Raw genomic sequence first — 1,067,478 nt, 5'->3', positions numbered from 1 at the left:
GAAGCGAAACGTCGTTCGAACGACCATGCGGGTTTGTTGGACTGCGTTTATGCCGTTCTCAAGCGTTCAGCGAGGCTCAACTGCTTAACCTTTACAGTTTAGAAGCGGAGGCGGCTACATTAGGGGCAAGAATCGTCAGTGCTGCTTTTACGGTACCTCGAAACTGCGGGCCTTGAAGGTAGCAGCTTGCACGAAGACAATGACCGAATTGGGGCAAACAGTCTTTCCGAGCTGTCGCTGCACTGATGCACTTCAGAGCTGGTGCCATTTGTCTACGTCGAGCACAAATGTGTACGCTAGCTTCCATCACCAACCGCGCTCGGCTTTGAAAGTTGGCTTCGACATCATAAATGCATGTATTCAATTCGTACGCTGCGCCCCCCGCTTAAATTGTGGGCTGCGCTCGGATCTTTCGACCATGAGCCGGGAGGTTGTCAAGGTTGTCAACTCAACTGTGCTGCGTTTTACTACACCTGTGTTTCTATCATAGAATACTAGATTTACTTCCTTGTCACTTCTACACTCACATAAGCTTCGGGCGTATACGAATGACTAATGCAAGGGAATTGTGTTATGATACAAGTATACTGATGCGTACCATTATCGCTTCACTTTTTCTGTTTCATCTCAGTCAGCAACAGTTGTCATTTTGTAAAACCTAGCAAGGTTCTATACAAACGTCTTCGTCATTCCGTAACGACTAGTTGGTAACCCTCGTGTGTTAGTTTTTGTTTTTATGTTGCACACTATAATACATTAACGGCGCACGCCGCATGTTCAACTATAAAACTGCGATATGGGATTTCGGAACCACGTGCAGCGGCCAACGAAATGACCGGACCAGAGGACGGGACCGAAGAAAGAGCGGAGAGGTGTCCCTGTATTCATGGATCGGCCAATGGGGACATGCGGCGGGCAGTATAGCATCCTCGAGAGCGGCCAATGGAGGGCTCGATCAATCGGAGGTTAATAGCTCCTTCATCGATCGAAGGAGGAGCCTCCTTTGGGCCGCCAGTTGGTGGCAGCCGAAGTGCGTATAACACCCGCCTGGGACGCTCTCATCGTAATATCGGCTTCGACCCTCGCACTCGAGCGCTGCAGGGAGGAAGGCGACGCTGGTGAGAGAACGACTTCACGAGTTCGATTACCGATCGCTACTGATGCTCCGAATAATGGTGGCAGTAACTGCTGTTGTGCAGGGCTGATGACACGTCGCCGTTTATAAGGCTCCCTGTTTCCGTTACAATGTCCGATCCTCGGTTTACGAGCAATGTAATACGAAGTGCAGGTAGCGCCGAGATTGGAAGCTATTATTGTGACTACGACTATTGTCAATTAGCATCAGAAAGGAAAACAGAAAAGGGAGGAAAAGCAGCCATGTTAACCAGTGTAGAATAACCACTATGCTACAGTGCACAGGAGAAAAAGGTGAATGAAAGAAGAGTGAAGCAAGAGTGGGGGAGCACACACACAACGTCACAGCAATTAGGCAGTCTTGTGCGGTTTACAGCATCTCTGTTTCCCTCCAGGCACTCTTGCAAGTCAGTTGTGGTTAAAAAGCTAAAGAAATGCCGTTGTTGCTTTAATTATCGACGACTTTTCAGGATAACATTCGAGGATAGTTGATAGCAACATTGGTCTAAGGCAAGAGAGCAGCAGCAGACAGTTTTTTTTTTTTTTGCGCAGGAGGGGGGATGTCTTTGACCTGAAATGGAGGCCAGGCAGGCAGAAGCGGCCGTCTATATTGTTATTCGTTGTATGCCATAGCAAAATAATACAGTAGGGAAGGGGGGGGGGGGTATGTGCGGTGGCATCATTGAAATCAGACACATGCTGGCGGATTGTCCCGCAACTCTCGCTGACCCCGAAGAAAAGTGGCTGCCCCGCCGCGGTGGTCTAGTGGCTAAGGTACTCGGCTGCTGACCCGCAGGGCGCGGGTTCGAATCCCGGCTGCGGCGGCTGCATTTCCGATGGAGGCGGAAATGTTGTACGCCCGTGTGCTCAGATTTGGGTGCACGTTAAAGAACCCCAGGTGGTCTAAATTTCCGTAGCCCTCCACTACGGCGTCTCTCATAATCATATAGTGGTTTTGGGACGTTAAACCCAACATATCAAGAAAAGTGGCTTTACTGGCAGAAGATGATGCAAAGCGCTACTTATCAAGATCAGTTACGGGCAGTCTAGAAGGTCTACGATAACGCTATAAAGGCTCGGCCTGACGGTACCGACGTGGACGCGGCTCGCCTCGGCCTGAAAATACCGGGCTTCTGGACACTAGTAATGTTTTGTGAATTAATAGTTACATAAATAATTCATGATTAATTAATTAACGAGGAGAACGATTGGTCCCGGTGTGCCACCCCCTGCCCTAGTTACGCCCCTGGTCTGTGGTTATTATAAGGCGAGTGAGAGCGACTGCGAATGACCGTCGCAGCAAACAGCGAAGAGATTCACAGAAGGTGCGCAGAAAAATACAAATTTACATCAGTATACTTGGCCCCTGTCAGTGGTTAGTCTGTGTCACTATAGGCAGGGGTGGAGAAGGAACGGAGTAATCTACGCCATGCCTGATCGCAGTTCTTACTATTTTGCTAGCATCATTACTGCCGAAGCCAGGGGCGAGAGCGATAGGCTTCTCAGCCAATGATCTCATGCATGACGTTTCTGTTGAGCTCACATGGCTCTTGAGGCGCTGTGGCAGTAGTGACGCCGGCAAAACAATTTAGACCACGAAGCAACACGGCTTGGCTTACTGGACCCCCAGTGTGACAGACTAACCAGTGACACTGGATAAGTGTCGATTTATACGTACTTTGTAAATCGTCACGCATACAACAGCTGCCAGTGTCGGTCGCACTCCGCGTAGCAAGTATAACGTAGTTTTTTGCGTAATATATAGCGCAGTGGAAACCCTCCAAAAAGACGTCGGCAATGCATGCACGATGCATCCTACTTCAGCATAAACTGTGTGCTGTTCAACGACATCAACTATTTGCTTATCAAGAACCGTGGCCCGTGTGTTTCTGTCGAGTGATTGCGCTGATTGCTGTCGCTCGTCTCTCACAAGGAAGCATAGTGAGCAATGAACATTATTGCTGTGCTGCACGTCCGCCTACCTTATAACCGACATCAATTTTTTGTTGCTAAACACGGCGCTTTTTCCAAGAAACGACGGCTCAGCTATTCACTGCACAGTTTTGACTCTAAGTTTGCTATCTTAGCTGAAAGGGAGCAGCAGTGTACATATATTAACAGTGACGAACCAACATCCAACCAACATGTCTCATGGACTTGACAGGCCTGACGGCACATACCTGCCCCTTATTCATGACCTTTTCTTTTTCTCATTGCAAGGCACCTTTGCATAAAAGTTCGCGAATAAAAAAGCAGTTGTGCTCTGCCAGTGACGTACAATATCTACAGCCCCACGACGGCCCTAAAATTATGGTCTTAATGAGGACCGTTTGGGTGTTGCGTGTCATTTGTCATATGCATATCGTCCCAACGTGTGCGCATAGTTTCACTTCGCATCTCAATCATCATAAGTATGACGTGAGATATATCAGACATCAGGCAAACCTCAGCAGTTTTCATTATAGATGGCTTGTGTGCGACGTCATGGACATAGCTTCCGAAAAGAAACAGATTCCACGATGGCGGATTTCATGACAAACAAGTTGCGTCTAAGTGGAAACAACGCGACAGGGATGTATCTGTGCGTGAATAACGATATAACGTGCATGTGATGTTTTGATAACATTAATGTAACATCAGGAACATCGCGTCCCGACATGCTGGTGCATCAGCATGGCGCTTTCAGTGACGACAGTGCAAGCCATCTATACATTACTTCTCTCTTTCTCTCTCTCTTCTCACCGCGCCTGTCAGTACTGAGCAGAATGGTATTTTCAAGCACACGTACCGGCGAAAAATAAAGACAGTCTACAGAGACCTCCCACCCCTTGCCGATTGCACTGTACAAGCATAGAAGTTTAATCGGGCACATATTAGCGCGAACTTAGAAAACACAGATCATAGAATAGAAATAGGAAGGAGCCGAAAGGGAGGCACCGCATTGTCGTTAGTCAACTCGCCCAAGCATTAAGTCTTATAGAAGTTTAACCGGTGATCTGCTAAACAAAATACTTATAAAAGTATTATCAAAATATTGTCATTCAAGCGATTGTGCTCAGGCTGCCTTATTTATGGCATGCACGCATGCGCATTTATGTTCGTTTATAGAAAATCTCTGCAGTGCCGGTCTATTTATAGTTGATATTCACAGAAATACATTTTTTTCGCTCATTATATTGTTTAAAGCCAGGCTACAGTCGCGTACGATCACTCTATAAGCACCGTTTGACACGATATTCACCCCCGTATTCTAGAACGCCTTTTCACTCAACGCTCCACCTTCACTTGAACAAGCCGATGGAAGCGCCATCTGTAGGCAGGGAAATCACTGCATATCAGTGGTAATTTGCTGCTATTCTTGAGTAGCGGAGCGTCATTTTCAGCCGAGCAGCGGCGCAGAGCGCAACTCTGTCAGGTGAAGGGTGAAAGTCGAGTCGAGGAGCGTTTGCGAATACATGGGTTAGTCATTATTTCTCTGCTTCTGCCGCGAACCGTCCACAGTGCGTGGGTTTAAACAGGAATAAAGAAAGAGAGATAAGAGATAACTGTGCGTAAGTTTGGAAACTCGTACAGTGCGATGCCCTGTGTGAGTCCCGGCAATGTAGCCGTTCTGTGCGGATCACACTTCCACGACGAAGCTGCTTCTTCCGGAAGAGCTTTCTACCCGGAAGATGCGAACCTTCGAAGAACGCTGCGTCATCAGCAAGCGCTGTACTTTTGAGAAGGGAATGTAAAAGCCGTTCCTCCAATACCATTCCCCGAGCGGCCGAGTGTTCCTCTTTCATTTACTTTATCTCTTCCCTAACTCAACGTTATGTAACGCGCACCTCTCTGCAGTCACAGGGTCACTCCGCCGCAAGTGGGCGGTGCATGAGCACAGCTGGAGCTCCGGGCAGGTCTTCTCAGACCAAGGCGCCTCCAGGAAAGCCACGGGGGCAGCCGTGAACCTAACATCTCTTGACTACGTGTGGGTGAGTTACAGAGTCACACGCCCACTTTGTGGAGCAGTTCTACACAACCTGCACTCACGCTTCCCATGCTATTACTCTGCGGACAGTTCAATAAGCCGCTGGTCTATGCACCCCGGCCGTGTCGGATTTTCAGAATCTCTCGCGCAAGAAAATCGCCGAGAGAACAAAAAGTAAATAGTAGGCGCCAGATGAGAGAAAAAAGAGCTATTTCATGCCTGCGTGCAACTGAGCGCGATCACTGGCCTCTTCACCTTGGTGGTGCCTGAGAACCTTCACGAAGAATCCGATCATTCTCCTGGAATTCGCTCACTGCTTTTCCGCATTACCTCGTGTATATGGTTCTTTTACGTCTTTACTGAGCACTTGGTAGCTTGTCTTTTTTTTGTAGTTCCATTTTGGAAGGGAAGACCAGACGAAATAGTGTGCATTTTAAGCTCGATCCACGTTAGGATAAGCGGGAAGACAAGGAAAGTAAGAAGTAGTAGTGTGCAAGTGATGACGCAATAGCTTACTTGAACGAACTGCGTATCATACACCCAATACGAGGAGTGGTGTGGGCACACTACGCGAAGCAGGAACACATTGAAATACGAAGACCTTGTAAGAGCATCATCATAATAATTTTTTAAGCTATAGAGACATGCAAAAGCACACATACAGAGGAGAAGGGAGAAATATGGAGAAAGCAGGAAGATAACTTCCGGCGAAAGGGCATCTTCTACTCTTTTGGGACGAGGGAACAGAATTTGGAGATGAAAATACGAAGAATGGAAGAGCTAAGCAGTAACAAAGTGACAGAAAACACAAACTTGAAGAAATCCAAAGAGAAAAATTGCGAGAAATAAAAAACTCAACAAACGGAAGGACAAGTCAGTACCGCGAGTATAAGTCAGCACTGCCCGAAGGCCGTGATTGCGAGAACATCCATTCAGAAAACAACAACAAAAATTATCGAGAGCCGTACACGCGATACTGTACCTTTCCTATGTTCGTGGTATGGCGTTTTGCCTCGTCATGCAAAGCACTGCAATGCTCAACTGACGGGTTGACTTTGTTCAGCTGCGCAGAGGTATATACATCGAGAAGGCCGTGTGGGACAGCCTGCAGTGTTCCTTGGGAGGTTCCTTCAAACACTTGAACGTGCTCCTAAATTAAAGCGTTCTACATTGCATAGGTAGCATATGGGATTCACTGCGAAGCCTCGGGTCGGAGCGGCGCTCGTGGCGCCGACCTGGGTTCGATTTAAACGACTCCAAGCGAGTGACGAATGCAATCCGTTCGGTCCCCTTCACACCCGGGACCAAAGACGCGCACATTTCACTCTCTTTTGAAATAATACAATCTGCTTACTGAACATTGTCAGCCACAGCATAAAAAACCCCGCAGTGACATTATGAAACATTCTCCCCAGTCACAGGTCTCCATGGCGCAAAGGCATTTTACGTTAAAGGACTGAAATAAAATCAATGCAGGTTAAGAAGCGACACGACGGATTGCCCTCCGCAGAGGCAAAACCTTTCGCTCGTCACGTTTCGAAAATTGTGTGCATCGCACCACCATGCAGTCACGGAACACGTATGACTAAAGCGGAGCTTACCGTGTATACATATCGGTTACGGTTCACAAACAGTGATTCGGTGAAGGTGCTCTTTACAGGGGCGTATAGCCAGAAATTTGTTACGGAAAGGGATGTGGTGGGGGGTGGAAATGGGTTCAATTACGCATCATATTTATGTTCGCATGCACGTGTTTATGTAAGTGCATGTATATCGTAAAATTGAAATAAAAAATTTCCAAAAAGTTTTGATCTTCCCGTCTACTCGAGTGGATCCCTGTGTTTGCGAAGAAGCGCGTGCAAGCGTGCGTTGTCTTCAAGGCGGGGCTGCGCATCAAGCAAAGAACAAGGACCTGTCAGAGAACAAGAGGCCGCGCGTATACTATAGATACACACACACGCGCGTCCTCGCTCCCGGGTGCGAAGAGGGCCGAGCGGAGTGCAGTCTCCACTCGCTTGGAGTCGTTCCAATCGAACCCCGGGTCGGCGCCACGGGCCGAGGCGCCGCAATGAATTTCGTCGCGCGCACCGGGAGCCGCAAATGCAGCGGCGCTCCGAAACGGTCCCGCGGAATGCCATTTATCTGTCCCAAAACGAGCGTATCGTCTTAGATGTCGCTAGCGACGCGCCTGCCACAGCGACGCTAGAACCCGAGTTCTCTCCTCCCACTTCGCGGGGCTCGGCGCGACTCTATTTCGGGACCGCGGCTCTTTAGCCCGCCACCGTTTCCCGCCGTCGGCCGCACGCGGGACTTTTGATGAGGTTAGACTCGTCTTTTTGTTCATCGACATCGGCGGAGGTACCAGGGCGACCGTCGAGAAAAGTGAAAAAGAACAAGCAAAAAAAAGTTAGCTTATGCAACCTAACTACAATTCAGATATAAGCAAGGAAAGCAAGGAGGGTGGACTGTACGGAGGAAAGGGATAAAGGGTCGAAAAGAGACAGAAGAAATAGAGGGATAGACAGAATCTCAAGAACATTTGAGCTGGTTAAACTGACAGATAACTGGGTCTTTGAAAGCACATGTGCTTTCGGTGACTCAATTATGACCCTGAAGATGAGATTGTTTGTGGTTTCTTAACTTTGTTGTAATTTACACCTAAGTTGGAAAGATACTAATGTATGAAAAACCACCCTTTCCGTCGGTGACGAGTCCACTTGGCAATGGCGTATACCCAGGGAGTGTCACACCAAGCCCGTGCATCCCTTTCCCAATTTCTTTTTAGGGGCGAAGCTCCTTATAGCGGCACCCGTTCGTCTCCCGTATAGTATGTAACAAGTATAACATTTTGACCTCCAAGGTGGTGCCGGTGAGAGACTTCTTCTGTGCGTTGTTGAACAATAAAAAATGGTGCTCAATGTACATGTCAATGGCAGCTAATGGGGAATGAGAGACAGGAGCATTCGGCTTTTAGTTAACGCGCAGGCTGCGATCACCATTAGCAGCCATTGGCATGTACATTGAGCACTATCTGACAAGAAAGGGTTGCTACGTTATACTCGCTGGGTGTAACCTCCTTAGCTTTAGAAAGGTTTAGCGAGCGTTGAGCCGCAGTGCCATGAATACAATGAACTTGTATATACCATGAATGAACTCGAGGTGGTTAAAGGTGGGAAGTAGATACGAAGCGCAAGCCGTAAGAAAGTAAAAGCCGAATTCTCCGCCTCTCATTTCCCATTAGCAGCCATTGGCATGTACATTGAGCACTATCTGACTGAAAAAGTTTGCTACGTCATACTCGCTGGGCGTAACCTCCTTGGTTTTCGAAAGGTTTAGCGAGCGTTCGGCCGCAGTGCCATGAATACAGTGAACTAGTATATACCATGAACTCGAGGTGGTTAAAGGTGGGAAGTGGACCCGAAGCGCAAGCCGTAAGAAAGCGTGCGTGTGCCACCTCTCGTTTAGTCCTTGGAATGTCCGCTGGATGGCGGTGCTTCTATATAGGGAATATATGATGAAAAGATGCGAGATGGTGGTACTTGGAGTGTTGAATAGATGGACGAACGGACACATAGACAGATGCATGGATGGACGCATGAACGGACGCAGGGGCGGCTGCATGGACGAACGCAGGGACGGACGCACGCACGGACGGGCTGATGGACGCATGGACGGTCACACTGACGGACGCATGGACGGACGGAAGCAAGAACGAATGGACGGACGAATTCTTCGCCCCACTCCCCATCATTCACTCCGTGGATATGCTGCCATTTTTTTCTGTGGGATACAGAGCGAAAAATCTCCGTATAAACGGGGTGCCCCCCTCCCGAAATCAAGAAGGTGACCTCCGCTTCCCAAAAAATTTCTGCCTACACGCCTGTCACTTAGAAGCACATGCCACCTGCAGGCGGTGATGCTTATCTGTTTATTTCATACATTCTAGCAGCGCTGAAAAGCGCTTCCGTTGCCTTCTGCGCAATCGACGCGCATGCCCATGTTGTTTACCAGAAATGACGTTGAGCGCTTGTGTAGCAGCAGCCGATTCTGAGGCATATGGGAACACTTTCCTTTTAAAGCCTATATCTCAAGGAGAACTCCCATATATGGGCGACCCGATGTTGTCGAGCGTCCAGCACAAAGCATGTGTTTGGTGAAGTGGAAAACTGCTATGGATGACATAGGGATGCGTCTTCGTCGCTACAGAGAACGACAGTTCAGGCGTCTTTCCTTTTCTCCTTTTTCATGTGGGCACAATGGCCATTGGCAATTGGCTCTTGCTTTTTTAAACAACGCGGTTTGTGCTCCCTATAGGGAGCTTCCACGTATTACACTTGGCGCATATCTGTCGACCGAACCGTGATATCAAAGGATCAAAACAAGGACGGCGCGCCACCGATAGAGGATACATAACACCATAAGCGTGCGCAGGAGATTCTCCCTTCGGACGGACGGACGGGGGGGGGGGGGGAGGGTTGGATTCTTGCAGCGCCCGTCTCCCTTCTGAAATCCTCGTACTTTGTACAGGGCCGTCTTTGACCCCCCCCCCCCCCCCCTTATGCAAATAGCGAAGCGCCGAGGCACCACCGACCTTTCCTCTTCGTGAGCTCGTCTATGCATAACATTTCATTTCATTTTATTTACCTTCAAGGCCTTATGACATTATAGAGGGGAGTGGTTACAAGTAAACAAGGAATAAAATACAGCATAAAATCAAATTGGTCAACAAACAAAAACTCCTCCTTATATAATGTTAGCTGCGTAAGGACCACGATTTCCATCACAATATGAACATAATACATAGCTTAATACATAGCATGATAATGCATAGCATGATACATTGTACAGTTTCTAATTATACAAAATTAGGTAATGCTTGACGGAAAAGATGCTTATTAGTAATAGCTACTATGTCATTGGGTAGGTGGTTCCAATCTGCTGATGCACGGGTCCATGCGCCGATGACCGACTAATGTACGATGGCTAGGTTAATGGGGCAACAGACACCAAAATTTTCGAAGCTGGTTTTACACCGCCACACAAATCTCCTGTATGTGCTTATGGTTCTGCCCAAGTGTGAAGCTAAGTAAATGTCGATAATGTCAATAATCTATTTGGTTATGACACGAAAGTCAATTTTCGCCCGGCGCACCTAGTGACATCAATACCAGCGTGGCGTGAGGCTGCAGTATACATTTTGGTGACTTCACGCCCCGGTTATGATGACTTCAGCTGCCAGAACATACAAAATGGCCGCTTTTTGCGCCACCCACAGAACCACGAAGCGTATGGGCCATCAAAAGCTCAAGATATCTCGCGCAAACACGTGACGAGAAGTTCGTATGTATACCGTATCAAGTTGTCAGTATACAGCAGGAACCGTAACAAGCTTTCCAAAACACGTAAAAAAAATTTTAATGGCGCGCTCACGCTTACCAGTTCATTTTGCAGGCTTTTCAGAGCTTGGTCTTTCATTTGGCGAAAAAAAAAAAACAATATTTTCATGTGTCACTGCGCAGACGGGGAGCAGCACATCCGTTCAACAGAAATATTTAGCTAAGACTAACAGCCATCTCCGGAAAAAACTTCTCAAGTTAAATGTCAGGGGTGGCGCGAGGATTCTTTAACCACGGTAACAGTGGGCAGGGGCAACCACAACAAGTCAGTCTGGCTTTCACAGTTTCCATACTCCGCGCCGTTGAGACAACTTTACGGCCTCCGGTTCTTACCAAATAGTAGGTCATACGCAGACAGGGCACCCGGTCGGGTTTTGGTATTGCACCTTTTTGCTTATTAAGAATTCTTTTCGAATTTTCTGAGCCTTTAAACTATTGGGCTCGTGACAAGGGTATCTCAGAAACATAGAAACACCATTACCTTGACATGGTCGAAAAATCGCCCGAGTTGGCTTTTAAGTGCACGACCCTATACGATTACCTCTTTCCGAAAGGCTTTGCTTCCCGACGCGACCAGGCCCATATAGCTCTACTTACTCTTATGAACTAAACGAACCTGGCCACCCATTTAAAGTAGGGTTTTTTTTTTTCAACTTATACTTGTCTAAGTCTTCATCCTCTTTTTCTTAACTTCCCTCTCTTCTTTCCTCTTTCTCTCCTCCTATCTTCCTTTCTTTTGTTTCTTCCCTCCTCCCAAACGAGTGAGCAGGCGTTGTGACCCTCCAGGTGGCAGTTGCCAGCTTGCCCTCACCCTCTTTCCTCTGTGTCCTTGTGTATCCGTGTATGCAAATGAAATAAATAAATAAATAAATAAATTCTCTTTTGAGTAAGGGTGGCGCTAGCGGGGTACTGAGGTAGAGGGTTCATTCCCCCTGCCCCCGTGCGCCCCTGACGCTACCATTGCTAAATGTTCAGAGACGTCTTAATTATCTGGTAACGGATTAGTGGAAAATTATGCCAGCACTTAGTGGCAGCACCGTTATAGTGCCCAGAATATACTATATTCTAGGCACTATAGTACCGCGGTTCGAGTGCAGCACAGCGCTACGCCGGCTCTCCCTTGGAGGCACGTCGAGGCGTCTTCATCGCGCGGCCGGGATAAGGATAGCAGCAGCGGCGGGTTCCGCTCCAAGATGCGCGATCGCGCCGCCACCTTCGAGCCAGAGTGGCGTCTTCCCTCTGGGTCATTAATTTTATTTCGGGTACGCGTGCCCGGCAACACCGCGTGCCACCGAGAGTGCGAGGATGATCAAGGGACCAAAATAAAGGGAGCAACGCGACAGGCGAGCCTCGCGGGAGGCATGAAATGAAGCCGACAGAGAAGACTCGCGCGCTTAGCAGGCACGCAATGCTGCAGCGGCAGTCATCGCGTCGAGCACCGGGTAACAAGACATTGAGGAAGAGTGATTCCGCGCGCGCGGTGTCGCGCATCCAGGCGCGGCTGCGCACACCAGCCGAGCGAATGCCGCGCGCGCGAGGATGTGCGCGGCTACGCGGAGCGACCGGCTTGCGATTGTCACATCCGAAATGCCACCGCTACGTCTCAAATTAATCGGCGTTTTGCGATAGCTTTCATTCTGCGCGAGAGAGATAACATTAAGCACTATGGCAATTGTTGCGAGGCAGGTTTGTTCAAACTGCTTCACGAGGGGAATTTAAAGGAGGCGATGGAACGGGAGGGGGCGGGAGGGGACAACAAACGAAAGCAAGATATAGCAGTTGTTGCAGGGTTATAACGAGAATCGTACGTACCTATACCGGCACCACGGTACCAACGATCCCTATTCGTCCAACTTCAACGCACATTGCAACGAAATGTGTAACATTATACATCGCCATCATCGTCAGACCACTCACATTCCCCAAAATCGTCAACCGGAACACCGATGAGTGTGCAACTGTTGTAACTTTCCAAAACGTCGTTATGTACCGTTCATCTACACTACGCTCCATGCGTGTGCGCGCTGAGCTTGCCATGTTAACACGCATGTCGCACGCACGTTCACGAATTCAGAAGAATAACACCATTGCAATCATTGTGACGTCACCGTGACGTCACTCAGTGATGACGTCAGTGACGTCAAACAGTGACGTCACTCAGCGCCAGCCACAAGCGGAAGGTGGAGAGACAGAGGATGGCAGCGAACCAAGTGCGAGGCGGCAGTGCAGCCATTTCGTCCGCGGGGACCATTTTTCCGGGTTTATACACCCGAATTACCCTCGCTTTGACACGCGCGTGTCCTCCATCCCGGCTAATATATGATCCCCGTCCGAGGAGCGAGTCAGCCCCCCTCGAAGGCGCCGGTATTTATACGACCACGCGCTCTCCGGTTTTTAAACTTGTCCCGCAGAGTGCGTTCGTAGCATACCCTCTATATAACCGCTCATCCCGAGCTATGACTCCCCAGCCTCTTTCAAGAACGAGGGGATACGCAGGTAGCCTATATATGCACAGCTGCGAGCCCTGTGCCAACGAAAGTTACGTACACACGTGTATACAGCATGAAAAGCGTCAGAAATGGTATCGTCTTCCATGCGCACCGCCATGCTATAGGTAGAAAAAAAAAAGATTGCTGACTATGCATGTAGCGAAACTATATGCATAGTCATGGTACCGCATGGTACAACAACGAAGAAATGCATCCACCAATCGTTCAGGCTTGGCATATCAATAGCAGCAGGAGTGTATACACCAGCAGCCTTTGATTAACTCGCATAGAGAATGTATAAAATGCTATAAATTATCATCTTTCGCGTTGACCTCCGCGTGCACATGTGCTTGATTGACAAGTGGCGCTTCCATGCCCCAGCATGCGCATATATGTTTTTAGCTATCTTTCTCGCCACAGTGCTCCCTATCAGTTGACAGTCGGTGTTTGTGACGTCATGGTCCTCTTATCGCGTTTCTGTGCCTGAACTTTGTTTTCATGACGAATCCCTACAATTTAGCTCAAATTTCTGCCATTCTGACCTTTCTCGCGTTAACGCATTAGCGCTTTTGCAAATAACGGCTTCCCCCTATAGCTACCCTGCATCCCGTCACGAGATTCGAGGTTTCCGGTCGTGGTGCCGTGACCGTATTGCCGAGGGAGGCGCTGATATACGTTCCAACATGCCGTATCCGTATGTAGTATTCCATATCTTTACCATCATCCTGGGAGAAGTGGCGCGCGGCTTCCTTCGTGGAGTGCTTATCTAGTGCGGAACACCCGGAGACATCGTGCTCGAGCACGTCTGGCAAACAAGCGGGCTTTGTTCGCTCCACAAGACGACGCCGCCTCTGCGCACTACTTCTCCCTACTTTTCCTCCCTTTTCTCCGCGGAGCCGCCTTTTAGCCTCGATGCGGCATCGTTGGGACGTTTCTTGGAATCGCGGGACGCTTCTAGTCGCGAGTGAAGACTAGTACCGCAAGCGCAAGCCGGAAATCGCGAGGACTAACCCCCATAGTTGTGTTGACAGCAGCAAGCGCTACTCGTTACGATGTGGTCAGATATGTGACACAAATGAGTTACAACTGCGTATACCACCGGGGTCTTGGAATACTGTAATGCACCTTCTTGTCATTTAAGTTATAAAGCACAAAATGACTGGAAGCAAATGAGTCGCATGACCATAACGGTGGAGTGGTACTGGCATTATGGCCTTATTGTCCCTAACTGCACGAGTCCAAAAGCTTTGCCAATTGCCATCACGGCAGTTTGGACAGGTTGGTAACCCGTTGGAAGTAAAGGTACATAATATCACGAATGAGGGAGAATAAAATAACGAGGGTTGCAGACAGACCGCCGTACAGTTAAGGGAGCTCACTGTACACAAGAAACGAATTTTACCACTTGGCAGTTTGCGCCTGATGTTATCAGTAACGATCTGTAAGTTTCCATATATTTCTTCTCACTTATATTTACATCTTTCGAAGCCCTCGATTACATTTTTACAATGACATTGTGTCCTGTAGACGAGACCAGTGCTCATGGTTTAAGGCCAGATAAAGAACGGCCTCGTGGCGTACGGGCCATTGTTTACTCCAGCACCGCCCTTCTTCAAGTGGTCCAGTGGACCAGCCTCGGCCGCTGCGAAGCTCGCACGGCGACGACGGGCAAACACTGTTCGACCCGACGTCGCAAACCGTTGCTCCCTAATCAGTGGCCGCCCCGCCGTCACTGTATGCATGCATGAAGGGGAAACGCCAGCGACCGATCTCGAGCATGAAGGGCGTCAACCTTTTCGAAAGTGACCCCTTTGGCTGACCTTTGCGAAAATGCGACGTTTTCTGTTTACCTCCGGATTTCGCCGAGTTCGTCGACCTCTGCGGCCAGCGGCGCACACCTCCTGGCGACCCCGCAGACGACGTAGGCTGAAAACGAAGGGCGAGGAACCGTTAGTTATACGCTGACAGCGGTTAAAGTTCGGCCCCCAAGATAGGGGGTGCGCATTGCTGCGCCGAGACTACTATCTCGGGCACTCTCTCCGGGCGTCAAGACCCTTTTTACTGCGCACGTGGCTTCGGCATGACCGCCCTAAAGGCAAATCGACCACGCTTCCGTTGCCTTCATGAAGAAATTAGACGCCGCTGCCGAGGGGCAGAACGGGACTCCGCGCTCAGGACATATTTGTGAGCGCTCGTCTTTGTGAAGCCCTCGATTGATATGTGAGATTTAACGTCCCAAAACCACCATATGATTGCGAGAGGCGCCGTCATGGAGAGCTCCGGAAATTTCGACCACCTGGGCTTCTTTAACGTGCACCCAAATCTAAGCACACGGGCCTACATCATTTCCGCCTCCATCAAAAATGCAGCCGCCGCAGGCGGGATTCGATCCCGCGACCTGTGGGTCAGCAGCCGAGTATACCTTAGCCACTAGATCACTGCGGCGGGGCTCCTTGTGAAGCTTTCTACACCTACCTCGCTTAGGTTATGAAAGACGTCAAATCAGTTCTACGTCAACTCATGAGACGGAAGAAGTTTTGACGAAAATGCAAAATTTGGCGAAAATAGCAACATTTAATGCATAGCTGCATGAAATGATGCTAGCTGTGCGGGTTTCCCTTGTAACAAAGAGTTGTGAACAAAAGCCACGATCGAGTAGGATAATACTTTCGAGGATGCATTTAACATCTATTAATGAGAACAGGAGCATAGCTAGATTCTTTTTCGGGGGAGGGGGGAGATGGGGATGGTTCAACCACTCATTGTGTATGTTTGAGCGCACGTTTGTATCTGTGTGCATATATACACATGCAAAATAAAAAACTTTCGGGGATGTGGAGAGAGAGAAAGTGCTGAAACGCACCACTTCCCCGCAACGCACTCTCCCACCCTGGTTGTGCCAATGAAAGAGAACACCGGGCGAACTTTTGCCTGCGTCTTTGTTACCACGCTTGTCAAGTTTCACAAGCCCCCAAGCTTACGTTCACAAGCCGTTTGTCAGCCAGTGAGCTTCTTCAGTGACAAAGTTAGACGGATCCACAACGAGACGGCAAAGTTGGCATTGAATGCAACGTGATTTCACTTACACTCGCTACACAGAGTGTGAATTCCGACATGGCAAAAGGAAACGAAAGAAAAATGAACTTGTAACACTTGTATAAAAAGCAAATAAACACCACTTCCCTTAAAAAAAAGCAACTATAAACTCTCTATTAACCACGAACCTTAATTGAGGTACGAAGCAGAAAAATTCAATCCGAACAAGAACTGCTTGCTATACGCATGAATGAACACGCACACAAAAGAGCAACGAACAAACACGCAGCTATTATTTCAAAACACAACGCAGCCGTAAAGGTATGCGTTCAGTTTAGAGCTTGAATCAAGCGGCAACACATCCACTTGAAGCTGAAACAGTTTTGTAGTCGTTTTCGGCTTGGTCGACAGATACATACGCGTCGATCTATATATAGTATACATGTTTCTGCAGTTCTCCATAAATTATGAGCGTCCATATGCCTCCGCGTTTACACTTCCGCCTCCCTCCCCCTTTTGCCTTGTTGCAATATACGCTCTAATTATTCGAGTGCCGAAGAATAGGAGTGATGGAACCACGAGAACATGACGCAGCAAATAGACGATAATCATTGATTGGCTCAAAACTATATCAGCCGGCCTATAGTTGAAACGAATTAACATTTTAGCTACTTTGCCCGAGACACGGGACGAACCAAGGAATATGTAAACAAACGAGCGCAATCTAGCAACTAGTGTATCTTTTAAAAAACACATCTGTTCAAGTACCCAACATGATAATTCAACAGCGCTAATTCAAGGCATTATAATCAAACATGCTTGTTTTATGCGCGAGTGATGTGCGTGTGTATTTTGACGCGATCTAGCACATCCTCTTGGCTATAGTTGAGCAGATGTATGTTCAAATATAAACCAGCTGTTAGATTGCGCTCGTTTGTTTACACTGCACTCATTCTTGTTTGCCTCACGCTAAGTGGCTGAAACTTGATTGACTCGGTCATAATTCGCCCATGTTCACACAAGTGAACGACTCGCTGCTGTGCAAGTCAAGGTGAGCGCCTGGCCATACGCAAGACGGCGACAGTCTAGCGAAATGAACTTGATCTGCGCCAGTGCACGCTGAGCAATGAGATTTGTGGTCCTCTAATCGCCCATAAAGGGGCGATGAAGAGAAGCAGACATCATGGCGGCGACGCGATAGGAACCGGACACCGCGAGCTGTGCTATCATCGGGCCTACATGGTCGTTCCTTTCCACCGACTTGCATACGAAACGAGCAGCGCGGTATCTATAATGTTGACACTTCGGCATTTCTTCCCGGCTTCTTGGATGTCCACATCCGGGCACCCTTTCCCGCTCGGCGCCATCGTGTCTTCCTCATGTGGCGTAATTCAACGCGCCCTCGACGTAGGCAGATTTCAATCTGATTCAAGCAAGACGGCGACGCCATCCTTGGCTTCGCCCTGGAGCAGACTGACGCGCACCAAGCGTCGCGGCGATGGTAGCTTTCAGTCATTCACTCGTCTGATTCAATTAAGTATCAGGAAATTTGTCTTGGGATACGCATGGAAAAATATTTTGGAATTATGAAAATTCGGCAGGTCCCACGAATACGAAAGCTTCCTTTCAGTGTGGACCACTGGACAAATATCCCCATGGCTATGAGTCCAGATATTTGTATATGCGTGCCTGTGTGAAGAAAAATAAAACAATTTGCTTCACTTCAATGACCTTGTTTCACATTGATATAACCACACTTATTTTATTTTTACGACACCATCACGAGATTTGAAGAATTATCACGCGACTCTAGGCTTGTGCTGAACGGCTTTCTTCAAGCACGCATCGAAGATATTGATGCTTTGTTTGCTGTTTTATTAGACCGTAAGCGACGGAGATACAACGAAGACAACAACCGTGGTATTTACATTTACAATATATTGTGCTTCCTGAAGGGCACGAGTAAATAAAGACATGTGACATCTAGCGATATATAGATGGCACGTGACAAGCTAGTGCATCTATGCGAGTCACTGTATAGCTTGTCAATGTGGTTGATTGGGCGAGTTGCTGATTCTTGATTGAAATAATTCCTTGTCCCTGTTTATCCTGTTCACGTCTACGTATCGCGCTTTTATTTCAAACAATCGCTGTATAGGCTTCCAAAGAAACATCTACCGGCGTCATTGCTCTTATCTTAACTGCTAATGTCAATGGCGTCCCTTAATTTTGTCAAGGCGCTGTCGCGCCCGCTTCCGCGCGGAGCTCTCAGATCGCATCTGTGGTGCGTCACAATGTAACTACTAATGACTACCAGTGCTTCGGGTCGAATGAGGAGCGCATGCACAAACGTGTCCTGGACGCCACAGCTTCCGGAAATAAACCGCCTTCCCCGGCAGCGTCTATCCCCAGAAACGCATAGCTGGGCCGCGCGAGCGTCGTTTACACCAGAACACGGCGAGCTCAATGCGAGCTGCCATATTGAAAAGCGCGTCGCGCCATCTGTTGCAAGCGCGGCGAAGCGACACCCATGCACTGCCACGCGAGCAGCCGCTCCGCAAATCAAACGCAAAACTGCATAACCCTAGTCCTGGTGTAAGGATGTTTCGCACTCTTCCTCTCCTAGAGCTTTTTTTGCTGATTTTGTGTCGAACTTCGCGACCTTCTTCGACAGTCCGGAATGGCTACAGCACATGCATTGCAGACTTCGGAAGCAACTTCATCAGGTACGTATACTATTGCGATTGAAAGAAGCACGAACAGCGGAAAGCGTTGCTTTCGGCTCAGTCGCACTGTGGTGTGCCTTGGCTGTAGCAAGGCAGAATTTGTGCTGTAAGTCGACGTAAACGTAGCGCTGGAACCTCGCTCCAACTTGCGCCCATCCACCGCATGTGTTTATCATTTGCCGCTCATGCCGGGCACTCGGAAAACACACGCGTTGCGAAAGTGCCAACCAGAACAATATTTTAAAATGCCACGGTGACGCCAACCGAAAGCACAGATTCGCCTAGTGAGTCAAGACATGCCGCAGTTAGACTGAGTCGAAAGCTATGCTATTCACGCCGTTCACCTATCTTTGCATCGCTATGTACTCCGTTACAATTGTATACGTGAGCGGTGCTTGCATCCATGCGTGAGTCGTAATATATCATATTACTGGCATGCAGCCTGCGTAAAAATACGACAATCATTTGGTGCCGCTTACTATACAGGCATACTGCACGCAAAACGCTGCTGCAAAGCGGAACAGCTGGCATAGCGCTTGAGTAAACGCAATAATTATATTTACTCATACACCTTTGACTCGTTTAGTTTTTCCTGCCGATTGCGATTATATCCACTAATGGCGGAGCTCGGCGTTTTTCGTTGCGGATGGAAATCTGTGATATCAGGATACACCACACCGGCCCGATATCCGCATCGTGTTGGGATCTTCACAGACAGTGCTTAGTAATATCTTACTCTTGCTCTGGTTGTTTTTGCATCCGCAGACAGCGCAGTGGTACCTACATGACTTCTTAAAAGCAAGCACAGTGTGAACAGGCGCTTTTATCACATTTTAATGTCCCAGAGCCACAGTTTACCAGGCTAGCGAGGCACGCCTTGGCAGTTCAAAGCAAATTATGACGTCTCTGAGAGCGAGAGTATACCGCCGAAGGCACCTGGGTGCGAGATCGGCACGCTCTCGTCTCTGTGATCCAGTGGCATGTGCGAAGGGCCTTTTCACGAGGCATATGTGTGTACGCTTTGTTATTTTTGCTTTTGTACGCTTTGTTATTTTCCATTACCATTTATTAAGGTGCACACCTTAGATGCCCTAAAAAGGTGAAAAGTGACCATCTGCGGCGTCAACATGAGGGGACGCAGAAAATGACCACCATGCGATGACGTCATCACATGATGGGCTGATCACGGAGGCCGTGAAACCCCTCATAGCTGCAGAAAGCCTCCGGAAGCGGGAGGGGGGTTGTATCCATAGAGTTTCCTAATATACACATAGAGGGAACTCTGGCGCTAGTGTCTATGGGCGCTGCAACGCACGGCGCTTCAGTGAGCATGGGAATGATGGGTAGTACACACATTTGTCTAAACTTCGTCCTTCTGGCCTGCTTTTGGCTCCGTGTGTGTTCGTGTGACTTGAGGCTGTTTTCTCACGAAACAAAAATCAGCAAATGTTCAGCGATTGCGCTTCACCACCCTATTTCTTTCAACTTACCTTTTTCAAATTGGGTCACGAAGTTCAAACGGGTTGAATGTTTTTTTTTTTCAAAACAAAACCGAAACACAGCAATAAACGAAGCCGCAAGTACGATTCACTGCCCGCAAGTACGAAGAGGCAAATGTGTGTACTACCCATCATTCTTATGGTCGGTGAACGATCGCAGCGCCAGAGTACCGTCTAGTTAATTTTAAGAAACTCTATGGTTTATCAAAGCAATCAACAGAGAATAATGCATGAGGGTCTGTGCGACCTTTGATTTAGTGAATGGCAACGTCATTTTAAGCTCACTCAGTAATCATCGATACATCACTTGAGAACAAAACGATGATTCACAGTTCAGCAAAAGTTTACCAACACGGTCAGTGCGAGTGTCACTCAGGGACCCTCCCCCCCCCCCCCCCCCAGTCAGGACCTCCCCAATTTCAAGGGTCGATCGCTTTACTCATACAGTGCACCCTCAGGTGAACTAAAGAAACACTATAAGCTGAACGCTAATTTTGTCATTTTTGTCACTCTTACCAAGTGACCGTACAGTATCCAAGCCGTCCCCATTCTCGCAGAATGACGAAGCTCCCGTCTACATTGAGTGACATTTCCGCATGTCCGCATGCATGGCGTATGCGGTTGCCGACGCACGCGGAGCAGCCTTACAAGCATGTTCGTGGTTCGGAATTCATGAGCGTCGCGGCGCCATCCTCCAAGATATGGACGGTAATCGCGGCCCCGCAAGAATCTGCACGGCCGCCGACCATCCATCTCTGCCGCGGCGACGGCGTATACCAAGTCCGTATCGCATAAACAACGAGTCTCCTCTGGAGAAGAAATTATTTTTTTTTCTTTACTAAAGACGAAGCTCCTGTAAGGTTTGTTCATTGGCGGACGAGCCTTAACTAATTTTCCTTATGATGACGCCATTACGGCAAAATGTAGTGCGGAATGTACGAAATATCTGGCAACGTATAGGTGGCTTAGTAGTTACTTTATTAAAAAAACTAAGAAGGCTTTTCTGGTTAGTAACGGCAAAACTTCCAAGCTGTACTAGCTGCTCCATGGCTAGTAAACGTATGTCGAGAAGGTAGTATATAATGCTCCGGAAACAAGTAAACACAGGCGTTTACTAACTAGTTACTAACTTTTTTTTTCTTCTAAGAGTGCCATGCCAAATCCCCTTCAGATATCATCTATACATGAGATATGGGAATATCTTCTTTCGGGTAGACGAGTGAGGGCACATAATGTACAACCTATCCTCCTCCCCTCCCCCTGTCCTACCTTCTTCACGGTCCCGGCACTTGCAGGACTAAAACTTGTAAGTGCATCCTGAGGTGAGTTTGAGACCCGCGACATACAGTGAAAAAATAGTGGCCCGTCTGTTCGTGAATGACACAACGGGAGAAGCTTTTGATATCACGGAGTCACGTATTAGCGGAGAACTTCCGATTCCCGTAATTACTAGAAGCCAGTTTCCTCAATCCACGACCACCCGGTTCACTAGACCAAAGTATGGCAAGTCCACTAACACGTTTTCAGCCATGTTAGTTCGAAACTATTACTGTGCACACTTAGTGTGCAAGCTGATTTTTGCATATTCACCTCAAATCTCCGTAATTTTAGCGTTCAGTGTAACCCGACAACGTTAACATTTTTAAGAGTAGTTGGCTTGTTTTATGAAAGCATTTTTTTAAGCTAGCGACTCACGTGTTGTAGTGTATTTTGTGTTTTCGTATAGCTGCGTTATGTTTACATATTTTACGGTTGGTTATGGGACGTCCCGCTGTACATTCGTTGATATGACGACGCGGTGATTAACAAACTTAAAGTGAAATAAAGGAAGCAGAAAACATTGTAAGTGACCACACCTCGCATGATTTCAACCTGATACAGAATAGTTATTCTCTATCTGCACTCAAACTCTACCCTAACTCTCCGCCGTGACAGCCGAATGTCACACCACCATCGCATTTGACGACTCCATTGACGTCGGATCGCGCACGCACCGGCGTCTTTGTTTCCTCGCTGTTGCGTAGATTGAGCTTTCTGTTACCCGCGTTTAGGCTCCAGCCCAGCGCTGCTCTACGGTGGTATGAATTTCCGCCAGGCATTCAGGTCGGCGCACGATCGCCTCCACTACACGCGAGCCATTAGAAAAAAAAAGAGCAACAGCAAGAGACGACGACGACGACTTCGGAGACGCATTCACGGATTCCGAAACCATTTCTTTTCGAAGCGCCCTTAAGTATCCGCGAGTTGTACTGCGAATACTGAGCCGAAGAAAGCAAGGCAGAACGACGAGTGATACAGGAAGTTTGAGCGATCGAGCGTGCCGTACGCGTCGCTCGTCGCATGCACGGTCGTAAAGATTCCGTAATCTCTTTTTGACTGTAATTTCGGGTGCGATCTTTGTCTGCGCTCCCCATCGGCAGGCCGAAATCGCGGACTGAGACGGGGGGGGGGGCAGCGAGAATGGGCGAGAAGGCCCAACGCTCTGGCGTTCTGGAACGCCAATCAATGAATCGCAGAATCTCTAAAGAAAAACGGAGAGGAGGCAGGAAAAATGGGAGGAGGCGTGCGGTGTACTTCGAGCGTGCGTGGGAGTCGCTTGGGTCCAACTTGCGTTTTGTTTATTGCACGCTCGTTCCCTGTCGGCCGATACGCGACGAGGTTTTCATTGTTGTTTCGAGAAGAGCTCAAAAAGAGGAACCTGCCAGAACATGGCAGCAAAAAAAAAAAAACAAACAAACAGAAAGGACCAAAGAAGTGATGGGACCGAGACAGGAAACATCGACGAGGTTTCTGTTCATCCTTGTGTGTGTAACACGCGTTTCCACAACATACTGACAGCGTAAAGAAAAGCCCTTTCCCTCTCTTATCCATCCTCATTCATTCTTTTTTGTGAGAAGCTAGCCTAAGAATGTGAAAGAAGTCCGGACAACGACCCTTTTCTGTTTTACAGATGGAGACCTCTGCCTTGGAGCTCGGTTCAGGCCACTTGATTGTATTTGCTGTAAAAATAGTACACATTCCTCTTTGTGCGATTCAAACGGGTTGGTTACAAACCATGCAGCCTAGTTTCTCGCGACTTGAGCGGATTCATTAGTCCCCAAAACACTGATCACCGGTGTTAATGGTCACCTCATTCTTTACTTGATCAATATTACAAATCTGTCATTACTAGTAGCTGTTAAGAAGCAGCAAGCGTTGGTCACTCAATATATCTTCCCAACTATATGATGAGTCACCTTTCACATGCGTGCCAAAACAACGATCTTAAACCACGATCATATCTTGTTTTTTGTTCCACATAGGACATCATGAACTATCTTTCCTTTGATTTTATTATTTATGCGGGCTGCATGATACCAAACCCACGCACTGAGCCCTAGTGTATACATGTTCTAAAACCTCCCTGTACTTCCCTCAGGACGCCCCCTCCCCCCCCCCCCTTCCCCTCCTACTATAGCCTTGCGGATTGAGCATCGGCAAGGCAAGGCATCCGCTCACGTTCTGCGCAACGGCGGCAAATCATTTCCGGTGCACCACCACGCGTGCCTTGAAATGCATGCATGCCCACGTGACACGGACGTGATCGCGGGAGGAGCGGAGCGATTCGCTGCGCCACCGCCGTTGCCTCACCTCTATACATGCACTCGACATCACGGCACACACGTCGAGACGCAATGAACCGCGCGGGTGCTCGTGTGGACATTCGATCAATCTGCCGCCATTCCGGTCTTCTGCATGTGGGCCCTACGTGTCAGATGCCGTGGACACACGACCTCCTTCCCGTCGAGTACCTCACTTTTCTTAACAGTGGACTTCATAGACATGCTAAGACTTGTAAAGCGACAATAAGTAATACTCATACATTCAAAAATGCAAGCAGAAAACTAAATAACATCCGGCGTATGCCTACGTTTAAGAATGTTTGCGTTTGAGTACACCAATTAAGCACAAGTTGCTTCCGTATTGGACGCATTGGATTTTTGTAAAGTTTCAATATCATCAGGCCTTTCGCGATGTACGCACCTATGACTAAACACATCACCATATACAACAATAACCCTCGCAAGTTGCAACTTGAAAAAGTGTTTTCAAACTCTTTTGTGCACATTTACTTGCCAACAGAAACGCGGGGAAGTTTATGGCTGACAGTCCTTTTAATTTCTTTAAATGCTCCCCTTACATGTGCGAAACTTCCAAAACATTCATGACATTAAACTGCGTCTTTCTCTTTCTCTCTCTCTCTGAAGTGCACTACAAGCTTAAACGGTGTAAGCGAGAGAGGGTGGATAATTTATATCAGTGACAGTGTCCAAACTGGTCTCTTACTCAAACAATCCGCTTGTGTGCTGCGACTTGAATGCTTTCTCGGAGCCAACACTCATGAATTTCGGATTCTCTTGCACATGGTTCGGGACGTGCCATATGCTTATTGTTACCTAAGAGGAGGGACTCAATTTACGGCGCATGAATGCACCTGCACCAAGCAGTTTTGTGTCACATCCAAAGGAGCCACTGGGACGGAACGGTGCCTGTGTATCATTTTTGTGATACCGAGAGCAAACGTGTCGGAACACGATGGTTCGCTTACAAACGGACTCTCGGGAAACGACGATGTGAGCGACGTGTTCACACCAGGAACTACAAATGGCGCGGGAACGAAAGTTACAAGCCCTCTAATGGGTCAGACAAGTAAGAGATAAAAGGAAAATCATAGGCGTAAGTCGGAGACAATGCCTGCACACAAAAACAATGTTTATATAAACGCATTACAGTGACATGTGAACACGCGCCGCGTAGGGGCGTCATTGTCTTTCCTCAGCCTTGCACGACGATAAGAGAAGCGACGGGGCGCGGCGAGAGAAAGACGAGCGACGAAACACAACACAACAGAGGCGGGTAATCCGAAATACCTCCGCTGCAGATACATCCGGCGAAGAAGCGCGCGATAGATAGCCGCGATGGGAGATGGAGGAGGATTCGTTCGCACGCAGCGCACAACGATACGCGGACTGTTTCATTGTTTCCAATTACGGGCCCGCGTCAGCGCCCAACTTGTTCCGGACGACAGACTCCGGTCTTCACGGGGTCAGCCAGCGCGATCGCTCAAGCAAGGATTCTCGGGGAGCGCCCGCGGTGCCTCGCCGATCCGTGGCCATAGTCGTGCCTTCGTATTCCGTCTCACCTGTTACGAGCATTGTTTCCTATACTATAGAGCTTTCCCCTCGTCCGTTCAGCGCAGCATCGACTAAGCCATCAATACGGCGTGACAGCGAAGACGCCCCTATAGTGTAGTCCGGGTCCCGAATTAAAGTGAACAATAAATGCACTGGTGCGGATCTTCCCTCATCTATTTCTCAACTCTATACTGTCATTGCCCCAGCGTTTTTTTTTTTCTTGTCGCGTTACTCGTGTTGCTCAATTTCTTTCGGTGACCACGGCAATAAAGACAAATAATCCAATACAACTACACAATAGCTTTCCACGGATAGTTCATATACATGACGTCCTTGGGAAGGCCAGTGGGGACAGCAAGGGCTAACGTTGGCTGGGAGCAATCCCATTCACTAATTGGTCCTTGCCAAACGTCCCTGCACTAAGTCTTGCCGTGGCCACCCCGCACCACAAAAGTCTGTGGAAATGTATGTTTTTAGCCAGTGGGACACGTTTCTGGTTAACCTCCTCGCCTTACGCACTTCTATTTTGTTCTTCCTTTTGAATCAAAGAGCGATTCCGAGCCCTATCGGACCGGCGTTCGCAGTGCGCAGTCATCGGAATGGCGAGAAAGATGGCACTGGCTAACGCAGGCGCTTAGAGACACAGCTAAGGTAACTGTCTCATTGTTGTGTCATTTCTCAATTCCTTTTTTTTTTCTGCCCATAATCCAAGATTAGCTCGTTTGAACAACATCACATGCAGCGTCGAACTAAGGACCCGCATCACACTGCCATACAGAGAACGCGTTCAAACAGACAGCACTGTTAATCTGAGGCCCTTAGCGGTACCACTTTGTCGTAAACGTAGAGTACACGTACACGTAAACTTCTGCCTCGTCATCTTCATCATCATCATTCGCAGTACGCCGTAACTCTCTGTACGTTTTTCGTGCTGTGAAAGCCGAGACAATTTCTATGTATATCGCGTAAATGAATCATGCTTATATACCTGCACAGCGTTAGTGTCTCGAAGACTAACCAAGCGCTAACTGCTCCAAGACTTCAGTATACAACGACGAGAACCGGCCCATTCAAAATTATACGGTTGCAAATGACGCCGTTGTAATAAATCGATTGCATGATTAAGACCACGGCATGAAGGCGTCCGCGTAGAAGCGGGGCTCCGATAGCAACCAGTTCAACAACCATGGCTAACTGCACTTATACGGTGCGAGTGTCTATACACTGTATAAAGATGGTCGGCCCTTATCTTGATGACTTCATCGAAACCACAGTTCAAGAAAGATCACACGCAAACAAGAATGAAGCATCGATCGAAAGAGACGAGAATCTATCTCGTTCCTTTTTCAGAACCCGTGCTCGCTGACGCGTAAAATTCAACTGCCTTGCACTCCTTGGTCGTCAGTCGCCAATTAGCCGTTCCGAGCACGGTATATCAGCGAAGGCTGCAGAGACGAACATAGCAGGAGGGCTGACTATAGCATAATGGATCATCCCTTATTCTCCCACTCGATGATCCATCGACTTATATTTGTTTGTTCTCTCGTTCTCTCCGAATTAAGAATTTCATTTTACATCCCGTGCTGTTTTTATGCATGTCATAAGAAACGGCAAATGTGTTAACAAAAATAACAGGTATAAACAAGTACCATATTTCTGTATATTGTCTAACACCAACTTAGAATGCCTTCAGGTAGTACGCGAGGGGTTGGTTGGTCATCTGTCCGCTTGTTAAAGAACCACATGTTATATACGTATGTGAAGCCACCAGACAAAAAACGAGCGCATTCCACATTTGCCATCTTGGTGGCGAGTGGCCCTAAGACATCCAAGTTTGTGCCGAAAATATGGATTGTGGACGACCCCTCTGATTGTAGCACTGGTGATAAGACGAGACGAAAAAAAAAATAGTACAGATCTACCCGTAAATGCAACCCTGAGCAGTATGCGAAGCAGCCATGGATCGACTTGAAGGGACTGTCTACCGCCCTTCACTGCTTTTTTTTTTTTTGTGCATGTAGCAATAAAAAGCGTACCATCTGAAGTATCTAACCCTGGAGCGGTTTCACTGAAAGGTAAGATAGAAATTTCTACAAGAGAATTTTTTTTATCTGCGTTCAGACTTCTTCCATCGGTGGGATGAAAGCGTTTGGTGAGGTATCTAAAGCATTAATACCGATAAAATGAGAGCTGACTTTGATGCATTATGCTTGAAACAACTATAATAAGCAAAGCTTTGGTTGAAAAGAACAAAAATGCAAAAAGCTATAAGGGAATGAAAAGATCAAGCAAGGGTACAGGGCATATGTGGAGGTGCGAAAAAGATGTCGGCACAAATGTTGGCGAAAATAGCCCGTGTCAGAAATGAGCAAAATGGGAAGATACTCAAAAAATGTTATTCTGGGGTCATCTCGAACTTCTCAGCAAAAAGTGAAATGCTGTACTGAAGTTATACTCGGGGTGATTCAATAATTTCAACGGTTCTGAAAATAAATTCGATTGTAACAGCTACGGAAAATTTAAAACTGCATGGTGATGGACTCCACGCCGTAAACATTAGCACCCGGAAAATGAAAAAAAAAAACTCTAAAATATAACCGAATAAGTTCAGATAACCATTGAAAGAGCGGATTCGCTGCTTATTTTCTATTTGCGGCTTCAATACTTGATGATGCACGTCAAGTGGCTAATTGTCTCTGCCTTTTCTGCATATGGTTTCAAGTTCATATATTATCTATAATATAGAATTGAACACCATAATCATATTGTATTACTGCAGGGAAAAAAAGGCCATTCAATAATAAAAAAATATCAGTCTCCTGTCGTCACGATAGGCAATGTATAGTCATGCACGGTTCATCATAAAAAAGCCGCCAGCATTTTGCCACGGGGGGAACTCGAGTAAATACGTCGCATAGCGGTCGGGGTATCGTGTGAATGTTGCGTAATTGGGTATGTTTTGGGAATGCTTAATTGTTATTTTGTCTTCATTAATCTAATTTCTTGAATGAAGGACAAGCGTTCCATTCAACGAGTGGTGGGACGCTGATGTTGGGTTGTGCCCCCCCCCCCCCCCCTACTGGCTGAAGGTACTGTTGCTTCCATCGCATCTATTTGAGTCAAGCAAAGCGTCAAGTCAAGCGAAAGTGAAGTAAAGACGCCCTTGACAATTACGAACGCTTATATCCGCTTATACCGCTTATATCAGAGAGTTTCCTAAAATTAACTAGAGGGTACTCTGGCGCTGCAATCTTTCAGCGACCACGGGAATGATGGGTATAGTACACGGATATGCCTAGTCTTCGCACTTGCGGGCGGCGATTCGCACCCGTGGCTTTGTTTATTGCTGTGTTTCGGTTTTGTTTCGAGGAAGAGAACGAGCCCTTTTCAACTTCGTGACCCGATTTGTAATGGTAAGCCTAAAAAATTAAGGTGGTGAAGCGCAACTGCTGGGCATTTGCCGATTGTTGTTTGGTGACAAAGCAGCTTCAAGCCACGCGAAGCCATAAGGAACGTATAAAGTACGAAGACTAGGCAAATCCGTATACTTACCATAATTCATAATTTCCATGCTCGCCGAAGCGCCGTGCGTTGAAACTCCCATAGACAATAGCGCCAAAAGTTCCTTCTAGTGTATAATAAAGAAACTCGATATGGCTTATATGTGCACCGCCCGCGTTAGAGGAAGGAGTACAGGGAAGATGGCGGCACTCCCGCATGCTAAGCTTGCTGAACGCCCGGTGGTGTCTTATCCTTTAATGGCTCCCAGCTGGAGCGATAGTTTTGCGAGTGTCTTCCTGGGCCAGCACGAGGCGCGAGCATGCGCAGTGGGGGTGTGGATGGCGCTGCCGACGCCGAAGCGCGACCACGTGCGACTAAGAAATGCTCCGCATTTAAATATTTGTATGCTTTACATTAAGCACCACACTTGCCTATAGGGTATCGGTAATCTTTCTGTTATACCTCCATCATTCTAAATATGAACAGTAAATTTTAAAGCCACTCGATTCTTGGCCAATCCCCCCCCCCCCCAGTGGGTATGCGCCACTAACAATAGGGGAACAACAACAACAACATTTAAAAACAAGCATGCGCCACAATGGGTACATTCCAATTCCCGCCACCGTGGTGGTCCACTAAAAACGAGGAAGGTAACAACAGTTAGCCCAACAAATAGCCGACGACGCCAGTGGCGCGCGGAAACACCCTTTTCTATATGCCGTATGGGGAACTGAAACCCCGGGGAACGACGACGAAGTTACTTAGTGATAGAACGCGTCTGTCACTACCAGCTGTTTTCCGTTATATTTTCCCCAATACTTGGGGCGCTCTCCGCGTCCCGCCTTGTGGCGATGGCAGCGGCGACTTCTACAGGCCCACGTGGCCTCAAGCCTGTAGGCGCCGACGTGGCCTCAAGCCACGTAGGCCTGTAGGCACCGACGTGGCCTCAAACCACGTCGGCGCCCTCAAGCTTTTCTGTGACTCAAGGTTCATGGTACAACAACAGCGGCGGTTCTAGAGATGCTCCTGCTCTCATTCCCATGGACGAAGAGCCGACTGCTGGCCCGTCTGGCTACAGCTCTACATTCGTAAGCTCCGCAAGGAAACGAGGCTCTTGGTGCAGCTCTAGCTAGTGAAGACACACACGTTTACTCAGTCGACGGCGACAACTCATCGGACGACAGCTTCGTGTCTGTGAGGTGTCGGAAGGCCAAAGGGAGGCTCATGAAGGCGCCATCATTCACAAGTACGTCAACCGTGAAGGCAAGGAGTGAACGCTGGCCGCATACCATCCTCTTATGCCCCTCGATCCTTCTGTAAGCCTTCGAGTATTGAACAGGCAAGCTATCTCCGCAGTTCTTGAGGGAATAGCACAGAATGAAACCAAAGAGGTCAGGTTAAACACACGTAAGAACGTCTTAGCTGTTGACACAACGCAGGCCGACACGCTGGAAAAGCTTCGATTGATGACAGAGTTTGGGGATGTCTAAGTACGATCAGTCGTACCAATGGCTGGTACCTGCAGGAGTCATTTACGACATTGACTTGGCAATCCCAAACACGGATCTGCTCATTCTGATAAACCGGCGTACGAAGGAGTGGTCATTAGGCATGTAAGCCGCCTCGGGAACAGCCGCTGCGTTAAGATAGTCTTTAATTGTGACTCGATCCTTACACACGTCAAGGTGGGGCATTTCCGGCATGTGGTGCGGCATTTTGTCCCGAAGCCACTTCAGTGTCATAAGTGTTTCAAGATCGGTCATGTCAAGGGCGTCTGTACGAACTCTACCGTATGCCCCTAGTGCACGGAGCCACACACGGTAGACACCTGTTGTGCAACAACTTATAGGTGCGGCGATTGTTGAGGTACCCATGAAGCCACGTCTAAGGAATGCCCAAGACTCAAGAAAGAATTCGGTATCCTAAAACAAATGACCAGGGATAACTCCACCCATAGAGAAACTTCACAGAAAATCCGGCATCGACGTCGCCATCGACGGAAGCGCTCCAGTCTTGATGTTGATGCACCACTTAAGTCTATGCCACCATCAAAATCTAGTAGAAAGCCGGAAAGCACAAGAATACCTCCACCGGCGAAGCCTCTTTCCCTTGAAGACTAGCCGGCGCTTGCGAACGCACGGCTTTCTGAGTAGACTTTCCGCTCTCTGCTTCAAGTGAAAGCCAATGCTGCTGTTAACGAGGCTCCGACAGCAGATCGTGAAATTATTCCTATGCTGCGATCTATTGTGAGCGTCATCAGAGGCCTTCTGACAAGAATCGACACGTCAACTGTATGGAGCGGCCTACAAGTGCTGGACGCGCCGAGCCCGGTCCTTGCAAGCCTCCAGTAAAGCCATAGCCGACAATCACAAGTCGTTTTTACAAGAGTTCACATAATCGTCGATTTTTTCGGTGGAACGCAAGAGGTCTTGGATCTCGCATCTCTTATTCCCGTCAGCTCGTTCGTCTGTACCGATTTCCTATCATGGTTATATGTGAACCGAAATTATCGCACCCAATCAGACTATCCGGCTACGAGTCATTTTTCTCATCAAGTGACATCAAAAGCTGCAAGGTTGTTGTATTTATTCGCCGGGAGCTTACTTACGTCGTCCAGCCAGTGCAACCTCACGACGACAATCAGTGTGTGTACTTAACTGTTAAAAAGGTAAAGATGACATTCGCACTTCTGGGTGTGTGTATGTCTCCGTCAAGTCGATTCGATAGCAACAAACTGGACAGCATATTAAGGGCACATGCGGGTCCGTGGGTTATCACCGGAGACTTCAATGCACACCATCCCATCTGGGGAAGCTCAAGGGTTAATTCAACGGGACGATGTCTAGCATCATTGGCTTCCAGCCATGGTCTCGTCCTTCTGAATGACGCAAGTCCTACACTCTAAGACAAACTTCGGCAGAGTTGGACTAACTGCAGTCGTTAAACCAACGGACGAACGGTTCGTCCAACAGGGACTAAATGTGTCACAGCGCGTGTCGTACGCAAACGCTCGGCAATGAAGGGACCAACGGGGAGGGCAACTGCGCCGCGATCGCCTTCTGTCGATGCTGCACTGCAATGCTCGGCGTGGTCGGCGATCACGAAAACAAGTTATAGCATGAAAAAAAGCTATATAAGCTATACGCCATTGTAAAAGCGAAGCACTATGAAACGAATAGAAGATGTTATGAGAAGCAGTACAACACGCAGTCAGTGCACACAGCAAGCGCCCTCGCGTTTCCGCCATGCCGGCACAGGCGGGCCGAAACCAAGTGAAAGTTGCCGAACACGGACAATGCGGACAACTCGCTTCAATGTGCTAAATTAGTTTGAACTACAAAAAACACTGACGACGGTAATAAATGTAGGCTGTTCGTCAGCGGTCGTGTACCCGCACAGTGACCACCACTTCAAAGTGATATATAGAAAAAGTAGGCTTCGTACGTCATCGGTATCAAGCTGGTTGCCGGTGTGAGTGCATTGCCGGCACACGCGAAGGAAACGTCGCATACAATTTCTTTTACAGAAAATACAGTCTCCTGCATTAAAGCTCAGACCAACTTATGTCTTTTTCTCCATGCGACAACCGTTATCAAACATCCAGCGTGTAGGCGATCGCGGATACGACTAATCGTGCGGCCGGCGGTACACAGTGAGCGAGTTACCAGCACGATGAAAGAACCGTGCCTGCGAACGGTCTCGTCACTGTAAGTATACAGATATACATCACTCCGTAGACACCGAAAACATGGGACACCTTCCTATGGTTCATTTGCGACTATAAAATAGCGACGACAAAAATTCTACGCGAGCCGCATGTTGCGATCGCCGGTGGTCGTTTAGCCGTACTGGTCGTAAGCTTAGCGACGCCGTCGGCAAGCCGACACGGTATGGCATCGGCGGCGCGCCTGGCTGCTTCGCCGGCTTTCCTGCATAAGCGCAGGTGCTATGTTTGTGTTTGCGGACTCGTGCACCAGCACTGCGAACGCTGGTTCGGCCGACATGATCGAATGCCAGCTGATAATTCGTATTCTCTGGCTGGAGCGATGTTGAAGATTAGATGAATCCATATTAAAAGATCGGTGCACTTCAGTGCTACAAATTAGCCTATGTAAACTTTCGCGCTATGGTGTCAATGTTTATTGTTTTTTGAGCAGAGTAAAACTCGCCCACTGGCACTACATGGGAGGTCAAAATACTGTGCTATATATACCCGATAGTTTGTTCTCTATAGTGTAGCGCGGGCGGTGAGTGTTTTCGGTGTTTTTCTTTGAAATAATAGTGGGTATGTATATATACATGTGTGTGTCGCATGACCAGGATACTGTGTTCTTCAGTGCTGATTAAATTAAAATAAACATAAAATATACTCGACAAGTGCAGTGTCGCCATTTTTTGCCATTGGTTTAGACGGTTCAACTGTTAGTCCCACTGGAGCATTCTACTGGGACCAACATTTAAACCAAGTGGAGTAAGTGCTAGGGGTAACAGTTGAACCCTTTCAGTTGCTCCCGCAGTTAGTCCAAAATTGGTTCAAAATCTGTGGCAGCGCATTTAGACCCCTAAAGGACCAATGGCATACCTCAGTTTACTCCTTTTCGGCTTAGTGTGTACGTCTTTGCGAGGCACCACATATAGCAGCTGCCTTGATTTGTCTTTTGTTTCACGCCGATTCACTACAGAGGTAAAGTGGTTATTGGACATTAAAACACACGGAAGCGACCACATCCCCACTCACCTGAAGATAAAAGGTATTTCGAACACGTATTAATCTACCACGACACGAAGAATAGATTAGACTATGTTCAAAACTCAACTTGAGGATGCTTGTAAGGAAGGCCTCTTGCTTGGTCTTCAGCAAGCTATTAAGGAAACTGCACATGCGGCTATGCGCGCAATAATATGTTCTCCGAAGTACTTTGAATTTGACCTCGAGCTAGAGAGACTACGTGCGATCCGCAGTCGTGCCGAAAGAAGATACCGACGTACCAATTCAACAAACGATCTACGAACAGCTCGGCGCATCCAAAAGAAGATACAACGCGTGCGGCGCCTCGACAAATTAGACACCCGACGATGGAGGAAATTCTGTGCATCGCTAGATCCTAATAAACCACTGTCTCAGATACGGAGAACTCTGCGAGGCCTACGTTCTGTTCCAGAGCAGCGCTTTCCTTTCAAAGTGGGCTTTGAAAGGAAAGCGCTGCTCTGGAATTTCATGTTGGCGATGGAAAAGTGCAAGGCCTTGCACTTTTCCATCGCCAACATGAAATTGAGGTAGCAGAAGATTTCTGCGCTTTGATTGTGGGCCAGACAACGTACACAAGCCTGCATAGAATGAACCATATCCCTAACTCACCGGACCCGCGCATGGATCTACCGTTTACATCACAGGAACTTGATGCGGCGCTCGTCCTATGTAATAGGTCGTCGTCGAGTGGCCCGGACGACATTTCTTACCGGATGCTGTGCCACCTTGGTGAACGGGCACAAGAAGCACTCCTTAACATCTTCAACGAATCCTGACAAGATGGCGTCCTTCCACAAGATTGGAAGATTAGCCACTTGGTACCGCTTCTTAAGCCTGGCAAATCGCCCCGGTAACTGACCTCTTACCGATCAATCGCACTTTCAAGTTGTGTTGGAAAGGTAATGAAGAGAATTATCTTGGCCCGGCTTGAGTGATACCTTGAATACTACGAGATATATCCGAGCGCCATGGCCATGGTCACCGATGTTCCATCGACAATGTTATAGATCTTGTCACGTATGACCAGCATCAAAAGGCATGTAAACGATTATCTGTAGCCATGTTCCTTGATGTAAAAGGAGCACACGACAACGTTCTTCATGACGTTAACCTCGAAGCCATTGAGCCAGTGGGCCTAGGTGGACAACTGTATTGTTGGACACGCAGTTAACTTACAAGAACGGACCTTATTTGTGAACACTGCAGATGGTCCAACCTTTCAACACCCTGCGCATCGCGGAGTTCCGCAAGGTGGCGTCTTAAGTCCAACCCTCTTTAACCTCATTCTCATTGGTCTTGTGGAACGATTACCGAGTGTGGTAAAGCTATCCATGTACGCTGACGACATGTGCGTCTGGGCATCTGGCGTGACAAGAACTCAGGTACGCGCAAGGCTTCAGAAAGCTGCGATGTTTGTATCAGTGTGCCTCAATGAACAGGGTCTGAAAATCTCACCAGCGAAATGCGCATTGATTGCTTTTAGTCAGTCGCAAGCCAATGAGACCATACGCTCTATCTATATCAACGGCCAGGTCATATCATATGTCAGGACGAACAGACTTCTAGGCGTATTCGTATATAGAGACCTCTGCTGGGGCCCACATGTGGCCCACTTTAAGAAGAGGCTGACAGACATGGCCAACTTATTCAAATATCATGGAGGAAAAACCTGGGTGACTTCAGTAAATGCAATGATGCAATTGTAAAAGACGCTTTTTCTCGGCTTTGCGATACATCTTGCTTCTGTTGACCAATACCTAAAGAACCAGCATTCACACTCTCGAAAGCATCCAGGCTATGGCTCTGCGAATGTGTCTGCAGGGCTACCGCGATGTTCATCAACAGTCGAGACAGTCGCGATCGCAAATGACCACCCGCTCAAGACGCATATTGGAAGCGCTCAGGGCACACTTGAGGCATCTTATCGCGCCCCTACACATAATCTAGCCTCACTGCCAGAAAACCGACCTCGTGCCTCATTTTACCAGACAGTCTGGTCATATCACACACGCATACCCACGGGATATATACAACTCCGTCCAGAATGGCAACTCCCCCATAGTGTATGACTCATACACATGTTGAACTCACTGTTCCAGGCAATGTTGAAAAGCCTGGCTGTCGTCGCCAGCGATAAAGCAGCTTTCTCTTCTCTTGTTGTATGAGAAGTACAGTGAGCATAACCATCTTTATACTGACGCTTCAACTAAAGTGGACAGGTCTGCAGGGTCGGTCATCTTTCCTGCAACAGCGACAACGACGAAGATTCTGTAATCCCAGCAGACATCATCGACAGTTGCGGAACTTGCTGCTCTACGTAGCGCAGTTAACGTCAATAAACACCTTGAAGCCAAGAAATGGAGCGTGTTCACGGACTCCAAGGCAGGACTACAGTGTTTGGTATTCGCCGTATACGCCGGGGACCTCATGAACAACTAGTGCTGGAAATTCACCACCTCTTCGACGAAAGACACGAAATCAAGTTTCAGTGGTGTTACGACCGGCCCGGGGGAGCCAAGCAGGAAGAGTTTGGGGGAGAACCGGTTCTTGACCGACGGTGTCGTCCACCCCCACCTCCCCATTCGGGTTCCTCCTCGCCGGGAGAGCTCCGGGGTCTGCTGTGCGTTCGTGACCATGTTTGGTAACATTTTAGGGCGCCGTGACCATATATGGACCTCGTGTTAGGTTGTGCCACTCCATGTGTTGTGAGGTGTGTTTCCCCCTCTCTCGTGGCCGAGGTGCCGGAGCAACACCACCTAGATTTTTTAAGGCCCCTCCACGGCTCCATGACGTCACCGCACTACGACGGCTCTGGAGGTTCGGCTTGCGCGTGCGCACAGCTTTCCGACGCAGTTCCGCGTGCGCCTGAAGGCTTTCGAAGCTGAGGAAGGGCCAGTGACGTTTTTTTTTTTCAGTCGGCTCCAATAAACGTTTTACTCGGTCGCAGAATCGTGGTTTAATTGCACAGAGTTTAAATGAATGTTTCTTCTGGTTTCCTTGATCGTATAACGAGTAACATTCAGGCATATCATTACTGATTTTGTATCGATGCGCAGGTGTACGAAAACACGTTCGTAATAATTTTTAAGGACCACGCACGCGATTTTGACAAGTCATGTTTTATTTTAGGAAAAAGAAACAGCCAGCAAAAGGTTATCAAACTGCTACAACAATAACTCATATGAAATACGTGAAGGCTGCCACAAATTTCTCAGTACACACAAGAAAAGATGCAGAATATGAAAATACAATACGTGAAGGCTGCCACAAATTTCTCAGTACACACAAGAAAAGATGCAGAATATGAAAATACAATGAAAAATCAGTTTCTAAACTCTCGCACAAAAAAAGAACAACAGTCACAAGCCAACACCCACAAGCAGAGTAGTCACTTCTTCAATGTCTTCAATTTTCGCTCTTTATCTCTTGCGGCCTTTTCAACAACCAACTGATCATTTTTTCGTTTGCACAGGTTATTCAAAAGCGTGTTTGCTGCTGCACTTAGGACATAATGCATTACCAACTGGGGACTGTGCCCATTTTCACACACATCAAAGTCAACATTGTTGTTTATCGCATCATGAGTGAGTGCCAAGAGAGCCTCCTTTTGATTCGGTAACGCATGAAATTGCTGTGCATGCTGTTCGCTCCTCAGTTTGTCAAGAACTATTTCCGCAGTAACAACGGCATTTATTATGGCAGGCTGCGGAAACTTGAGACCACCACGTGTCATGGACTTGATCAACTCTCCGCCTTCATCTTCAATGTCGTCATCCAGCATCAAACTTTCTTTGCAAGCCATGCACAAAAGCTTCTTGAATGCAGCATGGGCGCAGTAGCCAGCAACGTATGTGATTGCTGGGAGATTTGGCACCTTCACGTCATAGTCCTCATCCGTTATTTCAATCTCAAAATCATCAAGTACAGCATTATTCACTGCCACCGAGTCTGCTGCAGCCTCCATTTCTGGGAGCTCCAGAACGTTCTGCAGACGAAGCTTTCGCTCAGACTCATACACTTGTCTGATGGAAATGTGGTACTGAGCTCCGGAGAGTTTGCGGGATTTGCCGAACCTCTCTTCCAAAGAGTCCGTCTGAAACTTCCCTAAAAGCACATAATGAAAGTTCAGCTCATTCAGGCAATACTCAGCAACCTTTACTAAGGTTTCTGTCGTGAGACGGAGGGCACTGTGAGTCTCTCTTGTGAGCACACCTGCGTCACCAACAATCGTTCCTCCCTTATAGTCAAAATAAGGCTGCAGGTGAATTTCATCCATCATGAGAACAACAATTTTTTCGTGCTCTTTCATAGTAGTGACCAGCTTCTTTGCATACGAAAGAAAAGAAGCGCCTTGCTGCTCAGCTTCTGGGCTTACATTGTATGAATTACACACACGACGTATAGTGGATGGATGGGGCAGCCTAACATTACCGGTACTGCGCAAGAATCTATAGGCATGCGGAGAAATTGTAAATAAAATGCTCGAAAGTACCAGGAACTCTGGAGAATACCGAGATTGCTTGCTATGCCTGACGAGAAGAAGAGAAACTTGCTCTTTCAAAAAACGGATGGCATTGAGTCGTTCAACATCTGCCAGTTCACAGTTTGAGGCATCTTCAAGCAGAGAAAATGCCAACTTGAGCAAACCCTCAATTTTGTCTTCATGCTTACAGGAAAGTTCTCCATGTAAGGACTCTACAGAATCTAGCAGGCGTGTCAAACAACGAATGTCGTTCACTTTGTGAGGGATGGCACCAATGCCATCAATCGTAGTAAGCTGCACATCTTGGCAATGAACTTTCACCGTGAGATCCTCTAAGACCGTTATTGACAGCAAAACACGAGGGGCGTCTTCAAGAGCAAGATTCAGAAAATGAATGCACGCAGGTCTAGAAATAACACTCCAAAAGTTCGAAAGCTTCATTTGAGGAAGGCATTCCAGTAGAGCCTGGAAGGTGTCAAACTTGTGCTTTGTTTCCTCCTCCTCATGTGTCTCAAGTGAATTGGCGATGGCTTCTCGTAAAGAGGCTGCTTCAAGGCGCATCCTTTTCTCAGCGGGCGCCTCTCGCGACGTAGCGGCGGGCGCGGAAAGGTACGCTGGACAGTTCGGGAATACACTGGGAACGGCGTCGGAGCTGAGTCGAGCGATCTTCAGTTTTGCCTCGACGACTTTGCCGGTTTTTGAGTCCACATACTTAGAGGAAGTCAGAATGTCTGACTCTCTAAAGTGCCGCTCGCAGACCTGTAAAACCAAACCCAAATAATGTTAGCGTTATTAAGACAGTTAATTTCATGAGCGAAACAGCAAATTCATAACTTAAAACTAGCATAGTTCAATACGTCACCACAAAAACGTCGCGCAATAAATATCACGCGTTTTAGACTTACCACTGAGCGCTTTCCGGGTTCAAAGTCGGCACGCGGAATGGCTTTCAACCACCTCCTCCTTCTGTCGGCATCAGCTGGGAGAGTGAAGACTCGCACAGTCTTTTCTCCGTCGTAATTCCCGCGGCAGCCGGGAACACAACAGTGCCCAGGCATTTTCACAAATCACTCAGTAACTGTCACACAGGCACACATCACTTTCTCGGACGTTGTCCAGTAGTTCCCTTCAAGTAATCACGGCCGTCAACAAAGCTTCAGCAAATGGCAAGGAAAGAACGGAGAAACAGCACGTAATGCATATGAAACGCACGTGTCACGGTGCAAACAAAGCACTCAAATGAAAAGAAAAACACGACGATGGTGATGTTTACAGCAATAGTGATGCCCTTTCTGAAATGCTTCTTTCGAAAGATTACAAAAAAAAAACTACTCAATTTAACTTTTAAAAATTACACAGTTTAAAAAAAATAAAACAAAATACTTCTCACTTTTTTTATATTTTTTTATTTTCTAAAAGAGTTAAATTAAGTATTTTTCATTTTGTCTACGAAACCATGGCTCACAGTAATCAGCATGAACGGCGGCTGGCTGCCGCTCGAGCAGGAACGGCAGCCGCTGCCGTCAGATGGCGCTACCGCACCGGTTGCTCCCGCCGTCGTAGTGTGGTGACGTCACGCGTCAAAGGAGAATTCGTGGAGGGGCCTTAAAAAATCTAGGTGGTGTTGGCCGGAGACACCGTATTGGCTGACGATGCGGACGGGGCGCCCAGTGTCAACGGCGCGGCGCTATAAAATGCCAAAGACGTTTTGTATCACACTCACTCTTCTCTCTTTGGATCAGTTGATCACTTCTCCACATGTAAATAAATCTCTGTCGTTCGTTCGGGCGCTTCTTCTCGCTGAATTGTTGGACGATGGATCCTGCGACGGGGCCAGCTGCCGAAAACGAGACCGGCAGGACCCGGAGTCCCAACAACTGGATGGCAGCGGCGGGATGCTGATAACCCCGAAAGCGACCACTGGACGGAGTGAGCCCGAAGTTCAACAACGGGACGACAGGAGAAGGATTACACGAGCTCATCGACGTCCAGAGGGAATCGAACGGCACTTCTGAGAGGCACGACGCCGGAGACATGACTGCGAACTGGGTGAGTGCCGGCTTTCTCTGTTAAATTTTACCAGGCATTTACTCTATGTGTTAAGTAAAAGCTGGTAGAGAGGGGCTGTCTTGGTCATTGGGTTAACAGGTAACTTGCATCAGGCAGAAATTGTGTGATAGCTTGGTTAAGCTCTTTCTGTCAGTGGCGTCAAGGTTAACAGTGACAGGGCAGGATTCCGGGTAAGAGCTTTTGAAGCTTTATTTGTAGACTAAGTTAACGGAAAACTTGAGGCAAGGCAGGTATCTAGAGCTGTCGTTGCCGTCAAGGTTAATTAGTTGCAGGACAGGAATCTTTGTGGAACAGAGACAGCGGTACTGGAGACAGCCATGAATCTGAAATCCCTGCGAAAGTCCATGTTGTTGCTTCTTGCAAGGGAGTTGAATCTGGAGGTGTCGGACTCTCAAAGAAAGCCACAGCTGATAGAGGCGATTCTCGCATTGGGGGCGGAGGATGACGAGCTGTCAGAATGTGTCGAGGAGATTCAGGAGAGGCAAGCGGCAGAGGCCGAAAGAAAGGCGGCCGCGGCCGAGGCCGAAAGGAATGCGGCAGAAGCTGAGGCAGATAAGATGCGAAAGCACGAGCTTGAAATGAAGCGCCTCGAGCTAGAGATTAGCCATAATAGTAGAACAGGAGGCAGCGAGGCATCCGGTACCGCAGAGCGGGTCAGGTTCAAAATGACGGACCTATTGAGATCGTACAAGCTAGGGGAGGACATTGGGCTGTTTCTCGTCAACTTTGAGAGAACTTGTGAAAGGCAAGGTTTCAGCCAGGATACGTGGCCTCAACGCTTGTTGTCCCTACTTCCGGGGGAGGTCTCAGAAGTAATCGCGCGCCTCACGAAAGAGGAGGCTGACGAGTACAGTGAGGTAAAGTCGAGCCTTTTCAAGAAATACAGGTTGTCAGCGGAAGGTTTCAGACAAAAATTTCGCAACGCCGTAAAAGAGAACAATGATTCATACCCGGAGTTTGCTTACAAGTTAATGGCTGTTATGCCAGCGAGTCCTCGTCAAACAACCGTGCCTCTGAAAAAGGCAATCTGGGTCAAGGCCAGCCCGCAGTCTGCCTGGCGCGATCACCTCGACGGCGTGAACACGCGCGGCGCTCCTCTGGCCCACGTGCAGTGAGTCAGTTGCGCACGTGACAGCGAGCCGGCGTCCTCGTGTCAGGTGGTCTGACGCATGGCGCGGCGGCCCCATTGGCGGAATCTGCCCGGACGACCAGCGGCGCTTCTGATTGGACATTTTGGTTGGACCCGGTGTAAATAAAAGAAGCCCTGCGGCGCGTCGCGATCGGCGGTCCTATGTGAGAGGCGTCCCCGTGTCGGAGTGCCGACATGTGTGTGAGTCAGCGGTCTTAGGCGAAAGGCTGAACTATGTGTTAGAGGAAGAGCTCGGCTCTTCGAGTCTCTGTCGGCCCCAGTGCCGAAATTGTAACGCCTCTGTATATATGCTGTACATAAACCTTGTTTGACTCACCGTCGTCTCGTCCGCTCGTCTGATCTGCTCTGCGCAGAAGCAGTCGCGAGCTGAGAAACATACGCTACCAAACGGCTGGTGACCTTCCCGGCGGAGTCGGAAGCAGTGGCGCCTTCGGCACCGTGTTGGCGTCGCCGTCTTTCGCAACAGTGGAGGTCAGCGGCGGGATTTCGGAGGTGGCTTCGCAACAGTGGTGGCAGCGGTGTGATCGGTCCGTCGTACGCAACAGTGGTTGGCAGCTGCGGGATCGGCCGGCGTCAGCGACATCGATGCGGTGAGTGCCTGATGTTTTCCCCTCAGTTCACCAGACTACTCTAGCTCAGGTTGTAGTAGTTTAGAGAAAGGGCTGTGTGAAGCATTGAAGTGAGCTTTGATCGTTTCAAGCCAAGTTGAAGTGCTTTGAAACCAAAGTTAATGCGGAGGTGGTAAACACGGGAGGGTGAAAAATTGCTTGCGCGTCTTGCTAGTAGGCTTATAGTGGGTACGGCAAGTAGATTCTTAACAGGGGCAAACAGCAAGAGGCTAGTGTGAACGATGGAGAACCTTAAAGTGAAGGAACTCATCGAAATTTGTGAGGAACTCGGCATTACTTTGGGCCGTGCGAAACGAAAGCAAGCGATCCTTGATATCATGAAGGATGAGGGAGTGTCGGCTGAGGAAGTCGATGAGGCCTGGGTGGATATTAAAGCACGCCGTGAGGAGGCTGAAAGGCGAGGAGTAGAAGCTCGCGAACGTGAAGAAGCTGAAAGGCGCGAACGACGCGAGGAGGCCGAGAGACAGGAGCGTCTCGAGTTGAAACGACTAGAATTGGCAATCCTACAGTGTTCGCAGGCGCCTAGCGTAGCTTCTCCGACGATTCAGGTCAGCGGTTTTAGAATTCGGGACCAACTGCCACCGTTCGTAGTAGGCGAGGACATGGCGAAGTATCTCGTCAAGTTTGAACACGTCTGTGAGCGAAACGCTTTGGAGCGGTGTCTTTGGGCGCGGAACCTGTTAGCTCTTCTTCCCGGCGAAGTGTCCGACGCGATAACTTGCTTGTCGAGGGAAGCGTTTGAGAGCTATGACGAGGTTAAGGAAGTGCTCTTAAGACGTTATAAATTGTCACCCGAGGCTTTCAGGCAAAGGTTCCGGTATGCTAAAAAGGGGAATGAGTCACACGTTGACTTCGCGTTTCGTCTTAAAGCCGATTTGATTGAATGGCTCAAGGGCGAAGGTGTTTATGACGACCGCGATAAAGTGGTGGAATGCGTTGCATTGGAGCAATTCTACCGCTGCATCGAGGAGGATGTTAAACTTTGGCTGCAGGACAAACTTGGTGAAGTACAGCTAAACAAGGCAGCAGAGTTAGCTGAGGAGTATTATACTCGTCGAAAGTTGCACAGCAGGGCAGTGCGCGTTGAAAAGAATGAGAGAAAAGAGGGCTTTTCAAGGAAACCTGATCAACGGAAACCCGTTCCGCACCGTAATTTCAAAAAGGACCCGTCTCTTACGAAGGACAGTGTAGGGGAAGGGCAAGCAGAAGCGGAGAAATCGAGTGAGGTTTCTACCACACAGGCATTTGAATCGGAAAACAAACGGAAGCCGCTAATCTGCTACAACTGCAAAAAGGAAGGACACATCGCGAGAAACTGTCAGGAAAAATTTGCCTTCGCAACAATCCGAGAATCAGAAAAAAACATGCGGTTGTTGGAGCCGTATCTCCAAGAAATTAGTGTGAATGGGAAAGCGTGTCGAGCACTTAGAGACTCCGCGGCAACCATGGATGTTGTCCATCCTTCATTGGTGTCCCCGGATGACTTTACAGGAGAATGCGCGTGGATCAGGCAAGTCGCCGAGGAGCAGAGTGCTTGCTTACCTATCGCCACGGTTGTCATTGAAGGCCCGTTCGGTAAGCTTCGCACCGAAGCGGCTGTGTCTGCCGCGCTGAATGGTCGTTTTTCTTATCTTTTCTCCAACAACTCGGAGCAGCTTCTCAAAGAGCAGGGCAAATCGTTCTTCCCCAACTTAGCGTGCATGGCTCCCACGCGATCGCAAGCGCGAAAGCTTTCGCGGAAGCTTGACTTGGTTCCATGCGGTGAACTCTCAAGTGACCTTGTCGGCGGGTCGACGGAACCCCAGAAAGGAAATTTTCCGCATGAGTCATGTGAGCAGTCACGCGAGCGGCCCGTCGCGGGAGCGGCCGGCGCGGTATGCGCTGGGGGAGACGACGTGGCGCCATTGAGTCAGAGCGAGAGGGTTGCAACGCTCTCGCCTGTAGCGGAAAGTTGGAGCGAGCTGCCGAGAGTTGATCGAGAGACGCTCATTCGAGGGCAGAGTGAGGATCTCTCGATTGAAGCGCTAGTGGAAAGCCAAATTGAAGCGCTCGTGGAAAGCCAGAAAAACGCGGCAAAAGTGCTGTCGAAGGAGCACTACGAGAAATCGGGGAAGAAGCGCGCTTTTGAAGTTGATAATCAGGTAATGCGGCTGCAGCCACCCAAAAGGAACAAGCTTGAGGTTGATTGGGAAGGGCCCGCCACAGTATTATCGAAGCCTTGCGATACAACTTATGAGGTGCAAGTAGGAAGGCGGCAGAACAAAATTTACAACTTGATGAAACCCAATGTTCAACATCAAGCGGTCGTAAATCAGCTGTTGAAGGCTTCAGAGGAAGAGGGAGCAGAAAATTTGAGTTCTAGTGAGGTGATCGAAGGGGGATCGAAAGTAATTTGGGAGCAGATAAACCTAGAGCCTAGCTTAAGTGAAGGAGGACCTGAGAAAGAGGACCTGAGAAAGATTGGTTCCGAGTTTGAAGACGTGTTTTCGGACCGCCCCGGAAACATGAGGGTGATCGAACACGATATCGAGCTAAGCGGTGAGGAGTCAATCAGTAGCAAGCCGTATCGTTGTTCCCCTGTGCAACGTCGCAAGTGTGAGCCGCTCTTGGTGCCGCATAGGTATCGTCGCCTAAAAGTGGCCGGTTACTGAGGTGGAGCATGTTGCTCCACAGCGCAACTTTGACGTTCGCTAAAGAAAAAAAAAGGGGAAAGGTAAACGCTAATGCAGGTGCATTGAGCAGTGCGTTCCAGCTAGTAACTTCTCAACCTTTCGGTTTCTCGCTGGCGATTCGGGGCAAAATTTTGACCTCATCACGACCTGGGCTGAGCGCTCTCGTTCAGAGTGATCTCAAGGGGCCAACTTTATGTGGTATTCTAATTCGTTACGTTGTTGTACGTGGGAAAAAAAATTGAGTTGTCATTTTAAGAGTCTTGTGTCCCACATGTGCCTCTTGATGTAGAGGGAACAAAATTCCGATAGACACGTAGACAGGTATATGTTGTACTATACTTTGTCTGGTGTTCTGTCGGGTGACCGAAGGCACTTGCGTGTGTCGTGTGTTGTCTGTTGTCGATCCGTTCTTGGCAAGTTGCAGAACCATCGACAAGTGCTGAAACCGAAGATGGTCAGAAGAGACGAGTGAAGCTGGTCAGCAAGTTGTGGCGACAAGCCAGTGGGGCTGGGATCCGTCGTCAAAATGGGATGTGTTCCCGGAACAGTCTGGAGCTGTAGTCTCCCCATGGCCCTGGAGGCGAACCTGGAGGGACCTGGCGAACGAGCGCACCTGACATCCGAGCCCCGTGGAAGCAGCTCGTCTTTCCGGTGCATTGTCTGGCGGCGGGGGTGCTGTTATGCCAGCGAGTCCTCGTCAAACGACCGTGCCTCTGAAAAAGGCAATCTGGGCCAAGGCCAGCCCGCAGTCTGCCTGGCGCGATCACCTCGACGGCGTGAACACGCGCGGCGCTCCTCTGGCCCACGTGCAGTGAGTCAGTTGCGCACGTGACAGCGAGCCGGCGTCCTCGTGTCAGGTGGTCTGACGCATGGCGCGGCGGCCCCATTGGCGGAATCTGCCCGGACGACCAGCGGCGCTTCTGATTGGACATTTTGGTTGGACCCGGTGTAAATAAAAGAAGCCCTGCGGCGCGTCGCGATCGGCGGTCCTATGTGAGAGGCGTCCCCGTGTCGGAGTGCCGACATGTGTGTGAGTCAGCGGTCTTAGGCGAAAGGCTGAACTATGTGTTAGAGGAAGAGCTCGGCTCTTCGAGTCTCTGTCGGCCCCAGTGCCGAAATTGTAACGCCTCTGTATATATGCTGTACATAAACCTTGTTTGACTCACCGTCGTCTCGTCCGCTCGTCTGATCTGCTCTGCGCAGAAGCAGTCGCGAGCTGAGAAACATACGCTACCAAACGGCTGGTGACCTTCCCGGCGGAGTCGGAAGCAGTGGCGCCTTCGGCACCGTGTTGGCGTCGCCGTCTTTCGCAACAGTGGTGGCTTCGGCGGGATCGGTCCGGCCTTCGCAACATGGCCAACATGGGGGAGTGGCTCAAAGAGGCAAAGGCGTATGGGAATCATGACAAGGTGCTCGAGTGTATCGGTCTGGAACAATTCTATCAAAGGTTACCAGAAAAGGTGAGGTTCTGGGTGCAGGATAGACCGGACGTGAACACAGTAACGAAAGCCGCAGAGCTCGCTGAAGAATTCGTTACGCGCCGAGCCCTCGGGGCAAACAGTGAGCCTAAAAGGGAAAAATTCCTACTACCGAATAAGGCGCCGTTTAGAAAACAACCGACAAGTCTCGCACAAAAGGGTGAGGAAAACAATTCATCTAACCATGGGGCGTCGGCAGAGGCAAGCAAAAGGAAATTTGAGGCGAGAAAACCGGCTGCTTGTTTCAATTGTCACGAAACAGGGCACTTCGCGAAACACTGCCCGAAAGAAAGGGTGGCCTTTTTATCTATAAATGAAGCCGACGAGAACATGAAGTTGTTAGAGCCCTATATGTACGGCCTTACCGTGAACGGCAAGCAGTGTCGGGTTCTTAGAGACTCCGCAGCCACTATGGACGTAGTTCATCCGTCTTTTGTTCAGTCCGGGCAGTATTCAGGAGACTGTGCCTGGATTAGACAAGCCGTAGAAGCAAACAGTCAGTGCCTCCCCGTAGCTAAAGTTGTCCTTAAAGGCGCATTTGGTACGTTGGAAACGGAAGCCGCGGTATCGCCATATCTACCCCCTCAGTATCCTTACTTATTTTCAAATAAGTCAGATCAAATGCTGAAGGAGAAAGGTCTAACGTTGGGAGAAGGCATAGTGCAGGCACTGACTAGATCGAAGGCACGTGCGCTGGCTGCAAGAGCAACATTCACTGAGGCAAACAAGCCTCAAATCGACAACGGGCCTGGTTGCGAGTTGGACACCACGGTAACAAATCGACTTGTGCGAGAACAGGCTGCAGAAGCCGTAGTCGCGGAAGCAACCATTCCTAAAGGCGACGATGAACCTCCTCCCGAATTGGAAGGGGTCAATTACGCCTCGTTGACCGAGCAAATAGAAAATGCCGTTGCTCCCAAGCCGATTCCTGGTAGTACAGAGGATAGCACAGAGGGTGACACATTCCAGGTACTAGGAAATACAAAAGAGTTGTGTGTCATGCCAACTTCGGATAATTTCAGTCGGCTGCTGCAGGTGAGTCCCGCTTCATTAATAACCGAACAAAAGGGGGACCCGACGCTTAAGCAATTCCAGGACAGTTCGAAAGAGGGAATCGCCAAACGAAATGTGAGATTCCAAGAGAGGAGCGGCATACTCTATCGAAAATATCTAGATAGGCGAGGAGTAGAATTTGACCAGGTAGTCGTACCTCAGGCGTATCGTCAGGATTTGCTTAGTTTGGTGCATGGAGAATCATGGTCAGGCCACTTAGGCGTAAAGAAGACGAAAAATCGTCTTTTACAGGAATACTACCGGCCTGGATGCTTTAAAGATGTAGATAGGTTTGTAAAATCTTGCGATGTGTGTCAGCGAGTAGGTAAGCCGGGAGATAAGGCGAAATTTCCAATGAAGCTGGTACCCGTAATCACGGAGCCCTTTCGTCGGTTGGTAATTGACACAATAGGTCCTTTGCCCAAGACAACTTCAGGCTACCGTCACATCCTGACCTTAATCTGCCCAGCTACTAAATTTCCAGAGGCGGTCCCGCTAAAAGAGCTAAGTTCCGTCGAAGTATTGAACGCACTTCTGTCCGTGTTTGCCCGGGTAGGCTTTCCTGCCGAGATACAATCAGACCAGGGCACCATTTTCACGAGTGCCTTAACGACAACCTTTCTAGAGCGGTGTGGCGTGAAATTATTGCATAGTTCAGTCTACCATCCGCAGTCGAACTCGATAAAAAAAGCTTCACTCCGTGATGAAGCGAGTGTTAAGAGCCTTATGTTTTGAACGGAAAACTGACTGGGAAATGTGCTTACCTGCAACGATGTTTGCACTAAGAACTGCACCACATGAGACAAAAGGGTTTACGCCAGCGGAACTTGTTTACGGCCGCAGACTGCGGTCTCCTCTTCGTATGCTGAGAGAGTCGTGGGAAGGTCAGGGTGATGACCCTGTAGTAGTGGAATATGTCCTCACCTTATTGGATCGTCTAACAAAAGCCCAAGAACTGACCGAGAGTGCGATGACCAAAGCACAGCAGAAGGCTAAGCTTTACTACGATCGGACAGCTAAAGCGCGACACTTTGCTGTGGGAGACAGGGTCATGTTGTTGAGGCCCTCCCAAAAGAATAAGCTTGAAGTGCAATGGGTCGGCCCGGCCGGGATTACTCGAAAATTGTCTGACACCAACTATGTGGTAATATTACCAGGAAGTCGTAAGGCACACCAGGTGTATCATAGCAACTTACTCAAACCCTACAAAGAGAGGGAAGCCATCGTGAACATGACTTTAAATGTTCCGGAAGAGGTTCCGGCAGAAATCCCTGAATTAGCTCCCGAATCGGACGAAGTCCCGATCGAGAAAAGAGTTGAGGATTTAGCATCAAAGTCACAACTGACAACGAAGCAGAAGCAGGAATTGCTTGGTCTTTTGACCGAGTTTCAGGACAGATTTGTAAGCGAGCCAGGCCGGACATCCGTCCTCACTCATGACATAGAGCTTACCTCGTCGGAACCGGTAAGATCTAAGACGTATCGGGTGTCACCTCGCCGGCTTGAGCTAATAAAAGCAGAGGTTAACAGGATGCTGGAATTGGGCGTGATTGAGCCGTGTGAAAGTGATTACACTTCCCCGTTAATTCTTGTGGAGGTACCCGGCAAAGATCCGCGTCCTTGTGTAGACTATCGTAAGTTAAACCTCATCACCAAGGATCAGACATACCCAATTCCCCACATTGAGGAACGCGTCGAGAGGGTAAGCAGCGCGCAATTTATCTCAACGCTAGACCTAGTGAGAGGTTACTGGCAGGTGCCGCTCACCGAGAGGGCGAGCCGGTATGCTGCATTTATTTCACCATTGGGGACATTCCGCCCTAAAGTGTTGAGTTTCGGCCTAAAGAACGCGCCTTAATGTTTTTCAAACTTAATAGATAAGGTTTTGTGGGGTCAAGAGGACTTCGCATTGCCTTACTTGGACGACGTCGCCGTGTTTTCCTCGTCCTGGCCAGAACACTTGGCGCATTTGAGAGCAGTACTGACACGCCTACGCGAAGCAGGTTTAACGGTAAAGGCGCCCAAGTGTCAGCTAGCACAAGCAGAGGTACTCGATCTCGGGCATGTTATCGGTCGAGGGCATCGCCGTCCCTCTGAAATGAAAGTGGCAGCTATCCGAGACTTTCCCCAGCCCCGAACGAAAACCGATATTCGGGCTTTTCTTGGAATAGCTGGTTACTATCGTAAGTACATCCCTAAATATTCCGACATTGCCAGCACTCTTACTGACGCGTTGCGCAAGACCGAGCCCCAAATGGTCGACTGGGATGAGGAGAAAGAAAAGGCTTTCCGCGTTTTGAAAGCGGCCTTGTCGAGCCAACCTTTGCTTAGTTCACCGGACTACTCGAGGCCTTTCATAGTCCAATGCGACGCTAGTGATAGAGGCATGGGGGCAGTTCTTAGTCAAAGGGATGAGGGGGATCAAGAGCATCCCGTCCTATATGTTAGCCGGAAACTCACCCTTCGCGAGCAGGTTTACAGCGCTAGCGAAAAGGAATGTGCGTGCTTGGTTTGGACAGTCCAGAAACTGGCTTGTTATATTGCCGGAAGCAAGTTCATTGTGGAAGTGCACCACTGTCCTCTCACCTGGCTACAGACCATGTCCTCTAAGAACGGCCGCCTGCTGCGTTGGAGCCTCGTTTTGCAACAATATACGTTTGAAATACGCTACAAAAAGGGTGTACTCCATGGCAACGCTGATGGCTTAAGTCGATGCCCCTGACGCGAGAGGATGTCTCGAGAACTCTGGCATTTTTTTTTTCCTGACCTAGACAAGAGCTAGTGATTTTTTTTTTACTCTTTTAGGTGTACTTGTTTGAAAACGTTGAAGACACGGCTATCCAGGGTTTCGGGTTCGGTGTGCTTCCAGTGTTGTTGTTTTGTGTCACCTTAAAGTGTGAGTAACATTTTGAATAAATTGTGTATTTCCTTTAATATCAGTTAAAGGGGAAAATTGCCTGGTGGAGTTTGGCGGAATTGTCCGGTGCTCACCGGCTGAGTAGTTGTGTTTTCATGTGCGTATGTGATGTCTGTTGAGCCCTCAATGAAGCAGGTGTTGCCCTCTACTTCATCAAAGACGGTCGTCACCAAACCGACTGCCGGCGCTGATCTCTCCGGACAGTGGCTGCAAACCTCAGCCCAACGAGATCTTCACCCCCCCCCCCCCCCCCCGCGCGCGCGAGAGACTGTTACGACCGGCCCTGGGGAGCCAAGCAGGAAGAGTTTGGGGGAGAACCTGTTCTTGACCGACGGTGTCGTCCACCCCCACCTCCCCATTCGGGTTCCTCCTCGCCGGAAGAGCTCCGGGGTCTGCTGTGCGTTCGTGACCATGTTTGGTAACATTTTAGGGCGCCGTGACCATATATGGACCTCGTGTTAGGTTGTGCCACTCCATGTGTTGTGAGGTGTGTTTCCCCCTCTCTCGTGGCCGAGGTGCCGGAGACACCGTATTGGCTGACGATGCGGACGGGGCGCCCAGTGTCAACGGCGCGGCGCTATAAAATGCCAAAGACGTTTTGTATCACACTCACTCTTCTCTCTTTGGATCAGTTGATCACTTCTCCACATCTAAATAAATCTCTGTCGTTCGTTCGGGCGCTTCTTCTCGCTGAATTGTTGGACGATGGATCCTGCGACGGGGCCAGCTACCGAAAACGAGACCGGCAGGACCCGGAGTCCCAACAGTGGCTTCCAAGTTACTGCGGCATATTGGGCAACGAACATGCCGATGCAGCTTCGAACTGCATGCTTCGCCCCTCCCCAGGTTTCACGTTGGTGAAGCTCGCGCACCCTTCCCCCATGGTTCGCTCCTCTCGAGTTTTTTAAATAGTTATTTGTGTGTTTGGTGTTAATATGGTTCGAATGCCCTCCGGTGGTCTCATGGTCAATGTGGCACCACACACTTGTGCTCTCAGTACTTCTTATTGTTACTATTACTATTATAATTCTCTACATTCGATGTAGGGTATTCCCAACGATGCAGTGCACCACTCTATATGCATGCATCATCTGTGAACTCGAGCCGCATTTAGTCTCAGAAGGGTGCTAGCGTTATGCTATGCTTTGCAGGCATTGGCGCATAATACGGCCATTTTCACTGTTTATAAACCACTCCAACATAAGGTAAACGAAACGCGTATACACATGGCGTACCTGAAGCTTACGAGCGATATTTACGCTAAATCGATCCCTCTACTGTCAGTAAAACGGTACTCGCTGCAATCACACACGGTACCGGAGAGTGTCACGAAGGCAAGCGAAGCAGTCACGTCAGTGTAGTACACGCGATAATTGACTATCTTGAAATATTGCTGAGCAGGCTTGCATGAGCGCTTTCTCCCTTCATAAACTTATTCTCCACAGTAATCGAGGCTCATTCCGCAGTTGATAACGTGCATAGACTTTTGTTTTCCGTATTGCGTAATTTCCTCGCTCGGCTACGGCCAATTAATGAAGCCGGCCAGACGTGCAGCGTTGCGGGGTTCCGTGCCCCGTCCAGCCGAGCGCTCCATTATACGCGCAGCAGCGGCAAATAATTCTTTCTTAAGGAAAATAAAAGATCGTTTCCGTCACCCGCGCTCAATGGCAGAGACATTCCAACAATTACGCGAATGCTAATGCTGCTCCCTTTTGTCCCAGAACATGAACGGGGCAAGTTTTCCTCGCTATGGCTTTTTTTTTTCTTCCGGGGCCCGCTTCACGAATGAGCGCACGTGGCTCGCAGGGAGTGTAGAGCAACTCCCTGCGACTTTTTTTTTTCTCGTTAAGGCTATCTGTCCAGCCTTTTCTTGGTGTTTGCCACGACCGTTGTATGCAGGGGTCTGCACCGCTCAACCTGCGCTAGACACGACGTGTACGGCGCGATCGCTAGACCGACCACAGGAAGGCTTTTCTAGGTGTAATATACGTATGCATAGTCGGCGAACCATCGCGGTTATTTCGTCGTCCGCGGAAGACAGAACGGGGGCCCACGGTCTTCCGTAGCATTCTGTCATTCAAAGTAGAGAGGAGCGCGGACTCCGGATGGCCCGAAAGCCCGGGCCCGGCTCGGGTAGGCCACCTTCTTCTCATCTTGGGCCCAGGCTGGGCTCACGCTATTTAGTCTCTTGATCGGGAGGGCCGGGCCAGGTGCAAAGCCCATATCAAGCCCAAAATGTCGACTCTCTATACCAGAGTATTTTTCCAGCACGTGCTGCACCTGATGTACTGGACTTCTGGAAGAACAAGCAGTTTAACATATCAAGCTTGCAATACACGATAAAAAAAATATTGGCAATTTCGGGCACCAGTGCGAGCAGTCAACAAAACTTCGACGCGTTAGAATGTGTGTAATGCAGGAACGATTAGACAGCTTGTTATTTTGACACGTCATCTTGCAATCTGTGTACGTGGTGACTGTCGCATGTTGTTTGCTTGTTGCACTTTGTTCAATAAAATACCGCGTTCTCGAAAAGTGACATCTTGTTTTCAAAGCAAACAAACACAATAGAGGGCCGCGCCGGGCCCGGATTTTGTGCTTGTACGTCGGGCCGGACTGGGCGGGCTCCAAACTCTCATGCGTCGGACTCGGGCAGGCCTTGGATGCAGTCGGCGGGCCCGGGGCCAGGCTCGGGCTTCAAAATGCAGCCCGTGCACAGAGGTAACGAGCTATAGAGTAGCTCACCACATATATGTCTATGGATACTCGGCGAAAAACATGACATTAGGCTCTGCTACGCTTGTGATATTTGAACAGGGAATAACGATGGAGTCCATGTTTAAACAGCGACTGCAACGCTCATCATATTTGTGCGCAGAGAATATACCACAATCCACTCCTCCCGCATACATACAATTTCGAACACGCACATAAAGTTATTGTTCCCCACTGCAAAACTGCTGCCTGTTCGAACTCATTTCATCCTTAAACTTGCAGGGAATGAGATTAGTTTGCTCAAAATATTTTCACTATGACAGATCAGTGTCGCTTTTAACGCGCCATAACTAACCTAATTGCACCTGAATTAGACAATAAAAACTTAATATTCATCTCGTGTTATTTTATTTGTACATTAGTGCGATAACCTTGACTCAATTACTCTTGTGCCATGGTTTATTTGTATTACTATTGTGTTGCGTATTACATAATACGATCTCTATTATACCCTTGTCTTAATATTCATTTGCGTTATTATTGTGTTCATGTACCATCTATGCATCTGCGTCCACATCGCATTGTGCAGCTGAGTCCCCCCCCCCCCCCCCGATGGTAAAAAGAAAATAATAAGTACCTGCCTTCGCCGGTTCTCTCATTGTTGGCCCTACTCCGTGTTCAACGATACAACTTATTAATCGCCGTCTAGCCCTGGACTGCTGCCTTGTCGGATCCACCCTTGCAATGAGAATTAGCTCAACCACGTTTCTGTTTTACCTAGAGCACGGAATAATTAGCAGTAATGCGGATAGCTCGACCATGGCCTCCGAGATGGCGGGCGCGCAGCATGGCCATTTCGGAGGCCATGGCTCGACTATCATGTGGGCATAAACGCACCAGACCCCCTGCTGACTTCTTAAATAAAAAAAAATAAACAATAATAACGAAGCTGCCTTTTTTTTTCGCACTTAAGTGGTCGCATTTTAGATATGTGAAATGTTGCGAAGCGGATGAGAGAGGCAATGGCACCTAGCCCATGATGTCATAAATGTTTTACGTGCTTCGGTATATGTTTAGCTGCATGAGCGCTGTTCGGTTCAACATTGCATAATTATTATGCCCCAGTTTTATTTCTAGGCTGGTGGCAAACTGCCAACTGGAATACTGTAGTCATTGCTGCATTTGAATTTATAGTAACGAAATATGCCGCTCTAGTCACTGATGTATACGAGTTTACCTCAGTCAACATAATTGTAAAAGTTCTTGTTACTTAAAAGTAATCGTAACGTTTCCTTCCTGCAGTCTGTGAATATTTGTTGTGCATATAATGTTATGGAATTCCCAAGCTCTTTGAAGATGGTTGTCTTATTATTCGAAAATTATTGGAGTAGTAGCCGATTCGTATTTGATTCGGTTCTAAAATTCCCTATTCGCACACTCCAACTATATACATAGGTCGGCGAATTCAGTCATGAGTTGACTCACTTAGAATCACTCAGATTCAGATCAAGCCATGAGTCTGAGATAGTCCGGGACAGTAATATTTTGATGAGATCGAGTCCGAGTGAGTCTGGTGGTTCAAGAAAATTCTCGTGAGTGCGAATCCGGTTGAGTAAAATATTGGCCAATTTGAGACTGAGAGAACACTAATACAGCAGCGATGGCGTAGTGGTTAGAGCATCCGCCTCGCATGCAAAAGGTCCGTGGCTCAAATCCCGGTGCCGCGCAGTTCCCAACCAGATAAAAAAAAACATCCGCGTGGTAATGGAACTGCATTACGAGGCCTGGGGTGCGGCCTCACCGGTAACCACCGCCGGGAACGCACTCCCTCACCAGAGAAGGATTGGCCACCCTGGTGCAGTATCTGGCCACTACCTCCCACATGCATACGTCAAATAACTCACGGCCCTCAGTCCCCAGCAGCTGCGAAGCAACTGACCACGGCGGCGGTCAGATCTGCAACGCAGCAGAGGGTGCTAAGAATCTCTGGATCCGGGCAGGCCGCCATTGGAACCTGAACTTGGCAACGTTTAACGCTAGAACCTTATCTAGTGAGGGAAGTCTAGCTGTACTATTCGAGGAGCTAGAGGGTGTTAAATGGCATATTATAGGGCTTAGTGAGGTTAGGAGGACAGATGAGGCCTATACGGTGCTACAGAATGGGCATGTCCTTTGCTATCGGGGCTTGGCTGACAGAAGGGAACTGGGAGTGGGCTTCCTAATTCACAGAAACATAGCTGGCAACATAGAGGAATACTATAGCAATAATGAAAGGGTGGTAGGTATCGTAATTAAACTGAATAAGAGATACAAGATGAAGGTGGTACAGGCTTACGCGCCTACATCCAGCCATGATGGTGCTTCAGTTGAAAGCTTCTATGAAGACGTGGAATCGGCAATGAGTAAGGTAAAAACACAGTATACAATACTGATGGGAGACTTTAATGCAAAGGTAGGGAAGAAGCAGGCTGGAGACCAGGCAGTAGGAGATTATGGCATCGGTACTAGAAACGCCAGAGGAGAGCTACTAGTAGAATTCGTAGAACGCAATAATTTACGGATTTTAAATACCTTCTACCGAAAACGAGGCAACCGCAAGTGGACATGGAGGAGCCCTAATGGCGAAAATAAGAACGAAATAGACTTTTAATGAGTGCACAGCCAGGCATCGTGCAGGATGTGGAAGTGGTTGGCAAGGTACGATGCAGTGACCATAGAATGGTACGGTCTCGAATTCGCCTAGATTTGAGGAAGGAACGACAGAGACTGATACGCAAGAAGCCAATCAATGAGCTAGCACTGAAAGGGAAAGTAGAGGAATTCAGAGTCTCGCTTCAGAACAGGTACTCGGCTCTTAGTGAGGAAACCAACCTTAGCATAGATACAATGAATGATAATCTGACGAGTATCATTACGGAGTGTGCAGTGGAAGTTGGAGGTAGGGTAGTTAGACAGGACACTGGAGAGCTTTCCCAGGAAACGAAGAATCTCATTAAGAAGCGTCAAATCATGAAAGTCTCAAGTACAACAGACAAAATAGAACTGGCAGAGCTTTCGAAGTTGATTAACAGGCGTAAGGTATCCGATGTAAGAAGGTATAACATGGAGAGAATTGAACAAGCTCTGAAAAACGGAGGAAGTGTCAAAGCAGTGAAGAGGAAACTTGGGATAGGCAAAAATCGGATGTATGCACTAAGGGACAAAGAAGGCAAAATAACTACCAATATGGATAGGATAGTTAAAATAGCAGAGGAGTTTTACAGAGATCTGTACAGTAGCCGAGACAACCACGACCTTAATACTATAAGAACTAGCAGTAACCCAGATGACACCCCACCAGTAATGATAGAAGAAGTCAGAAAAGCTTTGGAGAGCATGCAAAGAGGCAAAGCTGCTGGTGAGGATCAGGTAACAGCAGATCTGCTGAAAGATAGAGGACAGATTGTGTTAGAAAAACTAGCCACTCTGTTTACGAAGTGTCTCCTGACGGGAAGAGTACCAGAGTCTTGGAAGAACGCTAACATCATCTTAATACATAAGAAAGGAGATGACAAGGACTTGAAGAATTACAGGCCGATTAGCTTGCTCTCTGTAGTATACAAGCTATTTACAAAGGTAATTGCTAACAGAGTAAAGAAAACATTAGAATTCAATCAACCAAAGGAACAAGCAGGATTTCGAACAGGCTACTCAACAATCGACCACATTCATACTATCAATCAGGTAATAGAGAAATGCTCAGAGTATAACCAACCACTATACATAGCCTTCATAGATTACGAGAAGGCGTTTGATTCAGTAGAAATATCAGCCGTCATGCAGACACTGCGGAATCAGGGCGTCGATAAAGCAGATATAAACATCCTGGAAGAAATTTACAGGGGATCAACTGGTACCATAGTGCTTCATAAAGAAAGCAACAGAATACCAATCAAGAAGGGTGTAAGGCAGGGGGACACAATCTCCCCAATGCTATTTACCGCGTCCTTACAGGAGGTTTTTAGAAGCCTAGAATGGGAACAGTTAGGGATAAGAGTTAATGGAGAGTACCTTAGTAACCTGCGCTTCGCCGATGACATTGCATTGCTGAGTAACTCAGGGGACGAATTGCAACTCATGATTACGGAGTTAGACAAGGAGAGCAGAAAGGTGGGTCTTAAAATGAATCTGCAGAAAACAAAAGTAATGTACAACAACCTCGGAAAAGAGCAGCGCTTCAAGATAGGTAATAGTGCAATTCAAGTTGTAAAAGACTATGCCTACTTAGGGCAGGTAATAACTGCGGAGCCGAACCACGAGATTGAAGTGACTAGAAGAATAAGAATGGGGTGGAGCACATTTGGCAAGCACACTCAAATAATGACAGGTAGATTGCCACTATCCCTCAAGAGGAAGGTATATAACAGCTGTATCTTGCCGGTACTTAGCTACGGAGCAGAAACCTGGAGACTTACAAAGAAGGTTCAGCTTAAATTGAGGACGACGCAGCGAGCAATGGAAAGAAAAATGGTAGGTGCAACCTTAAGAGACAAGAAGAGAGCAGAGTGGATTAGGGAACAAACGGGGGTTAAGGATATCATAGCTAAAATCAAGAAGAAGAAATGGACATGGGCCGGGCATGTAGCGCGTAGACAGGATAACCGCTGGTCGTTAAGGGTAACTGACTGGATTCCCAGAGAAGGCAAGCGGGTTAGGGGGAGACAGAAGGTTAGGTGGGCAGATGAGATTAAGAAGTTTGTGGGTATAAATTGGCAGCAGCAGGCACAGGACCGGGTTAACTGGCGGAACATGGGAGAGGCCTTTGTCCTGCAGTGGACGTAGTCAGGCTGATGATGATGATGATGATGAACACTAAGCACGACATATATTTCTTGAGTGTGTCTCAGTAACATTCACCTTTTATTGCCGACATATGGTCCTATATATCAGCATGAAGCCTATTCACACATATCTCAACGACTTTATATTGTTCGTGCGCCACCTCAATACTTATTGATCCGATACCTGAACAAGGAAGGGGGGGGACGGACATTTGTCCGTCTGTCCACCCATTCTTTCATATATCTGTCCATCCGTGCGTTTTACTATCCGTGCATTCGTCCACCTGTCTGTCCATTCATCCATTTGCCCGTCCTTCATACAAGTCGACGATTTAAACGTATATTATGAGCCTCGGGACCTATAGCTTCACCCAATCGTTGTCAATCACTTCGTGGAGATGCACTGATATTTATAAACACTCTCCAAATATATTTACCCATGTATGTTCACGCCGTTCTTTGGTTGATATAAACTGTCAATTACATTTACACTTCATCTTAAACCCGACGTGATGGCTGTATCGCAGGGGTACATTGTAAAGTTTATACAATTGGATAGCCATAACTGCATCCCCAATCGGCGCTTCACGAGTTGCGAGACTTGGCGTGGCTTTGTGGTAGAATACTTGCTTGCCACGCAAGCAAGTATTCTACTTGCTTGCGTAGCAACTTGCTCGATTGCTGCAGGTACTCCGGCTTGCATGGCAACTTGCTCGATTCTACTTGCTCGATTGCTGCAGTTACTCCGGCATTTTTATTTCTCGACATTCATGGTGTCAAGGCAGCTGATGTCTCGTTTTATTAACGCTCACTCGTTAAAGTTACTCATGTGCGTCGCAATTACTCGGGACAGAGAGAAAAAACAAAAGAAAGACAGGCAGATTAATTAGATGAGGAGTCTGGTTTGCTACCCTGTGCTTGAGAAAGAGAAAATGGGTGCAAAAGAGTGAAAGAGTGAAGAAGAAGAAGAAGAAGAAGAAGAAGAAGAAGAAGAAGAAGAAGAAGAAGAAGAAGAAGAAGAAGAAGAAGAAGAAGAAGAAGAAGAAGAAGAAGAAGAAGAAGCTGACAAGCCACTGCCTGACAAGAAAGTGTTTGACGACGTACACGACGGGATTGTGACATTATTATTGTCGTGACCAGCGACTCGTATTCGTCAAACTATTCTGCCCACCCATACTAATTTTGGTTTACGCCAAGGGGGTGATCATGAGAGCACCCTGACGTAGGCGGCTAGATAGATAGATAGATAGATAGATAGATAGATAGATAGATAGATAGATAGATAGATAGATAGATAGATAGATAGATAGATAGATAGATAGATAGATAGATAGATAGATAGATAGATAGATAGATAGATAGATAGATAGATGCCAAAAGTGCTTGCAGTACGCAAAAAAAAATGTTTAATTTACTCTTTCTTTTCTCGATGGTATTATGCACCACTTGTATAGAGGCAGAAACCAAAGACTCCAAGTTAGAGTCGGCTGTACATGTATCTTTTCTGAGCATCTGAGATTTGTGGCCTATCAGAGCACCAGGGCCTGTTGCCATTCAATGCTTCTGCGATCTATTAGTTTCCGCGCCTAGTAAAATCAACACGAGCTATCTGTTTACATGCAATGACAGCTGCCCTATATTTGTAGAGACTGCGATATCTTTAAAATTAGCACCAGGCCTGGCAATCAGAACCTTGGCGGAAACTGTGATAAGTGATTGTACGGCCACAGCTCTCGCATGGTCGTCATGATGGCATTCACCTCGTTTTTCGAATGCGAAGTATTTTTTGGCGAAGAAAAGCCGCCATGGACGTATTATCAACCAATTAATCTAGCTATCACTGGTGCAGCCGGTCAGTGCTGGTGAAAAGTGGGAGAAGCGGCAAGTTTTTTCACCCGCTTTTCTTTCTTCACAGCACAGAACTTCCCCTATACTTTCCTTGGCGTTATTGTTTGTTAGATCTCAATATATATATATATATATATATATATATATCTCGAACGCGTTATTCGAAGGTCGTAGGTTCGATTCCTGCTCACGGCTGGTAATTTTTTCATCCACTTTTCTTTCTTCTTATTTACATTCAATTGGTTCTAATAACTTCCCCTGTACATTCCTTGGCATTAGTGTCTGTTAGATCTCATTAATATTGTGTTAAAACACGGAAAAACGAGCCCTTGAGTATACACTACTTTCCCTTTTATATATATATATATATATATATATATATATATATATATATATATATATATATATATATATATATATATATATATATATATATATATATATATATATATATATGTGTGTGTGTGTGTGTGTGTGTGTGTGTGTGTGTGTGTGTGTGTGTGTGTGTGTGTGTGTGTGTGTGTGCAGACATACAGCGAAATTTCATAATATGGTTGACTCTCGAATAAATTTCAGTCTTTGCTATCTATCTATCTATCTATCTATCTATCTATCTATCTATCTATCTATCTATCTATCTATCTATCTATCTATCTATCTATCTATCTATAAGACGTGTACCTAGGTGCCGGTCTTATATAAGTTACTTTATTTAATTGCACCAATATGGTTATGGCATGGTATAGAATGATTCTATGATTAACATGAATGGCGTGAATAGCTTAGCATGTATCTCGGGTATGTCTTGACATACGTGACGAGGTGCCATCAGGCCGCTTCATTACTTTTGCATATCATAATATCATTGAAACAACTAACCTAAGGGGCTTACAGTGCTTGCACATTTCCATTTGGTTACTTAAATAAGCTTACAAAAAACTTGAACAATGCGGCATAAGTAGATTTTCACTTGCCTCGCTTCTTGTTCACCTTTTCTTGTGGATCGTACCAACTGTAGGAAATTGGCCAAGAATTGAGTGGTCTTATAAAATATCGTGGAATTGATTTCTGGGATAAGCGGATTTCTTTGTCCTTCCTTTGTTTCCAACAACAGTCGGAACACCACGTGACCTCTGAGCTCTACCTCCCTCCTACTGCCCTAAACCTGGTAATATGAGAGCTCGTCGGCCTACGGATGCACCGATCCTCGCCGATCCTCAACTACAGTTTGTCGATACCCGGCTCTCTTGTGTTCTACGTACTTCTGCAGAGACAGTACGAGATAGGAATGAAATGGAAGTAGACCGAAAGGAGAGAAAAGGAAAACATGTAAACAGCAACAACCGCGTGCTAATGCTAAATTACTCCTACAGATGCTGATCGTTTCGTTCTCTGGTGCCCATTCGGCTAGCACTACAGGAGATCGATCAAGCCACACCATAGGCGCATTACCAACTGCCAAAGCAGTTGAATAGCAATATTAACATCAATCTTAACCGCATTTCACTGCGCAGCCTGCTATGAACACTTTTTAAACGGTCCCTGTCATTGCACGAGACAGTGCTGCCATCTACTTATGAATTGTTAAAACTTTAAAACTGCCAGCAATTTTTTTTTCAGAATGGTGCTGCCATCTCTTCGTCAGAACTAAAAACGCTAAAAACAATACTTTGCTGGGTTTTTTTTTTTTTTTTACAGAAAATGGTAGATAGTTTGTTGCACGTGGTTCGTTGGATCTAGTTTTGTGAAATTGCCTTAGAGATCTCCTGCGAAGACTGAGAGATAACTGTAATTTAAATGTGAAACGAGAACTTGAATTTATAGTTATGTTTAAACATGCATTAGAATGTAACGCTTTATATTCATTTATTTTATCAAATAAGACTTTGTTACCTCTATATTACGGTAATTGTCATATAACTTTGGCAAACATTTATACGTCGTTTTGACGACAGCAGTCTACTAAGAGCTGGCAACGCTGTACAAGAACATGGCAGCCTCCTCGTCTGTTTTTATCATTCGCGCCGTACACACGTGCGACAACCTTTGAGCCATCGAAACAGTGCAGTAATTATGTACACGATCGGTGCGATAGCCGATCTTATCAACGCCAGAAATGCTTCGACTTCCGGCGTTGCGGGGACATCTGCAAATACCAAGGAAAAGGCTAAGCCAACACTTCGTTATGTGGAGTTCCAGAGCAAAGCTGCGTTACCGCCAGTAAAGGCGTCGCGACGCGAGCGCAGACTTGGAAGACGCCTTCATGGTGAGCTGTTACCTCGTGCTCGAGAAAAATGTGCTGAACTAGCCGAAAGCGAGCTCGTATGCAGTGAAGGCAGCACCGACGAATCGGACAGCGATGAACAAGCACCCATCGAGGAGAGTGTCAGGGGCAGCAGTAAGGATAACAGCCAGAATTCTACGAGACTTCTGCAAAACAAGAAGAAAGAAAATGAGTTCAAAAGGAAGGTATTGAGTGATAACGTGGACAACGAAGATGGTGGTTCTAAGCCGATGCAGCCACGTAAACGACGCAAGCAAGACGACGCTGACCATTCCGACGTGGTCACTCAGAATGAAACTCGGCGGGAGAAGAAAGTGCGGCATCCGGACACGCCGGACAAGGACGAGAGAACCATTTTCGTCGGTAATATACCAGGAACTGCCACCCAGAAAGCTGTGCGACAAGTGTTCTCAAAGTACGGGATTATTGAGAGCATTCGATTCCGGTCTATAGTCCCTGCTAAAGAGAGTCTCAGCAAGAAAGTCGCCTTCATCAGCAAAGCGTTGCATTCGAACAAGCAGACTGTGAATGCTTACGTCGTATTCAAGACAAAGGAAGCAGTCAACCAAGCTCTTACCTTGAATGGTAGTGTACTCTTCGGCAACCATATCAGAGTGGACTGCGTTGGTGCCCCCAAGTCACAAGTGAGTGAGAAGCAAACGGTTTTTGTTGGAAATTTGGCACACGAAGTTCAAGATGAGGAACTTTGGAAGTTATTTGCAGAGTGTGGTGACGTAGTTGCTGTGCGTCTTGTGAGAGACAAGGTAACTGGCATGGGCAAAGGTTTTGGCTTCGTCACTTTCAAGCAAATGGATGGAGCCGCACTCGCCTTGGAAATGACTGGCCGGGAAGTGTCGGGAAGGCCCATCAGGGTATCACCATTTTCGAAACAGGCTGTGCCCAAAAAAGCCATTCAGCAGAGATCTCCCTTCCAGCGGAGAGCAAAGAAGGCTCAGGAGTCATTGGAGGGTGTAAACTTTAAGGGCTCTCAGGCTGAACATCTCACAAAAAGGAAAAAGAAGCTGAAAAAGCAGATACGGCAGAAGGCACAGCAAAAGCTCCAGAAAAAAATTTTCCAGCTTGGAGGTGGCTCTTCCAAAAAAGCAAAAAAGAAAAATGCAAAGCAGGCAAAAAAAGTTGGGGAGTAATACTGAAGTATTCACTCGTATCTGTAAGATGAATCCGCTGTGCTGCATATCTTTTGTGGCCCGGTAAATGTAAAAAAATATGACATAAAATTTATTTGCACAATGACATCTGCTTACATTTGCCATTTATTGTGTTACTTATATATTATACAAAGTGGAAATTCATGGTTGTGCTAAGCAGAGTGCTTTACTGCAACTGAGTCTGATACAGCCACTAACAGCTAATTACTAAAATAGTTAACTTAAAGGAAAATTAACAGACATTTTCAGGACGATGTCTAAGCTTGGCAGGACATTGTAAAACAAGGGGGAGGGTAAAAAGCTAATCCTGGTCCTAACAAGTTTTGCCACGGCAAAATCACTACTACACGAAATAATGATGCTTGACTAGTGTTATGGTTGAAAAATTGTTACTTAATCAGACCGAACTTGCAAGTGGAGGGTTTTCGGAAATATGGCATTAAGGACTGTCATGACATGCGCCAAAAATTTTCCAACATTAGGCAGCAACAAAACATCGTAAAGTGTTGTTGCTTGTAAAAAATAAAGGTGCTGCATGGAGGCAAAATGTCTTCGGACGGGCAAAAGTGCACTTCTGGCAGTGCTTCCATGTGGCAACAGTGGTAAGCTAATGTGTCCTGACATCAAAATGAACAGTTAAGAAGAGGGCTGTCTGATTTGTCTTGGGAATGTATGACAGTAGCCTCAGTATCACTGAAGGTAAGTGTGCTCTTCACTGGCAAGACTTAAAAAGACAGAACCTCCTGAGATTGAAATTTTTTCGCAGTGTAACAGGCACGTAAGGAACAAATACATCAAACTGCCATAATATATTTCGCATAGAAGGGACCATGCCTTGAAAGTTCGTGAATTTCCTTTGAAGGTGACACTTTCAGCTATTCATTCTTTTGTAAGACCATGAACGAGTGGAACGCTCCTCTGTAAGATATTGTAGAAATACAATGTAATGAATGTTATCATGCTTAATATCAACGGCGGTTGACTTATGATGCGTATACCCCCTATTGTGAAGCCTGCTGATGCCGACGCAGGTACCTAATGAATAAATAAATAACAAACAACACATTTAGCTCCTGAATTCTTAGACAATCAGCTACTTGCAGAAATTTTTCTAAAGTCTGTAGCAATTGTTTACTTAACTAAATAAAATTACAAGTCAGAAATCTCAATCTGATACTTCTTCAATCGCTTTGCATCTGTTAAGACAACAGAGCTGGGGAAAGTACCACTCGATTGAGTACAGGTTAGATTAAATATTTAACAGCTCCAGTCGTAGGTTGGCAAAGAAACTGGAGCTCGCTCACACTCACTCAAGAAATATATTTTGCTCTGAGGACTCACGTGCACTTAAGACTCACCAAAATTTTTCCTCAACCAGACTCACTTGGGCGCGACCTCACAAACCTATTACTCGACAGGACTCACTCAGACTCATGAGTTCGTTAGCATGAACTTAAGTTTTTCAATCTTGGTTCCAACGATCTTTAATGCCAGTGCCTCATGCAACTGGCCCTCTATGGTACGTCTATATCTTCTACCTTCAAATACGAGTTATCATTGGTTTCAATAAGTACATACTTAAGAAGCACACAACTCGCAAAAGATATCTTCATCAAGAACTTCCCGAGTTTGTGGGGAAAATTTATGGAACCCCTAACCCAATGCCCAACCCATGTTTCGGATCAACAAATACGAGGTAGTGCGTTGTTGAGATATCTGTGAAAAGACTTCACTACAAACTTAAGCCGATATAACATTGATAATAATGCTGACGATGAGTAGATAGGATGATGGGTCGGCATTTAAAGGTGGAGTTCACTGAGACCCACTCAGGAAGTATATTTTGCGCTCAGGGCTCACCCACACTCAAGCTCACCAATATTTACCTCAACCGGACTCGCTGAGACTCAAACTCACCAAAATATTACTCACCCGAACCTACCCCGACTCAAACTTTTAGTATGAGTAAGTGAACTCGTGAATTAGTGTGCCGTCCTATGGCTCCAGCACACTTGAGCAAAGCTGGAAGCATTTCTTTGTTGCTCATGTTAACTTTTAGAGATCTAGGTTTGTACTGAAAAGAGGCTCCTCCGTTGTAGACATTTCCGTAGCAGAGCTTACCAAAGAGGAAATAAGGGCGATTGGAAGAGGTGCAGCCGACGTGAAGGTGGCCTGTGCACAGATCGAGGTTTGGATGAGTATCAAGCAGGAATGACAGTGATGGAAACAGGAAGTCGTTCTTGTAATCACAAAAACAGAAAAGAAAAATCTAAGCAGTTCAGTATAATTTGTGCTATTTCAGGGCTGCAACTGCAAAAGAAATCATTGCTGCTTGACTAAGCACATCTATCAAAGCAAGAGCTGAGCATTTAGAATGTGTTTTTGTACGAAAACTAAATGAAAAAATTTCAGGAAGAGATCATTTTAGTAACGTTTTCCTCACCAGAAGCCTACAGTCTTTTGTAAAGCAAAGACAGAATATAAGTAGCACAGCCACGGAAAGGAGCTTTTGTACCACCACACCTGTCAGCTAGCTAATGCTCAAAATGACTAGTTTTCTACCTTTATTGTCACTTCACAGGCAAAAGAAATTCAGTGCTTGATAGGCTGATCTGTCATGTAGACTGACATGAATATTTCCAGGAGCCTCCATTTCACTGCGGCATGATCATGTTTCACGACATTTTTGCTGACAATTTACACTCTGGTCACCGTGGTGTACATGAAGATATTTAATGCCTGCAAGGCTAGGTTGTATTAACATAAGTACAGTCAAACCTCTTTATAAGAAAGACTAATATAAGAGACAAATGGGTATAAGAGACATCAGTGTGCCTATAGTAAAATAAGGGTTGATAAGAAAATGGTTACAAAGTGCCCTGCTTATAAGAGTGATCTCATATAAAAGACAAGAATTTCCACTTAGGGCATGCCTCTTATAAGAGGGTTTAACAGTATTTGTAAAATGCTGAAGTTGAGGGGCGTTTCATATCTCAGTTTTGAGGATGATGTTCTTTCCTCAACTTATTTTCATGTTTTTTTTCTTGACAATCATTGAGAAACATAATTATTGTTCTCTTACAATTAAGACAATGAAATTTCAATGTACTATCTGCTTAAAATGAAACCCAAACAGTGGTAAGCCTTTGCAATGGTACAATGCGTGCCGTCCAGTTACCACGATTGACAGGCGCGTCCTGTTCAACAGCTGTGGGCATATATGCATGCCTGTTCATGGTAATAAACGAACGGCGCACACTAAACCACCACGAAGGCTTGCCGCTGTATGGGTTCCATTTGACGCCGATAGTACCTCTCAAATTCATTTACTGCAAGCTCTTCCCTTCCTGTGAATATATATATATATATATTTAAATATTGCCCACATTTATTCTCTTTCTGGCCGGAAACATTAATTATTTGATAATAAAAATGAAAGATTAAATATTGTACCAATGTGTCACACCCGTAAAGTCCGAATGTACACGTTCCTTCGAGTATGTGGACATTCCTAATAATTCCTAAAGTTTTCCATGTGTCTCAACACCATCATCATCAGCCTAACTATACCCCCACTGCAGAGCGAAGGCCTCTCTCATGTTCTGCAAATCAACCTGGTCCTGTGCTTTCTACTGCCACGTTACACCTGTAAACAGGAGGCACGGTGAAGTCCCCACTTCATCGTGCCTGCATCGGAACCTTCCACCTCGAATGAAGTAGAAGTTCATGATGAGATGGAAATCAGCCATGATGGCAAGTCCCCACTTCATTATGCCTCCATCGAAATCAATTTCTGTCTGAACTTCCCTCTCTTCATGGTAGAACTGACCTATCTGCATTCCAAAAAAGCAAGATAAAGCAACTTTTCAGAGCTTCCTCCGTCTCTTTTGTGTTTTTGAACTAGCACAACATGCGAGTGAGACGAACATAAGGAAGAAGTGAAGGAGAGCCTTTGATAAGCAGGGAAGAAGAAGAAGAACACAACGTTGAAGTTTGTGCTTCTTCAGCTTCAGTCAAGAAGCGTTCTAGAGGCTGCTGAGCTGGGACTTTGACCGGTGGTTTGTTCGAGTCTTGAGTGAATTTGACCGGCGTTAATTTCTGAGCGGTATCAATTACTATCGTTTAGATGGCTGCAACTGTGCCAATGACTAACTCATCTCCTGGCCAAGGGCACAGCCCTTGGTCAGCCTCTTTGCCTAATGATGAACTGCCATTGGAATACTTTTTTCGCAGTGGTGTTAACAGCATCTCTGTTGCGCTGGTGCCTTCTTCGAGTGGGGGATTTATCAGGCTGAACAACCCAAAAGCTGTCCAAGCAGAGCTCCAGGCCATGACATCGCACTTCGCACTTCAGCGACGTTCGACAGTTTGGAAGAGGTGGTGTGGTATGTAGATCGTCAGATCCATCATGTGTTGTGGACCTCCTAAAGTGCAAGACATTTGTGTCAGTTCCGGTGAGTGTGTTCATTCCGCCTCATTTAGCATGTACGAAGGGAATCGTTCGAGGAGTTTACTCTGGATTGTCACCAACCGAGACTCTGGAGAAGCTGTCGGATGCTGGCGTCAGAGCCTTACACCGGTGTAACTGTGTAGTGAATGGTGAGAAAGTTCCAACAGAAATGTTATTGCCATTTTCGCCGGCACTTCTTCCCCATCTGAATTGAAAATATGGCCACTCATCTTTCGTGTAGAACGCCTAGGTTCTCGTCCTCTTCAGTGCCAGAACTGCTGGTGTTTTGGCCACAGCCTAGGGGGCTTCAAATCAGGTTCCCGATGCCGAGCCTGTGGTGCTAACCATCCCTCAAATAAAAGAAAAGTGCTGTCTATGTGGCGAAGACCATACAGCTAATTACATGAATCGCCAGGCAAGGTCAAACGAAATCCAGCTGCTAGAAATAATGGATAGGCGAAAATGTTCACGAAGAGAAGCCATTGCTGTTGTCGAAGATACGCTTTGAATACGCTGGTCTTGCTGCTAGGCAAGAGTCAATAAATGAAGTCAAGCTTTTGCAACTTTTTGAGTCAGCAGTCTAAAAAGCAATGTCGAAGGCGTTAGATCAGATAATAACTACTGTAACTGAGTGTGTCTTGCAAGTGTTTTGCTCACAGATGACTCAACTACTTTCTAAAGCTGTAGCACCGATGATCAGTGCGACGTCTTGCATAGCAATAGCAGCCGCCGCAGAGGTGTCTAATTCAGCACCGCAGCAGGAACGTCAGGCAAATCCAAAGCCTACTGCATCGGAACCTTCCAACTCGAATGAAGTAGAAGTTCATGATGAGATGGAAATCAGCCATGATGGCAGGTGCCAGAAACGAACTGGGTTCCCAGTGAAATTTACGTGCCCCATATCCAAAAACCAAAGAAGGTGATTCGAATCCCGCCCGCATTCTTAAAGAAAGTATTTTGGAAACAGTCGTTGCCGAAGTCTTTCACGCATCACCATAGATACTTTAGAAGTTCTGCACTGGAACTGTCATTCTTTGTTTTCAGCTTTAACAAATTTATTTTGCTTAGTTAACCAGTTAAATCCCGACATAATAGAATTGCAAGAAACCTGGCTTACGCCTAATAAAAATTATCATTTTAAAATTTTTTTAATATTTCGGTTGGATTGCCCTTCACTAGGGGGTGGCGTAATCATATTAATATCAAACAAAGTTTGCCACACAGCGAGTCTGGATTTTCAGTTTATGACCTCTGACTGTGAAATTCTGGCAATTGACATCAATATACCAGGATGCTGCCCTTTCTCCATCATAAATGCATAATTTCCCTCAGGCGTACAAAATACCCAACAATTGGACTGTCTTAGGTAGCTGCAAGAATGAAGTAACTCTCACTGGCGATTTCAACTCCCATCACGTGCCATGGGGTTTTAGAACAGGCTCTGCTGGTACTCTTCTGTGGGACTGGATTACGCATAAAAATTTTACCTGCCTAAGCAGGAAGCAGCCTATGTTTGTTCGTGGTCGAGCACGATCAGTATTAGATCTGACGTTCTGTAGCACAGATGTTCAGCTGAAGTCCTGAAGAACAGTCGATTTCGCTTCAAACAGTGATCACCTTCCGGTATACTTTGAAATAGTGTTTCCCATTAAATCATTTGAAAGAAAATCTAAAACTCTGGTGAATTATAAAAAGTTTAAAGACTATTCTCGCACTAATATTAAGGTAGCATTCGGTAATAAAAATGTAGACCTCGGTAAGAAAGTTCTTTCTGTTTTAGAATGATAAAAAAACACTCCGGAATTTGTGATCACGTCGGCGTCAACCAAGAGTGCTCCACCCAGTCGATGGTGGAACACTGAGTGTACGCGGGACTACAGAAGGAGAAAAGCGGCATGGAAACGTCTTATACGAAAGCAGAGCCCACAAAATTGGAAAGATTATCAATTCATTGCGGCAACATTTAAACGTACAGTATCACGTGCAAAAGAGGAATATGATAAGAATCACTTTTACTACCCAAGTCAAAAAATAATCGAGCACTGTTCAATTTGCTACGCTGTACACTGAAAATTCTAATGCCAGAAAATGTGGACTCAGTGGTTTACACTTCGCACGAATTACAGGAAGCACTTAATCAATCAGCTCAAGGGTTAAAAAATGGATTCACAACGTGCCTTCCACCATCAGTTTATACACCAGCCATTTTTGAGTACACAGCAGTATCGATTTCCGAATTAGGTTAGGCTATGTTAAGGTTGCCGAACTCAGCACAAGGGACTGATAGAATTACAAACTCCATGCTAAAAATAATATATCAGGAATTCCCCAAGCATCTGTTAAGCCTAATAAACTACTCCCTTAAGACGGTGTGGATAGCTAATGAGTGGAAGATTGCTAAAATCATACCACTGCTTAAAAATCAAGGAGCTGGATTTAATATCGACAATATAAGACCAATAGCATTAACATCAAATGTAGTGAAACTTATTGAAAGGGCTCTTCATGGTCGTATAATAAGATTTGTAAATGACCAACAGCTGTTGAGCCCCAGCCAAATTGGCTTTAGATCTGGACATTCAATCTGGAATGCGCAAGTAGACCTCGAAAGTCGAGTTCACATTGCCCGGCATAAAAACCAGTACGCTGCGTTAGTTACCTTAGACATCAGTAAAGTATACGATAGTGTCGAACACTCTGTGTTAATAAATTGTTTACGGTGCCATGGACTTCCTCCTTATATTTTAGCATGGGTGACAGAATTCTTGAAGGAAAGGGAGTTTTACTGCATTAAATATGGCCTTTCTTCCTGCAAGCACAAGCAGACCCGAGGCGTGCCACAGGGATCAGTACTTTCACCAGCATTATTCAACATCTTGATGTGTAGTATTCCTATTCGATCAGGGGTGCAGACTTATGTTTATGTGGACGACATTGCTTTTTCGGTATGGCTGCTGACATACGTCGCCTTTACGAAACTTTACAGTCGTACTTGAGTGAACTCGAAAAGTGGCTAGACGGACTGCAGTTAAGTCTTAATACCAATAAGTGTGCTATTCTGGTTTTTCCGGCTAATGAGCCAGGGAGAATATCTCTGACTTACAAGCTACAGGATATCCCACAAGTGGAATCATTAAAATATCTCGGAGTAATATATAACAAAGAACTAAACTGGTAAGCTCATATGAAATATATCACAACAAAAGGAGCATGAGCAATGGGTGTATTGCACAGGCTGAGCAGCCGCAGATCGGGTATGAGAAGAAAAGCACTTTTGATGGTCTACAAAATGTACGTACGACCGGTATTGGAATTTGGCTGTGGTCTTTTTTCCGGTGCACCAGCATACCAGCTTCAGCCACTAGTCCTATTAGAGCGAGAGGCTTTACGGCTCTGCTTAGGCCTTCCAAAATATGTGGCGAATACAGTATTATACCTGGAAGCGAGAACACCACCCCTGTTAAACCGATTTAACCTACCTGCGGTGCAGACTTTCTTACGGTTGTACGAAACACTGTCTATCTATATTCAAATAATTTTCATCTCCAATCACGATATATTTTTCTCTGGGCACTGGTCTAGATCCTGCAAGCCACAAATCATATTTGCACAAACATTACTCGATTCCCTGAATGTACAAATTCGTGATGTGTGTCCTTTGACCATGGAACCTAAATTCACAGACATTGTCTACCACAATATTTTTCCGAACCACGCGAAATTATTACTTCACGGAATTTCAAATGACCTATTACAAGAGCATCTAAATAATCTGCTGTTGAATGTGGTGTTTGCAACGGATGCATCACAAACTGAGGAAAAATCTGGCATAGGAATATTCTGCCCTTAACTTGATTCGTATTTTCGTTACGACTGCCGGATTTTATCCCAGTTTTTATAGCTGAATTTATGGCCATAATATTAGCTCGCCAAACGTTACCCAGTTTAAATACAGTAGTAGCAATCATCACTGACTCATTATCTGTGTGTTCTTCTCTCTCTGCATCTGGTGAAACGCCTCTTATTAAGCTTTTCAGAATACTAGTTCCCGCGCACCTACAATGTCTCCACTTGATTTGGGTACCAGGACACAAGGGTTTGCTTTTAAACGAAAGTGCTGATTCTTTAGCAAAGGCAGCGCTTTTAATGCCAATCATTCTGGTTTTCCCACAGACAACATGCATTACAATTGCATGATTCCACACCTTAACTTTCAAAAAATGCTTATCAGACGCCGTCTTGACAGCTTCTCCAGAATATAAGCACCTATTATTTCCCTGGAAGAATGAGTTATCGCGGTCGAGAATAATGGAAGTGGCCATAACCAAACTTCGCTGCCGGGTTACCTCCCTCAACTTTTACCTGCATAGAGCATGTCAAGCGTTGTCTCCTCTGTGTATCTTCTGTAAGGAGAAGGAAACAATCAGTCATCACTTTCTATCCTGTCGCCGCTGTACGTCATTGAGAAGAAAATTCATACCACCACCTCTTCGAAACTTGGGTCTGGAAATATCCGAAGCAGTTGTTCTATCATTCGGCGCCTCTACTCTGGGCTACTGTCACAGGGATCTTTACTACGCAATAGAGGAATTTATCTGTCAGAATAAAAGAATGTAGAGCTAAATTCTTCATTCTTTTAAACTTTTAAATATTATTATTCAGTAATTATTTGTTGTGAAACCTATCCCTAGCATATACTAGTAGTAATGCGAAGAAAAAAAAATTCACCTAACACTCTGCCAAACCATTGAATTGAGTAAGAGTCATGATATGAGGAGAAGAAGAAGAATAAGCAAAGGTGTGCTCAAATCCTTCATTGTGTGTCCTTGCTATTGGTGCAAGATCAACTGGCCAAGACCTTTGTGCAATGCAGCGAAGCCTCTCATACTTCCTTCTTTAGCTGTAATAATTATTGCTCCCTGTTTGCAGAATGCGTCCATTCGGCAACTACAACCAGTTGCACACGCTGGGACCCACAGAATTCCTTCATGTTTGGTTAAAAAAAGCCAACTGGCCTTCAAGGTGCTCGGCGGAAGATGCATGGCTGCAGTGACCGCGTCGGGCCGCCAGAGCATCGCTCACGCCCCCGTGTCATCATTCGAGGGATGCGGAGCGCGTCTCCGGTTCGTTAGGTCGAGCTCGTCGTCTCATACGAGAGAGAGAGAGACGCCTCGTGAGGCGGCTCAAGCGGCAGCAGGGTACGCCGAGACGCTCGGACAGGTGCCGAAAAAGAGGTGGGCGAGGGTGGAATGGCACGTCCGCCGTGGTCGTCGGGGAAGCAGCGCGTCGTGGGGGCGGCTCGTGACCCTGCTCACGTGACACAAGCCTCCTCGCCTCCTTCCGTTTAGTGCGGTAACGTTGTCCCCCGCGGGCGAGAGGTGGGCCTTGTTCTCGAGGATCCACTGTCACGCCGGCGGCCGTGACACACGCCACTGCGTCGTCATCCCGGTCCATCGGCCGTGCGCAGCATGACCCCCTCGAGTGCTGCGAGAATATCTCTGTCTTGCACTCGCACCGAAGGCTTTGCCACGGGTTCGATTCCCTGCTGGGCACAGTGCTGTCACTCTGACGAAAACGACCGCGGGTTGAATTTCGCTGATATTCGTGTTACTTCCAGGGACTGATTATGCATAATACTTTTTTTCATAATTCTTACTAAAGCATCCGCCGTGTTGAGTGACCAGTCATAGTAATCAAAAGAAACCAGAAATAAAAAAAAAATAACGAGCACCGACGACAGTGGAAAATGATAGTAATGCGCGGCAATCGAAAATTCGCCCGAATTAATAGGCCAACAGTCTAGTGCGGAGCGCTTCGGCGGTCTTCACAGTTGGGGGAGCTCAACCCTTTTTCGGAAGCAATGTCAAAACAGCAAGATCAACGTAACTAACTATTCTAACGCGCTACGCGCAAACCATTCTAATGTAACTAACGCCATACGTGATCAGAATTCAGCACATGTTCCATTACAGGGTTATCTGGTTTCAACATCTCTGCCTGCATCTTCGATTGCTGGACTGCGCGTAGTTTTACCCATATCTCTAGCACTCTAGCAGAAACCTCTCTTGGCAGGTGCATGGGTGTACGTACGCATTCAATGCACTAGACATTGATATTCATGGTGGCTTGCCATGAAACTGCTCATGTAAAAATTAAAAAAAAAGCGGAACCATGCACAGTTCATAAACCGGTATTTCTATGCCGTGTAATACATTAAGCTGCGGAGACAACGACAAGATCGTTCGGTCCTAAAATAATAAGAGGAAAAAAAAGTGTTGGAAGCTTGAACAGTTCGAAAATTTCGTGAATACGGGGCGTCGCTGGAACCAGCTTTAAGCAGCATGTTGGACGCCAACGATGTCGTAGGGCGGTGCCATTCTGAATAACGTCAAATTCAATCCGATTATACCTACAGGAGAAAGTTGCCGATTGTACACCCATAGCCACCGAAAAGCGGCAATTTAGAACAGGCAGCGCTCAACCGTGCGAACGTGGCAGCGGGAGCACCGACGACTGTGTACGGTCGACATCATCAGAGCAGATCGGCTGAGTGAAAGCGATCGATGTTCAGATGTGTCAGAGACACACGCTTCCATCCGATTGTAACTTTTGATTGATCCAAAGGGCTGCTACGGCCTCTCTGATTGGCATAAAATGTCGCCATTAAAAAGTTTGACATTACGGCAGAATTAAGCAGTGTCCGCAATTGCAGTACAGTGTACTATAATCCTAGTACACTGTAATTACTGTACAAAGTACCAGACATGCACACAGAATGATGTTGTCATTGATGATGATGGTTCCAACGACATTTCGCGTTGACGAATTTTTTCAGTGCATGTTCTGCAAATGCCATTAAACATAGATGCGAGGTGCCAGCTTCGATCGGTGCACATCCAACCCGCCAACAGTTACTCACCCGCCGCAAGTTGGAGAATACATGCTCATGTAATTTAAATAACATATATATATATACGTACTTCAACATGTTGCCCTCACCTCATTCGCACGTTTGAGACGACCGAAGAATTGAACGCTTCCGATCTTTGTTTAATCTCCATGCATTTGACTAAACCGAATTCGATTCCAGGACGCCTTTACGAGAAGTGCTGAAAAGCTGCCTGCTTTGCCCGAAAACAATATAGCCGCGGGTTCGAAAGTATAAACTTATGCAACGTAATGACTCCTCCTCAGATAATGCCACTTTTACATTGTTGTTTCATTTTTAGTGCGTTAAAAAAGCGTAAGGTGGATTTTCAAATCAGCTCTTGGCAGCATTTTTGAAGCCAACAATGTCGTTCGAATGATGACCATTGAAGAGTTGTTTTTTTTTTTTTTCCAAGTTAGAACACAGGTAGTACAGCTAGCCGTTGGTGGCTGCTTTGCACCCCCGTGCAGCTACAAAAATTTCCTGTTAGCTCCGTGCCTATTTTCCGGATACTTTTGAAAACTCAGCTCTGGTTTTTAGGCATTTCTTTTCTTATTATTTGCATACAAAAAATCGCTGTCCCCAAACTTTGTCGTTTGAGCTGATGCACACGCTCGTCTTGTCGTCACCGGCACGCTGTTGCGCACCTGGTGGCGCAAATACGGAGTGGCGAAGTTGCGGGGCGAACACGCCGCTAGCCCCACTGGCGTACGTAACCAGACGAACATACATAAAGGATGACTGAACCCCCCTTACTCACCCCGCCCTCTCTTGAACAAGGGGGTAGTTGTTATAAAAAAGATGGAGGGGAAAAAAGTGACACCCGCAATCGTCTGCATCAAAGTGCGACACCTCAGAAGTTGTTGACAAGAGAAGGGAGGGAATAAAATAAAAGAGATAAGGAGGAAAAGTTAAGATAGTGAGACGGTTAGGGAAGTCCGCGAACGAGGTCCCAATCGGCGAGCGGTCGCCCAAGAGAGGTCATTGCGGACAGGACAACCATGCATCAGCCACAAAATCCACCGAATGTACCCCCCCCCCCCCTCCTGCATAGATGAAACCCCCATCTATGCTGATGCTGCGCGCAATTTCCTGATTCTTATGCGCAGCGCGTTTTCTCGTGTGAACCTTATGAAAACCGAAATATCGAATAATTTAAGCAGTGTTGTTCATTTTCTACCACATTTCGTTGTTTAAAATGTTTAATGCTCCTGCTGACTTGTAGGCTGGAATGTTCCGAAATCGCTCAGTATCCAGCATGACCTCGCAATTCAACATAAACAATATGCATGGCCGATGAATTCAGTACGATTTCATATGTAATGTTTTTTTTAATAAGGTTCTTTGTTAATTCCAGTTTCAATACAGTTAACTGAACATAAAAAAATTACCTTAGTTTATTACGACGGGTAGCAAGAGATCACCATCCAAGCTAAGCCTTCATCGTAGTGCAGCTCTCCCTCCTTCAAAGACGAACCTGGCAGTGCGGTTTTGTATTCGCTCTATATTGTCTGGTCAATGATGATTACACTGGCGGGGTCCCACACACACCAAAGACACACATTTTAATGTATGCTCGCATTGTGGGTCAATAGCCACACACAATCACATTCTCTGGGCCTGCAGGAAAGACCCCTCCCCCCTCTCTCTCGATCTCCTGGCCACTCCCTCACTCGAAAGGTGGGATGCGGTTTTGACCTCCACCAGCCTGGCAGTTCAGCTTCAGACCACAGAGGGCAGAGGTTGTAGTTCTGCAAAGTCAGTCCTCTAATGTCACAAGTCTAAAGACCAGATTTTAGACACCGAAAACGCGTTTAACGTGCCAAAATAGGCAGGCAAGACATCGTGTTAGGCGTGCAAAATCATAAATATAGGCACAATAAATTTTTACAAAAATTCAATAACTTCAAGCAAAGACGCGCCTGGCCTGTATTTACGACAGGAAAGCAAAAAAAAAAATGTTATCCTGGAGGGCAGAAAGTCGCCAACGGTTGAACATAGCCATGTCCTTTTTTTCCAAAGCGTTCGAGAAACACGGTCTCTCCTCAGTTTACTGTCCAGCATGGCGAGTCAATTAAGTTTACAACGTCCAAAGGACGCACTCCGGGGCCTCTTTCTTTCCGGTGTGGTTGAGAAGGCCAGAACAAGAGAAGATAGCCGGACCATATATAGAAGACTAGAAGGAAGGAATGGCTCTTATCGGCGGGGTTTAATCGCATAGATTAAATTTCTTCCCTGTCGGTGAAAGGGCGTCTCACCATGTTTGAGAATTTTCAGCTGCATGCGCTGAGCACTCACCATCACGCCTGCCGAAATTTGCAACGCCACGCGCTGCCGAATTTAAAACGTTAAATTCCAAACTGAATGCCGCTTGCTCTTCTCACGGGCAAGCACCTCTTGATGAAGTGGGTGACGTACAATAATCACTGATCCTGCGTAGGTGTTCGTGCTTTTACGTTATACTCCTCTACGCACAGGTGGTGCTGAGACGTTGCTCACAGTAGCACTTGATGCTGCGAGAGCGACATGTGTAACTTGTGCGATCTGTTGCTTGAACAGAGGTCAGAAAAAGATGTATACGCGGAGGCTACAGAAAACGAGCGGCAAGGGTTTCAGGCTCATACCTTCTCGCATCGTGGCTTCGCGGCTCGCGATGAACCGACTCGAAAATTTCTTAGAGCACAGCGCTCTTCGTTGGACACGCAACTACTTCTATAGTGTCTATTGCTACAATTTCTTTCGTGACCTGTTGAGGGGCTTTTTAAGAAGTAAACTAACGAAACGCAAGCTTCGTGAACATTTGTATGTGTGTGTGTGTTTTTAAATCTATACCCTCCTTTCCTCTGACGGCACTTTACGGTTTCAGATTGGTTCTCCACCATCCCACGGCTACACCGCCGCATCCAGGACTCAATGGAACAACCGGCTGTGAAAGCCGCCCGCCACGTCCTCGGCCGTGATCGCCGTTCTCCTTTTCTTTCTCCTCCCGTCTTTACTTAACACACTCCATTTCCCTGCAGACGCCGAGAAGTCCTCTCATTTAGGATCGCAGAAATAGCGTATTTTCTTCTCTTCAATGTCCCCTCCTCAGTAAACAGCTCGCGCAGTATCAGTGGAGAGGTGCACGGTGGCCGCAGCGTCCAATTTTACTGCTGCTAACGGTTATTTTCCGGAAGTTCCCCGAAAGATCATTGTTACCCGGTAAAGTGAATAATCGTCTCAAACAGCCCTCGGCAGAAAACTTTCCGGTTAAATAGTGTCAATATAGGCGCTGACTTTGAAAATAGGGACTTATATGCGCTTATGAGCATTTAGGCGTAAACACGAAAAATGGGCATTCACAGACAAATAACTCCCCCCCCCCCCTAACCCTTTTCTTAGCCTCTAATTCATGCTCACATACCAAAGTGGCACAATAGGAATACAAGGAACAAAATAGGAATTCGCCTAAAATCCGGTCTCTATCTCACAATGCTCCAATATCGTCCCGCACGTAAATTATACCTATACTGAACAGAATTTCAACTGCACTAGGCACCATTAAATGGATTCAAAACAAGTGTCATCACCTAACGGTCATGACTCGCTATACTGTGCCTCCACGCATGCATGCAGTAGCCACTTAGTGCTGCAGATATTAAGATAACTGTCGAACGCCTTTACGACGTTTGTATATACTGTTTGCTGCAGTTATGCAATGAATTATGTTTCAGTAGTGTAATGAATCTCTTCGAGCGAATAATTTCAAAGAATTACTCATTGTTTTACCACGTTTATTTGAGCTAACTATAGCATAACCTTCGTAAAAATTGACCAAAACGGAAAATAATGTTCATACAAAAACCACTTAACCTGAGTGCCAAACTTCAAGCGCGGGAGCAAGGCAGGCCCACAGAAACACAGCCCTGCGCTCATCCCACGTCAGCAGACTGACTCTTCAGCATGTCGAAGGATACCACCTTTCTGATGCTCACTTTGAATCCTACATGCTTTCCGAGATGCAACACACATCTCTGATATTTCAATGTATTTGTGCTGTACATAAATAAATAAATAAAGTGTACAACCGCGGCCACGTCTGTGTAGAGCCCGTAAGCAGGCGGTTTTCGCTCTGTGGGGCGAAACCTTGAGGCAGTATCGGACTCTGATGTGGTCAGCCTCACAACTAGGACACGAACGCTCGCGATATACCACTAAAGAACCCGAAGCTGTCTCAAGGTTTCGCGCCACGGAGCAAAAACCGGCTGCTCACGCGCTTTATACAGACGTGGTCACGGCTGTACACGCACGAAGGAGTAACGTTTTGTTAAATTAAACTCAAAGATACTTCATTACCTTCCAGCAGTAAAAGTAATGTACATTACTTGCGGCCAGCGATAACATAGAATAATTTGACTCAATAGAAGCATGAAAAGTAATTAGTCATGTCATTTGATCCCTTTTTAGGGGCACTCTATTACCATCTTTGATGTAATGTTACCATCTTTGATACATGTAATAACATAGGAGGTACCACCTGCGGTTTACTACCTTGGGACCTCCTCCTGCATACTTACTCACAATGTACACTTCTGATGCTAATAAAGAAACATTGATTGATTGATTGATTGATTGATTGATCCATAAGCTTCCGTCGGGTCTGAATGGAAGTGAAGGCCGCAGTTCCCGTGTTCTTGATCAGCCAGAGTTGGTCGATCGCAAGCTGTAATCACTACAACGGCACAAAACAAAGAAAAAGAAGAACGGTGCAACAAGAGCATTGTTTAACCATGCTGATTCTTATTCAAGGTAATGAATAATTGTCTTATCTGCACGAGTGACAAGCAACTATTGCACTCCTTTCATTCTGACTAGGGTGTCTTTTCTTTTTTCTTTCTTTTTTCTGGTGGGTGGTTTCGATATTTAAAAAAAAAAAAACTTACTTAATTAAGTCATCGATTCTTGGCCGATCTCCCTGAGTGGGTACGAGCCATATCTGTGGATTCATCATCATCATCATCGCCCCACTCGGGAGGGGATCATCGCCCCGTCGATCGTATAAGGTGAAGACGGAAGAAGACAGACCGCGAGATCTCCCGACTGTTTGCGGGACCGGTTCGGGCGGCGCGGCTGCTCGCGCAGTACGACGAGCACGTTCTGCAAACACTCGCCAGGTACACGCCTCGCCGGCCGGACCGAGCAAGGGTGTGAGGCGACCTCACGAGAATCTTTGTTCTCTTGACCGCTGCGAGCTATAAAAGGAAACGCCACTTTTTCCGGGGTTTGTTTGTTTGTCGTGCTTTCCTTTATCGCGCCTCTGGCTCTCTTTTTATTCCTGAACGGCTCCGTTGACGGTCTGGCTGTGCCAGTGGAAACCGCGTAATATTTATTTATTTTTTTCGCCGCTTCAAGTAGCCACGCTCTTCGACATGCGAGCCTATGACAGATGTATACTGTTGGCTAAAGTGATCATTCTACGGGAAAACGTGACCCCCCCTTTATCCTCGTTCTGTTATACGACATCGAGGCAACACGTTCGCGGGGAAATTGCTCCTTCGATCGAGCGCTACCACTCAGCCAAGAACGGAGTTAAGCTATAACGAGCCGTTGGATTTCTGTGCTTAAATTGAGACTGTAACGCGCTGTTTTTACTTACCCACATTTTTTTTTTTCGTCAACGTACCGTATACTCCGCCACTAAGAAATGGCCTTGATACGTCTATGTATAGCCCACATGTGCATTGAATATCTAGCGAAACGTCGTTAATTGCACAACAAGTTACGTCCGTTAAATGCGCACCCCCTAATTAATTATCTTGCGACATATTCGCTAATCTCAAAATTGAAGCGAGTCAAATTTCATTTCGTAAAAATCCGGAATTAAGCGAAGTGATGTGCTGATAAAAGACCCCATGGAACTGCAAAAAAAAAAATGCACTGTTCTTTCAACACAGCGAGAGAAAATTACGACAAAATACTGTGTCCCACGGCACATATCGGAGACGTTCTTGCTGTGCACTTAAAATGAATGCGTACCGAAATAACAGAGCACAAATATCACTCACGACACCTTGTTATTCAAATAAGTGCGCACTGTCATTCGTCTCGTAAGTGGGCCCCCGGTGGCTCGCCTCCTCCTCTTCCCCTGTTCTCGATCTCACTGTGCACACTTGTCTTTCACGGGGGACGAGGACAGAGCCGTCGAGTGTCGTGGTGTCCTCACGACAGGTTCACTTCTCGTCGGTGCGAGAGTCGAGACGCTGCAAACTACTCAGGCGAACACGGCCACTGGCAGGCGCGCATTCCCTGGCCCCGACACCTCAAAGCCGTTTTCGGACGTGACAGAAACGGGACAGGCGTGCCTTTAAAATGTCACAGCAGCTAAGAACCACTTGCATCGCTTCGCAACACCCTTCGTAGTGTGGCAGCTTGGGCTAGTTGGTATGGCATGACGATAGTTATAGCGCGAGAACAAAACGACGACACAGAGACAAAACGACGACAAAGGACACGAAAGACACGAGCGCTAAGTCACGGTCGGTTGTTGTGTCGGGGCTTTGGCGCTCATGTAAGCTAAACATGACGGTTACTTCGCTACCATATTTCTGTTATAGGGATACTTGTGTGTTCAGAAAAAGTAGTTAACGATTTAGAGTACTCGGTACTCTACTATGAGGGAGCATAAAGCCGTCCAGTGAGCAAGCATGCGTCGCTAAATAGCGCACGTTCAACACAGAAATATTGGTCTGCCTGTCACACGATTCAAACAACAGGCCAAAGTTTAAGCACTTGCTTAACGCTCGACCGTATCGAATTGGTGCCTGCGTTCGTACTTGTGAACATTGTCGATCGAAAAGCAAATATTACCCACAGCTGAGGAGCAAAATCAATACGTAGGTATTAGGTGCTGTTTTCGTTTACTATAGAAGATACATATATACGTAATTCTAAGACCCTAGCATTTCTTCCGCTTCGCTGAAAATGCGACGCTATTCACAAAAAATACTGCCAACAGAAGAATATATCGTCTTTCGACGACATTTGTAGCGAAGCGCGCAAATACGCCGTCACTTTTTTTTTTCATTTTTTTTTTGCTTGATCGCATACTTTTTCAAAGCGTCAGCAACAATACGCGACAAGAACTGCGCCATGCGGGTACCAACACGGAGAGTTGAATGGCCGACGTGCATACGGAGACCGCCTTTGTTTCTTATCGGCATGATCACGGCGGTCGCGACCGTCGTTTTCGTTATGCATGCCCGCATGATTACGACGGAGCTCTTCGGCTCCCCGAAGGTCCTGCTACGCGTTCGCGCGGCTTATTCCGCACATAAACACGGTATACGCTTATTCCTGCGGGGGATTTCAGAGAACTTTCGTTTCTCGTGCATGTTTCGAAGCTGCGCTCGCCGGCTTTCACGGTTCTACGAAAGTCCGCATTTCGTAATTATCCTGGCCGCAGTTTCGATTATGGCAATGAGGAAGCCGGCAGCGCAGCACGGAGCTTGTTTGTTCCCAATCATACACCCGCCACGGGGGATCGACCAAGAATCGCGCGGTATAATTACTAAAAAAAAAAACAACAATGCTAAAGACGAACGCCAGGCAAAAGGGGAAGCATTGGAAATAATAGTGAAAACGTGCCAACCAAACCGAAGCGGGTAGCATTAAATTATAAGGTCCGCCTTCTTCTGCAAGTAACGGAAAATTGCAGACGCCGAGCCGAGACGTGTTGCAGTTGGTGATGCTATGGCCTTTGTATACATGGTCATGTACGCACCCATCAACACAATGCGGCATGCTCAATTTTGACGGTTCGAAAGGAAAGACTGGATTTGCGTATCAACACTTTACAGTGTCGAATGGGGAAAAGGCGTATTTCTGCAAAAGAACTGAGGCCTATACCTACGTGCACGATCTTGTTTCATTGCTTACGGGTGGAATTCTGTCTGCGTTGCACGTAAATTCGATAGACGGATATCGGAAATTAAATTGTCATCGGCGGTTAATGAAGCTGGAAATATTTCTTTACAATTGACGCAGAGGCTTAATGCCAGCTGTAGCGCCACATTGAGTAATGTTTTATTATTATTATTTTTGCAAGAACGCTTTACACTCAGCTATTGCTTGATTGATTCATATGTTGGGTCTAACGTCCCAAAACCACTATATGGTTATGAGAGACGCCGTAGGGCTCCGGAAATTTCCACTACCCGGGTTTTTTTTAAACGTGCACCCAAATCTGAGCATACGGTCTTACAGCATTTTCGCCTCCATCGAAAATGCAGCCGCCGCAACCGGGATTCGATCCCGCGACCTGCAAATAAGCAGCCGAGTACTTTAGCCACCAGACCAGCGCGGTGGGGCCACTCGGCTACTCAACTATTCGACCACGACACTACATACTTTTGTGGGAGAACGTTACCAATATCTGCAGCATGGCCCCACCACGGTGGTCTAGTGGCTAAGGTACTCGGATGCTGACTCGCAGGTCGCGGGATCAAATCCTGGCTGTGGCGGCTGCATTTCCGATGGAGGCGGAAATGTTGTAGGCCCGTGTACTCAGATTTGGGTGCACGTTAAAGAACCCCAGGTAGTCTAAATTTCCGGAGCCCTCCACTACGGCGTCTCTCATAATCATATGGTGGTTTTGGGACGTTAAACCACAAATCAATCAAATCATCAATATCTGCAGCATGGTGGTACCAAGCCGGATCTTCGAAATCGATCTGGAGCACCGTTCAGTGCCCGCTGTGGTAGCTCAAGAAACACCTGTTCTTGTAAGCAACACGACCCTCAGATACCACGTTTCCGCGTTTTCCACTGATTTTTATCCGTTTTAAAATGTACCACCTAACCAAGTTAATGACTACGTAACTGGAGGTACCTCTCTTTAACTCTCTGCAGGTACCTCTCTTTCACGGTGTCTAGTGTTTATAACCTTAGTCATCTCTTCAGTCGTGAGAACGCGCCGAAACCACGAACGGTCCACGGAAGTTATCCTCATCGATTTCCCCCTTCGAACAGAGATAAGCAAAGAGCGGAGTTCGCAGTCGAGAACGCCCAACTTTCGCAGCTTCCTGCTATACTGAAGCATTTTCTGTAGATACGCCCGGCAAGGCGGATCACACCGCTCAGCGAAAGACGTTAAGTGCATGTAGACACGAATTGAAGAATATGTATGAAGAAAAGGCAGAGAAAAGAAGAAAAAAATGGTGTCCAACAGAGTCACGGAAGCCGAGGCGCGGCTGAGCAAACGTTTGATTCTGCAGGAAAGCAGGCCCGGCAGACGGGACGAAAAAGAATAAAAAGGGCGAGTAAAACAAAGCCAAAAGGTGCTACGCACCGAAAACGTTAGAACTCCAGCAGTAGACATCCACGCTCACGTCACCCTCTCCTTCTCTCCCCCTGAAGTTGGTCTTTCTTTAGCGACCTGCTTCGCTCTGCAATTATGCGACCCCGCTACAGTCCACCGTGGTGCAGACGTGTCATCTGTCCTCTTTAAGAGGAACAGAAGACGAAGTATGATTCCCGCGGAATCGCTGCGAGCAACGAGAATTGGAACAGGAGACTGTCGGGCGTAGCACGGTTTGCCCCGCCTATAATAGTCTCACTAAGCACAACGTGTGCGCTCTTAACGACATACGCACTTGCGCTTAGTCGCATATTGTAGTACTCAAAGCCGGCTCGAACGGTACTTGGGTGGGTATTCAATAACTGGTGCATTTATCTGAATACGTGCTATGAAAAATAGGAAGAATGGACGACATAGCTACAAACATGGCTACGAGCGTGGCAACTTCGTCACATAAACTGCATGCTTCTGTTTTTTTTTCTTGTTTTCGTCGCCACGGGTTGCTAAAGTATACGTACAGCAACGGGATCTGCGACTACAGTCTCACCAAAATGCATTATCAGGGCGACCTCGTTCTCCGATTAAAATGTCATTCGCCTAAAGGTTTTGTCCCTCTGTGCCATTGTCGGACGAGAACTCGAAAGAAAAGGAAGCAAAGATAATGTAGAGGGGACACTAAGCGGGCGCGGTATGACGGCGGAAGACCCCGCGTTACGCAGTCTGGACAAAGCGAAACCAAGCGCACGTGTCGTCCAGTTCCGCATGTTTTGCACGCGAAAGAGAACGAAGTCGTGAACATATGAAAACCAAACTTGGCGGTTGAAGGAGATGCGTTAAAGGAGCGAGAATAAAGTGGGTGGCTTATGATTGCTCTTGTGCCCTGGAATTACGGTGAGAAGCGCATTGTGCGCGCTGACGGGCCGGGCCGGCGTCGGGAAGGGGAAAGAACGCGCCACACAAAAGCAGCAACGCCGTCGCGCGCACAACAGGTTTCTGTTTCGAGACGGCGGAGGAATACACACACTTCTTTCTCTTCGCTAGCAAAGTGGCGAGATAAAGACTATAGAAACAGAAAAACATGCAGCTTAGCGCTTCGACAACCGTAGAGAAGGACTTTAATTCCAGTTCACAGGTTGAAGACCGTTGGTGATGAATGATATTCGAGAGTGTTGGCAGGGCACTACTTTCTGTCAGGGAGCCTCTTCGAACGGTGGATGTTCTGCGGCGAAATGGAAACCAGCGGTGAGGTGTGATACGGCCGCGTTCGTTGTTTCTGCAGAGACTTTTGCTTTTCGTCTGTTTATCGGGAGTTAATCTTCGTAAGCAGCACCATAAAAGGTAAGTAATTTTTCTGCCTAGTTGCCAGTATGTCGCGCCTATCGGGAGGCGTCCAGGATTTCGAGATTCGCTCAGTTGTCGGCGGTCGCGCATTGGAACGGCACATCACTTCCCAGGCCTAGCGGCCGTCGTGCGCCCGCTTCTCTGTCGTCTGCTGCAGAAAGTGCGGCAGGTGTTGCCGTCTGGAGCGGCGCTACTTTTGTATATTTGTATCGCGTCCATCTCTTGAGCGTCCCGTGAAAAGGTAGTTCGCTGCTGTAACAGTGCTTGTCTATGCCATTGCAGTCGGTGATCGTTCGCGTAGAGTTAGAATCTCCTACTAGGCTGTTTCGCTTGTTGCGCGATCAGAACAGAAAAAAAGATCGTGAGATTGGAAGTTTCGTCGCCGCATCTCAAAATGGGTTTCGGTTCGGAAGAGTACGCATTTAGCACGCTGTTGGTTTGTGCTCTTGTACCCGATGGCTACTTCAGTCTCTCTTCATAACGAAACGAGGATGCGTGGTAGAATACAATGCCCATCGCAAGCGTGCGTAAAATTGATATATTTAACTACTGTACGGCCCGTAAGCTCTAGTTTCACATGCGTAAGTACGACCGCATGCACATGCGGGAAAGGTGGCGCGCCGACACAGGGTAGAAATCAAATAAAAGCTCTCGTTTGCGGGCCTCTCTGCATGCTCTTGAACAACTGTTCCCGCGGCGCCAGCCAGCCATGCGTGTCATCGCTGCCTGTGGCATCGCGCCGCTCTCCGCATCCGGTTCTCGCCCATTCTTCTTTCCCGGCCAGCTCGTGTTCTCTTTTGTTGTTATTTGTTTTCAAAACACAACCTTTCACTTGGACAGTTGGCCTCGGACATGCCACGGAACAGTCGGATTCGTCCAGACTATCGAGCGCGCACGATGCGCAGGCACTGAATTCGCGCACGCAAATCCAAGTTCACCTTCGAGGACCACAATGCGGACACCATGTAGCGTTCTTACCGCTCGCGCTCTCACCGATATCTGGCAAGCTAATTAAGTTATCGCTAATCAAATTACGATCGCGCCTGTGCCAGAAGCTTCAGCGGGAAAGTAGTTAAAAGTCAAACTGAAGCAGACGACATTTCGAAACACGTCTGTGGCTCCAAACCGTCGCTCCTTTGACTGCCCCATATAACAAATGTGGGCACGCGTCAATGCACGTCTCAAACGCCCACCGATAAAGAGCGTAACGTGCCGGGGCACAGTTAACTGCGATAAAAAACAAGAGGCGGAAGAGATTGCAGCGTGGTTCCAGGTAGACGCGTCTCGCTGCCAGGCAATCCTGCAGTCATCGCTTGCCCACAAGGCGCACGCAGTTGTTCTTCTCATTGATCCGTACATGAAGCAAACAAACAAAAAATGAAAACGCGTCGCTTGATTGTTTTGCGCGGTCCCCAGCGAGACGTTGTATCCGGTTGAAATCGGCAACGCGAAGCGGAAAAATGCGCGATTCGGGAGATTATCGCCAAGACGATCGGACGTGCGTGTTTTTGTCCGCTTTCCGCGCGGTAAAAGCGTCGACGTTTCGCCTGTGGCGCATTTAAAATTGGAGATCCGCGTTCCTCAGTCGGGCTTTTGTTTCTTTCCGATCGATTAATCATGCCTCATTATTTCCTCGGATGATCGAAAATGCACGGAACGGGGCGAAAAAGAGAACGGGAAGGAATGCGTGCGCTCTCGATTCTTCACCGTTTATTCGTGAATTCCGTTCGATGAAATTACTGAATTCATACAGCTCGCAAGTGAAGCAAGCTCGCGTCGTCTGCAATGAACAGCATTAGCCAGCTCGAGAGACTGGAGCTAACGTGAAAGCAGTGGTAAAAGCTTGAAGCACCGAAACACTTAATCCGTCGAAACTTTTTATTTATTTTCGAGAACGTTGTTGTAGGTGATTTGGCCATCATAGGTTTGTTATTTGAAGAGAAAATGAAGGTAAATGTTTAATATAGCAGCACATTCGGCCTGCTTGTAAGAGGCGAAATGAGTGGCATAAAGACAAGACCGGGACAGAAACAGAGTACCTGCACCATTCTTTATCCTTAATTGTGAAAGTTTAATTTTTGAATTTGTGCCAGAACGTCGGCAGCCGCATGTTACTGTGGTGTCGTGGTTCTTGTTCTTTAAACTTTAGCGACTGCATAAAATTTCCTTAAACTTGCTATATCAAAATTTTCGCTCTATTGGAACACAAAGTTAATAAAATTTACCTACAAAGACTTCACCATCTTTTTAAACACACAAAACATCTTACCGCAAGCATGGTGATCGTAACATTGTGAAATGGTAACTTAGTGACATGAAAGAAATCTTTCTTTCTTTTTTTTTCTTGTTAGATGTGAGAGGTGAAATATAAATGTTCGTTTCACCGACTTACTAATTTGTCTTTCCACAGCATCATGTCTTCTGTAGATCCAATGTTCAAGTCACTGCCCAAAAACAGCACATTCTTTACTATATGGCGAATCGAGGCAAGTTTCATTTCAATGACTTTTAAATTTTGCCCATAGCTGTCACGGCTCCTTAGTTAGCATGATTATTAAGTTTACCAAGTTTTCATTTTGCAACTTTCAGAAAATGCAACTTGTGCAGCTCCCCAAGGACAGTTATGGCTATTTCTTCAATGGAGATTCATACATTGTGGCAGCGGTAAGACTTAACATGTAAAATTCAGAAATTTTACTAACTTTTCACGAGTGTGATGTCATCAAAGCAGCAATAAAAATGCAATGATCAGTGCATAAAAATTCACAAAGAGGATAACTAAGTGCTTCCTTACCGCTTATATTTCTCAAGCACACTGAATAAATAATGGAATAAATTTGCATGTGTGTGATGACACACTGACTGTAGAAGAAACTGTAATCTCTCTTACTTTTCGCATTTCTCTAAAACGTGGCACTGATATGTCCAGCCTTTTGAGGAACAGGACAATTTTACTAATATAGATTTGCCTTCCATGTAGTGTAATTAACTAACTATACAGTATATAATTTTTATAATTGATCATTTTTAGTGACAACTATCAATTCTCTCACTTTTAGGCATCAGACAACACTGAGAAACCAAACTGCTACATGAAAGTAAGTGAATTTTAATTTATGTGTCATTCACAGTGCTGTGTAATTGAGCTTGGAATATGTAAGACAAACAGTGATGAACCTCTCCACTTTACTTGCGCAGAGCAAGAAAGCAGTCGGAAACCTCGACATTCACATTCACTTTTGGCTTGGAGCACAAACATCTCAGGTGAGCTTCTCCAGCGAATCATGTACATAATGCAAAGCATTTAACAAGTAACAGGTGCGACCACAGCTGTCATTTTTCTCTGCAGAAATGATGGTCAGCATAAAAGGCAGAAAGACTTTATGTATAAGCATTGGAAATCGATGCCCTCATACACTCAAACCTCAATATAATGAACACAGATATAACAAAATATTGGTTATAACGAAGTAAATAAAAATAGTCTTGTAATAGCTACAATGTTAGGAATAACCATTGTAATGAATTTTCGGATATCTCAAAGTTTTTCTTGTAAGAGGCAACTTTGCTATAATAGGTTTGAGCTTAATTCGATGTTTTGTTACAAAGAAAAATTACAAGTCACAAGGCTGTTTAAAACCGTAACTAAGTTTAAAAATACATGCTTGCCGCTACCTTTAAAAATACATGCTTGCCGCGGCTTTAAATTTCAGTTTATAGAAGGCACTATCTATAGATGACCTTCAAGCTTAGTGATAGATTTTGTCATGCACGAACTGTAGCTATGTAACAGAGGAAATGCACAAAAATCAACTAATAAATTGCACAGCTAGTGCTGATCAACCGAGAGCCTCAGAAGTGCAGAACAGAAAACTCGGAAGTAAGCAGGCTGCTTGGACACGTCGACAGGCTGATGAACCAAGGACGATTGAAAAACACTGAATAATTGAAGGTAGCATTTTATAAAGTAAGCATTAGGAATCAAGTTTATAAAATTTCTCGAAAATGTTTGAAGTATGTGGTGATGGCACATATGTAAGATGCCCCCCGCTTTGCCATGAAAAGCAAAAGCTTAAACATGCAGTCATTTTTTTTTCTTCTGATATTGCTGAACAGTACTGCTGTATTTTGTTGAAGCATGACACTGAAATAACTTTGTGTATTTTGAGGTATGGCTCAATTTTTAAACACTGATAAAAACGGTAAAAAACTTAACCCTATGCCTCCTGTGTATTTTAGGGTTTCTGTATGACCCATTTACTGTAAGACCCAACAACAGCATTCTGGCTAGTCTTATTTTATTCTTTGGTGCCTTTTCATTCATCGAAGGTAGATTTACCAATCTATTTCAAGTGTTAACTTTTTGCAATTCTTTTTAGCAAGCCAATTCATTTTTGTCATTATTTTTAACTGCTAAAAAAATAAACTCTTTTGTATACGTAATGCTCATTAGCTTTGTAATGGTGTTTAGTTTATTCTGGTGAAAAGTCAGCCTTCTGTCTCTTCAAGTTGTTCTAATGGGACAAATATAACAAAGAAAATGTCTATTTTGAGGTATTGAGAATTAAAAATAAAAACAATTTACTTAATTTTTGTTTAAAAAAGATGTACTGAAGAAATTAATAGAAACCGCTTTTTAGCTCCTTTTCTTATTTTTCTTGGTTCCCTGCCTTGTTTTCTCCTACCTTCTGTTCCTCTATAGGCAAAATACCATAGACAGCTATCAATCTAGCCCAACCATGTGGGGCCATTTGATCTGAGCCTCATTTTGCGGCTTTTTGTGATAGGTTACCACTGCCACCAACGCTCTTTTTCAGTTGCCCTCCTTAAGTCATTTTCTTTTTCTTTTTTTTTACAATTTTCAGGATGAAGCAGGTGTGGCAGCGTACAAGACTGTGGAGCTGGATAACTTCCTGGGTGGCTCCCCCGTACAGCATCGAGAAGTACAAGGCTTTGAGTCACAGAGATTCCTGTCCTACTTCCCCCGTGGAGTGAGGTGACGGCATTTTCTCACTTGGCTATGCTTCTTTATTTCTTACTGTACAAAAAAAGGAGGCTCAGTTAAGCACCGAATTAGCAAGTATGTGAGATCAGAAAAATTAATTATTTGTCTCGGAGAACTAAAAAAAAACTGGTTTCCAGTGTCGAATTTGGTATGCCAGGAGGGCAGCTCATTCATCATTCACCACAATAGCAGGTTCATTTCTGGGTTGTAATGACCATATTTCAATGGGGGCAGTAAGCAAGAGTATTCTTTTTTATAAGCCTACCTGTCACATTCTTCATTAGCCATTGCATAATGTTGCAGTGTTAACTTGACCAAATAATAAACTTTTTAAACAATCACATAGACAATTTGTTAAAGCTTTTACATAAGCCCGAAATATGCAATGCTCCTAGTGCTTAAAATAACTCTGGAAAAGTTTTCACATAAAGAGAGTGAAAGGTGATTAGACTTTGTTGTGAAACTAAAGCGTGCAGTTAATTAGAGAGTATACCTGAAAATGCCTGCCCATGCCATAAGAAAAAGAAAAGATGTATCACTTACTCTAGAAAGGTCGCATCTACCAAATGCAGGCCATCTGTGGGTAGAACTCTGCAGAGTGAATGCATAATTGCAAATGTCACAATATGGCTGCTCAACTTCACGCCAACTGGTTCTTTTGAATATCTGGAACTACGAGGGGTGTTAGAAAAGTAGCGAGACTGAATTTGCACTAGCCAAAGTTTTCAGTTTTTTCAAACCACAATGTTATCCCTTTCGAAGTAGTTTCTTGTGCAACAACTCCACATCGGTGGAGTTGTTGCTTCCAATCTTTGTAGTAGCACTGGAACCTTCAATTGGTATGGCTTTTTAACTAATCGGCCACAGTCTTTTGAATGTTGTCCACAGTTCCGAAATAATGTCCTTTTAAGACATGTTTCAGTTTTGGGAAAAGAAAAAAGTCACAAGGACTCAAATAAGGAGAAGAGGGGGTTGAGGAACAACATTATTGCATTTTGAGGTCAAAAATTCACTGATGGAAAGGGCTCTGTGACACAGTGCATTTAAAATTTTCTAGGCCTTCCAAAAACGACTTGTACCAGCGAAAAACTTGTGCTCTTGACAAACTATATTCTCCATACACTTGTTTCAACTTTTCAAAAGACATACTCGTGCATTCACAAGTTTAACATGAAGCTTTGTGTACAACTGCTTTAAATTCCAGTGTGCCATTATGTAACACACAACGAAAACACAACTTGACTTATGGCACTGTCATAACTACTGTGTGAACTGTATAGAGTTGAAACTCGGACTGAAGTAGTGTGAGGGATAAACAAACAGTTCTAGTACAGGCCGTAAGATATGTCGACACCAGATCGCGTGCAGTGTTGTCAGTCTCGTTACCTTTCTAACACACCTCGTACTGTTTATTAAGTAGCTTTGCGGCACATGACATCATAGATTTCATATGTGCAAGCCACTGTTCTGGCAATGTTTAGGAAGAACCATAGTTTTAAGGTGTTCTCCCAAATTTAAGTAAAATATGTGAAAATTGTCATTGTATTTTTCTTCTTTTTTTTTCTTGCACCCTCATCAGGGATCTTTCTAGAATAGTGCCACAATTTTTTTGCAATTGAGCATGCCTTGTTTATTGATTAATTTCAATTTTAAACTGTATTGTAGAAGGTGAAACATGGCCCAGCCATCCTGAGATGGAAAGAAATCTAATATATACAGAGCTCTCAAAACAAAAATTTCTTTGTGCTAACGGGAGAAATGTTTTATCAAGACATCACTGAGTAAATGCTCATTACTGAGCTTATTTGTTATCACTTCATTCTGATATCAAGTTCAGGAAAATAATTATGGCAATTTCCACAAGCTTTTGTAAGTCTTTTCTGAAATGCCAAGTATGATAAGTATATGACTTAGGTCACATTCTTGATAATTTTTCATTCAAAAATATGCCCAGAATCCAAAGTGGAGGGGTCGCGAGTGGTCTTGCACATGTTGAAGAGCAGACTATTGCACGCATGTACCACGTGAAAGGGAAACGCCGGCCCATTGTGAAAGAGGTAAGCAAACGTAACATGCACAGTTAGTACCATTGAAAAATACATGCATGGGTATAACAGGGTAGATATATCTGTAACAAAATGAAATGCTGATGAAAAGGTGCTTTATACTGTAAAGCGCAAGAAAACCCACACAGTAATTAGTCTCAGTCAATATTGTGATGCATGCTATCTGGGCCTCTCATATTACCATGCATCACCATTATCATTATATCCATTCTTATGTTTTTACATACCGATGCCTTTCCTTTCTTTGGCCAATACTTTCAGACGACAGGTTGCATGAGTGTAAGCACCGCAATATAGCATTCTGAACGATAAACGAGTGAGCAGAGAGTTTTTAAGAAGGAAAAAAAAAACAGATCACAATTATCTTGCGTGGTAAGATGCCATATGAAATTAAGAGCTTTTACGGTTCAACTCAAACAGGGTGTTGTATACAGAGCCTGAGGTGATGATTTTAAAAACTTCCATAGCAGCTGCCTCATAAGACTTGCTTACAGCACTCCATATGAAATACCAAACTTGCACTAATATTGAATCACTGTGTGATTTTATTGCAGTTGCCAGGTGTCAACTGGAATCATATGAACGACGGGGACGTATTTGTAATTGATGCTCGGACAATCATCTTTGTGTGGAATGGCCGCTTTGCAAACCATGTTGAGAAAATTCAGGTATGTCAGCTCATTGACACTGAATTTATGTAGTGCTTCAAGTTGAAAATTTTATAAGCAGTGATAAATTTGATGTTTACATAGCATTATTGTTTTCATTTGTAGCCTGACAAAAATTAAGAAAGTCCGTGACATTAGCATCACAGTGTCTAGCCAAAAGTACACGTCGATTGCTATTTTAACTATCATTATATTCATGAAGCAGTAATCCTTGTGGTTTAATAGTAGTAGTATACTGAAGTGACTCATTTGCCAGTGCGTAGGTAACAGGATGGCAAGTTTGGAATTAAAACTACTAGGCTAGCAGCTGTTGCACCGTCTAGCTTACTTGATACTCTGTGGAACTAACAGATTTTATTTTCCACTAGGGTGCAGTCACAGCACAGCAACTCAAATCTGAGCATGGTGAGGGCACCATTGTCATTGTTGAAGATGCACAGGAGAAGCTTCTTGGCTCACCCGAGAAAGAGGCAAGTCATCTCAACATCTGTGCAGTTTCAGGTCTGCAATATGTGTTTAGTACTTGTGCAAAATAGTAAAGATCTCTGCTTATCCCTAAAGGGGAACTCCAGCGATTTTTTTATATTCATCGATAAAACTCTCAAAATATGTTCTCTTGGGCATCCTGATAATATGTGCCGAATTATACAACTGTTAGCAATTTAGTTCTTTAGAAACCACATTTTAAAATTGGTAGCCAGTTCTCAATGCACGTTTGTAAATGTGGGCCACCCTGTATGTATTATGTCAACTCCGTATGTATGTATTTAGTCTTTCAACCCCGTCTCGCCCTGCAGACAGATGCAGCACACGCTTTCACATGCGAGGAGAGGCGAATGTGAGAACAGTTCAGTTTTGTCAGCTGCATAGCGGGTTGTTGACATCGGGTCTTATAGTAATATTGAGCAATGAGGAGATTGATACAGGGTAAGTCGGCTGCTTCACATTCCAGCGAGTTGAAATCAAAAGGCGTTGCTTCCGCATTTACACAGTAACTGCAATCATCACTGAACTCGTCACTGGCAAGTTCAAATGGGCTATCACAGCTTACCTCTACTTGGGATGACATCGCCAGTTTGCTTTTCATGTGATAAACAACTTGGCCAGCAATGATGGTGTGTAGTCGAAGTATCGTGACATCGTATACCTACACTGTTTCAGTTTTGACTGATCGCTTATTGCTTATTTAAAATGATTGACAAATCTCTTGACAAAATGAACCACCCTAGCTGATAAAGGGCTATTAATACTAGTATTTGAAAATGGCATAAGCTCAGTATAGTCAAAAGTGCGACAAAGGTCTCCCTTACATGGTACAACGTTCCCAATTAATATTACCTCAGCTTTTTGTTTTGATGCCGTTGTGGTGTTTTTCAATACTATATAGAAGAAAATATTTCTTTATGTAAAAGTATAGAGTATAGAGACCTCTACTCGTTTTATTGTCTATTATGCACGCCTATTAAGAGTTAATAGTATGATGCATCTCATGGCTTTGACTTAAGATGTTAAAGAAATGCATTTGAAAGTTTCTGGTGCATCGAGACTTTCGGCATGGTATGCTTTCACAACGCTGAAGCATCGTTGAGCCATTGTGCTATTCACATGTACATTGATAGCTGACGCCAGTAAAATTCTGCTGCAATTTTTTTTTCTTTGCATGCAGTACTTTAACCACCTGCTCCCACTGGAAGACAAGATGGTCAAGAGCCACCGAGAAGTGCTCAAGGATGAGGCTGCTGAGATCCAGCATCGCGGTGGTGTGAAGCTTTACAGGTAAGTCTACCTCTGTTGTTGTGGCGTTGGTCACATTAAAAGAAAAAAAAAAAACAGGGAGGGGTGCTTCAGCTCCCCTAACATTGTTGGGGAAGTGTTGACAAAAGTGTTGCCATCTTCATTTTTATTGGACCGGTAGCGAGTAGTGAGACAACATATTTTTGTGGCACATACCTGTTTATGATGATTCATGACTATATGACACTCCGTGATGAGACCTTAGGGCGCTTCACAGCTAAAAAGAAAACAGCCCTACATCGCGTTGATGCAGGCAATGAAAAATTTTTGGAACACGAGGTCTTGCTGGAGCCAATGTTTCCACAAGAAAAATTATCTTATTCGAGGCTGCAACTGTAGGTCACAACTTCTATGATCTTAATTTTTACGTACTTCAGTCAAACTTGTGTAAGAGATGGAAAAATAAAAGTTGTACTTCATTCACAAGTCTAACACTTTAGCCAATAGGTATGAGTGTTTCAAAGGGGCTCTTGAAGCCATCCTATATGGTAGATACACAACAAAACCAATAGGAAGTAAGTTGTTCTTTTAGAAATTTTTAACCATTCTTATCACCGTGAAATTTTTATTGTGAGGTGGCATTCGGTTTCGATAACTATAATCAACGAAAAACCTATCTTCCTTTGTATGCTTTTGTCGCGAGACTCCCAACACCGTGTGCCTCTCACAATGTTTTAACTGCATTCTCTTATTTTTAACTCGCCCAATTCGGCATGTCAGCCCCTCCTTTCCCTTTATTGCTGTTTGCAAACTTGCCCTTTTCCCTTTTGTTTGGGTTGCAAGAGAGGGTACGAAACATGCACGTGCTAAGGTAAGCAGTTGAAACCGGGAATCAAAGTCCGCTTGTTCAAACACTGGTTACATTGAGACTGTGTTCGAATGATTTTTAATCACTTCGAGATTCCATCCTCTTCCGAACTTCCAAATAATGCAGGGAAACACCTAAAATGCTGCCAAGTTCCACTTCTTACAGCTCAGCTCTTTCTGTGTGAGCCATGGAAAAAGACTTTGAGACATTTTAAAATGTTTATTATGCAAATACTTATAGCTTGACTTGGCCTGTTTATGTTGTTGATGTTAGTAGTTGAGACTTTGGTCTAATTCGTTATCCATGAATACTCCAAGGGTATAGCACAAAAATAGCCAACACAGAAAAGGGAGGCAGACAACAAACTGGTGTCAGTCTGTTGTCTGCTACCTTTTTCCATATACATCATTCTTGCGCTACACTCTCTGATTGTTCGTGTATGTTGTGCATAAATGAATAAATACACAAGCATACCAAAAACTATATAAAAAACATCATTACATTAGACGTCATATGTTTTTCAACATTCGTACAAGTGAATCATTCCTCCGGAGTAATGTCTTTTGGTGTGATCTCCTCTCATGAGGGCCTTTGGGAATATTTGCAATAAATTGGTAAAAAAAAAAAAACAATGGCAAAAAAGTAATCATGTTACTTCCTTTTTACGAACCTTATTGCACTATACACAACATTAAAGTTGTTTTTGCTCTACCATTTCTATCCTCACTCCAAACATCTAGGTGCTCAGATGAAGGTGGCACGCTGAGGGTTACAGAGGTGAAAGCAGGGCCACTTGAGCAGAGTGATCTTAACACTCAGGTAAGCTGTGGTAATAAAAATGATGTCAAGTTAAGCAACATTTCTAGCTACCGTATTTACATGAGTGTTGGTTGAAAAACTTGAAATCTAAATTTGGAGGGTCAACTAGCAATCTAAACAGAAACTATACTCCATCTCACCACTTGGTTCAGCACCATCAAAGCTACGGCGCGTAAGCAAGCCACGTGCATGCACAGCAACACGTAGTTCCAGATATAATTACCTTACACTTCGTATGGTTGACACATTTGCACTTGTTTTTACATTTAAAAAGAGATGTTTACTTTTCATCCAATTGTTGCTGCAATTCTTTAATTGTTGTATCAGTAACCACCGGTAACTCTGGTTGCAAATCAACATGCCCACACTGATGAAGACGCTATTGCCTGATTGTTCTGTAGCCCTCACAGCACTGGAGAGAACTTGTGAGATGAGACGAACACGGTACTGGGCACACGGTGGCACAGTTACATTACATTTGGGTTCCGACTTTAACTGTAACATATCAAATTTTCTCACATATGACCTGCACTCTTTATACCGATTCACAGAATTTTTTAAAAATCCCCTCGTATTGCCACAAAGCTAAGGAGGGGGGAGGTACCCTAGGGGGACCGGTACACCAGAAATTCGGATGAAAGGAGTGTATTAAAGAGAATGAATAGTGAAAATACGATATTTTCAAAGCCATCATCAGGTGCCTCCCCCATCCTTCCCCAAAAAAGATTTCTAGCTACGGGCCAGTCATTCATTTCTACGTGATATATTCCAGCACTACCTTTTAGTGAATGGGACAGAAATGTGTGTTACAGAATGGGCACTGACAACTATGGAGTCGGTCAACATGTAGCGAGTCCAGCGACCTTAATATCCTGTATGAAATGTGCTCACACTTTTTTTTTTCGTGATATTTGGTGGTAGTGGTTGGGGGAAAGGTTGACTTATGATCGTGTAGATACTTAGTTCAGCAATCAATATACACAAATAGCACTGCTATGTGTACAATTAATTCTATATCTAAAGCAATGGTACAGTATAAGTAGAACTCATATAGAGATGATACAGCGATTAATAAATATGCGTTGCAGGATTCAGTGATGGTGCTTTAACGAGCAATTTTTTTTTTTCTCTTGCAGGACTCTTACATTGTGGATAATGCGGAGGCTGGAATTTGGGTCTGGGTCGGCAAGAAAGCCAGCCACAAGGAGCGCACAGAAGCCATGCGAAATGCCCAGGTTCAGTTTCAATTTTATCTATGTAGTTCTCTCCTTTACATATAAATGGTGGTTCACCGCATGCGCAAGCTATTCCTGCGGTCTCAACATATGAATAATCTGAAGTGAGCGCTGGACTTCTTGACACATGGCACTGTGGAATAATCGGTAAATCACCTCTTTTCTCCAACACACCCAATAACATGGACACTTCTGTGCCAGTGTTATGAACCCTGTAAATCCACTATGTTACATGTGGAATATTGACCATTGACATCTTTTGCTGGGTGATATTCTGAACTTGATGCCGTGATTACAGATCTGAAATGGCATTAATCTCGCAGCTCTGAACCAGTGCTCGCGCACGCCAATTCACTTGCAGCTATAACTATTTCCGAATGTCAACTTCGCCGCTATGCAGAAATGTAATACAGCCAAGCATGCACAGAGTATTGCAGTGAAGCATGTTAGAAATAGAAAGGTGCCACTGTCACAGCACTTTTATTCATAATACACAAACATTCCGGCCATCTCAGTGTAATGCAAGCACTGAGACGCCTATCAGATGTGTTTCAGACCTTCAGAGCTATTTTGAATGCAGCTGTCAGCTTAAGGGCATCAAAGCAGTGTGAATTCAGTTTCTAGGAATGTCTCATTCTTTAAACCTTCCAGCCAAGTCTGAAAAATTGGACATCAACATAAATTCTCAAGACAGCCTTTAAAGATGTTGATGCGCAATTATGAATAAGCAGCAATCAGAAATAAATTGACAAGTGTTAATCAGAGTGCCACTAAGAATCATCCATGCCTTACAGGGATTCATTAAGAAGAAAGGCTACCCTCACTGCACGCAAGTCGCTCGTGTTGTCGAAGGTGGGGAACCTACTGAGTTCAAGTGCCTCTTCCGATCATGGAACGAAACCAATCACCTTGTTGGTGTTGGGAAAGCACACTCTGCGACAAAAATTGGTGAGTTTGTATTATAATTAAGACAGCCTGAACATTTTCTGTTGTGGTTATTAAAAAAATTATAGTGAAGGTCTACTTTCTGTTAGTGAAAAGCAATCCCTGTGAGAATTAACCAGCCTAACTCAATTACAATCTGCACAGAAATGATTTAATTACGTAAAAGCACAATGAAATTCACAATTTTACATTGTAATAATGGGTGTGGTGGCATGAGCAGCGCAGCAGTCTTATGAATGTTCTGCCTGAATGTCATTTTATTCAACAAATATTGCTGCACATGCACCTGAGTAGGCAAGGTCCTGCTTCAAAGTTGTCAATAGTATATCAGTACAACTCCTTCCACACATATTGTAAAATATGAAGGAACATTCCACAGTGGTGAAAGATATAATTGGACAAGATTTGCAGGGGGAGCCCTTGCTCAGTTGCAGACCAAAAGTCAAGATGTCGGCAAAAGAGCCGTTAAGAAGACTGTACACCTGTGTTTCTAATTAAACGCTTTATTGAAAATGCATGGATTTACTGTTTTTATTGACCCAGATGAAATCCCCAAGCGAAATTTCATGTGTTATTCTTTCAAAAGTACAGACTATTTGTGACAACTCAGAATGCAACCCGACTTGATGGCTGTGTCACAGGGGTACCTATGTAACATTTATAAAATCGGATAGCGAGCACTGCAACCAAAATTGACGTTTCACAAACATTAGGGCCTATTTGAAAAGCAGTTCGGACACCTGGCATGGCTCTGTGGTAGAATATTTGATTGCCATAAAAATGCTTGGATTTGATTTCTGCTGGGACCATAACACTTTTTTTTAGCATTTGTTGGTTCAATATTACCCATTACTGGGTATATATAAACTGTCAATCACCTGTGGCATATACCCGTCTGTGCTATACAGGTAGGTGCCAGAAAGGCTTTGACGGCATACACAACAAATTTGTTATATGATTCATGTCATGACCAGTGAGTCATATTTGTCAAATCATGTTACCCTCGGTTTAGGGGGTGGTCTCGAGAACATTAAGACGTGGGCAGATGGATAGACAGATAAGTAGATAAGAAACTCTAAAAGTGCCTGCAGTACACAAAGATATGCTTCGCATTTAAAATGATGTGAGAAGAGGAAAGATGCCTCCCCCTTACTCGGTCATTAGCATATGTTTCAAGTATCCTGGAAAGGGGAAGGGGGCGATTGCTCGGGATTTTAAAGAAGTTATGTCCAGCAATGACCATAGTCAAGCAAGAAGTCTCTTTGCAGAAACATACTTATTGGCACTATAAAAGTGCACATGAATTCAATAATCATGTCAATTTAATATGATTAGTCATGCAATGCAAGCTTTAACGCAGTGTGATATCCTGGTGACAACAAGGTATCGTATGTAAAGTTATGAACCTGGTGCGACATAGTACGACATAAGTATACTTGTCATTTCTTCTCTAGCAAAGACAGTGCAGACCAAGTTTGATGCTTCTGCACTACAAAGCAACCCAAGTCTAGCAGCTCAAATTCAAGTTGTGGATGACGGAACTGGCAAAAAAGAGGTAAGTAGAGCATTGGGTCTGTGCCACTTGGAGCTACAATTGACTTTATGCAAACGATCACATTTTTTGTTGGCACATCCCATACCAAATTCACCATGGTATCATTCAAAATGGCTTACATCAAATCGAATCCTGGTGTTCCAATTCATTATTCAAACTCGAAATGTCGAAATGCAAGTTATGCATATATCTGTAAGCACTTCAATTGTAATTACATCTGCTCCCTAAACTCGATAACTTTGTCTAGAATCATATCGTTATCTTGGTATCACAATAAATAACAAGTTGATGGTATCGTCACATAACAAAGCTAGCTGCAGACACTACTAAATCCCTTGGTTACATCACACGTCCCCTTTCCTTGTGTCCCTTATCCACACTAAAACTGGTTTATGAAACATTTATGATGCTTGAATATGCCTCAGCTATCTGAAGCACATCATCAAGCATACCTCATTGAGGTTTAAGAATGCATTAAGAATCGTGCGGCCAGATTAATCTGCTCTAGGTACACCGCAATGAAAGCATCAGTGCCATAAGTCATTTCTGGGACTCGAGTTATTATTCCTTCAGAGGATTGCAAGGCTGTGCTTCTTCCATCGGCTATTACTCCCCTCAACTTCACGGTAAACTCCTTCACCCCCTGAACCGTACATCTTGTCACCTTTTTAACTCTGCAGCATCTAGCGGTTGCATGGTTCCATGTCTTTTGTTAATTTTTTTGCCGACAGCATTTGCAGACAGGAACATTTTGCCACACATTGTTGTCACAGAGTGGAGCCCTATTGTGCCTAGGCAGTTGTTAACTGATCACCTCAAGCTGTAACATTCATTTTGACCTTACACTGTTTTTTCTTTCATCTTTTTTTAATGCCTCATTCGAATTGTACTTTTTTGTTTTGTATCTAAAAAAGTATAGCATTTCTCTGTGATCATATGTTTCAGTATTATGATCCGATATGTTTAATGTTCTAATTTCTATGTAACCACCCCCCCCCCCACCCCCTCGCCGTATATGTAATACTCATACAGGGGCTTTTAAGGAAAAAATAAAAATATTATGATGATGAAAGGATAATCCTGCAGTTGAAGGTGTTGCTGTCTTAGCTAGGGTCAGAGCAGTAGATGAGGAATTCGCTATTTGCCATTTGCTCATCTGCAACTCTTTGCCTTCTTTACTTGGTGCCCTTTGGGAAACAAGTCAGGGGCCTTTACACCACTGGAATTTTCACAAGATACAAAGGTTGGAAAAAATGCTGAAGACCAGCACGAAAAAAATAATAATAATGGTTACTGTTTGAATCACTCTTGTGTGTAATATAGCAGAAACAAAAATATTCTTTTAAGGTTTTCCGGGTCAAGAACTTGGAGCTGGTGCCTGTCGATGCGCGAGAGCATGGGAGGTTTTTCTCAAGCGGCTGCTACGTCATTGCTTACGTTTACGAGTCCGGAACAAAAGAGGAGTGTATCATCTACAGCTGGCTGGTGAGAAATACGACAGCATGTACCACTTAGAACACCACACCACATAGCCATGGAGCTGTTGTTACATGCGGAAACCTTTTTCTTTTTTTCACACAGGGGAAAAATTCAACCAATGATGAACATGTGACAGCAGAGGCCAAGGCTCTGGAACTGGATGACCGGTTTAACGGACAAGCTACGCTGGTACATGCTTTGCAAATACATCAGTGCTGCACAGTAAACTGGAAATCAGGAAGGAATGAATTTAATTTTAGCAGTCAAGATGGTATCGAAGTATACCAACAGGATAATTCACAACTGGGCTTCGGGTGGACAGCAAGTTCTGTGAAAGTAGATCTTGTTGATAACGGGGTGTACTTTGCACCGAAGTTGCCGTCCTGTTGTGATACACTACTGCTGAATAGTAACAAAAACACGTAATGTTAGCATTACGGGTTTTTGGTACTGATAACGTAAACTGTTTACGATTTCTTACCAGCAATTTTTCAATACAACCTTACTATGCTCGTCCCCTTCATCCCTCAGGTGAGACTTTGTCAAGGCCACGAAACCCCCCACTTCATGATGATATTTTCAGGGCAGATGATTGTCTTTGAGGTAAGCACAAAAGCCTGCTTGCTTTTATCACTGTTATTAGACATAGTGCTATATCTTGATGCCATCAAATTTATTCAAATGAAAGCCCAGCAGTTGTTTACTCCCTAATTTAATGAATGAGCACATAGTACAGATTACCATTTTTATTGGTATAAAATGGTGCCATGTTACCTGAAATGGTTGACTGATGGATACAATCGGGGACAAAAGTCGCTTCAGGACACAAGCCTAAAGGTAAAAGCGAGCTTCTGCACTGTCAATGCATAACCCTTCTAATAATATATATATCTGGGATTTTACATCCCAAAACCAAGATATGAGTATAAGAGATGCCGCAGTGGTGAGCTCCGAAAATTTCGATCATCTGGTGTTCTTTAAGTGCACTGACATCACACAGTACACGGGCCTCTACCATTTCGCCTTCATCGAAATGAGACCACCACGACCGGGACCGAACCCGCAACCTTCGGGTCAGCAGCCAAGCACCCTAGCCACTGTTCCACAGGGGCGGACTGCATAACCCTTCAAAGTTAATGAATAACTATGTAGGTTGAAACAACTATGATAGGCTGAGACAATTTCATTAAACCTACATTTTCAGCTTAGCTGAGAACTCAGCTTTATTGTAAATGTAGACATGTCCTGGGCACTTTTGTCCCCAGTGAGTGGTACATGGGAAAGATGCCCACGTAAGCAGCTATTATAGGAGTGGACAGTTACTGACGTGCAAATGAAAGCAACAGAGAAGTGACGTGCTCCGCAGTTGACAGTGCATTAGAAACTTTTCTTCGTATCCTTCACAGAAACTAAGAAAGCTGTTGGCTGAACCTACCAATTATAAGTTCAGCTGTGGCCGGATCATGCTCGTAAACAATGATGTGTCTCCTAAAGCTACCGTGCATGAGCATTGCCAGTCTACAAAGCAGTGTAAAATTATGCTACCATTGCACATACCTTATACTGCACTCTAGTGTGAAATTCTGTTAATGCTCTGCGCTCACTACTTTCCTGGCTAAAAACAGTACACCAAAATGTATGTGCCAATTATTCTAAGATGGACAAACAGCATTTAAAAAAGGGAATGTTTACAGCTATGGCTATTTGATAAACCTTGACAAAACACACTCAAACACAACCTCGTGACCCAGTTTGCGTAAAGAATTAACAGCGAGAGGAGTTACACAAGTTTTCTTTTCATTCACCGCTTTTGGTGACAATGTAGTCCACCTCTGCATGCTAGTGAATGCAAATACTTAAACTGTGAATTATTCATAAAATTAGTGGCCACTAATAGCAGAGAGGGGTTTAATTTTGTACCAACGTTGTTCAGTTCCCAGCCACTCCTTTCAGCTATGCTGCAGCACATGACATTTCCTCATTATGAATTCATAATCAGTTCAAACATCAAGATGGGACAGAAGAGAGCACAAAGAGCACTGTGCACTCAACACTTTTCCTTTTTGTCGCCTGCAATGATATGCACTGGTAATCATGTTGTACCAAACAACATGCCCAATCTTAGTCTTCATTCCTTCGCTCACATACTTGGCTGAGCCTCCACCTATTTCTACCAGATGAATGACCAAATAACGATTACACTAAGTGCATATATATTTTTTTCTTTCTCGACTCCCAAGGACGGTGATAGTAACCACTATAATGGGGGTGGTGTGCACAACGGCAACGGTGCCTCAGACTGGGCCGGCTACACCAACAGCATGTACCTTCTGCAAGTGCATGGAACCACAGAGCACAATACGAAGGCTGTACAAGTACCTTTTACAGCTGCCTCGCTTAACTCCGGTGATGTGTTCCTGCTTTTCTGTGGTTCTAACGTGTACCTGTGGGCAGGACGCAAGAGCACTGGTGATGAACGTGAAATGGCCAAAAAGATTGCAACGGGATCTGGAAGGCAAGTTGTCTACTCAATGCTCGAGATTTAAGCTTGGAGCACACTAAAAACATGGTAAAGGGTGCACTTGGACAAACTGGAATATGATCGTAATCATATTGGAGTAATCGAATGATGGAATCAAGCACTGTATGCCCACTTCTTCATGTGATCTTCATTTTGAGTGTATCGCTTCAGTGTGATGTCCTTCTCCAAGAATATCTAATAATCCAATCTTGAAAATCTTAACTGTTTAATGGCAGCATATGCACGCAAGAACCCGTTGCTCATTTTAAAAACGCGTTGTGAAAACAGTGTTTGAAAGAAAAGTTTGTTTGACAGAAATAAAATGGCCAGGTCATAAGCGGAAAATACTAGAGTAGAGCTTTAGCACATCTTGCAGGTAGGTTGGAAAAAATGGCAAGGTATGCAATGCACAAGGGTTTGAGTTGCTGCACGACATCGATGTACTTTTGCACTTTGTGGTAGGGCGCTCGACACAAAGATAAATATACAGTCGAACCCACATATAACAACACTCGAGTGCCACAAAAACTTCATTGTCATAACTGATAATTGCTGTAAACCATTTACACGAAAATGGCAAAATAGAAGTTCGCAAGGTGTTGTGAAAAAATCGTATCAGATAAGATTTCCCAACAGAAATCGGTGATAAGACTAACAAGGCTGCCGATTTTTCAGACATGCTTTGAATATCGGACGCTTTCACAGGGACACCACAAGCCTTATATAGCCAATGCATGAGCAAATGTGGACTTTTTGATGCTGAAACTTTTCCTAGTCTCAACTTTTTACGAAAGTTGTTTGTCCAAAACGCCGTAACGAAGTTTGAAAGTCAGCTTTGCCGCAATGCTATGACACAGTGCAGTAAAGCATACAGTAAACTGGAAAGCACGCTAGAAGATTGGGTTATGGACGGGTGTTCGGCAGCTTGAATTCATCGTTCTTTAGGATTTTGCGTTCTATTATCTTTCAGTATGGACACCCAACAGCCTGAATCAATTTTCATTCACGATAATGCGGCATGCGAGCATTGCAGCAAGCAAGTTATTTCAGCATAGAAAACTTGACAATGCAGCAGGTTCTCATTGCTATAAACGAGATATGTTAAAACCGTTATTGCTATAAGTGGATTCAACTGTATATGAAGTCGCCCAGCTCTGCTTGAATGCTCTTCACACAAGTGAGGTTTCTGGATAAATGTAGTTTCACTTCATACACACTCTGTTGCAAATTTGTGGCTTTAGATGATGTTCCTCTCATTGAAAAAATTGAAAAGTGTGCCATTCTTAGACTACCAATGAAATGTGCGATTAACTGTAGCTACTGAAACTACTCTTGCTACAGACCACGCTAGAACCAGTCGATCAAATTTGGTAACCCTAAAAGGGTAACCTGAAACACTTTTTTTAGGTAACTATGGAATGGATTCACTAAAAAGCTTATTGCCTCACGAATTCAACACCACAAAAATTTTAGGAATCCATCCAGCACGAGCAGGGTTGCAAAGATTTATCACACGCTCCAATCACATTCTCTCTTCTCTCGTCTGATAAAAGGGCTGAAAGCTAAGGAGGGAGGGATGGCATGGGCAAAGAAAATATGTCACACGTGCCTCTTGACTTTGAGCATTTTTTAATTTTTTCTTTGAATACATGTCTTTTTCAGCGTGACTGTGCGCACACACGTGGACAAATCACGGCCTCTTGCGGTGATCCCTGTAATGACTGAGCGCGCCATGTTTAAATCTGTCAATGGCTGATAGATGTGATAGCCTTCTACGCGTAATTTTTGAGCTTCCTCCGTCATTTGTCGAGGAAAGAGAAAGCAATTTTTAGGTGACTTTGATAATTTATTGTGAATTTCAGGCTGCGTGCTGCGCTGTAATTTTCGGCTCGCGTGTTCTCAGGAGTCTCTACAACCGATCGGCAGTGTTTTTTGACCGTGCTTAAGAAGTGTTGCAGGGCCCCTTTAAGGCCCTTTCCTTGAGTAAAGTCCGAAAAATAGCGTTAAACTATTTCTTCCTCTCAACATGGATTGTTTGAATGATCTAATCACATCTTATAAAAGAGCTGCCAGAAAATGCCGAAAAGAGCCAGAAAGAGCTGCCAAAAATTTCGGTAAGCACAACACTTCGTAATTTTACTGCCTCCAAAGGTCACAGACATATTTAAATACTGAGATGTATGACCAAATTGTTATTCAAAACAGAGGCAAGTCCTGAAATAACTATATATCCAGTACATCATTCTCTGTATAAAGCTGCTGTGGTCTAACTCCGCTAAAAATTTACAGGGAGATAATACTGGTGTCTGAAGGCCAAGAGAAGCAAGAATTCTGGGATGCCATCGGAGGAAAGTTACCATACAACAGTGAGAAGAATGTACAGGTGAGTTACACATGCAGCTGCCAGGTGTGTCGAATGGCCTACAGCAGGAGAAAACAAGTGGCTTGTATAAATAACAAAGACAAAACCTTCTGTGGTCTTTAAAACTTCTTTAACCCTTTTGCCATTTTTTCATTGTTTTACCATGCGGTGAAGTCACCTCCGAGTTACTCTTTTTTGACTGATTAGTAAAATGAAAGAACTTTATTGAATTAAAAGAATTGTGCTGTTTTATTCAGAATTTTTTTTGTGATTATGGCACTTTTTTTTACAGTAGTGAAAAGCTTCATAGCCTTTTTCTTGTAGATTATGACAAGGCAAACATTACTTTTGCCCACATTTTGTGTAGGAAGACTCAAGCCCGCAGAAATAAAATGCCTCACTGTGGTATTCGATATTTGAACAAAAAGTTTTACTGCTAGGCTACTTAAAAACGAGGACTCCGGGCTAGTAAAAACGCATTAGGAAATGAGAAAAAACAGTTTTTAGGCTTGATGGAAACCCATCCGGTCAAGAAAGAGAAACATGGGGAAAAGCAGGCTTTTTCTAGGCTTGAGTGAATATCACTAATGGTTTGAAGCAAAGCTAGAACAAATAGAAATTATAGGATAACTGTGAAGTAAATGTGCATAATAGCAGGCCTTGCACATAACTTTGGTTTATATAAAATGTCTAAAAAAAAGTTGTTTGCAATACTTGCCAAAAGTAGGACAGGTTAGTCTTAGGAGTTGTCTAGTTTATTTTCCAAAATAAAATAAAATGCAATATGCAAAGGCCCGACAACTTTTGTGCTTGTCGCATCTACCGGCAACGGAACCCTCTTCTGAGCATCTCGCACCCGCCATCAGGCAAGTAATACAGGCATTGGTCTCCGCTAAGAGATAATATATAAGTAGTCTAGTTATAGGTAGTGCTGCCTGCCAAATGTCGCCTTCAAAATACGAGCGCTTATCTTAGAAAAAAACTTGCAAACGACGGTGTTTTTGAGACCGAAACTAAAAAAAAACGATACCATTACGGCTGACCAAAAGTGACATAAACGACAGAAAAGTCATATGTTCCGCGCTTCTCGAGCACGCACATCGCAGACGCGCCCCTTACCCCTAGTTCATAGTTCCTTATACCCCTAGCTCACACTGAAGCGCCGCCGCTTTCTGCAACAAACAAAATTTTCCTGCCACCAAAACGCAGCATCGTTCGCACTGAACACACCCCGCACCGCCTAATATGCCATTTATCACGGTGCGAATGCGGGATGAACCGGTTGTAGACGGCTCTCGCAAACGCCAAAACGCTATCCAGTGGTCTAGACTTCGATGATTCTCCTACGTAGGAAGCAAGAAGAAGCAGTACTGCTTATTTTGCTGGCAAATTGCTGTACTGCATGAAGAGCAAAAAAAAAAAAAAAAAGAAAACGCTGATGCCAGCGGCGTTTGTGTGCTCGTCTTGCTTTGCAAGACCGCGACAAGCTCGGTTACGCCAACGACAAGCTCGATCACCTGTTCCATGAAATAGGGACGTAAAGTAGGCACAGAGTGGGTTAAACTCCTGTTGGTTAACAACATTCAGTTACGTGCACTGTGACATGATAAGTGAATGGGGCTTGGCCGCTATTTTTTAAAATTCCTTGACTAGCGCAGCCTACGGCGACTCATTGCGTTGGCATCGTACTGCAAAACTTTCCGAGTCAACCGCTCGCAAAGGGCGTCACGCAGGAAAGAGAAATTCAGCTGCAGGGAAGATTGCTCACAAGGAGCGATGCAGCGACGCTCTGTAGTATTCGTCATATCCGGTTTTGAACGAGTGGCACAATTATAAAATAAATACGCAACTGCAAGATTTTTCACTGTCGTTATCCTAACTTACCATATATATACTATGTATTTAGGGCTTTTTCCGCCCAAGTAAAATTTTGTTGCAGTTGGCTTTTAAGATGTACAACTCGCATTTTCGTAGAGCAATATTCAAAAGAAAAACTGCTCAGCATGCATTATGCATTAAGGGCCTAGAAGACCTACCACAGTTAAGTTGATTGCATAAACTGCTCTCTATAAGCTTTTATCAGCATTCTGTAGCAGCTTCGACACAGATATCACGAACGTTTGTTGTCGTTATTCCTCACTCCTGGTCACACTGTTTAAGCTTCAACTGTTCAAGCATGTACGTTCAGCTTGTGCTGATAATGAGTAGTATGCAAAATAACAGCATACACACAGGATGCTGCATGTGCAATAAGTGGTATACTGTACACGCATGATTTATTACGTCCTAGCGCATCTCTGTCCACGCACTACATAGTAATGTCAAGTATGTACATGCCTTGTATTATATGCATCTTTGAATGGCCACATGCAGGAGGAGTCTGGAATCAGGGCTGCTCGCCTATTTAGTTTGTGGGACATTAAGGGCAACTATGCTCCCCGAGAGGTTGTGGGCTTCGACCAGAGTGACCTGCTCGAGGATGAAGTGATGCTGGTGGACGCTTGGCACACACTCTTCGTCTGGATAGGCTACGAAGCCAAGAAGGAACACCGCAAGCTGGTATACCACAGTGGAGAGGTATGATTATACGTGGCACCAATGGGGGTGGAAGTGGACTTTAATGTTTTGGAGCTGCTCAGGGAGCAGGAGTAATGCTGTTTTGGAGCAGCTTTGGCACAGTAAAAGGAGAGTTTTGGAGCAGGTTAGGAGCATCAAAAGGTGTGTTCTGGAGCTAAGTTTAGGAGCAACTTTCTGGGGTCAAACATCATCGTCAATCAAAATTATTTCTGGTAAAAAAAATCCGATGGTTTTCACATAACATTCAGCACTAATGAGCTCAGAGGCTTACCACCCACAGATGTGAGTGAGCGTTCGTGTGTGTATCCATCATTAAACATCACAGCTGACAGAGAATTCTCGGAGAAAGCAAGGGATTTTATCTCTTGTTTTCATAACCGCAAATAATCACGGCGCACTTTGCTCCCCACACTAACTACACACACTACTCTGCTCATCTGTCTGGAGCGAAGTGGGGATGAGCAACGCGCACAGCATATCCACGCAGACGATACAGCGAGCCGCCAGGCAGCAATGGTGCGGGCAGCATAGACGCCGTGCTGCACGCTAGTAAACAGAAGTACACGTGATTGCTCCGTGTTTTAATGAAACTGTCAGTTGTCGCTTAGTATCTGATCCGTACCGTCTCTATCTTAGTCGTTGCGTATCCCGGACCCTGTGATAATTTCGAAATGCTCCTTGGCGTCGCTACTGCATGCTATGAAATGATAGTGCAAGGCTGCCAGCTGAGTATTTTTTGTGCAACTATGTAACTATGTATGCATGTAATGGGCAAGAGAACTATAGCGAATGCTGGCTGCTGAAGGTCATTGTCTTTTGTATTATTATTTATTTATTGTTGCCAGGACATTCTCACAGCGGCAAATTTAAAGGTTCCCTCATTAGTTTGAAGCCTTGAATTATGGCCCATATAATCAGAGGCTTTTGAGCATCCGCATTTCTCACTGCCCTTAATGAAAAGATGTAAGTTCTATGAGTGTGTAGAAAGGATGTCGAAGAATTATTAGGTTTTACCCCAAAATAATTAAGGTTCGCTCTTTTGTTGAATTGCATACACAGGAATTATACCTTTCTATATATTGATAGTTTCATGCTTGCTGCCAGTCAAGTAAATAAGGGTGAAACAAAGCACCCTTCCATTGTGAATGTTATATGGCCAAGTACAGTCTAAAGTGAAATGAAGACTGCACGAAACCAGTTTTGAAGGTGCATCAACTGAATTATCGGACTGCTCTACTCCACCTTAGAATATTAGTGATACAAAGGATGTATAAAGTCTCATCCAGGTACCTATTTTATTTATTTTCTTAAAGTACTCAGTTCTTAAAGACAGTTCTCTATAAAGAGAGCGACAGAATCCCAACAAATAAGGGTGTAAGGCAGGAAGACACGATCTCCCCAATGCCATTCACCGCGTGTTTACAGGAAATTTTCAGGGCCCTAGATTGGGAAGAGTTAGAAATAAGAGTTAATGGAAAGTATCTTAGCAGCCTGCAATTTGCGAATGACATTGCCTTGATTAGTAACTCAGGGGGTGAATCACTGCTCCTGATTACTGAACTGGACACGGAACCCAGAAGAGTATGTGTGAAAATTAATATGCATAGAACTAAAGTAATGAGCAACAGTCTCGGCAGAAAACAGCACTTTGCAATAGGTGGAGAGACACTGGAAATTGTAAGAAATATGTCTACTTAGGACTAGTAGTAACCATGGAGCCGAACCATGAGAGTGAAGTAACTGTAGAAGAATAAGGATGGGATCGATGACATTCAGCAAGAATTCTCAAATAATAAGTGTTAATCTATTGCTAGTCCTAAAAGGGGAGGTATATAACAGCTGCATTTTGTTAATATGTACTTACCTACGAAGCAGGAACCTAAAGGCTTGCAAAGAGGGTTCAGGTTAAATTAAGGACGACGCAGCGAGCGATGGAAAGGAAAATGATAGGTGTAACCACAGGAGGCAAGAAGAGAGCAAAATGGGTCGGGGAACAATCTTGAGTTAAGGATATTGCAGCTGAAATCAAGAAGATATGGACATGGGCCGGGCACGAAGCACGTAGGCAGGATAACCGCAGGTCATTAACAGTAACTAACTGGATTCCCAGAAAGGGCAAATGCACAATGGGGAGACAGAAAGTTCGGTGGGCCAATGACATTAAAAAGTTAGCATGTATAATGTGGCAACAGAAAGCACAATACCGGGTCGATACGGCGGATCGTGGGAGAGGCCTTTGCCCTGCAGTGTACGTAGTCAGGCTGATGATGATGATGTATTTATCATACATACCTAGGGCATACCTAGGACAATATTTAATTCAGTGTAGTGATGCAGCCCAATACTTAACCTACCCAGACCATCTTGGCATTATTACCAAGGAAGTGGCACTGAGTGTCCCATTGGTAACAGTCAACTAGATCACCCGCAAAATATTTCACTTCTCCTAGGAATACCTGCGCACTGATCCAAGTGGCCGTCCAGTGACCATTCCAATCGCATGTGTCAAGCAAAATGTGGAGCCACCGAATTTCATTGGACTGTTTAGCACATGGGATGATAACTTCTGGAAGGTAATTGCATAAAATTGTTGTCGGTGCCTTCAGAAATGCATGACTGCTGTCAGATGGTGAACCTCCAACGAAAGCTATTGTCTTGCTTTCTTTCTTCAGACGCTCCCCACATACCAGAGCATCAAGAATGAAATTGAAGAAAGCAACCAAACAGCCCTGGCCATGCAGGTGAATAGGCTTTTCCTTCCTGTTCCACTGCAATAACATCTGAACGCTTAACTGAATGCAATCCTCATTAATCTTTTTCAGCAACAAGCAGCAATGTACCGAAACTCAAGGTCAGAGGTGGAGAAGTTTCCTTTTGACAAGCTGCATGTAAAAAATCCAGAGCAGCTGCCATCTTGTGTTGACCCTGCTAACAAAGAGGTAAACTTCTGTGCCCTAAGAGCTTCTAATTAGCTTGAGCAACAAACGCACAGCGAGCACAGGTTTTCCCAGTATTGTCTAACAACAGCTGAATTCAAAGCATCTATATTCCCTTGATTGGAAAATGGATACTCATCCAGGAGGATTTGAAGTAAGGGCAGCAAGGTCACCAGGCTGCAAGGACAAAACATAGCCACTAAATTGGAAAAACTAGCCAATAGGTAGCCACCTTGAGCAAATTGCAGTAAACGTAGCCAAATATAGCCACACATGTCTGAAAACAGCTGGCACACTTTATTTAACCCTTTCACTGCCATTTAAAAAAAAGAAGAAAAAAAAAAGTGTTAAATGTTGTTAAACTGCATGAAATGACCACGATGAGAGTAAGAAAATACAGAAGAGCATGAGTGCAGTGTGTTGTCTTACTCGTGTCTTCTCATTTCACACAGTTTGAGAATATTTAACAGCAATGAATTAACTAGCCTGCCAGAATGTATTACTGAAATGCCAAAATTGCCAAAAAAAATTTTTATCTCAGTTTGTATAGCCAGTTTTTTTCGTTTTAACGGAGCCCTCTGTCACGTAAAATAAGACAACTCGAAGGTGGCTTCATGACATGCCAATACAATCAAATCTTCAATAAAATGAAGGCCGAAAAACAAAGAGCCCAACATGAACAGAACTGGCCATCCAGAGTCAAAAAACAGATGTGCACCCAACCTTTATGCTCCCTCTTACTTGTTTTCTTGAACCCATCTTTCTTCAAGTTTGCGCTAATATGCACCCCACTAAACATATGTACAATGAGTATGGTTTTCGTTGTTCCTTTTGGGACAAATTTTCGTCAATTAGTGTAGATGTCATTGGTTATTTTGTTGCAAAATCTGATAACAATGCTCATCATGGCAGCAAAATGACTAAATGTAAGAGCCTTTGGCTAGAGAAATTTAGATAAGTACAACAAGAACCTTTCGAAGTTTAAGGTATAAGTTGTTAACTTTAGCAATGTTTCATGCAGGATGATGTTTATAGCACAGTTACGGAAATGACACACGATCCCAGTGCCATGCGTGACTTTTTGAAAAGGACTTTTTTAAAAACACCAGTGTTGCGGCAACAAAAAAAAAAATGGTATTACATGCGCTGCTGAAAATGAGTTTCAGGAATAGGAGCCAAGATTGCAGTCCCTTTTGCAGTCTCTTGCCACGTGATGAAGATGTCCAATCAGTTATTATTCAGAGGCAAGCAAAACTCGTGCCTAAATTTGAGAAATAATGGTGACATTTCGTCGTATATCCAATTTCTAATGTCAGTAAAAGCAGTGTCCTGGATGCAAAGTGCATACGATTTTCCTCTTCACTTCCAACTGCACTGCTCTGCAATATGATGCAACAGCTCTCCTCCGAATCCAAGCTTTGTATCTAAAGGTATTTAGTTTTGTATAAGGTAAGCACCGTATTCAATTTTGTTAGATGAAAGCTCGCCTTGGTCACCATGCTTTACACTAGATTCTCAAATGCCAGGGGCTCTGACATCACGACATATTGATAACTTCATTCAAATAGAGGCAACAAGAAACCAGCCAAAAGGTAGCCAATTAGCCAAGACACTTTTCCTGCTGCCACCAGCATAAAAACAGTCAAACTGATGCAAAATAGCCAAACCTGGCAACCATGAAGCTCCCGACTCTTCGGCTTTGCTACGATACTTACGACAGTTGTCTTAGGGCAGCCATATTTGAGTTTGTCACAGTTTATTAGCTAGGTTTAGAGAACTTGAAAGGCCCTTGCATAACTGAGAGCAGTTCGCATGTAAAGTCTAGTGCACTAGAAAATTTCCAAGCGTGGAGAACAAATGAGCACAATGTTACACAACAGTGCTCATTTGGCATCTCTTGTTCATGCTGAACTTGGGCAAACCCGTTGGTCAAGCTTATTGTTAGTTGTTTAAAGTAGGGGTGTACGAATATTTGAAACTTCGAATATTTTTCTAACAGTGTTTGCTATCCAGTTAGATTTACACAGAAATTTTACTGTTAAAACTATTCAAACTTCCCAAAGATGAATACAGTCTCAATGTCCAATTAAAAGCGGCTCGCTTCACTACACTCCCGTATTGTGGCACAGCTGTCTATCAATTTCCGCTACAATAACGCTGGTTCCGAAATTGAGATGACGAATGTGGCAGAGACGGGGGCTCAATGCTGTTTTGGACCTTAAATTTGGACAGGAAGTCCAAAAACATGAACGGCAAAGACTTTTAGCAAAATTTCAGATATACTGTGATGTAATTTTGGAACTCCGGACTCAAAGGGTGTACACCTTTGTCTGCTACATCAGCTGGGTTTCCATAGAAGTTGAAAGAGCAGGAGAGACTGAGGAAACCATGGAGAAAACAGCCTCTTTTCCTTTTTGCCTCTCGTATGTACAGGGTTATTAAATCACGTCGATTGCACCGTACATAAATACGATTCAGCATCTGCATAGCCAAATTCTTGATAAGACAACTATGAAACACCACCGTGGCAATATTTCATCAATCTAGCAAAAAGAAACACTTTCATATTGCTATCTCATGAGAATATGCTCAAGAATCATCTGAAACTTCGCTTTGAAGGAATTGAAAAATGTTCCAGAAATATTCTATTCAATTCGTACCTAAACTTCAATACCCAAATTCAATACGAACAACTCTAGTTAAAGTACATAAAAAAATAGTAAGAAATGATGACAGCACCGAAATCAACTCTGAAGACGTGACTGTTCCCAATAAACAGAGTTTTGCACATTTTGCACTTTTTAAATTCTCTGATAGGTGAACTTAGTGTCTGATTTTGAGTAATATGGCAATGAGTTCCATATGAAAAATGCGCTCAAATGGGCAGTTTGTTCACTGTAGTTAGTGTGGAAACAATTTTTAACACCTGTCTGTATTTATAAAGGATAGACAGTGTTTGTCAGCTACATGCCAGGCAAGCCATGACATCATTTACAGGGCCGGGTGCAGGGTGCTAGTTTCCTGTCCTGCTACTTCCCTTTTCCACCTCTCCTTTACATCACACTCTCCGACTGAAACATGACAAGTCTATTGGGGGTTTTTCCCCACTCGGAAGCACTGTTTGCAGCAAATGCCATTCTTAGTAGTTCAAGGAACTGTAATGGGAGCCGAGTAGGATGAGAAATGCAGATGGCTGCTGGCATTGTGTGCACTACCGCTTACGGTGACTTACAACTTAGTTTTAGTAGTTTATGACACAGCCGCTGGATGTGGCATTTTGTGTGAAACACACGAAGTTAATTATTTTCTGCTTGTTTTAGTCTTAAGAGGTTGTGTCTACTGATTTCAGCACCCAGTCTTTTAGTTTCATTGAATATCTTCCATATCCCTCTAAGAACCTGATAACATTCCATACTTTGCTTTCCTTTCCAGCTGTACCTGAATGATGAGGACTTCCAACAAATCTTTGCCATGAGCTATGAACAGTTTGATGTCCTGCCCCGATGGAAAAAACTTGACCTCAAGAAAAAAGTGGGGCTCTTCTGAGATGAAAGTGACATGGAAGCACAAGGCAAAATTGGCTGCGGAGCTGGTACACACCCTCAAGCCAACTACCAACCAAAGATAGATGCTTTGAAACATTATTTCTCACAAGATTGTCTTTGGCAGCTTGCTGCAGGAGAAATGTGAAAAATATTTTATACGAGACTTAACATTTTTTTTATGGGACCAAGCTTTAATAAAAGGCCAGATTCCAAGCACGACTTTCCACTATGAGCTGGGCAAACTGACTGGTCATGCATGCAAGTTGTATCATCGTCTGAAATATCAGACAATTGCATTTCAGATACTGCAATGGTATACGACTTGCAACTGTGAGGGTGATTTAGTGCAAAGAAGCAACCTTGGTTACAGAAACACTGTATGAATAATAGTTGAAGTGCTATTAATCCACATAATTTCTGAGGTTTTGGTAAATACAAAAAATCGTACACATATTTCAGCATGTTCGGTAGATTCACCACCTATCTTCCCCAGACATGAAAAACAACCATTTTCGCACGGTAACGAAAAAGTTAATAAAAATGTAGCATCCTCGTTTGGATGGCGCGCAAAACGGAGAGCACACAACTGCAAAAGGAAGACTTCTTTTTTCTTCGCTCCGGTGAAAAAAGCCTACAAGTGGTGACCTAGGACGAAGACAATGACCGATTTAAACACGACCTCAAGTGAACAAGTCTCACTTCTGCAGAATGTGTCGGCGGTACAAGTGTCTTCCATCTTTCTGGCCCCAAAACCAGCAAGTTTGGTTTCACCAGGTCGAGGCACAATCCTACCTAAACCGCATCGCCTCTGGAAGGACGCACTACTACTAAGTCGCCTCAGCCCTTCCTCTTGATGTTGCCAGTGAACTCTCCAATGGCCTCTCCAACCCCTCGAACATTACACCATATCAGCACCTCAAGACTAGTTCAAGACCAAGGTACTGGAGCGATTCATGTCATCAGAACGCGTCCGCCTTCAACAGCTCCTTGCAGAGGTAGACCTGGGCGACAGGCGCCCGTCCCGACTGCTGTGCCAAATGCGACAGCTTCTCAAGGAGCATGACGTCCCAACCCACACAGCGATGCTTCGTGAGCTCTTCCTCCAACGCCTTTCCAAGCCAATCTGCCTTGTCCTCGCGGCGGCCGGCGACGTGAACCTCGAGTGACTGGTGGAGCTTGGTGATCAGGGTCATGAAGTGACCGTCTTATCCGAGAATGAACACGGCAATTTCGCAGCTTAAGGCCAGGATCGATGAACTAACCGCCTCAATTGCTGCACTCTGGAGCCCCCTCCAGAAGACTCATTAACCTCGTTCTAGTCGTCAAGCTCTTCCACGCATGCAAGAATCTCGGAGTCCCAGCCCTCCACGTCTTTGCTGGCACCACCGGCACTTCAGACACTGAGCCATGAGGTGCAAACATCCCTGGCGACTTCTTTATATCAACGCAGCTACCAGCCCAGCAACAACGATTCCTACGCCTCCTGGACTGCGTTAAAGACTTCCGCCCTATCCAACCCCGACAATCCGATAACAAAGCAATATTTGTCCACACCAGCCACTTCCAACGCACAATTTTGTGTGCCACGATGCAGTTTGACCGCCTTTAACACGAGCCTACGGCGGACCATTCTGCGTCCTTGATCGCACACAGAAAAACTGCCACCCTTTTACAAAACAGCCACGAATAGACGGTCAGCTTGGACCGACTTAAGCTGGCGTACCTGAAGACTGCTATAGAAAGCCTCTCATCTACGCTGGACCTCCCGTTGGACTACCTAAAACATGTCAGATTTTGACTTTCAGCCTACGAGGGGTGCTGTAACACTCTTATTTGAACGGCACGCAATATAGAGAGTGCATGACCGCAAAAGGGAGAAAATAAAGACTGCACTTGGCGGTGGCACATGATCAGCTCGTGTTCGCTGCTGGCGTCGATTATTGTTCAGATGTCTCTTTTCTTCGCTCTGATGGCATAAGCCTATGGCTAACATAAAATGGGAAAACAGAAAAAAAAAAGGCACAATCACAGCTGCAACTTCAACTAAATGTTTCTCAGTTCTAAAAATAATCCTTTTTACACAATGCTTGGAAAACTAAAGACTATGCATTCAAAAACGAAAGTGTTTTGACTGCAATATACTACATGAACAGAAATTTAACATGATAAGCATGTTGCATAGAAGTACTTGGTTCCATGCTGCAAATATTCATACTTTTTCTCAGAGTCATAGATCTACTCAGGGTCATAGATGCTCCACTACTACTGTTTCAATGGTTAATGATTCAATACTGAGGTCACAACATGGCCAATGAAACAAGTTCATAAGATGAAATATTGGTACACAACTATGAAATCTCTGTTACCTCGGAGACTCCTTGATGTGGGCACATGGTCCAGAGTACTCCAGTGACCAATTGCAGTGCGCACTTTTTTTGTTCCTGGCGACTCCTTCATGTCCACTCATTTAAAAACATTTAAAAAAAGAAAAGAAAAATAGAAGCCTGAACTCTTTGGTTGCTCTATTACTTCTAGCACATGGATTCTCAAACTGGGTTTGTCAAAAACGTTCCAAGGTTCTGCGAGTGATCAGAACGAGTGCAACTCGCTCCCATTTTATCCCTATAAGCGAATAACTTAAGAAGACAAACGAATTTGCATTGTATTCTGCACTTATTAAAACCATTGCATGAGAGGTGTTATTACCTATCTCCCACCCCTCTTCTGCTTTTGTTTGTTTTTAAGTTCAAGAAAAAGCTAGGGGTTGTGCAGCACTCTGGAAAGACCAACGGAGTCCCCCAAGGCTAGGAAGTCAAATTGAGCCTTTGCTCTAGCGTGTTGTATACCGAGGAATTTGGTGCAGTCAGGTAGCATGCATACCTATGTACATGTGGCCACACCAGGAACAACTATGGGTGTCGGCATCATTTGTTTATGGTGGGGGGGGGGGGGGGGGGGGGGCAAACTATTCATGAATCACAGTGTGGGAGAAAGAGAGGAACCCTGATGAAGCATCAGGGCCAGTTCTGGCATGGCTTTAAGGGGGCAAGTGCCCCCATTTACACTCCTCTGCCAATGCCTATGAAAACACCTGTCGATATGTGCTCAAATGGCTCTGGCTAACACTTCCTAGGGTAATTTTGCACACGCACACAAATTCCCAAAGGTGGCGATGAGGAGGATGGCTGCCACTGTAGTAGCCTAATAGTAACGCTTTGCACACATGATACAGAAGAGTTTTGATCCTGCCTGTGGCACATTGTCCCTTCGCTCACTTGCATTACTCCTGTTTCTTATCATTTCTACAGTTTAACTACTTATAACAATGAATCCAACCATGCATTTTCTTGTTTTATTTTGTTTTCTTTAAAATGCTGTGAAAAAAAAAATTAGGGCAACTTCACAACAAGAGTGCCAAAAATATGGAGCTAGGTAGTCTGGCTAACTTTTTATTTTTTTCTCTGTCTGTTTTCATTTTTATCATTATCTCTGTTTATTTTTCTCTTTGTCAGTCCTTCTAGTCTTCTTTTTTTTAATTTGTTTTTCTATCTTGCTTTCTGATTTTCTTTTTTGCATCAATTTTTTTTTCTGTCTACCATTTCTCTAGCCGAACAATTTCTTCAGCACATCAGAATAATTGCATCCCGCACTCTGGGAGCAAAGCAGAAGAGGACGAGAACAGCATGTGCCAGTTCATGTTGATAATTCTTTCTTTCTTTGTACTTTCTTTGGGGGCTTTGTCCCTGGGGTTCAATGACGGAAAACTTGCCGATGCTTTGCAGGAGTTTATAAAAGCTTCAAACCGATTCAGACTGTGAAACCTATTGTTACTCCTAAATTACCCTTTTCTTTGTTTTCAAATTGCTTTATTCATTCATTTACTTATTTTTGTTGATGAAACCATCTGCTTCATTTTCTGTATTCGTTATTTCTAATTGATTTTTGCCTTTTTTTACAGTTTAAAAACTGTGAGCTAACAAATTAACAATATTTAGTGAGAACTACCCGGTTCTTGGCCAATCCCCCAGCTTGGGTGTGTGCCGCAGTTTCCAGGCACTTACTTATTTCCTTCCTTCATTTTTGTTTGTGACTAAATGGGTTCCTCTGAGTGTAAACAGCGGACATCTCACAGCAGGACAGACGTAAGTCTGTACACTTCTGCATGTAACTGCTATATACCACAATATTTCTCAAGAGACAGTAGCCTCTCTCTAGAGCTCGTTCTGGTTCTCAACATTTCCACGTGAAGCCTATGACCTGAAGCTGGTTGTTCTACAAGACGTATGTGTAAGATGAGAGGAATCACCAGTTATGACAAGAAAGCTGAGGTTGGTCTGAAGCCATCTTATGGAAGTACCAGGGGTAAAGACGTGTCCCCACAGAGCACACGACTGGATTTTCAAAGCGGTGAGGCAGCGCGCGCGCATGGCTGTTCAGACTCCTTGCTCTGCTGCCGGCACGAGGCAATACCTGGTGGGCTCGAGTCGCCATCTTGCGACACTACGCGATACTGCGCACGCGCCTCTCAGGAGCTGATTGGCTGCGGCCAAAACGGCCAACTTCCTTTGCGTGGAGAAAATTGGCCCTGGCACAATACAGAGAAGCGGCCGCGAATTTTCTGCTTTTGCAGATAATTCGCATCTGCTTTCCGGATCCACGCTCGGTGTGAACGTGCTTTAAAGGGGCCCTGAAATACTTTTTCAAGTAACCATGGAATAAATTAACTGGAAGAGCTTATTGCTTTACGAATTCAACGCCGCAAAAATTTTAAGAATCCGTCCAGTACGAGCAGAGTTAAAAAGATTTGTCACACGCTGCAATCGCATTCTCTCTCGCGTCCCGACGAAAGCGCTGGAAGCTAAGCAGGGGAGGATGGCAGGGCCACAGAGAAACGTCATCACGCGAGCATCGTGACCTTGAGCGTGGACAAGTGGCAGCCTCTCGCGGCGATCTCTGTAACGAGTGAGCGCGCCATGTTCAAATCAGCCAATGGCTCATAGATGGGCTAGCTACGTGTGATTTTTGGGTAAATTGCGTGATTTGTCAAGAGAAGAGAAAGCAGTTTTTAGTTGACTTTGATAATTTATTGTGAATTCTAGGCTTGTGCTGCACTATAATATTTGGCTTGCGTGTTGTCGGGAGCCACTACTACCGATTGGCAGCGTTTTCTCACCATGCTCAAAAAGTGTTGCAGGGCCCCTTTAATGCGACGAAAGGGGCTAGTTAATTCATATTAGTGATGCACTTACATTAGGGAGACACTACGAAAGACAGACTATAAAGCCCGTCTTTCGCACCATGGGCGCTCTCCCCAGTGACCCCAAGCCCCGCCGCGGTGGTCTAGTGGCTAAGGTACTCGGCTGCTGACCCGCAGGGCGCGGGTTCGGATCCCGGCTGCGGCGGCTGCATTTCCGATGGAGGCGGAAATGTTGTAGGCCCGTGTGCTCAGATTTGGGTGCACGTTAAAGAACCCCAGGTGGTCTAAATTTCCGGAGCCCTCCACTACGGCGTCTCTCATAATCATATAGTGGTTGTGGGACGTTAAACCCCACATATCAATCAATCAATATCCCCAGTGACCCCAAATCTTCCAAATGGAGATTGCAAATCCTAGTGAGGCCATGAATTCTACACAGCTCGTTACTGGCTGCATTTTGTTCTTGAAATGCAGTATATTGTTTGAAAGAATCATATGTAAATAAACTTTCAAGTTGTGATCACTACGATCACCAATTTACTTTTTGTGATCACTACAATCACTAATTTACTTTTTGTGCTCCCCTCTAGGCACAGTTAGTTCAATTCACACATGCAGCACTTGCTTAATAATACAGCTAAGTTGTGCGTCACTGCTATCATTCTGTAACAACAGCCTTTTTTCAATCAACTACACGTCAACAATGAAAGCAACTTAGAATATAAGGTGAAAAAGGTGTTCTTTGCGTTAATCTTCTGTGTCATAACTTCCCCACCTTGAAATTTAAAAAGGAAAAAAGAAGTCATATTCAATTAAGTTTACTGTCTACAATTCTATGTTCAACATAGACATTTAGCTTTTAAAAGCATCTACACTTGCCCATGACATACCCACCGACTTGATGGTCCACATTTATCTGCATACACATTATGCACAGCAGATTGCAACCTACATTTTTCTTATTTTCGAAAATCCTTTGGTTATTTACTACATATATGTCAGACAAGCAAATTTAGTGTCACCTGCAATCGAGGGCACACTGCATTGATAATGGCAGGCTGTCATGTGTAAAGGTTCAATGAAACTAGCCTTGACTACAATACTTCAAAAATATAATGCCACTCAATGCAGAGTTGGCATTAATCATGAAAGCCACATCTTGCTAATCAAATTAAGCTGTTATAAATATCTCCATGCCACTTACAATGAAAAACTGTACCCTTGGCACTTCAATTCTAAATAGCCAATACACCACTCACACAACGAGTGCAGTGCCAGCTAGACTATGTTACTTTGAGAGTAGCGCATAAAATAACAAGTGTATGAGGTGCAGATTGACTTTCTCATTGACAATGGTATCTTTCCCCATGAAGTAGCGCACCACCACAGTAATACCTGGGGTGGTGAAGTGCACCCGCTTGGTGTTACTAAATTTGCCCATGTGACTAGAGTTCTTAGTTAATTATTACTCATTGCATATATTCAATGCTGCCAGTGACTGTCCTATATAAGTAATAAAAATAATAGCAAGTATCAGAAACGTTTGATTACACTTAAACGTGTAAAGTAACTAAAGCTGTGGAGGAGGCTAGTTGGTATTCTGCAGTTACTACGCTTGAAGTGCACAGAACGAGTTAGGGTAAAAAAGACGGGCATGGCAGATGCTAAGTTGGTCCTGATCAGTGCTGGTCCTTCTCTCGCACTTCAAATATAGTAACCCCAAACAAAGTCCGCTTTGTGTTGGCATGAAGCTACAAACACATGTGCTCACAAAACTCGCTTGACAAAAATGCAGAGGTTTACTGTATGCTGGCTTGAGCACAAATTCCAGAATCAGACATTTCCCAGGTGGCCTTGCTTTGCTGTAGAAGCCATGCACAAAACACAAGGGGAAAAAATAGATCAGAATAATAGTATGCCTCTATTTTGCAGCTGACAGTTCCTAGTGCTGGATTGGGGTTTCTACAACTAAATTTATCCATGCAACACAGTGGGCAGATATCTACTTCAATTTTATTGGAAAATTACAGCTTGGCAATGACATGAATGTAACAAAGTAGTGGTGCCATTATTCTCAAATTGTGGGCACACGATCAGAATGAGATGTAAAATCAACCTGTATGTGACCTTGAGCATAAAACATTTCAACACTTCAATGAGTGGCTAGGGAACTGGGGAATAAAAGTTCACAAAGCACCTTTCAGTCACATGAGAACGCACAAAGCTTCTTCATGTACATAGATTATTGACACATTCAAATATGTCTACAAGCTTCACTGAGACATTCGGTCGTGCCCCAAAGATCACACATCCAGCTAGGGACAAGTTCTCTAGACATCAAAAGCATGGATAACCTAACAATCACATATTTTACTTTCCCAAAATACAGTTTCACTTTGCTAATCTCTTAGTGAATTCTGTACACAATTTCGCTTATTAAAAGCTGATTTACACACCTCATTTAAACTTGCACCCTTACAAAAAAATTTTGCAAAAAAGATTTTAGTAATAACGAATAAATTTTATTCTGGACTCTACAGAAAGAAAGTCTCTACAATGTGCACTGCATTAACCAGAGAACACTTGGAGCTACAGATATGGAATGTATAATCGTCATTTATCAAATGACTGGCAAACACCTATACTTTGGAAAAGATTTGCATTCATAAAAGTCTGTCTCTTTTATGTCATTGATGAGTCAAAGTGTATTTTTTTTTCAAGACTTACTGATTTTTTTACTTTCCTTGACAATAAAATAAAAATTACATGAAACTAGAACGTGCCAATCAGTTTTCCAACAAAACTCTCACGCCTGAACCGATGCACTTGGTGATACAAACGTTTTAGCCATTGTTTGCATGTATATCTTGTTCACACTTTGCCACACAAAATAGATCTCAGCCATGCCTCAACAGTGCATTGGATGTTTTATTTGAGTTTTAATATGGTCATATTTGCTCCCTCACAACTACAAAGTGTTTCCTTTTTTTGTCACTTGACCATTCTCGTTTAAACAATGCCACCCCTGCTTTAGACCTTTAAATACTGCTTCATATGATGAGGTATTGCTGCTGAGACAGGATCTCCCTCTAAGATCATCGCCGGAACAGTGCACCACCACATGCAAACACACCTTGGTGTTATAGAACTTGCATTCACTAATAAATAAAAAAGGCTTTCAACTAGCCCACTAATTTTTTATGACAAGCCCGGTTGACTTCCATCGTTAATGCTTGCACTAAGACTGCTCTTTGTCTACCACGACTGGAACAGGCTTTTTACACTGACCCAAATGTCCCTGTACATGGTTTTTAATTATTAAAGGCATACAATGCATCCACCTATTTAAAAACTGCAAAAGATTGCATTCGTTTTTTGGCCACCAAAACTATCTTTTCCTTCTTTCAATTCTTTTACCATTTTCTGAGTAGCAGGTAGCAAGCAGACATTTACAATAACTGCCCATTTTTCCTTTCTTCTGTTTTACCTTTTGCCTATTTCACCAAAAGCTCCTACATGAACAATTATTAGGATGAAAGTCACTGTTCCAATGAATGTTCTGGCAAAGCAATTAACACACAAAACTCAAGTTCCTTGTAAGCTTTCTCAAGTATCCAGCTGATGATGTAGTTGAAAAATCGTGCACTGCAATGTGTGCACATTTAACCTTTCAATACAAGAAACAACAAACGTAAACAGGGATGTTTGCACGAGAATTAACGCTATGTTATACACTAAGACGGGGTTCTAAAGACCCATTGAAAAACCCTTCAATTTTTTTTTAAGCATGGAACAAGCTTAATAATGCCCGAGTGTTAACATAACAAAGCACAGCTAAAGTTGTCCAGACCAAAGCATCCAAGTTACTCATGAACATAAACTTGTACGAATGGTGCATTGCAGGCCATGCACATTCAAACTTTGCAACATTCTCAATACCACATATGAGGTATTTAGTAGAGCTTCTGTCACATTATGAAGACACTCCTCAACTGATTATGCTAAGAACTTACAGCCCCCCTTGAACAACACCACTTCAACATTCCAATTACCATTACCATAGAACATAAACAGGCAGGGTGGTGCCCAGACATGCAGCTCACTGCTGTGACATGGGTTCACTGCATTCAAGCTGGCCCCGATGAAATTGCAAAACAAAATGCAGCTAAGCTGAGACATACGACAAATGACATGTTTGAAATATGATACAGTAGCTCCTCTTTCTACCAGTTCTAAATGTCTCTTCAGCACTTTCAAAACAAGAGCACAGTGGCAGTCTCAGTGTACTGTTTCGAGGTCACTTACTGCTTCATCAAGCAACTGTTGTATGGCTTTCACACATGCAGTTCGCTTAGCACACACAGAACACGGTGTTAATCTGGGTGTCACATCCCCACTGCCCACCTCAAAGGTAAGGTCCAAAGGTATGTCCATGTTTGGATGTTGAGACCAGTAGTGCTTGTCCAAAAGCTTTAGGCTCATGAATTTCTGTTCACACCGATTGCAATAAACTATCGACACAAGCTCCTGCTTCTTCTGTGGTGATAATGAACTGAGAGTATTGAGCTGCTTTCTACCAGTCGGGGTATTTGCTTTGCACAACTTCTTTTGTGGTTGCTTAGGACCACTTCCATCCTTTTTATGCTTTTCTTCTTCACGCAATGGAGACTGGGGTTTCTTTTTCTCTTGCAGTTCACCGAGACATATTTCAGATGGATCGGCAGCAAGAATTTTACGCCGTCTGCCAGATGTTTGAGGCTTTACTGGAGGACTCTCCGCATTTAAGTACTTTACATTGAGTTTCAACTGCTTGCACATATCTTCCTTGTTCGCTGCAGTGTGAGTGACTTCGTGATAAAGTTTTGCAGTGGCAGTTTTAAAGACAGCACTACATAGAGAGCAAGGGTACTCTCGACACGGGGCTACTATAGGAACGGGGGCTAGTTGACTTTGGTCGGGTGTGTACTTCTTAGCCGAGCCGATGCTAGTAATGTGGGACATCAGGTCACTGAAACTGTCAAACTCACTAAGGCAGTGGCCGCAGATGAACGTCTTCCAGGAATACGCTCTGTGGGCATGAGCGTTGGTGAGGAACTCGTACATAAAAGCAACTGGTTCCTGGCAAACTAAACATTTTGCCAAGTCTGCAAAAGAAAAACAAGTATATGTCACAAAATAAGAAAGTGCTCCCCGAAAGCTAAGCAATGAGATTTAACAGCTGAACCACCAATAATGACACAAATAGTCGCAACTATGAAACAATAACCAGAGAATATTGCAAGCTAATTGCAGGAGGAGGTATGAATGTGTAGTTGTTCTAAAGCAAAATAGAGAGCTAGTTTTTCTTTTTTTTTTAAGAATATGTTTTCAGTTACTTCTGATGTTCTAAGCAAACTATTCACGAATTTTTCGCGAACGAAAGCCTTTAATTATAGTATTTAAAGAGCTGTTAGAGACAGTTAACGATGGCCACAGGCAAGGCAATGATTAACTTTCAACAGCGCACCTGCCGTCGGCTACCGTTCGGGTTCATTGAAAGCAGCGTGGGGTATCTGCAGCTCTTGATTATTATCTCCCGCTCAATTCCAGTCGAACATATTTTCAATACCGCATCTTTGTTCACGTCGCCACACTCAACTTAGCATAAAATGCCTTTCCTGCCGACGCTTTTTTGCCCGTAAAAACGTTTTACGAAAGAACCCCGTTACACAACCTTGCAATGCACATGAAAAAAAGTTGCCAAACGCTGAATCACTGTTATGTTTTCCTTCGTAACAATGACACATCCGGATACCTGGCGACCGCACACACGATCCAAGTTTTCAGCACGAAGCGTGCGCTAAGTGCGTTAAACGGAGCATTCGCAACAGACAACGGGCTGTTGAGAGAGAAAGAGAAGAACCCCGATTGAATATAGTCACGCATTTGTGATCGCTTATATGTCGAATCGTACCAGCTTAGTATCAGCACACAAAACGTTGCTAGCACAATGCCGTCTTAACAGCGCGCATAGATGACTGAAGGAACTTACTCTTTTTCTCTGTTTCCTTCATCTCTTTCGCTATACATAGGACTCCTGCGTGAGAATGGGCATAACGTTAATTCAAAATAATGTACAAGATTGTGCGGTTCACGACACGTACTTCAAACGAACGCTAATACGATTGCATACGTTACGTGCGCAAAAGCAGAAGGCACTTACTCGGTTGGCTCTGCTTGGGTTTCTTTTTCAATTGACTCTGTTTGGGTTTCTTTTCCGAAGTCTTTACCGTTTGTTTCTGTTTGATTTTGCGTCCCGGAGGCTTCGCGACTCCCGATTTGGTTTCAGCTGCTTTGCCGAAGAAATGGGAGAAATTCTGTAAGTGCCGCGTACTTGCGCATCTTCTTAAACACGTACAACAAAACGTGAAACTCGCTTACCTAATTGTTCCTTTGGTTGTGTCGGCGCAGCCTTCCTAGGCTTTGGATTTAATTCCAACGATGGCACTGCACTTTTTTTCAACACTGAACGACCGCGAAAAGCACGAAAGTGGATTTTGAGGAAGTGGCGGGAGCACAGCACCGTGGCGTTATCCGATTTGAAACCTTTCACGTTGATGGCTTTTTCCCAAGCTTTCCTCTGGCCCTCAATTTTTGGGAAGTTGTAGAATACAGCTTTCTTCACATTTTTTTCCGAGTTGGTGCGGCAATTTTCGATACAACATTTCTTTTCCATGCTGGATAACAGACATGAAAATCAAAATGGATGCCGACTCCGAGGAATTCTCCTCCAGAGGGCAGAGAGTTAGGTATCACGTGCCCTGTTTAAGCCAATGGTTGCGCTGATGCTAAAATGTCGTCACGGGACGCACGCGCGCATCGGGCGGCCATTTCTTTTCATTTCTTTTCCTTTGCATCTATATAGCATTTGTTAGAACTAAAAGCCAGCACCAGTGCGCCTCCATTGCAACATCGCCGTTACGCCTTGGGAGACGTGTGCGCCCACTGCAAATATATTTCCTTGCACGGGCAGCAAGGCGCCCTAGATTCTGCAAGATGCCAGCGTCAGTTAGCTGACTGCGGCTGCCCACAACGGCAATGGCGGCCGTGGAGCTGCCATGTTTTACGACTTGTACTTGTTGGAAGCTGGTGAAGCAAACTGAATTCATAGGTTCAAGCTTTTTTACTTTTCTCCCCAACTGTTCCGATCGTTTTTTTTTACCGTGGCTGGTGTTTCTACGTTGTAAGAGAGGTGCCTCGAAAAAAAAAGATGTCGTTCACCGACGGGGCGTTACATGCCCACACAGACACTGCTGAAGCTTGGACAACACAAAATGATAGCACCAACACAGAATATTAGGTGTTCAACTTGGCTCAATTTTATTTCACACCTTAAATAACACTCTTTCTGAGTCCGATATTGTGCTTGGCATCCCAACACATTTTCTCTGCTCAGAAAATATACAAAAATGTGATGGTCAACAATCTTCACAGATAAAAAGAGAAATCCTCACAAACAGAGCTTATGTCGCATTCGAATTTTCTTTAAAATTTAGTGGGATGGGGTTGCAAAATCTGGTGGCTAACATTAACAAGCACATTTCAATCTTTGATGACCTCAATGATTTCCACAACTGTGAGAGCTGCAGTTACAAAATCTGTACATTTATGCCACAGCAGCACGTCAAGCACGCTTTTATTAAAACATCAATTGATGATAGCCATACCACACAAAGCAATGAATGGCATGGGATAATCGTATTCAAAACTATGGCTGCGACAATTTCTCACATATGAAAGTGCAAAAACATCCAGTATGAAAGCTTGCTACACCATCATCCATATTTACATTGTGAAAGTGTCGCAACACAACCCGCCTGCAGTAGATAGAAAACAATGAGTCAGAAAAGGTGCTTTTTAGACTTGGTGCTTATGTGTAGCCAAACAAAATTTTTAATTCAGTAATGTGATGATCTGCACCACAGGTATAGCCAATTAATTGGGGGGTGGGGTCAAACTCCCCCTTCCTCCTCCCAAAATGTCAGTTTGTATCTGTTGTACACATACAACCGTATATACAAACACACACATACAAGCACACAGTTGTAGAAGAATCCAACCCAGCCACTCTCCACAATAACATCCTAACAACGCTCTGATCTGCACAAAGCAATCAAATACCCTTACAAGCAATGCAGCATGCATAAATGACTATAATATATGTGCACTAGAAAGTGAAGTACTACAATGATGAAGCACAAGTAACAAAGATCTTCAGCAAGGGAGGATGAGCACTTCATAAACTTGGCACACAGCGTGCATGCTGTAGATATGCTGCTTTAGTATATATTAGTAACAAAATTGTACTTCACAAGATTACAAGCAAGTGCAAAAGCAGTACCATGTCTCCTCGAGTGAATCTCTCGAGGTACAACACACATGAGCATAAAATCTCCACATTACTCTCTATAACTATCAGGAAATAGGCAAGTAATGGACTCACGACAAAACACCAGCAGCAAATCCTGTAGCCATCTTCTGACTAATGCAAACTATAAGAACTTCCCTTGAAAGAGGGAAGACTTGTTCTCGCTTTCTCAAAAGTAGCTAAGCAAGGAAATGCCACGGGCTAACACTGCACCACTTTGTCGATTCCATCCCTATGTTAAGTGGGGGCAAACATGGGTATTCTGGTACAATGGCGTCTAGGTGTGATGAAAGTAAGTGGAGGGCTTTGGCAGGGCGAATATGAGCCTCAGCTGCTGATAGCCACGCTTCTCTAGAATCAACTTTCACAATCGGCATAATACACATTGGCCCATAAAAAAAACTATAATGTCCTTGAAAATTTGTGAAAAGTGTCTTTGTGACTTGGACATAAAGTTTGAAATGGAGGCAACTAGTCTATTCATAGACAGCAGTGTAGTGCATTTCCATACCATACATTTTCAAGGAACTGACACAGAAATTTGTTTCCGGCAGCTCCTGCATTCATGAAGACGTAAAAATTTTTAAAAGCGACCTGAAATCCATAAGTGTGGAAACAACCAGTACTCTAAGCCATTCTGAAAGTGTTCAGTATAGGTGCATTATGCTGAAGTAACACCTGCACCAAGTACACAAACAAATATGATACCCACAAATGGTTATGACTGCCAATTATATATGAGCGTGCCATTTGTTTGAAAACACAAGTTATCCCATAAAAGCACTCAGGTTCCTCTATAAAATAAATAAATAATACAGAGATTCGATTTCAAATTACCTTCTCGAAAAACAAAATGAAAAACAGGAAGGCACTAGTGATAAGTAAATTATTCATGCTCACTGCAAAGCCAGTGTACTAGGCTTTTCTGTGCTAATTTAAAGCTAAGCACTTTTATACATAACAGAAATGAGGTGTTAGAGGGAGTCAGATGAATGGTGAGGCTTGCTATAAACAAAATGAAGACTTTCAACTCCCTGTTCCAACAATTGTACTGTAACAACCGGATAGCTGGCTGTAAATTTTTTAAAAAGAAGTCATAGTGAACCCAGTCTGCCAAAGCACAATCTTTAGCATATACAGCTGCCAAAAGTGCAAGTTTGGTTAAACGTCAGGTTCACTAAATCAATATGGCACGTCAGAGCAGTACACAAAGGTATAAAATCAAAAGAAAACTTCACAATATCCAAAGTTTGCCACACACTTCAAACATGTGAATGGTGCAATCAGCAAGCACAATGTCTTTCCAACGATCAAGAAGGATGTTTGTGACATAACAGCCATTGCAGACACACTCATTAATTTTCGAAGATTCATGCAGGTATAATTAAGAAATTCTTTAAATATACCCCACCGCAATGAGTCACCAAATGGAGCACTAAGAAGTCTGGTAGCATCTTGGCTTCATAACCTGCACTATGAAAAAGTGCAACCACCCCTACAACTTTTATGTTGTCTTGCATAATACTAGTATACAGAATAGGTAAATCAAATGTGAATAAGGAACTATAGAGCCGTGTGAAAAATTGACTGGCTTCTATGACTCACTTAAAAATCTCATCACAGTAGTACAATTATTTTACAGTGCATGTCACAGTGTTAGTACTGTGTAGTTGCAGCTGAAAGGGCAAGGACAAAGAGAGAACCAGGGGTGCAACAGCCGAAACACAATTTGGAGCAATTTTCGGAGCAGCAAAATGTTAATTTTGGAGCAGGTTGTGGGGAAAAAAAAAAACGTGCATTTTTATCATGGAAGACCACATTTGGAGCAGTATAAAAAAGGAGGCTTACATTTAAAAAAAATGCATAAATCATTCAACGTCACCTAAATCGCACAGTGTGAAAACGAGCACTGCTATTTCAATGAAAGTAGTATTTTGAACCTACCCACTTGAGCAAACAATGATAAACTCCACATTAGCATTTGCTGCACCTGTCAAATCACTTGACAGATTCCGCAAATTTAAATATTGATCTGCCAAGCATGCGACCTCGAAATTTGGGAGATTCGTAATACCAAAGAGTTGGGGTGGCGACAAAAAAAAACTGGCGCACCGTTTAGTTCAAGCGATTGCCTGTAGCTTATTTAGATGTCAGTGATAATACTGGTACTAAGAATTATGAAGCAAAATGTGCAATGTCCCACTAAAACTAACAGCCCCTTCTAAACCTCAATATGCCTTTCTGCAGGGCACCCCTGTACTGCGGCGAAGGTGGCTCAAACAGCATTAGAACCTAAGTGAAGAAATTTTCTTACCGCTACATCCCCCCCCCCCCCCCCACTTGCCGCCTTTTCGAGTTTTTTTTTTGTTTCACCGCGGAGTTAAGTGCCGCCTCAGCTCCCTTGCAAGGCGCATTCGACGAGGTAAAGTAACAATGGCGCGCGCCCGTTGACGGTACCAGATATTTATTGCCAGGTACGTGAAAGGGACGACGCAACTTCAAGAGAGTGGGTAAAAAAAAGCTGTTTTATGTGCCACTGCTAAGGCAATCAACGTGGTCGCTGGTAACACCAGCGTTCACAGCACGTCGAGCTTGCTCGCACGAGGAAAACGCAGCATACGCTTCCAGGTTTAGTTTCTAACAAGCCATAGCCGCATTTTTAGACTAGGAAATTTACATTTCCCACAAAGCGTTGGTGGCAACAGCAACGCATCTTTGTCTTGAAGTTCAGTCGTCCAGCCAGTAAGTATCCGCTGCGGCCAGAGTACCGATGGGCGCGCAGCGTTGTTACTTTATCTGGTCGATCACATCTCGCGAGCATGGGCAGGTGCCTAGAATAATTTAAGTATATTCTAGGCACTATAGTTGGCGTCTGCGTGCTTTGACTGATGGCGCAAACTGTAGGTGGCCGACATGGCCTGCATTTCTCTCTGAAATAAGCGAACCTTATAAAATTTTGAGGCTGCCTGAGCATTTTGGCAAATTTCAAAATTTCATTTTAGCAAATTTCACGGTTTTAGCACAGCTGGGTGCAACAATCAGAAATTGTATCAAATTGGCGCAATTCGCGCAGCTGTTGTACCCCTGAGAGAACTGTGTCTAAGCTATTGATGAGCCAATAAAGGCTTATTAGTTGATCTGAGATGCACTGGCATCTTTCTGTTCATTAAGTGCACATTATGCACGAGAAAGATAAATGCCTGAGTCACAAGCAAAATAACACATTACCTCTGAATTTTTTAAAATGTAGAACCAATACACGAGTGGGCATAGCGAACAAACAATTCTTGACGATTCAAGGTTTTCAACCTGCGAGTCCTTTAGCTGCATTCACATGCTACCATTGAAACTAGTGTGCTCCATTCAGTGACACATTTCCTTTTGCTGCATTTCTCCCATTCAAACATATTTCCATGGCCTACAATCTTGCATATCAATTTGTCCTGTCCATCTTAATTATTTACCTAACAAGTTCTCCACAGACCTTAAAATAGTAGTGCTACTTTTTCTGTGCCATATTTGCATCTGGTATGATTTCCAAGCTCCCTATTAAATTTTCAAACAGCCAGACCTGTGTTGCGTGCACCTGTGCTCGCCGACTAGTCACTCATTTGTAATACTTTCAATTCATAGCTTTCTTTTTTTTTTTCCCATGGCTGTGCATATTGAGCTTCACACGAACCTGCACCTCTTGTGGCGCCACAAGAGCCTACAATTATTGCAAGCATGTCTATTTAACTGCAGTAAAAGCTTGCTATGATATGTTTCAAGCAGAGTTTTCCCCAGTATGAGTGGCAGTGAAGGGGCCATCAACTGCTCTGATTAACACCGTTGAACTACACATACAATGCCAGCGAGCCGTGCCTCCTGCCACATGGTAATCTAAAGAAAAGTCTGGAGTGACCTTCCGATTTCAAAAATCCCTAACACCAGCGGCAGCACCAGTGCAAGAACACAAGCACATTTGCTTCTGGCTTCTATGTGTATCATAGATGTCACAAGTGCATAACGAAAATCGAGTACTTGGCATTCCTAAACTTATTTCTCCCCTCTACCTCCCGCCCCCATCCGTCACTTCAAACTGCAGTAGGTGTGACTTTTCTTTTTTATATCCAGATTGGGCTGGTCTGGTTCTGCAACAGCATGAGCAAAATGCTATTTAACCAACCATTTGTGGTTCAGTACAGTACATACTATTTGCAGTAAACACTTACCACAGCTATATAAACTATTAGTTACAACGAAAAAATCATGGTGCTCCTTTGATTTCGTCATGACAAAATTTAACTGTATTGAAATTTTCAGTTTTTTTTATTACTATAGTATTTGACCGTTCATGAATTTAACAATAATTATTCAGTGACCATACTTCGCATAAAAGTTTAAATCTCAATGCAGCAAAGTTTCAGCGTAACAAAGCAAATCGCTAATTTTACCAACTTCGTTATACCAACGATTATCTGTAACTATCATTCAAAACGAACATTTCATCACACAGGTGACACAGAATTGCTTGTAAAGCCTACCATACTACCAATGCAGATCACAGGCAAAGTGCGGTTCACGAGTTCCAGACAAGAGTGCCCTAATGGCACAAATAATTCGACAAATGCATGCCCCTCACGCCAAGAGCTTCAAAGATTGTGAAAAACACAGCAAATAGGAACCAGATGTGTGATGAGATGTGCAGCACTGCCAAGATGCGCAGTCTCAAGCGGAAAGGACATGTGTGGTGCCATTGTTCTCGGCAAGAGCCGACTCGTTTATCGAGAGGTCGTGGTCCGAGACGTCGACAGACATCTCCAAATCGCAGGAGTCCGGGGCAAAGTCGTCATGTGATGCGTTGGCCACTGCACTCACGCCGGAGATCGCGCCCTTTTTGCTAACGTGGGTCTTGAGGTGCTTGGACAGGTGGTCGCTGCGCATAAAGCGCTTCAGGCACTCAGCACACTGGAAGCGCTTTTCCCCTGCAGTGAACAACAGGGTCAAAGTGAAAAGACAGAAGCGCTTATGTTCACCTCACACATCTGTCACAATAATATGCTTTCTTAAGTCAGGCATATTCCTGCTATGTGTATAGGTGCACATACTATCAGTCTTTGAATTGCACTTAGCGTTCGGTGTTTGAAATGTTGACTATCTATCCAATCAAATGCTTATATAACAACAATGTATTCTATCCATAATATAATAACTCTAAATATTCACATGCCCTTTATAAAAATGCTGACTGTACGGAACGGCAAAAACAGAACAATGAGGAAGCACGGCACTGTCGGAGGACTTCATCCCAGTATTCCAATATTGTTCTACAGTGAAACCTTGTTAAACCGTACCCGCGTAAACAGTAGTTTCGTTTTAAAAATAGTGAAGCCAAATCCCCGACTCGGCGGCCACTGAACATAATGCATTTTGTATCCGCATAAGCCGTACCAGCTTATCGCGTATGTATCGGTTAATAAGTAGTTTTTTCAATTTTCGTTGCGCACTCGACGTGGCATGTCGTCCTCCACTGGGCGTCCCGACAGAACAGCAAGCTCCAAAGATCGAAACACGCCTCGCTTGTCTGTGTTGATGATGATGGTGGCTGTGTTGGTGAGCGCCATCTCTTGGATTTTTCTGCAACAAGAAGCACTCGGCCGGCTAGGCTTCTGGTGTTGTCCACGCGATGGTGGTTTGCACAAACATGCAAACACGGTGTGCACTTGCTTTGCTTTCTTTGTTCCTTTGGCGCCGTGCATCGGTGTTCTCTGTTTGATCCGTGCCGTACAGCTCTCGCATCGTTTTTCACGTGTTGTGTATGTGTGCTTGTGCTGCTCCGTACTTGCGTCATGCCGAAGGTGGGACAAAAGCGTCGAGTGCTAAAAATTGAGGAGAAATTGGACATAATTCCAACTGCGAAAAGGTGCCGGCTATGCGGTTCGGCGTTTTCAGATGTAGAGGAGGCGCTGGTGAAGTGGCTAAAAGCTGCACGGTCAAAAAATCTGCCTATCAGCGGACCCCTGCTCGTGGAGAAGGCCCTAGTTTTTGCCTCGCAGCTCAACCATGACAACTTCGTGTGCAGCAATGGCTGGCTGGCCAGATTTAAGGCGAGGCACGGCATTACCACAAGGACTGTTTCGGGAGAAGGTGCTGCTGCTTACGTGGATGGCCCGGAGCAGTGGCAAAATGGTCAGCTGAAGAACATCTTGGAAGGCTACGCACCTGATGACATCTTTAATATGGATGAATCGGCGCTATTCTTTAAGCTGCAACCAGACAAAACGCTCCCGTTCAAAGGTGAAACGTGCACCGGTGGCAAGCATGTAAAAGACAGAATATCAGTGGCGTTTTGCGTAAACATGACTGGAACCAACAAAACTCCGCTCCTCGTGATTGGAAAGTCGGCGAAGCCTAGATGTTTCAAAGGCACCCGGTTGCCATCAGGGGTCATCTATCGCAGCAACACCAAAGCATGTATGACGGCAAAACTCTTTAAGGAGTATGTGCGCCTCATCGATCGTCGTTTTGCGGCTAAGAACAGAAGAGTTGTTATTATTTTAGACAACGCTTTGACGCACGTCACCCTGGACAACCTGATGGCTGTGAAGTTGGCGTTTCTGCCACCTAACACAACAGCGATTGCCCAGCCCTTGGACCAAAGCATCATTCGAGCTGTAAAACAGCTCTACAAGAAGAATCTGCTGCGCAGATTTCTTCTCGCCATTGAATGCGGCAAATTATTCTCCATCGACCTGATTAGCGCGATTCACCTGCTCGAATACTCGTGGCGGTAGGTTGAAGCAACGACAGCTCAAAATTGCTTCAAGCGTGCTGGCTTCAGTGTGTGTGCGGGCGACGCAGGTGACCCCAGTGACACTATCGACCAGACTTCGGACATCGTAGACGAAGCTTGCAAAACTCTGCTAGCTGACGTGCTGGAGCGGCAGGGCGTTACGGAAGGCATTTCCTTCCCCGACTTCAGAGACGCAGACAGCGATGTGCAGACATCTCCGGACATGTCCGACGAAGCCATTGTTGCCTCGGTTGTCAAAGTGTCGCCAAATGATAGTGATGAGGACGACATGGAAAGCGACAACACGGGTGATCCAGGTCCGACAGTGGCCGGAGCTGCGCATTGCGTCAGCGTCATGCGGGTATTTGCCGAGAAGAGGGGGCTGGCGGAAAAGCTTGCTCACAGCATAAGCGAGTTTGAGGCCGCTGTCGTTGCTGCTAGGCCGCCGGGTCGCCAAATGAAGATTACAGACTTTGTCACGCGAAGTTAATAAATTACTGCTCGTTTTTTGTTCTTTCATCACACTCTCTGAAGGTTTCTTTTTTTGACAGGTAAGTGAGCGACCTGACGCTATTTCGGTTAAGCAGTACTACCGTTTAGTACATACTTTTTCCGAGCTCCGGCCAACTACGGTTTAACAAGGTTTCACTGTATTTGATATGAATTACATGGCCATTCGTTCAATTTGTGAAGTTAAAGACTGACCTGTGTGGGTGCGCTTGTGTCGCTGCAGTTCATCAGAGCGCGTGAAGCGCTTGCCACAAAAGAGCCACTCGCAAACGAAGGGCCGCTCGCCGGTGTGCCAGCGCAGGTGGGCCCGCAGATGAGACGTTTTCCCGTAAACTTTATGGCAGCCCGCAATGTGGCACACATGCTGCCGCCGCTTGTTCTCGCTGTTCCTGCATGACCAAACAATACTATCATGGCTGTGCTCTTCTTTATTTGTTGATGGTTACAGTGAAATAAGAGATACCCATAAATAGGAGAAAAGCACTGTTTCAGTACAAAGTGTGCTTTTCTCTGCTCAGTATTGAGAGGTTAGGTTCAAATGTATCACAGCATAGACCACCGCATGCAAGTCACTACAATCACGAATACCTGCTCTGCAAGTGGTCTTACACTGTAGCCAAAGCATTTTTATAAGCTGCACATGCGCAGAACACATAGACCAAGCAGCCCTGCACATCCAAGAATTGAGGCATGTGACAGAAATTTTTGTATCTATACAAGTTTACCAATTTTGAAAGGTTAACATGAAAGGACCCACAGAGCTGACATAATGAGTAACGAATGCTGAAAGAAACAAAGAAAAAAACTAGGGGTATGTGAATATTCTAACATTGAGATATTGTTACGCGTAACTTATTTATTAAACTATTTGCGATGCGCAGAGCTCGACGAACAAGATGGCACTAGTTCATCAACAACCGGCAACAACTGTCGTTGTCTTTCTCTTTTATGCAGCAAGACTGCTGGGGCTGTTCTGTATCAATATCTTGTGAATGGTGTTTGTATTAGATTCAATTCACAAAGAAATGTCAATATTCAATGTATTCAAACATCTAAGAAATAATAATATGATAGCTTCATCCAATCAGAGGTCTCAAACTGAGTCCAGCTACCCGACCATAGTGACGAGATTAAAACCCTCAGAGGGTCAGGATGGAGTGAATATATGGAAAGTGGAGGGGGGGGGGGGGACAACATCTTTAATTGAAAGTATTTCCCATATCCTATATCTTATATGGGTCGTTCCTAAAAGTGATTCAGTGCCAGGTTTCCAGACGCACATCGATACCGATCTAAACAATCGCTGACATCTGGACACCAATACTATAGAGTTTTAGTTCCGCGGTCATTAATCAACACAATGTGATTGCATCACATGCCTCATGAAAAAATTATGAAGACCAGTCTAGCCTGCAAAGCTTACCCGCAGAAAGAGTTATTAATCACGGTACGTGCAAAATAATATGAGAACCATTTAGAAGTGTCGCGAACAGTCACAATGTAACAAAATAAATATAGGACAAAGAATGTCATTGCCGTGGGTCGCAAGCAAGAGGTTGGTGGGCTGCGTGTTTGAAACCCCTGTTTTATATGATGCATGTAAACTCAACTCCGTTTTCAAACCTCGACCTATCATAAAGATTAACGAGTGTTGCAGTGTCCCGATGCCTTGTAGACTTAGTAGCCCAATTCCAGTGCATAGGCTGAAAAGAACGCAGCGTGAAAGTGCTAAGCACAGCATCTGCTTATACCATACTTAACCATGCGTAATGCACACTCAATTTCGAGAGTTCTAAATTAAAGTGCAATCATGTGTATCATTACAAGTTATCGCAAATCTGTGGCAAGCCATCATGTTGATGGTTAGACAGAAAAGGCAAGAACAATACACCATCGAAGGTGAAATTTATTCTGCTGGCAGTTCCTTTCCTTCAGTGGTTCAGTTTTGCTTGGTTTCAGGTAACTTCTGGATATCCCTTGATTGCGTGCCATTTCAAGGGCCATTACCTTGACAAACTCTATATACGCAGAGCTGCTTGAGAGCACCTCCAATATTGTCATAGGAATCAATCCGCATGTTTAGTTATTTTCCTTATTATTCTTGATTGACATGCGGCTGAAGATTCCCTACCTTTGTTTCCACCACTCACAAACACTGGTTTCAGGCACACCAAATAGACAAAATGAAGTTGTCCTCAGGCAGTGCAACTACTTTCTTATGATATGAGCTTTCGAAAGAAAGGGGCACATTCCCATTTTCACTTTGCTGAGAACAAGTTAGATGCCGACAAATCGTCGTTGAGCACAAAGTGAGCCTGTCTGGACTAGCTTTAAAATGTGTTCCATTGTCATTTTGTGATGGCAATGTCATTTTGTGATGGCAATGTCACTACATCTGCCACAGGTAGTCGGCTGCAGCTAAGGCCGTGTATATGGCTTCTGTCTTTACTCGATTGACTAGTCTTGAAAAACAAGCTTTCTCAATAATATCTTGGCAGCAAAAAATGGACCTAATATGCAATTTTTTTATTGGTACCACCCAAAAATTGGTGGCATATCAAGTTATCCAGGCTCATGGCAATACTGCATCTTACATCACACAACAGCCGGAAGCCCAGTTTAGTTTTCCCGTGGCAGATGCACAATGTATTTTCCTTGCGCGTTTGCACGTGTGAATAAGAAACTAGACAGGCAGACTGCTATTCCCAAGTCGAAGCGCACCTTTGCTTGCCATATCTTTAAGGCCTCCACAGAAGTTCAAAGAGGAGGAGAGATTGAGGAAATACCGTCTTTTCCTCTCATATGCAAAATGTTGTTGACACCATTTTGTATGTTCCAAATCAAGCAAATACAGCAGACTCTCAGTAAACAGAAATCTGTTAAATAGAACTGCTGCTTAGTTGGAACAACTGCGTCTGTTGGTTTTGTAAATTTATTCAGCACCCTCTTCATTTCTCACTAAACCTCCTGTTAAATGAAACACATTTTCCTGGTCGCTTCAGGTTCTTTCTAATGAGGGTCTACTGTACCCACAATTCGACCTATACATTTCCTCATTCTTTATAAGACATAGGGGTGTTCGTAGCAACACCCCTCTGGTGCTTCACCAACCAAGCCAAAAGAAACGCCTTCATATTCTCATCTCATAAAAATATGCTTAGGAATCCTCAACTTTTTTTCTGTGATGTTGTTTGGAAGTACTTAAAAAATATTCCATTTACACAATATTCCAATTCACTTTGCACCCACAGTTACTGGTATTTGCACAACTTTACAAGAATTTCATAAGGATATTTCACCATGTTTTCAAACTTCCTCAATTACTTAGACCTCCCCCACAGAACACCAACACAGACAAAGGGCCACAGCGAAAGCTTCTCTGTCACCTAGGCAACCTCCCATCCCCCCCTTCATTTTATACACTTGCGTCGCATTGCTGCCTCAAGATTTTATTATTAGTATTTCCCTTTCTCTTAGTCTATTATAATCAATCTGACTGCAAAGTGCTGCACATACAGTGCTGTCTGTATACATAGAGTTCTATGGGAGGGCAGACTGGAATCAGAAAAGACCATGTCATAGCTAGTCCTGCATTACAAATGGTTGTGTTGCACTGTTGGTGGCCATTCATTCGGGGAAATGTTAAAATACTGAATTAAAAAAAGAGTGGGAAAAAAAAAAGGTTCACCAGAATAAAGTATGTCTATTGTCCCAATGGCTGAAACACTTCTCAATGCTTAACTGCACACCAGGTTGTGATGACTCTCATCAGGCCAGCCTGAATATCAGCCAATGTCTGACTATTGCCATACCCAGAAAAAAGTGTTGTTAGGTGCTGCACCATATCTGCATTCAATGGCTGCAACGTGGGCCACACAACATCGTTAAAGTCACTGTTTACTTATGAGTGCTCAAGAACATGACAAACGATGTGATCATTCAACTTAGCACAATGCAGGAGGCACTGTCTGTAGCAGGGATACAAACCCCGCAAGAACAGAGACCATCGATAATGTCTAATGATGTGGCAGGTGGAATCACGGGTACGGGATCACAGCTACAGCCGACTACAGGCACTGTCCTTATTATCAAGGATAAACCCTTAATGGCGAAAACAGTTGGGGATTGTGTCTGATGTTACTGTCTTCCGAACATAAGACAAAAAAAATGACCACAGGCAAATCACAAAGGCTACAACAAAGTTCTTTCTGCAACTGCTGCTGAACCTTCATGCTCTAAATAACACCCTGGATTATCGGCTGTGAGACACTTGTATTTGGTGGTAGAGGCTCTACATCAATAGCCTTGTGATTGTTTATGTGCCCTAGGGTGGCCCACTTGTCTACAAACATCAGCACAATGCAGTTCTGAAGTTTGTATTTCCTGTCAAGCTTCTGCACATACTTTTCAAAATGTTCTTAGATTATACACCCCTTAGTGTTGTTTCCTTCATACCAGACAGGCCAGTCCCAAAGCCAGAAATTTTTTTTCAGGTGGGCTCACTTGTTGAAGACCTTGTAAAACCCCTATTTTCATTAATTATTCTTGTTGAAACACCCCGCTTCATTTGAATTTCGAAGTAAGGGGGGGGGGGGGGGGGCAGGCCTTCCTCCTGTCTGGCTACGGGCCTGAAACAGGCAGTGATTAATCCTCTTTAAAAATCTTGGATGTTTAAACATGCCTATAAAAAGGAGCCAAAATGTGACCACCTCTGACATGCTGCCTCCCATGACGATTGCCAGATGCTCCTTGCTATGCTTTCCCCCACAGCAGGATTCCAAAGACAAAATAAATGTCTGATACATCCATAACGAGATGATTGGTGTATGAAAATTTGGACACAGAGAAGAAGGCATGAGACAGGCACTGACTGAAAACTGAAGTTTATTGAAAAAAAACCCCACTCTTTATGATTGGCAATAACATTACAACTAGGCTTGTATGAATATTCGAATGCTTTGGACATTCAAACGAAAAGGAAACCCACTTCTCATAATTGGCAATAGCATTACAACTAGGTTTGTATAAATATTCAAATGCTTTGAATATTCAAACGAATATTACAGCACTCGAATTCGCTTCGACGAAAATTGAAGTTATTGAATATTTCAAAGTACTTGAAATGAACAAATTGTGAAGACGAAAACGCATCGTTGGCAAGCAGCATCGCCACCGCATGGGTACTGGGTGCTGGGCTCGTCTCGCTCGCTCGCATCGTGCTGATCATTGCCGGAATCTGCCTGAACGTTGCTCTGTCCCGATCGTGTTTTCATCGTGTAGAACCGCCGTCGCAACACACGTCAATAAACCCCTTTTCAGAATAAATGTATATTGACCTACATGTGACCTCATGTAAAGGTAATTTCACTGCAGTAAAGAAATTCTAAACCGTGAAAACACCTACCCAGGGGGAATCCGCACTGCCGTGAAGCCCTACTTCATGGTTAAACGAGCATATTACCTTGACATGATTCAACAATTTTTATGTTTAAACGCTTGTTATACCGGCTTACAAATTCTAAGTATCACGAATTAAGACAAGGCAGGATGGAATGAGAGAGTTTCACTGACCTGCCTTCACCCTCACGGCAATTTGGGCAGGTGCACGCCACCCGACGCAGTCTCCTGAGGCCAGCATTGCCACCACTACTGCCAGCCCCCGTTGGGGTGCTCGCCCCATCGTTCGCCCCCTGGGAGGCACCCCCATCTGTCAGGTCAGGGGATTCCAGGCCACCGCTGCCATCCGTCACAGGAGTAGATGCGCCTCCTGCGGCTGAAGTCAGTGTTTGGGCTTGTGCCTGCACCAGATGAACCTACAACAGCAGGTCAACACTTCAGTGACCTATCCACCGTCTCCTCTCTTTTGTATCTCACTGTAGGGCTTTTCCGACCTGTCAAGCAATGCGATTATCATTATAATTGATTTGTGGGGTTTAACGTCCCAAAACCACACTATGATCACGAGAGACGCCACGATTGTCATTATAAGCTTCCTCACAAAAACCGAAAGTGCTGCTTTGTGGTCCTGAATAATTTAAAAAAATGGAATCAAGGTTCCAGACAAAAAAAAATTGCGAGCTTAAATTTTTATGCGGCACTTCACAAAAGAGATGGCCAGGCTGGAAAAAATATTGCAAAAGTCTGCATCAATGCCAAAACTTATAGTTATCCAGATTAAAATGAGCATGGAATGGCTGAAACATGCACAAAGCAGACAATGCGAAGTTACAAAAGAGGCCCAAATGTGTTGTAGCCACATGACAAGCTCCTTTCATAAGCAATGACCAAAGGAACTACAACAGCACCAGCTATGCGAATTTCTCCTACCTCACCTAGCCACGCACAAGTGTCAAGCCACTATTCTGTAACAAAAAATGTTCCAACAAAACAATGACACTTCAACCATGGGAATTAATAAATGACTAAGTTGCGATAAATGACAAAGTTGCGATGGGGAAAGTGAAAGTCAACCGCAACAATGGAAGCACAATAGGAGCATGACAAGGTACTGATCCTAGCAGCATTAAAAACTTTCACAAATAATGTACAACCTCATTGGTGTGTTCGTGTATGTTACGAATTTCTGGTTCCCATTTCATAAAATGCCAATCTTGTTTCAATCCCACAAAGTCACGTGCAATAGCATCCAGTATTTTACATTTCCCTTTATGGTTATCACATCTAAATGTGACAGCATCTGCATTGATTTTTCACATGTAGTGATAAAAACAGTCACAGCCCCCTTTGTGGAGCATTACCTTAGGCAAGTGAGAAACCCAGGAAAAAAAATGCAGAAAACAGGGTAAACAACAGTGATTGTGCTAATTTGCAAGATGCAGGTACCGTATTTACTCGATTCTACCATGCCCTCGATTGTAACGTGCACCCGGTTTCCACGACGAAAAAAAAAAGCAAGACATCGATAGCAATGCGCACCCACTTTTCGCGTTGGCCCGCACGATCACACCATTCAGGAAAACGACTTCTTTCGAGAGCGCCTTCTGTTGAAATATGAGGTACAATGGAAGCTTGTGCCTATCTGACGTGCAACCGAGCATTGCCGTGACTCTAGTTTTACTGTGGCCCGATGTCAGCATGCGAACTTGCTTCGCCCCCTTCTTCGCGACGGTTGTGGTGCCAGGCATGTCGAAGTAAAGAGGGGTCTGATCGGCATTCCCAATTTGCCCAGGCAGGTAGCCGTTGTTGTGCCGCAAGTTTAGGACGAACCTCTGAAAACTGTGAAGCTTTTCATCGTACTCCTTCGGAAACTTTTCGCATATGCCCGTTCGCCTTCGGGGGGAAAAGCCTTTCCTCTTCATAAAGTTAGTTAGCCTGCACCTGCTCGCTTTAAACTGGCTCCGCATTAGCCCTTTTTCTAAGGCTAACTGCATAGCCTGCACTTGGAGCAGTTCTGTCATCACAGGCCGCTGTGCCGCTCACTGCTCAATCACATACTCGCCGAGCAGCTCTTTAGTTTGTGGAAACCGACCCTGCTGTGGTCCAATGAAGCCTTTGTGTGAATCTTTGCTGTCGACAATCTTCTGCTTTTGTTTCTGCCAGTCCCACGGGCACGTTTCGGGAATTTTGAACGACCACGATGCGGCCCAATTTCCGTCTGTTTCGGCACACGCGATGACTTTTCTTTTAAAAGCGGCATCGTGGTGCACTCGTCGAGCTTTTCGAGTCGGCCCTTCCATGCCGTCAATGCTAATGCACTACAAGATGAACTCCTCAGCACACGTACGAAGTGCCGCACATGGGAAACACATAGGCAGAAATGGCCGACGTGCCATGCCGACGCACGTAGGGGGCGGCCACTTTGGAAATGCCGATGGCAATAGAATGACCGTATTCATTTTTTTTTTTGTACTCAATTCTAACGCGCATGCGATTTATGAACTCGCTTAACCAGAAAAAATGTGCGCGTTAAATTCGAGTAATTACGGCATTAAGTTTTATTAAAATTGGTTAAAACATACTTGCAGGCTATTTGGCAAGTCACTGTGGCATAGAGTAGTACATACCAAGTTATACAATGAACGCACATGCAAAGGAATAACACAAGCACTGAATTTCGATTTGGTTGAAGTTCAGCGATGTGTGTGTGTTCGTAGTTTAACCTTGTGTGTGCTGCCACATGCAGTTTTGCCTTTATTAGAATAACACTCACATGTGAATACAGTCAAACCCCGTTACAACGAATGCCGCTTCAACGAAATTTCCGCTACAATGAAAAATTCACGGTTTCTCCATGAGCAGTTCATAGAAGTCAATGCATAAATATTGTCGCCACAACCAACACTTTTTCTTCTGCCGTCCTGCTTCAGCGAAATTTCACAATGCAATTCCAGACTCATATATTTATTGCTGTACAGTAAACACAATCTTTAACATTTTGATGCTGCCCCGCCGCGGTGGTCTAGTGGCTAAGGTACTCGGCTGCTGACCCGCAGGGCGCGGGTTCGAATCCCGGCTGCGGCGGCTGCATTTCCGATGGAGGCGGAAATGCTGTAGGCCCGTGTGCTCAGATTTGGGTGCACGTTAAAGAACCCCAGGTGGTCTAAATTTCCGGAGCCCTCCACTACGGCGTCTCTCATAATCATATAGTGGTTTTGCGACGTTAAACCCCACATATCAATCAACATTTTGATGCATTTTCCCTGAAAATGCATTGAAGAAGTCTAAAACACGCGTTGGCACCACCATAAACCACCGCTGTTCAGCAAGCATGGGCTCCACCATTGCTCGATAGTGATGGCAATGAGACTGCCCTGCCACTGGCTTGCTTTTGAGCCGCAGATAATTTGAAGCTAAAGCTCAATCGCTCAGTTCATGGTTTTTTTTTTTTTTTCAAGCAGCTGTACGAAACGATGCCTTTTTCGATGCCAATGCATATGATTTTGTTCGAGTTTAGTCATTGTAGTAACTAATCAGAGCAGCTGTTCGTCTGCATTAACAAGATCAGCTAGCCGCGAGTGGTGGATGATAGGAATGGCATAGAATAAGGCAAAAGTCACCGCTCTACGATACCCTGCCTCCATCTCGGCATTGTCGAATACACTTTGACGGCAGACAGCTGCAGGTGTTAACATGTTATTGGAACTCCTTGGTTCGTTCACGAAAGCAGTTCTAGGCGTTGTTTCAGCGTGCTTTTCACTATGGCCTCGCTATGCATGGGTGAGAATCGCGTCGTGGCGATGCTGGGAAAGAATAGGAAGCAGCGGACACTTTTTGAACTTTGAGAATAAACGTTCCTTTGTCTTGCTAGCTAAGATCAGCTATATATTTTTCGATTTCACTACAACGAAATTTTCGCTTCAACAAAATTTTTTTTCTGGGCCCCGTCAATTTCATTACAGCGGGGTTCGACTGTAATGTATTTACACGATTTTAAGCACCCCCAATGTTTTCACAAGCAATAGTTTGAAAAAAGTTTGCTTGCGAATCTGAGCACCTTATTTTTTTTTTTGCCTTTCTGTGAGCATGGTGCAGTCAGAGCTGCCAAGTGCGCCCTCGTCGCTAATCTCGGAAGCTGCCATGTGGTATGTTGCTAGGATGAGACAAGAGATAGCGGCACAAGAGTTGGCGGATAATCTAATCCAATCCGCAAGGCTGGACAGGTAGCAAAGGCTTTGCAGTGGCAGGTGGCCTAAGCATGTTTCTTTGTCAGTTGTTCGATAGCACTGACAATGGTCAGAATGAGTGCAAAGAGAGCCTCCTACAACTTTAAGTTTAAGCGAGCTGCAATTGCACTTGCTGAGGACAATGGCAATCACAGTGCTGCTGCAGATTCGGTGTGGACCAAGCCTGCATCATCAGATGGAAGAAGCAGTGCGACCAGATTCTCAAGGCCGCCATGACGCCCAAAAGATTCACGGGACCGCGCAAAGAACTCGAAGAAAAAGTCTGCGAGTTCGTTCGTAGCGAAAAGAACAGGGTCTTCACTGTCACTGCCGATTGCCATCCAGATGAAGGCGATAGAGATCCCGAGGAGAATGAAGACTCCCTGAGCAGTGTTCCTGTTGTAGTGGAGCATAGGCACCAACACGCATGCGCCTTCAGAAGAGAACAAAAAGCCCCGTGCTCTGATTGCACGAGAGCCTGTGCCGCCTTTGCCAGACTTGCCGTACGGCTATTTTTTTTGTTGCAACCTCGTTGCGACTTCACTGCTCGAATAAACATCATCACACTTGGTGGAAGTGCGGGGTATCGGTCCCCGTACCTCTCGCATTTGGTGGAGGCTGCTGAGATCCCCAAGCAGACCTGGAGCTCCGCTCTCGCAAGTTGGCCGAGAGACCACCGCGAAACATGACTGACGCAGTCGCCAACCAGCCCATCCCAGCGCAGCCAGCACCATTGGCTGCCCCATCTACCTGCCCCGGCGCTACCCGCCAACGGGACACACCAATCTTCAGCGGCAGTGGTGAGCAAGACGTCGAAGACTGGCTCTCCTTGTACAAACGCGTAAGTGCCAGCAACAAGTGGGACGACGGCTCTAAGCTCGCCTACGTTTTCTTTTACTTGGCAGACGTAGCTAAGCTTTGGTATACCAACGGCGAAACCGCCATCGCCAACTGGTCCTCCTTTAAGACCCTCGCGACTGAAGCGTTCGGCCGACCAGAGGTCCGCAAGCTCCGCGTCGACCAGCGTCTACGCCACCGAGTCCAGCAGCCTGGCGAGACGTTTAGTACTTACATTGAGGATGTGCTCGACCTCTGCAGGCGTGTAAACCCATCTATGCCTGAAAAAGAGAAAATTCGACAGATTCTCAAGGGCATCGAGGATGGCGCATTCCAGATGTTGCTAGCAGAAAGCCCGACCACGGTGGCAATCCTCGTAAGCCTGTGCCAGAGCTTCGATAAATTGCGCTGTCAGCGTTTTATCGCCCGACAGGGTGTCCCACAACCAGATTCGATCTCGGCCGTCGCACTCGCAAATGCCAACGTTCGCCAAGAAAGTCTGTCCAACCAGATCAAAGACTTTATCAGAGAGGAAGTCGCCCGACATCTTGCTCTGCTGCCGCATAGCGACGCGCCCACCGCAAGCCAGCCTTTAACACTTCAGCAGGCCATACGCACTGAAATTTGCGATGTCCTCCCTACAGTGCCAGCCCCTTACCCATGCACTTCAGTAGCACCTGATTTCTCAACCGTCGGCTACGCACCACCTGCGCCACCTTCACCTCTCAGTTACGCAGCTGTGGTCGCGCGGCCCCTACGGCAGCCAGTCTCCTTATCGGCTACACCTCCTCCGGCCACGCCTCCAGCTTACAGGCCCTCACCTCGCTTTTTCCGTCCATCTAATCAACGGCGCACCCATGACAACCGTCCTATCTGCTTCGCGTGTGGCACTGCTGGCCACGTTGCACGCTTCTGCCGCTGCCGTCTCACACCTGCGTACGCCTCCTTTGGAACGCCTACCTACGCGCCGCAGCAGGCCACCACGTCTGCATATGAACAGCGGCACTCCGATTCGGATGCCGCCAACTTGTTGCTCTCCTTAACCAGTTTCGCTTTTCTTTCGACTTTCAAGAACCTGCTCTGGGCCGCACCACGACCGACACTCATACTATTGACACCGGCTGACGTTCGCCTCTGCGACAGCGTCCTTACTGCGTTTCTGCCGAAGAGCGCCGCGTCATTACGGAGCAAGTAGATGACATGCTTAAACGTGAACTCATACAGCCTTCTCAAAGCGCTTGGTCATCACCTGTGGTTCTGGTAAAGAAAAAAGATGGCACCATTCGATTTTGCGTGGACTATCGCCGCTTAAACAAGATTACAAAGAAAGATGTCTACCCGCTACCACGAATAGACGATGCTCTTGACTGTTTACAAGGCACCGAGTACTTTACATCATTGGATCTGCATTCTGGGTATTGGCAGGTGCCAATGGCTGAATGTGATCGCCCTAAAACCGCCTTTGTAACGCCGGATGGCCTATATGAGTTTAAAGTCATGCCATTTGGGCCCTGCAATGCGCCTGCGACATTTGAGCACACGATTGATACCACCTTGCGTGCCCACAAGTGAAAAACTTGCTTGTGTTACCTGGATGACATCGTAGTCTTTTCAGCTGATTTCCCGACACATCTTGGTCGTCTCCACGAGATTCTGACGTGTCTAACTTCTGCAGGCCTACAACTTAACACCAAGAAGTGCCACTTCGCAGCACGAAAACTAACCATCTTGGGACATGTCATCACAAAAGACTGTGTTCTTCCGGATCCCGATAAGCTTCGAACTGTCGCTGACTTTCCAACGCCCACATCACTGAAGGCCCCAAGAAGTTTCATTGGTCTCTGCTCCTACTTTCGTCGCTTCGTGCGCAACTTCGCATCCATCGCCGCACCTCTGACGAGTCTGCTTTCCAACAGCAAAGGTATATCTGCATGGTCACCTGCATGTGACGACGCATTTTGCCAGCTGCGCCGCCTGCTGACCACACCACCTATTCTTCGCCACTACGACCCCACTGCTGCCACAGAAATTCACACCGATGCAAGTGGCGGTCTTGGTGCAGTTTTGGCACAACGGAAAGGCACCCAAAGCGAATACGTAGTCGCTTATGCAAGTCGCGCTCTCAACAAGGCTGAATTGAATTACTCCGTGACAGAGAAGGAGTGTTTGGCCATAATCTGGGCGCTGACGAAGTTTCGCCCGTACCTTTACGACCATCCTTTCGACATGGTCACAGACCACCACGCTCTATGTTGGCTGTTCACCTTAAAAGACTCGTCCGGACGCCTGGGGTGTTGGGCGCTTCGATTGCAGGAATACGACATCCGTGTCGTATATCGTTCCGGTCGCAAGTATGCGGATGCCGATGCACTTTCCCGATCGCCATTAACACCAGATGTGGCTTCTCTGTCACCCCTTTTTACCATTTTGTCACTACTCGACACCACTGACATGCTTTTGGAGCAGCGTAAAGACCCATACCTTGCCTTGTTAGTCGACTACCTTACTAATCCGTCTGCTGTCGCTTCCACGAGAGCGCTACGCCGGCAAGCAGCCCACATTTCCTTACGAGACAACATTCTGTACCGCCGCAACTACATGCCTGGTGATCGGAAGTGGCTCCTTGCTATCCCAACTCATATGCGCTCTGACATCTGCATGAATTTCCATGCAGATCCCCAAAGTGCTCGCGCAGGCGTCCTGAAAACCTACGAAAGGCTGCGCCAACGATATTACTGGCGAGGAATGTATCGCTTTGTGCAGAAATACGTTCAGTCTTGCACCACTTGCCAACAGAACAAGACACCTCCATGGCACCTTACTGGCATGTTACAGCCACTCCCGTGCCCATCTCGCCCATTCGACCGCGTGGGTATTGACCTCTATGGCCCCCTCCCATATAGTGGCTCTGGAAACCGGTGGATTATTGTCGGCGTTGATCATCTGACACGCTACGCTGAGACTGCAGCTCTACCGGCAGCGACCGCCTACGAAGTTGCACTCTTCATTCTCCGCAGCTTCATTCTACGCCATGGTGCTCCGCGGGAATGACTCAGTGATAGGGATCAAGTGTTCCTGTCAGAGGTCATCCAAGCTATCCTTGCTGAATGCAACATAATTCACCGGAAATCTACCGCATACCATCCACAGACAAATGGTCTCACTGAGCGCTTCAACCGCACACTTCGCGACATGCTGAGGATGTACACCTCATTCCACCACACTAACTGGGAAGCTTTATTACCTTTTGTTACCTTCGCTTATAACACCGCGACGCAAGCGACTACCGGCTTTTCCCCGTTCTTTCTGTTGTACGGCCGCGAACCTTCCCACCCACTCGACACTACACTCCTGTACCGCCCTGATGCATCTGAGTGCTCCCCGCTTTTGGAAGTCGCCAGATACCATCCACAGACAAATGGTCTCACTGAGCGCTTCAACCGCACACTTGGCGACATGCTGAGGATGTACACCTCGTTCCACCACACTAACTGGGAAGCTGTATTACCTTTTGTTACCTTCGCTTATAACACCGCGACGCAAGCGACTACCGGCTTTTCCCCGTTCTTTCTGTTGTACGGCCGCGAACCTTCCCACCCACTCGACACTACACTCCTGTACCGCCCTGATGCATCTGAGTGCTCCCCGCTTTCGGAAGTCGCCAGATACCATCCACAGACAAATGGTCTCACTGAGCGCTTCAACCGCACACTTGGCGACATGCTGAGGATGTACACCTCGTTCCACCACACTAACTGGGAAGCTGTATTACCTTTTGTTACCTTCGCTTATAACACCGCGACGCAAGCGACTACCGGCTTTTCCCCGTTCTTTCTGTTGTATTGCCGCGAACCTTCCCACCCACTCGACACTACACTCCTGTACCGCCCTAATGCATCTGAGTGCTCCCCGCTTTCGGAAGTCGCCAGATACGCTGAAGACTGCCGTAAGTTGGCTCGGTCTCTGACAAGTGAGGCTCAAGGTCTACAAAAGACTTGACATGACGACGTTCACCACATAGCTCCTACGTTTCGTGCTGGCTCACTTGTGTGGCTTTGGGTGCCCCCGCACGTTCCTGGCCTGTCTTCTAAACTTCTGGCCCAATACCATGGTCCGTACCGTGTCATTGACGCGACCTCCCCGGTGAATTACATCATCAAGCCAATAACACAATCACCAGATTTGCGCCGTCGAGGACGCGAGACCGTACACGTCGACCGTCTCAAGCCCTACTACGACCCCCTCATTGTGCCTACTTCCCGAGTCGCCAGGACGGCTACTTTTAACCCCTGGGGGGGGGGGTATTGTAGTGGAGCATACGCACCAACGCGTATGTGTCTTCGGAAGAGAACAAAAAGCCCCGCGCTCTGATTGCACGAGAGCCTGTGCCGCCTTTGCCTTTTTTTTGTTGCAACCTCGTTGCGACTTCTCTCGGATAAACATCATCACACTGTTAGCAGTAGCTGGGTGGAGCACCTGATGGGGACGAATGAATTTTTTTTAGATGCCAGACCACAATGTGTCAAAAGCTGCCAAGTGATTTTGATGACAAACTCGTTGCTTTTCAGCAACATGTCCTGAAGCTCCGCGGACTAAACAGCTACAATTTCGGCAAGAGCCGAAATTGTAGCCGATGAGATGCCCGTTTTTTTTTTTTTTTTTCAACATGCCGAAAGCATGCACTGTTAACGTGATAGGAGCCCGGAATGTGAGATTGAGGACAGCAGGGTTTGAGAAGCAGCGTGCCACAGTGATGCTGACAGCCACAAGCTTCCGCCCTACATAATTCTGAAGAGGGAAAACATACCCAAAATGGGTGTTTTCCGAAGTATGACATTATCCGAGCCCAGGCGAAAGGATGGATGCCAGCCGAGATAATGGAAGATTGGATCCGGGTTGTGTGGCAGCAGCGCCCAGAGGCACTGCTTGGTGGAGGCTTCAGGTACGCGGTCAGTGCTTGTCTTAGATGCTTTACGTGGCCAGCTCATTCCGATGTGAAGACCAAGCTGCTAAAGAGCAAGTGCGACTTGGTCATGATTCCAGGAGGCATGACATTGGTGCTGCAACCTCCTGGACATCGCGATGAACAAGCCGTTCAAGGCCCACCTTCGACAGAAGTACAAAAAATAAATCCGGAACCCCGACAAAAAAAAAAAAAAACACTGACGGGAAAGTTTTGCAGAAAGTGTCCCCGTCCACTGTAGCAACATGAATTTTTAACGCATGAAAACGTGTCAAAGTCGACATCACAAACAACTTGGATGGCACCGCAGACGATCTGCTGCGGGACACCGAGAGTGACGGCTCGAGCGGCAGTGATAGTGACTGACCTGCTACACGAGTGGTGTGTTCACTGTGTGCGCCTACTTTTCCTTTTATTGTTTTTGAATTAAAATGCGATTTCTCGTGTCAAGCTCCTTGATATGTTGTCGCGAAAGGGGTTGGGCTGTGCGGTCATTTTTTTAATCTAATCGACTCGCCACAACTTAAATTATCAAGATAAAAAGGGGGAACATTAAAAAGACAGTTCTGACTGATTTTGTCAACTTTACCTTCCACCAGTGCTCTTTGCTAACTTCATTATGATTCAACCTATCTAGTGCACTTGTAATACGACATGAAGAGCTAGCTCCACTTCTTTGTTACAGCACTTTCTAGTATCAAGCATCGTCATAAAAAAAGTTGCACAGGCTACAAAATGCTTTTGATATTCGAAACACTCCTTGAAAGCAGGCATTCCTACGTGCCTGTATTGCAAAAACAAAACAAAAAACAAATCTACTTCATTACATTCAATATTTATATCAGCGTTTGTTACACAGACTGTCAACTGTGCTACAGATGCTGTCATTATTGCTAAACTCAGTTGTCCTGTAGCTGTCCAGTATCGAAGCTCATTTGCTCGCACTATAAGTTATTTAGACAGGAATTCCCCTCACCTCACTCAGCACTAAATAAAGCACAACAATTAACACTTCGACTGCTGCAAACGCACAGTTACCCCAGCCCCTATATTTGCAGCAAATACCTCCCAGATATAAGGCCAAAATGCACCAAATGCCAAAATTCATGGTGCGATTTAAGTCACATGCTGTGGCAGTGTCCCGTGCTAAACGCTAGCTTCGGGTCCCCTGCCACCGAGTATGACTAGATCAACCACCTCAGGAGCCCCGACAGGGCCCTTCAACACCAGGCCGTCCAGAAGGCCCAAAAGGTGGCTGGCGAGCTCCGACTCCCAGTCCCCACATGGGCAGAGCCACCGGGCTGACCCCTGTAAGGTGTGCCCAGTCCCCTTCAGGACCTTTAATAAAGTTAATTCTCTCTCTCTCTCTTCTTCCTCTTCACATATGGTCATTTTGTTTATGCGCATTGCAGTCACACTGCGCTAACTCTGAAATTATTCGCAAGGACTTGCCACAGAGGATGACGTGGCTCACCTGCTGTCCGGTAGCTTGAAGGTGGGTTTGGGTATTGCTGGCCACGGGAGCTGCTACGGGTTGCGCTGTAACTACTTGCCACTTGGTTGGGTCATTGGGATCTTGCTGAAATTGCTGGGCTGCAAGCACAGGGCAATAGACAAAGATAAGGTCCACTTACACTTCACAACACTGAAAGTCAACCACACTAGTCTATGCTTGGTCACACCAAAACAGCTTGTTGATTCACTCTCACTTGCTGACAAACTCCTATAGACAACCTTGAACGAGCCCTCAAGCAAGAGCAGCAGCTTAGAATGAATTATAACTATTTATCCAATACTAATCTGCAGAAAAAGCGTGGTATTAATACATGGTGAGAAAAATACTAACCTAAGAGCTGCCCATTGGCCAGCGCTGCCTGCACTGTTTGCAGGGGACTAAGAGGTGCAGCATTCTGCAGAGGAGAAGCAATAACATTGCCCTGTGGGGTGATGCCCAGTGCTTGAAGGGTCCCACCGCCTAGAATATGAGTCTGTCCTGCTCCTCCACCAGCTGCCCCTTGCATTTGGAGTCCAGGAAGGCTCTGCACCTGCATGCAGTGAACTGCTATCAGAACAGCTGCAGGAACGCTCAAAGCAAGAAAGAGAGTACAATCAGCCTTGTTTATAACTAATGAACAGGAACATTCCAAGGGCCATTGAAGGAGGGCGACAGAGAAAACAACGGTGGTCTCTGCATTTGAGAAGCGCAGAAAATAAAAGCCCTATTACTCAAAGAAATGAAGCCATAAATACCCTTTATGTATTTCAGAGTCGAACTATGGCACGGACCTCGCTCTGAAAGCTTATTGACACATTCTGAATAGGATAACTTCAAGTGTAGTTAGACCGAGTTGTCTCGTTTTTCTTTCTGCATCTTGTTTTCTGATTAACCCTATGAGTGTTTTTGCCATAGATGTACACTGGCCATTTTATGTCCTGCGGTGTCTTTGTCACATGGGTATGTTTTCGGGCCTCCACTTCAAATTTTGCTCCATAATGACGATGCATGCTCACTGGGGGGTGCTGCCACCTCCTAGGAATTGCAAAAAGTGTTGTAAATGATTGTGCTACCTTTTCACGGAGATAAGCAGAACTGATTTCTAGCGTCAGCGCATTGCATGGTCAGCAGCAACACCGACGGGCAGCACCGTTTTGTGGTTTCAGTTTTGCAGCGTGTTTGGAATGGAGGCGTGCGAAACTTGATCTTTATCTTTATTGTCATTTCTTGCTGGAGTGGTGGCAGTTGATTTTCATATTTATCCGCACTGCTGTTAGCCTGTTCATCACTGGCACTCACAGGGTATTCTCGTTCTCTTTAATTACTGAGTTTACTCTGCATACAGAGAAGATGCCGTGTGTGTCCACCAACACAATCATTATCAATGCAAGAGAAAAACACACACGCATTTTAGGTGTGCAGATGGTGAGAAGGCAGTCTTTGCAGACCCGTGTTTCAAAGACTACCACGCTCTGAAATACCGTATTGAACATGATGCAGTTCCGAGTGATGATGACACCAAGCTATTGTTCCCATATTTTTTAATAGTTTTCCCGATTTTACACATTTCCTACATTCAGAGACTACAATGAAGTAATTTGAACATTCGCAAAACTCTTTTCGAAACAATTCGACATTCAAAGGCATAATAAAGAGCCAACACATCTAAACAAAGATAGTTTCCTGGTTGTGGTAGCTTGTGGTCAAATTTCAAGATGGCACGGCCTTAAGGTCTTACATACATTTTTAGAATTGGTTTATTTTGCCATCAAAACAATGCGCGATGGATAAGAAGCTGCGGTAAAAGCTAACTTTCGATAGCTTGACAACGCCGTGGATACCTACAAACAAACAAACACCTTGGTGGTATCGCAGCCACATGAAAAAAACAAAAACATCACATATTACAGAAAGCAGTAATACATAGTAATACAGAGCTAAACAATACAAATTTATCAGTACGCAGTAGACAAATAACGTTGCAGTGCGATTCCACAAGTAATGTCACGTATGCAAAATGAAAGACAGTGAAATAAAACATTGGGAACAATATAATTAGAGTTTATGGTCAACATGTTACAAAGTATAGCATAACCACATTAGGTGAACGTTTTATTCATACAAGAAAACAGTGTATTTATGTACTAGTAAGTTAGGCATCTTGGCAAAGAAAGCATTCAAAAATAGCTTTTTTTGAGGTACTTTCTAAAACTATGTTATTTCTAGGTAAATTATTTAGAAGTCGTGGCGATTCATTTTCTACTATAATTGCAAACCATATTGCTTTTTATATGTTGAAACAAGCCACTCATCAGTTTGCCGAGTTGTGTGGGTGTGTTCGCGTTTTGATAAATTTGAAACTTGTTACAAAAAGGATGTGTTCAGGGTTATACAACATGCTTAGGTCTTGCATAAATTTCCTGGACACCATGCTACGTTCACATGAAATGCAGTGCAATGTTTTGTAAAAACTACCACTTCCTAGGCAAAATATGCAAGTGTACTTTAGGTTAATTTTTTATGCCCCTAGGTTGCATCACCAGCTATAAAGGACTCTAAGCAAGTAGTCTTTGTGGAGTGCTATCGGTAGGACAGAAAGAGCAGCACCTGAATGATGTTGGGTGATCTAAGACCAGCCAGGCCTGAAACATTGATGGCAGTGGTCCCCATTGGCCACCACGTTGCACCACCTAGCAGCTGTCCCATTTGGCCTTGGACCACTTGGCCTGAGGGAAGCTGCACAGCCAGTGCCTGCGCCTGCACACCAACGTTGGCACTTGTGACTGTTGCGTTAATAGACACAAAGTGGCCTGTTTCCTGGAAGGTGATGGGTGAGAAGAAGGCCTGAACATTCACTAAAATAGCAACTTACTTTTGAGGAGAAATTCTACAGGCACTAGCCCATCAGTATGAAACTTGGAGGCAACAGAACATGAGGAGAGACAAAGCACAGCACAATGAACAGAGAAAAATGGTGGCATAGATTAAAGGATAAATACAGTAGTTTTAACTGTGTATGTTGCTTGATTGGTTCATAAAAAATGTAACTGCGATAAGTACAAGGAAGGAAGGAAAATAGAAAGAAAAGAAGAGCAGAGAGGTTAAGCAGCCGGTTTGCTACCCTGCACATGGGAGGGGAATCGGGGAGATGAAAGACAGAAAGCAGAGAGAGAAGAGAGATAAACACAGCACATTCGACAGCACACGCACGCACACTCAGTCATAGTCCAGTCTTGTCTTTCGCGGTGTGTGACATTGCTGTTACAGCCGTTTGTTCAAGTCCGTGTCGCTTAGGAATTTCAACGGAGCTTTTGGTGCCTTCTGTTGCAATGTCTTCCCTTGGTCACTTGACAGAAATGTGTCTACAGACATTTGGCTGTTCTCGATGCGCGCGAAAATGGACACCAGTGCCTGTCTCTGGATATCATACAACGGACAGTCGCACAGGATGTGGCGTAGCGTCTCTTCGCAATGACAGGCGCCCCCCAAGCAACGAGACGGATCGTCAACACCACCTGTCCTCTTTGATGGCTCTCCGCATGCCCACAGGGCTCGACCGGAGAAAAGCCATCCTTTTTCATCGCTTATGGTCCGAAGTGGCGTTAACAAAATCTTATTCCTTTGTCATAGAAATGGCCGACAACGCGATAAGTGCAAATTGCAAATAGTGTTTATGGTGCACAGAACTTCTGGTAGTAAATTGTGCAGGGAAAATAATGTGTAAGAAAAAGAAGACTGATGGCCCATTTAAAATAGAAGGCTCGAAGGGAAAGAAAGTTGAGACAAACGTAACAGAGGATTAAGAATTTTGCACGTATGAGATGGAGTCTGCTAATGGTGACGATGCAGACCACCCAGGCACGAGGTCAGTGCCACCTGTGCGTGCAACAAACGGCATAAAAGGATCTAAAAGCGACCAACATGCCATGAAAAAGCATAACTAGTGCTCATGTACTTCAGCTGAAATTCTGCACCTCAGCTTGTCCTGAAGAAGACCGGTGGCTGGCAAAAATGTGGAGACTATCATGCCCTCAATGCACGTACCATCATGGACAGGTACCCCATTCACCACATACAGGACTTCACCCATAGCACTCACGGCTGCCACGTCTTCTCCAAGCTAGATTTGGTGAAGGCTTACACGCAAATGCCCATCAATCCAGACATCGTCTCAAAAACTGCAATAATCAACCGGTTTGGCTTGTTCAAGTTTCTTTTTTATGAGCTTTGGCCAAAGGAACGCAGGGCAAACCTTCCAGCTCTTTATCGACGAAGTCCTCTGCGACCTTGACTTCTGCTTCTATCTTTACGACATATTGGTCTTTTCACGGGACGCCGAAGAACACCACGGCCTGCTCGTGAATGTCCAGAAGAGCACGCTCAGTGCTTTCGCCATAAATTTCCTCGGAAGTTTCATCAGAGGGAGCTTTACCCTTCCATGAATGCTTCTATGACTTGCAGAAGTACCCTCAACCCACCACCACTAACGACCTTTGCCGTTTTCTCAGCATGCTGAACTTTTATATAAGTTTCTTACCGCACGCCGCCGACTACCAGGCACCTCTTCAAGATGCCTTGGCTGGTCTAAGAGGACACCAACTCATCACATGGACACCAACTTTGGTGCAAGTTTTGGAGAAATGCGAGAATGCTCTCTGCACCACCACACTCCACTCCCATCCCGTGCGTGACAATCCCTCGGGACTCTTCTCAGACACCTCTGGTTTTGGAGTTGGTGCAGCCCCGATAGAACGCGTGGACAACAGCTGACAACCCTAAGCGTTCTTTTCAAGGAGACTCTCAGCTCGGAAGGCGACCCCTTCAAAGGCTAATTCCACCGACGAAACCACAACCGCTGCCCCTACAAATTCACAAGCTTACTAGAGAGAACGTCCGGCGATATACGAAGCAGTTACACACTTCTGCCACATTCTCGAAGCACAGCACTACACTATTTATACTGACCACAAACCTCTTACCTACGCCCTCTCACAACATCGCGAGAAACTCCTGCCTGTTTAGCAGTACCAACTCTCGTTCCTCGCACAATTTACCATCGACATCCAACATGTCAGTGAGAAAGACAAAATGGTTGCCAATGCTCTTTCATGTGTAGCCACCATCAGCTTGGTGCAGATAACAGCAGACATCCTCGCCAAGGCTCAGACCATGGACACCGAACTGCAGGAACTCCCAAGGACACGTCCTCACTACAGCTACAAGAAGTACGTCCTTATTCCAGGGTCGGCAACCACAATCTACTGTGACATGTCAACAGGAAGAAGCAAGCCCTATGTGCCCCTGTCCCATCACTGTGTTCTTTTCAACCAGCTCCACATACACGCCTCTACATGCCTTGTGGCTGACTTCTGTGTCTGGCCCTTCATGCAGCTGGGTTGTCGCACTTAGGTGCGCTCCTGCATTCACTGGCAATGCGCTAAAATCACCGGGCACATCACGTCCACATTCAGAACCTTCCTTAAGCCCTCTGGTCAGTTCGAGCACGTCCACCTTGACACCATAAGACCCTTTCTCCCGCCTGGACCCTACCGCTACTGCCTCACTGCCATCGACCGGTACACTCGATGGCCCGAGGCATGGTCCCTCGAGGGAATTACCGCGGAAAATGTCGCCCCAGCTTTCTTTTTCGGATTGCTAGTTTCGGCGCCTCCCTGTGTAATCATCGACCAACGACGACAGTACGAGTGGCACCTATTCAGGCTCCACAGACTGACTATCGGTATTGAATGCTTGAGGACCACCAGTTACCACCCCTGCACCAACAGAATGATCGGGCATTTCGACTGACAGTTCAAGAAAGCCATTATGTGCCACTTGGACTCAATCTGGTCCGAGGTCATCCCAGATGTCATCCTCGATCTTCACGCTTCTTTCAAGCCAAACAACCACACTACACCAGCAGAGCTAATCTACAGGAAACCACTCAAGTCTCCCAGGTGAATTTTTCGCAGTTCTGCCATCCAGCACTACGACGTCAATCCCCACCAACTTATTTGCACGGCTCCGACGCACCATCGCCGCCTTATGCCCGTCACCTGCAGCCCACTGCAGCAAGCCTACACCTTTTATGTTGAAGGAGCTAGCATTGTGCATGAACGCTTTCCTCCGCGACGACACCATCCGCCGGCCTTTCCAGCCACTCTACAGCGGACCCTACTTAGTAGTCTGTCGCGACAAGAAATTCACTCTGCCCTTGAACGGGGACAACGTCCGTGTTTCGATTGACCGACTCAAGCCCGCATACATCGCTGCGAACAAACCAGGCAGCGCCACTCCTTCCACAGCCACCGACGTCACAGTCTGCACTTTTCATGACATGCTCTGGATGTCTGGTACGCTTCCCAGATTTCTAGAGACCCTGAGGGCTCTGCACTCTGCGAAGCAGTGATGTGGCAACTACTGTGCACAAACCTGCGCACCCTCTGTCTCGTCACTGGTTAGTCCGGCTTGACACGGCCACTTGCTGCAACACGCTTCCGGTAAGAAACAGCGCCACAGCAACTTCTACGGAGGCCTACGTCACCTCTGCTGGCTATAAATACTAAGCTGCCAAGCTTGGTTTCGTCCTTGCTTCTGTAGCCATTCGAGTGCAGTGGCGGCATGCTTTTCCTGCTGCTGCTACCATGTTAATAAACGATCGTTTCATTTTATTTTATGATGCATCCTTCTAACAATACAGCATCCCACAAATGTGTGAAAATGTACAATCGCCTTTCAACTGACTACCTATTCAAGAAAATGGGCGCACAGGTACATAACATGGCACTCTGTACACAAACACAATATGTTCCCAATAATATACCTGCAGCTTCAGAATAACACATGAACCAGGGGTAGTTCTATGCATAATTTGTTTACATTCAACATGACATACAGTGCGAATAACGGGACAAGTCCTGTTCAGAAGTGAGACTGCCCTTCTAGTATCGGTGTCGCTATAGCTGATATTTCAACAAGCGGACTTGTCTTCTTCAAGGCTGCAATATGACAGCATTGGTGGTAGCGTTGATGATGACAAGTCCGCTTCTCGAAACATAGGCCCCAGTGATACCCTGTACTCACAAATTTTCAATTTCTTCAAACTTCCCATCACTGACCTGTAAAAGCAAGAGCAGTCACCATCGGCCTAAATTTACTGCAGATTAATTTCGCAGTTCTTGCTAGCTATGAGCACGTACGTGTATGGCGGCGAAGTTTTGTTAAGACAGCACTGATAATACCTTGCCAACCTTTTTCTTTTAATTTTTTTCTTAATGGAATGAGAATTTCTATTAGCAGAATCTATCAACATAAGGCTGCATCAGTCACCTAAACTACTTGAGCTAATCAAGCATTACTTGCACGAACTGCAGTCTCACATCTTGCCTTTCAGATGATTTCACTCAACAAATTTTGTCCCCAATTTCTCTATTGATACCCTAAACACTTTCTGGTAATCTTGACTCCCAACACGGTAAAGTGACACTCAAGAGGAAAACTATTTTTCTTGCACCCCCCCCCCCCCAATAGTAGATTGTCCTTTCACAATACCGAAAGCACCAAGCTTGTACTGAGAAGACACTTGATAAGAGAGAAAACACGCTAAAATAAATCTAGGTACATCACCTTGAGGTTCCTGCTCCAATCACTGTGATGACATCATAGATTCTGACGGTCTACTAGAGCCTTCACAGTTGTTAATTGATAAAAATAAAGAACTTTAACTTTAAAGGAGGCCAGAGACATAGCGTAAACAGTTTTGTCTTAATAAATGTGCTCTCCATGGTTCTAAACAGGTTACGCCAGCTATAAATCATTTCACAATGTTGCCACCTAGTGCTTAACGCACATCAGGAGAAGCATTTGGGGCCATCCTTGAGCACCTAATCGGCCGCTGTGCTACACCAGTGCACGGAGCAGTTAGGCAGTGTTGCAGCAAAACGTGAATCTTAAAGAAGCGATCCCGATGCAGAAGGGTATCAGCTTTGCTGTTACGACAGCATTTGCAAAGTCAGGATGGCAGCATCTTTTTTTCAGCAGCAAAATGTTGAGTGACAGACCATCCATTGTGATGTAGCAAGAGAGTTTTATGCCAGCATGCAGGCCTCTACTGACACACTTATATTTGTGGGAATTGAGGATAGCCCGCCTCCTTTGCGCGGGCTTTGCCGCCTCTCTCTCCGTTCTGATGTCCCGACATGACTCCCCTCCTCCGCTGTCTGCCACGCTGGGAGAGCAAGCAGTGACACTTATCCCCTCTCACCCAGTAGCGGATGTCGACTGTGGCAACGCGCGCAAGGTCTCTCGGGACGTATCGCACGCGGGTCAGGAGTTAGTCAGATTTCTCCGGCATAGCTAAGAGTGAGTACGCATTCTCTTTTCCGTCCGTCGACTCTCACTGTTTAGGGCTCGTCGGACTTCGCTGACGGCGCTTCGTGCCCGAGGCAAACGCTCACCTTTTGTTGCCCCTTTGCATACACTAAGCCGAAGAAAAGTACGGTGTCCTAGTGTGTGGTCAAGCTAGACCGACCAATATCTCTCTGAAGCCAATGCGAGCGCCTTTGCCCTCGGTCGAGCTACCAGGCACTTTGTTCCGATGTCACCGTGAATCACTTTTACCACGGAGACGTGCTTGTGGCACCCCTGTGTAGCACTTCTGGCCCGTGGCAATGATAAGCCCATTTGCCACCTGCGATCTAATGGAACCATTTCCCAGAAGTAAGCAGGGGTTCATTCACCTGATGGTGAATCACTTTTCAAAAGTTGATCACTTTTCGAAATTGGTGGGATTGCTCCCTCTTCGGAAGGTGACAGCGCGAGTGGTGCTTGAGAAGCTGCAGGAAGTGTTTTGCCGGTCCAGCTTCCCGGAAAGGCTCATCACCGACAATGCTTCGTATTTCACCGCTCGGGTAATCGGTGTCACGTGCCGTTCCCTCGGAACTGATCACTACACCACTTCACCCTACCATCCCCAGTCCAATTTGACGGAGCGTGTCATTCCTATGCTCAAACCGATATTGGCGGCCTTTGCCGAAAGTCAAAGGGACTGGGTAGACCATTTGGGCGAGCTCCCGTTCGCTATACGAACATCCGAGAGTCGCTCAACTGGTTTCTCGCCCCCCTCTTAAATTTTAGAAGGGAGTTGGCAAATCAGGTGACCAGAGTCATTCAATGCCAGCTCGAGAGGAAATGAAGCAAATAGAAGAACACCACACAGTTGGCATCAAATACTTCAGCCACTATATGTTCAGTCATGCCATGCTTGGTTCTTAGGCGTCCTCACTGCATCGTCACTTGCACCCACAAGTGGAATGTTTAATGACAACCAAAATTTACTCAACCTTACACCACACTATTCAATTTTTTGAACTGCATCTGTGCAATTGCACACAATCTTGGCCAGCAAAATGAGCATGATGAGTGTTGTCTTTGTTAGGCACATTGGCAACTTCCCCTTGAAAGTGAATGTATCAAAAGGACACTTTCACATATAGTAGCTTTGAGCTGTTTCTAAGCCAGAGGAAAAGCCAAGCCATAACTCCAACATGACAAGCCCACATTTTATACTGCAAAAGAGTGGCTACTTGGGCTGGTTGGTAATGCATTTTTGAGGGAAATACACTTTCTCAGTACGTAGGAAACGTTTTTAGGAAGAAAACAGCTAGGAAAGAGCACACTCTGTCCTACTGTCTTCTTCCTAAAAATGTTTCCTACGCACTGAGAAAGTGTATTCCCTTCAAAAATGCATTTTATGTCTACCATAGGCATTTCAAATATTCAGCAGCCATTGCTTATAACATATATGATATAAACAAGGCTTCAGGTAGCTTGTCTGTGATAAGAGATTTTGTCACTCAAAATCATCAGGAAGCTTTAATGGCAGTTACATAGGGAACACACATACATGTGTGTACACATGATTGAAGCCATTCCTATTCTGGCAAACAAGTTCTTTCAAATGCCTAAATATTTGCTTGCAGACAACCCCTGCCGGGTCCTTATGACCACCAGTGTTCATTCATCCTTAAAGCACCCTGAAACACTTTTTGAGCGCACAGTAGATCCTCACAGATATGAATTTTCCTGTGGTTTTGGCCCAAGCCCATCAGCCTACAACGTGTTCGAGTATAGTTCCTGTGAACCGATTTTCATCCCACAATGTTGGATACAAATTTTCGCTGCCCTGCAAATAAGCACAGCTGACAACAGACTACATTGTCATACAGATGGACCAGGAAATTGGCTGGTTTCTTCATCATGAGAATATCCACAGTAAAAGTTTTTTTTTTTTTTGAACTCAATAAATTAAAGGGTATGCATACCTCCCCATCTTCAAAATAGATGCCGGACGACTGCTCTGCTTACGTCTCGACACTTCGGGATAGGCTTTGTCGAGCTTTCTGCAAAGCAAGGCAAAGTTTGGCGTCGGCCAGGGCTCAGCAGAAGGCCCAATATGACCGCAAGCACCACGAGCTAGTTTTTGAGGTAGGTGATCTTGTCCTAAAGTGTAACCACGCTCTTAGCGATGCCAGTAAGAGGTTGTCAACCTTGCTCGCTCCTAAGTGGCTTCATCCGTACTGAGTGGAGAAAGCTTGCACTCCACTCGCGTAGCTGCTGAAAGATCCCCATTCGGGAAAACTCAGCCGTGCCAATATCGCAGACCTGAAGCCCTTTGTCACGGTTTGACGAGCTCGCGCCAGTGCCCTGCGGCACTCTACGCAAGCAACGAGGCACACCCGGGGCGGCGGACCGCATTCGGACCCCGCACCGGTATAATCTGAGGAAGCGGTCACCTTTGTCATTTCGCGCCGGATGGCGAACTTTTCCGCAACCGAAGGCCTTCAGTTTACTGTCTAGCCTCAGTATGGTTGGCTTCTTTATGGCCTTTTCTTGTAAAGAAGTCGACCCCGCTCAGTTTGCTGCCATTGTTTCTTCTTTAAGTGTTCATGTGTATATTATGTTTGTTTTGTCTAATATTAAATGTTCATTGGTATTTTATGTTTTTATGCTCCTTTGGCCAGATATTGAGTGTCATTTTTGCTGTTTTACTTTTTCTTCCGTGTTTATTTCGTCTACTGGCAAAGGGAGTTGTGACCTTGAACATTGGTGCTTACGCGTGGAGAGAGGGACGAAGAACGCTTTGCGCCTTTGCTCGCGCAGCCGTCGGTGGTGTGAGTGTGCGTGGCGCTTCTGTGCGTGCCCGTGAAGAGTACCCGTCGTGGTTTCATCTCACGCTGGAGGTGCTGGGGGCATCAACCTACTTACGTTGTGATCTGCTTTCGGCCGTTGCTGAGAAGCCCTGCCCCCTTTTCCACCACGGCTCCTGCGCGAGGCCAGCTGACAGCAGCTATATGCTGCTGCACAATGCCAGGGCGCCTCGCAGCCGATTCCAGTTCGGCCTCCCTGATCCCTGGAGAGGCCCGGCTTCCCGCAACGTCCCAGCTCCGTCATCGAGCGAGAAATGCGGGGCCTCCGAACCACAACCGAAGCGGCGTTCGTCGGACTCACAACTAATTTAGAGCAGCAACGAGCCATCAGAGAGCCCCCTTCCGTGCCTCTGGCCTCGCGCACGGGCATCACACCCAGCGGAAATTCTCACGCTCTTCCGCCCCTCCGCGCGGTAAACGCTATCCCGCTTCAGCACCACGAGCACTAGCCCTACTTTCCTGTGCTCCATTTCGCAAACATTTTTACAGTGTTATGTGTCTACTTTTATTAATGTTTTTTTTTTCTTTGTCATTTTTTTAGCAGCAGTTACAGGGCTGGACTGAGGTTAGTGGTCGCTCATAGCAGTGTCATTTCAACTGCATGGGTGTGTTACGACTACCTTTGCAGACTGGTAAAGGGCAAATTTAGGAGAAGGGGATGTGGGAATTGAGGCTGGCCCGCCACCTTTTCTGTCGTTCTCATGTCCTGACATGACTCCCCTCCTCCGCTGTCTGCCGCGCTGGGAGAGTAAGGAGCGATGCTTAACCCCTCTCACCCGGTAGCAGATGTCGACTGTAGCGCCGCGCGCGGTTTCTTTCTGGACGTTTTGTGCGCGCACGGCGGGAGTGAGTGAGATTTCTCCGAGACAGCTAGGGGTAAGCACACATTCCCTTTTCCGTTCGTCGACTCCCATTGTTTGGGGCTCATCGAACTTCGCTGATGGTGCCTCGAGCCCGAGCCGAACGCTCACTTTTGGTTGCCCCTTTGCGTACGCTAGGCCGAAGAGCGATTCGGTGTCCTAGTGCGTGGCCAAGCTACGCCGACCCGTATCTCTCCGAAGCCAACGCGAGCGCCTTTGCCCTCGCTCGAGCTACCGAGCCCTTTGTGCCGGTGTCACCGTGAATCACTTTTACCACGGAGGCGTGCTCGCGGCACCCTTGTGTAGTACTTCTCGCCCGTGGCGTGGATAAGCCCATTGCTTTTCCGCCACGCCTTTGCAACGGACTGTACTGCGTTTTGGTGTTGCCACAGACAATAAACTGTTGCGACCTTGAGCAGTATCGTGTTCTCGCCATGGGGATGGTTAACGCGTACTCTGCGGCTCGCTAAGACCAGACCCATGCTAGTGGCCGTACTCCTTCGGGATACATATCACTACATATTGAATGAACAGATTTCCCCATGTTTGAGTTTTATGACTGCGTGCGCATCACACCTAGACAAAACGAACCTATTGAGTGCTGCATCTACTGTGGATGAAACTGCGATCACTAGCAATGTGATTATAGCTTCCACGCAGTTCCAAAGGCACACGCATGGCCATCACTCACAAAGTCTAAACGAGACAACTGAGCATCAGATCTATCGATGACAAAACCATGGTCGCTAATGACAAGATAATAGATAGCGTTTAAACAGTTCTGAAGGCCACACACACAACGTCAAAATGAGACTGCTGAGCATTGCAACCACTGCAGAAGAAACCTGGCACACTAATGCACAATGGCGGATCATGATCCATGGATGGCAACTATACTAAACAGTTCGCAAGGCACACTGTGAAAATGAGATTATGGTACTGTGTACTCCAGCTGCTGATCACCGATAGCTCCCGAGCAGTTCACGTGCACAGAGTAAAAACACAAATGAAGCAAGTTTGCCAAGCTACTGAAGACCTAGTAGCAAAAACACGATTGTAAATGACAACAGCACCTTTCTGAAGGTCCATTGCCAGCATGGTGATAAATGAAAATATGTACAAAGCACGCTGACTGGCTTTCCTGTCATTACCGGATGGTTTATGCTTATGACAATAGCAACACGGACTGCGCTTGCTCATTTCAGTTGACCATAAATGCCGTTCTGGCTCTTCAGTGTCACGAATTCGCAGCACATCACACTTGGTGTGCTCCGAGGATGGTTCGTATTAACCAGGCTGCGACCGAATATGACCAAATTAACGAGCATTTGTTGTCATACGACAAGGCATATATTTCCTGGAATCAGAGAACAGGTCTGAATTATTCAATTTTTCAAATTGTACAGGGCCATATTAAGCTTTTACTGTATATGGCAGATTTTGTTCTCTTAAGCAACTCCGATACAGAAGACTGTAAAGAAGGCATAGATCATAACACAATGTCGTGTTACAGGAAAATACCTTCTCTCGCTGCTGGCATAATTTATGCATCTGTAGTTCTTGAAACAGAAAATTATCTGTACAAGTTAGGAAGTGGAACACCAAAGAACACTCTTTAAAGCAATAAAATTGTGCTTACAGTGGATTAAAGCAGCTTTCTACACAGCGCAATTAGGCCAAGAGGGAAGTACACACAACAAAACATCACGCAGGGCCCAAACGTGCGAGCAGAATTGCACACCCCTCTGCTACACCAAGTTAGGCATCGCCATGGCAAGGGAAGCAGGAAGGGTGCAGCCACCAGGGGAAGGCAGGGTGCAAAGAGGAGGAAGCATGTGGCGCACCTGCACCTGAGCAGCTACGGCTGCATTCTGTTGGGCCTGCTGCTGCTGCGCCTGAGCACTGGAGGCACTCTGGACGGTGGCTGTCATCTGTGGTGCAGTGGTGATGGTCTCGCCCGTTGAGGTCATCACCATCTGGGTGGCCCCCGACCAGGACGTCGGAGTTGCCGCTGTTTGCTGTTGCTGCTGGGGACGGGTTGCCTGCTGGGGGTTTGCGGGCGTGGCTGTGACTTGGATCGGCTGCAGTTGGCCCTGGGCGGTCAGCTGTGCACCACCACCACCACCAAGCCAGAAATGGGGGGAGAGGAGCAGGAGGAAAGCGAGACCCCGAGAGAGCCGCAAGTCAGTGCAGTGGGCAGGCAGGCAGGCTGGTTAAGTGTGTGGCACATTTGGGTAAGCCATGCTGCTCCCAACAAACAATAGATATCTGCTTTGTATTAATCAGGTGCTTTGTGGTTTGTGGGCATTAGTGCTGCTGACCAGCAAATGAAAACGATCGTGCAGTTCATGACAAGTGCATGCTTAAACAATATAAACAAAAGTGCTGTAGTGGAGCATACGCACCAACGCGTATGCGCCTTCGGAAGACAACGAAAAGCCCGTGCTCTGCTTGCGCGAGAGTTTGTGCCGCCTTTGCCAGACTGGCCGTACGCCCACTTTCCGTTGCGACCTCGTTGCGACTTCTCGGCTCGAATAAACGTCATCACATCGCAACGAGGTCGCAACGGAAAGTGGGCGTACGGCCAGTCTGGCAAAGGCGGCACAAACTCTCGCGCAAGCAGAGCACGGGCTTTTCGTTGTCTTCCGAAGGCGCATACGCGTTGGTGCGTATGCTCCACTACAGTGCCCTCACTTCTTACACCACTACTGCAAAAAACAGTTACACATCTTGTACCCTCATTAAAAAATGTGCCTAGAGGCCCACTGCGTAACCTAGCAGCAAACAATAAGGCAATGGTCTGATATCCCACTATTCAGACAAATAACACGTTCAGACGTGCCCACAACAGAACCTCACTCAAGTGACCACCTAAATGTGCCACACACCAAACCGAGCTTAGGTTAGTACACCAATTGCACCAAGCAAGTGCTAGTCTGCATATGATGAAGTCAGCTGGTGGTCTAATTCAACAGCAACACACAGACAGCCTGCCCCAGCAAATGCATCTAAGCTTTTCCAAAAATGAAATACCTACCATTGTCCAAACAATGCACATTTTAAGCATCAGATAGGAAAAACTTTTTTCAGAAAGGCACTATTGTTATTATGTTCCAGTGAAATCTAATTTGCACAAAAATTTACTTTCAACATTCTGGTGCTACACCTAATGAAGCTAATAGAAGAACACCACACAGTTGGCATCAAATACTTCGGCCACTATATGTTCAGTCATGCCATGCTTGGTTCTTATGCGTCTTCACTGATCGTCACTTGCACCCACAAGTGGAATGTTTAATGACAACCAAAATTTACTCAACCTTACACTACACTATTCAATTTTTTGAACTGCATCTGTGCAATTGCACACAATCTTGGCCAGCAAAATGAGCAGGATGAGTGTTGTCTTTGTTCGGCACATTGGCAACTTCTCCTTGAAAGTGAATGTATCAAAATGACACTTTCACATATAGTAGCTTTGAGCTGTTTCCAAGCCAGAGGAAAAGTCAAGCCATAACTCCAACATGACAAGCCCACATTTTATACTGCAAAAGAGTGGCTACTTGGGCTGGTTGGTAATGCATTTTTGAGGGAAATACACTTTCTTAGTGCGTAGGAAACGTTATTAGGAAAAAAACAGATAGGACAGAGTGCACTCTGTCCTATCTGTCTTCTTCCTAAAAATGTTCCCAGTGCACTAATAAAGTGTATTTCTCTCAAACACCGCATTTTATGTCTACCATAGGCATTTCAAATATTCAGCAGCCATTGCTTATAACAGATATGGCATAAACATGGCTTCAGGTAGCTTGTCTGTGATAAGAGATTTTGTCACTCAAAATCATCAGGAAGCTTTAATGGCAGTAACATAGGGAACACACATACATGTGTGTACACATGATTGAAGCCATTCCTATTCTGGCAAACAAGTTCTTTCAAATGCCTAAATATGTGCTTGCAGACAGCCCCTGCCAGGTCCTTATGACCACCAGTGTTCATTCATCCTTAAAGCACCCTGAAACACTTTTTGAGCGCACAGTAGATCCTCACAGATATGAATTTTCCTGTGGTTTTGGCCCAAGCCCATTAGCCTACAACGTGTTCGAGTATAGTTCCTGTGAACCGATTTTCATCCCACAATGTTGGATACAAATTTTCACTGCCCTGCAAATAAGCACAGCTGACGACAGACTACATTGTCATACAGATGGACCAGGAAATTGGCTGGTTTCTTCAACATGAGAATATCCACAGTAAAAGTTCTTTTTTTTTTTTGAACTCAATAAATTAAAGGATATGCATACTTCCCCATCTTCAAAAACACTGATAATTCATTTATCTTTGTACTTACCGTACTTACTCGCGTAATCCTCGCACTCGCATAATTCTCGCACCCCCCACATCGCCGAAGAAAAATACGATTTTTTTTTTCCTCGAGTAATTATCGCACGCCGAAAACTGCCGCAATAATGTCGTCTGCTCGTTCCAGCCATTGATGATGATAGTGTGCACCATGTGGCGCCATCTCTTAAGTATGAAGCGTACTATTGCACGCAAAATCAATCCAAGTCAAGCCGAAGTGGCCAGTGCGCGTTGCGGCGTGTTTTGTATGCTGTGTCGGTAATCTTGGTACCTTATGGGGTTATACCGAAGCTACACGGCTGCTTCAAGTTGCAAGTGATAGATCATGCACTAAATGACGGCAACAGGGCCGCCGGTAGGCCCTTTGGAGTCTACAAGTTTTGTGTTCGCTACTGGTGACGGCAGCTGAAAGCCACCAAGACACGTTGGGCCTGCCGTGTGCCTAAAACTGGGATTGATGGCAAACGTTATTTCTTCAGAAGGAAACTGCGGACGATTCCGTTAAATAGCCATCAGCCCAATACTGATTTCCTACGCTTACCTTTTGAGGGCTCCTGTTGAGCGACGAACGTTATTGCTACGCCCGCAACGCCCACAAGCTTTGCGTATGGTATTCTAATTCTCGACTAATTGCTTGCACTTTTTGTGTCTCAAATAAATCTTGCCTTGTGTTGAACCTCTGCTTTTATTGGTGAGCTCAGTTATAATTAGTACTTCTTAAAGCTTGTAGCAAGTTGCTGGTGTGAGAACCCCGATTCGCGGCCACTTCGTTTTCTTTTTTGCTCTGTACGTTTTCGTGGAAAGTTTTCGCCGCGCAATTCTCGCAGCCCCCAACTTTGCATCAGTTTACCGGCAAAAAAGTGCGAGGATTATGCGAGTAAATACAGTATGATCTTGAGCAATGGTTGTCTGCTTAATTAATGTTTTTTTTCTCCTGCATTCATGCAACATAGCACCAGGCGTGCTACATTTATGCCTTTCAGACACAAGATGCATGAGTTGGTTATTTTTCTTGTGCTGCGCCTACTACGACAGTAAATACCAATGCAAATCATTGTTTTTAAGACCAGCAGACGCTTGTTATCTCTGACGCACCTCTTTGGCAGATATAATTTGATGTTTAGTTATTTAAAACAACTTCGAAATTCGCTATCTCGATTCGGCTACTATTCTTCGGGTAAGCCTGACATAGGTGAAGGTTGGTGTGCACAGGGTTTTCACCAAGCTTTGCCACACTTTAGTACAACAACTGTTCTTATGCTGCATAGGTACTAGAGTTATCATGAGATATCGCCACATGCTGGCGCAAAACTCATCCATACTGCTCAAGACCTTGAAGCGTGCAAGACGTAACTTCCTACCCCTCTTTCATCATCTATGTAGGTTTCAATGCACTCATCAGGACAAAAGAAAACAGAAAACATTTGGAACTTACAACAAATCTCTGTAACTCTCTTTATACTTCGTGGACTAAAAATATTTACAGCAAGTGATTAATGAGGTATTAAACTCCTATAGTGAGGTCAGTTCATGACTACCATATTTATGTAAAAAACGCACTCACACAATAAATGAACCCTCAACTTCAGTCGTCAGAATTTTGAATTTTTTTCTTCCACATAATAAGCGCATCATCATACATTCACACGCTGCAGTCCCGCTAACCGACACCTAGCACCTCCCTGCCCTTTATATCTGTTAAGTATTTTATTATTATGCCGACCCCCCCTCAACACATTCCCCCCCCCCCCCCCCCCGTTCGCTGGCTACCACACGCCATATTGTTATTTCTGTCAGTGCACAGCACATCCTCCCTCTTTTTTGACTATCTGTGTGCCACAGCGGGGTTCACGAATGGTGTGAGTGTAGAGACATTGCAGCTGACAAGCACACAGCAAGTGAAGGTCACGAAACTGTCCGCACGATCCCACTGTCGCTTCCTGCAAATACGAAAATTCAAGGCCCAACCATATTACACGCGATGTTCAAGCAACGACGACAGGATTTACTGTAGTGAAAAGCCATTTGTCACCATCGTGTCGGCAGTTTTCTGGAAAGCTAGGAAAAATCGCTTGTCACCCAGAAAAGATAGTGACAATTTCTGCAGCATGGTAGCGCCCCTGATTCTCGCTTCGGTTGCAGTTCACTCTCCATGCTTTTTATCCACACATACTTCAAGAAACGCAAGACATAGGCTACCTTTTCTACAGTAACTTCTCGTGTGGACAGCGATGCGGCGGCTGTATTTTGTTGTTAGTCTTGTTACCAACGGTTTGTTTTGATGCTGAGGTGGTAGCTAGCTGCAATTTCGGTTACTTGCTGCAATGTTTACGGCATCATTGTGGTCGTTGTGTGAGGTTGCCATGAAGTTGGCAAAGCACGTCGTAGCATCGTAGTGCATGCTTCTGGGTGCCGCGCGAGATCGCAGCAGATACCACTGTTGCGGTCAAATTATTGTGAAAAAAGCCGAGGAACACTTTTATGGAGTGCACGAGCGGTGCGGGGACAGCTTGCAGAAGGTAGCGCCTTCAACCACCAAAGATGAGTGAAGTGCAACAAAGAAGCCGGTTCCAAACAGCGTACGCGTATGTAAATTGCAAAAGATAAGCGACCTAACTTTTTTTTTGCATTACTGTATTTTTTGTTCATCCTGAAAAAGCTTTCATGAAATTTGCCCCCACATAATAAACGCACCCCCAACATTGCTCCGTCTTTTAAAAAAAATGTGCAATTAAATACAACACTTAGAATGATGTGCAGGAGCACCTATATAAATAATCTTCTACGTAAGTTTCAAGTACATTTAACACTTTAAAAGATACTTTTCAATGATATGGGATAAGTACTCCAGATCACTTGTTCCTTCTTTTCTGAAGTGCCTGCAGATATGTACAGTTTACACAAGGCTTGTTTTTATTTGTGTTTTTTTCTTTTTCTATATGGGGTGCCTACCTAACTATTTACTCCATTCTAACATGCCCTCAAACTTTATGTGCATAGTACTATGACGGCCAAACAGGACAAGATTGAGGCTCTAGCCACATTTACACACCCAAGACTTGAATTTGGAAAGCCATCATTGCTTATTAAAACATAAGTGTCTGTGTGAGTACCAGGCCCCGTATGCAGTCCGGCCAAGATGTGATATACCATGAATGAAAAATGCTTCGCAAATATAAATGATAAACATTGGCCCCAACGTAGAAGCCTTGTTCACGCAACAGTCATGATTTCTTGGTATTTACCTTATGCCTCCCCTTCCCGAAGGAGCAGGCAGGCTTTGTGCCTCTATAGGTGGCAGTTGTCAGCCTGTTCCCTGCCTATTTCCTCTGTCTTCGTGTTCTCTATCTACTCAAAACAAATAAATAAACTAAATAAATGGTCAGCATCTTTTTTTTTCAACTATAATTAACCCTAACCAAATTAACTTGCATCAAAACCTTGACTTCTTAAAATGAAGAACGTGGTATCCCCACTGGTCAAAAGTTGCCACACATTCAGTTTCCAAGTCCCACAAACTGCAGCACAGTGGCACAAAGGTGCACGCTGAAGAGCTCTTACCTGGGCCATCTGCGGTTGCATCTGTGCGAGCTGCTGGACAACTTGTGCAGCGGCAAGCTGCTGCCCTGAAGCCAGCATGTTTCCCTGTGGGGTAGCAACGGCCTGTAACGTTTGCACGGGCACATGGATGGTCTGGAACACAGTCTGGCCGTTGCCTGTCGAAATCGGCACCTGGACTGGTATAGTCTGCTGCATAGGGGCTGCTGCAGCCGCCAGTGGGAGCTGCAGTGTCTGCACAACATTCCCCTGCCGGATGGCCACATTCTGCGTGAATCCTTGTGGACGCAGGAAGCCCTAGGAAAAAATAAAGGGCGAGACAGAAAGAAAGAGCAAATATGTTTTGATTTCCAAAGCAAATCATCATTTTAAAAGGAGACGCGGGTCGAAAAATCGCGTTTTTTCCGGAAATTTTCACTTTTTTGTTTTCAGTCGTATTAGATTCTTTAAACATTCATGTTTACCAGAAATAAATTTCAATCGGTAATTCGTGTCAGAAGTTACTGAAAAATGCGCTCAAGTAAGCCCCGGAGACCTAGAAAATCGCTGAAATCTGCCGAAATCGACGTTTTCCCGGCCCCGGTATCTCGAGGCAGCGGCACCGTGCGCCATTTGTAATCACTGAGGCGGGTAGAGTTGTCCATGCTCTCTCGAAGACAGGCTTGGAAAGTCTCGTCTGGAAAGAAAAAAATACTACAAAAAAGCCTTTTTTTGAACGCCCCTGCGTGCCGTTTGAATCGGGCGGCGCGTCACGTGGTGCCATAGCGAGCGCGCCATTGGCTAGCGCAGCACCCGCTTGTCCCTTCGCCCCGCGTGCATCGCAAGCTGAACTTCGCAAGAATTTATTCAATTAGTTACGCGATGAATCCTGCCAAAAAGCAGCTGTACAAAGTGAAAAAGTAATAACAAGTATGTGGGAAAACGTCGTAAAGTGCGTCGTCAGACTGCGGCAAAGGTGAACGGCCCGGAGAGGTCTAGGCCTAACCCCAGCGCCGGCAACGATCGCGACAGTGACTTCGCCGGCAGCCTCGACGCTGCCGCAAACTTCGTCAGCGCCTCACAAAAAAAACTGGAGTTTTTTTAGAAAAACCAAAGGCATGCGCGTGATGGCGTATCATCAGCAGTGCTGTGCGACATCGATGCGATGACGGCACTTGTGGGCGGAGCGCAGCGCCCGTCTTGCCATGAACACAAACTTGTTGTTCGCGAGGTGGCAGAACGGCGCAAAGGACTGTCGTCCTGTCTCGAGTTGTGGTGTGAGAACAGTGAGTGCGCGTCTGGTGTTCTGTCTTCGACACATACGTCGAGGCGTGTTGCCTCCGGCGAAGCCGCCGCAGCATCTGACGACTGCGCGGAAGTGGGGCACTACGGCAATGGCAGCTCGCGCGATAGCTTCGCGGCTAATGTGAAAGCTGTTGTAGCCTCGCGTGCCATAGGCATCGGACATGACCAGCTTTCGCGGTTCTGTGCCATTGTTGGACTAGCGAAGCCCATGCACCACAAAACCTTCCAGGCAATCAGCAAGAAGGTTCACGATGCTGCTATGAGGGCCGTAACCGAAAATTTGAACCAGGCAAGAGTCGTAACAAAGCAGGTGGTTGATGGTAGTGACGTGGCCGTAATGTATGACAGAACTTGGCAGAAACGGGGCCATAAAAGCCACAACGGAGTCAGTGCGGCTATCTCCCTGCACACCGGCCTGTGCTTAGATTTCGAAGTCCTGTCGAATTACTGCCACGCTTGCAGTCTACACAACGACATGGGCTCTGAACAGGAAATCTGGCAGGCCTACCACAGACCTGTCTGTGAGAAGAACACCGATAGCTCCACTCATGGCATGGAAGCTGAAGCAGCACTACGGATATGGGAGCGCACTTTGCTGTATGAGACTCCACTTCGCTTCACAACATTTCTTAGTGATGGCGACAGCAAAGCATATAACGGAGTTTGTGATGCCAAGGTGTATGGTGCAGGTGCCATCTGCAAGGAGGACTGCACTAATCATGTTGCGAAGCGCCTAGGCACTGGCATACGCAAATTGCTGACACCACTGCCCAGAAGCGAGAAGCTCAAGCCTGCCACCATTGAAAAGCTGCAGACATACTATGAGATCGCCATCACGGGCAATAGAGGCGACCTACGGGACATGTACACTGCCATATGGGCGTCCTACTTTCACTCTTGCTCCACTGATGGTGCTGGCAGCCACAACTTCTGCCCACCAGGCCAAGAATTGTGGTGCAAGCACAAGCGTGCTGAAGCAATGGGCGAGCCTGCACCACAGCATACAGCACTTCTGACAAAGGCACAGGACCGGGCACTGCTGCCCATATACAAGCGCCTTTCTGACGAGAAGCTGCTGGCCCGATACCTTCGAGGGAAAACTCAGAACGCTGCTGAGTCTCTCAAAAGCAAGGTGTGGCTGCTGTGCCCAAAAACAGTTTGCTTCCCGAAGTGCTGTGGAGACTGCCACAGCCATTGCTGTGCTCTGGTATAACTGGAGCCATGCAAGCTTCGAGGTGGTCCTGGAGGAGCTTGGTGTTCTACCACCAGCAAGCTTGACCACCCTGGGGGACTACAGCGACAAGAGGCGCATTCAGAAGATGAATGCCCAACAGACTGCTGAGGCGAGGGCTCACCGCCGCGCATCGGCCACGAGAGCTCGCCTACAGGACTCCGCTCGGAAGGACCGCGAAGGAGTTACATACTGTGCGGGTGAATTCTAATCACCGTGGCCAGCTCCTGGACATACTGCCTGTGCATTGAACACACATTTGAGTGTTTGCAAGTGCACCCTAATTAGTAAACATGTTTCAAACTTTCAAACGTGTTTTTCTCATTTTGAAATTTTTGGCGACGGTCACATTTCACTCACATAGTTTCATCCCCTTAAAATTGTTCTATTGCGCTGAAACTTGGCACACACATTCTTCAAAGTGTGTAGAGTGCCCGTTATCTATTCTGATTTATGATACATAGCCATTATCAATAAAAACATACGAAGAAATCATACAAGAAACCCTGAAAAAAAGAAGTTTGGCAGATCTGCTCATTTTTTGTAGTAACAGCTTTTTTTTCTCATAATTTTAACCTCTTAAATGCACACAGTAGTTTATGACAAGCATAATAAGCTATTACACAAACATCTACACAAAAGTTTTGATGTCAAAAAAGCGAGAGTAAAAATACCTTTGTTTTGCTATTGCATGTATAATAACTTTAAAAGTAATGAGGCCACACAAAATCTAATAACAGTTTTGGAATCTACAAGAAAAAATATCTCTGTGGCTAAATTTTGGAAACCCTAACTTGAAAACTAAAGAAAAAGTGTTTTCCAGTAGCGTCTCCCCTTAAGAGCAAGAGCTCCGTTGACACCAGGAGGTACTTTTCTATATCAAACGTGTGGACAAAAAAAAAGAACACATTGACATTTTTAACTGCTACATGCGATTGCCTAGCTAAGTTTCAGCAATAAACTGCTCCAAGACATGATGGTCATAGTTTTGTTCACAAAGATAATAATAATAAAATCTGCAGTTCTATGTCCCATAATCATGATATGATTATGAGAGATGCCGTAGTGGAGGGCTCCAAAAATTTTGACCATCTGGTGTTCTTTAACGTGCCCTGACATCGCACAGTACACGGGCTACTATCACATCGCCTCCATCTAAATGCGGCCGCCACGGTTGGGATCGAACCCGCAACCTTCGGGTCAGCAGCCAAGCACCCTAGCCACTGTTGCACCGAAGCGTACTCGCAATAATGCATATCGTTGTTTCATGGTAAACAGTTTGTTGTTCCCAAGAGCATAGTATGCTGCAGACAAGCTGTATTTGGCGGTACCATATGTAATTGAGTGACTGCAGGCACCCGATTACATAGGGCACTGCCTGGCACAGCCTGTTTGCAGCATACTATACATTGCCATGGTGAAGTCATGTATGCACTTGGACACATCTCTAACTTGGTGACAGCGCAACGTGGACAAGGATAAAAGGAGGAAACATACACCACCGCGTTGTGTTGCACATTTCTTGTCCTCGTCTTTGTTGTGCTGTAACCAAGTTAAAGATGAATACCAGCCAAGTGGCCTATCTTGACATCTTCCTGCAATCAATTGGAATGGATTTTTAAGTCACATTTTTTGTACCTGGTTAGCAAGAAGTGTGGGTCCTCCGCCAGTCAGTTGAATGGCCTGCTGACCACCGGTGAAAGACGCTGGTATAAAAATGGCCTCCTGTCCATCAATCTGGATGTTCTGAATCTGGGGGATCGCATTGTAAGTTATCTGGCCACTTGGTGTCACCTGCACAAGGACGAAAGGCAAGTAAGTAACCATTCCCAAAACAGAAGGCTGTGCACAATCATTAAAGGGACAGAAAACCACTCCCGATATGACTGAGATAACCCCACTGAAAGAAAGATTGCTGTATTGTCTAAAACGAACACTTTATTCTAGCTCAACATAAATTTAAATTTTTATTTATTCACTCAAAATTATCTTTGGTGTCTCATGCGGCAAAAAAGTGAAGATGCACATGATGGCGATCACATGATTGTTTGCAGTGTATTCTGTTAATTGTCTCTATATCAGCGTTAAAATGCAGCACTTTTTTATTATAGCATTTTCTGACTTAAACCCTGCCAATGGCTTCGATTGTACTAAACAGAATAGCAGCACTGCCTTTGATTGGCACACGATCTGAAGCTCACGATCGGCACATGCCAACGAGTAGGAAACGTACAAACAGTGCCTCGTGGCCACCACAATTCAACTCTGGCAATAAGTTGCCAGAGCTAAATTGCGAAGGCCACGAGTGCCTGGCTCGTGAGATGGAGAATGGATCTCACATGACGACGAGCATTTGAACAACTTATTTTAGCTGCTTTTTATATTCAAAAAAGTTTGAAAAACAGCTGAAGATGGTTAACCACAGTTTCACTAGCTCCCGTGAGAGCAGAACCTTAAGCATAATGAACGCTTTGCAACAAAAGCTATCGGCATTGCTGGAATAGAAACTCGCACTTTTACGATGGCTTCTCAGAACAAAAAATTCATCTAACAGAATATCAATGCACATTTGGAATCAACTGCTGCAGGTTTAACCACTACCAAGGGGGAGCTTTCCATTGTACTGTAAGAAATGTGGGTCAAGAAAAATCAGTTGTCTGTCCCTTTAGGCCATCCTGTAACAACTTGATTCTTTAGGTGGCAACAATTTTATTTTCTAAAACAGGGCAGGCATCATTTTAAGGGAAACTAAACTGCAAAACGATTTTTCACGTATTAGTGAAGCAGTATTTCACAATCCAGAAAACACCACTTTTACCGCGAGACGATGCCTGGTAAGTGAGAAAACGCACCAAAAAAAATACGCCACCTTCAGATTCTTAAACATCATAACGTCAGAAATTTCAAAGGTGTCTACTAAGTCCTACGTATCTCCTAATCGATAAATTTCAACTACATTGTCATCTGTTGGGGCCATTGAACTTGCATACGAAGTTTCAGAAAGCTTCATCGAGCCAATGTTGCAAAACTACGAAAAATACATTTTGAAATTTGTTATGTCATGCATGGACATCTTGGCATGAAATTTTAAAATGAAACTTCACACTTTATTTTCTCCACTACTATTGAACTTATGATATTGAAAGTTGTGACATTAGAATCTTCAGAGGGCAGTTCTAAACCAAGTTGTCATTTATTTTTAGTGTCCCTTTAAAACATCGTAAGCAGTGACGACCATAAGCAGTGATGATGTAATGATTTCCCAATACACATTTATACACCACTATGTATAGGCCATGTTTCGATGGTGCAATGAATTCTGTCACACTTTATTCACAAAATGGGAAGGTATTTTCATCCACACATGAACTTTAGCTGATAACATCTGTTCTTGACATGAGTGATGTCACTTTAGCAAGGCCACAAGGAGCTGTGGTAATGTCCTGCTTACTTTCATGACCGCGCCTATGCTCATCAATAGTATGTTGTAGATATTTACAACTTCAATATTCGCCCCGTTCTGAGCACTTGTGTACACGTTGCACCATCTGACATGTAAAAGAAGAAGTACTTTATCAGTTTCGTTTTTGTGTCTTTTTTTTTTTTTCGAACACATGGTTATTTTAAAGCGCCTTTCTATACGTGTGGTTGAGCGTGCATAGTTTCAATGATAGCGTCGACGCCCCATGTGATCGCTTCACGTAAATGGCGAATTTCAGAGGATTCTCATGCATCTGGGCTGGAATCTTAAAATGATGACACCAGCGCAGGCTCGGAAGATGACATAAACACTTCTGATTTCAGCACAGACGACGAGAGTTCATCAAACCGCCCCGGCACATCCGTGGTCGTCCGCCGATGAGTTTAGCTTTGTGCTCGGGCCGCGTTATGACCGGCGTGTGTCGTTTTAAGTTGATCCGATGTGTTCTGAAGGTTAGGGCTCTCGTCCGCTGCATGTCCACATACTTAGAGTGGGACCCCTTGCCGGCGGCAGCGCAGTGAGCGCAGTTTCTTGCGTGAAGGCATCCGGCAGTGAACATTGGAACTGAACTCCGTAGTGTCCCACGGCGCTTCGTGACAGCTGTCACCTTTGTTTTTTACTGCTCAAGTTATTGGATAGAACAGAAGGGTTTTTGTGAAACATGCGCAGCCAACCTGCCTTTTACCGCATCGCGAAACTGCTTCGCCCAGTGGCATGAAAGACACCACATGTAATGTTATTCTATGTACACAAAAACTTTTGCATTTATAGCACTTATATTTACAGGATTATTGTGTGTATGTTTCTTGTGCTTAAAATGTATATATCAATTTTTTATGCTTACCCTGTTCAGAGCAGTGTTGATGGTTTTATAAAATTTTTTTTGTTCATGTTACAATTTTACTGTACTCCTTGCTGTACGATTTGATACCATAAACATCAACATCAGAAACTTAAAGTTTGGGTGCCATAAAAAATAACATTTCTTGGACTACCCGAAAATGGCCATGTTTCTTGTGGTCACGAAAGTGTTAATCCATTGCATGCCTGTAAGACAGCCACCACAGATTTCTCTCGAGTAAACACAGCTTCATCCCCAGAATAAAGCGTGAGAAGAATCAAGAGCATCCCTCTCAGAGATAAGGACAATGAAAGCTTGCAGTGAACAGTAACACTAAAAGCTCAACTATCTCCTCTGACCGCACAGTTTTATGAACCTCACATTTTTTAATCAAAAGTACTTGAGCAAACATTGTCGCTGCTTTTTTACTGAACATTTTATACACAACTCAGCACCGTTCATTAAAAAGCGATACTGAGTCGCTTTGCGCACTATCATCGCACATTACGTACACTACACCCACACAGCATGCTGATAAAAAGCAGCTGTGATACGTTTTGATGCATACACGATCGCTCTTTATAAGGTGCTAGTATGTAAGAACACACGAGCGTGGGACAAATAGCCTAAAACCCCAATTCAACTGATGCTCCTCCGACATCAAAAATAAAGTGAAAAGCACCATGCTTTTCCATGAACTGTTGGTCACTCCAACCGCGCATCTGTTGTAGGTTTAATAAACTGTTGTAGGTTTTACACGCACCTAAAGAGCCATGCCATTATTTTTTAAGTTATATTTCGCTGTATCTTGATTTTATGTCTAGCATGCACAAGCCAATGGAAATGCAACATTTTGTGCAACGCTGTAGACAGAACACTGCATGCTCCGCTTGTCATATCCGACTTATACACTGGAATGGCCCATTACGCACAATTGGCTGCAGTTTTTTAGTGGCGATATTGAGGCAGTCATTCCAACATTATGAGAGACTTCAGCGCCCTGCGTCGGGTTTGAGGCAATTTGCCATGTGCTTCCATGTTCCCGCTCTTATTACTCATGAAAGTACATTGAAAGCAGGTCGGCTTACAGAAATTGATTGTGTCAACACACATTTACTCCAATACAGAAAAAAAGATCAGGTGTTCATCGATGAGGAGGTCTTTGTTGGTGGTGGGCCTAAATTGTCTCCCACGCCAAAATATTTTCGTATTCACCAAGCATGTGGATGTCCCTAGGACTTGACTCATATGCACAGGGGTAAAACAGCATAGACAAATGTATAGCAATATTATTCTTTAACCAAATAAAGCCCGTGATCCCTTGGTCACTAGTATAATAGCCTGTTTGGCCACTGTAAAACCTACTACAAGCAAAATTTCACACACCACACCACATGTAGATAATATGCAGACGACCACTTTTTCCACATAGGAGAAGACTAAGTAGTTTTGATATTTACTGACCTGAATTTTACAAGCTCTTGTAAGTTTCCAGCAAGCAAAAAGCACTTTGCACAAAAAGCACTTGCTAGATTAGCCTTGTTATCTACGATTCTGTGCAGATAAGAAATCATGCGAGACCTTTTACTTAATAGTACGTACTAAATGTTTAGTTCTGTGATAAACCGAATTTCCGCAAGAAAACCCAGAAAGCCTTCGTTAAAAACAGTTGTCAACATAGTGCTAATGTGCAAGCAGCCACCTATGTTTACACGAAAATACCTTGAATCCCACCTCGCTTTATGCTCTCTGAAAGCGACAGTCAATCGAGCACTATAAAACCATCTCTAAATAATTAATTGTAGCGCACTCCTGCCAGTGAGCTCTCCAGCCATGATAATTGACTCATTACCTACTTATTGCAACAATAAAATCAAATCTTGTGTGTCAGTGGTTTTTTTAACATTATAGGAAAGAAAGTCTGCACTTTTATATGCTGGTTTAGCCATGTTTCCATTTTCATTTCTTCCAAAAAGTTATACTATATTGTAAGCAAACATCAATAAACCATGACTTTTTTATTGCTTTTGAAGGTTTCATTTTAGGAAAGCTTTGTCGCAGCAACGACCAAGTTCTCGCCAAGCCACATTCAAGACAATAACCATCTACACACAAGCATTCCAATGATGTCATGGCAACCTTTAAGAAACTGCTATAAATGGGTCGTGCAGGATCTCCCTCTATATACCACTGCACAAGACTTCATCATTTGGCTGCTTTTATTTACCTGTGCCACAAACTGTGTGCCAGGAGAGAAAACTGCCTGTTGTGCTTGCTGTGCTGCCTTGACTGTAGGTGAAGGCATAGGCGTGACAGTGCCATCCGGGTTGAGCACACCCATGGTCGGTGTCTGTACATATTGAGCGACCAGTTCACCCGCTCCTGCTGGGAGCACGGTGGCACTGTTGGTTTTGGCGGGCGAGGCGTCTCCATTGGCGCCATCGCCGCCACCACTGTCATCAGCTGGGGAATCCGTTGGGGAGCCGATCTTGCTACACGTGGCGGCCAGCAAAGCCAATGGAGATGGCTGTACTTCCTGCAAGACCACAACAGCAGAAAGGCACCCTGTAAACGTCACAGCATTGCTTGCCTTTATAAATGACCGCAGAGGGACGTGGGCACAATCAACAGCAAACGCGACATGCCGCACAAGTGCCATCTCCTTTCAATGCAATAAATATATCTTGGGAACCATTCATGTTCATCATCATCATCGGCAAATCCTATATATCTAGCAGATTCCACTTTATGACTGCGAATTTTTTAGTTTTGTTGCTCCACATCTATCCACAGCCATTCTTAGCTGTGCTTTCTATCTCTTGATCTCCATTCCAATGCTCTAACTGGCCCTCTGTCATCTGTATCTCTCAATACCAAGAACTACTGGGATATCAGCTGCCAGTGTTCACTCTCTGAACCATTTTGTTGTCTTCCTATCTCTCCAGGTTATAACTATCATTCTTCATTCCACTGCACACTGGTCATCCTATTCTTAAATCTGAGTTTCTTGTAGTTCTCCACGTTTATGCCATATACCCTAGGACTGGTCAAATCCAATGTACACTTTCTGCTTTTGAGATGGTGGCAAGTTGCCAATCATGAATTGAGAATGCCTGCCATATCTGTACCAACCTATTCTTATTTTTCACCAGTTTCCCTTATATGACTAGCCTCCCCTGTTACAGTTTAACTTACACAGATACACTATTTCAGTGTATTAGGAGTATGGCTGTCTATCACTAATTCTTCCTCTTTTGCTGGTCTACCTAGAATTCATTATATCGTTGACGATCTCAAACCTGTGTACTTAGACACCGACACTTTAACGTCTTGTATTGCAACAAAAAATTTGTGAAAACACAGTCATAATTTTCTGCAAACAAGCAGACAGATGTCGATGCTACGAGACCTCAAACTATATAGTTCACCTAAAGCCATTTGCGAACAAGAACAGGCGCAACCATCTCGTGCTTGGTGTGATGTCATCGTCTACTCGTTCGATTTTTTTGTTCACACTAGCGTGCTACAATCTTATTGGCAGTTGCACATGCATGCTTCTTGTGACATTTTATTACTTGTCAAAATGCTTTCCTCCTCTTATAGGGATACTGAACATAAATCGGGAAAAACAGACTAAACTTTAAAAATCTTGGAACACGCGGCTATTCCGATAAACAAAGTTAATATCCCATATTTTTGTACATTTGGCTGTATTTTTGATGCATTGCCAGCACGTGGTGACTGTAAATGACCACGAGCTATGATGTAACAATGGCTGCACACATGCAGGGTGCATGTGTACTTGTCCTCCTCTCCTTTCATCCCACCCCTCTTCACTCTCACCCATGCTATACCCCAGCCAGGAGCATTGTATGCTACTAATGCTGCTCATAACATTTATCTGAACTCTATGGGGAGCTGAGAGGGTTGAGGCTACTGGTGCTGTTCATAGCAGTGCTGGGAACTGGGTAAGTTGTGAGGCACAGTCGGCGACTGGCATTGTTGGCTTGCACGTTTCAGGAGCTTGTGATGCCACCAAACATTCACGGTGCAGCCACTACACGCGGCAGTTTGTGAAAAATGCATTAAATGCATTACTAAATGCGAAGCATTTCCTTGCGTACTGCAAGCACTTTTGATGTGTGTCTGGCTGTCTGTCTAGCCGCTTACTTCTGGGTGCTCTCGTGATCACTCCCTCAACTTGGCGTGAACCAAAATTAGTATGGAAGGGTAAGATGGTTTGACGAATATGACGCACTGGTCAAGACAGGAATACTGCCACCGTTGCATACGTCGTCAAACACTTTCCGCCAGACAGGGGCACATTCCCGTGTGGGTATGTACCACTGGTATGCGGGTATGTGCCACAGGTGATTGACGCTTAGTATTTACCCAGGAACATGGAGAGAACACACATGGGTAATTTTAATGTGTGAATGTTAAGAAAAAGCTGACATCGGCAGCGTTGGCCCGAATAAATGCAAAGAATACATCTCGGGGTCCCAGCAAGAATCTAAGCACAGCATTCTGCGTGGCAATCAAGTTTTCTACCACAGAGCCATGCCAGGTCTCGAAACTACTATTCAAATAGACTCTAATATTTGTGAAACATCAATTATGGTTGCAGTGCTGGCTATCCAATTTTACAAACATTCCATATGTACTCCAACGAGGGTGGCGTGAAAAGTTCTCATTCTCAATACGAATCATATGAGCTAGAACTTGCAGCACTCATGTGCACGTTCATACTAGTCTCTCCAAGTCTCGAATGAAACGCCATCTAGTGCTGACTAGCAGTTTGGCTTTAACAGTTGATCACAGTAGGTGTAGTGCGAAGCACCGTTAGGCATGGAGAAGCTAGAGCACAATGTGCAGAGTTGCAGCTCCTTGCTTACCGTAAGTGCAATCGACAAATCACCCCTTCTCATCTCAGATGCCTTGACAATCAGCCAGGAATTTACGTCGAATGCATATATAAGAACACATCACAAGGGTGCTATAAAAAAAAATGACGAATAATCAGAATTGTGGCACGGTGCTGCAATAGTGATTGCTATGTCTATTCGATGTCACAGTGTCAAATCACTAAAATTTGGATGCAAGAAAGGAATGTTTGGCTTTTATTTTCTTAGTAATGCACAGATCCCATTCCTTTTCTTTATTGGTGACTCTATGCAGAGGCATGCCCTCATTACTTCCAGAATAGCTACAAGAGGTTCTAAATGAAAAGGTACAAAACATTGTATGGGAGAATGTAGCGATACACCTAGGGATGCAATTGTAGTCTTCACCATGGATAGGAGCACGAGCAGGAGAGAGCAAATGCTTGTATAAAGAGTGTCATTCAAATTTTGCAGCAGTTCCCATGAGGACAGAATGACTGAGGGGCAGCGAGGCATTATCCGATTTCTGGGAGCTGAAGGCGTTCAATCGGCTACGATGCATCGCCTGGAATTTTTATGTGTTTGGTGCAGTGAAAAAACATCTGAAAGGGAAACGCTACCACACAGACAACAAACTCAATGATGCTGTGAAGGACACGGTCTCATCACGGCCACATGAATTCTGGGGAAATCGTATTCTTCGGAGTGTTCATCAATGGAGTCGTTGTGATCAAGCACATAGTGTACACGTTTAATTGATTATTAAATGTCGTTTCATACCTTTTCATTTCAATGCCCTTGTAGTTTTGAAAGGCGAATGAAAAATAAGTAGCACGACAATGCGTCAAGTGAAAGTAATTTTTGCATCATACTGGCTCTAGTATATATATAAACAGATCTTGTAATGCTTTTCTGCATCCCTTCAAGGTATAGTCTGATTTGTGTTGCCTTCCTCACCAGTTAGAACAAACTTGCAGAAACAAAACTAATATATCATTTTTTTTCTGTAAACCAAAGGGCAACACATTCAAACACGAGCTGTGGCCAGCCTGCACTGCAGATTACAGTGTGATCTTACACTAGCAGTCTGAATTCCCAGTTGCGGCACGAGGAACTGGCTTTCAAAACAAAAATGGAAGTTTGAATGCTGCGGTAACTAAAACTTGTTTATATCTTCCACGTATCGTCATCTACTCTTTGTTAGCACAATATTGGCATGTATTCCAATATTAAGCATAATACAATGTCACCCTCAGTGGATAAGATAATATAGGCCCTACAAGTTTTTTTTATTATTGTGTACTGCATTATTATTACGCCTATCGCGAGCAGATACCACACAGGTGTTTGCTTTGTCTAGTGTGTTGATGTATAATTCATGCGGCAATAAAAGAGGCCACACGAGACAAGCATCTGTGCAGGTCAACTTGGGCCTCCAATCACCCAAGTACAGTACTCCGCAGGACAGTATGCAAGAACAACAACTCGTCTAGTTCATGTGTTCCATCGAAATTAGTAAACGTCATTACGATTAGCCAAGAGCAGATAAAGACCGCGTCGTCTAAAGCCTGTGTTGTTGTTTTTTTTTTCCTCGGCTCAGCTGAGCGTGTTTTTCTTTCCCCTTCGTTCCTAATTCACGGCCATTTTACGAGGTTTGGTTAACATTCCAGTTTCGCGACTCAGAGTTCGGGTGACGAATAACACTACTGAAAGAGGGTGCCGAAATCGGCTATTTCAGCACAAATGTATTTCGGAGCGGTGCATTTGCAGCCGTCTCAAGCCTAGCTGTGGCACTCAAGGCCATCGACGACGCGCCCAGAGACAAGTGTTTACACCATTCCGCCAGCGAAGTCAGCTGCGAGGACTCTTTTCACCCAAGTGCGTTCAACAGGTGGTCCGAAATATTGTGATTTTGCAGCCTGCGTTGTGCCCTTAGTAATCGCGGAGGGAAAGTGTGACGTCGCCCGCGCTGTCGTCGATCGTTGTGCAAGGCCCGAAACCTTAGGGCAGTCACTGTCAGCAGTGGCAGAAATCACAAATTGCACAAGCTTCTCTTCAATACGCGCAGACTGCGTAAAAATGCGCGATGAAAAATGTATGCATATCATGCTTCACTGGTGCAAGAAAGGAAGTCGGCCTCACAGGAATCGCGGCAGTGTTCACGTAACTGTGTCGCCAAATCAACGTGCAAACGTTCTAAATGCGATCTTAATTGCACATGAAATAGATATGACCCGTTAAATGTATGCAAAACAAATGTACAGAACACAACATGTTCATTAGCTCGCAATCAGCCTCGACAGCGCTTTCCGTGGCCCAAGTGCGCGCGAGTCATGCACTCACGCAAAAGCTATGGCAGTCGCCGAAGCTACACAAAGCGTAAGTCAAGAAGCAATCCTTGAAGCACTGCACTCCGTGACATGTGCTCGCGCCCCGATCCCTCCACCCACTTCAAGACAGTGCGCGAGCTGTCCGAAACGTGGGGGCAAGCGACACCACAGTTATAGGCGGGGTCACGGGATGAGGGGCAGGTCATTGAGACGCCATGATGGGTTAGGGTCGGCCCGTAGGCAACCGAGGACTGATCGACTTACTTGCGAGTTAGCACTGGGAACGACGTATTCCGATTCTTGGCTCCTTTCGGTGGTCGTGCTCATTCTGAGCCACGGAGCACTGTCTCCTACGCCGAGTCCCAGAGGGACTCGGACTTTCGGGGACAGCACTTGAGGATGCCATCCATATGTGAAGTAATTTTCATAGGCAAACGCGGCAGCCTTCCAGCGGGCTGCCTGCCTCTGGAGTGCGCGCTCCTGCGTGCGCAGGCAGTGAAAAAGTAGTTCTTTGAAGATAATTTTTTTGCGCGCCTGCGGAGGATTTGTACAAAATATCCAGCATCATCTAAAGCTTCTTAAACACTTCAATATTGTATAAAATAATTTGTTCGACAGTAAAATGCAATAAATATGTTGACTGATAGGAGGGTGGTCGCAGGCGCGCGGGTGGGACGAAGGCAGAGCGGGCGGCAAAAAAAAAGAAAGCGTCGGCGGAAGAGTCGCGCGCATGAACACTTGTACTACGGCGCGTAAAGGCGTGTTCAAAATGGCGGCGTATGTTGCATGGGAGGCGTGCCTTACAGGCGGGACAATGGACAGTTCAGATTTTGAACAACACCCACCCCATGCCAAGCCGGGCGGCGTTTCTAGATTTTGGGGGAAGCGTGAGGGAAAGTCAGGGTCCGTCGGACAACTAATGCATAGAAAAAAAAAAACTACAGTTGTTTTGTGCACTCGCTGTGGCGCGATCGTTTGTGAAGCAGTGGGCTTGGAATTTCAAGACTTTCCTATGGCTCGGAAATGGGTATAACGGTCTGGTGTATAACTGCACAAGATGTGACCCAATTTCCGTTCTTTTATCGCCTCGTTCAACTTTGTTCGATGTTGTACTGAGTAATATTTTCACTGGAATATTTCACACGCATTATAACAGCTGTCCAGCTATTTTCAATCAGCTTGTGTTTTATGATTGGAGTCATGCAAATTATTTTACGTTGCAGCATACAGCGTATTAACACTCGGTGTATGTACATATGTTTGTATATATTGAAGAGGAATTGAATCTTAACCATTGACGTATACGGGGAGGGGGGGGGGCAAGGGGCGAGTTAAACTTTTCTGCCCCCTCCGGAAAATTTTCAATCGCGCATTTTTCAATTCTCCAGCACGCACGAACGTGCATAGTGGTTGAAAGACCTTTTACCCGGAAAAAAAGAAAGTCCTGCTGCGCCCGTGGTACTGGCATCAGCCAAGTATACTTCCGAGTCAGCGCACGTGAAACACACTGGGAGCAGATGCATGACAGGACGGGCAACTCTGTTGTTTCTTTCAGTAGACTGATCTAATTTAAAAACAGGTGACTATAACTGTATTATACATACATCGGCATACTTTTTTTTTTTTTCGCATGGGGCAGCACTACTAGGTTCAAAAGGAATCATGGGCGAACCTTGCCAACGGTGCGCTAGCACTAGGCCCAACGCCACGAGAATAGCGTATGCGGTGTCGGCTGCGGTTGCGACGCTGCGCGCACCGTGCACACGCCACGCCGTGTGCGCGTGGTGAGAGGGGAGCACTGTGTGCCCGCAAAAAAAAGGGGGGGGACAGCACATCTGCTCGTAGAATGGCGAGGCCCCTAATCGCTGGGCGGGCGCTTCCCGCAGACCTACTCCGCCCTTGCCTGCAGCAGCGGCCCCGTGCAGTCGAGGAACACAGCAGCTGGCCGCGCGCGTCCTCCTCCTCTTTCTCCTATCTGTGCTTTGCCTCCCTCCCTTGCTCTTCTTTCTTTTGCGTGGCCTGCTTGTTGCCGGCGTTTTCAAACGACGCCAGCGCTCTCAGAGGCGCAGCGTGCGACGCGGCAGACAAATTAGTCGCCACGAGATGGACACGCAATGTGCCGAATATTTGTGGCTCTTAGTTGTGTCAATTTTCTTAATTTTTTTTAAATTATTTGGCTAGTGCTGATATTAGGTTCGCCCCTACGGTGCATTAACCACCCCAAGACGCTACACCACATTGTGTGACTGTCCGTTGTATGAAATCCAGAGACAGTCACTGGCGTCCGCTTTTGCGCGCATCGACAACAGCCAAATGTCTGTGGACACTATTCTATCGAGTGCCCGAGGAAAGACATTGCAACAGAAGGCGACGAAAGCTCTGTTGAAATTCCTCCGCGACACGGACTTGAACAAGCGACTGTAACAGCAATGTCACACACCGCGAAAGACAAGACTGGATTGATTGATTGATATGTGGGGTTTAACGTCCCAAAACAAGACAAGACTGGACTATGACTGAGTGTGCACGCGTGTGCTGCCGAATGTGCTGTTTCTCTCTTCCCTCTCTGCTTTCTTTCATCTCCCCCATCCCTCTCCCATGCGCAGGGTAGCAAACCGGCTGCTCATAGGCTGGTTAACCTCCCTGCCTTTCTTTTCCCTCATTTTTCCTTCCTTCCAAATATCAATATATATATATATATATATATATATATATATATATATATATATATATATATATATATATATATATATATATATATATATATATATATATATATTACTTTAGGAAAAGGGTGTAGTGATCTAGCGTTCCCCTCCAATCCCGGATGAGCTGGCTTCGATTCCCAGTGCCGCCAAGCTTCCGCTGGTATCGATACCTCGAGAAGACGGCCTCTCTTTTCTGCTATCTTGTTTCATGCCTCCAATGCTTATTGCTGCTCATTCCCGCTCCCTCGTGGGTTACAAAAATACGCGTATTTCATGGGCATAGTCAGAGGATCTGTCGGCGGTGATGTAATCGGGGTTCTGCCCAGAGGACCGGAGCCAGCCAGAGTCCCAGGGAGATGTCAAGGAGAGAAGCCCGTAGCTGTTAACATTAACTTTTATTTACATTATTTACAGGTAGCGTGTTGCTTCATGATGGGGTTAGCCTCATGGAAGCCCTCGAGCATCTGTGAGCTTCTCGGAGCTTGTGAGAGCTTGTCGCGAGCGTTTCGGCGCTCGCATTTTATGTCCCGGCCTTCCCAGGATTCCCTGCAGGAAAAGACAATGGAGGCCAGGACAGTCCAATGAAGTTTGTCATCTTCACCTCCACCCACAAAAGGGGAAGGTGAAACACAGCCTCCTTCTCAACCCACGAAAGGGGGAAGAGGCACGTCTAGTTCAGCCTATATAAGGCGAGGGAGAAAACACTCCACACCGCGCACGACACAGCACAGCACGAAGACATTTCAGTCCCACGTGGAAATCAACTCTGTAGACCGTTGCAGTGATGAGTATGTGGCGCCAGGCAGACCTCCACTTGTGGAAACAGCGGTATTAGGCACCACGGAGAACGTGGTAAATGCATTCTCAAACGGTTGTCAGACGCTGGGCGCTTTGCCCGGGGCAACATATATAGACGACAAAGCAAGCCGCCTTGACGGTCAACAACTCTTTCTAATCCGTCAGTCGGTCAGGCGTGTCCAAAGAGTTTTACGAGGGGCACCGACGACCTCGGATAACTATAGAATAACGACTTCTCTGTTGTCGCCGCTCTTGGTGCATCTCTGGGAGCGCTGGCTCAGAAGAAATCGGGGTATAGGCTCAGCCACAATGTCTCATGCGTCAAAGTAGCGTGCAGCCAGGCAGGCCGATCATAACACAAGACAATATACCGGTTCGATGGAGCCAACCCCTGCAAAAGTTTCCCGCATGGATGAGCCACGACTGTCCAATGTTCCAATGTGCCAACATGAGTTTCGGCATCCAGCGTCCCTGCTCCATTCAAACGAATTAATCGTGCGAAAATTCATTGTGGAATGGCCGGAGAAGGTTTGGGCCTGTCTGAAGAAAACAAAGCGCAAAGAAACGAATGTGGTGAAGACCCTGTTCCTTTTTTTATGTTTTTTTTTCGCGCTGTATAGGTCTTTGTCAATGTGGGGGTTCGATAGTTTGTGGTTCAATAATTTCATGATTAGAGCATTACGACTGGTCATTTTCCAGAAATTATGCGAAGAAACGTGGTAAATGGGTGCAAATCAGTTCAACAATGACATCCAAGAGCGGTCGGGTATAGTGGCTCTATACATATACGAACTTTGTCCACTTCGTCCAGTCATCGTCCCCGAACAAAGTGATCGAATGCACTTCGCCCTATACGCGCACGTGCTTTGTGTGTGTGTGTGTGTGCGTACGTGTGTGTGTGTGCGTGTGTGTGCGTTCGTGTGTGTGTGTGTGTGTGTGTGTGTGTGTGTGTGTGTGTGTGTGTGTGTGTGTGTGTGTGTGTGTGTGTGTGTGTGTGTGTGTGTGTGTGTGTGTGTGTGTGTGTGTGTGTGTGTGTGTGTTCACGATGTATGTCGGCAGTTAGTATGATGTAAAGTTTAGGATGTCATCCCTCCGTAGACCGCGGGATGTAGAATGATGTCAACGAAACTATGAAGAAATGCGTTCATATATTATGACATAAGGTTTAACACGCGCTAGGTATATAGTCAATCCTACGAGTATATGAGCAAGCCTTACCCGCAAATACGATTGCTCATAAGCAGGGTTCTCCTTCGTCCTCTTAAAGGGAGGGGGATGAGGGCCCGTCGCAGCACCCCCCCCCCCTCCCCTCTCAGGAGACTAAGGGTGGGCGGTCAACACGCTGAGAAAATAGAGTAAAACAGAGAGGACTAACTTATAACTCACTTCCAACACAAGTTGTACCACAATGTAGTAGGGCTGATTTGTTTGAATACTTCGGGGAAATCGAAAGGCACGGAGGGGGGAGCGTGACCTAATAAACTATTCGTTTAGATAAGCTATTTATTCGTGTTTCAGAGCCTTTTGTGTGACATTAAAGCAATTCGAGCAGTAACCGAGCGGAAATCAAAGACACGAGATTTTAAGTCAGCACGCAGCTCCGAACTCAAGTACTTATTTCGGCTCCAAGCATCTTGTGGAACATCCGTGTTCTCACAGGGCCCGTTGAAAGGCTGGCGAGATTTTACAGATGGCAACAGCATGCATGTCTGAATATTGCTGATATACGAATCTCAGTTATTCCGTGCACGTTATAACAAATTTGGAATGATGTGATGTGCGGATATGGCTGTGGGAGTTCTAAACACGCGAATTACGGGGCTTGAAATGACCCTCCGGTGCATACCTCCCGAGGTTCAAAGAGTCATGGTCTCTATCATTCTTTCTCGTTTTTTTTTTTTTTTTTAGGATTCACATCGCGTTCTGTAGCTTTGCCGAACCCGTCGGGTTTCGCATATGTGAATCTCTGTGGTCGAAGCTGAACTTCTTATACCGTCATCGGCATGAGGGTGAGCGGGCAGACGAGACGAGCTAATCCATGGAGATACCCGAACAGCCCCGTAGAGGCGTCCAGGGCACCGTGCAATGTCCCCGAAGTTCTACCGCTGCGAAAGAAGGGAGAGCACCCCTGCTCCAATGTTGTTCTGCGAGCGCCGCCGACTGCTCAGGTAGGCACACGGGGCGCACTCGGAGTACTTCCGAGGGCAAAGGACCACGAGTTCGGCAATTCCTGTTTGGTTGCCCCCAAGCCAGCGAAGGGGCCGGCGCCGAAGGAGGGGGCTACGGGAAAGAAGGTGAACGCCCCTGAAGCCCTCCACGCCGCCTCCTCCCCGCGCCGTCTGTCCGGGCAACGACGCCTTGGATGGAAGCCAGAAAGCGCCTTCGCGCCAAAACCGAGCGCACACAAGGGCACACCACAGGCGCGCCCGGGCGTTCCGCAACCATCGCGGCGCGGCGGTACCAGCCCCCCCACTTCTCCCGTCGCAGCGGCGGAGACCACGTGCGACGTGCCGGCCGCCCACCCACGTGCGGCGTTGTTGACGTCCGCTTTGGGTGACCCTCCCTCCGGCTAATGCGCAGCGGTGGGCCATGCGCGCAGCACGGCCTTCCCGATCGAACGGCCACAAATGAGCCAGCCTGAGGCCTCGCGTGGGTGCACTGCAGCGTCGCAGCTCCTCCACGCGACACTTGGAGGGAATAGGAAAATGTAAAGTGGCCTCGCAAGTGTCTGTGCGACACTTAAGCAGTAGCCCACTAGAGAAGGGATAGAAAGGGACTAAAAGAGGTAGGGAGAGAAGTAAAGTTTGAGAGAAAAGTAAAAAAAAAATGAGGATATAGTTAGAGAAGTCTGTGGACGGAGCCCCGATAGGCGAGCGGTCGTCGAAGAGACGACCGCACGAGACAATGGTCAGCCTCGAAATTCGCCGCACGTGGCATTTCCCATGCTCAGTGCTGCGGATATATGTTTCGTATATATAAAACGAGTGCCCGCTGAACGAAAACGGTAATACTCAACCGCTTGCGCCATCATGAGATAAAGCGATTGTTCTTGTACACACGCTATGAAAGCGATAACAGTTGACCCGATTCCCAGAAACATACACCCAACCCACAATGAAGGACGAAGAAAAGCAAGAGCCAAGGCCATACTCGCCAACATCATGTGCAACGATACGAGAGTCATCTTCCTTGAAGCTGCAAAATATTGGAATGTAGGTGCCCACGCAGTCTCCACGGTGGACGCCCATGGCTCGCTCGTCAACGCAGCTGCGGTAGTTACCAACTTCACCTATACGAAGGAGAGGAAATGGCCATTGCGCTAGCCCTTCGAAGCTTCACGGGAGCCTCTGTCATGTACTCGGACTGTAGAACAGCTATAAGAACTTTTTCGGCGGCCCTAGTCTCTTCGAAGGCCGCTATGGTAGTTAACAGGATCTTCAACCAAGAGACGAAGTAGGAAAATTTTCCGTCCTCACACATCGCCTGGTTCCTGGCTCACAGGGGAAACATTTCCGGCTTACCTGGCAACCCAAACGACCGGGCACACAAACTGGCGCGAGAGCTCACTTTCCGCGTCAGCGGTCCACCCCATCACTTAAATTCAGCCGGCATGCAGGAACCTCGACCACAAAGACCCACTCGTATCATATCACGAACTCGCCTCTCATCATAGATTAGAACGTCGAACTTTTCCTCCTCCTCACACAAACCTGGACAGGGCACAAGCAATTACTTACAGAGCGCTGCAGACTCGTACATACATCACACCCACGGCACTAAGCAGGATCAATCGTGACTTCTCCACTGTCCACACTGTGGCAACGAACGTAACAATTTTGACCACATGCTCTGGCTGTGCCCACTGCCCTGCCAACGTGGGTACAGAATTTTCTGACCAGTCCTCTTGGGACTCCGCCCATCGAAGCTGTCACTAACGACGACAGTTCTCGTCTCGCCCGCGCGCCCATTCGTCCAAGGAAGGGGGCATTTGTATTGGGAAGACGACATCCGGCGACTAACGCCACAGCAGCACCGCCACCGCGTACACCTGCACCTGTACCGAAAACACCTGCACCTGTACCTTCCCTACACCTGTACCGAAAAGGAGCACGCATGTGCTCGAGGAAAAAAAGTGCCGCCATATCCACGAAGTGAATGATGATGAGTGGGCGAAGCTCTGGAGGAAATCCTGGTAAACCATGAATCTTCTGTACATTTTGCCTACTCGATTTTATTACAATGCTCCCCCTAGCGTACGTCGCCACACTAAATCGAACGATTGCCTTCCACCAATGACACGTGCCATATGTGACATCATTCCTATTTTATAACATCTCGCATCTTTCATCATCAACTACAAGTACCGCCGTCTAGTTTATAACATCTTGCATCTTTTCATCATCGGCTACAAGTCCCGCCATCTAGTGAGCACTGAAAGAACTAAACGAGAGGTGGCTACATGGATGGATGGATGGATGGATGGATGCTATGAGCGTCCCCTTTATAACGGGGTGGTGACAAGTATGCCACCAGGCTCGACAAAAAAAAAAAACCTTTTTTCTTTTTTTTTATGTTGGCCTAATGCCTCTACTTCGATAAATTCTATCTTAATGGAAAAAAGGTAAATTTTCAGCTCAAGTTCTCTGCCATTTACGGCACACTGTCCATATTTTATTTTTCCAATATTTATTTTTGTCCTTTCTCTCTAATTTTCTGCCACTCCTTTCTCTCTAATTTTCTGCCACATGCAGTACAGTACATGCAGGAGACGGAGCCGCCATCTAGTGAACACTGCAAGAACTAAACGAGAAGAGGCGACATACAGGAGACGGTACCGCCATCTAGTGGACACTGCAAGAACTAAACGAGAGGTGGCTACATACAGGCTACAGGGGACGCACAGCCCACGCCCTAAGGAGCTTCGCCCCTAAAAGACATGACCTCCAGAGAGAACGGGAACACGCGTCAGGCCTTAAAAATTTTGACTGCTTCGAAATCGGCAGTTGACGTGCAGCCAGCGAGGAGCGCGGTCATCGGTGTCGTGAGGCTCGCGTAGGCGACGAGCGTGGAGTAAACCACGCAACGTATTGAAACGGCTGCATTATCGGGCACCCGCGTCGCCTATTCGAAGCTGGCGAGATCTTCAGCGGCACCCCGTCAACTCCCCTACGTGTACCAAGAGCTGGCCTGGTCCGTATGAAACTTTTTATTGTGATTTTTTCAACTGTTATTTTATTGTACCCTGCTTTTCAATAATTGTAGTTGTGTGCACTGCGTCGCACGTAGAAATTTCGAAGTGCGCGCATGATCCTTTCGTAATTATTTCTTTGTATCTCTTTTTGATTTCCATCATGTCATTATTTTATCAACATTCCACGTTGTGACCACTTGTACTATACTTGTAATGTTCTTTTAGAGCGTAGAGTATTCTGCAGCTGTTCTTTTTCATCGCGCATCAGTGTTTTTCCTCTGTTATTTTTGTAATCTCCTGCCTATTGCCCTTGTTTTAATTAAGTGATTGTTTGTGTTTAATCAAACGTCCGTGTCTGCTCTATGAGTGCGTCAGTCAGACCCATACATCACCACACGTGCAACGCCGCACGGGTCGACCGACCTGCAAATAAATTTGAGATGTGCCACTTCGAGGCCTTTCAGGCGTCGCAGGCCGAAGCGTAAAGTGGAAGCCTGCGAGTCTGCCTCACGTCGATGTTGGATCGGTGGGACCTCACCAGAAGTGTGTGACAGAAGGACAGAGCTCATTGCTCAGCTCAAGGCTGTCCAGAGGGCCCGGGCCGTCGCCGAAAGACTCTGTCTACCGGCCCCGACCTGGGAGGAGCCGCCGGATATCATGATCGGCGGGGCTTTCGGCATCATTTTCTTTCTTCTCAGGACCTCAATAAAGTTCATACTCACTCGCTCTTGTCTCAAAACGGCAGCTTGGTTTAGAAACATGCCATATACGTGGGGAACACCTTCGCTCCTTGACTCCATGGCATAAAAACTTGGCAATGTGCCATCTTCTTCATTTCCTTTATAAATTCCAATAAAAATTTTCTTTCTTTTTATTTTTTATTTTTGTATACAGCAGTCTCAAAGGCTATTGCAGGAGGGGGAAAATAAGAAAACAACAACAAATTATCAGTCATGAACGGGCTTCTAGAAAATCATCAAGTGGTAACGGACGGACACTTCCGGGCAACAATTTCCAGGCTTTTATGGTTGAAGGGCAAAGGTCGCAGCATTAAGGGCGTGGTCACTCCTCGTAGATAAAGGTCTGGAGAACGGGGAGCATTGATTAGAGTGTAAAGAATGTTTAGGCATTCACCATGGCGACGCTTCTCGAGAGAGAGAAACAACTTTATTGACGGCATAGCAAGGTCGCTAAATTCAATTTGCTGGCAGTTCGAAAGATGGTGGCCAAAAGCTTGCCATGACCCTGTCATATTTTGTTGCATATAAAACGCACACCTCATTTTTGAATAGATTATAGTTTTCTTTTCATCAGATGACCTATAGGGGATTCCATACCACGCAAGCACATTGGCAAGATTGAGATGAATGAGAGTTTTGTAGGTATAGTTTGGTTTCTTGAGTCGCAAAACGGAGAGAACAATGCAACCTAATCTCTTAAGGGCATTGATGCATGGATCAATGTGTTTGGACCATGACAAATTGTTTGTCATAAAGATATTGAGGTAACTGAATTTGAACACCCTGCACAATTTAACTAGCACTGTTAAAACTATTTATAGTATCGAAAATCAAGGGGCATGAATGTCGGATAAGTGACATAAAAATTGTCTCTGAGATTTTAATGTTCACTTGCCATGATTTGGACCAGCTACAAAAGTAAGAGAAGGAATAGTTGGGAGTGGCATGATCCAGCGGAAATTTTTACAGTATGATGCAGCAAGCAGTCATTTGCAAAAGAAAAAAAAAAGGGGGGGGGGTATTTTCACAGGAGTGCAAGGGGAGGTTCATATATAACGCAGCACAGACAGAACCTTGGGGAACTCCTGATGAAAAAGTCTTCAAACGTATAGAGTCGAAGCACGCATATTGTGAACGCTACGAAAGAAAGTGACAGCGATCATGTGGGGTAGGCAACAGCAGCACACGTCGACCATCAGGATGAATAAGAATCGGCAAGGTAATGTATATATATTCGTGCATGATGGACCGACAGGGAATTGGCATGGCGCCCACACCACTGTTGCCTCACCCGCTCGTCTTTCTGTGTGTGTTCAGTGAAGCATAGATTGTACTTACATTGACATGTATACATACAGTGAGAGATAATAATAATAATAATAATAATAATAATAATAATAATAATAATAATAATAATAATAATATCGAAACTCGATGGTCACAGATGGAATCGAACCCACGAGCGCAGCCGAGCACCTTATATAGCCACTGTTACTCCAAGGTTGAGCAAGTATAAGCTGACGATATTCGAAGAGGTCAGCAGAATAGTATTTTCTTTACATTTTTTTTGTGTGTCTAAGTGTTGTCCAAGTGTGTCTAAGTGTGTGCTGCTTCAGCTTCGGGAAATGTAAGAATGCCTTTCTCCCCTCCCCTCTTCCCTAAACTGATCCACTGTAGGGCGAGGCCCCGGCAGACACAACCATGATATCCGATTGCCGGCTAAATATATACATGTGCGTACTGTTGGAATGAATATTGTCTAAGTATAATCTTCAAGTCATGATCCCAAAAATAATTAATTTTCTTTGTAAACGTCAACAAACAGCTACACGTGGCCTATACCCACAGTATAGGAAATATATGGCGTTGAGTATGATATATGTGACATATATGCGATATATGTATATGTAGAAATATATATGTGCTGCAACTCAACATCTGCATATATCTATTTCACGCCGAAACAGAGGCTGCAAACATACGTTTAATGTTATGCCAACGCAGTTTTTCTTTCTTTGTTTCTTCAAAACAATAATTGCGGCCGAAGGGTCGTGCAGTATAGCATTTCATGAGCTGTTTGCTTCCCACACATCTTTACTTCACGAAATCCACGGGGACCAAAGGCAGCCATTGTGAGAAGCATGTCATCCCTTCGTTTTCCTTTTTTTTTCACCTATATATTTTAAAAATGGTATACGCTTGGCACTCGACCTGCGAGAGTGATGATGATGAAAACATTTCGTTATTGAAGCGCACGTTGCAACGTGTCAGCGTGTTGACGCGGTTGATAAACGCGTACGCCACGTGCTACGAGACCATAAATAAAGAAGGAATGAATTGACTGAGGTGTCTGATCCGCCTCAGATGCTGTTGAAAGATGGCACTGTTTAGCGACAACCAACACCGCTAATGTATACTTTCAACCTATTTCCTTTCATCAATTAACTGTGAACGTCAACGAATGATCGAAAATAAAAAAAAAAGCATGACCGAAACTATAACACAGAACCAAGCATGCATGAGGATCACGCGATCCACGTGTATACATACATGTGAGAGAAACCACTCAGACGTCGTTGATATTGCTGCGATCGACAACTCTTTTGGTATATATGCATATATATGTCTCCACACTATATAGAAGAGAGGAGTAAATGGGCCTTAATCAATTTCAAACTCGTGTAACATTTGTTATTTCGCAAGCGTGCAGAAAGTGAAAGCTATATATATAGTTGGAATCTTATAGCAAACAGGCCTTATGCACCACTCTGCGCTGAACTGTCATTTTCATAGGTTCACCGCAGTCCCCTTTGGCTTTCACGTTAGCCTCACCTTCGTCTTTATAGAGGCAGCAATCGACACTTTATTGGATCGCCGACACCTGTATATAGTATACTTCGCAAATGACAGCCACAAATCAAACCGCGGGAAAGGTATACACGTTGGTTGTTTTTTCGCGAAATTGTTCGACTGTGTTTAAAACAGCCTTTGAGTGAAGCGCTTAGCTGCAGTTCCAGCATATATACATGTAGCACTGCTAATAACCAAATAAGCAATCAGCATAGGCGTGCGCAAAGTTCTCCATCGCGGGAGGCGGGGGGTGGGGCAAAGCGCGGGCTTCGCCCTCTCCCCCTTATTTTTTCCGACGCCCTCCCGACGAGGCAATTATACGATGAGAACGAGGTACCTTTTTTGCACCCTCCTGCCGTCACCCATGTGCACCACTATAAAACGCTTATTGCAGACTTGAGCACATTATAAACGTAGTAGTATGATGATGATGATGATCATGATTAAGCTTTGTTTTGGTCCAGAGAAGACGCAGAGGAGGCCTCGCGACACCAGGATATAATCCCACGTATACGGATGCAAGAATTTGTGGAGTGGAACATCTTATGCAAGGGAAATGGGAATTTTGGAGTTTCTATGGCGATCGGGCCGCATACATGGGCGTTGGCAATGAGCTGCTTGGTTACATTGAGGACACCATCCCCCCCCCCCCCCCCCCCCCTGTTATGCCACAGACACGGTCCTCGTTCGGGAACGCTTCTTCTCACGAGATCGAGCGCTGTTCCGACGAACTGTCTCCCCCCCATTCCAGCGCCACCTTCCACGCAGAAGGCGGCACCATGCAGTTCCGAGCAAAGCGTCGCATCCTCCGCCGAGCCGTTCCGGGAAAAAACTTCACATTCTCCTCCAAGCACCGGGAACTGGTCTCGTAGAAGAGACCAAAACGTTATTTAAGGCCGTGCCGGCCCCATGCTTAAAGTATTTTGCCCCAGCCGACATCGTCGTGCTGGCCGGCTCTGTACGAACTATAACCTGCTATAGTAAACGCTCCTTCTTGTTGCTGTTTTCAAAACTGATTGCCTCCATATTCCGCCTCCGGGCGAAGGCTTCAGCGAAGTCCGTTCGACTGCTCGCCGCTCTTCGCTATACCGCTACCATCGTGACACAGCGAATTCCTAACAGTGCACGTGGCAGTGGTGGGATGACATCGAACCCCACATTTATAACAGTGGTGGCAGCGGTGGGATGCTATCGAACCCGACTTTATAACACCCCAAAAATACGTAGTCCCGTATTTTTAGGGGCGAAGCTCCTTAGGGCGTGGGCTGTGCGTCCCCTGTAGCCTGTATGTAGCCACCTCTAGTTTAGTTCTTGCAGTGTTCACTAGATGGCGGTACCGTCCCCTGTATGTAGCCACCTCTCGTTTAGTTCTTGTAGTGTTTACTAGATGGTGGTACTTGTAGCTGATGATGAAAAGATGCAAGATGTTATAAACTAGAAAGCGGTACTTGTAGTTGATGAAAGACGCGAGATCTTATAAAATAGAAATGATGTCACATATGGCGCGTGTCATTGGTTGAAGGCAATCGTTCGATTGAGTGCGGCGACGTACGCTAGGGGGAGCGATGTAATAAAATCGAGTGGGCAAAATGTACAGAGGATTCATGGTTTACCAGGTTTACCTCCGGAGCTTCGCCCACTCATCATCATTCACTTCGTGGATATGGCGGAATTTTTTGTCGCATGAAGCGTTGATGAGCAAGAACCGGTGAGGTATATAATTCTTACGCAAATTGAAATAGCTCGGGGGGATTTTCCGCTCGGTTAGAAAATGTTAGAGCTCGAGCCCTGCGTGCCCCTGGCACCGGATCAACCAAAGGATTTGACCGAAGATGCTGACAAGGGCCATGGCAAATGGATGGATGGACGGATGACAACTTTATTGTTCCGCCAGATAAGAAGGCCCCTACTCCACGCTTCTACACACGCATATAGTGTGACGGGGTCCGGAACCTCTGCGATTAGAAGATGACTTCACGTGGTAAAATGGCTGGCAGGCTGTTTTATCGAGCCAGAAGAGTCAGATAACAAAGTAGAATGTGAGAATTACACAAAATTTTCGTCTCTGCACGTGTGCGAACAGCGCGTGTTTAGTCTCGAGATGCGACGCATGTTCTGTGTTCCATGCATGGCCAAACACGAGAAACGCAGCACGGACGCACCACCGTTGTGTATGAATTTTCGTATAGGTCAGAAAATCTGCGTGGTATATATCTTGCAACTCGTCCGTTGACTGTGAACTTTTTTATTGGGATACGTTTGCCCTACGGCATCAATACAACTAAACAAAATTATGCAGCTTTGTTCCCTTATGACGTCGAGGAGGAACCCGTGGTTCAGACCGTATAAATTCATTGCTGCAAGTTAGGCGGCCAGGGGTGCTTGAGTCTGCGTTGTTCTCCTTCCTACCCCTTTGGATAACATCATGGTCCTTCAATACTCTTAAGCTCTGGTGGCGTATTTGGATAACCGAGGGGCTATGGTAATCGTCTTGGAGCCGTGGGCGCGCGTGTTCGAAGCTCGCCTCGCCATGGAATTAATTTCGCCAAAAATATTTCCTTTACTCTTTCCCTCTCTGCACTTGTTGCCTCACCCATCGGACTTCTTGCATCCTACACGGGACAAATCGGCGCACGTGTTCTTGGAGCAAGATGGAAAAGAGAGTATACATGTGCCGGTTCTGGGAATTCTATAACGCCGTTAATCTTGCCGTCATATGCAAATTGAGGAGGTGCAAATTAAGGTCATAGTTTCAGTTTTAAATCTCACTGCGAAATCTTCGCGTGCGACATCACGTGTTTCAATTGGTAGTTTTCGTGTTTTGGCGACGTTGTGTCAACGAAAATTCCTTAAACTTGGTATAAGTCCATGACCTTATCAGGGTAAGATTCACTTTAATCGATTAGGAATTATGCACGATATAGCATAGACGTCATCAAAATTTCTGACATCACGGCGCTTGGTGCGGGGATTTCGAATTGAGTCGATATAGGAATGTACATGTGTCTGCAGGTTGTAGTGATTGTGAATGCGAAGCTTTGTTAAAAGAGTGTACCACTGTGTATAGGAATGCCGGTAAACATAGGCGAAAGATTATTGAACCCGCCATGATAGCGAGGGCCGCTGCCCTTTAATGGCGCTGACTGCAAATGAATTCTACAGGGAGCTTACATGACCGGTCATGATAGGCTCCCTCATGAATTCGCCTTTGTAGATGTGGCACTGCGGTGATGGGACCTTAATTCTGCGTAAGTATATGTGTTACCGGGTGTTTCAAGAAATGTATTATATATATATATATATATATATATATATATATATATATATATATATATATATATATATATATATATATATATATATATATATGAGGATGTTGGACACATTTCTTGAAACACGTGTACCCTCGGAAAACAGGGGTTGTGCTCGAGCTGACGTTTAGACGAGTGGACTTGTCTTCAAGGCTTGACTTCAAGGACTTGCTGAAACAGAAACACCGGTTCGAGCACACAACATTGTTCATGAATTTGTTCATCGCAAGCTTCTATCTTCCCATTCCTGTCATTTTTGGTACCCTGCATATTCTTGCTTCTGACAATAAATCGTCCACTTGAAAGTTAGCGCTTGCAGTTGAATACTATAGCACTATGTAGGCTCCGTTAAGTCGAGCTTTCCAGTCTGACTGCGGCGCCAGAATACATAGCCTAGCGATTAAAAAAAAAAAAACCTTCAGACGGCGTCTTTGAAAATGCAACGCGACGCGCCCGTCACGCACACTGTATCTGTCGGTGGTGATGTAATCGGGGTTTCACCCAGAGGACCGGGGCCAGCCAGAGTCCCAGGGAGATGTCGAGAAGAGGAGCACGGAGCTGTTAACAGTAACTCTTATTTACATTATTTACAAGTAGCGTGTTGCTACATGATGGGGTCAGCATCATGGAAGCCCTCGAGCATCTGTGAGCTTCTCGGAGCTTGTGAGAGCTTGTCGGGAGCGCCTCGGCGCTCGCATTTTATGTCCTGGCCTTCCCAGGATTCCCTACAGGAAAGGACAATGGAGGCCAGGACAGTCCAATGAAGTTTGTCATCTTCACCTCCACCTCCGAAAGGGGAAGCTAGGTGAAACACCGCCTCTTTCTCAACCCACGAAAGGGGGAAGAGGCATGCACGCTCAGTTCAGCCTATAGATGGCGAGGGAGAAAATACGGCACACCGTGCACGACACAGCACAGCACGAAGACATTGAGTCCCACATGGAAATCAACTCTGTAGACAGTTGCAGTGATAAGTATGAGGCGCCAGGCAGACCACGACTGGAGGAAACAGCGGTATTAGGTACCACCGAGAACGTGGGAAATGCATCCGCATAAGGCTTCTCAGTCCCTTGGCTTATTGTCCGCGGCACTCAGACGAACAGAGACGTACAGAGATAACCACCCTTTTTAAGCTCTTGACTATTTATAAACATCCTTTCATAGGTCACCAGTCGGTTCGGTAAGTACAAAGGGTTCTACGAGGAGAGATGGCTGCGCCGCGAAATTCCAAGTACGCCTTGCGTGTCGTTCAAGTCACTTGTGGTTCACCTCTCGGAGTGCTGTCCCGCAACCGTCTCACGTCCGAGCGGCGCCATGTCAGGGAGGCCGATCATAACAGCCCGTCCACCGCCACAGGTGGTCTCGAAGGGGTTGCATGCAGCACCAAAGCACTCCGCAGAAGATAGATATGCTTCCTCGTAGACGCTGACGCAGGCTGCAGCAATCTCTGGACCTGAGCCATGGCCAGCAAACGCCAGAAACGAACCACGAAAAATCCGAGGCACTACAAATAGAGAGCACTCAAGTGACCCCGAGAAATGCCAGGTTACAGTTATGGTAAAACTCCCTGGAAATTTACAATTGGTGCGCCCATTCGTGAAAATCAACAATCAGACAACGAAGCCATAACAAACTCAGAACTACTACATGCGAAGGAAATGAACAGCCTAACGTTTTGCATCATTTCCCAGAGATATTCAGAGCGTTTAAGGCATGCAGGTGCTACGGGCGAAACAAAACAAAAGGAGGTAGTTAATTAATTACGCTTCTCACAGCATAAATAAAAGTCCAAATCAAACTCATGCGTATAACACAAACAGAGAAACAAAAACCTACACTACATTGCGATAACAAAAGGTTTAAACAAAGGCTTTTACCTTTAGCCTACTTCTCTGTTAAAATCAACTTGCGCCAAACCCTCTACTCAGGCGTTAGGTTTTGCTAGATGTAAGCAAACACGCAGTTCAACAATATTCTAATGTCTGCAGTTATGATGAAGAGGAAAATAAATGTTACAAAAATTGGCATACTCCTCTGTCATCTTCCGACACGCAAACATTTAAAGCAAAATAAAACAAAACTGGATACAAGGGAAATTCTTGATATCCATCGTAGTTTTTGAGACGGCAGATCGCGACGGAGGGACATATAGCAAACCTGTCCGAAGCTCTCATTGGCAGTGGCCTTTGTTCGGTGGCCCCCAAATTCGGACAAAGAGGCATAGGGACACTTTAGCTTCCCCGTTGTAGGTCTCCGAGAACAGCGGCCACTCTTTCGCGAGGGGGGGGGGGGGGGGTGGCTTCTGTCGTTAGAGTCGGGTATGCGCCACCTCGCTTCGCTCCTACGTCTAGTCAGCACAGAAGATGATGAAACCGGGCGACCACTTTGGCGTCTCAATTTCATCACCTGCTTGACACGCTTCATGCCAAATCCCGCATTCTGCTGGACCCTCAACGTTTGACTTCCAGCTCGCTTTCTTGGGATTTCCGGCCTCCGCTCGAGGAAACTTTGACCATTCGCGTTCCCTCTACGTTTTCGCCCACGCCTTTTTCTTTCGGGGTGGCACGGAACGCTCACCGATTCGGCAATAATACTCGAAAGTACATTGCTCAAAACTCCAGGTGGCTCAACTGGCTTATCCTCGGCGTTATTTCTAGCTTCCTGCACTTTTGAAAGAACGCTACAACCGACACATGTTAAACCAGCCGGCTCGCTATCAGATGTCTCCCTTTGAGAGTCATCACCTCGCGCTAATCTAAGCGCTTCATCACCTCGCACTATGTTAAGCGTATCTCCCGTTCGTGATAAGTTAAGCGCATCATCACCTGGACTTTCACAGTGTATACTTCATTGGCGTTTTCTGCTTCCGGAATATCATGAGTAGACTCACAGGCCATCGGACTCGTCAGAGCTGTCACCAATTTGTCACCAACACAAAGGCCTTTCAAAAGCATATCCGCGTCATTCTGAGAGGGATAATGCTCCGGCAGGTTTTGGGACAACACAGTTTCGGTGGCGAGCACTCTGAGCGGTCCCTCTTTCTCAACGCGGGCTAACGGCAAGCACACAGTTTTATCTTCAACTAATTGCCGTGCGCACGCGCGTTCTCCTGTGGTCACCTCATTTTTTCACGGAGTATGGGGATCAACATCATTGAGTGCTGTGGCCGAGTCCAGTGGTACATCACACAACAGAACATCACACAACGGACTCCTGAACGTGGGGAATCAATTGTTCCTGATTATTATCGCTGCTGTCCACAAAACTGAGAACATTCCTATGCTTTCGGCAGCCGATTGCAATGTGACCAGGCTCTTGGCAACGACCGGTTTCCTAGCCTTAAACAGCTTTTGTTTCTCATTATCTTCCGATGCGGCTCGCTGTGGCTCTGGTCTCAGCAGGACTATCTTTAATTTTTTTTTCCGGAGGATGGTATCCCGTTAATCGGGTTACTTGAGGCCTGATAAATCCCTAATGCTAAACGCCTTTGCTCATTTGTTATGTCTTCCTTAGCCCGTATTCGCTTTCTTTCGGCCTCCTTTTTCTGTGTTTCCACTTCCTCCCAACATTCCTTAATTTTGTCATCTTCCACACCACACTCCTGAATCGCGCCAATCAGCTGCGGCTCTCTCTCATCTCTCCCAACCCTAATTCCCAGCTCTTCACAGAGTAGTAAGAGGTCTGGTCTCTCTAGCTTCTTTACCCGTCGTGACTTTAGGTAGTGAACAAGCGAAGCCTACACGCACGGTAAAAACACTGCTTGTTTAGAACGTGAAAGCTAAAATTTGGTGAATCGCTGTGGCGTATGGTAGCGGTACAACGAAGCCAAATGCACAGAAAATTACACACAGTTTTAGAAAACTTCAAAAGCTAAAACCTGGCAAAACTCAAAGAAAGTTAAGCACTCGCCATATCGTTGAGGCCTGCGTCAAGCATGGGTCATCCCGTCGCTTCCAACCAGTTAATGTGTTTCGATTGTCAGCTGCATCCCACCGCTGCCACCACGTTGATGTATTCGAGGACCGGAGCCAGCTAGAGTCTCGGGCAGATGTCTATATTAGAGGAGCCGGGAGCTGCTAACAGTAACTTTTAATTACAATATTTAGAGGTAGCATGTTACATGATGGGGGTAGCGTCGTAGAAGCTCTCGATGAAAGCATGATGGGAGTAAGTAAATTGTGTAGTAAGCATATGGGAGTAAGCATATGTGTAGTAAATTGCATACATCCACCCAAAAGAAGAAGACAAAGTAAACATGTAAAATGTCTTATCGTTTTTGTGCATATCACCATAAAATTACTGTTCCAAATTATTTATTGCGCACATAAAGTCTGCATACTATGCCTACTGTTTTTTTTAACATGGAAGTGTTTTATACCGGGGTCCACCACGGCTCCGCTGACGTACTTCCGTCACGGAAGTGACGTTGAAAAATATATACAAAGAGATTACAAAAAAGCAGCAGGCAAGAGTTTGTCGTGCTGAATCAAAGCAGCAACCTCTCGATTCTCAGCGCGCAGCACTAACCACTGCGCCACAGAGCATACGTTGTCTGGAATACTAACGGCAAGCTGCTTATATACACCATACACCGTTTGGCTGTTGTCACAAAACGAGTGCTCAAAAAACTCCCAAGCGTTTCCCCGAGGGTGAACATGGTTAAGTGCGAATACACGGGGTGATGCTATGAGGGGTATTTATTAATTTGCACTATTATATTTATTAATCACAACATGGTGCCTTTATGGTGTAACGGTTCCTGGGAATCACAATTTGATCACACTGGGGAGTTTACGTTAACTCACTGGCGAATGCCAACGGACTTTAACTTTACTCCCCCTCACGACCCGCTCTCGGCGGGAGACTGAGAGAGAAGGTGGGCGCGCGAGAGAGAGGGGTGCGCGCGCAGCTGCAGCGAGCGAGGAGTGCGGAGGAGCGAGCGAAGGGGGAGGGGGTATAAGGCGCGTTACTGACACCGATATCAGCGTCGCGTCCGTGGCTTATTCGTTAGAGCGTCGCGCTGCGGCCCGCCAAGTCATCTTTCTATTAAATATAGAAAGAAGACTGCGGACGCCGCCGACGGCGGTGGATGGTTTGGGGTCACTTATAAAGTGTTTTCACACTTAAAAGGGCGCGCCGCAAAATTCTCGCGACGAAACGACGAAGTGACGCCGCGAGGTCAACGATAAAAAGCTCCCAAGCATTTCCCCGAGGGTTTGATTGATTTGTGGGGTTTAACGTCCCAAAACCAGCATATGATTATGAGAGACGCCGTAGGGGAGGGCTCCGGTAATTTTGACCACCTGTGGTTCTTTAACGTGCACCCAAATCTGAGCACACGGGCCTACGACATCTTTCCCCGAGGGTGAACATGGTTAAGTGATAATGCACGGGGTGATGCTATGAGGGGTATTTATTAAGTCGCACTATTATATTTATTACTCACACTATGGTGCCTTTATGGTGTAACGGTTCCTGGGAATCGCAATTTGATCACATGGGGTAGTTTACGTTAACTCACTGGCGAATGCCAACGGATTTTAACTTTACTCCCCCTCATAGCATCACCCCGTGCATTCGCACTTAACCATGTTCACCCTCGGGGAAATGCTTGGGAGTTTTATTACTGATGATGATGATTAAAGTGTAATTAATGAATTTAAATGTTGTTTGTCATGAAGCATTTGTACACAGATACATTATATACGAAGTATTATTTATTTACACGTCACGATTTTCGTACGATGCATTAAATGCACACTTCGCGAGCGCGTCACACACACACACAGAGACTACACTACAGATTAGCACCTATTCGTGTTATCGTTGTAGCTCACGGTTAGTACCAGCGCTTTGTTCGCGGCTCGATGCTGACGCCTCATCTCGGCCTCGCGAGCGCGCAGTTCACCATCCGCTGCACGCTTCGCCCGCTTGTCCTCGGCCTCGCGAGCGCGAAGTTCGGCATCCTCTGCACGCTTCGCCCGCTTGTCCTCGGCCTCGCGAGTGCGCAGTTCGGCATCCGCTGCACGCTTCGCCCGCTTGCACTCGGCCTCGCGGGCACGCAGTTCGGCATCCGCTGCACGCTTCACCCGCTTACGTTCGGTCTCTCGAGCCCTTCGCAGCGCCGCCTTGTCTTCCAACGTCGGCGAAACCACCGCAGTACCGTCACCTCCAACGACGGGTGCAGTGCTGGCATTCGGTTGTACTGCATTCGTTGTTGATGGTAGCGTTGCCTCCGGGACATCCATCGCACGACCCGCTCTCGACGGGAGACTGAGAGAGAAGGCGGGCGCGCGAAAGAGAGGGGTGTGCGCGCAGCTGCAGTGAGCGAGGAGAGTGGGGAACGAGCGAATGGGGAGGGGGACGCGCGCAGCGGCGTTAAAGATATAAGGCGCGTTAAGGCACGAACACACTAGCGGCGCCACGCTCTGCCGCGCGCCGCTCGCGAGTCGCCGCTTTTCTCTCTTTCTCCCGCCGAGCGTCGAGGAATTTCTGCCGCCGACTCAATCGCTCCTTGCGCTATTTCTGCCGCCGCCGCCGCCCAAGCAAAGCGCCAATCAGCGACGTGCGTGGTAGTCGCCATAGCAACACACGGAGCTTGTTTTCTTTTTTTTTTTCCGGCTGTCATTTTTCTCACGCCGTCGTTTTTTGAAGCACGCACCATGGACACCGAACGCTTTTTAGAGGAGATTAGACTCTACCCTTTCTTATACGACAAAACGATGCCTGATTACAAAAATAAGGAAGCAAAAATGAACAGATGGGATCTTATAGGATCTATGTTTTGATTGACAGGTAAGTGGCGATTGCGTGGCTCATTGCATGTTGAGCGCGAATGAATTGTATGTTTTATTCACTCACTTGTGCAGGAACACAGGCCATGCTGAAGTTTAAAAATATTAGAGACAGGTGGATGGAGCTCGTGTCGGCAGTCGAGGCGAACACTCGGAGCGGTGCGCCAGGCAATGATGGCAAAATTAAGTGGCCCCTGTTCTCAATTATTGACAGCATGCTGAGGCAGACACCTCACTATGCGGAAAAGTAAGTGATCAATGACGTGCCGTTTCATATTGCAGCGCTCGCAGGATACCTGTTTCATGCCTTCAGTATCTCTGTACCTCCAAAGCGGATGGACTCAATATCTTCGCGGCGCATTTCGAGAGCGGCGACGCTGAAGCAACAGCAGACACGCCATCACGGTAACGCTGAGCGTGGCGCGGAGATCGTCGTCGCCTGCCATTGTTCGCACGATTGCACCGTAAAGTCGGAGAGCTCAGAACCAACGCTTCCTAGTACAGGTACAGGAGCCACCCTAGTACAGGAGGCGTTGTCAGAACAGACGACGAAAAAGCGCGCGAAATCTCGCGAGCTGCGAGACCGCTCAAGACTGTTGTCACGTGACTCCCGCAGATTTGGCCAGCGTGCCGCTTTTCACCGCTTGGCGGCGAAGACGCGCGTCATGCCGCAGCGGCACGCTTCCCGCTAGTGTGCTCGTACCCTTACTGACACCGATATCAGCGTCGCGTCCGTGGCTTATTCGGTAGAGCGTCGCGCTCCGGCCCGCCAAGTCCTCTTCCTTTAAAGATAGAGAGGAGACTGCGGACGCCGCCGACGGCAGTGGATGGTTTGGGGTCGCTTATAAAGTGTATTCACACTTAAAAAGAAAACAAGCATCCAAAGACTCCCCGGGCGCGCCTCCCTCTCCCCTCGGAAGCGTGGGTTCGCCAACGGGCCTCCTCGCGTCGGCGGCCGAGCAGACCCTAGAAGATTCTCGATGGAAAGGGGCGTGGTGATGCCGTGTTGCGTCATCTGTCACGGACGGCCTTCAAACCGTCTCGCCCTCTCCCCAGCCTTCGCTGCGTATCGCGCCGACGAAATGATGAGAACTTTCTGGAATCTCGCGCGGAAGGTATTCTATCGAGCAGCCGAGATGAGAGATCAGGAGAAGACGGAAGTTAACGCCAGAGTGCGTAGGGTATCCCACCGCGTCTGTCGGTGAAGGTTTTGTCCTTAGTGACAAAGCAGGAGAAGAAGAAAGTATGCGCCAGAGTGCGTAGGGTGTACCGCCTTATGGGCGAAGCCTTTTGTCTTCCGGGACAAAGGAGGAGAAGAAGAGGATTTCCACCTGAGGGGTGACGACTCGAGCTACAGGCAAGAGTGTGTGTCTACCGCTATCGAGCGAAGACGCGTTGCAACAGCTGCGAGTGTGAAGCCGACGTGTTTCCGGCGAAGAAGTTTGAAGCTTGGAGAGCGGCTAAATGAAGACGTGAGGTTTCCTGGAAGAGAAACTTCGGGGGCAGCGGAACGACAGAGGTTTCCTGGAAGAGAAACTTATGGGGCAGCGGAACGACAATAACGCTGGACTTTGAGTGAGTGATTCTCGGAAGAGTATCATTCAGACTTTTGTTCCAAGAACTTTGGACTGAATAAGTTTTCTAACTCTTTAGTCTTTAGCTGTCTTGGTTGTTCGATGCATGCGACTGCATTGTAGTGCGTATTGTTGTCTGTGTCCGTTGTTTCGAGTGTGGCTGATTGTACTGTGTAGTACGTTGTTTTATTGGTGACATATTGTATTCAACTATTGTGGAGTGTGCATACTTGTGTATTGTTTTTGATCTGCCATTACTGAGAATATAATTTTGTTTTGTTTATCAACTCTCGGCTCTGACTTGTTCTTTGGGCCACAGCCGGCGTTCGCTGGCGTGCCAAAGGACCACTTCTAAATTGTCCACGCTTTCGTGGTGCGGTTCGGGGGGCCGATACTTCGGCCCTTGGAATTAGCCCAGCGATCGCCTCCCGAATTGACGGGACCTGTGACAGCAGTCCTCAGGGTTTGAAAAATGTAGCGCATTTTCGTTATCAGTACGAGGCGTGAACGTGCAAAACGGCTTTAGTCCACTGTATATAGTGAACAATCAATCAATCGAGAGATTGCTCATTCGCTTGCCCAAAACTGAAAATGTGTTTTTTTTTTCACACAAAACACACATCAATAAAAGGAAAAGAATCACTGCCACAACCATCTTGAGGTGCATGGAAATGTAATTTGCCATTGGCGCCGTCCTCTCTAGTTACGTACGCCTCTAGCTGGATGCACCGGTTTCACAGTGCGTCAGCATTTCTGGCCGTGCACGGTTACACCGATGGCTCCACTAATACCAACAGCTCCATAGGAGCAGTGGTTGTTCCATCTGGTAACGTAGTGACACAATTCAAGTTCTCTCAGATCACGACGTCGACAGCAGCAGAACATCGCAGCGCTTGAAGGTGTGGTCACGTAGAATGTACTACATTCTTCAGCAGCCACCTAATCAATGGGCCATCTTTTACAACTCAAGGTCGGCCTTACAAACACTACGGTTTTCTTTACGGCACGGAATACACGAACAATTAGTGCGCGAGATAAGGCACGATTGCCACCGAGCGCTCGAGAAGGACGAATTATATTTCAGTGATTGCCGAGTAACTGTAGAATTGTCGGCAATGACTACGCAGATGAAAATGCACGATCTGCTCATGACCAAGACCTGTGGACACCCATACCTTTCTTGGGAATTGACGCCGCGCGACGACTGCAATCACTGGCTCGCCGTATCCCGCTTGTACTAAAATACGCATGGTTTTTCCAACGCGCGCCTGTATTCGATTGACCCAAATTTGCAACTTCGTTTACTACCCAGGCTCTCACGGCTGAAATGTGGTTGGGTGCGGCATTTACGAATGCGTATTCGTGTCTCATCGAATGGCCAGCAGTGCGGCATGTCATATTTGCGCCTGCGAGGTGTTGCTTGAGCACATTATATACCATTGCCCATCATACCAGACTTCATGTCGTGGTATGGAAGCCAAACTCCGTCACCTGAATGCAAGACCACTGACAAAAAAAAATCCTAGAATCTTGGCGTTGTTATGACCTTCGTCAGTAGGCGCCATGCTGTCGCTGAGAAACGTAGCCGGGCAGCGCTCCCACGCGCGGAACCCCTGTTCCCTCGGAACCAGCGTCCAGCGGCGGAAAGCGACAAAAAAATTAGAAGACGGTCCGTGAGCCAATGTTCCTACAAGCAATTCCTCCGGGCCGGCTTGTTTAGCGAGACGGCGAAGCAGACCGACCGCACAGGTCGTGTCTCCGTGATTCAAGTATATACTCCTTGGCTGCCCTTCCAGGGAAAGACGGAAGAAGCAACCCAACCGCCAAATTGTTCCGGGAGAGAACCCCATTTCCCCTCTCCTCAGGGAAACTTGGGCCGGAGGAGCATTGCGTTGGGAGATGCAATAACTATTCGGCGGACCATGTACTGATTGATGCCCTTTGGGCGATGTCTTGTGTGTGTGTGATTGGTGTTCCAATCAAGGAGGAGGAGACCGACAGGGTTTATAACGACGCTACAAAGTGCTCGACGTGGCTCTGAACTATGTAACGGTTCAACCACCACGCTCGTGGTTTGTGAAACTCCTAACCTATCTATGCTGTAAACAAATGTAAATAGTGCCATAAACCTGTTTGTTTTTCGTATCCCCATCTTGTCAGCGTTCGTTTCCTCCACCCGAAGTTATGCCACGCTACCACAAGAGACCGGGTGCGACGTAACCCTAACGTTCCGGCAACCAACGCCAGCGGGGAAGCGTCGAGTAGACCCCAGTCCGCAACAACGGGTGATCAGCGCTGGGATCCGAAACAACTACTGGTGAACAGTGCAGAGATTCGCAACAGCGTATACGGGCTCGCATATTCGCAAGGTCATGGGCGCGCCCAGGGTTTCCCATCAGGGAGATTAGGGGGGGGGGGTTAATGTGTAGACCAGATTTTGCACCCTCCTTCCTATTCAGTCCATACATGGGGTACATTTCATGCACCCCTCTGTGAGTAGGGGTGTTGGTCGCCGTTATTTAAAAAAAAACAAAAAAAAACCATGCGTATCCATAACCCTGCGCATTGAAAATATGACGTGAAAAGTTCGACTGAGTAGGGGTTACACGTTGTAAGGCACAGTAAAGGCACCAAGACAAGGAATCGACGAGGACGGGTGCTGTCTTTTTTGTTTTTGAGCATCCCACGTGTTCTTAATGTATTTATATGGTACACCAACTAGCCTGGTGACGCACCTTGTTTGGCGAAATCGGCACTCCCCTTGGCATGGCGAAAACGTTCCTCCATCTCCCGACCAATCTGGCGGTTGATGGCAGCCATGCATGGTCCCAAGAAGGTTACGTGAGCAGCACGGTAGAGGCACAAAAACAAGGAACCGACGAGGACTGGTGCTGTATTATTCTTTGTCTTTGCTCCTGTGCCGCGTTGTCCACGAATACGTATACATGGAACTGGCCCGGTCACACACCTTACTTGAGTAAAGGTATCGGGCGTAATTGGCCTCCCCCTTTACATAATCGATAAGTACCCCCCCCCCCCCTGGCCGTTGATAGAAGACATGCCCAAAAACAAGGAACTGACGAGGATGGTCAGCGAGCACCCTTTCCGATTGCTTGTTATTCCTAAAAGGATAGCATGACCAGGCCCATCGAGCCATTTTCACTTTATTAAAGAAAACTGACTAGGCGTCGTGTAGACATTTTCCATGTGACTATTTATTTGTATTTACGTGTGCCATTTTTTTCTTTTTTTCACTTTCCACTTCTCTCTCCTTTTTTTCTTCCCCCCTGCCTTCCTTTCCTCGATGTCTCCCCTTCCCGAAGGAGCAGGCAGGCGTTGTGCCCCTACATAGGTTGCAGTTGTTAGTCTGTTCCCTCTCTATATTTCATGTACGTGTCTTCGCGTTTTCCTTGTATACAAACCAAATATAATAATAATAATAATAATAATAATAATAATAATCTCCCACCTTCACGTAGTTATATGTAATACGAACTATGGAGGTTATTTGAGTAGCACGGTCACTCTTGCTGGAGTAATCTTGCCTTTTTTCTTCAGTGATCTTGCTTGATAAAGGTATGGGGCGGATCGAATTGGCATGCTGAAAAAATGGCAGCATCTCTCTCTCTCTCTAAGTGGTTAGAAAGAAAAAGAAAAATGAGCCCCGTAACTGTCTGCTTCAGCGAGCGACACCTCAACAGTAGCTCACAATAGATGGGGGTGAGGCCCTCAGGGATTAAAAGGGCAGGAATAAAGATATAGAGAAAGAGGCGTGAGGTGGTAAGCGTGAGAGCGACGACATATCGAGGGGATAGGAGGGATAGGAAAGATGGAAACATGGTCACAGGAGTCCGAGGACGGGGCACCACTTGCGAGAGCTCTTGTCGGCGTCAGTAGATGGCGTAGAGCAAGTCCAGCCGGTCAGAGCTACATGGTCGTCGAAGGTCGTCGGCGTCAGGAGATGACGTAGGGCGAGCCCAGTCAACACCGTGGTGTTGGGCCAGTCGGCCAGAGCTACGCTGACGCAGGAGATCGCGAGGGCACAACCGGTTGGCACGGAATCCAGCAAGCGAGGGCAGCATATCCACGGAGTGAATGATGGATAGTAGGGCGAAGCATCCGTCCGTCCATTCATTCTTGCTTCCGCCCATCCATGCGTGCGTCTGTGTGGCCGCCCGTGGGTCCATCCTCCCGTCCGTGCGTGCGTCTGTTCGTGCGTCCACACGTTCATCTGTGCGTCCGTCCCTGCTTTCGTCCATGCATCCGCTCCTGCGTCCGTCCATGCGTCCATCCGTCCGTGCAGCCGTCCGTGCGTCCACCCATGCATCTGTCTGTGTGTCCGTTCGTCCACCTATTCAACACTCCAAGTACCACCATCTCGCATCTTTTCATCATATATTCCTCATATAGAAGCACCACCATCCAGCGGACATTCCAAGGACTGAACGAGAGGAGGCACACGCACACTTTCTTACGGCGTGCGCTTCGTGTCTACTTCCCCCTTTTAACCACCTCGAGTTCATGGTATATACTAGTTCACTGTATTCATGGCACTGCGGCTCAACGCTCGCTAAACCTTTCTAAAACCTAGGAGGTTACGCCCAGCGAGTATAACGTAGCAACCATTTCTTGTCTTCTGTGCGTTGTTGAACAATAAAAAATTTGCAGCGTGCGCGTTAACTAAAAGCCGAGTTCTGTCTCTCATTCCCCCTTAGCATGCAGCACTATTTTTTATTGTTCAACATTGCACAGACGAAATTTCTCACCGGCACCACCTTGGAGGTCAAAATGTTATGCTTGTTACACACTACTACAACGGCTACGAGGTGCGAACAAATATCGCTACAAAGAGCTTCGCCCCTAAAAGTGCCCCCCCCCCCCTACCTTTCTGGTGGTTGATGGGAGGCATGGTCCTCAAAAGGCCGTTTCAGGAAGGAATCAGGGGACTGACAGAAAAGATGCGCTTTCCTGCAATCTTTCCTGGCAGGCCTGATTCTCTCTGATGAACAATTTCCCGCTTTTTATATCCTTGAAATGCCACACCGACAAGCCCAGCGGCTACCGATGTGAGCAGTTGTTTTAGGGACGAAGCTCCTTAAGCGTGGGTAGGTCGTCCCTGATGTATGCAGTACGTAGCCATTTCGTTCAAGTATTCACCGCTGGGGTATAGTTGTTGGTGAAGTAAACCAATGCAGGTGTTATAAAACAAATGGCGTCCATGTAGTCTTATGATGAACAAGCAAAAAAAAATGTTATACTTACGCTAGGGGGCCCTTTCATTTTAGGGGGCGAAGCTCCTTATTCCGTGGGTCGTGCGCCCGTGGTGTAGTAGTAGTAGTAGTGGTAGTAGTAGTAGTAGTAGTTGGCAGCCGCCTCTCGTTTAGTCCTTGGAATGTCCGCTAGATGGCGGTACTTTTGTATGATGAATATAATATTACGGGTAACTTATTTAATAAATTGAATACGATGCCACGTGCTCGGCGAACAAGACGGTGACAGTTCATGAACAACCAGCCACCAACGTCGTCTTTCTCTTTCTTGCAGACAGGCTGTGCCGGCTGTTGCGTATCATAACCCCCCGGCGGTAGAAGCACCGTCTCGGTGCTTGAGCAACTCGGATGCGGTAGAAGGAGGGTGATAAGGCTTGAGTCGAGCTATGTGCACGATGCCACTCGAAGGTGACGATGATGACGTTGAATCGGCTGAAACGATCTCGTATGTAACGTCAGTCACCTGGCGAACGACGCGGTATGGTCCAGTGTAGCGTGACAGCAGTTTTTCAGAAAGCCCTACACGCCGAGTGGGGGACCAGAGGAGGACAAGGGAACCCGGGGAAAAGTGCACGTTTCGATGATGGGAATCGTAGAGCTGTCTTTGGTGCTCCTGTGAAGCCTGCAGGCGGCTGCGGGCGAGTTGGCGTGCGTGGACCGCTCTCGCGATGGCTTCGCCGGCATACTCAGTGACCGAGGGCAGCAAGGTGTCAAATGGTAAAGCGGGTTCTCGGCCGTATAGAAGATAGAATGGTGAATAGCCGGTAGTGTCGTGACGTGACGAATTATATGCGAATGTCACAAATGGCAAATGAACGTCCCAGTCCTGGTGGTCGGCCGCTACGTATTTAGAAAGCATGTCGGTTATGGTGTGGTTGAGGCGCTCCGTAAGACCGTTCGTTTGCGGATGGTACGAAGTGGAAAACTTGTGCTTGGCAGAGCAAGAGCGCAGGATTTCATCAACGACAGCTGATAGGAAGGTCCGGCCCCGGTCAGTGAGAAGTTGGCGTGGAGCTCCGTGTACTAAAATAATATCATATACCAGAAAGTCCGCCACGCGCAACTCGTCTGAAGTGCTCGTGTGATAGCGTACCGTATCGCATAGTCAGTGGCGACAGCGATCCATTTGTTGCCTGAGCTGGAAATCGGGAATGGGCCAAGCAGGTCGAGGCCAACTCGAAAAAAAAAGGTTCAATGGGAATGTCGATCGGCTGAAGGAATCCAGCTGGTAGGGAAGATGGCTTTTTGCGGCGCTGGCAGGGCTCACAAGCAGTGACGTAGCGTCGAACAGAGCGGGCAAGACCAGGCCAAAAGAAACGACGACGTAGACGGTCGTACGTGCGAGAGACGCCCAAGTGGCCCGCCGCAGGAGCGTCATGAAGTTGGTTGAGAACAGTCGCATGGAGATGTGCTGGTATGACGGGGAGCAAGTCATGGTCATATGATATGGATCGAGGTTACGGCGATACAGTATGCCGTCTTTTACAAGGAACATTTGTAGAGGTGCGTCGCGAGGCATTGACTCAAGCTTGTCAATGATGGTTCGCAGGAAAGCATCCAGGCGTTGTTCGTGGCCAAGGTTGAGTAGCTGCGTCACAGACAGAAGGTCTGGAAAGGTGTCAGTATGGGCAGCCTCTTCCACAGGGTAGCGTGATAAACAATTAGCATCTTGATGTGACCGCCCTGTTTTGTACGTTACGGGGAACGTGTATTTTTGTAATCGTAGGGACCAACGAGCGAGGCGTCCTGTGGGATCCTTGAGTGAGGCCAGCCAGCAGAGCGCGTGGTGGTCGGTGACTACCCGGAATGGACGCCCGTATAAGTATGGGCGAAACTTGGCGACTGCCCACACAAGAGCGAGACACTCACGTTCCGTGATTGAATAGTTGTGCTCGGCTGTAGATAGCAGGCGGCTTGCATATGCTATAACGCCATCATGTCCGCGTTGATGTTGCATTAGCATTGCCCCGATGCCATGCTTACTAGCGTCAGTGCGAACCTCGGTTGGAGCTGATGGATCGAAATGGGCTAAAATCGGCGGTGTTGTAAGGAGCATCGTGAGCTGGGAAAAAGATGATGCTTGATCAGCGCCCCAGAAAAACGGGGTGTCCTTCTTCAGGAGGTTTGTGAGTGGGCGTGCAATGATGGCGAAGTCCTTAACGAACCGTCGAAAGTAGGAGCACAAGCCCACAAAACTGCGAACGTCCCCTGTTTACTTCGGAACAAGAAAGTCCGTGACGGCGCGAATTTTCTCGGGATCTGGGCGGACTCCTGCGGCATCGACGATGTGGCCAAGTACGGTTATTTGACGACGAGCAAAGTGGCATTTCGACGAGTTCAGTTGAAGTCCGGCTCGACGAAAAACTTCAAGAATCGCCGATAAACGCTTGAGATGGGAGTCGAATGTGGGCGAGAAAACGATAACGTCGTCTAAATAACATAAGCAGGTTGACCATTTAAACCCTTGGAGCAATGAGTCCATCATTTTTTCGAATGTGGCCGGCGCATTACAGAGACCAAAGGGCATAACTTTGAAGTGATAAAGCCCGTCAGGAGTGACGAATGTGGTCTTCTCACGGTCCATCTCATCCACAGCGATCTGCCAATAGCCAGATCGAAGGTCGATAGTAGAAAAATACGTAGCACTGTAAAGGCAATCTGAGGCATCGTCGATTCTAGGCAACGGATAAACATCTTTCTTCGTAATTTTGTTGAGATGCCTATAATATACACAAAAGCGCCATGTTCCATCCTTCTTTCTGATCAGGACGACAGGAGAAGCCCAGGGGCTACAAGAGGGTTCGATTATTTCTTTTGCAAGCATCTTTTCGACTTCCTGTTGTATGACTGTGCGCTCGGACGCGGAAACACGGTATGGACGTCGGTGAATGAGACTCGCGTCACCAGTATTGATGCGATGAGTAACAACACTCGTTCGGCTTAAAGCCGTGCTGGCGAAGTCGAAAATGTCACTATAAGACTCCAGGACGTGATGAAGGGCTTCCGCTTGATCAGGAGCGAGGTCTGATGGTACCATGTGGTCAATGTCGACGCCCGATGAACGTGATAGAGTTGGTTCATGGTCTGAGGTGCAGCAATCATCCACTCTGAAGGGTTCAACCGTATGGTCTTGTAGAGCAGTAATTTCGGCCAGGGAGATACCTTGTGGAAGAATTTGGGCAGTGAGGGCAAAATTGACAACAGGAAGGCATGTACATTTTTCAACGATTGTCAAAATGGTGTGCGGAACAGCGACGCCATGCGTAAGCATCACGGCATGAATTGGTGCCACCATGTAATCGCCGTCAGGTACAGGTGGTGTAGAGAAGAGGTGGATATGTGTGACACAGTTAGGCGGAAGGCGTGCGAAATCAATGCAGCAAAGGCGACTTTGGGGTGGGTTGGTCAGATCAGAAAGTAGAAGCATTTCAAGGTCAAGACAGCCGGCTGAACAATCTATATGGACCGAGTGAGCGGTTAGAAAATTCATGCCTAGAATTGCTTCATGAGGGCAATTTTCAATAACGGTGAAAAGAACAGCAGTGCTTCTATCGGCGATAGTCACACGGGCAGAGCACATGCCAATAAACGCGGCAGTTCCCCCGTCGGTGACTCGAACGGCTTGGTTCAAGGTGGGTGTGACAACTTTCTTTAGGCGGTGACGAAGAGCAGCACTCATTATGGACACATGCGCGCCGGTATCGATCAACGCGCGCACAAGTACATTGTCTAAAGTAACGTTCAACAGATTTCGGGTGGTCGGTAATGTCACACGAGGATTTCTTGCAGAGGTCGTCGTCAATGCAGCTTCACCTCCAGAAGCTGCATTGCCTAGTTTTCCGGTCGGGGGCGCTGCGAATAGGTCGGAGAGGCAGGACGGCGTTGTGGGGGCGAACGAGATTGACGGCGAGCAGGGGATGGTGAGCGGGCGTAGCGAGGTCTCGTCACAGGTGTGGCAGAATCAGATGATGTGGTCGGCATAGGGGAATAAAAATCAAATGTTGAGGACGACTGGTGGTCAGAAGTGGCCTGGGTAGGAGGCCCATAGCGTGCCGGCGGAGCCCAGTGATTGCGGCAGTGGCGAGCAATATGACCGATACGTCGGCATTTGAAGCATATGGGCTTGTCGTCCAGTGTACGCCATTCGGACAAATTGCGCTATCGAGAGTAGTTGGAACCAAATCGAGGAGCGGAGGGACGACGATAAAAATGCTCGGCAGAGTAGACTGGTTGAATGGGGTGTAGGCCGACGTTCGATAATTCTTGACGAACGACGGCTTGTATCAGTGAGATAGTGGTTGGTGAAGGATCAGGCGTTGGAAATGGAGTAGCTACTGGTTGGGCTGCCTCGACCTCACGACGAATGATGCGGGCGAGGTTGTCACATCGGGGAACTGGGCGGACGGAGTCATCACAAGAAGAAGTAGCAGCTGTGTTCGGCAGGCGCGTGATGCCGTGGGTGACGCGGCGGGCTTTAGTCTGTTCTAGACGGCGGCATTCTGTCAGGATCGTGTTGATGCTCGTGATATTATTAAAAACCAGCAGGTTGAAGGCATCGTCAGCAATCCCTTTGAGGACGTGATTAACTTTTTCTTCTTCTGACATGCGCTGGTCGACCTTGCTACAAAGCGCCAAGACGTCAAGAATGTATGAGACGTACGATTCAGTAGACGTCTGGGCGCGAGTGGCGAGAGTCTTCTTGGCAGTGAGCTGACGACCAAATGAATCGCCGAAAAGATCACGGATCTTCGATTTGAAAAGATCCCAGCTTGTGATTTTGGCTTCGTTGGTTTCGAACCATGTCCGCGGCGTGCCGTCGAGGTAGAACACAACATTGGCGAGCATGAGCGTGGGATCCCAGCGGTGGGTAGCACTGACTCGCTTGTACCGGTGCAGCCAGGAGTCAACGTCGATGGTGCCGTCAGCGGAGAAAGTTCCAGGATCCCGCAGGGGTGGCAGGGTGACGTAGGTTGTCGACTCGGATCGAGAGACCGGTGGGGATGAGGCACTGGCAGTTGAAGTCGCCGAAGAGTCCCCGGTGTTGCGACCGCTGCGCGTCTCCATCGAGGTACGGGAGTCGTCCACCTCCACCAATAATGTTACGGGTAAATTATTTAATAAATTAAATACGATGCACCGTGCTCGGCGAACAAGATGGCGACAGTTCATCAACAACCAGCCACCAACGTCGTCTTTCTCTTTCTTGCAGACAGGCTGTGCCGGCTGTTGCGTATCAATATGATGAAAAGATGCGACATGGCGGTACTTGAATTGTTCACTAGATGGACGGACCGACGGACAGATGCACGGTCGGATGCACGGACTGATGCATGGACGGATGCACAGACGGATGGACGCACGGAAGGATGCACGAACGGTCGCATGGATGTACGCATGAACTTACGGAAGCGCGGACAGGCTGATGGACGCTTCGCCCCACTCATCATCATTCAGTTCGTGGTTATGCTGTGATTTTTTTATCGATAAATTCGTTGCTGAAACTGTTTTCTTGCGACCGTATAGCTTCCATCAGCTGCCGCGGTGTCAGCGTGGTTGTAATAAAATGAGTCATTATAACGAGATTAAACGAATTCGAATAGAAAGCACCAAATGCGGAATGTCTAAACGTGGGAAGTACGATGCCAGAAATCTTTCGCTGCTGCTCTAATTAGCTTTGAAAATGGTTGATTACTGGAAGTCCAATGCTAAAAGTAAGTGTGAGAGCATGTAGGCGGTGTCAGGGCTACCAATCAGGCGGTAGGATGAGGTGGGGGGGGGGGGGGAGATTTATTTTTCTTCTCTCGCCTTACTAACTAAAAGTATGGGGAAAATTTAATGCACCCTTCTAGGGGCCGCCTAAAGCCCCTCCATTCGTGAACTCGATGGACAGGGCAGCCACCCCATGCGCCCCCTCTCCCCTCCTCCCCATGTGCACGCCCATGTGTAATAAACATGATAATGTGCCCTTAAGTTCTAGAAATTTGTAACACTCAGGCGATATATAAGAATAACCCTGCTATTAAATTTGTCCGTCAATTTCTTCTGTTATTTGAAATATGCACAGTTTATCAATATATAAAAAATGATGCGTTTTTTAATATTTTTTGCCGTCGGGAACTCCTGAACATGTGAGTGTTTCGGAAACATTGGTTTGAGCCACCGTAAATTGGGTTTCGGTTTTGTGTCAGCGATTTGTGTATGACGAGGTGTTCCATTTTCACACCGGCCAGTTGTCTGTACCCTTCCAATGTAGGGTGTTTGATGCAAGTCCCATTTCCGGATTTGCCCCGACGGCGCCCGCGACGAACTCCCGCCATGTTGATTGGCGGCCATAATGTGTTTATCCTGAACCAACGCTTTCGTCCTCAAAACAAGAAAAACACCATTTGTGAGGATACCGCGGTTCCTGATGGTTCCCTGAACTAATTTTGGCCATGAGACTGAAAAAGTGCTTGTGTGTGCTCACCCGTGTTGTGCGCCGTTATAAACCAGTGCGATCAGCCATGGATGCGTGAGAAGGTGAGTTTTTAGCATTTCTCGCACCTCGCGATTGAAGACCCTTCCCACAATCGCTACGTCGAGGGTTGAGCGGCGCAGGCTTACAAATGTTCTGTATCTATAGGTTCCCAGCTGTTGTACTCAAGCTGCATTTTCAGTTAAAACGGTCCCGCTGCTCGTGTTTTGCGAGTAGGTTGCGGCGCGCGCTTCTAACGTCGTGAAGCCGATGTGCCAGTGCGGCGCGTGTTCCAGCATCTTCAAATTGTTGCCATGCGATGAACTCCGTTTAAGAGCTTTGTGTCTCTTTGCGCTAAAGCCGGTTGTGATACCCATAATAAATTGACCGGTTCGTACGCGCGGTGACTCGTTTTACGATTTGGTTTAAACACGCGCGATATGCAATTTCCTGGCGGTTATATAAAAGGGATTATAAAGAAGAAAAAGAGAACGGTACGAGGGGGGGCGAGGGGGAATGTACAAGAAGTATGTCTTATTCAAGCCACGTATAATCGTTTGTTTGGTTCGTGCATATACATACGTATCGAGTTTCCTAGAATTAAGGAATCGGCCGTCGTGCTTAAGCATATCTTACCTCAGTGATGCATGGGTGGCGATGTTCTAACAAACCGCTTAGTTAACCGGTGTCCACTAAATAATTCTTTCAGTAATATGATGAAATAATTTGCTCGGTTTCAAGCTTGCCTTCCGTGCTACTCGTTCCGGCAATTCTTTCGATGAAGTTTCTCATAAGGCGTTCGCGCGCCTTCATTTTTGTTATCAGAAACTAACACCGACTTTACCCTATTTAACGCCACAGGCTTCTATCTCCTACCTGGGTCTCGAACCCTGAGTATGAACAGACATATTTGAGAATCGGACACGGCAAAATATGGTGCGGAATGGTATCATTCAATTCTAAAATGACTCTCGCACGGTACAGTAGGCCTGCGCTAGGCTTCCCTTGGTGACCGTTGAAGAAATTAGTACATTCCGCTTCTCTGCATCGTGTGTGGTATGTATACGTACTATTTAAGCTAGCGAAAATCGGTTCTCGTAACTCGGAAAGACCGGAGTGACGGAGCGTTGTTTTATGAGCTTGCCTTGATTCGAATATTTGGTACTATGTCGCGAAACTGTGAAAGTAAATTTAACCCATCGGGCGTGTAGTTTTCTAGTGACGTGTTTATGGAGGCTTATTAAAGGCGGCATTAATAGTTAATGTACTTCGTGTAAATCTCCCGTATGGCTCTTCTTGAAGTGCTTTGAAGTGCTTTAGACGGTACGATTCCGAAACCAGTGCATTACCCGTGAAACAATTGTAGCAAAGGTCACAGGTTAATATTGCAGCAATAACAGTGAAGTAGTGGGAAAACGTTAACATGAATGGAATGGTCACTGTGTTGGTTGGGAAGGTGTGCCATGCTTCTGGCCTGAAGTTTAGGGAAATGCGCATTTGTGCACTAGTCTGTGCTGAAGAATAAGTCGTGACCTTTCAGCCTTCTGATAGTAGCAAGTTTAGGCCAGAAAGTTACAAGGTTGTAACAGGCCTACGAAATTGGGAGAGCCTGTCTGAAAACAGCACGAATTCGAGGTATACTTCTAGGAAAGTATGTATTCGAAACAAATCTCGCTTAAATGAACGGGAAAGAAAACTTGGGCGCTAAACCCTAGTTAGTTTTTCCTGAGGTGCTTGACTTTTGCTAAATGTTTGAGGTGAGCCAGCGTGAAAACTGTTACATGATCAGTATTTCTCGGAAAAAAGTCTTTTTCAGGCACCAGCATTAGTACTGGTAATGTTTCACTTCTCGGAGTTCTTGTTTCAGTAAGGCACTGTAGTGACAAGCATTCATAAAAAAGCACAGTACACAGAAATTTTGCCTCCTGCATTTAATGAAAATGTGTTGTACATTGCAGACACTTTCACTTTCCTCCGTTGGAACTGGCAGCAACACATTTGCTCTGGGCTGTCTTTTTTTTTGTTTTGGATTCAGCCACAGTCATTTTTTGAACTGGTAATTCTTTGAACCCAAATTCAGGACAATAAGAAGGAAAGGAAACTCAGTTGGGAGGGGGGGGAGACAAAAGCTTACCACAGCCCCCTCCCCTTTCTTTACTAAGTTAAAGTATGGGACAGAGTTTGCATGTGCCCTCAGAAGAGACTAGGGGGACGCCCCCCTTCCCCCATTGCGCATGCTTATGGTAGTATGTCAATACTTAAAAAAAATGGCAGGTGTGTTCGCAGCCAGGAGACGATATAGCGGAAGACTGCTCAAGTGGAAATGAATAAATGCACTCCAATATAAATAATAAAAAGAAACCTTGTGCATGGGCTTGCAACGCTATGCTGGTAACTTTGTTTGGCCTTGTAAACAGAAAAATTTCGTTCAAGGAAGCTGTTGTCTTTCCAAAACATGTCAGCGACACCAAAATGTGCATTGTGAGACATTCATATGATACCGTAAAATCTCGAGCAGGCGTGTTCCCCTGCAGTGAAGGATAATTTGACAATGGTGGTGCTTTGCTAGGTCATAAACTAAAATTAAAGATGGCAGTGGAAGAGCTGCTAATAATAAAGAATGCACACTCATGCTTCTGATGAAGGGCTTTATCAAATATGCATCAATTCACTGTTTTCATTCGTCTTCATTGGACAAATAAAAACGGTAATGAAACAGTTAAAAGGGAGGCAAGAAAAGGCTGCATATTCGAAATCTCCCGAAGACTGGAGGGGGTGTGCCTGCTTGGGATTTTAAGGTAGTGTGTCAACTCATATTTAGCTCAGTTTGCATGTCATTCATATTCTTAAGATAATCAAAGGAATGCATGTAACTTTTTTAAGGTTGTATCGGTTGCATTGATGGACACTGTGAGTATTTGTCAGCTCCAGGCAATAATGCAAGAGGTTCTTTTGCTATTTCTTACCATACGGTATGCAAGCAGAAGGGAAAGGGTGTTGGTATGTTGGTTGGTCATCGCTAATACATAAGCAGAATACGTAGTGCTTAGTGCAACTTTTACTTTTCTTTTTGAAGCTTAAAATATTACGCTTATATGTGTGCAGAATGTGCAACAAATTTTTCTCGACTAAGCGCTTGTCCTGTCATCTTCATGCTTCATGTTTGTTCCCGTGCTATGTATTCTGGTTAAGGTATGCAACCACTTGTATATACATGATTAAATCTTGGTTTTGTGGCAATAGTGCAACAATACTGCTTGCAATGTGTTTTCAGGAGGAACTGGTAGCAGCCATGCTGGCGCTGGGGGGCGGGAGAGAGAGCACATAGCAACTGCAGGGTAGTGCTGATGGCTGACGCCAGGTTCCAGGCACCACGGCTGGGCCTTGGCGGAGCTCATAATGGAGTGCCTGGCACGGGAACCACTTCCCCATCTCGGCATTGTGAGGAGCGTATGTGCACAACACAAGTGAGTATTGCTGCGTACACTACATTACTTGGTTCTCAATGCAGCTGAAGCCTAATAGATGACATGTAATGTGATACCAAATCCTGCCACCTTAAAACAGAAAATATGTGGCCTCCTTATCTTAGCATATTATGATATATGACTGATGATAACAAATAGCAAGTCTTCTTGCAATGAGGGCCTCATTTTGTTTCATGAGAGGATACAGTACTCGTTTGATATTATGGCTTAGAGTGATGCACTAGGACAAACATGTATATGCTTTTTGAGCACTTATAAATATGCTTGTGAGGCCTAAACTGTTACTGCTAAGCTGTCAGTTTTATGTTGCAAAAAAAAAAAAAAAAGAACATTAGTGCATGCAGTGGGCTGAGTGCATTCTGTACTACAATCACCCCAGCTTATGGTGATTCTAGTTATACAAGTGCTTGGCTATTACCAATGAGGTCAGTGTGATGGTCAATAATCTTGTGCTTTATGGAATGTGTCTTGTATAGAATGAAGACATCGCAGCTTTGAGCTTCTTTAGAAAGAATGCACCTGTATGACCGTTATAAGACATAGGCAGCATGGATGGAGGTTACAGTGTTTAGTGGGAAAAACTGTCTTTAAATGGCTGGATCTCTGTGTGGGATGGAAGACGGTGTTAGGTGCTCGGAAGCAGTAGCGGCTCTCCTGCAGATTTGGGGCAGCATGTTGCTGGACCTGAGATGACTGCTGCTGATGAAGCTGATGTTGAAGTGTTGTGTACAAATGATGGTTTTGTCCTTCAGCTGTAAAGCTTTCTCATATGTGAGTAGCATGAAGAAATTAAGGTCTCTATTGGTCCAGCACCGGGCCCTCTGTAAGCAAATACATATCCTAGTGCATTAGTAAAAAGGGAAAAAATTGCAAAGGCAACAATGTAGTGCAGGAAGGGTAGAATACTGGTCTTGAACTTCTATTAACTTTCTGAAATGAATTACGAGTCATTTGCCTTCCGACAGTGATATCTTAGTTGCTTGTGCTATGCTTTTTACCCTTCACTGACTACATGCAGCATGGTATGTTTTCTATCACTGAGCATCTTTGTTGTTTGTTTATAAAGGTTTTTATGGTTGAAGAGTTTTGTTGTTTTTTTCTCGGTTTTGATTTTTACTTTCCCCTTTCATTGAAAGATATTCTTTTTTTTTAATTTAAACTAGCTCAGCCTTCTGTTTCAAACGTCACCATAAAGCGTTAAATGTATCTAAGTGCAAGTACACTGTATTTCTCAAACAGCTCATTTACAGTTAGGCTTCAGGTGGTGAGTATTCATTAGCTTTGAACAATGTGAAAAATGCTATAATTTTACCATTCACTAACAATTGGAAACAAACAAAAAAGTTCTGCCATTTTGTTGTTTTTGCATTTAAAAAATAAGTTTGGTGTGGCTTTGTTATCACAGACACTAATGACCAGTGAAGTGGAGGGAAAGCTTTAGCCACGTTTTGAAAAGCTGGGTGGAAAAGAGCGCAGTTTAGCCAAGCAGGGTCAAAGCTAACCAAGGTTCTTCCTCTCCCGTGCCTCACTGTTAACACTTGGTTACTTTACTATACTTTACCCTGCAGAGGACCCACTGTGTCACTTTCAAGCTCTACGTGTGTGACTGCTGTATAATTCTTCATAGTTGAAAGCAGCTATACTTTTGAATTGCACTTTATTGTAGAACTGCAGAAAGCTATAACGCAGGTGTGGTATAATGATGTTAGTGAAAAGCAGATAACACAAAAGGTATCTAATTGGAGTCCTTATATTAAGGCAGAGATATGTGAATATCTAACATTTAATCTGCTAAACAAACTCTACGTAATGTCGCTAAGGATGCTTGCTGGTTATTAGTCAAACCAAGATCTATCGATAAAGCTCAACCGTTGCTTCACATTTTGTGCTTCAGCCTTGTTATGAAAATGTCAAACCAATGCTTACGTTTTGCCAAGGTTTTGCTTTAGTGGAAAATTCTAGTGATTATTTTTGGTGAAAGGCGAAATTATATTAAAATGGTGGGGAGCAATAATGTCCAGCCTCACTCAATCATGCTCTTACCCACATTTCTTTTCTACTAGAAATCAGTGCTTTCATTAGCCAGTTTAGTGATCAACTCGCTGTTAAATTTGGGTATGCGAGTATGTTTCAAGTTGAATATTTTAGTGAGGACCCTTTAACATAAGTTAATGACAAATAATAAGTCTTTTTGACAGGTTACGTCAAAGTTTTAAAACATTTTATCCCAAGCTCTGAGCATGGCAATAATAAATCGATCACGTTTGGGTGTACCCACTAGTGAATTCATAAAAAAAAAAAACAAGGAAATAATAAAGTATCAGAAACAGATCATGATGCAGAAGTGTGCCACCTGGCTTCACAAGGAATGATATAAAATGTGATAATAATATCCACTAAAAGGAAATGATAATAGAAAACACAAATAATGCACTCAGTTTGGTTCACTTATCTGCAGAAGGTATGCACTAACGTAGCCGAGTTATTAGCCCTGCTTTATTGTAAACATAACTATGCCACATACGGTGGCAATTTCATCGTTCAGATGAGGTGTAATGAATACACAAGAATGTAATAATACACAGTACTAGGCTGGGGTGTCAGCCATCTTCTTTATTTCTAACCTCCTCTTTCTCCTCGTCTCTCTCCAACCCTGCCTAACGTCCACGTACACTCCCCCTCTTTAAAGACTCATCCCTCCTGGGGTGGTACATGAAAACGTTTCCAATGGTCGCAAACTCCAGCACACCGTCGTTGGTGTAACCGACCCTTTTGAGAACGCCATGTTGCACTGTGATCTGCACCACGCGATAAGGTCCCATGTACACCTGCTTTGTGCCGGGCAGGCCTTTTCTGGCGAGCACCAGATCGTTCAGTTGTATCTGAGGTATCCGCGTGTTGTGGCGACGGTGAAAGTTTCTCTTCATACTTTCCCGGTATCGCTGGTAGGCTTCCGAAGTTTTTCGTTTTTCGCACAATTGCAGGCAGTCTGCAATGCAAAGTTCTTGATCAGCAGGAAGCACTGGTACCTTTTTGAAAGCTGCAAAATATTGGCTACAGCCGATGCTCGCAGTGTGCGACCGATTGTGATGAGTGACAGCTGCCTCCAAGCAGCACTTCCATCCACCCTGAAAACCTGGATACATTGAAATGAACTACTTCAAATCTCGAATTATTCTTTCAGCCATGCCATTTCCTGCAGGATGGTACGAAGCGCAGCGTCGCAATACAACTCCTCGTTCCTTCGCCCAATCTTGCAAACGCTGACTGATAAACGCTGGCCCATTGTCTGATATTACTATTTTCGTATTCTTGAACATCTCTCGACTCAAAAGAGCGATCACACTATTTGCGTCTTCCCTTCCCGGCCGTGCTGTCACTATTCTTGTGCACTGGTCTATTGCCACTAGGAAAGACTGCGTTCTTCTTACTCCTGCAGCCTTCTTCTTGAGCTCTGCGAAATCCAGATGAATGACTTCAAATGGTACGTCAGAATGTTGAGGCAAAACCATCTCGTCTGTTCTCTGAAGGTACTTGGCTTTGTGAACTTGACATTGATGACAAGACTGAGCATACCGTTGAACGTCCTCTTTCATGTGTTTCCACTGGAAACGCTGACGAATCTTGTGATATGTCCTCCAAAAGCTGTCATGTCCACCTGAGTGCGGGGAGTCGTGATAGAGCTCCAAAATTAGAGGCACCATTGTTTCTGGGACTCTGAACTTTCCGTTATGGAACTTAAGTTCTTCAGTTCCCTCCCACAACAATGTTGCGTTGACATTTTTATGATCAGGAATTAGCGCATGTCTTGAAAGCGCATCTGTGTCCTTGAGGTGTTCTCCAGGCCTGTGGTGGACCATGAAAGTAAACTGCTGGAGTTCACTCACCCACCTAGCAATTTTTCCTCAAGGCTCGGCGAGGTTAAGGATATACATTAAGGCTTGGTGATCCGTAAAGAGCTTGAAGCTCCTGCCGTTCAGGTAAGGTCTAAAATAGCCTACGGCCATTAAGACTGCCAAGGCTTTCTTCTCTGTAGTCGTGTAGTTTAGTTGAGTTTTCGAAAAGGTGTACGAATAGTACCCGACGACCCTCTGTTGACGGCTCCGTGGAGAGTCGGTATCTCTCTGGTAAAGCACTGCGCCTGTGCCATAATAAGAAGCATCGGTGTTCAGTTCAAAGGGCAACTTGAAGTCTGGAAGGGTCAGGACCGGATCCGATGAAATAATGGTCACAAGGCTGTGATAAACAGATTCACACTCTGCTGCCCACTGAAATGGCACATTCTTTTTAGTCATTTCTGTGAGGCATTTGGTTTTGGTCGCATAATCTCTAATGAATGGCCAGAAATGCCCTGCAAGACCCAGAAATAGCCGCAAAGAGTGCAAGTCGTATGGCTTCTGCATTTTTGCGATTCGTTCGACTGATTCCTGTTTTGTTGTCTTGGTTCGGCCGTCAAATACTCTTTCAAGAAACACCACTTTACTTTGGAAAAACTCACTCTTCTTTTCACTAATTTTGAGCTCGGCGTCACAAAGTGCTTGAAGTTCTCTAGCCAGATGGTTTGAGTGTTCTTCCTCGTTGCGGGAGTATACTATTATATCGTCTATGTAGACGTTACAAAGCTTCCCGATAAACGGTCGCAAGACGTCGTTCATCATTTTCTGGAACCAAGCGGGTGAGTTCTTCCATTTAAATGGAAGTCGGTTATACTCATAGATGTCAAAGGGCGTGATGAAGGCAGAATATTTCTTGCACTTTTCAGAAATCGAAACTTGCCAAAAACATTTACATAGGTCAATGCGCGAGAAAACTCTGCAGCCACTCGTGTCATTTATGATAGAGTCTATACGTGGCGTAGGAAACGGAAAAAAGCTCAGTCTGCTTAATAATTTGTCTGTAGTCTGTGCAAAGTCGAAGACTTCCATTTTTCTTTGGTGCAATGGTGATGGGTGAAGCGAACGTAGACGTGGATGCGCGGATAATCTGCACATCCAACATCTTTTGAATCTCGTTCTGAAGCCACACTTTCTTCTCTCGTGACATTTAATAGGGCTTTTTTCTCACTACCGTTGTATTACTGAGGTGGAATGGAACCTCAAACTTCGTAGTTGCTCTAGGATATCCTTTCAGGCACAGCAATTTCGGGTAAAGCGTCCTAACATCTTCACCTGACGATGGTTTCCGCGGAGTCCTTGAAGACGAAATTGCAGCGTTGATACCGCGGCGCTTTTCTTCTGTGGTAATTTCGCCTGTCCGGTAGATATTAAGGCGAAGTGCACTGATGATTGGACGTGAAAGCAGTAGTTCATACGGAACTCCGTCGAGTACCAGTGCTTGCGCAGTGACAGTGTTGCCGAGACACGATATGGTTATACAAGTCCATTTATCGTGAACATCTCGTCTTTTATCGTATCCGTGTACTTCTACTGGTCTTCCCTCTTTTACTTTCACCCTCTCAACAATATTTGCGTTAATAACCATGACGCTTGCTCTGCTGTCAACTAACGCACTCCGTTTCTTTCCATCCACAAAAACAGATATGTATAATAGACTTGTATGAGACAAATAAACAGCTTCTCTTGATGTCGTCGGGTGGAAGCCGAGACCCTCTCTATTTAGTTATTTGTTACGTCATCTAGCTCTTCGCCATGGTCTGAGCCTCCCTGGGCGGTCAAAAAGGATACGGATGTTGCAGTAGGTCTCCAGCTTGCAAGCGGGTGTCGTTCCTCAGCTCGTGTGGCCCCGGTATTCCTTGCAGCAGGTGTCATGGGTTGACGCTGGGTTCCTAGGTCCTGGAGTTTCATGTTGATCCTCACCGTTCTTTTAGCAAGTAAATGGTCTGGAGTGAGCTTCATTTTAGTGCTTATATAGGAAACAAATGCGTTAGTGCTCACTGCTTCCAGAAGTGCTAGTTCCTCTTCGTCTTGAGGCGTTGCGGTCAAGATCCGGATGCCACCGCGTTCATTTGCTCCAATGGTGAAGTCCACCCACATCTTGAATGTCCGCACAGAAAGTATACGCGGCTGCGCCAATTTGTAATAATACACAGTACTAGGCTGGCGTGTCAGCCATCTTCTTTATTTCAAACCTCCTCTTCCTCCTCGTCTCCCTCCAACCCTGCCTAACGTCCACATTCAAAGAATTTGTATCGTAATAATTAGTTGTTCTCTGAAGCTTTTGCCAATTTTTGTACTCCCAGTCATTTGTCTATGTGCAATTTGGAAACAACAGCAGCTGCCTTGTGCCACTGGGAAGAACTGCTTTCATAAACAGAGACAATAAGCACAGATTGAGGCAAACCGTGAAAATATCATGTGGCAAAACAAGGTTTTGCCCATAGGAGCACAGCAAAATGCAACTATAAAGAAAGAATACTAAGTGTCTAACATTCATGATTAATGAACTTGACTATCAAGCTCCACGAAATGCTGTTTTATAACTTGCTGTCAGTATGGCACAGAATACACCTATTGTGTTTGGGGTCCATTTTTGTTATAAACTGCAATAACACATGTTGTTCAACTTATTGCAGCATCGCAGGAGGGCTCGAAGCAACAGTAGCGTGAGCAGCGAGGCGAGCAGTGATGCATCGTCGTGTTCGTCATCATCCTCATCATCATCCTCGTGTTCCTCCTCGTCCTCCAGCTCATGCTCATCAGCTAGCTGCTCAGATGAAGAAAGCTCCCTTCCAGCTAACTGCGAGTTTGCCATTGTACGCCAGCCCGAGCAGACGCATGACCCACTCAAACTTCGGATTGCTGCTCGACGTGTGTCAAAAGCCGAAGACTCTGCCTGCATGACGTCGGCAGCTGGTGCGAGCAGTGGCTCGGCTAATGGCTCAGCTGCAGTACGGCTTCGTATAAAGCAGCACAAGAGCCGGAGACGGAGACGTTCACGGAGCCCTACGGATGCAGGAGGGCTGCGCCAGCCGCGCTGTTCTTGCATGGAGAAGAGGAAAGGAAAGGTGAGCAATGAGGGACTTGTATGCAAGGGAGCTATTCTTGATGTGTCTGCCTTGTGGACGTGTCCACTTCGGTGGAGTTGATTCAGTCACTCAAAAAAGCGGCAAGCCCTGACATTATGGCGCTCTTGACCACATCGATGCACTGAACCCGCTAGCACATTCCCAGTGTGAAGAGAAAGAAAGTGAACGAAATGTGCAAGAACAGAACACCTGAATAAACTTGACAAGTTTGGACTTTTGATGAATGAGTTCAGGTGTTTGAGAATGGTCCAGGGAATGCATACCGACCTGCCAGGTACGTTAGGCGGGCAGCCACGCTTCGAGATGTGCATTCAGAAGTGAATCTCTGGAGGCAGCATTAGTTGCAATGAAGCACATTTCGTCCCTCTCATTTGCAGTGAGAGTTGTGAAAGCTTTGTGACTTTAAAATGATGTTGTGGAAGAAGGACCGAAAACAGCGGGTGTGCTTCTTGCCAAGCTCCAGCCAATCACTAGAAAGCGGACAGTCCAAAAGGTGGACACGTGGAGAACTGCATCCCAGTACTGTTTTTTGTATAGATCAAAAACTTTAAATATGTTTGTAGTCATCGTAACATCATTGTGTTTCAGTTTTCCTTATGGACACTACTACTTTTGCTTTGGTAACCTAGCAGGTTCTGTGTTATGATTTTGGGTAACACATTTATATACTGCTAAAACCTGTGCTTAGTTTCATTGATGTCATGGACACGTTTCTGAAATTCATGGTGAGACCTTTATAAACACATTTTGTAGGCACTGTCAAGAAAAGCAGTTTCCTTGACAAATGCAGGTGTTTGTTGAAACTAAGACTCCTATGATGTCGCTTATTCAGTTACTGTTGTGCGATATGTGCAACAATCAGGCACTCTAAATAGGACGTTTTTTTCATTGTGCCGTAGAGATTTCTTGTTAAGAGTTTTCTTGTGTGTTTATTTATAACTTAATTATATAATTAGCCAAAATGTAACAAAAAATAGTGACAAGATCTGCTGAATGGCAAACTGCATGCTTTAAAGGGACACTAAAGATTTCAACAATCTTTTTGCGTATTAGTAAAGTACAATTTCACAATCCCAAAGGCACCACTCTTTCTGCGACACGACACTTTGTAAACGAGAAAATGCACAAAAAGAAAATGCGAATGAAAATGCCACCTGAAAATTCCCGCACCATACACCATGACATCACAGATTTTGAAGGTGTCTACTGGGTCTTATATTGCTTCTAATTGATAAAAATGAAGTACATTGTCATCTGTGGGTGCCATAGACTAGATTACGAAGTTTCAGGCAATTTCATTGAGCCACTGTTGCCAAAATACAAAAAATACATTTTGAAATTTTTGAGCTCACGTGGGTTGATCTTGTGGCGAAATTTAAAAATAAAAGTTTAATCTTGATTTTCTCTGCTAATAATGAACTTATGATAGTGAGACATATAACATCAGAGATCTCAGAGGGCAGTTTGTAAATTTAAACCAAGTCGTTTCTAATAATGCAGCATTTTTGCGTGACATTGACTAAGGTGCCCTGGGAATGGAATTACTGTCTGGGCTATATTTACTTGCATCATGTGGGATTTACCTTTTTCAACTCGCTGTGTAAGACTCCTATTGCTTGCTTGCAGGTGGCAGATCAGGATCCTTCAACGTGTAGTTACACGTCTTCTTCTCGCAAGACATCGCGGTCGTGCAGCAGCTCCCGCTCATCAAGCAGTGGCTCATCAAGCTCTGGCTCAAGCTCAAGCTCTGGTTCAAACTCTGGTTCAGGTTCTGGTTCGAGCTCGGGGTCAAGTTCAAGCTCAAGCAGTTCTTCGAGCTCTTCGGACTCTGAAAGCTCATGCAGTGTGTCAGATTATTCAACGTGCCGTACGCCTCTAAAATCCGGTGGATATCATGCTTATCAGAGCAGTGATACCGGTGTCTCGTCTCCACTTCAGCCATGTGCAAAAAAATCAGAGTTGAACACTGCAGTACCGGTCAATTCTGATGTGATGGGGAATGCAGAAAAGCCAGCCTCCATGGCAAGTGACTGCAGCACAGTTGTGGGGCAGCCGTTGCCTTATCTGAACATGGACGCTTCGGCAAATGTTTCACCTGACAGCGGGATCCAGTCTTGTGGAGAATCCCCTCAGAGGGCGAGTTGCCATGGCGACTCGCCACATCGGGGTAGCTGTCGTGAAGATTCACCAGCACGTGTTATTAGCCACGACGAGGAAGCAGACAAGAAACACCTAATGCAGGAGGTGCCAGCTGTCACTGCATGCAGTGATGCAGTGCTTTCAAGCATTCCTGAAAGGCCACCTAGTGTATCTCGCCTGGAGCGCTTAAAATTGCCTGATGTGGGCACAGTGAAAGACACGAAGCAGCATGGGCCTGAAAGCAGACTCGACGTTCTGACTGCTAACACTACGGAAACTACAAAAAGCCCTTGTGATGCCTCACATCTGCTTGTTACAGATACACCTGAAAACTTGCTGCCGAAGGAACCGTTGGAACACGCTCTTAGTTTCTCTGAAAATTTGCAGCAATCAGTGCCTCTAGGGAGTAAGGTGCAAAGGTATGGATTTTCTGAGTCACCATCAGAGAAACCTCCTTTGGAGCGAATCTCTCCTTGTCGAACGTCAGATGGGGAGGCCAGAAGAAAGGCAGAGGTAATAAAGAATTCGACACCTCCACCTCCCCAACTTACACCCCCTCAGCTTACACCTCCTCGTTTAGATTGCATGGTTGTGGAGCCACAAGCTCCCGCCTGCAGTCGAAGTGATAACACTAGTACTGGCGATGACAAGGAAAGAAGCAGTGAAGAAAGTCAGTGTCCTCCGGTCCTGTCTTGTTCTTTGAGCAGTCAGAAGCGTTATAAGAGGGTCAGCAGCAGCAAAGAAAAGAAAACCACAGAGGAAGTAATCGCTGTGTCTCCACCACGGCTTAGAAGAAGGAAACGAGATGGGGAGGAGCAAGCTGCTGCAAAGAGTTTGCCAGCACAAATGAGAGTACTGAGGCCATCTAGAATGGGGAGGCCCCCATCCAATGTTAATACAAGGCCACTGCGGAGTGCTACCTTAAAGACCGCTGCACCAAATGGTGGAAAGACAGAGTCTGGGGACCGTGAACTTCAACAACTGGTGCAAAAGGTGCACGACTCAATCAGCACGCAGTTTCAGGACATGATGGGCACTTCAAGTGACTATGATATGACAGTAGAGAGTGAAGAAAGTTCAGTCCAAAGAAAGGTTGCTGAGAAACACCCTAACATGGCTCTAGAGGAACCCGGTGAAATGAAAACAGCCCCTTTGCCATGTTCAACTTTATTGTCTCAAGAGGACAAGAACGAAGCCTCTGCTTCTTCTGGGAACGCAGATACTGATATTTGCAAGACTATAGAAAAACCATTGCCAGCTCGCAGAAGAGGGCGACCAAAGTCAAACGCTACACGGAAGTTGGGTTCAGCAAAAGCGGAGAGGCCAACGTTGCGGCATGCGCGGAGGGACAGGCATGAAGACAAGCATTCTGGCCTAGATTCATTGCAGTCAAGTACTGGGAGCGAGACGTCAGATCTGAAGCCATTTCCAAGCAACTCTGTGAAGAAAGAAGATACAGTGGATAGAGCCAAGACTTGTATTGAAAATGTACCAATGAAAACTTCTGATATAGTTGAAACAAGAAAGAACAGGACAAGTGCAAAAAAGGAAGGTGTTGATGACTCTGTTGATGTGGATATGTTACTTCGAGAATGCAACATTGAGGAGCAGACTAACTTACTACACATGTACCAGCGAAAACTGAAAAAGAAACGTTTTGTGCAGCAGCCATTGCGACATAGTCGTACTAGTTTGCGGAAGTCTGCACGCTTAGCAGCCACAATGACCTCTGAATCCGTTGATGCCCTTGTTGAGGCACTTTCTTCTGTTTTCATCTCAAAGCAAGCATCATTGCACATTGTCAACATCGATGACATACCGGCAATTTTTAAGCCAGTAAAGTACTTGCGTCCCAAGCGCACCTCTGAAAGGCCGTTGCGACAGATGAGCAACGCAAGTAAGGCTGAGGTTCGAAAACAAGAAAAAGAAGAACCTAAGACAATGCCTGGGAAGAAGGCAAAAGCAAAGAAGCAGTCGCAGCCTTCTTCAGCAGTGCCCGAGTCACCCCCAGATATATTGGCACCACCTTCTGGGGACCGTTGCCTTCCACTCAAAAAGCGACATTGTCTACTCAGTGAAGACAAGGCTCAAGAAGCAGGCAAAGAATGTGTGGATGTATTGGAAAAGAGCCAAAGTAAGCATGCCCTTGTAGTAACTGGCACTGCAGATGCAAGCAAGAAAAATGCCAGTAGCCCAGCTGAAGCAATGCCCAGCTTGCCACGCTGTGAAATACCTGTCCTTACTAAAGCAGCAAAAAAAGCCATGTACCCTATTGTCTCATTAGAACCTTTACCACAGGATATGAGAGGATTCAAGAGAAAACCTGGACCTAAATGTAGAAAACAGAAGTCATACCAAGTTGGAAAGAAAAAGTCTTGTAATTCTAATAACACTACTAGTTCACCTGTTGATGACACTATCGAGAGCTGCATCCAGAAGTTCAATGAGACTCTTAATTCAGCCAAGCTGAATGAAAAATTAAGGTCCAGATCGAAGTCTCCTGTCAAGCAGAGTCACAGGAGTGATTCAAGCAATTGGGTGGAACCTGAAAGCGAACCAGTTTTACTGCCTGAATCCCAAGACTGTGAATCCCAAGATGATCTCCTACTTAAACCACAGTCAGCATCTCAACCAGATATACAGCCTGATCCTCAGACGCAGTCCCAAGTGCAATCCGAAACGGCATCCAAGACTGAATCCCAGACTGAATCAGACACTGCATCCCAGACTAGGTCCCAGATCGAACTGCAGACTGTATCGCAGACCGATCCCCAGCCAGATTCCGAGCCTCTGTTCGACTCCCAATGTGAGTCTCACTCGGAGGTGCAGCCTCAGTCCAATTTGCAGTTCCTGCGGGAGCCCAAGCTTGAATTTCCAACCGAGGAAAACACAGAGACTCAGCCATCTTCTAATCTAGATGATGATGATGACATTCCTCTATCTGCTTTAGTTGCCCAACAAGCAGATGGATGTGATGATGATGAAGCGGTGATGTTTGTTGAGGACGATAGCGATCCTGAAAATCCTCTGAAAAAAATATCTCTTCTGAAGCAAAAGCAACAGAAGTTGCTAAAAGCTGTTGAACGGGCACGTCGATCGAAAGAACGTGTTCGCAAGGATGTGCCAGTCGAAGATGATTTGGCGGGCAATAAGAGGCATAGGAAACGAAAGATGAGGAACAGGACTGGGTTCGTGAAGGTCAAGCGAAGAAGGGTCGCATCGAAAAAGAGTCTTGTTGCCACATCTGCCTGTGATGAGGCTGTGGACGGGGCTGCTGATGCAATCGAGGGGTCAGCATCAACGGAAAAACTTCTGGCCCTTGACACTTTTGCAGCAGTTAGCTCTGTCACAGAAGATTGTGAGAGGCCTGGAAATATTTCGGAAAGGCATCAACAGTCTGAAACGTTGCTTGAAGCTGAAGCTGATGCCAGTGTTGAAAGAGAAACAGACTGCCAGGAGGAGTTCAAAACAACTTCTGAGGGCGAAGGCAAGCCTGGGAAGACCAGTGAGTGTACTACTGATGACAAAGACAAGATGAGCAGTGATACAGAAATAGATGAGAAACTTGAAGAAAATAAAGATCCCACATCAGACAGTAATAAAAATATGGACAGCACGCCAGTGATAAGAGTGGACAGTAAACTGAAAGCAAGTGCTAACAAGGACAAAAGCAATAGTGGGAGCAAACCACTATGCAAAGAAACAGCTAATAGTGAAGGCAAAGATGATGAGAAAACAGGTGTAGATCGAGTAGCTGTCAGTGATGAATTGTCCAAAACAGAGTTGTCTAAGCGTCCTAGCAAGCCAAGAAGCTCCAGAAGGTCAAAAGGTTATAGGAGGAAAAGAGTTTTCAGGCGAAAATTAGCGGTAAAACCAGTGAAAAATGAGCTTCTCAGTGATGCTAAAAAATCGGAAGCCACAGTGGATGCCGCTAAAGACAACTGCGAAGCGAGTGACAAAGACATACAAACCGAAGAAAGCAAGGAGCCGGAAGGGTCTGAAAATGCTGAGGTTAAGAAGCAAAATGAAAGTGCTCTGAAGCCGAAAAAAGTTAAAAATATCAGCCTGCAAGCAGTAGAAAACCACAAGCAAGAGAATTTTGAGGTTAAGGAGAAAACTTTGAAGAATGAAGGTCCTGCGCAGCAAAAAAAAGTTAAAGATGTCAGTTTGAAGGCTGTAGACTTCAAGCAAGAAATTTCTGAAGATGCAGAGGAAAGGGTGAAAAATGAACGTTCATCACAGCAGAAGAAAGTCAAAGTTATTAATTTGAAGGCTCAGGACCTTGAGCAAGAGAACCCTGAAGATGTGGAAGAGAAGGTGAAAAAGGAAGTTCCATCACAGCCGAAAAAAGCAAGGCCACGAAAGAGAGCTCTGAAATCTAGCAAAGCCAGAAAAAGGAAGCAGGTGAGGCCAGCTTCGAGCAAGCCTTGTGCAAGTGCCAAGCCAAATGATTTGGGTAAGTGGCACATATTGCAATTGTGTGTTTTGGCCGTGACTCTCATTGATTGGACAGCTAGCTTACTTTGAAATGGAAATGTTCATGATGGGATTACAAAAAAATTCAGGAATGAAGCTTACAGGAAGTGGATTTTATTTCACATTTGTGGGCTTACAGATCCAGAATGAATGTTATGATTTGCCTTTAAAAAAAAATAGGAAGGGAGGAGACTCAGTGGTTCAATGTTACGGTTACATTCTAGCAGGTCTGAGTAATTTTACTTGTGTTGAACTCTTCTACTATGAGAGCAGTAGGCTTTTACACTTGGTGCTTCCATGTTCTGGTAGAATGGCCTTTTTTTGTACGTAGTGTCTTTCTTCACTACAGCTATCTGTTGTAGCCTTTGAAGTATATGCACAAATGCGTCCATTTCGAAGATTATGTGGGGTGCATTACCACGCTCAAATTATTAATGTTGAGCGATACTTGGCATGTTCTGTCCTGAAGTTTATACTCCTGCAAGTACATAGAGTTTTGTCCTGTTGGTGAGTGAATGAGTGAGCCCTGGTGGAACATCGCTGCCTCAACTATGGCCAAATTTTTGTTTTAAACGAGCTAGCACTTTTCCCAATTGTCTGTATGCTCTGCCTATGTTCATGTGTAACAGCTAATAATGTGTTGAATATGAAACCATAGACCATTGAATATCATGAACATGTAAGAATACTGTGTTCAGGCGAACATAGGCCGACCTCAAATCTAAGCCGACACCCATAAGTCCGAGGCCTGAAAAAAAAGAAAGAAAAAATAGGCCGAACGAAATAGCGAAGGCAACGTTCACAATTCATGTGGTGGTTTTGGGATGTTAAACACCACATATAAAATCATCATCAACGTTCACAAAGAGAAAACATTTATTGAACATGAAAATTAAACAAAACAGTTGGTTCATGATGCAAACAACTCAAGAAACATACAGCTGCTAGTCCTCTTATGTGTGTTTCTTTGTCGTTTTTTTCGCACTGCTTCTTGTTATTCGTATCATAACGGTGTCGTGCTTGCCAATGCTGCGCTCATTCCGAGTCGTTGTCGCTGTCTTCAGACAGTGCGCAATCCTCGGGGTCATCAAGTGCATTAGATATGTCGCACTTCTTAAACAGGCACACAATCAAATGTTTTTGGGATGTTGTCCCACGCTGCAGCCCCTCGAGCAATGCACATTTTTTTCATCCACTCAAAGTCCTGCCCGGCTTGAATGTTGGACGATAACTCCGCGGCTAGGACAACTTTCCTTTTATAAGCAGCACTATAATGACACCACCTGTTTGGCGCCGTTGAGGTATGCCACACACAGACCACTCCAAGCGCGACTTTAAATGACTAACCGCTCGCCTCAACACTTACCGCAACAATCAACATGGCGGCTTCAGGTGTGTACTTTAAGCCAGGTGTTGGCTCGGCTACTAATGGTTACAATACCGTCTAGGTGGCACTGTTTGCGCACTACTTTTCTCAATGAAAAATGGTGTGTTTTTCAAAATCCTCGAATCTAAGCCGACCCTACAGTTTGATACAAATAAATTTGAAAAATAACTATCGGCCTAGATTCGAATAAATACGGTAATAGGCACTGTGGCATTTTTTGTTAAAAATGACATCTCAGTAGAGCATGTTTAAATTTTGCTTTCTTGTAAATGTATAGTACTCACAGATGAACAATTCAGGGTTAATTAATGCAAATGCTCTTATTCCCACTGTCATCAGTTCAAGTCGTATCGGCGTGATTCAACTCGAATTCTTAGATCCGAGTCAACATTATCTTAAGAGACTGTATTCGTTACTGCATGGCATGGTTAGCTCGAGCAGTTATGCATACCAGTCATTGCGCTTAAAAATTAGGTGTTTGGGAGTGTGTGAGTATTGCATAGTTCTCTGGCTAAGAACCAGATGTATGTGGTCGGTAGTAATGGCACCTCTCTATACACCTTTGCTATGTATTGATGAAGCTTCAAGAGGCAGTTGCGGCTGCAGGATCAGTAGAATGAGAGCTACATGCCAGTGTTGCCACTCTGCACAGATGCACAGATGCAGATGCAAACACATGAACTGCACAGATGCAAACACACGAACGAACTTGCAAGCAGACATGCACACACATGTATTTTGTTGCAGTTTGATGTGTCACTGCACAGAGCAGAGACAGTACTCTCAGTAAACAGAAAATCTGTTAAATGGAACTGCTGCTCAAATAGAACAACTGCCTTTTCACAATTGGTTTCATACTTGAATTCTCCACCCTTGTCCATCTCTCAGTAAACGTAACTCCTGTTAAATGGAACAAATTTTCTTGATCTCTTCAGGTTTTGTTTCTCGAGAGTATACTGTACATTTACTGGTACTCAATCGTGGCTCGAAATGCCATGCCATGTGAGCATGTAGTGTTAGCAACTGGCAATGTCTCACGTTCATCTGTTGTATGCCAAGGGTGAAGCTGAGAAACTGAAAGTGCCTTCATGATGAAAATAATCATGGCTTCCATTATTGCTGACGTGACTGAAGTAAGGTATGGACAGGCAGAACAAATCTAGGTTTACACTTCTAGCTGCTGTCGTAGTAAAACAATAATAAAAAAGACTATGTGGGTTCATTATGGTGTTGGGTGTTGTGCATTGGGTATAGGAATGAGGTCATTAATAATTGAGATTGGAAGGAGAACATTAATTTCAGCAACTTGTGTGATGTTACAGCGAAAAAAAAAGAAGTGAATGTTTTATTTGCAGAGTCCACAAAGGGTGAAAACATTGACGATACTCCACTAGAAATACTGCAGGAATCACTACCAGTTGATGCACCAGAAGAAATGCAAGAGGAATCCTTGCCAGTTGATACTATTGCAGAAGCTATTGAAGCAGTTGTTGTAGCTGGTACAAAGAGGAAGGTGGGGCGACCTCTAAATACCAAGACCAGGGCAAGGATGCTTGCAGCAGCGAAACGCAAGGCAAAGATGTTGAAGGGTGCCCCGAGAAACAAGAAGATCAAGCTCAAGAAGCCCTCTGCACTGCCCATGACACCTGCATCTGACAGCGAATCGTTGTGCACATTGCCTTCTGCAGTTTCGTTGTCTGCTGCGCCAGGTGCATCTGTTTCTGCTCCTTCATCTGCTCGGCCTACAGGCCTATGTCCAGTAAATTCTGGTGGCAAGCCACCAAAGAAGAAGTCTAAGACGGTCAGCATGTCAGCCAAGGCTCCAGCTTCTACGAGCAGGTTGGCATCGTGCTTTGGTCATTTTAATGCATGTGTTTCAGTTCTCTGCTTGCTTTTCAAAAGTACCAGCGTGGTCTGACTTCACCATCATCTCCCATTAATTTGTAATTGCTAAGAACAGTGCCGAGATGAGCTCTTTGGCTAAGTAAGCACTAAGTGTGGCGTACTACTTTTTAACTTGTTTGATTGCTATTGTTACATTTCATAGTGCTTCATTTGCCGAGTAAAACATTATTATAGTGATGTTAAACATGATTAGAAGAAAGAAAGGGCAGTACAGACATAACTCACTCTCGTAAATATACGTGAAACCTCGATATAACGAACCCAGATATAATGAATCATCAGTCATGAAGAAGTAAATGAAGAACAGCTCTGTCATAGTACAGTGCTTCAAATATATTTTTTAACTAGTTTTTGGGTATAACAAAGTATTTTTGTGTCAGGTGTGACTTTGTAAGAATGAGGTTTGAGTTTATTATGTTTTATAGCATGTGCTGCTTTGAGCTGACAACAGCCAAATTAGGTGGTGTAGTACATCGCTTTCGGTGCCCATCGTATCTATTGTGCACAACAGGGAGGAGGGGGAGAAAAGGCTTAAAGGGCCACTCACTAAGTTTGAGAATTTTGAGCTGACAAGCGCAATGTGTAGACGAGGCGTTCATGATCACATCTGCCAAAATTTGCAATGCTACGCGCCGTATAAATGGGTTAAATTTCAAGATGAACGCTGCTCCCCCTCCCTTCTGCCGGCGCACGCCCAAAGAATGAGGGCATGACGTGCGTGTATGAACGGCCCTATGTACACGGCAATGTGACGTTAGTCCTCTGCGTAGACGACTCTGCTCTGACATTGTAAACAGTGGCACCTGACATGGCGAAAATTATTTAACACGGCATGTGTAGTTTATGTAATTTGTTGCTTGAAGAGAATAATAATGTTCTAGATAAATAATGAAACGCAATAACGGAATGTGAGCGTCTTTTTTTTCCATTTTTCTCCCATGAATTAGCAACGAGATGCGGGGCTAATGTGTCAGTGTTTTGCATGCGTTCGTGTACCTGCGGTCAGTGCATCGAGCAGACGACCGCCGTGGAACTCTCTACGTCTTCGCGCACTCATTTTGCTCATCTATTCTACCGCGTCTTAGCTAGCGTTTCCAAACCATCCCGCAGAAACAGGCAGAAGACCACAAAATAACGCTGGCCAACAAAGCAACGCCGCTCGTGTGCTCGGGCGTTGGACTTGTTTGGGCACGTTATGCGCACATTATCTCTTGGTCGGATGTCTGAGAGGGTGGGGAAGAGATTTGACTTGCGAAGGCTATGCGGAGGAGCAGCAAGGGTTTCGAGCTCGCCTCCTCTCATCCTTGTTTCGCGCCGCTTCAAAAAACCCATTTTCTCTGCTCGTGATGAACCGATTCAAAAAATTTTTGTGGCAAATTGTTCCTCATCAGACACCCAGCAACTTCCACTGTCTAACTAAAATTTGGTATGGGGCCTGGTGAGTGGCCCTTTAATTTATGGCGAAGAATGGTGTCGACTGACGTAATATGGCATGGTGAAAGAGCAGAATCACACTAGGCATCACACCATTGCATGTGAACTGCATATGTGGAGGGTAGTTTAAAGCTTGCCAGCTACAACAAAACGAATCAATTTTTGGGGGTGCTGACACTCCTTGTAAAGTTGTTTGCGCCGCGTGGCCCATGTGTCTCGCGCAGAAGCCCCGTTTCAGGTTACAATTACCAGGTGGTAGGTGGCGTTTAGAACGACGATATCGTTGGCCGAATGATTATAACATCAATCGTGGTCAACACGCTAAGACGTCCTTACACAATATTAAGCAACACTCAACAACATGACAAACAAGGCGGTGTTGCTAACGCCTGACTCACCATGTGGGCCCACCGTAGATGGTATGCTGTGTCGTCCACAGCAGACCCACCGCAGGAGGCAACTGTCCACGCTACTGCCCCACACCACAAGAGACTAGCTTATTTCTTGCACGCCGCCACCAAGGCTTCCCGCCAGGCGTCGCCGCTGGTGCTGAATTTTTCTAACCATGATGGTGATGGTGGCGATAAATGCTCACGAGCACAACGCCACCTTCCCTCTTAGTAGTTGTAACCTGAAATGTGGCTTTTGCACGAGACACATGCGCCACGCATCGCGAACAACTCTACAGGGGGTGCTGACACCCCCACAAGTTATACACTCAAACCTTGATATAACAAACCGGATATAATGAAATATTGGTTATAACGAAGTAAATGAAAAATTGTCTTGCAATAGATATAATAAATTTATGCTCCTGTAAGATGAACTTTGTTATAATGGCATTTTAGTGTAATTTTTTACCTGTTGCTGCAAAAACAAAGTGCGCACCTACATAGGTAGGCATATTAAGTCTGAGACGCATTATGGGTGCTTTGCGACTTACCAAAGTGAAATTTATTGTGTAATTGGTACCTCCTAACTGTATCTGCAGTAGGTGTCCTGAGAGAGTTCACAACAGGCTCTGTGAGAGCCATTCCTCCAGCTTATGCTGTGACCTTTCAGCATGTTCTGTGTAGGCTCAAAGTTAAATTTTTTTATGGCTGCTGCCAGTGTCCGAAACCACTATCGCACAAAAGAAGAAAATAACTTAGTAAATAAAACACCAAGGACACAGCGAGATTCGAACACGGGTCTCCTGCATGCCAGCCCAGTATTCTACCGCACAGCCACGCTGGTGCTTGAAACTCTGTTGCAAGCTTGCCTTAGGCAGGCTTAATGTCGGGAGAGGAATCACATTAGCATGAGTTATGAAGTGTTTTAAAAAACAGCAAATGAACTATCAGATGCCACACAATGCCAATTTGCATAACGAATGGGTCGTAAGATGCTCCAACCTATTGCAAAAGCTTGTTCTTGAACACCTATTAACTGTGGCGCATACACACTTCAGGCATGATTTTTCGTCATCGTCAGCTACTGCATAAAAAATTTGCACAAAATTTCTTGTAAGTGTATGGCGGATACCACGCTCCTCTGAAGAATGACGAAGGATAGCATAGTAAATGCTGGCTTACTACATGAAAATTATGATTACTTATAGCGCAGTGGGTACCCTGAAAGTGCGTTTGTAGCAGTCACCCAAAGGGTGTTTAGAAAAGGCTCTGAAAGACCGCTCTTCCAGCTTTCGCTGTGAGTGTGCTTCGCGTTCCCTGCAGGCCTGGCATTTTTCTTTTTTTCCCATTGCAAAGATGTAGTGTATCACAATGGGGCGGAGGTTGTTGCTACTTCAAAGAAAGCTTATGTGCTTCTTTAGTGCTCTTTACCAAGTTAGCGCATCAAAAGTGAAGGCGCTGCTACAAAATAATTAGATTATTGACTGATAATTGAGATTGAATGAAGAACACTCAGAAGTATTCTTAAGCTAGGTCCTGTAATATTAGGCTTATTAGAGACTATTTTAAGGAGTTTTAATGGTATGTTCTGATTGGATTAGTTAGTCCCAATTTCTTACGAACAAACTCTGCATGTAGTTTTGCACTTCCTTATATGCTGGGGCTGTTGCTGTTGATAATGATTAATTATGATTGAGTATTTTGTAATTGGTGGACTCGTTCACTAATTATGCAATTAACATGATTTGATGTGTTCTGTGATTCTACACTTATGCCATGCAATATTACAAATTAGTTCTGCGGAAAGCTGCAGCCATACAATACTACATATGACTCAGAGATAAACATTGTACGGTGTCTGGTTCTGTCAGGACTGCTGTGCAAGTGTACGAGATGCGGCTACAATATGGCCGTCATCCCTCCCTCCCCAAAGAAGGGATCGATCCACCTGGTTCCGAAACATCAGGCTCTGTTACGTTATTTTGGTTGAGGTTACATTGTTTTTTTTTTCCATTATTTTCTTTGAATTTGCTAACGCGTGTCTTCTTCTGATGGGATGCTTGTATTGGGTATCTTTCCAAAGTATTTTCAAACACTGGAATGGCTTTGTGGTAGAACGCTGGACTGCTATGCACGATGCCTGTGTTTGCCTCTGGCTCAAGCCCACTTTACCTTTGTCAGGACTTTTCACTTGCAGACAAGCCCGATCTTTCACTGACAATGCCACTGATGCCGACACTGATGCAGCATTTTGTGCTGCACAGGCTCTTTAATGTTGTGGTGTTAATACGGCCAGTGTACTCAGAAGTTGGCTTTGTTGTAATAACTGTAAATCGGTGTTTAAGAAAAAAAAAAGAAAGGATGAGTGCTGAGCAAATGAAATAGTACTAAGTCTGTTTTCTTTTGCTTTTAATGTATGAAGTTGCTTTAGAAATCATTATGACAAGCCACTTTATGTTGTTAATTGTCATTAAAATGGGTTTTGAGATGTGCTTTCAATGTGTATTAGTTATGTTTGTTTTCAGGTACCATAGTTATGAAATGTACTGTCATTACGCTTTAGTTATATGCTTTCAGATACCATAGATATGTGTATATTAGGAAGCACATTGTGTTACTGACACGTAACAGTGTAGGTTCTGTTTAAGTAAGAACATATTTCTTACTATACATCAACACAATTTTCTTTTTCATTATGTAGCTGTATTGCATACTTAACCCTGCTTTGATTTGCTTACACTTAGTGAACCACCTCAAGATGACACACCTGTGGTGACAGTAACAAAGCCTTCGACTGATGATGGTACACATCGGACCCGGCGGCGGAGAAGACGTGAACACCAGCTGCCAAAGAAGAAGTACTTGAAAGCAGGTCTTTATTCAAGCTGCTTCAAAGAAGATGGGTGAGTATATGACTTCTTCTTTCTGGTGATAATTTGTGTGGTTGTTTTCAGTTCTGGGCTCTTCAACAGCACCATCTGTGCTAATGCTTGTTGAGGGGGGGGGGGGGCTAGTTCGTTCTAATTCACAGCGAAGGAATAACTGTGTGAAAAGACAAAAAAATATGAAGGCGACAGACAGATGCACTGACTTACAACTACCTTTATTTTCCGAAGTGTACAAAATATATTTACATACACACAAAAATGAAAAAACCTAAAACCACATGTACATGTTGACAGCTCTGTCACAACTGCTTGTTCATCTAACGATTTGCAACGAGGAACCTTTGCTATTTTCTAGTAAGTGTCAGAGAAGTCATGCTTACGAATACACCATCCAGTAAATTTGCTGCTTTAATATTAAATAGGAGGGGAGAACATACAAGAAGGAATGGCCCGAAGTAGTTATCTCTGCTTTGACGTGACTCTCTCTACATAGAAATTGTATGTCCATGTGCTCAGATTTGGGTGCACGTTAAAAACCCCAGGTGGTCGAAATTTACGGAGCCCTCCACCACGGCGTCTCTCATAATCATTTGGTGGTTTTGGGATGTTAAACCTCACATATAAATCAACCAATCATCTCTACATAGACAATGTTGCTCTGACGTCACCCACAGTAGCACTTACGTGACACTGCAAGAATTATTCGAAGTGATGTGTCATTCGTTTGTGTATCTGTTGCTTGAATTGATAAATCAATGCACGCGTGACCTTGTATGCTCATGACATGCTCATGCGCATGTGTTATGTGATCCTCCGGCTCTGATGCCGAGGAGGGCAAAGAAGGGATTTGGTTTGAAAAACCACACTGGGCAAATGGCAAGTGTTTCACGCTCACCTCCCTACATCATGGTTTTGCTCCACCTCAAAATATTTGTTTTCTCAACTTGAAATGAACCAGTTTGAAAAATTCTTGTGGCATAATGCTCTTTATAGAGCTCACATCTTCCAATGTCTAATTAAAATTTCTTATGCTGCATGGTAAGAGGCTTTTTTGGAGGGGGCGTGACAGGGGAAACTATTAACGCGATAGCAGTGAAGAGCTCGTTTTATAGAAATTTCGGTGTCGGTGTGGGAGTCGATGGTTGTGAGCGAAAAATCATCATCTTGTGTGTGACCCAAAAAATCACAAATAATTCAAATAAAATAAACAACAAAAAATTCCGGGTTCAAGTGAGGATCGAACCCCAGCCGTTCGCGGTACCACATAGCCATGCCTCTGATTGGAAATATAATTAAAATAACTTCCTCTGCTTGGAAATGTTGTAGGCTTTACAAACACACATGCCCTGTATACAGGCTTCACAATAAAACATGCAATATCGTGTTAATATTGCATGGTACAAGGGTGCATTTTTATCGGGCGTCAGAACGCATGATTATCACAACGACTTTATAGTTTAAAGCACACAGGTAGTGGGTGCATAGCAAGTTGAAAAAGATGTAATGTGCCTGATTGCTCGTGGTTTAAAACGTTACCCGTTATGCAGAATGCAGCCATATTCCAAAGCTTACACAAGCTACTTTCAACTTTATCAATTACCTTGTAGTATTCCATAATCCAAACATATCAAGTAACATTGTGCAGTCAAAACTATGCACTAAGTGGTTGAAGTATGCATTAGGGGCAGAATATTGCTATTGCGCTCGACAGGCGAAGCTTGTGGGGTATCGAATTGGCGAGCGCCACCACCTTGCTCTTGGAATGAACGGACAAAGTAGACACAGTCGGTCCAAACCAAACCACAACATACATTTATTTAACTACTTTTTGAACGAGGATATTATCTGCCGAATGATTATAACATAAATCATGATGAACACACTAGGACATTCTTACACAATATTACCATACACTCCAAAACGTCACAAACACAATAACACACCCAAGGCGGCATCGCCAACGCTTGACTTCCCACAAGGGCCCCCGACCATAACCCGTGGTGCCACGCACCGGGAACCCACGCTAGAGACAACCGTTCGCGGCAACCGCCACGTGCAGAAGAGACCAGCTTATTTCTCGCTCGCCGCTACCAAGGCTATTTGTCGCCGGCGCTATACCATGATGATGATTGTGGTGATCAACGCTCGCGAACACAACGCCACCTACCACCTGGTAGTTGTAACCCGAAATGCGGCTTTTGGGCAAGACGTGCGTCACGCAGCGCAAACAACTTTACAGGGAGTGTCAGCACCCCCACTAGCTTAAGAGTCTAAAAATTTTTTTTTGTGCTGTTGTTGAGGACTTGGTGATGAAATTTGTCATGCAGGTATAATTGGTTATGCTGATATCAAAACTGAAATCGGTTGTGAGCTATTTTTTGTAGTTTTTTGACATAGAACTCTTGGTAGGCTCTCATTGTCATTTCATAATTAATAAATAATGGGACATTCATTTGTGAAGAATTTTACATAACAGTATTCTCTAAGGCCCATTCAGGGTTTTAAAGCTATTGGTTTATTTTTTAACATTCCAGCGAGCACACAAAAAAGTTTGAAATATCTTGTATATGTTGCCCTAATTACAACTTTTAGAAAAAGGCCTATTATAGTAATCTGTATGATGTGCAGACAAATAACAATAAATAAGTGCAGGTGTTGTTGGGTAGAAAAAGTGACTGTTGGACTTCCCTCCTTGCGAGCCTTTTTTTAACGTTCTTGTTTATGAAGCCAGGAAAAGCCAGTTTAAAGTTGTATTTGCTGAAATTTGCTTGAACGAATTTGATAGCTCCCATGCTCTTTTTTAGCTGCTGTGATTATTATTGTTTAAGTTGCTAACCAAGATCGTACAGTGTCAGAACTTGTTAGTCATCTGGAACAAGCCGATGCCTAATGGCATTTACATTAAAGAGATGCTGTTGTCTTGTTTACTTCATTGCAGGAGTTTGTCCAAGGATGGTGGGGAAGTTGCAAGTACAGAGACTTCACTACCAGAACAGCTGAGCTCGCTAAATCTGAAGTAGGTTTCCCCTGTAAATCATGTTCTGAATTTCTATGCTTCCACATGTTACTATAATAGTGGTGTTCAAACATGGTTGTTTTGTGAGTGTGATTGTATTTAACACGATGCATTGCTCCAGTTTTACTTCTGATTATGGCCAGAATCGTGGTCATGTCCTGCTGCCCCTATTTTATGCAGCTTTGTGATTTGAGATTTTGTGCCAGGGAAATGTCATCATCTAATCAGATCCCTGAAATTCTTGTGCCTACTGTGACAGACCGAAGCAGACATGAATTATGTTGTACGCATGTATGAAGCATGGTATTTTCTGAAACCAGAGCACAGTAATTCAAGAAAGCTGTAGCATTGGACATGCTTCAGCTACAATCCTGTTTGTACTGCACTTTTGTGTAGTTTGGGCAAAAAAAAAAATCAATGAGTGAAGTACAGGGAGTAAACTGAAGAGCAGTACGAAGTGGTGGAACTGTGCAGTCACACCTGATGAATTCGCACATAGTAAAACCATGCAATCAGTAAACAAAATCTCTCGTCCCAATTGCTTTCATGTGTCCTCTGTGGTGATAAATCCATCGTCATCATCATTCTCAGCCGTTGCTCTGTCCACTACAGCATAAGTGTCTCTTCCAATTATCCTCAACTTGCCCTACCTCGTGTGAGCTTGTTTCGATGGTTTACTGTGGACCTCTGAATTTGGTTGCTCCATCTGACTCATTGCACTCGTCGCCAGAATTTCCTATCTGTTGGCAGCCATTATGTTGCTCTTGCTGAGCACTGGTTGTCTGTTCTACGTGCTCACGTGACTGGAAATTCAGGTGCCATAAATATACCTAGTCAACATATTATAGGTATTCTGGTGGCCTGATTAGTGCTATTCTGATAATTTGGCTTTGGGAAAGGCTGTTGAAAAGCTAAAATCCTTGTTAGAGGCTCTCACTATCAAAGCCCCACTGACAATGTTGGCATATTCAGAGGAGTTCCCAATTGAACAGCCATTGCTTGCTGCGGTTATCCTATGCCTGGGGTACTGAAACTTTCTGGCTTTGAGGTAATGGTTGTGTAGAGAAATAGGAGCGCAATACGTGGACAAGGACAGGAAAGACACTGACAAGTGCTTGTCTGTGTCTTTCCTGTCTCTGTCTACAAATCGCGCTAACATTTCAAACCATTATGAATCACCAACTCGCCCAATCAACCATTTTGAGGAAATCCAACAGCTTCTACAGAGCTCCAGTGAACCTCCCCACTTTTTCCGACTGGGTAATGTCGAGGGGTGGGGCCTTATCGATAATGCATCTAGTCATCACTGGTGAATTGGTGTGACTGGCAGGTCGCGGGATCAAATCCCGGCTGCGGCGGCTGCATTTTTGAAGGAGGTGAAAATGCTGCAGGCTTGTGTGCTCCTATGCAACCTAATCCTGATAACAAGAGTTCATGACCAGGCAGACATACGGCTTTTCTGGTTTGATTGTTGAGCATGTGTCTCACACTACTCTCGTGAGCAAGAATTGAAAGCACAGAATGAGTGGCCTCTGTGGGTCCACAAATTGCTCGCATTTCAGAGTGCGCATTATGATGGCAAATCCTAATGCAGCTGCTTCGTAGGTCTCTGGCTGTGCTATGTGCAGATGTGGCATGCAATGGCTTTGTTAAATAAAAAATTCGGTGGAGATTTTCTCATCAAAAGCAATAAGATGTGTGTTAAAGGTAGTAGAGCAGGATTAGGTTGCATTTCTTCTGACTGCTCGCTGAACCCAAAAACACCTTTAATGGAACCACCACTTTCCACAGAACCTAATTTGAAAAGACCTGTCCTGCAGTGGACTAGTAGTGACGAGACCCATAAAGCATCTCATTCAGATGATTCGTCTGCCAACACCTTAATTTATGGCATCAGTGTAGGGTGCCTACTAGGTGCCAATAAGTCATCTTAAACAATTTTATGAACGAAGGGAGCCTTGAACTTGTTGATCAAATTCTTTAAGGAGATCTTTTTCAATGCAGATCATGCTGATTTTTCTTGACTGTGCTTGGGCTAGTATGACTATGAGTTGGCTAAATGGCATACCTGTGGCGCATGACACTTTTGAAAGGCCATCAATTCAATGGCCAGCGAAGCGCCACAACTACATCAACTTTCTAGAGTTGTCATACCTGTGTCACATGACACTTTTGAAAGCCATCAATTCAATGGCCAGCGAAGCGCCACAACTACATCGACATTCTAGAGTTGTGGCGCTGCTACGTGGTAGTTTTGAACAGCCATTCAGTGGTTCTGGAGTTCCTTGCAAAAAAATTGTTGGGAGCTACAAATTGTTATTTTCGTATTCATGTCACCAAAAGTTGGACTATACAAAACTTCTTAAAAGCACGAATGTGTGTTGTTTGTGTTTTAAAATGTTAATAAATTTTTTATGCATGGCTTTGAATAGGTATTTTGTTTTAAGTTGTTGAGCAGTGAAATGTGAGAAATATACGGAAAGACATCATGCACATCACTGTTACCGAGAGTATCTGAAGTTCGCACATTTCAAGTGGCGAAAATACTTCATTCACTAATTCATAACATTCAAATATGCTGTTTTTAAAGCATACTGGTTAAATTTATTTTCCCAATTGTCAGTACGAGCACACTGTGAATGAGAGGGCATGTTCGCACTGTTTTGGTTCCCGTCGCTTAGTGACCATTTAAGTTTCGATAGAGTTGTAGGGTGCTTTGTCGACTCGGTAGACTATGACTCCACAGCCTTTCAAATGACCTATGTAGCAGCTCCTGCTTGACGATTGAGCCAATAAACTATCAGTTTGAGGACTATCCAAGCACACTGTTATTATTTGCAGAAGGTGACACGGCATTTAGGAAAAATCTCTGCAAGCTATTTGCTTGAGTGTTTGGATGAAGATTAGCGAGCTCAGGGGCATTCGTTTATCATGTGTGCCTTGGACCAGTGTTTTTAATAGTTGCAAAATCTCTTTCAAGGTTTTTTTAACAAAGTTTTAGTCTGCACATTATTTTAAAATAAATAGTAGTCACAAAAGTGAAGTGCATTCATCATGCAAGGGACAAGCTGGTACAATCAACTGAGACTTTATAATTAAATTGTTGTCTTTGCATCTCAGCAAGGATATGTCCCCTGCAAGAATTCTAATGTCTACTACTTGTTCAGTGTATGCTTTAGGTGTGTCTTGACTGTTTGAAGTTTTGCAAACTATCATAACTAACTCACGATGCAAGGTCTCATTGCACTGCTTTTCTGCACGTTCTCTGGACATCTGCTGTGTTGCAGTAGTTTTTTATAACATGTAAAACTGCCACACGGCTACGGTCTGATCACCCTATTCTTGAGTGTGCCTGCATTCAATAATTAATCCTACCTCAACAAAATGGACAGTGCCACCTTGTTGATGTAGATATTGTGTGTTAACAGAAGTGCATGATTTATGAGATAGACTTTCTAATCAGGTGGCATTTTCTTGTATGTACTGCAGTGGTGGTGTATTTCTCCTGTTGATTGTAATAATTACTTGGCAGATACATTGAAACGCAGCAAAACACAGTAAAATGCAGTATCATGTTCAGTCAAAGGCTGGCATAGAGCTTTGCACGATGCAGTTAAATAAGTTCAACTTTGACCTAATTGCGAATAGACAGGGTAGGGCTCATGATAAAAAGTCGTTTGTTCCCATGAGGGCTTCAATTCTGCATTTGTCTTGCCCCTGCACCCTGTCACTACGCTCTGCTTTCTCTTCCTCCTGTCCTCTCCCTTTTATCATTACTGCTGATGCCACCGCTGCTGCTGCTGCTTGGGTGCTGTGTGTGCTGCCCTCAGTGCTGTACTGTGTTGGGCACCCTCACCCGACGGCTTCCACCTAACCACCACCTCCACTGTGCCCCCAGAGGAAATGGTGGCCGCCACCATCAAAACAGAGCCTCTCTGGTACTGCTTTCATAAGAATTACACTCTTTCTCTCAAGGGACTTTGCCATCTCTGGCTAGGCTCAGGATGTGTGTGTGGGACGCCCATGCATAAACTAGCATCTGTGCTTCCAGATTTCTTCGATAGTTCATCAACTGCTGCACTTTACATGGCACTTTTTTTGTTGCCTTTGATATATTTGTGGTGAGGCCTTCAGCATGTGCTACCATGTCACAGACAGTGTAAAGGAATCACGCATGATCTAACTTCCGAAATTGCTTGTTGCCACTCAATATCTGATGCCAAGCCTATGTGGCCGCTTGTTTGTGGCGTGAAGATATGGATCTTGGTTGCAATGCCACATGCTATCTTGTTTTTTTTTATGTACTAAGATGTGTAATATGGCTGTTCGGTGTACAAGGGAGCGAAAAATAGGCCGCTTGCAGTCTTCTGATCTCCACGACCAAGCCTAAGGGACCGCTTGTCTTCTGCGTAGAGATATGGATCTGGTTTGCCATGCCAGATGCCAACTTTCATTGTTGTCTATTGCATGTTAGCATATGTGATGAGGCCAGTCAGGGCCCAAGGCAGTGAAGGAGCACCATGGTTTTATGATTTACTTGGCAATGTTTGAAACTGGCCAGCAATTTTCAATATGCAAAAAGAGCGACATTTCTGATGTCACGCTGGTGGACTTTGTCAACACCCTTTCAATGAAGCTGATCCAAAATATTGTCTCGGGCAATATTGAACAAAATCCATGAGTCAATAACATCATGAATATCATTCTGGAGATAGTGGATTGATGACTGTCGCTTCGACAACGCTGGTGTAAAGCAGAAGTGCCTTCTTCTTGTAGTCAATTTAGAGTTGATGGCCCAGTAAGGTCTTGGCCTACATGTACCCAGGTAATAAGATGAATGAAAGAAGAAACGTTACCTCACTCTGTTTCAAAGTCTTGTTCCTTTGAAGTTTTTTTTATTGGCGTTTATTATATGAAAGATATTCGAAAAGTACATATTGGGTACTCGTAATATGCCCTATTCGGTTCGTTATTCAAAACTTTTGAGTATTTGCACACCTCTGCACATTCAATTTCAATGAGGGCTGCTATGCAGCGTGTGAATTCTTGCCCCTCTCTGCTACTCTTCGTGAGGCAGAGTGATACTGCATGATGAGTGATGCATTTTCTGAGAGACTTTTCTTGTTCAGTGAAACTAACACGGAGGAAGAAGAAGAAGGTGGCCACACGGTGCCTATGGAGGAGGAGAGGTGTGTGGGCCTAATGCCATCGCCCATCCACGCTGGCAAGTACCTGCGCCAGAAGCGAGCCGACTTCCAGCTTTCTTACGACATTTGGTGGCTGCACAAGAACAAGCAGGTCAGTGTACACAACGCTTTTCACCCAGCTGTGGCTCGCTTGAAGCCCTGAAGTTCATTTCGAAAACTCTTTGCCATAATTTTTCATTAATGCTAATAAAGACACCTATTTTTTTCATTGTAAAGAACTTCATGTGTCATCAGATCTATGTTTGAGGCCAACCGAATGTGTGAATTTGTGGCACACTCTCTGCGAAATATCCATACGGTTTATTGAGTATTTACATACGTGTTATTCTAGAAGTGCTGGCCAGTGCCGCTCGCACTGGCAAACGCTCCCAAGATTACACAAACATAATCAAAGGGATGCTAGCTGTAATGTGCGCTTCATCGCTGCATGCTAGTATTAGCATAAAGAACACAAACTCATCAATAAAGCTGCAGCTAGTAGTCACGCTATCATGGTTTGTGAAATGCTAGTAAATTGGTATAAACACATTGAAAACACTTTGGGACCATGACGATTATGAACAAAACACTCTTTCAAGCACTTCATAGCGGGGTGAGCCTTATGTACTTGACAGCTTCATCATAATGCATGCTCTCAGGGCTAATGGTAAAATACGTATACAAACAAAGAAGGCAGTGTGGTCAACTTAAGCTATCGGCAGTCTTGTTTACAGTGTTCTATAAATTTTACTGCTTGTATTCTTGTGATGATACAACATGCGCCGGAAGTTTTTTGTTGTGAAAAGACATCTTAACAAGTGTGGATAGCTGGGTGTAGATCCATTGTAGCAAACGGCACGGAAAACAAGACTGACACAGAGGAAAAAGAGAAGAGAACAAGCGCTGTGTCTATCTTGTTTTTTGCACTGTTTTCTACCATGAAACGTGGACAAGTGTCCCTTAATATTTAGTGTGCTTTGTGACCATTTTAAAAAGTCTTACAGGAGACCCTCCATGTAAAATTCCTGCAGTGCATGAGTTAAAATTGATTCTATATATTGAAATTGTGACACAAGTATCTTTCTTTTTCTGGTTTTTCGTAATCTTTCATTGGTACACATTTTTCATTGCAGCTTCTTTATAGCTACGATCCAGTCAACAACTACAAACGGATTAAATCAAGTAAGTGTTTTTATGGGCATTACTTTACATGCATCGCTTTTGCATGTGTCACTCTCTAAAATGCGTCGCGTGCATTTTTGTAGTTTTTTTTGGTTTAAATATGAAGGATCAATGACCATAAAATAATGGTTCTTTGGACTTTTTTGTGTGCATAGAAAAGCACATGTAAGTATTTGAAGTGAGCTCCACTTTTTGAACAATCTAGGATCTTTTTTGCAACATTTTGATAATCATCGTAAGTTATAGTATTAGTGAATGTCGCTGTACTTGAGCTACCAATTTTTTTCACTTGCTCGCACAGATGTGTACGTTGACGTTAAACCGGTGTCCAAATATGAAGTCCAGAGCTGTAACTGTAGCCGACCGAAGACCAAAGTGGACAAGGGCTGTGGTGCAGACTGCCTGAACAGGTAATGTGACGCTGTATATTACATTTCCAATTCAATCACCAATATACAGTGGTTACAGATACTACTTGGTGCTTGCAAAAGCTTTTACAAAAGCTTACTTCCTGCCTTATGCTCTTTTCCGACCAACAGCAGAAGGCTTATACAAGCTGCTATGTCTGCGACTCCGTGGATTTTTTTTAAGCGCCATAGTATGCAATCGTAATTCCTATAACCGAAGGTTTGTTTGCTTATTACACTTGCTGTGGGCGAAACCATGGATGCTAATGGGCTGTGTCCCCCTCAGTTCTGAAAGCATCCGCTAGGCCTGTGCACACAAGTTGTAACAAAGCTCTAATTAGCTGTGGTCGAAAACTTGACTACTAGGGATGATTACAGCGTTCATGCTTTTCTAAAGAATTGTGTGCAGCTTACGTGCATAGAATGTAAGAGGAGCTACGAAGCACTGACTCACTAATGCACAATCATGGGTAGCTTAGCTGCTATGCATTTTCTGAAGGCACTCGGTAGGCACAGAACTGCTGCTTGCTGCAGCCTCTGGAGAAGAGACTGCGGTTGCTATTGATATGATCACGGATAGTGCTCACATAAGTTATGCACGCTGAGTAAAATTCAGACAAGTTTGCTGCTAGAATTGCAGCCATGTTTGCCAGCAATGTAATTGCGGATGGCTACCACACCTTCATGAAGACCCAGGGCTAACCCAGTGTCACATGCTGTGGTTAGCGTTAATAGGCACGAAACATTCTGGCTTTCCTGTCGTTACCATGAAGTTCACACAGATAAGGTTACAGATTGCCATATTGTTTTAAGTGTGAATACACTTTATAAGCGACCCCAAACCATCCACCGCCGTCGGCGGCGTCCGCAGTCTTCTCTCTATCTTTAAAAGAAAGAGGACTTGGCGGGCCGCAGCGTGACGCTCTATCGAATAAGCCACGGATGCGACGCAGATATCGGTGTCAGTAACGCTCCTTATACCCCCTCCCCCTTCGCTTGCTCCTCCGCTCTCCTCGCTCGCTGCAGCTGCGCGCGCACCTCTCTCTCTCGCGCGCCCGCCTTCTCTCTCAGTCTCCCGTCGAGAGCGGGTCGTGAGGGGGGAGTAAAGTTAAAATCCGTTGGCATTCGCCAGTGAGTTAACGTAAACTCCCCCGTGTGATCAAATTGCGATTCCCAGGAACCATTACACCATAAAGGCACCATAGTGTGATTAATAAATATAATAGTGCGACTTAATAAATACCCCTCATAGCATCACCCCGTGTATTCGCACTTAACCATGTTCACCCTCGGGGAAATGCTTGGGAGTTTTTACTATGAAGATCACACAGATAAAGTTACAGATTGCCATAGTGTTTCGGTCGACTGCGAGCACCATTCTCACTCTTTGTGTAATACATTTTATTTATTTATTTATTTATTTTACCCTCAGGGCCAAATGGCATTACAGAGGGGTGTGGGTTATTTACAAAAAAAGATTTAAATAACAAAAAAGCAGTGAGTACTGTTAGATCATACAAAGAAATCTCTTTAAAAGTACAATGTCTGCTAATACACTATATAATAATACATGTTAGGTAATACAACACCGAACACAATTATTCAATGTTAGCTATCAAGAAAAGTAACTTATTACATAATGTCAGCTAATCCATCACGCAAAAAGTTGGTATCGTTAATAGTGATGATGTCACCTGGAAGTCTGTTCCACTCCTTTAATGTGCGAGGCAAAAATGAATTGAAGAAAGTTTTTGTGTTGTGATGCCTATTTTGTGGTGGTGGTCAATAGGGCGGAATGTGTGCTGTGGGCAAAGTAGTAGTTAGTCATGCAAGATGGGATGATGGTATATCTTGTGAAATAGTGTTAAACGAGAGACTTTCCTGCGAGATGTTAAAGAAGGGAGTGCAAGGGAAGTTCTCATGGTTGAAATGCTCGCGGTTCTGTTATAATTAGGCAATATAAAATGAACGGACTTATTCTGAACAAGTTTAAGGGAAGTTCCCAGATTAATATAGGCGGGGTCCCACATGTCTGTAATCTATATATATATATAGGGTATTAGTGTTTTACAAAGCTGTAGCTTTAAGCCATGTGGAGCGTTAAAAAAGTTACATCGTAAATAGCCAAGCATGCTGTTAGCATTGTTAATAATGTATTCAACATGAGGTGACCAGTTGAGGTTAGTTGTTATGTGAATTCCAAGATTTTTAAAACAGTTAACAGAACCCAAAGGAATGTTATTAAGATAGTAAGCAGGAGAAATAGTGCAAGTTCTTGATACATGCATGATTTTACACTTTTTAATGTTTAGGTCCATTAGTCATTTTCACACCAGTTTAATATAGCGTTAAGGTCAGACTGCAATATATTAATATCATTATAGCTAGTAATTTCTCAAAAAATAACACAGTTGTTAGCAAATAGATGAGTGTTAGATGATACAACTGATGACAGGTTATCAATATGAATGAGGAACAACAGGGGGCCTAAGACGGACCCTTGCGGAACGCCAGAATAAACTTCGCGAAAAGAAGAATTATGACTGTTTGCAGTAACAAATTGTGATCTGTTAGAAAGCATTCAATCCGCATTAGTTGGTTACCATTAACATTTAGTTGGTGCAGTTTGTAAAGTAGCAGTCTATGGCAAACCTTGTCAAAAGCTTGGGAGAAATCTGGAAAAATACAGTCGGCATCGAATGATTTATCAAGGATCTGATGTAAGTGATGAGTGAATGATATTAGCTGTGTTTCACATGAATGTGTTTTACGGAAGCCATGTTGTGCTGATGTGAAAAATGAATTTGATTCTAAAAAATTTACTATGTTTGTAAATATTATATGCTTGAGCATCTTACAACGAATACTAGTTAAAGAAATGGGACGGTAATTGTTCGAAGAGTGTTTATTACCAGGTTTATAGAGCGGAACGACTTTCCCGATTTTTCCACATTTGCAGTGTTCGCGCTTGTTACACTGCGAGGATCATGCAAATTAATCTGGCTGCAGACAAATATGATCACAGTAACAATGGTTTGATTCAATTAAACAATGCATATGCTTGTTAGGATAAAAGAAAATGAGCCACCCAATTTTTAGATTGAATGAGATTTCATTGTGCATTATGTGGCCCACGATGACACTTTGTTTCTTAGTCAACTTTCATCTGGCCCTGATGGTTACACTTGCATCTATTTTGCTTATGCTACTGCTCTGGTTAGCCATCCACATGTGTGCATAAGAATAGAAGCAACTTGCAGTGTATTGCCCACATTGTAAGTCTGAATTATTGCATGGAAAATGCAGGTTTGCGGATGGGTAGTGAAAGAATTTTTTTTTCGTTGCGAAACTTTAAATAAAGTTTCGCATCCATCCATCCTTTCTGTGGAACTTGAAAAATGGTATTTGATTCTGAAAAACTGTAATGTTGAGGCTTCCATGCGGGAGCATTGCGTGCTGCGATGCAACTACCCACTGCAAGTATTATATTCAGGACAAGTGTATGAAACTGTGCTCTATGTGCATACAGGATGATGTACGTGGAGTGCTCTCCAACGCTGTGCCCTTGTGGCGATCAATGTGGGAACCAGAAGATTCAGAAGCACGATTGGAGCCCAGGTCTGGAGCGCTTCATGACCCGTGACCGAGGTTGGGGAATCCGAACTCGGGAGTCGATCAAGGCCGGTAAGTGAGACCTCGCTTTAATTCCCAAATCAACATTTACTTTTGCAAATCATAGAAATTCAGCAAGGCTTTTTAACAATGCCCATGGAGCTCACACATGATCTTTCCGATATTGACGTGCAATCTTTTTGCTACTTCTGCAGTAGTTTTCAGCTATCACATGGATGAAATTGTCCGACTTTCATAGTTGCAATGGTATGGTGCTACAGTGACAGTTCATTATCTGTTTGTAGTGTTAAATAACAGTTTTTTATATAACTTGCACATGAGGACCACTATGAAGGCACAGGGTAAGCCCTATACATCCCATTCATTTGCAACGATTTTGAGAAGGCATTCTTGCTGTGACAAAAAAGGGTATTCCCATAATACTTTTAGCACTTTCTTCTAAATTTTCTGCTCTTTTAACACCATCACATTCATTAAATTCTGTCTAATATTGCAATAACAGTGAATTTTTTATCTTTAGGAACAAAATTTACACTTACTTTGCATGTTTGAAAATGTGCTACTCAAAAACTGTCGAGTGCATAATTGTGATTTGGTACAATAGTATGCATTTATGCTGAATTCAGGGAAAGGTGATCAAACAGTTATTTTAGAATATATAGGAAATAGTGATACCTCAGTAATAAAAAAAGACGTTTTTAAGGTTAATGAGTTTAATGTACGAAAACAGCTGAAAAGCAAACATCTTTGGCCACAAACCATACTAGTGCTATTTAGCAGCTACAAGCTTGAAATCATTCTTAAGGTCATTTTTTCACTTCAGAGTCTGTTCTTGCTTGACTTTGCTTCATTTATGAGCTGTCGTGCAGCTCAATCTGCAATGTATCATCGATTGTGGTGAATTTTTTTCAGCAAACTGACTTTATTTTCACAGGCTTCAACCCCCATGACTTCATAATTTCGTCTCATGGATGCTACCACCATGAAAGAAAAAAGTAACGTTCAGTGTTGCAGTCGTTATTTTGTAGGTGTGTTGCAGATGGTAGTATAATATATGGTTTTCTTTGTTTCTATATGTATTAAGAAAAATGTGTTGAGGGTTCTATGCTTATGATCAGAATGTAACCTTTTATGTAGACTTGAGCGAATGTTCAAACGAATTTACAATATTCTGATTTGCTTCAATTTGCATTTAAATTATTTGAAATTTGAAGGTATTTGAAATGAACAAATGTAAATATGCCTGCACGTAACCCTCCTGTAAAAGTGGTTTCACCGTAATGAAGGGGTGCTACGCCGTGAATACACATACCCAGGGAAAATCTGCACTGCCAAGAAGCCTCACTTTAAAAGGTGATGGACATATTACCCTCTCCTCGATTCATATTTTTTAAGCTTAAAAGCTTGTCATACTGGCTTACATGGTGTAAATATAATAAATATTAAAGAGTAATGTATTTTACAGGTTATCACTTGCATTCTATGGAAAGACGAATCTTGCGACTATTCATAGTTGCTTCCACTTTCTTTTTAACCGAAAAGAATAATTTTTGCTTATACCTAGTTTGAGTTGAAAAAAAATGTTGTAAAGCTTATATATGCTGATATTTCTATACAATATATAATATATACTATTCAAATTCGTTTTGAATTTACTATTCGCACACTCCTACTTTAAGCCTGAAGGGTCAACTTGTTGGCTAGTTGGTTGAACATATCTTAGGGAAACAGTGTGAAGGACCAGGGCAGTAAAAAAAAAAAAAAAAACAGCGCTACGTGTGGTTGTTTGTGTGCCTTTACTGTCCTGGTCTTTCGCACTGTTTCCCTACAATACTTTCATCATTTAAACAATCACTCATCAGGGCCACAAGTGTAACCCTGCATTCTTGTCTCAGCAGTCGACACTGCAGGCAGAATGTGTAAACCAAAGCATGAACCTCGGTCACTTTTTATGCCCCGCTGCGGTGGTCTAGTAGCTAAGGTATTTGGCTGCTGACTCGCAGGTCACGGGATCGAATCCGGGCTGTGGCGGCGGCATTTCCAATGGAGGCGGAAATGTTGTAGGCCCGTGTGCTCAGATTTGGGTACACGTTGAAGAACCTCAGGTGGTTGAAATTTCCGGAGCCCTCCACTACGGCGTCTCTCATAATCGTATGGTGGTTTTGGGACGTTAAACCCCACATATCAATCAATCATCGCTCACTTTCTATTTCACTGAAAGCTTTGTGCTTTTTTTTTTTCTTGATTATGGTTTAGGTTGTCTTGCACAGTGATGAGGTGCCATTCCTCATGGCTGTAATTGTTGCCCTTGGTTTCATCGTGCAGGTGAATTTATCCTCGAATATGTGGGAGAAATAGTGAGCGAGCAAGAGTTTCGGCACCGGATGGCTGAGCGCTACCGCAACGACGAGCACCACTACTGCCTCAACCTGGACTCGGGCATGGTCATCGACGGTTATCGCATGGCTGGGGAGGGACGATTTGTCAATCACGCCTGCGACCCCAACTGCGAGATGCAGAAATGGTAGGGAAGTGCTGCCTCAGGCTGGCAGCATTTGCAGTAAAAACTCATCAATTTTGGATTTCATGAGACCGGAAAAATTGCCTTGATATAACCTAGTTACAAATTATTGAAAGTGTCAGGAAAATTTTTAAGAAAATTTCTGTTACTTTAATACATGTTCACTCCCTTGATGAATATAAACTCCTGTACTTATTTTGCATAAAAGTAGTGTAAAAGTCCCAATTTTCGTCATCCTGCAATTTCGTTCTAAATGCAACTACGGCACCAGACTCACATACCTACTAATTACCACAACGAGCTCTGCGCCTCTCTCATATAACGTACGGCCACCACCACCCGACCATCACATGGACGCGACGATAGTTCTTTGTCAATAAAATAGTTGGCAACTTATAGTTTGTCCATCGCTCTGTAGTAATGTTTTATACAAACGTGCCGAGCCTGGCTCAAAGCTTCAACACTTTTCGCCATGTTTCAGTTTTGTGATATAGCACGCAAATTGCACCAAGTGAAATTGAAGCTGCCTAGTGCCGCATTCATATGTGGACTAAGCCGTGCTCACTAACTGATGAAGATAGTGACGTGGACAGTGACGCCTTATGTTGGTTGCCTGAGAACGCTCTTGTCTCTCCTTTGCGCTACAGATGTGCAGCGCTTCATGGTCAGCGCATTAACCAAACTGCGGCCAAATGTGACCAATTTAATGAAAGTTTGGTGCCATAGGCACTGCTTATGCGAATAGGGACTGGGAGCAAGTCCAAATTATTTGATTTTTCAAAATAATGGGGGTCGAATTGATGAACTTTCATTGTAAATGCTATACTGATTTTGCATTAAGTTTTGGAAAGTCGGTGGGATTTGAACGAAAAAAAAAACAAGTTTGTTCTGTTTTGTGCATAGCCATTATATTTCTTTGAGCTCTTCAGTGCATGCTACTGCATTTTTACAAATAATATGAAATTTTTATGTTTAGAATTGTTCTCCAAATGTAACTTGCAGTTTCATCTCTAAGTAGGTTATGAACTCAATCACAAAATGTACTTGCTGCATAGCCACTCAGCGACCTGTGATGGATATGTACTTCCATGCTTTAGGACAAGCACATCTGGAAAGTTTTGTAGTAGTGGTAGAAGTATGTAGTTAAAGAAGTTCTCAAGTAAGTAGTCGTACCCTGAACAAGAACGGAAAGTGAGTGATGTTATGATTAATAAGAAATCCGAGGAAAGGGTTGAGGAGATGTTTTGACAAGTGGACTTCTTTGAGGCATCAACTACTTTCATTGGCATTTGTAAATGTTGGCATTTCACTAGCACAACCAGGTTGGCAGCAGGGCCTTAAGCGAGTCACCTCTACTGGTGATTCTGTAAAAAGATGCCATGATGTTACTGACATTCAGCATTGTGGTTTGAACTCTACAACGATGAAGCTTGGAGCTGCCAAGGGTTCAACTACTGCTGTTAAAAGTAAACATGCAGCAATGTTACCAGTGCCCAGAATAATGGAATGTGGCAAAGAAACTTTGTACTGCCATTATCAATGGCGAAAATGGTATGAAATTGTGAAACAAGTAAAGAAACTGTGATGCTTTAAAGGAGCCACCATACCAAAACACCACTCTTAATTGAATAATATTCTTTGTTTGCTGCAAAATGTGAAATCCGGAAATTCAGATGGGCTCATTGCTGCTGAGCTTGAGAGCACAGATTCCTAGCCATGATGGGCACATTTCGACGGGTTGTCATGCAAAGAACACGCGTGCACATTAAACAGCCCCATGTGGTTGAAATCAACCTAGAGCTTTCCCCCACTGTGATGTGCCTCGCAATCTTATTGTGCTTTTGGCATGTAAAAGCACAGTGAAAGTGAACATTATACATTCTCTGTTTCCAGGTCTGTGAATGGCTTCTATCGTGTTGGCCTTTTCGCCCTCAAGGATATTCCAGGCAACACCGAGATCTGCTATGACTACAACTTCCACAACTTCAACAATGAACGCCAGGTAAGAGTTTAAAAGTTTGTAGTTATTGCCTTACTTTGGTAAGTGAAGTTCAAACCATAAATGGAAGCGACGTCTTTTGAAGGGACCCTAAAGGCAAATAACATTTCTGTCAGAGTGAAAGGTCATTTGTGGAAAACGCCTAAAATGTCAATATCAGGCACAACAGCGCCTTATAAATGGAAAAATTAAGGTAAATGTAGTGTGCAATTTGTATCACCACTGGGACATTCTGGAACACAAGCTGGTTGATGTAGCAGGTCGTTGGTACAATTAATCTTAAATACTCATACTACAAATTGTAAGAAAGAACATTTAATTGCTTTACAGAATGGAATTAAAGGAAAATATTGCATTTCAGTGTGATTCATGCAAAAAAATAATGTGACATATTTGAGAACTATTGTAAAAACCCCCATGTACAGTCAAACTACAATATAACGAACCCGGATATAACAAAAAATCTGTTATAACGAAGGAAATGAAAAGTAGTCTTTTAACAGATATGGTGTTAGGAATAAACCTTTATAGCAAATTTTCATATATAAGGAAGTTATTTTCGTCTAAGATGCAATTTTGTTGTAACGAGGTTTGAGTGTAGTTCATACCCGCATAGAGTCCTAGGTGTACTTTGCGTATAGTAAATGTGAGAAAAAATGTTTTCACCCGAAATATAGCCACGGCAAAACAAAAACTGAGTACATTTATTTACACACTTTTGCACAATTTATTTACACACTGGTGCTGGGTGTTAGTAAACTGGATGTTTGTCATGTTCAGGAACTTCATGTGGTCATCGAGGTCTTATTGTTTCATGTCCTTCACTGTGCAGCAAGAGTGCAAGTGCGGGAGTGACAAGTGCCGTGGCTTCATTGGAGGCAAAAGCCAGCGGCTCAATCCTCAGGCTAAGGATAAGACCAAGGAAGGCACCAAGGGCACCTCAAGTCGTTCAGTTCGCAAGCAGCAGCGGGCACGTCACCAGCTGCGCCGAAAGAGAGAGGCACGTCTTGTCATTCCCTATAAACTGCTGTACCATTTTGTAATGCTTTCCAGGTCTTGTGCAGAGACAACTATTGTAATTTTTTGCTGCACTGGACTGGTAGAAATGTCCTCATGAGAAAAAGCAGTTGAAGTGTCTCTAGAAGTGGACAATGACATGATGGTACATAACAACAATGTAATGTTTGGTATGTAAAACCATCATTATTTAGTGAAGAAATAGACTATTGAATAGAGAAAATGTAACAGCAAACTTCTATGACCATTGCTTTCAATGTTGATAGCTTCTGGCATTATTCATTGTTGTCAGTAGGCTTGTGCGAATGCGTACGAATAGTACAGTACTTGAATTCGCTTTGATTCGAATTTATATTATTGAATATTTTGAAGTATTCGACATGAACAAAAAGGTGTATACTGAAGCGCATGTAACCACCTGTAAAGATGGTTTCTGCAGTATAGCGGTGCAAGCCATGAAAGCACTTATCGAGGGGAAATTAGCTTTGTCGCAAAGCTCGACATCAAATTTAAAGGGGTCCTGCTACACTTTTTGAGCATGGTAAGCAAACGCTGCCAATCAGTAGTTGAGGCTACTGAGAACATGCCAGCGAAATATTATAGGGCAGCACGCAAGCTGGAATTCACAATAAATTTTCAAATTTAGGTAAAAATTGCTCTCTTCTCTGACGCCACAATGTCAAATGACAATGTCAAATGACGCCACAATGTCAAAAATCGCTCGTCACAGCCATTGTACTAGCCATAGATGATTTCAGCATGGGGGGGGCTCGGTCGTTACTGGGGCCACTGTGGGTGGCCACGACATGTCGATGCGTACATTTGCGATCGCACTGAAAGGCCGCAAAATCAAACAAAAAAAGAGAGAGAGAGAAAGAGTGCTCAAGGTCAGAACACACACGTGACGTAATTTCTTTCCTTATACCATCTCTCCCTGCTTTGCTTCAAAGGCTTTCGTTGGGACGAGAAGAGAGAATGCAATTACAGCATGTGGCAAACTTTTGTGACTCCGCTCATACTGGACAGATTCTAAAAATTTTGGTGGCGGTTAATTCGTAAGGCAATAAGCTTCTTTAGTGCATCTTTTCTATGGCTACTTTTAGACAAATGCCTACACGTGCATTTGCTCTTGCGCCGCAACATTTTTTCTTCGTGCTTGCTCAGCGTCGGACCATGCGAAGGTGCGATTAGTACTTCTGTCGGGCCAATGCGGCGGCGGCAAGCTGCCTTCATTTCCATGAGCGATACCCACTTTATTGAAGCAGTTCAGTGCATATAGGTGCGACAGAGAACGGCGTATTCTTACGGTATGTTTACACTAGCGGTTACAGCGCTAAGACATACATGCTGCCGAGCAGGCAGTTCATGATTTAGATTCATTAAAATGTTTATCGTTGGTAGATTTGTCACGACTTGCCGGCGCGTTTCTTGGTAGCTATTATCACGCTCCACTGTATTTCTGTGCTGGCATCAAAATACTTACGCCGAAGTTGTAGTAATCAGTGCATAGTAGACTGCTGATGCACTTATCGTAAAGGCAAAAGATTTGGAGTTCTTTACAATAACATATGCAACCGCTTCTACCAAAAGTTGGAATATTCGAGTTACTTTGAATATTTGAACTTTTTGACTATATGGTTATTGAATCGAATACGAACACTACTTCACACACCCCTAATTCACATATTAACACACCCCTAATTTTTTTGAGAGCATCAATTTAGTTTTATATATAAAATAAAACATTTATTTATAAAAAAGAAAGGCCATCGTGGCAGGGTGGGTGCCCCCATCTTCCTGTTGTGATATTTATGAATTTACGCTGCTGGCAAGGTACCCGGCTTATGAGCTTTCCTTTTGTTTTTAAACAGGGCACCAAAGGTGAAGGCTGCACGACGGTCACGGAGCCTACTACTATGGCAGCCCGGCTGAGTCAGCTGCAACTGAAGCCCCTCTCACACCAGCAACGCTGCTTTGTTCAAAAACACCGCTGCTTCCTCTTGCGCAACTATGATCGTGCCAAGCGATCTTGTGCCAGAAAATCGTCACGTGATCGGTGAGCGGCTACATTGTGTCAATTATTTCAAGGTTCCAATGCCACTGAACCAGGGCTGCTGCTTTTGTTGCAACGCTTTTTGCAGCGACAATGCATTCTCAAGCTTTTTGCGCTGTGGCAGAAATCCTAGCAACAGCCTGCCCATGTTGTCAACTGGATTAGCTGGTCGTGAATGGTAGATAATAAGACTAGCATAGAATTTAGCTATGGCATTGCTACAAAGTGGCAGCTTAGTGTATAACGCTGATAAGTTGATAACTTGAGGGCTCTCCCTCTTCTCACAAAAGAGCCTTAATGGCTTATTCTATGGACATGGTGCTTTAATAACATTGCAGTAATGCAGAAATGTTACAGAAAATAGCATGGAAAATCTCATTCATTAAAAGCTATGATATTAGGCTTGTCTGCTGCCATCTATTTCGTTAAAAATGTTCTAACTGCATGTCAAAGGTCATTCAAAAAGTGGTTAATTAAATACCCATAGTATCGTTCAGGGGATCATTAGCCACAAGAGTGCACGTGTGTCATTATTGCGATGGCTTGACGATGATGGTGCAAACAGTGACTGTGCAAACACAACTTGAAGGTCTGTGTATGTTCCTTGCAAAGATGGGTTGCACGGAGTTATCATTTGAGAATGTTTCTCAAAATGGTGCCCAACAAGCATTGTGCAAATCTCGCTTGTGGTCGCGTGTGCAGGCAGTCACATGGGACTGGGTCTGAGCTAGCAGCAACCGGAGGGAAGAAGCAGTCGGTACACCCAGCTGGCCTGGGTGCAAATGTGGCTTCATCCACCACTGGGGCGGAAGAGGAGGAGGAGCGGGAAGAAGAGGCCTTTCGAACCCAGTTCACTGCACTCAACACATCACGGTCTGTGCGTACTCGACAGCTGGCTCGTGCACAGGAGAACACACAGCTGGCGCGCACAGCACGTCTGGCCCAGGTCTTCCGAGATATCTGCAGCTCTGTGTTGGCCTGCAAAGGTAAGGAGTAAATGTGTTTTCATTGATCACAGAAATTGCCCTGCTAATGATGCACTTGCAGGCAAAAAACTGCGTGGCCACCGTTGTACAAAGCATTGCTTGCAGGCGACCCTGTCACACGAATGTGATGCGCCTATGACCAATTCTCAGTGCTGTCATGAACGCAATGTAATGATGCAGTAACTATGCAGTCATCAAAAGTGCTTACAGTATGTAAAGAAATGCTTCGCATTTAAAAATTTTAGACTTGTAGGAGTTGAAGCATCCCAAGCTTCAGACATTGTCATATATGGGCTCTATGCGACTTGTGGCGGTTACATGAAAGTGTCCTAATTATCAAGCTTGTCCAAAAAATCTCCAGCGTTGTCACCCTTGTCACTCATGTTTGTTGGCATATCTTATCAGATATTTTAGTTTTCTCATTGCAGTCTGTCGTTCCCATATATTGCTTTTTTTTACGTGTGGCCCGTCTTATAGCAGATATAGGCTATAGCAATTAAATTTTAATGGCACTTGAGTATTGTTCGGTTCAGCTGTATTCTAATTTAAAGCAAGCAACTGTTTGATGTGTTGCCTCATTTTTGCATTGTTTTCAGATGAGAATGGCAAGGTGCTCTCAACACCATTTGTTAACCTGCCATCAAAACGAAAGTGAGTTGTTTTCGTGAACTTTTGATTAAGCAAACCTTGTTTGAGATGTACCCATGTGCATTCAGTCAGAATAAACCTTGGTGAACATAACTGTGGTCTATTTTGAGGACATATGCTGACAGGTAGGTACTGAAAATCTGCATGTAGGAAATAGAGCAGTAGCGCAAAGTTAAGCTGTGGATAGAAACTAGCCTCTTGTGCCTAAGCTCAAACTGCCCTTGTGATACTTTGGATGAGCCACTGTGACAGCAGTGAATGCTTCAGGCTTTAGGCTGTCTCGGATGAGCATTTGTCATAATTGCATTTTAACCATAGTAGGTTTCAGAATGGGCACGTAGCAGCCACATTTCAAAGCAAAATTTAGAACGCATAGCACTTGTAATTTGCTCCTTGTTTGAGTGTCTCAATTTGTCCATATGTTTGCCTTTCTAACTTTACATTCAGGTGTCGCTGAATATTTGAGAAAATCTGCTATGCATTTTTTTAATTGAATTTGCTTCTGTAAGAAAAATATTCTATCAGTATTCAAAATTTAAAGTATTCACATGACCCTAATAAATGCATAAAGGACAAGGAGGAAATAGGGAGAAACTGCTTACTACATTGAGCTTGCGTGTCACATGAAGCTTTTAAAGGTGTGTGAATGTGTTGCTTTTGGTTTGAAGTAGCAAAACGTATGGTAATGTCCGATTTGTATGATTTTTTAACAGGTGCCCAGGCTACTTTGAAAAAATTCACACACCCATTGACCTCAACAACATCGAGAAGAACATCATTACCGGGGAGTACAAGGACTTGGAGACTTTTGCAGCTGATTTTAATCTGCTTTTTGACAATGCCGAGGTTTGTTACTACAGATTGTATAAATTTTTTTCTGATTTGCATTAGCCAAATGCCAAATTTGGCTGCAAAAGAAGGCAGCAATGCACTGTTTTTTTTTTTTTTTCATTATTGATTGAAAGAGTATACAGTATCTGGCAGCACTCATGGTTTTGTATGCGTGCATAGAGGAAGGGTGCCTTTTTTTAGTTACCATTTCCTGCAAGTAGAACTGTGACTATTGCAGGAATAAAGAATATAAAGCTGTTCTTCTTGCTAAAGATGACATTATAAAAGCTGATTGGCCTGTTTTCTCAAACTGCTGTAAATGTTGAGATAATGCTTGTCAGTACGAATTGCCCCTTTCTGCTCGGTATAGTTAAGGTGAGTTGGTTGCTTTTTTTTTTGCATTCTAAAGCTGGAGTGTGGCTTATATTTTGTTCAGGCCTAACAACTTCTGGTAAATTTTATTTAGCAAGAGTTAAGGTGTTGGCATGACTAAAGTGAAACAGTTGCGCAAGTCAGTGTTTCTTTTTTATGTAGGGCAAAAAGTTCATTCATTTATTCTTCTAAGGGACACAAATGGGTTTCACAATCTGAACTATTCTGCATCTCCCAATGCAAGGATGTAATGCACCTTGCAAGTTACTGCAAGGCTGTTACAATGACCCATGTCAAGTAAGGGCCTTGCCACAAGGTCTGTATTTATGAGATGCTTATGTGATATTTTTATGCTTGCAGGAAAATGTGTGCATTTGTAAAACAGCTGCAGTTGTCAACTCGTGTAAAACCTATGCTTTGTATAGGTCTCGTCATCACTGCTTCATTTTATACTGTAATGAGCAAAAATACCTGCTTTGCAGCTGTACCACAAAGACAACACGGAGCTGATGACATCTGTCGGCAAGCTGAGGCGTTGTTACGAAGAAGCCAAGTACCTAGTGGTTCCCATCCTCGAGGATATTCTTGGGGAGCCGGTGCCGTCGCACTTCAGCACTTACTCAGCCAACCACGGTGTGTGACACTTCTGTCATCTTGCTTGCTGTTTTCCTAAGGAACAGCTTTTAGAATAAAAGCTGCCGACAGTTGACTCAAGCTGATTTGACCGAAGCTGAGGCATTAGTATGCGTTTTCAAAATTTTGATCTGTCAATAATTAGTTAGCATCAACCTTTTCAGGGTTTCTCAACTTGTTGTAACTGAAGTGTTGTGACATATGCTCATTTACGTGCTATGCTGGTCTAGTAATTATGGTCCTAAACTGCTGAGCCGTAGGTGGGAGGATGGAATCTTGGCCACGGCCACCACATTTCGATTGAGTGGAAATGCCAGAGGCCCGTTTAGTTAAATTTAGGTGCACGTTAACAAGCACCAGATTGTCCAAATTTCTGGAGCCCTTTACTGCAGTGTCCCTCATAATTATACCATGGTTTCGGGATGTGAAACCCAACAATTATTCTTTTAATGTGCGGCTGTATCTTTCAGCTTTGTTGTTGTGTGGTGTTCGACAAGTTTATTCATGCTGGAAAAATCTTGGAGAAGAGTAGAAATTCGAACCAGTTTGTGATAAATATTTGGTAATATAAAGTGAAATTAATGGGACAAAAAGTGAGAATGACGAGACAAAGTGCTGCTAACAATTCTGGACAAGTATTGATAAGCATCGCTGCAGCTAGACAATGTGCGCCTGAGCACAAGGTGCTTGATGACTAGCAACAAAAGGCAACAGAGCCAGGCGGGAGAAATACCTCGAAACAGCACAAACTTGTGTCAAATGAACGTACAATAATAGTCGATTGTAACGTGGCACGTAGGTGCTTATTTGACTACATAAAACTGGGAAAAAAGATAAACTGGGTCAAACTACAAGTTAACAAAAAAAAAAACCGAAATAGAAGTTTGAGAAACAGAAGTAGGAAACCTGCTTAAGTGACTACTCGTGAAGCGCACTTCCTTGCTTTAAAGAGTGACTCAAGTGACGCTTATGCACAAGACGGATCAACAATTTTCAATCAAAGCAGCTTCAAATGTCTCTTGTTCTGATGTGGTGTCTCCACAACTTACCACATGCATATTCATTAACTGTGTGTAACAACAGCAACCTTTACAAAGTAAGGCAAGGTTTGACTCCTCTCCTGACTTCAAACACTTATAATGCTGTCATAGCCAATGATTAAAGGGACACTAAAGGCAAATAACAATTTAATTTATGCCAGAGGGAAAGTTAATCGTATGACATCTAAAACGGCAATATTATCAACAGCAGTGCCTTACTCACCAAGAAATTAAGCTACATGCACGAGAAGACATGCGCCACGAGTAGGACATTCGCAAAATGATCCCGATGAGGTGAGAGTGTCCGCCTACAATGAATCACTAGTAATCAAATTAGGCACAATAAAAAAAGAGCTTTCCTAGCGTCAAGAGATGATATAAATGCTGCCTGTCTGTTTCGGTTTGATTTGTAGAAAAACCAACTGCCTGGCGTTACTATGGGGAATGGCGTGAATGGTTCAAAAGTTCGGATTTCATCTGCTTAGGCTGGACAGGTGATGCCATCTAGCGGTGCCCAATCGAACTAAGCAAGCAGAATCATGGCAGATAGCAGAAAATTGTTCAATGGCTGTGTTGCTACTGTGGCTCCCGCCACTTTCGCTCTGCTGCTACTGGTGTCGGCGGCCACGTAGTAAAGGCAATGTTGAGCACAGTAACAGTGACATCTGGAAGACTGCTTTTAGGCACGGGTGATTTGAAGTGCGCTAATGCCATGTGTACCATTAAAATGGTATTTTATTTCAAAATGAGCACTTATTTTGAATAAAACTAGCACCTTGAGGTTTCTGGGCCACTATTTCAACAATCATCGTTGACTTAATATTTGCCTTTAGTGTCCCTTTAAAAGCACTGAGTGGTCCGCTCCAAGTAAACATGGCTGCCGAATAAACTAATTTTGGAAAAACAGGGCACACTATGTAGATGGCTTGCAAGCAATCTCAGTGGTGCATACCATCAGAAAAAAAGTGAATGAGAAACTTGCAGTATTCAGTTGTCAGCTAAGTGAGGTTATCATGTTTTGTATCCATCAGATACAGAGATTCAAGTTAGGCATAATAGAACTGGTTCATATGTGCCCTCCTGTGTACAAAGTAGTTGTGTAGCTGCAGGAAAGTTATAGGAGTGAACATTTCACAGTGTAGCTTATGTGACAAGACATGAGGTGAAAATCAACGTTCGTGCTGCCTGTAACTCGAGATGATTTGCTTGAGAATACTGATGGCAAGGGCTGCAAGTGCACATGTGAGCATTCGGCCGAGATGTAGCAGAGTAACAAAAGTGCCAAGCCATGAAATGTTGCAGCACCTTGGTAGTGGCATTTTGTTTTCATAAGGTGCTTTCAGTTTCTGTCTTGCATGTACGACTGAGACTGTTCAGGATTTGTTTCCACTGCTGTTTCCACCAACCATAAAAAGTTCAACTAAATTTTTGGCATGACCTGGACTGTATACTTTATAAATTGTCGTGTCAATCTTGTTTAGAGAGACACATTTCTGTGACTGTATTTACTTTCTTGTGCGTTAATTGCTTTCGTTACTCTTCTTGTCTGGTGGGTAAAAAGAAAAACCTGCGGAGGAGGATGAGGAGGTGATCCGGTGCGTCTGCAACATCTTCAAGGATGAAGGTCTGATGATCCAGTGCGAGAAGTGCTTTGTAAGTGTATCTCATCATAGTACAATGTTTAATGAGAAATTCGTCTGCTTCTCTTTTTGTCTTGTTTTTAAACCCTTTGAGAGGCAAATTTTTTTGTAAAATACACCCCAAAAATGTGCAATTTTCAATTACTGAATAAATTCTTCAGACGATGTTATTTAAGAAAACAATTGTCCTAATATTTTTTGCATGCCTGTGAAGTGGTGAAAAAAATATTTTTGTGGTTACATACACGTGGTTTATTTGTATGCAACATCAAAAAAAATATCCTAAAAAAACTTATGTGCCCTTTTATAACCCACAATTATGCATTGTATATAGCTTACAGACATACTAAAATAACCACACCACTCAGATTTGGGTGCACGTTAAAGAACCCCAGGTGGTCGAAATTTCCGGAGCCCTCCACTACGGCGTCTCTCATAATCATATAGTGGTTTTGGGACGTTAAACCCCACAAATCAATCAATTAAAATAACCACACCAGAGTACTGTTCCAGCAAATAACGTTTTTTACTCCGACACTACAAACTGGGGAGTAGTCACCTTCAATCCAATCTGAATCGTCTTGCTGCACACACTTTCGAAATGTCGCTCTTTCATTACATTTGTGTCTGAACTCGCAAGTAAATCCTTGTCTGACAAACTGACATCAAATATTTCAGATTCTAGAGCAACCGGCCAGCACATTCGTTGTAAGCGAACTTTGTGAGTGAGCGTACGGAAAAAAACTGTATGGTTGTGTGTCTGTCTGGAAAGCAGAATAAGTGAAAAAGCTATGATAATCCGCCGTCTTATTGCCAACAAAACGAAGTTCATTTTTCAGTTCCCAAAACGAGAAATGCTACCTTAGGGGCATCGTTTGGGTAATTTAGCACTACATGGAAACAGATTTATTTGTGTCCTGGGGAGCAATAAACGAAAGAGTAAACAAATGGTCACGTTTTCATAAATTAGAAACCAGACAGCCATCTGCTTTGCTGGCATGAAAAGTGAAAACCACCAAGAAAGGCAAAACCGAAGCCAGCCGCACCGCGCGCGCACATTCGGATGCATCAGCAAAAGCCCACGCGCCACTTTGGAAAGAAAAAAAAAACAAAAAAAAAAACAAACGGGACACATCGGCACATAAAAAACAGTTTCCACATATTTCCGAAGTGTGGCAGCACATGCCAAGCAAGAGAAATCATCGAAAAAAGAGCACATTTCAAACTAACTCAGCCCTGGTATGCGGGCGATAGCTGGTGTGCTGCTTTGGATAAGGGGGAAACAAAATTGAGAGATATCGGCGCATTATAAAATTTCCACGTACAGTAGAACCCCGCTGTTGCGTTCCCGTGTGCTGCGTTTTCCTGGCTGTTACGTCGTTTTCGGCCGGTCGCGGCACAGCTCCCATAGGATTCAATGCATTGGGAACTCCGCTGCTGCGTCGCAACTGTGGGACCGTTCCCGTATCATACGTTGCGAAGTGCCACGACGCGCCGGCTCGAGCGGCCATGTTGTCTTTCATGTAGCTTGGCTTGACGGCTTGACGATGGGATTGGCTGCCCAAAGTGCAGAGGGCAACACCTATGGCGTATTTTCGGTTCATACCAACAAAAGCATGACCTTCGAGATCCGTATTTGCCCTCTAAGAAAGATTGTGTCTATGACGCGTTGGGGCCCTAAAGTTGGTTTTGGCATCTGTAAAAGTAAGGTCTGCGAGACCTGTTTTTGTTTTCTTGGGATGTCACGCTGGCTTAAACTTATCGCCACCGGGTCGCGCAGGCGGCCCGATTCAAAGGGTATAGCCAGATCGCCATCAACATCGCCCATGTGTGCTCGTGCTATCCTTGCTTGCTGCGGTCTTCTCCCATTGCCTTTGTTTCGTGTCGGTCGTTGTGCAGGTTATACGAGCGTGCAGCATAGTGCCTTTACACTTCCAACGCTCTAAATAGTCCAAAAGCTGTTGGAGACGGTGAGTTCGTAGACTGCGACGAACTGAACACTGCCATGGAGACTGTTGGTGCCAGTGGAATCGCATACAGTGACTACGCTTCTGCTGACGACGCCGTTGTCACCTCCGCGATGTCTTTTGTCGACGACATCGTGGCTCAGTGCGCCGTTCCGTGCGCCAGTGACGAGGAAGTTTAGGAGGAGGTGGAGCGGATACCGGAGCCAACGTCCTCATCGGCCGTAACGGCACTGGATTTATTGCGAAGATATGTGCACACTAGTGACCATAGCACTACAGGTGCTTGAAAAACGCCTCGTGCTTGTCGGGCGTGAGAAGATGCGCCAGGCAACGCTGCATGGTTTTTTCAAGTGAAAGAATTAAAATAAAACTATGTGCAGTTCACCACTACTCTTATTTCTCAATTTTTCGAGTTTCCCAGCTCTTGCGCTTCCCGGCTCCTAGGTTTGTTTTTTTTACGGTCCCGTGAAAAACATATCAGCGGCATTCTACTGTATTCACGAAGCGTGGCAGCACATGCCTAACCAGAGAAATGGTTGAAAAGGGGGGCATTTTAAAAATACACGTAATGTCGTGCATGTTTGGTATAAACCCTCGAAGGGTTAACTGCAGGGCTTTGGAATAAACAAAATCAGTCCACATGGAGCTGAAACCAGCCTAGTACATGTCTTAGTACTTATGTTTTTGTGTGCCATGTTGTTTTCACTGACATGATTTGCAAAAGTAGCGCTAATGTGCATGTTGTCTCTAAGTCTGGTCTGCGTATTCCAAACCTATTCCACTGCTGTCCTTTAAAAATGTAGAATAGCACATTGTATATCCTCCTTACCAGTTGCTTAGCCAGAAATTTTTATTTAGGGTTTAGGGTGGTTAGTAATGCTCTATGTGTATTTGTATGAGTGTGTGCACATATACATATATGCATAATTAAAAAATTTGGAAGGAAGTGGCAAGAAGGGGGGGGGGGGGAGTCGAATATCCCCAGCCTCCCTATGCCAGTGCTCCTTCCTCTGTCTCAAATTTTCTTGAGTTCATGAGCCTCCTTACAGAAAAATGTACCCCCATTATTTAGTTGGAATACATGCTGTCTGAACAGTACTGAACTGTGTCTTAAAAGGAGGTCTAGAAGCCAGCCAACTATTGAATGATTCGTGATTTTGCAGTATTGTAACTTGAAGACAAAGGTAATGCGAAAAAGTAAAAATGGATGGTTTGCTTTGATAAAATTTCAGAAGTTATTTTTTTTTTTTTCCTGTGCAATAGGCCTCATCTATTGCTACCACTTGCACATGATCTTCTGTATGATTGGAAAGATGGTCGAGTATGGTGATCCTTTTCATCTTGCTTTTCAGGTCTGGCAGCACTGTGACTGCATGGGTGTAAATGGTGACATAGAAAACTACCTGTGTGAATTGTGCAATCCACGTGAAGTTTGTTTGGTAAGTTGAGTACATCGAGGCCTATTCTTACGAAAATTAGTCAAGGCTGTCCGTGTAAATATATAGCATGTTGTGAGCTTGGTTTAGCGCTTCATCCGGCAGGTAATACAAACTCTACCCTTGCCATTTTGCTTGTTTGTTGTTCGTTCAGCTTAATAATTCAAGAGTGTTAAAGAGCTCGTTTTGCAGAAATTCTTGTGTCGGTGACATTGGTTGTGAGTGAAAAACCATCTTGTTCATAACCGAAAAATCGGAAATAAACAATAAAAATTTTTGGGTTGAAATAATAATCAAACTGGGGCTGTCTGCGAAACCAGCAGGTATTCTACCTCAGAGTCACGTCATTGCTTGAAAGTGCTTTGGAAAAAAATATAATGTCATTTAGTGCAGGGAGTCTCCTTAATGCATTTTAATATTGTGTTGCATAGTCCTAGAATTGCACCAGGCATCAAAATGTGTTTAATTGGTCAAGGAATGGCTGATGTAAAATAGTGCACACCCACTTGAAAGTGGTCAGCTAAGTATGTTGGAAAAAAATAATACATGAGTGCCATGTGCCATGGAGTAGAAGGCACCTCCTTAACGCATGTAATGTTGCATAGCAGAATCCCAGAATCGCACCATGGCGTCATTCGATTCCGCAACGCACCATGGCGTCATTCGATTCCGCAACGCACCATGGCGTCATTCGATTCCGCAACGCACCATGGCGTCAGTCGATTCCCCAACGAGTGGGTGGTTTAGAGTTGCCCAGCAATTGAAAAGTAGGGCGCTATGCAAGTACGTGTGGCACGTTATGGAGGAGTAGCTGGTACTTCACCAATTAGAAAAAGGAAGAACCATAGCGCAGTGTGTTCTTAGCAACTGCACATCCAGTAGACATTCTACGATTGCTTGAAACAACTAATGCTGCACACACGGACGTTCCTTCCCTTGTGGCATGGTTCAAGGCAATGTGCACGGGCCTAATTATGCTATCGCGTTGTGCTCCTGAAGGCGAAGCTCCAGTGTCCTCCAAGCTCCTTCTGTAGAAGAAATTTAAAATGGTAGAGCCGCTCGTTGCAGTTTTGAACATGGCAGCAATGCTATTTGCCAAGATGTTGTGGAAATAGTGCATATGTGAAATTTCGGACATGGACTGCATCAGTGAAAACATTGTTTCGCCAGATTTCGGTCGCTCAGATTGGGAAAGTGCACCAAGCGGGCCCACAATGTCAGCACGTATACCCTGGCGAGTTTGGCTTTCTTCTCTGCATGATTTCAGTGCGGCCTTGCACTTATCGGGAGATATTCGGCATGTTTTAATGGCCAGGATTTTTATTTGGAGTGCGCCAGCATCAATTGGTGTTAATAGTACAGAGTTGTGCTTTGTGCGTGTAGATGATCGATTGCCAACCTTGCCATCATGCCAGAGAGCTGTGCCGTGGTTTACGAGAACAGTTGATTTCTTTCTGAACTTGAAAGGCATATTATGCAGAGATGTGATGTGTATCAGACGCATATCCAGGGAAATTTTTTGTCGTATCTTTGTAAATTAACTTAGATGTTTTTGTGTGTGTCTTGTGCGAACAATTTTTCATGTAATTTTTATATCATGTAATGAACATTTTTATCAGCGCTGATAAATACAGTTGGAAAGAAAATTTCTTCGTACTAGGCTTGTGCGAATATTCGAATGCTTCCAATATTTGGACCAATAGTAGAGTATTTGAATTTGCTTCGATTCGAATATAAATTGTTGAAAATTTTGAAGTATTTGGAATGAATGAAAAGGTGCATATTAGTGAGCATGTAACTAATTTCACTGCACTTTAGGGAGACGAAGCTGTAAGAGCATCTATCCAAATGATGTCACAAGCTCGAAAATCACTTGTCACAGCCATTGTATCAGCGGTTGGCTTATTTGAGTGTGGTGAGCTCGTTTGTTACTAGGGCAGCCGCGGGAAGCCGCGAATTGTCCCTGCATACGTGCTTTATCGTACTGAAAAGCCGCATATTCGAAGAAAAAAAAAAAAGAAAAGAGAGAGAGAGAGAGAGAGAAAAGGTGCCCAAGGTGACATGGCGCACTTGATGTATTTTTTTAGCCCTTTGGTCGGGATGAGAGATAAGAAAATGCATGTGCAGCGTGTGACAAAATTTTTGTGGCGGTGACGTCGTCAGCCAATAAGCTCTTTTAGTGAATCCATTGTATGGTTACTTGAAAAAGTGTTGCAGGGCTCCTTTATATGAATATAATGCCATCAAATCGATTAATAATTTTTTTTAAGTTTAACAGCTTGTTATGCTTGCTTATATGCGCTATGTATAGTAAGTGTTAAATGTATTATATTTTATAGGTTATCATTTACATTCTACCCAAAGTCAAATTTTGCTACTGCTCAAAGTTGTTTTGACTTCTTCTGGGGTTCGCTAAGAGGCCTCAGTTCAATAAAACAAAAATAGTGCAGGTTAGGTCATGATAAATATGCCGTTTTTCTTTATATGTCATACAGTCGCGGGATCAAATCCCGGCTGTGGCGGCTGCATTTCCGATGGAAGCGGAAATGTTGTAGGCCCGTGTACTCAGATTTGGGTGCACGTTAAAGAACCCCAGGTGGTCAAAATTTCCGGAGCCCTCCACTACGGCGTCTCTCATAATCATATGGTGGTTTTGGGACGTTAAACCCCACAAATCAATCAAATCAATCAATATATGTCATACAGTTGAACCCCTTTATAAGAGACACTGATATAAGAGCCAAAGGGATATAAGAGATATCAGCGTGCATACATTAAAATATGGGTTTATAAGAAAATGCATATGAGGTACCCTACTTATAAGTGACATCTCATATAAAAGACAAGAACTGCTGTCTGCAGCATGCCTCGTATAAAAGGGTTTAACTGTATATGCTATTTGCTTCGAATTCGCTTCGAACCTGACTTTTGCACAAGCCCACTTCATACTGTATAATCGTGTTTTTCACTACTGTATGATTTAAAACAATGTAGATAGAGCATCGATAGACTGCTGCTTTTGCTGCCTGCAGGCAAGTGTTTAAATCAACAGTAAATATTTGCCCAGTGATGAAAGAAAGAGATGTGATACCTGAATGCAGAGGACTTTATTCCTAAACTTCTGCTGTGGCTTGGCAACCAATACACTGCTACTAAGCCAGACATTTTGCATTCAATTACTGACAATATAAGCCATATTTTGATGGAAGACGAACGCAAAAAATGCTTTCGCTTAGCTGTATATGCACATAATGAACGTTAGGTGGTCCACTGAGTCCAATTCTCTTTACTGTGTTGTTCCTTAATATCAGCTGTGCACTTTTGGGATGTTTTGCTCCGTAATTAATTTTTATGTATAGTTTGTGAGCTTCCCAAGAAATGTGGCTCTAGAAAAGACAGCTGCACTTTTTCTAATCATTTGTGCACTGTGAGTTTTTCTATTGCAATATTTGTAATGCGACTCCCAACACTTCGTTCTGCATATGCTCGTTCAGGAGATTCCTTTGGGACCTCCTGTGGCCAACGGTGGCATCCAGTCCTACCTAACACTCCTTAAAGGAAACTTGCAAGTCAAGCAGGGTGAGTGCTATGAATGCCAAATATAAAATTTTGGTATGAGATTACAATGGCATTTTGTGACTGACTTTTTTTTTTTGTAACAAGTGATGGGTCATTGTGAGTGACATGGATTAGTAGTTGTGTGTATCATTCGCTTCAACTTGAAATATGTATTCCATTTTCATATCACAACAAAAGTCAGGTTGATGGTGCTCACCTCGACAGCCTATGAATTACGTGCAGTTCTGGACACATGCATTTCTTCCTTTTATTCTGTTTGTTTACATGTTCATTGGCATGTTTATTTGAGTTGTACATGTGGATCAATGGACGGCCTGTTCAGGAACAATGCTTGGAATTGTCGTATTACTAGTGCAAGTTCTCAGTTCATGCAATATTGATTTCTCAAATAGTTGGATCAGATGGGGTTTGATGGAAGCATGCATTTTTAAAAGATCGATCTCGAGAAATCTAGAGGCGTCAGAATTGTTTTGGGGCTCTTGATAGGGCGTCTCATTTAGCATGACCATGGTATTGGAGTATTTCTAGCCAATAAAACCTGATACAGAGAACCTTGATTAGTGCAAATCATTGGCTGTAAAGGAGTACTAAAATGCTTTTGATGATACCGAGTTGTAAACATATGCAGAGCTTATGAAATAGAACACAATTAATGTCTGATTTATGTGCACATATTCATGTTCATCGTCTGGAGTTTGTGTCACATTGGCATAATATTAGCTTGTAGACTTGCATCACCCATATCACCCTTTGTGATCAGTTGAAAGCAACATGACATGGTCATCTTGAGCACTTAAGCATACCAGTTGGTGTACTTAAAGGGACACTAAAGGCATTTATTAAGTCGATGTTGATTGTTGAAATAAAAGTTCATAAACCTCGTAGTGTTACTTTTGTGCCAAGGAAGTGCTTATTTTTAAAAATATCGCGTTTTAGTGGCCCGCGTCGGTTTAGCGCACTTCAACTTACCTGCCTCAAACGGAACATGTCATGTCATTGTTGCCGTTCACAACGTTGCTCGGCTTTAGTGCGCGGCTGCCAACACTAGTAGCAGCAGAACGAAAGCAGTGGGAGCCACAGCAGCAACAACCGCCATTGAACAATTTCCTGCTATTGGCTCCACGTGCTTGACTCAACTGGGCCTCGCTAGATTGCACAACCTGTCCAGTTTAACCAGGCGAATATTGAATTCTTGAACCACTCGCGCCATTCCGCATAGTAACGTCCAGCAATTCTTTTTTCTATAAATCGAACAGAAACGAAAAAGGAACAATTCATTACGTCTCTTGATGCACAACAGGTTCTTTATTTAATGCAGCTACTTTAATTACTTGTGATTAATTGTAAGTTGTAACTGTGACGTGATCGGGATCATTTTGCCAATGTTCTACTGCGGCGCATGTGTTCTCGTGCATGTATATTAATTTCTCGGTAAGTAGGGCGCTGCTGTTGATAATGTTGTCACTAATCGAATCAACACTGTTTTGTTTTAGACGGCATACATTGAGCTTTCACTCCCACAGAAATTGTTATTTGACTTTAGTGTCCCTTTATTGTTTTCGCTCAGATTTCATTTCATGAGCTCTGTAATTGCTTATAGTAACAAATGTAAGATATAATGAAGGCACTTTTGTGCTAAATATAATTTTGTTGCCATAAAGGCTGAATTTTTTGCTGCTTAATAGCTGACTGACATTTCCTCTGAGTGTTTTGAGTAAAACTCAAGTAGAATGTCTTGATTGACAGGCGACTGTGTCTACCTGAGTAAATTCAAGGACAAAAGCCCATTGAAGCCGCTGGCCCAAGAGGTTCAAGGGGACAAGAATACTTCAAAAGTGGCCGAAGATAGTGTGGAAGTTGACGGCACTAAAGCTGAAGATGCGGCAGCTGAAGAAGGTGGGGGAAAATCAACGCTTCTCAGAAACTTGCATGGCAGCAACAGCCCCAGTTCAGAAGAGGGTGGAAGCTTTGACGTTTTCCGCGTAGAACGCCTCTGGAAGAACGAAAGGTTCGTTGAACTTTGATGAGTGCCTACTTTACGTGATCTTATTCCTTAGCTAATATTGTGAGCAAGGAGTGAAGAATATCTTCTTGTAGAATAAAAAAAATGCTGGCAGAACTGAAACATCCCACAAGATTGTTTTTTTTTTTGTTGCTAGTTTGTAAGTTGCAAGCACTACATCAGAGCCAACAGACAATGGCACTGCCCATAATGTTTTGTTTAGATTCAAAAAGAGCGAAATGCTAGTTCTGATGGCTTTTAAGTTTTAACTAGTTGCTGTAGTCCTTTTTTTTTCTTTAGGTATAATTGATGTTGCCTTTAAAAGTGCTTAGATGTTCTTGTACTGCACTTTTCTTGATGCATGCATAAGTATATTACTCCACCTGAATATATTTGACTGATGCATCATTAATATTGATGTACGTGGAATTATTTTTCTGACCTGTGCACTGCTCTTGTCCACAGGGGAGAAAAATTCATCTATGGTCACCACTACCTCAGGCCACACGAGACCTTTCATGAGCCAACCCGCAAGTTCTACCACAATGAGGTATGCAGGCTGGTGGACCTATCTGACCGCAAATTGTCAAACTTCGCACTTAATTTTTCTACAAAGCTACCGTACTCTATGGGAAAATCACACAAGCTTAGCTTCATGCATTCTGTAGCCATATGACATCTTGTAGCTAAAATACTTGAAATATAAGGGCAGAAGGAATAGGGTGCATTATCAACATGAAAACTGTGCACCAAATGTAATAAATGTTCTGGGCAATATTTTTTTTGTAATGCAAAGCATTGTCAACCAGTGATGACCAGAAAATTTATGCGCTTAAAATTTTAAAATTTTGTGTACAGGTTTTACGAGTGCCCCTGTATGAAATTCTTCCTTTGGAATGTGTCGCTGGTGCTTGCTGGGTGCTGGACCTGGCCACCTACTGCCGAGGCCGACCAAAGGGAGCAACAGAAAAAGACGTCTACATCTGCGAATATCGTGTCGACAAGAGTGCCCGGCTTTTCTACAAGATCAACAAGCCCCGGTAAGACACCTCACCTGCTACCTTAAGCCTAAGTTTAAGCATGCTCCTGTTTAGTGCTAATTGTAGCTTATGCACATTTCTTCCTTCCCAACATTCTAGGTTTCCTTTCTGCATGAAAAGCTATGCCTTTGACACCTTCGACGCAAAGCTTGCTCCAAAGAGAACGTACTCGGTTAGTATTTTTTCCTGTAGTGGGATTTCATAGTAATTCAATACCATTCCTGTAATTTATAATAAAATGCCTTCACTTGTTTTCGGCATGTGATATTCACTCTTTCCCTCTTGTCGTTGTGTGTAACTCCACAGCCTCGAAGCAATCCTGTCGTATACCAGAAACGCAGCCGAGCAAAGACAGCACAAGGGTTTCCCGATGACCGGAGTGCTGATGTAAGTGAAAAGAAATCTTTACTGCGTTAGTTGCTTATGGGATGTTGTATAATGTTAGTGCATGCTAATACACATTTTCCATTTTTCTGTGCCGCTCTTTGCTTTTTTGGGTAGGGGTCGGGACAAGCGGTATTGCCAGAAAAAAAAAAAAAAAAAATCTCGAAGATGAAGAGGTATTCTGTGACTTTATCTATAGCGAAAGGGGGCGTGCACCATGGCATTGTGAAAGAGGCGGATTAGACTGAGAACACCGTTGGAAACGGGTCAACAAGGCAACGCGAAAGTTGTAATTGGACAGCCATTGCCACATTATTGTACATAATGGGAAATTAATAAGTGCAGCATTTGTGTCACAGTAACAGTTACATTAAGATGAGCGTTGACTGTCAACACTCAAGTTTATGTGTGCAATTCGCATTTTCTAAATAGCTAATAGTACAAAATATTGACGCAGGACAGACGCAGTATTCAAACTACGCGCGCTAGTTTCTGCGCCCCCAAGAGACCAGCGGCCCGATGATGAGACAAGAAAAGGCCGTGACGGCGCGCGCCGCCTCAGCATGGGATTTTGAGGAAAAAGAAGTGGGCACCGCTCGAGGGCTTCTCGGAGATTGATTCCTTTTTGCTGATCGCCTGTTAGAAATGCTGCTACATTTCCCTTTACTTTTTGGGCACAAGTTAGCCCTAATAAACAGTTATTCTTACACCATTTGGATTGTGCGTAACAATTCTGGTGGAGGAGCCGGGTATCAATCCCAAACACAGTTGGACTTTGAGGAAGCAGCGCTGAACCACGACCAGTCGAACCAACTGAGCTCACGCCAGTTCATCAGCGCTCCAGCCATCGTCTTTGTGGTGAGCCGCCAGGATTCCCTCTGCCACCAGAGCCTAGCGTGTCTCCAGCTGTCTCCGGTGAGAGTACCGAAATGTCGTCTCCAACCGCTGCCGCACACGTCGTTTCGTCTCCAGTCGCTGCCACGCTTGTCGTAGTCGATAAGCCACTGACGCCCGATCTTTTCATGGCGCTCCTCATGAAGACGCCGAGGATTGGCTGGAGGGTTTGGAGTGCGTCGACAACTGCAACGGATGGACCGAAGAACGGAAGCTCCGCCGCGTTTGTTTCGCGTTGCAGGACAGCGCACGAACGTGGTTCGAAAACCATGAAGGTGCCATTAGGTCGTGGGATGACTTCCGACGGGAGCTACTGGCCACATAACCGAGCACAGATTGCAAGGAAAGAGCTGAAGCTGCCTTGCAAGCAAGAAACCAGCGCAACAATGAAAGCGTCGCAATGTATGTGGAAGACCTGTGCCGCTTATTTCGCCGGTCTGATCAAAATATGAGCGAGGACGAGAAATTTCGGCACCTGATGTGTGGGGTGAAGCAGGAGATTTTTGCTAGTTTGCTCCGATGCCCCCCGCGGAACGTCGGCGAATTTCGCACTGAGGCGACAGCAGTTGAAAAGACTCTGCAACAGCGAACCAGGCACTACAATCGAGATGTTAACGTCGCATCTGTAGATACGGTGTCAGCAGTCTTCGGGAATGGCATCAACATATTACGAGAGCTTATTCGATCGGTGGTTCGAGAAGAGCTCCAGAAGCTAAGCGGCAACCCCTCATTGGTCTCGTCATTAGCGGAAGTTGTTGGGAGGAAGTGAGGCAGGCAGTCCGTGAGCAGCAGCCACAAGCACAGCCGGTTCAAGCGTCGGTTATGATGCAGCCCGCAGTCTCGTACCCCGAGGTGCTGAGAGGCACCCCTGTACCTCCTTTCGTAGCCCCTGGACCTCGATTCACGCCGTCCCCAGCCGAGAAGAGGATCCGAAAAGCTGATATATGGCGCACTCCTGATCGAATTTCGCTTTGTTATCACTGCGGCGAAGCTGGCCATCTTTACAGGATGTGTGAATATCGCTGAGCTGGACTTCGGGGTTTTACCGCAAATGCTGCTTGTCCAAGGAATGGGGAACGACCTTTTGAAATTGAGCAGTACTTGTCAACATGTCAAGGTACTCGCTCCTCGAAGCAGCATCAGTCTCGGTCGACAGCGCCACTGAGGTATCGGTCACCAAGTCCGCGCCCATTTTCAAACTCTCCGAGGCGACTTCCCCAAAGCCCGCGTCAAGAAAACTAGAATCAGCGACCTGGGGAAGTAAGGCCGCTGCCGACGCAAGAAAACAACCTCCAGTGTCGATTTCAAAGTGTGATGACGGACACGAGACTACGTGCGGAAACAGTAACGCCGCTTCTGATTTGTCGGTACTTATAGGTGGCTACGAAACGAATGCTTTAATAGACACATGCGCAGATTATTCCGTCGTGAGCAGGGGACTTGCCAGAACGCTGAAAAAAGTGCTGACCCCTTGGATAGGACCGCAAATGCGAACCGCCGGGGGACACCTTATCTTATCGATCCGGCAGTCATATGTACCTCTAGAGTCGGAATACGTGGCTTCACCTACGTCGCCAGCTTCATTCTCCTGTCGGAGTGTTCAAGAGATGCAATTATCGGAATGGACTTTTTGCAGGCCAATGGCGCAGTGATAAACTTGCAGGAAACGTGCGTCTCGTTCTCCACGAAACACGCTATCACGACATTCGAGAGTGAAAAACGATTCGATGTGCTCCAGATTGCAGGTGATGATGTAACAGTACCTCCAAGATCCATCATCGTTGTCACCGTAAAAGCAATGTGTACAACGACTATGTAGGAATGGTAGAAAGCAATACTGGGCTATTACTCGAGAAAGGGATCTGTGCAGCAAGAGGTATTGTACGACTGCATGATGGGTGTACCCGTGTCTTGCTGACAAATTTCTGAAATGAGGTGCAGCATCTTGCGAAAGGAACTGTTGTTGGTCACTTGCACGATTACGTTCCGATTATGGATTTGAATTCTTTCGAGACTGCACCACTACACCCTGACTGTATAGATTCCATACTCGCATCTATCCATATCGAAGCAGCCCTATCACCGAACCAGAAACAAAAAATCGAGAGCCTTATATGGGAGTACACCTCGTGTTTTTCCACGTCATTGAAAGTGCAAAGAACATTCATCATCAAATACCGCGTCATAATCGATCAATCTGTTAGACCTGTTTGCCAGCACCCGGACCGAGTGTAACCAAAAGAGAGAAGTCATCAGATTGATTGATATGTGGGGTTTTATGTCCCAAAACCACCATATGATTATGAGAGACGCCGTAGTGGAGGGCTCCAAAAATTTTGACCACTTGGGGTTCTTTAACGTGCACCCAAATCTGAGCACACAGGCCTACAACATTTCTGCCTCCATCGGAAATGCAGCCGCCGCAGCCGGGATTCGTTCCGACGACCTGCGGGTCAGCAGCCGAGTACCTTAGCCACTAGACCACCGCGGCGGGGCAGAAGAAGTCATCAGAGGCCAAGTTGAAGAAATGCTGAGAGACGATGTAATTCAATCATCGGCCAGCCCATGGTCCTCACCTGTAGTGCTGGTAAAGAAAAAGGACCAGACCTTGCGCTTCTGCGTTGACTACCGAAAATTGAACGTCGTCACAAAACGGGATGTCTATCCCCTTCCAAGGATCGATGACACCCGTGACAGACTACGAGACGCGAAATTCTTTTCCTCTCTAGACCTCAAAAGCGGATACTGGCAGATAGAAGTAGACTAACGAGATTGCGAGAAAACTGCTTTCGTCACCCCAGATGGGTTATACGAGTTCAAGGTACTCCCATTTGGCCTGTGTTCCGCACCCGCCACATTTCAGCGGATGATGGACACTGTGCTGTCCGGGTTAATATGGCAGTCCTGCTTTGTTTATCTCAATGACGACGTGATCTTTTCGGCCACCTTCGATCAGCATGTGGAATGACTATGGACAGTGCTCGAAGCGATTAGTTCAGCAGAGCTGACGATAAAACCCCAAAAGTGCCATTTTGGTTTTTATGAACTGCTTTTCCTCGGTCATGTGGTTAGCTCTGAAAGCATTCGACCTGACCCCGAAAAGACAGCAGCTGTAGAAAAGTTTCCTAGACTGACGGATAAAAGGGCTGTGAGATGATTCTTAGGACTTCGTGCCTATTACAGAAGATTCACTAAAGATTTTTCGAAGATTGCGGAACCACTAACCCGACTGACAAAAGAAGACACGCCTTTTACCTGGACAAGCGAGCACGGAGACGCGTTTAATGAGCTACGACAGCGACTCCTAAACCATTCCGTCCTTGCACATTTCCACGAAGAAGCTGAAACAGAGATTCACAAGAACGCAAGCAATTCGGGACTAGGCGCCGTCCTCATGCAGCTGCAAAACGGAAAGGAATGAGTGGTCACATATGCTAGTCGCACTCTTTCGAGAGCTGAAACAAATTATTCGGCGACGGAAAAAGAATGTCTGGCGGTAATACGGGCCATACAGAAATTCTGACCGTACTTATATGGTAGACCATTTCGAGCAGTGAGCGACCATCACTTGCTGTGCTGGCTCGCAGGCCTAAAGGACCCTTCTGGGCGACTTGCTAGATGGAGCCTCAGGTTGCAAGAATACGACATAACAGTCGTATACAAGTCGGGTCGCAAGCACAGCGATGCTGATTGCCTGTCACGCTCACCAGTGGAATCTGCACTTGTGGAAGATGAAGACGACTTTTCGTTTCTTGGAGCCGTGAGCACCGCAGACATGACTGAACATCAACGATCTGACGCGGAGTTGCTTCAGCTGATCAAGCATCTGGAAGGGCAACCCGTGGGTGTTCCTCGAGTTTTTGTCCGGGGACTGACCTCGTACCTGATGAGATACAAGAGAAACTTCGAGCACAGCAGGGAGAAATTCCTACTCGTCGTTCCTTCAGGCTTGCGACCCAAAATCCTGGAAGCCTGCCACGATGACCCAGCAGCAGGACACCTCAAAGTGAGCAAAACATTGGCTTGCATCCGCACCAAGCACTACTGGCCAAAATTACTGGATGCTGTACAGCATTATGCGAGGACATGTAGAGATTGCCAGAGACGCAAGACGCCTCCATTGAAACCTGGAGGATTTCTCCAACCAATAGAACCCCCTAAATCTCCGTTTGAACTAGTAGGAATGGATCTACCTGGTCCATTTCCTACGTCATCCATGGGCAACCGATGAATAGTAGTGGCAACAGACTACTTAACCCGGTATGCCGAGACAGCCTCTCTCACCAGGGGCACGGCTATAGAAGTCGCAGAATTTTTTTGGTGCACGGCATGGTGCACCAAAGGTAGTTATCACGGATCGAGGAACTGCATTCACAGCCGATCTGACACAGTCCATTATGAAACTTACCCACACATGTCATAAAAACAACGGCTTACCATCCCCAAACGAATGGGCTAACCGAGCGACTCAATAGAACTCTAACCGATATGTTGTCCATTTACGTTGACTTGGAGCACCGTACGTGGGACAAGATACTGCCGTATGCCTCTTTCGCTTATAATACTGCTGTGCAGGAGACTACTAAAGTGACGCCATTCCAGCTAGTCTATGGTCGAACAGTTACCACACCGTTAGATGCAATGCTGCCTGTAAGCGACAATACAGGGCACAAGCCTGACATCAGCGAGTTCATTCAGCGAGCCGAAGAAGCACGGCAGTTGGCGCGATATCACATAAAACAACAACGCGTGGATGCAAACCATTTCAACCTTCGGCAAAGAGGAGTCGACTATGCACTAGGCGACCGAGTCTCTTTTCACTGTGCTTCTTAAATAGGTAAAATTGTATTTAATTTTACAGCTTGCATCCTGTTGCTGCTACCATTGTGTACAAATCTTGCTGACCTAGTTACCATGTGTTTTACTTGCAGAGGGAAGTGAAGAAGGAGCGCCTGGACAAGGTTGTGCGTCGTCTGGTTGCGTCTGCAGCAGCAGAGGAGGATACCGAACTGCCACCGTCATCTCGGCAGTAACTGCAGCAGGATTGGGGCCCACGTTAGTGTGTGTGCTCGCGATGGTGTCGCCTGCACTGAAGCTCCCTTGTGAAACGAGACTGAGCACCTGCACACTCATTCGTGTGCCACCCAATTTTCGAGGCATTCTCTGTGCCCTCTAAGGAACTATATGGAGGCGGGACCTCTGAAAGTGCACTGCAGGAAGTGTGTGTGTCTCCTCTTGTACAGCCATTGTTGTTCAGCGCTTCATGAATCCCACCTCAACATTTGTATGCATCACGTTGCCCATCATGCATTTCATCAGGGAGCCACTGTTCACCACCAACTGTCCCCTGCATCTTTCTTTGCCAAATGTTGTTGACTTCCTGAAGCAGCAAATATGGATTGCTATGTTTCTTATAAGCTGTTTTTTTTTTTTTTTTGCATTCACCTCTTTGATTTATGCACTTCTGCACATTTGCATATGCCTGCAATGTGCATGTCATAGCTGCCATAGATTTTTTTTTCTTTTTCAAAAAGAAAGTACAAAACTGATGTAAATTGAAGAGGACCTAATACTGGGCAGCTTTACGCGTTGCTGTGCAGGTTAGTAGCCACATCATTTTGGGAAGTGTTTCTTTAGTCAGCTTGTGTGGGGCATAATATGTTACCACATATTACAAGATTTGAGCTTGTATGCTGCCAGATTAGGGCAATAATGTCAAGTGATTTGGGCACTGTATTTAAAATATGTCATGATACAGTGCTGCAACCACATTGCATTTCTAATGAGGTGATGGCACAAGCTTACTTTTTCTTCTGCCATGATGAGTCTCTCTCTTTTAGGTTGTGGGTCATTCGTGTAGACCTGGCACTGGCCCTTCGTGTGGGTTGGCTACATTATTGTCGATATCGATGGGCAAGGGTACCTCATGCAAAGCATTTGAGGTGTGTCTGTCGAGGCTTTCGTTATTTATTTATATGTGACATGTCACTTTTGTTGGCTTGCATTGTTTTAGTATCAAGTGGTTGCACTTTTACACATTTCTCTTTTAGTGTGCCTAGCTCTTCTGCACTTCTCCCTTCCTGCCTTTTGTGTTGTACGCGTTTTTTCGACCGGTGCATTTTCCCCCCCCCCAACTGTGGAAGCTCGAAGGGAGAAATAGTCACCAACCCGAGTGTAGCATGAAGCCACAGGAACTTAGCATGTGTTCCTTAGAATGAAAGCTTTGCAGTTGAAAGAGAATTCGTCTTTGTCTTGGGACTGAACCCAAGACCTTTCCAAAGCAGCTGCTCTACTATTGAACTAACCAGAGGCTTGCAGATCGCAGAACTAAGTCGAATTGATCTACAACTCTGAGCAGATGGCTACCGGTTTAATATAAGAACTCTGATGGTATAAAACTCGAAAAATGTTCAGATTCACGTAGCTCATTTTGCACCATTTCAATGAATTTTTCATGTTGCAACTGTTGCAGGAAAAGGCACTCGCACAGTCTCTAGAGGTCTTTTCTTAATTGTGTTGCGCCATACCTCTGATTTTAGTTTTTGAGAATCCAGATGCCAGCCACTTCAAGTCATTGTATATAAATACTCAGTGATTTTAAAAGAAAACAGAAATGGATTTTCGAAGTGTGTTAAGTTGTTTTATTGCTCGAACGACGTATGGCATCTCGAGTGCACAGTCTTGGGAATATACACCATTTCTGTTCTTCATACAGTTGCAACTTAACCATCGTCTGTACATAACAAAAGCCTTTGCTCTGTTCACATTGATAGGATCAGCATGTTTCATCTTTCTTTCCCTGGTGTTAAGCCATGTCTTCATGTATTAAACGTTATTTTTGACAAAAACCATTCATGTTTCACTGCCTGTTGCTTTAACTAGTGCTAGTACAAAAACAAGCTAGTTTTAGCACATGTCCAGGTATAACTATGCACACCTGGAAGTGGTTCCCAATTTTTCTTAAAGTATGCGAGCATGGGCTCGCTTTATGAACACATCATTATCTTGAAAAAAAAAATTCTGTTCTCCCACTCATTTTGCTCATTGGCCTCCGAAACTTTCGTTAGGGTCTTCTGAAAGGATGCAAGATAAATGACACGCTTCGAGCTAGTAACTACAGCAACGCCACTGAAGACGTGACCTAGAAACAACGTGTTGCTTGTCTTTGTGGTTGCTTTCATGCTGTGGCAAACACGATACTATTGTTAAAGCGGTCCTGCAACACTTTTCAAAGTAGCCATGAAATTGATTCACAAGAAGAGCTTATTGCCACACGAATTCACCGCTGCAAAAATTTTGAGAATCTGTCCAGTGCGAGTGGAGTTACGATTTGTCGCACGCTGCAATTCCATTTTCTCTTCTCGCGTGCTGACGAAAGCACTGAAAACTAAGCAGGGATGGTTGGCATGGAGGAAGAAAAGACGTCACGTGCACTTGGAGACCTTCAGCACTTTCCTTTTTTTTTTCCCGAATGCACAACTTTTCAGTGCGAATGCTCGCGCAAGCGTGGACAAGTCGGCAGCTTCCACGGCGGCCCCAGTAACGACCGAGCACGCCATGCTCAAATCAGCCAATGGCTGATACTTGGTTTGGGGTGCAGTGATTTTTGAGCCTGTTGTGTCATTTGTCGAAAGAAGAGAAAGAGATCTTTAGCTAAATTTGAAAATTTATTGTACATTTCAAGCCATGTCTTGCGCTATAATATTTGGCACACATGTTCTTGGGAGCCTCAACTATCAATCAGCAGTGTTTTCTGACCTTGCTCAAAAAATGTTCCAGATCCCTTTAATAATGCGCAAGTGGAATATATAAAAAATGTGTGCTTAAGGCAAATATAAAAATTAGTGTTTTCCTTTACTTGCTCACCTCTTGGGTATCAAGCTGATAGGATATTAAAATTTTTAAGCTACAAGGGCTGGCAGGTGTGAGATACGAAAAAGGTTTTTTTAGTTTGTACACTACCTTCTTTTTTTCTCCACGGTCTCTGGAGAACCTGAAGTTCTATCAAGACAATGATCATGTCTTGTCTTACCATTACGAGCAAGAGACAATCACAGCATATCTAGCGACCTCACAATATTCGTTAGAATAAAACTGCACTCTGGAAGGGCAGCCCGATTCCTGATATAGGAGTGTGATGTGCCAGGCACACTACTGCCTGGTTCAAATAGAAGGCTTGTGGAGAGAGTTAATCGCACCCGTTTCAACAAAGCAGCATGTAGAGGTTGTATCAACAAGTCGGAAAAATTCCAATAAGATTGTCAGCACTGCATTTTCTATCATCCTCAAATGCAGTCTAATCAACTTCTGATTGTTGCCTGCAATTTACCATGTATGAATGGGACACACTATGGCGTGGTAGCTAATACTATACTGTCACAGTGGCGACTCCACAATTCTATACTACGATATAATTTTTTCTCTTGACAGCTGTATTCTCAGTGAAAGTTATGACTTGGGTACTTCAGAATATTTTGTAGCAATATGCTGGCGGGCTGTCCCGCGAGTCTCGCCGACCCCGAAGAACAATGGCTTTACTGGCAGACGATGGTGCGAAGCGCGTCTTTTCAAGACCAACAACGGGCAGTCCAGAAGGTCCACGATGACGCCACAAGGCTCGGCCTGACGGTACCGACGTGGACGCGGCCCGCCTCGGTCTGAAAAGACTGGGCTTCAGGACACAAATAAAGTTTTGTGAATGAATGAATAGTATAGAAAGTCTGCCTCGGTGGAATAGCAGCCAAGGTGCTCGGCTGCTGACCCAGAAGCCGTGGGTTCGATCTTGGCCGTCATGGTCACATTTTGATGGAGGCGAAATGGTAGAGCCCAGTGTATTGTGCGTTGTCATGGCACACTAAAGAACACCAGATGGTCGAAATTTCTGGAGCGCTCAACTATGGCATCTCTCATAATCATATCATGGTTTCGAGCGTTAAACCCCAAATATTACTATAGCAGTATACAAATGCTGGACAAGATGGTGCACGTTCAACTTGAACAAATCTGAATGCAAGTATGGATAACATTGTAGAGGAGTGCCAATACAGCAGGCACACGTATTGTCCATTCACTGTTTTGTACCAACCTAGATTAAGAGTAAAGTTTAGTTCAACTAGTCTTTTCACCATAATTTGTCCTAATAAGTGTCCCTTTAAAGTCTGATGCAGAGTGTATCAGTAACAACTGTTCCATCAAGGCACATACAAGAAACACATGTTATGGCACAAGTGTTCTTGCCAAACTGTATACTTTTTAAAAAATCTATGAAGAAAATTTATTGGTCACGTAACCAGGCAAAACTTTGCACATTGTTGCCGCAGGTGTTCGACTTTCTGTGGGCATAGTGATGGAAATGTTCTGCTAAGAGCTTCTTCAAAATGCCGCTGTTCTACACAAGGGGCACTAAATCCAAGTTCACTCATGGCTTGCAGGCCAGCCTGAAAAAGAAAAGCAAAGTTCAGGTTGCAAGGAAGAGGACAGGCCTTAGCAGGGTTGAGCAAATGTAAAATAGGACTTATTCAAGAGATTGAATAAATAATCTCTAACAATGAAATGAAAAGTGAATAAATACAAAATCAAACATTTATTTAGAAAGTTCCACATTTTGAGGGCGAAACAAAGCTGCCACTCATGCTTTAGGGGACTATATGTAGTTTTTCTGACCAGTATAATGATGCCAGCTATAAAACTTTAGTGCTTTTGTTTTTGAATAGGTCACCTTATAGAGCTCCAGAAAGTTTTGCCTTTCTGGTTCCATTGAACCCACCAACCTGTAGTAAGTTGTTTTGACTTGAACCTATAGCAGGTAGCATAGCAATTTTATCTGCTCATCAAGGCGCACAAATATTGCCTATAAAATGGCAGGCGCTGAGTAGAGAACCCAGATTTGGCTTTGGGTTGTATAGTTTCAAGCATGAACAGTACTGCATCACTCAATGCCGTTATCAGATACACATAGAGATTTCATTGCTTTTATGTAGCGGTGTGGCTGTTTTTCATTGATTTCTCAACGGAAAAAGGTTTAGCCTAACCCCTCCTGGGAGAAAATTGCTATGCCATGTCAGTTGCCCAGCTCAGTATGTAGAAGAATAACTGGAGTCCATGGCTTAACAGCTACATGAAAGGATTACGGTAGCCTCTATCCCCAAAAGACATATGAGCCCACAATATAACAAAGGTCGTAGGAGCGCTCGTGTTTGCAAGTTACAGAGGCAATTCGGGAGCAACCTAGACATGGTGTATGCAGATGTCGCCAGATGCAGTACAAACAAGTAAGCCCTCACAGATGTAGGAGCGGCCGCGGAACAAGGCTTTCAGACTTGTGCCACGGCTCGAGCTGCGTCGCATATACCGCTGAGGCTTCAGCCGTCGCACTTGCTCTTACACATTCCAAGGTGACATGTGGACTCCTTCTCACCGGAAGACTATCATGCAACAACATTGACCTATTACGACCCGACCTAACACAGGATCATGCATTAGGTCGGGTCCAAATAGGTCGGTTCCCTTCTGCTGCCTAGGTCACGCAGGACTCGGTGGTAATAAAAACAGATGGCGCAGCTCGTGGTTTTACAAGCCGAGCGGTTGAGTGCACTTTCTTAATGCGAGACATCCTTGAGCACCAAGGACTTGAGTAGTACGGTCCACCACACTTATACAAACACACACATATCCCAATCTTCCTTTGAATCATTGCCAGAACAGGCCAACTGAAATTAACTTGCTGCAAATACCTGTCCAAAATTCCCAAGGGGAGCAGTAGAGGGCTCTGCTTGCCAGCGATGATCTCGGGGTGCAGCTAATGCTTTTCGACCAGGCGCAGTAAGCCTCTCAAACCAGTGGCGCCCCGAAATGGGAACCCCACCTACCTACTCTGTTCTCTCTCTCTCTCACACGCACGCACGCATGCACGCACACACACACACACATATATGAAGTAATACTCCAATCTTACCTCAAATTTACAGTAAGGAGTTCTGACATAGCTTCCTAAATGTTCATAATGCTCTGAATGTTTAAAAAAGAGAGTGCATGTCTAGACTGCAATTACTGCACACATATGATCTTGCATATGGTTCTAAAACTAAATGAGTGGTTCCCACTTACCACGTGACAAAGATGCACAAGATCAGCTGCGGTGAAGTACTCAGTTCTGTTTGCAAGGGACATCAAGTCCACATCTCCTAGTGCCATTTTTGCAGTGCTAACTTTGAGTATCTGTTCTCGAGTCTGCAAGAAAACAATCAACGTATTGAGTACCTGTATTGCTCAAGTGGTGCGAAAATAGTTTGGTCTTACGAAGGCCTCTTTCAATTAAGAACGATAAGGCAAAAAGCAGCAGAAGAAGTCATTTGTGAGTGTTTATTCATGAAAAAAATAATCTAGTAAATTTTGTTGGGGCAATTTAATTGAAGATTAAGAAAACATTGGTCGCGTGATAAAAAAAAAGACTTCACAAACCAAAAAAATGGAGCAGAAAGTGATGAATCGGGTAGCCATGAAGCAGGGATCAGGTCCCACTCATTGTACTGTAGAGCTAGCATGCATTTCTTGGGAAAGAGTAAGTTAGGCATTTACTTGTGAAGTGTAATTTTCAGCAAAACTACTCTTGAGATACTTTATTGAATGATAACTCTCCATTGCTGCAGAGCAGAAAACTGCAAAAAGCAGTGCTGTTAGTCCTAAAAAGACCATAGATGGTTGCTGGACAAAGCATTAGCATAATCACTTGAGCATCCGGTGGTGGAACGTAGACAATCAGGTCAAATCTTCCAGGTCTTAGTAAAGCTTCATCAACTGCATCAGGGTTGGCTGTTGTAGCTACCAAGATGACATTCTGCTGATCCTGCGACCAAAGAACCGTGCCTTCATTTGTTGCGCTTGATATCTTGGCACACCGCACACTTTCATGCATGCGCTGACAGCAAGAAATTAAATTTTTTGATTGTATGTGTTCTAGTAACATTGCTTTATGTTCAGACTACTGCTCATCAATTGAAGCAATTTTGGGAAATCAGTCAAATAAGATAACTTAAATTGGCGAGTGACTCTCAAAGTGTGCTTGTAACCTGGTTAATCTAACCACCAATTGCTGTACTTCCCTGCATTGTGCACTCCCAAATATATTCTTCCATTGAGAAAAACTCACCTGAGTGTGTCCGCTCCTTTGAAGCACTCCACTACCTGTAAGCAGTACATCATATAATTGATCGAAGCATTCAAAATCAAATTCAAAACATTCAAAACCTTCCAACCCGTCTGTCTCATCTGTCACGTTAAAAAATTGCACTCAGCTTGAAACAGCAGTAAGAACCAATTTACTTAGGTATGTTGACTGTGAACTGTCATCTTTTTCTTTTGCCCACTTCTCATGTATGGTAATAATTCTCTAAGATCCTTGAGGTCAGGCCCATAGCAAGGGCAGGTGTCCTAGCCACCCCCATCCCCCGAAATTCTGATGGAGAGGGAAAAAGAAAATACTCTTAAAGAAAATGATGAAAATAGGCATTTTTTTTTTTAAATAGTCAAGGTCTTCATCAAGTGCCCCCTTCCCTGGAAGAAGAAGAAACAAAGAAAAATCCTGGCTATGGGCCTGCTTGAGGTACGAATAAATCAAAATGAAAAAAATGGTGTATTTCACTAACCGATCCCATCAATCTCGCACAAGAGTGCGGAGAGAATGCGTTCTTGTGATCCTGAATGCTCTCCGGACCTGCGACCGACAAGAGTGTCCAAGTCATCCATGAAGATGGCGCTAGGTGCTCGAAGCCTTGCTTGCCGAAAGACCTGCGAATTGCAGCATGCAACAGCAAGGGTGGTTCAAAATGGCATACTGAACCTTAAAAAACGCCATATTACTTTCTTTTTTTTTTTTTTGAAAACATGGGCACATCTCTTGTATAATGGTAGGCACCAATGACCTTTACACCAGGAATGCACTCCTCTCACAGCTTTGCAATCTGAACCATTATCCACTTCCCATCTGTTCAGGTAAAAAGCTAAAAAAAGCGAACCTTAAGTAAAAGAACCATACTTACTCTTTTAGAGACGGTGCGAATGCATTCAGAAGATGGGGAGGCACACAGCACGAGCACTCGTGCTGTGTGCCTCCTCTTTGCTTTGTGTCTGTGTTTACCCCCGCGCTCCCAGTTCGCTGAACCATCATGTATTACCCTTGTGTTACTCTATATCTTTCTTTGAAAGGTATTTACGAGCCTTGCAGTTTCGGTGTTGGTCTTGTGTAGCACAAAAATACTATTTCAATTAAGTTTTTCATTATTTAGAGCACCGATTTTCATATAATGGACTCCAAAGTTCAAAAGAAATAGAATGCCCGTGCATCCATATGCATGTCTGCATATGTAGCAAAGTGGGCAATGTTTTTATCTTTGAGCCATATATGCAAGTAATATGAAATGTATTTGCAATGACACATTTAGGAATTCGTTACCCATTGCCACATTGCCTAAAATGATAATTTCATGATATTTTTGGCATCAACACGTACAAGAAATGCAATCTTGATTTTGATCACGAAGTTGACTTGGCCACAAAATTTGATATCAGCATGAAGGATACAAAGCTACAGTAACAGAGCATGCACAAGCATAGTTTATGCTTTCATTATGTGCCATGCACATTGTACAGTGCCTATCGATTGCAACACAACATCAATATTTTCAATATATAGACTGGTATTTGCAAATGCTCGAGACCACCACCGCATGCCGCTATGAAGCTGGCCACTAGACACAATATTGGCTCTGATTTGAGCCAAAATTATGCTGATGTCACACAAATAGAAGGTGTTGTAAACAAAAATATCTGCATTACATGGCCCTAAATTATCAGATTTCAATCTGTGAGGACTGTACATGATGCTGCAGTGACCTGGCCCTAATGTTCAGCCCATAGCAATGAGTCGTGGATGCATCCATTTTTTTTCAAGCGGGGTTTTCAGACAAGCAGAACTTAAGCTTACCTCAGACACAACCTTCTCTGAATCCCCAACGAAAGGGGAGTAGACGTCAGCTGCTCCCAAAGAAAAGAGTGTGACACCTGGACAACTACTAGCAGCTGCAAGAGCGATGACAGTCTTGCCACATCCATGAGATCCTACTAAAAGCACACCTCTTGGTTGGGACACTCCAAGCCGCCCAAAGGCCGATGGATTCAGTAGAGGGCCCTCCATGGCCTACATAACAACACAGGTATGAGGTACGAGCATGAATTTATTGCAGTAAAAAGTGTACAAAGCTATGTCTGCTGCACATGGAAATGTATGGTGTCAATGCTTCAGCACTCTTTCACATTTGAGCATACACAACCCTACAATGAAGATTTGCAATGCAAGTGTATGAAGCTCAGAGATAAAAGTTGGCAGAGTGCCAAGGTGAGTGAGGTGAGCAGCACAGCTGTTACAGCTGATGATGGATGTCCTCAATAACAATAGGCACAGTTGGTGTGGTGCCTATTCTTGTGCTACAGCACCTGCACAGGTGGCATGGCGCAAGCAGAGAGTTTCGGAGCATGATATAATTCTGCTTGGACAGGTAATGTTTAACACTACACTTAGGCATGCTCAAATTAAAGTTACATTTTTTGAAATAAAGACAATTCCTCTCTGATTTTATTATAGAGGTAGTGAAAGGTAAAGCCAAATCCTCTTGCACCTTCCTTGTTCTTGGAAATGGAACAGAAGATGTAAAAATGGGGGCAAATTCACGGTACATGACCAAGTAGGACACTGCTTAAAACAAACTTTCATTTCATTTCTTTATTTCCCTAAAGACTCAATAGGGGATTATTAAATAGTAGTATTGTTTTAGGTGCTGTTATCAATACTCGGAAAAAGAAATATTGAAGTTGAGCCATAAGTATGAATAAAGACGTGGTTCAGGAAGCTAGTGTGAAATTTCTGTAAAAGGGATTTCGTGCATAATTACCACCAATACGAAAGAGCCTTGGTCAAACCACAACATGAAGCTCAAACACCCATGTACTCAAGCTTGCAACATCAAAACACACAAGGCACCCAATCAGCAACCTCTGCTACTTTCAAAAGTTAGTTCGAGGCACGCAGATGTCGCTCCAACACGAAGTCTGGTGAGAAGGTGGATAGATCACACCGAATGTGTAATCCTAAAAAGATGGTGAACCAAGTTTTGGGCAGAAAAAAATACATTCCTGCTAAACTTATCAAGGCTTCTGTAATGTGGCATTCCACAGAACTTATAGACAGCCAGAGATACAGCACATCAGAGTTCTTGGGAAACAAGGTTGCTAATAAGCGGTCAAGCACTGTTTACACCTGATGCAGTGCACACCATTACAACTTATTTCAGTCACATCAATGCCTGTTTCCATGTACTTACAATCTGAGGGACCCGGCGCATCTTTAGAAACTATGCTTTGGTTAACCTTCCAATTAATGTTTCTGTCATATTAACATGCAAAGATGGATTGGTCTTAATTGAGCCACATAATGTATATACTTAATCTTCACAAGTCTTGCAAGTACATCAAACTATAAAACTATTCCTTTGCACTGATTGCCCATCAGCTACATGATTTGGAGTCACCCCGCAGAAAGATTCTATTTGCCCAATATTGGCCTACACAACAAATAAAAAAAACCTAAAAGAAAACCACTCCAATACTCACTGTTTGAAGTTTCTTTCTTAAGCATTCAATGCCTCCAAGCTGTTTCCAAGAAAATCGTGGAACTACTTCAACTGCAAACTCAAGACGGCTGTTCAAGTTTGACTGAACAGTTGTAAGAGCAGTTTTGAAGTCTTCGACAGTAACAAGTGCTTCTTTGTCACTTGAAGGCTATAATGGGATGGAAAATATGCAAATTAGAACAAACGGTGATGTGAATATTAGTCACATCTCCAGCATCAGCATATTTTATGTCAAATGCAAGAAAAAGGCCTCTCCATATACAATTTGCCCTGTCCTGCACAAGCTGATTCCACTCTACGCTTGCAAGTTAATTTATCTCATCCCCCTATCTGACACATTGCCACCTTTGGCTATGTTTCCTATTTCTTAGTCTCTATTCTGTTGCTTTAACTAACCATTGCTTATATGTGTCCCAAAACATGCAGCCTTCCCAGGTCCACATATTTTTCTGTTAATTTCAGCTAGTACACTGGCACCACAATTTAGTTACATACATTGGTACATATGCAGTACTAAACCACAACAAAAGCTGCCAAAACTAATGCTTCTTTAGATAGCAGTCCATGGTAGAAAAATAACTGACACAAGATGTTTCATAACATGTTTATGAAATGCTATACTGGTTGTTTATTGAACTCAAAGGGCACTAAGGGCAAACAATGTTGTGCTACAGTGCTAGGTCAGACGCTGAGCTGTGCTCCCAACTAGGGCTGCAGAAGTTGCGTCTTTTCTTTTTCTCCTCTTGACAGATGACGCTTCTGAAAGTCAAGAAACCTCACTAGCGAATTTTCTCACTGACTGATTAATCTCGTTGACATGAGATGACCCACTCAATTAGGAAATTGCGACTGCCAATGACCTGTCTTTCTGAACTTGAAAGAGGACCAACACAGAATTTTTAAACTGCTTAAGAATAAGTTGACTTCACGCTTAAGGTACAAAGCCTCAATTTCATCAGTGTAAGAAATAACGATATTGTTTCTAACTCGGTTACCTTAAAATATGCTCGAAGTGCAGCATGGCTCTGGGCATGAAGCAGGTTTTAAGGTAACAACAATATTGCCACAAAAACAATAACTGCATGTTGTATCTCGCATAGAACTTTTTTTTGATACTGCACTTGCTACATTCCTGTAATGATTGCTTTTAATGCTGACTAGCAGATGCTAATCGAGACCAGAAGGTATTGGGTATGCAGTGTTACAAAAAAGAAGTGCACAGAGAATATATGGCAATTATTGTTAGAGGGCACAATAAGTCTCTACCGTTGCTTATTTTTCATCAAAATGTTATGTCAAAATGGCACTCCTTCAGTGTTTTATGAAATCAGGAGGTCGCAAAATTTCCTAAAACCACAAGTTAAGTGAAAATAGAATATACTGAGTGGGTAAAAAAGTAGCCCACTTGGCGCAAAGTAGCCACCAACGGCCACCCTTGCATGAGGTGTCACACAAGCTAAAGGTGGCTGGCCAAATAGGTGCTAAGCTTGTGCTCTGCATATGTGGCAAGCTTAGTGTGGTGTGCTACAGCGTCAACATTGAAGGGCCTAAAAATTTAGCAAGCATGCAATAAGAAATGCACTATGTTGAATGTGGGCAGGTGATCGTGCAATCATGTGTGAGTGATTGTGCCCAAGATACCTTTGACCCTGAGGCGATCTTACGGTGGCCAAACAGGCTAATGTATACATGATCAGCTGAGGTAGAATGCTTACGTTCTAAAAGGCTTTGTTTCCAGCCATTCAGCTCAAAATCATAAAAATTGCGGATGTCACCCAATTCTTGATAAGTGCATGGTCATGGAGCTTTATAATGAGCAGCACACACACTAGATAAGTGAAGCCTTCCACATTCGCACGGTGTTTCTAGTGCAAGTGTGCCTTCTATTCTCCTTCACTGCAGTGAAATTAGATATCTTGGTGGTACTAGTGTAACAGCCTCCTGATGTGTTCGAGCTGTAGCATGGCCTGTAACACATGTATGTGCATTTCTGCATGTGTTTTCATGTTCCACAGAGATACCTAGTTCCGATAGAATATGCGCTTGTTTGACAATAAACCTTGGTTGTTAGTGAGAACCGTGCGTGTGTCTTCATGTCATCCCATCGTGAGTGCTGTTTCATTCATTGACTTAATAATAAATGTAGTTTTATGTCCCCCAACAACCGCATGATTATGAGGGATGTTGTAGTAGAGTGCTCCAGAAGTTTTGACCATCTGGTGTTTTGCACAGACATTGCACAGAACACAGGCCTCTGCCGTTTCACTTGCACCAAAATGTGCCTGCCAAAGCCAGGATTGAACCTATGACTTTTAGGTCAGCACCCGAGTACCATAACCACTGATCTACCGTGACAGACCATCTATTTATTAATAAAGCTCGCATTAGTAGGGTAGCTTAAAAGCAAAGTTGCAAAGTCAACTCACAGTTCGCTTTATGGCAGCCATAAGAGATTCACGAAGAAGAGTCATTATGTCTCCAAGGACAAAGCCGGCTGTTGGTAGCACAAGATGGCTCAAGTCAATGCCTAATTGACTTCCAACAGTCCTCATGATGTCGGTCCTCTCTTGTGTTGACAAAGCACCAATAAACAACTGAAAGATAATAAGTCCAAAGCAGTTATACAGGCCAAAGAAAAATTCGAACTGGTGTTCTGCCGCAATTTATATGTCTAAACACCAAATTTGTTGTTCGATATCATGCAGCTGCATGTGTGTGGTGCGGCCGAAGCCCCATGCTATGCCACATACTGCGGGTCTGTATGCAGATTACTTAAACACCATGTGTAGTGCAATTAAAGAACATTCTAGACCTGGTGCAGAAGCAGAAACAGATAATCAGCATAAAACATAGGAGGGCACCGAGGCTTCCTAAGATAAATGCAAGGTGCAGTAATGGTTAGCAGTGCCTTCCAATACAGGGCTCTGACCACCCATCACCATAAGCCATGTATAAGTTTTCTTGCTCTAGAAGCCAGGGTGAAGAGAAGAGGCATTTTTTAAAAGCCCTGTCCAGAGCTGCTTCATTAATTAAAAAATATTATATTCTGCACATAAAGAGCAGTATATTAAGAAAAATCCAGGTGTTCCTTTACTACTGTCGCCCAATTACATTTACGTATAAAAATATCAAGTCCTGTCGGTCAATCACGGTCAATTGCATGGTCTCCGTGCAACGTATGTCTCTGTGTAGCATTGAAGGTGGCAGATACCACTGCAACCAAATGTAGTCAGAGCGATTTAAATCAGGTGTTCGACCTCACCATGAATACCACATAAGGTTGGACCAACTTGCGTATCACAACTGCACTTTGAACAGGAAAACAAGTCACCTCCTTGTCGAAGCGTCCCGGCCGCCGCATGGCCGGGTCGATGCTGTTCGGTCGTGTCGTCGTAGCGACAACGAAAACGCGCCTCCTGTCTTCCATGCCATCCATGAGCGTGAGCAACTGGGTGACCAGCCTGTTGGCGTGCTGCGACGAAGCCGAACCTCTTTTGACGCATAGGAGGTCTGCGTCCTCGATTAACACGATGCAAGGCAGTACTTCGCTGAGCGTCGCAGCTTCTGAAAAAATTGACCGAAGCAGGGCCTCGCTTTCTCCGGGACTTGAGCGGCATAGCTCCGGTCCTTTGACGGTCAGCAAGTGAGCACCGCACTTCTGCGCCACATGGCGAACGACGCTGGTCTTGCCTGTTCCCGGAGGTCCCGTTAGGAGAATTCCGCGGTGCAGTCGCAACCCGACCGCTTCGAGCGTCTTAGGATACGTGTGCGGAAACATGCACAGCTTCCCAAGCAGTGCCGTTGGCTCTCGCAGCGTCTGCTCCCAGATGTCTGAGAACACCATACGATCGACCGCAGCTGAGCTGTATGTGACGCCTGCAACCGTTAACTTGGTGTTAGCTGTCACTCTGCAGGCGTCAGCCGACGACGGCGAGACTTGGTCGACGACGATTGCATGCACCGCACATAAGCGAGAGAGAGGTCGACTAGAAGGGCAAACAAACGTCGACCCACTTTTCACGTAGTACTTCCGCAAGATTTTGGACAGCCAGTAGGAAAGTCGTTCCTGGCGCACTCCATGCCACTTGACCAAATCATGGACAGACCGAAGCACGACCGTCACAACAGCGCTGTCGGCAGGCTGACTTTTGTCGAGAGGTTCGACAAGAACGGTGTTGTCCCTAGTACCGCCATCATTATTCTGAAGTTCCACTGTACCGTCGACGTAGACAACGTCACTCGTGAACCGGTGAGGGTAGACGACGCATAAGTACGCTTTTCCGAGCACAGACACCTTGACGAGCGACCGTGGCATGCAGTTCATCGAAATTAAGTGTGCGACGGGGACCTCACAGACCTGCGATCCTGCAAGGCGATCTTCACTTCCAGCGTACGTTAATGTCATTGCTTCCTCATTACATGAAACCGCGAGTTGACTTAAGAGTCACAAAAGACGGCCGTGCGTTTGGTTTAGATTTCTATAACACGGCTGCTACAGCTAGACAAGCTAGACGACCACCAAACGTAAACACAAACACGTGCTACTGCCTCTCAATGCTGCCAGCAGCTATATTTTTCGTCAACTAAAACTGATGATAATAAAGTATTTGCGTACAATGCACTTAGGTAAAACGTAAAAATAATGTACCGTGAAACAAATTTGAAAAAAAAAAACTTTTGTTTAGGTGAGTGAAAAATTAGAGAAAAAAATTGCAAGCAACTGATTGCATCAAATTAAAAAAAATAAGTTAATTTTGAAGTCATATATGTCAAATCACAGGTGCTAAATATTAAAGAAAAAATGCGCTCTATTTGTCCAGTACGGCATTGTTGCTATGACATTAAGAGAAAAATAAAGCTGGATAATTAAAATGCCGTAGCTTTGTAGCATTTTTCTTTCATCGAACAGTGCGACCACAGCGCCACGACAGTCTACCCAAGCGCTGCCCTGGCGTCTGTTTTTGCCAAAATGGCTGCGGCCTGTTGTGGGTCGGACTCTTGGAATTTGGACATCAAAATCAAGTCCATCGAAAAGACCATCGCCCCCCTGGTGCAACAGGTGAGACTCGCCGGGGCAATTTTGTTTGACAGGGTTTCCTTTTCGCTGTTTGACGCCTCGTTAGATACGGGGCAAGTGTGCAAACTCGCTCGTATCGCAGCTCGCGTGCCTGGACGAGCGCATTTTCGTCTGCTATCGATGCTTGGACGCAGACGATCCATCGCCGGTACATCGGGCGCGCTCGCTGTTTGCTCGGATAGCAATGATTCGCGCGATTCGCTGTGAATTCAAATGACTGGTTTGTTCGGCGTAAATGTATCGCTCGGGTAAACCATCAAAATAGAAGCTTTTCGCTATGCTTTCTAGGAGCGATTCCTGGAAACACCGGCTCCGGGGTCCAGCACTTGACCTTTCCGCCAAAGCGAGCGATTGCGGCGGGCACGTTGAAAGAGCTGAAATCGTCGCTTACTTGTCGGGTTTGTGAGCTGCGTGTTAAAAATTCGCCTGTTAGAGCGCTCAATTTCGTTTCCGCTAGCGTTAAATTCGGAGCTGACTGAAAACAGGTTACCGTATGGTGCTTTGCTCTTCACTTATGACTTTTCCGAAAGAAGGTACGTTTCGTTCTCTGTTGTTTAAGTGGACGATTATCACTGCCTCTACGAGAGGCGCGATTATCAAAGTTATCTGTTTTTGCCCTGTCAAAAAAAAATGAAAAATTGTAAAACCCCATCTGTAAACCTTAAAAAATTTGAAAAAAAGGCTTGATTTCCTGCAGTGTTCTTGATTTTTTTTTTGTGCGTTTGGTAAGGAAATACAGTGATATATTTGCGTATATATTCAACTGCCCGCATTGATCAGCTATAAACCGGAGTTGTTGGTTCAAAATATGTAACATCACGCAATACATTCATGCAAACTTTCACAATGGTGCCATTTTGAACGGTTTGACAGCCGCGTTCGTGATAATTAAGTTTCAAGTTAAGCGAAACATTATTTGCTTGTCAGAATGGTTAATTGGGCGAGCTGGAAGCTCATGATTCTTGAAACACGAGCGCATACCTACACTGGTACGCAAAAAGTCGCTCCGCCGCGGTGGTCTAGTGGCTAAGGTACTCGGCTGCTGACCCGCAGGTCGCGGTTCCGAATCCCGACTGCGGCGGCTGCATTTCCGATGGAGGCGGAAATGTCGTAGGCCCGTGTGCTCAGATTTGGGTGCACGTTAAAGAACCCCAGGTAGTCAAAATTTCCGGAGCCCTCCACTACGGCGTCTCTCATAATCATATAGTGGTTTTGGGATGTTAAACTCCACAAATCAATCAATCATTCAACGCAAAAAGTCGAGGAGAATCGCTGTTACTGTGTGGTTATGGGCACGTATTTCAAGTACCATCCTTAGCTGTTTTAACAAAGGACGTCATCCAATAGAATAAGCGGTCGAATCCTCCCTAACGCGCTTCGTAGATGCGAAAACGTATCGCTTAATTTCCGCAGGTCGTGGGATCGAATCCCTGCTGAATTTTTGATGGGGGCGAAAATGCTGTAGCTCGTGTGCTCAGATTTGGGTGCACGTTAAGAAAACCCCGGGTGGTCGAAATCTCCGGAGCCCTCCATTACGGCGTCTCTCATTATCATATGGTGGTTTGGAGACGTTAAATTGCACATATCAATCAGTCATGTATGTATCGCTCAATTAATAGCGGCCATCTCACTCTCGCGTCGACTGTTCAATCGAAACTTGTTACTGACTGAGCATGGCATTATTTGTTAATCGATAAATTGTGTTGATTTACACTGTGTTTAGAAACAGTGTCTTTCCCCCCTCCATAATGTGGTTGTTTTTGCTCTGAAGTGCTTGAAGCGCACCTCGAAGATTATCCTTGAGAGTTAGGCGAGTTGATGGTTAATTGTTCGTGCAGCGCAAAGAACACAGCACGTAGACGTGCAAAAGATAACGCCGTGTCCCATCCACTCGTCAGCGTGCAGCGTTCTTTGCAATTGATGGTAATTGATATGTGGGGTTTAACGTCCCAAAACCACCATATGATTATGAGAGACGCCGTACTGGAGGGCTCCAGAAATTTCGACCACCTGAGGTTCTTTAACGTGCACCCAAATCTGAGCACACGGGCCTACAACATTTCCGCCTCCATCGGAAATGCAGCTGCCGCAGCCGGGATTCGATCCCGCGACCTGCGGGTCAGCATCCGAGTCTTAGCCACTAGACCACCGCGGCGGGGCGCTCTTCGCAATGCACCCAAACAAGAACTTTTGGAAGCGCTATGCTTTTTTAATACAACCTCGTCTTTGTCAGGTCCTTCACTGTCATTCTGCTGCTCTTTATAACGCACTTCTTTCGCGGGGTGCTCCATTTTCCGTGATTTGATTGACTTGTTGACGGATTCGCACGGGCTTTAAATTAGATGAAATTTTAGGGTGTATACGGTAGTGGAGGGCTTCAAATTAATCTCGACAAACCTAAGTGCTCGAGCTTTATTTTCTTTTCTTTTTTTCATTTCCTCCCGCATTAAAATGTTACCGGCTTTGCCGGCAATCGCAGCCGTGACCCCGTGCTCTACAGCTGCACCAGCGGGCCATAGTAATTGAGATACAGCTAGCGGTGGTTAACAAATAGCAATCCTTGCAATACAATACTTAAACAGTTGAAAAGCAGATGCTTCATTGAAGGACTATCGTGACGAGGGGCTGGCAAACTTGACAAGTGACGCCGACCGTTCGAAACTTGTGCAAATTTTTTGGGTAGGGTGCGGTGTCCAATACCTCATGCACGTTCGTGCGTATGTTTTCATGTATGCGCCTCTAATACACATACAAATTTTCTTTCTTGGGGGGGGGGGGGGTCGAACTACCTCCTGAGTAGGCCATTAATTTTTATTTGCCACTTTCAAAGAAACTCCGCGTGACATGGCTTCCGTCTTTGTTGGCTTAACCTTTTCCCAACGATCGATTTTTTTTTGTCGAAAACGCTAAAAATTACAGATTTGTTTTTTATTTGCCTATTTTACTCTACGGGTCTTAGGACATCTCAAGGAAGCGCTGAAAAAGTGTCTTGACAGATTCAAACTCATCGGTATTGCATCTTTTAGATAAAAAAACAAAATGTCACGGTGTTCACATCAACGTCACTAGAATAAACTTTTTGTTCGCAGGCGGGAAAAAAGCGCGGGAAACGAAGTTCGCTGATTAACAGAGAGAAGGGTGAGCCAGCAGTTGATGGGATATAAGCTTATGAAATTGATCGTGACAGGGAATTGCACGTGCGCTTCCTTTGTGACGCTGTCAAAAAGAGAGAGATCGATCATTTCACCGCAGATATGCAACAGGATGCAAAATGATGGGTGTTTTATTCTTAGTTTTATTTCTGTTGGTATTCGGCTAAGCCAGTGTTGTCACTGGCTGATTCAGCGTGTATATGTTTCATTCCTTCAAGACAAAATATCAGTCGTAGATCAGCCCTGCGTGTATAGTTTCTTCGCTTTGTCACCTTCTGTGCGCGCTGTAACCTTTCTGAGAACTAGTTCGAGCGATAAATTACCTTTTCTTTCAATTCATTTTGACTATAATCCCGTTTTATCTCTTATGGAATAAAATGTTAGCCAATAAAGAACAGAAAAATAACAGGTAGATAACCTTTCGGAAGGAAGCGGCGCGAAAGACGAAAGACAGAGAAGGGCACATGCAACAGCAATGACTTACAACAAAAGATAATATGTCAGACCACGCATTTTATGCATGCTCATTGCTGTTGTATGTGTCCTTCTTTGCCTGGTCTTTCGTCCTTCGCGCCATTTCCTCCCATTATGTATATGCCGTGCCAACAGGCCCAAGCAACCTCTTTATCAAGATACCCTTTAGCAAGATACTGTCAAAGCGTGGAAGTGAGGCAGGCCTACAGAAAAGCCTCGGAGCATCCAAACCCGAAACCTTGGATAACGTTGCTGGAAGGCCGTGGCCACCGATGCTCAGCATTGAGAATGAAGTGTACGTAAGTTACTGCATTGGTTATGAAATTTAGTTAAAGTTCTTTCAAAGTAATTTTCTTAGTGTTCGAAAGTAATGTGTCGCGCAGGATGGGATAAACGGCAGCAGAGCCTGCCGCCTTACGTACTGAGCTATTATTTATGTTGTGGGAACTCAATCTCAAAATGGGTCGTTTTTTTTTTTTTCGACTGCATGCAAAGCATCCCAACAGAGCCTGCAATCAAAAGTAATGTAATATCGCTACTTTCGCCTGCTGTAATTTGTAACGTAAAGTAAATTGTAAATATTATACAAAATTGGCTAATAACGTAATTTGGTTACCTTTAAGGACCGATTTTGCCATCTTCGGTACAACACAATTCACTTCACACTCACGAGTTGATCAGGCTCTTGAAGGACAACATTCGAGAAATTTCCGAGATGTGAAATTTCGATTTGCACATATTCGTCCCGAGGGATTCATAATCAAGGGCTTCCGCAGAACTTATTGCAGAGGGGTACAAAAGGGGGGGGGGAGGTGGTATAGGACAACTTTTCTTTCTCTCTTTCCCTCTTTCTTTCTTTCTTTCTTTCTTTCTTTCTTTTTTTACTACTTTGACATAAAAAATGACATGCTATAGTTAGAGCGTATAGCTAAAAGTTCAAATAACAGCGCGAAAAAAAAAACAGCTCTATACATTCTTGGTTTCTTCCATGAAACTTTCAGTTGCAAGTCCGCGTTTGTGTCACATGACCATCAAATCAGCCAATAGCGTTTAACGTGGGTATATAGGTTGGTATGCGGGACGTGTGTGTGTGCGCTAATCAGACTGTGTATAGTCTATTGCTACGGCGTAGCAAAACGTTATGCCATTCATTTTCTTCGCGCCCAAGTCAGATGAAGGAAGGGCACGAGCTTAAAGAGGAAAAGAAGCAGGAGAAGCTTCTGAGATTGCGGATGAGAAGACGATCGGCATGCTGTCGCGTGGCAAGTCTAATGAATATTCAAGGCTGATTAGCGGCCGATGTTTTTGGCCACCGCGGCGCTCGTTAGAAGCTCATTTAGGGCGCATCCGAGTCTCCCAAGAAGCACGCGTCTTCGCAGACAACGCCCTGTGAAATAAGATAAAATGGCAACGTGCTTATCTGAGGGGTGCACGGATGCATCTCGTTACTGTACAGATGCGATAAAAAAGAAACTCGAGCGCAGTTTTTGTATTCACTTTGCCGGTGGACGTTTCTGACGATTAGAATATGCAAAATAATTCATGAGGTTTTCTTGAAAATTGTGAACTATTATGTGGTACCAGCTGGCCTTACACACACACACACACACACGCACACGCACACACACACACACACACACACACACACACACACACACACACACACACACACACACACACATGTATGTGTGAGCATCATTACTCGTTCCATCTTTTCATCTGTACATACTCATCATCACCACTCCAGTTTAGGTTGTGGGGCACATACTCGAGACAATAAAGAAGAGTCTTGAGGGTATTGGACGCCATCCTAACATATATATATATATATATATATATATATATATATATATATATATATATATATATATATATATATATATATATATATATATATATATATATATATATATATATATATATATATATATATATATACACGGTGAACTGCGGATCACCAAAAACTTTTCGTCACATAAGGAGCTTCCTTGCGGAGAAATCCCCGTGTACTGCACGATGTGCAGTGTACGTTAAAGAACACAGATGGCCGAAATTTTCGGAGCTCTTCACTATACGGTGTCTGACATAATCAAATCGCGATTTCAGTGCAACCGAACAGAAAGGTGGTGGCGTGCTGATTGCCATTGATAGTTCACTGAAATCTGTTAGACGAGAAGACCCGGAATTATTCGTAGAATCGACCTGGTGAGAAATCAGCCTTCGTCCTCGAGCTGAGCATTCTGACACCTTGGCTGCCAACGCGTACTCTCTCTTGATGGTGTATACTCGCTTGGCCGAGTTGGTTGCTAATCATTGTTACCTTATTGCGCACTGCTTAAAAGACAAACACTGGAGATGAAAGACTAGACGGACACAAGAGCACGTATACCTTGATGATTGTATGGCGTCTGCTCTATTACCATTCTGTACATCCAACATGGCGGTCTTTGAGATGATCGCCCCCGAGAGAGGTGGTACCGGAAAGGACACTTTTGGCGAAGAGTGCAATTCATCGCACTTCGGTGGCCCTTTGATTTTTTTTTTTTTTTTGAGAAAGTAGGGGAATAAATGCCGGGTAGCACACTAAGTAGATAAATATGCGTAAACTGTGCTCTTCACATTGCTGGATGTGAGTATAACCGCGCGCAACGCCTGGTGTCATGTCGGAAAAGTATCACAATGGGAGCCTCAGTACAAATTTCCCAGTAATGTCAGAAACATTTTCGGAGACGCGCTTTATTTTAGTTTTTCTTGCATTGCATTCCGCGCGAAGCTTGTTCAGCTCCCCTAAATGCACGAAGTAGAATAAGTATACGAAAGAAAAAAAGTTTTTTTTTTTTAATATTGAAGCACAAGCACCTAGCGAGACATGTCGTATTACCGGCAATACGATTTTAGGCCGATTTCTTGATTAAAAGAACAACAACAGAATATCAAGAGAATGATTCCGACTAGCAGCGAACGAAACCCGATACGCAATTTTCACGTTTAAGAGGGGACGTTCCCGTTACTATTTTATGTTTCGGTGTTTGAGAAGTACAAAAGATAGCATGGTGCGTGGTAAAAACGACGAAAAGAAAGATAGCGCCATCAGCAAGTAAGACCGAACACAAATCGCAGCACACGTGAAGGCCATGGAGGCACTTCGCAAACGCTTCGGATGTGTAATCATGCGACGAACGCTTTGAAACCGGTCCTTTCATTCCATTCTAGAGGCGGCACGCATTCCTAATTTAGTTCTGGTATACCGTTTGCCCAGCGACCGTGTCGAGCAGACGAGCTAAGCGCGGAAACTGCAAGCCTGGAAGTTGCTGTACTCGTGCACAAAATGGCTGCTGCCTACATTCACGGGCCTTGGTTATTCGCCTGCTAAATTTAACCCTCTTAACCACTCATGGCTTTTCGTGGAGGCGCTGATTTGAACGGGAGGCTTACTTTTCTTCACGGTGACTGTGAGCATCGAGGTTCGCAGTGAAATCGGATGGCCTTTTCTTTTTATTTCTCCTTTCTCTTTAACTTGAGAAGCTCAAATGGTTACGTTAGCATCGAGGCCGTTCACAGCGTTGCGGAACGACCACAAACGTGGGAAAACAAGCTGCGACATACTGTTTGAAGCAGGTCCAAAACTTAAATAATCTCAACTGAGCTTCCGGCCCCCACCGTTCAGCGGCAACTATTAAACGTAAAACATGTGGGTGCTGCCGTCTTCGGCTGTTAAACCGATGTTGTCTTGTTTTTGTGTATTGCAAGGTGAATTTATAGGGCCACGAAACCTCGTATGCACCAGCCTAACGCTCTTCATGCGTGCGTGTCCAGCATAACACTTATTTAGTTGTTGAAAATGAAAAAGAAAAAAACACACACAATGGTTAGTAGCCCAGTATGGCGGCACGCAACGCGGTCATACAGACACTCGAGGTAGTACTTCGTGCAAAATATATGCGCCCGCGTCTCCGGAGCATTCGTGACCGAGCACTGCGCCCGCTGCTTGTTGATCTTGGCTTCTGGCCGTTCTCGTTTCACTTGTTTGTGCTTCGGCGGAAATGTGCTTCGCAAGAGTTTTCTTTAGAAGAGTCATTCGCGCTAACGACGGCCGTCCGTGCTTTGATCTCGTGGTTCACGTTGTGCTATACGTGTTAGCGCCGCCATGTACAGCGGCTCCACAGGCAATAACTTTTCGCGAGACATCGAGGTCGTAAAGGCGCGCATGAGAACTTTAAACGAAATGGCGCTTCACCGATGTTTCCTCTTCGTATTGTGTGTGTGTGTGTGTGTGTGTGTGTGTGTGTGTGTGTGTGTGTGTGTGTGTGTGTGTGTGTGTGTGTGTGTGTGTGTGTGTGTGGTGAGAGAGATATGTACGAGTTATGCGAGTGTACATACCTATATATTATTAGCGTGGGTGTGTCAATGCCCGCAGAACTTCTCTGGAATGTTGGGAATTACGACTATACTTTCTGGAATCCGTAATACCGCAACTGTGCGACAGTTTTGCGTGTGGCGCGTAAAACAGCAGAAGTTATTAGAATGTTCTTGTGGTGACCTTAACGCATGTCACATTCGCGCGAAATAAATGTGCCTTTGGCGCCACGATGTTGTGCCATAATTAAAAAGAAAGGTCAAGGTGTTACTCTTTCTTGTGCCACAGCTTCGTTAACGAAAACTAATGACAAGATGACCACAGACAGACTTTTTTTGTGGTTACTCGAGAACTCACGTGCCCCTGCCCCTCCGATCCGTTTTCTCTCCCTCACCACCTCTTTGTGTACGCTTGCGCGTTTGTGTGTCTGCGTATAGTGCTCGGCGTTGTGGCATCACGGTCGTGGGATATCGTTGATGGCTCGTGGTAATTTACTGGTGTGGCCGGCAAGTGGGATGCCGAAGCACTTTTATCTGCAGCGCTACGGTGAATAAAGCCAGCGTACATTCTGCTTAAACCTCCCGTATTAAAGTTACGCACGAGTAAGCACACGGTAATACAGAGATAACATTGCGTTACTTATTGTAGTTATAAAGTGGTGCTAAATATCGCGGAAAACAAGTACGCACAAAAACGTTCAAGCCAGTTCCATGCCTGCGAAATTACAGTGCTGGTGGTAGTGGTTAGAAGAAGAAGGAAACGCCTAATTTCTGCAGCCCGGTAGGGAGCATGGCGCAGCGCCTAAAATCACAGTAAACAGCGGACAGTGGAGCTAAGCAGGCGCCACCACCTGCCGGATGCAGATCAAGTTTTCTTCGTATTTCTTCATCTTCTTTCTCTCTTTATATCTTTCTGCATCTTCATCTTTCTTTCTCGCACCTTTATCTCTTTCTGAACTGCCCTCTCTTGTCCTTTCCCCCTGCTAATGTTGTAGTCCCTTGCGTCACTCCTCACCTTCCCCTTCATTTCCGACTCCTTTGCTGCTTACCGACAGGCGCATACCGACAGTTTTTTCTTGCTAAGGCACCGGCCTTACTTGGCGCTTAACCAACGCCACTGTTAAAAACGCATGGAAGGCAAGATGGTTGTATTTTATTACCAATGATTCGTATTTAAATTCGTTATAAGAGGTACTTCTAGCTTATAGGAATACTATACCAAGGAAAATACCGAAAAAAAAATCACCTACTGCTCGGCCAGTTCCCGGTATTAAGTAAGAGCCATGAGATGAGGAAGGGGGGGGGGGTGGAGAAGAACAAGACCACAGTGAAAGCGAATTCCCCCTCCGTCTTTTCCCCCTAAATCCCACTGCTGCGCGATTAATGACTGATCACGCGTGGTGGGTTGATCCAATCAACCAACAAACCAACCAATTCGATCAGCTTTTAGCATCTGTCCACGCGCGCGGAGCGTGGAATTTACGCGGCTTGGAGGTGAACGAACAAACGCCGTTCAGTTCAGGAGAAGCCGGCCAGTGACACAGCTGTGTTTTGCGACAGCTTCGGGGGCGGGCCGGATTTGTGTCTCAGAGGGTGATGCTATGTTTAGCACGATTGCTCCGTAGTGCCCGAACACGCGGAATATGTTGTAGTCCCGCTCGCGGAGAGCCGCGGAAGCATGCCTCCGTAGACGCGAGCGGTGTGTATAGGTCGTTCCTCTCGACTACGCCGCTCGTGTCGTCGTCAGCTCTGTCGACCCTTGAGGCCACAGAGCAATAAAAATTGGGAGAGAGCACACGCCAGAAAGTATGAGCCTCTACACGTGGTCGTCCCGTCCGTCTGAGAGCACGCGCAGCCCGGGCAAAGTTACGGTAGCGTAGTTACATTCTCGGCCAGTACGATATATCTCGCAGATGCCGCGCCCTGGACTGACACGGCAAGGGAAGCAGCGAAATGTAATTGACTCGCAGAGAGTTTCGTCTGCCAAAGGTACAGGCGTGACAGAACTCTCTCTTCTATACTGTTCAGTCTGTTTAACCACACGCTTAATTCGTCCTTTTTTTTTTTACATTTCTTGACGCCACCTTAACAATACCGCCAGATACTGCAAGTTTTATGTACAGTATAGGGCTTGGCATTCTCAGTGATGGGTAAACGTGTCGTTTTTAGGGGCGAAGCTCCTTATAGCGGCACCCGTTTGACCCTCGTAGTTGTAGTAGTAGTGTGTAACCAGTCTTACATTTTGACCTCCAAGGTGGTGCCGGTGGGAGATTTGTTCTGTGCGTTGTTGAACAATAAAAAGTTCGCAGCGTGCGCGTTAACTAAAAGCCGAATTCTCCTGTCTCTCATTCCCACTTAGCCTCCATTGGCATGTACATTGAGCACTATCTGACAAGAAAGGGTTGCTACGTTATACTCGCTGGGCATAACCTCCTAGGTTTTAGAAAGGTTTAGCGAGCGTTCGGCCGCAGTGCCATGAATACAGTGAACTAGTATATACCATGAACTCGAGGTGGTTAAAGGTGGGAAGTAGACCCGAAGCGCAAGCCGTAAGAAAGTACGCGTGTGCCTCCTCTCGTTCAGTCCTTGGAATGTCCGCTGGATGGCGGTGCTTCTATATGAGGAATATATGATGAAAATATGCGAAATGGTGGTACTTGTAGTGTTGAATAGATGGACGAACGGACACACTGACAGATGCATGGACGGACGCACGGATGGCTGCACGGACGGATGGATGCATGGACGGATGCAGGAGTGGATGCATGGACGGACGCAAGAACGGACGCAAGAGCGGACGCACAGATGGACGTGCGGACGCACGAACAGACGCACGCACGGACGGGCGGATGGATGCACGGGTGGCCACACAGACGCGCGCATGGACGGACGGAAGCAAGAACGAATGGACGGATGGATGCTTCGCCCCACTCTCCATCATTCACTCCGTGGATATGCTGTCATTTTTTTTTTTTTTTGCTTTTGACGAAACGCACGGAGCACGTTAACTCATCAGACTTCGCCAGCGTCAGTGAAGAGCAGAGGAAAAAAAAAATGTTTGAACAAAACACTTGCTTTAATGCAGCCAAGGGGTGGCTCACATAGGCATTGTGCCTCTTGTGTTTCTCCGCCGCCTTGAGTTCCAAAGGCATGTGGTTATTCATTCCTAGTTTGCGCAGCAGCGCCGCTGCAGGCAACAGAAACATAGCCCGTGTGTCACATGTCTTTCTGACATTTCTTTTATTTTTTTAATTTCATTTTACTCGAAGCTCTCTTTCGCCCATACACTTCTTGTACTGTGTACGGGGGTGGATATATAACGAGTGAAATTCTGTTTAAAGTACGTTTGTGTGAGAAGGCGGCTTCACGCTTACAGTTCTTGCAGACACACACACACACACACACACACACACACACACACACACACACACACACACGCACACGCACACGCACGCACGCACACACGCACACACAAAGAGAACCAGCAAACAGTCCGGGCACTCAACGTGTATATTTAAACGTGTTCCGAGAGTTGCACGATGTACAGAGAAAAAAAAAGTTGGTCGTGTAAATGCCCACATACGAGCGTGCACGCACATTGTGCGGCGTTAGATCGGGTGATTTCTCGCAGACGAAATGTCTTGAATTTGGGAAAGGATGCAAGTTTGGGCATGCTAATATTCATTCCATTGAGCTTCTTAGCGCACGAAACATGAATCGGCAATAACATGTGGACAGAATCTGCGCCTTTTTGTTACCAGGGCGCATTTCGTGCGCGGAGAACGTAAACACTGAAATCGAGGTTTACTTATAAACGCAACCTCTCGGTGGAGAGATCAGTCCTCTCCCGGCAAGACTTCCGCAACAGCGTTTGCAATAAATAATGGAGACGGCCAGCGCTGTCGCAAGAGTTTGTGAAGACGGGCCCAAGGCAAAGAGCGTTCGCTGTATAATGTACGCAGCGAGTAAATTCAGCCCGCGGGTATATAGTGAACTGCGTGCGGGGTCCATTCGTCTGGCAATCCTTTATAACTTCGTTTATTCTCTCCGTACTTGCTTCCCCACGGATGCAGGCGCCACGATGTCAGTTGCTGGAGGGGTCGGCGCGCACGCTTGCCTGCAGTTTCCCGGGGCTGTTTTCCCCGCGCATTTGCCCCGCTTCCCAGCCGGCCGAATCGACTTCCTTTCCGTTCATCGGGACCCTTCCTCGGTTCCTTCGCGACGGCCTTGCGTGCGGAGTGGTTCGCTCGGCCGCCTGCGGTCATCTCTGACGACGACGCTCTTCTGCTTTTATTCATTCACCACCTCCGCGCATTTGTCCTAAACAGTGTCTCGCACACGCGCCGAATGGCTCGCTAAATATTAACACGACGCGCAGGCCGGCCGACAGCGCGCCCGGTCTCCAAGAAGGCGCGCGCACAAAGCCGCTCTTATTAGAAGGCTCACTCGACGGACGCCTTCTAATAAATGAATGCAAGCGACGGAAGTGCTTCGTGGCGCAGCGTGCGGGGAGTTAATTGAATCTTCGGGACGTGTGTACAGAAGAGCCTGCGCGTCGTCCTACTTCAACGCGCTCACCGTCACAGGTCCTGAACGTGGTCCGTGCTGCATAATGCACCGCGAAAGAAGATCGCCTCCCGAAAGGGAGTCTCGCTCGCCCAGCTGTTTTGTACTGTCCCGACCGTTTTTTTTTTTTCAGCGAGTCGCATACTGTGCCCGGCTGGCGACGTTTTTGATCTGTACGTTTACTGTTTCGTGGTGCTGGCGGTTCGTCTTTACATGCACAATAACCTGGCCATATTGCGCGGTATTCGCTCGACGGGACGAACGAAATGAAGGCGATTTCGAGCTGGCGGTCTGCTCGCCTGAGAATCGAAAGAAGCACGCACACTTCGTGAATGGAGAAAGGAGTGATTTCTATACCGCGGGGAGATCTATAGAGGGACCGACTCCCGTTTCGTTTTTGTAGGTGACCTGTCTCTCAAGTTCGCTTACATTTATTTACATCTCTACTTTTTTGCTTTTGTTCCCTTTTCTGCTGTTGGTCTTTTGGCTCGTGTTATAGTGCCTTTCTGGTCGCTTGAATGTGGTGTCTGCGGATTCGGTTTATTCCCTCGTTTTTTTTTTTTTCATTTTTAACCTAAGAACCTTGCATCAAAGAGTAGATGACTCAATCTTACTAGTGAATTTTTTAGCACCTTCAATGACACTTATTTCAGTCACGACAAGAACTTGTTAATGGTGAGTGAGTGAGTAAGTGAGGGGGAAGGAAAGGAGGGAAGGAGAAAGGCTGGAGGGAGGAAAAGAGGGAGGGAGTTAGTGAGACTTTATTCAGTCTACAATAGACGCGAGTAACCTCAACCTGAAGGCCTTCAGCGGGCCCTCAGGAATCCTAATACTTATTCACAGAATTCGTTTTGTTGAGATGAAGACTCTTAAACATATTTATTATTTTGTGCATATGAGTATTAGTTGCGTGCTACGAGCGCGTGTTGTGTACGAACTGAAGTGGCGTTTTGTGGAATCTTTTGTAAATTTATTATGTGCGCAATAGTCATGTCTTGGCGTCACTTATCGGTGATTAATCGATCTAAGGAGTGGGACATTTATGTGCGCCGATACCCTATTTCACAGAGTCTCTCTTAACGGACCTTCTATTCTCCCTCGTCATAACACTTTTACTGCTTGAATGTTGCCTAAGTATGCTGTATATACGAACGAAACAAGTAGATCTCGAATGACGCCTAGAATCGGCACAGCAAGGGTTACTGCGTACTAACAAAGTTAAATCATCTGAAACTTTCTATAGCTTACGCGCACGCACAAACTCGACGCTGCTCATTCGAAAACTGGCTGCGTTCTTGCTTATAATTTGCATAAGGAACCGCGGTGGTATTTGTATACGAAAGATGGGAAAGTTAGAAACGTGTTGTCGGTTTACAAGCGAATTCGCCAAGTGCTGTGCAGAACACGTGTATAGCGCACTGCAGTTTTTCGGAGCACTGACATCGCAAAAAAGCTCAGGTTTTCTTCGTTCGCGAAGCACCTACTTAGGCGTGTTCATGTAGGGTTTCTCCGTCAGGGCGACCAAGTGCACGAACTTTCATCGTGGTAGTCCTGTATATACATTTGCTACATGTTTGTAAACAGGGCTAGGCGCTGTCGGTTCAGTGAGGCGCTTGTAGCGACGTTTTGGTGCGTGTAGGCTCCACCCAGCCCAAAGCTCGCCACTACCCTCTATACGATGTCGTGGCAACTGGATCAAGCAGGCTCAAAGCAGGCTCTGCCTGTGATCACGTGATCATAGAGGGCAGTGGTGAGGTTCGGGCTGGGTGGAGCCTATACGCACCAAAACGTCGCTACAAGCGCCTCATTGAGCCGACAGCGCCTAGCCCTGTTTACAAACATGTAACAGATCTGTATACAGCCTTGCCGCGGCGCTGGCACAGTATAGTTGCGCTGCTGAAACGTATGAGTTCGATGCCGGCTGCGGCTGTCGCATTTCGTTTTGTAGAGGCCTGGTTTACATTTAGGCGCAAGTTGAAGGAGCCCCATGGGCTCAAAATTCTCGGAACCGTTCACTATGACGTGCATCATATCGCTGTTCTGGGTCATGAAGCCGCAGATGTTGTTGGACATCTGCGGCTTCAATAACAACATTATGCGGAATATTATTATTATTATTATTATTATTATTATTATTATTATTATTATTATTATTATTATTATTATTATTATTATTATTATTATTATTATTCCAGTAGTACCATTCAGGCAGAACCTGGACGCCAAGAAAGAAAATTGAGATGAAACTAATAAGCGATGGAATGGAAAACATCAGGCGCAACGTTAAACGATAGGGAGGGTTTCATTTCGAGGGCATAAAAGGGTAGCCGCGATAATAGTGTACAATAAGCTGCGAAAAAATTCAGATGGGAACGTTCTTTATAGTACTTAGTGTAGATAACCTGTGCTCATGGCCTATCATATTTACAGAACGACTGCAAAAGGTCGTTGGGTTGTTGAATGACGAAAATCGCAAGCATAAGATGTAGTTGGGTGGTATACAAGACGAACGCAGTCGAAAAAAAAATTATATATTAGGAGAGCAGTGTAAAAAAAAAAAGGAACAGATGATGATGACGCCGCTGTCGATTGTGCATCAGGAGCGGATGCGGCTCGTTGCTTCTCTGTGACTGTATAGGTTACAGCGGCGCGGAGTTTGTGCAGCGACTGCCGGATTCCGGTCGTTTAGGGGTGTCTATTTTCGTTTGCGTAATCTGTCGTTACGATCGAGGCGCCGCGAGACAGCAGCAGAGACTCCGCCCAGCTCTCGGCGGTGCCGCTGACGACGACACTCGCGGACGACGCGCGACCATCGATCAAAGTCCACGCTTTTTTTTTTTTCACATTCCTTGCGTATCACTTTCCCCACAGCGTGTTTGCGCGGGATACCGTGTGATTCTGCGAATAAGTTATTTTTAACTTTTTTGTTTTTGCTTTAGTATAACGTGTAAAACGAGGTATCGCGCAGCACTCAGTTCAAGATGCACTCTTATAAATTATCCCTCCGGCGCTCAGTCACGTGACAGTGATTTGGTGCGCAATAATGAGCGAAGAGACGGAAATAGAAGTTTGGAGTGATCGGCAAGTACCGCTCGCTTACGTATACCGTGGTGTTTCTTGAGACATCGACGCCGGTTTCAATACCTAAAGAAATGTTCTTATATGGATCGTTACTTGCCCCGCCGCGGTGGTCTAGTGGCTAAGCTACTCGGCTGCTGACCCGCAGGTCGCGGAATCGAATCCCGGCTGCGGCGGCTGCATTTCCGATGGAGGCGGAGATGTTGTAGGCCCGTGTGCTGCCCCGCCGCGGTGGTCTAGTGGCTAAGGTACTCGACTGCTCACCCGCAGGTCGCGGGTTCAACTCCCGGCTGCGGCGGCTGCATTTCCGATGGAGGCGGAAATGTCGTAGGCCCGTGTGCTCAGATTTGGGTGCACGTTAAAGAACCCCAGGTGGTCGAAATTTCTGGAGCCCTCCACTACGGTGACTCTCATAATCATATGGTGGTTTTGAGACGTTAAACGCCACATATCAATCAGTTAGATCGTAACTTCAAGTCTTGACGCTGCAATTCATCGATGTATACGCATAGTGGACCAGTTGTGTTCGACCAGTAACATAGCCTACATTTTTTTTTTTGGTGGGGAGGGGGGAGTGAGAGGACGGGGTAATTATACTTTATGTGCGCGCGTGTGTGCACGTGTGTATATACTCGTGCGAAATTGAAAAACTCGCGGTGATATAGTTGGAACCCATCTTTTCTACGCCCCTGTGTTCGACGATAAATAAAGAGCTTTATGACTAAAACGCACGACGTCACGGTAAAGTTATAGCGCTCGGTTCGATTATTGAACGTGCTTTGGTCAGTGGCGTTGCCGAGAGGTGGCACACCGCCCCCCCCCCCCCCCCATATCCCGCTCCCCCGAAACAAATTTCTGTCTACGCCGCTGGCTTTGGGCGTGTACGTAACCAGCCTATACGTATATACTACGCAAGCATGACTGTGGGATAGAAGTGCGCATGCACAATACTTAACGTATCGACAGAGTCCTTGTATCTTGCAGAGTCCTCAACGTATCTACGCCCGAAAGACAATCCGGTGCACGCAAACGTAACGATACGTAGCGTTAGCAACGTGAAGCTTTCGCGAGATCTCGAATAAAAGAGCAGCCAGATTGCAAGATGACATAAAATGTAGAACCGTTGATCCAATGACTTGTTTTTTCTTGGGTGCCAGTGGCCGTTTCCACGGCCGCTATCACACGATGACGTTAAGAAGCACGCAAAAGTGTTTTCATTTCCCATATGGTATACGTCCAGGTGAACGAAACGTATAGCCTGGTACGGTCTATGCGGCGTTCTAAATGTGTTGTTGAGTGCTTCGCTTGCAGCGTACGCAAGGTGTCGCGCTGCGTACGTAGGACTGTCGCGTACGTCCAACTGGAAGTGCTTATATAGGTCATGCGGCGTTGCTGAGTTGAGGTTCTGGAGTGGATCGAGGCATGCAGCAGCGGCGTTTTTTAAATGGAGGTGACGTTCAAAAACTCTCGTAAACATAAGTTTAGGGACATGGTTAGCAAATGAAGGTGGTAAAAAAGTTTGCGCTATTTCCCATCTTGCTCTGTCGTTGTCTGCGTGATTTTTCACATTACCGATCTGAGTTATGTACTGCTAACTAGACTGTCAGTCTGTTCTTGTAAAAAAAAAAAATGAATCTGAGGTCTCCCGTTAAAGCGTGCTTCTTAACCCCACGTTATTTTGGCACCTGAAACATCAAAATTTAATTACTTTGTGGGTGGTTGTTATAGCCATCTGCATCATCTATATAGATTATAATCAGCTAATCATATACGTTTTTCTATGCTTCCTCATCTTCGCCGCGAGTCCAGCACGGTGGACCAGCGTTTACGGGGTGGTTTTGGGACGTTAAGCCCCACATATCAACCAATCAATCAATCAATCAATCAATCAATCAATCAATCAATCAATCAATCAATCAGCGGTTACTGTTCTCGACGTCTGACGAGCAGGCCGCGGGTTCGATTTTGGGCACGGTGGTCGCATTTTGGTGGAAGCGAAACGGTAGATGTCCGTGTGTACTGTGCATGCGATGTCATTGCTGGTTCAAAAACTCCAGATAGTCGAAATTTCCAGAGCCACATCGGCGTCCATCATATCGGAGTTTCGGGACGTAAAACCCCAGATATTATTATTATCATAATCACCATCTTCGCCGCCTGTCGTCATCATCACGGTGCACTGTGTCTCTTCGCTGCCGAGTCCTCGGGCCAAACAAACCTCTGCCCACCTAAAACGTCATGACTTTTGAAATGCGCATTACTGTCTACAATCACCCGATATAAGCTAGGTGGCTTATTGTTCTGTTCGCTTATATACCTGCTCTGGCCGCGGGATTGAATCCAGACTGCAGCGGCTGAATTTTCGATGGAGGCGAAAATACAGTATAGGCCCGTGTGCTGACATTTCGGTGCACGTTAAAGAACCCCAGGTGGTCGAAAAGTACGGCGTCTCGTAATCATATGATGGTTTTGAGACGTTAAACCCCTCATATTGTGATCATGTATACTTGCTCGATTTCGTTATTTCCGGCTTCTATGCAAACTGCGATAGTATCACTTTGCGCTCGTTAAGACTATATCCCGTGTCAATAGCCGCGCAAACTGGCGCACCGCTCTTGAGCTTAGCGCTGTGGCGACCGCCGGTTGCAGCGTAAGTGGCGCAATAGCCGAAAAAAGGATCGCGCGCTCGTTAAACGCCACTGCGCGGAGGAAGTGCCGTATACACTGCGCCGCAGCTACTTCACGGCGCCTGCTTGCTTCTTTCTTTCCGGAAGGGCCGGAAGCACCACCGGAACGAGGCACGGGAAGTGACGCGAGGACGGGAAGATCTGGAGTTGGTCACCGAGCGCTGTTGCCTTGGAGATGCACCTCAACGACTGCCGTTGCGATGAAGCAGCGCTTCGTTCTCTATTTGTTCTCGTCTCGTCTTGCCGCCACTTGAACGGCGGCGTGCCTTTCAGTGCGTCGGTGGTGTAGAGCGTCGACGGCGGCTGGAAGAGCGCCAGGTCTGTCGGTGCGCGATACGCGACGAATGAGCGCCCCTCCCCTGCAGTGCGCGAGTGTTGAGCCCTTTGACAATAAACATTCATCAGTGCGTTGACGTCTCGGCTATTGATTCGACGATGCGCGGCTGAGCTGGCAGCGCTCCTGGGTCGTTGGCGCTGCCTCTATACCGGGCCGGATGAACGGCCGCAATGGCAGCCAGCGTTTGTTCGGCGACTGTTTTAAGCTGCAGCACAAGGATGGAGGGTGTTACATTTGTTTCCAGACGAGTAAAATGGGCGCTTAAAGCTGAAACGTTTATTCCTTCCTTCTCCTCACAAGTGGAACTTTGCTGTTGTACTTGGCTGATATTTAACAAAAAAAAAAAAACGTGCACAATATGCTTATATGTAAGACCAACAAGTGGTATTCCCTGAATTTCACATATTTCGATCGTTTTGAACTAATGTCGGCCTGTTTTCAATTTTTTCTGAAATACATGCTGTGGTCGCAGCGCCTAAGACTGCCGCTCACTATATACTTGACCTTTTTTTTTTCTTTAATGACGCTTATATTACTTTATATATGGGTCTGTTTCAGAAGCATCGGAAGCTCAATTTGAGGTGACGGTGCCAGTTATCTCGATTACAGCGTTCGTGCGTTTCTTGTGTGTCAACGTCACTGTCGCCATAATCGAGAACGTAACTAACTGTTTGTGCCGTATATGGTTTCATGAAATGGTATGGTGTGGACATTTTGTGCTATACGTCTCACGTAATTAACGTTTCATGTTTTACTGGCAATTTACAGGCCGAAGGACGGAGAGTGTTACATTTGTTTCCAGACGATTAAAATGGGCTCCTAAAGCTGAAACGTTTTTCCACTCTTCCAATAGTGCTACAGATATGTATTATTCTTTTGTTTTGTTTTTGTATCCTTTGATAATGTTTCTTAAGGATAACAGAAAGCGCCATCATATCACCGCGCCCTAAATACAGCTGAGTGATAGATTTTGCATAATATAGAAACTGACTCAACCAAAGAGGAGGATTGTTAAATTTCACTTGAAATAAGGGGCTAGCAAGTAGTTCCATGTGTCGGAATTAGTCACATAACAGTTATATGACAGTGCGAAGACTCGGGAAGTTTCAATTGGTTCAGCATACTAGCGTTAGCTTAAAGTGCTCTCGTCGATTTTTGTTTTAGGGGCGAAGCTCCTCATAGCGGCACCCGTTCGTCCCTCGTAGCCGTTGTATTATGTAACAAGTATAACATTTTGATCTCCAAGGTGGTTCCGGTGAGGGATTTCTTCTGTGCGTTGTTGAACAATAAAAAATAGTGATTTATGTACATTCCAATGGCTGCTAATGGGGAATGAGAGACAGGAGCATTGGGATTTTAGTTAACGCGAATGCTACGATCCCCATTAGCAGCCATTGGCTTGTACACTGAGTACTATCTGACAGGAAAAGGTTGCTACGTTATACTCGCTGGGCGTAACCTCCTTGCTTTTAGAAAGGTTTAGCGAGCGTTGGGCCGCAGTGCCATGAATACAGTGGACTAGTATATACCGTGAACTCGAGGGGGTTAAAGGTGGGAAGTAGACCCGAAGCGCAAGCCGTAAGAATGTGTGCGTGTGCTACCTCTCGTTTAGTCCTTGGAATGTCCGCTGGATGGCGGTGCTTCTATATGGGGAATATATGATGAAAATATGCGAGATGGTAGTACTTGGAGTGTTGAATAGATGGACGAATGGACACACAGACAGATGCATAGATGGACGCATGAACGGACGCAGGGGCGGATGCATGGACGAACGCAGGGACGGACGCACGAGCAGACGCACGCACGGACGGATGGAAGGACGCATGGATGGTCACACAGACAAACGCATGGACGGACGGAAGCAAGAACGAATGGACGGACGAATGCTTCGCCCCACTCTCCACCATTCACTCCGTGTATATGCTGCCAATTTTTTTCTTAACACGAAACATTTTTGACAACTCCGGCTAAGTGAAAGGAATAAATTGATGAAATAAACTGTTACGTATGCACATTGCTCTTGTATAGTCTTTTCATAACAGAAAAAAAAAACAAAACAAAATAGAAATGTGGAAATAGCTGAACTGTTTCCCTCTTTACGGCGTTTGTATGTTTAGTGCATTTGCTGCAAACACTAAAAAAATGATAACAAAAAACAAAAAATAGAAATGTGGAAATAGCATGAACTGTTTCCCTTTTTACGGCGTTTGTATGCTTAGTGCATTTGCTGCAAACACTAAAAAAATGATAACACAAACGGATTATGTATAAGAAAGAGGAGGTCCTGTGGTGAAAGTTGCACATGTTTTTTTTTTTTTACAAACCCGGTAATTTACAGCAAGTGGCACCAATATTCCGGTACCAGTGCGAGATTTGTGATAAGGCAGCAAAATTGGTTCACTTGGTGTGGACATGTTTGAGTCAGAACGATGGGTCGCACGCTTTGAATCCTGGGAGGCCCCGCTCCGCAGCCCCGACCCCAACGTCCAGCAAGATATCATCATGGGTAACCCTTGCGGTTGGCGTGTTTCAATAAATTTCGGTGTACAGCTAGGGGTGACAGGCAATGCCTGACGTGTATGACTAATATCTAATAACTTTTTTCTTACTATCTCTTTATCTCTATCTTATAGACTAGTGGCTTTTTTGTTTTGCACAAACTACAGCCACTTCGGTGCGCTTCAACCCCCTCCCATTTCTTTTTTTTTTTTTGTGGGCGTTGCTCATCATTCCTAAAGTATCGTGGAGCTCTGAAGACATCTGAGCGCTGTAATATTGAGTTGTGGCTCTTCGATGTTTTTCATAAAGGGGCAAAAGATCGGCTTCTCAGCCGTTCTCGAAAGAACTTCTTCCGCCCATTGTTACAGTGTACTGTCCCGAACTAATAAAGCGATTGATGTATATACGGTGACATTTAAACGCAACACTTACGAAGCGAGAATGCTGAACTTGCTGAAGTGTTCTAGCGTACCGGCACTCCGTGACGACACCCCCGTCCTTGCCGTGAGGGCGACGAAAAAAAGGCTGCTCCTGTCCACAGCTGCGCCTTGGGCCACTAAGTCAGCGCTTTCGCGGATCCGCACGGATTTTTCTCTGTCTGCAGCGAGCTTGTGTCAACAACGCCGAGAGATCCTCCGCGAGAAGTGTGCACAAAGCAGGAAGAGCTAGAGAGAGAGAGAGGACATTTATTGTGCTTTGCGGTGCGTGTCTGTGTGCATTGTAGCGATAGAGGTGAATGAAGGAATCGAAACAGGACGGGGTATACGATGCGGGCTCCTTCCCTTCGTGAGTCTGCGATCGATTCCCCTCTCGATAGAGAGCCCGCGCTGCAGCCGTCGTCTCGCGGGGAAATACAGTTTTGATGAGGCTCCCTTTTCGAAGCTTCCGTCCGGGTCATTTCGGGCGGTTGTTCTTCGTCGATAGCGTATCGGTATGACAGGTCGCATCATCGCGTGTGCCAGCGCGTCAGCTGCTTCAGTGTGAAAGAAAATAGGGTTGTGCGATAGATAGTGAATGCTTGGTGCCCCGATACGAGTTCGCCGAAATAACAGACGCACCGAGTAAAACGGGGATGCGATCATCGTTCATGAATAAAACGTGACAAGTCGTTTCAAGAGAGAGCAATATAAAATAAAAGTTAGTTGGCGGATTTCGTGTTAACGTGTGATTTGATATTTTATACACATTAGTGAGAGGGTCTCGCTGCAGCTGTTTATTTTTGTAGACCCTCGTCTGCATACTATCTGTAATCTATTCTAGTATATTGTATTTATGTCAACAAACTGAAACTGAAGGCTATCTCGAGCAGACCATCTTGAGCTTAAGTTGTTACCATGCACAGAGGTATATATTGCTTACCTTGACGACAAAGTATTCCGATTTTCGCGCCGATTGCAATTTTCTGCGCGAGGGTTCCCTTTGTTCACGATATCGCAGTGCTAACGAAAGGGCAAATCAATCAATGCGGTGGCAACCAATTAGAGTGTCACGCGAAGAGCGCGGCGAGCAGCTCGAAACTTGTAGCGCGTTGCTTGAGCGCATATGACGCACGAGAAGGACACAATAAAACACGTGTAACCGGGTGAGTGTTTGTTCGTATAATTCATATTCAAAACTGGTATGCGCGAAATGAAAAGCGGGCACACAGTATATAGACTAACACGGTCAAGCGCATACTTTCAGCCGACATTTCTTTTTCGTCGCTCTTCAATGTGTACGCGCATACGCAGACAATCGTAAGCAAAGCTGGCAACATGGTCACGAGCAGATTACAGATTACAAGAAGTCACGCAAAAAAAAAATCGACTCGCTATCAAATAACGAAATGAACAAGTTGCTTACGCAAGCACTGCCTATTACAGATCTATAAAAGGCTTCCATCAGATCGCTGGTACTCCACCTTCAGATAGTTTAGAATGTCTCCATGACACCCAGTGATTAACACCGGGCTTTCAGATTCGCGTGGTAAACAATCCCCACATGGTGTATATATACACACACCTTTACAGGTGTGTATACTTATATTCTTACAGTGGGGCTCGAAGGTTGCGTATCCTATTGCAAACACAAAAAATGTGGAGGACGCGAAACGCAGGCCTGACATTGCAGGATCTTTGACTGCTGCACACACATTTGTTTTTTTTTCTTACTCGCCCGCTTTTAGTTGTTTTTTTTTGCGGCATATTTTTCCCGATTAACTTTTCCAATCAACCAAATCTCGTGGCCATCTTCGAGAAAAAAAAACCGTGCCCCAAGTACACCGTATTGCTGATGTAGCGATTCCATGCATGGCGACTTTGTCCCACTCAGCACTGCCGCAGAGCAAACGACAACGCCATTCACTGTGCTCTAGCCTACATGGGAGGCCTGGGCTGAGAACCTGGGCAAATCAACCTCCTCGTGCGAAAATCTCCTTCACCATATACTAATCGCCACCCTGGGGCAGGTCGGAGAAACGTCATCATATATAGCTCGGACCCCGACATATATATGTTGAAAATACAAGTGCTTGTTTTTCTCTCTGCTCCTCTAGTGAATGGTGCTTTTCACATCGTAGTTTTCTCCCGTGGAATGTTACTGACGCAATGCAGAATCACAGACTCCTTGTTCCTGTATAAACAAGATGACTATGATTCTGTTTCTGCAGAATTAGTGTCGTATATTACCCAACATTCTTGCTTTTGGCAGAAAGTCGTTGCTCTTTAGCTCTGTGGTCTTATTTTCGTGATAAGCTACTTAACGCAGTGGAAGCTCATTTACCAAACAGAATACTAATGAAGAGAACAAAACAAAAGCCTTGGTTTAATAAAGACATTCGCAGGTTAATTAGGAAAGCACGAAGTTTGTACAGAAAATTTCGCGATAGGAATACCACGTCTAATTAACAAGAGCTTAGGCATGCAAACCTCACACTGAAATCGGCAATAAAAGCAAGGAAGGATACTTTTTTTTGCCCAATTAAGCGATAGGTTAAAGCAGAACCCGAAAGAGTTCTGGAAGTATGTGAAACAAACTAGAAAAAAACAATATGAGTATTCCTGCTCTGACCGTGGAGAGTGATACTTTGTGCACCGATGAAGAAAAAGCTGAAGCTTTCAACAACTATTTCCAATCATTTTTTTACTCAAAGCACACCTGGTGATGTGGGGGCGCTTCCAGTCACGTGGCCTTCCATGAAAGACGTGGAGGTTGACATTACTGGTGTTGATTGCTTGTTACGGCAGATAGATACAACTAAAGCAGTTGGACCAGTTGGTGTATCACCATTTGTTCTTAAAAACTGTCACAGCTTCATTGCAAAGTACTTATGCGTTATATATGAAATTACACCAAATACTGGAGTTGTCCCACATGACTGGAAAGTTGCAAACGTTATCCCGGTTCATAAATCAGGCGATAAAAAGCTTGTCGAAAATTACAGGCCCATCTCGCTAACAGCAATTTGCTGTAAGTTATTTGAGCACATCATATATAGTGAAACAGTTAAATACCTAGAGTCAATCAACTTCCTCACTCCATATCAGCATGGTTTCAGAAATTGACGCTCATGCGTAACTCAACTAGTCGAATTTCAGCACTACATCGCACAATCTATAGACAGTGGCGCTCAAGTAGATGCAGTGTTCCTCGAAAAGCTTTCGATACCGTCCCACACAATCTGTTAGAATTTGCAATGCTCTCTGCAAACATAAACATTAAAGTTATCAATTGGGTAAAGAACTATCTAAACGATCGACAGCAGAACGTAGTGCTTAACGGCTCAAAATCATTTGCGGTAACCGTTACGTCCGCTGTACCACAGGGGAGCGTATTAGGACCTTTGCTTTTCCTGATTTATATTAATAGCATGGTTGATGGTATTACCTCTCCCATTAAGTTATTCGCAGATGATTGTGTAGTGTTTAGAGTGATTAAATCGCACAAGGATGCTGAAATTTTGCAGCATGATCTGTACCGAATATCAACGTGGTGCCAAAAATGGAAAATGAGTCTAAACGTCCGTAAATGTTGCTGTGTATCATTCACCAATCTGATTAATAAACTAGACACAACATACAAAATAAATAATTCAATAATTAGCAGTGAATCCTATTATGAGTATCTGGGCGTCTATTTTTCCGATAATTTCAAGTGGAATAAACACGTTGACATAACTGTGGCCAAGGCAGGCCGGATGCTATACTTCATACGCAGAAATTTTAGGCAAACTTTACAGACCGTGAAACAAACCCTTTATCATGAGATGTATGTAAGACCTATTCTAGATTATGCTTGCGTAATCTTGGATCCCCATCAGCAATACTTGATTGACGCACTGGAAAAAGTTCAAAACCAAGCAGCCAGATTTGTTAGCAACAACTATAATTCCTTTGCAAGCATCACAGAAATGAAACTAGCATTGAATTGGGAGACACTGATGGTAAGGAGGCAGAAACTGAGGCTTAAATTTCTTCATTCTACATATTATAATGGAAATGCTCTTGACCCTCTCGATTATCTGTTCACACCAACGTACGTCTCTAATCCTCAAGACCATTCACGAAAAATATTAGAATACCGCTACAAAACCCACTCTTTCGGTAGTTCTTTTTTCGTAAAAACAATACAGGAATGGAACCATCTACCGGATGATCTCATCAATGAAACCGATAATGAATCCTTTTTTTTTCCTTGTAACAATGCCTACAATATCACTGCCACTAAGAACAATATCACTGCCACTAAGAATGGTTTGTTGTCTTGAAGCGTGTGCGTGTTTACAAATGCATGACTGCGACGTTGTTTTCGCTCACCAATATTCGAGTGTATTTTTGTTTCTTCTCTTAAAATATCTTGAGTGCTGTTGGATTTGTTGTATCTATTGTTTCGATTGAAACTATGTAGTCAAATTATTATGTGTACCTCCCCTACGTAATGCCTTACGGCGATGTAGGTGAAACGTAAATAAATAAATAAATGCCGCATTAAAACACTTCGAAAGAACTGGTGCAGCGAAGGGGTGGCGGAGTTTCGCTTATGTGTACATACACGCACATATACAAAAACCCACGAACGCGCGTAAAAAATGACCCTCAACCCCCCCCCCCCCCCCCCCCCACCCAACCCGATTCCCCCTACCACCACGAAGAATAGTTTCCTGCTATGTCTTTATTGTGCAGCCATCTTTCGTAACGATCCCATTGAACAATCTATCCATCCATTCGTCCGTCCGTTTATTATGTAGTTAAGTTTAATAAGATGCTCCAAACAATGAGATGTCGTTCATGACATGCACAATAAAATTAGTACCTCACCAACGCGCTCAACAGGGGCCTTAACTGGCTGTCCTTCTGCCTCGTTGTGAACGCGGTGCGTCTGTTGAGCGTTGGGCTCTTGAGCTGCACAGGCTAGGGTGAGCGATGGCCCGCCGCGGCAGACGTTTGCCCGCCATTTGTCAAAGTGGGCCGCATTGTTCTGAGTGGTGGGTGACCACAACGCAGTGGCGGTCTCTCGCTCGCGAAACAATGGCGCACCGTCCACGTGTATATGTTTTACTAGACTGCGTGTATCTCGATATTCGACGCTCGAAAGCGCGCACCTTAATTGTATGTTGAAAGATGATCGTAAAGTGAACGAGGGCTTGTGGGAAACACGCGTAAAAATCGTGTTGTACACGTTGCGACGTCTGTCTCTCTCTCTCTCTCTCTCTCTCTCTCTCTCTCTCTCTCACACACACACACACACACACACACACACACACACACACACATATATATATATATATATATATATATATATATATATATATATATATATATATATATATATATATATATATATATATATATATATATATATATATATTATAGTGCTCGCTAACGTTCCTCGTACGAACAACCATATCATTTGCCCGATTGTGCTGTATCGACAGAGCCGCAACGATGGTTGTGGCGTTTGCGATGAACACGTTTTTTTGCTATCAGCCACAAAAAAACGCCAGGCCTGGGCGGTAGGCGCAGCACAGTCACAGCGAAAGCTAGAAAAGCGGCCTTTCAGAGCCTTTTCAAACCACTCATTGGGTAACTACTGCAAGCACACTTGCTTGGTACCCACTAGGGCATTAATAATAAGCTTTTCGGTAGTAGGCCGGCATTCGCTATGCTATTTTTTCGTCATTCTTCTGAGAAGCGTGGTATCCGCTAAACACTTGCAAGGAATTTTGTGCCAATTGTCTATGCAGTGGTTGGCGACGATGAGGAATTAAGGCTGAAGTGGGTATGCGTCATTGTTAATTGGGAAAAGCAACCGCACAGACGATTTTGCCGCTTGAACAACAATTTCTTGAACAGGCTTCTATTTGAGGCAAAGAAGAGCAATCATTCGTGAGTCTGCTAGAAATGTAAGACTTGCTCTGATGAGACGACGGACGGCGAGTCTTGATGCTTGTTGTCCCTGAGTGCGTTTGTTTTATTTGTATTCTCTCCTGGAACATATGCTCAAGCATACCTTTAGTTGTCGTAAGAGCATTTTTGGAGCACATTATGCATTTCTTGTGCTACATATGGACAATTTACTTATATGTATATTTTACTTTGTGTTGTGTCTTTGTATTTTCCTTGCAATAAAGGTTCTCGCTGTGTGTCATCACTTTATAAAAAATTAACGTATACAATGAATGCTTTGCTCTGTCCCGTTATATTGCTGTTAGTTTAATTTACAGTTTGTATCTTGGAATACACGTTAGAAACGTGGTGGTTTGGGCTAGTTGGTATGACATGACGATTGTTACAGCGCGAGATCGGAACGACGACAAAGGGGCAAGAAGAAGACGAGCGCTCGTCTTGTTCTTGTCGCGTTGTCGTCGTTCTGATCGCGCGTTATAACAATTGTCATTGGAATACACCGCACTTTCCTTGCAACTTCACGCGTAGCTCATCTATTTCCTTTCCGTGCACTCTGCGTTCTGACGTAGTCGCAGTTGCCTGCACCTTAGTCATGTGACTCTAAATGGTTCGACACAATGAGGCCGATCGATGTGTATGCGTTTTCGTCAAAGGGACGTTTATGCAGCGTTATATCTTTCTTTTTATGTAGAGAAACCTACGATCTCAGGTTTAGCCGCAGGTTACTGCGCAGTGGTCTGATCTTTTTACGTCGGTTACCTACATCATCCGTCTCGTCTATTGTGCACGTCCCCGAGCTCGAGCCATCCATAACTAGCGCAGACAATGGTGGTGGGCGGGAGTACCCTGTCTACTGGGGCGTGAAGCATGGGCGGACTCGTTTTCTCACTGAACGGGGCACTTTGTTCAAATACGCGAGCTGGCGATCTTCCGCGGTACTGCGAAGTCTACGTAGTGGGCGCTTCCTTGAAAAGGTGCTTTTCTGTAAAGCAAGGATGAAGAGGGGCGAAGGGAGAAGCGAAGGAATGGCTTGGGCTGTCGCTCTGGAGGCAAAGTTTTTTTTTTTTTCGCTCTTTTGGCTTTCGCAAAGATTGAACGACGGCTAGTTTGGTCCAGTACTCGCACGAAGATAGATGGGGGATTGAGGGGAAGAGAGGGAGGGAGGGGAGTTCCACGAACGGTTGAAGTTCAAGCGCGTGCTGGGTGACAACCCTCTTGGCGCCTCTGGTCCAGACCCGCCTTACTCCTCTTTCGGCCTTGGGCCCGAGTATAAAGTGGACTTAATGGGAAACGTTACTGTGCTGACCTGGGGCCATGTGGGTTTCATTCGTGGGACAATAGGACCGTTAACCACCGTGTCAGTCTATGAAACCTTTTTTCAGGCGCAAAAAGAAGTAATAAGAATCAAAAAAGGAGTAAGAGAATATGAAGCGAAAGTAGAATTTGAAAATACATTTTTACCCAGCTACGGTTGAGAATATATGGGGTGGACTAAGGCGCCAAGAAATGCGAGGTGTGCGCACGGAGAAGGCGAGAGGCGAACCGGGAGAAAGGGAGACGACGTCCCGGCGTCTCTGGCAGATCGATGGGTCCATGGGTGCGTTTGTGCGCGTGTCTGTGCGGCTCGCGCGGGACCTTTTCCTGGCCTGAGTTGCTTGGTTGGCCCCCAGGGCGCTTTCTCCCGCCTCTCTCTGCCGCCGCATCGAGCCGCGTCCCGGTTCCGGCGGGGTGTTCCTAACGACCACTCGGCACGGTCCGGTCGGGTATCATCCCTACACCGCTGCTCTTGAAGGACGGCCGCTTCGGAATAAGATTGCACCGAGTGGAGGCCCGAGAAGCAAGGCAAACTTTAATGTTCGGCAACGTAAAGAATTGGGCCGTCCGATGTGGCGAGGGGCTTGCGTGACCAATTAGTGCTAATGGAGTGGGTCACGAACGAATTCGCCTGCCCCTTGCAACGACGCTTCCTTTATCGACGCATTGACGCACTGAGCAACTACAGCGCAGCTGCCCGGTCGGGTTTCGGTAAATTCGCTCTTCCTGGCGTTTTGATCTCTGTCGCGGGGCAGACGCGTCGCACTGGTGTTGCTTTTTAACTCGCCTCGGAAGGATACAGTTTTGTGCCCTACGAGTGAATGCCTTTATTTGCAGCGAAGCAATAATAAAAGCTTCGGTGGCAGTGAGTAGAGGGTCCGTTTCAGCTTGAGGTGGAGAACTGGATGTGAAAGGCTTGGCGCTGCGTAGCTCAGAACAGCGAGAATGATATACTCCGCAGCCTCCGAAAGCAGGCATTACAACGTATCTTGGTATATGGCCCATCATCAGTGCTAGATTCTTTTGATGCACTTTTCATGACGCACCTGTCCCAGAAACGCACGTCATAGATGTGTTTCTTTTCTGTTTGTTCGTGCGCTTGAACTGACAGTTATACCGTGTTTCTTTTCCTTGCATGATATATGACCCGGCAGCCATTGTAGGACTATGCAGTATCCTTGATTAGCGGCACGATGACGAATTACAATAATGTGATACACCAATTTATGGTATTTCCACGTCGTAGACTTCGTGCGCCTTACGGTCGCTGAATTTGGTTCACTTACTAGGGGTTTATTGCATAACAAGTTCCATTGAGGCTCGACGAGCGGCGAGCTCGGGGTCCGTGTGTGTCGTTACGTGTGAGACCTTGAACTTGACGGCGATTGATCGAAATGATGCCCATGAAGGCCCGCGCAGAACTTCCCGAGACTGAACTGTGGGATCATTGGTTACCACCTCGCCGACTATGCTACCAAAGTGTGCCCACTATGAAGCGCCCACGCTGTTTATACCCTTGTCAAGAGTACACGCGGTGACTCGCTCGCTGGATTCCGTGCCGACCGGTTGTGCCCTCGCGATCTCCGACGTCAGCGTAGCTCTGGCCGACTGGGCTGGCCCTACGTCATCTCCTGACGCCGGCCTTCGACGGCAGCGTAGCTGTGGCCTACTGGACTTGCCCTATGCCGTGTCCTGACGCCGACAAGAGCTCTCGCAAGTGGTGCCCCATCCTCGAACTCCTGTGACCGTGTTTCCGTCTTTCCTATCTCTCCTATCCCCTCGATATGTCTTCGCTCGCTGGCTCAGCGCATCTCTCTCTCTCTCTCCCTTTAATTCTATCCTTTTAATCCCTCCTCACACCCATCCCCTGTGAGCTTCTGTTGAGGTGTCGCACCCTGATGCAGACAGTTACGGGGCTCACCTTTCCCTTCTTTTCCATTTTATAACCACTTCAGTACGCGCGGCGGGGGAACTTCGTCACACAGCGCATAATGGCACGCCTACGCACTGGAATTCTTCGCTGAAGGCCAGTCGTAGCCCACAGGACTTTCAATCGTTGGCCCGGGTACAACTGCCACGCAACATTTCTGGACGTGACGCTATGTTGCTTTTCCGGTTGTGCGTCGGTGTAGCGTTTACCAACTCATACAGCTCATCGCATTAAAATGGCGAATTTATCCTTGTGCCATAACTGCAACAGTGTAGATACTATTTATCATCTCTTGTGCGGGTGTCCTCAATTTGAAAAGCATAACCGGACTCTGCAGTATGCCTTGCGAAGACTCGATGATCGGTCCTTTACTGAAAAAGACGTTGGGAGCCTGATCTCACAGCACATCAGCCCAGAAAGCCACTTGAGCCCTCTTGCAGTACTTGAAGGAAACAGCCGCTCACTGCCTGTGATACAGTGCAGCTTGTGTGTTTTGTGAAGTGTGTTTTCCCTCCTTTCTGTTTTCCCCTCTTTTTTTTACTCACTTATTCCCCTCCCCATGAGTAGGGCAGTAAACTGGACGTTAGCCTCTCTAAATTTCGTATATTCCTTCTCTGCTCCCCCCCCCCCTCTCTAGAATGATGTGGACTTGTGTAACTTCGGCGTTCATCGCGAAGCCAGGTTTTATGTTCCTCTCCACTCGACATGTTCAGGAACGTGGTTACTCGCTTGGCGAGCAGCCAGCGTTACGCGAGAGAACGGTGCACCGTACATCATGTAACGCAAGTTACGTTTATTTTTAAAGACGATAGTCTTTCTTGGGGACCTTCGACGCAAAAATTTTGGTCTGTCCGTCTGTACCTTTGCCTGTTTGTCCGCCCTTAACAATGTGCCAAACGGCACCAAACGATACCCCAAACGGCCGACCCCATCCGCAGCGCTCACCAATATTGCTTAAGATTCAGCGTTCATACTCGTGCGATTGTCAATTAAAAAGCAATTATTGCGCATATCTGTAACACAATAACAACATGTCAATATTTTGTACGCATCTCTTTATACTAGAAAAGTCATACATAAGTAATTCTAAGGACAGTAGCATTTATCACGGTGCGCTGACAATGCAACACTTGCACGAAAAGGAAAGTGTTTCCAACGCTTTGATAAGACGACACGGTGATGGCACCTACCGGTTGCCTTGCGTTCTACACCTTATCGCCTTCGAGACAGGCGCGCACGCCTTCCTTAGTTTTCGAAGATAACTGCCAGACAGCGCTCGTGTCCAACGAGCCTCGATGCGCTCGTTTGCCTTCGCTGGACGGATCGAGATCCTCTAAGGCAGTGCCTCCAGAATAAAATTAACCGATTTCCTCACGCAGAACATCAAATAAACGTTTTGTTCACTCTCTCCAGACGCAAGATCTTTCGACGACATTTGCAGTGTAACATGCAGATATGGGGGGCCAATTTTTCTTTCCTTTTGGCGATCATTTATATGCGCCAGGGCCCCATTTCACAAAGCATTTTGTTCTCCATGAGCGCTGATTTTCGTTGACCGACCGGCTTTGGTAATGTGTCTGCCCGCTCTTACGAGCACTGCTCGCGTAATTATTTTTTTAACGACTGTCTCTCTAGTGATCTGGTTAAATTTCGAATTTCGTTAAAGAAGTATGGCGATGTTACATAAGGGGGCACCAGGTTTGTGCCGTACATTCCTCCAGTAGTGCCTACATTTTGTTATTGGTTACTGACGAGAAGGCTTTTGGCGATAATGCCTGCCGAGAGCACCTGGTTTTGTAGTACATGCGCCTGAAAAGCCGAATACTGAAGAGAGGCCGTTGTGGTCAGCGCGTGATCGCTTTATTTTCAATATTAGATTCATAACGACCCTTGTTTTTTTTTTGGGGGGGGGGGGTGCTCTAGCTACCATAGAAGGGGGGAAGGGCAAAGGGCGTGAGCACTGCGGTACTTTTCCACCCCTATCCCTCATCGAGAGCCTTACACACGCCTATGTGCATGGCCATAGAATGTGAAGTTACGTGTAGTCGGTTCCTACTACGGCGTGTGCGTTCCACGTCTTCGTAGCGGCCTGAAACCGATGTACTCGTCTCCGCGTGCATCGTTGTAGTCACCTGGAAGCACGCATGCACGTTCACCTCGACTTCATCTGACCTCGCCCTCGGCTTCCGTCACACAGTCCTGGAATTAGACGACGAGGGCAGTGCTCCGATTGTTTAGAAATCGTCATATCATCGTGCCTCAATAACTTTATCTCGGCTAACTTCCTCGTTTTATGGCGTATAGTCTGATTGTCAAGGCTCGGTTACGCTTGATCAATTAAGACGATGGCCTGCTTTCCGTTAATCTTCGTGTCGGCACGAAGAACGCCTGGCTGAAGAATACAAACAAAAGCACAATTTAACACCCCTTTTTATATGCTCAAAAGCGAGTAAAAATACGGTGTTGTCTTCGCTCCGTGTGCTGTATAACGTAAAACTTTCGTATTCAAACGTAAATGTTAGGAAAACGTGGGCTTCGACAAACTAACATTGGGCACGTTATTGGTCCCTGTATAGCAAATGAAAAAAAAAAAAGATGGACGAGACGGAAGTTTTTCAATGGAATCTTTTTGTTCGTTTCATATACAAAGTTGTGTGTCAGGTATGTGTTAATCAGCGTGTTGATACAATAACGCTGCTGTGACCGGTTCGCAACGAAAGTGACTGGCGGAATGCATGCACGTGTTCTGTCTAACGTTGCATCACTCTACATCGGCTGATGCTGCGCCCGGCTTCCGTAATTGCGGCTCGGATGCGAGGCCCTCGGCTCCTTTGCCTATTTGCCTCCTGTCGTTCATAACCAATCAGAGTTCGTGCAGCGCCCGTTCGCGCGAACCCAATCAGCAGCGCCATGGATTTCAGCCCGTACGTCAGCCGCCCCTAATCATCGGACGCGCCACTGGGGCCTGTAATTTCATGAGGGCCTGATGCGAGAAGGCAGTGCGGTGCTGTGCATTGCTTTATGTCTCCGCAAGCTTCGCGGCGCGAATGTGCACAGCTCGTTCGTTTGCGCCGTGGCAATCCTTCTGGAGATGCGATTGGAGGCAACTGGCGTTGGCTTGCTTTGTATATATGCATTGCCTGGGTCGAGGACAGTGGTAGACATGCAGGGCTGAGTGACTCGCTACGTGAGCTTCTTTATTTTGTATCCGGTGGCTTTCATACCCCCAGATTTTAAAGTTTTCTTTTGAATATAAGTGCAGATATTGTGGTGGCTCAGGTGGAGTTTTATTAAGGTTTAGCTGCTCCTCAACTTGTTCTCGGTCTTCCTACATCTATCCCTACGAAGACCGCTGATTATGCGTAAACCGGGTTACAAAAATAAACTACTGAGCCCTAAATTGTGTCGTACGCCCGTTTGATCGATTTGCTGCCTAGTGCCATTATTTTTGTTATCTTTCTGCGGGAGACAGAGTGTATCTTTTAGCAACAGGAAGTAGTATAATATCAACAGTCAGCTCTGCTGCTCTCGCGTCCTAAGCGAACGTGACCCCGCGGGGAAAATAAATGCGTTTTTTTTTTGTTCTTACCCGAGGGTACGTGAAACTCTAAAAGAATGAATAAATAAAAATAAAATGAACGATGGCGACCTCACCTTCCGCCAAAAATGAAGAATAAAAATGAGTCAACGTACTAAACCCTTTCAGACGCCACCTATGAAGAACTGTCTGTAAATACGTCAAATTGTCACAGCACGATTTTAAAACCCTCAATATTCTATTGCAAGAACAATATTATATTGTAGAATAATTTGTGTGTTTTATAGCAGTTATTCCAAATTAAGCATTAATTAAATATCTACTTATCTTGAAAGCATTCATGGTTGGTTCTTTGATATATAAAATCAAATCTCAGAGTAAAAATATTGTGAAAATCGGTTTCTGGTTTTGCTGATATTGAGAAAACAAAAAAAAAAGAATATAGGAAGTGTCTTTTTTTTTTTCTAAAAGAGCCAAATGCACTTTAAATCAAACTGAAATGAAAAAAAAAACGCACTTTTTTTCTACTGACAATATGGTTGCGCCTGCTCAAACAACTTTTTGCCAGTATGTTCCTCTCCCCTAAATGCCATAAATATATATATTGTGGCTAAACCCTACATAGCCTAATATCGTCAGTATTGAGGAGTAAAGTTTTTATTTGGCTCATATATAGATTGCAATATTTCACTTGGACATGCATTAGTTCGTGAAATAAGCGTAAAACGGCTCGAACGTACGGTATAGCAATATTTCGAGATACAATTGACATCATACTTGTGCTTCCGTCGCTGCCGTGCTTCCACGCATGGGCGTAATGGCGATTACTAGACTCGAAGAGTTAGTGGTCACTCCTGGCAAAAGGGGCACTATTCTGGACTGCTCCTGGCATCTATTGAATGCACAGAAAAGTGTTCCAGTTAGTTTTATGCCGTGCCATTTCTGACTACTTCTTCTTTAAAGAAATGACAGACACCCGATATCTTTATGTTATGCAATGTATTTCAAATATACCGTGTTGGAGTGAACTGAGGACAATATATCGTTGCGCCAAAGTCGAAAAGAATCATTAAGATGCAAAAAAAGTAGGAAAGTCAGCCTGTTACTCTTTACAATCGAGTTTTGTCATTAAGCATCATGTCCTCCAGTAAGAGTCAATTAACTAGCGCTAGAAAACCTAATTGTGGGAAGTAAACACAATAACAAAGCAGCTAAGACACAAATGAAACATTTTGGGTGGGACCATGTTGGTTGTTTTGACCATGTTTGTTGGCATAATTCTGGTTTAACAAATGTGGCTCACTTCAATTGAAACAGTTGGAGTACTAGGTCGCGGGTTCGAATCCAGGCTGCGGCGGCTGCATTTCCGATGGAGGCGGAAATGTTGTAGGCCCGTGTGCTCAGATTTGGGTGCACGTTAAAGAACCCCAGGTGGTCAAAATTTCCGGAGCCCTTCACTACGGCGTCTCTCATAATCATATAGTGGTTTTGGGACGTTAAACTCCACATATGAATCAACAGTTGGAGTACTTGGCTCATTTTTTATTAGAAACTGTCTTTTAGAGCTCATGTTACAATAAGGAAGTAAACCATTTTGATTATAACTGTTCTAGAAATAGAAGATACTTAGGCATGCTTTACGTTCCACTGAGCAGCTATGGCGTCTCTCATAATCATATGGTGGTTTTGGGATGTTAAACCCCACAAATCAATCATTACGTTCCACTGAAATTCAGCCTAGTTTCGGTTTCTGCATTTGGCTCTTTTAGAAAAAAAAACGCCTCATATTTCGACGAGGCTCCAGGGAAGCGCCACGTAGAACGACTCGTCGACCATGGTGTGCCTTTGGAAAAGTGATTATATGCAACAGTACGGCGAAAACTGAAGTTAAATGAATTATTGATTGATATGTGAGGTTTAACGCCCCCAAACCACCATATGATTATAATAGACGCCGTAGTGGAGAGCTCCGGAAATTTCGACCACTTGGGGCTCTTTAACGTGCACCCAAATCTGAGCACACGGGCCTTCAGCATTTCCGCCTCCATCGGAAATGCAGCCGCCGCAGCCGGGATTCGATCCCGCGACCTGCGGGTAAGCAGCTGAGTACCTTAGCCGCTAGACCTTAGCCACTATAGATTGGGCAGGAGGTTCATTTCATCTAAACCTCATTGTATCTCGCACTTTTATACCGCCTAGTGTACACATGTACACAATTGTGTACAAAGCGTCTGAAAGGCTTAAGCGGCCCATTCAAAATATGAAGCACGTCACGCACCCGGCGGATCATTCACGGCTTTCACAGCCTGCGTGATATTCGCGATGTTTAACCGAATCGACTGGCGTTCTTCTTGTTTTCTCAGGCAATCGGGGTCCGTTGAAGGCGTTATCCTCGTAAGGTTATCAATGTACTTTAAGGACATTGTTGAGATGAAGTGGTGAGCAACCGGACGTGAACCAAACTTTCGCCGCGGCGAAGTGTGTTTGCAACGGGCGCGCATACGTGGCGCGCCATACACTTGACTCGATCGCTTTTAATCTATAGCATGTGCTGTTGCAACGGCGCCCTAGACGCCAGCCTGTCCCGCAACGCGCGCAAATTTCCTCCCACGGAACGGACGTGCTTGCGAGGGGGAGGGGTGGAAGTGTGCCGTGCAGGAAGGGCCCCTCGTTCCCGGAACAGCGATATCGGAAGGGGGACATCGATTCCCCAGCGTCCCCGAAATAGCGCCGCTCCAGCCAAGCGTCCGTCGGAGCAGCCCGTGCCGTGCAGGTGTGCGCCGGCTCACACTGGCGCCCCCCCGCCTGCGTGGGCAACGCGGCACACCGTCGCTGGTCGGCGGCCACGGGCGTTGCGGTTAGTGGTGCGATGGGGCAGGGAAAGGCCGCGCAACCTCCATTCGCGCTCGAACGAAAGTGCGGACAGCCACAACTGGGTTAATCGGAATGAGAGAGAGGCGGGAAGCAATCGCCGAGCGAATGGGATTTCTCGGTATATACTGGGAAGTCGGCTACGCGCGGGAGGACACGGTTTAGCTTCGGCCGTCTTATCAGTCGACCGCGGTGGCTTCTTACGACTCGACGCCCGATTTGTTTCTTCCGTGCTCTTATGTACACTTCACTCATCGCGGAGCTGTTCTTCCGAAGCACTCTCACGTCCTCGTTCTTCTCCATAGCTGCTCGTTCGTTTCGCTGAGAGGTGTGCGCGGCAGTAATCCCGAGACGTGGAATGCTTCTTGCGAGCTCTGTGCGACATTTTTTTTTTCTTTTGGGGCGCGGCTTTTATGGCCGCGACCGCCCCGCTTCCATCGTTAGCGCGTTTATTTTTCGGTTGTTTTCCATCACCGTTATCGCGCATCTCGGAACACTCGAGACAAACGTCAGTGAGGCAAGAAAGTAACACATATCGGACTTTCTTTTTTTTTTTTACTCCTTACAATCAGTATGGTTAGCACTTCATGCGGTATTTTGTCTGCATCGGTTCGTTACGAGAAGACGAAAAAAAAGAGCCTTAGTTATCAGAGCGTGCGTTCTAGTTTATAATAATCAAGAAGGTGACGAGTAGAAATAAGAGCCAATGCGCAGGAATTAGTCTTGGGGTTCGAGGAAGGTGATTTTTTCAATTTTTTAGAAGACACTGAGATCGGGCTAGTTGGCACTGACCTACAACTTTTGTAAGCTCGAAAGACACGTAAGACGAACGAGGTACACAGAGCAAGAGCTAGTTTCAACTGAAATTTCAATTAAATGTAACATTAAATATATATGTGTAGTCACCACCTTTTTTTTTTTTTGCCCATTTTCAGTGCAGGAGTGTGCTCGTGATTGTGTGTACCTTCTCATCTTTCTGCAACCTCTTTTCTCCCCTTTATCCCTTCCCCAGTGCAGGGTAGCAAACCGGATGTGCGTCTGGTTAACCTCCCTGCCTTTCCTTGCATCTTTATCTCTCTCTTCAGTGCAGGAAGTATACGTAATAAAACACAGTTGTGAATATAGAGAAAGGCGGAAAGCGTAATAATTCGCTTCCATTAGTTGGAATCCTGACACGTGAGGAAAATATATGTTGAAGTAAAAAGACAAAAAGAAATACTGACGTCAAGGCTAAATGAATAGAGTTCGCTGCTAAGGCTCCAGTGGCCTATTCGATACTGGTGGCACCACACCTTTAAAAAAAATTTAAAAAAATAGGATGCCGTGCATGGGTGAGCAACGAATGATAAGGCTTCTTGGGTTGAGATATTAATACGCATAAGTGGCTCCTACGAGAAGTAATAAACTTTTTTTAGTTAATTAATACATAAGACACTTATCTGCGCTGGCTATAATCGAAGACGAATCGTAGCTTGACGACATGATGATACGATAAGAGTTTTTGCTATAAATAACATGGACCGAGACTGAACGCAGGAATTCATTCGTATATATGTACGTTACGTATAGTTGTGCGAACAGGTTCGAAGTATTCACGGTATTAGCTACAGAAATGTATTATTACACGCAGTACAAAAGACACCTTAGTTCTTTCTGAGCATTGGGTGGGCGAAGCTCGCACATGAATAACATGTGTTACAGTAGGCCATACACGTGCGCGGGTTATGGGCTCTATGAACTCTGTGAATTCTCCGATTTACTCTGCCTTATTTTTTTGTTTATCTTCCTATAGTTGCTTTGCTGCTTACGTTATTATTCAAATACTGCATTTGTTTAAATGATGATGATGATGATGATGATCTTTTCCGATACAAGGCCACCTTTCTAATTTAATGTATCACTGCGTAGCTTTCCAAAAACACTATATTCAGATATATGCACACGTTTAGCGCGAGTTTAGATTTTTTTGCAATCCCCGTGGTGACGGCATATCGTACGCCAGAAAATTGCACCTTGTTAATCGTAAATTTAAGGTATGTAATAATCCAGATATTACTTTCTTTTCCAAAGTTTCCGTGTGCGTCTGTAGAATCTTTCGAGAAACATCCGCTGTGTCTTTTAACATACATCGTGAGATTCGAGGTCTAAATCATCTGTGGCACGATGCATGCTTGCAGCTGTAGCCGCATAATGCACGCTTCAAGGGAACGCCCGCATCGAAGCGCAAGAGCAAGCTGAAAGATTACGCCTTCTCAGCTACATCGTTGTGATGAACGGTTTTCCCTTTGCGTTGCTGACGCGGATATGTTGCACCTTCTCTCCGGCAGGCGCAGGGGCGCGCTTTGGAAGCGCTCTTTTTCACGTAGTTCGTGCGTACCGCGGCGAGGCTGTGTGCGTCGTATCGATGAAACGGCGTTCTTCGTTGGGGGTTTTAGGACCGGGCTCTGCCGGTCTTGTCTGTTCGCGTGCTGGGCTAAAGGGGCAGCAATATATTGTAGTCGGGCTGCTTTCCGGCAGACTCCCATTACATGCCTTTGTCTGACCTTTCCTTGCCCTAATCCCTCGGGCTCATTACGGAAACGACTTTTGCTCCACCGTCTCTCTCTCAATTTAGCTTTTCCTTTGTGCAGAAGGGCGCGAAGCGAGTAGGCCCCGACCAACGTTTTTAGATGGCGCCGACGCACTTACGTTCCGAGTGGATATATATGTGTGTGCGTGTGTGTGCGTGTGTGTGTGTGCGTGTGTGTGTGTGCGTTTGTGTGTGTGTGCGTGTGCGTGTGTATGTGTGCGTGTGTGTGTGTGTGTGTGTGTGTGTGTGTGCGTGCGTGCGTGCGCGCGCGCCGCTTAGGAAGCGACAGGCAACTGTCTTTTTTTGCGTTCTCGCAAGAATGTTCAAGCTACTTTGAACTCATTTAACTCTTTTCAATTATCTTTCGCTAAACGTTACAGAGTATTGTAAATGTGATAGCTCTTCGAGAGCTATTACAAATATTTGTGACGAGTGGTCAGGCATCGTATACGCATACAACACCCACTGTCGCGTTGCCAGTGATGCTTATTGAAGCGCAGCCACATGAGAGTCCAAGTGTGAAACAATCCATATAACTATTAAATAGCTTGGATTGCGATGCAGTCTTGTAAGAGAGCGATTTAAGATGGCTAATGCAAGATAAAATACGAATATGCATTAAGCGTACAAGCGTTCGTCTTGTTTGTGCTACACCACTTTACCTTGATTAATTCGATATTCCGCGCACAAAAGCTTACTTGACCGGAAGGCCGATAGTTATTGATTTTTTTTTGTTACTTCTCAAAAGTGTTCGAGGATGTCGTTTATCAGTTGTCCTCTTCACGTGTAGGGCTGATATAGAACGAGTTTCATAGGCAGAGGCTTTTGTTGAAACTGTGTAATATAAACGGGAACAAGGGTTCGGCCCTTATTCTTATATCCAAAATATGAGAGAGAGCAGAACGTACTAGAAAAGGTCTCTAAAAAAAAAAAGACAACAGAAAAGTTTTTCTCCAGTGGTTCTGCCGTCGCTGTTTGTCATTACTCACGTTATCCATTAACGATACGGTGTCTTATTCATGCCGCACAAGAAGGTTCGCGTTGCACTAAAATTTTAGCTGCGCCACAGCGTCTGCGCGTGCTCCGATTTTGTGGCTTGTGCCGTTCATTTCATGTAACGAGTTAACCGTATTTTGTTTTGATCTTATGTGGCAACGACTTCATTCTTCATTTGTTTTTTTTTTCGCCCTTCGTCGTTGACTAGAACCAAGCCTTGCGTACTCGTCACGGTGGTCTAGTGGCTAAGGTACTCGGCTGCTGACCCGTACTCGGCTGCTGACGTACTCGGCTGCCGTACTCGGCTGCACTCGGCTGCCGTACTCGGCTGCCGTACTCGGCCGTACTCGGCTGCTGACGTCGAATATTCGACGTACTCGTGTTCGTCGAATATTCCGTCACCACTGTTTCATCTACTAAGAGGAACCTCAATGTCTGGCGTGAAAATTCACCAATGAGAGTCAGCCCTGGGGCCGAGAGACGTTTACAGCACGCAAAAAAGCACTTCCTCAGCATTCCGCATAAGAACACTTCTGAAACTTTCCTTTTTCTTTTTTGAAGAGTTGGTGTTATCGTGATACATTAATATTTTTTATTGTATTTTTGTCTATGTTTCGTAATTGCGACGGACTGTGAGTATCGCTTCGTTTATCATCTCTATTTTTGTGTGAAGTAGCATGCCAGGTGTGCCGTCAGTCTGACTTCTCGAACAATTATTCAAGAAGCCCCGCCCTTCCTTTGTCAGCTCGCGCGCGTACACACACATTACTTTCTAACATGAAAGCCCCCCCCTCCCACCGAATGGAAGTGACCGACGTTTTAGCACCACCATGACATCTTGCTGGCGGTGCGTGCCACGCACAGTCCTTATATGAAACGAGTCGTTTTGCCAGAATGGGCGTCGCGTGCCCCCGTTGTGACCCGCTGGGAAAGCGTGGCACCGGCACCTCAGTTGGCCGGACGCTTGTCGTGCCCGTGGCGTGAGCTGCACTGGATGGAGGCGTGCGAAATGTGCGGGGCGAAAACGGAGCGCACTCACGGCATCGCGGCCTCGTGACCGACGCGGTCCCCCGTGCGAGGCGGCGGTTCCCGAGCGGAGACGAAGTTTTGACAGGGCGCGCTTGGTCGTGTGATCGATGGGCTGCTCTCCTGAGTACCTCGGCAAGGACGATGGTGGGCATCGTATGGGGCCGATGAGGAAAATGTGGAAAAACGTGGACTCATTGTGTAAGTGTTGTGCTATGTACATATGTATAGCTTTGTGTTTGCTACTGAATGTGTGATGTTGACTTTTGTGCAAGAAAAGAGGAGTAGCCGGCGCCACGCATTGGCACCAACCTCTTCTTACATACATTCGATAAAAAAAAATGAAAATGTGGCCGCCCTCGCTTATTTATTTTCTCTAGTAAAGAAAATAAATAACCAGCAAAGGCACCATACTGGTATATAGTTTGAAACGGAAGGAGGGAAAAAAAGAGGGACAGAGAGAAATAATAAAAAAAAATGAAACTTATGATGTACCACATGCCCGCACTGAGAGGCAGAGTGGATCAGCCCGATTAGCGCGGGAGGTATTACCGATGATGACCACACCCACCATTCCCCGCTTTTCGCGTAGCGCACATGTTGGATGCAAATGAATCTTCTATAACACGGTCAGATGGGATAAGGTAGAATTATTCGGTTTGAATAAAGAATGCAGAACTGGCAAGGAAACGGATTTGATCAGTGGCAGTTTGTGTTCTTTGGCGTATAGTTTTGATAGTTTATACGAGTGTGCATGTGTGTGGCCTGTCGAGGGAGGAAGGGAGGGCAGTGGTGTTTGCTTATACTTGGTCGAGCGCAGTTACACATTTTTAACGCGATATCATTAAAAAATCAGGTCATGTTGAAGGAATTTTGGTGTCGGCGGTGTTAGTAATGAGCTAAAAACCGCGGTGGACGCAAAGAATAAAAATGACGAGTTAGAGCCGATATCGAACTGGGGCTTTCTTCGTGACATTCACTTGTTCCATATACCGCAGAGCCACGCCTGTGTGTCAAACTGATTCGGCAAAGTAACCTGTACAGGTGTGCAAGGAGTCGCGTTATAGAAGGCAATGCTACTGCGTGGGAGAAGTCTAGAATACCGGCAGACGTCGCACCGTGTGAGTCGCTCGTCGAGTGGGTGGTTCCAGGGCCCAACCCATTACGAAGCTTTCAGGAATATTAATTCCATCTTCACCACCATACAGAGAGAGATAGAGAGAGGGAGAAATGGAAGGCCGGGAGGTTCAGCGGGAGGTTAAATGCAAGACGTGCATAGTGCTAATTCGCAGAATGATGAATCATGGCGCAGTGTGGGCAATCACGGCTATACTTGCAAAGCCGAATACAGTTTCTGGGAGCGTTTAAAAGTGTTACGTGCGCAGATGTTCTCGCGGTGCTTCAGAGATGTCCACCGAAAGGCGAAGCAGTGATTGAGAAGGAGATCCGAATAGAGTCCGACTGTCCAAAACTTTGAGCAGAAAAAGCCAGGGACGAAGCTAGACGTTATTTTTCCGGCCAGGGGAAGGGAATAGACTATATTTTATGTATTTTTGTGGGCGTGTGTGCATATATGCGCATGCAAAACCGAAAAATTTGAGCACGAAGCCAATATTCCTTTCACTTCGTCTTAGTTGTCACGCGCTGTTTCTTTTCATAACCAAGCGTACCAGCTCGTCCACGTGCCCATTTTTTATAGGGGGAAGGTTTATTTATTTATTTATTTATTTATTTATTTATTTATTTATTTATTTATTTATTTATTTCTAATCACGGACCAGTGATCTGATGTTTTCCCATCATGTGGAAAATACGATGATTTCAGGCTGGAAAGTGAGCTTGTGGGATGGCGTTCGCGATTGCCTGACTTCGTCTCTTTTTAAGCGCGCACTTTTCCAGAAAGTAAAAGTTGTTGTTGTTCTTCTAATTACCATTATTACTATTGTTAACGAAATATCACAATTTTTGTTCTCTTTGTTACGTTTTTATGTGTAGAAGGACATGAAAAACAAATGTACGCTTTGTTCACCATGCAGTCAGGTCATCAAGCACGTTTCTTCACCTCTATAATATTCGTGGGTGATCTAGTCATTCCTGTTCAGTGCTCTGCAGTGCTTATCGTAAACGAACTCCGTAGGAGAAATGTTCGCGGCAATGCTCACGCTTCCTGCGGGGATTCACTCTGGTTCGACCACGCCTTTCGCCAGTGTGCCCGGGTTGGAGAATCTAAGCGGCAGCAATTGAAGCTCTGCGTTGATTGAAACTCCCCCGTTCGAGGTCACCGGCGTAACGAAGTCGTTTGCGGGCTTCCCTTCTGCCGTCCCACCGGGCGCGCGTGCTCCTGACAGGTGCGCTATTTGTCGTGGGGAAACACGGCGCTCCGACCGGGGTAGGCCGCCGCCGCAACTTTCCCGTATCCGTCCCTTTTTTCCACCCTCGTTAATGAGAGGGCCGCACACTACCGCCACCTGTACGACCGCGGCCGCACCTCCTCCGTGGACGCCAAACCCGGCTCGCGCGTTTCCCGCCGCGCATGCGCACTGGATCGCGGCCGTCCCCACGTCCTTCCCGGTTCTCCCGATCCACGCGACGCGTACCGGCGGACACCGTGACTGGTTTTGCGCGCCACCTGAGCGGCCATTCTGTTGCACCCCGGGCTACGCGTCGGTCTCCACGTGACCGGCGGTGGCCATATTTGGAGCTCTGCTGGAGGCTGTCGGCACCCTCGCTTACGGCGGGGCTCCTCCCGCTGCTCCTTTTTCTCTCCCGCCGTTTTTCTTGCGCTGGCGGGCCGACTACTCCGGCGCGAACGGTGAAGCGGGTGGCCGCCAGGCCTGGACCACGGCTGCCTCGGGTGCCGAAGGGCCAACAGCGTCCCCGGGGGCGCGACTACGGGTCTGCGGCGAGACCATGCGTGGCCACCGGGGCCCCGGCGTCGGATCCGTCGCTCCGAGTCCGCGCTGGTCAGCGGCGTCGCCATGACTCAACGCTGCCTGCGCTCGCCCAGCGTCAACTTCGCCGACTGTGAATCGCCGCTGCCCGGAGTTACGTTCGAGCAGCCACCGGGCCGGAGGCGCTACACGCCGCGTCGAGTGAGTACGCGACCCCGTCGCTACCCCCCTCTTCCCGGTCGTGGACCCCGTGGGTCGCCCACCTCACTGGAAACCCCCTGGTTGCTGTGCGCCGTTGTGTGCCCCGCCGCCTGCGGCGCTCCCCTAACCCACTGTCGCACGCTACTCGAGCGCGCGACCTTGCCCCCGATACCGAGCGCCGGTGGACCTGTTCACTCCGACTCGTGCTTCCGCCGGCTGTGATCACCTTGCCTATGGCCGCTTCTACTACTCCGATATTTTTACTGCTGTTTTCGGTATTCTTATCACTTTATTAAGAAGAGTATTTTGACGTTATTAATTTACATTTGTTGCTTTACAGCCAGTGTTACAAATACAATGAGGGGCTCCATTGAACGTGTTATCACGGGTCAGGCTCAGTGAAATAGACATTGGGATAAAGAAGAGGGACGTTTTAACGCTATAGCGTTAGAAATCTCGTTTCGCGAAAATTCCGGCGTTAGCGTCGTAGGTTGTGAGCGAAAACACATCATCTTATGCGTGACCGAAAAATCGAGAACGATGCAAATAAAATAGATGACAAAAAAATCCTGGGTCAGAGTGGGTACCGAACCAGGGTCGTTTGGGTTCGAGTGGGGGTCGAACCTGGGTAGTTTGCGTGACAAGCGGTTGTTCTACCAGACGACCACGCGTATGCTTGTGAACACAGTGAAAGGAACTTTCTCTGCTTAAAAACACAGTGAAAGTAGCTTCTATGCTTCACAAACACACGGGTCCTGTATACATGCTTCACAATGCAACATGAAATATTGCACTAATAATGCGTGGTACAAGTGCCCATTGCCAGCGGGCGTCAGAAAATGTGATTATCATAATGACTTCGTGGTTTAAAGCCGGTCACCCACTGCAAACGGCACACACGCTGCTGCGTCTATGCTCTTAAGTTCACGTAGTGGGCGCAAAGCAAGTTCGAAAAGGTTTCATGCGCAAAGTGTTTCAATTACGCACTAGAAACCGGATATCGCTATCGCTTTCAACTCCTAAAGGCAAAGCTTTATGGTCCCCTCATTTATTTATGCTTTGTAAATTTTGCAGTGTCGTAATTTCGCGCGCACTGCGAGCCGATCTCGTGCACTTGACGCACCTCGAGTTTTTTGTTACATGTTTCTCCAGAACTAGCGAATGTGTGAATAATCGTGGCAGCGAATCCCTGTCATCCATCACAGTACTGTAATGCTGTTATAGCTACCACGCTAGAACAACTTTTATATACCCTTTTCTTTTACACTGCAGTGTTTCATTTAGGTATGCATGTTTATTTGAGTTCTTTCATATCGCCGCCATGGAAATGCGTCCGCCGCTGTCAGGACCGAACCCTCGAGCTCAGCAGTGTAACGCAATAGCGATGCTTCTCTTCTTCATCGTTTTTATATACAATAGTGACCACAGGGGTGCTTCTCTCCTGCCGGTATCACTCTTTACTATTTCAAACGTCCGACAAACGTGTTGGCACTGAAGTCCAACACGTATACTTGAGGATTGCAACTAGCCAGAGGAGAGAAGTGGCACGTTCTTCTCTCCTCTGTGCCTATTTCCTTTTGCCTGGTTCTTATCGTCGAGTAAGTGTTGGGCTTCAAAGCGACAGCGGTCATTCGTCCGCGTTCTTATCCGTCATTGTGCCTATAGTTCCCCTCACTATACGATATGCCGACCAGCCTATAAGTCCTCACGTTACCGCACTGCCTTCGGTGTCTTCCCACATTTTTTATCCAAAAAGAATGGCGTGCCTCCAAAGTACGTATACATACAGTGACATCGCATCGAAACCTACACAGGCTGGCAGACAAGACGGGCTGCGAACCTTTTCCAGGCGGAATTCGTATACCCAAAGCAAAGCATTCAACTTGCGGAAGTGCGTGTGTGCGGCTAGAGAACATCCAAAATGTACTCGTTCGCCATTTCGTTATCTCACGTGAGATTTATTGGACAACATAAACAAAGAAAGCCGAGTCGGGGATTCTAGAACAAATTGCTGTTTTTATGTTGACGTGTTGCACCGCTAGGCAAACCCATACTTGACAGGTCAACCGATCTCTGGGAAATAGTCAGTATTGCAGAAAAAATAGTTTCGGTTAATGCAGTTGAATGTATACAGTGTTAACAAGATTTTTTTTTAAGCCTATATGCTCTTTCGATGCACCATGCCTAATTCGTTGTTGTTTCTTTGGAAATAAAAAAAAATGGCAGCATATCCACGGAGTGAATGATAGAGAGTGGGGTGAAGAATTCGTCCGTCCATCCGTTCTTGCTTCCGTCCGTCCATGCATCCGTCAGTGTGACCGTCCATGCGTCCACCAGCCCGTCCGTGCATGCGTCTGTTCGTGCGTCCGTCCCTGCGTTCGTCCATGAAGCCGCCGCTGCGTCCGTTCATGCGTCCATCCATGCGTCCATCCATGCATCTGTCTATGTGTCCGTTCGTCCATCTATTCAACACTCCAAGTACCACCATCTCGCATCTTTTCATCATATATTCCCCATATAGAAGCACCGCCATCCAGCGGACATTCCAAGGACTAAACGAGAGGTGGCACACGCACACTTTCTTACGGCTTGCGCTTCGGGTCCACTTCCCACCTTTAACCACCTCGAGTTCATGGTGTATACTAGTTCACTGTATTCATGGCACTGCGGCCGAACGCTCGCTAAACCTTTCGAAAACCGAGGAGGTTACGCCCAGCGAGTATGAAGTAGCAAACTTTTTCAGTCAAATAGTGCTCAATGTACATGCCAATGGCTGCTAATGGGAAATGAGAGGCGGAGAATTCGGGTTTTACTTTCTTACGGCTTGCGCTTCGTATCTACTTCCCATTTTTAACCACCTCGAGTTCATTCATGGTATATACAAGTTCATTGTATTCATGGCACTGCGGCCGAACGCTCGCTAAACCTTTCTAAAGCTAAGGAGGTTACACCCAGCGAGTATAACGTAGCAACCCTTTCTTGTCAGATAGTGTTCAATGTACATGCCAATGGCTGCTAATGGTCGTCGATCGTCAAGTCAGACTGACTCCAAAAAAAAAAAAAAAAAAAACCTTGCAACTACCGAAGCTCACCGCTAAACTTTGCTTTTTTTAATTTTGGCAGCTTTATGGTAAGGGTCACTTGCGACATGTTATGATTGGATGCTATGATCTGAGGAAGTGAAGGTGTGATTAGCGGTGTTAAGAAGGTGTGATTAGCGGTGTTAGTGCAGCTAAGCTCGCGCAGTACGCACTGTGCTTTGGTCTTTGCTACGCTTATCCTTTCTTTGTAGTTCTTGGAGCATTGAATTTCCTCTTCTAATGTATCATCAGGCCGTTCTAAATTTCCCGATCGAGTTATTTGAGTGAATCTTTTGTAAGAGTGACAAGGTTGATCTTTTCTTGAAGCTCACCTTGTGATGTGCCGTCCTCCGTGGCGGCGATGCCGTTGAGAAGCTTTGTAGTCGATGTTCGGAGCACGGCTCTTTTGCGCTTGATTACGTCGACGTCCACCTTTGTCTGGGTCTGTATGGTGATGATCTAATGATCGCAGCCTGCGCGTTAACTAAAAGCCGAATGCTCCTGTCTCTCATTCCCTATTAGCAGCCATTGACATGTACATTGAGCACTATTTTTTATTGTTCAACAACGCACAGAAGAAGTCTCTCACCGGCACCACCTTGGAGGTCAAAATGTTATACTTGTTACATACTACGGGGAACGAACGGGCGCCACTATAAGGAGCTTCGCCCCTAAAAATGGCCACACGATGGCAGGTGTTCGCCAGATGGACACACGTGAACTCCATGACTTCTCTCTTCTGAGCGTCCCGTTTATATGCGTTCGGGCTCAGTACTTCGTGAAATTGCAACAGGCTAGTATATATTAAGGCAGTGACATGAAAGGAATGCTTTCAGTTGTTTTGACAGAATGTGTAACGGCATTGCGAGTGGATGCTAGATATTGAAGTAGGGTGTGATGCATTGTATATCCTCCTAGCTGTGCAGCAATCACTGTAATTGGGTTACAAAGCTTGTTAAAAAAATGAACGTATAGGCCACAATGACACGGATATTCAACGAATGGTATAGCGTTTGAATACATTGTGTAAGTGCCACCTAGAATGAAGTTTTAAATACGAAGCATTTTTCTTTAGCGAAACAAAGGCCGTTTGAGCGTTTATATTGATGCATCCATCGAACTGCCTATCCTACGTCTGGGTACTCTCGTGATCACCCCCTGAACTCAATGCACACCAAAATTTGCATGACAGGCTAAGAGGCTTTGACGAATGTGACTGTATAATCATGGCACGAATAACGTGAAAAGGTTGTCGCGTACGTCTTCAAATCCTTTCCCTCGGACACGTGACGCACGTACTCGTGTACCACGGGCATGCGGTATGCAGGAATGCGACCCAGGTGATTGACTGTTTTAACACGACAACGTTGAAGAGCTCGTTTCGCAGAAGTTCCGGCGTCGGCGTCGTTGGCTGTGAGCGAAAAATTATGTTGTGCACGATTTTTTCTTTTTTTTAGCAACCTCCCATGGGTAATTGATTACTTCACCTTATGTAAGTGACGTGCAAAACTCCTTTCGACTTTCTTGCGTTGGAGTTCACTTTACGATGCGACACGAACAGGTGAGGTTTGCCTGGTGGACAATGACAGCGCTTCGATTCAGTGAGGAAATTAAAAGCCGAGACACCGAAGTCACACGTGAACAAAACGCTGTGTGCATGCGAAACGTGCCTATCCTGCGTATATGTGTTATGCTTTGACAGGTGTAATAGACCAAGATTGATTTGCGACGTACTCTTGAAGAGATTCATGAGAAATACTTCAAGTTTGCTACTACATTTTATGATGTCCGACAAAGGCTTGGTGTCTCATTTGCTTTTCACGGGGGGTGATCTATTCTGTCATTGTAACATAGTGTCCTTCCAAAGACTATCTTTCTAAATAGATACTTAACACCAAGCCTTTATCAGCATATACTTTTTCAAAAGCAGATTCTTAATGTCTGCCTTGTAGAAGTACAGACAGTGGAGGCGCAGAAAAATCTGTCAGGGACAGCTTGACAAAGCCACGACACCCTTTTGCTTGGCTTCACAGCAAGGCTTATGAAACAACAGTAATAGCATAGTGTAATCGCAACAAACAGTAATCGACAAATACAAAAAAGAAACTAAAAGAGATCATACAATATTGTGTAGATGATATTCACATTATATACACAAATATGGCTGAAGATGAAAAAAAAAACGGATTCTACATGTTAACGTACAGAGCGCGCAAATCACTGTTTGGCGAACTGAAGAGATCAATACCACTATGTAGATATGAATTTAAAATGGAAGGAAGAGTGAATTTCAGACGTCCTCGACCCGAATTTATTATTTGAGTTGTTTATCTAGATACTTTATTTTAAATAGTGGTTTGCATTTGTGTTTTATCGCGAGACCATAATTTTTTTCTTTGGTGCTGTTTTCTGTAACGCACAAACGCTTTCAGAAATTGCTTATGTGGGAAGTGCTGGATAAGACACTTAGAAACTTGTATACAGGTATGGATGACAGAGAGACTGTTCAGGAGATTGAGAAGAAAATCGTGGGGATTGCAACCATTTCGAATATTCTCATTGTACCTGAGACTTTCGTATGTAGATGTTATTCATGTCAGAGGTATTGAAGGCGCTAGCTTAAATATGGGGTGTACACATAACAAAACCGAGTGCGCTGCCATTCCATCATAATGTATTTATGTAGGTTACCGTTGAAATTGACTTGTAAAGTGAACCCTGCTAACTATAACGACGTCCTTTTCAATGTATTCTTGAGCAATAGCTACGGGTGACCATTGAGACACTGTGCCTAACCCGTGGAAGTAGCGCCTGCACTAGCAAGGCAATGTTTTATTTCTTGTTAGCTGGCTTGATTACATTGCGGGTGTGCTGTGTTTTACGTTTTGCTGACAACAAGCCATTCACAGAAAAACAGAGTGACACGTGCTAATCAAAGACAGACTAGGGTCACTGCATGTATGTCCCTTCTGTGAGTATTTGCTTCATATGCGACAGGTTTATAAGAAACGTAGTTCGCCTTTGCGTGTGTGCCACATTTATTTACACAGATGTTTACATTGCCCTCACGGGTGTTATTGAAGGGCTGAGTTGCCGAAAAAGTTCATAAAAGGTGCAAGCACACTGTAGGACACTCTGCAAGTATGTGCTTGGTGCCAAATGTACGAAACAAATAAGTGTCATGAAGGTACGCCGCGTCTCATTATTTTTCACTGGGCTGGCAAAAACCAAAATCCGCTATAGTCTCGTTTCGTCAGCGTTGCTCTGTTTTGCCGCCTATCGTTCCCTCGCTGATGCGGCGACAACAGGAAGTGAGAGAGGGCAGGTACACGTTGAGGTCCCGGTACTGCGCCAGAGCAGTAAAACACACGAAAGCAAATAACAACGTCCCCCTCTACAAGTCCAGAGAATTGTTTTGCAGCCTTGTTATTACGAGAGAATCTTTTCGACTCAGCTGGGCCTTGAAGAGGCGAAGCCTTTGAGCAGGCGCCTCGTTCACCGTCTGCAGAGCGGAAGCCTGTAAAGCGTGCTTTGCCTGTCAAACTTAGTAGTATTGTGGGGAAGCCAGAATTGCGGAGAGGCTTGGAAGCCGTGTTGTCGCCGTAGTCTTCCGAACGACGAGGAGATTCGGGAATCCTGGGCTGGTTTGTCGTCTTCTGCAACATCTTATTGTTCGTTATAACTGTTTTGTCGCAATTTCTTGTGGGTGTACTCTTATTTGACTTTTTTTTTTTTTGGCGTTGGCGTCCGTACTCGCCAAATGTTCAGCAAGGACTGGACGCGACCTGCTTGCTGTCGCGCATTTCGACGAAGTCCGTTTTATCGCGGACGAAATACCATTTTTTTTTCGTTGAGTGCCGAAAGCCAACGGCTTCTCCGTCAGCGACGTGCGCAGACTCATGAAAAATGCTGTGCGTCCTTGGTGTCGTGTCGCCGAAGTCTCGTGCGCGTTCGTTCATGAATCTTAGTTCGGGACCGTTGGGATCACCGAGCGCGGCCAATGACGACGTGGTCGTAGACGGGGATGAACATTCACGATGACGAATTTCGACGAGTGTGCGCCACCTATCTCGCGAAATGGTCCCACTCTGGACACGCATTCCAAGAATTAAATGTGATTTGTAAAGTTGGCTAAGCTGTACCGTTTCTTATTCGGAAAGCCCTGTCGCTGGTATTTGCGGTAGCTGTAGGCATGGCGCTGTGGATTCTCCCAAACTTCTTTTTTTAGCTTCAAACGGCATAGTGAATTCGCAAATCTTACGTGTTCTCTTGAAAAAGCACCAAAGAAAGTTCTCTCTCTCTACACACACACACACACACACACACACACACACACACACACACACACACACACACACACACACACACACACACACACACACATATATATATATATATATATATATATATATATATATATATATATATATATATATATATATATATATATATATATATATATATATATATATATATATATATATATATATATATATATATATATATATATATATATATATATATATATATATATATATATATATATATATATATATGTATATATGTTGTCAAGGAGCTTTTTTCAATGGGCCTAACGTTCTTGGAATAGGAAAAACACACAACTTAGGGGTTGTCTTAATTTTATTTTTCATTGGTTTCGACCGGTGTACCGAAATACGTCAGAGTTTACGAACAAGTGTATTTAAACCTAATGACGCCAAAGGTATCATTTTCCTTCGCTAAAGATCGAAATAACTTAAAGCGAATTGTCAGTATATTTGTAGCCTCACAGTTAATTCTATTTATGCAAAAACAGAGCAGCAACTACTATGCGTTATAGCGGGATATTTAATTACAATCTGCCATGCACCATGCATGTGCCGGTGTAACAACGGTGATTTATTTGCATACATCATTTACCGCTGGTGTACGCAGATCTCGTAGTAGCTCGAGCGTGATTTCTATCACCCAACGCTCCTGCATTTTCTTTCAGTTGAAAACTGCCCGTGAGACGCGCACGAAAAATGTGGCCCGTTTCTGTACCCACTCGTGATGTGGAACGATAGAAAAAGAGAAAAAAAATGCCGGGCACGTTTTGCATCGGACGCCACCACGTGGTAGGTGACGGAGGAGCTATCAACTCCTGCGCCTTTCTAGCACACCTTTACCGGGCAAGTGGTACGAGGCTTGTAACGTAGAAGCATGGTCCCCTATCCGAAAAATGGTTGCAACTCACCTGCAACTCAAACCATTGCTATGCGACACGAAATTAAAACACCACCCAGGCCGACGCAAGGAGGTCTCTATCAAAATGCCGAAAATTGAGAGGCCGAATCATAAAAAGCTCGAATGTCAGAATGCAGAAAAACATAAAACTGAAACGCCTAAAAAACGAAATACTGAAAAAAATGGGCAGATCCCACGTACCTGGGAGTCGACGTTATGTGAAGCATGCGAAGGGAAGGTGACCATGTTGCAATATTTTAAGTGAGCGTCACGTCATGAAATGACGCTAAACATATGTGCAAATGTTGCACGCACAGACATATGTTGAAGAGTCGCAGATGTTTATATAACCAGTTGTTTGCATTTGCGCAATGATGCCAACTGGAACATGCGTATTAACAACACCAGAAGCTGATATGAAGAACTGGTGCTTGCGAGGATGCTGGCCTTGGACATTTCTACATAAATGAACTTCAGCGCATGGAATCTAACCACAATTGACGTTAGACCGACGCGGTGGCTGTATCAAAGGAGTACATATGTAATGTTTATAAAATTGGGTAGGAAGCACTGCAACAACTATTGACGTTTCACGAAGATTATATAGCGGCTATTTGAAAAGTATTTCCGAGACCTGGCGTAGCTCTGTGGTAAAATGCTTCACTGCCACGCAGAATGCTTGGGTTTGATTCCAGCTGGGACCCTGACATTTATTCTTTGCATTCGTCGGGTCGATGCTGGCGATGTCTCGTATTTCTTAACGCTGGCGCGTCAAAATTGCCCATGTGTGTTCTCGTCGTTCCAAGGTAGATACTGTCAATCACATGTGGCACGTACCAGCATGCCAGCGGCACATACCCGCCCGTGGGTATGTGCACTGTCTGACGGGAAGTGTTTGACGACGTACGCGACGGCATTGTGATATTATTCATGTCATGACCAGTGCGTCATATTCGTCAAACCATCTTATCCTCCCATGCTAATTTTGTATCCTCCTATGCTAATTTGTTAATCGATGTTATAAAATATGTTCATAAAATCAATGCCTTTGACAGTTAGTGCTTATTGTCGTGCGTCTTTAGCATAGGTTGGTAAAATTTGTGGAGCTCACTCGGACTCACTCACAAATATATTTTCCGCTTTGGACCCACCAAATTTTTCCTGGGCGGGACTCACTCGGAGTCACACTCACGAAAATTTTCTACAACAGGACTCACTCGGATTGAAGCTCACCAAAAAAATTACTCGTGCGGGTTCGCTCAGACTCAGACGTACGGCTTGATCTGAGTCTAAGAAAGTCTGAGTTGATGGACTCGTGATTTACTTGGTCGATTTATGGTCTTTAGTTGTACGTCGTTGTATTTCGCTGCTTTTAACTATACAGAAACCCAGTTGCAAGTTTTTACTCGTCTGTCCCTTTTTGTAACAGCCTGCGCAACAGCATATGTTAAAATTTGACCACGCATATGTTTTGTTTTTATTCGCTTTTTAGTTTTTTTTTCAGAGCTCCACATACATGGAAGATAAGTCTGCGCAGCCGCAGGTTGCATTGCGCGTCTATCTCCGTCGATTTTAATCCTTTCCTTGTCTTGCGTTATGATAGATGCTGAAACAGAACAACAACATGCCTAACTATGCGTTATGTGAGGTTAGAGCTGATGACGAGGAAACAGCGATGTCGACAATGGCGTAGCAGAAAGGGCAAAGTAAATCCACTTTGGATAACTCTGAACAGTGGTGACACACGAGCCGCGCTAGAGGGCACGCGCGTGCGCGACTCTACTAGAGCCGGATTAGGGGGCCGTCTCCAAAGCACTCGACGCAAGTCCGCCGTAGTAGCACCGCGCCATTCGGCAGCGAAGCCCCGAGTACGCGCACGATATAGCGTCGATTTGCACGGCTCAGAGGCCTGAACTCGGCTTAGCGCCGACGTCCGCTCGTTTCAAATGAGTCCGGTTAGAAGTGCTTTGTATGAAAAATTGCCCGGAAGTTTACGTATAATAAAAGTGTACGATTGGGCCAGTTGGTGATTCATGATTGGTGTATAACGTTGACATCTTGTTCGACGTTATAGGTGTTGTATACTACCGGGCCGTATTTCATATAGTTGGAACTGCGTTACATTATCGCACCACAGTCAGTCGCCATGTTAAGGTATAGGTTTCTCTTCGTTTTTTCAGTCCTGTATAGTAAAAAAAAGCATATTTATTATCAGCAAACAGCATTTCTCTGCGGGCTTGAGTGACTTTACGATTGCTCAGTTTGCAAATGCGAGGAGGGCTACGAGCGACAAAGTTTCGATAGACATTGGCAAAAAAAAAATCTTCTAGCCTAACGCACTTTGTCATGTACAATTTCGCGCTGATCGCTGCAACGTTGCGCAGGCGTGGCCAACAGCATCTGCAAATGGCATTAGAGCGTCGAAGGACTCGTGGAAGCATTGTTGTCTGTAATCTGCTGTAGCCTTATAGCTGACGCGGAGGTGATGGCGTTCTATATGTATGTATGTATGTATGTATGTATGTATGTATGTATGTATGTATGTATGTATGTATGTATGTATGTATGTATGTATGTATGTATGTATGTATGTATGTATGTATGTATGTATGTATGTATTTGATTGATATATGGGGTTTAACGTCCCAAAACCACTACATGATTATGAGAGACGCCGTAGTGGAGGGCTCCGGAAATTTAGACCACCTGGGGTTCTTTAACGTGCACCCAAATCTGAGCACACGGGCCTCGACATTTCCGCCTCCATCGGAAATGCAGCCGCCGCAGCCGGGATTTGAACCCACGACCTGCGGGTCAGCAGCCGAGTACCGTAGCCACTTGACCACCGCGGCGGGGCATGTATGTATGTATGTATGTATGTATGTATGTATGTATGTATGTATGTATGTATGTATGTATGTATGTATGTATGTATGTATGTATGTATGTATGTATGTATGTATGTATGTATGTATGTATGTATGTGCTTGTGTTGAAAAAAACAGCGAAGCACTTTTTATTGATATACAATAACGACGGGACATGAAATATCACCGAAGTCTCACCGAAAGGCTAAATTTAGCTGATTTAGCTGCTTCTAGATTTCTCCGATGATCCAACCGATTGTTCGTTTTCTGTAACATAGAAACGCAAGAAAAAAAAGCGAATTAGTGCATTTGGAATAGTTTTGCTATTCGGAGAGCGTGCGCAACTCAACCATCACACCAAGGCTGAAAAACACCCCGCACACTGCTCGCGTCGCCTGCGTGTTTAGCTTGTGCTTAGCTAGTTAATCGTTGCGGGATGGCGCGACACCGCAATCGTGAGCATTATTTGAATGCAAATGTTTTGAATTAGTTTAAGTTCAACGCTTCAGAGGTGAACGACCTTCCATAATTCATGACCCGTCGCGCTTCCGATGCGAGTTTCGCTAATATGGTGCCCTGCCGTTGCCTATACAGAGTACGCCGCATTCTCTGCCGGGCATGTTGCTGTCAACGCAGTCTCGGCGGCCTTCCGATGCAGCGGTCGTGCGGGCCTGTGTAGCAGTAATCTGGCCCCGTGGCCGCTGCGTCGTGAAAGATTCATTGCGCACAACGTGCGCAACACGTAGCGCAACGCAGCCCGCATTGGCCGCTAAACTGGGAAGCGGCAAGCAGTCGCACTGCGAGAAAGCCGCGGGCTGAAACAGAAAAGGCCACTCGGGCATTAAACTTTCAAGAGCCGCTGGAACCGGAGCGCTGCAGAACAGGAAGAAAGGTACGCGGGGTGGCGAGGAAGGCAGAGCGGTGAAGCCAGACCACGGCTTCTTTGTCGGTTTTGCGGGAACGGGAAACAAGAGGAGGCTATCTCTGCCTCGACGGTGGCACACCGCTGCTGCCGCGCGCTTCTTTGCTTTCTGATTGGAGAGCAGCGACCGGACAGGACAAGAAGAGGAGGAGGAATAAATGAGGAAGGACAGGGAGGTTAGCCAGTTCAGGACAAGAAGAAAACGCCGGAGATGCGATGCACCCGGCGGCTGCAACCTCGGCCAAGAAGAGGAACAAACCGACGGTGTAGGAAACTTGCGCGATGGCAATAAAGCGTCAAGGCTGAAGGGAAAAGAGAGCGAAATAAAAATAAGGGAAGTCTCCCGCGTAAACGCGGCCCGGCGCTGGTGACGCCGGGTCGCGCGAACGACGTCCGACACTTTGCGCGTCCTGCGCCGAAACAATGGAAACTTGACGAGCCCCCTCCTCCGCCGTTCCCGGTAGCCCCTCATCGGCCCGGAACAATGAATCGATCGTAGCGACGGCATCGATTCCTGGAGCAGGAGGCCGAGGACAAGGCCGAAAGTGTGTCTAATGTGAGGAGGGGGGCTGACGCACAGCTAGCGAAATGTCCCCGTGTCCTCGCTTACCTTCGCGTGCTCTTTCTCCGCTGCTGGACACGATAACGAACACACTCGGCTACCTACCGTTTCTTTATTCTCTTATCTGGGCCGAATATTTTCTCTCCGTTCGTGGCACCCCCGTCGTTTTGTGCGATCCACCTAAAATGCTGCTTTCTATCTGGTACTTTGGTTGACGTCACGTGGCCGAACCGCTCTATTTTTTTTTCTGTCCCCCCCCATGCCCCTCTTCTCTAAATTGAATGCTCTGCACGCTTTCGCGCTTCCTTTCTTCGCCTGGCTCGGGACTGGCCTCAATCTGTCGAACTTTGGCTCGTCCGCGCCGACGACTATCTTGTCGGTCTGTCTCATTTTCTGCTGTATCCTCTTCCCTCCTGCGTTTTTTAATGGTCGCTTCACGCGTTTACTTAGTGTAAAAGGCACGTACTTCCTTCTCCTTTTTGACAGGAAAATGCCCGCTCTCCGTATTATTTCTGCGTGATTTTTTTCTTTCTATCAGTCAACTCGCTTGCGATCGACCCTCGTTTCCCGCGCACGATGTTCGCAAAGGTCGCGGGGCCGATGGAGTCGGGAGCCACCGAACGCGTCAACGCGCGGGCGCCTCGTTATTACGGCGTATCTCTTCTTCCAGCTTCTCTTCTAGTCTTCCTCGCCTCGAGAGGTGACGTTGGATAGCGGCGCGGCCACAGTCTAACCGCGTTGTGGTACGACCAAGTTCAAACGCGGCCGTACACTGATCATAAACTTTCGTTTTATTGAGGAGGAAACCGTAAGTGTCTCGTTGTGTGGCCCCTAGAGCGACACACGGAAGGCGAAAGTGGTGTTGCGAATTTCCACACGACCTACGTCACCGAGGACATCTTGCTGTGACGTCGTCATGACGTCAAGCTGTGACGTCGTCATGTGTAGTAATCGTGACGCCGCAAGTATTAGCAGTTTCTGACTACGTCACTACTTAGTAATCATGAGGACATCATTACGTGACGTCATCAGGTGGCATCGGCTGTTGGTCAATGGTGGACCGGTCCCGGATGTAGTGCAACACCAAGTGAAGCGCAGAGAGCCTCACGATTATACATGAGCGTCGAGGTGATGCGTATTCCTACCGCGGCACCATACGTCTTCTCGCAGAAGTATGGTCCACGATTGTATGCAGCAGGCTTTTGCAAGTGATGTCTTCTGCCCCACGTTGTGATGCGCGCTGTACGTGATGCCGGCGTATTCACTACCCCCATTTCTTTCAGCTCGCAACTTGAAGAAAGAAAGAAAGAAAGAAAGAAAGAAAAAGATAGATAGATAGATAGATAGATAGATAGATAGATAGATAGATAGATAGATAGATAGATAGATAGATAGATAGATAGATAGATAGATAGATAGATAGATAGATAGATAGATAGATAGATAGATAGATAGATAGATAGATAGATAGATAGATAGATAGATAGATAGATAGATAGATAGATAGATAGATAGATAGATAGATAGATAGATAGATAGATAGATAGATAGATAGATAGATAGATAGATAGATAGATAGATAGATAGATAGAGGGGGGGGGACGTTTGTTTTGGCAAAGTGTTTTTGCAGCTCTATAGGTAAGCAGCCTCCTTATTCCATAGAATAAGGAGGCTGCCTGCAGGTCATAGCCAATTCCCGTGCCCGCTCGATCAGGCTGCCTTGTTCATTTCTGTCTGGAACTGAATGATAGCGTCTCCCATTCGGTTATTGGTTGGGTGGCTACTGTGGCCTGTCTCTCTGCGCATTCCCATGCAATGTGACATAGATGTCTCGGGCTTAGGACGATGGATTGTTGGGTGAGTTGTTAATTCGTTATGCTTGTGTTGTCACCTTCTCGCCTCCTGTATGTGTCTCGTCTATGAGGGCTTTTGTTTTCGTGCCATAGCGTCTGGGATATCACAGAACTTGCAGACGTATATGAATTCCGTATGCGTGAGGTTGGGTACAGTAGTGCTCCGTGACCGCAGTGGTTGGTTTGCAATTTTCCGGAGGTTACTGCGTATTCCTTAGGCAAGGTGGGGAGCAAAAGGTCTCCTGTCTAGCTTGTATAGTGTTTTCGAATGTCGTTGTACTTTGGCAGCACTTCGTCCGTCCTTCATAGCGCGTCCTGCGAGAAAGCATGAAGAAAGCGTGCTGAAAAAAAAAAGTAACTGAGTAGCAGTGGAGCAGTGAAAGAACGGGGTTCAACCACAAAGCAAGCTTCGTTGCTCAGTATGCAATCTGAAGATTGTGTGCCTCGGTGTGCGAGCTCGTCTCGCTGCTGCCAACGTGATGTGCGCAGCAAAATAAAAGCACTCGCTATCATAGTGCTGCAGCGAGAAATTTTGTTCGCACAATAGCGGGCGCGCAGCGACAAAAAAAAAAAAAAGCGCAATCCGAAACTGGGCGCACACCACTTGTGCCGAGAGGCCGTGCTCATCGTCACCGACGGGGGGTGCTTCTATGGTGTGTAACGACGCCGCAGGTTTCCGAGCCGATAGCGTGTTTACAGCCTCCCCTTTATCTCCCCGGGAATCCGCACGCCGCCGCCAAGGAAGGAAGGGAGCGACCGAGGCGAGGGAACGCGCTCCCCGAGAAAGGTTACGCGGTCATGACCTCGTTCGGGGGGAAACTCGGCCACCACGCGGTTTTGCGGGGCTCCTATCCGTCCCGCCCATCGTACCTTCATTTTCGTATTCACCTGCACTGGCTCGCACTCTTTATTATTATTATTATTATTATTATTATTATTATTATTATTATTATTATTATTATTATTATTATTATTATTATTATTGTTGTTGTTGTTGTTGTTGTTGTTGTTGTTGTTGTTGTTGTTGTTGTTGTTGTTGTTGTTGTTGTTGTTGTTGTTGTTGTTGTTGTTGTTGTGATTACGTTTGCGCGTCTGTCTGCTGGGAAATTGGGAGTTGCGCAGATTCCTGCCTTTTGTGTGCAAAGAAATCATTTTGGCGCCGGCGTAACTTCGTGCGCCAGCTGCAATAGCCGACGGAGATAGAACGCGTGCCCCGCCGCGGAGGTCGAGTGGCCAAGGTACTCGGCTGCTGACCCGCAGGTCGCGGGATCGAATCCCGGCTGCGGCGGCTGCATTTCCGGTGGAGGCGGGAATGCTGTAGGCCCGTGTGCTCAGATTTAGGTGCGCGTTAAAGAACCCCAGATGGTCGAAATTTCCGGAGCCTTCCACTACGGTGTCTCTCATAATCATATGGTGGTTTTGGGGCGTTAACCCACACATATCAATCAATCAATCATATCATATCAATAAGAGATAGCACGCGCGTTGGCTTGGGATAGAGATAGCACGCGCGTCGGTTTGTTAACCGCAGCGCGGGGGTGATGCCGAAAAAAAAAGAAAAATCGGGCTCACTGGTGTAGTGTACTCATAACAGGTATACGTACTGTATGTCATCTATGTGTATCGCGATAAAGCGTTTTACATTTAATAATTAATGTGGTACCGTGAGTCTACGCGAGAGGACGCTGATAATGAGTACGTAGTCAAGTTTTTTTCTTCCTTAACTTTGCAGTGCAGCCTTTACTTGCGTAAACAAGTCGTTCGTTGCTCAGATACAGGCCAAAGTGAGACCAAGCAATAAGCTACAATAAACACGACATGTTGATAAGACAATATTGATTTGGTATGTTGACGTGTTCGACCGTTTTCTTTGTGGGCATTCCTCTTTAGTCGTCTGTGCTAAGATAAGATTAATAAGATAGGACTATAGATAGATGAGATATAGACTTAGAGATAAGATAAGATTAATTCGCTTTTGTGGTCTTCGTGTGGTTTTTCGCTGGTTTATTCTTCATATATCAAATTGCCCAGAAAGCTACCTTACTAAGATAAGACTGATTGCATGCAGCTTCGATGCAGCCCAGCTTCGTTTTATCCATAGAAAAGAAGCTGGCTAGCAAACACACATAGCTGAGTTAGAAAATAACAGCTTCACGAAATGCTGGGGTTCGAAAACGAAACGTGCGTACTGCGTGCTCTGATTTGATTGATTGATATGTGGGGTTTAACGTCCCAAAACCACTACATGATTATGAGAGACGCCGTAGTGGAGGGCTCCGGAAACTTCGACCACCTGGGGTTCTTTAACGTGCACCCAAATCTGAGCACACGGGCCTACAACATTTCCGCCTGCGTGCTTTGCTACACAATGGTTCCTTGAAATTCGTACATTTCGAACAATCAACAACTGTTCCGACTAAAAAAAACATGATTAAAGGACTCGGCGAAAGTGCGTTTTCTCGAGAGAAGTAACGTGCGGAAAATAGACGATGAAAGGAGGAAAGCAAGACTGATTGAAGGCAGTTCAGGTTTCCAGTGAAAAAGGAGCGAGACACTGTCTGCGTATGCATAGACCTTGCTCAAAGCTTCATTTCCCTCCGTTTCTTTAGTGCCGCATTTTGTGCCTCCTGCAGTGCGAGAGCGTGCCATCTTGATTTTAGTTTTCGCACGACATCTAGCGGCTTGTCTGAGGTCGGCGCATTCAGGTTTGCTTCTTGACTGAATCGACGACGATACGTCTGTGAAGGAGGTCTTGGAACTGCAGGCATCTCTCTCTCTCTCTCTGTTCGCTTCAAGCAGATCGCTCCATTCCAGATGGCTGTTTGCTCGTCATGTTCCTGTGACGTAGCCCGACAAGTCGTACCTCAGATAAGCGCCCACAACGGGAAAAAAAATCTCGGGGAGCTGCCCAACCAAGACGCGTTCTGCTTGCGTAGCTTCTTCTATGTTGCTATGCATTCTTTTGTACCGCATGTATCTGTCTATCACTATTGCATGTTCGGTGTGTTTAATATCGTCATGTGGGACGTTAAACCCCACATATCAATCATTAATATCGTCTTGTAATGGTATTAAAGAACCCCAGGTGGTCAAAATTTCCGGAGCCCTCCACTACGGCGTCTCTCATAATCATATCGTGGTTTTGGGACGTTAAAACCCCATAAATCAATCAATCAGTCTTGTAATGGTACGCACCATCGTACCATGCCTCTGTAATTTGTATATCTGTTCCCGAATCATCAGTAACTTCAGCATTTGCCACGAACGAAACGCTGTTATCGCTGTTTCTTGGCATAAAGAAATCTGTTATTGCACCCGAGCGTCGCCGTTCGAGCGTGTTTACTCATCGTGGTGCACTGTGCCATACATGTGTTGTTCTGCAGCCGTTAAGCAAAAACATTGTCGTGTAGTGTTGCTGATTAACGCCCTAGCTAACAAAGCGAAAATTTGCGTGCCGTGTAGCTATTATACAAGAGGAACGAGACATCCGGACGCCTATCGTATATATATAGCAGCGTTCCGATGATTCGTTCGCAAAGGGCGCTTATCCAGAACATGAGACGTATACGAAGCGAGTTAGGCACGGATCCGAGCAATCAACATATGCAGAACAGGTCCGAGTCGCCGAGCCGGAACATTGTATCCCGATCTGGTCGGCAGGCCCGCGTTAGATCCCCGAAGAACCGAACGATATACGGCGAACAGGAGGCGGTGGGTGCGGACACCGTGACCTGCCGCAAAAGTACTATACGGGCTCGGCGACCATGGCATTCCGGCAGTGCTGCACTGCATGCTGATGACCAAGTGTGCGTTGGTCATCGTGCGGAAGCGCACGGAGGAGGACTCCCGGGCCGTAATCACCCGAAATCGGGCAAGGCCGTACCGTGAACGGGGCGCGCCTATTTGATTTCCGTCACTGCTGCAGCCGGTGTTATTGAGTTTCTCGCGTACCACCGTGTTCGGTATCGATTCGTCCACCCCCTCTTTTTTTCTTCTTTTTGTTCTTTTCGTGCGTATCGGCAGGACCTCGCAGCGCGGGCGGTGTGCTCCTGGGCGGGGACGGTCATCGCTCAACGCGCCGCAGTTTGCCGAGTGAAATTGCGTTTCCAGTACAGAAGCCGTCCGTCGACGTATCGTTTTTTCTTTTTCAACTGTAGGCCTTGTATAAAACCGTCGTTACGCGACACGTGACGCTTACTTTGCATATACGCAAGTGCCGCCCCTCTCATACGTACTGTCACGTATAGTTTGGAAAGAAATCGCGAACAGCGTTTTCCCGTGGTTCGTAAAGTTAGAACATGTCATCATACCGAACTGGCTAGCAGGGACGCATACCCAGAAACTTTTTTCGGGGGGGGGGGGGGGGGGATTTAGCCATACGTTATGTATGTTGATGCGTGCTTTTGTATGTGTGTGTAAGCAAAATCGATAAATTTTCGGGGCGGTAGGGAGGGTGTTTGAGACCTTCTCACTTGGCTGTGCCCATGCTGGACCGCCCGTTGATTGCGTCTTCACCTGTGACGTATTGCCTTTCCACTTAATTTTCGTTCGTCTATGCTTCTGTAAACGCGGCGTTCCGCAAATATTCATTTTTTTAACTGAAAGAAATATACAACCGAAATACGTACATTATTAGCATATTCAAATACTGAGCACGAATACTTACTTTCTGCACTGATATTTTACGAAATTGTACATTTCGTCACCATCTGTACATATGGTAACATAAACATATTTTTGTCATCATATATGTGGCTGCCTGTGTTGTGCAGCGTGAAAGAAAGTCCCCTGTGCAGAATGTTCTACCGAGCGAATTAGATCACACAATTAAGTAATCTACTCGCCCGTCAGAACGAGAACTTGTTCGAAAGCCAAGCTTAACTCTCAAATGACGAATTCCTTGACTAACAGGCATAACTCATGTTGCAAGGCCTTTTCGAGCACAGAGTAATACAAGCGAGGCAAAAAACCTTTGAACGGTTAGACAGATATGAAGCTTGTGGTTTGCTGCCCAAGAGAAAGTAAAAGTTGGCATTACCAAGCATGCCCGCTTGCTACAATCATAACCAACGTTTCTAAAAACGTTGGTTATAACGGTCCGCTAAACGACTTTCAGAACAATTCTTTAGGTTACCGGAGTGCCGCATTAACGTCAGCTAGGCCTCAGAAAGTTGTTACCTATCGTATGACTCAGTATTGTCCGGGAAAATTGATTCGGTGTTGTTTGTCGAAGCTCGAGCAAATGAACAGTTGTGCCCGCTATGTAGTGATGGCGTTGCCGTTTATACTTCTGTACGTTGCAGGCTATTGTTTCAGCTGTTACAAAGTGCCGTAACTTTACAAGACGGGGGATATTAGGGAGTGCTGTAAGTATGTCAGGCTATTCAGCCACAAATGTGTTGTTGTAAATGGGGTTGGGTGCTCCTCTAAAAACGATAATTAGGTACTAATTCATCAACGCTTATATACTGTTGCGTTCACTGCGTTGAGTGTGCAACCAAGTTGTTCGCATGATTTACGTAGCGTGTATTGGACGGCACCGTGTATAATTAGGCGGAGAAATGTGGTTCACGCAATCCGCTGTCCTTTGCCGCCCGTTAGATGGATGCATCCTGTCCGACCAGAAATGCAATGTTCATCTTCGTTCAAACGTATACCGTACCTCTTCGAAGACACTGACCGGTTGTGTGATGTGCGACGCAGATCAGCACGCTGGTGAGCGCCAAGGACCGGGCGCTGCGCAGCGAGCAGGCGGTTCGGGCGCGCGTCGGCCAGGCGGTGAACCTGGCCGTGGAGCGGTTCGTGTCGGTCGGCGAGGCCCTGGCTGACGACAACGTCGAGATCAAGCTCGACATGTACGACGCGTGCCGAAGCGCGCGCGCCGCCGGCGCCAGCATCGAGCAGCTGTGCGACGTGCGGATGGACGAGGCCTCCGAAGACCGGGGCGCCCTGGCGAGGGCCGCGCGCGCCCTGCTGGCTTCCGTCACTCGCGTGCTCCTCCTAGCAGACACCGTCGTGGTCAAGCAGCTTCTCAGCGCCAAAGACAGGGTGAGTGATGGTTCCACCTTCTACTGACGGTGCTTATACTATACCTTGCATACAGCAGCGCCTTCGTGACACTCTCGTGGGGAGGCGTTGGCAGTATGCACAGGGTGAAGTGTTCCCTGGTGCCTTCCTTCATCGGAGGCGGTGCACGCTCACGAAGGCACCGTGAATCGTACTTGCTGGTTCGGCTGGCATCATCAGGCATCTATTATCGGACTCGCAGAGAGTTTGAGCAGCCTGCTTGTTTTGCCGGCTGCTTTGGTGAAGCACTAACGTGCATTGTCTGTCGTCTCGCCCTGCCTTGTGACGTCGTGAGGCAGACTCGAGTGCAAGGAGATTACGTGTGGACCTTCGCGCGCATTCTGGTTGCTTCGACACACTTGCTGCACGCTCTCCCAACTACCGGACCCGATGATCGTCTGCATATACGTCCATGGATAGACGTCCGCATCATTATCATCGTCAGCAGCATATTCTGACGCTATCGAGTTGGAGAGTTCGTTTCGCAGAAATTCCGGTGTCACTGTCGGCGTCGTTGGTTGTGAGCGGAAAATCATCATTTTGTCCAGACGTAAAAATCGAGAGAGATGTAGATAAAATAAAATAATAAAAATCTTCAGTTTGAGTTTTCTGCGTGCAAAGCGGGTGTTTTACCCCAGAGCCATGCATACTATTGCTCGAAACTTGTCGGAGAAAAGCCCTTCACGAATGTCATGCTGTGGAAGGAGTTTGCTTAACGCACATAATACTGCGCAGCAGAAGCGTAGAATCGCACTAGGCATCATAGCATATGAATTGTGCTTCGAGCGGGTGCTTTAAAGGTCCACTCATAACAAAGTGGTCAGTCACATTCAATAATTATTAGCTGCAGAAGCATCAACAAAATGTGCAGCTCTGTAAGTTGGCTTGTTGTCTTACAGATGCGTAGTGAGCGCTTCGCTGATTCGCAAAAGAAATAATTATGGTGGAGTGGCCACTGAACGACTGTAATTACATTAGTCGTTCTATAGTATAGTTTGAAACGGCCAACGCGCACTGACGGTTGACGCATGCACTCGAAGCCGAAGATATAGGCGGGCAGTTGAAAGGGCAATGCGCAAGGGTCTTGATTACGCTATCGCGTTCTTTTCTTGAAGGCGAAGCTCAAGTGTCATCCGAAAAAAAAAAAAGGAAAGGAAGAAAGCAACGAAAGGAAGAAGGCAGGGAGGTTAACCAGAAAGACTTCCGGTTGGCTACCATACACTGGGGATTAGGGAAAGGGACAAGAAAGATGACAAAGAGTGAAGAGAAAGAAACGAAAAGTGGAGAGATAGACAGTAAATTCACTGCAGCTTGTAGAACTCCACCGCAAGCCAGAGGCGTTCACACAAACCAGTCGTCCTCAAGAAACACAAGAGGGCTTTCACTGCCTTGTGGGCTGTCGAGGGGTGTGGCCGGTACTGTAAAAGCAGCTGAACAGAAAGAGGCCGATCATCCAGTTGCCGCAATGAGTTGGCAAAAACTTGTCTCTCTAAGGCAAATCGAGGACTGTGGCACAGCAGGTGTTCGATATTTTCATCAGCGCCACACTGTCAGTTATTCTGTAGCGTAGTGTAAGCTTTAGTGAAAGCAACTCCCAGCCAAAAAAGTGTCTTCCAAGTTTTTATTTTACTTCCACTGCTATATAAATGCCGATGACATCCAACCTCTCTGTAACGACAAAAATAGAAAAGAGGGGGAGGGGGGGATTGATATAGGGCTCGTTTCTTTGTTTGACACGACCCAATAAAAACCAACAGGACATATCCATCTAAGGAAAATATAAATCACGAGTTATTCGTACATTCTTGTCAAAGGCATAATTTTCAACTCGCACACTTCTGAGTGTTTGAGTTTTGCGTTATCCGCGCTGAATTTGGTGTCACTGATGAGTATACATTTATGGTTACAGACTATGCATAATTTTTGAGCGTACCGCTGCTTGTTTTTCTCTGCCTGCAGGAACTTTCTGAACATCTCGTATTGCACTTGTGCGCAGGTATCTATAAGCTTGAATCGCCTTGAGAATGTCGCTAACTTCACGGAGTTTGTGAAGGCATTCAGCCAGTTCGGCACCGAAATGGTTGAGCTGGCTCATCTCACTGGAGATAGACAGAACGTGAGTATACTCCGCCCACTTTTTAAAGACATTGCTTCGCGTTGCAGCGTCTATGATTTATAACAACAATGGTAAAGGCCGTACGAATTTCTTTTGCACACACTTAACTTCTTGTCATTGATTGCTTCCCGTCTTGTAACGTAAATTTTAAAACCGCGTCTCATGTAGGCCACATCTGAAGCTTTTTTGCTACGCTGCCTGCTACCTGGAAAAACACAGAGCCAAGGCTGTCTAGATTACCAGTTTGGCCTTGTCGCAGTATATATTGCTCTATCGTGGTAGCGATAACTTTTCTAATAGCCTAGAGCCCTGCGTCAGCTGTAATTTCCTTCGAAAGCAATTACTCGGCCTCTCCGGTTTCACTATTAACAGTTAACTTACGCGACGCCGGGCAAAGTTCTACAGAAACAAAAGGCCGCAGCACCTTCATTTCCTGTTGGTCGTCAATCTGGCGCTTTCGGTAATGCTCGTGGCTGTTGGCTCGATCGCAAAGTAGGCTGCCGTGCAGCGTTCTCTGCCCGTTGCCCTCGGCGCTTTCAGTGCGCGCCGATTGGTCGAGTCGGCGAGACTCGACGCGACCAGAGGTGCCGTAAGTTGATGTTAGGCATTGCGCTTGGCGTTGCATTAAGCCGAAGCGATGGCAGAAAGCACAACCACTTTTCTTTCTTTTCAACGCCGTGCGCTTAGTTTACACGGGTTCGCTTTATTCGGCTGCAGGACATGAAAGACGAGAAGAGGAGAGCCCAGATGGCTTCAGCGAGGATGATCCTCGAGCGCTCTACGATGCTGCTGCTCACCGCCTCAAAGGTACGCCACCATGTGTTAACCATCGCTTTTTTTCCCCTTTCGGTTTGCCTCATGCTACTTGTGTGCGCGGCGTGTCTTTATTGAAAATGCAGCTATGGAATTGGTCGTGTAAACGCTGTCGCTGTGGTGGAATGGCCGTGAATCGGGTGGTTTTATAACTTTATATAAATCCTAAAGCTAGGGTAACTTCTACAATTACAAATTACAATAGAAACCTATATGCACAAATATAAACAAATAGAAAAGCCTCATCGCAAATAATAATACACGTGATCATCCTCATTTTTTTCGTCGTCGTGTATCTTTCGTGTTGTCCTTGGCGCACCTAATTCGCTTTTCATGTGTCGCGAATAGAAATTTCTTGGATTGAGTGCCCTAGCTGGCCGAATTGTGACGCATCGAGGAGGGAACGCTACTATCGCCTCTGAATGTACATACTTCATCGAGCTTTTTTTCATCATAGGCGACGAAAATTATGGCGACGTGGTTTCCTTCGTGATGCTTGGCTATACCTCTCCATTTGACCTGTGTGAAAAGTTCAGTGAAGGGATGCCGGATAAAGGCTTGTCCTAAGTAAGAGGGCACGTGCCGGGCGCTGGAATGCGGCGCACATGCACGAGACCCGCGCATGTATACGTGCCACGTAGCGCATGTATACGTGCCACGTTCACGCACGAAATGGGACAAGTCGACTCGTGGCACGCGACCGGAGCCGTAATTAGAAATCCCGGAGGATGAGCTGTCACTGTGCTGTGGAGATTCGAACTGCGAAGGTCAAAAAAGGACAGCGCTGCTACAGCGACGCAAGCAGTAGAGTCGCCCGGCTCTGAAGGATGGTGTATGTGCAAATAGACCCCCCACGTCACAATGCACTGCGCCAGGTGCCCTTACGAGACTCTCGGAAGCTACGCGCTCATTGGTTCGTTTTCGTCAGCAAACATGGTGGTGCCCACGACGATGCTGCAATAGCTGCAGGGTTCGTGCGTCGGGTCAGGGCCCAGCTGATGCAGACGTCGCGGCGAAGGCGAGAACAAAGTTGACGCTCGTATGCGTATTGGCAAACCGTGCGTGCACCTACGATGTGTGGGAAGAAGGTGCTACTAAGTAGGTTGTGCTACCAAGGTGCTACAGAAACGCTGTGCGCGCACCTCTGTCGACGCTCCCGAAAGACTCGTCGCTCCGTTTGCAACGATCGCCGAAAGCATCGAAGTCGGCGCAGATATGCAGTGAAAACTGGAAGGTGATAGTGTAAGGAGTTCATGTGCGGACTATATAACAATAATTGTAGCTAGGCAAGCCTTTGTTGAATCTCAAAGATCTCAACAACTTGGTGTGCACACAGAATGAAGTCCATTTCATTTTTAGCTCCGCCATTAGGACTTCGCCACGTCCACTTACGGTTAGCCCGTTTTCCGATGAAAGTACTGAAGAACCGTAAATTATTACATTCCGCAAACTTTACTAATAACTCCACTCTGGAATTTCAACAGTTGATGCCATATTCCCCCACTGCATGGTCTCCGGCCTGTTTCTTGCCTACTTTGGCATTGAAGTCGCTACTCTACGTCTTCGCAAAAGCGTTGAACCAATTGATCATCATGGCTCGATGTAGGCGCATAGGCGTGTGCCACCTATAGCTTCATCTTGTACCTTTTTTCTAAACTTATTGACGATACTTGCCACCATAATGATATAGTATTCCTCTGTGTTATCAGCGATATTTTTGTGTATAAGAAACCCCACCCCTAGTTCTTTTATGTCAATTAATTCCCCGGTATAGCATAGGACGTCAGTGAGCGTACGTTAAAGAACGCCTGACGGTCAAAACTTCCGGAGCCCTCCATTGCGGCGTCCCTCATAATGATGTCGTGATTTTGGGACGTAAAACCCCGGGCGTTATTATCAATATTGCCGACGTTAGCAGTTGTGTCCGCGGCGTGATTCGAAAAACTTGCCACGCCAAATAACCTCGCTAAATCTCCTGTGTCAGCATCCGAGTTCCTTCCTCTTGATTATCCTTGTAAAAATCGATAGTGCACCACTAGAAGAACAGGAATATCAATTACCAGACTATGACGCCGAGTTACACCACCGAACTTTTACCTTCACAGATTTGGTCGGATGCCGCCACCTTTATATGCCTCTATTGCAATGAGAGTGAATATCTGCGTCATTTTTTTAAAACATGAAAATCGTTTACTAGTAAAAAAATTCCGCCATATCCACGAAGTGAATGATGATGAGTGGGCGAAGCTCCGGAGGTAAACCTGGTAAACCATGAATCCTCTGTACATTTTGCCCACTCGATTTTATTACATCGCTCCCCCTAGCGTACGTCGCCGCACTAAATCGAACGATTGCCTTCAACCAATGACACGTGCCATATGTGACATCATTCCTATTTTATAAGATCTCGCGTCTTTCATCAACTACAAGTACCGCTTTCTAGTTTATAACATCTTGCATCTTTTCATCATCAGCTACAAGTACCACCATCTAGTAAACACTACAAGAACTAAACGAGAGGTGGCTACATACAGGCGACGGTACCGCCATCTAGTGAACACTGCAAGAACTAAACTAGAGGTGGCTACATACAGGGGACGGTACCGCCATCTAGTGAACACTGCAAGAACTAAACTAGAGGTGGCTACATACAGGCTACAGGGGACGCACAGCCCACGCCCTAAGGAGCTTCGCCCCTAAAAAAAAAAAGAGAATTTTCGACGAACCCGTCCGAAGGATTGGCTTAAACTTATCACTTGCGGTGGTTCTTTCCTTTGGCGCTACTGTACTTGCTCTTCGAAACAGGGACGTTTGCGGTGCCGTATATGATTTTATACGTGACACAAAGCGAATTGAATGTTAAGGGAGCCCTGCAACACTTTTTGAGCATGGTCAGAAAACGCTGCCGATTGGTAGTAGAGGATGACGATAGTTATAGTGCGAGAACAGAAACAAGAGTCTCTGTGTCGTCGTTCTGTTCTCGCGCTATAACTATCGCCATGTCATACCAACTTGCCCGAGCTGCCACACTTATAAGCTAGTAGAGGCTTCTGAAAACACGGGAACCAAATTTCATAATGCAGCACGTGGCCTGGAATTCACAATAAATTATCAAAGCCAACTAAAAATTGCGTTCTCTTCCCTCGACAAATCACGGAAGACGCTCAAAAATCACTCGTAGAATGGCTGATTTGAACATGGCGCCCTCGGTCGTTACGGAGATTGCACTGAAAAAACCGCGTATTCGAAGAAAAAAAAATAAAGAAGTGCTCAAGGTCACGAGGCGTGCGTGACGTTTTTGTTTGCCCCTCCCATCCCTCCTTATTTAGCTTCCAATGCTTTCGTCGGGACGAGAGAAAAGAGAATGCGATTGCAGCGTGTGACAAATCTTTGTAACTCTGCTCGTACTGGACGGATTATTGCAAGTTTTGTATCGTTGAACTTGTGAGGCAATAAGTCCTTCCTGTGAATCAGTTTCATGGTTACTCGAAAAAGTGTTTCAGGGCCCCTTGAAGGTTATCTGAATTGAGCGGATGTTTCAACCATATTGGTTGGTTGTGATTATGCTTTTTCTTCTTGATTATACCAATGAGCGATTTCGTAAGCCACCAATTTCTAAACCCATTTAGCACATAAAACATTTTCAGTTCTAAAACAAGCGTCCGCCTGTTTTATGGCCACTTGCTCGCACTGGATTGCGCCATGTTATGGAACAACCAATCAACTAATTCAACGGAGTGCATGCAGACCATACATTGAATGTTCTACAGTACTCTACTCTTCTGAGATGCTGCATGCATTGGTGAAATAAACCACCTGGTGGCATAAATAAATGGAGGGGGGAAGTCCGATTCTTTTTTAATTCAGGCTAGCGGACACCGCTTGCGAGTGTTCCCCTTTGAGATCTTGCTTTCAAACATCATTCCTTGACAGTTAATTGCATGACAGCCAAAAACTTGCAGGGTTCTCTACTCATTCCCCTATGAAGACATCAAGTTAACAGCCAACTTCATTTTTTTCTCAGCTGATATATTGATACTCTCCGCTTATCTGCGAAAGCTTTCTGTCTCCAGGATCAACTGTAAGCTTTCAGCCCTTCACCTGGTTTCGCGTGGCCTCCATGATCGGCCCACATCGATTACGTCAACGTTACGTCATGATGACGTCACAAATGTTGGCGATGGGACGTTTCGCTGTCTTATTATATCGCAACTTATTATGGTGATAATTTTTTGCATCATTCGTAGTTGACGCCGACGGCTCATTTTCAAGTTTGATGAGGCATGTAAAGCTTTCACTTTACTATAACGCACTCTCCGTAGAACCAGCTCTGACCTTTGAAGCACTTCCAGAAAGCAAACGGGGCACAAAAGTGAACGCTGATTTCGTTTTCAAAAGGTCTGGTATAGCACGAGCTTTCTTAAATATCCTGGGTTCATTTATTTCTGATGTTCTCTGAATGTTTATATTTCTTGGCTTTAAAATGCAAGTAAATAAATAATTTCCTATCATTTGGCATTAGTTATTTATGACGATGGTATGATGAATCCCATCGTCAATGAAATGTGAATCCAATTGCTGGACTATGCGTTACATTAAAGAAATTACCGAGGAGCATATGCTTTTCAGGCAAATTATCATGGGCGCTATTTCCGACACGTATGGGGAACAGATATAAAACTAAAGGAGAAGTTTACCTATGCCCATTATAACAAAAATGGTGGAAATTTCCATTTGATGGTATGACCATATCATAATATATGGCAGTGTGCTAGAGCCCACCTTCTCTACACAAATATACTTTTCTACTATTGGCTACTCAGGTCTGTTGCGTTATCCTCCTTGACCTAGTGTTGAGGCTCATCCATGCTCGCTTTTTGAATTTCATTTTGAAGTGTAGCATTAATATTTATATTATAAAAAGAAAACCCATATTTGTGAAAACAAAAAGGGCCTTAATGGAAGCAGTGTGTCCCCCCTTGTGATTTTCCTAAATTTACGTCACTGCTATCATTCAGTCATCGTGTCAAGGGAAATGTTATCGGCTGTGGCAAGTGATCATCCGTACTGTCTGTACACCACAAAATAATAGTATAAGGCATTACACTGTTCTAAGTGCTCTATGTCCTTCTCCTTCAGACACTGCAAGCGCCCTTGTGGTTCACCGGTTCTGTTTTGCCGTTTTTTCAGTCAGATCTGTACAGTGAAGACCAAGACAATTGGGAAAGCTCATCTGGCCGGACTATTGCTTTCCATGCTAGGCAATCTCGTAGGCGTTCATGTCGTTCCAGACAACTTGTGCAGAGAAGGGCCAGTGAATGAGTGCATAGGCGTACGCACAGGATGGTCAAAGGGGCAGCTGCCCCCCTCCCCCCCTAGTCGTCACCTATGAGGGGAGGCTGCAAGGGCTGTCCCATGCGTACATTGACTTAATAAGAGAGGGGGAGGCACCACAATACCCCCTCTCCCTTTAAAGGGGAACCCTTCGCATGCCTTCGATTGTGTATTGTTCGCTGCAGGCCTGCCTGAGGCACCCGGAGTGCGAGACGGCGCGGGAGAACCGCGACACGGTGTTCCTGCAAATGCGCCGCGCCATGGACCTGGTGCACTTCGTGGTCAAGGACGGTGTAATACCGGAGCTTGCCTGCGCCGCCTCCTCTTCGTCCGAGTACCGCCGCAAAGGTGCCCGCAGGGGCTCCTGGCGCCTCGACGAGTTTGACCGGTGTGCCACCGTCCACAACGCCGTCAAGATGTTCGAGGTGATGGGCACTGCGACAATGTATCTCTGCTTGCCCACTCTGCAGTCTGTGTAATGCCTGGGCAAAGAAGTGTGTAGTTCTGTGTGCTAGCCATCTTATACCTATTAATTTCTATTTTCTAACCTGTTTTAGAAAACCTCTGATGTAATAAGCTTCCTCAAATTACTAAAATGGCAGATGTTCTATTAGCTGCAGTTGGCTGACAATTTCTGTCATGCATAGCTTCAAGCTTGTCACGGGTAAAAAGTATACATGGCAGCGACAATACTGCATGCTGCTCATTTCGTTAGCCCTTTTTTTAAATTGTGAACTAAGACATTTAGAAGCTTAAAAACTTTCCGGGCTATCTTCGTATTTTGATGGTCTATCTAGGTCTCATTGAATTGGTGGCATGGTGGTGCATCTTCTGTCACAAAAGCATGAGTCCACGGGCAGGAGAATGTGTCTAGAGAATAAATGACCAATGTGATGCAGGACCTGGTGGAGACAATGCGCATGACGCTGGTGGGGCCCAGCTGCCGTGAGCGGTTGTCGAGTGCCTTAGATGCGGTGGTGGAGCGCACGCAAGACTTCACCGACTCGGCCTACACGTCGCATGAGCACCGCGAGAAAATTCTCCTGCTTTGCGATAGGGCCAAGCTCGAGCTCAACCAGCTCCTCAGGATCGGCGTCAGCCTGGTATTACGCCACGCCTGCATGTCTCGCAGCTGCGCACCTTTTCATTTTCTGGTGTTCCTTAATGGTGTGTCACACATCCTCTCTCACACTTGCAGGATCAGGCAGGTTGTACGTCTCCCAACGAGGACCTTGAAAACGCCATCGAGCAGACGCTAAGGGCTACAGCAGACCTCAAGCAACAGGTACGCTTCCCGGAGTATGCTCTGTTCTCTCGATCTACTCCTAATTTTTTCTGCCGTCTCACAGCTTCGGGATACAGCACTTGACCACGCGGATGAACTGTTCAAAACGATGGACGAAGGTGAGCTGCTCAACAGGCTGAAGAATGCCTCGCTCGCCGGAGACCACACAAGGCTTGAGGAGTATGCGGACAAATTCGCCGAGCATGCTGAACACGTCCAGGAGGTAAGTGCCTATCCTGCTTCCTAAAGGAGAACTACAGGTGCACGTTTATCGTTGCTGATCAGAACTCTGCACTTCGAGTGTCCTTACATGGTTGTCCCGTCCAGTATTTGTCGGCTACACACACGACCTTCCAGTGAAAGATCAGTGGCGCTCAAAGAGATCGATATAAGAAGGGTACTGTGAATGTGTGCCCTCTAGTACCTGTGATCTCGAACACCCCTCTGGATATCCACAGAATGCTAGCTAAACACATTGTAGTAATTCTGCTATTATCTGGCAGGCAATCGCTACAAAGCAGCTCATATGTGGGATATGCTGCTCGCGTACGTTTTCTGTAATCACTGGCAATCCACTACCAGTGCTCGTATCCAGCATCACAACTCGGTTATGTTGAGTCCATGAGGACGACCGTAAACCTGCGCTGAATGAGTAGGGAAAATTACCGAACTTTGGAATATCTGAAAGTAACTATATGCACCAGTATTCACACACAAGTAGGGTCAGGTTATAAGCGTGCTTCTGCCAGAAAAAGAGAGTGTGGGAAAACCTGACTAGCACATTTAATAAGAAAGCGATTTCTTAGCAATTTCGCCACTACCCGAGTCAATCTTTCATGCCACACTCCTCTGGTACACTTTTTTCGACAGGTGTGTCGGCTTCTCTATCATGTGGCAAGCACGGAGGCCCTCCAGGTGACTGCCAAAAATACGGATGCCTGTCTCAAGGTCTATGGCTCCCAAGTGAGTGCAGATCTTTGGCCATTACAACCATGAATTCATTTGCACTTCAATGCGTGTAAATAAGAAAATACACCACCAGTTTGTACGATGAGTCCACAGGCACTTTACTACATACTCGCGAAGGTTTCTCTGCATTAAACAACTGCTCAGGAATGCCATTCCTGTATTGTTATTTGCAGAGTGGGCAACCTGAACAACCGTCTGCTCTTCTGCCTTTCAGCGCTGAACTTTATGCATGTATGCGAGTGTTTTACGATTGCCGTATGCAACAGCGAAACTGCTTAAACTGTCGGCAATTCGTGCTCGCTCTTAAAGAACTGTCATCATCATGAACCGGCACACACTCTCTTCATTCTTTTTACAGTGAAGTGCACAACCACTCGGGTGGCTTTGCTTCACAGGAATTAGGCAAGCCCCACTACTGTGTGCAGCAGGTGCGAGTGTCAAACGAACACGTGAGAAAAGAAGAAAGAAAGAAAGTGACTGGAAGGAAGGGAGAAATAGAGATAAATAAAGGGATTGAGACCACAAAAGATAACAATTCAGAAGATAGAGCGAGAAAGAAATAAAGAGGAAGATAAAAAAATACTAGAAATAAAGGAAACAAAAAATGATAGAAAGACAGAGAAGCATATTGAAATAGGAAGAAATACATGAAAAGAAACAGACATGAAAAATAGAAAAAGCAGAGGGCAGGAAAGAAAGAAGCAGAGACTGAAAGGGAAGTGGAAAAAAGAAATAAAGAAAGAAAGAACGAGAGAAATACTAAGGAACCGATACACAACAGAGATACAAGAAACAGAAGGAAAAAAAAATAAAGAGAAACAATTAAGAAATGCCACCCAGCTGCACTCTTCCTAAAGGCTTGGCACCACTTGTGCAAAGCTGCCATAATATTACTTGTGGTCAAGGTGCATGCAATTTTGAAGTCTGGGCACAACAAGTAAAAGAGCTTTCATGTAACGTCTTTTGTTGTACGGGCACTCGATGTAACAGCTATAGTACACACGAAGTGGCTACTGCCTGCAGGCGTTGAGCTGAACATGCCGTGCAATCGACACAGGTGGTGAGTGCCTGTCAGACCCTGAGCACGCACCCGGTGAGCAAGATTGCCAAGGAGAACGTGGAAGTGTTCATGGAGGTTTGGCAGTCGCTAGTGAACGACGTAGCCTCGATATCTCGAGAGGCTAGCCAGCAGTGCCGGAAGCCTGCGCAGGGCCCTGACGGCGCGCGGTCCGTCTACATGTCGCTGCCAAGGCCCGGGGTAAGTTACCATTGGGAGTACAGCAGAATGCAAACAAGCTTGTGCATTTGATGGCATAGTCAATCTTGCATTTTGGGTGCCGAGAGATGCTAGCCAGCGACCGTGGGGCTGGCACGGCTTGGTCGCCACAACCAGCTGTCAGAAGGTCACCCACAATGCTGACTTTTAATTCTTTAAAATTTTGTTAGCATCTCTACTTTACGGTTTCCTGTCAAATGACGAGTTGCACACTCCTGTTTCGCTCACTAATTGCTACTCCTCTGTGATTGTTACGTTCAGTCTATACATCACAAGCGGTTTGAGTTCATGAAAAGTAAGCACAAAAAGTTTCTAACTGCTAAAGAATAAGACTAGCGCTGCCTTTAATGCTGTATCATGTTACTTTGACGTTTTGGTGTAGTAAAAATTACAACTCTGGTAAACAGATAGTAGTAGACAGTGTTCTTCATTCGGGAGTCGGATATACAGTAGACTCTCAGTAAAATGGAAAACTGTTAAACGAAACTACTGCTTAAACACAACTATTGCCTTTGCAATGCTTGGTTTTGGGCTTGTATTCAACACCCATGCTCACTTCTCGGTAAACAGAACTCCTGTTAAGTGGAACATATTTTATTGAAACCTGAACTTGGCAACGTTTAAGACTAGAACCTTATCTAGTGAGGCAAGTCTAGCTGTACTATTCGAGGAGCTAGAGGGTGTTAAATGGGATATAATAGGGCTCAGTGAGATTATCAGGACAAATGAGGCCTATGCGGTGCTACAGAATGGGCACATACTTTGCTATCGGGGCTTGGCTGATAGAAGGGAACTGGGAGTGGGGTTCCTTATTCACTGAAAAATAGCTGGCAACATACAGGAATACTATAGCATTAATGAAAGGGTGGTAGGTATCGTAATCAAACTCAATGAGAGATACAAGATGAAGGTGGTACAGGCTTACGTGCCTACATCCAGCCATGACACTTTAGTTGAAAGCTTCTATGAGGACGTGGAATCGGCAATGAGTAAGGTAAAAATGCAGTATGCTATACTAATAGGAGACTTTGATGCAAAGGTAGGGAAAAAGCAGGCTGGAGACCAGGCAGTGGGAAATTATGGCATCAATACTAGAAATGCCAGAGGAGATCCACTAGTAGAATTCGCAGAACGCAATAATTTACGGATTTTGAATACCTCCTACCAAAAATTAGGAAACAGTAAGTGGACATGGAGGAGCCCTAATGGCGAAAATAAGAACGAAATAGACTTTATAATGAGTGCACACCCAGGCATCGTGCAGGATGTGGAAGTGCTTGGCAAGGTACGATGCAGTGACCATAGAATGGTACGGTCTTGAATTCGCCCTAGATTTGAGGAAGGAACGACAGAAACTGATACGCAAGAGGCCAATCAATGAGCTAGCACTGAGAGGGAAAGTAGAGGAATTTAGAGTCTCACTTCAGAACAGGTACTCGGCTCTCATCGAGGAAACCAGCCTTAGCGTAGATACAATGAATGATAATCTCACGAGTATCATTACGGAGTGTGCAGTGGAAGTTGGAGGCACGGTAGTTAGAGAGGACACTGGCAAGCTTTCTCAGGAAACGAAGAATCTCATTAAGAAGCGTCAGAGCATGAAAGTCTCAAGTACAACAGACAAAATAGAACTGGCAGAGCTTTCGAAGTTGATTAATAAGCGTAAGGTATTCGATGTAAGAAGGTATAACATGGAGAGAATGGAACACGCTCTGAAAAACGGAGGAAGCGTCAAAGCAGTGAAGAGAAAACTTGGGATATGCGAAAATAGGATGTATGCACTAAGGGACAAAGAAGGCAAAATAACTACCAATATAGATAGGATAGTTAAAATAGCGGGGGAGTTTTACAGAGACTTGTACAGTAGCCAGGACAACCCGACCTTAATACTATAAAAACTAGCAGTAACCCAGATGACACCCCACCAGTAATGATAGATGAAGTCAGAAAAGCCTTGGAGAGCATGCAAAGAGGTAAAGCTGCTGGTAAGGACCAGATAACATCAGATCTGCTGAAAGATGGAGGACAGATTGTGTTAGAAAAATTAGCCACCCTGTTTACGAGGTGTCTCCTGACGGGAAGAGTACCAGAGTCTTCGAAGAACGCTAACATCATCTTAATACATAGAAAAAGAGATGACAAGGACTTGAATAATTACAGGCCGATCAGCTTGCTCTCTGTAGTATACAAGCTATTTACAAAGGTAATTGCTAACAGAGTAAAGAAAACATTAGAATTAAATCAACCAAAGGAACAAACAGAATTTCAAACAGGCTACTCAACAATTGACCACATTCATACTATCAATCAGGTAATAGAGAAATGCTCAGAATATAACCAACCACTATACATAGCCTTCATAGATTACGAGAAGGCGTTTGATTCAGTAAAAATATCAGCTGTCATGCAGACACTGCGGAATCAGGGCGTAGATGAAGTTTATATAAACATTCTGGAATAAATATACAGGGGATCAACGGCTACCATAGTGCTTCATAAAGAAAACAACCGAATACCAATCATGAAGGGTGTAAGGCAGGGGAACACGATCTCACCAATGCTATTGACCGCGAGCTTACAGGAGGTTTTCAGAAGCCTAGAATGGGAACAGTTAGGGATAAGAGTTAATGGAGAGTACCTTAAAAACCTGCGCTTCGCCGATGACATTGTATTGCTGAGTAACTCAGGGGACGAATTGCAACTCATGATTACGGAGTTAGACAAGGAGAGCAGAAAGGTGGGTCTTAAAATAATCTGCCGAAAACGAAAGTAATATACAACAACCTCGGAAGAGAACAGCGCTTTGAGATAGGTAACAGTGCACTGGAAGTTGTAAAAGACTATGTCTACTTAGAGCAGGTAATAATCGCGAAGCCGAACCACAAGATTGAAGTAACTAGAAGAATAAGAATGGGGTGGAGCACATTTGGCAAGCACTCTCAAATCATCACAGGTAGATTGCCACTATCCCTCAAGAGGAAGGTATATAACAGCTGCATCTTGCCGATACTTAGCTATGGAGCAGAAACCTGGAGACTTACAAAGAGGGTTCAGCTTAAATTGAGGACGACGCAGCGAGCAATGGAAAGAAAAATGGTAGATGTAACCTTAAGAGACAAGAAGAGAGCAGAGTGGATTAGGGAACAAATGGGGATTAAGGATATCATAGTTGAAATCAAGAAGAGGAAATGGACATGGGCTGGGAAAGTAGCACGTTGACAGGATAACCGCTGGTCATTAAGGGTAACTAACTGGATTCCTGGGGAAGGCGAGCGGGTTAGGGGGAGACAGAAGTTTAGGTGGGCATGAGATTAAGAATATTGCGGGTATAAACTGGCAGCAGCAAGCACAGGACCGAGCTGACTGTAGGAACATGGGAGAGGCCTTTGTCCTGCTGTGGATGTAGTCAGGCTGATGATGATGGTAATGATTATGATGGTGATGATGTTGATTTTTTAGGTCCCTTCAGGTTTCGTTTACTTGGAGCCTACTGTACGTACTAGTAATTACCTCAACGGCTAGCCTAATAATGTAGAATATTAGATCAAAAGGTAAGGACGAAATTATTGCTATGTCTAGAGAGCAGCGAAAGGCAAATAACCTTGTACGAAAGTAATAACATGTTTGCATCACTCACCACATAGCGTCACCTTGAATTGATAGACCCTGGCGGCTACCTTCGCATGTTATCTTGCAAACAGCTCTTAGAACAATACACACAAGAAGTCCACGCGACATGTACAGCTCATAAGTGGCTCCAGGAGCAGTTATAGCACTATATTTGTGGAACGCAGCTGGTGCCGGTGGGCGGCTATGCTTTAGGAAAATACTTTGAATTCCCATTTTTATTTAGCTAGTGTACAATTATGTTCACTGCTCAAGGTAACATAGTGTTGGACTTTTAAATCAAACAATAATACAAGCAATATTTTATGTTTATCTTGTGTAATACTGCCTCAGCATGGCCTAATATACGAGACCCAAGATGGGGGCACTAAGCTTACATATAGCGCCTCGAATACTTCAAAAGTTGAGCGAGACAGAACGAAATTAGGGGAGAGTAAACGCGTGAGAAGGAGGGCCATGCAGAGTGCTAAACTGGGCTAAGCTCGCAAAATCAGACGTTTGAAGCCACACCATTCTTTTTTTATTTTTTAAAGCAAATATGGAGTTTAAAACATTTAAGAGAAGACCAGGCGAGCTACGAGTAATGTGAAGTTGAGAACTGATAGGCAGTCAGGTAGTATTCTACAGTGCTAAGAAAGTACAACAGAACTTCTACTTAGAGACATCATATCAGCCTAGCACGCAATGACAAATTCAGTTTAAATGCTGATGCCAGACCATTCCCAATCGTATATTTACTTTAACTGCATAATGAAGGAATAGCTAAAAAAAAAAAAGGTCTGGTGTGCGGTTTCACTGGCAACCACCTGCCGGTACTAATGGCAAAAATAAAAGTGAAATAGACTTCATTCTGTGTGCACACTCAGGCATTGTACTGGATGTAGAAGTAGTTGGCAAGATGCGATGCAGTGACCATAAAATGGTAAGCTCTCTAATTCAACTAGATTTTAAAAAAGCAAAGGCATAAACTGATGCACAAGAAGCCAATTAATGAGCTAGCAAAGAGAGGGAAAGTACAGGAATCCAGAGCTTCGCTTCAGAATATATTTGCGGCTCTAAACGAGGTAACCGATGTTAGCGCTTACACAGTGAACCTTAATCCTACTAGTATCATCAAAGAGTGTGCAGAGGAAGTCGGAGATATGGTCACTAGACAGGACACTGGCAAATTATCCCAGGAGACAAAAAATATCATTAAGAGACGATAAACAAAGAAAGCCTCAAATGCAACTGACAAGATAGAGCTCGCGGAGCTTTCAAAGTTAATCAATAGGCACAAAGTAGCCGACATCAGAAGGTGTAACATGGAGAGAATAGAGCAGGCTGTAAAAAGCAGCTAAAGCCTAAAAGCTGAGAAGGTAAATGTGTGCATAGGCAAAAATTGAATGTATGCATTAAGGGACAAGGAAGGCAGTGTCATAACAAATATGAATAGGATAGTTGAGATGGCGGAGGAGTTCTACAGAGAGCTCTACAGAAGGCAAAACAAACGTTGTAAGAAGCAATAATAACCCAGAGGAATTTGACATTCTACCAGTAATCACAGGGGAAGTAATGAAAGCCCTAGAAAGAATGCAAATAGGCAAAGTTGCTGGTGAGGATGAAATAACAACGAACCGGCTAAAAGATGGCTGAGAAATTGTGTTCGAAAAATTATCCACCTTGTATACAAATTGTCTCTTGACAGGAAGGATACTAGAATCTTGGAAGAACGCTAAGATCATCTTAATTCATAAAAAAAGAGACGTCAAGGACTTGAAAAATTACAGGCCAATCAGCTTACTCTTCATTCTCTGCAAAATATTTACAAAAATAATAGCTAATAGAATGAAGATGATATTAGAGTTCAATCTGCCAAAGAGCCAAGCAGGAATTCGTACCGGCTACTTCACAATAGACTATATTCATACTATCAATCAAGTAATAGAGAAATGCGCTGAATACAACCAACCCCTATACAGTGTTTTTATAGATTACGAGAAGGCGTTAGACTCAGTCGATACATCAGCAGTGATGCAGGCACTACAGAATCAGGGCATCGAAGAACCCTAAATAAACATACTGGAATAAATCTACAGCGGATCCACAGCCACTATAGTTCTCCATAAAGAAAGCGACAGAATCCCTATAAAGAAGGGTGTATGGCAGGGAGACACGGTCTCTCCAATGCTATTCACTGTGTGTATACAAGAGGGTTTCAGGGCCCCAGATTGGGAAAAGTTAGGGATGAGAGTTAATGGAGAGTATCTCAGTAACCTGTGATACGCTGATCATATTGTCTTGATGATTAATTTGGGGGATGGATTACAGCTCATGATTACTGAACTGGACACGGAAAGAAGAAAGGTAGGTCTGTAAATTATTGTGCTTAAAGTAATGTGCAGCAGTCTCAGCAGAAAATAGCACTTTTTGATAGGTGGAGAGAAGCTGGAAGTTGTAAAGGAATATATTTCTACTTAGGACGGGTAGTAATTACTACCCGTTCTAAGTAGAAATATAAACCGCAGAGCCAAATCATGAGAGAGAAATAACTAGAAGAATAAGGGTGGAGTGGATTACATTCGGCAAGCATTCTCAAATCATGAATGGTAATATACCACTAACCCTAAAGAGAAAAGTATATAACAGCTGCATCTGGCCGGCACTTATCTGGTGAGCAGACACCTGGAGGCTTAGATTAAATTGAGGACGACAAATGGAGCGAAGGAAATAAAAATGATTGGTGTAACCTTAAGAGACAAGAAGAGAGCACAGTAGGTCAGGGAACAAACCGTGGTTAAGGATATCACAGTTAAAATCGAGAAGAAATGGACAAGAGCAGGGCACGTAGCGCATAGGCAGGGTAACCACTGATCATTAAGGGTAACTGACTGGGTTCCCAGATAAGGCAAACACACGAGGGGGATACAGGAAGTTGGGTAGGCCGATGAGATAAAAAAGTTCGCAGGTATAACATGGCAGCAGAAAACATAAGACCAGGTTGATTGGCAGATCACGGGAGAGGCCTTTGCCCTGCATTGGGCGTGGTTAGGCTGCTGCTGCTGCCACTGATGATGATGATATTTCTTTTTTTCACATGGCACGCTTTACTCAACAAAAAACAAAGGCAGTGTTCAATGGGCTACGTAATGTTAACATTTGGTGCATTTTACTACACGTTCCGGCACCCTTATCCACTCTGAAAGCTATGGCTTCTGGCAATTATGACTGCAGGTAATGTGGGTGAATGAGATGGGTGCATCTCATTATTTTGAGCTGTTTCATTTACTGACTTGGTAAAGTGCAACATTGCTAAGAGTGAACACACAAATTTTATGTTTCGAGATTTTTTGAGTAATGGCATGCAGCTTTTACTAGTGAAGAAAATGGAGTAGCAGCTAAAGAGACAGAGTAACAAACAATATATTTTGCAGACATTGAAATACATAATCATTTAAAGTTACGGGCACATTTCTATCTGTATACTTTCTTGCCCAGCATGCATGCATGAAACATGGTTTTGTGTGTTCTGGTAATATTCATGATGCAAGAATGATGTACTATATGAGTGAAATATTTTCTCTGTAGTATAGCCGCGCTACAGATATTTAGCTAATTTCAGTTTTAAAAGAAAAAATTTGGGAAAAATTTTAAGTGAACATGGCCAATCTCAATATTTGCACACTCTCTCACAGTGCACATCGTGCACACTCTGCATGACCCATAGCAATGTGATACTGACGTGTCTCTTCATTGTTTCCTCTTCTCATCTTCTTTTCTTCCCTCTTGCCTTGCAGCGCCACGGCACAACAAGCAAGCCCTTAAAGCCCATGAAGCTTGACACTGAGGTATCATTTTACATTTTCATTTTATTATACCCTTTTCTTTTATTTTAGTGGTAAAAGCACACATACACACGAAAATAGGAAAAAAAAGAACAAAATATGCAAGTGCGATGAATACGTCCGGTAAGTTGCAAAGAGCCTGAGTAAAATATTAGCTACAAAATCACAGAATTGTTCATAATGATTAATGCTCACAACGTTGGCAAGAAGGCTATTCCAGTAGCGAGGGTTTCATGGTAGAAATGAACGATAACAGTACATGATATTACATAAAGCTAATTCGAGTTTGTGACGATAATCAGTGCGATGGGATACATAAAGCGGTTGCGAGATTGATGATCACGTACTACAGGATGATAATACACTTTGTAGAACTACGCAATGAGTAACACTTTTCTTCGTGGCGATATTAATGGAAGGGAAAGGTCCTATTTCATAGCAGTTATACTGGTGGCGCGGCCTGTAATTAGCGTGAAAAAAATCAGTACTTAAGTCTACGTGGGTAGGGCTCCACACAAGCATTGCATACTCCAATTTCAACTGGATCTGTGTTTTTAAATAAGGAATTTCAAGGAGGAAAAAACATTATAAAAATTTCTGTGATGATAGCTTAATGTGTGATTAGCTTTGTTAATTAAGTGCTAAATATGAGTTGACCAGATTATTACTTCATATTATAACAGTGGATCAGATTCACTTCAGATTATTCTTGCTTTACTTGAATCTCATTCAGGCTCTTTTGTACTTGCGACAGCTAGCACACTTGGACTGTCAGCTGTTGCATGCGTCTTACTTTCGAATTTCTTTCAACTTCATTTGATGAGTAGGCTACATCTATGAAGTCTGAAAGGCTAGTCTATTCTGTTTTCATTAATATGTGCTAACATGCACAATAATTTGTTTGTCAGATTGAATAAGCTAAAGAAGTATACATGTTCCCCCAACATTATCCAGAGTTTGTACATGCACGTGATATTGTATGAATACTGTATGTAGTATTAGGGGCATAGCTCCGATAATATTTTATGGGGGGGGTGAGAAAAGGGTATCTGACCCCTTTATGTATGTGTCTGTGTGCTTGTATGTGCACTTGCATATATATACACACATAAAAACTAAAAACTTGGGGGCAAGAGGCACTTGTATAGGCAGGCATGTCGAAGGGTAACCATTTGTAGACAACCAAAAAATTTTATTAGTGAGCGAGCCTGTGCAAAAGCATTCACTGTGTCAGGATCGTTTTATGTTCTCAGTAGCATTTTTTGTTCCGAAAACCAGTCGCTACGCGGTTCAGGACTTTTTAAGTTGTCATATCTAAAGTAGTCACTTCAGTTTTTCATAAACCCAGCATATTCTCTGCATACAAATTGGTTTGAGGGGAATTTTCCTCTGAATGTTTGACTTGGCACTAGCCCCAACATACAAATTTTTAAAGCCTGAAATGAAGAAAAAGAAGCGGGCGCAAACAGCCTCCTGTGAAATGACTGTCAGAAAGGATGATGAATAGTTTGTTGTCAAAGGATCAAGACCTAAGTCAAGCTTTTGAAGAATATTCCAAGCCTAAGTCTGTGCTCCCCATAGAGCGGGCGAGGGCCTGACCCCCCTTCTCCCATACTCTCCACCTATAGGTTAGAAATAGTGGAAAATGGAGTGGAACAAAGCAATAGTGGAACAAATCTCATGAGTCACCTTTGTCAGCAAATGTCATTCATTTGTTGGGATGACAATGTGGCTTGTTTGGCGTACAAATATTAAAGCATAAATTTCTTGGACAGACTGTATGTGGCCGGTGGCAGTTTCTTAGTTTTAAACAAAGTAGAAGTGAAAGACAAAAGGAAATCTAACTTCATATAATGCATGCAACAGCAGGTATCCCCTCCATCTAATAAGAGCCAGTGAAGAAGGCCTTCTAAAGTGCCCCACACTCAATCACGATGTAGTTTTACTATGCCTTGTGAGAAAAGTGTGTCCCAGCAGGAGGAGTGGCTGGCGCATGAGTCGAGTCTAGCACAGTGCATCGATTCGCAGGAGCAGGCCAAGATCGCCAAGCTCGGCCTCGAGATGAAGCTGTTGACATCGGAGATGGACGCCGAGACGGAGAAGTGGCCCGCCGCCGAGAACGACATCGTAGGCCGGGCACGCGCCATGTCTCAGATGGCCTTCTCCATGTACCAGTTCACTCGAGGAGAGGGTGACCTCAAGACCACACAGGTATGTTTCCCGACGTCATTTACTAGTCGGTCAAGTGCATTACTGCATTTAGTGGGGGCCCCGCCGCGGTGGTCTAGTGGCTAAGGTACTCGGCTGCTGACCCGCAGGGCGCGGGTTCGAATCCCGGCTGCGGCGGCTGCATTTCCGATGGAGGCGGAAATGTTGTAGGCCCGTGTGCTCAGATTTGGGTGCACGTTAAAGAACCCCAGGTGGTCTAAATTTCCGGAGCCCTCCACTACGGCGTCTCTCATAATCATATAGTGGTTTTGGGACGTTAAACCCCGCATATCAATCAATTATCAATCATTTAGTGGGGCAGCAAACAAAACTGTAAAGCTTTACTGGTGACATTACAGTTGTTGAATGTCAAATGTACTTACTGTCACTAGGAGTAGACGCATTATGGTAGGTTGGAAATGATGTCAATCATGTCTCTACCAATCATGGTTGGAAATGATGTCAAGCAGCTGTCTCTGGTTCCAAAGACTGCCATGTTCAAAAGCTGATAAGCAAATTTAACTAAAGATGAAACTTACCTTTATTAGTAAGAATATCAAGTGAGTGTAGCAGTATAGTAGTGTGGTAGTCCATATTCACTGTAGATTCCTGAACAGTCATTCGCACATATTCACAAATGCTCAATGCAAATGCAGTATACTGTTACAAATAAAGGAGGAGGAATGGGTGGTGGGCACGAGCAAGAGCCACGGGCGCTGGTTCGCGCAGTTCTTCTGTTTACCTTTGATGTAGCCAGGCTAACAGCTCTGGGTCTCCTCTTCAATTTCCACACTTCGTTCTGGTGCCAAAACCCGGAACACTGCAAAACCCGGAACACTGCATTCCCCTAGATGTTGCAACTTGGCCCTGAAATACTTTTTTAATTAACCAAGAAATGGATTCACTGAAAGAGCTTATTGCTTCATAAATTCAACGCCTCAAAAATTTTAAGAATCCGTTCAGTATGAGCGGAGTTGCAAAAATTTAATGCACGCTGCAATCGCATTCTGTCTTTTCTCGTCCCGACAAAGAGCTGGAAGCTAAGCAGGGAGGGATGGCATGGACAAAAAAAATATGTTCCGCACACCTCGTGACCTTGAGCATTTTATTTTTCTTCGAATACATGGATTTTCCAGTGTGATCGTGCACACACGCGTGGACAACTCGTGGCTCTCGCGGCGATTCCTGTCATGACTGAGCGCGCCATGTTCAAATCAGCCAATGGCTGGTACGAGTGATTTTTGAGCTTCTTCTGTCATTTGTCGAGAGAAGAGAAGGCAATTTTTAGCTCACTCTGATAATTTATTGTGAATTCCATGCCCCATGCTGCGCTCTAATATTCTGCTCGCGTGTTTTCGGGAGCCTCTACAACCGATCGGCAGCGCTTACTGACCGTGCTCAAAAAGTGTTGCAGGGCCCTTTTAATGTTGGCAAGAACAGAACACTGTGTTCTTACAAGATTTCCTTAGCATCAAATGTTCTTCATGAACAGTTTACTTAATTATTTTGTTTGTTTGTTTGTTGTATATTTACAAAGCCAGCTTCTTATGTTTGATTCTCCTTCACTGTATGCATGCATTGACTTCTCTGATCAGTTAAATGAAGTTGCGGCTCAGTTGTTGCTGCGTGCGATTTCACAGTTCTTTATGGTTTGCACTGTTCATTACGCTATGAATACCTTTTGAATCAATCTCAATTTGTTATTGTGATTTGGAGGAGAGAAAAACATTTTTTTGTGATTTTTGCGAGAATATTGTAGATATAGCAAGCAGATGTCATAAGGTATTTTAGATAGTTAGCATCTATGTTATCTTGCCTTCAGTAAGTAATCCAGTCACATTTTGCTCTTTTTTAGGACCTCTTCACTCAAGCTGAGTTTTTTGCAGAAGAAGCCAACAAGCTCTACAAGGTTGTACGGCAGTTTTCCTACCAGGTTAGTTAATATCTGTGTTGCTATGCTTTAGCAATTCACCCACACTGAACAACATGTAATGTCCTATAACATTTGAAAAGGTGGCACATTATGTCAAACTGCCATTACCACAACATCTTACTTGGGAGCAGCAAAGAATATTTACAATCACGCCATATCTGCTAACGTTTTAAAGCATTGTTTTATATTGCTTCTTGTTGAAGCCATGGACTAGGATGTCACCCACATGTTGAGCCGTAAAAGCACTGTAGGTGCCCCAAAGGTGATTGGGCTCTGCAAGCATCTTTTATTGTGCAGCTAATGCTGTTGTGTGTGTGTATGTGTATGTGTGTGCGCATGTGTTTGTGTGCATCACTTGTTCCCTTTCCCTGTTTTTCTGTCATAATCCCCAGTACAGGGTAGCAAACTAAAAATACAGTGCCATTTTTCCCCTCTCTTTTTTTTTGTCTCTTTCTATAATTTTCTATAGACGGTGATGAAGAGCTGTAGGATAGTTATGGTATGATGACGATATAGAGTACTTACGGGCTGAAACAGGACAATTTAGGGCTAAATAATGCACATACTTTCATTTACATCATTGCCAGTTCAGGTCATATTGGCATAATTTCAACTGGAATGTGTAGTTAAAGGGACACTAAAGGCAAATAACAATTTATGTCAGAGTGAAAGCTTAATGTATGACAATGTGTAAAATGACAACATTATCAACAACAATGCCCTACTTACCGAGAAATTAAACTAAATGCACGAGAAGACATGCACCATGACTAGGGAATTCTCAATATGATCCCGATGACGTCAGATTTACCACCTACAAATAATCACTAGTAATCAAACTAGCTGCAATAAAAAAAGAACTTTCTAAACATCAAGAGGCATAATAAAATTTCCCTTGTTCGTTTCTGTTCGATTTATAGAAAAAATAATCACTGCACGTTTCTATAAGGAACGGCGCAAGTAGTTCAGAAGTTTCATTTTCGCCTGGGTAAACTGGTCAAGTCAAGCTATCTAGTGGAGTCCTCTTGAACCAAGCACGCTTGTCATCACGAAGGCCATGGCAGAAAATTGTTCAATGGCTGTTGCTGCTGTGGCTCCCACAAATTTCACTCTGCTTCTACTAGTGTTAGTGGCCACGCAGACAAGCGGATTTGTCTTCCTTGAAGCTAGAACAGAACTGTTCTGTTCTAGCCTTAAGGAAGACAAGCCTGCTTGTTTGAACGTCGGCTCAACACAACCCCTGTTTACAAATTTTTCGTTACTTTGAGGCGGGTAATTTTAAGTGCGCTGATGCGATGCAAACCACTAAAGAGTGGTTTTATTTCAAAATATGCCCTTCCTTAGCATAAAAACAGCACTATGAGGTTTCTAGACCACTATTTCATCAATCAGCATCGACTTAATATTTGCCTTTAGTGTCCCTTTAAGTAAAATTGGCAAAAGCCTACACTAACAAGAAACGATGTCCCTTCATAAAAATCTGTCAGAGGCTGACAAATAGGGCCACTATTGCTTTCACCGAAGAACTTCTCCACAAAAACTATCCAGAAAAAGTAATGTAGGGCAAAGCGATGCCTCAGTCACGGTGATCGTCGCAAACGTACACCATGAGCATGTCACTTAGTGTGTGCATCAGCCATTCAGTGAGTCTGTTTGTTTGACATTGGTACGCGGTAGTCATCCTGTGTTCAGTGAAACACAACTTGACTGAGTTGACTCAACTCGGTTAACTTGTACGAAGGAACGCTTAGGGCTTCTGCTTAAATTTACATGAGGTTCAATTATGGCTGGGTTGGTCGCATTTCGATGGACACAACATGCTTGAGGCCCATATACTGTGCCATGTCAGTGAATGTTATAGAACTCCAGATAATGAAATTTCTGGAGCTCTATACTACGGCATGCCTCAAATTTGGACATCGGATTTTAAGCAAAAGTTAATTCATTTTTTTGTGCTCCTATCACCGTATTTTTATATGCAAGTATGAATTAGAGGAAGGGCGTTCGTAGGGTTTTTATGGTACCTATGGGCCTTTTCTGACATTTGTGCATACATGCCTATTTTTCAAAATCTGTGCTAATATGGGCACCGGTTTTACTTATACAAACACCGGTTTTGTGCTCATATGAACACCTAAATCGGTTCCTATGCAAATGCTTGAAGTATCGCTTTTGGGTGCATTTTGAGACCGTTATTCATATTACCGAGCAACATTGTTCTGAATGCTATAGGCTTCAACCTAGCCCTCTAGTTCAGCTGATTGCTGAAAAACAACCCGCTAGCAGCGGTGAAGTGGGATGTGCCAGCCAGCATGCACCACTGCGCTTACATGGCTCAAGCAGTTGGTGACTGCGAAACTGCGTGAAGACGTCAGGGTAAAGGATAGTGACGAGCAAAAGAAGGAAGCAAAATGTGAAAGGCAGGCAGCTTTTATTTTGTTTGTAATTAATTTTCAGTGTGTGTACTACCAAGGGAGAAATAGGCTCTGCCCAATTTGACCCGGCCACTCGAAGGCACCCCTTCGTTGTCGGCTTTTAGTGGTCTGGCTGTGTGCTGCTGCTCTGCCCTTCTCAGTAATGCAAAAAAGAGACACCCAAGGGTGTGCTTATTCAACAGCGCAAACTTGACATGCCATTGGACATAATAAATTGAGAAAACGTGTTCTGTGAATCATGTGAAAATTGCACAGCTGTGTTTAACTGTTGGCGCCTTTGTACTGTCATAAACAATAACTTTTTCTTTTCGTGTTGCAAGTACAGGCTGCACTTGGCTCCATTTGAAATTTTTACATTTATGTTGAAATTTATTGTGCAAATGTTTATAATGTAGAAGGCCTAAAATGTTTTGCCTGGCTATTTTAGTGCATAAAATGCACTTTTTACATGACTAAAAATCCAGCCTTTGGTCATAATAATCATGATTTTGGCATGTAAAACTGCATTTGATATTATTATTATTATTATTATTATTATTATTATTATTATTATTATTATTATTATTATTATTATTATTATTATTATTATTATTATTATTATATATAACTACTAAGCTCATGATTGCTCAGTAAAAGACAAAACTGAGCATATTGCTTGTGTCTACATAAAGCATAATTCGGGATATCGAAATGGCCTTTTATAGTGTGTCATAGCATGCGGCTCTTGCTAAACCACTTGCAAAGCTTTTCATTTGCTTGTCGTAGTTTTTTCAGCTTGTTTGCAGTTTAAGGAAATCGAGATATTGACACATTCTTAGCAGTATAATCTTTAACACCTTGTTTGAGATCAAAATGAACTGGTGTACCTATGTATGCATGATGTGCAAATCACACTTTTGATTCAAGTGAGGCGATTTCCTTGCACTATATATATATAGTCCTGTGCTTGGACTATGCATGCCTGGGATAGGTACACTACTTGTTTGGACATTAAGTGACTTTTCATTTTCAAGAACCTCTGATGGTCAAGTTGTGTACGCTTCTGTGGCAGGTTCCCTCGGGACAGCACAAGAAAGAACTGCTTGAGTTTCTGGACAAGGTGCCCACATTTGTCCAGCAGCTACAGTTCACGGTGAAGAACCCAACAGTGGGGAAGGCGGCTACTTTTACCAAGGTGATTTTTTAAATGCAGCGCTTTTGAGAAATAATTAGGGGTGTGTGATTATTCGAGTTTTTAATACAAATCAAATATACTTATTCAAATAATACGATTCGACTTTTGTACAGTAGAATCTCAGTAAACGAAATTCTGTTATATATACATGCTGCTTAAATGGAACAACTTGCTCTGATATGATTGGTTTCATACTAGAATGCTGCAACTCACTTCACCTCTCAGTAAACGGAGCAGTAAACAAATTTTCCCAATCCCTTCAGGTTCCATTTAATGAGGGTCCACTGTATACCTAGTATTTAAGGTTTCAAATAATTTGACTGCAGGAATTTTTAAAACAAAACAAATACCAATGGTGCAACTTGGTTAGGGTAGATTGGCTAAAACTAATGCTAATGCTGTTGCAGTAGGCCTTTCATTAAAACTTTCACTAGTATACTGGTTCAAAATCGAGCGCATGTTTATTTTGAAGGCGATATAATTTGCACACCTACAGCGTCCTGGCTTTGATCTGCGAAATACTCGGTGATTGGCTTCACATGCAAAAATTTTTTCACGCTGCACTGAGTCGCCGCTTCCAAACTGCCCTATTCATCAGAAACTCCCATCATTCTGGCACACAGCTAAAGCACTGCTGAGAATGAGTGCCTGAGGATTTTTGAGTCCGAGCACTCATGACAACGAAGCATAGGGGTTTTCAGATGAGCCGTATTGCCCGACCATAAAAAATAAAAATTGACAGTTTCACCACCAGGGTGAAGGAACAAATGCGATAGCATGAAATTACAATATCGTACCAAGAACAACAAGCAGCTAGATACTTTCAGCACACCATTGCAACACAAAGAAAGACGCTTGAAGAGAATTCATAGGCATACACAGGACAAGTGTAAATAACAGTTGTCATAGTTGTTACGTGTTTGTATGGAATGCGCTGCAAATGTCTACAATGCAGAAGTCAATGCTGTTTGATTTTTCTTTTTATTTTTATAAGCTGTAGCACGAGCAATGACTCCTCGGCGTTTCCCGTCACGCAATGGCATCTGATGCCAAGTGTACCCCACATTTTTTTTTTTCTTCTACATCACGAGTGTTGCAGAAGGGGGCCACTTTATTGTGCGTGTCTCAAAGGCAATTTTGAACTTGAAAGAAAATGTAAAAGTGATAGTGATAGAAAATACGCTTAAGCCATTTCGAGGTATGTGTACCGCAAGTGGTAAATGGTGCATATGAATAACTTGCCATTTTATCACCGGCACAAGCACGGCGCCTAGTTTTGTTGGCTAGCACAGTCGGCTGCAGAGCAAGGGCTCAATGGTTTAAATCTTCTTGAATATGTTTCTTTGGAACATTTCTTTACTGATTTATTTTTCTTTATATATATTGTAGGCATCTATTATGTGCTTCATCCTCATCTGGACAGCAGTCAATCATCATCACCTGTTCTGGCTGACAATCATCATCGTCTTTGAACGTGCGCCTCATCTTTGGGTTTGTTGCGCCTGTTCTTTTTCGAGTTCATTGCCAATAAACCTGGTTACAACCGAGTCGTCATACGTGGTGGAGGTGGATTGATGATCCCGGTCCTCTCCTCACAATACCTACTCGCTGGAGCTCCATTCAGGCCGCCGCTTGGACCCTCAGTCCGCCAAAATGTCTCAGAGTGAGTGGGCGGACGCCCTTTCTGCTCCCACCCCTGCGCCGCTAGCCCCTCCTCTTTACATCGTAAACCACCAGCGCGACCCTCCGATATTCTCTGGTCTCCGCGGCGAAGATGTGGAGGGCTGGCTCAATAACTACGAGCGAGTAAGCGCAACTAATCACTGGGACAATTCTAACAAGCTCCGCCGAGTACCGTTTTATCTCATGGGCGTTGCCAAGACATGGTTCTTGAACCATGAGATTGACCTCACCGTCTGGCCTGCCTTCAAGCAGCAGCTTCGCCAAGTATTCGGCACACCTGCCGTTCCATCCGCTCAAGCGAAGAGAACCCTAGATACTCGCCATCAACATCCCGGCGAGTCGTACACATCGTACATCTAGGATGTCCTTGCGCTTTGCCGGCGTGTCAATTCTTCGATGTCTGAGTCAGACAAGCTCCGTCACACACTGAAGGGCATCGGAAGAATTGCCTACAATGCCCTTGTTGCCCAGAATCCTTCTACTGTCGCTGATGTCGTCTCTACGTGTCAGCGTCTCGACGAACTTGATTCTGTTCGCCTTCAGTCGGGCAATAGCGAAAACCGCCCACTAGACCAGGACCTGTGTGACATGATACGGGAGATCATACGCGAAGAACTCCAATCAATGGGCTTCTCACCACCTTCTCCATCTGTCACACAGCCTTCAAGCATGGCCCTGCGTGACATCGTAAGGGAGGAACTGACATAATTCACCGGTCCAGCCCACGTACAGCCACCTCCGTCCAGCCCTCCAACGTACGTGCAAGTTGCGGCCGTGCCTCCTCGCAACGTAATCTCTACGTTGCCGCTGCCATCGTTCACATCGTTTGCTGCGGCACCACCGGTCCACTTCCGGCCAATGCCACCCGACCCTCCGTCTGCCCACTTGAGTGCGCTATCTCCCGGTGCGCCGAACGCCTTCTACTACCCGCCTTGGTGCCCGTCTCGCCCAACATGTTTTTACCGTGGATATCGTGACCATATATTGCGCTTCTGCCACAAGCGCCAGCAGGACGAGCGTCGCGGATACGACATGCGCGAACGGGGCTTTCCCAGTGGGGATTCTTACGCCCGGCGTTATTCATCTGGACAGCAGCGGTCTCCATCTCCGCCCACATCGACTGAGACGCGGAACACTTACCGTTCAAGCCGACGCCTATCACCTTCGCCCTTTCGTCGCTCCTCCTCTCCTCTTCGGCTAGCCTCGTTTACCACTGACAACCGGTCCGAAAACTAAATGATGCAGTTTTCGGAGGAGAAACTGTATTTAACAGTAGGACTGATCATCCTCCATTACGCCCGTTCAACATGGTGTCTGTTATGGCGGAAGGATTTCTCGTGGACATTTGGTGGACACCGGTGCTACAGTTTCTGTGATTAGATATAATTTGTGCAAACGCCTAAAAAAAGTAATGACACCTTATAATGGACCCACTCTAGTCGAAGCCCAGGGGAACACTATCCGCCCTTTTGCTCTTTGTACTGCTCGTGTTTTTATCGATGACATCCTGCATTACATCTAGTTCACTCACCAGCTAATTCTAGGGTGGGACTTCCTATTTTCTTCTTCGGCCACTATATGTTGTGGTGAACCGATTCTGCACATAACTAATACGGACTCCATGTTCGACGAAGGCGTTTACAAGCCACGACGCCTGTTCTGGAATTACCACCACATCAAGAGCGAATTGTGACCCTGACCTCTAAGGACATCGACCACAGTGACGTCTTGGTGTCCCCTTCGTCAACTTGCATCGCTAAAGGCATAGCCCTTGCATCAGGTGTCGTATGCTTTCACCATGGCTCCGCGCTCGTCATTGCTATGAATGTTACACCGCAGAAAGTTCTCCTGCCAGAGGGCACTGCAGTAGCCTGTGTTGTGGATGCTGAGCCTGTCAGCGTCACGCCACTTAAACCTGCCTCTACCAACGACCCTTCTATAAGTAAGTCTGGTTCTTCCTCTCCCTTCACAGCACTTATCAGTGATGACCTAACAGCTATGCAGACGCAGCAGTTGCTTGCTTTGTTAATGAAACACGCCGATTCTTTCGACACCTGCTCCTCGTCGTTGGGCCGAACTACCACTACAGCGCATTGCATTCAGACCGAGGGAACATCTATTGTGCATCACCGCCCGTACCGCGTGCATAGCTTGGCATACTCACTCATGAGTACACTCACTCACACTCATTCATACTCATTTGAATGTGGTGAGTGTGAGCATGAGTGAGTACTGATGAGTTATAAGTAGGAGTGAGTAGAATGTGAGTGAGTACTTTCAGTGTGAGTAGAAGTGAGTGTGAACGTGAGTGGGTGCTCATGAGTGTGAATAGGAGTGAGATGAATGAACGTAAGTGACTACTCTGAGTGTGAGTATAAGTGAGTATGAATGTGAGTGAGTACTCTGAGCGTGAGTAGAATTGAGTATGAACGTGAGTGAGTATTGTGAGTATGAGTAAGAGTGAGTAGAACGTGAGTGAGTACTTTGTAAGTGTGAGTGAGTACTCATCAGTGTGAGTATCCGTGAGTATGAACGTGAGTGAGTATTCATCAGTGTGAGTAGGAATGAGTGAGAGCTTGTGAGTGTGAGTAGAAGTGAGTATGAACATGAGTGAGTACTGCGGGTGTGAGAAGAAAGAGTATGAACGTGAGTGAGTACTGATGAGTGTGAGTATTCGTTAGCGTGAACGTGAGTGAGTATTCATGAGTGTGATTAGGAGTGAGTGAGAGTTCATGAATGTGAGTAGGAGTAAGTACAAACGTGGGTGAGTACTCATGAGTGTGAATAGACTTGACTGCGAAGATGAGTGAGTTCTGTGAGTGTGAGTAGCGACGAGTAGGAACATGAGTTAGTTACTATGAGTGTAATGAATATTTGTAACCATCGCAACGGCGTCCTCAATACGTTGGAAATAACGGGCACTATGGCATGCAAGCTTCCTGTACGTAAAAGCCTTCAGTTAGTTTGGAAACTGGGGGAGCCATCCTACTTCAGATGGGGAGGGGGGCGAGGTGACTGCGCAGAAATTGAGTTGAGGGTAGCCGTTCATTTTATTGTAATTTGAATTTTCTAGGCTGAATAACTTTGAACTACCTGTCCCTATAGCTACCGTTCTTGCTGCACTTACCTCTTGTGCCTTCAGTCTACGCAACCCGCTGATAATGCATGTAAAACAACAAGGTTTTGAGAAGCCCTTTAACAAAAATCGCCGCGCGAGCCGGTTCAGAAAAAAGAAATGCACTGCGCAAGCGACAAAAAAAAAAAAAAAAACGCTGAAATGGCCCGCGAGAGAAAGCACATTGTGTGCGCGACGCACATTGTGCGCAGCGATTTTGCAGTTTCTATCTCTGCGTTGTCCCTCAAGTCAAGGTTGCCTTGAACGAAAACCTTAAGTGATCTCATGACCTCTCCAGCGCGAAGCTGTGTGCAAACTTCGCCTTCTCAGTGCCCCATGAAGAAAAAAAAAAAAGGAAAGCTTGGAGGACGGTTGAGCTTCCCCGTCAATAGTATAGTATGCGATAGCGTAATCAGACCTTGTTTGCATCGCCGTTTCAGTCTCTCCCTCGTTTAACTTTTTGGCGGCTTATTATGCCTTCTGCAGTGCAGACACAATGTCCAATAAGCGCCCAACTACCCTTGATAATTGATTCTATCATTCACATAATGTGGGCTAGTACAAAAAACACACATAATGGAACTCGTTAATTACCATTTCATTAAGCTGTCTGCGATAACCCTGCGTACACACACTGCCAATTAATGGTAACCGCGTCCGCAGATCCATAAATAAGGCCCCCTGCAATCGTCAGTGCCGGCACGGAGCCAACCAAGTCTCCACGTAAGCGCGACCCACAGAGGAAGGAAAACATCTCCGAAGATGCGCACTCGAATGCAAAACTGTCGTATGCAACGCATTCCATCTGAAGGTGAGGCAGAGAGGGGAGGCGCCGTCTCGACGGTCGCACCGGGCCACAGAACACCTATCAGTGGCCGGGCGGCCGGGGTGGCCACGGCGCCCGCCTGTCCCGCTAGTGCAGTCAGAAGGGGTTAGGGGCAGTGGAACGAACGAAGCGGCTGAGCCGGATGGCATGGCAACGTCTTGGGTTCTGGCGGGTAATCATAGCGGCCGCCGTGTAGTATACTGAAGCTGTCGAGAGCGTCTCTATTTCGCTCGCGTGCGTCGTAGCCTACGAAAGCGCGTTTTGAGTGCTTGTAACACATTACTGAGAGTCTAAACGATGTCTCAGCGTCTCCTACGCGTCATGGCACACAAATGAATGTACAGGTGCGTCGTAATTGCGCTGAGTCATTGCCTGTTTGTGGAGCCTACCGACTTTTAAAGAAAGCGACAATTGTCCAGCTTGATTGTTTCTTGAGTAACCTGAGCACACGTAATGCTACTTCAATGTCAATATTCATTATCAGCCTGACAACGTCCACTGCAGGACAAAGGCCTCTCCCATGATCCGCCACTCAACTCAGCCCTGTGCTTGCTGCTGCCATTATGTACCCGCGAACTTCCTAATCTCATGATCCGCCACTCAACTCGGTCCTGTGCTTGCTGCTGCCATTATGTACCCGCAAACTTCCTAATCTCATCTGCCCACCTAACCTACTGTCTCCCCCTAACCCGTTTGCTTTCTTTGGAAATCCGGTCAGTTATGCTTAATGACCAGCTGTTATCCTGCCTACGCGCTACATGCCTGGCCCATGTCCATTTCTTCTTCTTGATTTCAACTATGATATCCTTAACCCCAGTTTGTTATCTGATCCACTCTGCTCTCTCCTTGAAACTTACGGTTACAACTGCTATTTTCCTTTCCATCGCTCTCTGCGTCGTCCTCAGTTTAAGCTAAACCCTCTTTGTAAGCCTCCAGGTTTCTGCTCAGTAGGTAAGTACCGGCAAGATGCAGCTGTTATATACCTTCGTTTTGAGGGGATAGTGACAATCTACCAGCTATGAGCTGAGAATGCTGGCTGAATCTTCTCCACCCCACTCTTATTCTTCTAGTTATAGTTACTTCAGTCTCGTGGCTCGGCTCCGCAGGTACTACCTGTCCTAAGTAGACGTATATACCTTTTCCAACTTCAAGTGCGCTGTCATCTATCTCGAAGCACTGTTTTCTTTCGAGGTTGTTCATTACTTTCGTTTTCTGCCTGTTGTTTTGTAGATTCCAAGAGAAGGAAAGCGGGAAAGCGGGAAAAGGGGAGACAAAGTTTGGTGGGCAGATGAGATTAAAAAGTTTGCAATGTGAAGTGGCAACAGCAAGCAAAGGACCGAGTTGACTGGCGGAACAGGGGAGAGGCCTTTGTCCTGCTGTGATGATGATGAGTATGTGAATGTATAAGTACGTGAGTGAGTGCGACTGAGTATGGGTAGGCGCAAGTATGAAGGTGAATTCTTATGTGAGTGCAGAGGTGAGTGAGGGCCTATGATTTTGAGCAGGCGTGAGTATGAAGGTGAGTGAGTAACATGAGTCCTTAATTGAGGTGCACGAAAAATTGAAGTACAAAAAGGAGAAACCTGGACACGGCGCACTGTCTCGAGGTGTCTTCCTTTTGTACTTCAATTTTTCGCGCACCTCAGTTAAAATGAATTACCGACTCGCCCAGCAGTCCATGTTTCTCTAAGAGTATGAGTAGTCGTCAGTATGAACGTGAGCCATGAACAAAGAGTGTGAGTAGGCTTGAGTATGAACGTGAGTGACTGTGAGGAGGCGTGAGTATGAACATGAGTGAGTACTCATCAGTGTGAGTAGTTGTGAGTATGAACGTGAGTGAGGACCTATGAGTGCTAGCTGGCGTGAGTATAAACATGAGTGAGTACTCACAAGTGTGAGTAGTCGTGAGTATAAAATGAGTGAGTACTCATCAGTGTGAGTAGTCGTGAGTATGAACGTGAGTGAGAGCCTAGAGTGTGAGTTGGCGTAAGTTTAAACGTGAGTGAGTACTCATGAGTACTCATGAGTGTGAGTAGGAGTGAGTATGAACATGAGTGAGTACTCTGAGTGTGAAAAGGAGTGAGTATGAATGTGAGTGAGTACTTTGAGTGTGAGAAGGAGTGAGTATGAACGTGAGTGAGTAGGAGTGAGTGTGAGTAGGCGTGAGTATGAACGGGAGTGAGGGCCTATGAGTGGGAGTAGACGTGAGTATGAGCGCGAGTGAGGGCCTATGAGTGGGAGTAGACGTGAGTATGAACGTGAGTGAAGGTGAAGGCTGAAAAAATTGTGGTGACTGAGTATGAGTGAGTAGTCTCTCAAAGTGCCGACCTATGACCGCGTGTCTCTCGCTGAGCAAAAAATCATCGAGGAAAACGTCGATGACATGCTCCAACGAGAAATAATTCGTCCAACAACTAGCCCTTGGTCATCCCCTGTTGTTTTGGTACGAAGAAAAGATGGCTTCTTGCGCATTTGCGTCGATTATCAGGCACTTAACAACATCACACGCAAGGACCTATACCCCATGCCACGCATCGACGACGCCCTTGATTCACTGCAAGGTGCCGAATACTTTTCAAGCCTTGATTTGCGTTCGGGATATCGGCTAATTCTCATGCACGACGACGACAAAGCAAAAACAGCATTTGCAACCCCCGATGGCCTATACGAATTTAACGTGATGCCTTTCGGGCTCTGTAATGCGCCCGCGACGTTTGAACGCATGATCGACACCGTCCTGTGTGGTCTGAAATGGAAGACGTGTCTCTGTTACCTTGATGACATTATCATCTTTTTATCAACGTTTTCTCAGCACCTGAGACGCTTGGATGACGTCCTAACTCTGGACGGGAAAGGGTCGTCGCATACGCTAGCCGAGTGCTTACGTCTACTGAAAAGAACTATACCATCACTGAGCAGGTGTGCCTCGCTGTGGTTTGGTCCATACAAAAGTTCCGCCCTTATCTGTACGGCTGTCAATTCACCATCGTAACGGACCACCACACCTTATGCTGGCTTTCTACAATGAAGAACTTGTCCGGATGCTTGGGTCGTTGGATTTTACGCTTACAGGAGTATCAGTTTGCGATTATTCAAAATCTGGCAAAAAACATCAGGATGCCGACGCTCTTTCTCGTTGCCCACTACCTACGGCTTCGTTCGACACTCCTGCTGCCCTCTCCGATGGCACCAGTGTGGACGTGACTCTCAGTTCTGTTGCCTTGCTCGCCTCGTTGTACCAGCCGCCAATCGACGATGACCAACCCTTCAGTTCTCGCCAGCAAGCTGACCCGTACTGTCGGCGCATTATAGACCACCTCTCAGGAGCTACGCGTCCACCCAATGCATGGCTCCGTCGACAACTCGAGCACTTCAGGCTTCAGGACAGTGTGCTGTATCATGACATTTATCATCCTGACGGTCAACGCTGGGTACCTGTCCTGCCACCCGCTCTTCGGCATCATGTACTTAATGCCTTTCATGACAATTGGACTGCTGGCCATCTTGGCTTTCACAAAACCTACGACCGCATTCGAAGCCGCTTTTACTGGCCTGGCATTTCTACCAGCGTAGCAAAGTACATGGGTTCCAGCTCTCCGTGTCAACTTCACAAACTTCCGACATCTCCTCCTGCTGGTCAATTACAGCCAATGAAGTGCCCTACAACACCTTTCGAGGTCGTCGGTGTCGATCTTTATGGGCCCCTTCCTGTTTCTGGCGCTGGAAACAGATGGATAGTCACCGCCGTAGACCATCTGACACGCTACGCTGAGACAACTTCAGTAGCTACTGGTTCAGCATCGGAAGATTGCGGACTTCGTTCTTCAGGCCATAATTCTACATCATGGTGCTCCTCGTGTACTTCTAAGTGACTGTGGAAAGGTGTTCTTATCACTGATTTTAGGTGAAGTTCTTTGCGTTCCTGATAACACACAAAAAACGGCGTCTAGCTACCACCCTCAAACAAATGGTCTGACCGAGAGATTTCATCGAACCCTTGCCGACATGATCGCCGTGTATATTCAACCGGATCACAGAAACTGGCATAAACTCCTATTATTCCTCACTTTCGTCTACAACACCGCTGTTCAGTGCACATCCGGCTACTCATCGTTTTATTTCGTTTACGGACGTTCACCTACTTTCTTTATCGACGTTTCGTTCTTCACCAGCAATGGCCCTCCATCACCGTCTTCTTGCGAAGAATATATTTCTCGCCTTGCCCAGTGCCGCCAAGCGCTCGTATGAACACAGAAGCTACGCAACAAGCAAGGAAGGCCATCTACGTCACCTCTCATCCTGTGGTATCATTCCGACCGGGTGACGAGGTGCTGCTATTGACACCAATTCGCACACCTGGTCTGTGCGACAAGTTCCAGCCTCGATTCATCGGCCTATATGTAGTTTTAGAGCAGACTTCACCTGTCAACTATCGTGTGACGCCTCTTGTCGTGCCAACTGACCGCCGTTATCGCAGCACCGAAATTGTTCACGTTTCCCGCATGAAGCTTTTTACGCAAGGTTCCTCGTTACCTTGACTATTTGTCAGCAGCGGCCAGGCTGGTCGCTTCGACTTGGGGGGAATTAATGTAGGCATCTATTATTTGGTTCATCCTCGTTTGGACAGCAGTCAATCATCATCACCTGTTCTGGCTGACAATCATCATCGTCTTTGAACGTGTGCCTCATCTTCGGGTCCGTTGCGCTTGTTTGTTCCCGAGTTCATCCCCAATAAACCTGGTTACAACCGAGCCGTCATAAAATATATATATATATATATATATATATGACATGAGGGCGACAGTGACGGCAAAAATCATCTGAGAGTGTCCATAAAATGTGTATTGCAATAAAGGAAAACAATCTATAAAAAAAACAATCATATTCCCTTATTTAGCCAAGAACCTGAAGTCAAGTCATGCTGAACAGCTTGTGTTTCTTCATGACAATTTGTAGTCCTTCAGTTGTAGTCACCCACCGCTTTATTGTGCTCGAGGACATCAGCAGGCTCTACCTCTTTGCTCTTTCTTGTAAATTTCAATAAAATCTTTTGTATTTGGTATTCTATTTGATATTTAGTTTTTTGGCCACTATTCGGCACTATTTAATTCAAACTAATTTCGAGGTGAAATTACACTATTCGCACCCATCCAGAAATCATGAACAGTCTCCTCAAGAAGAGGAGTTGCCTAATACAGCTGGCGGCACAGAAATACGAGGTGCATTGTAGTCCTGTTTATAATTTTTATAAAGTTGGCTTAATATTGATGTTGAGTGCACAGCCGTCACGTCCCATGCTTCTGATTGATTGTGCAGGTTGACAATGTCATCCAAGAAACAAAAAACCTGATGAATGTCATCTCTAAAGTGGTTACAACCTGTCTAGTCTGTGCAACAAAGGTAAGTGCTTCTACTATACAGTTTGCAACTAAACCATGCTACTACTTGCAGGAATGTGATATTACATGTCATGCATTTCACTGAATATATTTGCATACTACCAATTGAAAGCTTGTGGCTTATGGAACTAACATTTTGACCGACTATCTCAGTTGCGACACCTAATGCATGATGAACTCAGTAACAAAGTGCTGCTAAGCTTTGCCCATGGCTGCCCACTTCACTTGGACTCACCTTAACACAATATTTTATATTTGTTTAGAGCCTATTGCTTAACAAAGCTACTTACGGCATTTCTTCAACACAGGTCTCGTAGTATTCAGTGCATAATGTGTATAACAGGATACTTCTTGGTACTTCACAGTATAATTCTTTCTGCTACAGTTGGGCTGAGATAAAGTATTGGATGTAGTAATATATGACTGGGCTCACAATAGAAAGCACCGAGTTCGGTGTACTCGGTGCTTTGGTCTCGGTGTACACAAAGAATCTAAATGAGACAAAGGTTTGAATTTTTTTATTCATCAATGTGAGTCTTACATAGTGTGGCAATGTTCAGGAAATAGAGACCACAATGTGAATTTGTAGAAGACAGCCAACAGTTTTTAAGAGCTGCAACACAACACCAAACAGTGTTGTGCTTTGGTGCTGTACAAAGTGATTCTAATGGCAAGCCAATGCCAGCGGTGTCAATCATTTCCACCTCTAATGTCTTATTTTGTCTTATTTTGCATAGTACTATGTCTTTACAAAGAATATAACCAGCAGAAAATCTTGTGTAAAAAACACAAGCTTTGTTTATTGAGGGTGCTTTATTGATTAAATGTCCTTAAACAAAGTACTTTTTGAAAATTATAGGTTGGGCAGGATACGTGTTTATTTATTTATATGTTTTTGAAACTCTCAGGGCACATTTGTACATTATAGAGGGGAGGAGGGGGCATATAGTTAAACATCAAAATAAATACAGGAATATGTAAACACATTACTGTGAAGATAAATATAATTGTAGATATTACATGCAGGGAATACACTTTATTAAAAAACAACTAAACTCAAACCACAAAAAATACACTAAACAGCCAATATTAGTTACGCCCGTTGGTACAATTCTCAATTGCAAGTTTATTAGTGCGTTCTTAAATTGAGTGGAGTCGGCGATGGTTACTAATGACGCTAGTAGATTATTTCAATCTATTGAGGTCTTAAGAAGGAATTATTGTGAACATGCTAAGGTGTTGTGACGAGGTACATTCACCTTATGCTCGTGATCATGGCGAGCTGAATGGTACGGTGCTGGGTGAATCCAAAGTAAGCGAAGGAAAGCATTGTGGTGATAGATTTCACGAAATAATTAAATGCACAATTCCTTTCTGTGAATAGAGGGTAATAGAATATGCAGCGTACTCTTCAATAATCTAACACTAGCAGTTCGATGATAATTACTTAGGATGAAACGACCAGCACGATTTTGTATCGATTCGATTTCGTTAATTAATGTGACTTGATGAGGATCCCAGATGGATGAGGCATATTTTAGTTTGGGGCTGACGTAGGTGATATATAGCAGTCGTTTTAATTGGACAGGTGAATAGAGAGGTCGTTTGTAATATGAATGCTTAGATAACGGTAGCTGCTAACAAATTGAAGGGGGCAATTATTTAGTGCATAGCCAGGGCAAAATGTGTTGGAAGGAGAAATGCACATCGATTTACATTTATTAATATTGAGTTCCATGCACCATGTGAGACACCACTTATATATGTTGTTTAAGTCGGATTGAAGGGTTGATATGACAGAGGCTTCATCAATTTCACGATATACAATGCAGTCATCCAGGAGTAAACAAACTTCTGAGGAAATGTTATCGCGTATTCTTTAATGTATACTAGATATCCGTCCAATCTAGTGCTTATGCCGTCACTTCTCACGTATTTGCAAGCTTCTCCAGGGGGCCCAGTGGGAGTCACTGTGATTATGCACGGACATATAGCACCATATATCTTGCCTTATTGATTATGGCATAAACTCTTGCTGTATTTTGGGCAGATACAATCGTAACAGGTGAGAAGGCAATAAAAAGGGTGAGATTAGTGTCGTACTCAAAGAATCATCTTGGCAACCTGAATGTAGCTCTGGCATAGCGTGCTGCCTGTAAGTAGTAAGCGGAGAGAACACAAATCGATGCACACCGTTCTGGGCCCAGTACAACCTGGACTTCCGTGGCTCGGAAGGTGGCCGGGCGCACTCTCAGTGTGGCTACCAGGACGAGGAGTACAGCTACAGTGACGGAGGTGGCAGCACGGGATTTGGGTCTAAGGGTGGCCCAGGAGCAGTCAGCTCATCAGACCCGGGCATCTGACAGTACGGGATGGGCCCCCGAAGGCCCAAGCAGGACGCCCGCCGCACTAGGGTGTCTTTTTTACTCTTTTAGGGTCAAAATCCAAGCGGGACTAAGCAGCTGTGGCTATGGGCTGGCGACGAGTGGCACTGAAGGCTGGCGACGTTCACCGCGTGCCTAACCAATGCACGCGTCACATCGGCAGTCGTGCATGCCTTCTTTGCCGGCTCAGCTGCGGTTCGGTAGTTCTGCCTTGATCACTGACCCCACGTAGCTGCAGTGCCTGACAATGCTCGAGTTCTTAATCAGTAATTCTTTTGACAAAATGCATGCATTGGCAATGTATGGCTTTTCATTCTGACCAAAATATTTTGTGTGCTTCGCTACCTCTGTGACCAACCTAACCTACATCTGATCACATACTTGAAAAATCTACATGCGAGCATCACCTTTATTTCAGATTCGTCTAATTATGTGTTGTTCAGTGCACGACTGAATTGTGTTCATGGTGTTGCAGAACTGTGCGCTGCAGGTCAGTGGTCAGAGCAGATGTGGTCCTGTCTGCCCCACTCTTGACGTGCGCTGCCCAGTCGCCGGAATAGAACCAAAGTGAGCTCTAAATCACACTATAACTCTGAATTTGTGTCTAATGCACCCAGTACTAACCATCCACTGCAATGCGCTGATGCCTACTAGACCTAGGCACACTAACCCTCACTGCTTTTGCTGCTGCTGCAGCGCTGATGACATAAATGCTTGAACATTCCAAACAGTGCTGCTGCTGTAAAACTGCCAGCGAAAAAGCCTAATCAATGCATTCCCACGTCTTCCTAACTAAAACTGTGCAATATATCTGCACTATCTTCGCCCGAAAGCAAAGGGTATCTTCCAAAGCCAGCCCAGTCATAATCCGCTATGATAACCCTGCTGACCGGTGATTAAGACTGCGCGCTTGCACGTCAAGTCGTGGGTGGGTTTTGACCCTGAAACGGTTTCTTCTCCATTTTCATTCCCTCCTTATTAAGTCAGTGCATCATTGAACTTTTTCTTTAAGTTACTCATGTGACAAAATGCCGGTGCCAATCCGTCGGAGCGGGCGACTCTTTACTTGATAATCTAGAAGGAAGAAAAGCTGGTCATATCTTAAGCTAGTGTTTGCATGGTTACGCGGTGTGTAGAGTGAAAAATATGCCACTTATTAATGCAGTAGCCTGGCTCTCAGTCCCAGCATACAATGCGTATTATTGGAGCTATGCTAATATTAGTTGGGAACCTTGCTTGTGAAATACTACAGCAGGTTAATTAACTAAAGCCAAGGGCATCTCTTAGGGTCTCAAATCAGAAAGAGTAAGATGTGATACACGCATCAACTGCATGAGCTTGCAGAGTTACAAACTTGTCTGCTTTTCAGTCCCCATGATAGACAGCGAGGCTCTCTAATATAAATTTTTCATGTTTGTACTTTGCTCCAGAGTCCACCAGTACTGCCTTTATGGCTTCTGTCACTTTTTCTGGGCTGCAAGTGGGCTTGGTTTATTGTGCAGATGAAAGCAGGAACGAGGAAAAAGACAGAGACAAGTACAGTTTGTCTGCCTTTTTTGTCTCTGTTTTCTTCTGCCAAGTATACCTAGATGATATATTACCAATTAGCCTAATCAACGAAACTTTTGAAGGGGCTGACTGGTGTAATGTACTACAGTGCTAGTGTATGAATATAAAAGCGAAAACGTTCCAAAAACCGGGTGCGTTCATGATTAAAAGTATGCACTCGAACTTAACACAACAAAATATAACAAAAACTACACAGAAGTTTCGCCACCTATGCAGGTGGCATCCTGATGCCACCCATGTAGGTGGCAAAACATCTGTGTAGTATTTGTTATATTTTATTGTTAAGTCAGTGTTCATATTTCTAATTGTGAAAATAGAAGCTATGAGAAATGCCAAGCCTGCACAGTGTAGCATTTCATGGATGCTGAGTAATAACTCACAGCTGTTGACGACTGATGCCACTCCCCATCAGCTTCATGAAAAAACAAATTGCTAGAATTTTGCATGATCCTGATTCCTAACTGTGTCATGCCAGGTCTATGAAGCTTCTGGTAGTGGGACTGAGGACAAGTTGGCCTCACCTTTCCAGAGTTTTGTGCAGGTACAGTTGGTATAACCACTTCAAGTCAGTCACATGCAAACACTGAGTGGCTTTATTCCTGTTCACAATGATTGTAGATTTTGGGAGTCTGAAGGCACCTTCTCAAGTGGAAATGGGAGAAAGCTGGGATAGCAGAGCCTGTTTTTAACAGTCCTCCTACATTGTTGTCCTGGTTTCTCAATCCACGGTGCTCACCTTCGAGTACTGAAGCCGCCCTTGTTGTTCACGCTGCCATTTTCTACATTCAGCACACATTGTACAGCCACCCCTGTTTCCATTGTTTCCTGTAGTGAGAAACGTACAAATTTTCCCAGAGCATCGGTGTTCTCAATTGTTACCCCTACAGTCTTCCGATACCCAGCCTCCTTAATTGTGTGGTAGGTGACGTCGCGACTGAGGGCTCTAGTCTTCCTATAGAAGACACTTCGTCGCTCCCCATTTTCTCCCTTTTCCATGACGTCTTCCCTGATGTTTCCTCGCAGGTGATATCGAAGTCATTCGTGTCTCATAGAGCCAAACATAAAAGCAATAGATGACTCCATGTTGCCTTTTTTCCTTCTTTTCTTTCCACGCAGTTGTGAGGAAGTCCAGGCTCGATAGTTGCTCTTGAAGAGTGGTTGCACCGTGTGATTTAGAGTCGCTAAACAATATATCCTGCTTGCATCATTCCTCCAGCTCTGCTTGCTATACAGGTCGACACCTGTATAGGAAACTGACAGCCGTGTATTGGAGAAGGACCCACACTGCACTGTTCCAAATGCGAGCTTACTGACAGAGCAACTCGTGTTGGTACATGTATGGTACTCCATGTTAGTGCTTCCACTTGCACTCCAAGAAATTTGATGACAGATTGTGTATCATTGCTGCCTGCTAGAAAACAAGAGCTTTGAGGACAACATTACTGCGGGTTGGTACCATACTGCTGCCATTTGCTGTGGCCATAAGGTGCTTACGCTGCTAATACAGGAATGTTATGGAATCTTATCAAGGTGTAAAGAGGTTGATAGGTTCACACCAAACATAAAAACTATAAAAAGAGATGCCTGCCCGCGGAGACAATTCAGGCGCCACTTCTTTTGAAGTCATTTCATCTTCTTTTAATCATTGCATATGATCTGTTGTTGTGGTGACCCATTTCTGAAAAATGGCAACAAGCCCAGAAACGTAAGCGGTGTGGCTCCATGCCCTCACTGTAACTGTGGGCTATTGAGAAATGATGTGGCGGGTGGGTGTGGTGGTCAACATGGCCACTGCGCCGAGTGTGCACACAATATATATGTGTTGCCAAGTGGTAGTGGATTCACGGGAGATCCTCCACCCTGGCAGCGAACAAGCCCTATGGACCCCTGTTTGCCAGCGGCCTCGTCTCGTTTCAGAAGATGGCTTACTGGTATACACGAATGCTTTAGCAATGCGCCCAGGGATTCCAGCATGACAAATATGTTCTATCCAGGCCGTGTAGGTACTTATAAAAAATCAACACGTAGTACGAGGGCACAGGATACTAGCTCTGAGACGAGGCGCTGGTTACTTGTCTGACTCTATTTCCTTTTTGATTGTGCCTTACAAGCTGAGCTCAACTAACCCACCTTTACTCTCTAACATTTCCCTTCTCAGATACAGTACTAAGTCTGATTACAAGATTTCATGGAGATGTATTGATTCTTATGGTTTGTCTATGTTCTTCGGAATATTTATGTGCAAGGTAGCTGGGTGTCATCTTTAAGAACTGGGGTGCGGCACCATGATGCAATGAGAAAAATAGTCTCCACTGTACAAAAAAATCCCTGGGCGTCAAGCTTGTTTTTCTCGAGGCTCTGAGTCTACTAAATAATCAGAACACAATATTCCCAAGAATGTTGCTTGGTTACATCACCGAAGTTTGCCAGAGAGTGTACCAAAAAGGAAAATCTGGGTCGAGGTATCGTTGGCATTCCGGGCTTCTGAGAGGGCTTACTGTCTCAAGTATACATCAAAGTCAACATCAAATCTCCCGAGAATGCTGCTTTTCTGTCGAGCGCTCGAATTTCATTACCTCTGGGTGAAAGCGTCCTGCTGTCAACCTTCCTCCTATATACATATACACACAAACACATACAGTATACCATACATAGTGCTCACACCGTTCTATAGGGAAAGAGAGAGAGAATTTAAAGAAACAAACAAAGGTTGGCCATATGCTGTGATCATGTTTTCAATGTACAATGTTTCGTTCCTCTTCTGTCCTCCCAGATAGAGCGACACGAGCGCATGCAGATACAAAGAAAAATGCTAAATTTGCATGACCTTGCACAAGCTTTGTTCTTATTTTTCTCGTGTGTGTATGCTTTCCTTTGGGGTGAAGGATAACGAAGGTTCAACTTTATTCTATGCCAAATACAAGCTTCTAATGATTTCTGTACCAGAGCCTATACGTCTATTGAATACTCATAAAGGCAAAAGCACATGTAATTATATTGCAGCATCAGAACCTATTGCCACTTCAAATGACTGCAGATATGTTATTTGAATGTAGCAGCACTTGAACACACGTCGATATTCTTATGATAGCTTTTAAGCCTTCTTCAGGTTCTGCACAAAAATATTCATTAAACTTAGTCATGAGCACCATTGTGCATACCGCACAAATGTGGAGGCAGCGCTCAACATGTATTGTGCATGTCTCTAGGCTGCATATCCTCAAAGATGCATACGGCATGTTCAAAGAACTCGGGATGTGTGGCTCATGCATGGACACTATGACATGTCGCTTTTGGAGAATAGCTGAAGTCGACTGCAATAAATGCTGCGCCTGATATTGCATTTATAAGCCGCTACGCAGGAAATGGTGTAAAACTCATTTGGTGGGACAACATAAAATGCTGAATTTGGCTCTTTTGCAAGTGTGTTCCGAGCCATGAATGCTTGAATATTTCAAGAGTGATAAAATGGCAGTTAGACAAGGCTTGCAGAAAGGTGCTCATGCATAAAAATAGATAATTACAATAGTGCCATTCTGTATTCGATGCAGAATCGTCTGTTCAGAAGTGCTTGTTTTGAGAGACTTGGTGGGATTCCTAGGGAAGCACTGCAACGAGATGCAATAAGGACAGGTCTGGAAAGACGATTTGGGACAAGCTACTGTGTAGCTGATCTTTGTGTGTCCATGCTTGTTGCACCTTCTACAGCCACGCATTTGAATAGTACTATAATAATAAGCCATGCACCACCAACGCACCATCGTCATTACCTATGATGATGTTTAGTGCCAAAAGAAATTATTCAAGCCCACACTGCAGGACTTCAAGTACACAGGGAATCAGCATTTTCTGCATGTTTCACAAAGCAGTATGTACAGAGCTGCGCAATTGGCACTTAACTTAGTGGCACCCTAGATATTGAATGTGCCCATGCATATTAACGGTTGCATGTAACTGATTATATTGACTTTCAGTACTTTATAGAGGTGAAAAAAAAAACATACAGATTGACATTAATTATTGTCGTTGCACTTAAAGCAATCTTATTTTCAAGAAGTACTATAGGAATGAAACCGTAGCCTAGGATCATTTTTATTTATTTTACTTTTTGTCTCTTAATTCATACATAACTGATTGCATTGCTGTCTTCTGGCACACATGTATTGCAGCAATTGCATGTCAGCAGCCATCACTGTCCAAGCTGTTGGCACTGTATACTTGATACGGTTTTTTTTTACCATAAAGTGAAATCCAAACAAACAAATGCAAAATCTATTCACTTATCCATTCCTAAGCTTCAATTTGAAAGTGATGAAAATGCATGTAGCGCTGCTTCTTTGTACAGGAACGGTGCACGTATCTGCTGAATCAATGTGGGCCTTTTGCCGGACAAATGTGTGTGCTTGGAGACAGCTGTGTCATTATTAGACAGCACAAATGCAGTGCATGCGTGTCGCTGTTTCGTGACGGAGGCTCCCCACCCTTGACCAGCAGCAGCATCACCTCCCTTCCACATCCCTTAGACATAGTCCTTTCACTGCCACATGTTTTTGATAGGCATTTACGGAGACTCAGTCAGATGAAGTAGGAGGCCTTTTCCTTGATCACTCTCTCTCTCTTTCAGCATCAACATATCCTGTCCCTCATGTCGTAGGTTAGGCCAGGCATGTGGGTGACACATCGCCAGGCCATCATCATCGTTCACGCATGTGCACTGGTAGATATCGTTGCAGAGGAAGTGGATACTCCTGAGACAAAAAAAGTTTCTTTCTTCTATTGCCATCCCTGTGATCAGCCATTGCTTAATGTGGTAGGTTTGGCTGCTTCTTATGGAAGAAGAAAATTGGATACCGTAACGTGCTACTATGGTCTGAAAATTGTTGACGCGCACTTCCGTCATGCTCACGCATGCTCTTCTGCTGCAACTTTTGGCTGGCAAAAGACGACTTGATGTGGTCATGTGACTTGAAACATTTCTAGAGTTACTAATGAAACCCCAAACAAGCTTTCAACTATGCTCCTTCTCTCTTTCCATTTATCAGCTCCCCCAACATTGTTGTAACCTTTGCAGCACACATCTCATAGCAAAGGCAGAGCTATTAGTTTTCTTTTTTTTATTTTACTGAAAAAAAGGCCAATTTGATGAAGCACCTTTTTACATAAGACACTTCACAATCACTCATTTTTTCATATTTGCTATTCACATTTCCTTAGCTGTTTTAACTTTTTTCAAAATTTTCCACAGGGCGTGCTGTAAATAAATTGCATTCTGATAGCCAACGATGCAATTTTTGCATAGTAATGCACAGTTGAAAGCTTTTACCTGGCCTTTGGCGACTGAGCACGTTGGCCTAATTTCTTAAAAGTGTAACAATGTAACTTAACCTACTGGCATGGTGTTTCTCATAGCCACTTAGTGTAGAAGCTTGGGCATGTTGGTGAAACATTGGAAGGAACAGAGCACAAATGAAGATAAAGATGCTACTTCCCTCTTTGTCCCCAGTGTGCTGCATTCGTTCCAGTCCCTCATGGCCAGCACATATTTGGCCCATTAAACTTCAAAAATTGGAGCTCTGTTACGTAAATGATACAGCTAGGGAGCCAGTGTTTCAACATTACTCATAGCTCACAATATGGAATGTATAACTCAAGCAGTTTATAAATCATCAACCTATGTAAAAAGTTATAGCATTACAAGGCATCGAGCAGAAATTCAGCTGTGTCAATTTTACAAACTGCTACCTCCTCTCTCTCATGTTACTGCAAGGTGAGCAATTAAAGTAACACACTTTATGCAGCTGGGGGCTAGTTTGTTTTGCCTCGAGCAGAAGGTGGGCCAGCACGCAGTGAAATTCTAGCGCCAGCGCTTTTTTTAATAAGCATGGCCGAGCATTAACTGTGAACTAATTTCATATTTTCTTACACAAATGAAGGTTGTCCACCAACACAACTGCCGAAAGCAATGCAAAGCTACACTGCGAGCCACATAAAATATGCATCCACCAACTGCTAACCACTAACTGTCGTTTAACTATAGTTGCAAGGGGCAAGACTGTCGGGACGCAGCACAAGGCTAATTTAATGGTGCCTTACATTTTATCTCGTAGAAATCATGGCTGATGATGCTCGAGTCTGTTTTTTTTTTAGTGTTACAGACTTTTATGCTCCTGTAAAAAGAATGAGACATTATAGCAATACTTAGTGCTCAGCCATGCTTGTTTTCAAAAAATTATTGCAACGCAACTTTTCATATAGAAGTGAGAAATGACCACATCTAACGTGTTAAAATGCAGCACGTAAGTCACCACTGGTGTGTGCATAGAAGCATGCATGAGCTCATGACGGAAGCAAAGAAAGAAACCTTGGGATCTGAAATATCAGTTATGAAATCTAAACACAAGCTGAAGTCAATACAGACTGGACAAACTTACAAGGGAGTGGTGGTCTTAGACAGGAAATGGTGAAAGATTTACAAGTAATGAATGTTTTAATCATATTTTATAATTGTTTTTCACCAGCACTCTTCCTGCTTATTGCTGCAAGTATATAAATACATATATTATCACTGTTTCAGTCTCTTTCGTGTAAATAGTAGGACTAAAGTATTTATTCCCTTATATTAAAGACAAAGGTTGTTTCTATAGATGTACATATGAGTGTCTGTGTTAATCTCAAAGAAAAAAAGATTTAAATGAATGAATAAATAAATATATATTATATATATATATATATATGAATGCGTTGTCTACACATTGATGGTCGCTAGATGATTGTGAGACAGAAGTGTTTGCTGAGTATGTAGGCTTAATGTTTCGAAGTGCATTCTTGGGTTTGTCTGCTTAGCACCACAGGTAGTGTCTTCAGCAGTGAGCACTATGTGAAAGAAGCGGTTGCTGGAACACATTATTTTTTTCTTCAGGTGAGCAGGCTCGATGTGGTGCCCGTCTCCTCAAGTTTCGGTTGTGCAAAAGCTTGCCTCAGCGTAAATTGACTCTACGGATTGTCCTACTTTATCAATGCCAGACAACCCTCGCTAAGCGCATGCTCGCTTGAGGTCATCGAGGTCGTAGCAAGTCTATTGCCCTTTCGTCCAGTAGGGTGGCATTGTGCAGTTGCTGTCTGGTTCACTTTGCACTGTGATTTTCTTCAGTGGCAGAATTCAGTTTCATGCTCAGAAAATTTCAACAGGCAGATTGCGGTGCCCTTGTGAGCACGGTGTTCTATTGTTTTTGAATGATTACAGGGTAAGCATGCAGCAGGGGAAGTGAGCTGACACGCACCTAGGCTGTTGCTTACGATCGTACAATGTTTCCCCAGATGGGGCTTCACACTTACTATTCTTGCAGACAAAGATGCCGCACTATGAGCAGTTAAATGCTTCACGGACGCACTACGCAGGCAGTGGGTGCCTATGCATGATTTACACAAGGGAGTATAATGGCAGCCGTGTAAGCAGATCTCAAGCTCAATCCTTAGTCTGCAGATGCAGGCATCAAGGTTTCTCATGGCCACCAAGACATGCAGCTGAGCTTGCCTTCCATGAAAGCTATAGGGTAGGGGGAAGTTATGAGTAGGTGCATAGCTATATGATACAGCCACTGACGGGGAGAGATTCCATGCGGTTGGTTGGTTCACAGACCACATTGCAAGGGCTCAGGGTGTTCTGTGTATTTCTGGGCCAGTGGTTAGTTCCACGCGAATGCCCAACACTTTCAGCAGCAGGCACAAGCAGCTGGCAGTGAAATGTGCATAGACTCCTGCTAATCAGCGTTGTGTTTTCACAGATCTACTAGGCTAGGTATGATTGACGTGTTTTAGAGTTTCAGCCATCTAGCATACAACGAAATGTGAGCAATATAGGTATGTCAAGATGTTTTTAAACTTTGCATGATCTGTTGGGAGTTGCTGTAGTGAAGCGATTACAGAAACAATCCCCAAACATCTGCCAGCAAGTCCTTGAATACAGATACATTTAATTTTGCTTTCACTGTGTGGACAGCAAACACGTCTCTTGCCTCTGTTTCTGCCTTTGCGATCTATTTGTTTTGCACTTTATAGGATACCAACATGCTGTTAAACTACCTGACTCTCACCTGATGTTAAACCATGCCAGTGTGACAACGGAACAACCCTTTAAGGAATTACGCCTAGGTTCTCTTGAGGAAGGCGTGCAGTACAGCTAGTTGCTGAGTACGCAACCGCATAGTCAGAAATGTTTTGCAGGGAAGCTGCACATTACAGTACGGCTTAGAACTGACAGAATACACAGTTCCGTTTTTTCTTCCGAGTATGTAAGCACCAACTACTCTCAGCATGTGCACAAATTGTATGAGCGAGAAGACATGAATTTAACAATATTTTGAAGCGCCTGTTCAGTTCTTCATTGTTAACAACCTGCTATACTCACATTTCAAGAAAAAAAAAACATTGATTTCATGGTGTGTATCTAGCAATGCACTTTTTTTTTTGGTGATCACCCATGTCATTTTTATTCATGCTGATATAGAAGCTTGCACATTGTTATCTTCAGCACAATCGTTTCCCCCAACGTTGCAGTGTCCTCCCTCAATTCAAGGGCAGAATTCTTAAGATCATGTAATGCCGTGCCCAAGCAGTGTGGAGAAAAAAAAAACAAAACAGGTATGATGTGTTCTGGACAAATGTTGTGTTCTTCCACAGTTTGTCCTCCAGTGTCTATACATATGTGTCCTCCAGAATAAAATCGTTTTACATTAATGCAGTGGTGCCATCTGCGTCACCTAACCAACTACTCCTCTATTTTTTTCAATGCTAGGAAAATGCTTGCCTTTCAATGGGAACCAATGGTCTGCCTTAGTTAAGGGAGTTGTCGTGGTGCTGCACTACCAAAAGGGTATGGCCACTTGCGCCCCACGTGTGTCAGAGTGCGTTCCCATGGAGATATGATAGACACACTATCTTCTCCTGTATCATGCATCTGTGAAATTTGTTCACTCTTGCTCCTTCTTGTGTGGCTTGAAGCAATATCACTGCAGTCTCACAGCACTCGTGTGGCACACCCTAAAGTCAGTGTCTGCAGCCGCATCGTAGCCATGTGTCCCTGTTGGCAGCCCCCCGTAGTGACACATACGCAGATGCCCCATCTCAAAACACCACATCTTTTACAGAGCCAGCATAACAGCCAACATTGTGATCATAAGGGATGCAAGGCGCCGCCCCACAGATATTAGCACAACTAATGAAGGGTGCTCTCTTCCACGAATGCAAAGCAGGCATGAAGGCTAAGAGGAAGAGTAAAAAAGGGGCTAGAGGAGAGAGTGGCGATTGGTTGGATCGGGCGCACCTGACTCGCATTGTGAAAGTAGGGAAGGCGCTGCCCTAACACGCATGCTGCTTGCGTGTGACAAATGACTAAGCAAGCTTCTGAAAGTACAATCTAAACAAAATCACAAAAAACAACACAGGTTCTGTGTTCCTTTTCCATGCTTTCTGAATCTCACTTTCAGAAGCTAAAGATCACTATCAACTAGAGCACTGCACAGGCTGATTTTTTTGGGCCCGGGCCCAGCCTGAAAACGCCATGCTCTTGCCCAGCTCGGGGTTTTTGAATATGACCCGGGCCCAAAAGGCCCAGCCCGGCCTGTTTCAGCTAATATGCCTGGAGCGTAAACGAGGCACTGTTCAATCTTCGGTTGCTGTGAAGATACCTGCCACAAAAGAAAAAAAATTATAAAGTGTCTTGAAAACCTCATTCAGTGTCAAGACTTGCAACTAGTACAGTGTATACTTTTGGTTAATTACACCGGTAACAATTTTTCGAAATAATTACAGAGCGATATAAACTATAAGTGGAGTCATAGCCGGCTGTCACACGTACTCGGTGCTAACAATGGATGCAGTCTTATTCTTAGATTTCAAAAAACCACTACAAAATAAAATACCCCCATAAAGAAAAAACATGGCAAAAAGTTATAGTTTGAGTCTACATAAAGTGCATAAGAGCAGGGGCTGTTGATTAAAAGTATCAAGCCCTTTGAAAACTTGATTTATTAGCCAATGCAATGAAATAAGAAATGTGCTCTGGCTGCTTCTAAGAGGAATACACCAGGCTAAACAGCGTTACATAAATGAAAGCTGTTGTGCCGACTTCTCTACAGACAACTGTCTCCAACATACACTATGTTTTCATGCTCAAAACAAGAACGTTCTCAGGCCTACCGTTCTTGCCGAGTCGCTGCCACCACAGTGCCATAGATCTGTCAAAGTGAGCCAAACTTGCAGCGAGCGATCACCCTTCCTCACTGGTCTCTGAAAATGCCTATCTCGTCTCTCCACGTAGCAGCCTTCTAGCTTTGACAGTCTCATGTCTTAAAAGAAGACCTTACTAAGGGCTGCCAAACCAACTCTCTACTAGAGGGCTGAAGTGAACCAGCTGGCATCTTTTGCGCTCTCCATCGAACGGGGTGGGTCGAGTGTCCGTAGCATGATCCCCCACTAAGACCAAAAGCACGAGAGTGGGTTGCTAAGTCACCGATGCCGAAGGCCTTGATGCAAACATGGGAGTGAAGTCTGGCTGTCCATGTCTCGTGTTTCTCGTTGCTGGCTCACAGCTTGCGGCAGCGATAGTTCAGGAGAATGAGATGTGAAGCAGAAAGGAAAAAGCGGCGACTACGGTGGTGTAGAAAAGGTGAAAGTTAAAGAAGAAGCCAACTTCAAACAAAGCTAGTGCCCATGTGGAAGCTCACTTTGCATGGATTAGGCATATTCTACTGCTTCAGTAAGCTTCATTTCAGAAGGCCTCAGCTGTCTAGTCATCAAAATAAGTTGAATAATAAGTTCAATCAACGGAACCAAACAGCATACACATGGCATTATACCAATATGTATGAGAATTGGGCCTAATACAGGCCTGACTCTATCTAAGCCTGAGGCTCACGGACCTGAGCCCGGCACAAGCCCGATCCAACAATGCCTTACCCGGCCTGCGCAGGGCTCTAGTACCAACTAGCCCGATCCTAAAGCTTGCTAAGCAAAGTGTCCGTCTGCGACTGATAACAGCTCAATGCATGTCGGAATGCAATTCGCTGAAGTTTCTGCACTAAGCATTGACACATAAACTGGACATATCCTTGGGGCAACACAGTATTCACATTCACTACCACTTGCTAAGAAAGTGCATGTAAAGGATATACAGCAGTGTGAATGCTTTAAATGTACAACACATGTTCCTTTTTACTTGCACTGTTACTTCTGTGTGCATACCTACGAGACCAACTTTCCTTTAAGATATACAGAAAATGAAGATAGTAAAGGAGAGCTAAATTTTAACAGCAGCAGAGAGAAAAGAAAGCAATTCAAAGTCTTGAATGAAGTCCGCAAAGAAAAAAAAAAGATTTTTTTTTTCCCGGCTGCTGCTGAGCAGTTGAAAGGTAAAAAGGCAAAGTAAAAAAAAAAACAATTTCACCACAATCATTTCTCCTCTTATAAATAAATCAATGCGAGATAAATTTCAGACACTGCGATATGAGGTTGTGAAGAAAGAAGAATAAAGAAGCCTCTCAAGGCAACACCGAAAAGGTTTACACGAAATGAGTTATGTTTGCAGCAAGTGGCTAGGTAAATTTCTAAAGTGATTCTGTGTGATTCTAAAGCATTTGTAGTCAACCAATGTGGTAAACATGCAGCAGGCAGGCAGTGTGTTTGCTTAAATGGGCCATGACACCCAATTTTTGATCATAATCAGTGTTATGCAGGTTAATCCTTGAGCATTTAGAAATAATCTGGCGAAATTTCAGTGCATTCGGTTAAGCATTTAATTTATAAGTGAATATTTTTACAAACAGGGGCACAGCCAGAGAGTCGAGCAACACTGGCGCTCGCGAGCTGTGACTACTGTCACAAAACATAAGCAGCCGGCTGTGTGAGCGTTTGAATTTCGGAGTACGACATTGTTCTGCGGTCTGAAGCATGTGAAATCGAGGAATTTGAACTTTCTGCTGCTTGGCACTAAAACTGAACCGATTCACAGTGGCTGAAAACATGGTAAAAGACGATGGCACTGCTTCTTGCTGCACGCCAGCGTTCGGCAGGATTTTTCAGTCGGTGACTTCTACGGTCTGTTTTGCTCCGAGATATTGTTTTACGGCCTACTTTTTATATCTGTAGAGAATGAAATACCTTCTGCTTATTGTTCTTGCGGAAGACCACAAATTATTGAGTGACCATGTCATGACCCCTTTCAGTGATTAATTAAATTCAAGGCAATCCAGAAAAGAACTTTGATGACTTTCTACAAGTGCACTCATTTGATGAAGTATGTTCCAGCGATGATTTTCATCACTGTGTTATCCAAAAGTGCTGCTCCACACATATTTAGCCACATCAACCCTTTCAGTTCTGAATGGACAAGTGACGTCACTCAGGCAAACAACCTACATGCTCTTCGATGAAACATAACAGGGAGCATTGAACAATGCCACTCACTAAGCTTCTGTTAAGTATATATGTACAGTGCTGATCGATTGAAATACAACAAAATTATTAGTTTAACGACTTGTATGCACAGCTGCTCAGGGTAACCGTGTCACATCACAAAGGATCTGGCTGCTGAAGGAAACATTGGCATTCAAATCAGTGTTTGAGGTATAACTATGCCAATATGGCATGAACTGAAGACGGTCGAAACAGAAACACATACCTTACTTAGCCCTACCTTGTCAAGTTTCAGTCTGTGAGCAACGTACACATGATGATTAGTGTACCAAAAAATAAATAAAAACACAAATGTAAAACTACGCATTTGTTCAATTCAAGAGCTTGCTTTTGCCATATAACTGTCTGCCATGACCTGTGCCCATGCATTCATAGCCAGTTTCAAAAGGAGGAGTAAATGTTTATTCCATAAAATAAGGGGTATTGCATGATGTCAGATGCAAGAAATCTGTGCCTAGCCATGGCGACACAATATACAAATTGAGGATCGATGTTACAGTTTGAGGGAAAGTTGATTTCCAGCCACTTGTACTGTTTCTTCCAATATAGTACTGCTCAATGTAGCGCACTTGCATAACATTCTTGTAGCAAGGTCCAACGTAAAATTAAGGCAGCTTCGCAATTGTGGTGCCGAGCACGAAGCAAGTGAGAAGCTGGGCAGCCTTCTTTGTTTCTGTTTTTCTTTCTCCTCTATTTCTTTTCCAGTCTTTTGTGTATATTTTTTATTTATTTTCATTTATTTCTATTTTTATATTTCTCCTGTGCTCCCTCTTTTTGGCAATTTTTATAAGTGGTTCTGCCTGCATTATGCCAAGCACCAACAGTATACAACACCCCGGGTCCCTAAATGCTCCACACTTAATATCATTATCAAGGTACTCAAGAACAAGAAGACTTCTCTTTGGCACAAGCATGCGCCTAATATGCTACGGACGGCTATGCTATATATGTACTTTTGCCTGCATTACGTCAAGCAACTACAGCATTCAATCAGAGCGTCCGACAGCCTGACCCCATGAAGTGCTCCGCACTGGAATCTATGGCAGCTCCGCACTACCTACTTGTGCCAATCCTTTAAGAAGAGTGCAGATGGGTGGCCTTTCTTGTTTCTTTTATCTGTTCCTATTTCCTTCTTTCTCTGCTCCTCCTTCTTCCCCTTATTTCTCTATCTTTCTCTGTTTAGTCTGTTTTTCTCTTTCTTCCTGTTGTTTCCTTTCTACCACTTTTTCTTGCCCTCTCTCTCTTTTACGTGCTCCAATTTGCTGGGCAGAGTTTTTTATTCAACTCTTGCATCTGCTGCACTTTATAGGGGGGCTTGTCCAATTCCTATGGTGCGTAGCCACCCTTTATTTATTTTTTTGCAATGCCGCACGAACTATGGCAAACTACAACAGCTTCACTGTTATATTATCAGTGATCCTATGAAAAATCTAATGTTTTATCAGGCACTGCCTTTCCATATGATATCTGATCTCTTTCATACCTGCGTGAAGGAACCAATCCAGACTTTTCCTTACCTTGGAATGTAACTTGAGGCATATTGCAGCTGAATTTAACAAAATTTGATTGATTGATTGATTGATTGATTGATATGTGGGGTTTAACGTCCCAAAACCACCATATGATTATGAGAGACGCCGTAGTGGAGGGCTCCGAAAATTTCAACTACGTGGGGTTCTTTAACGTGCACCCAAATCTGAGCACAAGGGCCTACAACATTTCCGCCTCCATCGGAAATGCAGCCACCGCAGCCAGGATTCGAACCCGCGACCTGCAGGTCAGCAGCAGAGTAGCTTAGCCACTAGACCACTGCGGCGGGGCGAATTAACAAAATTTAGACATGCCTAACTGCGGGCAGGAGTGTCCTGGGGCCGTACACCAGCATCTATTGAAGAAGTATGAACTTTAACTAGTATTACCTCTTGCAGTGCAGTGTTCATAATATCTGATGGAGTTTTTTGTCCCAAAACTACTACATTATTTTGAGGGATGTCAGAGCGCAGAGCACCAATAATTTTGACCGTCTGGTGTTCTTTAACATGCACCTTGGTAAATGGGCCTCTATCATTGCGCCTCCATAAAAATGTGGCCGCCACGGTCAAAATTTGATCCTGTGACCTTCGGGAGTACAGTGCTGACGAAAAGCTGCTCACATTTATATTCAAAGAAAAAAATAAATACAGCTGGATAGAAGGCACTGTTGCCTCTTTTCAGCAGCCATAGGTAATCTGGAGTAAATATAATGACCAAACAGGCTCATACTCTCAAATGTAGACATTGTGATTTTATTGTACAAGTGATAAACCATCTATAAGGGCACCAAATCACAAAAACAGATCTCGAAGTCTCACTTTGTTTTTGTTGTACAGACAGACCACTCTGTATAAAGCAGCCATCATTTGAAGACATAACACAGTATTCAGATAAAATATAACAGAACTTACAGCTTCAGTGCCGCTCTGAAACATCCACTCTTTAGACATTTTAAAATACATCGAGAGTTTACACAAGAGGCAGTCATAAAATTGAAGCTGAATATCTGAAGAGCAGCAAACGCATTTCTTGAGTAAAAGTGCATAATATATACATGATTGCAAAGACTGATTAAAAGATATATTTATGTACAAAAAATGGACGGATGTTAATGTGATCGCCAGCACGTTTACTGGTTTGTAGCACAGCTGCTCATTGATTAAAATCATCAAATTCAGTCAACTGCACTGGCACTCTAATATTAAGGCCTACGGCTATCAAATGCTTCCAAGTTCATGAGCGTTATAACTTAAAATGCTCATTGGCATTCATTTCAGTAGGACAAAAAATAAGGATGCAGACACAAGAGAGGCCACATAGACAGGATGGGCGATGGACATTAACATGCTTTACTGCAAGGAAAAAATTTTTTTTCAATAAATGGAAGCCCTTCAGAAGTCAGTTTTGCATTTGCCATTGATGCTGAGGATCTTTTTTCTATTCCTTAGCATGACATTCTCAGAGTTTTAAGGGTCCCCATCTAGGAGTCGGACCCTTTAAGTTTTCACAGCTCCTCCAGGTTATCGACCAGAAGTTTTGCGAAAATCGCCATCTTTTTTAGTGTGCTAATACCCTTGTATTTTTCAATGACCAGTTTTTTTATACGGAGAGAGGGTGTATGTATTGATTCAAGCATAGCTCGAATTTTAAGCACAATGTTTTTAGCTGACTGTGACAAACGCATTCCAGGACACATTGATCAGGCTCTTGGAGAGAAGATTTTTAGATAGTATGTTGATGATTATTTGGTTGTGCTAAGGGGGGAGCAACCTCACATGCGAGATAAACATGTCCAGGGCATTTTAAATGTGCTTGGCACCGGTTCAAAAGGCCTCAAGTTCACTCATGAATTGCCGAAAAAAAGTTCAATTAAATTCCTCAAAGTGCGTTTTAAAATGTCTGAAAAGCATGTGTGCTGAAGCTACAGGCTATGGTCAAAAGGAATGCACAGGTACGATACAACCTATTCTAAACTAATAAAACGGAGTATAGCTGTCAACTGTCTTTGGGCTTCCCTTGCAAAGTTATGTGACCACTTTATTGCCAAAAGTTTTCAGCACTGATTGGAATGCATTGAGAGGGCGGGTTTCTCCAAGGAACTCATAAATTCTGTGGCCAAAGTCCTTCTACAGGAGGTGAGGAAAGAAGGGCGAGCTCGCTCTAGGTCCTCTATCAGGCTGAGTCTGCAGCCAGTGGACTTGGCTTACATCCACTGCTCTGCTACCAACTAAAGAAGCTGGCAGCAAAATGCAATGTGCCAGTGGAATTTTCTGCCCCAGAAAAATTCGCCTACATTTTGTTGGTGGTGAATGGGCACGAAGGCAACAGTGTGTGCAGCACTAAGAAGCACGCAACTTTGTTTGTGACTTGTGAGATGGCTGTCGTGTACAAAATGCCGCTTTCATGTGGTAGATGCCACATCCGACAAACAGGGTCTTAATGACAGATTGCTATAGCACTGTGCAGCAGTTGATGCACACGGGCAGCGAGGGGATATTTGGCAGACCACTACAGCAGGTGTGTCTGTGCTAGGGAATTCGCTGCTACACATGTACTTCGAAAAGGCATGGATCAGGCGAGGCGAGAAATAACAGAAGCGTTTGCTATCAGCGTGAATAAAAGCGACCGTATCAGTGTTTAATCGGTTGCTCATTCACAGTAGAGCTCGAATATCTGAATGCATATCTTGTACATGTCTAAGAGTGTGGTCTTGCACGTGCGAGACCTTTCAACAGTTCTTGGTTTTTGTATGTTTCCTTGCAGTAAAGCCAGTTAATGTCTAGCACCCGTCCAGTCTATGTGTCTTCTATTGTGTCTGCTTCATAATTTTTTGCGCTACCAAAATGAGTGCAAGTGATCACAGCCAACTAGCTCACACAACCGCCTTAACAACTTAAATGCAACATCTCAATCACGACTTCACAAGCTGTGTGTTTGAATTGGCTGTTACCGTAATTACTCGAATCTAACGCGCACCTTTTATCCGGTTAAGCGAGTTCATAAATCGCACGCGCGTTAGAGTCGAGTACGAACAAAAATATTAACGTCAATCTATTGGCATCGGCAAATCCAAAATGGCCGCACCCTACGTGCGTCGGCATGGCGCGTCGGCCATTTCTGCCTGTGTTTCCCCTGTGCGGCACTTCATACGTGTGCTGAGGAGTTCGTCATCTAGTAGTGCATTAGCATCGACGGCGTGGAAGGGCCGACTCCAAAAACTCGAGTGCACCACGATGCCGCTTTTAAAAGAAAAGTCATCGCGTGTGCAGAAACGGACGGAAATCGGGCCGCATCGCGGTCATTCGGAGTTCCCAAGATGTGCGTACGGGACCGGCGGAAACAAAAGCAGAAGATTGTCGACAGCAAAGCTTCACGCAAAGGCTTCAGTTGACCACAGCAGGGTCGATTTCCGCAAATTAAAGAGCTGCTCGGCGAGTATGTGCTTGAGCAGCGAGCGGCACAGCGGCCTGTGACGACAGAACTGCTCCAAGTGCGAGCTATGCAATTAGTCTTAGAAAAAGGTCTAATGCGGAGCCAGTTTAAAGCGACCAGGTGCTGGCTAACTAACTTTATAAAGAGGAAAGGCTTTTCCCTCCGAAGGGGAACATGCATATGCGAAAAGATTTGCGGAGGAGTACGATGAAAAGCTTCACAGTTTTCAGAGGTTCGTCCTAAACTTGCGGCGCAACAACGGCTACCTGCTTGGGCAAATCGGGAATGCCGATCAGACGCCTCTTTACTTCGACATGCCTGGCACCACAACCGTCGAGAAGAAGGGGGCGAAGCAAGTTCGTGAGCTGACATCGGTCCACGGTAAAACTACAGTGACGGCAATGCTCTGTTACACGTCAGATGGGCACAAGCTTCGCCGGTACCTCATATTTAAATGGAAGACGCTCCCGAAAGGAGTCGTTATTTCGAGTGGTGTGATCGTGCGGGCCAGCGAGAAAAATGGGTGCGCGTTGCAATCGATGTCTTACGTTTTTTTTTTTTTTTTTTTCGCTGTGGAAATCGGGTGCGCGTTACAATCGAGGGCGCGGTAGAATCGAGTAAATACGGTACTTTAAAAAGAAACAGAAAGAAGTACACAACAGTTATAATAATGCAGTGCATATCGCAGGTAGCTTGCTCAAAAAATCATTGTGATTATTACATCACTAGTGCACAGTTGTATCATAATAACAGTCGCACTATGAAACAACAACCTTTTCAATGACTTGCAGATAGGAAATATAGTGATACTTAGCATACAGTGAAAGCTTTCAGTACACTGCAGCTAAAAATGGTTCTACAAACTCAATAAATTCACAACCGACATCCCACATTGCACTGGTAACTGGTAAGTAGTTGCACATCAAGGGATAACCTCAAAAAATATTCGAAACAGTTTATTTGTTAATCTGCATTTTCGCTTATGTGTGGCACTTCTGCATGTGTGAAAGTCTAACATTATGCATGTCCCTGTTATAATGATCTGAAATCTTGTATTGCCGCTGTGCAATGTGCATCTTCCACAACCAGGGCATATTGAAAGAAAGAACTGCGCAATAGTATCTTCCACCTAATAATATCTGGTGTTTAACATCCCATTACCACCATATGTTTTATGAGAGGTGCTGTGGTGGAGGGCTTTGGAAATTTGGACCACTTGGGTTTCTTTAACATGCACTCAAATTTGAGCACACAGGCCAATAGAATTTCCGCCTTCTGTGCAAATCCGGCCACCATGACAGAGAGTTGATCCCACAACCTGCGCAGGATCTTCCACCTGGCTGCATGATAAAGCAGAACCTAAACTTTAGAATAAAAAACGGCTATTTGATAAGAGAGGTCAGTTTGAGCCATATTGATCTACATGGGAAGAAAAATCTTGGGTGAAATGACAATAAAAAGGCACAGCACATGAGCCAGTATAGGCATAAATACATGTTTTACAAAAAGCAAGTTTGCAAATACAGCACACTCTTTCTTTGCAAGGACATGGTACTACCCAGTTCCACAGAACTTCTTAAAATATCATGGTTTTATCCACATGACTGTGAAATTCAACTTAACAGAGATTCTAAATGTTGCCCTTAGCCAACTGGTACAACGCAAGGCAATTCCACAAAGGTATGAAACGAGAATCGTAAGCAGTGCCCGAGCAGTTCTGTCCTTACTTCTGGAAGCTACCAGTGGTAAATGATGAAAAATCTTTGGAAGAAGGGATGTTGCTACAACCAACATTTAGACAAGTGGACATTGTAGTCATGAGGTCCATATGTTGAAACATTGGCTCTAGGCACACCTCATATTTCAAGAACTTTTCATCACTTCAAAATTACATCGTCTGCTGAACTTTCTACCAATCGTGTTAAAGGAGCAACAGCCGAGAGAGGCACTTTCTGAGTGTACACAATAATAGTGACTTCAAATTGTGTACTGAATTTATGATAGAAAACAACAGGCCAAAATCTGTACATGAACACTGTGAATAAATCTTCTATACGAGCGCAAAATTTTCAAACTCAAGCGTAAATGTAATACCAGCAGGTGATCATGAGCTTGGGCAAATGTCATCTCCATCCTTGAAACTGAGTAAGCACTCTGTGCAGTACTATTTAGGAGCAAAGTACAAACCTTCAATTCATGCTGTGCAGCAAGGCTACAAGGATGCAATTCTTTAATGATCTCATGTCTCCAAAACCATTGAGTAAAATGATAATTTTAGAACATACTGGACAGTCATGTGTCTAGTTTAGAAAATGCAGATGGTGCCATGAAATAGCAGGCACCTTAGTAAAAGCTAGCTGCTCTACTCACTATCTTCACAAATAATGGTACTGTTTCACAGCCTGCTTCCTATGCACATTGAAGGCCAACTCCGGTGATTTTTCAACCATGTCAGGTTAATGGTGCCTTTATGTTCCTGAGACACTCTTGTCACGCGCCTGATAGCTGAAATGCTCAACCAATTCGAAAATAATTTTTAATTAGCGAAAAACAACAATACTGAAACTGAAACCCAATCGAGTGCGCTCCTACGTATGATGTAATACTTTGCCCGAACCTGCCTGGTTGCCCATAACGCTGCCAGATGTTACTAATTGTTTAGGCCGCTCAAAACTGTGCTTTGGTGAATTCGTGAATATGGTGAATTGTGTGCTGCCCACAATGCAACACCATGTGCGACCTATCAATTCAACCATGAACAGAGGTTGAAAATTTTTAATGTCCCTGTAAATGCCAAATGACTCTGCCAAATAACTCTGAACTTGCACACTGTGCACATGCTGCTAATAAGTGCTGTAATAAGGAAGTTACTGCGTTTAGAACGACTCACTTTTGCTGGTTTCAGTTTTTCGCTCATCCTTCCCACCCTTTTCTTGCTGTGAAGAGGTGCAGACAGAGCCCTTTGTCGCGACTACACCCATTTCGTCAATGTAACACCTCAGCACGCAGCCAATGACCAAGCAAGACTTCCCCACGTGCGCAAAAAACATAGCAATGCGGGGAGAAAGCGCAGTGTGACGAGTACAAGGCACTGATGAAGTAGTCGCACTTCCTCCTCTAGCGATAAAGTAGCAAGATGCCTCTCGGAGGCTTTTATTCTGGCAAGACCGCTTGCAATGATAGTCTTGGGCAAAGGGCAGCACAGGAAAATAAAATGCGAACTGCGCAGCCAAGACCGCATTGCAGTTTCGTAGTGCAGGGAGCAATTGAAAAGATCGGTATTGCCCAGGGGCGATATTTCATTACTGCGCATACGAGAAGGATTGGACAGGCATAGGAAAGAAGCGCAGGAATAGGTTTTCAAAATGGAGGGCCCACACAGCCTGCAGCACAGTAATATTTGGAAAATGTAATCACTGTGGTCTACTGTGCGAATTAGCTAGCTTTTTTGTGGGTGTAATAAAAAATCCCGAGCTTTTTTGCTGGCCTTTAGGAGAATACTAAAAACCAGACTGAAAGAGGCAACAGGCTACTAACAAACAAAGTTACTACTGCAACCAAAATTGTAATGAAACAATTACCTGGAACCCTTCTACTAATATTGATTGTGAAAATTAGGCTGAAGAACAGTTTGCATTGAATTCTTCTATACAGCTGAAGAGCATCAAGGCGACCACTCCTGACAATCAGCACAGCTAATTACGATGAACCATGCAGAATGGAGCAAAATTGGATGCCCTCACAAAACACTCACGTACCAGGAACTTGGGTGCAATGATCCGCGAGTTGCAGTGACAACTGTGAGAAAACCAAGGCATGAGTCATCACATCATGATTCCCTGTTGTAAGAGGCCAGGAGAGCAACAGCAGCGGCAGCTAGGCAAATCCACGCTGATGGCCTTGAGAGACCCGCACCAAGCTACAAGCAAGAAAAGTGGAAGAGACTCTGTGGTGGCAATGTTGTGTATATCAGACTTGAACTATAATACTGTCATTGTGCAGCAACTTCATCATTCAGAACACAATTGTGTTTGCATTGTCAATACACAGTATGCATAGTACATGACACTGCTTTTTCACTCTCATAATAAAAGCTACATCTATCATTCTAAATTTGCGTACTGATGACACATTTTCTATAGGATACCTCTTGTACCAGCTGTGTAAACAATCAATATGCATGCACCTTCTCCAAGCTGTATGTAAAATACTCACTTGATCCATCTTACGTTTGGAACCATATCTCATGAATTCATGTCGTTCGTGGCTACACTCAATATCCCGGATAGTCCATTCATGAGTCAAAATAAGCAGAAGTGCGAGCGCAAATTATGATCACATTGTTTGACCTGGATTACCAAAGCTGGAGTGGCCTAAAATTCCGAAGATTTAGAACTGAGAGGCCTAAAGCCCATGATAAGCCATATAGGTGGCACCTGGTGGAGCTGAGATGACCCAGATAAGCACGAAATTGCTATTACAGAAAAACAGTGCATTCTACATGATCACATAATGAAGACATATTCTCATATGCTACTCTTTACGCCAGCATCATTCAAAATGAGCATGCCTGCACCTCCTGCTAGCTGGCTTCCTCAGGAGAAATTCTCCTCTAAATTACTTGCAGTGGTGAAATTATGAAAGAGTTGCATTTATAATCTGCCCCCCCCCCCCCCCCTCAGTAACGATGAACAAAAACAAACGTGTTCATGACTCTGGTTGCACAAAGGGTCACAAGAAGTCAACACAATCAGCAAGTAACCCGGTATTCTTACACCCCTTTGAATTCACCAGAAGACCACACGAGCTAAAAACCACTATTATAATTTTGCCGCTGGTGTGAGTGAGCCTTACCTAAATCAAATATAGTTTCAATACAGCTATCATTATCACTTAGTGAGTTGCGGAAACGTACACGTTTATCTACATGCATAAACGCCTACGTATGCGAAGCTATAACTTTGCTAAATAAAACATGCTTTCCGATAATGCGGTAAACACAATTTGACATTCTTAAACATAATAACATTAAAGAGTGAAGAACTAAAACATCCAATGACAGATGCTTAAATACAACTTGTTTCTAGAGATAATATTTGCACAAGCAGAAACAATGGGTATATAGCTGCATATTTAAGTATAGCATGCTTCATTCTTTTTGTGCCAAAGACGAGCCTCACTTGTACATAGGTGTTTTCATTCCAGGCTCCTTTTTTACCTACAGGGTATAATAAGTGAGTGGCAGTCATTTTACCAGACTGGTCCAGAATTAATCGGCAGTTCAGCTGACTCTTCAGGAGAACAGTTGGCGTAGTACAGTTGGCATAGTAATCATTACTATGTTTACTATGCTGAATTCCAATTCCCTTGAGATCTAAATATTGGTAGGCAGGGCAACAATGACTACTCTGTCATCACTGAAATTTGTTTCTAGGAAATGGTTCACCTTAATATAGAAAGAAACCTGGCAAGCACTTGCGACTTATGTTTGAAGTTTCAACTGAGCACTAATGATGGCAGTGAAAATTTAAAGCCCTTTTTCACCTCTGTTGTGTGGACAATGGTTTTACAAAAATGCTCTGCGGCCAGTGCCTACATGATTTTCCTTTCACGCTACACTAATAATATTGCCTTCCACGATGAATAAGAGTAAAAGTGCACCTGACACAGTTTTAACAGCTATAGATAGTGTAATATTTCTGTAGCCTTGACTGCCAGCAAATCAAAATCATGAATAATTTTAACAACCCACAAAAACCAAAAGGAACAAACAACAAACTGTTCATACTGCACTAATGCACATTGTTTACTATGAATCACATATAATATATGGCAGATTTTTGCTGTTGCTTAAAAAAAAGACACTTGGCTTGGAAAGGTCAAGTAAATTGTACAGCACATCATAAGGCAGCCATACCGTCACATAATAGTTGCAGCGGTCACCGGTACAGCATTCCACACACTCCCAGTCGTTGTACCAGATGCGATCACAGCGTTCTCGATACCGTATGGTTTGATTGATGCAGTGTTCATCAGTGGAACAAAACTTGCTGATGTAATACTGCTTCTCACCGGATGGGGCCCAGTAAGGTGTACCTACAATGTGACATAGGAAGAATAAATGCTTCATAAATGCTCCTTGCTCGGCATGACCCATGTATGGGGTCTTCTACCAAAGAAGTTGCAAGCACTGATGGGGCTCTGGTTGAATACATGACTACTATACATAATGCCTTGGTTAAACTATGGCTTGAACTCTAGACAAGCACCGGCGACATCGGCACCAAAACGGACTGCTGTTGTGAGCTTATGACAAGCTGTACTGAAAGAAAAAAAAAGGGCTGTGCCCATGCACAGGATGGTTAGATGTTATTGTGGAAGACACAGGGCAACATGTAGGTGAGATTATAGAACCTGTATGAAGTAAAATGAAAGAAGGCAAATGGTGGAAGAGGTCATATTGAATGGGTGGCGCTGGCACTCATACCATAATATAGCATTTGTCCTATTGGAAGCATCAAAAGTGCACCTCTGTGATGTCAATTTGACGCGCAATAAGTGAAAACATAACCAACGCTAACAGTTTGTCATTTCGCACATGAATGGCTTGTTTGAAAGGCTGTTTTACATTTCGGCTATACAGCTCTCACATCCAAAGCTGGTCGTCCTACTATTGTCCACATCTGCATCGGATAGCACACAGCTAACTGTAGCGTAAGTGCAGGCTAAATATCATCCGCTACTCGTATCAGATACATAAAGATATTATAAGATGGCAAAGCTTAGTTTGGGCGCTTGATAAACACGGCTAAATGTGTAGAGGCAGCGCATATAGAGCGCGCTTTATAGCGTCATACTTACCTGATTGTTTAGAAGAATATTGGCAGCAGTAACAACAACAAGAGGTGGCTTCACCGGACAAGCTATTAAACTAATGGGCGGGGAGTGTTGCAAAAGGAGCAGGCGTGAATCGCTTGCTAAAGGGTACGATTTTTGTTTATGTACTTACTTCCCCAGCGAACTTCGGTAAGGCAACGTGTTTCAGAGGGATCACACGTTCTGATGGTTTCCGTGCATTTCTCGTTATTTTTATCCTGGCTCGTACACACATAGCATTCCAGGGCGAAACCTGTAATAAGACAGACAGGGATCACGTCGTACGTGTCGTCAATCGGAGTTAGTCACAAAAGTCATGCGCGTCACTAGCTGCTTCCATGAAATGGGTGACAATAATGTACATTCGTCGTGAACACAAATAAATGTAAGTTTTTGCCGATAAATGCAGACAACACCGATCACTGGTGGCGGAAGTTTGACAACTTGGAATGTTAGGAGTGCAGACAGCCGCACCCTGACACTCGACAAAGTTTTGCTGGAAGCTGCTACTCAACGAATCATTCGCCGAGGTGGTGTAACCTTACTCACAGCTTTGTACGCATCCCAGAAAAAAGAATAACCAAGGAAGCATCTTGGAAACGGGTGAAAATGCGGCCACGATTTCCCAGGTTCGCACGACGCGCATACAACGGCTGCGGTTGCCGAGTACGAATTGCTCTGAGCGTGAGAGTACAGACAACCCTCGAAGCATGACTCGAAGTCGGGGGTCGGGCAAACTTATGACGTAGTTCAGTAGCGGCCATGTTTGCGACTTCCATGTTCTGTCAAACGCGGTAGTACTTGTAAGTTAATTTCTTTTATCTGCACACTTGTTCGCTTATTTTCGTTTCACCGAATGTATTGTAATACCTAATTCGATGTGAATGTATTAGAGTGGCTTGTAAACGCGATACCGTAACCTGTTGCAAGATTTTTCTGCATGAAACTCGCTCTCGGCGAAAAGGGGGCAGGACGTGAAATTGGTTGTTTGGTTGTTCCTCAGAGTCCTGGTGCAACCCACCACTGGGGATCGGCCATGAAACAGACGGTGCCTCATTTGTGAGATTGTTTTACAATTCGTGAAATTACGTGAAATGTTGGCAAATCACAATAAGAAAAAGAAAGAAGACTCATGATTAGTCGGTGCAATTCAGTGTTCGTGCATTGATGTAAATGGCTAGGACAACCACCAAATAACCACGCGTTCAAGAGCAAGACTAACCAACAAAATAAGTATGTGAGAATGGAATGTAAATTTTTCATATTTGTAGGAGCGAAAATGCAAGTAATACATCATGCATAAGCGTTATCACTGGTTGTTGTGGACAACTGTCCATGGAGCGCTTTATCGCCGAGCGACAAGTTACCCGAGAACGTGGTTTTTGAATGCAGCATGGCGTTAATCGATCCATGGCTAGATAAAAAAACTTTAGGGCCGGAGAAAATAGAAATAAAATCACTGCGTTAAATTAGGGGAGGAGCCTTTACGGCATTTCGCCAGGGGTGAGCACGGGGGGGGGGGGGGGGGGAGCTTCCCTAAAATTTTCACCTGCCCCCGTCACGGCAGTGTTTCAAAGCTACGCAGAAAAGTTAGCTTCGCGGCAATACCTGGTGATCATATAGGCGATTACGGTGAAAGCCGTTAAATGCCACATACTTGCGTCCGTCCGTCTGTGCCCTGGAACGATGGCCTGTAGCCTGTCCCCCTCACATCCTCTCAGCAATCACCTCATAGCGCAGCCACGAATAGCAACAGTCCATTACGTCGCCACAGCTGTGACCTCTACTCCTTACACTCTTCTGGTAACCACGTGATTGCCGAGCAAGTGGACAAGAAACAAAGAAAAAAATAGCAGAACACACTTTGGAATTTTCAACAAGTTCTTCAATTTTTCAGAAAGTTCTCCGCAAATCATTACTGTGTGTGGGTATTATACACGAGAAAATACGGTGTACAATACATGTAGAACTGGGATGTACATCAAAGGTGGTAGCCATACGACGGTATAACGTACTTCCTTTTTGTTTCGATTTAGATTATAATCGGACTGCACAATGCGGATTTCAGATCTATATAAAATGGGTCGACATACAATAATGTAAATACGGTACGTATTTCCTGAGAAACACAAAGTATTGCTTTTCAAATTCTGGGTGAACTTGTGAATTTCTCCTTATGTTCAGTTTTTAGGTTACGAAGGTAAGGTAATAAGTTCCTCTTATTTATTTATTTTTTATTTGGGTCTAAACTGCAGTAGGGAATGGGTGATCACATCATAAACCACACTGAAACAAAAATTGCACAAATTTCTTGTTTTAGATGCAAAGCAGATTTTGCTTGGGGCTGTGTCTCTGCCTCGGCGACCGTCCGCTCCTCCACTGCGCATGCGCCAGTTCTACCCTCTCCTCGCGTGAGTGCTAGGAGGTGGCAGAACACAGCATCCGCTTCATTTCTCTTCTCCCGTTTATCTCTCCGCCACAGCAGTGCTGCGCGTGCTCCTCCGCGGCAATCTCGTTGCAGCGCTGGGTGTTCACTTTGCGGCACACACAGGGCAATACACACAAATGGTAGGGGGTAAGATAAGCGGTACACGACATATACACGACTCCAAACACACAAATGAAACATACAGGGAAATGTACAAGTGGAAACCTAAGTGAACACCAGCGCTGCTTCGCATTCGCACAAGGTCCCCTTCAGTGGGAAATGGTGTAATTTTTGCTACAACTGGGACTCGTAGTCGCAGTAAGGTGACAGGAATAATTTATTTCTGTTTCATGGCCGTCGTCACCCACCACTGTGTCTTCTTCTTCGTCTCATCTCATGCTCTTACCCAATGCAGGGGATTGGCCGAGCCGCGTATACGTGTGCCGCAGTTGACAAAAGCCGTCATTATCTTCATCATAACTATCGAAGATGTACGATACCTGTTCCTAAGAAACTTGTGGTTTCGATCTCAAGTATCTAAAATAGCATAATTAATGTATTATAATTCATTAGCCATACAATTCTGATGTGATAAGTTTTGCTTTAAATCGCTCGTTTATTGGCGGATCCCACATAGTGGGTGTGAGCTGTACATACAAGCCATCATCATCAAAACCATTTCCCAGCTACCATCACGCTAGGCGGCCTCTTCGGCGTGTGTAGCTGAGTCCACGCGTGGATTGGCATTTCGTGCAGGCTGGCCCCAAGAAGCACTACGTGCTGCGGTGTCCCCCATGCTGCAGTTCTGGTCATTGTCACTTATGGTGGCCCTGTGCACAGTATTCATCGTCGATGGAGGCAGCACAACGCGGTTTGCCGACGACTGGCGTGAAGACCTCTTCCTACCCGGCATCAAGGCACAGTACCCGCGGCAACAGGAAGAGTTGCGACAACCCATCGACGGAACCATGAGAGAGAACCAGAGCTCGGCCACTGCACCCGCAGAGTCGGAAGTCAACGAGAAAATCATTGACCCCAGTCCGAGGGTCTCCGGATTGCTGGAGTCCAGCAATGATGTCCAATTCGTTCCACGTCACGAAGCCTGGACGTACTTCGCAGCTTTCGGAACCGCCGGCCTTTTTGCGGTGCTCCTAATCGCGTACAATGTCCGCCGAATACGCAACCATTCTGCCGACGATGTGGACGAAGTGTGCCACTACAGCCGTCTGGAAGGACACAGCGGTGACGTGTCTCCGAAACAGGGCGTCGCGACCACCGAGTCGTGCGACGCGAGCGACCTGGACGCCGAAAGACTCGTGCTGCGGCCTTTGCTCGAGCAGGCCATCCAGAGGACGACGACGCGACGCGGCCACTTCCACTCAGTTCGCAGGTCTAGTCCCACGGATCATGATGGGCGGCCAGTGCTGAAGTCGCTGTGGTCCAGGATTGTGCGGTCTTCCCGCGAGCTCTTTGTTCCAGAGCAGTTCGCCAGCGGATCGACGGCTACGGCGGCGTACCGGACAGCCAATCACGCGACGACCTTGTCTACGTTGCCTACCATCGCTTCCAGGGTGGAGTCGATCCAGGAGATGACGGAAGTAGAGAAAACGCTCTGGTGGAGGACCATGTGACGCATGCAGACTGTACATAGCCACCAGGATTGGACGGCAAAAATGTTGTAAATTGAGTCACGTCGACTGACGTATAGATGTATATACGCGCTTGTTCAGACGTGGAAATATCGATTAACCAGCTGGAATACTACCTTTGGTAGCATCAGCAGTTGGCCCGAACCGACGTGATAAATGATAAATTTTAAACGTCCAGCGAAAATTAATTAAATCATGCAGCCGTCTGAAATATCTTGAGGCAGTGTGCGCTATCGCAGATGCATGGTCCCGGTACAACCATGGGTCGTCGTTGATTGTTGTCCGTATACGTTATTCTTCAAAATATATAAAGAAAAAAACCAGCTGCATTGTAAATAGACTAAATGTGCTTTTAATTGGCTTTATTTAGTTATGTTTTTACTCTTAACGTTTTTTTTTGCGAATTAAGGGACACCGCTATCATTTTTTTATTATTTAGCAATTTTATAAACTTTCTTGCTGAGTATCATAATATGCATACTTGATGTTGTTCAGCCTGCAGACTAAAGTGCTGTTAAGGTTGTTTAAGTAGATGTAAAGTAATCGCTTTTTCGGCAGTACATTTTAAAGTACATATGCAATATGAAATAAAATATATTATATATTTCGCACAAGCCTATAGACATATACTTGTAGTAGAAGTAGTGATTCTTGAGGAAAAAAAAATGGCAGCATATTCACGGAGTGAATGATGGAGAGTGGGGCGAAGCATTCGTCCGTACATTCGTTCTTGCTTCCGTCCGTCCATGTGTCCGTCTGTGTGACCGTCCATGCGTCCATCCAACCGTTCGTGGTGCGTCTCTTCGTGCATCCGTCTCTGCGTTCGCCCATGCATCCGCCCCTACGTCCGTTCACGCGTCCATCCATGCATCTGTCTGTGTGTCCGTTCGTCCATCTATCGTCCAACACTCCAAGTACCACCATCTCGCATCTTTTCATAATATATTACCCATATAGAAGCACCGCCATCCAGCTGACATTCCAAGGACTAAACGACAGGTGGCACACGCACACTTTCTTACGGCTTGCGCTTCGGGTCTACTTCCCACCTTCAACCACCTCGAGTTCATGGTATATACTAGTTCACTGTATTCATGGCACTGCAACCCAACGCTTGCTAAAAAACCAAGGAGGTTACGCCCAGCGAGTATAACGTAGCAACCTTTTCCTGTCAGATAGTGCTCAATGTACATGCCAATGACTGCTAATGGGAAATGAGAGACAGGAGAATTCGGCTTTTACTTTCTTACGGCTTGCGTTTCGTATCTACTTCCCACCTTTAACCACCTCGAGTTCATTCATGGTATATACAAGTTCATTGTATTCATGGCACTGCGGCTCAACGATCGCTAAACCTTTCTAAAACTGAGGAGGTTACAACCAGCGAGTATAACGTAGCAAACCTTTCTTGTCAGATAGTGCTCAATGTACATGCCAATGGCTGCTAATGGGGATCGCAGTGTGCGCGTTAACAAAAAGCCGAATGCTCCTGTCTCTCATTCCCCATTAGCAGCCATTGGCATGTACATTGAGCATTATTTTTTATTGTTCAACAACGCGCAGAAGAAATCTTTCACCGGCACCACCTTGGAGGTCAAAATGTTATAGTTGCTACACACTACAAAGGCTACCAGGGACGAATGAGTGCTGCTATAAAGAGCTTCGCCCCTGAAAACAAACGCCTAATTCATGTCCTCCTAACTGACAACACGGCGCAGCGCCTTGTAGGGATGGGAGAAGGGGATAAAGAATAGTAGAAAAATAAAGATTTGAAACAGAGGGAGCACTCACCGCGCTCGAGTGAAAACAGAGGATAGAAGAGATAGGAAAGATGAGGGGACCCGGTGGAAGGAGTACGAGGACGGGGCACCGATCGGCGAGAGCTACGCTGGCGTCGGAAATCGCGGACGACAAACCGTTCAGCGCGGAATCCACCAGGTGAGCCCGATATGTACTTGTTATAACATACTCAGTTATAATACAGTGGCTTAAAGTGAGGATTCATACCCCCTCTCCCCCCACACAAGATAAACTGCTTCACCGTTATCTGATAATCGTGTTTAACTGGCTAGCGTATAGGTCATATAACTTTTCTATACTGTTGATTTACTTATTCAATGTTACCTCGTTGATGTGTTAAACAGTTCGCAAAAATTGTCAGATAGGAGTCAGCTGAATACTGATACTAACGCTATATTAGCATTCAGTTTCCCTGGAATTGAAGTTGCACAACTAGAATCTGTTTTCGATTAACCACGAATGTCTGGCGAAAAAGCGCTTCGTCTTTTGCCCTCAAAAGCAGGCTCATTTTTCAAAGTCCCCACTGCGATCAAGTGCTCCCACGTAATTTGACCGCCGTAGCTTTTCTGTAATCTCTGCGCGCAAGGGAATACGATGCCCGCGGCACAGACACTGGCTGCGCTTGGAAAAGTTTACAAAAAAAAAAAAAAGGTTTCGGAGCCGCGAAAGCCGCCGAGAAGTGGCGGGCGCGTCCCGTTGGCGGTACGCGAGTCGAAACGCGAGAGCAGACGACAGAGGAGTAGAAAAAAAAAAAGGCGGCTTCCGTTTCTGTGACGTCGCAAAGCGTGACCTCACTTCCGGCAAATGATTTTTACGTTGATTTTTGCGCGATCTAGCGAGCGTGGTCGCTGGCTTCTGTCTAGCAGCGCGCATTTTGTGCTGGGTGAGCGTTGTGTCGGTACTACGTGCGTAAGCCTCGCGTCGGTCCGCGCGGCGCGATGATTTGTGTGCGCGTCGTTGGTGGCCCGTCGTTTTGTTTGCCAAGCAGCCGTGCAGCTTCGTTGCGGTGAATAAGCCAAACGGAATACGCTGACCACTGGAGAGCGCATCGGCCGAACTGCGATTACGGTGGTGTGTTGTGAAAGGGAGCGTGGAGGCAGCATGGGTGCCAGTCGTCATCTGCTCCTGTGTGCGATCGGTGAGTTTGTGTAGCGTCAGTGGAAGCCCGCGTCATGCTTACTTTCTGTTTGTGTGTTGTGTGTACACAGGTATTGTAATTATACGTGCTTCGTTATTCTGCAGGCGGCCGGTTACTCGAGGGGAGAAATATGGGTAGTAGTACTTATTTCAACTTTTCCTTCTCGGTGTAGCGCTGTACGTGGGGATGTTTCACCTAATTGCTTGTCACGTCGGCGTCTCTGCGCGACTGGAGCTAAAACTTTGCGCCAGTTGGTTTCTCGTTCATTTGGGCTTCTCGTTTTGATTACCTCAAAAATTAATATAAACATGATAAACATCTTTTCTTGTTATTTCACGCCCCCCGTATGCGCGCGTTGGTGAACACCCCGGCAAAAACTTTCGCGCTAGCGTGCTATAACATTTGCTTTACTTGAAAGTAGTTGGCTTAAGCTCCTGAGAAATTGATATTCGTTGAACTCTAACCGATACTTAAGAATGCACGCCTACGCGCAGTTAAAAAAATAAAGTTTACTAGCGCTGCCGCTGGTGGGCCGGTCGTTGCATTAGAAAACCAATGGGCCGTTTTGTTTGTTAGTCGTTGTGCGTTCGTTTTGCACAATGTGTGTGGGTTATAGGGATATTTTTTTCTTCTGAAGACTGAAAATTGCGGTAGTAGGTGTTGACTGCCCCCCTCCCCCACCTCAACTCTCTATACGTCTACGCAAAACACATTTCTTGCGTACTACTTCAGTATACGGCCTTAGTTTTTTCAGAACAGTCACTGTCATGTTTGTAAGGAAATAAAGGTTTAATTTGGACAAGTGTGTCAGTATTAGTTTTGGCGAATGACGATATCGGATGTAGTCATTGCGAATCCAGTGCAGTAGAGTATGATGGGTATAAAGACTTATGATTAGATTTGAAACTGTTGTTTCCCGAATACCGACCAGGGCCGTGCGTGCATCCTTTAATCGGTCTCGCATAACGTGTTTCGTTTACTGTGCCGTATTATTTAGATAGCTTAGCTGAGACTGCTGCCTCTTTAATCCATTCAGTGAAATTATGACGAAAGTAAGATGCGCCTTCGCGAGAACTAGTTTGCAGTGTAAGGAGTTGTAAGACTTTGCTCCAAATAGTGCTTTAAGCGGTAAAACAACAACAACAAAAAAGATTTTTCTTGGAGCAGGTCGTGCTGTTTTTGAACATGTGTTTGATTGTGTTCCGCGCATTCTCGGAACAGTGCGAATAATATTTAAATGTAATAATCGCACTGTCTAACCAACCTCACCTTCTAGGCGGATAATAGTCGCGTGGTATTCTCTTTCTTTTTTTTTTGTTTCTTCTCACTGCCATACGCTCGCGAACTGTTGCGACCTCTCCATTTCTGACCTCTGGGAGCTGCTCGAGAAAATCGACATTTATGAAAATTAACATTCGCTTACATGTATGGGCAATAGGCACATGAAAGATTACACAGACAGCTAGTGTGCCTCAGCCTTGGTCTTTGATTCAGCTGTGAAATTGAAATAATTAATTAGATACGCAATGGCACCGTCGTACTGTCCCAGTATCAACACGAATGCGTGGTCGGTGCCTGCTTGGTTTGGTATAACAAACCTTTAGAGACGTGCACTGCATTTGGCTGCAGGGACGACTAATCCAAGTGGACGCGTGGTCCCGCTCCACTCACTGACTGTGCAGCTGGATTCAGACAGTTCGGCATGCGTTTCATCGGCGCAAGCGTATCCCTTCATTTTGGCATAGACGTTCTCCTTAAAAATTGCAGGCAATGTTCAAACCCAGTTCCCGAACATTCTGTACCGCCACTATGGTTCGTACGCCGCCATCAATTTTTCTAACCAACAGTGCAGCCAACGAGTGGTTAGACAGTTCAATTCTTTCAGAGTTGTATTACTGTCCCTTTAATGGCGCACTTACAATAATGGCCCCGTTAATCGGCGGTACCTGTATTACTGTGGTTAAATGCTACAATTAACGTGGCTCCGTTTTGTCCGTATACACTCCGCTGTACTTGCCGGCCGAGACTGCTATCGAAGTCGGGTCTTCCCAGCTTCGCCGTCACTGTAAGGCGAACAAAACTTGTGTTGCGTATGAATATGTATCTTCCACGACTACAGGCGGCTCGCACTAACGTCACTGAAGCATGCAGCCACGTTGGTGCACCAACATGATAGGCCGCAAACTTTGTGATGTCACGTTTGTGTTTTCAGTACGTCGCATGCTGCTTCCTTCGGCCCAATAGTGTTCCCGTGATGTTTTCATCACACTGCAGCCGGTTAATCCCCGCGTGTTTATACTGGCTTGACGTCATCTAAGCCGCCATGTTTGAGCCATATCGTGCGTCCGTGACGTCACGTGCAAACGGTATCACTTCAACCCTGTGTACTCCGGAGGTGTAATTTCGGTTTTGTCCTGGCGGAGTGAATTGTGATGAGCCGTTTGCGTGAGCGCACGGACGACGAAGTCGTTTCCACCGACTCCGCCACGCGCATCGCCTTCCGCTGGGCCCGGCCGGAGTGGTGCGTGGCCAGGGGGCATCATCACACAGCGCGTAGCCTGCGCTGAGCCTACCACTCTGCTGAACTGCTGAAACTACAAAAATAACAAGGTCCGTTTAATATGTAACATTCCCGCACGTGAAAAGATCCTCAGGCGGGTGACTCCACGTTGTTGCTTTTATTCGTACCGACTTTTTCCATTTTGCATCCGTACCCTCATTATACGGCCATGAGTGACTCCGTGCTTTTCGGAGGGCACGCCCCCTTCTCACTCTCGGCACACTCCCAAGAACTGACTGAGCCCACGCTGTCTGTGTGGCTTTAGTTTCTGACGAGGATAGGTGCAGTGATCATTGCAGAAGCGCAGGTACTGCTAATTTGCTGATACCTTGGGTTCTTCCACGGTGCCTTTTGAGATGACTGAAATTTGGAACTTGATTTAGCTGCAGTTCATGTATCGTGATTTTGTACTCTTATGTACATCGCGCGAAAGGCCTCTCAATCGGTGGCTGGTTCAAAGAAAAAAAAATACCGCATGCTGAACTTGTCGGGAGTTTCGACAACGCCTGGTCGGGAGCGTTTTCTTTTTTATCGGTGAATGTATACATTATTTTAAATCAGTAAAGGTATACATGTTCTTGCACCTCCAAGAATGTTCACAGAACCACGAGAACTCCGCCTCTTTCCATTTTTCTAAAAATGAAAGAGAGAAAAAAAGCGGTTAACTTTGCACGATATCACACTGATTTAACGCGCTGTTTAGCTAACTTCGTTCAGAAAGCAAAAACAGAAATCCTGGCCAATAAAACTTGTTGATGGGTGAATTGGTTCATACTTGAAATGATAAGATTGCGCAGATTGCATGCGAGCTACGGATTTCCGAGGCATCGAAGTTCGGGCAAAAGCCGTGATGCATGCACTGCCCGGGCAACGATGGAAGCCTTTTATATCTTAACAAAGAGGGGTATTAGCCAAACTTCAGTTTCTATATTGTATTGTGAAATGAGGTTGTTGCGTGGCCTATTGTAATCTGCACAGCGTGACATTTTAGTTACCGTTGTTACCACGTGAGTGATGTGCGTATATATTGACCGCGACGAAAAACAAGTTAGTTGAATGTTTGCTCTCATAAGTGGATGCTGTGTCCTTGTGTAGTGCGTGCGCTGCCATCGTTTCCTCCCAAAGAGAGAAACGACGCGTTTTTTTTGTCTGTTTATTACTGTGTGGTTCACAAAAAGGGAGTCTCAAATTACTCATTTATCAGCACACCGTGGAGCGAACAAAGTACGTGTCTATATTTAGCGCTACTACTTACCAGTCGGCATAGGTAGACCTACGACCCACTCTTGTGTCTGCGCGAATGTGGCGGACGTTTGTAAAGCGGGCTTCGCCACTATGAGAGTTGTCTAGTGGAGAAGCACGCTCGTGTCATTCCGCAGTGTCTGTAAGTGGCCACCATTTTACACACGTTCGCATTGTATTATGCGTGCACCTTTGTAGGGACGCTGCAGTGCAGTGGCACTTCGAGGCCATTTCATGCCGTTTTCACAATTTTTCGATGCAATGCAGGCGAAGGCGATCCCATGTTACTTGCGGTTCATATACATTGATTCCTCAGCTTAGCTTGCCGTCTTTGATATTCATATATGTATACTGCCATGCAACCTTGCACACTATAACTTTTGTTACTTGAGCAACTGAAATAGTTTTCGCTGGAAGTACTGCGTAGCTTATATACCTGTAAAAAAATCCTACTGTACATTTTCTGGGATGTCGCTTCGGGTCGTCTCTTTCTTCGTTACCGCATTTTCGCATGCGGCACCAGAAGCGTTAGATGAAACGAATTACAGTGCGCCATAGTGTATGGCCCTTATGATGTGCCATCAGACTCTTAGCGAGTTACTCGAGCCTCTACGCAATCTAAGCGCCACGCTGATGGTGGTACCGCGGCTTCATCGTGCAAGACGGGCATATAATGACGTGATGAACTGGCGTCCACAGTTCCACCAGTTCTTCTGTTTCCTGCTACGTTATTGCGCAAGGATCCTCGTATATTTTTTGAAGCGCACAGGGGAATCTGCCTTTGTGAGGCACTGGGAGGCGCGCTTTCAGTGCGCGATCATCTGCCGGTCGCGATGCGAGCACCACCTCCTTAATGAGGCATGACGCGGACCCTCGCTTGACAGCCTCCCTCGCGGGATGCTGAAAAATGGCCCGGGCTCGATTGCTCATGTCGTCGTCGTCATTCGCGAGCGTATTTTCATCGCTAAAACCATTCAGCGTCGTTGATGGGCTACATGTAGTTACGGTCAGTAAATGCGAACCGTCATTGGCCAGCCTATCTTCTCGCTCTGTTTATACTCCCCTCTGTTTCATTCTCGTTACGTCGCGCCTTGCTCTTACGAGCAGATACAGAGTACTTTCGGAAACGCAGATTCTGTAAAAAGACTTGTGTCAAGCGAGCAGGCACTTGACACAAGTTGAGGAAATAAACGACTACGTAGTGCGAGCCTTCGTCACGCTGCATAGAATTAATTAATGTAGGCGCTGCAGAGAGCGCTCGTATACCGGCGCGCCCCTTGGCATCGGCAACAGGGCTGGCCCTTTCGAAATCGGCGTGCACGTGTTTGCTTTGGCCTTTACACCGTAATGCGACATTTATCTCCGTAATCTGCGCCTCTCCAGCCTACCTCCGGTTATGTTACGGTTCGCTTGCAATGTCGCCCGTTGACGGCGCGCCGTGGAACGTGGCCCGATAACGAGCTGGTGTTGCCGATCGGCTTTGCTTGAGCCGTCTGTCGTTCGAGCTTCGCCTTCTGTGGTCACCGTCGCCTGGTACGCTTGTCCCATCACACCATGGAGTTTCCTGTCAACTCTATACATCAGACTAATACTGTCACGCGCTTACTGTCAATGCAGGAAATTGTAGCTGACCTCAAGTATTGTGCTTGAGTGCAACAAATCTTAATCGCGTTGCAGGTAACGTCATGAAAGCATGTCCGTTCACATACGTGGAAGTACGCGAGTTGCTGAGCCATTGCCATTATTATGATCAGTTGAGCCGTAGCTCCTGCCAGCCCTCGGTGCATTGCGCTCCGAATATTTCACTCCGAGATCATGTGCTCTGCTCCGGGGACTCACTTGCTCGTGACGTGGCCGTTACTTGTTTGTTTGTTTTGTTTAAACTCCACACACCGGGCTTACTGGGACGTGTCTTCTAAATCGAATTTGTTTATCGAACCGCATTGTCATGCGCCGATTCATTCTCCTAATCGCTGCAAACGACAGTGTCTCGTTCGCGGTGGTGCAATTCCGATTGAGTGCCGCTAAATCCAGTCGCAGTCTTGTATTATAAAAAAAGCTTATATCGTTGCTGAGTGTTCGCCTAATTGTTTCTTTTCCAACTTGGCGAGCTTGAGATCTTGAAATATACCAGCTCTTCATAACGTCGAAGGTATCTGTTCTCGGCTGTCCCCTTTGAAGGACGCGACGCAACAGCGATGTTATAACTTTATAGTGTGTACGGGAGTTGCAAGCATGGCGGTTTACCCAACAGGGGATTCGCTGTACTTGGATTTGCTTATAAACCTTGCCCTCATGGTTTCAAACTGCATTGTGACGTTGCGAGTCCTTAAGTTTTGACAAAATTGTGCGTTATGAGTACAGCATGACGGCGGGTGCATGTGTCCAGAGGCTATAATCGCGTTGCTGTTTCGTTTCAAAGTTGTAACGCTAAGGCGTAATGAATGCACTTAACTTCGTGAGTGGCCTGTCGGCGTCAATGGGCGACAGCGGGTGACGATTGTCTCCCCGAATGTGCACCCAATCGAAGCGCGTTGCTGAGACGCTTTAGCGCCTCCGCGCAATGCTAATAACATAAAAATGGACATTCTCGTGACCTGCTCGATTACTAGTAAGGGGGCCTCTTTTAATGCTAGCAATTAAGAGACGATTCAGTTGAGATGATATCCTCGTTCGCAGTGTCTTTGTAATCTTTCTCAGCGGCATATATATATATATATTTGCTGGCTATCGTTTTGCAATCCGCCGCTGGCAGCAACTACATAGCCGGCAAGAGTATTACGGTCACACGAGGCGGCCTAGCGAGAGATCTTGCAGAGGCACAGTGAGGGGAGGGGGGGGGGGGGGGAGCAAGTCTGCGAGTTTCAAGTCGGCCGCAGCCTCGCCGGCAGCTCGGACTGGTTTTGGGGAGGCGGCTTTTCTCGCGCCTTGCTCGCCGCTTGTCACGTCCTTGAGTCGTAATCGGCTCGGAGAGTCGTCGTACACACACATGCCCCGAAGACGGTTGACGAAAAGGGTTTGGTGAGGAGGCTAATATAGACACCGACGAGGTCTGGGTTCACGCCACGCAAGACAAACAGCATTAATTACTCCGGCGTTTTACTTACGCGCCGAATTTTTGTGTTGTGGGTCACGTGCCAACGGTCTCTGGGCAGTCTGGTATCGAAGGTTCCTCGTGGTTCGCCTCGCAGTATCTGAGGGCACGGCATAGTTATCGGTTATTTCGCCCTCATCGCGCACGTTGCAATGCTGCGCTGTGCCGATAGCGAAATGTACTGCTTGTATTATCTTTTTTGTTCATTGCATTATGGGCAAATAGTCGATAGATGTAATGCTTTTAGTCGCCCTTGTACGTGGGTCAGACATGCACGTGAGTCCCTTATGAAGAAATCACTATGTAATTACTGGAGTTTCACGGGCCCAGACCACGGTATTACTATAAGGCACGACAGTGGGATACTCTGAATCAATTTCAACCACCTGGGGTTTTTCTATCGGGCACCTCAACCTTCGCTCACGGGTGGACCCTCATCTTTGATGTTGCTGGTGAGAGCTTGTTGACAACACGTTATTTTTTTTTTTACCGCACAAACGCGTGCTGAGAGAATCAGTGTTCAACGAATGTTGCTAACGGAATATATTCGTGGCGCGCTCTAAAAAAAAAAGAAAAAAAATAAGGGAGAGATAGGAACGAGCAAAGAGGCTGTATTTCTTTCCCGCAGCATTAATCGTCATCTATCTCACGTGTCGTTCCTTGCATTATCGCTGCGTGACCAGGACTTCCTGGTCACGAACGACAAGCGCATTATTTTAATAGGAAAGTGCCGAGTGCAGAGTTTTCAAGAAAGCAAGCGCAATTAAGCCAGATGATGATTATTGTTGTGGGACAAGAGGGCACCTCCCCCTTCTTGTTCTTTTTTTTTTTCACTTGACCTTTCTTTACAGCGTAAAATTGGGCTAGTTGGTACGTCATAAAACGTGTTAAACGAACGGTGGAAAACAAGAAAAACGAAAAGAAATGGATAGCACTATAGGTGGCTGATGTGCTTGCTGGTTTACCGGTACCCATTATTTATGAGTGCGCCATGTTAAGATTTATCACTGCAGATCAGCGCTTACGCCTTCTCTGTATACTTCCGATGCCATCTTGTGCTCGAGGTCAAAAGAAAACACTTCTCTCGTTAAAGGATTATTCCTTGACTGCGTTTGCGTCTTGTTTTTTTTTTTACTTGTTCCGTGCATTAATGATGACTCTACTGCTCGTTTTTTTTTTTCATTTCTGAGCGGCCTGCGTATATCTCTTTCATAAACGTTGGCTGCGAGACATCGCTGCATCCGTGAGTTTCCGTTCCGCCCCCCCCCCCCCCCCCCCCCCAGGTGTCGCAGTTGTTGTCCGCACGTCGTCCGACCCTTCGGGTACCCCGGCATGATGTGCAATGGCGAGGTGTTCTTGCGTCCGTCACGGCGCCGAGAAGGCCGAGGTCACCTGTTCAGGACTCCTCGTGCGCGGGGCGGATGCAAAGGAGGCGCGCGCGCTCGCTCGTTGGCCCAGCCATCCATCATGCAGGATACGGAAGCGTCGGCACGCGACTCTGCCACAATCTTCGAGATGCGAACCTTGCCTTTCGATTTCCCTTCGACCGTGTACTGCATGCCTCGAAGAATCTCTCGCTACCCAGGCTGAAGTCGCTGTCGCTTTATTCTCCGTTGGCCTACACGTTTTTTTTTTTGTTTACCACCGATTGGCGGCTTCAGAGTAGAGTGACGCACGGAATGCACTATAACGTTGAAACGTCATTTTGTGGTCAAACGTGATTGTGGACCGCGTTTAATACACCCACCATGTCCGTCAAATGCACTGAATATTATAGGGGTGCTTTTTTATCTTTGTCACCTTGAAATTCATTGTTATACCACAATACTTTCGCACCTTCAGTTGGTCAGAGTAGACGAAGTGAAATCTTTCACGTCGTATAGTAGACTAAGCGAAACTTTTTGCTTGTGCATGACACTGTGAACCGGTTTAAAAGCAAAACAAGCAGGTTTATTGAATGCACACTATGTATATATAGCAGCAGGGTGTACCGCGAAAGGTTGCAAGTGTTTCCGTGTATGACCAGGTGACTTGTTTTCCTGCACGTCTGCGCGCGCTGCAACAATCGCGGCGCTTTCTTTCCGGACAGAAGGCAGGCACACCTTTTTTTCCCGAGGCCAAATAATCGTTTCCAGGATGTCTGCCAGGTTTTATCGATGAAATTCACACGCTATAGGAAGGTCGTGGGAACGTGATCCGGCAGACCGCCGCAGCAAAAATGTTGGCGAAATATCCGACCAACAGCGAAAGCGCCTTGAAAACTCTTCGCGGACGAAATACGAAAGACGACAGGACCAATTGCTGACTTGTCAAAGAATACTAACATTATCACAATCTGCTGTATCACTGTGGACTAAGTGTCCGTCCTAAATTTGGAATTAAAGAAAACTGCTTGATTGTTCAAGAGAGATTGTTTATCTAAGGAAGAAAAAATAAAATAAAACAGTTGTGTGACACGATAAGCCGAGACATGGAACAGCTACCGGGTGCGCGTTTAAACTCGTTCACTGCAACGCTTGTGTCATACATTGCCTTGTCAAGGTTTTAATGTGTATATATTACTTTTGTTGTTGTTGTTAATGCTGTTGATGCTCCTCTGTTGTTAAAACCTGCTTATGTTTACAAGTGATGTATCTTTTACATTGATTTTACTCTTCTTCCAATTTGTATGTAAAACGTAACTGTCCCTGTGCTGCCATGATGAATTGGGGTGGTGGGCTCGTCAAACTATCGAAAGAGAGCTTTTATTCGCCGCTCCTTTGTCTGTCTTAGAAATTGACCGAACAAAGTTGACTGATTGACTGAATTCAACGAACTAATCCATTGGTTCATTCTATATCCCCACAACTGCGAAACGCCGCCTGACCGCATTGTGTGGCGAACGTCAGTTTTGTGCAGATTTTCGTGGACTTGTTCGTGCCGCACGTGTGAACGGTTTTGTCAGCGTATACACAGTGTAACTGCTGTGTGCCAAAACGATCTGTAGATGAAAAGTAAATTGGAAATCACTCTGCGCCCGGAAGCCACCCCGAAGAGTTGAAGCAATTGTTCTTTTGTCATCCGCTATTTTGTGCCATGTTTTTCAAACCTATCGCTTGCCATATACGTTTAACCAAGACTCGTGTATGCCAGATGCATGACAAGATTCATGAACACTGGGCAACGTACCTCCCGCTGAAAGAAAGAATGCAACAAAACCCGTTAAAGTGGTTCGTATACCGCTGATTTATTCTGTTCTCATTGTGTAAGGTTGTTTCATTATCTTCTTCTTCCTGATATTGCGCGTGTTCTCCGTAAGCAAAGCCACAATTTTATGCCTGGAATAGGCAAAATGAGTTCTCGGCATTGAAAAACTCAATTTTTTTTTTAGTCAGCGCTGGCAGCCTCCCCTTCTCGTTATTTCGCTGCCTGCGCATGGTCGGCAAAATATATAATTCCGAAGGAGGAGGAACTGATGGCGGCATATTTTTCTGCACCGCAGTCGGCGAGATACGACCATCAGACGCGGCGAGTGGACCGAAAATGGTAACTGCCGTCTTCTTTCGCAGTGCGCTTTCTTTTCTTTTTTTTCCGGGCTCGTTGCCAGCTAAACATTTTAATATTGCTTGGTCCTCGTTGATGTTTCTCGTTGCGGTTGCTCTGCGCTGCGGGTTCTCACTCGGCTGGTTGCCATTCGTCGCTGCAGGGTTTCTTTTTTTTTTCTATATGTAACGTAATTTGTTCCTCTCCAGAGACGCCGTGAAGATTGTGTTTGAAATGCTTAGAGCCAGCTCTTCCAGCCTCTTGAATAGAGCGTGCGTGTGTGTTTTCTTTTTGTGGCGGGTACACTGCTCTTTCCTTTGCTGGATTTTCTTTTTTCGTGTTGCGAAAAGCGCTGACGTCAGTATACGCTTGTCTCTGCGACACCCTCCACCCCTGTTTTTTTTTCCTCGCAGAAATGAAGATGTAACGGTGGTACGTTTTGGTCCCCTTGATATCTGAAGGGGAATAACGTACGCATGCGTGTTGCGGTGTTTATGCGCTTAGGTGGCAGTGCCACAGTCCCTGGATGCATCACTCTCGCTAATGCACCGCACAGAGCTGGCAAGAAAGCCTGGTGAAGCGCAGAGCAGCGGAAATATAAACATTGTTTTCGTTTAAAAATGCGAAAAACGCGCGAAGCTTGGTTACTATAGTGAGTATACCCGGTGACCTCGGCTTCTTCGAGCGTGAGAGAATCGTGTGGATTGGTGCTATAGAGCTGATACAAGTGATTGTGTATAGTATGTGGACACATCTTAATATAAGGCTGGCCTCTCGAAGCTGTAACCGCTCGGGCACTGATGCATTTATAGTCGGCATTTCTCGCAGAAATACTGATAGTCGCAAAATGCTTCGATTTTATTGAGCCGATGCACCTGAACGCGCTTCATATGCTACGCGGTGCAGTTCGAGACATGCCCAAATCTCTAATATTGATATTTTAGGAGCGAAGCTCCTTAAGGCGTGGGCTGTGCGTCCCCTGTATGTAGCCACCTCTCGTTCAGTTCTTGCAGTGTTCACTAGATGGCGGTACTTGTAGCTGACGGCATAAGTATTACGCTAGCCACCGCCCGATCTAAAGGGTACAGCCATATCCGTCCGTCCGTCCGTCCGTCCGTCCGTCCGTCCGTCCGTCCGTCCGTCCGTCCGTCCGTCCGTCCGTCCGTCCATCCATCCATCCATCCATTCATCCATCCATCCATCCATCCATCCATCCATCCATCCATCCAAAAGATGCAAGATGTTATAGACTAGACGGCGGTACGTGTAGTTGATTATGAAAGATGCAAGATGTTATAGACTAGACGGCGGTACGTGTAGTTGATTATGAAAGATGCGAGGTGTTATAGACTAGACGGCGGTACGTGTAGTTGATTATGAAAGATGCGAGGTGTTATAGACTAGACGGCGGTACGTGTAGTTGATTATGAAAGATGCGAGGTGTTATAGACTAGACGGCGGTACGTGTAGTTGATTATGAAAGATGCGAGGTGTTATAGACTAGACGGCGGTACGTGTAGTTGATTATGAAAGATGCGAGGTGTTATAGACTAGACGGCGGTACGTGTAGTTGATTATGAAAGATGCGAGGTGTTATAGACTAGACGGCGGTACGTGTAGTTGATTATGAAAGATGCGAGGTGTTATAGACTAGACGGCGGTACGTGTAGTTGATTATGAAAGATGCGAGGTGTTATAGACTAGACGGCGGTACGTGTAGTTGATTATGAAAGATGCGAGGTGTTATAGACTAGACGGCGGTACGTGTAGTTGATTATGAAAGATGCGAGGTGTTATAGACTAGACGGCGGTACGTGTAGTTGATTATGAAAGATGCGAGGTGTTATAGACTAGACGGCGGTACGTGTAGTTGATTATGAAAGATGCGAGGTGTTATAAAATAGAAATGATGCCACATATGGCGCGTGTCATCGTTCGATATAGTGCGGCGACGTACGCTAGGGGGAGCGTTGCAATAAAATCGAGGGGGCAAAATGTACGGAGGATTCATGGTTTACCAGGTTTACCTCCGGAGCTTCGCCCACTCATCATAATTCACTTCGTGGATGTGGCGGCACTTTTTTGACATACTAGACTCTTCGTTGCGCTTAAGATGCACTAATTAGTTAGTCAGGAGGCATTTAGAGTGCGTGTGTTGGTGTATTATATGAATGTAATCCTTGTCTTGATGTGCGCTACTACATTTGATCTCTTCGCTGTGTTTGAGGTGGTACCCTGCTTCTCAGAGGTTGTGACGTCGGTCTCAGACGTCGTGCTCTGTTACTCAGGTTCCCGTGTTCTGGTGGTATACGATAATTGGTACGTACACGTCATTACTGTACGCTCGGCTGTAATTCCTTAACGCGAAAAAAGAAAGGCTTGAAAGACAGGCACAATTACGAAAATATACAATCTTAAGGTAGCGAACGCCGGTGCTGGCTTCCCACTAAATATTTATCTCGCAAAACGAGTTAACTTTAGTTGCGAAGGAACGCCGACGTCTTTTGTCCACATATCTTGCACTGTGTGCTGACATAGTGGGCCCGCAGTTTTCGCAGGCACTGTGCGTGCTGTGGTTCTCCCAAGGACGACGAACCGGCTGGATTGAGAGAGCTGTATACAGGCTCGTCGCCACGAATGGCATTCAGGAAGTATCTGTGGCGCTCCGTGAGCAGCTGGAAAATCGACATTAGCTCCGCCCCTTCGTCTGCGGATTGATGCTTGCTGTCTGGTCGGGAAACTATACACGAGTGGTCGCTATAGCGTATTCGGCAGAGCTGTGTGCGCAGCGATCTTGCTGCACTTCAGAGGTAAAAAATGCCGTGTTTGCTGTGCAGAGTGGTTTAAAAAAAGTCTGCCAGAGTTTGGAGCGACGGCTGTCCCGAAGTATACATTAAAGCTTCGTTGGGTGATCATGCCTTGATCATGCTGATCATGCCCGATCAGCGGCGTATTCGTAGCGCATGCGTATACTTGGATACGCCGCACCCACTGTCGAGAACTCGAGATTCTGTTTAAATGGTCTACCGACATATTTGGGAAGGATGATGAGAATAACACTAAGTGTGGCTCTCTCTTCACTCAAGTGTACAATAAGCACGTGTGCGTGTGTTTTTTGTTCGGATGTACGAAAAAAACGTTAAAAAAGCTGGATGCTGCGAAGTATAGAGAGCAGCGATAACTCCAAACAGAGGGTGGAAGTGGTTATCGAAAATTCGTGTCCTCCTTAAACTGTAGGCGCGTTCTCCTTAATTCGTGTTCTCCTTAAACAGAGAAACCTCTCTCGCGGGACAGCGAACAGTCTCCAAGGAACTTTTGGGCGCAGCCCGGAAAAGCTCTGAAAATCGGGAAGGACAGCTTCGGTGCCCCGAGGCGAGGTAAAAGCGGGCGCCGTCTTCGTGCTGCGATCGCTGGTGCGCTTGACTGCCTTCTTGGAGCTGCAGGTATCGCTGCTCTCGAGAACGGAGAAGAAAAGAAGTCCCGGCTGAAATGAAGAGGTGGCCGAGAATTTTCGGGTTTAGCTTGAGGGTGTGCGGCACTCTCTGCCCTTTTCAGTGAAGCCAGTCTCTTTAGCGACGCTTGCAACTTCGCACACGCTTGTTTAGCTGCACGTTCATGTTGACTGCTTGTTCTTGGTGTATACTGCACAAGCTTGGCGCTCAAATTCACCATTCGTTCGATGTTATATTTTGCCCTTTGCTTCGTTGACCAGTGGCGCAGCCAGGCCGGGGGGGGGGGGAGGGGGGGGGGACTTTGAGCCCTAGCTCCTCTCCCCCATTTTTTCACGAGTTCTTTTATTTTTATTTTGTTATTTTATTATATTTTTTTGCCATGACATACATAGCCCAAAATGACGCTCGACCACATCTGCCTGCCGGTCCCCACTTCAGCTCGAGAAGGTGCCTCCGAGATCTCACCGAAAAAAAAAATTTCTGCCTACTACACCCCTGTCATTGGTTATCACGATTCCGTCAAAAATCACACTGTCTGGACACTCGAAGACTCGCATCGAGTAAGAAAAGCGATGCACGACAGTGTAAACAAACTTTATTGACTTATTGACTTTTTGCGTTCACGGTAGCATGCTTAATCATGTCGACTTCATTAGGAAGTTCGATTTTTTTTTGCATAACTGTAGCGAATATGTTTTAATTTGAAGCACATAGGGAAATTGAAATATAATTGTATGAGATTGGGTTGTGATTGCGGGCCCAAATACTTCACAAAATGCTATGAAGATATGCCCATTCTTCCTCTTTATTTACTATTGCTGTCATCCCTTATGCGATGTCAATTCAGCGAGTGCAAATTCAGCACCTTCGAGAAAGAATCGTAAAACAAGCATGTTAGTGGGAGTGAATTAGATCTTGTTTTTTTGGTGTTTACTCGTTTACATGTCTACTCGTTCGATTGTTTTATCCTGAAAGTATATATTTGCAATAGTCGGAGCTTGATGAAATACTTTTTTTGAAACTATAGAGACTATGAAATTTGCGGAGTGGACATCAACGATAAAGAAAAGGCAGGGTTAGAATCTGGGAACACACATGACAAGACTGCTGACGCTGCAAAATGTTTGACGGCTGTAACGGTTGTTCAAACTCTTCGCGTAAGCTCTGTCCGTGTAGGAACGCTATACGTTCGCACGGCCTTCCGTGTATGAGCTCGTTCGACACCCCATTCGAAGGACGCAGTTTTGTGAAGGTCCGTGAGGCGACTATTTGGGTAAATACCCCGCTATGCAGTTATTTTGCTTCGCTTCAAACACACAACACGTGCCCGACGACATTTCGTAAGTGCTGGTTGAGAGCGGTGTCATAATCGTCACACATGTATGCATAGTGGGAAACACCGCGATGTCTTTCGTCCTTCATGTTGTGATATAGCTTTCCTGAGGTTTTGTGGGCACATCGCCACAAAGGCTTCGCGTATACCGTTTCGCGCTCTTGCGAAGCAAAGCTATGACTTTCTCGTTGATGATATAGTTTTGATATCTCGCATAAGTACGCATACAGTGTATAGAGTTTGTTCATGCATCCTGAATTGAACATTCTAGGAAATAGGAGAGCGAGCGCGACATTCAGTGATCAGTTCTCCGTTCTCACTTCCTCACATTTTGCAGATCCCAGCAGCAAAGTCGACGAGATTAGTGGTCGAGTCAAGAGTTCACTCTCTGTATAAGGCCTTTAAAGAAATATTGGATTTGAACGAAGCAGAACTGCTGAAATGACTGTCTTAAAGACTGGGATTAAATTGCGAAAAAAAAAAACAAAAAAAAAGCTGTGGTCTCTTGTGTAGTTGGATCTTGCAAGCTAGATATAGCGTGCATAAGAAAGGCCAGTTAACGATCCGGCGCGATGGAGGGTTTAGATTGTGCAGTGCACTGTAAAGGTGCGTTTACCACCCGCCCCCCCTTTTTTTTTAATAACTGCGATCGTTCCTCGAGCACACTACATCAACCAAGCATCCAAGTTTGTTGTGATGGCGCACTCTTCTTAATATTTTTAATGAAGCAATGTAATGAAGTTTCACCCTTGTTTTTAAATCTTAACAGGAAGCATACCTGTATTTTTTTTTCTACATGTCCTTGCTTCAAAGAGGTGAACATCAACCGCACGTCGAGCTCGCAAGATGGGCTCCATCGCCGCAGGTTTTAGAGGATGATGACGCACTACACAGACATGCACGGAGGCGGATTTAATTCGTGCTATACCACTCGTGGAATTCGTGCTGTATCCTGTGGTGTGGCCACGGCTGTGCTCGCTTCCTAGAAGTTCTGTATGGAAAAAGAAATAACACCCAATTAACCAACACTGGTCGAAAGATAACATTGAGCCGTATACTGCAGAGCCAAATTTTCAACAAAGCCAGCCTGCTCTGAAAGACTAGTAATCGTTGGAATGGTTATATAGCTGCTCTCCACGAGGTGATGGAAGTTAAAACAACGCAAATTATTCAAGAGGAAGAAAATGTAGAAAAAAAAAAACTACACGAAAAGAAAACAGCCGTCGTCTCTCAACGAAATTTTTATTGAAGAATGCGACCGATATATATTTGTGTATAACTGGTTTTGACCCGCCAACTCTTTTCGTTGATGGCTGAAAATTTTTTTCTGTCTCACACCTGGTGGTGCTCGAAAAAAATATGAAAAGTAAGAAAGAAGATAAACTTGCTAGTGAGCCAAGCAGCGCCCACGTATTTGCACAGTGCACGTTGCTTGTCTATCCTATTCCTTTCGAGAAATCGAGCTGCTGACGGCATGCAGTTTAGATTTCGTCTTTTCCCGTCATTCGACCGCCGTCTTTGATCCGTTGTGTTCGTTTCTGTTTCGTTTGTATTCCGGCGCGAGGATTAGAACTTTTGTATAACGATGAGCGTTTATATTTATCCGCGCCGTGTCAGCATTTCGACTTCGCGCAGAAAATAAGTTTAAAATAGGAGCGGGGGCAAACAGCGACGTACGGGACCTTCTTTCTCTAACAAGAAAGCTGGTGAAAGCTGAACGACCGCAGTGCTGGGTGTCGCACTGCAGGAGTCGATGTTACCTCCTCCTTTTTTTCTTCCAGTTGTTCTACGTTAATGTATTACTGTTGCGAAGCCTTAGATTCGAATAAATCACTTTTTACTTGGCTTTTGCATGCATAGCGTTCGCATCCTGAAATCTAATGGATCGTCCCGGCGTCACTGTGTGCGGTCAGGCTTTGTCGTCTTATTTGCTTTGTACGATATTTGCATGGATTGACAGTTGAGAAAGAGAGAGAGAGAAAAACTTTGTTATCAAATTAGAGATAAGGAGTTGGGCCCTCAGTTCAGAACTTAATGCCTTTCGTGACTGTAAGCTCGCTGTATCAGCTGAAGCTGTCCCTGCCTGCCTGAGCTGAGCAGTACAGCTGCTCCAAAGAGGTAGTAGGTTTATAGCGTCATGAATCGTTTATAGGTTTATAGTAGGTTTATAACGTCATGAATCCACGTCCCGTGGATTAGGGCATTCCCACGTGCTGGTAGAGACTGTGGGTGTTGACAGTTGAAAGGGTTTATAGGTTTAAAAAAAAACTTCAATGTTTGAGCGCGCGCGCGCGTGTGTGTGACAAAATATTACTGTGAATATTCATATAATGAGTCATCATGACGATGATCTCAGCATCACCTGTGATAAAGCTGCCGCTCGCCTTTGTGACGCATGTCAGGGGACGTTCATAAGGCGGAACTATAGATAGAAACGCTGGGCGTGTGAGTAACGGCTTCATGTTGCATGCTTGGAAGGAGTAGAGAGAATATTTTTTGCCAGTTTAGAAAGTATAGACTGTTTTACCTAATAAATATTGGCGCCGCCATCTTGGGCTGTTAAGTCGATGTTTTCTTGTTTTAGTATATTGCGACGTGAATTAATAAGGCCATAAAACATCGTATGTACCAACCCAACTGCTTTCATGCGTATGCGTGTACCGTAACACTGTTCGTTTAGTTGTTATAGATGCAAAACACAAAGGCCAGACCAGCATGACGGCACTCAAACACATCCGTCAAATAGTCTATAGCCTCGAACCCGACGGCGTGAGCGGCACCGCGCAGTGGCATATACTACACCGTTGCTGCTAAATGGAATATATATGCGACTTCCCGTTGCTGTTTCTCGCGCGATGTGTGTTTTGCGCTTTGACAGCCATCTGCGGGCCTGGCTGCGCACGGGCTGCAAACACGCGACTGACTCGAGTCGGAGGCGCCGTCCGAGCCGATTCGCGAGTCCTCGAAAAGAGCGAACACAATCGGCGAGCATGGCACGCCTGTTGTATTTGCTCATTTTGTTTCAACGGCTGTCTGAAAAGTGCGCAATGGCTTTTAAAGCGGGCCCTTCTCCCTTCGCGTCCCCCCCCCCCCCCCCCGAACAGCTTCCGGTTTTCCTTCGCGAGCGTTCGAAGGTCCCCCGCGGCGCTCACCGGGCCACTTTCGAAAAAGCTGCAGAGCTCTGTTTGATCGCTGCTTTCGCCCTGTTTATTCTTTGCATTCTCCGAGTCAATATTTGCGCGTGTTCTTGCTTCCATTCTTCGGGCTCGGAGTCGCGACAGTGTTCAGCCGCGGTCGCCTCTTCAGTGCTCGCGACGTGCGCCTTATTCTTCCTCGTTGCTCGAGCTCCGAGTAATAATAGTAATAAAAAAAGTGGAGGATGTAGTATATGGTGCTGCATTGGATGCCACGTGGAATTCAAACGTGCACCCCTACTTTATTCTGCGTCTTATATTAAATAACAAAGAAAATGGACAAAGTCTGACATACCGGCTCGGTGGCTTGATACAGTCCTGTTCTGAGTGGTGCAGTGTAGCGGTTTTGTTGCCACACTTAGTCTGACGCGTGGGATTCGCTTTAAAGTACGAAAATAGAGTTCTTAGCGTTGATCTGGTGCCAACTGCCGGTTATGCCCATTTTGAGGTGGTTCAAGCCTCACAGTTTATAACCCTTTAGTGCCTGAATCCCGAAGCAGCTGAAGAAAGTAAAAATGGTTTTCATTTTCAAGCCTTTAGTAGCAACCTTCTAATGATATTCCACAGTTAAATCGTATAAAATAGACCTTCAATGCATATTTTTATGGATGTCTCTAATTTTTCGCATGCCACAGAAGCAAGAACCTTGCAACAAATTAAGTGCTTAAGAACTACGCAACACATCGTGGGCGCCACGTCTTGAGCGCGTACGCACCAAATAAACAAAATTGCTGGAGATAGAACTTGCGTCAGCTAGGCGAGAAAGAACGAAGGAGTGAGTCGTCTTGCACGCGCTTCTCGCCCTCCGCCATAAAGGGTTTGTTTTTAAACGAAAGCGTTGATTCTTTAGCAAAGGCGGCGCTTTTGATGGCAATTATTTAGGTTTTCCCACTGACAACATACATTACGATCGCACGATTCCGCACCTTAACTTTCAAACAATGCTTATCAGACCCTGTCTTGACAGCTGCTCCAAAATATGAGCACCTATTATTTTCCTGGAACAGCGAGTTATCGCAGTCGAGAATAATGAAAGTGGCCATAACCAAACTTCGCTGCCGGGTTACCTCCCTCAATTTTTACTTGCATAGAGCAAGTCAAGCGTTGTCTCCTCTGTGTATCTTCTGTAAAGAGGAGGAAACAATCAGCCATTACTTTCTATCTTGTCGCCGGTATACGTCATTGATAAGAAGATTCATAGCACCACCTCTTCGAAACGTGGGTCTAGAAATATCCGAATCAGTTGTTCTATCATTCGGCGCCTCTACTTTGGGCTACAGTGACAGGGATGTTTACTACGCCATAGAGGACTTTATCAGTCACACTAAAGGAATATCTAAGAATAGCTAAATTCTTCATTCTTTTAAACATTTAAATATTACTCAGTAATTATTCGTTGTGTAACCTATCCCTAGCATATACGAGTAGAAATGCGAAGAAACAAAAAGAAATTCACCTACACTCGGCCAATCCCCTGCATTGAGTAAGGGCGCCACGCCACGGTGGTCTAGTGGCTAAGGTACTCGGCTGCTGAACCGCAGGTCGCGGGATCAAATCCCGGCTGTGGCTGCTGCATTTCCGATGGAGGCGGAAATGTTGTAGGCCCGTGTACTCAGATTTGGGTGCACGTTAAAGAACCCCAGGTGGTCGAAATTTCCGGAGCCCTCCACTACGGCGTCTCTCGTAATCGTATAGTGGTTTTGGGACGTTAAACCGCACAAATCAATCAATGCATTGAGTAAGGGCCATGAGATGAGGAGAAGAAGAAAAAGAAGCTACAAAACGATTGGTTCTATAGCATAAAATACATTACACGAGACAGCGCTAGATTCTTCATGCTGGAAGCTACGTTCCCAGTCAGTACTTGACAGCAGTCATTAAAGGCGGCACGCATTCCGTGACTTGCTTGCTCGAAGTTTTTCGGTATGTCGCGTATTCGCGTCTATATAGGGTCAAGTTCCTCAACAAAACGCTTCCTGTGCCGACGCGATATTCGGCAGCTATACAGATATTGAGACAGATTCTTTCTTTCTTTCTTTCTTTCTTTCTTTCTTTCTTTCTTTCTTTCTTTCTTTCTTTCTTTCTTTCTTTCTTTCTTTCTTTCTTTCTTTCTTTCTTTCTTTCTTCCTTTCTTTCTTTCTTTCTTTCTTTCTTTCTTTCTTTCTTTCTTTCTTTTTTCTTTTCTTCTTTCTTTCTTTCTTTCTTTCTTTTTCCTTTCTTTTTTCTTCTTTCTTTCAATCGTGCTCGTGAGGAAGGTCGTCGTTTGCTCCATCAACTTGCCAGTTCTCGCACTGAGGTGTGCTCTTCGTGGTCGTTTGAGTTTTCCGGTAGACCTCGTCTTATGAAGTGCGTGTTCGAATGGGCGTTATGCACTTGCGACCTTTTGGCCTCTCGTTCCTCTTGCCTTCCTCCTTTCTTGTCTTCCGCCTCGACTGGATTCTTGCTAGTGGCGCTCATGGGACACATTTGGTTTCTCGGTGAACAACGAAAAGTGAAAAATCTCCCATAAAGCTACACAGCGTTGGAAGGCTGATGTACATACTTGTGAAGAGACTGCAGAGCCAGGTCATAAGCATTTAGAGCCTTGAAGCGCATTGGGTTGTCAAGCCAAGCCGCCAAAGAAACTGACGTACGGAAAGGCCAGGGTATAGGGCTATGGTTGTACATAGTTGACACTTGCGATGCGCTGTTAGGAAGACACGCGAATAGCGCAGGTAGAACACACATATCGCGCTCGTGTCTGTCCTACCTGTGCCTTTAGCGTGTCTTCTTTCGTGTATCAACAGCGCGGCGCAAGCGTCAACTTTTTTGTGTGTTTTTAAAACATGCTCATGTGCTGAAAATTAGTGTAGTATCACGCGTCATTTGTTTCATAAAACGGGGTCACCCCTTAAGGCTTAAGTCCGTTGTCCGGCAAGCCACGGTTAGTGCATCTATATATCCCCGATGCTCCGCCTGGCAAGTTATATTATTAATGTTCACATTGGTTCCAGAAACATCGCATATGGATATAAAATGTACACCCATGCAATTTCTTAATAATTTCGCGTGAGCGTTGACCCGAGGAAATGGTAGCACCCAATATCTGCGAGGATTAACGATATCTGCTGTGAGCGTACAACTGCATTCAAAAGTTTACGGATCGTGGACTCCTTTGCAAGTGCGAATTTCTGCTTTTTTAGGGCGCGGCGATTATAATTTGCGAGAGTGTACATGTTGTCAGCCCGTTTACAGCAGAGATTTACGAAGGAAATTACTGTATCTTTTTCAGAAGGAAAGCTTCTTTGTTTAAAAATTCGTTCTGTTTTTTTTTTATTTGAACTGATAGCTTTTTTAATGTTTCTTTTAGTGTACACCAGTGGACGAGATTACTCATTGTTCGATTATATGCACGTAACATTGAAGTGACTGAAGGATTTTGCGTTTAAATGGTTTCTCCAGGCCAGAAGGTTCCTGTATTAGGCGACCTTCGCACCTTCTCTAAGTCGACACATTCTCGTTCTTCATACACGTTCGCTATCATGTGTGTCTTTGATCTTCGGTTGTGGAAATCCGGCTGGACTGTGATCTTTGCTCTTGGGTGTTGTCGCTTTGCGGTACCTTCGGGATCGAATAAAGATTCAGATTCAGATTTTTTTATTGATACCAATACAAGAGTGTTACATGTGTTTAGTATACAAAAGGAGGTCCCAAAGTTGGAGACTGTATCGGGACCTTCTGTTAAGGGTGAATTGTGGTAAGACAGTGCTAGATGCAACATAAGCAATAATCGAAAGTATAAACTAAACGTATTTGCAGCAGAACATTAGAAATATATATATACTAAATGAAAACAAAATATACCGAATAAAACAAAATGTAGCGATGAATAAAGCAAGCAGTATAACTGAAAAAGAATACAAAAAGGTGAAGTAGAAAAAATTGTGAAAATTGAAAGAAGGTGAAGCTATGGAAAAGAACAGTTATACTAAGCATGTATAATGTGTGATTTTGGTTCTGTCTTAAATTCATGCAAGTTTCTTGCATTTTTTTTTACATAACCTGCATGGTAGTAGGTTGCGTAAATACAAGTTCTCTTTCTCTCTGTGTACGTTTACATGTGATCGTTTGTTGCGCACTGGCTGCCTAAATAAAGTAATGAATTAAACTGAAGAAGCAGATTGGGCGAGTGGGTGAGGTTACACGATGAAAACATAAAAAAGCGCTTCAACACAGGACACAAAAAAGAAAGGATTACACACGGGACGCACACAATGAAATTAAATCCCGCCGAACGTACGCGTAAGTTGTGTTGTTGAGGAGGCGTCTTTTGTGACGCTAATCACAGGAGTCTAACTGCACTGTTTTAATTTGTAACGGAATCAGCCGCACCTCCTTTAGGAGGCTTTAAGCGCCAAACTTGAGTGCACGGTTTCACCGCAGCTGGGCTTATATGCGTGGCGCGGTTATTCGGGCTACATTGTAATGGCGAATTCCGTTGACAGAACACTGGTAGAGGGGTCGCGCGGTTAGCGTCGGGGAGGGAGGGGGAAGGCAGGGCCCTGGGAAGCTGGGCCACTCGATCTGCCTCTGGAATGCGATGCGAATCCTGAGATCAGGTCACAGGGGTGACGAACGGGGGAAAATGTATCACGGGATTGGAACATTCAAGCCCGGGCATTCTCTGCGCATATAAGAAGCAAAATATGCGTGAAATATGCCGGTCTCCATGTATACGTTTGTTCAACAACACATACAGCAGACACAACTGCATACATACCCTTAGTAGTCGTCATATTGCCGCTGTAGTCGTGTTAACGACGCCAATACAGCCAACGTCATTGGTGTCAAGCTATATATAGCTGCGGTCATTTGCGTCTGCCGGCTGAAGTTGCGCTGGCCGGCTGAAGTGAAATAAAAACAAATGACGTTTGGAAGTTACGTGGCTGCCTTTGTACTCCGCCTATACTCCGCTTTTCAGGCGAGAGCACTTCGAAGTGACTTTACCCCGCTCTAAGCACAACAAAAGCGATACTGCTGTATGGCCACTGAAACACGCCGCTGATTGGGATAGCATTTTCAGCGTGGTTTTCAGTGCTCTTGTTCTCCCCATAGAATTTGGCATAAGAAAGAAAAAAAATCGTTTGATTTTTTTTTCACAGTCTATAAACACCCAACAGGCCACGCCTTGGGGTAGGGGTAGATATCAACCACTGGGTCTGTGACGTCAGTAGTGGCCTTGTTCCACTATATACAGTCCTTTGCGTATAATCAACGGGGTTTCGGTATACATTTGTGAACCCGCGATTCGCCGAGAAAGCCCCGACGTATAAGGACAGCGCGGGATACTGCAGGATTAATGTGTAAGGACTCGTGTGTGTTTACGGCTGCGCCGTGACGTCCTTTGTTTCTCGTTCTTGACGAGATTGTTTGCACGCTGCTCGGATTGCCCGAATGTGTCGCTGAAAGATACAATGCAAAAACAGTAAACAAAACAGAAACAACGTGGCAATCGCATTCTGCGGCTGTGGGTAGACGGGGACCTCTGCACTGCTTCCTTTCTGTTGTTTCCTTATACGTGTTGTTGCCCTATAGACGGGACATCGCGAGTGAGAGAATGCGATAAGGTCCCATAGTGCGAGGCCAAGCTCGTCGGATCGCGTCGGGAAATGCGGGAATAGCCGACTCCATTTAGGGAATTGGACAGATCGCCGAGAGGCTGCGGAAAGCTTGTTGAATGGGAGGCTGTTGCGGAGACGCATGGATGCGGCTGAGGTCACGCTAGCCGATATATATATATTCCCCCCTCCCCCATATACGATGTTCTTTTTATCCCGGCTGACACACGTCCGCCGCCAGAAAAACGTGACGATATTCTTTGGTCGTTGAAAGTAGAGGGGATATGGATGTGTCGCCGTGGTTGCTTTGTAATGTTTTATCTGATCTTACCATTGCATTTTTTGGTCATCTTGAGCTTTTCTTATATATATATATATATATATATATATATATATATATATATATATATATATATATATATATATATATATATATATATATATATATATATATATATATATATATATATATATATATATATATGACGTATGAAGCGATGGTTGATAGAGGCCGAGAAGGAAGAAGTAGAGAATAGAATAAACATGGCGTATGAGCCAGGTCACGTCGCCCATTCATCATAGCGTCACACAAGTCGACAGGATGAAGACCTCGCAACCACTTCATCGCCCGGCCATCATCATTGAAGACCTCAGCGAGACGCAGTGACCGAACGCGGACCACCAAGAGCACCAAGCATCATGACAGCAGAATCGGACGACCTTCCCATCCCCAAGTACACCGGAGCAGCGGACGATGGACCTGTACAGGACTGGTTCGACCTGTTCGAGTTCCACGCTACCGCTGCATCTTGGTCGGAACGGGAGATGGTTACGAACTTCAGCGACTACGTCACCGGTGAGGCATTTAAGTTTTACCTGATACACATATTCGAAAACGACGAATCATGGCAAAAGATCAGAGAAGAGATGATTGCCCGTTTTAACGACTGCAACAAGGACTTCCTCATTACCGGCCATCTGCATGCAACCACACGCGGCCGTCACAGTCCACGCTTATTTCTGAAAGAACGTAGCTTTCGACCAGGTTACCCTTCACGAAAGCCGGTATTTTCAAAGTCGTCGCTCCAGCACACGACGCGAGGCGTTGCTTACCCACCTCATGCACTTCATTTTTCGTCTCGTATACGTGGTCCACCATCCGGTTTTCCATCACGCTGTTCTCCAAGCACTCCTAACGCTCACCACTTGCCTTATAAGGACGCCGTATTCATGGTAGATGACCTGGCGCATCGAGAAAATACCCTGTCAAGCCATTCTTCTTCCGTACGGTTTCATGCATCACCGTCCGGTGCACACACCCTGCACAGTCCAAACAAAACAGAACGCTCAGACTCATCGAACGTCGCTAGCTACCCGGCGCAAAAGCCCCTCGTATTGAACAGTGCAGAAGAAGCCTCCAAAGACCTTTCTGTCCATTCTAGTGCACCACCTTCATTTTCTTTTGAGCATCACGACAATCCAACGACTACCAACTATTTATTGGTCACACCAACTATCAAAGAAAAACAGGCTCGTGTTACTAAAGGAGTACCACCTCGACAGATTCCGCAACATCAGCAGTACCATCAAGAACTCAAAGAACTCCGGAAAGTACGGCAGTTACATCAAGCACTACGACGAACTAAAATAAGATCACAAGCAGATTTGCGGCTTAAGAATGGTCGTCAGGAACGACACCAACTAAAGGAAAGACCAAGTCAACATCTGAGCCATATTCGTAGAAGGAAACGTCAAGTAAGTCTTCTGTACCAGATATCAAGGCATCATGTACAATCCTACCGACGGAAATACCACCACAGAAAACCACGAAACAGACTGAACGCTACCATTTGCAAAATTCAGGAACACAGACATCGTATCATCAACTTCGGTCCTGGCAAACGCCAGCTGGAAGCAATGTTTCTGTCTCAGCCACGACACAAAATACAACACCCAGGACAGAAAATTCGGCGCATACGACGTCTGACCTTCAAAGGCTACAAGGACGTCGAACCTCGTTCGTTCTTCGCAGCTGCTGAAGCCGTGTCATGGTCAGTGCAGTTGTGTAAGATGTGGTTATCTTTTCCAGAACGCCACAGTCAGCCTCGCCCACCCGAACGCCTGTGTTAACCGGACTGCTGCACTCCCTCCTGAAGTCTTTGAAAGTGTACGGAACTCTTCTGGAGCATAGAACCAATCGTGAATTTTGACATTTGTGACTTTTCAACCTCTCCTTGTTTACTTTTTCTTGTTCGTAATTCATGCATTTTTTCGGGGGGAGGGGGAATCGTGTGACGTATGAAGCGATGGTTGATAGAGGCCGAGAAGGAAGAAGTAGAGAATAGAATAAACATGGCGTATGAGCCAGGCCACGTCGCCCATTCATCATAGCGTCACATATATATATATATATATATATATATATATATATATATATATATATATATATATATATCCTCGTTGTAAGATACGCATTCTGCTCGTTTGAGGTAATAAAATAAGAGAAAGGCAGGGAGGTCAACCAGAGCTATAGCATTTGGTTGGCTTACACTAAGAGAAGGGGGAAAGGGTAAGAAATACAGAGATGATAGAAAAAAAAATCTGAAAGTTCTGTATTGATTTCCTGGGCGACGACAGCTCGGGTCAGCATTCTAGCACTGACTGTCCCTTGACGACAGGACCCTTCTGGTCTAATCCCGCCATTCATGGATGGCGCTAGGCTGCTGACACCAAGGTAGCAGGGTCGAATTTCGCTGGAGGCGAAGGGCTATAGGCCTGTATACATATTGTTGCACGTTAAAGAACCCCAAGTGATAAAAATATCCTGCGGTTGCCACTGCGGCGTCCCTCGCAATCATGTAGGGGCTTCGGGACGTAAAACCGTTACAATTATTAGTGCTGGTTTAAAAGCTTGGATAAAAAATTGGTGCTTTTTTCTTCGTGGTTAAAAGCGGTCATGTCGAGGGGGCCTGGCTTCGTCACGGAGACGCATGACGACAATGGCGACCGCTGTGGTGACACGGTGACGGTGGTGACCTCTGCGACGTTCATACGGATGTTACCGAGCTCTTCCGTTTTTGCACCGGAAACGATGAAAAAGAAAAGGGCGCTTCGAACATTGACCCTAATTGCATTGCCCTGAGGGCTCATCTTATCTCCGATGCAAGTTAACTCATAATCTGTCTCCTGTGCTTTCTTAGTTGCTTTTCGTTCCACTCCACTATATATAGGCCGAGTGTCAGCTGTTCAGTGCTGCTTCCAGGGACTCGACACTGATTACCATCGGATCACAAAACGCCGCGTGCACGCGTGATAAATGAGTGGGCGCGCCTTTTCGAAGAAAAAGGGGTGGCCGTTTCCTGTTTGCCTCCGCTGAACTGACCGAGTTTGTGTACAATATCCGAAATGCACTGATTAGCTGGAGCCGGCCGTGCGTGCACTCAAAGTTCGGGTCACTGGGCTATCTGGCACTGTATCTGACACTATCTGCCTTGTGTCTATATAGTTCGAAGGACCGAGAAGAAAGTATCGATATGTCTGCCACAGGATCGCGCCTTTACGGCAAAACATTTGAAACGAAGGCCACATTTCTCCGGACGCGAGAAGACTTCAATATTCCGCATGATTCACACGTACATCATACGTGTGTGCAGCGACGTGCTTATTGCATCCAGATCAGCGCCAACCGCTCTATGCTGCGGGATAGATTTTAAGCCCGTACGAGGAATGCCTATATGAAGGGGAGGCGCCGATGGTTTAGCGCTTATTGTCCTCCATTTCAATCGATGATATACTGCTTGCAGAAGGCGGCCATACGTAATGTCGGCTGAGCGTTCTGAGCTCTGAGCTAAGGTTAGGAGGAAAGAGAGTACGTAGACCATGGCTGTGGAGGAAAAGACGCACGTGGTCATTAAAATGCATCACATTGCGTTCTACTTACCCCGAGACCACTTATACTCTTGGTAAGATGAATGTGACAAGGCAGCTCGCGTCAGCGTATATGGAGCGCTTTGTATTTTCACTCCGTACGTCGTCACGCACCAGTCTGTGCTATACCACGAGTGAGGCAGACGTGGCGGTATGTTTTCTTTTTTCATCGGATCTTCATGCTTCCCAATCGATACTCGTTACTGTCTGGAATGGCGAGCAGTGCTGTCGTACAGGGTGAGCTGTCTGTTTAGAAAGGATTTGAGAGCTTTCTCTTCGCCTCGCCCTTCTTACACTAATGACGTAAAGGCAGCACTTTCTGACGTCGGATCTGGCACGTTGTGCGAGGAGTCGTGAGTTATCTGAAAAAAAGCTGCAGTTGCAATGCGCCGACCGACTGCGGGATATGTATACGCTGTGCGACGGAAAGTTCGAACCGTGGATGTGTCTATTCGCAATCTTTCTATTTACCTCTTCGCCCTTCCGCCGTTTGACAGCTTCGGTGCGGCCTGCATGCTAAGTGCGGAGCACATTGTTGGGCCGCGGGCTGTCGTGGGCTGTCGTATGCTGTCGTCGTCACTTGGCGTAGCGCAGGCAATGCAACATATATATATATATATATATATATATATATATATATATATATATATATATATATATATATATATATATATATATATATATATATATATATATATATATATATATATATATATATATATAGCACAGCTAGCTGCAGCATGTTTGCTTGCTTGCTTGCTTGATCCTTTTTCGTGGCTCTCACCCACTAAGGGGGATTGGCCAAGAAGCCGGCAGCTAATTTAAGTCAATACCTTAAGATTATCCAGGCTAGGGAAATAGGATTACTTCGTTTTGACTTCGCAGGATTACTTTAGCACAATGTAAAAAAAAAGTGAAAGAAATTAAGTAGTAGAATTTGTTGAATAACTGAGGTGTAATCGTTATATGGAATTATTTGGAAGGTTAAGTCATTACAGTGTAATAGTTGGGCGCGCGCCCGCGCCGAAGAGAGGTCTTCTTGTTCTTCGAGTGTCTTGATGATGATGACATTAAGTGCTTAAATTAACACTATGCTAGGTAAAAACAACTCAAACAGCTAATCGAAACTGAAAGAGGAAGCAAACGAAAAATAGTGGGGGAGGAGAAAAAAAATAGGTGGAAAAATACAAATAAATATAAATAAAAAACCACAGATACTGGAAAAGAGATTAAGAAATGAAGAAAGGAAGGAAAAAGAAAACTGAAGAGGAACAGCTCTGCACGTGAGGTGTCGCATCGAAAGGTTAAGCTGCCATAATAATAATAACAATAATAATAATAATAATAATAATAATAATAATAATAATAATAATAATAATAATAATAATAATAATAATAATAATAATTTACATCTAATATGCCGTAAAAAATTTTTTTAACGGATGCCTGATCATTTGCCAATCTGCTGGGGTGGCGTCCACCCTAGTTGACCTCGGTGTAGGTTAATTATCTCAATTTTCAGGCTAATGATAGATTGATATGTGGGGTTTAACGTCCCAAAACCACTATATGATTATAAGAGACGCCGTAGTGGAGGGCTCCGGAAATTTTGACCACCTGGGGTTCTTTTAACGTGCACCCAAATCCGAGCACACGAGCCTACAACATTTCCGCCTCCATCGGAAATGCAGCCGCCGCAGCCGGAATTCGAACCCGCGTCCTGCGGGTCAGCAGCCGAGTACCTTAGCCACTAAACCACCGCGGCGGGGCTCAATTTTCAGGCTACACCAGGGTGATAGGCTTTTGCGTATTGTAAAACATCGCTCGGCCGGCGTTATTCGGTCCCGGCTGTTAGCGGTGCCTCGCCGCCTGCTTTGTTCTTGGAAGCACCTCCTAAGCGCAGACGTTCCGGTAAACGAGACGCGCGCTTCAGAGTGATTTCACCGAGCTCCGTGATGGCTCCGTAAACTCCCCGAGTGGCGCATTAAAAGCAATCTGCCGCCGCGCTGCTGTCGTAAAGTCTGCTTGCATCGTGTATACCGGCTTGCCCACTTGCACGGCTGCTGCTGCTGCTGCTTTGTTGAGACTGAATGTGGAACTTACTCTTGTATTTATAACGTTGTCGTCATATACAGGAGTTGGAGGAAGCTGCTTTACGGCTTGGTCTGGGAACATCTTTTGTGGCTGGGTGTTTTGGGAGAGACAGAAAAAAAAAAGCCGTGGTAAGTGTCCCACTGTAGATGGGGCTACGCCAACGGCGATGTAGAGGAAGGAACAGTAGAAGTAGACGTAGAGCCTAGAATCTGTGGCACACATCCACGCTGGGATATTGACCGAAAACCGGGTAGTTCTAATAAAATACTTTAACTTTATTAGCTTACGTCTGCTAAAGTGATGAGTGATGAAGAAAAAAATGAGAATTAGAAATTGACATTCAGGAAATACAGGTATGAAAAATGAAGTGGGTGATTTGAAAAAAAAAATGTAATTTGGGAACAGGAGTTTAGGAGTAATTATTGGAAGGCGACAAAGATTTTGCTTCTTCCTCTGTTGTCTGTACTCCGCGAAAGTTGTTATTGCCATTCGCTTGCTTGCAAAAAGGTATGACGCGTGGTGCGATGCATGCTTCGTGTATGGCGATACATGATAATCGGGGCGTCATTAAATAGCTGTCACTTGTGCGGTGGGCCGCATTGGTCATATTTTTCTTTTGCGTAAATAAGAACAATTGAGTCGCAGTGCACGCAGGTTCTAGTTATACGCAGAAAGTACCACGAAAAATTGAACAAAAAATAAATGAAAAAGAAAACTTTTACCCCGGCAATTGTCAGCTCTTCGATTTGAACACATCGTCCGACAAAGGAGTGCCTTCGCAAAAGGGAATATGTTGAACAAAACGCTGCACACTGCAAGTTAAATAAATGCAAATCGACAGCGTAGATGAGGTTGAAGTCGCAAAAGTTCGCTGCCTCTGTTTTCGAACGGTGGTGCAGGGATCACCCCCTCTCCTTTTCCTGGCGGGGGAACCTTGCACAAACATACGTGCATGTCCACCATCTTTACTTATTGTTGGCAGTTTTTTTAAAATTTTTTATATGAGGGGGAGGAGGAGGGGGCAAGACATAAGTATCGAGTTCAGTTGTCACATCAGCGCTCGTCCCGTTTTCCTTGCTCCTTCTTTGTCTTCGTTTTCCCTTCTTTTATTTCTTCTTATTTGTTTATTTATTTATTTTTGCGGAGCTCCAAGTCATCCTCCAAATATATTCTCATTACAAGCCATAGCTTTTCCCGTGGGAACATGGCGGCGTTGTCGCGAGCGGAACTTGAAAACCTCGAGCTTCCCGGAGCTGCGCTCATATATGAAGCCGCCGAGTCGGCGGACGCAGGAAACCGCCCGGGTTCCCGTATCGTCGGCGCGGGTGCCGGTCGTGACCGAAGGAACGCAGATCGGTAGCGCCTGACCTCTGGACGTCACGACTTCGGGGAACGCGGCTCTCGGCTTGCATGACGACCTTCGGAGTGGCCGGAGGTGGAACGATACGTATCCGAAGTTATAACACGCGTCCGTACTTTAGATTTAGTGGCGTTTTCTTTTCTTTCTTTCTTTAAGTGAGCCCTGTTTCGGCTGGCCGCTCCGCAAGCAGAAAGTTTAATTGTGTGTGACACGCGCACATACACCGATGCATGCACTTGCGTGCTCTGTTATATTTGAGAGGTCGGTGTCTTGCACGTATCGCAGATCGAGTAGCGGTTTGTGTTTGTGTGCGCGTGGCAGCCTTTGCGTGACGTAGTACCTGTAGGCGCGACAGAGGAGCCGGCGATGGGAATGTATCGAAACTGCTCAGAACCATGTCTAAACAAGGGCGTATTACTGTAATTTGCAAAGCGGGGTGCATGGCGTCCCCGATGTTGCGCCGTGGTCTACGCGCTCCGGAACTATCTTAGGGAATTATAGCTTGAGACAGGGTTGTGCGAGCAAAACATCAATGGCATATTTGAGAGTCGTGTTTCTATCCGTGATTCAAATTAGCTTGTTGCCCTGTGAAGGGCTTCTTCGGCAGAAAAGGAAGCTGTGCTGACCAGCTTTATCAGAACGTTTGAGCTCTTGAAAATTGTCTGTGTATAGCGAGTGATGTATGAGAGGTATCAAACTGAGTCAGACCACGCATTCTTTTATACCCGTAATTGCTCATGCAAAATAATGAGTAACAAATTAACATGTATCAGAAAGTGATGCATTACACACGCAATACAGTGAAATAGTTTGCCTTCACGGTGAAACATTGCCTTCCAGGTGACCGAAGATACAAATCCTTGTTTATTTTCGTTTGCCCGCTTATAATCTCAAAGACAGATTTGAGACGATGTTTGCGCCAGTGCAATTTCAGAGAGTCTAGCTCATGGGGCTTTAACATTTACGAGATGCATATATTACGCATACTTTCGCACGGTATCTTTCATGAGCAAATACTTTTTTTTTATTATTCCAGGATAGTATGCTTACTTCGTCTGCCAAAAGGGTGCGGTTCCCAGACTTAGCCCCTGATGGGGGCATTCTCGTCTTGTCAGGAGCAAATGAAGATCTGACTGACAAAAGAGGTATATATATATATATATATATATATATATATATATATATATATATATATATATATATATATATATATAATGTGAACGGACAAATTTCTCGCTACAGGAATAGAGCGGTACTTGCTGAGGGCTTGCGCCTTCCTTTCGATGCTTTGCACAGAGCCGTTGTCGACGCGCTCGCACAAGGAAAGTCGCGAATGCCGAGAAATGGTGGGGCGGACGCAGACAGCTGTGAAAAGTTGAGGAACTACCTTGAAGCAGAAAGAACGAGGGGAAACTCAAAGAAAAAATATTGTGCAAAAACAAAAATCAGGGGAGATCGAGCGAAACCCTGCAGAGGAGGAACGTGTAACTAGATCTAACTGCCTCGCGCCCTCGCAAGTCGTGGTCGACGGCCACGCATTGCAGATGCAGCAGAGTCGTGCATTTCAATCGCGGCGATCGGAGCCGCCGCGTCCCGAACATTCCCGTGCTCCCTCCTCGGCCCCTTTTCGCGGACGCCCCGGCTTCTTCCCCCCTTCGTGGCCTCTCCACCTTTACCGTACTCGCTGTGGGACAAAGGGAAAGATAGGTGCACTCGATGGCGGCAGCAGGGCGGCTCGGATCGGGTGCCGGCTGTAAAAGCCACTTTGACGCAACTGCGCTCCGGTCGCGAGGCCTAGAGGGGGGGGGGGGGGGAGTGCACGAGAAAAAGCCACGCGGGTGAGAGAGCGCTTGGAGTTTGGACGCTAGTCGGCGCGCGGTTCCCGGCGATGGACGCCGTCCATAGATTATGCATGCAATTGAGTTCGCGAAACGTCGACCCCTCGCCGCTCTTCCCTGCGTCCACCTCGTACAGTGTATTGCCCAGAGGTAGTGCCCAGAAAATTGCATATCCAGATATACGGAAGCAAGGATCGGAGAGAGACACGAAAGGAAACTGCAAGAACAAAATAATGCAGGTGTTTCAGAGACTAATTTGTGACGTGTATTACTTCGAAAGCGGTGGCTGTAGCCCATTACTGTACGTTGCAATGTTCGTTCACCTTGTCTTCATTACATGTTCGCGAAAGTGTAATCACCGACTCAGGGCATACATTAAGCGTTGCCTTTCATATTGGTGTAGAGTTTAGATGTCCAACAGCACCGCGCAGAGATTGCTTAAGTTCGAGAAGATGCAGCGCCGTAGCTCAGTTCGCCGGCCTTGATCCCCTCTTTTTCGTTTATTTTTTTTTTTTTGCAGTTAGGTTGAGTTGCAATGCAGAATAGCCGACGAGGGCTTTGCTTCCTACATAACGTATTTCTCGGGCGAATCCGACAATTTTTATGCATGAGAATATAAAACTCTTCCTTCCATATTCTTTCTCGTCACGGCACAGCTATACAAAGAGTGCGTTGATCTCCTCTTTTGCTAACCGTTAAATGTGGTATTTTTCCTTCTCGCTCGCTTGATCGAAGCGTAAGGGCTCGAAAGTTCTTTGCAATTCTTTGTGCTATCTGGTTGAACTCCTGAGGTATTACGCATTCATGTTTGCTTTTGATGTCTCGCCACTACTCGAAAGGTTTTGCTCTTGATATCTGCTTCTCCTTTTGTATTTTTTCTTGCTCGTACAATTTGTGAAGTACACAGTTGTTACCAGTGAGATCATGTGACTACTTTTGTTAGATTGCTTATTCCTGTATGTGCTTTAATTTTTGTTCTTATCGCGATACATCGTTAAAATTTATTCTTCCGTCTGGATATTGCAACGCTTGTATTTGCCCGTATTTCATCTGTCGCCCTGAGGTTGCGTGTCTGAGAAGCGCTCGCGCGCGTTTCTTTTGAGGCTGATTGGGTATAAGTTTAAATTTAAGATATATATCCCCCCGCCGCGGTGGTCTAGTATCTGAGGTACCCGGCTGCTGACCCGCAGGTCGCGGGATCAAATCCCGGCTGTGGCGGCTGCATTGCCGATGGAGGCGGAAATGTTGTAGGCCCGTGCACTCAGATTTGGGCACACGTTAAAGAATCCAAGGTGGTCGAAATTTCTGGAGCCCACCACTACGGCGTCTTTCATAATCATATGGTGGTTTTGGGACGTTAAATCCTACAAATCAATCAGGCATCAAATTTAAGATATACCAGCTTTTGAAAAGAGAGGTAAAACATTTTTCTTCGAGCCGTCAAGTTTGTTCAATTTTGTCGTTTCAGTTAATTTACCACTTGCACAACAAGAGATTAAGACGGGGAAACAAAAATAGACGAAGTTTATCTCAAGCCGCGCAATCTTTGAAACTGCGAAACTGGAATACTCTGAAGGCTAACCTAGTTGCTTGAAAGTTTGTATTCTAAGACTTAGCTCGGTGATGGAGGTCGTTCTAGGTTGCTTCTAGGTCTTTGCTAGGCTTGAGCTGACTGATGCCTCAGGTTGTTTATACTTTAATTCTACGTGCAGAGAGGTTCAAGTTAGGCTAGAGAAAATGACAGGCAAGTCGTATACATACGCCTTCCAACGCTTCGAGATATTCTCGCAGCCGCCGTTGCCTTTTTCTTTTGTAGTGGATCAATGTTGAGTTGTGGGATTTACGCGATTTTTGTGGTGGATACCCGTTTGTGATTATGATAGTTATTATGATAGTACGGTACGAATAGCTGCATGCGTTACGCTGCTTGAGCAGCCCCCACATCAGCAAATTCACAGGGGCAGTCAAGACGGCATGAGCAGAGTACGTCTCGAGACATTGTAAACGAACAACACACATGCTTCATGTTGAAAAGAAAATCTTATGTAAACAGAGAAATATTACTACGGCCACAGTTAACAGAGCGGAATCAAAATAGAAGTATCAGAGTGCTATCATTATCATAGTCATCACAATTATTATTATCATTATTATTATTATTATTATCATTATTATTATTGTCGTTGTTGCTGTTGTTGTTATGAAGAACAAGCGTAATAAGAATGAATGTATGAATATCTTCTGGGAAATTCTATTTCTCTCGCCGAAAGACGTAATACAGAGAAAGCGGATTACATCCAACGTCTGTAAGTGCCGCTGTGACTCAAGCTAGTGGTATAGACGAGGCCTTAACTGGCATGTACGACCGTCCGACGTTCGGGACGTTGTTGACGGCTACATTTGCGCTCGCGGCGGTAAGGAAAACGAGGGAAAAGAGGACGAGAAGGGGCATCGGTGATCGCTCTTATGGCGAATTCCATTGAGAGAACAGGAGTAAGGGTGCCGAGCAGAGAGGAGTAGGGGGCAGAGCACTGAGAGCCGCGTCACTCGACCTGCCACTGGAATGCGGCACACCTCCGCAGAGCAGGTGTGAGGGAATAAAAAGGCGAGTGAGGAGAAAGGTTGTGCATCCCAGCGTCCTCTGCTGCAAAACACGTGCGGTCTGATCCGGACGGGCAAGGAAAGCACGTGTGGCAGTGGTTGGTACAGCGCACTCGCTTGCGCGCTATCCTGCAAAGCTGCTGCTTCGTATACTACTACATGATGGACTCGGAAGCTCAGCGCATCCTACTGTCTTTAATTCAACACCAGGCACCATCTAGTACGGAAGGTAAAGTGAATTTGATTGCTTTTTATTTGTTTCAGCGCACTTGTCGCGCATGCAGCATGCAATGCATTCTTGCGCGCGTGGACCTAAGCCCACTATTCTTTATCATATCAGAAAAACACCGTGGATATGACAGCTTTATCAGACTGTTCATGCAGTTACCAGCTGCTGCTGTCATCAGCAGTTAACAAAACGTAAACAATTCTAGAAGTACTGCAGTACACTATCCTGTTGCCAAGTTTCCTTGCATGAGTAATTAATCCTTAATTCAAAACAAACTTACATTGCAGACCCCTCCATCAGCAACAGAATGATTCGCAGCGTTTTAAGAAAAGTAACTGCGAAGTGGCGTGTAGCAAGTGTCACGTGGGTGCAGCTAAGTATTGCACGCAGTAACAATTTATTTTTATTTCTGATTTTTAAGTGGCTAATGTCTCCAGACGGCAGATCAGCATCCCACGTGATACGGTGAAGCCATACATCTCCTCGGAAGCACGATTTCTTATCGCAGGGTCGAGATGCTACGTATGATAAGCGATATTTTTTTTTAATTATCAGTGATTTGTGCAGTGTTTCATGCAGCCCTGTAACATGATGAATTGACTTTTTTAGAATTTGTTTTTTGCTTGCTCTAATCCGCTTACCTTCGAGTGTAAGGCATCCGAGTTTGCATAATGTAGCTGACTACTTGAGAAACCATTTTCATTATATAACTGATTTGATTACATTTCCATCATTGTGTGAAAACAGATGCAGTTCTGCGTACAAATATGGCTGGCGATGTGCCAAGGCGAGGGAGCGAAGAAATGCGCATGGAGCTCAGATTGCCATGCGTTGAAACAGGAGGTGGTAAGTATTAGTATTAACATTATTGCGAGGCACTACATTTACTGCTCATTTATATTTTTTAGATGGCACAGATACTCTGCACCTGCCAGCTCCCACTGCATCAAGATCAGCTGACGGGGAGACTGGTGCTCAAAGCAAGCCATCAGGCTCCAGGAGAGGAGGTGGAGGCAAGTATATTAACACTGAGTGTCTACAATTGCCTCAGCAAGTGTTCTTGGGTAAATCTAACAAGCATGCATCAGAGCGTGTAAAAGTGTACTTGTAGGAGTGATCCTTAAATGACAAAAAAAAAAAAGAGAGCATGGAAAGCAGACCACTACAATTACTGGAAGACTGGCACAATTTGCATATTGCATTTACATGCACAATACCAGAACTTATCACTTATGTATGTTTGCTAGTCTGCGCAAATGCTTGTTTTGTTGATTAATGCTTGCTGATTGATAATTAAGCTCAAGTGACCGTGCTGTGTGTTAAATTATTCAATTATAAGTAATGCCTGCACAATGACCGACAGTTTCCCAATAAACCATTTATGTGTTGGTTCTTTCTTATTCTAGCTGCTGAATGGACAGAGGGGCAAACAAGGCTGCTCCTAGAGTACTACCTCAAATATTTCCCTCAGATTGGCCCATTTAAAAAATTCAAAAACAGGAAGCAAGCCTTTAAACAAATATCGATGGACATCGAGGCTGTGCTTGGCATAGCCAAAACCCCAGAACAGTGTGAAAATAGGTACAAAACAGTAATTAGGCGTCGGAAGGCGTCTTCCGACCATAACAAAAGGTCTGGTGCTTCACCCACCCCTGTGCCTTTTGACGACGAGGTGAAAAAAATTGAAAGCATTGATGACAGCATTGAACCGGAGGTAGAGCGAGACGCCTCAGGGGCTACATTCAAAGCCTCGCCCGAATCTCCGGCCGTGTTGTCACCTGCCAACACCACTGAGGAAAATAAGACGCAGTCCTCAAATCCCGACACGAAGCCACGGGTAGGAACTGCACGCCTGGCACACATGCAGTTGTTTTTTACTGAAATGAGGGCACTGCAAGAAGAAAAGGAGGCTCAAAAGGCGGCCAGACGTCAAGAAAAAGAAAATCGAAGAGCTGAAAGGCAGGCCGAGCGACAGGTGCTTCGTGAAGAGCGGCGCAAAATGCATGAAGAAAAAATGGAGATTCTCCGTCAGGCCTTTGGACTTCCAAAATAAAGTGGTAGTTTTAAATAAATAAACGTACTACCCAAAGCGATTACTTAGTTTCAATGTCTTTTATTTTCTAGTTTGGCACAATACACTACCTTGAGAAAATGCAAATGGGCCAACAGGTGTGTGGTAAGGACAATTTTTCCCAACCTTGAAGGTGTTTTAACGAGTTCAGCTTTTCAGGTGGGCCTTTGGTAAGCATATATTTGCTCACAACTGCATAACACGTAAAGGAATTCCTTGTTTCATGGCTGCTGGTTCTGCAACCCCATTTTTATCATCAAGTGATCTCTCTTGATGCTAGCCAAGCCACGTAATAGGCTATCCTGTTGGGCTACACTACTGCTGCTTACTTGAACTGCAGAAGAGCTTGAGTCTACATTTGTTGTTTGTGAGGTAAGTGACAGGTCTCGTGACAGGTTCTCTGGCAAATCTCCACAATCAATGCAGAGGTTGTGAAGCACACAGCATGAAATGATAAACTTGGACATGTTATCCACTGTCCACATATCCAACCTGTGCAGTTGTCTGAAACGATTTTTTAAATCGCCAAAAGTATTTTCAATAAGCACCCTTGTCCCGGAGAGTCTTGCATTGAAGGTTTTTTTGATGCTGTCAAGATTCCCATAGTCTCGAATTGGTGTCATCAGGTACTCCCGGAAAGGATATGCAGCATCCCCCACTATATGGTACTTGCTAGAGCACAGTTGTGGCAAAACACTTGAAATCCTGGACCGACGGAAAATGCGTGCGTCATGAATTTTGCTTGGGTAGCCAGTGCTGGCATCAAGAAACCTCTTCTTGTTGTCACAAACACCTTGAAGTGTCAAGGATAGGTAATGGTGCCGGTTTATATAAACAGATCGCACTTTCCTGGCTGGGCACCTGATAGGCATGTAGCTTCCGTCAACACACCCAATTGTGTCTGGGAATCCCGACAGCTGCAAGAGAAAAAAATGTGCACACACATAGTCAAATAAGCATGGCACTAAGGGTAATGAAAGGTGCCAATAACATGCGGAAAAGTTTAAAACAAACTGGAGACTTGAAGCTCATAACGGCGAGTGCAATACACTACCGGTACACATGATTGAAATTAACTGGCTATTTAATTGTGAAGCATCTGGGAAAAATAATTGTAATAACTTATTTAAAAGGTGCATTCTGGCACTAACTAATTCATAATTGTAATAGTAGAGCGGTAAAGAACACATGGGACCGCACGAAGGGGAATTAATGACACATACAGAGTACATACAGAGTGCACAAGTAACTGAACTCTAGGTTTATTCACTGTACATGCAGGACAAGTACTAGATGTACATCACTAAGCAGAAGATGGGAAAATAGAAGAGATATGAAACAGCATCACATGGTCAAAACTACTCAAGAAAAATGTCCGATTGCTGACAGCATTTGTAATACACATGAAGGAGGCTTGACTGTGTGGTGCTCTTTCATATCTCTTGCATTTTTACATTTTCTGTTCATTTGCAGTTCTGATCCTGCATATCAGTTGCTTTCAGTCCTTATTGTGGTTTGAGTAGGTGTAATTCCTCTTAGTCTGGTCCCTTGAGTTGTGTAGAGCTGTATGACATTGGTGTGAAAAAAACTGTAGTTTATACCTTAAATAGCATGTTTACAAAAGCATAGTTACCTTCTCAAAATCCACAGCAAGCTTCTGCAGGTCACTGGGGAACTTGATTACATTCGGTGCTATGTCGAGCAGGAATGCAGTTACTCGGCCCATCATTCTGTGGTGAGTGCTTTCTGCGACTTCAAAGCGGCCAGCGACATCTCTAATGCATGCTTTGTTGGCTGCATACCTGAAAAGGAGAGGATACTCTAATTAAATAATGGAATTAAGCTTGCTGTTGCTGTCAATGACTGAATAATGGTGTTAACAATGCTGTCGCTGTCAATGAAGCAAATTAGCAAGACAACTGAAGTCAGAAAACACGATTCCACCTTTTTGGGTGACACCTTAGAAACTCAAAATATTTGATTAGTAGAAGCACTATCTAAATAACAAATTCTAATTTTAATTCGCGCATTACATTTATAAGTGTGGAGATGAAGCTCACTGTGAACCTGCTGACACAGCCGATTTGAAATGCTTCGTGAGCAAAAGTTTTCATGGTTGTTTGTAATGATGCATCATGAATTATGCTTTGCCACTGATTCTAGTAACGAGAATTTTGTGAAGCTCAGTGTGTAGGTGTACAAACTACGAAAGCATTTCACAAAATACTATAACTCTATTACGTTCGACACTCGCTAGTAGCATTTAACAAGTTTAAAGCAAGGTGGTCCAATGACATGCTGCGAATTAGGTACATTTATTTGCAATATTTCATATGCCTCTAACCCACTATAAAACGGATTATGCAGTGACCTGATGACAGCGGCATTCCTAAACGTACGGACACTCACCAAAGAAAGGAGAGAATGTGTTCTTCAGCCGACTTGGCAGGCAGGCCACCATGATCACTGTTCTGAGGGCAGTGCGGTGACTTGGCGAATTCTGCTGCCAAGAAGTCCACGACCGGCCGCGTGACGCGGAAATTTCTTTTGAACTGGAAGAAAACAGGCCTTTAAGCAACCTAATTAAAACAGAAGCCGAATGACTCACCTCCTCGTCGGAGTAGCTAGCCACCGTCTTTGTAACATATGCTTCCACTTTCGGCCTTCGCTCTGGCAGAGAAAAGAGCTGCTGAAACGCTGCTGCATACACTTCGTCGTCATCGTCGCTGCTGCTTGAACTCGACTCGGACGTAGAGCTCCAGCAGCTATCGCTGCTGACATCGTCTAGCTCGTCAAATACTTCGGCAAGACGACGACGTTTTGCTGCCTCCGCCATCCGTGAATCTGAAGGCAGGCAAGGTGGACGTTCACTGCCAGAATCTGCCGCTACGACGTTAAAATCGTTCGAGCCCGAGCACCACGCACGCTTCGCTGCCGCCATAACCGCCCGACACGACGCCGCAAAATGTAAACAAGTGAGGAGGATTGCTGAGAGGGTATGTCCGGACATGACGTTCCAAACACGTGGTTTCCTGCGTTTTCCACTCACTCCGCTTTTTAAGAGGGAGCAGACAGAACTGCTCCTGGCTGCTCTCGGCGCAGCAAAAGCGCTCTCGCTCTACCAATGGATGACAGTGCTCCTACTCCTGTTCGACCACTGAAACACGCCGCCTCGGAAGAGAGCACTTTGAGCGTGCTTTTGAGTGCACCTGCTCTCCCAATGGAATTCGCCATTAGTCGCGCTCCCGCGCGCACACTCCGCATACAGCCACGTGGTGGAGAGCGCTCGCTGGGCTTCTCCATTAGGAGCGGCCGTGCATCAGGACCGCGGCCATGACAAATGACGGACGGCGCGCCGGCCGGCCAGCCGACGGGTCCCGCCCGGAGTGGCCACTGCGAAATCCGCCGGCTTGCATTTCCTCATCCGATGACCTTTCCTTCGCTTTTCAATTCGGAAAGAGACAGCCTGTATATATACAGCTGGCGCCTTCCCGCGTTTTCTTATACTTCTCCCGCATCCATGGCGTCGTCTCCCTATCCTCTCGGGGAAGCTGGGTGCCCCCATTTCCTTGAGCGAACGTCGGATGAATTGAAACAGAGGCAGGGGGCGTTCGTTCGCTTCTTCCTATCACAGGCCACGGGGTCTGTGGGCGCGGAGAGAGCGCCACTCGGGACGGGGTCGCAGTTCAGCACCATCAATCTCGGCAGCCGCGTGCATCTGCGATGCACTGCTTGCTGCTATCGCAGCCTTGTGCTGGCGCGTACACTATTTACGCGCCGACCGCTATGGTACTCATGGTGCTCGACTGCTAACCGGAAGGTTGCGGGATATATCGCAACCCGGCTGCGGCGGTTCCATTTTCGATGGAGGCGAAGTGCTAGAGGCCCGTGTGCTATAGGCATGCGCACGTTAAATAACCACGTGTAGTTGAAATTTCCGAAGCCGTGTGGTTTTGAAAGGTAAAAGTCGTGTGGTTTTGAAAGGTACAAGACACAACAATTAAACTATTTACAGGCGGCGTCATTGTATTGCGTCATTGCACTCGTGCAGAGGATGGAAGACGGGATTGGCTTGGGCTAGCTCGTGCCCAAGCGATCTTAAAACAGTTTAAAGAAAGGAATCGCACGAATAATGTTTTATTCATCAGCACTTAGGTATATTCTTAATGCAATGAAAACAGGGATGGGGCTGTGGTCGTTTGACCAAAATAGGGTCGAATGACGACTTGACTCGTCTTCGTTTGGTATATTTGTGACGAGTGACCGTATTGCTCCGTCGCCTGGTAGCTGCTGAAAATTTTAAGCTTCATATAGTTATCTTCTGCTGGTCCCCACTGGAAGCACGTTACGCCGTTGCCAAGACTATTTACACTCCTAATCAGGTCCCTTTTAAAGTGACAGATGTAGCCCGGAATCCGGACATTCTTCGTCCGGTTTTCTAGATATAGCCAGCATTTAGCCAGGACTTGATTAAGAGTACCCTTCATTTATGCTTGATAATGTTCGGGTTTGGATTCATCTCTGCTGCACGAAACTGTCTTTTGAGCGCTTATCCGAGGGAGGGGTCGGGGATCGACCCCCAAGTTTTCACGCTGACGACGGCGACACCTAACGATGAGCGGGCGAGTAAAGAGGCGGCAGCTCAGTGGAGCCCGCAGTGGGACCCACGTATACTAGATCCGGTGACAAATGATGGCTAGTGGGACGCGATGGCAACGGGGGACGCAGAAAAAAATAGTTTTAGACCGAGGACCGGATGTTGTTAAAATGTGCTTCGATGTTCGTGGTGCTTCTGCTGACGAAGAAAACATGCGTCGCAGCTCCTCTCAAAGTGTGTGAAAGCTACAGAGAAATGGGGCGTCTGTACCCCACACTTGTGTGATATCGCGCCTGACATCGAGATTTGAATGCGGGAGCGCAAATCTGTATGCGTTTTGATCGTGTCGCCGCAGCTGCGAAATTTCAGTAGCACCGATATGTATAGGCTGGGCGGTGTCGTGGAACAAGTTTTATTGCATTCGCTGGGCGAAGGATAGAGCAGCAGTTGTCTGCCACGGAAAAGCAAAAAAAAAAAAAAAAAACTCTAGCTGTAACAACACGTTTTGTAGCGCTCGTTTCTTTTCAGTTTTTTATAGTTTTTTTTTGTCGCTGTGCATCTGAGTCAGGCTGCGTTATGTCACAATTAAACAGGTAGCATTCCCTGGCTTGGCTCATTTTTAATTGGTAGGCTTTGAAGCGCCCAAAAACTGCAACATATTTAATCCACCGTGGCCGTCACTGTCTTGAATTTAACTGGCACCCTCGAGTAAAGGCAGTTTGTTGTCGTTTTAAAGAAGGCATTTGCCAGGTCCCATATAGGGGTCATTTCAGAAGGGGACTTGAAGTTACAAATATCTCGATAGTGCTTTGCAGAATGACTGAAATTTGAATGCCGATTTTGAAATGCAGATCTTGGCATGCTTTGACACATAGTGACCGTGTGGAGTGCCTCATGAAAAAAAAAAATACGAAGAAAAACAAAAACGGAAGCTTGAAATCCAAGGTGCCTTTTATTAGCTTAGCTAGCATGACGGCCTTGCGTGCCTAAGAACCAAGGCAGGTTTTATTTTTCCGGCGTGGTCTTTCATGTCTTGGCTTCGGCTATTATTCGTTCTCCTAAGGTGCGTTTACAATGGAGCGACACGACACTGACACGAGCCCGACGAACTTCGGGTGGTTACAATTATTACGGAGGCCGTCTGTATGACACATCCTGTAATTATCATCATAGCGCAATCGGAGTGCTTGGACGTCGAACGTTAATTCCACTCGTAATAAGTTACGGGGTTGGTGACATTTGTACAAGATGCATTTACAAAGGAAAACCACATGCAAGAGTCACAACGGCTGATTGGCACACTCGCGCGCCTGTCAGCTGTTTTTGTCATTCTTTTTCCTTTACTTCATCTCCGTAACAATATCATTTGAACTGCTCACAGTCTATGATGCGTATTTTTTCGACACTAAGGGCGTGCAGTGGTGTACTGTCAATACGTGACGGATGCAGAAGCAGTGCAGCTCGTGCTCTCTACTCAAGGCTCGTTCACACCTGCGGAAAGCACCGAAACGACTCTCAATGAGCGATGTTCACACCTGCCTGTAACACCACTCAGAATCCTTGTCTGCTGGCATAAGGCTGGTATTCTAATTGTCCCAGAAAACAAGCCGACTTCCTGTTCAGACGCACCTGATTGGTTCAGAAGTTTGCGACTGCAGTCGCGCGTCTGAAAAATCGACCAGCGAGCGACTGAGCCAAAACACTTGCGACCACTTGTCGACTTGCGACCAGACAGTTACGGGGCTCATTTTCTCTTCTTTTCCCTCTTACAACCACAATGATGATGTGCGACACGAGGGGACTCGCTCGCTGGATTCCGTGCCGACCGGTTGTGCCCTCGCGATCTCCGACGACAGCGCAGCTTGCCGACTGGGTTGGTCCTACGCCACCTCCTGCCGCCGCTCCCTACGACGACGTCAGCGCAGCTCTGGCCGACTGGAATAGTCTTACGCCATCTCCTGTCGCCGACAAGAGCTCTCGCAAGTGGTGCCCCGTCCTCGGACTCCTGTGACCGTGTTTCCATCTTTCCTATCTCTCCTATCCCTCGATATGTCCTCGCTCGCTGTCCTAGCGCATCTCTCTCTCTCTCTCTCTCTCTCTACCTTCCTCACTTCCTCACCCCCATCCCTTCTCACCTCCATCCCTTGTGAGCTACTGTAGAGGTGTCGCACGCTGATGCAGACAGTTGCGGGGCTCACTTTTTTCTTATTTTCCCTCTTATAACCACATAAGCACTCTCTGCGGCTACCTCATCCTGTCGCAAGACCGGTGCTAGTCGCTGGTGTGCACGATTCCTTAGTCTTCAACCGCATAAGCCGCTCGTAATGGATAGTTCGGAGTCTATACGGAACTGCCGTGCGTCTCTTCACGCCCGTCTGTTGAGCTTCATTGATGCGTTGAGGCGGTAAGCCCAGCTGCCCGCAAAACAACACAATGAGGTCTGCACGTGCGTGCACGCAACTTCACAATGCGAGCGGCGGGAACCCTTATCACTCTTGTGCAGCTGCAGTTCACTTCGCGTCTTCTGCGTGTGTTTATTTCTTCGTGTCACGACCGCTGTGACAGCTTGCGTGCCTCGCATTTCAAATCCCGCACGTGTGCTGACCCTTTGTCTCGTTTGGTGAATTAGCGGCTACGATGCGCAGGGCGATGTTTGCGGCATATTAGTTCTGCGGAATCCCGCAAAGTGGTGGCTCGGTTAAGAAAGAGTTGACGATTCGGTCGAGTATACTGTCGAGTCACATTAAATTATTGCGATGGCAAAAGCAGATCATTAACCACACTCGAAGAGAAGTGCAGATTCCGGGAATTGATTGAATTCTCGTTCACAGTTTCGGATCATATGGCAGGTGCTTCCGAGGCATTGTAAACTTTGGCCGCGGTGATTCGTAAACATTTATTGATTAGCTTTTGACTATTCATAAAATTTCATGCACATCCCACTGGTATATGTGCTAGCAGCCACAAGTATACCCTGAAGCGCACGTAATTTGAACTTTTCAGAGCAGGCATGACAGGGGAAAGGGTGGGGGGAAGGAGGTTGCATCCCAGGTGTATAGAGCCGCATACGAAGTCGTGTGACGAAGTGTTTTCATCTACGTGGCTTTCTTAATCACTCACCGTAACGAGTGACCGATATGCCACCCAATGAAAAAAAAATAATAGTACACTCATAAAAATGAAAATATATGGAATCGTTACATGACATGGTCCCAGCTGGGCATGTCGCGCTTTTCTTTTCGAGCTTTGCGTACTTTTTAACGCCCATTAGAAGATTGCACAGAGACCAGCTAACACGAACACTTCTCAGCAAGTATTGCAGTGCTTCTGAAAACACAGGAACCACCGGTACGACGCCGCTGCATCAGTTGAGATACGGCTTGGATAAGCTGTTTACTATATCGGCTCTTCATTGCGACGACACTGTTACCTCAGCGGAGAGGCGCACACTGGCGGTATAAGTCGTTTGCATGCATTGCCAGGAACTTATACAGGTCGCTTAAGCGGGTGACCAACTTTGTCCCGAGGGGTCGCTTTGGTTGAGGGGGGGGGGGGGGGAGGGGGTTATCTTATAGGGATTGAATTGTGCAGCGGCTCTCACTTCGCAAAGGATGCCCGCACGTGCCCTCCTTCTTATCTTGTGCGTCGGCTGGTGACCGCCACTCGTGAGCCGGTCTCAGGACCGCGCTGCGGCGATCGGGTGTCACACGCTCTTGTCGCCAAACGCACGATGGAGCCGCCTGATATTGCTCAGGCGGCACACACGACGCTTGATTCATGGGCGTGCCCACTGCGTGTTCCAGCTCTAATCTCGAAGAAAGCAAAAACCTGCGCCCTTCGGAAGTAAATACACGAATATTTTTCGCCAGAACAAGAAGAAGGTTTTTAATGAAAAGGAGAGGTCGGCCTGGAAAGTGGGTTTCTATCCTGCTACTCCTCACGGGGGTAAAGGGAAAAGGGAAAGAGGAGGGTATGATGAGGGGTGATTGTGATATAGCACAATTAATGCGTCACTGCACACAATGTATCGTTCGGTGTAGGACACGCACAAAAGCCTCTACATTAGCAGATGCTCTAAAGACGGGAATCTAAACTTGTCTTGCTTATAGAAACGCGAGAATGCCCTTTAAGCTGCGTTGGGCGTGTCCAAGTGCCGATAGCGGGAAAAAGAGGTTAAAGTGGAAGAGAGCGAGGAGTGAAGGTTGTTCGCTTTCAACCGGTGATGTCTGTTAATATTATTGGTGACTGATTGATTGATATGTGGGGTGAAACGTCCCAAAACCACCATATGATAATGAGAGACGCCGTAGTGTAGGGCTCCGGAAATTTCGACCACCTGGGGTTCTTTAACGTGCACCCAAATTTGAGTACACGGGCCTACAACATTTCCGCCTCTATCGGAAATGCAGCCGCCACAGCCGGGATTTCATCCCGCGACCTGCGGGTCAGCAGCCGAGTACCTTAGCCACTTACTTGACCGTGCGGCGCGGCGGAGCAATATTATTCGTTTGAAGTGGCTTCGGAACCGCCCCAAGAGAAGTGAAACTTTTTTTTTTTCTGTCGGTTGGTTTAGGAAAGGGCCCTCTCACATTGTTCAGTTGGCTTCAGAATTGCCGAATCTCACTTGGGGCATTCGAAAATTATCCCACTTAATTACACTGGAGCAATTGCGTGACCTGGCCGCTTTTCGGTCGTCGCTGAGATGTTTCAGCCAGTGCGCTTTCACTTGCGTCGGCTCGGCCGTTTGGGTGGTTTAAAACACGTAATTGTTCCCTCGTACTTTATGTGCCCTCCTTCTAGGATGACGAGGCGCTAACGTTTGTCTGTATTTCATGCACCTACTGTTGTTTTGAGGCAAACTGTATTGGCAGTATCTTTGATGTTGTGTTGAAAACTTGCTGTGCTGCCGCAGGACTGCCTTGCAAGCGATGCCCTTGTAGCGATCGCTTTTTTAGACATTTTTCATCTCAATTATTCGACTCGTGCACTCACACGGCGTTCCGTACCGCAATATTCAGTTGGCGCCATCGGATAAGTCTCCGAAAACAGATCCGCCGTTTCGCCGTATTGCGTGCTTTCTCTGACCTTCGTCGGGAGCAGCTGTAGTCCATCTCGAAGGATCTGACCAGCCTATTCAATTGAACGTAAGTTTAAATGACCGGCATATTGTAGAGCAGGGCGTCGAGCCCACTTTTCCCCCACTATGTATGTATACAATGGGTGAAGTTTAATTCGAAAAAAAAAAAGTCCGTCGTCTGAAGATTGCGGCTTTCGACAGACCCGCCAAGGGTCAAGTAGCGGTGCTTGCAACCTGATGACCCGAGGGAGCTAGGAAACTTTTCCGTCCGAGATTGCGCGTAGCTGTCCTTGTCTCGTCGCCTGCCGGCCAATTAAGCTTCGCTCTCTCGAGAGTGGTCCGACGTGTACCGCAGAAAAGGGTCACGCCGGCCTCTCTGTCTGCAGCCCACGCTGAGAATTCTCGTAAGGGCGCGTCGTCGTTATTTTCGTGCCTCTTTTTTTTTTTTTTTTTTCGCTCCGATGTTTGGGCGGGTGCTTCTGTTTGGTATAGTACGGGTATCTCGGTATATGTGCTTCGTTCGGCCTCCACCGCGCCCTCCTTTGTCCGAGCTCTTCTCCGGTCGTCCGCTTCGCGTGTCAGCTGCTCGCCGGGGGATATTGGACGTCACGAGACGGCAGCTTCGTCCCAAGGCGTCGAGGACGCCGGCTCCTCTCGTACCTTCTTTTACCCGCCCTCGCAGTTCGTCTCCTCTTACTTTCTCATTTACGATGCTCTTGTTTTCTTTCTAGCTCCCGCGGTTCTCTTCATCCCGGCGCATTCTATAGCATCGCCCGAAACCACGCGCCCCCTGCTGTGGAGCTGCATCACTCGGCATCGCAGTCCCTTCGTTTCGTCGATGCACCCGAGCGGCTCAAGCTGCCAGTTCGCCTTTCTAAGTAATAGGACAGTTCTTCGTCGCTATGCTGTGCGCTGAATATTTCTTTATTTTTATTTTTCTTCCGTCTCTCTCGTGTCCTGACTGCGCTTTTTGCGCGTCGTCGGCTTGTCGTCGTCGTTCTCCGCGGTGAATACGCTCGAAAGCCAGGGTTTCGTCTTCGCTCGAGGACTTGCGAAACGACCGCTGTCGCGTCTGTCATCGACACCACCGTTCTCCTCTGTACTGCGTGTACTAGTACGTATACACGCCTACAGGGGGCGGCCACGCCGCCGTTTCACTCAGTCCGTTGCCGCGCCATCCCGCAGCGTCTCTCTGAAAATTGATACGCCTTGCGGACCTTACCGCCTTCCAGTTTTCGCACATGGCTTGGATTTGGTAGTTCATAATCGCTTCGAGGGAATGGCGATAACTTTGGTTTTACTCGGATAATACCGTAATGTAGCAAGAAATGTTTTCGCGGGGGGGTGAGGTGAGGAACTTCATTTTTCTTGTATGCGTTTTTATGTGCGTGTGTCTATCTATATACATAGAAAATTTGAATTTCTCGGCAGGAGGGGTTGAATACCCTTTCACTAACTCCCCTTCTGACCACATCCTGGCTACAACATGAAAAAAAAGCCAGCTCCGCCCACAGCCATCGCTGTTGATGAAATGCGGGTGGTTGAAATGCATTATAAAGCAAAACTGAGTGGCGTCTCGGTTAGGTATTGTTCAGAGAATGAATGAATGAATGAATGAATGAATGAATGAATGAATGCACACAAGTACTTCAGTAATTGTAAATGAGCACATTTATAATGACTTACCTCGTTCGTTCCCATTTGTTTTTATTGATTTCGGTCTCACTTCCGTGTGATATATGAAAGGTGACGCGGAGTCGCGCATAGCTCCAAACTAGGGGCTCGCCTATATCTTTCCCAAAGCGTCCCTTTCTCTGCTAAACTAATGACAGCAAACGTGAAGTATTTGCCGCACTAAATCTTAAACTGCCGCTGAGAAGCAGACGAGCGCTGGCTGTTTAATTAATCGAGAACAGAGAGGTAATGAGGCGCGAGTATTGCGGCGTATAGCGCGTTGTTTCAGCTAGATTTGGGAGCCTCTTTTTGATTTCTCCTCAGCAGTGGCTGTCATCGTTTCCTCGATTCTCGGTGCTTCCGCTGCTGTAGCTGCTTCTATTTTTTTTTCTTTCCTCGCAAATCTCGTTAACCGCGGACTGGTGCTCGGCTCGACCGGTCACCGTCGTCGCATTGCGCCCAATTTATTTTCGGCTCCGTCAGCAGTGCGCAACGTTTCCCGCTGCGTGGACCTCCTCTCTGTTTTGCGAAGAGAGGACCGGAGATGGCATTCTTTGGTGTGTACGTTATTCTCTGTTTGTACCGTGCGTGTATGCATATGTCCGACGAGACTTGCATGCAGCATTAATTTAATGTTCGCGGATCGTAGATCACGTTTATGCGTCTACAATCGCTGCGTCACGAAATGCAAACCAAATATCGAATCGTACCTAACGTTTACACCTGGAATACATCGTTTCATCATGCACACCAGTGGTAAGAATCACGCATCGGCATGTACCTTAAACATCATAAAGACAGCTTAGATTAAATATATTTTAATTATGCTGTCAATTAATGTTAGGAAGATGTGTATTAATTATCGGAAGCCAACAACAACGCCTCAACACTCTATTGCTGGCCATCGACTGCATTATCAATCTGCCCCTAGGGACTAAGAATCAGTTTAATATAACCTGCTCCCTGATGGTCCAAGGGGGAAGATACCGTTCCATAAAGAAAACACCAATACCCCATTTTGACGTTATATACAGCAGTATTAATAAAACAAGTGACAAGTAGCTGTAGGACACGCATTATTCACTGTCGAGAAGCCCCCGATAGAACCTCGCGCTGACGTGCTATGCAATGAAGGTGAGGCAAAGGCATGCAGCTTCCTACTAACTTGTGGGTGTTCATTTGGAAAATCTTTTTTCTCCCTTTAGACAAGAACTACTCTTCTGAAACTTTCTGCTTATCTTATACTAACAAACTATACTATGCTACTCTGTAAAAGCCATATATTTATTTGGACCGCCACATTGCGAAAATTAGGCCGCAATACGAGTCATCGGTGTTTTTCCCAACTTTGCCACAGTATTGGGGCAATATTTTTGCTCCGTTTGCTCCCGTAGTAATATAGGAACATATAAAGCATAAAATTTAAATATATTACTGGTGAAAAAATTTGCGCTCTTTATAAAAAAAAAGCAGAACATATAGTATATTGCAATTTTTCACCAAAGCGAGAAATAAGAAAATAAAACAAAAATGAATAAACTATCATAGTCGTGAAAGCGTTGCGCCTTGATATTAATAAAAAATAGTGTCGTATTAAATACTGAGCCCACTAATATTAGATAAATTACTTAGACTGACACAGCTTCGTGTGCCCCGAATTTGAAGTGCCTTCTGGGCAACATTTTTTTTTTTGCGAATCAAAACACCCCAATAACTACTTCTCTCATTCACATATGCTTCACCGATTTCTTTCAACGTGATCGCAGATGGTCGGAAATTGACCGGGTACACTTGATTTTTGTGAAGCAAGATTATTCGGCTAAGTAGACTAGATGGACAACAGCTACTTCTCTCTGGTGTGCAAACAGTCAGTGGCTCTTCTATGGTGGGAGGTGCGAGGAGACGTACTTCGTAGAATTTTGCTCATACTGTGCCGTTGAAAGAAGAACGTGAAATCCGTTGGCGGCAGCATCAGCAAATAATAATAATAATAATAATAATAATAATAATAATAATAATAATAATAATAATAATAATAATAATAATAATAATAATAATAATAATAATAATAATAATAATAATAATAATTTGGTTATTGTTATTCATGCATCCTTATGTCGTCGAGGTTGCACGGCCTTCTTTCTCGCCGTTCACAAATGCAGTCTTTCCCCCCTCTTTTTGTTTTTGAGTCAGGATTAATACCTAGGACTGTGCAGCACTCGCAAAAAGCGACGGTGCACGAAAGAATCGCGCACGATAAGCGATCAACGGAATATTTATTCAGGAACACATACAAAAGTAAACTATAGGAATGTCATCAGACCAAATGACAGCTGCTACAAATGAACTTATCTTGCTGTTGCCCGTTAACTAAACTTCGTTTTACGCAGGTTAATTTCCATTAGCTTATATATCATATTGAACCGTCAGCAAAAGTTACTGCTTCTCTCTGACAATTTTTTTTTTAAATTGTTATCATAGTTTTGACACCTTTGTGTGTCTCTGTTATTGGGTCACGAGAGGTCAGCCTCTTTGCTACAGCCTTATGTCGCTATGAGCTAGCGCCATCAAATAAAAAATAACGGGACCAAAACTCCTCGCTCTTATAGAATGCTTCCGCATTTATTTTTCAGGAGCCACTTCGTTGATAGACAACGCAAGGTGACTGTAAGCTTATGTATTTTGGGCGCTTTTAGTTGTGAAGTCTGTCGTACAGCCCGCCAGAGAATTGAGAAGGGAATGTAATGGAATAACTTTATTCGGGCCCTTCGGGGCTGGAAGTAGCACGCAGCGGGTGATCTCCCACGTCGGGGCATATTGGCCTATAGCCTCTGCCACGTCGCGGGCCTGCTGGACTGCGTGCTTCCACATCTGGATTTCGTAGCGGAGCATCGCACTTGGACGACGTAACGTCTTTGTCACCCCGTAACGCGGGGCATCGTCAGAGCATGTGGTCTAACCTGGAAAAGCCAGAGCAGAGTGCGCGAGTGTTTAAACGTCTGAATTTTGCTATATATCCTGTGCATGAGTGCGGGGCTACGAAATGTATGCTTCGACTTGCAAGAGCCTCAGGGTCGATGCCTGGTGCTTGTTGAATTTACTGTGCGGGGTAGATACTTGCGCCTTCCTGGATAAAAGTTATTCTTTAGTTCATCGTATGTGATGGGGGGATCCCAATTGTCCGGAACCTCATCTCCGCGCCACCGGTAATCATAAGCTCAATGACTCCTCGCGCAACATTGTGGTCCGACGACTCGTTAAGGTTGGATGAGGCGCCCTCGTTCAATACCCCACGTGAGCGGAATGCCAGTCGATTGTGTGGCACTTTAGTTCCTGCAAGACCCATCCCGAAACGATCCCGTAGACCTGCAAGACCGATCCCGAGACGGTGCACTTGGAGAATGCTCGAACCACCGATCCCGAGTCTCTGTATGTAGTTATTCTCCTGTCGTTGAGCAGGGCTAAGGCTATCGTGACCTGTTTCGCAACCTGCCCATGAACGGCATTTACCGGAGGTAGGGCAGTTCTACCATCTGAAACAGGACAGGGCAAATGTCATCAAGAGGGCAAAATGATGTATAGGTTCAAAGCCATAGTTTAGAACTATAGAGAATACAGAAAAGTAAGCTCGATGACCGGGACAGACGTGAACAAAGCTCGCGACCGAGCCGAATAGTGCTGTTTTGACAGAAGCATTCGGTGTTCGCCATTGTTGGTTTCCCATAATCAACAAAGCGCGCACGAAGGAGAACTACAATGGACTCCCCGAGACATCTTGATCGCTATCTTGATCGTTAGATTTTTTTCCTCCCCTTGACCGAGGCCGTCCTATTCGTGTCGGAGGCTGGGGAAACGAAAGGAAAATGTAGTATCTATAGTGTCTCCGGACCTATATATTGGGCCAGGAGAGAGATGGAGCTACGGCCACTTCCTCTTTCGCGGTTGCCTTGAGTGGTGCCCGGTGGCTGCACCATCCACCACTAATAAGTGTGGCCACACTCACCCGGCAGCAGCCCGTTCATTCTGGGCACTCCCTTTCGTCGTTCGTTGTGAAGACGCGGTCTTCACCGCCGATTCACGCTCGGCTGGCCACGTGACAGCGACCGGCTGGACGGACGCTCTACTGGCGTTTCTAATGTCTCGCTCACGCTCTTTCTTTTCCTTTCTCCCCCAGCGGGGATTGATGCGCCGATTGGAGCTATACCAAGGGAAGCGGACACTTACGCAACCGGAAAGCGGAACTGGTATCTCTCTCCGGGGGCTCGGCTCACCCTTTTCCTGCTGTTCTTGCAAGCCCTCGCTATCGCTCTGTCGTGTACTCTTGTTTTCCGTGGTTCGCTTCCATGAGTGTGATGCACGAAGAGTTCTTGCGTGCTTTTGTGTGCACACACGAAACGACTACCGCGTCGTGGGGTTATTTCTGTGATTCGCCTCATTGCTGATCCACTTTCTGCAACCCTGTCCTTGAGATGGACACACGTAGGCTTCCTTTCGTTTAGCTGCCCCGATTGCACTGTATAAAGTTTGCCGAGCCTTTTTTAAGCTCGTGCTCACGCCACAGTTCCCGTCTCTGCTGGCTGTGCTGCTTTCGGCTTTCATTAGTCGACACGAGACGCGCCATTAACAAAGGTATACATGTGTGTCCCACAAGAACCTCTGGTGTAACATTCGGTTTCTCGTTATACACGTTGAGTACCGTTGAGTACATAGCATACGCTGAGAGATACTTGAAACACGGGGTGTCCCTGGAGGCTGCGTTTCGACCAGTGATTTTGTCTACTTTAATTCCGCAACCTTGAAGAAGGCAAGACCGCTTGTTCTAACATGATCTCCGGCAACTCTCCGTGTTTCAAGGATATTTCATCTATTATAGTATCCATCTTCCTCCGAATAGCCGCCTTACACAGAGTACGCGTGAGTTACAAGTTACAGCCAAGTTACAGGATATGTGTAGATGGGAATGCAATCGACGGAGGATATGTGTAGATGGGAATGCATAAGATGACAAGCAAGAAATTTCTATGCGAATGAATGAACTTCATTTAAAACTTCTTTCGGCAGTCGTCTCGTGCGAGGCGGGTGAAAAAGAGGTTAACCTTTGTCTTGTCCCACCCTCCGTCAATGTTGATGGTGGTGGAGCTGTCTCAGGGGGATGGCTCGGAGCCAATAGCAGCGCAGCGTGCGCTCCATACTTTTTAGGGGCTAGGTTGTGAATATACGTGACCCAGGCGGCATTTTCTATATGGGTGTTCTTGTGTTTATTCTGATCTAACTGATCGGCAATGTTGGCCTATTTCTCTTGCGTCTCGGGCTATAGTTGTACTAGCTCGCTTCTCGCTGTGTCTTCCTGCTTGGCGTATTATGTCTTCTGCTTTACCAGCTACAGCCTCACTTCACATGGCTTCCTGGAGGCTGGATTGCCCCTGAGCTGTTGCAAGGCTGACGTGAGAAAAGAAAGACAGCAATTAAGAGTAGAAACATTCAAGGTTTCTAACATGCAATATTTTCTAACGGCATTCGCACTCCCTTACACTCTTTCCCGGAGGTTTTTTTTTTTCCATTTATCTCAGGCAATGAACTTACGTGCCGGCACCTTTTAATGGAGACGTCGGTTATGACTTTGACGACTGCAGCCTGTGTCGTACTTCGTAGTTCAGCAGCTGTTGTACATTGCCGATTTAAATGTCAGCCCTTAATGTACTGCGCTTTCGTTACTGATAATTCGTCATTGACGCAATATGACGCGTACAAAAAGACAGAAAATAAAGAATTAGTTCAGCTGGGTTCGAACCGCGAACCCTGAATTTTCCTCAACTGGTGATCGGTGCCCTTCTATTCGCTTTCCTCCGATGTTCCCCGCCACTATACTGCCTACTTTTTCTCATATTTCCCGCAAACATAGAAAGTGCATGCGATGTCCATCGTGCGGAAAGCGCCTCAAACGTCCTCGCTTCAAAGCGACATCCGAAACGGTCGATAGTAAAAATTTGTAAGAATAAACGAAGACAATAAAAGAAGAAAGGCGCCGGGCAAAGTATAAAATCGGGGGCAGGCGCTTCGATATCGGCTATTTATGGCCCTCTCCATCTGCTTGCCAAAGGGAGCTTTTGTCGCGGCGCCGTCGGGTCGAAGTTTTTCGGCGTGCGTCCGGCCGTTGCCTTCGCTCTTCTGGGATCGCCCTTTGCTTCGCTTTTTATGACAGTGGAAAATCGCGCCGGAACAACCGCGCGCGGCCGAAGAAGCACTCTAGGCCACGATGTCTTTTTTTATTATTATGATTTTTTTATTCTTCGGCGATCTCTTCCGAAGAGCTTTGAAAGCGCAAACGATTGGTGTGAATTTATGGCTGGCATCAGCGTTGGCTAAAGCAGAGCTTTGTTGGTGGCTGCCTGCAGGGAGCAAATGTGAAACATGCGCCTCGTTACTGGCAGTGGGCTTGTTTTCTTGTGTAAAGACTGGTCATATTGTCTGACAGGGAAGGAAGAGAATCATCGCAGACGTTTTTTTTATGGGTTAGTTTGCTCCACCGCTGTTTAATTATCGATGGAGGTGGTCCACGTATCGATTCACGTGAGTGCTGCTTCGTCCTTTGGCGGCGGTCACGCACGATCTATTTAACTGACACAGCTTCCCTTCCTTCGTCACTTCCCAGTTTGTTTTTGCCTTGCGTTGCTCCTGGTCGTGTGGGAATTTTCATGTTTGAGGCCTTATTGATTGCGAATCAAGTGGCTCTCGAAGGTGTAATCGAAGATTAGATTCAACAAATATAAGATATTCGGAAACATGCACCACTCCCAGAAATGTTTCAGTTTCGGTGTATATACATAAAGCATGCTTGAACACCCGTCACCTCCGAAAAAAAAAAAAAAAGTCTACTTCCCTGGCTATGACGCAGTCGACAGATTTGGGTGCACGTTAAGGAACCCCAGGTGGTCGAAATTTCCGGAGCCCACCACTACGGCGTCTCTCATAATCATATGGTAGGTTTGGGACGTTAAACCCCACATACCAATCAAATCAATTATGACGCAGTCGCGTTAGACAGTCACGCTGGATGAGCAGGAGTGACGCGTCGTATAAACGTGAATCGAGACACATTTGCCGCTATTGGGGCCTGTTGGTCTGCCGAGTATAACGTTACCCATAAAGGTCACAGACAAAAGCAGATACGACGTGGTGTGTTACATCGTTTCGTCTTGTGTCCGTGGCCTTTATGTGCAACGTGAATCAAGGCGCATCGTGCGCAGCGAAGCGCCGAAGTGGGTTCGAGCTTTGCGTCGCAGTGACGCCTCTTCTTTGGCAGTTCGTGCCTCCCTTTAACGAAGGTGCGAAGCCGCGTCGCACCTCGCTCCTTTCTTTCTTGGGCGTCGCGGAAGCGCCGTGCTTTATACGAGGCGCTCTCCTTCGCCCTCTTCTCATTGCCGACGCGGGAGGGCAAACAAAGCGACGCTAATCGGATTTCGCTTCTCGATGAAAGCCTCCCCGAGTGCCTTCGCTGCTGCTCTCGAAGAGGGTATATACGTTGCCGCCTTTACTATGTGTGCGCGCCGAAATTCGCGTGTGTACAGTTTTCGAGAGAGCTCCTCCATAACGCCTGCAGCGCTATATACCTGGCGAATGTGCGACTATCTTAAAGCGGCGTTTCGAGTTTCGCGTCATGATTTATTTTGATTTTGAGGTAGTTTCTTTCAGTTTTCACCGCCGCTGTGCTTTCTCTTCGCGATTTTCTGGCACGCCCCTCCCTTATTATTTTTTGCGTGTAAGGATTCTTTAATGGTTTTAACACTTTATGTGCGCCGCTTCTGCTTACTCAAGCGCGCTGTGTTGTCTTTAGAGGCGTCGACATCGTGGAAATCGCGAAGTTTGTGCGCATTTTTTCTTCTCTTCTTTTATACTAGTGCTTAGCTTTACAGTGGCGGCGTTTCATTACAGCTTCGTACGGCAGCCAGGGCTTAAACCGAGTGGCTCCTCTCGAACCGAGGCCGAAGCGACGGCGGGTAGCGCGATATACCGTTACGGCACAAAAGAAAATTAAAGGAAACGAAGGCTGAAAAGCGAAGCGTGTTCTTTGCCGCAGGAGCTAATCACCTCGCTACGGAGCGCGCACTTCGCCATGCAGCTCGCCATGGGAGTTACCACCCGGCTGCTCGCGGTGTTCGTTATTTCCTCCGGTTGAAGGTAATGAGCCCTATCGAAGTCGACAGCATCGGCGGCCGGTGGCAGTTTAGCACGTTGGCGGCACGCCTTTCACTTTCGACTCCCCTCTTCTTTTTCCCTCTCCGAGCTCTTGCTTTGACCGTGCAGGCGAGGCCTGGGAACACGTGTAGATGCGTACGGCAGGTATGCCCCGTAAGCAGCTCACCTGTAAGCGCTTGTTTTTTGTTTTTTTTTTGTTCTCGTGCAATGTAAATATGAAAGTTTACAAGTCGAAAACGTTGTGTACGCCTAAGCACTCATTTACACCGATAGAGTTGTACGCCGAATCGTCGACCAGAAAATCAGCACCGGGAGGGGTGGCGTCTAGAAAACGGTGTTCGGGACGGTGTATTCTGGCTCCCGAAGGAGAACGTGGTGCGTCCAGCGTGCTATAAAGCAAGTCCTTAACTATTTGTTGTTGTTTTTTTCTCTTATGGAACCTTTGTTGTCGTGATCCGCATGGAGACCTTTTTTTTTTTGATTCACTAACACAACCTAAGTAGTTGACATCTGCCATCGCGTTAGCGGTGTATCGCCCACTGTTGACCGTGCAATAACCTGATATTTAATGTGATACCAAAGTGAAACAATTATATTGATGAATCGATGAATAGATTCATGGCTTTTACTCTCAGAACCCATATGTCGCTAATTTCACCATAATCGCTTTAGAGGAGAAGTATAGAGAACAAAATCAAGGTCAAAGTCTCATTTCCGGAGTTCGCGCCTTAATCATCGCGCATCGCGTCTTGGATTTCAAAGTTTCATTTTTCATACTTTGGTGATATTGGCCGAACGAAATTTCCCGCAAATTAGAATGGTATGTCTTTGGCTCTCCGAGAGGACAATATACTAACCATTTTTCCAATTATAAAGGACGTTAGGTCCTTGTAAAGACCGTCAAAATTTATGACGTAGTGGTGATTGGTACGGGAACTTTGAAATGGCGCCGCCACCGCTGATTATTTTTGCGCGTTTTCTTGCTTACCAAGCGTCTTCTTGCAATAAGCATGATGATTTTGATATCGTCAAAGAGTGATATACCAACACGAGAAAAATCGTTTTTCTCGTCCTTTAAAGCCCATTTGTACCAAACGTTATAACTACGGGAAATGACTGAAGTGAGAGCGGATATGCTGTGCACCCAGCATGTTATCTTCTGTGTTATCAGCATGTTATTATCAGTAATGATATTCTTGTTCATGTATTTATGTTCCCTTCATACTGCTATAGAGCTTAATAGCACACTGTATGCTTTGAATTTTTCTTTGCTCCCCCTCCTCCCCACTGTAATGCCATGTGGCACCGTGAGTATGAAATGAATGAATGAAGGAATAAATAAATAAATAAATAAATAAAAATAAATAAATAAATGTTTTTTCATCGATTGTTCGTAGCGTACGATAACTTTCTCTCCTGTAACAAAGTGGCTCATTGTGGCGTCGCGTGTAGTATATGACACCCCGTTTTTTAAGGCCGCTGCAAGTCATCTTGGGACGATATTGACCACTGCCCAGTAAAGTTGTTGTACGATATGTTATAGTGTGCTATTTAATGTAGCACAATTCTACGATGGTACGGGGTGAGCGACGGAAAGTGTAACGATGCGTTGCAGACATCAGCATTCGGTTCATCGCACGTGGAGCGGATGTGACGACTTTAGCGTATAACCAATCTGTTAAAAATTGTTATAAGTGTCATTAGCGAGGACGTGGTCAACTCTACATTAAAGTGAAGCGAGACGGAGAGGCGAGCTTGTAGGTACCGATTGACAACGGCTTTTACGCCATTATGTGCATTAAAAAAAGAGAAATACCCTCAATAGAAAGATAGCTGTAATTGAAAGGCAATCCGTAGGATGCTTGAATAAATGTGCAGGTGCACTTATGTACTGACGGCGTCAAAAAAAAAAAAAAACAAACAAAAAAACTAGAGAACAGTAGGTTTGAGAAAACTTTCAAATTTTTAGCAATTAGTTGTTTTTAGAACGGGATGGAAATGTATAAATTCAAGGCTGCCTACGGAAGCAGCGCGGATATTCCACATTTTTTCTTGTCTCGTACTCCTTGAAACTTTTCACTCTGGCTTTTTCGTCAGTGTCCTCTGTCGAGCCCGCCGAGACCTTCCTTCTTTCTTCTTTCTTTCTTCTTTCCTTCCTTCTTTCCTTCTTTCTTTCCTTTCTTCTTTCCTTCCTTCTTTCCTTCTTTCTTCCTTCCTTCTTTCCTTCTTTCTTCCTTCCTTCTTTCTTTTTTCTTTCTTTTTTCTTTTTTTCTCTTCCTTTCTTTTTTTCTTTCTTTCTTTTTTTTCTTTCTTTTTTTCTTATCGCTTTCGGTCGTTTATGGAAATGGCGCTACTTGTACGAACCCAGCGGAATGCCTGCGTCGCCCAAAACTCGTTAAAAGCGGAAGGATTCGGCGTAGGATTGTTTTTCAAAGCAGACGGGGCCACCGCTCGCGTTTGCTATCTGGAAGCGTTCAGCTGCATGTTTTCGTGGGGGGAAAAGGAGGCTTTCTGCACACCCTTCCATGTCTACTCCCCCCCCCCCCCCCCACACACACACACAAGCTCGCAAGTGAGGTGGCACTTCAGCGACACGTGCGTGCGCAGAGCGGCAAACGGAAGCGACATCCGCTTCCACGCTCACTTTGTGAGGTCCTCTCTGTACTGCTGAGTGGCTCGAGCTAGAAGCTGTGACCTTCACTCCCTTGCTTGTTTTTGAAGTCAGTGGTATCGTTTCACGGCATCGCATGGTCGCTTCAGCTGGGTTTTCGCTCCATTTGCGTTTCCAGATGTGCTCAGAGCTGGCGTTCTGCGCAGATATCTTGCAGTCGTCGTTGAGCCTATCGCTCGCATTCTTGCCATAGAATTATTTGGAAACGTGCTGTGTTCTTCTCTTTTTTGTTTTCTTTCTATTTAACTTGATATATCTGCATCTCATGCGTTATGTTAGCTTTTGCCCAATAAGTGGCATCCTGGTCTGTTCCTGCAAACATGGTTCCTTAGTTACCACCCCGATCAACCACCTGACTGCACGCGCTGGACGCCTGGTCCTCTGCATCGACTGCTCCATGATTTTATCCGAGAAACCGAACTGTTCCTTTTTGTTTAACGTATGCACTTGGACATACTGGCAGTAATTGAAAAAAAGAGAGAATATTCTGGCATAGGATAGCGAATGCTGCCAGAAAATTCAGGACTAAGTCGGTATGACAACTTCAAATATGATTTCACCGAGGTGATATACGGTGACATACTGTAATTCACACCGTTCGGCATTGACGCCGTTATGCTGCTGCAATTTAGCTCAAATACTTCTGCGGCTAGAACAGCCGTGCAAATCGGGCGTGCCGTGGCCCACACTGCAGTAGTCTGCACTTTTGTCCTCCAGTGTAAGTGTGTAAGTGTGCCGTGCATGCTGCGCAGAAATGGTACACTGTGAAACAGCTGTCAGCATAGCCATTACGTTTCGCCATACCACATTCAACATCTTTCTACCCTTTCTCTCTCGATCCCTCAAAGCCAATTCACTAGCCTATAGAGTAGCCGGATTTAGCCAGAGCACCTATGTCAACGTGTCCATCTTCTATTTAACCAAACTTTCTGGCTCTCAAGTGCCGTAGCTTTTAACCACGAGTGATAACTTTGGTTTACTTTACTGGTTGTGTGAAGAAATGCCCGAAATTCTGAAAAATCGGGAACATGCGATATTTGCTCGCTGCCTTGAATGATTTTTTTTTTCTGTTGCACACGCACATCTTGCGCATTTGGTTGCATCAACACCATTAGTATACAGCCCTGATGAATTGGTGGTGATTGAAGACAACAACGCCTGGCGAAATCTGAGGTGATAAAGTGAACTCTCACTTCAGTGAACTTGAAGGAAAAAAAAAAAGCCTTCCATAAACTGAAAATTCACTAAACTGACCATTCATTAGAATACGGAATAACTTTGGGGTGCAGCATAAATCAAGTCAGGCGTGTGAAATGCAGTTTATTTTGAAAAGAGTTTTGTAATTTTCATTTGGACTTGGTGTCATCAAAGCGCACGAAGAGAGAAAGCTGTCCGGAGAGTTGACGTTTCTGTGCACCGCCTCTGGCACAGTTTGTTGCTGCGACACGAAGTATCGTCACTTTCTATAGTTCAACCTATGCAGTCTCGGCTATAGAAATACAGGATTTGAAATACAGGTACTAAAGCGTACGTGGCTTGTTTTCGTCTCCCGCACCGCCGCTTTGCCTGGGTGGCGTTGCGTGCACAAGGGATGTTGCACCGATGCCGATGGATCGCCGATTTAGTGGTGGCACACATCTGCAGAGCGCAAAACTTGATTATATTGATCTAAAAAATGAACTTAGGTCCTGAGATCAAGCTCGTTCAAATAAAATATTCACTTTTCAACACTTCGCTCAACTCAGATTTTTGCAGAGTGTGCACAGTGAAACCGTCGGGGACTATCTAAATGTTCGTTATTCTGAAATATTCGTTGAATCGACGTTCGCATTTGTGAGAGTTGCATTGCACAAAGCGGGTGCTCGTGTGCGGGAGTGTGCGGCGGGGCGCGGACCGGGCCGGGAGTTGCGGTGGACACGGGTCATTTGTGCGCGGTGTGCTCAATGCGTGGGGGCCGAGTTGCGCTTCATCGAGCGCGGCTTGTGTGCAGCGGTTGCGGTCCGAGCTCATTATTGGACGCGCGGGCAGAGAGGGGTGAGAGAGAAAAAAGAACGTAAAAACTGCGATCGCCGGACTTATTTATTTATTTGGTTTGAGGACATAGAGAACACGAAGACAGAGGAAATAGGGAGGGAATTCAGGCTCACAACTGCCACCTATAAGGGCACAAAGCCTGCCTGCTCCTTCTGGATGGGGAGGGATAGAGGAAATAGGAGAAGAAAGAAGGAGAGAGAAGATGAACTGTTTGCCCATTCTAATGCAATTTGGACGCTTCTACTTAGCTGTCTCTTTTCTGTTCTTCGTGTTTTGTAGTTACCAGTAGCGCTCCTGTTCTCTTTTTTTTTCATTTTTGTTCTTCAGGAGTAGTACATGTGAAAAAAAAGAGGAGTGTCGCTAATGTTTCTGACGATTTGTGGATAGTTTGAATAGTCTATTTTTGCGCTTATCTCATGTGTGCGATGCGACATCAAACTGATGGTCGGTTCAGAATAGCCGTCAATGATTCAGAGCTCGCTTTCCAGACTCCGCAACTGTGCCGCATATCTCAACATTTTCCGGCAATACATAGTCAAGGTTGTGAATCATTTTGCATGCATAAGGATGGCTTATATTTTACGCACTGTATAAACAATGTAACGCTGACAGCAATCAGTTCTTCTACAAGACGCAACCGGATATGACGTGTAGCTCTCATGTTATACTGAAAGTCGACAGCGCAGTGTTCGCATGTCGGCGCGTGCGCGCGTGATTGTGTGTGAGCAACGACGATTAGGACATGAAGATGGCGGCACGATGACCTCTACATGGCCCGCATGTAGATCACTGTCGTATACAGCCCACTGACTGGAACATTTTCTGTTGAGATGCACAGAATGCTTCGCAATCGAATTGGAAAGATTTCTCGATATTTACGTTGTGTAAATGTTAAGTGAATTTTTTTTTTTTGCACGAGTAGGTGCAGTGTCTATTGTGGCTCTCCTTACATTGGTTGCGCGGAAGGGACTCGAGATTAGCTGTTCCTGTTATCTCTCCTCTTAGTTGTTTCCTTTTTCCTGTTGGTTCGTGCGTGACTGCTTGCCCGTTTGCACACTGTTCTGCCTACATTTCCTCTTGTTCGCCTCGCTGCCTCGCTTTCACCGAGGAAAACCCTGCCTCGCTTTGTAACCCAAGCATGCGTTTCTGCGGCGCTTGCAAACGTCGTATTCAAATGCCGAGCAAGAATGGGTGAAGAGTGAAGCCACCCCGTCATCAAACAACAAATGCGGGAAGTGAGGCGGCGTGCCAAAGACATCCAAAGTGCCTCTCGCTGCTTATATGCGCTTCGACAGCTCTGCGGTTGATACTCTTGTTTTCACAGTTTTTTTTTTTTCGTGCCAAGAATGCCATGGTGCACTAACTTGATGTTATTACGCCTACGCGTGCATGGTTGTTGACGCACGAGCGCTCTAAATTTCTCGGAAAAGAAAACAAGTTAGACGTGAAATATCCGTCTTAAAGAAGGAAGCGACCAAGATGTGCTTCTTTTCATTATACGGATGGGCCTGCTGCTGAGCTTCGCTGTAATTCGAGCGTGAAGCGCTTCCTCCTCAGCCATCTATGAAAGCAAAGAAGCGTCGACTTCGCGGATATCTTTAGTTTGTGTTCTGTTCTCCAGAGAAAAAAAAATTCGACTCGCACCTAAAGTAATCTTTTAAGTTGTTGGCTGTTTGGCGCGCTGGATGAAGGCAGCCATATATTGTTAGGTTTAGTGACTACGGGTCATTCAGTGATCGTTTTCGCTGTTTGGGAAAACGTGCGGTTGCAGCACTGGCGAAGCCAGCTGGGAGGGTGGGATGGGGGGTGTCAACTTTTTTCGTCTACATTTTAAAATTGTCCGTGTTTTGCGCCCTTTAAATACTGCCAAACCTTGCAAACGCAGCGTCTCTTGCCAGTGAGTGCACAGCCACATGTCCTACCGACATATTACTAAACCGCCACTTACCGTTCATCAATTATGTGTGCGCTTGTGAGTGAATGGTGAGTAAAGTGAGGGAATTAGCAGTTGGCTTGGCGCATGGGTGGGCTAGCCCATGAGTGATCAGGCAAGGGAGTGGACTGTGTAGAAGCGTATAAATGAGTGAGGGTCTGGGAGGTAGAGTATCGAAGTGAAGGAGTGAGGAAGCGTTGGACTTTGAGACAATTACTAGAATACCTCGCCTGTATACGCTGTTCGGTACCACCGTGACCAGTCTATACAGTGTACATACATAGGATTAAATTGAGCGCGTTGTGAACTTTTTTATTGCAATACATCTTTCTTGCACATCTCGTCTGAATGGTTCGGTGACCCTCCCTATCCCTGCTCTTTCGTTTCCGCCCGTTTATTTATTGATGTACTTGGTGGCCGCGTTACATCCACACTAATGAAATGGCTGCTCGGTGTCCTCTGAGAGGCGAGGAAAGAGTGGTGTTCTCTCGGGTGTACAATAATCGCGGAAAGAGCTTCGTCGCAGCAATTACGGTAACAGCAGTGAACACCGAAGCCCTGGAGGCGGTGGTCGTTTGGGTCGGATTGCGAAAGACGCTCTCGGCCCGTCTCTGTCCTGGCTGTGCCGGCTCCGGTTAAGGGCGCATCAAGAGAGCCACAGTTGACCTTCTTCTCATCTTCGGCCTGAACACTGCCCAGATGCGGCGTCCTGTCGAGTCTGCGGTTTTCCGTTACGGTTTCACGAGCGAGGGCCCGCTACAGGGGAGGCGCGATGGCCACCGCAGCTGCCGGGGTGATCGATGGCGCCTCTGCTTTGTCAACCGTGTCGATGAAGCGTGCAGAACAAATGTTGACAGTGGAGTGTGTGTGTGTGTGCTACACTCACGCCGCCTGAAAGAAACGTGGTGCTTTGTGACTCGGATTAATTTAGTCAAGCTCAACAACGTATGCGTACAACCGCTGTGCCGTGCTGCATGCTATAGCAATTTAGCGGTCTGACAACTGAGGGTTGAAAAAAATAAAGATGTCTGTTTTATTTTGTTGCAGTTTACATCAGGCAGGCCTTGAATCATTGGATAAAGAATGAATGCTCCAAACGATGGTGAAAAAATTTCTAACGTCAAACCACACTTCAGACTTGTAACGGTACAGAAATGCAGTTACATCATGGAAATATTCTTATGTCGGGTTACTAAAGAAGTTTTACAAAGTGGATGGAAATGAAGTATGTTACAAAATAAAAAAAATACGCAGGATGGTGTACTAAGCAGAATAGGGCATTTTCGGCTGTACATCAATATATGTTTTTCGGGCTTCCGTTTAGCTCATTCTCGCTTTTGAAGCAAATTAATGCAGACTGCCTGCAGTTACTTGCCTGCGCCTGCCGTGTGCGTTTAAACCAAATTCTTATTCTTCGGTAAGAGAGGGAGAGAGAAGAGGAAGGCTGGGAGGTTAACCAGATATTGGCATCCGGTTTTCTACCCAGCACTGGAGGGGGAGCGGATAGGGGCAAAAAAGAGGTTGTAGACAAAGAGGAAAAGAAAAAAAAAAGGCACGTGCACTCACGAGTAAACAAAAACGCACGCAGGAAGGGCGTTCTGGCTACAAACATTCAGAAAGGCCGGTCGATCTCTAAAAATTATAGCATATCCATGGTGTGAATGATGATGAGTAGGGTGAAGCTTCGGAGGGTTTTATCGGCAAACTGTGAATCATCCACTGGCCGCGTTCGTCCGTCGTCTGTCTGTCTGTCTGTTTGACGCACGGACAGACGAACGCATGGACGAACGCAGGAATGGACGCATGAGAGGACAGAGGGATGGACGCACAGACGGACGGACGGATGTATGCATGGACGGATGCTTGAATGAACGGACGCACGGACGAACGGATGGACGCACGCAGGGACGGTCGCATGGACGCATGCACGGACGGACGCGTGGACGGACGGATGGACAGAAGCGCGGACGGACTGGCAGATGCTTCGCCCCACTCATCATCACAGCATGTCCATGGCCATGCTGCGATTTTTTTATTATTTGTCATACTACAAGTAACGTCCTTTACTATCGTACCATTTGCATTTTTCAGCGTATATGCATTTCGTTATATGTACAAGTACCGCCCTCTACAGCCGGTTCAGGAACTAACGAGAGTTGGTTACATAAGATTACGACGGGACGCTCAGCCCACGCCCATAAGTTCAGCGCATCAGGTGCTTCGCCCTTAAGGCGTGGGCCTTCTTCTGTGACGTTGCATCCTGGCGATATTGTCAAATTCTGTCCTTCGATTATCTGATTTCCTGTACCCATTGCGAAGGCATAGTCGCTGTCCACTATAATGTAGGTAGTCACAAAAGATATTTCGATTGGTTGCTTCAGTAAATTTCCTCTTGATGAGGGGGCTCCCCTGTTGGGAAATAACGCGGATGCCCATGTTCTTATACAAGACTCCAATTCTTGCCTTTTGAAGGCGCTAAAAACTACTTTCATGGACGGACGTGAACTCCTTTCTCATGGAAGTAGTTTACGCGCCAGCATTTTCCTCTCATAAAACCCGTGCCTCAAGCCAACGAAATGTCGCCTCAAGCCACATGCTTGCCACACAGAAAAAGAGAAGCCCTGCTATAGCGGTGCCATCCGGCCTTTTCGTTCTGCCCAGTGAAAGGCGAGCGCATGGCGGCGGCACTTCCAGGAACGGCACCCCCGTGTATTTGCTCCGTTTCGAAGAAAAGAGGCGGGGAGCCTCGGTGCCGAAAAAGAACGTCGGCTGCCATGGACCCCGGCTGCCGGCGTTGTAGATCGCCGGCGCGACACATTCCCATACGTCTCAGGCTACGACCTGGCCGACGGCTGCGGCTGCTGCCATGAATCCCCTCCCCTTTTTTTTGGGTTTTTTCGTGCTTCTCGGGATGATCTTCGGAGAAGTAAAGCTGCACTCGAGTCTCAGCCTTGGCCGAGGCCTAAAAACGGAAACAAGCTATGCCGGCCGTGTCGCATTTCATGACCCCCATCCTAAGTTTTGTTTTTGTCTTTTGACCTCTGGCCTGCCGCTGCTGCTCAGCTTGAACGAACCACACGAACGAATAGCTGCTGTATCGGTGTCTCCTCAGCTGCGCCCTTTGTGTTGGCGACCCACGGCAATGTACTTGTTCGGACGCGCCACCAATCTCAGCGAGGTGGTGCTTGCCTCCTGCCCCTCTTGCTTTCGTTCACCTACCCTTGATACACTGCCGTCTCTGTCTGGTGCCATCACGCGACTCGCTTTCTTGCGCCGTATCCGCTGCAGATGTCTGGTCGTCGCTACTACGTATATCTAGCTCGGATTGAGCTGGACGGCAGGGTTGCATTCTGCGCTCGAAAAAGGCGGTGCATTACATAAATTAGGGAGCCATTGGCTTAACAGGTTGATTCGTGAGCGTGCACCATTTGTGCCACTTTTTTGTCAGTATGCAGGATCGTACTCGCGCGTTGGTCATATTTACGGTAGAGAACGTGAGTAGACGCATATGTACACGCATGTGTATGCGATATCGACCACAATGTGTGGGATGGTGGTTAAACTGACTTTAAGGGATCGCTTTGCCATTGAGTGCCTTTCTTTCTTTTTTTTGCAATAGACGTGTTTTACTCTAAAGTAAACTGAGATGTTGCAGCGCGCTGGGGATGACAACACAATGGTGTAGAGTTCAGTGCTCTCCGAGAAGCCTTGTGTAATGTCGCCGTTTAGCAATCGAGTTTGCAGCGACGGCGTCGGAGGAACGGCTATTTCTAGCTGGTGCACCCTCGCGGAGTTGCTTCGAAGGGCTGTCATGCTTGTATCGCGGAAGCTGCGCCCCCGCGAACGCGTTTAATAGTGAACGGCGTGGCAAGTTGAATGACAGCATCGTCTCCAAAGTCATAAACGCGACTAAGCTGGCAATGGATGGGAGTGACGTTGTCGCTGATATGACATGACTAGAACCCAGTTGGAGTCTTGAGGAACTGGTATTCAGCGTCATCTACGCACTCCCGGCTTCCCCGAAACAAAGACGCGCACAGGCGCGAGGCAGACAGATCTCATTGATAGGAAAGGCGCCAAAATATTCGTTCTATGAGGCAGCCTCATGTCGGCTGTGGCTAGCTGTCGAGGAAAACTTGTTGGAGAAGGTACTCGCTGTAATTTAGTGAAACTCGATAAACGTGTATAATGTGTGAGTTAAACTGCGTGGTATGCTATACTGGGGTATTACTGAACCACGTTTCGCTTGTTGCGCGACCTGTCTCTTGCCACGTCGATGCCACTACCTATTGATGCTCATTGTTTCTTTCGAGAACCACCTTCAGCGTGATCAGGGCTCACAATTTTGCTGTAGCAACGTTGACCTCAGTGGAAGACTTTATATTGACGAGTTACAAAGTCATAAAAAGACTGCAATTTATTATAAAAAAACTGATCTAGACAAAGGACATATGTGCAGTCTACGTGGGAGGATGTCTTAGCAGCTACGCTAATCTCATCTTGGTCGGACATTTCATGTCGGGGAACCATGGTAACGCTTGCGGCCATCGTAAACGGGTATGCGACATGGATGTGGTCAAATACCACCATCACCAAATGAGCTGGATGGTGAATGGTAACCACTATCACTAAGTGGGCTAGTTGGTGAAGGTAACCACAATCACTAAGTGAACTAGTTGGTGAAGGGTAAACAATATAACTAAATAGGCTAGTTGGTGAAGGTAACCACAATCACTAAGTGGGCTAGTTGGTGAATTGTGAGCACTATAACTAAATGTGCTAGTTGGTTAATGGTGACCACTATCACTAAGTGGGCTAGTTGGTGAATCGTAAGCACCATCGCCAAACTGGCTAGTTCGTGAATGATCACCAGCTAGCCCGTCTAGCCGTCTTGTTGCAGTCCCACCACTCACCACTGGTTCACTAATGAAGGCAGCAGCTATCCCAACAAACGCGTATGCGACACAGAAACCTGTGTGGCCAATCAGAGAACTTCTTTTGTTCAAAGTGACATGTTGGACGCGGCGCGAAATATACAAACAGTAGCGTAGCAACGGGCGCTCAGTTCTCTATTTTACTATGACACGAAGTCAGACTATGACGCCCCCCCATCCCTTCTCCTACTATCACTGTACATGCAAGCTATAAATCAGCTGGATGAGTATACGTAACGCGAAGCTTTTGTCAATGACATTGTGGTGACAAGCGGCGCGTTTCTGTTTCTTTCTTTAGTTTTTTTCCCCCAAGTTGACGCATAGTCGTTTGGGGAGGGCTTCTTTTTTCGCATAGCCTTTGAAGCAGCGAGCGATGTTCGGTGAGCGCTAAAAGCGTATACTCGACGTGCCGATGTGTTGGGCAGATCTTTATTGGATGTTCACAGCGTGTGCTCGCCGCGGTTTTCACAGGAAGATCGGCGTTGGCGCTATTTCTCACCGGCGTCTCTAACCAAGTATACTCTTACCAATTCAGAACTGCCCCTCCAAGCGCCGCATACAGTTCATTTCTCGCTTTTACGCTCACCCAGGTCGCCACATTTCTGGTTCGCATGTTCGACGACAAGATTCGAAACTGTACCGTATCGCATTCTTATGTAAACTAATATTCGCCTGGTTTTACTTATTTTTGTATATACTTTGTTCCTATCATATCCTCCCAGGCCTTGTATTGTGGTAACAATTTGCCATACGGGGAAAATTCTTGCGATTAAAATCTGCAGGCGATTTCCTCGTCGATAAGTGAGTTTGCGGTTCTTTTTCGTTTGCGGTAATTAAGGTTAACTGCTGAAACAATGAGCCCTTTTGTTTCGCGTGCGTTGCGAAACGCATCGGTCGAACGCCTGAAGCGTGCCTGGTGTCACTCTGCAAGGACCTCGCCTGTTTTACGCGGGCGCAGTCAGTCTCCTCGGGCGCCGAAGCACGTCATCCGCAATGGGCGAGACACGCTGCTGTCAGCGTGTCGAGGAGGAGAGGCAGTCTGGGCTGTGCAGTACGCGAGGTGCATCGTTCCTCCTTCCCGCCGTTCGGGCTCGTTTTGTACTTAATTTTTTTTCTCACACCTTTTGTTCGGCCCGCTCTTTTTCGCGCCGTCTGAACGGCGTTTGAATTTACCGGCGGATGCAGTTCCGGATGCCGTTCTTGAAGCGCTGCATTGTTTCTTGACGGCTGTCAATGATGAACACAACACGGGGAACCAGGGAGAATCGAGGGGCGACCATCACATGCCGGGAAGCTGTCAGTCTCGGCTCACTGGGACTTGGGCGGCTTATCGTTGTCAAGTATAAAAGCGGTGATGCCAAAATCTGCTACATCAATTGGCGCGTGGCAATGAAACGCCGTTTAACGCATATTCTGGACGCTCATAGAACTTATAATTGACTGTTGTGAGAAAATGCGAATGATAAATATTGTTTTCACTCATATTGCTGTTTCATTCTGTACTTCATTCCGATTCATCGCTTCTGTATCTTAAGAAAGGAGCTTGCTGATTTGACACCGCAGAAAGAGAGAGAGAGAGAGAAAGAGGGGGAGAGAGAAAGAGGGGGAGAGAGAAAGAGGAGAGAGAGAAATAAAGAGAGAGAAATAGAGAAAGAAAAAATAAAGAGAAGGTAAAAAAGAAAAATAAAGAGAAAGAAAGAAAGAGAAAGATATAGAAAGAAATAGAAAAAGAAGGAAATTGAAAAATAAAGAAATAAACAAAGAAAGAGAGAAAGAGAGCAAGAGAAAGAAACAAAGAGCATCTGCGATAGTTTATGTAGTGGTAAGCGCATCAGATGGAAATATATAGAGAGAAAAACAACACCAGGTGCGTATAGCTGCAGTGTATGTGCAACGTGCCCGAAGATAACTGCAGCTGCGCAGAATGTTTTCTTCCGGGGCGTGTGCCCCACCGAAATTACGTATACATTTACATAATTTAGCCGCTAAGTAAATCACAGTCAGGAACACAACGACAGGTGAACGCGGCTCTGTGGGTGCGTTGCTATTCGCGGCGAAATTATGGGCTTAAGTTAGTAATAACTGTGGCCTGCAAACTGTCTTCATAAAATGTATATATTTGGGTGCATTAATCGAGCGATTCTGGGGAGGACGTATAATCCAGGAGTACGTATGAGTACATTGTAGATGTAAATATAATGGGAGATATTCTGGAAGTCGAGAGGTTTAACGTGCGCTGCATTGAAAAAAAAAAAAAAAATACGCGTGTCGTCTTTGCGCAATCCTATCCATAGAACACGCGTCTCACAGGGCAGTTCTTAATTTTTTATGGATAATTGTGGCCGTTAAAAATTATGTAGAAAACGAGGAGTGGTGATATCACCATTAAGATCAGATGAGAGCAGTGCATTCGGAATAAAGAAGAGGTGAATGGGCGGGCTTCGCCATGCAGAGGGCGGCTCGTCCTTTTCTCTACAGTTGCGTCACATGAAACGTGCCATCCATTGAAGTGAGCAATGGGGTATTTTGTCAATGCCTTTCTCAGCCACAAGTGAAGCAAGAACAATCCATGGTGTAAAGCGGGGAGGCGTCGTTCCGCAGTCGATATTTAACGATACTGTTTTTTTTAACATTGAACTTTCATTAACACGGCCGTATTTGCTGTGAAAAAAAAGATGGTACGCCTCTTGCCGAGAACGCTGTCGATGAGCTTCGCTTATTTCGAAACCTAACCACAGCAGCGCACAACTGAATGCAGCTAGACTGAATTGTTGGCTTTAAGGGCCCGAAAAAAGCGTCTGCGTTATTCCTGCGTAATATTGTTTTCGCACTCACATTTACTGTACAATACTTTTTTTCGCGATTCGAACGGCTTACGTTACCCAATAGCCGGACAGCAAATTGGCAAATCATCAGACACTTTTCCCGTTCATTTGCCATTCTGGCTTTGACCTACGAAACAGAAGTATTTCCCTAGATTTTACGCGCGCCTCCTATGCTGATAAAGTTTCTTGTTTCTTTGACGTAGACATATAGCTACGTCAAACAAGCAGTCGGTAAATTGACGGACTGACGCCCTTTCTTTCGGTGCTCTCAGTTACGTGACAATTTAGTAATTACGCTATACAGGCCAAATGTATACCGAGAGCGGTGGTGACAGATCCGTAAAAGCAAGAGAGCTCATTATTTAGGCACTGCTCGCGCCATCCAAGCGCGTTATGAAGCTTTTTTTTTTTTCGACTGCTGGCGCCGTATGAAAATTGCCAAGGCAACCATGAAGCCCTTCTCAAGTCTTCTCCTTTGAAGATTACCGCATCTCGCTCCAATTAAAGCACTGCTAATGTGTTGGTTCGTCCCTGCGCTGCGGCTCTCACGTTTTCTTGCAGCCTGTGTGTATACCAAGTATATACAAGCGAGCGTGTGTCGTCGTCGCCGCCTCGTAACGAGCACCGGGGTCGGGTGAATCCTCTTAACCCTCTCTCTATCCCCGTGTGGGCCTCCCTTCTTGTTAGCACGGCGTCGCCCTTCCTGCTCGCCGACACCTCGCCCTGCCGACGCGTGCTCCCCCGCGGCGCGAACTTGCGTGGTGGCAGAACGCGTCTTCTTCGCTGTTTCCCCGTCGCCTGTATTTCCACACTTTTCCTCGTTCCGCGGGGACCGAATGAGGACTGTGTTGACAACGATGCCCTCCACCCTTTCTAATGTAGCGTGTATATCTATGCCATACCCTCGTCTGAATGCGTATGACTCGTAGCCTCCTAGATTTTTCTTGCCTGCCGGATTATCGGCGGTCACTTGGGAAGCGGCCGTCGTCGGTGCTATGGTGATGGCGCCACTTCAGTAGGGGTGTCTTTAAATAAATTTTTTCCGTTTTTGGAGCTTACATGCAACGAAAATAACATAAAAAGTTTTAAAAAGGCGTAAAAGTAATTATAATTAACCCTGCGTAAGTGCCGTTGTTATAGATGGCAGGCGTCTTGCGCTCATTCAGCAGGCAACCCCGTCAATACAAGGCATAGCCTCTGAAGTTACCAAACGCCGAAACTGCCGATCTCAAAGGCCAAGTACAAAAACCCTTGCCCCTACGCAGGTAGCGCCGCCATAGATGACGGGCGTTTCGCGCTCATCCGGCAGGCAAGGGAAATCCAGGAGGCTATGGTATGACTGTACCCTGTCTGACATAAGCGTGCAACGCTGTGTGCCCGGTGAGCAAAATGTGTAGTAACGTCGTGTACTTCGTGACCCGCAAATTTTCGCTCGCGCCGAGAACAAGCCTGCTTGTAAGATGGCGCGACGGGTCGCAATTAAAAAAAAAAATAGAAATGGAATGGGACTGAACATTATCGAAAGCCACGTACACTAATGTAGCGTTCCTTTAGCGGGACTTACCAAGGCATTGAGCTAGAGAAAGACGAATGTCTTCCGCTGTTTATTATCCCTCTTTTAAACCATCTCTTATTTATTTCCAACCGCAGTTGGAAAGTAACGAACTCTTTTCACATGCTGCTCAGCCTAAAAGAAAGAACGATTTCTCATAACACCGGACCGTTCTTTTTCTTTTCATTAATTTTTTTTGCAGGCAACGCTGTCATTAGGATATAGCGAATATGCGCACTTAAGTTGAAAAATCGTTGTAAGTACTTGTCCTCTGTTTTATAGTCCAAACTAGGCTTGTCTAATCATTTTAAGGTAGTGATTGTTGAAACGTCGTATATTGGCGGAATTTGCAGACGGTCGCATTTTGTCTCCAATTATCTTCGGTTGAAACACTGTGGCTCGAGTGATGGCATCGCCCTCATTCCACGGCTCCCGCAGCGCCTCGGGGGGCCGACGAGCGTGTCGAAGAGCGGGTCGGGTAAAAAAGAGGTGGCAGAGGAGGCCTTTGAAGCGGCGGCGAAGAAGAATAGCGGATAGCGTCACGTGAAGCAGGGAGCGTCGAGGGACACGGCCGGAAGATGGATGGATCGTCAGACGTCGATTTCGCGTTTGTCTGTTCCGGCACTGCGCGCCCTGTAAAATAACCCTTCCCATCTTAAATGGCACCATCCCCTGCTGTGCTTGCACCGCCGCTGCTTTGGAAGGGTGACAGCGTCGACACATCGGAGGGCGCCGCCTGAAAGCGCTGCGCAACGCGCCGTTGCTCCGCGATTAAAAGTTTCGAAGAGAGAAACGAAGGGAAAAAAAAAAATGTGCCAAGTCAAAATGCTACTGAAAAAAAAAAATGTGCTACGTTTTTTTTTATATTTGCGCAAAAGGTTTAGTTGTATCTGCGCAATGAGACGCCTCAAGTCATCACACACCACTCGAGCGTGTGTCAGGCCCCGCCGCGGTCTAGTGGCTAAGGTACTCGGCTGCTGACTCGCAGGTGGTGGGATCGAATCCCGGCTGCGGCGGCTGCATTTCCGATGGAGGCGGAAATGTTGTAGGCCCGTGTGCTCAGATTTCGGTTCACTTTAAGAACCCCAGGTGGTCGAAATTTCCGGCGCTCTTCACTACGGCGTCTTTCATAATCATATGGTGGTTTTAGGTCGTTAAACCCACGAATCAATCAATCGAACGTAGAACTTCTACGACACATGAGTTGCGTTATATTAAGGCTTGTAGGTTCCTCTTTGAATGCGAAATTTGACGTTCTGCGTCAGCGTCACGGGCGTCAGTAGGTATAGGTTGCGAAAAAAAAATCACTTGCTTATGGCACAATGGGGCGTCATCATGACGTCACATATCGCCGTGATACGTGACGTCATGTCCCCTCATATGACATCATCGCTTGGTCAAATGTGTGCTAATCACGGAGGCTATGCTAAACCAGGTGAGGAGCGCAAAGCATGTTGCGTGCGAATAATCAACACCAAATGTAATTTTGTGGCACTAACTGTTGGGCGAATTAGTGTGAGTTCATAGTTAAGAATGGCACAGAAACACGAGACTCAAAAAAATGGCAGCATATCCACGGAGTGAATGATGGAGAGTGGGGCGAAGAATTCGTCCGTCTATTCGTTCTTGCTTCCGTCCGTCCATGCGTCCGTCAGTGTGACCGTCCATGCGTCCATCAGCCCGTCCGTGCGTGCGTCTGTTCGTGCGTGCGTCCCTGCGTTTGTCCATGCAGCCGCCCCTGCGTCCGTTCATGCGTCCATCCATGCATCTGTCTATGTGTTTGTTCGTCCATCTATTCAACACTCCAAGTACCACCATCTCGCATCTTTTCATCATATATTCCCCATATAGAAGCACCGCCATCCAGCGGACATTCCAAGGACTAAACGAGAGGTGGCACACGCACACTTTCTTACGGCTTGCGCTTCGGGTCTACTTCCCACTTTTAACCACCTCGAGTTCATGGTATATAATAGTTCACTGTATTCATGGCACTGCGGCCGAACGCTCGCTAAACCTTTCGAAAACCAAGGAGGTTACGCCCAGCGAGTATGACGTAGCAAACTTTTTCAGTCAGATAGTGCTCAATGTACATGCCAATGGCTGCTAATGGGAAATGAGAGGCGGAGAATTCTGCTTTTACTTTCTTACGGCTTGCGCTTCCTATCTACTTCCTATTTTTAACCACCTTGAGTTCATTCATGGTATATACAAGTTCATTGTATTCATGGCACTGCGGCTCAACGCTCGCTAAACCTTTCTAAAGCTAAGGAGGTTACACCCAGCGAGTATAACGTAGCAACCCTTTCTTGTCAGTGCTCAATGTACATGCCAATGGCTGCTAATGGTGATCGCAGCCTGCGCGTTAACTAAAAGCCGAATGCTCCTGTCTCTCATTCCCCATTAGCAGCCATTGACATGTACATTGAGCACTATTTTTTATTGTTCAACAACGCACAGAAGTCTCTCACCGGCAGCACCTTGGAGGTCAAAATGTTATACTTGTTACATACTACGGGGGACGAATGGGTGCCGCTATAAGGAGCTTCGCCCCTAAAGAGATGAAACCACAAGGACGGGCACCGGATTCACAACTACATGCAGTTTAGTTGGGCGTACGATTAGTTGGTTCGGCATTATTTATCAGCGCATTGTGTGCGTTCGATCCGTTTGCCCTTGTCTGGTGAGTGTTAAAAAGGGCCGCTATCCTCTCTTCTCAACATTATCCATGGAAATACGAGGGTATAAGCGAGAACTGATGGCGTCGCACTGACGTATACTACTATTCCGTGATTGTGGGAAATACGAAAAGCCAAAGCTTGAGTCAGAAGAGTCGATACCTGAATCAGTTTATCGGGACGTTGCGACGGCTGCGTCACTACGCAGCAGTTGGCTTGCTTTGTGAGCTTATTTGGTTGAACGTGTCCTTGCAACGAAGGCAAAGTTTTTTGTTGTGTGCGTGTGCCTTCTTTCTCGTGTCCCGTGGTTACGCAAGCCTGAGCTACGTCGTTTTGCTCAGGTAAGGGACATCCTAGCCTGAAATTAATGAATGTATAGAGTGTTCAATATTATTTTACCGGTATAAACTGTCATCGTACTTTACTTTATTGCTTCTTTAGAACTACAAACGATCTGGGAAATTTCCTTCTGTGTTCAGTTGCCCCGTATACGACGCAATGATGCCTTATACTTACGCAGTGAAGTCTTGTCGCGTTGTCGTCGCTTTGCTTCGCACAGTGTCGTGGAACATTGCTTCTAGGAGCCACTCACCCGCATGAAGCATTTTATGCCTAGACACAACTGCCGGTCAACGCGTTTTTTAGTCCACCGTGGTGGAGCAGGGGTTGTTGTGCTTGGGACTCGAAGACTGTGGGTGCGATACCGGCCGTGGTGGGCTCAATTCGATGGAGGCGAAGTTATCGAGGCCCGTGTGCTGTACGATGTCAGTGCGCGTGCGTTAAAGAATACCGGGTGGTTAAAATTTCCGGAGCTCTCCACTACGGCGTTTCTCATAATCATGTGTGGTGGTTTTTGCTGGTAAACCTTTAGGTAATATTGTTATTATCAGTATGTATCTTCTTTGCGTCGCCTGTCCTGCAACGTAACCTCACTGCACTGCTGCGTTTACGTTTCTCCTCATGTAGGTCGATATACAAAGCTTCTCTCATTTCAAATGTTTCATTTAAATAAAATTGCCTCGTTGCCGTATTGGGCTGGCGATGAAATTCTCAACGCGCGCCGAGAGGATTTCGCTTCCAACGAGCGAAGGCTTGGGCGAAACCGGAATAACACGGAGTACGCACCCGGCGAAAGCGCGTATTTCTAATGAGGGCAGCAGCGGCCGCGGAAGCCGAGGGGATCCCTATTGTTGTGGGTGGCCTGCATCCTTCGTCGTCTCGCTCGCGTTGCCCGCGCGAAAAACCAGAGACGGGGAGCTTCGCCGCCGGGCAGTGGTGTTGTGCGGGAGAAGTGTTTGTACAGGGAGCCTGGGTTCGGCCGAGTCGACATTTGGCAGGAGCCAGCATCGCGGCCCAGGTCCCCACCGGCGCGACCCCGACCCCGGTTTATCTCCCCTTCCTCGACGTTCTCCACCAACTCGCGTGAAGGGAGAAGGAAGTGATGGAGCGTACTACGAGCTCTCTAGGCGGGATGTAATAGGTCTGTCTCTGTGCTATCTCGCTGCACAAAGACGAGCGCCTATGTATACGTTCTACGCAAGGCACACGTCTTTTAAACTCGGAATGTTATCACGCCTGAAGTACTGCGGGAGTTTCTATATGGAGTGACTTAATGTGAGGGCACTTTACTGTGCAAATGCGAAAGGCCAGGTGTTGCAGTCTAGCGTTACCAATCGGGTCAGTCGTGCGGTGAAGTTGTAGGTCGGCACTTGGCGAGTCACTAGAGTAGGTAGTAGCAGTATTCACTATGGCGTGCAGTTATTTACTCTACAGCTTCGCAATACTTGATCAATGACTAATGTACAGACAGAGAGAATGTTTTTGCACGGGTATTGTGGTGAGCACACGGGCTGCTTTTCAGCCCATCAGCATGTTCGTAGCAGTGTCTCAATTTGTACCGTATACAGCTGCGTAAAAACACTGTTCTAACTTTTTTTCTTTCTTTCTGTGCAGGTAAGTTCCCGTGACCTTCGTGCACTACAAGGACGGAGCTTCATTGGATACCGTGCAATTGTTTTACGGGGCAAGGGTATGGCCGATGCACCGGTGACGTCTTCGCTAGTGTTCCGGTTTGTTAATTTAAGGAATATTGTGTTTCAGTCCTTTTTAATCTTGTTTGCGAAGGTCGTGTTGCGTGGCATAGTTTTCTTTTCTATATTCTCTCATTGAAGCCCGAAATCGCAGTGGTGTGGAGGCATTCCGTTTTGCTTCTTTCAGTGCCTTGGTGGCCCGATGAGGTTTTAGGTCATTCCATGCCAAACGTCTCAACCATTTTGGCGACCATCTCAGATGTATTAAAAAAAAATCTTTTGCTAATTTACGGCATTGAAAACAGTGCAACGGTATAATATTTCCGAGGAAATAAAATTTTTCGGTGACGTGGGTACCTTCTCAACTTCCCATAATGTTTGTGTGTAGTTTGTGGAAAATTTATTTTAAAAGTACCACTCTTTCTTTTTATACCGAATTTTGTCTACATGTTCAGTAAAGGTTCTGTGTAAGGTGTTTGAAGCTCAGTAAAATTAGTTCAGTTTTTCTGGCACATACGCCTCCAAGAGTTTAGCCAAAAATGTGTTATGTTTTTATTTTTTATTGCAATACTGCAATTTGCACGAATATTTGAGTAGTGAATGCTTACTCTAAAGAAGGTAAATTTTGAGGAAAAAATACTTTAGACCTATTAAGCTGCTAACCTTTACGAGAAAAATCCACAAATTTCACAAATTGTCATTTATGTCCTTATTGAGACGCAATTTCCACAATGTGGAGGTCCAATCAAAAATCACTTTTATAGTTTAATCGAAAGCAAATTAACGTTTGTTCTCATATGGGAAATCTTATCATTACAAATTTGGTTTAAGGAAGAAAATATTTTTTTGAACTTTCCCATTGGCGGCAATGGTGAAGTTCAAGGTGGCACGTGTCGTATGACCAAATGGGAAGCTATAGGTGCCAATGGGAAAGTGCAAAAGTTAATTTTTTTAAAACAAAAAATGCAATAATAAGATTTGCCATATGAAAAGAACTGCTTCTTTGCTTTTGATTTAAGCATAAAAGTGATTTTTAATTTTTACGACCATGTGGTGCGAATTGCGTATCCATATGGACAAAAATGGCGATTTTGCGAAATTTGTGATTTTTTTTTCCTCGTAAAGTTTAGCAGCTTGAGAGGTATAAAACTATATTTCTCTTAAAGTATACTTTCTTTGGAGTAAGTGTTCAGTACTCAGATATTCATAAAAATTGCAGTATTGCAATAGAAAAAATGCAAACATCACGCATTTTGGCTAAATTCTTGGAGGGATTTGTTCCTGTAAACTTGCACTAATATTACTGAGCTTTGAACAGCTTACACAAGTCCATTTACTTAACATGTAGATCAAATTTGGTATAGAAAGAAGGAGCGATACTGTTAAAATTAAATTTTCCACAAACAACACCGAAACGACATCCCAGGAGGTTCATAATTCAGCCTCGTGACGAAAACATTTTCTTCTTTCCGATATGTTCTAGCAGTTCACTATATTCAATGCAGTAAATCAGCACGATTTTTTTTTTGTTCGAATACATTTGGGATGGTCGTCAGAATGGCTGGAACGTTTGACGTGGAGTGACCGTTTTGCGATACGCTGCGAAGGCGATTGCACTTTTCGGGCTTATTTCAGGTTTGGGTTAGAACTGGCTTCGTGCTTAAAAAAAGGTTAATGAATATTGCGGTGTGTTTGTTGAAAAAAAAATAACACGCCAGCAGTGAGCAGCCGGTCTACGTAATTTTGTCGAATGCGGCTGTTCGACGACGAGCTAATAAATAGTTTTGGGAGAAAGTCGGGTCCACTTTCTTGCGATTTTTTGAACTGCGGGTCGTCATTAAGACTGGGTTTCTCGCCTGTTGGGTCACTCGAACGACGTATTATTGCAGATGGACAATGCACGAAAAAGGAAGTCTCTTGCACGACTGAAAAGATTCGCAATATCAAAATTTGATTATCGTTCTTAGAAGGACGTGATCAGTTATTGTGGGCTGGTGCTTTTTTTTTTTTTGCTCAGCTGTACTCGCCACACAAATATTGTTACCGCCAGGTGCTAGTGCCGGAAGGATTCTAAGCCCAGAGGTGGACGTGGATGTATCCGCGTCGGATATATTATTTAGCTTGAGGATGGCCAAAGTATGGCGGAATGGTATACTATGTTTTTGTGGCTGTTCCGGACTCCTTTGCGTAAATCTTATTTTCCTTTCTGATGATACTAATGCTACGTTTATCCCGAATCCCAAAGAGGAAACTATAAATGTAAGGCAGATTGGAAGCTCTAAACACCGGAAAGGATTTCCCCCGCGTTGTGAAGAAACGAATGAGTTTTCGTCAAAGCAAATGTGGACCGTGGAAACTACCGCCACGATGGTCAATGAGAGAGGAAGGTGAATGACGGACGCCGTTTCGTGAATTGAATCCGATTTCTGTGTGCTGACACACCTTCCGGTGCGAAGAAAAAGTGAACTTCCGCTTGTTTATCACAGTATATAGGAAGTTTTGCCCATGTTTCTGCGTCCTGTACGCTTCGGTGGCGTCTGCAGTGCATTTTCTTCTGAAAATTGCTGAAATAAAATAAATAACATTTTAAAAGGTTTTCGTTGTCTCAGTGCTGCGAATTTATTTTTCTTGATTTCCGTATATTTTCTTTTTGTTTGAGAAAAACGGTGATCCGGAGCATAATCTGTTGTAGTGAGGCGTGACAAGCAGCTTTCCTCCAGGAAAGACAAATTAGTACCAAAAATAAAAAAGCGGAGTCTTTCGTTTTTTCTCCGAACTATCACCTCTCTTTTTCAATCATTGCCGTTATACATTAATCATTTCAAATGTGTCCGACATAACGCTTGCCCTCTTTACTCTTCGCTGTATTTTTTCCTCGTGACACCCTCATGTGACATCTGCCTGTTGTTTGTCACCTCTTCCCACTTCCAAGTTTATTCACAGACATAGCGAGAATGTCGACACGCTCGTCGCGATTTGTCATCGATTCCCGACTTTCTTATCTGCATCCGGCCATCCGGCAGCTTCGGCGCTAATTGTTATCGCAGGGACGCAGCGATCCTTAATCCATCCTTCAGGCTTTTGTCTCGGCCACATTTCTTTCTTCAAGTATGGTTTCTCTGTTCTTTTAACTTAGCCATTGTGTTATTACTCTCTTTCTTTTTTTTTTGTAAGTGCTACAAGACAGTCTGTTCTTCTGTTATCTTCAAGCAAAATTGAATGTCGATTTTTCGTTTCGTGATATTTCCCCCGTTGCTTTTTGTTTCATACACTTTCACATTTTTTTGTATTTCGTTTCTCATCCGCATACGTTTTCTGCCCTTCATTTTTTGGGTTTCTGATTTCTCAACCAGCTGTCCTCTTGTATTAAGTTTCTGATCTCACCTTTGTAGGTATACTTTTCATTATAGTGTCTAGTGAACCGTTAACGAGGCCGCTCTGCATTGGAGGATATATTCCAAATGTGAAGATCGTTGATGTTTTATTACACCTAAAGGCAACTCGTGCTTGCTTCTCAAGTGCCATGCGCGTAATCCTCTGAGCAGACTAAGGTGTATTTTTTTTTGTTACAGCTTCTCCTCTGATATTCCGTTTAAAAGACATTGCCACCTACGCGCAATGGACGACACGGTTTGTTGTTGGACGCCCTCAAGTCGTACTGACGAAGTAATGCATGCGGAAGTGTTGGTGATTCAAAAGTTTAAGCTGCGCGAACGGGGTTTCTGGGCATTTGATATGAATTCTGGGGTTTACCTAATACACGGTAACATTAGTACGTGGGCACGCCGTAGTGGGAGCCTCCTGATTAATTTCGACCAACGGGAACCCATATCATCCGAGTGCACAGACATTTGCGTTTCATTTCGCCCCCATCGAAATGCGCCCGCCGTTGCCGTATAAGTTGAATGCGTGCCCTCCTTCTTAGCAGCCCAGCCAATCGGCTTCTGAGCCATCTCGCCGGGTGAGAGAGAGAGAAGTAAACGTTTATCTTGAAACAGTGCCCCGAGCAATGCCCGGTGTCACCCTGAGGTGGGAGGGCTTCTTAGTCCAGGAACCCTCTGGCTCCTTCTACTGCCCTCTTGGCCCTGGCGACGAGTTGTTGTTGGTATTCCAGGTCCTCGAGGGCGAGCTTCGCCTCCGGATGACAACATAGTTTTTCGTGATAAAACATTAGTACCGCAATTAAAGGGACGTAAGCGCTAACCTGTGTTGTATTGAATTTCAGAAGGTGTGAGAGGTAAGGAGAGTATATAGGAGAAGAAAGAGGAAGAAGTGAAGACATGCGCGTAACACGGTTTGCAAACTTGCCTTGCGGCTTAGTGTAGAAGCTCGGGCATGTTGGTAAAACATTCGAAAGAACACGTAGAACACGGCGTTTGCGCGTCGCCCCTCTTTGCTACTGTCTATTATTGTGCTTTGTTCCTTCCGATTGCATTGTGGTCCGCCCGCATTGATTACTGAGTGAATAAGGTCGTGACGCATGAGGACGCGGGTTCGATATCTCTCCGCTGCGACTGCACTTAGGTAAGGGGAAAAGTGCGAAATCACGGGCGTATGTGATTTCATTACGGTGTATACGATAAGGAACTTGGGATGTTGGAGATTGATCGTTTGTCTTAGAGTGCTGCGGCATGCCTCATAATGACGTCGTGGTTCACGCAAAATCTCAGTTTCTTTAACATAGAAGCTGTTCTGGCTCGGCGTGCAATGTCTGTCGTGACCCAAAATTATCATAATGATCATCATTATCATCATTATAATTATCATCATAATGAACTAGCACTTGGCATTCTTCTGCATCTTCTACTTTGCTCCCAGAACACGTGCGTCGATTCGTCCGGGGCGTAGCAATTAGAGGTGACAGAAAGAGAAAAAAAAAAAAAAAACAGGAGCGAGAAACAGAGAAAAAAAATTGCAAGGTGTAAAGAAAGAGAGAAAATCCTCACGAGGCTTCGGGATTCGATTCTGCGTACTCGTTATGTGAAAGCGCGCGTCTTAACTACTCTGATATTCAGGCACGTTAGCAGATCATAAGTTACCCTTGTAAAAGAAGAATGGCGATTTGGGCTAGTTGGTTTGAATTCATGATAATAAGGGTTGCAGCGCGAACACGAATGTGCTAGAAGAAACAGACGAAAGTCGAGGCACGGAACGCAAAGAGGACAACACGGCAGCGCTCGTGTTGTCCTCTTTGCCTTCCGTACCTCGACTTTCGTCTGTTTCTTCTAGCACTTTCGTGCTCGCGCTGCAACCCTTATTATCATGATTACCCTTGTATAAGTAAGGGGGCTGGAAAGAAATAGCGTGATGGGGAGAGTGAACAATGCATACCATACAAAGAATGTGAAAGAGAGAAATTTAAAGAAAAGTGCAGAAAAGAGAGAGAGAGCAGGGAAGATAGGATCAAGAAAAGAGAAAGAGAAAGGAAAAAGATGGAAAGAAAGCCAGAAATAGTGAGACTAAGAAAGGAAAGAAATAGAAAATAAGTAGAAAAGAAGAAAGAAATAAATAAAAATAAACAGACCAAGAAATACCAGAAACAGAGCAGAGGCAAAGAAGAGGGAAAGAAAGAAAACCAAAGGAAAAGAAGGCTGCCAGCTCCGTACTTCCTTCACGCTTGGCACAACTTGTGCAAAGCTCTTTAGCACTGCGCCTTCAGTTCAAGCTTCGCTTTTGTTTTATTTGTTCTGACTGCGAATTTCAGCGCTGTAAACGGTCTACCGCCGATATCGTTGCTGTACATCAGATGGCCAGTGCTCCAAGTAGTGGTGCCTGTAGTTATAATCCTTGCGGGAACAGTAATAACTTCTCCGCATCTTGACGATATTGAGCGGCGATTGTTCGTCTCTGCAGGGAAGAATTAATTCGTGGTACATTTTTTGACGTTCGCGCCATTCACACGCTTACTTTTTTTTTTTCGTTCACCGGGCTGTGGAAGCAAAGAGCAGAATTGGATCCCGCTGCTCACCGACGTGTATTTTCTCCGCAGAACTACATAGCTCTCTGCTGCAGGTTCCCTTCGGCACAGCAGCAGCAGCAGCAGCCCACGCCGACGTCATTTGTCACCAGTTCGCCCGCACGGACCCTGTGTGCGGGCGGCCCAACCGCGGCGGTGCATGGCAGCCGAACAAATCGGGTTTTCGTCGCCGCCATTTCTCCGCCATATTCGTTTCGAGTTGTTCCTGTCAGCGGCAATTTCATAACCCGCCTTCTTCCCCTACTCGTGTGCTCCTGTATATGGTGCCTTGCTGCTACTGCAGCCGCTATTACGCAATGAGCCCAGCCGGTCCATGGGGATCGTGTGTTGTATGTTACATCGATGGGAATACGCTTTGATATCTGTGTATCGTGTGTGGCATACGTGCACGACGTAGCCTTGTCGATCGGTAACAAACGCTGCCCGCAAGTGCGCTAATTTTCGATATGGCGATTTAGCAAACATGAGTAGAGTATAGGACAAACAAATTTTTCATGTCGAGACTGTGTGCGTAAAAGCATAGGCCCTCCTCGTAGAATTCAAGCCCGTAGAGTTTCTGCAGTATTGCTTATAGTAGAAAATTTGTTGCCCACCTGCACGCGTTTTAAATGCGAGTGTCTCAGCTTCCACTGCAGTGTGCTGCCTTGGGAATAACAAATATCGAGTGTGCGAGCTATTGTTTCTCAGGCCTCTAAACAAAGTAGCAGCAAAAAAAAAAAAACTCTTTAAAACAAACTGTTTATCACAATTATCATCATCAAATATATTTATTCTCCCGTACTTAATCTTTCAATGATAACTACACGCATGTAATGCATCAACATGCGATGTCAAACTGGAACTGACGACAACCTGCAGCAAAAGCGACCGCAGAGTTTGTCGCCTGTCCTCCAACTTAGTGGTTTGGAGCGCCTATATTTGTTGTAAAAAAACTCGGCGACCATGTAACCGCGTATGCCTGCGATATATGCGCCACATTGTGTCATCTGGCTGCTTCTTGTCAATATGTTTGTTCTCGTATGTATACCACATGTGGTCACCGTGCGTGCCCTGCGTGTGACTTCTATATACAGACGTCGGCAGCAGGTGACAGACCGAAAAACGCGCCCTTTCTGTGGCGAAAGTCGTCGCAGACGCTTCGAGTAGAAATTGAGTGCTACGATGAGAACAGGAACAAGCATTGCCCACGCAGCGAAGTATCCCTTGATCACAAAACGACGCACGAAACGGCTCCGACGATGAGGAAGCGATTTCGAATGTCAAAATGGCCCGATGCATCATTTTTCTCTCGTCTTCCGATCATAGTTCGAATGCGTCGTTCTTTCGAGAGCCCTCGCATAGTACGTTGGCGCAACAGAGTTTTTGCGAACGCCAATATTTGAGCGTGCGCTCAGCCACGTCGATGCAACAGCACGCTGCTGTAAACGCTCCCTTTTTGTTTCGAGCGATTACGTATCACTCTCGTATCGAAACCGAGGCATCCTTCGTCACGTGCCCCCCCCCCCCCCTTCCAGCCTTCCCGCCTCCGGCATTTTTGAGACTCCTCTGGCATAATGCAGTCGTAAGTCCGAAATTTTCTCCTCGGCTCTCTTTTTGGCGAGGCAATTTTCTTCACCCCGTGGTGAACTTGAAGAGCTTGAGTGGCGCGGCGTGTGTTATTGATGTGCTTAGCGTAGAACGCAGCCTTATAGCTCAGCGCGAAGGTAAGAAAAGTCGTTTACGGGAGACGCCTGAACGGTTCTCTCCCCGTTATGCAAATGAGCAGCTTTTGCGAAGGCATGGTTCCATTGGCAGCGAAGCGTCGCAATCCCTTCTACCCTTCGCACACTCTTTTTTTTTTTGAAGGGTTCAATTCACGCCCATTGCCGTCGCATTTCGCGCGCTTCTCTGCTAGGCAGCGCGTCACGCCTTGCGTTCGTCATAGTTCGTGCGACCATGATTATCCTGTCTTTCACAGTAAAGCCTGCACTCGCTTTTAATTTTCTGGGGGGTTTCGGTATTAGTGGTTGGTAGGTTGATATATTTTGCTCTTTTTATCACCTCGTATCGTTTTCTTATGTTAGATACAAATTTAATTCGATTTAATTTTTCTTTATTCAGGCATGCAAGCACCCTAAAGGTATGCTCAACCTGTTCGGCTCAACGGCTGATTGCCGGTCCCTATAAAGCAATACATATCGTTATGTATTATCATGTTGCGATTAGGTAATATTTGTGGCTGTACTTTTACATTTTACCTATGTTGCTGGGGTCCTAGTCAGGTGTGTCCTTTCACCTTTTTTTTTTCTTCGCCAATGGAGTCATACGATGTGTTTTCAAAATAAATTTTGTTCATTTCACAAGACTTTAGAAAAGAAGAGCATTTTTTTCTCTTATTTACTGAACGGAGCTGTTATCGGAATGCTCGCGCCTTTTGCGCACAGAGGGGGGGGGGGGGGTGCCATTTCAAGTCCATTCTCCACCAAAATGCATGCATTGGGGGTGAGTTTTCAAAAAGTTTTATAGTGCCACCTACTCAAACCAAAGAGTCCAAATGAATCAGGGTAAGTAAATCGCGTCATCGGTATAGGAACGGTACAAATCTAGTGGGCGAGCTCTGCATGTCTTCAGTAATGGTTTAAATTTTGTAACGCAAGGACTGACGCCCCTATATCATAGGATTTGATAGCTGGCTGATAACATGCACGTGTTTCGTGCAAACGTTCACTTTTCATGGGGCACATAAGCAAGGAAAAAGAAAAGCAGAAGGCAGAGCGTGTGCGCCACAGCTAATAGGTGAACAAGCATGTCCAGCAATCTGGGACATCGGCTGGTGCGTCAAAGCCGATACCAAGGGGAAGCGCTGGGCGTAACGCTATGGGGAGCGTTCTTCAAAAAAGGATTAGTGAACAATGCCTAATTTTTCGCTAATTGCACATCAGGAACTTAATGCTAACAACGTCTTTATGCTGCACAACGTGATTAGTTTTTATTGGCTGGCTGGATTTTTTTTTTCGAGACACTTTTCTTTGTCCATTAAAAATGTATGGGGTGATTTCTCAAAAAGCTAATTGTAGCGCAACAATACGTTATTCGCTAATTGCACGGTAGTGGTATGTACGGTAGTACAACCTGTCTTTGTGTTTGCAATTTAGTGGGATTACGCTGGGTGGAGTTTTTTCCTGAAGAGCTTTCTAAAACCAGTAGCGCAGAAAAGCAGCTTTACAGGGGTAAAAGAATCACCTGTCGGTAAATTGATAAGAAAGTGGAAGTTGATCATAGTAAAACCTCAGCAGAAGTCTTCAGATATGACGTACAATATGATGTACAGCATGAAGGCCTGTACGCCACGTGGTGTGAAAAACGGTTAACTAAATGCGATGTCCTGAATTTCTGGGTATGTTCGAGATTAACCAGAAATGCACCTGATTGGCTGCCCTTCGCTGCAGGAATTTGGAAAAGAGAACGCTAGAACAGGGAGAGAGAGAAAGAAAGAAAAAGAGATAGATAGAAAGAGAGAGAGCGAGAGAAAGAGAGAGCGAGAGAAAGAGAGAGAGAGAGAAAGAGAGAGAGAGAAAGAGAGAGAGAGATAGATAGATAGATAGATAGATAGATAGAGAGAGAGAGAGAGAGAGAGAGAGAGAGAGAGAGAGAGAGAGAGAGAGAGAGAGAGAGAGAGAGGATATGAGAAACAACAGGAGCAAAGAGACAGAAAAAGCGCACGCGCATGTACGTAGTTTATCTCCTTGTCCGGTGTGAAGACGACGACATCATATATTACAGTCCAGCAACAAATGTTGTTTAAATAGAGCTCAGACGCGTGAACGCAGCATAACTGTTCACGCCTATTTTTTTTTTTCAATCAATTTCGGGACCACTGGTGTAAAAGCGCGCTCACTGCGATATTCTCGGGAGTCGAAATTTGCGGCTGCATTTCGCCCTCGCTGACGCGCTTCTTCTACTTCTTTCCAATTCACGCTGGGATCTCGTGCCGGCTGCTGCGAATATTGCCTTTGTCTTCTCGTCTCGCCGAACTGCTGCGTTTGCTCGGCTGTCTGGCGAGATCTGAAAGCGGCTCCCGCTGATGTGGACGGCTTTGCCATCTATTATGCATGTGGCCGGCCCGCTGCTCACTCACCTGCAGCGCGCTAATATATAGGAGGAAAAAAAGAGAAGGAGCTCGGTCGTAATGCGCGCGCTGCCCATTGTAACGTGAGCGAATCCACCAATGATTGCGCGGCGCAGTTTGTCTTAATTACTTGCCAGCGCATCGACCAAGTGCAGCAATGTCCCTCTTACTTTTTTTAACTATAATTCAAAGATGGACGGAGCGCGCACTTCATTGGCCCTAAAATATTCTTCTTTGCCGGAGCGTTTCTTTGAGCGCTTACGGGATATTTCTTGGTGCAATGCTTCGCACGCTGCCGGCTGGGTTCGACGTAATGCTTTGAACAGCCGGACATGGTTCAGTCCAGCGGTCAGGTGTGTAGTAATGCGCAGAACTCTGTCCCAAGTTCCACAGATGAGAATGCTTTTCATTGTGCGATGATTACGTTCAGCTACGACACTACGATGCCATCGTCATGGCTGATCATTTGCTGGATTCATTTATTACTCTGAAGTCTATGGCGTTATGAGGAAAAGAAAAGCTATGTGCACTTGTCACGGCAATCGGGCCCTAGACCATGTTCATATCATACAAACAAGGACACTGCAGTGTCCTTGTTTGTATGAATTGAACTGAGTCCTCAGCAAATATTTATTTAGAAAAAGAAAAAAAAAACACTAAATGAATTAATCAACATCGAAAGAAACCGTTTGTTCTGAACGGTAGAAGGGATGCAATCACACCACATTTGGCTCATTCTTTCGTCCGTTATTTGTAGTGATTGATCATTGACCTGGTCGCTGACATCGTATAGCACTGGTTAGGCAGGCCCAACTGAACGTCGTGAAAATATAAAGCATCATCGTCATCATCGTAATTAACAGTGACGTTGTTGCTCTTCTCGGAGGATGCTTAATGGTCGCGCGAAACAATTGCGCCTCTCTATCTCTCAGCAAAATCGTAAAGCTTCGGCTAGATGCGTGTCGCTGTTTCTGCGCGCTCCTGCGTTCCGCGTAGCATTTATTGTCGTTACGGGAACAAAGGGGGCGCGCCAAGTCGCGGGTCCCGACTCCCTCATCTAGCAGTCACTCCTCCGATCTTCTTTTGAAAGCGAAGGAATTGCGGTAGCGCGGCGTTTGTTTCTCGTTCCCTTTTGTCTGGCCGCCGACGTGTTCCGATAGCTTTTCTCCGAGCTCGCACACAGTCGGCTTCTCCGCATCGTCCGCCGCGTACTCGGGGGTTTTCTCCTGCGCCGCGGTTAGTACTTTCACCCCTCCGCCGGACGCGCATCGAGATCTGGTGATGCGCGCCGCTGCCTGGGGCGTGCCATTGTTCTTTCACTTTCGGTACACGGCTCTCTCTTTCCGTGCGTACGGCTCACGTCGCCGAACGATTTGCAGCATTTGGACGCCGTTCCCCGCCTCCTCTTGCCTCTTGCACATATACCGTGATTCCCTGCCTCCGCGTTCCTCTTCTCTGCGTTCTTTCCTGACTTTGCGAAGTGCGTGTGTGTGGTCTCGGGTCACGTTTTCGAGGCGCACTTTGCGAGTTCTCGGTAGGCCTTATGCGTGCTACCAGGTAGTGAAATGGTAATGTTTGGATTTACATTTTTGTGCTTTTATAAAGACTGACACCACCCTTAGCGGGTTTTTTGTGACACCATTGTCCAGGCATTGCAGTACGCGCAGGTTTGAAAGGATATGTGCTGCCCGTCATACGAGGAACTCGGACTGTACGTTTCAAACTGTGTACAGCTCGTACGTGGGGCTGCGCTCGGCCGCTGAAATGAAATACGTGGTTTCGGTCCTGGCCTCTCATTTCGATGGAGACGAAATACTACAGACGCCCTTGCACTGCCTCATGAAAGTGCGTGTTAAAGAGCCGCACAGGATCGAAGTAATTCGAAGCCCTCTCCTATGCGGCATGTCACAGCCTGAGTGTCTTTAGGATTTCAAACCGCGTTGACCAACCGAACCACTTGGGGCTGTAGTGTGGTTCTCTGCAGTGTGAAACGAGTCCCGTCGTGTTAGATTTTTGTCGCAGCTTCGGTCGCTGTAGCTTACTACGCACGTCGCTTGCCGTCGGGTAAACTAAAAAAAGTAGAGCGCATAGTAAAAAAAAATGATTTCGTCTTGTCCGGACGTAGTCTTATGTGATTCTTTGTGATTCTTAAAAGAGAAAAGAAGATAAAAGTGATCCCCGCAACTGTCTACATCAGAGTGCGACACCTCAACAGTAGCTCACGAGGAATGGGGGTAAGGAGGGATTCAAAAGATAGGACTAAAGTTATAGAGATAGAGATGGGGGGGGGGGGGAGAGGAGAAAGCGTGGCGCAGGCACAGCGACACCGAGAACCAAGGAGAAGATAGAAAAGATGGACACGGTCGCAGGAGTCCGAGGACGGGGCACCACTTAGCGAGAGCTCTTGTCGGCGGCAGGAGATGGCGTAGGGCGAGCCAGTCGGCCAGAGCTGCACTGTAGTCGGAGATCGCCTCTATTGCAAGGTTTGTACTAGGTGGCAGTTATCGAAGCATTTGTACCTTTGTATACATTAAACATGAGAGACCTTGGTGTGCTCTGTCTTCAGCTTGAATGTAAAAATTACCGGAGCATTTTTATCTAATTGTGAAGTTTTAGAGACCCACGAGGTTCTCTCTGCCAGTGTCAGAGGCTCTGTACATGTACGACCGTTAGTCACTGACATGGCACGCTACATATTAGCCAGTGCGAAGGTTTTGTCATATACATGCCGATCACCTTGTCCAACTTCGCTCGCTGTATGCGAGGCCAACAATGATAGTGATGGCGATTGTGCATTGACAGGCGTTGTTGATCGAAGTGCCTAAGTCAGTGTATTGATTCTCTGTTTAACTGGCCTTTGCCCTGACGGCGACGACGGAAATGGTCTGCTGATCGCATATCATGCCTCCATATTGCCTAGTCGATAAGTGTGAGTGAGAATGCGGAGTGTGAGAAAAGCTCTTACGTCTACGTTACATGTGTTTGAAATACATCGTAGCAAGCGTCTGACGATGAAATGAAGGGAGTCTTGTCTGCGTGCCAGTCACTTTCTGAGATGGTTATCGATAACGTTATTTTATCTCGATGATTTAAAGTAAAACAGCTTGCTTCATAAAGGCAGGAAGCAGCTTTAGCGCCAGTTCAGATTAAACTACTGACTTTTGTGTATGGATACATTGGTGCTGTTACTTATATTCGGCAGGTGATTGTTCGCTCTTCATTTCAAGTGGTCGGCCATTGCTTGCACTCATCGTGAATTCAAATATAGATAAGTATCGCCAGCAGCCCTCGAAGACTGAGCAGCGGTTCGGAGTTTATGACATCAACCGCAAAATTCCCCACGTTATGCGAGGAGGCTAGGCGCATAAGCAATCATTTCTTTTTGAAACTTTCTCACCACCGCTTCTTATGTGAGTTTGCTAAGTGGCGTAGATTTGACTTGCTTTAATATCGATACTTCTTATTTGTTGGCACCCTATTTACAGAGTGCAGCCCCGTGTAGCGGTGCCGAACTTCCAAAAACGACGCATAGTTCAATTGGTATAGAGTTGTGTATAGACAAGAAAGTGAGAGGATCAGATGTTGACTTTGGTGTAAGGTTGAAACATAAATGGTTGGCAGAATAAGTGAAAAATGAAAAGTGGGCAATTTTCAGCAAATATAATGTAATCTTTGTGGGTTATTTCAAGTCGCGCTTTAATATTGCGTTTGCATGGTCGTGGTGCAAGCTTATTAGGAGACAGTAAGGAGGACAGCAGAAAGTAATATTCACTACGCTAAGAGAACAACACTGGACATTTGTTCATGCGTTGATTTTCCTAGCGGCTGTATCCCCATGCCTTGACCACCAAACGGCCGTTTTCTCGCTAAGGAACTTGCTAACCATTCTTCAGCGAAGGCATTTTTAGAATTCTCCGCACTTCGTTTACAAAGCGAAATGTCACGAACCACACCGTCTTAAATTGCTTTGCACAATAACAGAGAGGCTTGTTTGCTGTGAAATTCGTCTTGTCTGTTGTTCTCTTCACCTTCGGCTTATCAGTAATCGATATAGATAATCACGCAGACATTGACAGTGTTCCTCTGCCCGAACCAAAAATTGCTAAACGTACACACGTTTTGGCGTTCAACTCGTACAGGCTTCAGCGGCACTTAAGAATGCGTCTGTACCCAGTCGACGCGCGTATGTTGCCATGTTAAATATGTCGTCCGCGTCCCTTTCACTCTCGTCCTCACATGATTTCGAGCTCGTTTGCGCAGAACCCCCCTTCCACACCACTCGTCGCTTCGACACGTTGCTCTTGCCACAGCGGTGCCTGATACTTTCGAGTGCACGCGGGAAACGGCAGCCGCCCTTCTTCTGCGGCCCTGCGCTCTGCTTTCTCCAGTGCCGGGCCAATCGATGGCTCCGTTACACTTGGCTTGCGTTTCCCCATTCTCTTTGAGCACGTCTCTGGTGGCGCGCCGTCGTCGGCAATGGAACAGAGTTCCGAGATGTCGCTTCTTTCTCTGTTTGGTTTGTCTTTGCGAAGTCGACTACGGCGAGCGCATTTGCGCCGTGATTGAAGCAGCAGCGATGAAGGAAAGTCTGCGGGCAGGAGTTCGAAGGAGAAGAGACTGGAGAAAAAAAAAGTCGGAAGTGGATGCGAAGTATATAATGGAACGGCAGGCATTGAGCTGGTTCGTACATGTACTGCTTCCCTGTTAAGCTTCAGCTCACAATAACTGTGAATATTTCAAAATTATCAAGTGGTAGCTATCATAAACGAGAGAGAGAGAGCGCAACGACGTACTGGGTTTGATTCGGACCACCAAAGCTGGGGTCACGCGCTGGTGTTTCTCATGGGCGCAGAGGTGTACCACGACCTTACAATCGGGGCCCCAGCGGCGCTCTTCCGCGCTCTTTTACAGAACTGCAGAGCCAACTGCATTTTTAAAACCATTATCACCATTAGGTATAGTTCATTTCCTTATACGACGTTTTCTAGTTTTTTATACAGCCGCCTTTACGCATTCCAATTTTCATCGACGACGCCATTTCTCACATATCGTATCATTTCTTGGTGTGCTGATTGGGCAGAACGGTACTAACAGATTATCATATTTATCACCATATAATCTTCTTTTACAACTTAGTGCATCCCATTTGAATAACGAGGCCACGCGGTTTCGTGAAGTACATTTGGTCCAACATAAACTTCTGGCGTGAGTTATTATTAATGATGATTGCTTGGATTCCTGCTTGGCCGAGGTGGCATAATTAAATGAACACCTTTGCGTTTATGAGAGCGATCAATTTCCTTGCTCGCCTATGCCATCAAATTCACATCATACCGGTGAACGCATCTTACCTCAGCGCCCCTGGTCGCACGTACCGCACGGGTTTTAGTAATGCTTATTTGCGCGAAGCAATAATCATCACTGTGTTTCTTCAAAGTCGATAGTGTTCTGGCACTCAAACTTTCGACCGCAGTTGAAGCCGTTGAAGTAGTTATGGCGCCTCTATTTCGACGCCTTTGGAGGACTGTTTGAGGAACCGATCATGTCGTTGGTTATATAGTTTCAAACAGCGAGTGCAGTGCACTAATTGTGGATGAAGCCAAGTGGCATTGTTGAGCGCTTATTGTCGCGTCTGTGCCTGGTGCCCCCCTCTTAAGGTCTCATTTTTGATATTGAAAGTCCTCGCAGCTACTCATCAAAATAGCTGCGTATTCTCGGGATTGCTGACACGACAAGCAGATATATTGCCTTAATGTTCGGTGGTGCTTAGCGTGAATGACGAAACATTACATTTGCGGCTAATGGCGTTTTGAAGCGCTGGAGGATTTCAGTAAGACTGTGTGTACAGATGTCGATGCATAGCGCAATGGAAGCGGGTGCCACTGAGACATCTTTCTTCCAAGTTTTTTATGTCTTTGCTGACCCGGTTAGCTGTCTTTGCCACTCACATCGTGTAGTTTTGCCTGTCCTGAACTCTAGCCAACTTTTTTTTTTGCAATTGATTCCATGGATCTATATGCTTGTTATTGATCTAGAAGTTCTGTTGTCTGCCGAATCACGTTTTTCTCACTTGCATGTGGTATCGTAATCATTACCTGCATTTTGAGTTAATACTGGGTACAGCACACACGCAATGAATTAGGCTAGCGTCTGAGGCGTTGCTGGTCTTTACGCTGATATGCCAACCAAATCTTACTTCGAAAGGTGTTTGATCGTTCTACGCAATTTGCGTGGTTCGCTGTCTGGTGGAATTGATCGGGTGGTGCCCTGCGGAATTCACCACCATATCGCTCCCATGGAACTATAGAGCTCTTTAGTATATGTGGGGGCACATTTGATGATTGATTAGCATACCAGAACCGTGTGAACATCGGTAGCAAATGGACAGTTGGTTCCATGTCAACCGGTGTACCTGAGCTCGTGGCCAATTAATATAAATTGCAGTCATGAATTATGCTACTCTTATACTTTCTTGAAGGAAATGGAATGTGTTCAACGGCAAATACAAAATACACGAAATTTACATCTGTCCTGTACGCATCACTTTATGAAATGTGTTTTGTATTTACTTGTTGCTGTTCTTAATATGGTGCAGCATAATGCAACTTATTGACCCTTACATTGATTATGTAAGAACATCGTGCTCCGTGCGAGTGACAAAAGTTCCGCTCTTAGAAAAAAAAAAAAGACAACGACGATCAGTGACTGTGGTCGTCGCTCCTGCTTGCCAGTAGCTAGACCTGCTTTACAAAGACCCTTCGGCGAAGCAATATCTAAAATTTCCTCGTAATTAAACACCCCAATTTTATTATATTTATGTTGCTTATTTCTGTCTTCAACACTGTGCTCTTTTTTGTTTTGTCTTTCTTCTATCTAAGTTGCCTTTCTCGCATTTTCACGTTCGTGTCATTGCTACTTGGCGCCTTAACACTTTTGTATGTATGCTCTAATAGCAACATGTCTCCTTGAATGTTTCTGCGTTTAGCACTTGGTGTGCTTCGTAAAATACGTTGTTTCGTGTATTTATGTGCGCTGAATAGTAATGATAATAATTGTCGGGGTTTACTTTCCTAAAACCACTATATTAACATAAGGGATGCCGTAGTTGGCGTCTGTTTTTTTTAACGCACACCTAAATCTAGAAACGCGGGCCTGAAGCATTTTTGCTTCTATAAAAAATACAGCCGCCATGACAGGAATTCGATCCCGTGACCTTCGAGTCAGCAGTCGACCACCATAAACAGTAGACCACGAGGGCTGGTTGTGACGAATAGTGGTATAGCGGTAAACTAAAGGCGTTGATATATTTTGATATGAGTATATCCGCCGTGGTGGCTCGGCTCCTGGCCCAAAAGTCGACCCGGCCGCTTCGGTGGCGTTTCGATGGAGATGAAATTGAGGCCTGCCGGCACGCTGTGCGATTTCGATGCATGTCAAAGCATCCCAGGTGGTCGACATCACCAGGAGCCCGCATCTGCGGCGTCTTTCATAGCTTGAGTCGATTTCGGATGATAAATTCCTCAAACCCAACTGTTCGTGTGATTACATCTATTTGCGCTTTGTGAATTTCGCGTGAATATGTTTCCGGGACAGCTTTACATAAATGAAACGTGGTAAGCCCGTCATATTACTATCAAAAAGGCTCAGTTGTGATGCGTTCGTGCAAAAAATTCAACTGCATCTGATACCATCCGTACGTAAAACACTGCCATTGCAAAGGAGGCTTTTTTACGTTTTTTTTTTTCTGTCACGCGTTCCACCCAGCTTGCGAAGCGAGGTAAACCGTGCGTCATGAACTCCCCCAGCAGCTCTACGAGAAACAGGAGTTGCACTGCCACGGTTTTCCGTGGTTGTTTGACGGTCGGCTTTCGACGCGTTGGGGTGGGGCGACGAGTGACATTACTCCAGCAGCAGTTGTTACTGTTGGCGCTCTGCTTGGAACTGGTATACGTTGACAGATCCCCGACCCGGTGTTTCTTTACGCTCGAATGCTTCTTTTGGCATTCACCCTCACAAGTGGCGCAAGTTGCAGTCGGGGTTATTGTCGAGTGTCTAGGCAGAAGAAAACCCTGTCGGCAGCGCTGCCTTTGGCATGAATACTTACCTTTCGCTTGAGTCGCTAAATGTAATATATAGTACATTTGTATTTTTTCGCAAAAGCCGCCGTCATACCTCAAGCGACCGGACGCGTAGGCGAAAAGCGTTGCTTTTAAGAACTGTCTTTTAAGATGTACAGCGACCTCCCACACCTCGGTGTAGCCGCCATTTTGTTATATACTGCCCATTTTATACTCGTAATAAGCTTCGAGAGAAATCGCCATTATCAAAGAAAACGCCATTATCATCAATATAAACGGTACATATAGTTATCCCAAACAGCTCAGAAACGCGATTTTGATGAGACCACACAGAACAGGCGCTGGTTATGTGTTGTATCACCGGTGTCCCGTGTTCGCGCTCTTTGAGATATACATGTGTATTCGTATACCAACGAGTCCGCTTAACCACGGTTTCAAAGTTCATAAACAGTAACCTTTCGCAGTTTTCGGGAACCGCTTGATTGCCTTATGCTGATTAAGGCGAGCGCCTCAAATGACTCGTCGAGCACGAAAAGGAACCGTCGACGTCAACACGAGTGATGCAAAAGTTCACCACGTTATGCCGTCATAATGACGTCAGAATGGCTTACGTGGCGTCACATGACGACGTCGTTGCATGATATGGCCGCTTGGTCATAGGTTGTCTGATCACGGAGGCTACACAAAATCAAGGTGAAGTGCAGAAAGCTCTCGTAGGGGGCGGGGGCGGGAGATGATCAATACATCGACTGAAAAAAGAGACGATGATTTCAAGATCTTTGAGGCAGATCTTTGAGGCAGATCTTTGAGGCAAATGTGTGCCCCGCCGCGGTGGTCTAGTGGCTAAGGTACTCGGCTGCTAACCCGCAGGTCGCGGGATCGAATCCCGGCTGCGGCGGCTGCATTTCCGATGGAGGCGGAAATGTTGTAGGCCCGTGTACTCAGATTTGGGTGTACGTTAAAGAACCCCAGGTGGTGGAAATTTCCGGAGCCTTCCACTACGGCGTCTCTCATAAGCATATGGTGGTTTTGGGACGTTAAAACCCACATAATAATTAAATTTAAGGCAAATTCATAACGGGCCGTGTAAGTTGTTTTGTCTTGATTTTACTAATGTGTGGCACAAATGTAGCTGTTGACGTTTCCTCGCTCACGTCACTATTTTCGTTCCTCACATTATTTGTTCCTGTGTTGCATTGAAGTGGATTAAACGTGTTACGCTGCCGACGATGTGATGTCAACGGTTGAAAAAAAGGACTTTCCTACAGCCGCTTCCGCCCGCCTGATAGCGGAGGAGGAACCCTTCGCGACTTTTCGCCAGAAGGCAGCGTTCACTGCGAGGGCAGCTGTCGAAAGAAACGAGAGTTCATTGCCTGTCCCCTTCTCGGTGCCCGTGACTTTGACTCCGCGTGTTGCGGTATATTTAGCCCCGCTTGGGGGCGAGGAAGCTTCCCGAACGCCCCCTTTATGCACCTGTCGCCTTGAACTCGAGACGGTGCCGTCGAAACGAGCGCGTTCAGTCACCCCGGGTGGTCTGCACGTGACCACGTCGTCGGGTTGGCAGTCATCGCCATGCTTTCAACAATGTCGACGCTTGATGATGAGCCCAGTCGCATTTAGTCGGTGTTTCGCGTTGCCGTCGTTCTATGGCTCATTGCGCAAGCGGAGTTCTAATGGCGATATCCTTCGAGCTAGCGTGTGGCTAAAGTACGTATAACTGCTACTAAGATGCATGTCGGTGATCTCCAATGAAGAGCCTCGAAGGTGTACTTGACGCTTGTGCACTTTTTGTTTGTTTGTCTCTGTTGGCACGCCCGGCGCTGCACTACACCGCACAGGAAAAAGACGAAATAAAAAAAATTCTAGTACTACGAAAAATGGCAGCCTCGTTTTACCATTCAACAGTTCTACTAGTGAGAGAGAAGCAAACGAAGATAAAAGATACGCAGGCTAACCATGTCATGGCTCATTTGTGGTCACCCAACACGTGGGACGTGGGAAAGTAAAAAAAAAGTAAAAAAGAAATGCCTGGCGTAGCTTGCACTAAAGTGGAGTAAGGCTGAAGGCGTAGCGGAGCTTATCGGTTCGTAGGTGGTCATGACTTGGTGAAGTGGTGCCAAGTGATGCTAAGTTCCAGAGGGCCCGGGACATCGCTACAATCCTTCGGCTGCCAGCGCCATCCTTGGCGGAGCCTCCAGGTTGAATTAATGGTCGGAATGGCCCTTTATCAGCCTCCTCAGGATATGTTTAAATAAAGTCAATCTCTCTCTCTTTCCAAACGAGTCCAGCAGGGTCGCCTCTCGCCTTGTCGTTGCTAAGCGACACGTTGTGTTGTCGTCGCAACGGAGTTTTTTTACGTCCGCGTTCAACAGATTACGACTGGTGGAAACAGTTCCGCTGATAATAGATACGATATAAAAAGAAAGAACAGCTGTAAAAAACGAAGAAATGAACTGTTAGTGTGAACACGCGCAAAATTAACTCGCACTGGTAGTTATAGATGCTCGTGAAGTCCGCGGCCGTCTTCAAGTATCTTGAGAACAAGAATGTGATATGCTCTTTCTCCGAAGCATCTGTTGCTCATTGAAAATGGTGCCACTGCGTCTTCTGTAGCCGCGATCGAATGCCCCTCATTGAGTTGTGGTGGGACGTACACTATAGATGGTTTCAAGGTCGTTGTACCAAAAAAAGAAAAAAAAAACTTCCGACCTGCTCATTGACCAGCTCCGAACGTTGAAACTGAAAGCACGTTTTCAAATTCTTTTCACGCGTAAAGAAAATCTCTTTCGTTTTTCAAATAAAAGAAACGTGCGTGAAGTACAAGGGAATGTTTTGTCACTTTTATGTAGCTCAAAAAAAAAACATTTATTTTAATATATTTTGCCAAATAAGGGAAGATAACTGTAGAAAATCAGCGGGCTGTTTTCTAAAGCTCTTGTGGTCATTCAATGCTATTGAAGCCCATCGGTGGGCAAAACCGGAAGTCAAGAAGGGGCTGTGTTTGTAAACCTTGAAAAGGTCTATAGATTATCGTGAAGTGGACGTGGAAATCTCTTTTGTGGTTGGCTTACTTGCTTTTCAGTGAACGCTTCTTGCGAGCAGCGTCGCTCACAATATTTTCTATTCATCACTGTGTATACTCATATCTTATCGCAAATGATTTTTTGCTCGAATATCCGCTTTAGATTATTTAGGAGCGTATCGTTGTGCAAAGACGTACAATGGGTCTTTATATTTTGTTCAGCGCCATCATAATTTTTTTTTGACAATAGGGGGTCGCCTGACAAAAATATACAAAGGAAAAACCTCCGTGTTTTGTAACATGCAGCGAAAGTGTATGAAGCGCCCGGGAAAAAAATATTCTCATCTGGGAAACATAGTCGTGAAGATTCTGCCGTGAGATATGGTTCATGGTCTGCTCATGTCGCCATGCAGAATGAAGCGGCGCCTTGGAGCTCGAGGAAATCTGTTTTCTTTCAAAGCAAATTTTCCAGCGTCTAAATATTTCGCGCTTTAGCCCCTCTTCGCTATATGTTATACTTTAGGAGGGAAGTGATTTATCGAGGCGTGAAATAAAACATACCCTCATGGAGCCCTCAAAGCCGTGATTATTCCGTGCGCTTTTCTCCGTCTATACCTGAACCTCTAAAACCTACGTATTTCCATGACTCAATATATTCAGAAGAACAAAAATAAAGCCACTTGATAAAATGATCGCTTTGGTGACGTCGGAGACCGGAAAGAAGACTCGAAGCGTCGTCGTAGTGGTGCACCGCGTCGCTGAGGAGATGAATGGCTCCTTCCTGGCGGGGCTGTTTGTCACGCTCCCTTTCGAGAGTTCGCATCCGGAGGAAGAAGGCGGGCAGGTGGAGGGGACTCGCAAGGAAGTTGGCATACAGGAGACGCTTGTACCACGTCGAGCTATATAATTAAAACAAGGATGGGATCGTTCTTAATGCGACAGTGCTCCCGCAAAGTTGACGACCTTCCCTGGCGCAGCCCGCACACGGTCGTGATCTTGGATATGTGGGCTCTATCTTCCACAGACCACCGTCGATTGCTCACCTGAAGGAAGCTTTCATGTGGCGGTCATTAATCTTTCGCGGACAATGGGGCTCCGCTCGAATTCCTCTCGCTCGTGTACGTGGCTATATTCAGGCCTCATCCGCTCTCGCCGCCCGTGGAGACGCGAGCGCGGTTTCTAACTGGTTGTCAAATCGCCGCTGTCGTGTAATTTACGGCTAATGCTACACGAGATGTCAGATTACGGAGAGCTCTTTTGATCCGAGCAAAGATGTTTGAATTTCAAACACGATGAAGCCAACTTCTCTTGGTGCTGAGCTTATCACCCTGTACGGGCGCAAATTCGGGCAGGGATGCAGATTTTAACTACCTATTTGTTCTTTCTGGAAACTTGTCAAGTAATGTCGTTGGCGTTGTAAATAAAAGTCTGTGAGCCATGCCTGTCAGACAGAAGTTATAGAACAGGCTAGAGGTGCAAAGGTAAGAAAAACTATTTGTCTGCAAGGGAAAAAAAATGCCGCCATATCCACGAAGTGAATGATGATGAGTGGGCGAAGCTCCGGAGGTAAACCTGGTAAACCATGAATCCTCCGTACATTTTGCCCACTCGATTTTATTGCAACGCTCCCCCTAGCGTACGTCGCCGCACTATATCGAACGATGACACGCGCCATATGTGGCATCATTCCTATTTTATAACACCTCGCATCTTTCATAATCAACTACACGTACCGCCGTCTAGTTTATAACATCTTGCATCTTTTGGACGGACGGACGGACGGACGGACGGACGGACGGACGGATGGATGGATGGATGGATGGATGGATGGATGGATGGATGGATGGACGGATGGATGGATGGACGGATGGATGGACGGATGGATGGACGGATGGATGGACGGATGGATGGACGGATGGATGGACGGATGGATGGATGGACGGACGGATGGATATGGCTGTACCCTTTAGATCGGGCGGTGGCTAGCGTAATACTTAGAACTGAACGAGAGGTGGCTACATACAGGGGACGCACAGCTCACGACATAAGGAGCTTCGCTCCTAAAAAGCGTTTGCACTAATTGTGCCAATATTAAAAAACAGCGAAGTAGTCCATCTTCTAAGGAGCTTTACGCGGCCTCCTTGGCTGATGCTTTCGCTCGTATTTGGCGGTGCGCAAGGTCGGGCAACCTTCGCTGAGTTCGCTTTCTTGCCGCGTCCGCCTCATGATGTACTGGAATGAAATATATCGCCTTGTGCCGAAAACGTGGCTCTTTTCGCCATAGAGTTTCCTAAACTTAACTAAAGGGGACTCTGTCGCTGCGATCGCTCAGCGACCTTGGGAATGATGGGTAGTACACACATTCGCCTAGTCTTCGTACTTGCGGGCGGCAAATCGTACTTGCGGCTTCGTTTATTGCTGTGTTTGGGTTTCGTTTTGAAAGAAAGGTTCAGCCCTTTTGAACTTCGTGACCCGATTCTGAAAGGTAAGTCTAAAACAATAGTTTGGTGAAGCGCAATCGCTGAACATTTTCTGATTTTGGTTTCGTGAGAAAACAGCTTCAAGCCACAAGAACACACTCGGAGCCAAAAGCAGGCCAGAAGTACGAATATTAGACAAATGTGTGTACTACCCATCATTCCCATGCTCGTTGAAGCGCCGTGCGTTGTAGCTCCCATAGACACTAGCGCCAGAGTTCCCTCTAGTGTATATTAGGAAACTCTATGCTTTTCGCGACGACGGCCTGCGGTGCCAGAGCACACCTCACTACTGTGTCGCCATTGGTCACCGGACCCTGTTGTAAGCACAAACACGAAGCCTCCGAGATCGATAGTTGTAGTTGCCGCGTTAGTCGTACATGTAAATGTACGTACGTGGTTAACTCGTTTATTTTTCCCTTCTGTGTTTCATGACGTGTGCATGGCAGACTTGGTGTTTAGGAAAGCCTGACTGGAGCAGACTGATTAAAATCACGGGCTTACGCGCATAAGGGGCTTTCAGCTGCATTCTCGCGCTTTCGTACCCATTTTAAGAGTACAATGTCTAGAGAAATGGAAGATGCGTTCGTAATTGAGTGTTTTATTTTTCCCACCCAAAACCGTGCAGCCACTTTTTTGGCTAATGCAGATGAGCTGATGCTGTTAGGGTTATCATTTCGTATTTCCATGTGTATCGTGGCATAACTTATAATTAGTGCGATAGCTAGGCAAGCCTACATTTGCACGGAATGAATAGCCACCTGCTTTTTTTTATGCCGTCTGCAATCAAAAACACCAAGCATACGGGCGACCTGAGACGCTGCTCTGCGATAGGAATTGTGCAAGCTTAGACGACGCAGAAGGAGCTTTATTTATTGTAATATGGCGCCCAAATGTTTTGAAGTGTTTCAATCTTGTAAGTATCCTTACTTTCACTCGCGTTACGTAATAATTTTACTCAAAAACTGCAGGTAATTTTCGCCCTGCTTGTTACAGCAGTGATCGCCCCTATAGACGTAGACTGATGAGAGCTGAACGCAAAACAGGGGAGTATAAGTATAGATCGTGGAACCGTTCGTTCATGTCGTTACCCCTTTTTTCCCTCTCTCGTCGATTCGTGCGTGCCGCTGGACGCGTGCTGGTGTCTCGAACGAAAGCTTACGCGCTGTCTCTTCTCGGCACGGGATGCATAATTGAGGCGAGCGAGCCCCGACTATCGTATATGGAGCAGTGTGCAGGGTGCGCCCTCCCGCCTCCCCTCTCTGTTCCTTTTTGCACGCGGCACCTCGCGCGGGCCACTCTGACCTGTCACGTATCTCTGCAGCCCACCTTCGTCCCATGAAAGGAGAGACGCGCCCACTGTCGTGTGATCGCACCCCGGGTCTCGCGCCTCGGGTCGGATCGCGTTTTCTCGCCAGGGGCGTCGTTGCACGCCTGCTGCTGTTCGTGGCATTTGCATTTGCTGCTTCGCTTGCCATCGAAGTTTTGCCCGTGCAAGAAATATATACGCCCACTCTGGGCGTTCGTGAGCGTCTATGACGCGTTGCGAAAACGCGCAGGGGGTCTGCATAACAGAGTTTTACAAAGATCAGCTTTACAGTCGGCGTCGAACGTTTAGAGACCACAAGATCTGGAAAATTTATAAACATAAAACTGAGTTAGTAAATATTGAAAATAAAATATAGACTATAAAGTATTAAAATGTAAAATATCGATAAAGACATAAAAAAAACGCTGAATTTCTTGACAAGTGGTCACTGCATTAGCCTGAACTGCACAGTGCAGTGCGTTTTAGAACAGTTTGTAAATATAATTTAAACGTGTCTGCTCAGGCAGCGTAAATATTCAGCCTCTTAATATTTTTTGTATCTCGTTAGCCTTTGCGCTTTTGGCGCTGACTTTTAATGGCGCTGTATTTTTCTGGTGCTGTATTTTAATGTCAAGAATGTAGTGAAATCGTGTGCAATAGAGAATGACCTTAGAGTCAGAAGGCATGGCCAGTATGAAACCTTGTCCGCCACGGTGGTATAGTGGTCATGGGGCTCGACTGCTCACCCGAAACTCTCGGGCCAGGTTCCAGCCTCGCATTTCGACATAGGGGAAATTCTGTGCGATCCCAGTGCGCGGTAAAGAACACCAGGTGGACGAAATTTCCGGAACCCTCCACTACGGCGTCTCTCATAATCATATCGTGGTTTTGGGACGTGAATATTGAACGTTCGTCGCTTCCACCACCGCATGACACCACAATGTGCTTTGAACGTTTTGTTTATCTGGAAAGGGCGCGGTATATATTTCACATTGCCTGTTGTGTCGCAGAAGAACCGCGATCGCATTTGCATCGCCTGGTCGTGCATGTGCGAAAAGAGCTTAGCACGACTCCTCGAATGGCAATGTAACGGCCTTAGATTGGAATGATCCGCTTTGCTTGAATGGATCAGCATAAACTGTGTCTGTTATTTGGCACTTAACAAAAGACATACACATATAACCCTGATCAACCATGAATAGAACGCGTCTTGTTTGTTGTTGCTTGCGTGCTGTTTGCTCTTCGCTGCGCTCTGTAAGAGGAGATGATAATGTCTAAAAAAAAAACGCCACCAATCTATGTCAAAGCTACAGTACTGTAAAGTATTTGTGTTGTAGGTCCGCTTGTCTGCTCCCATTACCTCCCGATCAACACGGCGCCATCATTGTACCGCCGTGCCTGGAGGATTCGATGGCGCTGTTGCGATCCTCGTTGGCTTCGATCTTTCGATCGACGTCCGTGGATGCCACCTGCGATCTTAAGTTTCGATTCCGCGCTCTTGCATGTGCGAATCCTTCCAGACTGGCTGCTGCAGCAGATCATTTCACCGCAATGTTCTCCCTCTTTGTTCTCCTTATTTGCTTCTCGGACAGCTGCGATGCACACTCTGCCGCTTTCCTTCGCCATCACTGGCATCGCCTTCGTTGTCCTTCCGAGTCGATGAATGCCTGAATGGCTAGATGCGATGTCCCGCCTCCTCCTCCAGTGACTAGATGCTGCGTGGCGCAGATCGACGCTCCTTCGATTACCGCTGTCTGTGTCGTGTTCTCCGGAACGAACCTTTCACGATGATGCTATACGCGGCGCACCCGTCCGTGGCGGAAGAACTGCGAGGATCGTTGGCGGCTTTCACTTTCTGGAGCTACGCCGTTGTAACTGACACGACGGCGACAGCGCCAAATACACGGTGCTGAACAGAGCTCGACTGTGCACAGCGAGACACAGATAGCTTAATGGTGAAGGGCAAAGCGACGCACCAGTATCCGACCTACAGAGCCAGCGATTTCTTTGTTTTCTAGTTAGTGTGATGCACGACAAGAGAACGAGCAAGTATGTAGTCAGAGGAGGGAGTAATGGAAAATAGTTAACGCTTCATTTTAGGTTTCATTCTTCAGTTACGTTCTGTCGTTTGTTGCTGTTCTTCGTTGTACTTTAGCCTTTCCCTCTCATCCTTCCTTTTTGTGTTACGTGATGCTTTTAACGGGGCATGGTAATTTTCGGTATTGATTTTTTTTTTTCACTTTGGTAGAAAATCATTAGCGTGCATATTTTGAATTTTTTCGCTTATTCCGAAATTCGCATAGACGGAAGTCTAACCTGTACGCTTGCGTTGAATAATGTCTCTTTAACGAAGGAAATGAAAATGCCGAATTCTGGTTATGGCACTCAATGACACAAGCAAAATGAAATACTTCCTGTGAGTTCAACCAAAAGCGCATTTGTTTTCCTGACGTACGGTAGGGGAAGGGGCCAGACATGCTGGACGATACCCATGTCTAAAATACGGTCCGTCGAAAGTTTTGAGTGGGTACCGTTTTTCAGTTTAGTCGCGAACAATTATATGGCATGGCGGTTTTCCACGATCGCGTGCTCAGATTTTGAAAGGATGCTTTGCCGCAAACAGGGGTGTGTGGGGGTGAAAGTACTGCTACGAGGCGGATTCTGCCTTTGTTTAAGCTCTTGTAGAGGTCGCTGTATGGGGCGTACGGCGCCCACTCTTCTATTGTCTACTGTTCTTCGAGATGGCGTAGTGTCTGTCGCAAAGGTATATATATATATATATATATATATATATATATATATATATATATAATGAGAGAGAGACGTTGAAAACATAAATATCACTTCACGATTTTGAATCCGTCAATGTATGAGATATAGTGATAAGTGAGCGCTTTCGTTGATATAGCAGTTTGCAACCACATATTGTGTGCATCAGTAGCAATTAAACGCGCCAAAACAATAAACATTTCAAAGGTAAAACACAGTCAAGCTACAAGGTATAGCAGGGCGCCTGATTTATGTACTTAACTATTGCTCGTTTTATTTAGGGAAATAACTGATTATTCAACGGGGGTAATACGAACGTTTGCACGTCCTCTCGTTTTTTTTTATTTCTGTATTTAGTACGTAGGCATTTGGAAGCAGAAAGTGCACTATTTTATTTCTTTCTCCCTTCTTGCAGGTGAGTTCGAACAAGATTTGGTTCTTTTTTGAAAGTGGGGGATGCTTTGCTGACCTGGGGTAATGGTATGCAATTCTTTTTTTTTCTTAATGTAATCAGTGAGACATCGGTATTTCGAGATTCTACATTTTTCTTGTTAACGAGTTGAAAAATTTGCATTTGTTCAATTCGTTTTTTTATTAATAGAGAAAATGAGCCTATAAGTCAATAATCGATGACTCACATGGCAATTCTTTGTAACGAAGCCGCCATCTACCATTGCACGCAACTAACGCGCGCATCTACGCAGTACTACGCTGCCCTGTCCGCGGCCGGCCGTCATTTGTCATGGAGCTTTGATGCATAGCGAGCCCTAATGGAGAACCACGCGCTGTACACAAACATGCCGCTACGGCGAGAGACCGCTCGCGCCTAGGCAGCTTACGAATTTCCCTCTCTGCCTCTCTTCATCCCCCGCAGCCTTGCGCATTTTTACGCACCCAAATCCCTGCCTGTAGATGTTTACGGTGTGCTTCGCATCCCTGGCGCACCCGAACGCAGGCTGCGAGTCCCGTTGCAGCCGCCTCTGCATGTGCGTCGTGCCCCGCTCGCTTCACTATATTTTGCTCCGTTCTCGGCTGTGTGCTTAGTTTGGGACCCCTGGCTGAGCCGCGTTATCAAGGCTGACCTGGCGCGCATTACGCTTATTCGTTACTGGAATAAGGTCTTAAGGCTTCGGAGCACCACTGCGCGATTTTAGGGCACTTGGTGCGCCGGGATCGAATCCCGGCTGCGGCGGCTGCATTTTAGATGGAGGCGAAAACATTGTAGGCCCGTGTGTTCAGACTTGTGCGCACGTTAAAGAACCCCGGGTGGTCGAAATACCCGGAGCCCTCCACTACGGTATCTCTCGTATTCATATGGTGGTTTTGGGGCGCCAAACCCCACATATCAAATCAATTGCTGCGCCTTTTGTGAGCGGAACGTGCAAGGGTAGTGGCGTTTATTCCTGGCAGAAAGAACATAGGAGAGCTTTTAATTTGCTCTCCGTGCGGAGTGTTCGCGACATTAGGGACGCTTTGTTATGGCGTGTTGCAGGCAGCAATGCTTCGCGATTCGCTGTTGTTCATTTGTTTTCCTCACGGACGCCGTTATGCCTGTAGTCCCGCATTAACTAACATAAAAATATGAGGTGCGAGGGTGCTTTGCAAGTTATGCAGGTTCGTGGTAATAGTAACGGGTTAGGATGCCTGCTCTTGTTCTCATCGGCGTCGCTGTAATTGCGGCACCTATAGAAAAACACTAATTCGCAACTTCGAGTAACACCATGTCAGCAATAATTTCGATATTCAAGTAGTTGATTAGGAAAGCCGTAAATCGTCTCTCTTATACATCTTCGTTGCCCTTTTTCGTTCGCTACATCATTAAACCTTTGATACCGTTCTTCTTTCTTCTTATGTGGTTCTTAAAGAGAAAAGAAGAGAAAAGTGAGCCCAGTAACTCACCTTAACAGTAGCTCACAAGGGATGGGGGTAAGGAGGGATTAAAAGTATAGGATTAAAAGGTAAATAAATAGAAAGAGGAAGGAGAGAGTGAGGTGCAGGGACAGCGAACGACAGAAAACGACGGAAGTAAGGAGAAGATAGGAAAGATGGACGCGGTCGCAGGAGTCCGAGGACGGGGCACCACTCAGCGAGAGCTCTTGTCGGTTTCAGGAGATGGCGTAGGGCGAGCCCAGTCGGCCAGAGCTGCGCTGTCGTCGGAAATCGCGGGGGCACAACCGGTTGGCACGAAATCCAGAGAGCGAGTCCGTTCTTGGAAACCCGAAGGCTCTTGAATGGATAGCCGTGTGTGTCGCACCCGCAGAAAACTTATTCGGTAGCCTATTTTAAGTGACCTAATGGGAACCTGCGAAAGTGCGCGCTTTTAGTGTTCTCTCTCTCTCTCTCCTTTCGCCTTTTTTTACTTCATTTTTATTTGTGCAAGACAGCAAATCGAGAGTACAGCCGCGGCCACGTCTGTCTAGAGCTGGTTCTTTGCTCTGCGGGGCGGCACCTTGAGGCAGTTTCGGGCTCTGTCGTGGTGTGGCAGGTGCACGACTGACCTATATAGTAGTCGGGATCACAACGTAAGAGCGCCAAACTGTCTCGATGTGTCGCCCCGCAGAACAAAAACCGTGTGGTTGCGCGCTCTACAAAGACCTGGCCGAGGCTATACATATTCTTAACATGTCTGCATTTGCTCGGTTCTTTGTCCCGCTATCTCTACATCTGGTAAACGTAAAAGCGAGAAAGGCCCACGGAAATTTATCCTGCTTGTTTTGAGAACGGCGACGGATGCATAACTTTTGGAGAAAGAGGGATAGAGAGCGATTGAAAGACGACGTCTTTATACTCTCGGCAGCTGCTAGAGACAACCAACATCGAGAAATCGGTGTCCACGCTCGTAGCTGTCAGCTTATCGAACAGTGAGTATACCATCGTGTGTGCATGGGTCGATCATTGTATACAAAGCGCAAACAGATGCACGGCTGCAGCGCCTTCGCCGGCCACTCATCCACCGATTGGTCTGCAGGGGCAGGCGCGTGTTGGCGTGCCTGTCAAGAGCAGCCGGTTCCGCTTTTCAGGCGCGAACAACGACGCGCGAGCATGCTGTTTCTCGAAAGCTGTCGCTATGCGTGTCGTGTTCTACCTGGCTGGTCCTCTCGTGCATGCTAGGCGGCATCCTCTCAAGCAGAAAAATACAAAAAGCAAATCTCGGATTCCGTATACGAGCGTTTGTTTTCGGTGGTAATAGGGGAAAAAGTTAGTGTATAGGGTAGGAAAACAGAGAGAGAGATATATAGAGAACGTATTAAAAGAAAGAAAAAAAAATAGGAAGAGAATGGACTCGAAGAAGGAGCATTGCTGAGTACTTTATTATTTTTAACGTGCATTGGCTGTTATTGTCTCTTCTCCCAGCGAATGAGAATATGAGGTGTAATGCTGTATGGTAATTTCTGTGGTTTTATGTGCCATAACCACGATATGTTATTGAGGTACGCCTTACCCTGTCTCGAGGTGTCCTGTTGCCTGCCCCGCCGCGGTGGTCTAGTGGGCGGCTAAGGTACTCGTCTGCTGACCCGCAGGTCGCGGGTTCGAATCCCGGCTGTGGCGGCTGCATTTCCGATGGAGGCGGAAATGTTGTAGGCCCGTGTGCTCAGCTTTGGGTTCACTTTAAAGAACCGCAAGTTGTCAATTTCCGGAGTATTCCACTGCGCGTCTCTCATAATTATATAGTGGTTTTTGGACGTTAAATCCCGCATATCAATAAATAATTAAATAAATGAATAAATAAATAAATAAATAAATAAATAAATAAATTATCCTGCCCTGACGTAACTCTGAGCAACCCTGTTCAGCGTATGGTCTCGCAATTACTTCAGCCGATGTCCCTAGATTACCAGGGCCTCTTCATGACACTGTTTAATTATAGCTGTACATGATAGTAACAACGTCCATGAAGCGTGGACGTGAGTCGTGTCTTCTTTCAGAGACGATCCGTCCTCCTCCATGCGGTCCTTTGCGTTCTCCACGCTGGCTGCTGCAATGGCATGGCTGCAGTGCGGTATTCAGCCTCTGTCTGATGGAGGGACACCTTCCCTGGCTCCGAGGCTGCTCTTTTATTTCAATCCTGCGAAGGGCTTCCTGGAAGAGAAGCGGCTTTAATCAACGGACCTCTCCCCAGGGTTTTAATTAATTTACGTCTCTGGACGGTGGCTCCAATTTGCGCGCAAAAAGGAAACAGTGCATAACAATTGTAAAAAAAAAGTGTTTTTGTTCGCGTTCCTGTGTCAACTTAGAAACAGAGCGAGCGGTATCTTTTATTCAATTCCGATTCTCCTGCTCCTTGCACTTCCTGCAGGTCCGCTGTGTCCACTCTTCTCTCGCGGGTATGCCGTCCGGTCGCATACCATCCGGAATGAGAGTTGCGATGGTTTGCCCCCTTAATTTGTCCGTTTTTCTTAGATTACGTGTCTTAATTGTGCACAGACGGCTCAGTCGGCGACGAGTCCACCGTCCACGAAAGCCTACGTCGTTTTTTGTTTGTTCGTTTGAAGGAAAGGCCAGAGGCTCTTATGGAAGTCGAAATTATGAGCGTCGTTTGTTTGCTCAATAAGGTAAATTTTGCCAAATCAAATGGTTGGAGAAAAGCCTTAAAAACTTAATGTAAATACGAAGCATAGCAATAAGTAGAAGAATGCAAGCGTTTCGCTAGCAGTGCTCTAATGTTATTGCTCGTAGTCTTTCAAGCATGCGCACATAACACAGATGCACTTAAGGTACAACGGACGCAATAAAGGAAAAAAAAAGTGGGAGTGTGGCGCCAATAATTTTATATTCTTCTTCTAAACATCACATCGACAGGACAGAGTGGTAAGTGGCTATTCTTATTTGCCTCGCGCGCGCTCACACACACACACACACACACACACACACACACACACACACACACACACACACACACACACACACACACACACACACACACACACACACACACACACACACACACACACACACACACACACACACACACACACACACACACACACACACACACACACACACACACACACACACACACACACACACACACACACACACGCGCGCGCGCGCGCACGCACACACACACACACACACACACACACACACACACACACACACACACACACACACACACACACACACACACGCACGCACGCACGCACGCACGCACGCGCGCACACACACGCACGCACGCACGCGCGCACACACGCGCACGCGCGCACACACGCGCACGCGCACACACACGCGCACGCGCACACACACGCGCACGCGCACACACACGCGCACACGCGCACACACACGCGCACACGCGCACACGCGCGCACGCGCACACACACGCGCACACGCGCGCACGCGCACACACACGCGCACACACACGCGCACACACACGCGCGCGCACACACGCGCGCGCACACACGCGCGCACACACACGCGCGCGCACACACGCGCGCACACACACGCGCGCACACACACGCGCGCACACACACACGCGCACGCGCGCGCACACACACACGCGCACACGCGCACACACATGCATACATGCATACACACACACACATGCATACACACACGCATGCCTACATGCATACACACACGCATGCCTACATGCATACACACACGCACACACACACACACACACACACACACATATATATGCCTATATATATATATATATATATATATATATATATATATATATATATATATACTGTGTTCGCCCACAGCTAGAAATGCATCATTCACATGGTCACCATATCAAGATCACCTGGTACGTATGTTGGAAGCCGTCCAGAATAGGGCAGCGAGAGTCATCTCTGGAAACTACGACTATCATTCAAGTATTACCCTAACAAAACAAGACCTTGCATTTCCGTCACTGGAAATACGCCGCAACATTGCTCTTTTATGTCTGTTTCATAGGTACATTTATAGTAACGAAATTCACTATTTGCCACTTTATTCTCCGGCGCGCACTTCCCGACGCATTCACAATGCAGGTAGTTTCATGTGCATTCATGGTCACACGCAGGCAGTTAACTTATCATCACTACCTCGAGCCATTGTATATTGGAACGATCTTCCGGATCATGTTGTATCCAGTTCTAACCGCGAAACTTTTCGTGATAATCGGATTTCGTTGCACTCTAATATTGTATAACGCTGTTGCACCTTGATTTTTCGTAATCTCTTTTTATATACATATTTTCGTCTGCTTCTCTCCTTTATTGTTATTTCGTTTCTATACTGATGCCCCCCTTACCCAATGCCCTTCCTTCAGCGGGCCTGTAAGGTATTTTAAATAAATAAATAAATAAATAAATAATGCACACTCGAAGCAAACAATAAGCACTTATGCCTATGTACAAGCGCGGATACACCTTTTTTATTCCGAGATGTTATTAATCACGGTAGGCTGCAGACGAGTGTTCATAAAAGCCGTCGCACGATACCCGAAGTGTTCAATCTGTAAATTCGCGGGTGACGCGTGAATGAAGGTCTGCATGCACGGTCATGTGCCTCTTAACCTCTTCTTTCACAGTTTCCCAAAGTTTTCGCCCACATCAGTAATCATACTGGAGATACCAACCGCTCGCTCCCATAGGCGCATCTGTGCTTGCTTCGAGCAACTGCCGCACGGATGTTTCGAGTGGACCGATAATGCTAGCCTTTGTGTCTTATAGAGCCGTTGATATATATTTTATTCTAGACGGTGCGTCGAATCGCAGCCGAGCTGTGGGCTCGGACCCGGGCGTCGTCTCTGGCGCTCCGCTCAGCGCGTCGGAAGAAACCGGGCCTCCAGTCGCCCTCGGCTCGCGTGCAAAGAAGCCATCAATGCGGGAACTTTAACAGGCGCGCTAAATAACGGCTACTTGAGTCTCCGTCGTAACTTTAACAGGCGCGCTAAATAACGGCTACTTGAGTCTCCGTCGTCTTTACGCTCTACGTCTATACCCACATTTGTGGACCTTTGTTAAAACGTTATTTTACGCCGTCCTGTTCAAAGACACTTCATTTTGCGTCGATTGGTACTTTTGAAAGTTTGTGTTTTTTGTTTGTCTTGGCTCGCGCCCTTGTTTATGCTTTAAAGAATCAAATAAATGAAAACTGTTTGGTTGGGCATCACCCCCCCACCCCCACACCCCCTTTTCACCTATTTGCGAGTGGTGTCTCTTTGTCTCTTTTTTACGGAGTGATTTAACGAAAAATTCTGTATTGCAACACATAATTTCGTAATCTTTGATAGACTTTATTGCTCTCGACATCTGAATCAAGGTCTTTTACATTTTCGTTCTTCAGGAGAGAGAGCCTGTTCGTGGAACTCTTGTGATATTCTCAGTTATCGAATAAACAACGTGTCGTCCTGAAATTTCGGACACGCAAATTCTGGGATATTTTCTTTTTTATTGAGGGACTCGTAAGATGCGGGAGTTTCGAAGGAACCGGTACATGCCTGTTATTTTACAGCGAAAGCTGTTATGAAATCAAAACTCGGGTCACGCGTGGTGCCGTAGTTGTCCGCCGCCGGTGTCCGAAGAGGGGGACGAAATCTCACACATTGACTTGATAGGTAGGGGTCGCGCTGCCACGAACCGCCCCCTCTCCCCCCCCCCCCAGCACCCCTCTCCTCCGATGGAGAACCCTGCGCAGGCTTATGCGTGATGTCAAAGCGCCCTCGTGAGAACAGCCGCTGGCGACGGCACGTGCGCCTCGTCAGACTGCGCGTGCCGCCGCCTTGCATCCGGTCTAAACACAGCGTCAACTCTGGTCGTCCCTGCACGGATTCGTGCGGCATCGCTTCTTCTCCCGAGACGGGAAAAGAAGCGATGGTCTCCGACGGGGGTGAAATGGCGCGAGCGCTATTTTGAGGTGACGCCTCCAGAGACGGGCTCAATGGATCACTCGCGGCTTCTCGCTTCGAAATCGCCGGATGAAGGTTGGCTCCGTGGAATCGCAGCCTTGAAATTATTTCTCAGCCTGCTCCGATAAGAGACGTACGGCGCGCAGCGAGCCTATAGGGGACAGATGACAGCGAAAAATAAATACAGTAAGCACACAGAAGCGCCATAGTGGCGAACGCCGTACGTCGGTTTCGACCGTAGCTGGAGGTCGGGAGACTTGAGCGCGCTGTCAAACGATGAAGGACTATCCCTGGGGGCGCTTCGTAGTCGCGCAGGCTTGAAATGCCCAGGAGCGTCTCCTCCTTCGACACGAGTTGGCAGCTGTCGCGGAAGCGTTCGACGCCTTTTGACGATGCGGCTTCTCGCACACGCAAGGCACAGACCTGAAGGTGTGTTCTTGTCGCTGGCACCGACGGCCATGCTGAACGTGCAAGGAAGCCTTCGGGAGTTCTGGGAACGCGCGGCAGAATAGATGACGCGTGTGCGTGCCCCCTTGTGCTCGCTAAACCCGCGAGAATGCCTCGAGTAGGGCGCAGGAACGTGACGCTGCCACGTCGCCAGTAGAGGCTATATTTAGCACCCCGTATAAGAAAACAGCACGGAGACGCGCTCGGTAAGGCACAGTCTCCTCTTCCCGCTGCCTTGAACTTGAGATCGGCACTCGGGAAGGTGGAGCGTTATGCGGGACGTCCGTCAGCGCGCTTGACTGCGTCGGAATGCGATTGCGTGGAACGCAGCGTACCACTGGTCGCTGTTTGGCTCTTCCAGGAAGTACGACGACGTGCATGGGACAGAAGAGAGCGCCTTCACGCGGGACGACAAACATGGCGTCGGGCTCTTGGGGTCGCCGAGCAGAGATACGGGCGTGCCTGTATGTGTCGCATGGATGCACTGAAAGCGCATGCGACCCTCCCTCTAACTTGTATGTTGTGTGTGTGCGTGCGTGTCGCTCATCGACAGAAAAAGAGCGATTCCATTCTGTAGTATTACGGGATGTAATTTGAGTTCGCGAGTATTTTCTGCACTGTCCCTGGTATATTACACGTTACACGGAGTATGCAAGAAGGCAACAAGAACTGTATTTCGTGACAGTCCTCCTAGCTAATTCGTGCTTGGGAGTAAAAACAGTGCAAAAATATGGACAATAACAAAAGAAGAGACGACAAGGTGCTCATCAGCGCCTTGTCGTCTCTTCTTCCTTCCTTTTCTATATTTTCGTCGTCTATATTCCTGCGCTGTTTTTACATCCAAGCATTAGCCACCAACTAAACCAATTTTCGCTTTTAGTATTGTATGGTATGGTACGAAGAACTTCATTATTGTCTCCTAGCTATATTAGAACTTCATAAAGAGACGCCAATTGAGGCTGTCATGTTTAACTTATATATGTTCATTTTTATATGCTAAGTTGCTTCATTATTTGTTCCTTCAAAAACTGGACCAGAACTTCCACTTAGGTTCCTCTCGGAGCACGTGTACTGTTGAGCTGCTGCTTTGCAATGTTGAAGAGCCGATATTGGCTTCTACGAAACTGAGATGAATTAGTGAACAATGAGCGGTATATCTGTGGATGCACCGGCGCCGGACGGCGCTTTGAATCGCCGTCGACCAGCTCGTCAATGTTTCATATAGGCGCGCTCGTTTTGTGCGCTGCAAAGCTTCCGACAAGGCACTGGCCTCAGAGCACACACAAAGCACCGATCGATTTTGAGCTCCGTGAAAAGTTGCTGTGTTGAGCTTTAGAATATAGGGAAACTCGGCGCTTTTCTTTCGCTCCCTTTTTATATATCGACGTGGCGTTCGGAGAATTGGCTGGATAAATCCACTTCGAAGCTCTTGAATGACCAAGTTCACGTATTATTAACGCTGTAGCGTTAAAGAGCTCGTTTCGCAGCAATTCCGCGGCGTCGGCGTCGGGGCCGGTGGTGTTGGTTGTAAGCGAAAAATCATTATCTTATGCGTGACCGAAAAATGAAGAATGATGCGAATAAAATAAACTTTAAAGGATAAGAAAATCCTGAACCAGAGTGGGGACTGAACCAGGGTTGTTTGGGTTTAAGTTGGGATCGAAGCATTCTCACTTGGAGCCGTCTCGTTACGAAGTATACATGTTGCGTTAGCAATATGTTTTCTATAGGGCTTTCAGAATACAGGAAAGGATGCCACCGTCCCCTGATGATCATGTTTAACTTTGGTTCACTTTTGTGACGTCAACGCTTTCTATTTTCTATAAGTTCTCTTGAGCTATGACGCTATGCGCCGTGATAACTGATGGTAGGAAAACATGTGCGCTCTCAAAATTGATCCCATGTCTCCACTGAAGGGTGCGCGAGCTGCGCTGCGACGCTCAGCCTGACGTCCTGTTTGCGTTGGCACGCAGTCAGGAAGGACTCTCAAGACTGTCAACATTTCCGGAGCGATCGCTGACACTTCGTTCAACTTGCTGCGGTTCGAGCTGAGTTGTCGGATATAGTAGCTTTACCGCGTTTTTTCCTTTTGCCGGACGTTTTGAAGATTGCCAGCTGCGCGTCTGACAAGCCACGTGGAAGGTTCTCCAAGCGTGTTTTTCTTGCCGTGTTGTCCTGGATAGTGCCATGTCAGACACGGCACTGAGTCATTACATGTTGCGCAACCTAAGGGAAATCCTGGCTCTGGTCAAAAGACGTGTCGGAGAGGGAATTTCTCGATTTATTTCGATTGACAGCTTGCAATAAAGTTTTCGAAACACGACACTATAGCACCATAACGCACAGCATAGAGCTAGGCAAAGTACGCGCGAATTCGGGCAGTCGCCGTGCACGTCTCCTCCTTTCAGTTCGTCCATGATTGGGCGGCTTTTTACAGGAAACCGCTGTAAGGAAACCGGAAACCGGCTTTTTACAAGAAACCGCTCTGAAGAGGACGCGTCTCGCTTCTCATTGTGACAGCAGTTACAGGGACACTCTCGGCGCGTCTTTGTGTATAGTTGCCGTCGGTGCCGCCGTGAGGTTGAGCATTGAGTACGAATCGATAGCGTCATCTCGCGCGTCATGTGTTTTGTGCGTGAAAGCGTGGTAGCACGGCTGACCATCGCGACTCAAGTGGAGAGCGAATATTCAAAAACCAAATGAGATTTCTGGACAGGAGTTACCAATTGTTGCGGAAAGACTTTAATGAACCACCGCGATTAAACCACAGATAAACGTATCTCGTTGGAGCTCGGCTGCTTAACTATCTGTTGTAACAGTACTGATTGTTGGCCTGTAGTTGGTACTTGCTTAATGGCATGCTTTGACCGCAAATAACACAGACACAAAGTAAAGGAACACTAAACGACAAGCACAAGCGGCACTTCCATTAACTAACTGTATCGGAGTGCACGCGAAGCGATTTTCCCCTCTCTTTCTCTCTTTTTTTTTTCTCCGAGTCAGACTTTTGAGACCATGTTGTCCGTACTAGGTTGGGTACGCATGCAAGCTTTTCACTTTCTGCCATATTGTAGCGGGCCGCTAAAAGAGACACTTTTTGCCATCGGGTCAGTGCGCAGTGCCTATAAAGATGCGATATAGCCTGGATGGCGCACAAAAAATACTGGCGCATAATGCTTCGAAATCGCTCAAACTCGCAATTTTCAGTGCAATGCTAACGTTTCACATGGGTGCGGCAAGTGAGGTCGTTTGATATGTTTCAATGCAGCGTTAAACAGGCTCCACCTGCAAGATGTGGGGCTGTTTCTGGCGGCCGTTGTTGAAAGCAACTCTCCTAAATGGTTTGCTTGCACACAAAGGCCGTACACTGTCTAGTTGCGGAGTGCACGTAAGAAAGCAGACAAGAACGTGGATCAACGAATAACCATTATTTGTTTCCAGCGAACGCACCCGTTACCTGGACGTTTTCGAATGGTACATCGTCACTGCCAGTCTTAAATGAGTGCCACACGTCAGTAAGGAAATAATGGCACTCCATTATATTAACTACGCAGCCGCAGCATGCACCCCAATGGCAAGAGCGAGGCCTGTTTTATTGCCCACTTGGTATGACGACCGTTTCATCAATGACAATCGTCATATTGATGAAACATATTGAATATTTAACAGGATGATGAAAGGGGATGGTGACTGGATGTAGCACTAAAAAGGAGTTTTTACGAATTTTGAGCTAGCCCCTCCCCCCTTGCCCCCAACCACATTCCTTCCCAGAAGGAAAAAAAAAAAAGAAATGGGGCTGTCTCGTTTATAATATGATATTTTTTAATTAGAAATTTCTTTGCTTGTATCCGCTGATCAGTATAATATTAATGCGACCACGTCGGTGATCATACCGTCGATGACACAGGTGTTTGAGGCAAGACTTATGTTTGCCCAACTGTATAAAAATTACCGTTTAGACGTGAATCACAGTACTTTAGCGAACCGTGGTAGTAAAAATTTTGCTTATTATAATTTTCTGTTTAAGGGCGTGGGTTTCTTAGTTCCCAGCTCCGCTGCCTGACTTTGCGGCTTGCTGGGTTCGCTTTAGCAGAGTCAGTCTACCACGATCCCTACTAGCAATTAAGCCAGTTATTCCATGGCCGTGTTGGAAACGTGTGCACAGAAATGAGAAAATTCATGTCACGTGGCCGTGATTCGCAACGTTATGTGTGCGACAGTCGGCAGTTACCAACACCGCGGAAACGCCACATGAATCCCACATATACTTACGGTATTCATCTGGTGTTTTGTTTGTAGGTTGGAGCACGTGTTGGTTTGCATGCAACGTCGATTTTGCGAATGCTCTCTCGTAAAATATGTTGATGTGGATTAGTGTATTGCTGCCGTTCTTAGTTTTGGTTTTCGAGGGTGTCTCGTGAAGTTGTAGGAGCTTCCTCGAGGGTTGCGACCGGTGTTCGAATGATTATTTTCGCGAGCAAGCCGGCTGGCAATATATCGTGTCCTTCGAGTCCCGTGTGCGCTAGGCGCCAAATAATTGAACGTTCATTTGCAAATTATTTCCCGAGGATTCGCAACGCTGTCCTTGCAATAGCGGCCGGCACTATCGTGGCTCTCGAGTCCCGTGTGCTCGAGGAACCAAATTATTGAACGTGGACTTGCAAGTTCTTCCCCGAGGACTCTAAGCGATGCCCTTGAAATCGCAGCAGCCTCAAAACATGCGCCAAGGGGCAGCAAGTGTGGTCCGATGCTGATGCGTTTTTCGTGTTTGCGATTTTCCGGTCGGGCAGTCCTCTCGTGGGTGTTCTGAATAAAGTTTGTATATTCCGCTGCTTTGATTTTAAAAAAAAGTTAATGATTAAGAGATAATCTCATAGAAACCAGAAATGAAATTCTCTCAGTGCTGCCCGTCGTCGCTTATGATTTATTCTCAATTTGCAAACATCTGGTTCTAACGTTAAGATGCGCATGCATGCGGCGTCTTTAATTTTGGTTTACGTGAATTTATATGAAAGGTAAACGCTTTGGGCGGAATTCGTGGTACATCGCAGACGTCTGTTTCTCGCGCTCAAAAAACACAGTCCTCTCTTTATACGAGGCCTTCAGCTAAGGTGTTCGAGTTGAAAGAAGGAAAGAAAAGACAAATTCTGAAAAATGGAATAAGCGAGAACTTGTATATTGGTAGTAAGTGCGTTGCTCTATATTAATCGTTTTGAGTCTTGTTGAGCAGTCAGTCCCCGCAGAGGTCGGCAACTAATAAGCGCTGCACATTCATCTTGCCTCGTATTCTCCGACGCGTGGTAAGCAGTAACGGCAAGAGGATAAACGACGGAGGAATTTTCATTCTCACTTTTTTTTTCCTCCACCCAAATGTGTGTATCTCTTGCAATTTGTCTTTCCTGAAGAAACAAGCAACGCCCTCGCTGCCGAGAAGGAGGGCTGTGCTCTTGAGTATCGTCGTCGTTTAATCCCCTCGAGCCTCGTCTGCCCCCAGCTCGTCGTTTCTTGCGTCATTCCGGCTCGTTTCGCAGAGCCCCGGGACAGGGCTTTAATTTCGAGCGCCGCACACACACGAGCGCGCGGGCACGACGATCCAATTTGTGCGTGGCCTGATGCGAGGAGCAGCAGCAGCGTTTCTATAGCGGTCATGCTTTCAACGAATGTACTGGCTGCCTTTTTTTTTTAAGCAGCGAATTTGTGCACTCAGGTCGCCTCCTTGTTCACGCACAGCCCTTGTGCCCTCCCACCTCGGTCTCAGGCGCTTAAGGTCGCGGTGGTACGCTTCTGAGTGTGTCAGTTACAGACATTTAGCAACGCTCATTTTCTACTTTAGTTTGGCGAATGGCTAACGTCTTTTTTCTTTTTAAGAGTTCTCGCTCCCTCTCGCGAGTAGAGAGATGTGGTGACGCTTTCCATTTCGTCGGGCCTTCGACTGCATCCACTTACGCGCGATGTCCTTTACTGGAAGGTTTGTTAGCAAACTATAATATTGTTACTTACTGGCGTACGATGTTACGTATTGGCATCAGATCGAAAGATGGTATTCTAGAGGCCGCAAAGAAAAGTCTTCAGAAGCACAAAGGACATGTATTAAACTTGTCTACTCATGGTGTCAATGGCGTTCCGGCGACGCCGACAAGGCTCCACGTTCCGATGCAGCGGACATGGAACGAGCACACACGTGCGCATTAAATAGGCTGAGTCCGCTGTGTCACGCCTAATAAGCGTGACACAGCGCTTATTGCTTCTTTTTTTCTGCAATGTTATACATTTTTTGGAAGAATCAAGAGATCACCGAGGATGGTTTGAGTTTGAGACCGATCTCGACTGTGGACCAGCGCAGCGTGAAGCCAGCTTCTTGACCTTCTTAAAGTTCTTAAAAATACAACGCAATAGCGTGTGCGCCCCGAGGGGTTGGTCGCAAACCGACGGACCTGTGTGAGCTGCCGTGCGTAAAAGAGGCTAGGTATAATATTTCCAAGTGCCTCTCAATGACGTCGTATAGAACGCAAACTGGATCTTGAGTTCCCATTCGTTCGTGGCGTCACTTGCATTAGTAAAGGAAGGGACATCGTTGTGAACCTGTGGAATGCGACAGAAAAAGTGTTGTAGTGTAAAGCCGTATGAGAGAGATGTAGAGTAGTTCTAAAAAAAAAAAAAATGTCTGTGTTCCGTAGGGAGGGGATGGTGTTGGGGAGTGTACTGTGGTAGGAAAGCAGAGACAGGGGCATTAAAATCGTGGTTCCCTCCACAAAATGACAAAAATACAAGGACAGGAAATGCAAACAAGCCATCACGTCCGGTAGGTTTTCTAAGTTCATGCTAAGTAAGGACAGATGATAACTTTGTCCTTTCGTCCAGATTCTGATATTGTGCGATTGTAGTACTCTACGTCCGCCTAGTATGGCAGATACGAGAGGCAGTGATGAATGAAAACGAGATTACTTTGCAGGATATCACGAAACTAAAGCAGAAAGAGCATTGTGTCGTTCAGGTATCGTCCCATTTGTTATCTGAATTATCTCTAGAGCTCTGCTGAATCTTTAGCTTTCTTTCTTTCTTTCTTTCTTTCTTTCTTTCTTTCTTTCTTTCTTTCTTTCTTTCTTTCTTTTCTTCTTTCTTTCTTTCCTTCTTTCTTTTCTTCTTTCTTTCTTTCTTTCTTTCTTTCTTTCCTTCTTTCTTTCTTTCTTTCTTTCTTTCAAAAGTAAATGTTGCCAAGAAAACGCGAACTGCCTGAAAGCTGCAAAGAAGGAACGAAGACAAGAAGTCGGGGCAAGAAAATAAGATAAAGTATGCGAAATCTCGAAAGCGGAGTCGCAGAGAGGGGCGAAAAGGGGCAAGGTGCACGTGCGCCACGCTTTCCGGTGGCGCGTGACATCTGAGAGCGGGAGCGAGGGGTCAGAGTTGAAAGCAAACTCCAGACATTTTCTCGTGAGGCCAAGTTGCCTCCGTGACCCTTTCTGAGATCGCTGTGTGCACTCCCCCGAACGGATGTAAAACATTCGGCTCCGCCGTCCAGAAGAGAGAACTGCTGCAAACTCGCATTCCCATTTGTACGCGAACGAGGCTGAGATGTCCGCCCCCGACTCCAGGTTTTTTTTTTTTTTCAACTGCAACGCTTTGAGGACTTTTTACCATAGGCCCGAATAGTCATTTTCTAACATCTGAGGTCCCGTTTTCTTTCCTTGTTTCTGCGTTTTCGTGTTCTGTTTTTTCTTTTACACTGTCAACTATGTTTTCGCTCTTAGGTTGCTCCCACGACGTTCCTTGCGTTTAGCTTTCTTTTTTTTTTTGTGCTGTGATACGTTTATTATAATTCCGAACAACACTCAGATGACGTGTATTGAACTGAAGCGCTGCAGATTTTTTTTTCTTTTAGGTTGTGTAAAATGAACATCAAGGATGAAGTTATAACAAATATTGAAAGAGTACGCAAATAGCAGTGAACGAAGACAAAAAACGCTGGTCGTGTGTCGCATACGTGTCATTCGCACGTTTGTCCCTCGACAGTTATTTTGCAGTCGCTCTGCCCGGCTTATAATTCAAGTTCTCGTGTCACGGAAAAGCTTATAGCAGCACTATAGCAGTGCGCTCGTGGTCCGCCACAGGGCTTCTTTTCACGTTTCGCTGGCTTTCTTTACAACGTGGAAAAAATAACAGCGTGAGACGTATCGTACAGGAAACAATTTAGCCGGTGGTTTCTAAAAGTTATATACATCTCAGTGTTCGTATTTTGGGTTTTCATCCCGTAATTAAAAAAACATGTAATTAGGAATTTTTAATTAGTACGGGGAGGAATAAAAAAATAGCCTGAGTACGTACAGGCTATTGCGAGTAGTACGCGTTTGGTTCAATTCACCACTGAAGGGTTTCATTTTCAAATTCCTAGCTCAAGTTATGCCGGACACCCTGTATATATATATATATATATATATATATATATATATATATATATATATATATATATATATATATATATATATATATATATATATATATATATATATTATGTGTGTGTGTGTCTGTTACGCGCTCACATATACATTCTGATTGTCGTGAAAGAGAGGTGCACGCATAAAACCGGTGCACATCCAGGGTTCGCGTCGTACACCTGAGGTCCCGAATGTCAGACGCCGTGGCTCAGAGTCAAACGGGGTGGGAGGGTGGATGGCCTCCCTGAGAATGTTGTCTTTATATACGCTCGGCTTTCCATTTCTTCCATTTCCGGTGGGAAATTACCATTCCGCGAGACGTAGCGCACGTGAAAGCGCGTCGGACAGTTTCGTCGCAGCAGGGAGTGTGTCCGAAGTCGTAGAGCGCGTTCCCTCGGTGTCTTTCTCGCACGTCTCCCATGCAGCAGCAGCCGCGTCTCTTGACGGTATGCCATAACCGGCCTGGCTCTGTTTCACCACGCGTCGCATGCATGACTCTTTATTATTATTCTTCTTTTCGCGTACGACAGCAAGAGGAACTCAGTCGCACACCATTTTCCTTCGCACGCCTTTCCGTCTTCTGGCTTTCCTTTCCGTCGTTCCTCCTTCGTTTTTTTGGCGCTTTTTGGCGTAGCGGGCAATGCATGTTACGTCGGCTTAATGCACGCGCATTCCGGAGCAGACGGGACTGCTCTGAGTCAACGTTAACCCCAACACGATGGGGCGAGCGCTCTAGAAGCGACGGAGGAAACGGTGGCAAGTGCAATGGCTATACAACCACGCGGAAAATGATTGCGCTTTTGCCGACAGGGCTCATCAAGGACAGTCAAGCTTGTTTCTCCGCTTGACGTAACGCGTTTAGCGACCGTCTTAGGTCGACGAAATAGCTATAGAAACAAACAAACAAAAATAAAAAAAAACGTGACGACAGAGACGCTGTGTTTTTTTTTTTCCTAACGCTGTTACATCGCCCGAGTTCAGTCATGTGCCGATCATCCCAATGTGAGAGGTGAGAGGCTGATAATGATTGTCCCCTATGGACGTGATATCGTGGATCGCTATCATTCCTTTAATTTAGATTTCACACAACGCCCGGTGTGCGCGTGTAGATCGCTTTAATTTGGACCATCTTTTTGTTCACTGGTAAACGAGCCCCACAGGCTATATTATCACAGTTTGATTTTCTTGAAGAAATATTCAAAAGGAGGCTGGTGTCAATAGAATATGGATGCTTGTGATGAGAAATTCGTAAGCAGGGTGTATGCAGGAGCCGAAGTTCTGGCGAGTAGTTTTGTTTTCTTCAAGACTGCACTGAAATCATCATGTTATTCTTCATGCAGTGCTTCGTTAGCGAAGTGTTTAGGTAGAATTTTCTGCATTTCCTGTGGGTTCGTAATGATGATGATGAAACATTCACTTAAGTCAAATGAAGATCAATCAAGACTGACTAGATTTTTCTGGCACTTCTGCTGCTGCACTCAAAGCCGTGGGTTCGAGTAGTGACCATAACTACCGCATTTTCAAACGTTCAAAGGGCAATAACGTCCTTTATAGTGTGTTTTTTGTGCTGTTTAAAGACCGTCAGATATTCTAAGTACAATTTGAAGCCAACTAAATTCCCCGTATTTCACAGTCAACATGTTAAGGCACTGAGCCTAACTATTTGATATACCTTATAACTTTAATTTTGCTCAAAATGTTTTCACAAAAAACTAAACTTGTTCCAAGCGAAGGTTTCATTCCCAGTGCCCGATGTCCAAGCAGTAGGTGCCGTTTTGTCGTGTTATTCTCGTTGGTGCCGGCTATACAATGTTTTTAACGTAAGAGTTTATGCCGGGATTCACCTATAGACTTGAGTGACGTATTTCCGTAACGGAAATGGCGTCAAAAGCACAGATCATAAAACAAAGTTTCCTCACCGCGGGAGTCGAACCTACGACCTCTCGGTCGGCGACAACAGATGCCGGGCACGCAATCTGTCTGCGCCGCAGCCAGACTCTTCGTAGGCTTTAAAAACATGCCTTCTACATCTACCTTCGTCGTTTTGCAGTGCTCTTGGTTAAATGTAGTAATGCATCATGACAGTGACATCTATAATTAGTTCCTTCATCGAGCTCTAGCACGAGGGCATGATATTATATATCAATGGCTGCCTGGACATATTGGTATCACTGGAAATCAATTAGCCGATGATGCAGCCCGCTCAGCCCATGAAGGAACACGTGTCGTCCCGATTCCTCTATCAAGGACTGATGCAGAAAGACAACTTTACTTGCTGGCTCAAGATCTTACACGCACGTTTTGATCGTCTACCTCCTTCCAAAGCTGTCACTTATATGAACTGGATCCTTCGCTCAAGATACAGCTACCATCACAATTTTAGGGCTCGGATGCGACACTGTTATGCCGCCTGTGGTTGGCTGTTGCATTCACAAAGGTGTACTCCTTTCGCATCGGTATGGCAGACACCTCTACATGCGACTACTGCGGAGCTGAAGAGACCGCCGAACACGTCCTGTGCAGCTGCGCTTGCTACGACACACAGCGATGCTAGCTCGGGATGATTTTGAACCAACCGGACTCTAGACCATTCTCTGTGCAGAAGATTCTGGGACCTTGGGCGTCTGCCTCAACTGCGCAGAAAGCGACTAAAGCACTCTTACAATACTTGAAGACAACAAACCTGAGCGACCGCCCGTAGATTGTGTGTGCTCCCCCGAGTGTGCTCGTGATTGTGTGTACCTTTCTTATCTCTCTGCAACCTCTTTTCTCCCCTTCATCCCTTTCTCAGTGCAGGGTAGCAAACCGGATGTGTGTCTGGTTAACCTTCCTGCCTTTCCTTGCATCTTTATATATATATCTCTCTCCTTCAACGCGTCGTTTCTACGCGTCCACCCTATTCGACGTTTTTCAGTATAAGTACAGTTTTTTCAACGCCATACCAACTTTGGTATTACGTGACGTGAATGAACTAGGAAGCTAAATTACACGTCCGAACATGATAATCATGACATGCGTGTCATTTAAAACATGACCACATGCTACGCTCTGGATGCGCTCGCGGCCGTTTTGCTAGCTCCACATATAACAAAGGTATCACGTGACTTGAATAAACGATGAAGGTAAATGACGCGTGCAAACATGATAATCATGACGTGCGTGTTTCATGTGAGAACATGACAACATACCACGCTCATGATGCGCTCACAGCCGTTTCGCTGGCTCCACATACACCAAACTTAGTATCACGCGCCGTGCATAGAGGACGAAGGTAAATGACAAGTCCAAGCATGATAATCATGACATGCGTGTCATGTAAAACATCACTACATGCCACGCTCATAGCGTGCTCGCCGCCCTTCCGCTAGCTTCGCATATATCAAATTTAGTATTACGTGACGTCAATAGAAGGCAAAGGTAAATGACACGTCAAAACACGATAATAATGACATACGTGTCATGTAAGAGCATGACTACATGCCACGCTCATGATGTGATGCGCTCGCAGCCGTTCCGCTAGCTTCAGATATACCAAATTTTGGATCACGTGCCGTGAATAGACTGAGAAGGTAAATGACACGTAAAACATACCAAATTTGGTGTTACGTGGCGTGTATGGATGACGAACAAAAATGCCAGGCGCAAACATGATAGTCATGACAACGAAGTGACGCACGGCGTAATTTACGTCCGCCTCGTAACGTTGTGCTGATTATAAAGTGACATATCAACCTTCCTCTTTCGTGCTTCGCATATATCATTGATTCCCACTATATATACGCCCGCAGGTCGCGGGATCGAATCCCGGCTGCGGCGGCTGCATTTCCGATGGAGGCGGAAATGTTGTAGGCCCGTGTGCTCAGATTTGGATGCACGTTAAAGAACCCCAGGTGGTCAAAATTTCCGGAGCCCTCCACTACGGCGTCTCTCATAATCATATGGTGGTTTTGGGACGTTAAACCCCACATAACAATCAATTCCCACTATACGTGGAATCTGCCATTTTTTTTCATGTCGTTTTCCTCCCAGGAAGCTCTATATGACATTCTCTTGTATGTTCAAGCCCTCCTAAACAAATAAATGTTATATAATATGTGTGTAAGTTAATGGTTAAATTATATGACTCTCTCTAAGACAATTGGATGCCTCTTTGTCGCGTTTAGCCCCTCTCATACGCCAGAACTAAAAAAAAAAAACGTTTTGTCCGTACCAGACGAACTAAACTTGTGGTGTTATGTAGCTGGTAATGTAAAGTAACAAAATAAATATTTACGTTGCTGTAATGACACAGGAGCAGCTTCATGCACGGATCCGGTAATTCGGCCGAGTGGAATTTCGCCCTTGTTGGACGGCTCAAGAATACACTCGGACATCAGCCGGGTAATTTTTCCCGTGAGAATTCATGCTGTGAGCAATCAACTTTTGCACATAAAAAGGTGGACAAGGACCAGCACTTATCGCTGGAAAAGAGGAACAAAGAAAAGCAGTTTTGGTATTAGCAGCAGAGGTGGACAAAGTCGAAATGTCGCGCTTTGCCTCCTGTCTAATTTTACCTCACCTTACCCCACTTTCAAGACTGGGTGTGCTTAACACGGACACAAGCGATAAGTCGAGAGAACACTAATGCCGCGTGTGTTATGACATCTCTCGAGCCCGAGCTTGCAAGCCCAGTATTTTGGCATGAATACGTGCAAGGTGGACAAGCCCTCTGTTATTCTAATAATTTTCTTCGCGTCGAGATTTTTCATGCCTGTAGAAGATTAACGAAAAGGCGTGTCAAAGGGGTTTATGCAACATTCGTTTTTTTTTTCCTTTCTAGCCAGAACAGCTCACTTCTTTCTTTCTTTTTTGTTTTGCTGTGCACAGCAAAACAAAAAAAGTGTTTCTCCAAAATAGTGTTCCTCCAAAAGCATGCTTTTGGAGAAACACTATTGTATTGTGCCGCCCTTCGAGTGTTACCGTTATGAGGCATCGGGTTTCTTGCGTCCATCCGCCGCGATATAGCGCCATCGTCGTTGTGAATTTGATGGAGATCGCGGATCTGCAGTTCAGGCATTTCACGGCAGATGCTACGAATTAGAGGCAACTATATTGTTAATAATTGGAGGAGGGGGTTTAATGTTCCTAAACTAGGATATGACTAGGAGAAGCGGTGTGGAAGAGGGCTGCGGAAATTTCGATTACCCCAAGTTTTTCAACGCGTGCCTATGGATAAGCACGCGGGCTTTTTGCATTTTGGCCTCCATCGAAACTGCGACGGGGATGCGGTTTTGGGACTTCATGGTCAGCAGTTCGGGCACTACTACTACACCACCGTTGCGGGTAACTAATTCTAAAATGCTTTTTCTTTTCTCTTTTCTTTCTTTTGGGGGGGGGGGGGGGGTTCTTGGCTGTAGTTTTGGATGCTTTTTAAATCGCAGGTCACATCGAGGCACAGATAAAGTGATTTAATTTCTAGCTTGTGTCTTTGTTTTTTTTTCTTGAAATGGGTCCTTGTTTTTCAAGTTCATCCAAAAATGAAGTATATGTATAATTCTTTTTATCCTTACATTTTCTTTAATCTGACGGATTTGTTTGCCATAGCCCTCATTCGTTTTCAATATGTCGTCTTTTTCTGGCGCCGTGTGTATACGTCAATTTTCACTCGCGCGTGCAAGGCTACGATGATTCTTTCGTTCGCTCTTTCTTCTGGATGGAGAGTTCGCATGTGAAGGAAGTTTTTCGGTTCTTTTTTTCGTGCGTGCCTTTTCTCTTTCTTTCTTCAGGCTTGCCTGCACCGTGTCAAGCCCTGACCGAATTCACGTGCTGTGATCCTCAAAGTTTCTCCGCACGAATGAAGGTTCGCGCGATCCATCCGTTCGCTGCAATCTGCATCACACGCGTTCTCGGCCACCGCAACACTCGCTATAGCTCCCGTTCAACAATTCGAAGAACACGAAGTGGCTCTGTATCTATTATGCATGCGAGACAGCTGTGCGCGGCTGACGCTTGAAACGCGACGCAGCTCGAAGTATCTGAACGGGAGCCCGAAGTATACGCGCCATTTAAGGGGTGGGGCATATCCTGTTCTGTCGCTCGCTTCACAAGAGCGATGCACACGATCTATTCCTCGAGGGCTCTGCCGATGAAAAAAGGCAGCATGACGTAAGCATTGTTCAGAATCGTGTAAAGGCAATTGAGGGAAAGAATGGAATGGAGCTATGCTGGGTGAATCAGACATATGCATGACTTGAGTGTATAAAAGCCGCATTTAGTTTAGAAACTCTCGATGAAGAGTAAATAAACGTCTCGCAACGTCGCACTATACAGTCAGGTACTCGTTATGGAGTGCATATTACCGGCATATAATTCAATTTAAATCAAAACTTCCTTTTAGAGTGCAGCTTTGGAGTGCTTGTTTGTGCGTGTTTAATATTTGACGCAGATGGAATAGGCACACGGAAGAATAAAAAGAGAGGGAAGGCGAAGCGTACTGGAAGATACATTGGTGAAAGCGAAGAGCTAGCTATAGGGCGAAAATAGACGAGTGACCGTAAAAAAAAAAAAACATAAAAGAAACATATCTCTGCATGAGCGGTGGTCTGCATGAAGAGGGGTACCACACCGTCGTCGAGTTCGGCAAAGACCTATTGGTTAGGTGTGCGGTTACCGCGTCTCTCGATACCATAACTGGAAACAAAGCGGTGGAATTCTGCCTGCGGCGACTATATATACACCGGTGCAAGTTGTCGCACCGCAATTTTTCCGCGCCATTCACGCTACTCGAAACGTTTTCGTGACTGTATCAGAGAAGTTTCAGCCAGTTATTTCAGTATATTAAGCGACGCAGCCTGTGTAAGTACTTCCTTTAATTGCTGCTGCTGAATGAAATGCCGAAGCGGATTCACAGCAGCGACGACGATGGCTGATATATTCATCAGCGCCGCCGAGATATGCATGTATCTCTCTCCCAAGTATCTTGCCCCGTGCATCGCATAGTTAGAACTCCTAGGCATTCGCGTCGAGTTTTCGCATTGCGAAGTATCGGAATCGTTTGTGCGTACTTTTTCAATAAAACTTCGTTGTAAATATAGCCCTTCTATGGTGAGTGAGTGAGTGTGTGTGTGTGTGTGTGTGTGTGTGTGTGTGTGTGCGTGCGTGTGTGTGTGTGTGTGTTCTCGTTCTACATTAATTTGTGCACTGTTAACTCGCTTTATAGAGTAATTATGTGTGAGTGAAACACACGGTGTTTGCTTAGATTAATAAAATGTCGCTAGAATGTATAGACCACAATATTTGTTTATTGAAGTTTTTTATTTATGCACGTGCGCATAATTTCTTTTGTAGTTTATTCAGCGTCGCTTCGTCGTGGCTTCCGTGTATTCATACGAAATGTCGTTTTTCTTTTGAGGCAATGTATACCCGTGAATCGACCGGCCACTTTTAGGGTTAACTTGAACATCGTAGAGGAAAATTCTTCACTCGCCGATTAAAAAATTCCTGGCCGAGCAAACGAGTTCATTCGGCTTCTTGGGTGAAATATTATGAGCAGTACGTTAATCGATGCCCTGCCTTGTTGCCCTACTTTGCGAGTTGGGAAAAGAGTGGGGTCGCAACGCTTATGAGTCGGGGCAAGCTATCCGCGAAGCCTTCGAACACGCCCAGCCCCGCCGCGGTGGTCTAGTGGCTAAGGTACTCGGCTGCTGACCCGCAGGTCGCGGGTTTGAATCCCGGCTGTGGCGGCTGCATTTCCTATGGAGGCGTAAATGTTGTAGGCCCGTGTGCTCAGATTTGGGTGCACGTTAAAGAATCAGAGGTGGTCGAAATCTCTGGAGCCCTCCACTGCGGCGTCTCTCATAATTATATGGTGGCTTTGGGACGTTAAACCCCACATATCAATCAATTCGAACACGCCCATCGGAACGGCAACATCCAATAAGATGTTGCAAGCTGTCGGGTGTAAGTGAAACGATGGCGAAGCGGCACCATCAATTTTCCGTGCGTCGTTATGTCGTCCGGCTACGTTCAGTGTCTCTTTATTGCCGCCTATTAACGGTTGTGCGCACTTTATTGCTTACGTGCAGCGACCGCATTATAAGCATGTGACAGCTCATGACAAAATATAAGAGCAAGACACCTATCGAGGAGCGAACTGGAAAGAAATGATGGTGTGGCAAGTGGGGCTTCTGACGCTGCCGAGTCGAGTCGAGAGAAGAAAAAAACTAAACTTTATTGCAGAGGAATTTGGGACCTTTCGGGCCCCATGGGTTCCCGCGCGACCAAATCACGCTTACCCCCGCATTCAGAAACGCCCCTCGACTCGAATTCCATCCTTCACTTGACTGAGTTGATCACTGCGCCCCTGCTCGACTGAAATTGACGCTGCGCTTCTCAAGAATCGCTGCAGAATATTGCCGATATGCAGTGACTTGGTCCGCCAAGAGACGGCGCTCCCATCGGCTTTTTCAAGTCGAGGGGAGCTCTTGAGTGAAAGAGCGTTTGTGAATACGGGGGTTGAACACTCAAGTTTAAAATAAGTTCACGGCACTGGCAGCCCGCCGAGCGGTGATATTCTGCCTTTTCGGGTCTGAGGAGCAAAGGGAGGTAACCCAGTCACTGAGGGAAAGTGCTTGTGTCTGAAGGAGGGACTGTCAGACAGACGGACTGAGGGAGGGATAGACGAAGAGGGGGGTAAGGGGGGGGCGGGGAGTTAATACGTGACATGGACAGTGAGTGAGCAAGAGTGAGTCAGGGAAGGATACAGTGCGCTGGAGAGAATTTTTCTTTCTTGTAGCAATTCAGTGTAGCCGTTGGTGGCGCATAGTTCTCCATTCTTGGGCCGTTGAGGAGTGGCTCGGCTAATCCGCTTGCTTGTGGGGCGAAACGCTTTAGGCAGTGCCATATACCTCTTTGCAAACGGTAGTATTGCCGTACCTATTGGTCTGTCAATATGCAAGGACCCCCCTTTGTTGCTGAAGTACTTTGTACTGCTGAGAATAATCAATTTCTCTTCGCCTCCTCCAGTTTCGTATAAAATTGTACCCGTTGAGAGTGTATGCTTTTTAGGCATAATCAGCCACTAGAGAGTAACCGTACAATTTGGAGCAAAAATAAATAAATTAATAAATAAATAGTTTTGGCTCACGTGCTGACCCAACAGGGTTGTCTGTATGAACGAAGGCTCATCCAAGGAATGCTTTGCTGTGGCCATGTACCCCACGTGTTTGAATTCCATTTACGTGAGACGTCCCCCGCTACCGACCGCCAAACAGAGGGAGGACCACTCAACCCCTTTCCTCGGTTCCCTTCTGGCTATGCGTCTCAGCCACTTTCCACACACAGGGATTCGTGCTGGGGCCGGGAAATAGGAGACGGTACGACTTTTTCTTAATTACTGATGTATTTCATTTATTACTAAATGCAAGCGGCGTACGCACATGCTACCCGCGTGCGACAATTCTGCTGCGCAAAATTATAACACTTGGTTTATACACTCGCGACGTGCGACACAGGGTACATAAGAAAAATAACTGTGACAATACAAAGGAAACGCACAACGACATACATATGATGAAGTTATTCGTTAATAAAACCACACAGTGTCTCAACGAGCCACCTCTCTTCCCGCAAAGCTTGTTAAATAAGGTACATAAAGTTCGTCTCATGAAAAGCCGGGGGCCTCGGGGCTCGCTGTTCGACTCGGGGCTCAGGGCTTCTTCCTGGGGTCATTGTCCGATTCGTCAAGGTCTTCATCGTCTTCGTCATCGTGTCCTTCGTCGTCTCTCAGTCTTTTCCATCTTAGTATATACTCTTTCATAACGTCCCAATCACTCGTTTCTTCGTCTCTCATCTCTAACTTTTCTTCCTCATCATACCGTCCCTTTCTCAGTCATCATCTCAACGACTCTCATCGTTATCTTTTCGCACCGTTATCTTCCTTTTCTATTCCGTCTCTCTACCATCTCGGTCTCATCACACCGTCTCCTCTCCGTGGTTCCGTGGTTCCTTTTCGTAGGAACCGACCCAGCCCCTCTGTGGCATCTCCGTGGCACCTAACCAATTGCCACTGTTGATGCAACATATTTCTCTGTCAGTCGGTGTGTGTCAGATTTGACGACCACCCCCGTAGCCCATGCCACAGGAAAACCCTATACCAAGCAAAGTAAAGAAAACAACAACGTAAAAACTACAAATTTAGAGAGAGAAACGGTGCACTATCTGATGACACATGAAATATAGGCGGCCGGGAGTCCTCACGCTCAAAGCGCGCCGTCTGTAATGGCCGACGCGCGGAGTTTAGAGTGCTGCGCTGAAAAGTCCCTGGCCGTCCCAGTTGCCCCAGTTTCCGGTGCCCGACGACCCGATGCCCAGATCGAGTTTCAACGCCTCCAACCCGGTGTCTCCAGCACGATTCTCCGCAGTCGCCGCCACTTCGTCCTTCAACGCCGCAGGGGGTCATCCGGTCAGAACACAGTAATGAGCCCGGGAGCCGCGGAGGCTGACGGAATGTCAGGCCCGGCACAGGCGCTAGGTCGCATGTACAGAACCAACAAAAGGCGCTCTGCTGCCCCCATGCCATAAATCTGAAGGGCGCGCACGTTGCATCGGCACCGTAGTGTCTGAATACGAGAAGCCGCCACGCGGTCCTGGTGTTTAATTGCGAGATGGGCCCGCAAGAACCCTTGATAGAATTCTTCCAGGAACTACACTCCGAAATGCGCTTCCGTGAACCCGGCAGTTTTCCTGTTGCCGAGGCGTGGGCTGAATAAATGGACGTAAACATCTTGAAAGGCCCGGGATTCGGCCCGCGTTTGCGGGGACGTCACATGTGCTTTAATGCAGTTTATCACATACACTTTTACATGAGAGGACGTGGCAATGTCGCTGGAAAGCGGAATAAGCGACCGTATACGGTATAGGAGGAAAAACGTGGTTGCATGTGTAACACGCTGAAGCTACGTATACACAACGGGATTTTCGCCAAATAAAGAAGCGTTCTCGAATGGACGCACGTCCCGAAAGGCAATATGGCGCCGTGACGTCGTATGGAACAGGTGGCTATTAGTCTACAAAATGTGCTTGCGTCACCTGTTCGCACAGGTAACTGAGCAAAACTTCAACTGGAAGAACTCGGCAGGTTTCGATGAGATTTCCAATGCAGTTCTCTGCAGTAGCGCAAAATGGGTGGTGCGTTACTTAAATATTATGTTTGACGCATCACTCGTGGAAGACCGTGTACCTCATGACCGGCTTGAAAAAAAGGTTATACCTGTGCGCAACTGTGAACACCGACCGAAAACAGAAAATTTCCCTTCGTTATCCGTGACCTGCTCATCGATTTTCTGAGTGTGTCAGCTCGCTTGTGTGCTTTGCATATGTAGTATTGTATTCTTTCGTCAGTGTGCGTGCATAGCATTTCGCTAATGTACGAAGTGCCGTTTCTCAGTATTACTGCATCGACTACTGACCAGAAGGTCGCTTGGTCGAATCCCTGCTGCGGCGGCCTCAATGCAATGCATAGGCGGAGTGCTGCGGAATAACTCCGGATGGTCTAAATTTCCTCAGCCATCCTACGGCGTCTCTCATAACAGAATCGGGGTTTGGGGCGCAAAACACCAACAGTTATCGTTATGTACTATCGCGATTCTCTTATGTGTATTATTCCATGTAATAAACGCTCTTACTTTGTGAGACTGAACTATTCATGTACTGTATAATAATGGTGGATGGGCGGCTTAGACCACCTTGCAGTGACCGACAGGCCAACATTATGAGTAAAAGAAAAAAAAGAATAATAAGATATTTTTGACTTTCTTCTTTGTACTGTATATACTCGATGCACTTGCTTTTTGGGAGTTTTTCTTCCTCTTGATGACAAGGAAATTTAATTAAACGAAAAACCAAATCGCCCGTGTGTCGCGTATACAGCGTTATTTTCTTTTCCGTTATTTTTTCATATAAAAAAGTGTGCTGCCTAATGTGCTGCGTTTATCTCTCTTCCATCTCTGCTCTCTATTTTTCATCTCCCCGTCCCCCTCCCATGTGCAGGGTAGCAAACCGGCTGCCTATAGGCTGGCTAACCTCCCTGCCGTTCTTTTCCTCCTACATATAGATCGTGCACGTCAGCTTAATTGCCTCCGCCAGCTTGCGATGCAAGCGGGCTGGATCGAGTAAAACCGCGGGCTCTAAACGAGGACGCAGAGGAAAGAGCTTTGAGGGCAATGCCAGGAGATTCTCCGCGCGTGGGCGTCGGAACGTGCGCGTTGACCGGAATACATATTTTTATTACGACGACCGTCTATAGCCGTTCACCCGAAGCCAAGGGAACGATCTAATTACGGAAACGACGATTTGAGCTCGATAAACGGCAGAAAATGCTGATGTCATTTTTTAGGCGGCGCATGATGTCACCGGCGCATGACCATCAGTTTCGTTTCTTTCTTTCTTTTTTTCTTTCTTTCTTTCTTTCTTTCTTTCTTTCTTTCTTTCCTTCTTTCTTTCTTTCTTTCCTTCTTTCTTTCTTTCTTTCTTTTCTTTTTCTTTCTTTCTTTTTTTCTTTCTTTCTTTCCTTCCTTCTTTCTTTCTTTCTTTCTTTCTTTCTTTCTTTCTTTCTTTCTTTCTTTCTTTCTTTCTTTCTTTCTTTCTTTCTTTCTTGTTATAGTTTCTTTGACAATCGATAATCAGTTTTTTTTCCTGTTGTTTTTTCGTACAGCTTCCCAATTCAGGCAGGCTGCCGGTTGTATTGAATGCATATCGCTCCTTGCTGTAATGGTCTATGTCACCATTTATTTTTTAAACTTTTTTATAACCTATTCCATTCAAAGTGTGCTTTATATTCCTCTAATATAATATCTTCATTGTGTCACTATAGGACACTGTTTACGCTATGTGTCTACCTTTCATAACTCATTGGGTGAATATTTTTCGATTTTCTGTAGGCTTCAAATTATAATAAAGAGTTTGTAGTCTCCTTATAGACATTGCTATACGTTTACATGGATCCAGCGATGCAGTCTTTCTGTTCTGGTAAGTGCACACGTATGGCGTATATCGAGACTCGAGATGTAGCCGAAGTGCACTGTTTTGTCTCCGGCGGTAATGGGTGCCCTAGCAGACATTCCCACGACTAATGGCGCAATGTTGAGCCGCTTGAATGGCACACGAAAAGGCGCACCGTCTCTATAGCGCTGCTTTACGCGGTTCGTCGCTCTTTAGACCATTGAGTGCTATAGGTTCGCGACGAGGCCGTTGTTTATACGAGGAGGAAAGCGCACGTCCTGAGCTCGTTTGTCTCGCTTAGTATATTCTCCGATAACTGCGGCTCCCTTTCGCCTATAACTCTGTGCTTGCCTTATTTTTATCGTATATACGGGCTCTTTTCTAAGTGGCAGTTTTTCGATAGTGCGACATTTTGTGCGTTGCGGGATTGCCTTCTTGTCCCATTGTCACGCACAGGGTTCACTGGGTGCACGTGCTGCGATCCACATCAGGGTGAACACCTTATAAGGCTGTTTAATTGTATTGAATCATTCTTTCTTTGTTATTAGCAATTCATAAATAGTTGAAACAAATACAATTAAATATAGAAAATCAGCGCGAAGACTGCCCCAAAGGACGCGTCCTGTTTCTGGCTCGCGTTTTTTTCCTTGCTTATTATTTCAAGCAATCTCGGTAGGAACTGTCATACTTTGGCGTCATTTTTTCTGGTGTCTTCTTTAGCTTGCGCTCCGAAAGTGGTGCGTGATCTATAAAATGTTTTATATTTCATAGCGTCGTACACTGCTGTGTGCTTCAGAGAAGAGAAGGAATAACGTGCTATAATTAGTTAAGTTAGTTGTATACCAAGGCAAATATATATGTGCTGAATGAAAGAAGGGGACATTACGGGCTAACTTCTTCTTTGTTATAGGCAACCTTACTGAAAAACAACAGATAATGACTCTGAAGAAAGTATAGGAGTATTTTCGAATATACGTCCCTCCCATAGCGCATCCCAAATACTTCTCTTGGCTTCATTGTCTGTTGGTTTTTATTATTGCATCTGCTGAGAGACTTTAGACGCTGCAACCAGCAGTCGAGGAGCCCTCTCCAACGATGCAATCGCGTTCCATCAACCATCGCCAAAAATAATGCTTTAGAGCCCAACTTATTCAGCGCTTTCTGCCGATATCCGCCGATATCCGGTGGACATCTTCTTCCATCAGTACAGAATGCGACGTCCTTGAACACAGTCATCGTTGTTTTGTGGAAAGTGTACACTGGCTGTTCAACAAGTTCAACTGTTAAACCTGACGAATCTCGTATTTTGCTCTCGCTGGCAATCCGGCCTGTGCCTTTTATCCGCTTCATTGAAAACGCAGCACTCGCGCGAGTGAATTGGGCTCAGAAAAAAAAAAAGAACCCGCAGAATCGCACGGAAATACAGGTAATGACTTAATTTTGACTTGTGGGAGCCCATAATGTCATATCAGCCGTGACAGTCCCTGCGTTGCAGTAAATCGAACACCGCGGCGCCGGTTAAAGATTGGCGTTGATGGATTCACGCTTCTCGTGTGAAATAAGCGCTATTCAACGGCGAACTCCTGTTGTATAAAGCCGCTTTGCCTTGAGCTTCTGTGTATGGGCTGTATATTGTGTTTCTCCGCCGATTATTGACATAGTGGTGTAGGTTGTCACTCTTCTACGCCGATCGCAGCAGTCGTCCAAGTGTTGCGCAGCAGTCATCGCAGCAGTCATCGAAGGTGTAAAATTCTTCTCTCTCTTTCTCTCGTACGTTCCACTGCTCTGCGATAGTTTGTTGGCATTCCGTCAATGGGAACCTGCCTAGTGCGTTAGCTCCAAAAGCTGTTTATGATGCAGACACCCCGGACAGCAGCACTTTACAAGAGCCCGGTGAGCTTTATTCTGGGTGTTGCAGATTTCAGCTTGCTGCTGTCGTTCGTTGGACTAGATACATGTAATATATATGCACGGTGGTGCTGGAACGCCACTTTCCGACGCATCCCATGTAGACGACAACAGTGCCTTACATGTTCTCTATATTTGGGTATTGGCGGGGCATTTTCGACAAGTCCGTTTCTTTTGTAGCAGTAGCGGTATTACTTCTATTTACTGTTAGCAGAATACATATGTCACTGCAGGAGCAGCTAAGGCAAACAGCCTGACGAAGGTCCCTGTCCCTCCATAGTTCGTCATAGTTTTGACATAAGCTCGGCAAGAAAAAAATAATAATAATACATTGGTTTTGGAGAAGTAGACAACACGCAAATTGCAAGTGTGCGCATAAAATTTTTACGCAAGCAATGTAAGTTTGCACAATACATTTGAAGACTTCAAGCAATACCAGAGTCGTACCTCGTCATATTAGAGCCTACCAGAGTAATACCGCGCTAAAACAGAGTCTCTTCATAGCTTTTCAACGTGCTAAGAGTTATTACAGGACTCTATAGTTATGGGAATATCCAAAACTGAAACTGAATAATTTACTTCAACACACATATCTATAAAAGACACTTTCCGTTTCGATGCTCAGCAGCTGGGCGAATTCTGTGTCTTATGCACATCATAACATGATCATTTTCCCCTAATTTGCTATATCATTGCTTTTTTTTTTCACTGTTACGGATACCTAGCCACCAAAAACAATAAGAAAGGAGTCGCGCAGCACTCTACTTTATACTTTAATGCTTAGTAACACTGACCGGGTCTGTATTTATGTGCGATGTCGTATGCGAAGAATTCGTGAACACGGAGTATTGGTGGAGCCGACGTATCGACAAGTGGACTTGTCTTCGAAGCTTCAAGGCTGTAACGAAGAAGAACACGAGTTCGTTTCCCGAAACGTCGGCCGCAGCAACTCCCATTGTTCGCGAATTTTCTCTTTCACCTTCGCCGCCTTCTGTCTCTCTATCTTTGAACCTACACGACGCCAGCACATTATCTTCTTAATCATGACTTTGCGATAACGACGATAAGCTGGTCAGGGTCTGTATCTAGGAAAAAACGAGAGGCGAGATACGATGGATGGAAACGCGTTGAGCATTTCGTGGTGCCTGCTTCGTTTGCTTGTATACTTGATAGGTTTTCACCTTTAGCGCTTGTGCATCAATGCGAGATGAAAAAGAAAGAAAAAAGGGCAAGCGGAAGCATCCATAAAATAAAGAAGAGCGGACGTTAGTCTCCTCTTCCCACTTGCCAAACCATGCGAAAATCTTGATGGGAATTCGAGCGTGAAACTGTCGCCACACGGAGACAGGAGCAACAGCGCAAGAAGAAGAAAAAAAAGGACTATACTATTTTTGTTTAATATATTTACTCGCAGTTTGTCTTCACTCGCCGTTTGTCGTATTGTGTATCGTTGCTTTGTTTCACACTCCTAGGTTTTTACGCCGCCTCAGCCGGAGTTTCCTTCCATGTGATGCGTGTGTTTGGCCATACAATCGCTTTGGTTCATGGTGTAAAAAAATTTCGGAATTCTCTGACGATTTGGTTCCATGCAGCAATGCTTTTCATACCTTCGTTTAATAATATACAGGCTTAGCGTGTTCGAATCTGCAAAAGCAGGAGGGCCTATGGGCGGAATATGAGAAAATAGCTTTTATATACAGAGACACGAGTGTTGCGTCAGGAAGCTGAATGACATTTTGACGCCAGCTGAGGTGGGTGAAATGTCGATGCGCGGCCAATATCGAACTTCGAAAGGCTGTGAGTGGCTGCCTAAATAAAAAACAAACTGCGAGTGCGGAAGTGTCCTTCCACGAGCTCCACTAAAAAAATTGCACGTGTTGTTATGCCAGCAAGTGGCTGCAATGCTTATTGAGATTAAAAACCCACCGTACTTAACTATATGTATGCTGGAGAGCGCAAGCTGATTCTTTGGCTTTTCGCATTTATTTTCATGGGTGCTGGCTCTATAGTGCTGACCGAAGCATTGTTTCATAGTTACTTTAGATTTTATTCGCATTGTGGCATGTTTCATTATTGTCACGTCCACTGAGAAGAAAATGCAAAAAAGAAAGGTAATCGGAGACGCAGATGTGTTGCAACCGAAAGCGCAGAGAGCTCACGACTTTCCTTGGCTTTATGCGTATAAATAAATGCCAATTATTTCATTTCTTTTTTTACGCTTAAGCTGATTTTGTATGTTCGGTCGTCGAGGGCACGCTTCCGAATATATGGTAAGCTGTGCTCGTATAGATTTATGTTCCTATATATTCCTCGATGGTTTGTTCACCTTACTGATCACCTGTTTTCCGGATGGCCTTGATGACAGAAGTCGCTTTTCACCTGTTACCGGTTTAACAGCTGTGTACAGTGTTCAAAAGGTTTGCGAAATTGTCACACTAAATTACAGCTGTCTACGGGGTTTTTATGAGGTGACCTAAAATGCGGCCTCCCGCCTTTAAAACAAATGATACGATAAAGAAAGCGAACATCAATAATATAGCACAGAAATAACAGACTGGCAAATTGAAAGACGAGAGAAAGCAAGGCCATAACGAAAACGTATTAATCGAAGTGGTTGCCATAATCAGACCTAAACGGTCGCATGTCGGTACAGCCGCATGCAGCCGTTTCCGCTCGGTGTACCAGTTTCAATAGAGAGTTTTAGTACTGCGTACGCTGCGTACATGGCGGCGTTGCGTACGTAAGGACGCCACGTTCTCCGTAGTGCGCATGCGCAGACCGCAACGCGCACGTAACGCGTTACGTACGCAGCCGCTACGTACGCACGCATGAGATGCGTGCGTGCGTACGTATGAGGTGATCGCGCCGCTCTCGAACAAGTTCGCGACAGCGCGAGACTTCGTTTTGCAAAATGGCGGCATCGAGCGCAAGCACCTACTTACTCGACGAAAGTCGGTGTGTGTGGATGTCGCAATAAATTCATTCATAATGCACAGATAGAGGTAAAATGCAAACGTAAAAATCTTCGGATTATTCTTCGGATAACTCCAAACCGTATGCTGCGTCGTGCAAATGGAATCTGCGCGCAATGCGCGTAGCAGAAATAGACCAAAAAAGAATACTAAGGGGCTGTTAGACCATTTTATGCCTTTCGGGAGACAGCGCTTACGCATTCCAGCCGCGTATCTTTCTGTTCCAGAGCCTCGCGGGACCGCAGAAGTGGCGTCCAATGAGCGCATCTCGGGCGGCGGCCGGAGACATACGAGCCGCCCGTGTCTCTCTTCTTTTACGCGGACCATCCGTGCGACCGCGGCCCTCAAAGCATCGGCTTAAATGCACAGGGGAACCGTTCTCGGAATGTCCCGCGGGAGAGGGATACTGGACTCGCCTATCGCCCCCTTTTTTGCGGGAAACTTTTGGGTCGCTGTGGTGCCGAAGGGCATCGCGACGTCGTTTACACCGTCTGGCCGAGACGGAGCGCATCTTCCGCAGGCCACCGACGCGCTCTTTGTGTACGCGCTCCCGCGTTGTGCGTGGCATGTTCCGTCATTAAGCACCTGTTGTTCCGTCTCACGCTGAAATGGCGCCAAACAGCTTACTCGTAAACAGGGAATGCGTGGTTACGAATGCACTGAGTATGGGTATTGCTCAAGCTTCATTCATTTAGCCTCTGACACTGTGGTTGCGGATATACGATAAAAAAAAAAAAGGGGGGGGGGGTATGTTGATGCGCCATAGAGTGTGGCTCTCTGGAAATGTAATTCGTTCATATAGCCGCATTTGCATGTGTCCAGCAAATAAAACCAGACGTAATGGGTTTTTCATTGGACTTTATATTCGCTGCGTTTATACAGTTGTGTTATCGCGTACTTAATAAAAAGGAAGCACATAATATTGTTCATCAGTCATTGATAAATCTTACCGAAAAGGGATTTTGAGGTGGCACTTCTCCGTCGAGTGAAATTTAAAGTAAAAAGTAATAATAAATAAAATCGGCAAAGTTCTGCGTCTAAGTCTCTTCTACATGTATCTCGTACAATTGCTGTATCTCGTACCACTACAAACTATACGTCGTAAAATATCTCACCTTCATGCAGAGAAAATGAGTACCGCACAAGCCGAAGAATGACTCGAGAAGACACATGACACACACGCTGTTTGTGTCGTGACTTTTCTTGCTCCCGTGTTCACCTAGTGCTATTTCTTGCGAGGATAATGCGTGAAAAAAGCCTAGTTTTCAATATAGGTAGAAAAAGAGAGAGCGAGAGACAAAGAGGTTAGAAAGGGCAAGATATTGTGGTCAGTTATGACGACCAGAGAATATTTGCCCAGAGAGATATTTCCACCTCCCGGAAATGTGCTTGATAGAAGAGAGCGAGTGTGCCTTGTGGCTTTGTGTAGTACAAGTCGAGCTATACTAGCTCCATACGTGCACACGCTGAACGAATCTCGGCAGACTACGACGATCACCGTCCGCAATATAGTATACGAGGCCCCTGTGACTGCCCGACAGCATGTCAGCTCGCCACGATTGGCATTCAAGCAAATAATCGGCGATGAAGATGGGCCCTTCTGTAATGCCGAGGTGAAACACCGTAGTACTATCAGCGTCAAACGAAACCCGAACAGCAACAAGCCTTTGCGATAGTGTAGTGCGTGCCCTCCAGTTATCACCATTGACAGGCGCGCATCACTGTTCGGTAGCTTCCTGCATACATGCGTGCCTGTTCGTAGTGATTAATGGACGGCGTGCACTATTCGACCATTCCAGCGACTATAGGTGGCGCAGCGGTAGGTCGAAATGGCGGACGAGACGGTGACGTCGCGAGCGTGCACGTCAGCGTCGCAGAGCGGGAAGACGCGTTCATTGGTTCATGACTACGGAGAGACCGAACTGCGTCGCAGTTAATCACCGTGTGGCAGCTTCGGAGCACGGCTACATGGCGCCGCCTGCGTCGCTGGAATGACCGAATAACATCGCGAAAGCTTGCCGCTGTTCGGGTTTCATATGACGCTGATAGTACATTGATTAAAGAAACGCTATAGTGTGAGCAGAACATTGTAGTAATAGTGGAACGGGAACAGGGGTGTTCTAATATAAAAACGAGCTAAGCGGTCGATCAAAACCGCTTAATGCAGACGGTGCCTGTCCCCGTGTAATGTGAAAACAAAAAAGTGCCGCCACATCCACGAAGTGAATGATGATGAGTGGGCGAAGCTCCGGAGGTAAACCTGGTAAACCATGAATCCTCCGTACATTTTGCCCACTCGATTTTATTGCAACGCTCCCCCTAGCGTACGTCGCCGCACTATATCGAACGATGACACGTGCCATATGTGGCATCATTCCTATTTTATAACACCTCGCATCTTTCATAATCAACTACACGTACCGCCGTCTAGTTTATAACATCTTGCATCTTTTGGATGGATGGATGGATGGATGGATGGACGGACGGACGGACGGACGGACGGACGGACGGACGGACGGACGGACGGATGGATGGATGGATGGATGGATGGATGGATGGATGGATGGATGGATGGATGGATGGATGGACGGATGGACGGACGGATGGACGGATGGATATGGCTGTACCCTTTAGATCGGGCGGTGGCTAGCGTAATACTTAATGCCGTCAGCTACAAGTACCGCCATCTAGTGAACACTGCAAGAACTGAACGAGAGGTGGCTACATACAGGGGACGCACAGCCCACGCCTTAAGGAGCTTCGCTCCTAAAAAGAAAGTCGCAGCTTTGCCGCGAAGGCGAAGCGATGAACGCGACAGCAACAAGCTGCAAGGTCACGCGCAGAATGGCAAGCAGATCGAAACGTACCCCGCGTTTCTCACGCACAAAGGACGCACAAAACGTACTCACAGGTACCCACTAACGCGAATAAGCGTCTCAGTTGTTACTTCGCTGTGTCTGAAAAGCGCGCCCTCTTCTCAAACGGAGGCTGTGCAACGTTTGCAGTGACCTTTGTGCGCCCGGTAACTACAACAGAATCATTCCGACGAAACTCAAAGGCTGCCAAGACTTACGATTCTCCCCACTGCAAAATAAGGGCGCGCGATCGAGCGTACACACCCTTGTTCTCTACGCGGGCCAAAGTACGTGCCAGAGATGAGAGCCGCCGCGCAATGAGCCATCTTGTTGATAACTAAAAACACGATAGTCCCCCCCCACCCCTGCCCCCCCGAGATGCCCGCCAATAGCGGTAAGTGGTAGGTATGAATAGCTTGCCTTTTGAAAGTTGAAGGAGGTACTTCTCGGTGGCTCAGTAATAAAGAAAAAAAAAAAACCACTCGGTGGCTCAGTGGTTAACGCCTCGCATTCACGCCGTAGAGGTCCCGCGTTCAATGCCGCGTGCTGGAGTCTTTTTTTCTCGGATTTTTTTCGTTTGTTTTCATATATATAAATACGTATGCTTATACGATGCATGACATCGACGCCGACGTTTACGTCGACGCCCACGCCGGTGGCGGAATCCGGCCGAGAGCGTCCATATAATTGCTATCGCAATAAAAAACATTTGCAGCATATCCACGGAGTGAATGATGGAGAGTGGGGCGAAGCATTCGTCCGTCCATTCATTCTTGCTTCCGTCCGTCCGTGCGTGCGTCTCTGTTCGTGCGTCCGTCCCGGCGTTCGTCCATGCATCTGCCCCTGCGTCTGTTCATGCGTCCATCCATGCATCTGTCTGTGTGTCCGTTCGTCCATCTATCGTCCAACACTCCAAGTACCGCCATCTCGCATCTTTTCATCATATATTCCCCATACAGAAGCAACGCCATCCAGTGGACATTCCAAGGACTAAACGAGAGGTGGCACACACACACACTTTCTTACGGCTTGCGCTTCGGGTCTACTTCCCACCTTTAACCCCCTCGAGTTCATGGTATATACTAGTTCACTGTATTCATGGCACTGCGGCCCAACGCTCGCTAAACCTTTCTAAAAACAAGGAGGTTACGCCCAGCGAGTATAACGTAGCAACCTTTTCCTGTCAGATAGTGCTCAATGTACATGCTAATGGGAAATGAGAGGCAGGAGAATTCGGCTTTTACTTTCTCACGGCTTGCGCTTCGTATCTACTTCCCACCTTTAACCACCTCGAGTTAATGGTATATACTAGTTCACTGTATTCATGGCACTGTGGCCCAACGCTCGCTAAACCTTATAAAACTAAGCAGGTTACACCCAGCGCGTATAATGTAGCAAACCCTTTCTTGTCATATAGTGCTCAATGTACATGCCAGTGGCTGCTAATGGGGATCGCAGCGTGCGCGTTAACTAAAAGCCGAATGCTCCTGTCTCTCATTCCCCATTAGCAGCCATTGGCATGTATATTGAGCACTATTTTTTATTGTTCAACAACGCACAGAAGAAATGTCTCACCGGCACCACCTTGGAGGTCAAAATGTTATACTTGTTACATACTTCAACGACTATGAGGGACGAACGGGTGTCGCTATAAGCAGCTTCGCCCTTTAAAAGCGGGGGGGAAGTTAGCCCCGTGACTCCTCAGCAGCCGTTTGCCTCCATCGTCCATGGAGATGAGGCGGAAGAGCAGGCGGGTAAGAAACGGGGAGCAAGAGGGCGGGAAGAGGAGGCCGACGAGGGCATAATTTGATATGCGGTGCCTTTTTCGGAGCGCATTACAGCGCACCGCGCTTATGGCCGCCGTTCATCGATTTGGGTCGTTGTTGATGGAGCACCGTGCTATCTGCGAAGCGCGCGGTTGTGGAATCCAAGGCGCGTGAACCCACGCTCGGCGGGAATGGACTGTGCAGCGCATGCACGCCTCCCGAAATCTGGCCGCGGCCGAGTTTTTTTTTTTTTAAATACTATAGTCTTTCTTGGGGACCTTCGACGCCAACATTTTGGTCTGTCTGTCTGTCTGTCTGTCTGTCTGTCTGTCTGTCTGTCTGTCTGTCTGTCTGTCTGTCTGTCTGTCTGTCTGTCTGTCTGTCTGTCTGTCTGTCTGTCCGCCCGCCCGCCCGCCCTTAACGGTACTCTAAAAGGCACCAGACAATACTCCAAACGGCCGACCCCATCCGCAGTGCCCACCAATATTGCTTAAGATTCAGCGTTCATACTTGTGCGATTGTCAATTGAAAAGCAATTATCGCGCATATCTCAGGCACCATAACAACACGTTAATATTCTGTGTGCATTTTACTATAAAACGCATACATAAGTAATTCTAAGGACCGTAGCGTTTATCACGCGGCGCTGACCATGCAACGCCTGCACAAAAAGGCAAGTGTTTCCAATGCTTTGCTAAGACTAACGAAAGGCTTTAGCTAAGACTAGCTAAGACGACACGGTGGTGACACCTACCCGTCGCCTTGCGTTCTACACCTTATCACCTCAGAGACGGGCGTGCACGCCGCGCGCTTCGTTTTCCAATATAACTCCCAGATAGCGCTCATGCGTCACGTGTGACGCGACTTGATGCGCTCGTTCGTCTCCGCTGCATGCTCGAGGCACTCTAACGCAGCGCCTTCAGAATACCATTTACCGATTTTCTTGCGCAGAAGCCCCGCCGCGGTGGTCTAGTGGCTAAGGTACTCGTCTGCTGACCCGCAAGTCGCGGGTTCGAATCCCGGCTGCGGCGGCTGCATTTCCGATGGAGGAGGAAATGTTGTAGGCCCGTGTGCTCAGATTTGGGTGCACGTTAAAGAACCCCAGGTGGTCCAAATTTCCGGAGTACTCCACTACGGCGTCTCTCATAATCATATGGTGATTTTGGGACGTTAAACCCCACATGTCGTTTCTTGCGCAGAACACCAACTAAACGTTTTCAACTCTCTCCAGATGCAAGACTATCGTTTTTCGACGACATTTGCAGTGTAACATGCAGATATGTGGCCAATTTGTTCAATGCTTAAAAGAATCCGTGTAGTGATTTATATTCATGCTGCATTCCCCATTTTAGCAGACAGGTATGACGCGAGAAAAACAGGTGGCTGTGTAAATCAGTTTCCAAGGTGTGTTGTACGGCTGACCGTACTTTTGCAAGCTATCGGTGGAACTATCGCCTTAACGTGGTCTTCTTATCACGTGACAACGACGTGCGTAACTGCGAACTTGCGCAAACTTCTGTTGTGTGACGTGTCTCTAGGTGTAGCTTTATCGAATAATGGTCGCTGCGATAATATGTGAAGCTATAGCTCTTTAATACACTGAATTTGTGCCAGTCCCATATTCCTTGAGGAATCGAAAAACATTTCTTCTACCCAGGCTGTTGTAGATACTAAGCAGTATACACTGGTCGTTAGTATTATCGTGGTCGATGTGTTATGTGGTTCTTAAAGAGAAAAGAAGCGAAAAGTGAGCCCCGTTACTGTCTACATCAGAGTGCGACACCTCAACAGTAGCTCACGAGGGATGGGGGTCAGGAGGGATTAAACGGATAGGATTAAAGGTATAGAGATAGAGAGGGGGAAGGAGAGAGCGTGGCGCAGCGACAGCGACACCCAGACCTTAGAAGCCTGTAGAAAATAGGAAAGATGGACACGGTCGCAGGAGTCCGAGGACGGGGCACCACTCAGCGAGAGCTCTTGTCGGCGGCACGAGATGTCGTTGGCGAGCCGGTCGACCAGAGCGGCGCTGTCGTCGGAGATCGCGGGGGCGCAACCGGTCGGCACGAAATCCAGGGAGCGAGTCTTGTCAGAGTGAATCCACCGAGTCACTGGTGTACGTTGCACGGTATTCCGAATGACCACGCAGATGTCCGCAGATGTCTGCTTACCATTTTTTTTGAAGGAGGCATATATTTCAGTGAGAAATAATCTATCGTTTCATGGTTGCGGTATTCAGTATATACTCGCTTTGCGCAAGCCTTAAAGTTTACAAGACCCAGACGACCCTTTTAGACTTCAAACTTGCCGTGATTTTTTTCTGGACTTGCGAGGCTATTATGTATGCTGTATAAACGTGATAAAAAGAAAGTATAACCTCGCAGCGTTTTATAATTAAGGATTATGCTACTACGAAACAATCGCCTCATCCCTCTGTACTACTGCATTCTAGTATTACATATGCATTGTGCTATAAATGGATTCTTATGTGCGTTGTCACCGCGCTTGCTGGTACCTCTTTCACCGCAATAGGTGCATGTGCACATTTCCTGACACATTGACATTGTTTAGGACAAGTATTGTTGTCTGCGCTGTAATTACGAAGTTATAGTTGCGTTGCAGCCTCGAATAAGAATGTCCACCGCAATGTAGTACATCGGCGTCACCTGCATCGCACAAGAGGGGCTCGCTTTTCTTCGTAAGTCGGCTCCATCCATCAGCAGAAGGCAATCCCGACGTGGTGCTCCGTCTTCTTTTCCCCGTCGCTGCAGCGTGCATGCGCGAGCAGCGTTTCACTGACGCCTTTACCCGCGGTTTCGCTTGCCCATGGTTGAGTGGACAGTTTTTTTTTTTCGAAATCATTGTCAGCATCTTCAACAAAGTGGACCGTGTACTTTCTGAAAGTTTGTGTTTTTGATAATGAAAATGCGAAAGATTTGCTTATAATTCAAAATAGCACGTCATGTCTTGCGCGAGTGATAAGTAGTACGTGTCAAACTGAAGAAAAAATATAGATCGAGGGTTTGTTTGTTTTTTTATTTTTTTGTGAGTGAAGCGGTTATACCAATTCAAACTTGCTACATACATACATGGAAAGATGCGTCAAAATGAATCTATGTTTTGCACACATGTACTTGACTAACCGCAATCCATATATTTTACGACATAGCAACCTCGAAGTTCCGCTTTGCAGAACAAAATGCGGCCCTAAACAACTTAAATACATGATCCCTAGTTTCTTAAACCAACATCCGCAAGTACTTAGCGATGTGTATGAATTTCATGAACATCACTGATCAAGCGTGTTGTTAAATCATATTTGTTGTCTTACGTGCCTTCATAGTATGAGTACGACCTCTAACATCATGTGGCCTATGACCTGTTGCATTATTTTAAAAAAAACTCAATTGTACTATTTCTGTATGTATGTCGCCATCCTTTGCAAATAGTGCTATGTCATGTTCGTTTTTCTTTATTTCCGTGCAGACTTTCCGCTTTCTAGTGTATAATTTCTTAATGATAGTCACAACCCTGTTGGACAGTGCTTGGGGGGTAGGGCCATCGTCAGGCACTTAATTCTGCATTTAGCCGTACCGTCCCTCGACATGTACCATGTTGAAAGTAAGCTATTCAATTCAATTCAATTCAATAAAGCATTTGATTTCAGATCGTCGGAAGTATTTTGCGTAGGTTGTAGGTTCGATTCCACCCGCGATAAGTTGATTTTTCATTCACGCTAGTTTGTTTAAGGTGCTCCAGTGCTGACCCGCAGGTCGCGGGATCGAATCCCCGCCGTGGCGATCGCATTTTCAGTGTATGCGAGAACGCTCGGAGCCCGTGTGCTTAGACATCATCAGCAGCAGCAGCAGCCTGGCTACGTCCACTGCAGGACAAAGGCATCTCCCATGTTCCGCCAGTTAACCCGGTCCTGTGCTTGCTGCTGCCAATTTATACGCGCAAACTTCTTAATCTCATCTGCCCACCTAACCTTCTGTCTCCCCCTAACCCGCTTGCCTTCTCTGGGAATCTAGTCAGTTACCCTTAACGACCAGCGGTTATCCTGTCTACGCGCTACATGCCCGGCCCATGTCCATTTCTTCTTAGACATAGGTGTACGTTAAAGAACCCCAGTTGGTCGAAATTTCCAGAGCCCTCTACTACGGCGCCTCTCATAATCACATCCTGATTTTTGGACGCCAAACACTATCAATTATTATCTCCCACTTTATCACCTTTCTATTTATGTAATTATTACTTCACTTCAGTTAAAACATACAAATAGTCTGCTGTACCTTCCTTAGCTTTAATGCCAGTTGTTTTTATTAGGTAGAGAGTATGAAAGAGAGAAAACTGTCAAGTTAGTTATTAATAACCTCTGTCCGTTAGCGATTCAGTGTATATTATAAGCCCCCGATATCGCGTAAAACGACCCTTAATGTCTTTTTTCTTTTTGAACATTTATGGTGCTATAAAGAAACGTAGTGTATGACTGCTGCTGCTAAATTTAATTCGGAGAAGCCGCGCTTCACTGGCTATATTGTTGCTATTTCCTCCGAGTAACGGAACTCATATACAAGCACGCCTAGGGAGCCGGCGCGCACATGAAGGCTCCCTATAGGCACGCCGGACCGTTAACGCTGGAGTCACCTGCGTGTGGCCCCAACGACGCTGACCTTCGAAGGGGACAACGTCGCAGAAGGGAGAGGCGCCTTCACTTTCTTTATATCCATATTTTGTGTTTGCCCAGCATACGCACGTGAACGACAAACACTGATTTCTTCTACTGAACTATATCGCAGTAGGTCATTAACTGATGAGACCATGTTGGGCCCTTGGCCAGACACCAACAGTGCAACTGCGGTCACAAGAGTAGTTATTACCTTTTTAGAAACAACTGGACTGTGTGGGCGGCTATAAAATGTGTCTCAGCTAGAAAGAACACTACATACTCACCTCTCTATCTCACCATCGTCATCCATTAATCTTTCTTTTCCCCTTTCCCTTCCCCCAGTGTTGAGTAGCAAGATAGAGCAAGCTATCGCTCAGGCCGACCTCTCTGCCTTTCTGTAAATAAACTTACCTCCTCCTCCCTTGTGCCCCACTTTCTCACACTCTGTAGCTCATTCGAAAGTTTTCTTTGCGCGAGGGCTTCGGATCCCTCGGGGTGAAGTGATTCCGCTCCTTTTGCCACCGATGCAACCGTGCACTCTGGAGCCACTTTCCGCGGCTTAGCTGCAGTCACTGACCGAGTTCAGTTTTCTCTTGAGCATTTTTTACATTCGCTGGTTCAACAATCGCTCCGCCTTTGTTCTCTCGTCTTCGTCGCTTTTCTTCAGAATCGGCAAACAGCTGCAGTCGGGCGTGTGCAGGGCATGCCCTTATTCCGCATCGCTTTCTTTTTCTGTCGATGAATGGACGGTACAGCGTTTTTCTTGCAAGTGAATTAAACACGGAAAACGGTAACGATAAGTGAGCCATTGTAGAAATTAAATTTCTCGAAGCACAGTTCCTATAGATCACGCTTTCTGTCAACGCGAAGAATAAGCGCATCTTTCCCGATTGGATAAGGGAACCACGCGTCTTGCATGGTTGTCCTGCATGCGTCACTTTTCGGATTATTCCAGATGAGTCGGAATGTCGAAAACAATCATTTGTCTGCTCGTACATAGTTATTCGTTCTTGATATACCGACGACCGACTTGACAGAGCAGCGCATGATCTTGTACAGTATCCGAGAAGGAGTTAGCAAACAGCGTCGGCACAGACGCGCTTCCTGCGAACAGCCAGTAAGCGTGAGATGCGAAAATAGCCGGCTCCATTTAGGAAATTGGGCAGTACTCTGACGTATTGATTTCGGATCTGAAGTGTAATCTCAATCTGAAGTGTTTTGCCGAGGCGAGGTGTTCCTTTTTGTTTAAGCCAGGGGACATTTTCCATGGTTTTCGTTTAACTGACGGAGAAATTTTTTACGTCTATCTATCTATCTATCTATCTATCTATCTATCTATCTATCTATCTATCTATCTATCTATCTATCTATCTATCTATCTATCTATCTATCTATCTATCTATCTATCTATCTATCTATCTATCTATCTATCTATCTATCTATCTATCTATCTATCTATCTATCTATCTATCTATCTATCTATCTATCTATCTATCTATCTATCTATCTATCTATCTATCTATCTATCTATCTATCTATCTATCTATCTATCTATCTATCTGTCTATCTGTCTGTCTGTCTGTCTGTCTGTCTGTCTGTCTGTCTGTCTGTCTGTCTGTCTGTCTGTCTGTCTGTCTGTCTGTCTGTCTGTCTGTCTGTCTGTCTGTCTGTCTGTCTGTCTGTCTGTCTATCTATCTATCTATCTATCTATCTATCTATCTATCTATCTATCTATCTATCTATCTATCTATCTATCTATCTATCTATCTATCTATCTATCTATCTATCTATCTATCTATCTATCTATCTATCTATCTATCTATCTATCTATCTATCTATCTATCTATCTATCTATCTATCTATCTATCTATCTATCTATCTATCTATCTATCTATCTGTCTGTCTGTCTGTCTGTCTGTCTGTCTGTCTGTCTGTCTGTCTGTCTGTCTGTCTGTCTGTCTGTCTGTCTGTCTGTCTGTCTGTCTGTCTGTCTGTCTGTCTGTCTGTCTGTCTGTCTGTCTGTCTGTCTGTCTGTCTGTCTGTCTGTCTGTCTGTCTGTCTGTCTGTCTGTCTGTCTGTCTGTCTGTCTGTCTGTCTGTCTGTCTGTCTGTCTGTCTGTCTGTCTGTCTGTCTGTCTGTCTGTCTGTCTGTCTGTCTTGCGTCTGTTTGAAGGGGGGGGGGGGGTCGCACGGGGATCGTTTACCACGTTCGTGCTGAAAAACTTACACTCTCTATCGTTCTCATCCCCTTACCCTTCTCTCAATGTTTAGTATATTTTCATGACTTCGGTTTTGTCAATTCAGTTTCAAGGCTTTTCACTCCGCTAACGAATGTGAGGATTACGCCTTGAGTGATCGTGTCGGCTCGTATTGTCCTTGGGTCTTGCTGACAGTGTAGGTCAGCTGTAGCTAGCAGTGTGCGGGGCCACATTCAAAGTTCACACCATGTTTGCGGCAATCGGTGCTGCGGCCATTCGTCAGACGTGTAAGTTGTTTTATCGAACGCCTTGTTGTGCTGCTTTTGACCTTCTTGATTAAAAGATAGGTGTACCCTTGTTCACTTTTTGTATCGCCGTGATGACACTGGTCCGCAGACAGACCGCCGGCCACGCCTTTTCGTCTTGGCTTTCCGCATTGGCTTTCTGTGTTTCTTTCGTGCGGCCAACTCTTCCGCACAGTTATTTTTATCTATCCAAGACAGAAAAGACGAAGAAGAGTAGAATGATAAAGAAGAAAATGAAGATGATGATGCTGACGATAATGAATTTCGAATAGGCGCAAGTTTTTGAGAAGCAATAGCACAAGTTTAACCCGCCCGCTGCATCAGTCACTTGCGAAAAATGCGTGTGGCCTCGGTTGAGCTGGCCGCGTCACTGGCGTATAGTTCAAGAGTAAAGAAATGCAGGGAAAACGAGAACGGAAGAATAAACGCGGTAACAGGGAAAGAAACGTGGGTCCTTCGATCGAGAAAGTTGGAAGCGACGTGCGCAGCTTGTGGGGGTGCTGGCTCGCCGTGCCGTCTGCACATTATGCATGCATTGAAGCCCGCTGAACGTCAAGCCCCGTGGCACCATTTTCCCTAACTTTCGCCACGCTTCGCGACACTTTCTCGAGATGCTATATACGGGTACTCACCATAAACGAATTCACCCACTGGCTACAGAAGCTCGAACCTTTGATATAAAGACACGCGTTTCCATACGCCGAATACTACTACTACTACTACTACTACTACTACTACTACTAGTACTACTACTACTACTACTACTACTACTACTACTACTACTACTACTACTAATAATAATAATAATAATAAAACATCGCAATACACGGGACTCTACCATTTCGCATCCACCGAAATGCGACCGCCGCAGTCGGAATCGAACCCGCGACCTTCCGACTTAGCCGCTGGTCTGTGGTTGCGGACACCGTATACGCCGAATAAGCACAATATGGCGGAACTTTCGGTTAGTGTCACATACGTCAGAGTCACGCTATCTGAGAAGAAACGTCACTTTATAGAGGCCCTTAGTATCAGCACGTCGATTTCGATCCTGGTTCTGGCAGTATAGTATAGTGATGCTAACAAAATAGCGAGAACACAGGAGTGGCATGGTGGTGTTGGTAGCGCCCTCCCATCCCCAATCAATTGTCTTAGTAGTGCTCATGACATTGTCACCGAAAGGCTGTTGACTCTCGTCGATAGTTTCTGCTTGGGTATCGTCCAGCTTTCGGCGAAATTTGAAGCACGATCGATGCTCAGGTTGTTTCCTCATTTTACTGCTTATACTGGAATCCGACAGGTGCTCAATACGCGCATCCTTCCTCATGGTGAGATTGCTAACAATAAAGTCTGCGAACGTAAAAGAATCAACGTATGTATGTGCATCAAGTTCCGCTCCGCATCTGCACCTAAGAAAACTGGCCATGGTTTTTTGCTTTACGTGAATAAGAAAAAAAGAACTGAGTTTTTTCAACCGACCTCGTTTATGGCTACACTTTAATGCGCAGTTCGGAGAAAAGCATCCGGGTGCCTTTATTGCGACAAAGTTCATTGTTTACAGCCTTCTTGCTCCGCGACATGCTTAGAGGTTTCCTCGCTGCTGCGTGTGGCGTTGTTCAATTCAATTAGTCGTTCTAATTCCATTAAAGAGCTGCGTGAATGCGGCGCTGTGCGAGCTCAAAAGATCTGGACTCCGGAATCGGGGATCCGTAGATTGAGCGACGTACTTTTCCAGCTTCTTGATTGACGACTGTTGAGCCCAGTTTCCTTTGATACGCAGATAAGCCGGTGGGCCGAGAGGCTGCTCGCGAGGCTCTCTCTCCCTTTACGTCGCTTCTACATTTCTGAGGTCTTTATAGTTCGATGTACCCGTGGAACTTTTAGCTTCGCTTCGCCTGTAATGTGGCGTAATACTTTAAAGGTGAATCGCTGCTTCAGTTCGCAACCGCGACGGCGGAACACCTTTGGGGACGGAATAAAATAAAAAAAAATACCAAACGCTCATTTTCTTAAATTTAGAAGTGCGGTAAATAAAGTTGTGTGACCAGAATTCTACCGAAGTCTTCACAATTCGATTAAAGGCTATATTTTTGCTTTCGAAAATAAATCAATCAATCAGTCAATCAATCGATAAAAATCGCTATGTTGGCTCGATGTTTGGCGCTGTGTGCTCTCTGCATGCTTAGTTTCTGTTCCTTGGTTTATACAGCTTCATTTGCGTATCTTGCAACTAAGAAAATGGTTAGTTCTGGTATTTTGGCGAGTGCATCGTTCAACATGTCCTATTTCACGCAACTGCCGCGTAGAGGTCAAAACGAGGCGCACGCGTGATTCCCAGTGAATCTCTCTTCGAAAGTAATTTATCTCTTGGTATATCAGTGGATGGTCATGTGCGCTACGTTGTCGTGTCAAACTTTCTGTCCGAGATAGCGCGTTTACTCTGCCTTTTATTGTGATAGCAATTATATGGACACTCTCGGCTGAATTTCGCCGACGGCGTCGGCGTCGATGTCATGCACCGCATATGTATACGTATCTATATATACAAAACGCAAGAAAGGAGAGAAATCGCAGAAAAGAAGACTCTGGCGCGCGGAATAGAACGTGGGAACTCCGTGTCGTGAATGCGAGGCGTTAATTAAGATATTGAATATATTCATATCTATGATATGAATACGATAGATATTTATAGCCAAGATAACCAAGATATTCATTCTACCTCTTTCCGCTGTTGGCGGGCGTCTCGGGGGGGGGGGCTATTGTGTTCTCAGCATTATCAGCAAGATGGCACAGTGAGGGGGCGACAGCTCTCATCTCTCATGCGTACTTTGGCCCGCGTAGAGAATAAGGTGGTGTACGCTCGATCGCGCGCCCTTATCATCTTGCAGTGGGGAGAATCGTATGTCTTAGCCAGCCTTTGAGTTTCGTCGGCATGATTCTGTTGTAGTTACCGGGCGCACAAAGGTCACTGCGATCGTTGCACAGCCTCCGTTTGCGAAAGGGGCGCGCTTTTCAGACACAGCGAGTTGGCTCCGTCACTACTTTTGTTTGTAATCGCCTGCCTGACAATGCTTTATTTGGCCGTCAACCGCTTGTACTGCCCCTTTCTATACCGCGCTCGGCTTGTCCGCTCCGGGGTGTCAGCTGTTCGCAAGGCTCGGGTTATTGGACGTCACGACACGGCAGCTCCGCTCCGGCGACAGAAGACGCGGTACGACGTCGAAATCGCTGGCGTGCCCGATTTGGGTGTTTATATTACACTTTTTTTTGCTCTCTCGTTTGTTGAACTCATTGTTTATTTTATCGCATCTTTCTCTCGGCCCGTAGCGTTTTCTTCTCTTACCGATGGAGTAGTCTCTTCGAGCCGAAGCTGTTCGGCATAACCGTCCTTGCGTTTCTGCCGCTCAGTCGGGGATCGTCCGCTTTCCCGTTGCAGCTTTCCTCGCCAACTGACGGTTCCCACTTTTGTTTACAACGTTCTTCTTTTTTTTTTCTTTCACCGGTTTTGCTTTCGCCTCATCGGCACGTTCTCAATGTTGCGCTGAAGTGCAGGAGTTTCGTTCTACCTTTCTGGAAAATCGTTGTCAAGATATCCCGCATTTCGTCGCCGTTTTCAACGGTTCGCTGCCTTTGGCAAAGCTCTTGCAGTCTCGTCACAAGGGTTTCGTCTTCGCCTCAAATCTAGCGTAACGCCTGTGAGCGACACTCCCTGTCAGCCCGCGGCCCGGTGCGCGCGAGTTTGCTGCTGTTTCGCTTCCTTAGATTCCGGTTTGCAGAATATGGATGTGCAAATTCGTTTCTTTGCGTGACTCGTATACTTGTTTCTTTTCTATTTTCCCAATTTGAATATGTCTGAAAGTTAAAAACTAATGACGATATTTTGCTATGTCCGATCTTCTGACGAACCTTAAAAGTAAACGGGAAACTGACACGTATAATGCTTCTCGCTGTCAGCATTCATAAGTGCTGTTTTCAGTCTGCATTTTCCTTAAGTTCGTAATCTTTCTTTTTTTAGAATTTGAACTCAATTAGGGGCTTTATTGCTGTTATTTACTTTATCATGAGCGGTGCAAGTGAGAGCTTTTTCTCTAATCTTGATCCGTAGTGTACTGATTTCCCGGTGCCAACAAACTTCGATGTTGATATATACACATGCGTTGTTGCTGTCGACGCCTTCACAGAGTTTCCTTTTCGAATGCAGGTTTCCATATAGCTAGTCATAATGCTTGTTTCAATTATGTTTTAGTATACTTGCAAAAGTTCCAAAGGGCTCCTTTAGTGAGCAGTAAAAGAATTATAGGTACAACAGCTCCAATTTATACGGATTGTTTTTGTCCGGCTGAGTGTTGTAAATTTAACTAAAATGAGACGGCAAGCGGCTGCTCATTTCTGATGAAAGACTACTGGCCGATTAAATATACAGCTCGGGTTGCTGTATATGCACCTGAAATCAGCTTTTGTCTAGCACTCTAACCCCTACCTTCCGGTGCGACGTGATTGAAGTTGGGAACATTAACGTTGTACTGGTTGTAGTTTTATTTTATTTTGATGATATACGCTTGCTTTGAACGGTGAACTTTAAGGAATTCAGCTCCAACGAGAAGCCCGGGAGGGAGGGCAATGTCCTGCGGACCTAGGGTTCACCTTCACCCATGTCGCCAGGGTGAAGGTGGTCGTGCTCAGACTGTTCGTGTGAGAAGAGCGAGAGTCGGCGTTGGTCAATCGTGGCCACAAGATGTGTGCAGGGAGTTTCAATATGCGTACATGCTCATGCCCGTACATTCATAAGTATCGGAGCACGTTAGTACTCATTCTGACGCTCACGTCTTCGGCTTGCGTCGAAGGCTGCCAGTGAAGAAAGGGTTTACTTTCGCCTTTTTCGCATCATAAAGAAGTGCGGCCGCATCCGACACGTCGCCGTTCCAGCTACAGAACCTCTTTGGCCCGTAAAAGTTTAGTGTGATGCTAGAAATAGATAAAAAAAAATTAGAGCGACTGGCTTACTGCTTCGCTACTTTCTTTTTTTTTTTCTCGCGGACGCACACTCCGATACTCTGTTTCAATAAATGTCGCCCCCACTTTACATAGAATATACTTTTACAGCGCAAACATAAAACGATCCACAAAGAAAGCGACGACACACACCAGCGCTGACAACAACAAAACCACCCTCTTTATCCGCCTGCATGAGGCAAAGGTCGTTAGCCCTCAGAAAGGACACCGCGCGTCGGACACAACGATCTGAATGCCGGGGTGGGCCTTTTGGCACCGACTTTTCTAAACTTACTACGCCCTCAAGTAGTAAGTTTAGAAAAGTCGACCAGCCTGCATGAGGCAAAGTTTAGACCTTTGCCTCATGCAGGCGGATAAAGAGGGTGGTTTTGTTGTTGTCAGCGCTGGTGTGTGTCGTCGCTTTCTTTGTGGATCGTTTTATGTTTGCGCTGTAAAAGTATATTCTATGGCTATGAACCAACTAGGCCCAAAAGAAGTTTTACTTAAGCCACTTTACATAGCCCCGCCGCGGTGGTCTAGTGGCTAAGGTAATCGGCTGCTAACCGGAAGGTCGCGGGATCGAATCTCGGCTTCGGCCGCTGCATTTTCGATGGAGGCGAAAATGCTGTAGGCCCGTGTGCTCAGATTTGGGCACACGTTAAAGAACCCCAGGTGGTCTAAATTTCCGGAGCCCTCCACTACGGCGTCTCTCACAATCATATGGTGGTTTTGGGACGTTAAACCCGACATATCAATAAATAAATAAATAAATAAATAAATAAATAAATAAATAAATAAATAAATAAATAAATAAATAAATGAATAAATAAATAAAAATAAATAAATAAATAAATAAATGAATAAATCTCACTTTACACAGGAGCACCACTGAAGCGAAGGTCGTGCTCATCCCGACAGGGCAACAGCATGGAAGGTTTGAAAGCGCGGGGCTCGGTAGTCAGTCTCAGTAAGTGGCGAGCCGCTGTCTCTAATACAGTGGACGTCTTGTTTTCCTTCACGAAAGTGCTTAACAACGCTGGAAATAGGGATCGGGTGTCCTGAATTAACGCTGAATGAGCATTGGTTAATACCGGCAAACAGTGGCCGGTGGAGCAAGTGGAAAGTAGAGGTTAAAAAAAAAAAGTATAATCAGTGGGTGAATTGTTTTTTTTTTTTTCAGCCACTGTCTCTGTTCCAGAACTAATCACTTCACATCGCTGCTGCGTGACCACTTTGCGAGTCAGCCTTACAGGAGTCTATAGCAGCACGCACTCGTGCTGCTCATTAGCCTGCCCTTTCGAAGTTAATGAGCCCCCTTGGAAGCCGGCGACTTCGGTAGTCGGCTTTATAATTCGATACCGGTAAGCGTGTTGCGGTACGTTTTGTTCTTTCAGCCGTTGCTGTAGCACAAGCACAGTACTCAATTCAGGCAGTGTTGCCATGATATTTTGCTGTAAAGCACATTTGAGGCTAGCCTCAAGCCACCCACTTCCCGTTCCTCCCCATGGTTACGCAAGTAGGCTACACATGTCGTCGTGTCCGCTGTGATGAATATATTTTGCTGCGAACTATATTGCTTTCAAGGGCGCTTTTCAGCGTATAGCGTGACGTTGGAGAACTATTCAGCTTGTTTCACGCTAGTCGAACTTATGTCAGTCTCTGCTTAAAAGGACACTGGGATTCTTTGGATCCTATGACTCTTAAGTATTCACCCGCGAGCGTTGTGCTAAAGACCAGTCGTGGCTATTACGAAACATAACAAACGTATAAACTATTTCTAGCGCGTAAAATATAACATTTGGGCGAATAAACACAGCTGGAACACTCGCAGTGATGTAATCGAGTGGTCCTTGCTGCCTTTCGTGTCTGCTTATCGCCAATGGTGGTCGACGCAGAGAGATATTGTTAAACGAATCCCGGCAGAGCTCACACAGCATTGCTAGCTTACGCGTATTTGTCTATAGCCCTTTCTTTTAGGCGAAGATTTATAAACGTCAATTTATGTTGATGCGGAGCCGTTTCCCCTCGAAATCGTGGTCGCCTGACCGAATGACCAAGTAGGTCGTACGCTTTTGTGCCGTAGACGTGTAATTTATGGTGAAATCGGAAGGACGTTGGCGACCCCCTTCCTTTCAGATTTTTTCTTAATTTTAATTTTTTTTTACTTCGCCAGCAATCTATGCCTCTTTAGCGCGCACGATCATCAATTCGCTTCGTATAACCCTGATCACTTCCGCGAGAACCATCAAATTATTTACTATTCCTTCTTTTCTTATACTGTGTCGCTTCTTTCCCTGTATAACATCGTAGGACGTCCATTACAGGATCTTTAACGCTGCTCGTTCTTTGAAAGGCGTATTTACCGCCGCCATATTTCCACTGCATGCTTCTTTTTTTTTCTTTTGAGACGTTCACCTGTTGCCCCTGATCGCGCCTGGCTCCCTCTTTAGGGTGACCGGAAGGGAGCCACAAATGTCTGGCATTTGCTCCGGATGCTAGGTATGGAAACAGTTCAAGATTGGGGCGTGAGCAGTTGCGAATGCTCTTTGTTTACTGCCCTCGATGTTCTAGCAGAATTTACCCGCACGGATGTAATTCTATAAAGCTGTATTTTTAGCTCCTCATTTCGACGCTCTTCTAGCCCGCCACACGTCTGCAGACGTGTGGCGGGCTAGAAAAGCATGCTTTTGGAAGTTCTTATTATTCTCTCCTTTCGCGGGATTTTCTAGCAAAAAGTCATTTTGGAAGCAGTACGCCGTTTGTATTTCGCTTGCATAATGACAAAAAAAAAATGTGGACGCAGGTTTGATTCTCGCAGCGGAGTGACCGTTGTCTCTCGCGAGCTTTTCCCTGGCGAACTCGCCGTTACGTTTGCCACTTGCTTTACCGTGATGGGTGACGACAGCAGACGCCGACAACCCGAGCCCATAAGGTGCTTCACACCTTGAAATAATATTGTTACGCTTAGAGGAGACCGGCAAAGGCTGAAAGGGACCGTTTGGTAGGTCGTGAGGGTGAGCTCGGAAGCGGCCGACTAGTTAGAGATCCTCCTATTCTATTCTAACTCGGAGCGGCAAGCCCGTTCACTGCTATAGTCTTTGTTGTCTTCGTCCATGTGTGTGGAACGTTCCTCTCCGCGCAGACGGAGGCCGCCGGACGAGTCAACCGAGTTGCCTTGGCGTGTACAATTTCAGACGGGCAACGTGGGTCTTGGCAGCTCGTCGACCACTCTCCGTGATGCGTGATAGGTGACCTCTGCGAGTCTGTTGACAATGCCAAAAGGTTCATCCTAAGTGGCCAAAAACACTTTTGGCATAACCCGCGCTTTCGCATGGGAGTTCACCACCACACCGAATTGCCACGCTAATAAGTCGCAATATACATTGTGAAGAATTGTTTCTATGGAAAGATGTTGCGACACTTCGAGGAAACTGTCATTTCTATACGTGTTGCGTTACATCGTACCCCTCTCATTGTATTTCTTTCGTGAACACAGGGCATGACGTCAGAGCTATTTTTTTGTCCTTTTTTAGTATGTCAAGGTTGTCATAAATGACTGAGCTTTGTTGATTTGCAAAAGAACGCCGGAAATAGTTTGTAGCCTTTTTTTCTTCATTACTGAAATTATTCACGCTTCAGAAATGTGCTCTATTTTCGGTGAATTTTTGTCACGTCACTTCATTTTATCCTTCGATTATTGCACAATTAAGTGTTTGTGGGGAAACTGGTGAAACAGTAGTTGCCATTGCCAACATACTCAATTTCGTTCAAGTATGTATGTTTTTCATAGTGAAGTGATATTCAGTCGTCAATTAGTGTGTTCGGAGTGTGTCCACATCTTTTCGTCTGACGTTTGTCCATTCGCGATGTTTCCGGTGAACATTAACCGTGTTTGTTAAGGCCCGGCGGGAGCACCGAAATCTACACAGCTGTGGACGGCTGCGGGACTAGAACCCGGTTAACTTACCAGGTTGGGCTGGGGCCGCGAGAGAAGCAGAGGAGAGAAGTGATGCGGTGGTGGATACGGGTCATTTGTGCGCTGTGTGCTCAGAGCTTCACTCCCGGAACCGCTCCATCGAACCATGGCGGCTTGTGTGTTGCGGTCAGGGCCAGATCTCATTATCGCACGCACGCACGCAATGCGAAGGGATAATAAAAAAAAGAAGGATCGAACACAGCGGCTACTGAGCGTAACGTTGCCTCAAATATAAGGTTGTCTCTCTTCTTAATGCCTCATTTATATGAATGGCGAAAAAGAGTTTTCAGGTGGAACTTGTAATGTGTATAAGTAGCGGGATAAGCATCCTTAATGTCGTCAATGTTACGGGGCCCGTGTGATCATGCCTCGTAAGGTCTGATATATCTTGAAAGTCGTTGTTCTTAAGTTGCGTTCTTGTGATCAAAGTAGCCTTAAGTTCCGCGCCACTGTTGTTCCATCAACGTATTTTCTCATAAAATAAATCTGCGTCGAACATAATTTCATACAGCTGTGTCTCTTGAAGGTAATTAAGACCTCTTGGTAGATTTCCAGTATACTCGCTGAGTGATGCACATAAGTCTACGTCTAGTTTTAACTTTGCTGCAATCAATCGCCCCGCCGTGGTGGTCTAGTGGCTAAGGCACTCGGCTGCTGACCCGCAGGTCGCTGGTTCAAATACCGGCTGCGGCGGCTGCATTTCCGATGGAGGCGGAAATGTTGTAGGCCCGTGTGCTCAGATTTGGGTGCACGTTAAAGAACGCCAGGTGGTCGAAATTTCCGGAGCCCTCCACTACGGCGTCTCTCATAATCATATAGTGGTTTTGGGACGTTAAATCCCACATATCAACTTTGCTGCAATCGTGCCTGTGTGGCGAAGCATATCTTTCAGTTATGCTGTAAGGTTATATACATACTGCAGCAGCCAACAACACCGTGATTTTTTTTTTCTTCTCCTCCTAAACCGTGAGAGGCTGGCTCTCCGCGAGGCGTTCTCCCGTGTCTGGGGCTACGATCCCGGTCGAACGACGCAGCCTCTTCTGCTTTCTTTGTTTTCATTCGGCTCATGGGTGTCTTTTCTGGGAGATGGGATCGCGTCCCATCCGCAGCCGTGGTCTAAATGCGTAGACGAGACATGTCCGTGCGCCGCATTGCTTGGCGTCATCCATTGTACGTCGCTCTCCCAGTGTGGTTGATCTTGCAGTGCCGCGAGCCCTTGAACATCGCGTGTACGCCCACACATTCGAATAACGCGACGCTGTGTCTGTGGTGCTTGCGTTTCTCTCGCCACCTTCTACAAGCATTCCCTTGTTCCGAGGCGTCAACGGTGTTCCACCATAGACGCTGTTCCCTCTGTTTCCCAGCGCCACGATAGACGCCTTTCCCCCTGTTTCGGAGGGGTGGGTTCTGATCGCAGTATTTGCCGTGTGCATTCTCGCCTTTTCCCGCTGCACCCGCTTATTCAGTCGCTTGCGCGTTGCTGAGGACCAGCAGGGCCGTTTGCCCGTTTGTCAACTCGACGGGAGCACCTGACACGAGGAAAGTGAGAACAAAGCGCGTGTGAGCCTGATAGAAGAATGTTGCGAAGAGATAGCTGACTGCTGCACCCGGTCGTCGTTCCTGCAGGCTTCCGTCTTTTTTCTTCAAGATTTGGAGTTGGTTTCTGGTACGCTAAACGAAATGCGTCTAATAAAACGCCTTTGTAAGTAATGGCGAGCCTATACGAAGTGAGTTGATTGTTCGCACTTGTTCTCTCCGGGAAACGTGTTTTTTTTTATTTATTGTCGCGACAGGACGAATATAGGCCGCCTAATAATTTTCGTTTTGGAAATTTTATAATAGACAGTGGTGCTCTCAAACGTCTACGCAGCCGCCTATTTGATAGCGACGAACTCAAACCCTTTTCAACGTAATCCAGCGGTCAATTTAAAGAAAAAAAGGCGCATGTTCAGGGACGCCTCGAATGTCACTTGTAACACCGACAACGTGAACAACGTAACATGAGCAGTGTTAGGTCATCCTTCCGTGTGGTACCAACTTGAGAATAAAGGGTGGCGCGACAAAGCAGACGCTGTTTGAGTGGCTGCATCCATAGGAGCTTAAGACACTATGCGTCACCGAACGCGCGAGTCCGACTTGCTCCGAGGACAAGTGATGGTCTCCTGAGTTGTTCGCATGATTCGGCAAACAAAACGACAAAGGAAAACCATTGGAGGATTCTCAACAAGCTCACGCGGAAATGTTCCGGCGCAAAGCGACATAGGCGATTTAGTTAGCTTGTTTTGGTGATAACGCGTGCAGAAATGCGCCATTCGCTAATATGGCGTTTGACAGCAATGTTCTTTGTGCAATAATAATAATAATAATAATAATAATAATAATAATAATAATAATAATAATAATAATAATAATAATAATAATAATAATAATAATAATAATAATAAAACAGGTGCCTTATTTGGTTTTGTGGCATCTCACCGCGCAAGTAGTTCGCGCAGACTTTCAAAAATTTGGTTAGGACAGCGTAGAACATTCTTTCCCTCAGTCTAGGAGATTAGAGTAATCAACAAGAAGAAAACTGTGCGAGTCGACCGAGCAAGCACTTCTTGCAGTTGCGTACCGCGTTCGAGCGACCATATCGCTGGTTAATTAAGAACTGTCTGTTATTCTATTAATTTTGTTTGTTTTTCTGTCGACTGCATGGTGAAGGAAAATGCAACGTTTTTGGTTCTCAAGATGCTCGTGGGAGTTCTGAGCAGCCTCGCTCCATCCCACCCGCTTGCAACGCTCTCAGTCTTTTTATTGTTTTTATATGTTGTTGTTTGTATGTTGTTGTTGTTCTTTCGCTCGCGTTCATGGAGAGTACGTGCGGTGTGCCGGCGACTGGGCTCATTCCTGCTACCGTATAACGAGCGCCTCCGGCATCGGGTGAATCCACTTGACCTCTGGAGGGATGCATCCATGCACTGGCGCTTCGCCCCTCGAGATGCCGCTCCTTTCAGGCACGCCTTTGGAGAGCGAGCTTGCCACGCGCCCGGAAACCTCCTCCTCCTGTCAGCGCCGCATGCAGCGCGTGTGCTTTGCCGCAAACAAGTTTCGACGAATCTCCTCGGCCGTGTTTTTATACGCGCTCGATTTGATACAGATTGACCCATGCACTGCGTGGTTGTTGTCGTGGGAGTGAAGCCGTTCGGCGTTCGAGTTCGTTGTTGTGGGACGTGTTCGTATGACGTCAGAGACTGCGTCACGTGCATGTGGGGACTTCGAAGAAAGGTTTAGCAGTTGGTATCTCGAATGCATGCGTCAGTCATTGGCTGGTATTGATTGATTGTTTGTGGGGTTGGACGTCCCAAAAACATCGTATGATTATGAGAGACGCCGTAGTGAAGGGCTCCGGAAATTTCGACCACCTGGAGTTCTTTAATCTGCACCCAAATCTGAGCCCACGGGCGTATACAGCATTTTTGCCTCCACGGAAAATGCAGCCGGGATTCGATCTCACGAGTGATCTGCGCGTCAGCAGCCAAGTACCTTGGCCACTAGACCACCGCGGCGGGGAATATTGGCTGGTGTTATGCTAGAACATACCTGCTCGAAGGCGTGTTTAGTATATTGCTAGCTTTCAGTCAGAGCTGTGAAGGAGTTTGTATGCGAGGCTTGCGCTGGCATCTACCGCAGCTGTACTTTTATTTTTGTTATTCTACCAGTTATTTGTTTTATCAACGTGACGAGTTTCATACGTACTATTTACCTATGTGGGGAGTTGAATGAAGTATGTTATGACTTTATTCATCACTGAAGGCCTTGATGCATTGTCGTTTGGTCTGGCCCGGTGAAAGACGGTGAATGCCGAACTCAAAGGTGAAAGACTGCGACGCGGTTGCGTGAAAAGCTATCTCAGTTAGCGTGAATTACGTGAGGACAAGATGACGAACAGTCCTATCGAAATTTTTGCGTAAAAAAATGGCAGCATATCCACGGAGTGAATGATGGAGAGTGGGGCGAAGAATTCGTCCGTCCATTCGTTCTTGCTTCCGTACGTCCATGCGTCCGTCAGTGTGACCGTCCATGCGTCCTACAGCCCGTCCGTGCGTGCGTCTGTTCGTGCGTCCGTCCCTGCGTTCGTCCATGCAGCCGCCCCTGCGTCCGTTCATGCGTCCATCCATGCATCTGTCTATGTGTCCGTTCGTCCATCTATTCAACACTCCAAGTACCACCATCTCGCATCTTTTCATCATATATTCCCCATATAGAAGCACCGCCATCCAGCGGACATTCCAAGGACTAAACGAGAGGTGGCACATGCACACTTTCTTACGGCTTGCGCTTCGGGTCCACTTCCCACCTTTAACCACCTCGAGTTCATGGTATATACTAGTTCACTGTATTCATGGCACTGCGGCCGAACGCTTGCTAAACCTTTCGAAAACCGAGGAGGTTACGCCCAGCGAGTATGACGTAGCAAACTTTTTCAGTCAGATAGTGCTCAGTGTACATGCCAATGGCTGCTAATGGGAAATGAGAGGCGGAGAATTCGGATTTTACTTTCTTACGGCTTGCGCTTCGGCTCTACTTCCCACCTTTAACCACCTCGAGTTCATGGTATATACTGGTTCACTGTATTCATGGCACTGCGGCTCAACGCTCGCTAAACCTTTCTAAAACTAAGGAGGTTACACCCAGCGAGTATAACGTAGCAACCGTTTCTTGTCAGATAGTGCTCAATGTACATGCCAATGGCTGCTAATTGTGATCGCAGCCTGCGCGTTAACTAAAAGCCCAATGCTCCTGTCTCTCATTCCCCATTAGCAGCCATTGACATGTACATTGAGCACTATTTTTTATTGTTCAACAACGCACAGAAGAAGTCTCTCACCGGCACCACCTTGGAGGTCAAAATGTTATACTTGTTACATACTACGGGGGACGAACGGGTGCCGCTATAAGGAGCTTCGCGCCTAAAACGAGAACGTGGTGGTGCCTCCACAACAGAATGGTCGGTCTGTCTGCTTGAAATGCCGCGGTTTCCATGGCTCTGGCGATTTCTCTTTCTGCATCAAACACTGTTCTCGCATCTCCTCCGGTCGGAGAGAACATTAACCGTCGTCGACGCTTGTTTCTTGGCGGAGCCTGTTTCCGCTATCAAATGGATTCCCTTAGCGGTATGGGGAGCGATGTCATTTGTCACCACTTCGCGTGCTCGCGCGGTGGGTGTTGTGCATGCGTGTGTGTGGGCCGCCAGACGACGCTTCGTGGTTGCCGAACAAATCGGGTTTTCTTTGACTTTGGTTCTTGGCATTGGTCGTTACGAGCTGTTCCTGTCGGCGCCAATTTAATAACCTCGGCATCGTGTGGCCCGGCCGTCTGACACGCTGCCGCGAATGTCGACGCTGCGACGGCCGTATCAGGACGCCGCGCTTTATCAGGCACCCCGCGTCTAAGCTGCAGACAGCATATTGGGATCGCCAATGTTAGATTACGAATGTGCTGTGGCTGTCTTCGTCATTTCGTTGTCGAACCGTGCGGCCTGCTGTTTCTGTATGTTTTGCGCCTAAATGGATAGTACTCGTCGCTGTCATGTCTTGTAATTGATTTTTCGCTGCTTCAGTTGTGTGGGACAGCAAAATCTTTTTAAATTTCGCGCCAGCAACGCACTTCTCGCCACTGATTTCAAAAAGTTTTCTTATTTTCGCGGCATCGGCTTAGTGGAATTCGATTAGGTCTATGGACCCTGCGGTTGACATTGTGCTTCCTTTTTACTGAATAAAAAACCACGTGGGACCTAGTAGACGCTGTCAAAATCTGCGACGTCACGGTGTTTGGTGCAGGAATCGCAAAGTGGCTTCTCTAACCGCTTTTTCTTTTTCTTTTTTTTTGCGTTTGTTCGCTTATCAATTGTCGTATGGTGGTAAGAGCGTTCTCAGGATTGTGGAATTGCACTTTATGAATGGTAAAAAAAAGTTTTTTTTTTCCACTTGAGTGTGCCTGTGCCGAGCACTCCAATGGCATATGCGGAAGCGTAGCCGGGTGAGTGCCACAGCACCGACCGTGGGAAATTGTGTACACGTCCGGGAATATGAGCCAAGCCCTTTGACGTCCCCTCATGGGAGGCCTATATAGGCCCGGTCACCTAAACCTGCTGGTTTCTTACAATAAAGTTTATTTCTCTTCCTCATCTCTTGAGTGTTCCTTTTACTTTTGATCAGGCTCAGTCGTTGTCACGTAGGTTGTCCGCATACCGATTCCGTCATATTAAGCGTTGAGTGCGAAGTGTGTGATCGAGTTCCGTCGTTCAATCAGTGATTGTTTTTGAATAATATTTGAAGGATGTGTTTGCTCGCATGTCAGTTAATGCGGCGCTGGCATCGCAGATTCGTTAATATTGCAGGCGCATAAAGCAATAATAATAATAATAATAATAATAATAATAATAATAATAATAATAATAATAATAATAATAATAATAATAATAATAATAATAATAATAATAATAATAATAATAATAATAATAATAATAATAATAGCGATGATAATGATGATAGTGATAATGATAATGATTATAATAATAATAAACAATGCGTTGTAGTGCTCAAACTATTTGTTACCGATTGTGTTCGATTAAAATTTCCGACATCTTCGATCTGAAATGATCGCGTTGGTACTTTTCACTTTTTTGCTTCCTTTTATTCTTCTGCAAATGGGGGTGTGACGCAAGCGTTGGTACGAACGTCAAGTGCTTCGGTGATTTATAGTGCAAATGAAGCTTGCTACTTCAATTTTTTTGTTTTACTTCCTCGTCACTGGCCGGCTGCAAATTGGCTGTTCTGCATTTTTTGTCTCTGAATTGCGTGCTATATATATAGTTCTCAATTTTACCAACGTGTTTATTTTCTCCAGTCCTTTCCCATTTATACGTCGCTCTAAGCGCGAGCTCTCTGACGAAATTAGTTTTATGTCGAAGGCGACCATGGTTGTCGGGAAAGCCTTCTTCGCGGCTCGGTTCCTGTGCGAAGCAGCCTCATTGGGCCACGGACCTTCACTAAAGAAAACGCTGCTGTTCTTTCGTATAGAGATACCGAAATTGGCTTTTAGAGCCCTCTTAGCCTACATTATTTCGTTCCTGCGGCCTCTGCGTGTCGTTGTAGTCTTATTCTTGCTCGTGCATTCCCTTGCATGCCTTAGTGTGTCCTCGATGTAAGGCGGCGCCTGCTGATCCGGACGGCTCTTCCATCTATTATGTATGTGGCCGGTCGGCTGCGCGCTTACGTTTCGCACTCGGTGGGAAGAGAAAAAGAGCTTCGGAATGTATGCCTTGCCCGATGTGTAAGGGTCTGTACGCCTGAAAGAGTCTGATGTTTATTTATCTTAATTACTTGCGAGCGCATCGACGCAATGAAGTGTTCTTTCTCGAGTTCTTTATCAAATAAAAAGGTCCTTAGGGAATAAGAACTGTTTCGCGACTGCGTGGCCTTCATTTCTTTCTTGGGGTACTGCTTGTGGTGATTGTGGCCCGTTCTAAATAGTATTGTTCATTACGGTATGTGTAAATTGGACAGAATGGAGAATAAAGAGACTACTACGGTAGCATTAGGAGCTGTTTCGCGTTGTTGTAAAAAAAAAAAAAAACCAGAAAAGAGATAAAAGACAGGAAGGAGGAGGAGCTTGACGTAATTGCGCAGTGAGCGGCCCCGTGTTGACGGCCGAGAACATGAAATTTCGGTTGAATTCAGGCCTTGGAGCAGTAACTGCGCATTGTTTGTCACGCTATAGTTTAATTGTCCGGCCGATCTGGAACGACGCTCCTTTGTCGTTGGAAAGTTCACGCTGGTTAAATGCTCCTTCTTTCATCCTAATTTTCTAATTGCGCGTTTTGAACGTAGATTGTTCTGGAACGGCTTAATCACGATCTCTTTAAAACTTTTCTTTTTATTTTTTTCTTCGCGTCCTGGTAGACGCGCACTGACCTTGATAGTAGCTTTATGAATGTTTCTTCTTTACCTCGCTCCTTCTGCCTTCAATGTTAATAATTTTGTAGCTTTCGGCCTTCAAAGATTTCAGAAGTGCTCGTGTGACTTTCTGAGCTGATGTACTGGGAGACCATGCACCCTATACCTTTCCCGTGTAAAGGGGCGATAATCCAGTCCCCTCAAGGCTTACTGGAGAGTCAGGCAACCGGCTGTGAAACCCGGCAATGCGCATGTGGTGAGCAGTGTGCATCTCATTCGCTCTTTATCTCTCTTTCGCTCTTTTATTCCCCTCTCCCCACGCGTAGGGTAGCAAAGTGGACGTAGTCTAGCTAACCTGCCCAGCTTTCCTATATTCCTTCTCTCTCTCTGTGTTATGTTTGGCTTTGCGCGTCTTCACCATGGTGTAGCCGCGCCCGGCTTTCATCTTCGGACAACAATACGTTGGCTCTACCGATGTTCTTGCTTTTTTTTTCGTGTATGTACAGCTTAGGGAGAAGAAAAACAGATGCGAGGTGATCAAACCCTTCCGTTTTTTTTTTTCGGAAATAGCTTGCCAGAAGTTTAGCCGATTTCCGTTGCGTCTAATATTAACCGTAGAAGTTAATTCATTTTATATTCGTGGTCAACTGCATTTAGTCGCTCTGGAGAGAGAGAAAAAAAAGAAGAAATATGGAAATAAGTAAAGAAAGGCAGCGAGGCCAAAAACACGTACTTGCAGTTTACCACCTTTTGTCGTGAGAATGGATAAAGGAGCGAAAATGGAGGCAGAAGAAAAGAAAAAGAAGGACAGATAGGCGAATTTTTTGGTGTCAAGCTCGACAGCGTTCAGTTGGACGGCATCGGAGCTCGGAGCCTGCTCGGACACTTGACGTTTCTGGGGCACGCGTGAGGACGTGTCTGAAAAGAAAAAAAAAATAAAGAAAGAAGTAGAGGAAGAAAAATAAGAAAGGTGAAGGAAATATTTGGAGCCAGCTTGCGACGAGCTGTCCGATATCGATAAATTATCGCCCTCAATTTATATCCGACCCTGAAGCTCCTTTAGACGGACCATCGCCGAAGCGGAGAGACCAATTGTTTATTTATCGGTGACTTCTCCACCCTCTGCCTGTCTTGAAGGCTTCATTCTTCCTTTTTTTTTCTGTTTTCGTTCTTCGCCTGGTCCACGAGGAACAGATACCTGAAGTGACGTTGAAAGATGGAGGTGTGTAGCGGCAAGAACAAGGAATAAGCAGTGGGAGAAGTGTTTAACTTCTGTGACGCCTGTGAAGGGGTGTTCGAGACGATTGCAAAACCTACGCAGAGTTTTTTAAAGGGGCAGTATATTGTCTGGAACGCCTGAAGATTCCTGTGCTGATACAGACATCTCGGTGTGAAAGAACCTTAGTTTTCTTTTTTTCTCTGACTAGTAATTCGAAAGCTATATATATATATATATATATATATATATATATATATATATATATATATATATATATATATATATATTATACGCCGAATAGAACTTTGGTTGAGTGAAGAGTGAAGGGCCGATATGACGATATGATATAGACAGAGGCTACTCGCTCGTGGTGCGTACGTATAGTGTCAAATTAATACGTATCGGTGATTTATGGCCGGTCATAAAATGTGCTTTGTTCATTATCTAAGAACTTCTTTTTTCGGGGATGATTTTGTTGTTGCTACAGTACCACCACTGCTTTTCGATCAATATCGCGCACGGAATATCGTTTGCGGTTTATGTCTATGCAGTCTGTTTATGTATTATTGACTGTAACCCTTAGAATTCTTGGCGATTAAGTTTCTCGAGCGAGAAAACAGTGGAAGAAGAAACAAAATGTCGTGTTACGATATATATATATATATATATATATATATATATATATATATATATATATATATATATATATATATATATATATATATATATATATATATATGTATGTATATGTATATATATGTATATGTATATATATATATATATATATATATATATATATATATATATATATATATATATATATATATATATATATATATGTATATGTATAAAAGGAAAGAAGTAAGAAGTGATAAGGGCTCGTTTTTCCGTGTTTTGACACAATTTTAATGAGATCTAACAGACTAACAGGCAGTAATGCCAAAAAGAATGTACAGGGGAAGTTATTAGAGCCAATGGAATGTAAATAAGAAGAAAGAAAAGTGGTTGAAAAATTATATATATATATATATATATATATATATATATATATAATCTCTCTCTCTCTCTCTCTCTGTATTTGTGTGTGTGTGTGTGTGTGTGTGTGTGTGTGTGTGTGTGTGTGTGTGTGTGTGTGTGTGTGTGTGTGTGTGTGTGTGTGTGTGTGTGTGTGTGTGTGTGTGTGTGTGTGTGTGTGTGTGTGTGTGTGTGTGTGTGTGTGTGTGTGTGTGTGTGTGTGTGTGTGTGTGTGTGTGTGTGTGTGTGTGTGTGTGTGTGTGTGTGTGTGTGTGTGTGTGTGTGTGTGTGTGTGTGTGTGTGTGTGTGAAGTCACCAAATGAATCTCTTAGAGCTTTCAGTAGCAACAAACAGTCTTTACCGAGGTGGTATATTATGTGTATGATTGCGTATTAACACTGCAAACAGGCTTGAGATGAAACAAAAAGTAGGTTAGTGATTCCTACTCGAACCGAAATAATAGTCACGACGTATAGTGTGGATTTCGTCAAAGGTTGTCGATGTCGCTTTTTAATTTATAGGGAATGGGTTTTTGCTTATCTTCTTTTTTTATTTATGAGGCGAAGGCCTCATAAATAATCACTGTTCATATAAATATATAAATAATCACTGTTTACTATATTAGTCTGCATTTAAGCTTCAGCTATTTCCAAAACCAAGGAGTAGCCAACGCCTTATTTTTGCGGAAACATCGTCGCATACCATACCAGTAAAGAGATTGACTAAAACGTTACAAGGTGTGTTTTTTCGCGTTGAATTTCGCTAATTACCACTATTGACCTGCCTGATTTCGCGTAATCTTCGTATTGCATGCAGGGCTGTTACGTGAGCCCATTAGAGGCAGATGAAGATTTGATTTTCCTCCTGATATTTTTTTCAGTTATACCACTTAGTAAGTGAGCACCACGCAGCAAACGTGTGTGCCCTTTTTTTTAACCTCATTCTGCGGTAATCTTCAACCTATCCTGTTTTTATTATACATTTTCTTTTCGGCTGTTTGATTGGATGTCGTTCAATATCCGAGCTTCAGAGCAACAGGAGCGCCAATCGATAATAGGATGGTGGTAACTATAACGAATGAGAAAATGAACCAGCACGGTCGTTGTAGCAAGGTTAGAAAAAAAAAGGGGGGGGGGAGGGGCGAACTGCGAGTGGAGAGAGTCGTTGAGGAGAAGGATGCGAATCTGCGATGGGCGCTTTTGTGAAGAGGTGGGTTCCTGTGCGCACTTAGCGACTATCGGACAAATCCTTCGAAACGAGGTCATTAGGAAATCCTGAGGGAGTGTGTTCTGTACCACGGTCGCTTCACCTAGCTAATATATTTTTCTCACGCACTTCCGTTGGATATTTTTCTTCATTTTTTCTTGTCAGCTCTGTGTCGCGGATGCATTAATATCCCGCTTAGTGCCGTTAACGATTTTCGGAAAAGGGCAATTCGTTGGTGCTCGACACAGTACCTCGTTCTCAAATGATCGCTAATATTCGCGGTTTCAATCGCTGGTGTATAAAGCGGTTGGACATGGTACCCCTTGCTGAGGTGTACTCGTATGCATAATTATTCCTAACAGCACAGAAACGAGTCAAATTACTGTGCGTACGTAGCAACAAGCTCGCTTAACCACCTTTTTGAAGTACCTGTATGGGTTAGAGTATTCGGATGATGTTAAAGCATTCAACTTTACCTTTCTGTTTTCGGCGTTTTAGGGGAGGGGTACGGGATGGGGGGCTATGTTTATATATCTACCTTTAAAAATTTGTTTCAAATGATGGATTTCCCACGCATAGGTGGGTAGTTACACGTACGTAGAATGAGTGAATACAGTAATGTCTTACCCAATATAATGACGAAAACTAACAGTTCTCGTTAGTGTAGTGTCTAAAAAAGAAAACAATCCCTTTATTTAGCCGTTCTTACCCAATATATGGAGGTTATAGTTATTGTTTCGCGCGGACTGTTGCTAGTATGAGAGAATTACTCTACAAAATCATTAGAGACGTTGAAAGGGGCATTATTTGGGCTAATTGCATTTCGGATATTTTCTTTACGTTAAATGGTTTCGCTTGACGCAGATGTTTGTAGGTTTTATTTTTTTTCTTCTTCAGCTGTTTTTATATTTAGTTGTTGTGTTGTGTACTCGACCCACCCAAGAGCTTAGGAGTATCCGTTGCCTCTTATTCGTGCGCCTTCATCTCCTTCACATCATATCTAAAAAAAAAAAAAAACAGTGGTAGTTGAGTGAATTGAAACACAAGGCTGCATGTTTCATTCTCCCCCTCTGCGACCGCGTATTGACTGAGTTCCAATGCAAAAGGCTAATGAAAGAACATCGAGTAGTCGCGATTATTCTGTCATTTCGAATCACCACCCTTTACGCTAGGCTCACGGAAGACAAGTGCGCAAGCAGCGTGTCGTCTCTACCCGTTTCGTTATTCTAGACGTGTAAGTGCTTCTCCATTAGAGTGTGGATGGCTCGTAATTCAGGTACAGTTAGTATTGAGACGGACGTTCTCGTTTTCCTCTCTATTGGCTTTAAAAGTGGCCTTTGTTAATCCCATATTGTTAGTTTGACACAAGAGCCGCGGAATCTCAGAGAATTGATTGAAGCGTATGAAATACAATGATATAAACATTATCGGTGTGTAAGCGTGGCTTCCTTAAAGTTATCATAAAAACAGGTAGTCTTTTCGAGAAATATAATTCGAAGGTATCGCGTGCTGTGTTTTTATCTGTTAGATTCTTTTTGTTTGTTTTTAGTATTGAATTGTCTCATTCACAGCTCTTTCACCTCTACTGCGTCATGTAGGGTGTATGTGCGTCTTGGTTTTTTTTTAGAACCGCGTTGTCTCTCTAAAATGTTGTTAAACTTATACCCGAGATATTTATCTGCAGATCACAAATCTGGTGAGGAGCTCCTTGGGAAAGGATGTCCGGAGCGTGGCGTAATATTTACCGTTACACCTCGTCTCAATTATAGTATACACAACCACAAACACATCCCGCGTGTTCTATAGTTCGCCTTAGGTGTAGTTAATGCTTCTCTCGCGCTCAGATCTCCACTCGCGAACCGCGTCGGTGCCTCTACATAGCGCGTTAGAGCTTCACTGCTCTTTCTTCGTCACAATGCGAGTCCCATAAAAGACCATTCCGTCCAGTGTGACTTTGTGTCCTGTCTCGTCATTAGTCTCCGTGTTTCGTGGTGTCATCATTTTCCCCGTAGCCGGCCAGCCGATGGCCCCCCAAACTTGATACCGTTCCTTCTTCGATCCTTCGATCGACAACGACTGCTCCGAAGTGCTGCTCGGAAGCCTTCGTCTTCGCTCCCAGAACACGTTCTCCTGCAATTCTCTACCGAGCGGCGGCTTCCGTTCGCAACAACTTATTTCCTAATGGCGTCCTGTCACTCGTCGTTCTACCTTAAGGACTATTCTAGCCTTTCTTTTTCCCCCGCTTCCTTTCCTTTTTCTTTTCGTATCGTGTGATTCGACTTCTTCCTTCATCATTGCCGGGGTGTATACTTTGGTGTCCCAGTACACCCCCGATTCTGTCGCAGTCTGAATGGCTCGACGCGATGTCCAACTGCTTTGTGCACCTCGCTGCTGTGCGCGTCGATCCTGCGCCTGTTTCGATTACCGTTCCCACTCGCCGGAGCCGTCTCGCTGCGACCGTACGATACGGCCATCTTCGGAGAAGCCGCGCGGGTCGTTAGCGTTTTTCGCGCTTCTAGCTATGGTGCAGCTCCAATAATAGGTTACGCTATTAGATGGACGTTATTGAGACTAAGCCTGGAAAGCCTCGTAACAAATAGTATAGCGAGCCATAGAATAGCGATTGTTCGGCCGCTAAGTATTCAGCGTCGTGTCAACGTCGCGTGGTACAATTACCACCAAACCAGCCAAATCAAACGATATGTTCTCACCTCAGATCAGATATTTTCATTGGCTAATATTAGACAGCCTAGACAACAGATGATGAGCGATCTGTTGCCTTGGCTGTCTAGTTTATTACGCTGCTTTCACGTTATGAATGAACGTTTCCGTTTTACTTTCAAGTAATAAGCGACAAAAATACATCTTTTAATGAAGGCGTAATCAATGTTGCAATTTCGTTGTAATTGTCGTCCATACTACCTTTATTTAATATATTTTACAGCGTATGCACGTGCCTAGTTGTTTTTTTTTGTTTTGTTTCTTCAAAAAGGTTAGAGGGTGTTTTGACGATTGTTTCAATGATAATGTGTCGGCGCTTCCTTGCGTGTTTCCCAATGTTCTCACCCACCTTCAAGTTTTTTAGGAAATCAATGGAGTAAATTTAATAAAATTTCTATTTAATAGTTTTTCCGTAGTCAATAAAAAGCTTGACCTGCTGTGGTTTGGTGGTGGCTTCACCTTCAAGTTATCGTGAATGTGGCAAAGTTATTCCGAAAAGTTAATTCGAGCGCGAAAACTTGACACGATCACTCACACACGCACACACCCATGCATCAAGCACACCCATGCATCAAAGTTAGCACTTCAGTGGGCTTCCCAGATTTTTTTAAACATTTTTTAAATATACTTCGGTGGTTTTGTTCCCGATGGTCAGGGCTTGTTGCATTGACGCGAATTTTTTTCCGAGTGCTATTTTTCTTAACTCTTGCCTTCAATATGTGCTTGTGTGAAGAAGGGGACATTTCAGGAAGATGATTGTTACCTTGAATAATTAGTTCGCGTTTTTGGTAACTACTGGGCGTATGTTTTATCTGTATTGTCATCTAATTCGCTCGTCTGGTATATGATTCAGTAATAGTTTTGACTGAAACCCGATCTGAAAAAACAACAGGCGTGTAGTGTTGCTTCGTTGCTTCTGTACAATGTGAATAAAATCTTTTTGTCCTTGTGAATATTCCGACTTCACCAAGCTCTGCAGAATGAAACTGTCGCGAATACTTTCGTTTCAGCCGGTTATTTTATACCGATAGCGAATACATTGGTGTGTCTGTCTTTGAGTGTTTGACAGTATCTTAATGCAAACAATCTTGGATGGTGTTAATTTACTGATTGGTGGTTGGCTGTGCACTTTTTGAATTTCTAGCTTTGTTTCCTCTCTGCTAATATTTTATTTTATTTCACTTTCCCTGCATTTTGCGCCGAATGTTTTTTTTTGTTCTTGCATATTATTGATTCGTTGCTTGTCAGTGTTTTGAACCTCATGCTGTACCAATGAATTGTGCTTATTATAAACCCTACTACTCAGCCACACTCATTTCTGTATTTGGGTGCACGTTAAAGAACCCCAGGTGGTCAATATTTCCGGAGCCCTCCGGTGAGGCGTTTCTCATAATCATATGGAGTTTCGGGAAGTTAAACCCTTCATATCAATCAATCAATCAATCAATCAATCAATCAATCAATCGATCACCCATTTCTGTGACGTGCGAAAGTCACGCCTGTTGTTGAATGTTTTTTTTGTGTGCCCATATTTGACCAGTGTTATGTTCAATGTTATAATAAATGGAAAACAGACAAGAAAATAAACCACACTCCTTTTTTTTTCTCTTTGCAGGTGAGTACGGTGGAGCCTTCCGTTCTTTAAAAGCTTCGTGTACCGACCGGTTGGTCGCCCAACGGTAGAGTTCTTTCTTTTTCTGCATCTCGTGCCTCCTGTGATCTTCCTATCTTTCAACAAAGACAAGTTGTTCATTAAATCCGACAGGAAATGTAAAAGTTCGTCGAGCCATTGGTAGCCGCCTTCGGGTTACTGTAACGTCTTTTTGGACGTCTTGTGTGCAAGGATGAAACACTTGAAAAGGACATAGTTTTTATGGTGCTGAGTGATGTATGTGCGTGCGTGCGTGTGTGTGTGTGTGTGTGTGTGTGTGTGTGTGTTTGTGTGTGTGTGTGTGTGTGTGTGTGTGTTTGTGTAACACAAAGAAGTTTGTGTTTTCTTTTTCTTCTGTCGGAAAATTGTTCAGAAGATGGGGAAAGAGCGTGCATGCTACTTCTTTCTCACTCTGCCATTCTTGTGAATAAAGTATTACAACAGAGTCGTTTCGGTCAAGCCACATGCCAGCCAAGATGCATGATCCTCTCCACCGTGAGATAAGGGCGCTCTAGAAATCGTCCACTTCCCACTTCTCCGCGGGCCAAAGTACGTGTGAGAGATGACAGCCGCCGCGCGCTCATTGCGCCATCTTGCTCATGATGCTGAAAAAACGATAGTTCCCCCCGAGAAGCATGCCAACAGCGGCAAGTGGTAGACATTAAAAAAAATAGCTTGCCGTTTCAACGTTGAAGGAGGTGTGATGTTATGTTTGGGTTCAGGATTCGCTCCAGAAAGAATAATGCAACACGGAAGTGGACAAACACACGTAGGACATCTTTACACACACGACAGGACTCAACGAATAGTAAAAGTTACATTTGACATAAGGGGTGCTACGCGAAATAGTCAAGCAGCAGCGTACAGTTTTTTGTCGAAGCCGATGAGGTCGCCGAGTCGAAGACGTCGTGCGTAGACCGTCTGTCCGATGCCGTAGCTCGGTTCTTGGTCTGGCCGCGTGAAGTCCCGGAGGTCCACTGCGCGGCAGTTGATGCCGGGACGCTGCGCCCAAAGGACCCGCTCCACGGTGGATTCCCTCAGCCTGTGCGTGCTCGTGCGCCGAACCCTGAGTGTGCCCGTCTGCACACAGCGTCAAGGCCTTGGCCCGGCCTCGTGCACGTTCCCTGGCCCGATCGCCTCGTAGCGGAACAGGCGGGAGCGCTCTAAGTCGAGGCAGCAGGAGGTAGGGCTCCGGGTTCTCCTATGGATCGGACGCCCAGCGAAGGATAGCCCAGCCTTGGAATTCCGACCCTCGCGCACCTATCGCCGTCCTCTTCGCTACCGCACGGCACATACGCGATTCGCCCCCGCACGGCGCACACATTCAAAAGGGTCGACACACAAGTCGCCACGGCACGGCGCACTGTTTTGTTTTTTGTATATTTTAACCCCGCGCGCTATATATTATGACAGGAGGTACCCCTCCGTGGCTCAGTGGTTAACGTCTCGCATTCACGATGCGGAGGTTCCACATTCGATTCCGCGCCGGCGTCTTTTTTCTGGATTTTTTTTTCTTTCTTGCGTTTTCATATATATAGATACGTATACATATACGGCGCATGACATCCACGTCGACGCCCACGCCCATGCAGACGCTGGCGGCGAAATCCAGCCGAGAGTGTCCATTTAATTGCTATCGCAGTAAAAAAGAATTTGCTAGTTCTCTGCGCAAAACACAGCGATGAGCTTCTGACAAATGGCTCAAGTTTTTGTTAATGCGCCTGTTCACCTTAATTTAACATTTCACTCATATGTTATCGGTTGCGAGTCTTAATGTTCTGCACAACAGCTTTCATTTGTTCCGTCGTAGTAGATTTGTAAACTTGTGACTGTTCCGCTATATCAACATCACTATATTTAAATTGGTTTTGATTAATGAAATAACAGATGACGTGTTCTCACATTGCTTCCACCTTGTTTTTTGTTATTCTTGCTTTACCCGAGCATTTGCAAGCTGTGATGTTTACGCGAATATTGAAACTCCGTAGTGAACTACGTTAAGCCTCCACATGCTCGTACAGCGTGTGCTACTTTGCTCCCAACATGTATGACAGCTAGTTAAGTTGTTGCTTTCAGTCTCGATGGAAATCGTGTTCCTTTTATTGAATTTCTGTTTATTGAAATTCGCCGTAGCCGGTAATACTGAACTATGTAGTATTTTGTCTCGATCGAATTAAGACACTAGTGCTGAAGCTTTTTTTTTTGTCTCTCTCCCTCTTTTTTTTAATGCAGCGAAGAGGTGGTGTGTCTGTTTCTGTGCTTGTGACATCTCTTGCCTTAGGCGGCTTCTTTTTATTTCTGTTTTTCTGTTGTGTTGACTTAGCATTGTTACCCAAGGCACGATGAAGCGTATGCGCAACTCGTGTGACGTGTACACGGAAGCGCGCTTTAATTATCGCTGTAATTCGCTTAATTCACCCTCGTGTGTGTTGCCATGGTGACGTTGCAAACATCAAAGACCACCTTGTTCACGTCGGGCCCCACCAACGTGGGTCGCCGGTGATTAAGGAATCGCAGGGCTCAGCTAGCCGTTGGACACCGTAGGGGAGTGTCTTGCCGGAGATTAGCCGTGCTCACGGTAACGCTTGCGAACAGGCGTGTTTGTATGGGAGACTTCCCTCCGGCTTTGTCGCGCGAAAAGCCGAACTGCAAATAAGGCAGACGAGGTGCTGATAATAGACGCAGGGCGCGTTATCATATGTCAGCTTACTGTTACTTTCTGGGTCCACCATTGCTTTTCCCTTTCTGCACGTGCATACTCGACCTGCGTGTGCTCTCACGTACAACACACACACACACACACACACACACACACACACACACACACACACACACACACACACACACACACACACACACACACACACACGCACACGCGCACGCGCACGCGCACGCGCACACGCACACGCACACGCACACACACGCACACATGCAACTATTATACAGATAAACGTACATGCTCACATACAGCTTTCATTGGTGATAAAGGTGTGCACTACAGCGAGCTGCAAAAACTTAACAGACACGCAGTTGTAGTCCCCGGTCACTAGTAGCAAGCGAACAGACTGAGCACCGCGTCGACATCTTCAGGCATCTCGTCGCTTCGGCCCTGCTTTCACGGCTGTCTTCGAATTTGAAACGTTGATTGCAGTTTTTTTGGAAAGTATAATGAAAAAAAGAAATAAAAGCAATGAACTCTAGTGTGCCATGAAACACGCACGTCTTTTAATTAGGGCCTCAACGTTTCGCTGTTCTCAATGCTGGGCATTTTATGCTCTTCTGTCGACGGTGATCTTCATTTGTTTGTCCAGTTTGCCTTTTTGTTTTGTTTTTCACTGGCCCCTTACGTTATCTAGCTTTGGTAGCCCAATCGGTGAGCCGACCGCGCCGTTATTCTTCGGCGGATCTTCCTGTACGCCCTGATTTTTGTTCTTACCTTGCTTCCTTTAAAAAATTTTGTATTTGGCTACGTTTGTGTGCATAACAGAACAGGGCCCCTGTGCTTGCTTTTGCCTTTCGCTTTCATTTTCGTCCTTCCCTTCGACGCCCGAGAATCTTCATTTGTTCTCTTCGTGCCGATGGTATGTAGCGAACGTTTGTTTGCTGCTGCTGTGTCGGGGGCGAGCAGCTTCGGTTTGCTCTTTTGCCGTGAATGTGCATATTTTGAAAAAAAAAAAAGGTGTCCCTCAGAGCTTTTGATGCTGTAGAGTATTCTCGTCCTCCCATTTTCATCCCCCCCCCCCTTTTTTTATTTGTGCGCAGTGCTAGACTTCGCTTGTTCTCGATCTTTTTTTTTTTTTTCGGGTCTTTTCTTTTTCGAACTACTCAAGTGGTTCGCCGTAAGGGTTATCTCTCTATTTTTACGAGTCTTTGTCCTCTTTTTAGCGTTCATTGCGTGTTGCTTCCTGGCACTGCATGCGTCTTCGGAGGCAATAGATATGTCGTATTTCGATCAGCTAACGGCATTTGTCTAGGATGTGTTCCACAGACTATGGTGACAATTTTCTTCTGCTCGCGTTTTTAATTCGCATTTGCTTATTTCACTGCAGTATAGCAAACGAGAATGCCCGCATGTGGTGGATGCCACTAGTCTTTTATCTCTAATAATCTCTCTTCAGGTGACATGCGCTTTTGTCTCTGTACGCGGAGTGACTTGCACACGTTGCACCCAAAACGTAACCAATTATAATTATATCAAAGGGGTGGCTTGTAGGGCTAGTTGATTCAGCATCATTGTAGATAATAGCGCAGAAAACGAGGGACGAAGAAGGAACTTCAAGAACGCAGAGAAAACTATCGACTGAGTTTTATTGAAGAACGTCTATCACGCTGCATCCAACAGCAACACAATTCTTGAGCGCCGGCCACTATACCTAATCTTGTGGGTGACCATTCTTATTTTGACCATGTGGCTTCGCCGCAGTCGTCTAGTCACCTGCAAGTCCCCGGATCAAATCCTGGCTGTGGCGGCTGAATATTCGATGGAGGCGAAAATACTCTAGGCCCGTGTGCTCAAATTAGGGCGCACGTTAAAGAACTCCAGGTGGTCGAAATTTCCCGAGACCTCCACTGCCGCGTCTCTCATAGTCATATGGTGGTTTTGGAACGTTAAACCTCACATATGAAATCAACTCTGACTATGCGACTATCCGAACTTCTTATATATGAATTTTTTTTAAATGAAACTAAGTTTGCAGTTTGAGTTGCGTTCGAGAAGTTCCTTGGAAATAACTTTATTTATATATCCTGTACAGGTTGTAGCCACCTGCCTGGCTGACCCCACGTTGGGACTGGGAGGTCAAACCTCTTAGCCCTGTCATGGGCGTACTAGAAAGCCAGGACTTGGAGGATATGGTCGTGAGACAACCGTTCTGGGAAATGCCGCGGCCAAGCGACCCACATTCCCAGAGCATATTCTCGAGCGTGCATGCTTCTTTCTTACATGCCTTGCAAACAACATCCTCTTCGTCGCTGTTTTTTGCGCTAAGTTCTACTGTGGTACAATTACATCACTCAAGATTTAATTAGCTACAGTTACTTGTTACCTCGTCACAAAAGTAAGTAATAAATTTCCGAAGAGTAATCTATCGCACTGGTCCGCCACAGTGGATCAGTGGCTATGGTTTTCTGCTGCTGACCCGAAGGTCGTGGGTTCGATTCCGGTCGGAGCGTTCGCGATTCGATGGGGGCGAAACGGTAGACGCTCGCGGGCTGTGTCTTGTCGGCGCATGTGTAAAGAACACCAGGTGGTCAAAATTGACGGTCAACCTCAGATATTATTATTATTATTATTATTATTATTATTATTATTATTATTATTATTATTATTATTATTATTATTATTATTATTATTATTATTATTATTATTAATCACAATTGCTCGGCATTCCTTGCAACCATTAAGAGGTTTGAAGCCTGGAAGCTACGTGTATGGATTTCTGTTCTCCCCTAACGCCTTCTCCAGGGAAGGGTAGCAAACCGAAAATTTTCTTCGGGTTGACGCCCCGCCTTTCAATATTTTTTTTCTCTGTCTCAGCTTTTCATAATACCTGTATAAAATTTTAGCCTGTGGTACTTGCTTCAGCAAAGTAAATGTCGCAAACTTCACGAATAGCAACCGTTAACGCAACGTATACGTAATGCAAGGTCTAGCTTCGTGAGCCGCTAAGGCCTTTTATCAGCAGTTCACATAGTGCATAGTCAGTTTCTCATGTGTGTAATGCGCTTAAGTCAGTTTGTAAGAGTCGCCTGTCTTGTGGCTTGGTTCATTTTATCTTTCCCAGGCATCTTTGCATAAGCCATCTGATGCGTTCCTGTCAGCTACATTGTATTGTGCATTAAAGTTGACGACACTTAGGTGCCTTGAACACCCCCCCCCCCCCTTTTCGTTACCGCGTACCCTTAGCTGTTCTGTGTTTATTATTATTATTTTGCTCGCGCATTCTTGAACCGTAGAGACCAGGCAGCCGATACGACGTTGATGTCCTTAAGTCGCGCGTAATAAAACGCTGCCGTGGTAAAGCAGGTCGCTCTACGGAAACGCCCCGGCGAGCTCTTTTGCTATTCAAATGAGCTTGCATTCTTAATAAAAACAGTTTCCGGTAGCGCTTTGAAATTGCCTCGACATATGGTCCTATTTTTTACCAGTACCAGTATTGATCCCACTATTTTCTTCTTTTTCTTCGCTTCTGCTTCTTTCCTGCATTCAGCGTTCCCGTGTTTTCGGCTTTGATACTTTCTGTTTGATGTCCGCGGTGCTGTGATCGTGACGTCGAACTTTTTTTTGTAATTTTTGTGAAGATTTATTTTATTTGTACTCTGTGTGCTTGTTTGTAGTCGTTCGTTTGTTCTTCGAGTGTTGACTACGCCAGCAATAGTGGGGGTGGAAGACGCCTCAGCGTTTGCCTTTAATAAGGAACTCGAAACACAGTGGCCATGTTTGTTTCAGCTCTTACGAGCAGTTTTTTTTTTGTTCGTGGTATGCTACAACAAATTAAACTGGCATTGACTGTGTAACATTATTACTACTATTTGTGTTCCGCATGAAAGCGTCACTGCGACCGATTTCGGAGCGAGTGGCTCAAAAAAAAAAAAAAAAAAAGGTATTGCCACTGCGTACCAGCCGTGCAAACATTGTGTGAGGCTGTTTTGTTATATTGCAACTTTTGCTTCTGTTCATTGGCGTCTTTCGGGCCTACTTGCCTTTCGGAAGATATATGCGCACATTTTGTTGCCCTTTATTTTTTTATGTATATGTTTGAATGCGATTCGCTATTTTGAAGTGAACAAATGACAATTTACGATTTGTGCTTATTTGACGTACTCAAAGAGTTTGACACGTTGCGCTTGCACCTATGTGAATAAAGGTGTTCGGCAATAGGTAAAGTAAAAAAAAATATCTATATCAGTTTCTTGTTTGCAGTGTCAGTGCAGTCGTAGATAGGAGGAAAAAAGAGCTGTGTCGCAGCTGTCATCAATAATCGGACCATTGTCCTTATTCGGAGGAAGCATAACTTCTATTGAGAGATGTGTCCGGAGTAGCTTCTTGTTTGACCATTGAGTACTTCACATTTTACTGCGTAAGCTGTTACGAGATCATTTTTCGAGTCACGCGCAGTCGTTCTTATCCGCCACCGTTGGCACCAATGCACCAATGACACAGTGGGGCTTGAACCCGGGTTCGCTGGGGGCCAGCCTAATATTTTACCACTGAGGTACGCCGGTGCTTGTAACTTGTTGCCAAACGTGCCTTGGGAAGCATGACCCAGCACGCATGACACAGTGGGGCTCGAACCCGGGTTCACTGGTTACCAGCCCAGTATTCTACCACTGAGCTACACCGGTGCTTGTGACCTATTGTCAAACTTGCCTTAGGCAGGCTTGATGTAGAGAAAGCAATCGCGTTAATACGACTTATAAAGTGTTTTACAACAGCGAAAGAACAACCAATCGTTGCACAATGCGAATAGCGTAACGAGTGGGTTGTCCAATGCTCCAAACCATCACAAAAGCTTGTTCTTGTTCCCCTATTAACTGTGGCGAATACTCACTTCAGGCATAATTCTTCATCGTCGTCAGCCACTGCATGAACAATTGGCACAAAATTCCTTGCAAGTGTTTAGCGGATACCGCGCTTATCAGAAGAATGACCAAAAATAGCACAGCGAATGCCGGCCTACTACCCCCTGAAAATTATTATTGATGCCCTAGTGGTGATCAAGCGAGTGTGCTTGCAGTAGTTACGCAATGAGTGTTTTGAAAAAGGCTCTGAAAGGCCGCTCTTCTAGCTTTCACTGTGACTGTGCTGCGCCTACCGTGCAGGCCTGGCGTTTTTTTTTTCTTTTTCGCGCAAGCATTCGTCGCATTTGCGAATCGGGTATTGCAGGTTGTGCAATAGCTGCCATATTTTGAATGGTGAGGGGTATTTTGAAGAGAGAGACAGGAAGAATGTTGAACATCTGTTTGCTTATCATTAGCACACGATTTGTTTCTGTGGCGGCCTTATAGAGAAGTGGTGTGATTATGTCTGAATTGTTTTTAGTTTTGTTGAAAACGAATATTTGAATGCTGCTAATGCAACACATTTTATTTTGTGGCAAGGATCGCATGTTTTCAGTGTAAACTATAACCGGTTCTGCGTCGTGCATAAATTGCAGACCACAACAACCAGACAGCGTGCGAAGCCCAGCTACCTTCGCTACAAGGACACATGCCTTTTAAAAACGATAGTTGTTGTGGAGTAGAAGGCAGCGCACCATAGTGGTCTCGCATCGAGGCTTGCTGGACACGAGAGCTATCTGGCAGTTATGTTCGAAAACGATGGAAGGTGTGCACGCCTGTCTCGGAGGCGATAAGGTGTAGAACGCAAAGCGGTGGGCAGGTACCACCACCGTGTCGTCTTAGCGAAGCCTTGGAAACACTTGCCTTTTTGAGCATAGCGTTGCGTTGTCAGCGCAGCGTGATGAACGCTATGGTCCTTACACTTACTTATGTATGCCTTCTATAGTATAAAGACACACATACAGAATATGGACGTATTGTTATGCGGCCTCAGATATCCGCAATAATCGCTTTTTAGTTGACAGTCGCACGAATGTGAACGCTGAAACTTGAGCAATATTGGTGGGCGCTGCGTATGGGGTTGGCTGTTCGGTGAATCGTTTGGGACAGACAGACAGACAGACAGACAGACAGACAGACAGACAGACAGACAGACAGACAGACAGACAGACAGAGAGAGAGACAGAGAGAGAGAGAGAGAGAGAGAGAGAGAGAGAGAGAGAGAGAGAGAGAGAGAGGCAGGGCAGGGCAGGGCAGGGCAGGGCAGAATGTTTGGTCGAAAGAATTAAAATTAGGCTAAGTGAAGAACAACGGAGGAACGTGACATGTGGTATAGATAGAGCTTAATTCAGTTTACAAAAAGACGGAACTTTTTTTGGCGCCGTACACCCCGATCTATGTTTTCATGCCTACAACATTCTGCACTAGGCTGATGCCAGCCTGTTCAGCTTCTTATTTTGACTTGGGCTATGTGAATGATATGGTGTTTCTTGGCGCTGCAGGCTTCAACTATTAATATTGTCTGCATACCTTTGTATCGGCTTCACGCGCCTAAATGACATGGTGGTGGACTCGTAGTCACCCTTAAATCTTCGACCATGTTTGGAAAAAAGGACGCGTGAAAATTTGTACGTTGACGGAATGTTTATTTACTTCAGTTGAATCCAACTCTACTTCAATTTTTATTCACTGTGGAAACAAAATCGAAATAGAATGGGAATTCTCTACAAGGCATGGAAAGAATCGAAGGACGCAGCTGATCATCTCAGGAGGCAGCACATGAAACTTGCGTCTGATCTGGTGCAATGTATGTTCGTCTTATTGTGCAAGAAAAACGTGGGGGAAAGGGGGAGGGCGAGGACCCGTAACTCGTTATAGCTCGTGTACGCTTTCGTTTGCACGTAGTATGTTCCCTTTAGATGCGCCGGAACGAACTCGGAAATTGTGGCTCGGGTTGCCAGTGCTTTTGCGAAGAAGAATGCGTTTTCACGGAGGAATGTGAAAGCAAAGCCCAGATGGCGTTTCATTTATGCACCGGTTCACACTTAGCGTAGCAAAACAGGTAATCACATTGTCTTCCAGATTTGATTTACTGTATCGTTGTACTTGTGATAATCTGTGGGGCAAAATAAGTTAATTGTCTTTTGCAGTTCGTGTATCGTTCGTCTAACTCAAACACTGACAGGCTGCACTGTGGTGCTTCGTATTAGACTCGTAGGACAACACCGGTCAAAAATGTTGCGGCAGCCCTGAGACAATTTGTGAGAAGAAAACTGAAAGGCAAAGAAAAAAAAAAGCTTGGGTAGCCGTGGAAAGCGAGTAGACCGACAAAATGAAACGAGCATTCTGACGCGTATGGTTCATGGGTCGTTTTTTTAATTTCTTTTTGCCTTTCGCTCTGTAAGAGAGCTGGGACAAAGGACCGCGATGAGTGTTATCTGCGACAATGCCAAATGAACAGTCACAGCGATGTGCAGTTATTGCTATCAGCACTACCCACGCAATAGCAAGTTGGCGGACAATGACGGTCCTGATTTCTTTGTTACGGTACGCGTGACAATCACCGGCCGCCTGTCCCACGTATGAAACATCCCGCCTGCCTGCGCTCGCGCATCTCTCTCTCGTGATGGTGGTAAATGGCGTTTTGTCACGTTCAGGTACTCTTCTTTGTATGATTTAGACACATTCGATGTTGAGTGTGTGCGTTGATGGTCAGTGGACACACCTGGTTCTTTACAGCAAATTGTTCTATACAGCCTTTCAGTAAAGCAGTATTTCCCTTTTATTTGATCCCCCCCCCCCCCCCTTTCGCTTAAACTGACACTCAAATTGAGTAACTCTTGGTGATGTATTCGTCATCGTTACCCGGAGTCAATGGATCTGCAAATAAAATATGGCCTTGACCATGTGCATTTTTATATTTGCGCAACAAAATTACGTACAATTTCACGGCTACGCATTCATTGGGAGGCCTCAAGAATGCAAAGAATCAAGTAAGAGTGAGATGTATTCAAGTTTATAAGAATAAATACCATCTTGGTCACTGAAAGTAAGTTTCGACAACTTCCAGGGAGAGACCTTTTTTAAGGAGGGAGTGGATGTATAACGACTCAAACCACAGATGGGCGTCGGTATGGAGACAGATTACTAAAAATGTCCTTCTCTCAGCACGTGCAAGTTCGCCTGAGAAGGGGCCATCGCCGCGACGACATACGGCCGAGTGTCACAGCGACACACGCTCGTCGCTTGTCACAGCGAGCCATTCTGGCAACACGGCCGACTCGCCCATAGCACTTCGTGGCCGTCTTCGCCGCCTGTCATCCCAGGGGTCTTTGACGCATGGTGACCGTGTGTGTGGCTGCGGGCGCTGTTCTGAGTAAAACACCCCGCATTCCCCGCCGCCATGGCCGAGCAGGCTGGCAGCTCTGGCGCTATTTCGAGGTGACGTCTCGGGAGACTCCATGGCCCGCTCGCGGTTTCTCAGTTCCCAGTCCGCCGGATCAAGGTTGATACGAAGGGACCCATACGAAGAAATGATTGCGCGCCGTAGATTACTCCGTCTCGGGGAAAGCTTTGACAGACGGAGGTCCAAGTCACCGAGAATAGAGCGAAAGGAAAAACCGAGCGGTCGCCGTAATGAACGCTTCCCGTCGGCCCGAAGTCGTAGGTTACCTGGGTGAGCTGCCGAACTGGGAGCAACGCGATGTGCCTCCTCCTGTTTATCTTCATCGCCATCTTGGTACGCGGCGGCGGCGGTTCACCGCTCGTTCCAGCAGCGGCGACGGCGGCACTCCGTGTGGTTTGCTGGTATGGTCTCCGCACTGCTGCTGCCATGTTACCTCGTGGCTGTTAGATGCGAGCGTTAAATGCACCTCTACGCTTGGGTCCTCTATAAACGGTGGCCAAAGAAAAAAAAAAAACTTGCACGAAGATTCAGTATTACTCTGAACCATATCGAGCGCCTATTCTGACGTGCACAAGCTTATATGCCCAATGGTTCTTCTTTGGTCAGTTTGGAAAGTTCAACCTGATCTGTTCTCCCGGTGTGTTTTTTAAAACATGTCTTCGATCTTGTGCTTTAGCGAAATAGTGGTCAAATAGACGAGTTATCCTCCAGTGCATTTGCTTACATCGCTTTGACGTATTAAAAAAGAAAATGGTACTAATCAAAGAAAAGATTTTAGGCATTGAAAAGCACTGCATGAAAAGTACAACAGAAGCGGTAATTGCAAACATGTTAATGACTATGGCTCCTAACTGTGATTCTATACCTTTTACCAAATGAAACGCGAAAAAGAAAGAAAACAAGGAAAAGTATGCGGTTTACGAGTGCAATCCAACACACGGGTTATAAATAAGGTCGTTATGTGGAAATCGGGAATAGTTTCAGCCACCTTAGTTTATGAAAGGGAACATAAATACAACTGCGCGATGCTTTTCTACACTGTTCTCATCGCATTGTGGCTGCGATGCTACCGGAATGAATCGAACGCTAGACCACGTGCACACTGCAGCCGTATATAGGCTGCTGTTGACGCGGTCCTATTGAATTTGCTTCATTTTTTTCTGAACTTTTTGTCAGGATTGTTGCCTATTCATCTTCGCATCCAGAACAGACCGCGTCAATGCACAGCCACTTACTTTACGAAAGGCCATCCAGGCGTTCGTCGCCTCTAATTAATTTCAACTGTTCAGAACTTCCGGTGTTGGTGGGTTTTCTGTGGCGGATATTTATCGCCAAGCTACGTGCCAGCCGTTTGAAGAGGCATCGAAGCCGTTCAGGGCTTTCGGGAATGACTCTATCGTGCATATATCAATGGCCTTATGAATGAGGCTGGGATTCTGATAAGGGATATGGCGGAGCATTCCGCGAGAGCCGCCGATAGAGGCTTACGTAATTGAAAGGACCCGCGTGAAGGATGAGATATTTTCACTCTGTCGTATCGAAGGAAAGAGAGCAGCCACGAGGTGCAGATAAAAGCGAAATGAAAAAAAAAAGGGGGGGGGGGGGAGGGGGGAGTACGGGGTTTAAGCCCTCGCTTTTTATTCTGGAAAACCATCCTTCAATATGGAAAGCTCTAATTGGATTGCATTATTCAAGACTGGGAAGCCATCGGGAATATATATATATATTTTACTAGCCCACATTTGAGACATAAACAAGGTCACAATCGTTTCGATTCTTTACTGTTTTAATGAATGAAAAGGGAATATAGACAGCAGCTTTGATTACCACGCATTACGCAAAAAGAAATGTCGGCGGTATTTCACCAGCAATCTATACACCCAAACAAATATCCTTCTGGGTCTTATCTTTGAAGCGGTAAAAAAAAAAAAAAAAACTTGTCGGCAATGTTTTTTTCAAATTTAGGTTTGAAGTCTAGTTTATTCGAATCTTTTCATTGATTGATTATTATGTGAGGTTGAACGTCGCAAAACCACCATATGATTATGAGACACGTCTTAGTGGAGGGCCCCGGAAATTTCGACCACCTGGGGTTCGGAAAACACTAAACAGAAACAATGAAGAAAATTGCTCACTTTATTTCAAAGTTAGCGCTGGTATTAAACTTGTGTTATGCTGAGACGTGGATGTCATTCAACGTTGTAAAGAAACAGAACCGAATACGAACGTGTTAGAGAAAATGTATGAGTGGGAGAGTGTTGGCGATTTTTCAACTTGCATGAGATAACCCATGGTGGTGCGTGCAATGTGTCCAGATTGTTGAGGAATGCTAGGTCATTAAGCAAACATCTTAGTTTCTCATGGGAAGTCATCTTCTTGCATAACAATAATTGTTCGCTATTAATGTCCAAAGCAGCCACATGATTGTGAGAGACGCCGCAATGGAGGGCTCTGAAAATTTTGACCGCCTGGGCTTTCAAGGTGCACCTAAATCCAAGTTCACGGGCCTCAAGCATTTTCGCCTGTAAAGAAAATGTAGCCGGGGTTCGACCCACGACCAGCGGGTCAGAATTCTTTCTCTGCATTGGTTTAGTTCTCAGCGTATGCAAAACTTCGAGTACGATCGAGGGTCGCCTTAAAGTGTAGAACGCGATCGCGTAACCAGACCCGTGTCCATTGCCTTCTCGACTGTTATCCTTGCTTCTGTTTTCGACGGTAGATGCCTAAGTCGCGCCTCAAGGAAACAAATGCCTCTGCGTGTAACATCGGCCGTATCATACTATCCTAGAAGGCCTAGTTAGTGCAGCTGCAGTTGGAAAGCACCCACTACTCCATAATTCCTCTTTTTTCGAATTGGCGATGGTCCCACTACGCATCCTTAATACAACATGCAAACCTACGTAGCTGGTAACTTTGCCGACGTTCTTGCTGATGTTGATGATTAAATGTCTGAGTGCTTTGTAATGAGTGGCCCTCTAAAACACCCACTAGTATTCACATGCTTTGACGTCTGACGAGATTCTACGCATCTCCCGCGAAATGTTACCGGCGCTATAGTGGATCCTGCCTTTGCATATTCACCGAGTTTTATTGATTTATTTAATATTTATATATTTGTTTTTAATAACTTTCAAGCAATTGCTTGATTCGGTGGTGGAACACCTGCTCGTTATGCAGCAGACCTTGGTTTGATTCTCACTTGAATCGAATATTTTTATTATATAATTTATTTGCATCTTTTTGATATTTTTGGTCACGACAAGAATTATTTATCGCTCACAGCCAACAACACCCATCGACGTTAACAGCGACGCCGTGATCTCTGTGAAACGAACTCTTTGACGCTGTCGTGCTAATGAGCTGTTTGCTTTTACTTCTCATTCCACTGATTTGACCGAATCATTTTATAAATTATAGGATATTTCCTATAACCGATCCTTCTTGTGTTTTACAGTATTAGAAAAAAAAAAAGAACATGTCTAGCTTTTACTAAATAATACTTTAGAATGAGAGGCACCACGTATGAGAAGGGGATACGTGCCTTCTAGCCCGTGTGTTAAATTTACGATTACAAAATATATTAATACACCCCAATTGTGCCTCTTCTGAAGATAAATCATGGATTTATTCTGCACTGACAGTTCTCCGGGGACGCAACTGTAAGCGGCGCTGATCTTTGTTCGAATCAAGCGAACTGGACTTCGTGATTTTTGTACCGCATCCATTATTACCCATCCAAGCCGCAGAGCAGCGTAGCTAGCTGCAAATGTATCTATGAAATACGAAGCTATACATTTATGCTTATGTATGTCGGAGAGCAGGCAATTAGAGACGACATGCCATCCAAGGATATATCTCCCTTTTCTTTGTCTTGGCAATCCAATTGGTGCTCGCATTAACCATCATAATAAAACATGCATTATTTTTCATTGCGATAGCAATTGGATTTTGCCGCCGGTGTTGGTGTCGGCATCTGCATCGCCGTGACTCTCCGTATATGTATACGGATGTATACATATAAAAGCGCGAGAAAGAAAAATAATCCAGAAAAAGATTCCGGCGCGGGGAATCGAACGTGGGACCGCTCAAGTGTGAGGCGTTAGCCACTGAGCTACGAAGGAGCACCTCCGTCAACGTTCAAACGACTAGTTGTTTATATCTACCACTTACTGCTGGTGACGGGCATCTGGGAGGGAACTACCGTTACAATCGTAACGGGCTGCCAGCAGCAGCTAATATTGCAATCCCGGTAGGCAGGTAGGAAAGAAGGAAAACTGGAGAGAATGAAAAGGCAGTGAGTTTTACTAGTTTACAAACACTGATATGGTACCATACACAGAGAAAAAAAATAGGAGAGTTCGAAAGTTCGACGAGGAAGACAGTGAGAGACAGAGAGGGAACTGAGACAGCGTCACAGTACGCCAGCCTTGCGCAGGAGACGGCGTCACCATCAGCCTTCGCGCTATATAGTTTGAAGATTTAGCAGTGCCTCTGTTGCCGTGATCCTCAATGTCTTTTCAGATATCATCAATAACTTTTGGTATGCAGTAAGGTATATATTACGCCCGCTGTATACAGCGCTTCAAACCGACGTTATTAAGCTGGGAAGAGTTTTATTGGCTGATATGTATCAGTCAATATCGTCCCTTAGAGAGACTGGCCCTGTGTGCGAAACATGCACGCGCCCGCTTTTCTTACAGCGAAAGCTGTATACGACCAGGAGAAATGGAAAGCAATTCGGCATGGGTGTCACGAGCGGTTTACCGTTGGCTTTACTGTCAGTTAAGTCGTTCTCATTACGCCCAAGCCGTACCCAAGCGTGTCATTGGCAGCGTTATGGGTGAAATCGTCCATCCCGCCGCAGTCCTGACGCCTAGAACGGGCGCACCAGTTTCTACTGAGAGATTCTACATGGGGAAGCCACGGACAACTTTGGAAGAGCGCCGTCAGTGAAAACGTGAGAGAGCTCGCGTTCGCCGGGCTGATGGTGCAGTGCGGGCACAAAAGCAGATTCGGGAGGCCGATTGCTGGTAGCAACTGCGTACTCATGATCCGGCAGCCTTCCAAGCCGTGCTAAATCGCAAACGCGAATGCAAGCGCCGATGGCGGGCGAATCCTGCGAACCATGTCGCCGAGTTAGCTCACGTTGCGAAAATTTGCAACAACGCCGCGCCGAGCAAGCGGCGTTGCGGGTACAACAACGTCAACGAGATGATTGCAGGGGCGCGTCCGCCGGGGCGAACGACCGCTTTCGGCGAAAGTTTCCCCAGTGGTACCTAGTCTTCGGCTGTGGTGTAGGTGACCGCCGGTGGTTCGAGAACCACCACTGTGATGAATGTAATGCGAAACGCATTTAACCACTAATTGCACTCCTCCATGACCATGAACATGCGAGGCACAATGTACGGAATGTGAAATAAACGTTGTGGTGAACTCAAACCAAACGTATGTCTAACGCAAGCATATGTCTAGCCAATAATTGTGAGGCTTCAGTGGAGCGTCGGGTGGAACCCACTTCTAAATTCCGGGGCCGCACATTTCTCCAAGTGCTATCGCAAGTGCATGGGCGGGGATTTCTTTTCTTTTCCTGCAACCATTCTTGCTTACCATCGCTTTTTATTCCCCCGGAGCCACTTGCACACGTTTACCTTTTTTTATCGTTCCGCATAGGCCCTAAACATGATTTTAATTTAGAGCTGTGGACCCCGACGAGCGTATACGCACGCGACAAACTCAATTGCGTAACGTCTTATACGAGAGCAGTGCATGTTCCCTGGGATGTCTTTTCCAACGCTTAATACCCTGGATCTCTCGCCCTCATCTTAAGCCCCACGTTCTCTTATTTTTCTGCATGTCTTCGAGCGCACCCTCTCAGTAGGCAGTCCGGTCTCATTGTCGCCTTTGGGAAGGTTTTCGGAAGTTTAATCCAGTTCCACTCGCAAATAAAATACTTGAAAACGACATTAGTTTCAAGCAACGTACGGGACGTTACGTTGTCTTAAACAAGGCTTTGTATGCTCTGTGTTCCTGGGATTACTATGAATTTTGTTGGATATTTTAACTTTTGAGAAAAAAGTGTATTTGTTCTAGTGAAGATGTGCATCAGTAGAGGATATCTCACAATTCGTGATAATTGCGAATGAGTATTGTCAAGCAAGTTTCCCTAAAATATTTTACTACGTGGTCTCCTTCCGCGCCTATTCCGTTTCGGGACTTGAGGTGAGCGAGTCCTCATTCTATATCTGCGTAGTGACACACACACACACACACACACACACACACACACACACACACACACACACACACACACACACACACACACACACACACACACACACACACACACACACACACACACACACACACACACACACACACACACACACACACACACACACACACACACACACACACACACACACACACACACACACACACACACACACACACACACACACACACACACACACACACACACACACACACACACACACACACACTTTTTCAGAGAGATAAAGATTGAAATAAAGTTATATTGAGATGTACTGAATAATTCGTATCATAATTATTTAAGAATTTGGTGTGCCATTTTTTGAGAATAATTCTAGAGGGGATTTGTTGATTGATGTATACAAATCTTTATTGCAAGTCGTTATGGTAGTTTGCTTCATTGCAACGTTAGGCTTTATGTGGGGAAGACTGCTTTTAGTAGAAAAAGTGCCGACAACGCGTGACGGCATATGTCCTCGTAGTACCAAGTTCTAAAACGAGACAGAATTGATGGTGGCCTTTAAAGGTGCTTTTATTCACTCGTACAGCCTACAAGAGCTAGATACTTGCAATTTTATATCACTGCAGAAGCGATCGCTTGTGAGCTTGTGCTGATTAATTGCTTGCGCAGGAATTTCGGTAAAAGACATAACATGTTGCTGCCACATGTCGCTTTCCTAGGTATATTCTCTTCGTTCTGCTCTAGCCCTATGTTAGTGCCTCAGATAGCTCCGTATTTGTTCAATAATCCCAGGAAAGCAGCGCCTCGGCAACGCTCTGATTTTTTAACCACTAAATTGCTTCGGCTCGGTGCACGTTGCTTTTGACGCCAGACTTTTAGTACATACGTTAGCGTTGATGAAAATCGCATTGAGCACGCATTGCTCGAAACGTTTTGTTTGAGCATGTTAGCAACTCGCTACCCGTCCAAGTCCCTACGTTGCTCCCAGACACACGGTAACTGCTGTCGCCGTTTTTAGAGTAAGAGACAAAAGTGTCTCTTGGCCTAATACTTCAATTTTTGTCGGCGGGTTTATGTCACTTTCGCTCGGACCGAAGAGTGCAAAGCGTTAGCACGGACTCCGAAACGCTTTTTTCCTGATGGCAGCAGACAGTAGAGCAGATAAACCGCTGCTTCACGTTCAGCCGAAGGCAACGGGTTTGCCTTGTTTACTACATATAATAGGGAGTGATCCAAAAGGTGAGTCACAAGAACAAGCTAAGAGAAATGCGCAGGCGACGCAAGGTGCGCTTCTTACAATGCAACCCGGCTACGCGCCGTGTTGTTTGAAGGTGTGAGCCAGGGATCAAGCTAAAAGCAACCTACAGACCTATCGGCTGTTTTTGAGATCGGCCGGTGCACTCCGCAGAGGGATCTCAAAGATTTGGCTATGCTTTTCGGACGAAAACTGCGGACTCCTGACGTTCCCGTTTTGAAAGCGCAAGAATCAAGAGATCACCGTACTTGCTTTCGCATTTGTCCGGGAGGACTTGGTTCTTGTGTACGCGCTTTTTTTTTCTTTTTCTGCTTTTTTTCAATTACCTGTCCTTTTTTGTTTCGATGACGTCTCTCCTCTATGCCAGACTGACCCCTCCTTTTTATATTGTTATTGTTTGTATGCTTTTTTTAGTATACTTTGTGCCATCAATTCTCTCAGTTCTTTCCAACGTTTGTCGGTATCGTTTTTCCTTTTCGGATGTGTTTAAGAAGCAAGCTCTCTATTTCCGCTCGTTCTTCTTGGACAGAGGTAGACAATCTCAAGAAAGAGGGAAGTGGGGCAATTGAAGGAAACCTCGACAAACGAAGGGAAGAGAAACGTTTGCGTCACGTGCTCAAGAGAGCGGCGTTAGGGTCTCTGCGTACTTCGCCGTGCTTTCTTTTTTCTAGAAAACAGAGTTTCTGCTTGCCTACTTTGAGTGAATGCATGTGTATTCGTTGGTTTACAGTGTAGCGTTTTCTTCGCGCGCTGCTGATGGTGAAGACATCGAGGTGTCCCATAGCCTTGTGGGTAGTCGTATTCCTTACGTAGCTCCATTCTGCCTGCTTGTGTGTCATTCAGCAGCGCTACGAACATGTTTACTCCTGTTATTTTGTATCTCTTCTGTAGTGTTTTCGTCGTTTTTAACGCATCTGCTGAAACGACGATTGTTCGTAACCTGCTTTCGGACAATCGTGGCATGGGCGCGCTATCTCGGTCGCGCGTCTACTGGTACTTGATACGGGGCGCCTTTTTTTTTTTTTTTCAAAGGAAAACGCAAAAGTCCGAATCGTCCCAACTACTCGAGCTACGCGCACAACTTCCCAGCGTGCCTCGGTTGTTCGTTTGTTCGGATGCAGTGTTTTGTTGAGGTGGGTTGTCGCAGACGGAGTGTGCGATGAAAAAAAAAAAAAAAAAAAAACTTCCGAACGAACGGGCACACAAGAAGAGGACACACACACGTCTTCCTCGGCGCTATTTTTTTTTGTTCGTTTTCAATATGTAGGTATAGAAGCTCGAATTACAGAAAGAAGCGTGCATGGTTCGCACTAGAAGGGAGTTCACGCTCACTGTTCTACAGAAAACGTGCTGGCACTAGGATTTAGTATTTTTTCGTGTTTTTTTATTTGCTTCTTTTGGTGATATGTTATCTGATACCGATAATAGCTGGATACGTAAGCTGGCCCCAAAACAAACAGTTAGTTGAAGTCAGCACTTGCATCCTCTGCCTTCCCGGTTTTCCGTCTTGCGTATTTGCACAGTTATGACTACGAACTGATTCCTCAAGCTCTTCAGTGCCTGTACTCACCTCCTCTCCTAGTGTCGTGCTTCGACGCTGAGGGATCCGGCCCAGGTGGCGACCGTTTTGCTTCCCGCGTGGTGTCCATTTCCGGCGGAGAATTACCCCGTCGGCGGAAGGAAACCGCCATAGAGACGCGTGTTTCCCCTCCGAGTAAACCGCGTTTGTTGGTTTCACATCGCGACGTCTTGCGTTTACTCTCGGAGGCGCCGCAGTAACTCGCTCGAATGTGTTTGTTGCCTACCGGCTGCTTGGGTAAACGGCGCGACTGTTATTATTTTTATCGCGCGTGCGCGGGTGCAGCGAGGGCGTTGTGGCTTTTTGTGGCTTCGTTTCCGTCTCCCATTCCGCGCGGCGTGAACGCGTATTGCCCGAGAGTAAAAGCGGCGGCGTCCGAGACGGTGCGCTGCTCGCAAACGACGCGAACCGCGACGGAAGGGAAGAAACGGCGACGAGGCAATTTAATTGAAGAACACGTCGGCAGCTGCGCCTGCGTCTCCCGACAGCGGCCGTACAAAACCTCCGGCGACTACCGATATTACTTGTTCGTTGTTGGTAACGTCGCGTTTCTTCCGCAGGGTATTATAATTACTTGTTCTTCCCTCTCCTATATTTTTGTGTTGTGATTTTTGTATGTTTTTCTGTTCTTGATGCTACGGGAACAAATTGGGGTATGAGCTAAGTAGGCAAGTGTTTTTGTTTATTTTGCTTACTAAATGTCAGTATTTTTTATATCGTAATTGCGCACTTGTCTTCATCGTGTCTGTAGGTATACCTATATCAACGCTCTGAATATTTGCTGCGTGACACTTTGTGTGTAAAAAAAAGATAAAAATCTCAATGTTAGATGAGTAGTACTGTTCGGCCTTTATGTTAAAAACAAAAGGGGTGGGGAGCGTTAAGTATTATCATACCCCATAATATTAGAAATATTTTACAGCATTGGATGCGTTTAGGTTTATACACGTATACAAATAAGTATTCACGCTTATGTGCATGCGTATGTGCAGGTTGTGTGCAGTGAATACATTTGTGTGTGTGCGTGTTTGTGCGTGTGCGTGCGTGTGCGTGCGTGCGTGCGTGCGTGTATGTGAGTGTGAGGGAGTGTGTGTGTGTGTGCGTTCGTGTGCGTGTGTGCGTGCGTGCGTGCGCGCGCGCGTGTGTGTGTGTGTGTGTGTGTGTGTGTGTGTGCAGCTTAAGTGAATACACATGAACATGTATGTGATAGGTATGTGCCAGCTGCTGCATCGGGGCTCCAAGCCTCGACTAAGTGACTACTGCTTAACCAAGCCTAGCGAAAAGTTTAGCAGTGTCAGGGCTGTACAGTACATTAGGGGACCATTCTAGACCGTGCTGTTAACATCCTGTCGTATTTCACTCGCCTTAACATCATTTTCCATATGCTTTATAGGCATATAAACACCGTTGGGAGTTTGTACGTCAGGGCGTGTATGCATGCTTGTGTGTTTGTTCATCCTTTCTTTTACAGCGAAAGCTGTTATGACGTCACAAGGGTCGCGTGTGTCGTAGTTGTCCGCCGCCGCCAGTGTTCGTTACCAGTATCGTGCGAAAAGGGAAAGAAAAAAGCTGAAGTGAATAAAAAAAAAAAACAAGGACACGATGGTATTCGAACATGGCGGGACCCTTGCGTAACAGCCTAGTGTTCTACCACTAGGCTGTTACGGAAGTAATGAAGGAAGTAATAAAGCATTTATTTATTAAAGATAGGAAGTAATAAAGCATTTTAGAATAGCGAAAGAACAACTGATTACTAAAGCTAGTTCTTGTTCTCTGTGGCGCACACCCACTGTGGGGTATCGGCCTAGAATTGAGTAGTTTTATAAAACAGTATGATGTTTCAGGCTTAATTATTCATCGTCAGTCACAGCATTAAAAATTTGCTAGAAATTCCTTGCAATTGTGTAGTGGGTACCACGCTTCTCCGAAGAATGACGAAGGATGGAATAGTGAATGCCTCCCTACTACACAATAATTGTGATGATGTAGGGTGTAGTGGGTACCCTGAAGTGCGCTTTGAGCAGTTACCATAAGACTGTTTAAAAAAGGCCCCGAAAGGTCGCTCTTCTAGCTTTTGCGGTGACTATGCTGCGCGTTACGCGCGGGTTTGGCGTTTTTTTATATACGATTGATATGCGCAGTTTGGGTTAACTTGTTTCTGGTTACGATGTACAAGGCGTTTACTAGCAGCTGACCTACCTGCTTAGCAGACGCCTTTCTGTAATGGCACACTGAAATATTTGTGAAGATGCCGAAACACTGAACGGTTCCTAGAGACAACAAATAAAGGAGGGGTGTATGTGAAATGTTACCGCGCACTGCCTCAATGTTTATCTCCACTTCGAGCGTATATGGCATTTAAAAAGCACCTAATGTTTGTCTACGCTGTTGTAATTTTGTCAGCGGATACTGAAGCTTGTGATGGAACACTGATTGCGTACCTTCCGATTACTCAGACGTATACCCGCTGATCGATTCTCCAAGCACGCACCCCTGTGGCGTTGTTTATTTATTATTTACTTTGTTCGATCTTCCCATCAGAACTTTGTTCAGCTTTAGCGCGCTTGTGGAATAATGATGCGAGTTGTCTCTGGGGAGTATAGTTACTGTACATGCTACCTTTAGGTACATGAAGGCAGCATTTGCAGTAATTCGAGCGGGGAGGGTTGGTTAGGGCCACATAGTGGACGTGCGCGCTCATTGGCAGTCTACCTCGATGTATTTCATTCAATTTTGGAAATGGCACTCACAGCTGCGCCACGTCGAATGCACCATTTTCTGCATCCTGGGTGTGACGTTCGTTCTAGCGCGAGCTCTGAAATATGTTATAGCTACTGCAGTAAAGTAACGTATTTACACAAAGGCACTGGAACACTTTTAACCCTAACATTCTTGCCGCTGTGCACTACCCCCCCCCCTCCCCTCGTGTAAAACATGTTATCCTTTATCCGCTGCTCCTTTATTAAATACGGAACGGCTATTGAAAAGTTGAAATAACGGAATGCGGAAGGCTGTCAAAGGATGGGGCCCTTTGTTCAGAATTCCATTTCAGCGATAGCGCTGAAAGATTGGCGGCACCACGTCTATCGTTTAACTCTCTTCTGCTGCTTGGCGAATTTCCGTGTTTTTTATATATTTCCCATAGCTACAGTAACAATCGACAATTATTTCATCGCAGGTCGCAAGTTTGATTCCGGCGATTGCATTTTGATGGAGGCGAAAAGGTTGAGGAGCATGTCTCGTGCGATGTCAGCGCTTGCTAAAGAAACACCAGATGGTCAAAATAGCCACAGATCTCGACTACGGCGTCTCTCATAATCATATCCGTGTTTTAGGACGTGAAATTTTAGGTAATATAATTAATTATTTGATCGCAGCTTTGTCGAAATTAATGAGCCCGCGCGGAAAATGGGGGCTTGGAAAAACACTTAAATGTACCACCAATCACAGGTCGGCGAACTCACTAATCAGTCTACTCAATTGGGCTCACTCAGTCTCAGATGTCGCTGCGAGTCTGAGTCTGAATGAGTCCGGGTGAGTAATGTTTTCTCAAGTCTGAGTCCGAGTGAGTTCAGTTCAGGAAAAGTTTGGTGGATCTAAGCCCTGGTGAGTCCAAAGCGCAAGATATATTTCTTGAGTGAGTTTCAGTGAGTTCCATTTTCTTCGGACGATTTATGGTCCTATCTGCTGATCTTCAGCATTACGAAAAGCCTTACATTACGAAAAGCCTTACGTGGAATCCTAGAGTTTCTTAATATACACTAGAGGGAACTCTGGCGCTAGTGTCTATGCCATGGGAGCTGCAACACACGGCGCTTCAGCGAGCATGGGAATGATGGGTAGTACACAAATTTGTCTAATTTTCGTACTTCTGGCCTGCTTGTGGCTCCGTGTGTGTTCGTGTGGCTTGAAGCTGTTTTTTCACGAAAACATAAATTAGCAAATGTTCACCGTTTGCGCTTCACAACCTTTTTCCTTTAGGTTTGCCATTTCGAATCAAGTCACCAAGTTCAAAAGGGTTCGTTCTTTCTTTTAAAACAAAACTGTAACCAGCAATGCACGAAGCCGCAAGTATGATTCGCCGCCCGCAATTACGAAGACTAGGCAAATGTGTGTACTACCCATTCCCATGGTCGCTGAACGATCGCAGCGCCAGAGTGCCCTCTAGTTAATTTTGGGAAACTCTATGCCTGGAATCACATTGATACTCTCGTCAACTCATTTGTATTCTGAAGCAGTGTCATTCATGCGCTATTTTAATATTTATTGATAAGAGACGCTTATCACCTACCTAATGGTGCCCTTAGGGAGGTGATAAAATGCTTAAGAATGTGCTTTGACTTCCTCCCCCCCCCCCCCCTCAACTTTTCGAAACATGTTCTTGATAAATATATCTTATGTCGCATCTTTCCCAAGAAAAATGGCCTTACGGATTTCGGAGCTTTTGCGATTGGTATTCGAAGGTGCTTTATGAAACGGTGCCAAGAAGAGCACCGATTACGTGAGGTATTGATATTGAAGAGCATTGGCACCATTGTCGGCGGAAGAAGGTAACCCTAGGCAAACAGACTCATGAGTCGACTCATTCAGACTCAGACCGAGCCGTGAGTCTGAGCCCGAGTGAGTCCAAAGCTCGAAATATATTTCATGCGTCAGTCTGATTGAGCTCCAGAAGTTTTGCCGACCTATGCCTCCAATAGCCAAAAGTTTAAAATCTTGTTCATGCAGCAGTCTCACGTCTGGTTGTATACTTATGTTTTTTTATAAATCTATCAGGTCTCGTTTATAATTTCATTACAGTTCAGGCGTTCTTGTTTGTTTATTACTTTGTTTATTAAAAGATTCTTGTTCTTGACTTACTAACACCATTCACCCTAATACTCACGTGCTTGTCTTCGTTCTTGAGCACACATACGTGGCTTAATGTTTTCTTTTTAAATTGTCCTCCCATGCCCTTCTGCTTGAGCGACTTTCGTTTGGCATCTTCGTTCTCGGCTGTAGGCAACGACCATGCATTTTGCCTCTTTTTTACGCATTCGGGGCCTGTCCTACTTTCACTCATCGAGCTCCTCATGACACTTCACCGCGCGCGTCTTTCTAGTCTTTTCGCCAACGGCTGCACGAAGTTAGGCCCTTACCTCCCCACTTCCCGGCTCTTTCACGTCTTTTCGAAGCGCTTGCACATTAGTTTATATGTAACTCGGCGCTTTCCCTCCGTCTTCATCGGAGCTGAGATGTGTGAAGGCTGAGTCAATCGAGATCGATGCGTTATCGATGCGATTGTCGACTCGGTGCCCGAATAAGCGAGCGTGCTTCCTCAGTGACAAAAAAAAAATAAAAATAAAGCGCGGCAGGAGGGCAAGAGGCGAGCGAGGCAACGACGCCGACGATGCCTTCTTTGCTGGCTTCCTCGCCTGTATTCCTTCCCAGCTCTCCCTCTTCTTTCCGGCTTGGCTTGTCCGCATCCACAACTCTCGGCTTCGCTGACTCGTCGTCACGTGTTGTGTTATGAGCCCCGCTTTTTTTTCGTTTTGATGTGATGGGTTGGCTGAGCATGCCATTGACTCGAAGCCTGCGAGCATTTCTCAAGAAGTCTCGAAACCTTCAGCACCGACGGTCCGATCGAATGGCTTTGCTTTCTCGATTTTTTTTCTTCGTTTAATTTTCGGTGAGTGAGTGATGTTTTTTTTTTTTTGCAATTGTACCCGTGTGTATTTGCGCTATTTCTCGTTCCACTTCCCTTATTTTCTGGCAACTTTCCAAAAGAAAGTTGAAGAGTGTCGAGTCTTTTGCTGTCTCCTTCTCTTTATGGGATTATCTTCACACGATACTCAAACATACCTATATAAACGTTCGAAGTTAAGATTGCAGTATCTGTTTTAATGATGTTTCTATACAACCAGGTACAGGTATACGTAAATTTTTGCGTTCGAGAAATTACAATATGCTCGACTCTACAACAGAACTGAGAGAAATCATTGTAAAAATTATGTTCTCCTGTTCAAGTTCTTGAAGAAGTGAATAGGAGATAGCCGCAGTGTACGAGCGGTGAAAAACGTGCATCACCAAATCATCGGCAACAACCCACCATTCTCGCTGAAAAACAAAGCGTGCAATCATTGCATCCTATAGGTGCTAGCATATGGGACAGAAACTTGGAAGTTTCTGAAAAAAAAAAAGTATAACAGTAGTTAGGAAAGGCGTATTAAGCTCTGGAGAGCGAAATGTTAGGCCTAAGATTAAAAGGCGGGGAGTACAGATCAGGCAGCAAGGAGCTATAGCCTACACTCTAGTCAACAATGACATGGGGGAATCGCAGCTTGATATGCCATTTAATACGCAGGGAACGTATATAGGTCATCTATTAGAGCAATGATAAGGTTGCCAAGGAAACAGTTGAAGATGGCAGGAAATACGGTGGGGTGAGAAAATTAAGGTGTTGTTATATAGGTTTCCAAGTGCCGGAGTGGCAGTGGACGTGTTTTAACACTTTTAAAGAAACGTGCTGTGGCTTGGCAAGCCAGCCGGCTCTTGCATACCAAGCATTGTGCATGTGTACTAATTATGGCAGAAGGTGACAGTTTAAAGGCATCTAATGAAGTCAGCTCGCTTAAAGCATGAATAATATCACATCACCGAAAGGGCTTGTAGCCCGAAAGGGCAGTAGTAGGGAAAGAGGGAGAGAGAGAGTGTGTGTGTTTACGGAGAGAGAGAAAGAGAGAGATTAATGGGGCGAGTAAAAGCGATCTACGCACCTCATATAGGGCTACCGCGTAACAAAGAGCAGAAAGAACTTTCAGGCCAGATGAGTTTGTGTGTTCTGTTGCTGAAGATTAATTCTGTCGCATGTCGGTTTCCTGTACTACATTTTTTTTTTTTAAACAAGAAGCAAGCCTGGGTGAGTGTAACAGAGTACTGCCAAAGGGAATGATGATGAGCGTGGTGTCCTTTCTCGACGCGACGTGGGCGATTTTTCTTTTCACAGATATTCCGACTTCCGAAAAGTAAACATGCGAATGGCTCACACTGTAGTCTCTCACCATTTGTTTTCACTTGTCGACGTAGTTGTCTGTGCTCTCTTTCATTCTTTTTCCTCCGAATGCATCTCCTAGCTTCCGTTTCTATTTCTCTCTCTTTTTTTTTCATCGTTGCATTCTCCACTGCTCCGGCGATTGATTCTTTTCAGTCCATTCGTGCAGCTGCGCGTATACGTTTCCAATAAACCACTGTCTGCCGGGGAGCCGCCCATAATATTACTCGTGCGAAATGATTTCAGGAAACGTTTCTGCTATGCTTCTCAGTCATTTCTTTGCCGGTGTGTTTCTTAGTTTTCAGTGATCCCGTTTCTAAAGCACAGAAAAGGACGGAATGCATCAAGAGTACTTCGTGCTTTTCACATCTTCACTTCGATCTAAGTCGAAGGCGTCGGTCGACGTCGTCGCATCCGCAGCATGTTGGACGAGTTTCTTTTTACGAAATGAACAGCCTCTGGGCCTAACTACGAGTTCCACGGACATGGATGTTCTTAAAGCTTCCCGATTTCGACAATGCATACCGTCAATATCGCAAATCGAACTGAGATGGTAATAAAGTAGTCTTGTTGCATGAGCCTCAGTGATTTGGGTGCTCGTTAAAGAATCCCAGGTGGTCAAAATTTCCGGAGTCCTCCACTACGGCGTCTCTCATAATCATTTATTTATTTATTTACTAGAATACCCTCAGGGCCCGTAGGGCATTACAGAGGGGGTGGGTACAACATATATAACACACAAGAAAAAAAGACAAAATAAAGAAACAAGTATCAGATGCGCAAATCAGGAAGGCAACATAAGTCAACTAAAAATGTATAAGAATTCAAGCACATACAAGACAAAGATAGATAATGGAAACTGCGTATAGTTACAAGCATTGCTGAGAAATTGCAGTCTTGAATAACAAAGGGTCTGTTATTGATACAACGGAAGAGGGAAGGTGGTTCCAATCGGCGGCTGTTTTCGGTAAGAAAACTTCTGAAAAGAATTTGGTGCGGCAAAACGGAATGGCAACCTTATGCTGATGATCAATGCGCGATGAGTGTATTGATCATCAGCATAAGCATGAGTATTATATTTGCTAATCATATGGTGGTTTTGGGACGTTAAACCCCACATATCAATCAATCAATCATGAGCCTCAGTGCACTTGCTATGAACGTTGATTCAATAAATAAACTTTATTTAAAGTCTGGCAGTTTCGTTCGGACGAGGTGGAGGATGAGGGGATTGAACCGCTAATGTTCAGCAAAGGTCATGAATAATTGTTGTGCTTTCTTTTACAATTATATATTTTCAGCGTAAACACTCAAATTTAGTTTGTGATGTGCTGCGTTGACGCAATCGGGGGATGCTGGGCTGACTATAATAGACTTCACTGCTTTTTACTGACTGAGTGACCAGGTGCAGTTTTGTATCAAACGTAAGCACAATCCTTATTTTCTCAAAAGTTTTTTCGTAACCCTTACAGCTAATGAGTTACTATTCACCTCCGTGTTGCGGCGCATGCGCCCAGAACACAACGAAGGAAGGAACAGGGCCTTCTTGAAACAACTCCGACGCCAAAAGGAAAGGCAACTCGTGGCAGTGCTGTATACAACGCCGGTGCGAATATATCATGATTTCGAAAATGTGGGCCAAACAACGATGATGAAATAAGTGCGCCTCTCAGTCGCTTGTACCTTGTTATATTACATGAGCTGGGACTAGTCGGTGCTCGAGCAGCCGCATTGCAGTGATCTTCAGCAGAGGCCCAATCATGGATGCCTATAATGCTGTCGTAGGCCACCCCATACGTCATTTCTCTTTAACCATTTGCTAATTATATATTTGTCGTGGTGCCCAGCACACACGGCTAGCTATCACACAGCACACTGTAACCGACTTATCATGATCGAGGCAGCAATTTCCTGGTATACTTTCTTAGTGGCTCGTTGTAAACGAGACACTAAGGTTGTTGTAAAGGTATACTATTTAGGGTAGTAGAATGTTCGCAGGCCGCGCTGCTATAAGAATACATGGCATAACAGCCTGTGAAATGCACCCCCCCCTCCCCCCCCCCCACAACCTTTTCTTGTATGCATTCTCTACGCCGCCGCCACAGTATGGGTGTAATCGCTGCGTAAACGCTTCCACTGCGATGGAACCCTGTATCTTTCAACCGTAGCCTGGAAAAGTGGGCATCACCGCAGATAGATGCGGCCGCCTTGCATTGTCTAGAGGAAGTGGTCCCCAGGCGCCCTTCTTTCCCGGGCACTTGCTTGTGTCGGGCAGCCTCGCATCTGAAACTGTTTCGTCCGCGACCGCCGCAAACAAGTGCGACCAGTGGGATGTGTTCCCCACAGCCGAGGTAGCACTTGGCGCACCCATCCCCCGGGGCGTTCGATGCGGTCCGATTGGAAACCGGCCTCGCGGAGAATCGGCCGCCTTCTTGAGAGGACAGACTCTGCCTCGTTTCCGATGTCGTCATCTTCTCTCCGCGCTGGTTGTGTACACTTTTTGATTCCCCCGGGCTCATGTTCTTCTGCTTTCTCCTTTTTCTTGGCTGATAGAACTCAAGTTTGTACATCATAGCTCTTTTTTTTTCACGTTTCTGCACGCTGGATTAGCCGCTGTACAGAAAATGTACTTGACGCAATCTACGATTATAGGTATCCTTCAGATTTCAGAGGTTTTGTTTACATCTTGCTGATGAGTTAACGAAAATATACAAGGTGGTATCGAAAAAAATTGGGGCACCCTTAAGCTTCGCCCTTAAGAGTTGAACGCGATAGCGATATCCCAACTTCTGACGCTCGATGGCAATGTTTCATGTTGTAGTGTGAAGCATGTACACATGACGCGTGTGTTTAATAAAGCATGAAAGTTACTTTCACTGCATCTCCAAGCAGAGGAAGTTACTTTTACTGTATACACAAGCAAAGGTGTGGCTGTGTAAAAAAAAAAATCCAGAGCTGTGGCGGGGTGGCAGACACCCGCTTGCCGCTCAAACGACCCGGTTCGAACCCCATACAGACCCGGAGTTTTTATGATTTATTTTATTTGCACTTTTCTCTATTTTTGGTCAAGCACAGATGATTTTTTTTTTGCTCACAACGAACGACGCCGACGCTAATGCCGGAATTTCTGCGAAACAAACTTTTGAACACTTTCGCGTTGAAAAATTGTGCAAGATGCTTTTGCGGGCACATTCAATCACCGGAGTTATTTCCAGCAATTATTCTGTTCCACTGAGAATATTTTAGCGTCTTAAAAACAATAAAAGAACAGCCCCCAGTAAGTACGACGAAAAATGGAGGCGTTATTCCATTCTTTCTTGTGCATAAACCAGCCCAATTCAGTGCCTTCCTGTGTGGAATTGTCCCTCCTGGTACAAGCTGTCGTACCTCAGCGTTTTCTTTTAGGCTGACTGTATGGTCGCCTAAAATATGAACTCGCTTATGCGTAACTGAGGTTTAGGTGCCAGGAAGTTTTTGGTGCTTATTTGTTTGCTGATGTTTTTCTTCCCCATACTTCTGTACAGCTTCGAGCAATTGTTTCTCGTGTTATAAAAGTCACTTTTCTATTTGTCTATGATGCAGCCAATAACTGCGCAACAGATTGATGAAAAAAGAAAAAAAAATGACGAAAGTTCACAAAGTTTTGTAGTCCTGTAGGTTGCAGGGTCTGCTAATAGAGATCCGTCGAGGTACTGTTAATCCAGCTCAAGGAATATAGTGTGCACTACGTTATGATTCCGGAATGGCGTGGTCTTTTTTCTTTACCATGTCTCCACGTGAAGAATATGCGTAGTAGCAAAAAACAAAAACTCATAGAAATAAGCCAAATGCAAATTAATGAGAACGAAAACGAAATAAATCTGGATCAAGACACGAAGCTTTGCGGACACTAATCGGGCTCGCTGTTCTGCATTTCGTAAAAATATTGAGAATGAAGTGGAGTGTTCGGGCTTCATATGTTTGTATCCCCAGAAATCCGAGGCGCTACATTTGTATCGAAATGCATTACCAATTGTGAGCATACATTTGTTTTTCTACGTCTATTGATGTATTATGACCGTCTTTTCCGCCGCGATTTTTTCGCTGGAGCTCTTCGCTACTTCTTTGTGTGTGTTCTATTCGTGTCACCTTTCTCTCGAGAAATTCGTTGAAAGCTATTATGTTAAATGCTCCTGCTGAGGGCTCTTTTTTATGTTGAGCCTTGCGGAAGCTACGGAGCAGACTAATTTCGTCGGTGGTTTGAATGAGCCTGTATTATGGAGCCGTGTACATTGGGTTGATTATGGCGAAGTCAACATCAGTTCTATGTGCACGCTGAATATGCTGAGACTAATTTCGTCGGTGGTTTGAATGAGCCTGTATTATGGAGCCGTGTACATTGGGTTGATTATGGCGAAGTCAACATCAGTTCTATGTGCACGCTGAATATGCTGCTGCAGCTCATGTACCGTGTATTGGACTCGTATTTTGCATTAGAGTGCGTCTTCATAAAAATGAAGATGGCGAAGTGGGAAACGGGGCGATGACTGGGAGAGTGGCGCTGAGATGAAAATTTATTCGTCTTTCGTGTTTTCTCGGTATCCGAGCGCCAGCACACTAGTGATGTTTGTCATTAAAATATATCTTAATAAGGTAGCAATGTTTATTATACCTGCCCATCAACATTGGCAATATTGAGATGCATATTACCGCTCTGAATGGGATCAATCGATTACGTGACTGGGTTTGATAAAGTTTAGTTCTTAACATGCATAACTTCCTTTGAGAGTTGTGTGTATATGCAGCCAAGCGAGTTGACCGCGGCAGGTAGCCACTGTGTGGACGGAACACTGCCCTTAACATAGTCGCAGGAATCGAGTGGGTGACGCCTTACCCACGTTCTGATTTGCCGGTCGTTGACCCGAATTACCAGCGCTGTTATGCGTGCCGTGGTTCTTGTCCCCGACAAGGACGCTTGACTACGATGGCGTTCACAAGACGAACGCTTGACGCCCCTATATAAAAGGGGTCAGATAATGCTTCGCAGTTGCAGTGATTTAGTTTTTGTTATTATTTAAACGATTTCGTAGAGCAACATATGATAACATCGACATCATTATATGTGACATTGTTTCTGTGAGAGATTCATTCCTTTAGAATTCCGCTGTCGAACACAACAGTATACGCATGCTCACCTACAGTCCGCGGCACACCAACGAAGCATTACCTGTGAAGTCAGTGCTACTATCGCGAAAAGCTCAGCGTCCATTTTTTCTCTTCTCTGTAGTGTTTTCCTATTTCTTTTCATGGCCTGGCTCCATAGTATTCTGCACTGTCGACGCATCTCTTTTATTATGTGAAGTCGCTTCCTGTACACCAGACGAGACATGCGACTCAGATAAGAGCGACCGTTGGATAAAGACGGATTCAGGCTAACAGCTTTTTGATGTTCCTTACACTGAGCTCTGTGTGACAAAGTACTGCTTTCGAATCTTCTGCATGAGGAAGATGCCGTGCGGTGGTGCTTTTTGGGGCGTCCTCGAAACTGAGCGCCCGTGCATAAATATTGCCGCTGATATTTCTACTTTGTCGAGTTTGTGATTGGACCACGCTTACTCCGACTTCGAACTTGGGCTGGGGCTCTCTGGACAGGAGTGCGAACGCATGTCCGGAGGATCCTATATATGCTAGCACTCTGGTCGAAAAAGAAAATGAAAAAAAAGGCCGTGCTTCCACGAACGGCCCGGGATTGTAACCAGAAGCAGAGCTGGTGTTCGACTTATAGCGAGTTTTGTTAGTTATTGCAAACTGTTTCTTGAGACGCTGAGTTTCTAAGTTTGGCTACACATGTCTATACTTCTCTGGTTTCGGTCGCTTCCCCACGCTACACACCTGTCACCCGGTGTCAGCGGAAACAAGCCATTTGTCTAGTTACGTCACGTTGGTTAGAAGTAATATTATAGCAAACTATCAAAAATGGTACCTAGGAAAACATAGGGGATGTTATTAGAAGTAATTTTAATGTAAATGTGAGGAAGGAAGAGTGGACGGAAAATAACTTGCCGCCAGAAGGGACCGAACCCGTGACCTTCGAGTAACGCGTCCGATGCTCGTATACCCCTGAGCTGTATGGAGGTGGTCTTCCCTCCGTCCACATTATGGGATATATATAATTAAACATGAGAGCGTCAGTCAGCGCCGCCAGCAAGCGTTACGGCAAGTGTGAAACACTTTTTTGCCTTTTTTTGTTTTGCCTTGCAAGAAGCGGGCACTCTTTCCTTTTCTTTGTCGTTCGCCCTCCGATCGCCGCGCGTCTGTTGCTGATAAACGCGACTGTCTCTGCACATAACGGTTCACGTTCGGGTAGCAGCGTGCGTGGGGTCATCAGGCATTCAGGGCGCGCGTGCATATAAACCGGCATGCGCGCTCAATGCCTTGCTGCGATTGATGCTAACGGCCCGCAGTAGGGGTGATCCGCGTGGCCTTTTCCCTTCGTTCTTTTTTTCCCCTCTCTTTTTCTTTCTTTCGGTGTGAGATAGGCGAGACTTCCACACGACCTCCGCTGCTTCCGGAGTGCCGTTCCTTTCCCTGCCTAAGAGATAAGCTGCGGGATTCATTGCGGTGCGTAAGCCGCTTGCTAAAACCGACCCCGCGAAGTCGCGGGGGCGGAACGTGGCTCGGCTCTGGGGCCTCCCTCTTCCTTTTATAGGGGCTGGCGTTTTCCCTTGTTCGTCTGCACCTTGTGCTGCAATAGATAGCACAGTCTTCGCTTACTACTCTCTTTTTTTGCTGCTGCTGATTCCTAACCATGCATAACTCTGCCAAACAATGTATCCCCCCCCCCCCAAAAAAAAAAAAACAACTCCGTGCGTCGAAGGTGTTCGAAATTGAAGATCGAGTGAGACCCCACGGGAGTAAGCTTTTCTCATTAGCAGGGGATCGAACTCGCTTTCTACAGCCTATAGCGGCGCAACACATTCGCCGCTAAGCTACAACGACTCGTAAAAAAATATACCGGTTTAGCAGTGTAAACGAAACCCGATCAGTAGTTCAGGATCTTGTGGAAAAAGCAAGAAAGATTTATCGACAATAACGGAGTGAAAGTCTCCACGCCGGAGAGGATTTTAAACCAACGAACTCGCGTGTCCGTTTCGTTAATAATAATAATAATAATAATAATAATAATAATAATAATAATAATAACAGTTTATTTATTTTTTGTGGACGTTTGCTGTTGCAGCGCTTTATAAATTGAAGAAAATGCGCCCTCTCAGGCATGAAAAAAACAGCGCGCCAGCTTTGGCGGCCACTCAGCCGAATGTTTCGCCGTAATTCGAGCGTAAAGTATCGTTCGAACGATGCCGACAATCCATGCTTCAGTGCCTCTAGATCGCCACGTTGGCTCACATTCTAGCGTTTGTATCTCGGTAGATCAATCCCGAATTAGGTCTGCGGTCATTATTCTTTATTTATGGCTCTTTAAGTTTTACGAAGCCTAATACAACCTTCTTTTTTTTTTTACTGAGCCTGTTTTTTTTTTTTTTAATTTCAAAGGATGGTACCGTGCGCCCTTCAAAGCACAACTTGGTTCGCGTACATGATGTGCACTTAATCTGCGTGGTGCGCAGTTCTGTGTTTTCGCGTAATATAGAGACGTTGCTCAATTGATGGAACGTTGCAGTGACACGGGATTCGCGATTCCCTCTACGACCTCTCCCCGCACGTCAACCCTGGCGAGACGATGTGTATCCGTGTCGTTGCATCAGCTCTTCCCGCGAAGAAGAAGCGGGGGGTAAGACGTGTTCGCGTGTGCAACTGTCGATAAAGAAAGCGAAAATCCATCAAACGAGAGCCCTAGCCGAACACTGCTATTTTCTTAAGTTATCCCAAGGAAGAAGGAATGAAAACAGGGAAATAATAAAAGCCGGTGCCCAGAACAGCGCGATCGTAAACCCGCCTGCCTCGGACATCTAGAGAGCTATTACCGCTCGGATGCGCAGACACTATACAGATAGACGTACACGAAAGCGGAGGCCAAAAAAAAAAAAAAAGACACAACTCGGACGAGACGCAAAAAGATAGAGGGAAAAAAATATGGCGAGACATTCTGTCGCCATTTTCCTCGTCCTCTAATCCATTATTTCCCGGCCCGGCTGGCAACTCGCCAACTCCTCCCGTCCAATACACGCCCGGCGTACAAGGCCTTATTGATCGCTCGGGGTGATATGCAAGGATTCCCTGTTCCTTGCGCCGCTATCAGGCGCACGCGCTTTTCTCGGCCGTCAAGCTTAGCTCGGATTCCTGCCGCCTCCTCCAGAGATCCTCGGCGTCTCCGCTGCATTCGTGGGCCACGCGGCCAGCGCCGCTTCCTCCGTGATTTCCGGGCTTCCCGCGGCGCACCAAGGCTTCAGCGTGCCTCGTCCTTGGAGTGTGGGTCCAGCTGCTCGTCTGCCTCATCACGGTCAAGAGCGGCTGGCTAGATACGCTTTCTAATGGCTACCATCTGCACCTTTCGTCTCTTAATTGAAACTTCCGTCCCCCTCTTTGCTATCGACATGACTACTCAGCACAAATTGAACGACGATACAAGGTAAAACACAACACAGTCGCTGGCTTCAACTTCAAAAACCAGTCGAAGGTGGTGTCCATATGCTGTGTCCTCTCCGGCGTCCTCGTTTTGCTGTGAAGTCATGCCGATATTTAATCGTCAAGAATCCCATAGCTACCACTCCGTCAAGTTATACTGTTTGTCCTACCTGGCAACCACATGCGGCGATTATGTGGGAAAAATGATAGTTCACCAGTCAGGAAACGGCACAAGGGCGTGGACACATCCGCCTTCGGCATGCTGACCGAGATACCTTGGAAGGTGTCTTCAACGACGTGATAATGTTATCGGGTGCCCCGTTCACCCCACGTTTTCATTCACGAGATCTTTTAACGCACCCGCTGTACCTCTTGACCGAATCACTGCATTGAAACGAATGGTCGAAATGGCGCACAAGCGATGGCTGAACAAGTTCGACAGATTGCGTGCGAGTCAAGCAACATTGTAGTCATCAAAGCGTCAGTGCGCTGTTTTCATTATGTGTTTTCTTTTTAAAGTTTGTCTAATCGAAGATATGTTTTGTCAGATTTCGCTAAATGGACACATGCGCGAAAAACATTACTTGCATTTGCGTGACGTAAAACATTGGTTTATGATCTCGCTCTTCATAATAAATAAGCTGTAATTTGCCCAAAGGTGCAAAGCAGTGGTGTTTTTACAAAATTCGAAAGCATACCTAACTACATGAATAAATTTTACTGCTTCATTTTGTTATATGTGTTCTCTATACGGAGGCAACAGCTGCGTCTGGGTGGTATAGATCTTATGCGAAGTTGCTGGTGGTTGCCGCAGCTTTGACAAAGCGACCGATTCGCTGCAGTGTTGGAGGCTTGTGTCTGATGTTGAATTCAAATGGTAGAGTCGGAGCAGCCGATGGACTCTGCGAGCGAGTACTCGACTCTGGTGTAGAGCAACGCTTCCGAATCTGCGATTCGAACACAATCCGCGCCGCCGGAGCAAGCGTAGAAACAAGGACTGATATCCGAGGATACGTTGCCTGTAAGGTATTCTATTTTGCTGATTCCGCAGTCAAGTTCTGTTGAATCACTGCTCATACGTTGTAGTTTAAGGGTCGGCGACATGATCCGATCAACTGCTCGTGCAAGAACTTGACCTTTATCGTATCGTAAAACACTCGGCAGTGACGGGGCCACCAAGCGGGCGAACGTGTTAAAGGGATAATAGTTATAGCGCGAGAACAAAACGACGACACAGAGACAAGAAGGACACGAAAGACACTTCTTGTCTGTGTGTCGTCGTTTTGTTCTCGCGCTATAACTATCGTCATGCCACACGAACTAGCCCAAGCTGCCACACTTCTAAGTGTTAAAGGGAGCGCATCACGCCGAGTTCCGGTCCACTCCGCCGATTCCGGCGGAGCAACTTTTCCCACTCCTCGGAGTCACTCCCGCCCTGAATCCACTCCGACTCTCTCACTGTAACCTTTGACTCCCGTGTTCGCTCTGCCATTGGAACACATTTGCTTTAAGAGGAGCAGAAATACCTGCTCCGACTCCGCCATTGAAATTGAACATGAGTCGTAATGCTGTCGCTGCTTTTACTCCTTCCTTTGTATCTGCTTTGTTAGTCGTCAATCGGGTCAATAAAAAAAAATGCAAACGAGTGTGTAAGAGTTAACGTTACCGGCATTCACTTGTTTTGACAGTTATTGCATGTAAAGAAAGGCCTCGCAACGAGAAGGTACAAATTTGTCACCGAGTCTCATGTGAGCCTGTCGTCGATGAGAGTGAAGCTTATTTGCTATATATTGTGCTATCCATTGACATTTCGTTACACCAAATCTGGTATATGTGGAGCTAGCAAAACGGCCGCGAGCCCATCATGAAGGACCCAATATAATCCAATGTAGCATTGACGCGCGCGCACGCTGAGCACAGCGGCGCTACGTTAGCAAAACGCGAGCACTTCATCTGCTGCCAGGTGCGACTCTGGTGACCAGCATTTGTCGGCGTGGCCCGACGCAACCGGTGCCAAATGCGACATGCTGCATTTCGCGCCGATGCGTTACCCTGACAACACTACGTCTCCCTCTTTTCGTGATGGAGGGATGCCAAACGCGTTGAAACGCGCATGCGTCAAAGCAACGCAGCGCGGCGCGCGCCTGCGATTATATGGTAGGACCGGCGTCTGGCGTGGCAACGCCGGCATGAAGCGACGAAATGAACGCAGGCGAGCACATGCACCGCGTCACGTCGAATTGTGTTGTCGCCTTCACGGTGACATGTAGTCATGTTGCTACATGACACGCATCTCATGATTATAATGTTTGCACCAGTCACATACCTTCGTCATCCATTCACGTACCGTAATATCAAATTTGGTATATGAGACGCTAGCAAAACAGCCGCGAGCATATCATGAGCGTGGCATGTAGTCATGTTGTTACATGACACGCATGTCATGATTTTCATTTTAGGGTCTGTCGTTTGTGTTCGCCATGCAGTCATGTCATACCATACCAGTTTTGCATTATGCCATAGGAACGAAACCGCCGCAAAAGCTGCAGGACCATGAAATGTAAATTATGACATTCATGACATACATGTCATGATTTTCATGTTATGACTAGTCAAATATGTTCTTCATACAGTCATGTTATGTCATACCAAGTTTGGTATCGATACCATTATCGAAACGGCCAGGAAAGCTAAAAGTCGTAGCTAAAAGATTGTTATCTGATGAGTACCGATGCTGCCACTTACCGCATTTATCAGAACGGTGAACGTAAACGCGGAGTTATAGTCGTATGCAGTGGTCGAAGCAACAAGGCAATGTGCTGGTTTTTGTCGGTCACGTGGTAATCCAATAATATGGAGGTTTGTTTGCTGAAAACCTTTCTTCGACATCCCAGTTCTTGTGCCTTGTAGGTCACTTGTCACACGAAAATATGTCGCGTTTTTTGTTCTTATCAGCCGCCACACGTTCGCCCATACGCTTCCTGTGTGCGCATGTACGTTCGCAACATAACGAAATTGTTCAGTTTCAATAGCGAAAATTTTTTGAAATGCTCACGCATTTCAGATTAAGAGAAGTAGTGCAGAGCGTATTTAAATTCTACACATATATTTTGTGAGACCATCCAAATTATTTCATGTAATACTGATCAGATATTGCCTGAAATTGCTTGGCTGCATACTATAGCGTTCTGCGTTTTGAGAATATGTTATTCAGAACTCTTGCATTAAGACCTGCGCCATTATTTCTACCGAGGAGATTGTAGTCCAACCTCAAGAATAAGGAGAGAAAGTGGAGGAAGCAACATTTCTAGAGGAAGCACCAAAAACTTCACTTAAAGGAGCGCTTATGTTCTTGGAGGGGGGGGGGGGGTGTCTTTAGCTTTCTAGCAGATATTTGTGCCGAAAAAAGTATGGAACCTTCAACACAGTGACGCAATCAGTGCAGTCGTATGTGGCCAAGTACTGTAACAGATTACTGCGTTCTCCGAAACATGCATGCTAAAAAACAGCAATTCACATTCAAATAATTAGTGGATTACAAATGAAATGGTTGAAATTTTGTTTGAAATGCCGAAGGTCTTTGTTAGCTCCAGATAGCCGGTTGCAACATAGCCATTTTACGTTAGCGAACGCTCACTTTAACGATCTTTTTCCTGAGGTCTCTTAAAGTTTGGTAAGGGGAAGTTTCGCAGCGTTAGGATCTTCTGTAACTATTCGGTGGCGCCTGTTGGCAAAGCTGAAAAAAAAAAGGAACAAGTGAGGAGGGCAATCAGCTCTAGCCTAACATTAAATGCTATAACGTAACAGGTTGCTCCTACCTACACTGGGACTCCTTTCGAAGGTTAAGACGTGCGAAGAAGACTCGACAAGCCCTCCTACACTGCCGAGCTCTTTGCGCACGATTGTTGCATGAGATCATGGGTGGAAAGACATTTTATTTTCAGAACTAGCCCGATGCTCATCGAAGACCAGACGTTTGTGGAAGCGCTTAAAAAAGTAAAAAAAAAGTGGACGACCAAGGATAAAAAAAAATTGCAGCGACGCGAACGCGACAAGCCCGAGGGTGCCTTAATTAAAGTCGATGACAGCGCCGAATGAAACCGCTTAATGTAGACACGCGCACTAAAGGAACGATGATTACCTCCGTTTAATGTAGAATGAAGAGGGTGGGGCGTTGGTCAATAATCGACCACCACCAGCACGTGCTAGCCGCGCTGTCCGTCGCGGTGGCAAAGCTGCTTGGATTGCCCGTTCACGCCGGGACGGCGAAGGGGCGAGGTGCCGTCGGGCGCACGATGAAGTGGATGCAGAGAACCGATGAGGACATAATTTGATGTACGGCGTAGTCTATATAGTCTGCATCGCAAGGCGCTGCTTATGGTCGCTGTCCGCCGATTTTGCCGGTGCCTGGTGGAGCACGTAGCTATCTGCGAAACACCGCCGACGCTGTCTTCGAGCTAGCTTCAGCCATTCTCGGCTCCAATCGACCGTGCCATGCAGGATCTTCAAGCGCAGCCGTAGCGGTTATGCTCCTGGCGTATAAGACCATTGTAGTTCGCGCGGCTCCATTGGGCGCTCTTGCTGTACATCCGCGCACGCCGGAACCAGCGCACGCGTGAAATCGCTGAAGCGTTCGAAATAATAGAAGACACGTGCTTGAGCCAGCCTTCAATCGCTCTCGCAGATGAATAGGTTTCATATCTACAGGATACGTGATTAGATGCTTCGTCGGGGTTGATAAGGCTTCTTTAGTGCCTTATTATATGTTTATATATGCCACGTTTTGTTTCCCATCAAACTCGGGCTCCGTTGTTAGACAGAACTTACGTCGTGCAATTCCTTGTTTTTTTTTGTCGTTTTTTGCACTGATCGTCGTGAGTATGTTCCAACTAGACCAGTTTGCTACACTGCTGTACGTATTTGTTAACAAGAATTTGCGTTTCGCGATGCGGATTTCGTTTGGACATAACTAGTGCAGAAGTAGAGTGCATCTGCATACGCCGAGATATGCAGGGAAATCTACTGGGACAGGGGCACTTGTGTACAGTGACACTATCCCGGGTTCTATGCGATAGCGGCATCTGTTAACTCGTTCATTCTTGTTCTTTTGACGGCAAGTTTTTCCTTTTCGACAAATCACGAGTTAAGAGCGTATCCTTCAGTCAGCGCTTTTTTTCTGTCACGTGCATAATGTACGCTTCAGTCGCCAATCACATGTGCGCCCAATGTAACTGGTGCCTACCACGGTAGCCTAGAACGTCCCTTCATATGACGGTTCGCCTTGACTTGAGAAAGGTCAGAGACAGGTGCTACATATCAGCGATAATCTGCACTGGTTCTTAAGAAGCGCAGCAGCGTCACTTTCAGTCGAGGAGCGGTGCAGTGCTCAACTCTGTCAACTGAAGGACGAAATCCGAGTCGAGGAGCGTTTGTGAATACGGGAGTTAGTAGAGAGTTTTAGTACTGCGGAATGTTGCTACGTACGCATCACGCAAGTGCCTTGCATTACGTGGCGTCGTTTGCCACTAATCGGCTTTTAGTACGCCGTAGTACCCGCGTACGTAACGAGCGTGAAGCGTGTTGCGCCATCTGGTAGATCAAAATAGAAGCACGTGTTGTTGACAGCCAATGTAAGCCAATCCAAGTGTTATAGCCAGATTATGGCCATATTTTAAGCCACAGAGCCGGTCGGTGCTTGCCTTCGATGCCGCCATTTAGCAAAACGAAGTCTCGCGCTGTCGCGAACTTGTTCAATAGCGGCGCGCTCAGCTCATACGTACGTACGCACGCATCTCATGCGTGCGTACGTAGCGGCTGCGTACGTAACGCGATACGTGCGCGTTGCGGTCTGCGCATGCGCACTACGCAGAACGTGGCGTCCTTACGTACGCAACGCCGCCACGTACGCAGTACTAAAACTCTCTAGTATCGCCCAGTTTCCGCTACGGATGCGCACGCTTCGAGTGAAGCTGTGGTGTCTTTGTTGGCGGCGCGGAGCTGAAGTTTCGAAGCATCGTCTTGCGGCAGTTCTCTGTCCGGTTGGCGCAGAGATTATGTGCTTTACTCTATTAATATTCATTGTCGTTCCGAATGCCGTGTGTTCTCGTGCATGACATGCACGTCGTGCTCTTTGTTCTTCTTCTTTTGTTCGAGTTCTTTCGTGTTTTTATTTATTTATACCCATTATGCGGCGTGTGTTTGCCGATCCGTGCCTTGTTTGTCATGCACAACAGGCACTTGAACGTACGAGGTTTACGTTGTATTGGGGAAACTTTGCACTCACTGAATCATTCCGCTTCTTCCTTTTTTTTCCGAATGCGAGGAAAAATGAGAGAATGTGAAATGAAAAAAAAAATTGAGCTGAGCATATTTTTCTTTCCCATTCGGCACGATACAGAAAGCCAGACGCGCCCAGTGGTCCGAGAAAGGCACAAACCGCTGTCTCTTTTTGCGCGCTCGCTTTTGGGTCTCTTCCCATTTTGTAGCCACACGTTGTAATGGTGCCCGATTTGTTGCCGTTTTCTCGCTTTGCGAGTGCTTCGCGTCCCTACCATCCACCCTCCCCCGTTTGTGTTTTCACTCGGCTGAGCGTCGTTCGTCGTCTGCTATAGCGAGCAGAGTAACGTCGTCTGCGGTTGTGCAAGATTCCTCTGCCGCCATTGGGCGTCCGCTGTGGAACGCTGTCTGTTTCACTCAAATCTGAGGAGGCCGTTGGGAATGTTTCAGTTGTAATGCCTCTGAGCTAGTGGTCGCATATTTTTGTTTTACGTTGTCATGATTTAGTCTTTGTTCTTCCGAACTGCTCTGGTTTCATGAGTGCTTTATTCTCTCGTCGAATCTCATCATTCTTACTTCTTCGAGCGCGACCATTTCTGTGTCCAATTATTAACTTGCGTGTCCTAGTCATACTTACCAAAAGTAGCGTAATGTCAAAGGTGCGTTTCACGAAGGCAATAGGACTATATCATTGTTGTACTTTAACTGTAGTGACGTTATTAGTTATTGTGATGCAAATTGACATAAAGTGGACGAAGAATCACTTCTGCAAAACACATTTAACGGGCTCTATGCTTCCCTAGGGATAATTGTATCTCTGGTTTATGTAATTTTTTCTCAAGACACAGTTCATTTCTTTAAAGTAGGGACTCTGCCTCTTAGTGCCACAAAACGCGATCGAAAAAGAGAAAATTCCACAATCGTGCACACTAGCTAAGCATGAGGCACGGTTTGTATATCGTGCTCTTAAAAACCACAGCATTCTCGGATAAACTTGAAAAGGTCCGTGGAACGAAAGAGAGCTGGAGGCCCTCGGGACACGGAAGGCTGTCGTGGCGGGCGTAAACCGGGCGCACGTCCGGAACGAAGGCACTCGCCCACCGCACAGGAACGCGGCAGTCTGTGAGGAACTTTCGAGGCGAAGCTGGAAAGCTCGAAATTCGAGGCGACAGCTCTGAAACCCCGGGGGCGGAACAGAGGTAAAGGGGAGTCTCTCTTTCCAACTCTGATTGCTCGTGCGTGGTTGCCCGCTGTGTTACCTTGGGTGTGCAGCTACACCTGCGAAGCAATAAAGGGTTTGAGAGAATATTAAGAGAACTAGCTAAAAAAAAAAGAAACGTCTCCCAAAGATTGGATCAAGCCACCCGTTTTTTTTTTTTCATTTTTCCTACCCTGGTTTTTATTTGAAAAGATTTTATCGCCTCACATGCCAGAGGGCAGAGCGTCGATTATCTTGCGAAGTGGATGTCGTCGCCTATGTTCTCAGAGCTGCGTGGTTACATATAATTCTCGCAACGATATAGCGTCTCACTGATGAGGCTCTTTCTTCGCGCAAATGTTACTATATAATATCCCTTGTTTTTTCTATCTTCTCCCATTTTTTTTTTTGTTGAGTTCGGGTTTTTCTCGCTGTGTCGGGGTTCTTAAGCTTTTCTTCTGGTGTGATAAGGTTACCTCACCACCCGGCGCCCCGTCTTCTGGCCATAAGAGTGCCTCTATAGGGGAATGACAAGTTCTTGAAGACGGGATAAACCCTAGAAGACGGGTTGAGTATTATTTCGACAAATATTATTATTTCGACAAGGAGGTCCTCTTTGTTTGCCTTTTTTAAAATGTGTTATCTGGAGAGGCAAATAGCCCTTGTCAATGGTAATCTTCGTGCGAGAGACTTATGGTGAATAAGCACTTCGAGACTGAAATCACCTATCATAACCCTGAAGTCTATCGGGAGTGACGGCAGCGCTTACGCAGAGCGTAAATCTGCTTCTTCTAGCTTTATTTTGCTAGGATTAGTTTCGTACTACACAGATAATAATAATAGTAATAATAGTAATACTAGTAATAATGATAATAATAATAATAATAATAATAAAGTCGTCCGCACTGGCTGTGAAAGTAATCGTTCGACATTTGCAAACGCCGTTGCCTAATATATGCAGTAAATATAGTGCGTGTTACGTGTGTTTGGGCATTTTCAAAAATATTTCGAATATTGGAACCGGGAAGTTATGCCATCACTTGTAATTTCTCGCTCAGAGATCAGGCAAGTAAGTAATCATTTAAAATAGAGGCGTGGATATAGCTTTCGTAATCAGTCATATCTGACTTGTGAATTTAAGTATTCCGTTACGGAAAGATGTTCAGTCATGTCGCCGAGTCAAGTGCGTCGACTGGGGATGAGCTTGCTACTCTCTGTACCTAACTTGTGTAACTTGGGCGTCGCTGACGGAACCAGAAAGGCAGCGTAGCCTTGGCGTGCCACTACACTGCGACTGCCTCCATGGGTGACATGCACTACACTATCCCGTTTCCACTGACATTGGTAAATTTAGGGTTAGAAGCTTACTGTACGTTTACGCGTGGGCTGGATCCGAACTTTTTAGGCGTCGTGATACACTTTAGAGCAGGGAAAAAAAAGAACTTGTAGTGTAGTGGACCACCGAGGAGGTAAGTTAGCTTAGGTCGCGCGTGGTGTGGCAAAATTGAATCTGGGAAAGTATAGGCCTGGCTGGCTGCCTTCCTGTCGTCGTTTCCAGCGGAGTGCGTGTTCTACGTGGGTCGAGAGCGAACGCGGAATGCTGTAAACACGTGCCGTGCGTGCGTCGAACGACCCCCGTCGTCGAAAGGAGAAGCAAATACAATCGGGGACCAACGCAGTCTCCGAGCAGTCGCCCCACTCTCGAATCATACCGAGCGTTTCTTCATTTTTTTTTTCGCGTTCGAGACACGTAATACAGTTTAAATGCGCCGCAGGGCTTACGAGTATATATTTCGCCCCCCCCCCCCCCCCCCCCCGTCGTACCCGCTCCCGGTTTTGTTTTTTTCGTTCTTCCTCTTGCCCTCCTATCGTTTTCCTTTGCCAGCTTTCGTATTATTTGGTGCGCTTTCAGGATCCCCCCCCTCCCCCCCTTTTGAAACGCGGACTTCCAGTCCGGTTTGATTTCTTCTTTTTCTCGTGACATAGTGTTTGCAGTTTTCGCGCTTTATAGACTCACGTTTACTTCAGCGCTGCTTGCCCGCGCCTTTCCGTTTCTACCGACTCTGCGAATTTCGGCCCGCAGTCGCCGTCAACTGAAATAGCGGCATTTTCTTTAGTTCTGAAAAAAAAAAAGTGCGTGATAACGGCGTGTTCGTGCAGTTAAACCCAAAATATTGTTAACTGGTCTGCGCAGCTTAGGTAAACATTACTTGGCAAACGCGTTTGACGCTCCGAAGAACCTGTCGCTTCTTTCTGGCTAGCCGATGAGAGAATGTAATCGCATTACCACTCCGTGTACTTTTGACAGCCATGAAGGGATCCGGTTTGTCGTGAATCCATGAAAATGTTGGTCAGCGTGCTAGATGCGTATTGACGAATGGTCACGTGCGAGTCTCCTGCTGAATATATATATATATATATATATATATATATATATATATATATATATATATATATATATATATATATATATATATATATATATATATATATATATATTAGTCTGTGTGCGTGTGTTTGCGCAAGCTTTTTTGTCCTACTGTACGCTTAATGGCGTTATGACGTTTGTTTCTTGTTTTGATGCTGATTCAATTATTTTTCTCTTTTTCTCGCAGGTAAGTGGAGAACATTGCAATTTCGAAAAGCGACTGGACTTTCTGGGTGCGTATCTCTCAGGTCGATATTTAGTGTGTATTTATTCGCTGGGAGAGAGAGGTGCATTAACCTTGGTTTCCGCTTGCTTCACGTCCTTAAAGGTCTGCGATCGGTACAGAAGCGTATGTTTCCTTCGGCTCTAGCGCGTAAGTAAAACGTACGGCTTTTTTGTTCATCTTTACTAATGCTGCCTAAATTGCCCTTTTTACTTTCTCAGTCATATTTGGAGGGGCTAACGTATAGTTTGGGTAGTACTACAGTTTCATGCGCTCGACTATATACCTAACGAGGCTTGTTGCCGTTAGACATACCTGTGCACCTCATCTATTTAAGGTTACGATCAACTTACTTAATTAATAAGATTTACAACTTCTGTATCCGTATAGTTCAAACCGAAAGTTCTGTTTTAGTGATCACAGATATAATGCATGGTTGTATCTTTCGCTCCGTGTTTTATTTTTCTTTGTGATCACAAGAACCTACGAGAAATAATCATATTCCGCTTTTCAATTATTTCTCTACTTTTCGCGCGCTGCTGTCAAGGCCGTTGTTAATAATAACGTTTTTTTCCTAATATACATATGGCGAGTTTCTTCTGTGTCCTGTTTAGAAAAAAATGAACTGTGTATAGCCGAATTAAGGCGTGTGCAGTTCAGAAAAGTGTATGCTTTTTTATCTACACTTATGTAGTATAAATGTTCGGAGCTAGAATTATATCGGCCGCGTTTTGGTCTCGTTTATTTTTTTATGCCTTCAATCACATAAGAAGACCTGCGTCCCTCTAGGTGTTGCTATTTTTTAACGTGAAAGACGTGTGGACCGTTGGGAGAACTTTGCATTCGCACGAATTGACTTGGAGAGCGGAACCAGTCTATCTCTTAGTTTTTCCTCTTTTTTATTGCTTATCACGCATCGGCGAGTGCGATCATTTACGTAGCGAAACCAGATCAAACGGAGAAAAACTGAAGAAATAGGGATGACCACAAAGTTTTAGGAAGGGCCGTACAGCGCGTATCGCACCGGGAAGCAAGGGAAATAGCCGAGTCCATTTAGGGAATTGGACAACGCGCTGACGCTTCGGTGAAGTGTATGGCCATGGCGACTTGCATATACAGCAGTGTCTAGTGAAGTGGACGCTCCAGTTGTGGCGTAGTGTACGTGCAATGTTTCTTCTATTGTCTTGCCACATATATGCATATATTCTGCCCTCCTCCCTCACGTTTTCCTTAGCGGGGAGAACGTGATGTTTTTGATTGTTGGTCATAAACTGCTGAGAAATGAAAGTCTAAAATTTTTTGGTAGATTTTTTTTTTTTTGATTAGGGGTTATGGACATCTGTGACCTCCTCCACCCGTTTTCTCTTGCCTGCACCTGGTTTGAGCCAACCCGTACTTCAAAAGCGTTGTTTTCCAAACTAGTTATAGATTTGGGTGCACGTTAAAGAACCCCAGGTGGTCTAAATTTCCGGAGCCCTCCACTACGGCGTCTCTCATAATCATATAGTGGTTTTGGGACGTTAAACCCCACATATCAATCAATCAAACTAGTTATGTTGTATGGCTAAACACGATCCAAATGCACGGTTGAAACGTGACCTGCCTTATGGAATTCGCAGCCACTGTCTGAATACTGAGCAAGCGCAATAAATTGGAACGAATAAGTAAATTCCTTCCGCAAGACAGAAATAAACGCGAAGAAAGGACAGTGTGCTCAAATAAACCTAACAGGGAACCTCGAGTCGCTTGGCACGAGGAGAGGGAGTACAAAAGAAGAAAACAGAAAAGTCTTAAAACGTCTTAAAAGCGTATTAAACGTCTTAAAATTCAGTGTGTCACTTGTTCAACTCAGTGTCGCTCAGAAAATGCACCAAACATGAAGTGCTTTCTGTGAGAGTGAGGCATTCGCGAATTATGAGATCAAAGCTATACGAAAACTCGTCTGGTCAGGAATTCTCATGGCCAAATATCATGATTCGTGTTAAGCTCGTTTTCAGCTGGTGTATTTATAATGGCGTATCTTCCGTTTGACAATGGGTTGACTTAATGCTGCTTAGTTGTTAGACCTGCTGCCTTTTGACTGCTTGTTAGACCTGCTGCCTTGACTGCTCTGATTAGTGATGTTGTTTTTTCGGTCAAACATGCACCTAGTTTAAAAGAATAATCTGATTCGCTAATTAGCACGTCAAGCTTTACTTACACCCAGTTTCTACTAAATGTGTCGCTGCGTTTCACTTTTTGTGTCCATGGTCAATATCTTGAACAGCCAGCCTCAACAACATTACCTGTCGAAAGGCGCTGTGTATTTTACCGTGCTCGAGGAGTTTGATTCGTATCAAAATGTACCGTCCAATCACTGCTAATCAACTTCCATTGTGCTTAACTGCATGGTCCATTTACCGACGACGCTCAAACATAGCTTCTTTCCGGTAAGTTGTCGTTGCTAATCTTTATATTGGAATGGGGTGTCGTCATATCGGGGTCCGGCATCGCACCGTATATGGGAAATGTCATTTAGACAACCGGCACGTGCAATATTGTATCGCGCTGTGGGCTTTCTTGCTGATTTGCCTGTTCTTGGTTTTAATAAATTATGACCAAATTTGCAACATAACCTCAAAGAAAGAAACCGCGCTGGGACATTACCTGCAAACCTCGCAAGTCTGCAGATCCGCCGGCAAGCTACGATATCCTTCTCCACCAATACTTCGATTTGCGCGTTAGTGACCCTACAGAAATTATTTTGTGTGACATTGAAGATGAGCCACCTTTCTTGTCGATAATTTTTTGTGCCTACATGGCGCGTATTGCTTTAACGGACGCTACCGCTCGCTAATTTCATTAAAACTATACGCGTGTAGTATAAAGGAATGGGCAACATTAACGCAGGTTTCCTCGCACTCTGACACAGAGGAACAGCGTGGCTGCAGCTTATGGGAGGACGCCCGCGGAGCGCGGAGTTCTTTGGTATGCAGATAAGCCGCCGCGAATAACCCCGGCCATTTTATGGCGTTCATATATGCGCGCTAGCGTAGTTTTTGCATCGACGCACACGCGCAACTTGACGTCGTTCGCGCGACCGTAAATCTAATCGTAATCAAAACGCTGAAGCACGCGAAAGCTTCTCTTTATCCCGTTTCATTCGAAGGCGCTCAGACATCGTTAATTGATTCGAATGATCTAGCAGTGTACGTTCCTTACGGGCGAAAAGCGTTGTTGTATGCTTTATTAACTGTTGGGGCCGTTCATTAACTTGTCTGCATGCTGATTCACATCGTGCTGATATTCTTGAGTCGTGGAAAGAACGAGTGTATTGTGATAGATCCCGCGAGGTTAATTAGAAGTACATTGACCGATCGAGACGCGTTTGCAAGATGATGGTGCTTATATATATGCATTTAATCTCGATGCTGCCATCGCGTCTTGGCGAGGATAGCGCATTTCAGTGCATCTTGGCCGTTGCGCCTGATTTTCTGTTCGTCCCATTAAGCTTGATGGTTTGTAACTCACGGTTGTCCTTTCTTTTTTTTCGTGATTCGTACAAAGTATTGTTTATTCATGAGCTTATTAACTTGGAGGATGTTATCGGCATTGCATAAATGGGTTAACTCGCGGAGTAGGTGGCTAGATAAACTCCCAGAAAAAGCAAGAAGCAATGATGTAGTCTGACGATTCTATTGTTGTAAACATAAGGAAGCTGCTCTGAAGTTTTCTCGCCACCAGTTTTCCTGTGCCTCTGCTCTGTTCTCTTGACGCCCTTGGGCCTGCGGCAATTATCCTCTCAGCGCATCGGTACCGGCTGGTCGGATTTTGCAGCAGGCGAGTCGTAATGATACCTTAAAGAATGGAACAAATTGAACTGACCCATAGACCACGAAGAGGACGACAGGGCTTCATAGACAATTACCGCTGCAAGTATACACTGTACGTTCTGATTACGGCGTTCTGGCAAGCGCTTGCCGAGTGATTTCTCTCACTGTTCACAACTCATTGACCAGTGGAGATGATCGTCGATTCCCTTCATTTTTGAGGGTTTTGTTCCAATGGCATGCTGCTTCATGATGGGGGCGACATAGCCGAATAGCCAATGCCTCAAGGTCCCTGAATTATGGAATATGTAACCGTGAAGAGAAACAAATGGTGTATCATCATCATCACCAATAGTCAACATTTATGAATCCCTTGGAGGCCTTATATAAGGCATTACAGGCGTCTACCAGTTGCACACGTCGCCCGATTGACCTGATAGCAAAATTTCGTGGACTCGGGCATCTGAAACTTTCGGAGCGAGTTCGTACTTTTCCCTGTCTCCCTTCAATTAACCTGTGCTCCTGTCGAGGGCTGTTCTCATAAGAGCGCTTCGGGGTGCTGTTCGACATGAATCCGAAACCTTCTCACAAAGACACCTCGCTGCCTCGATCCGCCGTCATCCATGCTCTTGCTTCTCTTGCTTCTGCAGGATGGATCTTGCTGTAAGCCTCCTCATATCATTCTCTCTTATTCCCCTCCTCACTCTCTCTTCGACAGATGGTCGTCCACTCTGCGTGTCAGCTGCGTGAGAGGGGATATTGGAGGCCACCACACGGGCGGCATGCAGTTCTTATAGGACATGCCACCCTGCACACACATAACGTTGTAGCAGTCCTTTTTTTTTCTCGTAACTTATTCCCGCTTAACTATTTATAGCGGTCTGTCCCTTCGTTCTTCTCATACACCCAAGCTTCTTCGCTCGCTGTAATGAACACAAGCACACACGCTTTCTTCTGTGGCCTGTATAGCCGAGTCCTTTCCTTTCTGCGCGAAATCCACGCGTCTTAGTGACGCTTCCCTGCGTTCACTTCGTCTGTGCGTTCAAGTTTTCCTCGTTGCATCTCTCCTTCGTTAAGTAATAGGACGCCACCCCTGTTAAGTCCCTTTTTCACCCTCCTCGTTCCTCGGGTGACTGCCTCATCGGAGGCTCCCCGTCAATTCTCCTTCTCGGTGGATCGTCGCACCTCGGGAGAAAGAATGTTTGCGCTCGTCTAGTTTTACCAGCTGAATCTATCTCTACCCTTATACATTGTCGTCATGTCTTTGGCGTATGCCTCCCGCGAGGAGTTGCGGAAACCCGCCGCGTCTGTCACCGACACCTCGGGCGTGTACACAGCGCGCGTCTTCTCCGAGTCCTCGGCGCATCTTGGACGCCATTTTTGCTTCTCTTCCGCCGTTTTTCGTGGTATAGGCGTTGAAAATAGGTAAGCACATTCAGCGTATACCCACCCGTGGGCTTTCAGGCTATGCTTTTTCTTGTTCATCTCTGTCACCTAGCGTTTTTGCAGTAGCGTAGAATAGGCTCCTCGGAGGTATAAAATGTAGCCGCGGGAGGGTAAAATAAAAAAATATTAGGCATTTTCTGGATTTGGCTACCCCGTTGACCATCGATAAACAAAACGATAATTTTTTTAGGTTTTACGTCTCAAAACAATATAAATATGAGTAATGGCTTAAGGGAAGGTACCGGGAATTCTGACCACTCGGGGTTCTTTAACGTGCATCTAGATCCAAGCACCCGTGCCTTCAGTGTTTCAAATCCAGCGATGTGCGGCCGCCGTGGCAGAGGTTCGATCATTCCACCATTAGACCAGCCGTCAAACGCCGCAACAACTTGACCACCGTAGCGGGTATTCGCAATAAGTTAGAAGGCAATTGCAAAACATGTCCTAAACATTTTGTCTTTGTTGCCGCGGTTGTGTTTTCTTTCGTTTATCATTTAAAGAACTTATGAAGCAAAACTTTAATACGTTCGTCTTCTTAATTAGTAGTCATGTGCATATCTTAGCACCTACAATCTTCTGATCGGATCACAAAGCTCAACACAAGCGCTTTCCTGTTCTTGTTGAGACGCTGCTTGTTCGACGAGTTTGAACTGTTTTTTTTATTTTTTTGTTCTGCAGATATGAGACTACGAGTGTTCAATTTCCTGATCGTCGAAATCATCCAGCTCCACCGGCTATTCGCACTGAGCTGGCACCAAGGAGCAATTTTAACTACCGTTGGATTCCAAAGCCACCCTTCAAAGCCTTTAGTTTTAATTGCTAGTGAATGCGAACGTGTGAGGCGATACCATTTCCAACAGCGTTGTAATACTCAACAAAGTGCAAGGGAAGAACATGAAGCCCATCTATCAATAGGACCTACCGAAGGCCATATGAAACAACGTGGGATGGTACTACATGCGTGTCTCGATGAACATCTCGCAGCAGATGCGGCTCGCAAGTATCCTCAATTATGATTAAGACTTTGCGATTCGCTGTTATTTAGTTTCTTCCTTTCCAATGGTCGCACAAGTCTCCTATGTTTTGCGTAACTACCACCCACGTGAACCAAACTTCCTCTTTAAGTTGTCTTTAATGCTCACTTGACCTTAACCAGTTTCATCGCACATTGATAGACATATTTGTTGGACAAAAAATAGCAGCTTGGTACTCATGTTACCTTACGCGCAGAAAACTCAAGTAACCACGTACCATAAAGTTGTCTACACGATGCGTCGAAACCAGAGAGACCCCTTTATACTCTCCAAATGAGCCATCAACTACAACCTCCATAATTTAAAAGTACCTGCTTGTTCGTTTAAGAGTACTGCTCACTCTATACCGCTTTGTCGGGGACTTCAAAAGCCACTCTTCTATATTTACGTGGTATTACAGCGGCCGTCGTAAGAAGTGCCCTTTTTATAGACGTGATGCACGCGGGATAAGTGCGTCGTGCTCCGCTGTGTCGGTGGGGCTTCATCGCGTCGGGAGCGCAGGCTGATGAGCCCCTTCACCGAGAGTTGGCCGCCGATGAGTGGAAGCCGCCGAGTGTACGCCTTTCATCGGACTCTCATACCACGCTGCGCTCTCCATTGTCGGTTTCCTAAGCTTGTGTGCAGAGAGCAGGGCATATCCGTGTACTCCTCGTGGAGTGATCGTAAGAGGAACAACGGCTCTGAATGGATCTGTGCTAGAGCTTCCCATGTCTCTGTTATGCGAAACTCGTGTCGAGCGTTAACACACTGCTGGCTCCTTGTTTGATGCTTTCTCCTATATATTTAACTCTAACGTGTACCGCTGGGTCGAATCCCTCGCTTTTACCACTTGCACTATGAAAGTCTTGTACCACTTCACTTGCCCCCGTGTCCGTGTTTGTTGTCTCCTTGAGTGCGACATTTTTGTTGTGATGGTGGTATAATTCTCGCCAGATCGCGCTTAATCAGATCCCGCTTAATGAGTTAGATATGGCCAGGAAACCGGAAATTTTTGTTCAGTTCTCTGTATGTATCCAGCATTTAACCAGGACCTATGCTGTAACAAGGTCGAATAGAAACAGGACCTGATTAAGAGTATAGACCACCTCAAATACAAAGGCAAATGGGGACTTAATTTTAGAGAAATGATATAACACGAAATTTTCCTGGAGGCATGTACACAAGGGGACTTTTTTAAATAGTGGAGCGGAAACTAGACCGTTTTCTGTTGGTTCCAGTGACAAACTATTTTACAATCTCCCAAAAGCGTGGCGAGTGGGAGCACAACCGTATACGTTCAATATCTTTGCCGGAGTGCACCGATTTGCGATTGAGTGATTTCGAACTCGCATAGACGTTCACCAAGAATGGGATTTCGGTGGAATCCAAGATTTTTTTTTTTTTTAAGTGCGCTGCGCTTTGTTTTGACTCTATCCATTCGGAGACGCTGTTCGGAATTGCAAGGGGCTCACGAGGATGTCACCCGCATCCGGTTCAGAGAAGAGCGTATGTAGCCGCCCTCCGCGAACAACACCTTTGTCTTTCGGGTCCACGATTGCCGGTTGTCGAGGTTTTCTCCAGCTTCCGCACCTATCTCGGTCATTTTCACTCGGCCGGTGCCCCCCACTTTCTTGTCAATGGACGCCTTCTACTGTAAGGACGCGGGCTTCTTCGCCAGCTCGCGCTCGGCTAGTTGCGTGACAGCGGCCGGCTTCGCGTGCTGCCCTGCTCGCCCCGTCCTTCTCACCCGCGGGGATTGATGCGCTGATTGGAGCGGCCCGGGGTAGCCGACGCTTACGCACCCGGAAAACGGATATGGGCGAGGCTCCGGCTGACCTGCCCGTGCTTCCCCTTCTCCCTGTCCTTCAATGCTCTCGGAGTCTTAGCTTCACTCTCGAGTGCGCTGTAGAGATTGTCTAGCGGTTCGAGTGGTCTTTATACTTGTAGTTACTTCTTCGAAAGTGCTTTCGTGCCTCCATTTCCTTTGTTTGATTGCTCTACTTATGTACTTCTCTGAGCCGCGGTATCCACAATCAAATGATTTCGCTCCATGTGTCATGCTGACTCGAGAAGCATTATGCGTCCAACATCAAGTTTGCTTGCGGAGGACATGCAATCATCGTAAATATGCGCTTAGCATTTCATTCTGAGTGGCGCTAAGTGGCCCCCAGCTGTGTCCAGCCATCAAATCTTTCTCTTTTCTTGACTCAAATAAGGGCACAGAATTATTTTTAATTTTGAGTGGTTTAAAGGGACTTCTAGCCAATATTAACAGTACTCTTATAGAAGACAAAACTCGTCTATCGATTTTGTGACGATGCGTGTGTGGTTCTTTTTGCCGAAACGCCTCGTACCTTGTCTATTGCGCACTTTTTGAGTCACTGCTGCTGTCGGAACTAACTCTCACGTGACATTTTATTGATAATGAGACATATATGGCCACATCTTACTTAGCGGGTGGTGTGTAAACTGTTACTGAAGAGTGAATGCGGATAAATACTTATTTGATTAATAATCATTCGAGCGCGCACACTATGCACTCCCGTGCAACATTCGAGAAATGGGCGTTGCTCTTTGGTCTCTAAACGACCACGACAATGTAGCAGTCAAGATAACGTTTGATTGACTGAATTTCATATTGCCGACTGTTCGCCAGTGCTGTCGTGCTAAAAGGTGGCTGTGGGCCTTTGTCAAGCTGCCCCTGTCGGAAAGCAGCTTTTACCTGCATCAAACTATTGAGGAAAAATAAATGTTATTATTATTATTATTATTATTATTATTATTATTATTATTATTATTATTATTATTATTATTATTATTATTATTATTATTATTATTATTATTATTCAACGTCAGGCACAAGTCCCAGTTTGACCCTATGTGACACGAATGTGGTATACAGAATTTCGCTATCATGTGGTGCGTGCTACATCAGGCATACTTGGAGGTGCCTCAATGAGCGCCTGCGTGAGCACCCACGCAATGTACGCAATGACAACGAATGCTTGTTGGCACAACATATCAGCTTGTCATGCGCAGTGAGAAAATACAGCTGTATTGCATAAGCGCAAAGACGATCATACCCGGATTATCATTGAAACGGAGAAAATAACGCGAGAACCCGATTACTGCGTAAGCAAACCATCGATGGCTCTTCTATAGATAAATAGCTTATATCTGGCTAACGGCGCATGTGACTAATGAATCTGCTATTCGGCCTCGTGCTTCAGGTGTAAAGCGAGAGTCCACGGCGTCTTACTCAGCCCCTTGAAACGCGCTAGCGCGTGAGCCCGTTCTGGCAGTGATCAGGCCAGCTGTTGCGCATGCGCTGTAAGGGATACCATGCACGCCGGATCGAGCTCGACCATTAGCTGCTTCTCATCTAAAAGCCTAACGCTGAGAGGAGTACCAATTCACTCGTTTAAAAACGGAAACACATGAGTGTCAAGTGGCATCGTTCCGTGAAGCGCCGACGCATGCTGAACTTTTCGATGTTGTCCCACTCAGCCGTCGTTATTGAAAGTTGCTGGCGTCTTATATAACTATGAGGCGGAAGGCTTAGACGCCTCGTCTAATGCGAAAACTGAGGAGGTGGTGGCAGTGGCGTGAACACTAGAGATGCAAAGAGTCGTCTTCACGTGATGACGTCACTATGACATTACACAACGCGACTACGTATGATGTCATCACGTGACGTCCTTGCTTTGTTGTAGGTGAGCCAATCACACACAGGCACTTCAAGACCAAGTGAGGTGCACAGAACGCGCAGTGCCTCTGATCTTGGAGGCAGAGTGGAAGACGATGTTGGGCGCAGAGAGATTCCTAGGGAGCGAGTGGGGAAGGATGGACACTTCGACTGGTGAGGAGAACACAGCTTTCGCCTTGCAGTCGTCTTAGGCGAATACTTGAGGGACCGTGGGAGTTTACGATGTACTCCGACCTTGCGTCTGTTGAGATTGGCTGATGATCGAGTACCATTTGTGCAGATGTTGCAGAGTGCGTCTACTGTGCATCTTTTCTACGCGAGGCGTCGCTGACTGCGTGATCTGCATTACTTTTATTAGTTCGAATAGTGAAGCGCATGGAGAAGAAAGCCGAGTGACTTTTTTTCTCGCTCAACGTTTAGTCGTTTCAGCGCTATTTTTAAAATTGTTCCGGTATATACGATCGGTGCTCGGCCACTTCCCCCTTCTCTATTAAGCCAACAGATGGCATTTCCCGTTTTTTCTTTTTCTTTTTGGGAAGGGGGGGGGGCGTCACCGTGCTTTGTTTAACCCTGATCGCGTCCCTAAAATCCATCGGGCTATATTTATTATTGCATCGTTCATCGCCGCCCTCGGCCCGCTTACATTCTATTTTATTTATTTTATTCTTTTTTTTTTCATTTTGTGACTCATGACGATAGGGTTACATGCATTACTGAGGCCTTGCCCCCGCGAGGGCCTTGAGATGACCTTCTTTGCTGTCGCATTTTTTTTTTACCCTAAGCGCGTTGCTTCCTTAGTGTTCGTCTCCCGTTTTTGATTTTTCCCCCGAGCAAGTTCTTTATACATTTTGCTCGCAAACGGGGAAAACTGCTGCAAATGTCCGCTACGTACCCCAGATACCACTGAGGCGAATAGGTCAGAGGTCGAAACAGCTTTACCAGAGCACCTCTCGCCGTTCCCGTCTTTTCTCTGCTTCTTTTTGCTTTTTATATTAATTTTTTTCTATGCACAGTTGCTTCCCTTTATCGGCAGCTCTCTTTTATCTGTTTGATGGCACAGTGATGTTAGAAGCTCCCGTTTGCTCGTTACTTTTTTTGTTTTGCTCATTTGCCGTGATCTGTTTTTTTACATATAGAGTTTCAGGTTCCCCATTTACTTTTACAAGCGACATCATATGCCCTTGCAATTCTTTGAATCGCGCAGTGCCCTAATGACTGGCTCTCAACTTTCTTAGTTATTTTGTAAGCTAGGGATGGTAAAAAATATTTATGAACGTTCACTCATAGTTCGGTGAACTCACTCATCAGTCTATTTTCTCGTACTCACTCAGTCTCACATCTAGCCATGAGTCTGGGTGAGTTCGGGAGAACAATATTTTCGCGAGTGTGAGTCAGAGTGAGTTTGGTCCAGTCAGAGTGAGTTTGGAAATGTTGCTGAGCCTGATTCTTAGTATCCCCAAAGCTCAAGCGATATATATATATATATATATATATATATATATATATATATATATATATAGTAGCTTCTACGTTTGGATATCGGGGCCTTTCTGTGATCAATACTTCTTTCTTCAATTTTTTTTAAAAAGAATAAATAGATCAACCCGCCTGTTCGCAAAGAAAGAGTCATCTCATCTCTCAACATAATCATGATATGATGGAAGATTTCGTGACTGTCTGTACTTGGTGTTGTTTAAAATGCGCTGCAGAACTGCGTTCACTTAATTTTTTGCAATTTACTGTATGTGAGAAAGAAGTTCCACCCGTGAACTTAAAATAAAAACGAAAAAATTGAGTTTTATGTGCTGTAGCCAAGGCAGGGTTTTATAATCTGCATTAGCACAATCGAGGTGCTCAATGTCTTGTGAGTGGGATTCGACAGTGCTATTGCGTGTTACTCTTGAGAGCGAAACGTAAGAATTCTCAAAGTTAGTTTTTTTTTTTTGATGTCCAAGACGTAGCTAAGTCTAGATTGGAAACATCTTGTTCTGGGTCACCTCAGTGTCTTGCAATTGCTCTCTCATACAGACCGCCTGCTGTTTTTAATGGACAACAAGCGCTGATTTACGACACTGCATACATTTCTTTGATGATGGTGCGGCTTGCTATGTTTTCCCCTTCCGGCGCAATACCATCCTACGGCTTTGTTATTCATCTGACGTTTCCCAACAGAGATCAGAGTTAGTCACGTCTGTCATGGTCAGAGATCATGGCAGACATTTTTCGCTAAGACGTGGCTAGGCTAAGTTTAATTACTAAACTGAAATAAATGGAGTTGTGCTGCTTATGGTGAGATCCTTGTGTTTATGAAAACCATGGATGCAGTGAGGTACCGCATGATCACCTCTCTCCCTCTTTCTATCTACTTCTCTCTTTTTTTTTCGGGACAAGTCAAACAACAATGAATAGAACAGCGAAAGCCGCCATGGAGAATTATGTTGGTAGCTATGTCTACGCTTTCTGCTCCATCGGAAAGCCAGATGAATGGTGGATGCGGCTTCATATACAAGACCTACAGGAAAGAAAAAAAAAGGAAAAAAGAAAGACAGAAAAGGAGAAGCAAAAAGAGCGAGCAGAATCGAAGCAGCTGCTTCAGAGACCCGGTGTTGTAGATCGTCCTCGCGACACAATCCCATATGTCCTGGCCTATACGACCTAAGCGACGGCTCCTCCTTCTCTCGGCTTCTTCTGTGCGCCGCTCCTGCGGATGCCTTTTCTGGAGGTAAAGAGCACGCACTCCAATCCCCTCGCAGCCGCCGGCCAACTTCTAAAAACGGCAGCATGTGGTCGTTGCTGTGCGGCATTTCTTTGGCGCCATCTTTCCTTCGTGTTGTATCTGACCCTTGGCCTGTGTCGCTGGTCTTCCCTGACCCGCCCCGCGCAGCTGTTTACCGTCGAATAACTGCGGCGAATGTGTCTCGTGGTACAGTGTCTTCTGCCGCCTCCATTTTCGCCTCAGTGTTTTGTGACCTGCGAGGATGGCCATTCCGTTTGTTATGGGACGCCACTAGTCACCGCCAAATGGGTCGCCCGCTTCCGTTGGTCCGAATTGCTCTTTATTTCCTCGTCTTCGTCTGTGCGCGCTCGGTGCTTTTTTCTTGAAGCTTTAATGGAGACCCACTGGCTCCTCTGTTTGCCGTGCCTGGAAGAATGTCTAAATGAACTAGCAATTCTGTGTGAAATACTGAAAAAAATAATGAAAGCAGGCTGTTTTGTTTTGTACGTGGTAGCTTCCTTATTAAGGCAGGTAAAGCTAAAAACAAAGCTCATCTAGTCTAATGTCCGTGACAAGCTGTTACTCCCCGTGTTATTATTTTTTTCTTTTTGTACTTCACCTATTTTAACCACTTACTGCGCCAAACATGATCCACTTCCTTTCTTTTATCTCGCTGTTTATTTACTTGGCTGTAGACAACGCTGTGAGCACAAAAACAAGTGAAAAGGCGTGGTGGTTAACCAGGCAACTGCCCGGTTTGCTACCTTACGCTGAGAGAATGGGAAGGGGGTATAAAGATGAGAGAGAGAAAGAGAAGAGAAAGAGAAAAAAAAGGATTGTTAGACAATGGGCTGACGCTGTAGGTTAAAAGAAAGCGTACATGGCAGAGTGCGTCCTTTATAAACAAACGGGGCAACAATGATTTGTCTCATAAAAATGACGCACATTTGGTAATACTTAACCAGGATGTGCCAATTAACTTCTATTGTTCGGTTTTTGTTACGTTAAAGATTGCATAGTCGTAGCTGCACTAAATTGAAGATATGTAGACGGTTTCAGAAAGCGCTTGCAACACGACGTAAGTACATTACACGTCCAGAAAGACGCCGTTGTTTTTGTTCTAGATGTTTCTATAGCAGCGGAGCTGTTCAATGGAGGCATTATGGGTAATCGCGTTAACCGAAACTTTTATCGCCATGAATGTCTTGCACGTGCTACGCATCAACTCAAAAAACACGCGCTCTCTTCGTAGGCTTCATCTTACAATGCTCTGTGAATAAAGACAATTAACTTTTGCCGACGTACATTAGAGAAACGATGGTGGTGGTTGTAGGTTTTCCTCTTACCGTCATGTAAATTACCGGATATTTTAAGGCCTTTGGCTAGCACACATTGAGGTGGACACAGTGCCTATGCAACGTCTGCATTTCTAAAGAAGAAACAAAGAAACAAAAGCGGAAAGAGAGAAAGAAACATACAGGAAGCGAGAAATAGAGAGAAAGTAAGGAAAATAGGAAAAGTAAGTGAGAAGAAGATAGAGAGAACGAGAGCCTAAGAAAACAATGGCAGCATATCCACGGGGTGAATGTGCAGAGTGGGGCGAAGCATCCGTCCGTCCATTCGTTCTTGCTTCCGTCCGTCCATGCGTGCGTCTGTGTGACCGTCCGTGATTCCATTCGCCCGTCCGTGCGTGCGTCTGTTCATGCGTCCGCACGTCCATCCGTGCATCCATCCCTGCGTTTTTCTGTGCATCTGCCCCTGCGTCCGTCCATGCGTCCATCCGTCTGTGCAGCCAGCCGTGCGTCCGTCCATGCATCTGTCTGTGTGTCCGTTCGTCCATCTAATCAACACTCCAAGTACCACCATCTCGCATCTTTTATTCATATATTCCGCATATAGAAGCACCGCCATCCAGCGGACATTCCAAGCACTAAACGAGAGGTTGCACACACACACACACGCACGCACACGCACACGCACACGCACACGCGCACACGCGCACGCGCACACGCACACGCGCACGCGCACACGCACACGCGCACACGCACACGCGCACACGCACGCGCACGCGCACACGCACACGCGCACACGCACACGCGCACACGCACGCGCACGCGCACGCGCACACGCACACGCACACACACACACACACACACACACACACACACACACACACACACACACACACACACACACACACACTCTACTTCCCACCTTTAACCACCTCGAGTTTGTGGTATATACTAGTTCACTGTATTGATGGCACTGCCGCCCAACGCTCGCTAAACCTTTCTAAAACGAACGAGGTTACGCCCAGCGAGTTTAACGTAGCAACCCTTTCTTGTCAAATAGTGCTCATTGTACATGCCAATGGCTGCTAGTGGGGGATGAGAGACAGTAGAATTCGGCTTTTCATTAACGCGCACGCTGTGAATTATTTATTGTTCAACAACGCACAGGAGAAATCTCCCACGGGCACCACCTTGGAAGTCAAAGCCGGTGTTTATTCCGGTGTTTCTTCAGGCTTGTAAGACTCGTGCAAAGCTGCCTCAGATTTTTCTTTTTTTCCTTCGGACCATGCGCAATGGGCTGGAGTGATACTTGATCAATATCCAGTGCTTTTTTAAGAATAAAAAAAGACGTGCGAAGGAGGGGGCCAAGAGCACGTGGCAGAGATGGCAAATTTATTTTTTATTTTCAAGATTGATTATTATCGTGAAATTTTATTACTGTGTCACTCTTATCAAGTAGCTTAAATAGGTGATGGAATGATGCCTGCTACTTCCGAAGAAAGTGACCAGAGACATCTACCCTCTAGCATATTTCTTGTGCAATTTAGCGCCTGCTGGAATAGTGGGCAAGAGAATTCCAGCCTGTATTGGCTCCCTAGCGCCATGGTCGGTTGACTGTACTGTGCCGTGGCGAGGGCTTTGTCTTGCAGTGCTCATCGGGCGCCAAGGCACGTCCTCAGCCGAGCGTTCCTGGCACTCCGCACGTCTCACTGTCTGTCAGCCTTGATGGTAACTGACATGGGTGCGCTTGGTTTTGTCTGATTCGTTTCTTATTAGCGTTTTTTTTTCTTTTGCATTTTTTATTATTTTATTATTGTTTTTTTCTTTTTTGCGTGAATCGCGGGGCTGTAGCGAAAGAGAATGTTCGATCTCCCAGGCGGATACAGCTGCGAATGCCATTCCCGAAGTACCGTGGCCGGCTTTGCCGAACACGCCTGTCTATTGGGAAGCTTGCATGGCTATCTTGCGTTTCCTTTTGACGTACGGCTGTCAAAGTGCCTGGCACGAAGATTGCGAAGGATAATAAAGGTTGGAAAAAGCGTAAACGAGGGCGATTGAGTATGGGTTATATCATTTTACTGAATCACCAAACCTCTTTTGTTAAATAATTCTTGCCAAAATTAGTCTCGCCCCCCCCCAAAAAAAAAAAGAGCGTGCAAGGGCGCGTACTTGATTACCAAACTACTGCGGTGCATCCTGCGCTTGGTACGTTTCAACACACGTGCCTGAATTCGATGTCTTGAGGGTGCAATAACTCCTTCCAAGGGTGTAAATTGACATTTAAGATTATCTCAGGGTGCAACACCTTTTGTCTGCGCATTATACGCAACACAGGCAGTAAGTCGAGTCTACTTAGGATGCGGTGCGATTCTTTATACGTAGCCGTCGAGAAACCTTGCAGTGCCACCGCACCCTTGATGCGATGCACCTAGCCGTGGCAGAACTCTTGAAGTGCTGGTTGCCTGCTTGCGTAGGGTCTTCTTGATGCTTCGCTGCTGGATAGAATGCTCTGTGAGAGTGCAGGAATGGTAAGCATCGGACCTCTAGGTAATCTTTGTATTTGGGGTACCGCGGAGAATGCAATGTAGTTCTCTCACAGCTGGCAAATCTTCGGTGAAATGTTTCCCTGAAAACTGACTTGAGCGAAGAATTCTCACATGACAGGTCTTTTTTTGTTGTTGTTGTTCGATCTTTTTCTTTACAGCGAAGTGGCTGGAACTCGGTGTAAAACGGATGATCAGAAAATTAGTCTTTTATGGGTATGTGCTTCAGAAATTGAGCAAATCTTACAAAGCACCGCTGTTCCACTTCATGTTTGTTTTACATGGTGCTAACTTGTACCACTCTATGTAGCCTGCAAGTCAGCAACTGGAAAGTTCAAAGAATACGCCAAGCGAGCTTCGCCTTGTACTATTCAGATTAAGGCCGCATATTCGAATCTGAGAAGCCGTACTTGGGTGAAAAGGCACACGTGTATTCAATACTGCTTACCTGAACATAATCTGCACAATGCTTTAAAACGGGGGCATTCCGAAGCACATGTCAGCCAAGATGGCAGAACGCGTAGACCACGTGACCTCTTTTCCTCGTCCTATACTCTTTCTGGGCACCGGCCTACATTTTGGCTCCAAGCGCATATTTAACCTTTTCGAAAATTCGATCGAAGCTTATGAAATTTAATATTCTTCTCCGCTCTCATTTCATTCGAAGTACTTGAAACGATCGAATGTGCGCGTTTTCAATAAGATAACTCGCCTGTTTCACGGCATTGCGACCTTTACTGCCGTGAAGCCATAGTTTCAGTCGTGATTTGTACTGCTTTGAAGCCACCCCTGTAAGGGGAATGTACTATCAGCGTCAAATGAAACTCGAACAGCGGCAAGCCCTTGCGATGGTATAGTTTGTGCCGTCCACTTATCACTACGAACAGGCACGCGTATATGCGCAGAGCTGCCTAACAATATACGCGCGCTTGTCAACGTTGGTAACTCGACAGCGCGCACTACATGACTGTCGACAAGGCTTGCCGCAGTTCGGTATAGTACATCTTTGTTTTGTACCGAGTTAGCTTCGAGCGAATAAAGTGACATGCTACCCTGCCATTTTATGTTGACGCTATATTTACGCTTTGCGCACATTGAAGTTTGATATAACGCAAAAGTGTTTTCGCTGAATTCGGTCGAGAAGCTGACTAAGTAGACGCGCCAAACTACAATCTTCTCAAACGCAGGCCCAAAGGCGTCAGCTTTAGCAATTTAGCTATGTGGTTGAGCGTGAATATTTGGCACACTTAAAATATTTAGGTGGTAATACTTGTACAAGAACGTTCTTCTACAGGAAACAACCGCTGTATATCTACCAATTAAGCTTGTACCATCTGTAGAGGTAGCAATAATGAGGGCACCACAAAGATTTTGAATAGGCTGATTCGGAAGCGAGCATGAGTTGCTATAAAACTGGGAGAATGGGTACAATTTTCGCTTGAAATTCTATGCTCAATACATATTGATCATAATTCTTAACTTTTTCGCTGTTGCAGGGTGTCCCATAAAATAGACACCAACAAACATTGCTCTCAATGGTGACGCAAATACTGCAGAAATAAAAAAAATGACTATATGTACAGTGAATACAACTGTATCAACATACGTAGCAGTTTTTTTATCATTACCTTCCTCGAAATTGCCAATTATAGTTTAAATCAAGATGACGGAACATGAAACATACGAGTACAGCAGCTTAATGTTTCATAATATATTTTTTTCGATAAATACTCGCTCGAAAGCTATATTCACTTTCTCACTTGTTTTAAAGATGCCGAATGGCTTACTTTCAAAGATATTTTAATCTTCCATTAACTTTCCGCCCACACCAGTTCGCAGTCGTGTCCTCATTATAGGACACCAGGGCGTATTGGTTGCCACACATTTGAATGATTTGCTTGTTGATGCAAAACTGTTGCTGGTGTCAGTCTCATATTTAACCATAATACACACTGGAGGGATTTCAGGTGACATATTTTTACTTAAAATATTCCAGCGCTACCTTTCACCAGGACAAGACAGAGAAGTTCGAACACACACACACACACACACACACACACACACACACACACACACACACACACACACACGCACACGCACACGCACACGCACGCACGCACGCACGCACACGCACACGCACACGCACTCGCACACAGAGAGAGAGAGAGAGAGACAGACAGACAGACAGACAGACAGACAGAGAGACAGACAGACAGAGAGAGAGAGAGAAAGCATGCAGGGCCCGTCATGTAGCGCACTTCTCTGTCCTAACCTCGTCAAAACTAGCGCTGCAGTGGTTCAAGTAAGAAAATCTTATATTTTTTATCCTATTTAGCAAGCGAAAAATCATCCTGAATTGATTTGCTTATCTTCAAGGGAATTTCGATGGTGAGACTAGATGTCATTGGTCTGGTTATGTTTGCAGTGACTAAATGAAAGCTGCTTGTGATAACTAAAAAGCAGTGACAATGAATTGCTGTTTCTCCGGTAAGCCGCAGTGGGGAGTGGTTCTTACGGTGCTGAGCTGCTGGCCAGAAAGAAGGTCGCGGGTTCGATTCCGGCCGCAGGAGTCGCCTAACCTCGTCAAAACTAGCGCTGCAGTGGTTCAAGTAAGAAAATCTTATATTTTTTATCCTATTTAGCAAGCGAAAAATCATCCTGAATTGATTTGCTTATCTTCAAGGGAATTTCGATGGTGAGACTAGATGTCATTGGTCTGGTTATGTTTGCAGTGACTAAATGAAAGCTGCTTGTGATAACTAAAAAGCAGTGACAATGAATTGCTGTTTCTCCGGTAAGCCGCAGTGGGGAGTGGTTCTTACGGTGCTGAGCTGCTGGCCAGAAAGAAGGTCGCGGGTTCGATTCCGGCCGCAGGAGTCGCATTTCCGTGCAGTCGAAACGGTAGAGACGCGCGTACTTCGCGATGTAAGTGCACGGTAAAGAACACGAGATATATATATATACGCGCCATATATAGCAAAAGGAAACATAAGCGACGTGTTATTTTCCGACAAAGTCAACTTCTCGAGCCACTAAGATGCTCCGAGCAAGCAGCGCTTACCGATGTAGCTTGTTGCCCTTATCGCGTGTTTTGTATATATTTTTTTGTTTTGAAATACGAGTGCACAGTGCGGCCACCTTGCAAAGTGGGTTAGTCAGTCTACGTGAAAAGAAAAAAAAAATAATCATGAAAACACAGATTGTTAATAGCACGAGACCGATATATCTCCCGCTCGTATTCCTCGATTTGGTGGTATACGTCGCCGCTGCTTCTTCGGCGGCGGCGTGCCGAGCATTCCTGAGTTCGCTAACGCCGTCCCGCTAACAGCGACACCCGAGCGAGCATCGGTCTAACACAGCTGTAGCGACACGTCCGCGTAACTGGCTCGCACACATCCCGTAGTTGTGCCTACTCCGCCCCTCACACCGCGTTAAGCAGCGGCGCAAAAGGCAGTGAAACACGCGCACGCGTTAGGGACGAAAGGTGGGAAAAGAACTGGTATGCGCTATCGATCGTCAATATCTTTTTTTTGGCGCTTTATTCTGCGCCGTATTTATTGCCATTATGGGAACAAAGAGGCTTCGGAATGCACCCACTGTTCTTCCTCTTACGCACCCGGTTCTTTTTCTCTGTCCCTTCACGCTCTGCGAAGGAGCAAACCGCGCGAGTTCTTTTCCTTCGAGAATGTCCCTATTGTGCCCCCACCGACGTCCGTCGATCTCTCGGATGCGTGTGCTTCTTCTCGTGCGTCCTTTTTGTCTTGTTTTCTTTTCTCGTCTCTTCTCGCCCTGTCTTCGTTTTATCTGGCTCGCGCACCCACTTTCCGCTTCCTTCGCGGTTTGTTCCAAACGTGATACGGGATCGCGTGACACGTGCATGCTGCTTCCTCTCCGTCAGTGTGCATTTCGCGTGCACGATTCACCGCATTTAGGCTCTCTCTCTCCTTTCCTTCTGAGTTTTCTTTGTTTCGCGCTCTCGTCCACGAATGCTATTATCACGTTGGCGAGAGCAAAACGAAGTCAGCGAAGTAACCGTTTTTTTTTTTGTAACTTTTTTCGATGTCGAGCCAGTTACCCGTTAAATAGCTCACTGACGCAAACTTGCAAACTTTGTAGAGCTTCATTTGTTTTTGTTTTTTTGTTTTTGGTCTCCTGTGTTGCTTTTCACCGTTAACAAATAAGGGGAGATGTTTCCTTTTTGATGTTCGGTGTTTCATTACACGTTAAGCCACAGGAAGCCGTCTGAATAACGCTGAGATGCAGTGAGTATCGCTGAAGTCGTCTCGCATGCTTAAGATGACGTAAGAGGACATGCGAGGTATAATGGGCGTCTGCGCTAGGTTCGTCTCGACCGTCGTGTCGTGTGACGCCACTGGATTCAATCATTTCAACGCTTGACCATAAGCGCCTCTTGTATGTGCTGTGTATTATTATTATTATTATTATTATTATTATTATTATTATTATTATTATTATTATTATTAATTTTATGTGCGCTCACAGTGCACAATTCATCGATTGAAGCTTTTTTGAAAAATCTTTGACTTTGCCCTGCCACTTCTGAACACCGGGAACCTTAAGCTGTCCTAGAGAATGACTGTTCAGCTTTACCAGCTTGAATCTTGCCTGACAAAAACTTGCCCCCGTCTGACGCTAAAATACCACTTCGAAGTTTTGCTCTAAATAACTTTTTGAAAACTTTCTTCGGCGCACTCCATGAAATGCGATACATTTGTTTCTATTCCTTAGCCTTCAACTGTGTCCTGTAGTGGTAAATATCGTAGTTGTGAGACCACTTTACTGATATCAGTCCTGCATACCTAGTTGATAACTACCGGTTAGCGTGCCAAACATACTTCGTCTTCACTCTCCTTTGTCGGCGCCATGTAGCTTGCAGGAATGCTAGTTGTTCTGTAGGAAGCTCAGGTACCATTAGAGGCACTCGAGCTGTTCTCTATACTTTATTTCTGAGCTACAGCGTTTCTCTTAATTTTTTTTGTATTGCGCCAAGTTACCTAATCAGGTGGCAGAGGTTTTTAAACGTCTCATTTTGCTCTCTCTCTCACTTTCTTTTGTTCTTATGATTTCGACGTCGTCTACTCGTCCGACTTACATTACCGCCGCATCAATCGATTGGGACTGTGCATGAAAATGGGTAAACGCGAAGTGGTATAGACCGGAATTGGCGTAGTGTTGAGGGAAAAAAAAACAAAGAAAGAAACCTGGCGATCCTAACTGTACAAGGAGGTGAATTGGTGAGAATGACAGTGGGGTTATCAGTTCGCTTGTTTCGTGGTATGTCGAAACGTTTCTCTGCGCGTCCGCTCAGCGTCGCGGAGTGAGATCGTTAAACCAAAGTTCGGAGATAACTGAAAAAAAATTTGGCTTTTGTTTGTAAAGAAAAAAAAAACAAGTATGCTCTCCTTTTTTTTTTACGTGGTGGTCGTACCACAGTTGCCTCTCGCCCGCGCACTTAATCTTCCCTGCTCGTTCGCGAGTCGGTAATTCACTCATGCAGTCACGGTGGTAAAGAGAATAAGCAGACTCCATCAATCCGTGGACCTCATTATCAGTCGTCGATATTATTCATGCTGTTTTTCGTCCGGCTTCCTCTTTCGTTGTTATGCATCTCAAGTATATCCACGTTCTGAACATTAAAATAGAGCTGTTAATTTCGGAGTTTTTCTAACCATTAAGAAAAGTCGCTCTGTAATATTCGTGCATTTTTCGTTATGCCAGGTGCGATGGTGTTCAGTTACTGCAGCGATGTGAGATGAAAGAACGGAGTGAGAAGCTGATACGGTAAGATATTGTGTCTGTGCCTGGGAATGTAGAGAACATCGCATGCAAAAAGGACGCAGACACTTAGCGTTGGTTGAGAAAATAAGTAAATCTTTGTTTTTATGTGTAGATGTGCGTCGCTTGATGATACTTCAGAACAAGCGCGGGCAGCGTGCTCAAGTGTGGAAAAGCATGATATCTAAGCATTCATTCCGCGTTAGGGCCTATGATTTCATAGCCGTGTTTGTCTTTGTTTCTTTATTTCAAGAAAAAGTAGACAATAATATGCGCGCGGTATATAGAGTGGTGGAGAAAGTGTTGGCTGAAGACGGGCACTGTTGCCTTGTTTGTCCTTTTTGATGCATGGTGTTTTTAAAAATGTGTCCAATACTGTTTAAAAATTACAGAAACGAGGCACCTGTGTGCTACTGATGGCATTCTCTTTACTGTGCTAGAAGGTATCTTCAAATGTTGTGCACAAATCTGCACAAACAGTAATTGCTGCCGTTGTTTGAGAAATTAAAACAATCAAATTTAACCGGTGGAAAAACGTTGTCCAGTCAAAGGGGCGAATTCAAATCTTTCTTGCTAATATTCCATAGACACATTGAAATTATTGAAAGATGACCGCTGGTAATGACAGTAGAGTGATGAAATCCAATTCAGCGGGCCAAACCAAGCCGTTGCACCCAACATCGCATCTACTATTCACTTCAAAAACACCTTTATTCAGACCAAAATTAGAATATGCATCTGCAATATGGAGCCCACATCAAGCGTATTTAATCAAAGCATTAGAAGCGGTACAAAACCGTGCTGCCAGATTCATTCACTCATCTTACTCATACATACGATATCAGCATTTCGTCTTTGAAAGCGAAATCTGGACTGCCACTCCTTTCTTTGTGCCGCCGCACTGCAACTCTCGTGCTTTATCACAAATTATTTCATTCTTCCCTCAATCAGCCACCTTATATAGTAGCCGCAGCACGCTTATCTCATCGAACCAGTCATCCAGTTCAGGTTTCCCGCCCATCTTCGCGCACCACTGCTTTTTCTGCCTCGTTCTTTTTTCGAGCAGCCACGGGCTGGAACGGCCTCCCCCGGGACATCGCCTCATCATCTGCCTTTCAAGACCGTATTATTGATCATCTTCAATGCTAAAACAACTCTTACTGCTTATTGTTAACCTAAATAAAAACCCCACCCCTTATGTAATGCCCCCCTAGAAAGGGGGGCCTTTAAGGTAATAAACTGAACTGAACTGAACCTTCAATGACTGTTTCCTTCGCCGTAATCCACAGTCATCTAGATACTTCGTTCCGTGGCAACGCTTTCCTCCGCATGGCCGTTTATCGACGCTCGCTTATACTTCTGCAGGGTGAAAAACAGCGACGTCATTGAGGGTGTTTTAGAAGCGAATAGTAGATGCAATGTTTGGTGCGTCGGTTTCGGTTTGGCAAGCTAAATTTGCCAGATTTCATCGCTCCGTCATGGTTACCAGAGGCAGCTTTTCAATAATTTCAAAGTCGCTGTGGACTATTCGCAGGAAGGACATGATTTCGTCCGTTTGACTCAACCACTTATTCGCACTGAATAAGAAGTTTATTTTTTTTTCATTTCTATATCTTCTGTACCAATGATTGTTTGTTGTATCTGAAGACACATTCTACCACAGTCAAAGGAACGCCGCAGGTACAGCGCAGCAGGTGCCTCGTCTTTGTAATTTTAAAAATAAAATACTGGACTTAATTTTGAAAACACCCGGTATATTGTTAGTTCAAATGAGAAGATTATGGCGCAGTGCTTTTCCGAAAACGCATGTCTGTCGTCTCCCAGGGGCTGTCGATGCCGCACGGTGCCCAGCAAGTATTACCTATTCGAGCATGTGTGTTTGCTCGTCTTTGCGTGCACGTGCGAACAATGGTATCTTCTTGCCTCCCGCGGAGCGATCATTATGCTGTAGTCCTTGCGACACGTGCATTGGTATGCGCACTGAATGCGCGAAGAACTAGAGCACATAAATTAGATTGACTTCCTTTCAATAATTCAACGTTGCACCTCAAGGTGGGACTTGGGTATCCTCAAATCAGCATTACACAGAATGACGCCCAGTGTCGTGCCCTGATCACTATTGCGATGATGAATGGTCTTCGTCTTTAGGGACGCTTTCGTCAAACTCGCCGTCAAGCTTCTTCAAGTAAAAGTGAAATGTCATTGTGTGGCAGCAAAAGGCGCGATTAGGAGCTTTGCGTGTCATAAGATTGAAATCTTGAGTGTAGCGATGTGCTGATGTGTGAGCGCTTTTCGCGGATTGGATGAAGATTGCTCCTTGTGATGCCTCTACGTCTGATCCGTGGTGTTATCATTAAAATACGATTCCTTATCTCCCGAATGTCACCGCCCGCCGAGCACCTGAAGGGTGGATGTGAGGTGTGCGAAAGGTAGACGCCATTAATCAACTGTGCAACAATGGGCTTTCTGCCTCACCATCGCCATCGCTCGTTCATTCGTGAGCGTTATCGCTTGACACTTGTTGCGCGGTTCTGAGAGCACGAACTTCAAAAAAAAAAAGAATGTGGGTATTAGTGCCCTCGCGTTCGTTGCTTTCGTGTTGATATAGTTATTAATTATTTGTTTAAGCGTACTACGTGCCGCCATACAATTTTGAGACACCCGGGGAGTCAATATACGAGAACAGCATCACATTCAACGGGACATGTTGTAAAGCTAACGTAATGGGATTTCTATTCTAAATTGATCGAGTAAATAATATGGATATAGAATAAACTGGAATAAAACTAACACAATACGTATAGCATCTAAGGGCCTATGCGATGAAACCATTAAACTTGTGACAAATGATGTATGTTGGTTGGGGTAGTATACTTGTCATAAAACCGTCAGACGACTGTGCGGCGTAGTGAGGCAGAGTTCAACTGCGAACTTATTCTCTGAAGGTAAATACATGTCCTATTTAGGGCTCTTCATTGGACCCTCATGTGAGTGTAAATTTGAATAAACTTGCGTAAACATCAGTTCATGTAATTTCAGCACTGCTAATAATTATTATTATTTGATATTTAAAACGCTGACGTCAGCATATACAGAATACACAAAGGGAAAAGAAGGTGCCAGCAGGCCGAGAAGTGGCACTGCAATGTGAACCGGTGCACTTTGCGAAGAAGAAGTGAATAACTCTTGGACACAGGGTGCCGCTTAAGCACCATGTAAACAAAAAGTCTTCTCTCCTTCAAGGCTGCTACTGAAGTATTGCAGCCTACAAGGAGAGAAGACCTCTTGTTCGAGTCGGGCTTTAGCGACACCCTGTGTCCAAGAGTTTTTCACTTCTCATTCTCAAAATTCACCGCGTTGACCCTATCTGTAAACGAGGGCTAATGCGACACCTCGTGTCCGAGCTCCTCAAGCTTCCATCTTTCCTGAACTTTAATTCAAGAAGGTGATGAAGAATGTAATGCAAATGAGAATACGTAAAAGGCGTGCGAAGAAGAAACAACCAAGATGGGATGTCATCATGACAATGTAGCATCCGGAAAAAAAAAACACATTGAGCTCCGTAGCATCACGGTTGATAATTTTTCATCACAGCTTCATTTAGTTCGTGCGCCACGTAGGCAGTGCGAGGAAGTGATAGAAAATACGCACAAAAAAAAAAACACGTGAAAAAATTCCAAATATATTTTGCCTTGTGCAGTGTAACGGTATCCTTCTTGAAGCAATACACGAGCTATTAGAACTCCATCACATTCCCGAACAGTGAAATTGAATTTTCTTCAGCACGAAACAAACTCATAAGCAATAAGGATGAAAAAAAAAAAACAACCAAAAGATATGTCCCATTTGTGTTTGTGTCCTTTTTTCGACGCCGTGAATGGCTTCGCGGTGGTCCATTGCGGAATTTCCCGCGGGCGCCTAATTACAGCCGGGGTTGCCGGTCATCCCAAAGGTGCTGTTTACGGTGACCTATAGTCATCAGTGCTCGGTGCTCGAAGGAAGGGTTTCTTCGTTATTATGGAAACGTTTCTTTAACGCACGACACTCACCGCTGCTTAATGATTAACAACCTCATTGCGGTTCTGCGTCAATAATTCCGTGGTACTTCCAACCCTATTTTCGTTCTTTTCTGGTTTCGTTGTTCTGTGCTTTGTTTCTGTACAGCTATGCGCACGCCGCAATCGTCCCTTGTTCTGTCGGCCCTATATAGTGACTCTTCTGGGAGATCATTTCCTTTCTCTTTCTTTCTTTCTTTCTTTCTTTCTTTCTTTCTTTCTTTCTTTCTTTCTTTCTTTCTTTCTTTCTTTCTTTCTTTCTTTTTTTCTTTCTTTCCTCCTTTATTTCCTTCTTTCTCTCTTTCTTTTTTTTCTTTCTTTCTTTCTTTCTTTCTTTCTTTCTTCGTGCATGTTTTGGATACCCATCTTTTTTTTGAATTGCGTCGCTATACTTCTCCTATTTGTTTTCTTGCTCAGCATTTGTTCAATTCCTTGTGTTCTCTTTTGTAACAGATAATTGGGAAGGAAGAACATTCCATCCACCAATAATGCACAGAGAACGAAAAAAAAATAAAGCAAAGCACGGCATGTGTACCTTACAGCGGAGTCAGTTGCAGTAGCAATAAACAAGGCAGCAACCATCACCGGCCGTGTATCGCGGGCGTTGCACGCGTTGGCTGCATTGTGCGCGATCCTCATCACCTTTCGGGCGCGTGTGTGCGCCGTCTTCTGCCGGTGGCCCACACGTACCGATTGCCGCGAAGGCGAAGTCTCTTCTCATCTAGGAGTGCATAATTGACGCGGGCGGGACCTCCGCAGTCCGTGCGGGCTCCCCTCCCTTCTCACTCGGATTTCTTTTTCGTCTTTCTTTTTTTTTTGCTTTGTCCCGCATGCGTGGCGTTCCATGCAGGTCGCGTATCTCTGTGACCTGTCACGTTTCTGCCTCGCAAACTTTAATTCGCCGGATGAGCTGATGACCTGGCCTGCCCACTGCCATTTTCGTCGCGTCCAATATCCTTTCTCGGGCTAGATTGCGCTGTCCTCCTCGGAATATCTTGCAGCTGTACTCCTGTCTCCGTAATGTTTCTATGGGTTTATTCACTTTTGATATTGGTTCTGTTGCCCTGCTGTTTTATTCAGACTATAAACATTGATAGTCATTCGTGGATGTTAGCAGTGGCTTTGTGGTGTATTGGGTATATAACACAAAAAAAAATCAGCTGCATCGTGCGCCGGGACTATGCTACACTGTTGCTTAGTAGTCATTAAAGAAAATCAATGCACGCTACCAGCGTATACGGAGATGTGCTTGCTCTCTTTAGTATTTCCGTGCAGCACCCGTCTGCTGTCTGTGATCGAGTTTGAAAATTCACACGGGATGACATTACTATGCAGAGGTATGTACTCGCACCAACACAGTAGCTGAGGCAATAGGCACCTCAACCTCTCCACAGCAAAACAGTTAAAACAGAACAGAACAGAACTCCTGATACCATTGTGCGGACGCACAGAGGCTACAAACATAGTGTCGTCTTTGACTACTTTGACTCAAAACTCGAGTACAGATTTCGATTACATTCTTTATTTCATGTCTGTGTACGCGTTTTCTTTAAATTAGGAGGGGAAGGTATTCCAGTATTAGTGGTGGTTTTACGTGTGTGTGCCTGGGGGGGGGGGGGGGAATTTATTCAGTTCTTTTAAACCTGCGCTAAACATTCAAATCCGGAGGAGTTCTGCGTGTATTCTGAAAACAAATGACAGTTGTCATTGCTGCGATATGCCTGACTTATACTGTACGTTTGCAGCATGCACGTGTGCGCTGCTGTCATTCCTAATTATGGAACCAAAATCAAGACATGCCAGCCTAGCAAGCTCGGGCATTGCTAGCAGAACCACACAGACCCCCAACCCTGTCTGCGCTCGTGTTCCCTCCAGCTTCCCTCGCCGTCTTCTGCGCGTTCTTTCGCTCCCTTGGTTTGCGAGTTTCCGAGTGAGCGCCTTGCGGCGGCGCGTACACACAGATAGGCTCAGTAAAATGATTCGTGGTGCGCATTTCCGCACCGCCGGCTGCCTTTCCATTGTGTTTTCGTTTACCGCATGTCTCTGTTTTTCTTTTATTTTTGCTCGTGGCATCGTGCGACACAGAACAGAGAGAGATGCACAAATTCACGACTGTCGCAGGCCGGTTGCGGATAGTGTCAGCACGGGAGAACTGCTATCTCGGTGTGGTCTCACGGTCCGTTTGGTTCTGCGCCAGCTGTCGCCATTCTGCTTTGCTTTTTGTGAACGCTTGCCTCGTTTCGGCGTCGAGCGACGGCGGGCTGCGACGCGCTGATTTCGTCGCGCTTAGCGCCGCGTATGTCAACGCAGGAACTCACGAGTAAGGTGTGTCATTGTGTTCTCAAAGCATAGTTAGGCTGGTTGCTTGCTTTATTCTATTGTCTTAACTGTTTTTCAGCTTTTCACAATTTTATTTCCTGGTCTTTATAATAATAATAATAATAATAATAATAATAATAATAATAATAATACCTTTTATTTCTTCAAATAAAACAGTACATGTGACTAGGCCTGCCAAAACCAATTGGTGGCTTGAGTGGCAGAGGCTGGCAGACAGCAAAAAAAACCGTGCGTTTATAAAGTCCGTTTCTACATTTCCGAAAGCTGCCTGCACCACACGCTTTATAAATCACGCAGTTACATAATTTGCATGGTTTTACGTCATTGAACCAATATAGACGGTTTCAGGGTTGCAAGCGTTGTATCCCAAAACACTTCCGGTCACCTGTTGAACCACGTCATGTGGCGCTGCCCTAAGCACCCTCTTCCCCCTGTCCCGAAACGCCTAATTTCGAGTGAGGAGCAGTGGGAGGCTGCTTTGCGCAGCTCGAGGCCCGATATTCAGGAAGCCATCCTGGAGTGGGCTGAGAGGGTAGCGTACTAGTTCAAGTAGTTTGTCCCCACCATACTCTTTCCTTTTGCCCCCTTCCCTTTTACAAGGGACAAATAAAGTGGTTCATTCCGGTCACCTTATTTACTAGCCCATAACGTCGAAACCGAAAACATGTTTTCAAGTTATTTTCATGGGTAAGAAAAGTCTCCCTTTTGTTTTTCGCACAGAAGGAACGTGCGTAAAGTATACTTTACGAACGATCCTTGTAAAAAAGATTCCCTTGTTTACAAGGGAATCTAAAGCTGTTTTTGTTTACCGATGCTCTTAGGGCACATCGGTAGATGAAACCGGATGTCATCAAGAGCCTGTGTTTGTAAACAGTGGAAGGGTCTATGTGATTATAGGGGTGCTGTATAGTGGTGCATCTTGTGTTCTTTAGCGTGCACCCAATGTAAGCACGCGGGCCTAGAGCGTGTCGCCTGCATTTCTATGCGCCCATCGTCGGTCGGCGTTCGATTCCGCGATTTTGAGATCAGCATTCGGGCACCAAAGTTTTGCTATAAAGCTCCGTGGCGAGTATTTTTAGAGACTCTTCACAGCAGTGGAGTTGTGGATAAAGTGCGAAAATGGACAACTTGGTAATTCGTTGTGAAAAATAGAAGCTTAGTGTATTTCCCAGTTTATAAATTCGAAGCCCGTTTGAATTAGTAAATGACTCGTTAGTAAGTTGCTCTACGACTAATGCTTGTCAATGGCAATTCATAGTAAAAAAAGAAAAAAAAAACTGCGCGAAACTACAAAGACGAGAGAGAACAAAGGGAGCCAGTGCTGACAAGCATAACTGTGTTCGGTTTTCCAGTTACATGAATTCTTGGGAGGAGGAAAACGGAGACGATGGAGACTTGCCGCAAAAATAAACGCAGTGTTGGTAGTCAGCGCCAGTCCCGTTTGTTTCTGTTTTTTTTTTTCGTTCTTGTTGTTTCGTGCTATTTTTTAACTATGCATGTCCCAAAAAGTTGGGACGCTTTTCACGTAACTGACAACACTATGCGAATACATTTTTCGTATTTTTTTATATTTGAACAACTAACTCATGTGCATTAGTAGAAGTATCCATAGGGTGTGCTACTGTAACGCCAATGTTCGAAGCTATATCTGCACCTTGAATTGGGCCGGTTGACACATACTTACTTCGAACGAAGAAACAGCGTTTTAACAAGGCGATGACGAGGGTGCCCTATTTGCGTCCTCTCGTTTTTGTCCTGTTCTGGCACTGTTTCTTCCCTTAAAGTTAGTTTGAATCTACGTCTCGGCTTAGGTGATTTGGTCTTACTACAAATATTATTTTCAGACTAGTTTTCTGAAGTAAGCTTCCGGACATTTGAAACGCAGACAATGGTCATTTGAAAAGAAATCAGCAGATCGTAGCTACAGAAAATGCTCTGTAATCCAACGGAATAATCCGCTTTTCGGTCTAGAACGGTTGCAGTACGTGAGTGTACTGAAGTGAAAGCTGTCTTAGGTTGAATCGGGGTGAAATTAAGTGGAGGTAGAGCAGTCGAAACTGGAAGAAAAGCTCTGTGGTTTTTTGAACGTTAACTGAAAAAAAAAATTCGGAGTAAGAAGACGTTCACTCAACCCTTCCGCACTTTTTAGTGCTTTATTTATTTATTTATTTATTTATTTATTTATTTATTTATTTATTTATTTATTTATTTATTTATTTATGTCATCTCGTTGAGCTTTTGATAAAAGCCTTAGATGTCGCCGTTAGGCTCGCGCCTAGCGTTCGAGCTGGAGAAAACATTAAGAAAAACACAATAAAGCCGAGAAGGACCGTAGATTGCCCTCCAACATTTTGGGAAGCCGCTTCCTGTGTTGTAGACTTGTTTTTCTTGTGTTGTACGTTCCACTTTATTTTTCTCCGACCCGACCCTCAGTTCTTTATTGAAGCACCCTTTTCAAACGACATCTGTTTTCTGTGTATCGGGTGACCGCTATTTGGAGCCGTCTCCTCTACCGCACGTTTTGCAAGCTTGTTTCTATATCTGCGTGGTCACGTTTCCTTCTTTGTGTGAACCTGATAGTTCTGTAGTGCTCGCGAAAAAAATAAAAGAAGACAGAAACAGAAAGCAATGTGCATTATGATCTTTCACTGAGATTCTGGAGATTAAAATGAAGATAAAAACAGCATTTGCCTTGCAGACAGCACCTTTCTGCCAGCGTGATTTCTAAAACGTTTGATTTTATGTTATGAAGAGAAATTTTATCGATAATATTTTATTGGTGCATTCTAAAATGCCGAGGTTTTATTAGGTGGAAATTACTGCAGCTGTTATGTTCCGAGCTTGCACAGCACCGACAGCGGTGCTATAGCTTCAACAAGTGATTTGGGAGGACGTGATAAACAAAGTCGGCAAATCTGTCGGTAAGAGATTTCAATTGTTGAGGTGTCAAATAATTTTGTGTCCAAATTTCTTTCATCGCGTACTCTTTACTCGTATCGGTACATAAGCGTGTCGACTTCATCTGGCGGTCGTCTTTCTTGGAGCCGAATGGTGATCCCTTGAACGAGGAAATTTACATTAACTTGACCTCTGTTACGTTCGTCTACCCACCTGTTACTGTTTGCACCGAATGGTTGCAGGATGTTTAATTGTTCACGCTTGTGCCTCTCGATCGACTCCCGTGACTGTTAGCACTCTTTAGAACCTGGTCTCGTTTTTGCTCCTCAGTGTTGGTGTGCCATCTCTGGTGGCCCATGTTTGCGACAGCAAACGCCTATGAAATACCTTGCACCGTCTCCCTGTCGACGCTCTTTTCTCGTGTGTTTGTTTTTTTTCTCACACGGCGCGTCATCTTTTGCTTGAGAACTTGCACTGTGTAGCGCCAGCAATATAAAAAAAAATTCCGCTCTTTTTAAAAATTCCTCGTGATCGTCCGGTGCGTCTACTACGTCAAGGCCGCTTCCAGGAATGAACGTGTAAATGGTGACAGCTTGTTCGCAGCCGTCGCGCTCGCCTCTTTCCCGTATTTTGTCGTTGCCTGCCTATTGCTATTTGCCCTCGCTTTCTAGGGTTAATAGCAGCAGTGCATTTCGCTCCGCGTTAGCGCCTTGCACGTCTACGCTTCTGTAATGAACGCTGCACCCACCTGCTCATGTTTACCCATTTAAATGCTGGAGCTCCGTGTGCTTTAATTTAAATGCGCTTTAGAGGACGCTAGGTGGTCGAAATTTCCGGAGACCTCTGCTACGGTGTTTGTGAGGATCACGTGGCTTTTGAGCGTCAGACCCCAACAGTTTGATGACGTACTGCATCATGTCACCGTCTCAAGCAAATAATCCGGCATCTATACTGTAGCTTTACTTTTTATGCGTGCCTTCAAACAGAAATATTGGCACCGCTTGGACCGTTCGTTCTTCAACATTGCCTGTCTTTGACATAACGAAGAGCGCGCTTTCACCAAAACGCCTGAAGGTTGGCGCTTACTACGCTATAATTGTTCTTTTTTTTTCGGATCAAATGTAACTCGCACAAATAAATAAAAAAGTAAATGAAAAGTGACTACACGTCTTGCCTTCGCACAGCATGCATGTGATATGGCCCAAATATAAATTGAAAAAGCTCCGTCTTAATACAGAAAGTCGGCTTTGCCGTACGCACTGGCACTCCATGGAGAAAGTGTTTCTACAGAGCACGGCTGTATAAGTGTGCGAAATTATTAAGGCGGCTGCTTTCGATTAAGTTAGTTGTGAAAAAAAAAATGTTTGGTCGAGTCAGTAAGAATAAGTATTCACGTAATTAACGTCAGCCTTGCATTGAGTGATATCAGTGGCCGCAGTTCCGAATGCAAACTCCCTACCTCCCAATGTCGTACCAATTAGCTCCAAACACACGCATCCCCAACCCCCCCCCCCCCCCCCCCCCCGTTTTTAGATTCGAAGTATCTTATGGTCGAGCTCAATCCGGTGTGTGGCTTGACCATCCCTACTGCGCATGCGTGCCCCTCCCTCTGTGTCCTTTTCTACACTCCCCCTCTCTCTCCTCGAAACGGTGACGTAGCCAGCGTATCACTCGCTCGCCTCCTCTCTCCGCTAGGCATCCCTCCCAGCGGCGTTCACACCCCCGTTGCGCATGCGTGACTCCCTCTCTCGTCTCTTACACTTCCCCCTTTCTCGCCTCGCAGCGCCGACCCAGGCAGTGTTGTTTCGCTTGCTCTCTTTTAGGCATACCTCCCAGCGGCGTTTACACCGCCATTGCGCATGCGCGTCCTCTTCACCTCTCTCTCCTCTCCTACGCTCTCCTCTCTCGCACCGCAACGCTGACTCAGGCAGCGTCTGCTTGCGAATGCGTCTCGAGAAAACTGCAGACGCGATCTTTTCCCAACCCTTACGTGTTGAACAAAATGTACCCGGAGGAGATTAAGCCGCAATGCAAATGGTGTCACACTGTGGCAACATATGATCACATACTTTGGGAATGTAGCATAGTGCCGCCGCCTGTGGATATTATGCGCGATCCCTCTCTTGAGCACTGGGAGGCCGTGTTGACCAGCTCAGACCCAGTCGTCCAGTTAAGGATCGTGGAGTGGGCCACACAGGTCGCCGCCAACCTTGGGTTGATGGCCATCTAACAAATCATCCGCAGTTGCTTTCTGACGAAATAAAGTTTTACCATCCATCTATCTTGACTGACAAAACCGACTACTCGCGCTGCACAACCGTTGACTAGCCACCCCGTATATATGGGCACGGGATCTTGATCTCTAAGGTAGTGCCGGTTGGAGTTTTCTCCTCTGCATTGTTGTGCAATAAATATTTGTAGCGTGCGCGTTAACTTAAATGGGACTGCGGATCTCGGTGTACAATCGGAGTCTTCTGTTTCTCATTGCCCATTAGCCGTGATCGGCATGTTCCAGCAGGAAACACCGGTCCATCACTGTGTGCTTTGCACCTCCCCCGGTTTCTCTCCTGCGCGCCCCCGCGATGAGTGCCAGCGTCAATGCCGCCGCCAGTGACCGCGTTAGCGCCCGCTTCTTCACGTCTACACATGGTTCCCTTTAGCGGGAGATGGGGCATTTTTTTTCTTGCTTCGTAAGCAGTGCACTTGGTACAGGTAATGGGCGAAACGAGTCTAAGCGAAGAGTAAACTTCGGATTGTGTGCCTCGCGCAAGCGCTGTGTGAAAGTTGGCAGTTTTACAATACACGTAGCTTAGTAAACCCTTCCGCTTTCAAAAAGACTGAAATCGAAAAGGCTGCACAGAGAATATACGCGAACACTCGAAGAAGCAGTTCAATCGCTGTCTACGCAGTCTGGATGCGATGAAAGGAATTCGCTCCCCATGCCATCTCGCCTGTACGGCATGCGCGTATCGCAAATTCTATTTGAAGAATTGCCACAGCCAGCAGCCGCTGTCAGCAGCAAGCTGCGGTCATGCCTCTATCCTTCATCCTCTTATGCGCGCCCTTTATTGATACGTGTATTTATGGCGCACATATTTTGCGTTGTGCGCATTTAAACTTTCCGAAGTTGAAAAACTAATAAGTAAATACGCATGTGAACACCTACACCGATATTTTTTTGCAAAGTCGGCTTTACTTTTTTTCATGAATTCATACGTTTCCGCTTCCGGGTTTGCAGGTGCAAATTGCTGCGAGGCTCAATAAAAAAAAAATGTGCTGTTACGTCATTGTGTTCAGCTGAAAACACTATACTCGCGTTTCCGAAGGATTCGTTTTCGCATAGTTCGGAAACGCGAGGTGCCTTCGTTTTGGCCTGTGGAATCTAACGTAAACCGGGAGCCATTGGAACTTACAGCGGTTTCTGTTTTGGAGACAGAAGCTCGAGCAAGGGAGCGGTGCCTGGTGCACGTTAAAGAACCCCAGGTGGTCGACCTTTCCGGAGCCCTCCACTACGGCGTCTCTCATAATCATATGGTGGCTTTTGGACGTTAAACCACACATATCAATCAATCAAGGGAGCGGTGCCGCACCTCTATGTAGCAGCATTGAGACCTCCCCTTTTTTGCGTTTATAAGAAGGAAGGGTGATAGTGCATGCAACTAATGAGTCACCCGTACATATTTGCGGCCCCGGTGACGAACACCCATCATTTTTCACCTCCTGTGATACGTGGCTTCTGCTGATGAAGATCCACGCGTTGCACGCAAACATCTTCGACTTCCTTGCTCGACGCACCGCTGCAAAGGGAAGCAGCTACCACCGCGTGGCTTCTTTCGAACGCTGATGACTCGGTCTGGTGAGTTTCGAGGCTGCTAAATCGCCGCAAGGCCGAATTTCGCGCCGAGCTCTCCACGGCAGCCGCCCCGCCAACACTCGTTGTAATTCGCCGGACCTTACTTTCTCACCACCCATCCTCAGTCCGCGTTCAAAACAGCATTCGGGGGTGTTTCGTGCTTCTCAACTTTGTTATCAACGCTCACTAGGCGCCTGGCTCACTTCTTTGTCTCGAAAATGGGGTCGTTAAGTCTACGCGGATTGCAGGCCTTGCGTCTCCCTTTTTACCCCCGGGGATAAGACGCCCCGAGGCGGTGCTCTCCACAACGGTGCGGCGCTTATCCGTTTCTCACACCCGTTGAGAAGTCGGAATGAAATAGAGACGTGAGTGGAGAGGCGCTTTAATTTCCCCCTGCGAGCGTCAAGTGTGTGTCAAGGTGATGCGTGAACCCTTATAAGCTCCTCTTACGCGGTTCGTTATAAGTTCGATTGGCCGCAGCTCACAGTTGTGGCGTAAGTGAATACCTATTCGCGCTTATAATATGAAAACGTACGCCCTGTGTCTGCGCGTCTGCAAAACGAGCCCTGCTCTAAAAGGATCGATGCTCTTCGCATCTCCCCCTAGGTCACCTAAAGGTGGTGCAAAGTCTGCCTTATACTTTTACTCATTGGTACCTGTCTCGTCATTGTTTGGAGAGCCATGGTTGTTGCCACGCACACTTTTTAAAGTTATAAAGGCGGCCGAAGGAGCCTGATATTACATTCCAAACACTGTTTACTCCTCATCTTTAAGGAAAGACAGAGACCGAAGGCAGACAAGAAGCAAATCATTGTTTTATTTTTATTTTTGAATAATTGTTGATCCTGTCGTCCTTTTAGGCTGTGCCACGTGGAGGTGGTGTGGGCGATGAGACAAATCTTTGCCCCTCCCTGACCTCCCCCCATTGTGGGTAACTCAGCGCACGTCTGTGCTTATATATATATATATATATATATATATATATATATATATATATATATATATATATATATATATATATATATTTATATATATATAATATATTCACGCACCCACACAAACGCACATATGAACACGCATAAAGTTTGGTCGAACCACCCTGCGCCCCCCCCCCCCAAAAAAAAAAAAATTTCTGGCTCCGCCACTGAGCAGCATGTGTTCAAGGTCTGCAGGTATATTATACCTAGAATAATAATATCGCAAAATAAAAAAAATATAATAATTTTGGTGACCACAACTACAGTATCGTCACCCGTTGACTGTCCTTCTGTTAGCGCTGGTTGTACGATCGTTTAGTGCGTCCCTGTTATACCGAGGACGTGCCATCGCGTAAGGACACGGCGAGGAAATAATCCGGTTCCCGCGGGCTTCTGTGAATGGCCCGACTTTCGCTGCGCGGTCGTCAGCCCGCGTTTAATGGCGCACAGCCCTGGGTTCGAGGCTGCTGTTCTTTTATTCCTGTCTCTGAGAGACGACGGAGGAATAAGAAAGAGAAGCGGTCTTAATCAACGGAGCCCTGCCTCGGGGTTTTAATTAACTGACCGCCAGAAAAGGTTAATTGAAAACAAAAACAAAAAGAAACCACTTCAACTGTGTACGCATTCTTATAGTCCTAATGGTGTTTCCTCTGTATTTCTATTTCAGAGCAATGGACGAGTCCGCTCTTCCACTATGCCGGATATCAGTTCCTTTGTGTTGTCGTACTCGTGCGTGCGCGCGCGCGTGTGTGTGCTCGTGCGGGTGTGCGTGCGTGATATTCTCGACGTCGTCCGTCACGGCTGCTCCCATCAGCTTGTCGCTTCTATTTCGTCTTGATACCGAACACACGTGACTGTTACACATCCCGTTGCCCATTGTTTTATAAGCAGGTTGGGATGAAGCTTCTGACTACGTGGAAAAAAAAATTCTCGTAAACACAAATCCCTAATTTCATACTACGTTCATTTACCCTTTCTTTTTTTCTCTTCCTCGGTTCTCCTAGCTTCTCTTTTGGTGATCACCAAGAGTACAATTTCAGGATGGTCTGTTGTAGACTTGATGCGTCGGCGACACTCCCCAGAACGTTCGAAGTTTGGTATTATATGTTTTTTTTTCGAACTACTTAACTGCTTCTTCCTAATTTATTCTTTTTTTTATTGGCACTGAATTTCAACATCTCTGAGTCTAACCTAGACAAAAAAAAAAAACGGAATTAATTTATGCGCTTCAGAATAGACTATACTTTTTCTACGCTGGCAAGACAACCAATCCCATTACCCATTGGCTTACACCGTGCTGTGGTATTTTTGTTTCTACTAATTCTTTCTTGCCACATAACTTAACTCTCTCTCGCTCGCTCGTTATTGGTTCTTTCCAGTGCCTTGTAGAGATATGAATGTTAATATTGTACTGCTGTTCCTATTTCGCGAGGGAGGGACATGATAATGCTACTTGAGCCGTCGCACTTCATAAAAACGGCGGATAACGCAGTCCCATAAGGATTGACCACACAAACCCGTTCCAGCGTGGCCATTTCATGTGGAGCCGCATTCTTTCCTCGTAGAGAGAGAGAGAGAGGACGCGTGGTGGCGCGATGCTGCGTGCCCTTTCTCTCTATAAGGAGAGAGGGTGTGACGCCGGCTGACGTGCTGCAATGGGTACGTGTGGGATCAGGCACTGCGCCGTGCTCCCGACCCGGTTGCAGAAATTAGGTGCCTTTTCTCATCTTCTAACCACTACCAGGCCTTGACCGTCCATACTTGTCAAACTAAACATATTTGTTTTATTGTAAAACTGCCTGCTGTTATTTATGTATTTGTTTATTTATTTGGAGGGGTAAATATAAAAAACATATAAAAAAGAAACACACATTGAAACAGTCGCAAGTCGCGGAACTGAATGCCGGCCGCGGCGGCGGCCTTTTCGGTGGTGCTGGAATGCCCGTGGCCCGTGTACATAGAAATCCAAGTCCACGTTGAAGAATCCCCGTTGGACGACATTTCCGGAGGTCCTCACCGTGACGTCCCTTATAATCACTCGGTGGTGTAGAGACGTCATACCACTACGAGTATTATGATATAACCACGAAGCAGTCGAGTGATTGTCTCCTAAAATGAATATGCGCACCACTCTAAGATACCTGACATGACAACGATGTATACTGCTCTGACGCGTTATCTTCAGGTGGCACCCACGTATTCTGATGAAGTTAGTTTTAACGCCTTCATATTCACCACATCAACTTCATATTGGAGGTGTGCACTCTGCGAGAGTTGATTGTGCGCCCGAACCCTTTCGCAATGCGCGTGCGACTTAGCGAACAGCAGCGCGAGTTGCCACCGTTGTCGTTGGGCCTTATCACGTCGTTTAGGTTCATGTTGAAGGGCGCCGTCTAGATAAGAGGTGGAAGCTCGCTTTCAAGATGCCACCTTTTGATATTCGTAAGTGGATTGCAGATAGAGATGACCATGACTTTGGTCTCACCGCTCTTCTTCTTCAGAGTTTGCGTGTACTGCTGCTACCAGCACGAGAGTGTTCAGGAACCCGCAGTATGTGATCGAAATGTCGATACCGACAATTGAGCGCGCACGTCTTGCTTGTTCGGGTGCTCCTATTACCTTTTTTTAGCTTATCTGCAATAATCACTGTTTACGGTATGCTGCATCGGAGGGCTCTCGCTTTCACGACACGGTGCAATGACGCGAAGACCTCTACACAAAAACACAAAGACTGGCCTATGAATGGTCCCAAAGGCTGATCATGTAAAGCGTGGCCCTATGACGAAGACAATCAAGCAGGAATACGAGCGGGAATATTTACGAACGGAAGCTTGCAGTTCCCTCACGAAGCAACGAAACTAGGCTCCTGCAGCTGGCTTTGATGGGACCCACCTATGAAAGCCAGCTCAAACTTTCAGTTAAAAGTGCAGTATGTCTTCAACTATGCAATGAAGAAGCAAGCGGACTTGCATACCTGATGAAGCGCTCTATTTGGAAAGCTTACGCCCAGTCTCCAGGTACTAACTTAGCTCCACGTACGAACACGCGTTGCTCAATGATGGCTGTGGTGCGGGAATTGTTCGTCGTTAGACTGTCGACGGAATGCGTCGTCGTTTCTCACGCGGCCTGCGCCGAATGGTGCTAACTGTTTTTGTGGGCGATACCCAATCACACGAAGAGAATAAGCACGCGTGCTAGCATAAAATTATTTTCGAGTGAAACACGCAAGATCTTATCAGGTCACGTTTCTTTCGCTGGCTTATCTTAAGTGTGTTCTGTCGTACTGAGGCGTGAGCCCTTGGCTTCCTCCGCACGGTAGCGAGCCACGAGAACGCACGGCATATGAAGAAACAACTATGGGATGACCGAACTGAGAACTACGTAGCTTTAGTGTGATAGACGCATGAAGTACGACTGATCGCCCTGTGTTTCCTCTGATTGAAAACTATCCAAACGCACGCAGTTTACATCTCTCGTACTCAAACACGCAGAAACTTGTACAGCAGCCCCGCCACGGTGGTCTAGTGGCTAAGGTACTCGGCTGCTGACCCGCAGGTCGCGGGTTCAAATTCCGGCTGTGGCAGCTGCATTTCCGATGGAGGCGGAAACGTTGTAGGCCCGTGTACTCAGATTTGGGTGCACGTTAAAGAACCCCAGGTGGTCAAAATTTCCGGAGCCCTCCACTACGGCGTCTCTCATAATCATATGGTGGTTTTGGGACGTTAAACCCCACAAATCAATCAAACTTGTACAGCAGCACATACTATAAAGCAAAGCGGCGTTGACGTTCATCGCGTCGAAAGATGTTTTCCATTTACGCCAATGGGGTTGAAGATTTGAGGATTTCGCCTTGGGGCTGGACAGTTTGTCGAAAGGGTCTATACTGATCGCGACCGTCGCTTTCTCCTCCGGTTCACTGGCTCAGAATGGCAGTCATTTCACGAACGGCACCCGAGTGCATTCGAGCTCCGGCCACAAGAACCGATATGGGAGAATGAAAGCGAGAGAAAGAACGATATCCCGTGGATTTGTACGTAGTAAAGGATATGGTCGATGCAGAAAAGGAGGGTGGGTGAGCGAGGGAAGCGAGGACACACATGCCCACAGCATCTGCAGCTGTGCAGTGAGTTGGGGATGTGCTGTCCGGGACGTCGCTTCGTTCGTGCCGCATGGCCCGCCGCCGTTATTCAAGAAAGATCTTTCTCCGGCGGTGCTAAGTCGCGCGAGGTTGGAAAGCTAACGGATTGGTGTTCGAAATCCCTCTTTGCGACGATACCTTTTCGCGTAGTTTCATATCTGTTAGAGCAGATTTTTATTTAGCAGTGATCGCTCTCAGGTTCGTCTTGTACGAAATTTAAGGTGGCTGCGTAAATCCTTTAATGTTTGAGAGTGACTGGGAAGGATGAAATATTATTCAATAAATCCAGAAAAGGTTTAGTGAAAGACCCGGCATGTCACTCCGAGTGGGAATAGGCTGAAATTGCACGACGCTCTCTCCGAGGTACTGTCACGTCATACACAAAATGCATTGTATGTAACGCACGAAATATAAGCTAATCAAAATGCATAATCGTGATTTCTCAGAAGTACTTAAAGTGCAGTTCTGCATTAGTCCTCGTCCTGGAGAGCGGGCAACTTTTGTCCGCCTATTGTTATGTGTGTGAACTGCAAAGAAGCACGACGTGTTTCTGTTCTGTAGCTGTGACGGTTTGTACGAACGGGGGTGAAGTATAGTTCCAAAGACATTAATTTATTTTTCTTCTCACGTACAATTATGCAGTATTCGGAGCCAATAATTTTTTCGTGAAGAAGTGGGGTTTAACGTCTCGAAACCACCATATGACTATATGAGATACGCCGTATAGTGGAGGGCTCCGGAAATTTCGACCACCCGGGTTTCTTTAGCGTGTACGCAAATCTGAGCACACGGGCCTGTAGAATTTTCGCCTCTATGAAAAATTCAGCCGCCGCAGCTGGGATTTGATGCAGCGACCTGCGGGTCAGCAGCCCAGTACCTCAGCTACTAGACCACCACGGTGGGGCAACTGCCTTGCTCTTAGTAATGATCAATATTTAGTGACCATTTCTTGTGTCTCCATATTGGTCGCACGTATCGAGGTGTCTGTATGAATTTGTTGCAAGTGCAGATACCGTTACTAACCGCTTACGAAGCAGAGCGAAATACTGAGTGTGGCTGTTGCACACAAAAGAACCATACTAAATAGAAAAAAAAAGGACGCATTTTGCGACATGCATATATTTCATTATCTTTGGTGGTAAGCGTATGCGACCATACGCTAACAACACCTTTTATGCAGTATGTAGTCACTGGGCTCCTACTTTATCAGCTGTTCAAGTCAAAACAGTAACTTGTGGTTGATTTTTTTTCTTTTTATTGCGTGTCAGTTCGATTCCTTGGACATAGATCAGTGTTATACAAGCAGGTCGTGCACGGCACTCATGTTAAAAATCGTTGTGTCTTGTGTGTAATGAATGGACAGTGCACGCATTAAGACGATTGATTACTTACTCAATGGCCGTAGGGAGCCAATTCTGTGGTCGCGTGTGTTCCTTCGCAGAGATGACGTCATATGCTGAGAGAACCACTGCGATGACTTTCTTGCGCTGCGCCTTGGATCAATCGAAAACAATAAGTGCATAAATATCTAAATACGCTTTCTTGATGCCCTAGGTAACGCTTAGCTGCAATGAGTGAAGAAAGGCTCCCATTAACTTCTTCTGTGGAGGCGATTATTCTGGTAGATGGCTGCAGTTCATCTTCGAACGGACTTGTTCGCCTTCATAAGAGAAAGCAGTCCGGACTAATAGTATACCTACAAGCATGGCGGTGAACCTATACCAGCCTGCGGACGTATACCACCAGGCCGTGAGGGCCGCATGAACCCTGCTCTGAAAAATTTGTCACGTACAACATTCATACTGCTAATGAAAACGCGCTGTATGATACAGGATTGGGAATAACAATAAATAACCTCATGTCTTGTGGTTTAGGAACAGGCTGTCGCTTTAACCCAATCACACGAGGTTAAGGTTGATAGTCGCGAAGAGGACGCCACTGTCACGTGGATGCTTTGACCCACCTCGCGGCACTTTTGTTGTTCCACCTCCCACCCGACCAGCCTAGTGTTCCACTTGCTGACTTGGCGAAGGTTTCGCGCATCTGCTGAATGGGCTGAGGGATGCGGATCGCCTATATTGATGGCGCATGTGACATTTTAACTGAATGACAGTTTTTATTTCCGGCATATGTCATACGACGAGCGAAAAGGGACTGCGCTGTACTGTTTATTACGTTGGTATTTCTTGCGCCTCAGTAAAGCGGTTCAGAAACGCGCAGCTGAGCAATGCCTGGGAGGAGGAAGAGGACAGTATGAGAAACGAACGGAGGAAGGGTGGGATTGCCTGTTTCTAGACCTGCTGGATATCATGCACTGAAATAAAAGGGAAATGATTGTGAAAAAGAATGGAAAGGAGGCGAGTCGTAAAATCAAGGAGAAAAACAGCCCAAGTGCCTCATTTTTCCTCCGATCACGCCCTGTGAGAGTGTTCTTCCGAAATCATGTTTTGACTCTCCGTGACTAAAGTTCGCAATGCACTCGCAGAATACCCAACACAATGAGCTTTGAGATGTGTAAAAGCCGCATCGGCCGCGCGCATTTCAATTTGCACTTCGCTCATATCGCGACGTTCCGTATTTCCAAGCTGGTTCACGCAGTCCTTACAGATGGCGTCTTCAGATATAGCGTTACCCGTCACGTGCCTCGAAGCGGGAACGACGGAGGACAGGAACGGCAAACGGGTGGACAAATAAAATGCATAGAACTACCTATACCCAGAACACGGCTGAACAAAGACAGATACATGCAGGCACACAGAAATGACCTATACGGCATGTGAACGAAGACTTCTTTCAAGAATCAACTTATAATGCGAACTTTGTTTCCGCCTTTCGTTTCGCATGCCCTTCGCCGCATTACCTGCTTCTGCGATCCACACTTTCCATTTGTTCTCTCCGTCTCGTATTTTTGTGGCAGCTTTGCAGGCTCCTTGGAATCGTCGAATCTTTTTCGTTAGTCCTCTCCCGCATGTGACTACTATTTTTTTTTCTTTTGGTCACAATCCTTAGCCGGCATTAGGTTTCGCCGGTGCAGCGACACTTAGCCATTGGGGAGCTATGGTGCTAGAGAGAGAGAGCGAGAGAGAGAAGGGAAGGAGAAAGGGAGGGAGAGAGAGATACGAGGAGAGTTTGTAGGTCTCCTGAGGACAGCCGCACATCGCTGTCGTTAGTCCTTTTATGGATTTCCGATTTGACAAATTTCCAGGAGCCATTTCGCCTGTTCTCATCACTGCTTCTCCTTAAAGTATATGCGAACCGTGTCTCTCTCCTAGACGCAAGCTCTGGTGTTTTTTTTTTATTTAAACGATAGGAGACAGTACTTCGAAGAACTGCTTTTGCGCCCTTGTCGTGTAAAATTTCGACTTTTAGCTGTCCTTGTCTGCAAACTGCCTCTTTTTCTTTCGATCATTCGAATTGGTTCCTTCCATTGATACTTTCCAGAGATTACATCGTAACAGTTTTTTTATTAATTTTATTCTCATGTGTTCGGAATTGTCGTTCGGTAGTCCATCCGATCCATTTGCAGTCTGCGAACCCGGCAAGCTAATGCAATAAATAAGAATAAAGAACATTACTCGAGAACGTTTCCATGATTTAATAATGTCGCTATTTCTTTGTCCAATAACGCAGTATACTCGCGTTGATTCTATACTTTTGCACGCATTTTTATAGTGATATGCTTTTCGTTTTGATTCAGAGAACATTGTCTTCAAGACGCAAAATGTTCCTCTAGAGCTGTTTTATTCCTGCCGTTTTGTGACTTTCGTATTCTCTCTCTTTTTTCGGAACCTCCTTTCGGAGATCACAGAACAAGATTTCGCCTCATTGAGTTTGCCTTTCGCGCGACGCTTCGCGCATCAGCTTAGTGAGAAATTTACGTCATTCGACGCTGCTCGTCTTGGTGCTCAAACTGCCTTCGCTTCGCCTTTTCGAATGCGGCGGCTCAGAACGCTAGCCCTCTTCAACTACGTTATGTTACTCGCATTAACCAGTGCAGTACTATGTGAATGCTATATTTAGAGCCGTGTATACGTGCAGATGCCTTGCAACCTGTTCTCTCACTTTTAAGAGTTATTGTGATAGGCCTTTCTTTATTCATTAAACTTTCTCCTCATCAGTCTGCTACACCATTTATTGTAGTTATCATGTCACAGCATGTTCTCGACTTCTGTGATACAAGTGCCTCGCGTGATCGTGGCGTTGCAATATATGATGAAGAAGGTAAAAGATAGGAAAATATGGATGTACTTGTTTGGGTGAACATGGGCCCGTAAATGCAACGACAAGCGCATGCCGTGCACCGATATAAACGGGAACAGTCGCTTTCATGGCAAGCGAAGCAATTACTGTGATATCAAATAGCCGGAATGCTATACGATGTAAGGTTAGCAGCTTACTCCTTCAGCATCAGCCTTGGTATAACTGAACAAAACGCTGCAGCTTAAGAAAACGTGGCCGTTGCAGCGAGCCAAGCTACCTTCGTGCTGTTTAAGGGGACAAGGCAAGCAGAAATATTAAAAAAAAGAACTATTCTTTTTCTATCGCGAAATATGAAATTCGTGGCTTTTCCTAATGGGTTACTGCTTTGTCTCAGGGCGGCTTCTTCCTGTCTAAAAAGGACATATTTCGAAACCTGTATACCGCCCTGCGACACTTCCATTCCTTACGTAGCAAGAGATTTCTCGCAGTTCAAAGCACTGTGGAAGGGTTGCAGATTGCAAGCTGGAGGGCAGTGGGTACATTCTGTAGAGAGTGTGCCTCGTTCCTCACTCTGAACGTGCCTACTGCGAAAGCAGAGGCATAGAGCTTTCTGGCGGGTAATCGATATGTGGCTGGGGACGTCTTGGTGATTCCATCATTGACAAGCTCCAAAAGTATTATGGTTGGGCCATTGGACTAGATGTAGGCAAATTGGAAGACAAGAGAGGAGCTGTCTGGACCACATGCTTTCCCATGGCATCAACGGATACCAATTTGTCCCCCGGAAATTTTTTTGAAAGACGCTGACACTTTGTGCAAACACAAAAAAGTCCAATTTAATGGTGAAGCACACGTTCATAAGGAACACCTACAAAATCTTTTTTTTTGCGTGGTGAAGTCAATTTATCAGCAGCTAGCTAATCGAAAAATACTTGCTTGTAGTCTCCATTAGAAAGCTCGAAACCTTAAATAATAATTCCACTATGGGATGTGACAGTGCGTCCACCGAAAACCGTTCTCCTGGGACACCAAATATTGAAGGTATGCACTCTTGATTCTGTGCTCTCTTACAATGATGGTAGTGGACCCTTGGTCAATGCGCTGAACTCCTTATGGATTTAAACAGGGCGCTACACAGTGCATGGCCTATGCGTCCTGCTCCTGCGTCGGCAGTACTTCAATAATAGGGCTGCACAGATGGCCACCAATGAGAATCATTAAAAAATAGAGGAAATGTGATATTGGGGACGAGTATCTGGCTGGCGCCTACAGAAAGGGTCTGTTAATTTGCCGTTGTTTCGTTGTATTTTGGTATTTAAGCAATTTTTTCACTTCAAACGCGAATATCTCAAAACGCGTTTTTATTGTGCTTTATTTCCTTTATCTCAGCGACGCCACTGTCTAAAAACATAGATTGTGGCCAGTATTTGTACAATGTTCTAAGGAATGTACGGAAGTAGAAATATTATTGCGCGAGGAAATGCTTTTGTTGAAGTTGTCATCTAATACATATTATTGAGTGATAATTAGGTCTGTGAAGTTAAAAATTTGCAGAAAATGAGGTTCGGAATAATCAGAGATAAATGTGCTTCAGTAAAACGAAAAGAGGCTCGTAATTGCAATGATAGTAAAGTAGTTACAGTAGCTTCTACGGTTATGAAACAAAGGTACACAAATATTGCATAAAATACATGGCGGGATACAGGGCCCTTCCGGTTCCTGTAGGACGCAAAGTGAGAAGTTCGAACACAGCAAAAGGTAGTAACCGTCTTGTAATCCCTGAGAACATAAGGCGCGCGTGACCCTTCTCCGTGAGCTCAAACTATGCAGTTCGTGCCAGATTCCCGCCCCTCTTCCCTCCCTATTCATTTCGATGAATCTTCCGCGCCGGAGATGGTGACCGGCGCGTTTCCTCTCCACCTGATCTGTGGTCGTTATCGCCTTCAGTGTTTACACGTAACCTTGCGATGACAGCGCTGGCAGGAATACGCAGTAGTCCATATGATTTCTATAGCCACAAAAAGAATAGGACGCCCGTGAGCTCTGTAAAGGATGGGGGACTACCCGGTCTCCTGTGGTAGCGTGGTGTAACCGGGTGGAGGAACTGAACGCTGACAAGAAGAGGATACGAAAACAAAACAGGTTTATTACATTATTCACACGTATTTACAGCAAAAAAAGGTTAGTGGCTTCACAAACCACGAGCGTGATGGTTGAGCCGTTACATGGTTCAGAGCGACGTCCAGCACTCTGCGGCGTCGTTTTAAGCCCTGTCGGGCTCCTCATCTCCGAGTGGAACTCCAATCACACACACACAACAGGTGAGGGAGACGAGCATGCACGGTCCACGTGAACGTCCAATATTGAGTCGTGAACACTGCACTGCAAGGTGGCGCCAGCATGGCTCTTCCTCATCGTGTGTGTGCCGCTATTCGGGAGGTCCCACGGTCCTGACAGCATACCTCAAAAGGTCCGCCGATCGGTTCGCTCAATCAGCGGGTGATTTGCGGTGGCCGCCGTGGTCTCTTCCAGGAAGATGCTTTCTTTGTTGTCCTCTCTGGAACTGTTTAGGATGTCGTGGTGACACGACGTCTCATCCTCCGGCTAGCAGGGACAATGCCTGGCGGGTATAGGCAGTCGGCCGGTCGGCTACTTGATTGAGGATTTAAAGAGCGCCGCTCTGGCGGCGGTCACGCCAGCTTCCCCGCTGCCCGATGAGTCGCCGAGGGCATCAGTCACCGCTTCTGCGCGAAGAGACGACGAAAGGGTCCGTAGTTGAAAGTCAGGAACTCGCCTTCGCTTGTCACATGGTATGGGTAATTACTCAAATCTTCGACAGCGTCTGGCAGACTGGGTGCCGGAGGGATTGAGAGCCTCTCCAGTGGACCGGCTTACGCACCATGGCGTCTGCCCAGGTGAATTTCCAGGCCAAACTTAACAGCTCTTATCCTTCTCCTTCCCCGTCCTTGCTACTATAGCGCCGTCTACGTCGTTTTTTTCTCCGCCATTAAGGACAGAAAATTGGTCTCTCCGCTTCCTTCGTTCCCTACCGGCGCTTCTTGTATAACTCAGCTACGGACATTTCTTCTCCGCTACTCAATACATTTTCGACAAATGGTCGCATCATGCTACCGAGAAGTTATACCACGCTGCTTCTCTCTTCTCGGCCACGCACTCTAAGGGCTCTCACACCGGACAGATCGATGCGCGTGTCATGTCATCGATACGTCCGACGAGCTTGGATAAAAACCTGCGCCGTCTCCATAGTAGTATAAGAAACAAGAAACGCTGCTCAAACAGCGAGAAGAAAGTGAGGGAACGGTGATTTTTTTTTATTTCTAACATTCTCACCTCTGCCCTTTCCCACTTTCACATTCGCCATCATCGTTTGGCGCTATACGGTCCTATATTTTTTTATCGATGTGCCGGGGAGCGTCAGACATCCCGCGGACTACATACCTCGACGTCTATGAGCCTTCCTCGAAGCCTGTTGAAACTTTCGGTGCCGATGGTCAATCGAACGCTTCTTTTTTTCATTTCTCTTCGGATATTTGTTTCGGCTTCTCGCTCGAGTTTACGGTGGCCATTTTTATTACAGCTTCTTTGACTTTATATCAGCTTCGTGAAATCCAAGTGGTAAGGTGGTGTTTTTTGCAAGAACACCACCTAACTTAGTTCGCTTAGTTTTCGATTGCAAGAAAAAAGTTTTCGCCTTTTGAAAGAGGCCAGAAGACGGGTGAATTTTTAGCTGATTGTTTCATACCTACAGCCACTACAGCTCGACTCAACTCTTACAATGACATCGATATCACATTGAGCTGGTTGTTTCATACCTACAGCCACTACAGCTCGACTCAACTCTTACAATGACATCGATATCACATTGTCTGCAAATCGACCTATGAGTCACGCACGGACAAGCATCAGAAATGCAGTATCACGGGATTTACGAAGGTGAATCGTAAATGACAAGTATACATGCAGGTGTGTTCAAGGTTCTCCCGAAGTGGGGGCGAAGTTTCACCTCCTTTCTCATTGTGCGCATGCCTGTGATAATGAAAGCTTCAGAACAACAAAACGTCTGAGAAATGCACCGGGAATTTCCGATATAATTGCTATTGAAAGAAGGTTGAATAACTTCTGCGAAGCTCCGAAGGAGATATAGACACGTAAACCACGCCGTATAGTGGAATAGAAGACGGCAAAAGAGATATAAGTGGATGAAAAAGAAAACGTAAAGACTTTGACCTTGTGCACACAACATGTGTGTTACCCTGCCTAGGAGTGGAGCAATACTTCTTATATATCATTACTGCGTCTGAGCCGTGCCCCCTCCCCCCCGTTTTTTTTTCTAACAACACTTAATTATTTAAGGGCGAATGCACAAACTTTTCGAGTGTGTCGATCTCATGACAAGTGAATTTTTGGCAGACCTTAAAAACATGCGCAAGATTAGTCATGGGAAATACTCATACTTTTGATTAAAACAGCAATCCGTTTCTCATCTTCTTCCTAACAGCTAATACACGTGGAAAGACTGCATAACGCTAGGTTTATATTTTCTCCAATGCTACATTCACGTTGCACTTGCTTTACTATACCATAGTCAGATTCCCCTGCAATATTTTATTTGTGTTTAAACAGCAACACTTCACAGAAGGTTGTTAGTCCAAACGGCCTTCATCAATAACGGCGGAAGAATCCCAAAACCACCGCAACGAGTTACTGCGACACGAACGTTGTACCAATTGAACCGTTTGTGCGACTGCTGACGTTAGTTTTCTTTTCTTTGTTTATGAAAGCGCCTGGCACTTTTCACAATCATGTCGCAATTGACGCGAAGCCTCTAACAATCGCAAGGCGAACTACTTATACTTGACACGAGGATACACGAAGCAGTTAACAGCGATGCACGACGCAAGAAACAGGAACTGCCAGATGGCAATGCTGCGCTGTTATACAAAGCTGGTGGGCCCGTTCTCGCACTGCGCAACTCTGCAGCGAGCGGAGGCTCGTTCCGAATTCCCGTCGCGGCGCCTGGCCTGAAGACCAAGCGGGTTTGAGTAGCGGCCCGGCTAATGAGCTTTGCGTAGCCGGGTCAGAGCCGATGGGGGCAAGGCAGTGGGTGGCCTGCAACGAGCGCTTCCCGGCTTGCAGCTATCGGCGGCGTCGGCACACTCTCCCCAGGCGATACTCGCCGTCGCTAGCCGAGGCTGAGTGACGCGTGAACAGTGACCACGCCGTTGTTCACCGCGAGCTGGCTGCTCGTTAGCGCTCACGTCGCCCTCTCTGTGTGCGCGGAAAACACCGCCACGACGCATGTCGATTCGGCGTAACACGCCGTCGTAGCGCGGGAAGCATAAGATAGCTGGTTGCATGCTGATGAGCGCGCGCGCACTAACGACGAAATGGAGGTGAGAATGCATGGGTGCTTTGTCGGACTGCGGTTGCGCCGAGTTCCATCAGTCTCGCAGGAGGCATACCCGCAGCACGAATGGGCAGTCACCTGCAAAGCGTCCTTTCTGATTAAGCGCGCAATGAGTGCGTCGTGGCGCATGCCTTGACCATAGTGATTCACGTGAACTGTATTGTTTTTGTCTCCGTGTGGGTATTGAAATCGAACGGCTACCTCGGAAGAAATCGCGCAATCGCCGTGGGCTGGAAAAGAAGCGTTATATAGGATGCCAATGGCACAGAGAGCTTATTGCCGAGGGGATACCGCTTTTTCTTGCCTTTTTTTTAAGCACGGTGTCATCAAAGAAGTGGGGACTTCACTTTGAATATTTAATGCGGCAAACTCCTAAGGATAATAGATGGTAGGACATGGGTGATATATATATATATATATATATATATATATATATATATATATATATATATATATATATATATATATATAAAGGCCTGCCTTTTACATATTCATGTCGATGAGATTGTTCGAGGTTGCTATATTCGCGCTCTTCTATGGTACAATATAACATCAATATTGCAAGTCTAACATGTGTTTTCTTACGCATTATGAGAGAGCGGCCGTGTAGTCAAGTAAGACTTGACTACGTTTGTGCAACTTTATAAAGCTGTATATGGTGGCTTTCAACAAAAACAGATTGGGGCCACCATTCGTGCCTCTTGAATGATGTCGCAGGAGATATGGAGAGACAACTCGATGAACTTCGAAGTACGTGCTGCAATTAGCTCCCTGGAGACATGCCTCAACAGCGCCTAATGTAAAATGCCATCACCAGGCGACTGTCAATTTTTAAAATGCACAATTGCTTGACATTATTCTTCACTATCGTGCTAGAACAGGCGCGACGGATGCAGGCGCGCACGCCTTGCTTGAAGTCGATTAGGGTATGCAGCTAATGCCACCTGGAGCTAAAGATGCTCCTTCACGGGTCGTTTACAGGACTATATATATATATATATATATACGCGTCATGAGTGGAGCGTGCTTCACGGGCCCATTATAGTCGAGCGCGCGTTCGTCCGAAGAGCCTTCCCAACTTCCCAAACTTTCAAAGTATTACGCGACTGTCAAACCGAAGACCAAGTATACCACCCAACATCGGAGACAAGAACCTATATGAGGAATACAACGGTGAATCGCGCACTCAAGAGCTGCGACGCTGTGAATCTCAAAATTAGTGTTATACGCTGGTTTTCCCTAAAAATCGTAGTGCTAGCAGATCACGTAGTGTCATAGGGTTCATGGGGTTGTTTGTTTGTATGTATGTATGTATGTATGTATGTATGTATGTATGTATGTATGTATGTATGTATGTATGTATGTATGTATGTATGTATGTATGTATGTATGTATGTATGTATGTATGTATGTATGTATGTATGTATGTATGTATGTATGTATGTTGCTACCTTGTTGATTAGGTCTCACTGGCTCGATTGGCTCGAACGCGTACGCCTAAGCTAAAAAGCCAAGTTCGCCTAAACCAGCAGGCGATCGCACCGAAATCCTCTCGAAGCGCTTCCGGCCTAGTGAGTGCAACTGTCGCGACGCGCACCATAAATACGCAGGCAATATCCACCGCATCGTGTCGCGCTACCGGATATTCTTCTGAAAGTATTCGCTTTGCAGCAGCAGAGCCTATCCCGCAACGCATTCGAAAGCCTTGAGCCCACGAAGCTGTCTACAGAAGCGGCGCCATCCCCAGAAGACCGGCCATCCGGCCGTTTGTTTCTTCCTCTGCAAAGCAATCGCCATAAAGAACAGCGTCTGCAAACACTGGGATCCGTCGGTCTCGACAGCGCCGGCCGGGCACTTGGCGAAAGCGTCCCTTTGGGACCTCCTTGGGACGTCCGATGCGGGTCGATTGGAAAGCGCCCGGAAGAGAACCACCCCGGCAACTCCTCTGTAAAAGCCAGACCTTTCCTTCTCCGCATCCAGTGTCGGCCTCCTTTGTACAGAACGCTGTGTACACTCGTTGTCTTCCACAAGTTGCTGCTCTTTTCTTTATTCTTTATATTTTTTCGCCTCGGGATGCCTGCGAAGCCCTAGCATCACTTCACTGACCGATAAGCATTTTCAGGTGAAGCCATCGAACCAAGACCTGAAAAATCGGTGAGGACTTTCTACATGGCGAAAACCCGCGGCTACTTGTAATGATGTGGCCGCTTACCTTTAGTGCACCGTGCGCTTGCCCGGAATAGAAGTCTATTTTCTCTCTATCACTTTGATTGTTTCCCAACGGCGCATTGTTTTTGCCATCCTAATATACCGCGTATACTCGTGGAGCAATCGAACCGTTGTGAACGTCGGGCCCAGAAGCTTGTTTTATAGTTTTTAAAGACAATCTTTTAAAAAAACCCGCACCCTTGGTTTTGGCATCAGATGTGTTATGTGCTGAGTGTTGCATGTAATTCCTTAGCTTTTCTTTTTCTCCAAAAAAAAAAAACCTGAAAAAAAAAACATGACCGGCTGGTTAGAATTTCGAAAACGACAAAACAATATATGTGACGATGGTGCTGCCAAAGAAAGCGCAGTCGGAAGTACAACTGCTCAGAGGGGGCATTTTTTGACGCAGCGAGTTCCAGGAAGTTGCAGACTGGGTTGCCCAGTACGTAACAAAGACGCTGTGCGCACGGCTACGATTTTTCGGAAGAGTTGATGCGCGTGAAACCGCTCGGCGCCGCAGGAGACAAATGCATTTTAGTTTGGCTGTTAAAATCCGGCAAAGGGTGGATCCGGTGCTTCATGAAACGGAAGAAGTTTTCTCTCCGCTTTCTGCTTTGAAACGAAAAAAAGAAGCGAAAGTATTCGTTCTTCTTTTTTGACTCCCTACCACAAGAAAGTAGTCTTCTGTTGAAATTTCTTTCCTTGAGGGGGAGGAAGTCCTCTTGCTCTATATTGCCACCTGCATGTAATGGGTTGGGAGCAAGAGCGGCTCTCACCCTGAAAAAGAAAAGAAGATCGCGTGCGTCTTCTTCGCTCGAGATCCCCCTTTGTGGGCGAGTGCCAGCAAAGCAAAAGGCTTATCATCATCATGATCATCATCATCATCATCATCATCATCATCATGATCATCCAGCCGCAATGGATGCGCTTTTCAAGAGCTGGCTACATCTTGGCTAATTAAAAGCCCCTTGCACTTCTGAAGTCTCGTGACAATACCACATTACCTGCATGGGGCTCTCAAAGCTACCATCATATCAGATGCAGAGAAATGACACCAGCGCAGCCGTTGAATCGGTAGGATACACAAGTGTCTAGCTCTGACCTGGCTGACCAGTGATTCCTGATAGACCTGGTTCAACGGGTGGTCAAGGCCGCTGTATTCCTGGCTCTCCCGTATACGAAGGAACAGCACGTCGGTAAAGTGTTCATGTTCATGGGTTCTTACTCCGCGTAATGGCCGCACCCGTGAGTTGTTACTGTTGCGTGGTTCCTCCTCTGTTGTGTTACTGCGCCCAGAGTTCGCTCAACAGATATTAACCAACTAGCCCACCTTTCAATTCCTTTGCACCTGTGATTTGCGGCCCAGATCTCGAGGGGGAAAGCCTATATGCATACATATACAGCCAACACTCGTTTATCAAGAATATATATATATATATATATATATATATATATATATATATATATATATATATATATATATATATATATATATATATATATATATATATATAATGTATGTATGTATGAGAGAGAAAAGGGAACTGATCTTCACACGCTATCTTGGTCCTGTGACGAAAAGTCACATGTCGTATCAGGTGTTCACTTTTTTTCAGTGTTGGCTTGACAAAAAAATGACAGCATATCCACGAAGTTAATGATGATGAGTGGGGCGAAGCTGGGTCCGAACGCAGCTGCCGCGCCGGTTCGGCCTACCGTTCTCGTACTCCGAGATCTTGTCCGCGCCGTCGCGCAGCTTCACTGCACACTTCCTCGAGCACATCGGTGTTCCGTCTTCAAGCACGAGCCGCCGCCTTGCGCGCACACCGCTCCGCAGTTTTGTCCATTTGCCGACCTTATGAACGCGCGTGCGGGCTTAAACGGCTTTTATATTACTACACCGCGCCCCCTGGCGTACGGCGCCACCGTCGAACACGCGATCGGCAACGTCGTCGTGTGACGTCATTTCTATTTTCTCGCGTGCTCACACATTGATGTTCCGTCTTCAAGCGCGAGCCGCCGCCGCCTTGCGCGTATCATACTTTTTATCGGCAAACCGTGAATCATCTCGCTGGCCGTGTCCGTCCATCGTCCGTCCATCGTCTGTCTGTCTGTCTGTCTGTCTGTCTGTCTGTCTGTCTGTCTGTCTGTCTGTCTGTCTGTCTGTCTGTCTGTCTGTCTGTCTGTCTGTCTGTCTGTCTGTCTGTTTGATGCATGGACGGATGTATGCGTGGACGGATGCACGGATGGATGCACGAAAGGACGGACGGACTCACGGACGTACGGGTGCACGGTTGAACGGACGGATGGATGCACAGATGTACGCACGGATGGACGTTCGAGAGGACGGACGGATGGACGGAAGCAAGAACAGACGGTCGAAAGCACGGACGGAATTACGGACGCTTCACCCCACTCATCATCATTTACTTCATAAAAATACTGGGATTTTTAGTATTTATCATACTACAAGTGACGTCCTCTAGCATCGTATGTATTCTGTTATTTGTACAAGTACCGCCCTCTACGGCTGGTTCAAGAACTAACTATAGCGCTAGCTACATACGATTACGACGGGACGCTCTGCTCACGCCTTGAGGAACTTCGCTTTTAAAAAATTTCGAACATGCTTGAACGTGTCTTGTGAGAGCAAAGCACGATACCGTATAAGGACGGTGTTCGTGTTGCCTTCCCAAGCGCCAACCTATAGCTTCGTTTCAGCGTGCAAAGCTCACCGTTACAAAGCTCGCCGTCGTGAGGCGAAAAATGCAAAACGTGCCCCTGCGCCCTTCGCGTCATCTCGCGGAGGATAGTCAAGCCTCAGCCACGCTGAGGTAATGATTGATATGTGGAGTTTAACGTCCCAAAACCACCATATGATTATGAGAGACGCCGTAGTGGAGTGCTCAGGAAATTTCGACCACCTGGGGTTTTTAACGTGCACGCGAATCTGAATACACGGGCTTACAGCCACGCTGAGGTACCTCCGAAATGTGCGTATACCGCCAACGGTAAATGGTGTATTACATAAATAGCCCGTGGTCAGTACGCCAGAGGATATATATACGTGGTGACCTTGTGTGGCAGCACGGAGCGAGAGTCGTAGGTTTGAATTGCCGGTCCCACTCGACTGGAAAAGTTTTTATTTCTTTATTTGCACCTACCTCGAATTTTCGCTGACGAACAGTGTTGATTTTTCTCTCACAACCAGTCAGAAATTAGGACTCAGTCAATCCGAAGAGATATCTCCTCGTCTATATTTAAGCAAGCATTCATGCCGCATATCGAGCTGCTCGAAAATGGAAGGGGGGAGGGCACAGGAAAATGCAATCGGAAGACATTCTACGCACTTCCGCTCCGTCCAACTTTATGGTAGTCGCTGCGCCGTGCTCTTTACCGGGCTGTAGAAACCAGGTGCCTTTTTCTTCTTCTAACCACTACCAAACAACGACGAATACCGCCAGTCGGGACGTCTATGATTGGGAACACCCCAAAACGGGTACACTCACGTGAACGCCCGTTCAAAGACGGCTAGACCGAAGTTTCATCGCACTAATAAGTTGACTGACGCTCTGTACCGCGTATGAAGACTTTTTCACGTAGGAATCGCTACGCGCGGATGAAAACAGTGGAAAAGTAGTATTACTACACCTAATATGCAATTTGTTTTACGCTTTGTTGGGCGTCTTCCGGGATGTTGGTGTTTTTTAAACAGCGATGTCGCCTATGTTACCTGAATTCTTCGCGTGTCGTCCCGGTATTTTCGGTAGTGAACGCAGAAACTCGAGACGAGGGGTGGAGAGCTGAAAAACGCGGAGCCACGAGAGGAATAAAAACAGAGTGGAGCTCATTACGCAGGCATCGAGAACTTCACAGTGGCTGAAATACATATTCATGAGAGTGTTCATGCCACCAGAAAAATCTGTGCGTTCTTTCGAGAGCACGACAACGCCTAACGACGTGGCGTGTCATTGAAGCTCGGGGTACGGCATAAGAGGCAAAGGAAAAATTTCATACTGCGAAAACAGTGAACAAGCTCAAGCGCATACGCGGAAAAGAAGAAAAAAAAAAACGTCGATGCAAAATAACTTGGTGCTCGGCTTTACGCTGGAGTCCTTAATTTTCTTGTTCCTCCGGTACGATGGATCGCAGCCCAAGTGGCAGTTTGCAGACTACTCGTTTTCTTTGGACACTCCTTTATTGCTGCTACGTCCTCCCATATCTCAGCCTTTTGCCTCATGTCACGAACATGCCTTTTCGTTCTCTCCTCCCCCTTATAGTCAAAAGGGCTCGGTAAAATTCGTTAATTTGTGGCATTATTTCCTCGCTTGAAACGAGTGTTCGCGAAGCCATAGAGAAAAAAGCAAATCAAAGCACACGTAAAGTGCATAAGCACAAAGAGAAACGTTCGCCATGAACAAAAGCGCACATGCTCGCAAAGAAGCCAGAATTGGGTTTACATGCGAATTCCCTTTCTTGTTATTTTGTTTTAAGAGTGTGTCGCCTGCAATGAACAGCTTTCAACTTGTCGGCTGCTCTGGACGACTGAGCGTACGCCAAGGTAATGGGGGTAAGGATAAGAGTGAGGACGACGTTTGAGAGGTGGAGCACAGACTCGGCCGTTTACGGCGCAACCATCGTTAATACTTACACGATTCGCACTTGACCTCTCTCGGCGCAGCACTCGAGCCCGTCGCCGAAAGACTGAGTGCTATTTCTAATTACTCGCCCCGCCGCGGTGGTCTATTGGCTATATAGGTACTCGGCTGCTGACCCGAAAGGTCGCGGGATCAAATCCCGGCTGCGGCGGCTGCATTTTCGATGGAGGTGGAAATGGTGTACACCCGTGTGCTCAGATTTGGGTGCACGTTAAAGAACCCTAGGTGGTAGAAATTTCCGGAGACCTCCACTACAGCGTCTCTCATAATCATATGGTGATTTTGGGACGTTAAACCCCACGTATCAATCAATAATTTCTAATTACTCGCGAAATCATTCCGCACCAGAGCAATGGGGACCGAAGAAGGGAATTTTACGATGTGGCAAACAATAAGCGAGGCTCTTCGAACGATATGCGTTAAGAGATGGCCGCTCTCTATGATACTCGTCTCTGGAAGATAGCTCAGGCGGGTCTGTGTGTTTTGTTAGGCGTCAAAATATAAGTCCTTTGTGAGAGTGAGCAGAAACTTTACGCTACATGAAATAAATGAGGTCAGTTATCAAGAAGCCTCACATTATCAAAATTGTTTCTGTCTGTACGACATCCTATAACCATTGCCTTATCGCACTATATATAGCACTGCACTGTCTTTTCGTGGAGCGTGACAGAGGTGTTTCAAATATTCTTGTGGGACATGTGTTTTAGACAGTCCATGGCCTCGACTTTTTTTTTTTTCATGTGCTACAGTTTTTTTTAACTAAGCATACGAGAGCATTCTCCACCTCAAAGCCAGAAGATGGACGAACGGACGGACAGGATCAATAAATAAAACCGAAACTGCAAAAGAAGTCGCAGCATAATCAGCCGAAGCACGCGCGTTGAAATGTAGTACGCAGTAAGGAACAGTAACGAAGGAACAGTATGCCGGTGAAGTGTTCCTGTTCACGGGCTCTTACTCCGCGTAATGGCCGCACCCGTGAGTTGTTACTGCTGCGTGGTTCTTCATCTGTTGTGTTGCTGCGCCCAGAGTTCGCTCAACAGATATTAACCAACTAGCCCACCTTTCAATTCCTTAGCACCTGTGATTTGCGGCCCAGATCTCGAGTGGGAAAGCCTATATGCATGTATATACAGCCAACACTCGGTTATCAAGAATATATAAATAAATAAATGAATAAATAAATAAATAAATAAATAAATAAATATATATATATATATATATATATATATATATATATATATATATATATATATATATATATATATATATATATATATATATATATATATATATATGAGAGTAAGGAACATAGAGTAAGGAATATATATATATATATATATATATATATACGCAGTAAAAAGAGACATGTTTTAATGACAGCCCGCATTCACACATACCATATCCGCAGACGCGGACCTTGAGTTTGTTTGAGGTTTAGGTTCCGTTTATTAGTGAAGCTGCCAACTGCATCCCCCCTCCCCCGCTCCCTCCTGTGGCTCCTGCCACAGTGAAGAGGCGACAAAACGCAAGCATTGATCTTGTGGAGCGTCGAGCGCAATGTTCTCCGGTCTGCGCTGATGGAACTATATCCGTGGACAACTTTTCTGTGAAAGCCACAGAGAATATCGCCCGTGTCTCACCGCTAATGAAGCTAAAGCTCCGTGAGACTATTAGCCTCGTCTTCCATTGTGGTCATGACATAAAACGGTTGCTATTATCGAAACACATGTGAGGACACACAACAAAATGTTTTTGTAGTTATCAACTTAGGCATACGATAATATTAAGGTAAGAGATGGGTGAAAATAACCTACCGAGAAGATGATTGATGAGTCGATTTCTACTAAAATGTGCCTATAGATGTTGGGGCTTCTGAAGTACACCTATAACACAAGGGCACATTCCTAGCACTATATGTCCGAACAAATAACCCATATTAAAATGATATCGTACCACCTGTAAGAGTATGGGTGCTTGGATACCCACACTCTTACACCCAGTCGTGATGATTCGCTTTTTTGAGATGCGTGGATCTCTTTGCTATGTCACATAAAAAAATATCAAAAATTGCTCCTTTTTTTTTTTCTGCTGCTCTTTGGACAGGGCGCACTCGCGCGCCTTTCTATAGTCCGGCCATGGCACTTCACGGGAGTCAGATATTGTATTCCTTCTACTTTGTGCGTCTTTGCTTTGCAATATTGCGCCTGTGAGAAAGTCCAGCCTTTGGCGTGTGCCTCGAACGCTGAGCATCATGTGCGTCGATATGCAACGCTGACTGCGTGTTGCCATCACTTTCTGAAGTGGCAACAGACGTACGCTAAGCCGGACTACTTCGCCCGTATAGGAGTGCACGTACAGAAACTAGGTCTCTGAAGCTGTTCCCTTCATTGGCGAGAACAATTTGCCCCCGCAATTATAGACCGCAAACCATTTACAGAACGAAGTACCCTCTCGGACCATCCTCATGTGCATCGGAGGCTTGCAAACAGATGCGATTATTACTATTGTTTTCGAAATCAAGTGGTAGATTGCAGTCTTGCGGAGGAGGAGGAATAAACTTTATTATAACAAACCAGCAGTTTTAGGCAGCCGGGCCTCTGCCTCCCATAAGGGGACATCAAGGGCGAGAAGCACTTTATTTATCCCAAGAGGAAAAGGTGCGGTGGTGGAGGCAGCAGAGAAGTTATACCCGGCATAGGTCTTCGCTTCGGTCTTGGCCCAAACCAGGATCTGGTCTTTGGAACTCGGGCGCCGTGCTGCACACAGCAGCCTCTCACTGTTCCTTACTGTTAATGTGCAGAGAGTATTTGGTGGGTTCCGAGTAGATCCCGCATGTTATGAACAGACATGTAGCGTCCCGCGTCTCTTTCTCAGAGCCCCGTAGCGAATATGGCGTGTGTACTTGTAGTGCTTTTTTTCTTTCTTTTTCGTTCAAAATTCGCGCACTTCACAATCATTTGGCACTTCACAGAATGAATTTAAAAGCAAAACGTTGTCTACAAGGAAGCACTCCCACGCGAGAGCAGCATTTCCCGATCCGGCTTTGGTAAAAGTAGTTCGATTTCTTTCGACCTTTCTTCTACACGTGGAAACACGTTCCACAAGCAAATCCTCTTCGTGCAAACAGATCAGGGTGGCTTTGCCTTTCGAGACGAGCCTATAGGAAAGAAAAAAGACAGCAACAATACATCCGCGCTTTGTTTTTTTATTTCGTTTTTTTTTTTCTTCTCTTGATCTTCACCGTGGCTTCCAGTGCCTCCAGGGCTCGGGACGCGGATCAACACTCGGGCGCGGACATTTGTAGAGATCCCAGGAAAGAGGCACACTGCATGTATGTGTGAAAAATCATAGTGAAAAATCAACTTAAGAAAAGAACCAAAAGCGTCCGCTTTGTTTGTGTAAGGCCGACATTGACAGGCAAACAAGATGGTAGACGTGTCATACAGTGGAATGGTAGTTCTTTTTCCTTATTTTTCAGGTTTTTGAAGAAAAGATTTTGTCCTTTAAAAAATATGTGCGGCATGCGTGGCATGCATTCAAAAGTTCCGAGGTATTTTGCCTGCAATAAATCGTACACCAGCACAATTTTAATAAACAAGTTGGTGAGCCTGCAGAACGCTTAAGTGCGCCGCTGTTGAGGACATAGTAAATATTCACATAGCCTGTCATCATTGATGCAAGGTAGATATTGCAGCCGATCACACTATGTCTGTTTTCCTTTGAAATTGATGCTACGGTGCCTATCATTTTTATGTGTATATTTTTTATTTTGTATCGAGTTAGTAGGAAAGTAATTGTCAGACACTTGAAACAGACATCACAAAAAACACACAAGAACATATTGAGTCGCATTGTACCATCGGCTTGGCATGCTTCTTGCCACAACATATAGCGTTCTCTTCACCGCAAGATAATTGAGTACGTTCGGGTGAGTTTCTTGGTAGGTAGCCTAAATGACCGCCTAGCTAGCCAGGCTCCCTATTTCTTAACTGCAAAAAGCACCATCTACCAATATCTACCAAGACGCACCTTCGAGGCAAATTATACCATCATGAATTTCTTTCTTTCTTTCTTTCTTTCTTTCTTTCTTTCTTTCTTTCTTTCTTTCTTTCTTGCTTTCTTTCTTTCTTTCCTTCTTTCTTTCTTTCTTTCTTTCGACACAACACAGCACTGGTAAAAACGGCAGAATATTTGAGAAGCCATGGATGCGAATAGCGTGGCGAACGGCCGGTACGAACATTTTAGCGGCTTATAAGGCTCACGGTGGATTGCAGCTGCCCGCATAACGGCCGCTTTGCGTACGGTTTCCTGCTATTCCCGCAGTCGAAGCTAAAAGGATCGGCGAAGCCATCGCATGAAATTTGCTGCTTTCGAAGCAGTGCTCTCTTTAGGCCTATAAGTGAGCTCCTATATATTTGTTAGGGCACTCGAGTCGTTCCTCCGGCCGCGTGCTGCAGAATAGAGCGAATTGAAAGAAAATGGCCATCAGCGTTTATTGACTCTTTTACCATTTTGCGTGTTACTATTCGTTTCATGCAATGCAGACACTATATTTTCCGTTTTTTTTTTCGGTTGTCGCACAACTCGGGAATACGCGCTTGTGAATGCCGTTCAAAGCAGCATTAAGATCTTAAGGTAGTGCATGACGTAAATCTTGCTGCCTTAACGATTGAGCTGAAATACTGGTGGCCCACGTAATATAGAATTTAGTCGCATCAGAGTCCTTCAAAGCAGTGAGTGACTCTGGTTGCAGGTTAAGGAACTCCAACTGGTGAAAATTTCCGGAGACATCCTCGATGGCATCTCTGATAATTATGCCGCGCCTTTGCACGTAAAACCCCACCAATTGTACTTACTGCTGGTTTATAAGCACGGAACAAAATGTTCACCTGTCTCCATGATTAAATGTGGTCCAGGCAAGGTGGCCTGGTGACTACACGGTGAAGCGTTTGTGTATGCGATGATTAATTGCTTTGCTCCGAGTGGTAGGGTTATCTCGCATACAAGGATGTTTATGCTGAGTGTCTTTTCTGAGTTGCATTTTTAGAGGCCGGCTGTCCTCAGAGCTGTGCAGTGCTGCTCCAAATGACTCGACAGGGATTACTGCAGTACTACAAAACGTCGATACAAATGCCGTGCATGCGTTAAAACCAAGTAGGTGCCCTAATGGAAAACGTTGACCGTTTCGAGTTTCCCGATGAGGATTCGTGAAAAAAATAAGAGAAACAGCAACAATAAGAAAGAGCATTGACAAGGACAGTCCGTGTGCCTGTTCGTGCACTCTTTTTTTGTACCGTTTTTTTTTTTTGCGCAAATACTCATTCACTATGCAATACTAACTCTCCCAACACTCGGTTCTTCGTGTTTACCTCAACTTGACTTACCGGTTTGTCTCCGTTATCGGAAGGTCAGCGTAGTACGCAAGCCCGAGGAAAAAGTCTCGATAGGTATCTGACTGAATCGGCCCTTTACAGACCGCAATGAAGGAATGGTCATGTTTTCCTTGACGCAAGAAGATTTGCACATTTTACATGATTCCCACATATCGTCACGTGGGGCACGTAAGTGGATACACGTACGACGTGGGAACAAACAAAAGATGCTTTATTCGGAGCGAACTTGTGCCCCGAAAACGAAAAGCGTGAAGCGAGAACGAAAAGAAAGATATTGCGCTATCGAACGTGTGGTCGATAAGTAAGAACAAATTTTGATGATGCAACGAAGTGACGAAATAAAGTAAAATTTATTCATGCTTCCTTTATTTACACACATGCGAACACGCGCGCGCGCATGCACGTACACGCTACCTAGAACATGCAGAAAAACTGCCCCTACTCATTTGCAATGTTTCTGCTGATTTATTGTACCATTTCTAACATGTCTTCATAGACACGTAGTTATTGAGGAGTGTGTATGTGTTGCTGTGTAGTGTATGTTATTCAGCACAATGTCAGGGTGATGACCATTGCAAGAGAAAACAAAATCTTTCGTTTCACAAAAATCTTTTGTGACCGACACAAGAAGTGGCGTTTCCTCTTTTGCTCTGGCCCCACTCGCACTGGTGCACATTCCCTCATATAACTTGGGGCCTGGGAAAAAAGGTTAGTCCTGAGTCTACATTAAAGCCTGTAGCACCCGTGGTCACTACCTCTGCATGGCCTGTAATTGAATCAGTATATTTGGTAGTGGTTCTTAAATATTCTAGCGTGAACTAAAGCTCACTCCCTGAAAACCATTTAAGAAATCACATTACCGTACGTGTCTACAGACATCTACATTTCAAGGAAACATATTAGGCAAAGGTGCTGGCGAGACTGGCGCAGAATTATAATGCCGTAATAATGTTGTTGGAACAGTGGCAAGAAAATACTAAGCACAAAACCGATGCACTAAGTAATGCAACTGCATTTCTTGCGTTTTTTCTCAACCAAGTGAACGGAGGTAATGCAAAAAAGAAGTACGCGGTGCTAATCGCCAATAGCTAATGTTTACCGACAGTGAAAGCAAAACGCCTGTTCTAAAGATGTACTACCATGCATGTTTAGTAGTTCAATACCAGGGCTTGTACGCCAACAAGTCAGAAGCGCACATGACACCTTTGTTTTAGAGCAAGAACGGAACATGATGGAGATGGTGCCATTGGTTGAACTTCGAAATGTGTAGTACGGGCACTCATACCTTCGGGTCACGAAGAAAACTGATGCCGACGTCAGCTCGACGAACGACACGTTCTCATTTCGTTTTTCGGCTCTCCTTAGGGAACGGGAACACTCGCAAATTCGGTCCATTCGCAGGCGACGATTCGCGACGCAGCATCTTCCAACAGTTCGGAATTGCAGCCATACACATTGCAAACATCCAGTGCACAAAGCGCATCACATATCCACGCTGCAGTTCATGGGCATAAAAAAAGTACTGTCTGCTCGAGTCACCAAGAAGCACACCAGCGCGCCACGAAAACGTTCGTCAGGCTTGGCAATTCGTGTCTGTCGAGCGACGAAACCAAGCGCAGGCACGTCTGTGTAAAACACGGTGGTCTAAACGGAGTGCATGTTGTCGAAGCTCGTGGCAGAAACAGTGAGCAGACTTGCAATATCTAGGTGACATTGCATGGGGTCAGTTACCGGCCAACTATCATCTATCGCGTGTTAGCGTCCTCTATCCCGCTTTTGGTAAAATTTAGGGTGTCGCCAGTATGGCCGTAAAAAAGTGAAAATTGATAGAAGACACAACACACGACTCACGCACTGTTAAGAAAGTGTAAACAAAAGAAGGCTGTATTTAATTAAAAAAACTAGGTTACAATTATTACTCGCGCAACCGTTCAATTCCGCACATCGCACAACGCACAACCGCTCAAGTCGCTCGCAATTCGCAGACTCCTGTTCGCTCGCCGTTCTCGCTGCGTCTCTGGCTCTTCCCGCGCTTTCTCGCTCTCCTCTCTCGACCACAGATCCGAGCACACATACGCGCACGCTGACACAAACGCGCACGCACCACACACACACACACACACACACACACACACACACACACACACACACACACACACACACACACACACACACACACACACACACACACACACACACACACACACACACACACACACACACACACACACACGCACGTGCACAAATTGTTCCACGAAGCCAGTGGGGGAAGTCCGTCGCTTCGCCATTCGGGGAAACAGAGTCGAACGTCCCACAGGCCACGGATGCACAAAGCGGCATGTTTCCATCTTCTTGCACTCGAACTGGCTAGGTGCATTAAAGCGGGCCGCCGCCTTTGTGCTGACCCGGCGCTTGCAGGTCTGGGAGGCTCGCCGATCGCTGTTGCCCGTAAACAAGCAGGACGGCCCCCCCCTCGAGTGACCAACGGACACTCGCACGGCACAACACACGCAAAAAGAAAGAAATAAAACAAAACTTGGAAGATTTGAGGCAGTCGCGTACACTCGGTCGTCCTGACAGTCATTAACGTCCTCGTTAATGGAAAAAAATCATAAACAAACCCACACGCCAATACACAAACAGAATTGTTTCCTTCGTCGAAGAAGACAAGAAAAAAAAAACTGTTTAAGTACGCACAGTTCACTCGGTAAATCCTGGCACACACTGAAGTTCTCACAGACGCCAACGCAACTAAGGCGCACTCGCATAGGGATGGGTCTTGGCGCAGCTACGGGCCGAACGTCTCAGTCGCTGCACCTCACATTCGGGGGCGTCCGACTCCTCCGCAGACTCTCCGTCGTCATCAAGGTGTGAATGCGTATTGGTCGTTGTCCAGCACTTCAACTGCGACACGTGCGCAGTGGTCGCGAAGCGGCTCGCCCTTGTTTCGTCAAGGTCGGCAACTCGATACGTGTCAGCTGGCAACACTGCCGTGATTACAAGGGGGCCCCTATATTTTGGCTGGGCTTTTGCAGGCTTTCCCGTCTGTTCTGGAGCCCTCGTCATGAAGACCACGTCACCGACACCGTACATTTTAGCCGGGAAATGGCGCTTGTCGTAAGCGACCTTCATCTTCTTCTGCTCGCTCACGAGGCGCTGCCGTACACGTTCGCGCAGCCCACCGGGCTCCTCCCACTCTGACGCTTTAGATTCAACCAAGCGCTTCAGTGTCACGCTGTGAAATTCCGGTCGATAACCGTGTAACGTCTCGAAGGGAGTCTTCCCAGTCGTCTTGTTTACAGCGTTGTTCAAGCTGCACTCTGCCTCACTGAGCTTTTCGTCCCAATCTCGCTGCTCTGTATCGACCATCGATGTAGTAATGACTGGGCTCGCATACTCGGAATGTGTCTCAGTTCCGATTCCCTCTCTTTTCCGCTCTCCGACGATGTCATGTATAGCCTCTCGCTTTGCTGCATTCGTGCCGTAGGGCCAAACAGCCACGGGAGCGCTACCAGGTATCTCCTGTATGTCCATCGAAAGGGCAGATGTGCAGCCCAGTTCGCTGGGATTGGCGGCGAAACAATCCTGGTACTCATTTAGGGGGCACGCGAGCTCACGACGCTGCTCCTCTGTTACGGAGGGGCCCATTTTAATTTCCTCGCACCCAATCGGCCATCGCGCCTCCGTAACCAGAATTCGTTCTGGCTTCGTCGCGCTGCACTTCTCTCTGCACTCATTTATTTCCTTCATCTCGCAACCCGGGATGTCCACCTCTGTCGCGTGGCCAAGTCTTTGTCCTTTACGTAGAACCACGTCATCATTTCCGCTCGTAAACACCGGCACAGTAACCTCTCCGTCCTCCATGTCAACAAGAATTTCGCACCCACAGTTGTTGAATAGCACTGCACCAGTGACGTTAGACTGCGATGACAGTCTCACCCAATTTATAACATTGGCCTGCAGTGGGGTCTCTTCAGCAGTTTTCAAACGTAATTTCGGACATGAAACAAAGGGTTCGAGATGTGAGAATGGGCACTCGTCTCTATGCCAGAATTGCAAGCTGCCGCCCAGCTTAGCGTAGGTCACATATGGCAGCTCGGTAAACGTACGACCGACAAGCAAATCGACCGACTGGGCCTCGTCGGGTACAACAAGTATCTGTATATTCTTGCCAACGACGCCATCTATCAGCAAGTCAGCCCGGCACCTGCCAATCGCACGAGCAGCTGGAACTCCCTGGCTGCCGAAACCATACAGAGCTGTCGCATCTTCCAGCACTTCCGCTCCACACCGCACCGCCGCTGATTCGCGCAGTAAGCAACCGGAACTGCCTGTGTCTATCATGCCAATCAAAGTCTCATTGCCATTCCATTTAACGTGCTTCAAAAGCACGCCAGGGTCAATTTTCTCTCCAGACACAGCGTTCGTCTCATTTCTGGGGCCTTTTGCTTGGCAGTGTTTTTGGGTATGCCCAGTCCTCCCACATTTTAGACATTTTTCTATTCGTCTTTCCTCTGGGCAATCCCGCGAAATGTGTCCGAATTTAAGACAATTATAACATTTTCGCTCACCGTTCTGAGTTGTGATAGGTGGTCGCTGGTCCCGCCTGTCGTACCCGAACGCACCCTGCAGCGGTGCCTTGGGTGCAGGTTGCATACGAGGTGCATCGCTCGTCGCTCTTCGCTCAGCCGCTGTCCCGAAGCGTTCCCGTCGCTCACGGTCGATCCTCTCGAATTCCTGAATGTCGTGCAACAGGTCATCCGCGTCTTCGTGCGACCTTCCAAGAAGCATTGTGCATAACTCCCGCGATCGGAGACCGATCAGCACCTGCTCCCTCGTATCACAGAAATCTAAGTGCGCCTCTCTGCAAAGGCGCACCTTCTCGTGGAAGTACGCAGCCGTGTTCTCATTTCGCTGCTGCATTCGCTCTTGCATACGCCTCCATCGCTCCGCCGCCCGTGTCTGGCTGAAGAAAGTCCGCCCGAACATCCGCTCGAAATCGTCCCACGATGAAATTTCGGCAGCTCTTGAACGGTACCAATCTTTTGCGGCGCCGACCAGGTGACACTTGGCAGTTTCGAGCAGGAATGGCGTTGGCCACCGGTGAAGCGTAGCCGTCTGGCGCAAACCCTCCATCCATTCCCGGGCTGCTGACGCGCAACCATCACCGGAAAAGTCTGGAATATTCCTGCTCAAATCGGGCATCACCTGAAACGTGTTGATGGCCGCCTGGTGTGGAGCCCCCGACGACTCCGGCTGAGGCAGCCGCCGCAGCAGGTCCGCCAACAAGCGGTCTTTCTCGCGCAAAGCGTCGAAAAGTTCCCGCTTGGTGAGCCCAGCACAGTCGTCGTCATCACGGTGACCACTCTCCCCCGGCGATGATCCGTCCAGCATGGCTGATGTTAGCTCTCTGGAAAAGCACGCTCACTGGAAGTCCACCATTGCTTTGTTCTCGCTCCGACGCAATCGCACTCCTCACTAAGATTTTTCAAACTCGTTCCGAACGTTTTCTAAAATCGGTCAAATCCCACTTCTGATGAATGTTAGCGTCCTCTATCCCGCTTTTGGTAAAATTTAGGGTGTCGCCAGTATGGCCGTAAAAAAGTGAAAATTGATAGAAGACACAACACACGACTCACGCACTGTTAAGAAAGTGTAAACAAAAGAAGGCTGTATTTAATTAAAAAAACTAGGTTACAATTATTACTCGCGCAACCGTTCAATTCCGCACATCGCACAACGCACAACCGCTCAAGTCGCTCGCAATTCGCAGACTCCTGTTCGCTCGCCGTTCTCGCTGCGTCTCTGGCTCTTCCCGCGCTTTCTCGCTCTCCTCTCTCGACCACAGATCCGAGCACACATACGCGCACGCTGACACAAACGCGCACGCACCACACACACACACACACACACACACACACACACACACACACACACACACACACACACACACACACACACACACACACACACACACACACACACACACACACACACACACACACACACACACACACACACACACACACACACACACGCACGTGCACAAATTGTTCCACGAAGCCAGTGGGGGAAGTCCGTCGCTTCGCCATTCGGGGAAACAGAGTCGAACGTCCCACAGGCCACGGATGCACAAAGCGGCATGTTTCCATCTTCTTGCACTCGAACTGGCTAGGTGCATTAAAGCGGGCCGCCGCCTTTGTGCTGACCCGGCGCTTGCAGGTCTGGGAGGCTCGCCGATCGCTGTTGCCCGTAAACAAGCAGGACGGCCCCCCCCTCGAGTGACCAACGGACACTCGCACGGCACAACACACGCAAAAAGAAAGAAATAAAACAAAACTTGGAAGATTTGAGGCAGTCGCGTACACGCGGAATTCGATAAGACTTACACGTGATCGTTTAAGACAGCTACCATGAGCACACATAGAAATTGATTGATATGATTGATTGATATGTGGGTTTAACGTCCCAAAACCACCATATTATTATGAGAGACGCCGTACTAGAGAGCTCCGGAAATTTTGACCACCTGGGATTCTTTGACGTGCACCCAAATCTGAGCACACGGGCCTACAACATTTCCGCCTCTTTTGGAAATGCAGCCGCCGCAGCCGGGATTTGATCCCGTGACCTACGGGTCAGCAGCCGAGTGTACTTAGCCACTAGACCACCGCGGCGGGGCAGCACGCATGGAAAGCAGAAGAAAAAATTGGCCTCGTATCTGCATGTTACACCGCAAATGTCGTCGAAAGACGGGGAGAGTGAACAAACCGTTTATTTGATGTTCTGCGCAAGAAAATTGGTGAATGGCATTCTGGAGGCGCTGCGTAAGAGTGCCCCGAGCGTGCAGCGGAGGCGAACGAGCGCATGAAATTACGTCACACGTGAGACATGAGTGATATCTGGGAGTTATCTTGAAAAACGAAGAGCGCGCGCCTATCTCGGAGGTGATAAGGTGTAGAACGCAAGGCGACGGGTAGGTGCCACCACCTTCGTCTTAGCAAAGCGTTGGAAACACTTGCCTTTTCGTGCAAGCGTTGCCTGGTCAGCGCAACGTGATGAACGCTACGGTCCTTAGAATTACTTATGCATGCCTTTTCCAGAAAGAGACACACATACAAAATATTGACTTGTTGCTATGGGGCCTCAGATATGTGGAGTAATTGCTTTTTTTAATATACAATCGCATAAGTATGAACGCCGAATTTTGAGCAATACTGGTAGTCGCTGCGGATGGGTTCGGCCGTTTGGAGTATCGTTTGGCCACTTTGGTGCCGTTTAGGGTACCGTTAAGGGCGAACAAACAGACAAATGTACAGACAGACAAACCAAAATTTTTGCATCGAATGTCTACAAGAAAGACTATGGTCTTTAAAAGTGGTAGGCCCTTATTGCGCGATACACCGCTTAGTAATACACACGTGGCAACACTGTAAGTTCAGGTACCAGGCGAAGATAGGTATCCGAAAACGCCGGGCGCTGGCCGTGGTGATCTTTAGTGGAACCTCGTGTTCTACGTTGACACTAAGCCCGTACTTTGGATTCTTATAATGATATCGTTGTTTTTGGGCGTAATTTACCCATTATTATGAGAATATAACTTCACGACATGCTTTGCATGATAAAGCATCGCTCGGCCGGTGTGGTTCAGACGCGGTAATTGTTAGCTGTGCCTCGCCCTCCGCTTTTTTCTTGGAAGCACCCTTTAAACGCGAACGTTCTGGTAAACGGACGCGCTTCATGGTGGATGCGCTGAGTTCCTTGATGACTCCATAAACTCCCCAAGTGGTGCATTAAAAGCAATCTGCGGCCGCGCTGCCGTCGTAAACTCAGCTTGCATTGTGTATACCGGCTTCCCGCTGGCGCGGCTGCTGCTTTGTCAAGACGGAATGTGGAACTTACTCTTGTATTTATAACTTTGCCGTCCTACAAGAGATAGAGGAAGCTGCTTTATGGCTCGATCTTGCAACATCTTTTAGGTTGACTGTTTTTAGTCGAGGAAGAGCAGCGTTAAGTGTCCCACTATTTGGGGCCATGCCGCCTGTGGTATCGAGGAAAGAACACAAGAAGTATAAGAGGACGAATAGAAGAAGGCGACAATAACGATAACGTACTCGTGCTTTTTCCCTTGTCGTCAGTTCCCTGCGAAATATATTCCCATGTGCTTGACGCTTTGTGAGAAGCGTAACATGCGATAAGGTGTTGCCGTGTGCAAATATCGAGTCATGGTGATTGTGGCGTTAAAGCGAATGTATCTGATGACTCATCGAACGAGAAATTTGACTGTCGGCATCGGGGACGGGCTATGCGCAAGATCATCACCATCACCATCTTCATCATCACGGTAATACGTCCCCCATACAATGTCGCGAAGACGTCACAGATCGCCAAAATTTCGGGCGTCACTAAAACGCCATGTGACGAAACGCAAAACTCAACAGAATGTGACGTCGCATGATGACCTCGTCACATGACATCGCAGTTTGGTGCAAAGTGCTTCAATAACGAAGGCAATGTAAAACAGGTCAGCTGCCTCCGATTTTCGAAGCGTCGCAAAGCCACATTAGATCCAGAGAGCTTTCGAACGGTCGCGGGGCAGGATCAAAACATCGACTGATGAAAAAGATCGCTTTCGCTGTCGAGTCGTGCATAAATGACTCTCTCAGTTTTTTTTTATGCATACCAATCATTCGGCACAGTTAGTCCTATTTTATTTTTGCACGAATATACCATCAATTGAGTCTATGTAGCTACAGAATTTACTTACTGGATGGCAGTGTCACGATAATCTCAGGTTCTGTTTTAGAGCAACTGGTAAAATCTTGGAGCATGGGCAACGCGAATGCGCTATACTGCACCGTTCGCATCACTTTCTAATACGTTTGCCATGCTTCAATTCCCGGTGGGTACCTTAGCCGTGCTGTGATGGAAAGAACGCCTGTGCTCGCGATGTTGGCCGACATGTAAAACATGTAGGCCGCCTACGACGACTACAGTAGTTCACGTGCCCGTAAGGCGATATGCACATGAAGGTATGCTTGCACTTTGATGATGGTGCTAGTGCTACTGATGGTGATCAATTATGCTTGACCACTGTATAATCGATGGGCCTATAAACATCCGCTTTTTTTGCGCGATACACGTCGTGTTATGTGTATACGGTGCGATTTTACTATTCTGCTTCGCAGAATTATACGTTTGCACGACTTCTTTCTCTGTATATGACGCCTATATATCAGCTTCTTTTCTAGAATAGTTTCAAGCACTGGCAGGATACATCTGCTTGCCACGCAAAAGGCCTGTGTTTGGTTTAGGTTCGGACCCATCATTTTTATTATTCCCATGCACCACGACATTTCGCTCGCAGTTAGCGACACCGACGCCGCGTTTTCGCAACACGGCCTGTTTATTAATTCTGGAGCCCTCCACTACAGCATCTTGTGGTTTCGGGACGTTAAACCCCACATATCAATCATAAGTCTGTTTAATTCTATCGCGTTAAAATCAAATGTATGCTCCAAGACTTGCTCAAATTGTGATGAAGATCCTGAGCACACAAGAACGGTGGAAAACGAATAAAGCGCTTGTAAGCTTTGAGCCGTAATTTGTTCTCTGAATTAAGGAGTAAAAATGTAGGTACATAAGTCGGAAAGCGATATATTGCACACGCTATACTGGGCAACAGTTAGAATTACAGATATAGGATTCGTATATTCTGCATATCTTTACGTACAGAGCACCGAAATAAAATCCTGTGGTGCCGTTAATGAGAAAAATACGTTTTTTTTTTATGCTAGAACAATATGGTTACTTTGGCTGCCCAGAGTGACGCTCATCATCATACTCATCAGTGACGCTCACCACGCAGACTATTCAGCTGCGTTTAGACTTTTGTTTTTAGTTTTAGAAAACTGGGCCTACTTTTCAGGACAATTGTTAGGTATTTTCTTCAAGGGGTATATGACTGTCAGTCAGGCCGGTTGGATGAAGCCGGCCGGACAGTCATCCCCTCAAATAGAGGCGGAACGAGTCTCGAAACGTAGGTCCAGTTTTTAATATAAAAAACTAAAGGCTAATCGCGGCTAGACCCAGCTGGACGAAATTCTGTAAAATATATTTATGTTCCTCATACTAACGCTGCGTGCTGTTTTGTGTGCGAGTGTTATATGTATCTTTCTTGTTTCGTTGTCTATGCGGCGTGCAGACTGCATTTTCACTGCCCGAAGAGCCATGCATGTCCAGTGTTTGCTCCCACATATACTTTGGACGCATCGTGCACAGCCGTCGTCGACGTGCGCGCACGAGGAAAGCTGTGAATGCCGAGAGCTTGGGGGGAAAGAGGGTGGAGAATGACCTGGAAGTGGAAAGAACGACGAAAACGTATGTAAAGGGAGCCAATGAAAAAAAAAAAAAGGAGCAAGTATGTGTAACATGCGGAAGAGGAACGTGTAACTGTATCTAACTGCCTCGTGCACTCGCACGTCACGCCGCGATTCGGGAATGCAGCAAAGTCATGCATTTCAATTGTGTCGGGCGTCCCGAACATCCCTGCGCTCCCTTCTCTCGTTCCTCCTGGCGCTTTTCGCTGATGCCGCTGCTTCGCCCCCCCCCCCCCCCTCCAGCGTGCCGGAGGACAAAAGAAAAAGAAAGGTGCACTCGATGGCAGCAGCAGGGCGGCTTGAGTGCCGGCTGTAAAAGTCACTTTGGTGCAACGGCAGGCGGGTCGATGTCGAGTGAGCGGAGAAGTGAACAAGAAGTGACGCGAGTGAGAGAGCGGCTGGGCGCCTAGTTGGCGCCGGCACGCGGCTCCCTGCGACGGCCGTTCATATATTATGCATGCAGTTGAGTTCGCGAAACGTCGACCCCTCACCTGCCCCCCGTCCCTGCGTCCAGCTGGTGTAGTATTGCCCGGAGGTGGTGCGCTTCCGCGAGACGTCCCGCGGGCTGATCTCGACGCGCTCAGCGAAGCCCCGAGTTCTCCGTCACGGTGATAGGCACGCACGCTTCTGCGAACTATTTTCGTGCGAGCACAGGTGGGGCAGTAGAGCGTCCTCGTGCGTCTCTTTAAATTCACCTTTCATTACCATCGGCTGTTCCATTATACTCGGGCAATACTCTTGATAAGAAGGGTTTATTACACCGTCCTAGTACAACCACGCCTGCCCTGAGTACGCCTGAAACACACGTGGTAGGGAAGGAACGCGCACTCAATTGAAAGTGATTCGTTTTGCGCGTATCCACAACAAGGCGTTGCGAGGTTACGCAGTACGCACTTCACGCGGCACATAATATTTCACGGGATGCGATGAACGTACAGTTTCATTCAGCTTCTTGTTATTATTATGATGGTTTGCAGTTTTATTCTAGTAAAAACTACTCTTTTTTTGCATACACAAGTTCTACAACCTTCTTTAATGCTGTTTATTGGCGGTGCAGTAATAGTTGCTAAGTTGCTGAAAGAGTAGGAACAGGAAACATGCCCACAGGCATCGGGGCTGTGTAGAACCGCAGGCGCACTACAAGAAAAATATGTTTTAATAAATAGCTATGAAAACTATGAATATTTAGTAATATAAAATTTGAAAAGAATGAAGGTGTTGCATATAATATAGTATATTACTTGGGACTCTTATTACTTTAGTGATGGTAGCACGATCATGATCATGCGTTGCAGTGTTAAACATGCACGCAGTCTAGTATATTCCACATTCTTTTTGTTTTCTGTTTTTTAGAGGGAGGGGGGAGGACTTAATTTTCAATGGTCGTAATAATTCTCTTTTTATTTCTGGTGTTTTCCAACCATACAACCTAATGGCTGCTCGAGCTGACAGCCTGAAGGAAGAGAGGACGCTCGAAAAAGCAAAGGAATCGTGCGTAAGCTCTTCTAGTTACCGTAGAAAGGGTCAGCATCACGTGAATGGGTAAATTTCTTTCTTGCATGAAAGGCGTGGTTGCAAGAAAGCGAACTTTTCTTGAAACCCACTGGCTTACCCGAGCAGTACGTATATATCTGTGCGCATCTTCAGTAACAGCGAGACTTTCTTCCTCTCAGAAACAGTGATCCTTCCAAACGTGTGGAAAGTAATCTCACTCACTGCTGTTTTTTGTATGCGCTGTTCTCTCGTCGGAACATCCCAGTTCGTGGACGTTGTCTGAATCGCATGTACGCGCTGGGTAATTACCGACTTCGTGTGCAAATCCGACATTGCCTTTCATATTGGTCGAGAGTGTAAGGTCGGACAGCGCCGCCCAGAAATTGCAGAAGTTCGAGAAGACGCAGCGCTGTAGCTCTGGCCTTGACCGTTTGTCTGTCGTTTATTTTGCTTTCCTTTTCCATTTACGGTGATTTACAATGCAGATTTGCTGATGAGGACACTGCTCCTACGTAGCGCGTATTTCTTGGACTAGTCCGACAATTTCTATGCATGAGATGCTCCTACCGTTCTTTTCGTATTCCTCCTAGTCATGACGTAGGTTACGAAAAGCACACTGGTTTACTCGTTTGCTAAATGCGAAATATGGCATTCTTTCTTCCCTCTTGACGGAAGCCTATCGAAACGAAAGTTCTTCGTAATACATCAAGCGCCATCAGGCTGAACTCGTGAGGTGTAGCGTATTCACGTTTCATTGCTTGTGATATTTCGCCTCTGTTCGAAAGGTCTTTTTTGGAAGAAATATACTTTCTTAGTGCGCATTGAACGTTTCAGAAGGAAGAAAGAGCAGAGAGGTGGAACAGAGCACTCTGTCCTATCTCTCTGCTTTTTCTTCCTTCTGAAACGTTCCCTGCGCACTAAGAAAGCATATTTCTTTCAAAAATGCAATACCAACCAGCCCAAGTAGCCACCCTTTTGCGAAAGGCCGTGCTCTTCAAATCTGCCGATTTTTTTGTATTTTTTGTACTCGTACGAATCGCGGGCTGTTTTTACTAGCAGGGCGATGCAAGTACTCATATTTCCTCAGATTTTTTATTACTGCGTACGCCTAATGTCCTGCCGTGTCATCACTGTATCGTTTTAGGGTATTTTTTTCTTATTGATGTCACGACGCTCGTCCGTATTTCATCTATCACTTTGTAGTTACGTGTCCGAGAAGTGCTCGTGCGCACTTCTTTTAAAGCGCTTATGTGTATAAAAAAATACCAGCTTAAAAAGAAAACGAATGGTGCAGCATTCTTCTTCAGGCTACCAGGTAGCTGTGTATACTCTCCAGAAAGTGTGGCAGTTTGGGCTAGTTGGTATGACATGATTATAGTTATAGCGCTATAACTATCGTCATGTAGTCTCCAATTGTTTTTCTCGCTGTTGCTGTTAATATTAAGACATATAAAAATATTCAATTTAATAATACTCTCTGGTAAAATTCTATCGTTCTTGTGAAATGAAGTAGCGCAGATAAAACAGGTTACCCCCCAGTGTCCGTAAGTTGCGTTGCAATTTGAATGCTTTGACTAGAATTCAGTCTTGCACTATAGTGCCGGCCGTCCGATGTTCTGGACGTTGTTGACGGCTATATTTGCGCTCGCGGCGGTAAGGAAAACGAGGGAAAAGAGGGCGAGAAGGGGCATCGGTGATCGCTCTTTGTCGCACGCACACTCTGTATACAGCCACGCGGTGGAGAGCGCTCGCTGTGCTTCTCCATTAGGAGCGGCCGTGCATCAGGACCACGGCCATGACAAATGACGGACGGCCCGCCGGCCAGCCAGCCAACGGTTCCAGCCCGCCGCCCATTGACCCGGGTTGGCCCCAGCGAAATCTGCCGGCTTGCATTTCCTCATCCGATGACCTTTCCTTCGCTTTTCAATTCGGAACGAGACAGCCTGTATATATACAGCTGGCGCTTTCTCGTGTTTTCTTATGCTTCTACTGCATCATTGCCATCCCCATATCCTCTCGGGGAAGCTTGGTGCCCCCATTTCCTTCAGCGAACGACGGATGAATTGAAACAGAGGCAGGGGCTCTCGTTCACTTCTTCCTATCATCACTGGGTCTGTGGGCGCAGTGAAAGCGCACTCGGGATAAGTTCACAGTCCAGCACCATTAATATAGGCAGCCCGCGTCCATCTTCTACCCACTGGTTGCGGCTATCGCGGCCTTGTTCCAGCGCGTACGCTATTTACATGCAGGCGCAAAACGGGTGTGGTAATGCGCTCAGGGGAAGGACGACGGTTTCCACTTGGTGTGCTATAGGCCCTCAAAAACGCTTGAAACAGTTTGGGAATGAAAATCGTACGACTAACGTTTGCGTCGTCACATATACAGGGTCCACATTTCAAGAAGAGAGCGAGGGGGTTTAGGGAAAGCTCAGTCTGCGGTCGTTTGATTAAAATGAAAACCGGTAACTTAGTTCGTCCGAGAGCAAGAGTCTTCGCCCGAAGTGTGAGACCCCTTGATTAACAAAAGTTGAGGGCCCCGGCCGCCACCCGATTATTGTCCGGAAAACAAAATATCAGTTCGTGTGGTAAACCTCGCATCTTGCATACTGAAGCTGACGGAAAGTGCGAGCTTTTCCGGAAGATATTTTTCGAGTTCTTTCAGGGCTTTAAAAAAAGACGCCGAGTTCGCGCGATGAGGTTATGTTTCGTCTTGTCGACACTCTGCCCGTCGCAGTATTGCGAGCGATTTATGCAAGTACTCGGCCCATCTCTAGAGGCTGCTTGCACGCTTCGATGTCACCACAACTTATGGGCTGCAGAAGCTGCGTCACTTGGTAGACGCTGAGAATTTTAAGTGTATCTACTCTTCTGCTGGTGCACACCTCAAGCATGCTGTTATCCACAAGAGTACCCTTCTTTTATGCGTGGTAATGTTTGGGTGGTTTGGGTTCCTCTCAGCTGCACGAAACTGCCTGCTTCGCGTGTATCCGAGGTAGAGGTCGGGGATCGATCCCCAAGTCGTCAAGCTGACGACGGCGACACCTAACGATCAGCGGGCGAGTGAAACAGCGGCAGCTCAATGGGAGCCGATTTGCTTAGTCACGTATACAGCCAACTGTGAGCGCGTAGCTGTGACAAATGTCACCTCCGACATGTGCCGCCGGCACGCGAGGGTAGCTCAAAACTCACAAAAGATAGTTGTCAACCAATGACCATGATTGCTACAATGTTCTTCGAGGTCCGTCGCATGTATACTTTAGTTGCTTACAAAGAAAATATGCTTTGCCGCAAGTTCTCAAGGGTGTTGCTTTCATGGGCGTCCCCGGCTAAGAACCAAAGCGTAATTTCGATTAAGGCATCGGCTTTAGCGCATTTCGATATTTGCTTATATATGTCCACTCGAAAAAAAAAACAACTGAATATGGCCAAAATAATTTTGGAGCTTCCCCCGGATCATAATTAAGGTCGTTCCGATGCTTTGGACGTCGAGCTTTAATTCCAGTTGGGATATTCTTGCCACGGCGGGAAGTGTGCAAGTTTTTTTTTTCTTTTGTCGACGTCTAAAATTGTTGTGTGGTATTGTCGATATGTGACGGACGCAGGTGGAGTACAGCTCGTTGGTGGCACCAGGTTGCTTGTAGTGAGCTGTTCTGAGACAACTCAACGGTTGCACGTTTCTTCACGGCTGTTTTCTCAGCTTCGTTCATGCGATGGTGTGGTAAGCCCAGATGCCCGCTCAAAGAGCTTGCAGCGCTGACAGTGCGAGCAGCGCAAAACCTTCACTCTCTTGCAGCTGCTGTCCACTTCGTGTCTTTTGTATGTGTTTATTTCTTCGCACCACAACTTCTGTGACAGCTTGTTTGCCTCGCATGTCACATCCCGCGCATCTTCTGTCCCGTTGTCTCGTTTACTGAATTAGCGACATCTATAGTCGCTGCAGTCTGCTGGTCGAGTTTTCGGTCGGCTACCGCTTTTGTCAGGGGTAGTTTAATTGTTAGATGTGACGAAATGTAAGTTTAAGGGCACGTTTTCTTCGTTGGACGCAATAATAAATGGAACTTACCGACAATGATGCCTAGGAAAGTATAGGCGATGCGATTAGAAGTAATGGTAATGTAAATTTGAAGAAGAAATAAAAACGGACGAAAGGATAGCCTGCCGCCGGCCAGGACCTAACCTACGCCCTTCGAATAACGCGTCCGATGATCTACCAAATGAGTTACGGCGGTGCATGGTCACCTCCCGTCAACTTTATAGCGTTATATCTGCAATGAAACATGGTATTGTCAGTCAGCGGTGCTAGTAGCTATTACGACGGGTGGGAAACTTTTTTTCTGTTGTTGTTGTTGTTGTTGTTGTTGTTGTTGTTGTTGTTGTTGTTGTCGTCGTTGTTGCCTGTTGGCGTCGCGTAACACGTAGTCTTATTACGAGCTGGCAGCGGTCCCTCACATACTGTATCTGAAGGCATCAAGTCTGCCAGAACCCTCGCTAGTGAAAAAGTGTTGTCGTCTACTTTTGTTTGTTCACATTTACGTTACAATTACTACTGACATTTCCTATACTTTTTTTACTTCATTATCTGTTATCATTGATTTATCTGCGGGGTTTAACGTCCCAAAACCACCATATGATTATGAGAGACGCCGTATATATATGGTAGGCCTCCGGAGATTTCGACCACCTGGTGTTTTTTAACGTGCACCCATATCTGAGTACACGGGCCTGCATCATTCTCGCCTCCATCGAAAAAGCATCCGCCGCATCCGGGATTCGATCCCGCAACCTGCGGGTCAGCAGCCGAGTGCCTTAGCCAGTAGACCACCGCGGCGGGGCAGTATTTTTCGTGTAAAGTGGCTTCGGAACTGCCCGAGAAGCAGTGAAACTTTTTTTTTCTCTCTCGATTGGTTCAGGAAAGGGCCCTCTCACATTGATCAAATGACTTTAGAATTGCTGAATTTCACTTGGAGCACCAAAAAATTCTCCCACTTTAATTACACTGGAGCGATTGCGTGACCTGGCCGCTTTTCGGTCGTTGTTGCGATGCTTCAACCAGAGCGCTTTCACTTGCGTTGGCTTGGCCGTTTCGGTGGTTTAAAACGCGTAATTGTTTCGTCGTACTTTATGTGCCCTCCTTCTATGATGACGAGGCACTAACATTTGTCTGTGTTCCATGCACCTGCTGCTATTTTGAGGCAAACTGTATGGCAGCATCTTTGATGTGTTGAAAACTTGCTGTGCTGCCGCATGATTGCCTTGCAAACGATGCCCTTGTAGCGGCCACTTTTTTAGACATTTTTCATCTCATTTGTTTCGCTCGTGCACTCCCACGGCGTGTCATGCAGCAATATTCAGTTGGCGCCATCGGATATGTCTCCGGAAACTGATCCGCCGTTTGGTCGTATTGCGTGCTTTTTCTGACCTTCGTCGGGAGCATCTTGCAGTCCATCTCGAAGGATCTGATCAGCCTACCCGATTGAACGTAAGTTTAAATGAGCGGTATATTGCAGAGCAGGGCCTCGAGCCCACTTTCTCCACAGTATGTATGTACACAACGGGTGAAGTTTAGTTCGAAAAAGAGTCCGACGTCTGAAGATGGCGGCTTTTGACAGACCCGCCAAGGGTCAAGTTGTGGTTCCTGCAACCTGATGACCCGAGGGAGCTAAGAAACTTTTCCGTCCGAGATTGCGCGTGGCTCTCCTTGTTTCGTCGCCTTCCGGCCAATTAAGCTTCGCTCTCTCTCGAGAGTGGTCGGACGTGTACCGCAGAAAAGGGTCACGCCGGCTTTTCTGTCTGCAGCCCACGCTGAGAATTCTCGTAGGGGCGCGTCGTTACTTTCGCGCCTTTTTTGTTTTCACCCCGATCTTTGGCTGGTTGTTTTTGTCGTGCAGTGCGTGCCGCTCTGTATATGTGCTTCGTTCGGCCTCCACCGCGTCCTCTTTTGTCCCAGCTCTTCTTCGGTCGTCCGCTTGGCGTGTCAGCTGCGCGCCGGAGGATATTGGACGTCACGAGATGGCAGCTTCGCCCCAGATATAGAAGCCAAGGCGTCGAGAACGCCGGGGCTTCTCTCTCCTTTCTTGTCGTATTTTCTTTCATCTCTCGTTGTTTGTATCCGCTTACTTTTTCATTCGTGTCAAGTTGTTCTTGTTTTCTATATAGCACCCTTAGTCCTCCGCACCCGGGATTATCCCCATTCCAGCGCATTCCTTTCAAGCGTTGCCCAAGCCACGCGCCTGAGCAGAGCTGCGGCACTCCGCATCGTATCGCCTTCCCTTCGTTTCGTCGATGCAACCTAGCGGCTCGAACTGCCAGTTCGCCTTCCTCATAAGTAAAAGGAGACTCCTTCCTCGCAATGCTGAACGATGATTATTCGTCTCCTTTTTTCCGTCTCTGCCGCCTCTGACTGCGCTTTTTTTCGAGCCGTTGGTTTGTCGTCGTATTCGTCGAATACGCGCGAAAAGGATGGTCTCATCTTTGCTGGAGGACTTGCGAAACCACCGCTGTCGAGTCTGTCACCGCCAACGCCGTCTTCCATTGTACCACGTATGTACTAACACGTACAAATCTGCTTGGAGCGATTACGCCGCCCCTTCGTTTCTGTTGCTGCGTCAAATTGATGCGCTTTTGAACTGACTGCCTGCCGCCTCTTCCTCGTGGCTTGACCTCCGAGTATTAGTATTTGTTTCTAATACAACGTATATGAAATAAATATCAGCTCTGCCAACAGCCATCGCCGTGGGCGAAATATCAGGTGGTCCAAAATGACTGCGGATCCAAAACTGAACGGCTTCTCTCTTAGATCTTGTATTGTTTGTAGATTGAAATAATGAACAGTATACTTTGTCAGGAGTAGTATAACACGTAGCACCTATGCGACTGTCAGCTTCAGATTTCTTTTTTATTGTAAGTTATTTCCAAAAAAATAAGTGCGAACACAATCATGTAGGTGCATATAGTCCACACACACGCATGCTTCGCTAAATGCAAATGAGCTCTCGTCTAATCAGTTACCTTGTTCGTTCCCAATTGTTTCCCTTGATTTCGGGCTCTTTTTCGTTTGATACACGGAAGGTGACGTCGAGTCGCGCATAGCTCCTCACTCGCCTATATCTTTCCCAAAGCGTTTCCGCACTAAATGTCGGACCGCCGTGGAAAAGCTGTTTAATTAATTGAGAACACAGAGGTAATGAGGCGCGAGTATTGTGGCGTGCGTCGGCTCGGCTAGATTCGGGAGCCTCTTTTTGATTTCTCCTCAGCAGCTGTTGTCATCGTTTCCTCCACTCTCGGTGCTTCCGCTGCTGTAGCTGCTTCTATTTTTTTTTTCCTCGCAAATCTCGTTAACCGCCGAGTGGTGCTCGACTCGACCGGTCACCGTCTTGGTCGTCGAATAGAGCTCAATTTATTTTCTGCTCCGTCAGCAGTGCGCAACGTTCCCCGCTGCGTTGACCTCCTCTCTGGTTTGTGAGAAGATTGACCAGAGATTGTATTACTTGTTTTGTAGTTTCCTACCCCGTTTGCAACGTACGTGCCCTCATAGACTTGTCGATACATTCATGGAGTATTTTTGTAATGTGCGCAAATTTAGGCTTCTTCATATGTGTTTTTAATCGCTGCCTCAACGAATACGAAATCTTGTTCCGTCTTTGGAAGCATTTCAGGTCGTCGAAAATTCTTCAGAGTGCTGAACGGTGGAGTAGCCCAAGATTGCCCTAAAATACATAAAAAAAGAAGTCTGAGAGTCGTGCCTGCTTGGCTCATTTGTCCCAGTGCAAAAAGATTATCGTAGTAAGGATACGTACATGATTCCTTGGAAGAAGTTTATTCGGAAAAAGGAGAGAGAAAGAGATGAAAAGTAAAAAAACACTCGGAAATAAAGACCAGATGGACAGCAGCTAATTTGTTGTGGTCTACAAACAGCCGGTACCGTTTAGTGAAGAAGTTGGCGATGCAAACTTGTATGGTAAAGTGGAGTTCTACAAACAGAAATGCGCTCCTTCCGTTTATCTCACCTTTTTCGTCCCGTTTATTTAACAAGCTAGCGTGTCGCGAGGAGGTGGTATGGAGGACTACATTTTCATGAGTGCTCTTAGTTTATTTATCAGAGGATTTGCCACTCTTTATCATTTCGCTATTTCGGGCCCATGAGAGCTGAGACACTACGCTCAGGCTATTACTACGACAACAGCGAGCGCTATTAAAGAAAAAAAAAAGGACGCACGAGTTTCGCCTTCAACAGCAGAACACGATATCGCAATCCGGCCCCGTTCGTATCGCCCTCTCAATCGCTAGGCTCGCTTCAGTTTTAGGCTTATGTCTCAAGCCTATCGCAAGGGAACGAACGTCTATGCACGCAACATTGGGTGTTTCAAACTATCCTAAAATGCCTGCTGCAATCACAGTTGCGAGGTGCCCGTTACGCCATACATCTTCCTTTTGAGAATAAGCGACGGGCCCACTGCGCGTTCGGCAACGCACGCGAAACTCTGCAGATGCTCAGTTTGTTGATAGTTTTGCTGATGATGATTGTGAAATATGCTTTAACGGTGCCTAATGAGTGGCGGGCCTTTAGAACAACCGCCCGTTGCGCAATTCACATGCTTCAACGCATGGCGCAACTATTCGCTTCTGTTTCGGAATATCCCATGCGTTAAGAAAATAAACTCTTCCCGCTACATGCACGGCTGTAATTAATTAGTTTCTTTTCGAAGCAGTGTCAAGCAAGGACGTCGCTACGTCGTAAACCACCTGCTTCCTTTGTAGAAGGTGTCGGTTCGATTCTCACTAGAACCGAATATTGTGATTGTTTATTTTACTTTAGTCTTTAGATTCTTTATTTTACTTCAGGAATTTAGACTTGAATACGCTGCTCGGGAACATCGTTTATTGGTTGTGCGTTTGTACCATCTACAATATGACGGAAGATATATGCTCACGAGGGCAAATATTGTTAAAGCCACTAGCTTAAAAGAAATGGAGAATACAGAAAAGCAAGCTCGATCACCGCGACGGACGTCGAGAAAGCTCGCCGAGAGACCCCGACAATGCCTTATTGCTGCGGGAAGCATTCGGTGTTCGACCTTGCAGGTTTTCCATCACCTTCAAAGCGCGCAGGAAGGAGAACTGCAATGGACTCCTTGAGATATCCTCGTCGCTATCGTGATCGTTAGATTTCCTTTCTCCTCTTGTCCAAGGATGTCTGATTCTTATCGGCGGTTGGAGAGACGAAAGGAAAATGTACTAGTGCCTCCGGATCTATATGTGGTGGAGCGATGGAGCTACGGCCACTTCGTCTTTCGCGGTTGCCTTGAGTGGTGCGCGGTGGCTGCAGTGGTGTTCTCTCCGTCCACCACTAATAAGTGCGGCCACAATCGGCAGCACTTCGGGCACTACCGTCGTCGTCGTCCGTCGTGAAGACGCGCTCTTCTCCGCCGATTCACGCTCGGCTGGCCGCGTGACAGCTGCCGGCTGGACCGACGCTCTGCTGGCGTTCCTAATGCCTCGCTCGAGCTGTCTTTTCCTTTCTCCCTTATAGCGGGGATTGATGCGCCGATCGGAGCTATACCGAGGGAAGCGGAAACTTACGCAACCGGAAAACGGAACTCTCTTTCACCGGGGGCTTGGCTCACCCTTTTGCTGCCTTTCTTCGAGACGCTCGCTATCGTTCTTGCGGTGTACTCGTGTTCTCCGTATAGTTCGCACCCACGAGTGAGTACTTGTGTGCGGAATCTGTTGTGTGCCTTTGTCCGCACACACGAATTGACCACCGCACTGTGTGCTTCGTCCTTTGATTTGCGTTATTGCTGTAATATATCTTTTGCAACTCTATAGAAAAGATTCACATGTGGAGGCGGTCTTTTGTTTCTATAGTGTAAACGTTATAATTAATATAATGTATACAGATTACATCACCTTCATTAAGCTTGACCTCGCGTCACAGTTCCCGTGATTAACTCTGCTTGCCTGCACTTTGCTTATTTTTAATGATTGGTCGGACACGCGGTAGTTATATAGCTTTCTATGTGTACCGCGAAAGAACCGTAGTTTTTTTTTTATGATGAAAGTTAGCTTTCGGCATAGCCTTTGCATACAGAAAACGTGGGAGATATAAATTACGCCGAATTGACGAAAACACGTGCGCGCGCAGATGGAAATGCGTTTGAGGACAAGCAGTAAGCTTCTATGAGGGGGTTATTGTGTTCAGAGTGGCGATATTTTAAGATCGTTCTAAGTGTGTGTGTGTGTGTGTGTGTGTGTGTGTGTGTGTGTGTGTGTGTGTGTGTGTGTGTGTGTGTGTGTGTGTGATTCGTTTGTTTGTGTGTGCGTGTGTGTGTGTGATTTGTTTGTTTGTTTGCTTGTTTGTTTGTTTGCTTGTTTGTTTTTGTAGCACAGCTTGTGCCAGTTGTATTAGCATGCATCGTGAACGTATTTACAGCGCAACACCAGAAGAAAAAAAACACAGGACAGGGAAGGAGCAAAAGAGAAAGAAAAGACGGCGCTTAGCATGCTTCTCGCTTGGCGTATTATGGCTCTCGGCTTACCGAATACAGCTTCAACGTATGGTTTCCCGGTTTGGCCATGGACTGTACCAGTGGTGGAATTTAAACGGAAAGGCGGGGAACGAGACAAGTAAAATTCAAAAGACGCGCTATAATTGCAAGCAGCGTTCAAACTCGGTCTAATGTTTTTTTCGAAAGCTGGTTTATCGTATAGAATGATACTACTGCGTACCAGCACACTTTAGCGCAGGCGTCTGTTGCAATTTTTCTCTTGCATTTCGCCGTCCGTTTCAGCGAACTACGAAATGCACATTCGATGTGAATTTTAGCCGTTAGTGTACTGCGTTTTATTTACTGGCAATGATTACAGATGCAGTATGAAGCATATAAAAAGACAGAGTGGAAAACAGGAGCATAGCGGGCGTCGAAGCTTCTCTTTCCCGCGCTCTTCCCTGCCGTGGTCACTCATATTGTGGATGCAAACTGAGCATTTTCCCGCCCCCTCTTCGCCAAGCCTCACAACCACTTGCACCTAAACAAGCTACACCGGCAACAATGCCCGTCCTACAGCTGTGATAAAACGCCGCCTTTTCCCCTACATCCCCCTTTCTCAGGACGAAATCCTGCCCATGGCCATGGCTACTAGCCTTGAGCCGCACATATCGAAAGTGCGCTGTCCATCGCGTGGAAAGCGCTTCAAACGCCCTGCTTCAAAGCGACATCCCAAACAGTCGATAGTAAATTATAGTAAGTAAGAATAAATGAAGAGAGAATAAAAAGCAAAGGGGTACCGGGAAAAGTATAAAATCAGGGCAGGCGCTTCGATATCGGCTATTTATGGCTTCTCTCCATCTGCCTGCCATCGGGAGCTTTTGTCGCAGTGCCGATGGGTCGAAACCTTTCGACGTGCGTCCGGCCGTTGCCTTCGCTCTTCTGGGATCGCCCTTTGCTTTGCTTTTATTACAGCGAAAAATCGCACTGGAACAACCGCGAGTGGCCGAGGAAGCACTCGGTGGCGCGATGTCCTCATTATTATTTTTTTTTCATTTTTCGCTGATGTCTTCCGCAGATCTTAGAAAGCGCAAACGACCGGTGTGAATTTATGGCTGGCATCAGCGTTGGCTAAAGCAGAGCTTTGTTGGTGGCTGCCATGGAGCAAAAGTGAAACATGCGCCTCGTTATACAGGCAGTGGGCTTGTTTTTCGTGTGCGTCGGGGAGCCTCATGTGGGAGGATCCCCGATGCTCTGTGCTCGGTTGCAGCTTTTCAGCTGCTGTTCTAGTTGTCACGTAGTCATAGAGGCTTGTGGCGAGCTTTGGGCTGGGCGGAGTCTGCGTGACGCGCCTCACTATGTCGACGGTGCCTTCAGTGTGCATTACAGGCGTAGAATAGGTTTATAAGGGCTGGTCGCTGTCTGACGGGGCAGGAACAAAATACGTGCAAATGTTTTTTTTTCGACGACTTCTCTTGCTCTGCCGCTGAGTAATTATCGGTAGAGACGATATACGTATCGATAGGCGAGCGTATTGATTTGTCATTGTTTGGCGGTCAACCGCGATTAAATAACTGACGTACCGGACACCGCCCTTTGTCGATTCCCCATTGGTTCCTGCGTTGTTCCTAGGCGTGGAAGAATGGTTATGTTTGAGGCCTTATTGAATCCGACTTGAATAACTACCAAAGAGAACCGAATGGCCATTTTAAAAAAAACGAAAATTCGTTTTCAACTGCGATGTAAAACGGTGTTTTTATTTTTGTATGTACATTTTTAATTTCTCTCATAAGATCATAGTTTGCGAATCTTCTTTTTTTTGTATGGCAAGGCCAAGTGCATAGTACTGAACGAACAAACAGTTCGTTTCAATTCTTTGAATTATTTTTCAGAGTTCGGTTATTCGCGCCATAAAAGGGTTGCTTTGGCTTCCCTTACCTATGTTAGGCGTATTCAAACGTGGAACTTCTGAAATTATTTCTTATAGCATCTGGCTTGAACGTTATTGAATATTGGCTTCGATTTAATGTTTGATTGCGTACGCTTGGTGGTATCAATAATTAGAAAAAAAATATGCTCGTACTTCTGGATACCGTTCATTCTATTCGAAAACCGATTTGAATAGATAATTATTTTATTTTTATTCATCCTGCTTTTATATTCTCAGACCACGTAGTTTTCTTCCATTGCCGATTCCCTGCAGTATATGCTAGTATATACGCTGCGCGCATTCTGCATCTGGTGTCTTTTTCTTGAACTTCCTTGCATCGTGCGTTAGTCACTGTACGCCGAGATTGTTTTTTTTTTCTTTCGGGTTCTATTCAGAGGCTAGATTTGAAGGTTGTGCGTTCATATCATGTTCGCAGTCACCAATTCTGTGGCGTGTGAAGGAGGTGTTAACGACGAGTCATAATAAATAGGAGTACTTACTAGACTGGAAACTCTAGCAGGTGGCCTATATTCATGAGCAAAAAGACGTTTTGTAAAAGCATCGCACGGGCTGCTTCTGTCTTGAGCCACGAGTTCTCTTTCTCTCTTTTTCTTTTTTTAAGCCATGGTCTGGTCCCTATGAGAGCAGCCGTTATCGCCTTGCCTTTGCACGGCGATGCTGTTGCACCTCTGTACTCGATATCGTATATCTGGTCACCGGCTCTATTAGTTTTTTTATCGCCCGTTATTTCTCTCGCTACGTAGACTAGCGGCAATTTAGAGGAATTTACACCAGACCGACGTGCCTCTGCCTTCTTAAATTTCCATTGCCTCCCTCTAGACGTATGACACAAAGTACAACGCGGCACGTCCCACATCCTAGGCAGCAGGAGTTGCAGTATAATAGGAAAGTGAAAATACGTAAACATTGATAAAAGTTCACGTGAACATTTTGGTGTTCTTAAAAATAATATTAAAAAAAATCATCTGTTTCATTTTTATTGAGGTGTGTTTTTGCGGCATAGCACAAAAGCACTGTATGGAAGTAAACTTTAGATGAGCGAGCAACGGGATTGTGGGCCTGTTACTTCATTTTTATTAATAAGTCAAGCCGCCTAAGTAATCATGCGCAAAATAGGCAGAATCTTTGTTTAAAAAACGGCTGTGGCGGCTGCATTTCCGATGGAGGCGGAAATGTTGTAGGCCCGTGTGCTCAGATTTGGGTGCACGTTAAAGAACCCCAGGTGGTCGAAATTTCCGGAGCCCTCCACTACGGCGTCTCTCATAATCATATGGTGGTTTTGGGACGTTAAGCCCCACATATAATAATATAATTTGTTTAAAAAACAGCTGAAAACAGTACTCTCCGATAGTAAAGCTTTTCACAGCTCAATGTTGTAGCCCATATGATTCGGTGTCACGCGTTTCTTATCGTTACTCCTTCACAGTCCACCGGTGTGCACGACAGACGTCTCGTAAGGTTCTTGAGAATAGGAGCAAACGTGGGCTAGAGCTGTTAGGTATGTAAATGCGCATACTCCTAACGATTTCGCGTTTTATTTTCTACAAAAAGGACTTTCCGTTCTGAACTCACACAGTTTTTCTTTATATATATATATATATATATATATAATGTTTTTGTGTGTTTGAGTGTTCATTTGTTCGCATATGCTGCGTACGTTTTTTTCCCGCACAATTCCAAAAATAGATATACGTATAAGTAATCCCCTTTTGCACATACCAAAAAAAAATACTGTAAAAGACTCATGTGAACGACACAGGTGGTCGTGTTGGAATGAACATATAAGGCTTTGCTTGCTTCGTTTTGGTGGCCATCTGCCTGGGTTTTTTTTTTTGTTTAGCAAGTTGAGCGTAGGTACCAGGACGTAAATTAAACGAAATGGCAAAATCGCCGACTTGGTAATTTCGCTGTCTTTTCACATCGCTTTTGTTTTGTTTTTGAAGTGTTTGTTACAGAAGTGTACATTTGGGAGGAGGCTCTTATCAGGCCGTTGTCGGAGAGACCCGAACACAATAGTCGAAGCATATTGGCAGGTTCTCCTTGGAATGTGCGGGTTAACGTCTAACTCCTTGCGGCCGGGGCTTTTCTGCTGCTTCGACTTATGTATGTGGACGTATACCCACGTGGCTGTAGAAACACGTACTTAGCAATGATGCAGCCGCATTGGACAGCCTCGCGGAAGAGGCTGTGCGGTGCTGTCTTCTAAACGTGAACCAAAGCGCATCGTGCGCAGCGAAGCGCCGAAACAGCGTCGAGCTTCGCGTCGCAGCGACGCTTCTTCTTTGGCAGTTCGTGCCTCCCTTTAACGAAGGTGCGAAGCCTCGTCGCACCTCGCTCCTTTCTTGGGCGTCGCGGAAGCGCCGTGCTTTATACGAGGCGCGCTCTCCTTCGCCCTCCTCTCATTGTCGGCGCGGGAGGGCAAACAAAGCGACGCTAATCGGATTTCGCTTCTCGATGAAAGCCTCCCCGAGCGTCTTCGCTGCTGCTCTCGAGCAGGGTACATTGCCGCCTTTACTATGTGTGCGCGCTGAAATTCGCGTGCGTACAGTTTTCGAGGAAGCCCCTTCATAACGTCAGCGCTGTACCTGGCGTATACGTGCAACTATCGTAAAGCTGCTGCCCGAGTTTCGCGTTATGATTTAGTTTACTTTTGACATAGTTTCGTTCAGTCTTCGTCTCCACTATGTTTTCTTGTCGTGATTTTGTGGCGTATTTTCGCTTTATTTCTTCGCGCGTAACGATTTCTTAAAAGGTTTCTAACACTTCCTTGCCGGTGCTTTGCTTCTACGTACCGCTTCTACTTGCTCAAGCGTTCCGAGTTGTTTTTAAAAAGCGTGCGCCTATTTTATTCGTTTCTTTTATTCTCGCGCTTTGCTTTACAGTGGCGGCGTTTCATTACAGCTTCGTACGGCAGCCAGGGCTTAAACTGAGTGGCTCCTTTCGAACAGAGGCCGAAGCGAGGGCGGGTAGCGCGATATACCGTTACGACACGTAGAAACAAACTAAGCAAATGTGAAGGCTCAAAAAAGCGAATTCGTTCTTCCCCTTAGAAGCTAATCACCTCGCAACGAAGCGCGCACTTCACCAGCTCGCCTTGGGAGTTACCACCCGGCTGCTCGTGGTGTTCGTTTTTCCTACGGTTGAAGGTAATGAGCCCTATCGACGTCGACAGCATGGGTGGTCGCTGGCAGTTCAGCGCAATGGTGGCACGCCTTTCACTTTTGCCTCGCTCCCGTCTCAGAGTTCTTGTTTAACCGTGCATGCAAGGTCTAAGAACTCCTGTAGATGCGTTCTGCATGCACAGCCTGGAAGGTGTGCCCTTTTGCGCTCAGCCCTTTCACGTTTGGGCGTAGCTTTTTTTTTCTTGCACAATGTAAATATAAAAGTGTATGAGAGGCTTCCGAACATGGAATCGAAGCTTTCAATGTAAAAGGTGTCCCGTCCAGTGCGCAAACTCGTGGCGTCGAATAATTTTTTTTCTTGCTAGCATCTCCTGCTTTGCTTTGGAGACGTACTTAGAGAGGGTGTCACCTGCCATTTTTGTCCGTGTTTAGCTGATAAGCGTTGTTGCAAGCTACTTTCGAACGATGATGTCTAACAAGCAGAATGTATGATGTATCCCCGGGGGCAAGCCGGCGAGGGGAAGACAGAAACTTAGGTGGGCAGCTGAGATTGGGAAGTTGGCGAGCATTAGGTTGCAGCAGCAAGCACAGGACCGAATCGACTGGCGGAACATGGGCGAGGCCTCTGTTCTGCAGTGGGCGTAGTCAGGCTGATGATGATGATGATCCCCGTGGGCTGCTTTTTGTGGCTCTTTCGTATGCAGTATAAATAACCAACGACGTACACTTCCATTGCGGTTTTGCAAAATGCTTGATACCCGTGCTCTTAGATTGAGGTGCGCTTGAAAAATCCAGGGATTATAAGTTTCTAGAAACCTCCAAAATGACATCTCTTATAATCGTATCGTGGTGTTGGAGCATGATGCGCCAACAATTACCATTTTTTTATAATCATGCGTTGCAGATATCATCGTTCGGTTCATTTTAGCTGCAGGAACCTTACATCTTGAACTTGAATTCAATACAATAGCCGTCGTTGTAGGTGTAGTTAACAAGGACAATCTGAACTTTGGATCAAAGAAAATAGAGACCTATAATAGAATCAATAACTGGAAGGTAAGGGAAATACGTAGGATAGTTAAATCAACGTGAAGGTGCACCTATTTAAGATCCATACAATTTCGCGCCCGCGTACATGAAGCGGCAGTCTTTCTTCACTTGCCCAGGCCGGAGCTTTTTCCTCTGCTCTTCCCGTATTTCATGTCTTTATTTCGCATTGTCACTTCAACTATAGACATCCCGTGATCGTGGTGGAGCCGACCGTTCGCATTATTTCCATATAATTAAGTTGTAAGTGTGTTGTTTCCCGCGTTCTCTCGCTTTATCATTCTTTTATGTACACCTCACACAAGATCATTATCCTCCTTATCTTCTTAGCCTCCTTATAATTTTTTCCTACGCAGTTTAAGGTATACTCGTGTGAACAGGGCGAATACAGTGGCGTAATGTGTTTCAGAATGTTGGCAGAAATTTCTGAGCTAAATCGGGTATGAGAAATTCAAATAAAATTTTATTGATGTGATACTGTGACGTGCTACTAGCCGTACCGAGGCTGCTCTGTCGCTCAACTACTTCTGTGGCGTCAACAGGTGCGAAGCCACGCATGCTGAAGATTGAAGCTCTGCAGTAACCGAAACCCCCTTTCGTTTCTTGGGGATTTCCTGTGGATGCTGCCCTGAATCAACAGCCTGTGCAGCAGCTATGAGCAACACCGTTCATTTTAACTTTACCGCATTCGACACCTTTCTATCATGTCTCTGTGGATCCTTCAAAATCGTGGAGTATGGGAATATAAAAAAAGCACTTCTGCCGACTTTACCGTTCTTTTTCACTAACTTTCTCTCTCGCATCAAGAAGAATAACTTTTATTCAAAATAATGATGAATTTGTGAGCACTAGTTGTCGTGGTAGCCAACGGCAACACCAGCTAGGCAAGTGGACTTGTATTCTTCTAGGCTGCAGCTGGGAAGAAGACAAGTCCGCAGGTTGAAAAGTTGCAGCGACACCCCGTGTTAACAAATTTTTCTTATCATCAAGCTTCCATCTCCCCCTGAACATCTGCCATTTTCATCTTCTAATCAAAAATAAGAAAATCTGAAGTATAAAGGTTTGTAAAACGCTACTGTTTTGATTGTTTACTTGAAATTAAACATCCAGGTGCCCTTGTGAAGCCGCGTGTGTCATTCTGAACCGTACACGGAACGCCATTTTCCAATGTCAAATATGTTGGCTTATCACGAGAAGCAGTACACTTGCCGTGTTGGTTTCGACGCTATTTGTACACAGTTCGTGTAACCGTGTGGTGGTCGAATCCTCCCGAATTCCGAGGTATCGTAAAGCGAACGTCGCCCGCGTGCGGAGCATGGTGGCGTGGGGTGCGGATCGGGCCGGGAGTGACGGTGGACGCGGGTCATTTGTGCGCGGTGTGCTCAATGCGTGGGGGCCGAGCGTCACTTCATCGAGTGCAGCTTGTGTGCAGCGGTTGCGGTCGGAGCTCATTATTGAACTCGCCGGCAGAGAGGAGAGCGAGGGAAAAATGGAAAGAGCGAATATTGCGATCGCCGGAGTTATAGCGCTGCTTCTTCATTCTAATGGATTTTGGACACTTCTACTTCTACTTAGTTTTTCGTTCTTTGTTTTCTTTTGTTGTTGTCAGCACTGTTTCTTCTCTGCTTTAAGATTAGAATGTGATACGACTGAAAGAAGAGTGTCACTAATGTTTCTAGCGATTTGTGGTCTGCATGAAAATGTACCGAGAAACGGTTAATGATTTGTAACTTGATTTGTGGTTGAGCACACTTCAACAGTTTCGCCTAATTCATAAAGGGAACCCCGAATAATCTCGCACGTGTTAAAGTTCTGTGTATTCGACGCACTGTATGGACAAAGTAGCGCTCACAGAAAACTGGCCTTCTGTAAGACGCTGCACTGGATGAAAAGTATAGGAGACATGCATTACAGTTTATGCTGACAGCGTAGTGTCCGTCTGCTCCTGCGTATGCTATCCGAACTCTGTAGCGCTGCAGTTCTCTGCGATCATGAACCACCCACTTTGTTGTTCATTTCTTGCAAAGCTATGCACCCCCTTGTATGCATGCCGGGCTATAATATTTAAAGTCTTACATTTTCCGCAATCTTTTACAGGACACTTAAAAGCGTGAAATGGGTGCTTGAAGACAACGACATTGTTGACCGTTAATAAGGAATTTAACCTTGCTAATATTATACAGTAACATTAACTTTACTTTGAACAATGATGATGGCATAAAGATGGTGGAATGACCACACCTACATCCCACGGATCGCTGTCATGGTTCATTAACAGGAAAGATTTCTCCTCTGCCGTATGGTGTCTGTTGAGAGGCACAGCATAATTCGCTATCAAAATCGAAACCTCTTTCAGCATTCACGTTATTAATAATTAGGTAAACACTGAATGTGTTTTACGCGATTCATCAGTGTCGTGCACGTCGTTGCTTTCCTTACATTGGTTGCAGGCAATTGATCCGAGATTCGCTGTTTTTGTTATTTCCCTTAGTCTCTTTCTTTTCTTCCTTCGCGGTGTGTCATGCTTGACTGCCTGCGCATTTGCACTAAGTTCTGCCCACGGTTTTGCCTGTGCCCGTTATTCTAACGGGGAAAACCTCGCCTCATGTCACCCGTGCGTGCTTTTATTCGGCGCTTGCAAGCATCACTGTACCGAGTTAAAAATGGTGACGGGTAAAGCCACTCCGTCATCAAACTTTAAGTGCGCTTAGTGAAACGGTGTTTCAAAGACATTCAAAGTTCCTCTTGCTCCTTACGCGCTTCGATAACTTTGTACATGGTTCGTTCTCCTGTTTTTTTTTTTTTCCTTCTTCAGTTCCATATCCTTTTTTTTTTTTGCCAAGAATGCCGTGGAGCGCAAACGTTCTGTTCTCTTCTCTTGCAACAGCGTATCACACAGCGTTTACGCGCGGTAGTTGGTGCACACAAAGGGCAAATTTACCGATAACAAAATAAGTTAGATGTAAAATAGGCAAAACAAAAAGTGATAGAGGTGCTTTGGTTTCTCTGGGGCAGACCTGCTGCTGTGGTGGGCGAAGGCGTCGCTGTAGTTCGTGCGTGAAATGCCATCACGGCAGCCAGCCATGAAATCAAAAAGACACGTAGAAATTTTAAATTTTGGTTCGCTTTTTGCGGGAAGTGTTCCCGACTCTAACTTGGAAAAGATTATCTCTTGCGTTGTAAAACGTAATCTCTTGCGTTGTTGTTGGTTCGACACACCGGAAAGAGGCAGCTGGTGGAAAGTTTTAACCTCTATGAATAGATCGGTCATTGCCTTCGGTGTTGGTGTTAGAACGTGTGGTCGGAATATTGGCGTAGCCATGTAGCCGGGGGGGGGGGGGGGGCGGTTACGCCTAGGGGCTTTAGTTACGCCCGTCCCGTTAGCGAGGTTTTCGAAATTTGCATGTGTATGCATGCACGCACTCAAACACACGCACGAGCATTCATAATACGTAGCTAAACCCCCTTCTCCATTCCTCCCCCTTTTTTGAAAAAAAAAATATCTAACTACTACTCTAGGTCTAAGCATCTTCTGTGGTTCGGCCCATTTGACCAGCTTCACTTGGATGTCTATGTGGTTGCCATATTATTGTTTATCATATAGAACTCTTCCTGGCTTACGGCAACGAATCAGTGCTTCGGAACAACATAGATGTGTTCGTTGGTAATGCATTTTTCCTGACGCCGCATGTAATGTACGTGTATACGGCCAAGTCCAGCAGCGGTGTAGCATGCTTCGCTCGTGAATGTGTGAATGTCTGTAAACAGAAGGTTTGGGAGAAAGCATTTCTATTCACGCATACATAAGAACTTTGTGCACAAGTCCGTTCGCTCACGAATGCTTCATAGCGGTGGTCTCAGGCTCACTTCACCTCGGCCGCAGACAAGAACTGTAGCCTTCCGCCAGGGCTGAGACAGTGAAGAGGAATGGAGTATGAAGGAGGGGGGTGGGGGGAGGGTTTCGTTTGAACAAAATGTCAGCGTACGTTCCCACTTTTGTGAAAAAAATATTAAAGTTATAATTATGCTGAGCACATCAGATGAAAGTCCTGGCCTTTTCGTCTAATCCCGATTTTGTCACAAAATGTATTAGCCATTAACCATCGATCTGCAACTCTTTTATTTCATTATCTGTGTGTGGTTGAGCAAGTATGTTTAAATTCATTTCAGTATATGAAATTTCATTGATTCCTCCTTTGTATCGCTTGAAGGTTATGTGTCAGGTTCGCCTTGCTGTGTTATTACAAAATTGCTGCTGACACAGTCACTAGCGCACCTTTTCTGCACAGTACAGTACTGATGTTATCAGTCAACAGTGTACATATTGTCACGTGGTCGGGCAGTGCATATGAACCGGCCACATGAAAAGAAAGAATCGTGCGTGTCATTACCCTATGCACAAATAAATTGGGGGCACTGTGAAACTTTTCATGTTAGTATGTCTCGCGCTTCTCGTCCGACTTGTCTTGCGGTCCCCGCGCTCCACCCATTCTTCTCATCTTTTAGGTTAATTATTAATTTATAAAGTGCACACATTAGAACTACACTAATTAAACAGCTGGTAGCATTCATTGAGTGGCCGAGATACAGCGTCGGTTTCTCGCGTGGACAGTATTCTCAGAAAGAGCTTCGTTGCAGCAATTACGGTAACAGAAGCGGACACCGAAATCTGTGCCTTGCAGCCATCGAGAGCCTGGACGCCCTGGAGGTTGTTTTGGTCGTTTGGGTCGAATTGCGAAAGACACCTTCCCAGGCTGTGCAGCCTCCGGTGCAGGGAGCATCAAAAGAGCCCCAGTTGACCTTCTTGTAATCTTCGGACTGAACACTGCACAGAGGCAGCGTCCAGGCGAGGCCGCGGTTCGCCTTTATGGTTTTGTGAGCTGAGCGTGGTCCGGCTGTAGGGGAGGCTCGATGACCACCGCAGCTGCCGGTGCAATCGATGACGCTGCTGTCTTGTGAGGCAGTTCGTTTGAGCGCGCAGAACATTAAATGTTTAGAGTGGAGTTTGTGGGCTACACTCGTGCCACCTGACAGAAGCGATGTGCTTTGGGGTTGTGGTTAATTTAGCCGCGTGCAGTTAAGGTGTGCATATACAGTCACTACGTTGTCGTGCAGCGTGGTTCTCAAAGAGAGAGAGAGAAAGCAAATGTAATTTCTCCTTTGTTCCATTTTATGCCAGGTAGAGGTATTTACCTATAATCGCACAGAAGCGCCATTTCATTGAAGGAAGTGTTCCTAGTCGAGTAAAAACATCTTACAAAGCAGAAAGAGATGAAATAGAATATGTTAGAAAAACTGACAGGGTAGTGTACTTAAAAGGGTTTGACGTTTTTGGGTAAAGAACTACGTTTTACAAGCTATGTGGTGTCAGTTAACCTCATTCTTGCTTTTGAGGTGAATTTCAGTAGATTGCCCTTCATTATTTGGCAGTGCCGGGCGTGTGTGATTCACTAAATTTCTATTCTTCGGCAAATATCCTCTTCTTGAGGAGACTTCCCTGTTGGTAGGTGACCTTGGTGTACATGTTCTTCTATATGACACCAATGCTTTGTTTTCGAACCCGCTAAAAACTACTTTGATGGACGGGCGTGAACACCTTTCTCATGGACGTAGTTTACGCGCCAGCACTTTCCTCTCATAAAACCCGCGCCTCAAGCCAACGAAATGTCTCCTGAAGCCACATGCTTGCCACGCAGGAGAGCAGTCCTGCTATAAGGGTGCCATCCGGCTTTTTCGTTCTGCCCAGTAATAGGCGAGCGCATGGCGGCGGCACTTCCAGGAACGGCACCCCCGTGTATTTGCTCTGCTTCGAAGAAAAGAGGCGGGAAGCCTCAGTGCCGGAAAAGAACGTCGGCCGCTATGGACCCCGGCTGCCGGCGTTGTAGATCGCCGGCGCGACACATGCATGTGTCTCGGGCTATGACCTGGCCGACGGCCGCCGCTATAAATCCCTTGTTTAGCTTTTTTTTTTTTTCGTGCTTCCCGGGAGGCTCTTTGTGGAAGTAAGGCCGCACTCGAGCCCAGGCCTTGGCCGAGGTCTAAAAATGGAAACAACCGATGCGGGCCGTGTCGCATTTGATGACCCCCATCCTAAGTTTTGTTTTTTTTCTGCAGCGTTTGACCTCTGGCCCACCGCTGCTCTTCTTCATTGAAAGGACGCAGACCTATATACGCACATCTAGATTTACATCGACCGCTGTATTCGTGTCGCTTATGTCGCCTGCTGCGCTCTTTGTGTCAGCCAGCTACGGCGATGCTTTTGTTCCGGCGTGTCGCCAAGCTCTGCAAAATGGCCCTTGCCTCCTGCCATCCTCTCGCTTTCTTTGTCCTATATCTATAGTTCTAACCGTGTCGTCTTTGTTAGGCGCTTTCACGCGACTTGCTCTCTAGAGGCGTGAACGTACAGATATATGCTACGCTGTGGCTGTTTGGAGATATCATTGAGCATGTGATTGCGTTCGTACTGAAAGAGCGCGACCAACGACTGAAGTGAGTGGGTCATGCGCATGAAAGATCGATGCGCGACCGTTTACCTTTCGTGGCAATTTTTCCCTGCAGGTTCGTGCTCGCGTGGTAGGAATATTCGCGGCAACGAAGGTGCATTACGCACATGTGTACATAAAAGTGCTGATTTGATAAAAAAAATTGAGAGCATATTCACGGAGTGAATGGTGGAGAGTGGGCGAAGCATTCGTCCGTCCATTCGTTCTTGTTTCCGTCCGTCCATGCGTCCGTCTGTGTGACCGTCCATGCGTCCATCCACCCGTCCGTGTGTGCGTCTGTTCGTGCGTCTGTCCCTGCGTTCGTCCATGCATCCGCGCCTGCGTCCGTTCATGCGTCCATCCATGCATCTGTCTGTGTGTCCGTTCGTCCATCTATTCAACACTCCGAGTACCACCATCTCGCATCTTTTCATCATATATTCCTCATCCAGCGGAGATTCCAAGGACTAAACGAGAGGTGGCACACGCACACTTTTTTACGGCTTGCGCTTCGGGTCTACTTCCCACCTTCAACCACCTCGAGTTCATGGTATATACTAGTTCACTGTATTCATGGCACTGCGGCCCAACGCTCGCTGAACCTTTCTAAAACCAAAGAGGTTACGCCCAGCGAGTATAACGTAGCAACCTTTTCCTGTCAGATAGTGCTCAATGTACATGCTAATGGGAAATGAGAGGCAGGAGAATTCGGCTTTTACTTTCTTACGGCTTGCTCTTCGTATCTACTTCCCACCTTTAACCACCTCGAGTTCATTCATGGTATATACTAGTTCATTGTATTCATGGCACTGCGGCTCAACGTTAGCTAAACCTTTCTAAAACTAAGGAGGTTACACTCAGCGAGTATAACGTAGCAATGTCTCCTGAAGCCACATGCTTGCCACGCAGGAGAGCAGTCCTGCTATAAGGGTGCCATCCGGCTTGTGTGTGAAAGTAGGCATGCTGAGCATGTATTTTTAGTTTTTGGTCGATTCGTTGGGTTAAATTTGAGGTCACTGCGGTATAAATGGTGTTTCTTGAATAAAATATTCCAGTTGCTAGTAGCGCGTCGTCCCGTGTACTTCTTCTCTGTTGTGTGTCGTTTTGTTCGCGCCCCTTATCATCATAACGTAGCAACTCTTTCTTGTCAGATAGTGCTCAATGTACATGCCAATGGCTGCTAATGTGGATCGCAGCGTGCGCGTTAACTAAAAGCCCAATTCTCCTGTCTCTCATTGCCCCTTAACAGCCATTGGCATGTACATTGAGCACTATCTTTTATTGTTCAACAACGCACAGAAGAAATCTCTCACCAACATCACCTTGGAGGTCAAAATGTTATACTTATTACATACTACAACAGCTATGAGGGACGAACGGGTGCCGTTATAAGGTGCTTCGCCCCTAAAAAAACTCTTTGCAGAGCTTCAATTACGCTGTCCACGAGGGCGAGCTACCGCCCAGCACAGTCTGGAACGTGCTTCGTCCCCACATCATTCATTGTAGACTAAAAAATTATAAAAAATGGAATAAAAAATAACAGCGCACCATAAACGGCTTCTAATTTCGCGGACCATGCGTGTTCTACAATATAGCAAATTTTCATCGTTATGCCGGCTAGCAAATTCTCGTTTTTCGTTCCTCGTTTAGCGGCTTAATCGAACGCAGTGAGTGTGATGGCAGTTAAGCGGACGTTAAGTGATCGATCTCCGATGAACGTGTATGCGCGTGTTCTTTTTTTTTTTTTTTTTTTGAGGTGGATAGATTTGGTTGCGGGAAAAAAAGTTATAGTAGTTAGCCTGAGGTGATAGCCCAGCGCCAGCGGTGCGAGTTCATTTCTTTTCGAGAAGTCATATGTAATGCCGCTGTTTCGCTGTTGAGTCGGAAGCGACGATGTATGGGAGCAACGGCGATTTCTAGCTGGTGCGCCTTCGCAGTGTCGCTTCGAAGTGCTGGCTTGCGCGTCTCACGGAAGCTGCGCCCCCGCTTACTCGATTGTTTAATATTGAACGTGGCGGCCGGTTGGGTAATGGCATCTTATTCAAAGGCACACACGTAACTGAGTTGGCAACCAATAGTAGTGGCCCCGCCGCGGTGGTCTAGTGGGTAAGGTACTCGGCTGCCGATCCGCAGGGCGCGGGTTAGAATCCCGGCTGCGGTGGCTGCATTTCCGATGGAGGCGGAAATGTTGTAAGCCCGTGTGCTCAGATTTGGGTGCACGTTAAAGAACCCCAGGTGGTCTAAATTTTCGGAGCCCTCCACTACGGCGTCTCTCATAATCACATGGTGGTTTTGAGACGTTAAACCTCACATATCAATCAATCAATCAATCAATCAATCAACCAATTGGAGTGACGGCGTTGTTCTGAAAGGGGTGTCAGAGATACACTCCGCGTTTCGCTGAAACAAACAAGGACGAGCATGCTTGCGAGGTAGACAAATCTGATTCAGAGGTAAGCTGCCAAATCATTTGTGGCCTTGCATCGAACGCCACAAACCTTGTTGAAAAAAATGGTCCCTATATATTTGTGTGTGAATTAAACGCCGTCAGAAACCTGCGGAAGGTGCGTGTTAAACAGTGCACCGTGAATACTGCTGCACTGAACCACGCTTCTCTTGTAACAGCGATCTCTGAGCATATAGAAGTGTACAAATTGGGTACGCCCACACCGTACCGCCTCCCTCGATAACGTGACATGTGTGTACCTTTCTGAGTGGCTTAACCCTTGCCCTTTCCTCTCCTGTGAAATAATTGTAGCAAGTACTGCTCATAACAATAAAAAATATTGCATATTCACGGAGTGAATGATGATGTAGCAGTTTGCGCCAGAGGCTAAATCCGGTGAACCTTGAATTCCTTGTACTTTTGCTCAATCATTGCAAATTAGTTTTGCGTCAACCCGCAAGGGGAAGGAAGAGTTCAGAAAGAGATATAAGACAACTACCCGTTTGTAGCACGAGGCCACAAGGAAATCTTTACGGCTTTCTAAGAAAGGAAAGCTTCTTAGTTGCCGAAAGTATCGTTCTATTTTTTTGTGGCTTCGTGCTACAAATGGGTGGTTGTCATCTTTTTTTTTTCTTATGCCCAGCCATCATCACGTAGAGGCGTGACACGAGAGTTGTGGTGTGATTGTATATACATGTTATATACACAATGTTTATTATTTACATATCAATGTACTATATAAAGATATTTACATACTGATGAAGTATATACATTTTGTTCAAGAACTTATTAATGGGTCACATAAGCTCGGAGGAACGTTTTCCTTTTAGTAGAACGGCTTTGTGATCCGTAAAGTACAAAGCCAGAGTATCTTGCATTATTGAATGTAGTGGAAAGATCTAGAAAGGTCCTCACGGCGAGCCAGTGCTGCAGCCGCATTGTGAGCCCTCCGCGCCGCCACCTTGGCTTCTGTGGTGTTCATAGTGGGCAGCGGTATCGACGCGTACTGAGTGACTCCCGACGAGAGAGAAAGGAAGCGCGCCGAGAGTGAAACCATAGAGCACGCACCAGGAGTGCAGCGAGCGTCGCCTGAGCGGTGGCGCGCCTTCTAGTGAGTGCTCTTAAAACGAAGAGCACAGCTGCGCCTCTAGCGGGAGCAATGGGCACTAGCGTACACACCGGCGCACCGACGAGAGACACCCCCCCCCCCCCCCCCCCCCGCCAGCAACAGGAGCAAGCTCTTAACATGCAACGTTTACTGATCAGACGACCAGCAATCGATTTTTTTATTTTCATAGAGAAAATAAAACAGTGGGCACTTTTTGCAGGATAGTGCAATATAGGTGACAGTATTCGCAAGAGGAGTAGTTTCGTTTTGAGTGACGTGACGTGTTATACGCGATGGGGAATTTATTGGAGACGGTTTATCTGGATAGTGCCAAACACAAGTGCGAAAATGACGTGTAGTCGGACTGGCACCTTCTTCGCGCCGCCATAAAAAAGGAAGATTGGACATGTGAAAACTAACTCAGTTTCACGAGTAGGCCGTGTCCTTGTAACGCGAAGCGTGTGTCGACTGAATTATGGCGGCATGCAGCGCGTTTCTTTCGTTCTTTTAGATGCGAAGCAGCTCTTAGACTCGTAGAGTTTTCTAAATATACACTAGAGGGAACTCTGGCGCTAGTGTCTATGGGAGCTGCAACGCACGGCGCTTCAGCGACCATTGTAATGATGGGTATTACATGGATTCGCCTAGTTGGCTAGATGAAGGCGTGTTATTCACGTGGCGTATGAAGTCTTTTGCATTTCTAATCCATAAGTGTGGGAACAGCGTTGTCTGGAAGCCAAGAGACGATTCTTGTGGTATATATCTGCAACCTCAGAGAATGCGCAGGCCACCATCTGGGGAAAGTGTGCATTTTCGATAGGCTATATATATAGCGCATGTATATGCATGCTGTGCTTTAGCGCACGGCCGGCATTCGCTTACAACGGCCGCGCCAAAGAGGAGCGGCTCTTGTCGTCGGGGATGGACCGGATGGCGCCATCAGGGAGGTCGTTACTAACGACGCTACTGTCACGCGGCCGCGTCAGTGAAAAAAAAAAAAAACGATAATGCGACACTTGTTGAAGAAGCGAGCGATGAGGCTCGTTTATCTCAAAACCTAACCATAGCAGCGAGTCACACTCGAATGCCGCCATATAGTCGTTTACTACATAAAAACAGATACATTCTCCGTCCTCTGCCATCTGTACCATCAGATAAATTGAGTATGTGTCCCATCCAATCTCATTTGCTCATTTCTGTGATGTCGAACCTTTAACTTGTGTTTCAGATGGTTAGTGTACACATACAGACGCATGTTCGTGTCGCTGGTTTTGAGTCGAAAATTTGACTATCCTTTTCATCAGCGATACTTATTGTCACTAGTTAGTCGAAGAACAAAGTTTCCTAATAGCACATCAGAGTGAAATCTGGCTCTAGTGAGTATGGGAGCTTCTACGCATGGTGCCTTAGCCAGCATGGTAATGATTGGTAGTAGAACACTGATTTCCCTGATCTTCTTTCTTTCGGCTCCGTGTGGCCTGACGTCGTTCTGACCCAAAACGAAGGTCAGCAAACGTTAAGCAGTTATACACTTCAGCACAGTAATCTTTCAGGCTCACCACTTCAAATTGGCTCACAGAGTTCACAACGATGCACTTTTTTTTTATCCCCGCCGTTCCCCCGATGGCTGAACGATCGCAGCGCCAGAATTTTCTCTAGTGATTGTTGTTGGAAATTCCATGACCCAAAGTTAGTATTCAAAGTAGAAATGACGAACTTTTAGTTTTCAATATGTGCGGTGTTTACATTAGCACGGAAAACGTTCTTAAGGTTCGAAAGGAATCCAGCTCGTCCAACTGTCTTAGCTAGGTGACCGACAAGCCAACCGCTACTTTACTGGTGGAGGTAATATTTATCTTGGATCGTAAGCGACCATATTCTTTGAGTTGTTCGCTTAAGTACCAGACACATTATCAGCGTTATTATTCCGTAACACTATTGATCGCGTTACGAGGCAGGAGTTAGCTTTGTGCACTACACAATCGCATATGTGTGACATCGCGGGTGTACTTTCAGTCGCCTCACATCGACACGGCGTAGCTTACGATAAATGTGTTTTTATCTCTGCAGAAATAAGTTTGCAGTGTTATTGTACCAATGAAAGCGGATGCCTCGCGAAGTGCATTTGGTTCAACGCGACATTGTTTGGTTCAACATGCGTAGTAATCGCACTATGACGACTCCACGTTATCGATGACTTTGAACATACGTTCGATGCGGCTACCACTTGAACACTCCTCTTTTGGTTTCTCCATGCGGTGTTGGACAGCAAAGCGGTTGTCTCTTTCCCGTTGACTAGCATCAGTTTAGTACTATATGCTCGTCAAGCAAGTCAGCGCATGACAGGAAGGGGATGATAGGAGCCTGCGAAGAAAAAATCGATAAACAGCGGTTGTGCGCTCGGGTTGTTGACTGAGGCAGATATGTTGACTTTGACGACGTCGTCGCATGAAAATTACTACTGGCACAGGAAAAACATTATGCGGGGCTTCACGTACGCACCCCATCGGCAGCCTTCTCTCTTTGAAGATAACCTTGCCTCGCTCCAATCAAAGTACTGCTATAGTGCTCCCCGTCCCTGCACTGTCTTGAGTACACCGCAGCCCTGTCTCTTCTACTTCGCAGGTGTGGCTTGTACTTACAAGCGACCGAGTGTCGAGCTCGACTCGTAATGAGCTCCGGGGTTGAGTGAATCCTTTTAACCTCTTTCTCTTCGTGTGGCCCTCCCTTCTTGTTTGCAGGACATTGCGCTTTCTGCTCACTGACACCTCGCCCTGTCGGCGCTGACGCCTGCTCTTTCGCGGCGTGAACGAGTGTACTGGCGGAACGCGTCGATATTCCCTGTTTTCCCATCGTGTGTATTTCCACGCTTTTATCTCGTTCTGTGAGGACTGAATGAAACCTGTGTTGACAACAATGCTGTCTCCCCCCCCCCCTTCCCGCGCGCAACTAAACGTGTATCTTTATACCGTAGGATCGTTCAAATGCGCGTGTCACTGTATCTTGTTTCACAATAGCGTGTAACGGTGTGAAAACTACCAAGAGAGCTCGGTTGTAATGTAAAGTCATGTACTACGTGACCCGCCAATTCTCACACGTGCCATCTCACACTCACACGAGCCTGCGCGTGAGAATGCGTGACGGGTTGCAATTGAGAAACCTTAAATGCAACGGAACGAAAGATGTTAAAATGTTGGGTATACTAAGCTGTGCAACACAGTTTGCAAGTAACAAACTGTCTACTTGTTGTTCAACTTGAAGAAACATTTGGCATGTTTACTGATAAGGACAGTTATAAGGACACCGAATGGCATTCTCCGTGCAAGGCACTGATAAATACATTCTTTTTTTTTAATTAACATATTTCATCGTGGTTAACAGTGCCATGAAAGAATGAGGGCAACCACTGGCGTAAACCGAATACACTCTTCAGTTTAATCAGGTCAATTTATCCAATCGTTACTAGTGATGGTTGAACAGCTGCATGATTGCGGCCTTTGCAGGCGGCCGCTTTTCCCTCCTGTGATCTTTTCGTGACGGGTGAAGTGAAGGCATCGCCCTCATCCCGCGGCTCCTGCCTCGGTGGCCGACGAGCGTGTCGAAGAGCGGGTCGGGTATGGAGGAGGTGGAAGAGGAAGCCTCTGACGCAAAGCCGGAAAACAAAAATAACCAATAACGTCGCGAGAAGCAGGGAGTGTCGGGGTATACGGACGGAAGATGGATGGATCCGCGGAGGTCAATTTCGCGTTTGTCAGCACCGGCGCTACGCGCCCTGTAAAATAACCCTTGCCATCTTCGGTGGTCTCGTCCCTTTCTGTGCTTACACCGCCGCCGCTTTGGAAGGCTGACACCACGGACTCACGGGGGTGCTCCTCCCGAAGGCGGTTCGTAGCGCACCGTTGCTTCGCAATTAAAAGTTCCGGTGGCTGAAATGAAGGGGGACACGAGCTGCCTCTTCCGAATTTGTGCATAATATGTAGCTGTTGTCGCACGTGCATGCTGCATACCTGCGTTGAGATTGCCTAACCTATACAAGCGTCATCTGTAAAAATTCTGAGATTGACGAGCCATCATTGGACCATTCTAGAATTTCCTTGTTTTCGAACACAATAAGTGCTACGCCAAAACACCCATTCTTGTTGACAGCTTTGAGGCAAATTCCTCTGTTATTTCGATTGCTCTCCTGCTGTCGTTTGCTACATGGTGTTGATTATTCTCTCCTTCACCACATGGATATTGTGCGCTGCTGTAGGCTGTTACTTACTTTGCTCCTAGTTTTTTTTTTTTTTTGCTAAGTTGCCGCTTTTTTACAATGACTCAACCAGTAATCAATGTATGAATAAAAATGTGGTTGATTAAAGCATCAATAATTGGCTTGACATTATTCGTCAGTGCCGTGTGAATTCCTTTTTTTTTTTTTCGCCCCTGTCTGGTGAGTGTCAAAATAGGAGAATCATCATGTCGCTCTTCTTATCTCCGTAAGTATTCACGTAAATGCGTGAGTATAAGCAAGGTTTATGACGTCCCACTGACGTATACCAGCGCTATTAATTCGGGGCAGAATTAGTGAGAGGGAATCTTGGGCTGCGCGGCTACGTTTTATTCCGGTGAACATCTTAGTCTGAGGTTGTTGGATCTACAATATTCATGATTGTTTTACCGTTGTAAACTTCATAAATTGATGTCGCGCTTCTCTTCATTGCTTCTTCAAAACTGCAAGTGAGCTTGCAATATTTCTTCCACGTTTTGTCGCCCCACGCTTCGTACTTCTGCAGCGTCATCACTTCGCTTCGTCGCCGCTCTATTTTTCATGATCTTGCAGTGCCTGTCTTTGTATAACGGAGGTGCAATACCAGTTCCCGGCGCAAGACGTCTTGAGCATCGAGACACAGACCAATGAACCCGTATTTTATGTGTCGCCCGTCGTGCAACGTAGCGTGATGGGATGGTTGCGTTTTGTTTTAGAAGGTTCGTTGCTTAGGGTGGTGTACAAAGCTTTTTTGTCGTACTGAATGCATGGTTTAAATGAAACTGGAATGTTTCTGTTCGCGCAACAGATGAGTGTGAAGATTGAAATATCCTTGTTTGCCTTGTCGTTGGATTGAGCTAGCAAGCGATTCTATACGCTTGCCGAGAGGACTTTGGTTTCAATGGGTGAAGTCTGGGGGGAGGCCGGAATAACACGGCGCAAGCGCACTGCGGAAATGCGTATTCCTAATGATAGGGGTATCAGCAGTGGAAACCAATGGAATCCTCCTAGTTGTGTGGCCCTCATTTCTCGTCGTCTCGCTCTCGTTGCCCGAGCGAAAAACCAGATGGTGGAGCTTCGCCGCTGGGCGGCGGTGTTGTGCGGGAGAAGTATTTGTGCAGGGAGCCTCGGTTCCGCCGAGTCAACATTTGGCAGAAGCCAGACTCACAGCCCTGGTCCCCACTAGCACGGCACCGACCCCGGTTTCTCTTTCTCTCTCTCTCTCTCTCTTCCATCCACCGTGGATTTTCCACCAACGCACGTGAAGGGAGAAGGACGCGATGGAGTGCTCTGGGAGTTCTCTTTGCGAAATGGAATGGGCTTGTCTCTGCGCTTTCACGCTGCACAAAGTAACGCGAGCGCGTATGCGTTCGAGCTGTGCAAGACATACGCCTTCGAAACTCACACCGTTGTCACGTGTGTAGTGCTGCGGAAGCTTGCATGTGGAGTGAACTTATCGGAGCGTACGTTACTGCGTGAATGCGGAAGTTCGTGCGTTGCACTCTAGCGTTGTTAATCAGTTTGATCGATATGTGGGGTTTAACATCCCAAAGCCACCATATGATTATGAGAGACGCCGTAGTGGAGGGCTCCGGAAATTTCGACCACCTGGGGTTCCTTAACGTGCACCCTAATCTGAGCACACGGGCCTACAACATTTCCGCCTCCATCGGAAATGCAGCCGCCGCAGCAGTGATTCGATCCCGCGACCTGCGGGTCAGCAGCCGAGTTCCTTAGCCACTAGACCACCGCTGTGGGGCAGCGTTGTTTATCGGGTTGGTCTTGCAGTAAAATTTGTTTGTCGGCACTTCGTGGGTTACTAAAGCGGGCACATTCGTGGAGGATTTGCTGGCGTATGGTTTGTGATTCCAAAAGCCACTCATTGCATTTTCCAGTCAATATGGAAAAAAAAAAAACAAGAGAGAGAAAGTCTCTCCGGATGTCCTGTGTGTAGTACTGGTGCTGTTATTCAGCCCATTAGCATACTCTTAAATAGCGTCAAAAATTTTTTGTGTAATATACTGCCGCGCACCAATGCTGTTCTAACCTCTCTTTATTATTGTTTTTTTTTTCTGTGCAGGTAAGTGCTTGCGACCTTCGTGCGCTACATGGACGGAGCCTCACTCGATACCGCGTCGCTGTAATATGGGGCAAGTGTATCATTGCTGAATTGGTCACGTGATTGCTTCTTATTCTGGTTTGAGTTAACGAATGCTGTCTTTCAGCCTGTTCTCATTCTTGTTTGTGCTGTTGGTGCTGCAACGTACAGGTGTTCATATTTTTTATAACACACGAGACCCGTGGCGGGTTGACCGATTTGTTTTGCTTTTTTCAGTAATCCGGTGGCCTAAAGGTATTTCATGATGCATTGAACATCATGTCGTGCTATTTATGCTTGTTCCTGCTTTGGTTAGGATGGGCCTAAACGAGAAACAACGGGCTTAAAAAACGAATGAATCAATTTTTCTTATGCTGTGTTTGCAAAAACATTTGCCGGCCAGCAATAAGTCGTGATTTATGACATTTTGGCAGGCGCGTCTGCTTGATGACGTACAGTTTTGTGTAAAAAGTTTTTTTTTTTTTGGTCCCAGTTAACCATGGTTTTTGAAGCTGTGAGTCGATATTATTACCTTGACTCGCGCCTGACAAATGAATGCATTTACGTGTTAGTGAAATCATAAATTGCATGAGGAAGGAAGTTTCTTCCATGTCTACGAGAATTCGCTAAATCTTGAGCTAACATTAAATTTTGTTCATATTCACTCATAAATATTGTTACATTGCCTGGTCGGGGACTGGCACTTTTATCGTTCGGTGCCGAAAGGATTCGACCCGGTAGTGGACTTATGTTGTGTGGTATCTTTTTTTTATTTATTTAAAGGTGAAAAACAAGCTTACAACAACTTGAGAAAAACCAAAGTTTATATGTCAAAACCCAGTTTCATGATTGTCTCTCAATTCCGGCTTCTCTTGCGTCACTTTTGTTTTCCTTTGCAACTGACCCAATGTCATGTTTATCTCGGCTTACAAGGAAGAAATAGTATACATGCAAGACAGAATGAAAGTTGGAATGGATTTCTTGTTTTCTTGAGTTGCGAAGAGATGAAGAAGTTTATGGTAAATCTGACAGTGGAAATTACCGCCGTGGTGGGTCATTGCCATAAGTGAGAAAGGACGGGTGGGAGGGGGGGATGACAGACACTTCGTTGTGAATTGAAGCCGACTTCCGTTTTCTGACCTGTCTTCCGGAAAAAATGTCTCTGCTTGTTTCTTTCACCAGAGCTTCCACTTATATTTCGGCGTCATGTAGTACGCTCTCACTGCATCTTCAGCGCATTTCCTTCTGGAACTCGGATTAAGAAAGAAAGAAAAAATGTTGGATGTCTCAGTTCCGCGAAATTATTTGCGTTAATTTCGATACATTGTTCATTTTATAAGAAGAGTGCATCTGAGAATAGTTTGCTGGAACGGCGAAGTGCCAAAGCAGCTTTCCTTTAGGGAAAATAATTTTGTTGCGGAAAAGCAGCCACGATTTTTCGTCTCTGAACAGTCACCTCTCTTTCTCGTTGCCGTTTGCCAGCCATCCTTTAAGATCTGTGCGACTGAACGCTTGGCCCGTTTTTCTCTTCTCGAATTTTCTCGTAGCACGGTAGCATGTCATACGGCACGCGCCTGTTGTTTGCCACTCTTTACTTTTATTCACGGTCACTCACTCACAGCGAGAACTTCGACACACTCATTGCGATTCGTCATCGATTCCCGACTCCCTTATCTGCAAGCTCGCATCCGGAAGCTTCGGAAATAATTGTTATCGCAGAGTTGTAGCGAGCCTTAATCCATTCTTCCTGTTTTTCTCTTAGCTACGTTTTCTTTCTCAAACATGATTTTTCTCTCTCTCTTTCTGCCATATCACAGTGTTGCCAATTTCTTTGGCAGTGTTATCGTACTGTTTTTTTTCTTGAAGCAAGGTTGACCATGGATTGCTGGTTTCACGAAATAATTTTTTTTTGTTTTTACCCTCGTTGACATTCTCGAATTTTGTTCCTCAGCCAGAATATTCTCTTTAACCTTTTTTTTTCAGCTCTTCATGCTTCATTCAGCTATTGTACTTGCATTTAATTTCTGATCTCAGCTTTGCAGGCATGCTGTTAATTAGGGCGTCTAGTGAACCGTTAACGAGACTGCTCTGAATTTGACGAGATGTTTAACTTTTCGCATGATATTAAGAAAATTGTAACACTCCGAAAATTTGAGGGCGTTGACGTTTTATTCCTCCGAAGGCCAGCTTATGCTTGCTTCTCGAATGTGCCGATCGATATGTTTGCCAGACAATACTGTCGTTTCTGTTAAAGCTGGAGGTATAACGTATTGTGACTGAAAAGAAAAACTATTATTATTGCGGTGTCGCCAGCATGCTGGTAATGCATAACTGTCCTCGTAGCTCAAATAAAAAATACGTTGAACAACAAAAGGGAAGAAGACAAACGCTAGTTTTTAACAAAGTTTATTTCGGAGAGTGCACTATACTATATACTCTCGAAACGTAAAAAACTAGCAGTCATTCCTGCGTTAAAAAGAAGTGACTTTCCGGAAAATGTAAGGTGTTCGCGCATGTCTCTTGCGTGCTTCTAAAATAACTTCTTTTTTTTCTGCATTTTGAGAGCGTATCTTCGTGCACTCTCCGATATAATCTTCGTCGAAAGTTAGCGCTCCTCTTCGACCCTTCTCTTGCCCTGTGGAATTTTCTTGCGATGCGTGAATAGCTACACAGCAAACACAGCGTGTGTGCGTCACTCTCCTTTGTTTTCGTTTTTCTGTAGCGCCGAATTTCTTCCAATTGCGCCGTGGCCTCCCGCTGGGCTTGCGGGGCAGTTATAAGGTCGCAACGCACCAGGACGCGAGTTAGATTGCCCGCCGTGGCGGCTGAATTTAGGTATGGGAAAGCGCAAAACACCTGGTACACGTAGTTTGATTTAATTGTAGGGTACACATTAAGGAACCTGAGATGTGTGGACTTCATCGTTTTCACTCATACCCACTATGACGTACCTCATAACCATGTCGTGATTCACGCAAAAGCTCAAGCATAACGTTCGTAGTGCGGAGCACGTTAGGAACCAGTGCTGTCGTACGTGTGCCGTCATCGTGTCAGTCGCTGGGCGCAACGCAGGTAAAACTATTCTTATAGCATATATCCATCTGTAGCATAGGCATGCATGAATATGCTACGGCAGCAGTAAAGTGTAGGGAGGCTGGGGAAGAGCGATTTGAGCTAGAAGAGGAGCGAATTAAGGCGGTATAAGAGGAAGGGAGTATACTCTCATTGTATGCTACACTCCCTATTCCCGCTTAAAGTACTATACATAATTAGAAAACCAGACCAAACCAGACGCCAAGTGGAGACATGAAATGTTACTCTTAATCAGGTCCTGCAGGACCTGATTAAGAGTGTACTATTTTATATCACCGCTTGGCGTCACGCACACAAAACAGTGTTTGTAGCATGTTTGAAAAAGCGCAACGAAAAAAAAAGCAGGCATGACGTTCCAGTAGTCTTCTTGGCATACAACAAACTCACGAAGCTTTGTGCGCGCATTTTTTTTTTTTGCAAGAAAAAGCCAAGCTTCTACGCGAAAAAAAGCACGCTCGGCCAGTTCTGCGTTCCATGATGGCCGTTGTTTATGAAGTTTTCTGGAGCGGTGGCAAGTCGTACGTATATTAAAGAACCCCAGGTGGTCAAAATTTCCGGAGCCCTCCACTACGGCGTCTCTCATAATCATATAGTGGTTTTGGGACGTTAAACCCCACATATCAATCAATCAATCAATCAATCAATCAAGTCGTACGTATAGGCCAAACGGGACGCTATGTTAATGATCGCTTTAGGGAGCATATATTGTCAATTAGGAATGGTGTGGGTTCACACCTGCCGTTCTATTGTGCTTCGTGCGGCTGCGCACCACTGTTCGGGAGAAACTCGTGTGATAGGACGAAGCATGGAAACGTTAACACGTGAAGTACATGAGGCATATCACACACAGATCAAGGGGAATGAATGCGTCAGTGTCCCTTCGATCACTTTGCACAAGAATGAATGTCATGTCTATACGTAGCGCTGTGTGGTAGTTCTATTATGTGTCTATTTTTTTGTTTGTGCGGCCCCTCTTTTTTTGCATGCTTCCTCACATCTCGACGTATTCACAACGCACGTAGTTTCATGCGCATTCAGGGTCACACACTGGCATTTAAGTCGTCACCATTACCTCGAGTGAGAGCACATAGGAAATGCCTTCCAGATCACATCGTATCCATCTCTATTCGTGAATCTTTTCTTGGTGACCAGATTTCGTTGAGTTTTGCTATTCTCGGGATAACTTTGTTGCACCTTGCTGCTTATCATTTGTTTGTTTGTTTTTTGTTTCTTTCCTCGTTCTTTTCTTACTTTTTGTCTGTATTTTTTGCAATGTGTATACTGTAGCCCCCCCCCCTCCTACTTAATGCCCTTTAATGGGCCTGTAAGGCATTAATAATGAATAAATAAAATAAATAACTCGTCCGTAGCGGGACCATTTTGAGCGGCGATTGTGCTTCCCTACACAGCAGGGTTATTTCGCAATGTTGCTTCTATCATCAGGGTCGTTTCGCACGCTTACGTTTTTTCCATTCACCGGGCTGCCGCAGCAAAAAGCAGAGTCGGATTCCGCTGCGCACCGACGTGTATTTTACCGCCGAACTACATAGCTCTTGCCGCAGGTACCCTTCGATACAGCAGCAGCAGCAGCCGACGTCATTTGTCACCAGTTCGCCCGCGCGGACCCTGTGTGCGGGCGGCCCAACCGCGGCGGTGCATGGCAGCCGAACAAATCGGGTTTTCGTCGCCGCCGTTTCTCCGCAATGATCGTTACGAGTTGTTCCTGTCAGCGGCAATTTCATAACCCGCCCTCCTCCCCTATTCGATTGCTCTTGGATATGGTGCCCTGCTGCTGCTGCAGGCGCCGTTAGGCAGCGAGCCGCGCCGGTCCGTGGGGATCGTGTGTTGTATGCTATGCAGATGGGAATGCGCTTTGCTGACAATGTATTGTGGGGTATACCCGCACGACGCAACCATGCGACCTAGTACGCTAACAAACATTACACGTAAACGCTGAAATTCTAATAATAAAACATACGGATATTGAAGGATATTATCCTCTCGTCCATATTCATATGAACACTCGATATGCACAGCTCATCCCGAAGAGTTTATCTGGTATAACCATTAAAAATCTAGCTCCCACCTTTATCCAAGTTTGGTGTGCTTGCTGGTGGTGAGGCCTAAACACGGTGTACTGCAAGGAAAGAGCTCATCTCAACAGCTTCGTCGTAATTACCACAAAAATGTTTTTATTCACCCGTATTGCATCCTTGAGTAATCTTTACTGTAGCCTATGCGTACGCAAGCGATGACTAACAGGCATTGAGGGCAACATGTCGCAAAGCAGCTGTAGAATTCGTAGCCTTTGCAACTATTGTCGGCCTCGCCGCGCAAGCTTTTCTTTTTCTTTTTTCTTTTTTTATAAAAGGATATCGGTATCAATTCACTTGTATGTCTTCGTTTTATGCCACATCGTTTTGTCGAGCTGCCTGTTTGCACTACTCCGCCGTGGTGGTATATAGTGGCTAAGGCACTCGGCTGTTGACCCGCAGGTCCTGGGATCGAGTCCCGGCAGCGGTGACTGCATTTTCGATGGAGGCGAAAACGCCGTAGGCCCATGTACTGAGATTTGGGTGCACGTTATAGAACACCAGGTGGTCGAAACTTCCGGAGCCCTTCACTATATGGCGTCTCTTCATACGGTGCTTTTAGGACGTTAAATACCAGATATGAATCAATCAGTCAATCTCATCGCACTACGTTGTCTCACGTATACGGAACATGCACTATGTGGTCACCGCCATTTCGTTGCGTGCCCCGTGTGCGGCTTCTTTACAAACGTCCGCAACAGGTGACAGAGCGGTGACATAGCGGTGAACGGGCTCAAAATTGTCGCCAAGGCTCTGAATGGAATGAGAACACTACGATGAGAGTTTGAGGAAAAGGGGCCTGCCCAACAATGTATCTCCTGATCACAAAACGATGCACGGAACGAGGCCTACGACGAAGAAACGCTTTACAGTAATATCATGCTGGCCACATACATGTTTTCCTATTCTTCCTAACTCACTTCGAATGCGTCGGTTTCCCATGACGCCGCGCTGCGAAGCGTCGCCGTGACAACGTTCGCACCACAGTTTAATTTCTTGTTTATGGCAATCCAGTTTTTCTTTCTTTTTTCACAGCTTCTTCGGCTATACTATTACGTCTCTAGGCACCATGTATTGAAGTGAATGTATTGAAACGTTATAGCGTATGCGATTGAAGCAGCGATCATTTAAGTGTCTTCTGCTCTTGAGTCTTCGTCTGAATTGATGTGGTTTGCGTAACGCGCATGGTTTTGTTGTCTTCTCTCTTTTTAAGAAAAATGTTATGTGTGTCGCAGTCGTTCATTTATCATCTCGCGTCGTAGTCCTATCAGGTCCCGGACACTCAGCTCTAGTTTCGGTTTCAAGAAACGTGCACGCTCGTACCGGTTGCCGAGTATCTTAACATCTGGTCGAACGGATTGAGGTTCATGTGGATGTTCGGGTTTGTTGCCTTTCGCAAGCTTTCACAAGTACATAAATCTTACACCACCTTAAATAACATTTCTTTTGCTTATATGTATTCTTTATTTCTTATTTTGTGAGTTTTAAATCAGGCAAAAGCGTGGAAAGTGGTTGACTTGAGTTCGCAGCGCTCGCCTCCGCTCCTTGTCGCCGCTCGCTCAGCGATATTACAAGTTGGATCGCACTCGGTTATCTCGCTCGGTTGACATGCTAACTACGGGAAAGATAAAGGCGGAAAGTTGGTGCGGGCAGAGAAAAGTAGCGGCAGTGAGTTACGCCGAGCAACAGGTGCCTAAATCAGGGAACACATGTTTTTCGCGGCTCTGGGGTGTGTTAACCCGGGGATTTCCAGCTCCGCGAAGTTTCTAAAGGTTTCCTAGAGGTAAGGGTGAGCACATGTATTAGGTCCCATTATTTGAGCAGGTATTGATTTTGCACGAGTACATGAGTCAACCCTAGTTCTCAGCAACCCTTACGGACTGACAGAATTGCAGTGTCGCTGGACTAAATGATCAAGATGGCAGTCAAGCTGCTGTCGGCTGAATGCGTTTGATGAAACTTGCGTTGGCTCGGCTGCATGGTTTTTCCTTATTTTACTTTTGGCGTGTCGTTCAAATGATGTCGAATATAATTATGGGCTCTTTCCTGTTCATGAAATTCTTGTGGCCGTGGTTTGAAACTTTGTGAATCTTTACCTCTAATACTGTCGCTCAAATACATGTGATATACTAAATTCTGTTAGAAATTATTACAGTGAATGTCGCTAGAGCTAACGTTTTCACAAGTGCACTTTTCTTCAAACTAACGCTGTCACCTTTCCGAAACACTGTTTTGTGTGACGTTCTCTCTTGAAAAAATTCCGATCGCTTTAAGCCTTTCCGTGCCTCTGAACTTCAGTCTCGTTTCATACTAAAGTTCTGTAATAAAACTGTGTTCGCCGCCATAACAAATGCGAATTAGTCAAGTACGACGCGTTCCTTCGTGATTGTTCATAATTTTTCCACTAGTTCGGATATTACGGGTTTAATGTTTGCCCGTTATACCCATGTGCCAGTTGCAAGTTAAAGCTATTTTTATGGATTGACAATTCACACAACGTATATGTCTGTGTTTTTTATATGAAATGTGCAATAAGAAGTTTATTTCATTTGTGCTGATTGAATTTAGCCTTATTGAAAAGTCGGTAAGCTTAACACAAAAATAAAAAATAGCGAAAAAAAATTATGAATGGGTGCATCGCCCAAGCAGCCAGCGAACCTAAAAGAAGGCACGAGAACATTCCGCTTGCATGAGAAGTAGGAAAGGACCGCTCCCACGCCAACCTTCCTCCTCTCAGTTTTGGGAGCGAAGCTCCCTCTTTGCCGTGGGTCTTGCGTCAGCGATATATGTTGTGGTCGTCGTCGTAGTAGTAGGTAGCCACCTCCACGGCCGGACTAGAGGAGCGGCACGTGCGCACCCTTTTCAGTTGAGGAGGGAAACACGCGTGCACGTTAATCATAAATAAATGTATAGTTGTTTGCGATAAAAATAACTTACGGGGACGAGTGTTGGTGAATTAATCTCCGGTAAAAGTTGCCTTAACTTTGATACTTACTAAACAAAAAAAGGTAGCATCAGAAGGGTGCTAGATCACTATCTGACCAGAAAGGGTTACCTCGTTAAACTCGCTGGGCGACGCCTCTTAGGTTTTAGCAAGGTTTAGTGACGTTTGGGCCGCAGTGCCATGAATATAGGGAACTAGCTTATGGCTATGAACTAGAAGCGGTGAAAGGTAGGAAGGATACACGAAGCGCAGGCCGTGAAAAAGTGCGCGAGTGCCACCTTGGAATGTCCGCTGGATTGCGGTACTTCTATAGGCCAAATATATGATGAAAAGATGCGAGATTGCGGTACTAGGAGTGTTCACTAGATGGACAGACGGACAGACAGACAGATTCACGGACGGTCGCATGGATGGATGGATGGACGGATGGACGCAGAGACGAACGCATGGACGAACGCAGGGATGGACGGACGTATGGACGCACAGATGGACGGACGCATGAACGCACGCACAGAAAGACGGACGAACGAACGGAAGCAAGAACGAACGCACGGACGGACGCTTCGCCCCACACATTATCAAGCACTCCGTGGATATGCTGTGATTTTTTTTGTCGTTTCTTTCTATTTGGTGACCTCACCAGTGACGTCATGAAAGAAATGTTCTGTGTGTCATTTATTTCTAGTCAAATGCCCGGCAGCCGCTAGTGGTAATATTGGCGCTGGCGCTGCGTATCAGCATGCGAGACCGCGTACTTACCTGGGAGGTATAGGGAGGTTTCTGCTGTGTGGTCATATTGTGAGCACAATATTTTGTTCTACATATAATCATCATCACTGTTTGCCTATTGTTCATTCTGAGAATTGGTCGGGGGGCTCTTCTCATTAAAAAAGCGTCGAGGCTGCATTGTGACGTTGTCTTTCAGAATGTTCAGCTGCTGGGTGTGGGCTCAGTATTCATAATACATATAAAGGCACTATGTGATGAAGTTATATCACGTCGTCACTGGTCTAATTGCGATGACGCCACAAAATTTTTCAAACTGTGACATCATGATGACCTCGCAACATGCCTCATTGGTGGCGTCATGCGACATTTTGCCCGGTTCTCGTGAAGTGTCATCGCGTCTGGCCAAACCTCGCGAAGTCTCTGCACTCATAAGACAGACAATGTTTTCGTCTTGATATTTCGTTAACGTTCTCTTTGCGCCTTTGGAAATTATAACGCGGATGTCTTGAAATTCCGTGGCTTGAGTACTCCAGTCCAGTACGTTTATAAACACGAGAACACTTTCATTTAGAAAAAAAGAGAAAAAGAAAAAAACGTTGCCCCACGTTCATTTCGGTATACGGTAAGAGAGCCTACTCGATAAATGAAACACCCCCCCCCCCCCCTTATGTTTTTTTTTTTTTTGAGGGGGGGAGGGGCACACCAAGTGTGCAGCTCAGCGACGGCAACACAACAGCACGCTACTGTAAACGCTCTTTTTTGCTTGTTTTTTCGAGCGAAGAACTTTCACTCTCGTATCGGGAGCCGAGGCGCTCTTCGTCTCTTTGCGATCCGGCATTTTTTGAGACTGCTCTCGCATAATACAGTCGTGAGTCTGAAGTTTCCTCCACGGCTCTCCTTTTGGCGAAACGATTTTCTTCACCCCGTATAGCGAATTTGAAAAGCTTCGGCTGCGCGGTGTGGGTTATCGATGTGCTTAGCGTAGAACGCAGCCTCATAGCGGTGCGCGAAGGTGTGCAGAGTCGTTTAAGGGACACGCCTGAGCGGCTTTGCCCCCGTTATGCAAATGAGCGGATTTTGCCAAGGCACGGGTACGTTGGCAGCGAAGCTTCGCAGTCGCTTCTCCGGTTCCCTTCGCGCATTTTTTTTAAGCGCTTCCCCTCTCGAGTTTTGCCGTTTCTTTTCATTCAGGCCTTCTCTGCAAGATAGCGCGTGCTGTCTTGCCCTGGTCACCATTTTTGTGGCCACGGTTATTTTGTCCTTTAGTGCGAGCCCGTACCCGCTGTCACTTTTGTCGCTTCTTCGATATTAGCGTTGGAGAGCTTTGCTGCTTGTTTCGCCGCGTATTGTCTGTGTTTTACACATATGGAGGTGGTGAAGTAGATGTCGTACTTATTTATTTATTTATTTATTTATTTTTATTTACACAAGCTGCAGCCCTACAGTCGACATTGTAGGGTTGTGGGAATGTAGTATATCGCATGTAGAAAACAGAAGAAATGAATCGTTTCAATGGCAATAGCCGAGTCATTGTTTGATAGACGGTTGGTCGTGCAGGCCGGGGTGTCGCAAGACTCAATATATTAGTAGTGTACACGTACGAGTCAGTCAGAAAAAAGCATGGTCTCCAGCTATCAATCTTTGTCACCAATTTCCTCCTGGCTTACTTCTCGGAGGCAGTTGAGTTTTCCGGGGTCCTCGTTGATGCCGGCTACTAATGTTCGAAATTTGAAAATAAAATATGCCTCACGCTGTTCGCGCTCGCGTCTGTTTGAGAAACCGGACTGCAAAAGAGTTACGCTGATATTTTCAAAACTGTGGTTTGGCAGGCGCAGATGTCTAGATAAAGGTAGCTTCGGCAGTGAAGTGGCGTGGTACCGGTGATTATTGAACCGCAGCCGAAATGGCGTGTCTGTTTGGCCGATATATTCTTGTCCGCAGATGTTGCAATGTAGCATGTATATTACGTTACTGGAGTCACAATTAAGGCTTTCAGTTAAGCAGAATTTGAAATCCGAGAAGTTCGCTTTGGATTCACGTGTTGTGAGCATCTGTGGGCATACCTTGCATCGAGCTTTTCCGCAGGGATGGCACCCTGATTGCAATTTGGGGGTGTTTGTTTTTGCTCTGACAAGAATGTCCTTCAGATTCTTATCCCTGCGGTACATCACGTGAGCTGGCTTCGCGAAAATAGAAGTTAGTCGTTTGCTTTGCCTGATTATGTTGAAATGGCGGGAAAGTATGCTGTTGATTCGTGGCGCTGATGAGGAGTAAGTTAGTAGAAGGTTCGTTTGGGAAGTTGTTTTAGATACTCTGTTTGGTCCCTTAATTATATCATTCCTGTTCACGTTGCGAGCACATAGTATGGCATCGTCAATATTGTCTTCCGGATAATTTTGTTTCAATAAGGAATGCTTTAGGTGTTCCGTGTGTCTGTCAAATTCCTGCATATCGGTGCATATTCTTCTGTACCGGTAGGCCTAAGAATATGGAATACCCGTTTTGCAATGCTTTGGGTGGCTGCTGTTGAAATATAGGTACATTTGACGGTCTGTAGGCTTTTTGTCGGTCTGAAGGCTTTTTGACGGTCTGGAGGCCAGCGATGTCGCCACTACCACCAGCGAGGCCAGCGAGCCAGCGAGTCTCACCAGTGAGTCAGAGATCGGCGGCAACGGCTTGCACGGCAAACTCCAGTGCCAAACCCACTCAACAACAGGGAGCCGAGGGACACAAAGAGCCATCCAGGGTCCCAGCAGTGACGACGTCGCCACTCCCACCAGCGAGGCCTTACAACATCAGGCGGACGAATGCGGCGAAGACCAAGGCGGCGGCTTCCAAATGACACGGGGAAACAAAAGGTACGGGCAGTCTTAAACACGCATGGTCCCACTCATTTCTATCGATTAGGAAAATCATTGAAAAGCGGGTGCAATACGAAAAACACGCAGAACAACTAAACAAATATCTATCTCACGAAATTGCACCTAAGGGTCTCCGCCTAGCCTGCAACCCCTCAATGTCTACACTAAGTGAAGCAGAAAGGGGGAAGTGGGAAAAAATATTACTAGAAGCGTCCTTGCAACTGACTCGGGTCATTGCGGACCATTGTGAGCGTAAGGCCGCCGAACACAGTGTCACGGAGGCCACCCATAAATTGGTATCTAATCTCGGAGAGCATGAGGCAAGAGAACTGGAAAGATATGAACTAAAAAAGAAAGGCGAAATTTCAGTAGTAAAAGATAAAAAATTCAAGCGGGACTGCAGAAGCTCCACTGCTCTGTAACAGGAAAATAGGAATGAGGCCGTACAAGAACGCCAGGGACCACCCCTACCACAGCCTAAGTTCGAGGAGAAAAATGGGAACTCGAAACTACAGTGTAATCCTAATCAAAACATCCTTACTCTCGAATATGACGCTGACAATCCCGTGCCACGTGATAGCCAAGAACAGCCGAAAACTTATGAGGAAAATGTCCTCAATCTGTCAAACACAACACTCACACCCGCTCAGCTTCAACTTTTGTCGAGAGGCTTAACCTTTTGTCCATCATCCGGACATGAATTTGAACTGTACCAAGACCTCGATAACTTTGCGCGTAATCTCCGCCTCTGTGAATTTTTGCATGATCGCAAGGACTGTACGGACGAGAATAGATTGATTGGTGGTGACAAATCATGGTGTCCAGGTGAGCAGAGGGACAAACACCTCGATATGTATATATCAGCAGTTCAAAAGATATCATCAGAGCGTATGAAAAAAAATCGGCCATTTCAAAACAACATATCAAAGTCAGAACGAAGGGCACTCGATGAACTACGAAAAAACACTGGAATTACTATCAAACCGGCTGATAAAGGGGGCTGCATAGTAATTCTAAACACGTCGGACTACTTAAAGGAATGGGAACAACTATCAGACACAAAATTCTACAACGAACTTTCAACGGACCCGACTCCCGAATTTGAAAGGGAGATAAAAGTAACTCTAAACAATCTCCGCCGGGACGAGAAAATTACCGGCAAAATGTTAAAAGCGATGTTACCGGCCCATTCTGTTCCCGGTCGATTCTACTTGCTCCCCAAAATACACAAGGCAGGCAATCCGGGATGTCCGATAGTATCCAGTAACAACACATCAACAGAAAATATATTAGAATTCATCAATGCCTCAATGAAAAACATCCCCCCAAATTTTCCCTATTACCTAAAGGACACAAACCACTTCATCTGCGAAACTTCAAGTCTCGACATCCCAGGCGGCAGTTTTCTGGTGACCATGGACGTCTGCTCACTGTACACCAACATACCCCACCATGACGGAATAGCGGCTATGGTTTCTGAATATGTAAAATCTGACTCATCAACTAGTGTAAGTGTCGAGGTACTGTTTACACTTCTTGAACTTGTACTAAATTATAACCATTTTGAGTTCAATGGCAAGCATTTCCTTCAGGTCAGTGGCACTGCAATGGGCACGAAAATGGCCCCAAACTTCGCGAGCACCTTTATGGCTTCACTTGAAATCTCATTCATTGAGGGACGCACCTTGAAACCTTTCTACTACAGAAGATACTGAGACGATATTTTTATGATATGGAACCTTGATTAGGGAAGTCTTTTCCGCGTCATAGAGGATTTCAACAAGTGCCACCCGCCAATAAAATTCACGCACAAAATTTCCAAAACTAGCATTACCTTTTTGGACGTCACTGTCACGGTCAAAAATGACCGATTGTCAACAAACCTTTACAAAAAGCCTACAGACCGTCAAATGTACCTACATTTCAACAGCAGCCATCCAAAGCATTGCAAAACGGGTATTCCATATTCTCAGGCCTACCGGTACCGAAGAATATGCACCGATATACGGGAATTTGACAGACACGCGGAACACCTAAAGCATTCCTTATTGAAACAAAATTATCCGGAAGACAATATTGACGATGCCATACTACGTGCTCGCAACGTGAACAGGAATGATATAATTAAGGGACCAAACAGAGTATCTAAAACGACTTCCCAAACGAACCTTGTACTAACTTACTCCTCATCAGCGCCACGAATCAACAACATACTTTCCCGCCATTTCAACATAATCAGGCAAAGCAAACGACTAACTTCTATTTTCGCAAAGCCAGCTCACGTGGTGTACCGCAGGGATAAGAATCTGAAGGACATTCTTGTCAGAGCAAAAACAAACACCCCCAAAATTCAATCAGGGTGCCATCCCTGCGGGAAAGCTCGATGCAAGGTATGCCCACAGATGGTCACAGCACGTGAATCCAAAGCGAACTTCTCGGATTTCGAATTCTGCATAACTGAAAGCCTTAATTGTGACTCCAGTAACGTAATATACATGCTACATTGCAACATCTGCGGACAAGAATATATCGGCCAAACAGACACGCCATTTCGGCTGCGGTTCAATAATCACCGGTACCACGCCACTTCATTGCCGAAGCTACCTTTATCTAGACATCTGCGCCTGCCAAACCACAGTTTTGAAAATATCAGCGTAACTCTTTTGCAGTCCGGTTTCTCAAACAGGCGCGAGCGCGAACGGCGTGAGGCATATTTTATTTTCAAATTTCGAACATTAGTAGCCGGCATCAACGAGGACCCCGGAAAACTCTCCTGCCTTCGAGAAGTAAGCCAGGAGGAAATTGGTGACAAAGATTGATAGCTGGAGACCATGCTTGTTTTTTCTGACTGACGCGTACGTGTACAGTGTCCTTTCTTTCTTTTTTTGTTTCTCTTCTTTTTTTCCTTTTTTTTTCTTTTTTTCACATGCGAATACAACCTTTTTTTTCTTTTTTTCACATGCACATACAAAGTGTTTAAGTTTGCCTACCACTTGATGACCATTGAAGGGAAACGGACGAAGATAAAGGTAAAGAGCCGACCGACCCATTAAGGGGGAACCCTTTCTTTACGCACGCCGTCACGGACCCTCCCGCCACCGCGGCGACAATCTTGGGTGGCCCGACACACGTCGAGAACTGAACAGCACGTGATAGGAACCGTATGTGGACGTACACGGACAGTTGGTTTCGTTCTCAGTGTTGACAGTGGTTCTTCCTCTTTTTTACTTTCTTTCTTTTCTTTCTTTTTCTCTTTTTTGTTTTTTTTCTTCCCCCTTTTTTGTTTTTTTTTTCTTTCCTTTTTTTAGTTCCCTCTCACTCTCGCAAACATCTTTCAAGGCGAGAGGGACGCGGCAGCAACGAAGTTTGGAAGTTCATGTCAGTATAACTCATCCCCTGGTGAAGGGAGGACCCCTCCCGAAACTGTTGGGAAATAAATATATTTAACCTTGTTGACAACGCTCCCGTCGTGCCATATCCTATACCTTCACGAAGACTAACTGGCCCATTGAATTATTACTCCCACTATCTTCTTATTTTCATTCCATTGGTTGTAATAACTTCCCCTGTACATTCCTTCGCATTACTGTCTGTTAGATCTCATTCATATTGTGTTAAAACATGGAAAAACTAGCCCTTAGCTATACACTTCTTTCCCTTATATATATATATATATATATATATATATATATATATATATATATATATATATATATATATATATATATATATATATATATAAGAAGGAGCAAGTAGTTGGAGAAGCAAGTGCACTTGTGCTTTGTCGCCTTGTCCCATGTATGAGTAGCGACTTTTTATGCCCTATTAGGCGTAACACAAGGCAAGCCACAATCTTTCTTAAGATCGAGTGAGCTTCTTCCCTAAACTAATTTTATGAGGGCAGCGACAGAGCAGTCTTTGCAGCTTTGCTTTTTTGTTTGTTTTTTAAAATAATATTGATGCCTCTGGTGTAGGAGTTCGCCCACTGAGCTCTTCCTGGACGTCGAAATTCGTGGCTTAATTTTCGCGGATGCGTTTCTTCTTCTCTTTCTCCCAATTAAAGCTAAGCTCATTGCTCCATTGCTGAAAAAAGTTCCTTTGTCTTCTCGTCTATGCTGCGATTGCTCGGCTGTCTGGCGAGATCTGAAAGCTGCTTCCGCTGATGGGGACGGCTCTTTCATCTATTATGCATACGGTCGGTTCGTTCCACGCTCACCTGCAGCCTGCTGTATAGGCAAAAAAAAACTAGTTTGAATGTATGCGCTGCCCATTGTAACGTGAGCGAACGGACGAATGAGTGCGCGCAGCGCAGTCTATTCATCTTAATTACTTGCTAGCGCATCGACGGAGTGAATAGTCTTTCTTTCTCTCTTTATCTGATTGAAAAATGGACAGTTCCGCGCATTTAATTGCGATAAATATGTCTTCATTCTTGGGGAAGGGACAGTGTTTCTTCAGAGGCTGTTTTTCCTGAGTTCCGCAGCTATGTGGAGCCGGCTGTGTTGGATATAATCCTATATGGGCAGCACAGCACAGTTGTTTTGTTGAGTGTGCCGGAGTTCATGTGAAGCGCTGAACCTTCCAAATGGTCGCACATGACTATGTATTGTCACATTCATTCCTCCAGTTTTGTAATCGCCCCGTCACACTGTAAATGAATCTAAGCGCGAACCACCCTTTCACTGTTCGAGAAGTTTCAGGACTGTAGCAGATCATTTTGTTGAAATTACGCGCTCTACGCGAGCAATACAGATTATTCAGGAACCTGCGTGGACGCTGGCGATAGCGCTGGAATATTTGACGGCACGTGTATAAATGCCGACGTGCTTTACCACTAGTCAATTGATCGACAGCCGATGCTCTGTTTGCACTATTATCAGTGCTAGTGTGTATCGCTGTAATTTGACTTTCTGTTTACCGACCACAAGTTTGGCCAAATCAACACTCATTTGGACAAGTTGTGGCTACATTTGTCAGCGTCATGACCCAGTGACAATATGATCGGCATTGTACAGTTAGTTCAGCTATTACTCCGTGGTGTTATACTCGTGGCTTGAGAGCTGTGTGTTGAGCTCGATTATTGCACTGTCTCAGTTAACTTCGTGCGAATGCTCTTGCACATCCTGTCACTGTCGCTCGTAGCGAATACTTGTGGTGGGGATGAGACACGATACCAGTCTCTCTGCTTGTTCAAATTCGGCTTTGTTGATCATGTGCGGGTTTTTTACTGAGAAAAAAATCAACATGGATCAAATGACAGCGTGAAAAACCTGTCTTTCTGAAGGATGGAAGTGAATAAGTGGCACCGCTTATAACTCATAATTCATAACAGCGAAGATGTCTAGAAGATTGTTCCTTTTACACCCGTACAAAGAAAAAAAACTATCATCATCATAAGCGGATGTGCGCCACTAATTCATGCGGCTTATCAGAAAACTTTAATAGTCGTAAACGAGTTTATTATACCGAAATAGGTAAATACCCTTACTCAAAACTTCAACTCAAAAATTAAGAAGGCTAAGCTATAGCTCATCAAATGTTTGCGAATCACAGCGGCGAGCCGGACACCCTGAGTGACGAGAAAACCCTGAGTGATGAGCAACACCCTGAGTGACGTGCAACGAGACAACACAAGTGAACGGGATATAGCAACGGCGGCTGCTGTTAGACCCCCCGAAACGATGGAAGGCCTATACGCTATCCACGACTTGTCTGTGCGGTGCTTGTGAATCTTTAACTCGAACCTCTCTGCGCTGAGAATCGGCGTAGAAGCAACCTAGAATTACCTATAGGTGAAGCCTATAACACAGATCAGTCTTCGGAATCGTCCGCTCTCGGTGTTTCCAAGTCTGCGCTGCTTAATAAGCTTCGCTTTTTTCTTTCTGATCGCGGAGAACTGAACATTGTCCAGCTCTCTGACGTCACAGCACTGATAAAGCCGGCCCAACTGGATAGTCATACGAATATGCAACATCAACGCCGTCGCCAGGAGCCTTAACGACGTTGTCGCTGCACTTAGAGGATGCTAAATGGTCGCGCAAAACCATTGTGCTTCCTCTCTCTGAGCGAAGGCGCATCGTGTGGCGATGCGAGCCGCTGTCCTTTGACGCTTCTGTGTCCCGCGTAATATTTATTGTTATGGGAACAAAGGATGCGTGCCCCGTCGCGGGCCTCGACTCACTTATCCAGCAGTCACGCTTCTGATCTTCTTTTGGAAACCATTGAATTGCGGGAACGTGGCGTTTGTTTCTCGTTTGTGATTGTCTGGCCGCCAACGTGGTCCTTCCGATAGCTTTTTTCCGAGCACACACACACACACACAGTCGGCCTCTCCGCATCATTTGCCGTGTACTCCGGGTTTTCTCCTCGGTCGCGGTTAGTACTCTCACCCGTCTGCCAAACGCGCATCTAGATCTGGTGATGCGGGCTGCTGCCTGGGGCGTGCCATTGTTCTTTCACTTTCGGTACACGGCTCTCTCTTTCTGTGCGTACGGCTCACGTCGCCGAACGATTTGCAGCATTTGGACGCCGTTCCCCGCCTCTTCTTCCGCTTACCGTGACTCCCTGCCTCCGCGTTCCTCTTCTCTATTTTCTTTCCTGACTTAGCGAACCGCATGTTCTGCAGCTCACGTCCAAGAGGCGTGCTTTTTTGCGTTCTTAGAAGGTTTCATGAAGCAGCGCGCTACCAGATAGTGAAAATGGTACTGTGTGGATTTATGTTCTTCGCACCAAGAATAGCCTGAACGGTTTTGTGCAATACTGAAACCACATACGTCGTATTTTAACAGCGAGGATGTTTATCAAATCGTTCGACGAACCAAAAAGCGATCATCATGAATGCGTATGTGCCACACAAATATCTCACTATTCATTATAGTGCACAAAAAAACAACAACAAGAAAACAGTTAGGCCAACGACCAATGGCTGCGAAGCGACGACAGAGAGCCGAAGACCCGCGGCTGTGTACGTGCAATGAGTGCACATATACAGGGAATGGGAAAGGCAACGGCGGCTGCGAAGGCATACACCTACAACCACACGCCCGTAGATCTACGAGAGCTGCGAACACTTGGTTTCAGTGCTAGCTTCGGGATCTGGAGTTTTGCACATAATGCAAGTTGTGTCTTTGACTGTCTGTGATTTAAACCGCACCCCTCTGCGGTGAGAATCAACGTAGAAGCAACGTATAGTATACTACCTATATAGCTGAGGCCTATAGAAACAACCGCTAAGCAACCAGATTAGTCTTCAGAATCGTTGAGTTCCGCGCTGATTTAAGACTTTCACGCCTTAGCGCAAGCTTGGTCAGTTTGTTCTCGCCCCCGCTTGGTTTTGTTAATGGTATCATTGTTGAGGTATATTGCCGCGCTATCGAATTTGTATAGAAATCTGTGCCTTCTGGCGAGCCAGTATATCTGCAAGTGTACGTTCCCTGACTATATATAGCTCACACGTGGGCGCGGGTTTCGCCCCGGCCGCGGTGTTGGCGTTAGACGAAATGCTTAAGTATCGTGTGCTGTGTGATATCACTAAATGGTAATGAACCCCAGATGGTCAAAGTTATCCGGGACCTTCCACTAAGCCTGCTATCAAAGCCCGAGTCTTTTTGGGACGTTAAACCCCGTCAACCAAGTCAAACCACTTGGGGCTGTATCGTGGTTTTCTATTGTGAAACGAGTTCCACTATGCTGTTGGCATTCACCACATGTGTTGTGGGGGACTTATTTTGCGTAGTCGGCTTACCAGTATACTTAGGTTTGCAACAGGCGCTAAAGCATCGACAGCATATATATATATATATATATATATATATATATATATATATATATATATATATATATATATATATAAACTCATACTGGGCTAAACATAAACACGCTTTTACCTTCAACTTGCCTAGTCTTCAGTGGCACATAGAAACGCGTCGATGTGCGTATATTTCCATGTTCACTATGGCATCCTCGTGAATCAAATTCGCGTTCCCATTTGTTCTGGAACTTCCTTGCGCAGAAGTGGAGCATGCCCCCATTCCTAGCCACTCGTCGCTTCGACGCATTGCTCCGCCCACAGCAGTGCCTGATCTGTCCGAGTGTACGCGGGAAATAACAGCCGCCTTTCTTCTGCGGTCCTCCGCTATGATTTCTCCAGTGCCAGGCCAATCGATGGCTCCGTTACACTTGGCTTGCGTTCCCCCATTCTCCTTGAGCACGTCTCTGGTGGCACAGCGTCATCGGCGAATGGAAGAAAGTTCAAGTCGTCGCTGCTTTTTCTGTTTGGTTTGTTTTTGCGAAATCAACTACTGCGACCGTATTTGCGCAGCCATTGAAGCAGCAGCGAGGACGGGAATTCTGGGGGACGAGAAGCAACGCTGAATGGTGAAAGTGGGCGAACAATCGATGTGAAGTATAATAGTGGGACGGCAGCCATTCATTTGGTTTGAAAGCGTTCTCTCGCCTCGTTAGGCATGAGTTTGCAAGAACGTACCGTTTTCGAACTTATCGGAATTGCAGCCATCGGAATCGAAAGCAAGGGAGCTGGGTTCGATTCGCAGCGCTGCTAGGCACGCACTGTCTTTAGTACCTTAAGCTACACAAGCCAGCAATATCGCGTGGCTTATCCAGAGCCGTGTTGCGCATGGCCGAGGCACAGTGATGTCACACTGCGCACAGCTGGTGTGCTGGAGAAGGCCTGGAGGCTCCTGGAGTGACGTGTCAATAGTGGGCTGGCGTTTGACCCGCGTGAGCTTGCTCGCTAGTCTATCCATCTATACGTCGTTCCTTCCGGTCGTCTGTCCCTCCGTCCGTCCATAACTCACGCTACGAATATCCTGGCATAGCCGAGCTAAGCCACTGCTAAACTTTTGGAAGGGGGTGGGGGGCGGCACCCTGACCTTGCACTCGGTTCCTCCGCGACGCTGTGACGCTGTGAGGTGTATTTTCTTATTTTAAACTATACTATCGTCTTTGTTTACACGTGTAGTGTTTTGCTGCTGGCGTGTTTTCTACCAGAACCTATGTATCTTTGCAGCCACCTTTACACATTTCAATTCTCAGTGACTCGTGCCATTTCTTGCATATCATGTAATGTGCTGCTCGCTCTTTGGGCACTCCGGCGCTTAGAGAATGCTGTCGTCGTTACAAGAATCATCACCTTTGTTACTTGTTTCAAATAAGCTTGTGCTTTTTCTAATAGCGAGCTCACACAATATCGGAGAGTGCATTTGGCGCAAAGCTATGTGTTTCGAAGAGGTTAGTTTTTAATGACGACGTTTTTGTTTCCTGCTTGGCCGAGGCAGCAAAATAATTAAATCGGCATCTTCGCTTTCATGACAGTGATCAATCTTCTCGCGGGGACACGCCATCAAATTTATATCGTGCCGATGAAAGTATCGGCATCTATTCCAACCAGCTTTCCCGCGCGTGCGTATCTCACGAGTTTCAGTCATGCTTATTTCTGCCAAGCAATAATGGCCATTGTGTTGCGTCAGAATCTTTAGGGTGCGGCAATTCACACTTCATCGCTTTCATTTGCTCTTGAAGCCGTCGGAGCCGTTACGGCGAGGAACCAACTGTGCATTTGATTAGTTTCAAACAATCGAGCGCAATGAAAAAATGGTCGAGGGTGCGAAGCTGCATTGTTGAGTGGTGATTCTCGAATTTGTGTTTGCTGTATAATTCTGTCTTATCCGCTAATATTCGCTATCGGAAGTTCTCGCTGGTTATGATGAGCTCGCGATGGCGAGCGTGACTATCACCTTAATGCGCGGGAGTACTTTGCGGGAAGCACGACGCATTCCGTTAGTTATGCGTAATGTCTTGATGGGCGGCTGTATTTCCGTAAGATTTTGTGTGCAGATGCCGACATGCTATAAAATACAAGCTGGTCTCACATTAGGTTTTCATTATTTGGCGGTGCCATTAGTTTCTCCTTTACATCGCCTAGTTTGCCCTGTCCTGGACGTCAGCCAAGTGCGTCTTGTAATAGATGCCGTGGATCTGTGCTAGCTTGCCTCTTTATCGATCTCTAAGTTATGTTTACCTGGTAATCATGCTCTTAGAACAGCATGTTGTCACGCAAGCGTAAACATTACTTATTTTTGATCTTCTGTGCAGCATGTATGCATGGAGTTGTTTAGGCTCGCATGCCTGGCGTTCTTGGTCTTCACGTTGGTATGTCAGTGTACTCGTGTTTCCAAAGGTGTTGGTTTCTACGCACTGCACGCGGTTCGCGTCCTCGTGTTATAGATACAGGGGAGCCTGTATACACCAGCGAGCACAATTCGCCCGCAACACCTACCGCAACCGCCACTGGCTACACCGCCGACTCGTCGGTTCACGCGCAATAAACCTGACGCGCGCCTAACGTACGCGTTGAAACATGTCCGTACGTCTTACTTACAAGGCCTACGCCAGCCATCGATTTAAACGAGTCTTCCACCGCTCACCGCATCACCCGAATTAGCGCCAATTAACCCGTGCCACCTGTGCGCAAAGCTGCTGCTTCGCAGTCCGTCAGGGTTCCGTTGAGGGATGTGGTCCATTGTTTTTTTTTTTAGGCATTCTATGTTGTGTGCGAAGACCGCACGTGATAAACTCGTGCTTTTACTGTAAGAGGAGCAGAAGTTGCGCTGCTGCGGATTGTCGTGGTTGTTTCACAGCCGACTTTCGACACGCTGTAATGGGGCGTCGAGGGACGACGCTGCAGCAGCGCTTGTTGATGTTGTCGCTCTGCTTGCTACTGCTAGATTGACGGATACTCGACCCGTGGCTTCTGCAGGCTCGAAGTGTTATTTTGGCACCCAGCTTGCTCAAGTTGCGTAAGTTGCAGTCGAGACTATAGTTGTGTGTTCCCGCCCCCCCCCCCCCCAAAAAAAAAAAAAAACCCTGTCTGAAACGCTGTATACATCTTCAGCTCTGGTCACGTGTTTCCGCTCTGTTCCGTGGCACTTGCGACATTTTCTTTTTTTTTTTCTGGCAACTCTCATGTTAGCCTCAAACTTAGAAGTATATAAGGAAAATGCGTTGCTTTGAAGAACTGATTGTCACAACGTGCACAGTAGCCGCCATTAGGGTCTATATTACTAATTTCTCAACCATACCCAGCTTGGATCTAAAATGCCGTGATCATCAATGTTAGCGATCCGCCTTGGTCGCTTTAGGAATCTGCTTGATTGCGTTTTTCTGCCTAATCTATCACCATATCTTGACATTGTGTGGTGCAGCTGTATAGCTGAAAGCATTCCCTCGCTCTGAACATCACTGCATGTGCAGTTTGTTCCTGGTGTGATTTGCTCCTGCTTGACATTGTAGTGTTAATAAACGAGTTACGCAGCCAACAATGCCACGCGAAGGGCTAAAACGGCAGTAAAGAATGTGCAGGTCTCTGTCTCGAGCGGCTTCTACCTGAATGATAGCGGAGGAGCAATCCTTGTAACGCTTCTTCAGAAGATCATCACTGCGAGACCATCTGTACCAAAAGAAACGAGAGTTCATTGCCTCTTTCACTCGGTGCTCCTGTCCGTGACATTGACTTCGGGCTCTGCGATATATTTAGCTGTGCGTGGGACGAGGGAAACTTCTTGAGCGCCCCGTATATCCACCTGTCGTCCTGAAGTCGAGGTATGGCGGCGTGACAACGCGTGCTTGCAGTCGTCCCGTGTGGTCTGCACGTGACTTTGTCGTGTCGCCAGTCATCGACACGGTTTCAACAATATTGCTTCTTAAGTATGAGCGTGGTTTTAAGCAGTATGTGGACGCTATGGCTTCTAAATTCGTTTCCAGCAAGTTTATGCAGAATTTTTTTTTTCAGAAATTGTGCGTTGTCGTTCTGTGACAACTGGGCTTTAACGTAATGCTTCGTGACGTTAGCGCGTTTTCTTTTTCTCCTTTTTTTTTGTTTTCACGCACACTGCGTTGTACTACACAAAATTTAAATGCAAATAAAAAAGCAAGAATACCATGAAAACTGCTTTAGCCAGGTTTATAGTTCAGGAATTGTAGTCATACCAACAGCAAGAAATATTCATTGTGTAAATCATTTAAAACTCCGCTGCCACCACGTAGTTCGTAGCATCAAACATTCTTCCCTCATTGAGTTACGGTGCAGCGTGCACGAGGTTATTTTGAAGAGGTGAATGCTAAGATTTCGTTCTTGCTTTGTTCGCTGGTTTTCTTGTTTTCTTTCTTGCATATGCCCGCGTGCGTACTTGCGCTGGAGTGCGAATCTGCATGTTCTCATTTCAGCAGTCTCGTTTAGCAAAAGGTTCTTGCGAGTGGTAGTAATCATAATTTTTTTTCTTTTGTCACTGTAGTCCTATATATTATTCAGAATCGCCTTGAGCTTGGATATGCAACGATTGATTACCTAGCAGAGTACTCTTTTGTCGAGACATGCGGAAAGTACGGGTCTACATATTTTTCTTAGCGCTATCCTAACTCTTCACTAAGGGGGATGTGGCGGACATAAATAAAAAATGCAAATGTCTTTGTTTTGGGACATGCTGCGAAAATGCTTAACGTGCGCAAGCAAAACATGCTCACCTAAATGGGAAAAAATTTAGACGTTAGGATATTGGTGCGCGGCTGTTCAAGGGCAGCTAATGCTGACACTGTGAAGCGGTGCGTTGAATTGCGTGCAAGGCTTTCTTTTTTTGAGAGCGATTGTTCTATATGCTTCACGTTTCGGCCTCTCTGCCCTGTATGTAACTTTTTGGAGGGGAATCAGTGTTCAGTGATGCGGGAAAGAAAACGTATTCAGTATATATCCCACTGCGGAGCCCGCAAAGCCGTGATTATGCCATCCGCCTTTCTCCGTCTATACCTGATGCTAGCGCCTCCAAAGAGCGTATTTCCATGATTCAATATATTTCTCCGAAGCAGTAGAAGAAAAAAAATTGTTTGATAAAATAATTGCTTCGGCGGCGTCGGAGACCGGAAAGAAGACTGGAAGCCTCGTTGGAGCGGTGCACCGCGTCGCTGAGGAGATGAATGGCTCCTTCCTGGCGGGGCTGTTTGTCACGCTCCTTTTCGAGAGTTCGCATCCGGAGGAAGAAGGCGGGCAGGTGGAGGGGACTTGCAAGGAAGTTGGCATACAGGAGACGCTTGCACCACGTCGAGCTACATAATTAAAACAAGGAGGAGATCGGTCTTAATGCGGTGGTGCTCCCGCAAAGTTGAGGACTGTCTTTCGCGCTGCCTATATGCAATCGTGATCTTCGATATCCTTATATATGGGCCTTATCTTCCGCAAACCACCGTCGACGGCGCACCTGAGAAAAGCTTTCAGGTGGGGGCCATCAATCTTCCTCGCACAATGGGGCGCTTCTCTCGCTCGTCGCGGCTATCTTCGGGCCTCACCTTCCTTCGCGATCTTCACAGACACGAGCGCCGTTTCTAACGGGCTTTCGAATCACCGCTGTCGTGTAACGTACGGCAAACGCTAGGAGATGCCAGATAATGTAGGGGTCTGTCGATCCGAGCGAGAATCTTTGTATTTCGAATACACTGAAGCCATTTTTTGCGTGCGTGTGTGTGTTGAGGTTGTTGCCCGCACGTGAGCAAATTTAAGCTGATTGATTGATTGATTGATTGATTGATTGATTGATTCATCGTTTGTTCGAAGGACTGAAACACCGTTAGCGTTGACTGGAACACTGGTAAAAGCCACAAATGCCTTAGAGCGTTCCGCGCCATGCATTTGCGATATCGAAAACCAATACAATCACAACACATTGTTAAGGCATTCGTTGGGACTTTATCAAGCTCGTTTAGCATTTCGTGTGAGTTTCTTTTGCTTGTTTATGATCGTTAGATAAAACGTGGGACCCTTCTGAACGAAATTCCTTGCCGATCTAGTTGCGTTTACAACACCCTCGAATGGTCACTCCGGAGGCATGAAACGTGGGCATGATGAGTAATGCGATCTGGTGAATTCCCTTTGGACAAAAAAGTCAGGTGAGCCATGTTTGTCAGATATAACGAGAGCAAGAGCTTCACTGCGAGAAAAAAAAATTTAAAGGTTGGCAAGAAAAAAGAAAAACAAGGGGGGGGGGAGATATATGGATATATGAGTCGTCTGCGCCGTTGAGAAGTGATTTATTGAATCTTGCGACAAAGCATCGAAAGCCGCTTTTCTTTTGGTTTCTTTTCCTCATTTTGTCAGCTCTATCAGCCCTGTGGTTCTACACATGTGTTGGAGATATTGTATTCTCTCTCTCTCTCTCTCTCTCTCTCTCTCTCTCTATATATATATATATATATATATATATATATATATATATATATATATATATATATATATATATATATATATATATATGCATTCAGAACGTGCCTAAACAGCTGGTAGCTCGTATTGTCTATCGTTTTCTACGTGTGTCGGTGAACTTGTGCATCTCCATTTCGTATGCTTGGCCGCTAGCATCATTACACGTGTTCTTTTCCGTAAGTGGTCTAGCAAAGATTGCGTATCCGTAATCGTCACTGCCGATGGGAGCGAAGCCGAAAAGCGAGGGAAAGCTTTCGATCGTGTGCAACCGTTCGTTCACGTCACCATCTTTTTTTTTTTTTCTATTTCCCCTATCTGGTCGATGCGTGTGGACTGCTCGACGCGTGCCGGTATCTCGAATGAAAGCTTATACGCGTTGCCTCTTCCCGGCACGAGATGCATAATTGACGCGAGCAAGCCCCGGCTGTCGTTCGCAGCAGTGTGTGTAAGGGCAGAGTGTGCACCCTTTTTTTCTCCCTTTTTTTCACGCCGCACCTCGCGCGGTGGTGGTAGTGGTTACAATGAAGAGGAAAAAGGCACCTAATTTCTGTCTGCCTTCAGGCGACACGGCGCAGTGCCTTATAGGGGTGGGGTGAAGGAGGGATAAAAAGGATAGAAGGAAAGTAGAAGCAGAAGAAGACAGCCAACGAGAGGAAAAAGAAGGAGATAGGAAAGTGGGGATCCGGTCGAAGCAGTCCAAGGGCGGGGTGCCACAATGCGAGAGCTACACGGCGTCAGGAGACCGCGGAGGGCGAACCAGTCGGCGGGAGCTACGCTGAAGTCGGAGATCGCGAGGGCACAACCGTCCAGCTTGAAATCCTGCGAGCGAATCCCCTCGCGCGGGCCTCTCTGACCTGTCACGTATCTCTGCAGCGCACCTTCTTCCCGCGAAAGGAGGGACGCGCCCACTCTCGTGGGATCACACTGGCCTCTCTGACCTGTCACGTATCTCTGCAGCGCACCTTCTTCCCGCGAAAGGAGGGACGCGCCCACTCTCGTGGGATCACACTTCGCGCCTTGGGTCGCATCGCGTTTTTTTTTTTTTTTCGCCGGGGCCGTCGTCGCACGCCTGCCTGTCATTTGCGTTTGCTCCTTCGCTCGCTACCCGAAGTTTTTCCCATGGAAGAAATACGCCCACTCCGGCCGTTCGTAGCGCTTGTAATGCGCTTGAAAATTTGAGCTGAATATCCACGTAGCATGGCGAACGTTGTGCGACGGTGAGCTGTACAGCAGTGAATAATAATAATAATAATAATAATAATAATAATAATGTTTATTTTTCTTCAATAGTTTGTTGAAGGACAGCTGCAGGTAGAAGCTGCTGTCCAAAAGAGGCAGCTTGACAAATATAATAATTGACATTATATAATAATCTTGAGACTTAAGTTAATCTATGATCGAGATGGATCCTGATGACGGATACCAACAAAAACGAACCAATGTAAAACAATATTTGCTACAGTCAACGTATGGCTGCACATTTTTTGAATTTTATATTTTGTATTTGTGGGTTGTCTTGTCTAGTTTACATATTGTGCGATCGCATTTGTATCGTCACGTTTCGCATGTACTCTTGGAACGGCTCCTTTTGTATTTCTTGAATGATCAGCCTGACACGAGTTAATTGTCTGGCAGTCAATAAAAGCTATACTTACACACCTTTTATCGACCATGAATGAGGCGTGTCTTGTTCTTCTCGTTTCCGTGTGGTGTTTTCATCACTTCACACGAGGGAAGCATCGACAGCTAAAATACTGTCCAGTACCGGTGTCACACGGGCATTTTCGATTGTGAGCGGGGCCTATCTGTATTAGGCTCGATCCAGATAAAGTGTTGTTACACGGCCACCTTTAATCGAGATCAGCCCAATCGGTGTCGCCCAAAGCGATTGTGATCAGACCCAATCGGTGTCTCCCAAAACGATTGTGTTAGTGCATCGTGATCTGGCTCGCAGATCGCAATTTTACAGGCGTCTGTGCGAAGCTGGATAACGATTCCTTCAGGCCGTTTAGCAGTGACCATTGCTGAACGCGGTCGAGAGATCCGATCTAGATTTGCCCTAATCGCGGTCAAACGTGCCCGCGGTATAAAATTGTTCGTGCCGCTGCACACCACAAATCGATGGTGAATGAACAATCCGGTAAAATATTTTCGCGCTACGTGCTCAATTCGACTTGCGCTTATCTTTTGTCATTAATTATTGTTCTATGCGGGGCCATAATTGTACCTCCCTGTCTGAAGGAGTCGGTGGTACTCGCTGCCTTCGATCTTTCCATAGACGTCCATAGATGCCACTTGCCGTCTTGCGTTCCGGTTCAGCGCTCGTGCATGATTCCATGCAGGCTGGTTGCTGCAACAAATCATTTCACCGCAATGTTGTTCCCTTTTTTTTCCTCGTTATTTTCGTCTCGGACAGCTGCGATGCGCTCTCTGCTGCTTTCCCTCACAATCACTGGCATCGTCTGCCTTGTCCCTCCGAGTCAATTGATGCCCGTATGGTGAGATGCGATGTCCCGCCTCCTCCACCCGTGACTGGATGCTGAGGGGCGCAGATCGACGCTCCTTCGATTACTGCTGTCTGCGTCGCGTTCTCCGGAACGAACCTTTCACGATGACGCCACGTGGTGCACTCATCCGAGGCGGAAGAACTGCAAGGATCGTTAGCGGCTTTCACTTTTTGGAGCGACGTCGTTGTAACTGGCACGGCGGCGGCGATGCCTAATCGACGGTGTTGAACAGAGTGAGACTCTTGCGTGACTTAGATAGCTTAATGGCGAAGGGCAAAGCGACGCACGGATTTCCGACCTACAGAGTCCGCGGTTTCGTTGTTTCGTACTTAATGTGTTGCGCTACAAGAAAGCGACTAAGTATGCAGCCGGAGGAGGGAACAAGAAAAAAATTGTTTGTTTGTAGAGATCGTTTCATTTTAACCTTGATTCTTTAATAACATTCTGTCGTTTGTTGCCGTTCTTGGTTGTTCTTCAGCAATGTTCTGCCATCGTTCTTCCGTCTGTTGCCTAATTTATCCCTTTTGGATGGTAGTTTTAAGGATTGACGTTGTACTTTTATAGGAAATTTTTACCTTCAATCTTATGAACTTTCTTTTCTTTATTCCGAAATTTTCATAGACTCTAGTCTCGGTGCGTGTGAATATCCTTTTTATTTCTACACCACTTTTGATTCATCATTTGGTGACCAAGAAATTGAAGAAGTCGTGTCTTATAGACATTCAAGTTTGTGACACGGGGAAAATTAAATGCCCGGGAGTAAACCACAAGATACCATTTTCTTAAGGCACGGCCGGAGAAGCCAATGAGCATGCTAGTTTGCACCTTTACCTAAAAGATACAAATACGTACAGATACTTACAGATTGTACAGACACGTGCAAAGTTCGGAACATTAACTGTCTATCAGTTTTTCCCGAATGAGAATTCACTGGCAAGTTCGTTTCCCACAAATTATGATGATGACGAAAAACTTTATCCAGAGACAGGCGGAGCCCTTGTGGGTTGACCGGAAAAATCTTCGCGGATGGTCGAGGCCCCTCGTACAAGGTTTCGCTGGTTTACGTCATCCTCTCTGCCCTTCGAACCAGCCTGATGTGGTCGTCGAGGACCGAGCTGGACAGCAGTGTCTCCCATAGCTAACTCCCGGTGTTCATTATTTGTGGTGTTTTAGGTTGCGTAGCGTGAAGCCCCACGTAAAGTGGTACTGGGCTGGTTTGGCCCCTCACCATGAAAATTCATGCCTTTTGGCTATGGGGTGCATGCAAGTGAGCGTGCGTAGGTATTAGGGGCGAAGCTCCTTAAGGCGTGGGTCTGTACATCTTCCGATGTTGTAAGTAACCACCGGTGGCACATACCCGCTCGGGGATGCGTAACGGGAGGTGGTGGTACTTGAAGTGTTCACTAGATGTACGCATGGACGGACGCATGGACAGGCGGACGGACGCATGGATTGACGCGCGTATGGTCGCGTGGTCGGACGGAACCACGGATGGGCTGACGGGTTATTATTATTATTATTATTATTATTATTATTATTATTATTATTATTATTATTATTATTATTATTATTATTATTATATAGTCGTTCTACCTATACGATGGTCTGTATACTGAAATTTTCTTTGTCTTCTTTCGGCATTTGGGAAGGCAATTAAAACAACACTGTGACCACGATAAGAGGAAATGATATCGGTCGGCTTACATTTTCTTTTATCGTGGTCAATGGATTAAGTTAACTGTCTGCATGTCTGTTTTTGACCAGACGGTTTTCCGTCCAACTATCGATTCCTTGATATCTGTACAAGCAAATTGTGCACCAGGTGCGCCAATTCTGATCTGTAGAAAATCCGCGCACTTTGATGCCGAAGGGATGCTTTGTCTATTGCATCAATGCGTAAGGATGAAAGTGTTTCTACAGGCTGCTTTTTAGTCTTATGACCGTGCCGATCGCTGTACGCGCCCGCTACCTTCTTGCTCTTTGAGATGGTGCTGTATCCATGTTAGTTGTTATTGCAATATGTATTATTGATATACGCGGCAAAGCTATATATTTGAGAGAACAAAAAGAATTGCGGCGGAGCGTTTTCATAATGATGGAATTTGTTGCGTAAAGCACAACGCATGCTCGACATTCCACAACTGTGAATTCCTGTATAAGTGATATATAATCACTGGTAAAGTGAATGCTGTCATTGGATCAGCAGCTCGCAATGAAATGCAGGGTGATTAGGTGAAGTTAAAAAGGCAAAATAGTAAACATTGGAGAATGAAAACAAACACAATTAATCCATTCAATAATTCATTCATTTATTCATTCATTCATTATATAACCTCAGAGGTCCCATTTCAGATATTACATGAGGGATTGGGTGATAGTATAGGGCTATTAATGTAAGGGTAGTTATAATGGGATGGTTTCGATGAGCAGCTTGAATGCTTGGGTGTAGATGATTGTGGTGACTTCGGTGGGCAGGTCATTTCAGTCTGGGGCTGTGCGCAGGGAAAACGATTGGTGAAAGGTGACAGTATGGGCTTGCACTAGATAGACGGCGTTACAGTGACTGTGGCGGGAAATCCGATGGGCTCGTCTGACGTATGGGCTATCTGAAGGTAAGAAAGGAAGAATTCATGATAAAGGTTAAGACTTGCCACTTTGCGGTATTTAGCCAGGTCGCATAAGTTAATCTTTGGTTTTAATACATAGTTCAAGCAATGCTGTTTAATGAAAAGCCTAGCCTATGTGTTTCAACATCGCCGTTCATTAGTTAAACTGATTTTGTTTTGCCAAATGAATTTGGTGTGCAAGTCGCCCTACATAATACTCGCATGTGCTTACGTGTCATCTGCATTTCGGGCATAATCATTGCGATACTTGACACGTTCTGTCAAGTGAACACCAAAGAATACATTTTTCTCTCTTCCTTTTTTATTGCAGGTAAGTTCAAACGACAGTTCGTTTCATTTTTGAGATTGGGGGATGCCCGGCTGACCTGGCAATACCGGTGACGTGGAGTTCGTACAGGTATGCAAGTCTTGTGTCTTCAGTCAGCCAGACGTTGGTACTCAGAAGTGCCAAGGTTTCTGAGTTGCGTGTATTTGTACCCATCGGGTTAATGGAAAGGTTTTTGTTGTGCGCTAATCAACGGTGAGTAAAGCAGCGCTTATTCCTGTAGAAATTTAATCATCTTTGCTTGTGTTGTTGATATTGCACCAACAGGACGTTTCAGTCTGCTTATCGCGAGCATATTGTGGCGCACCCTCACAAGATATATATATATATATATATATATATATATATATATATATATATATATATATATATATATATATATATATATATATATACACCTAAGGGCTCGTTTTTCCGTGTTTTAACACAATATTAATGAGATCTAACAGACAGTAATGCAAAGGAATGTACAGGGGAAGTTATTAGAACCAATGGGATGTAAATAAAAAGAAAGAAAAGTGGATGAAGAAATAACCAGCCGTGAGCATGTGTATATATATATATATATATATATATATATATATATATATATATATATATATATATATATTGTTGGAGTAATAATTCAATGGGCCAGTTAGTCTTCGTATGGGATATGACACAACGGGAGCGTTGTCAACAAGTATAAATATATTTATTCCCCAACAGTTTCGGGAGGGGTCCTCCCTTCATCAGGGGAATAATATATATATATATATATATTATTCTCCCACTGCGGCAGTCGGGCCTCCCACATTTCTTCCCTTCTCGCTCTGATTATCGCGCTTTCAGGCTATCAAATTTGACTAAAAAAATGCTCTTGAAGGACGACTCTGCTGCTGCTACACCTTGTCGTCGAAAAATGGGAAATTCTAAAGATGATGGTACCTCGCAGTGAACTTTCAAAGCTACCACACATCGTCACTTCTAGGATATTTTCTGTGCCTAGAAATGGTGCATTTAGGCAATATCTCTGCCGCTACGTCAGTAAGCCACGTCGCACATGATCATATGATCATTCTGTGCCTGGGAACTTGGATTTCCCGTTGCACGCAACTAAAGCGCGTATATGCGCGATGCTCCACTGTCGTGGCCACGACCGCCCGTCATTTGTCACGTCGCTGTGATGCCTAGCGAGCCCTCATGTAGATCCACGTGCTCTGCGTAAATATCCTCAGCTGCCGCCACACCGAGACACCACTCGCGCGTAAGCAGCTTACGAATTTTGTTCTCGGCCTCTCTTCGTCGCTTGTAGCCCAGGATCGTGCTTTTTTTACGCGCCCAAATCCCTGCCCGTGGATGTTTACGGTCTGCTTCGCATCCCCGGCCCACCCGAACGAAAACTGTGAGCACCCCCCCCCCCCCCTAGTAGCCGCTTGCTTCTGTGCGTGGTGCCCCACTCACTACACTATACTTTGCTCCGCTCTCGGCTGTGTGCTTAGTTTTGGGCTCCTGGCTGAGTCGCGTTATCTACGCTGACTTGGCGCGTGTTAAGCTTATTCGGTACTGGAATGAGGTCATTATGGCTGCGACGCTTTGAGCATGCCTGCGCAATTTTAGGGGTCGTGATGCGCCGGTTTTGAGCGGCAACGTCCGGAGTTTGTGGCGTTTAATTCTTGCTCACAGAAACAAGGGTATAAGGAGGCTTTTCAAGTTGCCCGCCGTGCACGTTCAGTTCTGTCTGTCGCGACGCGCCGGTTGCGTTGTTAGGGCATTCTGTAGGCGGCAATGATTACCAGAAGTGCTTCGCACTTCTTTAACGGATGGCGTTAAGCCTGTCGTGTCGCATTTACACACAAACCTGAAAGGCGAGAGTGCTTCTCAAGTTGTGCAGGCTCGTGGTAATCGTAACGAGTTTGGATGCCTCCTCTCTGCCTGGTCGGCGACGCTGCAGTGGTGGTACGTAGTGGTGGTACGTAGAAAAAACTCTGGATCATTCGCCACTCCCAACAGTAGCGTCGCCATTAAGCAACCGCGTTTTCATTTTATTTCGACCTTCAAGTACCGTGTTAGAAAAGCCTTACATCTGCTTCGTCACAGTCCACTGCCCATTCTCGTACGCAACGTCAATAAACTTGGGAGACCGTTTTCGAAGCCATGGAGATAACATTGCAAAAGGGGAATGGGACGACCTCCTGTTGATCTGCAGTTGAATGTGTTTATGTCAGGCGTTGTGGTAGCACTGATCACGTTGCCTCGTATTGTGGTGAGAGTGAGCCTTCATAGGTAGGGGAGGCCTTCTCGCGCAGCGAGAAGCGAGGATTCGCTCGCAGGATTTCAAGCTGGATGGTTGTGCCCTCGCGATCTCTGACGCCAGCGTAGCTCCCGCCGACTGGTTCGCCCTCCGCGGTCTCCTGACGCCGTGCAGCTCTCGCATTGTGGCACCCCGCCCTTGGACTGCTTCGACCGGATCCCCACTTTCCTATCTCCTTCTTTTTCCGTCACTTACCTGTCTATTTCTTCATCTATTTTCCTTCTATTCTTTTTATCCCTCCTTCCCCCCACCCCTATAAGGCACTGCGCCGTGTCGCCTGAAGGCAGACAGAAATTAGGTGCCTTTTTCCTCTTCATTCTAACCACTACCAGGGAGAAGCGAGGGCGGAGGATGCCGAGGGCTGAACCTTAGAGAACCGCGCCGAGATTGGCTGTTGGTGAGGCGCGGTGGAGTGTAAAATAGCGTATCGGTGTGAATGTCGCGCAGTTAGCGCTTTCAAGATGGCGAACCTATCTCATTGTCACGGTGAAGAAGGCGCCCGTCAGCGAGCGTTGACGCGAGAACGGACATGTGGTCGCTGAGCCAACTGTGATGTTCGTGCTAGAGAGCCAAGCTTGGCCAACGAACAAAAGACTTGAAGAATATACAAGTACGATATAGTCTTATGGACGAACCTAAGCTTCGCTGTTCCGACACTGTTCGCAAAATGAAACTGGCTGGAGGTTTTTCAAAGAATGAGAACTTGACTGAGAAGTATTTGCGATTTTTCATATTACTTCATCTTTTGTTTTTTGCGTACATTTGCTGTTATTGTCTATTCTTCCAGCGATTGAGGCTATGCGGTGTAATTCTGCATACTCATTTATGTGGTTTTATGTGACATAACCACGATATGATTTTGAGGCACCCATTTCGCTGTTTCGAGGCGTCCAGTGGCTTTGCTGTTCTGAAGTATAAACAACTACGAGCAACCCTGTTCAGCCAATGTCCCTAAATTAACAGTGGCTGTCCATGTCACTGTTTATTTCTTGCTGAACATGAGGGTAACAATGTCCGCGAACCGTCACCGTCACTCATTTCTTCTAGACACGATCTGCTCTCATCCAGCGGTCCTTTGCGTTCATCATGATGGCTGCTGCAACGGCAGACTGCAGGCATTCGGCTTCTGTCTGATTGTGGGACTCCTGCACCGCCCTGGGTCTGAGGCTGCTCTTTTATTTCTCGCGTGGGGGACTTCCAGGAAAAGAAGCGGCTTTAATCAACGAACCTCTGCCCAGGGTCTTAATTGACGTCTCCGGACGGTGGAACTGATTTGCGCGCGAAGAAAGCAGTGTGTAACAACGTAAAAAAACGTGGTTTTCGGTGGGCTCCTGTGTTATCGTAGAAGCGTAGCGAGTGGTATCTTTTATTCAATTCCTATTCTCGCTGCGTCCACTCCTCTCTCGCGCATACCGTTCGGTCACTGACCAAGACCTGCGATTGTTTGCCCTCTGGTTTTTTCGGTTTTTCTGAAATTTTGTGCCCTAATTGTAGTAGAAGCACGGCTCAGTCGACGACAGCTACTTTGTTCGCGCGGGCACTGTGCCCGAGGTGTTTTTTCATGCTTGGAGGAAAGGTCAAGGGCTCTGATGGAACTCAGAATTACTTACTACGTCGCTTGCTTGATGAATTAGTTTCCAAGGAATTAAATGGTCGAAAAAGCCTTGTCTACTTCACAACCGAACATAACAAGAAACGCAGGAATCCCAATGTTTTGTTTGTGCGGTACTAATTTTATTACGTGCAGTCTTTCAAACTGCCCCACTACAATTGGCATATTAACACATATGCGTTTGTGGTATAACGGGCGCAAAAAGAAAGATGAAGGTAGGAGTGCTGGGATAAAAATGTAATATTTTTGTTTAAATAAAGGTTCTATGGAGGCACGATATGTCGGTTTGAAAAGAACTGCAATAAGCACTTGCGCTCACCTTCAGTGATCACAGGCTAACCGAAATGGTTCGGAGGGTAGTAGCTATTCACCCTATAACACGCACATGCACACACACACACACACACACACACACACACACACACACACACACACACACACACACACACACACACACACATATATATATATATATATATATATATATATATATATATATATATATATATATATATATATATATATATATATATATATATATATGTGTGTGTGTGTGTGTGTGTGTGTGTGTGTGTGTGTGTGTGTGTGTGTGTGTGAGAAAGAGAGGGAGAGAGAGATGCTCCGCTTACTCGACCATTGTGAGTTGTGGTTGGCGTAGTCCTGTACCTCCTAACGGGATATAAGCTCCTCACTGGTGGCAGCATTTTCAGATATTGCGTATACTATTGCATCTGTATATCGATAACAGAGGTTGCCTTTGACCCATACTGTTAAAGTTGCAATTGGGCCGTTCACGCGTGAATGGAGGTCACATCTCTTCTTTAGCAGTTGCTCAAGGGTTTTGTCTGCATTAGTAATCTGACTGGTGATACAAACCGATTGTCGCCGCTGTTGCTTCGAGCGTCTGTAAGGGCACGGCCACTAAATAAAACAAAAAAGAGGTAAGGGCTGTTATTGTGTCGGAGACACTTCAACCACACCGACAGTACCGGCCATTGTGCCTTGTCGAGCCGTGAACATTTTTTTTTTTTTTTGTTCCATGTCGCTCCGTCGAATCGCAGACGAGCTGCGGACTCATGCCAGGGTGTCGACTCTGGGGCTCTACTCGGTGCGTTGGAATAAATGGGGCCTGCAGTCGCCCTCGGCTTGCGTGCAAAGGACCCATAAGTACGAGAACTTTAACAGGCGCTCTAAATAGGGGCTACTTGAGGCTCCGTCGTCTACACACTCTACGTCTCCACGTGTTTGTGGGCATTTGTTGAAATGTTCTTTTACGTCGTGCTGCTCTAACGAAGCCACTTCATGTTGTGTCGTTGTTCGGTGGTTTTCAAATTTTATTTGTTTTTTTCTTTATTTGTCTTCACATTGAGGCATTGCCACACTTTACTGTGCAATATATATATATATATATATATATATATATATATATATATATATATATATATATATATATATATATATATATATATATATATATATATATATATATATATAGGAGATAAAAAAATTAAAACGAATGAATTGGAATGTGGGAGCTGCTTGAAAAGGCAGGAACATTTCTTTTCTTGCTCGCAAGTGGTTTCTCTCTGTATTTCTTTGCAGAGTGTATTGCAGCACATAATAGTCTATTTCTTGTGATTTTTCATAAGCTATATGGCTTTCGTCATGTCAATTAAGGACTTTCGCATTAGCTATTGGGGATAAAGCCTGCTCGTGCAACTCTTGTGATTTTCAAAGTTAATGAAGGAAGGATATGTAACCCTGAAATATTAAACGAGCGAACGTAGAGGCGATTGGCCAGTTGTTAAGAAAGCGATGCGTGTTTGTTATCTTCAACCACAGGACTTCATTTACCAGTCATTGCTCTAAGACAAAACCTATAAGACATATGGCGATCAACCGTTTATACAAGGATTTGTTAGTTATCATTAATTATGCGCATCAAAGTACTGAGCTTGTATTTATTTATGCTACGCTGGCCTTGATTCTGCGTGATTTATAGCTTCGTGTTGGGTAACAAAAGTGAAAAAAAAAAACATTTGGCGGCAATATTTTTACAATGGTAGGCACTCCAACGATGTGCGCGCAGTCGCTTGCAAACATAGCGTTTTCAAAGTAGCCGAAGCCGCCGTCGACTATACGCGACGTCAAAGCGCTCTCGTCAGAACAGCGGCTGGCGACGACACGTGCGCCCCGTCAGGCTGCGCGTGCCGCCGCCTTGCATCCGGTCCAAACACAGCGTCAACGCTGGTCGTCCCTGCACGGATTCGTGCGGCATTGCTTCTTCTCCCGAGACGGGAAAAGAAGCGACGGCGTCCGAGGGGGGTAAAATGGCGCGAGCGCTATTTTGAGGTGACGCCTCCGGAGACGGGCTCAATGGATCACTCGCGGCTTCTCGCTTCGAAACCGCCGGATGAAGGTTGGCACCGTGGAATCGCAGCCTAGAAATTATGGCTCAGCCTGCTCCGATCAGAGACGTACGACGCGCAGCGAGCCTATGGGGGACAGATGACAGCGAAAAATAAATACAGTAAGCACACAGAAGCGCCATGGTAGTGAACGCCGCACGTCGGTTTCGACCGTAGCCGGAGGTAGGGAGACTTGAACGCGCTGTCAAACGATGAGGGATCATCCCTGGGGCGCTTCGTAGTCGCGCAGGCTTGAAATGCCAGGAGCCTCTCCTCCTTCGACCGTATACCTCAGCACGAGTTGGCAGCTGTCGTAGCAGCCTTCGACGCCTTTTGACGATGCAGGTTCTCCCATACGCAGACACAGACTTGAAGGCGCGTGCGTATCGCTGGCACGGATGGTCATGCTGAACGTGCAAGGAAGCCATAGGCAGTTCTGGGAACGCATGGGAGAATATAGATGGCGCGTGTGCGTGCCTTCTTGTGCTCGCTAAACCCGCGAGAATTTCTCGAGTATATAGGCGCAGGAACGTGACGCCGCCACGTCGCCAGTACAGCCTATATTTAGCACCCCGTATAAGAAAACAGCATGGAGACGTGCTCGGTAAGGCACAGTCGCCTCTTCCCGCGCTTGCCTTGAACTTGAGATCGGCACTCGGGAACCGGCTGTAGGTGGAACGTTACACGGGACGTCCGTCAATGCGCTTGACTGCGTCGGAATGCGATGGCGCGGAACGCAGCGTACCACTGGCCGCTGTCTGACTCTACCCGGAGGTGCGACGACTTGGGCAGAAGAAAGCGCCTTCACGTGGAACGACAAACATGGCGTCGGGCTCTTGGGGTCGCTGAGTGGAGACGTATACGGGCGTGCCTGTACGTGTCGCGTGGATGCACTGAAAGCGCGCGCAGCTTTCCTTCTAGTAATTTCATTCTGTGGCGTCATTCGATGCAATTTCAGTTCGCAGGTATTTTCTGCACTTGCCTTCGTGTACGGCCTGTAGTAGCACACAATAAGAAAGATACCATGAACCGAAAAATCACAAAAATGGAACGCCATTGAGTTAAATTGTGGCGAAATGAAAAATATACGGGACGCGGGCCATGTCGCGTTGAGGCCCGCGCTGCATGTGCGTCATCTCACGAACCAGTGACCCACGGTAGTTTTTCGATTTTGGGTCTGCTCTGCGCGTGCGCCGTGGAGCGGCTAGCCATTTTTTTTTTTGTTCCCCTAGCTCCTTAGGGCCTGAATTCCAAAGCTCTCCAAGTGTTTCGCCGCAGTGTCAATTCGTGCCCCATACTTCTATTGTGACCTACGGGGCGCCCGTGCTCGTGCGGTTATTTTCAGGGGGATTGATTGTACGTCTTGTGATTCTACCGTAAAGTTTACGCCGAAGCTATACATGAAGGTCATTTTGCTCGCTGCAGGGGCCACGTATATGAAAGGAGCGAGGTGCCTAAGACTTGTATTGTGACCTACAGGGCGTGGGCGCCCGTGCTCGTGCGGGCATTTGTTGGGTGGGCCCGGTTTGTACGTCGTGTGCTTCTACCGCAAAGTTACGCTGAAGCCATAGACCGCACGAAAGTCACATCTCTCGCTGCAGCGGCCTTGTAATGAATGGAATGAGCTGCTAGCTAGTAGAGCCAAAGTAGGGACTAGTTGAAGTAACAAGCGTGACAGTTATTAGTTAGTACTAGTCCTGTGTATACCTGTGTGTTCTTTACGTGCGTCCTATTTTTGGGGCCTGAACAGCATGCATCAGGTGTCACAGCTGTTATTTCGCGCTCATATACTGTGGGTGTTATTTCGTGCGCCGTTTGTGCTTGAGCAGTGGACTTCAAATTTCGAGCTACTTGCCGTTCATTATGTGGCTTTCCAGACTGTTGCTACTACATTCATTGCTCCTCGTTTGCGGTGAAATTGTGACCTTTTTTTCATTGTAATTAACGTTAATTATACTCAATTTATGGACATATAGTAATTACAGAATTGAAGCTGATTGTGGTGAAGCAGAGTTTGTTTATAAAATAGGTCTCTTCGTACCTGTTTGAAGACATATGTTCGCCATTTTTTCGATCAAATGAATAGATTTCTTGTAATCAGTCCTTTGAAACAGCGAAGTTTCGGAAGTGTTTACCGAGAACCACAGTGCATTTCAGCCACTTATATTGAGGATAGATTTAGCGACACTTCCTGACCTCTATGTTCGAACTAAATATATTTTCTCAAAGTACAGACATATTGCTTGCATGACAGCACACCGTGTTAAAAAGTTATGCCAATTTCACTTCACTTCACTTCACTTTTATTTTCCTTAAAGACCCCGCACTGGAGGTATTACATAAGGGGTGGGGTTAACACACATTTTTTTACAAAATAGTGGCTACATACATTTATTGAAAAACAGCAGATTTTAGTTTTACCGAAAATGATGATGAGCAGGTGGTTTCGACGATATGGCGGGGCAGGCCGTTCCAGTCAACTGATGATCGACAAAAGAAAGATGCAGAAAATGTTGTAGTGCGGCTGCGTGGACGAGAAACTTGCAAGTGGTGCCCTGTGCGCAGCGATGTGCGCGGTGGCGGGGCCAAAATATATGGGGCATGATGAAGCGAGCTGTAGAAAAACTTGTGAAAAAGGATTAATGAATCAATGCGGCGCCGGTATGATAGCGTGTTTAAACCAGACTGTGTTTTTAGTAATGATATGCTGATGTTATAAGAATATGACGATTGAATAAACCTTACTGCGCGATTCTGAATGGCTTCTAGGGTATTGATAAGACATGCTTGATGAGGTGACCATATGGGAGAAGCGTATTCTAGTTTCGGGAGGACGAGTGACTTATATGCTAGAAGTTTTACGTGGCGTGGTGCATGACGCAGGTGGCGTTTTAGAAATCCCAGGGTTTGGTTGGCCGAGGCGGTAATGCATGCTATATGAGGCGACCAGTTTAAGTCATGTGAGAGTGTGACACCAAGGTACTTGAACGTATCCACTGTTTCTAATGAAGTGTTAGCAATAGTGTAAGGTGTGTATAATGGCTGAAGACGGCGAGTGAAACATACTACCTTGCATTTGTTGGGGTTGAGGGTCATCAGCCATTCGTTGCACCAATCCTGAATATTGTTGAGATCTTCTTGCAGAATAGCGTGGTCAGCATTGTTAGTGATTGTACGGTAGATGACACAATCATCTGCGAACATTCGGATTTGAGAGGAAACATGTAGAGGGAGGTCATTTATATAAATAAGAAACAGCAGAGGGCCTAAGACGCTGCCCTGTGGAACGCCAGATGTTACAGGGAGGGGGGCGGAAATGGAATTATTGATATGTACTGACTGTGATCGGCTAGCAAGAAATTCCTTAATCCAATGGAAAATATCGGGATGTAGATTCAACTGAGAGAGCTTAAGTAACAGCCGTTGGTGGGGTAACTTATCAAAAGCTTTTGCGTAATCAAGAAAAATGGCATCTACCTGTTTGTTAGTATCGAGGTTGATGTGCAAGTCGTGGATGAACATGGCAAGTTGCGTTTCGCATGAGAGGCCCTTCCGGAATCCATGTTGAGATGCGTGAAAAAAGTTGTGCCTGTCAAGAAACTGCATGATTTGCGTGTAGATGACGTGCTCCATTATCTTGCAAGGTACACTAGTCAGGGAAATCGGTCGATAGTTGAGAGGAGAGCTTTTGTTGCCTGATTTGAAGATTGGAACGACCTGCCCTTCCTTCCAGGAGAGGGGGATGCTACCGGATGATAAGGACTGCTCGAAAATAATTCTGAAATAGGCTGCGCAGATGTTCTTGGTGTTTTTTAACAGTTTGGTATTGATATTGCTACGGAGAGGAAGAAAAGGAAGAGGTGCGACTGACAGGCGCGCGACTGGGCCAATCAGCCATTGTGTCTCTTGCCTGTAGTTTTTACTCTGCAAATACATCTCGCTCAGAAGCAACCAACCTCGTAACATATTGGTGGAGGTGCTGGGTAACCATCAGGCAACGGAGCTCCGCAGCGGACGTCGCATCGCCCTTCCAGCCATGGCCAATGCTCAGCCCTCCGCGTCAACGTCAGCGTCTCCGACGAACATGGCGTCGCAACCGTACGTTTTCACGCCTCTCAAGGATCCCGGTACATTCTGCGGAACCGATGGCGTCGACGTTGACGATTGGCTGGCCATGTTTGAACGAGTGAGTGTGCCGAACAGATGGGATCCCACACTTCAGTTGGCTAATGTGCTGTTCTATTTGAGAGGCACGGCCAAGGTGTGGTATGAGAACAATGAAGAAGAACTCACAAGCTGGGACCAATGCAAAGCAAAGATGCGGGAGGTGTTTGGCAAAACCGCCAGTCGGAAGATCGCCGCCAAAAAGGAATTGGCCTGCCGTGCCCAATCCCCTACGGAGTCATACCTCGCTTACATTCAAGACGTGCTGGCCCTCTGCCGAAAGGCCGAAAGCGACATGACAGAAGGTGACAAGGTGGGACATGTTCTGAAAGGGATTGCCGACGACGCGTTCAATCTCCTGATGTGCAAGGGCTGTTCCACCGTAGACGCGATCATCAAAGAGTGTCGTCAGTTCGAGCAAGTGAAAAGTCGCCGCATTCTACAAACATTCGCTCGACTCCCAAACACCGCTGCAACATCTACTTGCGAGGACCAGTCAACACCACAACGTGCATCGCCGCCGGGAGACCTTACACGCATTGTTCGTCGTGAACTGGAAGCTATGGCGCCCTCGGCGTTCTATTCGCGCAGTACCGATGCCACTCCTGTTACTGTTCCTCTTGTTCAAGCCATCGTGCGCCGGGAGCTTGAAAACATCGGAGTGCATTCCGTGTGCCATGTCACCGCGCCTAGAGTCAGCGAACGCCCTTTCGTGATGCCCTTCTCCGACCGACGGTCTTCTCCACGTACTCGCAACCCGGCTGAGTGGCGAACTGCAGATGACCGCCCTATATGTTTCAACTGCCACCGCGTTGGACATATTGCCCGTTACTGCCGCAACACATGGTCCTCGGCACATCGCGCAACGACCAATACGACCCGTTTCGACGATACCGCCCGCACCTTTCCACCTGCCGAAGAGCCCAATGCCATTGACCATTCTCGGAACACTTGGTACAGCCGCTCGCCTTCACCACGTGGGCACCAGTCTCGATCGCCGCAAACACGTCGCCCATCGTCCCGTTCGCCGCAGCCACGGCGCTTCTCGTCCCCCGTGGCTTCCGGCCGCGTTGTCTCGGAAAACTGAGAAATGCAGCCCCCGGAGGTGGTGCTGCATTGACGACTTCCGCAGCAAATCCTCTTTCCGTTCCCACCAGACGAAGTGTAATAGACGTTAAAGTAGACGGCGAACCTGTACAAGCACTTGTCGACACCGGCGCAAGCATTTCGGTCATGAGTTCAAGCCTACGCACACGTTTAAAGAAAGTTCTGACACCAGCGGCTGCACAAATGCTCCGTGTGGCCGATGGCGGCACGCCGATGGTTCTCGGTCTGTGCACTGCCCGCTTACGTATAAAGGACCACACTACTTCTGTCATTTTAGCCGTGATTGACCACTGCCCTTATGACATTATCCTAGGCCTGGACTTCTTGTCGAATCATTCTGCTCTGATCGATTGTGCTACAGGCGTTCTTCAGCTAGAGTTGCCTCAGATAGTCGCTGACCCCCCCACTGCCCCGCCGCGCCTGTGCTCTCTTCAGGATGTGCGGCTGTCAGCTCAGGCAGCCACCTTCGTCGTTTTGACCGCACAGCCCCAAGTTCCCGATGGTCAATATGTCCTCCTTCCTCTCGCCGACGTCCTCTTGAGCCGCAACATTGCCATTCCCCATACGCTTGTGACTGTTACTGACAATTGTACCTCGCTTCCACTTCTCAATTTCAGCTTGTGCCCTCAAGTGCTTCCTCGTGGCATGTTCTTGGCCAGCGTATCTAATGCTGACGAATTCGAAATAGCAGCGCTCACCACCGAGATTGATTTACTTCAGTCTCCAGTAGCGAACAGCACCTGTTCTCGGCCAGATCGTTTCTCGAAAATGATTGCACCCGACCTCAACCCTGCGCAAGCCAATGACATCCATCGCCTTCTCGCGTCATATACCGACATTTTTTCTTTCGACGACAGACCCCTAGGGCAAACATCCACTGTTCAGCACCGTATAAATACTGGTGACGCCAGTCCTATTCGCCGACGCCCCTATCGTGTCTCCCCCACTGAGCGTAGAGTTATCCAAGCAGAAGTGGACAAAATGCTCAACAAAGGTGTCATAGAACCATCAAGTAGTCCTTGGGCCTCCCCTGTCGTCCTTGTGAAGAAAAAAGATGGTACCTGGCGCTTCTGCGTTGACTATCGCCACCTAAACAAGATCACACGAAAAGACGTGTACCCGCTACCACGCATCGATGACGCGTTGGACTGCCTACACGGGGCTACATACTTCTCGTCTATAGATCTCCGGTCCGGCTACTGGCAGTCTGACAGCCATGACGCTGAATCCCGTATGTTCGTGCTGCATGACGGCATCCTCTACCGCCGCAACGTCACCACTGAAGGCCCTGAGCTTCTGCTTGTCATCCCTCGTCATCTACGGCCTGCCATACTTCAACAACTTCACGACGCACCAACAGCGGGACACCTCGGCGTTTCCCGCACATACGACCGCGTGCGACGTCGATTTTTCTGGCCTGGATTGTACCGCAGCGTACGTCGATATGTCGCCACTTGCGACCTCTGCCAGCGCCGGAAAAGACCTTCTTTGCTGCCAGCTGGATATCTTCACCCAATTGAAGTCCCCTCTGAACCATTTCATCGCGTGGGACTCGACCTTCTTGGCCCTTTTCCGACGACGACACTAGGAAATAAATGGATTGCCGTCGCCACAGATTATGCGACCCGTTACGCGATAACAAAGGCCATGCCAACCAGTTGCGCCACTGACGTCGCGGATTTTCTTCTTCATGACGTCATCTTACACCATGGTGCACCCCGACAGCTGCTTACGGACCGCGGCCGCTCTTTCCTGTCCAAAGTTGTCGATGACCTCCTTCGATCGTGTGCTACAGCCCATAAGCTATCTACCGCCTACCACCCACAAACTAATGGCCTAACTGAACGTCTCAACCGCACGCTCACAGAGATGCTTTCGATGTACGTCTCCGATGATCATCGAGACTGGGATACAACGTTGGCCTATGTGACCTTCGCATATAACTCCTCTCGACATGACACTGCGGGATTCTCGCCTTTTTATCTTCTATATGGTCGCGACCCCATATTGCCATTTGAAACCACCTTGCCTCTCGTGCCATCTCCTTCCGAGTACGCGCGCGAAGCCATTGATCGGGCTCACATGGCTCGTCAAGTTGCCCAGTCTCGCCTCACCAGGTCACAGGATATGCAAAAAGCCCGCTACGACCACCGGCATCGAAATATAACGTTTGCCCCAGGTGACCACGTGCTCCTCTGGTCACCGTGTCGCCGTGTAGGTCTCTCCGAAAAACTTTTGTCCCGATACGCCGGACCCTACCTAGTCTTACGTCAAGTTAGCGACGTAACCTACGAGATAGCGCCATTGCACTCCAATACGTCACCAAGTTCGTCACTAGTTGACATTGTCCATGTTTCGCGCTTGAAACCCTACTTCTGTCGCACTTCTCCGGACTCTCGCCGAGACGGCGCTCCAACGCCCGGGGGTCCTGCTACGGAGAGGAAGAAAAGGAAGAGGTGCGACTGACAGGCGCGCGACTGGGCCAATCAGCCATTGTGTCTCTTGCCTGTAGTTTTTACTCTGCAAATACATCTCGCTCAGAAGCAACCAACCTCGTAACATATCATCTGCCCCTGAAGTTGATGAAAGTTTAAGATTTTCAATTATGGCAATTATTCCTTGTTCGCTGAATTGGATTGCTGGCATGACACCTTGGACAGGGGGTGGGGGCACTGGTAGAGGAGCATCAGGTTCAGTGGTAAATACAGATGAAAAAGCAAGGTTAAATACATCAGCACATTCTTGCTCAGGAATCGCAATGTCGTTATGGTCGGTAATGACAACAGCAGTAGGTGGCTTGGGGTTTAAAATTTGCCAGAATTTTCGGGGGTTGCTCTTGAGTACACAGGGTAAGGTGTCATAAAAGAAAGAGTGCTTGTCATGACGTATAGCTGATAAGTAAACTTTCTCAGCTACGTAATATTTTTCCCAGGCCGTGGTACAATTTTGTTGCCTTGCGAATCGGTAAAGTCGTTTTTTCTTATTTTCTAGAGATTTTAATTTCCTATTGAACCAAGGTTTATTGCGGTTAGCTTGTACTGAAGTAACTGGAATGTGGTTGGTGGCGAGCTCAATAAACTTTTGTTGGAAGATCGACCAGTTTGCATGAAGTGTGCGGCTGTGAAAATCGGTGCAAAAAGTCGAGTAAAAAGCGATAAGTTCGTTGTTTATGGCATCGTAGTTGCCTTTGCCGTATAAGCGTATTGTTTTTCTCCACGATTCTCGTTTCAGCAAGGTAAAGCTAAAGACTGCGTGGATTATTTTATGGTCGCTAATTTCGCGGAGGTAAGACATCGAAGATAGGCTATTTGGACTATTGGTTAGTATAAGATCTAAAACGCTGGCTGAGCCATGCGCAACGCGTGTTGGTTGTAACACAAGCTGACTTAAATTGAAGTTAAAACAGAGATCGAGGAAATCATTATCGGCTTTACTCAGTGATGAAGGCGGATTACTATTCCAATTTATGTGAGGGAAGTTAAAATCCCCAAAGAACAATATCTGAGCGTTAATGTATTTTGTCGTGAGTGTGTTCAAGACGCAGCTAAGCTTTTCAATGAAGTCCGTATCTGTTCGCGGCGGGCGGTAGCATACACCAAGTAAAATAGTATGAGGAGAGGAACGGAAAAGTAGCCATAGTATTTCAAGATCACTGGGTGTATGAACAATGGTGCAAGGCAAGGTATCACTGACGGCAATGAGCACACCACCACCTCTGGAGTTCTGACGATCTTTGCGGAAAACATGAAAGCCCGGTAGGTCATCCATAACCTCTGCGTCGGATACGTCGGCAGTAAGCCATGTTTCGGTAAGTATTAACAAATTACACCCAGACGATAGGGCAATATTACATACGACGTCGCGTTTAGGAAGAAAACTCCGTATGTTAGTAAAAATTGCTGAAATAGCAGTGCTTGGGCGTATTGTTATCGAGCGCTGTGATGGCTGTCGATGATGTGGCAATTGCTATCTGATTTCTTTAACACGCTTCGCTGCGTCATCGTACATATACTTCGCGGATCCTATGTACAGGGTTTTATAACGTAGAGAAAAGGCGACAGCTTTCGCCTTTGCAAAAGCAAGAAGGTGTTTCCGGGCATTTTGTACTGCGCGGGAGTAGTCCTGACCAATTCTGCAGTTACTGCCTTTGAGCTTGGGTCCATTAGACAGGATTTGTTCTTTGGTTTTAAAGCGAGCAAATTTCGCAATTATGGGGCGGTTACGGCTAGTATTGTGGCGGCCGAGACGATGCGCACGCTCAATCTCGTCGGGATTCACAGTTAAGCCCAACTGATCTGAGCAAAGGCGAATGATTTTTTCTTCTATCTGAGAGGCAGATTCCGATGCGCCAGGGTCGGGAATACCGAAAAAGATTAGATTGTTACGGCGGGCTCGATTTTCGGCGTCATCAATTCGTGCTTCTATGTCTGAGATTGCCTGGGTTGTCTCGGCAGTAGTAGACGTGATGGTTTTGACCTGTTGTTGCAGGGATTCGATGCGTTGACAGTGGCTCTCAACGATATTGATTCTTCTGCTAAGTTCACCTATTATGCTGCTATTTTCGGCGAGTTCGGTTTTTAAACCCTTCAGTTCGATTATTAGCTGTGATTGCCCTGCTGACAGTTTTTGCAATTCGGTTAGTATAGCGTTAGATTCAGGGCCGGGGTTAGTTTCAATGTCGCCTGACAGCAATAGCAAGGCACACAAGACATCAATACACTCTACAATAATGGATAACAAACACTGGGGGCTCGGCAGCAGTACCAGAAACAAGTCGCTCGATTTCTTAGCGTAAAGACTCAAAGGTCGACTAACCTGCATATTGAAAAGTAGCAGCTTAGGCAACTGTCCCGTGGCACAGCCGCCGAGTTCACAGTTGGGCGCGCGAGGGTGTCGCTCCTTTATAGCCGAAGAGGCGATTGACGTTGCTGACATAGGCGTATCCCAGGTGGCAATGGTGACGAAATCCGTGTCAGGGGCGGTTAGCTTATCATATGAGAAAGCAACCGATATACGGCCAATGCATGGTTCCACACAGGTTGAGGGTGCGTGCGGGATGGCCAGTATGGTAGCGGGCAGAGCTGCGCAGATCACTGCGATGGCGACGACCTGCATATTGAAAAGTAGCAGCTTAGGCAACTGTCCCGTGGCACAGCCGCCGAGCCCACAGTTGGGCGCGCGAGGGTGTCGCTCCTTTATAGCCGAAGAGGCGATTGACGTTGCTGACATAGGCGTATCCCAGGTGGCAATGGTGACGAAATCCGTGTCAGGGGCGGTTAGCTTATCATATGAGAAAGCAACCGATATACGGCCAATGCATGGTTCCACACAGGTTGAGGGTGCGTGCGGGATGGCCAGTATGGTAGCGGGCAGAGCTGCGCAGATCACTGCGATGGCGACGACCTGCATATTGAAAAGTAGCAGCTTAGGCAACTGTCCCGTGGCACAGCCGCCGAGCCCACCAATTAACGCTGCCATGCTTGAGTTTTTGCATCCTAATCTGCGATGTTGTTTCTAAATAGCTGGGTCAAAGCTTCCTATAACGATCCTTTTGGAGGGCATGTACTGTTGAGCTGCCGGTTTGTTGGCATTGCTGTGGTGTAGATTCGATTTTAGGCTTCAACGAGACTGAGATTGATTGTTGAACAATGAGCGGCCTATCTGTGAACGCATTGACGCCGTACGGCGCCTTCAATTACCGTCGACCCGCTCGTCGAGGTTTTCTATAGGCGCGCCCGTTTTGTGCGTTGCTATGCTTCCGATAAGGCATTGGCCTCGGAACACACACAAAGCACCGATCGATTTTGAGCTCCGTGAAGGTTTGCTGTGTTGAGTTTTCGAATATCGGGAATTAGGCGCTTTTCTATCACTCACCATTCATTGACGTGGCACTATACTATTCCTTGACTTGGCACTATATAATTAACTGAATTGATTCATTTGGAAGTTTTTGTAGCGACTAAGTTCATTTATTTCAGTGCGTGGTTTGCAGTGAATTTGAACTCATGAAAAGTTAGTATCGGACGCACATGCATGGAGAAACCTGAATCTATCGTTTCTCATCGTCCGAAGAGCAGATTTTACGCTAGGCGTTATACGTAGAACTGTTGTTTGTAGAACTTTCTTACATAAACTTCCATTTATGTGAACTCTCGGCAAAAGTAGTAGTAAAAACTTCATTGATGATAAGTTCTGTGTGCAAGCGAGTGGGGTTCTCAGTCCAGGGCTTCACTGACCTTTGCGGCTTGCTTGGCTTGGTCGAGATTGGCCAGCTGGCTCCTGGGATTCCTGCTAGAAAGCCATGTATCCCACTCCCTTGTCCGATATGTTGTTTTCAAAAGGGGAGAATTGACGTTCCGGGGATGCAATTCGCATTCCGACGTAATGCAGGCGGCTATAGGCTGTTTCTTGCACCAGCGAAGGCTGTGCGCGTACGTTGTGTAGTTTATGTGATTGTTTCCTTCTATGAGAGGGCATGGGTTAGTTTTTATATGACGTCAATCGCCCGCATGTTCTGCTGTAAGATACCAGGATGTAAACGGCTGTGTTTAGTTCGTTCTCGTTTTCGGTTTTCTCAGATGTCACGTGATGTGGTAGAAGATTCATCTCTTGTAGCCACATGGACGCGAGTAAGCCGGTCGGCCCTTTTTTGTCCTAGAGTCTCGTGTTCGCGGTGCACCAAAATATTGCACATGGATTTGGAAGTTCCTTCCCTGAGCATTCTCAACACCGTCCTTGGAATCATCCCAGCCTCGAAAAACCCTGCAAGCGTTAGGGATTGCGATGTTTGGCTGGTGCGTTTGTCGTTGCTTTTTTTTTTTCCCGAGTAGTCTTATTGTGGGTGTTTCCAATAGAGCACTCCCAATTTAGCTGCACTTCTTAAAGAAGAGAAATCACTTATATGAGATGTCATCAGAAACAGTAATGAAATATTGTAGTTATGTCTTCATTGTTGGCATGTCGTCGCTTATTATGTCTTCTCAAACTGTAAACATTCGCTTCTAACGTAAATATGCATATGCACGCGATATATCTTCCTAACTTCGATTTAAATGAAATATAAGCGCTTCGAATGAAACAGGTCTTGCACCTCGGATGTCCCTTTCCCGCACTCAAAGAGCATGGTTGCCCCTTTATACCAAGCCTTCAACTTGGGCCCATGATTTAAAGGACGGAGAGAAAAATACAAAGCATAAAAAGCAGGTTAAGCAAGAACTTGTTCATTGCTAGTAAGTGCGTTGCTGTATTCATCGTTTTGAGTCTTGTTAAGCAGTATGAGTCCCCACAGAGGTCGGCAACTAATAAGCTGCGCACATTCATCTTCCCTCGTCTTCTCCGACGCATGCTTAACAGCAACGGCAAAAGGAGAAACGACGGATAAATTTTTCCTTCTCGCTTTTTTTTCCTCCCCCCAAATGTGTGTATCTCTTGCAATTTGTCTTTCCCCAAGAAACAAGCAACGCCCTCGCAGTCGAGAGGAGGGCTGTGCTCTTGCGTATCGTCGCCGTTTAATCCCCTCGAGCCTCGTCCGCCCCCAGCTCGTCGTTTTTTGCTCCATTCCGGCTCGTTTCGCAGAGCCCCAGGACAGGGCTTTAATTTCGAGCGCCGGGCACCGCACACACACGAGCGCGCGGGCTCGACGATCCAATTTGTGCGCGGCCTGATGCGAGGAGCAGCAGTAGCAGCGTTTCCATAGCGGCTGTGCTTTCAACAAATGTTCTGGCTGCTTTCTTAGCGGCAGCGCTGTGCACTCCGGTCGCCCTACTCGTTCACGCACCGCCTTTGTGCCCTCCCCCGTCGGTCTCTGGTGCTTGGGGCCGTGGTCTTAGTGTTTGCGCCAGACATTTCGTTACACAGGTTTCCAACTTTGGTTCGGTGAATGATTTGCTCTTTTTCCTCGCGTTGTACACTCCTCTTCAAAGCAGGAAGGTGTGGTGACAATTTCTATTTCGTCGGGTTCTCCTTCCGTATCATCTCAAGAGCGATGCTTTTTCCCGAAAGCTTTGTTTGCAAACTCTAATATTGTTACTTAATGGCATGCGACGTTACCCATTTGCAAAAGTGGTTAGATTCAAGACTTCAGTCTTCAGGGAGACGTTTAAATCAGCCAAAAAACCTTGTGTTGGGTATGTCTCAATGTCACCCATGTGTGTACGGTGTCACCAGTCGTTGGCAGCGCCTCCATCAACAGCGTTTGCAACCTCTGTCTCAACAAATATGATTACTATAAGCTTGAGTTTCGGGCTAGTTGGTGCAGCAGAGCTCCATGCTTCAAAGCGCAAGGAACGAAAACGACATTGAAAGTCAGTGTGTTCATGTGCGTCAGCGCTTTGCCTGTTTTTCTGTGTCCTTCTCGTTCCTCACTATGTAAAACAACGAATTCGCAACAAAGTCGCGTGCTGGGGTCACGCGTCCACACTTGCGCATACACATCAGCTGCGCCCGCTGTTTTATGTTCAATGCGTATTTCTTCGTTCCTTCTTTCCTAAAAAAATTTGACATTTTTTCAAAGGAGCGAAAGAGATAACCGAGAATTGTGTGGATTCCAGGCTCATTTCGACCGGTGACCGGTGGTCAGCCACCTATATACTCAACCACTAAGCCGCATGAAACATCTTCCTACCTCTTTTTTCTGCAAATTTCAAAGCCATTATGCCTACACCTCGGGTACAAGAAAATAGCACGGATACTTAGGCTGCGTTTCATGAATGGGGCTAGGCAATATTTCTGCGTGCTTTTTAATAGCGTAGTCCAAAGCGCTACGCTGAGTATGGTGTACACACAGAACAGGGGGTATCAATACAGTACTGGATGTTGAGCGCTCATGTGCTCTCGGCCACAGGATGCTGTTGCACACCGGGAAAATTTGACTAAAAAAGCATTGTAAGGTAAGCCGTGAGAAAGAGAGGGAAGGCGAAGAACCTGATTTTGGTCGAATCAAATGGATGGTATGATGGGTGGGAATCTGGAATGTTAAGAGGGCAGGAGTCATAAAAAATCGTAGCATATCCACGGAGTGAATGATGATTGGTAGGGCGAAGCGTTTGTCAGTCCGCCCGTGTTTCAGTCCGTCCATCCGTGTGACTGTCAGTGCGTCCGTCCGTCCGTGCGTCTGTCTGTCCGTTCGTCCGTGCGTCTGTTCATGCGGCCGTCCCTCTGTCTGTCCATCCGTCCGTCCATCTACTGAACACTCGAAGTACAGCCATATCACATCTTTTCATCGTGTATTCATCATATACAAGCGCCGCCATCTAGCGGACATTCTAAGCACCGCTCTTTCGGGTATGTGCCACCGGAGGTTACGCACTACAATGAGGGACGCACAAGACATGCCATAAGGAGCTTCGCCCTTAAAAATGGTGGCTGCCTTTTTAAAATAACAGAAAAGGTGGAACGTTGAGACCGAATAAAAACAATCCATCACAACTTGTAGGCTTCCTAAGTTGGTGCTATTCTAAGGCAGGCAACGCTTTCTTTTTATCCAGATTCTCATATATAGCGTGTGATTCTAGACCTGTACGCCTCCTTCGCCTGGCTGATACGAGAGGCCGTGATGAACGGAAACGAGATCAGCGTGCGAGATATCGATAAAGAATAAAGAGCATTAAGTTGTTCTGGTATCATCGCAGTTGTTATTTGAATTATCTATTGATATTTGATGAGTCTAGGTCTTATTCATTTTTTTACTTTTTGATAAGAACAGATGTCAAGGATGCCTAAACGGTGCGCTGAGCTTAACAGTAATCGACTACACGGTTTCGGTGCTACAAAATAAGATAGAATTAGGAACATTTCGAAAAGTTCGAATACAGGAAACGGGAGAAAAGACGCAAGGTGCACGCTCTCAGCACTTTCCTGTTGCCGGTGACATTTGAGAGTGGGAGCGAGAGATAAAAGTCGAAAGCAAACTCGAGAGACTTTCTCGAGCAGCCAAGTTGCCTCCGTGACCCTCTCTGAGATCGCTGTGTGCACTCTCCGAACGGATGTAAAACATTCGGCTCCGCCTTCCGAACGAGAACTGCTGCAAAGTTCTCGCATTCCCATTCGGATGCGGGTGAAGACGAGATGTCCGCCCCCGCCTTCACTTTTTTCCCCGACTGTAGCGCTTTAAGGACGTTTTTGTTTCGTCCTGAGTTGTCCGTTTACAGCACCTTAAGACCCCCTTTTTTATTGTTTCTGCGCTTTTGTGCGGTTCTTGTTTTACCTTGCAAAACTATGTTTTCGCCCTTTAGTTTCCTTCATGGTTTCTTAGATTCTTCAGCTTTGTGTTTTTGTCATCGTGCACGTTTTAACACTCTCTACCTCGTATACGTTTCTTGAATTCCTGAACTGATCATATATAGTGAATGCAGCCCATCAAATTAACTTTGTACTTTGTAGAAATGACATCGAGAAAACAGTTGTAACATATGTTCAACGAGTACGAAAAAAAGCAAAGAACGAATATTAAAACGCTTACTGTGTACCACGTGCGTATCATGTCACATGTGTGTCATGAACATTACCAGCGTCGCTGCGCTGTTTGCATTTTAAGTTGTGTCGCGGGAATGTCCCATTATGTTCAAGTTTATACCCCCCTATCCGCTTGTATATTCCAATATTTTTGCCTCACTACAACCCGATATTTACGTGAAGCATGCACAGCTCTTCACCTATAATACTACACGCACCCGATATACAGCTTCTTATCGACGAACGACGAAAAACCAACCTGCGAAAAATGTCAAGAACCGTGAACAGTTAGACACATGCTGATCTCATGTTCACAAAAATATTTCAGCTAGCTATACGAACAGAACAAGACTATCCACCCTTACTCTGCCTCTTGGAAACGATCCTCTTGTGATCCTCTTGTGCAAATGAACCTTTCTTTCTTGTGCTGAACATTTTAATAGGACGTGGCTCTTTAAGTAAGCTGTCAAATGAAATCTTTCACTTTTTACTGGCGAACACCTTGCGTCTTGCTCAACATATCTTGAGCCGCTTTTGCGCCATCAAACGCAACATGACCGACTAACTATATTTGTAATGTGTGCTTTTTTAATTATACGTTCACTGCTTTATAAAACTGTTACGCAGAGAAGCACACTCTGCATCACGGTGAAGCCTACCTGCTGTGCAGTGCGGTATATTAGCAGTGAGATCGAGACAATGACATTAGGAGCTTAGTAGCTGGCATACCCGTCATGGTAGTCTAGTGCTTATGGTGAGTGCTAAACTGCTAAGCCGAAGGTTGCGGGATTGAAACATGACCGCGATGGCCACATTCCCGATGGCAGCGAAAATGCTTGCGGCCCGTGTACTTGGATTTAGGCGCACGCTAAGGAACCCCAGGTGGTCGAAATTTTCGGAGTCCTCTACTACGGCGTCTCTCATAATCATATGGTGGTTTTGAGACCTTAAACCTCAACAACAAATATAAATAATAAGGAGTGAGCCTGGAAGTACGATGATGGCACCTTTAATAATAAAGCTACTATGCATGCTGATCAACCACAATGACAACGTGCGCTCATGCCTTATCTGTGTATATGTAGGCATTCCATATATATATATATATATATATATATATATATATATATATATATATATATATATATATATATTGACACACCTCGATGGGCGCATGAAGAGGAAGAGGTGGAAGTGGTCTGGCTCACGAGCAGCGCGGTCGCCGGTTTTCTGGCTCTGAGCTGTACCGATCTCAACCATTTCCTGTAAATAAACGCGTTCCTTCGTCACAGTTGTGGTGGAAGGTGCTGGGTAAGCCAGCTACTGTCAAGCGAGACCGGAGAGCAGCCGTCTACTAACGACGGAACCGCAAGAGCACGAGCTTCGCCGCAGCCGTCGACTAGCGGGCTTGCCACCACTACCTCAAGATATGAACTTGGACGGAGACATCCAGCAGCCGGTCGCGAGGGCGCCGTCTTTCCACTACCGAGAGCCACGCACATTTACAGGAAAACCTGGCGATGACGTTGAAGAATGGCTCAGCCACTATCAACGGGTGAGCCGAGCCAATGGCTGGAATGCGGCCAGCCAGTTGTCCCACGTGGGTCTATTTCTCGATGGCAGTGCTTTAGTGTGGTTCGAGAATCACGAAGACACCTTGACAACATGGGACCAGTTTATGGAGGAGATCAAGAAGTGCTTTGGCGACCCTGCGACGAAGAAGAAACGTGCAGAGCAAATGTTGTCGCAGAGAGCTCAAGCTTGTGGTGAGACATGCAGAACCTACATTGAGGAGGTACTGAAACTGTGCAAATGTGTGGACACCAACATGACGGAAGAGGACAAGGTGGGCCACATTCTCAAAGGAATTGCGGAAGACGTCTACCACTTCCTTATCGGCAAGGAGAGTCTTGAGTCTGTGGCCGATGTGATTGGGCACTGCCGAACGTTTGAGGCCCTGAAGACTCGCCGCATCACTACGAAGTTCGGACGCCTTGCCAATGTTACGACCGTCGCCACTGTCGATGTGTGCCAAGACTCCGTGCCTACCGACCTTTCGTCAACGATTCGCCTCATTGTACGTGAGGAACTTCGTCGTCACCTTTACGCGCCCTTGAACGCCCGAGAACCACCGTGCGATACACCGTCCACAAGTATCAATGCTACGAGTTTCGAGGAGCGCAGCTATTCCAACCGCGGCCCTCAGCTAAGGGCTCCACCACCGGCGTCTTCTTATGTAGAGCCGCCTTATGCTCCCCACAGTCGTTACGGCTACAACAGCCATCCACCTCCTTTTGCGTCTCAGTGGGAACAGAGCGCCGCGTACCCTCAACATCCAGCGACGTTCCCTATGCCCCGTGAACGGCCCGTCTGCTACCAGTGCGGTGTTCGTGGACATATCGCCCGATTTTGCCCAATGCGACGTAATCCACGTTCGACATTCCCTCAGAGATCCGCGACGTTTGCACAACGAAGCCAACGGCCTGACTACACCTACTGGCCCCCCAACCCAACTGACGAGCGGCACGCCTACCAGCCGATCAACCGGAGTGATTCGCCCGGATCTGTGCGCAGCTTAACGCCGCCCACCACCCGTCCACCTCGGTCACCATCTCCACGGCGCCGGTCACGAATGTCGTCTCCGCCACCGGGAAACTAGCCAGCGCGGCCGACGGAGGTGAGGTCGCTGGACGTACCGATTTTCATCAAAGAATGCCTCCACCAGTTTCTATGCTTCAGAATAAGGTTCAGGTACTTGTTGACGACGTTCCCACGATGGCATTGATAGACACTGGCGCAAGTGTTTCCGTGATGAGTTTAGTTTTTAAGCAACGACTAGGCCGTAAGGTTATGTTTCACTGGGACAAACCTGCCACATTTCGGGCAGTGAGCGGCGCATTCTTGCGTCCTGTCGGCGTCTGCACTGCGTCTGTTAGTGTTGCCGGTAAAACGTTCAAGGCGGAATTCACAGTACTGGCTCAATCAACGCATGACGTTATACTTGGCATAGACTTTTTGCGAGAGTGTCGTGCGACCGTGGATTGTGGAGCAGGTGAGGTTCTGTTGTCTACTCTCGCCCAGCAGCCTGATTGTGAGAAAGGTAACCTCACTGTAGCTAAAGATGTACTTCTGCCAGCGTGGTCCACGGCCAGCGTACAAGTGACCACTTCGGAAACCAACTCGAGTTTGAATTCACGTGACATAGTGATTGAGCCGTTGCCTGTAGCTTGTCTCAAGAAAAACATCTTTGTACCACGATGCATTGTATCTCTCGCAGACGAGACGGCTCAATTATGGGTGATAAACAGCTCACCCGAGTCGGTTGTACTACCGGCTGGTATGCGCCTTGCCCTGTTCGAAAAGCAGAGCAGCACCTGCATTGGAGCTTTAAGCGATCTTGAAAGGGCGGGTCCGGAAACTTCTGGTATGGAAGCTGAATTTTCAAAAATGGTTAGCAAGTCCATTTCCTCACAGAAGCGCAAAGACCTGGTTGCACTGCTGGCGAGACATGCTAAAGTATTTGATTTTGCACGGAAGGTGCCTAGGGCTCAGATACCGACCACGCGCGCTCGTCACAAGATCGATACTGGCTCTGCTCATCCTCTCCGACAAAAGCCCTATCGCGTGTCCGTGTCCGAACGCAAAGTTATTGCTGAACAAGTTGGCGAGATGCTAGCCACTGGTGTAATTCAAGAATCGTCAAGTCCGTGGGCTGCGCCTGTTATTTTGGTAAAGAAAAAAGACGGGTCCTGGAGGTTCTGTGTTGATTATCGGCGTCTCAATTCTATAACCAAGAAGGACGTGTACCCCCTCCCCCGCATTGATGACGTAATTGACTGCCTTCATTCAGCTTCCTACTTTTCTTCGGTAGACTTGCGATCCGGGTATTGGCAGATTCCCATGGATCCAGTTGATAAAGAGAAGACGGCTTTTGTAACGCCAGACGGTCTATTTGAATTTAATGTTATGCCGTTCGGCTTGTGTAATGCTCCGGCAACATTTGAACGCTATATGGATACCGTCTTGAGAGGTCTTAAATGGGAAATTTGTTTATGTTACCTGGACGATGTGGTTATTTTTGGACGAACTTTTGAAGAACATAATCATCGCCTTGACGTTGTTCTAACATGTTTGGAGAAAGCCGCCTTGACACTGAACTCAAAAAAATGTCGTTTCGGTGAACGGCAAACACTGGTTTTAGGACACCTTGTGGACAAAGCTGGTGTTAGACCGGACCCGCAGAAAGTGGACGCCGTCAGCAAGTTTAAGCAGCCACAGTCTATCCGCGAGCTACGAAGCTTTCTGGGCCTATGCTCTTATTTTCGCCGCTTTGTACCTAATTTTGCTGAAAAGGCCCAGCCACTGACTGACTTGCTGCGCAAGGACGTCCCTTTCCACTGGACACCAAATTGTGAGTCAGCGTTTAAGCAACTAAAGTTCGCTCTCACTTCCGGGCCAATACTATGCCACTTCGATCCCTTTCACGTGTCGCAGTTTATGCTTCGGCATATCATTCTCCGTCATGGCCCTCCACGAGTCGTCATTAGCGACCGGGGACGTCAGTTCGTCGCTGACGTCGTTGAAGAGATCCTACGCCTGTCTGCCAGCCAATTCCGCCACGCAACCCCGTATCACCCCCAGACGAATGGCCTCGTAGAGCGGACCAACAGGACGCTAACGAACATGTTGTCAATTTATGTTGATGCCAAGCACAAAAACTGGGACGAAGTACTGCCCTATATCACATACGCCTACAACACCGCGAAACACGAGACAACAGGGTATGCGCCCTTTTTCCTGCTCTACGCCCGCTCCCCCCGCAGTTGCCTCGACACCATTCTGCCTTTTACGTTAGATGTGGAAACATCGGTTGCCGAGTCACTATGCCGCGCTGAAGAAGCCCGTCGCGTCGCACGCCTTCGAACCATTGCATCTCAACAGCGCTCCAAGACCCGGTACGACGCCCACCATCACTCCGTTGCCTACACAAAGGGTGACCTGGTGTGGTTGTGGACACCTGTCCGCAAACGTGGTTTATGCCAAAAGTTTCTGGCCCACTACTCCGGACCATTTGTAGTCATTGACCGTCTCAGTGACGTCACATACGTCATCTCCGGCGTCACAAGCAATGGTCGGCGCTCTAGCAAGACACAGCTGACACACGTCGCGCGCCTCAAGCCATATCACCACCAACCTTCCTATTGACTCGCCCAGTGGGCATCGTCTGCGAACGGGGGAAATGACACACCTCGATGGGCGCATGAAGAGGAAGAGGTGGAAGCGGTCTGGCTCACGAGCAGCGCGGTCGCCGGTTTTCTGGCTCTGAGCTGTACCGATCTCAACCATTTCCTGTAAATAAACGCGTTCCTTCGTCACAATATATATATATATATATATATATATATATATATATATATATATATATATATATATATATATATATATAGTCGTTTTTATTGATTGCTTTATCGGACAAGTTCGTACATACCAATAGAACTGCACGCACCTTTAGTGTCGTGGAAGAGGCGCGCGCATCAAGTCGGCGCATTCCCGGTTCGCGTCGTTCACCTGACGTCGGATGCCTCAGCTCACAGTGTCCTGCCGGGAGGGCAGTGGCCACTAGCAGAACCTTTTCTTTGTGCACGCGGCGTTCCATTTCTTCCATTTCCGCTGGGAAATTACCCTTCCGCGAGACAGAGCGCACGCAAAAGCGAATCGGGCACTTTCGTCGCAACAGCGAGCGTGTCCGAAGTCGTAGCGCGTCCCTTGGTGCCTTTCTTGCGATTCTTCCGTGCACAGCAGCCGTGTGTGTCTCTTGACGGCATGCAATAACCTGCCTCACTGTGTTTGACTAGGCGCCGCGTGGATGACTATTTTTTTCTTGTTTGTTGTTCGTTTGTTGGCACAGCCAGCAAGAAGAGGAGCCGCTACACACTCTTTTTCCTTCGCACGTCATTCCGTTTTTTTTTTTTTCCTTTCCGGTCCTGCTGCCTCGTTTTTTTGTCCAGTTCGCAACACACAAAGCACGCGCATTCCGGGGCAGCAGACAGGGCTGCTGGGAGTCGACGTTGACTGCAGGAATTGCGGGGCGAGAGATGCGGCTGAGAAAACGGTGGCGAGTGGCTTAATTAAATGACAGCGCTGCAAATGCGTGCGCGTTTGTCGACAACGCTCGTAAAGGACACTTGGTGGAGAGTGGGTTGCTTGTTTCTCCGCCCGCATCTCTGCCCGACGTGTTAGCGCCGTCTTGAGACGATGATATAGCACTGGGAACGAGACGAGAACACACAGACACCGCGGATTGTTTCGAACAGCGTTGTCTTCAGAGATGTACGAACCAGCCCGATTCGAAACGCTAATGGCAATGTCCTGTGCGATAGGTTGAGTCTTTCTCTGATTTTCATTTGTTATTATTCCACGCTATCCCTCCGTGGACACGTATAGTTCCACCTCTCTTCGTTCGAGCTGATGCATGGATGCTACGAATGAGTTTTATTAAGACAAATCAAATGAGTTTTTACAAGCGTCTATACAAGCGTTACAAGCGTCGTTATTATAGGGTGGTGTCAAGTGTGTCACCACGCACACTTCAGTTTATGGTAAGCGACCTCCGTGGATAATATCGAAATGGTCGCTCAAGCTTCTTCAAGTTAGTATGCTATTTTTGGTAATCTAATTAGCTGAGTGTCTGCACCCCACCTCAATTGTATACGGTAGCCAACCGAGCGAAAGCTTTGTTGACCTTGGTCCCTGCCTTTCTCCTTTGTTTCAGTTTTTCTTTAGATCTTGAGGCTTCATAATTGTAATGATAAAAGCTCTAATGAAGTCAAGTAAAGGTCTAGCAAAAACTGGCTTTGGTTTTTGCTCTATTTCTGCTACAACGTGTAAGGTCGCGTGTTTGTGTCTTTACTACGGCTGCCGCGTTTTCAAGCGTTCGCAGGCCGTACGTTATATATATATATATATATATATATATATATATATATATATATATATATATATATATATATATATATATATATATATATATATATATGAGATCTAACAGACAATAATGCCAAGGAAGGTATAGGGGAAGTCATTAGGCCGATTGTATTGTAAATGAGAAGAAAGAAAAGTGGGTGAAAAGATAACTTTCCGTGGGCAGGATCCGATCCTGCCCACGGCAAGTTATCTTTTCACCCACTTTTCTTCTCATGTACATTACAATCGGCCTGATAACTTCCCCTATACCTTCCTTGGCATTAGTGTCTGTTAGATGTCATTATTATTCTGTAAAACACGAAAAACAAGCCCTTAAGTATACACTTGTTTCCCTTATATATATATATAATAAAAGCGAACTTCAAGCGTGTATTTTTTTACACATTTTTGAGCTGTCGACGGCTGAATATTGTAAATCTTAAAAGATGAAAGAAAGTAGTTTCCTCATCTCGTCACTGGACACGCACACTCTGGTGTGTCAAAAGTTTTCTCCCGACTTTTCGCCCCCTAACGTTCCTTGACGTGAAGTGTGCTGAGCGGAGTGCAGAGAGATGCAGTCGGCTTTGCGCATACGTTTAGGCGCAATGTACTCGGAAAGGACGCGTATTTCTTTTAATTTTATCTTCTTTTGCTTGAACTTCTCTCTTTCTCTTCTTTTTTTCATGTCCATCACTGTCTCGCACACACTGATGCGAAACGCAGGACGCCTTCGTAAGCGTTCTCCTGCATGCATGCCACGTACGTTCGACTTCCTATCGAAAAAAAAAGTGACAAAGGTGCACTCAGAAAAAAAAATAAAGAGAGAAAACATAACAAAATGAGCATGGAAAAATAGACAGTGCGATATTATTTTGTTGAGTTCCGGGAACCGGTTGCGTTGTATGAGAATATAGCGCTTCGACGTAATCTGAAATTTCCTCAATTTGTAGGAAACCTTTAAAAAGTTGATTTCCCGGCGTTATTTGCCGGCTTTGATACTGACGAAAGCGCTAAATCTGCGGGGAGTCATGATACGGGAGATATGGCTAGAAGGACGTAGGTTTCTACGTCACTTCTTGCGAGATTGTTATATTTTTGCATATTTACACCTTGCCTTCTTTCTTCCGTCACCTTTCTTGTTCCTTTGTCGCCGAAACGCTCGTCCTGTTGCAAAATTTTCAGCCTGTTCACTTATTACACAAAAATGAAACATGGAAGTGGTATTTTTGGGTAATAATTGGCCGACTTTTGTTAACGCGTCTTTTTGAGCCCGTTGCGTGAGATAGTTTTCAGTGAGATGCGAGCGAAACGAAAAGAACACTCCTTTTGACTTCCTCTGTACTGTGCGAATTGAATGCTGTTAATTATGTAGATATATATGGCTGTTAAACTGTGCTTGTACCTCCGTGTACATTACAGTTGCTTGAATGCAGGCATTGAGAACCGATGCCGCGCTGACTGCGGAAGTTTTGAATTTGTTTATTGCGACAAAACTGGCCCTTAATATGTAGTTCTGGATAGGTATACGTTTATTATATGAGGACGGGGACTCGCTCTCTGAATTTCGTGCCGATCGGTTGTGCCCCCGCGATCTCCGACGACAGCGCTGCTCTGGCCGACTAGGCTCGCCCTACGCCATCTCCTGACGCCGACAAGAGTTCTTGCTGAGTGGTGCCCCGTCCTCGGACTCCTGCGACCGTGTCCATCTTTCCTGTCTTCTCTTTACTTCTGTGTGTCGCTGGTCCTTAACCACACTCTCTCATTTCTCATGCCTCTATCTCTATACCTTTAATCCTATCCATTTAATTCCTCCTTACCCCCATTCCTCGTGAGGTACTGTTGAAGTGTCGCACTCTGATTCAGAGAGTTGGGCTCACTTTTCTCTTCTTTTCTCTTTTAAGAATCACATAAGTATATGAGGACGGTAGGGGGCCTGCGTTCTGTATATATATATATATATATATATATATATATATATATATATATATATATATATATATATATATATATCTTGGAAACACTTTTCACACGTCCTTGCATTATGCTGCAGGCTGCGTCCCTCTCTTCTCCCCAACTTCGCACCCCAAGGACTTTCTGTAGGGAAAGATCGATGTGTCGTACATCTGTACGTACCGGGACTTGGCCCGCGCGGATAAACCATTGCCGTTTCGAGCGGGGCTGAAAATAAAATAGCGCTGTATACAGACAGGGAGCGAGGGAATTCAATAGTGCAACGCCCGCCGTATAGTTCTCACACCTCCTCCTGGTTCCTCTGTGACACATCTCTTCTTCTTCTCTTTTTCGCACTTTTTCCTCTTCTCAACCACATTTCTTTCGTTCGGTGTCGCTGTCTTGTAGACCGTGGTACAGTGCCGTGTTCATTTCTTCTTTCTTTATTTTTATTTTATTGCGCTCTAGACATGCCACGGGCTACATAGCTCAACGCCTCTGAGCGTTCCTCAGGGCCTGTCGAAACTTTCAGTGGCGACGGCCAATCGAAAGATTTTCTTTCACGTCGACTTCTTTTCTCTCTTTATTTCGGCTGGTTTGTATCGGCGCGTTTGCCGGCGCCTGCGGGGGCGCTCTGTATTCCGCCGCTCCTTTGGATTTTTCCATCGTGACGATGAGAGCAAAATGGCAAAGAGTTGCGCCAACTCGCAGATCGATTACGCACATCTTTTGTGCCTCGTGCACTTAAACATTATCAAATCGAAGAAGAGAGAAAAATAACTGAAAATGAAAAAAAAACAACGCCTTGAGTGAAGTCATCAACCTTCACAACTTGATTTATCTTCGTTTCGTTTTTCGTTTAGGTTGCGAATGTTCATTTGTTCATCACAACACTTGCTTCAGTATATATATATATATATATATATATATATATATATATATATATATATATTGTAAGAACAATGGCGCAAGAGCAAGCCCAACCGAACCACCCGCCGCCAACCCTAGCCCGGTCAACAACCCCCCTCGGGAGCCTCCAATGTTCTCCGGTCTGCCTGGCGAAGATGTCGAAGACTGGCTCGACAACTATGACCGCATAGGTGTCTACAACAACTGGAACGAGGCATCGAAATTAACACGTGTCCAGTTTTACGTCTCTCAGGTTGCCAAGACGTGGTTCCTAAATCATGAGAGCGACTTCCGCGATTGGTCTTCCTTCAAAGACCAGCTCCGACGCATTTTCCGCACACCGACCGTCCGTTCAGAAGTTGCTCGGAGGAAACTGGCAGAACGCGCTCAACATTGCGGTGAGTCCTACACTTCCTCTATTGAGGATGTGCTTGCACTTTGCCGCCGTGTCGACGACACCATGCCAGAATGTGATCGTGTCCGGCACCTTCTCAAGGGTATCGGACCTACCGCTTTTAACGCCCTCGTCGCGCACAACCCTTCGGCGGTTTCCGACGTCGTCTCTGTATGCCAGCGGCTTGATACCTTGCAGTCAATCCGCCTGCGACCCGACTTCTCTGAGAACCCCCTGGCAAACAATATGGAGCTCCAATCCATCATTCTCTAGTGGCTAAGGTACTCGGCTGCTGACCCGCAGGGCGCGGGTTCGAATCCCGGCTGCGGCGGCTGCATTTCCGATGGAGGCGGAAGTGTTGTAGGCCCGTGTGCTCAGATTTGGGTGCACGTTAAAAAACCCCAGGTGGTCGAAATTTCCGGAGCCCTCCACTACGGCGTCTCTCATAATCATATAGTGGTTTTGGGACGTTAAACCCCACATATCAATCAATCCAATCCATCATTCGAGCCATAATTTGTGAGAAATTGCAAGCCTACAGTTTACCTCTTTCTAATAACGTTCCCGCTCAACCCACCTCTAGCAATCTGCGTGGCATTATTAGGGAAGAAATGTCAGCGTTTCAAAGTACCCACCGTGCTCCGCCATGCCCCCAACCAGCTTCGTATGCACAGATCGCTTCAATGCAACCCTCGCCGTCTCAAGTACCACCACCTGTGCCTGATCACGAACATCTCGCACCTCTAGTCGCCCGGCCACCGAACCCTAGCTACCATTCCTCCTGGCGGGCCCCACGGCCTATTTGCTACTACTTTGGGATTCGAGGACACATTTCCCGGGTCTGTCGACGTCGGCAGCAAGATGAACGTCGTGGTTGTGCCGCTTTTGAACGAGACGGTACATGTCACACACACACACACACACACACACACACACACACACACACACACACACACACACACACACACACACACACACACACACACACACTCACACACACACACACACACACACTCACACTCACACACTCACACACACTCACACACGCACACACACGCACACAGTGAGAGAGAGAGAGAGAGAACGAAGAGTAAATAAGTGCATCTATGCATATCCTAAACAACACACAAGAAAGAGCGAACCTTCGTCTTTTTTCCCCACTTGCCAAACCAAGTGAGGATTTTGATGGGAATTCGAGCGTCAAACTGTCGTTACACGGAGACGGGAACAGCAATGGAAAAAAAAAAATTATTTGTCGCTTCATATTTTCACTCGCAGTTTGCCGTGTTGTTTATTGTTACTTTGTCTTACACTGCTTGTGTTTTTTTTCTCCCAGCTGGAGTTTCTATGTGGTGTTTTTTTACACCACGTGGTATTTATTTCTTTCTGTTAAAAATACCGAATTTCTTGGTTGGTTTGTTACCATTCAGCGATCGTTTTGTTACGCTTTTTTTTGTAAGCTATATATAAATTTTGTGCCCTTTCGAGCGTGTCTGAATCTGCAAAAGCAGGCGGGTCTGTATGCTGAATATGAGAAAATAGCTTAGTATATACACGGACGCGAGCGTGCGTTAGAAGGTTGAACGGCGTTGTGACGCCAGCTGAAGCGAGTGAAATGGTGATGCGCGGCCAATATCGAACTTTGAAATGCCGCTTGCGCCTGCGTAAACAAAAATGCACAACTCCGAGCAAAAAGGCTTCCTTGGAGCGGTGCTGCCATGAGCTCGACGAAAGGAACTACACGTATTGTCACGCTAGCAACTGGCCGCAATATTTATTTAAAATGAAAAGCTACCACACTGAAACACACCGGGCAAGGTCATTCATTCGCGTATTTGTTATTGGATGGTTGCATTGTAGCTCTGACCAAAAGAGCGAGTTTGCTTAAGCTTTATTCATATTGTGGCACGCATTCCTAAATTTTAAAAGATACAGAACACTGACCACCGTTCGTGGATTTTAGTTTATAATTAGTTCGTGCCCTTCTGTTCTTACGCGTAACCTGCTTGTGTATGGTTGATCGCCGAGATTGCATTTTCGAATACACGAAAAGCTGCGTTTGTACAGGTTTTTTTTTTGTGTGTGTTTGTGGCTTTATTGCTTATTCCTAACCATAGTTCGCTTCTTTTACGGGCAACATCAGTGACGGCAGACTCCTTTCACCGGCGACGGTGTTTCTTGTGTGCACCGTGAAAGAGGTAATGACTTGACAACCTATATCGCAGATTTTGCCACACTTCTCGGCGGGCCGACCTCGGCATCTTGCCTTTTCCAAAAAAAAAAAAAAAAAGTTTACTATGCTAAAACAATGAATCTCGTTAATATATTAGAGAAATAACAATCTGGCAAATTGCCAGATGCTGACGGGATAAACCGAGGCCATGACGACGACGTATTGATCGGAACAGTCACCACATTCAAACCGAAATAGTCGCATATCCTTATAGCCGCATGCTGCCGTTTGCGATCGGTGCAGTCACTGAGTTTCAATATTTCCCTCGGTCATTTTATCATATTGGGCTCAAGGAATCATCACGCTATCTGGCGTGGTCCGATGCCGGGTGGCTTGCATTGAAAAGGATGAATGGGCGTCGTTCGTGGTTATGTTTTCTTCATTTGTAGTCATTCGATCATTCGATGAACCAACGCTGGGAAGCTCGATGTTGCAGCGTCTCGTGACGCCGCTCCGCCTGAGTCTATTCGTGAAGCCGTCTCAATGGCGGTGGACAGAGAAAATAAATCAAAGTAATTGGCAAGCGCGCACCGCTTGCGCAAGAAGCCTTCTAAGGAGAAATGGCAGAGAGCCATAAAAATAGTTCGTGCATTGCCATATTTGATTTTTCCCGAACTCTGTGTTCTAGACGAAACGCGGAAAAAGTGCATACAAAGTCTGACGCACTACCAGTGCATCATCGTAAAAATGGCAGTCTCAGATGTCTAGACAGCAGTAAGACAGCTTGTATTCTGAGACACCGTCGAGACACAGGAAAAGGAAACACGAACACAGCGCAAAAACAAAGCGATAAAGGGTCCCAGTATTCCTTTCCCTCGCGAAACTTATATTCCCCTGGCGGATTAAAACTGGCCGACTTTTTCTACGCAATACATGTCCATTCATCTTGAAGTATTTGCGCAGACACGCGTCGACAATGGTGAGACACACAAACAGGCGCAATTTAGCAACCGGTTTATTTTTTTTTTTTTTGAAAATGTTCACTTAAAACCCTCATATCTGCGCAATTGTCAAAAAAAGCATTTGAACTACGCAAATGACACAAGTTCTGATTGCATGCTCAATGAACAGACGACAAGAGCGAAAGTTCTTTCGCAAGCAACGCAACCGATGGGTGATTGATTGATATGTGGGGTTTAACGTCCCAAAATCACCATATGATAATGAGAGACGCCGTAGTGAAGGGCTCCGGAAATTTCGACCACCTGGGGTTCTTTAACGTGCACCCAAATCTGAGCACACGGGCTTACAACATTTCCGCCTCCATCGAAAATGCAACCGCCGCAGCCGGGATTCGATCCCGCGACCTGCGGGTCAGCAGCCGGGTACCTTAGCCACTAGACCACCGCGGCGGGGCATGGGTGGCTGACACACCTTTCTTTCAGCTCGTCAATGTAATAGGCTTCCATTATCTCTCTCGAAGTTCGGTTTCGATGCCTATGTTATTTGGTGGTGTTATTAAAACAAGGCGTGCATGCGCACTCATTGCAGTGCATGCATAGCTGTAACTGTGTAGCAATGCTAAATATGTCGTGCTAAAGAAAAAGCAGTGCTATAGATATCTAGGGTCTGAAATGCCGCCCTACTACACATTATAGCACTGCATTGCAATGAGTGCGCATGCACGCCTTGTTTTAATAACACCACCTTAGAAAATAGGCATCGAAACCAAACTTCGAGAGAGATAATGTAAGCCTATATATATATTACGTTGACAAGCGGAAAGAAAAGTGTCTTAGCCACCCATTGGTTGCGTTGATTGAGAAAGAACTTTCGCTCTTGTCTTCTGTACATTGAGCATGTAATCAGAACTTGTGCCATTTGCGCTGTTCAAATGTTTTTTTTTTTTTTTTTACCAGATTGCATTGACCAGAGGTTGTCTAAGTGAGTGTTTTCCAAAAATAAACGATTCGTTAGATTGCGCCCGTTTGTGCGTCTGATTTTCGTCCCCGTGCGGCTGCGAAAATACTCCAAGATGAATATGTTTCAACTAGGCCGAATCGCAGTTTTGCTTCAGTACATGTCCGGCGCCTATAGAAACCTTCATTGCTGGCTCTAACGTATAAGCACCGATTCACTGCTCCCTCGCGTTGCTGCTTTTGCTTACGCATTTATCTGTCGCCAAGCTGGAATCTTGTTCCCGCATTTGCAATGTCTCCGGTGTCTTCGTGTATAGGAGGCCTGTCTCTCCTTCAGCGCAGCTTAAGTCTACCGTATAACTGGCTGCTTATCCGGCAGTTGCCGATATTAGCCAAGACGAGCCAAGTCTCCTACAACATTCATGGAGAAAGCCTGCGGCAGAGGTGCCCCTTTCGATGTTCGACCATTGGAAAGAGTGGTTGTATGAGCACTTCTCTAGTGATGATAATTGACCAACTTTTCAGCCAGCGCTCTTTTATATCACCCACATGCTTACGTCTCATAACCTTTAAATGTCACTGTGTACGCGTGTGGAATGGAATTGATGCGATATTTGATTGGTATCTGGAGTTTAACGTCCCAAAATCACCATATGATTATGAGAGATGCCGTAGTGGAGGGCACCGGAAATTTCGACCACCTGGGGTTCTTTAACGTTGCACCCAAATCTGAGCACACGGGTCTACAGCATTTCCGCCTCCATCGAAAATGCAGCCGCCACGGCCGGGATTCGATCCCGTGACCTGCGGGTCAGCAGCCGAGTACCCTATAGCCACTAGACCACCGCGGCGGGGATTGATGCGAAAGGCAGTAATGAGGAAAAAAATTTGCATGGACATTATTTGCACCATCTCCAGACTACACACAGCAGCGGACAAAAAGAATCTGCGCAGAGTGTGGATAACGGAAGAACAAAAAATAAAAATGGAAAAGGGAGAAATTTAGACCACTTCATGCATTTCGGGAAACTGCACGCATGCATCCCAGCTGTGTCCAACGTATGATGCCTATTTTTGGTTCGGAGCCGTGCGGGATCGCAGAAGTGGCGTCCAACGAGCGCATCCTACGCGGCGACTGAAGACAAATGGGCCGCCCGTGTCTCCCTTCTTACTTGGGCGAACCATCCGTGCGACCATGGTCCCGCAAGCCTCGGCTCAAATGCACCGGGGCGCCGTTCCCGGAATGGCCTGAGGAAGAGGGAGACTGGACTCGCCTATCGCCCTTTGCGGCGAACTGTTGGGTCGCCGCAAGGCCGCAGCCCATTGGCATCGTTCACGCCCTCTGGCCGAGATGGAGCACATCCTCCCCAGGCCAGATGACCCCGCTTCTCGAGTGTGTCCGTAATGTGCGCTGCACGTTCGTTCTTAAGTATACCAGTTCTTGAGGATGTTCTTGTATGTTGTATACTTAAGTTAGAACATACAAGTGACGTCCCCTATGCTTTTAAACAAGCTTGCTCGTAAACAAGGAAAGGTTACGAATGATCAGAAGTAACGCGTTGTTAAGGCTTCAAGTTTGCTTCTGGCACTGCGTTTGCGGATACATCATAAATACAAGAATATGTTGCATCCCCTAGAGGGTAGGTTGTTCGGAATTCGTTTTGTAAATACATTCACATTTACGCGTGATGAGCAGATGAAACAAGAAAGGTAGGTAACAGGTTTTTAAGGATAAGTCTTATTTGCTGTCCTGCACAGTTTCTACGTACACATTTTTTATATGCACGCGAAATACTGTTCATCAATCTGTAATAGGGCCTTTTCGAAACGAAGCATTGTTGTCAACACACTCGCCGCCTAGTGAAAGTGAAAGCAAAGCTTTAGAAATGAAACCGGGAAGGTTTTACATTACAGACCAGAAGCAATGCTTGCTTCATTGCGCCCGCTTGTACGCCCAGGTGTGTTATATGCACTTGCGAGTGCTCAAGGTTGAAGCTGAAGGTAAACGACGGCACTGAAACTTTTCTAGTCAAGAAAAAACTATACCTCGTGAACCGCTTTTAGCCTGATATATTCACTCGAGTATGCAAAGCCAGCGAGTTAAAAAGTTTCCGTGAGTCGTTCGAAGAAAATAGCGTTGGTGAGCACCAAAAGAAGAATACGCAAGAAACGAGCCCGAGAACATGCAATCTCGCCACGACTGGCGTTAAAGCAAAGACAAGCGATCGACGATGAAGACGGGCTGTACTGTCGCACCCTTCACTTATGAACGCCGTCGTGCATTGATTAAAAAACGCTAGATGTGTGAGCAGAACACTAACGGGAACAGGGGTGCCTTATAATTAAAATCGACTAAGCCTTCGATTAAAACCGCTTAATGCAGACGGTGTGTCTCCCCGTATAATGTGAAAAAAAAAATGGGGGAGAAGTCATCCCCGTGCGGAACTCCTTGGCAGCCGTTTGCCTCCATCGTCCATGCAGATGAGGCGGAAGAGCAAGCGGCGAAGAGACGGGGAGCAAGAGGACGTGAAGACGAGGCGGACGAGGGCATAATTTGATATGCGGTGCCGTACTCGGAGCCCATTGCAGCGCGCAGCGCTTATGGCCGTTGTTCATCGATTTGGGCCGTTGTTGATGGAGCACCGTGCTATCTGCGAAGCACGTGGTGGTGGAAGCCAAGGCGCGCCAACCCACGCTCGGCGGGAATGGACCGTGTAGTGCATGCCTCCCGAAATCTGGCCGCGGCTGAGTTTCTCTTCCTTGCCATGAAGTATACCGTCTAACTATTTATATTCATACTGCATGCTTCATTTTAGCAGCCAGATATCGCGCGGGAAAAAAAATTAAGTGGCCGCGTGTATTCTTCCCAGCTGGTCTTACTTTTTGGAAGCTATCGGTCCAACTCGCGGTGGACTGCCTTAACGTTCAATTTTCTTATCACGCAACTTCGACACCCGTAAACGCCACTTGCGCAAGCTTTTGTCGTGTCACGTCAAAATATACACTCTTACCGAATAATCGCCGTCATGATAATATAAAACACATGCGCTCCAATACGTGGAGCTAGCATTCTCATGTTTTCATTAAGGCAAATTTCCTTCATTTTTTTGGCCCTAGTAAACCCCAACTGCTTGTTTCAGAGTGCCATGAAATCCCTGACGTTTTATTGAGCATGAATACAATTGAAAGGAAGGGCACGGAGTGGCACCGACCCAGTTTAAGAAGCCATGCTTTAAGGCATTGAAGATGCATCATGCGCTTGGAGATAATATGACATGTGGAGTGGGTATGTAGTATTATCACTCTACCTGTGTTAGAGGAGCACATTCACCAAGTTACCGGTTTGATTATAATTTAAGACGCTGAGTGAGACTATGCGAACGCTCGGTCGTACCACTATAGGGAGAGAGAACGACCGAAAGAGGAAGGATTGTTCGAGGTCACATTTCCTTTTGTTAGACATAGCCTTAAAGAAACAACAGACAATGAATGATATGAAGGAAGTTATAAAGTACACCGCTTGGACGTTTCTACAGCAGTATTGCAATCCTGCCGTAAACACAAAAAAGGCAAGGGGATAAAAAAAATCAACTTGCCGAAGTGTAGGGACCAAACGTAGAGCCGACGAATAACGCTTCCGCTATCTATACTTCAGTTAAAACATACAAGTGACGTCCCCTATACTTCACATAGCTTCATTGTTGCATCTTCGATGGAGGCGAAAATTCTGTAGGCCCGTGTGCTGAGACTTGGCTGCACGTTAAAGAACTCCAGGAGGTCTAAAATTTAGGAGCCCCCATTGCGGCGTCTCTCAAAATCATATGGTCGTTTTGGGACGTTAAACCCCGCATATCAATCAATCATGCTTTATGGTTGTTGTTTTAGGGGCGAGGCTCCTTAGGGTGTCAGTCGTTCCCGCGTAGTTGTAGTAGGTTGTAGTAGTAGCCACTTCTAGTTGGTTTTAAGAATTGCTTACTAGATGACGTTGTGGGTGTATGTCCTTGGAAATAATATCACTTGATGGCGTTAGTGCTTTTCGTATATGAAATTCACAGCATATTCACGGAATGATGAGTGGGGCGAAGCATCCGTCCGTCCGTCCGATGTGTGCTCTAGTGTGATAGGATCGGACAGACAGACAGACAGACAGACAGACAGACAGACAGACAGACAGACAGACAGACAGACAGACAGACAGACAGACAGACAGACAGACAGACGGACGGACGGACGGACGGACGGACGGGCGGGCGGGCGGACGGGCGGGCGGGCGGACGGGCGGACGGGCGGACGGATGGACGGACGGATGGACGCTTCGCCCCACTCATTATCATTCACTCCGTGGATGTGATGTGATTTTTTTTCTTTGGGTAGGGATGACAATCTTTTTTTTTTTTTTACTGGGAATTTACTGCAGTGCAGTAGAGATCCGTGGCAGTTTTAATGTATGGACCTCCGATATCGAGTAAAACGTCTTTTTCGGCTTTTTGTCTCTTTCTGAACATTTTTAATGCCAAACAATAAAAGCAGTTCAGAGACTTCGCACTGCTGCTATTAACTTTATTTTATAGAAGTGCCGCTTGACTGGCCATATTGTTGCTATTTCCTTCAAGTAACGGCACTCCTACACAGTGACGCCGAACCGTAAACACCGGAGCGACGTGCGTTTGGCCCAACGCCGCTGACCTTTGGAAAGGGGCAAACAAAGTCGCAGAACGGAGTGCGCCTTCACTTTCATATACTTCTTCGCTTTCTCGCTTTAAAACTTGTAAGTCACTCGAAGGTGCCTTTGGGCGAGGGCTTCCTTCGGGGCGAAGCGATCTCGGCCCGTTTCCCATCCGTGCACTCTCGAGCCACTTTGCGCGGCTTAGCTGAGCCAGTGTTTGACTTCAGTTTTCCCTCGAGCATTTTTTTTTGTTTTCACATTCGCTGGGGTCAACAATATCTCCGCTTTTGTTCTCTCGCCTTCGCCGCTTTTCTTCAGTCTGCAAACAACTGCAGTCGGGGGCGTGTGCAGGGCGTGCCCTCAATGCTTTTTTTTTTTTTCTGTCGATGAATGGGTGGCTCAGCGTTTTCCTTGTAGGCGGAGGAAAAAAAAAGGAAACGTTTGAGATAAGTCTGCCCGGTTAGAAATAAAATCTCTCGAAGCACTGCCTATAGGTCGCACTTTTTGTTATTGCGAAGGAAAAGTGGCTTCTTTCCGGTTGCATAAGAGGATTGAAGGAAGCCTGATTATCAAGTGTCGTGCTATTTTTATTTTCGTCCTTGAAAAAAATTTGTCTCGCTTTAGAGTGTGTGTGATCGCCTCTGATTTTTTATTGAACACAGGTATGCCTAAGAACCGCGAAAAAATGCGGGGAAGTAGCAAAAACAATCATATATCCTGTGTATACATTTGCTTCTTGCTGGCGTTTCTCGTGTTTCTTAAAAAGGAACTGATTTCAACTAGTCCAAATAGCTTTATTTTAAATGTCCGTATTATTAGAAACATCGGAACCTTAATAAAATAGAAATGAGCACCATTTGACTGCTTTGTTCAGCTTCTAACTTAGCCCATAGTCTCTCTACATGAGGCGTATAGTTGTTTCGATTCACTTATCCTTAAAATGACCAAGCAATTTCTTACAAGCTGGTGAAATTATTACCTGTTGAAGACCATGCGACGCAGTGCCGCGGATTTATGGCGAACTCTATATCGCAAAACTTCCAAGGCTTCTTTTCATGTGATTAAGCGAGACAGCTAAATCTTTTTGAGAGAGAGAGAGAGAGAGAGACTTTATTAATTTCCGGCAGATTACTGGGATGGGCTCCCACCTAGGGGCCAACGGAGAGACCGTGTCTCCCGGCAGCTTCCTTGGCCTGCTGGATCGCCCAAAGTTGTTTGTCCAGGCCCGAACTGAGCAGCGCAGTCTGCCAACGCATCCTATGGGAATGTCCAGCATTAGTCAGAAATCTTTTTGAACTTCATTTTTTTTTTGAGGTATTCAACCTGACGAGCGCAGTGCGTAAATTGCAGACGAAGGTTCGAAGAACGGAGGAGACGCCCGATGCCGCTTACTTTCTTGCCTGTGGAGCGCGAATGAACTTTACGCGTCTGTGCGCTACTTAGCTGTGACTGACGTCGTGCAAGGCTTTCTTCGCATGCCCCCACAAATGTGTGAAAAAACTCAACATTATGTTTTGTTTCTGGGGTATTCCGAAGGCTTTCTAAATAGTGGTGGTTTTAGGAGAAAAAGTTATACCATGCTGCTAACGCTAGGAATTGCATACTTGCCCGTTGTTTAGCTACCTACCAATGACGCTATACTCACTTCGTACTGCTGCGTTTTTCGATTGTTTTTTTTTTTTTGCCGGTAAGTGCAGCACTTCATTCGTATAAGGGAAAGAATGGCGTGTGCGCTTATGACGTTGGCGTAGGTACGTTCTCTCTTGTTTTCTTCACTGTGAGGTTGCTCAGTGTATTTCTTTGTTCATGTGAATAACTGACTGCTTTTGAGCTGCTGAGGTTGTGTTTTGTAACCGTTCTATCATAGAGTGAGGGCGTGATTGAACAGAAGGACGGCATGGTGCCACACGGGATTGACAGAAGCTATCTTGAAGGTCAAGACGTGAGAATAGCCATGAAATGGGCATAGAATTGATGGAGGCCCCTTCTATCGACAGAATGGATACAATACGGTCTCCGGACGACGTTGATTGTATTTAAACGTAAGCGCTTGAGCGCGCAGAATCTGATTGGCCTGTTTTGCGCCGGGCTTTCACCAATCCCGTGCCGGAAGTCACCGCCAAACCGGTCAAGGAATTTCGATACCACTTAGCGTCCGCCAAAGACATTAACGCAAATAATTTGGTAAAGTCATCCCGCTTTGAAATGTCAAGCTTTGAAAAATAATGCCAGTCAATAGTGGTGTTGAGCTGTATCAGTTTTTCATGCGCTAAAGGCCTTTCTGCGTTCTCTCAGCTCGTCTGGTGGCTGTTTTTCTGTCGTCCTTTTTTAGGGGCGAAGCTCCTTAGGGCGTGGGCTGTGCGTCCTCTGTATGTAGCCACCTCTAGTTTAGTTCTTGCAGTGTTCACTAGATGACGGTACCGTCCCCTGTATGTAGCCACCTCTAGTTTAGTTCTTGCAGTGTTCACTAGATGGCGGTACCGTCTCCTGTATGTAGCCACCTCTCGTTTAGTTCTTGCAGTGTTCACTAGATGGCGGTACCGTCTCCTGTATGTAGCCACCTCTCGTTTAGTTCTTGTAGTGTTTACTAGATGGTGGTACTTGTAGCTGATGATGAAAAGATGCAAGATGTTATAAACTAGAAAGCGGTACTTGTAGTTGATGAAAGACGCGAGATCTTATAAAATAGGAATGATGTCACATATGGCGCGTGTCATTGGTTAAAGGCAATCGTTCGATTTAGTGCGGCGACGTACGCTAGGGGGAGCGATGTAATAAAATCGAGTGGGCAAAATGTACAGACGATTCATGGTTTACCAGGTTTACCTCCGGAGCTTCGCCCACTCATCATCATTCACTTCGTGGATATGGCGGAATTTTTTTCGACCTGTGCTGCGTTTTATCGGAAAACCATTGTATCTATGCGTATTGCAAACAACGCGCCCATAATGCCGGTTCTGTGTCTGATGTCGGCGTTGTCGCTAGCGTGTTCGTCGAGTCGCTAAAGGGTAATTTTCAAAATACTATGATTGGCTTTTCTTCGCTTCATCGTTGATTCCATCGGCGCAGTGTTCGATAGCTTCGCGACCTTCAACATACTTTATATAATACTGTGTCTTGGTTCTTATTGACACGCCAATTTCTTGAATATTCCTGACTTGTCAGGTTGTCGAAAACAGTTTCGTGTGCACTCACTGGTAATTTGTTCTCGATTTACCGACGATCGACTTGACAACGCAGATTGCGGTATTGTACACCGTCAGAGAAACAGTAAGCGAAAAATAGCGTTGGTAGACATTGTTGCTGTGAATAGTCAGTAAGCGTGAAATCTGCACCTAAAAATGGGCAAGTGTGTTGCACAGTTTATTGCAAACGCTCAATAGTGTACATACATTAGCGGGGCTGGTGCTAGTCAAGCTACGCCTTTTCTCCCACCCTCTCTCATCGTCTTGTTGAAAAATAAGGAAGGAAAATATGAGGCAAAGAACGGCAAGGAGGTTAACCAGCCTATAGGCAGCCGGTTTGCTACCCTGCGCATGGGAGGGGGATGGGGGAGATTAAAGATAGAGAGCAGAAAGGGAAGAGAGAGAAACGGCGCTCATTCGGCAGCACACGCGCGCACTCAGTCATATTCCAGTCTTGTCTTTTGCGGTGTGTGACATTGCTGTTACAGCCGCTTGTTCAAGTCAGTGTCGCGTAGGAATTTCGATTGATTGATTGATAAGTGGGGTTTAACGTCCCAAAACCACTATAGTATGATTATGAGAGACGCCGTAGTGGAGGGCTCCAGAAATTTAGACCACCTGGGGTTCTTTAACGTGCACCCAAATCTGAGCACACGGGCCTACAACGTTTCCGCCTCTATCGGAAATGCAGCCGCCGCAGCCGGGATTCGAACCCGCGCCCTGCGGGTCAGCAGCCGAGTACCTTAGCCACTACACCACCGCGGCGGGGCGTCGCGTAGGAATTTCAACAGAGCTTTTGTCGCCTTTTTGTTGCAATGTCTTCGTTGAAAAATAAAGGATCTGTTATTACGTACGAGGTCCGCACGAGTTCGCGGCAGTGGGAGCAGCCGTCTGTCAAGCGTGCATAAGGTGTTTTATCGAACGCCTTGTCGTGTTGCTCGCGTACTGCTTGAATATGAAAACACACGAGTCTCTCTGCTCACGAGTGTGTATCCCCGTGGAGGTGACACTGGTCTGCAGACAGGCTGCCCGCACCGGCGCATTCCGTCTTTGCACGTTGGCTCTCTCGCGTATTCGTTCTGGTGTTGGCACACGTGCCCTTCTCTATCCTCCTATGTCGTGCAGCTCACAGCGGAATTGTCTAAGAAAGCTAGAAAGAAGAAGAATATGCGCAAGTTGTTGCGAAGCGGGGACACGCCAAGTTAAACGCGCTCGCTGTACCAGTCACTACCTTAAAATGCATGCGGCCTCGGTTGAGCTGGTCGCGTCACTCGCATAACTTTGGCTCAAAGGAAGATAAAAACTATAGGGAGAAACGGGAATGAAGCTTAAACGCGGTACCTAGAAAAGAAATGCCGGTCTCTCGATCGATAAAGTTGGGAGCGGCGGGCGCTAGCTCGCCTTGCTTTCTGCACATTATGCATGCATTGAAGCCCGGTGAACGTCGACCCCCGTGGCCCCTTTGCCCATCTCCCTCACTTTCGCCACGGTGCGCGACACTTTCGCTCTGCGGGTGCCCATCAGGAAGAACTTCACCCGCAACAGCCCGTGCCTTGGGTGAAGAGGAGTGCGTTTCCGTATACTCTGAAGAGCGCGAAATAGCGGAACTCCTGGTCGGCGTCACATGTGGGGGAGTCACGTGACCAGAAAAGAGACGTCGCGTTTGACGTCATTGGTAAAATGGCACTTAGCTGTTTTTTTTTTTCTTTTAAATATACACTCCCGCCACCTAGCTTGCGGTGTTCCGCGGAGCTGGCATGTAATATCACTGAGCGAAGGGTAATTGTAGTAAGATTTCGGAGAGAGCAGAAATTCGGGGGTACTTCTCGATCATATAGCCGCGCAACTGCCTCGAAGTGGTTCGTACGATAAGGCCTCGCCTTCTGATCAATGTGCAGGCGAGCGTGACAGACGGCTAACGACGACGACTGACATACAGCGGACGTGGGCACCCGAGTGCACTCCCGAGACCGAACCGAAGCAGCTACTAAGGTCCAAGAGAGCCGTGTACACTCGAATGGTCGCTGTCTTTTACGTGGGCACGCTAATGCTCTGACCAACGTGTGTAATACGGTTCGTGTGCTTGGTCTTGGCCTTCCGCCTGTTTCGAGTTGCATGCAGTGTACGTGATACCCGAGATATTCGGGTCCCGCACTGCGAACATAATTACTGTAGCTTCTCAATGGCGCTTACTTGGTCGGGGAAGCCGGCTTCATGCAGTCATCACAAGGAAAAATTTTCTTTCTCGAACAGATATTGTGCACTTAATGAATGAATGAATAAATGAATCTTGTAACCAGAGTAAAGGTTTTCGAAAATTGTAACCAAATACATGTTACTTTCTCGCATTATTTTTCCTTATCTATTAGGTGCCTTCTTCCGTTCTCTCCGCTGTAGGAATGAGAATGATGTTTGATGAAGTTGCGCACATGCTTCGCAAAAACGTGTCTGGTATACCTTCAAATTTTCTGAGAGAGAATGGCTTTTAGGTGACAAGAGGCGCTACTGCATGGAGAAAGATGTTCAGATGGAAAGGTTTTCCGGCCAGGTTAACCGCGCATGTGGCGTCATCGTTGTAGTCATCATCATCTTCACCACCACCACAGCCGCCGTCTATTTCTTCCGGTTAAACTACAGCTTTCGTTTCTTTCGTCACTCTCATTTAACCAATCCCGATTACACGTCTTTGAAGGCGCTTAAGAAAGTAGCTCCGAGCTGGTCTCGGTGCACTTTATACGTTAGTCGTCTCAGAGGGAAATATCGAAGCGTGGTATAGCTGGGCAAAAAGAACCTGTTTCTCCCTTTACTATATTGAAAAAGCTGCCTTGAACGACTCGCATAGTTTTCATCAGTGCACAGTTTGGGAGCACGGGGAACAGAAAAACAGTGTTCTGACATCCTGTTTTTACTGAGTAGTGCACCTTGTGGGGGTACTGACACTCTCCTGTAAAGTTGTTTGTGCTGCGTGTCATACGTGTCTCGCGCATAAGGCGTATTTCGGGGTCACGGCTATTCAGCGATAGGTGGCGTTGTGTACGCGAGCGGTGAAAAATCAGCAGTCAGGAAAAATCAGCACCCAGGAAAATCAGCAGCGGGAAAAATCATCAGTCATGATTTTTAATGAAATTGAAGGTAGTGAGCTTAAAATACAGGAGGTCACGCTAGAGATAATAGATAAATACAAATATCTGGGCGTATGGATAAGCAATGGGGCCGAGTACCTAACGGAACACGAAATAAACGTGACGTATAAAGGTAGCATGCAGCAGTGATAAAAAAATAGGGCACTGTGGAATTACAATAGGTATGATGATGTGAGAGGAATATGGAAAGGGGTCATGGTTCCTGGTCTGACGTTCGGCAATGCGGTCTTGTGCATGAGATCAGAAGTTCAAGCAAGATTAGAAATTAAGCAACGTGGAATAGGTAGGCTTGCCTTAGGAGCTCACGGGAATACACCGAATCAGGGAGTGCAAGGTGATATGAGATGGACATCATTTGAGGGCAGGGAAGCTAGCAGCAAGGTAAAATTTGAGAAGCAATTGAGAGAAATGGGAGAGGAGCGTTGGGCTAGGAAGGTATTCAGCTACTTGTACAAGAAGAATGTCGATACAAAATGGAGGAAGGGAACCAGCAAATTGACTGGTAAATACTTAGAAAACAGCAGGGGGCCAAACCAATAAGAGTTATCGATTAAGAAGAATCTTATGTGAAGGAAGCTGAGACCGATGTGTGGAGAATTGGCATGATTAAGAAGTCCGCACTAGAGATCTATCGAACTTTTAAGCAGGAAATTGCCAAGGAAAGGATCTATGATAATACTCGGGGTAGTTCTCTACTGTTTGAGGCCAGGACGGGAGTATTGCGAACCAAGACATATCGGGCCAAATATGACGGGGTAGACACGGTATGCAGTGCGTATGAAGAGGAAGAGGAAAGTGCCGAACACTTGATAATGTTCTGTAAAGGGCTTCACCCTATAGTTCAGGATGATGGCGCAAAGTTTTTCAAATCACTGGGGTTTAGGGACAGGGAGGGCAAAATAGACTTTAAGCGGGTAGAATTAACTAGAAGGAGGTTATCTGATTGGTGGGTAAAGTCAATGCACAAGTGAAAATTAAACCCTTCACTGCAAAGTACGAATCCTCAACCTCACTATTTAAAGGAAAAAATAAATTTAGTTTATGGTTCATTAAGTATTATGGCTTGGTGGCGCTAGGCACCGCCCGATCTAAAGGGTACAGCCATATTTATCCATCCATCCGTGATCACCGCTATCATCATCATCATCATGGTTGTTAGAGTGGTAGCGCCGGCAGTGACCCTTGTCGGCAGACAAGCCTTGGTGGCAGTGTGCAAGAAATAAGTCGCTGTCTTTTCCGCGTGGCGGCTGCCGCGAACGGTTGTCTCTAGCGTGGGTGCCCGGTGCGTGACACCGCGGGTTGCGCGTCGGGGGCCCTCGTGGTAAGCCAAGCGTTGGCGACGCCGCCTTGGGTGTGTTGTGTTTTTTCATGCTTTGGAGTGTATGGTAATATTGTGTAAGGTTGCTTAGCGTGTGATCGCGATTGATGTATAATAATTCGGCGGACGATATCGTCGTTCCAAATTTAGTTAATTAAATGTGTGTATCGTTTGATTTGGTCCGACAGCGTCTGTGGTGTCTGTTCACTGCAAGAACGTGGTGGTGGCGATAACAACTCCCAGACCCCACAGCCTACAAATACAATTTTTTTTCTTTTCCACGTATATAGTATTCGTGATTCCCAATAGCATTCGTTCTCGTGGATAGTCTGGTCTGCGATACAGCCACTCCTGCGTGTTGTACACGGCGGTCCATTAGTTGAAGCTTCGAGCTCTCGGTGTGCTGCACGAAAGTGCGCAGTTGGTGTGCGCTGCTACGGTAAAGTAGGGGAGTTACCTCTCACGTCCTTACGCTGACAGGGGCGTCGCTTAACGATCGGAGGGAAGATGAGGTGGTGGCACCGCCGGGCGAACCGATTTGCCCGGCAGCCATGCGCGGCGAGCGTGCCTGTGACAAATGACGCATCGGATGGCCGCCCCTGCGGAACGCAAGAGAGCTGACGACGCCGAAGAAACTTTTGCTCCTTCGCGCAAGCGCGTGCACTTCTCCGTGCTTTTGCATTTCCCTTCGGCTTTTTGCAGCGACTATTCGACTTGTATGTTGCATTTCAGGCAGTGTGAGATTCAGTGACCTTTCTTTTTGTCTTGCTATTAATGTAGCAGAAAAAAATGGCCCGAATCTACATGTTACGCTGTAAATGCCGTCGAAAGACGGCAGCCTTGCGTCTGGAGAGAGTGAACAAAACGTTTTCTGCGCAATAAAATCGGTGAATGCTATTCCGAAGGTGCTGCGTAAGAGTGCCTCGAGCGTGTAACGGAGGCGAACAAGTGCATCTATAGCCCGGTAGACACGAGCGCCATCTGGCAGTTATTTTCGAAAACGAAGGCGTGCGCGACCGCGGAGAAAGATGCGTGCCAGTCGCGGAGGTGATAAGGTGTAGAATGCAAAAGCGACGGGCAGGTGCCACCACCGTGCCGTCGTAACAAAGCGTTGGAAACGCCTTCTTGGGCATCCTGTTGCGCGGTCAGCGCAGCGCGTTAAACGCTACAGTCCTTATAGTTACTTGTGTATGCTTCTTCTAGTATGAGGGCACATATACAAAACATAGACATGTTGTTATGGCGCTTCAGATATGCGCAATATTTGGTTTTTCAATTGACAATCGTACAACTATGAATGCTAAACCCTGAGCAATATTGGTGGGCGCTGCGGATGGGGTTGGCCGTTTGGTGCCGTTTGAGGTGTCGTTAGGGCGGACAAACAGACAAATGTACAGACAGACAGACAGACAGACAGACAGACAGACAGACAGACAGACAGACCGACAGACCGACCGACCGACCGACCGACCCACCGACCGACCGACCGACCGACCGACCGACCGACCGACCGACCGACCGACCGACCGACCGACCGACCGACCGACTTTTTTCCGTCGAAGGTCCCCAAGAAAGACCATCGTCTTTTAAAAAAGAGGGGGTCGAGGGGAACAAGCCGCTGGCTTTTTATAGCTATACTTGCATTATTCAATAAAAAAGGTGGTGCGGAAAGAGCAGAAAACATGGTGAAAGTACCAGCAAACGCTGCACTCAGTATGACACACGAGCACATAGCGGTGGTTTCAGCAAAATCATGAGCGCCAGAAACACCGCTTAGTTATTTCATGCAGTTATCTTATTTGCATTGAGACGCGGTGACTTTCAGCGATGTCCACATTTCAGTATACCAGGCTTTTACTGTTTCCAGCCGTGTCGCGGATGCTGTGTGCCTATAACAACAGGGAGTCACGAGCGTTCGCCCTAAGCTCCATTGCTTAATAACCTCGTCGTGACACACGGACACCTTCGCCACGAGGTAAAAGCAGGCAAGGTGTTTAGAAGGCGATGAACTCCGATGATTGAGATGGATAATTGCAAGCACACCAAAGTTTAGTTTTGTCGGGTGCTCTGAAAAAGGCTGCTTATTTTTTTTTAATTTAGCCCTTAGACTTCTTTGAGGGATAACATTGTTCGACGGACGGATAGAACGAAGCGCTGTAATGTATAGGGGATTTTTTTAATGCGAAGCATTCATTTGCGTACTGCATTCATTGCAATCACTTTTGGCGTCTATCTGTGGGCAGGTATGTGCCACTTGTATGCGCGCATGTGCCACATGTGATTAGTATCTGCCCAGGAACGACGAGAACACACAAGGGTAATTTTAACGCGCCAGCGTTACAACTGACATCGGCAGCGTTGATCTGACGAATGCAAAGAATGTCAGGGTCCCAGCAGAAATCGAACCCCAACATTCTGCGTGGCAATCAAGCTTGTGAGCTGCGCCAGGTTTCGGAATTACTTTTCAAATATACTCCAATGTTCATGAAACGTTGATTGTAGTTACAGTGCTGGCTTTACAATTTTATTAACATTTTGCACTCCTGTGATACATCCGTCACGTCGGGTTATCGTAAATAGTAGTTAGATGCCATGCGCTGAAGTTGATTTGTGTAGCAGTATCCAGGGCTACCATCTTCATGAGCACCAGTGCTTCATACCTGCAGCTTATCGCTTTGGTGTTCCTAATACTCATGTTCCTGCTTGGCATCCTTGCGCAAGTGCAAACAACTGCATATAAACATCTAGAATAGCTTAGCATACGTATGTGCGTGAAATATGTGTAGTACATTTAGCGTCTTTTCATAACGTATCACTCAATAAACGAATTACAACATGGCCACCTTCCCTCCGCATACTTCGCAGAACGTTGATTGCCTAAGTACGTCCAATCTTCCGATTTTTTTCTCTTAGAGAATTACTAAAAATTACTGAATTTGAATTTGTGTTCGCTAGATTCTACGGGCAAAAAAAAAAAGTCCGCACTCCCAATTACTGCTTTCTGGGGGTTTGAGGGTTTTCATATCTAACGCAAGGTCTCAATAATTAACGTATGGCTTAGATTATCGAGGTGCTCATGGCGTCTTCACCGAAAGGCTGTTGCATCTCGCCGATGATTTTGCTTGTGTATCGCCGAGCTTTCAGCAAGTTTTCATACACTATCGCTGGTCGACTTGTTCCCTCATCTACGGCTTAACTTCAGATTAGCTTCTACCGATTAGCTTCAACGAATTAGCTTCTGTAGATTAGCTTCTATACAGATTCTACAGCCTCATCTGACAGGTTGTCACTGTACACATCCTCTCTCGTAGGAATCGACACTCTCTGGGGACGTGAAAGAACTAACGCGTGCGCATGACGGTATACCCTCCCTATATGCACGAAAAGAAACCTGCCGCACTTAATTGGTTTACGTGCAAAAAATAAAATGCTCGAGGCTTTTTGAACGGACCTCATATAGATATGCGTCCACATTTATAGCGCAGCACGGCGAAAGAACGCTTTCATTGCGACACAATGTTGTGCATTGTTAATCAGTTTTCTTATTCCGCGAGCCGCTCAGAGGTTTCCAGCTGCTGCGTATGCAATCGTTCAGCTTTATTTATACTGCACTTACGTAACTCCGCGATTCAATTAGAGAGCTGCGTTTCGGCACTGCTATGCGAGCTCAAAAGCTGTGAACTCCAGAGTCGGGGATCCGTACATTGAGCGATGTACTTTAGCAGCTTGTTCATTGAGTTTTGTTGAGCCTGGTTTCCTTTGATATGCAGATAAGCTGGTAGGCCGAGAGGCTGCTTGCGAGGATCTCCCTTTATGTCGCTTCTACATTTGTGTAGTTTTTAGTTCGATGTACGCGTTGAGCTTTCCGCCGCACTTCGCCTGTAATGTGGCGTAGTACTTTAAAAGAGAATCGCTGATTTTGTTCCAGACGGCGGTCGTGGCTTACTTCTGGAAGCAGAATAAAATAAAGAAAAACGAATGGTTGTCTTTTTATATTTAGTTGCACAATAAACTTAAACAACCAAAAATTATACCGAAATAACAACGACGCTAATAACGGCTTTGCTATTGTCTTTCGAAATCAATCAATAAATGAAATACGCTGACTTTTATATTTGGTGTTGTGCACTACCTGAATACGCTGTTTCAGTTCGTTGCTGTGCACAGCCTAATGTGGTCATGTTAGAACTTCAGAAAGTTTTCAATTCTGGTATTTTGGTGAGTGCACTGTTCAACATATCTTGTTTCGCGCAATCACCGCGTAGAGGAAGACCCCAGGTGTGCGTGAAATCCCTAGTGAGCCTTATATTTAAAGTCTGTGGTCTCCGGACATATTAGTCGATGGGCACACACGCCCCATACGTTGACGTCGTTGTAGAAAACTTTCTGTCCGGTATTGTGCGCTTAACCCTGCCGTGTCCTGCCGCCTCCTGCAATTAAGCTGCGCCCCCGGTGTTGTGTATACGCAGTAGTTTTGCTTATACTGAATGAACAAAGAGACAAAAAAAAGGAAAGAAAGAATGCCGCGTGGCATCTCTTTCCGCGGATGCTTTCTGCGTGCATCCCACTCAGTGCGATCCACCTGGAGGCCGCGTCAGTGCCGCAGTCTCTCTCTCTCCCTCTCTCTATTTCTCACACACACACACTCTCTCTCTGCAGCATTGGCTCCGTCACTGCTTTTGTTTGTAATCGCCTGCCTGGCAATGCTTTATTTGGCCGTCAACCGCGTGTACAGCCCTCTTCTACGCCTCGCTCGGCTTGTCCGCTCCGGGGTGTCAGCTGTTCGCAGGTCTCGGGATATTGGACGTCACGATATGGCAGCTCCGCTCCGTCGATAGAAGACGCGGTGCGACGTCGAAATCGCTGGCGTGCCCGCTTTTGGTGTTTGTATATCGCACTTTTTTTTACTTTATCGTTTATTGCAGTCATTGTTTTCTTTCTCGCATCTTTCTCTCGGCCCTTGGCGTTTTCTTCTCTCACCGACGGAGTCATATGATTCGAGACGTAGCTGTCCGGCATAACCGTCCTTGCGCTTCTCCCGCTTGGTGGAGCATCGTACGCTCTCTCCTCGCAGCTCTCTCGCCGAGCGACAGGACCCACTTTCCCTTACAACGTTCTTCCAAGGTGCTTCGTTGTTGTTGCAGTTTTCTTCTTTTTTTCTTCCTCCATATTGGCACGTCGTCCGCGCTGTGCCGACAAGACGCGCGTGTTCTGTTCTACCTTCTTGGAAGATTGTTTCTGTGCTGGCCCGCTTTTCGTCGCCGCCTCCGACGGCTCGTTGCTTTCGGCGAAGCTCTCGCTCTCTCCTCAGAACGGTTTCGTCTTCGCCCCAACTCTAGCGTAACGCCGGCGCGCCTGTGAGCGACACTCCCGTCAGCGCAAGGCCCGCTGCGCCCGGCTTCCCCGCCGTTTCGCTGCCGTCGCTACCGGTCCGCAGACTACGCGCGTGGAAATTTTATTATTTCTTCGCATCGCTCTGACTGTTTTAATATTGGTCCTATGTTCACTTTGAATACACAAAGAAGTATATATAATTGCTTATATTTCGCTATGTCATTATCTGGCGATGCTTAACAGTAAGCAGAGAACCGACACGTAGTGCTTCTTCCAGCGAAAATTGATAAACAGTTTCTAAGGTCTCTGCGTTTTTCTTAAGAACGGAATTGCTTTTGTACATTTGAACTCCATTAAGCACTTTGTCGCTTTCCTTTTCTCTACCATCGAGCGGAGCGAACTGTTTCTCCGACATTCATCCGTTATGTGTTAATTTTCTGACGCCAACAAGCTTCAAACCTGGCCTAGTTGCTGCCGCACACGCACCTCGTTGCTGCCGACGCCTCCGTACAGTTCCGTGTTTGAATGTAGGTTTTAATACAGCCAGTCTGAATGCGGATTTTGATAGCCTCTAGAGCACGTGCGTAACTTCGAGAGGGCTCTTTTTGTAAGCACTAGAGCTATTCTAGGTAGGTACCGCAAGTTCTTTGGATTCTTTTTGTCTGGCTGAGGGTTGATAAAGAAGCCGATGAAGAATATAAACGGCCGCTCGTTTGGGATGAAGGATCACCGACCGATGAATGACGTGGCTCGCGCTGTTGCACATGCATCTGTTGTCAGTTTTCACTCAATCCCCGCCCTCTCCACGTGCAACGTCATCGAAGTAAAGGAATGTGTCTCTCATATACTGGCTGCTATTATTTTTTTATTGTATTGTTATCCATTTGCTTTATACCGAATACATCGAACAGGTTGCAACGAGCGGAGCATTTCTCGATTAGTTTTCTTTGCCAATGATATCTCGCCTGCTGTTGCCTTCGACAAACTACCCAGTAGCGGACAGCTTACCATGAAAAGAACGAAGTCGTGGCTTGTCCTGGTTTCTTAGTCCGTTGTCCGCTCCGACGTTGTTTGTTGAAAATTGATTACCAACCAGGACAGTTTGAAAAGTCTTCTACACTCACCATAAAATATATGCCCCTGAAAGTTTCGTATGCTATATAGGCAGTCTACTCGTTATGTTTCTTATGTTTCTTTTCCTACCATAGCATAGCGTGTCGCTCAGGATGGTGGTCGTAGTCAGATCTTCATTGTATCGAGAACAAGAGCCAGTGGTCGCCAGTCGCGGCCACAAGATGTACATAGGAAGTTTCAATACACGTACCTTCGCGATCAAAAGTATGCGAAGTACAGGAGCGCGTGCCGAAGTTTCCATCTGTGCTGTCTTGTGGTGAGCCGTTTGCTGTAGAGAGTATTTCTGTGTCCGCGCATTCGGCGGTGCAATGCTGTGGACAGCAGAAGACTCGCCAATGAACGCCGCAGACCGCAATTTTGGCAAGTGTGCCTGTGGCCTGCATACTTTTGCTCAAAAGTGTATATTCTCAAGCCCCTACATTCATAGACTGTCTCACACGCTCATGTACAAGCGTGTATATTGCCACGGTCGTTTGCTATCTTCACTTTTGTTTCATTCGGTTTTGCCCACAAAGCCTGTCAGGAATGCTCAGCGCAAACGGCGCCTCGCTGTTCGAGAAGGTTCGCGATCATTTTAGATCGCTCTGTTAAGATTGCACGCGAGACGAAAACACTCGAGATCATTCATGAGCTTGCGCTACGCCCAGTGATAAGACTGCAATATTCGACGGCACCTGCATAAATGCCGACGAGTTTCACTGGTTGTCAGTTGATCGACTGTCGACGCTCTGCTCGCCGCTATATCAGTGCCCGTGTGTTGCTGTAATCTGACCTTCAGTTTCCTGGCCACAAGTTCGGCCGAATAAATAAATTCATCTCAACATCGAGTCTTCTCCCTTCGTCCATGTCATGACCCCGTGGCAGTGTGAACGCTGTCTAATGAAGGTGTGCTGTACTGTCACCTTTCTGGCGGCACAAGTGCGACCGCATCCGACACATCGCCGTGCCGCCTACTATGCACTCTTTCTATATACCCGTCAAACGCCGCTCTTCCGATCACATAACTGGCTCTCTCAACAATCCTGTGCTTGCGTGCTGCCTTGTTTCACTCGTTGTCTTATCTTCTTTTTTTATTTCGCGCGTGGACTGGTGCGCATATTTTTGCTCGTCAGTGAAGAGGTATTCTTAAACGAGGCTTCGACTGACGTGCCTATTGAAATATTTGTGCCTCGAGTACTGGTTCTCTTGCCAGTGGCTTCTCGAGCGCGCATCCGGTGTCGTCAAGTGTCGCACCAATGTCCCGCAGACAGTGGACGTCTCATTTTATAGACCGGATGGATGGGTGGATTGATATGGCTGTATTTACCCTTTAGATCGAGCGATGGCTAACGCCACCAAGCCGTAATTCTTAGTGAACCAAAAAGTAGATTTATTTTTTTCTTTAAATAGTGAAGTTGAGGACTAGTACTTTGCAGTGACGGGTTTAATTTTCACTCGTGCCTTGAATTTAGCCACCAATCAGATAACCTCCTTCTAGTTAAGTCTACCCGCTTAAAGTTTATTTTGCCCTCCCGGTCCCTAAACCTCAGTGCTTTGAAAAACTCTGCGCCATCATCCTGAACTATAGGGTGAAGCCCTTTACAGAACATTATCAAGTGTTCGGCAGTTTCTTTTTCCTCTCTACACGCACTGCATACCGTGTCTACCCCTTTGTATTTGGCTCGATATGTCTTGGTTCGCAATACTCCCGTCCCGGCCTCAAACAGTAGAGAACTACCCCAAGTATTATCATATACCCTTTCCTTGGCAATTTCCTGCTTAAAAGTTCGATAGATCTCTAGTGCGGACTTCCTAATCATACACCCTTTCCGAAATTCAGCTCCACCTATCGAATGAAACGGAAAACGCATTTTTTCCGCCATGTCTTGTTCACCCGAGGGACGCTCATTGGCGTATACCGTCCAAACGCGGTACACGTCCTGCAAGAACGCAAGCGGTGTCCGTGTGCGCCGCTGCAGGGAACGCTCGTCGGCGTCGCTGGGACACACAGCCCGCCAGCTCGCACGAGTGAACAAGATATGGCGGAAGAGCCATGTTGCCAGACTGAACTTTCTGAAGGGTTTATTGCACAGAGACTCTTACCAAGGCTGAAAAAAAAAAAGGTGTGGGGCGTTCCGATAATGCACAAGGGTTAGCAGGTAATCCAATATCCGACAAAGTGGCCGATGGAGCAACTGGAATAAAATGTTCAAAAAGAAACAGAATCAGTGATCTTTTTTTTTTCGTTTCAGCCGCTGCCTCTGTTCCAGGACTAATCACTTCACGTCCCTGCTGCTCGAGCACTTTGCGAGTCAGCCTTACAGGAGTATAGCAGCGCGCGCTCATGCTGTTCATTAGCTCGCCTTTTCGAAGGTAATGAGCCCAATAGAAGCCGATATCTTCTATATAGTCGGCCTTATAATTCGATGCCGGTGCGTGTCGTATGGTGTGTCTTGTTCTTGCAGCTGTTTGTGCAGTACAAGCACACAACTGAATTAAGGGTGCACTATTGCCTGCGAAGATAACCCAAGGGCCTTGCCGGATTTTTTTTTTTTTTCAGGGAAAGGTGTTGACACCCTCCTCTTCGCCCGCTCTTCTGGCTACGTCAATGGGCTCCGCTTGTAGATACATTTTTGTTTGAAATATTTTGCTTTCAAGAAAGCTTTTCAGCGTATAGTGTGGTATTCTGGAAACATTCAGCTTGTTACATTAGTCTGATTTCTGGCTTTCTCGGCGTAAACGAACGCTGATTCTTGAAATTCTATAGGTCTTAACTATTCACCCTCGACCATTACAAATAAGAGAAAAAAAGAGAAAGAAAGAAACAGTTGCGCAGGTGTTTTTTTTTTAATGTTTGGGAACCATAATAAATTAATAGACATGCTTGAACGAGTAAGAATTACATTCAGGCAATAAAAATATTCATGCTTTCTTTTCGCCTCTGCCTCTGTCACCAATAGCGCTTAACGCAGAGCGATGCATTAACTGAATTCAGGTAGAGCTTACAGCTTTGCTTGGTTACGCGCGTGTTACCGTTCTTCCAGTTTTCCGATTTTCCAACTGACCATAGAGTGGGTGTTAGTGCAGGAGAAGCAGAGGAGAGAAGCGATGCTGTGGTGGATACGGGTCATTTGTGGGCTGCGTGCTCGGAACCGCTTCATCGAACCGTTGTGGCTTGCGTGCTGCGGTCGTGGTCAGAGGTCATTACTGAGCACACGAATAGATGATTACAAAAATGAAGGGTCGAACACGGTGGTCAAGTATATATACCGTGACATTATGCGTTTTTAATGCTTTATTTATAAATGCCACAGAAGGATTCTCAGACGAAACACGCATTCTATTTTAGGTGCAGAATAGTTGTCCCGAACATTACCAACGTTTTGCGGCCCGTATAGAAGCATGTATTCTTGTGTGTCTTTGCTAGTGTTTAATGTTACTGCTTTGCTTTCATGTGATTATAACATTGTACAGATTCGTGTCGTTATTGTTAACTCAACGTACTTTTGGGTTGAATGAGTGTGCGTGGGCATATTTCTTTTTATTTAAAAGTCAATTATTACTTAATATCGCACTTGTGACGAGAACTCGCAGGGTGATTCGACGCCGTAGTGGAGGGCTCCGGAAATTTTGACCACCTGGTTTTCTTTTAACGCGCACCCAAATCTGAGCACGCGGGCCTCCTTCTACACTACAAGAGGGCGGCTCTCCGCGAGGCGTTCCTTCGAGTCTGGGGCTACGACCCGGTCGAAGGACGCAGTGTCTTCTTTTTCTTTATATTTCTCGCGCCTCATCGGTGTCTTTTCTTGGAGAAAGGCTCACGACCCATCCGGAGGAATGGTCTAAATGCGTACACGAGCAATGCCCATGCGCTGCATGGCGTGGTGGCATCCATTGTATAGGTCGCTCTCCCATTGTGGTTGATCTTGCCACGGTTTACGCCGCGAGCACTTGCACTTCCCCTTATGTAAACGCCAAGACATTCGAATAACGGGATGCTATACGTTTCTCTCGCCTCCTTCTCCAAGGATTTCCTTGTTCCGAGGCGTCACGGGTGTTCTACCATAGACGCTGTTCCCACTGTTTCCGAGCGGTGGCTTCCGATCGCAGTATTTGCCGTGCGCATTCTCGCCTTTTCCCGCTGCGGCCGTTTATTCAGTCGCTTGCGCGTTGCTGATGACCAGCAGGACCGTTTGCCCGTTTGTCAACTCGAATGCAGCGCCTGGCGTAATCAGAGGGAGGAAAGGAATAATAACATAGTGTGCGTGAGTTGAATCGAAGATGTCGCGAAGAGGTAGCTGGCTGCTGCATGCCGTCGTTGTAGCTGTGTTTCCGTCCTGCGTCCTTCTAATGTTGACGCCACGGATTCATCCGTGTTCACTCGTTAAAAGGTCAGCTGCTACCCTAATCACTCTCTCAATGCATGCACGGCATGAAAGGGTGGTATTATAACGTAGGAGTACACTTGCGTGCCAGATCTTAGGCTGCGCAGTGCTTCGATAAACCCTGCCCCGTATGAAGCGTCGCGCTTCACTTTTGCTGGCGCTTAAGTAAGGTGTTGACTTGATTAAGTAGGGTTGAAGCAAGGCATCAGGAAAGGATACCAGGGAAGTCGTCTCTTAGACAAAAATTGAAAATGAGAAAAGGAGAAAACCGTACATCTCAAACAAGAAATTGCTTTTTGCACCTGCGCTTCGAAGTCTGCGTGGTGATCTTACCGCCGGCTGAAGGACAGCTTTTTTTATTCTGCTATTTTTGTTTTTTTTTCTTAAGCGTGAGAAAAGGAAACGCAATGTACGCTCTAAAAACGTTGGAAAGAGCTGCGCACACGGTCATGCTAACCACTTGCAGCAGGGCCGCACTCATCTTCTTCTTCTTGTCCTCTTTCTTCATCTTGTTTCCCTGCTTTGTCAATGCTGTTTTTCATCTCCCCGATTGCTCACGTCGATGTAATAAAGCATGCACGGTGTGTCGGCGGCTGAGCTAATCTCTGCCACCGTATTAACGAACGCGCCGGCGTCGGATGACCTCCCCTCCCCCCCCCTCCGTTCACCTCCTGCTCCGTGAGGATCCTCCCATGGTTCGCACGGGGACGATACGGTCGCCCTCGAGTCGCTGCTATTTTCCGACAGCGCGTGTGCTTCACCGCAAACAAGTTTCGACGAATCGACTCGGCCATCTTGTATAATCGCGTTCGATTCGTTTCTCGCTAGTGCAAATCGCCCCCTCATGGCGTGGTTGTTAACTTGTCAATGATGCGGTTCGTTGTCTCGATGATTGATATCTGAGTTTTTATGCGCCAAAATCGCGTTATGGCAATGAGGCACGCAGGCTGGCTTGAGTGGCGCTGCCACTAAAGCTTATTATTATTATTATTATTATTATTATTATTATTATTATTATTATTATTATTATTATTATTATTATTATTATTATTATTATTATTATTATTATTATTATTATTATTATTACTGCTACTACTTACTACTACGGTGGAGGCCCCCGAGATTCTGACCTTCGGGTGTTGTTTAACGCACACTCTCATCGCCCAGTGCGTGAGCTTCACCCATTCCGCCTCCGTCGTAATGCGACCATCGTGGCCGGGATGGACGCCGCGACCTTCATGTTGTCGGCCGAGTGGCGTAGCCCCTGCACCGCCGAGGCAGACAGTTCCTTCTTCTAGTTCGTGCTTGCTTGACTTGTTTGTAACCGTGATATCAAAGGCACCGCGACGCATGTGCGTCAGCACATGCAAGAAATATTTAGCGATTGATATCTGGTTAATAATTTACTTCTGATATATTTGTGAGTTGACAACTATTAAGCGAAATAATTCTCTGCTTGAACGGTAATGTAGTAAATCGCTAACCATCAGTTACCGCCGCTAACGAGTTTCTTTATATGCGAATCTATACTACTTCGTTAGCCTATAGCTCCTTATACTCGGTTTACCACAGTTGTCCTCTCTTTTTTTTTCTATAGAATTTATTTCGCTAGTGTGACGGGTTTCAGATGGTTGATTTTTCTGACTGGGGACGTCGTGTTAATTTTCTCTATTCTTCGTCATTGTTGTAGACATTCAGGTGGTGGTGTTTCCTTTGATTGGATACAAGGCTGCGTAGCGCTTCGTGCAAGACGGTCGCTCGTGGCGTCGTTAACGTCAATTTAAGTGGGGACAGTGGGATGAATCTTTACTCTTAAAATTCCTAGGTTAAAAATAAAAGGTTATGGTGGCGTCTCTACAACGAAATGGTCTGTCTGCCTGAAATGCCGCGACTTCAATGGCTGTGTACGCATTATTTCTTTTTCCTTTGCGTCATGAAGACACTGTTCTCGCATCTCCCTCCGTCCTTTCACAGAGAGCATTTCCCGCTGACGCTTGTTTTCTGGCGGAGCTTGCTTCCTTTATCAACCGTATTCCCTTAGCGGTATATGGAGCGATGCCATTTGTCACCACTTGGCATGCTCGCACTGCGGGAGAGAGAGAGGGGGGGGGGGCGCCAAACGGCGCTCCGTGGTCGTTGGACAAATCGGATTTTCTTTGACTTTTGTTCTCGGCATTGGTCGTTACGAGCTGTTCCTGTCGGCGCCAATTTAATAACTTCGGCATTATGTGGCCCGGCTGTCTGATACGCTACATGCCGCGAACGTGCAGTGAGTCGACGGTGCGAAGGCTGCGTCTGTATGCGGTCGTATCGGGAGGCCGCGCTTTATTAGGCACCTCGCGTCTAAGCTCCAGACAGCATATTGGGATCGCGCAAAAATGGGTCATGTTAAAAACAGACTTTGCGTGTTTTTATTCGTGGTTTTGTTACAGAATCGTGGCCTCGAATTTCTCTATATTGTCAAGTCTAGTTGCGTACTATCTTCATCATATCTTAGTGTTTATACGAAGTAGCAAATTATGGCATAATTTCTTCTTTTTCACATCTAGACTTGGTTTTGCTAAGAACAAACAGCCTGCTTCGACAATCATACGAGAAGAGTGCTGAAGTCATGATAGAATAAATAACTCGCGCCGTCTGAAATAGCTGAATATTTGCCGTGATTCTGATGTTTCTATAGCGAATTAACAATTGCGTGCTTTTTATATTGTGCTTCATCACGTGGTGCGCCTCTTACACGTCTACTCAATAGCCTCCATTAGTGCTTCCTTATTATTTAAAAATAGATCACGAAAGTAAAGAAGCTAACAGAAGTAATTTGTTTCTACCACGTGTTGCTCCGATGAATTTTACGTGCAGATTTCATATCTGTTATTATACATTGGAACTTGCGTATATGTTCCCTGATATCGCATCGGCGTACATGTTAAAATGCGTTGGTGCCGACCGTGAGGTTGTGTTTCTAACCGAAGTCAACTCCTCCACTCTCATATCTATGGCTGTAGCTCACTGTGCATGCGTGGAGGCAATCGCAAACGGCAATCAAAAACGAGTATTTCCGACGCGTCCACCACGCCGATCGAGTCTTCCGAAAACTGCAGCTTGTTCCGAGCGCTCGAATACGCCAGGTCTTTCTTCGTACATAAGCTTTCAAGTTACGCTTTTTCGCAAGTGCACCATAATCATAACCTAGCAAACTGTCCAACATCGTCCACCTCGTCGCATGAGGATCAACGTAATTCGGTAGTTACGGATTTTTTTTTTTTTTGCGGAAATCGGTTTGTTCGCTTTATTTTGATATTTTGCGTAGCTTAGGGCGCTCGGTGCTTACGTTATTCAAATTTTTACTGCCGATCTCGTAAATGCCACTGGGAGAAAGCGTCAGAAGACGTTTATGGCGAACGCCTGAATGGCTCTTCCTTGATATGCAAATAAGTGACCTTTCTTTTTTTTTTACGAAGGGGAGAGGGTGGCTGTTGATGTCTCGCGCGCTCCCCTAGCTGCGTGACCGCCGCTGCTTGGCTTCGCACGCTTTTACTATTCTCGTTCTTAGCCGTCTCAAAATCATTGCTGTGGGCTCTGTACGCCGCGTACTGCGGCTTAACGTTTGGCGCACTTCAGGCGCGTTAGTCGCTGCAATTTCTCTTTTCTCCATTTTTTTTCGTCACAGTCGTAGCTGAGTAGGACGAATATAATGATGCTAGTCGCAAGCTAGCGTCGTTATGTTCTGGAGCGGAGCATGCAGTTGACGACTTTAGTTTCACCTCATGCTCACAAATTGAGACAGATGAGCGTTTTCTATACTTCCTTTGCACATACTTTGAAACGGTGTGAATGTCACGTATACGTCACGTGTGACCAAGAGAGATGAAGGGAAGAGGAAGGCTGGGTAGTTAACCAGACGGTATTATCTGGCAGGCTACCCTGCACTGCGGTCAGGGAATAGATACCTGAAAGAGAAAGCGAAAAAAATAAGGGGTCAAAAGCTATAAAAAACAAGAAAATCGCAGCCACACACATGCGCACACCCAAATGGAAGACGGAAGCTTGAAGAAATGCAGAACACTCTTAAAGCACGAATTGTCACTTTTTTTTTTTCGTTGGGTTCTTTTTACCGCATGTAGCTTGTATAACTGGCGCCAACCGGTGCGCAGTGTTTTTCTATTGCGAATCTCCTTCAATGAAGACTTTTCTTGAAATCGACAGAAGGAGCCCTTACGGGTGGTTTTACTGTTTTTCATACAAAACACAGGCGACACGCTAATAGACCCATTTTATAAGCTTAAAGCTGGCATTCGCGTCATGCATTTTGCCCAGGTAATAACGGCTTGCCCTTCGCTCTAAACAGCATGTTGTGCTGCTAGCTTACGCTGTAACGACGTAAACTCTTACACTGCCCTGTCGCTGCGAACTCGCATAAAGAGACAAGCCCCAGAATAAATAGAATAAATAGTAGAAATTTAATTATTGAGAAAATTAAATGTAGGGAGGTCGACTAGTCGTGCATAACCGGTTTGCTACCCTACACGTGGAAGCGCGATGAGAGAGATTGAAACATTGAGAGGAAAGAGAGGAAGGAGACAGAAAGATTGCAAATCGCACAGCATATGTACAAGCACCTAGTCAGTCTATCAATCTGGCGTGAAAACGCAACATCACTATCAAAGTCGTTTGTCTAGGACTGTCTTCCTCAAAAACCTCAGCAGTTCTTAGGTCACCTTCAGCTGCAATGTCCTTTGTCGACGACATGCTAGAACAGATTCAACAGACATTTGCCTATTGTTAAGGCACGCTTTAATGAACGCCAGTGATTGTCTCTACACATTGTAAACCGGTCAGTTCCACAGGCATCGCAGCAAGTGCAACCATGACCTCGTATTCCCTTGAAAGACGACAGATGCCGCCATTAGCTGAGTGAATACGCAGTGCAAGGAAGCGCTAGTGTGGATATCAATAAAGGGTCTATTGCCTCATCAGTTGAATGTGGTTTTTTTGTTGCTATAGAGAGGCGTCATTTTTACGGCCATTTCGGCCTCCCCTTGCAGTCTAACGAGACACAGTGTATACGGGCGGAATGGCCTGGAACGTTTGGTAAACTGGATCTACGTGGTTTTCGCAACACAGCTGACGTACACCTTGAAAAATCTGTCGCTTCCGTGCGACGTAATCTCGCTGAAGCCTCGACATGTTAGCCGGGACATGTTTTTGAACACTTCTGTGTTAAGAACTCTACTTGCTTCGTTCTTGCTTGTGACACCGAACTCTTCATTTGTATCATTTTGCATCATATATGATCTCTCCATGCTTTGCATCAATTTCTCATCAGACTCGGCAGTTATCCCATACGCTGGCCCCGTACCGATGCCATCAGGTTCCGCGATGAATGGGAAGCTTGTGATGGAAATCCGTAGTTCAATCAGTGCTTTTCTTTCAGTATATATTACTTGAAGGATTTGTTTGTTGGCATTGCAGTTACTGCGGCGCTTTCATCCCATATTCGTCGACATTATGTGTGGATAATGCGATAATGAAAAAAAAAGATCCAGTATATCAGCTGAAACTATTTGTTCCTGATTGTGGTCTTTTTAAACTTCTGATACCCACAATTTGCAATGACCACGTTGTCGCTGTTTGTATTTTCCTGCATCCATTCAGTCGTGTACAAATGTGGCGGTGGTGCGAGCGTTGCTAAAAGCACTTCACGCTTCGGACGCTACCCCAGTAATGCACTCTCTAGTGCACAGTGAAGCAGCAGAAGGGGGGGAATAGAAGGTCATTTACCTTACCAACTGAAAGAAGGTATTCACCTTATCTCACATATGGATTGTTATTAAAGAGTACTTGGCGAAGATTCGAAAAAAACATGTCGATACTTGTCCCCAATATAATTCAAACATTTACGCCGATTGCGAAATATGTACATACTGCGTTTACGTTGTAGCACAAAGTTATCGCATGTCTCAAAAAATGGTACTTGAGAGCAGTCCCGTCTCTCTAACTTATCCGACGAACAAAGCGCTGTTAATTGCAACGAGTGAGATAGCAACGCGAGTACCGTTTGCAGAAGACACGAACATATTATTCCCTGTGAAGCCTTGCGCCGCATATGAAACATGTACGGGCCTTGTGTTTGAGACTCCCGCTGTAGTGGAAATGAAGTTGTGCACTTAAAAAAAATGTTACTTCATCGTCACCACTGCGCTGGAAGTTCTGCATTATTTATCCCCGCTTGGGGCGGTACTCGTAGTTTCTAATTTCTTCAATCTGTTCTTTTATTATTATTTCCAGTTTATTCATCGCATTAAGAGTGAGCCCTCTGACTAAATTACTTTTATGTCGAAGGCGACGACGGCTGTCGGGAAAGCCTTCTTCGCGGATCGGTTCCTGTGCGAAGCAGCCTCGTCGGGCCGCAGACCTTCACTAAAGGAAACGTGGTGGTTCTTTCGTACAGAGACGCCGAAATTAGCTTTTAGAGCGCTCTTAGCCTACGTTATTTCGTTCTTGAGGCCTCTCCGTGTCGTCGTTCCAGTCTTGTTCGTGCACTTGCATTGCCTTGCTTGCTTTTGTGTGTCCTCGATGTAAGGCGGCGCCTGCTGATCCGGACGGCTCTTCCATCTATTATGTATGTGGCCGGTCGGCTGCGCACTTACCTGCGCACTCGGCGGGAAGAAAATAAGAGCTTCGGAATGTATGCCTTGCCCAATGTACATCTGGCTGCACGCCTGAATGAGTCTGGAGTTTATTTATCTTAATTACCTGCGAGTGCATCGACGTAATGGAAGTCTTCTTTTTCGAGTTGCGTATATCGTGTTAAAAAAAGGTGTAGGGTGCGTGGCCTTCATTTCTTCCACGGGATACTACTTCTGATCATTCTCGCCCGTACTAAGTAGTATTTGGTTCAATCATCTATCGCGACTGTTCATTCCGCGATACATGAATTGGACAGATTGTAAGATAGGAAGGTTGTTACGCGGGCTTTCGGGAAAAGAATACTTCGAAGCTGAATCGAGTGGTTAGCTGAAAAGAAATAGTCTAACAAAAAAGAAAAAAAAGAAAAAGACGGAAATAATGAATGGAGAGGAAGTTGACGTGATCGCGCAGTGAGCAGCAGCCCCGTATTTATAGATAAAAATAGAATTCTGAAGTTTATATACTGACTGTTCAATAGAGGCACTGAATTAGTAACCGTACATTGTTTGCTATGCTAGTTTCTCCGGCTATATTCTCAAACGACACTTATTTACATCATTATACTGTTAGAAAGTTCAGGCTCATTGAATGCTCTCTCTCGATATACTTTCCTTATTATGTGTTTTGACTTTGAATTGTTCTGGAACCCACAAATGAGGATCTTTTTCAAGGTTTTCCGCCTTTTTTTTTTCGCTATCTGGTAGACGCGAGTTGACGATGTAACAGCTTTATGGAAGAGTCTTTTTATTTTGTCACGCTTCTTGTGTCTTCAGGTTTGTTAATTTTTGAGCAGTTATATTTACGCTTCTTCCCTCGGTTGTAGTCGCTCCCGCCTTTTGTCGTCGAACAAATCATATTGGCTTCACTGACATTCTCGCATTCCAGTTAACTTTCATCCGAGTATAGATGGAAAAACAGGCGCAAGGCGACGAACCAAGCCTTTCCTTTCCTATTTCGGAAATCCTTTGTCGAAGAAAATCTAGCCGATTTCATCTTCATTTGGTGTTGTTCGTCGAAGTGAATTCTTCCCATATTCGCCATCAACCGTGTTTCTGTGCCCTGTGAGCGAAACAGATTAAGAAATTTAAAAAAGTCTAGTACCAGACTTTTCGGTTTCGTACTTTGTCGTGCATGAAGGGATTGAGGGACAATAGATAAATGGGCAAAATTTTCTCGATTCATCTAAACCCCGAAAAACGTTTATAACTCGGCAGCGTTAAGTCAACGGCGCCGGAACTCCGAGTGGGCTCGGACACTTCGGCGTCTGTGGGGCACGCGTTAGGACGTCCCTAAATAGAAGAAAAAAAGAAGAAATAAACAAAGAATCTTGATAGGTACCTTGAGTCGTGCTGTCCGATGTCGACAATTTATCGCCTTCAGTTTATATCTGACTCTGAAGAGTCCGTCGCCGGACGTTTGACGAAGCGTCGGTACCGATTGTTTGTTTATTTATCGGCGACTTCTCTACCCTCTGCCGGTCTCTTACGTTTTCTTTATCGCCGTTTTAGTTTGTTTGTTTTTGTTTTTAGTGTGCACGGTCCACGAGGAACAGACACCTGAAGTGACAATGAAAGATGGTGATGGATAGCGGTAACGAAAAAGAAGAAGCATTCGGAGAGGTGTTTAACTTCCGCGACGCCTGTGAACGGGTGTTCGAGACAATTGCAATATGTCAGATAGCCGGGCCGTGCTATATAAAAAAAATTTAAATGCCCGCAGAAACCTTTGAAAGATACTGTATATCGTCCGTAACACGTGAAGATTCCTGTGCTGATACAGAGATTTCAATGTGATGGAAACAAGCTTCGTTTTTTTTTCTCTTTATATCTCTTGTAATTCGAAAGTTGTGTATATTTTTTTTCGTCATAAAAGGTCACCGAAATAAAGGGGCTATATAAACTGAGCGATCGTAAATTAAGTACTTCCTTCTCACGCGTAAAGCGTCAGATTACTTTATAGATACGTTTTATGGGCGCCATAAAATGTGATCTGTTCATTATCAAAGAGGCCGTTCTTTCGGGGATGATATTGTGTTGGCTGTCCTAGGCCTTTTTAGTAGCGGTGCTGGCTTGTCATCAGGTATTCTGCATAGAGCGCTGTGTGTCGGTTATATCCGTGCAGTGTGTCATATTATTCAGTGAAACTTGCGCATTTCTCCATGATATAGTATGGAAATAACCAAAAACAAAAGGCGCTGCATTCAAATATCGAACTCGAAACAGGTGCCACACATCGTCGCTTTCACTCATCGAATATGTGATTAGTTTCTCCCATTTTGCAATAATTTATGAACGTTTTAAAACACTCCGGCCCGCGGAATCGAACGTGGAACCTCTGCGTCGTGAAAGCGAGGCGTTAACCACTGAGCCACCGCGGAGCACGTCTTTCACCGTTCAAACGGCAAGCTATTTATATCTACAACTTTCCGCTGCTCACGACAATCTCGGGGGGGGGGGGAGGGGGGGAAGAATATTGTGTTTTCAGCATTCCCTGCAAGATGGCGCAATGAGCGCGCGTCGCCACATCGGTGCCCGCTCTAATCTTCTACGCGTACTACGCGTACAGCTGGAACGATTCTGCTGTAGTTACCGGGCGCACAAAGGTCACTGCAATCACTGCAGTCTCCGTTTGCGAAAAGCGCGCGCTTTTCAGACACAGCGAAGTAACAAATGAGACGCTTATTCGCGTGTATCCGTACCTGCGAGTACGTTTCGTGCGTCATTTGTGCGTGAGAAACGCGGGGCACGTTTTGATCTGCTTTCTAATCTGCACGTGACCATTCAATTTGTTGCTATCGCGTTCATTGCTTCACCTTTGCGGCAAAGCGGTGACGTTTATTTTTTTTTGTACCACTCGCTAAGTGACCATCACGCAGGAATTATATTGTTCTGTTTTGCTCATCTTTTTTCCGCCTTCTGCGGTAATCTTTAATCACAGCTTTTTTATTATACTTTTTTGGCTAATTGATTCGAGGTCGTTCGGTATCCGAGCTTCAGAGCCGCAAAAGCGACAGTCGATAAATAAAATGGTGGTAAATGCTGAAGTAGAGAATAAAGTGACCCCGATCGTTGGTGAAGGGTTTAAAAAAAATAAATAAATAAAAAGAATGCAAACCGCGATTCGAGAATGCCGCTGAAGAGCAAGATGCGAATCTCTGTTGTATGCTTTTGTGGAGGGGTGGGTTCCAGTGCGCACGCAACCCCTATCACCCGAAAATGCCTTGAACCGAGGTCATTAGGCAATCGTGAGAGAGTTTGTTCTATACCACCGTCGCCTCACCTTGCTAATCTCTCTTTTTCCCCGCATTTTTTTTATTTTGGTCGGATTTTTTCTTATTCGTTTTACCTCTTTATACACGTGTGCGGATCCGTTATTTTCCCGCTTAGTGACGTTAACGATTGATTCTCGGAAAAGGGCAATTCCGCGGTGCTCGACAATACCGCTTTCGCAAATCATCGCCAATATTCGCGGTTTCTGTAGCGTGCGTACAAAGTGGTTTTGCACGTTCCCCTTGCGTGCTTGGATTCGCGTATTCGGACGATGGGGGAGCCGCGGCGGCTGCATTTTCGATGGAGGCGAAAATGCTGTAGGCCCGTGTGCTCAGACTTCGGTGCACGTTAAAGAATTCCCCGTGGTTGAAATTTCCGGAGCCCTCCAATCATATGGTGGTTTTGGGACGTTAAACACCACAAATCAATAAATCAATCGGATGATGTGGGAACATCTAATATTACCTTCCATTTTAAGGCCTGAGGGGGGGGGGGGAGGCTTGTATGCTTATTTCACCAGCCAATACAACTTTTTGCAAATGATGGATGTCCCACTCAATGTGGGGTAGTTGGACATACATATGATAATACAATTATGTCATACTTATTATATGTATGTCATAGTCATTATGACGTGTTTTCATTCGCTCATATGAAGGATTAATTTCGACGATGACTGGATATATAAAAGTAGGGCTCCGTATTTTCAGAGTTTATTTTTCTTGAAATTTGGTGGGTGTTTTTTGGAGTTCAGTTTCCCAAGAAAAATAGGCGTTTGTCGGAGTTTGCCTTTTGCGAATCTTCAATTCTCCGAAATTCGTATTGTTTAACTTTGCAATATAAGTTGTATCAACATCTTTTTCATGATTCTCTTTCCAACAAATATGCGTTGTATTGTTGCTGATAATCCTCTTTTTAGTGTAGAAAGAGGATTTCATTTTTCTCATATCTTGTTCACTTACCTGGTTCTTAAGGCTGCTGATGTGCACTGCTATAAACTCATACAAGTAAACTTTGGAAGGCGAGCGGGAGCTCATCAAGCTGCTTCTCAGCCTTCTGTACCAACCTCCTTTATTTTTTGCTAAAAAAAACCTATCATTATTAGTAGTAGTAGCATTCTCAATACTCCAAAATATTAGATGAAATGATGTCTGAACACGATAACATGTCAACACATTAGGTGTATTAGTGGTTTTGAACGTGTTAACATATATAAAAGCGAGCACAAACACTTAAACACATCACATATATACGTTTGTTCATATTTCAAACTTAAAGCTTGTTGTAATGGACGCAAGCGTACTTTACGGGTTGCTGCCGCCGATGAAGGTGTGCTCCTTTCGATTTGCGATTGTTAACTTTGAAAATTATCTTCGAACTTGTTGGAAATGCCGGATCGAAGTCGGAGCTTATCGGATGAATCTGAATTGTCAAAAATTTTGCCGACGAATATTTGTCCGAGATTTTCTCATTTATTCGAAAGCATCAGTCTTACCTATAACGTACATTATAAACTACACTTGGAACATTCTCTTTTACGTTATAGTGGTGCTTACACGCGTGTTAGTTTTTTCCTCGTTCTACTGTTTGTGTGTTTGTTATGTGTTACGCTCGATCTATTCAATAGCTTATGAGTAGCAGCTGCCTTAATTGTGGGCCATCATCTCCTTCCCTTCACATCAATAAAAAAAAGGTGCGGTAATTGAGTGACTCTCAGCGCGAGGTCGCTTGTTTGTTTATCTTCCTTTGTGACCGCTTGACGACTGAGGGCCAGTGAATTGATCGATGAACTTCATTAGGTCCTTGAGAACGCGCTTTATCACGTTGCTGAAAAACCAGTGCAGGAGGCTAATTAAAGAGCCTCGGTTTGTCACGAGTGTTCTGTCGTAGCGAATCAATGCATTTTACGCGAAGCTCATGGAAAGGAAGAAAGTGCACAATACGTCGTATCTACCCGTTTCGTTGTTCTGTACGTATAAGTGGAAATCCTCCAGAGTGTAACATGTGTGCTAAATCAGGTACACTTCGTATCGCGCCTCATGTCTCTCGTTCGTCTCCCCGTTGACTTTGAGAGCTCCCTTTGTGGCTTTACTATGAATAACTTGGTTGAGGAGTCAAGTAATGTGAGAGAATTGATTAAAGCGTATGAAATGCGAATACTTGGACGTGATCAGAGTGCATGTGTACCTCCCTTGTCGTACTGTCGGAAATAGTTTTTTTTTTCGAAGTGTTATTAGACTTTATAGAGCCGCTTTTGTCCGTAAGACGTTTTCTTGTTTGTTTGTTTGTTTGTTTGTTTGTCTTTCGGAGCGGGACGATTTTGTCGTTACTGCATTCTCCCATACCCGACATCTTCATCTATATATTTACCTTCTTATACAGGTTACATTGCGCCTTGGTTATCCTTTCGAGTTAATGTGTCTCACTGAAGTATTGCTATAGTTCCAGCGTGCGTGTTCGTGAAAGTGCGCGCATATTCAAAGCTAGGTTATTATAAAATGTGCACCAACAAGTTCAGCACCCGGCTCTTCCCATTTGCTTATTCGAGACAGAAAGCACGCGGGATCTTCTGGCAATCTTCAAATGTTTTCTCGGTGCATATCGACTTAATGTCTTTATGACACCATGATCATCGTGTGACGAGCTCAGCTCAGACATTTATCTGCAGATCACAAATCTGGTGAGGAGCTCCTCGGGAAAGGATGTCCGGAGCGTCTTTACCGTTACACCTCGTCTCAATTATAGTATACACAGCCATAAACACCACCCGCGTGTTATAGTTTGCCTTCGGTGTTGTTAATGTTTCTCTGACGCTCATCTCACCACTCGCAAACCGTGTCGGCGCCTCCACAAAGCTTCATCGCTCTTTCTTCGGCACAATGCGAGCCCCATGAAAGCCCATTCCGTACAGTGTGACTTTGTGTCCTATCCTGTCATTAGTCTCCGTGTTTCGTGGTGTCATCATTTTCCCTGTAGCTGGCCAGTCGATGGCCCCCAAACTCGATCCCGTCCCTTCTTCGATCCTTCTATTGGCAACGACTACTGCCGAGTGCTGCTCAGAAGTTCGTCTTCCCTCGCAGAACGCGTTCTCCTGCAATGCCATCCCGACCGGCGGCTTCCGTTCGGAACAACTTATTTCGTAGTGGCGTCTTGTCACTCCTCTTTCTACCTTAAAGACTAGCCTTTCTTTCTTTTTCCCACTTCCTTTATTTTTTCCTTTCGTATCGTGGGGCTCGACTTGTTCCTTCATAAACACATAGAATCTTGCCTGGGTGTACTTTGTCATCCTAGTACACCGCCGATTCCGTCGCAGCCTGATCGGCTTGACGCAATGTCCAGCCTTTTTGTACACCTCGGTTCTGCGCTGTTTCGATTACCGTTTCCACTCGCCGGAGCCGTCTCGCTGCGACCGTGTGATACGGCCATCTTTGGAGAAACCTTGCGGGTCGTTAGTGTATTTCGTGTCTGTAGCGATGGTGTAGTTCCAATAATCGATTATGCCGTAAAATGAACGTTATCAAGACTAAGGCAGGAAAACCTGGTAACAAATACGATAGCAGATCATGGCATAGCGATTGTTTGGCCGCTCATTCATCCAAACGCTCTGAACAATTACCCCCGAACCAGCCAAATAAAACAAAATATTCTGATCTCAAATGAGACCATTGCGCCACGTAATACTCTACAAAGCGTAAACAAAGCATCATCTCTTGTCAAAACTGAGTTCTTTTGTAGTTGTAGGGAGTAAACACATAAATCTTGTTGACATGCTATTGCGCCCTATGGTAAGAATATTTGCCGCGTAGATGTCATGGCTGCCAATAATCTCAACACCTTGTCGTTTAACGGCGTCTTCACCTTTAGCAAATTATTATTGTGGCAAAGCCAGCTCTACAGTGAGCGCCTCAGATTTATTTACCACTTTTTGCGATTTCTGGAGAGACTCGGATAGTTGGTTCTCGTCGATCAGGGCTTGTTGCGCTGGTGCTAATGCCTTCAAAGTGCTCTCTTTCTTAACTTGTGCCTGCATTATGCGCTTGTGTGGAGAAGCGGAAATTGCAGACGTGTAATGTTGCTTGTGTACGTTGTAGACAACATCCTTACGTCAGCGTGAATATTTCAATTTCGCAAAGTTCCGCAAAGTTAAACTGTCGCGAATATTTTTGTGTTGGCCGTCTGCACCACACAAAAGCAATCCAATTTGTGTTTCTGCTTTGCATTCGTTGACACAAGCTTAATTAAAAAGATTTTGGATTGGGATTGTGTTTTACTATTGCGTGGTTGGCTATGAACTTTTTTCAGTGTCTCAGTTTCTTTTCTCCCTCCTCTTTTTTTTGTATAATTAGTTCTGGCTTATTTTGCGTTGAATGTGCACCTTCACTTAGGCGAATGTTCATTCATTCAGGTTTGTGCACCTCGTGTACTGCTCATGATAGACTCCACTACTTAAGCCTCGCTCACTCATGCGACGTATGAAAGGTGTGCCTGTTGTTGAATGTTTTATTTTGTATCGGTATTTGAACTTGCGTAATTATTGCTGTTATATTGAATAAAAAAACAAGTTAATAACCTTGTCTCTCTCTCTCTATCTCTCTCACTCTTTGCAGGTAAGTGCGGAGGATCGTTCCGCCATTGAAAAGTTTCGTGGACTGACCGCTGGCTTGCCTAATGGTAGAGTTCTTTCCTTATATGCATCGCGTGGCGTACTTTGATCTTCAAAATTTTCACTCAGAGCAAGTAAACAATAACATCTCTCAGGAAATATTAGATCTTCGTCGAACTATTCACCTCTGCCTTCGCAGTGTTGTAGCGTTTATTCGGACGTCCGCTGCGCAACAAATAAAAGTAAAAAAAACACTTTTCTTGTGGTGCAGAGTGACGTGTGTGCCACTTTATATTACTATGCCAGATTTTCGTGAGGCCTCCAATCCGTCGTCATACCGAGTTCGACATTGCACTCGTACGCAGGCCTAGTTGCAAAAAATATCTTTGTACTGCATTTAATTTCTGTCAATGCATAAAAGGTCTATATCTGTTGGATCGCTCTACAATTCTATAGTATGGTAATTTTCTGTAAAAAATTAAGTTTATTAGAATAATGTTTGACGCGAAGTTTTTTTTTTGTTTTCAATAACGGTACATAACAGAAAAATAAAAAGCGTGGGTGGGGTTCTTTCGTCAATGTGGCATTCTTCTGAAGAAAAAAAAGGAAGAAAAGACAGTGCCGGTCGTGCGCTGTATAAAACACCGCCGTGAACGTCTACCGACTGCCTCAAGCTTACGCTTTTGTCAATGAGTCTGTTCGCGTTACGTTTATCGCCCTCATTTCACTCATACGTTGTCTATTGCAGCTCCTAAAGGGACACTGAAGTAAAAAAAGAAACGATTTCATGCGCATCGGTAAAGTACACATCGATAGCTATGAAAACACCACTCTTAGCACGAGGTGACGCTTAATCCGCGAGAGAATTAACGCGCCAAAAGAAACTGCTGGTGGAGACGCCACCTTGAGATTTCCGCACGAAACAGCGTGAACTCATAAGCTTTGGCGGCGTTTGCTGGCTTCTACATAATCCCTAATCGGTAAAAATGAAGTACGTAGTCCTCTGGTGATGTCGTATGTCTAACATACCGAGTTTCGGAAAGTTTAATCGAGTCCACGTTGCGAAAATACGAAAATTTGAAATTCGTGAAGTCACGCACAAAGATTCCGGCGCGGAAAGTAAAAGTGAAACTTCAACCTTAATTTTTTTCCGCTAACGATGAATCTATGATAGTGGAACATGTGACATTAGACTTCTACGAGTACAGTTCATCAACCTAACCTAATCACTTGAGTCACTGTGTCACCTTAGTGTCCCTTTAGTACTGCACATGCATGGATAAAATTTTGAAGCGCACAAAAAAAAACTGATGAACAGAAGAGGCTGACGAAGACAGCATGGGGATAGCCAAGAACATGACTGTGTTAACCAATCCACGATTGTGCCGCACGATAAAGAACATGCGTATTCAGACACGTAGTGCTTGCGAAATATAATAAATGACAAATGACATGAAAAAATGTGTAATCCCGATACGAGTGGTATATTTTTTAGGGGCGAAGCTCCTTATGGCGTGGCTTGGGCGTCCCTCGTATGTAACCACCAGTGGCACATACCCGAAATAGGTATAACACTTGACCTCCAAGGTGGTGCCAGTGAGAGATTTCTTCTGTGCGTTGTTTAACAATAAAAAATAGTGCTCAATGTACATTCCAATGGCTGCTAATGGGGAATGAGAGACATGAGCATTCGGCTTTTAGTCAACGCGCACGCTGCGATCCCTATTAGCAGCCATTGGCATGTACATTGAGCACTATCGGACAAGAAAGGGATGCTACATTATACTCGCTAGGTGTAACCGCCTTAGCTTTAGAAAGGTTTAGCGAGCGTTGAGCCGCAGTGCCGTGAATACAATGAACTTGTATATACCATTAATGAACTCAAGGTGGTTAAAAATGAGAAGTAGATACGAAGCGCAAGCCGTAAGAAAGTAAAAGCCGAATTCTCCTGTCTCTCATTTCTTATTAGCAGCCATTGGCATGTAAATTGAGCCCTATCTGACAGGGAAAGGTTGCTACGTTATACTCGCTGGGCGTAACCTCCTTGGTTTTCGAAAGGTTTAGCGAGCGTTTGGTCGCAGTGCCATGAATACAGTGAACTAGAATATACCATGAACTCGAGGTGGTTAAAGGTGGGAAGTGGACCCAAAGTGCAGGCCGTAAGAAAGTGTGCGTGTGCCACCTCTCGTTTGGTCCTTGGAATGTCCGCTGGATGGCGGTGCTTCTATATGGGGAATATATGATAAAAAGATGCGAGATGGTGGGACTTGGAGTGTTGAATAGATGAACGAACGGACACACAAACAGATGCATGGATGGACGCATGAACGGACGCAGGGGCGGATGCATGAAAGAACGCAGGGACGGGCGCACAAACAGACGCATGGACGGTCACACAGACGGACGCATGGACGGACGAATGCTTCGCCCCACTCTCCATCATTCACTCCGTGGATATGCTGCCATTTTTTTTTTGTTGCTCCCTGATCTGTTGCATATGCGCGAAAAACCATGTGTCTTCTTTAAGTATCCTTTTTTATTCCGACTAATAAAACATCGAACGTGAGAGCAAGCACCGTCTTTGTCAGCCTCTCCTGTCCGTCTGTTTCTTTGCTTCAACAAAATTTCAACTACAAACGTAATTCAACTGACCCAACTTGACATATTACTGCACCTGGGCATTTTTTTTTTCGTTCCGTCCTCATACTCCGCGTAGCTGGTAACCGTTACGCGGTATCAACATCAATATGTTCAGAAATACGTTTCGATGAATGAAATTAACAGAGGGTGTGTTCTGATCATGCTACCGCCATGTTTTAAAGGACAGCTCGTAAACGCCAGTTCCTGCATTTAGTGGCGTTGCCGTCGGTATAGTGTAGCCGATTGACATTTAAAAATAAAATGAGAAACGAATTCTAAAATTGAATTAGATTTGAACCCTGGTTCTCTGCGTATTGTGGAGTATTCTACCCCAGAGCCACGCTATAGGGCTCGATACCCATTTGCAAATGAAGACCATATACAGGTAACACGTCGGACAAGTGCCTGCGTTGACCGAGGTGCGTTGTGGAAAAGTAAAACGACCATGCAACACGCTATGCTAATTGTGCGACGAGTGTTTGGTCTAATGCTTCTCACCCCTGCAAAGCGCTCGGTGAGAATTCTTCGTCATGAGCCACATGTGTAGAATCAACAAAGTGCGTGTAATACCTTACAGTTTTGTAGCGGGTACTTCGCCTATCACCGGAAAGATGAATGATGGCGTAGACGGTGCTGTCCTACTTCAGAAAGATTACGATTCATGGCGTAGTCGATACCTCGTGCAAAGCCAAAATCTCAAACACAGTTGACCTACAGCCCCGACACGAAGCTGATCTTATAGTTATCAATATGCGTTATCGTAATCGTCGGAAATTTTTTCCTTTCGTTTAACTGTGCCTCAATATTCGCGAGCTGGGATTTTTACGAATACTGAAATTTGTGAAATTTAGTAGTCAACTATCTTAAGCATCCACATGCTCATACAACGTGTGCTACTTTACTCGCCAAAAAGCATGACAGTCATAAAAAATGTTGCTTTTTGTCTCGAAGAATGTTATGTCCCCCTCCTTGAATTTATATCTATTCGCCATGTTCAGTACTACCTATTTGTATATAGAATTTCCTCTTGACAAAATGAGAACAGTAGTAGTGGAGGTGTTTGCAGACGAGCGATGTGCGTGTCTGTGTGCATGTGACATTTTTCGCTCCACTCTGTTTTTATCTCCGTTTTCCTGGTGTGTTGACATAGCACTGGTGTTTTGGCGTTTGCACGGTAGCATTTCAGTGTCTTTGATTTTCTTTTCTTCAAGAGTACTCACCCTTGTAAAAACCCTATTCTACGTGTTACTGAAATAAAAAAAAATAGCACTGTTACCCTAAACACAATAAAGTGCATGCGAAACTCGTGAGTTGTGTACACGGAAGCGCGCGCTAATTATCGCTGTGATCCGCTTGCTTTGCCCTCGTGTGGGTTGCCATGGCGACGTTGCAAGCATCAAAGGTCACCTTGATCGCATCGTGTCCCACCGGCGTGGGTCGCCGGTGATTAAGGAATCGCAGGGAGCAGCTAGCCGTTGGACGACACCGTTATGTAGTCTCTTGCCGGGGATTAGCTGGGCGCTCGGTAACGTTTACGTACAGGCGTACTTGTACGGAAGAGCTTCGTCCGGCTTTATCGTGGGAAAAGCCCAACGGCAAATAAGGCAGGCAAACTGCTGATAACGTTGGCCAAGCCTGTTATCAAATTTTTGTCAGTTTACTTTTAGTTTTTTTTTTCAGTCTGCCATTGCTTTTGCTTGGGCGCATACAAGCGCGCGCACGCTCGTTCACTCACGCACGCCTTTCGTGAGTGATAAATATGTGCACTATATAGAGGACTGTAAAAACTTCACTTGGGACATAGGGGGGTCCACGGTATTTGGCAGAAACCGAGTACCGTGCTGACATTTTTATGCGTCTCGTCGGTCTAGCCCCCTTCGCTTTCGGGGCTGTCTTCGAATTGGAAACGTTGATTGCAGTTTCTTCGTCGGAAAGAGTAATTTAAAAAAGAAGAAAAGCGAAGAACTTTGGCGTGCCGAGAAACGCGCAAGTGCTTTAATAAGGGCCTCATCGTGTCGCTGTTCTTAATGCCGGCCACTTTATGCTCGTCCGTCGACGGTGCTCTTTATTCGTCCCTCCGGTTTTCTCTCCTTTCTTTTTCGTTTTTTTAATTTTTCGCTCGCCTTTTATGTTCTCCGGGTTTAGTAGCCCACTCGGTGAGCCGGCCGCACCGTTGTTCTTGGCGGATTCTCCTGTACGCGCTAATCCTCTTTTTTTTTCTTACCTTGCTTCCTTTCAGAATTTGGTACTTGACTTCATGTCTGCGTATAACTGAACAGGACCTCTGTTTTCTTTTTCTTTTGTATCCCGCTTCTATTCTTTTTCTCCCGTTCTGACGCCCAAAAAACGTCATTTCTCGTCTCCGTGCCGATGGTAGGCGGCGAACATTCATTTGCTGGCTGCTGTGTCGGGATCGAGGAGCTTCCGATTTGCTCTTTCGGCATTAATTTGCATATTTTAAACATTGCGAGCCTCTGGGCTTTTGATGTGGACTCTTCTAATCCTCCACTTTCCCAACCGAATCTTTTTTTAGCACTCTGCACTGTTTCCTTCATTCGTTTTCGATGTGTTTTTTTCTTGCCTTTTTTTCTACTGCTCAAGTGGTCCGTCATTGCTTTATCTTTTTTATTGTAATACTACAAATGCTAGTCTGCTTGTTAGCGCTCATTGCGCCTTGCTTCCCGGCAGTGCGTGCGCCCGCAGAGACGGTATACCTCTGCATGCGCCCGCAGAGGTAGCGTATTTCGATCGACCAGTAGTATTTTTCCAAGGCGTGTCGCACAGCCTATGATAAAAAGTTGCGTGTTCTTGCGTTTTAAATCCGCATTCCTCTATATCACTGTTTTTCTCCAAGTGATATCCGCTTTTGTTTCGGTCTGCAGAATGACTTGCACACGTCCCAGCCCAAATGTAACAGATTAAAATTACATGAATTAAGAATTCTATTTTGTTAGTCACTTATCGCAGCATCATGCATGTAAACAATAAATGAGCTCAGAGGAATCTATTCCTTGCATTACCTTCCTTGCTATCAGTAAGTGGTCGCTGGCCCAGAAACCACATGTTTGGATTTCTATCACATTTTGCCCTTTCCGCAGTGCTGAGTAGCAAATTTTTAAACTATCTTCTGGTTTACCTCCCTGCATTTCCCTTAAGTTCTCTCTCTCTCTCTCTCTCTCTCTCTCTCTCTCTATTTCAACAATTCGCAAGACGTGCGAGCTTCACTCAGCAACATGTCGCGAGCCTCACCCATCATTGTTCCCGAAAAATTGTTATCCTTAATGCAGCGTACGTCTTGCACAGCCATTTTTCCTGAGCCAGGGCAATTTGGCTTAAGTGATTTCTTCAGCACTTCACATTGTGCAGTGTTTTATGTGTGCCGTGCGTCCTATTCGGTTCGTGTTGGGAGCCTGTCTTGTGGCTTGGTTCGTTCAATCCTGTTCGGCGTCTTTACATAAACCAACAGACGCATATCTGTCAGCTTCTTTGTAATGGGCATTAAAGCTTACGACACTTTAGTGCCTTGCATCGTGTGGCTTGCAATGCCCTCAAGTGTTCTGTGTTTATATTCTACTCGGGCATTGTTGAACCGCAGAATCTGTGCAGTCGATGCAGCGCTGATATCTTTAAAGCGTGCGTAATAAAACGCTACTCTGGCAGAGCAGGTCGCTTTACGGAAACGTCCCAGTGAACTGCTTTGTTATTCAGATGAGCTTGCATTCTTAATAAAAACGGTTTTCAGTTGAGACGCATGGTCCTATCTTAACAGTACGTGTTATTTCCACGTTTTCTTCTTTTTCTTTGCTTCAGCTTCATAACGCAGCATCCAGCGTTCCCATATTTCTGGCTTTGAAGCTTTCTGTTTGACGTTAGAGTATTATTTGTCATTTGTGTAGATATATGTTCATTTTATTTATTTCTTTAGGTGTTGGTTATTTGCGTTCGTTCGCACGTTTTTTGGACGCTGATTGCATCAGTGGCTGTGGAGTTAAAATATGCATTTGCATTCAATGAGGAACTCGAAACACAGCTCCCCTGTTTGTTACAGCTCCTACGACCGTCTGCGTGGTGTGCTACAACAAATGAAAATCGCCTTAGGTGTGCAACACTATACTCATACTTGTGTTCCATTGAAAGGCGGCACCGCGAGCAATTTCGCACTGTGCACCAGCCGCATAAGTCTAGTAAGGAGTCTCTTTATTATATGTTAATATTTCCTTCTGTTAATTTGCATCCTCTGGATCTGACTCCCGTGTATGAGATATACTTGCTGATTTTCTCGTGTTTTTGTTGTTTCTGTGAGTGCGTTTGCATATGGTAGGTCATCGGGAAAGGAACAAATAACGTTTCGCGCGCTGTGGGTATACTTGACGTGCTTGGCAAATTTATGTCCACCTTGCGCTTGCAGCCTTGTGGATAAAGATGTTGGGCATAATGTGAAGTAAAAATATGCATATCACTACATTGTTTGCACCGTCAGAGTAGTCGTAGAAGGGACAGGCAAAAGAAGAGCTGTCTTATTTTTTGATCAAGTCTTATGTGCCTCGATGTAGTAAACGCGAAAAAAAGGACGCGTGAAATCGTCCAGCTGTGTGGAGTGTTTGTTCGATTCAATTCAGTCCCGCTCTATTTCATTTTTCATTGTTCGAATAGAAAGAAATGCAGCATATGCTTCATATCGCCTCAGTAGTCAGCACATAAAAATGTTGTCTGATCATCTGTGTTTTTTGTCCTGCGTATCGTACAAGAAAGACGTGAGTGGGAAGAGAGGGGGCAATAGTAAGTTGTTATAGCTCGCGTCCGCGTTCATTTCTGTGTGGTATATTCGAGATGGTGAAACGAACTCTAAAATTGTGGCTATGGTTACCAGTGTTCTTGCGAGGCAAAATGAGCATCTTCGTTCGCATTCACTTTTGCACAGGTTCATCCTAACCGTTCCGAAAACTGGCTATGTCATTGCCTGTCAGGTTTTTTTTACCGTTGTCATTGCGGTTGTTGTAACAATCTGCGAAGCTAACAGAGTGAATTGCCTTTCGCAGTTCGTGTATCCGTGTTAGTTATCCGTGTATCCGTGTTAACTCAAACGCGGAGAGTCCCCTATACGGCCCTTGTTTTAGACCCCTTGTTGTAACAACATGGGTTGAATGTTGCTGCAGGTTAACGGAGCCGATCCTTCAACGAGAAAAAAAAATACGCAGCAAAACAAACCTGCATAGCCGTTGACAGCTAGTATAGTGGAGAAAATGAAGCGAGCATTTGCACCCTTATGGTTCCTTGCACGCGTTTTTTTTTTCTTCTCCTTCTATTTGTTTTTTTTTTTTGTTTTGTAGCAGAGCTGGGACAAAGGAGGTCGATAAGATAATCCGCGGCAATACCAAATGGACAGTCGTAATGACGCGCTGTTATTGTTATCAACACTGCCCCCGTAATAGCAAGTTGGCGGACAATTGTCGGGGCTCCCGTGGAGGCGCACTTGATTACAGCATGGAGCTAACCGCGTCCATCAATACACCATTGCCGAAGCATTTCCGTTGCATTTAGTGGACGGTTTTTTTCTTGCTGCGGTACTCGTGACATTCATCAGCCGCCCGTCACACGTATATGGCACGACGCGCCCTGCGTGCGCTGACGCGTCTCTCATCACTGTGGGAAATGTATTTTGACGAGGTCCATGCAGGTCTTCTTATTTGTATGATTTAGACACATTCGATGTTGAGAGTGTGCGTTGACAGCTAGTGGACCCGCCTACTAGTTAACAGAAAATAAAGAAGAACGAGCGCTATGTAAATGAACATCTTTTATTTCAGTATCGTTTATCTAGAAGGTGAAAGTCCTTTGTTTGGTACCAAACGTATACATCTTCCTATTGCTAGTCCGATAACCTTGTCGCGTAATTCTCGGTGAAATGTTCCTGAAGGTTACCACGAGTCTATGAATCGCCATAGGAAATATGGTCTAGATTATTTATATGTACTGCTAAGCAGCAATGTCACGCACATTTTCATGATGAGGCATTGATGGGACGCTTCTAGGGAGTATATGATTGTAGGTGGTGCATTCAAGTTCATAAGGTTACATGTATACCATATTGGTCACTGAAACACCCTCTTGAAGCGTAAGATTTCACAAAAACTACGAAAAAAGGCCTATTATTTTTTGCTTATTTGTTTATTTATTTAATTAATCATTTATCCTTTAGCATTTAATGACTTCAGGCTGGAAACGCGCTTCGGTACGAGATACGTAGATGCCTAAAATATCCTACCCTCGCCGCGACGACAGACGGCCGAGTGTCACACACGATCGTCGCTTGTCACAGGGAGCCATTCTGGCAACACGGCCGTCTCGCCCATAGCTCTTCGTTGCCGTCTTCGCCGCCTGTCATCCCAGGGGTCTTTGACGCATGGCGACCGTGTGTGTGGCTGCGGGCGCTGTTTTGAGTAAAACACCCCGCATTCCCCGCCGCCACGGCATAGCAGGATGGCAGCTCTGGCGCTATTTCGAGGCGACGTCCCGGGAGACTCCGTGGCCCCCTCGCGGTTTCTCAGTTCCCAGTCCTCCGGATCAAGGTCGATACGAAGGAACCCATACGAAGAAATGACTGTGCGCCGTAGTTTACTCCGTCTCTGGGAAAGCTTTGACAGACGGAGGTCCAAGTCACCGAGAATAGAGCGAAAGGAAAACCGAGCGGTCGCCGTAATGAACGTTTCCCGTCGGCCCGAAGTCGTAGGTTACCTGGGTGAGCTGCCGAACTGGGAGCAACGCAATGTGCCTCCTCCTGTTTATCTCCATCGCCATCTTGGTATGCGGTGGCGGTGGTTCACCGCTCGTTCCAGCAGCGGTGACGGCGGCACTCTGTGTGGTTTGCTGTTATGGTCCCCGCACTGCTGCTGCCATGTTAACTCGTAGCCCCGTGATTTCTGCGGCGAATAAGCCTCTGTGCGTAGGCCTTTTATATAAACTGTGGCCTAAGGGAAAAAAACAATATGTCACACGAATCTTTGTTATTGTGAACCGTATAGAGCGTCTGTTTTAACTTAGACCAGCTTATTGCCGCGACAGGTTGGCCACATTCAAGTAGCCCGCCGCAATCATCGTGGCAAGAGCACCAGCAAGACACGGCTGGCATGCGCCATGCGTTCGTGCTCTCCGGCAATGAGGAAGATAGTTGAATCTGTGCCACTCGGCTACTCGGACTCGACGACCATAGTCATTAGACTCGTGGGCACAACTTCGCCCTAATAAGGACGCTTGTTTTAGATGCGGAGCATCTTATACTCGCGCCTTGTAGTGCGCCGTCCGCGTCGTCCGCGCCGTCCACACCGCTTCTCGAACATTCGACAGCTGACGCGCGCGCATGCGCCGTCGCGCCGTCGCCCACTCTTCCACCATCTGTGCATCCCTTCCTCCTCTACACACCGCGCGCGCTTCACTCCTCCACCATCTGTGCACCCTTCCTCCTCTACACACCGCGTTCGACATCTACAATTCTCCTGATTCTCCAGTGGACGCGCATGTGGCGTCGCGCTTCGAGAACATTCAACAGCTGACAGTGCATGCGCCGTCGTGCTGTATATATACTCAAGGTCGGCGCTCGCTCGCTCAGTTGCCGCTCGTCGGTTGGTTTGTACGGCGCGTCGACGTCCAAGGTCGCGGTGAAATGAATTCCAACGAATCCACAAACACAATGATCGACGTCCCTTCGACCAGCGCCGCCCTTTCGCATACGTGTGTACGTGTTCACTCATTTAACACCCCCTCCTACAACCACGTTAACCAATTTAGCCATCGACCCAAGTAAGTCGCACTTTAACACCCCGTTAACCAATTATATGGTCCGCATCCTCCTCAGTGTTCCCCCGAGGGAAGCTGCGGGCAATTTTTTTAGTCTGTCTGCCTCAGCATCGCTACATTATATTATTAGCTCCAGGGTCCTTAGATCAGTAGGGACACTCTTTTGTGTTCTGTGTATTCACAGCCCCGTTTTGAGTGCTGTTCTGCCACTAGTTTAAATTCTCAAGCATCGTCTCTTATCATTGGCATGCAGTAAACCAGTTAGCACCCTCAAAGGTGCTTTGCCGTGTCTATAACTAACACCCTTTCACTCGAGGAAGAGGGTGTAGTCGCGTATAGAAACACCCACACCATAAGGTGTTTCCAATAGCCTAAACACACTTATCCCTGAAAAAAACGTGAAAAAGTAAAACTTACTACCATTTAGAGGTTATGCACTCATGGATGAAATCAGCATAGAAAATGATGCACGCTCACGACAAACTGTACACGCAACCGACCGTATTGCCAAATACACCGTGGGTGGAGCACTCGCGCCTCGTATAGCTTTAAGGCAGCCATCTGGTATACATAGCCACAATATCTTGAGCCGGTGCCGGTGGGAATATTCCTGTTCCGTATAAAAGAAGACTAACCGTATAAAGACAGCAGGCCTAACTTTATGGGGGGGGGGGGGGGAATAGATAAACCTGAAAAAGACTCGCCTATGATCCAACAGTTTTTTAATTTATCATTTCGTTCTCTGTTGTATGGGACAAGGGTGACTGGATAACACAAAGACGCCTTTAACTTCTAGAGGGTATTTTCGCTTTAGAACATCATCCCTTAAATCAGTGTTGTGGGAAAAAAACACACTTACACCCTTATTTTGCAAGTTTTTGGTTAGGCAAAAGGGTGTGGTTTACAGTGTTCGAGAGTATATATGTTCAGAACGCCTTTAAATACCCCGCCTTTTTTTTATAGACAAATATACATAGACCACAAGCGGTATTCCGCAAAAGACGAGCCACGTGGTCCATGACCTTGAGCGTTAACGTAGCTCTTGCTTTAACAGAATATCGCTCAAAGCGATGAGGAAACCCCAAAGGCATTTGTTATTTGATTGATCGTTTTCGAGTAAAAATTAATGCTAACCAAACAAGATAGCGAAGGTACTAGCAGAGAGAGATAGACATTGTAATCAACAGATTTATTGTGTGAAAAGTAAAGCGGAAGCAATGTTTACAAAAAGGGATCATGACGATCTTTTTCAATTGTGATTGTTATCATTCACCCAATGAACCTGAAAAAGAACAAAAAGAATGAAATGTTGTGGTTTATGGTCGTAACGCAACGCATGAGTTCTACATGACTTCGCATTGTGAAAATCCGGAATAGCTTCAACCACCTTAAAGAGCGTGCAGATGAATCTAACTGCAAGATGATTTCGTACACCGTTTACATCTCATTGTGACTTCACTGCAATCACGAGTCGAACACACGACCACGTCCTCAGCAATAGGTCGCTGTTGACGCCGAGCAGTCGCGTAGGGATCCAGCTCTTGAAGTCGCTTCATTATTCTAAAGTCTCTGTCAAGAGCGTCGCCTATTCATCTTCGCATCCAGACCAAGCCGCGCCAAAGCACGTACTTTGCACCGCGTACTTTGCGAAGGGACAATCCACACGTTCGTCGCCTCTAATTAATTTCAACCATTCAGAACTTCCGGTGTTGGTAGGCTTCCTGTGGCGGATATTTATTGCCTGTCTGCTTGCCGGCTCTTTGAAAAGGCGTTGAAGCCGTTCAGAGCTTTCGGGAATGCCTCTATCACGCATATATCATAGGCTTTTTGAATGATGCTGGAATTCTGATGAGGGACGCTGCGCTGAATTCCGAGAAAGGCGTCGATAGGGGCTTACGTAATTCAAAGGACCCATCGGGAACATTGAAATGTTGTGCTCTGTCTTATGGAAGGAAAAATAGAGCAGCCATGAGGCGCTAATGAAAGCAAAATAAAAGGGGGTACGGCGTCTGTATCCTCTTCTTGTACTCTGGAAAATCATCTTCCCGATTCAAACGCCTTGAAAAAGACGGAGCTCCCGTCGAAACGACTGATGTATATATATATATATATATATATATATATATATATATATATATATATATATATATGTGTGTGGGGGGGGGGTATACACTTGGCAGCCATGTTGAGACTTCAGAAACGGTACATCAACTTGTTGCGCAATGCGTTTCCTTCCTACAAACATCGAATTTCCATGGTAGCTCAATTATTATTCGCATAGGCTAGTCTTTCAATATATCCAATAAATCGTTCACTTTTTCACCTTATTCCGCTGATGTGGTCTAATTATACAAGGAATAATAGAATATTGTACCACAGTTCATTTTCTTTATTTTGCATCACAAAGGGAACATCACGGTGAGTTTTTAGTGTTTTAGCATCTGATGCTTCGATAGGTGGCAATCAAGTCTATGTGTGTTGAATTTACGATAACAAAATATACGAATCCACACTACTCCTGCCCCTTACAGCGTCCTAGAGTTAAATTTTGTATTCATGCGGCACCGACGATTATCTGGTGACATTGGTGTAAGTGGCACCGATGGCGGTTTGACTCCAGCGCAGTGAGGCGTTGAAATAGTTCTCAGTATTTGTATCGCATTCGTTATCAAATATCTAGACCGCAGAACAGAGTAGCTATATACATCAGTTTCTATGAAGTACAAGGTTATACATTAATGTTTGTATATGTCAGGATTAAGTCAATAAGAGACGACTAACCCTTCAAGAATATTTCTCTCCTATTTTTTTCCTAAGCAATCCAATCTGTGCTTGTATCGACCGTCATATTGAAACATACATTTTCTTCTCTCTCTCTCTCTCTTTTTCTGAAGAATAAAACTGTTCAGTTCAATACGTCCCTAATGCAGATAACATGCTGCCCAGGAATGGTTCGCCTGGAATATCCGCCATCTTGTTTTGCATTTTGTTGCCATTTGGATGGTGTAATGCGGTGTGTCTTAAACTACGTAAAAAAATCCGGTCACGTGACTTCGCTTGCATCAATACACACACACACACACACACACACACACACACACACACATATATATATATATATATATATATATATATATATATAAGAAGGAGAGAGAGAAGAGCGCAAAGTGAGTTGAATAGATGCGCCTGGTAGCACGTTTTTACTTGAGCTCAAATGGACAGCTTGTCGTATATATGTAAAATTCCTTCTTGCTGGAATCATTTCTGGAGTTTTTTTTTTTTAGTGAGATGTTATGTGTCGTTCTTGCAGACATTGACGGTGCGCCTTCAACAATGCAGCTTATACCGTGTGTTTGCGTTTCTCGGCACCTTCCGTTCAGCTCAACAATACACCCCAAAGATCAATATTTACAGCGTGAGACGACAGCGCGTAAAGAAAGGCACGCAAGACGCATGGATCACTATTGAGAACTGATATTTTATTGAAACCAGCATGTCTTTTTGTACCACTGGTAGCCAAAAGAAACGTTCAATAAACGTTCTCGTCCGACATATTGCTTTGTGAAGCCCCAAAGGAGCGCGTTCAGAGAGTGAATTCAAAATATTATTCGCACGATTCGACCTATCCGCGGACTGAAACATTTTATCACAGCTGTGTCCTTCGGCCAGCTGTTGTTGTAGAACGCTCATAATGGAGCGTCATCCGCAACATTGTTTTTTTCTTCAAAAATGGCATTTTTGTTGAACTTGTACGAATGCTCCTTTCGGAAGCCTTCTGAGGAAACGTCTTCTCTTTACCTTATGAAGGCTTTTTAGTTCGCACATGGGCTGGCAAAGTTGCGGCTTCGGTAAGCAAGTAGCTAGGGAAGAAAACATGAGAGATGGGGAAAGGCAGGAATGTCGACCAGAGAGAGAGAGAGAGAGATAAATAGAGAGGAAAGGCAGGGAGGTTAACCAAGCTTGGCTCGGTTGGCTACCCTACACTTGGGGTGGGGGAAAAGGGGAATAATAGAACGAAAAGAGACAGAAAAGAAGAGGAGTAAGAAAGAGAAGCATAAATAGTCAGCTCGAAACTACACAGCACGGCCTCGCACAGTTCTTTCACAAGCGGTCGTGAAGTTTGGTGTTCCTTAAAAAGTACAAGAGGGCTTTCGTGGCTTTGCGCGTATGGGAGGCCGTCGGCCAAGGTCCCAGGATCTTCTCTTCTGTAAGCGGTCGTGAATCCAGCTGACAGAGCTTGGCTTCCATAATACGTCGTTCGGTCTGGTATGCTGGGCAATGACATAGAATGTGTTCAAGCGTTTCCTCGCAGGCGCAGATGTTGCATGCTGAAGTGCTCGCCATTCCAAGGAGACGAGAGTACGAATTCGTAAATGCCACGCCCAACCTCATGCGACACAGTAAAGTTTCAGCGCATCGTGGGAACCCGGATGGCAAACGAAGTTGCAAGTTTGGGTCAATCGAATACAGGTGCGTGTTGGAGAAACCCTGTGTATTCCATTGTAGGAGAGATATACGGCGAGCAAGTGATTGTAGAAGCCTTGCAGCGTCCGTTCTCAAGAGTGGTATGGGCGTGCGCTGGTCTTGGTCATGAGCCGATCGAGCAGCTTCATCTGCGCGGTCATTGCCAACGATTCCGCAATGACTCGGCAACCACTGAAATACAATATCGTGACCTTCCGCGAGCGCTTCGTGGTAGTCGTGCCTTATCTGATATACTGATTGTTCATGTAGCCCGTGCTGCAGAACAAACCGTAGTGACTGTAAGGCTGACCTGGAGTCGCAAAAGATGGCCCATTGGTTAGGTTCCTGGTGAAGAATGTACTTTACTGCACCTTGAAGTGCTGCGAGCTCTGCTGCTGTCGACGTCGTGGTGTGAGAAAACTTGTACTGAAGCAACACATTTTCAGATGGAACAACCACTGCTCCTGTGGAGCTGTTGGAATTAGTGGAGCCATCGGTGTAAACATGTATGCGGTCGAAGTACCTTTCGTCCAACAGACGCAAAGTCAGTTGCTTCAGGGCTAGCGTTGACATGCGTGCCTTCTTAAAGATTCCAGGAACTGATAAGCGCACGTCAGGTTGACGAAGACTCCATGGCGCAGTTGCTGGATGCATGGCAAGTTTGAAGTCAGGCGGTAGTATGTCCTGATGTTTTGTCACGATACCGCAGTACGAAGAATGGGGCCTCCGAGCTGTCAAACACGTTAAATGATGTGACGGTAGCCGTGATAAATGCCGAATGTGCGCTCTCAGCGTCGACCAGTTTAGCAGAACCGGTATGCCACTTCGCACAGGGAAAATAAATGCGGTATATTATAGATGCAGGGAAAGAGAAGAAGACAGCAATCACAGGCAACGTCACAGTCTATCAGCCTTGCGCAGTATAAGGCATCTCTATAAGCCTACAGCCTCTCGTGCGAGTCCATTCTTAAAGATTTGAGCAATGCCTCTGTTGCAGGGACCTTCGATGACTTTTTATATTTCACCGATAATCTTGGGCATATGGTAACACATATATTGCATCTACTATATACAGCTCTTCATTCGCGCCAGTAACGTGAGAGTGTTTTTGTTTCCCGTAATTTTTCTGACATTTTTCTTGCCTCATATTAAGTGACTTTTCAAAAGGTTAAAGGAAGAAATAAGTGCAGTTCCGTTACTGCCTCTCTCAATAAAGGGCACCTCCACAGTTCTGCGCAGGGGATGGGGGTAAGGGGGGATTAAAAAGGATAGGGAGGAATTAAATGTATGGAGATGGAGAGAGCAGCCGGAAGAGAAAGAGGCGCAGCGACAGCGACACCCAGAAGCAAGGAGAAGATAGGGAAGATGTACACGCTCGCAGGAGTCCGAGGACGGGGCACCACTCAGCGAGAGCTCTTGTCGGCGTCAGGAGATGGCGTAGGGCGAGCCCAGTCGGCCAGAGCTGCGCTGTCGTCGGAGATCGCTGGGGAACAACCGGTCGGCACGAAATCCAGCAAGCGAGTGTTTGCCTTATAAATCCTCGTTGTCTGTACAAAAAAAATTCCTGTTGTCTGTACGAAACAAGCAGGTTCCCCGTGTCTTTGGCAGCCGCTTTCGCTTATTGTCATTGATTTATTGTCTGGAATCGCAAGGACAGGCTCCATTTTTTTCTTTATTGATTCACACATTCCCGAAATAGGGCTTTAATTTCGAATGTTGGTCGCCGAACAAGCGTATACGCATGCGACAAACTAATTTGCGTAACGTCTATATGGGAGCAGCGCGCGTTCCTTGCGGCGAATATTCCGTTCCGTAATACCCGGATTTCTTGCCCTGTCGTCAGCCCCACCATTCTTTTTTTTTTCATGTCTTCGCGCACATTCGTACAGCAAGCACTTCACTCTCGTTGTCGTTCTTGCTGATATTATCGTAATTTTAGTTCACTGCTTTTTGTAGCTAAAAAATTAAAAGTGGCATTTTTTGAGGCAACGTACAGGACGAAACGTTGCATTAAGCAAGGCCTTGCATGCTCTGATTACTTTTCCCTCTTGGTGAGGAGTGTAAAATTCGACACAAAATACATTTTCTGTAGCCAAGAGAGAGAGAGAGAGAAATTATTTACAGAAAGGTAGAGAGGTCGGCCTGAGCTATAGCTTGCTCTGGCCTGCTACTCTACACTGGGGAAGGGTGACTGGGGAGTGAAAGAGTGATGATTGACGATGGTAAGGTACAGAGATGATATGTTCTTATTAGGCTGGGTAACTCTGCAGACGTGCATCCAATCCAGTGGCTTCTAAGAAAACGGTGACGGCTCGTATAACCACATGTGTGCTGCTGGCGTCAGGCCAAGGACCTAACACAACATCATCGGTTAATGGTCGACTAATATATCGGCCAATCGAAGATATCAGTTGCTGACGTTTGCTTGCATATGCTGGACAGTCGCAAAATATATGTTCGAGCGTTTCTGGCAACCGACAGTGACCACAATTGGGACATGTGTCATTACAGCCAATCAAGTGGGTGTAACGTCTCGTGTAAGCCACACCGAGGCGAATGTAATGGATAAAGCATGAGATGCTTCGCTTTAACTTGTGAGGCATACGGAACCTCGTTTCCGGGTCTCATTTGTGCAGCCCCTTGTGCTGGTGTTCTGGTTTCTGCCAGTGCTCTAAGATGGAGTTGCGCATTACGCGTCGAAGTAGGATGTTAGTATATCTTGTCGGGAAAATGCCTGTAGCCAAGATGCGCATTAGGACCGTGCATCCTAATCTTCGTGATAATTGCCGATAAAAGCATTATTAAGGAACACGCCGACGTCGATGCCCACGCTGATGCCGGTGGCGAAATCCAGCCCAGAGTGTCCATATAATAGCTATCGCAATAAAAAATTTTAAGTGTTCACTACTTGGTCGCTTTGCGCGCGTACTGCATTTGCTGAATATAGGACAGACAATCCTCATTCATTATCTTCGGTAGGGTGGATATGGACACAAGGAAGGAAGGAGGGGGGCAGGCATTGTAATCATGTGTTGTGTGTGTATTATCGGGAAAAAATTTTGGGGTCCCGCGGCTCCCTGAAAAAGTAGTTGGTGTTCCCTAAGACCAAAACATTTGAGTACCTCTGTAGCATACAAGCAATTACTGCGAGCTAGTCACATCTGGCTTCACTGCAAGAAGATTGTTTTAGTGGGAAAGGTTGCTTTAGGTAGTATATATAGAAGTGCGGGCGACGCGAATGTCAACGCACCGCAAGAATCTACTGAGTTCGAAAGGAGGACACAATCAAGTGGATGTTAAAGCGGCCTTTGCGCTCTGGGACTTCCCATTATAGGCACATGGTCCTAATTTAATATCGCTGCAGAAGCGTTCGCATTCGGGTTTGCTGCTGCCATATGTCAGTTACTTAGGTCGTGTTTTTATGGGTTGTTTGTGCTCTAGCCTTAATTTAGCGCTTAGGCTATCTTCGTAGTATTTCTATAACCCCCGTTATGTAACTCCTTGTCGACGCCGCGATTAATTAATCGATAAATTACTGCGGCGTGGCGCATGTTGTATTTGATATCAAACACACTCCGTACGTGGGTTGGTGTTTATGAAAGTCACATCGAGCGCGCGAGGCTCGAAACGTTCAAAGCGTTTGTTTTAGTGCGGTAGCAACTCGCTGTCCGTCTAAGTGCCCACATTGCTCCCGGAAACACGAAAACTGCTTTTCCCATTTTAGAGAGAAAGGGACAGAAGTGGCGCTTGGCTTTGTGCTTCAGCTTTCGTCAGTGGGTTTGCGTCGCCCAAACTCGGAACAAGGAGTGGAAAGTTGTAGCGCGGGCTCTCGTGTGCTTTTGCCTGATGGAACTAGGCTGCAGAACAGATAAACCGCCGCTTCACGTTCCGTTGAAAGCAACGGGTACGCGTTCTATCCTACACAAAATAAGGACCGATCCAAAAAGTGTGGTGCACGAACAAGCTAAGAGAAGCGCGGATACGACGCAACGTGCTTCTCCTACAATGCAACCCGACTTTACGCGTAGTGCTTGAAAATAGGAGCTAGAGTCCAGGCTAAAAGCATTCTACAGACCTGGCGACTGTTTTCGAGATCGCCTGGTGCACTCCGTAGAGCGATCTCAAAGATTTGGCTCTGCTTTTTGGACGAAAACTGCGGACACCTCGCACTCCCGTCTGAAAGCGCAAGAGTCAAGAGATCGCCGCACTTGCTTTCGCATTTGTCCGGGAGCTTTTGATTCTTGTGCGTGCTTCTTGTTTTTTGTTTTTCTTCTGTCTCATACCTTTTTTTACGTTTTTCCTCGATGCCAGGCTGGCCATTTGTTTTTGTGTTATTTATTTTAAGCCTAGAATGCCATGTGCCCTCGAGTCAACGTATGTTCGTCCTGTTTCTGTCTTCGGGTGCGTTGAAGAAGCAAGCTCTGTTTTATAATTTTTGCTCTCTCTTCTTGGACACAAGTAGGCAGTCGTGTAAGAAGGAGGAAAGGGGTGTAATTGGAGTAAACCTTGACGAACAAAGGGAAGAGAAATGATTGCATCACGTACTGAAGAGTGTGGCGTTATGGTCTCAAGTACTCCCCCCACCCACCCGCTTTTTTTTTTTCACCGAGTTTCCTGTTTGCTTGTTTCGAGTGAATGAAATGATACATCTGTTGTTTTTTTTTTTGGTTTACAGCGTAACGTTTTTTTTTTCTCGTGCACTCCTGCTGGTAAAGACATTAAGATGTCCTAGCGCCGTGGTGAATATTATTGTTTACGTAGCGCTTGGTGTGTCTTTCGCTTCTTCGGACTTCTGTATACTTCAGCGTGGCTTCCTCAGAACATCTACTGTACTGCTATTTTTCCTCGTTTATTCAATGCATGTGCTAAAACAATAATCGCGCGGAACCTGCTTTGCAACAGTCGCGGCTTGGTCACGTGTCTATTGAAACTTCATACCAGGCTTTCTTTTTTTCAAAAGAAACCAAAATACCGAGTCGTCGCAGCTATTTGAGTTAAACACTCTAATTCCCCGAGCGAATAAACGCCTCGAATATCTGCGTCTTTGCATGTGGTTCTGGATCCTTCGCTCAAGCTAAAGCTACCATCACAACTTTCCCGCTCCGATGCGACACTGTTATGCCGCCTTTGGTTGGGTGTAGCATTTGCAAAGGTGTACTCTTTTCGTATTGGTATGGCAGACACTCCTACATGCGACTACTGCGGAGCTGAAGAGACCATCGAACACGTCCTGTGCAGCTGCGCTTGCTACGACACACAGCGATGCCAGCTCCGGATGGTTTTGAATCGACTTGACCCCGGACCATTTTGTGTGCAGAAGATACTAGGACCTTGGGCATCTGCCTCAGTTGCGCAGAAAGCAACAAAAGCACTGCTACTTTACCTCAAGTCAACAAACCTGAGCGACCGCCTGTAGACTGTGTGTGCTCCCCGAGTGTGCTCGTGATTGTGTGTACCTTCTCATCTTTCTGCATCCTCTTTTCTCCCCTTTATCCCTTCGCCAGTGCAGGGTAGCAAGTCGGATGTGCGTCTGGTTAACCTCCCTGCCTTTCCTTGCATCTTTATTTCTCTTGCATGTGGTCGTTGAGGTGACCCGATTCAGTCGTAGACGAAGTGTGCGAGCTTCGCCCTTGGAATAAGTTTGCGCTTACTGCTCTACGGGAAACGCGCCGCAGCTAGACTTGAGGTCCTCTTTCACCTTTTTGTTTCTTTTTTTTTGATATGTTCTCTGGTATTTATGGCGCATGGATATTCAAGCTGACTCGGAAATAAATCGTTAGTTGAAGTCAGCTAGTGTTCTGCCCTGGGTCTCCCTGTTTTTTTTTGTTACGTGTTGACGCAGTCATGACGACAAATTACGATTGGTCGAGCTGTGTGCGCACTTCCTCCCCGAGTGTCGTGCTTCGACGCCGACCGGTGGCGACCGTTTTCCTCGCTGTGGCGTCCATTTCCGGCGGAGAATCACCTCCCTCTTCTCGGTGGAAGGACACCGCCACAGAGACGCTTGTTCGCAACCGAGTAAACCGTGACGATAGATATAGCGCGAGAACAAATCGACGACACAGAGACAAGAAGGACACGAAAGACACGAGCGCTCTTGTCCTTCTTGTCTCTGTGTCGTCGTTTTGTTCTCGCGCTATAACTATCGTCGTACCATACCAACTAGCCCAAGCTGCCACACTTCTGAGTAAACCGGGTTTGTTGGTTTCACCTCGTGTCGTCGCGCGTGCATCCTCGGGGGCGCCACAGTAACTTGCTCGAATGTGTTTGCTTACCCGCTGCTTTCTAAACAGTGTGACATTTTTTTTTATTGCGCTTGTGCTGTTGCAGCAAGGGTGTTTTTTTTTTGTAGATTCGCCTTCGTCCTTAGTCTCCCATTTTATGCGGTGCACACGCGTATTGCCTGCGAATAAAAGCTGCGCTCATTACGTCCGAGACGGTGCGCTCCTCGCAAACGACGCGACTCGAGACGGAAGGTGCACTTTATTAAAGAACACGTTCAAGAGCGACCCTTTCGTTTACCTGACAGAGCTCGTGGAAAACCTTCGCTGTCTACCGTTGTTGCTTGTTACTTGTTGGTGACATTGTATTTCTTCTTGATGAAACATGCGCAATATGCGCGAAGACTGAGAAACTTCGCAGGATGGAGCGCTTGTTCGCAGCTCATTGCACGCACGAAGTGCACTCGTTCCAGTGCATCGCAGAGTGCGAGTACGGGGCCCCCTTTAGCGAACTCCCATGTTCGATAAGGCGCACATTCAGGCAAGGACCTGTTTGGCCGATGTATTCCTTTCCACGCGCGAAAGGAATTCCTTACACGATCTCTTTTTTTTTTTTTTGCACTTAACACACCTTCTGTCGTGTTTTATGCCACATCCATCTATTTTTTCTGTGCTTTTCCTTATGGCTAACCTTTTCACTGTCCAGAAAATCTTGAACAATTTGTTTTGACCGAAAATGCAACGCCCCCCCCCCCCCCCCATGCCTCGACGCGAGGTAAGGAACAACCACTATCCGCCCTGTCCCGCCCTAAACTTGTTTGTTCCGTCTCTTGTGCTTCTTATTGTCTCCGTTGACACTCGCGAGGCGCTGTTTGAACAGAAAGAAAGACACGCAAAAACCACGGGTGGAACACAGCATGACAGACGGTTTTCGTGTGTCTTTCTTCGTGCTCAAACAACGCCTCGCGAGTGTCGACTGTACGTACAACCAACTATAGCCCCTACTGTGGTCCTCCTAGCTCTTATTGTCTTCTTTGCTTCTCGGCGATTCTTCTTTTCACAATCCAAAAGGAGACACTTGTCTGGGTAACCGGCACCCCGTGAGCGCCCAGTCTGTGCGGAAACGCTCTCATTCATCGAACGTACGGGCGATTGCCTGAGGGTGACCTTGATGAAGGAAGTTCCGAGGAGAAGTGGGGGGGAGGGGGAGTGGTATCTAACCTCATGTTATGAAAACCCTGTTACAGCATTGCATGAATCTATGTGGAAACATGCATACAAACGTAAACATGTGAACACACGTGAGATTGTACACATGCACGTGCGTGTGCATGCGCGTGAACACTTACGTGCATATACAGTGTTATGTGTGCACTGTGGCTATACTTATGTGCACTCTTATGTGCGTGTACAGCTTATGTGTACACTTATCTGTGTGTACGCCTTATGCGGATACCCACGCTCATGGGAGCATAAGTCAGCAAAACAAAATCGAATTCACTCAGACTCACTCAAGAAATACATTTTGCTCTGAGAGCCCACTCACTCGGATTCAGACTTACAAAAGCTTTTGCTCAACCGAACTCACTCGGACTCAAACTCACCAACATATTATAGATCAGCTGGACTCCGTCACACTCTGACTCACAGCCTGTCCTTTATCTGTTTATAAGCCTGAGTAGGTCGATTCATGAGTCCGCTGGTGTAAAGTTAGCATTTCTGATAATGGCGTATATACTCTTAAACGCTAATATCTCACATAATCGGTGGTCTAGGATACGTCATTTCGCTGCAGCTTCAAGTAAGAGTTAGCGGTTGCCATCCAGTAAGCGCATTTATGTGAAATATGCGACTCACACAAGACCAAGGACGTACCTGAGAGAGTTTGTGGGGGGAAGTCTTGGCGCCCGGCGCCCCTAATTCGCGTCTTTCATCAATAAACCTTGAGGTCGCGCATGAACGCAAGTGCGTCGGTACATGTGTGAATTCACTTGCTTACAAACTTACGCTGTTAAAAGGCCGACAGTAATGCTAAATAGATGGGACCATAGGTCGGCAATAAAAGGCGGAGCTCATCCATAATATATGTTGCATTTAGTGACCACTCGAACTTAGGCTCGCTAAAATTTTCCTCAACCGGATTCACTCATACTCAGACTCACGAAGATATTTCTGACATTGACTCCCTCAGACTTGGGTTGAGTCTGAGTGATTCGACTCATGGGTGAGCTTGCCGACCCATGCATGTGAGAAGTATGTGCCAGCTGCGGCACCGGGCCTCTGAATCATAACTACCTCACTGCTGCTTGAGGGAACTGCAGAAAAGGTTTAGCAGGGCCAGTACTGAACAGTAAACTTTGGGACCTTTCTATTGAAATTGAACCAGCGGATACGGAAGCTTGTGATTGAACAAGACGTACCCAGCCATTCGTTCTCCAAGCACGCACCGCTATGGCGTTATTTATTTATTATTCACTTTTTCCGTTCTTCCCACCAGAACTTTCTTCAACTTTAATGCGCTTGGGGAATACTGATGGCGCTTGTTCCTAGGTGGTGTTGGTAAGGGCCACATAGCGGACTTATTCGCAGTCCACCTCCGCCTGCGTAGTTCATTCAATTTTGTAAATGGTGCTCACAGCTGCGATACCTCGAATGGCGCTTTTCGTTCAGGGTTCCTCTTGAGCGGAAGCTCTAGACGAAGGGTGGCACCTCTTCTGCCATTTGCTTTCTTCGAAAAAAAAAGTTATTCCACCAGTTCTGCCCTTGTAATCCATGATCTTGAGTTAAATTGTGCTCGGCCATGTGGCGGATATTTTTGTTTTGAAATATATCATATAGCGTCAGTAAAAACCCCACTAGCCTAACAATGAGGTATTTTAAACAACCTGCAAAGGAATCGCAAGATTACGAAACTAATTTAGAGCCCGCTTGTAATCCCCCGCACTCATGATTACGGAGTTAGACAAGGAGAGCAGAAAGGTGGGTCTTAAAATTAATCTACAGAAAACGAAAGTAATGTACAACAACCTCGGCAAGGAGCAGCGCTTCGAGATAGGTAATAGTGCACTTGAAGTTGTAAAAGACTATGTCTACTTAGGGCAGGTAATAACCGCAGAGCCAAACCACGAGATTGAAGTAACTAGAAGAATAAGAATGGGGTGGAGCACATTCGGCAAGCACTCTCAAATTATGACAGGTAGATTGCCACTATCCCTCAAGAGGAAGGTATATAACAGCTGTATCTTGCCGGTACTTAGCTACGGAGCAGAAACCTGGAGACTTACAAAGAGGGTTCAGCTTAAATTGAGGACGACGCAGCGAGCAATGGAAAGAAAAATGGTAGGTGTAACCTTAAGAGACAAGAAGAGAGCAGAGTGGATTAGGGAACAAACGGGGGTTAAGGATATCATAGCTGAAATCAAGAAGAAGAAATGGACATGGGCAGGGCATGTAGCGCGTAGACAGGATAACCGCTGGTCATTAAGGGTAACTGACTGGATTCTCAGAGAAGGGAAGCGGGTTAGGGGGAGACAGAAGGTTAGGTGGGCAGATGAGATTAAGAAGTTTGCGGGTATAAAATGGCAGCAGCAAGCACAGGACCGGGTTCACTGGCGGAACATGGGAGAGGCCTTTGTCCTGCAGTGGACGTAGTCAGGCTGATGATGATGATGATGTAATCCCCCCCCCCATCCTCATCATCCTCATCCCATCCACCCATTTTATCTTTTAGCGTGTTCGTCGTGACGAGAGGAGGGAGAAAATTTGGGACAGTTTTGCCCTAGTGGTGCCAAGTATAAGAAGAAAGTGTGTCGCTGGGACCTTCTTTGTTTTTTTTTCTTTTTTACAGCGACAGCTGTTATGAGATCACGACACGGGTCGCGTGCTCGCTGTAGTTGTGCGCCGCTGCTGCCGCCGCCGTCGCCGCAGGTGTCCGTAGCCACAATCGCACGAAATAAGAAAAAAAAACACCGTTGACACATGCGATTTAAATCCGGGTTTCCTACGTGCCAGCCCAGCATATTACTACTGAGCCTCGCCGGTGCTTGCACCCTTTAGCAAACTTGTATTAAACAGGCTTGATGTCGGGAAAGGAATCGTGTCAATATGAGTATAAAGCGTTTTGGAACTGCAAAGGAACAACCTGATGTCACATAATGCGAATTGTGCAACGAGTGCGCCCTCGATTTCCCCAATTCTTTACAAAAGCTTCATCTTATTCACCTATTAACTGTGGCCCATACCCACTGTGGGGGATTGGGGGATTACAAAAGCTTCTGGCATAATTCTTTATTGTCGTCAGCCACAGCACACAAAAAAATGCACGAACTTCCTCGACAATGGCTGTGGCACTCACCCGTCTACGCTTCCGCATATGCTGTGGGAGTGCCCGGCACAGTGCAGACACACTAACATCCGCGACCCTTACGTCGAAGCTCCGTGAGGCTCTGCGGAGCCCCGCTCTTGACGACCGAACCTGGGCGATCCAGCACGCCTGTGAGGTGGCGTCGAGGCAAGCCCTTGACGTCCCCTTATGGGAGGCCTAGGCCAGACCACATAAACCTGCTGGTTTCTTACGATAAAGTTTATTCCTCCTCCTCCTTCCCAACTCGAAAGTGTGCAGCGCGTACCATGCTTCTCCGATGAATGACGAAGGATGGCATAGTGAATGCCTGCCTACTACACAGTTAGTAATGGTGTAGTGGGTACCTGCAGGTGTGCTTGCCGCAGCTACCCAAAGAGTGTTTTTAAAATAGGGGACCTGAAAGGCCGCCCTTCCAGCTTTCGCTGTGACAGGTTTGCGCTTTCCGCGCAGGCCTGGCGGTTTTTCTTTCTTTCTTCCTTTCTCTCTTTTTCCCCTTCTTTCTGTCTTTTCTTTTTCTCTTTCTGTTTTTTTCTCTTTATTGATTTGTTGTTCTAGATCCTTCTATTTTTCTTCATATTTTCTTTCTTTCTGTTCCTTTCTATTAGTCGCTTCCTTCTTTTTTTCTATGTTTTTGTACGTGGTTCAGCCTGCGTCACGTCAAGGCACGAGGGTAGCATACGGTCATAGCGTATGACAGCGTACGAAAACCTGGCTCCCTAAGTGCGCCGTACTTACGAGCGCTTCAAGCGAGCAACAAACCCCTATGAGTCCAAACGCACAGAGTGGGCTCGAGGAAATTTCGCGGCCGGCGATCTTGAGGTAATTAGGTCCGATTATTAGTAGTACATTTGATGATTGCTTGGGAAAATACTGCAGGGCCCCTCTAACCGCCAAAACATCAAGATCTTCTTTATGAAATAGGCTCACCTCTGGTCGTATGCCTATATTCTTTAGAAACCTGAAAAGTTTCTTTGATTTTTTTTACTGGTCATGCGCACCTTGTTTATTAAATGCTTCTTGCCTCCTACTTCTTAACATTGTCTGCCCTAATATTCTCGTGCTTGTACACCCCATTCCGAATGCCAACGAGTTGGCTCACTCCCGGGCGCGAGGTCTCACATTCCGCGCTGGGGAGAATTACTCGAAGGCTGAGGACGTTACTTGTTACTTCAGGGACCCGTTGCTAACTTCCAATGAAATTCTCAAACATTACCAGTTGGAGCGGTGCACGAAATACCCACCACTCTCGCACCCACACTCAACAAGACCTCAGTCCATCACTCTACGACTCTTGGCGTATGCATCGCCTCTGAATTGCTCTAAATATGTGGATGGCATAGATCTGGGGGGCCCGCGCTGTGGTCACCCCAAATGTAATCTCCAACACACGCTGTGGCAATGCCCTGCTTTGCAAGAGAGCAGTGAGTCTCCTTCTATGGAGGTGGACTGGAACTGTCTCCTCACAAGCCACGACAAAGGAGACCAGCTCAGGGCCATTCAGAGGGCCTGCGAAATGGCCGTGGATTTTAACCTCCCCGTTCCGTTGTGGGAGTTGCCCACTGGTTTCGCCCCTTAAGGGGGGTTGAGCGCCGCCTCCCGATACTAATGAAGTTCTTTGCCTGCCTGCCTGCCTGCCTGCCTGCCTGCCTGCCTGCCTGCCTGCCTGCCTGCCTGCCTGCCTGCCTGCCTGCCTGCCTGCCTGTCTGCCTGCCTGCCTGCCTGCCTGCCTGTACTCTTTCGTGACCGTACATACATGGCTTGACGTTTTCCTCTTCAATGATACTGCCAATTTCTTGAGGCGCAGCCCTCGTTCTCGCCTTCTGCTCTAGGAGCCTTCGCTTGGAGTCTATGCGCGGTGGCCACCATTCTCGGCCATAGCTATAAGCAACGACCAATCCGCATCGTTTTTTTTTTTGCATCAGTGCCTCTGCTACTTTCATTCATCGAGCTCCTCACTTCACCGCGTGCGTCGTTCTCGTTCATCTGTCAATGACAACACGACGTTAAGACATTCCGTCTCCGCTTCTCCACTCTTTCACGTCTTCTCGAAGCGCTGGTATGCACATGTGTATGTCTTCTTCGGAACTACGATGTTCGGCGGTTGAGTCGGCTGAGATCGATGCGTTATACATCGACACGATTGAGGACTCGATGCTCGGTTGAGCGAGCCTGCTTTCTTAGTGGCTAAAAATAAATAAATAAAACAGCGGTAAGGCAAGAGGTGGAGCGAGACACCGATGCCGACGATGCCTTCTCTGCTGGCTTCCTTGCCTGTATTCCTTCCCAGCTCTCCCTCTTTGCAGCTCGGCTTGTCCGCATCCACAACTCTCGGCGTCCCTGACTCGTACTCGCGTGCTGTGTAATAAGCATTTTTATTTTCTTTTCTTTTTCCTTTTTTCCTTTTTTGCCGTGATTGGTGGACTGGGCGTTATATTGACGACATTCCTTGACGCCTTCGAGCATTTCCCAGGACCTCCCGAAACTTTCAGCTACGAAGGTCCGATCGAATGGCTTTGCTTTCTCGATATTTTTTGTTTTATTTTCGCTGAGTGAGTCGTGTTTTATTGGCGCCATCGCACGCGTGTGTATGTGCGTTCTTTTCTCGTTCCATTTCTCTTACTTGCAGGGCAACTTTCCCTAAAGATAGCAGAAGAGTGGGCGGTGTCTCTTTTTTGTTGGATGAGCATCACACGAAACTGTTCAAAAACAAGATTGCGGTATTTCTTTTATTGATGTTTAGCTATGCCTATAGGTATAGATATGCGCGGGCTCGACTATGCAACACAATTGAGTGAAAGCATTTTAGGAAGTATGTGCTCCATTTAAAGAATGTTCAGGACGTTAGAAGTAAATAGGGCATAAGCGCACCGTTTGAGAGGTGAAAGACGAGCATCACTAAGTCATAGGCAGTAGCTCACCACAGTCTTTTAAGAAAGTCTGCAATGATTGCATCCTACAGGCATATGGTGCAGAAACTTATACGTTACTGAAAAATAATTGAAAAAGAACTTAAGACCTGCGCAGCGAGGGATGACGCGAAATAGGTTAAGCCCGGGATTTAAAGGCAGGGACATAGCAGTGCACACCTGACAGCAAGAAGGGTGATAGTCTACACTTTATTTGACTATACGATGTGTAAAATGCAGCTCGATACTCCATTTAATATCTGGGGCAGACAGAGGACATTGTTAGAGTCCACTGAATGGTTCAAGTGAGTGTAAGTGGCAGATAACTGGGAAGTTGAGTGAAATTAAGAAGTTCCTGTTATATTTGTAGCCATCTGCTGGACCGGCAGCTGGCGTGCGTCCGACTCCTTTTAAATAAACGTACTCCGGCTAGGCAATACAGCCGACTCTTACGTACCAATACTTGTGCTTGTATGAAATCTTTGTTGTGGGCAAATCTTTGAGTTTTAAATAATGAAATAGAATCAGCTTGCCTAAAACAGGGAAAATCGAAGATGAACGCATATGGTTTTTGTCCTAAATGGCACATAGGAGACGAAGATGGTGATGACGCTCATGATTATCATGGCATAAATTAAGCGTTCGACGTGGTCCTGGTAGAAAGGGTTACTGTTCTGATAGTGCGCACACGTGAGAGATATATAAAATGTGTGCGTGCGTGCCTGTGCATGCGTGTGGGTGCGTGCGGGGAGGAGGGGTGGGGGGGGGAGAAAGCTTAAGAAGGAATAGTGGATGCATTGTGCTACAGACCTCATACGCCATTACTGGATAATAAAAACAAAAAAAAGTGTCAAGTCAGATGCGTTTGTAGGTTCTGTCGCTGACGATTAATTCCGTCGCGCGTAGGTTTCCTCTGTTACAAACCCTCAAACGAGCCACAAGACTGATTGTAAGATGAAAAAGTGCTGCCGAAGGGAATGGTGATGAGCGGTGTGTCCTTTCTCGATGTGACATGGGAGATTTTTTCCTTTTTCTACAATTTTTTGGATTTCCGGAAAGTCAACTTTTGTACTGCTTAGTTTGTATACTCTGGGTGCACGTTAAAGAACCCCGGCCAGGTGGTCGAAATTTCCGGAGCCCTCCACTACGGCGTCTCATAATCATATGGTGGTTTTGGGACGTTAAACCCCGCAAATCAATCAATAAGTCTGTATACTCTCACTCTTTTCTTTTATTTGTTGACGTATTCGTCGGTGGCGTCTTCCAACTTTTTGCCATCGAATACATCTCCAATTTTTAGTCTCTCTCCCTCCTCTCTCTCATTTTTAATTGTCACATTCTCCACTGCTTCGGCGATTGCTCTTTCTCACTTAATTTGTGCTGCTCCGCGTATACGCTTGCAATAAACCACTCTCTACCGGGGAGCCACACATAATATTACTCGTGCGAAATGATTTCAGAAAACGCTTTTGTACTGATTTTTTTTTTTGCCGGACTGATTCTCGGTCTTCAGCGATCCCGTTTCGAATGACGAAATGCATTACGAGTATACTTCGTGTTTGTCACATTTTTCAGTTATATATTTGAAAACCGTCAGTCGACGACGTCGCATTCGCAACAACTAGTTAGACGAGTTTCCATTTGCGGAGATAAGAGCCTTGGGGCTTAATTATGGGCCTCAGGATTTAGAAAAAAAATGAAATCTTCCAGATTTTGTTAGTGCATGTCGCTGAAGTGGGAATAACAAAATTCACCTTCGATGATAACGGTATAGTTTTCTTGATTGGACGCAAGTGCATTAGCTATACTTTTGCTGTTCTACTAACGCCAGCAACACACACACACACACACACACACACACACACACACACACATATATATATATATATATATATATATATTCTGGCCTTCATCAGGATCCTGATGAAGGCCAGACTCTAGGCCGAAACGTCGAAATAAACCACGTTGTGACCGCTCACGGAGGATCTACTGAACTATATGCAACGCTACGGCCACTCAACCACCATGCCTGCCTATCTATCTATCTATATATATATATATATATATATATATATATATATATATATATATATATATATATATATAATGGTTCTAATAACTCCCCCTATACATTCTTTGGCATTATTATCTGTTAGATCTCATAAATATTGTGTCAAAACACCGAAAAACGAGCCCTTAGGTATGCACTTTTTCCCTTATTCATTAACGAGGGTCTCGTACTGGTAGATTTGGTGCCGTTAGGTTGTATACGAGAGACTATTGGTCATCTGTCCGCTCTTAATAAGTTCCCGTGCTACGTGACGCCACACAGGTTCATAAAAGGGTGTTCCACACTCGCCGCTATGGCTAGAGATGGCGCTGACTGACACTCCCACGTTTAAATTCACATATAAATCCACTAAAGTGGCTGGGAGATAGCCGCCGTGATAGCTCAGTGGTTAGAGCATTGAACGCGTTATTCAAAGGTCGTAGGTTCGATTCCTGCTCACGGCAAGTTATTTTTTCACCAACTTTTTCCTGTTCCTATTTACATTATATTGGTTCTAATAACTTCCCCTATACATTCCTTGGCATTATTGTCTGTTAGATCTTATTAATATTGTGCGAAACACGGGAAAAAACGAGACCTTAGGTGTATACTTCTTTCTCTAATCATTAACGAGGGTCTCGTACTGGCAGGCTTGGCGCCATCAGGTTGTATACGAGGGACTATTGGTCAGCTGCCCACTCGTAACAAATTCATGTGCGACGTGACGCCACACTGGCTCATAAAAAGTCTAGCACACTCGCCGCCATGGCTACTGGTGGAGCTGACTGACGCTCTCACCTATAAGAAAAATTCACAAAGATACCCAATAAAGTTGCAGAGGGGATAGCTGTCGTGGTAGCTCAGTGGTAGAGCATCGAACGCGTGATTCAAAGGTTGCAGGTTCGGTTCCTGCCCACGGCAAGTTGTATTTGCACGTACTTTTTTTTACTTTTCTTTCTTGACATTTACACTACGATTCGGTCTAATAACTTTCCCTATACTTCCCTTCGCATTATTGTCTGTTAGATCTTACTCTCTCTCTCTCTCTCTCTAAATATATATATATATGAGAGATAGATAGATAGATAGATAGATAGATAGATAGATAGATAGATAGATAGATAGATAGATAGATAGATAGATAGATAGATAGATAGATAGATAGATAGATAGATAGATAGATAGATAGATAGATAGATAGATAGATAGATAGATAGATAGATAGATAGATAGATAGGGAGAAAAAGGGAGATAGATAGATAGGGAGAAAAAGGGAGATAGATAGATAGGGAGAAAAAGGGAGATAGATAGATAGGGAGAAAAGGGGAGATAGATAGATAGGGAGAAAAAGAGAGATAGATAGATAGGGAGAAAAAGAGAGATAGATAGATAGGGAGAAAAAGAAAGATAGATAGATAGGAAGAAAAGAGAGATAGATAGATAGTTAGGGAGAAAAAGAGAGAGAGATCAAATGTTGGGTTGACTAAGCTTCACTGGGTTTTATTACAAGTGGACGACCAGGTGCCAGTTTCAATAAATTCAAACGCAACGTTTATTTTTTTATTAAGGCCGATGTTTTTTTCATAGCTTCTATACAGTCCACGTCATTCTATTGACCTTTCTTCGCGGCACATGCGCCCAAAATATTACCAAGGAAGGGACAGGGCTTATTCTAAATGCCTTCGACGCCTAATGCCAGGCTAACTCGTGTGAACGCTGTGTGCAACACCTGTGCAGCTCTCTGTATATCCAGAAGAATTCGGTGACGACCAAATATGGGTGTTGAAACAAGACCGTCCCTCAGTAGGCCGTAGCTCCCATTTCACCTGAGCTGAGGCTTGTCGGTGTTGCGCCAGCTGCATTGTCGTGAACTCCAGCAGAGAACCAACCATGCTTCAAGTGTGGGTGTATGTCACTCCGGATGTAATTTCTCTTGAGCCAATTTTTAATCACATTTCTATTATCGCGCCCACCGCACGCGGCTATCTATCGCACAACAAAGTAAAGCAAAGTAAGGCAGATTAATATCGGCGTAGGCAGCACTTACCTGACATACTTTCTTAATGGCTCGTAAAATGGCTCGTTTTACATGGAGTCATTTCGAGACGGGTGTGCTTGGGCAGCGTTGGGTTGCTGTAAAAAAAACTGGGTGATCCAGAGCTCGCAGGCCACGCTGCCATAAAAATACATGGGAGAGCGGTGTGTGATATTACGACCTCGCTTGCTTTTTTCCCTACATTCTCTACTTCGGAGCCAAGATGCAGATATAATCGCTGCATGAGCGCTTCGACTGCTAAGGAACCCTGTATCTCCTGGAAATGTGGGCATCACCGCAGATAGATTCGGGCGCCGCGCACTGTTTAGAGGAAGTGGTTCCCAGGCGCCCTTCTCTCCCGGGCACTTGCTTGTGTCTGGCATCCTCACATCCTAAACTGTTTCTTCCGCGAACAACGCGAACAACTGCGACCAGTGGGATGTGTCCCCACAGCCGGGGTAGCACTTGGAGCACCCGTCCCCCGGGGCGTCCGATGCGGTCCGATTGGAAAGCGGCCTCGCGGAGAATCGGCCCCCTCCCTTGAGAGGACAGACTCTGCCTCGTTTCCGATGTCGTCATCTTCTCTCCGCGCTGGTTGTGTACACTTTTCAAATTGCGCGGGCTGCTGCTTTTCCTGTTTTCTCCCCAATTTGGTTTCCGCTGCTGACGTTTGTACACGATATAGCTCTTGGGTAATGTTTCTGCGCTTCGAGTTAGCCGCTATAGAAAGAGCGTACTTGTCTCACTGTAGGACTAGAATTCTCCTCCGGATATCAAAGGCTTTGTTGATATCACATGTATGTGCCCCATAAAGTGGACGGGTGGATAGCCGCCGTATAGTATAGCTCGGTTGGTAGAGCATGGGATGCGTTATTCTAAAGTCGCAGGTTCGGTCGTTTATCACGGGAAGTTATTTTTTGTCCACTTTTCTTTTCCATAGTTATATTAGAATTGCTACAAATAATATCCCCTATACTTTCCGTGTCATCATTGTCTGTTCTAGCATTGTGTCTAACAAACCAAATGAGCCCTTAAAATCCCACTTTTTTTTTCGTTGTGGTTTAAAAGTCATTTTTAAACTTGCCTATTATAATGCAGTCTAGAGAGACGCAGCAGCTTCATAAAAGGGAGGCAAATTCGACGGACGTTCAGAAACACCTATTTTCGGAAGGCGAAGTCTCTGCTAGTGGACGTCCGATGAGGTACCGTCAATCCAGCTTAGCGCATGTGCCGAGCACTAAATCATGTTGCCGGGAAGGTGCGTTTCACTTTCTTCACCTTGCCCCAACGTGGGGAATGCGTTTACACACACAAACAAAAATGAAAAGAAAAGCCCAGAGCGATTCCTTGAGTACGACACAAATGAAGTTTGCAACAAGACACGAAGCTTTGTGGACACTACGTATTCACTGCTCTGTAGTTCGTACAAATATGCGGAGCGAAGCGGAGGGTCATATCTTCGACTGTATCTCCAGAAATCCGAGACACGTCATTCGTATCGCTATGTGCTACCACTTCTGCACATACATTTTTTTTCTACTTCTGTTGAGGGTTTTACCCACTTCGGAGGTGATGTTTTTTTTCGCGGGAGCTCTTCGCAGCCGTCGCATTTTTCTAGGGAGCTTGGTTGAAAGCTATTATGTTAAGTGCTCTCGCTTCGTTCTTACAATCCTTATGTTCAATCCCTTAGTGAGCTAGAGAGCCCACTATAAGTTCATCGGTCATCTCTATAGTGGTCGTGCATTGTGGGGCGGTTTTCATTGGTCTAATTAAGACTTAATGAACGTCATTTTTATTTGCTTGCTGGAACTGCTGCTGCAGCTGTGGCTCCCTGTATTGAGCTCGCATTTACTTCATATTTCGCATTAGGGATATGTTTGTATGAAAATATGAAGAAAGGGGGGTGGGCATTACTTGTCGCGCTGTAGTGTGTGTGTTTTTTTCCCTTTTTCATTCATTTTTAAGGGATTTGTCAGCACCTTTACTCTAGCACATCGCCCGTTCGAGGCAAGGGGCGTGTTAAGTCGTTTCAATAACTTTGTAACGATGACACGTTTGTTCCTCCGCTTATCGCCACTGTGATTATCGCGATGCACACTACCGCTGTCTAGAGGACGAATTGATAACATGATTGTCGTTGCGGAAGCTTTGTTCTGATCGTGCATAACTTTCCTTAAGAGTGCGTGCGTATGCAGGCAAGCGAAATGGCCGCAGCAGGCAACCGTTGCCTGGACTAAGCTCTGCCTTTAACGTAGTCGCAGGAATCGTGTGGTCGACGTCTTAACCGCGCGCGTTCTAATTCGTCGGACACTCACCCGGATCATCATCGATTTTTTGCATGCCATGGTATTTTGTCTCATGGAAAGGCGGCTGACAGGAATGGCGTTCGCAATATACGAACGCTGGAAACGGCTAAAAGCTGTCTGATATTGCTTTAACAGTTGCAATGAATAAGTTTTTTTTCTTTAGAGTCTTTCGTATAGCAACATATGGTAACATCCGCTTTATTGCATATGATATCGACATGTAGGGTGTAAAATGGGACACGGAGCAAAACAGGACATTTTGACTTTGCTAACATTATTATATCTAATACAAAAAGTACTTTTTATTTTTTTTCTATTTTAGCTATAGGTGCTGGTAGTTGTCTACCTTTTTATGTGTAAAAGTTTGTGGTTGCTCACAGCGTTTGCGTAGGAAAAATTACGCAGCTGGTGTCGGCGTTTTGTGATACTGCTAGCCAGTGCCGTGTTTAAAAATTCATTTAAACCCCTGTTATTCCTAACTAATATATAATGAACTTTTGTGCACCCGCCGCTTTTTATGTATTGTTCTTATGGAGCTTTTAGGATAATACAATGTAATGAAATATAAATAAATGTTATGTATAATACTTTCGGCCCTATATACAAACACTTGCGAATTTATTCAAATTCAAAGCAAATAATGCGTACGTGACGGCAAATCGGGTATTCTAGCCCTCCACATGAGTACTTCGATTGCTTTCATTGTTAAAAAAATATCTTGCATTATCTATAATTGATTTCAATGTGCATAGTTTCGTTTTAAGGGGTCACACTAAAAAGGCAGCTACTGGAAACTTTATTGTCGAAGCTGCTCGGGCATGCTTGGTGATTATGTAGGCCTCCAAACAAAATCGCCTCTTGCCGTGTTCTTCTTTTATTGTTACCATTTTCTGTGGCTAAGGTAATCGGCAACTGACCCGCAGGTCGTGGGTTCGAATCCCGGCTGCGGCGGCTGCATTTCCGATGGAGGCGGAAATGTTGTAGGCCCGTGGGCTGACTCGGGTGCACGTCAAAGAACTCCAGGTAGTCGAAATTTCCGGAACCCCCCCACTGCGGCGTATGGTGGTTTTGGGACGTTAAACCCCGCATATCAATCAATGTTATTATTTTTTTAGAAGAAAAAAAAATACTGAACAAGCAAATGCTTGATTTGGTCACGTTTCTATGAAACCGTGCAACCAAAAACGTGCAACCTCTATAAGGACGTTACAAGTGGAAATTCGATTTAATCTGTGCTCTCGCTTCCTTGACGCAAGTTGCCGACCGTGATGGACAATTTTCACCGTGCTCACACTAAAAGCAGTGAATAGAGGAGAGGCAGGCGCTATTTTCGTTGTTTTGTCTTTCCTTGTACCCCCCTCCGATCGCCACAACTATTGCTGATAAGCGCGACTGTCCCTACATAGAAGCCGTACGCCGGTGGTGCTTACGTTAGGCTATAGCCGCGTACGTGCAGTCATCTGCTATGCGGGGCGCGCATGCATATAAACCGACATGCGAGCTTAATGCCTCGCTGCGCCTGATCCAACCTGCTCGTTGTATACAGCGATTCGCGTGCTCCCTTTTTCGCTTTTATTTCGGTGTGAGGCGGGCGAGAATATTCAACCGCCGTCACTTCCGGAGTGCCGTTCTTATCCCTACCTAAAAGATAAGCTGCGGGATTCAAGCCGCTTACTAAACATCTACCACGTGAGGTGAATGGGGTGCAACGTGGCTCCTTTCGCGGATCTTTCTTTGTTGTAGCCGATATGATATGTGTGGTTTAACGTCCCAAATCCACGATACGATTATGAGAGACGCCGTAGTGGAGGGCTCCGGAAATTTAGACCACCTGGGGTTCTTTAACGTGCACCCAAATCTGAGCACACGGGCCTACAACATTTCCGCCTCCATCGGAAATGCAGCCGCCGCAGCCGGGATTCGAACCCGCGCCCTGCGGGTCGGCAGCCACTAGACCACCGCGGCGGGGCTTTATTGTAGCCGATCCTCTTGTTTTTCTTTTTTTTTTGTTCGACCACACTCTGTATCTCCTTTGCAATAACGTCAATCTTCTTTGTCTTTTCATTTTGATGACGGGGCACTGTATAGGGGGCCAGGTTGTTGTGTGTTGTCGTATCCAGTCGTATGCTGTGGTAGTACGCGTTCGTTGTCACTTTACGCGGGACGCAGACCAAACCGCGTACAGCGTCGCCATCTGTAGCGCGCGCTCACGCCAAAGAGCAGTCTTCATCCTCTTGTTCTTCAAGCTCAATAATGATGATGATAACGCATGCAAAACCACATAATGCGTAGCATAGCCAGCGATATGCATATCTAAGCAAAGAGGAGTCTACTGCCTCTTGCTTGTCGAATGCTTCGATGATGATATTAGGTGCGCAGAACATTGGGGAACTAATCTGACGCAGAGAAAACCACGTATAAATGTTGAAAAAGAGAGCAATCAAGAGAGAAAAGTAATAAACAAAGGGAAATTTTAAAAAATGGAAATACAAGAATGAAAGGAAGGAGGAAAAGAAAGTGTAAACCGAAGAGAAACAAAAAGAGTTGCTTCCAATCGAGCACTTTCTTCAGGCTTGGCACACCACTAGTGCGAAGTAGCCTTCTCTCTATCTCTATCCCTCTCTCTCTCTCTTTCTCTCCTTTTTTGCTCCTGATTCTGCGCCGCTATACCAGACTGTGTTGGCGAGAAAGAAAAAAATTAAGAAAGAAGCAAACAAGCCAGCAGTGAACGAGACCCCATCGAAATAAACTTTTATCAATAGCAGGAAATCGAACTCGCGAGCTCCAGCCTAGCGGCGCAACACCTTAGCCGTCAAGCTACTGCGGCGCGTAAATACATACATATATATGCCGGTTTCGAAAACAAAAGAGAAACCTACGATAAGTTCGGGATTTCGGAGGAGAAGCAAGGAAAAATCAATATACATCTGCTGAGTGTAAATTTACATGCCGCAAAGGGTTAGAAGCCAATAAAGTCGCCGATGTCATCTATTTTTTTATTTTTTTATTTATTTTTAAACTTTTTGTGGCTGTTTAGTAGAATCGCTTATCAGTGGTCGTTTCATAAATTGAAAGAAATGTGCCCTTTCAGACATTGAAAACAGCGCGCTAGCTTTGGCGGCCTACTCAACCAAACGTTTCGCCGCAATTCAAGCGTAAAGTTTTCATCGAACGACGCCTGCAATCCAGGCTTTGTCGTCTCTTCAGCGCCGTGTTCGCCGAAATTCTCGCGTTCACATCTCGGCAGACCGTTCTCGAAGCGCCCGTTATGTCGCGGCTCTATATTTTATTTATTGCTGTTTATAGTTCACCAAGCCTAACGATTCTTTTTTTACTATATATAAGCCCGTTTTTGCAACATGCGAGAATGTGCACGTCTGAACGTATATAGAGCGTATAGTTCGCATCCATGTACTCGGCTGCTGACCAGCAGGTCGCGGGATCGAATCCCGGCGGCGGCGGCTGCATTTCCGATGGAGGCGGAAGTGATGTAGGCCCGTGTGCTCAGATTTGGGTGCACGTTAAAGAACCCCAGGTGGTCGAAATTTCCGGACCTTCCACCACGGCGTCTCTCATCATCATGTGGTCGTTTTGGGACGTTAAACCCCACATATAAATCAATCATTAGTTCGCATCCATGATGCGAAATGAATCTGCGTTTTCAGAGGTTCCGCGATCTGTGTAATATAGAGATGTTGGTCAGTCGATGTACTGTGACCGGGATCCACGATCCTCTCTACGACCTCTCCACGCACGTTAAGCTTGGCGAGACGACGTGCATCTGTGTCGTGGTTCTTGCATATAAAAAGTGACGAGGAAAAAAAACAGGTTACGACAAGCGCACGTTTGCAATTGTCGATAAAGGAAGCGAAAAGCCATGAAACGAGAGCCCTAACCGAACACTGCTATTTTCTTAAGTTATCCCAAGGAAGAAGGAATGAAAATAGTGAAATAATAAAAGCCGGCGTCCAGAACAGCGCGATCGTAAACCCGCCTGCCTCGGACATCTAGAGAGCTATTACCGCTCGGATGCACAGACACTATATAGATAGACGTACACGAAAGCGGAGTCCAAAAAAAAAAAGAAGAGGCACAACTTAGACGATACGCAAAAGAAAGAGGGGGAAAAAATATGGCGAGACATTCTGTCGCCATTTTCCTCGTCCTCTAATCCATTATTTCCCGGCCCGGCTGGCAACTCGCCAACTCCTCCCGTCCAATACACGCCCGGCGTACAAGGCCTTATTGATCGCTCGGGGTGATATGCAAGGATTCCCTGTTCCTTGCGCCGCTATCAGGCGCACGCTCTTTTCTCGGCCGTCAAGCTTAGCTCGGATTCCTTCTGCCTCTCTCCTCCAGAGATCCACGGCGTCTCCGCCGCATTCGTGGGCCACGCAGCCAGCGCCGCTTCCTCCGTGATTTCCGGGCTTCCCGCTGCGCACGAAGGCTTCAGCGTGCCTCGTCCTTGGAGTGTGGGTCCCATCTCCAGCTGCTCGTCTGCCTCATCACGGTCAAGAGCCATAGGCGCTTTCTATGGCTATTCTCGGCACCTTTTTTTTCTTCTCTTCGTTAAAACATCTGTCCTCATTAGTGTCTACATGGCTGCGCAGTGCGAATTGGACGAGGACGGGAGAAGCGCACAACACAGGCGCTGAGTTCAACTTCAGAAACCATTCGAGGTCAGCGCCTATGCTGTGTCCTCTCCTCTGTCCTCGTTCAGTTTGTGTTTCGCAGTCATTTTGATATTGAAAGACCAACTGGCCCAAGCTACGACTTCGCCAAGTTATACTCTTCTTTACGCCTACCATACGCGGAGATTATGTGGCAAAAATGATTATTCACTGGCAAGGAGACCGCACACGGTCATGGTATCCTCCCTCGGCCTGCTGTCGGGGGAGATCTAAGAGGACGTTTGACCTTCAAGATCAAAACGCAATAGTGTATATCGGGAAACCCGTTCGCATCGCCGTCTCAATCTGTAGCTCTTGTAACCTAGCCACAGTGTCCCTCGGTTGAATCACTGCGTTGAAACGAGCGGTCTAGGCGGCGCACAAGCGATGGCTGGACAAGTTCTTCACATCGTGTGTGAGATGAACGATATTTGCGTCTTCAACGCGTCAGTGCGCCGTCGTGCACGAGTGTGTATTTTGTTCAGTTTGTCTCAACAAAGATAATATTGACGAAATTTTGTTTAAAATAAGAAGCAAGCGCCAATGATACATTTTTTTGCACAACGTAACATTGGTTTATACGCTATCGCTGGCCATGGCTAATAGCTGCTGTTACTTTAAACTGTGAAAACCAGGGCGCTTTCACAATTTGACGTTTCAATTAGCTACATTAATAAATCGTACTGCTTTGTGCCCTATAGTTGTCTCGGGCTCAATGTCGATAGCGCGAGGAGCGCCAAGGAAAGCTACTCACCGCATGGTTTGCTATTGCAACAAAGAGCGTTTATTTAACGGATGGCTTGGACGCACCTGCCCTCGAAGTATATTCGCATCCGCGCAACGGGAGGGCACACTGGGCTGTCCGTTGTTTACACTATTTATACACGTGGTACATGCTTGTTACAGTAGGCTAGGCTTCATGCCATGCTAGCATTCTGCATATGTACGCAAACAGCGTTTTTAGGGTGGAGATAAGCTGCATCACGTACGCGCACGTGTGCCCTTACCGTATACGTATACCGTTACCGTATACGTATCGTTCTGCCAGATACGGTTACCTTTTTCGCAGTTGTTGGTGCCAGCATACCGTACTCTTGTGTCCGTCAGAACTCCGTTCTCTGTACTTGTGTAGCTGTCAGAGCCGCTTCTTGTAAAATATTCGTAGACACAGTTGGAGAAACCAGTGGAAAACCAGTTCTTCTTAGCCAGATAAGGCGTTCGTGTCTGATAAAAAATTATTCTTCACTGGGCCTATAAAAAAACCTAAAATTATTCACAATGCTTCGTATGTTCAAAAAAATCGAGTGCCCATGCTCTTTATACGGTAACCTAGTTGGGTATATAGTATAAAGCAAACAAAGATATAACAGGAAACGAAATTTGTACAGCGCCCGAAAAAAGGTTGTAAGATGGCGGTATTTTTATGTATTCGAATCCCCTGTTATACGCCTGGGGAAAAGGTCGATAGACCTGAGAAAGAGAAGATGAAAGGAGTTAGGAGGATGTTTAACATAACTGTGTGCTATAACATAGCAGTTCCCTGTTCTTTACACGGAGGTTCCATTGGCAGGTTGGAACATACAGAAGAAACGTAGCAAGCGTCCCAACGCTCTTGGACCCTCCGCGCAATGTTCTTGCATCGGAGCACGGGTGGAAAGAAACCCTATTGCCGGGGATATCTCGACGCTCATCAAAGTCTCTGGAAGTGCTTCAAAAAACTTGGATGAGCAGGAGCGCAAAAATGCAGTGACGCGAAGGCGATGAGCCCGAGGGCGCCTTAATTAAAATCGACTACGGCGTCGATTAAAACCGCCTAATGCGGACACGCGCACTAAAGGAACGATGATTACCTCCGTTTAATGTAGGACGAAGCTGGGGAGCATTGGTCAATAATCGACCACCGGCACGTTGCTGCCGCGCTGTCTGTCGTGGTGGCAGAGCTGCTTGGTTTGCCCGTTCACGCAGGGACGGCGAAGGGGCGAGCTGCCGCCTGGTGTATACGGTGAAGTGGATGTGGAGAACCGATGAGGACATAATTTGATGTACGGCGTAGTCTATATAGTGTGCATCGCAACGTGCCGCTTATGGTCACTGTCCGTCGATTGCGCCCGCGCTTGATGGAGCACTATAGCTATCTGCGAGGCGCCGCCGACGCTGCACTTTTCGAGCTATAGCTTCACAGCCATTCTCGGCGCCAATCGACCGCGCCACGCTGGCTTTTCAATCGCAGCCGCTGCGGTTATGCTCCTTGCGTAAAAGATGATGCACTTCGCGCGGCTCCATTTGGCGCTCTTGTTATATTCCCCTAATCTAGAAACTCTATAGGTATTGACTTGCATGAACCACCGGTTTCTTGGCCAATCCCCCTCAGTGGGTGAGAGCCACAAAAGAAAGGAACAAGCAAGCAAGCAAGCTCTTGCCGATGCGTATAACTGTAAAGAAGCAGTGATATCAACTTGACGCATTTCGCGTTTTTTTTTTGCGCCAACTCGTAGTTATTGATCTCCTGGTAACGATTCGGTACTAATAATGCAATAGAGGGACGAATGAATATATTTAATTTATTATTAGTATCAGACGCAATTCAAAACGGGTGCAATGCCTGCCAATTTTCTTCGCTGCCAACGTTACCAATCGGACACCTTCTGTGGTTTCGCCCCATCTGAACACGTGGCCACACGAAATGGTGACGCGATTTTCAGTTGACATTTCGTCTGCTAGGTGCGTCCGTGCAGAGGCATGTCTTCGCCACACACATTGTCGTCGCCGTTTTCATCAGTGTCCACAAGCGACGATGAAAAGACTGCAGGAACATGGAATTGGCGTGATTCGCGGCGTGGCGAATCATTCTGAACAATGATTCTGAAATCGCCGCCGGAACGAGCAGCGACGAGACACCTGAAGACCCGTGCTCGTTTAGGCCACGCTGGCTGGTAAAACATATGCTGTGTGCGTGTTGCATTCTGTAGCTTTAAGTGATGGCATTCGCGCTCACGACTCCACCACAATTCACCTGAAGCAGCACGACGAAAACGCAGGATTCGCACGAATGCGCACCGCCCGAACCAAGCAAAACAAAGCAAGTGAAGCCGTTGCCAGGCAGCGCGACGTCGCCGCCAGACATTGTAGACACCGCGATGACAACACTGAAACTATTGACGTCATCGCTTCTCGCTTTTAGTCACCCAGTGCCTGAGGCGTGGAGCTCGCTAAACAAGTCAAAATACTGTCCATGCATCTCATGGCCGCGGGAACATGCTGTTGGGCCTTTGAACATTCTTTGTTCTTGAATTAGAATAACTTGTACGTAACGGATGCCAGTCGAACTTCGCTATAAAAAAACTCGCGCATGCCAAGCAACAGAATGAACGCAACATCTCGAGTTTGAAAAATTTGGTGTCATCGCGATACGAACTTTGTTTGAGCTTAACTTATAGTGACACAGTGTAGATGCAGAGATCAGCTGCATCAAGGACACGTGGGGATATACATTACCGGAACTGAGCGTTGCATGGGTACAGTATACATGAGTACAGTGGCACATGAACCTCGTGGCACGTGTCTACAGTGCCACTGTACAAAAAACGGTATGTGCCAGCAACACCTATACGACACCCCTCTTTTACATCACTTGAAACATCACCGTCGCTGCATTCTCGGTACTCGTCGAATTTCGCTGTCCTGTTTCTCTTTCGAGATTGACGAATTTCTCGTTCCCGACCGACCATAAGCTAAGGTCTTATCCTTCAGCCGGCGTGTCGTTATTTCCCTCCGTCATGTGCATGATACATGCTCATGTTGCCAGTCACATGCGAGCTTGATCTAACTGGTGCTCATCGTCACCTATATAGGAAGTCTGTAAATATTTATTTTCATTTCGAATGCAGTGTTTCTCGGCAATCGCCTCACGCTGTGCTTTCTTTTTATTCAGTCATTCTTGTGTTGCTGTTGTTGTTGTTGTTGTTTTTCGTGAACTCATCCGCATGTATTTGCTGGGTCCGTGTTTGTTTCTCATGCACAACAAGCGTACGAGGCTTCCGCTGTAACGAAAAATTGCGTCTTTTGCGCATGATTCCGCCTCTTCTTTCCGATGGCGTAGATAGAAAAACGAGACAACGCGAAGTAAAGTTTAAAAACAACGTGGGGCTGAGCATATTTTTCCTTCTCGGTCGGCAGGATGCGACTACCAGTCGCGCTGAGTGGATCGTTTCTTGTCGCGCGGTGTCTTTTGCGAAGCTTTCCATGTTGCAGCTATACGTTGTAATGTTGCCCGGTTGTTTCTGGTTAACCTCCCAGCCTTCTCCCTTTTGTTGCTTCCTCCTCCTCCTCCGATTGTTACCGTTGTCTCGTTTTGTGTGCGCTTCTTCCATTTACCCACGCCCTCTCTCCCTCTTGTGTTTTCACTCGGCTGAGCTCCGGTCGTCTAGCTAGCAGAGTGACGTCATCTACGGTTCTGCAAGATTTCTTTGCCGTCGTGTAGCGCAGTTTCCTCCGCCCAAATATGAGTCGGCTACTGGGAACATTTTAGCTGTAATGCCTAGCAGTGGCCGCATATCTTGTTTTACGCCACCGTGGTTTTATCTGATTTGTTTTAAATAACGGTTTTGATTCTGTGCGTTTTTTTTTCTTATCGCACTCTTATTACTTCCGCCGCGACTCAATTCAGTGCGTATGATTATTCACTTGAGCCTTTATTTGTAGTAACGATAAATACCAAAAAGCTCAATTGGACTTAGGAAATGGGAAAGGTGTGTTTCGCGCATGTACGTAATACTGGCCTGCGTGAACAAACCTGCATATCAAATTAAGTGCATTGGTGCTACAGCACATCGAAAACGATGCCAACTTTCTCCCTAGAGATATGTTTTAATTTTTTCTCTCTCGTTATTATTATTAGTAATATTATTTTGCGAAGGCCTAAATATTTGAAAATTTGTTCTGTTTGTGTATTGGAAACTCGAGGAAGATTTGGAACCATGTTTTCGTGCCGGCATAGCGTAGTTTACCCGCGCTACATCTTCACGACCGGCCGATCGTGTGTCATTGATAGTGTATACAAGGGTAAAGAGAACACATCTTGCACTGTGGCGCTGTTGCATGAATTATTCGGGTAAATATATTTGGAGTAGCTGCGTAGCTGTAGCTTGCGTTACCTTCTTCGGGTCATCCCTGCAGCGTTCGGGCTGCGTGACATACAAGCATTAAAACAGCTGTACTCCCGCGTAGGACCAGCATCGTGCGTCAAAAATACGCATCTGCCTTGATCGCGCGCACTAACGTTGAGAACATCAAGCTTGCCACCCTGTAATAAATCAGCAGGAAGTAGAGAAATGTATTTTTTAATCTAGCAGGAATGTTGATTCGAAGCGTAGGTGTGGGCATGTATGAATCGAATGCGCTAAACTAACTGCGAAGTGGGAGGAGAGCTTTCACTAGCGACAACCTAGGACGTAATCTGGCAACAGTGAATATGCCCAAGGCGTCGCGTAAGTTTAAAAATCTGCATCAATATTCTTCACGGTTTTTATACATCCCAAATCTGGCTAGCATCGCGTGCTGGCGAAACTTTAAGAAAGATGTGTTTCAGTTATTTTCGATTCGTTTGCATTTCGATTTCTCAAGGTTGAACGAGAGAAAAGGGATATTTTTTTTTTCACGAGGTCCTCGTTTATATGTTACACACAACCACGTGAATCGAACATACAAGCAGGCCCCAGAAAGCACAAAAGATGTTTGTTGTATTTCGAATGTTGGGATGTTTTTTTAAGATCAATTTATGTTTTTTTAAGATTAATTAGATGTTTTCTTAAGATTAACAAAACGTGATCGAAAAAAAAGAGTGAATATTTTACAATCATGCACATTAGCTAAGCACGCAGGCACGGTTTGTATATCGGACTCTCAAAGACTACAGCACTCTCGGATAAACTTGAAGAGGTCCGTGGAACGAAAGAGAGCTGGAGGCCCTCGGGACACGGAAGGCTGTCGTGGCGCGGGCGTAAATCAAGCGCACGTCCGGAACGAAGGCACTCGCCCACTGCGCAGGAACGCGGCAGTCTGATGTGAGGAACTTTCGAGGCGAAGCTGGAAAGCTCGAAATTCGAGGCGACAGCTCCGAAACGCCGGGGGCGGAACAGAGGTAAAGGGGAGTCTCTCTTTCCGACTCTGATTGCTCGTGCGTGGTTGCCCGCTTTCTTACCTCGGGTGTGCAGCTACACCCGCGAAGCAATAAAGGGTTTGAAAGAATATATAGAGAACCGGCTAAAAAAGCGTCTTCCGAAGATTGGATCAAGCCGCCTGGTTTCTCCCTCTTTCCTACCCTGGTTTTTATTTGGAAATATTTTATCGTCTGAAATGCCAGAAGGCAGAGCGTCGATGCGAAGTGTATGTCGTCTTCTGTGTTCTCAGAGCTGCGTGGTTATGTTTAATTCTCGCAACGATATAGCGCCTCGCTGACAAGGCTCTTTCTTCGTGTAAATGTTATTACATGATCTACTTTTTGGCCCTTCTTATTCTTTTTTTACTTCAGTTTTCCTCGCTGCTTCGGGGTTCTTAAGCTCTTCCTCTGGTGAGATAGCGTTACCTCACAACCTGGCGCCCCCGTCTTCTGGCGATAAGAGTGCTTCTATAGGGGAATAACAAGTTCTTGCAGACAGGATGAAGCGTAGAAGACTCTATTATTATTTCGATGAATGAAACCGCAGTTTAGTGCCTGACACATGAGTCCTCGTTGTTTCCTTCTTTTTGTGTGTGTGTGGTATCTGGAGAAGCAAATAGCCCTTGTTAATGGTAATCTTCGTTCGAGGTACTTATGGTGAATAAACACTTCGAGACAGATACCACCTTTTGTAAACCTGAAGTATATCGTGAGTGACTGCAGCGCTTGCGCAAAGCGCGGAATGGGCGTCTCTTGACTTTTTGTTTTGTCAGGAAAGAAAGAAAGAAAGAAAGAAAGGATTATATTCGTATTAGACTGATGCTACGCGTCTGTATAATAATAATAATAATAATAATAATAATAATAATAATAATAATAATAATAATAATAATAATAATAATAATAATAATGTCTTTTTCAAAGTTACCTTTCGTTCTCTGATCACATTACTGTCGTAGAATAAAAAAAAAAGTCAGATATACGTGGTTCTTCACATTTATAGCCCTGATGAACGTGTATATACAAATGTCGTTTGTAGTGGCTGTGAAAATAATTATTCACAATAATTACAGACAGTTTTGCCGAACACTGTTTCTTAGTGTTATACGTGGTTGTGAGTTGAATTGTTTAGACCTATTGCAACCCGAAAATAATGTCATTACTTGTAATGTCTCGCTCATCCATGACGCAAATACTGATTTAGAATATAAGTGCGCATGAGCTTTAACAATCAACCGTACTCGTTTTGGGGCGTTAAACCCCAATACTTATTAATCATTAATTTCTTCATTGTAAACTTTAAAAGCACGCATGACATCGTATAAACGTGTCACACGTGTGTTTTCAAGTATGGAAATATCATGAACTAACCAGTTGTGGTAAATCATGTTGCCGAGTAAAGTTGGATGATTCATTTGGATGATTCACCTAATTTGCCAAACCAGGACTTCGTTGACGGAGCAAGGAAGGCAGCGCGGCCTTAATAAACGTTCCACGGCTTCGACTATTTGAAAGACCGACACTGCATGGAGCTGTTTCATGAACATTCGTCTCGTAAAAGAAAAAAAAAGCATTTCAGGTTTCAAAATCAACGTACATTTAGGCGTGGGTTGCAACCATATATTTATTGAAATCATTATACACTTTGTCGAATATATATATATATATATATATATATATATATATATATATATATATATATATATATATATATATATATATATATATATATATATTCTGCCCATGGCAAGTTATTGTTTCACCCACTTACTTTTCTTTCTTCATATTTACCCTACAATTTGGTCTAATATCTTCTCCTATACTTTTCTTGGCATCATTTTCTGTTAAATCTCATTAATACTGTGTAAAAACACGGAAAAACAAGCCCTTAAGTAGCGTCTCTCATAATCAAATGGTGGTTTTGGGACGTTAAACCCCACAAATCAAGCCCTTAAGTATACGTTTAATTCCTTAATTCATTAACGAGGGTCTCGTACTGGCAGACTTAGTGCCTTTAGGTTGTATGCGAGGGACTATTGGTCAGCTGTCCGCTCGTAATAAGTTCATAATAAGTTCACGTGTTACGTGACGCCAAACAGGCACAAAAGAGTGTGCCACACTCGCCGCCACGGCTACTATTGGCCCTGACTAACTCTACCACGTTTAAATTCACATATAAACTCAATAAAGTGGCTGGGGGGATAGCTGCCGTGGTAGCCCAGTGGTAGAGCATCGAACGCGTCATTCGAAGGTCGCAGGTTCGTATCCTGCCCATGGCAAGTTATCTTTTCACCCACTTTTCTTTCTTCATATTTACCCTACAATTCGGTCTAATATATTCCCCTACACTTTCCTTGGTATTATTGTCTCTTAGATCGCATTAATACTGTGTAAAAACGCGGAAAAACGAGCCCTTAAGTATAGAGATAGAGTTGTTTCCTATATATATATATATATATATATATATAAAGGGGGGAAGGAGCGTGGGGAAGTTAGGTGGGCTCGAACGTGCAGTCAGTTTCAAAATTGATGAATCTTGCAAAGTACACGCTCGGCTGGCTGCCTTCCTGTCGTCGTCTCCAGCGGAGTGCGTGTTCTACATCGGCCGAGAGCGAAAGCAGAGCGCCGTAAACACGCGCGCGCCTGTCGTGCGTGCGGCGAACGACCGTCGTCGTCGAAAGGAGAAGCAAATACAATCGGCGACCAAAGCAGTCCCCGAGCAGTCGCCCCCCTCTCACATCATACCGAGCGTTTCTTCATTCTTTCTCGCGTTCGAGGGGCATAATACAGTTTAAATGCGCCGCAGGACTTACCAGTATTTTGTGCTTTTTTGAACGACATTTCTCTTCTATTTCCGTTTTTGTTTTTGTTTTTTCTTTGCGCGCACTCGCGTTTTTGGTTGTTGTTTTTTTCATGCGCTTTCTCGATTCGCTTTCAGACGCGGACTTCCAGTCCCGTTTGATTTCGTCCTTGTCTCGTGACATTGTGTTTGCAGTCTTCGAAAATTATGGACTCACATTTTCTTCCCCGCTGAGCTTCGTTGCCGCTCTGTTTCTTCGGACTCGGAGAATAACGGCACTCGGTTGTGCAGTCGTCTACCGAGACGGCGGCACAAACGTTATGATGACTTGTTCGTGTACAGTTTATGCCATAATTGAGGGAAGTGGTTAGCGTTGTTAAACGTTACTTCGCAAACACGCGCGAAACCCCAAAGAACCTGCCGCTTCTCATACGCTATTTCGCGACATCGCAGGTTCGGTTCGCAGCTGTCCCACCTTTTTTATGTGTGTTTTCAAACATATCTTAGGTCAACAGTTCTGGGCCTTCGCTTTATGGTGTCGTAGTAACCGATACCATGTACATATGTAATGTTATATAAAGAAGTATAGGTATCTCTGACAATGCAAGCTTTCCCCTAATATATGTTTCTGTATTGTACCCTTTTTATACGATGTTTCGCTTCAGAATGCTTATTTCTTGCTTTATGCGCATTAGCGGCTGCTTCGCAGTGTGTGTTGGCGTTCTACACTCATTTATTTTTTTCTCTTTTTTTCGCAGGTAAGTGAAGAACACAGCCATTTCGACAAGAAACCAGACTTTCTGGGTGCGTGTCTCCAAGGCTGCATGCGCACGTGTTTATCCTCCATGGGAGCTGTTTCATATATCCTTGCTTTCTGATTGCTCCACTCAAACGTCCGTGACTCCTGCTGTTGGTAGAGAAGCGTCTCATTTCTTTTTAAAGTGACTCTAGCGCTTGAGTACAACATAATTTTTCTTTTTTTCATATTTACTAACGTTGCGTAAGTTGCGGTTTGTATTTTACTTATATTACTCGGAGTCAATAACGTAGTTTGCGTAGTATCGTGGTAGCACAGCTCTATGCACTCGACTACGTACGGATCTCGCTGACATGAGGCATACTTGTGCACGTTATGAATTCCAAAGTTAATGGTTAAAACCGGGCTGCTAAATTTCTGAATTTTACAACTTTTAGTTGCCAAGTGTAAGCCGAAAGTTGCGATTCAGTGAGCAGGAATATTTTACAACGCATGTCTTTTTTTTTCTTTGATGCCGCGTTTTACTAAAATCTTTAAAATATTAAAGAATTAATTATCCGCTTTTCAAGTATACTTTTCAATTTATAACGTGCAGCTTTTAGGGTCCTTATTTTCATTAATTTTTGTTTTCTTATTTTTTTACTGCAATCTTTTACTGAGTCCTGTCTTGGAGATGTTCAACTGAGTATATAGCCACGTCCAACAACCGATCTAGGCATTTCGGCAGTTCAGACAAGTGTTTGTTTCTTTTTGATCAACGCTTTGATAATGTCAATGTTCTGAGTTCGCAATATATCGACTAGACGATAATGATAGCGCGAGAACAGAACGACGACACCGAGACAAGAAGGACACGAGTCCTTCTTGTCTCTTTGTCGTCGTTCTGTTCTCGCTCTATAACTATCGTCATGTCATACCAAGTAGCCCAAGCTGCCACACTTCTAAGTTACATATCGACTTGGTTTCAACTCCTACCACCGCTATTTCTCTTTTTTTTTGTCAATTCATTTAGCTAAGTGGATACGTGTCTCTCGTTTTTACTGTTCTTGTTTTTTTTTGACCGTACAATACGCATGGACCGCTGGGAGAACCTTGTCTTCGCACGAATTCACTTGGAAAACAGAACCGGTCGGTCCTTTTATTGCCTATCCCGCATCGCCGAGTGTGATCATTTGTGTAGAAAAACTAGAGCAAGTCCAGAAAAACCGAAGGAAGAAGGATGACCACAAAGTTTTGGGAAGGGCAGGACAGCGCGGATCGTACGTGTCGAGAAGTGCGGGGAATAGCCGGCTCCATTTAGGGAATTGGACTGCGCGCTGACGCTTCGATGAAGCGGATGGCTGCAGAGGCTTGCATATGTGCGAGTGTCTAGCGAAGTAGACGCTGCGGTAATTCAGTGCCCGTGCATTGTATCTTCTATTGTCTTTGTATATAAATGTGTACGTTCTGCCCTCTTCCCTCACGTTTTCCTTAGTGTGGAAAGCAGGGTGTTCACTTTTATTGGCCATATATATATATATATATATATATATATATATATATATATATATATATATATATATATATATATATAAGGAACAAAAGTTATGAAATTCGTTTGGTTTAAGGGCTTTTTCTTTAGGGGGAGGATGGCCATGCGTAATCCCTTGCACCCGCGTGGTGCTGTGTGCGTTGCGTTGAGCGAACTCGTCCTTTAAAAGCGTTGTTTTCCGAAGCAGCTTCGTTGCACGGCTGAGCATGGACCGGATAAATTTGACAAACCTGACTCGCCGTGTCATGCGCAGCCGTTGTCCAGCACCTCGGCGAGCCCAATAAAATCGAAAGAGTAAGTAAGGGCTTTCCCAAAACGGAGAGAAACGCAAAGTAAGGACGGTGAGTTTAAGCATGGGAGGGGACCTTGTGTTGGTTGGCAAGAGGAGATAGAGCTTGAAAGAATGAAAGAGGTAAAGAGATAGAAAACGTGCCACACAACCACTAACGAAAACGTCATTAAAAGGACATAAAACATTATCTAATGCTCAGTGATAACGTGTCGTTCAATTCGCAAGGCATTTTACAAACATGAAATCCTTTCAGGGAGCCGGGATTCGCGAATCGTTTTATTTTCCTCTTTTTTTTATTGACCTGATTTTAAAGTGATGTGGTTGATTCTCTCTCTTCGTGTAATCAACAGGCAGCCATTTAAACGACTGATTGTGACCCATTAAGCTGCGTAATGATATCGTGGCTATAATTAAGCAGGACAATTTAATGAATTTATGATTACTTTCATCATAATTTTTTATCGCGTTTAGCCGATGAACTTACTGGTGCGGAAGTGCAGCTTCCGTTTCCCAGTAAGTTCACTCACCGTTTGCTTAGCTTTCGGACCGGGTGCGCTGACACTTCCGCGTTGCAGCGGTGTTGTTTCGCTGTCGCGGTGTTTTCTGGTATTTATCTTGTTTTTTTTTGTGTGGTCATATATTATTGTGTGTTAGGTTTTGCAGAAATTATTCTATTCGGTCTCTGCTGCTCATCGATACTTACTCCCGTTCAATCTCTGCCTACTGTATCGCTACATTTTCCCCGCACACGGTGATCTCTAATAGCCGGCTATTGACACTGTTCCCTGTAGAGTGGGGTTCTGTATTTTATCTTACAAGAGGAGTCTGTATCTGTATCTTACAATACAGTCCCACTATTGCAATGCGTGCGTTGGTGAGCCGGTGCAAAAAGTTCAACAAGGCCTTCACTGATTTTTTTTTTTGTGCGAAGACAGATCATGTCGGCTCTCAAGCACTCACTCATTGACAAGGGTATTTCGTCAAGGCACGCCAGCGCAGCAGATAGCGGCCGTTTTTGCGTGGTAGTGGCCTATTGAATTGGCTATAGCACCCCCGCTATTTTTTTTTCTTTTTGCCCTTCGATTTCTTTCTCTTCTTTTCTCACCATTACCCTCTCCCTTAATGCAGGGTAGCGAACAGGATGCCCCAATTTCCGGTTAACCTCCTTGCCTTTCCCTCATTTTATTCTCTCCCTCTTAGCGACCCGACAAAACCTTAGTTACGTCATTTTAGCTGAGCGACCCATCTCGTCGATGAGTTTATGCCCCGTAATGCCGTCCCAGCTTACTGCTATAACACTAGCTACCGCCCCGCTAATTTGCGTATGCAGTATAACAATATTCAGAGCGTAAACGCTGATTTCCTTGCACTGTGACACATGGGAATTGCGTGGCTGCGGCTTATATGGGTGGACGCCCGTGGAGTGCGGTGCCCTTTGATATGCAGATAAGCCCGCGCGAATAACCCCGGCTTCTGTACTCCACACCGACACGCTCGCGCAAGTTCTCGTGTCGCTCGTGCGACTCTGTGTGACCCGTATAAGTAATGAAAACGCCGAATAACGCGTGACATTTTTTGTTATGGATTATTTTATTCTAAGGTGCTCAGACGTTCATTCATACTAGTAATCTAGTCTTGTGTACCCGAGAAAACTCTTTCCGTTATGTGATGCATGCGCTCGAAAAGTGCCGCTGAAAGCCGTTTTGATTGGTGAAGCCGTTCATTTACTTGTATGCATATCGATTTGCATTCCCTTGGTGGTCCGGGCGTGTGGAATTAACGAGCGCATGCCGATACGTCTCGCGAGGCTAATGAATAGTGCATTCGTGAATGGCGAGACGCGTTTGCAAGGCGATGGTGCTTAGATGCGTTTAATTTCAATAGAGGAATGGTGAAATGTCACGTCTTCGTAAATTATCCGTACATCAGTGTTTTTTTTTTGTGCATTGCGCAAGATTTTCAGTTTCTGAAAAGTTTAACGCTGGACAACTAACTACTCGCGTCTTCCTCAAGTCTTTGTACGAAACACGATTCGTTCATTCCGTACTCGCAGTGAGTTACTGGTATACGTAGAAAAAATTATGGTGGTTGCCGCCAAATAAAATCCCAGCAAAGGACCAAAAGGGGTAGATCCAAACGAAAAAAAAGAAACGTTATTGTTGCGTTCATCTTTAACGCTTTTATCGAACGCTATTACCTATTTCAGAGCTCCCTGTTATCTTTGACGAGTTCAATCTTATCCCGACGAGTTCGTTGTACGGTGTAGTCTGTAACACCACTTTTTGTCGCTATTGCACACATACGCCTGTCGCACACGCTGCCCAGTAGACCTGATAACGAATCGGGCCTCCGAGACTAGGAACAAGTTTGTGGGACGTGTTGTCTTGCCTTTTGCACTCAATTAACCCATGCTCTCAAGGTGCGTTGTGAGAATACCGATTTCCGGTATACCGACTTCATTCTGAAACATTCTCGCGCGGACATTCTAGCGCTTCTATATCCACTGCGAACCGTGCCCTCGCATCTCCTGGCTGCTGCCGGACAGCTTTTGGTGTATTTAAATCTTGTGTCACGCCCACTCTCACCCATCCGGCCGGTCGTCCACTCTGCGTGCCAGCTGCTGGATGAGGAGGGATATTGGACGCCACCGGACAGGTGGCTTCTCGCTGGCGATATAATACACACCACCCTGTATATATATAACCCCCACCTGCCTATTTCTTTCTCGCAGTTTTTTTCGCACTTGCCTACTTGTCGGAGTTTGTCCCTTATTTTCTTTTCCTACATCCAAGCTTTTTCGTATGCCGTTATGAACATACACGCGCACACTACTTCCCGCAGTATTTAGCCGAGTTCTTTCAGCGCCAAAGAAAGGAGTCTTAGCAACGCTTCCCTGCGTTCGCTTCGTCTGTGCGTTTGAAGCTTTCCCCGTGGCATCTCTCCTTCCCTAAGTAATAGGACGCCTCCCCGTTGGGTCCCCTTTTCACCCTCCTTGTTCCTCGGGTGACTGCCCTATCGGTGACTCGCCGTCAATGCTCCCTTCTCGGTGGCTCGTCGCTCCTCGAGGGAAAAGGGATATTTGCGCTCGTCTAGTTTTACCCGTTGGACGTCTCCGCCGTACGTCGTCGGCATGTCGGCGTAGAGGAAGAAGAGTTTCCGTGAGGAGTTGCGGAAAACCGCCGTCTCTGTCGCCAACACGTGAGGCATCCCTACAGCGTGCGTTTTCTGCCTTCGAAGCCTCTTCGGCGCCTTTTAGATGCGGAAGCATCTTATACTCGCGCCTTGTAGTGCGCCGTCCGCGCCGTCCGCACCGCCTTAGTTGAGCTAATTCATTACGTCTGATACAATAATCACTCGTTCTCTGCTACTGCAATATTCACGCGTTCATCAAGTATAAGGTTATTTGTTGCACTTCAAAAGCATACATGTGTCCGAGTTAAAACGGTCAAAGTTTCACATTAAATGCACCAGGAAGGTAAAGTATTGGTACGGAAACCAGTAACACAAACATGAGCTTGTACGGTAAAGTTAGCTATGTAAAACCTACGCGAGCGTCGGTGCACACTGAACCATGCCTGTGTATTCAGGCATGTGTCTAACTCTGTTACCAGCCACTAAACTGTTTTAGCGGGACGGCTCAGTGCTCTCCCATAGTTGAGTACGAAGTACTCAAAATCGTTCAACATATTAGATGCGGAAGCATCTTATACTCGCGCCTTGTAGTGCGCCGTCCGCGCCGTCCGCACCGCTTCTCGAACATTCGACAGCTGACGCGCGCGCATGCGCCGTCGCGCCGTCGCCCACCATCTGTGCCGCGCGCGCTTCTCCTTCGAGAACATTCGACAGCTGACAGCGCATGCGCCGTCGCGCCGTCGCCATCTGTGCCGCGCGCGCGCTTCTCCTTCGAGAACATTCGACAGCTGACAGCGCATGCACCGTCGCGCTGTATATATACTCAAGGTCGGCGCTCGCTCGCTCAGTTTCCGCTCGTCCGTTGGTTCGTCGCAATAAATAAAACACCGCCCTTTCGCATACGTGCCGTACGTGTTCACTCATTTAACACCCCATTTCACAACCACGTTAACCAATTTAGCCATCGACCCAAGTAAGTCGCAATTTAACACCCGTTAACCAATTACATGCTTCCGCATCCTCCTCAGTGTTCCCCCGAGGGAAGCTGCGGGCAATTTTTTTTCATTTGTGTTTTGCCTTTTTTTTTGCAGCAGTGTTGAAAATTGATCCTCACCTCCGCGTACCCAGACTCCAATATCGTCGCCAGAAGCCTTTTTCTGGAGAGAGATGAAGGGGGGGGGGAGGCGTTCAATTTTACTCTGCGTGTGTTCGCGTGTGCGCTTGTGTGGATGTGTATATACGCAGATGCAACATTGAAACGTTTCGAGAAAGCGGGGTGGTGTTGAAACCCCGTACTGACTGCGCTAGTGTTAGACTTCTGGGACTTCCCATGTTATTTTTTTTTTGTTGACGTAGTGCTGTCTTATATTATAGCGTTTCGCGAACTGCAGTCGAATAAAATATCAAATTTTAAGCCTTTCCTGAATGCGGCTGCACCGTCGACAAACTAGATGCCAATCGAGAATAGGTCTGAAATACTTTCTGGGCGGTCACCTCTGTTGTGTCTTCCTCGCGTACTTATTGCTTTAACGAATGACTTACTATATGAATCAGTTTGTTTGTTTTTATTTATAATGAAATGGGCATTCGATAGTACCTGCTTATATCTGACATCTTGAAGAGCTGATCATGGAGATCTACAGCCCTTTTCTGGGCTTTTTGAGACGCTGTCCGTTCAACGAGTATAAAATATTCTATGTTCTGCCAGTATGATTGTGCGTGGGCCGTTTGCCACAGCGACACGCCTGCTTTCAAAGCCCCGCTCATTGAAATTCTCTAGCTTCACTGGCTCCTTGTTTCGCGCCAAACTGCAGGAGCTATTTCAATAATCGGATTCCAATACATTTCTTTTCAACTGCCAGTGATAGTGAACCCTTGCAAGCGATGCTAGTTTCCACGACATTGTTCGCAAGAAGACGCAAAAGAAGAGTGGGAAGCTGCGGACCATTGCGAAGTCAAAATGTAACGTGGGATGATACTACTCGCATGTCATTATGAACATCTGGGCAAAAAGTGCGGCTCGCAAATAGCCTCGGCCTTGATGAAGTGTCCGTGATTCGGTGTGAAAAAGCTCCTGCTTTTTAATTTGTCGCAAGTGTGCTAATTTTTGTTTACGTATGCTGCTCACTTTAACCCAACTGTATTATAAGCTCTGGCCGTCGCTCTTTGCGTACTCTCTTGCCATTGTGTAATATCATTGCAATAGTTGTTCCGTTCTCTATTGTTTTATATGCATACGAACTTCAAAGGTACCTTGCACGGCGGCCGGGGCTGCCTCCACAATGCATTGACCCCTGCAGAGCGGCCCTTTTTTACTCGCCAAATCAGCCAGGCACTTCAACTTCCGAAATTCAAGTGGCCGGCTTGTTCGTTTAAGGCAACTGCTCACTTTAAACCGTTTTGCCCGGGATTTGGAAAAGCACTCTTCCATATAGTGGTGTGGTATTACAGTGGCTGCCGTAAAAGGTGCATCTTTTAATGAATGCAATGCACCCGGGGTGAATGCGTCCTGCTTCCCCGTGTCGGCGGGTCTTCGTCGCGTCGGGAGCGCAGGCTGTTGCGACCGGGGTTTCCAGACACCGGGGGTCCGGGATGAAGTTGTCGAGGCAGGAGGAAGAGAGACTTGAAGAGGGTTTATTTACAATATATACATTGCGAACTCCCTACACGGTGAGCCCTCAAACGTGGCAGGCCTCTACATGACTCCTAACATAGCGCTCCATGGTGCTTGGTTCTACATGGTTCTGCTCGGTTCTGCTCTGTTCTGCCTGGTTCTCTTCTCGAAAAAAAGCACACCGAATGAGCCGTGGGGGCTCATTATAAAGGGTCTGTCCTCCCCAGATCCCTAGATCGGGGACCGCGTACAGAGGGCACCGTCCAACCACGGATCACACATTACCCGCGAGGGTGACGAGCACGCACGGTCCACGTGAACGTTCAAAATTGAAGCGTGGTCACTGCACGGCCATGTGGCACGAACGTGGCTCCTCCTCGTCAAGGGGTGTCGCTGGGCGAGGGGTCTGAAGTTGATGACTGCATCCATCGAAAAGGGCCGCCGTAAACAAGCTTCAAATGGTCGCCGAACGACTCGTTCAATTAGCGGGACGATTTCCGGCCGCCGCCGCCGCCGTCATCTTCCAAAGAAGAAGCTGCACTTGTGGTCTCCCGAACTCCTCACGGTGTCGTGGCGGCAAGACGCCGCACCCTCCGGCCAGGGGGGAACAATACATGGCGGACATAGGCCGCCAACCCGTTTGGCGACTAAAAAGGAACATCAAAAGGAACGCCGATCCATTGTCAGACCTGGCGCCGGTCCTAACAGTAGGCAGCCGGTCGTTCGGTTACTTGTTTGAAGATTAAAGGAGCGCCGCTCCCTCTTCAGCTCCGGCGCCGGTCACAACAGCTCGTCCGCCGGCGGGAGAAGCGACCTGAGGGTGACCAGCTGCACAGGTTGCTCGAAGTGTCGCTGTGTAGTGCTGTCTTCCAGGCCACTGCTGATGACGCTCAGCCAAGGACTCTTTCCCTCTCGTTCCTTGTGGCTCCCCTCTGGGAAAAGCATTCATACACACCACCACAGGCACGGGAGAGCACCCTGCCCGCACTGAGACACGTCGAGTCCGACAAATTATCCAAAAGCAACCTTACTTAAGCAGTATTACCAAACACAAAGCAGCAATCGGGACGTTTCTCTGAGGTTTCACCAAAACTCCTAATCCCGATCCGATAATAATCTTCCCATCAAACTGCTTTCAAGAAAACTAATTGTCAAGTGATGCGCTCACTGTGGCATACCCGAGTGCTTGCGTGAGTAATCCGCCGTAACCCACCAGGTATCATACTCATAAAATGAAGCATTTTACTTCACGCTATCTTTTAGTTCCCGAAATTTAGTGCCGCCAAAGCCAGTCGTCAATTCCTTTTGAGAAGACGAAAGCATAACTGCCGTGCTGCACCTGCATTAGGAACATCTTTATTATACATCCGCAAACGCACATCACAGTGCTCCTGCCTGGAGGAGATACCACCTAACCGTTCCCTTGCTGTTGCCACTTTCACAAAGCATACATATAAACTCACGAGCTAGCTTTTCTTACACACCGGACACATGCGAACAAAACATTAAATGAACAACAAAAAAAGTTTCGCATGAATCCTGAAAAATCTCGCAAGCAATAACTTTGCGTCTCTACGCTCAGTCATAATTAGTTCATAACGTTGCTCCTGCTCATTTACACGTATCTACCATGACGCAGGCTCCTATGCGTGTCGTTTATGCAATCGCACAACGCTTACCTTAGCTAAACGTACAACGCCCAAGAAATGAACAAAACCAAAAAATGTGTTACCTAAACACTATTTGGTAGACGAGATTCTTAAAAAACACATTAAAATCCAAAACAACTTAAACAGTCAAAAGCAAATTTCAAAACAAAATAAATCCACTAATGACCATCGTCAAAAGCTCACGGATGTCTACTCCTTTTTGGGACTAACGCGCGGTGTCGCGTCCTGTGGGTCTTTCTAGGCGAACGGGAAATGGAACAATGGCAAAACCCATTCGCTTCGCCTCCGACCCCCGCAAAGCTCTGCGCTGACAACCTGCGTTCTTACTCTCGCTGAGTACCTCGCACTCCCGCAGTCCATCAAACATGCCGTCGATAGAGCGACGAAAGGGTCTGCCTTTCTACCCAACGTGCTTCTTTTTTTTTTTTTCGTTTTGTCCGGCGGCTCGGACGCATACAAACCAACTCCGGTGCCGATGACAAACGCCTAATTCTGTACGCTCTAATGCGTGTCACTATCCTTCCAATAGATCTATACAACGCATATAGGCTACCAAAATGATAGAGCGCTAACGAAAACAAAGTACAAACGAGTTATTTACAAAATCACAAAAACAAACAAAATGTTCCTTTCAACAGTCCCGAGTCGACGTTTTCCGAGAGGCTAACAGCTGTTCGCAACAACTCTGAGTCGAACTCGCGGTGGTCGCGCCCGGAACGATTTTCTCGAGAAGCGGGGTCTACAACACGCGTCAATCGCCCTGCTACCGAACCCCGCGACGTTCCTCGAAGCCGACTTGCTGTCGCTTCCTGCCCCTCGAAAACCACCGACTCTTTTGCCCCGCACCCCGTCCAATGCACCGCGAGAACAACGGAAGGGTCTCTTGCCCCTCGACCACTTACGCACACAATGCGCTTCTCTTTTCTTTGTTCTCTGGCCGCTTGGACGCTTGCGATACGGCAACTTTCTTGAAATTTCGCTCCGCCATTTGAATACATTCCTCAAACGCGTCGCGATTTTTGCCTGCCTGTTTTTACGGCGCTTTCTCCGTTTTGCACGTCTCTTGGTGCCGTCTACGGAGCCTTTCGCCCATCTCTGATGCTCACCAGCACCCACATGCTCATCTGATTTTTCGCGCGGACTGTCTGGATAATTGCCTAGCAATCTATCCTTCAAACACTGCCGCGTACGATGCGCTTTTCTTTTCCGGCGGTTCGGACGCATACGATACAGACCCGTCAGAGATGACAACGGCACTTTTCTCGCGATTTTACCACGCCGTTTGAAACCCTTACTCAAACGCGTTGTGCTCATCTCGAGCTTTGCCTTTTTGTTGCCCTTCGGACGCTTTCTCCCCTGTGCACGCTTCTTTGTGCGGACCTGGGAGCCTTTCGTCCTACTCTGACGTTCTTCATCACCGATATGCTCCTCCGCCATCTCGCGCGCCCAGTCCTGATGATTGCCTATCAGTTCATCGTTAGACCGCGGCCGCGTAGATTGCGCACTTCTGTTCCTTACTCTCCGGCCGCTCAGACGCATGCGATTTAAGCCAGTCAGAGAAGACAACGGGCCTTTTCTCGCAAATCCGCCACGCCGTTTGAAGGTCCTCGTCAAACGCGCCGCGCTGATCGCGAGCCTTGCCGCGCTTCTGTTTTTCGGACGCTTTCTCCGTTTGGCACATTCCTTGGTGCCAAACCTGGAGCCTTTCGTCCGCCTCTGACGCTCATCAACATGGTCTACAGGGCTGCAAGGTTCGATGGAACACTCTGTTAATCTTAACTTCGTTTCCACCACCACGGAACCCTCACACCCTGCTGTGACCGCGAGCTCTTTTCCCTCAGAATGGGTTAAAACCTGTTCCATTCCCTTACAGGCACTAGCCTTCTCTTTGGCCTCAAACGGCACCGCCGCTATATCTACAGATATCAGACCCGCAGCACTCTCTTCGGCCCTAAACGGCACCGCTGCTGAAACGCACCGTTCGTGCGGTACATCTGCAAATTTCTGACCTGTAGCCCTCTCTTCGGCCTTAATCGGCACCGCCGCTACGTCGCACCGTTCGTGCACTTCATCTACAGATGTCTGACCTGTAGCCTTCGCTTCGGTCTTAAATGGCACCGCCGCTACATCGCACCGTTCGTGCGCTACATCTATGGATTGACCACTCTGCTGCAATGCCACCAATTCACAATTAAGCCTTTCTATCTCTTCATCTAATTCCTGCATCCTTTTTATATGTTCTTCATGCCTGCGCTCAGCTTCCAATTCCTCCTGGCGCCATCTTTCCTTTCTTTGCGCCCTTTGTACTTCCTCCTCCTGGTCCAATAAGTACATATTCCCGAAGTGCTCGATTTCCTCATTGTCACTATTGCTTTCGAGAATCACTTCGCGGAGTTTAGAAGCAGGCATATCATCATTAAAATCTAGCTCCAGATCCCAACACAGGTTCAGCAGGTTCTCTCTTGTCAATCTCGTAAGATCCATGGCGACTACTTTGCTTTGGCTCAGCTGTGACAAAACACAAACCCACCAGCGTTTCAATTCTGGGTCTAGAGAAATTGAAGCCTGGCAAATCTCACAGCGGAGACCACAAGCTTAAGCACCCAAGTAGCACTACGTGGCCAACATCCCTCTCTACTTTTTCTTGTTAATTTTTCACTCCTGCTTTTTACAACATCCTAAAATTTAACCCGCAACGTACCCTTAGAAATTTTGAAACATTACCACTTGTTCCTATTGAATCATCTAAGCTTTCCTGCTTTAGCGTACTTGCTCAGATAATCATCCAGTGCTGCCTTGTGCTGAGATAACAACCACAGTGGCCAGGCAGTTGTTGGTTATATCTATCTTTTAACGAATCTAGGCTAAAAGACTCGATATATCTCAAGCACAAAGCCAGGCACTCACCCCATTACGTGCGGTGGTGGTACGCTGCTTCGATCCCGCCGAGTTCCAGGGCTTTCGGCTGGCCTCCGGTACATGTCGCTCTCCGTCGCAGACTCGTATCCCACCGCTGCCAACCAGTTGTTGCGACCGGGGTTTCCAGACACCGGGGGTCCGGGATGAAGTTGTCGAGGCAGGAGGAAGAGAGACTTGAAGAGGGTTTATTTACAATATATACATTGCGAACTCCCTACACGGTGAGCCCTCAAACGTGGCAGGCCTCTACATGACTCCTAACATAGCGCTCCATGGTGCTTGGTTCTACATGGTTCTGCTCGGTTCTGCTCTGTTCTGCCTGGTTCTCTTCTCGAAAAAAAGCACACCGAATGAGCCGTGGGGGCTCATTATAAAGGGTCTGTCCTCCCCAGATCCCTAGATCGGGGACCGCGTACAGAGGGCACCGTCCAACCACGGATCACACATTACCCGCGAGGGTGACGAGCACGCACGGTCCACGTGAACGTTCAAAATTGAAGCGTGGTCACTGCACGGCCATGTGGCACGAACGTGGCTCCTCCTCGTCAAGGGGTGTCGCTGGGCGAGGGGTCTGAAGTTGATGACTGCATCCATCGAAAAGGGCCGCCGTAAACAAGCTTCAAATGGTCGCCGAACGACTCGTTCAATTAGCGGGACGATTTCCGGCCGCCGCCGCCGCCGTCATCTTCCAAAGAAGAAGCTGCACTTGTGGTCTCCCGAACTCCTCACGGTGTCGTGGCGGCAAGACGCCGCACCCTCCGGCCAGGGGGGAACAATACATGGCGGACATAGGCCGCCAACCCGTTTGGCGACTAAAAAGGAACATCAAAAGGAACGCCGATCCATTGTCAGACCTGGCGCCGGTCCTAACAGTAGGCAGCCGGTCGTTCGGTTACTTGTTTGAAGATTAAAGGAGCGCCGCTCCCTCTTCAGCTCCGGCGCCGGTCACAACAAGGCTGATGAGCCCCTTCACCGAGAGTTGGCCGTCGATGAATGGAAGCCGCCTATAGTGCAGCCCTTTCGGTGGACTCTCCTCTGACGCAGCGCTCCCCGTTGTCGGTTTCCTAAACTTGTGGGTAGAAAGGAAGGCACATCCTTGCACTCCTTGTAGAGCGATCGTAAGGGAAACAGCGGCACTGAATGTGTTTGTGCAGCAGATTCTCTTCCACGAATGTCTCCGTTATGTGAAGGACGTGTTGAGCGTTAAACGCACTGCTGGCTTCTTGTCCGATGCTAACTCCTCTATATATAACTGTCTTACGTATATACCGCTGGGTTAAAGGCCTTGTTTCTGAAACTGTAGTAAATTGAACAAACAGTACTGAGGTGGATGTAGGACTGGCCATCCTGCTTTGGTAGGTGTGTGAGTATGAAGGAGATGGAACTGCTAATTATTGCTGAACGCATGGAAGTTTCACATGTAAGTGTCAACGACGACTTTTGTATACCTAAGGCAGTCGCCCGTAGCTGGACGTGCGTACCTTAAGTTGCCAGGCCCCAAACGGGACTTCCCCAGTTTGTACACCTGTGCATTTTGAAAAGAGAGAACGCCTTGCTGCCTCTGGGATAGTCAAAGGTGTTATACTGAGTTTAAAAAAAAACATTTAAGTTGCGCATATACTGAGAAAACATGGCCGCCTATTTTGGAGCAAGTTGCTCCTATCACAAAGAAAACGAGCGTTCCAAAAGAATTATACGTATAGGTTATATGTCAGCTCCTCCTTGGTCAAAAATGAGACTCGTCATGGTGGTCTAGCGGTTACTGTGCTCGACTGCTGATACGAAGGTCGCGGGATCGAATCTCTGCTGCCGCGGCCCCATTTTAGATGAAGTGCTAGACACCCGTGCGCTTAAATTTAGGTGCTCGTTAAATAACGCCAGATTGTCATGATTTTCAGAGCCCTCCACTACGGCGTCCCTCGTAATCACATCGGAGTTTTGGTACCCCAACAGTTACAGAGGGGACCATGAAATTCAAGAGACTTCCTTAATGTTTAAATCATATTAAGCTCTCGTCGCCATGGGTCGGCGAACTCGCTCACGAGGCGACTCACCCGGACTCACTCAAACTCGGATCGAGCCGTGAGTCTGAGTGAGTCCGGCTGAGCAATATTTTCGTGAGTCTCAGAGAGTTCGACGCAGGAAAATTTAGGTGAGTCTGAGTTGGAGTGAGTCCAAAGCCAAAATATATTTGTCTCTTTTCTCTCGTGCGTTTCTGCAGCAACCGCGACTCAGTGAGGTGAGCAGTCGTTCGAAAATTCTGCGGATGCCAACGCGCGTGTGCTACTTTCATCTGCTGTCGTACTCGAGGTTTGTCGTGTGTCGCAGACAGAAAATTATCGTCCTCATTATCCGGCACGTGATATTGGTGTCGTCACCTTCGTTGTCGGCCTGAGCTTCCTTCTCGCTGCTAGTACATTTGCGCCGGTTTGTACAGCGTGCGAAGCAATAAATCTGATGGGCGAGAAAATGAATACAGGGAGAGGAATAAATGATGAAAGAAAGGGAAAGATAAATTTCTGGCTAGACGACATTCGCACCCACGAACGGAGATCCGAAGGCGAGCGTCGTAAGCGGTTGGCTATCCTGGCACGGCTAAATATCGTATAGCATATGTAGCCTTGTAGAGTGTACTATATCAAGAGAGTGGGTAAGAGATGCGAGAGTGAGGAGAGATGTTACGATGAGGACCACAGAAACGATAAGGCTAGAACGAGTACAGAAAGATAAAAAAGAAAAGATATCGAGAAAGAAAGGTAAGAAAGAAAGGAATATATAAATGCGGAGAACTAAATAGAGAGAGAGAGACAAAAAGAAAAAGTAGAGCAAACATAGTCACGTATAGTATAGTATAGTATAGTTATTGTATAGAATAGCATAGTATAGTATAGTTATGGTATAGAATAGTATAGTATAGTATAGTATAGTTATGGTATAGAATAGTATAATATAACATGGGGCGGGAAAGAGACAGGTGAGAAGCCAAGCCAAGCCATAACCAAGCAAGGTGCGCACTGCAGCTCTGCTGTGTGATTTAGTGTGACTTTGTGCAAGCTGCTCACATTTTTTTCTTTGCTTTTGTTTTTCACGGAATTCGGCCATCTTTTTCCTCTATGATATAGTCTGCTCCTTCGGTTTCTCTCTGAAGGACTGTAAAGAGAAGAAAAATTGAAGATTAACAGCGCTCGTTCATAGAAAGGTTCCAATGGAGCCGACGTTCAAACGGGAGCTTCTGTTTGTAGGGCAGCCAAAACTATTCTTCGTTATGTAGGTCCCAGTGACCGTGCTTATTTTATTAACTCTCAAAAGTGGGGCGAGTGTGAGCACAACGACACGTGTTCTAATTTCTTGTGGTAGTGAACGATGTATGTGATTGTATGATTCAAGCTCGCATAAATGATGACGAAGAATGGGATTTTTTAGGGATTCAAGATTGTATTCCTTAGTTAAATGCGATACGCTCTATCTTTTACTTGATCCGTTCCGAAATTTTTCTCGTACTTGTGCGGTGCTCACGAGGACGTTGTCTTTAGTGGTCGACAAAAAGCGTAGCGTTATGCCCTTCGCGTAGCCGTCTCCGAACGACACTTCGTCTTTCAGGTTCACGAGCGCTGGTCTACAGGGCTTTCTCCTGCTTCCGCACCTACCCCGGTCAGTTTCGGTCGGCCGGTGCCCCCCACATTCTTGTCAATGGATGTCTTCTACTGTAAGGACGCGGGCTTCTTCGCCAGCTCACGCTCGGCTGGTTGCGTGACAGAGGCCGGCTTCGCGGGCTGCCCTGCTCGCCCCTTCCTTCTTACCCGCGGGGATTGATGCGCTGATTGGAGCGGTCCGGGGTAGCCGAGGCTTACGCACCCGGAAAACGGATACGGGCGAGTCTCCGCCTGACCTGTCCGTACCTTCTTTTCTCCTTGTCCTCCAATGCTCTCGGAGTATTAGCTTGGCTCTCGAGTGTGCTGCAGTGGTTGTCTGGAGCTTCGATTGGTCTTCACAACTTGCAGTTGCTTCTTCGGAAATGCTTGCTTGCCTCCCCTTCTTCTTTCTGACTGCCCTACTTATGTACCCATCTTTACTTCAGTATCCACAATTATAGACTTTGCTCAGTGTCTTATGCGAACTCATTATGCGTCCACCATTGAGTTTGTTTCAGGAGATCATCATCGCAAAGTGACGTTTTCCTCCGGTCTTTTCAGTCCGAGAACTTCAGCGCTCAGCTGTTGCGAGCTACAGAATGGTTCTTTTTTTTTATGCACTTGCTTGCACAAAGCAATTTTTTCCCTTTACGTAGGTTACAACGACTGCCCGCCTTTATTATCAATACAATACTGTTATTGAAGTCAACATTTGTCATTAATCGTGCAACAAAGTCGGCGTGGTTCTCATTGCCGAAATGCCTCCCCCCTTTCTGTTGGGCTATCTCTTTGGCTATTAGAGCTAACACCCGCGCGACATTTTTTTAATGATGGAAAATTTGTGGCCACATTTTTTGTAGCGTGTGTGTAGGCTGTTACTCAAATTTTAATTCTGTACAAATCTTAATACTATGAAGATTTTTTTTCAATTTTTAATAACACCTGCACGCACAATATGCGCTTTGCGCAGATAAATGTTCTCTACAGCTTCCGAACAAGGGCTGAATGTTTCCGCGATATATTTGGGGGGGGGGGGGGGGCGCTGTATTATATGAGCGTCGCTCTCCGATGATGCGCTGCCGAAACAGACACTTTTTTTTTTTGCTGCTCCCCCGCAACAGTTGCACGGGAGCGCACATCTTTTCTGTATGCATAAACAAGGTGTTCCCTCTCTCCTGTAGAAAAGTGTATTGTGGCGAGAGCAGTTCATCAGTGACTTCCCGGCCAAAAACCTTGTGAGGTCTGGACCGTTGCGTTTCCTTGCGGGTGTTCTTTCAAGACATCAATTTGGCCTGACAATCTTCTCTAAATGTCACCATAATCATTGCCATGTGGCGGGCACAGAGTGTTGCGTTGACGAGTTATAGCAGAGCTGTTATGATCGAGGTTTGCAGTGTGTCTCAGAACATTCTCATAGTGATTAAGCGGCCTGCACACATTCTTCGCTCAAGTATTCTATGCGAGTGGTTAGCGAGAGAGGCTGAAACGTGCCCACTGGCGCTGCTGTGAACCAGCCTTGCGACACTTAATGCAAGCTGTGCTTTTTTTTTTTGCTCCTATGACTAATCGCTTTTATTCGCATCCAGAAACCTTCCCCGGAGGCAAGCCAGTTAACTACCTTAAGGCTTTTGCCATACATCGGTCTTCTAATGATGCGATGTCCGCACTCTTTTGATGTGCTGGTAAGCTTTATCGCAAGCAAGGAGCAGGTGCTCGTTATCATCGTCCCTGCAGCTTGAAGCGCCACGTATGATAAAAGTCCCGAGGCCGAGTGCGGCGGTTTTATGCTAGGAAGTTACGGCAGAGTCGGCACCGTGGCGGCAGCGCTCATCCGGTCGGCTCGACGCGCTTTACCAAAGTTGCGTCCTGGAGTACCGCCTTTATGGGTGCGCCTCGCAAGCAACATGCCTGCTTTCACAACGTCTTCTCTGTTGTGCTCAATTGTAGCGGCTCCCTCTGAGCGAGCGCTGACATTATAGCTGGTTGTTGTCGCCACCCGCGTTGCTCATCATGTTTCTGAGATGCCCGGACCATTTTGTGTGCAGAAGATACTAGGACCTTGGGCATCTGCCTCAGTTGCGCAGAAAGCGACTAAAGCACTGCTACTTTACTTAAAGTCAGCAAACCTGAGCGACCGCCTGTAGACTGTGTGTGCTCCCCGAGTGTGCTCGTGATTGTGTGTACCTTCTCATCTCTCTGCAACCTCTTTTCTCCCCTTCATCCCTTCCCCAGTGCAGGGTAGCAAACCTGATGTGCGTCTGATTAACCTCCCTGCCTTTCCTTGCATCTTTATCTCTCTCTCTTTAGAGAGAGAAAGAGATGGTGTGTGTGTGTGTGTGTGTGTGTGTGTGTGTGTGTGTGTGTGTGTGCGTGCGTGTGTGTGTGTGTGTGTGTGTGTGTGTGTGTGTGTGTGCGTGCGTGCGTGCGTGCGTGCGCGTGCGCGCCCTCTGTATACGTCGTCATGCGAGCCCGTACGCACTCTAACTGAACCGATCTTTTTTTTTTCTTTTCATTACCTGCTACACTTTCTTTTCTGGCGCGTTCGGTCACAACCTCCATTTCTTGCGCCATATCTTCGCTTCAAAGTTTGTACACTTTAGTCGCCTATGTAGTAACATTTTGCCGATTCGGTTCGCTCGATAGACTTTGTGCTGCATAAACTAATGGCGCTGTAAATTACCACTATAATGTAGCAATCACTTTATTCGACTGGTTAAAACTTCCGATGTGCCTCTGGACGTGGATCGATGCACAGAAAAAAAAAAGGCTGTGTGTTGCCCCGCCGTGGTGGTCTAGTGGCTAAGGTACTCGGCTGCTGACCCGCAGGTCGCGGGCTCAAATCCCGGCTGTGGCGGCTGCATTTCCGATGGAGGCGGAAATGTTGTAGGCCCGTGTGCTCAGATTTGGTTGCACGTTAAAGAACCCCAGGTGGTCGAAATTTCCGGAGCCCTCCACTACGGCGTCTCTCATAATCATATGGTGGTTTTGGGACGTTAAACCCCACATATCAATCAATCAGAAAAAGGCTGTCGCGCTGTGTCTGTCACCTTGAGCACTGCTAGCCGTGTATATTCCGTCGTGATGAGGCTTAGCGTGTTTACTTGTTTTTTTAGGCTTGTTCTTTTGGGGGCGCAGTGTGCTCCGAAGTCCTGTGTTGGTCGCCTCATTTCAGGCGTGGGAGAGCAAACGAAGCGACGCTAATCGGATTTTGCTGCAAAGCGATGAATGCCCCTATGCGTACGCTCCTATGCCCGTGCGGCATAGGAGCGTCCACCAGAATAACGTCGACGTTGAGATACATTACTCGTGCTATTTAAACCGCTTGTTTCCCTGCCGAGTCTTGTAGGTGTGCTCTAAAAAATTGTGTTACCTTCCGTGTTGTAATGTGGCAACCCAAGGCCAAGGCATTTTACACCTAAAGCCTTCGGGGGAACGCAAATGCTTAGTGCGCTAAAGTTGTGAAGTGACCTGTCACACACACACACATATATATAGACGCAAATGTGATGTCACGCATATGTCACACCGCCTCCTTAATTAAGATTCCTGACGAATGGCTCGTGTTGCCCGCTGAGTCGTCCTGCCTTCAGTTTTGAGCAAGCGCCGTGCAGTGGCGCTCGCGACCGACACTATTATCACGGCATTTTTTTTCACTTGTGTCAGTCGATAGTTATTCGAGATCTGCAACTATACACGACTATTTCGGAGGCTACGCATAATGACGAGTGTTTGCACCGTCCGCCACAGGTGACGCCAAAGACCGACAGTAATAGAAAATGTAGGAGGGAAGGGGTGTGGCAGCTTTTTTTGTTTTCACGCGGCAGGCATCTTAATAGAGGAGGCGTTGGTCACACATAGACGCCAATGCTTCGCTGCCCTTTTCGAAAGCGAAAGGTAGACGTAGGACGTGTCCTCTCTCGTGGTTTGAAGTGCATCCTCACTGACTATATCGCGTTCATATCTTCAAGTCGGGGCTTTATTTTACTTCGATGGCATGGACTGGTAACGCATTGTTAGAGCAAGTCTGAATGATTCGGGAACAACTGAGTGATGTATACTTGTTTTGCTTTGTAGAAGTGGCCTGTAACTTTAATCAAGGATGCTGAACGTGGGCCAGAGGGTGCCGTAACTGTGAAAGTAACGCTCCGGAACGGAAAGCGCATAACTAAAACTAGCAAATCGTCCGCCGCTCCGCTACAACTGTAAAAACGTCAAACTAAAACTCTCTAATAGTGATATCGATGTGCGCGTAGAGTGCTGCTTTGTTCTTGGAGAGCTGTCACCTGTAGATTCATGTCCTTCACTTGCACTAGTTTGAAAGTGGACCGCAGAGAAGAGCAAGTCACATTTGCGTCCAGCCTGCGTCTTCTATTCTCAAATGGCTGCTTTCGTTCGGCCTTTAGACGTCTCACGGATGTCTTGAAAGATCGCTCCGACATTCACGATCGCTGCTGCAGCCACCTCTGCCTTCCCTATTAAGCCGACCGCCGGCATTCGCCCGCTTCGGGAAGAAAACGTCAGCACGCTCCATATAACCTTGATCGCTTCCCTAAAGGCCATCGGGCCATTTTTATTGCACCATCGGTCGGCCCGCTTCTGTTTTTTTTTTCACTCTCGAGATTCACGGCGGTAGGGCGGCATTCATTACTAAGACTTTGCAGCCGCATGTGCCTTATAGATTACCTCCTTTGCTGCCTTTTTTCCTTCCTTAGCGTTCGCCCACCGTCTTTGATCTTTCGCCCTAGCAGCTTCTTTATATATTTTGCTCGCAAACGAGGAAAACCGCGGCAAATGTCCGCTATTTACCCCGAATACCGCCGAGGCGAATAGGTCAAAGATCGAAACAGCTTTACCAGAACATCTCTCGCGGTTCTCGTCTTTCTTTTTTTTTCGCCCTCTTTGCTAATCTTTTCCGTCTCTTTTATTTATCTATTTTTTTGCTAGGTGTAGGTTGTTTCATCGGCAGTTCTCATCTGTTTTTATGGCGCAGCGATATTCGAAGTTTCTGTTTGATCGTGGTGTGTGTGTGTGTGTGTGTGTGTGTGTATGTGTGTGTGTGTGTGTGTGTGTGTGTGTGTGTGTGTGCGTGCGTGTGTGCGTGCGTGCGTGCGTGTTTTCTCATGTACCGCGATCGGTAGTTTGACCATTTACTTTACGAGCGATATCATCTGGCCTCGCGCTTTTAGGAGTAGCGCAGTACCCAAACGACAGAAATTGCTCCCGAGCTTTCTTTTTCTTTCTCTCGTGGACAGTGTCGTGAAACATATATATTTGTAAACGGTGGCTTAGGTGTCACCTGTAACCTTTTGAATTTTGTCTGTGTTCGTTTGAGCCCCGCCGCGGTGGTCTAGTGGCTATAGTACTCGGCTGCTGACCCGCAGGTCGCGGGCTTGAATCCCGGCTGCGGCGGCTGCATTTCCGATGGAGGCGGAAATGTTGTAGGCACGTGTGCTCAGATTTGGGTGCACGTTAAAGAACCCCAAGTGGTCGAAATTTTCAGAGCCCTCCACTACGGCGTCTCTCATAATCATAAGGTGGTTTTGGGACGTTAAACCCCACATATCAATCATCTGTGTTCGTTTGAGGTGGTCAACTCTCGACTACGTCTTTGCGTTTGCTTTCTCTATTTTCTCTGCGATTCCTGAAATGGATCTCGAAATGGTTTATTTCGGTACAAAGTTATATCGTTGTTTAATTCTTACAAGAACTTTCCTGTTTCATTTCTGTGGTTTGTATGCATTTCTTCATAATGGCGTATTTGTGGTTGTTATTTCTTCGTTTCATAATTTATGCAGAGAAAGGAGTGGATTCACCAGGCTATTTGCAACAGCGGTGTCGTCGCATCGCTCCGCACAAGCATGATGTGAGACTGTATGTACGCGGTGTCATTGATAATGCGTAGCAGAAAACGGGTTATAAGATTGCTCAAATTGTCGCGTTTTACTGTGTGTGACAAATACGTTCCCCTGGTAAGATTAAAATGAAAGCCAGAAGTTGTATTTCACATACTCTTTGCCTTTGTGGAGACATCGTTCGTTAAATCGCAGTAGTTGAGTAGAGATGCTCAGTGTCTTGTAGCGAGCGGGACTCGACTGTCATTTCGCACTCGCGTTCTGCTCTGAAAGGCGAAACCTCCGAGGTTTCTTTTATTTTTTAGAAAGCCGCCTTTGAAATCATCTTCGTAGCTATGACTACGTTTTCTGCACTTCCCGAAAGCCAGACGAACGGTGAAAGTGGCCTCATGTACATGCCCTCTACGAAAAAAAAAAGAGAAGAAAAGCGACAGACAGAGAAGGTGTGCAATAAGATCAAGCAAAAACGAAACAGCTGCTGCCGAGTCCCGGTGTTGTAGGTCGTCCTCGCGACACGATTCCATGTGTCCCGGCCTATGCGGTTGACGGATGGCTCTTCCTTCTCTCGGCTTCTTCTGTGCACCGTTCCTCCGGATGCCTTTTCTGGGGGTAAAGCGCGCGCACCCCAATCCCCTTGCAGCCGCCGGCTAAAGTCTAAAAACGGCAGCAAGCGGTCGTTGCTGGGTCTAATTTCTTTGGCGCCATCTTTCCATCGTGTTGTATTTGACCTTTGGCCCGGGTCGCTGCTCTTTCCTGACCCGCCCCGCGCAGCTGTTTACCGTCAAATAACTGCGGCGAATGTTTCTCGCGGTACAGTGTCTTCTGCCGCCTCTATTTGCGCCTCCGTGTTTGTGAGCTGCCAGGAAGGCCATTCCGTTCGTTATGGGATGCCACTAGTCACCGCCAAATGGGTCGCCCGCTTCCGTTGGTCGGGATGGTGGTTGTTCTTGCTGCTTCCTTTCTATGTGCTCGTTTTCCTTCGTGTGCAATTGCCCTTTTTATTTTTTTTTTCCTTGGAGCGTTAGTGGGGACCCACTGATTTCTTTGTTTGGCGTGCCGGGAAGGAATGTCTAAATGAACGAGGAATTTCCTTGAAATGCTGCAAAGATTGACACTGTTTGGTATTATATCTCTTTAGTTCCCTTATTGAGGCACATGAACAAAATAAAACAAATAAAAACACACGGACATTGAAAAGACCAAGACACGCTGTCACTGTCCGCGTTTATTCTCGCTTTCACCTGTCTTATTAGGTTACCGTGCCAACTAGCTTCAATCGAGGTTTTTTGTTCGGGAAGGTTACTTCTTCTCTTTTACTTAGTTTTTTTTTAATTTACTTTTCATTAGCCAACGCTCTGGATTACTGAAAGAAGGAGTAGCTGGCAGAGTACACCTCTTATTAACAAATCGAGCTAAAATTGGCATGTTCTTTCTTTTCCGGTCAAGAAGCTACGCTGTAAAAGTTCATGTCTCATTCATTGTCCCGACCGCAGAATGTTTATTCAATTTATTCCAACAGATTCATCGTTTTGTATATTCGCGGTTATAAGACTGGCTGCTACTATAGAATGAACTCAACGTCGAGATAAAGAACTTTGTTCGAGTGATACAAAAAGATATTTGATGTCTTGCGGCCTCCGTCAATTATGACCATTTTCATTTTAACGTGATTTATTTAAATTTGGTCAAAAAACTTGATTTATTTATCTGCGTTGCAGTCTGGTGCTTTGTACGCGTATATCATCAGTGCTCGTCTTTCTGAAGCACACCATGGCATGAAAATCAGGTAGCCTACTCGACGAAGCGGCAAGCTTAGTCTCTATCTTTATTTTTATTTAGAATCGCTCATATCGTGGAACTTAGTTTTTTTTTCACTGTTTTCAAATATAATAAATCATGTTGCGGAATGATCGCTGCGATTTCCGAAGAAAACGTGGAGATATATACACACCCAGAGATTGTTTTGTGTAATTAGGCACGTGCTGGTGTAGCCCGCGAGAGAATGCCAGCCTCTTCTGAGTTTTCCGAGCGCCACACTGAGCAGGCTACGTGTACTGTTCCATGGCGAGGTCTTCGTCCTGTACTGCTCATTGGACACCAAGGCACGTTCGCAGCCGAGCATTCCGGCACTCCGTACGTCTCGCTGTCTGACGGCCTCGATGGTAACTGACGTGGGTGTGCTAGATTTTGTCTTATTCGTTTCTTATCATCGTTCGTTCTTTCCTTTGTATTTTTATTACCATTTCTTTCTTTATGTTACTTTTGGCATGGATCGCGAGGCTTTAGCCAAAGAGAATGTTCGAACTCCCAGGCGGATGCAGTTGCGGCTGCCATTCCCGAAATACCACGGCCGGCTTTGTGGAACACGCACGTCTTTTTGGGAAGCCTGCGTGGCTCTGTTGCGTTTCCTTTTGACGTACGGCTGTCAAAGTGCCTGGCGCGAGGAACGCGAATGAGAACTGGGGAGAGAAAGAAAGAATGGAATTGTGGATTAGTTATATTCCCACGCGGAATAACAATGTTTGTTGCTTTATCTTTGTTAAAGTTAGTTTCGGTGTAAAACAGAGTGCTAGTAAGCGCACCTAATTGATTACAGAACTGCCAAGGAAGCTTGAGATGTTTCGACACATGCTCTGGCAATCGATGTCCGGAGGGTGCAATAACTCCTCCTTCGGATCACCGTACCGAACGAAAGTCACGCGGAATGAACCTTGTGACTGTTTTCGAGCACCGGCCTTATTATTTAGGTTCGAGCACATATTGGACGTTTTCGAATAATTGATCGAACTTCACGAAAATCAATATTGGCTTTATAACTTGAAACCATCCAATATGTGCTTGCGTTCTGCCGGAGAAAACTCGCCTGAACCTCTGGTTTCACTGCAATAATACTCTTATTGCCGTGAACCCACATTTACAGGCGTGGTTTGCACTGCTCTGAAGTTACAGGGTAAATTGCCGTATTAATTTCTGCTTCATTATTCATATTGACTTTGCTTCAAACAAAAAAGTGACATTATCACAACCCTTCTATATTGTTTTGATGTTTTGTTTCTTCTAGAGTCAATGCATTGATCAGAGATGGTTGATCTCGGAGACACTACATTAAATATTTGTACTTCATTCTGTTAGCTTTAGTATAGCTGTGTTGTTCATTGTGTATATTTGGCTAATGGAGAGTATCCAGACTTCATCCGTTGTACAATAACGCAATTCTGCAAAAACAAAGCCATCACATATACCAGTAGAGCGTATATCACCCGTCGGGAAAGCAAAAATAAAAGCTCTTTAAATGTAGGTGAGTAAGGTGTTCGAAGTTGCTGGAAAGTCAAGGGAATAGGAAGAAAAAGGTTCTTATGTTCGACACATGTGGATCATAATTCTAAAGGTTGTTGGCCCTGTTCTCCTATTAAGAACTTGCAAGCACAAGTCACTTTGAATCTTGCTATTAATAGCGCAGAAATCAATAGGGAACAGACTCATACTCAGTATAGCTATTCCAGCATAGTAGCATTTTCGTCACCATCTTTCTCGTAATTCTGTTGAGTTGAAAGAAAGATGGCGGAAGCTATAAAAAAGAAAATATCTATGCGGCGGGGGGGGGGGCGGAATTTCAGGTAATATTTCAAATAATAACTATTTTCTTGGAAGGTGTCGTAATTTTTCAAACTTTGGCTAAGAAGCTGAGGGGATTATTTGTAAAGGTATGTTTTCCCTACATTTTCCGCATCTCTTACCGCAATACTCTGCCTTCTTATCTTAAATATCGGATACTAGGGTTCGGTGGTTGTCACGACTTTGAATGCATTACACGTTGGTGCGTAACTGGGTTGGTCGTGTTACCCTCAAGAAGGAAGGAAGGAAAATAGGAGGAAAAAAACGGCAGGAAGGTTAACCAGTCTACAGGCAGCCGGTTTGCTACCCTGCGTATAGGAGGGGGATGAATTTTTGTTGTTCTATTCGAGAAGCAAGAAATTATCTCAGATTGTCTTAATAATTATATTGAAAAAAATTCTAATAGCGAGATTGTATGTCATATTTCTGAACGTTTTCGCAGTCTCTTAAAGAATGGTGGATTGAAAAGTTAGCCGACAATGATGATTAAGTGCACTTTGGGCAGCTTGCTCTTGTTGGCATTGTCAACAAAAACATTTCTCGCAATAGAGGGGAATTCGCTAATCTCTGATGATTTTGGAATGACAAATCGTACAATATGTGCGCAGGCACACACCTACGAAAGAAGGCACATAATAAAGTGGGAGACTTTTTTTTTTCAAGGACTGAAATGCTTTTTTAGGCGTTGAAAGTCACTGAAGTGCATCGCAACTACTTTTTACTAGCTCTGGCTTGTGAAAATATGAAAAATTGAGGTTCAAGTCCTTGATTCAACCCTCATTTACGGAATGTTAAAACATTTTGCTAGATATCGTGCATGATATGTACACTGAGTTCGCTGGTTATCGAGAGCTCTCAAGCCTGGCGGTTTTTGTGCGAGCGTATTTTCATTGCTGAAAGATGAGAGGACAAGTGGGCAAGTGTTTGTCGGCTAGGCAAGAAAGTTTAATCGATTCACCTCACTTGACTATCAATAGAGTTGAGCGCTTTTGGCGGTAATATCGCATCATTGAATTGGACGCGCATAGCCGCCTCCTTTATTTCCTTTCACTTTCTTGCTGTCGCCTAGGGCGCATATGATCACGCGTCTTTGCACAAACAGCCGTTGTCATCTAAGGGCGTGTTCGGAGAGTGGCCCGGTGGATTGACCTGCTTTGGAGGCCTCACCTTTGCTCCGGTAACGAGCTCCGGCTTCGGATGAGTCCTTTATTCTATATCACTGGGCAGCCGGCCTTTGTGTTTTTATAGAGCAATGCAAGAGCAAATATTGTTTCGGCGTTTTCTATTCATTTGTTCGTTACTTCATTACTTTTTTTGCGCTATGGCCTATGACTGTGGTACAGCGAAAATATTTCGGCAGTTCGCTTTGCGCTTTCCAAGCTAAACTTTTGTTTGGTCTCTGCTGTGCCGTGCTTGAGATCAATCAATCAATCAGTCAATCAACTTCTATTTGGCTATCAGATAGGCACTGCAGGGGATGCAGACAAAAGTAACGAAGCCTGCATGACAAGGCCTGCGCGCCATGCCTACACTGCGATCTGTATAAGGGACATATAAGTCGACAACATAAGTACTGTGTACAAGTAAATGCAAGATAGATAACTTATTGAAGTAGTACAGACAAAACCTAAATCAGTGTTCGTAATATAAAAACGTCCCCACCGATTCAATTGCAATATATAAACGTGAATGTAAATGAAAGTACATGAAATAGCATAGGCGTTCATTTGCGAAAGCTTAAATATGCATTGAAGTTTTTATTTTATTTGAAGATAAAAGTAAACATTGCATGAGACGTGCATTAGGCAGCTCAAAAATAAAGTGCACATAATGCGATGCGTTGCCGTTAGACACAGCTTCAAATAATCATCGCTTCTCACTCATTCGAACACATTCATTGGATCTGCATATATATATTGTTACGCACCAAAGAGGACCATGGACGTACACGGCTGAAGGGGCCGTTTATTTTGGTCGCGAAGAGAAGCGCCGGAGCGGCCAACAGGTTGATGATCGCAGCGTCGTCGTCTTCCCTCTTGCTTCAGCTTGGGGCGGCCAGCACGTTCAGCCATCTTCGTTATCTTTCCAGGCATGCGCAACAATATCTTTCAGGGGGACTGTCGTCGCAACATATCCTTGCTGGCTTCCGCTATTAAGGCTTGCCGTCAGCACAATGCTGACTTCCGGGGATGCACCTACCGGGAGGCGGGAGCGTCGAAAGATAGGGCACATGAGAGGTGCACTGCGAAATTCCGGAGATTTGGGGAAGCCTGATCTTTAAAAGTATGGCGTTCACTCACAAAGCATTGACGGCGCTTGAATAAATACAGCCCGCCGTGTTGAGGCCGGTACTTTTGAAAGATTGATGTGTCGCTGGAGGCCGATTTCGTGTTTGCGAGCCGCTTAGTCGCGCTGTAGAATAACTTTGCTTTCTTTTTCCAGGCGAGTGGTCTTGTTTCGCATTTCGCACGAAGGGTGACACATCACCGGAGACATCGAATAGCTTTTTGAAAGGGGCGGAGGACACGTCGTTATCTCGCAATCATAGACAGAGGTGCCCACGAAATAAAATTGATTGATGAAGAGCCACTTGAATCGGGGCGTCTAAGTATATCTAAATGGCCGCGTGAACCGACCAATCTGCCCTTCCTCGGTGTGGTGCTTACGGATTACGTGGCGTGTACTAAAGCATGAGATCAGGCGTTCTCAAGGAAGTGTGGGGGGCAACCATAGTAGGAGACAAACTCTGCGCGCTTAATTCGTGCCTTCCACAGTTACATAGTTGGGCTAGGAAGGACGAACGAGTTTGAGTGGGTGATGTTTCTTTTTTTTTTGTATGTGTCTGTGTGTGATGAGAAGGAAGATGGTAGACCTCAGGTGAAGAGCGTACTTTCGGGGCAGTGGTTAGTCATTAGATGTGCGCAATTACTCACAAACTGTGAACGCGTCGGCTCTCTGCGCACTTCACATTCGAGCGAGATCTGCGCAGTCCACGCGCGTGACACCTCTGTTGGAATAGCGTGTGTGTTTACACTTCTTGTTTCGAGACCATACGAAAAGTCGCAGCGTAAATGGTGGGTGATGATACTATAAATATCACGCATAATGTGCTTGCAGATGCCGCAAAATGGAGCCGCCAAATCGAGAATACAGGGAAGGAATCAAGACAGTGTAAAACAAACGTTCGTGCGTTAAAATTAAGCTTCCGTTTTTTTTTTCTTTGATTGTTTCATCCTAATATGAGCGCTGAATCGGCATGCTTGGTTTTGTGAGCTAGAAATGCCGTTACATATAGCTTTCATAGCTTTTACTTGCGTAAGTCAAAATCGGTGAAAACAATCATTGTGGGCCCGATGTTTGAAATATGTATGCCGATTATGAACCCTGCACGCGCATGTTTTCATGGCTTGTTAGATGTGTGGTTGTTAATCTCTTTTCGTAATGACCCAGCACGCGAGCTGCGATGAAGGCTTTCCATAAAACACACAAACGAAATCTTCAGTGCTTTCTCATTGTAATAGTGTTATGTTATGCTAGGCAGTGTTTGGGGTAGAAGCCCACTGCTTTGTACCGGCACATTTATATCTTGCATATAGTTGCTTTCTTGTTTGTTTTTCTTTTTTGAGCGCATAAAGTATGCGTTAAAGCATTGTGCGCCGTTTTTTTTTTATGTCACACGCAGCTAGATTGGAATAAGCGCAGCAGCAGTAAATGTACGTGCAAATCAGAGTGTCCGCATATGAAGCGCATGCATGTACGAATCGCTGCTTTCGTGGCGTTGCTTCGGTATGTTGACGTTCTAATCGGACAAACACTTCGTTTTACAAAAAATTTGCATAAAATTAGTTTAGGCGACTGATACCATTGTTCATCTATGCCGCTACGCTTCGGCTTTGTTATTTGTAAGTTGATGTTCAAATGATGCAGTGCTTCTTCTGTCTTTCTTCTTTTGTTCGCAAAAGCGAAGACGCACCTTGCTTTATTCAAACTGCAAATAGTCATAGAAATCGGCGCTAGCTCACAGCTCCTTTAACATATGTTGCCAATACTTACCAAATAACACCTGGAAACGTCTCCGCACGTCTTTGTATCATCTCCTTTCGCACCTTTTCATTAAAATGTCTCGCTTCGTAATGAAGCAGCGCACGCATAAATTTTAGAAGCCTCACTTTCGTTTTCTTTACACGCGAATAGCGCGCTTCTATCTTAGTATAATTTTCCCTGTTAATACTGATACACTCCACACGATGCTACGTCACGTCTTTGGTGTCCTCCCGAAAGAAGTGAGCTCGTTTATATTAACAAGAGAAAAAAAATAGTTGCGCCGTCCTTCCCGAATCACAAGTTGAAATCTGGGCCAGTTGGTTCATGATACTTAAAGCCCGTAGAAACACGTGTCATAAAAAAGAGACATACGAAAACACCGCTGGAACTAACGACTGTGACTTTAGTGAAGAGAAGCATTCATCCAAGTTGCCTCTTCTTTCTCGTGTCCCGTGCTTTTGCTGGCTTTCTTCAAGTGTCATTCTTCCCTCGTCTTGTGTTCTGTGTTGAGTAGAGGACATAAGTGCTTGTCCTGAGTGAATTTACTATTTAAAACTGTGCTTGCGCCACTACTCAGTTTATTGCTGTTGCGGTGTCACTGCAGTGAATTGAATTGCTTGCCCTGACGCGATTTCAAAGGGAGATGGACGTTCGCTTTTCCCTTTGCTTTCGCTCTTCCCTTTGCTTTCGCTCTTCCCTTTGCTTTCGCTCTTCCCTTTGCTTTCGCTCTTTACCTGCCGCACACACACACACACACACATACATACTCTTTCTCTGGTCCATCTATGTCATCACAACTGGACATTACTCAGCATTCTGATGCAGAAAAGCTTTGTTACCGGGGTACACGCAATCTTTTCCGTAACGCTTGAAGGCGAGCGTCTGCAATATGCAGCACTGGCCGTGTGTTGTGAAATGTGTGTATCATCTTTTTCTCTCCCTTATACCTCTCGCCATGTGTAGGATGGCAAATGGACGTTGTCCAAGTAATTTCCCTGCCTTCCCTGTATTCCTTAGTTATCTCCTCTTACCCCAGATGAAGAAAAGCAGAGCCAGAGGTCGAACTTCCGTGCTGTAGTTAGCACCACGCTTTCCTGCATCGGTGCTACACGAATGCGTGTTCTGCATGAAAACAGTGGTCTGTTTTGGCAGTGGACCAATCAATGTTCTGGTTGTGCTGTGGCGGCCGTGATTGGGCTGCCCCGTCGTTGTCTCGCGTGTGTGCCTACAAAAGAAAGCTTTGCCGCCAGTCGCAAAGACAGAGCGGGAGAAGCAGTTGTACGGGGCGCCTTGTTTACTCGGAACCAACACGTGGAGGGAGCCGGGCCCGCGAACATGGACAACCGGCTCTACCCAAGTTGCGGCAGCCTAATTTTATGTGTGTGCCGACAGGGTGGTTAATGTACGCGCAGGGCGCTCTGTTAGCACAGGAAGCAGAATCTCGGCAGTTATTTTTTTCTTTCTTAACATTTACATTGCAATTCGGTCTAATAACTTCTCCTATACTTTCCTTAACGTTATTGTCTGTTAGATCTCATTAACATTGTGTCAAAGCACGGAAAAGCGAGCCGTTAAGTATACACTATAGCGAACCTACCCATAAAATTACTGCATATATCATCTCACATAAGGGTCAGCGCGCGAATATGGCCCGCGAAATTCCAGAAACTTTACTTCAAGGGTGTCGTTCGAGCGTGCTGACCGAAATGGCGTCGCCAGTCATTAACTATGAGGCCAATACCTTAGATTATCACGCGCTTATGGCGTTCGTACCGCCGAACTAAGTTACAGAAATCCTTGCTGATCTCAATGGCAGGAAAACGCTGAAGTAAGCAGAGCTTAATTAACTAGGCAATGCCGTAGCCTGATTAATTGGGCATAACCTAGCGTTTACTAAAAGACAAAAAATACACATTCATCAGTAGATGGCTGAGCACATGACGTGTTGAGGTATTGCTCAGTGGCCATGCGATTTGTTTAGTGATAAGTTACTCACATTTTTGTATTTGGAAGCCCGTGTTCGACATGTTGGTGCATATACTCGGCGACAACTTTTCTTGGCACTGAAGGGAAAGCTACGGAACCAAATCACGTGCGTCCTACACCGCCAGTGAAGGTATAGTTCCAAAATAGTGCATGCCCGTATTTTAAACGTGAAATGTAAATTTTCCTTCTTAATTTTCTACGTGGAGCTGTTTGAGACAGGACGCAGCTCACACATTTAAGATATTTAGTATTTCTTTTCATTTATCTGCTGTGACTTTGCGATATTGAACGCGTGAAAAAGTCTCGCCTTTTTACGTGCACCTCAAACGCTAAGCGGCGTCTGCGTCTACTTGAAACGCTGATGGTGCGCCCCCGTCACTTTCCACAGCGCGCCAAGACGGACTACTTCGCGTAGTGCTACATCAGCAGAAACTCCGCCTCCGTAGCTTTTCCTTCAGTGCCAAAAAAAATTATCGCCGAGTATAGTCAGCTGCTTTCACTATTATCTGTGCTTTCGGTGTCTTGCGATGTGCATAAAGCAATTCTTCGTCGGTGTTTATATATTCATCACTTCATTGTTCATTTCATGGGGTGCATTTGACTGTTCAGCGTCGCATCCTTGCTTCGTGTTCGTGCTCACGAAGTTCAAAGGCCACAACTCTTGCCGGACATCGCCATGTATGCATTTGGTAATAATGTAATCGCTGGGGTGTTACTTTTCAAAAACGCGATATGATTATGAGAGACCTCGTGTTATTTAACGTGCACCTAAATCTACGCGCACGAATAATACACCTAAGCACTTTTGCTCTATTGAAGTGCGGTCGCCACTTCCGGGATTCGATCAATCGACTTTTGTATCAACAGCGGAGTACCATGATGACTAGACTATCGTGATATTGGTTTGTGTACATTTAGTACGCAAGAAATTTACCTACGTATAATTGAGAAATAAATTATTTTGTAAGCTGCTTGCACATACGCCACGTTTCGGCGTTAGCTTTGTTAGTGTGAATCATTTTTTTTCTATATTTCTTCGTTTTATATTTTATTATTTTTCACAAATATATACAACATTGCCATGTACATAGCGAAACAATTGGGGTTGCCGACGTACTCTTTACATGCGATCATTCGACCTGCAGAACAGATCAAAGCAAAAGCCTATTTCCCGACAAATTGGCCTTTCCGTGCCACCTATCGGTGCTCTGAGCTGTTGCGATGGCCGACGTTGCTTGTCGCCCATCTCGTGTGTCCTGTTTGTCGGTGTTTGCAATGAAACCGACCCGCGCGACTGCCGTGCAAATTGGGTTTTCGCTGTCGTTTCAAGGCACCGGTCGTTACGATCTCTTCCTGCCAGTGAAGGATTCTTGCCCTCCACGGCCCCTTGGAGTGTGGGTGCCGTCGCTAAGTGATGCGGTGTCGTGATAACGATGTGCGAGTTAATCGTGTCACCCGACATATACGATATTTTGTCAGTGATGCGAGGCGAGGACCGCAGATGATGTAACATATATCTTAAATATGCGTGACCAGTCAAATGAACGGGAACTTAGTTTCTCTATTGAAGGCAAGTATAATCATTAAATTTGCTGAGTGCGACAAGTTGAGATGTAATGTACACGTATGCAAAGTGCCTGACCAGGCACTTTGCTTACAAAACTCGTCAGTGCGACCAAGATAAAATACCAGTGAACAGAAAATTGAAAGCTGTGAAAGGAGACTTGCGTCCTTACCTGTTCGAATTGCTTTCTGCGCCCACATTGGATCGGAATGATTGTAACCTACCGCGTGACCACTGTCGCATCCTCCGTTCCATATATAAGCATGCCTTAGACGTACGGTTTCTGCACATAGCTTTATTACGAAACTATACGACAGAATGGGCAAATGCTTAGCGAAATCAGAAGTTGAGCTTATTTTCATTGTTCTTTCTAACCTGTGTCGTTTTTTTTTTCATACCATCTGCCTGCAAGGAGCATTGTCGGTCTAGTTGGTAGTCCGTTGTTGCGAAGCGGGCCGATCCCACCGAAGCCACCACTGTTGCGAAAGACGGTGACGCCAACACGGTCCCGAAGGCGCCACTGCTTTCAACTCCGCCGGGAAGGTCACCAGCCGTTTGGTAGCGTATGTTTCTCAGCTCGCGACTGCTTCTGCGCAGAGCTGATAAGACGAGCGGACGAGACGACGGTGAGTTAAACAAGGTTTATGTACAGCATATATACAGAGGCGTTACAATTTCGGCACTGGGGCCGACAGAGACTCGAAGAGCCGAGCTCTCCTCTCTAATACATAGGTCAACTTTTCGCCTAAGACCGCCGATTCACACACATGTCGGCTCTCCGACATGGGGACTCCTCTCTCATAGGACCGCCGACTCACACACACCGCAGGGCTTCTTTTATAGGCACCGGGTCCAACCAAAAATGTCCAATTAGCAGCGCCGCTGGTCGTCAGGGCAGATTCCTCCAATGGGGTCGCCGCGCAATGCGTCAGACCACCAGACACGAGGACGCCGGCTCGCTGTCACGTGCGCCGCTGACTCAATGCACGTGGGCCAGAGAGGCGCCGCGCGTGTTCACGTCGTTGGGTTGTTCGCGTCAGGCGGACTGCGGGCTGGCCTTGACCCAGATTGCCTTTTTCAGAGGCACGGACGTTTGACGAGGACTCGCTGGCATAACAGCACCCCCGCCGCCAGACAATGCACCGGAAAGACGAGCTGCTTCCACGGGGCTCGGATGTCAGGTGCGCTCGTTCGCCAGGTCCCTCCAGGTTCGCCTCCAGGGCCATGGGGAGAATACAGCTCCAGACTGTTCCGGAAACACATCCCATTTTGACGACGGATCCCAGCTCCACTGGCTTGTCGCCACAACTTGCTGACCAGCTTCACTCGTCTCTTCTGACCACCTTCGGTTTCAGCACTTGTCGATGGTTCTGCAACTTGCTAAGAACGGTTCGACAACAAACAACACACGACACAAGCAAGTGCCCTCGGTCACCCGACAGAACACCAGACAAAGTGTAGTACAACATATACCTATCTACGTGTCTATCGGAATTTTGTTCCCTCTACATCAAGAGGCACATGTGGGACACAAGACTCTTAAAATGACAACTCAATTTTTTTTCCCACGTACAACAACGTAACGAATTAGAATACCACAAAGTTGGCCCCTTGAGATCACTCTAAACTAGAGCGCTCAGCCCAGGTCGTGATGAGGTCAAAATTTTGCCCCGTATCGCCAGCCAGAAACCAAAAGGTTGAGAAGGTACTAGCTAGAACGCACTGCTCAATGCACCTCCATTAGCGTTTAGCTTTCCCTTTTTTTTTTAGCGAACGTCAAAGTTGCGCTGTGGAGCAACGTGCTCCACCTCAGTAACCGGCCACTTTTAGGCGACGATACCTATGCAGCACCAAGAGCGGCTCACACTTTCGACGTTGCACAGGGGAACAACGATACGGCTTGCTACGGATTGACTCCTCACCGCTTAGCTCGATATCGTGTTCGATCACCCTCGTGTTTCCGCGGCGGTCCGAAAACACGTCTTCAAACTCGGAACCAATCTTTTTCAGGTCCTCTTTCTCAGGTCCTTCTTCACTTAAGCTAGGCTCTAGGTCTATCTGTTCCCGGATTACTTTCGATCCCCCTTCAATTACCTCACTAGAACTCAAAATTTCTGCTTCCTCTTCCTTTGAAGCATTCAACAACAGATTTACGACCGCTTGATGTTGAACGTATGGTTTCATCAAGTTGTAAATTTAGTCCGGCCGCCTTCCTAATTTCACTTCATAATTTGTATCGCAAGGCTTCGATAATACTTTGGCGGGCCCTTCCCAATCAACCTCAAGCTTGTTCTTTTTGAACGGTTGCAGCAGCATTACCTGACTCCCTACTTCAAAAGCACGCTTCTTCACCGATTCCTCGTAGTGCTCCTTCGACAGCACTTTTGCCGCATTTTTCTGGCTTTCCACTAGCGCTTCAATTTGGCTTTCCACTAGCGCTTCAATCGAGAGATCCTCACGCTGCTCTCGAATGAGCGTCTCTCGATCAACTCTCGGCAGCTCGCTCCAACTTTCCGCTACAGGCGAGAGCGTTGCAACCCTCTCGCTCTGACTCAATGGCGCCATGTCGTCTCCCTTTTCTACGGAAACCGCGCCGGTCGGTTCGGCGACGGGCCGCTCGCGTGACTGCTCACATGACTCATGCGGAAACTTTCCTTTTTGGGGTTCCGTCGACCCGCCGACAAGGTCACTTGAGAGTTCACCGCATTGAACCAGATCAAGCTGCCGCGATAGCTTCCGCGCTTGCGATCGCGTGAGAGCCATGCACGCTAAGTTGGGGAAGAACGATTTGCCCTGCTCTTTGAGAAGCTGCTCTGAGTTGTTGGAGAAAAGATAAGGAAAACGATCATTTAGCGCGGCAGACACAGCCGCTTCGGTGCGAAGCTCACCGAACGGGCCTTTAATGACAACCGTGGCGATTGGTAAGCGAACACTCTGCTCCTCGGCGACCTGCCTGATCCACGCGCATTCTCCTGTGAAGTCATCCGGAGACACCAATGAAGGATGGACAACGTCCATGGTTGCCGCGGAGTCTCTAAGTGCTCGGCACGTTTTCTCATTCACCCTAATTTCTTGGAGATACGGCTCCAACAACCGCATGTTTTTTTCTGATTCTCGGATCGTTGCGAAAGCAAACTTTTCCTGACAGTTTCTCGCGATGTGCCCTTCCTTTTTGCAGTTGTAGCAGATTAGCGGCTTCCGTTTGTTTTCCGATTCAAATGCCTGTGTGGTAGAAACCTCACTCGATTTCTCCGCTTCTGTTTGCCCTTCCCCTACACTGTCCTTCGTAAGAGACGGGTCCTTCTTGAAATTACGGTGCGGATCGGGTCTCCGTTGATCAGGTTTCTTTGAAAAGCCCTCTTTCCTTTCATCCTTTTCAACGCGCACTGCCCTGCTGTGCAACTTTCGGCGAGTATAATACTCCTCAGCTAACTCAGCTGCCTTGTTTAACTGTACGTCCCCAAGTCTGTCCTGCAGCCAAAGTTTGACATCCTCCTCGATGCAGCGGTAGAATTGCTCCAATGCAACGCATTCCACCACTTTATCGTGGTCGTCATACACACCTTCGCCCTTGAGCCATTCAATTAAATCGGCCTTAAGACGAAACGCGAAGTCAACGTGTGACTCATTCCCCTTTTCAGCATACCGGAACCTTTGCCTGAAAGCCTCGGTTGACAACTTATAACGTCTCAAAAGCACTTCCTTAACCTCGTCATAGCTCTCAAACGCTTCCCTCGACAAGCAAGTTATCGCGTCGGACACTTCGCCGGGAAGAAGAGCTAGCAGGTTCCGCGCCCAAAGAGGCCGCTCCAAAGCGTTTCGCTCACAGACGTGTTCAAACTTGACGAGATACTTCGCCATGTCCTCGCCTACTACGAACGGTGGCAGTTGGTCCCGAATTCTAAAACCGCTGACCTGAACTGTTGGAGAAGCTACGCTAGGCGCCTGCGAACACTGTAGGATTGCCAATTCTAGTCGTTTCAACTCGAGACGCTCCTGTCTCTCGGCCTCCTCGCGACGTTCGCGCCTTTCAGCTTCTTCACGTTCGCGAGCTTCGCGCCTTTCAGCTTCTTCGCGAGCTTCGCGCCTTTCAGCTTCTTCGCGAGCTTCTACTTCTTGCCTTTCAGCCTCCTCACGGCGTGCTTTAATATCCACCCAGGCCTCATCGACTTCCTCAGCCGACACTCCCTCATCCTTCATGATCTCAAGGATCGCTTGCTTTCGTTTCGCACGGCCCAAAGTAATGCCGAGTTCCTCACAAATTTCGATGAGTTCCTTCACTTTAAGGTTCTCCATCGTTCACACTAGCCTCTTGCTGTTTGCCCCTGTTAACAATTTACTTGCCGTACCCACTATAAGTCAACTAGCAAGACGCGCAAGCAATTTTTCACTCTCCCGTGTTTACCCCCTCCGCATTAACTTTGGTTTCAAAGCACTTCGACTTTGCTTGAAACGATCAAAGCTCACTCTAATGCTTCACACAGCCCTTCTCTAAACTACTACAACCTGAGCTAGAGTAGTCTGGTGAACTGAGGGGAAAACATCAGGCACTCACCGCATCGATGTCGCTGACGCCGGCCGATCCCGCAGCTGCCAACCACTGTTGCGAAGCGGGCCGATCCCACCGAAGCCACCACTGTTGCGAAAGACGGTGACGCCAACACGGTCCCGAAGGCGCCACCGCTTTCAACTCCGCCGGGAAGGTCACCAGCCGTTTGGTAGCGTATGTTTCTCAGCTCGCGACTGCTTCTGCGCAGAGCTGATAAGACGAGCGGACGAGACGACGGTGAGTTAAACAAGGTTTATGTACAGCATATATACAGAGGCGTTACAATTTCGGCACTGGGACCGACAGAGACTCGAAGAGCCGAGCTCTCCTCTCTAATACATAGGTCAACTTTTCGCCTAAGACCGCCGATTCACACACATGTCGGCTCTCCGACATGGGGACTCCTCTCTCATAGGACCGCCGACTCACACACACCGCAGGGCTTCTTTTATAGGCACCGGGTCCAACCAAAATTGTCCAATTAGAAGCGCCGCTGGTCGTCAGGGCAGATTCCTCCAATGGGGTCGCCGCGCAATGCGTCAGACCACCAGACACGAGGACGCCGGCTCGCTGTCACGTGCGCCGCTGACTCAATGCACGCGGGCCAGAGAGGCGCCGCGCGTGTTCACGCCGTTGGGTTGTTCGCGTCAGGCGGACTGCGGGCTGGCCTTGACCCAGATTGCCTTTTTCAGAGGCACGGACGTTTGACGAGGACTCGCTGGCATAACACCGTGCTGTTGTCTTTGTTCAAAAAATTTTTGGACAACTGAATGTGACCCTCCCATTCACTTCCTTTCTTGCCCAAAAATTGTTACTCTAAGACGGCATCTTATTGCTGTTACAAACTGCGCTATCGCCCCTAACGGGGCCATCGGATTACGTTAGGGTTTCTTTCCTCGTTAAACATTACCTTCCTACTGAGCATACGTAAGAAAAAGAGTCTAGATAAACATGATCTTGAAGTATACGACATACACATAGGAAGATAGCTCGAGTCTGAGTCCACCGATTCTCCCGCTCGTATTCCTCGATTTGGGACGTCGCTGCTGTTGCTGATGTGGCGGCAGTGAACCGAGCATTCTTGAACTCGCTAACGCCGTCACCCGAGCGAGCGTCGGTCGAACTCGGCGGTGGCAGCAGCGCCGCGTAACTGGCCCGCATACATCTATTGGTTGTACCTCCTCCGCCCCCGTTAAGTGAAGGCGCAAAAGACAGTCGTCCCTAACTCACGTGCGTTAGGGACGAAGGGTAGGAAAGAAAGCCGCTCTACTGTGCAGTCGATCGCTGACGCCTTTCTGGGCGCTCTATTGTGCGCCCTATTTATTGCCGCTGTGGGAACAAAGAAGCTTCGAAATGCGTCCAGTGTTCTTTCTATTACGCATCCGGATCCTTTTCTTCGTGCCTTCCTCTCTGCGAAGGAGCAAACTGAGGGAGTTCTTTCTTTTTTTCCCTTCGAAAATGTCTTTTTTGTACTCCCGCCGTCGATCTCTATAGAATGCCGGCGCTTCGTCTTCTTCTTCTAGTGCGTTTTTATAGTCTTCTTCGTCATCTCTTCGTTTTATCAGGCTCCCGCACCTCTCCTCCTCCCGCTTCCTTCGCGGTTTGTTTCTCCCAAACGACGCGATACGAGATCGCGTGATAGGTGCCCGCTGGTTCCTGTCAGTGCACGTCTCGCTGCACTTTCCCTTTTCGACTGCGCACGATTCACGCCGGCGAACGATTGCGGCGTTTAAGTGAGCTCTCTCTCTTCTTACCTTGCTTTCAAGAGTTTTTTTTTTTTTTTGAAGACGATAGTCTTTGTTGGGGACCTTCGACGGAAAAATTTTGATCTGTCTGTTTGTTCTGTCTGTCTGTGCATTTGTCTATTTGTCTGCCCTTAACAATACCTCAAACGGCACCCAGCGGCCAACCCCAACCGCAGCGCCCACCAATATTGTAACGAATGTAGCAGCCTCACAACAACGATGTTCTATTTACACGGTTTATTAAGGGCGAACTTGTGCCCAGAGTGAACGACGCACAGCAATCAAGAAGATCCAAGGGCTGTAGTCCTCGTGAGCCTCTGCCTCGAGCACCCTCGTTCTCTTCTTCTTCACGCGCGTTGGCTGTTCGGCGGAGTAGCGGGCGCATGCAGGGCCGGCTCGTGCATTGCGGCTGGCTTCGTCGCTCGTAGTCGTGCCGTTAGCGTTTCTCTGGTTCCCAACGTCCGCGTTGCGCGGAGCAACGGTAATTTCCTGTGGCAATATTGCTCAAGGTTTAGCGTTCATAGTTGTGCGATTGTCAATTACAAGTCGGTGATTGCGCATATATGAGGTACCATAACAACACGTCTTTGTTTTGTATGTGTGCCTTTATACTAGAAGAGGCACACACAAGTAACTGTAAGGACTGTAGCGTTTATCGCGCTGCGCCGACAGTGCAACGCGATGCTCAAAAAAATTGACAGATCCCTCGTACTGTGGGAATCTATGATATGCGAAGCACGAATGAGGAAGGTTTATATGTCAGTTTAAAGTCAAAACAACGTTACGAGGCGAAGGTACATTATGCCGTACATAACTTCCATGTCATAATTATTATGTTTGGACTTGTCATTTACCTTCATCATCTATTCACGCCAGCTGATACCAAATTTGTTATATGTGGAGCTAGCGAAACGGCCGCGAGGGCATCATGAGTGTGGCTTGTAGTCATCATGTCACATGACACGCATCTCATGATAATCATGTTTGCACGAGTCACAAACTTTCGTAATCCATTCGCATCACGTAACGCCGAATTTGGTATATGTGAAGCTAGCGAAACGGCTGCGAGTGCATCATGAGCGTGACGTGTAGTCATGACTTACATGACATGCATGTCATGATTTCCACGTTAGGGTCTGTCACTGTGTTCGCCATGCACTCATGTCATACCACACCAGTTTTGCAACATGTCATGTCAACGAGACCACTTGCAAGAGCAGCAAGACCATGAAATGTAAATCATGACATTCATGACATATCATAATTTTCATGTTATGACTAGTAAAATATGCTCGAAATACAGTCATGTTATGCCATACGAAGTTTGGTATCGATACCATTATCCAAACGGCTAGGAGAGCTTAAAGTCATAGGCGACTAGATTAGATTAGATTAGATTAGATAGATAGATAGATAGATAGATAGATAGATAGATAGATAGATAGATAGATAGATAGATAGATAGATAGACGGACGGACGGACGGACGGACGGACGGACGGACGGACGGACGGACGGACGGACGGACGGACGGACGGATGGATGGATGGATGGATGGATGGATGGATGGATGGATGGATCGCATTTAAAAGGTAAGCGTTTCCAATGCTTTGCTACGACGACACGGTGGTGGCACCTGCCTGTCGCTTTGGGTTCTACGGCTTATCACCTCTGAGACTGGCGCGCATATTTCTCCGCGGGCGCGCACGCCTTCGTTTTTGAAGGTAACTGCCAGATGGCACTCGTGTCTAACGTGCCTCGATACGCTCGTTTGCCTTCGCTACCCTCTCGAGGCACTCTAACGCAGCACCTCCAGAATACCATTCACCAATTTTTTAGAGGCGAAGCTCCTTATAGCGGCACCCGTTCGTCCCCCGTAGTATGTAACAAGTATAACATTTTTGACCTCCAAGGTGGTGCCGGTGAGAGACTTCTTCTGTGCGTTGTTGAATAATAAAAAATAGCGCTCAATGTACATGTCAATGGCTGCTAATGGGGAATGAGAGACAGGAGCATTCGGCTTTTAGTTAACGCGCAGGCTTCGATCACCATTAGCAGCCATTGGCATGTACATTGAGCACTATCTGACAAGAAAAGGCTGCTACGTTATACTCGCTGGGTGTAACCTCCTTAGCTTTAGAAAGGTTTAGCGAGCGTTAAGCCGCAGTGCCATGAATACAATGAACTTGTATATACCATGAATGAACTCGAGGTGGTTAAAAATGGGAAGTAGATACGAAGCGCAAGCCGTAAGTGCCAACCACTGGCACGCGTTCGCTCGCGTCTACGCGTCAAAAGCGTCAAATGCGCCTCTCGGCGTCGGCTTCGGAGGGGAATACGCGAGCAGGCGCGAGGGATCAAGCCGGGCTTGATATTTCGCCTCGCGTACGCTACGTCACCACGCGTACAGCGGCGCCAACCAACCAGAGGCCGCGCGCCAACCAACCAGAGGCCGCGATGACTCCGAATGCTGTGCCTAATGGCCGCCGCTTCGAAGGCACAGCCGAGTGCTGAAAGCAAGCATGAAAACTACTCCTAACGTTCCTGAATGACCGCTTCGTAATCTAGAACGACAACGAAACGACGAACGACTGCGAGTGCTACCAGCGTGACGCGGTTTCGTGCCGAGTTCGAGCGACGCCGACAAATCCAGCGAATGCCGGCCGGCTATGCTAGCGCCGGACCCCTGTGCGATCGTCGGCCGAGCGAAAGGAGCATGTCGGTGTTCTTGTGCTTTCATCTGTGACTTTCTGTGCTAAAAACGAGTGCGAACATACTTCGGAGGTTCGAAGGTTTGAGCGTGAGCCCTCGCCTACCGCGGAGGCAATTCAGATCGGTGTCATCTGCATCCAGCGCAGGCCTCTACCATCTAGTTCGTATGAACCAGCACATGCGAGGCACATCGGCTGAAAAAAACTCTACGGTAGTTTCCGTCGCAACATAGACACCATATACGACGACCGAAATATCGCGTAGGTCATACGGAGGAGTTTTTATCTGCACTGTGTTTGTGTTTGTTTTCAACATCAATATTCATCATCGCTGAAAGCGAACCTTGCACTAGCCAACACATTTCCGTGATGTGAAAACGTACGTACTTATATAAGTGTATTCGCGAATTGTATGACGCGGAAACATTCGTTGGCTTCGGTGCTAATCGTTTTTGTGTGTTGCCAAGCTAATCATAAGCGTGCGCTGGTTGGTAGCAGTGAGATGCGACTTCGTGTCGGGTACCAGCGACGCTGACACACTGGGCTGTCAGCGGTCTCATTTCCATTCACGTACAAGACAGAAACTCGAGCGTGCGTCGCTGTGGTGATCGAAAAAGAAAGTTGCATGATTAAGTGCTGCTGGTATTGCCTGCTATTTCACTTCTCGCTTCTTCTGCTTCTGTGCTACGCTCAGTAGCACATACGTTGTTTGGAGGCATTCTAACACACACATTCTTAATTTGTAGTTCATTCTGATACTCATAGCTATAGGCATACAATGGCGCTTCTCCGTCATTTTACAGTTTACTATAACATAACGCGCGATCTGTTTACAGCTGGACAGATAACTGAAAACCTTGTGAGAAGCACCTGATTTGAAATCAGCTGCACGATGACACGATTGTGGGAAGAGAAGATCACCACATGTATGCACAGAATGAATGAAGGTACACTAGTATGGTACTGCACTTTGTGTAGAAGAAATGCAAAAAGTACCTCATGTGACTTATGAGTCCTTTCAGAGCTGTGCTTGTATTTATCTGTGCCTCCAGACTGTAATGAGCTCAATATATTCGATGGTTCTGAACATTGAATATTTGTATGTGTTTCCAAGGAGTCCTTCATTTCTGTTCAGTTTTTTAGTATATGCATTAACTTGGATTATATATACGCATTCACTTAAGCATATTCTGTGTAGTTCTGTTGGAAAACTTGCCAAAACTTCTTTACGGTGCTCTGGTGCAATCCTTTGATCAGTATCTGTCCCATCAAAAATTTTTGGCATGCTTTATTGCATTAAAGTGTATTTTGACAATTAATGACATGCTAAAGCCACAGTGCTTGGCTGTAATCTCAAAACCAATGTCTGTCTCATCAAGAAGTGTCAGATGCATTTTGTAGATGTTAAAGGATATTTAAACTACCAGCAAAGTGCTGAAGTCTTCAACACAGCACTGATCCGCAATCACCACCCAGCTTAGAAGTCATTTGTAGAGTTTTCTAACACGTTCAAATAAAGTTATCAAACACTGGATTGATCTACTTGGTTTGATTCCTAATCCCAGTGTGTCTGACTTTTTGGAGGCACTTGTATTATAATAATGTCCTATTTCTCTCATTTATTACAGGGGTGCACTCAAGGGTAGTGATATTTGTTTACCTTGGCACACTTAATGTGATATTACTGTTTATATTCTTTCATTTTGTATATATGTATGCCACTTTTGCAGTAGCCTCACAGTGAGCAGCTGTATTTGAAAATAAATAAATATACCATCCGAAAGTGTTCAACGCTGTGCTCGGTTCCAATCTAGTCGCTAATATCTGTTGCATCGTGATGTGTCGGGTATATTTATTGCATTGGAGAACATTTTGGCTGCCTTCCATGCAGGGTTCAGCTCCAGTATTATGACTGATATCTGTGACTTCATGAAGAGTTAGACGCGGTTTGTCGTTTTAGAGAATACTTTAACTACAGACAACATCCAGAAGTCTTTCCTACAAGGTTCAGTTGCAGCCCTATGGTCAATATCTGTCTTATTATGAAAACTTCAAGTACAGTTAGTTGCATTAGAGCATATTTTGACTACAAAAAATGCCCAGAGGCATTCTACGTAGTGCTTGGTTCCATTCTTATGACAGTATCTGTTGTATCATTAAGAGCCAGATGCGGTTTCTTGCATGACAGGATATTTCCGATACGCTTATCATTCAAAGCCCTCTGAACAGGGCACAATTACAGCCTCATGACCTAAATCCGTCACATCATGAAGAGTAGGGTGTGCGTTGTTTCGGCTGCAGACAACGTTCATTTTGGCTGCAGGCCATTTCGGCTGCAGACAACGTTCAAAAGCCTTCTATACAGGGTTCACTTCCAATATTATGACTGATAACATTGACTTTATGAACAGTTGGGTGCGGTTTGTCATTTTAGAGAATAATTTGACTAAAGAGAACGTCCAGAAGTCTTCCATACAGGGTTCCGTTCCAATATTATGACTGATATCTGTGACTTCATGAACAGTTCGGTGTCGTTAGTCGTTTTAGAGAATACTTTGACTAAAGATAACATTCAGAAGTCTTCCTTACAGGTTTCAGTTCTATAATTATGACCGATATCTGTGACTTCATGAACAATTGGGTGTCGTTTGTTGTTTTAGAGAATACTTTGACTAAAGACAACGTCTAGAAGTCTTGTATTAAGGTTTCAATTCTAATATTATGACCGATATCTGTCACTTCATGAACAGTTGGGTGTCGTCTGTCGTTCTAGAGAATACTTTGACTAAAGACAACGTCCAGAAGTCTTGTATTGAGCTTTCAGTTCTAATATTATGACCGATATCTGTCACTTCATGAACAGTTGGGTGTCGTCTGTCGTTCTAGAGAATACTTTGACTAAAGACAACCTCCAGAAGTCTTGTATTAACGTTTTAGTTCTAATATTATGACCGATATCTGTCACTTCAGGAACAGTTGGGTGTCGTCTGTCGTTCTAGAGAATACTTTGACTAAAGACAACGTTCAGAAGTCTTGTATTGAGGTTTCAGTTCTAATATTATGACTGATATCTGTCACTTCATGAACAGTTGGGTGTCGTCTGTCGTTTTAGAGAATACTTTGACTAAAGACAACGTCCAGAAGTCTTGCATTAAGGTTTCAGTTCTAATGTTATGACCGATATTTGTGACTTCATGAACAGTTGATTGTCGTCTGTGGTTCTAGGGAATACTTTGACTAAAGACAACGTCCAGAAGTCTTGTATTGAGGTTTCAGTTATAATATTATGACCGATATCTGTCACTTCATGAACAGTTGGGTGTCGTCTGTCGTTTTAGAGAATACTTTAACTACAGACAACATCCAGAAGTCTTTCCTACAAGATTCAGTTGCAGCCCTATGGCCAATATCTGTCTTATTATGAAAACTTCAAGTACAGTTAGTTGCATTAGAGCATATTTTGACTACAAAAAATGCCCAGAGGCATTCTACGTAGTGCTTGGTTCCATTCTTATGGCAGTATCTGTTGTATCATTAAGAGCCAGATGCGGTTTCTTGCATGACAGGATATTTCAAATACGCTTATCATTCAAAGCCCTCTGAACAGGGCACAATTACAGCCTCATGACCTAAATCCGTCACCTCATGAAGAGTAGGGTGTGCGTTGTTTCGGCTGCAGACAACGTTCATTTTGGCTGCAGGCCATTTCGGCTGCAGACAACGTTCAAAAGCCTTCTATACAGGGTTCACTTCCAATATTATGACTGATAACATTGATTTTATGAACAGTTGGGTGCGGTTTGTCATTTTAGAGAATAATTTGACTAAAGAGAACGTGCAGAAGTCTTCCATACAGGGTTCCGTTCCAATATTATGACTGATATCTGTGACTTCATGAACAGTTGGGTGTCGTCTGTCGTTCTAGAGAATACTTTGACTAAAGACAACGTTCAGAAGTCTTGTATTGAGGTTTCAGTTCTAATATTATGACCGATATCTGTCACTTCATGAACAGTTGGGTGTCGTCTGTCGTTTTAGAGAATACTTTGACTAAAGACAACGTCCAGAAGTCTTCCAGTGCAAGGTTCAGTTGAAATATTCTGACCAATATCTGTCACATCATGAAGTGTCAGGCACAGTTAGTTGCATTAGAGCACATTTCAGCTATGGAAAATGCCCGAAGGCATTCTACGCAGTATTTTGTTCCTATCTTATGACCAATATCTCTTGTGTCAATAAGAACCGGGTGTGCTTTGTTGCATTAGAGGATATTTCGAACACACACATCAACCGAAAGCCTGCTACTCTGGCCTCAATTGTAGTCTTATGACTGACTTAAATCTCTCAGATCATGAAGTTGCAGGCGTGATTATTAAGTTGACTGATATAAAATATGTTGTGTAAATATACTGAAGGTACCAGCATATACAAGATATTGTTAGTAACTTTGGTAGTGCAGGTATAGAAACCCGGTGGTTTGTAAACCTGATCAGGAAGGCAGCCACGCCTCATTCACCGCAGAGAGGAGGGGGGGGAGCTCAATGTCAATTCCATATATTAACATAATAGGGAGGGGGTGCTAAGTCAGCCCTGGGGAGGGGCACTGGGACAAACTATTGCCCCCCCCCCCCCTTAAGGAGAGCCCTGCACACGCCTATGATAGCCGTACAGTATGCTAGACGCGAATGTTCATTCGCGGGAGCGGCACACGCACCGATGTTGATTTCTGGTGCTACCGCTGTAGTTACTTTGGGCACTGAAATGTCAATTACCTCTAAAATAGTCTAAACTGTGGTGGTTGAAGCACTATCAACTTGTTAACGTGTTCTCATATCCTCTGAAACATACATTCCCGCTCCAGTTGAGAACGTGCCGTTCTGTGCTGAACTTGGACAGTTCCAAGCCAAAAGATCAAGCAACATTGCGCATCGGCCTTGGACGCGTGGGCGTCAACGTGGTCGACGCGTGCCAGTAGTTGCACGCCCTTTTCCTCCACAGGCGCGACTAGACGCTTTTGACGCGTAGGCGCAAGCATACGCGTGCCAGTGGTTGGCACTTAAGAAAGTAAAAGCCGAATTCTCCGCCTCTCATTTCCCATTAGCAGCCATTGGCATGTACATTGAGCACTATCTGACTGAAAAAGTTTGCTACGTCATACTCGCTGGGCGTAACCTCCTTGGTTTTCGAAAGGTTTAGCGAGCGTTCGGCCGCAGTGCTATGAATACAGTGAACTAGTATATACCATGAACTCGAGGTGGTTAAAGGTGGGAAGTGGACCCGAAGCGCAAGCCGTAAGAAAGTGTGCGTGTGCCACCTCTCGTTTAGTCCTTGGAATGTCCGCTGGATGGCGGTGCTTCCATATGGGGAATATATGATGAAACGATGCGAGATGGTGGTACTTGGAGTGTTGAATAGATGAACGAACGGACACATAGACAGATGCATGGATGGACGCATGAACGGACGCAGGGGCGGCTGCATTAATGAACGCAGGGACGGACGCACGAACAGACGCACGCACGGGCGAGCTGATGGACGCATGGATGGACGGTAGCGAGAACGAATGGACGGACGAATTCTTCGCCCCACTCTCCATCATTCACTCCGTGGATATGCTGCCATTTTTTTTTTTTTTGCGCAGAACAGCAAATGAGCGTTTTTTTTTTTTTTGGGGTCTCATCTGCGAGTATCATTCTCGCGTTTGCTTCGTTTGTTGTTGTTGTTGTTGTTGTTGTTGTTGTTGTTGTTGTTGTTGTTGTTGTTGTTTTCAACACAACTTTGTGATTTTGTACTATCAATGGCTTCAGTGAAATCAGATACAGCCGTATGCTCGTCATGAAGACAATTTAATGGCGTATCAGAAGAAAAAAAAAGTGAGTGTTGGTCGAGGTTTGAATTTTGTGCGACTTGCCGTTTAAATTTTTTGAACGCGGGGTGTCGCTGGAGCGACACCCCGTGTTCCTATGATGTTTCGTTTGTTCAAGCTTCCATATTTTCCTGAACTTCCGCCCTTTTTTTATCGCCGTTCATTAGCCGCGTGTTACCGGAATACCGGTACGCTATGTGTTTGGGCCGGGATATGATTAGGTTTATTAACTGTGAAGCGCAATACGCGACACGAGAGAAAAACGAGGGGAACAATACGGGCCCTGTTTGTAACTCAGCGACACGTTCTATGTCAAACGAGTAGTCACACAAAGATCAGCTCTTCCGCGACGAGAAAAATTAACTTTAGAACCGACTTCGTTTTCTTTAGCTGTTTCATTGCGCATTATAAGCAGCAGGAACACCGTTGAAATGACGCTGAGATACCGTGTGAATCGTTAATTGCGCATCGCATGCGGGAGATGGCGGGCGAGGCATCAGATTCTCCACGTATTGGTGCGCTTGGTTCGGCGCGGCGCCGTCTTGTGACGACACCCGTTCACAGCATTACACAGTACGCACTTTTGCACTTGCTGCATGGGCGTCACCAGCGTCAAATATTTATTTTTGCTATGTATAATATTATCATCATTACTTGTTTGTTGCGCCAGTGCGCAATCCGTTGATTAAAGCGTTTTTTTAATAATATTCGAATATGCCTTGCTGCGTCTGGACATCGGCAAGTTTGTGACGCCTGAGAGTGCGAATATGGTTTGGCCAGCTTGAACCTTCCCGAAAAGCTTTGTCCTCGTGTTTACCCTTAAATGTCATTTACTTTTACGCTAGATTTCTTAACGGCTCTGAGAGGGTCAGGAAACAAACGGAGATTAAGGATATCATAGTTGAAATCAAGAAGAAATGAACATGGGCCGGTCAAGTAGCGCGTAGGCCAGATAACCGCTTGTTATAAAGAATAACTGACCTCCACATCCTCTATGCCACTTCTGGGTTCGGATTCCGGCTGCGGCGGCTGCATTTCCGATGGAGGCGGAAATGTTGTAGGCCCGTGTGCTCAGATTTGGGTGCATGTTAAAGAACCCCAGGTGATCGAAATTTCCGGAGCCCTCCACTACGGCGTCTCTCATAATTAAATGGTGGTTTTGGGACGTTAAACCCCACATATCAATCTATGCCACTTCTTACCCTGACAAGTGCCCCGGCTGTGGAGCGATGCCGACATTATTTCACATAACGTTGAAATATCAGCGTCCGCCTGGCAGGCGCTCTGCCAACTCCTTTCCTGTTCTTACCTTGTAAGACTAGGGGGGTGGGGGGTGGGGGGGGGGGGGGCATGCTGCGTGACTAAAGCACGAGTGGCCAGCGGGTATTGGTTTGTCGGGCACGGGACGTGGCAGCGGCTGTTGGAGCGCTGGGCTGAGAGTCCCAACTGACATTTCTCAAAGATTGAAATAAAATGTCTCTCTTTCTCTCTCTGACTCGATTCCAAGAGAGGCAAGTACCTAAGGAGACAGACAATTAGGTGGGTAGATGAGGTTAAGAAGTTGGCAGGTGTAGCGTGGCAGCAGAAAGCACAGGGCCAAGTTCACCGGCGGGACATGGGAAAGGCGTTTTCCTGTAGTGGGCGTAGTGATGATGATGATGATGATGATGATGATGATGATGATGATGACGATGATGAACCGAAACTTTCTTGTGTATCGCATCCGATATACTCTTTTGTATTTATTCGCTAACCCTATAGCTGTTGTATGGCGTGGGATTTATTTTAATAGTAAAATTACTTTTCTGGTATCAGTCTCGTGTGCATTGTTGATAACTACCGGTTTGCGTGCCAACATGCCTCGTCTATACGCTCTCGTCTCTCGGTTCTATGTAACTGGCAAGAATGCTGGTCGTTCTGTAGAAAGATCATGGGTCATTAGTGGCATTTAAGCTGTACTCTCTATTTTATTTCTTAGCTAGGGCGTTTTTATGTTTTTTTTTTCATTTCGCCAAGTTGTCTCATCAAGCGGCACGGGGTCTCTAAATGTGTCAATTTTTTTTTCTTTCTTTTTCTCGTTTCCTGTTCCTTCGAATGATTGCGGCGTCGTTTACTCGCCCGACTTGCATTACTGCCGCATCAATCGATTGGGACGGCGCACGGAAACGGGCAGAAGGAGAAGTGGTATAGACCGGTGCCGGCATAGCGTTGAAGAAACAAAAAAATCCGAATATGCTAACTGCTCGTGGAGGTGAATCAGTGATATCTGCGGCGGTTTATCCGTTCGCTTGTTCCGTGGCATGTTCTAACGTGGCTCGGCATGTCCGTTGCCTCGCGGCTTGAGCTCGTTAAACTGTAGCTGGGATAGACAGAGGGAGACTGAATTTTCGTGTATAAAAGGACAACGCTCTCGTCTCCCCTCCAATGCGGTCGTATCACCTTTGCCACTCGCCCGCGCACATTATTTTTTTTCTGGCGCGCTAGCGTGTCGGCCATTCTCTCGTGCAGGGGCTAATGATTTTAGAAAGAAAAGAAATAGATAAAAATAAGTTAATGGTTCCCCCTCTCCTTGTAACATTATACCTCATTATCAGTCGTCGATAATATTTGTGCTGCTTATCGCGTAGTCTTTGTGGCCTCTTCTGACTTTATGCGTACTTTGAGCCATGAGAACTGTTCATTTGTGAGGAGGAGGAACGTTTAAGCGGAAGAGGGAGGTTAGCCAGTTCTTAGACCGGCTGGCTACGCTGTGCTGGGAAAAGGGGTGAGGGAAATAAAAGATGATCAAAAGAAATGTTGCGAAGAGAGAGAAATTGCAAAAAAAAATAGTGACAGAGGAAAGGTGAGTTTTCGTTTAAACCTGTGGAGACAATCATAGTGGAGGATTCGAGCGATGTTCGTTTCCTTTCGCGTAAAGCAGTTCTGCTATTGGTGGCGAGATGCGAGAACAGGTTGTATGATGGTATAACGGTAAAATAATGTATGCGTATGGCGGTAAGTAAAGAACGTCGCCTGTTAGCGATGCGGCCGCTCTTTAATGGTTGATAAGGTCAACGAAATACTTGCTTCTATTTGTTGTAAAGGGTATGGAGGTTGATGATGGCAGGTACGGCGGGTTTCTCTTTAGGGTAGCTGGCACCCCGCCGTCGTCCGCATAGCTGATCTTCGCCAGTGAGGAGACGCGTTCGTAAGAGGTAGAACGAAAGATTTATATACATTATTGCAGAAAACTAGGAACTGTACAGGGATCAAGGGGATCCCGCATTATGTAGAAGAGAGGTTCAGTTCATGGTTAAGCTCATGAATCCACACACGATTCAGGTCAAGATTACGCTCACACAACTCAGCAAGACTCAGCTCAAATTCAATCTTATTTACAAAAATGCTTCGGTTTTTATAGCCCGCGGTCACCGCCGTCAGAATAGAGGCGGTGATCACTCTTGCCACAAAGCAGGGGGACGAAGTCTTTGTGGTCCACCCACCAGAAAGGGTGCAGATATGGCACCACTCGGCTGGGCGAAACGGTCTAATGGTAACAGGAAGGCACCACACAAACACGCACCTGGCCCACGCCTTGAAGGCACCGCAGGGCAAGGAGGTAGAGCCCAGAGAGGGAAAGTTGAGCTCCTCCGGGGAGATGGCCGCTAACCCAACTGTCAGCAGCGGTCCACGCTGCTTTCAGCATCAGGCAGTCCACAAGCTCGATTTCGGTGAACGGCATTTCCGACGCGTGCCCACGCGTCGGGCTGTCGGTGCGCTGAGATGGTCTCGCGTAGATGACAAAAGCCGAGTCCTAAGAAGGCCCGCCACAGTGGCGCCATTCCCCCCGCTGTACGAACCCGTTCAACAAAAGGCTTGCCTCGCGAAGCTTTCGTTGAGACCCGACTGCTTCCCAGAACGTCTACCGGACAGCGTGTTGCAGACTGGGCGCCGATGGTGTTGAAAGCCTCCCCAGTAGATCCAGTAGAACGGCTTATGCACAATGGCGTCTGTCTGGACGAATTGCCGGGCCAAACGTAACAGTGTGTAATCGCGCTTACCACAGTACTTCAGAACCATCGCGGGCACCATGCGCGCAGATGTGGAGACGCGTGATCTCTGAGCATTTCGCATACATTATTTATGGTCTTTCACCCGTCTTTACTTTTGTATATATTGTGACTGCAAGCAAAACCAAGCGAAAATAGTAAAGGTATTGGATAAAATGACCCGGGGAAAAGCTGGCAGAAGTTGGACAGTCGCCCTGCTTGTCTGTTTTTTTTTTTTTTTTGTGACAGCCTTCGCGCGCGCTGGGAAGCCGCAATGTTCAGCCCCATTCTCGAACACCAAATGTGGGCCGTCCAGCGGGCCGAGGAAGCCGCCAGCATCCAAGGACTCCTGGTCGTAACCTAGGCGGGGCCATTCGCTCACCCCATCTACTCGCCGGACTCTGAATAATGTTATTTCCTCTTTTTCCTTAGCTTATGATATGATTATGGCGTGCTATTGCGGAACATTTCTTCCAGCTAGAGCTGCATATTTCTAACTTCCTACGTACTGTCGATGTTGCGAGGAGCCTAGCGGTCATGTCCTCTTCGAGATCGTGCGCATGCGAGCAAACATATCTTCTTACATCCTGTTGAGTGGCGAATACGCTGTCGGCTTTGCCATCTCTGCCAGTACGTGGACTGAACACGTGGAAGAACAGAGTAATTGAAGGGAAACTTAAGTAAAATAACAATTTATGTCAAAGTGAAAGCTCATTGTGTAAGACAATGTCTAAAACGGCAGTATTATCAACAGCAGTGCCCTACTTAGCGAGAAATTAATGTAAATCCACGAGAACGCATGCAGCACCAGACAGGTCCTGCCACCTAGCGAAGCCCAGTTGGAGAAAGCACGCCTGCCATCTTGGAGGTTAAGGCAGGAAATCGTTCAATGACCGTTGTTGCTGCTGTGGCTCCAGCTGCTATCGCTCTGCTGCTATTCGTGTCCGCTGCCGCGCAGTAAAGCATGGCGAGGTTGTGCGCGGCAAGAGTGACGTCAAAGTTTCCACTTGAGGCGGGTAATTTGAAGTGTGCTAACGCGATGCGGACCACTAAAACGTGATTTTATTTCAAAATAAGCACTTCCTTGTCACAGAAGTATCACTACGAGGTTTCTGGGCCGCTATTTCAGCAATCAACGTTGACTCAATATTTGCCTTTCGTGTTAATTGTTTCCAAGAATTCAAAATGTCTTCCGAAAATACAACTCCGGTACCCGCAAAAAAAAAAAACTACGTATAAGAACGACGACGCCTAGATTCCCGCCGGGATCTCTACCGCTAATATGATCGGGTCCAGTTTTTCGGGGTGGTTTGTCAAGCCTGCCGTCGGGGCTCCGCAATTGAAAAGCTGGCGCGAGCAGTCTAACGCGCGTTTGTTAGCTCTGCGTGCTATGTATTGAAAATAAAAAGTAAATAATTCTTGATGTGCGGATGCCTTCCGCAGCTTGGAGGAAAAGTGTTCCTCGCCGAGCTATCGCGCCTGATCCGCGGTGTTATACATTTATACACCATTCCTTATCTTCCAAATGTCCCCGCTGGCGCGCATACCTGAAGACAGCTGTCTGGTGCGCGAAGGGGACGCGCCATTAATCATCCTCGCAACAATGGGCCTTCTGCGAGAGGGCTTGCCGCCCTGCTGCCTTCGCCGGCGTTCTCGCGTGACAGCCGTTGCTTGATTTCGTGAACGCGAACTGAGAGACCTCGAAAGAAAATGTTTGCAAAAAAAATGTTGCTATCCTTGCGTTTTTTGTATTCATGCCGATATATTTCTTCTTTAATATGTATTTATTTGATTCAGAGAGATTTGAGGGGTGAATATGTGAGAAGAACGTCATATTAGAGCATCATCAGAAAGGGAAGCCGCGCGTTTGTAGCTGGTCCGATCCCCGGACATGAACGAATTTACGGACACGGGGCTCTTTTGTTTGTTTTTTTGTGTGTGAGAGAGAGTTCCTAGTGGCTTTCTTAGGACTTCATGCTACAAACGTATGGTTTTCAAGTTACCCTTCAATAGCATATATATAATGCTCACGCAATTTGGTTCTTATCGTAAACTGTGTATATAACACGCATATCGGACAAACTGAAATAAAACTAATGTAGTTTGTATAGCACACAGTGACTCATCCGATGAAACTATTCAGTTACAACAACTAATGTATGTTCGTCAGCGTAGTATACGTGTCAAAGAGCCGTCAAACAACCGTCCTGCGTAATGAGGCAGATTCCGAAGGTGCATTTGTTTCGCCTGCACTTTGTGAACCAGTGGACGATGGTGCTGCACTCGTTTCGCGATTTTAACGCGGTGGCGTCGGCACCGAGATATTCGTTTCGAAAAAGTGCAGCAGTCGCCAGGCCAGTTCGCGTAAATATGCCCGCACCTACTCGCGAGGCAGTGCCGACACCGCTCAGCACAAGATGGCTCGAAGGGCAGCATGCAGATGACAAAGCCGATTGCATTTGTGCCTGTTTTAACGCCGTCCAACAGGCACTCCAGAGAGCGTTTTCTGGTATAGTTGCAAATGCTAGACAAAGTAAGGAACGCCGAATTTCGCGAATCGCAACCTCCACAACCCACGTGACGGCCGGCTGCGGCACAAGGATTGCACGACACCTGCAGTGTCGTGCTCGTTTTGGCATCTAGTCCCGGCTGCACTTGCCAAAACGTCCCCGACACCACGACGACACAGAGACGGGGCCACCATAAACCAGTTCAGTTAGTACAGGGTGTATGAATAGACCTCTGATTGATATGTGCGGTTTGACGTCCCAAAACCACCATATGATTATGAGAGACGCCGTAGTGGAGGGCCCCGGAAATTTCGACCACCTGGGGTTCTTTAACGTGCACCCAAATCTGAGCACACGGGCCTACAACATTTTCGCCTCCATCGGAAATGCAGCCGCCGCAGCCGGGATTTGATCTTGCGACCTGCGGGTCAGCAGCCGAGTACCTTAACCACTAGACCACCGTGGCGGGGCTGCGGCACAAGGATAGCGCGACACCTGCAGTGTCCTATTCGTTTTGGCATCCGTCTGCACTTGCCAAAATGTCCCCGACACCACGACGACACAGAGACGCTGCCACCATAGACCAGTTCAGTTAGTACAGGGTGAATGGAATAGATCCTAATTGTGACCTTATCTTCTAACAGTAAATACGTGTTCTTTTTAGGCTGCACATACGTCGCCTATTTGAGTGGTGATTTGAAGAAACATACTTAAGCGAAATTGCACACTTCACACTCATTTTATTATTATTATTATTATTATTATTATTATTATTATTATTATTATTATTATTATTATTATTATTATTATTATTATTATTATTATTCATATGCACACATAAAAATTGCTAAGTGAATATAGGAAATGACAAGTGTCACTGCCTGCATGGCAGGACACAACGCCGTCCTGTGTTCGCTTGGAAGAAGTAAACAAAAAAAATCAATCAGGCGTGTAAAGAGGAAAGAACTAACTCGTGAGAGACCTGCGGACAGAAAGTAACCCGGTAAAAACACACACTGTGTCCCACAGTATTGCTGTCAAGAATTTTAACGCGAGAGCGTTAAATAGATCGTTTCGCTGAAATTTCTGCGCAACCAGCTCTTGTCGGCGTGGGCGTGGCAAGCTGGTGTTCTACCTAAATTCCTTAATATACAGGAAAGTAGTGACACTTTCCTTCATATCCTTTCCAAAGTGTCCAACCCTCCTCTCCCAAGTGCCCAAACCTTATCTATATCCCCGCCCGAACGGTCATTGTGCAGGCTCCGGCCCTATATACGTCGGCTGACGCCACTTTCCTATCAAGAATCTCAGGTCACGCTGATAACGCGCGATGTTCGCTACCTTTCTCGAGTGGCGGCCCGAGAGGCGACAGGTGGGGCAGGAGGTTGCGGGTTGCGGTGGCTGATTGATTGATTAAAACTTTATTTTGGGTTTGAGAAGACGCAAGGGAGACCCCGCGCCCCCCGGCTAATCCCACGTGGGGACCGTCTAGCCGAACTTAGCGGCCCCCTTCACGGGCACTCTAGACCAGGGTTTGATCGTTAAGTTCTCGGTTTAAAAAAATACGGTACTTTCCTGAATATATCCAAGGACTTTAGTGTCCTACCACACAACGACGCCTCTGCTTGAAAAATGCAGTGAAAAGAACTTCCTCTGCTTGGATATGCAGCAAAAAAAAAAAATAATCACTCATGTTTTACAAACACACGCGTCCCCTGTGCAGCCTTCACAATGCAACCGGTAATATTGCAGTATTATTACGTGGTGCAGGCGTACGTTGCCGTAGAGCGCATGATTATCATACGTATTCGTGGTTTAAAGCCGGTGGTGCTGGTATCTTTATTTCTCCCAGAACAACAAAAAAAAAAACGATGGAAGGGACCAGTACAGAGACAGGTTGCGCTATTTCAGAGGAGGTGGTGTCTCAAGGGTTTAAAGCCGGCCACCCATTACAAAAAGCATACACTTAAGACCGCGTAGTGGGTGCATGGCAACTTTGAAAACATTTCACACGCATGATTACTCGTTAAGCATGCTACCATTACACAAAATACAGCCATATGTGAAAGCTTACCTCAGTTTCCGCTATCGCATTCGACCCTTAAAAACGAAGCTTAAGGGTCCCCCGCCCCCTTTTTTTTATGACGCCTTCATTTGGTTCATGGGTCACCTTAAATGTGCGAGGAAACGATGAAAAATACACTCAAAAGGAAAAATTACAAATTCGTGAAACTTTGGGGCAGCTTCCAAAAGCAATTCGCGAACTATCAAAATTTTCCCAATTGCGCATTCCAATTTAAAGAAATTCCATTCCCCTCATGAGCTCACTGAACAAACACATAAGGAACGAAAGCAAACGGACGGTGGCCTCATTTTTTGGCGTGTCTTGATTTCGACGCAGTCGGTCACTCCGCGATGGTCCGCTGCGGCATTTCTCGCAGTGGCTTGACCGATTATCCCGTAGGGGCATTTTACGGTAACATAGAGTCATCAGCGACGATGCTCGTGGGAAGGAGTTCCTTTCTTTTTTTTTTTTTTGTTAGCAGGCGCCCGTCTGTCTTTTGCGTGTCTTACGGCCAGCATCCTGTTATTATCCCTTGACCTGTCGGCCCCGGTGACCTTTCTTGTAGTTTCTTTCTTCCTGTCTTTCCTTCTTTCTTCCTTTTTTCTTGCTTTCGTTGGGCTTCCTTCAGGTACTTTTTTTTTAATTACTTCGGTATACTTCTTTCATTTATTTTTTTTCACTGGGTATTTGTGGATTTGCCGGTGTCGTCTTTCACCACAGATAAGTGAGAAGGGAAAACCTTCAATCTATAGTAATGATGCAGAGAGAACGAAAAGTAAAATAAAGGAAAGCACGCCATGCGTATACCTTACAGTGGAGTTAGTAGCAGCAGCAGCAGCAATAAACACGGCAGCAACAATCACTGACCCTGTATTGCGGGCGTTCTACGTGGTGTTCGCGTTCTGCGTGTTTTTCGTCCGCTTTCGGGCGCTAACGTGTGCACGCCGCGCTCGCCGCTGGTCGACACGTATCGATGCCCACAAAGGTTATAATTTAGGGTCCTTTTTAAAAAATAAAGCATAATTGACGTGGGCTGAACCTCCGCTATTCGTCTGGGCTCTCACCTCCTTCTCCCATTCTCACATGCTGGTCGCGCTCCTCTATGACCTGGGGTGCTATTCTGGACACTGTCTAATTCCGCCGTATTGTCACGCAGCAAAGGACGACACAGTTGTCTATAAGGAAAACAAGTTTATTGGAGCGAACCTGTGCTCCCCTAACAACTGAAAGAATACACAGGCGGCGAAGCAGCGGCCGGCAAAAAACAAAACACAAATAAACAAACTCAATGCATGGTTCGCGGCATTACCCCCCTCTAAGAGTGCATCGACCCGATGCTAACATAAGGGACAGTCCAAACAAATTAAAATAAATGTTCGTCATCGTCCGTAGAAAGGTTTTAAGCGAACCACATGGACGACTTCGGGCCGCGTGCGTCGTCGTGATGTACGGGAGTCACCATCGGGGATCACTTCGTACGTTAGTTCGCCAACACGTCGTAGAATCCGGTAGGGTCCGAAATAGCGTAGTAGAAGTTTCTCACTGAGTCCACGTCGTCGAATGGGAGTCCAAGCCCACACACGATCTCCAGGATGGTACTCGGCGTCTCGGCGTCGGAGATTGTAGCGTCCGGCATCCAGCAGTTGCTGGTCCGTTATACGAACTCGAGCGAGCTGGCGGGCCTCCTCCGCACGTTGGAGGTATCCTTGGACGTCGGCGTTGAGGTCGCCGTCTTCTACGTGCGGAAGCATGGCGTCGAGCATCGTAGTCGGCCGTCTTTCGTAGACGAGCTCGAACGGTGTCATCTGCGTGGTTTCTTGGATAGCCGTGTTGTACGCAAACGTGACGTACGAGAGGACTTCGTCCCACGTCTTATGTTCAACGTCGACGTACATAGACAGCATATCCGCGATTGTCTTATTCAGCCGTTCCGTTAGTCCGTTCGTTTGGGGGTGGTACGCCGTCGTTCTTCGGTGATCTGTGTTGCTGTAGCGTAGGATTCCTTGCATGAGCTCCGCAGTGAAGGTCGTTCCGCGGTCCGTGATTAAGACCTCAGGGGCTCCATGTCGCAGCACAATTTGGTTAATAAAGAACTTTGCAATTTCTTGTGCAGTTCCCCTAGGAAGAGCGGTGGTTTCTGCGTAGCGCGTCATGTAGTCTGTCGCTACGACAATCCATTTGTTCGCGGATCGGGATGTAGGGAACGGGCCCAGAAGGTTCATTCCGATCTGTTGGAAGGGCCTCGTTGGGACGGCGATCGGCTGCAGAAGTCCGGCGGGTCTCGTCGGTGGTGTTTTTCCTCGCTGGCAGTCACGGCAGCTCCGGACGTAGTGGGTGACATCGGATGTAAGGTGGGGCCAGAAGTATTTCGCCTTGATTTTTGTAATCGTGCGAGCTGTTCCGAGATGTCCGGAAGACGGGTCGTCGTGGCACGCTTCCAAAATTTCGTCACGAAGGTCTGCGGGGATGGCAAGTAGATAATTGGTTCTCGTTCCGGGGTTGAAATTCTTCTTCACTAGGATGGAGTTTTTGAGGCTGAATGCTGGTAAGTTGCGCTTGAACGCCCTAGGCACGGCGACGTTGCGTCCTTCGAGGTAGTCGATCATGGCGCGGAGGTCAGGGTCGGCACGCTGCTGGGCGGCTAGGTCGCTCTCTGTCACGACTCCGAAGAAGGCGCTGTCTTCATCGGAGTCCTGTGGTGGTGGGTCGACGGGGGCGCGGGACAGGCAGTCGGCGTCGGAGTGTTTCCTGCCGGATTTGTAGAATATTGTAACGTCGAACTCTTGCAGGCGCAAGCTCCACCGCCCAAGACGGCCAGAGGGGTCCTTCAAATTGGCGAGCCAACACAGCGCATGATGGTCTGTCACAACCTTAAACGGTCTACCATAGACGTATGGGCGAAATTTTGAAATGGCCCATATGATAGCCAGGCACTCTTTCTCGGAGGCAGAGTAGTTTCTCTCCTCCTTCGACAGACCACGGCTTGCATAGGCGATTACCTTTTCGTAACCGCTTTGCTTTTGGACGAGAACGGCACCCAAACCGATATCACTGGCGTCCGTGTGCATTTCCGTTTCGGCGTTTTCGTCGAAATGAGCGAGCACGGGCGGGTTTTGCAGGCGTTGTTGCAGCTCGCAGAATGCCTTTTCTTGGTCGTTTTCCCAGCTGAAAGGGGTGCTTTCTTTCGTCAGGCGCGTGAGTGGCTCTGCAATGCGTGCGAAGTTTGCGACGAAGCGCCGGTAGTATGCGCACAGTCCGAGAAACCTTCGCACACCCTTCTTATCTTTAGGCCTTGGGAAGTTCGCAATGGCTGGTGTTTTTGCCGGGTCAGGTAGGACTCCCGCGGCGTTCACGACGTGACCCAAGAACTCGAGTTCCTCGTACGCGAAACGGCATTTCTCAGGCTTCAGCGTTAACCCCGACGTACGAATAACCTTGAGTACAGATTCCAACCTTGTGAGGTGTTCGTCGAAAGTCCGGGCGAATACGACAACGTCGTCGAGGTATACGAGGCAAGTGTGCCACTTCAGGCCTGCTAGCACAGTGTCCATGATTCTCTGAAACGTTGCGGGCGCCGTGCACAGCCCAAACGGCATCACCTTGAACTCGTATAGACCGTCCGGGGTTATAAATGCAGTCTTTTCTCGGTCTCTCTCGTCCACTTCAATTTGCCAGTAGCCGGTCTTCAGATCCATGGATCAGAAATACTTGGCGTGGCAGAGGTGGTCGAGGGCGTCGTCGATTCGTGGCAGGGGGTACACGTCCTTTTTGGTGATTTTGTTTAGTCTGCGGTAGTCAACGCAGAATCTTAAAGTACCATCTTTTTATTATGTCGTCGCTGAGCATGTCATCTACTTGAGTCCGGATGGCTTCGCGCTCGTGTGAAGAAACGCGGTACGGTGACTGTCTGGTAGGTCGGGCTCCATCTTCGGTTATTATCTGGTGCTTCGCCAAAGGTGTCTGACGTAACTTCGAGTTCGAGGAAAAACACTCGCTGTAGCGACGGAGCAACTCCAGTAATCTGTCCCGATTTTCTTGCGACAGCGCCGGGTTCACGTCGAAAGGATGTGGCAGCCTGGAAGCATCTGCGCGTGCGCGTTCAAAGGTGGCGACCGCGATCACTTGACTCGCTTCTTGCGTTTCTTCGAGGAACGCAATCGCAGCGCCCTTGTTTAGATGCTGGTACTCCTCGGTGAAATTGGTGACCAAAACGTGGGATCTGCGTTGGTTAAACCGCGCAATGCCTCTTGCGACAGACACACCGCGGTCTAGAAGCAACCTTTGGTCAGTCTCCACGATAGCGTCGACGTCAGGAGCAGCACCTTCACAATAGACGGCGATCATCAAGCTTGCGCGGGGTGGCAGGGTGACGTGATCGTCGGCGATCCTTACAGCAGCACGGTGTCCGAGGTTCGGCTGCGGCGTCGTGGAGTGATCGGAAGAAAACGTTATTGACCTGGTCTGCAGATCAATTATTGCGCCATTGTCCGTCAAAAAGTCCATTCCGATAATTACGTCGCGGGAGCAGTTAGGCAAAATGACGAACTCCGAAGGGTACGTAGTGCCGTCTATGGTGACGCGCGATGTGCACATTCCACTTGGGGTCACGAGGTGGCCTCCTGCTGTGCGTATGTGCGGACCGTCCCATCTGGTCGTAACTTTCTTTAGCTTGGACGCGAATGACCCGCTCATGACCGAGTAGTCGGCTCCCGTGTCGATGAGGGCGACTACGTCAAGGCCGTCGATGGACAACTGGACGTCGGATGCCGCTTTCCTCGAGTTTCGGGTGCGTCGAGGCGTCGTATCGCGGCTTGCGCGTGTTGATGGTCGGGAACTATGCGTCGTCATCGTCGTCTTCTCAGCGGCAGGCTTTGTCATTTCGGGTACGCGTCGCGCAGCGTAGCTGTCGTCGTTTTCGGGGGTCTCGTCAGGGTGTCGTCGGGTCGTCGGGATAAGGGCATGTCGTGAATCACGGTCTTGCGTCGTTGCAGGGTTTTCATTTTCTCGCCGTTGTGCAACTTCACCTCCAGAAGTTACTGCTTTTAGTTTCCCCCTCGTGGGCTGGGGGACCTTCCACGGGCGAAGTCAGCATTGCTGCGACGGTTGGGAGATTGGTACGGGTAGGGCGACGGCTAACGGTTGAAACGGGATGGTCCACGGCTGGTGTTCGACAGGTATTCTTCGATCTCAAATGGGCGCTGGCCGGCTCGCGGGCGGGGTGCGTCGACGGAAAACCCACGCAAACCCAGCCTCTTGTACGGGCAGCGGCGGTAGACGTGGTTGGCCTCTCCGCAGTGGTAGCACAGCGGACGATTATCTGGCGTTCGCCACACCTCGGTCTTCCTGGGCGCCTGGTTTCGGGTTACAGGAGGTCGGGTGGGCGACATTGGGCGGCAGTACGGCGGGGCCTCTTGATAACGGGTTGGGACGGGTCGGGGTCGACGAGCAGCAGCGGAGTAGGTCATCGCTTGTGGTTCGCAAGATGCTTCCGATGGCGTGGAATTCCCCAGTGCTTGCTGAACCTCCTCGAGGACGACGTCAGTGAGGGAGGCGACTTGGGGCTGCGGCGTTGCTGGGAACAATTTCCTCAGTTCCTCGCGAACGATGGCGCGGATGGTCTCCCGCAAGTCTTCCGTCGCCAATCCAGGGGCGTTTACCGGGTTCACCGAAAGGGTGTTGAGTGGTCTATCGTATTGCCGCGAACGCATATCCAAGGTCCTCTCGATCATCGAAGCCTCGGTGACGAACACAGCGAAGGTCTTAGGGGGGTTGCGGATGAGTCCAGCGAAGAGCTCTTGTTGAACTCCCCGCATCAGAAAGCGCACCTTCTTGTCTTCTGCCATTTCGGGGTCAGCTCTCCGGAACAGCATCTTCATCTCCTCAGTGAACAGTACAACACCTTCGTTAGGGTGTTGCATTCGCGTCTACAACAAAAGGGTGGCTCGTTCTTTCCGCACAACCGTAGCGAATGTTTTGAGGAATTCGCTCTTAAAGACAGTCCAGTCGGTTAGGGAGCCTTCATGGTTCTCAAACCACGTTCGAGCTGCATCCTCCAAATAGAAGACATGACGAAACGTTTCTTCGTCATCCCACCTGTCAAAGATGCGGACGCGCTCCAGCTTCTCCAGCCACTCTTCCGGGTCTTCACCAGGAGATCCTCAGAATGATGGGGGCTCGCGAGGTTGTTGCAGAACGACGGGAGGGTTGGTAGCGCTGGTCATGGTGCCTGCGTTGATCATCGTGGTTTTTACGTCTTCTTTCCTTTTTTTATCCGGGAGCAGTCCAAGCTCTGGCTGAAGGCCTTGCTGTCGGCGGCTGACACGAGTTGGGCGTGCTTGTCGTGTTGGGCTTGCTTGTCGGCTTGGCAATGGCTTAGGGTTCATGTACCCCGCACCTCCACCAGATGTCACGCAGCAAAGGACGACACAGTTGTCTATAAGGAAAACAAGTTTATTGGAGCGAACCTGTGCTCCCCTAACAACTGAAAGAATACACAGGCGGCGAAGCAGCGGCCGGCAAAAATTTAAAACACAAATAAACAAACTCAATGCATGGTTCGCGGCAATATACTCAAATTTTGTAATGGTGGCATTTTAAGCCAATCAGAGGTCGTAGTAGCTCACTTGGCCAATTAGCATCAATTAATGGCGGAATTCGACAATGTCCAAAATAACACCCCTGTCACGTATCTGCCTCGCAAACTTTATTTCGCCGGATGCACGACCGATGACCTGACGCGCCCACTCCCATTTTTATCACGTCGGATTTCTTTTCTCGGATTAGATTGCGTCGTCCTTCTGCTTGGAATATTTTGCCGCTGAACTTGTGGTTGTTTCTCTTTGATTTCGTAACGTTTGGAGGATCTTGCGAATATATCTACTCGCTCCTGCATCAATTATTTATTGAGGCCGAAGCCTGAGATGCCTCTATAAATTATAAAATTGGCCGTCGGTGTCGGTAATATTAGCACGATTGATGCAAAAAATAATCGTTTATATCATCTAGCTTCTTTACGCCAGTTAGACGTTGACTCCCGGCGTCCTGCGCCTTTTATTAAGCAAGCGACATGGCGCGGCATGAATTACTCTATACGGTTACCACATTTGCAGTCGCACATGTGCTGTTCCCATTCCTAATCATGGAACCAAAGTAAACATATACCAACCCGAGAACCTCGGCCGTGGCTCGCAGGACCAGGCAGGCCCGCCCAGTCCGCGGTCGTGTTCATTTCCCGCGCTGCTCGCGCTGTCCTCTGCGCGTTCGTGCGCTTCTTTGGCTTGCCTCTGTTTCCGAGCGAGCGCCTTGCTGCGGCTCGTACAGATATGCTCAGTAAAATTATTCGTGGTGAGCATTTCCGCACCGCCTGTTCCCTTTCCATTGTGTTTTCGCTCACCGCGCGCGTGTATGTGTGTGTTTTTCTCACAGCACGGTGAGACACAGAAAAGAGGGAGACACAAACACACAAATTCACGGACGTCGCAGCTCGCGGTTGTGGATAGAATGAAAGCGGGAGAACTGCTATCTCGGTGTGGTCTCGCGGTCCGCTTGGTTTTGCGCCAGCTGTCATCACGCTGATTTGCCTTTCGTGAACGCTTGGCCCGTTTCGGTGACGGCGACGCACCGAATTCGTCGTGCCTCGCGTCACTGCGTTGACAGGCCTTCGCATGCCGGCGCGGCGTTGCGGCTTGTGTGTATTTACGCGTGAACTCCCGTGTACGGGGATAGTCCGTGTTTTCAAAAATGCGACTGCGTCGCCGAGGCTGGTCTCTTTCTTCCCTTTGCTACCTTCACTGTTTTTTTTTTTTGTTCACTTTTCACGATTTTCCTTTTTTCAAGTGATGCACTCGCATCTTTCGTTTGAAAGCTGACTATATCGTTAGTGTTACGGGAGTCGTATCTACTTTCATAAAAGAGGCCTCGTGCAGCTGACTTGTTAGCGAAGCATGGTAGCGGACCGGTCGGCAGTCCGCCGCTATACAAAGTTTACAGTATTTGTTAAGCGCCGAGCGCTTAAGGGCTCGGGATGTCCTATGCTGTCGCACCTTGTCATCTTATTTTGTCGTCGTTGCTTGGCGATTAGCGCTGTCAGTGTTATATGTAATAGCATAGCCAGCTGTAGCATATTTAGAGAGTGCTCGCGCCAAAGAGAAATCTTCTTCCTCTTGTTCTTCGATTGCCTTGGTGATGATATCAGGTGCGGACATTACTTTTACGGCTAGGGAAACACAACAACACAAGCCACGTATCAAAATTGAACAAGGAAGTAAACGAGAAATAGAAAGAAGGAGAAACGAAAGAAAATATACGAACCAATATATGAATAAATAGAAAAAAGACAAACTGGTAAAAAGATCAATAAAGAAAGAACGAGGAAACAAAGAGAAAAACGAAAAGAAACACAAATAAGGCTACCCAGCTTCTTAGTTCGTTCAGGCTTTGCACCACTATAGGACGAAGCTAGCCTAATTTTTGTTTTGTAAATTCGAGTAGCGCTTCAGTCAGTTAGCTTTGCTGCAGGTCTTCCCGGTTCTTTTTGTTTCATAGGGACTCACGTGTTTGTCCGATATAAACAGAATCGCAGTGTGACATTAGACAATTTAGCCAGATTCACTTCAGAGTAAGCGCTGTCACCAAAAGTATGGAACTGGCCTGGCAAAGTTGGTGAACCAATACTTATGAATTAAGATACCACGGGAAGTTATTTACAATGCACTAAAGTGATATCAATTTAAAAAATATCGAAACGAAAGAAAGTTTGAAGAAGTTGCAATATTAGTAGTAATGTTGATGGCATCTTAAATTTATTTAATTCTTTTTAATGCAGCGACGGCGTAACTTGTTGGGACGTTTTTGATAAAATTAGCGTTGCTCTTGTTCAGCCGCTTGACGTTTTGCCGCCGAACAAAATTAAATATTATTTCTGAGAAGCTTCTGACTAAAAAAAGAGAACTGTGCTGCAATATGAAATCAACGCTTAAATATTTTTTTAGAACAAGCTAGACGAAAAGCAACAGTTTTGCATTATCGTGATGGTTACGGCGTCGTTTAGAATCCGCTCGCGACGTATGAATTTTCTTAACCAGCCATGTGTGAGAGTACCAATTATTCCCAATTGACTAAATCCGGCGCACTGCAATTGCCAACCGAACTCTGATCGCCTCCTCATTTAAACTAAATACGGCGCCCTGCAATCGCCGTCATGGGACATGGAACCCACCGATCGAACTTCGATCTCCTCGTCAGTAAACTTGTACTTTTAATACTTGCAACTGACCCTGTTCGCTGTGTTATTGAAAAATATCTCCTAAATTACTTCAGGCTGAGCGGCAACTAACTTACGGCCAGTGCAAAAGGCATTCATTCGATGAGCTATTGTGACTTCGACGTTCGAAGCTGCTTATCGACTTAGATGAGTTGGTATTACTGCCAACTTTACCTTCAGACTAATTTTGTTGTGTAAGCCTTTGGGAGATACAAACATAGGCGACAGTCGTTTGAGAAATCGAAGCCACTCTAACTGTAATCCAAAGGGATAATCCGCTTTTAAATCAAAAACGATTGCGCTATGCTTGTGTGTGTCAAGTTCAAACTGCACTAGCTTCAATTGTGGGGGAAATAAGAAGTAGAAAATAAACTGAAAATCGAAGAAAGAAAAAATCTGCGGCCTTTCGAACATCAACCAAAATAATCGAAGCGAGTCAGCGCTTCCTTATACTCTCCGCGCTTTTAATCCATTCAGTCGTTCTTTCTTTTGTTTTTTTTTTTGGGGGGGGGGGCGAGGGGGGACAGCTGGGCTTTTGATAACAACCTTAGATTTCACCGTAAAGTCGGTGCTTAGCGTTTAAGCCATCGAGACGATATTTAAAGAATAACAGCAATCCACGGAGGACGTAGCCTGCCCTCCAACAATTTGGGGGGCGGCTTCCAGTTTTGTCGACTTGTTTTCCTTGTGCTCTACGTTCCACTTGATTTCTTCGACCCAATTTAGAGTCTTTTGTTGAAGCGCCCACTTTGAACGATATCGGTTTTCTGCTGATTGGGTGACCGCAATTTCAAGTCGCCTCCTCTCCCGTTAGTGTTACAGACGTGTTCCCATGTTTGTGTGTGTGTGTGTTTGTGTGTGCTTGTGCTTGTGTGCATGTGTGTGTGCGTGTGTTTGTTTTTGTTCGATTCTTTATATGACTTTAATGATAATTTTGTGGTTTTCTTAAGAAAGAAAGAAAGGAAGGAAGGAAGGAAGGAAGGAAGGAAGGAAGGAAGGAAGGAAGGAAGGAAGGAAGGAAGGAAGAAAGAAAGAAAGAAAGAAAGAAAGAAAGAAAGGAAGAAAGAAAGGAAGGAAGGAAGAAAGGAAGGAAGAAAGGAAGGAAGAAAGAAAGGAAGAAAGAAAGGAAGAAAGAAAGGAAGAAAGAAAGGAAGAAAGAAAGGAAGAAAGAAAGGAAGAAAGAAAGAAAGGAAGAAAGAAAGAAAGGAAGAAAGGAAGGAAGAAAGGAAGGAAGAAAGGAAGAAAGAAAGGAAGGAAGAAAGGAAGGAAGAAAGGAAGGAAGAAAGAAAGGAAGGAAGAAAGAAAGGAAGAAAGAAAGAAAGAAAGAAAGAAAGAAAGGAAGGAAGAAAGGAAGGAAGGAAGGAAGGAAGGAAGGAAGGAAGGAAGGAAGGAAGGAAGGAAGGAAGGAAGGAAGGAAGGAAGGAAGGAAGGAAGGAAGAAATCGTTTCAGTTCTACATCGCAATCATTTTTGCTCCTGCTAGACAAACCAGTGGCATGAACGGGACCAGATTCACTTCACAGAACAGTTTAGCTGAATTTCGCCAGAAAATAAAGCCAGTGTTTTATGATTTTCATTGATATTCTGAATATTTCAGTGAGAGTAAAAACTGCATTTCTTTTCTGAAGAACACAATTTTTCGCAAGCGTGATAATTAAAATATTCGATTTTCTCTGATCAAGAAAATTCACGCGATAAGTTTTTTTATCGGTAAAATTTACAGTGCCATAGTTTTTTATTATTATTATTTTGTAGGAACGACAGGGCAACTCTCTGGTTCCGTGCTTGCATAGCTCCGCGGAAGGTTCTCGTGAACACCGACAGTTTCCGCAGGTGTATTAGGACACGGTGAGGCCAAATCGACAAATGTGCTGATCAAATGCAGTCCCCAATCATTAGTGTATAAGGTTCATTTTGGGTCGAACGTTCTGTCTGCTACATAAACGTATTATCGACTGAATCTGGCGTCAGTCTTCCTTGGCGCCCAAAGGTTATGCTCTTGAACCAGTTAGACTAATTCGAGCTGTGCCACGTTAGCCTACCCACTCATGTGTTCCTAATGGTTACACAATTCTTCATAGAACGAATGTTCGCGGTCCTAATCGATCGCGATTCGGTTTCCCGTTCGACCTACGTGATAATCAGCCGTATTCAGAATACGATCTACTTCACTCTCAAGTGTTGGTATGTCATCTCTGGCAGCCTCCGTTTGCGACAACCATTATCTTCGAGGTACTTAGCGCCATTACATACAGTGCTGTCAGTTTCTTCGCTGCGGTTCCGTCCCTTCTTACACGAGGTGGTCTCTTTTGCTTGAGAACCTGCACTGTGTAGCACCAACGAAGCCGGATTCCCGCTGCTTTATCGTTTCTCGTCACCGTCGGCCGCGTCTACTTCGTCCGGGACGTTTTTTTGTAATTGATGTCTGAATACCGACGGCCTGTAATTAGCCGTCGAGCTCGCCGCGTTCCCGTACGTTGTCTTTGCTTTTCTATCGTCGTTTGCCCTCCCTTTCTGGAGCGAATGGTAGCCGTGCTAGTGGTTACTCGTTAACGCCTTGCACGTCTGCACTTCCGTAATAAACGCCGCACCGCGCGTTCATATTGCCTCATTGAAATGTTAGGGGTCCGTCTGTTTCTATTTGAGTACGCGTTGAAGAGCCCCATGTGGTCGACAATACCAGAGCCCTCCACTACGACGTCTCTCGTGATCATATTGTGTTTTTTTGGGGACGTTATACCCCAATGATTATTATTACAGTTTACCCCATTTTTGCGTCTTAAACAGGCCATCCGGCATCTTTATATTGGCTTTGAATTTTACACGTGCCTACAAACAGAAATATTGGTATCGGCTGGACTGTTCCTTCTCGCGCATTACTCTTCTTTGAAGTAACGAGGAGCCCGCCTTCAACGAAGCACCGAAATCTCGACCCTTGTTGCACAATAAACTGCGTTTTGTCTAATCGAAAGTACCTCATGCAGATAAAGAAAAAGAAAGGATAAGTGCCAAATGGATGGTGCCGACGTCTTGCCTTCGTCAGGCGATCGTGCAGTATGCGTTGAAACACCGTAATGATACTACTGGTGGCTTTGCCGTACGCTTTAGCGCTCTGTGGAGAAAATGTTTCTACGGAGCACATTTGTACAGCTCTGGGAAATTGGCATTAAAGCAGCTGCTTTAAGCCATTTTAACCCGCTAGCGGTAAAGAGCTCGTTTTGCAGAAATTCCGCTGTTGGCGTTGGTGTCAGCGTCGGTGTCGTTGGTTGTGAGCGAAAAATTATCACCTTATGCGGGACAGAAAAATCGTGAACGATGCAAATAAAATAAATAAGTGATAGAAAACCATGGAGCAGAGTGGTGACTGAACCAGTGTCGTTGGGGTCCCAGTGGGGATCTAACCCGGGTACATTGCGTTGCAAGTTTATTTTCTGCTACACGGTCAGGCCTCTGCTCGTGAAAAAAGTGAAAAGAACTTCCTCTGCTTGTAAATGCAGGGAAAGTAGCTTTCGTGCTTCAAAAACACACGCGTCTTGTATACATGCTTCACAATGCAACACGAAATATTGCACTAATAATGCGTGGTCAAGCGTTCATTGCCAATGGGCGTCAGAATATTGGATCATCATAATGGTTCCGTGGTTGAAAGCCAGTACCCCACTACAAAAGACACAGATGCTACTCCGCCTATCCCGCTAAGGCCACGTAGTGGGTGCATAGCTAATTCGAAAATGATTCATGCACCAAGTGTTCGAAACTACGAACAGGATGTCGCTTTCGTGTTCATCTCGTAAAGATGAAACTTTAGGGCCCCCAAATTTTTTACTAAAGTGTTAATGCAGAAAAAAAACACTCTTTTCGAGCTTTTTTTTTTCAACGTGTGACGGTTCTTTATAGCATTGTAGGGCCTCTTCTAGCGCTTAACTGCAAAGTTTTCTTTTTATCCTTGAAACGAAAATGGCAGTTTATCAATGCTTCATTCATCATTGGTCTTATCTTATTTGCTATTATACTTCTCTGACTCTTGTCCGGATATTATAGTGCAGGCATGTCCTATAAATTGAAGAGTCATGCACTGTTTCTTTGTTATAGCGCAGACACGTTCTTTGAATTGGACAATTACGCAGTATTTCTCGCAACTATTTTGCAAACTAGTGCGAAAAACAATGCTGCCATTGAGAAGGTACAGTGAGCAACAGCAAAGTTTCCAGGTAACGATAGTAGTGCGTGTTCAATGGAGCGGTTCTTTGTCTATCTAAAGTTGTCATTAGGCACGTACAGGCCAGCTAGTACCTGCCCGCAAAGACTACCGCGAATCAAATAAGCATGAAGGGCGACTAAGCTTCCCCTTCATGAACTCATGCTGGTTAGTGCTATAATTTTTAGGCTGCGTTTGACGATGCACTGTAAATGTAGGCGTATTTTGCCCTCCCATAATCTATAGTCATTGTGTATTAGTGACCGTATTACTAACGTTTCAATATTATAATCTATCAAAGCTATTCACCTACATGCAGTTTTCCGGCCCTGTCACTTCGAAAAATACCTCAACACATTAAACGAAATTTGTTGGCCTAACCACTATTCCATCGCGGTGGTGATCTGATGGCTCTTTATGAACAGTTGCAACCAAATAGGTTCGTTATTGTTTGCGTGATTTACGTCAGCGTTTAATGATATCAGAAGTTTACAGAGCAATGTTACCATCTCCCTCCCCCCTCCTTTTTTTTTCTTTATTTCTAGCGACCAGTACATATGGCGCAGTTAATGTGCAAAACCAGTCTGGACGATTATTAAATTGCGAGTTGCGTGCCTCACGAAAGCACTGCGCGAAAGTTGGTCTGTTTTTTATTGCACGTAACTCTGTAAAAGCATTTCGTTGCCCGAAAGACAAATTGAAAAGACTAGACAGAATCATAGCCGGACACTCGCACAAAAAGGCAGCTCAATCGTCGGCTTCGCAGGCTGGGCGCAGTGAAAGGAATCCGCTCTCGAAGTTTTCGTGCCTCTGTGGCATGCGCGCATCGCGAATTCCATTTGTAGAATTGGCACAGCCAGCGCCCGCTATCGGCAGCAGGCTGCGGTTGTGGCTCCGTCCTTCTCGGTCTTACATGCTCCTTCTATTGGTAAGCGTCTTTATGGCGCGTATACTACATTCTGTGTGCATTCCGACTCTGCGAAGCTGAAAAAAAAAGTAAATAAATGGGCGTGTGGAAAGCCCCACTGCGGTTTCTGGCAGCGTCGGCTTTACTTTTCACAAATTCTTACGTTCCCTCTTTCTGATATGTCGGCGCGAATTTCAGCAAGACTCAATCAAAAAGCTGTGCCCTTACGTCGGTGCGTGCACAACTAAGAGAGAGAGAGAGAGAGAGAGAGAGAGAGAGAAGTTTAGGCATCATTGTATCTTGTCTGGAAACAACCGTAGCAGCGCTCTGAACATGCCTAAACACGGGGTTATTTGTTCGTAAATTAGGTATTCGGGACACTTGTGCCACATTGTTATTACACCGCGAAGAACCCGCGGTGGTCTAAAACCCGCCACGATGGTCTAGCGGCTATAAGGGACTAGGACGCTCACCCGCAGGTCGCGGGATCGAATCCCAGCCGCGGGGCCGCATTTTCAACGGGAACGAAAGTGCTTGTGGCCCGTGTACCTAGATGTAGGTGCTCGTTAATAAACCGCAGCTGGTCGAAATTTCCGGAGCCTTCCACTATTCGGTGTCTCTCATAATCATATGGTGGTTTCGGGGCGCCACATCTCAAAAGTTATTATTACTTACGTTAAAAATCAAAGCGATGTTTTCCTTCGTTTTTCTGCTGCTTCTCATCTGTCGTTTCAGTATAGTTTCACACCACTAACGAAAATCTGTCACGAGCATTATACGGTTTCCTTCTATTCACACAGCTTAATTATAGTAATCTGGAAAAAACCCTAACCCTTTTAGACTTATCAATGTCTTCGCCTCGCTCCCATTGGTCCACTACGCGTAATGCATGTTGCATATAGTTCATCCCTGCAACAACACCCCACATACTCAGCCTTACGTGAGTGCCCTGCATAGAAATCGCGCAGTTCTCTGGTACGAGGACACACTAACCAAAGTTCCTATGTTACTCTATCGGTATCCGAGATCGTTCGTATCTTTAGATGCCTAATATCTTTCTATAAACAAATTTTCTTCCCTCTCATTGCTATTTCTTTCCATATATGTCTTTCTCTTTCTTATTTTTCTTTGCTTAATTGGTTCTTCTTGTTCCGACAACGTACGTATACTCTTGGACCGTTGCTTTGGACCGAAGAGTGCACCTTGCTAAAATTTAACGCGTGCGCGCGCGCGCGTGTGTGTGTGTGTGTGTGTGTGTGTGTGTGTGTGTGTGTGTGTGTGTGTGTGTGTGTGTGTGTGTGTGTGTGTGTGTGTGTGTGTGTGTGTGTGTGTGTGTGTGTGTGTGTGTGTGTGTGTGTTTAACAAAACATATTAATAAGTATAGCACTTAGCGGTTGAAGGGCGCACTAGGGACCAGATTTTTCTGGTATTTGAGTTTTTTGCGCTGCTGGGGGGAGCCTTCAGAACAGTTAAGCGCGCTACCTTCAGACAAGGATGAAGCGGTTTTTTTTTTAATTACAATGTTGGGGTCAGTAAATGAGTGTATATGAGCGCAATAAATACACAACGCTGCAGAAATATGCATGTGATTTATTTCATTTTCATGATGGCTAATATATGGCATATGTCTCCGCTGTACGGGGCTGAATATAAATCCACATTTACAACGTGACGTTGATCGTATACGAACGCTTCCTTCGTGTTCGGCAGGAACACGATTCCTTCATTCACATATGTCTTCACCGGGCTGTTCGGGATTAATGTTCTAAAACCTTGCTACATTTATTTGAATGCAGCGGCATCCTAAAGAGTTCGCCAGTAGAGAACATTTTTTCGCATACTTCTGAAACGCGAGGCGCCTTCGCTTTGGCTTATGCCACAAACCGGGAGGCATGGAGTGTGCCCTTACATCGGTTCCTCTTTTGGAGACAGCCTTGTAATAAAAGTTGGAGCAAGGGAGTGTGTCGTACCTCAAATGTAGCAGCATTGAGACCTCCCATTTGGCGTTTGTAGGAAGGAATCGAGATAGTGCTCGCAACTAATGCATCACCGGTACATCTTCGCTGCCCCGGTCACAGACACCCATCATTCGTCACATCGCTGTGATACACGAGCCGTCCTAATGAAGATCCATGCGTCGCACGCAAACATCCTCCATCTCCTCGTTCAAGACGTCGCTGCGAACGGGGGCGGCCCTCTGTATGCCACCATGTGGCTTCTTTCGGACGTTGATGCCTCGGCCTCGCGAGTTTTCAAGCTCCTGAATCTCTGCGAGGACAACTTTTGTGGTGAGCTCCCCGTGGAGGCCTTCTCCCGAACGCCCGCTGCAGTTCGTCGGACCTCACTTTCCCCGCACTTCTCCTCAGTACGCATCCCCCAACAGCAGTGCGGTGCATTTCGCGCTTCTCAGCCTCGTTATCAACGCTCACTAGGTTCACAGCCGCACCCTTTTGTAGAATAAGTGAGCCTCTAATCGCGCTTTTAAAATGCAAGCATTTGTCTTGTGGTCCCCACACGCTAAGTTGTCTCGAGGGGGTCCACCGGACATTGTGAAACACATAGGCTCGCCCGATCACGAGGCGCAGCTCAACGCCATCCAGCGGCTTGACGTGGCCCTGGCTCGGCAGAAGCGAACGGAGCGAACTCCTAGTAGCTCGCGCTGGGCCTGCCGTCGTTGAAGTCTAGATAGACAGGAGGGTGCGGAACCCTGTGCGGTGCTCCCACCCTCCCCACGCAGGATTGCTCAATAAAGTCTATTTCTCCCTCTCTCTCTCTCACCGAACGCTAGCAAAACGTGCCCTGGTCTAAGTATTGACGACTGCGATGACGTTGCACCGGCACCGCTTGCGTTTGAAAGTGACTGATGTATTGCGTCTTTGCGGCGTGCTGTGATATCGCCACGGACAAACTGAGACAACCTAAGGAAAGTCAAACGCTTTGTTTAATTAAACTTAAGCATTAAATATGTAAACCTAACTTTCGCGTATGTTGGCGTGGCATTTGGCATCCGTCAGTTTAGGCGGAGCAGAAGCAGCACAAATGAAAATCTTGCTGAAATCACCGCTACTTCGGCTAACTCTTGATGACCTTGGTGACCTTCGGCTTGATAACCTAAGTACTACCGAAACAAAAAATCACAGCATATCCACGGAGTGAATTATGATTGGAGGGGCGAAGCGTTCATCAGTCCGTCTGTGCTTCCGTCCGTCCATTCGTTCTTGCTTCCGTACGTCCATGCGTCCGTTCGTGTGTTCGTCTGTCCGTTCGTGGGTTCGTCTGTCTCTCTGTCTGTCCGTCCGTCCGTGCGTCCGCCCCTCTTCTGTCTGTCCGTTCGTGCGTCCGTCAATCCGTCCGTCCATCTGTGTGTCCGTCCGTCTATCTAGTGAACACTCCAAGTACCGCTATCTCACAATTTCATCATGTATTCATCATATACAAGTACCGCCATCCAGCGGACATTCTAAGGACCGCTCAATCGGGTATGTGCCACCGGTGGTTACTACGATAACGGGACGATAGGGTGACGCCATAAGGAGCTTCGCCCCTAAAACTTTTAAATTTGACGACCTTGTGTTTGCACTTCAGGCGAAACTGCCATTCATTCATTCATTCATTCATTCATTCATTCATTCATTCATTCATCAATTCATTGGCATGGAAATGGAGGATACGCTGCTATTGTTTGTTTCTTTATTTATAGTCGTATGCTCCGTTGCCCGTTCATGCCTTATGCGAATTCTAATCGATGCAGCATTTTCCTTCGATCTCGGCCGCCGCATTTTTGCTGAGAGAGCGGCGCGCAGCCGCTGGTGCATATACGCTGCTCCCTCGACTCGCAAGCCTTTTCCGCTCCAGCGGCCTCATTTTTTGTCGTTCATTGAAGCACGAAACTGCCAACGGTGACTTCAAGCTGCAGCCATCAAGCGCTGCCAGCGGAAGTAGGCGGTTTTGTTCACCGAACGACGCTGCGACTCAGTTTTATTATGCAGACGAGACAGCCTATACGTGTAGACGCAGCATATTTTTCCATATATTGAATTACTAATTTTAAAATTTCTGGTAAAACTTCATCGTAAAACAAACCGGAGTTAAGGGTATCATCGCTGAAATAGAAAAGAAGAAATGGACGTGGACCGGGAACGTAGGTGTGCAGGCAGGATAAACGCTTGTCATTAAGGGTAACTGACTGGATTCCCAGAGAAGGCAAACGCACGAAGGGGAGACAGAAAGTTCGGTGGGCCGATTAGATTAAAAATTTCTGGTGTAACGTGGCAGCAGAAGGCGCAAGACCGGGTTGATTGATTTGTGGGGTTTAACGTCCCAAGCAAGACCGGGTTGATTGGGGGATCATGGGAAAGGGCTTTGTCCTGCAGTGGGCGTAATCATTGATTGATATGCGGGGTTTAACGTCCCAAAACCACCTTATGATTATGAGAGATGCCGTAGTGGAGGGAGTGGGCGTAATCAGGATGATGATGATGATGATGAGGAAGTTTAATGCATCCGCCGTGCTCCCGTGACCTTCTGAGTGTGACGATTTGTTCCTTGGCTTCAATGCGACATGTTGTTTTTAGGGGCAGGCGTTGTGCCCCTTATAGGTGGCAGTTGTCAGCCTCATCTCTCTCTATTTTCTCTATTTCTTCGTGTTTTCTGTGAACACAAAGCAAATAATAATAATAATAATAATAATAATAATAATAATAATAATAATAATAATAATAATAATAATAATAAATTCCACGTGATTTTTCATAGCGGACCATGTAGACAGCGTGGAGATCAGACGAGATCAGGGAGTTTGAAGCAAATCCACCAGCTCTGGCTTGAGAGGCTGCATGATAACAACATAGCTGCACTCCAGCACGCGGTGGCGTAGGCAGAAATTTGTTTCGAGAATACTGGAGGGGGGGGGGGGGAGGGTCGGGAGCACTTTCTAGATCTAACATGGGGTCTGGGCAGGTAAGTGTTATCTGTATCCCGTGGGTAAAAAAAATATCCCGGGCGGAACATAGGCCTGGTGTGCCAACCCCTGGCTTCACCATTGCTAGTACGGACTAATAATATCGTGTTTCGCGGGCCAATACCACGATATGATTCTGAAGCTCACTGTATCGTGGAGGACTTCGGAAATTTTAACTCAGTGGGGTTCTTACTTGCACTGGCATTGCACAGTGCACGGGTCTCAATAGCACTTGGCCTCCATCGAGACGCGGTCGCCGCAGCCGGGTATCGAACCCGTCTTTCCAGTGAGTAGCCGAGCACCGTAACCATGGCAGCGTGGTGGTCACTGTACCGTAACCATGGCATCGTGGCGGTCACTATGCCGTAACCATGGCAGCGTGGTGGTCACTATACCGTAACCATGGCAGCGTGGTGGTTACTATGTCGTAATCATGGCATCGTGGTGGTCACTATGCCGTAACCATGGCAGCGTGTTGGTCACTATGCCGTAACCATGGCAGCGTGGTGGTCACTATACCGTAACCATGGCAGCGTGGTGGTCACTATGCCGTAACCATGGCAGCGTGGTGGTCACTGTACCGTAACCATGGCATCGTGGCGGTCACTATACCGTAACCATGGCAGCGTGGTGGTCACTGTGCCGTAACCATGGCAGCGTGGTGGTCACTATACCGTAACCATGGCAGCGTGGTGGTCACTATGTCGTAATCATGGCATCGTGGTGGTCACTATGCCGTAACCATGGCAGCGTGTTGGTCACTATGCCGTAACCATGGCAGCGTGGTGGTCACTATACCGTAACCATGGCAGCGTGGTGGTCACTATGCCGTAACCATGGCAGCGTGTTGGTCACTATGCCGTAACCGTGGCAGCGTGGTGGTCACTATGCCGTAACCGTGGCAGCGTGGTGGTCACTATGCCGTAACCGTGGCAGCGTGGTGGTCACTATGCCGTAACCGTGGCAGCGTGGTGGTCACTATGCCGTAACCGTGGCAGCGTGGTGGTCACTATACCGTAACCGTGGCAGCGTGGTGGCCACTATACCGTAACCGTGGCAGCGTGGTGGTCACTATGCCGTAACCGTGGCAGCGTGGTGGTCACTATACCGTAACCGTGGCATCGTGGTGGTCACTATACCGTAACCGTGGCATCGTGGTGGTCACTATGCCATAATCGTGGCATCGTGGTGGTCACTATGCCGTAACCATAGCAGCGTGGTGGTCACTATGCCGTAACCATGGCAGCGTGGTGGTCACTATGCCGTAACCATGGCAGCGTGGTGGTCACTATGCCGTAACCATGGCAGCGTGGTGGTCACTATGCCGTAACCATGGCAGCGTGGTGGTCACTATACCGTAACCATGGCAGCGTGGTGGTCACTATACCGTAACCATGGCAGCGTATATCACTATACAGCAGCTGTCCTATATGAGCGAAGCGCACCCGACTTTATTCTGGCGCGCTAAATTAAAGTGGTTGACAAGGATATTGTGGCATTTTTCTACTGTTTCAAAGAGTACTGTTAGATTATGGCTGAAATTATGTTGCCACCTGCTGGCCACGAACTGCGGGCTCGTGCTCGCCGCAGTTTATGACCGGGTGGGCATTGCCCGAAGCCCTTCTTTTCGCGCGTCACAACATGCAGAAATCGCTGAAGATTAACAAACTTGAGAATATTTCGAAAAATGCAGCTTACTATGTGTAACTTAGCAGCTTCATCAGCAGACGTCGTGGTTGTGCAAAGCGCACCCGCATGTTCATCTGAGAGCGACATGCTTCAGGTGGGAGCCTACGTAAAATTACTGTCTTCTCCGCGCCGGTTCTGTTGTAATTCTACCCAGGTTGCGTGGGTATATTTCAGTTTAATAGTGCCTCATCTTTTTTTTTTTTTACGTTTGATGTCCTTGCTGGTGGATTTCGCTTTCCTCTCCTTGTTCTGTCTCAGAGGTGAAAACTTGGTGCGTCTTTCTTCTTTCGACTTTACCTTTCCGATTCCCGCCTGTTTTTCTTGAATGGTGGCCGCATTTCGATAGAGGTGAAATGGTATAGAGGTCCGTGTACCGTGTTATGTCAGTGCAGGCTTAAGAACACCAGATGGTACAAAATTTCTGGAGCCCCGCAATGTATGGCGTCTGTCATAATCATATCGTTGTTATGGGGCCTAAGACTCAAGATATTATTATTATTATTATTATTATTATTATTATTATTATTATTATTATTATTATTATTATTATTATTATTATTATTATTATTATTATTATTATTATTATTAAATTGATTCGCCTAATTTAAACACCTTCTCTGAGCATTAGAGGGCCTCTTATAGTACATGTCAACCTATACAAGCTCTCTGTTGTCGTTTTTAGGAGCCCCCGAGGTAGGCATGGATACGAAAATGGCCGGATATGAATGAGCACAGTCAGTTCTGTTCTTTTGCTTAGCTTGTGGAACAGCATTGTTGGCACATGAACGCGTGCGTTTTAGTAGCGAAAACTGGCACTGCGTGCAACACTTGCACCGGCAATATTGATGTACATGCACGCAGTCAGCAGAGCGACGCGCCCGTCCCGTTCAACCGCGCTTTCTTTTCGGCGACGTAATTTTTTCGCGCCGAATTGTTCTCGTGAGTGACCCTTGCACTGGCACCGCATTGTGTCTTCTCATTTCCCTAGTCCTCGGAATTGCTTTCAGACCCGCTTACCTGCTCAAAACTGCGATTTGGGGAATTACAATATAGTGCTATTAAACTAGCTTGCTCTTTTATTTACTTCTCTCTCTCTCTTCCTGCCCCCTTTTTGTCTGTTTTTCGTTGTTCTACCTTCATCGTTAATTACCATCCAACTTTTTTTGCATTGGTTTTTATCTTTTCATGCCTCAAACGCCGAATCCTCATTTGCAGTTCCCATTTGATCTCTTTCGGGGTAAGAACGCAGCGGCAGATGTAATTAAGTTTTGCACACTTTGTGATAAGTGTGTGCGCTGTACAACCTGCGTTCATCTGCTTGATCCAATTGGTGCGGTGGTCAGCAAGAAACCGCACTTAATTACGGGAGCTTCGTTCAAGAAGAAAGTAACCCATCGACGTTTCCGGTGGATAATTTGTTGAAACTCGTCGTATCCTCTGCTGGGTTCTTTCTTTCTCTCCCGCTCGCATGTTTTTTTTTTTTGTTTTTTTTAGAATGAAATAATCTATCGACGTTTCCGGTATATAGGAATTTGTTGAAACTCATGATATCTTCTGTTGACTTCTCTCTCTCTCTCTCTCTCTCTCTCTCTCTCTCTCTCTCTCTCTCTCTCTCTCTCTCAGAAAATTGAGCTCATATTGAGGTATACGCCTGCATATTGTCATCAATTGAGATCGCTAGAGCCTGCAGCTATACCTTGGCGACCGCGACTGCACTTCTGTCGCCCGACCACTGCCCTTAAATTAACGCCGCTCGTACAATCGCTTAGTGCGTCCCGGTTCCCGAGAGCAGCCGTTCGCGTAGGGACCCGGCGAGGAAATAATCTGGTTCCCGCGGTTTTTGTGAACGGCCCGCGCATCGCCGCTACTGCAGCGCGGTCGTCAACCTGCGTTTAATGGTGCACAGCCCTGGGTTCGAGGCTGCTGTCCTTTTATTCCTGCCTTTGCGAGACAAACGAAAAACAAGGAAGAGAAGCGGTCTTAATTAACGAAACCCTGCCTCGGGGGGTCTTAATTGACGAACAGAGAAGGGAAATTGAAAAAAAGAAGAAATAAACCACCTCGTCTGTGTATACGGAGGAGGAGGAGGAAGAAAGTTTAAGTGGAAAGACAGGGAGGTTAGCCAGTTCTTAGACTGGCTGGCTACCCTGTGCTGGGGAAAGGGGTGAGGGGAATGAAAGATGTTAAAAAGAAATGTTGTGAAGAGAGAGCGAAATTACAAAAAAAAATTGCGACAGAGGAAAGGCAACATCAAATAGTATAAGACACTAAAGTCTGTCTCTGAGGCCAGTTGTCCGCAAAAAGCGCAGCAAAGCTTTCAAAGCCTTCTGGGCTGAGGATGGGCTCGGCCAATACGCATTCCTACAGAGCTAACGGGGCTTCCTCTGTATTTCGATTTCTGCGCAACGGACGATTCCTCCCTCGCTTTACTAGATATATGTACTTTTGCGTTACCGCGTGCGGTGTGTGTGTGCGCGCCTCTCGCGACGTCGTCCAATCACGGTTGGGGCTCCCATCGTTTCGTCGCTTATAATACTATGCGCCTTGGTACCGAACAGACGCGACTCTTACGTTAAGCTGCCCATTCTTCTTTAGGCAAGTTGGGATAAAGTTTGCGGCAACGTGGAAACCTTAAATTCTCGTGGCTACTACCTGACCGTAAATGTTATATGAACTTCGTTTTCACTTTTTTTTTTTCACTGCTATAGCGGTGGTTAGTTGTGACTGTTCCTCTGCGTATGCGCGAATATAAGTGAGGTTAAACCCAGGTGGTGCGCCGCTGTGGTTTGGCTGATAAGCAACGGTGCGAGGTTTTTTTTTTTTTTCTTTCCCCGGACACATGGCTTTGTTTTACCTCGAGCTTTAAGCACTTTGCTGTTTGAAAACAGTAATTTATTCGTTTAAGGATACAAGCTGTCTTTCGATGCTTCCATCGTGATATACTGATTCCATCTTTCCGAATAATCCATTATCTTTCTCAGTCGCTATAACTGCTTCCAGTGCCTTTACAGACATGAATATTGATATTGCATCGCTGTTCTTATCTCGCGAGGGAAGTTACATGCAAATTCTACACAGCAGTTGTATACCTCATATAAACGATGGATACTGCAGTTGCCGACCACGATGCGGGGTTATAAATTAAAAACCTTTGTTTTGCAGAAAGGCTGTCTTCTTCTATTTATTTATTTATTTACTTGGACTGCAATAAAATACATGCCATCTAAATTACAGTGCTGTGAAAGGACACAAGTGGACAAGCGACGAATAAATGAACCGTGTTCAAGCGAAAATTTCTATCGTGCCGCGAAATAATAATAATAATAATAATAATAATTATTATTATTATTATTATTATTATTATTATTATTATTATTATTATTATTATTATTATTATTATTATTATTATTATTATTATTATTATTATTATTATTATTATTATTATTATTATTATTATTATTATTATTATTAATTTAGTACCAGCAGAAGTCAGAAGAGCGACTTTATGAAACCCCAACGAAGTGGTTGCGTAATTGTTTCCTAAAAAGACAGCGCGACACTCCGTTACACCTCAAAGACGTATTCATCCCTGATGTCTTACTTTTAAGTCATCGACTATGTCGATTGCTGAACTCGTTTTTTCAGTTTTTATCGCCGTCTATATGCCCCATCAACTTCCTATCGGCGGTTCGTGCTCTGCGAGTGTTGACCGTATACGCCCGAACCCTTTCGCGGTGCTCGTGCGACCAACTACAGCCGACCTGCCATCGTTGCCGTTGGGCCTTATAAACTCCTTTAGGCCAGTTCTCTAAAGTGCCGATTTGAAAATAGGTGGGAGAATGCCGCCTCTCTTACTTTGTAAGCGGATTCCTTCAGCAATCTATAGATAGAGATTACCCTGTCTTTCGGTCGCAGCGCTGTGCTTCTGAGCTGGCGTGCACTGCTACCATCTAGACGGGTGTGTCCAGGAACCTAGAACATGCGATCGAAATTTCGGCTACTGGCGATTGAGCAGCTGCGTCTAGAGTGTTCGAGTGCTGCTGTTACTTTTTCGTTGGCCGCTGTGCATTGTTCAATGTATTATGCGCCATCACGCCTATGAAGGCTCTCGCTCATCGCTCAGAGTTCAGGGCGTTGTCCAGCAACGTGACTCTCTCTCTCTCCCACACACACACACACACACACACACACACACACACACACACACACACACACATATATATATATATATATATATATATATATATATATATATATATATATATATATATATATATATATATATATATATATATATCCTTACGCGTCCAAAAGGGCATTGTGTAAAGGGAGCATCAAAATATTATATATAATTTATTTGTTTCTTCCGCATATATGATTTACTTGTTTTCTTCCGCATAGTACACCTCGCTTTGTAATGTTGGCTGCTCGTGCACTGTGCGTGGTCTTGCAAGAAGAACGAAATTGCCGGAGTTGGCCTTGGCCAACTCCGGCAATTTTTCGAGGTCAATGAATCTCAATGAAATTCGCTGGGTGTGTTCCTTTGCACATTTTCGTCCTTTATGCCAAATCACGGGTTTTAATGATGCACTGATCATTTGCAAATGAATTTCAAAGATTGCCTCGAAAAGCTCACCTCACTTGCCAGAATTATTGGCAACAGTGTCTGTGTGACGTCATGTTTGGCACGTCAACGGAAGTGACGCAGCCGATGGCATCGCTACCTTGGCCGCTACAGTGTTTATTGTGCTTTCGACAAGGCAACGGCGGCGGTGTTTGGCAAGGGTATAGCACGGAAATGCTTTCTTTCTTCCTCTGTGGTGTTTGGCCGGTGCTTCGCTGTACTGGCTTTCACAGTTTTCATACTCCGCGCCGGCGGAACCAGCATACGGCCTCCGGCTCTACCAAATAGTACGTCATACGCCGACAGGGCACTCGGTTGGGTTTAGGTATTGCACATTTTTGCCTATTGAGAATTATTTTCAAATTTTCTGATCATTTGAGGTATTGGGCTCGTTACAAGAGTGTCTTGGGAACATAGAAACACCGTAACCTTGACATGATAAAAAAAATCGCCGTAGTTGGCCTTTAAGCTTCGCCTTTAAGAGTTGAACGCGATAGCGAAATCTGGCCCCTAGTGCACCTTTCAACTGTTAAGTGCGTACTTATTAATATGTTTTGTTACATGCGCACACGCACACAGCAGATTGGACCAGCGCATGCTATTATAGCCGAATGGGCTCGTTTTCGTCGTGACACCTGTCGAACAGAATGCGTTAAAGGAGCCATGAAACACTTTTTCAAGTAACCATGAAATTAATTCACTAGAAGGGCTTATTGGCTCACGAATTTAACGCCGCAAAAGTTTTGAGAATCCGTCCAGTGCGAGTGGAGTTACAAATGTTTGTCGCATGCTACAATCGCATTATCTCTTCTCTCGTTCCGACGAAAGCGCTGGAAGCTAAGCAGGGAGGGGTGGCAGGGCAAAGAAACTGCCACGCTTCATGACCTTGAGCACGTTTTTTTTTTTTTTTTTTTTCGAACGCGCGGCTATTTCAGGGCGATCGCGCGCGCATGCGTGCACAAGTAGCGGCCTCCCGCGGCTATCTCGGTAACTTGTTTTTTCGGTCACAGACGCACAGACGCTTTTTCGCTCACAACCGTCGGGACTGACGCCGGCGGCGGGTTTTCTGCGACACGAGCTCTCTAACGCTATCGCGTTAAAAAACACTCTGCTTAAATGGCGAAGCTTCCCCAACATTGCGGCCTGCGCCAAGCGATAATTGGCGGGGTTTGACGTCCCAAAATCACGATATGATTATGATATACCCCATAGTAGAGGGCTCCAGAAATGTCGACCACCTGCAGGGGGTTCTTTAACGTGCACCTCAGTCTACGTATAACACGGGCTTCGAGCATTATTGCCTTCATCGAAAATGCGGCCGGTACGCGATCCCGCGATCTGCGGCTCGGCAGCCAAATAGTGCTAACAGTTCTCGTGGGTGATACCCGATCTCATAAAATCAATAAGCGCGCGTGGTAACTTAAAATTTCCTAAAAGGGGGCACGCAAGCTTTAAGCAGATCACGTTTCCTTCCCTCGTGTCGTCCCATATGAGCGCGTTCAATCGGATTCAGGTTTGTGTACGTGGTTTGTATACATGTATATGGAATCACACTTGTCTACGCCTATCTTGGGCATGGCGTACAAGTTACCTTCCCAATATTCCTCTCGGTGCAAGCTACATATCCAAACGCACGCAGGTTACATTTTTCTTACCCAAACACGCAGAAACTTGCACAGCAGCGTATACTATAAAGAACGTGGTGTCGTCGTCCTTCTTGTCGAAAAATGTTTCTCATTTTCGCCGATGGGGAGCAAGATGTGAGAGATGTATCCTTGCGACTGGACAGCCCGCAGTTTGTCGAAAGGGTCTACTGATCGCGACCGTCGCTTTCTCCTCCGGCTCACTTAGCTAAGAATGGCGGTCGTTTCACGAACAGCACCCCATTGCATTCGAGCTCCATCCACGAGAACCGGGAGAACTTGCGAATGAGAGAGAAAGAGAGAGAGGCGCCGTCGAGTGGTGGTATGTGGGTGAAAGGAGAAAGGGTGTTCAGTGAGCGAGAGAGATGGCGAGGCCAACTCTTATGTCCACAGCGTATTTGCCAAGAGATCGCTTCGTTTTTGCCACATGGCCCGCCGCCGCTACTCACGAAAGATTGTTCTCCGTCGCAGCCGGTCTGTACGAAGTTGGAAAGCTTACGGAGTGGTTTAGCATCTGTTCTTTCCTTTATAGTTAGCGATTAGATACTTTAATTCGAATGTATTTTTTCGCGCAGTTTCGTATCGGTCGGGGCAGATGTGGCCTTAAATCACTGCATGATAGGATCTTTTCATTGTATGAAGTTCGATCTTTTCGTTTTTTTTTTACTTTGGTTGGGCAAATCACGTGGTTTCTGACAGTCACTGAGAAGTATTGAGAGTTGTATTGTAGATTGTATCAGCATGAAATAGGAGGAATAGAAGATTGAGGGTTTCTTGGTGGATTTAGAAGAGGTTTCCCATTGTATAGAACACCGGCATGCTATACTCCGGGTGGAAATGTGGAGAAATTTTACAATACTCACCCTGAACGAATCTCACGTTATACGCGATATACATCTGATGTAATGCGTAAAATATAAGTATGTTAAAGCACACCATTGTGACCTGTGTACCTCAAAATGTTATAAGTGCAATGCTGTAATATTTGTAGACCTGTAATATTTGTAGCAACACTACTGCGCAGTAATATTCTATTAAACCGAATATACAGTTTTCTTAATGTGACGTTTTTTTTTTTTTTGTCCGCGTATACTACAATCAACTGCCAAGAAGCACGATGTCACTATATTTTCTAGCTGTGGGGAGTGGCACGAATGCGAGCGCAGTATACTTTCAAAAACGTTGAACCTTATTTTGTTATGCATACAATGGCGTGCACATGGTATCCACAGTAGTTTTTTTTTTTTTCATAATAAAGTTACAAAGCATTAGGCGCTCTCCTCAGCTATAGGACATTTATCTGACATTCTTTGTTTTGAGGTGCTATTTTCAGTTATGCAGTGTAAACATTATAGAAAGCTGTCGTTTCTAGCGCCATAGTTGCAGGAAATAGTTCGCCTATAGAACAAATCACTCCGCCGCAGTCCGCGTCAACGGTATAGACTAAGTACAGTTCGCGTTGTGAAAGAAACGGCGGCGCCGTTTCTTATTATTTGGACGGAACACTGCCCGTGCTGGCCAAAAGATAATGGTTCACTTTTAACGTACACTACTGCGCAGAAATATTCTATTAAACCGAATATACAGTTTTCTCAATTTCACTGTGATTAAACAGAAATTTAATTTACCTGCTCCCCTTGTTTGGTGTTCTATAGCTTTTGTGTATTTTTAGACTTTCATGTTTTGATCATTTACGGTTTATAAGGTAGACAAAAAGTTGGGCAGTAACCCACGAAAGAATGATAGCTAGATAAACGCTGTGTGAAGCGGAAATGTTCTGGAGCGCTTAAATGAATCAAAACTGCTTTACATCGCATTTAATAGGAACTACAGGAACACGTGCACAGATTGCAATGTATACATGGATAACAGACGTTAAACTTTGTTCCGCTTAACTGTTTTGCTCTTAGTAATGATCAAGCTTGCGTGACCATTTTTTAAGGCTCTATATTGATCAGACGTATCGAGGTATACTTGCGCGAGTATCGCTCGTATCGGAGATACTGTATAACGTACAGCTTACGAATTGAAAGTGAGGTACTGAGTGCGGGTGTTCTAGAATAGGATATAATAAAAATAAATATATGTAGCCACTGTATGTAGTCCCCTGTATGTAGCCACGAGAGGTGGCTACATACAGGGGACGCACAGCCCACGCCTTAAGGAGCTTCGCTCCTAAAAGCAGGAACGCAGTTAATGGCGTGCATAGGTTTCAGAGGTTCTGATACTTTGTATATGGTAAGCGTGTACAAGCGTATACTCGGGAACTTCCTTTATACCGCAGTACTTAGCGGGCTCCCACCTTATCGACTGCTATAGCCCTGCTGGTCAGTTGCCGTTATACTATCTTCCTTTCTTTTCATTGCGTGTGAGGTCGCTTTCCTTGTCAGATATCAATGTTCAGGAAGCAGGTCGCCCACGGTATATATGTTTAGCATTGTTGTGCTGGGGCAGTGCGCGCATATAGGGCGATCGATGACGTCATGACTAACCGTATAGGGAGGCTATTGTCCGTTTGCGTGTGTTTCTCGGCAGAGACGAGGTTAAACGCTGAGCCAAGCGCTGCGATGTCGTGTTTCCGATTGATGCAGAGCACGAAAAGTTTAGAGACGGGAAAAGGCGGAGAGAAATGACTGTTCTTAGCCTGCTATACACTACAACTGGGGCAATGCGAGCATATAGTTACGAGCATGTCAACGGATTGCGGCTAAGGTATAGGCAAGTCTCAGGTTACGTGGAGCGAAACACCGATACAAATGAAGAAAACTCGCTGGATCTTCTTTTTTTTTTTTTTGCATCACTCTTGTTAATGCGGCCGATGGTCAACCTTCGTATTTTATGAGACGTGTAAAAGGCTTGTCAAAGTTCCTCAGCCAGTGAGGCAGCTGTGTTCGGGTAATGTTTTTTGCAGACTTCCATGGTGGGAAAATCTGTGGACGGGGCCTCCGGAGCTATAGGTAGTGATATCGCCTCAATCGAGCCTTTGTCGGCGATCTTTGGGCTTGAATTACGGTTGCATGTTATAACGGGCTTGTTTGCGAACCGCTGTGCTTCTCGACGTGAACAACGTATTCGTGCGCTGCTAACTTTTCTTCGCGAAACCCTCCTGGGATACCGCTTGCAAAGCTGTTCTTATATGTTTCTATTTTGCTTGTTGTTTGTGTTTTTTTGTCACGGGCTTTCTTGATTTGTTTCACCTCTTGCCTTCTTCAACTTTGAATTCTATTCTCTGCTTCCCAAAGAATAGGCGAACGTGGGCCCCTCTCTGCGGCAGTTGTCAGCTTGCTTGTGCTGCCTCGCTGTCTGTGTGCTTTTTTTTTGTAAGTTTATTATATAATATTATATACTTCAAAACTGACGGGGTCACCTAAGACGACTGGAATGCGGAAGACATCTTCGTCAGCTTATTTCTTCCCACTCGATGTAGTTTCTTACTCGTCTTCCTTTCGAGATATTTGCCCCGCCGCGGTGGTCTAGTGGCTAAGGTACTCGGCTGCTGACCCGCAGGTCGTGGGATCAAATCCCGGCTGTGGCGGCTGCATTTCCGATGGAGGCGGAAATGTTGTAGGCCCGTGTACTCAGATTTGGGTTCACGTTAAAGAACCCCAGGTGGTCGAAATTTCCGGAGCCCTCCACTACGGCGTCTCTCATAATCAAATAGTGGTTTTGGGACGTTAAACCCCACAAATCAAATCAAATCCTTTCGAGATATTTCTTTATCCTCAAGTGGTTGTGATCTGCCTCTGTGATTGGCCCACCTTTCACCGAGCGAAGATGACGCGTCATGACGTTATGATAACGTCGGGAATTTTTGTTGTGTGACGTTGCAATGACATTGTATGATGCCGCCATCACGTTTTATTTACTTTCCGCATCGCCCGTGTTTGACGCCGCCGATGGTCTAATTTCACGTTTGACGAGGTATCTGAGGTTTTCACCTTGACCGTACTAAATTTGATAAGAATCGCTCGCAAAGACACTGTCGACGCGTAGCAACGCATTGGCCAAACGTTGGCAAAGCGTATAATGCAACGCAAGTGAAGGGTGGCAACTACGCCACTGCATGCAACTCGGACAGTATGTAAAATCTGGCTGTAATTGAAGGCAGCCTGCATTGTCTGTTTCGAAAAGGGCTTTGATTACGCATATTAAGACCGCAAACACGCCTCTGTGATTGGACGTCACCTTAAGCGTCAACTAATGAGACTAAATAAAACAAATATAAACTCTGAACCTAATACTTTGCCCCTGCCTACTCAATATAAATAAGATCTCGCTTACTTCACGTGAAGAAACAAAATTATCTGGTTGCGATTATTTGCAGAAGCAAAAAAATTAAAATGCAGGAGGTGCTGCACGAGCTAATTTTCCAGCAATTGCCCTCCCGTTGATGGTACTGTGCAGAACGAGTTTTTCACCTGCTAACATGAACGTCTGTAAAGAATTCATTAAGCTCGCCTTTATGCAAGGCAAGCTTGGTAAAGTTTGCCTTGATGAGGTAACGCACGTTATTGTACATACAGTGTTATTTCTGAATGGCTTCGCACGTACGTTCACGTCGGCTGTCCACCTTAAGAGACTCGCGCTCATGAGTGACTTAATCTGGCTCTTGCATAAAATTTCGAATCGCATAAGCTGACGAACTAAATCGAGTTCGCGTTCAGTAAGCGCCGCATCTTTGTGTATTAGTGTATTGGCTAACATTCGCGCCTCTATAACAGCTCCTTTCTCTTCTTGATTTGCAGCATGGTCGCTAGTGACGCTGGTGCAGGATGCGAAGCTGCCTCCCACACCGCCAGCGCAGACCTGCTTCGTAGACGTAGCCATACAGGAGACCAGCCTGTGCAGTAACGTCTTCAAGAAGCACGTCACCGAGAAGGCGTTTAACGCATCGGACCCTAAAGACTTGAAGGAAGCGTGTTGGTGAGTTCACTCGTTTAGTCATGGACTATATACTATGTCTTTTACAACTTGAAGTGCACTATTACCTATCCCGAAGCGCTGCTCTTTTCCGAGGTTGTTGTACATTACTTTCGTTTTCTGCAGATTAATTTTAAGACCCACCTTTCTGCTCTCCTTGTCTAACTCCGTAATCATGAGTTGCAATTCGTCCCCTGAGTTACTCAGCAATGCAATGTCATCGGCGAAGCGCAGGTTACTAAGGTACTCTCCATGAACTCTTATCCCTAACTGTTCCCATTCTAGGCTTCTGAAAACCTCCTGTAAGCACGCGGTAAATAGCATTGGGGAGATTGTGTCCCCCTGCCTTACACCTTTCTTGATTGGTATTCTGTTGCTTTCTTTATGAAGCACTATGGTAGCAGTTGGTCCCCTGTAGATTTCTTCCAGGATGCTTATATATACTTCATCGACGCCCTGATTCCGCAGTGTCTGCATGACGGCTGATATTCCTACTGAATCAAACGCCTTCTCCTAATCTATGAAGGCTATGTATAGTGGTTGGTTATATTCTGAGCATTTCTCTATTACCTGATTGATAGTATGAATGTGGTCGATTGTTGAGTAGCCTGTTCGAAATCCTGCTTGTTCCTTTGGATGATTGAATTCTAATGTTTTCGCCACTCTGTTAGCAATTACCTTTGTAAATAGCTTGTATACTACGGAGAGCAAGCTGATCGGCCTGTAATTCTTCAAGTGCTTGTCATCTCTTCCCTTATGTATTAAGATGACGTTAGCATTCTTCCAAGACTCTGGTACCCTTCCCGTCAGGAAACACCTCGTAAACAGGGTGGCTAGTTTTTCTAACACAATTTGTCCTCCATCTTTCAGCAGATCTGATGTTACCTGATCCTCACCAGCAGCTTTGCCTCTTTGCATGCTCTCCAAAGCTTTTCTGACTTCTTCTATCATTACTGGTGGGGTGTCATCTGGGTTACTGCTAGTTCTTATGGTATTAAAGTCGTAGTTGTCCCGGCTACTGAACAGATCTCTGTAAAACTCCTCCGCTATTTTAACTATCCTATCCATATTGGTAGTTATTTTGCCTTCTTTATCCCTTAGTGCATACATCCGATTTTTGCCTATCCCAAGTTTCTTCTTCACTGCTTTGACGCTTCCTCCGTTTTTCAGAGCGTGTTCAATTCTCACCATGTTATACCTTCTTACATCGGATACCTTACGCCTGTTAATCAACTTCGAAAGCTCTGCCAGTTCTATTTTGTCTGTTGTACTTGAGACTTTCATGATTTGACGCTTCCTAATAAGATTCTTCGTTTCCTGGGAAAGCTTGCCAGTGTTTTGTCTAACTACCCTGCCTCCAACTTCCACTGCACACTCCGTAATGATACTCGTCAGATTATCATTCATTGTATCTATGCTAAGGTTGGTTTCCTCACTAAGAGCCGAGTACCTGTTCTGAAACGAGACTCTGAATTCCTGTACTTTCCCTCTCAGTGCTAGCTCATTGATTGGCTTCTTGCGTATCAGTTTCTGTCGTTCCTTCCTCAAATCTAATCTAGACTATGTCTACTTAGGGCAGGTAATAACCGCGGAGCCGAACCACGAGATTGAAGTAACTAGAAGAATAAGAATGGGGTGGAGCACATTTGGCGAGCACTCTCAAATTATGACTGGCAGATTGCTTTATTCCTCAAGAGGAAGGTATATAACTGCTGTATCTTGCCGGTACTTAGCTACGGAGCAGAAACCTGGAGACTTACAAAGAGAGTTCAGCTTAAATTAAAGACGACGCAGCGAGTAATGGAAAGGAAAATGGTAGGTGTAACCTTAAGAGACAAGAAGAGAGCAGAGTGTATTAGGGAACAAACGGGGGTTAAAGATATCATAGCTGAAATCAAGAAGAATAAATGGACATGGGCCGGGCATGTAGCGCGTAGACAGGATAACCGCTGGTCATTATGGGTAACTAACTAGATTCCCAGAGAAGGCAATTGGTTAGGGGGAGACAGAAGGTTAGGTGGGCAGATGAGGTTAAGAAGTTTGCGGGTATAAATTGGTAGCAGCAAGCACAGGACCGGGTTAACTGGCGGAACATGGGAGAGGCCTTTGTCCTGCAGTGGACGTAGTCAGGCTGATGATGATGATGATGATGATGATGATGATGATGATGATGATGATATACTATGTATGCGTACGGTATACGATGTTGCGTCTCGCGGTACATTGGCACCGGTGTTGGACGCCGACGAATAAGAACGTGCGGACAATCTGCAGAAGTTATTCAAAATGCGCATTATTTCCAGCACTTTTCGTATAGCTCTGGATGCCCTTTTTCTGCGGAATATATCGGGTGGTGCATCGTTGAACTATACCTTTGTCGTCCTTTCCCCGTTTGTTTGTTTGTTTGTTTGTTTGTTTGTTTTCACCACTTCGCGATCGACGAAAGTATAATATGATTTCTACTTTGCCGTCTAACTCTTCTGAAAGCATCATAATTGCATTGGCGCTTCCAACCGCCACACGGTAGCATCGTTCTCGCTTTCTTTTCTCCTGCTTTTGGTGCAGCTGTATGCTTTATCCCGAACGTGTTAAGGCAAACAGGCGAGCGCAGGCTGCAGGAGAAGAGCGGGAATAATTGTTCGATGACACCGTTCAAGCGTCAGAGACATCAAAGTGTTCCGGAAAAGTATACTAACAGAAAAACTTTTCCGACGACGAGCAAACCCGCGGTGTGCTTGTAATTTCTCTATCTACTTGTGTGCATCTGAACACAGACATGTTGCCAGAAAAGTCTAACGGCGTGGAATAATACGAAGAGAGAAAGAAGCGGTGAACGTTGCAGGCGCCGTGGACAAAAAAAAAAGAAGAGCGCATCTAATGCTTCCATTTCGCGAGGCCGTTCGGCGACAGTTTTACGCTTGGATTCGCACCAAGCCTTTCGCCCGAGTTGGCCGCCGAGAGAGACGAAAAACTTTCCCGATTTTATTTTCGTATTCTTGGTAACCTCGCATGATTCTGCGCGCTCGTTTCTCTTTCTGGGTGGTAGACACAGAAGTAAAAACTAGGCAACCGAATAGCGCCGTAACATGCGCAGGCGAAAGCGATGCCCACGCATTGCTAGAGAATGTCAGTTTCTCTATACTGTGCTTTTTTTTTTGCGTGAGTTTTGTTTTTAATTTTTAATTCCTTTTTTTTTTTGTAGTCCCCTGTATAAATGATGTACTCGCACCGACCATCGATAAAAACGGGCCTTGTCGTTCTTTCTTCTTTCTTTTTTTTCTGCGTTTTTCGAATTACCGATTACGGCATTACGACAAAGACGTTTAATGAACATTGTCGAAAGTCGTCGTTAAAGCGATAACAGCGCGTTCGAAAAACTGTCATCGCCATGCGCAGTTGAAATTCGCAGACATAATTGCGTGAAATCGAAAGAAAACAGAAAAAAACGCCTTACGTTTCCAACTGCTGGCTGTAACAAACGAAGCGCAGCTTCTGTGTTTTCGACATGCTTACGTTTTCCGGAAAAACATGTTTCATCAGTTCGTCATAATATTTGCTGTTCTTCGTCGTTATCCTTCAGTAAAATTGATTATGCTGTTGCTGCCTCATCGGAAGACAAGCGTATATTGTTTGTGCACAAGAATTAAAAAGGACCACATCTCTTTTTTTTCGCAAGCGCTCTTGGAACACGTTGAAATCGGCTTCACTGTTTAATTGGGCAAGTGAAACCAATTAAGCGGCTGCATGAAATTTGTCTGTGTTTAACAGCTGTCGCGATCAGCCGATAACAGCCTTTTACAAGAAGCACGCAAGATGAATAAGCAGCGGAGTTCATTTCTGGGCATTCGATTCGCAATACGGCAAGTTACATGTTCAATATTAAGGTCATATTTCTGTGTAGCTAATGTATCAGCAAAATATTTGTTCTCCGGCCAGATAAAACAACTCACAAAGTTAAGAAACACTGCTTAAATTTGAAAAGGAATTGGAACGATCTTTGATGAATGGCTGTTGCAGCAATAGGCTTCCGCTCAGTCTCCACTTTTGTCGCATTCTTTCTCGTTATGGGACTAAATGATTACTGTATGGGAGGATTATGGGACGGAATTATTATAGCTAGTATAGGGGAAAGATATCACTCAATGTCGGTACAGTGAAAGTACATGGACGGCTGTGTACTGTGGTGGTTATAGCGTGCGCAAAACGTAGATACGTACTAAAACTCATTGAGTTCCCGAAAAAGTCATCCCCCAGTTTTCATTGGGGGAGGCTAGGGCCGCTCCCACGTCCGGAGGGGAAGGCCAAGCCTCACCGCCGTCTCGTGGGGCCGTCTGGACTGCCCGGAGTTGTTGAAAACAGCCGTGGCTATTGAGCAGTGAATAGAAAATGTCTTGCGAGATTTAAAAAAAAAAGAAAAAAATGACACTTCCCTCAGTAACTATACTTTATGGCAGCGGTTTTCTGTTGCTTACTACGAGATCGTACGTTTGTATCCCTGCAGCAGCGACCACATCTCAGTAGTGGCTGAATGCGAAGGTACTCGCGCATCGAGATGTAGGAGCCGAGATAAAAAAAAATATTTTGCTAACACTGTTCGTTTGTGAAATATATAAAACACAATATATAATCAGCCCATCGCGGGGCTATAGCGCTGGACATGCTATTAATAATCGCGAAGTCTTTGGTTCGATTCTAGGTCATATATAGCTGTTAGACTTCTCCGAGAGCAAAAGGAAAATCGCCCTTGTCCCTTGATTTAGGCGCACCTTGAGCTGACGCAAATTGTTGCGAAGACTTCAATACGGATTGCTTCATACCCAAGTGCCACTTCGCGAGGTTGAATCACGCGAACATCTGATGGCGGTTGTACGTACGCACGAAGTGAAAGTACAGACCCTTGATGACTTCCGGTTTCGTCTACCGATGTCTCTGAATAGCATAGGCGGGCAAGAAGAGCGTAAGAAAATAGCCCGCTGATTTTCTACACTTTCTTTCCATCATTTGGCAAAATATATTCAAATAAATGTTTTTTTGAGCTACATGAAAACTACCAGAGATTGCCTTGAACATTACGCACGTTCTTTTTATCTGAAAAATTAATAAAATACGTTCCTTGCACTTGAAAAAACGTGAAAACGTCCTTTCAGTTTCGACGTTACGAGCTGGTAAATGAGGTGACCGGAAGTTTTTTCAGAGCACAGCGCTTGTAATTTTGAAACCGTCTGTAGGGCTGTGGCGGGTAGCTGTGTTAGCGGTGCATGATGGGCCTGCGCTCGCCGCATGCCCGTTCTTGAGCGAGCATGTGCCGCGTACATTCCCGCGTGACCAAGTCATCTTATGCGTGTTTAGATAGTGGTGCCACTATGAAAGTGCGAAAGCTGTGGCAGCTCGGTGCATTCGGCGCTTTCGCGCAAGCGCTCCATGAACGCCAGTGCGCCTCACTATACGTCAGCGTTGCTGCCGCAAAGGTTTGCGGTTCCCTATTGCGTATTTTACGACAAACAATGCCTTGCTTTCGATGGCATTAGGGAGCTTTAGAATAGCGCACCGCGCGCGCCCTTGCGGTCGCTGCCACTGCGCATGCGTCGTAACGCGAGTCGGCGTTCGCGTTCGCGGATCGCATGCAAAAAATCCGAAATCGCGTGTGGTGATGGCGGCCCGAATGTGGCCCGCAAGCGCTGGTTTCGAGGCTACGTGTCGCTGCGATCGTGCGTTGCTGTTCGCAGCTGGGCAAGCGCAATTCTAAAACTCTTATGGCGCTCGCTTCGCCCGCAGCGCCCGCAGCGCTTGCAAACGGTATTCTAAAACTCCCTATTAGGTTCGCAAGCGAAACGCTTACTGGAACTTGCGCTATGAGTTAAGGCTGCGGGATTTACGTAATCTACTGCCTTGAGTCCTTACTGCCCCTTTGAACGACTTGTTCTTCCCGCGAAACGGCGATTTCATTTTTTTTTTTTTTTTTTTGCGATTGATGGCAAATATCAGCGTTTACTTGCCGGCTAAGCAAAAACCAGTATATATTGGATGCGTATGGTGCTCGAATTGCAAATAACCAATAATACAGCGCACATAGAGAAACAGTCGATAAACCTTGATGGCCTTTTCCCTTTCGTTCCTTCTGTCTTGCAGTTTGTGGCTGGAAGAGTGGCTTGACTGCCTTAACGAATATATAAGAGCGTACTTATAGGGCTAAAGGGACAACCTTTTCGGAAGCAGCAAACATTTGATGCAATTTATACGATAGCTTCGCCGATCCTTTAGCCTAGAATGCGAGAATATCAGGAAAGTGTGCGTAAAGGGGTCTGGGCTGTAGCAATCTAGCGGAAGCCATGAGACTTGCAGACATTCGGGCAGGCTGTGCGCGAAGTTCGTCGAATACATGGATGTCCAAATATTCTGCTGCCTTAGGTTGTCTTAGATTTTTTTTTACCTGTGCGATGTAGACTTGTGCGCAGAAGGAGGAGAACAAAAAAAAATAAAGACTCCAGAGAAAGCCTTACTTGTCTCTAAAGTGCCTCCTGGTATGATCATCATCAGCCTGACTATAAGCCCGCTGCAAGACAAAAGCCAATCCTATGTTGCGGCATTAAACCCGGCCCTTTCCTGTGCAAGCACAGGACCTCCTGGTATATGCAGCGGATGATTCTATTTTGTTTTGTTTTCTATGGAACATGGTGGACTTGAGAGGCAGACAAGAACTTGGGGCACTAGTTTTAGTAGTTTTGTAATAATCTATTGGTGATGATTAGCAGATGATTATATTTTTTTCTTTCTATGGAAGATGGTGGACTTGAGAGGCAGACAAGAACTTGGGGCACTAGTTTTAGTAGTTTTGTAATAATCTATTGGTGATGATTAGCAGATGATTATATTTTTTTTCTTTCTATGGAAGATGGTGGACTTGAGAGGCATATCAAAACTTTGGTTACTAGTTTTAGTAGTTTTGCAATAATTTATCGGCGCTCCTTCGCTGTCCTTAATTTTTGTGCCATAAATCATACATACACCTTTATCATCTTCGAAGTATAATCTATAGGTACTTTCAGCCGTCCTCTGTGTACAAAAGGAAGACTGCGTTAGCCGTAGAGTACCTGGCGTCGGAAAAGAAAACTGTGCATACGAAGGCAACTAATCGCTGTAAGGTATCGGATATACAATACAAAGTACTAATATGAAAAAAAAAGACATGGCCCTAGCGTAACGATGTACAGGCAACAGACTTGTAAGAGTGTTGCGACATCTACTGCGACATCTACTGCGACATCTGCCTAACTTCGGTCACGACAGGTTATGTAAATATACATACTATGACTTCCACAGCAGCGTGCTTACGCGTTATATGCAGCCTCATCAATTTGCTTAGCGTGCATACCGCTTTTTAAGCAGGTGTCTTACGTGCGCTTTTTAAAATTTGCCTGGTGTAGGGCGTACTTCCGGAGAACTAACTTGGCTGTTTTGAACGCGCACGTGCATAGCGGCTGCGCAAATCCTTTAAGAAGCGAAATATCGTATTCTAAAGAAAATAAACGAAAAAGTAAAAATAAACCGTCATTCTACTGTATGGCGTTTATTTTTTTTTATCTTGTCTGCCTGTCAAAGCTGGCCTTACGTAAACAAGGAGATCCCGTCTGGGTGTTTTGCCTCTGATTTTTACCGTGGTCGCTGACACATTGTCTCCTTCCTAGGATTCTTACACGTGTCCGCGTTCGAGTCTTGATCCGGGTCTTGAGCCCTAGAGTCATTGGAGGCCACAACGAAGACGGACTTGGAAGAAAAAAGAGAGAGAGAGAGAGAGAGACAGAACGAAACACAGATGTTAGAGTTGTCCCCTTCTCTATCCTAAGGCTCGACTCCGAAGGACAAAGCCATCACCCTGATCTGTTTGCTCGAAGAGGATTTGCTTGTGGAACGTGTTTCCACACGGAGAGGAAATGCTGAGCAAACTAGAAACGGGAAAGAACTTTACAAAGGCCACGTCGGGAAACGCTGATCTCGCGTCGGAGTGCATGCATTTCAAACCGCGTTTCGTTTGTGAAATTGTTTGCCGAGTGCCAAACGAATCACCGGAGCAAACTTGAAACCAGAAATAAACTAGCGGAAAGGCGGAGACTTAAATTGGACGCGCGTCTGATTTGCTACCCTTCGATAAGAAGGAGAGGAAAGTGCTGTCAGTGCAGCACACGTTGGGCTATCTGTTGCGACTACACTCGGTTGCCGAGGCCAGTCGATTTCAGAAACAGAAGCAACAACCGCATTCTTTTGTGAACCGGCGATGCATATGGCTATGACTCGAGCGCATTTTGTTCCGAAGAGTTTCAACAGCTTCATGAACTCGACTTACAAGTTACTCGGCACGTCTTTTCCCTGCGGCATGTGGCTCAGCGTGAAGCGCGAAGGATAACGGATACAATCGCGAAAAACGTTTCTGTATGGAGGTCGTTTTTGTATGAAGGATCATAGAGGTCGTGCAACAACAATCCATCGAAATGCAGTCGCCGAGGTAGGAATCGAACCCGCGACCTTCGTCTCACGAAGGTCGCCGGTTAAGCCGCATCGACAAACAACTCACTCGAGTTACAGCTATATATAATATATCGTGTGTGTTGTACTTTGCTGGTGTAGTGCCTTTGTCGCAAATATGTGAGGACCAGTCGTTCGAGTATTATTTATTTACGATTTTATTTCATAATTTTATCGCGCGAGCCTTCATCCGCAGTGTCCAGTTTCACTGACCCGTTTTTCTAGCGGATGTACACTGCATGAGCGGATGCTTAACGAAAACTAGCGGTATCCGATGGTAGGATTTGTATCGCGCAGAGTGCATGCGAAGCATAATTAAAAGCCATATGCACTGTACACGTAAAACAGAATCAAAATACGCGTTTTAGGAAGCTCACGCGCAGCCACATGTGTGCGGGATGTCATCAGAACTGCATGGTTTCTTTTTATTGCGCGCTTTTATACACGACATTACGGCAACTTTTGTATTTCTGATCGTATCCATTTATTAATCTGTTCATTTTTTTTTTCAAAATCGCCCTCTTTTGTGTGTAATGGGATGATCGGCTTCGGCCGGGAGGGGAATTTTGTTTATAAGAATAAAATCTGTAGCACATAAAGTTGAGGCTGTTATGTTGCCTGTTTGGAGCATGTGTCCCGCGATAATATTAGGAACCTCTCTTTAGCAGTCTACGCCGGGTTGGTGTGGCGTTATATAGTGCTATAAGAAGGGGGTATATGGTGTCAGACAGAAAGAAATGGCTCTAATAATAAAATAAGGCTTCTTGGATGCTGGTAACGTTTGTTTCCCTTATCATAGCATTCCTGCTCATTCTCTCTAGGGACTTATGTTTTGACGCCTAACAACGCGTAAACGGACTCGCCCGAGATAGCTATAGGAGTATCATGGAGAGTTCGACGTATCACAACGCGCATCGTTCGAATCACCTCGGTTACTGTTTGTCGTGTCGTAAAATTTCCTTCTCCGGTTCCCGTTCCTCTCGTGCGGAATAATTCCGCGAGTAAAAAGAAATAGCACACGGTGTTTCGGCGGTGTGCCCGAGTGCTGCGCCGAGAGAAGTTGGGAGTCGTGTATTAACGACGGCTGCGCCGTGCATGGACAGTTTTGCGCTCCGGCTCTCAAATATCGTTCTCGCCCTTATTGTTATCCCTCACTAACTTGCTGCTCTCCCAGTTTTCCAGAACAGCTAGCCGTCAAGTTGAAAACTGTTCGCAGCAGGTGACATAGCGTGAAAAAAAAAAAGAAAAAGAAAGTGGAGCAGAATAACAACAAAAAAAGTTTGCATTTAAGCCGGTCGTTTTCACTTCTGTGCGAGCGTGTGCGCTTTTTCTTTTTTTTTTTTGTTTTTTAACAGTGATCGTTTGAATTTATGCAGCTGTACTTCTATAGCTTGCGATTTTATTGGCTTTCTCTTTTACCGCTCTCCAAACACTGGTTTCAAACGAGGAAATAGTGTCACAGCTTAGCGAATTTCACCGAACTCTTTTGCCTCCAGTGGGGAGCAGCGAACGAAAAGATATGTCCGTGACACGAGGCAAGAGGCTGAAAGGAGGACGCAGCAGTTAGGGAGTTTTCAAAGCAAATGAGTCGTCTGCGAACTGCCCCTGGAAGGAACTCGAAAAATAACGACCCTCGCTTGAACCAGGGCATAGTCATTTCGCTTCGACGTTTTCTCTTTTTTTTTTTTTTCGCGCCTGCGCTAGTGCTTGTTCACCATTCTTGTTATATGTAAATTCTTTTTTCTTCGGCTTTTATTTTTCGAGCTTCAATGACCCGCCGTGTCGTTAGGCGTTGTCGCGCTCTCGAGAGAATGCGCAGATTTTCCTGGCGGCATGAATACTGTTATGAATATGTATTTCAGTCACTATATGAAGGAGTTCCCGATGCCTACATAATGAGCTCCTCTCTGACATTTTCTCGTGGTGCTGCTTTTTTTCAGCTCCCTACCCCTCCACAACTCCCGCCCTGCCTCCGGTTTCTGCATTCATAATTGCCATTTTACCAGGAGGTCACGCTAAAAAAAAAGTAATATTGGTGATAGCGCTGTTTATAAAAAACAATACGAACGGGACGGAATACACCGAGCAAATTGTTCAGTTAGCTGAAATAGAATGGTTTCGCTGTTCTCGTCCGCATGTGGTAATTTCCACTTCAGAAAGTCCGCCGTACGCAATACAGAGGGACACTGCTCAATTCGTGCAAAGAGCCTTAAGTCTACTGCTGGCCAGCCAAGCGTATACGTCACGTCTAGCGGTGTTCGTCAGTGCGCTGGACAGAGCGGATGTGCTGACTGCCCTCCTATTTCACTGACCAGTGTTTCTTCCTTTCGTTTTATCTCGAGTACGTTGTCCTACGTCGTGAAAGCGTGCTTTAATGAAAGCGTGGACCTCTTCTCTGTGCAAATAACTATTTTGATATGCACCAGCTGCAACATGAAACACGTCGTATCTGTTGCAACATGCCCACCAACATGAAAACTTCGGCTGCTGACCCGCAGGTTGCGGGATCGAATCCCGGCTGCGGCGGCTGCATTTCCGATGGAGGCGGAAATGTTGTAGGCCCGTGTGCTCAGATTTGGGTGCACGTTAAAGAACCCCAGGTGGTCAAAATTTCCGGAGCCCTCCACTACGGCGTCTCTCATAATCAAATAGTGGTTTTAGGACGTTAAACCCCACAAATCAATCAACATTAAAACTGCGAAGGCAATCGCCGACTTCCGACTGTGCGCGTAATATCTATAGATGCGCCGCAGTGGCCGAACTTGCTGAACGTGTTCGCTACTGACGGTGTCTGCAAACAGTGAACGTTTCTCGTCGGTTAAATGACGTCCACCTACTTAAAGAATTAAGCCCAATGCTTCCCGCCTGCCTGAAAAACTCGCGGGGCACATTCTCCTAAGAGGACTCGAAGGCAAAAGCTATACCTGGTGTGGCTTTATCATATTACGCCAACGTCTTTTCTTTGTCTCACTAACGCGGTAAAGAAGTGGATGTGAAGCTCGCGTGCCTCCAGTCAGGAGAGCGAGTGGTTATGTGACTAAGCCCAGTCACGCGAGCGTCGGTCTCTTTATTTTTTTTTTTTCAATTTTTCAGTCCCACAAACGTCACGCAGACGAAGTGAACGCTCTCGCGCACCTCTTAGATCGAGGCGCGTGAGTGGGCATGTTACTTTTTGCACGATGCGCTGGTTTCGCTAGAGGTTACGTTCGCATGGCTTTCCTCTTGATAAGGTGAAGCTGAGAGTATATATGTGCATGTGCTAAGATGCCAAAAACAGTGCGCCTTAAGGGGAAACACCAAATCGAAGCGAGACAACAAACAAACATGAATAAATATCAGCAACTTGTGGAAGCCGGGAAGTGTACGCTGCGCATTGAAAGGAGGCGGACACGGGATGTGGAGGCAAGCTCTGGCTTTCCCGGAGGAGATGTCGGTGTGGCGCTTTCCAATTGACTCGCGTCGGACTTCCCAAGTAAGCCCCAAGGGAACGCATTCGCCAAGTGCGCGCGGCCGGTATGCGGCATACTCCCGAGACTGACGGGCCCCAGTGTTGGTAGACACGGTTTTTTTTTTTATGCCGCTTTCTTTGCAGAGCAAGAAACAAACGGCCGGATGGCCAGTCTCCCGGGGCTGACCGTTTCCGGGGACTGCTTTGTGGGCTCCAAGGCCTCCCAATATGTTGCTGCATGGACAGACCCTTCTGCTGCAAAGCGAAGACACGGAATGTCCGAGAGGGTGGATGTAGCCTGCGTATTTGTGCTACGATGTACGTGCGTCGTGAAAGTTGCACTCGCTACGCCGGAACTGCTTCAAAGGCGTTTCGGTGCCATATCCTGCTGGTTTCGAACGGGGCCTTTCAGCTGAGGCGTGTGCGTCCCAACCAATCGTGCAACTGAGACCTTCATGCATACGTACCAGTAGCGTGGCCAGAAATTTTTTTCAAGGGATGGAGTGGGGGGGGGTGAGTTCAGCCATAGTTTATGTAGGTTCGTACGTGCGTTTTTATGTGTGCGTGTATAGATACGCAAACAAAATTAGAAAATTGTTGACGGCTTTTAAAAACGTCAATTTTCATTACTTGTCCACGGTAGAACACCTTCTTTCATACTTCAGGGAGGGGGGGGTGGTGGCTAAAGCACCCTTAACTACATACATACATACATACATACATACATACATACATACATACATACATACATACATACATACATACATACATACATACATACATACATACATACATACATACATACATACATACATACATACATACATACATACATACATACATACATACATACATACATACATACATACATACATACATACATACATACATACATACATACATACATACATACATACATACATTATAACGTGATTAAAAAATGGGTAGCGTTGTAATCAGCCGCAGACGAAGAGTCCAAGTGAAGGTGGCTTGAGCACAAAGTGAGAAGTGTGAGCTGGCGGGCCCCGTAGAGAAACTGCCAGAATTTCGCTCACAGCGCGTGCGGAAAGCCGCGTGCGAAATACGTGCTCGATGCTACGAAATCTTGTTCTCCGTGGGACCACGGAAAAGAGCTTCCAGGTGAAAATAAAATACGATAGTGCATGGTAGAAAGGCAGAAAAAAAAAGATGGCTCGACAGGAAAGGTCTCCGCTTTCTATAGGTGAACTCCTCTGAACTAGAAACGAACAATATGTGGCTATCGAAATGCGTCCAAGATCATAGTGTTAAGGCGAGTACATCGCTAATATATAAAGAAATAACGACGTTCTTCAATCGTGCAAGTGTTTAAGAGTGATTTTTATGCGTTCACTGGCCGTGTTTGCAAAGTTCAAATGCACAGGACGCAGTTGCAAACGACAATTCCAAAGTATGCCAATACTGTGCATCGAAAAATATTTTCAAGTATAATGTGTTGAAAGTAGTGATAAAGGTGACAAATCTGAGTGATCGAAGAGAAAGAAGCAGGAGTTCTTAGACAGAATAAAGCTGAAAGTCGGAATTTTAGGTGAAAGGGGGGGGGGGGAAGCAGTTCGTTGAAGTGGCGTCTCGTATCGCCTAAACAAAAATAAATACTTAGGTCTGCGTCAAGGAGACAGAGACGGTGCGTATATACGTTAAGGAGCAGCAGCGAGGGAGAAGGAGGTGAAATGGCCATTGGAAAGAGAACAAATTGGAAATCCATTAAAGGGCTAACGACTCGGGAGACCTACAAAGTCTTCTCGCCTCTTTCATTCTATCTCGAGCCCCGTGGATCCCCGAGGGCCAAGCGTCGCTATATACAGCGGCGAGATGCCGGCTAAGGAGGGAGAGCCAAAAAATAAATGAAGAATTTACTATACGTGGGAGTGCTATCGAGAGAGACTCGATTTAGAGGAGTCTGTATTGCTGCCGCAAGAAAATGAGGCGGATAAAACGAGTGGAGAATGTGGATCGCAGGAACAGACAATGCGGAGAAGGTGAAGAAAGGCGGACACGTAATTCACATTATAAGTCGATTTCCGAAAGGAGGCTTCCTTCACATGTCGTGTAGGTCGTTTCGGTGCGCTTGTGCCAGTTTTCCGTCGGCTGTATTCTAGCGCAGTATGGAGGCTTCATTTGTCTCACGTTGGCCGTTATACCGTTCTCTGTCATTGCCGCTTCGACGCACGTGACGTGTAACGGTATACATCTGACGAGGCCATATTTAAGGAATGTGTGGGGAAGACGAAGTGTCGAAATGGAAGCAATGGGTGCGAGTCGAGTTTTATGCGGCTGATACGGCATTTACGCATCTCGAAAAGTGATTCATTGTCTTTGTGGTATTCTACGGGCGCTTTTCACCGCTGCAAACTTTAGCCACCGAGAGTCGAAACACAATTTCGACACGCCACTCTGGCTGTGCGTGATGGGAGACAAAATGGCGCACTCGATCAGGCTATGGTTTTGTTTGTTTGTTTGAGCTGAATGAAAATGTCTTGCATACGATTTTTTTTTCCTCACCGGCATATATGGCAGCAAGAACATCACGCAAGGCCATTGCACCTGCAGAGAATATGTCTCATGCTAATTCAAACCATGGCCGGGAACCAAAGACTTTTTTATGTCAGGCGAAAGCGCTAAAAACTGCTCCTGGCTACTGTCGGCTCTGCAAAAGCGTTCTGGCTCTATTACGGGATGACAGAGCTCTTCCCACTCGACCACTGAGACACGCCGGCTCTGAAGAGAGCTCTTTCAGCGTGCTTTTGAGTGCTTCTGCTTTCCCAATAGAGTTCGCCATATGTCTCCGGCTATGCGGAGGTGCGATTTATCGCCGGAAATGGCGCACATGCCCAGTATGAACTAATCATTCGCAAAGTCATGTCTGAACAGCCACGTTCCGGTCTCCGTGCTGCAGCTGCACCGTACATGCAACGCGCGAGAAAGATTTGTGTCGTTTTCATCTCTGCAGCTTCCAATATGCTGGAAATAGGTAAAGATACGGTGTTTGATCCGCGTTCGGGGCACTCTGAGTATCGCTGCTCGTGTCGTTATTTTTGCCTCTAGATTTAACTAAATAATTAAATATACGTATGTGAAATACATGGTGCACTTGTGGCAACCCGTCTGGGCAGCGATTGCCTGTTATCTTTCAGTTCACTGACGATGAGTTTCTCCCGATCAGTAGTACGTCGTGGAAATTATGACTATGACGATAGTATATAAAGATATGGGAACAGGGGAAACATTAAACTTGAAAGAAAAATTCCCCAAGCACGCAGTAAATTTTGTCAAATTGCGCATATTACATCTACAGATAGGCTATTTCCTCGTGTTTAACATACTCCTGTGGGTTTCTTTATTTTTCTTTAAAGCTGGCATCCCGTGGTTGAACCTTTCATGCACATGTTCGTGTTCCCCTCTAACGACTGCGTCAATTCGCGTTCTAACTGCGAACAGCATTGCTATGCGCTAACATACCGCCAGACTTTCGGAATGGGCGCTGAAATATAACTTAAATTGTAAAGGGCTTAAGGTACTTACGCTGTTGTTTTTTTTTTTTTAGCAATACGCCGCTCCGAGAATTTCAGGGGGGATATTTCGCACCAGATATGTTGACGAACATGCCTGCAGTTTTTTGTCTGGAACTTGGTTTCCTTACTGGTGGCGGCGGCTGTAGCTGGCGGCGGTGATCGGCACAGCGTGTGTAAAGACATCGTTTGCCTGTCAGCCGCTGACAGGGCATTTGCGAAGTTCACGGTGCGTAAATAATGATCAGCCGGTGTGTGGAAAGCGTCATGTGTTTTGTTGCACACGAACTTTCAGCTGGCATTGCAGTCTGGGGATAAATGACGGCCCAGAGAAAGTATCAGCGAGGCACACATGTGCAACCGGTGCTGCGAAACGTCATACCGTGCGCCCCCTAATGAAAGTGCTGAGCGCCTGCATTTGCCGATAGCGATTGGCTGTGGGTTGCTTAGCGACTACTTGTTGTGTTCTGTTGCAATACTGATTTTGCTGTTACCGCCTTGCGTGTAAACATATTAATGTCACTGTGCCAGCAACCGGGATTATACGTGTTTTTTTTTTCTTTTTCTTTAACGACAAGCAGTCGGCACTGAGCCTGCGTGAGCAAGAATACATAAAATGAAACTCGACACATCTCATTTGCCAGACGATGGGAGCGACTATACATATACAAAGATTTATGTCTAATTTAGTGATATATTTAGTTGGTTACATCGGGCTACTTGATTCTTGGCCAATCAGCCAGATCGGCTTTGTGTCATTGCGTCTAAATGGTTTATACTACGCATCACTTTCTTATTTGTTTAGTGACAATACTCTCCGGGGTCAAACACGGCGTAGATCAGGACATTTTTTTTAATATACTATTACTGTATATGAAGCAAGAGATCGCACGAAGGCAGCAAAGTCGTACTCAAATGGCAGAATGCGATGACATGTTAAGACGCCGTCAGCGAGGAGCGTTGTGTTGAGCATGCAGGACTGCGGGAGAGACTCATAGCAAACATCGCCGAGTAAAGATAGCTTAAATGTGAACGGCGTTCTTTGGATAAAACATGCGCTCTTCCTCATTTGTATATAGTTCAAGAGGCCTTCGCCTTTCATAGGAACATATGCAGCTGAAGACAATAAAGTGTGGCGCCTTACGAAAACGTTGAGTACCCACACAACGCTGCTGGGTTCAACATGGCCACAGAGAAGTTGGAGGAATATCGGTAACACATGTCAAGAATAAAAATTTATTTGCGAATGTCTCAGAAATCAGTGTTGATCCTTATGAACCAATGTGTTTAAAATTGTACACGTCTGGATAATTCCAATCGCATTTGCAATAATTCTGGCTGTAGTTCAAGAACGCCAGTCGCCTTTTCTATTATTCACTCATCGATGTACACCGCACTAACTGTACACCATTTCCACCAACTTATTATGCACGCGTGTTTGCTAAGTAGCGTTCGCTCCTGCTTGCATGTCATGTGTACGTGAGTAAGTCTGTGTAAATTTTTATACTGGTGAGCGCATCTGTTCTGCGTGTCCCATGTAAAAACATGGTTGACTGCACCGTCTAAAAGGCCCTCAGCAATTCATGCAGTTATTCACATTTCGTACCTCTCTTTGTGCAGGCACTGCTCCTGCGGTAATGGGTGTAATGCATTGTAGAACTCTATCGTTGCAAGCTTTTGGTGACTTGAAATACTTCGTTGAAACGCTTGGTATGCTAAACGTAAGAGGAAAGTACGGTGCTGTCTCTATAGACGCTGAAATGTGTGCTACAGGAGTGAACTCACAGGTGTAAACGCACGACTGCTTGCATGTTCACCATTGGCCTAAGAGAACTTGTTGTTGGGCTAGTTGGTAGAGCATTTCGAAAAGTTAATTCGAGCGCGAAAACTTGACTCGATCACTCACACACGCACACACCCATGCATCATGTGAGCGCTGTGTGTTTGATGCATGGGTGTGTGCGTGTGTGAGTGATCGTGTCAAGTTTTCGCACTCAAATTAACTTTTCGAAATCACCATTGGCCTACCTGCTTTCTGACGTGACTCATCGAAAGTGTTCTTCAACATTTAACTTTGCCGAACGCGATGCTGGTGGAACAGAGTGAAGACTCCGCTGTCTTCTCTTTTTCGCAGCTCGCTGGATCGGCTGGAGCGGTGCCTCTACGCGGCCTCCAACAACGCGGGCTGCAAGGAGGAAGTGAACACGCTGGTGTCCTCGCTGCTGCGCGTGGCACGTAACCTGCTGGGCGACGTCTACAAGACCCGCTGCCGGTTCAAGTGCAGCGCCGCCTGGTCGCCGTCGGCGCCGCTGCCTCTGGTGCTGCTGCTTCTCGCGGCCATTCTGCTGAACGACCGCTTATAGACCGCCGTGGTTGAGCCGCAGCCCTGCTAGACGGCAACCTCGACGAGGTCCCGGAGCTCGAACGTCTCTTGTTCGCCCGACTTCAACACCTGAGATTACCCAAGCGCGGAGCTTGGTGTTTCTGACTTCGTTTCGCACCGACGTGTTGTGCATACTGCTTATGGACGCTCAGGCTGCGATAGACGTCTGCGCAGGCGCAGCCACTCCCGCTGAGTACACGGACCATGTTGGGCGTCTACGTGGTCACTGGCCCTCCTCGTTGACGAGATATTCTTGATCGAGACGAACGTTGTTTTCTGCTCGGAATGACGAGCGTTCGTTTCCATCGCCGCCTGCATGTCTACGACACTACGGGCGTGTCCCTCACGCGGTCTCAGGAGAAGGCAGTTCTGATGCCGTTCTCCGTGTCGAATTGAACTTTCGATATGGATGAACTGTTTCGCATCGCGTCACCGTTTACCGAGGACAAGTCGGTCACGCTTTGCAAGGCTCAAGGAGGGCACCGAAACACAAATAAGTTCCGGTAGCTGACAATTTTAGTGCGTGAAGTCATCCCGCACTAGTGAAACAGGATGACCGTGATTGAAACAACAAGTGTACTCGTCGCGGGAACGCATGTCGCCATGCATCGGCGACATGCACCAAACACGGAAGTTCTTGGAAGATAAGCGCATGGGGGCGGGTACTACACTCTGTATTTTTGTGCTCAATCTAAACCCCTCGACCGACCACGCAACTGCTTTAGCTTGAGAAGGAACGGGATGTGTTGTCACTTCTCTTTTGCGGGCGTTATCTCGAACTACGGCTCTGTACTCGCCACTTGTGTTCCCGCTGTGGTATCTTGTGGACAGTCGTTGTTTTGATAGCAAGTTAAAAAACGTGCCATTGCGTGAAAATGGTCAATCTTTCTTATAGTTTCTTTACTCCTTTTTTTTCTTTTACCGAGACGTTTTTTTTTTTCATATAAGTGTTTTGCAATACACGCGATAACCCAGTGTTTGCGTGAGTAAATATAGTTGATAGCTATGTTTAGGGAGACTGTATATTATGCTTGTTTTGTCATGGCTGTTCATGTGTTTCTTTCTAATCAGGGACATACAAAATAAGAAAGTTGGGCAACGTCCCCTCTCTCTGTCCTACTAGAAATAAGCAAATAAAGAAAACACTGAACGCATCAGGTAAAACGGCTCGTAGCCTACCCAAGTAGTATACAAAGCACGTCAGCTAAAGTGTGCTGACTTCTACCTGGAAATCTATTTAATTTCTTTGGCATGCAATATCAGAAAGGCAACGGAGATAGCCGGGATTTCTAGGCGTCTTAGCAATACATATTTTTTTTAGTTTCTTACTTTCAAGGATGTACGAAGTGGTGTCGCGGTGTTCCAAGAGAAGCTCGTGCAGCACTCAGTCATGTGTACTTAATTAAACGTCAGCATGGTGGTGATAGCGGCTGCATTTTTTCGCGCACCTGAGATATCTTCAGGCGTGCAGAGTCACGGTTTTTTTTTTCACGTACGTCAGTACCAGTCAGTTGAATTTTTGTTTCGTGTTTTTTTTTCTTTTGTGGCTGGTACGAGGAAGCATCAAGCTGTACCAGAAGCACTCCCACACGGCGTGCTCTTCTTCCCCCACTCGATGTACTGTCGTCGTCGACTCCTGCGTTGGTGTATAGTGACACATCGTTTGTGCTGGTGCGTGCTCATTTGTGTGGACTGGCGTGTTTGGGGAGGCACGGCCGCAGGTTGGCAGCGGCCAACTCCACTCCACCACCGTTGCGCCAGTCTTGTCGTTCAAGCGGGACGTGTGGGACCCTGGGAAGCCTGCGTGTGCTCGCTGAAGTGACGAAACGGCGGAGTAACGCCACGGCTACACGAAGGAAGCATTAATTGGATTACTGTAGCGCGGAATTAAGCCTGTTGTTTGTTCTTAGCCAAGTGCGTGATATTCATAGGAACGTACCATGAATTTGTGCTTTTTTTTTGTAACTGTACCGATACACCTTCTGAATTCGGTAAAGCGCAAGCCTGAATGGCTGCATTCGATATGGCGATCTCTCTTGTGTCGGATGAGTTCTGTACAGTGTGGGTGCAAGCTCATGATGAGTTAGCAGCTTACGAGCGCAGCATTAGCTATGCAGACTGGGTCACTCTCGCTGTGAAATTTAACTCCCAATATTTATACGCAGACGATCGAACTACGTATACAGTACTTTATGTGAGCGTCCTTTTTTTTTCTTATTATGGCAAGGCAAGCAGTGATAAAGACTTTAGAACACATTTGACGAACAGCTGTATTTTTTGGTTGGAAGTTGCTAAATTATTCACGTACATTTTCTTCGATGTTGGCGTCTCAAAAGTCACCCAACGCACAATGTGCGAGAGCTAGCGTCAGAAAGCAGCTTGCATCGTCGCGTAAGAAGCTTTCTGCGCCATTACTGAATCATTTTTCGAGAGAGATGCCGCACGTTCGTGTGACTGGCAACACTTATACAAGCCTCAGTATCGCAGCAGTCGACAAGTCGTGCGGATTCCAGTCTGCATCGCTGGACTGTGCGTGTGTAATAACAGTGACGCAGCTGCTCTGATTTCACATGCAGCTCACCGAAAATTAAAAAAAAAACAGGCTTGGAAGTAACGATCTGGTTTCACTTATACACTGCCAACTGATCCCTTGCGCGCATTTCTTCGCTGTTGTCGCTTAAGCCTCAGTCCCAATTTCTGGCTTCTTTGTTTTAATGTAATTGGGTATTATTGCTGGAGTGCTGTAATATTCAGTGCCAATTTTAATGAAATTAAGTGTCTAAAATTCTTAGCGACGGAGAATGCAGAAATGGCTTAATAATGGGCGTAATTTCTCCGCGAAGTGGCGTCGTTTATCCTTTCGCCATTCATTGTTTAAGTGACAGTTGCCCAACTCCCCAAGTGCACGACCGGCCTACGTGTAGACGGGGCCTCAATCCTTCTAGCGGCTCGTCTCAAAGCGTTTTCATCGGAGCTTTATTCCGTTGTTTAATAACTGCGTCTACATTGAAGAGTGCACCAACGAGAAACTTGCATTACGACTAGATTGTCGTTCTGCGCCAATGTCGCGAGTGTTCCCACAGGTGGCCCGCTTTAGTTAGCATAAAACTGTGCAAAATCTTCGACGACACACATGGTGTGAACAAGGACTCGACATATACGGTATATGTCGGCGTATGTGTCAAAGGCGGCAGTTGTTCTCTCACAAGTGGTATGCCGTGTGGTCCTCGCAGAGGAATGGCAGCCACCAGAAACGTCAGCAAGATGAACCAAAGACAGATTATCGCCCGAGACGTGTGAATAGTTTATTTCATGATATTATAAGAGCGTCTTTGACAATAAGTTTCTCTAGAACGTGTTTCCTATGTTTTCCTGGTTCCGTTTTCCAAAAGCATGCACGCCAAGGTAAACATTTTTTGAAGTGGCTCACGTGAAAAAAAAATATTGATGTTCTTATAGCTTACTTTGGCGACGGAATAGCAAGTGCTGTCCGACGGACAAATGCTCTTGTAGAAATGCGCGTAATTGCGCTATTCATAGGTGACGATAGCCTGTCAAATTTCGAACCAGTGTTCAAAGTGGTCGCATAAGAATCAATCAATTTTACCCGTTTCACACGCGTGCACGGAGGTTCTAATCGAAAAAAATTCAATTCATGTTGTCTTTCTCAGAAAATGTAAGACTTTGAAGTATTGCAAAAAAAAAAAGAAGTTTGCACAAAGTTGTGATGCGTCGAATCATCCGGACATCACAATGTACGAAGTCACCCACACAAACGTCCTTAAGCTGACCCTAATTAGAACATTTCAAGTTTGCTAGGAGCCGTTGCCGTAAAGCCTTGATATTTCGCGGTTCGGAAACAAAAATAGCGAGTCTCGAAAAAGGGCGCGAGACTCTTCCACTTGCGTGTGTGGTGCAATGGCTGCCACTTATCTTTTTTTTCTTTGCTTTCTTCGCGAGCGGAACTGAGCATTGTTCTACTCACCTGCGTGCGTCTATACTCATTTTGACAGCATGAACGGCTGGTGTGCAAGATTGGGGCATATTTGAGGCGTCACCAGCTGCTTGCGCAACTTTCTTTTTTTATATATAAAAGCTTTTGTACTGCCGCAATACTCGGCGTTTTCTTCTCTTTCAATGACGGTCGAGCGTCGCCTTCATTCCTCTGTCTCGCGGCGAAGGCTTCTCGACGACAGTTCTTTTAGTGTCTCCTGAAGAGCGTATTCCGCTGCCAATATCGGTGGAAAGAAAATGAGCTTCGTGCTGTGCCTGTGCAAATCGTACGTAGTGGTGACAAGCCTATTTAGTTTCGAGCACATTTGCACTGCTGCTTAGTCATCGCTAAGTTTTGAGCGACAAACTTTTCCCTGAAGACTAAGTCAATGGACTAAGCGACCTAACCGAGCCGGTCCCAAATTAACGCTTTCTTTTCAAGCGTCATGAATGCACAGGTTTCTTTTGCGTACCGGGAGCATATTCAAGCTTTCGGTATTTTGCCTGATGTTTTTCCTTTTTTTTAAAGTAGCGGGCGACTTAAGGAACTGCTCATCGAGATTACCCTACCCGCAATACTATCGTTTTTCTCTTGAAAAAAAAAAATGTGCTGATATATTGACAATGTTGATCCTGTTGTAGTTATGATTAAAGACGAAACTTCTTTTTCATCATGCAGTGTCCTTGTTTCTCTCTTCACTGCGGTTTTTAGCAACGAGTCGTGTCTCTGCTTGAAAGGGAATTACCATGTTCGATCTTGAGCCCTTTCATCATAATCGTTGAAGTATACTTCTACGAGACGAGCTCAGCTCATTTACGCAGTTTTTGTACTCCTCCTAACGAAGACTGGCTGGGCTTATCTACGCTGAAAAAAAAAACGCTTGGGGACACCGCAATTAAAGTGAAACTAAAGAAAAAATCGATTTTTCTTTTCATATTAGCGAATTACTCTTCCACAGTCCCAAAAATACAGTTGGGTTCTCTCTCTCTTTCACAATCTCAAAATCACCACTCCTGCTACGAGAAGACGCTTGGAGAGCGAGAAAACGCGTAAAAAAATAAAATGTGGGTGGCGACGCCACCTTGAAGTTTCCGCACTATAGGGACAGGAAGGGCCCTGAAATTGTTCTAATGATTTTCTACAAACACATTGGGCCGACCGACCAAGTCGAAGATTGATTTGAACTATCTGCGTACACTGTGCAATTTATTACAACGCTTGAAAACTACAAATTGCTGGAGGTCGCTGCGACTCAGTCAAACGCGCGTTTTCAACCACGCATTCACAGAACGGCATGCTCTGGTTACGCGACGTCACAGAGGCTGCCGATCTGATTGGCTGTGGAATGCGCGGAACATCGGCTAATAGGGCGGTGGCGTGCACAGTTATCAACCATTCCGCGATCTTCGTCTATGTTGCCAGACGGCGTGCGAGCTTCATTAATAACTATTCTAGTAACGTTTAGCCTAGTTGGGGCGCACTATGTGATGGCTTCCAAGATTGCGCTCCACTAATCGGCGTACGCCGTACAATCTCGGAGCTCTATAGACAAGGCGAAACCCAAATCGATGAGTGCGTTCATGAGAGCTCAACAATCGTCAGCGATACCAGCCTCTGTAATGCCAGCGTGTCTCATGAATTGAGGAGGCAAGGCAGATGAGAAGTGCGGTACGATATAACTGTCTGTAGCGGCCTTGGTATACACGGCGTGTCGCTAAGTAAATATGGAATGCGAGTGGTTTGATGATTTTCTAGCCTGAGCGCTGACAAAACTTCAGAAAACCGTTGCAGGGTTCCTTTCAAACCCATTGACACGGTGTGCAACCGATGACCGCGCTGCGAATCGCTCCAGTATGACGTCAGAGCGGGGATTCGCGCGCTTATGCCTCGCTCGTTGGCCCAGCGCTGTGTGTAGGAAGAAAGAACCGTCGCGGTGAAACTCAACAAAGAACAGTTTAGTTGGTTATCTCGTGTATGGTGGCAATACCGACGATGTTCGAGCAACCATGTGTCTCTGCCTTTGACGGTCATTTGAGAAGCGCAGCGTTTTCTTTCTTAGAATTGCGGCCACTTGTCTCTGCGGCGAGGGCTGCACAATGGTGACTGCCCTGTGCCTCGGTGTTCTTCGTCCGCCCGTAAAAAAGGGGCGTTCGCTTTAATAATTATCCTAAGGACCCGGAGCTGAACAAGTCGTGGATGGTCAAGCCCAGTATGATAAACCGCCCCACACCTTCACCGACCGTGTGCACCAAGCATCTCATTGACTTTGCTGTAACCGCAGCATGTGCCGCTCCGGTAAGCCTGCAACCGTGTTTGAGTGCCTCATCGGGGCTTTATCCATAAGCATATCTGACTTACACCAGGTGCGGTGCCATCCCAAAACCTGCCGCGAAGGCCCAGACAGGGATACCAACGACGCGGCCTCCGAATCGCCTTGAGCGTGCCCCGTGAGCGCAGCTGAGCGGCGCTGGGTATGTTGAGACCACGGCTTTATCGATTGGTGTACACACGTAGCTTACTCGTGAAGCCAAGCGTGCATAGCGGACTGCTTATCACAAATGCATGGGCGAAAGCTGCTGCCACTGTTTAGTGCATTCTCTAAAGGCTTTCCGTTTTCAGCTGAGGCAGTGCAGATACTTTTTTTTTAAAAAGCGGGGCTTTTTTTAGCTTTTACGTGCGTGAACAGAAACTCGACAAAGCTTGCCTTTGCCACGTTAATATCTGTGGCCCCGTGCGCGGCATATATAGTATAATCAGCGATAACTATGTTATATTCTGATACCCGAGCGATGGTCCTGTGCGGTATTAGTACGAGCTGCTTCGTAATATCGTTCTCACTACTGAACCAACATTACTGGGACCTATGCGGTCATTAGCAATTATCAGGGTGCGCAACAAGGCGACGTTTGCCCCCTCCCCCGGCCACACAAGCAACTGCCTCTCGCGTCCCCGCTTACTGCGCTATACAACAAAAACACTACCGATGTCCATGACTGCAATCCGAGCTCGAATATCTCGAATTTGGTTATTTGATGCTACTTGGCATTCCTAGTAAACGTTACGAACGATCGATTAACTGCCGAAGCAGTAATTTAAACAAGTAGCTTACCTGCAGCAATTATCTCACGTGTTTTTGCAAATTCCAGAGAGGCAGAATGAGACGGCGATTGTCACACATTTCCTCATGTTCAGTGTCACTTCAAGTCAAGTCAAGTTTATTACATATTTCGATGCATTTACTTCGATGCATTGCAGAAAAAAAATATTCTATAGAGTATACGGGCACGCCTGGCCATCCTCTTAGAATAGTCGTGAAAGATCACGCCCTTTTCACGGGGAAGGAGGGGGGTGGGGGTGGGACTCGGGCACAAAGTAGCACATACTTCACCATTGCACAGCACTCACTGCGGCGAAAGAAGTATATATTTGTGGGTACACATAACTTTAATGCGTCCACACGGAAAGACGTGACAGCAACAACTGATTGATCGCGGCAGCACACGCAGTTTTTGTGTCTTCTGGTGGGCGAGAGCGTTCTTATCATTTTTTTTATTACCGGTTTTACACAAGGTACACACATCAATATAAGTCACTGTAAACAGTAACATACAAACAGAAGTGATGACAAAACAGTCGCGGAACTATTAGTGATTACAGTGCTGAAATTCCTTCAGGTTCACCAGGGGTTCGACCCTGGAGAGCCATTCCGGAACAAAATCTTGTTGTTTGAGTATATCAATGTACTGAGCAATCCTTTCGCGGAAAAGCATACGGGCCGGACGCCTGTCAAGGTCACAGTAGTAACCGGCCATTCTTGCCCGCCATAGACAATGGAGGCCAAGCAGCATTATAAGATCAAAAGGCAGTCCCTCCTCTTTTTCTACTGTTAAAAACCTGATACCCAGTGAATGTAAGGGAAGTTCCTTATTTAGAGTTCTCTGTAAAACATCCCAGAAGTAAACCCCTTCCCAACAATGCAGAAAAACGTTATCTATTGTCTCCGGCTTTCGGCAGATCAAACAGTTCGAACCCCATGGCATATAAACTCCTCTATCTTCTAAAAAAGTCTTAACCGGTAGTGTTCCGGAGTGTAATTTAAAGAAAAAGCTTTTCGCACTAGGCTGAATTTGCATTTTCTTAACACGCTTAAGAACATCATTGCCTTCTCCCCCGCTATTAATTAACCTATACATAGGAGCTGGAAAAATCGTGTCGCATATGTCTTTATGCAATTTCTTTCGCCCGACCGAAAAAAGGTATTCATTGGAAAACCGAACTGACAAGAACCGGACACTGTCCGCAACTTCCTTAACGAAACCTCGCGTATAGCTCCCGGCATGCTTACGGTGCTAACCACGAAGTTAGCGCTCGGTTGAGTAGCGTCGACGCTGCGCGCAGGCGCAGAAGCGGCGTCGCACTGCGCCGCCACATATTATATTGTAATACACTGTGTACAGAGAAACTGAAAAATAATAATTATTCGTCACGAACTCGGTCGCCGCGGAGACGTTGAGTGGCGGTTTCGCAAGGTCACTTGTTTGCAGGACCAAATCCCGATCGTGATGCGATCTCCGTTGACGGGCTCGACCGCGTATTAACAACGTGGCCCGCGTGGATCGTACACCATGGCACCTCGCCCTCCATGAGACACCGCGACGTTTCGGATGCTTTGTCTATACTTGTAGATGTTGGAGAAAGGCACGCTTACTGAAATATCGAAAACGCGCGAACGTCGGCCATCTGGGACATAGAGTTTCATTCAGTAACACCTAGAGGGGAATCTGGCGCTAGTGTGTACGCGGGCTCATTCAGCGGTGCGTGTACCCGCATGGGAATGATGGGAAGTACACGATTCGGATCTGCTTCGAATGGATCGCGTTCTTGATATTCGTAACGCTTGTTTGCCTAGTATAAAACAAAGTGATACGAAATTATATTCAATTGATACTTGCTTCATTTTTTTGTACGTAAACATTATCGAAAAATGTTTCTGTAATGATGAGGTAGATTAGAAACCTGGAGAAATTTAACCATCAGGTTGTGCACCGCTCTTGCATCGCGTTTCAGATTTGGCATAAAGATATAGTAGAATATGTTTCTAGCACTTGACAACGAACATACTTGTTTTTAACTCCAAAGTACGCCTTACCTATTTATAAAAAATACAGTACAGTATCAAGTGAAAAACAATTAACGTTTCGTCTGCCGCGATGCCAGGCGCGTTTGTCCAAGTGATCTGCTCCCAACGCTCAGCCTCGTTTTGTTTTGAAGTCGAGACGGAGAAGCATCACGGTGCGTCCGTTCAGCTTTGCCGTCGTATTGCAGTTGATTCAAACAAGTTTAGGCAAGATGCGCTTGCGAAAAAAAAAAAGCATGAACTCGATGCAATATCCCGCACAGGCATGAGATGCTACACCTATGCGCAGCGGTGAGTGGACGACACTTCGTTTAAATGGTCAAATATGACTCGTAAAGCTCCAACGTCACAGCAAATCAAGAGATGTAGTGGTCTTCAGCCTTTTCGAACATCAAAGACACTGTTCTGGCCCTTTTCACCACACCCCCCTACCAGCGCTGCACGAAGAACGAAACTGAAACTGTAAAAAAAGATGTGCAGACAGTTCACTAGCTAACGCTATCCAATCCGAAGCTTGTACTTCCCATAATTCCCATGGGGTACACGATTCCTCTCCAGGTGTTACTGTATAAAACTCTATGATCTGGGAGATTTCGTGGCCCTGTCGAGTGGGCTGCAACTAAATTGTACTCGAAAACAATCGCCGCAGGCGTTAGTTTAGCATGGCGAGGCTGTTTGTTCGGCAAATTTCCCGCTTGATAGAGACGATCCGGGTACAGGAGCAGCGGCTGCTGCCGCAAGGGCGAGAGCGTAGTCCCCGCTCTGACGTCGCATGGGAGAAGGTGACATTCCCACGACCTCCTCGTGGCCGTTCCAAGATCTTGAGGACAATAACTGCACGGGTGCCGCCATGGTGGAACGCCAGTGCATGCTGCAATCACCCATGGCATTTTATTGCGATAGCAATTACATGGACACTCTCGGCTGGATTTCACCGCCGGCGTCTGCATGGGCTTGGGCGTCGACGTCGATGTCATGCACCATATATGTATACGTATTTATATATATATGAAAACGCAAGAAATAAAAGACTCCGACGCGCGGAATCGAACGTAGGACCTCCACGTCGTGAATGCGGGTCTTAACCACTGAGCCACCTAAAGGTTTGTTCTTTTTCCTCCTTATTGCCTTGCATATCAAGACTGTTCACATTTAACATATTTACATATTGGTCAAACTACAAGTGCGTCACAAAGTAAACCCACAAAAGTCATTGAAGCACCGTCAGCTTTTAGCTGACTATTGATCAATACTTTGACATCCGTAACAATGGCTCCATGCGCAAAATCCAGTCTGGTACATCCTCTTGGCCCTTCAGCACTTCAAGAAAATGGCACACAGATTCGCAAAAATATTGGTGCACAGGTATCACTTCTACATCCGCATTTTCAAAGGCACATCGTGTTTTCCATGTACTGTGCAGGTCCAGAAGCATGATTAGATCATATAAGGTACGCCTACCTCGTTTTTAACAGAAAGAAAACGGATGGCGTGCGCACTTAGCGATGATTCTTTTTTCAAGGTTCTCTGCAATATGTCCCAGAAAAAAGACTCCGCTCCAGCAATCTATAAACACGTGTTCAATTGTTTCCGGTTTATTACACAAGTGGCAATGTGTGCTCCACGGGACGAATAAACCCCTATCTTGCAATCACGTTTTAACTGGTAAGGTACCAGTATGTAATTTAAAGAAAAAACGTTTTGACCTCTGGCGCTGCAAGCATTCTTTTAACACGTTTCAGAACATCCTGTCCTGGGCCTGCACAATATATCTGACGGTGCAGTGGTACAGGCAGTAAAACATCGACAAGGTCTTTATACAATTTTTTTACGTGATACTTCAACCAGATACTCTAACGAAAATCTCACTAATAAAAAGTGAAAAGACAAAACAACTTCCTTTAAATACCCTTGTATTGGTCCTTGCACATTTGATGACGGTACGAGAAATCCTGGCAGCACTCTAGACAACCTTAGTTCTCAAAAAAGGGTCATCTACATCCCGCAGAAAAAGGAGACGATTGACAAGTTGTCTTATGTACAAATGAACTAATCTGAGCCCGCCGTCTCGAACTTTTCTGAAGAGGTTTGTGCGGCTTGATCTTTCCCAGACAGAGATCCAAATGAAAACTGCAAATACTCCGTGTATTTTCTGTACACTTATTCTACTGCAGTGCAAAACCTGCATTATGTAGCACACCTTGCTCACTAGAAACAAGTTGTACGTTGTGGTCCGTGTGAATATCGAAATACCCCAACCTTTCCATTTTTCTACATCATTGCGAAATGCCTGTGCTTCTTTTTTCCAATACGGTTCACTGTCGCGATGGAACTCTAGCGACACTCCTAAATACTTCACTGGTGTTTCCTGCCATTCAATGTTAAAAAATATTCTTAGTGTGACGTCCCATTCCCCATGCCAGAAGCCAAGGCACTTATCCCAGTTGACGGCACAACCACTCACCTGGCAAAAAGATTTCACGGCAGTCACAGCATCCATTATCCTCTAATAATTTGCTTTATACTCTCATATAACTGCAATGTCATCTGCGTGTGCAAGGAGGCTAACCTCAGCTTCATGCAATTTAAAGCCGCTTATTGCACTGTTCTTAATTACACTTAAGCAGAAAGGTTCAATAAAAATAGCAAAAAGCAGGAGTGATAGCATGCACGCCTGTCTCACTGACCGCAGCACAGGTATACGCTCACCCGCAGCTTTATTTATTAACAATCTCGTCGTGCATCCTGTGTAAGCCATGCGCACTCCGTCCCTGTTCAAACTCCCTACGTTAATGTGCTCAAGTAATGAAAGGAGCAAGTCGTGCGGCTCGCGATCAAATGCTATTTCGAGGTCAATTTGAAGCATGGCAACATTTAAATTCATAGCGTCACAACTTTCTAGGATTGATCGTCCTATGTTTATGTTGGCCATTATTTTTCTTCCCTTTATGCTACAAGTTTGGTGGGACCCAACCAGTTTTGTCATTAACTGTCTGGAGTCTTCTGGCCAATATTTTCATCAATATTTTATAGTCAACATTAGTTAGGCTAATTGGTATTATATATCCAGTAACACTTCTTAACTTTGCGGGATCTTCTGTTTTAGGTATTAAGACCGTGTGGGCTGACAAGAAGGATGGTTGAACTCGTTTACATTTAAAAGCCTTGTTAAATACGCCCTTCAATATAGGTGAAATTGCATCTTTGAGAGTCCTTGTATACTGCAGCACTCAGTTCATCAGGGTCCTGGAGACTTACCATTGTTTAAATCATCAATTGCTTCTTCAACTTGTCGCTCTGTTATAGGCAATCCTGAAATTTCCTTCCTTTCATCATTAGGTCTTGGCATTAATGAAATGAAATCACTATAAAACGATCTGCGTTACACTGGTTGGTGTCAATAACTCTTTGTAATATTCGAAAAACGCACCGGCTATTGCTTCTTTCGCGTGGTACCTTGTTCCTTTGTATTCTATTTCTCTTATTTCACTTTATGCCTCTTCTCAGCTCCAAGAGCTCGTTTTGTTGCCATTTCTCCTGCTAACAAGTTTTCTGCTTGAGTTCTAATCAATGCTCCGTGGTATCGTTCTTGGTCTATCAATTAGTTGTTTATCTCCTCTGAAAATGTACCGGCCTAGGTACATTCTTCTGCTATTAACTGTTGCAAGTTTTCACGCAAGCGCATAAGTTCTTTTTCAGCATTCTTCGGGATACTGGCTCTCTCAGGTGCTTTCAGTTTAATGGTCTGTCTAAGTTCCCACTTGTGTCCCCAGGATTCAAGTGTTCTATTTGCTAAATCTTCTATGCCCTCTAAAAAAATGCGATTAAACTCTTCATTCTTTAATAGATTTACATTATTTTTCCAGTGGTCCGAAGAGAAATGTTTGTTATTCTTTTTATGTTTACCCACTGAGAATGAAACCAAACAATGATCACTAAACGTAACAGGTGTAACTCTGTAATGATGGCACAAAGGGATGATTGCAGACTTGACGTATACTCTGTCAAGTCTATCAGGGCTTGAACGCTGAAAGTGGGTAAACATAACCCCTTTTCCACTGCAAAGACATTTACCCACGTCTTCTAGCTGAGCCTTCGCCACCATATCGATTAGAACGGCGGTGCTTAAATATTGTCGCGGTACAACGCGAATAAAACAGAGGTACACCTTGAGGCAACGAAAGCAGCGTGTTTTCAACAGCTGAGCCACAAGATCGTCTTCTTCGGTCTCGAGTGAAGCTAGAGAGGCCCACTACCTCCTGTCCACTGAATCCCCCATCGTTGTTTTCATCCACATGTAGACACGCGTCATTTGCCTCCCTCTCAAAGAGCATCGCCCCGATGCAAAGTCTGTAATGAAGTTTTGTTTTGTTTTTGTTTTTACAAGAAAAGTCTCACATCACTCGCTGACGTAAGGCTTCATGCGGACTACGTGAACGAGTTCAGGATGGTGCTGGTGACGCCTTGTACTATGCGAACTGTCGGGAACAACTTCGTAAGTGACGTCATTCAGTCTTCGCAGCACTAGGTAAGGTCCAAAGTATCTTCTTAAGAGCTTTTCGGAAAGTCCTCGTTTCCGTACCGGCGTCCAAACCCATACTTTGTCGCCAGTTTGGTAGACAACTGTTCTGCGGTGAGCATTGTAACGGCCTGCATCGTACTCTTGCTGCTGGCTGATGCGTAAACGTGCAAGTTGCCTAGCTTCTTCCGCGCGTTCGGTAAACGTGTCGGCATCCGGGACGATGTCGTCGCCTTCGTGCGGTAACATTGCATCTAACATGGTTCGTACTTCCCGACCATAAACGAGGCTGAATGGTGTCATGCGGGTCGTTTCTTGCTTGGCCGTGTTGTATGCGAACGTTATGTATGGCAAGATTTGATCCCAATTTTTGTGTTCAACGTCTACGTACATTGAAAGCATGTCTTCAATGGTTTTGTTTAGACGCTCTGTCAGCCCGTTCGTTTGCGGGTGGTGGGCGGTGGTCTTACGATGCTTTTTTCCACTCAGCATCAAGACATGGTCCAAAAGAGCTGCCGTAAATGCGGTACCTCTGTCTGTGATTACGACGGTTGGTACACCATGCCTCAGTACAATATTCTCAATGAAAAATCTTGCCACCTCCGCTGCTGTACCTCTCTGGATAGCCTTTGTCTCGGCATAACGGGTCAGATAATCTGTCGCGACGATAACCCACCGGTTGCCTGCAGTAGAAGTAGGGAGTGGGGCCAAGATGTCCATGCCAATCTGGTGGAATGGAGTCATTGGGACCTGTACGGGTTGCAGGAGGCCAGCTGGTTTAGTTGGTGGTGACTTCCGTCGCTGGCAGTCGAGACAGGTACGAACGTGGTTCTTCACGGCTGTGGTTAGTCTTGGCCAGTAATACCTTTGCTGTACCCTGGCCAACGTTCTTGTGTAACCCAAGTGGCCAGAGGTAACCTCGTTGTGGCATGCTTTCAGTACTTCGGTGCGCAGGGCTGCTGGGATGACGAGTAGATAGGCGGATCCCGTCGACGAAAAGTTTCTTTTGTAGAGTACTCCGCCCCGTAAACAAAACGATGACAACACTCTTGCGAAAACTCTTGGCGCCTTCCGAGAACTGCCATCCATGTAGGTAATTAAGCCAAGCAACTCAGCGTCATCACGTTGTTGCTGCGCAATGGTGGTCGTGTCGAGGACACCGAGAAATGATGTTTCCTCCTCCTTGGGTAGAGTCGCCGACTCAATGGGTGAACGGGACAAACAGTCAGCGTCCATATGCCGCTTCCCTGACTTATGTACGACTGCCATATCGAATTCCTGCAGCCTCAGACTCCAACGCGCTAATCGGCCGGTAGGGTCTTTAAGATTCGTTAACCAACACAGTGAGTGGTGGTCGCTAATTACTTTGAAAGGGCGACCATACAAATACGGACGAAATTTTGTAACCGCCCATACCACGGCGAGACATTCCTTCTCAGTCGTGGAGTAATTAGCCTCAGCGCGTGTTAACGTTCTGCTTGCGTAAGCGATTACCCTTTCTGTGCCTTCTTGCTGCTGCACAAGCACAGCTCCCAGACCAACATTGCTAGCATCGGTGTGAAGCATCGTAGGGGCTCTCTCGTCGAAGTGGGCAAGGACTGGAGGTGTTTGTAGTCGCTGGCGAAGATCGTTAAAAGCAGCTTCCTCTTCGTTATTCCACTCAAAGGTGACGTCTTCTCTCGTGAGGCGAGTTAACGGTGATGCTATGCGTGCGAAGTCTGCGATAAATCGTCGATAATATGCACAGAGGCCGAGAAAGCGTCTGACGGCCTTTTTATCGGTCGGCAAAGGGAACTGTTCTACGGCTGCGATTTTTTCAGGATCGGGACGAACACCTGCATAACTGACGACATATGACCAAAAAATCGCAGCTCTTCGTAGCAAAAGTGGCACTTCTCAGGCTTCAACGTCAGGCCCGCGGACTGTATGGCTCGTAAGACCACCTCAAGTCTCTCAAGGTGCTCGTCAAACGTTGCGGAGAACACTATGACGTCGTCCAGATATACTAAGCATGTTTTCCACTTTAACCCAGAAAGCACAGTATCCATGAGTCTTTGAAAGGTAGCAGGCGCTGAGCACAAACCGAATGGCAAGACCTTAAATTCATACAACCCATCTGGTGTTACAAAAGCGCTCTTCTCGCGGTCTCTCGGGTCCACCTCGATTTGCCAATATCCACTCCGCAAATCCATTGAAGAGAAGTATCGAGCGTGTCGAAGTCTGTCGAGAGAGTCGTCTATACGCGGTAGTGGATATACGTCTTTCTTGGTCACCTGATTTAGCTTGCGGTAATACACACAGAAGCGCAGGCTGCCGTCCTTTTTCTTAACGAGGACTACAGGTGACGCCCAGGGGCTCTGTGAATGCTGAATGACGTCATCTTCAAGCATTCTGTCTACGTGCTGTTGTATCGCTTCACGTTCTTTTGGAGCCACGCGATAAGGGTTTTGGTGAATAGGTCTCGCCGTTTCGTCGGTAATTATTCGATGCCTGGTTAGAGGCGTGCGGCCAACTTTTGATGTTGTCGAAAAGCAGTCTTGAAATTTGGCCAGTAGCTCAAGGAGTCTGCGTCGGTCGTCTTTCGGCAAAGTAGTGCTAACGTCCAGATCAGGCGCTGAATCAAGATTTAGCGACTCATCGACTACCGCCAAGCAGCCTTTGGCATCTACGACGTCGTCGAAGTAAGCGACAGCCGTGCCTTTAGGAAGGTGCCGGCGCTCAGCACTGAAATTGGTCAGCAGCAAGTCCGTGCGTCCAGCAGCAACTCTGACGATACCTCGTGTGACGGAAATTCCGTGGGTGAAGAGCAGCGAGCTTATTTGGTCTGCAACTCCTTCGGCGTCAAACTGGGCGGCGGCGGCCACCGAAACGAGCGTGCATGACCTAGGCGGGAGAACCACGTCGTCATCAGTAATACGCAGTTGGTTTGGTCGCGCCTCTGGAGAATTGGGTAAGCCCGACCTGTTGCAAAACGTAATCAAGCTCTCTGGTATGTTGATGACGGCGCCATATTCCCGTAAAAAATCCATGCCAAGAATTACATCTCTGCAGCATGCGGCGATAACGACGAACGACGCAGTGAAAGGAGAACCTCTGATGTCAACTCTTGCGGTACATCTTCCAGAGGGCATCAGTAACTGGCCCCCTGCTGTTCTTATGTGAGGGCCCGTCCACGGCGTCTTCACTTTTCTGAAGCTGTCCGCGAGGTCCTGACTGATAATAGAGAAGTCGGCACCAGTGTCGACTAAAGCTGTCACTTTCTGACCGTCAAGAAGAACACTAAAGTCGGCAGTCACAATTTCATCGTTTTCACGGCTTATCGGCTGTACGACGTCATGCTGTGGGGGCTTCTTGTCGTCATATTTATGGCCTGCAACCTTGCCCCCCGGAGGTCGCCGCCCTCAGTTTCCCCGTCGCGGGCTAGGTGACCTTGTATTAAGATCCGCGTATGTGCGGCGGTGCGACAAAGGCGAACGCGCGGGGGACGGAGAACGGGATTGACGTCTCAGACTAGGAGGGTGAGTAGGCATTGCCTCCTCTGCAGTGGTACAGCCATCCTCAAAGTGAGAACGGGCTCCATAGAAAGGGGTGTCGTCACGGCGTGGTGTGTATTCGTCGTTGGTACGTCGACCCTCAAACCAAGGTCGATGAGGACGGAATGAATCACCTCGATGCCAGTGTAGGCTTATGCCACAGGAGCGAAAGAGAGACACGCCTGAACGATAACCGATGCCAGCCCGGAACGTGAGCCGTGGCTTCACGTGCCACGGCCTCGCGCCTTCTTTATTTTCTTCTGTCGCCATCGCGCTCTCCGGTTTGCGCGCCGCCCGAACGAGGGCGCTACAGGGCCCCCCGTGTAGACTGGAAGTCGGAATGTGACATGCCGTTTGTGGTATTTCAACGGAAGATCAGTCGTAGATGAGAGGCTTTCTAGGGCGGTCTCCAGGTACGCCGGCTTGAGTCGGTCCAAGCTGACTGTCTCTTCACGGCCGTTTTGAAGTAGAGTGGCAGTTTTGGGGGTGCGGTGAAGGACGCGGAATGGTCCGTCGTAGGCTGGTGTCAAAGGTGGTCTGACCGCGTCGTGGCGCACGAAAACATGTGTTGCAGTGGCCAGATCAGGGTGGGCGAATATGGTCTTGTGTTCGGAAGGTCTGGGTGGAGTGGGCCGGAGGTCTTGAACGCAGTCGAGGAGGCGTTGTAGGAATTGCTGTGACTGGTCTGGTAGCTTCGTTGACGTGAAGAAGTCTCCCGGAAGCCGTAGAGAAGTGCCATACACCAGCTCTGCTGTTGAGCACTGCAGGTCTGCCCGGATGACAGCTCGTAAACCTAAGAGCACCAGTGGCAAGGCATCAACCCAGGTGGCTCTATTGAGGCGGGTAGTCAAGGCGGTCTTCAGTTGTCGGTGAAGGCGTTCCACCATGCCGTTGGCGCAGGGATGATAAGCCGTGGTACGGCAATGTCTGGCTCCGAGGATGCGATTAAGGCAAGTAAACAGCGAGGACTCAAACTGACGTCCACGGTCTGTTGTCACGGTGCCAGGACAGCCAAAACGGGATACCCACGTAGAAATGAAAACGCGGGCAACTGTCTCAGCTGTGATATCTTGAATTGGAACAGCCTCTGGCCAGCGTGTGAAGCGATCGACCATGGTCAATATATAACGGTACCCCTGAGACACTGGTAGAGGGCCCACAATGTCTAGATGAACATGGTCGAAACGACGGCCGGGTGGAAGGAAAGGTTGGGGCGGCGTCTTAGTATGACGGGAGACCTTTGTCATCTGGCAGGGCAGGCACATGCGCGTCCAAGCGCGCACATCACCGTTGATTCCGGGCCAGACATAGCGCTGGGTGAGAAGACGTTGAGTAGCCCGAATGCCAGGGTGACAGATGTCGTGTAAGGAGTGGAAAACGGTGCGTCGTAATGAAGCGGGAACGAAAGGGCGGGGAAGGTCAGCTGAGACATCGCACCACAAGCGCTCAGATGATAATGGATGAGGCACCAGGCGTAGTCGGAGAGAACGGGGGTTCTCCCGAAAAGCGGCAAGCTCTCTATCATCCTGCTGTGCCGAGGAGAATGAGGCCCAGTCGATGGTTGGTGGTGGAGAGTCAACCGCGGCTATACGAGAAAGGGCATCTGCGGCGGTGTTGTCAGCTCCTTTCACGTGGCGGATGTCAGTCGTGAACTCCGATATATAAGCCAGATGGCGGAGTTCACGGGGCACGTACTTGGATGAGTTAGTGCGGAAAACATACGCCAGTGGCTTATGGTCAGTCAGCACGTAAAACGAGCATCCTTCCAGGAAATGCCGAAAGTGCTGTATTGCAGCGTAGATGGCTAGTAATTCCCGGCCAAAGACGCTGTAGCGGGTCTCAGCAGGAAGTAGCTTCCGAGAGTAAAACGACAAGGGTCTCCACTCGGAGTTAATGCACTGCTGTAAGACGGCTCCGACGGCCACGCTGGATGCGTCCACCATCAACCGAGTAGGGGCGTTGCTGCGTGGATGAATGAGAAGCACGGCGTTAGCGACCGCTTGCTTAGCAGCAGCAAAGGCGGCCTGGGCCTCTGACGACCAAGGAATGGCGGAGGACGGGCCGGCGGTCGACCGAAGGAGGTCGGTGAGCGGTCGTAGCAGTTCGGCACAGTGTGGTATGAAGCGCCTGGAAAAATTCACAAGCCCCAGGAATTGGCGTAATTGGCGCAGTGTTGTAGGCTGAGGATAATCCTGAATTGCTTTAACGTGGGACCGGAGAGGGCGTATTCCTTTGGATGATATGTGATGGCCCAAGAACTCGAGCTCAGATGCGCCGAAAGTACACTTAGAGGCGTTCACAACGAGGCCGTACTGCTGAAGACGTTGGAACAGAGCGCGTAGATGGTGCTCATGATCTTCAGGTGTGCGGCTGGCGATGAGGACATCGTCAAGGTACGCGAACACAGTAGGAAGACCCCGTGTGACCTCAGAAATGAACCGCTGGAAAGTTTGAGCCGAATTGCGGAGTCCAAAAGGCATCCGCACGTATTCAAACAACCAAAAGGGCGTCGTGATGGCGGTCTTAGGTATGTCGGCGGGCTCGACAGGAATCTGGTGGTACGCCTTAACCAGGTCCACTTTGCTGAAAATTGTGCAGCCGTCGAGGCGCGATGTAAAATCCTGGATGTGAGGTAGAGGATAGCTGTCGTGGACAGTCTTTGCGTTCAACGCTTGATAGTCCCGACAAGGACGCCAGTCACCAGGATCACGCTTTGGCGCCAAATGCAGCGGGGAAGCCCAAGCGCTTGACGACGGGCGGATAATGCCGAGCTGCAGCATGTGGTCAAACTCCCGTTTAGCAATAGCTAGGCGGTCTCCGAACAGGCGGCGTGGTCGAGCGGCTGCCGGTGGACCCCGGGTGACGATGTGGTGTGTCACCGTATGTTTAGGCGGCTGAGTGAGGTTGCACGGTTTAGTTAACTCCGGGAAACTCGCCAAGATTTTTTCGAACGGTGAGGAAGGTATCAGCATGCGGATGGCCATTGGAGCGATGTCGGACAGGACTCCCGAGATGGAGAGACGAGTCTTACCATCTATGAGGCGGCGCCGCCGCACGCTGACGTCCAAATCGAAGTATGAGAGGAAGTCCGAGCCGATGATCGGTTGAACCACGTCTGCGATGACGAAAACCCACCGGAAAATGCAGCGAAGGCCGAAGTCGAGGGTGAGAGATCGGAGCCCATACGTTGCTATAGACGAGGCGTTGGCAGCACGAAGCACTTGCCCCTGTGACTTTGAACGATCAGCCTTAGTCGGGGGCACAACGCTAATTTCCGCGCCCGTATCTATAAGGAACCTGGCGCCCGATAGCTGGTCCATGACCATGAAAAGGCGGCTGGGACGAGAAGGGAGATCACACGCCGCCGTCAGTGATCCCGGCAGGCGTTTCCCTGCCACGAACATGGGGGTGTACACTTCGTGGCTCGGTGTCGGAAACGCCGGTGGTACCAGCAGAGGGGTGGAGGGCTGGGACTCCGAGCATCTCGTGTGCGTGGAAGAGCTCGACGACCGGAACGAGGCGAACGAGTCTCCTGCAGGGGGCTCCGGAGTGCGGCAATGGAGGCGGCGAGTTCGTCGATGCGGGCCTCAAGGCGCGAAATCGCTGTGTCTGCTGGTGGTAAGACAGCGTTGACAGATGGGGAGGTCGCTTCATGAACCTGATCGGCGAGCTCCGCCAGGCGGTCGAGATTGACGTCGCCGGCCGCCGCGAGGACGAGGCGGATTGGCTGAGAAAGGCGTTGGAGGAAGAGCTCGCGAAGCAACGCTGAGTGGGCAGAGACGTCGTGTTTCCCAAGAAGCTGTCGCATTCGGCGCAGTAGTTGGGAGGGGCGCCTGTCGCCAAGGTCCCCCTCTGCAAGGAGCTGCTGTAGGCGGACGCGTTCCGAAGGCATGAATCGTTCCAGCACCTTGGTTTTAAGGTGCTGATATGGCGTAGTGTCCGAGGGGTTGGAGAGGACGTCGGAGAGCTCGCTGGCAACGTCAGGAGGAAGGACGGAGGCTACGTGGTAGTAGCGTGTCGTTTCCGAGGCGATGCGGTACAGGGAGAATTGCGCCTCGACCTGATGAAACCAAACTTGCGGGTCCTGTGGCCAGAAAGATGGGAGACGCAGTTGCACGGCCGAGACGTCCTGCGGACGTGAGGCTTGTTCGGTTGAGGGTGCATTCGAGTCAGTCATTGTCTTCAGCCTGCAGCGTTGATGAAGGGCCCGCTCGATAGCCGTAGCTTCCTTAATGAAGTTAACTACGGTACTTGGAGGGTTGCGCAGTAGCCCGGCGAAAAGCTGTTCCTTGACACCGCGCATGAGGTAACTCAACTTTTTATCTTCCGTCATGTGCGGGTTAGCTCGATGAAAGAGACGAGTCATGTCCTCGGCAAACATTGCGGCGGTTTCGTTGGGTTTTTGAACCCGTATCTCCAATAACTGCTGCGCACGGTCCCTTCTATCGACATTGGCGAAGGTATCGACAAACTTCTGTCGAAAGTCAGGCCAAGCTGACAAATTGCCTTCTCTATTTTCATACCAATACGAGCACCGTCGTCAAGGTAGAAATAGACGCGAGAAAGCTTTTCCTGTTCCGACCACTGATTGACCTTGGCAACACGCTCGTAGTTGTCAAGCCAGTCGTGGACGTCTTCATGGGCACCGCCACTAAAGCGATCGGGAACGAGGGGTTGAAAGATGGTCACCTGAGATGGGAGCATCGGAAAGCTGCCTTGAGGCACCTGTTGTGGGCTTGCGTTGGCCATTGGTTGAGGTGTACGGTGCCTAGGAGGTTCCGGCGAGTGAGTGAGCTCTGGCGCGAGGCCTCGCAACCGTCGACTGGAGCGATGCACCGGAGTTGCTACCGGTGACAATGATTCTGGACTCGATGAACGGCTCCCAGCGGGCGTGTGGAGCATCAGACAGGGTTGCGGCCCAGCTCCTCCACCAGTGTCGCGGTACAACGCGAATAAAACAGAGGTACACCTTGAGGCAACGAAAGCAGTGTGTTTTCAACAGCTGAGCCACAAGATCGTCTTCTTCGGTCTTGAGTGAAGCTAGAGGCCCACTACCTCCTGTCCACTGAATCCCCCATCGTTGTTTTCATCCACATGTAGACACGCGTCAATATTTGTATACTCGATTTATCTATATTTAAACAAATGCAGTTGAAATCCCCGGCAAAAATTAGCTTGCATTCACATTTCAAATACACATCAACTTTTTCAAAAACCTCCTTTCGATCTTAGTGGGATACTCATAAGATAAACAGGTGAAGTGCCTCAGACTGGCTGGCCGGCGTTCCGATAGGAGGACCTGTATTTTTCAAAGAACCTATCTTTTTCCGGCCTTTGAAAAAGATAGGTCCTCCTATCAGAACGTCGGCCAGCCAGTCTGAGGCACTTCACCTGTTCACCTTATGATTATCCCACTACGTTGTTTCCATCTGTCGGCTCCCATCAAGATTTTGGATTTCCTTTCGATCTTGTATCACAGTGGGTGCGTACACACAGATCACTTTGCATTTTTCTCTTAGTGAGGATAAATCACATATAACAAAACGACCCGCCTCGCAGGTAGTTACGGACTCAACTTTCGCATTAAGGCTCTGCCGAATTAACAAGAGGCACCCTGCAGACGTACCCACCGCGTGACAAACGCACACATGAAACAGTCTCGTGAAAGGCTGCACCATTCGCTCAGCGTTCTCTTCACTCTCTACTTTAGTTTTCTGTACAGCGACGATGTCAAGATCTTGTTCTATAATCAGGCGGTAAAGCTGGTTTTGCCACCGTTTGGCAGAAAGCCCACGTACATTTAGCGTCACCAATATAACCGTCGCCATCGTGATGAAAAAAAAAAGCCGAGCGAACAACGCTTACCTTACCAATACCTATAGGCCACTGTCCGGCCAACGCTCAAGGCGTCGTCCCGCCGCCGCCGCGTGAAAGCGACGACTAACGCAGGCGACCAGCACCCCGAGACTTTTTGGGACCATCCACTCGCAACTGCCCTTGATCTTCCTGGGTCAGACGCTGCTGGGACGCTGCGTCTCCCTCATTCAGGCGTCGCTTTAATGGCGTAGTTTCGACTGTATCCATGTCCAAAGTAGCGTCGGGGCTGATGACTGGCTCAGGCTCGTGTTGGGTTTCCGCACGAGTCGATCACCGTTGCATTGGAGTTCCCATAACCGTATTTTCGTCTGTGTCTCGCTTAGATGTCTCCATCTCTCTCTCTCGCTGGTCGCCACTGCGTGAGACGCCTCCACCGCGGCCCCCGATGCCGCGGCCCTCTCTGCTTCCTCTTCATCCATGAGCAATTCACTGTGGTTGGCATTTGTTGCTCGACTTGCTGCACTGGCGTAGGAACGAGTACAGTCCACCTGCCCATGCCCAAAAGTGTGACAACCTGGGCACCCTGCAGTCGCGAAGAATGTGTCCAGTGTTCCGGCAACGCAGGCACAGCGGCGCTCTTCCTGGCACGACCACCAGTGCCGTGCCACTCCCGAAACGCATCTGGTGGGGTATGCGATCCGTAGTAACGCCTTCATTCAGTAATAGCCGAACGAATCTTGTTGACTCAACTCCTTCGAAGTCTTCCTCTCTCCACTTGTCGCTGATGACCTCTTTAACTTCACCGTACTCCCGGAAGGCACGCCGTACAGTTTCTGCGTTGACGTCAAAGGCTACCCAATGCAACTTGAGACGAACCACTTGCCTCTCTGGGTAGACGACGAGGCAGAACCGGTCTTTCACGGAGAGTAGGCCAGCCTCCAGAAGTGTCCTCTTGGCCTCATCTGTCTTCATGTTAAGAAGCCAGACAAGCGACATCTGATACGCTCCTATGCCGCTCACCTCCTGAATGATGCCTAGTTCCTTGAGCGGCTTTCGGAAGTCATTAATCCCGTACGGACGCCCTGCAATGTCGCAGTGCAGAACCAATGCGCACCTGAGTCCTTCTCCTGAGGGCAGCGGTGGCAGAATTGAATTAAACGGTAGCCCTTGGGAAGTGATGTGCACGAGAAACCGCGGCCAGCGTCGGCCGCTTTCACAGCTCTTGGCGAGCCTACCAACCTGCGTCCGCACGCGTCGGTGACCAGAAGCAGAATGAGCCACCTAAAGGTACCTCCTTCAACGTTCGAACTGCAAGCTATTTATATCTACTACTTACCGCTGTTGGCAGGCATCCCGGTGGGGGGGGGGGCAACTATCGTGTTTTAAGCATTATCAGAAAGGTACCTCCTTAAACGTTCAAACGGCAAGCTATTTATATCTACTACTTACCGCTGTTGGCAGGCGTCCCGGGGGGGGGGGGGGGGACTATCGTGTTTTGAGCATTATCAGCAAGATGGCGCATTGAACGCGCGGCGGCTTTCATCTCTCACGCGTACTTTGGCCCGCGGAGAGGAGGGGAGTGAACTATCTCTCGAGCGCGTTTATCTCCCGGTGGAGAGGATCGTTCGTCTTGACTGACGTTGGGCTTGACTGGAACGATTCTGTTGTAGTTACGGGGCGCACAAAGGCGACTGCAATCGTTGCACAGCCTCCGTTTGCGAAACTTTGGCGCGCTTTTCAGACACAGCGAAGTAACAACTGAGACGCTTATTCGCGTTCATCTGTGTACCTGTGAGTACGTTTCGTGCGTCATTTGTGCGTGAGAAACGCGGGGCACGCTTCTATCTGCTCGCAATTCTGCGAGCAGATCGAAGCGCGCAGATCGAACCTTCCAATTTGTTGTTATCGCGTTCATTGCTTCGTCTTTGCGGCAAAGCTGTGACCTTTTTATCTGTTTCCTGGCTCTTTTTCATCGCAGTACAAGAGACCGACCTGAAATCGAGTTGTTGGCTCACGGCAACAAAAACAAAACAAAAAAGAGTACACGGACGACAATATGCTACGATTCACACGACGCGCACGGCCACGCTACGATGGCGGCGCCATCTAGTAAAAAAAAAAAACTTCAAACGCTGCCTTTCGCACACACTAAATTGCATAAATGACGATTGCTTGTTCCCTAAAAGTAGTTGATTAAATAATCGCAGCACATCCACGAGGTGAATGATGACGAGTGGGGCGAAGCGGATGACGCACGGAAGCTTCGCCCCAATCATCATCATTCACTCTGTGAATATGTTGTGGCACCGTTTTTATGGATATGCAATGCAATGAAACTGGCCATGACGACTACGACGACACGGGACGTACGACCCACGGCATAAGAAGCCTCGTCCCTAAGACATCGCACAACATCCGTCTGTATATAATACGTAAATACACTTTTTTAATGTTTAATAATAAGTTTAATAGCGACGCCAGGCAGACAGTTAGTACAGACGCAAATGCTCGAGCAGCCCAGTGTTTACAGCTCGTGCACACGCTCGCGCTTCGCACTCAGAAATGGTCCCATTGGTCATTGCCTTGTGAATTCCCCACTACAATACCCCGGCGATGAAGACGAGCCATCCGGTGTGACGAACGCCGTTTTCGGATGATCAGACTCAGCCATTGAGACCTGCCAATAACCTGAGCGCAGGTCAAGCGAGGAAAAGAATTCTGCACCTTGGAGACAATCGAGAGCGTCGTCTATGCGGGGAAGAGGGTAAACATCTTTCCTCGTAATGTTGTTTAGGCGCCTGTAGTCTACGCAGAACCGGATCGAACCATTTTTTTTTTTTTTTTGATGAGTACAACTGGTGAAGACCAAGAACTACAAGAAGGCTTGATGACTCCTCGCTGTAGCATGTCGTCTACTTGTTTTGCAATTACGCGACACTCCCCCGGCGACAAACGATAGGGGCGCTGGCGCAAAGGAATACTCTTCCCTGTGTCAATTGTGTGCACAACGGTGTTCGTTCTTCCTAGCACCGCTTGGGGAAAGTCAAACGAACGCCTGAATTCGTGCAACAGGGTAACAAGCTGCTCACGTTGAGCCGGGGCGAGATGGCTGTCGATGGAACGGTGAAATGCATCGGAAGGCACGCTGTCCGAGGCAAGGTGAGGAACCAACGCGTTCAGCTCCATATTCGGCTTGGTGTCGAAGAAATCGGCAGGCACGAGAGTACCTTCATCGATAGGCTGAATGAGACCGAGCGTCTCGTTGCGGCGCAAACTGAGGGGGCACGAGTTGGGATTGGAAATAAATATTCCGGTAGTGTCTTGACAAAGCGCAAGAACGGCGAATGGCAGCGATGTGTGGTGGCGGCTACCGAAGATGTCAGATGGCGTGAATAGGACGGTAGCGTCAGAAAGTGAAGTACAGTAGGCAGGGACAAACTGGGCGCTGAAAGGAGGAAGGTCTGTCGCGACGACAAGTTTAGCCACTCTATAGATACGGCCGCATCAACAGAAGGCGCATCACGAAACGGTAACAGCTCCACTTCGGCCCGAGCGCAGTCCACGACGGCGTGATGACGTGATAAGAAATCCCATCCTAGGATGACATCATGGGAACATGAAGCCAACACGTGAAATTCAATGGTGTACAACACGTCTCGAATAACCACTTTTGCTGTACATGCCGCGACGGGCTCAATTTGTTGGGCGCTCGCAGTGCTAAGAGAAACCACGGGAGAAAGCATCGTCACTTTACGAAGAAAGCGGCAGAGTCTTTGACTAATCACAGATATCGCGGCACCGGTATCGATAAGTGCAAGTGTTAGTACACCTTCGATGATTACATTGATAAGATTGGCGGGAGACAGGTGAGGACTTGAGCGATTAGACGATGACGCAGCTTGTGCCTCCGGAGCTGCGGCATTTAGTTTTCCGTCTCAATGGCGGTAGGTCGTCGACGCATAGGCGATACACAACGACGACTTGTTGAAGGGGAAGGCGAGCGGGAAGTAGAACGCAGAGAAGTGGAGGTTCGGGTGCCGGAAGCAGCTTGCGCGTCGTGTTCGTGAACTTCAGGTGGCATGTGCGGTGCGTGGTATGGAGGCCGAAACAAGTAGTCAGGGTATCTTGGTGCGTTAACTGCGAAGCGCCGACGACATAGACGTGCAACGTGGCCTGGAATTCCGCAAAAGTAACATATGGGCCGGTTGTCAGCAGTGCGCCAAGTATTTCCGGCGTGCTGCTGTGTAGCTGGAAACGGCGCGGTGGACGGTCGCACAGGTTGTGGCGTATACAATGGCAGACGAGGCGGAGGCATTGCCGCGACGGCCGCATAAGTGGCGCGGCAACAGGTGGTGGTGGAGAAGCAGACGTAGGTAATGGCAACGCCTCGGAGAACTGCTCTTAAATAGCCTGGATGGTCGGCGTTAGGCGGTTCGTCGGTGGTCGGCAGATACGAGAAACACGAAAGCTGTCGTGCGACCTCTTCGCGTACATATTCTTTTATCTGCTCCAGCAGGGTGCTGTCGCCACCGACGGCCAGGGCAGCGAGAGAGTCGTCTGCTGTCGTCGACCTCCAAACTGATGCACGTTGTTTGCGATTCTCTTCCAAGCTCTGCCACAATGTCACAAGTTCGGATACGGTACTTAGGCCCTTCGCCAGCAACATTTGAAAGGCATCATCGTCTGTGCCTTTCATGATATGCCTGATCTTGTCTTGTTCGGTCATGTCAGGGTTAAAGCGCCGGCATAAATCGATAATATCTTCATATAGCTTGTGAAGCTTTCGCCCTGCCTTTGTGCACGTCCGCGTAGGCGCTGTTCAACACGCAGCTTGCGCACTGTGGGACGATAAAACAGCTGCCAGGGTGATCTTGAAAGTGGCCCAAGTGGTAAATTCCGCACGGTGCTTTGTGAACCAAAGGCTGGCGACGTCTTTGAGATAAAATAGGACATACTCCAATTTCAAGGGGTCGTCCCACTTGTTGGCAGCGCTCACCTTTTCAAACAGATGCAACCAGTCTTCCACATCTTGGTCCTCGGTGCCGCTAAAGAAGGGGGGATCCCGTTGGCGCAGGGTGGTAGGCAAGATGACCAGTCGAGATTGGTCCGTGCTTTGCTGGGTGGCGCCTTGCTCGGTCGTCTGATCAGGCATTGCTGATGCAGTGGGCAGCTTCCGGCTTCGAAGTTCCAGGTTTGCGTACCCCGCACCTCCACCACTTTGCAAGGGAGTTTAATAGCGACACCAGGTAGTAGGCTGCAGGCAGCCGGTACGGACACAAATGCTCGAGCAGCCCAGCGTTTACAGCTCGTGCACACGCTCGCGCTTCGCACTCAGAGATGGTCCCACTGGTTACTGCCTTGCGAATTCCCCACTACAATCATGTTATTTATAATGCGGGAATTTCAGTGTTTTAAGCTACTAGATGTCAACGCTCTGTTGTTTAGAGCTCTCCCGGCCCAGATTTTCCTCTGCAGTTGAGTGTACTATATCTAGAGTCTGTTATACCAACTCTATATGTCCCGCACTGAACGTCGTGAGGTCATCAGTTTTCGGCGGCGTCTACAAACGCCTACGTATTTTCCAGTCGGTAAATTTGAATTACATTGTTTTCAAAGGATGCCAAAGACTTCACACAAAAAGCTTTAGAAAACTTCAATGAACCAGTGTTGCCAAAGCGCGAAAATGCTCGGGCCCCTGTGCTTAGTGTGCTTATATAGTGGTGTAAGCCAACTAAGCACACGGGCTCTGAGCATCTTGCCTTCATCGAAAATGCGGCCGGGATTCGGTCCCGCGACCTGCTGAGCACGAGGCACTGAATATGTAGAAAATGTGTGCATCAAAATGCTATGTGTGCGTCAAAATATGAATTAAGGAGCTCATTCGCACACCAGTCACAAACTTGCTTTATGCCCTTCACTTCAACAGTACAAAAAAAAGTAGGGGAATTGTCCAAGGGGCTGTATTTCTGTATTATACACAACTAATGATACCGATAGGCTACTAAGCGAGAGAAAACATGGAATATACTATTTGTGGTTTTTTAACGTCATTGTAATAATTGTCACTCATGTTGAAAGAAACTAAAGTATATGAAAAATCACTCTTTCGGTCGATGGGATCCGAACCCACAACCTCTGAATTCTTACACCTTAGTTAGATATTCTACCGTTTGAGCTACCATGAGCGGTGCTCCTTCGTCCACTTTATTATTGTGACAGTCTCGGCTGGTTTGTGTTGCCGCCGCCGCCGTCATTGGTGGCGCGCCGTGCAATTCAAGATGGCTGCGGAAGGATGATCAACCCGTGAACCCGCATAAGAAAAGATAGGACGCACGGACGTACTCCCCGTGCCGCTATCAGCTGATGAACTCTTGATCATCAAATGAATGCATATCGAACCAAAGTGCTTTCCCAACCGATAGAAACTGCCGAAGACGCGAGCCCAAACGGACTACTTCGCGTAGTGCTACTACATGTGCACAAGCTCCGCCTCCGTAGCTTTCTCTTCAGTACCAAGAAAAGTTAACGCCGAGCCTCCTCTTTCTGCGGAGCGAATCGCCTTTCCCGCCGGGGTCGTCTGCGCGCGCGCTTATCTCGTGAACGAACAAAGGAGGGGGGGGGGGGGGGCTTTTGCTCAGACAGCAGGTGGGAGCTTCTATGGGCTGCGCTCTTAACACGTGAAAACGGCGCTAAAATAGTACCTGTAGCGGCCGTCAACATACAGATGCGCTCTACACATAACAAACTGCCACCAGCGGCTAAATACGACATATAGCCCTTAACCAGCAAGCACTGCCCACGAGTGGCACTTCAGTCAACGCCGTCACTATGCACGAGCCTTGTTGCGATCATCTACTGTGGCCGCATCGCAGAAAACTTGGCTACTTAGCAAGTGCATGTTTACTACAATTAATATTGTTCCTAAAAATGCTAGCATTGCTTCGTAAAACATTCGAATATGTTGCTGTCACATTCATTGTCTTGCCTCTTTGGCAAAACTGACTTTCTATTTTATTTTTTACGCTTTAATTTATTTCGAATTAGGTGAGAATTATTAGGACACACTTATGAAAGTGAAAATAATGACCCTATGCTTTCATTACTTTCTCTTACTTAAGTTCCATTACTTTTGCATAGTTCACTACAATAGAGGAATACATTGCAGTGAAACATACCAACAGTGGCAAAAGCAGTAGTGCAGTGGAGTGTCCTGCTTGCATTACATTTCTAATATCAAATT

General features: G+C 45.9%; 13 protein-coding genes and 1 non-coding gene across 24 annotated transcripts in view; 7 read left to right on the top strand and 7 right to left on the bottom strand.

The window, feature by feature from the left end:
- Window positions 1-39,357, bottom strand: part of LOC142767205 (uncharacterized) — a 53,131-nt gene extending 13,774 nt beyond the window's left edge. The window contains exons 1-2 of the mRNA XM_075868438.1: window positions 39,061-39,357; window positions 37,193-38,914 (exon numbers count right to left, since the gene is read on the bottom strand). Coding sequence (XP_075724553.1) covers window positions 37,193-38,914; window positions 39,061-39,213 — 1,875 coding nt within the window. The 5' untranslated portion in view covers window positions 39,214-39,357. The remainder of the gene's footprint in view (window positions 1-37,192; window positions 38,915-39,060) is intronic.
- Window positions 39,358-61,486: 22,129 nt separating this feature from the next.
- On the top strand, window positions 61,487-63,045 carry LOC119186368 (uncharacterized). Its single transcript, XM_037435011.2, has one exon. The coding sequence runs from the start codon at window positions 61,581-61,583 to the stop codon at window positions 62,937-62,939; it is 1,359 nt and encodes a 452-aa protein (XP_037290908.2). The 5' UTR covers window positions 61,487-61,580; the 3' UTR covers window positions 62,940-63,045.
- A 21,828-nt stretch (window positions 63,046-84,873) lies between these two features.
- Window positions 84,874-115,560, top strand: LOC119186353 (advillin). The gene is made up of 24 exons (XM_037435007.2): window positions 84,874-85,010; window positions 87,424-87,499; window positions 87,603-87,677; window positions 88,073-88,111; window positions 88,212-88,277; window positions 89,879-90,009; window positions 91,973-92,075; window positions 92,639-92,752; window positions 93,121-93,222; window positions 94,419-94,528; window positions 96,095-96,173; window positions 97,310-97,408; window positions 98,203-98,356; window positions 99,808-99,908; window positions 101,256-101,393; window positions 101,490-101,576; window positions 101,919-101,990; window positions 103,628-103,902; window positions 106,198-106,291; window positions 108,644-108,847; window positions 111,298-111,420; window positions 111,520-111,588; window positions 111,670-111,786; window positions 115,216-115,560. Exons 2-24 carry the CDS (start codon window positions 87,428-87,430, stop codon window positions 115,327-115,329), a joined length of 2,538 nt encoding a protein of 845 aa, XP_037290904.2. The 5' UTR covers window positions 84,874-85,010; window positions 87,424-87,427; the 3' UTR covers window positions 115,330-115,560.
- Window positions 115,561-122,301: 6,741 nt separating this feature from the next.
- LOC119186325 (uncharacterized) lies at window positions 122,302-127,307 on the bottom strand. Of its 4 annotated transcripts, none has more exons than XM_037435005.2 (5): window positions 126,946-127,307; window positions 126,728-126,856; window positions 126,557-126,601; window positions 125,553-125,669; window positions 122,302-122,387 (listed from the first exon to the last, which is right to left on the bottom strand). In XM_037435005.2, the coding sequence occupies exons 1-5, from the start codon at window positions 127,238-127,240 to the stop codon at window positions 122,359-122,361; spliced, it is 615 nt and encodes a 204-aa protein (XP_037290902.1). In that variant the 5' UTR covers window positions 127,241-127,307; the 3' UTR covers window positions 122,302-122,358. The 4 variants fall into 4 exon arrangements, with proteins under 4 accessions (XP_037290902.1, XP_075749295.1, XP_037290889.2 ...); XM_075893180.1 differs by having other exon boundaries at window positions 126,728-126,853; window positions 126,946-127,305; XM_037434992.2 differs by lacking the exon at window positions 122,302-122,387 and having other exon boundaries at window positions 124,284-125,669; window positions 126,946-127,305.
- A 6,062-nt stretch (window positions 127,308-133,369) lies between these two features.
- Window positions 133,370-187,637, bottom strand: LOC119186303 (transcription factor Sp1-like). 3 transcript variants are annotated; one of them, XM_037434981.2, is made up of 11 exons: window positions 187,437-187,637; window positions 182,187-182,495; window positions 177,276-177,431; window positions 173,126-173,419; window positions 167,047-167,307; window positions 155,743-155,892; window positions 153,487-153,685; window positions 153,115-153,233; window positions 141,789-142,030; window positions 136,413-136,606; window positions 133,370-133,899 (listed from the first exon to the last, which is right to left on the bottom strand). In XM_037434981.2, the coding sequence occupies exons 1-11, from the start codon at window positions 187,497-187,499 to the stop codon at window positions 133,643-133,645; spliced, it is 2,244 nt and encodes a 747-aa protein (XP_037290878.1). In that variant the 5' UTR covers window positions 187,500-187,637; the 3' UTR covers window positions 133,370-133,642. The 3 variants fall into 3 exon arrangements, with proteins under 3 accessions (XP_037290878.1, XP_075749278.1, XP_075749271.1); XM_075893156.1 differs by having other exon boundaries at window positions 133,742-133,891; XM_075893163.1 differs by lacking the exon at window positions 167,047-167,307.
- Window positions 187,638-222,788: 35,151 nt separating this feature from the next.
- Window positions 222,789-291,815, top strand: ash1 (histone-lysine N-methyltransferase ash1). 2 transcript variants are annotated; one of them, XM_075893126.1, is made up of 29 exons: window positions 222,789-222,927; window positions 226,137-226,329; window positions 232,883-233,314; window positions 234,962-239,930; window positions 242,693-243,176; window positions 247,813-247,971; window positions 250,895-250,972; window positions 254,803-254,910; window positions 256,102-256,270; window positions 257,292-257,340; window positions 257,642-257,750; window positions 261,277-261,431; window positions 263,706-263,904; window positions 265,795-265,903; window positions 266,733-266,900; window positions 268,789-268,973; window positions 269,673-269,956; window positions 270,553-270,607; window positions 271,318-271,450; window positions 272,290-272,440; window positions 275,042-275,133; window positions 278,440-278,526; window positions 282,018-282,102; window positions 283,849-284,110; window positions 284,570-284,654; window positions 284,963-285,144; window positions 285,244-285,316; window positions 285,451-285,531; window positions 291,354-291,815. In XM_075893126.1, the coding sequence occupies exons 2-29, from the start codon at window positions 226,210-226,212 to the stop codon at window positions 291,453-291,455; spliced, it is 9,165 nt and encodes a 3,054-aa protein (XP_075749241.1). In that variant the 5' UTR covers window positions 222,789-222,927; window positions 226,137-226,209; the 3' UTR covers window positions 291,456-291,815. The 2 variants fall into 2 exon arrangements, with proteins under 2 accessions (XP_075749241.1, XP_075749247.1); XM_075893132.1 differs by lacking the exon at window positions 254,803-254,910.
- A 3,856-nt stretch (window positions 291,816-295,671) lies between these two features.
- On the bottom strand, window positions 295,672-306,647 carry LOC119186272 (uncharacterized). The gene is made up of 9 exons (XM_037434961.2): window positions 305,437-306,647; window positions 304,532-304,699; window positions 302,086-302,253; window positions 300,404-300,616; window positions 299,067-299,208; window positions 298,571-298,605; window positions 298,151-298,267; window positions 297,529-297,651; window positions 295,672-295,859 (listed from the first exon to the last, which is right to left on the bottom strand). Exons 1-9 carry the CDS (start codon window positions 306,508-306,510, stop codon window positions 295,704-295,706), a joined length of 2,196 nt encoding a protein of 731 aa, XP_037290858.2. The 5' UTR covers window positions 306,511-306,647; the 3' UTR covers window positions 295,672-295,703.
- A 430-nt stretch (window positions 306,648-307,077) lies between these two features.
- On the top strand, window positions 307,078-436,148 carry alpha-Catr (alpha-catenin related). 5 transcript variants are annotated; one of them, XM_037434947.2, is made up of 16 exons: window positions 307,078-307,164; window positions 372,267-372,611; window positions 374,626-374,745; window positions 375,463-375,552; window positions 381,078-381,317; window positions 381,792-381,995; window positions 382,091-382,177; window positions 382,242-382,400; window positions 383,048-383,140; window positions 384,204-384,404; window positions 391,826-391,876; window positions 393,902-394,084; window positions 395,937-396,014; window positions 399,501-399,623; window positions 410,564-410,647; window positions 412,854-423,335. In XM_037434947.2, exons 2-16 carry the CDS (start codon window positions 372,417-372,419, stop codon window positions 413,007-413,009), a joined length of 2,064 nt encoding a protein of 687 aa, XP_037290844.2. In that variant the 5' UTR covers window positions 307,078-307,164; window positions 372,267-372,416; the 3' UTR covers window positions 413,010-423,335. The 5 variants fall into 5 exon arrangements, with proteins under 5 accessions (XP_037290844.2, XP_075749223.1, XP_075749210.1 ...); XM_075893108.1 differs by having other exon boundaries at window positions 393,887-394,084; XM_075893095.1 differs by lacking the exon at window positions 307,078-307,164 and adding an exon at window positions 435,690-436,148 and having other exon boundaries at window positions 372,282-372,611; window positions 393,887-394,084; window positions 413,506-413,597.
- cold (coiled) lies at window positions 429,335-439,617 on the bottom strand. Its single transcript, XM_075893118.1, has 5 exons — window positions 439,461-439,617; window positions 439,045-439,164; window positions 437,953-438,131; window positions 435,794-435,954; window positions 429,335-433,375 (listed from the first exon to the last, which is right to left on the bottom strand). The coding sequence occupies exons 1-4, from the start codon at window positions 439,555-439,557 to the stop codon at window positions 435,865-435,867; spliced, it is 486 nt and encodes a 161-aa protein (XP_075749233.1). The 5' UTR covers window positions 439,558-439,617; the 3' UTR covers window positions 429,335-433,375; window positions 435,794-435,864.
- A 6,007-nt stretch (window positions 439,618-445,624) lies between these two features.
- LOC119164430 (uncharacterized) lies at window positions 445,625-1,041,905 on the top strand. Its single transcript, XM_075893088.1, has 3 exons — window positions 445,625-445,926; window positions 1,019,165-1,019,342; window positions 1,036,990-1,041,905. The coding sequence occupies exons 1-3, from the start codon at window positions 445,890-445,892 to the stop codon at window positions 1,037,216-1,037,218; spliced, it is 444 nt and encodes a 147-aa protein (XP_075749203.1). The 5' UTR covers window positions 445,625-445,889; the 3' UTR covers window positions 1,037,219-1,041,905.
- LOC119177177 (uncharacterized) lies at window positions 481,751-484,062 on the top strand. Its single transcript, XM_037428584.2, has 4 exons — window positions 481,751-481,969; window positions 482,717-482,815; window positions 482,878-482,982; window positions 483,376-484,062. Exons 1-4 carry the CDS (start codon window positions 481,900-481,902, stop codon window positions 484,020-484,022), a joined length of 921 nt encoding a protein of 306 aa, XP_037284481.1. The 5' UTR covers window positions 481,751-481,899; the 3' UTR covers window positions 484,023-484,062.
- LOC119178764 (putative nuclease HARBI1) lies at window positions 484,067-487,189 on the bottom strand. The gene is made up of 4 exons (XM_037430008.2): window positions 486,649-487,189; window positions 486,450-486,592; window positions 485,674-485,842; window positions 484,067-484,957 (listed from the first exon to the last, which is right to left on the bottom strand). Exons 1-4 carry the CDS (start codon window positions 487,048-487,050, stop codon window positions 484,262-484,264), a joined length of 1,410 nt encoding a protein of 469 aa, XP_037285905.2. The 5' UTR covers window positions 487,051-487,189; the 3' UTR covers window positions 484,067-484,261.
- Window positions 734,048-736,714, bottom strand: LOC142771277 (uncharacterized). Its single transcript, XM_075872755.1, has one exon. The coding sequence runs from the start codon at window positions 736,688-736,690 to the stop codon at window positions 734,048-734,050; it is 2,643 nt and encodes an 880-aa protein (XP_075728870.1). The 5' UTR covers window positions 736,691-736,714.
- TRNAT-CGU (transfer RNA threonine (anticodon CGU)) lies at window positions 912,480-912,552 on the top strand. The gene has a single exon. It is a non-coding gene; the product is annotated as a tRNA-Thr (tRNA).
- Window positions 1,041,906-1,067,478: the final 25,573 nt, after the last annotated feature.

The sequence above is a fragment of the Rhipicephalus microplus genome, chromosome 1 (genome assembly GCF_043290135.1).
Source record: "Rhipicephalus microplus isolate Deutch F79 chromosome 1, USDA_Rmic, whole genome shotgun sequence".
NCBI lineage: Eukaryota > Metazoa > Arthropoda > Arachnida > Ixodida > Ixodidae > Rhipicephalus > Rhipicephalus microplus.
Note: the sequence above shows the minus strand (reverse complement) of the source record. Positions and strands in the feature narration are given on the sequence as shown.

Bases quoted from the DNA above. Each gene is read 5' to 3' on its own strand.
- LOC119186368 (XM_037435011.2), top strand. From the start codon at position 61,581: ATGTACACGATCGGTGCGATAGCCGATCTTATCAACGCCAGAAATGCT.
- LOC119186353 (XM_037435007.2), top strand. From the start codon at position 87,428: ATGTCTTCTGTAGATCCAATGTTCAAGTCACTGCCCAAAAACAGCACA. The intron at 111,589-111,669 runs GTGAATAGGCTT...AATCTTTTTCAG, and splicing joins AAACAGCCCTGGCCATGCAG to CAACAAGCAGCAATGTACCG. The intron at 111,787-115,215 runs GTAAACTTCTGT...TTTCCTTTCCAG, and splicing joins TTGACCCTGCTAACAAAGAG to CTGTACCTGAATGATGAGGA.
- LOC119186325 (XM_037434992.2), bottom strand. From the start codon at position 127,240: ATGGAAAAGAAATGTTGTATCGAAAATTGCCGCACCAACTCGGAAAAA. The intron at 126,857-126,945 runs GTAAGCGAGTTT...TCTTCGGCAAAG, and splicing joins ACAACCAAAGGAACAATTAG to CAGCTGAAACCAAATCGGGA. The intron at 126,602-126,727 runs GTAAGTGCCTTC...ATTCTCACGCAG, and splicing joins ACCCAAGCAGAGCCAACCGA to GAGTCCTATGTATAGCGAAA.
- LOC119186303 (XM_037434981.2), bottom strand. From the start codon at position 187,499: ATGAGCACGACCACCGAAAGGAGCCAAGAATCGGAATACGTCGTTCCC. The intron at 153,234-153,486 runs GTTAGTATTTTT...CTGTGCTTGCAG, and splicing joins GGCCAATGGGCAGCTCTTAG to CCCAGCAATTTCAGCAAGAT. The intron at 142,031-153,114 runs GTGAGCCACGTC...CTGCTGTTGTAG, and splicing joins TTCAAGCTACCGGACAGCAG to GTTCATCTGGTGCAGGCACA.
- ash1 (XM_075893126.1), top strand. From the start codon at position 226,210: ATGGCTGACGCCAGGTTCCAGGCACCACGGCTGGGCCTTGGCGGAGCT. The intron at 271,451-272,289 runs GTTTGTTACTAC...CCTGCTTTGCAG, and splicing joins TGCTTTTTGACAATGCCGAG to CTGTACCACAAAGACAACAC. The intron at 275,134-278,439 runs GTAAGTGTATCT...CTTGCTTTTCAG, and splicing joins TCCAGTGCGAGAAGTGCTTT to GTCTGGCAGCACTGTGACTG.
- LOC119186272 (XM_037434961.2), bottom strand. From the start codon at position 306,510: ATGACATTAACGTACGCTGGAAGTGAAGATCGCCTTGCAGGATCGCAG. The intron at 304,700-305,436 runs GTGACTTGTTTT...ATTATCTTTCAG, and splicing joins CGGGACGCTTCGACAAGGAG to TTGTTTATTGGTGCTTTGTC. The intron at 300,617-302,085 runs GTGAGTATTGGA...GTTGTTATGTAG, and splicing joins TAAGAAAGAAACTTCAAACA to GCCATGGAGGGCCCTCTACT.
- alpha-Catr (XM_075893108.1), top strand. From the start codon at position 372,417: ATGTACGACGCGTGCCGAAGCGCGCGCGCCGCCGGCGCCAGCATCGAG. The intron at 391,877-393,886 runs GTATCATTTTAC...AGTCTAGCACAG, and splicing joins CCATGAAGCTTGACACTGAG to TGCATCGATTCGCAGGAGCA. The intron at 396,015-399,500 runs GTTAGTTAATAT...CTTCTGTGGCAG, and splicing joins TACGGCAGTTTTCCTACCAG to GTTCCCTCGGGACAGCACAA.
- cold (XM_075893118.1), bottom strand. From the start codon at position 439,557: ATGCGCGTCGTGCGAACCTGGGAAATCGTGGCCGCATTTTCACCCGTT. The intron at 439,165-439,460 runs GTGAGTAAGGTT...GTCTTATTACAG, and splicing joins TCTGGGATGCGTACAAAGCT to GTTTCGCCCTGGAATGCTAT. The intron at 435,955-437,952 runs GTATGGCTGCCT...TCTTGCTTGTAG, and splicing joins GCTGCAACTATTATGTGACG to CTTGGTGCGGGTCTCTCAAG.
- LOC119164430 (XM_075893088.1), top strand. From the start codon at position 445,890: ATGGGTGCCAGTCGTCATCTGCTCCTGTGTGCGATCG. The intron at 445,927-1,019,164 runs GTGAGTTTGTGT...CTTGATTTGCAG, and splicing joins TCTGCTCCTGTGTGCGATCG to CATGGTCGCTAGTGACGCTG. The intron at 1,019,343-1,036,989 runs GTGAGTTCACTC...TCTTTTTCGCAG, and splicing joins GACTTGAAGGAAGCGTGTTG to CTCGCTGGATCGGCTGGAGC.
- LOC119177177 (XM_037428584.2), top strand. From the start codon at position 481,900: ATGATGGACTCGGAAGCTCAGCGCATCCTACTGTCTTTAATTCAACAC. The intron at 482,816-482,877 runs GTAAGTATTAGT...TATATTTTTTAG, and splicing joins ATGCGTTGAAACAGGAGGTG to ATGGCACAGATACTCTGCAC. The intron at 482,983-483,375 runs GCAAGTATATTA...TTCTTATTCTAG, and splicing joins CTCCAGGAGAGGAGGTGGAG to CTGCTGAATGGACAGAGGGG.
- LOC119178764 (XM_037430008.2), bottom strand. From the start codon at position 487,050: ATGTCCGGACATACCCTCTCAGCAATCCTCCTCACTTGTTTACATTTT. The intron at 486,593-486,648 runs GTGAGTCATTCG...GTTTTCTTCCAG, and splicing joins CTAGCTACTCCGACGAGGAG to TTCAAAAGAAATTTCCGCGT. The intron at 485,843-486,449 runs GTGAGTGTCCGT...TCTCCTTTTCAG, and splicing joins CACATTCTCTCCTTTCTTTG to GTATGCAGCCAACAAAGCAT.
- LOC142771277 (XM_075872755.1), bottom strand. From the start codon at position 736,690: ATGCTGGACGGATCATCGCCGGGGGAGAGTGGTCACCGTGATGACGAC.